Raw genomic sequence first — 985,612 nt, 5'->3', positions numbered from 1 at the left:
AAAATAAGCATCATAGTTGATAGTGTGAACAATTTTATCAATTTTACAGTAATTTGATAACTGACCAATGATATGACATCATGTTTTCCAATTTCAGTATCTTTGCTAAGCCACCCCTTCTCTACTCTGCAAATATCATTGTGAATGTAGGTAGATGAATGTTCAGTTCGTCCTTTCATTGGTAATTCTCGTCTCTCGAACATATACATATTTCTAGCACCTCGAACATAGTGTATAATTTATCATCTATCTCTATGCGGATGGAAGTCTCAAAGCATTCTCGCAGTCTTAGGATAAAATTAGAGGCTGAAAGACCCCCTCCCACTATCTTTGACCAATCCGCCCTGCAGCACAGATACCGATTTAATCTGAAGTTGGCCAGAAGTAGACCGTTACATTCCTAGTCTTGTGAATGAATGGAGCTTGCCGAGTCCTTGCCCATCCAAGTGCACAAGATTTCTCCAGATGCACCCATGTCGAGGAGGTTAGCACCCCTTATCAGTGTATAGTAACAGATTTAAAAGTGTTGTAATAGCAGACAATTAAGAAGAACAAGGAAGAGGTGATTTTTATATGTTTTGGAGCTCCAGATGGTTGGTGTTCAATCGATCACCCCGTCCACTCTCTGTTATCCTTTAAAGCAGATGCATGTAAGTTTAGAGGCACGTGGATCTCTGTTTTCCTGAAAACTGTCAAATACAGTAGGCAACTTGCGTGTGTCACTCTTACCTCAATAGTTGTACAGTAGACTGCTGCCTCGACAGAAAAAAAGTGACTGTTTCCCTGGTTCCCTTCACTTCCGTGTCAATGTTTTCTCGTATTTCTCTTGCTGTCACATACTTGTTCCCATGAACAAGAACTGTTCTGCGCAAACCAGAAGACACGCAAGTATTTCATCAATTTCCCTGTATTTCAGTGCATTTTCCTCAATTTATATGTATTTTCCGTCGTTTTTCACAATTCTGTCGATTTTTTTATGTCACCCATGCGACCATGACATAACCTCTCACTCTGTGTTCTAAAATTGCTCGTAAATATAGTGCAGCTGCCAACACCTAGCACAAATGCAATATTTTTATGATGGGGAGGGGTAGTATAGGTATAGCAATGTACTCGATTTCATCCAGCCACCTCCACCCACATATTCCACATTTGCAGTGCGTTTGCGCTATTTTCTGCTTGTCTGTGTATGTGCGTGTATCGCCAATGGCTCCCAGGGCCCGGTCCTCCCGCTGGTGGACCCAACTTCGAACTTAGAACACGTTTTCGAACATAACGTGAGGTTGGTCCACCTGAAAGCCCTATCCCAGATGTTACATGTGGTGGATCCTCCTCTGAACATCAGTCTGGATATATAGTGCATGGCAGATCCACACTAGAACACTAACTCAGATGTGGTATATTGTGGATCTGCGTCCCAACATCGCTCTGGGCATTGTGCGTGGCGGATCCACCTTCAAACCCTATTCCGGACATGGCACGAGGTACAATGTTATGACAGATAGATGACGCATTCTAGAGAGGGAGATGTTGCTGCTGGTCATTTGACAATTTTTTCCACTGTTCTGTGAAGATGCATCAGTCGCGTCACATAGCCTGCGTTCGACTTGTATACAACCATGTGTTCTGTATGTTGTGACTTACAGCACTGTCTACTTGCGATCGATAACAGCAAACTTCTTGGTCATCAGAGAACTTCCATCTCACGTACGATGAAACGTGAGCAATCTGTTTCGACACATTCCTCTAAACGAACGACGATTTATGCGATGTACTATATTTCCCTGTCGCATTTGGGTATAAAATCAAGTCTTCAGTTTCATAACTAAGATAATTCTAAGTTATTAGTAGGTGCTCGTGAGGCACTGCAATCCCCGTATATACACTCCTGGAAATTGAAATAAGAACACCGTGAATTCATTGTCCCAGGAAGGGGACAGATCCGGAGATCTTGCTGGCCAGGGTAGTTAACTAACACCTTCTAGAGCACGTTGGGTGGCACGGGATACATGCGGACATGCATTGTCCTGTTGGAACAGCAAGTTCCCTTGCCGGTCTAGGAATGGTAGAACGATGGGTTCGATGACGGTTTGGATGTACCGTGCACTATTCAGTGTGCCCTCGACGATCACCAGAGGTGTACAGCCAGTGTAGGAGTTCGCTCCCCACACCATGATGCCGGGTGTTGGCCCTGTGTGCCTCGGTCGTATGCAGTCCTGATTGTGGCTCTCACCTGCACGGCGCCAAACACGCATACGACCATCATTGGCACCAAGGCAGAAGCGACTCTCATCGCTGAAGACGACACGTCTCCATTCGTCCCTCCATTCACGCCTGTCGCGACACCACTGGAGGCGGGCTGCACGATGTTGGGGCGTGAGCGGAAGACGGCCTAACGGTGTGCGGGACCGTAGCCCAGCTTCATGGAGACGGTTGCGAATGGTCCTCGCCGATACCCCAGGAGTAACAGTGTCCCTAATTTGCTGGGAAGTGGCGTTGCGGTCCCCTACGGCACTGCGTAGGATCCTACGGTCTTGGCGTGCATCCGTGCGTCGCTGCGGTCCGGTCCCAGGTCGACGGGAACGTGCACCTTCCGCCGACCACTGGCGACAACATCGATGTACTGTGGAGACCTCACGCCCCACGTGTTGAGCAATTCGGCGGTACGTCCACCCGGCCTCCCGCATGCCCACTATACGCCCTCGCTCAAAGTCCGTCAACTGCACATACGGTTCACGTCCACGCTGTCGCGGCATGCTACCAGTGTTAAAGACTGCGATGGAGCTCCGTATGCCACGGCAAACTGGCTGACACTGATGGCGGCGGTGCACAAATGCTGCGCAGCTAGCACCATTCGACGGCCAACACCGCGGTTCCTGGTGTGTCCGCTGTGCCGTGCGTGTGATCATTGCTTGTACAGCCCTCTCGCAGTGTCCGGAGCAAGTATGGTGGGTCTGACACACCGGTGTCAATGTGTTCTTTTTTCCATTTCCAGGAGTGTACATTTGCTTGACAGATATCCTGTTTACAGAGTTAGTGGCAGCATGAAGTGTAATTTCACATGTCTGAAGCCACTGCTACGCGTTTATCTGGTTTCTTGTAAGAGGTGTTCTCCGTTACTAATGATCATTTTATATAAAACTGTTGCGCGCATATTATAATTTCTGAACCCCAATCGGATGTGAACAGTGGACACTAAACATCTCTGGAAAGCTATATTGTGCATGAATCACACTAAGCCGATATTTTAAGGGAGTAGATTTTTCGTTTTACAATTTGTTACCATAGTTTATTGAAGAGAAACCTGCAAGAAGGATGTATGTCATGCTCTGGAAATATGTTTCTTACATTGGGATATTAACAGTGCTGCATTCTGCACGACTGATAGGTCAGAAACGGAAGAGATCTAACATTATAGCCTGTTTTAAGTGCAGAACTGTGTAGCTTTGCCGGCCAGAGTGACCGCGCGGTTCTAGGCGCTACAGTCTGGAACAGCGCGACCGCTACGGTCGCAGGTTCGAATCCTGCCTCGGGCATGGATGTGTGTGATTAGTTAGGTTTAAGTAGTTCCAAGTTCTAGGGGACTGATGACCTCAGAAGTTAAGTCCAATAGTGCTCAGAGCCATTTGAACCTATTTTTTTGTGTAGCCTTCAGTGCATGTGTTAATGTTCTTTCTTACCAATAGCCTACTGTTACTGATCCCAGACACTAGAACAATACTTTAAAACTGGTAGCTTAGTAGATTTACATAAAATGCTTCGAACTCCATCCATCTGGAGCTCCATCATGGGTAAAATCCACTCATTTCTTGTTCTTCTTAACCGTCTGTTATTACGACACTTTCAAATCTGTTACTATACACCAACAAGGGATGCTAACATCCACATGGACGCATCTGGAGAAAGCATGTGCACTTGGATGGGGGAGAACTCGGCAAGTTCCATTCATTCACAAGACATGAAATATAGCGACTACTTCCAGTCAGCTGTTGACTAAATCGGTATCTGTGCTGCAGGGCGGATGGGTCAAAGGCAGTGCGAAAGGTCTTTCAATATCTAATTTTATCCTAAGACTTCAAGAATGCGCTGTGAACCCAATCCGCATAGAGATAGATCGTAAAGTATGCAATATGCTCGAGGTGCTAGAAATAAGTAGAGTAGTGTCTGTTATACTTTGATGTGTATGTTTGAGAATTAACAATGAATGGGTGTACTGCATAATCATCTATCTACATTCGCAATGATACTCGCAAAGTAGAGAATGGGCGGTTTAGCGATGAAATTGGAAAACATGCTGTTGCATCACTGGTCGGTGTTCAAATTACTGTAAAATTGCAAAAATTGTTCGCACTATCAACTGTAATGCTTATTATTACAGTACATCGACGGTGTCATTTCCATTATATGTGTCCATAGATATTGTGTTGGTTATCACATAATGACTGACTGACATCGCTTGTTTGAGATGGAGAAAGAGTTTTGGTGGAGGAGCAACACCTTCTAGGTATGGCTAGCACCGAAACAGTGAGTAAAAATGAAATGCAAAGCCATCAGCTATTCCATCACTATGACACATGACATTAAATGTAGAGGTGGTCGATCACCTTCAGACAGCAGTTTGGAAACTCTCTACAACGTCACCAAACTACTCCAGCTATCTTATGCTCTAACCGTCTTTTATTTTAAATCATCCACTGTGTGTGGTGTGTTGTGATAGTAGAAGTAACAACACGACTTATACCATGTGACGTCTAGTTTTCTGTGAGAAGCAGTGGGTCAGAACGTATTTATCTCAGTTTAGAACCTGACACAGAGCTTGAAGTTGTGGCGAAAAAAAAAAATTATGGCAGTGTACAAAGTTTGTTAGAGCAGAAAAAAAACAATTAGACCATCACATGTGCTCGATGCCAACATGCAGACGATATTTGTTTTCGATAAATGGGAGGAGAGAGATGTGGTAAAAATCTTATTGAGTCCTCTATCGGATGAAGTTAGTGGAGCTTTTATAGTTCGTAATTTTTCTCTGCTGGATGGTACAGAATAACGACGATAGACGTGAATGCGCTATGAGGGACGCGGATCTACTTCGGAGAGCAGTAGCTGTATGCAGTTTGGGAGCGCACCACAATGCAGTAGCAAAATCCTCGTCCTTCTCCGAGTTCCTGTGGTGTCTTATACTATCCTGTGCAGCAGGAGCGGGCTTCGTTTGACGCTGACCTTACACATTACACACTGTTGGCGGAGCTACGACAACGTCCCAATTTCCAAGGAATGGTCCAAACACGGTCCTGTCGCACTAACTTTGGTCACTCTGTTCTTACATGGGTTGCAGAAGGTGGTAGATACAGCTCTCTCCAACTGCTGCTCAGTTCCGACTTAAATAGGAACGATCACATGCACAAAGCTGCAGAAATGGCAGCAGTTGCAAGAGGCATAGGGTCTATCTAAAATTTTACTATACCAGACAGGTTCAAAAAAGGTGACTCGTTTCGAATATGAGAGTGCCAGAAATATGATTCACTAGTGGCTATAATCATTAAAGGAGTTCTCCATCAGATACAACGCAAGTATGTGGTTGAATGGGAAGACTTGATTCCAGATCATAGACGCCATTTCTACCAGAAAGCGCAACACTAGAGATCTGAAAAGCTGGTGTACATTTCTTACGACCTCAATTAGCACACCATCCTTCTCAATCAACCTTCGCCTTTAACCCAGTGGATATATCGCAGAACCTCTGACGTGCCACTGAGACAGAATGGTCTATGAATAGTGGAGAAATATCTAGCGAAGGCATGAGGGAGTTGCAAATACCCGTTTGATACCATGTTCCTTAGCCGAATCACTTTCCAGATTCGGTAATTTTATTACGAGGATGCACTGTCAGTGACGTGTAACCGCATTGTACAATCCAGCGATCACCATCCATATTCAGTGTTGTGGTATTTGTCTGGAAAATATCTTTATTCGGTGGTAATATCATACCTTTTAACATGAATACTTGTGTCTACCTTTTGAACTAAGACAGCTTGTGACCATAACATACAGTAGTTGTTGTTGATCGTGTTTTTTAATATCTGGCGGTTTGTAAGACGATTACGTCTCTCTTTCTAAGACACAGTGGTACCACTCGCAAGAAAAACTTATGGGCCATGTCCACCCATCACTAATTTTCTCTCAGTATTATTTCACATAGACAGCAATCACTTATTAGCAGAGTATTATACTTAGCAGTAGGGGATGCATGATAGGTTCGCCTTGAGCATCAGGCTTAGAAACTGTGTGGGTGGATGTGTGTTCCGACATGTGCAAAGGGAATGACTATGTCTAGTCTTAAGAAAGGAATGGATTTGATATGGAATACTTTGATAGCAAAGGGGAAAAGTATGTCATGTCGTATGAATGATACAGATATTTATATTTACAAAGCCACAGTTGTCAGGAGGGCGTATTTCTGATACTTTGCTCATTGTTGAATGTAATATTGAATTGTAATATTCAATTGTAAGTACAGTGATAAAATATACATGTGGCTGGTGCCCTAGGATGATTCTGTCTGCGCCAGTCGCCTGTGGTGGAATGATTCAGTTTTCCAGCTAACAGTAGGAGTTGTCCAAATGGAGAGGCCTGTTGGGATGCAAGAATGTAACTGACATAACCGTGTCGCCATCTGGACGACCAAATAAATTTGAGAAGATTCAATAGGGATATGTGTTTACATGGGACCAATATTCCCTCCCATGTAAATTGTCTGACTGACAGCTTCTGTACATTTCGCGCCTTTATTTAGTTGAAGAGGCACCGATATGCAATGTGCGCATCTAACAGGTGAAAGACGAGTGGAAGACACATTTGCTGCTTCTCTTGACATTAGAAACACCTTACTTGACATTGTAAATTATAAGAATGATTTGGAATCTGTTAGCTGGCCACGGTGGCCGAGCAGTTCTAGGCGCTTCAGTCCAGAACCGAGCGACTGCTATGGTCGTAGGTTTGAATCCTGCCTCGGGCATGGAGGTGTGTAATGTGCTTAGGTTAGTTAGGTTTACGTTGTTCTAAGTTTTTGGGGACTAATGACCTCAGATGTTTAGTCCCATAGTGCTCAGAGTCATTTGATTTGGAATGTGTTACATCACTGACATCGGAATTTGCAAGTGGAAATATCAGGTTCCTGTATTTTGTTCCCCCCATGAACCATGGACCTTGCCTTTGGTGGGGAGGCTTGCGTGCCTCAGCGATACAGGTGGTCGTACCGTAGGTGCAATCCCAACGGAGGGGTATCTGTTGAGAGGCCAGACAAACGTGTGGTTCCTGAAGAGGGGCAGCAGCCTTTTCAGTAGTTGCCCATTCGGATCTCCGGGCGAGGACTACTCAAGAGAATGTCGTTATAAGGAGAAAGAAAACTGGCGTTCTACGGATCGGAGCGTGGAATGTCAGATCCCTTAATCGGGCAGGTAGGTTAGAAAATTTAAAAAGGGAAATGGATAGGGTAAAGTTAGATATAGTGGGAATTAGTGAAGTTCGGTGGCAGGAGGAACAAGACTTCTGGTCAGGTGACTACAGGCTTATAAACACAAAATCAAATAGGGGTATTGCAGGAGTAGGTTTAATAATGAATAGGAAAATAGGAATGCGGGTAAGCTACTACAAACAGCATAGTGAATGCATTATTGTGGCCACGATATATATCCGAAGCCCACACCTACTACAGTAGTACAAGTTTATATGCCAACTAGCTCTGCAGATGACGAAGAAATTGAAGAAATGTACCATGAAATAAAAGAAATTATTCAGATACTGAAGGGAGAGGAAAATTTAATAGTAATGGGTGACTGGAATTCGAGTGTAGGAAAAGGGAGAGAAGGAAACGTAGTAGGTGAATATGGATTGGGGCTAAGAAATGAAAGAGGAAGCCGCCTAGTAGAATTTTGCATAAAGCACAACTTAATCATAGCTAACACTTGGTTTAAGAATCATGAAAGAAGGTTGTATACATGGAAGAACCCTGGAGATACTAAAAGGTATCAGATAGATTATATAATGGTAAGACAGAGATTTAGGAACCAGGTTTTAAATTGTAAGACATTTCCAGGGGCAGATGTGGACTCTGACCACAATCTACTGTTTATGAGGAGATGGGACCTGGATAAACTGAAAGAACCAGAGGTTGTACAGAGTTTCAGGGAGAGCATAAGGGAACAATTGACAGGAATAGGGGAAAGAAATACAGTAGAAGAAGAATGGGTAGCTCTGAGGGATGAAGTAGTGAAGGCAGCAGAGGATAAAGTAGGTAAAAAGACGAGGGCTAGTAGAAATCCTTGGGTAACAGAAGACGTATTGAATTTAATTGATAAAAGGAGAAAATATAAAAATGCAGTAAATGAAGCAGGCAAAAAGAAATACAAACGTCTCAAAAATGAGATCGACAGGACGTGCAAAATGGCTAAGCAGGGATGGCTAGAGGACTAATGTAAGGATGTAGAAGCTTATCTCACTAGGGGTAAGATAGATACTGCCTACAGGAAAATTAAAGAGACCTTTGGAGAGAAGAGAACCACGTGTATGAATATCAAGAGCTCAAATGGCAACCCAGTTCTAAGCAAAGAAGGGAATGCAGAAAGGTGGAAGGAGTATATAGAAGGTTTATACAAGGGCTATGTACTTGAGGACAACATTATGGAAATGGAAAAGGATGTAGATGAAGACGAAATGGGAGATACGATACTGCGTGAAGAGTTTGACAGAGCACTGAAAGACCTGAGTCAAAACAAGGCCCCCGGAGTAGATAACATTCCATTAGAACTACTGACGGCCTTGGGAGAGCCAGTCATGACAAAACTCTACCAGCTGGTGAGCAAGATGTATGAGACAGGCGAAATACCCTCAGACTTCAAGAAGAATATAATAATTCCAATCCCAAAGAAAGCAGGTGCTGACAGATGCGAAAATTACCGAACTATCAGTTTAATAAGTCACAGCTGCAAAATACTAACGCGAATTCTTTACAGACGAATGGAACAACTGGTAGATGCGGACCTCGGGGAGGATCAGTTTGGATTCTGTAGAAATGTTGGAACACGTGAGGCAATACTGGCCTTACGACTTATCTTAGAAGAAAGATTAAGAAAAGGCAAACCTACGTTTCTAGCATTTGTAGACTTAGAGAAAGCTTTTGACAATCTTGACTGGAATACTCTTTTTCAAATTTAAATGTGGCAGGGGTAAAATACAGGGAGCGAAAGGCTATTTACAATTTGTACAGAAACCAGATGGCGGTCATAAGAGTCGAGGGGCATGAAAGGGAAGCAGTGGTTGGGAAAGGAGTGAGACAGGGTTGTAGCCTCTCCCCGATGTTATTCAATCTGTATATTGAGCAAGCAGTAAAGGAAACAAAAGAAAAATTTGGAGTAGGTATTAAAATTCATGGAGAAGAAGTAAAAACTTGGAGGTTCGCCGATGACATTGTAATTCTGTCAGAGACAGCAAAGGACTTGGAAGAGCAGTTGAACGGAATGGACAGTGTCTTGAGAGGAGGATATAAGATGAACATCAACAAAAGCAAAACGAGGATAATGGAATGTAGTCAAATTAAATCGGGTGATGCTGAGGGAATTAGATTAGGAAATGAGACACTTAAAGTAGTAAAGGAGTTTTGCTATTTAGGAAGTAAAATAACTGATGATGGTCGAAGTAGAGAGGATATAAAATGTAGACTGGCAATGGCAAGGAAAGCGTTTCTGAAGAAGAGAAATTTGTTAACATCGAATATAGATTATGTATCAGGAAGTCGTTTCTGAAAGTATTTGTTTGAAGTGTAGCCATGTATGGAAGTGAAACATGGACGATAACTAGTTTGGACAAGAAGAGAATAGAAGCTTTCGAAATGTGGTGCTACAGAAGAATACTGAAGATAAGGTGGGTAGATCACATAACTAATGAGGAGGTATTGAATAGGATTGGGGAGAAGAGAAGTTTGTGGCACAACTTGACTAGAAGAAGGGATCGGTTGGTAGGACATGTTTTGAGGCATCAGGACTAAAGACAACAACAACAACTATTTTGTTCGAGTTTTCACGTAAAGTTCTTCACAGACAGGCTAAATTTCTAGTTTCTCAGTGGTTTACATCACACTACACCTCGCTAACGTTTCAGATTATAAGAGAAATAATTTCCAGTCTATATCTTCGGAATTATACTGTGAGAGCGATACTACTGCTATGCCAGGAATATTGCAGTATGCTTGATGACGAGAAGTAACACGTAAATAGTATGACAATCTAGAAAACCATGTGAAATTTCATATGGCCTAGTAATCCCAGAGTCTGGAGATCGGTGTAGAAAGCAAGCAACCAAGCTGGTCAGGGCCAGATGCAGTAACGCCTTTGTACTGAGAGAAAATGAGCCTGTGTTTGTACAACTGTTCAGAGAGTGATTTCGGTCTGCTGAGGGTGCTCTGGTCACACGTTAGGAATGGAGATGACTTGTGACCGTCGGCTGTCGTGGATGCCCACCTCACCTCATGGGAAATATCTAGTGCTGCGAGGAGTATACCTAGGGTGCATATGCATATGCTGCATATCTTTGCAGTGTATGTATGGGTGTCCAGTGGTTGATAGCTAAATGCATAAGGCAAAAGAGGCGATTTTGTATGGTGCAAGATCAGAATTTTACGTTCACTACATCGACACGGTAGACAGTGATATATTGCTGTGTTGGAGATCGATTTTATGCTCTAATAGTTTAGTTGAGCAGTTGTCTTTCCGTATTTGACGGTCTTTAGGCCACTTTTGCAGTGTTTAACTGTCAGCGCCATATGGCGATCTGCGCAAAATAGTTTTGCCACTGAAAGTCTCATGTGCAGAAAGAAACAGGCAGACAGTGCTCCCGCACTGGCAGCATCAGTAATTTTGCCGGAATGCTCCATTCACACACAAGACATCCTTTGTGCTGAGATGCAGGAGCCTCTACATAGTGACGAGAACATTTACAGTTTCTGAGACGTATGTTGAAATCAGGACTTAACGATTTGCGGGAAGGGTAACACAGATGGGGAGTGACATTAAGACCCTCAGGACGAATGCATTCGGCGTTATTCTGGGCTATTTTCGTAAACCGGTTCTGTTAGGACAAGAATTTCCATGTGGACAAGCTGAGACATTACGAAAGCGATAATTAGCTATTTTTGCAGAACTTTACTATTTCCGAGAGGGCGATTTAGGTCTTCTTTACATAGCCATGTGACATCAGTACAACAATTATAACCTTTTAGAAGCGCCTGTGACGGTGAGCTGCAAACATCTCTCTCGACTCTGGACCAGCAGATACGCCTCAGCCACAGTGGTTAGGTGAACATGTGCACTTCCATAGGGTGACTTGACTCTCATTTACACAGACATGTGACCTCAGAAAAAGAATTATAATAGAATACCCAAAAATAGACGCAACTTTCACTACCTGGCAGTAGGCATCAGTGACCCCAGAGCAATGGCTTGTACCCCTGCGTTCGTCTCTCTGGTGGTGGCTCGTGTCCAGAGTCAGGGGCTTTGGAACCTTTGTATTCGACAGTTCGATGATATGTCACGGTTGATGATACTTCGAAAGCATTTTTACATGCTCTCAGTGTTTGTGAAGTGCATCATTTGGGCTGTTTAAGTGTTGTGAGCGTGCTTGCATAGCATTACACATGTATTATTTTTTGCCAGTTTTATGCATAGTGAAAGTGTCTGTTGCATTATTTTTTGAACAGATCTGTAGCCTGCGCAATGCATTATTTCGGCAGTTTACAATTAGTGAGCGTGTTTTTGTAGAGCATTTTATATGCATTATTTTACAATTTTCAAGTTGTTTTCGTGTCTTAACACCAGTGCACTGTATTATTTCTGTAATTTACAGGTAGTTTGCAGGTCTGAAGGCTATGTAGTATGACGCCAAGCACGTCAGAGCGAGTGTTTTGTATCAGTCTAATAAATGAACTATGTGAAATACGTCCCTAAATAAATTGTTCCAAAATAACTAAAGTACACTCCTTCATCTCTCCAGCAGCCCAGCACAGGCTGTGTCCTTTTCCCACCAATTCCTAGGAGGAGGTGGCGGTCGGATGACTTAGGTTAGTGGAGGTAGCCCAAGTGATGTATTTTCCTGCCTTTTTCGTAGATTAGTGGGGGTAGCCCAAGTGACGTTTTTCCCACCAAAATTTGAACTTCCCGCTATTACGTCATTGCGACATTGCCAAATCTACCGCCGCCATCTTGGATCCGCCATCTTGAATAAATTTGTCAACAATACAACCTGAAGTGGCGTCCTTGTCGTTCCACAACTATTGTGAATTGTTTTCCCACCGTTGGCGAAGGGTCTGATATCCTCTGTTGACATTTCATATCCATAAAACAGTGATAGACAGCTTCCCTAATATGAACTTGTTTGACAGGCATAACTGGGAAAAAACGCGTTAATTTCTTCATCCAGGAAAAGAAGATTTTTTTAAAATTCTGTGAATTGTTCATTGTTTTAGTTTTCAGTTAGTTTTTTTGTCATTTTGACTAGTAAGAAGTGATAATCTAACTTTACACCGGTACTGCAGAATAATGCTGCTGCAGTAAAATGTAAACGAGAGCATAACACCAAAATAAAACTTCAGTTTCAAAGAAAATGCGCCATTTACAATAAGAAAACACAGCACAACAGCAGACATACAAGCATCTGCCGACAACTAAAAGGGTCAATTGCTGTAGGATGAATATGCGTTACTTTGTAACAACAAGCTGGCTTTTACGAGTGTGACGTTATAACTGTTTACATTTGTAACGGGTCGTGGGGGTAATAATGCAAATGGTGGTTTGAAGGCGTTACTTTCAGAGCAAATTTCCTCTTGTGCTAGGCGAATTTTGTTACTTGCGAGGGAAACGTGTTGTAATGGTAATCGAATTACGTAACCATTACGGCACCTCAACTCAACCTCTCGATACCAGCAATATTCTACTGTGTTTCTGTAAAGTAGTTGACATATTTCAGAGACAACATTCAGATTTGATTTCATTAATGTAGATGTACTTTGATACATCGATATATTTATGTTGCAATGATATTATTCTTATGTCACTATGATCTTTGACGTCCATGTAACTCTGATTTTTGGGCGCGTAAACGATTATTAGTTAGTTAGAGACTGGAGAGTCAAGTCTTGGACGTTATGTTGGAAAGGAGCATAACGTAGTCAGCTTATAAAATGTGAACTTTAATAATGAGGAAGATATTTTCAGGTATGTTTTGTATTGTGAAGTGATGTTTTGTGTGTTAAGTGATATTGCAACAAAAGCAATAAAAAGGAAGAGTAACTTAAATTCGGAGTGCTGATTAATTTTTTTTTTTTACATCACCATTGTGCTAACTTTGAAAGGTTTAATCTTCAAGAATGGTTTGCGAAGTGCATCTACAAAACTTTAGAATATAGCAGAATAAAACCTAGGCCTCTTTGCAGCCGAGCATGGAATCATCACCACCTAGATTTTCGACGTTTGAGCCATGATTTTACAACGAGACCAGCGTGGGAGACACGAAAAGATGAGTGCCTAGTTTATTTATTATTACATGAAATGACTTTACTAACTGTGCTCTAATGACACCTGCCACATAATAACTTTGTTGTTGCCCGAAAATGCAGTATTTAACAGCGTGAGCAACACCACAATCATTATTAAATTTTGACCTTTGTTGTGGTAAGGTTGTTAGAGTGTGATTAATTTGTTAATTCATGGAGTATTTGACTCTCATTTAGAACTTAACAGGCAGGTGTGCAATAACGATGGAAAAAAGTATCCTTAAAAAGGTGTGAGGTGAGTTATTGAACAATTACTAACATAACTGGTTTTTCTATTGTTAACTGAAAGTGATAAGACATGAAGAGAGAGATACCGTGCTGTGTTTGGTGGACTTCGTATTTATACTTTTATAAAATGAAAATATGCAGTGTACATGGTTCCATGCATCTAACATCTTCCCTAAATGCTTACTTTTTTGCTTTTTCTAAAGTGCTGGGAAGTTCTACGCCACCATATAAAACCACTACCATTGAAAGGTTTGATACATTTTGCAGCACCAATGAAAGGTATATATATAAATATATATACGCAAAACAAAAATTGAGATCTCTCAAACCTTCATCTACAATGTCTGGGCTGCGTTGCGTAAACTGTCATAAATTGAAACTCAACAACCCTAGAGGAGTAATAACGATCATCTAGGGAATGTCACAGAGGGCCACTGGAATTCATCTATAGGTCTCTTCCAATCAATTACACTGAAAATATAAGCACTGTGAACTGCACTTGTAAAATGGGTATTGGGAATGGTAAAACGATTGGGGACTGTGCTAGCATTCAATGCTCTAAAATCAGCACAAGGACGATAAGTACCGTCTTCTTTTTCACCAAATGAAGTGATGACCAGGGGCTGTTCGATCATCATGCAAGACCTGCGTAACACTAATTGTAATGCTGTTTGGCTGCCACCTGACGTTCTGGGGCTAAACGGCATGTTCGGATGGTGACAGGTGTTCCAGTTATTGTCTGCATTTAGTGCACTGTGGAATTTCTTGCTTCCTCTGAGGGTGTGGTTGCTGTGAATAAAACTGGATAATCTCGTAGATGTTGCTGAATCCTCACTGGTGGCGGGAGTTGCATTTGAACCTGTCGTCATAACTGCTAGGATATTATGCTAAGATCCCTCATAATCCACTCCTAGGATGGGGTGAGAGATTGTGACAATGTGAAAGTCCATTCGCCTTAAATTTAAGCGCTTAGGTTCACTGAATGGTGACTTACACTGAAGGCAGGAGTGATTGTATTGTGTGCGGCTTTTAATGTGCTGTCCTACTGGCGATATGTTGGCTTTGTGCACTGAAGGGGCAAGGTTCTAATATCTGAACCACTGTCAAGCAAGTATTCGATGCCGTTTTCTGTGACTTTTGCCAAAAAAAATAAAAATAAAAGTTTCACTGAAGAACTTGACAATTGTGGCTTCGCTTTTCTTGTTTCTCGCGATAATGACCCCTATCGGTCACTTTCGGTGTTTGTGTAAAAGCATGGTTGTTATCGCTTCTGGGCTCGATCCTCAAATTTCATGGGATATCAGCACCTAGCGAAAGTGTTCCAGGGTAACGACAATCGCCGGCACGAAGATCAAGAACGATACAGCAGAGAGGGCTGTGAACGACGTCACCCAATAGCACGCTGACAAGGTAGGACGTTGCCACGACAGGAGCGGCATCTACACGAAGAGAACAAAAGCGACGCGCCGCCTAGCCTCAGCCACAGACCTGGACAATAGAAGATGCGCACAAGAAGAGGGGTAGAGCATTCATCTCACGCTAGGTGAGGAGAACCCTACGTCATAGTGACGTAACGCTACGTCATCGTGACGTTAACAAACCTAAATCGACTTCATGACTACGTATATCGATCTTTGCATTTGTACCACAGAGGTTGCACCGATAATGTGTAGGCTAAATGTAAATACATGTGTAGAGACGAAGTTACAGCAGTTGTGTGGTATGTTCAGCCCAGTTGAATTAGTTATTAAGCTGGAATCCTAACAATTTTGGATGTTATTGTGTGTTTCTTGAACATAATGAATGTCTGAACGAAGGAACCATAACGAATGTAAAAAAAGAAACGATTGCAGTCATTTTTTAAAAATCCGATGAATCATCAATAAATCATGTGGACAGAAACATGAAATAATTAATTATTAAGCTGTAATCCAAAGAACTTGGGATTTTATTGTGTATTTCACGAACATAACGATAGTATAATAAAGCTTGTAGTAATTTTTAAAAGTCCCATGAATCGTGCGTGATTGTGTCGACAGAAACGTGAAATAAATAATTATTAAGCTCTAATCCCACGAATGTGGGATGTTATTGTGTGTTTTATGAACATAACGAATATCTGAAAGAAGGAACCATAACCAAAACGAAAGTAAAAAAAAGGCGAGTAGTCATAAAAAAAATCCGATTAACTGTGCATAAATCATGTGGATATAAACGTGAAATAGGGAGAAATTAAAGTGTTTCGTATTTTCATAAAAGCCAATCGATTGTACATAATTCTTCTGGGCAGAATCGTTAAACCGAGTAATTAATGTAGTTCCAAAGACAATTCCGAATGTTGCTGGAATTTTAATTTTCCTTCATGTTGCAGATCAACTCAGAAAATTTTGCTCTTCAGAAATAAATCATTTCTGATGATTGTAATGTATATTGTAACCTGTTTATAACACATCTCATTATTGTTCTTCATACACAGTGTACTGTGAAAAAGCAATGATATTTCGTTTATAATTGTTACTCACATTTTAATATTTAAGCAGTATCAACTATAAAAAAGTAATTTTCTTAGTAGTTGCCAAATGATGTTGAACACTACATGACAAAATAGCCTCAACAGCCCACAGTTTTTAGGAGTACTAAGTGATGTTTTATATGCAATGGTGGAATACTGTGTTTGTTTATTCTCTCAACAGACATGACATAAATTTTGAGGGTGTTTGGCAGGATTACTATAGCTATTTCCATATTGCCTAAGAGTCATACAAATATTGCTGAAAATGGCGACAGCAGTCATTGCTTTCAGTTGCTTAAAATGTTGGTAAATATGACTTGCATGTCATTGTTTTTCACAGTATACAACGTATAAAGAAAAATAATGACATATTATAACAGATCAGTATATTATAATCATCAGCAATCATGTATTTCTGAAGAGCAAAAGTTTCTGTGCTGATGTAGAGTATGAAGGCAAAATTAAAATTCCAGCAACATCGGGAATAATTGTCTTTGGAACTACATTAATTTCTCAGTTTAATGTTTCTGCCCAGAAGAATTATATGCAATCCATTGGCTTTTATAAAAATACGAAACACTTTAATTTCTCCCTCTTTCACGTTATATCCACATGATTTATGCAGAATTTATCGGACTTTTTTAAAAAAATGACATTAACGATAGCAGTGACCTATGAGCTTATGTGAAGAGCTTGCGTGGAAATTGTATACGTTGAAGAACACTGATTATTTGCATGTCGCCAATTGCTTGCGACCCATCATGTAGAAATGAAAGTTAAGTATTGTCGATGCAATTACTTTAATAAACTCCATTAATATGTTTTGCTCCCATGTTGGCTAGACATCCGAGTAAACAGCTTCATAGGCACCCTAAAAGATATGAGTGGGCAGGATCCCACAGAAAATGTGACTTTTGTTGACCTCTGACTTGCACCTATGCTGTAAAGGAGACTGAATACTATTTGCATGGAAGTTGAAGAAAATTTCTTCGTCTAAAATACTAAAACGGCACTGTAAGTTTCTTGAGGCGATGGATAGTTCAACTTTTCCCCTATCTGTTTCAGCATGGATGTCGCCAACACGAAGTTCCAGTGTATTGGTCTCTGCAACACGACCAAGAACCAGAGCATCTGGTAATATGTTAGTTGTGGTGCATGTATTTTGAGTGAGTGACGTAGGAGAAAGGTCTCCTGTAAAGTAGATGCGTCTTTTGGAAGGACTTCTGACCCAATTAACTACGCTGAGGGGCCAACGTAGCACATCTGCCTAATATCATGTAGGACCCCCACGAGGACGCAGAAATTCCGCAACACGACGTGGCATGTACCCGATTAATGTCTGAAGTAATGCTGGAGGGAACTGACATCACGAATCCTACAAGGCTGTCCTTAAATCCGTAAGAGTACGAGAGGGTGGAGATTTCTTCTCAACAGCACGTTGCAAGGCATCACAGGTATGGTCAATATAGTTCATGTCTGGGGAGTTTGGTGGCCAGAGGAAGTGTTCAAACTCAGAATAGTGTTCCTGGAGCCACTCTGTAGTAATTATGGGCTTGTGGGGTGTCGCATTATCCTACTGGAATTGCCCAAATCCGTCGAAATGCACAATGGAGGTGAATGGATGCAGGTGATCAGACAGGATGCAAGCACGTGTCACCTGACAGAGTCGTTTTTCCAAATAATAATGTTCGTTATATAAACAACTCTATAAGAATTATTGATGACAAACTGATTTTACGAATTTCAGTATTAAAAGCTAAAAGCCATGTAAAACTTTATGTTGCAATGTGAGAGGGACGAATTAATACTTAATACTGTCATGTTAGTCTGTATATACCAGCAAGTTCTCGATTGTAATCTGTAAATGTATTGTTTATAATAATGGATGACGTAACCAGTGATTGTTAAAACAATACATAAGCAGTGGCGAGTCGCAGTTGCGGTCTCAGTTTTCCGACAGTTTTTGTGAACCAGTTTTGATGCAGTATTGTAATCGCATTAAGCAATAATGTTGCAATTATGAAAGAGAAACATAGTATCAGTCTGAATTTCTAGAAATTTCTCTTGCCACTACCAAACCATTAGCTACACTGTCAAGAATTCTGCAGAAAATTTTGGTGAAGCAAATACTCGGAAATTCTTTTGTAGCCACTGCAGCATCGGAGATCGCCGAGAGATGAAGATGAGTATGGTATTAACTGGTACGTCCTACTGCATTTCAGCTGTGGTGGAAGATTCTGAGATAACAGCTGCCCTGCTAATGAGATGTTGCTAACAGAATTGTGCTTTCAGGTTGATTTATGCAACAATGAGCACTATTGCAGTGGAAAATGTAAAGAACTGGCGTGGAAATCTGAAATGGACTATCTACTGACACAAAAGGGAGAATAAAGAGACGATAACTAGAAAATGGACGGCAAAAAAGGAAAAAAATGATGTTTGCCGCATGGAACAACGTCGTAACGGGCACGTGAGATAATTTATTCTTTTTTATGTGTGGCAGTATTTTCATGTGAAGACTAGAATTTTATCGTGAATGCTGAAACATTCATTCAGAGTGTTTTAAACTGTGTTTCTTTATCAATATGGTGAGCGTTAGTGACCAAAACTGTAGTAGGCAGCAAATTAGGATCAGGTAGCAGATAACATTGCGTGTTTGGACAGCATTACCGGTAATGAAAGTGAAACTAGAGTAAACAGCGATGTATTACAGGACCAGAATTATGGCAATAAACCATTAGGAAGTGTTAATGTGAGTTGCTTTGGTTTCTTGGTTTTGGCGAAACTGAAGCTGCTCGAACAGTGGAATTTTAGAATTATTGTTGAGCTAATTAGCTGAAACAGCTAATACTTTGACTAATACTTCAGGTGGCAGAACTACCAAAAGAGAGAATAATTTAATTAGTACCTTAGGTGGTCAAATTCCTGAAATAACCAATGCTTAAAAGACCACTGGAAAATTCTAATAAAATAGTAACGAAAAATGAGGACAGGGTATCAGAGCTTAGAAATAAAGTATAAACAGACGAGGAACTGGTTATGCCCTAGTTTGGTCTGTGGAAACCATAATTGCCACTCTTGAAACAGAACTCAATGCAGAAATTGCTCGTACTCAGCACAATTTCAAGGTCGTTCAGAAAAATGTGGTAAATTGTTGTGATGTAATGCAAAATGTAATAAATAACAAGAAGTCAGACATAGAATTTAAATTCGAAAAATTAGAATACCATGTTAATAACAGAGTATTGTAGTTAGACTCGAGTCACTAATGTAGGAAAACTTGTAACTACCTATATATTTGCATGTAGTAGTGAAATGAATAATATGGATAAGAAATTCACTGAGTTGCAAGAAAATTTTGTAGCGAAAAGTTTTAGCAATAATTGTTTTGATTTGTGAGGTAACATATCAATGAAGCAATTCCCAGGTGACAGTAAAATTCACCCTGTTGATTTTTTCATGGATGTAAGGACAACTTTGTAAGTGGTATGACTGACAATTTAAAAATCAGATTTGTAAAGAAATTTTTGAATGGGGAGGCGGTATCATGGGCAAACCAAAATATAAATACCGAAATATCTTATGATGAATTTGAGAGGTGTTTTTAAATACATTTTGGTATGAAATAGAGGAAGAAAGAATAAAGAGTGAATTTTGAATTGGCTGATTTGTGGAGGATGGCAGGAAAGCATGAAAGCATTTTCCGAAAAACAAATCAGGGGACTAATTCTTTTAAAAAATCACTTGATGAACTCATTCAGATTGACTCCTTGAAAAGGTGACTTGTGAATGCAGTGGGGATTTGTGTCTGTAGAGAAATTCCTGAAATAGGTGAGCAAACTTGACAGAGCCTTATAACGAAATCAAAATCAAGACAGTAACTTCAGTAGGAACAACAGATATCAACTAAATGGATGGAATCAGAGCATTAATTGGGGTAACTAGGTGGGGAGAGAGAGGAATAACTTTGGAAATGATTATCATGGGAAATGTCTCAAACATGTTCACATGAAAGATTTCTACATTGTATATGCAACAGAAATTACTAAAAACTGAGTTTAAGTGAACTGAATGTACATACATTATTATGCTACTGCAAATATCTTATAGACAAAACATGAGTTATCTATGTTTTATGGTACACACACAATCTATACAAAGACATGTTGAATAATATATGGAAAGATATTCTGAGTGATGTGCCACAGCAGTTTGTGAAACCATTTAGTCAGTACTCTTGTCAGACACACATACACATTCTTATGTTTATGCGTTGTTCACTGTTCACGTATTGTAAGATCAGTGTTCAAAGACTTCGATGACTTGAGAGTTTTGTTGTGTATTATGGTATTTTACTATGGTTGTATTTTACATTTTACTACGTAAAGGCACATAGGCTCAGTGGCACACTTCTCAACTTACATTTGGGTTCATTTGTTTGTCAACAGATGCATTTGTATACACTAATTTCTATTGTATTGCATTTTGAGAGGTATGTAATTGCAAACTTATGTATATAATTTATGTAGGATCATAGAGGCGTTGAAACGCAAGCTTAGTATTGAGCCAGCATGTTATTCCAAAATAATATTTCTATTGCAATACGTAAATGCTATTTATATAGCGCATTTAAAGGAATTCGAAAGGAGGGTTATATTGCATGAGCTGTGCTAAAGGATAATTGTTCTTTTACTGCAATATAACTTTGTTGGTTCAGGAAAGACGTTGATTAGACAGAATTTGCATATAAGGTATCACCTTTGCAGACACGTTTCACTGAATTAACAATTGTTAATTATATAATTGGCACACTGAACACATCGATTTGTGGTTTTATGAAGTTTTATTACACATCAATGTGAAGAATTCTTGCACAAAAGCATGCACCTGCATAGTATCCCTTATCTTACGTGCTCACAAATGTACAGTAGGTACAGAGAAACTGAAGGAAGAAATTTAGTAAATGCTAATTGTATTATTTTATGAATGTACACATTACTTTGGTAACATGACATGCACACTGGCACAAAATTATGTGCCTGAACAGTCTTTCCATCTACTAAACGAAAACACTGTGGTACTTTGCAGAAAGAGCAAATGTAATGTCAAAATTAATATACAAGCATGAAAAAACTGAAAATAACTTATGTCTACGAAAATACAAACTAATTACCGTCCTGTCTACACGCAGTTTTAACTTGTGTTCTGTCCTGGAGGTTATATGTGAGAAACTACATTTTACCCACAAATGCTATTCAGGGAAGTCATGCACCCATTTAGGTAAAATTGACAAAACTTATCTTTCTAGAAAGCTACTGTTTATGAACCATATTTGTGTGACGATAACGAAACCAGAGATTATTTAATATAAACGCTATGTGTGGGTATCTGAACATCAACTGTGTATGATTGTTTCCTCTTTCTCTTCTTTGTACAATATGTTGTGTATGTTGGATTGGTGAATAGTGATAAGGTCAGTTGTATGTATTTACAAAAATTATTACTGGACATAGAGAGCGTGTGCCCGGTAGCACCAGATGAATATAAAGAGAATGCAAGGAAGTGTTATCACAAATGGACTGAAATCTTCTCAAGCAATGAAACAAACATAGACCCACAAAACCGAAGAACATACATTTTCTATGTTGTGTAATTGATTCTTCTTCTTTTCTTTTTCAGATTATGTCGAAATGAATAAGGTTTACATTTGAATCTCTTGGTTAAGCTATGCTTTGAGCATGTGCTCATTGTTATTGCATATTTGATGTGCTACACTCAATGTCTTTCAGTTATACCGGAGGTCAAATTCAGGTTGCGCTGAATGGCAACATTTGGTGAATTTTATGTTCTGGGAACTGATTGAAGTTCAATTTTTCACAAAGTATTGAATCTAATTCTCATCTACATTAATCTGTGGGTGGAGGGGGAGAGGGGGCGTTGGAATGTACCAATATGCAGGGGGTCCATAAAGTTCTTTTACAACTTCAAAATTTTATTACACGGCAGTTGTTGAAATATTTAAAAAAATTATTTTATTGTACTGTTTACTAATGTTAGTATACATAAAAACTTAAAAAATTGTGTTTCAGATGCTCTTTTGATGGAAGGAACAAACACCTACAAAATGGCAACTCCTCAAGAGAAGTGTCCTGGTTTATTGAGACAAAATCGGATGTCAGACTCAACGAAACTTCAGAACGAAGTATGGAAGAGATCAACCATAGCTCCCTTCAATCCGTGCATGACACAAAAAATTTATGGAGACAGGGACAGTGTTGGATAAAGGGAGGAGCGGACGACCCAGAACATCCGAGGAAATCATCGATCGCGTTTTAAACGTCTTCACTCGTTCGCCTACGAAGTCCATACGCACTGCTGCCATACAGTTGCAACTACTACGTTCAACTGTGCATCAGGTCCTCCACAAGAACTTACGGTTGTACGCTTACGAAGTGCAACTGTTACTGACACTTGAGCCAAATGACAAGCCAAGACGGACATGGTGTGCACTCAACATGCCGGAACGCCTTTCGCAGGATAAAGCATTCCTCAAGCTTGTTTGTTTCAGTGAAGAGGCAACTTTTTAAGTTTCTGGGACATTGAACCGACACCATGTGAGAATATGGGGACCTGAACATCCCAATGTGACTAGGGAGCTTCATGCGGATAGTTCAAAAGTGAATTTGTGGTGTCGAATCATGTGCAACCGAATAATTGGTCCATTTTTCTTCAACGAGTCAATAATTACTGCAGATGTTTACCTCGACCTTCTGAGCGAATATGTAGCACAACAGTTGAATGACTTAAACAACAACTATCATTTTCCAGCAAAACGGTGCACCATCACAATGTGGTGTGCATGTTCGTCGGTTCCTCAATGAAACATTTCCAGGCAGATGAATTGGGAGGAATTGGCCAATTCCTTGGCCACCGCGTTCACCAGATATCACTCCCTTGGACTTTTTTTGTGGCTGTATGTAAAACATATCATGTGTCAAACACAGATACGGGACACTGCTGGCTTGAAGCAAAGGATTCGTAATGCCATTGCCACCATTGATGACGCTATGCTGCAGCTAACATGGCAAGAAATCGACTACCGTTTTGATGTGCTTCGTGCAACTAAAGGCGCCCATATACAGGTCTAAACACTGTCAGAAAACGTTTATAAACACTGATTACATTAAAGGAAATGTTAAAATATTTAAACAACTGCCGTTCTAATAAAATTCTGAAGTTGTAAAGGGGCTTTATGGACAGCCTCTATAATCGTTAGAATAACGATGGCACGTCAGCCTGCCCAACTTACAAGTTTGTATAAATTTTGTTAACATTCTTATGTCATTTATCTGATCATTTTAGAGCTCAGTTTATTATACTGTCATTAATTTTATTACATTTCTATTTTTAGTCAACTGTTTTTCCAACTAGCAATCTTCGTGATAAAAGCAACTTTATAAGAAACATTGTTGACGAACAAATCTTACAAAATTCAATACTCAAAGCTAAAAGCCATGTAAAACTTTATCTTGCAATTTGAGAGGAACGAATTAATACATAATTCGGTGATGCCAGTCTGAACACACCAGCAAATCTTTGATTGTCATCCGTAAATTTTCTGTTTGTAATAATGGATGATATAAACAGTGCTTCTTAAAATACGATATAAACAATGGTGAATCAGCCATCGAACTCTGAGTTTTTCGACAATTTTTATAAGCCAGTTTTGTTACAGTTTTATGATCGCATTAGATAATAAAATGCAATTATGAAAGAGAAACGTCGTGCCAATCTGAATTTTGATATTTGTCTTGGCAATGCCAAATCAGTAGCTACACTTCAAGAATTCAGCAAGTGGCAGGAAATTTTGGTGGAGCATATACTCGTAAATTCTTTTACAGCCACTGCAGCCTCGGTGATCACCGAGAGATAAAGGTGAGTATCTGATATTAACTGTTACGCCCCGTCCTGTTGCATTTCATGCTAACGAGCCCAGGAGAGGCGCTGCATACGTGTCTTGCTGTTAACAAAGACAGGCACTCGCATCGATCGCCTTCTACCAGAGCCCATTAACGCCATATTTTGCCGCACTGTCATAATGCATACGTTCGTCATATGTCCCACTTCGATTTTTGAGGTCTTTGCATCCAGTGTTGCTAGTCTTTGAGCATTGACAAACAAAAAACTGATTTGAAGCAGTCAACTGCTGCTTTGATTGTCTTCAGCAGCTACTGGCTGTGGAGGAGAAACATCATATTTGCTGTATGGAAAAGCACAAACTGAAGTCTTGTGAAATTATGGCAGCTAAGTGGGGGAAAGTACTGTCTCTTCATGACAGATTTTTGAAACTGAGCGAAAAGTAAGGGTGCAGAGTGTGTTTTCTTTTGTACTGCAGTCAAAAGTAGTTGGTGACTTATTAGACCACTGATATTTTTGCTACTCCATTATAAGTTAAAAGAGACACAGTCAGCAGAATTCTTAAATGTAGCAGTAGATAAAAATGCTGATGATGGAACAGATGATAATGCATGACTATTATTGCTTTACATAGAAGGCTACTGTTCACAGCAATATGTAAGAAAACCATTACAGATACTGAAAGATACATCTCATTACAGGCGAAAAAAGTCAACTAATGCTTTTAACAGTGCAAAAGATCGTAGGGGATTGAAATATCCTGCAGATTATGTAGTGGCATGTGCAAAATACCTTTCAGTCAGAAAAGTTCCAAGAGCATATTATTAAAAGATGGAGAAAAGTTAAGATGGTGATTTTGATGCCAGTGCTCTCCGTAGTCTCTAGCCCAACCCCATTTGAGTACAACACACACAACGTTCATACAATCATGCAAAACTCTTAGAAAAAGACATCTTGGGGATGTTTCTAACTTACGTATCGCGTTGGCTTGAATATCGATGACGTCGTCAAAGCGTTGACCCTTCATCTACATCTACATCGACATCCATACTCCGCTAGCCACCTGACGGTGTGTGGCGGAGGGTACCCTGAGTACCTCTATCGGTTCTCCCTTCTATTCCAGTCTCGTATTGTACGTGGAAAGAAGGATTGTCGGTATGCTTCTGTGTGGGCTCTAATCTCTCTGATTTTATCCTCATGGTCTCTTCGCGAGATATACGTAGGAGGGAGCAATACTCTCCATGACTCTTCGGTGAAGGTATGTTCTCGAAACTTTAACAAAAGCCCGTACCGAGCTACTGAGCGTCTCTCCTGCAGAGTCTTCCACTGGAGTTTATCTATCATCTCCGTAACGTTTTCGCGATTACTAAATGATCCTGTAACGAAGCGCGCTGCTCTCCATTGGATCTTCTCTGTCTCTTCTATCAATCCTATCTGGTACGGATCCCACGCTGTTGAGCAGTATTCAAGCAGTGGGCGAACAAGCGTACTGTAACCTACTTCCTTTGTTGTCGGATTGCATTTCCTTAGGATTCTTCCAATGAATCTTAGTCTGGCATCTGCTTTACCGACGATCAACTTTTTATGATCATTCCATTTTAAATCACTCTTAATGAGTACTCCCAGATAATTTATGGAATTAACTGCTTCCAGTTGCTGACCTGCTATTTTGTAGCTAAATGATAAGGCACCTATCTTTTTATGTATTCGCATCACATTACACTTGTCTACATTGAGATTCAATTGCCATTCCGTGCACCATGCGTCAATTCGCTGCAGATCCTCCTGCATTTCAGTACAATTTTTCATTGTTGCAACCTCTCGATACACCACAGCATCATCTGCAAAAAGCCTCAGTGAACTTCCGATGTCATCCACCAGGTCATTTATGTATATTGTGAATAGCAACGGTCCTATGACACTCCCCTGCGGCACACCTGAAATCACTCTTACTTCGGAAGACTTCTCTCCATTGAGAATGACATGCTGCGTTCTGTTATCTAGAAACTCCTCAATCCAATCACACAATTGATCTGATAGTCCGTATGCTCTTACTTTGTTCATTAAACGCCTGTGGGGAACTGTGTCACACGCCTTGCGATAGTCAAGAAACACGGCATCTACCTGTGAACCCGTGTCCAAGGGCCTCTGAGTCTTGTGGACGAATAGCGCGAGCTGGGTTTCACACGACCGTCTTTTTCGAAACCCATGCTAATTCCTACAGAGTAGATTTCTAGTCTCCAGAAAAGTCATTATACTCGAACATAATACGTGTTCCAAAATTCTACAACTGATCGACGTTAGAGATATAGGTCTATAGTTCTGCACATCTGTTCGACGTCCCTTCTTGAAAACGGGGATTACCTGTGCCCTTTTCCAATCCTTTGGAACGCTTCGCTCTTGTAGAGACCTACGGTACACCGCTGCAAGAAGGGGGGCAAGTTCCTTCGCGTACTCTGTGTAAAATCGAACTGGTATTCCATCAGGACCAGCGGCCTTTCCTCTTTTGAGCGATTTTAATTGTTTCTCTATCACTCTGTCGTCTACTTCGATATCTACCATTTTGTCAACTGTGCGACAATCTAGAGAAGGAAGCACAGTGCAGTCTTCCTCTGTGAAACAGCTTTGGAAGAAGACATTTAGTAATTCGGCCTTTAGTCTGTTATCCTCTGTTTCAGTACCATTTTGGTCACGGAGTGTCTGGACATTTTGTTTTGATCCACCTGGCGCTTTGACATAGGACCAAAATTTCTTAGGATTTTCTGCCAAGTCAGTATATAGAACTTTACTTTCGAATTCATTGAAAGCCTCTCGCATAGCCCTCCTCACACTGCATTTCGCTTCGCGTAATTTTTGTTTGTCTGCAAGGCTTTGGCTATGTTTATGTTTGCTGTGAAGTTCCCTTTGCTTCCGCAGTATTCTAACTCGGTTGTTGTACCACGGTGGCTCTTTCCCATCTCTTACGATCTTGCTTGGCACATACTCATCTAACGCATATTGTACCATGGTTTTGAACTTTGTCCACTGATCCTCAACACTGTCTGTACTTGAGACAAAACTTTTGTGTTGAGCCTCCAAGTACTCTGAAATCTGCTTTTTGTCACTTTATCTAAACAGAAAAATCTTCCTACCTTTTTTAATATTTCTATTTACGGCTGAAATCATCGTTGCAGTAACCGCTTTATGATCGCTGATTCCCTGTTCTGCATTAACTGATTCAAATAGTTCGTGTCTGTTTGTCACCAGAAGGTCTAATATGTTATCGCCACGAGTCGGTTTTCTGTTTAACTGCTCAAGGTAGTTTTCAGGTGAAGCACTTAAAAATATTTCACTGGATTCTTTGTCCCTGCCACCCGTTATGAACGTCTGAGTCTCCCAGTCTATATCCGGCAAATTAAAATCTCCACCCAGAACTATAACATGGTGGGGAAATCTACTCGAAATATTTTCCAAATTATTCTTCAGGTGCTGAGCCGCAACAGCTGCTGAGCCCGGGGGCCTATAGAGACATCCAATTACCATGTCTGAGTCTGCTTTAATCGTGACCTTCACCTAAATCATTTCACAATTCGAATCTCCGTCAATTTCCTTCGATACTATTGCACTTCTTATCGCTATAAACACGCCTCCCCCTTCACTGTCCAGCCTATCTCTGCGGTATACATTCCAATCCGAGTTTAGGATTTCATTACTGTGTACGTCTGGTTTCAGCCAACTTTCTGTTCCTAGTACTATATGGGCGTTGTGACCGTTTATTAATGAGAGCAGTTCTGGGACCTTTCTATAGACGCTCCTGCAGTTTACTATAAGCACATTAATATTGTTATTCCTTGTTGCATTTTGCCTACTCCTGCCTTGCCGCGTCTCAGGAGGCGTCTTGTCGGGCCTAGGGAGGGAATTCTCTAACCTAAAAAAAAACCCATGTGCACTCCAAACGTACTCCGCAACCCTCGTAGCCGCTTCCGGCGTGCAGTGCACGCCTGACCTATTCAGGGGGACCCTACATTTCTCCACCCGATAGCGGAGGTCGAGAAATTTGCACCCCAGCTCTCCGCAGAATCGTCTGAGCCTCTGGTTTAAGCCTTCCACTCGGCTCCAAACCAGAGGACCGCGATCGGTTCTGGGAACGATACTACAAATAGTTAGCTCTGATTCCACCCCGCGAGCGTGGGTTCGTATTGATAATACCTAGTTTGGTCACCCGTTGTGGTGGGTTCGTATTGATAACACCTAGTTTGGTCACCCGTTGTGATTTTTATGATAAAGAACCATCCACGTTTTGCATTTCAATTAAGTCGCGCCATGCGTCAACGCGTCGTTGTATTTATTCGGGAGTCAAAGAGTGCGGGAAGAACTTTGCACACGATTCTATCTTCTTCAAAACGTTCTCGAGAAATCTCTTGAACATTTGATTTATGGAGATATTGCTCGATTGCGATTTATGTCACAACAACACTGACACACTACTGCCGCATGTGGGCTAGACTTAACTCTGCTTGCTGGTTGAAAGCAAATATATTGCCTACAGTTGTTAGTTCAGGCTGTCGCCATAGTTACTGCATTGACGGACAGACGTTGTATCTCCATTTCACACTGCAGAAAATTCTGAAGGAACAGGTAATTTATTTATCGAACAGGCAAATCAAAAAAATGTACTTGTGAAGGCAGCATCCCACATTCCCAGCAGTCTTTTTTCTGGGTTGAACATTAAAAATGTGCACTACCCTGCATACTGTTTTGCTGTACATTAATTTTGTGAAACATGTTTACCACGAGAAAAAATGACTAAACTACCACAAAAATAACTAAAAGATTGAAAGGACGCTAAACTGTACTGCAGGTTGTAAATTTTCAGTGTCTGAGGCGTGGCATTATGATATGAAAAAATATTTATTTCGTTTTTACATCAAACAAAATATTGTATTCCCCTGCCACTCGTGTGTGTGTGTGTGTGTGTGTGTGTGTGTGTGTGTGTGTGCGTGCGTGTGTGTGTGTGTGTGTGTGTGTGTGTGTGTGTGTGTGTGTGTATCAATGGCTACACATTAAGAAATAACTATATGTTTAAGATGTCTTTGATTTGTTGCTGATTAAAGTGGCTGATGGCCACATACCCAGTCAAAACTTTGTGAATAAGAGATACTGAGCCTAAAATCCTCCTATGTAACAAGCGTTAGTGGGCGGAATTATGAGAATGAGCTCTTTGCCTGTGGAACTACAGCTTACAGGAATTGAACAACTTACGTCTACAATGAGAAGTTGTAATAGACAGAGATTTACGTATCTAAGCGCACAATTCGTTCTTTGTTATGAAAGTGTAATGTTATATCATAATGCTTTTATGTAAATTTTTTTGCCTTTGTGGAACAATACATGGAGTAGTGCCTGCTGAATATTCCCGCACTGCAGTCGCCGTCATGTCACGTTACAGGTCTAGAGTTGTAAGACTGTCGTAGGCTACCCATACTATCGTAAGAAAGTGTAGGCTACGGTAGTTCTGTAGATTTGGTCAGCTAAGGCCGTAACCGCATTACCTGTACATTAGGTCTTTTGCCATACCTATTGGGCGTTACCTCACATCGATCGTTTTCTTTAGACATGCGTCTTACTAGATTCGCCTAAAAACTGGAAGCGGTGATCCCTCTAGAAACTATGCAATTTTGCCATATGATGACATGGTTGGAGACCGTGGCTGTTATATGAAGACAGATGTTGATGGCGTTGAGACAGCAATGATTGACACAGACCAACAAAATGAAATCAATATAATTAAAACAGTTGCTCATAATAATGGATATAAGCCCATTAAAATAGAAAAACTCAACAACAAAATGCAAACAAAAGCTACAGATCCACTTCACAGCAGTCCACACTCCAAGCCAAATCAGTGTGCCACAGAAGCCAAACCTAAATATACTACTCGCCCATAGGCCCACTATCATACGAAATAGCAAACTTCTTTAAAAACAAAAATATCACAATCAGATTTACCACAAATAATAAATTACAACAAAAAGTAATCTCTGATATAAATACCTCCAAGGGTCTCTATGGTAAATCAGGATTATACAAACTCAAATGCGATACATGCCCAAAATTCTACAGGCAGAAGTTTTGAAGTTTGATACAAAGAACACATTGATGCTTTAAGGATTGGCAACTTGAACAAATCTTCATTTGCAGCCCATATTGCTGAAGAAAACCATTCAGCGAGAAACATTGAGACCAACTTAAAAATTTTACATCTAGCAGAAAAAGAAACTACTATGAATAGATTTGAAGAAATACACACACACACACAAAAACAGCACCACAGACTATATCCTTAATGAACAAACCAACTTAGCTAACACCCCTTTCCTGAAAAAAAATCGAAAAATTATTGTCCACCCTCCAAAGCAAATAATATTCCTACGCCTATCTGCAGATCAAGTAGCAAATTTATATGTTACTACAATTCTCATGATGCTAAATGTAAATAAATAATGTACTGTCTTACCTATACAGTACTAGAAATGGAACAACTTCATAATTAATGTAACAGTATTCGCTCTAAAACTCACAAAATCAATCAAAGGCGTTTCAGTTGCATAACTCTTTTTCCAAACATGGGAAATCTTTATTATGTTACGATATATCTTAGCATCTTTGACACTCATATGTTTGTAAGCACTTTGTATGTATCAAAACATGTGATGCATAGTAGAAATCTATTCTGTGACGGATCTATAGTGTCCAGTGAGAGAAATTTACGTGTGCAACGATAAGAATGCAGTGGGAATGTATTCACATCTGTTGGACGAAAACTATGAAAACAAACACTCCAAACCGACATTTCACGTAAGTCACATTCGATGCAAATCTGCAACGCAACCATCTGTGTGGCGTGCCTATAATTATTATTTATATTTTACGACAATTAATCTGTAAAAAAAAACGCATCACATGCTGTAATGAAAGCATGAAAACCGTCTGAAGATGAATCGTAATGATTCTAAACGGGTAACTGTTCCCATGAATAAAGGAACTGAAAATAAATTTGTGGTTGGTTGCTGTCTCAACACCATCAACATTTGTCTCCAGAAACTAATTGAGGATATGCAGTCACGAAAGAAATGTCGCAATACCAAGAAGGAACTGTGCGACGTAAATGAAAGTTGGCCGGCGTGTCTCTACTTCAGTACGGTGATTTCTATACAGATTTTGCGCGAGCTGCGTAAGAGTGGAGATAGTAGCACCGCTATGAGGATGCAAATCAGGTTTGCTTTAAATACACGCTGTAACGGTTGTGTGCGTTAGTTACCTTTGAGACTGGACGTGGTGAGTTGATGTTGTTAGTCAACAATGCCTTTAAGGCGATCAAGTCACAGTGCTTTATCTGAAAACTACCTTGAGCAGTTAAACAGAGAACCGCCTCGTGGCGATAACATATTAGACCTTCTGGTAACAAACAAACCCGAACTATTTGAATCAGTTAATGCAGAACAGGGAATCGGCGATCATAAAGCGGTAACTGCATCGATGATTTCAGCTGTAAATAGAAATACTAAAAAAAGGTGGAAAGATTTTTCTGTTTAGCAAAAGTGACAAAAAGCAGATTTTAGAGTACCTGACGGCTCAACACAAAAGTTTTGTCTCAAGTACAGATAGTGTTGAGGATCAGTGGGCAAAGTTCAAAACCATCGTACAATATGCGTTAGATGAGTACGTGCCCAGAAAGATCGTAAGAGATGGAAAAGAGCCACCGCGGTACAACAACCGAGTTAGAAAACTGCTGCGGAAGCAAAGGGAACTTCATAGCAAACATAAACATAGCCAAAGCCTTGCAGACAAACAAAAACTACGCGAAGCGAAATGTAGTGTCAGAAGGGCTATGTGAGAGGCGCTCAATGAATTCGAAAGTAAAGTTCTATATAGTGACTTGGCAGAAAATCCTAAGAAATTTTGGTCCTATGTCAAAGCGGCAGGTGGATCAAAACAAAATGTCCAGACACTCCGTGACCAAAAATGGTACTGAAACAGAGGATGACAGACTAAAGGCCGAAATACTAAATGTCCTCTTCCAAAGCTGTTTCACAGAGGAACACTGCACTGCAGTTCCTTCTCTAGATTGTCGCACAGATGACAAAATGGTAGATATCGAAATAGACGACAGAGGGATAGAGAAAAAAATAAAATCGCTCAAAAGAGGAAAGGCCGCTGGACCTGATGGGATACCAGTTCGATTTTACACAGAGTACGCGAAGGAACTTGCCCCCCTTCTTGCAGCGGTGTACCGTAGGTCTCTACAAGAGCGAAGCGTTCCAAAGGATTGGAAAAGGGCACAGGTCATCCCCGTTTTCAAGAAGGGACGTCGAACAGATGTGGGGAACTATAGACCTATATCTCTAACGTCGATCAGTTGTAGAATTTTGGAACACGTATTATGTTCGAGTATAATGACTTTTCTGGAGACTAGAAATCTACTCTGTAGGAATCAGCATGGGTTTCGAAAAAGACGGTCGTGTGAAACCCAGCTCGCGCTATTCGTCCACTAGACTCAGAGGGCCTTAGACACGGGTTCACAGGTAGATGCCGTTTTTCTTGACTTCCGCAAGGTGTTTGACACAGTTCCCCTCAGTCGTTTAATGAACAAAGTAAGAGCATACGGACTATCAGACCAATTGTGTGATTGGATTGAGGAGTTCCTAGATGACAGAACGCAGCATGTCATTCTCAATGGAGAGAAGTCTTCCGAAGTAAGAGTGATTTCAGGTGTGCCGCAGGGGAGTGTCATAGGACTGTTGCTATTCACAATATACATAAATGACCTTGTGGATGACATCGGAAGTTCACTGAGGCTTTTTGCAGATGATGCTGTGGTGTATCGAGAGGTTGCAACAATGAAAAATTGTACTGAAATGCAGGAGGATCTGCAGCGAATTGACGCATGGTGCATGGAATGGCAATTGAATCTCAATGTAGACAAGTGTAATGTGCTGCGAATACATAGAAAGATAGATCGCTTATCATTTAGCTACAAAATAGTAGGTCAGCAACTGGAAGCAGTTAATTCCATAAATTATCTGGGAGTACGCATTAGGAGTGATTTAAAATGGAATGATCATATAAAGTTGATCGTCGGTAAAGCAGATGCCAGACTGAGATTCATTGGAAGAATCCTAAGGAAATGCAATCCGAAAACAAAGGAAGTAGGTTACAGTACGCTTGTCCGCCCACTGCTTGAATACTGCTCAACAGCGTGAGATCCGTACCAGATAGGATTGATAGAAGAGACAGAGAAGATCCAATGGAGAGCAGCGCGCTTCGTTACAGTATCATTTAGTAATCGCGAAAGCGTTACGGAGAGGATAGATAAACTCCAGTGGAAGACTCTGCAGGAGAGATGCTCAGTAGCTCGGTACGGGCTTTTGTTAAAGTTTCGAGAACATACCTTCACCGAAGAGTCAAGCAGTATATTGCTCCCTCCTACGTATATCTCGCGAAGAGACCATGAGGATAAAATCAGAGAGATTAGAGCCCACACAGAAGCATACCGACAATCCTTCTTTCCACCAACAATACCAGACTGGAATAGAAGGGAGAACCGATAGAAGTACTCAGGGTACCCTCCGCCACACACCGTCAGGTGCCTTGCGGGATATGGATGTAGATGTAGAAGTCGCCATTGTCAGTACCTCACTGAGTTTGAACAAGGCTGTGTAATAGGGCTATTAGAAGCTGTATTGTCCTTCAGAGATATTACAGAAAAACTTGACAGGAATATAGCTATTGTACATGATTGCTGGCAGCGGTGGTCACGGAAATGTGCAGTTTCAAGAAGATCGGAATCCGGACGGGCACGTGGCACTACCGAGAGGAAAGACTATCGAGTTCGGTGTGTGGCTCTGCCTCATCGTACCGCATCTGTAGCAGCAATCGTAGCAACACTTCGCACCACAGTGACACAACCAACTGTTACCAATCGATTACTTCAACCAGAGTTCCGAGACAGACACCCTGTAGCGTGCGTTCCGCTGGTCCCAAATTAACGCCATTTGCGACTTCAGTGGTGTCAAGCGAGATCTCATTGGAGGCCACTGTGGAGGTCTGCTGTGTTTTCTGATGAGAGCTAGTTCTTGCCACGGTGCCAGTGATGGCCGCGTGTTGGTTAGAAGGAATCCAGTTAAGGACCTGCAGCCATTCTTTCTGCGTGCTGAACAAACTGGACCTGCACCTGAAGTTATGACCTGGGGTGCGATTTCGTATGACAGGAGGAACACTCTCTTGGTTATCCCACACATCCTGACTGCAAATTTGTAGGTGATGGTGATAATTTGACCTGTTGCGCTGCCATTCAGGGACAGCATTCCAGGGTGTTTTCCAACTAGATAACGCTCGTCCACATACAACCGTTTGAACCCAGCACGCTCTGCGGAGCGCCGACACGTTGCCTCGGCCTGCTCGATCACCAGATCTGTCTGCAGTCGAACACATACAGGGCATCATCGAAAGACAGCTGTAGCGTCATTCACTACCAGCATAAGCGTCCCTTTCTTGACCGACCAAATGCAACAGGCATGGAACATCATCCCGTAAACTGATGTCCGGCACGTGTGCAACACAATGCAGGCACGCTTGCATGCTTGCATTCAACATTCTAGCGGTTACACCGGTTATTAAATTACCAGCACTTCACATCTGTAGTGGCTTATGTAGCGTTTGCATTATCCTGTGATGCTGCAGTATTAACCACTTACAAATGTTACCTAGAAAAATGTGTTCCCGAAATTTTATTACTCTACATTAATTTTTTGTTGACGTTTTTGGTGTTGCAATATTTTTCTCATCAGTTTGTATAGGACTAGGTAACTTACGGAATATTTTTGTTTTATGCAGTTACCTCTTGCCTGTTACTTAGAAGTCAAGTGTATTTATAACAAAACTGAAATTGTTGTTGTTGTTGTACTCTTCAGTCCATAGACTGGTTTGTTGCAGCTCTCCATGTTACTCTATCCTGTGCAAGCTTCTTCATCCCCCAGTACCTACTTTAACCTACATCCTTCTGAATCTGCTTAGTGTAGTCATCTCTTGGTCTCCCTCTACGATTTTTACCCTCTACGCTTCCTAACAATACTAAATTGGTGATCCCTTGATGCCTCAGAACATGTCCTACCAATCGACCCCTTCTTCTAGTCAAGTTGCGCTACAAATTTCTGTTCTCCCCAGTTCTATGCAATACCTCCTCTTTAGTGAATTGAAACTGTCAATGTTTAATTCAGGTTTTATTCGAAAATTGACGGATTGTATAGGAAACAGAAGGATGTTGAAGCAAAATAAACAAAGCAATAAAAATTTATCACACAACGCTAGAAAACGTAATTTCGTCAACAAAATGATAAAATAAAAAGAAACTCAAAGCAAAATTATACCAGACGTCGCTTCAACACTTGGTCGAAATTATATAAATCGTGTTTCTGTTATTCATAAACATGTTTCGCGTTTATCAATAATACAGTATACTCTTACCTATGTCTGTGTATGTTTGTGCATGTAAATTGTATTAGCATTAAACGTATTCTTGGTTGCATAGAAGTCTAGAAGTTACGCGACCAACTAAATTTTATTACTTGTAAAATGCAATTAACATTCTGTAGGGCTATAAAACTCACAACGATCTACACTGAATGATGTATGGTTCTAATCATATGCAAAACAATCAAACAAATAATTTAAAAAAAAAAGTCGTTGGCCCTCAGTTTCTCTCTTACAAATTGATTTATGTTTCTTTCCGTACCAATGTTACCAACAGTACCGGTAATCCTACGATCCACCACGTCACTTATGTAGTGTACCTAACTACCGATTCATGGTCTTGGTAAACAGCAGCTGTACGCACGTCTCTTGTCTCTAATGGTGTTGATTGTACATATGTGCTACAGATCGCCGCATACAGAGCGGGCGAACCATCGAGCTCCTCGTTCTGTGATGAGGCGTGGACGTCCAACACATTGTCGCCAACTCGTCCTTCGACCACTTGGCACAGGTGTACAACACAGTGGCGTGTGTACAGGCAGCGAGATTCTTCGCTTCTGAGACGTTCGTTTCTAGGCGCCGGGTTTGTCATCGTTGCTTATGTCAGTGCGTTTCCACACTTTTCTTCACGTATCGTCACGAGAATGATTCCTCATTCCCTTCTGCTCCGATTATGTGTTGCGTTGGTGGATAAGTTCGTAGCGTTTTTCCATAAGTTTAATAAACACAATAGATATACATAACAGACACCTTAGCCATCAATAACTTTTTCTCTTTCACTATTTACAACAGTCTCCCAACGCTGTGGTAACTTTTGGATTCCCAGACAATATAAATCGAGTAGTACTGAGGCGAAGATTTTGTCGAGCCATGTTCGGAGCGCATTTTCATCCGGAAAGGAAATTCCTTGCAGGTCGCACGATAGAGAGCGGAAAAGTTGAAAATCTGAGGGCGCAAGATCAGATGAATAAGACGGATGTAGAATGACTTTTCAGCCCAACTTTTTCGATAGTGTTTTTTCTAAGTCTAGCGGAATGCGGCGGGCGTTATCGCGGAGTAGCGTCATGTCACACGGTCCTGTTCCACCAGATGCACAATGTTATCCTTTGTAGATGCGCGCAGGTTTTTGTACGGATAGTTGCTGCTTTGTTTGTGTTTAACCATTTGTTTCTTTTCCTTATGTTAACGTAAAGACTCCATTTCTCGACACCAGTAACGGTACGGGATAGTAATGGTCAGTGTCGCTCACAAGCCAACAATTGATGAGGAGCAAACAGAGATGCACATATGGCCAGTCGCTGATTTTTGTGATTTTGTCTTAGAGTATGCGTTACCCATACGAGGTTTTTGATCCTTTCCCACTGTATGCAAATCTCGCACGATGGTGGAATGATCACAGTTCATCAGGGTTGCCAGTTCTCCAGTTCACTGATGTTCATCATTGTGGATTAATGCTTTTCAACGATCTTCATCAAACCTCAAAGATCTTCTTAAACGTGGAGATTCTCTAATGTCAAAACGATCCTCCTTCAAACGAGAAAAGCATTTTCTTGCCGTGCTCTGACCAGTGACATTAACGCTACACTCAGCGCAAATGTTTCTGTGTGCATCCGCTGCTGTCTTCCCCCTACTGACTTCAAATAGAACAATATATCGGCAATTTCCCGATTTCTTCACTTGACACTGCGTTTTCTAGCGTCCACAGTTCCACTCACTACCTCCAGATGACAAAGTAACAATATGTAAACTCAAATAGCAACAGTGAACTACAAATAAAAAATGACAAATGATAAACATACCCATAGCCACCGGAATATCAAAATGGTTCAAATGGCTCTGAGCACTATGGGACTTAACATCTGAGGTCATCAGTCCCGTATAACTTAGTACTACTTAAACCTAACTAACCTAAGGACATCACACACACCCATGACCGAGGCAGGATTCGAACCTGCGACCGCCGGAATATCAACATGCGGAACAAAAACTGTACGAATTTATGCACAGACCTAATACTTTCCTTTCCGCAACACCAGCAGGTGGTGCGGTCTCGCAGTGGGCTGTGCTCATTACTTTCCGGCTCATCAGTGTATTTTATTCAAATAATAATGCTGCGACAGGGAACTTGTAAACTTACATAACCAACGAAGAAATGGTCCCGTCAGAGCTCAAAAAAATGCGAATATTTTCCTATTTACCGAGGGTTGGAACTTAGATATGACAAGTATTTTTTCACAACCGATACAAAAGATTGACATATTTTCACCTGTTACTGTGATTCAAAGTAGTCACCGGCGTTCTGTAGTTCCCGTTTCCAGCGATGTGGAAAGCGTAGTATACCGTTAGCAGAGCCTGCTCTGTTGATGGGGCGAATGGCGGGGTCTAAAGTTGTGGTGATTCTCGTATACGACTGATGGTGTTATCCTGACGCATTACGTTCCGCAGTGGAAGGCCGTCAGTGCACAGTATTACTGTTCATATTTGGAGCATCACCTGCGACCAGCTTTGCGGTAGAAGCGGCGACAGTTTCTGCGCAACCCACCCATCAATTTGCACGGCAATGAGCGGGCGCTTACAGCGCAATCTGTGACTGCTCTATTCGATCGATCGGACTGGGAAGTACTGTAGCATCCATTATACTCCGCGGACTTAAGTCCTTGTGACTTTGATTTGATTCCGAAGATGAAGGATCCATTTCGTGGCATTCGCTTCAGAACTGTTGCAGAGATTCGACAGACAGCAGAGCGCTCCACTCGCACCATCAACAGAACAAGCTCTGCTAATGGTGCACTACGCCTTCCACATCGCTGGCAACGGGTTTTAAACAACGCTGGTGACTACTTTGACGGACAGTAACAGGTGCAAAGATGTAACTCTTTTGTAGTGGTTGTGAATAAACAATTGCCACTCTTTAAGTTCCAAACCTTGTATTCAAGAGAGTCTGACTGAAAACTAGGAACAAGCTGCCTCTTTCTGCCTTCCTCAGCACCTTCAAAAATTTTGTCATGGTCGCGTTTTTTTTTTTTTTTTTATCATGTCTCACTTCAAATCCCCACGAGCTCCTCTTACTTTAACTTACTCACACCCACTATCGCTAGCAAGTCGTTCATACCAATCCACACCCAGTTGTCCTTTCTCACTTACTCATCCAGTCCAACTCATTCTCATTACCTCTTTGTGTTTCTCTGTCACTGCCACAGTCTGCTTCTCTCTGTCCTAGTACTACTGTCTCCTCTCACTCTCACTGTCTCCCTCTTGCTCTCTTTTACTGCTGCTATCTCACTCCTTCCTTCCTACTGCTGCTGTCTCATCTCATTGTGACTATCTTTCTCTTCGTTGTTGTCGGGGTCATATACTCTGTCTCTCATTATAAGTAGCTCTTACGCACCTTCACTTTTTTGCTGCTCTTTATGGCTTTCCTGTTAGCACTGTCTGCTTCACTCTTTTCCCAGTACTGTTCTGTCACTGCCAACTATGTTCCACTGCACTGTCTCTCTCTCTTTCTCTCACACCGCCATTGTCTCCTCCGGTCTTTCTATAATACAACCATTGTCTCCTGTCTTGCAATATTGATTACTTTTCCGTCTCTTTGCCATTGCCACTGTCTTCTTAACTCTCAGCATAAAAAAGCGTGAACACATTCGCATGTCAGAATTTTTCGGAAATTTTTAAAGGTGCTGAGGAAGTAGAACGAGGCAGCTGGTACTCCACATTTCAGACACACTTGTAAAAACAGGAAATTGTTAGCATTCTTTGTGCTACGATAGCATTATTTTCCGCTGGTTTCTTTCTCTTTCCTGCTGCAGCAGGGCGCATAACTTATATGGTCAGAAATGTATTGGTCAGTAAAATTGGTTGGTTGGTTGTTTGGGGAAGGAGACCAGACAGCGTGGTCATCGGTCTCATCGGATTAGAGAAGGATGGGGAAGGAAGTCGGCCGTGCCCTTTCAGAGGAACCATCCCGGCATTTGCCTGGAGTGATTTAGGGAAATCACGGAAAACCTAAATCAGGATGGCCGGAAGCGGGATTGAACCGTCGTCCTCCCGAATGCGAGTCCAGTGGGTCAGTAAAATTCAGATAGTTTATTTAAATGAAACTGATATGACTCAGATCTAATACTACACCAAAGAAGAAATTTAAGTGAAAAAAAATGCATATGCTTCAGAACTACAACACGGGGATTGCAGATGATAAAAGAGACATTTTATAGCATATTTTTCAATCCTACGTTACTTTATAAACTTTGTTATCGCTTCAAACCGCATTTTACGTGAGTGTTTTACATATACAATAAGGCTAACTTTGATCATCTGTATCTCGGAAACGGATAAAGATATGAAGAAAAATTTCGAGGTTATTCGTGATTGGAATCTTAGGAATACATCGTCAAAATTACAGTCATCTGTTGTGTATAGCTGTCTCGGCAATGACGGCTGAGTTTTGGTACCCCGGAAACAAATTTTTGAGGTGTTTCTCGATAACGGATAAAGATTTTTGAAAACAGGGAGATGGCTCTTCTAGATAAATCCTTAGAGAATATATCGTTAAGATCTGAGCAATTTTCTGTGGTTATTTATTATTTAGATTTCGCCTCATACCAGATTTTACGTGTAGAAGTAAGTTAACTTAGAACCTCTGTATTTTGGAAACGTAAGAAATCAAGAGAATTTTCAAGGTTGTTCGAGATCTGAATCGTACGAATATACTGCAAAATTTTCAGCCATCTGCTGTGCATAGCTGTCTCGAAATTCTCAGGTGGGTTTTGAACTCATGGAGACGGCGAAAATATAATAAAAAACCTTTTTTTGGGATTTTACGAGAAACCGCCGGCGAACTAATGGTGCCTCCATAAATCTCATCAAGCAATCTTGCATCACTTGCAAAAGTTATGAAACTATCCGATTTCCCAAATTTGCTTAAGCAGTAGGAAGTGTCTAATATTGGTACTGTTACCCTGTACTAAAGGATAGTGTCGTTAATACGACCTTTATGTTTGGTATATAAATGGTCCCTAGCCGAAAAACTTTCCAAAACACTTCACCCTACCTTTTTAGCGCCAGTAGATCCCGAGACAGAAGACTCCGGAAATTCCCTTTTCATACACGGTGTTGTGGAACTTATTAGGTACCGGTACGGATGTTGTCACATGCATTCCGGTTAAAGCAAGGATATACGTCGAGTCAGTAAATAGAAAATATTCACAAAAGCTATTTTTGTTTGTATACCAATTATGTTGGGCTGTCTAAAATTAAAAATCTGAAATAGAAAAAAGGCTGATCAACTGATGAAATGCCGTTAGTTATAAAAAACAGTAACCCGCAAAAAAATGCCTCTGATTAATTCTCCTGAGTGGTGGAACAAAACCATTAAAGAACTTCGATGCCACCCTTAGAAGACTACTTCTTTCTTATTTGAAAACTTAAAGTAGATCACGTCAATGGATTGATGCCTTATTTCTATGTGGTCTAGTTTTTAATGGTGACTGGTTTGATAAAAGTTGGGCGACAATTGCTCTGAAAGCTACAAATTTTTTTTGTGGTTATTTCGATCAAGTTTAAGCTAGGACGAGGATGAGACGAATGTGGGAAATCTTCGACAACAGACCTGTAATAGGCCGGTATAACCGACTCTTAACAGCATAGGCGTAAGCCAACACAGACTTTATATTCCCAGATTGAGATGCAATTTGCCAAACGGACTGCAGAATTCCTAACTATATGACTGCATGTTGCGTGTGCTGTAACCAGTAAAGTTTGTGAAGGTTCCAATGCCTAGAGATGTTATCTTTTCGTCCTCCAAGTTTCATTCTTTTTTCCTCTCTTCTAGAGCAGAAAATGATGCTTCCAGAAATGCGTGAAAATTATTATAAATAATGGTTGTCTGAACCTTCCTAGCAGACACATATTCTCATGCGTATCAGTTGCGAAGGGACCATAAGGGTGAGATAAGATTATGAACAGTTGAATAGAGGCATTTAAACATAATTCCTCTTGTGCTTCATATGCAAAGGAAACTGGAAGAAATCCTAAGGTGTGACGCAATGGGAAGTATCCTTCGTCATGCACTTCACAGCGGTTTGCAAAGTATGGCTGTAAGTGTAGAAACAACGTTATCTACAAACAGAAGGTGGTTCGGATAAGATCCGTCTATGCGTATCCGTTCTTAATCACTGATTAATTATTTGAAGAAGTCTTCCAAGGCTGCTGAAAATAGTTTCGATGTCATCGAGTCACCTTGCTTAACTCCTTTCTCGAATTTGAATTTTTCATTCTTTCGCTGAAATGGAAAAATAAAAATAAATACGTCGATTCTTAACAGACGGAGGTATTTCATAATGTAATCTCAGAATGTGATGGGGCCATATCGATGGGCGGAGCCGAGGTGTTCGTTGGGACGGGCGACAAGGTGGTGGGCGGACTGTCGGGCGGAGCTACCTCGGGATTGGCCGGCGGTAACAGTCGCGCCCCGCCTCCGCCGTTGCCGGGCAACGCGACGCGCGCAGTCGTTCCATCGGCCGCCGAGGGCAGCGGTAGTGTCGCGTTCGCGCCGTACGGTTGAGGAGTGCGGGCAGTGGCGTGGGCGCGAATGGACCTGAGCACGCGCGCGCGTTTGACCGTCGTGGGGCGAGGGCCGCACAAGCCGGCGCCCGCCAGAGCGGCCAAGAGCGTGCTCTCCATACGCAGCCTCGTCGAAGACGACAACGCGCCCGGTAAGCAGTAAGCAAACCTGCAACAGTCAGACGCTGCACGTCTGCCGCAAGTTCAAATCTGTGCACCTGGTCGGGACAACAGTCTGTTATAAACCGCAGAGTGAGGTGATTAGTCCCCACTCTCCCTACCCAGCTACGTCACAAGAAACACGTACAAGATGTTTCACAAATTATTTACAGACATTTCGTTAGGAGCCGACGACCTAGCTGCAAGCGAGATCATCGAAGTTAAGCGCTGTCGGGCTTGGCTAGCACTAGGATGGGTGACCGTCGGGGTCTGCCGAGCGCTGGTGACAAGCGGTGTGCACTCAGCCCTTGTGAGGCCAACTGAGGAGCTACGTGACTGGGGAGTAGCGGCTCCGGTCACGAAAACTGACTCAGCCGGCAGAGAAGTATGCTGAACATACGCCCCTCCACATGCAGTAACGCCTATTGGCCGAGGACGACACGATTGTCGGTCGGTACCACTGGGCGTTGCGAGGCCTGTTCAGACGGTGGGAGAGGAGAGATTTCGCTAGGAAGCGTCGGTGACTGTAACTTATAGGTTAGAAACATTTTTGTGATTAACACGCCGTCCACAGCCTCAATATTTTACTCTCCCACTCACGTCTAACTCGTATCGGGGATACATATACATAGTGGACGACGTTTTCTCGTGTAAAGCTGGCAACAGTATCATCAATTTAGTGCTCTATGGGAAAGTGAATCAGATGTAAGTCCCACAAAAAAGTAATTTAGTCCTTTAGAATGGAATTCTAACTCGCAGCCCTCTGAAGACGGCGTATTATTAACAAAAATTTTACTGACCTGATTCATAAGCCTATAATGACATAATGACACTTCCGCAGCTGGCCGTTTAGGTCATTAGTGACAGAGCGTGCATGCACGTCCAAGGAGTGTTTATTTTCAATACATCCGGTAACAATATATCAAATGCAGAATATGACGGCCTTCTTTCAAATCTCAACATTATAGGCTAAAGCAAATTATGAGGGACGAAAATAAAAAAAAATAAGAAACACTGACATAATTTAAAATAAGCTTTATGTACTACCGATACATCACGCCCTATATAAAACGTGCAATGACTGAACCTCTGACTACATGAACGCCCACTATTTATTACTAAATGGATGGATGCATTTCTTTAGCATCGTCAACAGTGTATAGAACAGTTATTACAAAGAATCTAGATCTCTTACTTACTTAAAAAAAGTTATTGTTTATAGATGCAACAGGATGTATTGATAACTAACCATTTTCACAACGTATCAGATTTTGTCGTATGGGAATTTCGACGAACTTTTCAGCATTATACATCGCAGCTTTTAAGAAATAATTTGTAAACTGTATTTCTTAAAATCGTATGAGTGACAACCGAAATGTTCGGCAATGTTCTGGGATGCATTTTTCGTCGTTTCAAAATGACACCCCGTCTTCGAGAAACCGGAAAGACTTTCTGCCGGCGAAAACATTACTAAGCTAACTAACGCTGGACGCAAGAACCGTACACGAGCTGACCCAAGGTAAACCATCCAACGCTGCGCTTCACTGCCGGACGGAAAGCAAATTCTTCTAGCCATCTCTTGCGGCACTTGTAACAATTCTTTCATAAAAGGGCTCTTACCACTACAAGCGCTTTTCGCTCTTCAGTTTACAGACAGCGACTGTATATCTGATTTTTGTATTTCAAGGACAGTGCGTCTCCAATTTTACTCTCCGAACATGCCTCACTGACGAACTCAAACTGTTCGTTTGCCACTATCCGTGTTTTCCGAACTCCTGCTTTAAAGTGCAACATAGTCACGGTGAAGATACAGAGATCAAGATGCGTTTTTGCGCCAACCTTTGGTCACAGTAGCTTTTTTTTATAACCAGCTTAAATAAGTAATAATCATCTTCATGTCAGTCTGTGTTGACAGAATTGTCTAAAACAAAATCGTAAAATTTCTGCCGAGATTAGCAGTGTCAGTAAAAATGAGAAAATCAAAGATCGAACATGGTGCGCGATCCATACAGGGAGGTCAGTGTTGGCGTATTGTTTGTCCTAGAGTTTTTTTCAGTTATTAATTTTCTGATGATGTCTACCGTGACAAAAATTATGTGATTTATTAACACAGACTGGTCTGAAGATGATCATTACCGACTGAAGCTGGTTGTTAATTTTAAAAAAACTTTGAGTTCGAAGACCGACTTTAATACTGCAATTTGCTGCTATATTGCTGGGCAAACGCCTCTCTTAGAGAAGACGTGACTGGACCACCGACTTAGCCCAACTTTCCGCAGCAGGAATGGCCCAGGTTTCGTATCCCGTCCGTCTCATTCATCATGGAAGTGTGTATTATTTCATAGATCAAAAAAATAAGCCTAATAAGGAGACCTCTCGTATTTTTACTGTTCCTTTGCACTTAACGAAGGTAACTTTAATTTTAATTTCTTCTACAGTCCCACTCGCGTACAGTAGACTATTTAACATTGTGACCGATTCGATCTTTTATCTTTATCATAAAACTTACTGATTACAACGAGCAATAATATTTCTTTTACGCAATATGCGTATCCAGCTTTTAAATCCTCCATATTCAAGTGGTCACACGCTCCTAAATCAGTGAAAATTCTGCGCATAGGTGTTCCCACCCTGGAATGTCGAATACAGAATCTTTATTCATTAAACAATATTCATATGCTTCTAGAGATTTCGCTGACATCTTGTTTAGCCAGTTAACAGCTTTACGGGGCTTGTGGCATGATACGACTCGAAACTGACCTACTCATTTATATAATAACTGAATATTTTTGAGCGTCTTGCCTCGCCCTCCTCTCTGTGGACAAAATTCTATGGACGCCCATGTATCTTTGGTGCGGCTTTTCATAACATTTTCAAGAAGCGTTATATCTTATTACATAATGTCATCCCAAAAATTACAGAACATGATTTTGGTTTTGCATCCTTAGCGTGCCGCAAATTAAGAAAATTCCCAACGACATACTTTTGAATTTATTAGAGAAACAGCTGTAACTAATCCACTTCCATAGTCCTCTCTGACTATTCGAGTATTATGGAGTTAAAAACAGTTTTGCTTCGGAATGCAGTGTTTTCTACGAGTTATTTATAACATTCAGTATTCCGTTTCACATACCTGCGTTATGATGTCAGCTGTTTTCAGGGAAAAGCCAAGTAAAACTCTTTATGACAACTTTTCCGTAAGTCTGACTGATTAAGCAAACACATTGTTATAGAAAGTAATTTCTTTTTTAAAAAATACGAATGCTACATGCTTATTAAAGACAAAATTTCCCATTCCTTACTTAAAAGACATAGCAGAAAAGCGGTATGTTTCACGATAGGCACATATATAACTTAAGTGTATAAGAATAAGGGGTTAAAACCCACGAACCTCGCCTGAGTAGAATAAATAATATTGGCGATTTCGTGGAAGGTGTTTTATTTGTATTTTTCTTGTAAAGTGATTTGTAAAAATTGCACAATAACTCGAAATATAGTGTGGATATTTTTAAATTGCGTCTTCAGATATCGTCGGCAATACCATTAAATATGTTTACTCGTAAATCAAATCAGCGAATACCTTCAGTTACTTGCTTTATCCTAACATCTTCCGGAACAACGACTAAATCCGTCGCAAGGTTTCTATTAATAATGTAAGTAATAAGCAAGGAAATAGACCTGAATGCAGATGTGATTAGAAGCAGAACGAAATATTTTCGTGATGACAATAATGACAATATCTGACGATGAAATAATAGGAGTAAACCAGTCATAAAGCTACATATTTCATTCCATCAAGACTGATTTACACTGCTGAGCTTGGCACCTAATTTAAGAAAATATTAGCTGTTAGCCCACTGATTTGATTTAGTTGTTGGTTTATGCAGCATCAATAAGTTAGGCCTTCAAGACTTCCATTACATTGGATCAGGAATTGTAGGCGAATCAAACTCTTGCAAAATACAGATCTTATGGCTTCTCATCTTTCGTTTATGCTTGTGTCTAGATTAAATAGGTGTAACCATAGCACCAATACTTGAGAAACAATCAAAATTATAACATAAATGCCAATAACAATACAGGTATAGCGGCCGGCATACCAACTGACAAAACAATTGGATATTATTATCCAGATATAGTGATGATCAGCAACGTTGGATATAGTAGTACCTTACGCGTTAACTTCGATGTACTGATACAGAAAATCTACAAACTAGAAACAACCAAATTCTTAATTCTGACGAATGTAACAAATGACGAAACAAACAAACAACGTTCGTTGTTCTAGTAGTAATATCTGATACAGGTATTCCGATTAAAACTGTAATAGATCTAAGGATGTATTATCGTGTGTTCTGCGGAGTTGTTGATACCGTTTTTCTTCACGATATTTCCACAACTGTGTCAGTTGTGTTCTCCAGTTGCTGCTATTACCTTTCAGAAATCCTGAGATATCATGTAGGAAGGCTAAAGGACCGAAAATTGGGTGCTTCGCTTTGCTGGCTACTACAGAAGCCAGTTGTGCTGAACACTTGCAGTACATACCGTAGAATTGTACAAGAAAAAGCTGTGTAAACCGTTGTATTAATGACCATATAACAATGGTAAAACTAAAATAAAGATACGAAAACAGTTGGTAAAACCAATAATAAAAATGAACTACAATTTTAGAGATTTAAAAACTGTGTTAATAGCCCTTGATCAGGTTGGTCAACACAGAAGAAAAGATTAAAGTGATGGGTGGGGAGCTAAGGTTCAAATGGTACCGTTAAGGCTGAGCAGTTTAGGTCCTTCAGATCGTCTGTTACATCGAATGAAAAGCGTTAAAAGTGTCAAATTTTTACAAAATATAATGTTTTTAGCTTGTCATTTGTTATACACCCTTGCGATCTAGCTGAATGTGTGCTCTCAGAGAGTAATAATTACGAAATTGATTGTAGAATAGAGGAACCCGGGGCAGGACGGTAACGTTAACATTAAAATGGGGAGACTGCAATTAAATCGACGAAGAAAGCGCTAAAAATTTCTGCGTGACATTTAATATACACTTTAAACAGTGAAACAAACAAATATGATATGAAGGTACACAGACGAACACTAATAAGATTTAAAAAAAGGCTGAAAATTGGTCCGTTGTACCTCAGGCAATAATCTAATCATATTTCTCAAAATCTAAAAGAACACATTGAGCATATGAGTTCACAAAAGGGAGATTGTCAATGAATTTGACCAGAAAATTCACAAATGAGTTCAGTTTCATTGTCTTCATTTCCAGTTCCTGCACAAAAGCTGCGTGTCCTTTTATGACAGGAGACACAAGCCACCACCCTTCAGTCGACCTTAAACATAAACCGTTGCAGTAAAGACACCCAGAATCAGTCTCTTCTGTTTCACTTTCGGCATTTTCTTTATTCTTGCTTGAATTTTTCACGTTCCTTTTTTCGGGAACAGATTTCCGTCTCTTTTTGGCCTTTTCGTCTTGCTGCTGCTTCATTTGTTAGAACATTCAACATCTGTCTGAAGTGCATCAGAATTACAACATGATCTTTCTTTCATTTTACAACTATCCTTACTTTCGCATCAATATTTGGAATGACAACAATGCGTTGTGGAGAAGCAAGGGAAATGTAGTGAATCTTGATGGGGAACGGTTTCTTCAAGAGACCTACTAATAATCATAACAGCAAAAGGAAATTGTATTAAGAATAACCACAGTTAATATCGACTACAGTTGCTTGGCATAGTAAATAATTCTTCCGTCATTTCTTGATAGATCAGTGTCATACTTACAACTGAAACCATAAACTGTGTGTTCCACAGTACTGAATGGTCTGATTGGCATTGGAAGCCGAACTGCATTTAAACAGCGAGTGTGAGATCAAACTTTAAAACATTCTTCAAACTGATGTGCCGCAGAGCGCAGCTCCAAATTTAGAGACTTAAAGCGACCCGTCATGGCTTCGCAGAGTTAGCACTAACTACATACTGCGAGACACGTCTTAAGCAGCGGTAATTTTGTTTACGGGGCATTGCGCGTAGTAACGATTAAAATACGGAAAACAATGTTAGGTAACTGAATAATAAATCCAAATTCTAGTCACTTTCTTTTAATTTAAACAATTTGAGCAGTACACGACAGGAAAATTCTTGGGGGGCACGACTCAATCAAGAAATATCATAGTTCATCCAATTTGTACTAAATGCGTGCAAATTATACACACAAACCTTCTTCATGAATCACTCTATCTATTACTGAAAACCGTATCAAAATCCATAGAGCAGCTCTTGAGACTAGCCTTTATACAAAGACAAAAAACTTTATGTATTGATTTTCCGTAACACGTAGTAATAACCAAAGCAGGAAATGAACCTATAGGATGGTGTCTTTCCTTTTGTATACGTACAGAACATTGCAAAGTTAGAATCGCAGGAATGGCTTTACACGCTAAAACGCCTAATTCGGTTTCGGAAATATGTTTTCGCCTTTTCCCAAGTGAACGGGGCTGTCTGCGGCCGCAAACTAGTGCAATCCAGGTAACCATGAATTTTTTTTTTAAACTATGAATCAGAAAAGAAGAATTTTTAGATGACCGTACATAACAGTATTAGACGAATATGTTTGTGGCCTCTTTTTGTGCCGGTATTGCTGGTAGCGTTACCGACGTTGATGAGATGATGAAGACTGGCGTTATTGACGGAAGTAAAAAATAATTCTAACGAGGGAATTGTAGTAGGAATATGGAAGTATAGAGTAGGGAGAGTATCCCGGCGTTGGAAGCAGATTGTTGCTTAAGGTAAGTGGAAAAAAAGGACGGAGGAGCAGATGTTCGATGCATGGTGTGTAACAAAAATAGAGAGAACATCCAGTTTTGTTGACAAAATTGAAGTTGTGTGTGTGTGTGTCCACACGCGAGCGCGAGCGAGTGAATCAGTGAGTGTGTGTGAGTGTGTGTGTGTGTGTGTGTGTGTGTGTGTGTGTGTGTGTGTGTGAGAGAGAGAGAGAGAGAGAGAGAGAGAGAGAGAGAGAGAGATATGGCCGGCCAGAGCGGCCGAGCGGTTCTAGGCGCTACAGTTTGGAACCGCGCGACCGCTACGGTCGCAGGTTCGAATCCTGCCTTGGGCATGGATGTGTGTGATGTCCTTAGGTTAGTTAGGTTTAAGTAGTCCTAAGTTCTAGGGGACTGATGACCTCAGAAGTTAAGTCCCATAGTGGAGCCATTCGAACAATTTTTTTTTTTTTTTTTTTTTTTTTTTTTTTGAGAGAGAGAGAGAGAGAGAAGTAGAGAGAGTGCGTTTAGATTATGAATCAAAAGCAAAGGATGAGATCAGAAATCGTAATTTTTCCTTTTGTATTCAGTCCAAACCTTTATTAATTATTATCACCTCAGAAATACAGACCCACTGTGTGTCTACTAAACATCCAGTTAAATACTTAGTGGAAAGATGAGAGCGCTTATCCTATCGCGTATAGTGTGCCAGAAATGGGCTCGAGCGAGGGAATCGCTCCTTTGTGTTAGAAGCTGAGAAAATCTGCTGGAATTCCCAACTATTTCTGAGCATCAGGAGATAACTTTTTCTAAAGAAGTACAGGACCGTAAATCTTTCGGCAACCGGACAGCTGAGTGCACTAACGCTCCGCTCCTGGGACACTGGGGGACGAAACAGCCCTGTATGAAATCCGCTTCGCGGTTTAACGACATGGGCTGACGAGCTGGCAAGCCTGCGTTTAGTTTTTAGGCGGTTTCCCAAAATCTAACTAGGGAAATGCGGGCTTGGGGATCACTTTTCGCGTCATTAACACACTTTACCCAAAAACTTGGAAATACTCACACTTGAGCATGAGTTCTACATTAGGCCAGATAGATATGATGCGCAAATTCCTTCCCGGCCAGAGAGTGGGGGTCGGTGGAGGGGAGGGTGGTCGGGACAGAACTAGCGTACGAGCGCTAAATACCACAAACATTGACAGTATCGATGCATTACAACACCGATCCCGTAGAAACGGGAAAAGGGAAAAAACTTTTTTCGACTCACATGTTGCTTGTAGCATAAGACAAGTTAAAAATACGGGGTGTTTCAGCTGCGCCTATCGATGTCGTTTTATGAAAGCCTCAGTTCTATATTTAGCCTTCAAAAACCATTCGCCTCATTTTCGTATTATCTAGCACGCTACACGCAAACTGTTATACGTGCACAAAAATGACCTTTTTGTAGGAAATTTAAGGTAATTAAATTTTGTACTGCAATATATTTTCACTAGATGCCGCAGTTTTAGAATTATTGAAGGCAAACGTACAAAAGCGACCTTGAAACGCACCCCCACTCCACACTCAGCTCCTCCCGGTCAGGATTTCTGGTAAGTTTTTCATGGCACTCCCTCCTACCGCCGTACAAAAATTTGCGGCTGCACGAATTATTTACCACATCTGGCCTTTTTTTTTTGGTCTAGGACTACACTGACTGCTCTTATTCAACACTGGCTTAGTCGACCACTTACAAATTGTGAAACTGATGTTTTTGTAAATTTTACCTAACAGTTATGAGAATTTTAACAGGATAAAATACACAATTACATCGTTGCATTCGTCAGAGATTTTGATTACGAAATTTCTGTGACTGTAAGGGTTCAGTTCGGATCGAATTTTCAACGTAGTTTGTATTCGCGTAACGTATATAAAATTCGTTTCCTTTTTATTACACTCATAGGTACGTTTAAGTTAATAATGTTAACGATATAGCTGACTAAGTGGCGTAATAGCCCAATCAATAGAGACTAAAAAAAAGTTGGAATACTGGTAATAGGTTGTGTAGTCGGAAATTTTTGTACTGTGGTAGGAGGGAGTGCCACGAACAACATATTAGAAATCCAGACGGATGAGAGATGTGTGTAGGAGTAAAGGTGCGTTTGGAGGTCACTACATCTACGTTTACATGGATACTCTGCAAATTACATTTAAGTGCCTGACGTATTTTAAATTTTTCTTGAATTACTCGATAACCGTGGTCTCCGGCGAAAGCGTATTCCAGTAAAAAATTTAACTACGTTAAATTTCATATAAAATGTCCAGTTCATACTTTCTGCTGGACAAATAGTTTGCGCGTAGCGAGCGAGAGAATATGAAAATCTCGCGCGTGGTTTAAAAGTCCAGATATAAGGTTGCAGGCTGCGTAAAATGGCATCGTAGGGGCAGCTAAATCACCTTGTATAGTCCTATTGTAAAAGCACTGGTGACAAAATGATTGAAAGTATAATCAATTCATCAGTACATCTTACCTTGATCCCCTTAAACGGTATAGAGGAAGAGTCGCATTAGACGTAACATTACTTTTATTTCGCTTACGGTTAATAGATCGAAACGGGGAATGATACTACACAGAGTGGTGCTTAATTTAGTTGTAGTACTATTAACTCATGGATCAACTGACACGTTGAAACAAGTATGTATTCGTTAATGTACCGATATACTTCTTTTAACGGCACTCGAAACTTACGGTGTTAAACCCCCGTTAATGTTGATGTTGATATTTTTCGCTTAAGTTTGCAAGACATGTGCTGAAATTGAAAGTTAAAAAAGTTTCCATAGCTATATGTAACAAGATGATAAGCCTTCGTCACTAACACCGAAACCTCCGGATATCAGACAGTCAGATCGGTATTAAACATTCTACATCGATAGAGTATCAGCCAAAACTCCTATAAAGTTTGTGCTGTGTGTTATGGCCCAGGAGAATGCTGTTGTACAGGAGAAGGTGCGTAAGTTGTAGGTAATAGTAACACATGACCTACGGAGCACAGGACAATCGTTACACTGCGCATCTGTCGTGTAGAGCTCCCGTAGGGAAGTTGAAGAGCGTTAGTCTGTCGTACTAGAATCCCGTGTTCGAGCCCTGCTCCTGCCGGTTTTTGTACTGAAGTACATGTGAAATAGTAATATGGGAAATGTTTCTGACATGTACCAGGACCATTCGGAGTTGGGTTCGTTTACGTGAAAGTAGGAAACAGATAGAATACTTTTATGGTTTCACAGAATAAACACAAAAATCAGAATACAAGAATAAAGAAACAATTGCATCAGACGTGAGGAAGTATGAATAATAATAATAATAATAATAATAAGAAGAAGAAGAAGAAGAAGAAGAAGAAGAAGAACTGAATGCTGGATGGGAGCTTCGCCGTACATCTATAAACTCCGAGAAGTTATTTTACATGCCAGGAATATGTTGTCCTATATAACAGTTTCACAAGCACTACAATGCAAGAACTAGAGTACCCAGAGCTCGAACCCGGGGCTCTTGGTACGATGAATTAACCCTCTAACGACTTCCCCACGGGAGCTCCACACGACAAACTTTCACAATTATGCTTTTCCTGTGCTTCTTATGTCATGTGGTTACTTATTACTTATTGTTTACCTTACTGTCCAGGACGACAGAGCGTGGCACAAACTATATTGGTGTTTTGGTTGATACTCTCTCGATACACAATGTTTGGTACCGATCTAACTTTATGACATACAGAGATATGGGTACGGGATTAAACGTTATTTCCTCTTGGCTTTACTTTCTACAACATAAATGTGGGGCTATCCACGACTGTTGTAAAAAGAACTAATCTGCAAGCTTACTTTTAGGGTACCACAAGGGGCTTAGGAAAACTGCTGCAAATGGGTCTACGTAGCCATATATAAGTGAACAGATGTCTGCAGCCCGTGGTCTATCGGTCAGCGTCCCTGACTTTGGATCGCACAGTCCTGAGTTCGATCCCTTTTGAGTTGGAGAGTTCTTCGCTCAGGAACTGGTTGTTCGTGTTGTCCTCATCATTTCTTCTCACCTTCATCGACGCGCGCCTGCCGAACAACCCTACAGGAAACCTCCCGGCCGTGACTGACATCCAATGATTTCATTTCCATGAACAGATTCTGGCCGGCCGCGGTGGTCTAGCGGTTCTAAGCGCACAGTCCGGAACCGCGCGACTGCTACGGTCGCAGGTTCGAATCCTGCTTCGGGCATGGATGTGTGTGATGTCCTTAGGTTAGTTAGGTTTAAGTAGTTCTAAGTTCTAGGGGACTGATGACCACAGATGTTAAGTCTCATAGTGCTAAAAAAACAAAACAACAAACAGATTCTGTAGAAATACGTAAACAGCCGAAAGACATGATACAACAACGGGGCCTGACATCAGAGCCCCTTTTGGCGGTGTTTACACAGCAGTAGCCGAATCCGGCAGCTTTATCTTTCAGTTGAAAGAAATGTATAGATACTTTTCGCATAAGGATTAAGTGCTGATATTAACAAACATTGTATCAGTGTGCTACACTTTTCGAGAACTGTAGAATGTCGTTAAAATATATATACTTCCATTTAAACAAAAAATGCTTTATTTATTAACTCGGTTGATAGAAAGAACTGAGAGGGTTAAAAAAACATCAGAATTAAGTGCCCCTCTGCATACTACTTACTATTCGTCGAAAACTTTCTTTCGATGTAGTTTACTCTTCGGGAAATAAAAGGAGTGCTACATTTTAGGCGACCCACCCGCCATATATACAGAACGTAATGGGTACTATCACTGGCGAGTAAGCACAACATTACATCAGTATTTACGTCATTTACAGACTAATAATTATAGCAATTACATGTTTTTAGGTTTCGTAGTACCTCCACATAGGCATGGCACAAGCAAATCATTCGTTGCTGAAATTTTTGCCTGGGCAGCAGGCTAGGAAGTGTGCGCGCATGAATGCAAAACGTTCAGTCTCTACTGGCAGGCGTAGCTCATGTAGACGTGCAGTTACGACCGCGCAGGAAACATAAGGTCGTAAAGTTTGTGATGTGTTTATGGGAAGATTTTTCGACGCAGAGAAAAAACAACAAACACTCTGATGTGTGTCCGTATTAAGGTATCACATATAAGAATATCTACACTTGTACCCGTTACACCCTGTCCATAAAGGGAGATCAGGAACAATCTGAGGCCTGCCGGAGTAGCCGATCGGTTCTAGGCGCTTCAGTCTGGAACCACGCGACCGCTGCGGTCGCAGGTTAGAATCATGCCTCGGGCATGGATGCGTGTGATGTCCTTAGGTTAGTTAGGTTTGAGTATCTCTAAGTTCTAGAGGACTGATGACCTCAGATGTTAAGTCCCATAGTGCTCTGAGCCATTCGAACCAACAGTCTGAACTACTTGTAAAGGTGTTTCAGGGTAGGTTGTGCTGAGAAATAATTGCTACAAAAAATTCGATACCCCATTTCCTAGTTAATTAGCACTGAAGCTAATCGGGCCATTTCGTGCCACATTCAGGGAGCCCACCAGAGGTGTTGCCAAACGTGTGCGTTTCGTTTCCTAAAACCGAGCAAGAGAGCAATCCGAAGTCGGACATGGAATGGTAGTAAGGATTGAACTTGAGCCAAAAGCTGAGCAATCTTGTGCACTGTCATCTATGCTATGACAACAGCTGGCATTAATTGTTTCTCAGACCGCTTGAATTTACTTGCGTCATGGCGTCGTTGGCTAAATTCAATGCTAATTAACTCGTAACAGACACAACGTATCGATTTTTTTACTTCATCATTATTTATGAGCCTAATTTTCTCTGAAACACCCTCAAAAGCTTTGCAGACTGTTTCTGCACTCAATATATAAAATGGATTCCCCGTTGCGAGGTATTACGACTCGATATGTAAGGATGAAACTGCAAGTACGAGCTTGAGGGCAAAGACATTACAAAAAATGTGACACATGGCCGCCGTTTATATGAAGGCAGGATGTTCCGAACGCACAGACTGTAATTCACAATGGGTTACCGAAGTTCGTCGACAAAATAAAGAGAAAGAAAACCGGCCCGCTTTTGGTTTCAATCCGGTCTGCGAAAGAAACTCGTGGGAGAGAGCATGGACACATTAGAACACTGCAGCTGTTGAAACTGATGGTAATTTATAACGAATTTTCTGCAGCCAGTTGCTTTTATAGGCGTTTGTTTTTCCATGATGATATTTCAAGACGCCTGGCACCCCGTCTTCAGATGTTTATATTTTATTATGTGTCATGAAAATTGTTTCTTCACGAACGGCGCTGCTGAATTTCGCAAAAGAAGTTCTTAAGACAGGTTTACATATCGATTATCTTTTTTATTTGTACTACACTGTTGGTATATCTGTTTACATATCGTCATTTTGTCATTTGCAGAAAATTAGTGGAGCTGTGGATGCTAGAAAATAGAGTGCCAAGTGGGATTCGGAACATTTCCGACATGTTCTTCTGTTTGAATTCAACACAGGGGTGACAACAGCGGAGGCAACCAGAAACATTTGCGATGTGTATGGGGCATGGCAATGAACAGAGCAGGCGTACAAAATGGTTTTATCGTTTTAAGGAGGGTCGTTTTGACGTTAGTGACCCTCCACGTTCAGTAAAACCTTTGTGGTTTGATGAAGATCGTTTAAACGCATTGATCCATGTCAGTGTACCCGAGAATTTTCGAATGTGATGAACTGTGATCATTCCGCCACCGTGCGACATTTTAATCGAATGGAGAAGGTTCAAGAGACAGTTCAAAAATCGGTTGTATGGGTAGCACAAGCTCTAAGCCGAAATCATACAGACTAGCGGGTGGTCGTATTTGCATCATTGCTTGCTCGTCATCAGTTGGCTCGTGAACAACATCGACCATTCCTATCCTGTATCGTTGCCGGTGACGGGAAAGAGTGTCTTTATGCTAGCATAAGGAAAAGAAAGGAATGTCTGAGCCCAAAAAAAGCAAAGCAGTAACTCCCCATACGAAGATCTGCTCGCACCCACAAAAGATAATGTAGTGCATCTGGGTGAGCAACGACGGTGTGGTGTCCTATGAATTTCTTCCCCGACGTGTAAACATCACTGCTTCACTGCTAACATTTGTTGTCAACAACTGAGACGTCTTGTAAACGGAGTCCAAGGACAAAGACCAGGAACTCTGCACTTAATGATACTGTCACACGGTAACGTTCGCCCGCATTATGCTAGATTGACAAAAACACTGCGTAGGAGTTGGGTTGAGAAGTCACTCCGCACCCACCTTATTCACCTGATACTGCACTCTCAGATTTTCACCTTTCGTGCTCTCTGTCGAACAACTTACAACGCCGGCCGGAGTGGCCGTGCGGTTCTAGGCGCTACAGTCTGGAACCGAGCGACCGCTACGGTCGCAGGTTCGAATCCTTCCTCGGGAATGGATGTGTGTGATGTCCTTAGGTTACTTAGGTTTAATTAGTCTTAAGTTCTAGGCGACTGGTGACCTCAGAGGTTAAGTCGCATAGTGCTCAGAGCCAATTGAACTATTTGAACCAACTTACAAGGAAATACTCTCCGAATATGGCTCGACGAGCTCTTCGCCTCGAAACCACGTGATTTCTACAGTCGCGGGGTCGGAACGTTATTCCAGCGTTGGAAGACAGTTGTAAATAGCGAAGCAGAATGTGTTGTTGACGACTGAAGTCTCTGTTACGTGTATCCGTCTTGTTTATCAAACTTATGGAAAAACGCTGCGAACTTATGTACCAATCAAATAAAAAGTCAGTAACTCGAGAACGAAATGAGATATCGTGCCGTTCTAAATTTTAAAATTAACTTCGATATCTTATCTACATTTGATACATTGCAATGTATGAACTAAAAAAAATACGAGAAGTTTATACCATGCGTGTTTACGCCTGGAAACTTTTTAAAATGACGTGCAATGTTTTGTTTAATTTGATACAGCGGAGTATATATGAAGAATAACGAAAAGGAATTCTGTCCTTTACGAGCGAAGATATCAGACTGTAAGATCTGCAAAAACAATTTTTTTCAGCGAATAGTTTGCATAAAATCTGATATAAGTATTTCATCTGTCAGCACAGGTAGTATCAGATTTTGCGAGCATTACAGCCACATCAAAGCCGCGCTCAACGCGCAATGTAGAGAGCACTTCGGTAGCGGCGAAAGAGACGGCCGGGCCTAATTGTGATTTGCCATGTACAGAAATACAAGATACAGCAGGGACGTGTTAAGTTTCAGAATCTGTCATAACTTAAACATGGTGTGGCAACTAACGCATCAGCAATGGTTGAACATACATTCGTTATTAGTTGCCATTTTAGTAGCCGTCGCCTTGATCGACTGAACGACGCGTTTTTGTTTACGACCCCATTGTTGCAACCGGTCATTCGGAACAATAATAAACTGGTTCAAAAACTTCAACGAGAGTAACGGTGAGACCTGGAACAGGATGAGGAGAGGGGGGAGGGAGGTGAGGGGTTAGGCCAGTTAGAACAGCAGAAAACATCGACAGAGTTCGAGAAGCAATGGAGGCCAGTTGTCGTCCTTTAGCGGTACGTGCAACTCGCGCTTTACGGATTTCGGACACGTCAGTTCGCCGCATTTTGCACTTTGACCTCAATTTTCCTCCTTTTAAAATCACGATGGTTTAACAACTGAAGCAAAAAGGACTATGCACGGCGGGATATGTTTAAAAAAAGAATGGTGGAAAGTTTGAAAATACAGTATTTTGATACTGAGTGATAGGCTCATTTTCACTTATCGTGTGCTGCAAACAAACAAAATTTCCGGTCCTGGTCGGAGAATAGTCCACGGGAACTTCACGACACACCCATAATAGTGAGAAAATAACTCTCTTGCGTGGATTAGTGCAATTCGGCGTCATTGAACCCTACTTTTTCCGAGGAAACGGAAGGACTATGACTGTCAACTTATAGCGTTAACTTACGATGTTATGAGAACTTTTTATGCCAAAATTAAGAAAATATCCGATTGGCGGAAGCAGTGACTGAGAAGGGAGTGAGATAGGGTTGTAGCCTATCGAAGATGTTATTCAATCTGTATACTGAGCAAACAGTAAAGGAAACAAAAGAAAAATTTGGAGTTGGAATTAAAATCTATGGAGAAGAAAACTTTGATCTTTGCCGATGACATTCTAATTCTGTCTGAGACAGCAAAGGACCTGGAAGAGCAGTTGAACGGAATGGACATCAACAAAAGCAAAACGAGGATAATGGAATGTGGATGAATTAATTTAGGTGATGCTGAGGGAATTAGATTAGGAAATGAGACACTTAAAGTAGATGAGTTTTGCTATATAGGAAGCTAAATAACTAATAATGGGAAGTAGAGAGGATATAAAATGTAGACTGGCTGTGACAAGGAAAGCGTTTCTGAAGAAGAACAATTTGTTAACATTGAGTATAGATTAAAGTGTCAGGAAGTCTTTTTTTAAAGTATTTGTACGGAGTAAAGCCATGTATGGAAGTGAAACATGAACGATAAATAGTTTAGACAAGAAGAGGTTAGAAGCTTTCGAAATGTGGTGTTACAGCGGAATGCTGAAGGTTAGATGGGTATTTCAGGTTCCTACTGAGGAGGTACTGGATAGAATTTGGGAGAAGATGAATTTAGTACTGCAGGGAAGGGTGGAGGGAGACCAAGAGATGAATAATCTAAGCAGATTCAGAAGGATGTAGGTTGCAGAAATTACTCGGAGATGACGAGGCTTGCACAGGATAGAGTAGCAAGGAAAGTTGCACCAAACCAGTCCCTGGACTGCGGACCACCATAACACAACAACATCAGATTGACCTCGATAATGTTTGGTTTCAAAAGGATGGGGCTACTTCCCACACCTGAAGACTACCACGGCTTTTCTAAGGGAAGATTTTCCAGCTCTCTTCATTTGTTTGCTTGGGGATATGGAGAAGGCTCCTCGATCTCCAGATATTTCTCCGTGCGATGTTTGTTATGGCGCTACGTGAAATCTCGAAGTTATATTGAAAAACGTCGGACTCTTGAAGCTCTTTCAGAAGTCATTACTCCAGAAATTTCCCTTGCTGTGCTTCAAAGGAGTATGGATAACAATTCCTGGGTAAGAACCCCCGCCACTTAGATATTGTCATTTTTAGTAATTTAATTCCATTGCGTTCTTGTTTGTGCTATATGTTTATTAAACGACACTGTATTTGTAATACTTGACAAATATAAAAATTGAAATTTGTTAGAAAATTAAATGTATTAGAATATTTTGAAAAGTGTAACACGTCCCTGCCGTACCCTGTATTAGAGTCGTGGCGCCTTTTGGATAGAAATCTTTCAGTTGTGGCATCGTCGGCTACCCTCTCAATTTGGCGCCCCAAAAACTGGCTTGTGTCGCTTGAGCCTCAAACTGGTCCTGGCCGCTCTACGTAAACTCATGCACGAGGTGCACAGCGGCCAACCCTTCATCAGCGGAACTATCCTTAGGAGTGCCCTGTGTTACTGTCAACGCACAACTGACACTGCCGGGAAGCAAAACCCTAGACAGAATCGAGCAGTGCTGAACGCAGACATGAGGGCAAGAACATAAGGAGCGCGTTTCTATTGTTATCAGCAGGCACCGTGAGCGAATGGAAACAGGGCACACAGCGCATACTGCCGACATTTGCATTGTTGTGCACTATGTTCTGCGAAACACGGAAACAACGCTTTTGGGGCAAAAAACCAAACAAAATACATTAACTCTGTAATGAGCACCCGACACTGTGGATCCCTTATACCAAAATACTTGGAAGGTATCCCTGAACAACGTCTGAAACTTTATCAGTGGGGTTTCGGTTCATTCTCTTTACAGGATGTTTCCGCAGCAGAGTGCAGAAATGTAACAGGACGTGGAGAATGCTCCACTGAACAATTTGAGATGGGGAACTTGGCGTCGGAGAAGCCAGCTTAAGGAGATATGGAAGTAAACTTGTCTACCGCTTTGTCTAGCGTTACTGATTTCCATCTTATTTACAACTAACATGAGAACAAGTTTGCACGCCAGCTTAAGGAGGCATGGAAGTAAACCTGCCCAACGCTTTGTCTGCAAGGAGACAAGGAGGACTAGCCTGATAGCTGAAATCATGATGCAGGTGTTGTTTACTTTACTTGTCCATAAGGTGGCTCTGCTGCATCGTATTTACACTGTCCCTCGACAGAACGTCCTATGAATTAACGACAGACCCATTCATAACTGAGTGCTATTCAGAGACGTACAGTACAATACGATAGTACAGTACCGGTGCAGTACTTCCTGGTCACTGGATTGGAGGAGGAGTAGGAGGAGATTACTGTTTAACGTCCCGTCGACAACGAGGTCATTAGAGACGGAGCGCAAGCTCGGGTGAGGGAAGGATGGGTAAGGAAATCGGCCGTGCCCTTTCAAAGGAACCATCCCGGCATTTGCCTGAAGCGATTTAGGGAAATCACGGAAAACCTAAATCAGGATGGCCGGAGACGGGATTGAACCGTCGTCCTCCCGAATGCGCACTGGATTGGAAGGGAAGGTCCTGTTCCGTGGCCTGTGAGGCCACCTAACATGAATCTGCTTGGTTGTATCGTATGGGGATATCTAAAGTCACTTGTGTGTGAGACCGCAATGGATACGCAGATGGAATTAGTTACCAGAATTGTAGCTACCTGTGATGTGATTCTAAACACACCAGGGATATTTGTCAGTTGTTAGCGTGCAAAAGAATCTTGTTCGCCGGTGTCATGCGTGCATTAAGGCAGAACACAGTCAGTTTCAGCACATTTTGTAAGATACAGTACAAATGGTATGTTCATTGAGTCAATGATGGTATTTGCAGTTGTTGTTGTGGTCTTCAGTCCTGAGACTTGTTTGATGCAGCTCTCCATGCTACTCTATCCTGTGCAAGCTTCTTCATCTCCCAGTACTTACTGCAACCTACATCCTTCTGAATCTGCTTAGTGTATTCATCTCTTGGTCTCCCTCTACGATTTTTACCCTCCCGGTTGCACTCCAGTACTAAATTGGTGATCCCTTGATGCCTCAGAATATGTCCTACTAAGCGATCCCTTCTTCTAGTCAAGTTGTGCCATAAATTTCTCTTCTCCCTAATTCTATTCAATACCTCCACATTAGTTATGTGATCTACCCATCTAATCTTCAGCATTCTTCTGTAGAACCACATTTTTTAAAGCTTCTATTCACTTCTTGTCCAAAGTATTTATCGTCCATGTTTCACTTCCATACATGGCTACACTCCATACCAATACTTTCAGAAACGACTTCCTGACGCTTACATCTATACTCGATGTTAACAAATTTCTTTTCTTCAGAAACACTTTACTTGCCATTGCCAGTCTACATTTTATATCCTCTCTACTTCGACGATCATCAGTTGTTTTGCTCCCCAAATAGCAAAACTCCTTTGCTACTTTAATTGTCTCAATTCCTAATCTAATTCCCTCAGCATCACCCGACTTAATTCGACTACATTCCATTATCCTCGTTTTGCTTTTGTTGATGTTCATCTTATATCCTCCATTCAAGACACTGTCCATTCCGTTCAACTGCTCTTCCAAGTCCTTTGCTGTCTCTGTCAGAATTACAGAATCTTAATGTTTTTATTTCCTCTCCAGGGAGTTTAATCCCTAATCCGAAGTTTTCCTTTGTTTCCTTTAGTGATTGCTAAATATACAGATTGAATAACATCGGGGATAGGCTACATCTCTATCTCACTCCTTTCCCAACCACTGCTTCCCTTTCATGTCCCTCGACTTCTGTAACTGCCATCTTGTTTCTGTACAAATTGTAAATAGACTTTCGCTCCCTCTATTTTACCCCTGCCACCTTCAGAATTTGAAAGAGAGTATTCCAGTCAACATTGTCAGAAGTTTCCTCTAAGTCTACAAATGCTAGAAACGTAGGTTTGACTTTCCTTAATCTACCTTTTAACATAAGTCGTAGGGTCAGTACTGCCTCACGTGTTCCAATATTTCTACGGAATCCAAACTGATCTTCGCCGAGGTCGGCTTCTATCAGTTTTTGCATTCTTCGGGAAAGAATTCGCGTTAGTATTTTGCAGCCGTGACTTATTAAACTGATAGTTCGGTAATTTTTTCATCTGTCAACACCTGCTTTCTTTGGGTGTGGAATTATTATATTCTTCTTGAAATTTGAGGATATTTCGCCTGTCTCATACACCTTGCTCACCAGATGGTAGGGTTTTGTCAGGAGTGGCTATCCTAATGCTGTCAGTAGTTCTAATGGAATGTTGTCTACTCCCGGGGCCTTGTTTCGACTCAGGTCTCAGTGCTCTGTCAAACTCTTCACGCAATATCATATCTCCCATTTCATCTTCATCTACATCCTCTTCAATTTCCATAATATTGTTCTCAAGTATATCGCCCTTGTATAGCCCCTCTATATACTCCTTCCACCTTTCTGCTTTCCCTTCTTTGCTTAGTACTGGGTTTCCATCTGAGCTCTTGATATTCATGCAAGTGGTTCTCTTTCCTCCAAAGGTCTATTTAATTTTCCTCTAGGCAGTATCTATCTTACCTCTAGCGAGATAAGATTTGTCCTCTAGCCATCCGTGCATAGCCATTTTGCACTTCCTGTCAATCTCATTTTTGAGTTGTTTGTATTCCTTTTTGCCTGCTCCACTTACTGCATTTTTATATTTTCTCCTTTCATCAATTAAATTCAATATTTCTTCTGTTACCCACGGATTTCTACTAGCCCTCGTCTTTTTACCTACTTGATCCTCTGTTGCCTTCACTGCTTCATACCTCAAAGCTATCCATTCTTCTTCTACTGTATTTCTTTCCAGCATTCCTGTCAATTGTTCCCTTATGCTCTGCCTGAAACTCTGTACAACCTCTGGTGTAGGCAGTTTATCCAGGTCCCATCTCCTTAAATTCCCACCTTTTTGCAGTTTCTTCAATTTTAACCTACGGTTCATAACCAATAGATTGTGATCAGAGTCCACATCTACCACTGGAAATGACTTACAATTTAAAACCTTATTCCTACATCTTTGTCTTACCATTATATAATCTATCTGGTACCTTATAGTATCTCCAGGCATCTTCCATGTATACAACCTTCTTTCATGATTCTTGAACCAAGTGTTAGCTATGATTAAGTTATGCTCTGTGCAAAATTCTATCAGGCGGCTTCCTCTTTCATTTCTTACCCCCAATCCATATTCAACCACTATTTGCAGTTAGCAGATGTAAATAAAAAAAAACCACCGTGAAATGAAATGTTGTGTGACGAGGGCCTCCCATCGGGTAGACCGTTCGCCTGGTGCAAGTCTTTCGATTTGACGCCACTTCGGCGACTTGCGCGTCGATGGGGATGAAATGATTATGATTGGGACAACACGACACCCAGACCCTAAGCGGAGAAAATCTCCGACTCAGCCGGAAATCGAACCCGGGCCCTTTGGATTCACAGTCTGTCGCGCTGACCACTGAGCTAGCGGGGCGGACAGTACAGCGTAATTTGATTTCATTCGCATTATCTTCTTAAACTGGCTTCTCTGACCTCCAATTGTTAAGTGGAGCATCCTCTACGCCCTGTTAAATTTTGCCACGCTCTTAACAGAACACCCTGTATACGGGGTGTTTAACTTCAAACAACTGAACATCTCGAAAATGTTGTGAGTGAAAAGTTAATATCAGCAAAGAGGGACACATATCTGTGCTACAACTGGCCATCTGCTAACCACCTCTCCTGTTTGGATTGGGTCAGCTTTGTATTTGCAAATGTGAGCCCCCTGACGTCATTTTTATTGCATATTTGTATTATCGTGTGATCTCGTTTTTACATTTACGAACCGGAGCATTTGATTCTGTCTTTAAAAAAATTACGACGTAAATGTAAAAATTTGTGGTCTAACGTTGATATTTATGCTCGAAATTTTCTGGAATGTTGCTAATTTGATTGTACAGTACCACAAGGTTAGCTGTTTCAGTGTCTGGTTAGAAACTACGTTTAGCGTGATCCAGGAAAAACGACGTGGTTTCAATAATTTTCCGCTCCCATCAGTATGTCTGATATGGGTGAGTGCCTCTCACCATTGGGTTGCTGATTTCGATGAGCATCCATGGAGGTGGCACCTTTCACTATCACTTCACAGACTTTTATTACAGTAGTTCTGGTTTGTATTCCGCCTAGCCCCCTGCGCACGAGTTACGGCTGTTAGACCGAAACAGACCCTCATGGCGGGGTTCGATGGCGGCCGCCGAGTTAAGCATTCCGGTGGTTCAGGGTACATCACAATCAACGGCGCAGGAAACAGAAAACTACATGACAAGCAAGTTATCTGCCGGAAATTTCATTGTCTAGCCATTTAATTTGTCTGTGCAATCACATTTGCAACACTCAAGTTACGTTTGAACGTCAAAATCAACCGTTAGAACGTAAAGGTTTTTCATTTTAAATGAATTGTAGAATGAATTGCTTCGGTTCTAAACAGCAAACACAGCACAGTTGACAGCTGTCGTTTACAGCGCCTTAATGGAGAGGGGAGGGGGGGGGGGGGTAGAGAACAGGGTTCCGATTTGAAAATATAAAGTTGAGTCCGCAAACGCAGGAGGGGTGGTTAGGAGTTGGCTAATTGTAGCACAGACAGATGTTCCATTTACTGTAATTAACTTTTCACCTAGAATATTTTGAGATATTTAGTTGCGTCAAAAAAAAAAAAAAAAACACCATGTATAAGTTAGTTGTACATTAAGGATTCTGACACAAAAGAAGTGAAACGCATGGGATATAATGAATAATTGTAGCACAGGTTCTATAAAAAAGCAAACTAATAAATGCTTCATTTTTTTAAAAAAATTTTTTTGTTGCTAAAATTCAGAAAAATAGGCTTATTTAAGACAACGAAAATGCTGAAATTATATGTAACGCAGTGAATGAAAGAAATTCCAGTTGTTATCAATGAAATCATAGTTTAAACAATGTTACTCGTACATTACAAATACTTCTTACGTATTGGGCAGCAGAAACGATCTTTCTCGCAGGCACGTTTACTCTGCGTAGGACATAAGATAGCTGTGGTTCGCAAAGTGAATACTAGATGAGAATATGGTTACCGCCTAAAGCAAGGGGAAATTACAGCTGTAATTTTTCTCGAGAGCATGCAGCTTTGCTATATAGTTAAATGATGATGGCGTCCTCTTGGGTAAACTATTCCGGAGGTAAAATAGTCCCCCCCCCCCCCCCCCCCCCATGTGGATCTCCGGACTACTGAAGAGAACGTCATTATCAGGAGAAAGAAAACTGGCGTTCTACGGATCGGAGTGTGGAATGTCAGATCCCTTAATCGGGCAAGTAGCTTAGAAAATTTAAAAAGAAAAATGGATAGGTTAAAGTTAGATATAGTGGGAATTAGCGAAGTTCAGTGACAGGAGGAACAAGGCTTTTGGTCAGATGAATACAGGGTTGTAAATACAAAATCAAATAGGGGGTAATGCAGGAGTCGGTTTAATAATGAATAAAAAAGCAGGAGTGCGGGTAAGCTACTACAAACAGCATAGTGAACGCCTTATTGTGGCCAAGATAGACACGAGGCCCACGCCTACAACAGTAGTACAAGTTTATATGCTAACTAGCTCTGCAGCTGACGAAGAAATTGAAGAAATGTGTGATGAAATAAAAGAAATTATTCAGATAGTGAGGGGAGACGAAAATTTAATAGTCATGGGTGACTGTAATTCGACAGTAGGAGAAGGGAGAGAAGGAAACGTAGTAGGTGAATATGGATTGGAGGCAAGAAATGAAAGAGGAAGCCGCCTCGTAGAATTTTGCACAAACCGTAACTTAATCATAGCTAAAACTTGGTTCAAGAATCATGAAAGAAGACTGTATACATGGAAGAAGCCTGGAGATACTAGAAGGTGTCAGATAGATTATATAATGGTAAGAGAGAGATTTAAGAAAGAGATTTTAAATTGTAAGACATTTCCAGGGGCAGATGTGGACTCCGACCATAATCTCTTGGTTATGAACTGTAGATTAAAACTGAAGAAACTGCAAAAAGGTGGGAATTTAAGGAGATAGAATTTGGATAAAGTGAGTAAACCAGAGGTTGTATAGAATTTCAAGGACAGCATAAGGGAACAATTGACAGGAATGGGGGAAAGAAAAACAGTAGAAGAAGAATGGGTAGCTTTGAGGAATGAAGCAGTGAAGGCAGCAGAGGATCAAGTAGGTAAAAAGACGAGGGCTAGTAGAAATCCTTGGGTAACAGAAGAAATATTGAATCTAATTGATGAAAAGAGAAAATATAAAAATGCAGTAAATGAAGTAGGCAAAAAGGAATACAAACGTCTCAAAAATGTAATCGACAGGAAATACAAACCGGGTAGAGGACAAATGTAAGGATGTAGAGACGCATATCACTAGGGGTAAGATAGATACTGCCTACGGGAAAATTAAAGAGACCTTTGGAGAAAAGAGAACCACTTGTATGAATATCAAGAGCTCGCATGGAAACCCAGTACTAAGCAAAGAAGGGAAAGCAGAAAGGTGGAAGGAGTATATAGAGGGTCTGCACGAGGGCGATGTTCTTGAGGACAATTTTATAGAAATAGAAGATAATGTAGATGACGATGAAATAAGAGATATGATACTGCGTGAAGTGTTTGACAGAGAACTGAATGACTTAAGTCGAAAAAAGGGGAGTAGACAACATTCCATTAGAACTACTGACAGCCTTGGGAGAGCTATGCCTAACAAAACTCTACCATCTAGCGAGCAAGAAATATGAGACAGGCGAAATACCCTCAGACTTGAAGAAGAATATAATAATTCCAATCCCAAAGAAAGCAGGTGTTGACAGATGTGAAAATTACCGAAAAATCAGATTAATAAGCCACGGCTGCAAAATACTAACACGAATTCTTTACAGACGGAAGGAAAAACTGGTGCGGGCCGGGTTGGCCGAGCGATTCTAGGCGCTTCAGTCTAGAGCCGCGCGACCGCTACGGTCGCAGGTTCGAATCCTGCCTCGGGCACGGATGTGTGTGATGTCCTTAGGTTAGTTAGGTTTAAGTAGTTCTAAGTTCTAGGGGACTGATGACTTCCGAAGTTAAGTCGCATAGTGCTCAGAGTCATTTTGAAAAACTGGTAGAAGCCGACCTCGAGCAAGATCAGTTTGGATTCCGTAGAAATGTTGGAACACTGAGGCAATGCTGACCCGACGACTTATCTTAGAAGCTAGATTAAGGACATGCAAACCTACGTTTCTAGCATTTGTTGACTTAGAGAAAGCTTTTGACAATGTTGACTGGAATACTGTCTTTGAAATACTGAAAGTGACAGGGGTAAAATACAGGGAGCGAAAGGCTATTTACAATTTGTACAGAAACCAGATGGCAGTTGTGAGAGTCGAGGGACATGAAAGGGATGCAGTGGTTGGGAAAGGCGTGAGAGAGGGTTGTAGCCTCTCCCACATGTTATTCAATCTGTATATTGAGCAAGCAGTAAAGGAAACAAAATAATAATTCGGAGTAGGTATTAAAATCCATGGAGAAGAAATAAAAACTTCAAGGTTCGCTAATGACATTGTAATTCTGTCAGAGACAGCAAAAGACTTGGAAGAGCAGTTGAACGGAATGGGCAGTGTCTTGAAAGGAGAATCTAAGATGAACATCAACAAAAGCAAAACGAGTAAAATGGACTGTAGTCGAATTAAGGCGGATGATGCTGACGGAATTAGATAAGGAAATGAGACACTTAAAGTAGTAAAGTAGTTTTTCTATTTGGGGAGCAAAATAACTGACGATGGTCGAAGTAAAGAGGATATAAAATGTAGACTGGCAATGGCAAGCAAAGTGTTTCTGAAGAAGAGAAATTTGTTAACATCGAGTATAGATTTAAGTGTCAGGAAGTCGTTTCTGAAAGTATTTGTCTGGAGTGTAGCCGTGTATCGAAGTGAAACATGGACGATAAATAGTTTGTACAAGAAGAGAATAGAAGCTTTCGAAATCTGGTGCTACAGAAGAATGCTGAAGATTAGATGGGTAGATTACATAACTAATGAGAAGGTATTGGACAGAATTGGGGAATAGTTTGTTGCACAACTTAAATAAATGAAGGGATTGATTGGTAGGACATGTTCTGAGGCATCAAGGGATCACCAATTTAGTACTGGAGGTTAGCGTGGAGGGTAAAAATCGTAGACGGAGTCTTAGATGAATACACTGAGCAGATTCAGAAGCATGTAGGTTGCAGTAGGTACTGGGAGATGAAGAAGCTTGCACAGGATAGAGTAGCATGGAGAGCTGCATCAAACTGGTCACAGGACTGAAGACCACAACAACAACAGCAACAACACCAACAATATGGTCAAGGAAAGGAAGTAAATACATATTTTCTGATGTAAAGTAGCCAGTGTTGACAGAATGGACTGAAAAGGCAATGATAAAATCACATTAGAGTGACAGACAGTGTTGTGTTGGTTAGCTACGTCCACTCTTTAATATTCTTAGCTCTGAGTCTTAAGGGAAATATCAGAGAAAAAAATGTGAACTTAGTTCAAAGCACAAGTAATCTGTTTTGAAAGACCTGAAGAAGGAAGATATGTTGATTTTTATCATCTTGAATAGTATTCCTGTCTCATACAATCAGCTGAAAAAACTGGCACTTGTTGTTCTCACCTTATTCGCATCTACATAAGCAAACAATCATTTTCACGGATTAACCTCATCGCAACAGTAAACTGAGTAAACGTCTTATTGACGAAAACCTGGTATTGTGCCCAAAATTAAAAACAACATACAAAATGTACTTACTCAAACCGTCCGAGGAAATGCAATGGAATAGGTCACCTTTGTGCTTCTCAGACATATTCATTATTTAATTTTACTGACACCTTACAACAGGAGTTCCCACGCACGTGATGGTGCTTAAGGACACTTCAGGTGGTATTCGCACAAGGAAACAAAACGTGCTCTGAGATAAGCAGAAGTATTCTCTTGCGATACTTTATTTTCAAAGTAAAATGAGTAAAGTGACGGGAATAAAAGTAGTAACTGTATAACGTTAAAGAAAATGGATTTATCGCAGGATGGTTTTTTCGGGTTGTGCGCTGGACATGGAGGGTCGGATTGTCCGTTCCCCATCCTTCTCTTCATTTTTAGTCACTGCCTTGCCGGGAATGATTCGTCTTGATGGCGATTATTCGAAAGTTTTCGTGCTGCTTTGCAACAGCTGCCACCTTATGCGGTGTACCAATGAGTGGCACTACGGTAGTCATTACGCAGTAAATGGTTTATTACTGTTATTGTTGCTTTGTTGGGCGTTACATTAAATGGCATCGTAATGTGAAGAAAGCTTGCTTCTGCAACCGACGTGAGCGTATTACGAGCCGGTTCTTGATGCGATGTGCAGTTAAACTTCATTGCGTGTCTTCGACGTGATTATGTTCTAAATCAACCACGATGCGGGTTTTAAGCTTCGGCGAAACCTTATCGCTTTTGTGTGTCACATTTCTACCATACGTAATAGTTGATAGGTACGACATAGAAACTGTATGTGTGTTGTCAGTGCTGAGCAAGAGTGCAAAAATTATTGCTCCCGTATCGTTCCTCACGCCTGAGGTTTTGTTGTTGTTATTGTTGTTGTCTTCAGTCCTGAGACTGGTTTGATGCAGCTCTCCATGCTACTCTATCCTGTGCAAGCTTCTTCATCTACCAGTACTTACTGCAACCTACATCCTTCTGAATCTCCTTATTGTATTCATCTCTTGGTCTCCCTCTACGATTTTTATCCACTATGCTGCCCTCCAATGCTAAATTTATGATCCCTTGATGCCTCAGAACATGTCCTACCAACCAGTCCCTTCTTCTAGTCAAGTTGTGCCACAAACTCCTCTTCTCCCCAATTCTATTCAATACCTCCTCATTACTTACGTGAACAACCCATCTAATCTTCAGCATTCTTCTGTAGCACCACATTTGAAAAGCTTCTATTCTCTTCTTGTCCAAACTATTTATACGTCCATGTTTCACTCCCATACATAGCTACACTCCACACAAAAACATTGAGAAACGACTTCCTGACACTTAAATCTATACTCGATGTTAACAATTTTCTCTTCTTCCGAAACGCTTTCCTTGCCATTGCCAGTCTACATTTTATATCCTCTCTACTTCGACCATCGTCAGTTATTTTGCTCCCCAAATAGCAAAACTCCTTTACTACTTTAAGTGTCTCATTTCCTAATCTAATTCCCTCAGGATCACCCGACATAATTCGACTACATTCCATTAGTCGTCGCACAACCTCCTTCCACCCCCTACACCCTCTCCCACCTCCCCCGCCTCAACGTCTCAGGATTCGTTAGAAAGTAAAGTGAACACCTACAGTAGTACTGCCAAGTTAGCCGGCTGGTGTGGCCGGAATCCGCGAGTCCGCTACGGTCACAGGTTCGAATCCTGCCTCGGGCATGGATGTATGTGATGTCTTAGGTTAGTTAGGTTTAAGTAGTTCTAAGTTCTGGGGGACTGATAACCTCAGATGTTAAGTCCCATAGTGCTCAGAGCCATTTTGAACTCCCAAGTTTCTAAACGTTTCAGTTGGTATATAGTGACAAAAAGTCTGGAAATCTCTGCCTTACAATTTATTTTCATCAATAAATTATGTGATTATTAAGTATGACATCTAGTTTTGGTCTAAGCACCTATATTTTAACTGAGACTTCTGATTTTACTTAAAATGTATTAGGTGCAATGGAACATGTACTTTGAAGAGCTGAGAAAGATATGTTGAAATGGTTTGGAATACAGACGGATGAAGGGAAGGGGGTAGAAGAAACAAAGACACAGGTTGACAGTGAGTGGGTGAGTTGGAAGCGGTCGACCCCAGCGAACATACCTCAATCACGTTGAGAGCGTTTTTCGGCAAGGTAAGTTTGGAAGTATCCTAATTAAGCCGATAACAATGTATCCACATATATGGATTAAGTTAAAAAATATTTGGCTTTCAAACGAAATACCAATCGTTTTTCTGATTCTCTTTGACTGTGTTAACTAATGAATTTACCGACTACTGGCTTAAGTAAATTATGTTATTTTGCACAGGACAATAGCAGCATTCAAAATGAAGTTTGCAGAAATGTAATTATAACGAAGAAGAGTGAAAGCTCTAAAGCTGTCTTCCTATATAAGTTGTACTAGGTTCGTGCGTAAGTTCGCAGCGTTTTTGTTTTGAATATTGGTATACCGGTTGCTGTTGTTGTTGTTGTGATCTTCAGTCCAGCGACTGGTTTGATGCAGCTCTCCACACTACTCTATCCTCTGCAAGCTTCTTCATCCCCAAGTAATTACTGCAACCTACATCCTTCTGAATCTCCTTAGTGTATTCATCTCTTGGTGTACCCTTGATGCCTCAGAACATATCCTACCAACCGATCCCCTCTTCTAGTCAAGTTGTTCCACAAATTCATCTTCTCCCCAATTCCGTTCAGTACTTTCTCATTAGTTACGTGATATACCCATTTAATCTTCATCATTATTATGTAGCACAACATTTCGAAAGCTTCTATTCTCTTCTTGTCTAAACTACTTATCGTTCATGCTTCACTTCCGTACATGGCTACACTCCATACACATACTTTCAGAAAAGACCTCCTGAGACTTAAAACTATACTCAATGTTAACAAATTCCTCTCCTTCAGAAACGCTTTCCTTGTCATTGCCAGTCTATATTTTGTATCCTCTCTACTTCGACCATCTTCACTTTGCTCCCCAAATAGCAAAACTCTTCTACTACTTTAAGTGACTGATTTCCTAATTTAATTTCCTAAGCATCACCTGATTTAATTCGTCTACATTCCATTGTCCTCGTTTTGCTTTTGTTGATGTTCACCTTGTATCCTCCTTTCAAGACTCTGTCCATTCCGTTCAACTGCTCTTCCAGGTCCTTTGTGTCTCTGACACAATTACAATGTCATCGGCTAACCTCAAGATTTTAATTCCTACTCTAAATTTTTCTTTTGTTCCTTTACTGCTTGCTCAATATACAGATTGAATAACATCGGGGATAGGCTACAACCGTATATGACTCCTTTCCTAACCACTGCTTCCCTTTCATGCCGCTCGACTCTTATAACTACCATTTGGTATTTGTACAAACTGTAAATAGTCTTTCGCACTCTGTATTTGACCCCTGCCACCTTCATAATTTGAAAGAGAATATTCCAGTCAACAATGTCAAGAGCTTTTTCCAAGTCTACGAGTTTTGCCTTTCTTTAATCTATCTTCTAAGACAAGTCGTATTGCTTCACGTGAAAATGATTTTCTCGTTTTAAGGAGGATCGTTTTGTCATTAGTGACTCTCCGCTTCCAGGACAACCTATGGGGTTTGATGGAAACTTTTTAAATGCATTAATCCACAATGGTCGACGTCAGCGTACTCGAGAAATGGCAAGTACAATGAAGTGTGATCCTTCCATCATCGTGCGACATTTGCATGCAACGGGTAAGGTTCGAAAACAGGTTGTATTGGTACCACATTCTCTAAAAAATCAGCGGGTGCCCATGTGTGCGTCACTGCCTCCTCGTGATGAACATCGACTATTCCTATCCTGTCTCATTATTGGTGGCAAATAATACTTTCTTTATGCAAACGTAAGCGAAAGAAAGAATGATGAAGCCCAAACAAACCAGCAAATCCGCGTACAAAGGCCTGCGCGGATCCACAAAAGAAAATGATATGCATCTGGTGCAACACCAACAGTGTGGTGTATTGTGAATTTCTTCCCTGAGGAGTAAACGTCACCGCTTCCAACTCACAGTAGTTAGTATCTCAAACCTCCGAAAGAGGTATACCTGTATGGTTACTTGAAGCACACATCTTCTGGGATAGCTGCAAACGGAGAGAACGTAAAACTTGTTTGCAAACTAAAAGCTGATTGAGTAAGTTGCTCCTATACCTTATGACCTTGATTCAAGAGACGCTCGTTTAGTCAGCCTGTGCATTAGACATCGTGTGTCAGTATTCTGCAATCATGACTTATTAAACCGATAGGTCTGCAATATTGACACATGTCAGCATCTGCCGTATCTGGAATTGGAATCATTACATCCTTCTTGAATGTCTCATATATCTTAGGTACCAGGTGGAATAGTGTAGTAGCGGGTCGTTCTCACAAAGATCTCAATAATTCTGACGGTATTCCGTCTATTGCAGGTGTCTCGCTTCGACATTGGTACTCACGGCAGTGACAAATTCTTCTCATAGAGTCATATCTCCCATCTCATCTTCATCTACGTCCTCTTCCGTAACGGTAACAATTTTCTTCAAGATTGTTGCCTTTGTACAAATTTTTACACATTCCTTCCATCTCTCAGCCTCATCTTCTTTGCTTAGTAGGCTACCGTTTTATAGAAGAATGAAAAGGGGTGATAGAAGCCGACATCGGTAAAGATTAGTTTGGGCAGGGGATAAATATTGGGACATGCGAGATAATATTGACCCTACATCTTATCTTAGAAGATAAATTGAAGAAAAATAAACGTATATTTATAGAAACTGTCGATTAATGGATACCTCTTCATTAAATTCACTAGGATACAAAGTTTGAAACTATGAAGGCAGCAGGAGTAAAATACACGAAGCGAAATGTTATCTATTGGGTTGGTGCACAAGTTCGTAATGTTTTTGCCAACAGATACACATAACAGAGTCTTTAGTTATCAACAGTATATTCTCCTTCACTATTTCCAACAGTATGCCAACGTTGGCGAACTTTTCGATTCCGCGACTGTAGAAATCACGTGGTTTTGAGGCGAAGAACTCTTCGAGCCTCGTTCGGAGCGCATTTCCATCCGGAAAGGAAGTTCCTTGAAAATTGTTCCATAGGAAGCGGAAAAAGTCAAAATTTGAGGGCCCAAGGACAGGTGAATGAAGTCGGTGCAGAATGTCAACCCAATCCAACTCGTATATAACGTGTTTTGTGAATCTAGCAGAATGCGTTATCATCGAGTACCATCACTCCACGCAGTATTCCTGGTAGTAGTTCTTGGATTGCGTCTACAATACGTCTCAGTTGATGCCAGTAAATGTCAGCAGTGATAGTTACTCCTCAGGGAAGAAATTCTCAATACACCACACCGTTGGTGTTCCACCAGATGCATAACATTTTCTTTTGTGGATCTCCGCAAGGCTTTGTACTCGGAGAGCGAAATTTTAGGTATGACAGTAACGTTACATGATGATTCAATTTTTTTAGTCATCTAGGGATCATCTCACAACGATAAGTATGTCATATGGTTCAATGTAAATAAACAGCTCAAAATATACATACATATAGAATATGTAAGCTTGTTTTTATGAGGATAGGACAGGTGAATGGCCGTGGCCATGCTGAAGCAAGCATCCTGATGTTTTTCTAAAATTATTTACGAAAACAACTGGAAACATACTGAAAGCCATGGATCAAGGCAATCAGGTAGATGCATTATTTCCCGATTTCCGAAAAGCATTTGACTCATTACCACATCTACGTATATTACCACAAGTACGATCGAATAAGGTATCAAGCGAAATTTATGACTTAACTGAGGAGATCTTGGTAAGGCAGAAGGCAGCAAATTATCTTACATGGAGCGTAATCGACAGATGTAAAAGTAACTTTGGGTGTTTCCCAGGGAGTGTGTTTGTGGCTTGTTTATGTGTAGTATATTAATGAGTAATGACTGCCGGCCGTTGGTGGCCGAGCAGTTCTAGACGCTTCAGTCTGGAACCGCGCGACCGCTACGGCCCCAGGTTCGAATCCTGCCTCGGGCATGGATGTGTGTGATGTCTTTAGGTTAGTTAGGTTTAAGTAGTTCTAAGTTGTAGGGGACTGATGACCTGAGATGTTAAGTCCCATAGTGCTCAGAGCCATTTTGGTTTAGTAATGACTTTGCAAACACTATACGAAGGCTGTTCGGGATGTAAACTGCGATCAGTCGCGAAATGGAAACCACTGGAAAAATCAAAAATGTTTTATTTGCAATAGTTAGCTACGCCTTACAGTTACTTCTCTACATACAGAGTCGCCGTTCCGATTCATACTTCTGTCGTAGCGTTGTACCATCCTCCCAATACCATCGTCATAGAAGGTAGGCGCATATGCTCTCCACCAATTCTCTACGCTCTTCTACAGCTCGTTGTCTGTGCCAAAACGTTGTCTTCATATCCTGCGGTTCATGTGAGGAGAAATGAAACTCAGGACAAGCCAATTGTGGTCTATGTTACCGGTGACCAAACAACACTTTCCATCGGAAACACTGCAGGAGCACCTTCATTGTCCCTACAGAGTGTGGCCGAGAATCATGAAGAACGAAATGCATGAGAGTTATGTTATGTGGGCTGCATGACATCGGGCGAAATTTCTCACCAGGCACTCATACTCGTACTTGGCGGGAGACACTATTTTCTAGACATCTTTACGTACTCACCGTGCGCTCAGAATTGAAAAGAGCGACGTGCCGCGATCGACGAGATTACTAGAACCAAATACTTCTGTGCAAAACTTCATTGGATTTTCACAGCGGTTTCCATTTCGCGACCGGTCGGAACTTACTTTACGAAGAGCCCTCGAAAATAATAACCTTAGATTTCTCGCAAAAACGTGGTTCAAATGGCTCTAAGCATTATGGGACTTTAACATCTGAGGTAATCAGTCCCCTAGACTAAGAACTACTTAGACCTAACTTACCTAAGGACAGCACACACATCCATGCCCGACGCAGGATTCGAACCTGCGACTGTAGTAGCAGCGTGGTTCCGGACTGAAGCTCCTAGAACCGCTCTGCCACAGCGGCCGGCTGGATTATTCGCAGATGACGGAACTATCTATAATGAAATACTGCCTGAATCTGTGTGATGTGAAACTGGTAACTCGTTCTAAAAATAAAAAGTGTGAATTCACCACATGAGTACTAAATTCCGATTACACGATAAATCACATAAATCTGAAGGCTGTCAATTCAGCAAAATACCTTGGGATTGCAGTTACGAGCAACTCAAATTGGAACGCTCACACAGATGGTGTTGTGGGGAAAGCAAACTAGTGCCTGCGTTTTATTGGCAGAACACTTACGCGAAGCAACAAGTCTAATGAAGAGACTGCCTACCGTTACATATGTCCGTCCTCTGCTCGAGTATTGCTGTGCGATATAGGATCCTTATCAGATAGTATTGACGGAGGGCATCGAAAAAGTTCTAACAAGGGCCGTTCGTTTTTTATTATAACAAATGGGGGAGAGATTTCCCGGATATGATAAGCAGGTCTGGGTGTCAATCATTAAAACAAAGACATTTTTTCTTGCGGCGACATGTTTTCGTAAAATTTTAATCACTAACTTTCTTCTCTGAATACAAAATTATTTTACTGACGCGAAAATACGCAGAGAGAATTCATCATCGTAAAAAAATAAATCAAAGCTCGTACGGAAAGACGTAAGTGTTTTTCCCACGTATTATTGAAGAGTGTACAGCTGAGGAAGAGGCCTGAAGATGGTTCCATTAACCCTCTGCCAGTAACGTAAGTGTGAATTGCAGAGAGGTCACGTACCTGTAGATGTAGGTGAGGCCAAGATGGCTAGACACCCTCCACGAGAACCTCAAGATATCCAGTCTCCACCCTGACCAAGCACAAGATCGCTTGATATGGGGACAGGGAGCCAAAACAGCGGACCCCGTAACACTGTGGCAGAAACGTTAAGACAGAAAAATATATTCCCGTCATTTCTTTTTCAGAGCTGTGTGCACACAGTAAACTGTTTTAATTGGCTCGTAACGACCATCTTAGCACGAAGGTAAATAAATTAATTGAACCCGTTAATGTAAACTGACAAAATACAAAGTAATTATCTTGAAATATTGCTCTCTGTGTCCACTTCACTAAATCAGAATTGTTGACACAACGTTCTGGCTTCCAAAGCTTGGAACGAGATATTACGCAGAACTAGGAAAGAGGTAGCTTATTTACTAACCGATATATGAGTATTGTTCGTAAACCTGAGACTCTTACCAAACAGGACGAAGGAAAGCAATAGGCAAGGTTGAATGGAGAGCTTCTTATTTCGCCACGGTGAAACGTTCCTTCCTTTGCCCATTTTTTGTGAAATGCAGAAATGAAGCGCTCTTCGAGAAGTGCTGCTCGCGAGACAAGTTGGTGGGCTTTCTACACCACTGATTAATTAAAGCAACGTTTATCGCCGAGCTCCAATAGATTATCGCGACTGCTACACTTGTAACACACTCTTGATAAGGATAGATAAGGTCCCCAGCTTCAGTTTCATCCGTTCTACAAAAGTTAACATAGTGAATAGTTACACAGCGGTGATACGAACCCTGCAGGAATATAACTGCACTCAGACGGTGTTCAAGGTCTGACGAATATTCTAAACGGTCAACAGAGTCACAATTTATAAAATACTCCGGGCTATTATGCGTGGTCGAAAGGATTTCACATTGAAACCCAATGTTTCGTCCCCATCTTCGGAGGACATTTTCGACGGGGATTGTAGCTTTTTTGAATGTCCGATTCACATACCAGTTGGCTGCTGATTCCATCAAAAATCCGTTTAGACTTGCTCCTGCACTGTGGCGTGATGTCACATGCTTTGAATACCCGAGCGCAATTGGCCGTTGTCTGTCGCCGTCGATTGCTGTTGCCATCACCGCATGATGGAAAAATCATGCATATCTTCAACACCGGGATTGAAATGTCACTCAGTTTCACGCCCTCCATCTCTCTACTGAAGTTTCTGAGGTGTTTAAGAATCTCTTTGTACAGTCTTTCATGGTTTCCGCAGCTGGCTGCCAGTACTTAAGTCCTATCAAACTGAATGTGTTGACCTCCTGGCTGTAAAGCTTGTTCCGCAACAGCTGATCTGTCAATCTCCTCCCTTCTACAGTTGCTCTTGTGCTCTTCTAGTCGTTTTTTGACCGTTCTTTTTGTAGGATTCACGTAAAACTCCCAACATCTACTCGGAATCATGTAGCCACCCGCTTTTTTTCCAACGGTTTGCGAGAATCTTTGGCCTATTTCAGGTGATCCTGTATCTTCTGGTTGGGTTTGTAGATTACCGCGATGTTTCGTTTTCAGGATTTTACCTATGCGATTTATTTACTTATTTAATCGTATGGCTAGGGTCCCCCGTCGGGCAGACCGTTCCCCGGGTGCCGGTCTTTCAATTTGACGGCACTCGGCGACCTGTTGTCGATGAGGACGATAGGATGGTGATGACAGCACAACACCCAGTCCCTGGACGGATAAAATTCCCCGCCGCAGCCGGGAATCGAACCCGGGCCCAGAGGATTGACAATCCGTCAAGCTGACCATTCAGCTACTGGGGACGGAGAGTTATGCGATTAGTGTCGTCGTCAATAAAAGGCAGGAAATCTTTCAACTCCATAGGAGCTTGTGTGTGGCTATGATTCTTGTGCCGCGGTCTTAACGCTTTTTTATCTATAGCAGACGACTAACCATTCTCGAGCAATGCGTTGGTGGAATATTTTGATTCCGTGTCAAGCAGCTCTGGTTCGCAAATGTTCTTTGCTGAGTCGCTCTTGATGTGGGTGGTGTAGGTAACTTCCTGCGCTGCGCGGGTGTTTGGAAAACTGTGTGGTCTAAGTTTCGATCTTCTTTCTTGAAAACTAGCACAGGAAGAAAATTTAACCTTCCGCCTACCTCCAATTCCACGGTAAACTGAACCTTCGGATTAACCCCGTTCAGATGCTTGTGAAAAAGACCTAGTTCCTCTCTCCAGTACAGTAGTTTGAGACTAAACGTCGGGTTTTAATTTGAAATCCATTCTACCACTGCAAAATAGCCCGGAATATTTTATTAACTGTAATATTTCCGACCGTGAAAGTTTTCATTTTATAGTCAACACAGTACGTTCCACTAGTCTCTTGCAAATTCTGCAGAACTCTTCACAGAAAAGAAACAGATTCAAAGATATGTAGGTGAAGTATCACACCATTAAAAACTTCAGTTTTCTTTAGAGACATGTGTAATTGACTCATTCTGACTAAATCTTTCTAAGTCCAGCCCTTTCCTAGACATATCTTTCACTTAGTTATTACCTCTACAATTTCAAGCAAGGCTTTCGTCACCCAGTCACGTGTGCATTCTCTAACACATTATACTCGGCAACAAAAAATAGGAAAACACGTAATCAGAGCTCTAACCTTCTCACGGGGTCGAGCTTGCGATTTTCTATAAGTTTTCCGTTCTGCATAAAAAACTGTTCGGTTCACTGTGACTCACTACTTGACTTACATCAGATAACGTTAATATCGCGTCGTTCCTCTGTCGGAACGCAATACAGCAGCCGATCTGCTTGGCATGGATTCGGTAAGTCCTTGATAGGTTTCTGGAGGTATGTGGTATTATAGGTGGACATACAGATCATGCAATTCAAGTAAATTAAGGGCCCGTGGACTGTGGACGCGAAATAGGCGCGCGATAGCATCTGGCATGTGTTGCATCTCTTCAGATGAGTCGGATTTGGCGAACAAGGAATCTGCATGAGATCACTATCACGCTCTTCAAACCACCGTAGTGAACAGACGTTATGGTGTCATGGATTACTAACATATATCCCATGGAAGCCCAGGTGACTGTCCCTAATAGTATAATACTTTTTCCACCGACCTGTAGACATGGTGCGTTGCATGTTTCGAGCAGCATTACCTGTTCGTAAATGCGCGTATTTTTCAGCTGTTTGTAACAATGATGAATAATTTTCATGTGAGTTGTGTTTGAAAAAAAAATGTTGGTAGTATTGCTGATCCAGGCATAGGGACGGAAAGGAAGAAGGCAAGCTTGAAGGGTGTGGTTATCGCACCACAATAAAATGCGGAAGGGATCGTAGGTAGGGCATCAAGAGTGGGACAGCAATCAGTCACTAGTCCTTAGATCAGGGACAGCCAAGAATATGGTATGCAAGAAGCGTTCTTGGTAGCGTGCCATAACTCTCTCCTGCGTGCAGACTTCCCCCACTGCCACGCCGTGCTATCTGAGCTTGAAAGGGGGGGGGGGGGGGGGAGGGGGCCAGTGGGGAAACTCTGAACGCGCTGCTATTAGGTGGCAATTCAGTTGCACTGCATAAGACTTGATTTCATATTTCTCAACGGCTTACATAAGAAACAAAACAAATTTTCAGTGTTATTTATTTTTGGCAGGATGAAGACGCAATTTTATCTGGTACAAAATGTCGGCAGACACAGACAATTTCATAGATTTTCGCACTTAGGTTGCCACGTAATCGTGACTTTTTACTTTCATAATTAAAAAAATGCCTTTCACACACTATGTCGATTGAAATATTTTATCACATTTGTAATCTCATTTTAGAGACATGGTAACTCTCCCCGAGGAAAACAACATAGACCTTGTGGACAGTCGTAACATAAAAGAATTTATCTTTCACACGGAACTTACATTGCAGATCAGTCACTTCCATCTGCACCGGCTCAGGGCGCTTTCAAGTGGAACGGCAAACGGTCGCGAACACAGCATAAAAAGAGCTGTGATACTGGCAGGTTTAGGAAACTGCCTTTGTGATTCTTTCAAGGCCTCAATGAATTCCTCAAACTTCGCGTTTTCTTTAACGCCTTTGGCTTAGGGAATCTGTTAGAATTTGTTCCTTCCACAATGCGATTATCTTTTTAAATTCATCCTCTTCATTCCAGAAATAAGTTACTTCTCACGTTGAAATGCCTTAATGTAGGCAATGTGCAGTCAAGTGCACTTAAAATGCGAGGTCTGCAATCCATTGCGGACGTCCTAGTTTTCTTTCCTGCTCAACTTTTTCCTTCGTAACTTCAACAGTGGTGGATGTTAAATCAAAAAAACTTTCAGGCATGCCCCTTAAGCAACGTGCTTTGCAGCAGTATATAAAGTCTCCATACTCTTGGTTCAGTTCCACTGAAAACTGTTACAACCGACAGTGGAATAATGCGTGTGACTTCAAACGATTTACTATTCTTATCACCAGTTTCATCATGTGCTCCAAACCTGAAAATTAGGAGCAAAGTGCTTCTTGATGTACAGAACAATTAATTCTGCAGAAATCCTCTGTCGATCGTTGTGATTTTCCGCAAATCTGCGGTGCCTATCGATTTTGCGACTATATACCTGTTATGTGATATCGATAATTCTTCTCTTCTGTCGTTCCCATTCATGTTCATGGGCTCTTGACCATCGATCATTAGACTGTCACTTTTTCTGCAAACGGCTAATGGATCTTTGAGCTTCTTTATACCAAAAACAAATAGCAAAGGTTAAACAACGCTGACACCACGATTCCGCCGAACTATAGAAAGTCGTTTCGACTGAAAAAATCACATCGCGCTGTACCGAGTACTAACGAGTACAGAGCTAAACAGAGACAGCCAGAGCCTTGGCCTGTACATTCGTGCTTGCGTGCAGTTTGGTACGCTGTGGCCTCCCCGCCCCCCCCCCCCCCCCCCCCCCTCCTCCCCGTTGACTCCTAACGGGGAAGCCAAATACAAAATTTCATAAATTTAGCTTAAAAATGATTGCAAAATGAAATATTTCCATAAAAATTTTCATCCCCCGTTTCACTTCCATAGGGGTTGAATTTCCAAAAACAGTGAAATGCTAATTTTTTATTTCTAACTGACAAGCCAAATTTAAATTTTTATAGATTTAGCTTTAAAAATGCTTTCACAATAAAATATTTTCATTTAAAAACTCATTCCCTATTTAAACTTCTTAGGGATTCAGTTATCAAAAATATTGAAAGACGTATTTTTTAATTTGTAACCGAGAAGTCAAATACCAATGGTCGTAAATGCAGCTTTAAAAACACTTTAGTAGTACTTTAATAATGATATATTTTCAAAAAAATCTTTCACCTACTGTTTAACACCCATAGCGCCAAATTTCCAAGCATGCTGAAACGCGTATTTCTTTATTTCTGACCGAGAAACCAAATAGCATTTTTCATGGGTCTTGCTTAAAAATTGCCTTAATAGCGACATTTTTTACAAAAGATCTTCATCCTCTATTTAGCTTCCTTAGGGTTGGGATTTCGAAAAATCCCTTCTTAAGTGACGCCTGCAATATAAGATGCACACCTTCTCCAAATGTCATCTTTCTATCTTTAGGTGTTTACGCTGCGCGATGATGATTCAATCAGTCAATCAGTAAGGTCGTTGCCTTTTATATATAGAGATTCTGCCGGAAATAAGACTCACATGGACCCATAACCAGCTTACTACAGCGTGAGTTGTTTGTACAATCTTTTCTGATATTTGGACATGGAAGTTAGAGTTATATTAGTCCGCTTTGTGTGCCGGACCATACTAGCAAAATACTGGTCAACGGAGTGACCACTGTAGGTGAACACATTTTCGCCTCTAGGCAATGTACTGTTTCACCAGGTTTCTAAAAGAGCGCGAGTTACTATCACCCAATACATTTCCTAACCCGAAAGTTGCATGAGTCTCAATGAGGTTGAATCTAGTTATAAAAAGACTGCTTCCTTTTATTCATAATAGTAACTGAAGTGCTAAAATATAAGTAAAGTTTGTAGTAAAGTTAAGGAAAGATTGCGCTTCTTAGATTGCCTAATCAGAGCCGAAAATTTACTTGTTGAAGAAAATAACACGCACTCTGTTGCTTTTTGTTTTGCAGCCATTATTCAATAATCGTATGATGTAGTCCAAAGATCGCAGTACCGTAGCAAGACACCTCGTATCGGTACCACGGAAGATAACGGTGTCTCTCTGCATGCTGCAATGACGAATAGGAGGCGCCGGCGAAGCCACGCCCTCTCTCAGCTTCGCAGCGCCACTGCACCGAGTCTCTGATAATACAGACCGAGTTGAGGAGGGCTCAGCATAGTTCGTCATCAGTGGTTACCGCGACAGCATTGTCTTAGACAGGGCACCAGAGTATATTATGTCTCACGCGAACTTTAACTACGTTCTTCAAGTGAAGGGTGTTGTAAAATTGTTTGTATCCTGTGATAATTTAATATTCCTGTGGAAATGGATTGTATAAAGTTAAGTAAACCTTTTCGTCAGTCTTGTGATAAAGTGAAGTAACATTTCAGATGTTGTAGTTCCACTACGTCGAATTAAGTCGGGTGGTGCTGAGGGAAGTAGATTAGGAATTGAGACACTGAAAGTAGTAAAGGAGTTTTGCTATTTGGGGAGCAAAATAACTGATGATGGTCGAAGTAGAGAGGATATGAAATGTAGACTGGAAATAGCAAGGAAAGCGTTTCTGAAGAAGAGAAATTTGTTATCATCGAGTATAGATTTAAGTGTCAGGAAGTCGTTTCTGAAAGTATTTGTATGGAGTGTAGCCATGTATGGAAGTGAAACATGGACGATAAATAGTTTGGACAAGGAGAGAATAGAGGTTTTCGAAAAGTGGTACTACAGAAGAATGCTGAAGATTAGATGGGTAGATCACATAACTAATGAGGAGGTAACGAATAGGATTGAGGAGAAGAGGAGTTTGTGGCACAACTTGACTAGAAGAAGGGATCGGTTGGTAGGACATGTTCTGAGGCATCAAGGGATCACCAATTTAGTATTGGAGGGCAGCGTGGAGGGTAAAAATCGTAGAGGGAGACCAAGAGATGAATACACTAAGCAGATTCAGAGGGATGTAGGCTGCAGTACGTACTGGGAGCTGAAGCAGCTTGCACAGGATAGAGTAGCTTGGAGAGCTGCATCAAACCAGTCTCAGGACTGAAGACCATAACAACAACAGTTCCACTACACCAGCGGTTCCCAACAAAATTTTCTCGAGGACCCCCTCATCGAGCATGATTGGTACCTTCTCACATCACAGTATCAAGTACCTAAAAAGCCAAATTAAGAGTCTTTTTATTGGTACTTAGAAAAAACATTGACATATTCATTATTGAAAAATATTGAGCCTAAAACTTTTTCAATTTAGCCATGATTGTTGTTGTTAAATTTCTAATTATTGCTCAAAATCTTTGTCTTCAAAGTGTTTAGTATAAAAAACTCCTTAAAAAACTAACAATTGAGTATGAACAGAAAATGACAGGAAAAATTTAGAACTGAGTGTATTGGTCTTTCAAGTGTACTACACTTGAGATTGCATTGAGCAGGCATGTGTGAAAAATAAAACTAATTCCATACAAGGTATTATTTATTTGAAAAAATACATTTACAACAGAGTACTCCATCAGTATACAGTTAGTTTCAATTTTCAGTTCTTAATGAGATGAGTCAGCTGCAAAGAGGCAGCGCGCGCAGTCTAACGGCATATACTGTACGATTGGTGTTTCGTCTGGTAATAACAATTTCTGCGAAGAATTTCTGCTTTAAGAGTGTTCCAAACCGAAGTTGCCATTTGTTATGCTACTGAGAGTACCCCCATATTGCAGAAGTAGATTTGCTGATTGTTTGATTTGATTTAGTTCCAGAGATATTCTTTCAAAGGTAGAGAGTTAAGTTACCGAACATTACTGGGAGGGAACGTTCGCTAGTCTGTTAATTTCTCATTATAGAGAGGAATATAGAAACTATTGATGGTGACATATTTTATAAATCTGTCCACTTATAAGAAAAAAATACAGGAGAGTTCCACTTTATGTAGTGAATCTCTGAAGTTTAACGTTCTTAACACTTATTTCAGAATTATATATCCGATATGGATTGGCAACCGTATTTCTACACAGCTACACATTGTTATATCTGTTAAGCGAATCCCTGTCCAAATACTACTTTCGAATCCACACTCTCCTGTGAAAGACAATGTTATATTTTGGAGACGAAATCAATGGAACCATTGCTTAAAATCCATTAGTTACACGTAACTGTAGATTACTATCCCAGATCTGGGTTACCGTCGTATTATAACTGGCGTTGTGGTACAGTTGAAACCGCTAATATTAACGACAAATCCTTGTCACTATTATACAAAACTTGATGTTGATTAAGCTTTCTTTTCAACCATAATATACCGTAGATTTCGTGAACATAAAACTGTGTGCAGTGGTTCTAAGGAAGTGGTGACACCGTTCTGCAAAAAGGTTACCAGAGTGATCCACCAATCTGCCTTCCAGTATCTTTGATATCGATGTGTTATAGAATTTTAGAATATCTCGTAAAGAGATGTCTCACACAATGCCCTTTTTGACTTCTGAAAAGTATTTTGCTCTGTACCATACCTACACTACTTTTTTTATCGATAGTACAATTATGTGTGAATTATGATGAGGATTTTTTCGTAGAATGGACGTTATCTACGCTGGAGAGTCATGGAGATTCGTGCCCTAGGAAGAACGCTAGAACCCTTGCTGTTCATGATGTACATTAAAGACCTGGAAGCCCATGATGATCGTAACCTCAGTTGATGATATTGAAAGTACGATCTGAAAAATATCTTTAAAAAAATTTAGTAGCACCTCGATAAGCTTTCAGACTGAGGCGAAGGTCATGGCTTTATATGTTCAGAACTGTATAACTGTGCACTTCACAAACCGCAAATCGTAGTATCCTATGAGCACAATGTCAGTGAGTTGCAGAACAAGAATCTCCAGCTCATACATATACCGGGGAGTAGCAATGTGTGGGGATGTGGAATGATCACTTGTGGCAATGGTTTGTAAAGCAGGTGGCAGACCTCTTTTCACCAGTGGGACACCGCGAAAATGCAACCAGTGCATAAAGGAGACTACTTGCAAAACACTCGTGTCACCTGTCATATCGTTCAATTGTCGGAAACCGGTACCAAATAGGGATAATTGCGAACAGCCTATTTACAAAATTTCAATAACCAGTAGTAAGAGAAGAATCGAGGAGTATAATTATACAACAGCCCTCATAGGAACTTCGAAGACAAGATTAAACTAATTACAGCACGTGCTGAGGAATTTAAACTATCTTTTCTGCTCGTAATCCATAAACGAATGGTACAGGGAGAAGCCCTAATAACTGGTACAATAGGACCTGTCATGCCTTCACAGTGGTTTCCAGAGTCTGAATGTAAAACACGTGACTCAGTTCACGAACGCTCCGCGGTTTTAATGAGTTTCGCAGGGGAGCAATGTTGGATTCCACCACAGTATCTGGTCTTATCGCTGCATCGTTCCTCACACAGGTACTTCAGACAATATGTGTGAGTGTTCTCGGAACAATGGGCTCAGCCGTTTACGACAGACTGTCGTCAGACAACTGTGATTGGAGACTGTCTGATCTGTCATTGGTCTCAGGTGCGTCCTGCTACGTCATTGTCTTCTCAGTAGCTGCAGATAAAAACATAATCACACAATACAGAGTACATCCCCACCACTGTCATACGATGGAGAGAATATATATCTATTGTCGCAGTAGCTGACACTTACCATGCCACTGAAAGTGGACTTCTGTAGCTTCTACATATACGTACATGTTCCGCAATCCACAGAATGGTGTATGGCGAGGGGGGAGGGGGGGGGAGTCGTTTCCTTTCCTGTTACTGTCGTAAACGGAACGAGGGAAAAATAACTGCCTATGTACCTCCGTACGAGCCTTAATTTCTTTTATCTTGCCTTCCTGGTCCTTACGCGAAACGTACGCTGGCGGTAGAAAATCGTTCTGTAGTCAGTTGCAAATGCCTATTCTTTAAATTTCCTCAATAGTGTTCCGTGAAAAGAACGTCGTCTTTCCTCCAGGATTCCCTTTTGAGGTCACGAACGCAAAGCTCTCATGATGACCAAATCTAAGGTAATAACTCCAACAACACACTTCTGGATTGCTTCGATGTCTTCCTTTAATCCGACGTGGTGGGAATCCCAGACCCTCAACATTATTCAAGAATGGATCACTCAGTTGTTCTATACGCAATCTCCTTTGTAGATGAGCTACGCTTTCCTAAATCTCTTCCAATAAATCTAAGTCGACCATTCTTTACTACCGTCATAGCGTGCTCAGTCCAGTTCGCATAGCTTTGCAACATTACGCGTCGATATTTAATCGACATAGCTTCATCAAGCACCACAGCCTGAGAGCCTTGTTTTCCTTCCTCATATGTATTACGTACATTTTCCTACATATATAGCAAGCTGCCATTCATGACACCCAATAGAGATTCTGTCTAAGACAATGTGTATCCTTCTACAATCACTGATCGTCGATACTATTCCCTATGCTACAGCTTAGTCAGCAAACAGTCGCAAATTGCTGCTCACGATATCCATTAGATCGTTTATGTGTATAGGAAACAAGAGCGGTCCTATCACACTTCTCTGGGGAATACCTGACGATACTCTTGTCTCTGACGAACACTCGCCGTCGAGGACAACATACTGGGTTCTGTTACATAATTAGTCTTTCGAACCACTCAGATATCTGGGAGCCTAATCAGTATGCTGCAGTGGGACATCGTGTCAAGCGCTTTCCGAAAATGCAAGAATACTGAATCTGTCCTGTTGTCCTTCATCCACGATTCGCAGGATATTGTATAAGAAAAGGATGAGTTTCTATATGAGACATGCTACAAAACTAACTTTCGGGCGACAATCAAAATCGAAAGCAGAAAACTTAGAATGGATAGCTGGGACCCGAAAGCTTGCATCCGGATTCTCGCCCCAGGAAAATGCCGGTCAGCATCAAAATAGCCGCCAGAGTGCCAGCTAACCTTTCTCAAGCACATCGCGAAGACTCGCTACCCTCTCTATTTCTATTCTTCTACAATGTTATAAAGCCGATCAATGAACGGCAAGGACTGACTTGCTTTTCCACCAGGCAACATTTTAAAATCGTTCGTCAATCGCTGCTGAACGTGCGCTTTACCAAGACGTGAAGCAAGGTATACTAGACTTTACGACAGTCAGGCACGTCAGGACACAAGAAACATCTGACTGGGAGCCGCAACGAAACATTCCAACGAACTGACTAAAATACTTACCGGCAGTTCGTACAGCTTAACTGCTTCTGCCTTGTGCTACGTCCGGTTGTGTTTCACACTGCGTCCAGGGTGGGCAGCGAAACATCCATTATATGCCAGTGACCAGCCTACTCAAGCAGGCAGAATACCGTATCATGCCGCCGCCTCAGCCACCGCATGCCACATTCCAGGAGGCGACCACCGTGAACCGGAGGTGCATATATTCCACTTTTAACCTGCCCATGTTTGCCTGGCAGGCAAGCTGCCGCACATGATCAGCAAAAAGAACAGGCTGCTTTACTCTCGTCCAATCCGAGCTATGCCCAAACCAAACAGGCTGCAGAAATCTTGCTTGCCTGCCCATCTTTCCGCTGTGCTGCGCTACGTGGTTGTTCATTCTGTGTACTGTCATTCTAGTGTTATAAGTAGGGTTCGTAACTTGATATAAAGTGTATTTTTTTTTATTTTCTCACACAAGACGAGGCTCAATGAAAGATATAGGGTGGTCCATTGACAGTAACCGGGCCAAATATCTCACTAAATAAGCATCAAACGAAAAAACTACAAAGAACGAAACACGTCTAGCTTGAAGGAGGAGACCAGATGGCGCTATGGTTGACCCGCTAGATCCTGCTGCCATTGGTCAAACGGATATCAACTGCGTTTTTTAAAATAGGAACTCCCTTTTTTATTACATATTCGTGTAGTACGTAAAGAAATATGAATGTTTTAGTTGGACCACTTTTTTCGCTTTGTGATAGATGGCGCTGTAATAGTCACAATCGTATAAGTACATGTTATCACGTAACATTCCGCCAGTGCGGACGGTATTTTCTTCGTGATACATTACCCGTGTTAAAATGGACCGTTTAGTAATTGTGGAAAAGGTCGATATCGTTTGATGTATGACTATTGTGCTATGTATGCTGCTCGGTATCCTGCACGACATCATCCAAGTGCCCGGACCGTACGCCGGATAGTTACGTTATTTAAGGAAACAGTAAGTGTTCAGCCACATGTGAAACGTCAGCCACGACCTGCAACAAATGATGATGCCCAAGTAGGTGTTTTAGCTGCTGTCGCGGCTAATCCGCACATCAGTGGCACACAAACTGCGCGAGAATCGGGAATCTCAAAAACGTCCGTGCTGAGAATGCTACACCAACATCGATTGCAAACGTACTATATTTCTAGGCACCAGGAATTTCACGGGCGCCGACTTTGAACTTCGTGTACATTTCTGCCACTGGGCACGAGACAAATTACGAAACGATGACAGATTTTTTGCACGCGTTCTATTTAGCGACTAAGTGTCATTCACCAAAAGCGGTAACGTAAACCGGCATATTATGCACTATTGGGTAACGGAACATCCACAATAGCTGCGACAAGTGGAACATCAGCGACCTTGGCGGGTTAATGCATGGTGCTGCATTATGGGAGGAAGGGTAATTGGCCCACATTTTTACGATGGCAATCTAAATGGTGCAATGTATGCTGATTTCCTACGTAACGTTCTAACGATGTTACTACAAGATGTTTCATTGCATGACAAATTGGCGATGTACTTCCAACTTGATGGATATCCGGCACATAGCTCGCGTTCGGTTGAAGCGGTACTGAAAAGCATATTTCATGACAGGTGGATTGATCGTCAAAGCTCCATACCATGGCCCTCACGTTCACCGAACCTGACGTCCTCGGATTTCTTTTAGTGGGTAACGTTGAAGGATATTTGCTATCGTGATCCACCGACAACGAATGTCAATGCATGTGCGAACATTACGGAAGGCGAACTACTCGCTGTTGAGAGGAATGTCGTTACACGTATTGCCAAATGCATTGAGGTTGAAGGACATCATTTTGAGCATTTATGGCATTAATGTGGTATTTACAGGTTATCACGCTGTAACGGCGTGCGTTCTCAGAAATGATAAGTTCACAAAGGTACATGTATCATATTGGAACAACCGAAATAAAATGTTCAAACGTACCTACGTTCTGTATTTTAATTTAAAAAACCTACCTGTTACCAACTGTTCGCCTAAAATTGTGAGCCATATGTATGTGACTATTAGAGCGCCATCTATCACAAACGAAAAAAGTGGTCCAACTAAAACATTCATATTTCTTTACTAACTACACGAATGTGTAATAAAAAATGGGGGTTCCTATTCCAAAAAACGCAGTTGATATCCATTTGACCTATGGCAACGCCATCTTGCGGGCTAACCATAGCGCCATCCGGTTTCCCCCTACAAGCTAGAAAAGCTCCGTTCTTTGTAGTTTTTTCGTTTGATGCTTATTTCGTGAGATATTTGGCCCCGTCACGATCAATGGATCACCCTGTATATTCATTTTGGGTCATTGGAGCCAGAAAAATGGCGGATTTTATTTGTCCATTTTTTCCTTTCCGGCGTATTTCGGGATTATTTATTTACTCATTTCGATATCAACGGTTTTCTCTCTAACATCACCCCCTCTCGAACAGCTTTGCAACACTAGTGGCTATTCTCAATTCAAACCACCATCGGGTCACCTCTAATACATGTTTCCTGCAGAATGCGGAACCATCTCTGAAAATCCAGATCCTTTCCATTTAAGAACCTGAAGCTGTCTATTTATACTGCAACGCCATCTAAAGTACGGTTTTTGAAGTATAATTTCTATAATTTAGTGTGTTTCAGCCAAATATCACCTCGGTTATACCAGTTTTAATTATTTTTTTCAGGATGTCTATTTGGAATTCGCTGAATTCATTCTATGTGGCCAAAATAGTTCACTCTAAATTCCCCAAGTGCATTTTAACAAAACCGAAATTCGTTTATTACATTATGTTGATCTAAAAAGTACATGTCTGAAAGAAGAAGCTTTTCTCTCACGCTAAGCTTTCTTCGCACAACGTTGCATACCACCAGAAAGTGATTTTTAATACCCACTGAGCCATGTTTTTTTCCCTGTTTGAATCACCGTTTACGCTAAATTTCGAAAGCCTGTATACTGCTAAATGGCACACATTTTCAAGGTGCCCGAACGAGTGTTCAGTAACTTTATATACGATTTGCATTGCGAGACACCTTCCGATTTATTTGAAGCTGACTCATAAACACACGAAGACTTTTCCGCTGCTGTTTCATGACTGGTATATATTCCACAATTCTTAATTTCTGCTCAGTCTCTTTTAATTCTGGTTTGTTGATTTTCCTGCTCCCGTCGTTATCACAGAATGAAGTGCAGTGAAACCAGCTACGCAAACTTATACTTGGCTAGTAACGTAAGATTGTTGGCGTAACCTGTTGTCAGGTGCAGCAGGCTGAGCGGGTCCCGTGAGACTTGACAGGCTCGTGGAAATCCAAGCTGATCTGCTTTACTTCAGTACACATGTATCCTTGTGTCTCCTCCGCGGCAGGTTCTGCTGCTTTAATGGTTGCGGCGGAGATGGGGGGAGGAGAGCAGGCTTAAAGCATAATTTGTAACCTCTGCCGTGAACGGACATACCCGATAAATTTTAACAAAAGCGAGACGAGAACTGGACGAGTACTTTATACAATCTGGCGTCGACTTTTGGTCAGCGAAGTCTGTTCCTACAGTATGCCTCCAGCCGCACCACCAAACGTGACCTAACGGGAGTGCAGTAGGTCTCGCCCTGCGGAGATTCCAATGTTATTAGCTCAGGCCAGACCAGAACACTAGGAGCAAACATACAGTAAGGATCCAACACTAAATTAAGATGAATAGTATACAAATCAAAGCCTTAGTACAATAGCAACTCTCTCATGTTGTTGTTGTGGTCTTCAGTCCAGAGACTGGTTTGATGCAGCTCTCCATGCTACTCTATCCTGCGCAAGCTTCTTCATCTCCCAGTACTTACTGCAACTTCAGCATTCTTCTGTAGCACCACATTTCAAAAGCTTCTATTCTCTTCTTGTCCAAACTATTTATCGTCCATGTTTCACTTCCATACATGGCTACACTCCATACAAATACTTTCAGAAACGACTTCCTGACACTTAAATCTATACTCGATGTTAACAAATTTCTCTTCTTCAGAAACGCTTTTCTTCCCATTACCAGTCTACATTTTATATCCACTCTACTTCGACCATCATCAGTTATTTTGCTCCCCAAATAGCAAAACTCCTTTACTACTATAAGTGTCTCAATTCCTAATCTAATTCCTTCAGCATCACCCGACTTAATTCGACTACATTCCATTATCCTCGTTTTGCTTTTGTTGATGTTCATCTTATACCCTCCTTTCAAGACACTGTTCATTCCGTTAAACTGCTCTTCCGAGTCTTTTGCTGTCTCTGTCAGAATTACAATGTCATCGGCAAACCTCAAAGTTTTTATTTCTTCGCCATGGATTTTAATACCTACTCCGAATTTTTTTTTGTTTCCTTCACTGCTTGCTCAATATACAGATTGAATAACATCGGGGAGAGACTGCAACCCTGTCTCACTCCCTTCCCAACCACTGCTTCCCTTTCTAGTCCCTCGACTCTTATAACTGCCATCTGGTTTCTGTACAAATTGTAAATAGCTTTTCGCTCCCTGTATTTTACTCAACAACCTTTAGAATTTGAAAGAGAGTATTCCAGTCAACATTGTCAAAAGCTTTCTCTAAATCTACAAATGCTCTCCCATATGCATTAATAAAATTTAAAAGACTTGATATAACGAGCATTACCCAAAGAGGATTTGATTACATCCTGAATGAAGTTAAATCACTTAATAGAATATAAAAGGGCTGCCAGGGACTGTACCGCCGAGTTTCAAGCCTAAGAGGGTTGCCCAGAAAGCATTTTTTCTTCAAAAAATCTTTACTGTTCATTTGGGAATTACACACACGAAAGAATGGTGTTTTATCTACACACTCTATTTTTAAACATGATCTCCATCCCGTTCTATGGCCTTCCTCAAACGCGAAACAAGGGCGTGTATGCCCTATGCTTCACTGTGTGAATCACCTCCTCATCGTCCTCAAAATGTCTTCCACGAATGGCATCCTTTAATGGCGAATGACAACATCAGCTCGCTACGTACATCACCTATAGACGCCATTTTGAAACTGCCCTGCAGCTACGTTATGTGTCGGAAGTGACAGAAACTTGGCGCTCTCTCTCACATGCCTTCAAATAATACATACGTAACGTTTCGCATTCGTAGCATTATTTTCGGCTGAGAAAAATAATGCGGTGCATTACTTTCTGGACAACACTAGTATTATCTGTTCATGAACCTCAAGAAATTTGTTGAGGGAAGATGATTTCTGAACACTGAGGATGCCAGAAAAGCTGACGATGAGTGGTTTGCACCACAATCGAAGTTTTTTTTCTATTTTAGATAGCTTAAATAAGTTCTAAGAAAGATGCCGCAAATGTGCTGGGCTCAAGGGGCTGAATTTTTTTTTTCACGCGAAGTGAAGGATGCCTTCCAATCTTTGATCCATCGCAACTGTAACAGATCTTTTTTTCTTTTCTTAAAAAAATTGATCCAGTGTTGTTGGTAGAGAGGGTATTTTTCTGTTTGATGTAAGGAAACGTTGGTGGCCAACATAGTGACAAGTCTGCAACCCTCATGCTATCTGCCCTGTCTGACGTTGACATAAGAGATCCAATGAAAGTACAGCGAACATCTCGACGCTAATAGGGTACAGTACTATTCGGCTTCATAGTAAAGTTCTATAAATATTAACCGAATTAAGTAAGATGTCTGTTCTGCAGGTTTGTGAGAGTAAATGCTCATTGCGAGCACTCTCATGGCTCAAAATTCGTAACTGGTTGGGTGCTTGAACTATTATGAGTGATGTGAGCTTGAACTCTTATGAGTGCTTTTGGGATTGAATATTCATGAGCGCTCTAGTGGTTGAAACCTCACGAGCCCTCTAGTGGTTGAAAACGGATACATATTCTTGGGTTGAATACACATAAAGACTCAACTGCTTGAAGACTCATGAGGGCTCTTCGGTTGAAAATATGTGAGCTCTCTACTGTCTGAAAATTCTTAAGTCCTCTTCGGTTGAACACACATGTGCGCTTCAAATGTTGAAGCTTCTTTAGGGATGTAGCGATTGAAAAGCTGTTAGCACTGTAGCGGTTTACATGTCGCGAACATTCTAATTGTTAGATGCCGTGACCATCCTAATGATCGAAACTTCATGAACACTATAAAGGTTAAACTTCGTAAGTACTCTTAGTAGCGTGGTAGCGTCGTTAGATGCCATTCGAACATGATACATAGAAATTCATATACATTTCAATGGATCAGGTAGTGTAGCTATTTGAAACACGTACTATCTTCTCGAATAAAAATGTAAACATCACAGGCAGCATCATGGAACGGTATCGATTACGGCGTATCCTTAAATCAAATCCAGGAATTCGAAGACTAAACGAACAGGAGAAAAATGGAAATACTAAATGACCGCAACAATGCAAAGAAACCCACTCAGAAAGAATGAAAAAGTAATGAGCTGGACCAAAAAAGAAACAAAAAATTTTAATAACACATTTCACTGATCTGACAGAACATTGAAGAAGAGAAAGATGAAGAATAAGAGTAATTATATTAATAAAGAAATTGAAAGGGAAGAGAGCGTTAGCTGAAAGTATATGGACAGTAAATTCTACGTTATCTGGAGGAAGGCAGTCATTCACTACATGCAGAATGTTAATTAGGATAGCAGAAAGTTAATGTTAAAATGAAAGACCAGAGGTGGCAGACTGGAATACGGGCCTTGTGCCAATGCAGATCGTTTGTCGGCAGTAATGAAGTGGGAGTATTGCTTACTGGCGACTGTTATCTCGCTAAGAGATTTAATAGGTTCCCATGTTGCACAAAACGTTTGTGAGTGTTATTTCGTGTCTCATATCTACTTCCCTGTTCACAAGCAGAGCCAGATCTTTTCATCGGAGTGCTGAGCAGTAAGCCATGAGCAAGCAAATTTTGCGTATTTAAATACAATGTGTTGGAGGCATCTGAAGTACGACAGTGAAGATCAATAGCAACTTCCTCGTTCACACACAAAGTAAGCCTTTTTCATCAAGATAGCAACAGCAGATCTTCAGGAAGTAGATTAATTTTTTGGACTCAATTAGAGCAGCTTGAACTGTCAAAGTCTGAAATAAATCGGAAATACATTAGTGTCAGCTTTAAAAATAACGGAAATTTTTCCTTTTTCTGGCTGGGACGTGGCTATAACTTTGTCGTAGAAACCAAGACAAGTATGAAAATCGGATGCTACTTTAAGTCATTGAGATTGTCTGCTGAGTGTCAGTATATAACAGTTGATGGCGATAGGTTGAGTGATAGGTAACGACGAATTGCGGTCTGTTCCCCAATTATGAAAATGAGAATCTCAGCAGCCCGATGCAATTGGGAATTCAATGAGAGCGAAGGGGAATCGAGATCTACACATTGGGCTTACAACAGGATGACTTGAGGTGCAGGCCCCCACCCTATAAGTACATTAAAAGTAGTCCCAATCCTATGGTCTGGCCAATGATTTGTGGAGGTTTTTCTAATAAGGTAAATGCCAAAACTAGTAATTTCTCTTAATTATGCACTCTCTCTACTGTGTATTTAGCTAAGAAGAACCGAGGCTTTATAATAGATAAGATATCGAACAGCACGCTCTATCCCTTGCTACAGAGAATGACAACGAAATCACCATTTCTTAGATCACAGTGTCTGTATATGAATACATTGCATGCAAAAAATGACTTCCTAATTTCACTATCGGCTACCCAAAGCGTCTCATCATCTAAGAAAACACGTCTTTATGGACAACTGTTAATTTCTTCTGCTACATCTGAATGGATAAATGGTGTTTTCTATTACACGTTTGTATGAAACGTCGCGTAAAATAGTTCTGAGGCACAAGTTCAGTTTGATTGTTACAGTACCAAACTCGTCTCAGGCAGTCACTATTGAGAAGACAGTTTAACAGTCTTCGAAACATTTTGTGGAACAGCTCGCTCCACTCCATGGGGTGGAGGATGTGAAGAGTGAAACAAAAAAAGACTGGTTATCATCGGGTACCTCTGGTTGCCACACAGACTGAGCTGACAGTAACAGTAACAACAGGAGGGTGAAGAAAAAGACTGATTATGAGAATAGAGGTATTGAAAGGCAAGAGAGCATACCACTGGAGGCATATTGACAGTGAATTCTACGTTAATTGGAGAAAGGCAGTCGTTCACTGCACGTGGCATGTTGACGGTGGAGGTAATGAAGTGGAAATATTGCTTAGTGGCGAGTGTTATCTCGCTGAGAGATTAAATAATCTTCTATGTTGCAAATGACGTTTCTGAGTGCACTTTCTTGTCTGATTTCTACTTCCTTATTCACACGCAATATCAAGTCTTTTCATCGGAGTGTTAAAAAAATAGCCTTTACCACAAAAATTTTGTGTACGTTATTAAAATGCAGCGCGTTGGCGGAATCTGAAATGCGACAGGGAAGGTCGATAGGTACTTCTACGTCGTACAAGTCATCGATTTTCCTCTGTGTACACATTAACAAATACATTTTGTCACACAGTATGCTTAGAGTTTTTTTCTTGGACATGTACGAAGCTAGGTGTTGCACGTCGAAACTTGCGATTGCTGAACGAATCCTCGAGCAATGGTCATCCGTCGCCATGGAACATCGTATTACTTTGAATCAAAGCAGTCGAAGATCTAAAAGTTGGCGATCGCGTATGTTTTCAAGCTTTTGTGCTTGCGCTATATCTTACTTCAGAGCTGACGATGAACTTGGTAATGGAATCATCAAGCGTGTGGCGTGGGTTGTTGTAACACGATAATTCAACATTATGGGCATGACTTTTCCTTAAAGCAAGTAAGGGGGTGCTGTTAACGATAGTAAAGCGTTCTAAGCAAACGGAGTACTGAGCCCTAAACAAATAACATTTAAACAGGGTACACCAACAATGCTTTAGGAACTAACCATAAGCAACGATAAAAACTTTTTTATTATGTGTATAACTAGCTATAACAAAAGGATATTTTCTACATCCAGTTCCCACACAACTTTCCTTCTTATACGAACTAACTTTCCGTCTCTAATGACATCGACGTCGACAGGATGTTAAACCCAAACTTTCTTCCTTCCTTCGAACTAGCTTTCTAGTTGTTAATATATTTAAGTGCAATAACGTTGGAACAAACAAATGAAAAATTCGGAGTACGAATTAAAATCCATGGAGAAGAAATAAAAACTTTGAGGTTCGCCGATGACATAGTAATTCTATCAGAGACAACAAACGACCTGGAAGAGCAGTTGAACGGAATGGACAGTGTCTTGAAAGAAGGGTATAAGATGAACATCAAAAAAAGCAAAACGAGGATAATTGAATGTAGTCGAATTAAATCGGGTGATGCTGAGGGAATTGGATAAGGAAATAGATGAACTTTTCTATTTGGGGAGCAAATGTAGACTGGCTATGGCAATGAAAGCGTTTCTGAAGAAGAGAAATTTGTTAACATCGAGTATAGATTGAAGTCTGAGGAAGGCGTTTCTGAAAGTATTTGTATGGAGTGTACCCATGTATGGAAATGAAACATTGATGATAAATAGTTTGGACAAGAAGGGAATAGAAGCTTTCGAAATGTGGTGCTACAGAAGAATGCTGAAGATTCGATGGGTATATCACATAACTAATGAGGAGGTATTGAATAGAATTAGGGAGAAGAGAAATTTGTGGCACAACTTGACTAGAAGAAGGGATCGGTTGGGGCATGTTCTGAGGCATCAAAGGACCACCAATTTAGTATCGGAGGGCAGCGTGGAAGGTAAAAATCGTAGAGGGAGACCAAGAGATGAATAATGTAGGTTGCAATAGGTTCTGGGAGATGAAGAAAGCTGCTTGCACAGGATAGAGCTGCATCAAACTAGTCTTTGGAATGAAGACCACAAAAAAAACAACAACTACGTTGGAACCAAAAACATTAATGAAACATGTATACATGCGAATGCTTAACACCCAAACTAGACATTAAATATTATGAATGAAAAGCACATAACATTGGTATAGAATGTTACAATTTTATTACTGTACTATCCAGTTTTCGGTTGTTACATATCATCAGGGTCAAAGACAAAAATTATGTATCTTACTTATCTCTGTACCTGGCGATGGCGTAGCAGCCGAAAATCTATTAATGTTCAAATGTGTGTGAATTCCTAAGGGACCAAACTGCTGAGACCATCAGTCCCTGGACTTACACACAGTTTAAACTAACTTATGCTGAGAACAACACATACACCCATGCCTGAGGGAGGACTCGAACCTCCGGCGGGAGGGGCCGTGCAATCCGTGACATGGCGCCTCAAACCGCGTGGCCCTATTAATACAGCAATACATATTGTAGAATATTCCTCCAGTGTCGTGTGGTTTTCCATTTATATTGAATTTTCCATTCATAATGAAAGAAATATTGTACCAAGAACCGAAAAAGAGTCAGTTAATATAGATATTAAAGCTGATGTCTTCTTTATGCAGGGCGTTCGGAAATTCTCGTTACAAACTTCTAGGACTTGTGGAGGGGAGGGAATACATAATATTTTGAATAAGGACCCATATGGGGAAACGTTTCTTTTCTATGACGTTTTCAATCAGATGTATAACTCGTCCACGTCTGCTGAGGGTAAGAGAAATGCCTCACAGCTGCTTGTCCATGAATGCAGTGGCGTAGACAGGATAACGGGTCACTGAATGTCTGTCGGGAAATGCGATTTCAACATTATGGTGCACCACCTCACTCCTCACGTGCGATTAGGAGACGGCTCAACAGACGATGTGATTAAAGACGGATAGGCCGAGGTGGTTATTTAAACCCTGGTGCACTACTTCTTGTGGGGTGTATGCAGAGTTTAATTTATGAGACTCCTGTAGAGACAGAGGAAGGTCTGCCGGCACGAGGTGTGGGCGCTGCACTAGAAACTGAGGAGCCACCAGGTAGGATGGAGACTTCATACTCTATCATGCGTCGTAGGTACAATGTCCGTAACAACGGTGGTGGTCGCCACATTGAGCAGCTGTTGTAGTGCATCAGTACTGTTCTGTACGTACAGTATTGTGGGTTCTTTTTTGTTTTGGAATAATGTGAACACGTAACGTTTACGCACTAATGCAAACAAATGTGCTTAAGTGATAAATCGATGTTTCGTTATGTTTCCTTTCGAATTGTTACTTAATAGCTGTAATGCGGCACGCCTAAATCAATTCCTGGAGCAGAAGTGGATGAGTTAAGCATCTGAATTGAAACGATACGTTTTCCAGAGTACGTTCCTATTCAAATATTGTGTACTCACTCCATTCTACGAGTCCTGGAAGTTTGCAACAGGAATTCCAGATCACTTTGTACATATTAGTATAGGCAAGAAATATTACTGAAATAATAAAACCACAAAATTTAATTCTTGAACTAAAATTAAAATCCTTTTACTGTGGTTTGCACGTAATGCAGTAGTCGGGTTTATTATTTAGAATCAGACCAGAGGAGACTTTTTTGTGCCATTTCACGACAAAAATTTCAAGCTAAATGAGAAATTTTATACTACTCCTTCAGCATAGAGCTACGTGATCCATTTTATTTTCTGCTATAGAGTTAACGTTAGTTTTGTGTCATGCTTAACAAATTGCTAAAATAGCCTAAAGTAGGTAGCATAATTAATCGTGGATTAATTACTGTATCTTTCCTTCTACACGAGCTGCGGTAACATATTTGCTTGTAATGTTATTCCACACGAAAATCTAGGACATACGAAAAGAAATACGTTGTGAAAATTACAATTTTACCATTTTCCAAACTTGCATCAATCGAAATTAAAAATGTGATAAATATTGATCAACACCAATTTTTGTTTTACTTTTCAAAGTATGAGATACTTGAAACACTAAAGAAATAGATATGTCGATTTCTTGTCTTTAACCCTCGAGCTGGCGAACTGTGTATAAAGTGCGCCAACCAAAAATAAAATGATTTTGTGCGGTTCTATTTTTGTTTCAGAACTGCAAACCTATAATATTCTTTCATTATTGCTTCAGGTAACACAGCGATAAACTGCGTTGTCGTACGTCCAAGGGAGCAGCTGTAATACAAAATACAAAGCGAGCAAGGCGAGAAAAAAATTTACGATCAGTTCAAAAAAATAACCCCATTTACGAACTAGCAACATAATCCTACATTGAGGCAGTTGTCTACGAGATAATTAGAGATCGAATAAGCAGCTGACCAAGATCTGATGCAACTGCACTGCTTAATGCTTCGAATGCGTCATTACTGTCTCTTTAACACCTGTCCTTGGCGACAGGGAGTTATAGTGAAAATTAATTTCATTCTTGCTTACTAAAAAGATAGTTTAGCTCCTATTATGCAAGTTTATTTTCTCCTTGTTGAAATAAACGTAGATTGAACTGTAATTTTAATCATACATGACTTACTTTGAGAACATAAGGAAACCTGTTCTTTTCATGTGTACGAAGTGCTCCGCGCGCCTGCTTGTGTTATGAAAAACGGCGCGCCCTCTCGAGGGTTAATATTGTTACTCTTTATGTTATGTAAGGTACCGAAGAGGGTTACAACTAAGTTCCTCGCATTCATTGCGAGTTATGCCCTTCAGAAAGTGCTTAATAATGTATAATACGGTTGCAAGACGATGTGGTCACCGAATGCACAGCATCGTTTCGCGTCTCTTGTCCAACAACAGGCCCTCAGCTTCCACCAAAAGTACGTGGTCCCCTGTCTGTGTGAGCCATGTGCTAAACCGGATGTTTTACGGGTCGTCTGTTTGGTGAAATCTACAGAGTTAACACGTCATTCTACAGGAATAAGATAGCGGCATGCTTGTTGCACTAGAGAGATGTAGTGCGAGTAAATACGCTGCCTGACAATAAAAGTGAAGCACTCAGAAGTGAGAAGAAAACGAAATGTAACTTCACGGTTTGAGACGGGGTGTAATGTTATTTCAGTGATTACAAAATCGAGTCAAATTTACAGAGAACTTGGCAGTGCGAGCCCACTAAACAGTTTGACGTTGCACCCCTCAGGCCTGGATGCGTGCACTGATTCGGTTGGGAAAAATGTCACAAGATCGTTGCATCGTCTCACCGGGCATGCTTGTCCGCAACTGTTGTACCTGGTCTTTGAGATGACGTCCGAGCTGGTCCCAAAGTGTTCTATCGGGGCACATGTCTGGGAATCACTGGCCACAGGAATACCTCAACTCATGCAGACAATTCATAGAGACACGTGACATGTGTGGACGAGTATTATCCTGTTGAAAAATGGCGTCACATTACTGTTCCAAGAGAAGTGACACATGAGGACACAGGATGTCCTTGTAATACCGTTGTGCCATTGTAAGGTATCTACAACGAATGAAGCCTATGTTCGTCTGTGAAAACGGGCTCGATAAGCAACCTGAGCTATCAGTAATCGGAATCTAACTTGCACAACACTGTGTTCGTGCCGTATGAGAGTCAGTTTCACTGTCATTTAAGCCCTCCACAGAGCGTTACACGAAAAACTTAAAATTAACATTTGAATAAGCTATCTGACTGCGAATCTGAATATGAAAAACTACAAGAACAAATGAACCTGTAACGATGAATACCTGAGTTATCTGACTGCGTATTTGAAAAAGAATTTACAAGTGATACAGAATCCGGCTTGTGCAACGGAATTTAATCGATTAGAATAAATAAAATGTTGTGGTGTGTCGTGTCTCTGTTATGGGCCTACGTTTTGCACTCACCTCTTTAGATGCCTGCCTTTTTCCAAGTGGTTTACAGCAATTCGCAGCAGCATGCAGCAGCAGCGGCTAAAGCTTATTGTTACTAAAAATGAATGCAATTAAAAGGAGTTTGCTTGGGTCCTGTTAACTACTGAATAACTTGTAAGAAAGGATTTCAGGAATTAAATCTATTTAAAAACTTCAGAAATGATCATGACCAATAATAGTTTGACGAGTATTAATAATGGCCAAAAAGCGTGATAACGATCTGACAAGTATCAATAATGGCTGAGTGCAGATTAACAAATCAATTCAACTTCAAGGTTACATTAACATTTAATAACCACAGCATATTTATAAATTAGATATGGAGAACAATAATTATTATTTTGAGCATAAGGAGGCTTTTTTAACTGACAAGCAAAACATGGGATTATTGCAAACTCGGACTAACAATCACGAGCCTAACCCTGTTATTGCGCTTTACGCTATGCTTGCGAATCTTACCTTGAATTCCATCTTCAATCGTAGCTAAGCCATCTAAATCTCTCTTGGCTATATAAATGAAATCAGGCTTCGAGTGTGGTAAGATCTGCCGTCACCGACGTGAGGGCAGCGTAACACGTCTTCTATCTCCGAGCTCTCGACCGACACTACTTACTCTCCCACTCTCACAGACAGGCCTCGTCTCACAACAATGCTTAGAATCGCGCTCCCATATTTCGCCCTCAGATTGTTACTATCGATATCTGAGTGCTTACACAATGCAAAGAAAGGTGGATGTATTGTTTTATGTAATGGAGAATTCTGACACAGCCGGCCGTTGTGGCCGAACGGTTCTAGGCGCTTCAGTCCGGAACCGCGCTGCTGCTACGGTCGCAGGTTCGAATCCTGACTCGGGCATGGATGTGTGTGATGTCCTTAGGTTAGTTAGGTTTAAGTAGTTCTAAGTCTAGGGGACTGATGACCACAGCAGTTGAGTCCCATAGTGGTCAGAGCCATTTGAACCATTTGAAGTTCTGACACACTCCTTACACCGTCAGCGTTCCCTCAATCAATACCAGCCGCGACATGAAATAACGCACACGAGACTCCAGCAGTAACACCGCTGTGCCTCACCAAAACACAGAAAAATTTAGGCGTATCTCCAGGCAGGCGCCATGCACGTCGACGATGATCGTCCGGTGTCACGGGCTTTCCGGTCGTCAGCGTGGTGTTTCCGACCATAGATATTTTACCCGGGGGTTTTCCGATCATCAAAGGAAGCTGCTACATTGGAGGGATGCTGTGCCGACCGTTTTGTATTAAGAACGATCCCTTCACATTTCATCCATTTTTTTCATTTTTTTCTACCGGCCAACAGCCTTACCACAGTGGTAACAGCGGTTCCTAAGCCACGTTGGCACAGCAATTCAAAGAACTGCACGGATTACCCTGGCACGCCTCCCTCCTCGATTCAAATTATCACTGCGTCCTCAGTCACCCCTACACATGAACAGAATTGCCGAGGCTCTCCATGTTCAGGAATAGCTGCTCAGAATCGAACGTAAATGGGGGATCCAACCTGAAACCCAGGTACAGCTTCTTATATCGCACCACTTCAGCCTATATACATAAAATCATATCCGTATGAGACCAGTAAAGTCTCTGAAACTGTGTCATTTCATTTGTGTAGGTACCGCTCCTGGGTCTTAGGGTGGATCTCCCATTCACCTTCGATGCTGAGGTGCTAATCCAGAGCCTCGATAATTCTGTTCGAGTGTAAGGGGGAATTTGGACCGATTAGGGAGGCGTAGCAGGATAATCCTAGCAGTTGTGTTGACCACTGTGTCGAGGTGGCTTAGTGGCTAACGCACATGCCTAGTAAACCGGAGACCCTGGTTCGATTCCCGACCTTGGTAGAAATTCTCTCTCGTCGCTTCAGTCTGTATACACACTAACGAAACTAATAGACTATGGTGGCTGCTCTACCTGTCACAGACATCTGAGACTTTGTCTTTTACATGCCTGCCAACTGTGTGTACATGTATAAAGCCAGTTTGACATCTCACCTTGTCTTTGGATGCTACATATCTTTTTGTCAGACAGTGTATGTTTCATATACGAGATGAAGTGTAACATGGTCTGATGATGCAGATCTCTTTTCCAATGGTTCCACTTCATCAATGCGATGCACCCTCTGAAAAGTCGACGGTGCATTTTTTGTGCTGTGAATAACATGCTTCTGGTAATTGATGTGGCATTGAAACCTAACCCTCCTTCCTTCCGTCTTTGTTTGTTTACGAAACAGGCATCCGACGTAATGTGTTAGACGTGAAAGCCTAGCTTCCACGCCTCGAAGAGATGGACACAGCTATCCATCACAAATAACTTGATAAAATTTACAGCCATACAGTGCATCAACAGTCTCTTGTGCAGTCAGTAAAAATGTAACGATTATGTGTTAGAGAAAGACGTATTTCACAAGCGACTCATTATCCGAATGCCATGTAGCTGCATACTAAAACATTTCCATTTTAATTAGAAAAGTGAGCACAAACCAACCTGAAGCTTATTTATTATCTGTTTACCGACTGACCGCTGTGGCCCAGGTTATACAGGGGCTAAAAACGAACCTTTCGAATAGTGCAGTAATTAGTAGACTCTCTTACAGTTCACCCACACTCAAGATTCAGTGATGGTCTTCAGCCTTTAAGTGCTTCTACTCACTGAAACCATCTTATCTCAGATTCCTTAATCTTTGTCTCTATGGCTCCTGATTTCAGTTGCCTTGGAATGCCTGCATTCCCTTTTATATGGTCTCGACTACACGTCAAACACCCTCCTAAAATCTTTATCTTTGTACTAATTTTGTTTCTTTTCGTCCAACTATCGCTGCCATACGATCAACGGCAAAGAGGTAATAAGAAATGTTGTAAAATAGTAAGTGGCAAAACGTAAGTAACTAATACGACAAAATAGTGCCTGTATTATTCTGAAGTACAAGCAAGGAACACTGCATCGTACTTCTGAACACCACATGCACAGCACTATTGTTTTTATCCGCTGACACCAGACGAACGACTCTCAATTAAAATGTCTACCCTATACGGGAATTTATATAATGAACGAGTGAATGCTGTAGACACATGGTTGAGGACATATGAAAGTTTCGGTATGGCCGTGAAGTGTTCTCGGATAACCTAATGGTAAAGCGACCACTCGCCATAGGCGGGAGATCCGGGTTCGAGTCCCAGTCCGTCACAAAGTTTCATTGTTGCCACACCATTAACAGCTGATGGTGCCCACATTCGTAACTGCGAATATATTTCGGGCAAGGAAGTAATGTCCCTACTAAAAACACCTTCATGTACTGGAGTGGACACTATTAAATATATTTATCTTATATATAGTTAACGTTTGCTGCCATTCTCTCTCGGCTCCTACTTCAGTTGTTTTCATCTTCTTGTTTCAATTGTTCATTCGTATCTGGTAGATACGAATAAACTATTAAAACATCTCCCAGTTGCTCTCCCCATGCTACTCAAGATCTAAATTCACTTCTAGACTCTTCAGTTCCCATGATCTCTCAGTTATCCTTGCAGCAAGGTCGTGTGCAGTGAACAGCAAGTTTGTAGTAACAAGTTTATGTGCAGTGAAATACGAAATTGTGACAAGCAATTGATTAAAAATTTATATTGTGGTTCATTCAGTACTTGCAGAAGAGGCAATGAGCAAACATGAAGAATAGAAGACATAAAATTAAGTGCTAAATGACAAGCCTATACTGGTAAATAATGTAAGTAATAGGTAGGAAACTCTACACATCTTACAACGCAATATTTACAGTTAAATAATTATCTCCTTCGTTTCGTTGTAGAACACTAAAAACGCATAATACAATTAGGTATTACATATTTGGTAAATATAGTATTAAACAGATTCAGGTGCAAAAGATGGAGAAAAGCTTTTCTTATCTGCAGGATAAACATAATATTATTTTTGCTATTCTCTAAAACCGAAAGCTACTATTTATTTCGAGTCGAATGTCCGTGACGGTGGAGAAACAGCTTCTGCAATCTCCAAGTAACACTTTTCTGTGTTATTGACCTGAATATCCCAATCTACTGTAAAAAGCGATAAATTGCTGTTTTAAATGTCTCCTCTTTCCACACTGTTCGCTTGTCTATTTCGAGCTGAGACCGCGGCACGTAGTCGAGTTTACGACTGACTTCTCGCGATGTGTTACGACTTGCGAGAGATAAATATTGTATAAATGTAAATGAAACCAATCGGTGAACAAAGTGTGGAACCTTTGAGTCAGGCCATTTGACAGGTTGTGGCAAAATTACGCCCAATAGCGTACGCGTAAAGAAATAAACATTCTGACGTGCATAGCTACTACAATGTCTGTACATAATATTCGTCACAGATACCTGTGGCTTTTGTTTTTACCCGTAAATTAGCGCTGAAGCTGTGTGACGTTCTTTCTTAGTTTGTACGTGATACGACGTTTAGGGCCCTTTGAGTTTATGCCGTCAAACACACCGTATTTTCGTAATCTTGTGAAGTTTTCTGCTGATGCTATATTCATGTAATTGGATCATCGAAAGGGAACTTTCGTAAATGTTTGACCACGACTGCTTGGCCGAAGACTGAACGCCCGCATCTCGTGGTGGTGCGGTATCGTTCTCGCTTCCCACGCCCGGGTTTCCGGGTTCGATTCCCGGCGGGGTCAGGGATTTTCTCTGCCTCGTGATGGCTGGGTGTTGTGTGATGTCCTTAGGTTAGTTAGGTTTAAGTAGTTCTAAGTTCTAGGTGACTGATGACCTAAGATGTTAAGTCCCATAGTGCTCAGAGCCATTTGAACCATTTTTTTGAAGCCTGAAATTGAATCTAAGATTTTCCTAGTAACCACTTTTCAAGCAGAGCTTTCGGAGCCTGTCCACCCGCCTGACTCCAAAATTTTCCTTTTGCCTCTCACTAGGCCCACAGTTAAATATGTAGCATCGGTTCTTTACAGAGGATAGTTCACTACATAATTGTAACAATCTCTATGAACTCTGCGTTTTTCTCTCCAAAAATTAGTCGGCGTTTGTGAGTTAAAAAGGAAGGAGAAATACATGTTTTTTTCTGTAGAATACAGTGGAATATAGGGGGATCAGTTGCATGTTTTTCTGTAGAATAAAATGATATAGGGGGATCAGTTGGCAGTCGATGTACGAGGTATTCCAAACCAGGCGCGTAAGGACTTTCCTTCGAAAACAGTACCTCTGAACATTTTTAGATGAAACTAGACGAACTTTTCAGAGAGAATCAAACAGTAAATTTTATTTTACGAGTAGTCTGCCATAAATTATAAGAAATGTAGTCAGCTAAAGCATTTCGAGTGGCGGAGAAATACGAAATTACTATTGCCAAAACGAAGTAATAATACCGAATATCTTTACCGAAAAAAATTGTTGTAATGCTTTGATTCAATAATTTAATTTTTAAAATAGTTTCCTAATACCTATGAGAAATGCAACCAAATTTTTGTAGTTAATTGACTTTTGTATGACTCGTAATATGAGAAGAGTAGCTAGAGTACCTTTATTTTCGTAAAACAGTTGTTATTTTCGCGGTAAAAGTTGCTCAATGGCTAACTTTTGAAAACGGAAGGGGGAAAGTTTAGAGTATGACTGTGGAAAGAGGCGTGCCTCAGGCTTCTATTCTGGGTCCGTAGATTTTCATAATATTTATTACAGAGCTGCTACTAAACATAGCTCAGTCAACAAATATTCCGATTGAAAATCAGGCAACTAGTATAGTGAAAACGTGAAGTGTAGTGCAAACTATTTAGCAACTAGGGCAATGGCTAACATTAGTTCGTGGCAGACTGGTAGAGCAGCTGCTGGATAGTGTTTATCTTTCCTGGCAGGAAATTCTGATAGAAGCGAAGTTTTACACTCATAAGTTAATCAAATGATTCATGAAGTCGAATATTTCCAATTCTTAGAACTGAAAATAAATGAAAATTCTTGTAGATTTCACGATAATTATAGTGATGTCTTTATTGTAAGAAAAATCTCCAGTCCTTCTGACATTGAGACGCAAAAGATTCTTAGCGTTGCATATTTCCAGTCTGTTATGTCGCATTATATGTTTTTACCAACTTCGTGAATTCGAAAATAGTATTCCTCTCCCAGAAAAAAGTAACCAAAGCCATCTGCGGTGTCAGGAGGCCGTTGTTAAGACGTACCAGATTTCTGACTCTACCATCCATGAATATATACTGCCTCATGAGATATGTGATTAAGAATGTGGACAGATTCAAAAAGAGCAGTCCCTATTCATTCACTGAACATCAGAAAAAACCGGTTTGCGTTTGACTAAGACTTCTTTAACCATCGTAAAGAACGGCGTGTGCTATTACGTAGATTTCATTTTCAGTAAGCTCCTATTAAACCTTAATATCACAGCTTTTCATGTATAAGTTGAATACAACACACTTCTTTTATTCTGTGAATCTAGGTGGGTTCGTTTACAAGTCAAGAAACGGAGTAATGGTCAAAAGTTTCGAATTCTTGACTATTTACCAGGAATAAGGGAATACTCTCTCCGTGCACTGACGTCGTATCTATAGCGAAATTTTCAATTTTTCACTTAGTCCAGTCAAACATCTCATCAACTCCTACACAAATATCAGCACTTTCACTCTTTTGCGAATTATAGTCGTGTTTCTTTGAAACATTGTGGCAGACAACTTTTTCTCGTCGTGGATTCATTGAGCGTGGCCAGTCATGTGTGTTTGGACGGAAATGCATTCAACTCGAAGAAAGGAATATGAGTGCAACTGAAGTTTTGCACAAAACCATACTGTAAACCCCTGTTAAATGTCGTCCTACGTATTAGGAAACATTTCTGCCATATGTTGCCGCTGCTGCTTTGGTAAATTCTTCATACCTAGTGAATACAACAAGAAATTACGGCCCGTATTCGTTCAGTTTTGATGATATTTTTTTTCTATTTAAGGCATGATGAAATCAATGTCTACAAAACACTTTAAGCTAAACACAATTCGCAACGACAGGTGCGTCAGTAGCAACACACACAATACTAAACTCTCGGGCCACAAGTGAACAACCGGAAATGAATTGGCATTATTAAAGGAGATGTCCTGGTAAGTCCCCGATATACTGGACGCGGCCTGATGCGCTATGGACGCAAGCGTGCCTCACTAATAGGGCAACTTTCTCAACTATCTAGACTGTCACACGCAGTCACTAGAAAATGCTTTCCAGATAAGGAATTTATGCTGTTTCCGTTACCCAAAAATGGAAGGAATGGTTCGTAATTAAAATATTTTACTCTATCTTAAATAAGAAAAAATGTGTAATTTCATATGTTAATAAATGCTGCCAGGTATTCCCAAAATACATGATCCGTCTACTTGCCTAATACCAAAGGAATGCGACGTATTTAAAAAAAAATATGTGTAGGGGAGACAGGGCAAGTGACGATGTTAACGGTTAACCATTTCTAATAAACTTATTTTTGCCTTTCCATGTATTAATACACTGCTCAACAAAAGTTTAGAACACGATCGTAAATTCTAGTCTACAATACTAGAGGCCTCATTGACCTGGGCACTTCATGCATTATCTAGTTAGAGCCCATACAGTGGACGGTGTTCAGTACTGGCATGCTTTGTGGCCGTTTCCCAGCCATGTAAACCGCTGCCGCAGTGGCACACCACGATCAGTCCAGGATTAACAGTAGCTTCGTTCAGTTTGTGTTCAGCACTGCAGTAACATGACACGTAGAGGCATACAATACTTTGATAGAGTTAGGATAGTGGACTTACTTTAAGCAGGTCATACACATCAAGATGACACCCAAAATGGTGTGTCTAAGATGTGGACCATGTACAGAGAGACGGGAAATGTGAACGATAGACTTCGCAATGGTCGCTCTCGTATGAAAAAACCAAAGCAAGATCGTTTCCTCCAACAGTCGGCTCACAGGCGCCAAACATCAACTGCCAGAAATATTGGAAATGACTTCTCGCGGGCTACGAGGATTCATATCTCAGACCAAACATTGGGTGTAAGATTGCATCAGGATGGTCTTCATCGCAGAAGAAAAAGGGGAAATTTTGCACTGGACCATCGAAACCGACACAACTGAAGCATCTGGGTTCTTGCACATCAACGTTGGTCCGTTGCAGAATGGAGTAATCTCAGGTTCGATGACGAGACGAGGACTGGTTTGCGACCGGGCACTAGACGTGTTAGCCTTTGGAGACGCGCTAGACGACACAAGCAACGCCGATACGTTCAAGAAGTCCATCCTTTTGCAGGTGGAAATGTAATGTTCTGGCGGCAATAATGACGGGACGGCATACCCTTCTGACTCCCGTCAACGGTAATTTGACTGGTCCGCAATACCTCCGACAGATCCTACAAACGATTGTATGGCTCTACAGACGTGAAGTCGGTGCCAACTTATCCTAGTAGACGACGATGCAAGATCGCACCGTACTCTAGCAGTGTCTCGGTATCGTTAAAGATGCAACACCAACGGAATGTATTGGCCAGCAGAGTCAAATGGTTCAAATGGCTCTGAGCACTATGGGACTCAACTTCTGAGGTCATTAGTCCCCTAGAACTTAGAACTAGTTAAACCTAACTAACCTAAGGACATCACACACATCCATGCCCAAGGCAGGATTCGAACCTGCGACCGTAGCGGTCTCGCGGTTCCAGACAGTAGCGCCTAGAACTGCACGGACACATCGGCCGGCGCCAGCAGAGTCCCCAGACTTGAATGCAATTGAGCGTGCATCGAATCTATTGGAAGTGGCCATTGCACAGGGCCCGAATGCGCCTGACAATCTTCAGGACCTTATTGACGCTGCCATTGAGGAGTGGGACCTCATAACCCAAAATAAATTTCACTGTCTCATCCAGAGCATGCCTGGCAAAATGGAAGAACTCTTCCAGGTGCGGGGAGGACACATTCACTACGAAAGACTGATACTCATAGTCATGATGTAAAAATTTTTCCTTTGTTTTCCCTCAAGATGTACACTTAGGAGAGAGCCTGCTTTGTTTTGTAATGACTTTTTGTAACTAACGAAAATAGTTCTTGTTTCCAGAAGGAAAGGCCGGCCGGTGTGGCCGTGCAGTTCTAGGCGCTTCAGTCTGGAATCGCGTGACCACTACGGTCGCAGGTTCGAATCCTGCCTCGGGCATGGGCGTCTGTGATGTCTTTAAGGTTAGTTAGGTTTAAGTAGTTCTAAGTTCTAGGGGACTGATGGCCACAGATGTTAAGTCCCATAGTGCTCACAGCCATTTTGAACCAGACGGAAATATGTTTATTTTGTTAATAAGGCATTGCTCAAACCTCAATGGGAGTACTAAAAGAAGTCATTGTAGTAAACTCTATGATATTCCAAATTTTTGTTGAGATGTGTAGACTGGTAATTTATTGGATAGTTCTTTATTTTCTATTTTACGACGGTGTGCTGAAAAGTAACGTCTCTAAATTTTTTACGTGAAAACTCTTGGAGTTTTTGAAATAGAACAAACTTTACTAACATTGAAATCTTTATTATACGTGTCTAAAATATTTATATCTCAACATAGGCAAATTGGCGACGAATACATTTCTGTCAACGAGAGGCCAGTTTGTTGAGGCCGTCACTGTAGAATGTTTGTCTTTGCTCACAGAGGCATAACCTCATACCTGCTTGCACCACTTCATCACTGTCACAGTGAAGTCCTGAAAGGTGTTCTTAAAATTTTGGGACGAGATGAAAATCGGATGGGACCAAGTCCGGACTGCAAGCAGAACGATCGATAGCAGTAAAACCAAGGCTTCGTGGCTTGTTGGAGATATCGCAGTGTTTGAGTGTGGTCTGTCATTCCACACTGAGGGACATGGTGGTTTATATGTGAACGAGATTTTCGAGTTTTCAAACTACCTCTTTAATTATTTTTTTTATTAAACACTCACCTACAGAATTTTCCCTGGCAAAGGCAACTCAGACTTAACGTATTCATTTATTACCCACAACATATAAGCCCAACGCAATCTGACTCCTATACATTGGCAAACTGACTTCCAATACTTAACACAAAAGAATGGCCCTGAATTGCAAGAAATCCTAACAATAATACAAATCCAAAAAATACGAAATTAAAGAAGTATGAAGCTACCTCCAACTCTGCCAATTGCCTAAACTCATTTTAATCTCGAATCCCGATAGTGGAAACCCCATACTTTTTCATGAGTCACTTACCTCACAGAAAATTTTCATAACACAAATTACAGCAATTACAGCAAGTAGCAACAACGGCCAGATAAGTAAAAAGATTCTCACTACTATAGACTCTTAACTTCTAGGAGGTATATGGTTGCAAGATTTTGTTGAAGAGCACACACTGTATTTAGAAAATTTTATCTTATTCATGTCACATACGGTTCCAAAAATTATATAGTTGTCAATAATTCCACTGCCCACACATTATCAACAACATTCACCTTCATACATTTCCTTGCGTATTTTGTTATAAACACATCATTTCATCTCACTTTACATTGCGTGTCCTACCAACACAGTGTCTCCACTAAGAATATAATGTCATACACTTCCCTATCCACTCGCTACCTGCTAGTCCGTCCAACCACAGAATCTCTTGCCGAGGGCGCAGAGCGCTGTCAGCGATATTAATACTGTCTATAGCGCTGCCAATATATAAACAGGCTACTTACAGTTTGTGCTTTCAGTTTTTCTCGGGCATCGACGTAGTTACGTTACCCACTACACACACTGCAATTCGAAACCATTTAGTGTCAGAGGGCTGCACTTACGTCAGCGAAGGGTGAATGTGGATAAAGTAATATGCATGGCATGTAAAATCTCAGTTGTTATTGAGAATAGAATAAAAAATTCGGAGGCATTACTTTCAGCACGCGCTCGTGGTCTAACCACAATCGTATTACCAACTTTAAAGACTAGTGCAAAAGTTTCCACAGGGAAAGATGACAACAGTGATAAAACATGAGTATATTGTTACCAACGGAAAAATGGTTCTATCGGAGAACAATAAAGAGAATATGCTCCTGTTTAAAAGACTAACTGAAAAGTGGCGAACCACCTGTCTCATGCTACCTTCCTCAGCACGTTTCAAAATTTTCCCAAAAATTTTGGCATAGAACATATACTCTAGAATATGTAACTCACTACTCCCACCTGCCCATTCTCGCTCACTCATTCAGCTCGACTCATTGTGATTATCACTTTGAGTCTCCCTGGCTCTGTCTCCCATCCCAGCCACAGTCTCCTTCCTTCTCTCCTTCTGCTATTGTCTCCTCTCACTGTCAGTCTCCCTCTTGCTCTCTCTTACTGCCGCTATCCTATTCATTCCTTCCCAGTTCTGCTGTCTTTTCTGACTGTTACTATCTTTCTCTTCCTCAATGTCACTGTCGTAGAATCTGTCTCTCATCATCATTGTCTCTCACCCACTTTCACTCCCATTTTTTTTTATTCTTGTTGTCTCTCTGGCACTGTCTCCTTCACTCTTTTCCTAGCACTATTCTGTCACTGTCAACTATATTTCTCTGCCGCTGTGTCCCTCTCTTTCTCTCACACTGTATTGTCTCCTTCGCTCTTTCTATAAAACAACCACTTTGTGCTATCTTCCAGTACTTATTACTTTTCCGTCTCTTTCTCACTGCCACGATCTCCTCCTCCCTCAGCACAAAAAAGCGCGAATATGATCCCACGCCAAAATTTTTGGGACAATTTTTAAAAGTGATGAGGAGGGCAGAATGAGGCAGCTGCTACCCTACTTTTCAGCTACAATCTCTTAAACAGAAGCTTATTCATCTTTACGTAAGTCTGCAGGCTTTCGTGGCCGTCGTGAATGAAGTTAAAATCTTCTGTGTTGTTAGGGACGTCATATTTCCTCTAACACGTTGCGATCTTCTTCAGGATCTTTCGGTGTCCAAATTGTGATAGTTTATTTGTGTGAAATTGAAATAAGTCAAATTTTGCACCTCAGACCGGATTTTTAAGTGTACAAAATGTTTGCGTGCAGTTCTTTACTGCAATAAAATTGCGTTTCGAGAACCCTTGAAAAGATAACTTTACTTTACAGTATATTTTTTCGTGTTACGTGAACTTATAAACTAAATTTTTCCTTTGGACCAGATTTTACGTGCGTATTTTACAAGTAGGGTAACTTTGGACCTCTGTCCTTTGAAACAGATAAAGATATCGGAAAGTTTTTAAAGGTTGCTCGAGATCAGGATCATAGGAAAACGTCCTAAAAATTACAGCCATTTGCTGTGCACAGCCGTCTTCAAATCTGTGCCTCGCTTTTGGTACCCAGAACCGTGTTTTTCATGTTTTCTGAGGAAACGCCCGTGAACTACATAGTGCCTCCGTAAGCTCAATAAAGTGCATCGTAGACCACACCCGAAGCAGAAAGAACCAACCGATTTGCTCCATTTTACTAAGCTGGAGGAAGTGTGTAATATATTCAGACTTTGACCCTGTACTATAGGATAGTTACAGAAAGACGATCCTACTGTTTGGTGCACGGATAGTCACTAGCCCAAGACCTATCCAAAACACGTGACCCTATCTTTCTATCACCAATAGAATCTGGGACATGAGCCCCGGAAAAATACCGTTTTGATGTGCGGAGTTTTGGAACTTTTTTGGTAACGAATTCTGTCCCGTGAGCACCGATATGCTAATAAACACTGTCACACAAACACATGAGTCCTTCACATACCAAATCTTAGAGGAATGCCAGGTGTTTATAAAATATATGTACTATAGACCGGGCAAGCTGACGATCACTTTTGCTTTTGGATATATTAATAGAAAGACCATTTATTAAGTTGTACCGAGTTCTATAAATTGTTATTTTATGAGAGAGCGCTGAAAAGTAGTGCCTCCGAATTTTTTATGTGAAAACTTTTAAATCTTTTTAAATAAAGCAAGCTTTATTGACATTCTACGTCTTTACTTCTCATGTCTACATATATATTTTTCAAAGTAGTTACCCCGGCGACGAACAAATTTCTCCCAGCGACATATCGGTTTGTTGATAGCGTCAGTGGTCAGTGTAGAATGTATGACTTTGTTGACAGAGCCACAAACTCACTCCTGCTTGCACTGCTTTATCACTATCAAAGTGAAGTCCTCGAAGGTGTCCTTTACCATTTGTAAACAGACGAAAATCGGATGCGAACAAGTCGGGACTGAATAGAGGATGATCGATTACAGCGAACCCAAGGCGTCTGATTGTTGGAGATGTCGCAGTGCTCGTGTGTGGGCTGACACTGTCATGCTTAAGGAGAGGGTGCGCCATGCAATGGATTAACCCTTCTCCGGTTATAAACTCAGTTACAGCATATTCTTTCCCACGCATGGACATAGTTATGTTACGCACACCTATGTTTCATGCTACGAATCGCAGCCCACTAACGGCAGACGGTAGCAACTTGTGTCAGCGAAGTGAAAAAATCGACCAGGTAACACGCATGCCGTCTAACATCTCAAGCGGTATTTCGAAGGCATTACTTTTCAGCAAGCCCTCTTAATACAGTTACAATAATTTTGAAAATTTTAAAAACTAATGCACAAGTGTGCACAGGAAAAGATGACAATATTGGTAAAAGTTGAGAACACTTTTGTTCTTAGAACTTTTTAAGAATGTAATTAATAATTAATTACACACTTCCATATACTTCTTGCTGAACAGTGTGTAATGAAAAGATTAAGGGACGGAAAATTACTGTAACTAAAAATCAATGTATTTTTACTAACATGCACATTTCTCTTCAAAATTGAGGTGTCGCCATGTCACCACGTGCGTCATTTGCAACACCCAATCCACAATTATGGCAGAAGATCGATGCAGGACTCATCAAATGTAAGACACTGCTCTACACTTTCTTTGGAAGTTTTATTGATGTTGCTTTAAGCGTTCTACCCTGCCTTGTTAACACTATTGTACACTACTGGCCATTAAAATTGTTACACCACGAAGATGAAGTGCTATAGACGCGAAATTTAACCAACAGGAAGATGATGCTGTGATATGCAAATGATTAGCTTTTCAGAGCATTCGCACAAGGTTGGCGCCGGTGGCGACACCTACAATGTGCTGACATGAGGAAAGCTTCAAACCGATTTCTAATACACAAATAGCAATAGACCGGCGTTGCCTGGTGAAACGTTGTTGTGATGCCTCGTGTAAGGAGGAGAAATGCGTACCATCACGTTTCCGACTCTGATAAAGGTCGGATTGCAGCCTATCGCGATTGCGGTTTATCGCATCGCGACATTGCAGCACGCGTTGCTCGAGATCCCATGACTGTTAGCAGAGTATGGAATCGGTGAGTTCAGGAGGATAATACGGAACGCCGTGCTGGATCCCAACTGCCTCGTATCACTAGCAGTCGAGATGACAGGCATCTTACCCGCATAGGTGTAACGGATCGTGCAGCCTAGTCGATCCTTGAGTCAACAGATGGGGACGTTTGCAAGACAACAACCATCTGCACGAACAGTTCGACGACGTTTGCAGCGGCGTGGTCTATCAACTCGGAGACCATGGCTGCGGTTACCCTTGACGCTGCATCACAGACAGGAGCGCCTGCGATGTTGTACTCAACGACGAACCTGGGTGCACGAATGACAAAACGTCATTATTTAGGATGAATCCAGGTTCTGTTTACAGTATCACGATGATAGCATCCGTGTTTGGTGACATCGCGGTGAACGCACATGGAAGCGTGTATTCGTCATCGTCATACTGGCGTATGACCCGGCGCGGTGGTATGGGGTGCCATTGGTTACACGTCTCGGTACCCCTTGTTCGCATTGACGACACTCTGAACAGTGGACGTTACATTTCAGATGTGTTATGACCCGAGGCTCTATCCTTCTTTCGATCCCTGCGAAATCCTACATTTCAGCAGGATAATGCACGACCGCATGTTGCAGGTCCTGTACGGGCCTTTCTGGATACAGAAAATGTTCGACTTCTGCCCTGGCCAGCACTTTCTCGAGATCTCTCACCAATTGAAAACGTCTGGTCAATGGTGGCCGAGCAACTGGCTCGTCACAATACGCTAGTCACTGCTATTGATGAACTGTGGTATCGTATTGAAGCTGCTTGGGCAGCTGTACCTGTACACGCCACCCAAGCTCTGTTTGACACAATGCCCAGGCGTATCAAGGCCATTATTAGAGCCAGAGGTGGTTGTTCTGTGTACTGATTTCTCAGGATCTATGCACCCAAATTGCGTGAAAATGCAATCACGTGTCAGTTCTAGTATAATATATTTGTCCAATGAATACCCGGTTATCACCTGAATTTTTTCTTAGTGTAGCAATTTTAATGGCCAGTTGTGTACTTTGCGCGCTATGACTTTGCCAGTTCTTCGCACATTATGTTTATTTACGCAGTGATTTAAAATCAGTAATACTTTGGACCCATTTGTCCGTAAAAGGAGCACAAGTTTTTGAAACTCTTGGTTCTTCATTTTTCTGTGCCTGATGATCACTAGAAAATTGATCGAGAGCATGTCTGCGTTGGCTTTCAGGTTCTGTAGTGTGAGCATTTTCAGTTTCCACATGGTCCGTGACAAGAAAATGACATGTGGCTTTCGCCAGAGACAAATTATGTTCGGTAGGCAGAAGAGAATGATTCTTTGATTTCGTTAACAGCGATGTCGGTTGCAGTTACTCTGAAATAAGGAGTGCTCAGCAGATGATGTGCTAGTCTACTTGCCTCAGTCGGCGACTCTAAAAGTCTTTGAGCGACGGACATGGGTTAACAAGAATAAGACAAAATAATACATTGACTGTAAACGCACATTGCCAACGGCAGTAGAAGTATGTTGAATGTTTAAAAAGTTATAGCGTGTCAGGCAATACACAACGTTATGTAATGCATACTGAACTGGCGGCTATGACTTCACTGAGCACGTTTTAGTGTCTAGCTCTATTAGTAGTACTCAAAAAGTGAGCGCTTCTAGAAATATAAGCTAAAGGTAAGTGATTATTCTTTTTGGCCCGCTCACCAGCTTGCCCCCCGTGTTCCTTATCTACACGATAAGGGAAAAAGACGTCGCAACTTGAAGGAAATCAGTTGATTTAATGTACATGTGCAAAGAAACAATTCATAATAATTTCAGAAAAAGTAGACTATCTGCTCAAGAGAAACAGTTTCACAAACTGAGCCAGTCGGTAACGCACTGGCACCTCTGGCCAGTATGCAAGCAATTTTTCGGTAGTTGTTGGATGTCCTCTTTAGGGATATCATGGCAAATTCTGTCCAGTTGGCGCGCTAGATTTTCGGCAGCACTGCCCGTGATGGTTCAAACGTTCTCAGTGACTGAGAGATCCGGCGACCTTGAAGGACAAGATAGGGTTTTCCAAGGACGAAGTCAAGCAGTAGAAACTCTCGCCATGTGCCGGCGGCATTATCTTGCTGAAATGTAAGTCCAGGATGGCTTGCCATGAAGGGCAACAAAACGGGGCCTAGAATACCGTAGACTTACCGCAGTGTTGAATGAGTGCCGCGGATGACAACCAAAGGTGTCCTAATCATCTTGTGGTGGCAATATACAAATACACTGAAATCAGAAGTCTAAAGAACTCAAGTGACTTAATAGAAAAAATAAGAAATTAAAACATACCAAACACTGCAACATTGGTTTCATTTGACATAATATCCATGTACACACACATCCCAACAGAAGAAACCATCAACATCATAGAAAGAAACCTCAAATTACAAGGAAACATACCCGCAACAAACAAACAAGAAATATCGGCCATACTCAGGCTCATCACAGAGCAAAACTACTTCACATTGAACAACAGCTTTTCTCTCAACAAGATGGACGACCCATGGGATCCCCAATCAGTATCCTTCTAGCTGACATTTTCCTCAATCAGATAAAAAACAAATCTTTGACAAAATAGTAATACCAAAACAGTACAAAATAATATATTGGTACAAATACGTAGATGACATAATTTCCTTAATAGATGAACCACAGTCTCGCATAAAAGAACTTCATGACAACATAAACTACATCCACCCACAAATACAATTCACCATTGAAACAAAAACAGATGAAAAACTTAATTGCTTTTATCTTACCATACGCAAGAGAAACAACAAACATGAATTCACAATCTACAAAAAAGTCACAATCACCAGCCTCGTATTCGTATTCATAACCAATCCAATCACACCATAACTAACAAAGAAGCCAGCTTCAGATATTTACTTCACAGGCTGAACAAAACACCTATGAACAAACATGATTACACACAAGAACTGAACACAATAAAACAAATTGCACAGGAGAACGGATATGATGCAAAGACAGTAGACAAAATAAACGACAAAATACAAAAGCAAACGACACATAACCATGAAACGCATACACAAACAAACACAACACACAACAAATCAGCAGATAGTAAGCAACAAGTTACACATAATGACTTGCAACAATGAAGTCACACACATGGTGGGTAATATACTAAAGAAACAAGGACTCAACATCGCATACAGAACCAACAACACAATACAAAGCAGACTTGGAAGATATACCACCAACACTGACAAATACAGCCAGTCTGGTATTTACCAATTTACTTGCAACTGGTATAAAACTGTATATGCGGGCCAAACATGTAGGAATTTCAGAACCAGATATATGGAACACCCCAGAGCACTGAAAAGCAATAGTTCACTCTGAACATTTGCAGACCACATGACAGCACACAATCACCACCCAACAAACATTGAAACTGACTTACATATCCAAAAAACTAGTTGCAGCTTATACCAAAAATTAACTATAGAAGAGAACTATCACATCTAAAAATAAATAGCCCAAGGAAAGAGAGTACTCAATGAATACACATCACTGTGCAACAAAACCCTCTTCACCACTATGGAAGAACTATGCAAATAACACCCGCACCAAAACTACTCATGGAAAAAAATCTTAATCTTTCTACCTATCCCTCCCTCCCTCTCTCTTTCTCTGTCTCTATCTCTCTCACTCTCTCTCTCTCTCTCTCTCTCTCTCTCTCTCTCTCTCTCTCTCTCTATATATATATATATATATATATATATATATATATATATATGCCTCAGTACTCAACACACACACGCAAACCCACACAAACCATACACCACTGACGCCAAATACAATTCAAACTCGCGCGCCTCACCCAGCCAAACACGCTACGAAACAAATGAACATCACACAGCCACAACAACACGTAATGGCAGCGAAAACTCCGACTATGTTTTGAGAAATCAAAAAGTGCAGTGCCAAGCGACCATAGGTCACGAAGCAAGCCTATCTACTTCGCCAATGGCACAGAAGAACGCACCACATCTTCGAAACTGTACGTTACACACAAAAAACGTGATATGGATTCATTTCCTTTCGTAAATGCATAATAAACAGAAAAATAAATTATGTTTTGCTGTTTGCAGATGACAAGTTGCATTTTGTGTAGCAGAATAGCTACCAAAATAAATGAACAATAGCATCATGTAAGGTATGTTAACTCAGACGTACATCCAATTTTCGCCAATTAAGCTATAAATGAACTTTGACATAATGTTATAAACAACACAAATGTTTATATGTAACCACAATTTTACAGTTAAAATAAAAATTAAACCCACTGATGCTAGCACAAAAGTGCTGAAACATGTATGGCTGAAACAAAACAGAAAAAAAGGTGTCTTGCGTAAGGCGGAACTTCTCATTCCACCCCCAAAGGGGTCCTGCTATGAAATGAATTGGCATCCCAGACTATCGGTTCTAGTTGTCTGGACATGGGGCACCCGACATTCATTTTGGTATGCTACAGCTGTCCGGCGCGTCTCCAAGAACGTCTTCGGCCTGGAATCTCACTGATTGGAATAGATTATCTTTATGATGAATCCGCTTCCAACTGAGCCCCGATGACCAAAGAAGACGCCTGTGGAGACAGTTCGGACAGCTGTGGGATACCAACTTGACTGTCGGCCGCCATGAGGTTCGACAACCGGGAGTGATGGTCTGCAGAGCCACTTCATTTCAAAGCAGCACCCCTTTGGTTGTTGAAATGGCTCTGAGCACTATCGGACTCAACTTCTGAGGTCATTAGTCCCCTAGAACGTAGGACTAGGTAAACCTAACTAACCTAAGGACATCACATACATCCATGCCCGAGGCGGGATTCGAACCTGCGACCGTAGCGGTCTCGCGGTTCCATTCAGCAGCGCCTAGAACCGCACGGCCACTTTGGCCGGCCCCTTTGATTGTCATCCACGGCACTCTTACAGCATAGCGGGAAGTCGACGATATTCTATGTCCCGTTTGGTTGCCCTTCATGGCAAGCCATCCTGAGCTTACGTTTCAGCAAGATAATGTCCACCCACACGGCGAGAATTTTCACTGCTTGGCTCCGTGCTCGCCAAACCCTACCTTGGCCTGCAAGGTCGCCGTATCTCCCCAACCGAGAATGTTTGGAACATTATGGGCAGAGCCCTCCAATAAGCTCGGGATTTTGACGATCTATGCCGCCAATTTGGCATAAGAACAAGAGGACGCCCAGCAACTCGGTCAATTAGAGCCAAGCCGAATAACTGCTTGAATAAAGACCAGAGGTGGACCAACGCGTTGTTGACTTTCTCAATTTACGGAGCGCTTAAATTTTAATCATTTGTATGTACATGTTCATCCCGTCCATCGATTTCCGCCCCATTAGTGTAATTCCTTGGTCGTACTTCTTTCTTTATCGTAGAATGTACACTGGACCCGTGCCGTAGCTACGAGGGTAACCCCAAAAGTAAAGTCTTCTATTTTTTTATAAGTATATAGACCTGTTTATTTCTACAATGGTTTACATCAGTTTACAGCTTGAACATTTAGCTACTTTTTTAATAATCACCATTTCTGTCGATGCATTTTTGTAGACGCTGTGACAGTTTTTGTTCACAACTTTCGGAATAGCATGGCGGCGAGCTGGTATGACATGGGCATACAAAAACTGCCACAGCGTCTACAAAACTGCATCGACAGAAATGGTGATTATTTAAAAAAAAATAGCTAAATGTTCAAGCTGTAAACTGATGTAAACCATTGTAGAAATAAACAGGTCTATGTACTTATGAAACAATAGGGAGATCTTACCTTTGGGAATACCCTCGTATTACTTTTCACCACGAATGTCCTCATGAATGTTTCCACGTATCGGTGAATGATTGGATCTTCACAGAAAAAGTCGACTTTCACTATCTCTGTGCCTTTTCCTCGTGAGAGTAAATTCAGTTACAGGACTTCATGTAGCTTTTACTGTATCTACAGCTAAAAGCACATCGTTGAGTTTTTATCAATAAGGGAACAGTCCCCCTTCTTGTTTTCAGCATCAGTCATCTTTCGGTCGTGCTTGCTCCTCTCCTCGACTTCCTTTGGCTCCGTGTATATTAGTAGTTATCTAGCATAAGCAACAATGTCGATAAGAATCGAGAAGGTACACGGGCGGAAGTGGCTACAGAATGCACGCCTCGCTACCAGTGCGCTGGGCAGACGTGGAAAGTGTTGTTAACAAGACGGCTACAGCTGCCCCACGTGAATGAAATCCTTGTGCACCGAACAGCATTCCGGAGACGGCAGATAACGTAACACGAGCCAGGGCTCGTCTCGCGGCGTAGCGATCTTGTTCGACATCCGCCGCGGAACGTGGAAATTGGTGTACTTCTCGGTGACAGATAGGCGACCGATAAGCCTATCAGTGCGTACGTGGGAGACCATGCTGGCGTGTCCATAGGCAGAAGGGACGCTTGAGTCGGCGCATAGCCAGTATATGACGGCGTTGCTTCGGCAATGTCCACATTAAATCTGTTTGAATCAAAACACACAGCATTAGTAACTTACGTAGAGCTGAAGAGGTGTCCTGAAAGTTCCACCGACATCTAGATTATTCGTAACCGTCAACCGTTTTGAGTCCCAACAATATGGAGAAAATTCAAAAATGTTCAAATGTGTGTGAATTCCTAAGGGACACAACTTCTTAGGTCATCGGTCCCTAGACGTACACACTACTTAAAATAACTTACGCTAACAACAACACACACTCACCCATGCCCGAGGGTGGACTCGAACCTCAAGCGGGAGGGGCAGCGCAGGCCGTGACATGATGTCTCAAACCGCTCGGCTACTCCACGTGGCCGGAAAAGTCAATCTAAAAATTTATTCCCAATTTAAGCAACGAATACCAGAAGAGGTTGACTAAAAGTGAACAATCAATTATTTTAAGGAGGTGGTTTCAGTTTGGAATATAATTTTAAACCTTTTTACAAATTTAACCTTTATTGTCATAGTAAGTAACGGATATAAGAAGAAATTGGCAAAAAGTAAACAATCGATTGTTTAATGTTATGGTTACACATTGGTTGCTTATGGACATACAGTTTTCAGCCACCCATCATTTCATCAGATACGCTACATCAGATACGCTACTGGCTATTAAAATTGCTACACCACGAAGATGACGTGATACAGACGCGAAATTTAACTGACAGGAAGAAGATGCTGTGATATGCAAATAATTAGCTTTTCGGAGCATTCACACAAGGTTGGCGCCAGTGGCGACACTACAACCTCCTGACATGAGGAAAGTTTCCAAACGATTTCTCATACACAAAGAGCAGTTGACCGGCGTTGTCTGCTGAAACGTTGTTGTGATGCCTCGTGTAAGGAGAAATGCGTACCGTCACGTTTCCGACTTTGATATAGGTCGGATTGTAGCCCATCGCGATTGCTGTTTATCGTATCGCGACATTGCTGAACGCGTTGGTCCAGATCCAATGATTGTTAGCAGAATATGGAATCGGTGGGTTCAGGAGGGTAATACGGAACTCCGTGCTGGATCCCAACGGCCTCGTATCACTAGCAGTCGAGATGACATGCATCTTATCCGCATGGCTGTAACGGATCGTGCAGCCACGTCTCCATCCCTGAGTCAACAGATGAGGACGTTTGCAAGACAACAACCATCTGCACGAAAAGTTCGACGACGTTTGCAGCAGCATGGACTATCAGCTCGGAGACATTGGCAGTGATTACCCTTCATGCTGCATCACAGACAGGAGCGCCTACGGTGGTATACTCAACGACGAACCTGTGTGCACGAATGGCAAAACGTCAGTTTTTCGCATGAACCCAGTTTCTGTTTACAGCATGATGATGGTCGCATCCGTGTTTGGCGACATCGCGATGAACGCACATGGAAGCATCTATTCGTCATTGTCATACTGGCGTATGACCCGGCGTGATGGTATGGGGTGCCATTGGTTGCACGTCTCGGTCACCTCTTGTTCGCACTGACGGCATTTTGAACAGTGGACGCTACATTTCAGATGTGTTACGAGCCGTGGCACTACCCTTTATTTGATCCCTGTGAAACCCTACATTTCAGCAGGATAATGCACGATCACATGTTGCAGGTCCTGTATGAGCCTTTCTGGATACAGAAAATGTTCGACTGCTGCCCTGGCTAGCACATTCTCCAGATCTCTCACCAACTGAAAACGTCTTGTCAGTGGTGGCCGAGCAACTGGCTCATCACAATACGCCAGTCACTACTCTTGATGAACTGTGGTATCGTGTTGAAGCTGCATGCGCAGCTGTTCCTGTACACGCCATCCGAGCTCTGTGAATGGCCAGACGTATTAAGCCCGTTATTACGGCCAGAGGTGGTTGTTCTGGATACTGATTTCTCAGGATCTGTGCATCCAAATTGCGTGAAAATGTAATCACATGCCAGTTCTAGTATAATATATTTGTCCAATGAATAGCCTTTTATTGTGTGCATTTATTCTTGGTGTAGCAATTTTAATGGCCAGTAGTGTATATTTGAAAGAAATTTTGCATTTGTCCTAGACGAAGTCGCACATCTAGAAACTTTAGTGGACTCATAGTGCCTAAAACAAATTGTATTCTAAATAACAAGAAAATATTGGCCTAAAATTAAGCAAATTTATATAAAAAGTGCATAGAACCAGCTGCTCCAGCGATTTCATTTCGTAACCACTCATAATGTCAGTAGTACAAACTCAAATTTACGTTACAGTAACTTTAAATGCACATACTTTCACTTTCAATGATATCTTCAATATGACTGAAATTTGTTTTGATTTTACTTTATTACACGAATCAATACAACGATCCACTTAATTCTGACACGCTTCTTTGTCACAGGAGAACTTGGTAATTTACAACTGTCACTGGCTATGAAAGCAACACTTCATGCATACAATCACAAAACTCGTCTCTGCAAACATGTCACACTCTGCAACAATCTACTAGCACAGTCTCCACGCGGACAACTTCTTTGAACGCTCTGGGTAACTGCTCTAATGCCCTGAATTCGTAGAAATACCAATAGCATCGGTTGTTTTATGCGAAAGCACTGGAACTTAAATAATATGTATATAAACTGGTGGTTTCAGGTAGAAACCACTGGCACTGAAAAGGTTAAAGGACTAGAGTGAGATATCGAAGATGGCCGCGCGGGAGTAAGCCTCCAAGTCTTTCCTGGACGTTATTTAGGACGGAAACTGAGATTTTAAAACTAGAAAATCGGAGAGACTTTCCCCCTCAATAACTGACGGACGTTCTGTAGTGTTGAGCACACTGGAATAGCATTGTTTTCCGTGATTTCCCAATATCACTTAAGGGAATAATTTTTTTTAAAGACACAGCCATCTTGATTTTCCGTTCTTTCTCCATTCCGAGCTCATCCTCTGTCTCCAATGACCGTACCATAGACTGGACGTTAAATTCTATTCTTCTTTCTTTCCTGTTGAATATGACTTTCTTGTCTTAATTACTATGCCTTGTCGCTCGATGGAGTACTTCTGAAGAAGAGTTAAAGCCTGCATTCCCATTTGTTCAAACCGTCGCCCTTCATATTCCATCTCTGTTCTTATTAGAATAACGAATTAATTTTTCCTCGGTTTGTCTCTAAGGAACGCGGTATAGACGGGACGTTAAAACCTAAACTTGTTATCTTCTTTACTCAGCGAAGTGAGAGAAGCGTGTATGTGTGTCTTGTGGATTGTCATTGGTGCTAAATGCTTATCTAGTGTGTTGATTGCCATTGTGTTGTTACGGCTATTAACTGAAATGAAACGAAGAATGATAGAATAAACACGGTAGCTGGGAAAAGCCAGCGAACGTTTTATTCCTAACAGGAGTTGTTCCCCATGATTTTATCTATCACCTGACATCTGAAGCAAAGACGTTGAATACTCGATTTTTCAAAGTTCTTGCATGAAGTATCTGAAGGTGATAGGTCAAGAATTGACGAACAGCTTTTGTTAGAAACAAAATGTTCGCTGGTATTTCCGAGCGATACTAGGCGGCTGTTATATTTGGTTACTTTCCTACAGACAAGCACATTGTAATGGGTACAGTTGCAGATTTTTTATATGTCGTACCTTAATACTACACACACCAGGCGGGTTGGTTGTTCTTTTTTCTCTGGGTTCATCAGTCTTTCCAGAAACACATCACGTAATTTACTATCTGTTGTTTTCTGCACGGTCGTAGCTGCTCCACCAAGTGGACTACGCCTATCGGTATAGACTAACCATTTTGTGTACATGCATCACACTTCAAAACCTGAACCGCTGCCCAGGGGAATATAAGCATTAATGACTTTCTCTTTCCACTCTTCGAAGTAATAACCAACCTAAAGGCATACTGCTACTAATAGCGATAGTTATTAGTCTGCAAACGAAGTAAATACTGATATATTGTTGTTCACTGGCAAATTGAGGAGCTACTTGATTAAGAAGTAGCGGCTCCGGTCTCGTTAACTGACATACGGCCGGGAGAGCGATGTGCAGACCACATACCCCCTACATATCCGCATCCAGTGACGCCTTTGGGCTGAGGATGACATGGCGGCCCGTCAGAACCGCTGGGGTCTTCATGCCCTCTTCCGACGGAGTTTCGTTTTTATTGTTGCTCACTACACTGTCCTCAGTCACCAACAGAAGTATCTGCACCCATACCCGTTTAACCTGTACGAGGTCTGTTAAAAAAAAATTCCGAAACATTCGTAATTTCGCGCCAATAGTGTGTTGGAGGAAATGCGGTTGCCATCCTGCACAGGCCTGTGTTTAATGTGAAGCTGCCGGAAGTTTCATTGTTGTACGTCTGTTATTGTTCAGTGCTGTATTACGTAGAACGTTGTGTCGCACAGTTTGAGATTTTCGAACTCAGAGAGTTAGAGGGGCAACGCTTCTACATTAAATTTTCAGCGAAACTCGAGAATACCTCTAGAGAGACACACCAAATGAAGCGGGAAGGGTGCTGTGATGAGTATGTTCACACGGTGTTACGACTGGTTCACACAGTTTTAAAAAATCCGGATGGAAGTTAAAGATGATCCTCGTCCAGGGTGCCATTCGATATCTACCGACGACGCTCATTCGTGAACGTCAACGAGATTGTGCGTTCCAATCCGAGATATAGCAGAAGAATGCAACATTTCATTTGGATCACCTCATGAAATCCTGACACAGCATCTTGGAATGCATCGTGCTGCCGCCAAGTTCATCCCACGACTCATGAGTCAAGACCAGAAAGTCTTAGCTTCATAACTAGTGATGAGACTTTTTTTTGTTTCCAAAGTTGAAAACCCCCTCGAAAGGCCGAAGTTTTACAACGATAGACGAGATAAAAGAATATTCGCAGACGGCACCACTGGCGATCCAGCAAGAGACGTAAATGGTTCAAATCTCTCTGAGCACTATGGGACTTAACATCTGTGGTCATCAGTTCCCTGGAACTTAGAACTACTAAAACCTAACTAACCTTAGGACATCACACACATCCATGCCCGAAGCAGGATTCGAACCTGCGTCCGTAGCGGTCACGCGGTTCCAGACTGAAGCGCCTAGAACCGCACGGCCACTCCGGCCGCCCAAGAGGCGTACCAAGACTGTTCTGGAAGTGGAAACTGCGTTGGGAGCGATGTATCAAATGTGGAGAAGAGTGTTTCGAAGGAGACCGTGCACAATAAGTGAGGCGTAAGCGTAGAAAAATGTTATGGACAAAGTTCCGGAATGTTTTCAAGAGACCTCGTATATGTGTGATGAGTGTGTGTGTGTGTGTGCGAGAGAGTGAGAGAGAGAGAGAGAGAGAGAGAGAGCGTAGAGAGGGGGGGGGGGGGAGAGGAGGGGAGACAGTCCTTTTTGTACCGTGAGATAAAATTGGGGGGATAATTCTCAGTATCTTGCAAGACTGGCTGGAAATTAAGTTCGTCTCGAACAACGTGTCTTAATAGCGCCAACAGGCTCCTGATGGCGCGGAAAGTAACGAGCGACCATACGGCGGGTTGCGACGCAGTGGGGTGCCCCTTGGTGCTGGGCGGTTTTCGGCACGCTGCGCTGTGCTATGCTAACGAACCGCCTGCTTCCTGGCCCCCGCCTCTCCCTCCCTCTTTCCCACCACCTCTTTACCCTAATGGGCGTTGCCCTGCTGCACGCCGAATGAAGACGCCATCCTCTCGCGTACCTTATTAATTGAGCGCCGTGTAATCTATTACACCCAGTGGCGCGCCTGCGAGAAGTTCCCAGAATATCTGTACCGATCCTAACGGGGGCCTCGGCTAAACTGAATACATCGCTGGCATTCGTACGACCAGAGAGCGGCGTGGACGCAACTGAGTAACTTATTGGTACTCTCGCTGCTCGGGCGCGCATGTTAGCGGCAGTTCCGGTGAAGCCGTATGTAAAGTTCCCTCCAGACTACGACTTTAAAATCCATTACATTTTGGACCCCTAGTAATGAACAAACTGAGCGCTTTTATCCCTCTTGCAGTGTCTTTCGTGCTAATATGCGGAATTCTGTCATTTCTTTGACGAAGTTATCTCCCTTACACTTTCCAATTTACCTCGTTTATTCGCCACAACGCCCTGTAGGTACTGGAACTGTGTGTCAGTTCGTATTATTAACGGTGATGCGACTTTAACCTTTACTTGGAACCTTCTCGGCGGCTGATTAAATTTTTCCATTATATTTTAAACTCTTCCTTTTTACATTCGAGGCATTCCTCGCATTTAAATTGCTCCTCAGCAATCGTGACTTTTAGGACGTGTTTTCTAATTAGCATACCAAAGCTCCGGAGACCAAACATGAGGCAGCATTAAGCCGGTTCATTTAGGGTCATCTAAGGTACTTAACTGAAACCCGAGAAAAGGCAAGTAAAACTATTTTTATGCGAAAAAACACTTTATGTTGGGAATGTGATTTCGAGTTTCGTGGAAACGAGTTTGCTAGCTTATGAAGCAAATGACTACGGAATAAAATTCTGTATACGGCAATGTAGAATCACCACTGCAATAGACAATATTCGTGCTTACTACAAACCATTAACTGAAGTTATCCATCACTTCCGACTTTGTAATGCAGAAATAACATTAGGGGTTATTCAAAATTATATAACTACAGTCAATACCGTTTATAGCGACATCACTTTTAACAAAGTATTGGGCATAGTAGAGAAATCAAACGACCCCTTCGAAATCCTATGAAACGCTATATTTAAAAAATCGCTCAGTACGTCATCACTTATTGCAATGTATCGTGTAAAACGACGTATTTTTATTGCATTTTCGGAGAAATGCTTCGGCTGTAACGTCCAACGTTCGGTTTGTTTGTTGCGAATTTAGAGATCACTAATAACAATGTAATGCTTATTTTCAATCTCTTGCTTTATGCAGATTGTTGGTTGTAAACCACGTGTTAAAACAAATTTTTAATCAAAAGCACAAATGTGTACGCGCATCTTAAATGCAAAAAGCGAACAAAGAAAACTGATTAACTCAAGAATGGCACTATATTCTAGTATGCGTTACTGTACATTTTAAAGTTCAAGCAACTGGTTAAAAAAGTAAACAACACTGTCGTTGCTGTGATTGTAGAAAACTAGAAAGTAAATTCCAATACGTGTCATTTCTTGAAATTACAGAAGAGGAACAATAATGTATTCGTTGTTTATGGTTTGTGGTTGTGTGTGTTAGATATTTTCTATGAGTTAGGTAGACCAGAACACATTCATACAACATTTTAAAGAGAAACAGATGAGGATGTTGAGGCGTTGGTGTAATTATGTATAGAATACTGCCTTTTCATTTTACTACTGTTGAACAAGTTTTTGTAATACAGTAAATGGAACGAAGCTGTGTTATTCGTGACTGTTGTACTACACAGCATTTAAAGTAAGTTTTAAACATCTCAACATATTATCTCTTTCATTATCCAAGACCGTGTTCAGTATTATTGAACAATCTACATTATTGCTTTTTCTTAATTGCTTATTAAAGGTTTTTACGGTTTTTGGCTTTTTATTGCCTTACATACTGCATAAACATAAGAAAATTTCTTTTCCAGTTTCTCCCCACAAATACTGTATAGTAAATACCGTTGCCACAATGTATTTCTGCTATATTTTGGAGTGTTAAATGGATGGCAGCCTAACATTTACAGATACGAACTTTTTATCAAGAAAAAAAGCAAAAACGGGGTTTCTGCGACTATCGGCTATAACAATCATACACCGTGGGTCCATTCGACATCGTTATAACCAGTTTCGACTGTGTTACGTTTTGGTATGGAAGACGTTCATGAGGAAGGCTATAGACACTGCAGAGATATTCCCAAAACTTCGAGAGGGTGCGTTACGACAAGATTTCAGCAATATTTCTCTTCCTCCAGTTTATTTCTTGCGTGATGATCACGAGAGGAAAATCAGAGGAATGCGGATTAGTCTCAGAGGTACCAACAATGTTTCCATCCCCGGTAACGGGACAGGACGGAGGGACAATCGTTCCTGCATAGCATATACCCATACCAAACACAGTATGGCTACTGGCGGTAAGATGTATCTGCAGAAGTAGACATCGGATGAAGCCTTCTGCTGGCACATAGCCTACTCAGTTTCAATAGCAACAAAAGATCGTCGACTTTGAGTCCCAATCTGGCACACTGATAACTATCAAGTGTCACAAACCAGTACGATAACACCATGGCACATAGCATTGGTGCGAAGTCTGGCGATCAGGAACTTCATGAGCCTGTCTAGTCTTCTTTCGCCGGGCAATGAAAACGATGGGAGTTTCTTTCACATGACGTTAAGTAACATTTCATTAGTCGTATCTAGAGAACCTCAAGAAGTGTGGTCTCTGGAATGTGTAAGGTATGAAAAATATACGTTATATTCACGTGGAATACAAAGAAATGACTTAACGTAATGGAATATCAATTACAAACTGAAAGGAACATTAATTTTAAGACTATCTGTGAAGATATCGTTCACTTAAGTAGTTCTCCAACAGAAACTTCCTTATTTCAGTCCTAAACTTCACATGGTCCACAAGACATCTAACATGCTCTGTTGGATTGTTCAGTACATGATGGGCAATGAGAGGCAAAACTGTCCCTTTTCATAGTAGCTAACTTTAAGGTGACAGCGGAAAACGTGCCACGTTATAACAAATACAAAGATATGATTGAGGGCTTATTATATGAATCAGTTGTCTCCAACTTAAATGAAGCAAATCATAAAAAAATAGATGAGATGGCAGTTCATCCTGTTTAGCAGGTTTAATTTTTAAAAAGGAAATTTTTGTTGCAATAAAAGGAAAATAACCAGTTTTGTTGCCAAAGACCAAGAATAATGATAGTTTTGTTAGTAAATAAAAGAATCATTTTTTAATCTCTAAATAACATAAATCTGCAATATCGATAGTATATAGGACAGTTATCATTAACCCTTTCACGTCTGAATTTTTTCTGGAGGGAGGAAAATTTTTATTTGTGTATTAATGCTCTTAGCTGATTTTTTTAATCAGATGCAAGAATTATACAAGAATGAGTATACGTTTTCAAATCATACTTTTTACACATTTTTAAACCATACTTTTTACACTGGACTTCATTTTATGGACTAAAATAAGTAATTACGAAATATTATCATTCAGTATTTACCATCATGCAGAATAATAATAACAATATTCAGTTATACGGTGGAATGTAGTGAACCAATCGAATCCGTGTATTCTAACGGTCACGAGCTGTAGCGCACTGCTACATTGACTTGCTGACATTTTGATAGTGATGCCTAGCAGTTGGCAGCACTTACGCGTGATGAAAAGCTTGAACATTCACAAATATGTACGTAATATTTCCATTGGGAAAAAGTAATTCTGTTTCAGATAAGACACAGTAACAATTAATGTATACACTTGTAGGCAGACGGTCTGAAAGGGTTAAATCACAAGATCATTAAGTCCATCGTAATTATATTGGTTGACTTGTCGTACAGTGTAACTGTCTACAGTTTCCAAATCGTCAATGACGCTTCTGTAATATTCTAACGCATCGTTGCTTCTCCATTCAACCCCAAAATGTTTTTTCACTGTGTTGTTTACATCGGTGAGCTTTTCTTTCTTGATAGGCACCTTGTTTTGCAACTCCGTCCTTTTAATTAAAGGATAGGTTTTTACTTGCTTCAGAACAGATTTAGGTATACCAGTATCACTTTTGTAGTGAACTTCATCTTCAAGTAGGACTTTAATATTCTTCTACTTGGCAAAAATAAATCTCTTGGCTTGAGAGGATCCGAAACGCCAAGATGCTGGAAGATTTGCGTATTTTTGTGCAGATGACATCCAACCGAAACAAAAATATTTACGTTCCTAATTTGTTTCGTTCTACCAAATTGATTGAAAGTGTTGAAGGGCACATCGGGGGTAATTATCGTTTCAGTTTTTCTTATCACTTCTTTCCATTCTTCCAAAAACCCTGCCCGGCGGCAGGAAGTAGTGAGCTGCAACAGGATACGTGATCGCAGCTTCGTTAACGACACGAGGAGCAAATTCTTTGAACCATTTCCCCAACATACCCATGAACATAGTGTTTTTGTTTTGTCCTTGGCACCCATCTGAGCATTCCAAGATGCTGTCTAACAGATCGAGGGTGTTGAGACAGCCCAAGAGAGCAGAGCAGGTATCTTGAACTTTCCTTGATATGCTGTAGAACGCTTAATGGAGGCTTTTTATATCTTGCATCCGAAGAGTGGAATAGTTTAAAGTCTTTGTACAGCGGTGACTGCTGGGATCTCTTGATATGGATTTCGCCTTATGCCTGAAACATAAATTCTGAATTTTGTGAGGTAGTAATATTTAATGAATACCTCATTCAAATAGGATGGGTAATCCCTTAGTGATTCTCGTAGACGTAAATGTCACTGTGATGCACGTGCAAGAGGTACATATTGTACAGAATAGGCTTTCGTAAAATAATAAGTTTGTAATAGCTTGTACCACTAGTAAGGCAAGTTCAAACGTAATATTGTATCAGTTTAAATGCTATACATTTTGACTAATAAGGGATAAAGTAAAGTTACCTTGCTCCTTTCAGTTTGTTTACCTTCCAGTTATCAACATATCTGTTTCTACTTGTTCCATTTTGAACATCAACATTCTGCAGCGAATTCTCCATATTATTATCCATTAACCTACTGATTAATGAGAAAATACTTACAGTGAGAATAGAAGCGATTGAATTACTTAAACGTAGGATGATGATACGTCACATCGGATGATATTTAAATGATCAATAATGCGATGTAGGCAGCTGATGCAATAGTACATTGTTTAACAGTCAAGGAAACGTACCAACAATTTATTTACTTTTGCAATACAAAATATAACCCAAACAATATTGAATATTGAAAAGTTCAGTTTTTAAACAGATCCATAAACATGCAAACGCAACCAGCCTAGTTTTGCTGACATGCATCATTATGTGAAAAAGAAAGATTTGTTGCATCAGTTGCGTTGGAAAAGGCGAATTTCGAATCAAACATCATTTTTTGAGTTTCGTTTCACTACTGAAATAATCAGTTTAGGATCAAAATACTCATACTTTACTATATGAAAGCGCCAACCGAGCAACAGCCTGCGGTTAACTCATATTGTTTTTTTAAGTGGAACAGGAGAGTTCAGTTTCACTGCGTATAATGTGTAATCTTGTATATGAATACTTTCTGTACTAATGCTACGTCCCAAATTCGCTGAAGAGGTTCTTCTTGGTGCTAGTATTCTGTTCAGCTTTGAAATACTTTCACAGAAAATAATATTTGTAATGACAAAGCACATTAATGAATACACGTATTGTGCGGCAGATATCAGGATAGTACGTTTTTTGAAGACAGTCTCTGCAAAACATCAGATATAATCGAAGGGTCCACGGGGAAAAGGGGGTAAGTCAGTTCTTCTTAATTTTTGAGGAAAGAAGATTTTTAACAACAAATCTTCTGTACCAAATGCAATTTTTAGCCAATACTCTTGAAATTTATGTTTACTGTAGCCTTACTTATAGTCGTTAGATATGTCTACAAGATTTTGTGTAAACGTACTGTAACAACGTAAAGCAAATATTATATCGAATAACTTCAATTTTTCGTAGGGAAAAAGGGGGCAAGTCATTATAAAAGGGTGAATGTCAGTAAATCTCGTTAATTCTTTGACTTTGTTAAACGTAGTACAATTACAACAAACTACCAGCATTATTTAAGATGTCATTAAAAATGTATCAAGTGAATGTGCAAAAATTTATTAGTTACGAAAGAGCCATAAAAGTCATAAGATAGAAAATTAGAGACCAGAAGTAATTCTTTACAAACAGAACAAAACTTTGTAGGCCCAAACAGTTTCTTTCCAAACTATGTTCATTCATTGTTTATTCATTTCCGCTCTGGGTCTGCTTCTTAGCACATGCATTTATTGGTTTTGGAAAAACAGTGTCATCGTGATGATACAGTTTCTTGTTACGATTTTGTCCTTTTATTTTTGGCAGCTGGGAAAAAAACTGCCCAGTCTCTTCTCCGGAAAACATCTTTAACTGTTGTAGATATGCATACTTGTCATAAGTAATAGGTTGTGCACCTATAACAAAATACATTCTTGCAGGTTTTTAAAAAAGTAAATGTAGGTGTAGTTGTTCACAACATTTAAAATAAAAACTGTTTTAATTAAATAATACAATAAAAATTATGATAAGAATAAAGATGGAACAAAAAACACTCACCCTTATATGCATATCCAAGTGGAAAGAACTCTCCTTGACGCTGAGATTGTTGTTAGAAACGTAAGTGGCTTGTTGGTAACATGGCGATCTCAATGGCCATGGAATGTACTTCTGTATTCCAAGAATCGGGGATGCTCTTTTGCAGCCACTAATTCTCTTATTGGTCTAGAACGAAATGGTCCTTTCTTGAAATATTACTAATCATGGTGTGTAGACGAATCTCTTACAAACTCCCTGTCTACTTCGACAACATGAGAAGGTGAGGGTTTCATCATACACGAAGAAATATGATTCATCGGATGACAATATATTAATATATTAAACATGCACAACGTTAACTGTCTCTTGTAGTACACGTCGTTAGTTATGATGTAGGGGATCGGTAACTTCTTCTTGAGATCCACAGTAATACTTTCACATTTTTTGATGCCCTGCTGTTTGCTTTAGGACTTATTTTACGAATATACAACATGTAAAATATTAATAAGCGAAGTTTTTTCACCGGTGACAGTTGATTGATTTTTTTTTCTAGGCTCGCCGTTCCTGAGCTATTTTCCGGGTCAAATTTCGGCAGCATGCCTATCACAGTAACTAGAAGTTTCCATTCTATAGTACCCGAAACTGACGTTAAATTATGTATTTAAAACAAGTCTACATTATTCACACGACACAGATTGAGTAGGGTATGATTTCCTAAATAACTCATACATGTTACTGATGTTTAGATTTGGTGGGAGATACACTTTCTTAGAGGTTTACAAACTGTAATGGTTTCGTTCACCTTTCAATGAACTAATGTGTTGGCAAACTGCGTCAAGTGCCTCCGATGTCACACGATGTTTCCAATTAGAGTGTTGGCCTCGACCATCCTTAGGACTCACACTTTTTTTCAGATAACGTTGTGTTACTTTTGATTTTTGAGATATTCCAGGAAATGATATAAATGCTTTAGAACAAAAGTGTACTTCATTGACGGAATTCTCCCCCTTCACTCTCACACGATATGAATAACAGTTGTCACGAAATTTAGCTTCATTTTCTGATCTCCTATGTCTCCTTTGCGATACACTATTTACATTAATTAGGCCTATCATGTAAGCATTCTGCTCATTCACAGTCATTTTGTTATAATTAGATATAATATATCAGACTTCAAGAAGAACATAATAATTCCAATCCCAAAGAAAGCAGGTGTTGACAGATGTGAAAATTACCGAACAATCAGTCTAATAAGCCACAGCTGCAAAATACTTACACGAATTCTTTACAGACGAATGGAAAAACTAGTAGAAGCCGACCTCGGGGAAGATCAGTTTGGATTCCGTAGAAATACTGGAACACGTGAGGCAATACTGACCTTAGAAGAAAAATTAAGGAAAGGCAAACCTACGTTTCTAGCATTTGTAGACTTAGAGAAAGCTTTTGACAATGTTGACTGGAATACTCTCTTTCAAATTCTAAAGGTGGCAGGGATAAAATACAGATTGCAGTAGGTACTGGGAGATGATGAGGCTTGCACAGGATAGAGTGGCATGGAGAGCTGCATCAAACCAGTCTCAGGACTGAAGACCACAACAACAACAACATATCCACGTTCTGCGTCAGTGGTACTCAGAAAACATTTCAATTTGGAACATTTACAATCTGGCCCTAATTCATGGTTGGGTGATAAAAGATTTTTTCTCACGTCGGAAAGTCGACCTGTTCTCATCTTTTTCTTCGTTTAATGTGACAGTTGGCTGAAGGTGAAACTTTCCTCATCTTAATTTCCCATGTTCACTTCCACAGTTCAGTTAAAACGTAAAACAAACTAAACAATTCACACAACACACAAAGCACTAACTTAGCCTATCCAACAACACATACTCAACACCTGATAATCATAGACAATAGAACGTAAACAACAGCTGCGATCAGTGGTGCCAACTGACTAAGCCCCTTTCTCCTAGTTTTGACACTGATTTACCTCCTTTTTCCGCGGACGCTGTATTTTTAAACCGCTATAACTTTGAGACTACCCCCTTCTTTCCATGAAACAAAAACTGATAAAAGCAGCTTGTTGAAAGCTTTCTTAAACGGCAATAACCTAAAATTTCATTCTTTTTTAACCCCCTTTTCCCGTGGACCCTTCAATTAGTATAGCAAGCTTGTGCATTCTAAAAATATTATTCCTGTATTTTCCAAGTAAATCATTCCGTAACTCATTACTGAATGGGAATATATAGAATAAACTAGTTTCTTCATTTGTAAATCACATAAAACAGTCGTCAACAATCATTTCTTCTTCTTCTTCTTCTTCTTCTTCTTCTTGTGGTTTCACAACTCTGCGTAGGTCTTTGCCTTCTCAACAGTTTCATTCCCTTGTGCTCTCTCATTTGCTTTTCTTCTCCATCCTCTTGATTCCTAGGGCTCTGATGTTTCTTACACTCGTGCACTCACCGCTTACGTGGTGTTCCTTTTAGCCTTCATCCTGTCGGTTTCCATTGGAAGACCTTGTTTGCAGTTCTTGCGTCCTACATCCTTAGAACATATCCCAGCCATTCCTTTGCTTTTAATTAATCTTAGAGCATCAGCTTCTTGCATGATAAGATCCAAATCATAATTGGTCCTTCCTCTCGAGGAACAACATTATTTCGGATCCCTTCATAAATTTTTCATAGTTTTTTCCCTTCAAATATTCTGAGTTGTTGTTCGTTAGTGCTGGTTAGCGTCCATGCTTCGCGTCCATATGTAACCAGTGGCCTGATCATATCCTTACATATACTCACTTGGTGCTGTCGGTTTACCATCCTAGATGTCGAAAGTTTTTTAAGCGTTTGGTAACTCATGTTACCACTTAAAATGCGGATTTTTCTGTCAGTGGATATGGAATTTACTTTACTAATATTAGTCCATTGGTACTCGAAATCCTCTACATTCTGAAAATTAAAACCTGCTGCTGACAAGTCTAAATTGGGAAGAGATGTTAGAAGATATAAAACATTATACATATTAAGGCAATCTTGGCATGTTACAAAGTAATTGTGGAGTGGATGGGGACTCAACCGATTGTTTCAATGTTAATAAAGGAGACAGACAAGGTGATGCTCTTTCCACAGTGTTTTTCAGTTTGACCTCAGAAGCATAGGTATAAGAACCAAAGAATTACCTGCATATGCTGGTGACGTTGCAGTTATTAATAGACGATGGGTGTCGTTGGAGAGAGTAGTGGTGGAACTGAGAGAAGTCGCACAGTATAGGGGACTGGAAATTAACTAATCCAGTACTAAAATTATGAGATTCTATCGAACAGGGGACAAAAACTTGGATAACAACAACAATCATGCGTACTGCAAAAGTAGCAGAATCACGCCGATCACTTAATTTCATGGTGAGGGTTTTCCTGTTAAGTTGGTAATCTATCTACTCTCCTAAGAACGTAACGCTATCTGCTATCATTATCTACCACTAGGAGAGGACTCGTCTAGTTCCGGGTCAAGGCACACACCACTGGCAACCTCAACGTACATGGGCGGGTCTATACCATTAAACATTGTGATATAATTCTGTTGAATTCCCCGCTCTTTCTGGCAACCAGCGACACGTCTGGAACAATAAGTAAAACAAAAATCAGGCACTTGCAATATAAGTCTGAATGTCACGTGGTAAAAGTTGCTTCTGATGCAACGCAAAATTTTCGGCTGATACATAAAATTTCTTAAATCTTCCTATCCCTTTCCATATCAGTCTTTTTATTTACGTTTACTTTATCGGATTTCATTGTGTGATTCAAGAGTTCACATTATATTTCATATATAGAAATTATCCCCAGTATTAGTAACACTTTTTAGAAGTCGGAACCACGTTTTGCTCGTAGTTAAGTTACAGGTGTTGTGGGACACAAATGCCGTGAGCTAATAACACACGGCCTGATAAGAAGACGCTGCGCACTTTTTCATAGACATTCTCCTTAAAAAGCATTCTCAAGCAGCTGAGGTATCACATTCGATGAAAGAGGTCCAAATACCTCGATACAAGTAACTTATTTAATCTAAGTGACGGTGTGTTAATTAATGTTAATAATATTAATTATTAATAACTATTAATATGATTAATATTAATTAAAACATCGATAAAAATTCGTCGGTAACTTTCCATATATTTTGGCATGGCGAAATCTGATTCCAGTTTTGTAATATACTAAGCAAATGCAACGACGTGCTTTACTAATCAGCCACATTCAATTTGGTTTTCATTCTGACATTTTTATGGTTGATTTTCGTTTTTGTATGTTCTTGGCCCTTCTGTCTCCATGCTAGCTCGGTTCAATCAATATTTTTTTTTTTTAATCTCGAACAACCCTTTCGGAGGGTACGGCAAATCGGTATGGTTTCTGCTTCTTTGTTTTCATCTGTAGTTTCCTTTGAACCCACGCTGCTTTCATTCTCCAAGGATGTTGTTCCCTCTCTTATTGTGTCCAATTTCTTCCAGTTGTTGATTTTTTAGTGTCCTGAAAGCCCGCCTTTCCTACAGCTTTTTTTAAAGGGTGTTATCTTTCTTTTTGCGTCCAAGTCAATTCCTATAGTTTCGGTATCTCTTCCTTCTTCTCTCAGCCATGTGATCCTGAATTTGTAATAGTTTGTGAGCCGAAGAGGCGTTCAGTTAGTCTGTCATTATTTATCTTTCAAATGTGTCCTTGCAATTTTAATACAATTTTTCTCATTAGATCTGTTACCTTTCCAATTTTGAGATACGGTTGTGTATCAGATCTTAATCAGTATTCTGTTACTTCTGCTTTTAGACCCTAGCATTTTTGTAAGCATTCTTCATTCAATGTTTTTCAATATTTCAAGCTTCCTCCTCGTTGGCAGTTTAAGTGTTTCTACTGCTTAGATTATTTCTGGTTTTACCACTGTTTTATAATGTTTCGGTTTTGTGTTCCAGGATAAAGATTTCTCGGTATACATCTTTGTTGTAATTTGAAAGGTCCTCTCCATATTATGTTTCCTAATCTCTATTGCTGTTTTTAGCTTCATGTTGTTTGATATACAGACCCGAGGACAATTATAACAATCGACTGTAGATATTGCACTGTTATTTATTGCAGATTTTGAGGTGCATGATGAGTGATTTTCGTTACGAACTGTAGTTTTTAAATGATATTTGCAATCATACTTTCGCTGCTCGATGTTGTAGTTCTGCGATTTATTCTTGAGCATTTTCAAGTGAGTCTGTAATAAGTGCTATTTCATCTACAAATGCTAGTCTGTATATAGTGATCTTGTTTAAAGTTTTGGCTAGTTGTACACCTGTAGTATTTATGGCCTTCCTCCATACTCTAACGGTTAAGCCCAGTCTCTGTCATCAGCTACCACCTGTACTCATAGCTAACGACGACAGTATCATCGTAGTACAGATCTAGCTGTTTGGTAACAGAACTTTATATCCAGTTAGAGACTATTGACTCTGATGTGAAAATACTATTCTAGAATGACGAAATGCTAAATGTTGTAAGTGCCAGTGACGCTATCACATGTATATCTTCTGCGTGGACACTAATTAGTTTCCAAGTTAAAGATTTACCAAGTTCAAGTTTTAAATAAATTTCTGATAACCTGTGCTTTCGAGCGCGCTTCTGTGTGTGTGTCTGTGTGTTGTAGAATCTACTCGACCTCCTCTGAAGTACAGGGCGTTTGTAAATTATGTATAAAAAAGTAACCTTCAATTGTGAAAGGGTAAATAACAAACAATGTTGGATAAAACAACGAATGCAGTATTTTTTCAAGTTTTATTCCTGCCTAACTCTGTTAGTTCCCGACTTTCGCGCTGGGTGATATGTAGCTGCTTTCCGAGAAGACTGCTGGCGAAACGGAGTGACGTCATTAGGAATACTGGAAGAGAGAAGCGACAAGAGAGAACACTACAAGTGCGTTGTTAATGCAAGCAGATTCCTCTCTTGAAATAAATAGAATTCAGCCACGTGTTAGCGATTCCTGTTGCTGGCTGTTTTGTAATACTATGAGCAAAAGTAGAAATCATTATGCTATTGCTGAATGCAAAAATGCTTCCCATAAAACTGAGGATGTCGCTTACCATCGATTTCTGAAAGATAGAGAACTATATCGCAAATGAGTGTCACGCTCCTAAAAAGCTGACCCTGATGATGAGAATAATACAAGGATTTGAGGAAAGTGACAGATTAAAATTTGAAATACAACTGTTGAGGAAGGAAAACTACACTCTGAAAAGAAGTAACAAGGTCCTGAAGCCAAGTGTTTGAAGTATGTGGTGGAAGGAAACAGATGTGTTGCTTCTGCAATAAAACAAAAATTAGAGATTATGTAAATAGCATTTTGTCTCGTTGTTTCACACCTGGCCACTTTCGAACTTTTCATAAATAAAGCGAGCGAAGTGGGGCCCAAAAGATATTGCTAATGCTCTCATCTTAAAGCTTTCTCACTCAAAAGTTGTACCTACTTGCGGCAAAAGAACTCTCCTTTTCCCTGCCGGTTAACACTTCAGTAATGGACCAAACAACTCAAGTGCAGACCTGGAGTTCTAAAAGAAGTGCTCGGCCTGATGAATGCTTAGATAGAACACACTAAAATGCTTGCTTGATGTTTGTTCTAACGTGCATTGTGAAGAAAGAGCAACGTCTACGCTATTCCAGAAGGGTTTAATAATTTCCGTAAACTCTCCCTTTTGGAATATGGGAGATTCGCAAATCTTGACTTCCTTGGCTAATCCAAGACTCTTTGGAGAATTTCTTTACCTAAAATTTTTTGTCTAGATACATTTTGCAACAGCCCAGAATTTTCGAAATGAAAAGTAGAATACGGCTTCTAATATTGACTTTAAATCCTGAAGATATCCCCTTGTTGCAAATACATCCGTTATAGAGAGTACTAGTGAATTGTTGTCACATGCTTCTCCAACAGAACACACTGAATAGGACTTTATAAAGATAATCAAACCGTGTTGTTTATTATCGTAACTAGGAACATGACAGCTGATTTGGACTGAACTAATTCCAGGGAACAAAAGCTAGATCTGTTGCAATATAGAAGTGATGAAGCAGCGGTCAGTGGTGGCTGCGAATCCCAAGGTGCACTGAAATATGTTGCGGGCTACATAGCATTCAAATGCAAACACATTGACAGTTCCTTGGATTCACTACCAGAAAAACTTCTTCCGGATTCAGATTACGTCACCCGTAATAACTAGAGCTGTTAAATCTCCAGACGTGGGCTCACTACTCCTTCAATTGACTGGTTCAATAAAATAAAGCAGTCTGAATTAATATTTTGCCGTTTTCATGGGCGACATGTGACGGAGTTATGCAAAAGTTAATTTCCACGTTAAGTGCGAAGTTTGCCGAAATGCATCACAAGTTGGTGTCTCCCTTCGTAAGGAGAATAGACCTTCATTAAAATAAGGCGTCAGAACTCAAAGGCTAAAACAGAAAAAAAACTGGCTGCGAAGAATAATCTTCAGATGATTGCGTCGTCATCGGCTTGAGCTACAGTCAGTATTTATGAACGCTGTAACATGTTCTAGGTTTTAATATTAAAGTCGTTGAAGGTGGTGGCTATTGTGGTAACATACAAGTTTTAATGTCTTATAATTTTAGATGGTAGCAGTGTTTAATAATGTGTGTCAGCAGGCCGGCCGGAGTGGCCAAGCGGTTCTAGGCGCTACAGTCTGGAACCGCGCGACCACAACGGTCGCTGGTTCGAATCCTGCCTCGGGCATGGATGTGTCTGATGTCCTTAGGTTAGTTAGCTTCTGATGACCTCAGAAGTTAAGTCCCATAGTGCTCAGAGCCATTTGAACCATTTTGTGTCAGCACTTAACGACACACAGCACATTAGGCTGGTGTTAAGATCTCGCAGCAGACGTATTCCCGATGACGTAACACGCGTTAGCTAAAAGTAGCGTGGCCCTGCGGAATGGCCTACCTGACTGTTTCTAGTTGCCTTGGGAAGTATGCGGGAATGAGTTGCTTCAACAGTCATCATGGAGACGTACAGTATAACAGTGTAGAGTGTGCACAGTGTTGTTTATTGTTTCACGATCCAAATCCGCTGCAGGAGTACAGAGACAATTCAGGGCAAAGTATCGCAAGTCACTATCTCAAAGACAAACTGTTGTTAACTGGTATAATCATTTCATCGAAACTGGCTGTGTGTTACATAGGACGCCGTGTCACGGTAGGCCGGCAGTTCCTAACACAGCAATTGAACTAGTTCGGCAGTTTTGCATTAGAAGTCCGAGCGAATTAACGAGACGTGCCCGCTTGGAATTGCACAAGTCTAGTGTTACACTGTGAAAGGTACGATTACGGAATCACCTGTCATTCAAGCCCTACAAATTGACTTTAGCAGAAAATGACAAAGAAAAATGAGCTGAGTTTTGTGTAGAAATATTTAACAAATTGCAAACTACCCGCCAAGGTAGCCGAGAGCGCTAACGCGGTGCTTCCCAAACTCTGGTAGGCGAGCCGGCACCGGATCGAATCTGCCCGCCGCACTAACGACGAGGGCCGTTATGCCGGCCAGCCTGGATGTGGTTTTTAGGCGGTTTTCCAGATCCCGTTACGTGGATATCAGGCTGGTCCCTAAGTTCCGCCTCAGTTTCACAACTCGCAGACATCTGAAAACGTTCGCACTATTTCATGGCTTCCACTAGACGCAGACAGTTGGGGTGCACTACTTACGTCCAGGGGGGTTCGGGGTGGCGGCAGGAAGGGCATCCGGCCACCCTCTGCAACTGACACTGCCAAATCCCTAATAACACGGCCAACCCCGTGCTGAAGTGGGACAAAGTCCCAAAGGAAGAAAGAATTTAACAAAATGTAGACTGAATGTGATTTTCTAAATAAAATTGAGCTCAATGACGAAGCCATATTCAGTACCTGCGGTAAAGTCAATCGGCGTATTGTTTGGATATGGAATGAGCAGAAAGCACGTCACGTAATCGAACGTGTACGAGACTCATATAAGTAAATGTTTCTTGTGCTGTAAACCGTAACGAGTTTCACGCTCGTTTCTTTTTTACCGAGCAAATGGCCCTGAGCAACCTATGGGACTTAACATCTGAGGTCATCAGTCCCCTAGAGCTTAGAACTACTTAAACCTAACTAACCTAAGGACATCACACACATCCATCCGCGATGCAGGATTCGAACCTGCGACCGTAGCGGTCGCGCGGCTCCAGACTAAGGCGCCTAGAACCGCTCGGCTACACCAGCCGGCGAGTTAACTGTAACCGACATGACTAGACATGCTTGAACATTATCTAAGGCCTCAGTTATAACAAGATGTGGCCATAGAATTTATTTTACAGCAACATTAGGCGCCACCACATTATCATCCTGTTGCCGCTGATCTCCGAAAACTGTGCCCACTTGGATTGGACGTGGTGGAACAATGTCTACCTTGCGAGGTGGCGCAGTGGTTAGCACGCTGAACTCGCATTCGCTGGAACGACGGTTCAAACCTGCGTTCGGCCGTCCTGATTTAGGTTTTCAGAGATTTCTCTTAACCTCTTCAGGCAAATGCCGGGATGACTCCTTTGAAGGGGCACGGCCGAACTACCTTCCCCATCCTTCTCTAATCCGACGGGACAGATGACATCGCTTTTTGGTCCCCTTCCCCAAATCAATCAACCAAAGAGGAACAATATCTTGGCCACCACGATCACCTGATTTAACCCCAGTGGACTTCTGTGTATAGAGTTACATTAAACTTGTTCCTCCGCTTTCGGAGAACGTTGACGAACTGACTACGGATAATAAAACAGTTGCCACCGTACATCGAGACTTGCTACATAGGATCTGGCAGGAAGTTGATTACGGATGGACATCTGTCGTGTTACAAACGGTACCCACATACGAACATCCGTAAATAAAACTTAAAGATATACTGCATACAGCGCTGAATCAAACGTTTCTGTAAATTATCTATATTTTTCACGATTACATATTACTTTTGTATAACTGATTTATAAGCAACCTGTACTCTAGTTGCTATAATACGTCACAGTTAATTTAAGAATGACTTCACAAGCCACCACTATAAAAGAACCTACCTCGACTGAGATAGGCATCTTTTTTTTCCAAATTCTTGGTTAGTTTTGGCAGTGAGTGGTAGAATGAAAGGGACAACAAATTGTGGTTTGGTTCGACAGCTGCGAAACACACTATGAGTTAATGTGGTGTCAACATTGAAGTGGAGCAGTCACATCTTTTTATATAGAGCTGAAGGCTAATAATAATAAAGAAACATATCACGAAGTGTTAGTTTAGTTTTAAATCCTCAGTACTAACTCACACATCATATGCATCCGTGTACCTACAACCCTGGACACGGCGACCGCAGAAAGATAAGCATATTCACGGCACATGTAGATTCGACACACTACTACATGGGGGTTAGAATTTAATGCCAAAGCTAAACATAGGTAGAAAACAATATTAGCCTAATAACGTAAGGACAAACTAGCAGCTACAGGTCCCATTCGGCTCCCAGCGTGAAGAGACCGTTTCTCCAGGCAAATACTACAATCACTACCGACAGGAAATCGTTTAGGCCACGATGAAAAAGCAGAACGCTCCAAATGTTTTATCGGCTTCCCACCGCAGGTGCAGGTGCATCTGTAGAAGCCATAGTTTGTGGTCTGGAACAAACTAACCTCACACAAACAAAACTAAATTAGCTTCCTGTGGAAAATACACACTGCTGTGCGTGCCACGTTATTCGATCCGCCCTTATGAAAATATGTTTCCCCTGTGACCGAAGGGGTAATCCCTCAGAAGTCGGAAATTTTTGTAGTTACGTATGTAAGCGTGTAACAGGAGCAGCTCGAGGCAGTCTCACGGTCAGTGAGAAGGACGTATTGCTGTCCGCTCCTACTGGAATCGTAACAAATTACTCTGCGTATGGTACAGGTGCAGCCCACGAGAATATCGAACTCATCTTTTTTTACTTACTGGTGCTTAATGTGGTTTCGTTTAATATGCCGGATTTTCCTTTACGACCGGCAATAGTCCCTATTACCGACGCCATAAGAAACAATAGCGCCCGGAGTAGGCGTACTGTGCCTCGGGAGTCGTGGCTGGCGAATCACGAGCCTTACGGATAAACGAATTGGAATCGTGGATGGAAAACAAACACGAGTCGGAGAGAAGAAATCACGTACGGGACCAGACGCGGCAAGAAAGCGTGTTTTTACGCGGTCTGCCGCGCGGCCGCCGAGTCCGATTGTCCAATTTCCAGTCCCCGTTCCAGTTGCGTCGCCGTGTTTTGTTCGGTCCGAGCGGGCGCACGCGCAATGCTAATGAGGCACGCCCCAGCCTTCTTGCGGTTGGCAGCCATCTTGGTCGTCGACAGCGCCCCCACAGCGCAAGCGCGGATACACTGTTGGTATCTGTGAGCGGAGGGGACGTGTATCGGTTTGTTACTCTCTCAACCCACATCTCCAAACCTTCCATTACACAGTGAGGTGATACGAGGGTTGCCCAGAAGGTAATGCACGGCATTTTTTTCTCTGCCGAAAACAATACTGCGAATGCGAAGCGTTACTTATGCATTACACTACTGGCCATTAAAATTGGCTACACCAAGAAAAAATGCAGATGATAAATGGGTATTCATTGGACAAATATACTAGAACTGACATGTGATTACATTTTCACGGAATTTGGGTGCATAGAACCTGACAAACCAGCACCCAGAAGAACCACCTCTGGCCCTAATAACGGCCTTGATACGCCTGGACATTGAGTCAAACACAGCTTGGATGGCGTGTACAGGTACAGCTGCCCATACATCTTCAACATGATACCACAGTTCATCAAGAGTAATGACTGGCGTATTGTGACGAGCCAGTTGCTCGGCCACCATTGACCAGACGTTTGAGTTGGTGAGAGATCATGAGAATGTGCTGCCCAGGGCAGGAGTCGAAAATTTTCTGTATCCAAAAAGGCCCGTACAGGACCTGCAACATGCGGTCGTGCACTATCCTGCTGAAATGTAGGGTTTCGCAGGGATCGAATGAAGCGTAGAGCCACGTGTCGTAACACATATGAAATGTAACGTCCACTGTTCAAAGTGCCGTCAATGCGAACAAGAGGTGACGGAGACGTGTAACCAATGGCACCCCATACCATCATGCCCGGTGAAACGCCAATATGGCGATGACGAATACACGCTTCCAATGTACGTTCACCGCGATATCGCCAAACACAGGTGCGACCATCATGATGCTGTAAACAGGACCTGGATTCATACGAAAAAATTACGATTTGCCAATCGTGCACCCGGGTTCGTCGTTGAGTACACCATCGCAGGCGCTCCTGTCTGTGATGCAGTGTCAGGGGTAACTGCAGCCATGGTCTCCAAGCTGATAGCCCATGCTGCTGCAAACGTCGTCGAACTATTCTTGCAGATGGTTATTGTCTTGTAAACGTCCCCATGGCTGTATGATCCGTTACAGCCACGTGGATAAGATGCCTGTCATCTCGACTGATAGTGATACGAGGCCGTTGAGATGCAGCACGGCGTTCCGTATTACCCTCCTGAACCCATCGATTCCATATTCCGCTAACAGTCATTGGACCTCGACGAACGCGAGCAGCAATGTCGCGATACGATAAACCGCAATCGTGATAGGCTACAATCCGACCTTTAGTAAAGTCGGATACGTGATAGTACGAGGCATCACAACAACGTTTCAACAGGCAACGCCGGTCAACTGCTGTTTGTGTATGAGAAATCGGTTGCAAACTTTGCTCATGTCAGCACGTTGTAGGTGTCGCCACCGGCGCCAACCTTGCGTGAATGCTCTGAAAAGCTAATAATTTGCATATCACAGCATCTTCTTCCTGTCGGTTAAATTTCGCGTCTGTACCATGTCATCTTCATGATGTAGCAATTTTAATGGCCAGTAGTGTATTTGAGGTCTCCTGAGGTAGCGCGCCAGGTTTCCGTCACTTCCGATACATAGCGTAGCTGCAGGACAACTTCAAAATGGCGTCTGCAGGTGATGTATGTTACAAGCAATGTGCCGTCACTGAATTTCGTACTGGAGAGAAAGGAACTGTGGGACCCGCCATGTTAGCTGAGAGCGCTAATGCGCTGCCTCCTGGACTCGGGTAGGCGCGCCGGCTCCGGATGGACTCCGCCCGGCGGCTTAACGACGGAGGCCGGTGTGCCAGCCAGCCTGGATGTGGTTTTTAGGTGGTTTTTCCACATCCCACTAGGTGAATACCGGGCTGGTCCACACGTCCCGCCTTGCAGACATCTGAACCCGTTCGCATTATTCCATGAATTACACTTGGCACAGACAGTTGGGGTATGCTAATTCTGTCCCAGGGGGTACGGGGTGGCGGCAGGAAGGGAATTCGGCCACCCCTTCAATTAACCTTGCCAACCCTGCGCCGTTGTGGGGAAAGGCACAAGCAAAAGAATGAAAGAAAGGAACTATGGCGTATATTCGGAAATTCTTTTGCAAAGTCTGTGAAGCATCTGCTGTTGGCAGAAGTACAGTTAGTCGCTGGGCACGGATTGTGAGGACATTAGAAGACGGGTCGGAGGAGCTCCAAGATTTGCAGCGGCCGGGGAGACAATCCACGACAGTCACATCTGACACGTTGCAGAGACCTGATGTCATTCGCGAGGACAGACGCATCACTACTCAGCAGTTGGCGCTGCATCTGTCAATCAGCAAAGGAAGTTCACACACTGATGCTCTGACTCCGATATCAGGACAAGGATTGGTACTGACAGGCCACACACGTCCTTGTTTCGCTCTGGAGGAAGGCCATAGAACGGGATGGAGATTACGTGGAAAAACAGAGTGTGTAGATGAAACACCATTCTTTCGTGTGTGTAATTCTCATTGTGTTCAATAAAGAATTCTTGAAGAAAAAAATGCGACGCGTTACTTTCTGGGTAACCCTCATAAGACTCATGGGATAGCGACATGCACATATAGATAGCGGTACAATCGCGTACACAAGGCAGTGCACTGGGTGAGCTGTCATCTGTACACGGCTGATTCATGTGAAAAGGCTTCCAACGTGATTATGGTGGCACGACTTTCAACGCGGAATCGTAGTTGGAACTACATACATTGGACAAGCTATTCCGGAATCGTTAGGCAATTCATTATTCCGAGATGCACAATATTCCGTGCCGATAACTCGACACTTAAGACATTACCTCTCGCTACGGATAACTGTGTGACCGACGGCCTTCACTTAAAGTCCGAGGGCAGTGGCGTTTGCGTAGAATTGTCAGTGCTGACAGATAGGCAATACTGCGCGAAGTAACTGCAGAAATCAATGTGGAACGTACGACGAATGAATCCCTTAGGGCAGTGTGGCGGAATTTGGCGTTAATGGGCTGTGGCAGCAGACGACGGACATGAGTGGCTTTGCTAACGGGGCGGCTTCGCCTGCTGTACCTCTCCCGTACTCGTGATCATATCGGTTGGACGACTGGAAAGCCGTGGTCTGGTTACTTAAGTCCCGGTTTCAGTTGATATGAACTGAGGGCAGGATTCGAGTGTGGTGCAGATCTCACAAGAACAGTCTAGCTAAGCTGCCAGCAATGCACTGCACAAACTGGTGATGGCTCCATAATGGTGTGGGCCATGTTTACATGGAATAAACTGGGTCTCCTAGTGCAATTGAATCGGCAGGTCTTATGTACAGCTACTTGGAGACCGCTTTCACCCATTCATGGACTTGGTGTTCTCATACAAGCGTGGAATTTTTGGTGATGAAAATGCGGCTGTCACCAGGCCACAAAAGTTCGCGGTTGGTTTGAAGAACATTCTGGACAATTGAAGCGAATGATCTGGCCACCCAAATCGTCCGACATGAATCCCATGGAAAATTTATGGGACTTGATCGACATGTCAATTCGTGCACAAAATCTTTCACCGGGCAACACTTTCGCTGTAGAGGCAGCATGGCTCAGTATTTCTTGCAGTGGATTTGCAACGACTTGTTGAATCCATGCCATGTGTCGAGTTGCTCCATTACGTTGGCTAATAGGAGGTCCGACACGACATCACGAAGGGTTCCTTTTTTTACCACAGTGTGTAGCAATATTCCCAAGCCAGAGGTCTGGAAAGAACTGTGAAGCATCGGTTATTGGCGCAGAGAGTCGTCGTTGATTCTGAACAAAAGTACATATAGCGGGAGGACTTTAGTTTAGTTTAGGTAAATTCAAATCAGCGCACACTCCATTTCAATGTGGAAATTTGTTCTGGGGAAAATGATATTGGTACCATACACCGTAAGATAGCTTGAGAAATGTAGATCTTGATACAGAAGCTCAGCGACACCTGTGTAGTGATTAGCTTCGTGATGTATAAAACAAATTTATTTTGATGACCTTATTTATCCATTAGGTTTATTACTGCTTTACAAAACTCTGTGTTCGAAATTTCCTTGTCTTTGCTATCATTATATAGTTCCGATAATTTCATGATAACTTGTCGCTTTAGATTACTCTGTTGTTAACTGTTACTGATGTAAGAGACACTTCTTTTTACATTACTGAAACAAGTAATGTTATCGGTTGTAGCTATATGAACGACAGTTAGATAGGAGGTGTAAATCAGGTTCTGGACGGAAGCGCCATGATTACTGAGTGTTATATAAGTAATTTGTAGATAGACGCTTTACACGATCATTTATTAATCTCTATTAGGACAGCATGTCACGATTACTTGCGCAATGGCTATTAAGATGGAAAGTTCTACTGAATCAGTTTTCTATTGTCTGTACATAAATTGAGGACGTTGTATTACGTTTATTTTCGAGTTGCAAGTTGTTGAAGGCACTAAGCATTTATTTCATACAATATAGCTCCACACAAGTGACCTTTCTTTCTCCATTGTTTTGTTCGGAAGAAATATTTTTATATACCGATTTAATTTATATTACGATAGTCGCCGAAGTGGCCTCAAATCGAAACACTTGCACCCGGCGAACTGTCTACCCGACGGTAGGCCCTAGTCACACAATATTTCTACAATACGATAGTGGAGGGTGAACAGATAGGAAGAGACAAAAATATGAGAGCACTAGAAAATAGAATCTACCAGTAGACGTGAGAATGTCAGAAGGCAACTCTTGAAATATTGTATTCTGTTCACTTCGAATGTTTTAGAATTAATGTCGAGAAACATTAAACAGAAACTACTGAAAAAGACTACAAAAATACCCGTAGCTGAGCGCAATAATGGGTGAAAGAGGAATGATACCGTTCAGAATCTTACGAATAAGCTGTGGAAATGAGCCTGATTGCAACTATTTTGATTGACAGTTGTCTTCTTGCGGGCTAAGGTTTTAAAGCACTCATGTATTAAGAGTCTAAAAATAAAGAGGAGAAAAGTGATTTAGTAAATGGTGTTGACCATTGTCATCACAGCCTAAAGACTGCGTGCTGCGCACGTCAGTTTTTTTCAACGAAACCTGCTCTACCTCTTCAGGAATGGATTTGCCCAGGAATAAAATAACAACATTGTAGGCCTATATGTTAATTAGAAGAGTGATATTATGTTTTTATTTGTTTTAAATACAATTGACCTTATTCTATTTATTATTCTCCTAAATTTCAGAATGTTAGAGTTACAATGGATTATGATTTTGTGAAAAAAGGGAAACGCATTTCTATTCTCACAGTGTCCCTGCAGTTTCTGGGAAACATGTGAAGACTGTGTTACGTCAAGCACTTTGTGGTCTCTTATTATTACAAAGCGATAGAAAGATAGTTTTTGATACAGTTTTGCAATGACTCGGTTGATTTGTAGGACGCAAGAAGACTTTTCACAACGTTCAATTTCATTTTATTTACAGCTTCATCTACGTTTATATGATTACTCTGCAATTCACAGTTAAGTAAGCTGCACATGTTGCTGGGAGCGCTCTGATATGTTTTGATGAATGAGAATTTTTGAAGCCAAGAGCGTGCGGCGCAATATTTTTATTTTCTCAGTGGATGTTTCCGACATAGTACAACTGTCATCTTCGGGTGCACAATATACGAGAAATACGTTACTATGAGTATTCCGCACTTGTTCACCGCCCGTTATTCACTTCATCTACATCTAAATAGGTACTTGACAAGCCACCGTACGGTGCATGGCGGAAGGTACCCTGTACCGCTGCTTGTCATTTCTCCTCCTGTTCCAATTGCAAATAGAGCGAGGGAAGAACAACTGTCTGTACGCCTCGGTATGAGCCCAATTTTCTCGCATCTTCTATTCGTGGTAGTTATGCGCAATGTGTGTTGGCGGCAGTAGAACTGTTCGGCAGTCAGCTTCAAATGCGCGTCTTTCTCGAAAATAGTGCGGCCTTCGCTCCAGGGATTCCCACTTGAGTTCTCGAAGCACATCCGTAACACTTACGTGTTGTTCGAAATACTAGTCACTAATCTAGCTCTGAATTGCTTCTCTGTACTCCTTCAATCCGACGTGGTACGGATCCCAAACAGTCGAGCAGTACTCAAGAATAGGTGCCATCAATGTTCTGTATGCGGTCTCCTTTACAGGTGAACTACACTTTTGCTAAAATTCTCCCAATTAACCGAATTCGACCATTCGCATTCCATACTATAGTCTTCAGACGCCCGTCCAGTTCACATCGGTTTACAACGTTGTGCCCACACCAATCAAACGACTTGAAGGAGGATGCCTGTAATACTCTATCCGAACGTTACAGGTTAGTGCTTCCTAGTAATCGGCATTAACTTTTTCCACATTTAGGGCTAGCTGCCATTCTTCACACCAAATGGAAATTTTATCTAAATCGTCTTGTATCTTCCTATAGTCAATCAACTTCGACACCTTACCGTGTACCACAGCAAACAACCGCAGACTGCACTTGCACTTGCATATAGAAACGTTGGTAGAGCAACAGATTATAAAAGTTCAGTGTGGTAAGTTCAATCTTTCATTTTTCAGATAGTTGCTGATCATTCAGAAAATATTACTAACTTTATTCACGTTATTTTTTATCTCTTTATCACATTTGCACTTTTCTTAAAAGCGAAGTTAACCAAAGGATTCGACCTGTTCTCTCATTTTGTAGTTAACTTCTATTTTAGCCTTTTAAAAGCCACGGTTTTAGTTTTCTGCAACAAAAATTTCTACTCGTATTCATAATATATTTTATTCAGTTTATTATGAGGGATCTGTAGGACATTTTATTTCCTAAAAACCACTGAAACGTTGTCAGAATGAGACAGTGATTTTAATAGTGACGTTTCATTTATCTGTTTCTCCGTATTTACTTTACAACTCCATTTCGAATGGCATCGTCAATGAAGACATTAAATAGGGTAGGTTAAAATGGTTCTGAGCACAATGGGACTTAACTTCTGAGGTCATCAGTCCCCTAGAACTTAAAACTACTTAAACCTAACTAACCTAAGGACATCACACACATCCATGCCCGAGGCAGGATACGAACCTGCGACCGTAGTGGTCGCGCGGTTCCAGACTGTAGCGTCTAGAACCGCTCGGCCACCACGGCCGGCTAGGGTAGGGGAAAACTACGTCCTTGCGCACCTAGATCCAGTTCAAATAAATGTTTTCGTACGTGAATTGCTAATGTAGTGCATAACCTCCATGCTTTATTATATTCCACAGCTTTGCTCTTAATCTTAGCGTTACTCATCAGTATACGGTAAACTGAATGCGGTGTTCTCGCCTGTGTAAGCTGCCTGGCCAACGTGTGTACAGAGCGCCGCTGCGGCTTTCGTGTCATCCGACACCCCGACCACAGCGCCTGCGGGAAACGCCCAGGTGGTAGGTAAGCCGGCCGGCGCACGCGAGATCCGTGGCGCGGCCGTTAAGCGGTCACTGATTAAAATGTAAACGCGCCCTAAATCTCTGCACGGTGACACGGGGAGGGGGAGGTTAAGGCACGGACTACGACAAGTAGCCGGCGCTGTGGTCGCCAGCACACCCACCAGCCGCTGCTTACTTGCCCCGTACACCGAGGTGTCAAAAGCCATGGGATACCTCCAAATATCGTCTCGGGTCTCCTCTTGTGCGGCGCAGTGCAGGAACTCGACGAGGCGTGGACTCAACAAGTAGTTGGACGTCCGCCACAAGAATATTGGTCCATGCTGCCTCTATAGCCGTCCATAACTGCGAAAGTGTCGCCGAAGCAGGATTTTGTGCCCCATAAATTGTCGATGGGATTCATGTTGGGCGGTCTGGATGGCCAAATCATTCACTCCAAGTGTCCAGAATGTTCTTTAAACCAATCGCGAGCAATTCTGGCCCTGAGATAAGGCGCATTGTCATCCATAAAAATTTCAACCTTGGCTGGGAACATGACGTTCATGAACGTCTGCAGATGGTCACCAAGTAGACGGACATCCAGAGGACCCAGTCTATTCCTTGTTAGCACAGTCCACATCATTATGGAGTCACCATCAGCTTGTACACTGCCTAGTTGACAACTGGGAAAATTTCGATCTGTGTCACAGCCAACCGAAATCGGGACTGATCTGACCAGGTTACGTTTCTACAACCCTCTGGGGTCCAACCGATATGATAATGGTCCCAGAAGAGGCGGTGCAGGCGATGTGCGAAGGTACCCGCGTCGGTTGTTTGCTGCCATAGCCCATTACCGCCAAATCTCGCCACACTGTCCTAACGGATATGTTCCTCGTACGCCCCACACTGATTTCTGAGGTTATTTCACGCAGTGTTGCTTGTCTCTTAGCACTGACAAAGCTAAGTAGACGCCGCTGCTCTCGGTCGTTGACAGCCTGTGACCACCGCATCGTCCGTGGTGAAATGCTTGAAATTTGGTATTCTCAACACTGTGTGTGTGTGTGTAGACCGATGACCTCGCTGTTTGGTCTCTTCTCCCCAAACAATCAAACTCAACACTGTGGATCACAGAATATGCAATTCCCTAACGATCTCCGAAATGGAATGTTCCACGGGTCTAGCTCCAACTACATTTCCTCGTTCAAAGCCTATTAATTCCCGTCGTGTGACCATAACTACATCGCAAATCTTTTCATATGGTTCACGTGACTACAAATGATATCTGTGCCAATGTCCTGCCTTTTTATATTTTCTGTAATCGATATTATCGCCATCTTATATATACATGTAGCTACCTCATTACTTTTGTCCCCCCAGTCTAAGTGGCCAGTTGAAGTGTCTACATTCTGAATTAGAACTCAATTGGCCGAAAGAACTGAGTGTTAAAATAACTTCGTGGATCGGTTTTGCAACTCGCTGAACTGGAATTTTGCCAGTAGACCTCGCGAAGGTTGGAAGGAATCATGCAGTGGCGTATATTGAATGGATGCAAGATAAGCGCCGATTACACAGACTAAACAGGAAACAAAGTCCAAACTAACGGAAACATTAAAGTTTAATAATATTCCGTATGTAGGTTAACAAAAGCGAATAGTAGAATATTTTCTGAACAGCGCTTCTGATTTTTTGTTGCTGTCTGCATAAATTCGTTAGTTCGCACTCACTTTTAAGTATCTCGTCGTCTCGTTGGACGTGGAAACGCATGTGGACGAGAAGCTGGTAAGATCACAACGGGAACTCCATGCTCTGCTACACTTCACTGCGTGGAGTGAAGAATCTGTGGTGACAAATCATTGCCTCATGGGGAGCAACGTGGCCAGTGAGATGAGGAATCGGATCTAACTCACAATCAGAACTTATAATACGCCATCTTGTATAAAATTAAATTTCTTATTTGTTAGCATTCTTATTATACAGTACGTGGAATGAACATAAGCTGTTTCAAAGCATCTGCACATTGAGGACCTTTCGGGAATCTGTTTTTCAAATAGGACTTGACACAATAAAATGACAACAAACCAGAGACTGGTTTTATGCAGCTGTCCATGCTACTCTATCCTGTGCAAGCTTCTTCGTCTACCAGTACCTACTGCAACCTACATTCTTCTGAATCTGCTTAGTGTATTCATCTCTTGGTCTCCCTCTACGACTTTTACCCTCCACGCTGCCCTCCAATACTAAATTGGTGGTCCCTTGATGCCTCAGAACATGCCCTACCAACCGGTCCCTTCTTCTAGTCAAGTTGTGCCACAAACTAGGGGTGGGCTATGATCGCGCTCGAGAAACGCGCGACGCGAAGGCAATTTCTCGAGAATTTCTCGGGTACGCTCGAGAAGTTGACAGTGCTGCGCTCTCTGAGAAATTGCGCAAACCTTCAGCACACGAAGCACTGAGCCGCAGCGGTCGTACTCGTCGTACGTACGTGCTCGGAAAACTTTGAAATTCTATCATTGATATCAACTGTACTACCGTTATTAATGTGTACTGAAGTATTAGTATATGTCTCATAAGACAAAAATCTGAGAATTGTTGTTTAAAAGAAAGCACAGAATTCGCATAAAACAGAAGCTTTATTCTTACAAAATAAATTACCTTGTACATTCTGCATGTATGCATGCATGCATGATTAAACGTAAAAGAGAAGTGCTATAGCCTTTTATATACAGAAACTGCGTACATGCGTTTACTTACTGAAGAAAGAACGGAAACAAAAGTTGTTCAGCAGAATACATTTTTGCATCCCATTGCTACACTGCCGTCGATTTTTGTTCAGAAATATGATTTTAACAACCAACTGTCCTTTTAGTCTGCTTCTTTGTTTGTTTATAAGTAGCTCTGTTTTTGAAAATATTCTTTCACTGGGAACAGAAGTTGCAGGTATTTCAAGATATTTTTTTGCCACGACAGCTAGACCTGGGTAGCTGTTTTCATTTTTTTCCCAGTATTGTAAAGGATTATCCGTACGGTTCTTCCAAATATCTCTGTACCTCCAGGTCTGTGCTATCACAACTGTTTTTCATTAGACTTTTATTGGAATCGTCTTCATCGAAAGAAGCCCATAAGGAACTACTGGCGTTTTGTTCGAAATGGTACTTGTGGCTAGTGTCGTTAGCAGCCGAATGAGTAGATCGTACGGTCTCTACCACGTTTATGCACTCTGCAATTAGGCTTGCAACGGCATGTTTTGAATGAATGGGATTCGTAAATGGTAACGTTCTGAATCTTTGGTCGAGAACTGAGGCAACGGTATGTACTTTGTTTCTATTAATCCTAGCCGGGCTATTAGTGTGTTGTGCAGATGTTGCTGTAGCTCTTGCACTGTCGTGGAGCCCACTTCCCATTGCATATATTTAGGATTAGCTGTATGATGATTGGAATAGCTTTCGAAAGAGAGGTATAGTTTTCAGTTGAGATTTCACTTGTTACCACTTCAAATGGCTCCAGTACACATAAACATTCGCTCAAAATTCGCCACTCGTCAGCTGTGAGGATCTCTACACCTGAATACAAAGTTGATAAACAGGCTGCAATGCATTCCTTTTGCTCCACTAGACGTTGTAGCATATAAAACGTACTTTTCCATAGGGTTTCGGTTTCCTGAGTCAATTTATGAACAGGTTTTTTCATTAGATCCTGGATCTCATGGAGTTTTTCCATTAGCATTGCAACTTGTTTAAAATGCCTTTTCCCGCATTATACAGAGCTCACTGTTGCTGTTCAAAGAACTTTTCACAAATAAACTGACGGTGTGTGCTAAACAAGGCACATGTTGCACATCTATGTTGCCACTGTGAATAAGTTGTATGGCTGCCGTCATGTTACTGGCGTTGTCAGTTGTGATGGTTACCACTTTGTTTTCAACGTTCCATTTTGAAATCATGTTACCTAACGCCTCACTAATATTTAGCGCTGTATGCTTTTCTGGGAAACGGAATGTCTCGAGAGCTAAAGGTTTCAGGCACCAATTAGTGTTAATGAAATGACCAGTTACAGCAATATATGCCTCACTATTGAGGTCGTTCCGATCGCAGTCCTTCCTTTGTTATTATTTTAGTCATCAAGCTTCGGATTAGTTGGACGCAGGTATCCATTTCAATCGCTTGCAAGCTTTCATCATTTCAGCATAACTTATGTATCCCAAATCATGACCACGTATGTACTACTCAACCTTCGATTCTTTCCCTTAACCATACCTTCCACTACTTCATTTCAACGACGAATCGTGAAGCAGTATGTGCCCCAAAGTCTATCTCTTCGCTTTATTACATTATTTATGAAACTTTTTATCTTTCCTGACTCATTGCAGGATTTCTCAATCAAACCGTCTGGTCTTTAGCCGTCTCCTCTAACACCACATTTCAAACGCTTCTACTCGTTTGATTTCAGTCTCCATTAGGGGCGATCGGGGCACATTTACACGGATATCTTTTCTGAAGTTGGTAGTTTTTCGTGCTTAGATTTATCGAGTTTGAAATTGTTCAGTCTTATGGATGTTAAGGTATAGTTTCGTATATAAACTTCTAACTCTAACACGTTCACTCAGCTTGTGCCGTTAAGTTTGTGACAGCACTCAGTAGACGGCAATACTAATCTTCCAATGTCGGTAGCACTGCATCAAGAAAGTTTCCCGAGAAAAGTACTCTGTGGGAACGTGCTCGGTGCGGAAACATGGACCAAGCGAGGTGGCGTAGTGGTTAGCACACTGGACTCGTATTCGAGAGAACAACTTATTCGGGAGAACAACGGTTCAAACCCCCGTCCGTCCATCCCGATTAAGGTTTTCCGTGATTTCCCTAAATCGCTTCAGACAAATGCCGGGATCTTTTCTTTGAAAGGGCACGGCTGACTTCCTTCCCCATCGTTCCCTAATCGATGGGATCGATGACCTCGCTGCCTAGGCCCCTCCCCCAACTCAACCATCGAACCATCCCGAAATGTGGCGTGGTCTCCCTTAGTGTCCACGTTTCACGTCCATGCACAACTGTGCATTTTTCGGGCAGTGTACTTGAGACACTTACCTGCTGAACCAGTCGAATTTGCAAGCCTGTGACGTCCATTGGTGCTTGGCTGCCTCTATACTGTACAACGACGATCATCAGTCGTCAGAAAAATCCTGCACTCGTCGGCGAAGAGGAACGAACAACTCTGGTCCAGGTTCCGTTCCAGGTGTCCCCTTGCCCTCAGGGCACCAAGCTGCTGCCAGGTTTGTACTGCTCGTAATGGGGCACAGAGGCCGAACTGACCGTGTGGAATCGTTACTGCTGTCTGTGTCGGCACAGCTCTTCACATTACCTCCAAATAGGTTGTCGAAACTGCTGTTTTCTTCTCCTTGGGGAGCCTAAAACTCGTAATGTTGTAGGCAGCGATTGTCAGCTAGTGTTGTTCGCCGAGGGATACTAGTACGAGAAAGATGGTATTTGTTTTGTGACTCTCCTTAGCTGTTGTAGGGTCTAATGACATCACTGAAGTCTTCATCAATACGATGGGAAATTTCCAGTGCTGAGTACGCATGTCGTACTGTCCCTTCACGACGGTAGACGAGGCGTGTTGTTATAGAGGGGGCTGTATGTAGTGGTTCCTACTGACCAAACCAATATTGAGGAAAAAGAGTTCCAACTAAAAAATATATATAAATTTTGCAAGTTATGATGATGGTGCAAACTTCGTTTGAGATGTAGTCGGTACTCAAAGCGAAGGACTTCCCCCGCTAGACAACAGTGTCAACTTAGAATAAGAAAAAGGACTTGCTACAAACAAGTGTTGAACGCCTATTCATATTGTACGTATTACTAGACATTCTTGTCAACTACTGCAGCTAACGTGCAGTGGTCAGTTACTTAAGATACGTTCAGATATGACAGGATTCTAATTCAACGATTGCAGAGAACCCATCGACTACAGGCAAAAATGCGCGACGTCTCTTAAAGTGATAGAAACAAAGCCCTAGTTGGTCTCTACAGCACGGAAGACTTTTTTTGTTATCGGTGACTGACAGTAGGTGAAGTTGTACTCAGATAGAGCTGTGTGCACCTCCTGATGCCTGTCGACCGATATTTACTGGAGCTGTTTGTGATGACAGAGACATTTGGTTGAAGTAGTGCAAAGGTCTAGCTTACCTACACACACTGTTATGTAATTTTTACTAGTTTTTACTTCGGCAAGGATATGTCATATGATCAGTTTTATACAATGAATATACACTGAGGTGACCAAAGTCGTGGGACGCCTATCGTGTTTGACCTCAATTTGCCTGCGTATTGCCACAAGTGGACGTGGTACGAACTCAACAAATCGTTCGAGGTCTCCTGCAGAAGTATTGAGCCATGCTCTCGGTCGTTAAGTGAAGGCGTCGGCCATAGCGTTGTCCGTGGTGAGAGGTAATACCTGGAATGTGGTTTTCTCGGCACACTTTTGACACCGTGGATAGCGGAATAATGAATTCCCTAACGGTTTCCGGAATGGAATGTCCCATGCCTCTACCCCCAACTACGATTCCGCATTCAAAGTCTGTTAATTCACGTTGTGTGGCCAGATTCACCTTGGAAACCTTTTAAAAACAGACACTTGAGTAGAAATGGCATCTCCACCAATGAATTGCCCTTTTATACCGTGTGCACGCGATACTATCGCAATCTGTACATGTGCACATCAACCACCAACCATTGGCCATCTTTCCGTAGAAGCTCATGACAGTAGCACACAAACAACTGACCAAATTCGCGGTTTCCGAGATGCTCGTTCCCAGGCACTAGACCGTAAGAAAGCGCCATTTCTCAAGGTCGCTAATGTGAGTGTGGTTCAGCCGACCGGCCGCATGTTTCCATCGTTTCACAGTCCAATATCAATTATCGCTCCCATTGTAGTCATAATGGACGATGTCGTCGTGTGAACATCGCAACGCGCGGGAGTCGTCTGCCACAGAGCCCCATGTTCTGCAGTGTGCACTGAACGGTGTGCTTCGAAACCCTTGAGCCTCCACCACCACTGTGGTCTGCCAATGGATCTGCAGCAGACCGTCGCCCAATCTGCTTACAGAGTAGGCAAACTTCTGACCTCCACCTTCTGTGTCTACATGCGAGCAGCGAAACATCTTGTCGCTTGCTCAAGGTTTCACTGCCCTTAAACACTTTCCAAACACACTAACAACACTAGTAAGCGGACACTCGACCAGCTCTATCGTTTCCGATCCACTCGTTCCTAGGCGCCCGACCATAATGAAGTGCCCTTTGTCAAAACAGCGATGGTTGATGACGTTTGTGGATGACGCTACAGTTGTTGTTCAATGATGATCCATATATGCTCGATTGGACGAAGGTCAGGTGATCGAGTAGTCCAAGGCAACATGTCGACACTCTGTAGAATATATAGAACATGCAGATAAGATACCTGTATGGTGCGAAAAGTGGCAATTGACCCTGAATAAAGAAAAGTGTAAAGTTATTCACATGAGTACTAAAGGAAATCAACTAAATTTCGATACGCGATAAGTCACACAAATCTGAAGGTTGTAAATTCAGATAAATACTTAACGATTACAATGAGTACTAAAAGAAATCAGCTAAATTTCGATACGCGATAAGTCACACAAATCTGATGGTTGTAAATTCAGATAAATACTTAAGGATTACAATTGAAAATAACATACATTGGAACGATCACATAGATAATATTGTGGGTAGAGCAAACCAAAGACTGCGATTCATTGGCAGAGCATTTACAAGGTGCAACAGGTCTACTAAAGAGACTGGTTACACTACGCTTGTCTGCCCTATTCTGGAGTATTGCTTTGCGGTGTGGGATCCGCATCAAGGGGACTAACGGATGACATCGAAAAAGTACAAAGAAGGGCAACTTGTTTTGTATTATCACGAAATAGGGGAGATAGTGTCACAGACATGATACGTGAATTGGAGTGGCAATCATTGAAACAAAGGCGTTTTTGATTCCGACGAAATCTTCTCATGAAATTTCAATCACCAGTTTTCTCCTCCGATTGCGAAAACTTCCTGTTGGCACCCACCTACATAGGGAGAAATGATCATCACGATAAAATAAGAGAAATCAGGGCTCGCACAGAAAAATTTATGTGTTCGTTTTTGCCGCATGCTGTTCGGGAGTGGGACGGTAGAGAGACAGCTTGAAGGTGGTTCACTGAACCCTCTGCCAGGTACGTTTTGTGAATAGCACAGTAACCACGTAGATGTAGATGTAGACAACAGTGGTATGTGGGCGAGAGTTATGATCTTGGAAAACCCTCCCTGGATTGCTGTTCACGCATGGCAGCAAAACCGGTCGAAGTACCAGACTGATGCACAAATTTGCAGTCAGGGTGCATGGGATAACCACGGGAGGGCTCCTGCAGTCACACGAAATTGCACCACAGAGCACAACGCCAGGTGTATGTCAAGTGTGTGTAGCACACAGACAGGTTGGCTCCAGGGAACCTGAACTGGCTTGCTTCTAACCAACACATAGCCATCACTGGCAAAGAAGCACAACCAGCTTTCATCAGAAAACACCGTAGACCTCCACACCACCCTAGAATAAGCTCCCGCTTCACACCACTGAAGTCGCGAAAGGCGATGTTTTGGGTTCCGTGGAATGCACGCTACAGGGCGTCTGTATCTGAGCTATCCTTGAAGTAAGCGCTTTGTATCAGTTCATTGTGTCACTGTGGTCTCAACTGCTGTGAGATTACTGCTGTAGACGCAGTACGACGCGCCAGAGCCACACACCGAACACGACTGTCTCCCCTCTCGGTACTGACACCTAACCGTCCGTTGCTCCGTCCTCTTGCGACCGTACGTTCTCGTGACAGCCGTTGCCAGCAGACATGCACAGTGGCTACATTACTGCCAAGTCTTCCAGCAATATCGCAGAGGAAACACTCAGCTTCTTGTAGCCCTGTTCCACGACCTCGTTCAAACTCAGTGAGGTGCTGATATGGCGTCGTCGTCGCCTTAAAGGCATTCTTGGTTAACATTAGCTCACCACGTCCAGTCTCAAAGGTAACTAACGCTCGCGGCCGTCACACAGTGTACTTAAAGCAAACTTGGCTTGAATCCTACTAGCGCCAATCTTACGCGACTGGCGCGAAATCTGAACAGACTCATCTTACAGATGTAGAAACACGCCTACCAACTTCCCTTTATGTCGCACAACTCATTCTTGCTTTTGCGACTTTCTTCGATCAGTGTATTATGATGGTTCAGCTGCGTATGTTAACACTGCGAGCGTCTCTCCTGGCTTGTTCAGTTTCTACGACATGCTTCGAAGTGTGTGTAGGTGTAAACTTGAAAAAGTTGGTTTGAAATTTCTGTTTCTTGCCTTGGTAGTTCACTATTACCGCTATTTTACTTTCTTCTTTAACCGCTCGACGGATGATGATCTTGTTATGACGCCATTTATGTGACTCGAGGCTTAAAAGAAAATAAAAGCGATTGTGTTGCTCATGTTCTATATGAAAAGTATGCCTGAACTTTGGAGAGGAAATCGGCCCTGTCCGATGGTCTAATCAACAGCGGAAGTGTCAGGAGTCGTCCCTACAAACATGTCGTTTGGATTTTAGCGAGATCTTACACTGTCCAGTCACAATAAACTGACCACCGCTTACGTTCGAAGTCAACGTACAATAACCACTTACAGACGGCAGGTGGCAGCAGTAGCAGTGGAGGATATATAAAGCGTGTCGGGGGACGCCGAAAACAGTGCAGTTCTTGTAATGCGGAAACCGAACGAGTTACACTGCTACACCTACCTGATGTCGTGTACGACCTCGCGAGCACGCAGAAGTGTCGCAACACGACATGGCATGGACTCGACTAATTTCCGAAGAAGTGCTGGAGGAAACTGTAGCCATCAATTCTGCAGGGCTGTTCATAAATCCGTAAGAGTACAAGAGGGTGGCTATATCTTCTGAAGAGCACACTGCAAGGCATTCCAGATATGTTCAACAGTGTTCATGTCTAGGAAGTTTGGTCACCAGCGGAAGTGTCTAAACTCAGAACAGTGTTATTGGAGCCACTCTGCAACAATTCTGGATGCGTGCGGTGTAGCACTGTTCTGCTGGAATTGCGGAAGGCTGTCGGAATGCACAGTGGAGATGAATGGATGCAAGTGATCAGACAAGATGCTGACGCACATGTCACCTGCCACAGTTGTATCTAGACGTGTCAGGGCTCCCATATCACTCCAACTGCACACGCCTCACACCATTACAGAGACTCTACCAGCTTGAACTGTCCCCTGCAGATATGCAGGGTCCATGGATTCATGAGGTTGTCTCCATGCCCGTACACATCCATCTTCTCGATACAGTTTGAAACGATTATTGTCCGACCATGTAACATGTTTGCAGTCATCAACAGTCCAATATCGGTGTTGACGGACCCACTCGAGGTGTAAAGCTTTGTGCCGTCCAGACATAGACGGAAACGAGTGGGACGTCGGTTCCGAAAGCCCATATCAATAATGTTTCCTTGAATGGTTCGCTCACTGGCACTAGTGGATGGCCCAGCATTAGAATCTCCAGTAATTTGCGGAAGTGTTCACTTCTGTCAAGTTGGATGGTTCTTTTGAGTCGCCATTTGTCCCGTTCTTGCAGGATCCTTTTCCGGCCGCAGCGATGTCGGAGATTTGATGTTTTACCGGATTCCTGGTTTTTTACGATACGCTCGAGAAGTGGTGGTGCGCCGACTATAACAACACATTCAAACTTACTTAAATATTGTTAATCTGCCGTTGTAGCAGCAGTAACCGATCTAGCAACTGCGCAAAATACACTCCTGGAAATGGAAAAAAGAACACATTGACACTGGTGTGTCGGACCCACCATACTTGCTCCGGACACTGCGAGAGGGCTGTACAAGCAATGATCACACGCATGGCACAGCGGTCACACCAGGAACCGCAGTGTTGGCCGTCGAATGGCGCTAGCTGCGCAGCATTTGTGCACCGCCGCCGTCAGTGTCAGCCAGTTTGCCGTGGCATACGGAGCTCCATCGCAGTCTTTAACACTGGTAGCATGCCGCTACAGCGTGGACGTGAACCGTATGTGCAGTTGACGGACTTTGAGCGAGGGCGTATAGTGGGCATGCGGGAGGCCGGGTGGACGTACCGCCGAATTGCTCAACACGTGGGGCGTGAGGTCTCCACAGTACATCGATGTTGTCGCCAGTGGTCGGCGGAAGGTGCACGTGCCCGTCGACCTGGGACCGGACCGCAGCGACGCACGGATGCACGCCAAGAACGTAGGATCCTACGCAGTGCCGTAGGGAACCGCACCGCCACTTCCCAGCAAATTAGGGACACTGTTGCTCCTGGGGTATCGGCGACGACCATTCGCAACCGTCTCCATGAAGCTGGGCTACGGTCCCGCACACCGTTAGGCCGGGGGAGGGACGAATGGAGACGTGTCGTCTTCAGCGATGAGAGTCGCTTCTGCCTTGGTGCCAATGATGGTCGTATGCGTGTTTGGCGCCGTGCAGGTGAGCGCCACAATCAGGACTGCATACGACCGAGGCACACAGGGCCAACACCCGGCATCATGGTGTGGGGAGCGATCTCCTAAACTGGCCGTACACCTCTGGTTATCGTCAAGGGGACACTGAATAGTGCACGGTACATACAAACCGTCATCGAACCCATCGTTCTACCATTCCTAGACGGGCAAGGGAACTTGCTGTTCCAACAGGACAATGCACGTCCGCATGTATCCCGTGCCCCCCAACGTGCTCTAGAAGGTGTAAGTCAACTACCCTGGCCAGCAAGATCTCCGGATCTGTCCCCCATTGAGCATGTTTGGGACTGGATGAAGCGTCATCTCACGCGGTCTGCACGTCCAGCACGAACGCTGGTCCAACTGAGGCGCCAGGTGGAAATGGCATGGCAAGCCGTTCCACAGGACTACATCCAGCATCTCTACGATCGTCTCCATGGGAGAATAGCAGCCTGCATTTCTGCGAAAGGTGGATATACACTGTACTATTGCCGACATTGTGCATGCTCTGTTGCCTGTGTCTATGTTCCTGTGGTTCTGTCAATGTGATCATGTGATGTATCTGACCCCAGGAATGTGTCAATAAAGTTTCCCCTTCCTGGGACAATGAATACACGGTGTTCTTATTTCAATTTCCAGGAGTGTATATATGTGTTCCGGTCGCAGACCAGTATTCTGTCTGTTGACATATCTCTGTATTTGAATACGCATGCCTATACCAGTTTCTTTGGCACTTCAGTGCATTTCACGTCCAAAACAGAACGATCATTGGCTTTCGGGCCAAGGGTGGAAGCACATCAAAACGGCAAAGTTTCTGAACTGTTCTCGAGCCACAGTGTTCAAACTATACCGTGCATGGCAAAATGACGCTATTCAAAACCGGTGCCAAGGAAACTGTGGTGGTCCACTGTCCATAAATGACTCCTAAACGACGGCTACGGAGACGTGTACAGGCAAACAGACGCGCAGCTGTTGAGCAACTGACCGCTCATGTGAACCAAGGACCTACCATCAGTGTTTTCTCAACGAGAGTTCAATGAACGTTGTTGCCTATTGGCCATTGGAGCATTGCCTGATTCATGCACCTACGCTGATCGCTGATCATCGACGACGAAAGCCGGAATCTGCATGTCGACATCGTAACTGGATGTCAGCTGAATGGCCACAGATGGCCTTTTCAGATGAATCACGTTTTAAGCTACTTCGGACAGATGACAGTTGGCGTGAAACGTCTGAAAGCAAACGCCTTGCAATTATCATCGTAACTGTTCAGGCCGGAGGAGGGAGCGTTATGGTCTGGGCAATGTTTTCATGTCATTCCCTAGGTGACCTAGTGATCCTGGAAGGTGCAGTGGATCAAGACATGTATGCATCCTTGGGTACCATGTGCACTCGTACATACGATTTGTTTTTCCTCGGTACGATGGCATTTACCAGCAGGACAATGCAGCGTGTCACACTGCTCGCAGTGTACGTGAGTGGTTCGGAGAGCATCAGGATGAGTTTACCGTACTCCGGTGGCAACGAAACGTCCTGGATTTAAACCCAATCGAGAAACCGTGGGACTACTTTTATCGGGCTGTTCGCGCCATGGATCCTCTACCGAGACAATGGATTCGCCACGGGTGCATGTACCTGTCAGTACATTCCAGCACCTCACTGTCCCTCTTCCTGCTCGCCTCTCTGCGGTCCGCGCTGTAGAAAGTGGGCGTTCAGTCTTCTGACAGGTGGTCACAATAACGTGACAAGACACTGTAGTTGAACAGTTCCTAAATTCCAGTGACTCTGACATCTTTGCCACCAAATACAGGTGAGAAACTTGTGACCCCGTGGTTATTACCATCTGCCTCTCGGTGGGCCGCCAACACAGTAGTGTACACGACTGATAACGTTCACAGGTTTGGGCTTTTCATCCAGCAGATTGGTTTTTTTTCCCTTCTTGCAAACAGGTTACTAATATGTACCCTGACGTATTAAAAAAGGAAGAGAATAGCAACTGTGACTATCAGTTAATGAGATCAGCAGAAAAAGACGACGCACTGTCACTACTCGTAAGAATATGATATATTGCTTCATTATGTTTCATGGCTCCTTTTAATACTGGGTGGTTACTGTGATTAGACAGCATTAGAATCAGCATGTGTGGGATTTTTAATGGCCGAGAAATCTCTATCATTGGAGACGGCCTTTACAAAAGTTTCGGGAATGAGCAGTAAATCTGATGGCGGGATGTGGAGGCTTCATTAAGCAGATGGTCGGGTTTTGGCGACTGCACGTGCGGCGTGTATTTGAGCTCCGCTCTCGGCCGTTAATCATAATCAGCGTTGGCTGTTGTATGTAGCACACGGCGGCTCCTAGCCAGGAGGGATCTTTCTGTCTTGGCTGTGGAAGGGGAGGGAGACGGAGAGGGGATGGGTTCTGGCGAAGCGGTGGATGGGGAGGGTGATTCGTTTGGGGGGAGAGGGAGGTGGAGGAGGAGTGCAAGAGACCCTGCTTGAGATTACATATCGCGGGACGTCTGCCAACAGCCTGAAACACCGTCATTACATGGGCCTGATATGTTACAGTATGTGCGATTTGATACCGTTGTGGACCGCTACAGGCTCAAAAATATATGGTACCTTCCTCATGACGAGCGTAGTTCTGTGTTTTTTTCTTTTTTAAGTTTTGCTATTCGAAAAATTATTTCTTAATACTCTATTGACTTACGCTTTGTTTCCAAAAGTGAACGAGACACTCAGCTCACGTACATTGTTCGGTATGTTAGTATACCTCGAAGGCTCATTTCACACTTTCGCATGTGCGTATAGTAACTTTATGCCAAGAAGGGCTTCCAGTCTGGGAAGTTTGTTAGGACACCAACAAAGTTAGCAAACCTTTTGGCTCCTATGATGATCTGTTCCAGTTGGACTGACTGAGAGACAGATCGCTCTCTATATATGCAGATATATAGAGAAATGATTCTGTCGCACAACGGGTAGAACGATATGAATAGAGTGGTTCTCGTAAAAGAGTTCTGGGTGATAAGGATTAATTAATTAGAAGGAGTTTACGTAACTGTTGAATTAAAAGTCTTGGCCCAATCTAACGCTGATTTATGACAATTGTTCCCCATGAACACAAATATAATCAAGAAAGTAATAATTACACATTAACCCCCTGATTACCGGAAAATCTGTATAGCGTTGCCTACCAGTCGGACCTCTGAGACCCGTGTTGTTTAAACTGACATAAATTGACACTATTTTGACTAATTATGATCCAAACGATTTTTGAGGTTTAATACATTTAAAATATTTTTTAAAAAATTTCTTTTTAAAATTCAGTCTTGATCACATCACGTATGCAACAAGAACATGGGTGACCAGTTTCGGTCATGTCAACTGATTGACATCACAGCAACTGAGAAGAGTGCTCCACCTACAATCTTCGAAGGATGCCATGGGTCTGATGATGGTCATGTGATATGACCGAAACCGGTCACCTATCTTCTTGTAGCATACGTGGTGCGATCAAGACTGAACTATAAAAAGAAAAATTGTGTTAATAATTTTTTGATCGTTGTTCCAAAAATGTATATTAAAATTGTACATTTAAAATAATTTTTCAATACATCCTTCTTGCTCTGCCTACCAGATATTCCAGCTTGGGGAGCTATAGCCCTCATTTCATTGTCACTACTAGAAAATCGTAAGTCACACTCAACAGAATTTGCACTAAATTGCTCATCACCATCTTCGTAAAGGGATTATTTATGATCATCATTTTCGTAGAGTTCTCAGCAACATATAATTAATTATCGTCATCACTGGAATATTCACATTCACTGGGTGGGTTTCAGAATCAAAAGACTGCTCCAACAACTCCCCTATCTCCTCATCAGATAGTGCTCTTCTCCGTAACATTTTAAATTTGTAGAACAGACAACTGTTACGAAATAAAGCACAAAAATAAACATGTGCTTATCGTAAGGAGGACTGTTGAACACTGATAGAAAAACAGCGCGAGTCAACTATAGCAGATAACGCAACAGACGCTGCGCCAACAGACATTCGAGTGCTGAAAAATTGTTTCTAACCGCACTGGCCCCTGTGGGAGGAAACGTGCACCTACACTTTAATACAAAGCCATAGGTAAATTTTTTTATGACTAGGTTGACTAATTAGGAAGAGTCATAAAATTTCATTAAAATAAAATGTATAGTTGGTAATACAGAAGTTATTAAACATCACGGATGGGGCTCTGAGGCCCGATGGTAGGTAAAGGGTTAATGTGAACAATAAATTGCAAACTGATTCAAACTATCGATTTTCAGCATTGAAATACACTTAAATCAGAGATAATTTGGTTTGGTAAAGTCCATAAGAAGAAGTGGGACATGAATGAGCATCGCCTCAATAGGTCACTCTTGAAAAAAACATAACTGCTTATGGATGTCTGGTGATGGTCCAATCACGCCAGAAACGCGTATTAAATCAGCATGCAAACGATGCTCTGCTCCGTTATGGATGAACCCTTGGATTCCTGACTAGGTGCAAAATCACCGAATCTAAACAAGTATAGAATCAACAGACCGAGAGACGCCGAATTATTTTCCTTCGCGGTTAGCCTGCACTGCAAAATAATCTCACCACAGTTGACGAATTGGAATGCCACAAGCATCTGCTTCAACGTGTCCAGCCAGAGTATCCCCAGAATTTTATGTTTCCCCTCTGCTCCACACGAAACCGACCCAAAAGAATGCTCTGCCAATTAGAAGGCTCTGTGATAAACATTGTCTAATGAGATATATTTTTGAATAACTAGTCCAACATCCCACCTGGCATATATTTTCTAATTCATCCAATGAGCTCTCTTCTGGTTTATACAATTGCGAAAAAACTAATCTCCAAACTCCCACTTCTCAGATAACCTTTTACATCACGCAAGGGAGTGTTTTCCCTCATTTGAAATTTCTGGAAAATGGCATCCCTAACTCTCACTTACAGCAATTTTTTAAATCACCCACTGAGGTGCCCTCTCGCCTTGCAAGAGAGAGAAAGTCACATTCCACGTGCAGTGGAGTCCAGCTGTCGCGTTCCCTCCCCCATAGTGGGAGGAGGAAAAACGTTTAACAATAAACAACCACCGAACTTCCCATGAGAACACAGAGATGTAGATCTCCGGACCTCCATGGCACCTCTCGTTTTCTACAAAAAGCGTTACTAACGAGAAACAACATCTCCCCAAGATGTTCTTTGAGAAGAGAGACCAACTCGTAAAAATAAATTATTCCACATTGGCCACTCATGCAACACAGTTCATTATACTCGCCTTTTTATACAGACTCCAGGAACTCAAAACTCTCGACTGCGGCCGCTGCCGGTCTAATCTTCACCACTCATGACTCATATTACCCTTATTACCAGCAGCAGATATTCATCAAACTGTGGTAACATGATAAGGTTTTCGCTAAAATCAGTCAAAAGCAATATAGATGAGACGTGTTAGTCTATCACTCGGACTGGCATACGTCACAGCGACATCACAAAACATATGTCCCTGATAGTGGTCGCCCAGAATCAACAACAGCAGCTTGTGAAAGCAACGCTAAAAAAAAAAAGAAAGATTAGGATTTGACATCAGTCGACAACGAGGTCACTAGAGACAGGGCACAAGTTCGACTCGCTCAAGCAGGTGAAAGGAAATGAGTCATGCCCTTTCAAAGAAACCATCCTGGAATTTTCCTGGAGCAATTTAGGGAAATCACAGACAACGTAAATCAGGGTGGCCAGACTTGGATTTCAATCGTCGTCCTTCCAAATGTGACTCCAGTGTGCTAACCATTGCGCCACCTCACTCGTTGCGACACTATAATCATAGCTCATGGATATCACATACTAACGTGGTGGTGGACAAAGAAAGTGGTAAGTAAACGTATGGCATGAAACCTTGATAAATAGTAGCAGGTTTTCATTGCATATTATTGCTGGAGTTGTCGGGTGCTTTATGAGAATCGTAGAAAAATGTGGGGGCAGCCATATACCCCTGTCCGTCTCAAGCACACTCTCTCACTGGTTCAGCAGCGAGCTGGATCAGTCGTATTTTGGGCTGGTATGATCTATGGAAGTTGGACGCTGGAAAAAATTAATTCCAGATTGGATCACCAGATGTTTTAAAGTGGGTATAGATACCAGATGGTTACAATTAACGTTCAGTTACTCACGGATCACCAGTGTAGGCTGTAATTATCGTATGGGAGCCAAACTTGGTGGGTATGCTAATGAGTTTTTTTCCCTTTATTGAGTTTCGATTCCTCCCAAAGGGGGCGGGCTGGCAGCTGCTTAGTACGCTGCTCTTCAGCCTACAGAATTTTTTAAGCATAAGAAGATAAGAAACAATAAAAGCAGGCGATAAAACGGTGACATAAAATGTGAAACGGCGGAAAATTGTGGAAAGTTAAAACATAAAACAAATGGTGGGCGATGATAATATAATACACAGGAAGCAGACAGGGAAAGTATTAGAAATTATTAGACAGTCAATTAGAAACCACGGCGACAGTCTGGATTCTGTTCGCAAGAGATATAAAAATCACACCCTGTGACAGTATGATGTCCATCCACAACACTTCGGAAAAGATGCACAACACTTAACAATCACTGGAAACACTACACTAAAAAGTGGGCACGAAGATGACACGCCACAGGCAAGGGCAGGTTGGGAGGCGGGGAACCTGGACAGATGAGGGGGAAGAAAAGTGGGGGTGGGGGGAAATGACGAAGGGAGAGAACTCAAAAGAGTGAAGCAGGGCAGACGTGAGAGGGAATGGGGAAAGGCATAAGAAGGAAACACAAGAGGAATCGGGGATGAGAAGGGAGGCTGAGAGAGGGTAGGCAGGGAAAGAAAAGAGTGGAAGGGGGGAGGGGGGAGGGGAAGAGAACAAAGAAAAGGAGGGGGGTGAGGATCAGAGTTGATAGGAGGGATAAATGGAGGGAGAGAGGGCATCTTCCGGGAGGGGGAGTCGACAGAAGCCACCTTGGGAAAGAAGATGAAGGGTGTAGAGGTGGAGGGGAGGGGGGACACAACGGGGAAGGTGAGGCCGAGGGTGGGTGTTGGAGAGGAGAGGAGCAACCAGGGGATCAGGGTGATCATGGCGGCTGGAGGTGCAGAGTATGCAGATATGTTCCAGTGCTAATGAGTTAATCAGAAGCGATTTACACTGAAAAAGATTAATTCCAGTTTTGACCAACAGGTACAAATCTGGCACTGTACAGCACCTCTTTAACGACTCCAGTGCTTATCTTCAAAAAATTGTGTAGGTTGCTGTTAATAATAAAATCAACATTATGTCTTCCTCACTTATTTGATCTTCTCTGCTGTCATCCCACATCTAATCCATTACTGTACATATGGAAACATTTATGTACATCTTTCTTGCCTTCACAGCGCCAGATTAGCACCTGGTGGCCGAAATTGGAACTATTTTTTCAAGCGTAAATCGTTTCCACGTTAATGCATTAGAATATATACGAAGTTTCGCTGCAATACAATAATTCAGCCCACAATGGACCTCTGTGAGAGGCTAAACTTTTAATTATAATCACGTGATATTTTGGAAGAGAATCAGGAATTTTGTACAGACTACCCACTTTCACATACAGCTCATAACCAGATTATAGGGAACAAACATTATGCAGTCACACTGCAGAGTGCTTGTTCACTGCCGCCTCTCAGGGGCATAACCGACAGTAAAATCTGCCTAAAATCATTGGGAAGCATCAGCGAACACTTTGTCTCTAACGGAAGTTGTTCTCCATGAAGTGATCTATTACTCCTAAACGTTTGATGCCAAGATTTTGATACATTCTGTACGAAGATCCATGATTAACTAAAAAATGCATAAGTTTATGTACTACAGTAGAAGCAACAGAATAATGCAGTACCCCACACATCGAGAGAATTTCGGATAAATGTTATAAAAGACGGAAAAGCTCACTTCAACAGGAGCAAAGAACTTTGAAGAACAGTTAAACTAAATGAATAGCGTCTTGAAATGAGGTTATAAGATGGAACTTCAACAAGAGTAAAACTAGAGTAAGGTAATGTAATAGAATTAAATCAGATGATGCACAGTGAATTAGATTGGGAAATGAGACATTAATTGTAGTAAATGACTTTTGACATTTGCCTAGTGTAATAACTGATGATGTATGAAATAGAGAGAATATAAAATGTAGGCTGGCAATGGCAAGGAAAGCGTTTTTGAAGACGAGGTATGTGTTAGCAATGAATCAAAATTTAAGTGTTAGGGAGCGTTTTCTGGCGGTACCAGTCAGGCGCGTAGCCATGTATGGAAGTGAAACGTGAACGAGTACCAGTCAAGAAAAGAAGGCAATAAAAGCTTTCGAATGTGGGTCTTTTATGTTGCAATGGCATAAGGTAACATTCCGGACAAATACTTTTCGAAAAGTCGTTCCAACACTTTTATATATTTAGATGGCTGTTTTTCAGAAATGCTTTCCGAGATATAGGCCGTCTGCATCTTACATTATCTCTGCTTAGACCATAATGACGAATTTAGCATTCAAGTAGGAAAAACTTATGTATTACTTTTAGTGTTTCATTTCCAAAATTAATTGCTTCAGCATCAAATGTTTTAATTCGACTACATAGGTGGTGGTGGGTAGTGTTTAACGTCCCGTCGTCAACGAGGTCATTAGAGACAGAGCGCAAGCTCGGGTTAGGGAAGGATTGGGAAGGAAATCGGCCGTGCCCTTTCAAAGGTACCATCCCGGCATTTGCGTGAAACGATTTAGGGAAATCACGGAAAACCTAAATCAGGATGGCCGGAGACGGGATTGAACCGTCGTCCTCCCGAATGCGAGTCCAGTGTGATAACCACTGCGCCACCTCGCTCGGTCGACTACATTGCATTAGACTTGTTTTACTGTTGTTGGTGTACATTCTGTAACTTCTTTTCAAGACAGTAGGCATAGCATCCAGCTACTCTTCCTAATCCTTCGCTGTCTCCGACAGAATTAGAATATTATCGACAAACCTCAAAATTCTCGTTTCTTCTTCTTGAACTTTAATTCTTTTCACAAATTTTCTTAGTTCTCTTTACTGCTTGCTCAATTTACAAATTGACTAACAATAGACATATGGTGCAATTCTGCTTGACTATCTTCCCAAATACTGTTTCTCTTTCATGCCCTCTGAATCGGCATTCTGATTCCTGTACAAGAAGAGTGCGTTCCTTTCGACATCGTCAAATGCTTTCTCTATATCTACAAATGCTATAAACGAGGACTGGCCTTTATTTAACCTATCTTCTAATGTAAGTTGTAGGGTTTGTATTCACCCACGTGGTCCTACATTTCTCGGGAACCCAAACTGGTCTTCCCAGAGATTGCTTTATACCGCGTCTTCAATTGCTCTGTAAATAATTCATGCCAGTATTTTGTAGCCATGAGTTATTACTTTGATAGTTCTGTAATATTCACACCTGTCAGCATCTTCTTTCTTTGGAATCTGAATTATTAATTTGTTCGTGAAGCCTGAGGATAAAATGCCTGTTTCATATATCTTGCACACCAGGTTCTGTCACGGACATCTGTCCAAAGGATCTAAATCGCTCTGATCGAATGTAGTCTGCTGAAAATACCTTATTTCAATTTGCTGTCATTAAGTTCGTTTCCCTTGTACAGCTCTTTATTTACTCCGGTCTGTTATGTCTAGCACAGCAGGTGGATGTGTTTTAACATGAGTGAGTGGTTCAGGCCACGATCTCAGTAGTCCTGAGAGGGCGTCGTCCTCTGTAGGGGGTTTGTTTCGACTTCGGTCTTTCTCGCAATATCATATCTCTCGCCTCATCTTCACCTATTTCCTCTTTCTACAATATTACATTGAAATACATTTCTCACGTTTATGATGGGAAATGTATATCATAGATCCTGAAAGAACGTTGTGTACGTGGAATAAGCCTGGAGATACTGGAAGGTTTCAGATAGATTATATAATGATAGGACAGAGATTTAGGAACCAGGTTTTAAATTGTAAGACATTTACAGTGGCAGGTGTGCACTCTGACCACAATCTATTGGTTATGAACTGTAGAGTAAAACTGAAGAAACTGCAAAAAGGTGGGAATTTAAGGAGATGGGACCTGGATAAACTGACATAACCACAGGTTGTAGAGAGTTTCAGAGAGAGCGTTAGGGAACGATTGGCAAGAATGTGGGAAAGAAATACAGTAGAAGAAGAATGGGTAGCTTTGAGGGATGAAGTAGTGAAGGCAGCAGGGGATCAAGTAGGTAAAAAGACGAGGGCTAGTAGAAATCCTTGGGTAACAGAAGAGATATTGAATTTAATTGATGAAAGGAGAAAATATAAAAATGCAGTAAATGAAGCAGGCAAAAAGGAATACAAGCGTCTCAAAAATGACATCTACAGGAAGTGCAAAGTGGCTAAGCAGGGATGGCTAGAGGACAATTGTAAGGATGTAGAGGCCTTTCTCACTAGGGGTAAGATAGATACTGCCTACAGGAAAATTAAAGAGACCTTTGGAGAAAAGACAAACCACTTGTATGAATATCAAGAGCTCAGATGGAAACACAGTTCTAAGCAAAGAAGGGAAAGCAGAAAGGCGGAAGAAGTATATAGAGGATCTTTACAAGGGCGATGTACTTGAGAACAATATTATGGAAGTGGAAGAGGATATAAATGAAGATGAAATGGGAGATATGATACTGTGTGAAGAGATTGACAGAAACAAGGCCCCGGGAGTAGACATCTTTGCATTAGAACTGCTGATAGCCTTGGGAGAGCCAGCCCTGGCAGAACTCTACCATCTGGTGAGCAAGATATTTGAGACAGGCGACATACCCTTAGACTTCAAGAAGAATATAATAATTCCAATCTCAAAGGAAGCAGGTGTTGACAGATGTGAAAATTACCGAACTATCAGTTTAATAAGTCACGGCTGCAAAATACTAAACGAGTTCTTTACAGACGAATGGATTACGTCATCAGTTCCCCTCACGTGTCTGCGCCCACCGTAAAACCACTCTTGTCATCCATTCAGATTTTTCTTCATCATCTTCAGCAACTGGTTTTAAAAGCCGATGTGAATAAACAGCGCGCTAGTTGAATTAAAATTGTTTTTTTACGCCACTGGTGTGCTGTTTCTTCGCATCGGAAGTCTTGTTAATCCATTCACACCACCACTCCCAGTGCAATCGGACGACTTCTTTTGTGCCACCTATAGTTTCTTCACACATTCAAAGTGAAAGACTGAATGTGATGAAAGCTCAGAAAGTAGTAAGACTCCTTCACGGTGTAAAAGTACTACAATTTCAGAAGAACAACTTCAAATATTTACCGAAAACTGTGAAAGAACTATAAAATAAGAATATCGGCACTCTATATTGCTATTTTGATGTCGATATATCTATATATACGGGAAATGTATTAGCTATACATATCGATGTTTTTAGGAAATATATCGAAGTATCGATGTGTCCATATTTTAACGACAGCTCTATTACTGACATCGTACCTCGTTCTTTACAGACGAATGGAAAACCTGATAGAAGCCGACCTCGGAGAAGATCAGTTTGGATTCTGTAGAAATGGTGGATCACATGAGGCAATACTGACCTAACGACTTATCTTAGAAAACAAATTAAGGAGAAGCAAACTTGCGTTTCTGCGTTTGTAAACTTAGAGAAAGCTTTCTTTGGAATCGTGCGACTGCTACGGTCGCAGGTTCAAATCCTGCCTCGGGCATGGACGTGTGCGATGTCCTTAGGTTAGTTAGGTTTAAGTAGTTCTAAGTTCTAGAGGACTGATGACCACAGCTGTTAAGTCCCATAGTGCTCAGAGCCATTTGAACTATTTGAATATTTTCTTTCAAATTCTGAAGGTGGCAGGGGTAAATTACAGGGAGCGAAAGGCTATTTACAATTTGTACAGAAACCAGATGGCAGTTATAAGAGTCGAGGGGCATGCATGGGAAGCAGTTGCAATGAAGGGAGTGAGACAGGGTTGTAGCCTCTCCCCGATACTATTCTATCTTTATATTGAGGAAGCAGTAAAGGAAACAAAATAAAAATTCGGAGTAGGAATTAAAATCTATGGAGAAGAAATAAAAACGTCGAGGATCGCTGATGACATTGTAATTCTGTCAGAGACAGCAAAGGACTTGGAAGAGCAGCTGAACGGAATGGACAGTGTCTTGAAAGGAGGATATAAGATGAACATCAACAAAAGCAAAACGAGGATAAAGGAATGTAGTCGAATTAATTCGGGTGGTGCTGAGGGAATTAGATTAGGAAACGTGAGACAGTAGTAGATGGGTGTTACTATTTGGGGAGCAAAATAACTGGCGATGGTGGAAGTAGAGATGAATTAAAATGTAGACTGGCAATCGCATTGAAAATGTTTCCGAGGAAGAGAAATTTGTTAACATAGAGTTTAGATTTAAGTGTCAGGAAGTCGTTTCTGAAAGTATTTGTATGGAGTGTAACCATGTATGGAAGTGAAACATGGACGATAAAGAGAATGGAAGCTTTCGAATGTGGTGCTACAGAAGAATGCTGAAGATTAGATGGGTAGATCACATAAATAATGAGGAGGTATTGAATAGAATTAGAGAGAAGAGGAGTTTGTGGCACAACTTGACTAGAAGAATGTAACGGTTGGTAGGGCATATTCTGAGGCATCAAGGGATCACCAATTTAGTATTGGAGGGCAACGTGAAGGGTAAAAATCGTAGAGGGAGACCAAGAGATGAAAACACTAAGGAGATTCAGAAGGATGTAGGTTGCAGTAGGTACTGGGAGATGAAGAAGTTTGCATAGGATAGAGTAGCATGGAGAGCTGCATCAAACCAGTCTCTGGACTGAAAACCGCAACGACACTTTTATCATTTCTACATACACCTTCAATTTTTCAAATACGTTTATATGGCTGTAAGCAGTATGGGACTTAACACATGAGGTCATCAGTCCCCTAGACTTAGAACTACTTAAACCTAACTAACCTAAGGATATCACACACATCCATGCCCGGGGCACGATTCGAACCTGCGACTGTAGCCGTCGCGCGGTTCCAGACTGAAGCGGCTAGAAAACAAATCACTACCAAAACAGATGTTTTACTCTTCTGACAACGAAAAACATTAAATACCGCACTCAAGTTCCCAACATAACATTTGCAGATAGCTTTTACACACCACACACACCAGCGTTTTCTACATGCTATGAAGTTTTCTGGGACATATGCTGCACGCAAATTATGTATAAACCAACAGAATTACTGAGGTGTGTATTAATGTTTCAAAACAATGTCTTTGATGTATAAGAAAAAAAAGTTAGTTACTTCAGACATTCCTGGAATGGAGAAGATGGAGATTCGATATGATTTTCGTGAAACAAATGCACTGTGCCACCTACAGACACACGCCGCCTCATTTGGTCGCTCACAGCCTTCTATATATCCACTCTATGGCTAGTAGCATTTTTCTCTAAGTTCGGAAAGCATCTCTTCGTGCTAGCGTTAGACAGATATGAGATATACAGGGCATTCGGAAATTCCCGTTACGAATTTTTAGGACTTGCAAAGGGGAGTGAGTACATAATATTTTGAATAGGAACCCTAGTCCGGAAAAGTACCACTTCTGTTATACGATAGTTTTGGTTGACTTGTGTGACTCATCTAGGTGTGCTTGAGTAATTGAATTTAGCGTGACGCAGTACAGTTATTAAGTAACACTTCGAAAGGTAACGTAACGAAACGTCCATTTACCACATAAGCACATTTGTTCATATTAACACTTACGCATTATTTGTTTACATTGTTTGATAACAAAAAAGAACGCAACGTAATGCACGTACAGACCAGTATTGATGCATTACTAGCGGCTACGAATGTTGTTTACAGACTAGGACTGTTGATATTCTTAAGAATATTGGGAATCCGATACATCAGTATTTAAAAGAATATCGTTATCGTCTCTCAGACATCCAAATAAGAATCGATATACAGATATACCAACGGAACAGATATCGACGTACCTGCCTATAGAAGTATCAACTTCACATTGTAAATATACTGCCGGTTTTAGAGCTGTATATTTAAGTACTTATTTATTACCAGGTATTTTGTGCATCAACAAGCTAACCGCCTGCCTATCCTCCTTAAAGCAAGAACTGAAAGGAACACGGTGCACTTTCACGCTTGGCGATAACCACTTTGCTAAGAGTGGTAACTGCGTGTAAGTGACACAATAAAAGGTGTCCGATAGGTCTGTCGTTCGGTTTCCTCTCATACCGGATTTGCCTGGAACAATTGATGTCGACTTCACTGTTTTTTCATTCCTTCAACGCCAGAGACCTGTCAGTTTTAGCGTCAAAATTGCGTGGTGAAGCTACACGTTGAAGTTTCTGTTGGTAGCGTCGAGCGCCGATTACGTCATCAGTTCCCCTCACGTGTCTGCGCCCACCGTAAAACCACTCTTGTCATCCATTCAGATTTTTCTTCATCATCTTCAGCAACTGGTTTTAAAAGCCGATCTGAATAAACAGCGCGCTAGTTGAATTAAAATTGTTTTTTTACGCCACTGGTGTGCTGTTTCTTCGCATCGGAAGTCTTGTTAATCCATTCACACCACCACTCCCAGTGCAATCGGACGACTTCTTTTGTGCCACCTATAGTTTCTTCACACATTCAAAGTGAAAGACTGAATGTGATGAAAGCTCAGAAAGTAGTAAGACTCCTTCACGGTGTAAAAGTACTACAATTTCAGAAGAACAACTTCAAATATTTACCGAAAACTGTGAAAGAACTATAAAATAAGAATATCGGCACTCTATATTGCTATTTTGATGTCGATATATCTATATATACGGGAAATGCATTAGCTATACATATCGATGTTTTTAGGAAATATATCGAAGTATCGATGTGTCCATATTTTAACGACAGCTCTATTACTGACATCGTACCTACGAAACACTTTGTTCTACACACTCTCCATCCCATATCGTGTCTCTTTAGTTTCTACTACAGCGGCCAGAACTCGTGCCAGCAAGTGGTCGTCTGTACCTACAGGAGTTTCGTAAAGTAAACTTTGCGTACGACGCCACGAGAAGTAGTCTGTAGGAGTTAAATCCGGCGAACGCTGAGGCCACGCGGTTGGACCATCTTTCATCATATAGTGTGTTGAGATGTCTGAGAACCGCAATTGAGAAGTGTGGTGGTACGCCATCATGCTGAAATCACATTTCCATCGGACATTCTGTGTCACAGCATCCAAGAACGTGTCCAATACGTTTTGTAGGAGTGTCAAGTGTGCAGGAACAGTTAGCCAGAATGGAAGGAGGTGTGGCACACCTGAACTGAAAGCATCGTAGAACGGAATGGGTAGGTTTCCGGACATGTTTTCCCTATTCAAAATGTTATGTGCTCACACCCCTCTACAAGTTCTAGAGATTTGTGACGGCAATTTCCGAACACCCTGTAGACGTCCTAACGCTCAAAACTGCATATCACTTTAACGGGACACATGTATCCCATCTACCACGAAAGGGGTATATATTTATATAATAATATTTAAACAATACTCGATATTATCAGACAAAATAAATAATAAGAAAAAAGCGTGTTAAATGATAGAGGTGAGTCTTTGTAGAAGGCAGCGGACGCACCGCACAGTAAAGCAATCCCTGCAGAACTGGGCCCCCGCTGCGCCGTCGCCGCCGAGCTGTTTAACGCAATTGTTAAGTATTTGCATGTGTAATGAGCGAACTAATCAAAATGCAAATTCCAGTCGGCGCGCAGCGTAAAGATAAAAACGTGCTCCGGCGCGGGGCGGGGACTCCAATTACCGATGCAAATGCAAGAAACCGAGTGTGTAATTTAATTAATGGCATACGCAAATAGCAATGAATAAATTTATAGCGGTACGCTCTTTTTCCGCCAAAAAAGAGGACGTAGTAGCACACAATATAATTTTTGAAGAGGCCCGCCACGTTTTATGGAGCAGACGCCGCACGCAAGTGCGTACTTGGAGGTACCCGGGTGCCGACTCAAGTTTTCTCCTCCCGCAGTCGACTAATTTCATAAAGGGTGGCGCTTGTCTTGCCGGCGATGTAATGGCCGCCGTTCGCAATTAAGAGTCTGTGTTCCGCTAATGAACGGATACGAGCCATAAAGCGGCGTCTTGGGCCTGTTATTACCACTACACACACACACACACACACACACAGAGAGAGAGAGAGAGAGAGAGAGAGGGGGGGGGGGAGGAGGGAGAGAGTAGGTACATATATATAAATATGACCGGAAAGCTCAGAGCTGAACCGTGCCATGCCGGCCCCTTTCCGGTAAGCGACAGTAAAACAATCGACAGTCTCCCTGGAGGCAACACGGTGGGAACTAATGAGGCCGTCTGAAAAGGGAACGGAGAGGGGTCATTAGCTGTTGTCTGGAAGCGCTGCTGCCCAGACGAGCAGCTACTGTGCGTTGACTGGCCTCACTTGATTGCAGCACTTGAGAAATGCAGCCAGTGTAACTGTAAGTGGAATTACGGTCACCAGTGAACTACGATTACAATAATTTCGTAATCGCTCCAGGATTTACGAATAGGGCAGTACACCCTAAATGGCGCCAAGTGGGAGGGAATACGAGGGGGGGGGGGGGGACCGGCAGTTCACGATCGGAGATCGTATTTTCTGTAGATTTTGTCACAAAGAAAGAAAGATTTGCATACAGGGTGGTTCATTGATCGTGACCGGACCAAATATCTAACGAAATAAGCTTCAAACGAAAAAACTACGAAGAACGAAACTTGCCTAGCTTGAAGGGGGAAACCAGATGGCGCTATGGTTCGCCCGCTAGATGGCGCTGCCATAGGTCAAACTGATATGAATTCCTTTTTTTAAATAGGAACCCCCTATTACATATTCGTGTAGTTAGGAAAGAAATATGAATGTTTTAGTTTGACCACTTTTTTCGCCTTGTGATAGATGGCGCTGTAATAGTCACAAAAATATGGCTCACAATTTTAGACGAACCATTGTTAATAGGTAGGATTTTTAAATTAAAATACAGAACGTAGGTACGTTCGAACATTTTACTTCGGTTGTTCCAAAGTGATACATTTACCTTTGTGAACTTATCATTTCTGAGAACGCATGCTGCTAACAGCGTGATTACCTGTAAATACCACATTAATGCAATAAATGCTCAAAATGTGTCCGTCAGCCTCAATGCATTTGGCAATACGTGTAACGACATTCCTCTCAAAGCGAGTAGTTCGCTATCTGTAATGTTCGCACATGCATTGACAATGCGCTGACGCATGTTGTCAGGCGTTGTCGGTGGATCACGATAGCAAATATCCTTCAACTTTGGCCACAGAAAGAAATCCGGGGACGTCAGATCCGGTGAACGTGCGGGCCATGGTATGGTGCTTCGACGATCAACCCACCTGTCATGAAACATGCTATTCAATTCCACTTCAACAGCACGCGAGCTGTGTGCCGAATATCCATCATGTTGGAAGTACATCGCCATTCTGTCATGCAGTGAAGCATCTTGTAGTAACATCGGTAGAACATTACGTAGGAAATCAGCATACATTGCACCATTTAGATCGCCATCGATAAAATGGGGGCCAATTATCCTTCCTTCCACAATGCCGCACCATACATTAACCCGCCAAGGTCGCTGGTGTTCCATTTGTCGCAGCCATCGTGGATTTTCCGTTGCCCAATAGTGCATATTATGCCGGTTTACGTTACCGCTGTTGGTGAATGACGCTTCGTCGCTAAACAGAACGCGTGCAAAAAATCTGTCATCGTCCCGTAATTTCTCTTATCCCCAGGGGCAGAACTGTACACGACGTTCAAACTCGTCGCCATGCAATTCCTGGCGCATAGAAATATGGTACGGGTGCAATCGATGTTGATGTAGCATTCTCAACACCGGCGTATCTGAAATTCTCGATACTAGGGAAATTTATCTGCTACTGATGTGCGGATTAGCCGCCACAGCAGCTAGAACACCTACTTAGCCATCATGATTTGTTGCAGGTCGTGGCTGACGTTTCACATGTGGCTGAACACTTCCTGTTTCCTTAAATAACGAACGATCCGGGCACTTGGATGATGTCGTCCAGGATACCGAGCAGCATACATATGACACACCCGTTGGGCATTTTGATCACAGTAGCCTTACATAAACACGATATCGACCTTTTCCGCAATTGGTAAACGATCCATTTTAACACGGGTAATGTATCACGAAGCAAATGCCGTCCGCACTGGCGGAATGTTACGTGATACCACGTACTTATAGGTTTGTGGCTATTACAGCGCCATCTATCACAAGGTGAAAAAACTGGTCAAACTAAAACATTCATATCCCTTTACTAACTACACGAATATGTAATAAAAATGGGGGTTCCTATTTAAGAAACCGCAGCTGATATCCGTTTGACCTATGGCAGCGCCATCTAGCGGGCCAACCTTAGCGCCATCTGGTTTCCCCCTTCAAGCTAGACGAGTTTCTTTCTTTGTCGTTCATTCGTTTGACGCTTATTTCGTGAGATATTTGGCCTAGTCACTATCAATGGAACACTCTGTATTCATGGACGGAAATAAATCACAACACCAAGAAGGAGCTGTGTGAGGTAAGCGAAAATTGGTAGGAGTATTTCCACTTTCAAAAGGTGACGCCTGTTGAAATTTGGCGCCACTCGGATGATAATGGTGCTAGTGGCTCCATTATGAGGATGCAAATCAGGTTTGCTTTAAATATACAAACTTACGGTGTTGAACGTTAGTTAACTTTGTGATTGGACGTGGGAATATGATGTTAGTCAAGAATGCCTTTAATTCAACGACGACACCATTAACAACAGCTCACTGAGTTTGAACGAGACTGTGTAATACAGCTACGAGAGCCTGGATGTTCCTTCTGCGATATTGCACAAAGACTTACCCGGAATGCAGCTACTGTTCATGATTTTAGGCAGCGGTGGTCACGGGAAGGTACGACAGCAAAACGAGCGAACTCTGGATGGCCACGTGGCACTACCGATAGAGTAGACCATAGTGTTCAGCGTACGGCTCTGGCACATGGTACTGCCTCTGCAGCAGCAATCCAAGCAGCAGTTGGCACCACAGTGAGACAATGAACGGTTACAAATGGGTTATATCAAGGACAACTTCGAGATAGACGGCCTGTAGCGTGCATTCCACTGACCCAGCTACCACATTTAGCGAGAGGTCATTGGAGGGTGTAATGGAGGTCCGTTGTGATTTTTACACCTGGACCTATGGTCTGGGGTGAGATTTCGTATAACAGCGGGAGCACTCTCGTGGTCATCCGATGCGCCCTGATCAAAAATTTGTGCGTCAATCTGGTGGTTCGACCAGTTTTTCTGCCATTCATGAACAGCATTCCTCAGGGTGTTCTCCAACAGGAAGCAATGGGGCCTTGGTAGGTCGCTGGAAGGAGTTGGCACCACGTATGCACACACAAGTCCCCTAATTCCGAGGAGGAGAGCGATGGGCTCTGACGTCACGTTCAATCACATCGCAGATCTATGCGATCAGGTTCATAACTAGCTAGTCGAGTGGCCAACATATCAATTGGAATTTGCCACTGTGTTCCTCCAAACACTCCATCACACTCCTGGTCTTGTGCATGGTGTATTACCTTGTTGAAAAATTCCACTGCGTCGGGAATACTCCCTTTCCGTCATGATGCCTTGCACGAGCTCCACTGGACCCATGGATAGCCATGTCAATGTTCCCCAGAGCGTAAAAGAGGTGCCGACAGCTTGTCTCCGTCCCGCAATACAGGTATCAAGGGGCTGTTCGCCTGGAAGACGATGGATTCACGTCCAACCATCCGCATGGTGAAGAAGGTAGCAGGATTCATCAGACCATGCAACGTTCAGTGCCGATAGTCATGTGTCCATTACAGTCGTAGCTGCCGATGTCGTTATGTTAACATCGGCATGTGCATGGATCATCGGCTGCTGCACAGACATGTGCCTGACTAGCTGTCATTTGTCGGCAGGTGAGGCTGCTTTCGCCTGGACGGCTTTATGTGGATAGTAAGTCGGTGGTCATGATGTTCTGGCTTATCAGTGTACCTCTCCTACAAAGAATGTACTTCACCAATAAAAAATAATAAACAGGAAAACATGTTCTACATGTTTGGGTGCATAGTATCTGATCAAAAATATCCGGAAACCCCCACATAATGGGCAATTGATCACTAAAATTTATAAAAGACGGACCCATCTGCTAGTATAAAAGGAGGCGGGAAGTGTTATGTTGTCAGCGCAGAATGTGTCGGTCAGGAGTGTTGAGCGACTTCGGACGTGGACTAGGTACTGAATGCCGCCTGTGTAACAAATACACCAGGGATATTTGAATCGTTCTAAAACTGCTCAAGTCGGCAGTTCGTAGCGTGATTGTGAGTGCAAACATCGTGTACTGCTAACAGTGGCGGCCAAAAATTGCAAAAAAACTCTGGAAGGAACCACACGTCCGCTAAAAAATGCTACCAGCCGTCTAGTTAGCGCGACGACTGCGCGTAAGGACTTCAAAAGAATGGGTTCAATGGTCGAGCAGCCCCCGATATACATATTTCTGCAGTCAGCGCTAAGCGACGCTTGAATGGTGTAAAAAGCGACGCCACTGGACAGTGGATGACTTGAAACGAGTTATTTGGAGCGATGAATCACCCTGTACCCTGCGTCAAGCCGATGGAAGGGTTTGGGACAGCGAATCCAAGAAAGTTACCTGCTATCATGTCTAGTGCCAGCAGTGGGGGCGCTGTTACTGTATGTGGGTGTTTTTCGTGCTTAGAGTGTGGCTCTTTATTGGTCATAAGAAAACTCTATATGCAGAACGGTATGAGCGCATTTTACAGCACTGTGGAGTGTGGCTCTTTATTGGTCTTAAGAAAACTCTATATGCAGAACGGTATGAGCGCATTTTACAGCACTGTGCACTGCAAACAGCAGAGGAAGAATTCGGAGACGATGGTTCTTTTAGTCGGCATGACCGTGCACCCTGTCATGAAGCACTATGTGTCATGCAATACTTTGCGGAAAATAAAATTCGTGAAATGGATTTGCCTGCTCAGAGTCCCGAACTGAACTCATTGTGACTTCTTTGCGTCCATTAAGTCTTTGAACGTCCTAAATCACTAATTTGTATGATTTCGGTGCCATTCTTCTGCAGACATTGAGACACCTCACTGAAAATGTCCGCTGCAAAGTTCAAGCCGTGATACAGGTAGAGGGTGTATGTACATGCTCCTTGTTAATGTCGACTAATTGGTGTCAGGGCAGTTTTCATTACACTGTGTACATACTGATGAAAAGGTAAACCTGAAAAATTAGACAGTAGACGTCCTAATACATTTAGGTTCAGCTATTTTACCATAGGAACAACTGACAGCTTCGGGGCACAGAAATCACTAAATAGACATATTTTTCTTTTTGTCGTTCACTGATGTCTTACATTATAATATTTTGGGATAAGTGCTTACTTACGCAGGATGAACTAATTGCACGAAAGAAAGTCACTAGAATTATGGATGGGGTTCATACATGTATATCTGGTACACATCTCTATAAACATATGAGAATATTAGCCACAGCATCACACTACATTTATCAGCAAAAACTTGATACACCAACATACAGGCACACAGCAAATACGCACACCTCCTCACATGCACACTAATTGTTATCCGGCAAACAGAAGATAATTTTCCCAGAAATCAATTAAAATAGCTCAGATCCCCCGGTTAAGAGGTTTGCCGTGATTGTCAGGGGAATCGCGGAGCTGGCAGCTGCCTCGTAAATATTCCCAATTTGTATTGCGTGTCCGCCGCTCACAGTCCCTGGGACATTGGGAGAAACTGTGACCCTTTAATAGGCCGGAACTAAAACAATAGAAAATAAAGATAAACATTTATGTGCTGATGAGATTTATTCTCAACGATGCATTTCACTCTGTGAATAATAGTGACATTCACAAATGCAACAGGAAGGAAAAATGATCTGCACTTGCCTCCCGTGAATCATACTTGTCACAGAAGGGAGTGGAAAACGGAGCTGTAAAAGGATTTGGCAGCCTACCCATGAAAGTAACATGCGTCACGGGCAGCAGAATTGCATTTAACATGTTTCTCCCTGAGGAATCCTTCTATACCGTAGAGTTATTCTTCAACATAAATAAGTCATCAGTTACAAACCTGTAAATGACAGCATACATAGCCTATAGTTTTTTAAATTGTCTTTTGTTTAAAACCCATATTTAGCATCGTACGGATTACCTAATTAATAAATTATTAACGACACGACTCCTTTTAACTACGTAATTTCGCTGTCTTACATCTTTCATGCAGGGCGATTCCTAAGTACCTCCGAGGGTACCAGAGGAATACTGCACGAAAACTACGAGTCATACAGGAAACAGACACTCACCAGTGGACACAGCATCGCTCCAAGTCCTTAACTCAGATTATAATTGCTGAATACGGACGCCGCGTGTAACGCAGCAATCGTCAGTATGAGCGAAGAGCACGTTTGTGAAATTCATTGATGCCCCGGAAAGCCCCACGGCAGCGACTCTCTTTGGAGACCTGTTTGCTGGATTGCCTACATACAGGTGCAGACTGATTCGTTGCGACAACACGGAGACAATAATTTGCCTACGCGTTCCAACACGACTGACGCCTAATGGCGCGCTCTCCATGTACGCCACGGCTCGTATTGCGAATCGCGATTTGATAAAATTATATTTGCTGTTCCTTTTAAGTCCCACAGCCGCTTTAATAACAGAATTCTTTTGTGTAGTTACCTGCGAAAAAGAGCACTGCTAGCAAAGAAAAAAAAAGAAAAAGAGTTGACTTTGATCCGATGACGGGATATGGCACATCGGGGATGGTAGACGTACTGATAATAGTTTCAACGTCGTCCGTCAACAGATATGGTAGTGGCATAGCTACCAGAGTGCCTTTTGTGTCTGTCGTTTGTTAGGGAAGGCCCAGAGCCTGAAGGCTCAGTGTGGTGCAGACGTGTGAAGGAAGCAGACAAACACGCCACGGAGACGCACTCGTGCTTCCTACAGCCAACTGGGTGAGTTTCAAAGGAGTCGAACTGTTGCCTTCCGAGTGACGAAATGGTCCTTTCGGAGATTTGCCACACAATCTGGACGTGCTGCGTCAGTTGTGGAACGATGCATGAGTGGTCACGTGAACATTCTCACACCAGTAGAAGAGGTTCTGGAGGTCTACGCAACGAAGGCGCCTGCTAGAATCGTCGTGATGTTGAGGGCAGCAGAGGCAGATCGTACAGCTGGCACAGCACAGATAAGACGGCTTGTCAGCCCAGACGTGACAACACGAACTGTAGCGAACCGGTTATTAGTAGTGGAACTAAGGACACGCACATCTCTAGCGCGTCTTCCACTCACGACACAGGCTTGGCGTGCACGGCACGACTGATGCCATAGGGGATCACTTGGAAGCTGGAATGGTGCGCGTGATCCTCACCAATGAAAGCCGATTCTGCCTGCACGCAAGTGATGGTCGTTAGCGAGAACGACGTAGACCTGCTTAGCGCTGTCTGGAAAATGTGCACTCGTCCAAGACACAATGGCGCCACCCCAGGATTGGATTGTTTGGGGGAAGAGACCAAACAGCGAGGTCATCGGTGTCATCGGATTAGGGAATGACGGGGAAGGAAGTCGGCCGTGCCCTTTCAAAGGAACCATCCCGGCATTTGTCTGGAATGATTTAGGGAAATCGCCGAAAACCTAAGTCAGGACGGCCGGTCGCGAGATTGAACCGTCGTCCTCCCGAATGCGAGCCCAGTGTGCTAAGCGCCACCCCAGGCTTTATGGTGTGGAGGGCGATAATCTACAGCTTCCGTTCACCTTTGGTGTTTCTGGAGGGGACGCCAACCAACACCGGGTACCTGTAAGCAAAGAAAAAATAAATTTCACAACATAACTTTTTCTAGGTGATAATTAAAAATATGCGGCACGTCTTGTGCTTCTTTAGGAGCTTAGGAGGAAGATTAAGGTTTAATATCCTGTGACAACTGGCTCATTAAAGACGCAGTGCACGCTGGGATATGGTGAGTATCATGAATGAAATAGGCTGTGTCCTTGGAAGGGAATCGTCCCGGCACGCGTCTTACACGGCATATACAGGGTGTTTAAAAAATGACCGGTATATCTGAAACGGCAATACAAACTAAACGAGCAGCGATAGAAATACACCGTTTGTTGCAATATGCTTGGGACAACAGTACATTTTCAGGCAGACAAACTTTCGAAATTACAGTAGTTACAATTGTCAACAACAGATGGCGCTGCGGTCTGGGAAACTCTATAGTACGATATTTTCCACATATCCACCATGCGTAGCAATAATATGGCGTAGTCTCTGAATGAAATTACCCGAAACCTTTGACAACGTGTCTGGCGGAATGGCTTCACAGGCAGATGAGATGTACTGCTTCAGCTGTTCAATTGTTTCTGGATTCTGGCGGTACACCTGGTCTTTCAAGTGTCCCCACAGAAAGAAGTCACAGGGGTTCATGTCTGGCGAATAGGGAGGCCAATCCACGCCGCCTCCTGTGTGTTTCGGATAGCCCAAAGCAATCATACGATCATCGAAATATTCATTCAGGAAATTAAAGACGTCGGCCGTGCGATGTGGCCGGGCACCATCTTGCGTAAACCACGAGGTGTTCGCAGTGTCGTCTAAGGCAGTTTGTACCGCCACAAATTCACGAAGAATGTCCAGATAGCGTGATGCAGTAACCGTTTCGGATCTGAAAAATGGGCCAATGATTCCTTTGGAAGAAATGGCGGCCCAGACTAGTACTTTTTGAGGATGCAGGGACGATAGGACTGCAACATGGGGCTTTTCGGTTCCCCATATGCGCCAGTTCTGTTTATTGACGAAGCCGTCCAGGTAAAAATAAGCTTCGTCAGTAAACCAAATGCTGCCCACATGCATATCGCCGTCATCAATCCTGTGCACTATATCGTTAGCGAATGTCTCTCGTGCAGCAATGGTACCGGCGCTGAGGGGTTGTCGCGTTTGAATTTTGTATGGATAGAGGTGTAAACTCTGGCGCATGAGACGATACGTGGACGTTGGCGTCATTTGGACCGCAGCTGCAACACGGCGAACGGAAATCCGAGGCCGCTGTTGGATCACCTGCTGCACTAGCTTCGCGTTGCCCTCTGTGGCTGCCGTACGCGGTCGCCCTACCTTTCCAGCACGTTCATCCGTCACGTTCCCAGTCCGTTGAAATTTTTCAAACGGATCCTTTATTGTATCGCTTTTCGGTCCTTTGGTTACATTAAACCTCCGTTGAAAACTTCGTCTTGTTGCAACAACACTGTGTTCTAGGCGGTGGAATTCCAACACCAGAAAAATCCTCTGTTCTAAGGAATAAACCATGTTGTCCACAGCACACTTGCACGTTGTGAACAGCACACGCTTACAGCAGAAAGACGACGTACAGAATGGCGCACCCACAGACTGCGTTGTCTTCTATATCTTTCACATCACTTGCAGCGCCATCTGTTGTCGAAAATTTTAACTACTGTAATTTCGAAAGTTTGTCCGCCTGAAAATGTACTGTTGCCCCAAGCATATTGCAACAAACGGTGTATTTCTATCGCTGCTCGTTTAGTTTTTATTGCCGTTTCAAATATACCGGTCATTTTTGAAACACCCTGTACAAAGCAGGCGAAACCCAAACTGGATGGCCAGTCGGAATTTCAATCCTGCACTTCACGAATGCTACCCAGAGTCTTAAACCACTGCGGCATCTTGCACGGTCGAAATATAAGCGATATCTTCCATAGTGGTGTGGAAGACAGAATGAAAACAAGAGATAAACGCAGGACGATAAGAGTTACGACGTTGTCTAAGCAGACGTTATTGTACAGGGTGTCCCTGGAAGAATTGTCAGTATTCAGGAATATGACAGGAACGATCATTCGAAGTACAAAAGTCCAATAAACATGTGCTCTGAAGCGCATACCAAAAGACCTATGAGCACTTCTTCGTCTTCGATATTGTGCAACAAAGCTCTTCTCTACAGTCTTTTTGATTTCCATATTTTGGGAAGTGGTAGTATAAACCAAAACAAGAAAATATTGTCCAGTATACAAGACCTCTAAAATGTATAAATTAAGAGCTATTCAGTAGGTGTTGTTTCGCAGTAACGAAGATGAACTACTGCTCATAGCTCTTGAGGTACGGATATTAGAGGCCATGTTTACTGCACATTTTTGATTCGAATGATCATTCTCGTATCAGGATATTGACCATTCCTACCAGAGCACCCTGCAGGTGGATGTTTTACCCAGGTGGAGAAGGTAAGGGATAGGAGCGGTCAGTGACCTGACTAAGGAACCAACCCAGAATTGTAACGAGGTAGAGAAACTGAAGAATATCGTAAACTGGGTAGCGGAAAGAGAATGAGGACCATGTTTCTCTCGAATACGAGTCCGATACCTTCTGCCAGCTGTGAACGGTACTACGAGGGCGGTCAATAAAGAATGCAACACTTTTTTTTTCTAGGTCAATTTTGGTTGAAATGGTTCAAATGGCTCTGAGCACTATGGGACTCAACTTCTAAGGTCATCACTCCCCTAGAACTTATAACTACTTAAACCTAACTAACGTAAGGACAGCACACACATCCATGTCCGAGGCAGGATTCGAACCTGCGACAGTAGCCGTCACGCGGTTCCAGACTGTAGCGCCTAGAACCGCTCATACACCCCGACCGGCAATTTTGGTTGAAAAAGTAAAAAGTGTGGAATTTGTTATGGGCCATCTTGGAATAATCCCACTTCTGCTCCTATAGTTCCATGAAGTTCCGATAGATGGCGGCCCCATATGTAGCGTTGAAAGTTTAACGGACGTGCCTTCCAGACAGAGAGCTGTCATGAGTTTCTGTTGGAGGAAAACCAGAGCTCGCAAATATTCATAGGCGCTTCAGAATGTCTACGGAGACCTAGCGGTGAACGAAAACATGGCGAGTCGTCGAGTGAGGCGTCAATCATCACAACAACAATGTCACGCAAACCTGTCCCACCTGCCGCGTACCGGCCGGACGTGCACAGCAGTGACTCCTGCAGTGTAGGAACATGCGGACCCTCCCATTCGGGATCGTGGGCGGATCGCAGTCAAACACTTCGCTGCACAACTGGAAGTGTTGACACACTCGTCCACAAGTTGGGGTACACAAAGGTGTGAGCCCGCATGGTTCCACGTCACCTAACAGGAGACCATACAGAATAACGAAGGACCATCTGTGCTGAACTACTTGCGCTTTACGAGGCTAATTGTGGCAGTTTTTTGTCGATCAGTGTCATAGGCACTGAAACATGGGTTCCTCACTTTGAACCGGAAACAAAAACGGAAATCCACGGAATGGCGCCCTACCATCACTTCTCCAAAGAAAACGTTCAAAGCCGCACCCTCAGTCGGTAAAAACCATGACGACGGTCTTCTGAGACTCTGAAGAGGTTATTCTGTTTGATGTCCCCCTTATAGTGCAACGATCAGCTCTGACGTGTACTGTGCTACCCTCAGGAGACTGAAGAAACGATTTCAGAGTGTTCGTCGCCACAAAAGTCTCGTCCTCCATGTTAACGCAAGGCCTCACACAATTGTGCGCACCCGAGAGGAGTCACAAAGCTTCATTAGACTGTTCTTCCTTATCCACACTACAACCAGAATCTCACACCTTCCGACTTCCATCTGTTTGGCCCAATGAAGGATACAGACCGAGGGAAGTATTACTTGGATGATGGGGAGGTTATTGATGCAGCAGTGTCTTGGTTCCGACTTCGACCAGTAGTGGCGTACCTTGTCGACGTACAGGTCCTCCCAGTAAAGTGCCGCAGGATCGTCCCACTGAACGGAGATTATGTTCAAAAATAGGGTTTTGTTGCCAAAGAATGGGGAATTATATGGTGTATTGGAATCTTGTATAAAGCTAACCTACTTCCAGAAAAAATGTATGTTTCATTACGTTCTGAACGCCCCTCGCAATGTCGATAATGCTATGATGTGGTCAGTCATAGCTCTTACGCATCACTGGTTCTCTGGAACACTCGGAGCTGCGCGCGCCCTGTCTGGCAGGGGACACTGTTGTTGCTACTCCCTTCAACGGAGCCCAAGCGATACTGCTCAGGCGTCGTTATGAGAGACGAGGACTTTCATCGTTTACGTTTTGCGTGGAACGTTCGTATGCAGTCGAACGCCACGAAAATAACCTGGACAGCTCGCAGATGTTCATAAATATGAATCTGAAAGTATTTCGTCGAATGGTAGGGTAACCGTGAATGATTAATTGGGTTATTCGCTGAGAGTGTGGAGTGGAGGGATCAATATCGTTATTCTTCTATTCGATTAAAAATAGCTTTTGCGACCGATAGTGTTGTTGATGTGCAGTCAGCGATTGTCAAGGCGCTGCATGCACCTACTGAACAGGCAACCACAGCGAACAAGAGGCTATCTAGAAACCACCATGATCTTCTGGCGGCTGGCTCCTACCGCTCGACTCGCCGAATCGTCAGCTGTCAAGTTATTTTAATCGAAGTATAGTCAGTAGCACCTCTTGGCGGGCAGAAACAAGATAGTTTAATTTGGACGAGCAATACAGCAATGTCAAACTTCTTCGTCAAAGCGGAACTAAATGTAACTGCTGATATGATCATGGATGGGCCTAATCATTGTTCGCAAGTGTGTTACTTAGGAACTCAATAACGCAAATGGTATGAATCGTTAGCTTTCCAAAGCAACCTTCTCACTTAAATTGAAAAACTGAAGACTTCAGTTCGCAAAGAAGAAAGACACTTTTCCGTTTTAGGCAGCAGGGTCGGGTCTCGTAAAATGAGTATTCTCTGCATCAACCATCTTTTACCCCAGTCCCACCGGCGAAAAAGCAACTGTTTCAATTAAGAATCAGGAAAGTATAGCGAGAGGAAAGTTACACTGTGTGTTATCTGCACCTACATCTACATCTACGTGACTACTGTGCAATTCACCCTTTAGTGCCTGGCAGAAGGTTCATCGAGCCACTTTAACTCTATTTCTCTACTATTCCATTCTCAAACAGCACCCGTTGAAAACGAACACTTAAATGTGTCTGTGCGTGAACTTATTTCTCTTATTTTACTGCAATAATCATTTCTCACTATGTAGATGGGCGTCAACAAAATACTTTCGCATTCTGATGAGAAAGTTCGAGACTGCAATTTAGTGAAAAGACCCTGCCACAACGAAAAACGCCTGTGTTTTAATGATGGTCATCCCAATTAACGTATCATATCCGTGACACACTCTCCTCTATTTCGCTATAGTACGAAGCGAGCTTCCCTTGTTTTAAATTTTTCGATGACCCTCGTCAACCCCATCTGGTAAGAATCCCATACAGCACAGCAGTACTCTAAGAGCTCTGCCAATAAAACGTAGTCTTTGGTTTGCCTTCCCCACAACATTATCTAGTGATGGTTCCATTTAAGTGATGGTTCCATTTAAGTTGTTCGTAATTGTAGTCTCTAGGTATTTGGTCGAACTGACGGCCTTTAGATTTGTACGATTTATCGTGTAACCGAAATCTAACAGATTACTTACTGATGTAAATGACCTCACACTTTTCATTATTCACACACAATTGCACTTTTAACACGATTGAAGTGTATTCTCTACATTATTGTGCAATTGGTTTTAATCTTCTGACGACTTCATTAGACGGTAAACGAGAGCATCATCTGCCAATAGTCTTAGATAGATGTTCAGATTGTCTCCTAAAACGTATATAAAGATTAGGAAGAACAAGGCGCCTATAACACGTTCTTGGGGAACGCAATACATCTTACTCGATGACTTTCCGTCGATTACAACGAACTGTGATGCTTCTGGCAGAAAATCACGAATCCAATTGCACAGCTGAGGCGATACTCCAACGTACTCAGACGGATCAGAGACCTCTTGTGAGGAACTGAATCAAAACTGTTCTGGAAATCCAGAAATATCCGCTGTCGATGGCACTTACAATATTACGAGCAGAAAGAGCGTAGTGTATTGCACGAGAATGATATTTTTTTAAGTCTGTGCTGACTGTGGGTGAATAGATTGTTTTCTTAGAGGTAATTCGTAACGTTCGAACACAGTATGTGTTCCAAAATCCTACTGCAAATCGATGTCAGTGATATCGATCTGTAATACAGCGTATTACTCCTCGCGTCTTGAGTATTGGTGTGACATGTGCAACTAGCAGTCGTGGTACGTAGGGTTCAGGAATATTCGTTGGGCGTCAAATGTGACGGTAGTTGTGCGTTATTGGTTCACTCCCGGCCCGCTGTCAAAGATGAGGCTGTCTTGATTTGCTCTGCTTGCCTCGCGCCGCTACACGTATTATGATGGGCGTGCTGCGGACTGCCTAATGGTCACGTCTTGGTCCGGAAATGGCGGTCGAGCGCGTCCATGCGCGTTCTTGCCTCTCCCTCCCATCCGATGGCCGCCCACGGCCGGAAATGATCGGATGCCAAGCGACAGAGCAAGGAGTTTTACGGAATACTTGATGACGACGTACGCTGCCAACACATCACTAAAGGTCGCCTTATACGCTGATGCGATACAAGTCATGAGATAGCGATATGTGGATGTGAAGGTGGCGGTAGTATCGTGTACACAACGATAAAGGGCAGTACATAGGTGGACCTGTCAGTTATACTCAGGTGATTCATGTGATAAAGTTTCCGACGTGATTGTGGCCACACGACGGGAATGAAGAGACTTCGACCGCGGAGTGGTAGAAGCAGGGGATATTCCACATTGTCAAGAGTGTGCCGAGAACATCAAATTTTAGACATTAACACTCACCACGGATAACAGACTGGCAAACCGTCTTCATTTAAAGACCGAGAACAGCAGCGTTTGCGTAGCGTTGTCCGTGCTAATAGACTAGCAACACTCCGTGAAACAACCGCAAAAATCAATGTGGGACGTACGGCGAACGTATCCATCGGGACAGTACGGAGAAATCTGGCATTATTGGACTATGGCAGCAGACAGCCATATCGATTGTACCCTAGACGACTGGAAAACCATGGCCTGGTCGATGAGTCCCGATTTCAGTTTGTATGAGCTAATGGTAGGGCTAGGGTGTGCGCGTACCCCCGAAATCATGGACGCAAGTTGCCAAGTACCTTCTGGTACAGTGCAAGTTAGTGGTGGCTTTACAATGGTGTAGGCTGTGTTTACTGGGTCGTATGGTCCAACTGAATAGATCGTTCACTGAAAAAGGCTGTGTTTGCTACTTGGAGGCTACTTATAGCCATTCATGCACTTCTTCTTTCCAAACAGCTGTGGAATTTTTATGGATGACAGTACACCATTTCACTGGGCAACAATAATTGTTTACGATTGGCTTGAAGAGCATTCTGGACAGTCGAAGCCAATGATTTGGCCACACAAATCGCCTGACATGAATCGTATCGACCATTTATGGGGCACAATCGAGAGGTCAGTTCGTGCAAAAAACTCTGCACCGGCAACAATTTGGCAATTATGGACGGCTATAGAGGCAGCATGCCTAAATATGTCTGTATAGAACTTCCAACGGTTTGTTGAAGTCCATGCCACGTCCATGCACTACGCCGGGAAAAATGACGTCTGACATGATATTAGGAGATATCCGTAGGCTTCTGTGTACATCTGACGTAAATGATCTGATCAAAAGTCTACGGACACCCCTAGGTAAGTCGGAATTGACCACTGTATCTCACGAGATATGGAATCACCAGTATAATGGGAGGCGGGGAATATTACGTTGTCAGCGAGAGAAGTTGTAAATGCATAAAGGATCGATCAAGTGAACTCAGTGTCTTGGAAGACGGACTACTCATTACTTGACAAAAGATTAACAAATCAATCGCGGACATTTCAAGCCTTTCAAAACTGCCCAGGTCGACGGTTTCTCATGTGACTGTGAAGAGGAAAACTGAAGGAAGAACCACAGATAAATTTAGACGAGGCAGAACTCATGTACTGATGGACAGGGACTGTCGAACATTGCGGAGAATAGTTGTAAAAGATGGCATGAAATCAACAAAGGAAATATTCCTGAGTTGAAAAGTGCTGCCAGCAATCCAGCCATGAGGAGCGATCAAAATTATTTCCGTTTCAGGACGTTGATGCACCGTATATGGAACGTAGCGCGACTCCGATGTTGGTTTATAAGCACCGATATGTAAGCAAGTAATTAGTGTGTCATTCGTCTTTTTACGACGTGCTTCCTGCAAATGCTGGAACGTCATCTACGGCGATGTAATTAAGAGATGCTTCCAAACAGGACCAATGCACTCTTATTCTTCTCTTTATTGCCGAAGGACAATCACCGGTAGACACCCATCGGAGAATGAAGAACGTTATGGGGCAGTATGTCTGTCGGAAACCACGGTTGTAGACTGTCACACGACAGGTGGTGCTGCTGTTTCATGGTAACGCTCGTAACCATTACGCAAATGTTGTAATGCGGGTATCTGCAGCCTGGTGCGACGGTGGGATTATTGCCTCAATGTTCACTGCGTTTTTGCCTTATTAGCATGCCGATTCTGTACAGTACAAACTTCGAACGGAAAATTTTTGATCAGCCCTTGTGGCACACTGATTGAGGGTAAGGAGCTAGTAAGGGTGTGGTACAGTGGTCGACCAGGCTCTCATAAGCCACACACTTCTATAATTAATGCTAAGCGACGCTTGAGATGTACTGAAGATCGACGTCACTGGACAGCGGGTGACTGGAAACGAGTGTTCTGAAGTGATCAGTCACGCCATACCACGTGGCAGTCCGATGGAAGCGTTTAGGTTTGGCGAACGTCTGGAGAACGTTACCTGCCATCATGTGTAGTGCCAAGAGCGAAGTACAGAGGAGGTGGTGTTAAGTATGGGGGCGTTTCTCGTGGTTAGGGTGTCGTCCCGTTATTGCAGTTAAGAAAAAGCTTTATATGTCATCATGTGTAGTGGCAACATCCAGTTACAGAGGAGCTGGTGTATAGTATGAACGTGTTCTCCGAGCTTGCGATATGGTCCCCTATTTGCACTTAAGAAAAGGCTAAATTCGGAAGGAAATGAACACAGTTTACAGCATTGTACGTTCCGTACAGTACAGGAACAGTTTGGAAACGGTAATTGTTTGCATCATCGTGATAATACAGACTGTGATGAAGCAGCATCTGTGAGGCACTCGTTGGTGGAGAACAACATTCCTGAAATGGACTGGCCTGCTTAGAGCCCTGGCATAAACTCAAGGAACAGTCTTGTGGATGAGTTGCAGCCCCCAAGGGTCCAAATTCACTACCTTCTTTGGTTCCGGATGTTGATCGAGAGTGGCAGACATTTAGACACATCACAGACAGTGTCTCTAGCAGAGATGAAGCCGTAGTAAAGGCGGTGGGCGGCCACACTGGACACACCTTATATTAGTATCCGCGAGTAGGTGTCCGGATTCTTAAGATCAAATAGTATATACGCTGTGTTTCATGAATAACGCAAGCGCTCTGTCTGGCGTTCCACGTAAACTAGTATCCCCACAGGCGGTATGCGATTCCCGCATGGGCGTGCGGCCCGCTTCTGGAACAGTGTGGCAGTTGTCATATTACTTTTAACCCAAAATAAACAACACAATTCAGGAAACGGATTACAAACAAGTTCCAGGAAATCGTTGCGCCTTTTAGCACTTCATAGTGATGCGTCAATGACATCTGATCACATATCTGTGCACGAAAATGAAATCTTAGAAAGTAATGGTAATCTATCGACTGACGAATTTAGATACTGTTCCTCGACGTCAGTGCTGCTATTGGATACTGCAGTCCACACTTGCATCCACTGTTCGGGTAAAGGGCGGAAGTCACAGTTCTCTAAAGTTTCTGTCTCCTTTCCTCACCTCCCTCCAAATATAACGTACTATCATCTCCACTTTTAACGTGCCACAGACGTAATAATAACAATAAAATAAAGCGTGTCCAATACGGAATACAGCTTTTGGATAAGCCTGCCATCTTTGTTCTAGTAAGCTGGCAACAGTGAACATTCAAGGATTTTCTTCTGTTTTCTTTGTAGTTCGTAATGGATCGCTTCACGACGGGACAGCGTGTTGTTGTAGTGAAAACGTATTATAAATGTGGAGAATGGGGTGCAGAGACTGTTTGCATAATCTGTGGATTGTTTGGTCAGTTTACTGGATCGAATAAGTCGACTGTCACGAGACTGACTGCTAATTTGAGAAACCCGGTTCTGTTGTGGACATTAAGCCTTCTGGGGGCCCTACTGTTACTCGTTCTGCTGAAAAGATCATCGTCATGCGTGCTGCAGTCCTGTGAAATGTACTCGCCGATGTTCACGAAAATGGGATATTCCCAGAACCAACACGTAACGCGTTCTGAAAGATGATGCGCATCTTTGGGTCTATAAAAGCAAACATAAGAACTGAAACCAAATTATTACGAAAAGCGCGGTGCATTTGCCCATTGCATGCTTGCGAAACAAAGAGCTGGTAACAATTTCATTAAGAAAATGATGTTCACTACTGAGGCACACTTTCTGTTGAATGGCTTCATGAACAGCAAAAATTGCAGAATTTCGACACACAGAACCCTCGACTAATTATAGCGAATCCATTAATTCCAGAACGAGTGTGTGGTGTCCCGTATGGGCTGAAAGCGTAATAGAGCCGTATTTTTACGAACATGGCGCGGGAAACGCCTTAAAATCGGACGGCAAACGCTACTCCAAAATGTTAAAGAGAGTTTTTATGGTGTGGACCGTATGAATGCTGAAGAGATTTGGTCTCAACAAGAAGGCGCAACACTCGTAGATTACGACAATGCACTTCATAGATTACGACAATGCAATTGTTACGAGTAAGGTTCCCAAGCCCTAGTCATCTCTCACAACGGTGACGCGAGTGAGTCAGCTATACCTTGTGATCAGACATCATACGATTTCTTTCTGTGGGGTACTTCAGATCTCGTGTATCCGCTAACAATCCAAGATAACATGCAGAGCTCAAGGCCGTGATTCGGCGTGTAATTACAGAATCATTATGCCGAAAAGTAATAGCAAATTTCATCGAAAAAACGAGAGTGTGCCTGAAGAGTCGTGAAGAGCATGTGAGTAATATCATAATTCATATTTAATCACACGGAGTATACATTGTAACAGTATCTAAACTATTGAAATTCTTCGATAAATTTGTGTGCTAGTATGCACTCAAATGTTTAGAGCTCTATAAGGAATATCCTTACACTCACGGAATAAAATCGCAACACCAAAAAATAATTAATGTAGAGTAATGAAATTGGAATTTGTGTAACATTTTTAAGATGTTAAAATTGCAGGATCACAGGTTAACGTAAGTGCGAGATAAGCCATGTTGTTGTTGTTGTTGTCTTCAGTCCTGAGACTGGTTTGATGCAGCTCTCCATGCTACTCTATCCTGTGCAAGCTGCTTCATCTCCCAGTAACTACTGCAACCTACATCCTTCTGAATCTGCTTAGTGTACTCATCTCTCGGTCTCCCTCTACGATTTTTACCATCCACGCTGCCCTCCAATGCTAAATTTGTGATCCCTTGATGCCTCAAAACATGTCCTACCAACCGATCCCTTCTTCTAGTCAAGTTGTGCCACAAACTTCTCTTCTCCCCAATCCTATTCAATACTTCCTCATTAGTTACGTGATCTATCCACCTTATCTTCAGTATTCTTCTGTAGCACCACATTTCGAAAGCTTCTATTCTCTTCTTGTCCAAACTAGTTATCATCCATGTTTCACTTCCATACATGGCTACACTCCAAACAAATACTTTCAGAAACGACTTCCTGATACATAAATCTATATTCGATGTTAACAAATTTCTCTTCTTCAGAAACGCTTTCCTTGCCATTGCCAGTCTACATTTTATATCCTCTCTACTTCGACCATCATCAGTTATTTTACTTCCTAAATAGCAAAACTCCTTTAGTACTTGAAGTGTCTCATTTCCTAATCTAATTCCCTCAGCATCACCCGATTTAATTTGACTACATTCCATTATCCTCGTTTTGCTTTTGTTAATGTTCATCTTATATCCTCCTTTCAAGACACTGTCCATTCCGTTCAACTGCTCTTCCAAGTCCTTTGCTGTCTCTGACAGAATTACAATGTCATCGGCGAACCTCAAAGTTTTTACTTCGTCTCCATGAATTTTAATACCTACTCCAAATTTTTCTTTTGTTTCCTTTACTGCTTGCTCAATATACAGATTGAATAACATCGGGGAGAGGCTACAACCCTGTCTCACTCCTTTCCCAACCACTGCTTCCCTTTCATGCCCCTCGACTCTTATTACTGCCATCTGGTTTCTGTACAAATTATAAATAGCCTTTCGCTCCCTGTATTTTACCCCTGCCACCTTTAGAATTTGAAAAAGAGTATTCCAGTCAACATTGTCAAAAGCTTTCTCTAAGTCTACAAATGCTAGAAACGTAGGTTTGCCTTTTCTTAATCTTTCTTCTAAGATAAGTCGTAAGGTCAGTATTGCCTCACGTGTTCCAACATTTCGACGGAATCCAAACTGATCCTCCCCGAGGTCTGCATCTACCAGTTTTTCCATTCGTCTGTAAAGAATTCGTTATAGTATTTTGCAGCCGTGGCTTATTAAACTGATAGTTCGGTAATTTTCACATCTGTCAACACCTGCTTTCTTTGGGATTGGAATTATTATATTCTTCTTGAAGTCTGAGGGTATTTCGCCTGTCTCATACATCTTGCTCACCAGCTGGTAGAGTTTTGTCATGACTGGCTCTCCCAAGGCCGTCAGTAGTTCTAATGGAATGTTGTCTGCTCCGGGGGCCTTGTTTCGACTCAGGTCTTTCAGTGAATGTTGGTATATTAATTACCGGTGTATTCACCAGAATGTTGAATGCAGGCATGCAAACGTGTCTGCTTTGTGTTGCATGACAATTGTCAGGTTGTAGGATGGAGTTACATGCCTGTTGCACTTAGTTGGGCAATACAGGGAAGGATAGTGTTGTTTCTGGATGATGCTGGAGGTGTTGTATGATGATGTCGCACATGTGCTCAATTAGAGACTGATCCGCTGATCGAACAGGACAGGACAAGGCAACATGTCGACACACTGTAAAACATGTTGGGTTAAGACGGGAGAACGTTGACCTGTTGGAAAACACCCCCTGGAATACTGTTCGTGAATGGCAGCACAACAGGTCTAATCACGAGACGGACGTAAAAATTTGCAGTCAAAGTACGTGAGATAACCGTGGGAGTGCTCCTGTTACCACACGAAATCGCACCCCAGACCATCACTCCAGATGTAGGTCCGCGTTTCTAGGCGCTGCAGTCCGGAACCGCGGGACTGCTACGGTCGTAGGCTCGAATCCTGCCTCGGGTGTGGATGTTTGCGATGTCCTTAGGTTAGTTAGGTTTAAGCAGTTCTAAGTTCTAGGGGACTGATGACGTAAGATGTTAAGTCCCATAGTGCTCAGAGCCATTTGAACCATTTGAACAGGTTGGGTACAGGCCCTCAATTGGTCTCCTTCTAACCAACACACGGCCATCCCTGGTACCGATGTGGGACCATTTTTCTTCATAAAACACAACAGACATCCACCCTGCCCTACAATAAGACCTCACTTGGCACCAATGTAGGAAACAGCGGTGGTTTGGCGTGGTTGAATGCACGCAATAGGGTGTCTATGTCGGAGCTGTCCTTGAAGTAATCGATTTGTAACACTTCATTGCGTCGTTGTGACGCCAACTGCTGATTACGGTGCTGCTGCAGCTGCAGTAAGATGCATCAGAGCCATACGCCGAACACGACTGTCTTCCTTCTCGGTAGTGCCATGAGCGCAGTTTAGCGCGGGAAGCTACAGTGTGGAGAGCTCGGTGGGCTAGCTGCCTCGGCAGTGCAAAGTCGGTAGGCCGCCGTCCGGCTGGGTACGCCCAGCCGCTGCCGCCCGACGGCCGCTCCATACACGGTGCATGTAGTATCAGCGTGTCTGCTGTCCATGTGTAGAACGGGCAAGATGCGCGATCTATCTGAGTTTGGCCGAGGGCAGGTTGTAATGGCCCGGAGGCTCGGCACGAGCATTAAGGAAACTACAAGACTTGGGTGTTCGACGAGTGCAGTGGTAAGTGTCTTTAACACGTGGCGGAACCAGGGTGAAACCACGTCCAGACGTCGTGGGGTTGGCCTGGTGACAGATGTCGGACGTCGTAGGCTGGGCAGACTGGTAAAACATGACAGCCGGCGAATTTTGGCGGAACTGTCATCGGACTTCAATGCTGGGCGGAGTACAAGTGTGTCTGAACAAACAGTGAACCATGGGCACTGACCATTGCACTGTACGTTGGTGCAGTGGCAGAGCGTTGCATGGTCTGAAGGAGCCCGATACCTTCTTCAACATTCCGATGGGAGGTTGTGAATCCGTCGTCTTCCCGGATAACTGCTCCTTGACACTCTGACTGCGGAACGGAAACTAGCTGACGGCGCCTCTACTATGCCCTGGGGAACTTCCACGTGAGCATCCATGGGTCCAGTGGAGCTCCTGCATGGCACCATGACGACCAAGGAGGGTCGTACACTTTTTGCAGACCACGTACGCCCCTTCATGACGATCATGTTTCTCGACGGCAGTGGCATTTTTCAACAAGATAATACGCCATGCCTGGAAGAAGGTAAAACGCCACAATATGTACCCATGGTTGACAGTACTTTAGAATAAGACACACAAACACGACGAAAGCTAACGTAGCGTACAACACGACTCGTACCACACAAATAACTGCAGACCACCTAATGGTTGGTAGAGTACTGTCAGTAAGACATCATAATACCCTGCCAACACATTTGATGGAGCGCCAGTGCAACGAATGTGCTGATTTCCGCAGCCCTTACTGTAAGCACGTGTTTGTCTCGGAAAGTATGCGTTTCCGGACCCGTGTTCATTGGACTTATTTTTCTTGCTTCGATGAGTACTACCACCTCGTCAAAGAGTCCGCCACTTTTTTTTTTTAACACGCTGTATATTTCGGTAAAAGAAGCATCCTTGCTTAAATATCTCGGTTAAGACTGTTACACATACAACAGTATCACTTGCCATCTGCCTATTATCAGTTGCCAGAAAACTCCATTCGATATCTTGAACTATTCGCCAAATAAATGGTATGTAAGTTTGACTTGTTTTCTTTTTCACTTTGTATATAAGGGGACTAACAGGTTATTTTTAGTGAACTAATCGCGCTATTAAGAAATTGTCTTGTAAATTGCTGAACTCCGCGTTCCGTTAATGTCAGAGGTGAGCACCGGTTACGAAGGAATTTGAAGGCTGACTGACATGCAGTAACGGAACAGCTTTCTGTGGAAATAAACTTTGCAGGTGGCAGGATCTGAAGATACTGACAGGGTTTGGTATTACCTATACTTGGGATCGATAAATATACAATCTAAGCTTCCGTTCAATATAGCATACCAGAAATCCATCTTGTCGATTTAATATGTGTAGTGTACTGAATTTGACAGCTAAGTCGATTGCAGGTCTCTAAGTACGAAGTTCACTCCTGCTGTCAAATTTTGTAATTACATGCAACGTAAATATTGACAAATAAAAACAAGTCTTCGTGGCTCAGTATTTATTTCGTAAACAACTCACAAAAGGCTGTTGCCAACCAAGATTTGACTGTCATTCACGAAAGTTAGGTGTATTGCAGGTCTTTGTGGTCTGCCACAACATCGACTTACTCTCAAATGACGCTTTGAGGCTCTCTAATACGTATATGAAGACACCCCACCCCCTCCCCCCTCGTACGATATCACAAAACAACGTTAAAGTGTATTAAATAACATAATTCTGCTACCTGAAGGCTGGCACTATTTCAGTATATTATAGCATTAAAAGACTTTCGGATGCACTTAAATTTGTTTGAATGTGTACGGTGCTGTTCGTGAACGGATGACGGAAGGGAGGACCAAATAGTCGTACCAGCAGTTGCCTCCGCCTCCACACCGTAAGGTGACTTGCGGAGTATAGGTGAGGATGTAGATCTAATCCTGTTAATTTACGCGAAGTGTGGTGATCAGGAATTGTAGGCTACCACATCTCCTTCCCTTTTCGTTGAAAATTTGTTCCATCGCCAAATTGTACGCAGATACTCAGCTTAAGAGCTGAGGGCAATAAGATATGAGATGCGACATTTCACCACAATGTGATCTTTGAGGTTTCGGTTCGGTTAGAGTCATTACGTTGTACTTACTGACTACAAACAATGAGTTACATATATAGTACCACGCTAAGATCATTGCCAGCAAGAACAGCGTATTGTTAGAAGAGCGCGCATGTGGTTTTTTTCTCAGACACATTTCTGCTGCAGTACGGTTAACATCAGGTGCATCACAGTGTGAGACTGACATAGCGCGGCAACAGGAAACGTACGTCAAAGTTGAGATACGTGGTGCTGTACTTAACCAAAACGTTTAAATTTCTCAGAGACTGACCGTCAAATTCTGGTAGTACTCGGAACAAATGCAATGTCGTGTACAGTCATAGTCAAATGGTGACACACCCACCAGATTTTTGTGTGTGGAAATATATAAGAATTATGGTGTATTTCAGCCCTGTTGAGAGTTTTGATCAAACCTCGGGAACGCCATCTAGGAGGATGTCGATGCATTAGGAACATGCCTGGCATTTGTGAACGTGTACGGACATCAATGAGAAAACGTCTTCCTTCACGTAAACGCTGGCCACGAGGAAGAGTTGTTGTAATATGTTCGTCCTCAAGTGAATATATGCAGTTTGCTTCATACCGGTCTCTGTTATAACTTGTTCATATACTCAGTCGTAAAACGTGGTATCAGGGAAACCACTGGTTTCTGGACGTCTGTTTATTACTGCTATTTGCTTGTGTAATTGTCCTCTACTCGTCCCTTTCGTTTGTACCTACACTGAGACAACAAAAGTCATGGGATAGCGATATGCACACATACAGATGATGGCAGTATTGCGTACAGAATGTATAAAAGTGCAGTGCACTGGCGGAGCTGTCATTTGTAGTCTGGTGATTCATATGAAAAGGTTTCCGACGTATGGCCGGACGTCTGGGATTAACACTTTGAACTCGGATTGGTAGTTCGAACTAGATGCATGGGACACTCGATTTCGGAAATCGTTAGGGACTTCAATATTCCGAGATCCAAAGTATCAAGGCTGTGTCGAGAATACCGAATTTAAGGTATTACCTCTCACGACGGACAGCACAGTGGCCTTCAGTTAACGACAAAGAATAATGGCGTTTTGCGTAGAGTAGTCAGTGTTAAGAGACAAGCAAAACTGCGTGAAATAGCCTCAGAAATCAACGTGGGACGTAAGAGGAACGTATACGTTAGGACAGTGCGGCGAGATTTGGTGTTAATAGGCTCTGGCAGCAGACGACCGACATGAGCGCCTGTACTGACAGCACGTGAAGGCCTGCAGCGCCACTTCTGGCCTCGTGACCACAGCGGTTGGAGCCTACACGACTGGAAAACCGTACCCTGGTCGGGTGAGTCCCGGTTCTGCTTGGTAAGAGCCGATGGTAGGGTCCGAGTGTGGCGTAGACTCCAAGAAGCCATGGACCCAAGTTGTCAACAAGGCAATGTGCGGCCTGGCAATAACTCCATAAGTGTGTGGACCGTGTTTACATGGAATAGACTGGGTCCTCAGGGCCAACTGAACCGATCGTTGACAGGAAATGGTTATGTTCGGCTGCTTGGAGGCTATTTTCACTTTTTCCATGTTCCCAAACAACGATGTAGTTTTTATGGATGACAATGTGCCTTTTCACCGAGCCAAAGTTGTTGGCGAATGGTTTGAATAACGTTTTGGACAATTCGAGCGAATGATTGGGTGACCCAGATCGCCCGCCATGAATCCCGTCGAACATTTATGAGACGTCATCGAAAGGTCAGTTCATGCACAAAATCCTGCACCGGCAGCACTTTCGCAGTTGTCGACGGCTGTAGAAAAAGCGTTGCTTATAATTTCTGTAAGGAACTACCAACGTCTGTTTGAGGCCACGACACATCGAATTGCCGTGTAACAGTATGACCGTCACGAGTAGGAGGCATCCCATGACTTTTCTCACCTCAGCGTACAGTAGTCAACCACGTGTGGTGATGTTCGGCTTTCGGGTATGTAGTATTGTCTCCGATGATAAGGCGACCGCTAGATGGGAACTAGATGTCAATAAAGAGCATAATCCATACAACATGAGTTGGTGAAACCTTTAAAACTGTCCGGCACTGTTGAACATTTCTGTCAATACTCTGAAAACCGCCCAACAGTGCATGGCGGAGGTCAGATCGTGACAATCTCATCGACTTTCTTTACTGTTTCGTTCGCGTACTGAGAGATAGAAAAATGACTGTCCGTATGCATCGGTAAGCGCCCTAACCGCTCTCTTCCTGGCAATCCCTACGCGGGGTATACTTCGGTGCCAGAGTAATGGTTGCATAGTCTTCTTCCAGTACATATTCTGTAAATTCATCCAGAAGGATTTTGCAAGAACCATGTCGTATTGTTTTTCAGAAATTTCCAAGAAAGTTTCCTGAGCGTTCTGATATCCTTTCGGGTGGTCTATACCGATCTAATACGATCCTTGCAGCGCGTCTTTGAATTCTTTCCATGTCGTCACGGCTGCATGTTAATAATTTTAAACTCTGAACGATATATCAGAATTGATCGCACTAGCGAGTTGTAAACAATTTGGATGACACATGCACGTTATTTTCCGAGACCTTTTTCAACAAATCTGTGTTCAGATCGGTTTTCCTGGTGCGGATTGTACGTCATTGTCCAATTTTGCGTCACGTCTTAGTATTATCCCCAAATACTTATTCGAAGTGTTGTACGAAGAAAGTACAGGTCATACCCTTCTACAAGAAGGGCAATAGAAGTGATCCACAAAACCACCGTCCAATATTCTTGACATCGATTTATACCAGAATCTTAGAACATTTTCTGAACTCAGACATAATGAGGTATCTCGAAGAGAAAGACCTACCCCCTGCCACAGAGCATGAATTCCGGCCGGCCGGAATGGCCGTGCGGTTCTAGGCGCTACAGTCTGGAGCCGAGCGACCGCTACGGTCCAGGTTCGAATCCTGCCTCGGGCATGGATGTGTGTGATGTCCTTAGGTTAGTTAGGTTTAATTAGTTCTAAGTTCTAGGCGACTGATGACCTCAGAAGTGAAGTCGCATAGCGCTCAGAGCCATTTGAACCATTTGAACCATGGATTCCGAAAACATCGATAATGTGAAACCATACTTACACTTTTCCCACGAGACATACTGGAAGCATTGGATCAAGACGGTAAGGTGAATCCAGAATTTCTTGATTTCCGAAAAGCCTTTGACTTATTGACAACCGTACGGTCATCAACTGAAATTCTTCAGATGTAGAAGTAACTGGGAAAAAGATTGGTAGCTTGCTTTAAATGTTCAGAAATGTGAAATAGTGCAACTCACAGAACGGAAAAATGTAGTATCCTTTTATTATAACATCAATGAGTCACAGTTGTAATCGGTCAACTTAGTGTAGCACTTTGTAGGGATATGAAATGAAATTGCCACATATGCTCAGTCGTGGGTAGAGCAGGTGGTAGACTTCGTTTCATTACCAGAATACTTCGGAGGTGTAGTCAGTCTACAGAGGAGGTTGTTTACAAATGACTCGTGCGACACATTCTAGAACTCTAGTCAAGTGCGGGGTAGCCATAACGGACGGAACTAACAGAGATGGACAATACGAATGTTCACAGATATAAACCAGATAGGAGTAACAGGCGATATTAATGTTATACAGAGAAAACAACGAATGGTCACAGGTTCGTTTGACCTGTGTGAGAGTGTCACGGAGATGCTGAAGAAACTGAAATGGCAGACACTTGAAGATAAACGTAAACTACACCGAGAAACTCTACTAACAAAGTTTCAGGAACTGGCGTTAAACAATGCCTAGGAATACATTACAATCCCCAACATATCGCTCACATAGGGTTCGTAAGGTCAGGATTAGAATAATTACACCATGCACAGAGAGATTCGAACAATCATTCTTCCAGCGCTCCATACCTGAATGGAACTGGAAGGAACCCTCTTAACTGGAAGCGTGGGACTTACCCTCTGCAATGCATTTGACGGTGTTTTGCAGAGTATATATGTAGATGTTGAAGTGACGTGCTCAAGGTATTGGTAGAAAATGATGAGTTGAACATTTCGTTTGTTTGATAGTCTGAACAAAACTGACAGAAGAGTCCTGCTTACCAAGATTGATACGTTTTCATTAAAATTCCCACTGTTTCGTAGATGTGTACTATTGTCGTGAATTCAGTTTTGTGCATCCTAGTCGGGATTTACAAATTTTATAGAGCTGAGAACATAATACTGAAACACAACTGCAGTTTCTGAAGGTGAAGTGTGATTACAACGGAATGAGTTCAGAGAAACTCCTTATTAAGCAAAGTAAAATCATACATGTATCACAAAAAATTGGAGATAAGGCTGGAGTTTATTTCTGAAATACGTGTTCCGATAGCTTGCAAGTATGAAAGTAATGGTTAAGCAACCTTCCTTCTGGCTTCGTATAGGGATTACCACAGTTCCGGTAAAACGAAACACATGAAAATATATTTTTACTGCCGTAAGCGTTCCTTTATTCACGTTTCGTCGGTAATCTCACAGCAAAGGTCACTACGCAATTAAGTTCTTCATTTATCATGTATGTTTCCTTCATTTATCCTGTATGTTTGTTCGCCGAGGCTATTGACACAGTGGGGCGCCGGAAATAGAGGATGAAAAACTTTCGCATTAAATCTGTTTTCTTAAGCCGTTCTCAATGAACGCTGACCATTAATTACAAGATGACGAACATTGTGAAAAGGTTGCCGAGAATTAATGAGCTCCCGTTTTTGGGTATATATATATATATCCTTCTTGGTTTCATTATTCTCAAAGCCCGTTTGATGGAGTGATAGGACCATGCAAAAGAAATTTTTCTTCAATAACTTACTCCTTCGTTGGTGTTTGGTGATTTTTGTCAACGCCTTTCAGACGCTTTCTTTGTGCCCAAAAATATGAGGGAAGTGTTTACAGTCTTTTATGAACTACGAAATTCAAATATTCTTGAACTTCTGCCATAGTCATGACTTCCGGTCTTCGAATGGAAGTAACGAAAAAAATTACGAGTTTCAGTCAGATATTCATTTTCACGCCACATTGGTAATGTAAATTAAGTGTAGTAGTTTGTTGATGAAATGGCGCTTCGGTTATTAAAATACAGAAGATTAGATAGAGTTGAACCAAAGTTAAAGCATCCTCTGGGAATCGAAATTAAGACCAACGTGTTTGTAGCTACCAGCAATAGCCACAGAATAAAATTAGAAAGCTGACCGCATGTTAGAAATTTCAATACTTAGACTTTTCACTTCTTTCACAATAATTCTGTCTATTCCTCGTTTAATGTTTTTGTACAGAAAATATCACGCAAAGACCTTTTCATAGATATATGACCCATATTCGAAACTGTAGACATCAAACTTCGCGGAATCTTCTATAGTGTCGCTGCAAAAATGCGTGCTTAAAGTTTGCGATGAAGGAGACATAACAGAATTTTGGGCTCAATATATTTTCAAAATGTTTTGAAATCAATAAAGCACTTCGCTTACTTGGTGGATCTGTTGTAGATTTGAGAGAGGCGTGTTCGATGGTTCGAGGTATGCGAAAAATTGCAAGTACAATTAATACGAACATGTGACTATCTCTTGATTACATATGTAAATATATGGTGGCACTGATATACCCATGTAGCGATTCATGCATATTGCTCATCAATCTTCAATCCTTGCCAGGTGCGCTTAATAGCTGAGACAATGGAGGTACGTGCAATAACAGGGGATCACAACACCGTAACGGAGGTGCTCACACGTCTTCCATGTGAGAAAACACATTGTACACCGCGAAGTAGATTACAAATAAATTTTCGTGAACTGACATTTCGAAAAAAATCTACCAACATAATTTCTGAACTTTTTTGAAGGTGTTTGTCACTAGCTGTTTCACTTGTTTTAGTGTGCATGACCCACAGCTCTTTAATAGTCTTTTATTATAAATATCGACTTCTGCTTACACCATCATCACGGTATCTGTATGCGAACAAAGAGCATGAAGCAGCTAAACGTGCTTGAAGTCCAATCAGTCATAAATAAATAAAATAATACTTACACAAGAACAAATATTAATCATATGCGATAGAGTATCTTATCAGTACGGCAATCCATATGATTACTGCTCCATCTGAACTATTGAAAATCTGCAGAACCAAGCAGGTATCGTTGCACAGGAGGTGTGGTGTTCTGTTTGAAATCACAGTTATAACTGATCATCAGTGTAACTGTATCAATGAGTATCTAACCATAGGTGCTTGGTATGAAAATCAGAGCAAAGCATAGATATAACTAACGTTGCTTCACGCATTCAGCTATTGCAACGTGTTAGACAATACGATTCTGGACATAAGAACAGACAAAAAGCTGTAATTAAAATCTTCTGGGTTATTAGACCGCGTCATATTTCTACTAAAATGATCGACGTTTCGACGCCTCTGCTGGGATCTTCCTCAGGATCTTCTGGTGTCCACTACTGGTAGAACACTCTAGCGGTAGTCGACACCGGAAAATCCTGAGGAAGATCCCAGCAGAGGGGTCGAAACGTCGATCATTTTAGCAGAAATACGACGAGGCCTAATAACCCTGAAGAATTTAACTACAGTGACAACGACCACGAAAGGCTGCAGAATTACATAGACAAATCAGTTGTGCCAGGCTACAATGAAAAAGAAAACAGTATCATCTCAGAACCAATAGTGTAAACATGTGGAAAGTAAAAATTATATAGATTAGTATAAAGAATTAGATAGTAAATAACGAAACTATGACGGTGGTGGTGGTTAGTGTTTAACGTCCCGTCGACAACGAGGTCATTAGAGACGGAGCGCAAGCTCGGCTTAAGGAAGGACTGGGAAGGAAATTGGCCGTGCCCTTTCAAAGGAACCATCCCGGAATTTGCCTGAAACGATTTAGGGAAATCACGGAAAACCTAAATCAGGATGGCCGGAGACGGGATTGAACCGTCGTCCTCCCGAATGCGAGTCCAGTGTGCTAACCACTGCACCACCTCGCTCGGTAGCGAAACTAGGAGTAGCAGCATTATACCTTACTCACATAACAAGTGTAGTATGATTTTGAATTATTTTCCCCATTGTCTAACTAACAGACAAAGTCTTTTCTCATCAAGAACAGGAACATAATACAGCTTTTGGATATAGATATGCAAACATTACAGTCAATGTAAATGTAAATTATCATTCATTTTAACCTGGATACAACAGACAGAAAAGAGGAGCAGAAATATATATTATAACATGTAGTGTTCCGTGTCTAAAATCACATTGGTAAGTTGGAACCATGATGTACGTACCAATGTAAGGAATACAAGCGGCAAACGAGTTACATAAATAGTGTTAAATATGGCAGACATCAAGTCCTGCAGTATGACAGATATAACACAGGAGGTGCCAGTATGAAAGAACAGCCAACATAATAATATGAGTGCCCAGGTATCATATTTGATGTTATGAAAATAGCAGTAGTACGGTGTCTGCAAGGAACAACACCTTCTACTTATAGCCATGGATGGCTTGATAGCTGTAAGGTAACGAGCGTGAATGGACAAACTTTCCTGTAGTTTTTGAATGCCGTATTAACGGTATGCTGCACGGCTCAGTCACGTCAGTTAAATGTGGAAGTGAAACGTTATGACTCTCTATGAAATAAAACGAGCGCGTAAGTTTAGCTGTAGAGAAGACGAAAGGCAGACTTCGGTACAGTGGAGTGTACGCTCACCTCTAAAGGATGTTGAGAACAGAACACATTTGCGACACGTGCTTCAACACTACAGTATTGCTTGGCATCCCCACCAGGTCAAATTAAGGGAAGAAATCTAGGCAATTCAGAGTCGTCCTGCTAGATTTGTTACCGATAGTTCGTAACTACACTGCCAGAAAGAAGATCGCAACACCAAAAACTAATTGATGGAGAATAATGAAATTTCTGGCGCACATTTGTCTAGGTAAAGTATTTAAGTGATTAACATTGCAAGATCACAGGTTAATGTAAGCGAGATATAAGCCATTGCAAATGAGAAATGGTGGTACAGTAATAACCGGTCTAACCGACAGAATGTCGAATGCACGCATACCTCTGGTGTTCTGTACATCTTTATTGGACAGTACGAGTTGTTTGTCGGATGTAAGAAACGCCACATTCACATGGAATTTTGTAAACTCCAGATTTTCGGAGCAGCAAATCATCTTTGACGGAGCCCAGGAGTGCAGCTGTCTTAGGTGGAGGACGAAAAATCACTTATTTTATGTCTGCCGAGAATGCGTCCTCGCAAAGACGTCGTCACAGTGCAGCTCACAATGATATATCGATATGCCAACAAAGATCAACTGCGGAGTCATAGATACAACTCGCGCATTATGCACGTCTCTGCCGCCGACCAACATCTCTGGCGCATTTGCATCTGTGGCCGCATGCGCAGTCGCGCGGTACAACAGTATAAAGGGACGAAGCGAGCACTGGAGCGGCAGTCTTGCGGCTCACTCTGAAGATGGCTGAACGTTATACAGCCGAAATATTACAAGAAGAAGGAGATTTCTATCGGCTGCACACCCGAAACAATGGAACAGTCTATGCGCCGCCAAAAACCTGAAGATTCACAAATTTGCAATTAGGTTGTGCGGGATAACCACTGTCATAAGAAATTGAACGCAAGGCCGTAACTCCAAGTGTAAGTGCAGTGTGTCTAGGAAGCAGACAGGTTGGTTGCAGCCCTTGAACGATCCTTCTACTACACTACTGGCCACTAAAATTGCTACACCAAGAAGAAATGTGGACAAATATATTATACTAGAACTGATACGTGATTACATTTTCACGCAGTTTGGGTGCATAGATCCTGAGAAATCAGTACCCAGAACAACCACCTCCGGCCGTAATAATGGCCTTGATACGCCTGGACATTGAGTAAAACGGAGCTTGGATGGCTTGTAGAGGTACATCTGCCCATGCAGCTACACCACGATAGATACCACAGTTCATCAGGAGTGGTGACTGGCGTATTGGGACGAGCCAGTTGCTCGGCCGCCATTGACCAGACGTTTTCAATTGGTGAGAGATCTGGAGAATGTGCTGGCCAGGGCAGCAGTCGAACATTTTCAGTATCCAGAAAGGCCCGTACAGGACCTGCAACATGAAGTCGTTCATTATACTGCTGAAATGTAGGGTTTCGCAGGGATCGAATGAAGGGCAGAGCCACGGTTCGCAATACATCTGAAATATAACGTCCACTGTTGAAAGTGCCGTCAATGCGAACAAGAGGTGACCGAGACGTGTAACCAATGGCACCCCATACCATCAAGCCCGGTAATACGCCAGTATGGCGATGACGAATACATGCTTCCAATGTGCGTTCACCGCCATGTCGCCAAACACGGATGTGACCATCATCATGCTGTAAACAGAACCTGGATTCATCCGAAAAAAAATGACGTTTTGCCATTCGTGCACCCAGGTGCGTCGTTGAGTACACCATCGCAGGCGCTCCTGTTTGTGATGCAGCGTCAAGGGCTGATAGTCCATGCTGCTGCAAACGTCGTCGAACTGTTCGTGCAGATGGTTGTTGTCTTGAAAACGTCCCCATCTGTTGACTCAGGGATCGAGACGTGGCTGCACGATCCGTTACAGCCATGCGGATAAGATGCCTGTCATCTCGACTGCTAGTGATACGAAGCTGTTTTGATCCAGAACGGCGTTCCGTATTACCCTCCTGAACCCACGGATTCCATATTCTGCTAACAGTCATTGGATCTCGACCAACGCGTGCAGAAATATCGCAATACGATAAACCGCAATCGCGATAGGCTACAATCCGCCCTTATCAAAGTCGGAAATGTGGTGGTACGCATTTCTCCTCCTTTCACGAGCCATCACGACAACGTTTCACCAGGCAACACCGGTCAACTGCTTTTTGTGTATAAGAAATCGGTTGGAAATTTTCCTCATGTCAGCTCGTTGTAGGTGTCGCCACCGGTGTCAACCTTGTGTGAATGCTCTGAAAAGCTAATAATTTGCATATCACAGCATCTTATTCCTGTCGGTTAAATATCGCGTCTGTAGCACGTCATCTTCGTGGTGCAGCAGTTTTAATGGCCAGTAGTGTAAAAATACACGGCTATCACTGACACGGAGGCAGAACCACCTTTCATCAGAAAGCGCAACAGACCTCCACCCTGCCCTCCAACGAGCATTCTCTTGGCGCCACTGAAGTCGCAAACGGCGGGTGTTTGGCGTCAGGGAAATGCAAGCTACATGACATCTGGCTCAGATCTGTCCTTGAAGCTGGGAATTTTCAACAGTTCATTGTATCGCTGTGGTGCCAACCGCTGCTCAAATTACTGCTGCAGATGCCAGGGCCATTCGCCGAACACGTCGGTCTTCCCTCTCGGTGGTGCCACGTGGCCGTCCGGAGCCCCGTCTTCTTGCGATCGTACATTCTCGTGATCGCCGCTGCCAGCAGTCACTTACAATGGGTACATGTGTCGCAAGTCTTTCTGCAATATCGCAGGAGGAACAACAGCTTCTGTAGCGCTATTACTCGATCTCGTTCAAACTCAGTGAGGTACTGATGATGACATGTCTGTCGCTTTAAGACATTGTTGACTAACAACAACAACTCACCACGTCCAGTCTCAAAGGTAAGTAACGCTGACGGCCGTTACAGCGCGTATTTGAAGCAAACCTGATTTGCATCCTCATAGTGGCGCTACTAGCGTCGATTTATGCGACTGGCATGAAAACTGAGCATGCATCGTGTTTCAGGTGTAGAAGCACACCTACCAGCTTTGGTTTATGTCGTAAAACTCCTTGTTAGTGTCAGCGTATCACAAAAATACTTCGTCAACTTGCCTGAAAATCATTGGAGAGAAGGATAGTTTTCGGGAAAGACAATTCGATGAAGTTCATGAAACCATCATTTGCAGCAGATTGCAGAGCGACTGGTTTGCGTCCAACCTCCATCGCAGTGAAGGATCGTTAAGGCCAAAATAAGAAATCAGGAATCCGGTAAAACGTCAAATGTCTGACATCGTGCGGTCGGAAAGAGATCCTGCAAAAATGATACCAACGACGACTGAAGAGAATCGTTCAACGTGACAGGAGTGCAACCCTTCCACAAATTGCTGCAGATTTCAATGCTGGACCATCAACAAGTTTCAGCGTGCGAACCATTCAATGGAACATAATCGATGTGGGCTTTCTGAGCTGAAGGCCTACTCGTGTACCTTTCATGACTGCACGACACAAAGCTGGGCCCGTCAACACCGACACTGGACTGTTTGACTGGAAACGTGTTGCCTAGTCGGACGAGTCTCGTTTCAAATTGTATCGAGCGGATGGACGTGTACGGATATGGAGACAGCCTCATAAATCCACGGACCCTGCATGTCAGCAGAGTTGTGTTTATGGTGGTGGAGGCTCTGTAACGGTGTGGGACGTAAAGCAGTTGGAGTGATGTGGGACCCCTGATACTTCTAGATTTGCCGCATCCATTCATGTCCATTATTCATTCCGACGGACTTGGGCAATTCCAGCAGGACTATGCAACACCCCACACATCCAGAACTGCTACAGAGTGGCTCCAGGAACACTGTTTTGAGTTTAAACACTTCAGCTGGCCCTCAAACTCCCCAGACATCAACATTATTGAACATATCTGGGATGTCTTGCAACGTACTGTCCAGAAGAGATCTCCACCTCCTCTTACTCTGAAGGACTTACGGACAGCCCTGCAGGATTCATGGTGTCAGTTCCCTCCAGCTTTGCTTCAGACATTAGTCTAGTTCATGCCATGTCGTATTGAAGCACATATACGTACACGGGGGGGGCTCTACACGATATTAAGCAGGTGTACCAGTTTCTTTGGCTCTCCTGTGAGGAAACGTACTTCAGACATTGTTTTTAGTAAATATTTTTCTGGACTATAATTTATATTTTTGGATTCTATTAGCTGTCTCTTGTTTCTGAAAGCCCCTTTCAAGGCCAGATGAGTGCGCAAATATAATGAAGTCACTGTTTTGTGGAGTGCTGTCGGTGGCTTCCACGTACGTGTTCTTGCGTGGCCACCTAGAGGCCCCTCGGCAGTTTTACTCATTACGACGACGACCTGAGGCCGTTACAAATGACTACCGCTTGTTTCCGTGGTACGTCATTTACGTCTCATAATAAGTGAGGCGTATCTGAAACGCCGAAGCGAGAGAGGGTTCCGGCAACACACTGCGTGCGGGGGGGAAACATTTAAAGCCTTTCAGGCTCTTTAGGGAACGGCGTAGGTCCATAGCATACAGGAGCGTGTTTTAAAAGCGGCGTTATTAGTGGGGGCCTCCCATCCGTCCGGCCTCGGAGTCATCGCTCTCCAGATACGTTAATGGACGGCGTGCATTAAACCGGAGCGGCCGCCGATCGGACCCTGTTCCGCCGTCACGAAATATTTGACGTGTCGCTGAAGGCGGGACGCGCCGCGACGAGCCACGAGCGAACGCGTGTACTGCGCCGCGCTCGGCAGCAGAGTGCTACAATCAGATTAACAAGATTTCCGCGCCTTTAAAAGGCCGGCATTAGCGGCAGGGGTAATGCGTTTCAATGTGCTACTAGCCTTCTACGGGTCTCACTGCTGCGTAGCCGGTAATGTTTTACAGATTAAGAATGAAGGCAGTAAACTCGAGATCGTCAGAGAACGATTTATGGCCTTTTTTCGCGGAGGAATGCTGTTCGCTTATTATCTTGTATTTAGCTTCGTTTCAGTTCTGTGACTAGATGCCAACGTTGTAGCCACGACGTTATTTTTATTTCAGGTGAGAGGGAATGTCACACACACCACTTATCAGCAAACCGTGTAAATCTTATATTACGTCCTTCCATGGTTTAGCCCTTTCGTGACCTAATGAATTAAATTTTCGCATATTACTGTAAAACTTGGTTATGTGCTTTCGTAATGACTACTGCTGAGACCATGCTTCTAAATTTCGATTATTATTTATAGTTTCACAATTATTATAAGTGGGTCATATATGTCCCGCAGGTTTCCAGGAGGAATAAATGGTCCTGTAAATTTATTTCTCCGCGAGTCCAGCAAGACATGAACACCCCTTTTAAAATATTATTTTTTACTAACCATTAGGATCTATACTAGAAGAAAGGAAATACCATTATTACGTCAAACAAATTACAAGATAATAAGCCAGCTACTGTTCTGTCAACTGCTCACAATCCAGGAGATGCAAAATTCGCCACAAGAAAAAAAAAATAGAGATGGTACAGCCTCAAGTACAGCCTGCCCTGCGTCCATAGAACAGTACACAGCTGTAAAGGGAACGGTAGACCGGTTGTGCCAGCGGGGAGAAAGATTTGCTATTGACAGTAGGTCACTCAAATACTCAAATGATGGAATCTTTTTTTTTTACTTTCTTTCAGACTTTGGAATAGTAAACAGTTTCATCATGCAGAACTGTAATAATGGAGGAAAATGTGACCAACTGTCTTTTCATCTTGGTTTTGTAAAACAGCTTCCAATTTGGAGAAATGTAAGGAGAAGGGAAAGACAACCATCAACGAAAAGATAAGTCATGTGTTTGTGGAGTTTCCCTATCATATCAAATCAACAGAAATAAAATAAAATTACAGCACCGAATAAAATACGTAAATGCAAAACTTAAGACACAAATTTGGAAAAAAAGGAGGCACAAAGAGAAGTTCTCTGCACACACTAGCCATAAGGCAAAACCAATAAAACAATTTAAGTGTTTTATCAACAAATATGTGCTCAAATAAGTAGTTTCTAACAAACAATGTACAAAAGACAATAAATACCTTTACTGAGCTTATCTATTCCAGATATAAAAAATAAATTACATAAAACCTCCAAAACACAAGGCACACAATGCACGAATGAAACAAATAAGCAATATGTCGCGCATTATGTGACAAACAATGAACCTGTTGGCTCCAGAGAGTTGATAATTCCAACGCTAGGTCGCAGAACCACACAGACGTGGCACTTTAATATCCCAATGAACTCACGGAAATAAATTTCTATGTGGAACACATATGTCTCATTGGTCATGAAATATTTTGTGTTTCTAAGGTGTAGATGAAAAAAAAAGAAACCACTAAGACAGTTGCCTAGAAAATTGAGACAAACACTTTAATTCAGAACAACTCAGTTTAGGAACAAAGATTGCTTGTAGGGTGCCGTGAGAGAGATGTTGTTGTAATCTTCAGTCCAAGCACTGATTTGATGCAGCTCTCCGTGCTCCTCTATCCTGTGCGTCGTCTGATTACAGCTTCTATAGTGAATAGCCATTTGAATCTGCTTGGTCAGTGTACAGCTTAAATACCGCAGGATACAGCCTAATAGCCTGTCTCATTACTTATTCAACTTCTGCCTCCCTTTCATGCTTTTCAACTCTTATAACAGCAGTCTAGTATCTGTACGTGTATACAGACTGTTCCAAGTGGAACAGTAAATATTTTAAGAGATGGCAGTATACACTAATTCGAATTTAATATGTCCAGTTTTTGTTATTTTCAGATATACAGCTGCTTACAGAGATACGTTTTCACTTTGCGTGTTGTTACATCACTTGCTATAGGTTTCCTCATCTACTCACATTTTCATTTTGAAGTTTAGGGACAATGAGATTGAGGGAAAGGTGCGAGAGAAACAGGCAGGTTTACAATTGGACGATCTTGCATGGATCATTCTTTTATCTGTAGACAAATAAGTGAGAAAGTGTATTCTAATGGTCAGAAGATACATCCAATATTTATGGATTTAGAAAAAGCGTATGATCCTGTGCCCTTCAAAGCACTACGGGAAGCGATGTAGTATATAGGTATAGAGGCACAACTAATATCCCTAACTCGGAGAACATACCACCAGTCGTATGCAGCAGTTAAACTAGGGAGACAGTTGTGTGAGACGTTCCAAACATCGAAAGGACTTAGACAGGGTTGCAGTATGTCGCCGAACCATGCAGTATATATACTGGAACGGTGAAATCAGTCATGCGGAACTATGGGAATTCCATTCCAGCACGGTGCTATGTACGCGTGCCGATGATCACGTACTCATAGCACAAAGTGGAGGGGACGTCAAATTTATGATAAAAAGTTAACGGAACCACTTGAACGAGGAGGGCTAGAATGAATATGAACAAAACATAATATATAGTAGTGGGAGGAGAAGGAGGGATCTAATACTGCTGCAAGGAACTATTAAAGCTGCAAAGCACGTTAAATACTTTGGGTGGATTATCCATGCCTTGGGAAGCTGCGAAGCAGATGTGAAACGTAGGATCCAGCAGGCCAGAGGAGCAATTCAAATGCTACATGGATTTCTGTGGAGCCAGGAAATATTAAAAGAAACAAAGAAGAGGAATCTGAAAACAGTAAACAAACGTATACTAACATACGGTGCGGAAGGGCGTCAGAATTCAGATGGCAGAGATGGATGGAATAAGGAGGACAGCCAGGATATCCAGAAAACAGAGAAGAGGAAATGAGGAAATTAGGGAGATAATGGATATGGAAGAACCAGCTGTGCAAGAAACTGAGAGGCCGGCCGCGGTGGTCTAGCGGTTCTAGGCGCACAGTTCGGAACCGCACGACTGCTACGGTCGCAGGTTCGAATCCTGCCTCTGACATGGATGTGTGTGATGTCCTTAGGTTAGTTAGGTTCAAGTCGTTCTAAGTTCTAGGGGACTGATGACCACAGATGTTAAGTCCCATAGTGATCAGAGCCATTTCAACCAAAGAACTGAGAATAGAGCTCTCAGTGGTACGGCCATGTATGGCGAATGGAGAAAGGGTGATGGACAAAAGCAATCATAGAAGCGTGGACAGCCGAGGTTAACATGGGGAGGGGGGTAACTTTAGTGCCGAAAAAGAGAGATCTGAAGAAGGAAGTCTATCATGACCGTAAGAGCTGGCGAATGGAAGTACCGGGCACCTACTGAACAGTGAACAAGAAGTTGAAAGGAAAGGAAATAATTCTTGTGGGTATTTTTGTTCTGTCGTTGCAACTACAAAAATGCTTTAATTTCTTCACCAGACGCGTTTCGCTTTATTGAGGTAAAGCATCATTAGTGGCCAGTAATTAAGTTATTGAGAGTTTGCTTTGCTTTTAGATCGAAAAACAGTTCATTAAGAATAAGTTGATTTGTACATACTGTGATTTTTGGTTGATTTCTCGCTTACATCGGGAAATACCGTCTGCTAGAACATCGTTATTTTTATGCGTTAGAGACTGATAATTTTGGTCTAATTTTTAGTTATTCTGAAGCACTGTGCAGTTCTTATGTTTTTCACAACACATTTTTAAGAACATCACTTTATTCTGTTTGTTTTGTACTTCTAAGTATTTTTTGTGGTTTGTGTTTTGTAGTGTTGGCATCATAACCTTTCCACTACTTTGTCTTTAACGTGCAACTTTTTTTATTAGATTATTTTATGTGTGTAAATCAGCCAAAAACCACAGTATTTACAAATCAACTTATTCTTAACGATCTGTTTTTCGATCTAAAAGGAAATCAAAATGTAAATAACTTAATTACAGACCACTGATGATGCTTTACCTCAATAACGCGAAACACGTCTGATGAAGAAAATCACGCATTTTTGTGGTTGCAATGACAGAACAACCTCAAGAGTTATAAGGCAACTATAGACACTATGGCCACACAAATTAAGTAAATTAGGTGAGCGGTTGAGTTTACATAATTGAATCTCACGAGTGTGACTGTGATTCGATAAACATATCTGCTTTATCCTTCAAACATGCCGCACGTCTCTACAAATACTGATTTTGGAATACTTTCTTGAAAACGAGTTTCCAGTGTTGTTGGAAGAGGTATCTTTGGCTACAAGGATGTCTGTGTTGTTCCAGCATGACGAACGCCTACACATTCTAGTCGTCAGGTGAGCCACCATCTAGACTTAACATTCCCCGGCAGTTGGGCTGGTTGATATTGTTACGTTTCGTGGCCACCCTGATGCCCAGACCGTACCCCGTTATGTTTTTTGCCTGTACAGACGGTGCCTGTACACACGGTTCACAGGCGAAGTTTACAAACACAAGAGAAGAACTGATCGTTCGGACTATGAATAGTGCTGCCCTTATAAAAGAACACCAAAACGACCGAAGAAGAGCTACTCGTGGTGTTGTCAAAAAATTCAGAAGTGCACTGAAGTCTGAGGTGGATTTTATGAAAAAAACTTTGAACCTTTTCATTTTCCTTGGCTTAACACTGTCTGTGAGTTTTAACTTGGGTTAACTCTAACAGCTGTATCTCTGTAGCCAGTACAAATTGGACGCATGCTGTATGAAATGTTTCGTTCGAATTAGTCTGTACCACCTCCTACAATATTTGCTATTCCTCCTGGTGCAGCCTGTATAGATAACCTTTCCTCCCTGTGTTTTATCCTTCACTAACGTACCCGCCAATGTCTTGCAGTTGCTAAATACGCATCTCCTACTTCTCCCTGTCTATGTTCATTTACTCCCCCCCCCTCTCCTATCTGACCGCCTCCTTTCCCTTCTATTTGACTTTGTGTCATGTTTATTGGCGTTACAAAGGAAACATTGATTGGAAATTGATGTCATTTAAACTGAATGGGGAAATCGATTGGGATCATTGGTCTGCGGGTATGAGAGAGAGCCCTCCAGCTGCCGGATGTTTGAGGATTGTAGCTTCAAACACGGTATTTTGCATCGCTTTAATCTGTAAACGGTTAGGATTACAAAGTCTCGCCAAATACAGATTCCGTGGTAATATTCTAATCACAAGCCGATAAGCCATAAATAAAACTTTCGTGTTTTCTGTTAAAACCAACTGCGAGGAATAAAACGAAACAGAACGTTGTTGTGTATGGAGATTTTGTTTAAAATTATATGTAAGGAGAAAAACGTGTAGCCTACATCCGTCCGAACGTTTATTTGAGTGTCTTGTAAACATCCGAAGTAAAACGTTACAGAACTCTCCGAGATTTTTGCTAAAACCTTTCCCCTTTTATATATATTTAAAATATGTGTAGCCTATGTCCGCCCGAACGTTTATTAGAATCAGATTTTAAAATCTGAAATAAATCGATCAAGAAATTTTTGAGATTTTTGGTAACAGCGTTAAACAACGACTTGTCTTTATGTAGTAGTGTACTTCTCAACACTGCCAAAAGCTGTTTAGTAATCTGTAAATATTATAAATACAAGATTGCGTTTCTTCAACGGGTATTCCAAGATAAGTCATAAGATCAACATTATCTCGTGTGTTCCTACATTTATGCAGAAAAAATTGTAGCGTTAATTCATGAAAATCTGGCTTTGAGCAAGCTGGGGATTCTTTCACTAACATCGTTGTAATTCCACCCAATTAAGAGATTTGTTGTTGGCCACATGAACTTATATAAAAAAGGAACGACAACATCAGTTCACTAGATACGAAACAGAGGAATGATGTTAATATTGATAAGAATTTTATTCGCCTGACGAGCTCTTCCTATGCCTCTTAGAATTACGGTTTCTTGCCACATTAATTGTTTTATTGTAACCATGACGCACTGAAATGAATGGAAAGATAGGAAAACATTCCTCTAATGATTTTTCTGACTTCTCGCCAACAAGAATGGCTGGTATTGTCAAACATTCAGTCTCCATTGTTGGAGCGCCATCAGCAATGGAGGATGGTGCGTCTTTGACAGTTCCAGCCTCTCGTGCTGGCGAAACGTCAGAAAAACCATTAAACAAACTTCAGCCGACGATCCGATTCGATAACCAACAGGCAATATTTCAACTCTTTCCTTGTGTCTTGTCCTTACGAAGCATTGTAAAATGAAGTATATTATTAGGCTAAATGTCTGTGATTATAGACACTGTTATTTTGCATGTCTACATTTTATATTATACGTATTGAAGTTTCTGGTAACATCTTTAAAAAAAATTCGTAGATCTGTAATGACATATTTTCTGATCAAGTGTCATAGACGCAAAAATCCGAATGGAATAAAAGCAATATATAGATAAATAAAAACTATATTAAAACTGGTCTATGTTCAGTTCTTCGCTCATTAATTCGGCGCTTGTATTCAATCTGTGTGTGACTGACCTCTGTGTCGCGAAAGTCAATACGTTAACGATTATTCTACGCAAAAATGTGATAAAAAAGCGTTTCACATAAATTTTTTATCAGTGATCTCCTTTAACTCTCTCTCTCATGGCGTGTTCGACGTTGTGTTTCACTTTACAAATAAAATATGGCACAAACGTCCACTTTAAAAAATTTAAAAAATAAAAAGCGATTGTTCCTAGAATAACTGACTAACCGTCAACTTCCGACATATACGTGCTAATTTGAAATTAAGCATTTGTTTACAAAAGCTATGTACATTGCTCTAGCGCAACACGGTGGCCGTCTTGTAAAATGGTTTTGTTATATACTTCATCTGCAGGTGGTGATATGTTTGCATATTATTGCATATTACATATGTAACCACATGTCACAATGCAGATATTTTTTACTTTTGGAACGCCTCAGCGTACCCAGTTGTACATGAGTTACTATATAATTTATTCAAATCACCTGGTGATGGCTTACTAAGGATTCGAAAAGAAGAAAGATACCATTTGTATGACCTAAGGCTGAAAAATGGAATAACACATTATCAAATGTCAAAAACTTAGTCACAAAAACAAACAAAGAAAACGTAGAACAAAAAATTCACCAACAGTTTCAGCCTTCAGAAGTCAGTTCAAAATACAAATAGAACATATCCCCATGAGATCAATCATCTGTTTGAAGAATGCGACCACATACCGCATTGCAAAGTTTGCACACCAATACTTATCTGAAAATTACGAACTAGAGAACAACAGAAGTAGGAAAAACTCCTTAGAATTTATGAACAAAATAAAATTACATACATCCTACCAATTGCAAAAGTGATTTCCTTTGAAATGAAAGACATGTACATTTCAGTCCAACTTGTGACACAGTTAACATTATAAAATAACAACTAACAAGAAACCAAGAGATACAAATACAACCAGAGAAGAATTGATATAAATCATAAATGTAATCATGAAACAAAACTGCTTTCAATTTAACACTTCATTCTATTTACAAAAGGGAGTTCTCCCATTGTGACTCCCAAACTCATACAAACCAACAAATACCATAATTACTCGCACAGTAAAAAGAACTCGTTCAGAATTAATAGATAAAAAGCATACGAAGTCTAATATTGATAGTAATATGTAGATGAGATCATGTCTCGGGCACAAACTGTAAGAAGGTATAAATAGTTCACACATACAGGTAAATAACATACACCACAGCATTCAGTTCACCGTGGAAATGAAAATGAAAACAGAAGAAGTCTGTGTCGCCTGGTCACCAAGAGCTGTTGAAGGACGATTGATTCACGGATCCAGTTATGTGGCTCCTTCCGTGTATAGCGACTTTACCACCATGACGAGTGGGGCCTGAAGATGGCATCAATGTAATGCCGAAACTGGTAGCAGATAGAAGTTCATAAAATAAAATAAATTTCTACAATACATACGTGTGTTGGTAAATTATTGCATCAAGAAACAGAAGAAACAGTACGCTAGCTTGAACTCAGAATCACAAAATCCGTCAACAGACATTATCTACGAAACACTGAGGTAACAAGGCAACCAATTTCTTTTAGAGTCTGCATTTGGTGATAATGTCTTCTCTCAAACATTAATTTTTTTTTTTGTGTGTGGAAGTTGTCATCGAAACCAAAATATCTGCTCTCAAATTTTAGGCTGCATTACGTACGAATGACACGTGTAAATTACGTGTCCGATAGTCTAAAAGTATTTTCGAAATCAAAATATCTATTCTCAAATTTTAGGCTGTATTACGTACGAATGACACGTGTAAATTACGTGTCCGATAGTCTAAAACTATTTTGGGCTGTCATAATGGTATCACCGTATCGTGAAAAGCGTATCGCACAAAATACAACCAAATCAAATTTTATGACGAAAACGTTAGCTACGAACGTTTCGTAAAATCACACGAAATTGCTTAGAAATTTGATCCTCCGAGTTGGTAAACAAATGGTGGTATTATTTAGTCGCATAATTATTTAAACTACACCTTTTCTTAAAAAAAAAGACTGCGTCTTGTCTTGTAAGTAACCTTGTTTACTACAAAGTGAAGCAGGAAATTAGTGAGGCTTGTAATCTTATCGTAAAAATTTACACATTTCGGCCGCACAGCTTACCAGCTGCTGCAATTAGAAGTGCCGCGAGCGAGTCGGAAGCAAAATGAGGACATTTTAGTGTCGTCAGTTCATAGTAGCTCCTGTAAAGCTTTATGCTAGCAATTTAAAAAATAAACTTATAATCACCGCGGAAAGACTACAGTAACATTTGTTTAGTCAATTACAAGGCTTATCCCGTTTTCGTGTTTACCTTTTATCAGAGGTGAGTCGTCCAGGGATTCATTTTCGTTAAAGAGGATCAAGACCACACCGCTCCACTATTCACTGCGTTTCGCTGAAATAAACATGAAATACTGAGACAGGCGGCTCGTCGGTTAGCTCTCAGGACTCGCATTCGGGAGAATGGCGGTTCAACTCCCTATCCAACCATCGGGATTTAGATTTACCTAGGTTTCCCTATATCACCTAAGACAAATGGAGGGTATAGCTTCTTTGGAATGGACACGGTCGAATTCCTTTCCCATATTTCTCCCAACCGGAATTTGTCCCCCAGGCCTGATCACTTCACCGTCCATGGAAAGTTCGTTTAATCCTGAACTTCCGTTTGAAAACTAATTGATTTGTTCCAGAAACAATGTGACTGAAGTAGAGAGATTGGAACAGGCTACTGAAAAACATGTGATAATAACCTGTATTGCGTCTGACTAAGACAGAATGTTGCGTCTGACTGATCATTTAAGCGCAACGGGAAGTTTATCTCCCAAAAAAATGCACAGAAGACAAAATCATGAGTCGCGGCATAACGATTCCACTGTTCTTCATCCAAAAGTAAGGGATAACGTTTCTGGCTGAATAAGGACCACCAATAATATCTGTTCTATTACATTATATCTAAAGATAAATGTAACGTCCTAGCTGCCTTGTGGAGGGAGAGGACAATTTGCCAATCATTTACCTGTATCTCGTTCGTAGCCTGCTTCGCACTAGAACAGAAAGTCGAAGGAAAAGTGACACACTGCCGTATCTCGTAACAAGTGTGAGTGCAATGGACTATCTTGACCCTGTGCACGTGGCTTCTATGTGTAACAGAAGAAAACTTCACAATCCAGGATAGCTAAGGAAGCAGTTTATTGGATGAGCAGTGTCAACATAGCTATGCTGAGCAATCTCTGCTGGTGGTGAACATGAACACTTGTAATTGCCGCCAATATAGTTATGTTTATGTTTGTAATCAGTGATTTTAAATATAACATGCAGATTTGTTGTGATCTTCATGGGAGTGGGAAGTGTATTTGCAATATGAAACGACCTGCAACATGGATGGACAATATGTTGTAATATTTTAAAGCATAATATCCAGTGATGGCAGCATAGCCTTGTTGCAACCGGTCAACTACTACAATGCATTTATAACAGTCTTGGCTTGTGAAGTTCTGTTCAGTTACCTTCCATTTATACAATGAAACCATATGTTTGGCATAGTTGGTTCTAACTCGGTTTAGAGTAACTCAAGATTTTCTTGGGAAGTCAAAGTCATTCGATTATTAAGAGACAGATCCGCAGTTATAGTATTTTCGCAGGTTTTGTGCTACTGCAATATTGCACAATAACGGTTTTCTAGAGTGAACTCGTTTAACATTTATGGAATCAGAGAACGAATAAAAAGGAATTCGCTGACTTTTTAAAGTTTTTCAAAATTGTCTAAGAAGTTGTTTGTTGTCTTTGCGGTTAAGGTGTAGATGTATGACGTAGGACTGATAGATAGATTGTGGGAGTGCTCTAATCGTGCCCGAAATCATTCCTGTAGTGTGAGATAGATGTCTATTTTTATGTGGGTGCTGTTAAGTTGGACGGGGAAGAAGTAATCTGCTAGTGAATATACCAGAAGAAAATTTTTGTTCTTCTTAGACCCCAACCTGACAAGAGATACTTCTTCTCTTATTTTTATGTTTAGCTTTAGATTTTGTTAACGGTTCCATTTTATCATCAGTCGTTCCGATGCATTTCGTCTCCTATGCAGACAACTACGGGGAATACGAGTATTACACGTTATTTCACAGTGATTTATCCGTTTTGTTGTATGTTGCTGTATGCTGTATCCTGTACTATAATTCTGCCCTTATTTCTCCTATTATTTGGCTGTGTTTTCTTCTGTACTTCATTGTTTTTATTTTAAAAAATCACATTTGGTGTCTGTAATCTTCTTTCTCTCCTCTTCACTATGAAGCACTACTCAGTTCCATACAGTAGAGCAGGAAGAGCTATTATTTTGTAAAAGTTCATAGTAGCATCTTTATTAGTTTAGTTTTTAAATGTGTGTAACGTCTGTCATTACTGTGATTATATCTTCCTATTTTATTTCGAATAACAACAAGCTCTTACGAAAATAAAATGTTGCTTGGTGAATTAAATGCATCTGCGATTTTTACTTTTCTACTTTCGAGTTCTGTTTTAAACAGAATAACTTGGGTCTGCTGAAGGACATAACCTTAATCATATTATTGGAAAAGCTAAGGAGTGCTCGTGAGCGACTGTATGTAAGGATTCTTTACTGTCAGCCATTATTCATAGCTCATCGGAAAATAAAACACACATCAAAAGGGGCGTGGAAGAAATCGCGCACACGGAAATCGCCGCGCGACTCTCTCCTCGATAGCAATGCAAAAAACCCCTGTAATAAAAACTTTCCGGGTTGTACTTTCGTTACGAAATGGGTATCAAAGAGCAGCTACTTGCCAGCATTGTAATTTATACCGTATAATAATGCTGCCCCCACTTAGCTAAGTGGGTAGTCTTATGGGTTAGCGATAAGCAAGGTGGACTTTTCAGTTCCAGATGTACTACATAAGTTTTAATTTTTACAGCAGGTCTTCAAGAAAACACGTGCAATTACTAACGCAAGAATTAGAGTACAATAATTTTTTCCAGTTTTAGAGACATGTTTTTCCATTTAAAGTTTAGCCTCTTCTTTCCCTCCGCACGAAGCGCATCCACATTCTCGGATCCACTGTCATTATAGTGCATAATGATTAAGAAAATGTATATACTTCAGTACTGTTAGACAGAAAGAAATTAGGGTGCAAAAACAATTTTACAGCCGGAATCAAACACCATGCTTCATGTACGTTAACCCAATACCCGACCTTTAAAATCAAGTGAATGAACAGAACAAGTTAAACACGGTAAGTGTTTGTGGAATCCTTACTGATTCCTGCAGTAGAATTGTCCAGCTTTCCATATCTCTACTACTTTTGAAAGACAATTTTACTTTCGGGTCCATAGCTGATTAAGTACTTGTTTTTGAAATAGCTGAGTGGTCAGCGCGGCGCTGTGTTACGACAAAGGGCCCGGGTTCGATTCCCGACTGGGTCGGAGATTTACTCCGCTCAGGAACTGGGTGTTGTGGTTTCATTATCATTTCATCATCATCAGTGGAAGGCACCGGGATACCACCACTGGAATCACTTCATTACACGTTCATGCGGTGGACCTCTCTGACGAGGCTTCTCCCATGACAAGACCTGCCGTAAGGTAGAACACAAAGCCTTTTTTTATTTTATTTATTTATCCATCGGTCTTAACTGCTAGTTTCTACGGTACGTCGCAGGCGCGTAAGCCTGCCACAATCCAAACCGTCTCAGCTTGGGACCCTGGCTACCACCGGCCACAGCCAAAACCAGTCGATACGTGATGAAAAGAACGAAGGTGAACAAATTAAAGCAAAATGTAGCTGTAAAGAACGTCTGTTTTTAAAACAAATTGTCTAGTATCCAAAAAAGTCATCACACGTCAATAAGAAATCTTGATCTGCGGTGTTCCTTCAACTTGGCAGCTAGTATCGTTCATTTGCTAAGAAATTTGGATTGTACAATGGCGACTCGTGAAGTTCCTGTCGCGGCTATTTTGAAAGCGTCAGTACGTGTATAGGCCTACGTTAGACACTGAGATTGACAGTGTGCTAAAGGATGAGAAATATTATTTCCTGCTCCACGAAATAGTTACCTGAATCATCAGGATGAGATTGACATTTGGAGTCTTTTCTTCGACGGTGATTGTGTGTGGGGACATTGTCACCTATTTTCAAGTTACGGTGATTCGCTCAACTTTCTTCATCAACTACAACACAGACAAGAAAAAATTCTCTTTGACCTATCTCAACACACTTCCTGGTCAAGTGTAACAGTGCCACAGCCGACATATCCCGAATTGTGTTATTGCAAACAGCCAGCGCAAGAAATAGCAGTTCCGCCAAATGTGACACAATGCGACACATGCATGTAGATGTCTTTCTTTTAATTTGTATTACACTTCTGTCTGCCAGCCGCTGTGACCGAGTGGTTCTAGGTGCTTCAGTCTGGAACCGCGCTGCTGGTTCGGTCGCAGGTTCGAATCCTGCCTTGGGCATGGATGTGTGTGATGTTCTTAGGTTAGTTAGGTTTAAGTAGTTCTACGTCTAGGGGACTGATGACCTCAGATGTTAAGTCTCACAGTGCTTAGAGGCACTTGAACGATCCACTTCTGTCTTTACTTTCCAGATAATAATCGCAAGTGTAATTTCCGCCTTCAGGCTCAAGACTAACATTATTTTTCAATATGCATGGTCAGGTTTTCGGATCCTGTGGCTCCACCTTAATATGATTTGGCTCTTTCAACACGTACAAGTATCGCTTTATGAGGTTTCAACATTGAAAGTAATATAATGTAAAACTGCTCTTTATCTGAAATCTTAAGATAATGGCGCTACACGATAGAAACGTTACGTATTAACTGACCAGTTTGTTTCTCAAAGCAGAATTTGCATATACATTTTTATGACTAATCTTAGTGTTATTTCCAACATAATAAATAAGATAAAATAATCACAAATATATCACCTATTACAAATTGCGGTGATTTCTCTATCCTACAGGCGCTTGTGTTTTCTGGGCGCAGTGACTCGATTAATCGACCCGCTTAAATAAGTTTGAGTGCTCCGAGATGAGGAGTAAAATTCCTAGCTATGACAGTACCCGAAAAATTCAACGAATTCAAAGACTAATCTCACATTATCGAGTAAGTGAACAGTAACTCGCATAAACTGTTATCAGTTCTATATCAAGAATGTTTCTAACCTGGGTTCAAATCACTATAGCGTACTTTGGAACCATTCAACAGAAGCAGTTACCCTAGGCCAAACTACTAATCACTACCAACAGAATTCAAAATCTACGTCGCTATATTTTTGCTAACGAATACATCAATGAGGCACTTATAACCCTAACTAGATATGAATTGCAGTGCAACATTGAAGAAGAAATTCATAATTCTAGTTTGTCGCTGTATAGAGTAGTACATGACGAAATCCAACATAACAGACTGCTTTTTCCTTATTTTTTAATATTTTATGTAAGTTTCGTCTTCGAGCGTGCTCTTTGTTGCCTGCCACATTCTCGCTCGGCCGTCGACTATCCATTTTTGGTGGCCGAATTCTCGACCGAACAGCCTTAGTACTGACAGCGGTGCCCAGTGGTACACATTGCGCTTCCCGCAACATACTTTTCAAAATGATTAAAAATATAATTTCCCTCATCATGGACGATGTCTGCAGTCTCGGCTCTCTCTTTGTTGAACATCGTCTCCAAGCGACCATGTCGCGGGTTGGTTTACGAAGTACAATAGTACTGTCGCGATTATCGGACCGTTACAAAAACTGTCATCAAATAAAGTAAATACTTGTTGTAATGACGTAGATTCTAATATACTGACGCAAATGGAAAAGACCAGGAACACGTTGAGCCGACGCTATCAAATTGATGCTTCAGTGTTTCCATGTCTTTGGGACACATTAAAATACAAGGGGCGATCAAAAATTTTCCGTCGAAGGCCGTACAGTCCAGAATTGGTATGCCAATCAGACAAAACTGCCATGAGCATTGAGGAAATTATCCCACCGACGCACCAAGTTGAAGATGCCCGTTTGGTCCTGCTGCGTGAAGAAGTCCGTCTCTGCCTGATACATATCCTCGTCAGACAGGGATCGTCGACATTTCAAGGCCTGTTTTAAGGGATCGAAGGCGTGATAATCGCGTGCAGAGAGATCACGAATGCTGGGCGGGTGCTCGAGTGTGTCCCCAGTTGCGTTGACGTAACCTTTGCATTACTGCGTTTGTGATGGCCTATGGGGACGTGCGTTGTCATGAAGTTGCAGCACTCCTTCTCGCACCATTCCGCAATGGTGGGTTTCGACAGACATGCTGCTCCATACGCATTCTTCATTCTCCGATGGATACCTACCGGAATTTGTTCTTCCGCCAAGAAATAATAACAGCTCGTTGCTTCTGTTAGGACGCATTTGATAATAATGCCGTCATAGTTCACGTTTCCGCATTTGCCGCACGCACCTCAGAAAGTCACGAATGCCACACTAAATTGTTTCTTACATGTCGGTGTGTATATACTCGCATCGGGGTCGCGGTAGGTTGCGTAAACGCTGCAGCATATTTTCAGCAGAGAAAACATACTTACGAAATAGAGAAGAATGGTGTGAGAGAGTTAGATAGCTGCTGTTGGGTTGCTCTAACGTTATTAAAACTTTTCTCTTGGGGTTTGCAAGACAGCATGCGCAGAAGACGTGGACGTGTAGCTTATGCTGTCTTTCGGACTTTGAGAGAGGTCGAAACATCGACATGAGGAACATGCGAGCACCTGGCTGATCGCACAGTGCAGCGACTGGTGAACGAGTGGCAAAGTATGAAGAAGGACTGGACCACGAGAAGATAGTAGCACTGTTCGACTGACACTGAAAGAATTTATAAGTAGTTCAAACTCCCAGTTACGATAAAAGTTTTCGGAAGTTTTACTTTGAAAGATCTCTGTTGGATTCCTTTCATGTTAATTTCCTAAATCTGTTGTCATTTACGGCATAAATTCCTCTTTTAAATTTACTGTGGTGTTTGACTATCTGGGAGGAGACTGAGCAGTGAAACGTGTTACTTTTACACATAAACAAGAACGATCTGTCACACTACTACAGTTTAAAACACAGTTTATATGTAATTCATGTCACACAGTCTCATACGGAACCTACATCCGATTTCTTTTATATACTGTATATGATAAGATACTGTCATCCCCCTTCCCTTCTGTGTGAAAGAATGAATGAGCAAATGTATTTCTAGTTGCATGCTTGATGGTAGCAGACAAGCCTGTCTGCTAGAGAACAGTAGAACCAACGTCGGAACAGGTAGCTACGCTTTCTAGAAGCAAAGAGGTTTCTATTCTTAGTATGGTCCTGTCCATCCCCTGTCATGTTGGTATAGGGAGCTGCCTCTCTGGTCACTTCCGTTTGTATTTGTGAAGCATGCTCGGCAGCGGGCCAGGTCAGTCTGTCCGTGGCGAGCGTCTGAAGTGGTAAGATCTCCGGCTAAGCGCGTGTCTGCTAAGTCCGTAGGACAATGGATTTCTTAAGATCAGCCTAACTGAAAATTGAATGACCTTTATTTCAGATTTAGCTCTAAAATATCTAATGTTATCTTAAATTGCAACGCAGTGTAATTCGAGTGTGAAGTTCAGAATATATTCCGGTAGTTGCTTTGTCACTACTTTGTGAGCAAAGTGGAACCACGTGCTGATCAGTAACTCTAAGTAAGATCATCAATCTTAAATGTGAATTTGCGTGATATTATAACTTCTCGTCTTGACAATATTTTTCAGTATAGCGACTTTTCTTTATGTTCAACCCACGTGGGGTGTACTTTGTGAGACCAGTACCACGTGCTTATACAATTGTTTGACCCATCAGGTTAATAGTAAGGCGATAGTAACCAGTTCGAGGTTTTTCTTTTGTAAATTGCTTTTCGATCTAATTTATTTTAATTATCAAAATTATTGTGGAGTTGCACTCTTTGCGTAAACCAAGTTGACCACGTGAAGCATGCGGTGTAATCAGCAAAGTAGCCCTCAGCTATTCTTTTCGGGAAGGTTTCACAGAGAGTTAGTATGAATTTAGTACAGCAGTGTGTGGTAATTACATGACGGACAGGATTGCGCTACCAACGTAACTTCTTTGGGTGAAAATTGAATCGGTTGGTTGTGGTTAATTTCCTCTTGCATATGTTTCAACGGGGAATTAGTGAGGTTCGGTGGCAGGAGGAACAAGACTTCTGGTCAGGTGACTACAGGGTTATAAACACAAAATCAAATAGGGGTAATGCAGGAGTAGGTTTAATAATGAATAGGAAAATAGGAATGCGGGTAAGCTACTACAAACAGCATAGTGAACGCATTATTGTGGCCAAGATAGATACGAAGCCCACACCTACTACAGTAGTACAAGTTTATATGCCAACTAGCTCTGCAGATGATGAAGAAATTGAAGAAATGTACGATGAAATAAAAGAAATTATTCAGATAGTGAAGGGAGACGAAAATTTAATAGTAATGGGTGACTGGAATTCGAGTGTAGGAAAAGGGAGAGAAGGAAACATAGTAGGTGAATATGGATTGGGGCTAAGAAATGAAAGAGGAAGCCGCCTAGTAGAATTTTGCACAGAGCACAACTTAATCATAGCTAACACTTGGTTTAAGAATCATGAAAGAAGGTTGTATACGTGGAAGAACCCTGGAGATACTAAAAGGTATCAGATAGATTATATAATGGTAAGACAGAGATTTAGGAACCAGGTTTTAAGTTGTAAGACATTTCCAGGGGCATATGTGGACTCTGACCACAATCTATTGGTTATGACCTGTAGATTAAAACTGAAGAAACTGCAAAAATGTGAGAAATTAAGGAGATGGGACCTGGATAAACTGAAAGAACCAGAGGTTGTACAGAGTTTCAGAGAGAGCATAAGGGAACACTTGACAGGAATAGGGGAAAGAAATACAGTAGAAGAAGAATGGGTAGCTCTGAGGGATGTAGTAGTGAAGGCAGCAGAGGATAAAGTAGGGACAAAGACGAGGGCTGCTAGAAATCCTTGGGTAACAGAAGAAATATTGAATTTAATTGATGAAAGGAGAAAATATAAAAATGCAGTAAATGAAGCAGGCAAAAAAGAATACAAACGTCTCAAAAATGAGATCGACAGGAAGTGCAAAATGGCTAAACAGGGATGGCTAGAGGACAAATGTAAGGATGTAGAAGCTTATCTCACTAGGGGTAAGATAGATACTGCCTACAGGAAAATTAAAGAGACCTTTGGAGAGAAGAGAACCACGTGTATGAATATCAAGAGCTCAGATGGCAGCCCAGTTCTAAGCAAAGAAGGGAAGGCAGAAAGGTGGATGGAGTATATAGAAGGCTTATACAAGGGCGATGTACTTGAGGACAATATTATGGAAATAGAAGAGGATGTAGATGAAGACGAAATGGGAGATACGATACTGCGTGAAGAGTTTGACAGAGCACTGAAAGACCTGAGTCGAAACAAGGCCCCCGGAGTAGACCACATTCCATTAGAACTACTGACGGCCTTGGGAGAGCCAGTCATGACAAAACTCTACCAGCTGGTGAGCAAGATGTATGAGACAGGCGAAATACCCTCAGACTTCAAGAAGAATATAATAATTCCAATCCCAAAGAAAGCAGGTGCTGACAGATGTGAAAATTACCGAACTATCAGTTTAATAAGCCACGGCTGCAAAATACTAACGCGAATTCTTTACAGACGAATGGAAAAACTGGTAGATGCAGACCTCGGGGAGGATCAGTTTGGATTCCGTCGAAATGTTGGAACACGTGAGGCAATACTGACCTTACGACTTATCTTAGAAGAAAGATTAAGAAAAGGCAAACCTACGTTTCTAGCATTTGTAGACTTAGAGAAAGCTTTTGACAATGTTGACTGGAATACTCTTTTTCAAATTCTAAAGGTGGCAGGGGTAAAATACAGGGAGCGAAAGGCTATTTATAATTTGTACAGAAACCAGATGGCAGTAATAAGAGTCGAGGGGCATGAAAGGGAAGCAGTGGTTGGGAAAGGAGTGAGACAGGGTTGTAGCCTCTCCCCGATGTTATTCAATCTGTATATTGAGCAAGCAGTAAAGGAAACAAAAGAAAAATTTGGAGTAGGTATTAAAATTCATGGAGACGAAGTAAAAACTTTGAGGTTCGCCGATGACATTGTAATTCTGTCAGAGACGGCAAAGGACTTGGAAGAGCAGTTGAACGGAATGGACAGTGTCTTGAAAGGAGGATATAAGATGAACATTAACAAAAGCAAAACGAGGATAATGGAATGTAGTCAAATTAAATCGGGTGATGCTGAGGGAATTAGATTAGGAAATGAGACACTTAAAGTAGTAAAGGAGTTTTGCTATTTAGGAAGTAAAATAACTGATGATGGTCGAAGTAGAGAGGATATAAAATGTAGACTGGCAATGGCAAGGAAAGCGTTTCTGAAGAAGAGAAATCTGTTAACATCGAATATAGATTTATGTATCAGGAAGTCGTTTCTGAAAGTATTTGTTTGGAGTGTAGCCATTTATGGAAGTGAAACATGGACGATAACTAGTTTGGACAAGAAGAGAATAGAAGCTTTCGAAATGTGGTGCTATAGAAGAATACTGAAGATAAGGTGGATAGATCACGTAACTAATGAGGAGGTATTGAATAGGATTGGGGAGAAGAGAAGTTTGTGGCACAACTTGACTAGAAGAAGGGATCGGTTGGTAGGACATGTTTTGAGGCATCAAGGGATCACAAATTTAGCATTGGAGGGCAGCGTGGAGGGTAAAAATCGTAGAGGGAGACCGAGAGATGAGTACACTAAGCAGATTCAGAAGGATGTAGGTTGCAGTAGGTACTGGGAGATGAAGCAGCTTGCACAGGATAGAGTAGCATGGAGAGCTGCATCAAACCAGTCTCAGGACTGAAGACAACAACAACAACAACAACATGTTTCAACGTTCTTCGTGTGTTATTTTATGAATGCAGTGTTGTATGCAGTTTCCCAATCTTGGCTCCATATTTGATGTGTTCCGTAAGATTACAAACTCACATTTTCACAATCCTAAATAAGGCACCAGCTTAGTTATGACTCAAGTTTAATATGCTGAAATTTCAATGATCAATGTTAAAATAAATTTCCAAATAGAAACTGATTTATTTCTTTTTATTTAAATTCTATATGTATATATATCACCGGTTTTCGTATGACTATTAAAAGATTATAATTAATGTTAGTCTGGTTGGGAATTTGGTAAGCTATACTGGATACCTGGTGAAACAGTTGCGCAGTAATGCAAGGTTAACTTCCCCAGACAGCTCACAGCTTTTAACTCGCTTTTATCGTCTATCAGCACCGCTTTCACAGAAAATTAATGCAACAATGTTACAACTTTTGTTATCAGGTACTTGACGAAGCTGTTAAATCCTCTGCAATTTTTCCCATTCCCATCTCGCTGGAAAGGGGCTGACAAAAACACAGGAATTTAAAACGGACCGGCTTGCCTATTTAGGGTTAGACTGAAATAAGAAGAAAAACATTTCTGAAGGACACCAACAAGAAGACTGAATGTGGAACAGCCTTAATTTTCAACCGCGGCTCATTGCGGATGTCATTGCGACAGGAAATTTTCAGTGAAAATCTCTATATGTAACCGCCGTTCAACCAATGTATGTAAAAGTCCTTTTAAAAGTTGCATTATATGTTAAAATGTGTGTTTATTATGTAACTACAGACAATAGATTCTTCTCTCTTCCTCACGGAGAGAATGCGCGACGCCGCTGAAGGGAAGCAAAGGCCGTCATCCCTCAGAGCAACTATCACATATTGTCCTCGTTTTTTCCATGAGGCTTTTATCGCAATAATTTACCTTGCGGTAATGGAATTAGTTTCGGTTGAGTCGAGTTTATGAGATAGGTTTGTTCATTTTAGTGTACGAGGGTTATTCGAAAGTAAGGAACGATCGGCCGCGAAATGAAAAATACAGTGAAAATCTGATGAAGCTTTGCACAGATGAATTGGGCACTGTGTCTGGTACACCCGTCGATCGCATCATGTCGCTCTTTTCAGTTCTGAGTTCAGAGTGAGAACGTAAAGATTGCTAGAAATTAGCGTCTTCTGCCAAGTATGAGGGCCTGGCGAAATATTTCACCTGAAGTTACGCAATCCACATAACATAACTATCATGCGGTTCGTTCTATACGACAATTCTCGGCCGCACTCTGCAGGGGCAATGAAGATGCTCCTACAGCGTTTTCGATGGGAAGTGTTTGATCACCCACAATACATCCCGTAATTGGCTTTTCCTGAGGTTCATCTCTGCTCAAATGAACCGCTGCCTATGAAGACAATATTTTGACACAGACAACGAGCTGCAGTCCAGAGTAGAAAAATGTCGAAAGGACTGGCGGCTGTCTTCTATAACGAGGGAATTGAAAAGTTGGTACAACGTTAAGACAGATGTCTAAGTCTGAGCGGCGACTTTGTAGGGAAGTAGTTGGAAGGTTTAGCTAACCGTCGCAAATAAAACAGTTTTGATTTTACACTGTGGTTTCCGAATATCCCTTGTATATATCTTATAGTATCAATAAATATTTATTGGAGGTTGAAAGCTAAAGAAATAATTGCTCTGTATTTGAATGTATTGAATTTTGTGGAAGACACAGAAATTAACATTGTCGCAAGAATATATTGTAGTTTTTATTATACCCTGGATCGTACAGAGAAGTTCATGGGATGCACGACTAAAGTTCGGTGAATTATTTTAGCATACGAAGACAACTGTAAGAGAGAAGAACATCATTTAATATTTTTGAACCGTATATAGAAGTTTTTCTACCGCTCATCGGCGAACTAATGAATCTTGAGTGCTTGGTACTCTGCAGCTTTCAGAAAAATTTTAAGGGACATCTTCTATACACCATGAGCTACACCAGAAATGTTTAGTTTCCAAAACCGATTTTCGGATTTATCTACCATCATCAGTGGCATCTGACAGTGAGGAACAAACTACTGTATTTCTAGAAAATGACAACTAAAAGCAGAAATATTTGTCTACTAACATTATATACCTCTATAGCAGCGACGTGCTTGTCGGTTAATCAGATAGGATGAGACATCCGTCCTGTACCATAATATACAGGTTGGCATGTATCTTAATGCTGTCTAGATAACTGTCACAGTCCAACCATGGAACTGAAAGGTTAAAGAGACTAAATTACATGTCTTTTGTTATTTCTAAGATTATGTTCAAATACAACTATGACATGTCTTCATATTTCTATGGTAGGCAATGAAAACCTTGTAACTCCATTTTGTTAAATTTTGCCGGTGAAGCAATACCAGTTTCTTAAAAACACAATATAAATTGATACAGAAAGTTGCTACATGTGGATCTACGTAGAAGAAACCTAGTCATTGACAGATTACGTTAATCCATGCACTTTAGAATCTCTGTCGGCTTACGGAGTTACTGGTTACTGAAATTACGAGTCACATACAGAGTTACGAGGTTTTCATTGCCTACCATCGATATGCAAAACAAAATGTTAGAACAGTTGGTATATGAATAATTTTGCTTTTGAGTCTATGTCCCACAAGTAAAATTATCTAATTTAACGTAAATTGTTGGATTATTTTGCAATTTTGTACCTTTTTGTATATTCTGCCTTCATATAACAATCGTCGATAGATTTTAATTTATACATATATGAATGGATGTCACAGATGCATTAAATATGATCTTAGAAATAAAAAAGACAGGAAATGTAGACTTTTTGATCTGTCAGTTCCAAGTTTAGTCTGTATGACAGTTACGTCAGACTTCATCAAGAATTGTCACTGCCTAAGAATTGACTGGAGTAACATACATGACACCCTGTGTACTAGGTGATAGGACAGATTTCATATCCTACCATATTAACTCACACACGTGTCACTGCTGTAGAGCCACATAATGGAAGTTGACGAGTATTTCTGCTACTACATACACAGTTGTCATTGTAGAAATCGATGTACATACAGCTCTTTGTTCCTGTGTGTCAGATGTCACTGATGGGTTAGAAACACGAAAACCAGTTTGGCCGAATAACCTTTTCTGTTGCAGCTCATAGCGTATTGAAGATGTCTTTTAATTAATGGATGCTACGGACGATAGATACATTTTAAGTTTATCGCAGTAATCATCCCTGCTCTGCATCTGCAATTACCTTTTCTTTCCCAGGTTTAACCAAGTCGAACCTACCATCTTCAAACGGGAATAAATATTATATGCCAATGAAAAAGTCTGGTACACAGTAAATAACAGAACTCTGACAGATTCTTTTCTGTCGGTATGGTTATGTAGAGTTGACAAACTTTGAGGAGACAGAATAAAATAGGTAGAAAGAACGATCCGGTGATAACACCGTAGTAAGCTGGTTGGGTGACAATAGCCATGACGGTTGTAGTAAAGAACCAGCAGGTAATTCGTTTGTTCATTAAAGCTGCATGTTTTGTAGAAGAATATGCGCGAATTCAAACGATGCCGCGTCGTGTAGTCTCTGCTGACACTGGAGGACTAAAGTAAGCGAGGCAGCAGAAGACACCTTCGCCCAGTGTGTAGTATAGTTAGGTGCCCAGTTACCATTTCTTAGCAGCGGCGTAGGCGATATAACCACGTGTGAACCCACTCAGTGAGCGGGCCAGTGGTTAAGGCACTGGTTTTGCATTCCATACAACTAGGGTTAGAGTCCCTCTCAAATCACTCTAAATCAGAATTACCGCTGGTTCAATAAATAGCCTAAGCCGAACACTGGTATGATTCCGTTGAAAAGAATGCGGCTCATTTGGTACCTCGTCGCAAGCTATTCGGAGCTCGTGGCACGTCTCTAATCACCTCGTCGTCGACGGGCCGCTGTACTCTAATCTCCGCTAGCAACCAGTGGCTAGAGTACTAACTGGCCGAGGTTCCTTGGTGCGCGCTATAAAGGCTGCCGTAACTCGGACCCGACAGCTTACGTATACCTTGCAGAAGCCGGAAGTAGAACACCGTAATTAACTGCAGCTGATAGCAGTAATCGCCACTGTCCGTTATCAGCAGCACGATGTAAACTTGTTGCTTCCAATCTCTTGGCGCAATAAATTTCTCTATGTTTATGTCCGTTTCCATTCATTGCTTTAAATTACTCTAGCCGTGCACGAAACAAATTCCTCCAACGAGGCCACAACCAGTTAGTTTCCCCGTTTTTCACGCGAGTACTCTCTAGGGCACCTGAGGCTTTTCAAGAATTTTCCATCGCGTCATAGGCAACAGCAGCTATACCTCTTAGAAACGTAACTAGTGAAAGCGACATACATTACGACTATTTTACTTACTTCCTTTTTTTATTAAATATGGAAGATAGCGGCTTGTTAGACTGTGTAAATGAAAACTTCAGATTCCTAGGAAGTTAGAATTACACCAAAAATAAGACTGGGAGTGCAGTGTGACAATAGTGAGCACATTAAAATACATTGGCGGAAGTACAAAAATTTGTAATCCGACATTCATCAAACTTTGTTGAGATGTTCTTCACCTAATGAGTATTAAATGTTTAAACTGTCATACGATTCGGAATCGATGTCCATCGTCAACGCCAATATCAGATGTGACAATTTCTGGCACAAATACTGTCTTGCATTTGTTGTGACATGGAACCGGTCTCCAAAGGTCATCTTGAGAAATTTCTTACCATGTCTTAAATACATGCTATGGCAAGTTAAAACTGTGTGCCCGACCGAGACTCGAACTCGGGACCTTTGCCTTTCGCGGGCAAGTGCTTCTGCATGTCTCGCAGGAGAGCTTCTGTAAAGTTTGGAAGGTAGGAGACGAGGTACTGGCAGAAGTAAAGCTGTGAGTACCGGACGTGAGTCGTGCTTCGGTAGCTCAGATGGTAGAGCACTTGCCCGCGGAAGGAAAAGGTCCCGAGTTCGAGTCTCGGTCGGACACACAGTTTTAATCTGCCAGAAAGTTTCATATCAGCGCACACTCCGCTGCAGAGTGAAAATCTCATTCTGGAAACATGCTCTGTAACTGACAAAGTAGGTGACTGACCACGCATTTCTCAAGGTATTCGTGATGTGAAATATAGAATGAGGTCTCGGTTATCCTGCTTGAAAATGCGATTTTGTTCTACCGTCATACCCAATAGCTTCGCAGGAGTTGCAGACGCATGGCGACTTAAGATCCCAGTCCAGCGTGTAAAGTGTTACGAACGATTAGTTGTTACACTTTGCCAGGGGTTTCGGGTGCTATCATCCGTCCAACTACCTCAAACTACGTCAGCCGAAGAAAATGACTTCTGTGTGCATATACATACGTAGGGGCTTCAGAAAGAAAGTTAAACATGTCGTTCCACGCTAAGAGCGTTATGAAACAAGGGTGTCGCATTTTCAGACGAGAGCGTACGTGATTTGTGTTCCGTGCAGACACATTTCTGCTGTGGTACGAATAACAGGTGCCTCAAATTGTGCAACTGAAATGACGCGTCAACTGGAAACTACTCCAAAGTAGAAGTACGCGGGCAGGGCCATTCTTGTCGGCAAAACTTCAAAACGGCACCGAGATTCACGGTGAAACTCTTGCAGTATGTGAACTAAATGTAATGTCGCGTAGATAAATTGTGCCAACAAATTGACTTTAACTTTAAAAACGTCGTTGACGCTGATCGGTACGTCCAGTTCTTGCAGATGCGATGTCCATCTTTTTTGGTAAATTGAAAGAGCGTCTGGGCGAAAAAGAATTTCCAACGATGGGTACATAGCGGTTGTTGAAAGGCTTCTTGATCAAGGCAGTGATTTCTGCCGTCAAGGACTTTGCCGATGGCAGAACATTACGACCTAGTGACTGTGTTAAAAAAAAAATCACGTATGTGAGTCCCAGTTCCGTGGTTTGCTGTACAGCCAATTATAACCTCCCGAAAAGCATCAGGGGAATGAATCTTGTTTTAATTTGTTTCTAGGACAAAACTGTCCCAGTGAAAGAACTGTGATCTCAACCATTTTTGTGCCGCGCGGAGTGACCGCTCTGTTAGAGGCACCATGTCACGGATTGTGCAGCCCCTCCCGCCGGAGGTTCGAGTCATCTCTCGGACGTGGGTGTGTGTGTGTTGTTCTTAGCATAAGTTAGTTTAAGTAGTGTGTAAGTCTAGAGACCGATGACAGCAGCAGTTTGGTCCCTCAGTAATTCACACACATCCGTTTTGATACCTTACTTATTTCTTCTTCTCTTTTTTTAATACTCTTCTCTACTACGAAGGGGAGACCAGAGATCCTGCCCATTGCAGAGCTCAGATCTCGTGGACCTATTGCCAGCAAGCTGGGAGTGGAGGGAGCAGAGGTTATCCCAAGTGTGAATATGTGGGCGGAGACTTTCCATTCCACCATTTGCCTTACAACAAAGTTAAATCTCCAAGAAACCTTGGCCGGATGATATTTTACGAGATTTGTGAAAAAAGTAATGAGACTACCAACACTGTGAGCGTCCTGGCAACGCTGTGCTGTTCTACTTGAGTTGACCGGTGTGTTTATCCGTTCCAGACGTTGAGTTCGAGTTTTAGCTGCTTGCAACCATTGTGTGATTTTTGATAACGCCATCAGTGAAGTTGTGTTTTTGTTGTGTGTTACGAAAATGGAACAGTGGAATTTAGAGCAGCATAATGCAATCAAGTTTTGTGCTAAACTTAGGAACCCGCGAGCAAGACCCTTGAAAAGTTGAAACAGGATTATGCGAAACATTCCTTATATAGAGCACAAGTTTTTCTCTGTCACAAATAAATTTTGGAAGGCCGAGAACAAGGTCAAGAGGGCCGTCACTCAGGAAAACCTTCAACTTCAAAAACAGCCGTCGAACGAGTGCGTGCTCTTGCGAGATCAGATCGAGTTTAAGGATGATGGATGACCTGTTAAACTCTCTCACCGTACGTTAAATTTTTACCGAAGATTTGCACATACGGAAGGTTTCTACCAAAATGGTGCCGAAAAACCTCACAACTGCTCAGAAAAACACGAAGAAACTTGTGCATGTATTTTCTTTTCAGGATTGGCAATGTTCACGAATGATTAGTCGTGTTGTAACTAGTGAATGAATCCTGGGTTTTTTAGTACGAAGCTGAGAGGAAACCTAATGCGAGGAGTGGCACACTGAGACATCTCCTATACCGAAAAAAGCTCGGATGAACAAATCAAACATCAAAACAATGCCGATTTGCTTTTTTGACTATAGAGATGTCGTGCATAAAGAATTTGTTGCCACAGGACAAACTGTAGACCAAGTGGTTCACAAAGAAAAGGGTGAATCGTTTGAGACATTGCAGACAAGTGGATACTGTATCATGACAATGCTCTGTACCACACGCCCTCTTGCATCACGGAATGTTTGACCACAAAGGTATTTCTGTTGTTCCACAGCTCCTTCCCCCTCCCTCTCCCCCCCTCCCCATTCACCTGATAAAAATTGTCGTGCCTTTCTTCTTTTCCCGAAATTGAAAACTGTCATATAAGGACACCATTTTGGGACTCTTGAGAGCATTCGAAAGAATGCAACCGACATGTTAGAGCCGTACCAGTTGAAGCCTTTCACAGTACTGTCAAGACTGGGGACAATGACTCAAACTGTGTTCAGCTGCCGAAGGGAACTACTTTTAAGGGGACAGTATTAATGTTTGCAAAAAATAAAAAAAAACTTGGCTAGGGAAAAATCAGTCTAATTACTTTTCTCACAAACCTCGTATTTGTGAGACAAGAACTCACGAGTAATTGTACGACAGCCTAATGTGTGGCTATGCTTCGCACACCTCACTATTGTTTCTTTTCATTTATTATCCGTGAGGGAGGAGCGGACCGTTGAAAAATTTTACTCCTTTCATGAAAAAATGTGCAGCATCAGTTTCGTTTCTTAAGTACGTGACATCGTATTGCCACAGTTTGGAGCAATGTGATAAGTGAGATTTAAATCTACCTTTTGGCAACAAATTACACCAACCGGCTTGCAGCGGACGATTCCAGCACGAAACAAAGTCTGAGATGACTCGCAGATTAGACCCCGGAAGAGAATTAGTCGGTGCCTCGTTTGCAAACACATGGCTTCCTGGCGGCGTCCCTCAGGCGCTATCAGCCTCGGAAGGCGCTGTCCGCTTTTAGTTAGCTTGCCCTGGCCGGCGGGTCGACCGGCCGAGTAATTGGAGAGCGGCACGCCACGCCACACCAGGCCGCAGGGGGTGTCGACACCGAGGCACCACCGGCCTACCTGGCGCCTGGGTCGCCTCCACCAGCGGGCTACAGTGTTAGAGCGCCGGCCTGCACACGCAACCCGCGTTACACCGCTGTATCTTGGGCTGCCTGAAAATTTGGGGCGATGTGTCCGTGGTGCGGCACAGGGAGGAGTATTCCAGATTAAGCTTATCTGTAACGGTCTTTTCAGGACACAGTGTAAGCTGCCCTCTTCCTTGTGAACTAGAATTTACGTATTCATACGAGTTCAAAACAATTATTTACGTCCTGAAATAGGCCACTTCTAGAAGAAACAATTTAAGAATAACGTCAAAATAAGATCCTAGTTTATCTGTTTCACAGCGAAATAAACAGAATCTTATGAAATTTTTTGACAGATTAAAACTGTATGCTGGGCCGAAATTTGAACTCGGGACCTTCGTACTTCGGGGGCAAATGCTCTGCTAACTGAACTATTCAAGCACGACTCGTCACCACTCCGCACAGCTTTATTTCCATCAGTACCTCAACTCGTACCTTTCAAACTTCACAGACTATGTCCTGCGAAACTTTCGAGGCTAGGACAGCTGGACGAGTAAAAATTTCATTCTGAAACGTGGCTTCTTTTCTTCGAGTGCCCGCAAGTTTCACAGGAGACCTTCTGTGAAATTTGGAAGATAAGAGATGAGGTACTGCGGAAGTAAAGCTGTGAGAAAGGGTCGGTAGTTGTGCTTGGGTAGTTCAATTGGTACAGCAATTGCCCGCTAACGTTGAAGGCCTAGGCTTCGAGTGTCGGTCCAGCGTACAATCTGAATCTGCCAGGAAGTTTCATATCAGCACACACTCAGCTACAGAGTGAAAATTTCATTCTTCAAGTATGAGTTCTGTTGACTCGGAAAATACGCCTTAATATCAGTTGGTCGTTCCTGTTTAACAGTCTGAAAATCTCTACTGTTTAACCACTATGAATAACAGCAAGTTCTTCGCCTCCACCGCCCGAAGATATCGGAGAAACTGCTCTGACTCAAACTTTTCTTACGACCTGAAATCACTCGCGACACACAAGTTCAAAGAGAACACTCAAGTGTGCTGTGTCCCTTATACGAAGTTTGGTCAAAATATTCCGGAACATTCGTAATTTCGCTCCAATGTGCTGGAGCTAAATGAGATTGGCATCCCTGCACACGCCTGTGTTTAATGTGTAACTGCCGGAATTTTCATTTTAGTATGTCTACATCTACATCCATACTCCGCAAGCCACCTGACGGTGTGTGGCGGAGGGTAACTTGTGTACCTCTATCGGTTCTCCCTTCTATTCCAGTATGAAGCAGGAAAGACAGTGATTTGTGAAAATGATTTACTGTTTATTCGAAGTGCCAAATGTTTCATAATTTAATAGCAGCTCTGTCAAAAGTAATACTTCAGTCTTTGTTCTTCAGTACAAAAAGCATTCGAAACAAATACATAAAAATCTATTTTGGCACAATGATAGTAATGTCACTAAAAATCTGGTTGTTTCACATAAAGGAAACTACCTTTCTTCTGTTTACTACCGGTCACGAAATGAAGTGAAAGTTTTGACACTAGATCCAGGTAAACAATGTAGGAGACATTTAATTTTTCATGCTTGTGGAAGTGTTTGTTTATCAATACGATATAGCAAAATATGAATGTGCTGCTGCTATGCATTATCTGTTAAACATTCAATTGAAAATAATTACGGGTGGGAATGAAACTGTCCCGGCTAAAGGAACACTAAGGCAATGTGGGTAATGCATGAAGGAAGGGTATAAATCGTATTAGTATGTGTTAAATAATCGGAATTACGTATTTTTGGAAGTATATTCGTGACATTTCGTAGGAATTAAAGAGAAGATCTGAAATATTTTAAGCGTAGTAATACAGACTGTGGATGCATTACTTATGTTTATATTATAGTAATGAATGTATTGCGTATTTCCTCTTGAGGCTCCGTCATTACCTAATGAAACAACGAGAGAGAAGTGAATTTTTTCTGTAACACGAAACAGGAGGACGTACCACATTATAAATGAACATATCGGCACAACAGTGCCATACAACGATCCACAAGTGTTAGAAGTTTTATGTTATCATACGCTAGCACACAAAGGCCCTTAATTCAATCAAAGCATAAGCACCACTTTTTAATTTTTTTTTTAAACCGTAACAATAGGCCTATGACAATGATTTTCCCTAGATTCGAATTTCGTACTTCCGATGAGCAATTTATAATACACTGCACCAAATGAGCCGGAATAAACTATAAGCATGACGAAACAACAACATATATCAATCGTTAAAATCAATATTCCGTAAACAGGGCTGACTTGGAACTATGGGATGAGACATCATCTCGATTAGCAATCACCTTATCACTGTAATAAATGTCATGTGTAACAGAAAAAGCTCTATTTTTCTTTACTTACTGAGAATATAACTACCGAAGTGATACACTGAGTATCTCGTCTTGTCTGTTCAAGGGGTTGATAAGCCCATATTTGGGGACAGACAGGGATAAACTGAAATATGGCCACCCTAAATTCGAATAATTTAAACCACAACAGATTATGAGCCACTATAACGCTTATATTTATGTTTCTCAGGCCTACTAACGGCTCAAGCTCAGCGAGTGCTTTAACTTACGCTACACAACAAGAAATGCGCGGCACAGCACTGAGCAGGCCCAGTTAAAATCCAGATAGTACGGCTGCGTACGCACCTGCGTGAAGGGAGTGTCATTTCAACATGAAAACATGTCTCCGGTTCCACTCCGAAGAAACTTAGGGAGAAAGTAATCACGCCAACCACTAATTACGTATCTAAATGGTTCAACGACAGCACCATGTTTCTAAAACACCTATAGCTAAAACATCCAGCAAGGTTCTATGAATATCGATCGAAACCTTAGATATTGTTCAGTGGTGTACTGAGTAGAATGTTGTGCTCCAAAGTTTGCCAATTTCGAGATGGCAGAACTAAAGGAGGAACACGTCTGCATTAAATTTTGCGTGTAACTCCAGAAAACCTGTACAGAGTCTCACCAAATGATGCAGGAAGCGTACGCTGATGAGTTTTCAAACCGTATTTGGTGTTACGAATAGTTCACACGGTTTTAAAGACGACCCTCGTTTAGGACGCCCTTCGACGTCTACCGACGACGCTGATGTCAGCAATGTCAACAAAATTTGCGTGCCAATCGATGACTGGCTGTCTAAGAGATTACATAAATATGTAACATTTCAGTTGGATCATGTCACGAAACCCTGACACAGCATCTTGGAATGCCTCTTGTTGCTGCCATGTTCATCCCACGGCTCATGAGTGAAGACCAGAAAGACCTTCGCCTCGCAATCTGTGAAGAGGTTTGGATCGCGCAGATGACAACAAGATGTTCCTTAAGACAATCATAACTGGTGATGAGACCTGGGTTTACGGTCACGACGTTGAGACCATGGTTCAGTCTCCACAATAGTCGGGAAAGGTTCTCCACGACCAATAAAAGCTCGTCAGGTCACGTCAAATGTCAAAGCTATGCTGAGAGCTTCCTTGGTCTTCGTGCTACTGGGATAGAATGTTAATCGATGGTACTATCGTGACGGGTTGCAACGCCTGCGAGAAAGTGTGGGAAGGAAACGGAGTGAAATGTGGCGGGACAATTCGTGGTTCTAGGCACTTCAGTCCGGAACCGCGCTGTTGCTGCGGTAGCAGGTTCGAATCCTGCCTCGGGCATGGATGTGTGAGATGTCCTTAGGTTAGCTAGGTTTAAGTAGTTCTAAGCCTAGGGGACTGACGACCTCAGATTTTAAGTCCCATAGTGCTCAGAGCCATTTTTTGAACAATTCATGGCTCTTGCATCGCGATAACGCACCCTCACATTCATTCCTGGTGTGTGTGATTATTGCAGAAAATCACTGTGCTGCCTCATTCTCCGTTCTCTCCAGACCTAGTCCCTGTGCGTTTTCTTTTATTTCCCAAGTTGAAAACCGCGTTGAAAGGACGAAGATTTTCTACGATAGACGAGATAAAAGAAAATTCAAAGACGGCACTTCGCGCTATCCAGCAAGAGGCGTACCAAGACTGCTAGACTGCTTCTGAAAGCTGTGTATCAAATATGGAGGCGAGTACTTCGAAGGAGACTATGCACAATAAGAAGAGGTAAGCGTAGAACAATTTTGTGGACAAAGTTCCAGAATTTTTTGAGCATACCTCGTAAAACAGCTTCTATGAATTATGTGAGTTTGTTTAGCTGTTACTTTCAGAATTTTAATATGGATGCCGAAACAGACGGCAATTCTGTGACTAACGAAAATGCAACGTACAGTAATGAATCTTTGTCGGCTACTCAAATTTACTAAAGGTAAAACATAAAAAAGGGTTGGGTTGTTTGGGGAAGGAGACCAGACGGCGAGGTCATCGGTCTCATCGCATTAGGGAAGGACGGGGAAAGAAGTCGGCCGTGCCCTTTGAAACGAACCATCCCGGCATTTGCCTGGAGCGATTTAGGGAACTCACGGAAAGCCTAAATCAGGATGGCCGGACGCGGGATTGAACCGTCGTCCTCCCGAATGCGAGTCCGTGTCTAACCATTGCGTCATCTCGTTCGGTACAGAAAAAGGAATTAAGAACAAAATTCATACGTGGTGACTATGCTGACATATTGGAATGTACTACTTTAAATGCCTTGTGTACATTATCTCCAAACCACATTACAAAATTAGTATTCCACATGGACCAAATACCTCATTTAATGTAGTATCAGATGCGTGTAAGTCACTTGTGGTTAAGGATGTCTGCCATTCAAACGAAGTGAATTTAGGATCACTCATGCTACAGAAGAAATGTTAAAGCAAGCACGGTCCATCATTTAGCACAAGAAATTACGAACCCCATATTACTAAGAAACTAATTGTAACGCAGCTAAACGCAATGCGTGAGGAGATACATCTCACATATTACATCGAAGGGTGTTGCTCAAAAGCTACAGTCTCGTTCATTAGATAAAGTTCTGGATAACTGTGCTGCAAACGACGATGAGAGAAGAGCACGCACGCAAACCAAACAGAATGTTAAATGTGTTTGGTTTACAGGAACTGCTTCTGGCTCAGTCCGTTGAGTTACAGTGGCTGAAACAAAGTGACGCATCTACGAAGCAGTATGTGATGCGCAGCAGCGGACCTGCAATAGGCAACCCGCGCAAAATCTTATCATCCGCGCACAGTGAAATATACGAGGAACCGTGCGCGAGGTGACGTCCGGCGAAGGGATAGCGTTTATATCGCTTCACCGAGAAACCGTTCGACGGGCCTGTCCGCTATCCGCTCAGTGTTCCAAGGCAAGAGAAGTTACGGCCCGCATGGAACCGGCCGCCCGCATAGCCCGTGCTAATCGTCGGGGTTCCGCGAGTAATTGCCGAGTGGACGCGGCGCTCGCTTTACACTACCGCGATATGCAAACTACGCCACAGGCAAAGTGTTGCAGGAAGTAATACGTCACGCATAATATACCGCGATGCGGCACAAATTTATTTTCTTCTGCATCGAAGCAGCTGTGCCTTAAAAGGGACGGCAGAAATGTTGTAGCTCTAATGCTGTTTGGACAAGTCACTTGTATCTCGAACACGATCTACGGCAGACACTGTCGTTTTTATTGAGAGACTACTTTATTTTTCCGTTATGAGAACGTTTGGAAAGCGGATAAACTCTCAGCACATGGACGGGAGTATCGCACGAGGTAACTTTTGGAAAATGATATAAACGATGAAAAGAGAAATTCGATTGTCGAGTAGCGTCGACTTAACATTCGGATATTAAAATCAATTCGATAAGACCAAAAGATGGGATGAAGAAATCAATGATCAACGAGGTATCGGTAGTAACAGAACAGAAAAGAGTAAACACACGACAAAAGACATGAAGAGACACATTACATACCATTCACACCACGTATCAATACTTACACTCTATCAAATAGTATATGGATTTAATGCAGAATGCATAACATGATGTGACGGGTTATTGTATCCGGTGCCAGGATAAAGCTGCAAAACACTAACCTAGAATAGGGTATTTGAATCTTCTCTGGAAATTTTCTTAAACAATTAATTATGTCACTTTGTGCTCCTAACATGCTTTTTTACCTTCTGAATTTCAATATTCTTTTATAGAAACGGAAATGAAATTCAAATAATTTACACGCCCTATAAAACGCTGCATTCGAGTCGTGTGATGCCTGTGACACCACTGTCTAGCTCGCTTCTCCTGCTGTCATAATTTTAATTCACAGTGTTGTCTTGTTTCGTAATTAACGTTTCGGAAAGTGGGTTACAAATGGTGTGTAGTACCATACTGAGCAAATACATTTATAAAACTCCTGAAAAGTTGTTTCTCGTTGTTCCAATGAATAAAATGCGTCAAATGTGGTTACACTGTGCCCGCTAATTGCCACCACGTCGACGCACAGGTTCCCCACTAAAAATGTGTTGCACTGTGAGGTTAACATTAACTTACTCCGAGATATGATCTGTCAAGGTAACAACGAAGGACTGCGTCATTAAAAGAAATTAAACACCGGCCGAAAGTTTTCGTTTCACTCAACTTCACATAAGTTATTCCTTAGTTCAGATGTGTCGGCATGGCAGCTCAGCGTCACTGGGGAAAAAAAAACAGTGTAAAGGCGTCAGTAACGAACTTCAACGGTTATCATGTGAAGTCCGCGCCGATCAAAAAAAAAAAAAAAAAAAAAAAAAAAAAAAAAAAAAAAAAAAAAAAAAAAAAAAAAAAAGGAAGAAGAAAGAAAGTTGTTAGAGCGATAGGGCTTCGAATTTTATGAGACGATGTCCATAGATCTCTGTTTCGAATCTAACGCAAAACAACAATTTTAACTTATTTGTAAAAGGACTCGTCAGTCCTGTTATATGCAAACCAAATCACCATTAGAAAACTTCACCACACCGATCAGAAACAATATTATTGTGTTTTCCTTTCTGTTTCAAAAATGGCTCGGAGCACTATGGGACTCAACTGCTGTGGTCATCAGTCCCCTAGAACTTAGAACTACTTAAACCTAACTAACCTAAGAACATCACACACATCCATGCCCGAGGCAGGATTCGAACCTGCGACCGTAACAGACGCACGGTTCCGGACTGCGCGCCTTTTTGTTTTTTGTTTTTTGTTTTTTTTTTTTTAAATCTCATTTTGTTCGCCTTTGTTCGTTGCATCTGCTCGGGGCGGACGTCGTAAGACATCCGTTTAAGTTCGTTGTTGATCGATTAACTAAGTTTTTTTATTACAGTAGGCTGCTAACCCTCTGACCGAACACGCTACGCGCCTAGAACCGCGAGACCACCGAGGCCGGCTCCTTTCTGTTTACATGCGCTTACATTTGCATTCGCCGTTCAGACATGTCACGTCCGAAAAGATACTCTCTAGTTAATGTGGCCACTTTACTAGAAACAACGTTTTTATCATCTCACTGTCCAGCTAGGTTCCTTATTGTTTAACTTTTGCAGTTTCATCATATTACATAAAGATGAAGCAAGTCTGCTTCAGGTACTTGCGTTAGTCTACACTCACTAACATCACAGCCCTTACTTTTGTGTCACCCGCATGCTCTACAAGTGTACACGCTTTATTTCTCTCCGTATAACCTCATCGTACCACAGCTGGTTGTCCTGTGGTCGTATAGTGGTATCTTCACTACTAGCAGTGCTTTCCAAAAGACAATTGTTTGTTCGCAAAGTAAATGCATTTATGTTCAAAAGGTTCAAATGTGTGTGAAATCTTATGGGACGTAACTGCTAAGGTCCTCAGTCCCTAAGCTTACACACTACTTAACCTAAATGATCCTAAGGACGGACACACACACACATGCCTGACGGAGGACTCGAACCTCCACCGGGATCAGCCGCACAGTCCTAAATACATTTATTCTCTGTTGTCCATCTCTCAGACTAAGGTCAATTTGAAGCTATATGTGATACACCCAACAATCGAAACAACTGTAACATCAGGTCTTGCTAACGCTATTTTCTTATTTAGAGGAAAACTTTGAAACTGTCTAACCCTTTCAGGATTCGAACACGTGACAGCATACTCCTGAGTTAGATGCGCCATTCATTGCACCACGAAACACCTTCTGCATGTACTATCCCTTCAGAATATCTTCTACATTGGAAATCAGCACTAAGTTTTACCCAGAATTATTTTATTGTGTTTTGGGTCGTAGCTGTAGACTGACAGTCAAGGGTATAGTTGTAGCATACGGACCCATTTGCAAAAGTTCTACAATTGCTTGGTTTTGAGCGAGTTTGATTATGTTGCAGGGAGCAGAGAAAAGACTGATCGTCGTTGCACATATCGCCGCTCTAAATGGGCGTAGCTTAAACGTATCAACTTCCTCAACGCTTCCACTATCAGCGTTCACAAAATTCCTTTATATTTTTACTTAAGACTTGTAATTGCGTTTACCATCACAAAAAGTTTCTAAAAACCCCGTAACATCGGCTAAAGCTCCTTAACACACATACAGCTTCGTCTTATTTCTAGCCTGTGGCGTCACCAGAGCATCAGCCAGTGACAGAGTGTTTTCGATCACGTGACAAGATCTTCATATTTAATGATTTTTAAGCATTAATTGCGTAGAAGAATTATTTAATGGGAATATTGACCCTAAATGCTATTTATATGTTACAATCAATCAGAATGAGAACAATCCGAACCAAATTTTTAACATAGGAAATAGCCTATTAAGTGTACTACAATATAAACTTGGGAGACATAATGCAGGGATGTCGGGTCCGAAGTCCATACCGAAACCTCCTCTCCGAGCGGTACTGGTGAAGAGAGCTCTCAAATGGTTCAAATGGCTGTAAGCACTATGGGATTCAACATCTGGGGTCATCAGTACCCTAGACTTGGAACTACTTAAACCTAACTAACCTAAGGACATTACATTCTTCCATCCCCGAGGCAGGATTCGAACCTGCGACCGTAGAAGCTGCGTGGTTCCGGACTGAAGCTCTTAGAACCTCTCGGCCTCGAAGGTCGGTGAAGAGAGCTCTGCTAGTCAATCTATCCTGTCCTCTTTTATCGCTCTTCTTAAATCAGTTTTTTTTCTTTTATAATTTCCTATTTCCAAAATGATCATAATAGTCCATTTATACAAAGAAAGAGTACAAAATATCTCCACGAGGCCCCACCTCCACGTTGTGCTGCATGAGCAACGAAGCGCCCTGGCTCAGCTGTGCAGTATGAGAATGCTTGATGGGGGCCGTTGGTTCCCGCTAAGTGGACTGAATGGAACACTACAACTTGGACAAAACTTATTAGAAAAAAAGTGGCTCAGAAGTACTCAGCACATTTTCATGAATGACTGCGTGATGTTGCGTTTGAGAAGACGGAACGTATAGCTAATATACAAATTCCAAAACACGCTCTTAAGAAAATTAGTATCCCCGATCCCGATGTGAGGACTGAAACAACATTGATTAAATAAGTTTGATCTAAAGGAATTACGAATGTTCCATTCCGCGTGTGTGTTCGGCTGTTAGGGAAAAAGGATGACGATGAGGATTCACTAGACTAGTGAATTAGTGACTTCTGTAACTAGTGCATTTTAGAGAGACTACGGACATACGCTAATGACGCCTATCAAGTTGAACATAACTCGAGGTTTGAAGCTACTTCTAAATTAAAATAAATCTTAAAAGAAGGTAACATAGTTGAATATTAATTCAGTTAAATGTGAACAGATACTTAATAAATATTTGTTTTCGCCATAAACTACACTACTGGCCATTAAAATTGCTAAACCACGAAGATGACGTGCTACAGACGTGTAATTTAACCGACAGCAAGAACATGCTGTGATATGCAAATCATTAGCTTTTTAGAGCATTCACACCAGGTTGGCTCCGGTGGCGACACCTACAACATGCTGACACGAAGAAAATTTCCAACCGATTTCTCATACACAAACAGCAGTTGGCCGGCGTTGCCTGGTGAAACGTTGTTGTGATGCCTCGTGTAAGGAAGGGAAATGCGTACCATCACGTTTGCAACGAAGGTCTGATTGTAGCCTATCGCGATTGCGGTTTATCGTATAGCGACATTGCTGCTCCAGTTGGTCGAGATCCAATGACTGTTAGCAGAATATGGAATCGGTGGGTTCAGGAGGCTAACACGGAACGCCGCACTGGATCCCAACGGCCCCGTATCACTAACAGTCAAGATGACAGGCTGTTGTGTATATACACTCCTGGAAATGGAAAAAAGAACACATTGACACCGGTGTGTCAGACCCACCATACTTGCTCCGGACACTGCGAGAGGGCTGTACAAGCAATGATCACACGCACGGCACAGCGGACACACCAGGAACCGCGGTGTTGGCTGTCGAATGGCGCTAGCTGCGCAGCATTTGTGCACTGCCGCCGTCAGTGTCAGCCAGTTTGCAATGGCATACGGAGCTCCATCGCAGTCTTTAACACTGGTAGCATGCCGCGACAGCGTGGACGTGAACCGTATGTGGAGTTGACGGACTTTGAGCGAGGGCGTATAGTGGGCATTCGGGAGGCCGGGAGGACGTACCGCCGAATTGCTCAACACGTGGGGCGTGAGGTCTCCACAGTACATCGATGTTGTCGCCAGTGGACGGCGGAAGGTGCACGTGCCCGTCGACCTGGGACCGGACCGCAGCGACTCACGGATGCACGCCAAGACCGTAGGATCCTACGCAGTGCCGTAGGGGACCGCACCGCCACTTCCCAGCAAATTAGGGACACTGTTGCTCCTGGGGTATCGGCGAGGACCATTCGCAACCGTCTCCATGAAGCTGGGCTACGGTCCCGCACACCGTTAGGCCGTCTTCCGCTCACGCCCCAACATCGTGCAGCCCGCCTCCAGTGGTGTCGCGACAGGCGTGAATGGAGGGACGAATGGAGACGTGTCGTCTTCAGCGATGAGAGTCGCTTCTGCCTTGGTGCCAATGATGGTCGTATGCGTGTTTGGCGCCGTGCAGGAGAGCGCCACAATCAGGACTGCATACGGCCAAAGCACACAGGGCCAACACCCGGCATCATGGTGTGGGGAGCGGTCTCCTACGCTGGCCGTACACCTCTGGTGATCGTCGAGGGGACACTGAATAGTGCACGGTACATCCAAACCGTCATCGAACCCATCGTTCTACCATTCCTAGACCGGCAAGGGAACTTGCTGTTCCAACAGGACAATGCACGTCCACATGTATCCCGTGCCACCCAACGTGCTCTAGAAGGTGTAAGTCAACTACCCTGGCCAGCAAGATCTCCGGATCTGTCCCGCATTGAGCATGTTTGGGACTGGATGAAGCGTCGTCTCACGCGGTCTGCACGTCCAGCACGAACGCTGGTCCAACTGAGGCCCCAGGTGGAAATGGCATGGCAAGCCGTTCCACAGGACTACATCCAGTATCTCTACGATCGTCTCCATGGGAGAATAGCAGCCTGCATTGCTGCGAAAGGTGGATATACACTGTACTAGTGCCGAAATTGTGCATGCTCTGTTGCCTGTGTCTATGTGCCTGTGGTTCAGTCAGTGTGATCATGTGATGTATCTGACCCCAGGAATGTGTCAATAAAGTTTCCCCTTTCTGGGACAATGAATTCACGGTGTTCTTATTTCAATTTCCAGGAGTGTAGTTCCGCGTAGTCAGCGCGTACACAACATTCCCACTAGAGCGGGTCCCGCTAAGCACAACAGCGCAGGCGCAGCGCTCGTCCGTCTCCGCAGTACGAGATGGCGGTGCCATAGAGACGGACCAAATTCTGTTTCCGCCGATCCGCGTATTAATATGTAACGCAGCCAATGAGATTGCTGCTAACGTAGAACCTTTTCTCCTCGCGGATCACACTCGCGCAGTGATACCTGAACGGACGAGTTATTATAACGAGTGTACAGGCCTCCAATTAGTCAGTCTGCATTTATCTGCACCTATCTGTACCAGTCTGCATTAGTCTATAGTCAAGTTTCAGTCTGCTCCTAATAAGATTATCATATTCCTGTACATAGCCATGAAGAGAAATGTATAGACACTTTGTCAAGCATCAGAGAATGTGAGAATAAGATTAACGTACCAAGACCAAAGGAACTTCAGATTGTCAGTTGTAAACGTCATCCAGAATCAAGTTACGTAATATGTATGCCTTTTTATTGTTTTAATAAATGTGTGTGGAAATTAATCAAGTTCTGTTTAAAGTTAGTCACCGTCAGTACGCTACTCTAAGTGTGCAAGTGGCATTTCTATCATCTGACCTAACGGCAGAAGATAAACACGCCACGACAAGACCACGAGACATATTGCTGACACTCGCCTACTTCACTAGAGCGACATGTCAAATAATTTGATGGTGGGTGTACCAAAGGTCTTACAGTACGCACACCACACAGGCATATTATCCACATGGCTGTAACGGATCGTGCAGCCAGGTCTCGATCCCTGAGTCAACAGATGGGGAAGTTTGAAAGGCAACAACCATCTGCACGAACAATTCGACGACCTTTGTAGCAGCGTGGACTATCAGCTCGGAGAACATGGGTGCGGTTACCCTTGACGCTGCAACCACAGACAGGAGCGCCTGCGATGATGTACTCAACGACGAACCTGGGTGCACGAATGGCATACCGGTTTCGAACCACCTAGAGATTCATCATCAGATGGTACAAATTTATTGTCTGCAGCAGTGTGGGAGTGGTGTAGAGTGATAAGTATTCGTTGGTTGGACGTTTGTGTGCAGTATTGTGGAAAACATAATGAATGTATTCCAGTGACGTTAATAGCACTGCGCTTTACGCGCTTAGTCAGAGGTAAAATGTTCCACATGCTTTACAAGACGTAAGCAAGCCAAACTTGGCAAACACGACAGAGACACATACCCTCCTTGACGTCTCCCGGCGTGATCTAGTGCTCACCGGAACGGGATGAAGCTGCCTGACTGCGACAGCAAGCCTATATGCACTTGAGGCTTGCAGCTCCACACCTACAAAACCAGATCTAACCCATCCTTTGCTATGAAAATGTTACATATGTATCTCCCCCCCCCCTTCCCCGCCCCAACAAGCTCCATCAGTCCCTCCAGATCCTGGAACAATACCATGCACTCCGCCACGCTCTCCGCATTCCTTTACCTTCCCTCACAGGGATTCTTTCCCATCTTATCAATTTCCTGCATCTCCTCACTGATACTGAACACCTCTGAACAACCTGCACCATCCGCAAACTCGTTTCCAGTAATCGTACAGTTTTCCTTCGCCTTTCCAATGTTCATATGCTACCGCGCCTCCACCGACATATCCCGCCAATCCTACACCTACACATCCTCCACGTGCTGTCCCAAATAAATTTCAACGAGCTCCCTCTCCCAGACAGTGATATCCTGCCAGCTGTAACACCTCCCTACCTATATCACTGCACATCTGAGCTCCTCATCCCTCTCCATCCAGCCCCACCCCTTTCTTCTTCTTACCACTACCATAGACACACACCAAACTTCTCCACAACCTCTTCTTTCCTACCTGTGTCTCCCCACTAGTCTGCCCCCCCCCCCCCAACACTCACTTTCACCCCCAGATGCGTATCTTGCACTAACAATCGACTCACCTGTTAACCATCCAAAAGAAACACCCATAAAAGACTAAAACTACTAACTGACCGAACTTTGGCATTGCATCTTTCCACTTTCCTCCAAACATGAAGAAATTCTGATCTGATCCATCCTTCGCTATGCAAATGTTGTATGTATATGCCCCCACCAAAGATTTATAGGTTCTTACACATCCTGGAAGAACATGCAGCCATCCTCACGTTCGGCACCTGTTTACCTTCGCCCACAAGTATTCTTTACTAACTCATCAAATTCCAACCTCCCCTCACTTAAATAGAAACCACTCCGAACAACCTACACCATCTGGAAACTCGATTCCAACACTCCTATACAGGGTGTTACAAAAAGGTACGGGCAAACTTTCTGGAAACATTCTTCACACACAAATAAAGAAAAGATGTTATGTGGACATGTGTCCGAAAACGCTTAATTCTTGTGTTAGAGCTCGTCAGTATGTACTGTAATTCCTCGATTCTCCGCCAGTTGGCTCAATTGAAGGAAGGTTCAAAATGGCTCTGAGCACTATGCGACTTAACTTCTGAGGTCATCAGTCGCCTAGAACTTAGAACCAATGAAACCTAACTAACCTAAGGACATCACATACAGCCATGCCCGAGGCAGGATTCGAACCTGCAACGGTAGCGGTCGCTCGGCTCCAGACAGTAGCGCCTAGAACCGCACGGATACTCCGGCCGGCCTGAGGGAAGGTAATGTTGACTTCGATGCTTGTGTTGACATGCGACTCATTGCTCTACAGCTAGCATCAAGCACATCAGTACGTAGCATCAACAGGTTAGTGTTCATCACGAACGTGGTTTTGCAGTGAGTGCAATGTTTACAAATGCGGAGTTGGCAGATGCCCATTTGATGTATGGATTAGCATGGGGCAATAGCCGTGGCGTGGTACGCTTGTATCGAGAAAGATTTCCAGAACGAAGGTGTCCCGACATGAAAACGTTCGAAGCAATTGATCGGCGTCTTAGGGAGCACGGAACATTCCACCCAATGACCCGCGACTGGGGAAGACCTAGACCGACGAGGACACCTGCAATGCACGAGGCAATTCTTCGTGCAGTTGACGATAACCCTAATGTCAGCGTCAGAGAAGTTGCTGCTGTACAAGGTAACGTTGACCACGTGACTGTATGGAGAGTGCTACGGGAGAACCAGCTGTTTCCGTACTATGTACAGCGTGTGCAGGCACTATCAGCAGCTGATTAGCCTCCACGGGTACACTTCTGCGAATGGTTCATCCAACAATGTGTCAATTCTCATTTCACTGCGAATGTCCTCCTTACGAATGAGGCTTCATTCCAACGTGATCAAATTGTAAATTTTCACAATCAACATGTGTGGGCTGACGAGAATCCGCACGCAATTGTGCAATCACGTCCTCAACACAGATCTTCTGTGAACGTTTGGGCAGGCATTGTTGTTGATGTCTTGATTGGGCCCCATGTTCTTCCACCTACGGTCAGTGGAGCACGATATCATGGTGTCATACGGGATACTCTACCTGTGCTGCTAGAACATGTGCCTTTACAAGTACTACACAACATGCGGTTCATGCACAATGGAGCTCCTGCACATTTCAGTCGAAGTGTTCGTACTCTTCTCAACAACAGATTCGGCGGCCAATGGATTGGTAGAGGCGGACCAACTTCATGGCCTTCACGCTCTCCTGACCTCTACCCTCTTGACTTTCATTTATGGGGGCATTTGAAAGCTCTTGTCTACGCAACCCCGGTACCAAATGTAGAGACTCTTCGTGCTCGTATTGTGAACGGCTGTGATACAATACGCCACTCTCCAGGGCTGCATCAGCGCATCAGGGATTCCATGCGACGGAGGGTGGATGCATGTATTCTCGCTAACGGAGGACATTTTGAATATTTCCTGTAACAAAGTGTTTGAAGTCACGCTGGTACGTCCTGTTGCTGCGTGTTTCCATTCCATGATTAATGTGATTAGAAGAGAAGTAATAAAATGAGCTCTAACATGGAAAGTAAGCGTTTCCGGATACATGTCCACAAAACACATTGTCTTTCTTTGTGTGTGAGGAATGTTTCCAGAAAGTTTGGCAGTACATTTTTGTAGCACCCTGAATTTTCCGCTGTACTTTCCACTCCTTGTACTCTGATGCACCTCTACCAATACAGCTCATCAGCCCTACACATAAACACCCTCCACATACTCTTCCACAGAAATTTCAACCATCTCCCCCTCCATATCATGAAGTCCATCTTGACATTTACTCACCCTACGAAATTTAAATCTATCCCACGTGTTACATCTTATCCGGGCTGGTCTCCATTCCCTACCCATATTTCCCCAGATTTCTCTATCCAATTTTCCCCCTTCCACTCTTTTTTACCTAGGCCCCTTCCCGCATCATCAATAACCCCTTCTGCTCCACCCAAATCGTCCAACCCAAAACCTGCTCCTACCCCATACATTTCGCACACCATCCCCTCCATCCCTATACCACCATTCTTGTACACTTCTCAACGACCAACACTTTGATTTCCCTCTCCAACAACACACCACCTACCGAAAGGGGTGGGGAAGTCCTTCCAGTTTTAGTGTAAGTGAAGTGCTTCTTTTTAATGTCAGTATTTTGCATCGCGTTTTAAGAAGTGTCTTTAGATGTACTCTTGTTGTGTTTCGTTCTTATGATTGTTTATAACTAGAAAGGGAGAAGTCATCTTCCTTATATACAAAACCACCCATTTTATATCACCATTAAAACTGTTTAATTCGTTGTAAATATTTCATCTTTATGTTAGTGTTCATTTTAGTCTCAGTTAGCCTTTACTTGTCGCTTCGCTGAAGAGCAGGCTTAAAGTACAGCTGACATGTAACCCCGCACGTACGGGACGAGGGGGGATGAAATAACAATAAAGGAAAAAACCATGAAAGCGTTATTTATTATAACGTAGGCTATGACGATAGGATAGAAAATTTAAGTGGTTTACATGAAAGAAAATGGCAGGAAAGTCGATAACGCAGCAACTGTTTATCCTTAGCGTTATCCAAGCAGAGCGCGATAACGTGCGTCTTTTTGTCGGGTTATTCGCCAGTTCTCCTCCGACTGAACAGTACTACCACGCAAAAGCAACTGTCGAAAAACAGTTACTGGAAAGAATAGTGAAATTACGATATTAGCTGCAATGCAATTAGCCCACATTAATGCTTGGCAATTGATTAGTGAATCGGGAATTAGACTACTGTTTACCGAATTTTGAAACTTAGAAAATACCATCCGCTTCAGATTTACCTTCATCACGAACTTCATGGCAGTGATTTCCGGAACCGAGTAACATTTTACCAGTGATAATTTCAGCAAGTGGAGAATGACCGCAGTTTCTTTGCCCGAGTACTATTCTCTGAAAAGTCGACCTTCACGAGCCACGGTACGATTAATCGATACACCATGCGTTATTGAAATGTAGAAACCCCAAATTGGTTACGTCTCGTCGAACATCAGCGTCCGTAGATGTGGATGTTTTATGTGGTGTAATTGGTGACAAACTGATTGGTCCATTCCTTATCGACGGCGCCTTAAATGATGATAAATATCGAACGTTCTTGGAAGACGATCTTCCAGTATTGCTTGCAGAGTTTCCCATGCAATCGCGTGAAACAATGTGGTTTCACGATGATGTTTGTCCAACACATTATTCTATAGCAGCGCGGCAAGTGTTGGATCGCGCTTGCTGTCATCTGTGGGTCGGAGGAGGCGGTCCAGTGCTTTGGCATGCAAGAATGCCAGCTCTTACTTCGCCTCACTCTTGTTTCTGGGGTTACTTGAAGTATGAAGTTTTACTGATTTGTCAACCATACTTATTAACTTGATTCAGCAATGCATGTTAGCATTTAAGCGGAAACCTCACTTGCGTCTAATTATTCCATCTGCGGATAAATAAGTGCATCGAAAGTGGGTGGCTACATTTTTGTGCACTTACTGTGAAATAATTCTTACAAACAAGCACCTCGTTGATGATGGTAATAGGACATACCTCAACGAGCATACTGTTGGTGAGAGTTGGGAGAACACACCTCAAACAAACTTTTTTCACGTTTACTGAACACGTCTGGTTTTCTTTTATTGTCCCAACATATTTTGCTCAAGATAAAGACGATTAGGAATTAAACAGTGTTATTTGTCGATTATAACGTCAACTATCGCACAACTACAAAAGCGTTACGTTACAAAAGCTACGTATATTTCCCATAGAATCTAAATCTACAATAAAAACGTGATGTTAGTATTTAAGATTTCAGAGTTGCTTGCCGCCTTACCCTCTGGAAAGAGGATGGAGGGGCGGAGGGGGCGGAGGGGGGTGGGGTAGGAGCAGAGGGAGAGAGTTCAACAAAGAATATCACCTGATAGCATTTTTAAAAACACTGAAAACGAATCTTTCCTTTTCTTAATCCGATTTATTATTTTTAAGATATTTCATTGTTTAAAGATAAGACGATAGCCCTGTCTACATATAAGTACATATGCATACCTACATACATACACTCCTGTAAATTGAAATAAGAACACCGTGAATTCATTGTCCCAGGAAGGGGAAACTTTATTGACACATTGCTGGGGTCAGATACATCACATGATCACACTGACAGAACCACAGGCACATAGACACAGGCAACAGACCATGCACAATGTCGGCACTAGTACAGTGTATATCCACCTTTCGCAGCAATGCAGGCTGCTATTCTCCCATGCAGACGATCGTAGAGATGCTGGATGTAGTCCTGTGGAACGGCTTGCCATGCCATTTCCACCTGGCGCCTCAGTTGGACCAGCGTTCGTGCTGGACGTGCAGACCGCGTGAGACGACGCTTCATCCAGTCCCAAACATGCTCAATGGGGGACAGATCCGGAGATCTTGCTGCCCAGGGTACTTGACTTACACCTTCTAGAGCACGTTGGGTGGCACGGGATACATGCGGACGTGCATTGTCCTGTTGGAACAGCAAGTTCCCTTGCCGGTCTAGGAATGGTAGAACGATGGGTTCGATGACGGTTTGGATGTACCGTGCACTATTCAGTGTCCCCTCGACGATCACCAGAGGTGTACGGCCAGTGTAGGAGATCGCTCCCCACACCATGATGCCGGGTGTTGGCCCTGTGTGCCTCGGTCGTATGCAGTCCTGACTGTGGCGCTCACCTGCACGGCGCCAAACACGCATACGACCATCATTGGCACCAAGGCAGAAGCGACTCTAATCGCTGAAGACGACACGTCTCCATTCGTCCCTCCATTCACGCCTGTCGCGACACCACTGGAGGCGGGCTGCACGATGTTGGGGCGTGAGCGGAAGATGGCCTAACGGTGTGTGGGACCGTAGCCCAGCTTCATGGAGACGGTTGCGAATGGTCCTCGCCGATACCCCAGGAGCAACAGTGTCCCTAATTTGCTGGGAAGTGGCGGTGCGGGCCCCTACGGCACTGCGTAGGATCCTACGGTCTTGGCGTGCATCCGTGCGTCGCTGCGGTCCAGTCCCAGGTCGACGGGCACGTGCACCTTCCGCCGACCACTGGCGACAACATCGAAGTACTGTGGAGACCTCACGCCCCACGTGTTGAGCAATTCGGCGGTACGTCCACCCGGCCTCGCGCATGCCCACTATACGCCCTCGCTCAAAGTCCGTCAACTGCACATACGGTTCACGTCCACGCTGTCGCGGCATGTTACCAGTGTTAAAGACTGCGATGGAGCTCCGTATGCCACGGCAAACTGGCTGACACTGACGGCGGCGGTGCACAAATGCTGCGCAGCTAGCGCCATTCGACGGCCAACACCGCGGTTCCTGGTGTGTCCGCTGTGCCGTGCATGTGATCATTGCTTGTACAGAACTCTCGCAGTGTCCGGAGCAAGTATGGTGGGTCTGACACACCGATGTCAATGTGTTTCAGGAGTGTATATTTATATATACACATAGAGTATCTGATGCAACTGAGAGATTTACTCCGAATAAATTAATAAAAGATGGTACTGATCCCCCATGGTATACAAAACATATTATAACCTCTATGCTTATGTTGTGCCAAATATGACTTTAACATACAATAAGCGTTTCCCTCTGAGGGGAATTTTGAATTGTTTGGCCGTGTGTTTGCCTAATGGACAGAGGGTATCGAACATGAATTTCGAATGGCAATCAGTAGAAAGCTGAAAGACTTTAATTTAGGAAATAATGAAAGTAGTGAAAGTTTCCGTGAATGAAATAATAAACGATCGCCAGCCTAATTAGGCTTAATAATGTGGGAACATTAAGTTCAAAGAATTTAATTATAATTTTGCAAAAAGGACTGCTGGGGAGGGAGAGATGTCCATGTACTCAGTAAGTTCGATATCTGTTTGTGGTTTATTGGTTATAGTGCTGGTAGTTAGGGTCTGGTTTAGGGCGCTTCTGTGTTTGTTTTGGGATAGTGGGTTGGAGCAGCGGTTGGGGAAGTGGAAAAAGTGAAAAAAGTGACATATGGCATGATACAAGGCCTTCCGTTTGGTCGGAGTTGGTTTGGCTGCTTGTTGACTTTGTCGCGGAGTCTGGCGTTGCCACAGTAGCAAGGCGAGTCGTTATTTATGCTGGTGTTACATGCTATGTAGTAAGTGTGGGATAAGTTGGAAGTGGGGGATAGGCAAAGGAAGAGGAAGGTAGTATGGATGAGGTCGTGGGAAGGGTAGGGCAGTGACTGAGAATGGGGACGAGATTGTGGTAAGAAGAGGGTGGACAAAGGATGGTCACAGTCGGAGCATGGGAGATGGTTGCAGTGTTCATTGTAGGACAAGGAGACAGGGAACAGATGGTTTGTGATTATTGCTGGCTACAGAGCACGGCCGAGATGGTAGGAGACGACAGAAGCAACGTCTGGTGTGATTTGTTGATAACTACGGTAGATGAAGGTGGCGGCAGTGAAAATGGAAGTGGCAAGTCGACTGCTTTGGTTGTAAAAGCACAAGCTGCGAGACGTTAGGGACAGCAGCAATGAGATGGCAGCGAGACGAGGGTGGCGATACAAACGATGACTTACGAATTGATGTGATGATGAACACTCATGGACTCAGAGAAGAAGTCTCGATGACACAAGTAAATTACAAACACGAGCAGGAACTGATGTGAAACATAGGGCAGTACCCTTACCAATCTACACAAAGAAGATGACCGGAAGCAATTGTTATACCCATAGGGAGTACACTAGACAGTCTGTTGCAGTTGCTGCCATGGGATGATGCAATCAGGTTTCTACCTTTATTGTTATTTCGTCTACCTCACACTATGGTGGTGGACAGTACATAAAATACATCACGATTGATTTGATTTTTTAAAATTAGAAATCAAAGATGGACTGCTAATAAACTAAAATATATACATTTTAAAAATACGTCACGCAATGGTGAAACCCTTCAAAGATACAGCACTGAACTACTGCATTTTCACTTAAGATCTGAAGGGCATGGGCGGAGAGAGAAATATTTTGGGAGGAGGGAATATGTTCCATGGAGTTGAGGAATGTGCTGTAAAAAAGATACGGGTAGAAAACTATGAAGATAGTTGTTGAGGTGGATAGTAAGACAACGGGAGGGTGAAGAGGAATTTATTGTGTGGGCACAGCAGTGGTAACAGGAGGAAATGGATGGGGATGGATGAAAAAGAAAAGGGTGAAAGGAGCCCTGACGTGGAGGGTAATAGATGGGCAAGAGTTAACATTAGCAGGAGGGATAAACATCCAGGTGGGTGTCATTGTCTGGGAAAGGATATGTAGTGTGTAGGTTTATGGATAATGTTACATGTTCGTAAGGGCATTGCAGCATATCGGAGTTGGTGTCAGAGGGGACACAATGGAATTATTGAAATCTTGTTTGCAGAGAGTATAGGACGTGAAGAGTTTTCGATGTGGGTGAAGAGCAGCGCCAGTTTAAGGCCCAAGCAACACAAGCCACTGCTTGGGTGGCCAAGGTAAGAGAGATGCAAGAAGCACCACAACTGTAAGGTTTCCATAAAGAGTGTAGAACAATTAGTAGCAGCCACTTGTGGTACCAATGTACGAAGTGGGTGCCGTTCAAGTGCAAGATTTGTATAACATTAAGTACTGAAAACTGACGCGGGTGCAAGCTTATGCATAAAAATGGAGGGAAAACGGGGTGGCCAAATGATAAGTCACATATGTGGTAAAATGTTATCGAACCAAGAGTGGAATGGTGGAAATTTGATTACACAGTGGAGGATCCATATGGGGGAAGACAAATGGATGCACAAAGTGAGATTGAGAGCAATGCAGTTAAGGATTTGCAGAGTCTTACAGAACTTAGGTTGGGATGGAGATCCATGCAAAATTTGCATAGCAGAGGATGAGTTGAATCACTGTTTTGTAGGTGTGCACGATAGTGGAAGAATTTAATCCCAAATTTAGCCTGTTAGAAGTTTTAGTAGTTTTAGCCTATTGTGGGCTTTCTGTTGGATGGTTAGTAGATGAGGCATCAATGTTAGTTACCAGTGGTGGGTCAGTCCAAGATATATTAGTATATTAGTTAATTGGTTAGGATGCTTGTAAATGGTAACATACAGTCTTGGAGATGGATGAAGAAACTGATTCATCCTGGCTTTAGAAGGGGCTGAGCCTGAGGAGCCGTCGGTTGCACCTGGAAGTAAACTGAGTAAGGTAGATTCGGAGAGATCATTCTGGAGCGGAGGTTAGAGGATGAGGAAATTGAAGGACATAGACTAATGGAGGTAGTATGGGTATATAAGCAGTGCAGAGGAGTTAAGTGAGAGGAGAGAGAACAGAGCCGTGGGGCACTCATGTAGTGGGATGGAAGGTACTGTAAATTGTATTGTTAATGGTAAAAAAGGATGAGTGGTTACGTAGGGAGCATGCAGTATGGCAGATATAATTAACTGTAAGTACTTAGGTCTGGTGGTTGAAAAGGGGACTGGAATGCCATACAAAGTCATAGGGGTTCTCTACATCGAGGAAGACAAAAATAGCAGATTTATGGGAATTGAGCTGGTGGGATAGGACACAGATGACATGCATGAGCTGGTCATCAGAGAAGAAATATGGATGGAAGTCACAATAGTTAATGGTGAGATGGTGTTGGCTCAGGCATCGATGGATGAATCAGGAAGAGATGGATTCTAAAACTTTGCTAAAGACTGAGGTGAGGCAGACTGGGTGGTAGGAAAAGGTATCAGTAGAAGATTGATGCAGTTTGAGGAAAAGAAGGATTTCGCAAATTTTCCATAGCTGATGATAGAAACCTGTGGAGAGGATGGTGGTGTGAATGGCTGCAAGAGTGATTAGAGAGGAGAACAGGAATTCCTTGGGGCAGTCATGACCAGGCGAAGTTGTTGCATTTTTAATTGTGCACTTGTTTTATGTTCTGCCTGTGACTGGTGAATGTAATTTTCTCTGTGGTATGTTGTCCAAATACTGGATGGTAGGAGCCATGGGTGGGTCAGTGATGTCTGTGCATACAAGGATTATAGAGAATGCAGAGTAGGTAAAATTGGGAGTTTTCAAGAACATTGCAAAATGTTTAGTTTTGCTCAGGTTGCCAGGTAAGGGGCAATTATTATAGAGGGGCAGATAGTGACCGATTGAACTACTGGTTGCCGGTCGGGGTGGCCGAGTGGTTCTAGGCGCTACAGTCTGGAACCGCGCGACCGCTACAGTCGCAGGTTTGAATCCTGCCTCGGGTATGGATGTGTGTGATGTCCTTAGGTTGGTTAGGTTTAAGTAGTTTTAAGTTCTAGGGGACTGATAACCTTAGAAGTTAAGTCCCATAGTGCTCAGAGCCAGCCATTTGAAACTACTGGCAACGAGTTGGAGATTGGGTTGGGGTGTATGGAGATGAGTTTGTATATAAGAGATAGGGAGGAGAACAGTTAGGTGGTCACCTTCAACTTGAACGAGACCTGATGCATTGAAACATCCAAAGAGGTTGGGAAACGGTAGGATACCATCTGGAGTGGTGTTGCTGAGGATTGGGGCGCTGTTAGATGGAGACAATTTCGCCTTGGAGGAAGTCTGTAAATAGATGTTACCATTGGAGTTGTGCTGGGAATCTACTATGGATGATAAGGTCAACAGAAATAATACATATGGAGAATGTATTGCTGATGTTAGTAAAGAAGTCATAGAGGATTGAGTGATTAGGCCAGATGTAGATGGTGGTATTTAAAAGGTCAAACCGGGATGTTCTCGTGGTGCCCAATGAAAACTTTGACTGTGACAAGGAGAAGGGATGGGTTTGGACAGTGTTCTTGGGTTGCCTGAACGTTTCATTAAGGATGAAGTTATAGATGTAGGGAATGTATTATAATGGGGTTGTTAGTGGGTAGGGATTGGATGTTGTGGTACAAGGTGCTGTATTGCTGTCACTTGATGATGACAAGCTAGGGAGTGAGTTCTTTGTGTGAGGGGCTTAGTGTGTTTAAACGAGGGTATCGAGGTAAGTGAATGCACTCTCTACTTGGTTTAGAGAGCAAGTCGCTTGGGTGGTGACATGGAATACGAAACAGGTGGCAAAGGAAAATTGGTGGTGGCTTTGTGGTGGTCGGAAACGGTGGATATTTTGGAAGACAATGGTGAAGAATCTGATGCTATCTTCAGAAGTGGAAGATGGGCGGAATGAGTTGTTGGCACACCTGCAGTGAGGTGAAATATACAGGAGAAGGCATGATTGATGGTGACATATGTAGGACAGTGGTGATGGAAGGAGCTATAATGCGGACATAGTTAAGTGGGAGTGCATAGGTTTCAGTTGAAGAAGAGTACAGCACTTCATATCTGGTTGAAGGCGTTTTGGATATCAAGGGAGATAAATACAGCGAACTTCTATTCATGTAGTTGATGGGAGATGAGGTGGGTAGGTACAGAAGTTGGTTATCAATGGAATAGTTGAAATAAAACCACACTGGGTGTTGAGAATGGATAGGTGATTTGCAAGGTGCTGATGAATTCGTTGAGTAAGAACACTTTCAAAGTTTTTGCTGATAACTGAGGCTTACAGGTCGATAGGGCTATGATTGTGGCTTATCAGGTTTCAGGAAGGGGAGGACCAGAATTGTACCGTAATGGATGGCAAGGGTATCGTGATAGGCCTTGTGACATTCCTTGAGGTGGCGGTATTACAGTATCGTTTCCAGGAGCAGCGTTTCGCTTTTTAGCGAGTGTTTGTTAAATGTCTTCTGCTCTTACATGCGTGTTCAGTTCTGTTTGTGGAGTGCTGTGTAAGTACTAGAAATCTGGTACGAGAAGCCGGCCGCGGTGGTCTAGCGGTTCTAGGCGCTCAGGCCGGAGCCGCGCGACTGCTACGGTCGCAGGTTCGAATTCTGCCTCGGGCATGGATGTGTGTGATGTCCTTAGGTTAGTTAGGTTTAAGTAGTTCTAAGTTCTAAGGGACTGATGACCATAGTACTCAGAGCCATTTGAACCATTTTTTCGGTACGAGAGGTGGGATAGTAGTGTCAGTACGTTCTTACCTATAGCAGTCCATCCAGTAACCAAAGTTGGTATCATGTGGAATGATGAATTTGTCTTCCAGATAGGTTGACTTCAGGGAGGTTGTCCAGAAGTGGTCTGCTGTGTGTAGAATGGGAGAGTGGGATTGATTCTGGAGAGTCTGTGGAATGCTTTCCAATACTTTGTAAGGTTTAGAGGTATTTATTTTCGTTTAGTGCATATCACAGGTAAGTTCCATTGTCTTTTGGCTTGTAGTAATGGTGAATATGTTGCTGGAGCTGTCGGTGGTGTGTGAGCATGTGCAGGTCATGAGTACGAAGGAATTCTCTGTATGCATGATAGGTTCCTTGGAACAGGGCAAGAGCGTATGGAGGGCGAATAGGTTGGTCATAGTACAGTTTTTTCTAAACACTAAGTCAGTATCTCTTTATTCCATCAACATACACTTATATGCGCAAACATGTCGACCACCTATTTAACAGCGTTTCAGTCTAGCTTTGGAATGCGATACAGCAGCATATCTGCTGGAAACAAGTCCCTGGCAAGATTGCTAAGTTGTGCAGCGCCACATGTCTGCCCACAGACGTCACAATTACCACGAATTATGAGTCGCGTGGATGGAAACAGAATTGGTATGTACAATGAGAGTGAACGACAGTAAGGAATAGAATTATGGGATGGTTTATTTACAAAATTGCTGAGTACCTGGTGTTTCCCAGGCACATATTTACTCCAGCCTTCTAGTATACACCTCAAGCTTCAAGTCCTCTCTGTCCATCTCCTCCCTCCCCTCTTTGCACCTCCCCAACAGGGCCTCTCTCTATCTACTTCCTTCACTTCCATCTCCATCTCCCTGTCCATCTACACTTGCCCCTCGCTCTGTCCATCTCGTCACCACTCCTCAAGGCCAGTCTCCTCCTCCTCCCTCTCTCTGTCTATCTTCTTCCCCCTCTCCCTGTCCATCTCTTCCTCCCCCTTCTGCTGTTCATCTCCTTCTCTCCCATCTCTCTATGTCCTCATTTTTCCTTTCTCTCTCCATCTCCTGCTGTACCTCTCTATGTCCACTTCTCCTCTTCCCTCTTAAGTCTATCTCCTCTTCCCTTTCTCTATCCATCTCCTCTTCCTCCTGTCTTTCTCCATGTGCTCTGTTCCCCTTCTGTCATCTCCACCACCTCCTATGGCTGCCCACTTCCTCCACTCCAGTTCCATGTCCAGCTGCTCCTGCCCACCCCCTCTCTGTCCACCTCCGTTTGCTCCTCCCTCTATCCATCTACTCCTCCCCTTGCCTGTTCATCAACCCCCCCCCCCCCCATTATCACAATCTCCTCCTCCCCTCCTTAAAGTCCATGTCCTCTTTCAGTCTATCTTCCCCCATCTCCTCCATCTCTCTCTCTCTCTCAATCCATCTTCTACTTCCCCTTCACACTGTCTGTCTCCTCTCCTGTCTCTCTCTTCTCTTTCTCTGTCCATCTCCTCCTTGCCCCCACTCTGCCCCACTATTCCTCCCCTGTCTATGTCTATCTCCTTGTCTTTCCTTCTTTTGTCCGTCTTCTAGTCTGCCCCCTCTCTACCCATGAAGCTATTATCCGCACACCAATAGGAAATTGTTAGTTCTTCCCTCCACAGTATTTATTTCCAGATAGTAAGTAATATGTATACTAAATTTGGTTGAAATCGATCCAGTGGTTTATGAGGAGCTTTTTGCCTGTGTCTGTACCTGTGTACGCACATATCACATACTATCCACATATATTTCTCACTTATGTCTATTTATATCTCACCTGCATATGTATCCAGTTTCGCCCTGCAGTTACGTTTTCAATCTGCTCATTGTTTATGACGTCATATCTAATAAACTATGTGTCGTACATTGGTATAGTTTTGCTTGTGCATCCAGTGGTATATGTAGATAATGTCTGCGAAATTTGTTGCAAATAGAATTAGTAGTAAAGACGTAATAAATTTAAACGTCGTGCTTGATGCGACAGTTTTTCACGAATTTTAGAATTTGACGTCATATCTCCTTAACCATGTGTCATACAGTGATATATTCTTCTAAGTACATTTAGTGGCATGGATTAGATACTCTTTGCGAAATTTGTTGTGAATAGTAGATAATAAGTTAAAACGTCATACATGATGCGCCAATTTTTTTACGCATCAATGATATATATGAATGATGTTGGCAAAATGTGTCGCGAATACAGTTAGTGGTAAAGAAGTAATAAAATAAACGACATGACGAATGCGGCAGTTTTACTACATGAGCAGGAAAATGTAGTAAGTGATTAACTTTTTTCCATTCATCTTTTTGTGGAGGTTAATCAGCGAGAAGAAGTTTAGTAAATATTTGAAATTATATGTTAAGTTTATCGTAAATCACTAAATGCCCTCATTCTCAAATACTGGATAAATGTATTCTGGCTATTTGCATGTTGTGAGCTACGCTACTTTCCTCCCCCCCCCCCCCTCTTTGGTAGGTATATGGTTCTTACGTCGACTGTGATTCTTTGCAGACAGTACACGATTTTGTACGAAGTATGGTGGAAATCGCTCCACAGTTTTAGAAGACAATGTGCATACATCCAAACTTTTTTATGATGTGTATGAATTCAATGATTTTATTAGTAGACGTGGGGGCTGGAATATATCCAACCCACTCTTGAGAAATTTAATAAAGCGTAATAGAGTCGTGTGCTGTACTCAAATGCTCTGTGCTGTTATTTATGGCTGACCTCAAGAATTGTACGTGCTAAGAATATAGTCGTTATTTGAGATTTATGGCTGTAAAAGTTCTTTATTTATCACGTGTCACTGGTATTTTAAATCTTAACATCAACTTATTGCAAGCGGTGTTTTTACCTTTTTCTATAAAACAGTTAGTTACATATTAATACGGAAAGAGATCGGACACATATGATGCGCCACCTAGAGTTTTATGCACGAACTACTTCAGCTGTCCCTAATGTTCGTGAATACTTATCGAAAGTTTCCCATGTGGTCTTTCCTTGTGGCTCGTTTTTCTAAGCACTATGTTATTACCTCTTTATTTTATCAAAATGCACTGATGTGCGCAAACATGACGACCAACTGGAATGAGATTTTCACTCTGCAGCGGAGTGTGCGCTGATATGAAACTTCCTGGCAGATCAAAACTGTGTCCCAGACCGAGACTCGAAGTCGAGATGTGAGTCTTGCTTGGGTAGCTCAGTTGGTACAGCACTTGCCCGCGAAAGGCAAAGGTCCCGAGTTCGAGTCTCGCTCCGGCACACAGTTTTAACCTGGCAGGAAGTTTCATGACGACCAACTACTTAACACCTTGTCGCTCCACCTTTGAAATGCAATGCTGAAGCTTATCAGCGTGGCATTGAAGCGACAAGTCACTGGTAGGATTGCGGAGTTGTGGGGCGCCTCATGCCTGCACACAGTACACCCAATGCCCATGAATTACGGGCCGCGTGGTTGGCTAAGGAATTTGTTCACCTTATGACGTGTCGGACAATAGGCAATATAGCTGTACGATGGTTTATTAACAAACTAGCTGCGTACGTGGCGCTGACCGGATATGTATGTATTCCAATCTTCTATTAGTACATCACGTGCCTCGCCCTTTCTTTGTCCATCTACTCCAGCCCGCACAACCCTTTCCCTCTACAAGCTAAAACTGCGCCACAATATGAAGTTGCTGGCTCTTACCCCCCCCCCTCTCCCCCTCCCCCGCCCCCCCCCCCTCCGCCGCAACCGTCTTTAGCTGCTGCAAGCACCCACTGACGGAATCTATTGCCAACAGCGTCTGTCTCGTATTAAACCAAGAATATATTCCTAGCAATTCTAGTACTACTCTTTTGCTAACTCCCCCTCCCTCATCAAAACAACCGAGCGAGGTGGTGCAGTGGTTAGCACACTGGGCTCGCTTTCGGGAGGACGACGGTTCAATCCCTTTTCCGGCCATCCTGATTTAGGTTTCCCGTGATTTGTCTAAATCACTCCAGGAAAATGCTGGTATGGTTCCTTTGAAAGGACACGGCCGACTTCATTGCCCAGTCCGATGATACCTATGACCTCACTGTTTGGTCCCCTTCCCCATATCAACTACCCAACCAACCAGACGGTAAGTAACATGTCTACCTGACTTGGTTGAATTCGATCCAGGGGCTTAGGAAGAGAGTTTTGCCAGTGGCGTTGCTCGTGTATGCACATGTAACATATATTCCACATACATTCCACATATATTTTTATATATGTCTCACCCATGTCTGTATCGAATTTGGCCATGCAATTTCGTTTGCACGCTGCTCAATCATTCTGACGTCATATATCCTGGAAATATGTGTCGTACAATGGTACAATATTCTGTAGCATATTAGGATACTGTCTGCGAAGTGTAGTGTGAATGGAGTCACCAATAAAGAAGTAATAAACTTAAATGTCGTGGCAGTTCCTCACGTGTTTATGACGTCGTATTTCCTGAACAATGTGTCGCGCAGTTATATAATTCTGCTGGTATATTGAATAGTACAAGTGAATGCTGTTGGCAAAGTGTGTCCCGAATACAGTTAATGGTAAAGAAGTAATAAATAAAATGGAATGCTTGATGTGGCAATTGTACTGCACGGACAGTAAAAATGCAATGGGCGATGAATTTTTTTCCGTTCATTATTTTGTGGGGGTTATCAGCGGGAAGAAGGTTAGTAAATCTTTGAAACTCTATTTAAGGTTTGTTGGAAGTCACTAAATGCTTTCATTCTCCAATACTGGATAAATGTAGTCTGGCTATTTGCGCGTCGTGAGCTACGCTAGCTTTTCACCCCCACCTTTTCATTAAGTACGGCGATTCTTTGCAGACAGTAAGTAATATGTGTGTCAAGAATGGTTGAAATAATCCCAGTGCCTTACGAGGAGATGGTTCAAATGGCTCTGAGCACTATGGGACTTAACATCTGAGGTCATCAGACCCCTAGAACTTAGAACTACTTAAACCTAACTAACCTAAGGACAGCACACGCATCCATGCCCGGGCAAAATTCGATTCTGGGACTTAAGCGCTTAAAACCTCTCAACCACATCAACCGGCCTTACAAGGAGATGGGAATGCGTATCATATACAATAAACTCTATGTTTCAGACGTCACGTGAGGGCTGAAATAAATCCAGCCCATTCTCGAAAAATTTAAGAAAAGCATAATTGTCGTGTGTTGGCCTTGTTATCTGTGAGCTGTTATTTATAGCAGACTTGAAGAACTTTAAGTGTTAAGAACGATTTATTAATTGAGGGTTATGGCTGCACAACGACTTAATTTATCACATGTAATTAGTATTTTGAATATTAACACCCAATTATTGTAAGCTGCGTTCTGTACGTTTTGTCTATAAAGCAACTAGTTAAATATTAATATGCAAAAAGGGCATACACGTATGATGCGCCATCTACAATTTTCTGCACGGAGTACTTCAGCTGCCCCTAATATTCGTGAATGTTTAGCGGAAGTATTTCACGTAGTTGTTTCGCTGTTGGTGATTAGTTTGTACACTAAGTCCTTATCTCCTTATTCCATCAAAATAGACTTAAGTCCCCCAAACACAACGGCCACCTACTTAAAGACTTGTCGGTCCACCTTTTGAATGAAACACGGCAGTGTTTTGCGTGGCATTGGCGCGACAAGTCTCTGGTAGGATTCCGATGTTGGTTGGTACAACACGTCTGCACACAGGACACCGGCCGGTGGTTTGTTGGTGGAGAGCTGGCGCCCGATTGCGTAGCAGATGTCTTCCGACCAGTTCAGATCAGGCGAGTTTTGCGACATCACATTTTCGTCACCATGCTCCTCAAACCACTGTAGAACTATTCTGCCTTTGCGACACATTTAGCAATGGCCGTAGAGGAAGACGTTAAGGTAATATGCCTGTGAACGTCTGGAAAAATACTGACAATGTTCGTAAAGTTTACACGGGTCAACGCGAACTCTGAGTAGCATGAAAATTGTAGGACTATAGGAGTGTTTCATCCTGAACACTTTGATACACAATTAGTAGCATTACTTCTCACACTCACTTTATTACAATATTTTTGTGAAGATCGCAAATTATATTTTGATATGCTTGTTCATACTTGGAAACTTTATGAACGTTGTTAGTATTTTTCTAGCAGAGGACTTAGAACAATAGTTGAACGAAATGGACAGTGCCTTGAAAGGAGGATATAAGATGAACATCAACAAAAGCAAAATGAGGATAACGGAATACAGACTAAAACTATAATCTACTAAACTACGTCCGAGCAGGCCTTGGAACGCCCAACAGTACCGACCGGCCGCCGTGTCATCCTCGGACCACTAGATGCGGATATGGAGGGGCATGTAGTCAGTACACCACGCTGCCGGCATACGTCAGTTTTCGAGACCGGGATAATGGAACACAGTTGAGTTAAATCAGGTGATGCTGAGGGAATTAGATGAGGAAATGAGACACGTAAATTAGTAGATGAGTTTTGCTGTTTGGGCAGCAAAATAACTGAGGCACTCGAACTTGAGAGGATATCAAATGCAGACTGGCAATGGCAAGTAAAGCGTTTCTGAAGAAGGCAAATTTGCTAGTATCGAGTATAGATTTAAGTGTCAGGAAATCATTTCTGAAAGTATTTGTAAGGAGTGTCGCCATATATGGATGTAAAACATGGACGATAAATAGTTTAGACAAGAAGAGAATAGAAGCTTCTGAAATGTGCTGTGACAGAAAAATGCTGAAGATTAGGCGGATAGATCACGTAACTAATGAGGAGGTACTGAATAGAATTGGGGAGAAGAGGAATTTGTGGCTCAACTTGACTACAAGAAAGGATTGGTTGGTAGGACACGATGTGAGGCATCAAGGGATCACCACTTTAGTACTGGAGGGAAGATTGGAGAGTAAAAATCGTAGAGGGAGACCAAGAGACGATTACACTAAGCAGATTCAGAAGGATGTAGGTTGCAGTAGTTACTAGGAGAGACTTGCAGAGGATAGAGTACCATGGAGAGCTGCATCGAACCAGTCTTTGGACTGAAGACCACAACAACTTGGAATTTGTGCACTGGCTAACTATCTTACTCAGTGTCTTGAAAATTTAAGTAAACATTAACAGCATTTCTATCTAAAAAGTAGAATACTGTCGCGTCATTTTAGTCGCAATTTTTTTTTTCTGCAGACATTTACATATTAAAATCAAAATTAAGTTTTTTTGGTAATTAATCGCTATGTATTTTTCTTCCTGTTGATAGTACGTTAGCGTATGCAGTGGACTTTCCTGCAAATAGTACTATGAAACAGATTTTGTTTGCGTATAATTTCAACATGCAGGAAATGCAAATCTCTGGAAATTCAGTTTAAATTCATATTTGATATATGACTTACATCTGTCGTTGCTCAATACTCCAGTTACATAATCTTTTTGGTTTACGCGTTCCTCATCTTCTCTCTTTCTTTTCCTGTATCTCCTTGTTATTCTGGCGTATTTAGTTGTTACAAGGACTCGCTTTTAAGCATCGGCCACTCTGACGGAATCGATTGGCACTAGCCATTGTCTCGCATTCAAACAAGAATATATTCCTAGCAACTCCAGAACAACACGTTTGCTAACTCCCCCTCCCCTATCAAAACAACCGAGCGAGATGGTGCAGTGGTCAGCACACTGTGCTCCCATTCGGGAGGACGACGCTTCAATCCCTCGTCCGGTCATCCTGATATACGTTTTCCGTGATTTCCCTAAATAGCTTCAAGCAAATGCCGGGATGGTTCCTTTGAAAGAGAGCGGCCGAGAATTTTCGAGAATGACAAAATGTCCGTCTCTTAACCTATAGAAAAGTTTACAAGGCAAGCAACGCTAGAAAACGAAAAATATTCAAGGGAAATATAAGAGCATTGCAAGCCGTTATCTTCTAGCAGGACTGTCAACTTGAATGACAGTTATGTGGTACATGTTTCTCGAACCAATAATGATGTGTAAAAGATGCGCAAACGTGGGTAAACAACTTCCTGATGTCCAGTTCAGGTTTTTTAATCACTATTTTGTTCCAAAAACTCTAAAAATCGATTTCAGATGAAAAAAGTCTGTTTTTTTTTTAGTGGGTTCAGATGCAAGTTACATTAATCCAGAAGGATTACAGATGCTCCGTAATAATGTTGACATAATCCGTAGCTGTTAATGTGCCATTAATTGCTACCACAGGTCGCATGGAAGCCCAACTGAATGGCCATAAGACAGGTCCGCACAATTATAGACCTATATCGTTGACTTCAATCTGTTGTAGAATTGTGGAACATGTTTTAAGCTCAAGAATTACAACGTTCTTGGGAAATGAACATCTCCTCTATAAAAATCAACATGGATTCCGCAAACAGAGGTCCTGCGAAACTCAGCTCGCTTTGTTCCACCATGAGATCCACAACGCAGTGGACAACAGCGCTCAGGTCGGTGCCGTGTTCTTTGATTTCGGTAAGGAGATTGACACTGTCCCGCATTGTCGTTTAATGAAAAAAATACGAGCTTACCAAGTATCGTAGCAGACCTGCGATTGAATTCAAGACTTTCTTGCACATAGAACTCTTAACGAAACTAAATCGACAGATGTAAAGGTAATATCCGAAGTACCACAGGGAAGTGTGATAGGACCGTTGCTGTTTAGCATATACAGGGTGAGTCACCTAACGTTACCGCTGGATATATTTCGTAAACCATATCAAATACTGACGAACCGATTCCACAGACCGAACGTGAGGAGAGGGGCAAGTGTAATTGTTTAATACAAACCATACAAAAATGCACGGAAGTATGTATTTTAACACAATCCTGCGTTTTTTAAATGGAACCACGCTAGTTTTGTTAGCACATCTGAACATATAAACAAATACGTAATCAGTGCCGTTTGTTGCAGTGTAAAACGTTAATTACATCCGGAGATACTGTAACATAAAGTTGACGCTTGAAACCTCCGACGTTCAGTTGCGTGTTGCAACAAACACGGGCCACGGTCGGCGAGCAGCATTTGCAGGGACATGTTTATGATGAAGACCGTGTTTACGAGTGTGGCTGTAGTGCACTGTTGTGGTTTGGTCTAGCTGTCGCAGTGTCCGCATGTAGCGCTTGCTGCTATTGTTATTCTGCATTCGTCTCCGCACGCAGACCAACTGTAGTACACCGTGTTACCAGACGTCTGTGATAGTGTAGTGTTGTAGGAACTGTGACCGTGGTGTATTCGAACTCTGAAAAGGCGGAGATGATACTCATCTATGGCGAATGTGGACGAAATGCAGCTGAAGCCTGCAGGGTGTATGCAGAACGGTACCCGGACAGAGAGCATCCAACGTGCCGCACATTGCAAAACATCTACCGCCAATGTATGCAACAGGTATGGACGTAGCACGCAAACGGGTCCGTAACAGGCCCGTCACAGGAGAAGCGGGTGCAGTTGGTGTGTTAGCTGCTGCTGCCATGAACCCACACATCAGTACACGGGACATTGCGAGAGCCGGTGGATTGAGTTAAAGTAGTGTCATGCGCATACTGCATCGTCACCGCTTTCACCCGTTTCATGTGTCGCTATCAGCAATTACATGGTGATGACTTTAATCATCGAGTGCAATTCTTTCAATGGGCATTAACAGAGAATGCGTTGCAGTTATACCTGTTTATCGATGAAGCGGGTTTCACAAACCACGGGGTAGTGAATCTACGGAACATACATTACTGGTCCGTGGACAATCCTCGCTGGACCAGACAGGTAGAGCGATAGCGACCGTGGACTGTAAATGTATGGTGCGGAATCATTGGCGACCACCTCATTGGTCCTCACTTCATTGCAGGGGCCCAAACAGCTGCAACATACATCGCGTTTCTACGGAATGATCTGCCAACGTTGCTCGAAAATGTCCCATTGGAAACGCGTCGACGTATGTGGTATCAGCATGATAGTGCACCTGCACATTCAGCAATTAACACTAGGCTGACCCTTGACAGGATATTCGACGGGCGTTTCATTGGACGTGGAGGACGCATAAATTGACCAGCCCGTTCTCCTGATCTTACACCTCTGGACTTCTTTCTGTGGGGTACGTTAAAGGAGAATGTGTACCGTGATGTGCCTACAACCCCAGAGGATATGAAGCAACGTATTCTGACAGCCTGCGGCGACATTATACCAGATGTACTGCGGCGTGTACGACGTTCATTACGCCAGAGATTTTAATTGTGTGCAGCAAATGATGGCCACCACATTGAACATCTATTGGCCTGACATGTTGGGACACACTCTATTCCACTCCATAATTGAAAACAGAAACCACGTGTGTACGTGTACCTCACCCCTCATGGTAATGTACATGTGCGTCAGTGAAAAAGACCAATAAAAAAGTGTTAACATGTGGACGTAATGTGCTGTTCCAGTCTCTTCTGTACCTAAGGTCCATCACCGTTCCCTTTGGATCCCTACGTAATTCGGTGCTCTCCGGTACACACGATCGAACAGCGGAGGAGTGGTACTCAAGCGTCAACTTTAGCTTACAATATCTCCGGATGTAATTAACATTGTACAATGCAACAAACGGCACTGATTATGCATTTGTTTATATGTTCAGATGTGCTAACAAAACTAATGGGATTATATTTTTAAAAAACGTAGGTTTGTGTTAAAAAACATACTTCCGTGCATTTTTTTAATGGTTTGTATTAACGAATTACACTAGCCCCTCTCCTCACGTTCGGTCTGTGGAATCGATTCGTCAGTATTTGCTGTGGTTTACGAAATATATCCAGAGGTAACGTTAGGTGACTCACCCTGTATATAAATGATCTCGTAGAAAGCGTCGGATGCCCAATTTCTTCGACTGATATTTCGGCGGCCTATCGTCCAGTCATCCTCAAAGCGAGACGCAAGACTGACAACGAGATGCCAAGCGCGGCCTCATATGCTTCATCGCCTCACGGCCTTATTTGAGCATGTACTCGTGTCATCTTATTTTCAGTTTGAAGATGAATTTTGTGAGCAGATTGATGGAGCTGCTGTGGGAAGCCCCCTCACCCCTCTGGAAGGTAATTTATTTGCGGGAGACGCCGAGGACGGGGCACTGGACTCGGAAAGTCTTTAACCAACGGTCTTATGGAGTTACCTTACCGACCGTAGACAACATGTTTATAGTATGGCCTCAGGGGAAGGATGAATTACATCGAGTTTTTAAGCATCTGAATTCTATCCACCTTAGTATCAAATTTTCTATGGAAATAGAAAAAGATAGCTGCCTCTCTGTTTCTTTCGTCGTAAAGTTGATGGCACTTTAGGACACGCAATATATCTTAAACCAAAGCGTACGAATCTATATTTACATGCCAGTAGCTGCTATCACTCTTCACAAATCATGGGGTTCCTTAATACACTAGTACACAGAGCACACTGTATATGCGATAATGATAATTTGCAATAAGAGTTCATACATCTCAGAAGCATTTTTAAGCAAATATAGTCCCAGAAACAATTTCTTAGAGTACTCAATATGAATCCTAGAATGCAAGTAATTGATCTGGAAGAAGAAAGTAATGCCTTCAGATCAGGAGCATCTTTGCCTCACGCGGGTGCTCTTTTCTGTTAGAGAAGTGGTTATTATCGAGAAACACCATGTTAAGGCGATCTTCCGGCCTGCTACGAAATTAGCAGCCTTATTAGGTTCTGTGAAGGATAACTTATTGCTTCGTCAGCTGGATGTGTATCAAATTCCTTGCGGAAATTATGATACGTCATATACAGGTCAGACAACACGTACCGTTCGTGAGAGGTGCTTGGAACACCACAGATGCTCACGCTTACTACAACCAGACAAGTCAGCTTTGCGGAACATTGTATGGATACAGGTCATTCAATGAATTGAAGTGACGTGATGATTTTAACATGTACATCTTCCTTTTGGGATTCTGTTTCCAAGGACACCACAGAAATTAGTTTAAGCGATAACTTAACACATCTTGGATAAGAAATGGAATTCGGCTCCTGCTCTAATTAAATTGCAGAGAAGTTGCCAAGGTGTTTCTGCCGCCGAATACGATCGATAAGCGAATCGAATGTCTGAACGCTTTCACTGTAGGTGGAGGGTGTGAAAGTGTACCTCTTTGGCGCCAACCAGCCTCTGTGACCCACATGCGCAGTACCGCTGCGGTGTAGCATATAAGGCCGCGCTTGACACCTTGTTATGGTACTCGTGACAGGGATCCAACCATATGCCACCGGCAAATATTCGACACGTACGGAACCTTATTACAGCAAAGAAACGCCGGTACTGGCGCCAGACCTGTACACGACTCAACACCACCCTCCCTATCGACTCCTCCAAGTACTGGTCTGCCTTCCGTCGCATTACTGTTTCCCAGTCCGCACCCCATTAACAACTTCTCCATAATGACTGTCCCCTTCCCAACAACCTGAGTAAGGCCAACCACTTCGCTTCCCACCTTTCCAAGGTCTTCTGCGTCCCTGATGATCCCCACTTTGATTATTCTCTTTTCCCCACCGTCGTGGACCACGCTGATACCTCAGTCGCTCCACTTGCTCCTACTCTCAAGTACTTGGGGTAGTTGCCCCCCTCCAACATCAGCACTCCAATCACAGCACATGACATTTAACTTATCCTCCAGTCCAAACACAACATGGCCTCTGGTGACGACCTTGTCACCAACCACCACCTTAGAGAAAGCCCCTTCTCCTTCCTGACTTCCCCGACCTGTGGAAGACTTCCCAAGTCCTTTTATTCCTCAGACCAAACAAACCCCCCCTTCCGTCGCCTCTTCCTATTGTCCCATCTGCCTAACCTCCATCTTCAGTAAGATCTTCGAATCCATTCTCTCCCGTCGTATCCATCAGCACCTTACTCAACACCAACTCCTCCCCCTCACCCAGTGTGGCTTCTGATACTCCTTCTCCGCTGAAGACCAACTCCTTAACCTCGTCGACCTTCTATCCCTCCAACTTAACTCCCGTCGCTCTACCATTTTGGTTTCCCTCGACCTCCAAAATGCCTATGACCGTGTATGGCATCCCGTTCTCCTCTTTAAAATCCTAACCTACGCCTTGCCCATCAGTTTTGTCCGTCTGGTCGCTTTCTTCCTCTCACATCGTCCTCCCTATGTCACTCTCTACCACACCAACTCCTGTATCTTTTATCCCACTGCTGGTGTCCCTCAGGGCTCCATCCTCTGCCCTCTCCTCTGTCTCCTGTGGACCACCGACATGCCCAAGCCACCCCCACCTGTCCCCCTTCTCCTATATGCTGATGACACCACCTACCTGGCTCTCTATCATACCCTTCGACGGTCCCAACACACACCCCAAAACCACCTCGACTAGTTCACCACTTGGTGTAATCAGTGATTCCTTGGTCTCAACCCCTCCAAACCCAGGCAATCATTATTGGCCACACCACCCACTCCTTCCATCTCTACAATTCCTCCATCACCATTTATGGTCACCCATCCAGCTCACACGAACACTTAGATACCTTGGCCTCACTCTTGACCGTCACCTCCCCTGGACACCTAACCTTCTTACCCTCCAGCAGAAAGCCCATTTCCCCAACTGCCTCCTGAAATTCCTGTTGGTCCATACATGGCGATTGCATACTTCCACACCTACAAATCCTTCATCCATCCTATCCCCTGTTATCCCTGTGTTGCCTGGATCTCCACCCTGCCCCCACTTTTACAAGGCCCTCCAAATCCTCAAATGCCATGGGCTCTGCCTTGCCTTTCCTTTCGTATCCACCTTCCTTCCCCAGACGACTCCTGTATGATCTCATCTCTTTTCCCACCTCCTCCTTTTCGTTCAACATCTCTGCATCTTTTAACTGTCTGCAGGCTTGATCCCCTCTACCCAATGGTTTCCTCCTTCATCTCCACACCCCCTCTCCTCCCATTGCATGCCTCTATCACTGTATCTCTTCACCTCCATTTCCTTCTCAAATGTTGAACTTCGCCGTGCCATCTATCCTTTCTTCCAACTGTAACATGGCCTTGTTCCCTCCCCTCTCCATCGCCCCCCTTTTCGTCTCCCCTCCTTCTCCCAGAGCGGATTTTCCTCCTTCTCCCCCCAGAGTCCCTGCGACCCCTCCTCAACTGTGTCCCTCCCACATGCTTCCCTCCCCAGCTCTCTTCGACGCGGCCCTGCCCATCTCACCCTCTCGCCACCCCTCCCTCCCCTTCTTTCCTTCTTCCCTACGCCTTCAGCTGGACGATGTGCCCTAGCGGTTCCAGGCACTTAAGTCTGGAACTGCGCGACCGCTTTGGTTCGAATGCTGCCTTGGGCATGGATGTGTGTGATGTCCTTAGTTTAGTTAGGTTTAAGTAGTTCTAAGTTCTAGGGGACTGATGACCTCATATGTTAAGTACCATATTTCTCAGAGCCATTTGAACCATTTGAGCCTTCTCCTTCATCTCCCTGCCCCTGGCAGATCCTGTGTTTGCTCATTGTCATCAGTGTGCTATGTCAGTGTTGTGTCTGGTGCTGCTCTTCTTTGCGTCCAGAGCTGTGATTTTAATTGTGTGCTGGGCTTGTACATTGTGTTACTGTCAGTGATCGTTATGTGCTACGTCGTCTGTCGCTACTTTTATGCTCTATCCATATTTCGCCTTGTGTTCTTTTAACTGTCCCAGTGTGAGGCTTTTTGTGCGCAATACCTTTTTAAGGTTTTTATCTCCATTTTACAATCGCCCCCTTTTTGTCTGTTCTCTTCCACTACGTTCCCCCTCATTTTACCAGGTGATCAAAAAGTCAGTATAAATTTGAAAAATAAACAAATCACGGAATAATGTGGATAGAGAGGTACAAATTGACACACATGCTTGGAATGACATGGGGTTTTATTAGAACCAAAAAATACAAAAGTTCAGAAAATGTCCGACAGATGGCGCTTCATCTGATAAGAATAGCAATAATTAGCATAACAAAGTAAGACAAAGCAAAGATGATGTTCTTTACAAGAAATTCTCAATATGTCCACCATCATTCCTCAACAATGGCTGTAGTTGAGGAATAATGTTGTGAACTGCACTGTAAAGCATGTCCGGAGTAATGGTGAGGCATTAGCGTCGGATGTTGTCTTTCAGCATACCTAGAGATGTCGGTTGATCACGATACACTTGCGACTTCAGGTAACCCCAAATGCAATAATCGCAAGGACTGAGGTCTGGAGACCTGGGAGGCCAAGCATGACGAAAGTGCTGGCTGAGCACACGATCATCACCAAACGACGCGCGCAAGCGATCTTTCACGCGTCTAGCAATACTTTTCTTTGTTCTAATAAAACCCCATGTCATTCCAAGCATGTGTCTCAATTTTTATCTCTCTATCTACATTATTCCGTGGCTTATTAAGTTTTCAAATTTATACCGCATTTTTGACCACCCGGTATTTATGTACGCCATATTTTATCCTTTGTAATTTTAAATGTCTTCTATTGTGCAATTAATATCTTTCGGCTGCAGAGTAGCGCATATGCTGCTGCCAGCCCGCCCCAGATGGGCATGGAAATACAATAAAGGAAAAAAAATCTTGTTGTGAGTCACTGCTGATATTCCCAAACCGCACCCGCCAGTCCTCCTCATCAGTTCGCAGTAAAAATATTTCTGTTACTGATAAATCAGATATATGTACAGTATTTAAGAATCATTTTTTGAGCACTGCTGTTGAATTAAATAAAAATTTAGCTTCTACAAGGACTCATATAACTCTTGGCAATTTCCTCTCCGAGACTGGTATCTGAAATACTCCTCTGTGATACAGACAAGCGGGAGATTGAGTCAATAATTAAATCACTGAAGACTAAGGACTCTCATGATTATGATAGAGCGCCTGGCAGAATATTAAAGTACTGTGCTGCACATCTTAGCCCTGTATTTAGCCATATTTTTAATTTTTCCTTTAGGAATGGTCAGTTTTCTGAACGATCAAAGTACTCATTAGTAAAGCCGCCTTATAAAAAGGGAGAAAGGGATAATGTATACAATTTTATACCTATTTATATCCCATCAGTATTTGCTAAAGTTATTGAAAAGGCTTTGTATGTAAGGACAATTGATCATTTTATATCACACGATTTGCTATCAAATGTACAATTCGGCTTTAGAAGTCGCTTAACAACTGAAAATGCTGAAACTGGAATTGAAAATGCTATATTCTCTTTTCTCTGTGAGGTACTGGATGGGTTAAACAAAAGATTTCGGACGATAGGCAATTTTTTATTTAACTAATGCATTTGATTGTGTTGATCACGAAATATTGCTCCAGAGGCTGTACCATGATGAAATACGGGGAATAGCTCACAATTGGTTCACCTCTTACTTTAGCAACAGGCAGCAAAGGTTCATTATTTACGACGTTGATAACAGCTGTGATGTGAGTCTGAGTGGGATACCGTCAAGTGGGAGGTGCCCGAGGGATCAGTGTTGGGGTCACTCCTGTTACTTACTTATATAAATGATATGCCCACCAGTATTATGGGTAAGTCTAAATTATTTCTGTTTGCTGATGACTGATTGGCAGTAAAGGATGTTGTGTACAACATGGGTTTGGTTTCAAACAGTGCAGTTCATGATCTAAGGTCATGGCTTGTAGAAAATAAAGTAACGCTAAATCACATTAAGACTCAGATTTTACAGTTGCTAACACACAGTTCAACAAAAACTGACATTTTAATTTTACAGAATGGACATATTATTAGTGAAGAGGAACAGTTCAAATTTCTATGTGTTCAGATAGATAGTACACTGTTGTGGAAAGCCCACGTTCAGTCACTTATGTCGTATGGTATTAGATTTTGGGGTAACTCTTACCATTCTAAAAGGATATTTTTGGCTCGCGGTTTGGGCAATAAATGGTGTAAGTCCTCGAACCTCTTGTCAACCCCTGTTCACGAATCTGGGTATTTTGACATTGGCCTCTCAATTTAAGCAGTTTTCACTCAGTTAATACTCGGGTGAAATCAACCTGCATTTGGATCGGACTTCCTTAACTGTTGTGCACAAAGATGTGCAGTATACTGCTGAACCCATTTTCAGTAAGCTACCACTCGAATTCAAAAGACTTAGCATTAATCCACGCGCTTTCATATCGAAACTGAGGAATTTCCTAACGGAGCTCTCCTATTCTGTCGAGGAGTTCCTTGTAAAAATAAGCTGATTCTTGTTGTATTCACTGCGTTTACTTAAACTTATCGATTGACTTTTTCTCGGGTACATAAACATTTTATTTTTATCTGTTATCACTTTTATGTTGTAATTTCATGTACTGACACTTTCCATGATGTTGGAAATTTGCTCCTCAATTCGGTCCTACGGAACTTAACGAATGAATAAATAAATAATTACCACTTTCCTCGCTCTCTACCTTAGACTCCAGAAATTCCAAAGATCGTTCAAACCCACCTCAATCAGTTTACCTCCTGATGTAAGCAATGGCTTCTCAAGGTGAACCTCTCCAAAATCCAGGCAATAATACAGAAAGACATTTAACTAACACACTAAAATATCTTCGACTAACCCTCGAAAAATAAGCCGAATTTCACGATAACATCACTCGACTATTCTCCACGCCAACAAAATCCTGATCCGACCCACTCCGCGCTATGCAAATATTGCATGGATATCGATCCCACCAAAGTTCTGCAGGTCCCGCCAGATACTCTCAAGTCATGCACTCCGTGTCGCTTTCCGCATCCGTTTACCTTCGCCCACATGTGTTGTCTACCATCTTATCAAATTCCCACCCCCTCCTCATCCATCGAACATCTCTGCATTTCCTATACTATATGTAAACTACACTCCTGGAAATTGAAATAAGAACACCGTGAATTCATTGTCCCAGCAAGGGGAAACTTCATTGACACATTCCTGGGGTCAGATACATCACATGATCACACTGACAGAACCACAGGTACATAGACACAGGCAACAGAGCATGCACAATGTCGCCACTAGTACAGTGTATATCCACCTTTCGCAGCAATGCAGGCTGCTATTCTCCCATGGAGACGATCGCAGAGATGCTGGATGTAGTCCTGTGGAACAGCTTGCCATGCCATTTCCACCTAGCGCCTCAGTTGTACCAGCGTTCGTGCTGGACGTGCAGATCGCGTGAGACGACGCTTCATCCAGTCCCAAACATGCTCAATGGGGGACAGATCCGGAGATCTTGCTGCCCAGGGTAGTTGACTTACACCTTCTAGAGCACGTTGGGTGGCACGGGATACATGCGGACGTGCATTGTCCTGTTGGAACAGCAAGTTCCCTTGCCGGTCTAGGAATGGTAGAACGATGGGTTCGATGACGGTTTGGATGTACCGTGCACTATTCAATGTCCCCTCGACGATCACCAGAGGTGTACGGCCAGTGTAGGAGATCGCTCCCCACACCATGATGCCGGGTGTTGGCCCTGTGTGCCTCGGTCGTATGCAGTCCTGATTGTGGCGCTCACCTGCACGGCGCCAAACACGCATACGACCATCATTGTCACCAAGGCAGAAGCGACTCTCATCGCTGAAGACGACACGTCTCCATTCGTCCCTCCATTCACGCCTGTCGCGACACCACTGGAGGCGGGCTGCACGATGTTGGGGCGTGAGCGGAAGACGGCCTAACGGTGTGCAGGACCGTAGGCCAGCTTCATGGAGACGGTTGCGGATGGTCCTCGCCGATACCCCAGGAGCAACAGTGTCCCTAATTTGCTGGGAAGTAGCGGTGCGGTCCCCTACGGCACTGCGTAGGATCCTACGGTCTTGGCGTGCATCCGTGCGTCGCTGCGGTCGGGTCCCAGGTCAACGGGCACGTGCACCTTCCGCCGACCACTGGTGACAACATCGATGTACTGTGGAGATCTCACGCCCCACGTGTTGAGCAATTCGGCGGTACGTCCACCCAGCCTCCCGCATGCCCACTATACGCCCTCGCTCAAAGTCCGTCAACTGCATATTCGGTGCACATCCACGCTGTCGCGGCATGCTACCAGTGTTAAAGACTGCGATGGAGCTCCGTATGCCACGGCAAACTGGCTGACACTGACGGCGGTGGTGCACAAATGCTGCGCGGCTAGCGCCATTCGACGGCCAACACCGCGGTTCCTGGTGTGTCCGCTGTGCCGTGCGTGTGATCATTGCTTGTACAGCCCTCTCGCAGTGTCCGGAGCAAGTATGGTGGGTCTGACACATTGGTGTCAATGTGTTCTTTTTTCCATTTCCAGGAGTGTATATTCAGATAACCCACTTGTTTCGCCTCTGATCACCAGCCTTAGTCTTCTGTCGCACCTTCACAAACGCATCCTTCCGTCTCCACATCTACGCACACTCTATAACCTCTCTCAGCGCAACTTCAACCAACTCCTTTTCCCAGACAATAAGATCAGCACCGATATTTACCCCGACTACCAATTTTAATCCTTCCCTATCTATCCTACTCCACATCATGGCTTCTCTCTCCTTTTCCCTCTTCACCAACGCCGGTCCCTTTCCTCTTGTACCACTACCAACACACCACTCTCCTCCTGCCCCCCTGTCCCCCCTGCCGCCTGAATTCCCACTATCCGCTTCGTATTCTACCTATCATCTCCATAGTTTCCCCATCTAACGGACCCCTATCTTTTTTACTCATACTGCTCAAACTCTATGGAACATATTCTTTCATTCCACAATACTTCCCACCTAGCGGGGGTCCTTCAGATGTGAAGTGAAAGTGCAGTGCTCCAGTCCTTTTTTCATAGAAGAGTATCATCTCATTGCAACTGTGTTTTTTTAAATTGGACATATTTTATTCCTTTTAGCAGTCTGTCATTACCTTTTTAAATCTGGAACGTAAATGGTCTTAATAATTTTTTGTATCATGTATGTTATATCTTTACGAATGCTTGTGGCTGAAGAGCGGGATATTGCACCGCTGACAGCCCATCCCCTGCCTATATGGGGCGGGGAGGCTCAAATAACACGTAAAAAATCTTGTCATCAGTCTTGTGACTCACTCTGAGGATGGACGGACGGTATACGGTGGGAATACCAATTGAAGAAGTAGTGTTTGCGTGGCTTCATGGCTGAAATTGAATGGAATACCACCGTTATTGACAGCGACCACTGGAAATGTTTTAAATAAATTGCCTGGTAAAAATAAGCATTTATACAGCTGGAAAGAACGGAATAACGGGTATAATACTTGTAAAACTGGGACTGTGTAAGACAGGCCTCAAGAACAAAGACAGCGTGCAGAATACAATGCTTTAATTCCTGTACTAGTAGCATTTTTGCTTCACCCGCATTAACTTCCAGGAAACGCAGTCTCGTTGTACATCGTAAGATCAAGCGGGAACGATAACCTGCAGGCGCGATTTCGCCATAATGCTGTGCCAAACGAACCATTTCATTGTTTTCAGAAGCCGCAGTAGTCTGCGCGTGACAATGTCAGCAATGTTTCGTAACTCTAATGACAGCTGAATCACACATCTCGTCAATGTCGGCGATACGAAACTGTATTGTTCGATGGGCGTGAGAAACTGTATTCGGCCGCAAGTGTGTGAGTGATACGTACACGTTCTCTCGCGTGACAGCTGGCTGCGGAAATGAGAAATCACAATGCATTGCCGGAATTTGTTAGTACATTGTGGAGCCTCATCAAGAGCCGGAGGCGGAAGGCGAACATTTCAGCGCGGTATTGTCTCGTCAGATCAGATAGCGCGGAGTCCCGATGGCGGTGACAGTAACGAGGCGTGTGGAAATTCGTGTTTCGCCACAGTTGTTAAGTTCCCATTTGTCCCGTTTTGTCGGCGAGGCGAGGTCCCCGCATTAGCGGGCCCGCTAATAACCCCGGGCAGCGCGCCAGATAAAATCTGCAGCAAGTGAATTACACCGACATGTCGGCGCCGTGTTGGGGCCGGCCGCCGCTGATGACTACATCGGCCCGGCTCTTGCTGCGGCTAGGCGCTCCTATTAATACCCGGCCGGATGGCGTGAGTCGTCGGCGGGCGCGCGCGCCGTTAAATCACTCTTTATTCTCCTCACGTGCATTACGGCGCTTAATAAGCGGTAACGACGGCGGATCGGTGCCGAAACGGGGTGGGGAGGTTGGACCGAGCGGAAAACATTAGCGGCGCCTGGTTTCCTGCTCTCGCCGATGTGCTAACTGATAGACGGCCTCGACAAAGAACACCCAGCTGGGCAGCACTAATTTCGCAGACAGGGTACGGTGCAACAATGAAGATACATTTCCGCGTTTTAGACCGCGTTGACTATTCTAATTTTCCAAACCTAGCTACAACACCGCTGGGCTCAAACGTAACATCTACATCTACATTTATAGTCCGCAAGGCACCCAATGGTGTGTGGCGGAGGGCACTTTACGTGCCACTGTCATTACCTCCTTTTCCTCTTGCAGTCGCGTAAGAACGACTGCCGGAAAGCGTCCGTGCGCGCTCGAATCTCTCTGATTTTACGTTCGTGATCTCCTCGGGAGGTATAAGTAGGGGGAAGCAATATATTCGATACCTCATCCAGGAACGCACCCTCTCGAAACATGGACAGGAAGCTACACCGCGATGCAGAGCGCCTCTCTAGCACAGTCTGCCACTTGACTTTGCTAAACATCTCCGTAACGCTATCACGCTTACCAAATAACCTTCTGACGAAACGCGCCGCTCTCCTTTGGATCTTCTCTATCTCCTCTGTCAACCCGACCTGGTGCGGATCCCGCACTGATGCGCAATACTCAATTTCAGGTCGAACGAGTGTTTTGTAAGCCACATGCTTTGTTGATGGACTACATTTTCTAAGGACTGTCCCAGTGAATCTCAACCTGGCAGCTGCCTTACCAACAATTAATTTTAAATGATCATTCCACTTCAAATCGTTCCGCACGCATACTCCCAGATATTTTAGAGAAGTAACTGCTACCAGTGTTTCTTCCGCTATCATATAATCAGACAATAAAGGATCCTTCTTTCTATGTATTGGCAATACATTACATTTGTCTATGTTAAGGGTCAGTTGCCACTCCCTGCACCAAGTGCCCGTCCGCTGCAGATCTTTCTGCATTTCGCTGCTATTTCCTAATGCTGCAACTTCTCTGTATACTACAGCATCATCCGCGAAAAGCCGCATAGAACTTCCGACACTATCTACTAGATCATTTATATATAGCCCGCATCTCGTGGTCGTGCGATAGCGTTCTCGCTTCCCACTCCCGGGTTCGATTCCCGGTGGGGTCAGGGATTTTCTCTGCCTCGTGATGGCTGGGTCTAGTGTGATCTCCTTAGGTTAGTTAGGTTTAAGTAGTTCTAAGTTCTAGGGGACTGATGACCATAGATGTTAAGTCCCATAGTTTTCAGAGCCATTTGAACCATTTATATATATTGTGAAAAGCAATGGTCCCACAACACTCCCCTGTGGCACGCCAGAGGTTAAAATGGTTCAAATGGCTCTAAGCACTGTGAGACTTAACATCCGAGGTTAACACACATCCATGTCCAAGGCAGAATTGTAACCTGCGACCGTAGCAGCAGCGCGGTTCCGGACTGAAGCGCATAGAACCGCTTGGCCGCCAGCGGTTACTTTAACGTCTGTAGACGTCTCTCCATCGGGAACAACATGCTGTGTTCTGTTTGCTAAAAACTCTTCAATCCAGCCACACAGCTGGTCTGATATTCCGTAGGCTCTTAGTTTGTTTATCAGGCGACAGTGCCGAACTGTATTGAACGCTTTCCGGAAGTCAAGGAAAGTGTAATCTACCTGGGAGTCTGTATCTAATATTTTCTGGGCCTCAAGAACAACGAGGTATGTCGAACAGAATACCCTCCTCTATGCCAATCAGTTTCGATTCCGAAGACATCCATCACGTAAAGTCCAACTCGCGAACCGACCAAAAGCTTTTTGTACATGAAAACATGGAAGCCATGGATCAAAAAATGGTTCAAATGGCTCTGAGCACTATGGGACTCAACTGCTGTGGTCATTAGTCCCCTAGAACTTAGAACTACTTAAACCTAACTAACGTAAGGACATCACACACATCCTTGCCCGAGGCAGGATTCGAACCTGCGACCGTAGCAGTCGCACGGTTCCGGACTGCGCGCCTAGAACCGTGAGACCACCGCGGCCGGGTCCATGGATCAAGGCAGTTAGGTAGATGGAATACACGAATGCTTGGTTTCGCGGAGATATTTAGCGATGAAATTCTCTCGAGCTTCCAGCGGCGTCAAGTGGTTTAAAATCACGAGCTTTCCGCTGAGTGCTCCGCAGTCATTGTCAAGTAGTGACTGTCATTTGGTTGCTGGAGAGTGTAATGTCAGACAGACTCTGTGTGCGTGCTATTGAACATCGCTGTGTAGAGCACAAAGTGCTTTCGCCTTCGGTACCAGAGAAATCAGTGGTAGCAGAGCATGCTCTAGAAAACAGACATCGTATGGCATTCGAGAGACTTCTGTTATTTCGCCAAGAGTTTCTGGAATAGCGTAATAAACGAGGCGACCTAGATAAGAGTTTGTGACGACATCCTAAGTAAAGACGGCTGTCTGCAGCCAGGCATGGGTTGGAACCCGTCGATCGGAAGGCTGAAACGGGCAAGCAAAGAGAACATTACCATATATATGTCAAAAATGACGTAATTCCTCCAGCGGTATTAAGGTGTTGGTTTTATTGGCAACTAGTTTCGATGTTGTTACAGCATCAGCTTCAGGCCCATGCTTGTTGACAGTAACCTTATGTGTCTAACACTAGTAACTAGTTGTCAATAAAACCAACACTGTAATACCACTGGAGGAATTACGTCATTTTTAACATATATTATACCAGCTGGCGTCCCGAGTCGTTCATTTTGATTATGGATATACGAAGATTACCATATACGGTGCTGGAGCGAGCACCAGTGATGTCATAGAATGCAGTGCGGCTATATAAGGACGGTAGCAGCAACCGAAACGCAGTCAACACTTGACAACACCCGACGACTGCCCGGCCGTAATCTCGCCGATTTCAAATCGCTTTACGCGGCTGGAAGCTCGAGGGAATTTTATCACATAGATGGCGTGATTCTCGATTTCCGAAAGGAATTTGACCTAGTATCAAACATACGATTATTGTGAAAAATACGATCATGTAGGGTGTCAAGCGAAATTTGTGACTATACTGAAGACTTCTTGGTAAGGAAACATAGCGTGTTGTCTTTGATGGAGAGTCATCGACAAAATTAACTCCAGGTGCGCCATAGATATGTCTGTTTGGACCCTTACTGTTCATTTTGCATATTAAAGACCTTGCAGACAATAGTAATGTCAGACTATTCGATGCTGAAGCAGTTATTTTCAATGAATTATTGTCTGAATAAAGCCGCACCGATATTCAGTAGGATCACGAAAAGATTTCGAAGTGGTTTAAACATCAACAAACAGAGCGAGATGGAGCAGTGGTTAGCGCACTGGATTCGCATTCGAGAGGACGACGGTTCCAACCCGCGTCCGGCCATCCTGACTTAAGTTTTCCGCGATTTCCCTAAATCCTAGCAGGCAAATTCCGGGATGGTACCTTTGAAATGGCATGGCCGACTTCCTCCCCATTTCTTGTCTAATTCGGTGAGGCCAATGACCTCATTGTTTGGTCCCCTTCACCCGTATCAACCAACCAACCAGACATTGACAAATTATTTAAATTTTCCGAAACGTGAAATTTTGCGCTTTACGAAACGAAAAAATTCCTATGACTTCAGCATCAGTGAGCTAGAACATAAATCGTTAAGTTCATACAAATGCATCGGTGCAACGGTTTCTATTGATATGAAATGGCAAGATCACATAGGTTTAGTAATAAGTGAAGCAGATGGCATACTTAAATTAAGTGGTACGAGGGGCGTTCTATCAGTAATCCAACACTTTTTTCTTTGCCAATTTCAGTTGAAAAAAAACGCAGAATTTGTTGTGGACGTCGTGGAATATACTGTTTTCAGCCCCTACAGTTCCATGAAGTTACGGTAGGCGGCGGAGCTATACGTAGCCTTCAAAATGGTTTCTGTAACGGAGGCGCGTTAGAAGCAGAGAGCTGTCATTGACTTTCTTTTGGCGGGAAACTACAGCATCGCAGATGTTCATAGGCGCTTGCAGAACATCTCCTGAAACCTGACATTGAACAAAAGCACGATGAGTCGTTGGATGAGGCATCTGCCATGATCGAAACAAGGCTGCCAAATCTGTCCGATCTGTACGGACGGTCGCACACAGCTGTGACACCTGCAGTATTGGAACGTGCGACTCCTCTCATTCGAGGCGATCGGCGGATCACGATCAAACACTTTTCAGCACCATTAGTCGTCTCTGCTGATGGTGCTGTGCTCCAGCTGGGGTACTCAAAGGTGTGTGCCCACTGGATTCCTCGCCGCCTGGCAGAAGGACCTGTGCGGAACTGCTTGCACGTTACTAAGTTGATCGTGGTACTTTTTTGTAGAACGTCATTATGGACGAAACATGGGTTCATCACTTCGAGCGTGAAAGAAAACGGAAATGCATGAAGTGGCGCCAGAACATCTCTCCTCCAAAGCAAAAGTTTAAAGCCGCACCCTTAGCCCGTAAAGTCATAGCGACGATATTCAGACTCTGAACGAGTTATTCTGTATGATGTCCTCCATTACTGTGCAGATGTCAACTCTGATACCCTCACGAAGTTGAAGAAACGACTTCTGATTGTTCACTGCCACAAGAATGAAAACGAACTTCTCCTTCTCCATGAATGCGCAAGGCCTTACACAAGTCTACGCGCCTGAGAGGTGCTCACAAGACTTCATTAGACTGTTCTTCCTTATCCACCTTACAGCCCGGATCTTGCAGCTTCTGCTTTGCGGGGTAGCCGCGCGGTCTAGGCGCCTCGTCACGGTCGGCGCGCCTGCCTCCGTCGGAGCTTCGAGTTCTCCCTCGGGCATGGGTGTGTTTGTTGTTCTTAGCGTAAGTTAGGTTAAGTAGTGCCTAAGCGTAGGGACTGATGACCTCAGCAGTTGGGTCCGATAGGACTTACCACAAATTTCCAATTTCGCAGCTTTCGACTTCCGTCTGTTTCACCCAATGAGGAGGAGGAGGAGGAGGTTAGTGTTTAACGTCCCGTCGACAATGAGGTCATTAGAGACGGAGCGCAAGCTCGGGTGAGGGAAGGATGGGGGAGGAAAGTGGCCGTGCTCTTTCAAAGGAACCATCCCGGCATTTGCCTGAAACGATTTAGGGAAATCACGGAAAACCAAAATCAGGATGGCTGGAGACGGGATTGAACCGTCGTCCTCCCGAATGCGAGTCCAGTGTGCTAACCACTGCGCCACCTCACTCGGTTGACCCAATGAGGGATGTTCTCCGCGGTAAGCACTACGTGGATGATGGAGAGCTTACTGATGCGGCAAGACGCTGGCTCTCGACATCGACGAGCAGTGTAGTGCCATGCGGGCAAACAGGACTTCCCAGTAAGGTAGGGTAAGATGGTCTCAATAATATGGTGGAATAATATGTTGTATTTTAATCCTGACAAACGTGTTGCATTATTTATTAAGCGCCCGTCATAGAATAACGGGTAACGAGAAGCAACTTGCAAAGGAGAGTGCTTAAAATACAACAGTACGAGCCGTCGTAGAATGTTGGTCAGGGGTCTGGGACGTGTACCACACACGTCTAAAGAGGGATATTGCAAATATACAAAGAAAGGTAGCACAAATGGTCACAGATATGTTTGACTCTTGGGAGCGCGTTATGGAAATGCTTAAAGAACTGAAGTGACAACCGCTTGAAGATAAATACAAACTTTGAAACATCCCCTTACAAAAATTTATGAATGACTGTGCTGGTAAACCTCCTACGTTATTTGATTTTCAAACAGCTCAGTAATACTGAACGTACTCAGACATTTCTCTCTTTACTTATTCTGATTAACACTAAAGTGACACAAAATATTTTTAGCGCAACGCAATCTGACTTTCAATAATCCCTACAAAAGAATGGCCCTGACTAACAATAACCTGTACGTTTCATGAATCACTTACCTCACAAAAATCTTCATTACTCGAACTACTGCCATACAGCGAGCGCCAATACTGACAGCTTAATAAAAGATTCTAACTACATAGGCACAGTTAGCAAATTAAAGATTTTGATAGAGAACTAACAATGTATTTACCTTAATAGTGTTTCTGACGGACAAACGTCCAGATCGTCCACTCTCAAAAAACTGCCATCTCTCTTCCCACATGCACCGCTGTTGGCGGCTCACCTCCAACTGCAGAACGCTACGCGCTGTTCACATTTATCTACCGAACACTACAATAGCGAATATTCCAACAATGGCAACCAGCCACAGACTGCACACAGCACAGTGAGTGATTTTGATACAGAGCGCTATGTGGCGTTACCATCATAAAAACCTAAACAGCCTACTTACAACTTCTTGTTCAAAGTATACTCATTTGGCTTCAAGAAACAAAAACAAAAATAAACACGGCCCGAACAGGCTTTCAAGGCCCAACGGTGTCATCCTCTGCCCTTAGGTGTCACCACATGTGGATACAGAGTGGTATGTGGTCAGCACAGCGCTCTCCCAGCAGTTATCACTTTTCGTGACCGGTACCACTACTTCTCAATCAAGTAGCTCGCCAGTTTGCCTCACAAGGGCTGAATGCACCCCGCTTGCCAACAGCGCAAGGCAGACCCGGACGCGACCCCTCCAAGTGCTAGCCAAACCCAACAGTTCTTATCTGCGACGATCAGGCGGGAACAGGTGCTATCACTGTGGCAAAGCTGTTGGCTTGTTTCAAGAAGAAGCCTTAAGTAATGAATCAAGACATATGCTAGAGTTCCTTACATATTACTCTATAGGAAGGCAAGTTAGATTAATTATAGCTCTCACAGAGGCATTTAAGCAGTCTTTTTTTCCGTGCTCTGTACTAGAATGGGATGAGAAAAATACCTAATAACTGGTACAATAGGACATAGCCTCTGCCATGTATTTCACAGCGTTTGCAGACTATGGACGAAGATGTAGGTGCAGATATGGGCCATCATCTCTTGTGATGAATGCATTTGTATCGATTTATGGAGGATGGTCATGCACTTTTTAATTAGCATCTCGAAAAAACAAACCGTGACCATGAAAATTTCTCATGGCGACCGAGCAACGTGACGCAGGAGTTAGCACACAGGACTTGCATTCGGGAGGATGACTGTTCAAACCCGCGTCCGGCCATCTTGATTTAGGTTTTCCGTGATTTCCCTAAATCATTTCGGGCAAGTGCCGGTACGTCTTCTTTGAAAGGGCACGGCCGATTTCCTTCTCCATCCTTTCCTCATCCGATGGTACCGATGACCTCACTGTTTGGGCCCCTCTCCAAAATCAGCCAACCAACCAAACGTCATTGCGTTGGATCTTTATTGCATATTCACACTTCAATGCTACACATTTTTCCAAACGATTGATGATTTGACGGAGACCTTGGATGTGGAAGTGCGTATTTTGGCTGTTCAGGAAAGATTGCACCTCGAAAATCACCTCCACGACATTCTGGAAAAGCCTCTGTCGCCCACGGTTCCTTCATCTGAAAAAAAGAAGAAGCCACCGAAAGACGTTGGAAGAAAGTGGAGGATGAGGCATGGTTTGACAGACAAAATAAGCATCATTTGTGACAGTGTCGTCTGCAAGATGGGCCGGGGCGATGTACCAGAGCAACAAAACCATCTTAAACAGGCTCCCCCGATGCTTCGCCTTGACGGCCTTGCGTTAACCTCTTAGGATATCATGAAGTGCATTCGCTGACTTCTAATACGATGGCACAACGACTGTGCGATTTACTAGTAAAATCTGAAAATTTGTGCTGGACCAAGACTCGAACCCGAATTGCCCACTAAGTACAATTTTCCACATTAAGTACAACCCAACCTTCCACATATCACCGTCTGTCTACGTCCCATGCTACTCGCATACAGATCGTACGACTCCCGCTCGGGGAGAGGCATTGTTTTGCGCGTCAGACTGCCTTACTTTCTCATGAAAAACATTAGGATGCATGCATGGCCGAAGGAACACTGCATCGAACTGTAGAAACACTGTAAAATTCAGAAACAGCCCTATGGTCTTCAGGATATTTTAGCATTATACTAATCTTCCCGCAGCATTTCAGGCTGCTTTTGTGCCTTATAGATCTTCAGCAATAAGCGCTGTGTTACCCACAGTGGCTAAGCAATCTAGCTATACGGGGTTGTGTTTAGGTCCTTGTCGGCATGTTTGAGTTTAGGTCCATGTCGGCATGTTTTCCCACCTCATCCCCTCCAGACTGTTGTTGTCGTTGTGGTTTTCAGTCCGAAGACTGAAGACTGGTTTGATTCAGCTCTCCCTGGTGCTCTATCCTGTGCAAGGCTCTTCATCTCCGAATAACAATTGCAACGTACAACTTTCTGAATCTGCTTACTGTATTCATTTCTTGGACTCCCTCTAAAATTTTTCCAACCACACAAACCTAAATAACCAAAACGGTGATCCTTTGATGTCTCAGAATGTATCCTATCAACCGATCCCTTCTTTTGGTTAAATTTTGCCACAAATTCCTTGTCTCCACAATTCTGTTCAGTAACTCCTCATTAGTTACGTGATCGACCATTGCAATCTTCACCGAAAGACGTCGGAAGAAAGTGGAGGCTGAGGCAAGATTTAACAGACCAAGTAAACACCATGTGTGACAATATCCTCTGCAGGATTGGCCGAGGCGATGTGGCACCACGTTTCGTAGGCTTCTATTCTCTTTTCATGTAAACTGTTTGTCGTCCAAGTTTCATTTCCGTAGATGGCTACACTACAGACAAATACCTTTATAAAAGACTTCCTAACATTACCATCTATATTCGATGTTAAAAAATTCTCTTCTTCGGAAATGCTTTTCTCACTACTACCAGTCTAAATTTCATATCCTCTCTACTTCCACCATCATCAGTTATTTTGCCGCCAAACAGCAGAACTCGTCTACTACTTTAAGTGTCTCGTTTCCTAATCTAATTCCCTTAGCAGCACTTGATTTATTTCGATTACATTCAGTTATCCTGGTTTTGCGTTTGTTGATGTTCATCTCACATCCTCCTTTCAAGTCGCGATCCACTTCCTTCAACTGCTCTTCCAAGCCCTGTGCTGTGTCTGACAGAATTACAATGTCATTGAGAAAAATCAAAGCTTTTATTTCTTCTCGATTAACTTTAATTCCCACTCCATATTTTTCTTTGGTTTGTTTTACTGCTTGTTCATTGCACATATTGAATAACATTAGGTATAGGCTACAACACTGTCTCAATCCCTTCTCAACCACTACTCCCCCTTCATGCCCCTCGACTCTTATTTCTGCAATAACGTTTCTGTACAAGTTTTAAATAGCGTTTCGCTCCCTGTAATTTACTCCTGGTGCTGCCAAAATTTCAAAGAGACACTAGTCCAGTCAACACTACCAAAAGATTTCTCAAGGACCACAAAAGCTATAAATGTAGCTTTGCCTTTCCTTAAATTATCTTCTAAGATAAGTCGTAGGGTGAACTGATTTTCCCCGAGATCTGCTTCTACTAGTTTTTCCATTCTTCTGTAGAGAATTCGTGTTAGTATTTTGTAATCGTGACTCTCTCCAGATTACGTTTTAGAAATGTTTAGAGTCGTCACAGAATCACCATCGACAAGTTTTCCTTTAAACCCAACGGAAAATGTAATTCATCTCCTGCCCCACCCCTTCCCTCCCAGGCGATTATTATTTCCCTGTGTAGCCAAGTGGTCAGCGTGGGGTGATTGTAATGCGGAGGACACGGGTTCAATTCCCAGTACCACCAGAGATTTTTGATTGGTGGGAGGACTGGAACGAGGACCACTCAGTCTCGTGACGCCCAACTCGCACACTGAAAGCTTTGGATCAAGACTGTCGGGTAGATTCAGTATTTCTTGATTTCCGAAACGCATTTGACTCAGTATAATCAAATGGGGTATCAAGTGAAATTTGCGACTGGAATGAGGACTTTTTGGTAGGGAGGACGCAGTATGTTATCTTGGACGGAAAGTCATCGTCAAATGTAGAAGTAACTTCGGGTGTGCCCAGGGAAGTGTGTCAGGAACCTTGTTGTTCATGTTGTATATTAATAGTAAAATCAGACTTTTTGCAGATGATGCAGTTATCTGTAATGGTGCACTGTCTGAGAGAAGCTGCATAAATCAGATCTTGCTAGGATTTCAAAGTGGTGCAAAAATCAGCGATTTGCTTTAAATGTTCAAAAATGTAAAATTGTGCGCTTCATACAACTAGAAAACGTAGTATCCGATGACTATAATATAAGTGAGTCACTGCTGGAATCGGCCAACTCATACAAATACCGGTCGTGCGGTAGCGTTCTCGCTTCCCACGCCCGGGTTCCCGTGTTCGGTTCCCGGCGGGGTCAGGGATTTTCTCTGCCTCGTGATGGCTGGGTGTTGTGTGATGTCCTCAGTTTAGTTAGGTTTAAGTAGTTTTAAGTTCTAGGGGACTGATGACCATAGATGTTAAGTCCCATAGTGCTCAGAGCCATTTGAACCATACAAATACCTAGGTGTAACACTCAGTACGGGTATGAAGTGGAATGACCACATAGGATCAGTCGTGGGTAAAGCCCGTGGAAGTGCGATGAGTCCACATAGGGAATTGTTTAGAAATCACTCGTGCTGCCGGTTCTAGAATATTGCTTAAGTGTGTGGGACCCATACCAAATAGAACTAACAGGGTATATTGAATATATACAAAGAAGGAGAGCACCAATTTGTTTGAACCGTGGGAGAATCTCACAGAGATACTGAAGAAACAAACTCTCAGACACTTGAAGATAGCTGTACACTATTTGGAGAAATTCTACTAATAAAGTTTCAAGAACCTGTTTTAAATGACGATTCTAGGAATATACTACAACCTTCTACCTATCGCTCACATAGGGATCATTAGGTTATGATTAGAATAATTACTGCCCACACAGAGGTATTCAAACAATTATTCTTCGTGTGCTCCATAAGCGAATCGAACGGGATGAAAGCCTAGTAATTCGTACAGTGTGAAGTACTTGAAACGTCCCCTTAGAAAAATTTATACAAGACTGTGCTTAAACTGACACACAATATCTTCAGCGCAACGCAATCTGACTTCCAAAAATCCCTACGAAAGAATGGCCCTGACTAGCATTAACCTATACGTTTCACAAATCACTTACCTCAAGTTACTGCAATACAGCGAGCGCCACTACTGCCAGCTAAATAAAAGATTCAAACTATTGAAGACACTAACTACTGATAGGCATAGTTAGCAAATGAAAGATTTTAATAGAGAACAAACAATGTATTTACCTCACTAGTCATAATATATATAGCAGTTCATGACACCAATTCTTACAAATTTCAAAACTCCGCCATCTCTCTCCCCACGTCCACCACTGCTGGCGGCTCACCTCCAACTGCGCAACACTACGCGCTGTTAGCATCCAGCTGCCGCTGCCCGACACTACAATGGCAGACAACAATGCAAACTAAACACAGACTGCGCACAGCACAGCCAGTGATTTTTCATACAGAGCGCTACGTGGCGTTACCAATAAGAAAATGTAAACAGCCTACTTACATAGCCCCTATGCTCCCCAGAAAAAAATTTACAAATTGTTTTGGGCAGTGGCCAATACAGATTTGAAAATTTTTTTCATACTTACAATGACAAAGAAATGAAATGCACACACTTATCGATACAATGTTGGTCAAAAGCAAACATTTTCTCACAGTCCATAAAGACAGTCCAGATCATTCATCAAAGTAAAATTGCAGTGTTTTCTCAAAGTCTGAGTTGTAAAAGAAAATGCACACGGAAGTAGTGGATTTCCATGCAGTATTGAAGAAGTAGTGTTGTCCTTCCAACGGAAAGAGTGCTGACTCTTGACATGCAGACAGGTAATGGGCCACAATAGAGCAAACCCACAGCAGAGTCAGTCGAAGTTTTGAAGACTATTGGTACTTAGGTCATCACAGAGCAGACCCACTGTAGTCCTGGTAGAGATTATGATATTGGTGGGTCATCAAAGGTGTAGACCCACTGTAGTCCTTGTAGAGATGGCCAGCAGCCATCTGTTTGACTGTGCAGGCGCACAATCACCACTGAAGGGTCTTGCGGATAACATAGCAAGTCCATAACCCACCACTTGTCCACTCACAAAGTTTTTGGAATTGTCCTTAGAACCAGCAATGCTGTTAATCAGTCCCTTGCTGAATTATCAATACACTTGCAAACACTATCAATCCCTACTTCTCACATATTGTTCATATACTATGACCAACAGAAATGTGTGCAGTGAAATGAAAGTTACAAGTTACTTAATTTGATGAACTGGTGTCAATTACAATTTTATAACATAAGAACACAATAACAAAGGTACAAAAAATATCATTAAAGAACATAATAGTACAGATAACATTTGCAGTAATACAGGCTTTACAAAAGAATCGAAATAACATATACATCAGTGTTACAGGAATTATGACAGGAGCACATACATAAAAAATCAGAATAAATTTCGAAACATCAACTTCACAATGAGCATTAGAACAAAACAGAATAAATAATGTGTAAACATCTTTACAAAGTAAATAACATGTTATTAATGCAAATTATATTTGAGGATAACAGTATTCCTCATCATAGTGAATGTAGCTTAGTATTAGAAAAATTCTGCAACATAAGTCTTATCACATAAACACATAAAGACAGGAAGAACATAAATACACAAGGGTACACAAACAAATATTGGGATAACACAAGGAAACGGCAGGGTTTGTTTTACTGCAGTATTTTGCAAACAAACTTTCTTTACTTCTCGGAGATCTCCCTTTGTTCTTCATTATTTCCAAAAAGTCCTATCTATACCTGCTTTCTGTACTTCTCTCATATAACCTCTCAGTGCATTTCTCCAAATTCATCGCAACTCATTCTCATATATAGGTTGCTCCCTCTTAAGCTAATTTAAATCTACTGCGCTCAGATGCTTAACTAAGGGAAAGGCAATGCAGCAGCACAAAACAATTTACACAAACAGCAATGATAAAAAAAATGGAAATTGGCAAAAAAGGCAGCAATATTACAACTAATATAAGGCAATGCGCAGCAAACAAGAAAAATAAATCAGTAATAAAATTGGCTTAACCTAGTAATACAAAGTGACATTCAGTAGCACTATGAATGGCAAACAGCCGCAGCAAATGCTATAACTTATACCTAAACATGACAAAGCTCAATCAGATAAAATGTTACACTAAAGACAACAATGCAGATAAGGACAATGTCTATTCACATCTTAATGTATATGCAATTAAAGTGGTGCACCACAAAAATTTATTGTAAAAAAATATTACCATGTACTTGAAAAGACAATTCTGTATGCAATTTCTGTGAAGGAAAATGCCTTTTTGTGCTACTTCGTTTTTTTTTAAGTACATCATAAAGTTATTATTTACTGGATCTGTAGGCATAAAATATTTATATTAGTACATCCATAAAATTTATTTTAACCAATGGTTCAGTGCAGTTAGAAACTAGATATTAAACAAAATGAGTAAATAAATGCATAAAGCAAGCCACATGGCATTTCTCTCAACTAGCAGGACAATAGCCATGAAATGTTTCTCGTCGTTTCATTAGGGATTTTGGTAAATATCATAAATTAAGAGCTCCACAGTGTAATCATACACTCCTGGAAATTGAAATAAGAACACCGTGAATTCATTGTCCCAGGAAGGGGAAACTTTATTGACACTTTCCTGCGGTCAGATACATCACATGATCACACTGACAGAACCACAGGCACATAGACACAGGCAACAGAGCATGCACAATGTCGCCACTAGTACAGTGTATATCCACCTTTCGCAGCAATGCAGGCTGCTATTCTCCCATGGAGACGATCGTAGAAATGCTGGATGTAGTCCTGTGGAACGGCTTGCCATGCCATTTCCACCTGGCGCCTCAGTTGGACCAGCGTTCGTGTTGGACGTGCAGACCGCGTGAGACGACGCTTCATCCAGTCCCCAACATGCTCAATGGGGGACAGATCCGGAGATCTTGCTGGCCAGGGTAGTTGACCTACACCTTCTAGAGCACGTTGGGTGGCACGGGATACATGCGGACGTGCATTGTCCTGTTGGAACAGCAAGTTCCCTTGCCGGTCTAGGAATGGTAGAACGATGGGTTCGATGACGGTTTGGATGTACCGTGCACTATTCAGTGTCCCCTCGACGATCACCAGAGGTGTACGGCCAGTGTAGGACATCGCTCCCCACACCATGAGGCCGGGTGTTGGCCCTGTGTGCCTCGGTCGTATGCAGTCCTGATTGTGGCGCTCACCTGCACGGCGCCAAACACGCATACGACCATCATTGGCACCAAGGCAGAAGCGACTCTCATCGCTGAAGACGACACGTCTCCATTCGTCCCTCCATACACGCCTGTCGCGACACCACTGGAGGCGGGCTGCACGATGTTGGGGCGTGAGCGGAAGACGGCCTAACGGTGTGCGGGACCGTAGCCCAGCTTCATGGAGACGGTTGCGAATGGTCCTCGCCGATACCCCAGGAGCAACAGTGTCCCTAATTTGCTGGGAAGTGGCGGTGCGGTCCCCTACGGCACTGCGTAGGATCCTACGGTCTTGGCGTTTATCTGTGCGTCGCTGCGGTCCGGTCCCAGGTCGACGGGCACGTGCACCTTCCGCCGACCACTGGCGACAACATCGATGTACTGTGGAGACCTCACGCCCCACGTGTTGAGCAATTCGGCGGTACGTCCACCCGGCCTCCCGCATGCCCACTATACGCCCTCGCTCAAAGTCCGTCAACTGCACATACTGTTCACGTCCACGCTGTCGCGGCATGCTACCAGTGTTAAAGACTGCGATGGAGCTCCGTATGCCACGGCAAACTGGCTGACACTGACGGCGGCGGTGCACAAATGCTGCGCAGCTATCGCCATTCGACGGCCAACACCGCGGTTCCTGGTGTGTCAGCTGTGCCGTACGTGTGATCATTGCTTGTACAGCCCTCTCGCAGTGTCCGGAGCAAGTATGGTGGGTCTGACACACCGGTGACAATGTGTTTTTTTTCCATTTCCAGGAGTGTATGTTTTCAAATTTGGGCGTGTAGTATTTGCGATGCTTTCTACAAAGGAATCTCAATAGCGAGGATAATGGCCTCTTTTTTTTCTCCACCTGTGCCTCTGACAGGCACACACTAATGGCTTTCTTTTGTCAGGTGGTTGTCCCGCAGCTGGGTGCCCACGACGCATTACATGCAGGTGGTCACTTAACTGTCTTATCGAAATATTTACGACACCAGTTTCCGCTACAGTGGCAATCTCGTATAAAAATATTTCACAGGTCAAGAATTTGCGTTACAAATCTGTAGAAATAAAATTATTTAAATATAAGAGTGTTCAAAAAATTTTCACCAGCATTGTAATACATTAAGCATTTACACACATTTCATAACTCTTAAAGTACGATTCTTGGTTTCCAACATCCTTTTTCACAAACCAGAGTCCCTAACCACTACTCATTATTTCTTACCTTATTACACATATATATATTCGTCGACACTTCTTCAATATTTCATCATAACAGATACGTAGCATAACCAAATAACTCATATAGCATCAGCTTAATCATACCTCAGCAGCATAATTCACATCGTCATCGTAATAATAACATCATAACACCACAGTCAAATTCTCAAAATCTCCATAGCTTCCTCCAATAATTTCAAAACCTAAAAAAAAAATTCTCTGCTCATGTCAAAAGTGTCATCTGCCTCAAACGTACTTTAAAAATCGTGATCCCATACCAAATATGTCATTCAAAGCTCTCATAGTATCACAATGGTTCCGAAAAAATATGAACTGTTCACAAAGTACAGACAAAATACAACTTCGTAAGTGTGAAGTTATCCAATGGTGTAATTACGTAAACATCTGTCACTGATGTAGTAAAGTAAATGTTTGTCTCTCTCAGTTAAATGATCAGAAGCTGTGTAATTTATGTGTTAGAGAAATATGGTACCGATGTGTAAAGTTGTATAAACAAATACCATATTAGCTAGGGCTCCTTGTGGTTGCCAAACACATGGTACACAAAGTAAGCGTGTACCCCCCTGAGGAATAATGTAATTATATCTTCAGGTGTTACAGATTACAGCAATGGAATGAAATGTATCACGGAAAACTTTCTTTGTAATTCAAATATGTTGAAAAATAAATAGTTTAATGCGTGTCCTGTAGCGCTAAATGTGCGTCTTGCTGTAAGACAATCTCTGTGGAAGTGTCGTAGTTATTGTCCTTCGAAAGCTAAGTTCTGCAGAAGTGAATGTACTTACCTCATGATAAACGAAATTGAAATGCTTTGCGTATAGATATCTTAGTTATTACGCTTATTGCCGTGATGAAGTAAGTACTGTACTGTACGTATTGTTGTGCTACAGAAAAGGCTGTCTCATTGTAGCTATACCACAAACGTTACTACGAAAACATGTTTTACTTTCCAGAAAAATTCAGAAAAGCTGTGCAGATATAAAACAGATAAACTGCAAAAGCAACATTGTAAATTGTCACTCATTAGTAGCGTCGTGATAAAATCGTGTAGCTGTCACATAAACTAACCACTGTATCATCTGGTATCTCACAGAAAGTACTTTAAATCCAGAATGTATTTTCAAGTAAACCAAAATGTTGCATTAAAATCTCATTAGCAATACTGGTAAATGTTCTAAGTATGTGAGCCTTATAGTCGTTACGTAATCGTGCAACTAACAAGCAAGAATGTACACACGAAATAACACAATGATGTCTGTTCACTATAACAATGCACTCGTAAATACTGTCTAAATATGTTCCGTAGGTTCTAGACTGGATAGTGAACTTCAAAACATTGTTGCATGTTAACAGTTTCTAAGTGTGACAAAGCATACTAGAAATGTGAAGTGAAATGTTTTATGGCAAAGACAAAGTTAAAAAGCAGATTATATTTCAATAAACGGTTTTACTTGTGAATGTGGTGTAAACCTTTACTCTTCCTAGTACGCAGACTGTCAACTGAAAAGCAATTATCATGTGATTACGTCGGTAAGGAACACTGGAATTTTGCTCAAGGTTAGCTTATGTTATTTTTCTCTGAGCCGGCCGGCGCACGCGGCTGCCTGCGGTGCGAGTCATTGTCTGTTTATTTGTTGGCGCGCGTTGTTATTGGGATTAGGAGACCTAACTTCTACAAATTCACCTTGCCGAGAGGGCCCTGCTCTGTTTGAATATCGCCAGTTCTGATGCAATTCAGGTCTGTCGTTACGATCATATCGTCTGTCGTCATGTCGGTAATTTCTATAATTAATTTCTTGTCGGTCACGTGATGGAGAATTTCTCCCTGAATCGTAACTGCGCGCTGGACCGTTGCGTCTGAAGTTATTCCGTTTCCCTTGATAATAATTCTTTTGGTTCCCGTATTGTCTGATTCTCTGATTGCCTCTGTGATATTCATTACTACGGAAATGCGATCTTTCTCTGTAACTATTACTCTGCCAGTGGTTGTCATATGCGTGGTGTCTGTTTTGGTCACGATTTGTGTTGTGAGAATGGCCTTGTCGTGTCCAGTTATTGTTTCTTTCATCGCGGAATTGCGACGGATGTGACCTGTAGTGATTGTTTTTCTGTTTTCGCATCGCGTGACTGTCTGTGTCAATTTCCTGTTCTTGTAACAGTCCCTGAAAAGCTTCAATGTCGTCTTTGCATCGTCCTGCTAAAATAATATTCCTTAAATGTTCAGGCAATTTCATTATGCAAATGCGGATGAGTTCTGAAGGGCTATATGGGTTTGAAAGATATTGGTTCTTATGCAACATGTCTTCAAAATATTTGACAAGACTGGAAAATTCAGATTGTTCAAAGTGTTTCATCATCATTATGCTATGTTTTACTCGGTCTTGTGTAGCTTGAGACCAATATGCTGAGAGGAAGGCATGATAAAATTCTCCTTCACTATGACAATCGTGAATGACCGATCGCATTCTTACAGCTGGTTCATTCTCCAAGTAGCCACACATAAATTCTAATCTGTGCTCTAATGACCAGTTGGGAGGAAAACAATGAGAGAATTGATGGAGCCACGCTTGTGGATGAATGTCGTTGCCAGAATTCTTAAATGTTTTGAATTTACGTGCAGTAATGAACAGCTTATAGTCAAAATCATCGTGTCGGCGGGTAGCATATCGTTCATTGTTACGTCGTGTCGGCAGTTCCATCTCAAAATTCGGTGCACCTTGCCAATTTCTTTCACAATTTCCGAAATGCGCTGTGTTATTATTTTGTGGCTTTTCCGTATTTATAAGTCCCTCTTCCCGTGTTGGAGCGCGACTGTCCTTAGAAATACGTAATTCTTGTATTACCTGTGTCAGCTGATCTTGCACTTCCCGGATTTCTCTTTGGTGTTGTGTATTAATTTGATTCTGATTTTGTTTGAATTTCCTAATTTGTTCGCACTCTTCTGTATCATTCAGATCATCATCTACCTTTGTAGATAAGTTAGTGAACTGATCTGAAAGTTCGGCTACTTTCTCCGATAGTGAACACATTTCCTCAGTGTGCTTTTCTGAACCAAGTTTCAGAGTGTCCATTTGTGTTGAAATCGAATCTACTGTGACCTTTAAGTTTTCCTGAGTTCTTGCAAGTTGCGTAACCGAATCGGTGGATGCAACTGAGTCCATTTTAGCTTGCAAGGTGTCGTGATTTTCACGAACAATAGTTTACAGTTCTTTTATGGCTGCTTCATGATTCTGTAATGCATTTTCATGCCGCGAAAAAATAGGTTGAAAATGCTCACAAATTTGTGTTTTTACGTCATTACAGATTTTTTGGCATTTCGATTCAATGTTATGTAACTCAGTAGTTAAATCTTCACGTGTTTGTTTAAGTGTGGTGTCTAACTTTCGAAGATTTTGTTCCATTGTGTCTAACTTTTGAAGCTTTTTTGTGTTTGTCTCTGATTTTGTTCCATTGTGTCTAACTTTTGAAGCTTTTGCTGTGTTTCTCTCTGATTTTGTTCCAAGGTGTCTAACTTTTGAAGCTTTTGTTGTGTTTGTCTCTGATTTTGTTCCATTGTGTCTAACTTTTGAAGATTTTGTCCCATTTGTTTCTGATTTTGTTCAAGCGTTGTGTCTAACTTTTGTAGCCTTTGTCCAATTTGTTGCATTAACTGTAATAACAGTGCACTGGAGTCTGAAACATGTTCCTCAATGCTTTTCGGGAGTGCATTTGAACCGGCAATATTCGCATTTTGAAAAGCAGAAAATGTGTCTTGATTTATTTGAGAAAACGGTGAGGACGCAAAATCTGAATCTACAGTATTTGCAAGATTGTGTCCTGTCATTTCGGAATCCTGAGGCGAGCTGTTGCCGACCGATCGATCGATAATGCTTCCCTGTTCACTAATTGTTTCATTGCCTACACCATTATTTGCAACCCGCTCCATTTCCCTATGCACAATTACCAAATTACTACTTTGAACATTAGTTAATTCATTACATGGTGGCGCTAACACACTGCTTTCGTCTTCACTGTCATTTCTCAGTTTACTTTGGAGCCTAGTATTACGTTTTTCACACGCCATTATTGTCACAATTTTTTACACGACAACACAGAAAAACACAATTTGAAGACCAAAAATAAGAGAACACATTAACATATCACTAAAAATAATATCTAGTTAATTGCAAGCGAAGCTGCGAAATACTTGGTGCAAATCAACATGCATGCCACAACTGTTTTACTGTACAACAATGAAAGACTGCAACTACAAATTAAATTCTCTTTATGATTACGCGCTAGCAATAAACAAAGGCTACACTAACTACACAAACTACAAGAAAATATCAGAAGATTCCAGTGACGTATCCTTGGCTAAGGGTCGACATATGAAACGTCCCCTTAGAAAAATTTATACAAGACTGTGCTTAAACTGACACACAATATCTTTAGCGCAACGCAATCTGACTTCCAAAAATCCCTACGAAAGAGTGGCCCTGACTAGCATTAACCTATACGTTTCACAAATCACTTACCTCACAAAAATCTGCTTTACTCAAGTTACTGCAATACAGCGAGCGCCACTACTGCCAGCTAAATAAAAGATTCAAACTACTGAAGACACTAACTACTGATAGGCATAGTTAGCAAATGAAAGATTTTAATAGAGAACAAACAATGTATTTACCTCACTAGTCATAATATATATAGCAGTTCATGACACCAATTCTTACAAATTTCAAAACTCCGCCATCTCTCTCCCCACGTCCACCACTGCTGGCGGCTCACCTCCAACTGCGCAACGCTACGCGCTGTTAGCATCCAGCTGCCGCTGCCCGACACTACAATGGCAGACAACAATGCAAACTAGCCACAGACTGCGCACAGCACAGCCAGTGATTTTTCATACAGAGCGCTACGTGGCGTTACCAATAAGAAAATGTAAACAGCCTACTTACATGCTTCATGGTTTGCAAAATACAGATATAGTGGTAGATGTAGATTGAGGAGCTACTTGAATGAGAAGTAGCATGTCCAAGGTCTGCAAAGCAGACAACGGCTGGGAGAACAGTGTGCTGATTCCACGCCCTTCACACCGCGTCCAAATGACGTCACTGTTTGAGGATGACACGGTGGTGGGTCCGTCCCATGTGGTCCGTCTGAGGCGAGAAAGGCGGATTTTTCCTGTTCCTTTCCAAGTGGTTATTACCTAGAATGCTAGATTGTACGCCGCATGTGTCGCGTGCGTTGTTGTGAGGGTGTTCTACAGGATGCAGGAGACTGCAGCAGGTGTGATTCCGCTGGCTGCTGGCCGCAGGGTGGTCTCGCGTGTATGTTGCGTCTCCCGCTGACAGGCGCCGTTTCGGACATCTCCTCGGGTCGTGCCGTCGCGGCAAATCAGGCGGAAAGACAGGCGCTGCTTTTAATTCGGACTTCTTCCAAAAAAGCACGTTGTACGACTCTAAGCTGCATAAGGACTTTCTATTTATTTTACATCCAACTATTACCCACCTCTTATCGTCATTGTGGCAGAAATGTTCAGTTGTTTGCTTTTTCTCTTAACGCAAGTGACAAGCAAAATAATTAACTCTGGGAAGAATTAAGGAGAAGCTTTCATGTTTCTTGGTTAGGCTAAGGATGTATGATGTGCTCCCAGCGATATTGGCACTGTTTATTATATTCTCCTTATAACATAATGCTGCATTGATTCTATAGTACGGTACTGGTCTCCCGCTAATACCGTCGTTGTGGTGACAGACTGATCTGTCCAGTCTGAAGTCTAGGCTACGTTAGAAAGTGGTAATTTGGTTGTGAGTTTCATAAGCCCGTGAATATGAATGTGAAATAAAACTTGCGGTAACAATGTGAGGGTACAGCTGAGTTTACGACCCCTGTGGATGTCAAAATGGCCGGCCGGAGTGGCCGAGCGGTTCTACGCGCTACAGTCTGGAACCGCGCTATCGCTACGGTCGCAGGTTCGAATCCTGCCTCGGGCATGGTTGTGTGTTATGTCCTTAGGTTAGTTAGGTTCAAGTACTGCTAAGTCTATAGGACTGATGACCTCAGATGTTAAGTCCCATAGTGGTTAGAGCCATTTTTACACACCCATGCACACAGTTCTTGAACCATTCTGTGTTACTCCCCCGCTTTCCAGCTAATTTAGCTACTTCAGCCAATATGTTCGTCTCCGTATCCCATGTCTCTGAAACTGGCGTCCTCACTTCTCCTACTTTGCTATTTTTTTTAGATTAGCCAATAAGGAGTCCTCTTGCGACTTTTTAGGTCTGACGTTATTTAAGTCACGAAAAAAGTCTGCTCATTAAATTACAAAGAGAAAAGAGTCCTCGTTAAAATGCAGATCTGTCATTTCTCACGGAATGCTGATATCTTTATCAGCCATTGACTTCCCCTCTCCAGGGTTCTCAAAAGGCGACTTGTCGGCGTACAACAAAGTTCTATTGAATTGTTTTTCCTGGCCAGGTGGCACTGCTTGTAAAACTGACAGTCTTCACAAGTGCAGGTGTTCGTCACGATACTTTATACGTTTCCTGTTAATGCAACTATGGACTCCAATGCTTTATGTGAAAAACTGCAGGAAAGCGACTAGCAGGTGCCAGTACTGACAATGACTGGACCACTTGCTGCTCGCCTCATTCGTTCACGTTCCTCTGAAAGGTGGACCGTAATTCGCAGAAGGCGTTGGACTGAACACCAAGCCACTGGCCTGGGTTACTGCGCCCAGACTGGGTCATCACGTACCCAACTAAGCTACAGGAAAAACGGCATGCAAAACAGATGCCAGGAAAAAGAAGGAAGTAATATACGTCTAGATGGCTTAATCCTGACAATCACTAAAATGATTAATTACAAGTATTAACTGTTTGATAGGAATAGAGTTCAGATATTAAAGATTTTAAACCAATTAGGAATGACACATGGGACACATGCCAGCAAAGGATTCATGATTATCAACAGACTTTCTAGTGTAACTTGAATGAATGTCTATTTTCGTGACAAATTTAATGCGCTTTTCGTTATAAAAACTAAAATTTGCAGGGTAACTTTGGAAAACCTACATTAAATAAAAGGTGTGTGACGAGCTTTTATGCATATTGTGTAGCCATGTGTACATAAATTAAGAAAGATGGAAGGAGGGTCCAGTGCCTAGCTTTTACCTTTCACTGGAAATAAAATCTGACATAAAGAAACTATAATCTAATGGGAATGGAGGTAGTGAGTAGAGCAATAGTAATAATGAGAACAAGAACACTTAGAGATGATCCTAGCTTTATGCCAAAAACTGGCCTCCGACCATCAACGCAAGTAAAGCTAATTAATATACCGATGTCAGGTAATCATAAAGTCTTATTTATCGCCATAAAAAAATCAAGCTGAGACCTTAACCTTATATATGATCACCATTCAATGCGAGACATTTTTTGCAGTGATGAGCGATTTGAAGATCTTGTGGGTCTTAATGCTCTCCAGGCGAGGCGTTGTCTTCCTGGAAAATCAGGTTTTCTGCCGGTAATCCGCGTCGTAATTGCACGATGTTTCGATCGCTTTACTGGTAATCCTTATCAGGTGCTCCCTAAGGCTGAACCAGCCTGAGGGAGCACCTGATGAAGATTGTTAGCTATGCGATCGAAATATCGTACAAATGACGCGGAGAGCCAAAAGAAAACCCAGTTTCCAAAGATGAAAGCTTGGACACCTTGCTTGTAGAAGCCTGGGGAGCGATTGAGAAAAAAATTTAGCATTACTAAGCAGTACATGTGACTGTATCCTGTGCAGAATGAGTTGGAGCGTCACAACGGAACAAAAACACTTCGTTTTGGTTGCTTCCAATGAGGGTTCGTCGTGTGAGACGTTGGAACCAGATCCTTCACTGATTTCCATTTTTTCCACTATCACTCCGACTGTGGTGCGCCGGTCATCGAATATCAGACCTTCGACATCAATTGCAAGCCCTGTTTCTTCCAGAGAGACGGTCTGCCACTTCGTCATTTACACTTGTCCGACCAGAATGGAAGCGTCGTCGCCTTATAACCACTGTGTAATACACTGGTGAGTCAAAACATCATGTTCACCTTCTCGGTAGCAACTTGGTCTCCTGGAAGCCAAGCCAGCAAATATTCTGCTAACGTGGATCCGAAAGTGTTTGGAAAGTTTGTGGAGGTACATGGCACGGGTAGTGGAGGCCGCTTATCGTGTGCTAATGTGCTACAGCTAATGAATTCACGCCGAGGGGAGCTTTAAAACGACCTACAATCAAATAAGTGTGTCAGTGGATAAAACAATCGTGGTCTAGAGTGAGAGAAGAGATTATTGTTAAATATTTTAAGAATTGCCGCATAAGCAACGTTTCGATGGGTGCGAAGACCATCTTACATATCAAGAGGACAACGATGACGAACAAGAAGAAGAAGAAGAAGAAGAAGAAGAAGAAAGTTCAGATGACGATTTACAGCCATTCTAAAGGTCGAAAGGTTTAATAAACTAAGAACGTTTAATCTGGATGTTTAAAAAACTGCTTGAATATTAATATGCGTCTTGTAGTCCGTAACGTCTTGTACTCCGTAAAATACGGTAAACTACATCATCGACGATGAATCTGTAACTGTATTCAAACTATACTTGCGCCAAGAAAGGGACAAAAACAATCAGAAATAACTAGAAAAAGGGAAAAAATTATAAAAACAAGGATGTTCAAAAAAGGAAATCATCAAACAAACTCTTTTCAGAGGTTATCTGGAGTTTATGTAAGAGTTTAACTTAGTTCCCTTATTTCAAATACACTCATAACATAATTTTAATTCTTCTGAAATGCAAAATTGGATCAAATCCTTAAGAAGAGGGAGGTTTTGGTTTCGAGAGCAGATAGAAGTTTTTACCTAAATTTAGAGAAGAAAAACTGAATTACTTAAGGAAACATTAAAAAAAGAGGAAAAAGTGGTTAGAGGCCGCGACTATTAATTCGTTTGCTTGGGTTCGATTCCCACTGCTACTAATATTTTTTCTTCATTCCACGACCACGTGATTATTAAACAGTGTTGTTGCCCGAAAATCTCTTTTAGCTCAATATTCGGGCTTCGTCTCTTAATTCTGCAAGTTAAATTTTTGCAATGGTAGTGAATAAACTGGCGCTGAATGCCTCTCCGAATTGTCCCACGAAACGAATCAGTTACATTTTAAAGGCGACCACATTTAATAATTCCTTGTTATTTCTTTCACTAACTTTTATGAAAAGTAGTTTTCAATGTTTTCCGACATATTTAACCTTAAAATGGATTATTATTCATTTAAGAGAACAGTACACACACTGATGACCAAAACATTGTGACCACCTGCATAATAGCTTGTTTGTCCGTCTATGGAACGAAATACGTCACTGATGCTGGGTATCATGGATCCGAGAGTTTGTTGGTAGGTTTGTGAGTGTATGTGTCATTTCGTGCCTGCGCACAGGACCAGTAATTCGCGTAAACAACGGTTAGCTGATTTGCTTACGCGGTGAGGCGAGGAAGTTGGGTTCCATAGAATTTACAACAGGCGAGTGTGGTTGCCGAGACGTCAGTGTGAATTCACGATAATGCTCCTCGAGCCATTGTAGCATGGTTCTGGCTCGGAGACATGGACAGTTACACTGCTGAAACAGGGCATCGCCGTCGGGCTAGACTGCAAAGTATGAATGGAAGCAGGTGGTTCGCATCTGTCAGCGTGTCTTTGATTTCTACGACAAGCTCCATGCAAGCGCAGCAGAATGTCTCACGTAGCATAATACAGCTCCCACCAGCGTGCGTCAGTGGCGCGCTGCACTTTTCGAGCCGCCGTTCGCTCGAAAGACGGTGTTTGTGGAGACGACCATCGACCTAATGTAGCAAAAATGTGATCACCCAAAGAGGCGATACGTTTCCATTGAGCGACGTGCAATTCCTGATGGTCAAGTGACCACTACAATCGTAACTGACGATTTCATTGGATCAACATGTGAACACGTATGGGTAGTCTGCTGCGGAGCTCTATGTTCAACAATGTACGAGGAACGTTGCGTTCCGAAACACTTGTGCGTGCACCAGCGTAGTACTCTTTCGGCAGAGATGCCACAGATCACAATCTCTCCCGCTTTACAGAAGAGACAAGCTTCCGAACCACCTGTTCTGTGAAGTGTCCAGGACCTCCAACCATTTAGCGTCTTGTGGTGGTTTAACTATCATTCTACCTCTTTCCGTAGCTCCTCACGACATTAGCATGTGAATATTGGACCAGCTTTGGCGTTTTCGAGATACCAGTTCACATTCTCTGTGTAATAATAATCTGCACTTTCTCAAAGTCGCTTATCTCAATGGATTTCCCAATCTAAAGCCGATATGTTCGCTGGGGTGTTTCCCCGTCAGTGTCTGCCCGGCTTACCTACTTTATTTATCGCGTCACGTGCCCGCAACGTCACCAGTCGGCATCCAACGTCGCTGTGGGTAGCGGTCATAATGTTTTGATTATCAGTGTACAACTCACGCTTAATCTGGGCGACATCCATCCAAAGAAGAAGATAAGATCAAATGGACATTATTGCTTTTATCTAGCCAAAAGACAAAGATGTTATTTCTTTATTAGTAATTACAAAATTTTTGTTCTTGACCTCTCTGCAATGCGCTATAACCATAAAGGTAACACGAAAGAGTCGAGTTTACGTGGAGGCGTTCTGACAATATTTCCTCCTGCGCATCATTGGCGGTAAAAACGGGAAAGTGGGAGGTAGCAGTGGTGCATCTAAACCTGCATCTACATATATACTCCGCAATCCACCATATGGTGCGTGGCGGAGGGTACCTCGTACCACAACTAGCATCTTCTCTCCCTGTTCCACTCCCAAACAGAACGCGGGAAAAATGACTTCCTATATGCCTCTGTACGAGCCCTAATCTCTCTTATCTTATCTTTGTGGTCTTTCCGCGAAATTTAAGTTGGCGGCAGTAAAATTGTACTGCAGTCAGTCTCAAATGCTGGTTCTCTACATTTCCTCAGTAGCGATTCACGAAAAGAACGCCTCCTTTCCTCCAGAGACTCCCACCCGAGTTCCTGAAGCATGATGATCAAACCTACCAGTAACAAATCTAGCAGTCCGCCTCTGAATTGTTTCTATGTCCTCCCTCAATCCGACCTGATAGGGATCCCAAGCGCTTGAGCAGTACTCATAAAAGAATAGGTCGTATTAGTGTTTTATAAGCGGTCTCCTTTACAGATGAACCACATCTTCCTAAAATTCTACCAATGAACTCAAGACGACTATCCGCCTTCCCCACAACTGCCATTACATGCTTGTCCCATTTCATATTGCGCTGCAGTGTTACGCCCAAGTATTTAATCGACGTGACTGTGTCACGCGCTACACTACTAATGGAGTATTCAAACATTACTGGATTCTTTTTCCTATTCATCTGCATTAATTTACATTTATCTATATTTAGAGTTACCTGCCATTCTTTACACCAATCACAAATCCTGTCCAAGTCATCTTGTATCCTCCTACAGTCACTCAACGACGACACCTTTCCGTACACCACAGCATCATCAGCAAACAGCCGCATATTGCTATGCACCCTAACCAAAAGATGATTTATGTAGATAGAAAACAAAAGCGGACCTACCACACTTCCCTGGTGCACTCCACATGATTCCCTCACCCTCACCATCGATGACAATGTACTAGGTTCTATTACTTAAGAAGTCTTCGAGCCACTCACATATTTAGGAACCAATCCTATATGCTCATACCTTAGTTAGGAGTCTGCAGTCGGGCACCGAATCAAACGCTTTCCAGAAGTCAAAGAATATGGCAACCGTCTGATACACTTCATCTATGGTTCGCAAGATATCATGTGAAAAAAGGGCGAGTTGCGTCTCACAGGAGCGATGCTTTCTAAAGCCGTGCTCATGCACGCACAGCAACTTCTCTGTTTCAAGGAAATTCATTATATTCGAGCTGAGAAAATGTTCGAGAATCTTGCAACAAACCGATGTTAAAGATATTGGTATGTAGTTTTGAGGATCCGTCCTTCTACCCTTCTTATATACAGGCGTCACCTGCGTTTTTTTCCAGTCGCTCGGGACTTTATGGTGGGCAAGAGATTCGCGATAAATGCACCTCAAAGTACTCCCTAGCACAAACTTTAAGATGGGTGTAGACGTAGATTGTATTCTTCTTTGAATGTTAACCGAGACGGATGTAAGTGTTTCAAGCATCATTTACGAACACTGTACGATCAGTAGTAGGTTCAGTCAATGCCACAAACACCACGAAAAAATGAGCGTGAAGTTGGTATAACGAGTGCCTTCGCACTATACTGCACATGAGTACAGTGCTTCCCGCTATGTCGGTCTGTTACATTCTGGGGCGGCACCAGCAGCGGACGGCGAGTTGTGTTGGCGTTATCTGGGACGAGACACCTTGCGCGCATAATCCGCAGGTGAGCCAACGCGGATGAGCGTGTCTTCTCAGCGCGTGGCACTAATTCCCGGACCGGCAGATCGCATTACACGACAAGTCCATCAGCTGACGGGCCGGACCACACGCGAGGGCCACAACCAGAGGCGCACAGCGGGCTAACGGCCCGTGGCTTCTTGTCGGGTCACCGGCACCGGTACTTTTCCTCTTTGGTTTAATCCTCCGACCTGCTCTTTTGAAGATACATGGAGTGAAGGCAGAGTCCAGCGAGAAAGCAGTGTGTCTCTCATTGGTAAATAAGGCACTTACAGATTCGTCTGCAGTGTCCTGGCTACTCTAAAGACACACCGACCCTGTAATCGACTTCACTCTTACATACACTAACAGATACACAAGCAGACAATAGGACTCCATATTTTAGTCTAGGGGATATAGCCCGATAAAAAAGTTAAAAATAACTTCGATACTACATTTTGAAGCAAGTTTCTGGGAAGTTTTTGTTAGCTGCAAGACAAATACTGGAACTTACAATTCTCCCCCATTTATTCACATCTGGCGATCCCTCTGCCTCTGGGATTTGGCTGGGAAAGAACTGGGTTTCACATCGACCGGAGTCCATACAACTGCTTTGGCTTCGGGCACTGAATGAAAACTTAGATAACATAAAAATACACTTTTGATATAACACGTTTTTAAATTGGACAAAAAAGTAAAATATAATTCTTCCTAGCCCCATAAGACTTCTTAACCGCACACACAGAATCCTGAAAATTGCAGTTGTGTGATTTTGACAGATATGGCAACACTTGTAAGATTTATAATGAAAAATGTGGTGTGCATGAAACACATAATTCATGCGTGGATAGTTCGGTTCCTGTCTATTATCTTTTACATGCACCCCACATTTTTTGTTGTTGTTGTTGTTGCGGTCTTCAGTCCTGAGACTGGTTTGATGCAGCTCTCCATGCTGCTCTATCCTGTGCAAGCTTCTTCATCTCCCAGTACCTACTGCCACCTACATCCTTCTGAATCTCTTGGTCTCCCTCTACGATTTGTACCTTCCACGCTGCCCTCCAATACCAAATTGGTGATCCCTTGATGCCTCAGAACATGTCCTACCAACCGATCCCTTCTTCTGGTCAAGTTGTGCCACAAACTTCTCTTCTCCCCAACCCTATTCAACACTTCCTCATTAGTTATGTGATCTACCCATCTAATCTTCAGCATTCTTCTGTAGTACCACATTTCGAAAGCTTCTATTCTCTTCTTGTCCAAACTATTTATCGTCCATGTTTCACTTCCATACATGGCTACACTCCATACAAATACTCTCAGAAATGACTTCCTGACACTTAAATCTATACTCGATGTTAAGAAATTTCTCTTCTTCAGAAACGCTTTCCTTGACATTGCCACTCTACATTTTATATCCTCTCTACTTCGACCATCATCAGTTATTTTGCTCCCCAAATAGCAAAACTCCTTTACTACTTTAAGTGTCTCAATTCCTAATCTAATTCCCTCAGCATCGCCCGACTTAATTCGACTACATTCCACTATCCACGATTTGCTTTTGTTGATGTTCATCTTATATCTTCCTTTCAAGACATTGTCCATTCCATTCAACTGCTCTTCCAAGTCCTTTGCTGTCTCTGACAGAATTACAATGTCATCGGCAAACCTCAGGGTTTTTATTTCTTCTCCGTGGATTTTAATACCTACTCCGAATTTTTCTTTTGTTTCCTTTACTGCTTGCTCAATATACAGATTGAATAACATCGGGGAGAGGCTACAACCCTGTCTTACTCCCTTCCCGACCACTGCTTCCCTTTCATGTCCCTCGACTCTTATAACTGCCATCTGGTTTCTGTACAAATTGTAAATAGCCTTTCGCTCCCTGTATTTTACCCTTGCCACCTTTAGAATTTGAAAGAGAGTAATCCAGTCAACATTGTCAAAATCTTTCTCTAAGTCTACAAATGCTAGAAACATAGGTTTGCCTTTCCTTAATCTTTCTTCTAAGATAAGTCGTAGGGTCAGTATTGCGTCACGTGTTCCAGTGTTTCTACGGAATCCAAACTGATCTTCCCCGAGGTCGGTTTCTACTAGTTATTCCATTCGTCTGTAAAGAATTCGTGTTAGTGTTTTGCAGCTGTGGCTTATTAAACTGTTTTGTTTTTTGTTATAGATATTACAAATATTTTCACAGCTATGGAAAATTCACGAGGTCATGTTTTCAGGACATTTTGTTTGGGATTGGGAGTAATTATTTTAGACCTTTTAGTACGACTGAAAAATGCGTTACATTAAAAATTTGTTTTTATTCAAATAATTATTTTCTGCTTTTTTCTCTTGCAAGAGCGAAATTTTAAAAATTTGATGAGATTATGTTTTTATTTAAATAATATATGTACTAGCTGTTTACACTCAGCTCCACTTATGTATGCAAATATAACACATATTGCACACGTGTCCTCCGTCCACTCTCTGTTTTCTCCCCTTGCCATCTCCCTGCACAGCAGTAGCTGTCCGCTTGTACGCTGCCTGGAACTCATGCTGATACTACCCGCACAACATGTTGGTCCTACAGGGCAGCTGAGACGTCAAGCGTTACCAACCTTCTTTACCCCCACCCCTACACCTACTGAACTTAACGACAAATTGCAAAGTTTTTAGCGAACAGAAACACAGACCAGAAAGCGATCTAATAATACGTGATAAAAATACTGCGAAGACTGTGGTATAGGGCTTAGCATTTACCATAATTTATAGTCTTTTTTCCTTTGAACAGTTTTTGTAAGTGGTAACATAACTTTGTTATACACTACCTGATCAAATTAATCCGGACTCTATTATTTGGCGGTAATATGGAGTATATCCACCCTTCGCCTTTGTGATGGCTTGGACTTTGTTGGGGACATTTTCAGTGCGGTGGCTTAATGTCTATGGAGGAATGGCAGATCATTCTTCCCCAAGAGCCGAAACCAGTGAAAGTAGTGATGTTGTTGAAGTCGACGTTGTAACTCGTACAAAAATTGTTCCACTTAGCTCAAGTCTGGCTTCTGTTCAGGCCAGTCCATTTCAGGAATGTTATTGTCCACAAATGTTTGCCTCACTGGTGCTGCTTTATGACAGGGCGCATTGTCAGGCTGATACAAACTATTACCTTCTCCGAACAGTTCCTATACTGTACGCAGAACACAGTGCTATAAAACTTGTTCATATCATTCCGCATTTAACGCTGTCTTCATCGCAATAAGGGGTCTACACCCTAACCACGAAAAACACTCCCACATCATAACTCCACTTCATTCGCATTTCAGTGTTGGCACTACGCATCATGTAAGGTAGGTTTCTCCAGGCATTCACCAAACATAAACTATGCAATCGGATTCCAACAGGGGTTAGACTGATTCATCACTCCAGGACACTCGTTTCCAATGTGCGGTGGCATCGCTCTTCACAGCATCTCAAGGGCCACTTACCACTGGCTGCAGAGATGCGTGGCTTATGACGAATTGCTCGACCGTTGTATCCCAATATCGTTACGCAAAGTCAATGTGCTATCAGAACTCCTGGTCGCACTTTGAAAATCACTAGTGATCCCTTCTGCTGATTTCATGCGATTTCTTACAACCACACTCCGCAATGCTTGACGGTTTCTGTCGTGAGAACATGTCATCAGCCTGGTCTTGGTGCACAGATAAAACCACCAACGAAGGAGTGCTGCAAAGGTTGTTGGAGAAAGGTCATTTGGAATGATGAAGACGCGAGTGGATTGCAACGAGACGACCAGTTTTATGTCATAGAACGACTATTACAAGGTGAGGTAGCTTGAGGAAAGCAGTGACTGACGTCTTTAAAACAAGCTATACGGAATGCAGAAGTCTCTACTTTAGTATAACTTAGGAAGTTTCCTTCCATAGATGCATATGGGAGGCTGCCAAGCAATAAAAAAGGTTTATGATAAGGATGAAGAAGGACACGTCAGATTCTTCGTCTTGTCAATGAAAGTATTTGTAAGCAACTTTCATTGCTGTTTTATGACTCCCCATTTTCACACATTAAAATTAATGTCTGTTCTAAAATAATTCTTTACTAATGCGTGGGACGTTAATAAGTAATGCAAGACAGACACTATGTGGTCAAAAGTATCAGGACACCTGGCTGAAAATGACTCACAAGTTCGTGGCAGCCTCCATAGGAATGCTGGAATACAATTCGGTGTTGGGCCACCCTTAGCCTTGATGTCAGCTTCCACTCTCGCAGGCATACTTTCAATCAGGTGCTGGGAGGTATCTTGGGGAATGACAGCCCTTTCTTCACGGAGTGCTCCGCTGAGGAGAAGTATCGATATCGGTCGGTGAGGCCTGGCACGAATTCGGAGTTCCAAAACATCCCAAAGTTATTCTATAGGATTCAGGTCAGGACTCTGTGCAGGGCAGCCCATTACAGGGATGTTATTGTCGTGTAACCACTCCGCCATAGGCCGTGCATTATGAACAGGTGCCAGATCGTATCGAAAGAAGCAATCCCCATCCCCACATTGCTCATCAACAGTGGGAAACAAGAAGGTGCTTAAAACATCTATGTAGGCCTGCGCTGTGATACTGCGACGCAAAACAGCCAGGGGTGCAAGTTCCCTTCCATGAAAACACGACCACACCATAACAGCATGTCCTCCGAATTTTACTCTTGGCACTACACACGCTGGCTGATGTCGTTTACCGGGCATTCGCCATACCCACACCCTGCCATCGGATCGACACATTGTGTACCGTGATTCGTCGCTCCACACAACGTGTTTCCACTGTTCAATCGTCCAATGTTTACATTCCTTACTCCAAGTGAGAAGTCGTTTGGCATTTACCAGCGTGATGTGTGGCATCTGAGCACCGCTCGACCATGAAATGCAAGTTTTGTCACCTTCCGCCTGGCATAGTACTTGCAGTGGATCCTGATGCAGTTTGCAATTCCTGTGTGATGGTCTGGATAGATGTCTGCCTATTACACATTACGACCCTCTTCAGCTGTAGGCGGTCTTTGTCAGTCAACAGATGAGGTCGGCTTGTACGCTTTTGTCATGTACGTGTCCCTTCACGTTTCCACTTCAATACCACATCGGAAACAGTGGACTTAGGGATGTTTAGGAGCGTGTAAATCTCTCGTACAGACGTATGACGCATGTGACACCCATCACCTGAAAACGTTCGAAGTCCACCTGAGTTCCGGGGTGCGCCCCATTCTGCTCTCTCACGACTTCTAATGACTACTGAGGTCGTTTATACGAAGTACCTGACAGTAGGTGGCAGCGCAATGCACCTAATATAAAAACGTATGTTTTCGGGGGTGTCCGGATACTTTTGATCACACAGTGTATTTTTTTCTGAAAATGAATTGGTTTTATTCATGATTCCAACACACCTTATCGTTCCGTACTCTGCAAAATTCTATTCTTCAAAATAATCTCCGTTCAATACAAAGGCCTTACGGCAACTTTCTGAGAGGGCCTGTATGTGCGCTTAGTGCCACTCTGCTGGTCGATGTGGGAGCCAACGTCTCGCTGCGTCAATAACGTACCCGTCATCCACGTACTGCTTCCAGCCGATTGCATCTTTCATTGGGCCAAACAGAAAGAAGTGGGAAGGTACTAAATCTCTTCAGAGTCCCAGTAGATCGTCGCCATGACTTTACTGGCTCAGTGTGTGGTGCCACTCTACGGCTTGCCATTCTGTTTCCGGTTCGAAGTTATGAACCCATGTTTCATGGTGACGATGTTTGACAAAAAATTGTCACTATCAGTCTCGTAACTCGCAAGCAATTCCTCGCATATGGTCCTTCGTTGCTCTTTATAGGTCTTCTGTTAGGCGGCTAGGAACCCAGCGGGGACACACACCTTCGGATACCCCAGCCAGTGAAGCAGTGTGTCAGGAGTAGCAACAGGGACGTTCAGTTGTGCAGCGAGGTGTTTCAACCGTCGATCACCTGTAGTGAGAATGTCCGCACGTTCCAACATTGTAGGAGTCACAGCTGTGTGCGGCCGGCCGGCACGCGGGAAATCGGACAGGTTTGAGCGACCTTGTTGCGATGATGAAAGACGCCTCGCCCAACGATTCACAGTGCTTTTTTCATTGCCAGGTCGCTGTAGACATTCAGCAAACGCCCACGAATGCCTAAAATGCTGTGATCTTCCGCCAAAAGAGACACAGTGGCAGCTCTCTACTTGGAACGCGCCTCCGTTACATATGCCATTTTGAAGACTGAATAGTGCTGCCAGCTATCAGAACTTCATAAAATTATAGAGGCTGAAGCGGGAAAATTCCAGTATGTCGCATACATTTTTTCAACCGAAACTGGCCATGAAAAACAATGCGTTGCATTACCTATTGAACGGGCTAAGTACACTACTAGCCATTAAAATTGCTACACCAAGAAGAAATGCAGATGGTAAACGGGTATTCATTGGACAAGTATATTATACTAGAACTGACATGTGATTGCATTTTCACGCAATTTGGGTGCATAGATCCTGAGAAAGACCTAAGTCGAAACAAGGCCCCCGGAGTAGACAACATTCCATTAGAACTACTGACGGCCTTGGGAGAGCCAGTCATGACAAAACTCTACCAGCTGGTGAGCAAGATATATGAGACAGGCGAAATACCCTCAGACTTCAAGAAGAATATAATAATTCCAATCCCAAAGAAAGCAGGTGCTGACAGATGTGAAAATTACCGAACTATCAGTTTAATAAGCCACGGCTGCAAAATACTAACGCGAATTCTTTTCAGACGAATGGAAAAACTGGTAGATGCAGACCTCGGGGAGGATCAGTTTGGATTCCGTCGAAATGTTGGAACACGTGAGGCAATACTGACCTTACGACTTATCTTAGAAGAAAGATTAAGAAAAGGCAAACCTACGTTTCTAGCATTTGTAGACTTAGAGAAAGCTTTTGACAATGTTGACTGGAATACTCTTTTTCAAATTCTAAAGGTGGCAGGGGTAAAATACAGGGAGCGAAAGGCTATTTATAATTTGTACAGAAACCAGATGGCAGTAATAAGAGTCGAGGGGCATGAAAGGGAAGCAGTGGTTGGGAAAGGAGTGAGACAGGGTTGTAGCCTCTCCCCGATGTTATTCAATCTGTATATTGAGCAAGCGGTAAAGGAAACAAAAGAAAAATTGGGAGTAGGTATTAAAATTCATGGAGACGAAGTAAAAACTTTGAGGTTCGCCGATGACATTGTAATTCTGTCAGAGACGGCAAAGGACTTGGAAGAGCAGTTGAACGGAATGGACAGTGTCTTGAAAGGAGGATATAAGATGAACATTAACAAAAGCAAAACGAGGATAATGGAATGTAGTCAAATTAAATCGGGTGATGCTGAGGGAATTAGATTAGGAAATGTGACACTTAAAGTAGTAAAGGAGTTTTGCTATTTAGGAAGTAAAATAACTGATGATGGTCGACGTAGAGAGGATATAAAATGTAGACTGGCAATGGCAAGGAAAGCGTTTCTGAAGAAGAGAAATTTGTTAACATCGAATATAGATTTATGTATCAGGAAGTCCTTTCTGAAAGTATTTGTTTGGAGTGTAGCCATGTATAGAAGTGAAACATGGACGATAACTAGTTTGGACAAGAAGAGAATAGAAGCTTTCGAAATGTGGTGCTACAGAAGAATACTGAAGATAAGGTGGATAGATCACGTAACTAATGAGGAGGTATTGAATAGGATTGGGGAGAAGAGAAGTTTGTGGCACAACTTGACTAGAAGAAGGGATCGGTTGGTAGGACATGTTTTGAGGCATCAAGGGATCACAAATTTAGCATTGGAGGGCAGCGTGGAGGGTAAAAATCGTAGAGGGAGACCGAGAGATGAGTACACTAAGCAGATTCAGAAGGATGTAGGTTGCAGTAGGTACTGGGAGATGAAGAAGCTTGCATAGGATAGAGTAGCATGGAGAGCTGCATCAAACCAGTCTCAGGACTGTAGACAACAACAACAACAGATCCTGAGAAATCAGTACCCGGAACAATCACCTCTGGCCTTAATGACGGCCTGGATACGCCTGGGCATTGAGTCAAACAGAGCTTGGATGGCGTGTACAGGTACGGCTGCCCATACCGCTTCAACACGACACCACAGTTCATCAAGAGTGGTGACTGGCGTTTTGTGACGAGCCAGTTGCTCGGCCACCATTGACTAGACGTTTTCTGTTGGTGAGGGATCTGGAGAATGTGCTTGCCAGGGCAGCAGTCGAACATTTTCTGTATCCAGAAAGGCCCGTTCAGGAACTGCAACAAGCGCTCGTGCATTATCCTGCTGAAATGTAGTGTTTCGCAGGAATCGAATGAAGGATAGAGCCACGGATCGTAACACATCTGAAATGTAACGTCCACTGTTCAAAGTGCCGTCAATGCGAACAAGAGGTGACCGAGACGTGTAACCAATGGCACCCCATACGATCAAGCCGGGTGATACTCCAGTATGGCGATGACGAATACACGCTTCCAAAGTGCGGTCACTGCGATGTCGCCAAACATGGCTGCTACCATCATGATGCTGTAAACAGAACCTGGATTCATCCTAAAAATGACGTTTTGCCATTCGTGGACCCAGGTTCGTCTTTGAGTACACCATCGCAGGCTTTCCTGTCTGTGATGCAGCGTCAAGGGTAATCGCAGCCACTGTCTTGCAGCTGACCGTCCATGCTGCTACAAACGTCGTCGAACCGTTCGTGCAGATGGTTGTTGTCTTGCAAACGTCCCCATGTGTTGACTCAGGGATCGAGACGTGCTTGCACGATCCGTGACAGCCATGCGGATAAGATGCCTGTCATCTCGACTTCAAGTGATACGAGGCCTTTGGGATCCAGTACGGCGTTCCGTTATTACCCTATTGATCCCACCGATTCCATATTCTGCTAACAGTCATTGGCTCTCGACCAACGTGATCAGCAATGTCGCAATACGATAAACCACTATCGCGATAAGCTAGAATCCGACCTTTATCAAAGACGGAAACGTGATGGTACGCATTTCTCGTCCTTACAAGAGGCATCACAACAACGTTTCACCAGGCAACGCCGGTCAACTGCTGTTTGCGTATGAGAAGGCGGTTGGAAACTTTCCTCATGTCAGCACGTTGTAGGTGATGCCACCGGCGCCAGCCTTGTGTGAATGCTCTGAAAAGTTAATCATTTGCATATCACAGCATCTTCTTTCTGTCGGTTAAATTTCGCGTCTGTAGCACGTCATCTTCGTGGTGTAACCATTTTAATGGCCAATAGTGTACTTTTGTGCTGAATTTGCCGATATCAGAATCTGGCATTTCTCATAAATCTTATGATCTTTGCATTCATCCTTCACGCACCCTGCACCCCCTGCATAGACAATGGCACTTGGGGCTACGCCTGCTGCGTAGCTGATCATGAACTGCTTTTGCACGGTGTACAAGTCTGCCTTGTGCAGACATACTACAATACCGCGTGACTCTTGCTTTTCTTTATTTTCTTCGTAATGACCCAAGCCTTGTTTTCGTGGTTTGCAAAGAAAGTCCAGTCGAACAGCTATTACCAGTCCGATGCGCTGACACGTTTTCTAGCGAATTCAGCGACAGGATGTCAGCCGGACTTTTTTCTCCCATTCTCCAACGGCGTCATCGGCACACTGGGCGCACACGTTGAAAGCGTCCTCCCGCGGCGCCTGTGCTGTGCAGGCGGCGACGCTCTGCCCCGCGTCTCGCGTCGCGCCGGCGCCGCCGCTTTCATCTCTGCGCCTGAATAGGCGGCGCCCGGCCGCGCTGCGTCACGCCCCACACAAAGCGGCCGGCGCCTCAGACGCCCGGCCGGATTCCGCAGATTGAGTTAAGCCCGCCTCATTAGCCGGCCGCGTCTCGTTTGCGGCCTAATTGCGTCGCCTCCCGATCGGCCCTTTTGTCGACTTCTAAATCGATTTCTTTGACTGCCGGAGCACACGTTGCGTGGCGTCGGCTCCTTTACTAGCGCCGGACCACTTGGCGGGGAAGTACAGAAGAGACCACTAAAGCGTCCACCTACAACAGAGAGTTTCGATAGTGTGACGTAAACAGGATTTACGGTCGCATTTGTGCTTAAGTAACGGAAAGCGGACTGTGCTTGGAGAAACTTCAACGGTAACTGCGCTGGAAAATACATGAGCGTATGTCCCAAACTAACGGCTTCATTTCTATATTATACGATTTATGGTATTTAGTTTAAAGTTCCATAGAGAAATTGGAAATGAAAATACCGTGTGACTAGGGCCTCCCGTAGGGTAGACCTTTCGCCTGGTGAAAGTCTTTCGAGTTGACGCCACTTCGGCTACTTGCGTGTCGATAGGAATGAAATGATGATGATAAGGACAACATAACACCCAGTCTCTGAGCGGAGAAAATCTCCGACCCAGCCGGGAATCGAACACGGGTCGTTAGGCGTGACATTCCGTCTAACTGGCCACTCAGCTACCAGGGATGGACATAGAGAAATTCCAAATATGAAAAAAATGATCGTGTGGCATTGATGGCCGGGAGGCCCCATGCGGGGAAGTTGGGACGTCGAATGGCAAGTCTTATTGCAGGTAACGCCACATTGGGCGACTTCTGTTTCGGTGATGATGAGGACAACACAACACCCTGTCCACGAGTGCAGAAAATCTCTTTTTTAGCTTACTGCAAACTATACACACAGCAAATAGCAAATAACTGGAATGGTAACGAGATACATACATAACTCGAATTTTAAAGGCTTTAACGGTTTTCCCGATATATCTAGAAAAGTAACAAAACAATCTATACTTTAAGAGAATCGATGGGTCTTTTTAAGCTGAACAACTTCCACATTTAGTACACTCCTGGAAATTGAAATAAGAACACCGTGAATTCATTGTCCCAGGAAGGGGAAACTTTATTGACACATTTCTGGGATCAGATACATCACATGATCACTCTGACAGAACCACAGGCACATAGACACAGGCAACAGAGCATGCACAATGTCGGCACTAGTACAGTGTATATCCACCTTTCGCAGCAATGCAGGCTGCTATTCTCCCATGGACACGATCGTAGAGATGCTGGATGTAGTCCTGTGGAACGGCTTGCCATGCCATTTCCACCTGGCGCCTCAGTTGGACCAGCGTTCGTGCTGGACGTGCAGACCGCGTGAGACGACGCTTCATCCAGTCCCAAACATGCTCAATGGGGGACAGATCCGGAGATCTTGCTGGCCAGGGTAGTTGACTTACACCTTCTAGAGCACGTTGGGTGGCACGGGATACATGCGAACGTGCATTGTCCTGTTTCAACAGCAAGTTCCCTTGCCGGTCTAGGAATGGTAGAACGATGGATTCGATGATGGTTTGGATGTACCGTGCACTATTCAGTGTCCCCTCGACGATCACCAGAGGTGCACGGCCAGTGTAGGAGATCGCTCCCCACACCATGATGCCGGGTGTTGGCCCTGCATGCCTCGGTCGTATGCAGTCCTGACTGTGGCGCTCACCTGCACGGCGCCAAACACGCATACGACCATCATTGGTACCAAGACAGAAGCGACTCTCATCGCTGAAGACGACACGTCTCCATTCGTCCCTCTATTCACGCCTGTCGCGACACCACTGGAGGCCTAACGGTGTGCGGGACCGTAGCCCAGCTTCATGGAGACGGTTGCGAATGGTCCTCGCCGATACCCCAGGAGCAACAGTGTCCCTAATTTGCTGGGAAGTGGCGGTGCGGTCCCCTACGGCACTGCGTAGGATCCTACGGTCTTGGCGTGCATCCGTGCCTCGCTGCGGTCCGGTCCCAGGTCGACGGGCACGTGCACCTTCCGCCGACCACTGGCGACAACATCGATGTACTGTGGTGACCTCACGCCCCACATGTTGAGCAATTCGGCGGTACGTCCACCCGGCCTCCCGCATGTCCACTATACGCCCTCGCTCAAAGTCCGTCAACTGCACATACGGTTCACGTCCACGCTGTCGCGGCATGCTACCAGTGTTAAAGACTGCGATGGAGCTCCGTATGCCACGGCAAACTGGATGACACTGACGGCGGCGGTGCACAAATGCTGCGCAGCTAGCGCCATTCGACGGCCAACACCGCGGTTCCTGGTGTGTCTGCTGTGCCGTGCGTGTGATCATTGCTTGTACAGCCCTCTCGCAGTGTCCGGAGCAAGTATGGTGGGTCTGACACACCGGTGTCAGTGTGTTCTTTTTTCCATTTCCAGGAGTGTATTTTCCAGTTGGAGCTGTAACTCTTTACTTATTTTACTTTTTTTTTGGAACTTTGCGAATTTTTTTTTGGGCCATGTTCGTCATGTTGGATCGAGTTGCATGAAATAGTGAGTCTGTTTAAATTTTAATTTCCTATGCGCTCATATTTTTTGTTTTCAGGTAATAATTTTTTGAATTTTAACATTGGGCTCTCAGAAAACGCTTGTACTATAAACATGGTCATGCAGTGGTGTCATTTCGATTAGTATACATTTTAGTTGATAGATAACTGTAGAATGGTACACAAAATAACGAACTGGAAAAGGAAAATGTTGGAACGATGGTTCTTTTCCCTTTGTATTGTGTATGTGTGTGGAACCAGGGACCTAGAAACGACGGAGAGGCTTCGTCCTATCGCAGCTCTCAGTGGTTCGCTACTCCACAACAGGCCACAGCAGTCCACCCACCTCACTGCCGCCCCCACACCGAACACCGGGTTATTGTGCGGTTCGGCCCCCGTGGGCCCCACGGGAACGTCTCGTACCAGCCGAGTGTAACCTCGATGTTTGAACGGTAGAGTAGTTACGACGTACACGTACGTGAAGACAGTGTTTGCGCAGCAATCGCCGACATAGTGTAACTGAAGCAGAATAAGGGGAACCAGCCCGCATTCGCAGAGGCAGTCTTTTCCCGGTAATTGGATAAAAACACTTGCCAGAGTTCGATACAACTGGAGAGTTCAGCTCACGACGTAAGTTACTTGTTGGCTGTGCTTCTACAAAGAACGAACACTGCAAGTCTGTGAATAAAGTCCAAGCTCTTGATGTAGCTACAAAAATTTCAGCCAAAGTCAAATGCAAAAGGCAGGGCAAACTCGCAGCGTAGATCGTCAATAAGAGCGTAGCTGGCATGAATGCTGTAATCCCGTTGACTGAATACTACACTAAGTTCTTGTCGCTGTGCGAGCAGCTTTCTACAGCTCTAGAAACTACGGGAGCACGCCGCGGCCAACGATGTATACGGACCCTGCAATGAACTTGTGACGTCACACTAGTTGACATGTCCACCACACTTCGTAAAAGTTCAGGTTCGTGCAGGGCCCACAGAAAATAGGTTTTTAATTAAAAAAGTTCCCAAATGGCTCTGAGTATTATAGGACTTCACTTCTGAGGACGCCGCCCGTATCTGCGAATGCGGGGCATCTTCCTCAGCAGCAGTGTTCGGTATGACAGCAATCCAACGGTCCGTTAAATACTGGTCATCAACGCTGTCGCCTGAATGCTCACAGCCAGAGTCGGCGAAAATTTGTAAGACCCGAGTTAACGCGGGGGGCGCGCAGAAGGTTGTTCTAGTCTGCGCGCCGCTGCGGCTACTTATAGCGCCGCAAGAGATAAGATAAGAGACACGGGCTCTCAAGGTCCTTGGGCATTGATCCAAGTTGCTGACGATGCGTGCTTGCTCAATGTATACTGTAAGTTAATGAACTTCATTTAATACACCCCCCTTTCACCCCCATACACATTTGAAAATTTAATAAAATTGTTGCCTCCTTGAGCCCCTGGTTCTAGGATTCGAACCTGCGACCGTAGCGGTCGCGCGGTTCCAGACTGTAGCGCCTAGAACCGTTCGGCCACCACGGCCGGCGAAAAAGTACCCACTTAAGGTCTTAATTTTGTCGTGTGCTCTCACGAACTTGCATGTATTTAAACAAGCAGATACAAATTATTAATCTCGTCTGAAATAGTTGCTCGCTCCCCGCCGGAGGCAGCTGCTGGCACTCGTAAGACTGGCAGTGTAGCGCTGTGACGTGCGCTCCGCGCCACGAACTGCCTTTCTCGTGGACGTCGAATCACGCCACGTGACGTGACGTGACCGACGGTGGTGTGTCTCCATTAAGTTGCTGTGTGCTCGCAGTCTGGTGCATGTATTTGATGCCGCCTGTTATGAGAGCGAGTGAACAGTCCCGCTATCTGATTCGCTGGCCCAGCAGAACCAGTGTCTAGCCCAAATAGAACTAATAAGAGCGGGAATGTTAAACTATCCCAGTGGTACATGCTGGCTCAACTGGAGAAAACAGTTTCAGTTTGTACCGCATAAAACAAATACCCCAAGAACTGAAAATTTTTACAGTTTTTTCTTCAACAGGAGCCGACCGATGTGGCCGAGCGGTTCTAGGCGCTTCAGTCCGGCAGTCCGGAACCGCGCTGCTGCTACGGCCGCAGGTTCGAGTCCTGCCTCGGGCATGGATGTGTGTGATGTCCTTAGGTTAGTTAGGTTTAAGTAGTTTTAAGTCTAGGGGACTGGTGACCTCAGATGTTAAGTCCCATAGTGCTTAGATCCATTTGAACCATTTCTTCAACAGGGAAAGGTGGAGAATTCAGGACAAATGGGATGAAAATACTAGGAAGGAAGTCGTAGAAAAAACATCAGACTTCTGCCTCACAGTTATTACCGTTTCCTTTTGTAATGAATTCGAAAGCTTGATCAAACACAGCCACATCATACCAGTTGTGTCATGTGGTGCGGCCAGGTACTGATTTCTCCTCACCGTGTCTTTGAAATAGAGGATGAGATTTCTGTAACTGGAGACACCGTTTTCTTCCATCATCAAAATGTGCGGCTTAACTTGGTCCTGTCTGACCTTGGACCAAAATTCAGTTAGTAAAGCACTTCTAAAGTCCTGATAATTTCTGCACTCTTGCCTCGGTATGTGCATGCCGGCAACCACTTCCTCCCTGACATGGCGACATACGAAATAAACCTTGATTAATGAACTCTACAACGTTGGTAATGCATCTTCAAACTGATGTATCCACATGTATGCATGCTGACCAGTTGTGGTGTTGGAAAAATACTGTATCTCTGTATCGACACAAAATGGTTTCTACTCTCTTCATCATCATTATCAAAATCGTTAACTACTTCATGTTTGTTGGCCTTTGTACCCACTGGTGTACCATGTATTCGGAACAATCCCTCCTCCAAATCCTGCAACTCTTGATATTCGTCTCGTCTCCTTATTTGCTCATTAGTAGTGTCATCCCCCACATTTATTCCATTTGCTGGAGTAGCCTCGTCATGATATGTTTGTCGTTGAAGTTTGAACAGTTCCTACGATTAATTTGAGTCTGATTTTGTTTAAAATCCAGTAGCAATTTTGCTGCCGCACTTTGGCTATATCTGACTGCAGATATGCTGTCCAATTGCACTTCACTCCAGAGTGACAATTTCTCATTCGCCATCGTGAGAACTTCCAGCGAACCAGTGAAATTGTTTGTTTCTTCTCTTCATTCTTGCAGAATCTTATCGTGCCGTGACACATGCTAGCATACATTTTGCAATGTTTCCGTTTGTTCTTCACTCAACTCACACTTCACTTACTTTCGTGGGATCAATCGATAGTACGGCAACTCACGACGCCAGATCGTTTTACAATGTTGTCATTCCGTTTTCAGGATGCTCGGTTAACTTTCGCTGGCTTCCATTCATTTCGCTCACTTTTTCATTGAACTTTTGCCGCCATTGGTTTACAGTTTCCAAAACTGTCATAACATTGGCTACCTCTTTTCTAATTTCTTCCCTGGTCCACCTACTTTCTGCGATTAATGTGCCCCGTTTTCCGAGTAGTTCATCAAAGCTCACTTTGTTTGTGTCTACCTTCGTCCAATACTCGCTTTCTGTTGATTCATCTTCCTTTCAGTATTCACATTATGTTCATCCATTTTCTTTGTAGTAATCTCATTTTGAATTCCTATTTTCTTTTCAATACTCGTATTATTCGCTTGGAACAGCCCCAATAAGAGACGTTGAAATAGTTGAAGAAGGTCGAAAACAGGCACAGTGACTCACACTCTGCAAAAAATTGGCGCTATCGCTGTGGGGTCGTTAACCTCTGTCTCCACCAGCTCTGGCAGAACATTTGGTACCAAAGGTGCCCCTTGTTATCCTGCACTAGAGGCGGGGGAGGGGGAATGAACATCTTCCAGCTCACAGGACACGCGCTGTCTATGTTTTGGGTCAAGTGGGTCTCATATGCCACTGTGTCTCCCACACATTGCCCTGTGTGTGTTTGAGTGCCACCCAGATTCATTATCTCAGCTGAACCAACAAAACGAGTCCTTTTCTGACATTTCTTCCCCTACACAACTAATGCTAATTAAAATTTTTCGCCCTTGAGCGTATCACCATACACAGACTTGATCAAGTCTGTTTCCTGCATTATCCACCGAGCAACAAATTTGTTTAGTGGTTCCTTACGAAATGTCACTCTATGTTCACTAACAAAAGACTACACACAAATAATAAAACTATCCTCCAAAAGGAACACAATATTGTGACATATATTTTAGAATATCAAAAGAAAACAGTGCTGTGGTACGACGCTGCAAATTAATGCCCAAGATTAATTGCGTGACTCTTAAAGGCAACATAACTACCAAACAAAATACATTCTACAATCCAGCTGCTGATCAGAAGACTGAATCCTGGACAGGTGTCCCACGTAAAAGAGGTCCCAACCTTTAAGTTGGTGGTTATACTTGGCTAGAGGATGGTAAAGTTGGGGTGAAATCCTACTTTTTCTTTATAGTTCAAATGGTTCAAATTGCTCTGAGCACTATAGGACTGAGGTCATCAGTCCACTAGAACTTACAACTACTTAAACCTAACTAACCTAAGGACATCACACACATCCATACCCGATGCAGGATTCGAATCTGCGACCGTAGCGGCCGCGCAGTTCCAGACTGAAGCACCTAGAACCGCTCGGCCACATCGGCCGGCTTTTCTTTATAGTGGCTGTAGTTAATCATCAAGTTACCTCATATAACAAAGACTTGTTGGACCCTCTGACCTCGCGGTAGATGGAGGAAGTCTTACTCATTTCCATTTCCTTATCATCCCTCATTGTGCATGCAATGTCACACAAAGGCGTCGTAAAAGTACTTATTAGGCCCTAGCAAATTGATAGTTTAACATTTAAGGTGCACAATAGAACATGCCAAAAAGCTTTGACACGACTACACAGAACAACAGATTATTTAAATGTTTATGGTATGTAACAGAGAAAACTAGCCCTTTCTGAATTCTATAAGATAAGAAATCTTCTCTGAACTAGATAGCTCTGATCACTCGATTTCCAGAAATTACAAGAAGAAGTGGATATATTGACAAGGAGAAAGGCAACCAGTACATCACTTACTGGCGAATGAACATTTATTACAAAGATACTCCACAATTACACATAGTACAGATGGAATATTGTGGGATGGAATGCTGATTTCACATGGTCTCTTATATGAAGACATGGGAACACATTACTGAACTCCTGCATCAGAATCTTCAGCGTAGGCACCTCGTGGCAGGGTTAGGATGCTAGTTCCAGGAATTGTTGAGGAATAAATTATTCTGTACTATGCCTTGAATGATTCTTCACACAGCAGGAACCTATGGCAAATACTACACACCGTACCAATACAAGAAAGCTCGTTGATCACAGGTACATACAAACGAAAAAGGGATTAATTCTGAGTCTGTAAGTATGGGAGTACTATTATACATGTATGGTTTCGTTTTGTTCAGTAAACTCAGTACAATGGAATTAGAGAGGCTGACTGAGATTAGAAACCTAGTTCAGACCCAACCTGTGAAAACACAGTAATTTCGATAAAACCCGAATCATGTGAATGTTACCGTAAGTATAGGGGTTCGTTTCATTCAGTAAATTCAGCGCAGTCCAATGGAACGATTCCATAGGGGCAAGTCACAGATTCTGTTACACAAAATCGATAAGTTCATCGTGGAAGACAAGAGAAATTTTATTGATATGACTCATTCGGTCAAAAGCCACACTCTGTACACTACAAGCATTAATCATCAGACACGTAGGAAAACGTTGATTTTAATCAGAACAAAGATAGTGAGAGAACGTGGTCTGAGCCAGACTACCAACAAAACACAATCATAAGTTCACACACTGTACACGAAATTTATTGTAATAAAAATGCGATCTTCATGAAATACATTGATGACTGCTAAACCGGTATAAAGTGTTAGTTCCCTTATCGCAACCAGTATGTTAAGTAACACAAAGTAAAGAGCACAGATACCCACGAGTCTACAGCTGCAACAAGAGTGTCCCAAGAAACCCTCCAAAGGTCATTCTTTGAAATTGGGTCTTCGCTTTTTGTGGACTCCGTTGCCTGGACCTAGTCGGTCGAACGAACCAAAAAGGCGTTGCGTTACTAGATATCTATGGACAGGAGCTAGTGAGGTTCGTGCTACTATACTCTGAAGAAAGGAAACTTCGCTGAGATCCACCGACATATCTGAAATCATTCACCCACGCAACCACAAACCACAGAAATGATTCAAGATGTAGTGGGCAAAAGAAACATGTTGCTATTTTAAAATAAGTAAAACCATTGTATTCTTTTCCCAAGTACTCGCCATAGTTTGCAAATGGACAGCAGAAGCAATACCTGCAATACTACAACGAGAGGTACAAGTCATGAGACTAGAAATAACATGAAAGTGAAGTTAAACAGAATCTTTTTACGATGGCTGGCGTAGTGACTCTCGACCCCTCTTCCTTGTTCCATTCGCAGAGGACACGTGGGAAGTAAAATGTCGGTAAACCTCTGACTCTAATAACTCAAGTTTTGTCGATGTAGTCTTTTCGTGAGACGTATGTTGGAGGAAGTAATATGTTGCCCGATTCTTCTCGGCAGGTTCTCTATCGGCATTTCAATAGAAAAAAAGAGGATCAAATGGCTCTAAGCACTATGGGACTTAAACATCTGAGGTCATAAGTCCCCTAGATTTAGAACTACTTAAACCTAACTAACCTAAGGACATCACACACATCCATGCCCGAGGCAGGATTCGAACCTGCGACCGTAGCAGCAGCGTGCTCCGGACTGAAACACCTAGAGCCGTTCGGCCACATCGGCCGGCTTTTAAAAGCAAAACTTCCCGCTATACACAACGTCTCTTATGTAGTGCCTGACAATGGAGCTTGTTCTAGATCTCCGTAAGGTTCTAGCACCGACTGAAAGATCCCCCGTGACAAAATGCTTTGCCGTTCCTTGGTTCTCTGTTTCTTCTATTTATACAACGTAGTAATAGTACCAGAATGATAAGCAGTATTAAAGAACTGGCAAAAAAAGTGTTTTGTAAACTTATTCCGTGGATGAATTACATTTCCTTAATATCATTCCAATTAATTTCAGCCTGGTATCCGCTTTTCCTACAACTTGTTTTATGTGGTCATTCCACTTTATGTCGCTTCAGATGGTTCCCATTGGTATTTTGGGGTACTTACTGTTTTCAGTACATTGTTCCTCATAGTGTATTCGTCCAGTAGAAGATTTCCTCATCTATTAATGTGCAATATGTTACATTTATTTACGTTCGGTGTCAACTGCTAGTCCCTGTGTTAGTTGTGGGTTCTCCGCTGTTTTTCCTACACTCGCCTTGGTTTTCTGGAGTTGCTAATTTCCTGCAGACAGCTGCATCTTCTGTGAAAGTCTCGTGGCCCTTCCGACGTTATATACTAGGTCATTTATATAAATTGTAAAGACTAAGGGATCTGTCGCACTTCCTTAGGGTACTATAAAAATTACCTTTACGTCTGCCGATTTTGTTCCGTTAAGAGCGACATGTTGTGTTCCATCTACAGCAGGGATGGCCGAGGTTTCAGCCTCGTTTCACATTTCCCCCACCACCAAACTGCGCTGTGGGAGTGTGAGGAGGGGGAAATGGGGAAAACAGAGAACTCACAGCATTTAAATGGCAGTAGAGTCACACTGCATACGACTTGGTTTTATATTTTACATTTCACAGCAACATAGATCAAAAACAGAATAAATTTCAGTAGTACAAAATAATTTTTTGCGCGCTGAAGACGTAATATAATTTTCATGTGATACAGACTGTCGGCATACAGACAGATGAAGAGAACTTCACAGAGTTTTGCACTCAGTCTTAATTGAAAAAAAGGGCTTTCACATAAATATGCTATCTACGTGTTATACAAGGATTGTTCGGAAAGTAAGGAGCGATCGGTCGCGAAAAGGAAACCACAGTGAAAAGCAGAACTGTTTTCATTGCACATTTAGCTACGCCTTCCAGGTACTTCTCTGGATAGTCGCCGCTCCGACTTATGCATTTGTCAGAGCGTTAGACTAAATTTCCAACACCATCGTCAAGAAGCAGCCGCCGTACTTTCCAATAATTCTCTACGCTGGTCTATAGCACGTAGCCTGCGCTCTAGTGTTGTCCTGGTATCCAGTGTGTCATGTGAACAGAGATGGTACTCAGGACGAGTCAATTAGGGCTATGTTGTGGGTGACCGAACACTTCCCATCGAAAAGGCTGCAGGAGCGTCTTCACCGCCCCTGCAGTTGTCTCGAAATTTGGTAGAAAATCCGAAGAAATTCTGGTCGTATGTGAAGTACACAAGCGGCAAGACGCAGTCAATACCTTCGCTGCGCAGTGCCGATGGTACTGTTATCGACGACTGTGCCGCTAAAGCGGAGTTATTGAACGCAGTTTTCCGAAATTCCTTCACCAGGGAAGACGAATTGAATATTCCAGAATTTGAAACACGAACATCTGCTAGCATGAGTTTCTTAGAAAGAGATACCTTAGGGGTTGCGAAGCAACTCAAATCGCTTGACACGGGCAAGTCTTCAGGTCCAGATTGTATGCCGATTAGGTTCCTTTCAGATTACGCTGATACTATAGCTCCCTACTTAGCACTCATATACAACCGCTCGCTCACCGATAGATCTGTACCTACAGATTGGAAAATTGCGCAGGTCGCACCAGTGTTCAAGAAGGGTAGTAGGAGTAATCCATTTAACTACAGACCTATATCATTGACGTCGGTTTGCAGTAGGGTTTTGGAGCATATACTGTATTCAAACATTATGAACCACCTCGAAGGGAACGATCTATTGACACGTAATCAGCATGGCTTCAGAAAACATCGCTCTTGTGCAACGCAGCTAGCTCTTTATTCGCACGAAGTAATGGCCGCTATCGACAGGGGATCTCAAGTTGATTCCGTATTTCTAGATTTCCGGAAAGCTTTTGACACCGTTCCTCACAAGCGACTTCTAATCAAGTTGCGGAGCTATGGGGTATCGTCTCAGTTGTGCGACTGGATTCGTGATTTCCTGTCAGGAAGGTCGCAGTTCGTAGTAATAGACGGCAAATCATCGAGTAAAACTGAAGTGATATCAGGTGTTCCCCAGGGAAGCGTCCTGGGACCTCTACTGTTCCTGATCTATATAAATGACCTGGGTGACAATCTGAGCAGTTCTCTTAGACTGTTCGCAGATGATGCTGTAATTTACCGTCTAGTAAGGTCATCCGAAGACCAGTATCAGCTGCAAAGCGATTTAGAAAAGATTGCTGTATGGTATGTCAGGTGGCAGTTGACGCTAAATAACGAAAAGTGCGAGATGATCCACATGAGTTCCAAAAGAACTCCGTTGGAATTCGATTACTCGATAAATAGTACAATTCTCGAGGCTGTCAATTCAACTAAGTACCTGGGTGTTAAAATAACGAACAACTTCAGTTGGAAAAACCACAAAGATAATATTGTCGGGAAGGCGAGCCAAAGGTTGCGTTTCATTGGCAGGACACTTAGCAGATGCAACAAGCCCACTAAAGAGACAGCTTACACTACACTCGTTCGTCCTCTGTTAGAATATTGCTGCGCGGTGTGGGATCCTTACCAGGTGGGATTGACGGAGGACATCGAAAGGGTGCAAAAAAGGGCAGCTCGTTTTGTATTATCGCGTTATAGGGGAGAGAGTGTGGCAGATATGATACACGAGTTGGGATGGAAGTCATTACAGCATAGACGTTTTTCGTCGCGGCGAGACCTTCTTACGAAATTTCAGTCACCAACTTTCTCTTCCGAATGCGAAAATATTTTGTTGAGCCCAACCTACATAGGTAGGAATGATCATCAAAATAAAATAAGAGAAATCAGAGCTCGAACAGAAAGGTTTAGGTGTTCGTTTTTCCCGTTCGCTGTTCAGGAGTGGAATAGTAGAGAGATAGTATGATTGTAGTTCGATGAACCCTCTGCCAAGCACTTAAATGTGAATTGCAGAGTAGTCATGTAGATGTACACTCCTGGAAATTGAAATAAGAACACCGTGAATTCATTGTCCCAGAAAGGGGAAACTTTATTGACACATTCCTGGGGTCAGATACATCAAATGATCACACTGACAGAACCACAGGCACATAGACACAGGCAACAGAGCATGCACAATGTCGGCACTAGTACAGTGTATATCCACCTTTCGCAGCAATGCGGGCTGCTATTCTCCCATGGAGACGATCGTAGAGATGCTGGATGTAGTCCTGTGGAACGGCTTGCCATGCCATTTCCACCTGGCGCCTCAGTTGGACCAGCGTTCGTGCTGGACGTGCAGACCGCGTGAGACGACGCTTCATCCAGTCCCAAACATGCTCAATGGGGGACAGATCCGGAGATCTTGCTGGCCAGGGTAGTTGACTTACACCTTCTAGAGCACGTTGGGTGGCACGGGATACATGCGAACGTGCATTGTCCTGTTTCAACAGCAAGTTCCCTTGCCGGTCTAGGAATGGTAGAACGATGGATTCGATGATGGTTTGGATGTACCGTGCACTATTCAGTGTCCCCTCGACGATCACCAGAGGTGCACGGCCAGTGTAGGAGATCGCTCCCCACACCATGATGCCGGGTGTTGGCCCTGCATGCCTCGGTCGTATGCAGTCCTGACTGTGGCGCTCACCTGCACGGCGCCAAACACGCATACGACCATCATTGGTACCAAGACAGAAGCGACTCTCATCGCTGAAGACGACACGTCTCCATTCGTCCCTCTATTCACGCCTGTCGCGACACCACTGGAGGCGGGCTGCACGATGTTGGGGCGTGAGCGGAAGACAGCCTAACGGTGTGCGGGACCGTAGCCCAGCTTCATGGAGACGGTTGCGAATGGTCCTCGCCGATACCCCAGGAGCAACAGTGTCCCTAATTTGCTGGGAAGTGGCGGTGCGGACCCCTACGCACTGCGTAGAATCTTACTGTCGTGGCGTGCATCCGTGCGTCGCCGCGGTCCGGTCCCAGGTCGACGGGCACGTGCACCTTCCGCCGACCACTGGCGACAACATCGATGTACTGTGGAGACCTCACGCCCCACGTGTTGAGCAATTCGGCGGTACGTCCACCCGGCCTCCCGCATGCCCATTATACGCCCTCGCTCAAAGTCCGTCAACTGCACATACGGTTCACGTCCACGCTGTCGCGACATGCTACCAGTGTTAAAGACTGCGATGGAGCTCCGTATGCCACGGCAAACTGGCTGACACTGACGGCGGCGGTGCACAAATGCTGCGCAGCTAGCGCCATTCGACGGCCAACACCGCGGTTCCTGGTGTGTCCGCTGTGCCGTGCGTGTGATCATTGCTTGTACAGCCCTCTCGCAGTGTCCGGAGCAAGTATGGTGGGTCTGACACACCGGTGTCAATGTGTTCTTTTTTCCATTTCCATGAGTGTAGATGTAGATGTAGTGCGGCTGAGAATTGCCATGAAGAAGGAAGTGCGTGGCAGTTGTGAGGTGGGATGCATTCATTAAGGCGAAGCCTTTCAGCGGGCCTTCATACTTGGCGGGAGACATCGTTGTTCTAGGCACCTTTACTCGCTCACAGTGCGCTCACAACTGGAAAGAGCGTCTTGATGCGATCGACGGTCATACTAGAAACACTGCCCAAAACATATGTGAGAAGCCTCGTCGGATTTTCACAGTGGTTTCCATTTCGCGACCGATTGTTCCTCACTTTCCGAATAGCCCTCGTAGTGCTTTTGCAACCTCATTACGGAGAGTCGAGAAATCTGTTTGAGACGCCCTGGGCAGTTTTGACATTAAAAAAATTGCAATTAAAACCGGAATTACTTGGCAGGTCAGTCAGTTCATCTGCACATGCACAGAGGCTCTTTCAACTGAAACGGCAAACGGTTTCCGAAACAGGTCAAAACAGATCGAAGACTGACATTGTCCCCCAAAACCTTTATTAAACCATCATGTATTTCTTGCAAGACCACAAAGAACGCTTCAAATCTCACCCATTCTTTCAAGCTATTGATATTAGAGAACTGGACTGCCTTTGTTAGAACGTGCCCCTTCTACAACGCGATTTTCTTTTTAAATGCATCCCCTTCAAATCAGAAAGATGATACCTTGCAGTTTCTTGCTGTGGGCAGTGTGCAGTCAAATCCACGTAAAATGCGCAGTGCGCGATCCATTCCGTGTGTTCTAATTTTCGCTCCTGCACTCCTTTTTCCTTCAGAAATTCAACAATAGCGGGATTTAAATTGAAAAACCGTTCCAAGCAAGCCCCTTGAAATAACCAACGTACTTCACAGAAATTTATGAAGCTTCAATACTCCTCGTTCATTTACATTGAAAACTGTTGCAACTGAAAATTTTACTATTTTTACCATCAACTTCTTTAAGTGCTCCGTGCCTGCAGATTTAGGGCTAAGTGGTTCTTGATGTACATAGGAATTAATCCCGTCTGCGTATCGTTGTAATTTTTTGCTCTTTCATTGTAATATGTAAGTTTAAATTTCTTCTGCATGATACTACAATGTCATTTCATAGCAAAAACGCAATATCTGTCGCTTTTACAGATTGAGAATTCTTATCCCTCTCTTTTGTCATTCCCATTCATTCTCAAGGACTGTGCGATACATCGCTAGACTGCCTCTTTTTGCGCAAACAGCCACTGGACCCGCGAATATCCTCATACCACGAAGTCTGGCAAGCCGTGGCCGGCCATAATTTACACTCAAATCCTGAATCTATTTCAACTCTGGCCCCATACTTGGGAACAAAGTATGTGGAACTATATCAAATGCCTTCCTGAAATGCCGGCCGGGATGGCCTAGCAGTTCTAGGCGCTACACTCTGGAACCGTGCCACCGCTGCAGTCACAGATTCGAATCCTGCCTCGGGCATGGATGTGTGTGATGTCCTTAGGTTAGTTAGGTTTAAGTAGTTCTAAGTTCTAGGGGACTGATGACCTCAGAAGTTAAGTCCCATAGTGCTCAGAGCCATTTGAACCATTTTTGAACCTTACTGAAATCAAGAAAAGTGGCATGTTGGCGCCTTTGTTTATGCCGCTCTGGATCTCGTGGCCAAACACAGAGAGCTGAGTTGCGGAAAATATCTGTTTGTGGAATTTTACAGAGGAAGCTTTCCTTCTCCAAGAATGTCATAATACAAGAGCATAAAACACGTCCCATAATTCTACAGCAGCGATATGATGATGAGGCCCCATACTCCGAGAAACGTTGGGGACGATGCGGAAGACCCGCACCGCTTACTAGACAAGATCATAGTTGAGGTGGCTTGCCACTGCCTTCCTCCGACCGTAATGGGGATGTATGATGATGATGAAGACGTCACAACAACACCCAGTCATCTCGAGGCAGGAAAAATCCCTGACCCCGCCGGCAATCGAACGCGCGACCCCCTGCACAGGGAACGAGAACTCTACCGCAAGACTACGAGCCGTCGGCGATATAGGCCTGTATTTATGTGCATCTGTCCTACTACCCTTTTTGTAAAGTGGAATGACCAGCAGTTTTTTTCCCGGCTGCTAAGAACTCTTCATTGCTGCAGCGACCTATGATAAACTACTGCTAGAAGGAGTAGAAGTCCTGTCTCGTAATCTCTGTAGAATCTCACAGTTATCTCGTGTGATTCAGATGCCTTTCCAAAATAGTTCAAATGGCTCTGAGCATTATGGGACTTAACATCTATGGTCATCAGTCCCCTAGAACTTAGAACTACTTAAACCTAACTAACCTAAGGACAGTACACAACACCCAGGTATCACGAGGCAGAGAAAATCCCTGACCCCGCCGGGAATCGAACCCGGGCATTGGAAGCGAGAACGCTACCGCACGACCACGAGATGCGGGCAAATGCCTTTCCATTGTAAAGCGATTGTATTTATTTTCTATTCTGCATATAACTGAGTATTTGTCACTTAGGTCTTCCTACAGTGATTGAGAAGAAGAACGGTCTTCTGCGGTGAAACAGTTCCATAAGTCAGTATTTTGGCCTTCTCTCGTGTCATCTTCCATTTGGGGTGCTAGTACCGTCACTGAGTGTTGACCGGACGATTTTGATCCACTTTCTGACTTTATATAAGATCAAAACTGCTTGGGATTTTTAATCAGTTCGATTGACAAAATGTTACTTTCGAATTCATTGACAGGTGCTTTCATTGCTACCCTCGTGCTCATTTTCGTTTCGTTCAGCTTTTGTTTGTCTCCTTGGCTTTAAATTCGCTGCAAACTGTGCAGAATCTCTCTTTGCTTGAGTTTCAGCCTTCTAAGACGACTTTTAAGTCATGGTGGGTCTTCCTTATCCCTTAAAGCTTTGCTCGGCGCGTGCTTATCTACGGCATGTTGAAGAATGTTTTTCAGTTTTGTCCATTTGTCCCCCATATCTTCACTCTCAGAGCTCAACGACGTTCACTGCTCAGATACTCCGCAATATGTATCCTGCCGAACGTTTTCCGTGCATCGGTCGAAAGCCTCGCGGTCGACCAACTGTAGGCCTGGCGAAATTCCAGTTACGTGACCCAACAACCTAATGTATCATTCGGCGTTGCGACAGGGGCACGCTTTCTCCAGCATAGCTGCTGGCCTTAAGTCGTTAGCTCGAGATAGATTATTAACTACTAATTTCTATTAAAGAATTTGTTGTGGAATGAGTTATTGAGCATAATACACGTTCAAACTGATGTTACGCTACTGGTCTTTAAAATTACTTCATAAAGACTGTAAGGATGAAATGAATGTGAAGTTTGTGACTCGACTGAGGATTTCTTGGTAGAGTCATCAGCAGATGTAGAAACTGCTTCGGCTGTGCCCCTGGTAACTGTTTGGAGACTCGCCGTTCATGTTGTGTATTACGGATCTTACAGAAATGCTTATAACAACCTCAGACTGCTTCATATCACTCAGTTACCTATAATGCAAACACTCAGTAAGATCTTTATAAGATTTCAAAGTGATGCAGTGGATAATTTGCTCTAAATATTCAGAAAAGTACAATTTAGCCCTTTACAAAACGAAAAAAAGTACACGCGATATCCATGATTACAAGACCAGTGAGCCACATGAGGAATCGGCCAATTCATACAAATATCTAGGTGCAATAATTTGCAGAGATTTGAAATGGAATGATCAGATGGGCTCAGCGGCAGGTAAAGGAAGTGGAGATTCGATTTATTGGTAGAACACTGGTGACCTACAACTAATCGACAATGGACATAGCTTACAAGGCACTGATGCAACACATCGTATTGTTCAGTTGTGTGGGATATGTACCAAATACACTACTGGCCATTAAAATTGCTTCACTACGAAGATGATGTGCTACAGACGCGAAATTTAACCGACTGGAAGAAGATGCTGTGATATGCAAATCATTACCTTTTCAGAGCATTCACACAAGGTTGGCGCCGGTGGCGACACCTGTAACGTATCGTGCAGCCACGTCTCGATCCCTGAGTCAACAGATGGGGACGTTTGCAAGACAACAACCATCTGCACGAACAGTTCGACGACATTTGCAGCAGCATGGACTATCAGCTCGGAGGCCGTGGCTGCGGTTACCCTTGACGCTGCATCACAGACAGGAGCGCCTGCGATGGTGTACTCAACGACGAACCTGGGTGCACGAATGGCAGAACGTCACTTGTTGGAATGAATCTAGGTTCTGTTTACAGCATCATGATGGTCGCATCCGTGTTTGGTTACATCGCGGTGAACGCACATTGGAAGCGTGTATTCGTCATCGCAATACTGGCGTATCACCCGGCAAGATGGTGTGGGGTGCCATTGGTTACACGTGTCGGTCACCTCTTGTTCGCATTGACAGCACTTTGAACAGTGGAAGATACATGTCAGATGTGTTACGACCCGTGCCTCTACCCTTCATTCGATCCCTGCGAAACCGTATTATTCAGCAGGATAATGCACGACCGCATGTTGCAAGTCCTGTACGGGCCTTTCTGGATACAGAAAATGTTCAACTGCTGCCCTGTCCAGCACATTCCCCAGATCTCTCACCAATTGAAAACGTCTGGTCAATGTTGGCCGAGCAACTGGCTCGTCACAGTACGCCAGTTACTACTCTAGATGAACTTTGGTACAACTGCATGGGCAGCTGTACCTGTACACATCCAAGCTCTGATTGACTAAATGCGCAGGCGTATCAAGGCCGTTATTACGGCCAGAGGTAGTTGTTCTGGGTACTGATTTCTCAGGATCTATGCACCCAAAATGCGTGAATACGTAATCACATATGAGTTCTAGTATAACAAATTTGTCCAATGAATACTCGTTTATCATCTGCATTTTTTCTTGGTGTGGAAATTTTAACGGCCAGTAGTGTAAGTCTTTAACAGATGATACTGAAGGGGAACGAAGAAGGGCAGCACAAATGGTCTCTGCTTTTATCTGATACATGAAAGCTCGTCAGGCAGGTGCTGAAAGAACTGACGTGGCAGACGCTTGAACACGAAACCAAACAATCCCGTGAAAGCCTACTTGCAAAGTTTCAAGGACAAACTACAAGTTTGTTAACCTGCTATGTGTTACACCCATAGGGATGACGAAGACAAGATTAGCCTAGCGACAGCGTGCAGAGAAGCGTTAAACAGTCATTCTTCCTTTGCTCCATACTTGAATGGAACGGGAATGGGGTCTAATAATTGGTACAGCGGGAAGTAACCTCTGCACTGCGACTCACTGTGGACGTAGATGTACAACCACATTTACATCTACATACAGTATGTGTGTGGCAGAGAGTACTTTGCTTATCAACGTCAGTGGTCATTTTTCCTGTTCCAGTCAGGAATGGTTCGCGGAAAGAACGACTGCTGGTAGGCCTCTGTGTAAGATCGAATCTCACTAATTTTAGTTCCGTGGTCTTTTCGTGAGATATACTTAGGAAACAGTATACTGGATGACTCTTCTAGGAACACAGGCTTTTGGTACTTTAACAGGAGACCACAGTGTGCGGCAGAACGCCTCTCTTGCAGCGTGTGCCACTGGAGTTGGCTGAGCACCACTGTGACGCTTTCGCGACTACCAAACAAACCTGTCACGAAATGTGCTGCTCTTCTTTGGACATTCCGTATTTGTTCTGTGAATCCTCTGAGATACGGATCCCAGACTGCCGAGCAATATCCAAAAATTGGTCGAGAGAGCATTGTGTAAGCTACCTCGTTACCTAAGGATTCTTCCAATGAATCTCGGTCTGGCTTCTACCTTAATTTTATGTTACCGTTCCACTTTAAATCGCTCCGTAAGCACACTCCTAGATATTCGTATTATATGGAAGTAATTGTTTCTAGTGGTTGTTCTGCAACCGTGTAATCATACCGCAAAGGTTTTTCCTCCATATGTACTCGCAAAATGTTACATTTAATTATGTTTTTAAGAGTCAATTTCGATTACTTCCGCCAAGTATCAATCCTCTGAAGGTATTCCTGCACTTCGGCACATGTTTCTAGCTTTTCGGTCTCCCCCTAAACAACAGTACCATCCGCCAAAAGCCTCATGTAACGTCCGACGTTGTCCACCTGCTCATTTACACATGTTGTGAAAAGTAATAGTCCTAGATGTAGTATACTACATGATGTGACATATTCGCGATTAACACGAGAGCTCAAGCACATAATATACGTAGAAGTAATGGCATATGTGTTCGGTGTGAAAATAAACAGTCGCGCGGTTTGAGGCGTCCTGTCACGGACTGTGCGGCCTCTCCCGCCGGAGGTTCAAGTCCTCCCTCGGGCATGGATGTGTGTGCCGTTTTTAGCGTAAGTTAGTTTAAGTAGTGTCTAAGTCTAGGGACCGCTGACTTTAGCACTTTGGTCCCTTAGGAATTCACGAACATTTGAAAGGACAGATTAAACGGCGAGCTTCTCGTTCAGAAATCACTTAGGCACTTGTCGGATTTCGACAGTTGTAGGATCGATATTTACTGAAACCCCAGTTAATCGTTCCGCGAGTGTCACTATGTCGTCTCTTCAGACAAGTCCCTGTTTTGCACAGCATCGTGATGGTCTTACCAGTGTGTGGACGCTCCGAGGAAAACGAAGGCTGCCACATTGTATTCGTCATTCGTCATCGTCGTATGGGCCGAACTGCTGGCAGGTGTTCTGTACCATAACTACTAGTCTGGATAGAACAGGCTACATTTTTGACGTATTAAGTCCAGAGACTGTGCCCTATCTTCGGAATCTCTGTAACGTTTCAACAAAATAATCCAAGACTTCTTGCTGACGTGCTGTCCTGACAAATCACGGCAAAGAAAGTGTTCGACTGCTGCCCTGGCCAGTACGTTCTCCATATGTCTCACTCACTGAAAACCCCTGATCATGGTTTGCCAAGGAATAGCACGCCGCCACAAGCCGGCCACTAAGGTTGAAGCATGATGGAATGACGTACCCGAAACTGTCACTCAAGCCCAGTCTCACTCCTTGCCTGGTCAGGTTAGAGCCGTTGTTGTTGCCAGAGAGGGCTCTCCTAGGGCAATCTAAGACACAATAAAAGAACAACGCACCACGAAAGAATTATTTGAACGAGACGGATATCGGTAGATGTGATGATGTACATGTACAGACAAGCAAATTATTATAATTTCAGGAAAATTGGATTATTTATTCAAGAGAAAGAGCTTCACAAATTGAACAAGTCGATAACGCGTTGGTGCACCTTTGGCTCTTATGCAAGCAGTGGTTCGACTTGCCATTGATTGATAAGAGTTGTAGAATGTCATCCTAGGGGATATCGTGCCAAATTTTGTCCAGTTGGTGCGTTGGATCTTCGAAATCTTGAGACGGTCGGCCTGGTATCTCTCTGACTCAGTGATGATACCCGCTTCAAACTGAGCTCCGACGACCAGCGAAGCCGTGTCTGGGGGCTCCCTGGGCAGTGGTGGGGTACCAACCTGCCTGTCACACGCTAATAGGCCCAACAACCAGGAGTGATGGACTGGGGTGTCATTTAATTCCGTAGCAGAGGCGCTAGAATTGTCATTCGCTGCACCCTTGCAGCACAGCGGAACGGCGACGATATTCTACGCCCCATTTTGTTGTACTTCATGGCAAGTAATCCAGGACTTACATTTCAGTAAAATAATGGCCGTCCGCACACGACGAGTGTTTCCACTGTTTGTCTTCGCTCTTGTCAAATGCTACCTTGGCCACAGAGGTCGCCGAATCTCTTTCGAGTTGAAACATTTGGAGTTTCACAGACAAGGCCATCCAACCAGCATGGCGTTTTGACAGTCTAACGCACCAGATGAACGCCCAACCAAGACTCATCTGATGGGGCAACAACGTATGTGAGGAAAGGCAACGAATTTACTCACAGTAGCCGGACAGGGTCATGACATCGCATTCTTAGATCTGCGTAGATGGAGATGAATTCGTCGCGCACAGTTATGTTCTAGGGACTTGCAGTGGCTTCACAGCAGGTGAGGGGCAGGAGTACACAGGATGGACACCTGGCTCGCTCATTTCTTAACAACGTAATCTGAAACCTTCCTCCAGAGTTAGCAAGCCTTGTACTCTCCTCAAAAACGGCCAAGAAATGAACAGAAAGGCTATCAACTAGCGCTCAGAAATATGTGACTGTCACGTCACAATGCATGCAGTACACACAAAAGATCACACTAAGACATGAAAAGCGCATAAAAATGAATACCATTCAACATAGCTATCATGGATGGGCGAAATAGGTTTGGAACGCACAAATAAAACATTCAATTGCAAAAGACGGTGTTGCTCACCCAAGTGATAAATCATGATTTACCTACAGATGTAAGCATGTATTCTTTTTACTGCACTGTATACATGCAATAAGTGAATTTTTGTTATTTGATAGCCTTCACAGTGTTGCAGTTTCAGTGGCCATCAAAGTGTAAACATTGCTCCCTCTTATCAGACGGTTGAATTCTTTGAGTGAATTGGGAGAAAGATATGTATTTAACAGCAGAGTCTAGCTGGGAACACGGCCTGAGACTATACGGCACGGTGCCTGATCATTAGACTCTGCATCACAGTCACTATCGGCAATAACATAGCAAACAAAAATTCATGACAGCTACATATACAAAAAAAGCTACTGACTCCTCCATCAAGTTTAGCACTTTACGGACGAAAAGTAACTCATTTGCAAAGGAAGAATATCTTCGCATCTGTGGGCTCTCATCTAACAGTGCGAAATGACTTCTCTCATTGTTTTACTACTTGCAAACGGGCACTCTAGTATAGTCTAAAACCATAGAAGTTCCGAGGAAAGTTCATGGAAGTGCTTCAAACGAGCAAGGGACATAAGATACACATCTTTTTGATGATATTCGTAAAGTACGTGATAACTGCATCTTTGCGTCAATACCGTGGCCCTATAATCTGAGTCCGTAGCTCGTGCATCCCGGGTTCGAGTCCCGGTGGGGTGAAGGATTTTCACCTGCCTCGAGATAACTGGACGTTAATGCTGTCCTCATAATTTCATCATCATTCATGAAAGTGGCGAGATTGGACTGAGCAAAGGTTGGGAATTCGTACGGGCGCTGATAAGCGCGCAGTTAAGCGACCCACAAACCAAACATCATCATCCTATAATCTTGTTGTTGGGGTCTTCATCCGATGACTAATTTGATGAAGCTCTCCACCTACCCTGTGCGAGCTTCTGCATCTTCAAATAACTATTGTAATCTACATCCTTCTGAGTCTGTTTACTGAATTCATCTCTTGTTGTCCCGGGAGGACGACGGTTCAATCCCGCGTCCGGCCATCCTGATTTAGGTCTTCCGTGATTTCCCTAAATCACTCCAGGCAAATGCCGGGATGGTTCCTTTGAAAGGGCACGGCCAACATCCTTCCCCGTGCTTCCCTAAGAGACCGATGACCACGCTATTTGGTGTCTTTCCCCAAACAATCCAAATCCAATCTTGTTTTCCCTCTACGATTTTTATCCCCCCCACCCCCCTTCCCCCCCACCCCCCACCCCCCACACACACATTCACTTCACTCCAGTACTAAACTGGTGATCTTTTGACGTCTCACACTGTATCCTATCAACGGATCCCTTCTTTTGGTCCAGTCGTGCCTCAAGTTTTTTGTCTCCCCAAATCTATTCAGTACCTCCTCATCGACGTGATCGACCATTTAATCTTCAACATCCTTCTGCAGCACAACATTTCAAAAGCTTCTATTCGCTTTTTATCTTTCATGTTTCACGTCCGTATGTGGTTACACTCCAGAAAAATACCCTCAGAAAAGTCTTCCTGATAAGTGTATCTATATTCCATGACAGAAATGCTTTTCTTGTCATTGCGATATACCCTCAGAAAAGGCGTCCTGACACGTGTATCTATATTCGATGTCAGGAATGCTTTTCTTGCCACTGCCAGTCTATATTTTATATCCTTTCTACTTCGGCCATCATCAATTATTTTCCTATTTCTTTAAGTGTCTCGTTTCCTAATCTAATTCCCTTGCCATCACCTGATTTAATTCGATTAGATCCCACTATTCTAGCTTTACTTTTGGTGATGTTCATTTTATATCCTCCTTTCAAGACACTTCCGTTCAGCTGCTCTTCCAAGTTCTTTGCTGTCTCTGACAGAATTACAATGTCATCGGAAAATCTTAAAAGATTTTATTCCTTCTCCTTGAACTTTAATTCCCACTACAAATCTGAATTACGGAAAATATAATGTCCGCGACTGCAGACAGTCTTGCACACGAGTTAAAGAGTTCTTTTGAAATTTTAGTAACTACTAATTCATAAAAAAGACGATTCAGAATTAAGTGTTTGGTATGATTAGTACTAAAATTTCTTGCGTAATACGCAGGTTCTGCCACATTCAGTTCAGTTTTGAAAGTATGTAACACGAGTGCGTCTCTACAGAGTGTCCCATGGGGAATGGTCAATATTCAGGGATAAGACAGGAGCGATAATTCAAAGCAAAAAAAAACATAAGCTGTAAAATGCATACCGTAAGAGCAACGAGAACGTCTTCGTCTTCGATACTGTGAAACACAACTCTTCTGCTGAAGAAGTGCTCTTAGCTGTTTCCAAAATATGGGAAGCAAACAGTTTGCAGTAGAACAGATTCGTTTCACAGTATTGAAGATGAAGAAGTGGTCATAGGTATGCGTTTTGGAACCTATGTTCAATGGACTTTTGTCCTTCGAGTGGTAGCTCCTGCCATTACCCTGCATACTGCCATTTCTCCTTGGGCACGCTGCCTAAAGGAAACGTTTTCTGTCATTAGACAAACATCCACAGTTACGTACCACGTTCGAAGTGATGAAGACACTGAAAGTCGACGGGCCTTTTATGGAGTGTTTGCCTGCTATTCGGTGCTTCATCACAGCACGCGGTTTCGTTCACGGCTTCTGTACGGCTGTAACAAAGGAGCGCACAGTAGCTGGCCACGCACGGACGAGAGTACATCAAGATCTCTCTCTCCAATTCGAGACGTTATTATTGCAACGCGTGCCGCGGCGCCTCGCTGTGGGGGGCACGAGATAAATGGTCCGGTGGCGGGCAGAAGGGAATAACGGACGTGGTGCTGACAGCCTCTCCTTGTTCGCTCTCCGTGACCGGCGATTATTAAACGAACGGTGCAGAGAACAGGCGGAAGTGAGGAATCAAGGCGGTTTAACACACTCGCCAGACGGATCGTGATATGAGGCTGCGTAATTTACTGACAATGCCTTATATGACGTCTGGAACTTGTCTGCCCGACTGTAGGCAGTAGCACTCGGAAGTGATTTAATGAGAAAGGAGGATAAGATAAACACTGTAGACAAGAACAGAATAGAATAGTACAGAAGCTTTTCAAATGTGATGCTGATGGAGAATGTTGAAGATTAGGTGGATGAATAGGATAATGTGGACAGGTACGGAATCGAATCGGAAACATAAAGCATTAGGGCACAAACGAATAAAAGAAGGCATCGCTTGAGAGAGCTCATTCTGTGGCATCAGTAAGAAGTTCGGTAACGGAAATAAGGCCAAGGGAAAAATTTTAGAAGTAGAAAGTCTGAATACATTAAACAGATGAAATTAGATGCAGATTGAAGTAGCTACACCGAGATGAAACGACCTGCACAGGACAAACTGGCGTGCAGAGCAGCGTCAACAAGGAAACGAAGACCAGTATGACAAATGAACCGCGTTATTTATCTGTATAAATAAAATATTTTCTTTCTTTCGGATCAGTTATTAAGAAGAAGAGTTGTAGCTTTTTTCAAGTAAAAATACGTTTATTTTGTTGTGAACTAAACCTGGACTGGACTGGTTTCCTCTCTTTAACTTCGTCTGTCTGCGTTGTAATCCTGAACGATGCAGCTGGTGTTATCACGTAAATGCTACCTGATAAATGAGTTCCCAAAATTAACATTGAATAATTGTATTTTAATCATCTTCAACCGAATTAATTAGAAAGCCAAAACCGTAAACTAGATAAACTGTCGTGTGAAATTGTGTATTGCGCAGGATTGTGCAGTAGTATAGTGTTTGACATTACGCTGCCTCACTTAACAATTCCAACACACAAAACTAGCCCGCATCTCGTGGTCGTGTGGTAGCGTTCTCGCATCACGCCCGGGTTCCCGGGTTCGATTCCCGGCGGGGTCAGGGATTTTCTCTGCCTCGTGATGGCTGGGTGTTGTGTGATGTCCTTAGGTTACTTAGGTTTAAGCAGTTCTAAGTTCTAGGGGACTGATGACCATAGATGTTAAGTCCCATAGTGCTCACAGCCATTTTGAACACAAAACTAACAGAATAATAATGCTACATGAAATTATTATGAGAATTTTGAAAGAGTAAATCACCAAAATGCTTCTGCTAAAATTCCGTGTAAAGCTACGTTCGCTATCCGACTAAACAAATTCCGAACACTGAATACTGCACAAGCAGAGGCAACACTGTACTGTGAAATAAACCTCTCCGTATAAGAAATAAAGTCTGAACTGGTCCTTACCTAAACTGTAACCGATAACAATTTTGAAAACGAATGCTCAACACTGAGCGATCTCACTGTGTCCTGACTGTGATTTAACTGGCCCTAACAAATTTCTATGGCTTATTTGTGGTAACGGAAACTTGGTAATACTCTAAGTGATAAACATAAAACATGCAGCGCAGTAGCAAGCGAGCTAAGGAGAAAAGAAAACTGAGTGCAGTGCAATGCAAGGACTTGCAAATATTCTAAAAAGATCTCATGTTTCAATCTTACTGTGTTCCGCAAAGTGCAAAGTGGTGAATTAAGTACTAAGAAAATATGAAATTCTTTCGTGAGAGGACGGAGATGGAATTTGTACTTGCAAAATAATAAAATGGAAACAAACCTTTGAAAAACTGTATTGCAAAAACTGAAACTCATTTCCTAGCTATTGCAATCATCTCTACAAAATTTCCCTTTTATAACACGTTTTATTCTGCCAAGTGAATAATTACTGAAAATGGTTGAGGAGTGGTAAAATCTATAACCTCTAATTGCAAGCCATGTGAATAGACAGTTTTACTCAGTCGCATCTGAACAATTAAATTAACTAACTCAGACCAATAAAGAAAATTCCTACTAAAGCTATCCGTCATAGAAACACATATCAATCATGCGCAAGCAATCAGTGCAGCAGCAACTGTAGCAGGGAATCTGCACTTCTAAAATTAATCTTCACCAAATAATATTTAAAAATTCATCCTTCTCTCTATCTTTATATCTGTGCTCTGCAAACTATTTCAAACATCTCAGTAGCATAGCCAACACCCGACTCATTCATTAGCTTCCCTTGCTGCAACGACAGTGTTACTAACAACCTAAGATCACAGTGCTTGTTCCCAGAACCTCTAACGCGTGACGTACCTATGAAAATGTGAAGCTCATATCACTTCCCTTGAATAGCAAATATAGCCGCGCGGGATTAGCCGAGTGGTCTCAGGTGCTGCAGTAATGGATTTTGCGGCTGATCCCGGCGGAGGTTCGAGTCCTCCCTCGGGCATGGGTGTGTGTGTTTGTCCTTAGGATAATTTAGGTTAAGTAGTGTGTAAGCTTAGGGACTGATGACCTTAGCAGTTACGTCTCATAAGATTTCACACACATTTGAACAATTTAAACTAGTAACCTACAGATTATGAAGAAACTAAAATGGAAATTAATGTTGGTTAAGCGCTACAGTGCATCCGTTAAGATGTCAGATGCTGCAATAACTAAGAAGAGAGAGAAATGTCCAAACAGTCTTTAGTATTTCTACATTTCAAGAAATGAACCATAAACCTTCTTTTTCACGGCATTTATCAAGTATGTATACTGGTTTGGCATCTTAGTTTATGGATTTGGCGATGTTAGTGGTGGAGTGTAGCCGCATGTCCGTTGTGTCACCATCCCTCACCTCGCAGAACGAAATTTGTGTACCCCAACTATCTGCGTCTGGTATTATCCATGTGAAAGTCTCCGAACGTACTCTAAATGTTTGCGAATGGTGCGACTGCTGGGGTACGTGGGTGCCATCAGGTAGTCTGCTGGTAGTATAAAAAGAACTTTCAAAATAATTTTCAGAATATCAGAATGAATGAAGAGATAGATAAACTCGCCCCTCTCCCCCTCCCCAACTGTAACAGGGCTGTAATAGTTGCACCTCAAAAGAAAAACACAGAAAGGATATAAGAATTTGTGAGAGTCATCTGTGAAATGTACAAGATAGATTGCAAAGGAAGAAGCTAACTTTAGAAGTGGACTTAACACTATGAAACATTTGGAGGTCACGATCAGAACGCGGGAAATGAGAATGAAATACCAATTTAATGATAGAATTTGAGAAAGTTTCAGCTTAATACATGGTAACAACCCTTCAGGAAGAAACGTATTGTTTCACCTGTAGCTCATTTTGCCTGCCTTTTTTTTTTTGTAGACTGTATCTGAATATTCTGTGACTTCGCCATGCTTGCTTTATGTATCCGCTTGCTTGGATCTTTTCTGGATCTCGGCATCCCAATGTGCACCTTCTACGCAAACAGTCTCCTTTACCTTAGCTGATTATGCTAGTTCTACATTAAAAGTAATTTAAATAAAATAGTTCTCATATTTTAATACCTATAATATACTCTTCCCATTTTACTTGCAGATGAATCATCACACCGCCAATATAATACTATATGAAACCTTGGAGAACCCAAACTCAAGGATCTTGTATTTCACAAAAAGTGATTACTTTGCTATCTTAACATCTCTCCCAGAAAGATCGGCGCTGTCCCTGGTGGAGGGGGGGGGGGGGGGGGTGAAGAATGTAAACGTGTACGCGACAATTCGAATTAGACTTCTAAGGACAGTCAGAAATTCAGATTTGAAAGAGGAGTCAGAGAAGGACATTGGTTATGATTATAGCTATTCTGTGCAGTAGTAGAAATCGGTTTCTCAAACTAGGAAAACTGAAAAAAAGATACAAGTTGTTGCCTTTATCTCAACAGCTTTCTTTTTTCTGATGATACCGCACTGTTTTGTTGATTGCGGCTGAAAATGTAAGAAAATAATGGAACAAATTTAAAAATAAGTCTTGAATCAAATTATGGTATAGCGATGAGCCAGTCAGAGCATGTGGACGGAGAATATAATATAAAATAATGTATAATCAACACGCTGAAATGAAGTGTTAAATATGGCATGGTATGCTTGTGGTAAACTAAACAGCATTTTCGAAACCGAGATTTCGATGTGAGTTAAATGGAAAGTTTACAATCATTGTACATCAACAGTTGTGGCTTACATCTGTGTAAACTCGCAAACCTTTCAGCATAGTGCATGTCGAAGGATGATTTTGCTGAAGAAAACCGTTAGGAGTTCTTAACTTGATGGAAGGACTTAACAGACGCAGCACTGATAGAACAGAGAGAATGGATTAGCATTATGGATATGTTTTTAGGATCTTTTTCCTTTGCTGGCGCGTACTGATAATGTTAGCGATTCTTGAAACCGAACATTCCACCTCCCCATTTCAGTTTAGGTAATTTCAGTTCAATTCATTTCAATTTGCATAGTCGCAAAAGCATTACCTCGTAAGTCTTTTTATAAATAAAGTGTAGTTTTTGGTTTTATGCGAGCTCTATGTTCTTGTAAATAAGCGTTTAAAATATAGCACAGTCACTGTAATGAACGGGTTAGTATTTTCATTTCAACTAAGAGTGTTTTTTATTATGAGAAAATTATTCCAATCCTTCTTGCAGTGGTTTAGTTTTACTTTAGCTCTTTATTTGGCGCGATTTTTTCGTTTTGCCGTTTGTAGTTGCATTGCATACAGTTTTGGATGATTTTGAGGTTTTTGTTAAATGTCTATTGCTGAACATCTCATTTTCCTTTGCACAAATTAGGAAATGTTTTCCGTAATTCATATTTTAAATGCGACGGTAGAAACTGTGTGCTTCATACTGTTGCTGTGTAAAATTCAGGAAAACATTTGAATGCTTATGAATGAACGATCTAGTGAGAGTAAATAACTTTCACTTCCATTTTTATTCCGTTTGTTATTTATGCTAATTGTACATCATTAATTTTGGCCTGGATGGCATTCTATAACAGTTTGTCATTTTAGTGATGACTACACAAAATGTGTGAAAGTTTGCATATACTTCTCTGAACATTCGCTTTTGAGAAGCAATGAAGACGATCGCTCGCGTCAAGCGCACCGAGATTTCTTTTTATTTCTTAAAAAAAATTATAATAATGCAAAGATTGGTATAGGCAACAGTTCTAGAGAAGCGGAGTCGCATTGCCCTGTGGGACTGGAAGTCATTATTTCTTGCCTCGCTCTTTCCATCTTTTCCCTCTTCATTCTTTCATCCCTATTATTCACGTGCATGTGGCAACCTATTTAATGTGTGCATCTCCATAAAAGGGACAGCACAAATGGTTTGACAAATCCATTCGAGAAACGTATAACGGTCTGAATACTTCCAAGCGTACCCGTATAGCCGAATTTTGAACAGAATTGAACTGTTCAAGGAGAAATTCGAAATTGTTGACGTGCAGACACCCACATCGTCACACCATTTTTCAGTGTCTGTGTTTTGTGGTGTGCTATGCAGTGATCTTCAGACGTGCATGCATATCTGAAGAAACAGGCACTGCTACGATCTACAGCTGTATGAAATAGCAGAAATATATTCACAATTACGAATACCATTAAACTTGTTTATTATTGTCTAGAAAAGCACACTAAAATTCATGGAGAAGAAATAAAAACTTTGAGGTTTCCCGATGACATTGTAATTCTGTCAGAGACAGCAAAGGACTTCGAAGAGCAGTTGAACGGAATGGACAGTGTCTTGAAAGGAGGATATAAGATGAACATCAACAAAAGCAAAACGAGGATCATGGAATGTAGTCTAATGAAACCAGGTGATGCTGAGGGAATTAGATTAGGAAATGAGACACTTAAAGTAGTAAAGGAGTTTTGCTATTTGGGGAACAAAATAACTGATGATGGTCGAAGTAGAGAGGATATAAAATGTAGACTGGCAATGGCAAGTAAAGCGTTTCTGAAGAAGAGGAATTTGTTAACATCAAGTATAGATTTAAGTGTCAGGAAATCGTTTGTGAAAGTATTGGTATTGAGTGTAGCCATGTATGAAAGTGAAACATGGACGATAAATAGTTTGGACCAGAAGAGAATAGAAGCTTTCGAAATGTGGTGCTACAGAAGAATGCTGAAGATTAAATGGGTAGATCACGTAACTAATGAGGAGGTATTGAATAGAATAGGGGAGAAGAGTTTGTGGCATAACTTGACTAGAAGAAGGGACCGGTTGGTAGGACATGTTCTGAGGCATCCAGGGATCACAAATTTAGCATTGGAGGGCAGCGTGGAGGGTAAAAATCGTAGAGGGAGACCAAGAGATGACTACAATAAGCAGATCCAGAAGTACGTAGGTTGCAGTAAGTACTGGGAGATGAAGAAGCCTGCACAGGATAGTGTAGTATGGAGAGCTGCATCAAACCAGTCTCAGGACTGAAGACCACAACAACAACAACATGTTGCAATGTCTGTGTTTTACGGTGTACTACGGACGGAAATCACAAAAACTGTGGGAGAGCAGGTTGTGGGCACGAGGTGATATATGGAAGTTTGGAATGTCTGGGGGAGCTTGCTTGGACAGCCGATGCCGGCGTCGTTTACTTTTTTATATTTTTTTAATAAATAAAGTAGAGAGAGGAAAGAAGAAGTAAAAACACTGGTATGATAGAAATTCTCAGTGACTTAATTTTTAGCTTTTATTTTATTCTTCTTACTTACAGCCTGTCTAATGTTTAGCTGATAGTAGTAGAGGGGCGTTACATACATATATTTTCTTAGTGGTTTTCATGTACAGTGGCAGTGACTATTACACAAGCTATCTTATAAAAGTCTTCCAATAAAATAAAAACAATATATATATATATATATATATATATATATATATATATATATATATATATATCGGCACAGAGCGGTTTAGGTGCGGGAAGGAGGACGCATCGTGTCTAGGCCGTGTGAGAAAGCCGTTCAAAGGCTGAGGGCGCAAATGAGAGTTTCATGCTGGGAATTGCTAGAAGAGGCAAAGAGTGGGCAAGCCACGTACCCCCCTAAAGTAAAGCAAACTAAAATGCTAACAAAGTCAGGTATTTTACAAAATACACTGCGCAACATAACTGAAGGATCACTTTTTCTAAGCCCCGTGTTTGCCTCCCATTGCGACCGATAAGTTTTAAATTTGGCTTCAAGGTGCGTACAGCCTTTCTCTGTAATGTTGCAAAAGCATGGCGGCGGCCTGCGACCTCACACTCGGGCTAGGCGAAAGTTTAAGCAGCAAGGTATCGACACAAGCGAAAGCAAGGCCACTGCTCGGAAGTTCGTGTGAGTTTTAAGGTGGGGTAATGACGTCACATTGGCACCGGGTTTCACCACAATTCCGCCCAATGCCACCGCGGACGTGTCACACGATGAGAAAGTCGTCGCAGCCCCTCTTTCCCAAATTTCACCTTTCCTTTGGACGTCTCTGCGATGGAGGTCAGATTAGCAACATCCAGCGTTAAATCCGCGCGGTGTTCTTATGGATACCAGAGAACAAAAATTTCAGAAACACCGCCACTCAGAATTGACAGGTCAATGGAAGTAACCCATTCCTTGGGGTGTTGATTCCCACAAATTTCGCGATCGAAAACGACAGTTCGCAGTGCAGTCAGCGACAGGAAGACGTTCTTGGCATCCTTTGACAGTGCTGACATCCTCGGACGTTTCAACGCTTCTCTAAGGACATTGTTGGCCTACATCTTAGTTGAACGTGACTGAACCCCTTCGGAGTGCACCGCGACCACAATTTATCCTCTCGTGCACAGACTGGAACCACTAGAGATCGCTTAGGACCATAGGACGTAAATGGAACCTGTTCCAAAGCACGGAAGGTTACTTATGCTTTTTCAACTCTTCTGTGGCGTGATCACGCAGGAGTGCAACATTAACATGTGCGTGAATGAAACGGCAAATGGGCCTTCTAGGACTCCCCAATTCGGCAACATCCTCCGGTGCCATCAACACCCCCTTGTTGAACACTTTAGAAACGTATATTGCCGCCTGATAGGAGGCAAACCCCGCCCAAGGGGTAATGAAGGCGCTGCCTTGGCACTTTCGAAAAAGTGATATTTTAATTCTGTTGCGCAGTGTATTTTATTCTGCTTCACATTTCTGAAAGGATAAGCACAAATTTTGTTCGTCTCCATTGTTGACTTGAGAGAGCGTCTGACTACCATGTACTGGACCCGGGTTAAATTGTCGATACTGCCAAAGACTTTTCTTGGACGGAGGACTAGAACCGGCTCCAGCACTCCTCGTAATGCCAATTAAGGAGCCACTTGAAGAAGAAACTGCGGCTCCAAATTCAGCGGGGTGCTGATACCAAAGCTCTCCACATCCATCCGAATGAAGCCATATGGCAGAGGGTGAATTTTATAGCAGTCTCTTATAAAAATAGCTAACATTTTCGAGCATTTAATTATAAGCCTTGTCACTACAACTACTACATAAACCGCATTTCATTGAAAATCTAGGACAGTCAGATCGTAAAGAACTAACTAGCAAAACTGAACTCATTTGCACATCGGCCGAAGTAGCAGAAATATCAAATGTTGTTTAAAGAAAATCATGCTGCTTTCCGTCTCTAACTGCCAACACATCGAGAATGACTGTAATACCTATATTACGACAAACTAGACACAGTACTCAGAAAACTGAGAAAGGTTGAAAAGTACTATTTCTACAAGATGAAACTCTAGGTGATTGAAAATCTAAACAGTTTCAGACATAAAATTTTGCAACAAAATTACCTGCTACATGAAAACATAGACAGCGAAAACATTGCTGGTTATAATTAAACCATCGTAATTTTGGTAAAACATTTATTAAATCAACCTTCATTATTTCAGTACATTTATAATGCACATCATTAATCCTTTTTGCTAAAAAAAATCCTAATTTTTTTATCAGCAATCTCATAACGTAGTATATCCGTAGTACACAACTACTTCGGAGGCTTCTGACCATCCTCTAGTAACAACATTGCCAAATGCAGATTAACACGCCGACATCGTGAAGATAACGGAATAAGATCAGGAAAAATAAGAAATGACAACTGCTTCAGATAAATGTCTTTGAAAGTAAACAGTCCATGTGACCGTCGCTTTCGTGGGTCACTTTTCTCTGACGCTACGTAAGTGCTGAAAACGAAATAATTTAGAAGAAATTCAACATTGACAAACAACAATGAAGCAGATTTTCATGAAGTTTGCTTTTACATTCAGTTCAACATGACTTTTTAATTTCTTTTATTGTATTTTTCCAACCTCAGCTCACACAAAATGTATCACAACTGATTTAGTCCACTTAGGAAGTCGTGATTAGATAATTTGTTTAAAAACGGAGACAAAAATGAAAATAGTGCAATACTAAGAAACTATGCTAAAAAGTGAAACAAACTTGTTTATACAGCTACACAACGTAAATACGCAACGCAATAACTCGTTAAAATATAACTGAACAGGCTAACAGGGGCACTCGCAGTATAAACATATATCAGTGTGTCCCTTTGGCAACACGTCTGTTATACAGTCTTAACCGAAACTCGACCGCCAAATTTCAGAGATTTTTCAGGGATTCTTTGTGGCTATTTTACTGTAAGGCACCCGTCTTCTCGTGGCTCGATACTGAGTAATGGCGTTTCACTAGTTTTATTACCACCACTTATATTTGTAACTATCACACTAAACATATCTACACAATGTGAAAATGTCGACGGTGAGCGGTATGAGTCTTGTTTGACAAACACGTTTAATTCACTCACACTTCTTACTGTTGACAACAGCTCCGCGCTCAAGCTCCCACTCAGTCGGGACGAGTGCCCAATTACCAGGTACCTTTTTAAATTTAAAATTACCAGTAAATTAGCAGTCTTTAAAATTATGGAAAATGTACTACACTATTACCAAGAACTGTTTAATTGTTGCCCTTGTAAAAAATCTTTCGAATGTTTTCTATTTTCTGATAGCAAAACGAAGACTTAAAACGTGTAGTCTTTACCTCCGGAAAAGGTAGTGCCTAATTTGTGGTTTTCAGATTTCCAAATTAATCGAGGCATTTAATCCAGGTCTCTTTAGAAATATCAGCTGACCATAGTTGGGCGCAGTCAATGCACTCGTCGTCCTCTCCACATTCCCATAATGACTCTTCCAACATGGTTCATCGAACACTAGAATCGGAGTCTTCCTCATTATAATCCTGCTGCTTAGTGACTCTCTGGTTCTTTCTTACTAAGAGCTCCCTTTTAGTAGCCCCAAATGCTGAGGGTCTACCAGGCGCAGCAAATCAAGCTCCTGGAGTAGGTTCTATTGAAGGTGGTGTCCTCACTGTAACCCTCGTACTTGCTTTCTAGCCGGCCAGAGTGGCCGAGCGGTTCTAGGCCCTTCAGTTTGGAACCGCGCGACCGCTACGTCGCAGGTTCAAATCCTGCCTCGGGTATGGATATGTGTGATGTCCTTAGGTTAGTTAGGTTTAAGTAGTTCTAAGTTCTAGGGGACTGATGACATCAGCTGTTAAGTCTCATAGTGCTCAGAGCCATTTGAACCATTTGAACTTGTTTTCTTCTTCCTTTTGCCCAGGTATTGCTCCAAAGCGTTCTGAAAAGGAAGTAACGTCAACACTACTGCCTTACTTGCTCTTGGTACGGTGTTTAACGGTGTAAGTACAGAAGGTGGGCTCATATTAAAAGTAGAAACCGCTGTTCCTTGCATTCCATGGACTGCAGTCGACAATGGCGTTTCTGTGGTTTCTGAGGCCTTGTCCGCAATTTCCTGCAGGTTTCTCCGGAGGAAAATAGATAGATGGAGAAACCAGGCGGTCACAAGAATAGAGACCACATTTTTTGAAACCATTTGCAGCCACTTCCATTCTTGCGGCTCTGCTGTATGCCCTACCCACCAATGGCCCAGCGTCTTTGTCTCTCGAACACTGGAAATGCGGTATCTGGAAGAAAACTGAGAAAATCCCTTTGTATAAACTGGAGCCAAGGACGTTGATGGTCAACTTGCCGTAACCACCGGGGATAACACTTTAGTAATTCATGGTATGCCGGTTAAGGCTACAAGGGTTTGGGAATGTAGACTCATCGGGAAACAGCACCTCAGCGAACAACTTGGGGGTCGTTTGCATTTATTGATGTACCCAGTTCACAGAACACTACCCGGTTATGGCAATTGGTGCCATGAAGTTCTTGGTGGTGCAATGACACGCGATATGGATGCTACTTACGACGATGCAGTATTGTGTGAATACAATACTAATTACTGACGTACCGGAATTGCAGTGTAATTGCCGGATGCTTTTCCGCGGGTTGTGGCGCACTGCTGCTGATACAGCTATTTCATTAGCTTCTCCTGCAGCACTTCTGATTCGTTTCCTTTTGCTGCTCTGTACGCTACTACCAGACATAAAGGCGTTCGCATCGTTGTGAAAGAACGAACGAGAGCGAGCGTTCTCTGGAAAACGCTCGGCATACAAGACAACATCAGCCTATATTCTCCTAGAATATCCATAAATCGGGATCATTTCAGTGCTTTCTTCTGTGGTTGTAATATTCATCGTCCATTTGCACATCTATTCTCCAAATGATAGGTGTATGTGCAGGCAGTAAATACTGTGCCTGTTTTGTAATGTTTAGAGCCGCTATTTGTTCTACGCCTGCGCGATACGTGAGCTCCAGTCGCAGTGCACTGCCTGTTGTGATACGTCGTAGTTCGTTTCACGGCCAATGTGGCACGTCCCCTGGTCGATACATTTAAATGTTCAGATGTGTGTGAACTCTTAAGGTTCATTGGTCCCTAGCCTTACACACTATTTAAACTAAATTATGCTAAGAATAACACACACACACACACATCCATGTCCGAGGGGGGACTCATACCACCCGCGGAAGGGGCAGCGCAATCCGTTACATGGCGCCTCAAACTGCGTGGCCACTCCGCGCGGCACTGTTTGGTATTTCGGAGGAACAAAACGATGCGAAATGTGTTTCCTGTTAGCAGTTATGAAAGAGTGGCCTGTCCTACCCTCGTAGCATGGAGGTGGGGTCCCACGTGCCATTTGATATTCAAGGGCCATTTGGATGTGGGGTCCCATGTGCCATTTGATATTCAAGGGCCGCCATTCAGTAGCATTTCGTAAATTACGATCGTGTACCCATTTCTATTCCTTCTTTGGCGAAACTAAGAAAATATTTCAAACAAAACGTTTGTAGATTTCGCCGTAGAACCGTAATCTGCAATAAACACGGGGGTTCTCATTAAAGATACCAATGTTTCCGCTCAGCACCCACGCACGAGGTGTTTTGGGAGGCTGAATGGTATCGTGGGATGCCCGCCACCGAGACAAAGGAATTGGAATTATAGTTTTTTTCGATCCGATGTGTAATTTTGGAATTTCAATGTCTTCAGTTAGAATGAACGCCCTGCACATACATACATACTCAATAGTGGGTCGCACTCCTTTCAGCTATGTGTTTCTGATTCGTAACTGTGACTGTCGCAGGTCTTAAGATAACTTTCAGCCTTAAGCGGTGTGCACTGAACTCAGCTTGTGCATGAAGGGGTAGGGTGGAGGATCGTAGGGATAGGAGTGAAGAAGGTATGTTGCAATGCTTGCAAATAACGATGTAAGAACAAAAATGTGGAGCTTCCCTTAAACTTAGAGTAGCACATACATTTAAGCTCAGCGACATAGTCTACTTGTTAGAAAATTAATTACAGTGTGTTTGTTTTTCTCAGAATTTCCATTCATTGAATCAGATACCAAGAAAAACATTCTGCAGTTGACAAATACATTGTTTAAATAATTTTGTTACTTACTGTTTAGGCTATAATAAATCAAACCTGACAAGTTGTACAGTTAAGTAACTCTCCTCTAAATTCTGCAGCATAATTTTTTTTTCAAAGAAATAATATCTTTTTATTTAAATTACCATTCACATGAAAATTCGAGTGTTTGCAGTAAAAGAAACGTTCGTACAGAATGCGTAACAGCAAATGAAATAGTTTTTCATTTTTAAAAATTCAATAGTACTAGCATTAGTGATGCACAACATATTTTTGGTTGACGAAAAAGGCATTTCGGATGTCTGTATGAAGTTTTAATTATTTTCGTACTACGAGTAACTCTGACTTAACGTTTTCAGGACTAAACCGCTAACCTGATTTCGGTGAAGCCTGATATGGAAATAGCTTGAATCGTGAAAAACAACATAGGCGACTTTAGAGATGGTGCAGTAAAGGGTATTTATTTGCTTGAAGATTATTATGCGAATTAAGGGAAGATAATTACTCTTTGAAAAAGCTATTTATGTCTCGACTTTTGAACATGGTATTTGGGAAAATGCTTTTATTGATTGAAATGTTCTGCGTGATGCGATTCAACGGATTGAATGCGACGCTGAAGTAATGCACAACGTGTTTAATCCATACTTCCGCACCAACATTACGAAATGCAAAAGTAACTCTGTCCATTAGCTTTTCACCATTAAAATTCTGCAACGATTTCGATGAAATTTGATATGGAGATAGCTTGATCCTTGAGGAAGAACGTAGGGTACATTAGGAAATAAAAAATAAATAAAAAAATATCGACCCCCAAGAAAGTAGATTGGGGAATGGAACATTTATTTTACATAAATGTACGTAAACCATTTAAAAAATTATTAAATTTCTTGTATAGTGTACATGCTGCATAATGTGTAGCACTCACAGCGACACTGTGCGTGCTGCCGTGTTTTGCGTTGGGGCTTTTTTTTTGGAGGGAGGGGGGAGGGGTTTGGAGGCGCAGAACACGTGCTGTGCGTATGTGAATAGGCGTAGATGTGGATATGTGAGGGTACGTGACGTTACTGGACTTACAGTAGTTTACATAATCAACTGAATTTTCTCATTTTGAGAGTGTCGCAGAGCGATCTGTTTTAATTGTTAAAAACCATTTATAAGCCAAGCTCGCACAAAATAGTTTTTATTCAAGACAACCTGTTTCAACAGTACCAGCTGTCATCTTCAAGTCTTAAACATTTTTATAGTAAAATATGCTCATTTCACTCTGAAGCTCATACACAAAATGTCAAGTGGATAAAACTCAGCACATTATAAACGTTTGTCATCGCTAAAGTATTTGTCCAGAAGCTCATGTCCATATACATATCACTCACAGATGCTTGTTACATGATGCAAATATGGTACACAATAGCACATGTGTTTACATGTATTTTACACATAGTAAACAGTGCGAATCCATTTTAAATGACGTACAAGGTACAATTTACGAAATGTATGCAATATGTATTTGGACATAGCCTTGTGGACAAGATGCTGTGTGGTTTTAAATGCTTCAGCGATATCAAACGTTTATAATGTGTTGTGTTTTATCCACATGCGTCTTCTGCATGAGTTTCAGTGTAAAAAGAACATATTTTACTAAAAAAAGTTTAAGACCTCAAGATGACAGTTAAGACTGTAGAAGCCGGTTTTCTTGAATAAAAAACATTTTGTGCCATCTTCGCTTTTACATACTTAGCTTCACTCATCATAACAAAACCACCGACGTGTGAGCACAGCTGCAGTTTGAAACGTCCCCTTCAAAAAATTGTACATGATTGTGCTTAAACTGACACACACTATTTTTTAGCGCAACGCAATCTGACTTTCAATAATCCCTACAAAGGAATGGCCCTGACTAACATTAACCTATACCTTTCACAAATCACTTACCTCACCAAAAATCTTCGTTACTTGAACTACTGCAATACAGCGAGCGCCACTACTGCCAGCTAACTAAAAGATTCAAACTACGGAAGTCACTAACTACTGATAGGGATAGTTAGTTCATGATATCCATGATATCCAGTCTTACAAATTTCAAAACTCCGCCATCTCTCTCCCCACATCCACCACTGCTGGCGGCTCACCTCCAACTGCGCAACGCTACGCGCTGTTAGCATCCAGCTGCCGCTGCCCGACACTACAATGGCAGACAACAATGCAAACTAGCAACAGACTGCGCACAGCACAGCCAGTGATTTTTCATACAGAGCGCTACGTGGCGTTACCAATAAGAAAATGTAAACAGCCTACTTACAAGGTAACATCTATTTAGAAATGAAGATATGTTATTTTTATCAAAAAATTGTTATTCTTGTAAATTAACATTTCCATTTTATACTAAGAATGGAATATAAATAAAAATAAAAAGGTATCTGTTCAGGAGATTCAAGTTATAGACCTTACAATTACAAACCTATTAGACAACGGACTTATCTGTTGCTGAATACAGTTGTAAGCTACAAAACGCTTGTACTTAACAGAGGTCGAAAACCTAATTTTCGAAAGTAATATTTTTTCACGAGAATTGCGTTATACTGCTTTAGGAAACTGACGTCCGAGTACTGAGCCTGAAATCCTACACACGCGGAAAAAGTGGAAGTTGAAAGTTGTGGGCTTGTATGAATAAAGAAGCATAGACTATTCTATAGGTAGTGACAAATAAACCCTAACACTATGAAGACATGCAGAATGTAAATTTCCATTGCTCAGAAGAACAAATTTAGTAATGCGACCTGACTCGAAAAGTTAGGTCAAACACCACACATGTTCATAAAGTCATATCAACTAAAGAATGAATGCGTGCATATCTGTGATGTATAAAAAGCACGTAGATGAGTAGATTCTTGAATGGAATGGATTAACTTTCCGCTTATAGCGTCCAGCTGTGCTATAGAGTAGTCTCCTCAATTGTGTACGCATAAATTCAGAATTCAGGAACTATTTATTGGATTGGTGCACAAGTTCGTACCGTTTTACGTGCGTTTAATAAGCACATGAGATACACATAACAGAGGCTTTAGTAGTCAATAATGCATTCTCCTCTACAACCATTTATAACAGTCTTCCAACCGAGAGGCTATTTTTCGATTCCACGACTGTAGAAATCACGTGGTTTTGAGTCGAAGCACTCTTAGAGCCATGTTCGAAGAGCATTTTCTCCGGAAAGGAAGTTCTTTGAAGGCTATTTGATAGACAGCGGAAAAAATGAAAAGTCTAAGCGTGCAAGATCAGGTGAGTAAGGTGAGTAGGAATGACTTGCCAACGCAACTCCAGTTAGTGTTATTTCTGAGTGTAGCAGAATGCGGGCGGGCGTTATCGTGGAGTAGCATCACTTCACGCAGTCTTTCTGGGCTTTCTTATCGGCTTGCATCTTCATGGCGTCTTTCTTGTAGACAGCAAATGTCGGCAGGCATGGTTTTATCTTGCGGAAGCAATTCGTAGTACACCACACCGATGCTGTTCCACCATACGAATGACATTATCTTTTGTGGATGCGTGCAGGTCTTTGTGAAGATAATTGTTGCTTTGTTTGAGCTCAACCCTACCTTCCTTATCCTTACGTTAGCATGAAGACGCTATTTCTCGTCACCAGCAACGATATAGGACAAGAGTGATCGGCGCTGTTCACGAACCAACTGATGACGAGCAAGCCGGGATTCACATATGGCCACCCGCTGCTTCTTGTGATTTTGGCTAAGAGCATTTGGTACCCCTACATCCGATTTTTTAACCTTCTCCACTGCATGCAGATCTCGCACGATAGTGGAATTATCACAGTTTATCACATTTGCCAGTACTCGAGTACTATAACACCAATTGGTACTCCATTTTCTCCAAATGACAAAATAACAATATGCAAACTCAAATAGCAACAGTGAACTAAAAGTAATAAATGGCAGTCGATAGTAGACCATAGCAACCGAAATATCAACAAGCAAAACCAAACTTATGCGTCAACCTAATATGATGGGTAAACAGCTCGTAGATGAGTAGATTCGTGAATGCAATAGATTGGTTTAAACATGTGTTAGCTTTCCGCTTCTAGTTTCCAGATGTCTTATAGGGCAATATCCCCAGCTGTGTACTCATAAATTCAAAATTCAGGAAATATATAGCTATCAGCACTTGCAACCCGAATTGATTTCACACATAACACAGCATTAAATGAGAGAGGCGACACAACACAGTGCCTTATTGTAGCAGCCAGCATTCCAGCATACGACGACCTACCTTTTTCTAGCAACTGAAACCTAACTGGCACACAGAGAGTTTCTTCTTATTACACTTACGTACAGCAAAAGCAGAACACCTTGAACGACTAGAGACAGGGCGTTCGTGTTCACAGAACATGTACATTACTATGTTCTGAACTAATGACTAGCATTTCGACCACGCCGACCATCAGGTTCAAGGTTAACATCGCAACGCCATCTACCGGTAAAATGTGTCTGCGGCTCGTGTTGGACGAAGTCTTTCGGCAGTGCAACGGGTGTGTGCCATGTGGATCATGGAAGGCCGAAGAACACAACGAAATGGGTCAGGTAGCACCACCCAAACCCGAAGAAATCGACACTTCATCCGAATGGCATTGCAAGACAGATTCGCGTCCTCCTCGGTTCTGGCGCAACAGTGGAACAGAGTAACACATCGTACACTAACAGGGGCGACAGTCCGTCGCCGTTTATTACGGCGTGAGTTACGTGCGCGTTGTCCACTTTGACAAATGTGCAGTAACATGCTAGACGGCAGTAGTATGTGCAACGGCGTAACTCGTGGCAGGAATACCGTCAGACATTTTTTTCCGACGAATCCAGGTTCTGTTTGTTTGGAAATGATGGCCGCTTTTGGTTCACCGCAGGCAGGGGTAGCGGCATAACAGTGACTGCACTTCTACAAGACATACAGCGCCAACTCAAGGCCTTGTGGGGCGGGGTGCTATTGAGTACAATCACAAATCACAGTTGGTGGGTGTCCAGGCACTATGACCAGTCTGACCTACGTGAATGACATCCCACGACCTGTAGCCATACTCTTTCTGCACAACACCTCAGAAGGCTTTTTCAGCGAGACTGTGAACGAGCACATGTTGCTGAACGAACAATAGCCTTCATGACGTCACAGGACGTCAACCTTTTGTCCTTTCCCGGCAGATCACCAGACTTGTCACAGTCGAATATGTGTGGGCTATGGTGGAATGACGGCTGCAATGATGCGACCCAATGCCAACCACCACAGACGAACTTTGGAACCAGGTGAATTCAGCAGGTCGCCATTCGCGCCTTATATGCGTCGATGTCATCACTCATGCAACAAGTTATCATGACCGATGGCGGACCAATGCTGAACCGAGGTGATTGAAATGTTAATCATTTCTGAACAAAATACTACTGCACACGTCCTGTCAATATGAACGTACGATCTCTAACGTTCAAGGAGTTCTGTCTTTTTTCTCAACTTGGCTGTATTATTTATAATTCTCAGTGCCAACTGAATGGCTATTCATCACAGTGACTACGACTACTATATTTGACGTTCGTGGCACGCCAAGATGGCGCCTCAAATCCGCGGCACATTTATGTAGATCAAGAACAAAGAATAATATGATTCTGGCAGATGAGACCATAACACGTGCGTTCAGTAAGAAATGCTTCACGTCTGCATCAGGGCGTAAGGTGAAGTTCCAAGGTTCGAGTCCCGGTCCGGCACACAGTTTTAATCCGCCACGACCTTTCAAATCCGTGCACTATCCGCTGGAGAGTGAAAATCATTCTGGAGAGAATGCCCCAGGCTATGACCAAGCAATGTCTCCGCAATATCCCAACTTCCAGCCCTGATAGATCCGCGAGGTATGTAGGAGAACTCTTGAGAAGTTTGAAAGGTAGGAGATGAAGTAATGGAGCAAGTAAATCTAACATTTCGGAAGTAGGAGATGAGGGACTGGCGGGAGTAAATCTGAGTCGGTAGAGCACTTATCCACGAAAAGTAGAGATCCTAGGTTCGAGTCCAAGTGCGGTACATAGTTTTAATCTTCCACGAAGTTTCAAACCAGCGCACACTCCGCAACGTTAAAACTAATTCTGGAAGATCGAAGAAACTCTCAGGAGAAGTGCTACTCCGTAACCGACTAATTCGGCTTATAAGACAGCATTACTGTGGTACTCAGGTACTCTTCTATAAAAAACCTTTCGAAAAAAGCGCTTTTGGATGAGTTTATAGAACCACATAATTGAGACGAACTGTAAAAAAATTACATCTGCTTTTTTGCCCATTTCGCCTACGTTAATAACACAATAACTGACGAAAGAGAGACCTCCGCATACGAACGAAGTCACTTTCCCGCTTCCACTTTATTTACGAATTGATCTCACTTATACACTTCATAGTGGCTTGCGGAGTATGCGTATACATATGGATCGCGTTTTTGAAAATAATATCTTACGCTGAATGTCCATTTCCATGACATAAGTAAACTAAAAGATTGTTGAAGAAATGATAATGAAGGTACTTCTAAGTGGTTACCAACCACAAAGTTCGCAAAGATCTGTCATGGATAAATTGAAAACAATTATAATAAACTTGTCATGAGATTATTTCGTTGCGTTCTTAAATTGATTTCCTTGCATTGTCTTTAATTTAATCACTAAACTGGTGCGTCAATTCATTACACGTGATACTATCAACATTTAAAACATGTACTGAAAGTTTATCTCATAAAAGCTTTTCTTCGTCACTCGATCTCGATAAAGAGAGATTATTTTCTTTCTCTACGTCCAGATAAGTACTGAGAGTACAACGCTAGCCGTAGACTTACTCGTGCAGTACAACACGACTGTCCTCTCGGCTGAACTCACAGCTCGAACTCTCAGTGTCAACTAGACTGAACTGTTGAATTATTAACGGAGCATACATAATCAGTCAGTTACCACAGAGATTTAATGTCCTTTCTTTATACTATTACCACACGCTATCATTAGCAAAACCGTGCCAACGTGTGTTTTGCGATGTAGAAAACGTGAGGCGAGTAAATGACCCTAATGAACGACGGGTTGTTAAATGGAAAATCACACACGCTACATTTCAATTTGAAGAAATAGCATAGTTACTACCGTTTTCAAGAATACAGGAATGGGGTTGTAATGATATGCTCGTAGTATCAGCATTTTCTCCGTAAATACAGGGCCGTGACGCAACATGGAGACGCCCTACCATACCAAAAGAAATGTTTACCTTTTTTTAAAGAAGTGATGGCAGAACAGATTTGTTAACAGTTTTATATACTTTTTCGTTAATTAAACACATTACAAATCAAATAAAACTCTCTTGGGGGAGGATTGAAATTCTTCGCGGATCGTCTTTGCAAACTTTCCAGATAATTTGTAAATAATAAATGACGTGGTCAATGAATGTAGGAAAATTGACTTGCTCAAAGAGATCTAACAGGAAGTCGTATCGGATAGGTAAAGTTGTTAATAGTGGTTTCCTGAAAGGTGTTCAATGACTTGTTGTTTATTATTTGAAATATTTGAACGGTTGGGAGATAAGCTTCTCAGCCTTTATCAGAAATTTCAACGCCTGAACGGAGAAACTAGAAAATGTTCTTTTGTCATTGCCCAACTATTCCTACGGAACATTTAATGAAGATTCTTAAAAATCTACAGTTTTTCCCACAGTAATAAAAATGTTTTGATTCGACGTTACGTACTCCTTCCCCTTTTTTTTTTGAACAGATTGTTTTTTCAAGACGTTCGTTGAACACTTCAAAAGTGTCAGCTTTTCGGAGTGTAACTAATTTAGACGTTCTTTGCTCCTTGTGATTTAGTTATTTAAGCTTCTTGTTCTCTAGAAAAACACTTTTCAGATTCAGCTTTCAGGCATCTGGCGAGCAGTGTAAGCTTCAGTGTCTTCACATTTTAGGCGAAGACACAACAAGAGAGACTGTGAAAAACCAGTGTGATAAACGTCGCGAAATATTGAAGCCTAAAGTGGAATGACCTCATAAAACTATTTGTAGCAAAAGTACTTGATGGACTGAGATTTGTTGGAGGAATCAATTCATCCACAAAAGAGGTGCCTTACGTAATTCTCGTTTGAGAGATACTTGGATAATGCTCATCAGATCGGGATCCTTACCAGGTAGAATTAGTAGAATAGATACTGAATATACATACAAGAGAGAGTTAGTTTAGTGGACGCAAGAGTTTTGTGGATATGCTTGTCAAACCACAGTGGCATAAGCTGTAAAACAGCCGTTGTACGTCACGGAGAAGTTAAGTGTTAAAAATCGTAGAGCGTATATGCCAAGAAGGGAAGTAGCATACTATTTCCTCCTGCTTGTTTCTCTTGAACCGATTACGACTAGAAACTCGGAGAAGTTAGAGCTCATACTGAGGATTAGCGACAGTCATCTGTGGTGAGAGGGGCTCATTTTTGACTATGAATCTTTGGTAAAGAATATGCGGTGTGTTTCAGAATTATTATTACATGGTTATAGGGGTTGTGAGGGACTTAGTAGATGTATTTTTGGTAAGGAACTCATGTATGTTCGGAAATGTACCGTTTTGATGTAAAATACGTTTGAAGATCAGATACTGTAGCTTACACATCTCCCGCTCCATGGCGCGCACTCGGCAGAGAAAATGAGCTTTGATCAATGCGCTCTTCGGGAGCGCATGGCAGGGGGGAGTGTTTCCGGCGCACGCCGTCGGGTTCTCTTCTACGTTACATGGCACCTTATCTTGTTCAAAAATGGCACTGCCTTCGCGAAACATAATCTCCATGGGGGGGGGGGGGGGGTGGTGTACGTGGTCTGCAGCCAGTATAGGATACTCCTTAGCGGTCATGATGCCTTGTACGAACTCCACTGGACCCACGCAGCTCGTGGTCTAGTGGCTAGCGTTGCTACCTCTGGATCATGGGGTCCCGGTTTCGATGTCCGTTCTGATTGGGCAATTTTTCTGCCCAGGGACTGAGTGTTTGTGTTGTTCTCATCATTTTATCATCCCCATTCATCAAAGTGGCTAGACGGGACTGTGTACAAATTGGGAAAGTGTACAGGCGGTGATGACCACGAAGTTGAGCGCCCGACAAACCAAATATCATCATCATCATCATCATCATCATCATCATCCACTGGACCCATGGATGCCCACGCCGCCAGCCTGTCTGTGTCCCCTTATAAAGGTGTCAAGGAGTTGCTCCCCTGAAAGATGACACATTCGCGCACTCCAGTCCTCATGATGAAGAAGATATCGGGATTCGTCAGACCACGCAACGCTCTGCCACCGTGCCAGCGTCCTGTGCCGATCGTCACGTGCTCATTTCAGTCGCAGTAGCCGATGTCGTGGTGTTAACATTGGCTCATGCATGGTTTGGCGGCTGTGGAGGCCCATCGGTAGGAGTGTTCGGTGCACTGTGTGTTCAGACACACTTGTTCTCTGCCCATTATTAAAGTCCCATGTTAATTTCGCCACAGTTCGCCGCCTATCCTGTTTCGCCAGATTATGCGGCCTACGGCGTCCGACGTCTGTAATGAAGTGTGGCCAGCCAACCGCACGACATCTGGACATGGTTGCACCTGGGCTTCGCCACGCGTTGAAGACACTCACAATAACACTCCTCGGACATCCGGCAAGTCATGCAACTTCCGAAATGCTCGTTCCGAGCCTAAAGGGCCATCACAGTCTGTCCCCTGTCAAACTCAGACAGCGAACCTTCTCCATTCTACACACAGGCAGCGCGGTCACTGATACTACATGCACCGTACGTGTGTCTGACTAGCAGTCATTCCCGCCTGGTCGGGTTTATGTCGACACTAGGCCGGTGATCATAATGTTTTGGCTGGTCAGTGTATATCCAGATTGTACATTACAGGACGGAGGCTTTTTATCAAAAATTTTGTCTGCTAAGACCCTTCTGCAGTTCCTAGTAGTCTTTAATAGGAATCGTTCCGACCGTGTAATGTCGCGCACACCATCAAAACATCCTCTGATGCTACATACAGTGTGACTGCATGACGTTAATTCCGTGTAAATACGGAGAATCGGCTCATTTGAGGAAGAAAATCGTAAAGGAAGGAAGGTTTATTTCTATAAGCACTTTTAGAAATTTTCCTGAAATAGTTATTGATTTTCACCGTCTCCCAGACAAACAATGATGCTTTTTAAATACCTGGTGATCAAAAAGTCAGTATAAATTTGAAAACTGAATAAATCACGGAATAATGTAGATAGAGAGGTACAAATTGACACACATGCTTGGAACGACATGGGGTTTTATTACAACCAAAAAAATACAAAAGTTCAAAAAATGTCTGACAGATGGCGCTTCATCTGATCAGAATAGCAATAATTAGCATAACAAAGTAAGACAAAGCAAAGATGATGTTCTTTCCAGGAAATGCTCAATTTGTCCACCATCATTCCTCAACAATAGCTGTAGTCGAGGAGTAATATTGTGAACAGCACTGTAAAGCATGTCCGGAGTCGTGGTGAGGCACTGGCGCCGGATATTGTCTTTCAGCATCCCTAGAGATGTCGGTCGATCACGATACACTTGCGACTTCAGGTAACCCCAAAGCCAATTGTAAGTAGGCTGTAGGGTTTTCTTGTTGGTGACGCCGCGTGGGGCTCTGTATGGGAATCGCTGGCTGTGCTGTGTGCAGTCTGTGGCTGGTTTGCATTGTTGTCTGCCAATGTAGTGTTGGGCTGTTTGCTTTTAGCGGCGCTTGGCGTTACGCAGTTGGAGGTGAGCCGCCAGCAGTGTTGCATGTGGGGAGAGAAATGGCGGACTTTTGAAATTTGTAAGACTGGATGTCATGAACTGCTATATACATTATGACTTTTGAAAACTATAGAGGTAAATAAATTGTTTGTTCTCTATCAAAATCTGTCATTTGGTAACTATGCCTGTCAGTAGTTAGTGCCTTCAGTAGTTTGAATATTTTATTTAGCTGGCAGTAGTGGCGCTCACTGTATTGCAGTAGTTCGAGTAACCAAGATTTTTGTGAGGTAAGCGATTTGTGAAACGTATAGGTTATTATTAGTCAGGGCCATTTTTTTCTAGGGATTATTGAAAGTCAGACTGCGTTGCGCTAAAAAATATTGTGGGTCAGTTTAAGCACAGTCATGTACAATTGTTCAAAGGGGACGTTTCACAATAATCGCACGGACTGAGGTGTGGGAACCTGGGTGGCCAAGCATGACGAAAGTGGCGGCTGAGTACACGATCATCACCAAACGACGCGCGCAAGAGATCTTTCACGCGTCTAGCATTTATTTGTTTATTTATTTTTGGTTCTAGTAAAACCCCATGTCATTCTAAGCATGTGTGTCCATTTTTACCTCTCTATCTACATTATTCCGTGGTTTATTATGTTTTCAAATTTATACTGATATCTTGATCACCCGGTATATAGCCAACAGAATCGGCGAATCTGTGGTTTCTGCGCTACAAGTTATCATCGGAACTAATATATCCAGCCATTAATAGATCATAAGATTATTTACCAAGTACTGTGAATGTGAGCAATCCCCGAACAAACAGTTTTTTTACTTTCCTGTCATTGAAACAAAAAAAATATTGTTTCGTCAATGCTCGACGTCGAAATATTATAAAACAACAGGTACACTGCTGGCTTCTAGCACTTCTCAGAATTAAACAACGTTTTCGTATGCCTCTTACCAGCTGAAAAAAATTTTAAAACAGACACAACTGAAACAATCTTCTTCTTGGAAATACAGGGTGGGCAGAAAATTTCTGAAACGCTTGTGAGGGGGTCTCAGGCGAGGTTGTACTGAGAAACAAGTCGACAGAAGACTACTGAAAGCGTCCATCACCTACTACATTTCAACTAAGAATGTATCAGACTGTGCAGAGGCAAAGACTGTTCAACTCTGATCCTCACTCCCCCTCCTTTCCTCTGGCCTTTTTCCGGGCTCCCTCTCCCCCCCTTCCATCCTCTTTTTTCCCCCACCTACCCTCCCTCTGCCCCTTCTCTCCCCCGAGTCCTTTTGCATTTCCCTCCTGTGCCTTTTCCCATTCCCTATGGCGTCTGCCTTGCCCCTCTCCCCTCTTCCCCCCTTATGAGTCCTCTCCCTCCTTTGGTCCCCCCCTTTTCGTTTTTTTTCCTCTCCTCCCTCCTTGTTTTCTCCCTCATCTGTCCAGGTCCCCCCCCCCCCCCCCCCATCTGCCCTTGGCTTGGGAGTGTCATCTTTGTGCCGACATTTTCGTGCAGTGTTTTACAGTGAGTATTCAGTGTTGTGTGTCTTTTGGGAAGTGTTGCGAACGGACATCATACCGTCGCTGGGTGTGATTTTGTTTTGTTTTTATCTCTAGCGAGCAGAACCAGACTGTCGCCATGTTTTTTTTTTTTTTAATTGTGTGTCTACTATGTTACTTGCCTGATTCCTGTGTATTTTATTAGCCTTGCCAACCCCTTTGCTTTATGTTTTAACTGTAAGTAGGATGTTTAGGTTTTTTTATTGGTAACGCCAACGCCACGTAGCGCTCTTTAAGAAAATCACTGGCTGTGCTGTGTGCAGTCTGTGGCTGGTTTGCATTGTTGTCTGCCATTGTAGTGTTGGACAGCGGCAGCTGGATGTTAACAGCGCGTAGCGTTGCGCAGTTGGAGGTGAGCCTCTAGCAGTGGTGGACGTGGGGAGAGAGATGGCGGAGTTTGGAAATTTGTAAGAATTGGTGTCACAAACTGATATATATATATATATATATATATATATATATATATATATATATATATATATATATATATATATATGTGACTATTAAGGTAAATACATTGTTTGTTCTGTATTAAAATCTTTCATTTGCTAACTATGCCTATCAGTAGTTAGAGCCTTCAGTAGTTTGAATCTTTTATTTAGCTGGCAGTAATGGTGCTTGCTGTATTGCAGTAGCTTGAGTAACGAAGATTTTTGTGAGGTAAGTGATTTGTGAAACGTATAGGTTATTGTTAGTCAGGGCCATTCTTTTGTAGAGATTTTTGAAAGTCAGATTCCGTTGCGCTAAAAATATAGTGTGTCAGTTTAAGCACAGTCGTGTATAATTGTTCTAAGGGGACGTTACATAACTTTCCACAATTTTGCGCCGTTTTACAATTTAAGTCACCGTCTTATCGCCTGCTTTTATTGTTTCTTTTCTTCTCACGTTTTAAAAAGTCTGTAGGCTTTAGAGCAGCGTACTAAGCTGGTACCAGCCCGCCCCCTTTGGGGGGAATCGAAATCCAATAAACGAAAAAAAAGACTGTGCCTCAACAAGACCAAAGGTTCTTGAATAGTAACATAACATTCTCTCTCTGACGTGCACGTCGGTGACTTAATTATTAAAATGACATGACCAGCTTACATAATAAACTCATTTAGATTAGATATATTCAGTACCGTACATAGCGTAGAAGGCCAAATCCTCTGTGATACTGCGCATTTTCTCTATCACTGCACGTGCTCCCCTCCCTCCCCCCTCCCCACCCAAATATTCGCTACTGCTGGAACACGACAGGTGGGAAATGGTAGTGATGCCAGAAAGAACCTCCGCCTCACACCGCAAAGCGGCTTGCTGAGGTATAGATGTAGTTGGGAGACTGGCCCACAGGTTATGACGCACAGTGGCGGTCGCGCATTGGCAACCCCTCCCCCTCCACCAAGTGACCCCTTCACACAGACGCAGCCCCATTTATTAACTTAGCGGTCGGCTATTGGGGCCGGGCGACACGACAAATTGATGTTTTGTGGCGACGGTCGCGCTAATGACGGACAGCGCCGGCGCGGGCGGCGTGTTAACAATGGCTATTGTCTCCGCGGGCCCGCCGGGCTCCGGGCTCTCAATGGAAAACATTCCGTCATGATAACGCCATTAGCGGCCATACTGGCGGGCCAGATAACGTCTCACTGCGACCACATTCCGGCGCGGCGCGGCGCCCCGGCGGCGCCAACGCAGCTCCCGAATATCTTCCGTCGCAGGAATCCGGCGCGCCCAGCAGACGTGCTGCCACTCTGGCTTACTACTTACTGTCCGCGATATGGTCAGCCGAGGGACGAAGTTACGGATTCGGGAAAGAAAAATCGAGAGTTTGGTGGAATCAAAGCCGCTCCTTTTAGATTTGATGCACTCGTATGGGCAAACATTTCCACACTGAATGCAAACCAAGAGAGCGTTCTGAAAAGTAATGCCTCCGAATTTTTTTTTTGTTGTGAAAACTCTTAAAACTTTTTAAATAAAACAAAGGTTATTAACTTCCTACATCTTTATTCTTCGTGCCTACATATCAGGGTCTGAGAACCATAAGGGCCTAAGGCACATCGTTATCGATTTTGAGATGCATGTGTGCACACTCTTGAATCTATTGACCTACCGGTGAACTAGGTATAGCTATAGTCCCAGACTGTGTATACAAGGTGTACGGCCTAAGAAAATAAACAATACTTAGAAACAGAATACCTTTTACTTGGCTTCAAAGTAGTTACCATTAGCTGTAAAATACTTCTGACATCGTTTGTAAAGCTGTTGTAAACTGTCAGCAAACGCTTTTTGTGGAACCACTCGGAGCTTCATGGTAAGTTTTTGTTGGATATCCGCATCACAGAAGGTAATGAAACCTGGCCCAGCCACTACGATCCGAAGACCAAGAGACAGTCAGTCGCATCGTGTTCATTGTCTTCTCTGCCTCCCTCGGATAGAAATTCGTAATATATCACGCCCTTACTGTCGGAGAAGTTAATCAACGTCATCTTAAACTAGGATTTTGTCAGACGAAGTTTTTTGGTAGGCAAGGAAGATGACAAGATTGACTGTCGCTTTGTCTCCGTGTCGTAAAGGTAGCACCAGGTTTGACTTTCTGTAATGACGCGGATATCCAGTGAAATATGAAGAACAGATACTAAATCAATCACGCATGCAATTATGACGTTGGTACTTTGAGCGATTCCAGAAGACGCGTTTGCTGGCAGTTTACAATAGTTTTACTGTGCTGTCATCGCCAGACACCACACTTGCTAGGTGGTAGCCTTTAAATCGGCCACGGTCCGTTAATATACGTCGGACCCGCGTGTCGCCACTATCAGTGATTGCAGACCGAGAGCCGCCACAGGGCAGGTCTAGTCTAGAGAGACTCCCTAGCACTCGCCCCAGTTGTACAGCCGACTTTGCTAGCAATGGTTCACTGCCTACATACGCTCTCATTTGCTGAGACGACAGTTTAGCATAGCCTTCAGCTACGTCATTTGCTACGACGTAGCAAGGCACCATATTCAGTTACTATTGATATTGTGAATCATGTACCGTCAAGAGCGACGTTCATCATTAATGGATTAAAGTTAGGTATCAAACTAATTATGTACGCTTTCTGAATTCTAATTCCTTGTCATGTTCCGGACCTCACGTCAGTATAGCTGTTTCCTCCTCACGCCAGCCTGCGTGAGCTAAAACGCGTGCATTTCGGCCTCCATTCGTAACTCGGTGTTGGCTCTTCTGCCAACACAACATTTACAACCGACGTTGAGACCATTCACCGAACTTTCCAGACGCACCTTGTATGAACATACACGAAAAGCTTTCTCACCCACTTCTCGGACATTCGTTTCCATATGGACCCAAAGCATAAAGCACCATTTTGTTACTCTGCACATATCAGTTTTCACCTAGGGTTGGCAACGTTATTTAGTAACTACATCACGTATGCCATAGTAATATTTCATACTTGGTTCTGTATCAGCAGTTTCGCCTGAACCCTAGCCACAGATGGTGCCTAATGAAAATTATATCAACGAGGAAAACGATGTATTGGAATCAGTCATAATTGTATTCGTGATGCATTTAGTATCTGTTATTCATATTTTGATTCTAGATTCGCCTTAATTACAAGGTTTAGAACATTGAAAAGTCGCTATTGTGACTGACCTATAGATAGAAATTTTGCGAACTGACAGCAATAATACAAACAATTTTAAATATTAATTAATATTCCATAACATGAACTGCGTACTTTATTTTTTAATACGAAGTATGTAGGGTGTTGAGACTTGCTTAAAAGCAGCTCAGACCTATGAGACTAATGGTTTGTCTATAAATTTGACTTTCACAAAACTCCATTTGTCTCAAATCTTTGTTTCTGTGCTTTGGGCTCTTATGGTTCTCAGTGCTTCATAGTTAATTCTCAACAAAATCACCACGGCAACGAACACATTTCTGTTACCCACAGACCAGTTTGTTGATACCGTCGCTGTGGAATGTTTGACTTTGTGGACGGAGCCGCAACCTCACCTTTGCGTGCACTGCTTCATCTGAAAGCGAAGTCCTCGAAGGTGTGCTTTTTAGTTTTGGAAACAGGTGATAGTGGGATGTTGCCAAGTTGAGACTGTATTGAGGATGGTCGATGACAGTGGACCCAAGGCGTCGGGTTGTTGCAGATGTAGCAGCCCTCGAGTATGATCTAGCATTGTCATGCTGAAGGAGAAGATGATCCGTGTCTGGATGAACTCTTCGAATTCAAAACTCGATTACAATACGCTGTTTCGCACGCACCGACATAGTTACGTTACACACCGTCTTGTTACACGCTACAATTCGCCTGCATCTACAACTACATTTCTACTCTGAATTCTGGCATAGGGTTCATCGAACCACCTTCAAACTATTACTCTACCGTTCCACTCTAGAACAGCGTGGAGGGGAAACAAACATTTAAATCTTTCAGCGTGAGCTCTCGTTTCTCTTATGTTATTATGCTGATCATTTCTCCGTGTGTAGGTGAGGGTCAACAAAATATTTTCACACCCTGAGGCGAAAATTCGTGATTGAAATTTCATGAAAAAGATCCTTCGGCAACGAAAAACGCCTTTGTTTTAATGACAGCCACCCAAATCGCCATATCATATCCGTAAAACTCTGTCCCCTATTTCGTGATAATACAAAACGAGCTACCCATCTTTGGAACTGTTCAATGTCCTCCGTCAATCTCTTCTGATTCGTGTAGTACACTGCACAGTTGAGCTCCAGAAGAAGGAGGGCAAGTGTAATGTACGCACTCTCTTTAGTGGACCTGCTGAATTTTCTAAGTGTTCTGCCAATAAATTGCGTCTTTGGTTTACTTTTTCCACAACATTACCTATGTGATCGTTTGAAGTTAAGTTATTCGCATCTACAATTCCTAAGTATTGAGTTGAATTTACAGTCTGTTGATTTGTCTACTTCATCGTGTAAATGAAATTTAACGGAGGAAGCAATGAGGGAAAGAAAAGAAAGGTTCAGGAGTGGAATTAAAATTGAAGGTGAAAGGATATCAATGATACGATTCGCTGATGACATTGCTCTCCTGAGTGAAAGTGAAGAAGAATTACATGATCTGCGGAATGGAATGAACAGTGTAATGAGTACAGAATGTGGATTGAGAAGAAAGACGAAGGTACTCAGAAACAGTAGAAATGAGAGCAGTCAGAAACTTAACATCAGGATTGATGTTCACGAAGTAGATGAATTCTTCAACCTAGTCAGTAAAAATCGAGTGACGAGCGGCCGAGAAAAGTCTACTGATGTCAAATATCGGCCTTAATTTGAGGAAGAAATTTCTGAGAATGTACGTCTGGAGTACAGCATTGTATGGCAGTGAAACATGGACGATGGGAAAACCGGAACAGAAGAGAATCGAAGCATTTGAGATGTGGTGCTACAGACGAATGTTGAAAATTAGGTGGGCTGATAAGGGAAGAAATGAGGAGGTTCTGTGCAGAATCGGAGAGGAAAGGAATATGTGGAAAACACTGATAAGGAGAGGGGACATCTGTTAAGACATGAGGGCTAGACGTCCATGGTGCTAAAGGGAGCTGGAGAAGGCAAAACTGTAGAGGAAGACATGGATACATTCAGCAAATAATAGAGGACGTAAGTTGCAAGTGCTACTCTGAGATGAAGAGATTAGCGCAGGAGACGAATTCGTGGCGGGCCGCATCAAACCAGTCAGAAGACTGATGACCCCTCAAAAATACATGAAGTGCTGAAGAGGAAAAAGACTACGCTTAAAACGTTTCTATAACATTAGTGACTAAAAACCACAAGTTGTGAGTGTCTGGAAGTATGAACAAAATCGTTATAGCAAAAACACTGCCGTTGACTACCTTTCTATGTTTTGTTATTTAACGCTATACCCGTTTTTTCATTGCTGAAGGAAAAATACTTCGACGTACAGTACATTAGTATAGTGAAACGAGGGATAAGTATGAAGACGGTTTTAGATTAGAGCTGACTGTAGGACGGTAAATCTTAAAGTAGATATAAATATGATCTGTTACTGTCATTCCTCATTTTTTCCTCTTACAAGCTCACAGCTTTCTACAACTACTATGGGTGACGTAATGAATCTTCTTCTTTATGGCTCTACGTCGATTTATAGCTGGACAGGTAATCTGCTTGCCGTATGGAGAGGCGGAAACGCCAATAATTTGTGCGATTCGTCGATAAAATTAGGAGGCAGGCCTTAAACGTAACGTGCGAGTTCCGAAGGCGGCGAACATTAATGTGAAGACGAGGGCTGTAATTCAGTGATTACGGGACACGGGGAGGGACTTCCACGCGAGGCGCGCATTTCGTAATTTGAGGCGCTCTATTACTTCTCAGGCCGTGTCCCCGCGCTTTTTTGTGTCACAGGGCTAATGCCAGGCCAGACAGCCACGTCCGTCTGTTTTTCTAACGAATTAAGCTTAATACTGAGCACAGGGCTGAAATTAAATTACCTCGATAAACAAAAGAATAACGCTGTAATGACGAAGCGGGTCTTCGCCGGGCCGTCAGCGGACTAATTACTGTAATAAGGGGAAGGAGAAGGCGATGCATAATCAGCAAGAGCAGCGATGACGGATGTACGAGTCAGTGAACAAAAACAGCACAAGCGAAACGTTTATTAGTTAACCAAAAAGTTCATTTGAGAGCGTGTGGCACTACCCATGCTTGGCGTCGATGGAAAAGAAAGTCTATACCTCAATTCAATGCAGCGCAACTAGTTCACAACTCCAGCTTGTTGATTTCGTCGATGCAATATGATAGCTGCATTAGACTTTATGTTTCTGGTTCAGAACACCACTTGTGCTGTCAGGTTTTGCAAACATATGCCATATGAATGTTAAACAAAACATGTGTTCCTAGTAATTATGGATTAAGCTGGCTATGTCGCATAACAGTTATGCAGCAGGTGAAAGATGACTTCGTTGATCGTGAAGTGAATTTGGAATTATTTATATCTTCAGAGTCAAAAAATAGAAAAATAGCAAAAGTGGTATACAAAAGTACGTAACTTATTAGATAGTAATAACTATTCAACGTTAAACAAAAGTGCAAACAATCCATTCCTATCGTTCCAAGTGCAAAGATGGCACAAGGACAAGAGTGTTACCAAATGTGCTCGTAACACGAGATGACAGACTAGTAAACGAGTTTCCATGAAATAGGAAGACAAAATTGCAGCAAGCTAAACATCGCGGTGCTGCGTTGTATATACTGCGACAATAAATTACATGAAACAACAAGACGAAAAGTGATACGTGAGTGTACATGTAATGAGCTAAAAGGAAAAATTTAAAAACGCTACGTATAGATAACATGATCCTGGTTCAAAGAAATCGCTAGGTCATTGACCACTAATCATAAGAATGATGTATTGCATTGTCAAATGAAATCAAGCCAACATTTGCAATCTGCTTTGATAATACCAGAATATAAGTCAAAGCAAAACCATTACAATAAAAATGATTTTTGGAAATACAAACGGCGTGTGTATACGGAAATAGCAGGGCATTACAATAATAAAATGTTAATAGTGTACGTATTAAATATTATCCTGCAGACTTGAAATAAAAAACTAAGTACACATAGCCGAATTAAGAAATATGTGGTCGATGGAGGTGGATGGGGCACAAATGGGGATAAGGTAAGGGGATATAAATCCATGAAAATGAGGGAGGGTGGCCGGCCAGTGTGGCCGTGCGGCTCTAGGCGCTTCAGTCTGGAACCGCGTGACCGCTACGCTCGCAGGTTCGAATCCTGCCTCTGGTATGGATGTGTGTGATGTCCTTAGTTAGGTTTAAGTCGTTCTAAGTTCTAGGGAACTGGTGACCACAGATGGTAAGTCTCAAAGTGCTCAGAGCCATTTTTTTTTTTTTTTTGAGGGATGGTATTGAAGTAAGAGGAGCGGGGAAGAGGGAGTGGGGAGGAAAGAGAGAGAGAGGAAGGGGATGGGTGGGTGGGGAGGGGGGGCGTTGGTTACTAAGTGAGTGGTTGAAATAATAAGGATCAGTGGAAGAGGGGACAAAAAAGGAGGGATCCTGTTGAAACCTTTAAAATACATAACCGTAATACAACTTATACATTAATCTGCAATTAGTAACGTAAGTCACAAATTACATCAGTGACGATAAGCGTGATCGCATTGATAATATGTTGCATGCTCTGAAACGCTCAGACTCACATGGTGTCAAAATTACCGTCCTTTTTATACACACATGTTTATAGGTATTTAGCAGAGAAGCATATTTCCTCGTGTTGCCTTATAAAAGGTGAGTGAAATCTATCAGAGGTGACAAAAATGACCCAGAACAAGTCACAGAAGTGTGCAAGTAAAGTGAGTGATGAAAATAGAAAGAGGATATTGGGGGAGGGGGCACAAACTACCAAGCCAACAGTAAAAGTTTGCTGTGGTAATACCGAAGTATGAAGCAAAATAAAACCATTACAATAAAACTGACATTTACAAATGCAGCAGTCGCATGGATAAACGAATAGCAGGGAAATAAACACCAACACGTTCATACTACACATTTACAATGTTATGTAGTAGATCTAAAATACAAAAGCAAGAATGGGTTCCATGCAGCCACAAATAGAAACATAACATACCTGGACTGGATGCTGTAAGATGAGAAGTAACATAATCATCATTGGTGTTGATCTAGCGCTTTTTGCTCAGAAAACGTCTTACGTCACTCGTAACTTAAGATAACAAACACCCACACACAATTACTCCCGGCTTATTAGCCTGACGAACGTATGTTTAGTTTTTCTGCAGTGAGGCCACTCTTTCCCACGACTCTCCTCCTGCAGCCCACCTGCCTTCCTCCTCCCTCCCCCACCCCCACCAAACTCACGTCTCCTCCTCCATACCTCCTCCCCCCCCCCTCCTGCTCACCTCACACACACGTTGCACAGACTGCGAGGTCCTATAATATTGATGTGTTCCAGAAATTCAGATTCAAATACAGGTGCGAGACACATATTCAGATTCACATTCGAGTATCACGCGATTTAAACTTAGCATGACTGCCTAACCTCTAAATATAAATGGCAATGCTCTGACTGGCTGCTGACTTCTCATCGCTCAGCCCAAACCGCTAAGGATAGAAACTTGAAATTTGGGGAAGGGATTTTTCGAAATTCAGCCCAAAGGGGGTGACATAACAGATGAAGAGTTTTTTGAAAAATGTCGCTGTTAAGGAACTTTTGAAGATATATCTACGGAAATAGGTATTTGGTGTTTCGGTCACAAATAAGTGTTTCAGCATGTTTGAGAATTTAACCCTATAGGGGCGAAAACTTTTTTGTGAATATATTATTATTAAAGAACTACCTAAGGATTTTAAGGCTATCTCAATGAACACTGGTATTTGTCATCTCGGTTGTTGTTGTTGTTGTTGTCTTCAGTCCTGAGACTGGTTTGATGCAGCTCTCCATGCTACTCTATCCTGTGCAAGCTGCTTCATCTCCCAGTACCTACTGCAACCTACATCCTTCTGAATCTGCTTAGTGTACTCATCTCTCGGTCTCCCTCTACGATTTTTACCCTCCACGCTGCCCTCCAATGCTAAATTTGTCATCCCTTGATGCCTCAAAACATGTCCTACCAACCGATCCCTTCTTCTAGTCAAGTTGTGCCACAAACTTCTCTTCTCCTCAATCCTATTCAATACTTCCTCATTAGTTACGTGATCTATCCACCTTATCTTCAGTATTCTTCTGTAGCACCACATTTCGAAAGCTTCTATTCTCTTCTTGTCCAAACTAGTTATCGTCCATGTTTCACTTCCATACATGGCTACACTCCAAACAAATACTTTCAGAAACGACTTCCTGATACATAAATCTATATTCGATGTTAACAAATTTCTCTTCTTCAGAAACGCTTTCCTTGCCATTGCCAGTCTACATTTTATATCCTCTCTACTTCGACCATCATCAGTTATTTTACTTCCTAAATAGCAAAATTCCTTTACTACTTTAAGTGTCTCATTTCCTAATCTAATTCCCTCAGCATCACCCGATTTAATTTGACTACATTCCATTATCCACGTTTTGCTTTTGTTAATGTTCATCTTATATCCTCCTTTCAAGACACTGTCCATTCCGTTCAACTGCTCTTCCAAGTCCTTTGCCGTCTCTGACAGAATTACAATGTCATCGGCGAACCTCAAAGTTTTTACTTCGTCTCCACGAATTTTAATACCTACTCCAAATTTTTCTTTTGTTTCCTTTACTGCTTGCTCAATATACAGATTGAATAACATCGGGGAGAGGCTACAACCCTGTCTCACTCCTTTCCCAACCACTGCTTCCCTTTCATGCCCCTCGACTCTTATGACTGCCATCTGATTTCTGTACAAATTATAAATAGCCTTTCGCCCCCTGTATTTTACCCCTGCCACCTTTAGAATTTGAAAAAGAGTATTCCAGTCAACATTGTCAAAAGCTTTCTCTAAGTCTACAGATGCTAGAAACGTAGGTTTGCCTTTTCTTAATCTTTCTTCTAAGATAAGTCGTAAGGTCAGTATTGCCTCACGTGTTCCAACATTTCGACGGAATCCAAACTGATCCTCCCCGAGGTCTGCATCTACAAGTTTTTCCATTCGTCTGTAAAGAATTCGCGTTAGTCTTTTGCAGCCGTGGCTTATTAAACTGATAGTTCGGTAATTTTCACATCTGTCAACACCTGCTTTCTTTGGGATTGGAATTATTATATTCTTCTTGAAGTCTGAGGGTATTTCGCCTGTCTCATACATCTTGCTCAACAGATGGTAGAGTTTTGTCACGACTGGCTCTCCCAAGGCCGTCAGTAGTTCTAATGGAATGTTGTCCACTCCCAGGGCCTTGTTTCGACTCAGGTCTTTCAGTGCTCTGTCAAACTCTTCACGCAGTTTCGTATCTCCCATTTCATCTTCATCTACATCCTCTTCCATTTCCATAATATTGTCCTCAAGTACATCGCCCTTGTATAGACCCTCTATATACTCCTTCCCCCTTTCTGCTTTCCCTTCTTTGCTTAGAACTGGGTTTCCATCTGAGCTCTTGATATTCATACAAGTGGTTCTCTTCTCTCCAAAGGTCTCTTTAATTTCCCTGTAGGCAGTATCTATCTTACCCCTAGTGAGTTAAGGCTCTAAATCCTTACATTTGTCCTCTAGCCATCCCTGTTTAGCCATTTTGCACTTCCTGTCGATCTCATTTTTGAGACGTTTGTATTCCTTTTTGCCTATTTCATTTACTGCATTTTTATATTTTCTCCTTTCATCAATTAAATTCAATATTTCTTCTGTTACCCAAGGATTTCTAGCAGCCCTCGTCTTTGTACCTACTTTATCCTCTGCTGCCTTCACTACTACATCCCTCAGAGCTACCCATTCTTCTTCTACTGTATTTCTTTCCCCTATTCCTGTCAATTGTTCCCGTATGCTCTCCCTGAAACTCTGTACAACCTCTGGTTCTTTCAGTTTATCCAGGTCCCATCTCCTTAATTTCCCACATTTTTGCAGTTTCTTCAGTTTTAATCTACAGGTCATAACCAATAGATTGTGGTCAGAGTCCACATCTGCCCCTGGAAATGTCTTACAACTTAAAACCTGGTTCCTTAATCTCTGTCTTACCATTGTATAATCTATTTGATACCTTTTAGTATCTCGGTTACAAATAAAAAAATTCTTTGTTATTGGTGTACAGTAACCAGCGTGAAAAAACCGTCAAATGATGAATTGTGAAAAATTCGATGCCGGTAACGATACGTCTTAACTAAAGTAACCTAAAACCAATTTGTGGCTGCTTTCTGTGCACCATCAACAATTTATTTCATTTAACAGCCGCGGTCTCCAACCATGTCCTTATTGGATAAAATTGCAAAAAATGTAAGTGTTTCAGTGTTTTTGGAAATTGAACCCCTGAGCGGGTGAATTAGAGATCGAGATTTTTTATGAAAATATTTATTATGAATGCATTTTAAAGCTAAATCTATGAACATTTAAATTTGGCTTCTCAGGTAGAAAAAAAAACCTGTTTCACTGCTTTCAGAAATTGAACTCCTATGGGGGATGAATTCTTTTAAAATTGGAAATTTCTGGTAAGGTCTTATGGGACCAAACTGCTGAGGTCATCGGTCGCTAAGCTTACACACTATTTAATCTAACTTAAGCTAACTTACGTTAAGGACGACACACACGCTCCTGCCCGAGGGAGGACGAACCTCCGACGGGGATAGCCGCGCGGACTTGACAAGACGCCCTCGGCTACCCCTCGCGGCGAAGTATTTTGTGGGAATATTTCATTGTACAAGCATTTTTGAATCTAAATCTATGAAAATTTGTATAGCTTTTCTGTTGGAAATAAAACATAAGCATGTCTCTGTTTTTGGAAATACAACCCTTAGGGCGATGAAATAGGTCAAATGATTTATGAAAATATTTCATTACGAAAGTATTTTTAAAAAGAAATCTTTGAAAACTGATGTTTGGCTTCTCGGATAGAGATGAAAAAATACGTGTTTCGCCGTTTTTGGGAATTCAATACTTAAGGCGGTGAAACAGTGTCAGACTGGTTCACTGATTCATCATCGCTCAGCCCAAACCGCTCAGGATAGAAATCTGAAATTTGATGAGCGTGTGGATCTTATTCTGTTTAAGAACGAATTGTCCGAAATTCCACTCCTAAGGGAGTAAAATAGGGGGTGAAAGTCTTTTTGAAAGTGTGTCACTATTAAGGGAATTTAGAAGCTAGAACTAAGAACATTTGTATCTGGTTTCTTAGTAAAAAAATAAAAAATACGTTTTTTAGCTATTTTCGAAAGTCAGTCATTAAGTGGGTTAAAATAATGGGTGAAAGTCTTTTTGAAATTTAGTAATTACTAAAGACTAAAGGATTTTAAAGGCTGCATGTATGACAACCAGTGTTTTACTCCTCGATTAGAAATAGTAATAATAATAAAAATATGTTTAACTGCTTTTGGAAACACAATAGGGGATGGAAATTTTAAGAACATATTTCGTTACTTAAAAAAAATAATTTAAGTTAATTTATGAAAACCGATATTTGATTTCTCGGTTAGATATAAAGAAATATTTGTTAGGGGATGAAAGTTGCTATGGAAATATCTCCACAACAACGCAAAAGGCGTGATTACAAAAATTTTGGACTCAGACTACTTTTTAGTCAGAAGTATATTCGGAAAAGACCAAGCTTATATGCCCTTAATCAGTGTGGAAAGCGTAGAAGGTGTTGCAATTTGCGAAGAACGTGAAAATTCGATTAAATAAAAACAAGCGAGAAATACGTATGTAGGCCATGCAGTCTACGCAAGCGAAGCAGCGGGCGCTAAACTAGATTCATATAAGTAGGCTTACCTACCTATAAATGTATGATTACACAGCTATAAATGATATCGTAGTAGTATAATGTCCATACCGAGATGCACCCCCGTGAAAAAAAGTCCCGGCGGCGCCCTTCACGCTCAGCGATTCGATTGTCACCTGACAGTCAATCACACGCTCTGGTGATTCGCTGCTGCAATTAATGTGCCTGAGTGTCTGTGATGAGCGAACACTAAAGCTATACAATGAGCATTTATGAAGAAATGCGGTTTCAACATGTAACTGTAGTTGTATTCTTTATTTTATTTTGGTTAACTTTACTTCGGTGTCAAAATCACATTCAGAGCATACATATGAACATTGAAATACAAAACATCGATACTTGTAAAATTTTAATAATTTATAAAGTTCACCTAGTAGATTTCATACGCTGCTTTTCGGTTAAGTGAGTTTTTTACTGCCTTCAAAATGTTTATCGTCAACGTATAGACAGACAACTACAAAGATATCAGACGAATTTTATAGATTATGAATAATGCCAATTTTCTAATATGTGCGCTACCGTACCATCAAATAAATATAGGCGAGAATGTTTCTAAAATGTTTTGTTTCATTAAATTTGAAAGGGAAGTTGTCCAAGATCTAAATTACTTTTACAGTTCTGCCGCGGTCTAATAAACAGTCACGACACTCTCTGGTGCGAATGTTGTCGTTTGACAGCTGCAGCGACTCTAGCGCCCAAAGCGGTGGGAAAGCAGTCAAATGTGTCACGTGGACAACGTTCGTTTTCAGTTATTTTCGTCTTAATTAACGAAGCACGCGTTGTAATATTGCATTCCTTGCGTTAATAAATAACCAAGAAACTTGAATTGTCGTGAAATACATGTAAACCCAGCCGAATAACACTGAATCAGCGACATAACCTACAACTTATTCGTGAAGAAATACTTTCGAATGCGTGTATATTTGCAGCTTACTCCACTGGAAGCAAGCGAATATAAATATACATTTCAAGCCTGTGAAGCCTACATTTCACTTGTTGTATATGGTTATTATCGCAGGCACTTTTCTCGACACTTAAAAATTTTTAAGATTCAGCCATTCTTATAATCCACTAGGTTTTCTGATGAACGAATATTTTTGTAAAGCCGGCCGCGGTGGCCGTGCGGTTCTGGCGCTGCAGTCCGGAACCGCGGGACTGCTACGGTCGCAGGTTCGAATCCTGCCTCGGGCATGGACGTGTGTGATGTCCTTAGGTTAGTTAGGTTTAAGTAGTCCTAAGTTCTAGGGGACTGATGACCTCAGATGTTAAGTCAAATAGTGCTCAGAGCCATTTGAACCATCAGTCAAAACGTCGACGTCCCTCCAGAATCAGGCGTCTAACTTTACTACCTTCTCTGGTTTTCGCTCTCGAGGAGCATTGGGCTGTTATTCCTCAGCAGTCATTTAGACATCTCATTGAAAGTGTCCTAGCATTCATAAAAGCGAATGGTGGTCACACCCCAAGTTAATGTCCAGTAATAGGTGACAAGATACTTGTTATCAGGTAGTGTATATTAACGCTGGAGTGTATAAAACGACGTAGCATTACATTAAATGCTGCGGAATGCTTCTCAGTTGCACTCCAGAACGAACCCATCCACCAGGTGAGAACTTTGACAAATGTCATACCTGGTAGACCGACGGTGAAAATTTTCTGCGCAGATGACAAGGAACGATATGCGTTGAGCACTTCATAGTGAGATCTCACTTCAAAATGGCGTTTGATATTCGGTATGTAGGGCGCTCAACTGCGCCGTCATCAGCGACCGTGCAAAGTCCCAAGCTATACACATTCAAATTTTTTTAACGCTGTCCAATCTAGCAGCTGTCACGAATGATGATGATGAGATCATGAGGACAACGCAAACACCCAGACCCCGGGCAGAGAAAATCCCTAACCCGACCGAGAATCGAACCCGGGACCCCGTGATCCAAAGGCAGCAATGCTAGCCACTTGAAACACGAGCTGCGGACTGAAAATGATGTAATGTGACGAAATAGGGATCGAGGTGAAGAAATCCTTTTAATAACAGTCCTTTCTAATGTAATAAAGAGGTCACCTCTTCTTCCTTCGGCACTGTGACTCGTGTGAGTATTGGTCTTGTGTGGGTGACTATGTCGGATGTTTGTTGAGTGTGATGTGAAGAGCGCTGTCAGGAATGAGTTTGGAATGGAAAGAAGGAAGAGGATGAAACACGACGCCGGAATGTAAACAGCGCCCCAGAGTGTAGCGAACCCCTCCGATACCTGGCGGTTGGTGAAGTCAACAACTCGGCCATGGCGTTCCTCCTGTCGGTTGCTCAGGCGGGAGGAAGTGACCCTCATGCGTCTTCGGATTGTGCACTGTCCTCTCACGCATAGTTTTCTATTACGGCGGGAGGAGACCCCCTTTTGAGATGCTTGTGGTGTGCGCATCTCTGTCCACCACATTTTAACAGAATGCATTTTATACCGTGATGCAAGGGCAGCAGCACAAGCTGATGGGGATCTGCCCTGTGTTTTAGCTAATGATGAGATGTGTGTGACTAGGGTTTTAAAGTTTTGTGATATGTACGGACTCTGGCCTAAACTTTTAGGTTGGAGGTTATAGTGTATTGCAAAGTGGCTGGCTCCTCCCTTTTTCCTAGCGGTCAGCCAGCCACTTCCATCTGCTATATTGTTTCAGCTCCCTCTACCACTTTCTTCTTGTGTTGTCCATGTTTTACTGCTGACGGCATGTTTCGTCCCACGTTTCGGTGTGGGTAGGCACATATTTTTCCATACTTGTTACCTGTGGTTTACGTTCTGTTTTAACTTACTGTTCTGAGTATTTTCTTGACACGCGTCTCAATCTGTTACTGAGCGGGCGCTGAAGACCTTGCCGTCGTGCGCCCGTACAACCCTCTCCATCATCATCGCGGACCTACATCAACCGTGTCGCCCATTCTCACTCCATGAGGACAAACAGCTTCGATATCCAACACAGAGCAAAAGTACACGGGCTGAAGATCAGTAACTGTAAGCCATCTCTCCTAGCTTAGGAAAGACTGGCGACTAAAATTTCTTTCCCCTGCACTCGAATCAGTGACGAGTCGCGCGCCACGTACTTGGAACAAATACGGGTAATGCAACTGAAAATATTTTAAACGGTGCTGCACATCTCTAATGTACTGAAATAAGGACACCACGAAACCACCAGAAGCTGCTGCAATGTGTACATACACACACTGCAAAAAGTATATGTGTGAAACATGAGTTAATGTTTAAGGGCTATAGGTAGTGGAAAATTTTCGAAATGAAGTACAGTAGGGACATGGACTTATTTATCAATCAGTGGAAAGGAGATAACAAAAAAGAAACAGAGATATCTCTTTGCATAAATATAGTTGAACATTAAAAATAAAACTTCCTGGCGGATTAAAACTGTGTGCCAGACCGAGACGCGAACTCGCGACCTTTGCCTTTCGCGGTCAAGCGCGTTACCATATTTTTTTTAAATCTCTTTTTGTTCGTGTTCGTTCGTTGCTTCTGCTCGTGGCGGACGTCGCAAGACGCCCGTTTCAGTTCGTCGTTGATCAATTAACTCAGTTTTTTTTAATACAGAGGGCAGCTAACCCTCTGACCTAACACGCTGAGTTAACCGTGCAGGCGACCATCTGAGCTACCGAAGCACGACTCACGCCCGGTACTCACAGCCTAACTTCGGCCAGTATCTCGTCTCCTACCTTCTAAACTTTACAGAAGCTCTCCTGCGAACCTTGCAGAAACTAGCACTCCTGAAAGAAATGATACTGCGGAGACATGGCTTAGCCACAGCCTGGGGGATGTTTCCAGAATGAGATTTTCACTCTGCAGCGGAGTGTGCGCTGATATGAAACTTCCTGGCTGGCTCGCAGGCTGTGGCTAAGCCATGTCTCCGCAATATCCTTTCTTTCAGGAGTACTAGTTCTGCAAGGTTTGCAGGAGAACTTCTGTGAAGTTTGGAAGGTAGGAGACAATATACTGGCAGGAGTAAAGCTGTGAGTACCCGACATGAGTCGTGCTTCGGTAGCTCAGATGGTAGAGCACTTGCCTGCGAAAGGCAAAGGTCCCGAGTTCGAGTCTCGGTCGGGCACACAGTTTTAATCTGCCAGGAAGTTTCATATCAGCGCACACTCCGCTGCAGAGTGAAAATCTCATTCTGATTAAAAATAAAGATAGGCAATTTAGGATGCACAATAAATATTCGTCTGCAGCACTGAAAATGACAATATGAACATAGAATGTTACGGTTAGTACTTATTGCAAGTAATCCCTCCATTTCTCTTTATAATCCCTTGCATTCTCCTTGCCATGGATTTCACCAGAGAGTCTGTCATTTATACTGTAATTTAAGTGTTTTTAGGTCATTTCTGTTGTATATCTGATGTCTCCTCATATTTTTGTCGAGTAGATTCCAAAAATGCTCTTGCAGAGCCTTGTATTTACAGATTCATGTTTCGATCATTATCTTGTGTGAAAATGTAATTCCTTGAAAGACCCGTATTATTGACAATTATGGATGGATGGATGTGTTTTTAGAATATTTATCAAAATCTTGTGGCCCATAATTCCATCACTAAAACACAAATTTCCCACGCCATTCGCACTCATGCATCCCCAGAGAAGTATTAAATCTTCTCCATGTTTAACTGAAGCTGTTCTATCTATCTCTTCATGTTCACAAGTCTGTTGTCTCTAAATTGTTACTCGGCCATTTGATTTAAATAGCTGAAATAGACTCTCTTCAGCAAATACAACCCTCTCCCATAAATCAAACCCACCGCATTTATGTTCTCTTGCAAATGCACTTGCTTCCTTCTGGAAAATGTCATGTTACCGCTTGAGCTACCGGTAAAATACTTTATTTAGGCAACCATTTTAATAGTCTGACTATCATCAGATTGGTAAAAGTATTGACAACATCACATTAGGCGAAATGTAAAACCATTATCGCCAGGCATTAAAACCACGAATAATATCCAATTACCATGATGATGATGATGAGGTCCCATACTCCGAGGAGCGTAGGGGACGTTGCGGGAGACCCGCAGAGCCGACAACGCAAGATCCTAGCGGAGGTAGTTTGCCATTGCCTTCCTCCTACCGTAATGAGGATCATGAAGACGAAACAACAACACCCAGTCATCTCGAGGCAGGGAATCGAACCCGGAACTCCGTGCGCGGGAAGCGAGAACGTTACCCCAAGACCACGAGCTGCGGACATTACCATATAGCAATACAAATTACGTCATCAATCTATAAAAACTGTGCTATTGAGCATATTCACCCCCGTCAAAACTGCAATCGGCTGTAAGGCTATGAACAGGTTTAAACCACGTAGATGTCACTGATGACGGTCAGGCGACTGAAACTGGTTGTGTAAACGAAGTGTTTTACCAGCAGTTGAAAGTGATAATATGACGTTTTTGAAATATGCAAGAACCTTGGGTTACCATCGTTTGCAAATCGCTTCCTTCTGTTGATTTTACTGATGTATGGTTTTCTTTGGGCTGTTCAGCCCTCATAACCAGCTTCATAAAGCACATTTCTTACAGTATGTTGTTAAAGAAACTTTCCTGAATGCATCTGAACTGCAGTAGCTAGTTTTTGAGCACATAGTTCTCGAATTTTCATGGCTTCTTTAAATATCTGTCGTTTTTCCATCTTGGATAGAACTACATTACGACCGCTCCGTCATTGGTTCTCATATGTTTTGTTGTGATTAAACCTGTCTTCACCGTACTAATTGGTCTGCCAACAGTTTCTCTGATTCATGGAAAGATTTTCCTTTTCGATACAACCTATGCAAACCTCTCTCTCCCTTTTTCTGTAATTTCGCGACGTTTTCGACCCACATTGCTTAAAAACTGCTTAACTGCTTTGAAAACAGAGTGGAAACGCACCTTTACAGTGAATGAAACATAACTGCATAAGGAAATGGAGAGGTGTGCGTGTCATGCGGCATCAGACCTCGAATGTTGTTGACTAGTGGAATACTTGTTTGACATCAACTGATGCATGATTTTAAATAACATGTATTTGTTCACAAATTAAGCAACATATGAACCTAAATAGCATTTTATTTCTAAATGTAGATGTTAACCGATGTAAGGAAACAGTTATTGTCCGTTTCTTAGCTATATTTTTATTTTTCTGCTTGTTACATTCTATGTGCTGTGGTCAGACAAATACCTTTTGGAGTCATTGCAGTTACCGACAACCAGCTTTGGTCAAGCGATTGTCTCCTAGTTGCTTACATATTAATAGAAATATATAACAAAATACACTCGCGAGAATAATAAAAAAAGCTGAACTATTGTATGTAGGAGATAGCCTACTCACCGACATTATTACATCAGGTTAAAAGACAGTTTCTTGGTTTCAAGTTCAAATGTATGTGTGAATTCCTAAGGGGCCAAACTGCTGAGGTCATCGGTCACTAGAACTGCACACTACTTAAACTAACTTATGCTAAGAACAACGCACACACCAATGCACGAGGGAGGACTCGAATCTCCGGCGAGACAGACCGCGCAATCCGTGACATGGCGCCTCGAACCATGCTGACACTCCCCTCACCTTGGCTTCGAGTAGATCGTTATTTCCCCATCTAGATGATGGTTAAAAATACATGTCACGCAATTACCTTACATATAGTATACCTACGTCCAAATGTTCTAGATATACAAAAGCCTGACATGAGTAGCTGTCATGTATTCATGGACCCTTGTGTTACATGCTTTTTAGTCCACATTACTTGAAGCTACAACGCTGACGCGGTTCCGCAGATTGCCTACCTAACGGCTTCCAGGACGAACAAAAACTTGAATTTATTCAGTGTTCCAAATAACTATTGAACGAATTTAAAAAATTTATTTGTTTTCATAATATACCAATTAAAAGTTATAATATTACCTTAAAGGTTTAACACCATCACGTATTAAAGTTAGAAACTGCGTAACTGGCTAGAGGTAAAGTAACTCGTAACTGGCAAATTACCCAGCTTTTGACAAAAAGCCGACTTAGCGGCTTCCAACAGACTTTACACATAGTTTCAAAACGTTTAAAGAACTTTCTCTCGCTGGCATCCACCACAAAATGATGAAAGGAAAAAGTTTACCGCTTAATACATTTTCGATGTCCATGCAGTAAAACTTCATCATCACGTAAGACGTTTTAACGTACTATTTCGTCGATACTAACCCTATCAAGAACACGTTTGCACACAGTATACAAAATACCATTGGATGTACCTGCAAAATTATATCATCGTAAGAGGGCATAAACGCTGAGATACGTGAAAAATTCATTTGCAAGGTAATCAGACGTTTGAAGCTATTTTAGACATGGGCGCTCGATTCTTTAAGGAATTTGTAGTGGGAGGGGTTTGTTAGTTAGTCACTAAGAGTACATACTGAGACAGTGCACTGCACTGTTTCTTATATTGTGACAAAAAAAGTCGTATCATAAACTGAAGACTGAATTTGGCTGAATCAACTGGTGCTTTCATATGAGTGCCGCGATATTATTTACAATGTAGGATAATCGATCGTCGATTCATCAGAGATGCATAACTTACATACCTATTTCTTCAATTGTGTATGATGAATTAAACCAACAAAACTAAAAAAAGGAACGAAGTCGCATGGACTGTCAAAACCTTATGCTAGTATTAGAAAAATTGTCACTTACTGTCAGTATTTAACTTACGTCGACTGAGACTAATCGAAATGTGTCTGCTCATACTCTTTTTATTACCTTACCGGAGATTTACGACAGCGATATGTTTCCTCACAAACTGAATCAAATTCCACAATGGCCAGAACGAAGAAATATTGTTGTTACAATAAATGACTCAGATCAACATAGCCCAGGTATCAGTTAAGGTAGTAACGTTGAGTACGCCACGCCTTCAACTGATTTCTCGTTGCAGGTTCAGAGAGCAGACAGTACGACACTACCGTGCTTAGCGACGGGAGCGACAACGGGACGTTCTACGATGGAGAATCCGTAGCTGTACACGAGGGTAAGTCATTCGTGCTCCTTAATTGTTTTAGAAAATATACAACTAATGATCAAAGAGGGCAAAATATTATTATAAAGATCAGCACTGTTTCTCCTACGTCAATGGTCTGTACCTCAACATGGTTTTCACGAGTAAGTGATGAAAAGATACAGTTTGTGAGGGCTGTTTCATGAATGAATTATGGCAGCCATATAGACCCTCTACAACGAAGTAAGGAAGAATGAATATTCCGCAGTACTTATTGAAACTACGTGCATACGTACAGCCTATGTTTTACATTCCACACTTATTCGTGATAAGATTCGGATAGTCGCTGCGCTTTTTGAGTACTTTATTGGTACGCTGAAGAACTTCGTTACATTAGGCCCGTCCAAGTGTAATAACTGACGTTGTCTGGACGTACAGAGATAACTCCGCTCACAGCCTCTACTGATAGAATGGTGGCTGTGTATCCCAGATCACACTCCTACAAAACCTACTTGACCACAGAGCGACCTTTCTTTGTGCCCACAATCAGAGTTAGCGGCGTCTTGTGAACACCATATCTTCATTTTACTGCAGTTCAACGCCTAGTTGTGCGTGTTGATACACAGTGGTATGTATAAGCAATCGGATCAGCGTCACGTGCATATAAATCCATCACTAATGGTCCTGAAACACCGACGGGAAGCTTGTAAACTAAAATTAGAACAGAATTTTGTAATTACTGTAAGGAGAAGTGTGTGAAATTGCCAAAGAAATCCTGGAAAAGGAATATGAGTGAATAATTGGTCGCTATTGTAATTAAGTAACAGGTTGATCGGAGCGCACTAACAGAACGAAAGTATCATTTCAGCTTACGTACGACCACACATCGTAAGAGAAATCCCCTCCAAGTTAATCACACTTCAGCTCCACAATGGTACTAAGTGACAGATGTAAGCATTCCACTGCACTTTTCAGCCACCACTATTTTTTCTCCTCATTTAATTAATTAAAATCACAGAAAAATATGACAATTCATAGACTGAAACCACAGATGACCACATACTATAGTATAAAGATTTACTTTCGAAACATTGTCTCGACGAAATTTTTGGTCACGCCTGTACCGTTTCTAGATCGAATTTAATAATTCATACACGAGATGAAAAAGTTCAATGGTCGTAGTGAACTGATGGTCTATCTTTCCACAACAGGTAAGCTGAATTTGACGCAGATCAGACATCGACAGACAGTTGACACATGAGCCAAAGAACACCAAGAATACGATTCAAAAATACTTCGCAAACCATATCCGACACCCCCCCCCCAGCCATATCCGCATCCAGTGACACCTATCGTCTGACAATGACACGACGGTCGGTCAGTACTGTTGGGTCTTCCGAGACCTGTTCGGATGAAGTTTTTTTTTTTTTTTCGTAATTCACAATAGCCGGCCGCGGTGGTCTCGCGGTTCTAGGCGCGCAGTCCGGAACCGTGCGACTGCTACGGTCGCAGGTTCGAATCCTGCCTCGGGCATGGATGTGTGTGATGTCCTTGGGTTAGTTAGGTTTAAGTAGTTCTAAGTTCTAGGGGACTAATGACCACAGCAGTTGAGTCCCATAGTGCTCAGAGCCATTTGAACCATTTATTTTTGTAATTCACAATAAAAATAAACCTCAACTTTCACTTCTGTGTTACGTAAGAATTAACTGTTTTTACTGTACTTATTACTGCACACTTTCAACTGAAACTGTCTGAATGGCTTTAACTGAAGGTTTCCTGATAGTTATTACACTTCTATATCGTAACTTTTATTGTAATTCAAGTTATGCACTTTTTCAGTGCTGTTTCGAAACTGTACTTTTCTGTGTTCTGTCAGCTGTTATTTGAGAAGCACCAAAATTTCACTATATATTTTTAAACAACTTTTTAAAACATAGTTTGAAAGTTTTTATTACTTTTGAACTATACATGGAAACTAACGCTGTCTAATTTCTAAATTTTTGTATTTTTATCAACAGCGAAAGATTACCAACTGAATGAAACGATTAGTTAATGATATTTTTCAGCATTTTCCTCGGCGAAAATGGTTATTTCCTAGTGTCTAAGTTTGCAGCATAGTCAGTATGTTTCTTCCCATGCTATTTCGCCACATTCCCTATGTGACTCCGTTGCTCGCTGCCTGGTTTCGAATCAAAGTGTTAACGGAACAGGTTGCGTGCCGCTATAGTGATTGGCTTACTGAAATTTATGAATATCCAGCACCCTTTTACAGGGCTGAAGGAAACTGACCTCACTTCATATTACAGTGTAAAAGTAAATGTAATGCACCTGATGATGGCAGCATACTGCCGAAACGCGTCGTGCTAATGAAATATTAGTAACAAGTGACTATTGCAGTATGTACTATTTCATAAAAATCTTACAACACAGTCGCAGTATTCAAATAACACATATTAGATCACTGAAATAAGAAAATAACTGGAAAGGAGTAGCATCAAAAAATCTGAAACAACACGTAGTAACTCTTTTATAACTATGCTTCTTTTAAAATGTTACCATGGGAAGAAAAATAGAAAAGCGGGAAGAGCATGGGACAATTAGCTGTGGTCCATGAAGCTAACTGTCCGCCCGTGGCGTACCTCATACTGGTCATTCCGGCGGTATGAGGTGACCCTGAACTACCATCGAATAACCCATTGTCACCTGACGCATGGCTTCATTCTTCGGCGAGCGGTGCACCCCAGTCGGTAATGCCTGTGGCTTGCAAGTCACCGCACACAACATTTTAGCTAAGCCCGTCCTATTTTGCGATGAGAGGGCAGAAGCAAATTTTGGTGTGAATCTGTCCTCTATTGTAGCTGATGAAGAGACGAGTCTGGTAAGACTTTTAAAATTTTCTGTAGCATCGGCAATCCAGAGTAAGCTTTTAGGCTGGAGATTTTGGTGTGTTGCAGACTGACTGGCTCATCCTCTTTATTCCGTCGATCAGCCAACCAAAGTTATCCTTCCGAATATCAGCGTGGAAGTTCGACACTGACAACCGGCAGAATACCTGTCACCTCAAAGATGTCAACAGATTGCCGGGGAACCCAGAAGAATTATAGACTCTAAGAAAAAAAGACGGACCACCACGACAGAATTATCCGAATGGGACGGTACCCGGCAGATGTGAAGTACATGTACAGATAAACATATGATTACAAATTCAGAAAAATTGTATGACTGAAACAGCTTCACAAATTGAGCAAATCAATCACGCGTTGGTCCACGTCTGGCCCTTACGCACGCAGTTGTTCCGCTTGGGATTGATGGACAGCATTGGAGGATGTCCTCCTGAGGAATGTCATCCCAAATTCTTTCCAGTTCGCGCATTAGATCATAAAAATCCCGAGTGGGTTGGATCGCCCTGCCTCATAACGAATCAAACGTTCTAAATTGGGAGAGTTCGGTGACCATCCTTCATTGGTATCCCACCGTTGCCAGGACGTCTCCAGACTCGTTTTCGCTGGACATGTGGGGTTCAGTTCGAAGAGGGGCTCATTACCGAAGACAGCTCTACTCTAGCCAATGAGATTCGAGGCCGACGATGTACGGCCTGGACAGTGGTGGATATTAACCCGACCGTCACCCGTTATACGGTCCGACAATGAGTGATGTTCTGGGGTTCCATTTCAATTCATAGCAGGATCCCTTTGGTTGTCATCCGCAGCACCTTTGCAGCACAGCGGATGGTCGAAGATGCTTTACATCCCGTTTTGTCACCCTTCAGGTCCAGCTTTCCTAAGTTGTTATTTCAGGAAGATAATGCCCGCCTCCATACGCCGAGAGTTTCTACTGTTTGTAGACGTTGCCCAGCAAGGTCACCGGATCTCTCCCCAGCTGTGAACATTTGGAGTATTATGTTCAGTGCCGTCCAACCAGCTCGGGAGTCTGACGATCTAACGCGCCAGTTGGATAGACTTTGACACGGTATCCGTCAGGAGGACACCAAACAACGCTATCGGTCAATTCTCAAGTGGATTAACTGCTTGCATGCAGGCCAGGAATGGACCAACGCGTTATTGACATGTCCAATATGTAAAGCTGCTTCTCTCGAATAAATCATCAAATCTTTCTGAAATTATAGTTATTCGTTTGTCTGTATACAGGGTGAAAAGTATTTAAACCAACAAACTCTGGGAGGTTGTAGGGGATATCAAAAGAAATATTTTTCCCCAATGTCATTTTTCCCTATGAGGAGTATTTAAACCGGTAGAGGAAGATTTCTTTGGCGGCAAATTAATTAAACTAACAAACACTTTTCCATTTTTTTATGACCAAGAGACAACACATTAACACAACCCAATTTCAATTACAGTAGATTTTCAAAAATGCCTCCATGGACACGTAAACAAAGGTTACACCGTAGGATCATGTTCTGTCTGACACGGGCAAAAACCCCAGGAGTACCCTGAATTGTTCCTGCTGCTGATACTACTATCCAGGCAACCAGATCCTCTTCTGATGCAACAGGATGCAACAGGAGTTTCGTAAACAAGGTTGCCCATCTCTCCCCACACAAATAGTCCAGAGGGGACATGTCTGGGGATCGAACAGGCCATGGTACAGGACCACCTCTGTCAATCCACGTTTCTGGGAACCGACGGTCCAGGAATCGACGCACACGAGGATTGAAATGTGCTGGTGCTTCGTTATGCTGGAACCACATGCGTTGTCTTGTAGGGAGCGGGACGTCTTCCAGCAATTCTGGCAAATGCTCTGGAAGAAAATTGTAATAGTGCCTGCCATTTGATGGCCCAGGTAGCAGATACGGCCCAATTAAACAGTCCCCAAGAGCATCGACCCACGCATTAACGAAGAACCGCACTTGATGAGCGCTAGTAACTGTGGCATGGGGATTAGCCTCACTCCAAACATGCGCATTGTGCATGTTGAAGACTCCATCACGCCCAAACGTTGCTTCATAGGTAAACAACACAGAGGATGAAAATGTAGGATGCATTTCACACTGTTCCATGTACCAATGCGAAAACTGTGCTCTGGGTGGATAATCAACTGGTTCCAGGTTGTGGACACGGTGTAAGTGAAATGGAGGCAACAATTGATCTCGAAAGACTGTTCTTACATTCGTCTGATTCGTCCCCATGTTAAATGCAATCGCACAAGTGCTGATTGAAGGATCCCGCTCCACATGCTGCAAGACAGGTTCCTCAAACTGCAGCATTCTTATCGTGAGACGGCGTCCCTGTCCAGGTAATCAGCTCAATGACCCAGTCTCACGCAGACGTTGGTACACAGCAGCAAAGATCGTATGATGCGGGATACGGCGATTAGGATATTGTTGTTGATAAACCCGCTGTGCAGATCGTCCGATGTGGTGCGCTACGTAGTACTTGTACTCGCACCAGGTGTATCGCTCGGAGGGGCCGAGCGGTTCTAGGCGCTATAGTCTGGAGCCACGCGACCGCTACGGTCGCAGGTTCGAATCCTGCCTCAGGCATGGATGTGTGTGTTGTCCTTAGGTTAGTTAGGTTTAAGTAGTTCTAAGTTCTAGGGGACTGATGACCTCGGCAGTTAAGTCCCATAGTGCTCAGAGCCATTTTTTTTATTTTGTATCGTTCCATTAGCAAACAGAGACAATGCACTTCTACACTGGTGGACAGCAGTCGCCTGCAACTGAAGAGCGCAATACGCTCTCTAACAACTGAACATCGTAATACGGTCTCTTGCCAACTGAAGAGCGTAATACGGCCTCTACCAGTTTAAATAATCCTCTAGGAAAAAATGACATTAGGGAAAAATATTTGTTTTGATGTCCCCTACAATCTCCCAGAGTTTGTCGGTTTAAATACTTTTCACCCTGTATGTGTATCACTTCTATTGCTTTGCGCCCCATTCGGTTAATTTCTTCGTGGTGCGTCATTCTTTTTTGTCTTTGAGTGTATGTTAGCGTCATTTGATGCGCAAGGTCCGTTGTGTGCAGCCCGGACGCATGTCGTGGCGGCGGCGCCTCTGTCGCCAAGCGAAGCCGCGTCCTATTGTCAGCGATCTCCCCCTGTCCATCACGGGCGGTAATTGAGCGCGCGGATGGGAAGAATGACTTGTTGTTTTCCGGAAGAGTGGACTAACATAACAGTACCCGCTTCTCTCTCTCTCTCTCTCTCTTTCTTACTGGAGGGGTGAAGGCCTCCTTTGATAGGTGGCGGCGCGCGCCGCCCTGTCTGCAAAGCGAATAGGGAGCCGGTATTGTTGCGGTTCTGTTGGAAAAACCCACCTAACACCCGTGACGGATGGTTACAGAACACGCGTGAAATTTTATTTCGGAAACTTATTCAGCAGATATTAACATTTTATGCCTTCCACGCAGCAGCGGCTCCTCCGTTACATTCCTTAAATCAAGTTTAGATTAGCTTTCCCGAAAGCTCTTTTTTTTTGTCTTCGGAGTGCAATTTTTCACAGCTCGAGATAACCATCGCAGTTGTTGATATAACAAATAATAGAAGCATTATGTAACTCATCAGGCGTCAGGTGGAATGGATTGCCGTTCCACTACTAGAGCGGGCAGAAACCTGATAGGGAACAAACTTTTTTTGCCATGAAGACAAGAGCTTTCTGCCATTAAGACAAGAGCATTGAGATTATACAGGATGGCGCACGAAAAACCGGTCCCGAGTACCAGACTGCTCATTGTCGCCCGCCAATTGTCATCAATTGTTTCGAAGCTGTTGTGACTACGTTTTGTACTCTTAGTACGAAAGCCGTTGCGACTTGGTAAGAAGTGTGAAGTAAATGTCTTAGCGAGATGTATCCTCTTCAAGAAAAAATCGCAATACTGAAGGAGCGCGTGTCTAGCGCATCATTTAATCCTGCCACCTAACATCAAATTACAGTTTAACTGACAATTATTTTAGTTTTCTGGTAGCATTTATAGAAGGGGTTTTAGGATACAAGTAAGATCATTACAGCCACGGACTTCAGTGCTATTATAGACCTTTATTAAAGCAAGTCTTACAAAAATGTATAGAGAAGAGAAACGGAAAGTAAATACTGTATACTCATAATAAAGAACAAGACATCCAATTAAGAAAAAATACCATGAAGACATATCAAGAATCACACACTTGGTTTCTCCAGAGAAGCTCTGCAACCATTACAAGACACAATGTTGTGGCTGTGTTACTTCCAAACAATCTTTTGTAGCTGTTGCAAGTCACAGTAGTTATGTTATTGTTTTAGCGCCATAACGATAGCAAAATCCACATCTTCTAACAACCTCGTCGTTACTTACGGGGATTGATCGATAGGGAGACAGAAATCCTTGGTTGTCCCTCGGTAAAGTTAAAAGTTGAGTCCTTTCTTTCAACTGGCTCTCCATTAGAGCAAGTTTGTGAGGTACTTCTTTTTCTGAACCATTCATCTCGATTATTTGCAAAGAACAGCACTTAGGAATTAATTTCAGCAATATCCAGATACCGGAAAAAAGGCCATGGGCCATCTTCTTGTCCTCTGAGTGGAGTTGGATGTATACAAGTAATCAACAGCATACGTGCCACCTTTGGTTACATCGCAGTCTAGATTTACAACAGATTTATGTGTAGAACTCTCCATTTCACCAGTTCCATGAACTGACGACAGAAAAACACAGCCTTCTTTCTTTTCGTTTGGCGCGAAGCAAGACAGAACTCATCTTGAAATCCGAAAAGGCAGTTTCCAGTTCCTCGCTATATTTTTGTCAAAAACTCCGAAGGAATTTTCTTCTTGGTCTTTTTCAGTGCCCCTATGAAGATTAGCCCATTTTTTAGAAGATACTTTCCTAAAGTATAACTACTATAATAGGGTCCACAGTTATATTCCTGTGTGTGCCTTTGATTGGTTCAACTAATCTCTTCACAATAGGCTGATTAGTTGCAAGATATGGTCCAGGATTCTGTCTGCTGCAGTATTCTTCACAGTTGCAAGAGTAAATTGTCTCGCTATCGCACAATGCGTACAAGTTCAAACCATAGTTGGCAGGCTGGTTGGGCAAGTACCACACACAGCCACAACATCCACGACAACGAGCAGGCATTTCGTGTATGGTTGTGACCTCCCCTGAGCTGTAGTTAGTTTTGCAGTATTCCAAAAATGCAGGGTGGAGAATGCGGATGACAGCAAGTTTGCCAACTGCAAGTCACTCTTTTCCCGTTGCAGTATCAACAAACCACAGTGACTGGAGCAGGAAGAGCAAGCGCTTATAGCTAAATGTTCTCCTGAGAATAATCATTCCTGTGCCATTTGATGTCCACAGCTCTAATACATTTGTACGTCGTCCTTTATGTACAGCAGTAAGAAACAGTGCTCCTAAGAGAGCTATTATTTCTCTGTCCCTCGCGTAATTCGCGGATGATCTCTTGTTATTTATATATCTATTGGTGTTCGCAACAGCACACTTCGTTATCTCAGGATCCGATAATTTGAGAAAACTTACAGTTTCACTTTTACTTCCTGTAGCATTGAGTTTCGGGCCATGTAAAACCTTGATTATGCTGTTAAGTTTTGTTTTATCCGGCACCACTAACGGATTATTTATCCATCAAGTTTTCCGGTCCTTACCAATATAACAACGGCACTCGTCACTTGGTAACTCATGCACAACATTCCCGCCATCGTACGATTGATCAGATTCTGCAGTCTCGATTATTTCTGCTTCATCATCGCTGTCAAAGAATTCAGCATAATCCTCTTCGTCAGATGATTCCAGGAGAAAGCGCTCAGTTTCATCTGGCGTTAATCCTTTTCTTTGTGCGAACGTTCAAGACGATAGAAAAAAAATAATACTAATTTTCAGTAACTAAATAATCGTTCTCTCCGTTGGATTTTGTAAAATATCGCTTCTGATCTTCAAATCATTCAGCGGAGATTGCGCTACACTTACTTACATCACCGGGCGCGTACAGTATGCAGTGCCACCTCAGCATAGTTGCAGGGTTAAGAAAACGCGGCACGCTTTTGCATAAACGTTTCCTCGTCTTTCCATACCAGCAAACAATATTATACAGGATTTGGTGACGAAGTGGCGTAGTAAGGGTCAATTACAAATGCAAAAAAAAGAATCGAGCAATTCGCACAACTGCTGTGATCGCGAATATTCGAGAACGAATGATCCAGAATACAAAGAAGTCGACAAGTAAATTGCTGCAGCAAGTGAATGTCCCACGTAGATCTTGTCAACGTGTTTTTCACCATGTGGGAATGACACCCGTCAAAATGACAAGTGCCCAAGAACTGAAGGAGGAAGACAAGCAAAACGCGTGAATTACTTTACGTGGCCATGCTAAAAAAATGAGAATGTAATGTTGTATTTGCTGCTGAATTTCATGAATGATGAAGCCTGGTTCCATCTGATGCGATATACGATTTCGAGAACACCTGATCCTCTCAACAAACAATCCCTATACAATTAATGATGAATATCTTCAGGGTGGAAAAAATCAGTGTGTGGTGTGCCGTGTCAGGAAGTCGCGTTGTAGGTCCCCTCTGCTTTGAAACAATAGTAAACGTCACTGCTCTGCATATGCGAATCTTTGAGAATTTTACCCATTCTTTAACCCTATGAACGTACAAAAAAAAAAAAAAAAAATGGTTCAAATGGCTCTGAGCACTATGGGACTTAACAGCTGTGGTCATCAGTCCCCTAGAACTTAGAACTACTTAAACCTAACTAACCTAAGGACATCACACACATCCATGCCCGAGGCAGGATTCGAACCTAAGACCGTAGCAGTTGCGCGGTTCCGGACTGCGCGCCTAGAACCGCGAGACCACCGCGGCCGGCTATGAACGTACACGTGGTCTCCTTCAATAGAATGGGGCGACCTGTTGCGCTTCACGCCAAGAATAGGAGAGTAGCGTTTATCGTCCCGTCGACAACGAGGTAATTAGAGACGCAGTAGAAGCTCGGATTAGGGAAGGATGGGGAAGGAAATCGGCCGTGCCCTTTCCGCGGAAGGTCTTAAAGTATGCACACCACACACTACTTAAACCTAACTGACCTAAGGATATCACACACATCCATGACCGAGGCAGGATTCGAACCTGCGACCGTAGCAGCAGCACGGTTCCGGACTGAAGCAGCTGCGTTAGACGCTGAATTCTCCTGCTGATTGACGCCATCGTGCCGAGGAAGAACGAACTGTATCTAGGGGTGGGTCCCCAAGGGTAGATATATACTGCGTTTATCCACTGTGCCTTCCAGAATGAGCAAATCACACAGGAAATGCCACAAAAACATGCCCCAGACCATAGCGCTCCCTCCTCCTGCCTGGACCTCTCCGACGATTGTTGCAGGCTGTTTGGTTTCAGAGTTTTCGGGTCGCTGGGGCATAAAACGTGGTTCATCTCGATGGCCGAATTGTCGCCCCTCTGTGGACGTCCAGGTGTGGTATTGCAGCCTTCGTCACTGATGAACATCAGTCAGTATGGGTATATAAACCGGGCGCCTGTTGCGGTCGGCCATGCGCAGTAACGTTCGTTGTTCAGTCGTTGAGGAGGCATTTCGTAGGCGGGTGGTGTCTCTGGATGGTCAGTTTCTCAGCAACAGCGCATCCATTCGACCGTCCACATCTCTGTAGCCGTCGTTCACCCACGTCTTCTATGGCCTCGTGGTGCAATGCAACTGCGTTGGCGCCAGTTTTAGACAGTGCCATTTTGCCATGCACTGTATGCTCCAACCACGGCGGCACGCGACCCATTTAGAAACTTAGCCTTTTCGGGAATGCTTCTACTATTGGCCCGAAAGCCAACGCCTCGACGTCAGATAAATCTCTCCGTTCCCGCATTACGATAACGACTGCAATGTTTTCCGCGTCCCACGGACTACCTTACTATGGCCTCAACTGCTGCTGCCACCATTTGACAGGGCGTAACGACAGTGGTAATAAAAATGTCCTAAATGGCAGATACCAGACTCCAGTGTCACACCGTATCAATAACAAACGCTTTCAAATCGAACACGCATTGTTGGTGCCAGTGAATGCAGGCCCATTTAAACCAGTTTCCGAGTGAACACTACAAAACGAATGGCATGAAATGTACATTTGTAGCCGGGCACCTCGCAAAAGGATGTCGCTCACAGCGGTATATGAAGTAACATGTATTCATTGTGTCAAACGTTACGTGAGGTTTTCCCGAACTGTCCCGTAACTGATGTAAAACCCGAAATAAGAAGTCAAATAAATGAGAATAAATTAATCTCTACTGATAAGTCAAATATGAATCAGTACAAGTGAGTGCAAGTACAAACTAACTTAGGTTACAATTTCCTGTATTGAACCGTGCGCACACCTTAATAAGAAACGTCTATGAAAGCTTCTTGAACTTGGTTGTAGGGAGGGGACATAAAAGCTGGCAGGTCATGCGGAAAGCACACTCACACGAACTGTTGAGTGCTGTTGACAAGGTATCTCAAACTGAATCCGTATTTCCAGGTTTCCAGAAGGCTTTTTACACAGTACCTCACAAGCAGCTTGTAATCAAACTGCGTGCTTTAGGAATATCGTCTTAGTTATGCAACCAGATTAGTGATTTTCTGTCAGAGAGATCACAGTTCGTAGTAACTGCCGGAAATTCATCGATTCCTGGCGGTCTGCAAGATAGTGTTGTGGGCCGTCTACTGTTCCTTATCAACATAAACGATTTAGGAGACAATCTGAACAGCCTTTTTTGGATGTTTTCAGATGCTGCTGTCGTTTGTCGTCTAGTAAAGTCATGATAAGATAAAAACAAACTAAAAAACGATTTAGAGAAGATAACCATATGGTGCGAAACTTGGAAATTGACCTTAAATAATGAAAAGTGTATGGTCATCCACATGAGTGCTAAAAGGAATCGGTTAAACTTCGTTTCCACCATAAATCAATCACATCTAAAGGCCGTAAATTCAGCTAAATACTCAGGAATTACAAAGAACTTAAACTGGAAAGCACACATAGAAAATGTTGTGGGGAAGGCCTACCAAAGACTGTGATTTATTTGCAGAACACTTAGAAGATGCAACAGAGAAGGAGGGGGAGGAGATTAGCGTTTAGCATCCCGTCGACAACGAGGTCATTAGATATGGGCACAAGCTCGGATTAGGGAAGGATGGGGAAGGAAATCGGCCGTGAACTTTCACAGGAACCATCCCGGAATTTGCCTGAAATGATTTAGGGAAATCACGGAAATCCTAAATCAGGATGGCCGGACGCGGGTTTGAACCGTCGTCCTCCCGAATGCGAGTTCACTGTGCTAACAACTGCACCACCTCGCTCGGTGATGCAACAGATGTACTAAAGACACTGCCTACACTACGCTTGCCCGTCTTCTTTTAGAGTATTGCTGCGCGATGTGGGATCCTTACCAGTGAGGATTAACGGAACACATGGAGAAAGTTCAAAGAAGAGTAGCATGTTCTATGTTATCGAAAAATAGGGGAGAGAGTGTCACGCGTACGCGAAGGATTTGGGGTGAACGTCATTAAAGGAAAAGCGTTTTTCGTTGCGGCGGAATATTCTCACCAAATTTCAATCACCCACTTTCTCCTCCGAATGCGAAAGTATTTTGTTGCCGCCTACCTGCGCAAGAAGATATGTCCATCAAAATAAAATAAGGGGAATCTGAGCTCTCACGGAAAGATATAGGTGTTCGTTTTTTCCTCTCGCTGTTCGAGAGTGGAAAATTGAGAACTATTGCGAATTTGGTCCGATAAACTGTCTGCTAAGCTCTTAAGTGTGATTTGCCGGGTAGCCATGTAGATGTAGATGAACACATCTGAGGGACCTCCCTGTGTGGTCAGACTGGAACGAGCTTTGAAGAAAGCCGGACGCACACAACGCAGACTGTATCTCTAGGCTGTGGCTGGACAACGGAAACTAGTTTTACCGAGCTGCGTATGGTATGGGGCCGTGTGCCGTTTTGGCAGAGTCACTGAACTCCTATTGCGGACAGAAATGAAGGCAGTCAGAAATTGTCGAAATACATGCGCTATTGAGATAAAATCTGAGACGGTGGAATAGGCACAGAAAAGTTTAAGGCACTTTCGAAGATTCTGAGAAATTGGTACCCCGCTCAGGTCCCGCAAGAGAAAGTTTAACGACGTGAAAACAGTGAGAGTAGGACAGTTTTTGAGGGTCAAATATAACGAACCTGAAATGAGAGTAAGGGAGGGTGACCGGCATCTTTTAAGCACATTTCTTATTATTTGACACTGGCAGTGTTTATCATTCAAGCGATGAAGGTTACGTCACGCTAGAAAAACGCAGAGAACCGAGTCTTCCTTGTCGGAAGCGCACTGCAGAAAGTTACTTCATTTTTCAGCGTCTTTGGAGACAGACTTCTCTTGGACACAGCTTCTCTTCAGTCAGGTACCACATCAGGCAGACCCTACCTCGTCAGCGAGAGGGGCTTGTCTGGTGGAGCTGAACATAGACGCAAATTGTTAGTACAGAGCCAATGACTGATTCTGCAGCCACAACTTGCAGATTACAACTATGATGAGATATAGCCGCAACAGGGAGGCGAACTGTAGGGAAAGTAACGTCATTTTTAATAATATTCATTAATTTCAGTCTTCGCTCTGAAGATGTACTTGCAATTCGAGGTTCAGCATACTTCCAACACTGACCATAGATGCAAATCCATACTCTTCAGCAGTATTCTCTATCCTTAGGCAGTCCCACCAATGTTAATGTTTTATCCAAACACGCATTCATCTAAATCACTTCGTAGATCTCACATCCAGGTTTCCCAAGGCATTAGATTGTTATTGTCAGTGAAGCTAAACGCCTTAGTTTGCATTTTCATATGGTAATCTAAGTTAACTGAGGTCCTCGAAACATTTGAGATAATTTTCCTTGAGACATTTGAGTCTCAACTTTACCTACGATAATGATAGAAGCTGAAGAAATGAATTAAAATTTGTGTCATTTCCAGGACTTGAACCTTGATCTCCTTACTTATCTGGCAAATGTGCAAGCCATCACACCACCGCAACAGAATAGGTAACATAGCTCCATGGACTACCATTGTCCATCGAGCTCCCTACCACAAACTTCAGTTCACATCTTCGTGGAGGGCATTGGACTAGGGAAGTCCTTGCAGCCGTGTTGCTTGTGCTGCTGTGGTTGTATAATGGCTAGCACACCTGCTTCATAACTGAGGAGACCTGGGTTCATGCACAGATGCTGCACAAATTTTCATTTCTTCAGCTTCTGGCACTGTCATAGAATTCCTTGAACATTGTTTTGATAGGTCAGCGATTTAATTACATAAGATATACAAGACCTTTTTTTATTATATCCTCTTAAATATTCACATTTCAAACGATCGTCGTCACTAAATCTAAAACTGATAACTAACACAATGAAAAAAGAAACTGGAAGCTAGCTGGCTGGAGATGTGTAATGGGGTCCGAAGAGTCGTGATTTGGCCTCTTTCCAAATGGTGCAAGGTGTCTAGTACACTGACTGCCCAATGATGAATTTAACTCGGAGTATGTGGAGCGTGTACATCAGGACGGAGGTGGTGAACTTCAGTTTTTGAAGGAATTTTTCATACCCTGACATGGGCTTCAATTCAGGTCAACTATGACACGAACCAGGATGTTTATTTCAGTATTGTCGGTGACCAAGTGCTGTTTCTTCTATATCTTTACAGGTGGTACACTGTGAACACTCGTGGCTTCTGAGACGACGACAGACGTATTCACAGGGCTGCACATACACTGATAAGCCAAAACATTGTGGCCACTGCCCGCCGCGATGTTAAATGCCGCCTGATGGCGTTTGCAGGCGTGTGGCGCTCTAACAAAAAGCATGTAAGCGGAGCAGACATGGACGAGGTACCACCCTAGCAAAGATATGGGATGCAAATAGGTAAATCCTTTGAGATAACCAACTTTGACAAAGGACAGATTATTATTATTCAGGGCCTGTGAACGATTATCTCGAAAATGACGAAGCTGGTCGGATGTTCACGTGCTACTGTCGCGAGCATCTACGGAAAGAGGTAGAAGGACGGTGAAACTATCTTAGACACTGTTGGTGGAACGTCCACGACTGTTCACAGAACGTCGGGTTCGGAAGCTAGTCTACTCTGTAAACGGGAAAGATTGTGATCTGTCTCATCTCTGTCGAAAGAGCAGAATGCTGGTGCAAGCACAAGTGTTTCGGAGCACACCGTTCATCGTACATTGTTGAACATGGAGCAGCAGATTACCCGTACATGTCCGAATTTTGACCCAGTTACATCGACAGTTACGATTGCAGTGGGCACGGGAGCATTGGGATTGGACTGTAGATCAATGGCAATGTGTCGGCTCCTCGGGTGACTTCCATTTTTGCTACAGTGGGCCGTTGGTCGTCTCCACAAACCCCGTCATCGAGGTGAACGCCGGCTCGACAAGTGCAGTGCGGCACGGAGGCAACCTGGTATGAGCAGCATTATGGTACGGGAGACTTTCCTTTGCTCTAGCTTGGGATCTGTGGTAGTAATTGAAGACACGCTGATAGCTGTGAATCACTTGCATCTCTTCATGTTTGGCGTCTTTCCCGACGGCGATGGCGTCTTTCAACAGTATAAGCAGTCTAATTGTCCGTTTCTCGCAGCTGGAACCATGCTACAGTGGTTTAAGAAGCATTATAATGAAATCACATTGATGCTCTGCCTCCTAAAGCTCCTGTCCGGCCGGACATGGGGACTTCATCCTTCCACCATCCTTCACACCTACAAACCCTTGATCTGCCCCAACCTTTGTTATGCCAGCTTTCCTTGGATTTCTGCGTCTCCCACGTCTTTTAAAGCACTTCAAATCCTCGAGCGCCATGCGCTCCGCCTCACCTTTCACATCCACCTTCCATCCTCCACATGCATCCTCTATGACCTCATCCCCTTTCCCCATCTTCTCCTTTTCCTTGAACACATCTGTACTCTGTATATTGTCTGCCGACTCGATTCCCCCTGCCCCCTGGTCTCACTCCCCTCCCCCTTCCTCTCCACCCCCAGCCTGTTGCCACGCCTTTACCATTGTGTTCCACCCTCTCTCCATCTCCACGCCCTCCACCTCCTTTCTCAATGCAACTTCCAGCATGTACTCCTCCTGGATTATGAGCTTTGCCCTGACATCTACACTTTCTACTAACTCTGACTCCACCTTCCTCCTGCCTCCTCCTCAGGGCTCCCTCTCCTCCCCCTCCCTTCTCCTAAGTGGCTTTCCCCTCTCTGACACCCCCTCCCTCTCCTGTGCTCCCGTTCAGCGTCTAGCACTCCCTCCTGCCTTGTCTTCCGTCTTCATCTCCCACCCTGCTGGTCTCCTATCTCTTGGTGTCCCCCCTTTTCCTCCCGCCCCCTTCCTCCCTCCCATTTTTTTGCCTCCTGTACAACCCCCAGTCCTTCAGCAGGTCAATACCATCGGTTTTTATTCTTTGTGAGTGTTCTGTCGTTTCCATTGGTTTTGTTTTTTAAGTGTCTTGCTCTGTGTGATTTTTATACTGTGGACGACTTTTAACTTGTCTTTGACTCCAGTGATTTTGAGTATGCAACGAATTGCCACTGTGTTCTTTTAACTTTATGTCGACTTTTCAATTATCGTCTAATGTCCCTGTATTAGTGTGTATTTTAACTCCCATCATCTCCATTTACTGTATTTTTAGGTCCCCCTTTTTACTCCCAATTTTTATGTCAGAGTTCCCCTTGTATTTTTGTTAAAGCCTTTTGGCTGAAGAGCGGTGGACTGTGTCGCTGCCAGTTCTCCCATATGGGGCAGGGGAATGAAATTAAAATAAAGGAAAAAAAAACCTCACGTTGAAGTCTCGGCGGCTAATTCGCCTGATGTAAATCCTATAGAACCAATCTGGATCGCTATCGAGCACCAAATGGAAATCAGCGCTCCGTTATTTACGCGAATTACATGACCTATGCGTAGACATCTAATGCCACATACCTCCACAAACCTAGCAACATAATGTCGGACCCCTGATATGCAGAATAAGCGGAGAATTTCGTTCCCAAGAACAGACAGGCCATTAACCAGGTAGTTATATTGTTTTGGCTCATCATTTTATACATTCCGTGTTTGAGGAACACTCAGGCACCCTGTCGCTCGTCAAACAACCTAGTAAATTACACGATCGTAATGCTATAGACAATGTCTGCGCCTGTTTGGGACAGCAGGTGAAACATACCAATCAACATCTCGGCAGTCTGATAGCACTTCAGGTTCCTATCATCAATAGGCGGTTACAGCTGGATATACCGTACATGAAGACGCTTATTGGACACTCTTCCTCACTGAAATGAGTCGACTGCCTTGCACGAAATTAATGGTATGACTACTGGGAGTAACTAACATTTTGCCCCGTGTCCTTATTACGGCATCACATTTTTGCATAGTGCTTAGTGCAAGATGTTAATGATGCGAATAATGCATTTTTGAATAATGTTCCAACCTGTGTGCAGTGGTCGCATTGTGATGTGGTTGCGTGTAGGTGAGTGGACTGCTGCATGCCCAGAGGTGTCAGTGATACAGTACTATTTGTAATAGCATTTATTTATTGTGCAGAGTAGTGGTTCAAATTGTTCAAATGGCTCTGAGCACTATGGGACAATGGTCATCAGTCCCCTAGAACTTCTACTTAAACATAACTAATCTAAGGACATCACACAACACCCAGCCATCACGAGGTAGAGAAAATCCCTGACCCCGCCGGGAATCGAACCCGGGAACCCGGGTGTGGGAAGCGAGAACGCTACCGCACGACCACGAGATGCGGGCGCAGAGTAGTGTAAAAAGGTATAAGTGGCTTCAGAGCTGCAGTTGACAGCTGTGTGCAAGCTTAGGCGCCAGAAAGAAGTGCTGACGCTCTGTCAGTGAGACCTGATGTCGCTGCTGGAGGTCAGTCCATGACCGCAGTCTGTGCTTGCGGTGGTGGCAGGGCGAGGATTGTGCTGCCCGGCCAGGTGTTCTGCGCTGACCTGCGACAGCTCCCACATTAGCGCTCTTGAAGAGAGACGTTTGTGTGCTCACACGGAGACTACCAACTGTGGTCCAGGATGTCTGTTGGCATGAAGACTAGGCCCTGGTCAATCACCATGGATCGATGAAGACTGCAGCTGGGGCTCACGAGTGAGCCAGGAGGCGGTGTGAACGTGGCTCGCCGGGTTGATGTATATATGGCAGCTTGCAAATCATCCATGATGACCGAATTGTAGGGGAGGGCTGGCGCTGTTTCATGGCTCATGCTAGCTGCCTCTCGTTGTTGAAGTCAGCAATCAAGTAGCAGGCTGCCATCATCGTTCAGCTTATCGTGGTTTCACTGGAACTCAATAGACCGTTACACTCTCTGGTACTCGGGACACGGACAGAATGGCAGTATGACAGACAGTGTTTCTGAGCCCCGGGAGCCTCCCTATTTAAAGGGACGAGTCTGCGCCGTGATGTGGTGGCTCGAGTATATTGGCGCGTACGTCCTCGTTTATCGGACCCGTCGGCCCTCCTTGCCCGTCTGTGGTAGTTCAGCAATAATTCTGTGTCGCCTAGCTCAGCTCTTTTCTGTCTACGTTTGATTTTGTAGCGGCGCTCGGGCGGCGGGGTTACATAGCGTTACCTCGCAGTGCATGGTTAAGTAGCACAGGGGCGCTTGCATTTCTGTCTGCCAACACCCGTGGTCTCTCACGTTGGCAGTACGCAAACGGTTCAAACGGCTCTCAGCACTATGGGACTTAACATCTGTGGTCATCAGTCCCCTAGAACTTAGAACTACTTAAACCTAACTAACCTAAGGACATCACACACTTCCATGCCCGAAGCAGGATTCGAACCTGCGACCGTAACGGCCACGCGGTTCCAGACTGAAGCGCCTAGAATCGCACTGCCACACCGGCCGGCGAAGAAGGGAAGGAAAGGGTCATGAGTTTCATTTGTATCGTCCCGCCAGTGAGAAACTGAGAGGCAAGGTACCGGATTTGAGTCCCGGTCCAGCATATAGCATCTATCAGCAATTTTCACTTTTCAACTTGTTAATCTTCTTTTTGTTGTGAGGAATTTGCATCTTTGGCCATATGCGTCGAGTGTGGTCCATTTGTATCTATTTGCCGTAATCTCTTACTGCTCCTGGCATCTGATCCAGTAATCACGTATTTTTAAATTTCTTTACCTTTTTTTCCCATAGTGTGCTTATTGTGAAATGTGTACGAAGCCTCCAGTTTGATGTAGGGGACAGCGTTGTACCTGGAACGTAGTGTACCTAGGAACATATGATATTCCCTAGTCGATATTTCAATCAATTAACCGTTTCTAAAATCACATGAAGGACCGCATGCTGGATATCTCCAGAAGCACTTTCCAGCGTTTTCTACTGTTTTTGTTATTCTGACACATGAGATTGTGTTTTGTGCAGCATTTGTAAAATCTGGCTATTTCAGTGCTGTATAATATAGAAACATTATTTGGAGCATAGTGTTAATAGATTAGTAATAGTGCTTTGCGATGAATAAAATTCTGTGTATTTTTAAGATTCGTGCACCATCTCGTGCCTTGAAACGAAAGACGGTCTTCTATGATGGAACACATGGCATTTTCAAATGAACTGTAGTTGGCCTTAGTCTCTGACGTAAGATGCACGTAACTTGTGCAAATATTTTGTCTTGTGACGCCTACTGCATCATGTGACGTAATAAGGTCAATACTTCTGATGAAGATATTTTTACCAATATCGAAACCATTGTCAAGGGATAAAAAACCTATATTTGCAACTGGTTGGCTGATTTTTCAATCTCTTCCAAATGAACTCAGTCTCTTTACCGTCTTAACAATTTTATTTGCACTGAAAATGGAAATTTGTGTTAAATGTCAACAGCTCCTGTTTCTAAATTTTGTTGACTTGTAATTTGTTTTGATAACATGTCTTGGTAAATTCATTTCACTTACTGATTATTGGTGTGTAATAGGGTAATAACATAACATATAAACTGTGAAATGCCGGCCGTTGTGTCCGAGCGGTTCTAGGCATGGATGTGTGTGATGTCCTTAGGTTAGTTAGGTTTAAGCTGTTCTAAGTTCTAGGGGACTGATGACCTCAAATGTTAAGCCCCTTGTGCTTAGAGCCATTTGAACCATTTTAAAGTATTAAATGCAACACTAACATGATTTCCTCGACTGCAACATTTTTAGATTTGAAGAGAATATTTGTACTTAGGTATTTGGCCTTGTACCTAGGTACCGTGGAACAGTTTTTCAGTCTGGAAAAACCTTACTTTTCTGAAATAATATTTCTGATTTCATAAAATTAGCTGCATCACACGTAAATTGAATGCTGTCATGGTACAACATTCTCCCATACTGTTATGCACGGAGGTTCCGACAAAGATACTTATTTCATACTACCTGTAAGTTGCTTTATTTTTGTAGATGAATTAACTGGTGCTTTAACATTATTTTTCTAAGATCACACACCGTCTCTTGTTCCAGCCTGGTGCTTCCACATGCCAAGGGAAGCGTCCTGGGACCTCTACTGTTCCTGATCTATATAAATGACCTGGGTGACAATCTGAGCAGTTCTCTTAGACTGTTAGCAGATGATGCTGTAATTTACCGTCTAGTAAGGTCATCCGAAGACCAGTATCAGTTGCAAAGCGATTTAGAAAAGATAGCTGTATGGTGTGTCAGGTGGCAGTTGACGCTAAATAACGAAAAGTGTGAGATGATCCACATGAGTTCCAAAAGAAATCCGTTGGAATTCGATTACTCGATAAATAGTACAATTCTCAAGGCTGTCAATTCAGCTAAGTACCTGGGTGTTAAAATTACGAACAACTTCAGTTGGAAGGACCACATAGATAATATTGTCGGGAAGGCGAGCCAAAGTTTGCGTTTCATTGGCAGGACACTTAGAAGATGCAGCAAGTCCACTAAAGAGACAGCTTACACTACACTCGTTCGTCCTCTGTTAGAATATTGCTGCGCGGTGTGGGATCCTTACCAGGTGGGATTGACGGAGGACATCGAAAGGGTGCAAAAAAGAGCAACTCGTTTTGTATTATCACGTTATAGGGGGGAGAGTGTGGCAGATATGATACACGAGTTGGGATGGAAGTCATTACAGCATAGACGTTTCTCGTCGCGGCGAGACCTTTTTACGAAATTTCAGTCACCAACTTTCTCTTCCGAATGCGAAAATATTTTGTTGAGCCCAACCTACATAGGTAGGAATGATCATCAAAATAAAATAAGAGAAATCAGAGCTCGAACAGAAAGGTTTAGGTGTTCGTTTTTCCCGCTTGCTGTTCGAGAGTGGAATAGTAGAGAGATAATATGATTGTGGTTCGATGAACCCTCTGCCAAGCACTTAAATGTGAATTGCAGAGTAGTCATGTAGATGTAGATGTAGATGTAGAAGGGACCACCGAATTGTTGTTGATTTTGTCATCAACACAATGCTTCGTTCGATGCTGCACCCATGTAGCTTGTTACATAGCCTCTTCATTTCAGCATAACTGTGTCATCCCACATCTTATGTACAGATATCTAAGTCCGTCCCTCCACTTCTCTCTCTCTCTCTATCATCTTATCTAACTATGGTTTTGAGCAACGACTAATATCGGAATATGCGCGCAACTGCTCAGATTATTCTTCATTGTTTTCGTTATTAGGAATATTTTTCTCTTTGTATCGTTGCGGCACACATACTTCCTTTATTTCGTCAATCCACTCTGATCTTCAGCAACCTACAATAAGTATGACTATTCCAACCGGCATGTATCCCGGAAACATCGCTCATGCGAAACACAACTCACGCTTTTCTCTCATACGATTTTGGAGGCCATGGATCAAAGCGATCAGATAGATGCAGTATTTATTACACACATCAAAAAAAGTTTTGCATCACCCGGTTCCCAGAACTCCTGAAGATAGACGTTGACTGTGGATCTTGTATCACAGAAATAGTCCCTTTAACTGTTCATAGGTGTCGCTAAACCCTCCCAAAGATGTAAGCAACCATGCATGAGCAGCGGCTATTAGACCGAGGGGGTCCAACAGCCGATCAGTTCCTGCCATTCCACCAGGAAGGAGGTACACGGCTCGTGTCGTCTGTAGTTCAACCATGCCATCAATACCGCGGTTCGATCGCGTCCGTAATGTTACTTTGTGCCAGGAAGGGCTCTCAAGAAGGGAAGTGTCAGGCATCTCGGCGTGAACCAAAGCGATGTTGTTCGGACATGGAGGAGATACAGGGAGACAGGAACTGTCGATGACATGCCTCGCTCAGGCGGCCAAGGGCTACTACTGCAGTGGATGACTGCTTCCTACGGATTATGGCTCGGAGGAACCCTGACAGCAACGCCACCATGTTCAATAATGCTTTTCGTGCAGCCACAGGACGTCGTGTTACGACTCAAACTGTGCGCAACAGGCTGAGTGACGCGCAGCTTCACTCCCGACATCCACGGCGATTTCCATCTTTGCAACCACGACGACATGCGTCGCGGTACAGATGGGCCCAACAACATGCCGAATGGACCGCTGAGCATTGGCATCACGTTCTCTTCACCGATGAATGTCACATGTGCCTTCAACCAGGCAATCGTCGGAGACGTGTTTGAAGGCAACTCGGTCAGGCTGAACGCCTTAGACACAATGTCCTGCGGGTGCAGCAAGATGAAGGTTTCCTGCTGTTTTGGGGTGGCATTATGTGGGGCCTACGCAGGACGCTGGTGGTCACGGAAGGCGCCGTAACGGCAGTACGATACGTGAATGCCATCCTCCGCCCGATAGTGGAACCATATCGGCGGCGTATTGGAGAGGCATTCGTCTTCATGGGTGACAATTCGCGCCCCCATCGTGCACATTTTGTGAATGACTTCCTTCAGGATAACGGCAGCTCTCGACTCGAGTGTCCAGCATGTTCTGCAAACATGAACCTTATCGCACATGCCTGGGATTGAAAAGGGCTGGTTTTTGAACGTCGTGACCTACCAACCACTCTGAGGGATCTACGCCGAATCGCCGTTGATGAGTGGGACATTCTGGACCAACACTGCCTTGATGAACTTGTGGATGGTATGCCACTACGAATACAGGCGTGCATCAATGCAAGAGGACATGCTACTGGGTGATAGAAGTACCAGTGTGTACAGCAATCTGAACCACCACCTCTGAAGGTCTCGCTGTATGGCGGTACAACATGCAATACGCAGTTTTCATGAGCAATAATAAGGGCGTCGCATGTCTGGAAGACTGAACTTCTCATCCTATTAATGTGCGACTCCCCCCGCCGCGTTTACTGATGGACAGACTATTTAAAAGAACTGTGGACTGATAATAATTTTGCTGATGTGACGCACCAGAGAACTACACCGACGATGCTGGTAAATCTTTTGCTGCATAAGGTCGTGGCCCACGAAATTTGCCGGCAAGACTCAACGGAGAACCAAGGTCTCTGAAGACGTCCAGCACAGTTCTGGACGAAACATTAAGAACAGAAGCGTTTCGTGGATCACGACCTTAACCCCCAACGGTTTCCCAGCATCAGTGTCATCCTTTCATGAAACACTTCATTCTAACTACACCTGAACTCCACAAGCTACCTTACGGTGTGTCTCGGAAGGTACTTCAGCTGACACTATCATTTCCCCCATTCAGTGTTCATTCGCGAACGGTGCATGGGAGGAACGAATGTCTATACACTTCCTTTCGAGATCTTCTCTCTCTGACTTTACGGTAGTAGTTCTCTCATGAGACATAACGCGAATGATAGTAATACGTTGTCCGATCTTCTTCTCACATTCGCTCGAGGGATTTCAGCAGCACACGTCGTCCTGATAGACAGACAACATCTGCCTTGTAGCGACTGCTAACGGATTTAGTTGAGCATTTCCGTAACAGTTTCCGTCGACGAAAAGACCCCGCGACGATACGAGTCGTTCGTCGTTGGATCTTATCTCTTCTGTTAATAAGATGTGTGAAGGGTCTCAGACTGATACACAACACTGAAGAATCGGGGGAATAAGTGTTGTGAGTCAGTTCTTTCGCGGATAAATTAAATTCCCAATGGATATCAGCCTTGCATCTGCCTCACCTTCAATTTGTTTTATGTGATCATTCCATTAGCTTGTTCCGGATGGTTACTCAAATGTATTTTACGCTTTTTATGTCTCTAGTGAGTTTCCACCAACAGCGTAGGCGAACCATAACGGATCTCTTAGCCCCTTTACGCGCGATATGTTACATTTATTTAGCCCACCTTCCCGGTAAACTATCAGTCCCTGCAATAGTCATCTTCCGCAGGTCTTCCTGGGTTTCGTTATGGTGTTTTGGTGCTACCACCTTCCTGTACCGTATGTAAAAAAGCCTCATGGAGCATTACACGTTGGACCCCCAGTTCATGTATACACTGATGAGCCAAAATACAATGACCGCCTGCTTAACAGCTTCTGTGTGCGTCTTTGGAACGAAATACATCACTGATTCTGCGTAACAGAGATCCGACAGCGTTTTGGTAGGTTTGCGGAGGCATGCGGCCTTATATGCCTACACACAGATCATGCAATAAGCGTAAATAACGGGACACTGGTACGTGTACGCTGTGATGGCACCCGATAGCTCTCCAGCCGGGTTCCACAGGATTTACATCAATCGAATTTGATTGCCGAGGCATCAACGTGAGTTGAATATAATGCTTCTCAACCCGCAGCAGGCCGTTTCTGGCTCTGAGACATAGGGAATTATACTACTGAAGGATGACATCGTCGTGGGAGAAGACATTAAGCATGAAGGGATGCTGGTGGTTCGCAGCTGTCAGAGTATCTTCAGTGGCTACTAGAGGTCCCATGCGAGCGGAGAAGAATGTCTCCTATTGCATAATTCTGCTCCCACCAAGCTGCTTCCGTATCGCGCTGCACGTTTCGAGCCGCCCTTCACCTCCATGGCGGTGTTTGTGGAGACGACCAGCGACCTAGTGTAGCGAAAATTTGCTTTACCCGAAGAGCCGATACGTGTCCATTGATCGACGGTCGAATCCCGATGGGCCCGATCCCACTGCTATCGTAATTAACGATGTCGTCGGGTCAATATGTGGTCTGCTGCGGCGCTCCATCTCCAGCAATCAACGGTGTGTTCCGAAACACTTGTGCATGCGCCAGGATTGTGCTCTTTCGGCATAGATGCCACGGATCACCATCTATCATGTTTTAAAGAGCAGACAAGCCTCCGAACCCGTGTTCTGCGAAGGGTGCTGGAGTGCAATCATTTAGCGCCTAGTGGCATTTTCACTGTCCTTCTAACGTTCCGTAGATGCTCAGGACAGTAGCACGTGAAAATTGGACCAGCTTCGCCGTTTTCTAGATACTCGTTCACAGTTTCTGTGTAATAGCAATCTGCCCCGTTTCGAAGTCGCTTATCTCATTGGATTTCCCCATTTTCAGCCCGAATCTTCGCTAGGGTGGTCCCAGGGCCATGTCTGCTCCCCTTACATACTTTTGTTACTGCGTCACGTGTCCGCAGAAGCACCAGGCGGCATCCAACGTCGTGGTGGCCAGTGCTGATAATTTTTTGGCTTATCGTTGTATATAATGGAGTCAATAATGGGCAAATAACACTGTGTTGTAATACTTGAATAATTGCGTTTACTTCTATCGATTTCGTCCGTTTAAGAATGGTTTATTCAGTTCTGTTTCTTACAATTTCCGGAATCTAGATAAAAGTCTGGTCCTTACTGCAAGTTTGCGAGACTTCAAAATGTTTCAAATGGCTCTGAGCACTATGGGACTTAACATCTGAGGTCATCAGTCTCCCTAGAACTTAGAACTACTTAAACCTAACAAACTTAAGGACATCACACACATCCATGCCCGAGGCAGGATTCGAATCTGCGATCGTAGCGGTCGCGCCGTTCCAGACTGAAGCGCCTAGAACCGCTCGGCCACAACGGCCGGCGTTTGTGAGACTGTAATGACATATCTGTTCACCACAACATGCCACCTTGTCCACTCACACAAACAGCTGGACATTCGTTTCATCAGTCATGAGCAGGGTATCACTGGAAGGCATCGCGCTGATCTCGAGTAATCTATAGCGAAACTGAAGTTTGTGTGCTGGATGTTCTCTCTTAGGGTTTTGAATGTTTTCATTTTTGAAGGAAAGAAGTTCACATTTTCTTTCAGCACTTCGCTTGCTGATAAAGGACAAGACATTAGACTCGTTATGGGCGAGCAGGGGTCCAGAAGGCGAAATCCTGATTTTTGAAGGAAGGTTAGGGCTTAAATTCCCGTTGAGGACGACGTCATTAGAGGTGGAACGAAAGCCAGGGTTGGGGAAGGTAAAGGAAGGAAATAGCCCGTGTGCTTTTGAAAGGAACGGTCCCTGTATTTGCATTAAGCGATTTAGGAAAACTTCCGATTTTGATTTTCCGCGCGTTTCCTGCATCACAAGGATCTCTCGCCATTTCAAGAGAGTTACAACGAATTTACTGTAAGTGACAATGGGTGCAGTAACATTATTATAAATGTGAGAATATTATTAGATGTAAGTTCTAAATTTGTACAATATAGGCAGTGTGGTGAGTCACAGAAGGTGAAAATTTGTGAGTTCCAGTGAGAGAAAAGGCCTAGCAATTGGTTTGGATTTAATCTGCACTAAATGCTCAGCTGTGATTTCATTTATGAGTTCTTCAAAACCAGATGCAAGATGCCCTTATGAAATCAATACTAGATTAGTTTATGGCTTACGATCCATTGGCAAGGGCATGGCTGCAGCGGGAACATTTTGTTCAGTGATGAACTTACATCAACCACCAAACAAATGTGAAAACACTGACTGCAATATCAAAGTATGCTGTATGTGAGGGCAGTGAGGAAAGCATGAAACTGGCTGCTAGGGAAGCAGTGGAAGAAGACGATGGATGTTCGGATATTGCAGTTGCACTTGACTGAAGTTGGTAGGAAAGAATGGAGTAGTCACTGCCACGAGTGTAGACACCGGTAAGGTGTTAGATGCGGAGATAATGTCTAAATATTGCAATTGTTGTAAAGTCAATGAACATAAAGAACACAACTGTGTGGCTAATTTTAGAGCAACAAGTGGTGGTATCGAAGTTCATGGAGTACAACAAATATTTCATTGCTCCGTAGAAACAAGAGGCGTACAGTACACCAAATATTTGGGCGATGGTGACAATAAGGCATACAACCATGTTGTGAACTCTAAGCCATATGGAGATGCCATTATTAGCAAAATAGAATGTGTAGGGCATGTTCAAAAACGTTTGGGAACAAGACTGAGAAAACTAAGTATTGATATGAGAGGAAAAAAATTATAAGATGAAAAATTGTTGACCGGACAGGGTTAGTTAACTAAAACTGAAATAGAGATCTTGCAGGTACACTATGGGCATCCAATTAGGAGAAATAAAGAAAATCTGGAGGCAATGAAGAGAGATGTTTGGGCCATATTCTTCCCTAAGTCCTCTACTGATGACAAGCCATGTCATAGATTGTGTCCATCAGGAGAAAATTCGTGGTGCAAATACAATACGGCTCAGGGAACTGGAGAATCTTATGCTCACCAGCATTCTCTTCCTGCTGCTGTTATTACAGTTAAATCTACTTTCAGAGACTTGGCTCATCCTGACCTTCTAAGGAAATGTCTTTATGGGTAGTCACAGAACCCAAATGAATGTTTCAACAGCATAATTTGGAACCGGCTTCCTACAATTGTATTTCTAGGCATGCATACAGTAACTCTAGGAGTTCATGATGCTGTTATTACATTCAGTTGTGATAATTTTGGAAACTGTTGGGTACTGAAAAAGCTGGGAATTAATCCTGGTGAAAGTATGATCGCTGGGCTGCAACATTACGATAAAATGTGGATAGCCGATGCAGACAGGTCAGCATCTAATATGGCCAATAAAGCAAGACAGACATCCAGGAAGGTGATAAAGAAGCTACTAGAGGCCAAAGAAGGGCCATCATATGCAGCAGGACAGTTTTAATTAGCTGTAAGTAACAAATTTCAACAGATTTTTCTTTAAAGCCAATTTCCCGCAAACTAAAATTTTCAGTTCATATGCTCCATTGTATCAGAAACTATCATAGATAAATGAATTAATTTTTCAGAGACTCTGCATAACATAAAAAGCCACCTCTGGTACTATTTCATTAATATTCCCCCATTAGGAAATTCACAAAAAATATTTTCTGCAGAGAAAAACTTAATATTTTTTAAATTAAATTAAAAAGTATTTCTCAAAAACTATAAAATGGATAAAGTAGATTTTAGTATAGTTGACTCTATTAGCACCATGTAACATACAGTAAAAATATTAAGGTCCTGTATCAAATAGTTTTTTCAGAAATGTGTCAAATACTTGCCTAAATCATCATGGGTTAGATACGCAGGGTGTGGTCCCCTTAAGCACCTTGTTTTACTTTTTAAAACAGCCATTCTCTACATTTTAACCAAGCAGATAGCGGCGGTTCTGAGGTGAGAGGTGGTTGGTGCATCTACCATATTTTCTGGCCTCTTGGTACTACACGAGTTAAAGATTATCGTGCTCTGTGCTGCTAGGGGTTAGAAGCCATAAGTATCTTTATTATGGCTTTACTTACCGTTTGTGTCGACGACTAAGAATGACAGAGATTTAAAGCGGACGCTTTTTAACAGCTGCCAGAGTTAACAGTTCGCTGTGAAACATGCAACAAATTTCTATGTATAAATATTAAGCAAGTAGTTCTGCTATATTTGGTAATGAAACATGAATATTTTTGAGAGATATTAATAAAATCTCTCATACCCTTTGTAATAAGCTATTTCAGGTCACGCAGCTCACGTAGTGCTCATTGGACGTTAAAAAGCAGAGTAAAAATTTTACGGTTGCTACTTCACTTTAAGATGTGTGGCTGGTAATGAAAGCGCTGCTCGAAACAATGCATTTTGCAAGTAGCCTGGAAGAAGCTGAGTAATTTGGTACTTGCTACATTTTTTGGAACATATCCCAGGGTTTAAGTTCACAACGAGTAGAATCAAAGAAAGAATTACACTGATCCACTATATTCGAAGATGATTTCGAAAATTCAATACAAAAATGTAGAAAATATTTCAGTAGGTTTATGTGGAGGTAGAAAATATTTCAGTAGGTTTACGTGGAGCGTACATCTGTTAGTTTCGCTGATTTCCAAGCTTGGCTGTTCGTTGGAGATTTGCAGTATGCATGATACCTAAAAAGTGCTCCATTCTGGCTTTAAAGTAAACGAAACTATTAACTCCTGCGGGAGAGACGATTGTTAGCTGGTAGCTGCAAAGCTAAAAGAAAGTGAGTATGATATGCCCAATCTGATCCTTTGAAGCGTGTTGGAACAGAAAAATCACGGAAGTGCTGTCAGAATCGTGCCTGATACAATTTGTACTTATAAATTACTTCTTTCTGATTGACGCGCAGATATCGGTAAAACGCAGTATGGGGAAACAAAACACATTTCCCTTTGGTTTTAACATTAAAGTAATAGTGAATATTGTTTCATATGTTGTATTTTAAGTACTTAAAAACTAGTGAAGAAAATGTAAACAAGGATGTAGAAATTGCTTGTGAAAGTCTGCGACTGTAAAACAACTGGCCTGTTTATGAAGTAACTGGCGATGTACTTTTATTTATTTCACGACGATGCTTTTCGGGAATTGATTCTAGTTTTGAAGTGCCTTGCACTTTTCGTGTATTGTCGCTTTTATGCGCGATGTTTTCAATGTGTGGTGTGTTGCACTTACTTTACTATACAAACATGTGAAATTTTGTAATTAGAGGCCTAGTATGCATGTATCCTACAAATCTACTTTTAGTCAAGTTATTCAATAAAACTTGTCCCCCCCTTCCATCTGACTTAATGCATCTTCATTGGTTACCCTATCTACCTTGTTTTTTTTTCCCGCAATATTATTCTGTAATACCAAATTCCAAAAACTCTATTCTTGTTTGCACTATTGATTGTCCATGTTTCACGAACTACACTCCATGCAAATACTGGCAGAAAAGGTTTCCCACACTTACAGTTATATAGAAGAGATAGTAAAGCAAAATTTTTAAACAAGTTAAAAAGCTGTTATCTCAACTCAGACAACCCAAAATTTTTAATGCAAATCATGTAGCTTATGTAGTTCAAAAGTTATTAGGTAGGTCCGCCTACTGCTCTTGTTAAACTAAATTTTAATTGCCTTAAGAACTGTATCTCTTCTGAGACGTCACATACTTATTGGAAGAGCGATTATTCTTCGTGTTTTTGTGTTAACTTCAGTAAATACTCTTGAACGGATTAGCTACCATAAGAGACTAATTTGCAGATATTTTCATCATTGGACATGTTAAGTGGTTGGATAATATTTGACTTCTAATATGTATGTAAGTAAATGTTTCCGCTGACTGTGGTGATCGCGCGAAACACTGCATGCATGACAAGACTTTCTGAAACTGGTCCCATCCGCACATCATGCTATCAAACTCGACAATGCTAGAAAACGCTACAATACTATTACCAAGTAAGAAGAAGTAGTCAGAGTGCAGACAGTTCAACAACGAATTACGTTAAACAGTCCGTAAAAGTAGCCTTCTCGTTCTTCGTCATTAGAATATTTCGGACAAACAAATCATAAAGCATTAATTTCAGTAGGAATGGAAATGAAATTATAGAAAAATATTCCTTCCAGTTTTCAGTGAAAAATGTTCCAGCAGACGTCAAAAATAATTTTAAATAACTAATACGGTTTTCGCTTCTAAGCCTTATTAGGCCTACCACACAGAAGGGCTTTGCGTAGACTGTGTGTGTGAGTGTATGTATGTGCATTTGCGTGTGCGTGTGTGCGCGCGCGCTCGCGCTTGTGTGTGTGTGTGTGTGTGTGTGTGTGTGTGTGTGTGTATGGTAGACTATGGACTAGTTAATAATCCCCGACAAAATGCACCGCAAGTGATAATTAGAAAAAGCTAATACTGTATGATTCCTGCATCATAACCCCTATTAGGCCATATTACACACAGGGGCTTCAACATAGACTGTGTGTGTGTGTGTGTGTGTGTGTGTGTGTGATCCATCACATGCGACAATAAACATTGTCGTAGTACTTTTTGATTACAGTATTCACCAGACTGCGAGAACTTGACGATACAGACAACTGATGAAAGTGGTGGTGCATCTATGAGCCCTGCCATACGTTAGTTAGTTTCATAGTACAATCTCCAACCAAGAAGAAACGGAATGCACGGTGTTAATGGACGTGGACCGTAACTTCAAAAGGCACATGCTTTTGGGCAATTCAGCAACAAATTCCACGCCACCCTTGGTTTCGCTTCTCAGCGCTCACGGAAAAAAATTGTTACTATTAACAGACTAAGAGCAGGTCACATAAATAATGATTACTTTAAAAAAATTAAATACATATAGCAAATACCAAAGTAATCTGATACACACAGAATCACCCAAGAACAAAAACACAGCACCATATTTTAAAAATTATTTTTCTCTTAAAGTAGCTCTTAGCTCCATGAACAGGTCAGTTGCGGAATGTATTTGCCATTTCATCCGTCTTTGTTAAAGGGAACTTCAGAATTCGGTATATAAATTATAATTTAATATATACAAGTAATATTGTAAGATTGTTATATTTTGAAGTCTGGGGCTATTATTGTAATTGCCTGACCAATTGTAATTGCCTGACCAATGTACATAGAGGACTAATTACCTCACACAATTGTTCTCTTATCTTCATACAATTTTGTTATGTAATACTTTGTGTTCTGTTCTTTGAAATGAAGTCTGAGAAACATCCTGTTTGTGTCATTATGTGAGTTAACTAAATCTGTTGAACTAGGCTTTGCCAGAAGCCAATAAAATAAAAAATTTAAAAAAGTTTGCCAAGGGGTAGAGCAAGGTGTAGCTTTTGAGGTTATTGTAACGATAGCCCTCATCTCGTGGTCGTGCGGTAGCGTTCTCGCTTCCCACGCCCGGGTTCCCGGGTTCGATTCCCGGCAGGATCAGGGATTTTCTCTGCCTCGTGATGGCTGGGTGTTGTGTGATGTCCTTAGGTTAGTTAGGTTTATGTAGTTCTTAGTTCTAGGGGACTAATGACCATAGATGTTAAGTCCCATAGTGCTCAGAGCCATTTGTAACGATAATTTTCCACTTTTAATTCCGATTTTCACAGAGTTTAATCGACGCCTTAGCCAAGAGCCTGTGCTGCAAGTAATAAACCGCATTTGCCTGAAAGTAAATTTTGTAAATTGGTATGCCTGAACCGATATTTAATAATTCCATTTCATAAAGTCTGTTAGTGCAGTTCTGACAGTACGGATGCAGTATTCGGTTCTTTATATTGCCTCGGAAGGCATTATTATATCGGGAAGCGTCCGGAAAACACACGGCCTGCTGTATAAACGGGGAGTGTCGCACGCTATCCAGCCTCGGTGACAGTGGGCGGGGCCCAGCTAGATGGATGGGCGTCGGCCTCCCCTCCATGCCGGCCGCCGAGGGCGGGCGCCGAGGGCGAGCGCCGATTGGCTGGCGCGGACGGGCGCCGGGAGTGGGGGGATGCCCCGCTCCTGTGTTCGGGAGCAGCGCCGCAGACGCAGTTCAGCCCGGAAGCCGACCAGGTGCTGCTGCAGGTGAGTTACGCGTCTGCCGATGCTGCGGTGTGCCGCCAAGCGACCAGCTGCCCTGAGTGTTTGTTTACTGCACGCCAATGAGCACCTCCCAGCTGGTCCCCTGCGAGAACAGCAAGTGAACTGGACGTCTCGTGTGCTGAAAGTGTGAACTCTGGTGAGGTGACGATCAGCTGTGATGGTGATACGGTTATGCCAGGTTTTTGTGACGTTGTGCTGATAAGATTTTGGAGCACAAGGAAAAAGAGGTAGAAAAAGGGAAGTGTTGTTAATTTGAAACCACAAATAAAGAAGAGTGCCTTTGAATACGAAACATCAAAATCTGCAAACCGTGTCGCCTATACCCATGTATGAATATCATCACATTCTCTTTTGCGCCGAATTCCAAATTCGTTCAAGGTCATCAGGAAGAAATATCTTTAGGTCACAGTTATCGATCTGTACCAAAAGTGAAACTGCGTTTGTATAGATAATTTAAATTTACTTTGCGACTGATTTCTTTGAAACTGATTTGTGATTCTTAATAGGGTCCACTAAATCTAATTTCCTAATGCACTACACTTACGTCCAAGGCCATCCGAGAAAGAGAGACGATAGAACACCGCAGTACATGAGTGTAGGCCTAAGTACTGCGAAAGCGCGCCAGAGATAGCGTATAATATTTTCCAAGGTTAAATTTGGAATTCCGTTAGGCCACTTAAAATGCCTTCCTTTGGACCGAATCTGATCCAGAATAATCTTACCGACTGTGTAACAAATTAAAAATACATTTTCTGCACTTGCCCAAGTTATTTATTTGTTCTACTGTGCGTTTCGAAACTTTTATTCTTCTCACTTTAAGGCGAAGGTTGTATTGCGTCATTAAAATGCCAGTGCTGTAAAATGGTATTTCGTCAAGTGTATATGTTTGCCTACTATGACTTTATTTGAATAGTTTGATTAATGCAACACTTCAGAACCTGTCTGACATTGGGGCAGTAAAACCCTTGAGACGAGTAGTAGAAAAATAAAAATACTGATGATTGTATGAAGTTTTTCATTGCTACATAATTTTACAGCAGTTACAGGCTTAGGTGTTATCAAATTATTGGTTGCATTTACTTTAAACACTAAGGCAACGTAGTAAATCAATTTCAATTTTATTTTGTCGGTAGATGTCATAGTGAGGGTTCCGTGCTTGTATTACAAGTTATGTTGCAAAAACAGCTGCCAGCTACTAAGTTGATGCCTTTGCACGTTTCAAACGATTTGTTGATCGTCAAATAGCTGCACTGTATTTACTGGAAGAACTGTTAATCAACAGTTAGGTCTTGGATGCCGTGGTGTCAATGAACAGATTCTAGTCCCGATGAAGACTTGCATTTCTTCACTGTTGCCCGAAGTGTAGCAACGAAAACGTACCGGGATCACAAAGTTGCATGTTTCTTTAACCTCAATCACAAATGAGCAGTGTTAGAACTGATTCACCATTTGCACTTAACACACTGAACAAGCTAATTTTAAGTTATCGTCACGTGTTTTTACCAAATGGTCTCAACCAGCAAATGAAGAGAAACAATAAAATGTGTTAATGAAAAACGTCGTTAAGTTAGTTGTCGGTAGTTGAACTGCATTTACTTACGATAGCCATATTGATAGCATTGTGTCTAACATCCAGGGAACACCTTCCTTTATCGCTGTATTTTAGGCAGTGAGTTAAACGATGATTACAGTGATTCATTGTCCATAACGCTGCCTTAAAAGTAACTGTGTATGAGACGAACCAGAAATAGCTTGAAACCTCTAACAGAAAGAAATATGACGTTAAGTGACTAATTCACATATGTGGAGCCTTATTCGAATATTTTGACCAGCAGAGTAGGAGAGAACAATGAGCCCTGGAACGTTTTTCACACTTCAGCTCCATACTAGAAATTTAATATTGAAATTAATTAACAAGTATTTTCATAATCCTATTTTTTAAACGATAGCAGTCATTTTATGTGTGCTGTACTCTTTTCCTGAATATACAAAAAGAGTGTAGTAAGGTTTTTTCAAAATGTGGAAAAACTCTTCCACAGTATGACACATACATGTACCTACAAAAAAATATTGTATTGAAATTTAAAAGTGTTGCAAACGAGAAACTCTGGTCTGTACTGTATTTAACATTCTATGTGTTACTTTATCACTCGACTAGATACCGATAATCAACAAGGGAAATCAAATTAACGAGAGGTATTATCAAAAACTAGTTACAAGTAACAAATGTCTTAAAATGGTAGCTATTACCAACGTACACAAACTTTTTAAAACAGGAAAATTTGTTTATAGGTTAAAGAAACTCATTTCAGTTGCAAGTTTCACATGTTCCATGGTCGACGACCTTTTTCCGTTTCGAGGCAAAATCAGTCGTAACCAACCACACTTTATATATACGGAATATTACTCATCATACAACTCTGTAACTGTAGAATTAAAAATATCCTTCACATTTCTTTCATGTATTATGTTGGACTCAGTTCTATACAAACGCTGCGCAAAACACAACCCCATGTCCCACAACACCAAAAATAGTAAAAAATGCTAGCAACTGCTTTCGAGAATCTCTTGCGCGCGTCCCTCGTGTCATTCTAAAATCGGGTCAGTGGACTGAAACACAGAGCAGAAAACAACACTTGTTCCTAGGTACAACGTTCTCCAGACGCAACGCTCTCCGCTATAGAGGCCATAGAGGGTGTACGAAAAGAAAAAAAAAGAAAATGTGGAGAGGGATCTTTATTTAGGACATAACTGGAAGCTGAACGAATCGTTGTCACCCAGACTTTATGTAGCATCATAGGGAAGCTAATGGAAGACCATAGTTGGTCTGCTTTAATTATGCTCTTTCGTATTTAGTCGCGTAAAAGCGTGGTATTAACTGAGCGGCAACGATACAATTAATCCATGAAGCTACACTGATGTTTACACGGACGAGTTCAGTGCGCTGTTATTTATATGAACCGTATTTTACAGCTGGTTTTACCAACATATTTCTAATAGCGGCTGAATAGGTTGGAAACTGCCATCTGAAGCGGAACAACATACCACTGTTGGTTGTCGATCTAGAGGTCGGGTGATGTGCTCATGAACTATATCGATGCTGTAATTCTTTTATTTCCCGCGTTTTAGTTACCACACAAGTTACGAGGAATGTAGGCATACGAGGGAAGAATAATTTACCGTTGGTGTTTAATGTGAATTTAAATTGAACCGTTTAAATGTGCCTTTCTGGCACAAGCAGCATTATGTCTCTTTATATGGTGCTTGAGCAGTGCAGTAGTTTCGTAGTATGGTGCAACAGTATCCTGTAACCCGATTGCCCTTCATTTCAGTCTCGAAGGCTGCTCGAAAATTCGGCTGATAAACGCAACTGCCTTTTTCTGTCGATCTGCAGCGTCAGATTTACACACCAACTGGAACGGGAAGAATACAAGCGTCCTCATTTGCAATGCGACATAAGCATTACAACTAAAAGATGTGAATGAAGTTTTGCTCCGGCACCAAACTGTTACTCTGTTCAATGCCTTCTACTTTTGTTCAGTAGTTGTCTTGCTGATTTTTCTAAAACGATTAATCATACAAGTAAACAAAAAATACACGATAAAAATTCTTTTTGAAAAGCATATAAATTACTGATTAGAACGAGTTGCAATGAGAAATATTACATTAAAAAAAGAGATAGGAAAGAAGTATCTTTTCTGATTTTGCTATTTCGACTGTTGGAAGATCGTTAGGACGAAGATTTAACGAAACGATTCAAGTTTTGATGATAAGTATTTGCTTTCCGCCCATCGGCTGCACGGATGCCATTCGGTTAATGCACAGGCACTGCTGTGTTCAAAACAAGCCTCATGCTGAGGTCGGCTGTACCTTTCCCGTAGAAATACACTATCACCAGTTAAGTCAACTGCAGTCAAGCACAGTCCACATCGATGGCCGAAGGAGTTCCATCTCTCGTTGTGGCGTATGACGCGACCCAACGATGTTCCAGGGATTATGTATGCACATTTCTACGCTTTTACAAGTCATCAGCTACAAGTATGGATGAGTATGACGTAGCCGCTGTAAATTCTTGTCGTAAAAAGGCGCAACAACTAAATACAAAACTCCCAAAATTATTAATCGGGCACGACTGTTGCGTTCCTGAAAAAGATAACCGAATGTTCCGTCATTCGATTTTTGTCGCTTGAGACATACACAAAACAAAGTCCACGGAGTTAAAATAAGGACAAGAAACCCTTTGAGGGCCTTTTACCTCATTGATGTCTCCATAAAATTAAAAAAAAAAAAAATCTGTTACTTCTGTACACAGAGGTGAGGGTAGGTTGCTGTTTGTGAGGGTTGGATCATTTAGTTTATTTCTTGGAAGCTAGACAACTATTTTTCAATGGAAGTAAATAAGGTTGTGGTGTAATCTCACGGCGACGACGAACCCATTAGAGACAGTGCGGTTTTCCCATATTTACGAGTATTTAGTGTGACAAAGTCTCTTCGATGTCACGTTCAGCATGTGATTTAACATAATTTGTGCGCTGTTATTCGCTCTTACACCCTTCTGGTATAGGTTGCACAGTGATTCTCACATCTGTGAGTTACGTACAGTAACTCATTCAGCTACAAATAACTTCTCTCGAAAACTGTAATCAGATTGCTAGGATCATGTTCCTAAATCTTCCATAGTAATGCGTCCTGAAAGATAAACTGTCGTTGGTCAAACATCCTTGAAATCTTGCAGTAGCCTTACGGAGCTTGTTTTACATGTGGTAGTAAATGTGCAAAACCACACCTTCGTAAAAGTTCTACGTGTAGTCTGCTTGGCTAATTCCCGGAGACCTTCATTCATGATGGCATGCTCCCAGGAAGCGGAGCAAACCAGCTTTCTTCTCGCCATAATAACAGCTATTATGCACTTTCATTTAGATCGTCTGTCCTCATCGAGCGTCTATTAATTTGTGTTGAAAAATATAACTGTATTAATTCTGCTGCGATTAAACGTAAAATGAAAAAAGTTTATGCGAAAGTGTGGTTATATCGCTCGGGAAGATTGCAGCGATTTTTCTCCAGCTTGTCGATTTGAATTTTGAATTAGGTTGATGATATAATTATGGGTACGGAAGACGCGTTGTTAGCTAGTAATTAGTTGTACCGTAGTTGGAGGCGACTTCAGATCCGAAGAGAAGGAATACGCAGTGGCTATTCAATTGCCTAGATTACAGTTATTCCGCAGCGGTCAGCACACGAAAGTATGGAATGAAACGCAAACGAGGAACGCTATTGCAAACTGTCCATTAATAATAATTACATGGGTACGGTCAATCCAGGCTCTTACCGAAATATGTACCGGCCATGAACACTAACACAGAACCTGAAGAAATACGTATCAATAATAATTAATTTAATAATACGTTCTCATTGCTTCATTATATCCGCTATACCAGCTTCATAGAACACTCTCCTTCGTGGCGAAAGAGAAGGATCAGTTCGCTACGACATATTTCGTTGCTGACGACACATTATGAACAGCGTGTCGCATACTTTGTTGGCGATCTCTGATGACTAGCAAGTGTGCTTGGTCGATTTCACGATTACAGAAGTCGCTAAAGATCGTCAATTGTTGATACGGGATAGCTTATAATTCTGATACAATTTTAAGAGTAAGTACTAAGATATGCTCGCAAAATCATAGTATCTCCATTGAGAAAAGTGTGAATTATTGTTAAACTGTAGTAAAAGTTACAAGTTATGCACAGCACATAGAAAGAAGTCTGCTAAAACGAAAATGAGCAGTTTGGTGTGAATGTTGGAATAATGGTCGGAAGTGCAGTGTAAGAGCGATTCTCAACACGTGAACGCATAGAGAAAGGAAACCATCATGACACATGCAAGAAAAATTAAGTAAGGCTATCGATAATGATTTTTAGGTAACGGGTAGATGGGTCCTGGCTGGAAATACCTGCATCAGAGCAGTTTGCTACAAACCGTCAGACTTATTATTTCCGTTTTGCCAATTGTTTTTGTTTGTCGTCCTTAGATAGAGACGCGGAAGTAGCGTATGGATTATGCCGGAGCAATGTAATAGGCGTATTGGTGCCCATACTATACATAAATGGGTTTGCGGATAGTAACAATAGCAATTTCAGTGTTTTTTTTATTTCAGATGATGCATTTACCTGTGAGGAGATTCAATGCGATAAATACTGCCGTAATATTCAGACAGACCTCGACAAAGAATCAGCCCGGTGCAAATGCCAGGAACCACCTCTTTGGGCAGAGAAATCCAAGTATGTGCTCTTCAGAAAACGTGGAAGTTTGTTGCGGTTTGACTACAGGGTTAATGAGTCAAAACCGGTCAGCAACGTTACAGAAGTATTTGGATGAATGACACCGAGCTAAGGTGTAAACTAGAATTGGTCACATACGCTTAGTAGTATGCAAAGGAAATGGCAGGCTGAAATTTATTGGCAGGATGCTGGGAAACAGCTGTGTATGTACAAAAGACATTGATTAGAAAACGTTTGTGCGAACCACGCTGTCATTGTACTTGAAAGTCCAAATATGGTCGTTGTCAGTAGGTACCATTCAAACATAACATGTGGAGGGACTACTACGGCATAATGTACCATGGCAGAATTTTTGTACAGGAAGTTTTTATTAATTCTAACACATTTTTTTTATCTGGTTTGTTACTGTGTTTAACTTTTAGCTGATTGTTAATAAATTACACACAATTCCTGTTGCTTCCTTTTATCAGGATACTTGAAAATGGGCTAAGACCGTAATTGTGAAACAGTGTACAAATCAAGAAAAAATGACAGCAGTGGGCGGTAACAAACAATTCAAAAACTATTTCGCATTGCTGACCCGAGTTCAGTAAGGGTTATTAACATACTGCAAACGATATCTAACTATTGTCTCAATATTTCTTGTAAAATATTGATATCACCGTTACATTTTTTCTTTTTTTGCGAATAGTGTCAGAAACACGCAAAATGCTTAAAATCGTTGATTGGCCTGTTCTAGTGCCCATATTTCTTCCGTTATGTCGCTATATGAGCCCTTTTTTCACTCTGGGCCAAGTTACTGCGCATTGTGTCTTCGGAAGGAAAACTGTGATGCAACGGTAAGGTTATTGGAGACGGAGGACAAACCTTCTTTTTGTACACCAGCTTATTAGCTATCAGCTGTTGTACTTGGCCCAGAAAAATTTCCTTGTTTCTGATATCGTCTTGGGTGACCGCACTGAGTAACTGGACTGGCTTTCAGGAGTCGTATCCCCATCGGGCCATACAGCTCTTGGTTTACCTCGGTTCGCCTTGAAAACGGCAAAAGTGTACTCAGAACAAGCCGTGGAGGTCTCCTGTTTCGTGCTTGTCAAGTCCGACCTCGCGCTCGTCCCTAATAACCTAGCTGTCGACGAGACGTTAAACGCTAATTTCCTTCCTTTACCTTTTCACAAGTTCTCTCTCAAATCTCTTCCATGCCATTTCTTTTCGTAGCACTAGTACGGGAACTCTTATGACGGTCTCATAATCATTTTTGTCATCTGTACATGTATTAGCCTATCATATATCACGTTCAAATAAATTTCGGGCATGCAGCCGGCCGTCGTCAAGTAAATCTGAAATTTCTTTGAACGTTTAATTCGTCGGAAAAACTTCAAAATTCACATCATATTTCACGTCATGAGAATTTGTGAAGGCTGACCGGTTTGTTGTAAGATGAGGTCTTGCCACATAAAATAATTATATAAACAAATAAAGTATTTCTAGAAATGAAAGTAACTATAAGTGACAGAGAAAGTATTAATCCAACTTTCTGAGACCCAAAAAGAGCTTATCTGCTTATTCGTCTCACACGCGCAGACACCGTATAAATCACTAAAAAACACTAATATGCATCTAACGAATTCTCTTCACACATATATAGTCAGCTAATCATTTTGTTCTTCATTTTAAGCTTACAGTAATTTATGAGTGTTTTACACCAGGCGCCTTTCGTTGAATGCAACCACAGTGAACGACAACAACGAACCAACGAGTTCAGTGTTACCAGTCACTATTTACTTTCACAACACGTTTCGAAAGTGTACACCTCCATCATCAGGTGGATTTATGTGGGTTAGTATGGTATGTATGTGTTGTATTACTTTTATTCATCTGTTGCATGTTTCCAGTGGTCATAGGTTCGTTTCTCTGTGGTGATAGATCACATATAAACACCACATACTCGTACACCGCTACTTTGTAAACAGTGGATGAGCCCAGTGTTTACAAAATGTGATGACGCGTGACGACGGCGACAAGAGCCTGTGATCACTGGCATCAGTGCTACAGATGAGCCAATGTCGTTACAAAACATACATGCCATATTAACCTACATAAATCCACCTGATGATGGAGGTTTAAACCTTCGAAACGTGTTAAGCCAATAAGTAAACAGCGAACCTGTTGTTTCATCGATATCAGTAACAGTCACAGTAAAGTCCTACCTAAAATGGTCGCATTTAAAGTTAGACTTGTATGAAGTGTTACGAAAGTGAAGTGCACTGCAAAAAACGCAGATGCTTAAAAGAAAAGTCTGCTTCCTATAAGACGAACAAATGCGAAAGGTGGAAGTCTAACCAAGGTTTCCAGACTTAAAACCGAGCGAGGTGGCTCAGTGACTAGCACACTGGACTCGCATTCGGGAGGACGACGGCTCAATCCCACGTCCGGCCATCCTGATTTAGGTTTTCCGTGATTTCCCTAAATCTCTCCAGGCAAATGCCGCGATGGTTCCTTTGAAAGGGCACGGCCGACTTCCTTCCCAGTCCTTCCCTAATCCAATGAGACCGATGACCTAGCTGTTTGGTCTCTCCCCCAAACAACCCCCCCCCCCCCCCTCCCAACCAGACTTAAACTTTTGCTAACAACGACGAAAAACTTGTCGACTTTAGACCATGTAAAATGGAGCAAGAAACACCGAAACAAATTAAGTGTAAAACTCTTTTAAAATTCAGTAAAGTTAACACGGGAAAAGAGATAATATCTGTTAAATGACTGCTGCTGTGGAAGGTGACCATCCAAACAAACGTATTGTACTAAGTTCATTATGAAGTTATTTCAGCTGGAACTCGATCTTTCGGGTGATATTCTGTCATGGAAGCTCTGGGTATAACTAGCGACACATTAATCTTAACGAATATCTTCCTATTATCTCGGTTCGCTAGCATTCGTTAAGACAGCGTGCTGTAATTAGCACCTTGCCTCAGGTTTTAGTAAAACAAGAACATGACTCTGATGTTGAAGAGGCACGAGAAACAAATATATTTCACAGCCGCAGTTCTTGTCGTTGAGCCATTAGCACTGGAATTCTTTCTTAACAAGCCAATTTTCTCCATTGCTAACTGTAACTAATTCGTTTCAATTACCAGTATAATTTGACATGCACTTTACAGTTCAAACGTATGGTTTCATTTGTCTGAAATATAGCGGACACTTTAAAGCAAACAGTCCAAAAAGATTGACAATCATCTAGTAAGAGCACAATTAACCTTGCAATGCCCCAATTATCAAAACAGTTAAAGTCACAATCTCAGTTGGGAAATTCGTGATTTGTTGCTATGAAAGTATTGTTCAACAGTCCAGTGAATGGTGAATCTCTTTTCAACTTATAATTTACATGCAATCAGGACACAAAGCCACTTTATGTATGCTGCATATTATTGTAGCATATTTCATGCCTAACCGTTGTCTTTCAGTCCTTTTTTCTGTGACAAACACAACAGCCTCCTGCTATAGTGTTATTGGATCATATGACTAAGAAAGACAACATCCTCCTGAGAAGATTCTCAGAGCAAATGAACATTCTCTGAGAAAGTTCTAAGATTCGAAGCACATTCTATGACGAGCTAGTTCCTTCTCACTACCTCTCCTCCTTGAGAAGATTCTCTGTGTATGCCGGCTGGCGTGTCCGACACAAAACACACGAGTAATGTTACATTTCGTTAATCTCGCCCAAATAGACAAACTATTCAGTGTACAGACATGCAACAGGCGTCAGTTTGTTCTGGAAGATTGCTCTGCGTTTCGATTTTACTTTTATGTGCAGCAACAAATCATTAAAACGGTTCCGGACAACTTACGGAAACGCATTTTATTGCATTCTCGACATGCGGGAAACTTTATTGTTATTGGTGTTAGGTGAACACATTACGCGAACGAAATCTTAAGATTACATGACATTTTTATCTACTCCAAACCGGAACTCTGTTAGAGTTTCCTAATACGAGGTAATTTTGCTTAAACACGGCGCGTAACGGTCTGCTCGCGTGTTAAGTACGTAAGCGGTCGCCTGTGCGGTTCGTTACAAGAAACAGGTCGCTAAATTTGTAATAAACCAATTATTAATTTTTCTGATCCTCCTACTCATTTCTAACATAACAAAAGACAAGATCTATGCTGTGAGAACAAATGATGATGAATGTCTGGAAATGTCTGTGACAGTGTTGTTCGATGTATGCCTAAGTCTTCTTGTACATCAGTCTGAAAACTTGAGTCTGCTAAATGGCAACAAAAATGTTTTAATTTTCACTTCGTTTGAAAGGTCGACCCCCTCTTCTTTCATGATTTTCTGGAAGGAAGCTTGGCAGGCATTTAATGTTTTTATTGTTAAGCCCGTATAAACTCGTGTTGTTCCAGACTCAGTATTTCTTTGAACTACGTATATCTCTTTTTGCCTGCTAAGCAGCATAAATTGTACCACTGCTACCAAAAATTCGGGAAAAATTAACCTCAAAGGAACTTACTCAGCTGGGAGTATGCTACAGAGCTCACGTCAGAAACTGTAAAATGTTCTCCGCTTGTGAGTAGCTCCTCTGGTTTTAGTCATGCGAAATCAGAGAAAGTTCTTTATTTTTTCAGCAATTTCCCCTACCCTTCTACTCATGCAGAGAACGTTCTCGGGTTAGGCATATTCTCCAACTAGCTGTATTCGTGTGAAACTGAGAATATTCTCTAAAGCAGATTTTCCGTTTTATTCGTAAGACCTATTATCTTTTAGGATGTTATAAGGCGAGATTTCTTTAACAAAATGCCATTTTATCATCGACTATCTAATGCTCGTCAGCGTGATTATTATGAGTGCACTAATCTCCGTCTGTTTCATTGCCTCCATATTCGTCTTTTTCTTCGGATCAATTCCAAAGTACAGGGCAGTGGAATTACCATGTGGTCCTCTGAAAACGAACTGCAGAATTAATGTGAGGCCATGTTTGAGCCTTAAGTTAGACAAAACTATGTTGTTCTTACATCTGTAGCTACAGTACCCTTTTTTCAGATGATCATCACAGTAGCTGCTGCTACTCGCAGTTTGTCGGCATCTTGTTCACGCTTTATTCGTGCAGCTCATTTCGAGGTGAGAAATTCATCATCAGATTACTATGACAATGAAAAAATACTTGTATAATGGTCGCAAGTAGTGTCCTTGAGATGTGGTGGGGAACTCATACGTGTGAGACGGTCACTTCTTCGTTAGTACCTTCGCTCTCCAGACTTCCCACGCTACACGTCAAGGTAACGTAATTATGGAAATATCATTTTTGCGTTGTCATCGTAGCGAAAGGAAATATGTTGAATAAATAAAACTATAGGCTTAGATTGTAACCACACATTAAATTTGGAACGACTTTTAATGGAACTTATAGTTATTTTGTTATCATACGTATCATTTGTTGACTAAAATTAGTCGCCAGATAAGGAAACATATTGATCTTGTCTGCAGTAGCTGTAGCTCAAGTACACGTAACACGAAGCCAATGAAAATTCTCTCCTTATCCACGTATCTCAAGCACCCATTTTTAGATTAATGTCATGTAATTTTTGATACTGATTTCATTTGTCCGATAGCGCGATTTTTAATTGAGCTTGTTCCATACTTGTAACGAGCGTAAAATTTTCGGAAATGTTTTTCTGTTGCTGCAGTGTGTGACAATTAGACATTCTCAGCACTCGAATCTACGTCACAGAGAGGATATTTTACTTTATTGTCAGTTTTAGTCTTTAGTGTATCGTTTGGATCACAACACAATTATGCATTGCAGATATCTTAGTTTCTCTTTCGCCTATAGCGAATAGAACAGTAGAACATTATTTTCTCTCTCGATATTTACATATTAGGTAACATATTTTTCATTTTAGCTGCTGCTGACACTACGTTTTATATTTTTGCCGCGTTCGGCGTGTATGTTGAACGTTGGCAATTCTTGAGAGCTTGTACCAAAAACATAAAAAAAGTCAAAGCATTTTGCTGTGTAATAAATTTGAGTTTGTACTCAGCGTCGTATAATAAGAAAAATAAAATATTCGTGGTTTATGCTACTTCCTCATGTACTCTCTGTCATTCGAAGACAATCGTATTATTACAGTTGTTCCTATAGTACTTTTTGTCATATTATGTCTCACACTTTTTCAATAAAAGGAAACGTCAACATCTTCCGTTGCCTACTCACTCGTGCTTGTAGCCGGCCTACATAGTTTGGGAACGAGAGACGAACTGGGCAATTAGAAGTAAAATCTGTTAAGATCTGTTGAGGATTTGACAATAATTTCATTACAATTCACCTTCTACAGGCACTACACACTCCAGAGAAGATAGCTTAGTTGTAAAATGTGAGTTGTTCACAGAGAAACCTACAGTTTGTAAAATAAAAATACGACGAAACTTTCATGACAAACTCCTCACGCACCTACAGAAAAGGAATACATGTTGTACGGACATGAATCCGGAAAAGCTTTGTTTGTATGTTACAACTCATTATCTACAATTATGTATTTTTATAAAATACTCTATGCTAGACAAGAAAATGAGCCTTCATCGTTCCGACTTCACATACACTGTTGTTGTTTTTGTTTTTGTGGTTTTCAGTCCTGAGACTGGTTTGATGCAGCTCTCCATGCTACCCTATCCTGTGCAGGTTTCTTCATCTCCCAGTACTTACTGCAACTCACATCCTTTTGAATCTGCATAGTTTATTTATCTCTTGGTCTCCCTCTACGATTTTGACCCTCCACGCTGCCCTCCAATGCTAAATTTGTGATCTCTTGATGCCTCAGAACATGTCCTACTAACCGGTCCCTCCTTTTTGTCAATTGTGCCACATACTCCTCTTCTCCCCAATTCTATTCAATACTTCATCATTAGTTATGTGATCTACCAATCTAATCTTGAGCATAATTCTGTAGCACCACATTTCGAAAGCTTCAATTCTCTTCTTGTCAAAACTGTTTATCGTCCACGTTTCACTTCCATACATGGCTACACACCATACAAATACTTTCAGAAACGACTTCCTGACACTTAAATCTATACTCGATGTTAACAAATTTCTCTTCTTCAGAAACGCTTTCCTTTCCATTGCCAGTCTACATTTTATAACGTCTCTACTTCGACCATCATTAGTTATTTTACTCCCCAAATAGCAAAGCTCCTTTACTACTTTAAGTGTCTCATTTCCTAATGTAATTCCCTCAGCATCACCCGACTTAATTCGACTACATTCCATTATCCTCGTTTTGCTTTTTTTGATGTTCATCTTATATCCTCCTTTCAAGACACTGTCCATTCCGTTCAACTGCTCTTCCAAGTTCTTTGCTGTCTCTGATAGAATTACAATGACATCGGCGAACTTCAAATTTTTATTTCTTCTCCATGGATTTTAATAGCTACATCACATTTTTCTTTTGTTTCCTTAACTGCTTGCTCAATATACAGATTGAATAACATAGGGGAGAGCCTACAACCCTGTGTCACTCCCTTCCCAACCACTGCTTCCCTTTCATGCCCCTCGACTCTTATGACTGCCATCTGGTTTCTGTACAAATTGTAAATAGCCTTTCGCTCCCTGTATCTTACCCCTGCCATCTTTAGAATTTGAAAGAGGGTATTCCAGTCAACATTGTCAAAAGCTTTCTCTAAGTCTACAAATGCTAGAAACGTAGGTTTGCCCTTCCTCAATCTTGCTTCTAAGATAAGTCGTAGGGTCAGTATTGCCTCACGTGTTCCAATATTTCTACCGAATCCAAACTGTTCTTCCACGAGGTCAGCTTCTATCAGTTTTTCAATTCGTCAGTGAAGAATTTTGCAGCTGTGACTTATTAAACTGATAGTTCGGTAATTTTCACATCTGTCAACACCTGCTTTCCTTGGGATTGGAATTATTATATTCTTCCTGAAGTCTGAGGGTATTTCGCCTGTCTCATACATCTTGCTCAACAGATGGTAGAGTTTTGTCAGAACTGGCTCTCCCAAGGCCGTCAGTAGTTCTAATGGAATGTTGTCCACTCCCAGGGCCTTGTTTCGACTCAGGTCTTTCAGTGCTCTGTCAAACTCTTCACCCAGTTTCGTATCTCCCATTTCATCTTCATCTACATCCTCTTCCATTTCCATAATATTGTCCTCAAGTACATCGCCCTTGTATAGACCCTCTATATACTCCTTCCACCTTTCTGCTTTCCCTTCTTTGCTTAGAACTGGATTTCCATCTGAGCTCTTGATATTCATACAAGTGGTTCTCTTCTCTCCAAAGGTCTCTTTAATTTTCCTGTAGGCAGTATCTATCTTACCCCTAGTGAGTTAAGCCTCTAAATCCTTACATTTGTCCTCTAGCCATCCCTAATTAGCCATTTTGCACTTCCTGTCGATCTCATTTTTGAGACGTGTGTATTCCTTTATGCCTGCTTCATTTATTGCATTTTTGTATTTTCTCCTTTCGTAAATTAAGTTCGATATTTCTTCTGTTACCCAGGGATTTCTACTAGCCCTTGTCTTTTTACCTACTTGATGCTCTGCTGCCTTCAATACTTCATCCCTCAGAGCTACCCATTCTTCTTCTACTGTACTTCTTTCCACCATTCCTGTCAATTGTTCCCTTATGCTGTCCCTGAAGCTCTGTACAACCTCTGGTTCTTTCAGTATATCCAGGTCCCATCTCCTTAAATTCCCACCTTTTTGCAGTTTCTTCAGTTTTAATCTACAGTTGATTGACCACAACAGATTGTGGTCAGAGTCCACATCTGCCCCTGGAAATGTCTTACAATTTAAAACCTGGTTTCTAAATCTCTGTCTTACCATTATATAATCTATCTGATACCTTCTAGTATCTCCAGGATTCTTCCATGTATACAACCTTCTTTCATGATTCTTGAACTAAGTGTTAGCAATGATTAAGTTATGCTCTGTGCAAAACTCTACCAGGTGGCTTCCTCTTTCATTTCTTAACCCCAATCCATATTCACCTACTATGTTTCCTTCTCTCCGTTTTCCTACTCTCGAATTGCAATCACCCATGACTATTAAATTTTCGTCTCCCTTCACTACCTGAATAATTTCTTTTATCTCATCATACATTTCTTCAATTTCTTCATCATCTGCAGAGCTAGTTGGCATATAAACTTGTACTACTGCAGTAGGCGTGGGCTTCGTGTCTGTCGTGGCCACAATTATGCGTTCACTATGGTGTTTGTAGTAGCTTACCCGCTTTCCTATTTTTTTATACATTATTGAACCTACTCCTGCATTACCCCTATTTGATTGTGTGTTTATAACCCTGTATTCACCCGACCAGAATGCGTTCCTCCTGCCACCGAACTCCACTAATTCCCACTATATCTAACTTTAACCTATCCATTTCCCTTTTTAAATTTTCTAACCTACCTGTCCGATTAAGGGATCAGACATTCCACGCTCCGATCCGTAGAACGTCAGTTTTCTTTTTCTTGGTAACGAAGTCCTCCTGAGTAGTCCCCGCCCGGAGATCCGAATGGGGGACAATTTTACGTCCGGAATATTTTACCCAAGAGGATGCCATCATCATTTATCCATACAGTAAGGCTGCATGCCCTCGGGAAAAATTACGGCCGTAGTTTCCCCTTGCTTTCAGCCGTTCGCAGTACATCTACATCTACATCTACATTTATACTCCGCAAGCCACCCAACGGTGTGTGGCGGAGGGCACTTTACATGCCACTGTCATTACCTCTCTTTCCTGTTCCAGTCTCGTATGGTTCGCGGGAAGAACGACTGTCTGAAAGCCTCCGTGCGCGCTCTAATCTCTCTGATTTTACATTCGTGATGTCCTCGGGAGGTATAAGTAGGGGGAAGCAATATATTCGATACCTCATCCAGAAACGCACCCTCTTGAAACCTAGCGAGCAAGCTACACCTCGATGCAGAGCGCCTCCCTTGCAGAGTTTGCCACTTGAGTTTGTTAAACATCTCCGTAACGCTATCACGGTCACCAAATAACCCTGTGACGAAACGCGCCGTTCTTCTTTGGATCTTCTCTATCTCCTCCGTCAACCCGATCTGGTACGGATCCCACACTGATGAGCAATACTCAAGTATAGATCGAACGAGTGTTTTGTAAGCCACCTCCTTTGTTGATGGGCTACATTTTCTAAGGACTCTCCCAATGAATCTCAACCTGGCACCCGCCTTACCAACAATTAATTTTATATGATCATTTCACTTCAAATCGTTCCGCACGCTTACTCCCAGATATTTTACAGAAGTAACTGCTACCAGTGATTGCTCCGCTATCATATGTTCATACAATAAAGGATACCTCTTTCTATGTATTCGCAATACATTACATTTGTCTATGTTAAGGGTCAGTTGCCACTCCCTGCACCAAGTGCCTATCCGCTGCAGATCTTCCTGCAGTTCGCTACAATTTTCTAATGCTGAAACTTCTCTGTATACTACAGCATCATCCGCGAAAAGCCGCATGGAACTTCCGACACAATCTACTAAGTCATTTATATATATTGTGAAAAGCAATGGTCCCATAACACTCCCCTGTGGCACACCAGAGGTTACTTTAACGTCTGTAGACGTCTCTCCATTGATAACAACATTCTGTGTTCTGTTAGCTAAAAACTCTTCAATCCAACCACACAGCTGGTCTGATATTCCGTAGGCTCTTACTTTGTTTATCAGGCGACAGTGCGGAACTGTATCGAACGCCTTCCGGAAGTCAAGAAAAATAGCATCTACCTGGGAGCCTGTATCTAATATTTTCTGGGTCTCATGAACAAATAAAGCGAGTTGGGTCTCACACGATCGCTGTTTCCGGAATCCATGTTGATTCCTACAGAGTAGATTCTGGGTTTCCAAAAACGACATGATATTCGAGCAAAGAACATGTTCTAAAATTCTACAACAGATCGACGTCAGAGATATAGGTCTATAGTTTTGTGCATCTGCTCGACGACCCTTCTTGAAGACTGGGACTACCTGTGCTCTTTTCCAATCATTTGGAACCTTCCGTTCCTCTAGAGACTTGCGGTACACGGCTCTTAGAAGGGGGGCAAGTTCTTTGGCGTACTCTGTGTAGAATCGAATTGGTATCCCGTCAGGTCCAGTGGACTTTCCTCTGTTGAGTGATTCCAGTTGCTTTTCTACTCCTTGGACACTTATTTCGATGTCAGCCATTTTTTCGTTTGTGCGAGGATTTAGAGAAGGAACTGCAGTGCGGTCTTCCTCTGTGAAACAGCTTTGGAAAAAGGAATTTAGTATTTCATCTTTACGCGTGTCATCCTCTGTTTCAATGCCATCATCATCCCAGAGTGACTGGATACGCTGTTTCGAGCCACCAGCACAGCAAGGCCGTTTTGCTTATTGTTGCAAAGCCAGGTCAGTCAATCATCCAGACTGTTGCCCCTGCAACTACTGAAAAGGTTGCTGCCCCTCTTCAGGAACCACGCGTTTGTCTGGCCTCTCAACAGATACCCCTCCGTTGTGGTTGTACCTACGGTGCGGCCATCTGTATCGCTGAGGCACGCAAGCCTCCCCCACCAACGGCAAGGTCCATGGTTCATGGGGAAGGAACGGTACCTAATCAAAATCGTTCGGAAACCCCTATTTAATGCAGAATTGACCCCCTAGATGTCAGAGGGGATGGAGCTGCGAGTAGAAATAGAGGCGGGGAATGTTATACTGGCAGAAAGAAGACGGTTCGGTCAGGAGAGCTTAATGGCTTCGAATGTAGATTATTCATAATGCGATACCAGAGTAAAAATCCTTTAGAGACATTTCCAGACTTTTAGAGCTACCCAAGTCGACTGATGGTGACGTGACTGTGAAGTGTGGAAACGCGAATGAGCAGCCACATCTGAACCACGACCAGGCTAATGTACTGATGGACGGGGACTATCGACCATAGCGGTGGATGGTTGTAAAAAATCGCATGAAATCAGCAGAGGGATATAACCGTGTTACCCAGAGCCCTACCAGCAGTCCAGCTAGCACTGTGACTGTGTGTGGGAAGTTAAAAAGAATGGACGAGCAGCTCCACATAAGCCACTCATTTCTGTAGTCAATGCTAAGCGACGCTAGAGGTGGTTTACAGAGCGACGCAACTGGACAGTGAATGACTAGAAACGAGTTATTTGGAGTAATGAACCACACTGTACGCCATGGAAATCCGATGGAAAGGCTTTCGGTCTCGTGAATGCCTGTAGAACGTTACCCGCCTTCAAGTCTTGTGCCAACAGTGAAGTATGGAAGATGTGGTGTGGTTCCTTTATGGTGGTTAAGTAAACGCTAAATGTGGAAGGGTATGCTGTATGCAGTAGAGGAACAGTTCAGAGACGCACAATACACTCTGTCATAAAGCATCATCAGTTGAAGCCACAGTTCGTGGACAACATTATTCCTGAAATGGCCTGGCACTCAAGAGTCCCGACCTCATCCCCAAGGAACAGCTTTGGGATGAGCTTAGAATGTCGAGTTAGCTCCAGTGCCCACTGTCGAATATCGCTGGCTTCTTTGCTTTCGGCTCTTGAAGAAGAATGGCAAGCCATTTCTCCCAGGCTTTCAGACACCCAACTGAAAGTGTCCGTAGCAGACGCCAAGCCGTCATAAAGGCGAATGGGAGATATCCCATATTAATGTCCACTAAGAGATTTCCGGATAATTTTGATAAAATATTGTATACGCAACTGTATTTGCCGTGGTTCCACGGTCGTGTAAAATTCTCTCTAAGAGTTCATATTCACCATTGACTGTACGTTTATTTAAGAACCACTATTGCAGTTCCAACCTTTTGAAACTGAATGTTGGAATTGCAATAGTGGATTTTTAATAAACCATCAACGGCGAACACAAAGTCTTTCAAACATTCTGCATAGTTCATGGACAACAGTGCCCTCCTCAGTTTATTTGTTGATGCCTGTTGGCATCTAAATGACAGTTTTCGTGGACCAGTTCCCTGGCCATGTTCTCCTACCGAAATCCTCCTAAACATTTAGTGATGGCAAAGCTACAAGCGTAGGTCCTTTGCACAAAGGAACCAGCTAAAGGTAAAGTTTTCCTCCCATTAGTCAAAACATCTGCAGATTTCAACAGTAGGGTACTACGAAGATACGTGTATTGACACAGTGTTCAAAACAACAAGAAAAATGTTTGAATATTGTTCACTGTAGAGGAACCACGCACGCAGCTTGCCACAGCAGAGGTGTAGACACTGTCAACTCACATTAATGCCACGATCAGTGCAAAGACTGAATAATCACCTTTTGCAGCTCGGGCAACAGTGAGATGTGGCGGAAGAGTCAATGAGCTTCTCAGGGATGTGGAGCCATGGGGACTGTGCTCAGCTGTGGCCGGCTGCGCAACGTTTCTCGCTTGAGGATCACACAGATACCCGACTGGGATTAAAACCGATGAGTTCAGTGGCCAGTGCAGTATGGTGAACTCATCCTGGGCGAGCCGTGTGTCACGCTGCAATGCCCTGCTGCTAAATGCCATCATGCCAAGGAAAAACAAGCTGCATGCAGGATGGTCATGGTCCTAAAGATAGATGCATGCCGGTGTTCATTCATTGTGCCTTCCAGAATGATGAGATCACCGAGGGAATGCCACGGAAACATTCCACAGACCATACCGCTACCTTCACCGGCCTGGACCCTTCCGACTTATTGTTATAGGGTGTTTGCTTTCAGAAGTTTCACGCCGAACATGCCAACGGCTGCTACTGCCGATTTATCCATATTTCTATGATGATAACTTTTGTATCCCACCGGGAAGGCGTTGCGTGGGTCTGCTCCTGAAAACTGAAGGGTTGGCCAAATGAAGGAAGTGAGTAGGAGCAGGTGAAGTAAAACACGTGGGTACTGCAAGTAAGTAAAAGTGGTTTACTGGTGCATGAATACATACAGAGGCATACATACCTTTTTACAGATGAGAACGCAGGTGCGAAGACTCAGTAGTGCAAAGTCTCTAAATGAAGTGAAGCTGAAGCGAAGTGTCCCGGCCGTGTGCTCTCGATCAAATGGGTGGAATCTGCAGCGGCGCTCGTAGAGCTGAACAGCGCCGGCTACAGAGCGCTGACGTCGGTGCCGGTGTCGTAGTGCCAACCTACGAACTTGCACCTACGGCGTGGCAATGTAGCTATCGATACCACAATAACTGCGCCTATGTTCTTAAGCCGAGACCATATATGTGAGGGATTGTACACCGTCCAGTGACATTAACGTGACAGTCACCTATATTCGATGTCAACGTCCAATCGCATCACAGTCGCCAGATGGCAGCACTGGCAGTGAAGAGTATATAAAGCGTGTTCGGGAACGCGAAAACCAGTGCAGTCGTTGTAGTAATGCGGAAACAGAGCGATATATCTGACGTCCAAAAGCGCCTGATAATTGGCTTTCGGATCAAGGGTGGAAGCATTTCCGATCTGTTCGGGTGTCGCCGTTGTTAAAACGCACCTTGCGTGGCTAAACGACACTATCAAAAAACGTTTCGGAGGCAACTCTGGTGCGCCAGGGGCCATAGATGACAGAGATGAACGACCGCTGTGGAGGTGTGTGTGGGCGAACTGAACTGCAACTGTTGAGCAACTGGCCGCCGAGATGAACCAAGGGGGTGCCAAAAGCGTCTTGTCAATAACTATTCTGTGTGTTGGCCTCCACAGAGAGCACCTCGTTCAAGTACCTATCCTGATAATAATTCATAGGCGATGAACGCTGGAATCTGCACGCTAGTAACCAATCGGACGTCAACTGCGTGGCGACAGGTTGCTTTTTCATAAGTATCACGTTGTATGCTCTGTCGGATAGATGGCGTCACACACCGATCATTGCGTGGGTACGTATAAACAGTTCGGCTTGCTGAGCTTATTTAAATTTGTTACTACTATCTGAGTGTGTACAGCCTCTGGTGGTATTTCCAGCACTGGCAGGTGAAACGTTACGCACACACATATTCCCTACACCACGGCCCAACGCGCAGAAAGCAAAATTCACCGAGAACGCAAATATACCTTGATTCAAAGAGGGGGTGTTCCTTTGGTGTGTTGGTTCATTAGGCTAGTGAGAAGTTAGTGCAGTGCTGATCTGACTTTGAATCCCTGGTTGCATTTAGTCTCGTTTCGAACATATAAACTCACTTCATCTTATATTCCGATGAGATTTTCTGCGCCGCCCTAATGTGGGCCAGAACTCTTAATAGTACAAAAATGTGCGAAGTGCACCAACTGTCGTAATCGGCGGACGGTTCGTAGTGTAAAGAAAATTAACTTCGGAAATATTCTTTGACCAAAGAGCTATTCCTCCTATGCTTACCGAAGGGATTTGGCTTGAAACATGCTGCCTCTTCGCGAGACTAGTTTCCGTGCGTCTTGGGTAAAAGTTTAGTTTTTTAAAATGCTAGTAATGATTCATTGTGTATAGAATAGTTCATTTGACCTCTCAGGCACCCTCCCCAACCCTCCCCTTTCATTCCTCTGCCGGCAGTTATTAGACATTATTTATATCGATATTAAATTCACATAGCTACAGCAGTGTCCAATGAAAAAGAATTTTATTCTGAACATCGCAGTGCAGGAGCATATCTGTGAAATTGTATCACCACAAGAAACAAAATAACTGGCCTCGGCGGTGAAACATCAAAACAAACAAATCTTGGACTAATTTCCTTTTCGTCTAAATGTAAATATATTATGAAACGAAAGGAGAAGAAAGCGTAGAAATTAACATGCAAAGACGAAGAACACTGAGTGAGTGTAATTCTGTTCTGCGAAAAAGTGGCATAATGAGACCGTGACAGAAAATACAGATGGATGCTAATAGGAAATAAAAAACAAGAACCAGTTCTATTTTATACTATTTATTAAAAATTACACCGTTGTCTTTTTCGAACTGACAGAGACATCTTCAGATGACTGTTCACATTAACCTTGTGCTATTTACAAAGAACTGAGTGCATGATGTCTGCACAAAAAACAAAACAGGATTTTTGAAGGGTCCACCACCTAGTGGTACAACTGGAAACATGACTCCATACAGTCAGAGCTATGTCAATGAAATAACACAATTGTTAAAAGTCACTATAATATCTGCCGACCGCTTCGAAACTAATAACGGTGCTTTGTTTTAATAAAACGTAAATGAACATTTGCTGGTTACCTATATTATTTTCCATGAGAATCCGCCTGTAAGAAGTCAGTGTGCTTTGTGTGGAATGTAGTCGCAGTGTCATGCGATAAGAGCAGAAGCGGATGAATGAGAGTTCGCGAATGATCCTGTTAAACCGGTGTCTCCTACAGCCAAAATTTCTCCAAAGTTGTTTTAGGATATGCTTTGAAACAGTACTTTAGAGATAGCAGAAACGGACGGAGATGCAGGATGGTCACTGGAATAGAGAAGAGCCATCATATTCTGTTGCAGCATCCACGGAAATTTCTGTCAGTGAGATCAAGAGTACCGACTTCCTGGCGAATGCGATGAACATTATCGATTATCATTGTTTGAGTGCTCCGGCATTAAACGTAATCTGATCTGTTGATCCGTAACGTGACTGAGAACGAATGTACCTTTATCTAGTACGAAAACCGTGAAATACAATACTGTAGTGCAGTTGCTATTAATTAATTTATAGCCTACATCGTTTCGTTGAGGTAAATGAAAGACATTTTCTGTTATTTGTATAAATGGTTGCGACAAATGAACTTTCAACTGAATGTTTTCTTGTATCTAGACAAACGTCTTGTATCTTTTCATCCACATTAACATACAACATTCGTCGACTGCAGAACTGATTTCGCATCCCACGTTAACAAAGGGTGACGTTTTGTACGCTGTCTATTTCTACATACATACTCCGCAATCCACCAAATGGTGCGTAACGGAGGGTACCGTGTGTCACTCCTGTTCCACTTGCCAACAGAGTGAGAGAAACACGACCATCTGCATGCCTCCTTACGACGAAGACTTCTGACATAGAGTCCGTGAGTTGCTCTGTTATCCTCGAGCTGGTGTCGCGATTAACAACGACGTGCTGAAGAAACATCCCAGACAAAAGGAAATAAAGCTTGGTTCTTACATGAATACTGGCACACCCACTAATGATACACTTTTTATTCACCTCTTCATAATAACTCCACTCTCTCTGAAATACAGTGACTTAATTGATTCAAAGATTGAGGGAAGGTGAGTTGTCTCCTTTACAAAAGGTAATGTAAAACCTGAAATTAACAACGTTACATTTTTTGAATGTGTTATTCACAACATACTGAAGGTCTCCAGGGGAAAACAATAGGAATTAAGAGGAACTAAGAGGAATGTACGGGGTAGTTATAATTAAAGTACAGCTAATCACGCAGACCCAGTGTGGATTGTAAATACACTACGGCAGCGAAATTTGGTAGGTAATGCTAATGTGTTAATACGGAACCTATTTCACCTGGGAAAAAAATTATTTCAAATTTTGGCCACCAGGTGCAAATCTGGCGCTTTAGAGCGTCTCATCGATGTCTCCGATGTTCATATTTAAAAAAAAATGTGTAAATGGCGATTCATAATAAAATAAACAATAATAAACATTATGTGTTTCTCACTTGTTTCACCTTTTCTGGCCACGCCCCTTTCCTAATTCATTGCATATGGTAGCATTCCTGTACGTCTTTCTTCCACGCACAGCGCCAAATTGCACTGGCAGCCAAGATTGGGACCAATTTCTTTGCAGTGTAGAAGGGTTCCGCATTAACGCCTTAGCATATCTACCACGTTTCGCTGCCGTACGATAATTACAGCCCACATTCGACCTCTGCGCTTCAATGATAACCATTTGGTACTTCTCGTCCAATGTATGATGCATAGAGATGTTGGTCAACGGTGAACTTTATAACGAAATTTCTAAAATTCAAATTTTGTACAAAGACATCAGAATTGTGACAGCCAGGAAAACAAGTAAAATACGTAATCTGTCACAACAATTTGAAAGAAAATAACAACGGAAACATGCTGCGTGTAGACTGAAGAAACATTTGAACGCCCAAACATATTTTTACAAAACGGTGACAACTGACGGAAGGCATACTCAGTATGGGATGGTTGAAACAGGTTTTGAAGTCGTTCGCAAACAATGCAGTAAAATAATGGGTGGGAAGGACATCGGTAAACTATAGTTTCATCTGAGGACAATATTACAAAGCAGATCGGTGGCAGCACAAAATGCAGAAGAACTGGCCTTGAAATTTTCTTGGTGGTTTCAGTGGTATTCGTCATAGGACCAAAGCTTACGTGATTGACCTCCACCTTTTTTACACTTACGCTTAATAACATGTCGAAGTTAGAAATGTGTAAACAACAGCGTGTAAAACCTTTTCATTGACAACATTACACTATTCTCGCATACTTCCAACGCGTATTGGGAAATTTCAGGATTACTTTCACTCTGCTAGCACAACATAGCGTCACATCTAAAGCTACAAGCGGCTCATACAAACTTTACTACTAAAAAAAAAAAAAAAAGGGACAACATTTGAAATACTTGCATTACTTTTTCAGGAATGTTTGGAATGAAAAAGATTTTTTTTCAAGAAAATTTAACCACTATTTAACAGAAGTGTACACATCATGTTCTCCTCTCATCACGCATGTTGATGTTATAACCAGAAATTTAACACAGTGTCGTAAACCAAACTGGAAACTCCTTAAGTCACATAAGACACAAAAATAAGTTTCAATATCTGGCAGACGCTCTATGTGCCTGTATTACTGCCTCACATCTTCGAGGAATACTCCTGACAAATCTGCCAATATTTTCTTGTGGAATTTTTGCACGCTCCTCAGTAAGCACCTCTGCAAGTTGTTCAAGATTTTGAGGAGCTACAGGACGGCCCGAAGTTGCCTGTCGAGTACATCCCATAAATTTTCAATAGGACTGAGGTCAGAACCCTGTACAGGCCAGACAGACTAATGTTTGAATCGCGAGGTGCTGTAACATTTCCGTTGTGGGTGCTGCTGAATCCACTCTCGCATTGTCTTGTTGCAGCACAAACTAGGGAACGCATTACAACTGCAGCATGCATAACATGACCCAGCATAATCTCGTTGATATAGCTCTAAGCATTAAGCCAGTCTCTTAGTATGTGAAGGTCGAATCGACCATCGATCGTGATGCCACCCCACAAACTGACTGAGCCGCAGCCAAATCTGTCCATCTCCCGGACTGCCGCTTGATTATAAATGTTCACCACGACGACGATGTACACGTATACGTCCGTCGCACCTTGGTAGCCGAAATCAGGACCCGTCTGTAAACAATACATTACGCCAATGGCGCAGCTGCCAGTGCCTATGTTACTCAGTACATCGAAGTCGATCTCTCATGCTCATGTGCCGAGCAGTTAATCGAGGACGTGATAAGTTCTCCTTGGTCTTAAACCGGACTCTCGAAGTCTGTTGCGTACTGTTTTTTCACCGACACTGTAAACAGATGCTGCTCATAGAACATTTTGTAGGTTCTCGGGAGTGGCAGTGTGCTGATAGAGAGAACAAAAACTACGTATCTGCCGTCCCTGGCCGATGTTTCCCGTTTTGCTTGCTTGCCCTGACTTTCTTGTTTATGTCCCAGTTTCACAATGTTTCTTACCTAGGTCTGTAGACACTGCACGAATAGTCCAATCTTCCTGTGGTAATGTAATTCCCCGAAAACTTTCTGCTTCAGTCACGTGCCTGTAAACAAGACTCACTAGATGGTAGAGTTCGTTTCCGCCTGCAGCGGTGGCCGAGCGGTTGTAGGCGATACAGTCCGGAACCGCGCGACTGCTACGGTCGCAGGTTCGAATCCTGCCTCGGGCGTGGATGTGTGTGATGTCGTTAGGTTAACTAGGTTTAAGCAGTTCTAAGTTCTAGGGGACTGATGACCTCAGATGTTAAGTCCCATAGTGCTCAGAGCCATTTGAACCATTTTCATTCCGTTTTCTCTGGACATAGCACGATACATTTGAATACTGTTACCAAGCTACGCCGTTCAAAAGTGTAGTTGAGGATTGGTCTCATTATTAAAACTCTTCGGAAGACTAAGCGTAACATTATATAATTATCTTAATCACGGAATACGTACATGATACACTCGATCAAATTCTTGACCCTCTAATCTTTTTAGCAGTGTAGATAACGCTAGGGGACTGCTTTGTTGAACTGAATCGCCGTCTCCCGTGCTCTATTACAAAGTTATCTGCGTTTAATAGCTCTCATTGAGTAATGCTTGCGGTTTGCCTATCAATTTAATCCAGTTCCATACGTTAACTTGCAAACACGGCTGTTGTCAGAACTTTAAAAACCAAAGGATACCGATAACGTCAACTTCTTAACCAACAGCAGTCAACCAACAGCATCTGCAAAGACCAGGAAGTCAACTGTCGAATTCATGGATCTACAGTCAAGCCTGAGACCATTTTTCAACATCTTTGTCACTCTTTTCTATTCACCAATTGCGGATCGCTTTCTTGGGTACACAGTTTAAAAGTACAGGAGACAGTCAGTCTTCTTGCTTGACCCAAACTTAATTCCAAAAAAATCTAAAATCTATCTCATGAACTTGAGATAAGAGGTTGCGTCAGTATGCGCCTGGCAGATAATACCCCAACTTGTGTTATCTAAGCGAAATTATTTCAGGAATTCGATGGAGGTACTAGGTCAGTAGTATCACAAGACTTTTTTGAATATACTGAAGTATACATCTACATCCATGGAGAAGAAATAAAAACTTCGAGGTTCGCCGATGACATTGTAATTCTGTCAGAGACAGCAAAGGACTTGGAAGAGCAGTTGAACGGAATGGACAGTGTCATGAATAGAGGGTATAAGACGAACATCAACAAAAGCAAAACGAGGATAATGGAATGTAGTCGAATTAAGTCGGGTGATGCTGAGGGAATTAGATTAGGAAAAGACACACTTGAAGTAGTAAAGGAGTTTGCTACTTGGGGAACAAAATAACTGATGATGGTCGAAGTAGAGAGGCTATAAAATGTAGACTGCCAATGGAAAGGAAAGCGTTTCTGAAGAAGAGAAATTTGTTAACATCGTGTATAGATTTAAGTGTCAGGAAGTAGTTTCTGAAAGTATTTGTATGGAGTGTAGCCATGTATGGAAGTGAAACATCCACAGTAAGTACTTTGGACAAGAAGAAAATAGAAGCTTTCGAAATGTGGTACTACAGAAGAACTCTGAAGATTAGATGGGTAGATCACATAACTAATGATGAGGTATTGAATAGAATTGGGGAGGAGTTTGTGGCAAACTTGACTAGAAGAAGGGATCGGTTGGTAGGAAATGTTCTGAGGCATCAAGGGATCACCAGTTTAGTATTGTAGGGCAGCGTGGAGGGTAAAAATCGTAGAGGGAGACCTAGAGATGAATACACGAAGTACATTCAGAAGGATGTAGGCTGCAGAACGTACTGGGAGATGAAGCAGCTTGCACAGGATAGAGTAGCATGGAGAGCTGCATCGAACCAGTCTCAGGACCGAAGACCACATCAACAACAAACAACACATCTACATAAGTACTCTTCAGTTCTCAGTTAAGTGCCTGGCAGAGGTTCATCGAACCACATTCAAGCTGTTTCTGTACTGTTCCATTCTGGAACGGTGCACGGGAAAAACGAGCACTTAGATATATCTGCGAGAACTCTGATTTCTCATATTTTATTGTGATAATTATTTCTCCCTATGTAGATGGACCTCAACACATTATTTTCACAATCGGAGGAGAAAGCTGGTGATTGAAATTTCACGAGTAGATTCTGCCAAAACGAAAAATGCCTTTGTTTTAATGACTACCACACCAATTCACGTGTCATGTCCGTGGAATTCACTCGCCTATGTTGCGACAGTACAAAACTAGCTGTCTTTTGAACTTTTTCTTTGTCCTCCGTCAATCCTAAATGATGCGGATCCCACAGCTCACAGCAGAATTACAGAAGAGGGCGGACAACCAAGGTGTAAGCAATCACTTTAATAGATATATTGCACTTCCTTAGTGTTCTGCCAATAAAACGCCGTCTTTGGTTTGCTTTCCCATTTAAATTATTCGTAACTGTAATCCCTAAGTATTTAGCTGAATTTAAAACCTTTAGATATGTGTGATTTATCGTGTTACCGAAATTTAGCGGATTTCATTTAGTATTCATGTGAACGACTTCACACTTTTCCTTACTGAGAAGTGGTTGACACTTCTCGCACCTTAGAGATATCGTGTCTAAGCCATTTTGTACTTGGTTTTGATCATCTGATGACTTTACAGGACTTTACAGGACGGTAAACGACAGCATCATCTACAATAATCTAAGAGGGCTGCTCAGATATGTCGTTTATGTAGACTATGAACAGCAGAGGGTCTATAATCCTTCCCTGAGGATCACTAGGTACTACTTGTGTTTTACTCCTTGACGTTTCGTTAATTATTATGAAATGTGACCTTTCTGAGAGGAACTCAGGAATGCAGTCGCATAATTAAGGCGATAATCCATAGGCACAAAATTCGATTAGAGGTCGCTTGTCAAAAGCTTTCTGGAAATTTAAAAATATGGAATCAGTTTGACATCCCCTGTCGTTAGCACTCATTGCTCCATGAGAATAGAGGGCGAGATACGTTACACAATTTTTTTCTGAATCCGTACTGACTGTTTGCCAATAAGACATTTTCTTCAAGGCAATTCATAGTATTCGAACACAATATGCGTTCTAGAATCATACTGCAAATCGACGTTAGTGTTAAGGGACTGGAATTCAGCGGATTACTACTATTTCCTGTCTTGGCATAACCAGCTTTCAGTCTTTAAGTAAGGATCTTTCGACGTCACTACAAAGTCACTACAGATTTATTACTTCTAAGTGTCAGGTAAATGAGGACACATTTCAGATTCATCTGTTGTAATTTCCAAGGAAACTTATGGAAGACATCAATTTCGGAATTGTTCTCCTATTTTAACCGCTCATGTATGGTGTTTCCGAGGTGTAGACGGGAGACCAGTCTGTAATCTGTACACAAGGCTGTGTAAATCCGGCTGAAAGTCAGACTCACACAGTCTGTTGATCCTGCCATTGGATTCCGGCTGTGCACAGCTATCATCGCCAGCTAGCACACTCCGCACTATACAGGTACTGTATAAATATGTCTCGACCTGCCGACCGCGGTGGCCCAGCGGTTGTAGGCACTTCAGTCCGGAACCGCGCGTCTGCTACGGTCGCAGGTTCGAATCCTGCCTCGGGCATGCATGTGTGTAATGCCTTTAGGTTAGTTAGGTTTAAGTAGTTCTAAGTTCTAGGGGACTGATGACCTCAGAAGTTAAGTCCCATAGTGCTCAGAGCCATTTGAACAATTTGTCTCGACCTGGCTATCTCCGACTCGAAACATTCCGTACAAGAAGCGCGCGTCGGCTGAGGCAATACCTGGCCAGCCTGCCCCTCCACTGCACAGCGAGCTGCTGTTTGCCTGTCGGGGGCCAGTCGCCGCTATCGCGAGGCACCTGTCTCGCACTGTGTGCTGATCGCTGCAAAAATTAGTTAATAGGTGCCAGTTTGCGTCATAAGCTTCCAGGCGGCGAACGCCGTTTACTTTATCTGCACCGGTGCCGTTACGAGAGTTACCGTAGCAAGACGGCACTCGCATGCTTCCGCCTTGCTGTCACACCGAAGCAACGGAAGAATCCTCTAGTGACTGACCAGTTGCCTTCTGGGAGAGCTTCTACCTTACGCGTTCAAGCAATCTGTGCTTCACTGGTATAATTCACTGCAGGTATTTATTAATTTTTCTATCCGTTAGGTCAGAGATAGTCTCACTTTTCTGCTTATTTATTTATTTATTCGTGTCAAACGCTTTGGATATAAAATAGAGAAAAAATAAGAATAAGAAAAAAGGTATATAGTTAATGTATACGGAGCAAATGTAGATACAACGTGTGGCAAATAGAGTCAAACTGAAGCGCCTGGTATAGGCATACGTATTCAAATACAGATATACAGGGTGTTTCAAAAATGACGGGTATATTTGAAACGGCAATAAAAACTAAACGAGCAGTGATAGAAATACACCGTTTGTTGCAATATGCTTGGGACAACAGTACATTTTCAGGCGGACAAACTTTCGAAATTACAGTAGTTACAATTTTCAACAACAGATGGCGCTGCAAGTGATGTGAAAGATATAGAAGACAACGCAGTCTGTGGGTGCGCCATTCTGTACGTCGTCTTTCTGCTGTAAGCGTGTGCTGTTCACAACGTGCAAGTGTGCTGTGGACAACATGGTTTATTCCTTAGAACAGAGGATTTTTCTGGTGTTGGAATTTCACCGCCTAGAACACAGTGTTGTTGCAACAAGACGAAGTTTTCAACGGAGGTTTAATGTAACCAAAGGACCGAAAAGCGATACAATAAAGGATCTGTTTGAAAACTTTCAGCGAACTGGGAACGTGACGGATGAACGTGCTGGAAAGGTAGGGCGACCGCGTACGGCAACCACATAAAGCAACGCGCAGCTAGTGCAGCAGGTGATCCAACAGCGGCCTCGGGTTTCCGTTCGCCGTCTTGCAGCTGCGGTCCAAATGACGCCAACGTCCACGTATCGTCTCATGCGCCAGAGTTTACACCTCTATCCATACAAAATTCAAACGCGTCAACCCCTCAGCGCCGCTACCATTGCTGCACGAGAGACATTCGCTAACGATATAGTGCAGAGAATTGATGACGGCGATATGCATGTGGGCAGCATTTGGTTTATTGACGAAGCTTATTTTTACCTGGACGGCTTCGTCAATAAACGGAACTGGCGCATATGGGGAACCGAAAAGCCCCATGTTGCAGTCCCATCGTCCCTGCATCCTCAAAAAGTACTGGTCTGGGCCGCAATTTCTTCCAAAGGAATCATTGGCCCATTTCTCAGATCCGGAACGATTACTGCATCACCCTATCTGGACATTCTTCGTGAATTTGTGGCGGTACAAACTGCCTTAGACGCCACTGCGAACACCTCATGGTTTATGCAAGATGGTGCCCGGCCACATCGCACGGCCGACGTCTTTAATTTCCTGAATGAATATTTCGATGATCGTATGATTGCTTTGGGCTATCCGACACATACAGGAGGCGGCGTGGATTGGCCTCCCTATTCGTCAGACATGAACCCCTGTGACTTCTTTCTGTGGGGACACTTGAAAGACCAGGTTTACCGCCAGAATCCAGAAACAATTGAACAGCTGAAGCAATACATCTCATCTGCATGTGAAGCCATTCCGCCAGACACGTTGTCAAAGGTTTCGGGTAATGTCATTCAGAGACTATGCCATATTATTGCTACGCATGGTGGATATGTGGAAAATATCGTACTATAGAGTTTCCCAGACCGCAGCGCCATCTGTTGTTGACAGTTGTAACTACTGTAATTCCGAAAGTTTGTCTGCCTGAAAATGTACTGTTGTCCCAAGCATATTGCAACAAACGGTGTATTTCTATCGCTCCTCGTTTAGTTTCAATTGCCGTTTCAAATATACCGGTCATTTTTGAAACACCCTGTATGTAAACAGGCAGGACACGGCGCTGCGATCGCCAACGCCTATATAAGACAACAGATGTCTGGTGCAGTTGCTAGATCGGTTACTGCTGCTTCGGCGCATGAGCGACAGGACACAGCATCTCCGATTAGCGATGAACTGGGGATTTTCCTGCACGATCATTTCACGAATGTACCGTGAACATCAGGAATCCGGTAAAACACCAAATCTCAGACATCGCTGCGGCCGGAGAAACATCCCTCAGGAACAGGACCAACGACGAGTGAAGAAAATCGTTTAAGTGTTGCCCTGCCGTAAGTTGCTGCAGATTTCAGTGCAGGGCCATCAACGAGTGTCAGCGTGCGAACCAGTCAACGAAACATCATCGGTGTGGGCTTTCGAAACCGAAGGCCCATTCGTGTATCCTTGATGACTGCACGATACAAAGCTTTATGCCTCGCGTGGGCCCTTCAACACCGACACTGGACTGTTGATGACTGGAAACATGTTGCCTGGTGGGACGAGTCTCGTTACACATTGTGTCGAGCGGATAGATGTGTACGGGTATGGTGACAACCTCATGAATCCATGATACCTGCATGTCAGCAGGGGCAGTTCAAGCTAGTGGTGGCTCTGTAATGGTGTGGGGTGTGTGCTGTTGGAGTGACATGGAGCCCCCGATACGTGTAGATACGACTTTGACGGACGACACGTACGAAAGCGCCCTGTCTGATCACCTGCAGTCATTCATGTCCGTTATGCATTCCGACGGACTTGCGGAGTTCCAGCAGGGCAATGCGATACCCGACACGTCCAGAATTGGTACAGAGTGGCCGCAGGAACACTTTCACTGTCCACAAAACTCCCGAGACAAGGATATTATTGAGAATATCTGGGTGTGAGATTTTCACTCTGCAGCGGAGTGTGCGCTGATATGAAACTTCCTGGCAGATTAAAACTGTATGCCGCACCGAGACTCGAAATCGAGACCTTTGCCTTTCGCGGGCAAGTGCTCTACCAACTGCGCTAACCAAGCACGACTCACGCCCCGTCCTCACAGCTGTACTTCTGCCAGTAATTCGTCTCCTAACTTCCAAACTTTACAGAAGCTCTCCTGCCAAACTTGCAGAAGTAGCACTCCAGAAAGAAAGGATATTGCGGAGACATGGCTTAGTCACAGCCTGGGGGATGTTTCCCGTATGAGATTTTCACTCTGCAGCGGAGTGTGCGCTGATATGAAACTTCCTGGCAGATTAAAACTGTGTGCCGGAACGAGAATCGAATTCGGGACCTTTGCCTTTCGCGGGCAAGTACTCTAGCAACTGGCAGAAGAAAAAGCTGTGAGGACGGAGCGTGAGTCGTGCCTGGGTAGCTCAGTTGGTAGAGCACTTACCCGCGAAAGGCAAAAGTCCCCTAGCAACTGGCAGAAGTAAAGCTGTGAGGACGGGGCGTGAGTCGTGCCTGGGTAGCTCAGTTGGTAGAGCATTTGCCCGCGAAAGGCAAAGGTCCCGAGTTCGAGTCTCGGTCCGGCACACAGTTTTAATCTGCCAGGAAGTTTCATATCTGGGATGCCTTGCAACGTGTTGTTCAGAGGAGATCTCTACTCCCTCGTACTCTTACGGATTTATGGACAGCCCTGCAGGATTCACGGTGTCAATTCCCCTCAGCACTACTTCGGATATTAGTCGAGTCCAAGCCACGTCGTGTTGCGGCACTTCTGCGTGCTCGCGAGGGCCCTACACGATATTAGGCAGGTGTATCAGTTTATTTGGCTCTTCAGCGTATATGAACAGATTACAGGCGCTAAATATAACCAGACCAAAAATTGGCGACCTCGACAGCACTGTCCCTGGCCCACAACATGTCCCGATCGTGTAGGAAACTGGGCACTGGGAACAGCTGTACAGGAGTTTGGTGGTTTGTCCGGCTTCGCATTCGAGTAAAGTTGATGGTTCCCCAGGACAGTTCCATTTGACCATATTATCCCTTGTTCTAAACACACCACTACTTAGTCTGTTGAGGGACTTCCACGTTTTCCATTGCAGGTTTTCGCCTGGGGAGAGAGCCTCCGAAGGTGGAATCAGCGATGCGATATCTGTGTTTCTGGTTATCCAAAGATTTTGTCGTGCCATTGACGGTGATATACTGTCTTCGACGGAAATTTTTAGAAAGGTCTTCCTAAATATGAGCCTGGTTGGGAGATGTTGGTGTCCATGCAGCGGGTGAGCAGCGTTTAGTTCTGCTTTGCTTCTCTCTGTGTTCGCGGCCACTTCCCGTTTTATATCTGATGGGGCTGGCTGTCCCGCCAGGCTGTAGAGTTTGAAGATACGCTTTGCTCTCAAGCATCCTGATGTTGTCCTACACCACTTTTCAGGCTCTGGCTCTGAGCACTATAGAACCTAACATCTAAGGTCATCAGTCCCCTAGAACTTAGAACTACTTAAACCTAACTAACCTAAGGACATCACACAACACCCAGTCATCACGAGGCAGAGAAAATCACTGACCCCGCCGGGAATCGAACCCGGGAACCCTGGCGCGGGAAGCCCACTTTTCTGGTTAAGAGCCAACTGTAGGGCAACACGTGGAGCCAAAGGGGATGGCGGGTAGAGGGAAGGAGGTGTTAGCGAGAGAGCATTAAGTGGCCATGGCCAATCAAACGGAAATGAAGTTTCCAGCAAATCATGCTATTGATGGAAGGCTACCACTTACACATTTGAATCTACATATTATAAGGTATCACACCAAATATTTTTAAGTGAAAAAGAAGATAATGTATGGAAGTGCATTCCTCTTTTTCTGAATGCTTCCATAGTGACCAATTTTCCGTACCTAAGCGTGTATTGTGGCCAGTATCATCCCAAGACGATCCCATGTTTGTTGTTCTGCTTTGCCGACATATTTCCTGTACATAAGTTTTGACATTACAGGTTTACGGGGGAACTGTTTGCCAGGACAGCTTAACAAAACCATGTGATTTAGGATTTATTTAGTGGACGTGGTTCATTTGCCGTTGTTTTTAACGAGAATTGATAGTACTTTAACGATGCGTAGGTCATAGACATGACCTTGTCCTTGCTTGAGATAAGAAGTAATGTATGATACATTTAAAACAGTTTCAGTACTCAGAAAAATTCTTACATAACTACAAAGAAATAAGTCCGGGAAACAGGAAAAAATACTTTGTTTGCGTCCTTATCCCTATCTGCATTCGCCCTGATAATGTCATATACTGGTGGAAGATGAAAAATGAACAAGTCCACAGACGTGACGCAAAAAACTATATTTGCATCTGACACTGATAAAGGGTGGTAATGGCAGTTATTCAAACCACCTTACTGTGCATACAGTGGAATTACTTTGTAGGAGGCTGTTTGAAAAGTAAGAAATGGTCTACATTTCTGCTACAGTCCAAGAAATGTATAAGTACTGGTAACAGCTAACAGAAACAGGGGAAAGGGGTAAACATAACCTCAACCTACAGATATCTGTAATTACTCTCCTTGTTTATCATTTTGTACTGTGTTCAGTGTGGACACGACGGCGAGTCGGCTTTATAAAGCACAAGGGGCTTCCTCCAGGCCCATCCGCTCTGCGCCGGAGACTCGTGGGTGCTGCGAAAGCTCGCTGTCCTGCCTGCGATCGACAAAGTCGATGAGGAAACATGACAAATGGTGGAAATTGCGTGGTTCAGTCTTAGCGTTTCACTCGTGTCGTCCATGACTAAACCGGGATTTGGCAAGGATGGCGACCAATTGGCTGCGTCCCCTTTAAATTAACCATCTGCGCAATTGCCTCAGTAGGTTAACGAAAAACGCGAATAATCTATAACTGGTGATCAGATCGTGACTTGTGCCCTCCCGTCCCATTTATGAATGCAGTGACTAGATGTCTGTCCCACTTAGTTTGACAGCGTGGAGCTTTATCTCATACTGAACAAAAACCAACGAAAATTTATCCCAGGCGAGGTATGAAACCCGGATTTCCTGCTTTCGGGAGCAGTCTCGTTAACCTTTCGACTGTCTGAGCACGCATACGGTCCTGACTAATCCTTTTCTGTTCCCCTATACTAAAACTAGAAATTCATTCACGGCGTATGTGGGATTAACGCCACAGGGAGAATGGATTTGGCCGAGGACCATAGCTGACCCTGTGACTAGGGCACATATCATTTGAATTATATTCGCTGAAATAAAGCGAATAGACGAATTTCCACTAGTCATGAAATGTTTATTAGATTGCAGATTCCGCTTTTGAGACAGTTTTTGACTGATATTATTTCATGTCACTGAACCTTCAGTGAGATCCCCTCCCTCGATTTCCATTTCAGTGAAGCCAGTTTAACAGTATTGTGTCTTAAGAAGACTTCCAACTTCTCTGTGATTGTCACTATGCAGGAACGCATGGCAGTGCTGTAGCTACACGTGTCTTTACTGGTCACAGAAAGTTTCGTAGGAGACCATTTATGCATTTAGTATGTAAATGAAATAATCTGCGGTTCGACTAATGTTGAAACCAGAATTCATCAGTATAGCGTCGGCTACTGTGGGCGTCAGCTCGGACACAAACGAGGAAGGAGACAAGTTTGCAATAGCCGGTGGCAGAAATCCAAAATGATCTGTACATAACACTTTTAATATTAACTGATCACTTTATTTCTGACAAGTACTTTACACCGTTACCACTCGCACAACGCAAGCTACGTATAGGCTTCCTACTACTCAGTACTGATGCTCTCGAAGACTGCGACCGAACTGCACCCGACCAGCAATGGGCAACTGGTTAAATCAGCGTTCACAGGGGCGCTGAACTCTGTCTTCCTGGAGGTGTGGAGCTGCCAGCAGCCTCCATTAGGGCCCAGGTGAGCGCCATCTTCAAGCCGTTTCGTTGCGATACGCTGGTCGGCTTGCCGTCAATGCTTTAGGACTACACAGTCAGTGTGAACACTTGCGATACAGTTTTGCAGTCCTGACAAGCTTTTGACAATGTTGACTGGTTTATCTCTTTCAAATTCAAAAATTCTTTCAAATTCTAAAGGTGGCAGGGGTAAAATACAGGGAGTGAGAGGCTATTTACAATTTGTACAGAAACCAGATGGCAGTTATAAGAGTCGAGGGACATGAAAGGGAAGCAGTGATTGGGAAGGGAGTGAGGCAGGGTTGTAGCCTCTCCCCGATGTTATTCACTCAGTATATTGAGCAAGCAGTAAAGGAAACAAAAGAAAAATTCGGAGTAGGTATTAAAGTCCATGGAGAAGAAATAAAAACTTCGAGGTTCGCCGATGACATTGTAATTCTGTCAGAGACAGCAAAGGACTTGGAAGAGCAGTTGAACGGAATGGACAGTGTCTTGAAAGGAGGATATAAGACGAACATCAACAATAGCAAAACGAGGATAATGGAATGTAGTCGAATTAATTCGGGTGATGCTGAGGGAATTAGATTAGGAAATGAGACACTTAAAGTAGTAAAGGAGTTTTGCTACTTGGGGAGCAAAGTAACTGATGATGGTCGAAGTAGAGAGGATATAAAATGTAGACTGGCAATGGCAAGGAAATCGTTTCTGAAGAAGAGAAATTTGTTAACATCGAGTATAGATTTAAGTGTCAGGAATTCGTTTCTGAAAGTATTTGTGTGGAGTATAGCCATGTATGGAAGTGAAACGTGGACGATAAACAGTTTGGACAAGAAGAGAATAGAAGCTTTCGAAATGTGGTGCTACAGGAGAATGTTGAAGATTAGGTGGTATTGAATAGGACTGGAGAGAAGAGAAGTTTGTGGCACAACTTGACTAGAAGAAGAGATCGGTTTGTAGGACATGTTCTGAGGCATCAAGGGATCACAAATTTAGCATTGGAGGGCAGAGTGGTGGGTAAAAATCGTAGAGGGAGACCAAGAGATAAATAAACTATACAGATTCAAAAGGATGTAGGTTGCAGTAGGTAATGGGAGATGAAGCAGCTTGCACAGGAGAGAGTAGCATGGAGAGCTGCATCAAACCAGTCTCAGGACTGAAGACCACAACAACTACATGTACAACCTAGTCCATGTCTCTCTACTTAACTAATAACCCATAATTTGGTTACTGCTGAAACCAACATCCATCACTGTGGATATCTGCGATGTGTGCTTGCAGTTGTATATATCTCTATCCCTGTACTTAAATAATAACCAACGGTTCGGCTAATGTTTTAAACAAAAGTCATCATTGTGTTTATTTGTGATATGTTCTTTCTATTGTGTATGCGCAGTTGAATCTCCAGCCGCCTACTTGGCATAAGAAAGAATCTCTTTGCATCTTTTTCTGGTTCTTCCCGTAGGCTGTCTCATTGCCACAAGTGTCGCTTGTTTTTCGTGATTTAGCATTTTTTTAAATTTTTGACATTGTGTTTTTAAAGCATTCCTTCAGCCACTCTCATCTGTTAACCTAACAGAGGGGAGTCGTGTGAGAGCCCTGTAAACTTAACTTGGTGTGTTATTGTATTTTTACTAGGGATGGGCAATATTGAAGGTAATTATTAAAATAACATTCTTACTGGGTCTTACCTATTAACCAAAAAATACTTTCCACCCTGTACATTAATACATTTTTAATGGAGTGGGGTTCGACAATAGAAAAGCGAGTTTTCACCATCCACATCAAGTATGCTGTAAAGTTCTTCACTGCAGTCCTGCACTCTCCATTTATGCAGATGTGATATGTTATATTCACGTGGAAAGTAGAGGCGTAGAGATCAAGGAGCACACGTAAGGTCAAAGTACAAATGAAATGACAAAATTTCAGAGACTTTTCTGGTCTCATGCAGATATGATTTTGTGTATACAGGCACAAGAGGCGAGTGAAAATTTGTACCAAGGCCGAAAATCCAACCCGGGTTTCCCGGTTACTGGGCAGATGCGTTAGACACTAAGCCATCTTGTCATAGCCGTTCACACAGCTCCACGGATTACCCTGGCACGCCTCCTTGCTCGATCCAAATTCTCACTACCGCCCCAGTCTACTTTAAAATCCCCCTTACACACGAACAGAACTGCCGAGGTTCTCCACATTCTGGAATCGCCACCTCAGCATCGAACGTGAATGGGGAATCCAGCCTGAAACTCAGGTGCAGATACTTATATAAAATAAATGATACAATTTCACAGACTTTTCTGATCACATACAGATATGATTTTATGTATGTAGACTTAAGCCTCGGCTATTCTATTTGTGGTTAGGGCAGAATTTGAAGGAGAAAGAGGCGGCAGTGAGAATTTGGATCGTGAGAGGGAGGTGGTCCAGGGTAATCTGTGCAGTTGTCAGAGTAGCTATGCCGAGGTGGCTTAGTGCCTAGCGCACCTACCTAGTAAACAGCAGCCCTGGGTTCGATTCCGGGTCTTGGTGCAAATATTCACTCGCCGCTTTCGTCGATATACACAAAGTTCAAGGGACACATTTCCAGTATTTCTTTAAAGCACTCCAAATGGCAATAAATTATTTATTTTTATTCTGGTAACCTGTTTCGGTGTATAACACTATCTTCAGCCCAGAGGCTCTGAAATATGCAACATTTATACTGGGTCTTTCGTTTTTTAAGGTGTACAAATTTTTGTCATTCATGACCCATTATACATGTTGTACATTTCAGAGGTTGTGGTCTGATAATGCTCTTGTAGACCGAAACCATTACCAAAACCAAAAATAAATAATTTATTGCGATCTGGACTGCTTTCTTTTAAACAGTAAATACGATCGCTGTGGTTCCACAAGTATGTTAAAAATGATTACCCTGCAGGTAGTCGTCCCTGTGAATGCAGTATGTTACAGTATCCGAAACGTTGTTTTTTTTATTCGTGTCATGAAGTCGTCACACACTCAAAAGAATTGTGTCGATAGATGTACAGTCCCGTGGCTATAATCTTATATGGTGTACATCTTGTATAACATGTGATAAAACTTAATTCATTGATTCATTCATTTCAGAGTGTCACATTCATGTCTCTCCTGCATGTTAGTTGATATCATCTACCCACCTTCAGATAAATTGTTGGCTCAGTCTTTTGTCTTGGAACCTATCAAGGAACTTCCGTAGTCCATGCAGGGAGACAGATGAGCAACATACAATACGCATAATAACCAAGAGGGAACAATTGGAATGGACGTGTCCTAATTGGAAAGGGTGCAAGAAAGGGATGGAGTCGTTTTCCCCAACTGTTAAATCTGATTATCGAAGGAGCAACGATGGAAATAAAATATATATTCAGGAATAGGATTAAAATTCATGGTGACAGAATATTGTTGATAAGATTCACTGATGACGCTGGTGTTCTCAGCGAAATTAAGGAAAAGTTACATGGGCATACTCATAGGAATGAGTTGTCTACTATGCAAGAAATATAGATTGAGAGTAAACCTAAGAAAGACGAAAACAATAGGGAGTAGTGAAACTTAGATTAGTGAGAGACTTAACCATCAAAATTGAGGGCCACGAAGTAGACCAAGCGAAAATAATTGTGTTACCTTGGAAGCAAAATAACGCATGAGAGATGAAGCAAGGAGGACAAAAGAAAAGCACAGACAAAGAGGGCATTTCTGGACAAATCAAGTCTACTAGACCAAAAATAAGCCTTAATTTGTGGAAGAGATCGCAGAGTCTTGAACATGGCTGCTTGGTTCAGTGACCATTTATAAATTAAAATTGAAACAAATGAGCCCTCGGTCACAATTTTTTAGCCTTAGTAACCAGGTATAAATACTTCTAAGAGTGCTTTCATCAGAATTTAGACGTTTAAAGTCGTCTATAACATAATTACAAATTAATAGGAAGAAAAAATTTTTATATAAAAAAGTGTAAGTACTGACTAACAATACAGTACTTACATGTCACGTATAAAATAAATAACAGGCTAGAAGGACTTTAGTCATAAAATATTCAAAAGGAATGTGTGAAGGCGAGCCTCTAAGCACTGCTCGTACCTGTACAGCCACAGGTTGCAACGGACTGAGGCGCCCGCGTTAACAGTCGCGGCAGCTGCTTCAGTGTTGGAAGCGCTGTGTAGCGCTTTGCATTGGATCTGACTGCGATTTCTTTGTAAGAGACTCTCTGGCTGGTTGTACTCGTTGTTGGAAGTTAATCGCCAGTATTGTTGGGCAGTAGGAAGTTATTTGCCAGCAGTGATGGAAGTACTGATGGGTAGTTGGAGATGAACAGCCAGCAGTCATGATTGTTAAATGTAATAAGTTAGCGTTGATGGAGGGTAGAGGTCTGAATTGATAGCGTAGGTTATTTCATTTACATACTACATGTATAAATGGTCTCCTACGAAACTTTCTGTGACCAGTAAAGAAACGTGTAGCTACAGCACTGCCATGCGTTCCTGCATAGTGACAATCAGAGAGGAGTTGGAAGTCTTCTTAAGACACAATACTGTTAAACTGGCTTCACTGAAATGGAAACCGAGGGAGGGGATCTCACTGAAGGGTCAGTGACATGAAATAATATCAGTCAAAAACTGTCTCAAAAGCGGAATCTGCAATCTAATAAAAATTTCATGACTAGTGGAAATTCGTCTATTCATTTTATTTCAGCGAATATAATTCAAAGGATATGTGTCCCTAGTCACAGGATCAGCAATGGTCCTCGGCCAAATCCATTCTCCCTGTGGCGGTAATCCCACATACGCCGCGAATGAATTTCTAGTTTTACTATAGGGGAGGAACAGAAAAGGATCAGTCAGGCTCTGAGCACTATGGGTCTCAACTTCTGAGGTCATCAGTCCCCTACAACTTAGAACCTAACTAACCTAAGGACAGCACGCACATCTATGCCCGGGGCAGGATTCGAACCTGCGACCGTAGCAGTTGCGCGGTTCCAGACTGTAGCGCCTAGAACCACTCGACCGGCCGGCGTTGGCTTAGGCTAACGATCTGGAAGTATCCGACTTGGAGATTGAAAATTATTCATGATTATATATCTTTTTACTGGATGTCAACGTCTATTTATATGCGTGTTTGAACTGGATGTCACATTATTTAGGTAAAAAATACATTATTTGGTTTTCAACAAAATCTTTCCTTTGCTAACCACATGCCTATTAATAGTCAGCGGCTTTAGCAGTTAGAGTCTTTTATTTAGCTGGCTGTACTGACGTTCACTGTGTTGCAGTAGTTCGCGTAACGAAGATTTTTGTGAGGCAAATGCTTAATTAAATGTATAGGTTATTGTTAGGATTTGTTTTTAGTCAGGGCCATTCTTTTGAATTATTTTTTTGAAATCAGGTTATCTTTTTTTTGAGCAGTCAGATTGAGTGCGCTAGGTTATTGTGGGTCTCAGTCATCTAGCAAATTAAGAAGAGCCACACTCATTGAAATAAAGAAGTTTCAAGGTGAACATGAAATGGCAGCGAGAGCGCTATCTAGTAGACGCAGGTGCAACTTTGCTACTTAATATTCAAATGTAGACAAAACTCTTGTGATGATACGCTGAAAAGCCAAAGAAACTGGTACACCTGCCTAATATTTTCTAGCGCTTCCACGAGCGTGCCGCAACACGACGTGGCATGGACTCAACTAACGTCTGAAGTAGTGCTGGAGGGAGCTGGCACCATCTATCCTACAGGGCTGTCCATAAATCCGTAAGAGTACGAGGGGCAGACATTTCTTCTGAGCAGCACGTTGCCAGGCGTCCGAGATATGCTCAATAATGTTCATGTATGGGGAGCTTGGTGGCCAGCGGAAGTCTTTAAACTACGAAGAGCTTTCCTGGAGCCACTGTAGCAATTCCGGGCCTGTGGGGTGTCGCTGGAATTCCCAGTCCGTCGGGATGCACAACGGACATTAATGGACGCATGTGATCAGACAGGATGCTTACGTACGTGTCACGTGCCAGAATCGTATCTAGACGTATCAGGGGTCCCGTATCACTCCAAGTCCCCTTACTGACATGCAAGGTCCATGGATCCCTGAGATTATCTCCACATCCGTACATATGCACCCGCCCGATACAATCTGAAACGAGACTAGTCCGACCGGGCAACATGTTTCCAGTCATCAACTGTCCAGTGTCGGCTTTGACGGCCCAGGCGAGACGTAAAGCTTTGTGTCGTGCAGTTATCTAGGGTACACAGGTGGGCCTTCGGCTACGAAAGCCCATCACGATGATGTTTCTGTGAATGGTTCGCACGGTGACACTTGTTGATGGCCCAGCACTGAAATCTGCAGAAATCTGCGGAACGTTGAACGATTCTCTTCAGTCGTCGTTGGTCGCGTTCTTGCAGGATCTGTTTCCGGCCACAGTGATGGCTAATATTTGATGTTTTACCGGGTTCCTGACATTCACGGTACACTCATGAAATGATAGTACGGGAAAATCCCCACTTTATCCCTACCTCGGAGATGATGTGACCCATCGCTCGTGCGCCGACTATAACAGCACGTTCTTTATGTTGTTGTTGTTGTGGTCTTCAGTCCTGAGACTGGTTTGATGCAGCTCTCCATGCTACTCTATCCTGTGCAAGCTTCTTCATCTCCCAGTACCTACTGCAACCTACATCGTTCTGAATCTGCTTGGTGTATTCATCTCTTGGTCTCCCTCTACGATTTTTACCCTCCACGGTGCCCTCCAATACTAAATTGGTGATCTCTTGATGCCTCAGAACATGTCCTACCAACCGATCCCTTCTTCTGGTCAAGTTGTGCCACAAACTTCTCTTCTCCCCAATCCTATTCAATACTTCCTCATTAGTTATGCGATCTACCCATCTACTCTTCACCATTCTTCTGTAGCACCACATTTCGAAAGCTTCTATTCTCTTCTTGTCCAAACTATTTATCGTCCGTGTTTCACTTCCATACATGGCTACACTTCATACAAATACTTTCAGAAAAGACTTCCTGACACTTAAATCTATACTCGATGTTAACAAATTTCTCTTCTTCAGAAAAGCTTTCCTTGCCATTGCCAGTCTACATTTTATATCCTCTCTACTTTGACCATCATCAGTTATTTTGCTCCCCAAATATCAAAACTCCTTTACTACCTTATGTGTGTCATTTCCTAATCTAATTCCCTCAGCATCACCCGACTTAATTCGACTACATTCCATTATCCTCGTTTTGCTTTTGTTGATGTTCATCTTATATCCTCCTTTCAAGACACTGTCCATTCCATTCAACTGCTCTTCCAAGTCCTTTGCTGTCTCTGACAGAATTACAATGTCATTGGCGAACCTCAAAGTTTTTATTTCTTCTCCATGAATTTTAATACCTACTCTGAATTTTTCTTATGTTTCCTTTACTGCTTGCTCAATATACAGATTGAGTAACATCGGGGAGAGACTACAACCCTGTCTCACTCCCTTCCCAACCACTGCTTCCCTTTCATGCCCCTCGACTCTTATAACAGCCATCTGGTTTCTGTACAAATTGTAAATAGCCTTTCGCACCCTGTATTTTACCCCTGCCACCTTCAGAATTTGAAAGAGAGTATTCCAATCAACATTGTCAAAAGCTACAAATGCTAAAAACGTAGGTTTGCCTTTCCTTAATCTTTCTTCTAAGATAAGTCGTAAGGTCAGTATTGCCTCACGTGTTCCAATATTTCTACGGAATCCAAACTGATCTTCCCCGAAGTCGGCTTCTACTAGTTTTTCCATTCGTCTGTAAAGAATTCGCGTTAGTATTTTGCAGCTGTGACTTATTAAACTGATAGTTCGGTAATTTTCACATCTGTCAACACCTGCTTTCTTTGGGATTGGAATTACTATATTCTTCTTGAAGTCTGAGGGTATTTCGCCTGTCTCATACATCTTGCTCACCGGATGGTAGAGTTTTGTCAGTAGTTCTAATGGAATGTTGTCCACTCCCGGGGCCTTGTTTCGACTCGGGTCTTTCAGTGCTCTGTCAAATTCTTCACGCAGTTTCGTATCTCCCATTTCATCTTCATCTACATCCTCTTCCATTTCCAAAATATTGTCCTCAAGTACATCGCCCTTGTATACACCCTCTATATACTCCTTCCACCTTTCTGCTTTCCATTCTTTGCTTAGAACTGGGTGTCCATCTGAGCTCTTGATGTTCATACAAGTGGTTCTCTTATCTCTAAAGGTCTCTTTAATTTTCCTGTAGGCAGTATCTATCTTACCCCTAGTGATATAAGCCTCTACATCCTTACATTTGTCCTCTAGCCATCCCTGCTTAGCCATTTTGCACTTCCTGTCGATCTCATTTTTGAGACGTTTGTATTCCTTTTTGCCTGCTTCATTTATTGCATTTTTATATTTTCTCCTTTCATCAATTAAATTCAATATTTCTTCTGTTACCCAAGGATTTCTACTAGCCCTCGACTTTTTACCTACTCGATCCTCTGCTGCCTTCACTAGGGCATCCCTCAAAGCTACCCATTCTTCTTCTACTGTATTTCTTTCCCCCATTCCTGTCAATTGTTCCCTTATGCTCTCCCTGAATCTCGGTACAACCTCTGGTTCTTTCAGTTTATCCAGGTCCCATCTCCTTAAATTCCCACCTGTCCTCATATCACGAGCAAATAGCGAAGGGTGACCAGTGCCGACATCACGATCCTGCCGGAATGAAGAAAGTTGTGGTTACCGAAAAATGCCACATCGCAGGACTAAATGAAATGTCGTTCTCTACCTGATACTTTCGAGAAGGACCGAGCAAAGAGGAATCAGGCTGAGCCTCGGCATTAGATGGACTGAGCAATAGAAGACAACGGTATCGGCTGGCACCGCACTCTTATCTTTCACATGGCTGGCACCAAGAGTTGTCTGTCTTCCTCTATACATCCATCGTCCCTTTGTCAAAGTTTACAGCACCGGCCAATACGTTTGAAATTATATTTAATTATGTTTTTCATATACACCTATTAATGTGCAACATTTAGTCTATTCTTGTATCTGGATATAAATTAACAAATAAATAAAGATCAGTCATGAATTTTGAACATGGGGAAGAATTAATAGCTAAACCAGAATTGTACATAGAGATAAACAGTAAAGGGAGAAAAGAAAAAGAAGAAAAGCCTCTGCAATGACGTTAGTTTTACTAAATCGCCAATAATGGTTGCATGCCTCCGAGTTGTGGCTCGGTGTCTAAGTGTAACCTATTTGCTGATGGTGTGGACTTCGTCTTTTTCCACCGACAGCAGACGCTCTTACGTTAATGTGACCACCGCCTGTCTATGACGTCAGTGTGCAATAACCACTCACAGACGCAGAAGTAACGCTGGTGGCGCTTAGGCACTTGTTGCAGAGAGTGGCAACTGACTCTTAACATAGACAAATGTAATGTATTGCGAATATATAGAAAGAAGGATCCTTTATTATATGATTATATCATAGTGGTACAAACACTGGTAGCAGTTACTTCTGTAAAATATCTGGGAGTATGGGTGCGGAACGATTTGAAGTGAAATGATCATATAAAATTAATTGTTGGTAAGGCGGGTGCCAGGTTGAGATTCATTGGAAGAGTCCTTAGAAAATGTAGTCCATCAACAAAGGAGGTGGCTTACAAAACACTCGGTCGACCTACACTTGAGTATTGCTCATCAGTGTGGGATCCGTACCAGGTCGGGTTGACAGAGGAGATAGAGAAGATCCAAAGAAGAGCAGCGCGTTTCGTCACAGGGATTTTGGGAAGCGCGATAGCGTTACGGAGATGTTTAGCAAACTCAGGTGACAGACTCTCCAAGAGAGGCGTTCTGCATTGCGGTGTACCTTAGGTTTCGAAAGGGTGAGTTTCTGGATGAGGTATCGACTATATTGCTTCTCCCTACTTATACCTCCCGAGGATATCACGAATGTAAAATTAGAGAGATTAGAGCGCGCACGGAGGCTTTCGGGCAGTCGTTCTTCCCGCGAACCATACGCGACTGGAACAGGAAAGGGAGGTAATGACAGTGGCACGTAAAGTGCCGTCCGCCACACACCGATGGGTGGCTTGCGGAGTATAAATGTAGATGTAGCCTGGAAGATAGTGCAGTTGTGTTGCGGAAACGGAGCAATTTATCGAATGTCCGAAACGGCATGATCATTGACCTTCTAGCTGATTGTGGAGGCATTTCCGAAGCGGCTAAGTTTATAACAGTTCGTGTGTCGCAGAGGTTAGAGTGTCCCGCGGATGGAAAAATGGGGCTATCAGAACAGCGCCGAGGCAACAGCGGTGCACCGCGGGCCGTAGGTGACAGGGGCAAACGACGGCTACGCTGCTCTGTGTACACGAACAGACGTACAACTGTTCAGCAGCTGACTGCGCAGCTAAACCAAGGGGCTACCAAAAGTGTCTCCTCAATGAACGTTCGGCGAACGTTGCTTCATATGAGGCTCTGCAGCGGGCGCGTAGTTCGTGCATCCATGCTGACTGCTGTTCGTCGGAAACGAGTGCTGGAATTTGAGCGCCAACACCACAATGGGACTTACACCGAGTGGTGAAAGGTCACGTCTTCAGATGAATCACGTTTTACGCTCTATCGGACAGATGGCCGTTGTCGTGTACGGCGTGGAACTTCTGAAGGCAAACACAGTGCATCCAGGAGGGAGCGTTGTGGAGAATGTTTGCGTTTCATTACCTGGGTGATATCGTCATTCTGGAAGGCAGAATGGTCAACAGAAGTGCGCACATATATTTGGGGAACATCTTCAACCCTATATTCAGTTTGTTTTTCATCGGCACGATGGCATCTACCAGCAGGACATGCAACGCATCGCACAGCTCACTGTGTACGTGTGTTTCTCGAAAAGTAGAAGGAAGACTTTACTGTACTCTCCTGGCCACTAAACTCCCCAGGTTTAAAACCAATCGATAATCTGTTGGACCACCTCGATCGGGATGTCTGCGCAGTGATGCCTCTACTTTGAAACCTAGCACAGCTGACCACGGCACTGGAGCCGGCATGGCTCCACATCCCTGTCGGTACCATTCAGAACATCACTGACTCTTTTGCTGCATGTCTGGGACTCCAAAACGCAATTATTCAGGTTTATGACAGGTGGTCACATTAGTGTCACTGGGCGGTGTATACAGTGACCGGGCCAAACATCTCACGAAATAAGCGTCATACGAAAAAACTACAAAGAACGAAACTCGTCTAGCTTGAAGGAGGAAATCAGATGGCACTATGGTTGGCCCGCTAGATGACGCTGCCATAGGTCAAACGCATATCAACTGCGTTTCTTTAAAAACAGGAACCCCATTTTTTATTACATATTCGTGTAGTACGTAAAGAAATATGAGTCTTTTAGATGGACCACTTTTTTCGCTTTGTGATAGATGGCGCTGTAATAGTCACAAACATATGGCTCACAATTTTAGACAATAGTTGGTAACAGGTAGGTTTTTTTAAATTAAAATACAGAGCGTAGGTACGTTTGAACATTTTATTTCGGTTGTTCCAATGTGATACATATACCTTTGTGAACTTATCATTTCTGAGAACGCATACTGTTACAGCGTGATTACCTGTAAATACCACATTAATACAATAAATGATCAAAATGACGTCCGTCAACCTCAATGCATTTGGCAATACGTGTAACGACATGCCTCTCAAAAGCGAGTAGTTCGCCTTCCGTAATGTTTGCACATGCATTGTTGTCAGGCGTTCTCGGTGGATCACGATAGCAAATATCCTTCAACTTTCCCCACAGAAAGAAATCCGGGACGTAAGATCCGGTGAACGTGTGGGCCATGGTATGGTGCTTCGACGACCAATCCACCAGTCATGAAATATGCTACTCAATACCGCTTCAACCGCACGCGGCCTATGTGCCGGACATCCATCATGTTGGAAGTACATCGCCATTCTGTCGTGCAGTGAAGCAACTTGTAGTAACATCGGTAGAAAATAACGTAGGAAATCAGCATACATTGCACCATTTAGATTGCCATCGATAAAATGGGGGCCAATTATCTTTCCTCAAATAATGCCGAACTACACTCCTGGAAATGGAAAAAAGAACACATTGACACCGGTGTGTCAGACCCACCATACTTGCTCCGGACACTGCGAGAGGGCTGTACAAGCAATGATCACACGCACGGCACAGCGGACACACCAGGAACCGCGGTGTTGGCCGTCGAATGGCGCTAGCTGCGCGGCATTTGTGCACCGCCGCCGTCAGTGTCAGCCAGTTTGCCGTGGCATACGGAGCTCCATCGCAGTCTTTAACACTGGTAGCATGCCGCGACAGCGTGGACGTGAACCGTATGTGCAGTTGACGGACTTTGAGCGAGGGCGTATAGTGGGCATGCGGGAGTCCGAGTGGACGTACCGCCGAATTGCTCAACACGTGGGGCGTGAGGTCTCCACAGTACATCGATGTTGCCGCCAGTGGTCGGTGGAAGATGCACTTGCCTGTCGACCTGGGATCGGACCGCAGCGACGCACGGATGCACGCCAAGACCGTAGGATCCTACGCAGTGCCGTAGGGGACCGCACCGCCACTTCCCAGCAAATTAGGGACACTGTTGCTCCTGGGGTATCGGCGAGGACCATTCGCAACCGTCTCCATGAAGCTGGGCTACGGTCCCGCACACCGTTAGGCCGTCTTCCGCTCACGACCCAACATCGTGCAGCCCGCCTCCAGTGGTGTCGCGACAGGCGTGAATGGAGGGACGAATGGAGACGTGTCGTCTTCAGCGATGAGAGTCGCTTCTGCCTCGGTGCCAATGATGGTCGTATGCGTGTTTGGCGCCGTGCAGGTGAGCGCCACAATGAGGACTGCATACGACCGAGGCACACAGGGCCAACACCCGGCATCATGGTGTGGGGAGCGATCTCCTACACTGGCCGTACACCTCTGGTGATCGTCGAGGGGACACTGAATAGTGCACGGTACATCCAAACCGTCATCGAATCCATCGTTCTACCATTCTTAGACCGGCAAGGGAACTTGCTGTTCCAACAGGACAATGCACGTCCGCATGTATCCCGTGCAACCAAACGTGCTCTAGAAGGTGTAAGTCAACTACCCTGGCCAGCAATATCTCTGGATCAGTCCCCCATTGAGTATGTTTGGGACTGGATGAAGCGTCGTCTCACGCGGTCTGCACGTCCAGCACGAACGCTGGTCCAACTGAGGCGCCAGGTGGAAATGGCATGGCAAGCCGTTCCACAGGACTACATCCAGCATCTCTACGATCGTCTCCATGGGAGAATAGCAGCCTGCATTGCTGCGAAAGGTGGATATACACTGTACTAGAGCCGACATTGTGCATGGTCTGTTGCCTGTGTCGATGTGCCTGTGGTTCTGTCAGTGTGATCATGTGATGTATCTGACCCCAGGAATGTGTCAATAAAGTTTTCCGTTCCTGGGACAATGAATTCACGGTGTTCTTATTTCAATTTCCAGGAGTGTATATATTAACTCGCCAAGGTCGCTGATGTTCCACTTGTCGCAGCCATCGTGGATTTTCCGTTGCCTAATAGTGCATATTATGCCGGTTTACCTTACCGCTGTTGGTGAATGACGCTTCATCGCTAAATAGACCGCGTACAAAAAATCTGTCGTCGTCCCGTAATTTCTCTTGTGCCCAGTGGCAGAACTGCACACGACGTTCACAGTCGTCGCCATGCAATTCCTGCTGCATAGAAATGTGGTTCGGGTGCAATCGATGTTGATGTAGCATTCTCAACACCGACGTTTTCGAGTTCCAGATTCTCGTGCAGTTTGTCTGCTACTGATTTGCGGATTACCAGCGACAGCAGCTAAAACACCAACTTGGGCAACATCATTTGTTGCAGGTCGTGGTTGACGTTTCACATGTGGCTGAATACTTCCTATTTCCTTAAACAACATAAATACCTCGCGAACGGTCCGGACACTTGACTGATGTCGTCCAGGATACCGAGCAGCGTACACAGTACACGCCCGTTAGCCATTTTGTTCACAATAGCCCTACATCAACACGATATCGACCTTTCCCGCAAGTGGTAATCGGTCCATTTTAACACGGGTAATGTATCACGAAGCAAATACCATCCGCACTGACGGAATGTTACGTGGTACCATGTACTTATACGTTCGTGACTATTACAGCGCCATCTGTCACAAAGCCAAGCCAGTGGTCCAACTGAAATATTCATATTCCTTTATGTACTACACGAATATATAATAAAAAAGTGGGTTCCTATTGAGGAAAACGCATTTGATATCCGTTTGACTTATAGCAGCGCCATCTAGCAGGCCAACCATTGCGCCATCTGGTTTCCCCCATCAAGCTAGATGAGTTTCGTTCTTTGTAGTTTTTTCGTTTGCTGCTTATTTCGTGAGATATTTGGCCCGGTCACTATCAATGGACCTCCCTGTATGCCTGTCTTGTTCCTGGCATTACTTGGTCTTTCCCACAGTCTTTCTTGAAACACTGGCTTCTACTTGCGTCCAATTGATCCGCCGTCACCACATATTTTCTTCAATTTACGAATTCTCGTCTTTAACCCATTAGATATTGTGAGACGACACTCTCTCCAATAACAGAGTTATGTGCTTAACTATGCTCCGTTTCTATTGTTTGCTCCTTGACTGAACTCCACACAAAACTTTTTGTAAGACAGCTCTTATCATCGCTTCGTGTTTGTTTTTTTAGGTATTGCCTGATCGTTCCACGTTCATATACTGAACCACATTTACTTACACTGATGTGCTATTTTCTTAATTACTTGACATGTCACAGATAAACTAATTGGTGCCTTCTTGCTTTAATTAGTGGAAGTCGCAACGTGCAGACTTATCAGTGGAGTGCTTGTCTAGCGGAGAACAAGTAGAATGCAGCGAGGGAAAGTTACTGCCTATGTGACTCCCTAAGTGCCTCCAGTGCCACATATCTTTTCCTGCTGATTTTTGGACGAAATACGCACTTACGGTGACGGCAGGTCAAGTTCTTCAGTCTGTTTGCGATTCTGCTTGTCCATATTTACCCATAATACAAAAACAAATTCTTTCAATAATTCGTGGCAGCTTTCTCAATTTTTTCAATATTTTCATCAGGATAGTATGAAGAGTATTTGCACACTGGAATCGTACTCAAAAATATTTAGTCATATAGGTTTCATTTCATTGCATTAAAATATCGACAGTAGTTGCATTTTCCGCTATTCTCTGTTTACATCCTGAAATGTGCTCTGCTTGCTCTTTTGACAGGTGTCCCTGTCTTTTTTCGTTACAAAACGTACTTTTAGAAAACAGAATATTAAAAGCGGCGACATAGTCGCGAATAAAGACTGATCCAAGAAGTATCGAATTGCTTTCTTTTATTCCAATTAATCATGACAGACAAATTCTCAACAGACTATTGGTTTCGATCCAAAACAACTACCTCCAGATCTGACTGAGACAGAAGAAACCTTATATAACACTACTGTGATGAAGCCAGAGTAGCATCGTCATAAGTTATTAAAAAAATTAGCTTGTCGTCATTGAACGGGTATAATAATGCAGCGTAAACCAGGCGACGGTGCCGGGAGAATCATAATATGAAGGGTCTTGTATTTCACAGTGTGATCACGTAGCTTTACTTATACCTTATAACGATGCTACTTTTTTCAATCATATTAGGATAACACAAGGCTTCTCTTGTTTTAACCAGGTTTTAATATGGTCATTATGAATACAAATGGATAATCTAACGACAATTTGTTTATAAACATTAACTGTAATTAAAGAAAGAAAATTGAAATATGTCGAATTTTTCTTCAAATGTTGAAATACACACAACTTTATGTCAGTGATCTATTACTTCCACTACCTTGGATACGCTGCAGAATCGTGGGGACGACTCTAAGTACTGTTATTAATTTCAATTGAAGAGTGCTGTCAGTTAGTTCCCAGGAAGAAATACGCAGTGCAGCTGCGGGGCCGTTGATAGGCCCAGAGAGCTAGTATATGCTACGTATTGTGGTATGGGTAAACAGCCTCTGATGCCAATCACAGCCAAGCAGTACGGAGCAAACTGGAGTGATTTGAAGTCGTAGCTGTTATTACCAGGCAAGAGTAAAATCGTTTGACCATATCTGTGGGTTCTTTGATTGCTTGTGGAGCAGGGTCGTCGAATTACAACATGCGAAATGTTAGTTCCCTTAATTACATGCCTGATAAAAACGTTTACTTAATTTGATCCATTTCTTCGCCATAGGAGCGCCCAGAATATTTACATCTGTCACGGTCGCTTTATCTATACAGTCACAAACCCTTCTTTTGAAATACAATATTTAACTTTTAGAAAAGACTTGACTAACAGTGGTCGTACTCGATGATGTTGAATGTTTCAGCTGAGGTCACGAACTGGGCAGAGTGCTTCCATGCTCGGCTCTGTATTCACCTCCGTGCGAGGGTGCTGCTGTGATGACCATGGCTTCTTCAGACTCTCCCATTTGTCATTGCAGATTGCAGCGAGACATCACTAATGTCTGTGTTACCGAATAGCGTTACTGACTTTGGTGTGGCGCCGCCATCTTAGGACGAGACCACAGCAGCCATTGCCCTTTTAACTGCAGACTAGTCGCCTTGAAGTGGATTGTGTACACCTGGTACCAAGTGTTTATGCGACCTGTCATTGCTTACGTAAGTCATTGCAGTAATGACATGTTCATGTGCCAGTCGGATGTATGGAATCAGCACAGTAAGACTAACGTATATGGAGACGTTGCAAAAATGGGAAAAAAAGTAGCTATCGTGTATGGAGATGCCATGACAACAGGCTGGTCGTCCAATGTGCCTACAAGGAATGGTGTACTGCTCGCAGCCATGTAACACGGCATAAGAACCGCAGTCATAAAGAGATCCTAACTGACAGCGAATGCCGACTAATGTCACACCTTGTTAGTGACCATTTGCTTCAAATCAGACAGTGACTGATGTTGTCAGTGAGCGCAGGTCCATTTCGACCAGTTTCCGAACGAACACCGGGAAGTAAATTAGATGCTACGGAGATTAGGAGTCGGATACCTTACAAAACGCTATTGTTCACAGTAGCACATGATGTTCCACATCTTCAAGGAACGCAACAACACAAAAACCGGACAGTAGCTGTCTACAGACGCGTGGTGTGGTCCAATTTATTCGAATCGAGGGCATTAACGAGTATTACACAATAGCACTGTAGGAGACTAATTGTTCACGTTCTGTGATTATATTCCATTTGGTGCTGGACGTTGCACATCGTAACACACGGTCCAAATTCATTCGGTCCCTTCCATTTCTTTTTATTACTACTATAGTAAAAGTACAGGGTTGGGTTGGGTTGTTGTGGGGGAGGAGACCAGACAGCGAAGTCATCGATCTCGTGGGAGTAGGGAAGGGCGGGGAAGGAAGTTGACCGTGCCCTTTCAAAGGAGCCATCCCGGCATTTTCCTTGAGTGATTTAGAGAAATCACGGAAAACCTAAATCAGGATGGCCGGACGCGGGATTGAACCGTCGTGCTCCCGAATACGAGTCCATTGTGCTAACCACTGCGCCACCTCGCTCGGTAAAAGTACAGGGTTATTGTAAGTACCCCCAGAGTCTGGAAAGGAGACTTCGTGAAAACTACATGACACACAGAAACAGTCACATATCAGTGTGCATAGCTTCCCTCTAAGTTTGTGATTCACGTTACGGATACTCAATATGGGGACCATTTAAGATGTGGCGAACATTAGTACGTGTGTGCAGTTCATTGACGTCGCTGTTGCAGGAAGGTTCAACGTAGCCCGTCTTAGAAATCTGTCCATTTTGTTGCCTATCTGCAGGCTCAGAATAGTCATACGCTGCAGTACTGAGAGGATGCTTTGACTGCAGTGTGATTCAGCTGCCCTGCCCCTACTTCTTGGTTTTATTTAGTCCACAACACCTTCAAACATCACACACAAGATTATAATATATTCTCTCGCTCGCTCCGCACCAACTGTCAGTCCTTGAGAAGATAAACAGGATTTAATGTAGTTAAGTTTTATACTAGGATTCTTTTTCGCTGGAGTCCACGGTTTTCGTGCGATTCAAGAAAAATGCGTCTGAAAATATCATTTTCTGCTTTTTCCTTGAATAATTGGAAAAATGCAGCCTCTAGCAAAATGGCATACCAGTACAAAATTTAGCCACATTAAATTTCCTACGAAAAGGTCTCGTCCATTTTTTGTGTAGGACTAATAGTTTGCGTGTATTGAGCGAGAGAACATGATAACCTTGTGCGTGGTATTTGATGGTGTTACGGGTGGGATAAAATCCAGCGATAGGGGCAACTGAATAACCGTGTACGTATTCCGACAAGGTTGCCCCTTAGTGATATGCTCTGCAACTACGCCTTAGCCTGTATTAGAGAGAGGAACTAAATGACGATGTGTGGAATTTTTTTGTGTGTCATGTAGTTTTCACAGAGTCGTCTTCTGAAACCTACAAGCTACTTCTCAAAAACCCAAGATACACTGTCTGATGAAAAGCATCCAGGCACCGCTATGAAATTCGCTGTTGTCCACTTGATGTGACGGGATGTGGACTCTTTGGTATAAAAGGAGGCGGGGACTGCTGTGTTGGCAGTAGCAAAGCAGTAACAGCAGAATGGGTGGATCACGAGAGTTCAGTGACTTCGAATGTGCTTGTTACTGGATATCTTACAAGCAACAAATCCATCAGTGACTATACAATCCTTCTGAAGCTGCCCAAGTCGGCTGTTGGTGATGTGACTGTGAAGTCGAAACGCAGAGTAACAAATAAAGCTAGATGAAGACCAGACACGTACTTAGGAGCAGGGCCCGTCGAGCATTGCTGAAGTTGGTTGTAAAAAATCGTATGAAATCTGCGGAAGGAATGACTCGCGAGTTCCAAAATGCTACGAGCAGTCTGGCTAGTTTGATGTTCGTGGGAGGTTAAAAAGAATGGTGTACAGTTGTGAAACAGCTTCTCGTAAGCATACATCTCTGCATCCAAAGCTAAGCAGCGCTTGAGGTGTGGTGAACGACTCCACTGGACAGTGTATGACCGGGGTGGACTGATTTGGAGTGCTGGATCACATTGTACCCTGTAATAATCCGATGGAAAACGTTTGGATTTTGCAAACGCCGGAGAACGTTACCTGCCATCAGGTGTACATTCATGAGCCAGACATTATGAGCACTGCTCACCGCGGCGTTGGACGCCGCCTGGTGGCGTTGCATGCACGCGAAGCGGTAACAAAAGTATGTAAGCGGAGCAGACACGAACGGGGAATCACCCTAGCGAAGATACGAGTATGGGTTGCAAATAGGAAAATCCATTGAGATAAGCGACTTTGCCAAAGGGCGATAATTATCACACTGAACTTGTGAACGAGTGTCTCGAACACGGCGAGTCTGGTCGAATGGTCACGTGCTAGAGTCGTGAGCTTCTACGGAAAGAGGTAGAAGGAAAATGGAACTACTATTAGATGCTAAATGGTTGGACGTCCACGACGCTTCACAGAACGTGGGGTTCGGAGGCTTGACTGCTCTGTAAAATAGGATAGATGATAATCTCTGGCATCTCTGCCGTAATAGCACAGTGCTGGTCCACGCAGGAGTGTTTCAGATCACACCATTCATCATACACTGTCGAATATGGAGCTCCTCAGCAAATATCCCTTACGAGATCTCACGCTGACCCGACGACATCGCCAATTACGATTTCTGTGGACAAGGAACCATCGCGATTCGACAATCGACGAATGTAAATGTGGCGGATCTTCGAGTGAATCACATTTTTGCCACGCTAGGTCACTGGCCGTCTCCACAAACACCGTCATTGAGGTGAACGGCGGGACGAAACGTGCAGCACGCTGCAGACGCAGGCTGGTGGGATCAATATTATGCTATGGGGCACATTCTTCTGCGGTTGCATGGGATCTGTGGTAGTAATTGCAGACACGCTGAAAGCTGCGAACTACCTGCGTCCTTCTTCCCCGACGGCAATGTCCGTGTCTAGGAGCCAGAACAGCGCTACAGTGGTTTGACGAGCAATATAGATACCTTTGAAGTGAACTCATGCTGATGCCTCGGCGACCATGTAATGATGTAAATCCTATGGAACCCATTTGGGTCGTCATCGGGCGCAATCACCGCGTACGCAGATCATCAGCCCTTTATTTTCGCGAATAACATCACCTATGCGTAGATATGTAATACCACATACCTCCACAAACCTACAAAGTGATTGTTGGACCCCTGATACGCAAAATCAATGACGTATTTCGTTCCAAAGACAGATAAACAAGCTATTAAGGAGGTGGTCATAATGGTTTGGCTCATCAGTGTAGTGCCAATAGTGGTGTACGGAGGAAGCAGTGTTACGTTATAGCGTTGTTTTTCGTGGTTCGGATGAGAAAAGGCTAAACTCGGAGGCATTTGAAAACATTTGTCACCAGTGTGTTGTCCGTAGTTCAGAGACAATGGCTGTTAGTATCAGCATGTCAACGCACCTTGTGATAAAGCAACACCTGTGAGGCACTTCGTCTAGATATTCATCTCTACTCCGCAAACCACTTGTCGGTGTGTAGCAGAGGGTACTTTTCCTACCGCTAACTGACTGCCCCATTCCTGTTCCATTCGCTCTAATTTCTCGATTTTTTCATCATTACTCTCAACTTGAAAGTAATATGTTGTCCGACTCTTCCCGGAAAGTACTCTCTCGAAATTTTAATAGTAAACCTATGCATGACGCACAACATTCCTCTTGTAGCGTCTTCCGTTGGAATTCGTTGAGCATCTCTATAATTCTCTCGCGCCGACTAAACGATCCCGTGACGAAACGCGCTGCTCTTCGTTCCAATGTCTCTGTCTCTTCTATGAGTCCTGTCTGGTAAGGGTTCAATACTGATAAACAGCACTCACGAATCAATCGAACAAGCGCCTTGTAAGCTACTTCTTTCGTGGATGAGTTACATTTCCTTTACATTTTTCCTATGACTCTCAGCGTAGAGTCTGCTTTTAAGTGATCATTCCACTTAAGGTTGCTGTGGATATTTTATAGTGTGTACTGTCTACAGCAATGGACCCGCCAGGTTACCGGAGGGCGCTAACGCGCTGCTTCCTGGACTCGGGTAGGCGCGCTGGACCCGGATCGAATCCGCTCGACGGATTAAAGACGAGGGCCGGTGCGCCAGGCAGCCTGGATGTGGTTTTTAAGCGGGTTTCCACATCCCTCTAGGTAAATACCGGGCTGGTCCCCACGTCCCACCTCAGTTACAAGCGTCGCAGTCATCTGAACACGGTGACAATATTCCATGAATTACGCTAGACGCAGACAGCTGGGGTACACTAACTCCGTCCTGAAGGGACCTTGCCAAATCCGATTCTAACAATGCCGACCTTGCGCAGCCGCGGGATACAGGCACAAGCGAAAGAAGTTCTACAGAAATGGTACAGTAGTGGATTTATTTTGCTATGTATGCGTCATATGTCAATTTTTTTTCCATTCATGGTCAGCTACCAGAGTCTGCACTATTCCTCACTCCTGATGAAGACAGGTCTGAAATTCGTCCACCGACATTCATACACCTTAGTGAAACACTCTCCAGCAGAGCAGAAGCCGTCGTAAATGTGAATACATCTACATCCACATCTACATTTATACTCCGCAAGCCAACCAACGGTGTGTGGCGGAGCGCACTTTACGTGCCACTGTCATTACCTCCCTTTCCTGTTCCAGTCGCGTATGGTTCGAGGGAAGAACGACTGCCGGAAAGCCTCTGTGCGCTCTCGAATCTCTCTAATTTTACATTCATGATCTCCTCGGGAGTATAAGTAGGGGGTAGCAATATTCGATACCTCATCCAGAAACGCACCCTCTCGAAACCTGGACAGAATGCTACACCTCGATGCACAGCGCCTGTCTTGCAGAGTCTGCCATTTGAGTTTGCTTAACATCTCCGTAACGCTATCACGCTTACCAAATAACCTTGTGGCGAAACGCGCCGTTCTTTGGATCTTCTCTATCTCCTCTGTCAACCCGACCTGGTACGGATCCCACACTGATGGGCAACACTCAAGTATAGGTCGACCGAATGTTTTGTAAGCCAGCTCCTTTGTTGATGGACTACATTTTCTAAGGACTCTCCCAATGAATCTCAACCTGGCACCCGCGTTACCAACAATTAATTTTATATGATCATTCCACTTCAAATAGTTCCGTACGCATACTCCCAGGTATTTTACAGAAGTAACTGCTACCAGTGTTTGTTCCGCTATCATATAATCATACAATAAAGGATTCTTCTTTCTATGTATTCGCAATACATTACATTTGTTATATGTTAAGGGTTGTTATATGTTAAGGGTCAGTTGCCACTCCCTGCACCAAGTGCCTATCCGCTGCAGATCTTCCTGCATTGCGCTGCAGTTTTCTAATGCTGCAACTTCTCTGTATACTACAGCATCATTCGCGAAAAGCCGCATGGAACTTCCGACCCCATATAGTGGATCTCCACTAGTATACTTTTGATCAGATAGCCTAACTTCACACCTGTAAGTTGTGTACAAGTGCGACAGTCAGTGTCATCTGTAGGTGGAACGGAGAGGGAAGCAGCAGCAGGGAGGGCGGTTATCGGTGGCTGGATACCGGTGGCGAGCACCCGACAGCGGCGGCGGCGGCGGCGGCGGCAGGAATCGCGCAGGTCGCTCGCTATCTGTGGGCAAACACAGCGGGCGGCGGGCGGCAGTCGGCCGATAGCGGATGGGCGGTCCGCGCGGCCCAGGGGGTCGCAGCTAAACGGCACGGCACGCCAGCTACTGCCTGCCGCTTCTCCAGCTCTTATCACTCGCTCTCAGCGAGAAGTGCCGCTGAGCTACCGCCACGGCAGCTACTTTGGTCCGAAGACAGCTTCAGACGAGATATCACACGTTATGTGGAGATAAGATTTCGGCTCTCTCTAGAGCCATACTTGCGACGCATTTTGAGCTGTAGTATGACGTAATCATCATTTTCTCGTATTTTGTCCAGCATCAAAGCGTGGTCGGCATGATTATTAAGGTGTAACACCACTGTCACGGTCTTGACATTCTTTTGGTTGGAAGACAAGTAGTAATTTGGGTAGTTATTGAGCATACACACCGAAGCGCCAAAGAACTTGGTATAGGCATGAGTATTCAAATACAGAGATATGAAAACGGTGCTGCGGTCGGCAACGCCTATGTAAAACAACAAGTGTCTGGGGCAGTTGTTAGATCGGTTACTGTTGCTACAACGGCAGCTTATCAAGATTTAAGTGAGTTTGAACGTGGTGTTATAGTCGGAGCATGAGCGATGGCACACAGCGTCTCCGAGGCAGCGATCAAGTGGGGCTTTTCCCGTACGACAATTTCACAACTGTACCGTCAATATCAGGAATCCGGTATGATATCAAATCCCCGACATCGCTCCGGCCGGAAAAAGATCCTGCAAGAACGCGAGCAACGACGACTGAAGAGAATCACTCACCGCGACAGAAGTGCAACCCTACCGCAAATTGCTGCAGCTTTCAATGCTGGGCCGTCAACAAGTGTGAGTGAGTGAACCATTGCCGGCCGCGGTGGTCTCGCGGTTCTAGGCGCGCAGTCCGGAACCGTGCGACTGCTACGGTCGCAGGTTCGAATCCTGCCTCGGGCATGGATGTGTGTGATGTCCTTAGGTTAGTTAGGTTTAAGTAGTTCTAAGTTCTAGGGGACTAATGACCACAGCAGTTGAGTCCCATAGTGCTCAGAGCCATTTGAACCATTTTTTTTGAGTGAACCATTCAACGAAACACCGATACGAGCTTTCGGAGTAGAAGGCCGATTCGTGTACCCTTGATGACTGCACGACACAAAGCTTTACGCCTCGCCTGGACCAGTCAATACCGACATTGGGGTGTTGATGACTGTAAACATGTTGCTTGGTCGAATGAGTCTCGTTTCAAGTTGTATCGAGCGGATGGACGTGTTGGGGTATGGAGACAACCTCATGGATCCATGGACCCTGCATGTCAGCAGGGGAATGTTCAAGCTTGTGGAGGCTCTGTCATGGTTTGAGGCGTGTGCAGCGGGTTATGGGACCCGTCTAGATACGACTCTAAATAGTTCAAATGGCTCTCAGCACTATGGGACTCAACTGCTGTGGTCATCAGTCCCCTAGAACTTAGAACTACTTAAACATAACTAACCTAAGGACATCACACACATCCATGCCCGAGGCAGGATTCGAACCTGCGACCGTAGCAGTCGCACGGTTCCGGACTGCGCGCCTAGAACCGCGAGACCACCGCGGCCAGCAGATACGACTCTGACAGGCGGCATATACCTAAGCATAGTGTCTGATCACCTGCATCCATTTATGTCCTTTGTACAGGACAATGCGACACCAAACACGTCCAGAATTGCTCCAGGAACCCTCTTCTGAGTTTAATAACTTCCGCTGGCCAGCAAACTCCCCGGACATTAACATTATTGGGCTTATGTGGGACGCCTTGCAACGTGCTTTTCAGAAGAGTATTCCACCCCCCCTTACTCTTACGGATTTATGCACGGCCCTTAAAGATTCGTGTTGTCAGTTCCCTCCAGCACTACTTCAGACATTAGTCGAGTGCATCCCATGTCGTGTTGCGACACTTCTGCATCCTCGCGGGGGACCTGCACGATATTAGGCAGGTGTACCAGTTTCTTTGGCACTCCAGTTTATGTAAGTGTATTAAAAAAGATTGTCGGAAAATGTTATGAAACGGAGACATTGCAACAATTCTCACGATACATTATGAATTTGAGGCACTATGAATGATGGAATTTTACATCTGGAAAAACGAAAAAAGTATTTTCCATATGACTAACTAGTCAACTACGCAGGGTATTTAGAATATATTTATTTTTGCTAATTGGCGACTGTTTGAATAAAGACGTTCAATTTTCACCAAAAAAGGGCAGCCACTTGTTAATAAATATTGTGTAAATTAAGTACCCGAAAACCCCTAACACGTGGTTCATTTTGAAATGTTATTTCAAAGTTTTGGTTACATTTTCACATAAAAAGATTGAAATTGTCGGAGTTAAGTGAATGAAAAGTTCTATTTTTAGAAAGCTCTTACCATTAATCTGTTGTCCCGGACTGGCCTGTTACCTGTTGCCGTTGCCATCGAAATCATATTCACTGTTCCATCACCATCACAGAACGACTGAAATGCCGGTCGTGGCAATTCCACTAACGCATCAAACTTTACAGTTCCGTTTAGCCCCGCTCCAAGCAGGCTCACTGCTAAGACGATTCGACGGTTGATTTCATACAGGTATTATACGGTTCCGTATAAACTTACTGCCTCGTGGAACAGCTTCTGGGCAGTTTGGACAAGAAATAATTATTGTGAAGCTTAAGCCTCGAGGTCTTCTTTCTTGGAACGTGATGTTTGCATTGTACCTGTTACATTTCACGAGCTCAGTCCGTAATACATGTCAATATCCTGATCACTGTGTTTCACTTCCTTAGCGCAGGCACTGTTCTCGGCATCATATCTACTCTCTCGACGCTATGATGATAACCTGCTTCGACGCGGCATTGGATACGATGTTTTCGTACCTTTTCTGCCCGAGTACACTTTATTATCAATCATTCTTACTTGAAAGACCAAACTGTGTACTATAAGATCACAAATAAACTACCAAATTACTGCACACAAGAACCAAGATTCGGACCGGAAGAGCCGGCCGCGGTGGCCGAGCGCTTCTAGGCGCTTCAGTCCGGAACAGCGCGACTGCTACGGTCGCAGGTTCAAATCCTGCCTCGGGCATGAATGTGTGTGATGTCCTTAGGTTAGTTAAGTTTAAGTAGTTCTACGTTCTAGGGGACTGATGATCTCAGATGTTAAGTCCCATAGTTGGTTCAAAGGGCTCTGAGCACTATGGGACTTAACTTCTGAGGTCATCAGTCCCCTAGAACTTAGAACTATTTAAACCTAACTAACCTAAGGACATCACATACACCCATGCCCGAGGCAGGATTCGAACCTGCAACCGTAGCGGTCGCGTAAGTCCCATAGTGCTCAGAGCCATTTGAACCATTTGAACCATTGGGAACGGAACAGTTATCTGTTTCGTATGCGTACTGACACTTGCTCATGCCAAGCTAACGTACGTGGTGATCAAAAAGTCAGTATAAATTTGAAAACTGAATAAATCACGGAATAATGTAGGTAGAGAGATACAAATTGACAGACATGCTTGGAATGACATGGAGTTTTATAAGGGCCAAGAATATACAAAAGTTCAAAAAATGTCCGGCAGATGGCGCTTCATCTGATCAGAATAGCAATAACTTATATAACAAAGCAACACAAAGCAAAGATGATGTTCTTTACAGAAAATGCTCGATATGTCCACCATCATTCCTCAACAATAGCTGTAGTCGAGAAATAGTGTTGTGAACAGCACTGTAAAGCATGTCCGGAGTTATGGTGAGGCATTGGCTTGGATGTTGTCTTTCCGCATCCCTAGAGATGCGCCACTTCCCAGCAAATTAGGGACACTGTTGCTCCTGGGGTATCGGCGAGGACCATTCGCAACCGTCTCCATGAAGCTGGGCTACGGTCCCGCACACCGTTAGGCCGTCTTCCGCTCACGCCCCAACATCGTGCAGCCCGCCTCCAGTGGTGTCGCGACAGGCGTGTATGGAGGGACGAATTGAGACGTGTCGTCTTCAGCGATGAGAGTCGCTTCTGCCTTGGTGCCAATGACGGTGGTATGCGTGTTTGACGCCGTGCAGGTGAGCGCCACAATCAGGACTGCATACGACTGAGGCACACAGGGCCAACACCCGGCATCATGGTGAGGGGAGCGATCTCCTACACTGGCTGTACACCTCTGGTGATCGTCGAGGAGACACTGAATAGTGCTCGGTACATCCAAACCGTCATCGAACCCATCGTTCTACCATTCCTAGACCGGCAAGGGAACTTGCTGTTCCAACAGGACAATGCACGTCCGCACGTATCCCGTGCCACCCAACGTGCTCTAGAAGGTGTAAGTCAACTACCCTGGCCAGCAATATCTCCGGATCTGTCCCCCATTGAGCATGTTTGGGACTGGATGAAGCGTCGTCTCACGCGGTCTGCACGTCCAGCACGAACGCTGGTCCAACTGAGGCGCCAGGTGGAAATGGCATGGCAACCCGTTCCACAGGACTACATCCAGCATCTCTACGATCGTCTCCATGGGAGAATAGCAGCCTGCATTGCTGCGAAAGGTGGATATACACTGTACTAGTGCCGACATTGTGCATGGTCTGTCGCCTGTGTCTATGTGCCTGTGGTTCTGTCAGTGTGATCATGTGATGTATCTGACCCCAGGAATGTGTCAATAAAGTTTCCCCTTCCTAGGACAATGAATTCACGGTGTTCTTATTTCAATTTCCAGGAGTGTATTTGGCATTATTAACTTATGGTGTGGTCAGATGCCCTTCCTGTCGCTATGCCGTTACCGCCTGGGGTGGAATATGTGTACCCTAAAATGCCTGTGTGTAGTGTTATCCCTTGAAAGTGTGCGAACGTTTTCTAGCTATATGTGAATCGTGTAACTAAGGAGCGACTTTGGTTCAAATGGCTCTGAGCATTATGGGACTTAACATCTGAGGTCTTCAGTCCCCTAGAACTTAGAACTACTTCAACCTAACTAACGTAAGGACATCACACAAATCCATGCCCGAGGCGGGTTTCGAACCTGCGACCGTAGCAGTCGCGCGGTTCCAGACTGAAGCGCCTATAACCGCTCGGCCACAACGGCCTGCAGCGACTTTGGTACCAGCCTGGTATTCACCTAGTAGTATGTGTGATACCGCCTAAAAAATCACATCCAGGCTGTCCTGCACACCGACCTTACGTCAATAATCCGCCAAGCGGATTCCGTCTGGGTCTGGCGCACCTGTCCGAATCCCGAAAGCAGGGTACTAACACGAGCGGCTACCGAGGTGGGTATGACAGGTTTCGAGCTATGACCTCATCATCAGATGCGTCTAGAACTAATAAAAGAATATGCAGTCTTATCAATGAGAACATTAAAGATAGCGTACAACAGTTTTGGTAACAGCCATATGTACACGATCTGAGAAGCAACTAAAAGAGGAGATACCTGTCGTTAGGTAAACAAAATGTGTTGCCTTTTAGTTACTTCTCAGGTCACGTACATCAATTCAGTTACCAAAACTTTCGTACGCTATCATAATGTTCTTATAGATAACTTGGCACATTTACTTTGGTATTTAAACGCATCTGATGCTAAGTTCATAGCTCGAAAGAGATCACGATCTAAAACAGAAAAGAATTGCGCTCAAAAACTGTTTTGCATTCCACTGATTTTGAAAATTTGTGCGTTTACAAACTATGTTCATCCAGTTGTGATCGCTTTGAGTTCAAACCCATCTGTATTCGTTGACACCATGTTTACTTTCTTTCTTAAAAAAAAAAAGTCATTTTATGTCGTTCAGGGTCGAGGACTTATTACACTGGACTAGGTAATACATTTGGTACGACTAATACATCACGAATTTACGAGGAAACATTTACCTTGTAGATTAAAAAACACACACACAGAGAAAGTTGCAAATTCATTTATTCACTCATTCACGCATCGTGTTCTGTGAATCCCATCATAAAGAATAACTTTCACGATGGAAATGGTGTGGCAACTGGAAAAGTCCTCCTAAGTTGAAATACACGATACAGTCCGATTATTGTGGTCAGAACACTTAAATTACACTCCGGTTCACCGTGATATCCTGGCGTTGTACGGATCAAATGCAATATCGCTCTCACGTCCATAATCAAGAAGCGAGTTTCTATTGTGGAGGAACAGAAAGATTGATAGAATATTCCGACCGCTGTTTACACAGATTTGGTCACTGTTTTAAAAGAATAGTGTAATTTATCTGTTTCACTTTGAAGTGTAGCGGAGTCGTCAATAAAAGTTACCTCCCCAAAATAAAGTGTAACTTTCTTTTTGAAGACTTGTCTATGTGTAGTTTATAGTACACGGTGGGGAGCCATCGTGGTAGTTTTAGTCACAATATATAAATACACTGGCCACCTTCTCCTAGTGCTGGCGTCTTGACTACCACGTCAAAGCTCTTGGGGCCCCAGGTCCGGTCCTAGCTACTGCTTTGCACTTAGATAAAAGTCATTAAGTGTGGTGGACGAAGGCTTACGACGTTTTGTCATTCTGATAGCGACATCGTCAAAATTGGGCAGAGGAGTGAATAGAGGTTCTGAGAAGCCTCTTCCCCTTCGGGTGAAAAACTGTCACTCATGTTGGAAGAAACATATATGATCGTCGATAACAAGGCTACAGAAGACGACGGAACCACTGCAGTTAAGCGACATACTGTGTGTCCATAGTAAATGTGGCCTGCACCTGAATCGTGCTGGGACGCGTTAGGCCAATCAGAATTCTGATGGCTTGCTACATGCGGCGAAATTGTTCCATCGGTGTAGGGTTTATTGGTGCGTGTTGTACGGAAATGCACCGAAGTCTGTAAAAAGCAAGACTGATAATATTCATCAGCGTGCTACACTAACTGTCTGTGAGTAACGAAATCGGCAGTTACGGCTGGCAAAGTCCACTGCATGGCTCTTTAACTCAAGCTAGTGGCATTATTGAGCGGCAGGCTATCATTAGATGGGTGAGCTAATAGTTAGCTGAATAAGGTGCTGACCAAAACCTCGGACTTAACTAGGTTATTACAGAAAAAAACCGCATTGTTTCCGCCAAAACCGGAGCGCATTATTGTGCTGTGACTTTCCGACATTCATATCTCTGGATTACTGCCTTTGCTGAGATTTCCAAGGACACTGAAGAACACAATTTGAATGTTACAGAGAATGTACATGGTATTCGTGAAATGTTGCAAGTGCACAGAGATGATGGAAAATTGTATAAAAATGCGGGCAGTTGGCCCGCAACATAAACAAACCTAACGCACTGCGCATGAACGAGCAGAAAGACCAATTGTCGTATGATAACGCGTCAGTCGAACCATCACTGGAATCAGTCCCAACCATTAAATGTCTCTGAGTATGAGTAAGGAGCGACTGAAAGTGAAATGACCACTTAAACTAATCGGAGATAACGCAGGGCCCAGACTAAGATTCACTGGAAGAATTCTCAGGGAGTGTAGTCCACCCTAAAATGAAGTATCCTACAAAAACCATGTTCTATCAATGCAAGAAGTTTCACTCGTCAGTCTGGTATCCGTACCAAGTAGGAGAAGGAGAAGATCCAAAGAAGAGCAGCGTGTTTCGTAATAGATTCATTTTAGCAAGCGCGATACGGTCGCGTTAGCCAACTCCAGTGGCAGAAACTGCAAAAAAGGCGTTGTGAACGAGGACGGTGTGGTTTCCCGTTAAAATTCTGAGAAAATACGTCTCCAGAAAAGTTAACCAACATATTGCTTCTTCTTATGTGAATCTCCCAAAAAGACCGTAAAGGTAAAATTAATCGGGCTAACTTAACTTATCAAAAATTGTTCTTCTCACGAACAGTTCGCGAATGGAACTGTAAAGAGGGGACATGACGCCTACAGTAAGATATCTTTCGAAGTATAAATGTGGATATAGAAGTAGAATAATGATGAGCCCATTTTTTAAAACGTGAGATCTGGATTTTGATTTACGATTCAGCACTCAAAGACCAATCTATGAGTTGGGAATCACTATCTTCCCCACGAGCGAAGAAAGGACGCTTGAATCGTTCGAAGTTGAAGTGAAATCTCGGTTTCTTCGATATTGTCAACATCATTATCACATAATACAAGAATTATACTTCAGTGATTAAAAAAATTACGGAAACTTGAGTGAAGAAAGCATCTCTGGTGATAGAGATGCATCTGGTCTCTGCACCGCAGCAGAACTGTGTTTGCAGGAAGCACGAAACATGTATTCTCTTCTGACGACGCGCCACTGCTATTCCGCGATGGTCTTAGCGTGGAACGACATGCGTAACATAATTTCTGAAGTCCCTGCGCATTATACAGGGCATATGATTCTTTTACGGACAAACGTAATGGAAGAGTAGAGGACACTGAACTAAGCAAATAATCCTAATAAACATGGGTCCGGGGAGCAATTGTTTCCGAGACAGGACGTTTTACAACAGAGTACATGAACGCGTTATTAAAGAGTCTCTAAGCATACAAACTACAGATTCCCAGTTGACGACAAACACATTACAGTACAACAAGTTTTCCGTATGGCCACCCTTCATGTGAATGCATACACGTCTCCACATTGCTGCCTGTGCATGTTTAAAAATCCCAGGCGTGTTCGGAATGTACTGAGAACTATGGACAATGCGTTCCCGGAACGCATTTCGTCGATACTATCAACAGGGCTGTAACAGACCAGTTGAAGCCGGCGGACCTGGCAGGCCATGGAAGTCGCGAGCTACGGTCCATACACTTGCTGTCGACATGCTGTTCATCCGTAATAATGATACAACTTAACGAGGGCAGTTTATTAATTGGTCATTTACACCTCACTTGCCGTGTTTCGAATTAAATGTATCCTTAGACATTAACGCTGTTGTAACACTGGCATGACAGCGCTTGTCCAGACGACACGTCCGAGAAACCATTGGTTTACTAAAATTATTTTCTTGTTTCATTGCCCTCTATTGCCAGTTTTCATTTGCGCCTGCAACAGTGAGAGTGTTCCGTGTAAGATCGACGTGCCTACATCAATCCACCACTGAACCAATCTCTTCACTGGTACGGAAAAAAGTCCCATTTCTAAATATTACTTTGGCAGAAAGATACGTTTCCGTCAGATCTCTTCAGGGAAACAGCTGTGCTGCCGCCTTCTGGACAAGCAACATATCGTGCTTGCGGCGGAAGCAGCAATGAAGAAATTGGGCCTGTATGCTCGGTGCACTAATATTTGACAAGCTACTGTTGGTTTCTGGGAGGGGCGCAACAGATTTTATTTGACGTTCGGAACTCTGAATTTACTGTTCGCCGCGGACAAACATCCGTCCAAAGACCTGCTGCGGGGTATCTGGCTCCAGATTTCTCTCCAAACGGCGGCGCGGTCTGAGTCCGCAGATAAACGCTGGAGCGCTGGCGCAGGTGCGGCACGCCCGGACAACACACGTGTCGGTGGCGGCCCTCTGGAGGCTCCAGCGCGCGTCCCGCGCGGGAACGGGCTCTGGACTCGCGAATGCGTTGATGGAGTGTGGTTGTCAAGTAATTAGTGGGTGATAGGTTTGCGCCTGTCTTTTGACGTGACTTTTACCTGTAGCGTCATGCAGTGTCTAACAACACCACCACTTGCAAAATAGGTTAGAAATCAGATTAGTAATGTTGTTCACGCAGCATATGTTCGCTTTATCGGGCAACAACAAAGTTATTGACTGTGGATGGTATCGTCAGAATGGAAATAATGAAGACACTGTAAAAAAGTCATTAATTTTGGCACTTACCTTGAATGGATTCCCACGTAGATTTCGTCGAAGTGGTTATGGCTCATCTTGTTGATTCTAGGATAATACCACTTTGACTGCTAGGAGGTCCAGATCTGTATTTTAGCAATATTTAAAGACCTAACAAATGCGTTTTTCAGGAAATTCTTAATGATGAAACAATCCCAGATCAGAACAATGGTATGGTAGAAATAATTTTTGACTTGGTGTTCAGAATCCACATTTTTATTAAACTTCTTGTAAATTCACATATAGTTTTTCTTAATCGTCACATCATGAAGAAAACAGTTTTGTATCAATCTTCATATATTTAATTTCCATTTTGACCAAACACAAGACTTGACTGTTCTTTTACAAAGCGAAATAACAACTTAACTTCTGCAAAGTGAAACAAAGACTGCTCTGTGCGCATTCGCGCCAAAACGGTTACAAGTAAGTCCAAGATTATGACAGTCTCACTCAAATGAATACACACAAGAACCATATCACTGTAATATATCGCTACATCGGAGTATCTATACATTAATAAAACCAAATGTGAATATCGTCACAAAAATATGTCTGTTACTTCGCAGAAAAGTAGTACGATATTACTGGTATCGAGAACTGGGGTTGGAGTGCCGTATGGTCACGTAAATAAAGAACCATTACATCGGGTTATACAAAAATATGGAAACACAAAAAACGCTAACACATTACCATGTCTAATACAGCGTAGGAAACCTGCTGACAATCAAAACAGTTTTCAGTCGTTTTGGAATTGGCAAATACAGCTCGTGTGTGGTTTTCAATGGAATCTGATACCATTCTTCCTGCAAAATTGTGGCAAGTTCAGATAACGAGGATAGAGATGCAAAAGCGAAACACGAACCCTTCTCTCGAAAGCAGACCACAAAGGCTCGCTAGTTTTGAGATCTGATAACTGTGGCGCTCAGAGGAAACGCGAAGATTTATCCTGGTGCTCACAAAACAGTCATGGACGATGCGAGATGGCTGAACGGGAGCCCTGTTGTCTGGAATACGGCATCACCATTGGGGAACAAATGCTCTACCATGGGATGATCTAAACAGAAAAAATGACCACATAATCCTTGTTAGTAGCAGTGATGAATGGTTTTGAAATTCCAGCTCACCCAACAATTCCCCCCTGATGGAGCTCCTTTCGAGTTGTTTTGTCGTTGAGAGGGTTCGCAAGTGCATTTTGCAGCTGTTGTCCTCTTATTTTTGGGGAGCGATGGCGGAGCCTGAGCGATGTAATATAAGGTGAAAGCAGCCTCGTGCATATGTACTATTGTTATGTCAAGCTCCATGTAAATGTTTTTAAAAAAATCTCTTAATAATAATCTTTCTCATAAAAAATTAACTTTTGATAATCATTCTTCTCAATTTAAAGAACTTACTAATTCCTCCAGTCCATGGTCATCCCGATTATTGTAAAGAAAAATCTGTTGTTACTTTTTATACATGACAAATCTATAAGCCAGCATTGCACAATACTGTTACAAAAAAAATTCTTATAGGAGCAGATATATAACTGACTACTTATCAGAAATTCACAAAAATACGATCCTGGCCGGTTGTCGCCAAGTGTAACCTCCCCACAAAAAAATTCTGTAACCTCCCAACAATAAAAGCAATATAATTATTTCATTCAGCGTAACCTTTCAATAGATACACTTCAAAACCTCCCAACAGTAAAATTTCGTAACCTACCAATAATACAATGTGACTGACTCATTAATAAAATTGTCGCACACTTGTAACTTTTCAATAATGACTGTGAATTTAAACTGGTGAATTTTGGACGTCAGCAGCGCTGCGTCATGGCCCTGAAAGATCATTCTGAATAAATTAAAAATTCTTACCTCAATAAGGTCGCCGGATAGCGCATATATATCTGCTCCTATAAGAAATTGTTCTGGCACAGCCCTGTGCAATGCTGGATGATAGATTTGTCATGTATAAAAAGAAACAACAGATTTTTCTTTTTAATAATCGGGATGACCAAGGATTGGAGAAATTAGTAAGTGCTTTAAATTGAGATGAATGATTATCAAAAGTTTATTTTTTATAAGAAAGAGTATTATTAAAAGATTTTTAAAAACATTTACATGGGGCTTGACATAACAACAGTACATATGCGCGAGGCTGCTTTTTCCTTATATTATATCGCTCAGGCTCCGCCATCGCTCCCCACGACCGGCCCAGCCAACTCGATACACCAGACTGCTAGCTACTACTTACTCCTACTGCTACAGACACTGCTCTTACTGCATACAACACTGCTCTCTGGTCTGAGATTCTCGTATAGCTTACATACCGCAGGCAGCGCGTGACCAATCCATCGAAATTACATCTGCTCGAGTGCGCTAGCAACAAATTCCTTAATCATGGAATCATGGATCTCTTACAAGTTCTATACAGAAAGTTAAATCATTTCCCCTTTCTATTCTACGGACGAATTTTTTTACTCAAAAACCCAGAGAGTGTAACAGAAGAGCAAAGAATAAAACTGATTGAAAGAAATCGTTCAGAGGATCCTTGGAATATCTAACGAACCTACTAACGAATGTAAGTTTCACCGAAAGAGGTCGGGGATGATATATACGTGCCTGCTCCTGTAACATCATGTGTAGTAAAGCTCCGTGAGTAACTTATGTTTTCCATTATTGACTTTGATTAAAATAGCCGATTATGTCTATGGACACCTCACTAGGTAACTCTCTAATGCTTTTTGAGAACAAAGAACATTTCAGTTCGACTGCTCAAGTATCAGTCTATAGCATCCAGTAAACACTGTGGCACCTGGACTGGCTATCTGTCTGTCGACTGGTTAGCTAACAAACCTTCCTGCAATATTTCGGAGCTGGCGCCCGTCACCGCAGCATGATTTCGGTCTTGCTACAACGACAATATCCTGTTGGAAAATGCCATCGCCGTCGAGGAAAACCTCAAGCACGATGAGGTGCAGGTGATACACATTAAGCCGGCCGCTATGGCCTAGCGGTTCCAGGCGCTTCTGTCCGGACCCGCGTTGCGGTCGCAAATTCGAATCCTGCTTCGGGCATGGATGTCCGTTCTGCCCTTAGGTTAGTTAAGTTTAAGTAGTTCTAGGGGACTGATGACCTCAGATGTTAAGTCCCATAGTGCTTAGAGCCATTTGAACCATCTGATCCACATTAATATCCATCTATTTCACATCTGTCACGGTGGCCAGGTGAATTTCCTCCATACTCTCCCGCAGGCCCCCATTCGTGGTGCGATGCACGTATTGGGCAGCCGTTTGTTGGATGACGGCGTATTCACACTAGGCTTCTTGATAAGATATCGATATACCGGGACTGTCTGGAAACATTTCAGTATATATCGGTGATATTCTCTGGCCATATATAACGAGATATCGACATCGAAATGGCTATAACGGGTGGTGATATTTTTATTTTATGTTTTATTTTTTCGCAGTTTTCGGTAAGTTTCTGAAATTGTTCTTTTGAAGTTGTAGTAGAACGTAATTTTACTTTCACTTTTTGAAGGAGTATCACTACTTTTTGAGCTTTCATCACGCCCAGTCTTCCTCTTTGAATGTGTGGAGCAAATTTAGGTGGCACAAAAGAAGCAGTCCGATTGCATTGGGGACCAGCGAGGTGTGTGTGCGTGTGAGTGTGTGTGTGTGTGTGTGTGTGTGTGTGTGTGTGTGTGCGTGTGTGTGTGTGTGTGTGAGTGTGTGTGTATGTATGTATGTAATAACAAGATTTGCGACTTAAAAAATGTAAATGTCGTGTGACTAGGGCCTCCCGTCAGGTAGACCGTTCGCTGGGTGCAAGTCTTTCGATTTGACGCCACCTCGGCGACTTGCGCGTCTGTAGGGGATGAAATGATGATGATTAGCACAACACAACACCCAGTCCCTGAGCGGAGAAAATCTCCGAACCAGCCGGGAATCGAACGAGGTACATTAGGATTGACATTCTATTGCACTGACCACTTTTTTTTAAATCAGATTTTTCGTTCGCTTTTGTTCGTTGCATCTTCTCAGGGCGGACGTCTTAAGACATTCGTTTAATTTCGCTGTTGATCGATTAACTCAGTTTTTTTCTTTTTTTTCTTTTTTTTTATTACAGAAGGCAGCTAAGCCTCTGACCGAACGCGCTGAGCTACCGCGACGGCATCACTCAGGTACCGGGGGACGGACATTTCCGACGTGAAGAAACAGCACACCAGTTACGTTAAAAACTTTTTCTTTAAAGCAACTGCTGACGTAATCAGCGATCAGTGCTACCAACAGAAGCAGCAGCGTTTAGCCTCACCACGCAGTTTTAACACTACAACTGCTAGGTCGCTGGCGTTGGTAGAAATGAAGAAAACAAGGCATTGGATATGAAGTGTTCTAGATAAATCCGATATGTGACGAAACCGGACTCATTGGGCACCTTTTATTGTGCTACTTGGATGCAGTTACCATTAACAGCAAAGTACTTATGACCAAGCGTGAACGTGCATCGGTATCCTCCAAGTTCTTGTTCTAAGGGGGATAGTCAGGCTGCCTGTTTATTGATGTACAGAATGTCTAATAATATATCAATACTTGAATATACCGCCCTAAGACTCGCAGTATATTTACAAGGTCGAGGGGCATGAAAGGGAATCAGTGGTTGGGAAGGGAGTGAGACAGGGTTTTAGACTTTCCCCGATGTTATTCAATCTGTATATTGAGCAAGCAGTAAAGGAAACAAAAGAAAAATTTGGAGTAGGAATTAAAATCCATGGAGAAGAAATTAAAACTGTTAGGTTCGCCGATGATATTGTAATTCTGTCAAAGACAGCAAAGGACTTGGAAGAGCAGTTGAACGGAATGGACAGTGTCTTCAAAGGAGGATATATGATGAACACCAACAAAAGCAAAACGAGGATAATGGAATATAGTCGAATTAAATCGGGTGATGCTCAGGGAATTAGATTAGGAAATGAGACACTTAAAATTGTAAAGGAGTTTTGCTGTTTGGGGAGCAAAATAACTGGTGATGGTCGAAGTAGAGAGGATATAAAATGTAGACCGGCAATGGCAAGGATAGCGTTTCTGAAGAAGAGAAATTTGTTAACTTCGTGTATAGATTTAAGTGTCAGGAAGTCTTTTCTGAAAGTATGTGTACGGAGTGTAGCCATGTATGGAAGTGAAACGTGGACAATAAATAGTTTAGACAAAAAGAGGATAGAGGCTTTCGAAATGTGGTGCTACAGAAGAATGCTGAAGATTAGTTGGGTAAATCACATTACTAATGAGGTATTGAACAGAATTGCGGAGAAAAGAAATTTGCGCTACAAGTTAAGTGGAAGAAGGGATCGGTTGATAGGACATATTCTGAGGCATCAAGGGTTCACCAATTCAGTATTGGACGGCAGCGCGGATGTTAAAAATCGTAGGGGGAGACCAAGAGATGAATACACTAAACAGATTTAGAAGGACGTAGGTTGCAGTAGGTACTGGGAGATGAAGAAGCTTGCATAGGATACAGTAGCATGGAGAGCTGCAACAAACCAGTATCTGGACTGAAGACCACAACAACAACAACATTTACAAGTCCCGTACGTAGATATATTTCTGTAGATACACCATTACTGCTTTGTGATATATCGAGGGCAATAATACAACTCTTTTAAATATCGATATCCGATCACCGATATTTTTAAAAATACCAGCAATCCTAATCCGAACACGACCACCGACCTCGTGTAACAAGAAATACTCTCCTGGAAATGGAAAAAAGAACACATTGACACCGGTGTGTCAGACCCACCATACTTGCTCCGGACACTGCGAGAGGGCTGTACAAGCAATGATCACACGCACGGCCCAGCGGACACACCAGGAACCGCGGTGTTGGCCGTCGAATGGCGCTAGCTGCGCAGCATTTGTGCACCGCCGCCGTCAGTGTCAGCCAGTTTGCCGTGGCATACGGAGCTCCATCGCAGTCTTTAACACTGGTAGTATGCCGCGACAGCGTGGACGTGAACCGTATGTGCAGTTGACGGACTTTGAGCGAGGGCGTATAGTGGGCATGCGGGAGGCCGGGTGGACGTACCGCCGAATTGCTCAACACGTGGGGCGCCAGGTCTCCACAGTACATCGATGTTGTCGCCAGTGGTCGGCGGAAGGTGCACGTGCCCGTCGACCTGGGACCGGACCGCAGCGACGCACGGATGCACGCCAAGACCGTAGGATCCTACGCAGTGCCGTAGGGGACCGCACCGCCACTTGCCAGCAAATTAGGGACACTGTTGCTCCTGGGGTATCGGCGAGGACCATTCGCTACCGTCTCCATGAAGCTGGGCTACGGTCCCGCACACCGTTAGGCCGTCTTCTGCTCACGCCCCAACATCGTGCAGCCCGCCTCCAGTGGTGTCGCGACAGGCGTGAATGGAGGGACGAATGGAGACGTGTCGTCTTCAGCGATGAGAGTCGCTTCTGCCTTGGTGCCAATGATGGTCGTATGCGTGTTTGGCGCCGAGCAGATGAGCGCCACAATCAGGACTGCATACGACCGAGGCACACAGGGCCAACACCCGGCATCATGGTGTGGGGAGCGATCTCCTACACTGGCCGTACACCTCTGGTGATCGTCGAGGGGACACTGAATAGTGCACGGTACATCCAAGCCGTCATCGAACCCATCGTTCTACCATTCCTAGACGGGCAAGGGAACTTGCTGTTCCAACAGGACAATGCACGTCCGCATGTATCCCGTGCCACCCAACGTGCTCTAGAAGGTGTAAGTCAACTACCCTGGCCAGCAAGATCTCCGGATCTGTCCCCCATTGAGCATGTTTGGGACTGGATGAAGCGTCTTCTCACGCGGTTTGCACGTCCAGCACGAACGCTGGTCCCACTGAGGCGCCAGGTGGAAATGGCATGGCAAGCCGTTCCACAGGACTACATCCAGCATCTCTACGATCGTCTCCATGGGAGAATAGCAGCCTGCATTGCTGCGAAAGGTGGATATACACTGTACTAGTGCCGACATTGTGCATGCTCTGTTGCCTGTGTCTATGTGCCTGTGGTTCTGTCACTGTGATCATGTGATGTATCTGACCCCAGGAATGTGTCAGTAAAGTTTCCCCTTCCTGGGACAATGAATTCACGGTGTTCTTATTTCAATTTCCAGGAGTGAATATGTTATGCCTGAGCATAACATATTTCCTCTGCTCCATGGTAGAATTTCGACCATTCCGTGCTCAATGCAGTCGTAAATAAAGCCTTATCTTCAACAATGAGTGCTGAACAACGTCCTCCGAAACATTACCTCCGAAATTTTTCCTGGCTGCACCAATATTGTTCTCTATCGTCAGATCTGCCTCAGATCGCCACCTGCCCTTTTTTGCAAAAATGGTTCAAATGGCTCTGAGCACTATGGGACTTAACATCTAAGGTCATCAGTCCCCTAGAACTTAAAACTACTTCAACCTAAGTAATCTAAGGACGTCACACACATCCATGCCCGAGGCAAGATTCGAACCTGCGACCGTAGCCGTCGCGAGGTTCCGCACTGAAGCGAAACAAACTCCTCGGCCAGATCGGCCGGCCCTATTTACAGCGCGGGTGAGCCTGCAACGTCATGAGGCTGTTTTGATGCAGCTCTCCATGCTACTCCATGGATTTTAATACCTACTCCGAATTTTTCTCTTGTTTCCTTCACTGATTGCTCAATATACAGATTGAATAACATTGGGGATAGGCTACAACCCTGTCTCACTCCCTTTCCAACCACTGCTTCCCTTTCATGTCCCTCGACTCTTATAACTGCCATCTGGTTTCTGTACAAATTGTAAATAGCCTTTGTCTCCATGTATTTTACCCCTGCCACCATCAGAATTTGAAAGAGAGTATTCCAGTCAACATTGTCAAAAGCTTTCTCTAAGTCTACAAATGCTACAAATGTAGGTTTGCTTTTTCTTAATCTAGCTTCTAAAATAAGTCGTAGGGTCAGTATTGCCTCACGTGTTCCCATATTTCTACGGAATCCAAATTGATCTTCCCGGAGGTCGGCTTCTAGCAGTTTTTCCATTCGTCTGTCAAGAATTCGCGTTAGTATTTTGGAGCCGTAACTTATTAAACTGATAGTTCGGTAATTTTCACATCTGTCAACACCTGCTTTCTTTGGGATTGGGATTATTATATTCTTCTTAAAGTCTGAGGGTATTTCGCCTGTCTCATACATTTTGCTCACCAGATGCTAGAGTTTTGTCAGATCTGGCTGTCCCTAGGCTGCCAGTATTTCTAATGGAATTTTGCCATGAATAGTATAATTCGACATGATACGTGCCATAAAGTACTGATATAAGCAAAAGTATCAGTTGAGAAGTATCGAGTAAAACAGTGGGCGTGTGGAGGTGGAAGTACCGGATACTGAGAAGTGTCGACATTCTCCTCCTGCCGCTGGCCGTGCCACTCAGGAAATGCATGGAGTAACTAATGGGCAAGACACGTACGACATTAGGAGGACGAATCTACCTGTTCTCCCCTGTGCTCATGTTGTGGACATGCGAGCAGTATTCTCACCTCGCGAGCCCGCGCGGTTGGAAAGCGGTCGTAATGGAGCGGTCTGAGAGCCGTGGCTGGCGCAGCGGGAGTCTGCCGCGGACGGCTAAGCTGTGTTTGTACGGCCGGCGCGAGGTCGACACGGCCCGCGGCCTGGCCGCATACATCAGCGCCCGCACTGGCCGCTCGGCACCAGTGGTCGTAGATTAAGAAAGATGGAACGATATTAGGGTTTAACGACTCGTCGACATTCACATCCACATCTGCAGGTAGGATATACTGGGTGATCAGTATAAGAATGAGATTTTCACTCTGCAGCGGAGTGTGCGCTGATATGAAACTTTCTGGCAGATTAAAACTGCTGCCCGACCGAGACTCGAACTCGGGAGCTTTGCCTTTCGCGGCCAAGTGCTCTACCGTCTTTTTTAAAAAAATTTTTCATTCTCATTTTTTTGTTCGTTTTCGTTTCTTGTATCTGCTCGGGGCGGACGTCGAAAGACACCCATGTCAGGTCGTTGTTGATCGATTAGCTCAGTTTTTTTTTTTTTTTTAATTACAGAGGGCTGCTAACCCTCTGACCTAACACGCTGAGCTACTGTGCCGGCGTACCATCTGAGCTACCGAAGCACGACTCATGCCCGGTCCTCACAGCTTTACTTCTGCCAGTATCTCGTCTCCTAACTTCCAAACTTTACAGAAGCTCTCCTGCGAACCTTGCAGAACTAGCACTCCTGAAGGAAAGGATACTGCGGAGACATGGAAGGTAGGAGACGAGATACTGGCAGTTTTAATCTGCCAGAAAGTTTAGTCAGTACAAATTTGAAAACTGAATGGATCACGGATTAATATAGATAGAGAGGTACAAATTGACACACATGTTTGGAATGACATGGGGTTTTATTAGAACAAAAAAAAAGTATTGCTAGACGCGTGAAAGATCTCTTGCGCGCGTCTTTTGGTGATGATCGTGTGCTCAGCCGCCACTTTCGTCATGCTTGGCTTCCCAGGACCGCAGATCTCAGTCCGTGCGATTATTGGCTTTGGGGTTACCTGAAGTCGCAAGTGTATCGTGATCGACCGACATCTGTAGGAATGCTGAAAGACAACATCCGACGCCAAAGCCTCACCATACCTCCGGACATGGTTTGCAGTGCTGTTCACAGCATTATTCCTCGACTACAGCTGTTGTTGAGGAAGGATGGTGGACATATTGAGAATTTCCTGTAAAGAACATCATCTTTGCTTTGTCTTACTTTGTTATGCTAATTATTGCTATTCCGATCAGATGAAGCGCCATCTGTCGGACGTTTTTGAACTTTTGTATTTTTTTTGTTCTAATAAAACTCGATGTCATTCCAAGAATGTGTGTCAATTTGTACCTCTCTATCTACATTATTCCGTGATTTATTCATTTGTCAAATTTATACTGACTTTTTGATCAGCCGGTACTCTGCATGACAGGCTACGGAACAACGGACGATTGCTACGGAACGCCAGACCAATGGAAGTAAAAGGAAATGTAAAGGAATGGGCGCGCTAACTGCAGCGAAAGCTGTGCTGTGCAGTAACGCTGTGTATGGATCCGACAGTTCATGAGATACAGTTTATGTCCCCCAACGGTGAAGCCAGCTTTGACCACAGACGACGCTCAACACAGACAAACAGCGCACGTGCAGCGCCAACTGAACACACCACGCATGTGCCGGCGGGGTCTTAAATACGTGAGCTCAGTTACTTTCCTGACGGTATTTACCTGAAGATAACCAGATGAACTTGCGCCGAAATATCATAGCAGCGAGTTGCAGCCATTCGGCAGTTCGCCCGAAATTTTATAAAACTTTAAGATAGATGTCTGGGCATTAAAATGAAGCCTCTTTCCAAGCTGTTTACGGAAACGTAGCAGTGACTCTTGCTCTGCTTCTGCTTTTAGGGAAACCCGTTGGCTTTTCTGCAGCTCTCTTGGATGAAAAAGGGCCCCATGTGATGCTCGGGCTTAGGATATACACAAAGTGGCCTTCTTGTCTGCCTACTGTCCCTGGGAAGTTCTGGGTGGAAAACGCCCAGAATATCTGTTATTGACTACTCAGTGCGTAACACTTGCAGGTGGACATTCTTGGTACGTTCCCAGAACTGGGAAAATCGTGAACTAAAATGCCGGAATTCAAAGGCGCTGCTCTTCCATCCAGCACGTTTATGAGAAAACAAGATGTTGTGTACATAGTTCCGCCTAGTCGGTGCGTACACAACTTTCCCACTAGAGCGCGCCCCGCTAAGCACAACAGCGCAGGCGCAGCGCTCGTCCGTCTCCGCACTACGAGATGGCGCTGCCTTAGAGACGGACCAAATTCTGTTTCTGCCGACCCGCGTATTAATATGTAACGCAGCCAATGAGATTGCTGCTAACGTAGAACCTTTTCTCCTCGCGGATCACACTCGCGCAGTGATACCTGAACGCGGAAGATATTATAATGAGTGTAGAGACCTCCGATTTGTCAGTCTGCATTTGTTTGCACCAGTCTGTACCAGTCTGCATTTGTCTGTACTAGTCTGTATTCAAGTTTCAGTCTGCGCCTGATAGGATTACCATATTCCTGTACATAGCCATGTAGATAAATGAATAGACACTTTGTCAAGTATCAGAGATATGTGATAATAAGATTAACGTACCAAGACCAAAGGAACTTCAGATTGTCAATTGTAAACAGCATCCAGAGTCAACTTACATAATGTCTATGCTTTTTATTATTTTAATAAATGTGTGTGAAAGTTAATCAAGTTCTGTTTAAAGTTGGTCACCGTCAATCTGCTACTCTAAGCGTGCAAGTGGCATTTCTATCGTCTGACCTAACGGCAGAAGATAAACACGCCACGATAAGACCACGAGACATATTGCTGACACTCGCCTACTGCGTTAGAGCGACAAGTCAAATAATCTGATGGGTGTGTGTACCAAAGGTCTTCCAGTACGCACAGCACAAAGTGCATACTGTTTCCGCGTTAGTGGACATTGATCGAAGCCATACGATTTGTGAGCTCGCCAGCGAAAGCGGATTAGCGCATACGACTGTGCTTCGCATCCTGAAGGAACTCCTGGGCATGCGAAAAACAGCATCACGATGGTTTCCGCATGACTTGACGGAAATGCAGAAATGGATGCGTTAAGACGCTGCTCAGACGCACTTGGAGCGCTATGAGTGCGAAGGAGAGGCTTTCTTACGCCGTATCGTAACACTGGATGAGACATGGGCCACATGGTACGAGCCAAAACTGAAACGCCAATCCAACGAATGGCGTCATTATGGGTCGCCGCGAAAGTCGAAAGTGCGTCAGAGCCCCAGTACTGTGAATGTTATGGTGATTCTCGTGTACGACTGTAATGATCTTAACCTACGCATTGCGTTCCTCCACTGCAGACCGTGAGTGCACAGTGTTACTGTTCGTTTCTGGAGCATCACCTGCGACCAGCTTTGCGAAAGAAGCGGCGACACTTTCTGCGCAACCCACCCATCATTTTGCACCACAGTGCACGGGTGCATACAGCGCAAGCTGTGGCTGCTCTATTCGGTCGATGGAAGTGGTAAGTACTGTACCATCCACTATACTCCCCGGACTTAAGTCCTTGTGATTTTGATTTGATTCCGAAGATGAAGGAACCATTTCGTGGCATTCGCTTCAGAATTGTTCCAGAGAGGCAGTAGACCGCTCCATTCGCACCATCAAAACAGCCTCTGCTAAAGGTATACTACGCCACCCACACCGCTGGCAACGGGTTCTGCGCAACGTTAGTGACTACTATGAAAGACATTAAGAGGTGCAATCATATAATTCTTTTGTATCGCTTGTCAATAAATGGTTGCCACTGTTTAAGTTCGAATCCTAGTACACGTTGCCGGTTAGTGACATGCGTCAAGCCAGTGCCATCACAAACTTTAACAGAAACCAAACTGCAGTTATAAGAGTCGAAGAGGATGAAAGGGGAGCAGTAGTGGAGAAGGGAGAAGACAGAGTTGTAGCTTGCGCCGATGCTATACAGTTTGCATATTAGGCAGTGAGAAAAGCCAAGGAGAAATTTGGGAATGGAATTTGAGAGTTAAGAGAAGATGAGATGTTGATGTTTGAATTGTGGGGCGCTCAACTGCACGGTTATCAGCGCCCGTACAAATTGCCAATCTTTTCTCAGTCCAGTCTTGCTACGTGCGTGAATGATTATGAAATGATGAGGACAACACAAACACCCAGTCATCTCGAGGAAGGTGAAAATCCGTGACCCCGCCGGTAATCGAACCCGGGAACCCGTGCCGGGAAGCGAGAACGCAACCGCGAGACCACGAGCTTCGGAGTTAAGAGAAGAGAAGCAGCTGTATGATTATAAAGAACCCAGGTGACAAGCCAGTACTGAGGAAAGAACAGAAAGCTGGAAGGTGGAAGGAATATACAGAAGAGAGCAAATGAACTTGTTTGTGGAGTTTGAAAGGGGACTGACAGAATGACAGTATGAAGCTTGGAGTCATTATTAAATTGTTCTCGGATAACTCAATTGAGGCACCAATACTGTGTAAGGACAGGTACATGGGAGCGAAGCTGGTCAATGACGGAGCTTATACCTGTCACTAGTCGGCTCCGACAATCTTTGTACCCGTAGCCAAGCTGCCTTTTTAATGTTGATAGAACCAGTGGGGCATTTGAAGCGGCTCGGGTGCCCGTAGCGGTACTAAACGAACCAGGAAGCCAGTTTCTCTCCGCGATCTCCTCTCAATAACCCGGCGGAATGCTGCAGCACCAAAGAAAATTTAGCGAAGTCACTGCCGCTGGCAGGTGACTGGCGAGAGCGGGCTCGAAGAATCGAGCTTAAACAGCACGTCTGGTACACCTTGGAGCGGGCGCGCCGGCAGGAAGCGGTTCGCGGCCACCACTGCGCCGCCAGCATTGTGCGGCCCGTAATTAGAAAAGCACCAGGTGGCAGCGCTGGCCGGCTCGCGCCCACAATGGACGCCGGTCGCAGAGGCGCTCCCAATTGACAGCATGGCCGCCCCGAGCTCGTGGCGCGCGAGCTGTTTTGTGCGCATGCGCCGCCGACACTCGCGTGCGGCCGGCAGCTGTCCTTGCGCCCGCGACGCGTCCTTCGACGCCAATTCCTGGAACATGTTAACACTTTAATTTGAAATAAATGACACCGTTTCTTCCCGTATTCTTGTTTCTTCTCGACTGTCGCGCCCTCCGCCTCTGCCGGTTTTTCTGTGCTGCTTGTGGCGGCGGGCGAGTTTCTTTCACTTCCGTTAACGCGACGAAAGCGGGACACCCCATTGTGTACCCTCAGCGAGCATTCTCCGCTGGACTGCTCGTGCCAGAGGCGCTTTGCAACTTAAATTGAATTGCTTTTAGACACACTGTAGAGTTGGTAGACTCTTGAATTGACCCACAAATTCGTTTCACCTTTCCCTCCTTTCGCATTCGAATGGAAACAACTGACAGATTTTTTTTTTTTTTTGCCGTTGGTTTAAAAAATAAGTACGCAAGAAATGACTTCCTACCTGCACTTAACAGCAAGCTGAAATACGACATTGTGCCGCGGAAAAAAGTACATGAGATGTTGCACGTTTTACGAAGTAAATAGCTGATTACCTGTCGTTTCCTAGTTAACTAAGAGGGGCATTCAATAAGTAATGCAACACGTATTTTTTCTGGAAGAAGGTTGGTTTTATCCGTCATTCCTATACACCAAATTATTCATCACCCTTCGGGGTACAAAAGCCTATTTTTCAACATAATCTCCGTTCATTGCGACACACTTACGCAACGTCACTGGAAGAATTGGCCGGCCGGTGTGGCTGAGCAGTTGTGGGCGCTACAGTCTGGAACCGTGCTACCGCTCCGGTCGCAGGTTCGAATCCTGTCTCGGCCATTGATGTGTGTTATGTCCTTAGGTTAAGAAAATGTTCAAACGTGTGTGAAATTGTATGGGACTTACGTGCTAAGGTCATCAGTCCCTAAGTTTACACACTACTTAACAAAATAATCCTATGGACAAACACACACACCCATGCCCCATGGAAGACTCGAACCTCCGCCTGGACCAGCCGCACAGTCCATGACTGCAGCGCCTTAGAGTGCTCGGTGTCCTTAGGTTAGTTAGGTTTAAGTAGTTCTAGGGGACTCATGACCTCACAAGTTAAGTCCTATAGTGCTCAGAGCCATTTGAACCATTTTTTTTTCTTGGGAGGGTTTGTATGCCTGCATGGACCCGGCAGGGTAGCCGAGGGCGCTAAAGCGCTGCTCCCTGGACTCGGGTAGGCGCGACGGCCCCAGATCGAATCCGCCTGGCGGATTAACGACGACGGTCGGCAAGCCGGCCAGCCTGGATGTGGTTTTTTGGCGGTTTTCCGCATTCTGATAGGTGAATACTGGGCTGGTCCCCACGTCCCGCCTCAGTTACACCACTCGCAGACATTTGAAACACATTCACACTATTTCACGATTTACACTAGATGCAGACAGCTGGGGAGCACTACTTCCTTCCCGGGGGGTATGGGGTGGCGGCAGGAAGGACATCCGGCCACCCCTTCCATTAAGCAAGCCAATTCTGTACTTAACCCCGCCGTCGCTGCGCACAATGCGGGATAAAGGCAGTAGCAAAAGAAAAGAACGAAATAGTATGCCTGCATAGTACCACTCTACCGGTAGACCTCGGAGCCAACGATTTACTGCATCGATAACCTTCCCATCATATTCATACTGTTTCCCGTGCACTGCATCCTTCATTGGACTGGGCCTGACGGATGGAAGTCGGAAGGTGAAGTATCCGAGCTGTAAGGTGGATGGAGAAGAACAGTTCAATGAACTTTTGTGAGCTACTCGCGGATGCGCGGAGTTGTGTGAGTCCTTGCATTGTCATGGAGAAGAAGTTCGGAAGTCCTTTCTTCAGTTCAAACATACCAGCTGGTGCAGCTTTGAACTTTCTCCTCGGAGAAGAGCTTTTTTCTCGCTACTAGAAGGATTGCCGCTTTGTTTCCGGTTCGATGTGGTGAGCCCACGTTTCTTTGGCTGTGGCGATGTTCGACTGAAAATTGCCACGATCAGCCTCGTAACGCGTAAGCAATCCTGCACAGATGGTGGCACGTCACTCTTTATGTCCTTCTGTTAGCCGGCGAGGAACCGAGCAGGCACACACTTACGAGTACCGCAACCGGTGGACGAGTGTGTCAGCTCTACTGACAGAGATGTCCAGTTGCGCAACGAGGTATTTGGTTGCGATCCGTGTGTCACCTCGAATGAGAGTGTCCGCACGTTCCAACAGTGCAGGAGTCACAGCTGTGCGTGGCCGACCGGCACGCGGGAGATCGGGCAGGTCTGCGCAGCCTTGACGCGATAACTACAGACGCCTCGTCCAACGGCTCACCGTGCTTTTGTTGACTGCCATATTTCTGCAGACTTTCTGCAAGCGCATCTGATTATGTGCGATGCTCTGGTTTTCCGCCAAAAAAAAAGTGAACGACACCTTTCTCCTTGGATAGCACATCAATTACAGGCGCCATTTTGAAAGCTAGCGCCGCCAGCTGTCAGAGCTTCATGTAACTATAGGCGCTAAAGCAAGAGTATTCCACGATGACCCATGACAAATTTCGAATTTTTTCCACCAAAACTGGGCGAGAAATCAATCCATATTTATCGCGGTCAAGAAAAAAAAAGCGATTCATTTGGTATAAAAACGTAGTCAGTCGCTTTTTTAAATTCTGATACGATTTATTGTACCATTACTCCTTGAGCCACTGCAGACTCACCATGAGATGCAGATGTTACAGGAACTTTATGCTCTGGACCATGTGCTGCTAGAAGCGTTGATCGTCGTGCTGGCCGACGTGGCGGTAACAAAACGTTCATGAAACGAGAAGGGCGTTACGTTTTGGGTATGCAGAGTTTACGGCCTCGTGATATCCGTGGCAAATCCGTTCCCATAATGTACATTTATAGGACATACACGCACATACACCGTGTTTATCTACAGTTGCTTTTACACTTATTTGCAGCACGTAAGCAATGAATGTAAGTACAAACAATACGAATATGACCGATGTCTGCATCTCCACCAGTGAAGCACACGCATGTAGATATTTTCTGTTAGCTAGTTAGGCTGAGGTATTCTTTCCTGGTAATCTCACGTTTTTCTTTCTGGAATCGGGCACGAAGCTAGGCAGCATTCTCTCATTCCTTTCCCATTCTACGAAAAAAAATATAGGTAGTAAAGTTACCCCTACTCGTAAAGAATTACATTTATGTCTACTCGCTCGTAACACACAACTAGTCGGACTTTTTTTTCCCTGTTGCCCCTCGTGTTTGTGTAACCGGGAAATTGAATTGGAGATGGGCGGAGGGCGGCTTCACATGGAGAAACAAACGACGGTGGCGGTGTTCCCGCGGGACGTTTATCGCAGATAAAGTCCGCGCCTGACGTCTCAATTAGCGGCGGGCCCGCACCGCCGCGGGGTACCAGAGAGGCGCCGAGTAGTGTAGTGTAGTGTAGTGTAGTGTAGTGTAGTGTGCAGCGCAGCGACGGCCGCCTGCCTCCTACATTAACTCGGCAGCCAGCCTCCCACACCCTTGTTTACGGCCTTAGACCCTGTAACGCCCAGGTTTCACAACCTTCTGTGACTCCTCTTCATTGGATGTCTCTCTACCTGTTTTGATTCCCTACACAGAACCGCTGTCCCACGCAACAACACATACACAAACATCTACTTTTACGTGCCTAATCTGCAGTTCACAGCCGGCCGCGGTGGCCGTGCGGTTCTGGCGCTGCAGTCCGGAACCGCGGGACTGCTACGGTCACAGGTTCGAATCCTGCCTCGGGCATGGGTGTATGTGATGTCCTTAGGTTAGTTAGGTTTAAGTAGTTCTAAGTTCTAGGGGACTTATGGCCTAAGATTTTGAGTCCCATAGTGCTCAGAGACATTTTATTTTTTATTTTTTTTTATTTTTTTTTTTTGCAGTTCGCACTTGAATTAAACTGTTTGCTTCCAGACCCTTTTTCAGATATCAATCCTCTATGAGGTATACATGGGGACTGTAGCCACGAACGAAAACTTTCTAGTAAGGCGGGGATTCGAACCCCATTCTACTGCTCACTAGGCAGATACGCTAACCACTATGCCACAATGGCTTTGCTCAATTGCTCCGACTACCCTATCATGGCACCCTCCTCAATCCAAATCCCCATTTACGCCTCAATCCTCTTTGTGATCCCCCTAAATTCTAACAGCCTTACACTGGCTCTCCAGCTGTATTGGAATAGCAAACAGCATCGAACGAAATGGGAGAGCCTGCCTGAAACCCAAGTGTAGGTGCTGTAATCAGATGATGGTTCAAATGGCTCTGAGCACTATGGGACTTAACATCTGTGGTCATCAGTCCCCTAGAACTTAGAACTACTTAAACCTAACTAACCTAAGGACATCACACACATCCATTCCCGAGGCAGGATTCGAACCTGCGACCGTAGCAGTCCCGCGGTTCCGGGCTGAGCGCCTAGAACCGCTAGACCACCGCGACCGGCTGTAATCAGATGGAACTGGTTCCGAAGAAAGTTTACAGTGACAAAGATCTTTAATACACACACATCAAAGCAAAGTTTTGAATCACCCCATTTCCCAGAACTCCTGAAGATAGACGTTGACTATGGGCATTGTACCACAGGAACAGTCCCTTTGAATGTTCAGAGATGTAACTACACCCGCCAAAGATGTAAACAACCATGCATGAGCAGCGCCTGTTACACGGAGGGAGTCCGACAACCGGTCAGTTCCAGTCGTTCCACCAAGAAGGAGGTACTGCTCGTGTTGTCTGTAGTGCAACCGTGCCTAGACGCGGTTCGATCACGTCCGCATTGCTAGAAAGGCCTCTCAACACAGCAAGTGTCCAGGCGTCTCGGACTGAACCAAAGCGGTGTTGTTCAGACAACGGCGAGATACACAGAGACAGGAACTGTCGATAATATGCCTCTCCCAGGTCGCCCAGGGACTGCTACTGCAGTGGATGACCGCTACCTACGGATTATGGCTCGGAGGAACCCTGACAGCAACGCCACTGTGTTGTATAATGCTTTTCGTGCAGCCACAGGACGTCGTGTTACGGCTCAAACTGTGCGCCATAGGGTGCATGATGCGCAACTTCACTCCCGAAGTCCATGGCGATGTCTATATTTGCATCCACGACAGCATGTAGCGCGGTACAGATGGACCCAACAACATGCCGAATGGACCGCTCAAGATTGACGTCACGTTCTCTTCACCGATGAGTGACGCATATGCCTTCAACCAGACAATCGTAGGAGACGTGTTTGGAGGCAACCCGATCAAGCTGTACGCCTTAGACACACTGTCCAGCGAGTGTAGCAAGTTGGAGGTTCCCTGCTGTTTTGGGGTGGCCTTATGTGGGGCCGATGAACGCCGCTGGTGGTCATGGAAGGTGCTGTAACGGCTGTACGATACGTGAATGCCATCCTCCGACCGATAGCGCAACCTTATCGGCAGCATATTGGCTAGGCATTTGTCTTTATGTTCGACAGTTCGCGCCGCCTCCATCATGCCCATCTTGTGAATGACTTCCTTCAGGATAACGGCAAAGCTCGACGAGAGTGGCCAGCATGTTCTCCAGACATGAACCCTATCGAACATGCCTCGCCGGCTGGGGTGGCCGAGCGGTTTTAGGCGCTACAGTCTAGAACCGCGTGACTGCTACGGTCGCAGGTTCGAATCCTGCCTCGGGCATGGATGTGTGTGACGTCCTTAGGTTGGTTAGGTTTAAGTAGTTCTAAGTTCCAGGGGACTGATGACCTCAGTAGTTAAGTCCCATAGTGCTCAGAGCCATTTTTGCTCAAAGCCATTTGAACAGTTTAACAAGAACGCATTTGCGATACCGCGTGGCCCCACAGTGTGCTGAAGTGAGTACATATTATCACAAAATTGTTCTAAATCTACATCAATATATCTCAAGCCACACCACAGTGTGTGGCGGAGGGTACTTCTGGGGTCACTAACTAATGCCCCCTTCCCTGTTGCATTCGCGCATAGAGCGTGGGAAGAATCATTTGTCGGTAAGCCTCTATATTGGCTCTTGTTTCTCGAATTTTTTCGTCGTGGTCATTTCGTAAAATTTCCGGGGAAGGGAGTAACATGTTGTCCGATTTTTCCCGGAAAGTTCTCACTCGAAATTTCAACCCCTTCGTGAAGGACTATACTTCTCTTGCAGCGTGTGCCAATGGAGTTTGTTGGTAATTTCTGTAACGCTCTCGCGCCGACTAAACGAACCCGTGACGATATGGACGGCTCTTCGTTGGATTTTCTCTCTCTCTTCTATCAGTCCGAACTAGGAAGGGCCCCGGAATCATTAGGCATTTCTGGACAGGGTGACGGAGAAGGGAAGTGCTGGGTGTCCGGGAGCACAGAGCGCGTGCGTCGGGCCAGCGGCCACGGTTCGTCTTCCGTCCCACGCTGCTCTCCTCGGCCCTGGCAGGAGCCGCTGACAGCCTCCGCCGCAGGGCCCTCCCCCTGCGTCCGAGTGACAACAACGGTAAAGCGCGCGCCTGGCTATGTAAATGCCACACGGCTCCGTAATTCAATTTTCTGTTGCGGTTCAGAATGTCGTGACCCATTACCTGGTCTGACGTTCGTTCCAGGGCCGGACAAGAGGAAAATGAGCCGCCCTCCCTCTGCCCCCCTCCCCCCCCCCCACTCCATCACCCTGCCGTCCCCCCTACGTGTGTGTAGCGCGCCGCGCCGTCGGCAAAGAGCGTAGTGTTTCGCTTCCACTGCCCAGTGTATACTGCTAGTGTCATCCACAAACCAAGCCGACCGTACACGGAAACAGGTAGTTTGAAACACTGGTGAAATATTAACTGGAACAGTTAAAACAGTCGTTGATCCACTTCACAACATAATTTACCACTGGAGCGGAGACACCTGTCTTACTTACTAACTGACAGACCTGCGTTGCCCGGCTATTCATTTTGTCCATTTTCTATTAGAAACGAAACCAAAAAATAGCAGTGTTTGGAGTGCAATTTGAAAAAAATTATTTCCATGTGTTCGCGAAAACGCCTTTGAAGTTGTGAAACAGTTTCTCTACGATGGGCGCAGCTGCTTCGCGTCTCTACAACGCGATTTTGTTCTGGTCTCTATGGCAACGCCTCTTCATACCTCTATAGACGCTATTCAAAAAATGGCTCTGAGCACTATGGGACTTAACTTCTGAGGTCATCAGTCCCCTAGAAGTTAGTACTACTTAAACCTAACTAACCTAAGGACATCACACACATCCATGCCCGAGGCAGGATTCGAACCTGCGACCGTAGCGGTCGCGCGGTTCCAGACTGTAGCGCTTAGAACCGTTCGGCCACCTCGGCTGGCATAGACGGCTATTGTTTTCGCCTACAGCCATCTGTGCTCCATAAGACAGACGGCAATATGAAGAAGCAAATGTGTTCTTAAGTGAAATAGAGAAAACCCATTTATGATGATGGAACTTCAACGAACGATGTATGGGAAGTAATCAACAATAACAAACAGTGTTTTTTATCAAGGCTGAATCCTCAAAATATATTCAGGTTTCAAGCAAACACGGACGCAAAATTGAGAACTTTCTGAAGTAACTCACTTTAAGCTGGCCAAGTACGAATACTTTTCGATACTTTACGTCCCATTAGTACTTAAGAACTTGTTGTGTTATTGAATTTACGGACATCATTATTATCATCATCACATTGTTTTGAATTTTGTGTGGCGTGTCTCATTAGTGAACATACTTATTGTGAAAATGCTGTTAAAATGCCCAACTGCTAGATGAGCTGTCTACAAAATGACCGTGAGTGAAAACAAAATAGCCGGCCGTTGTGACCCGTGCGGTTCTAGGCACTTCAGTGTGGAACCGCGCGATCGCTACGGTCGCAGGTTCGAATCCTGCCTCGGGCATGGATGTGTGTGATGTCCTTAGGTTAGATAGGTTTAAGTAGTTCTAAGTTCTAGGGCACTGATGACCTCAGATGTTGAGTCCCATAGTGCTCAGAGCCATCTGAACCATTTGATAACAAAATATTATTCTTGTCAGCTTTTATGAAATTAGTACTTCCTTTCGAAGGACAAACTATGTCACAAAACATAGAACAGCAATACGTAAAATATGTTCATTTATTCGTTTTCGAATGTATCAATTACGCGAATAGCAAAAGGTTGTGTTCTTAGTTGTTTCAGAAGCTCAAAATGTTCAAATGTGTGTGAACTCATATGGAACTTACCTCCTAAGGTTATAAGTCCCTAAGCTTGAACACTACTTAACCTAAATTATCCTAACGATACACAGACACACACCCATCCCGAGGGAGGAGTCGAACCACCGCCGGGACCACCCGCACAGTCTATGACTGCAGCGCCAAAGACCGGTCGGCTAATCCCGCGCGGCTTTGAGAAGCTCAATGAAATGTTTCTTACATTTCAAAGTTTCATCTACATGTTTACCAAAAATTTGATACAATTTGCCATATTCACCGACTCCATTTTATGTACCACATTAATTGTTACCGTTTTTCTATTTATTGTACAGAAGTGAATGTACTATGATGTTTCGAAATTAAATGGAAGGCTATTTTCTAAAGGACGATATAAAAAATTTCTTCTGTTGCTGTATCTCTAAGTGAATTAATTAAAATACACGTGTCTTCTGTATAAGATACAAACTGTTTTTAAATGTTATCAAGTGGAAACGCCTCCGCATATACATGGAATATGTAAAGGTCAAAGTTGACACTGCGGGATTCCATTCGTGATTTATTCCCAGGCGCTAAAATTTCCAATATTATTTGAAATGTTCGACACCACTAATTACGTTATTATTTGTTAAATGTGATTCAAACTTTGGTTCGAGATTTTTATAATCTACACAATTGAATACTTCGAGAAGATTATGAGAACTATCGACTGGTGGTACTTTATTTTTTAAGGCACGTAGTTTGTGGAGCGTAAATACACATCGCAGCCATCTGATGTTTACTGCGAATTATTTCCGTTAATTCTTCCTATTGCCTGAAAACAAGCACTAATGCAGTTCAGCTCGAGTTGGAGAAAGGCAACGCAGTGATGGGAGTGAAAAGACCGCTGCCACTGGTCTAGTGAACAATTCCTTTGGACGATCTGAGTCAAATTTAAAGCTCTTCGCTGTTCTGTGTTACCCTATTCGAAGACGGAGGTGTTCCTTTAATAAAGTCGGGGATGATTGCCTTAACTATCCTTGCTGGGGAAATGCAGAAAGAGACCAATGGGATCTGACTCACCAGGTATCCGTACGTAGACAGCTTGATGTCAGCGTTTGACGACAGCGCATTATGGAAGCAAACACATGCTGGCTTATCTTGAGTACTTGAAGCTACTCCGTCGAGATAGGGGCAGCTGAAGGACACACTGCTAAAAGCGGACTGTGGACTATGAGGGACGCTATGCTGCAGACCGCAAGAATTTTGCGTCTGCATTTGTTTGTGTTAGCATGGAAAGATTTAAATAAATAACCCACCGTTTAACAGCTAACATCCTCATTCAACAGATAGTGGATCGCTACGAACGAGAACATATATGACTGGTGTTGCCGCCTTAGGCCTTACCGCTGCTTCTGATACTATAAACAGTTTATGTGTAAAATGTATCAAACAATAAAGGATTACGGTTTGATGAAGTTTGTTAAATTCATCCAGCAAAATCGATGTTTCTGTATTTTACTTCCAAATAAGAACACGTGCTGGAGGACACAGAAGGATGGGCTAGATTCAGGTAATATTTTTGCCATCCTTTTCTACAATGTCTGCAGCAACGACCAACCAATTCATACGATGTCAAACACTATATCTATGTTGATGGTGCTGAGGTGGCGGCGTAGGGTGCACTTTCGAAGTGGTGGAAAGCAAATTGAATACATCGTTAGAAGAACTCTTAACATACTGCGACCTCAACCATGTGTAATCAACCCCAACAGAAACCAGCTTACGTGGTTCTCAGCTAAGAGGCAAAGAAGCGTGGTTGAAACTACCGATAAACTGAAGAAAATAAGAGCTGGTCATTGCTTTACACTACAGTAACTTTCCTCAAAAGTAGGAGGAACCAACACTACAACACTGCCAGGACTTCAAACAAAAAGTGAGGCCAAGCAACAACATTGTACAGGTGCTTTATAATTAATGCTAAGAAAACTGTTGGCCTCGTTATAAAGGCGCACTCTTCGTTTGGTCTCTGGCCAGTCGAACTTGTTTCTGTTTACTGGTTTTGTAAACTGTGTCCTCTGATTTTAATAAGCAATCCTTAATTGGCGAGAATGATTACAAAACGTAATTATTGTCTGAGTAAAATATTATACAAATACGCTTATCTGTTTCATTTCAAAAAGTATCCGTTTGTTACCATTTGTGTTTTCTAGAAACACGAATGTAGCATTCATAAGGACAGGAAGATGATAAGCTTTATAGAATCATGATGAAACATGCTGACTGGGTACAATGTTTTCGTTAATGCAGTCTATCCTGTAGTTTTCATCACCATTCGTGAAAGTGGCGTGATTAGACTGAGTAAAGGTTGGGAATTTGTACGGGCGCTGATAACCGCGCAGTTGAGCACCCCACAAACCAAACATCATCATCATCACTCAGGTTTAAGACAACCTTCAGATAGTGGCATGGATCTCTTGTTACTACACGTTAATGAAGTTAAACAAATCTTAGAAACCATTACTGAAAGAAAACACTGTATTTCCTAACTATACTATAACCGCAAGCAAAGTTTATTACACTGCCGGCCGCGGTGGTCTCGCGGTTCTAGGCGCTCAGTCCGGAACCGCGCGACTGCTACGGTCGCAGGTTCGAATCCTGCCTCGGGCATGGATGTGTGTGATGTCCTTAGGTTAGTTAGGTTTAATTAGTTCTAAGTTCTAGGCGACTGATGACCACAGATGTTAAGTCGCATAGTGCTCAGAGCCATTATTACACTGGTGGGTGAGGAATACTTTATTTTTTCTAAATCATCATTTATTAAATTGCGTAGTATACAACGTACGTTCACTTTCTCGAAAGTAATAAAATGAGACATCTTGTTCTTGTTATTGTTCTTTACATCAGGGATAATGCATGTCAAAGCAGAGACTAAACATACATCACGTAAAACAATTATTGATTATTTCTTTCACTTCATCAGAAACGAGACGATTGCACCTGCCTAAAGACAAAATCTTCAATTTTAATCTTCTGACGACAAAAAAAAATCATTATTGCAAGAAAATGGGCATTGGTTGATTTATTTATGTATCCTTCTTCGTGAAAATTATTTTACATCCACCATGAATAATATATTTATATTGTTTGCATGACAATTTATCCAATAGTCCCCACATGTGGGTGGAGCCTGCCGATCGCAATACACCCGGTTATCTAGCCGCCGTCAGCATTGCACGTCAGTGGTGTAATACTCTATTTGTTCGGTTCGAATACCGGTGCGGAAAGAAATTTACATCACCAATATTCGCCGTAAAGGGAAGGAAACGTAACGACATAAAATCTTCGAGGGAACAAAAGTGTGCGCATTGATTCCGGTCAAACTCCAGACAGTTCCGCAGCTTCTCTTTGCATGAGAGCTTGTTACAGTGTCGGTGGTGACGCGTTTCACCTTCGAGATCTTAAGTTCGGCATACCACTCGGCGCCACTTCTTCAAGTTAGGGTGGCTTGAAGAAGCTAGACTTTGCCGTCCTCCTTATTCACATTTCCATATCACTGACAACACAAAAATACACATCGGAAAGCCCTCAAAAAGTCATTCGCAAGATAGTGGTGTGCAACGGGCACTGCACTGGTAGACTGAGGAAGGCAACAGCAAACCACTCTCACTACACCGGCCGCTGTGACCGAGCGGTTCTGGGCGCTTCGGCCTGGAACCGCGCTGGTGCTACGGTCGCAGGTTCGAATCCTACCTCGGCCATGGATGTGTGTGATGTCCTTAGGTTGGTTAGGTTTAAGTAGTTCTAAGTTCAGGGGACTGATGACCTCAGATGTTAAGGCCCATAGTGCTCAGAGCCATTAGAACCATTTTTTTGAACTCCCACTAGAACATTGCCGCGGAGGCAGTGCATGATAACTTTCACGTCCTGGGGCCCAACACGTGTTTGATTTTCAGTTTCGCAGTTAAGGTACACACACACACACACACACACACACACACACACACACACACCACTCACAGATAGAGAGAGGGAGAGAGAGAGAGAGAGAGAGAGAGAGAGAGAGACAACACTGCCTGGCAAAAAAGAAAAGCACCCAAAAGACGTGACTGGGTGTCAATGGAACTTCGAACACGTACACATCATGAGCAGCTGTGTGAATGATTGGAGTGGGTATTCTTTGTGGCAGGTAGAATACCCACCAGAGTTCATTAGTATTGTTATCAGGCCTGTTAAAGAATATAAGGGGCGTAAACAAACATGACATTTTGAATGACTACTGTCATGGACAGGGAGATGTCGCATACTTGTGTGAGACAGCGTTATCAACAACCGACCGGAGCCTCATTGTGGGTCTCCAATTGGCTAGGTGGTCGAATCGTGTACTATTCGGATACGTGAAGCATTCGGAGCTTATGGAGCTGCCCTATGTTGGACAGCATGGAAACACGAGGGGACGTAAGCTCGTCATCAAGGCTTGGGTCAACCACGTTTGATCACAACAAGGCGAGATCGCCATATTGTGAACCAAGGTGATCGTAGGCCCTTCTCATCGGCGCCTGGTATCCCAAAATAGGTAGAGGACTCTGACCATCAGATTGTGTAATCCCGAACCTTTGGTCGGAGACTAGAGACAGACGGGCTATGCAATTACCATCCAGTGCATAGGCTGGTGTTGGCACTAAAACTCAAGCGGCTGTGTTTGGAGGCGTACCGTGACCGGGAAACACGGACTGCTCTTGAACGGCGTCGTATTGTGTTCAGCGCCGGATCACCGTTCTGCACTGCCCCAGATGGCGATTGTCGGCAGGTACGGCGGCGACCTCGAATAGGTCCCAGTCTTCAGCGGTTTGGAGAGCCATAGCGGTGTTATTCCTGGCATCATGGTATGGAGACGCATCGAGTGGGTCGTCAGTTTACGGATGGCATCGATCGAGGGAACTCTAACGCCTCTGTAATATATCACGGACATCTTCCATTATCTCTCATGCAGCAGTGTCACAACGCTCTCCCACACATGGAACATGTCTCTATGAACTGTATACTTGACGTACTCCCCCAGCTACCAAGATCACCAAATGTGTTCCCAATAGAACACGTGTGGCACCAGCTCGGGAGTCAACTTCGTCTCAGTGCCAGTACCCGGGATATTAGGGACCTGTTTCAACAGCTGGGGCCAGCTTCCCTCGGTAGAGGATACAGTGGCTTTATGACAGGCTTCCCACCCGAATCAAAGCACGCAACCAGGACAGATGGACTGAAACGTCATACTGCTCAGTGGGATCGTAGTGCCAAGGTCTTTGTAAATTTGAATGGATTCTGTAATCACCGAAATAATATCACATACATTTTTTTAGCAGTCAGTCGCCTACACAAACGCAGATGCACACGCACACACACACGCACACAAACATGTTGTACACTCATGTTCAGGGAAAACAGAACACCTTGAAGAACTAGAGATAAGACATTCGTATGCACAGGACATGCACAGCAAAATATAGAAATGATTAGCGTTTGAGCCACGTCGACCCGCGGATCCAAGGTCAACATCGATATCGCGTCGCAACACCACCTACCGCTAAAATGTGCCTGCAGCACTCGTTCTCGCCATAAGCCGAAAATAACGGATCACTGTGCAATGTGACTTGAGCGAACGTGCAGGACTCTTCACAGACGAATGTACGAACAGTACCGTCAAATCAGTGAGTTTGAAAGAGGGCGTATTACACTCCTGGAAATGGAAAAAAGAACACATTGACACCGGTGTGTCAGACCCACCATACTTGCTCCGGACACTGCGAGAGGGCTGTACATGCAATGGTCACACGCACGGCACAGCGGACACACCAGGAACCGCGATGTTGGCCGTCGAATGGCGCTAGCTGCGCAGCATTTGTGCACCACCGCCGTCAGTGTCAGCCAGTTTGCCGTGGCATACGGAGCTCCATCGCAGTCTTTAACACTGGTAGCATGCCGCAACAGCGTGGACGTGAACCGTATGTGCAGTTGACGGACTTTGAGCGAGGGCGTATAGTGGGCATGCCGGAGGCTGGGTGGACGTACTGCCGAATTGCTCAACACGTGGGGCGTGAGGTCTCCACAGTACATCGATGTTGTCGCCAGTGGTCGGCGGAAGGTGCACGTGCCCGTCGACCTGGGACCGGACCGCAGCGACGCACGGATGCACGCCAAGACCGTAGGACCCTACGCAGTGCCGTAGGGGACCGCACCGCCACTTCCCAGCAAATTAGGGACACTGTTGCTCCTGGGGTATCGGCGAGGACCATTCGCAACCGTCTCCATGAAGCTGGGCTACGGTCCCGCACACCGTTAGGCCGTCTTCCGCTCACGCCCCAACATCGTGCAGCCCGCCTCCAGTGGTGTCGCGACAGGCGTTAATGGAGGGGCGAATGGAGACGTGTCGTCTTCAGCGATGAGAGTCGCTTCTGCCTTGGTGCCAATGATGGTCGTATGCGTGTTTGGCGCCGTGCAGGTGAGCGCCACAATCAGGACTGCATACGACCGAGGCACACAGGGCCAACACCCGGCATCATGGTGTGGGGAGCGATCTCCTACACTGGCCGTACACCTCTGGTGATCGTCGAGGGGACACTGAATAGTGCACGGTATAGCCAAAGCGTCATCGAACCCATCGTTCTACCATTCCTAGACCGGCAAGGGAACTTGCTGTTCCAACAGGACAATGCACGTCCGCATGTATCCCGTGCCACCCAACGTGCTCTAGAAGGTGTAAGTCAACTACCCTGGCCAGCAAGATCTCCAGATCTGTCCCCCATTGAGCATGTTTGGGACTGGATGAAGCGTCGTCTCACGCGGTCTGCACGTCCAGCACGAACGCTGGTCCAACTGAGGCGCCAGGTGGAAATGGCATGGCAAGCCGTTCCACAGGACTACATCCAGCATCTCTACGATCGTCTCCATGGGAGAATAGCAGCCTGCATTGCTGCGAAAGGTGGATATACACTGTACTAGTGCCGACATTGTGCATGCTCTGTTGCCTGCGTCTGTGTGTCTGTGGTTCTGTCAGTGTGATCAAGTGATGTATCTGACCCCAGGAATGTGTCAATAAAGTTTCCCCTTCCTGGGACAATGAATTCACGGTGTTCTTATTTCAATTTCCAGGAGTGTATAAGCGTGAGAGAATGTGATGCATCCATCCGAGAAATTGCTGCTTGTATGGTATGAAGAATTTCCGCAGTGCAACGGGTGTGTGCTGAATGGTTCACCGAGGGCAGCAGAACACAACGAGATGGGTCAGGTCATACCGCTCAGACCGCATCCCGAGAAGATGGACACTTAATGGTTCAAATGGTTCTGAGCACTATGAGACTTAACATCTGAGGTCATCAGTCCTCTAGAACTTAGAATTACGTAAACCTAACTAACTTAAGGACATCACACACATCCATACCCGAGGCAGGATTCGAACCTGCGACCGTAGCGGTCGCGCGGCTCCAGACTGAAGCGACTAGAACCGCTCGGCCACAGCGACCAGCCATGGCGGGCCCTGTGCCTACTAGGCAACGAGGCACTTGCTGAACTGAGGTGACTGAAATGCTAATCATTCTGCAGAACACACTAATGTTCATATGCTCTGAATATGAACGTCCGACCTCTAGTCGTTCAAGGGGCTCTGTTTTTCCTTAACATGATGGGGTATTAACAAATGAAGAAGCACTGCATCAACAGTTTGGTATGTTTTCAGAGAGACTTCGGAGATCCCAATTTTGCGTTTCGACCTAGTACTTACATATCACTATAGTATGCCTTGTTGCTTCGTTATCGAGCTACGTTACGTGCATCGTCAGATGAAGAAAGAATGTTCCGTTTTTATACCACGTCGATGTTCATGGCTTTACAGACGGAGTGTATGAAATCCAGATCTGAACGACTAAACAAAAATAGAAATCTGATTCTCTCGAGTCTGAGGCCACAACCTCGACCAACGTACCACCTCGGTCGTTCTGATGAGATGTATCGGAAAGAAGGAGACAAACGAGCCGTCGATGTACAGTTCTAATTCTAAGCTTGTAAAGCACAAGATGTGACCATGAGATTACGTGATAGTCTTTCTCTACTCGTCCTTCATTGTGACACTTTTTCCCAACGACGATGACTCGCCGGAGATCTTGGTTGTAGAGGTCTACATTCATACAACCCGAGAAATTTTCGAGCTCAAGAATCTTTCTAGAAGTGTCTTCCAAGAAATTATTTCTTCACCTAAGTAAAGAGGAAGAAGTCATTGTATGCTGTGTCTGGTGACGAATAAGGATGGTGGACCGGGCAGGAGAGGGGGGAAGGAGAGACAACGTTTGTTATCCCCAAAGAAGCAACACGAGTGACTGCATCACGTGCAGGGTGGGGCATTATTGAGAAAAAACACCACCTTCCTGAGACACTTCGTGTTGACAGCATACTGTAGCTTCGTCAGAAGATTTCGGTAGTATGTTTTTGTGTCGGTTTGCTCGTTGCGAGATAATCTGTTAGAACCAGACCAAGACGGTCCAGCAAAACATTCCTTCCACGTCGCCTAGCGGGGCGGAACTATCGGCCTCTCTTGGCCCTTATGGGGTCTTTGTTTTTTTTTTTTTTTTTTTGGGCGATGGTGAACCCACATGTTTCCATTCATTGCTTTGGTTCTTTGGTCATCAATCGTCCGTGGAAACTAGGAGGCTAAAGTTGTCGTCTGGACTGGCCTGAGGCAGTTGCTATACTTCCACTGCTACCTCGATGTGGCAGGCTTTTGGAATGGGTCTGAGCGGTCGTGGAATCCAGCGGGCGACGACCTTCCCAATGTTCAAAATGTCATGCAGGATTCTGAAAAATTAACCATGACTAGTTTTCCGTTTTTGACGCCACCGTTGTTGCATCTCGATCAATACATGAAAAAACGCAATTTGTATTAAATGTGGCGATGCGGAATTAAGCCAGTGAGTTTAACGGGGGCTTGTTTCTTAACGCACCGCAGCGCAGCTGTAGTTAATGCGGAGTATTCAGATGTCGTCTACTGAGGACACTCTCTCGGAGGAAGTATTCGAAAGAAAGCGAAGTGGCGCGTTGAATATTATGGTGCTCGTGGAAAGAATATTCAACATGTGTCGCTTGACGTGTTCAGCATACCGCTATGATCCCTCGAGTCCGGTCTCCGGAAACCTACAGGGAAGGGAATGGCCCCTTAAGATCACACATGTCTCAGGAAAACTATGCTGTACAACGGAAAATGTCTTAATGAATGAAAAGTACTAGGGGTGGCCCAATTAACCTTGTAACTATGGGTACCTCACTCACACGGATATATTAATGAAGGGGCTGATCTAACTGCGAAAGGAAACTATCGGTCACTATAACAATTTTGTTGATCACAGTAAGGCATCAGATAAATGATTTACCGATTGAATCAAACATATCAACAATTAACAAGGGCACAAAGAGTTGTGATTTTCTCCACCGTGTACAAACTTTAGGAATTGATCAATGAGAGGATACGGAACAAAAAAGGTCTAATGAACTTACGCCCGGAAATGTTTGTCTTCCATACTAGAGACCACTTATTAAATCATACATTGTTAAGAGACTGCGGTCTAGTACTCGCTGTACCATGTAGCCACAGTTACAATATGCATTGAAAATGGCTTCAAGGTACCTCAACGCATATGTGTACGCGCCGTAGCAAGTTCTCATACATTCACATCGGCCAGGCTGCATCAGAACAGTGTCAAAGGCAGCATTAATACGCCGCTCCAGTGTCTCTGCATCTGGATTGGGCTTTGCATACACGATACTTTTGAGGTGGCCCCATAACCAAAATGGCACCGACTGAGATTCGGTGGACGAGCACGCCACGCATGCTCGACACCCTCGTCCGATCCATCGAGCACGGAAAACACGACTGAGATGCATGCGGACGTAACGGCGAAGTGGGCTGGAGCACCGTCATGTAGCAGCCACGTAACCCTTCGAATCATCAATGGCACTTCCGCCAGGAGGAGAGGCAATGTCACTCCCAAGAAGGGCCGATAGCTCCGCCCCGCTAGGACGCGTGGAAGCAAGACTGGTTCCACGATACGGTCGCCAATAATCCCGGCCCACACATTCCGGCTGCACCGATGCCAATGATCCACTGTCACCACACCATGGGGGTTCTGCGTACTATTCCAGAAATGAATGTTGTGAAAGTTGAAGATACAACTCCGCGTAAAGGTGGCTTCATCTGTGAATAAGATGGATGACGCAAATCCCGGAATAGTGGTTGCCTGGTGAAGAAACCAGTGACAAAACTGCTCCCGATGTGGAAGGTTTGTCGCTAAGTAAGCCCTGCACGCGCTGTAAGCTACACAAGTAGTAACAATTGGGCATACACTGTACTGGCGTCCCATCTGCCTGGTACTGGCACGGTGGTTGGCTTCCACAGTGTTAATCAAATTTTGCTACAAGTCTGGTGTCCGAACATTTCGGGTATGTACTTTACGATTTCCTGCTTCGTAAAACGGTCCTGTCTCAGACAGACGGTGATACACTGTTGCAGACATTGAATGCTGTGGTTGTTGTCGACGGGGACAGGTCTACTGATACAAAGTTGCTGCCCGCCGCGATTTGCCATTTTCATTTCCGTAAGTAAAAAAATGGCTCTGAGCACTATGGGAGTTAACATCTATGGTCATCAGTCCCCTAGAACTTACCACTACTTAAACCTATCTAACCTAAGGACAACACACAACACCCAGCCATCACGAGGCAGAGAAATCCCTGACCCCGCCGGGAATCGACCCTCGAACCCGGGTGCGGGAAGCGAGAACGCTACCGCACGACGACGAGATGCCACGTCGGTAAGCTGTCCATTCGAATACGAAACTATTGTGTACAACGCTGTATCGCATCCACTGCAAGGTGAGTCAGCATGACAAGTGAATTGGACACAACATTACTAGTTACTATGTCAGGAGAGGGCGCTAGGGCAACGCCTGTGAGGAACAATACCATCCTCTAGAAGGAAACCATGCATACTATAACTGTGGCTGCATGGTACAGCAATCTCTGTAACAAATTATGATTCAATAAACTGTCTCTAGCATGGAAACCATGCATTTTCGGACGTACACTATTGGCCATTAAAATTGCTACACCAAGAAGAAATACAGATAATAAACGGGTATTCATTGGACATATATATATATATATTACACTAGAACTGACATGTGATTTCATTTTCAAGCAATTTGGGTGCATAGATCCGGAAAAATCAGTACCCAGAACAACTACCTCTGGCCGTAAAACGACCTTGATACGTCTGCGCATGGAGTCAAACAGAGCTTGAATGGCGTGTACACGTACAGCTGCCCGTGCAGCTTCAACACGATACCACAGTTCATCAAGAGTAATGACTGGCGTATTGTGACGAGACAGTTGCTCGGCCACCACTGACCAGACGTTTTCAATTGGTGAGAGATCTGATGAATGTGCTGGCCAGGGAAGCAGTCGAACATTCTCTGTACCTAGAAAGCACAGGACCTGCAACATGCGGTCGTGCATTATCCTGCTGAAATGTAGGGTTTCGCAGGGATCGAATGAAGGGTACAGCCACGGGTCGTAACACATCTGAAATGTAACGTCCACTGTTCAAAGTGCCGTCAAAGTGAACAAGAGGTGACCGAGACGTGTAACCAATGGCACCCCATACCATCACGCCGGGTGATACGCCAGTATGGCGATGACGAATACGCTCTTCCAATGTGCGTTCACCGCGATGTCGCCAAACACGGATGCGACCATCTCGATGCTGTAAATAGAACTTGGATTCATCCGAAAAAATGACGTTTTGCCATTCGTGCACCCAGGTTCGCCGTTGAGTACATCATCGCAGGCGCTCCTGTCTTTGATTCAGCGTCAAGGGTAACGGCAGCCACGGTCTACGAGCTGATAGTGCATGCTGCTGCAAACGTCGCCGAACCGTTCGTGCAGATGGTTGTTCTCTTGCAAACGTTCCCATCTGTTGACTCAGGGATCGAGACGTGGCTGCACGATCCGTTACAGCTATGCGGATAAGATGTCTGTCATCTTGACTACTAGTGGTACGACGCCGTTGGGAACTAGCACGGCGTTCCGTATTACCCTCCTGAACCCACCGATTCCGTATTCTGCCAACAGTCATTGGATCTCGACCAACGCGAGCTGCAATGGCGCGATACTATAAACCGCAATCGCGATAGGCTACAATCCGATCTTTATCTACGTCGGAAACGTGATGGTACGCGTTTCTTTTCCTTACATGAGGCATCACAACAACGTTTCGCCAGGCAACGCTGGTCAATTGCTGTTTGTGTATGAGAAATCGGTTGGAAACTTACCTCATGTCAGCACGTTGTAGGTGTCGCCACCAGTGCTGAATGCTCTGAAAAGCTAATCATTTGCATATCACAGCATCTTCTTCCTGTCGGTTAAATTTCGTGTTTGTAGCTCATCATCTTCGTGGTGTAGCAATTTTAATGGCCAGTAGTACATTAGACCTTTTTTGTTCCGTATCCTCTCATCGATCAATCCCTAGAATTTGTACACGGTGGAAAAAATCATCCTGTATAGCCTTGACAAATGTGGATGGTCACATTAGGGCATAATATGAAACTATATCGCATATATGGCCAATGACTGCGTAAATGGTTAGGGATTTGAAAAAAAAAAAAAAAAAAAACAGAAAAGTAAGCACAAACACCAGTTGGTTTGCCAGAGTGCTTGATGGTAGCAACTAGTTGGCTGCGAACACTGTAACTGCACAGTTTAACCATAATATATGATATAAATCAACTTGCTTCTCCTTGCCCTCGACTCGGTGATTACATCACCACCTCATGTTTAACAGCCTTAAACAGTGTCAGTGTGGAAGGCGGTGAAGTTCTCTGAGTCCAGGGTGACCGGTGTAATCTACTCTAAGCCGGAACGTCCCTCTCTGCAAATCTCTGGAGCGACCCTGAGCAGGTGGTTACTTTACCTTCCCTGAAGCAAGTGATTTCCTTCCGGTCTTGCTGAAAGCAAAAGTCCTCTGACTTTACTCTCACAAACTTAGCTGCATCTGCCAGAATAAGAATCTCACTGGCCTCTCCTCAGTGGTAAAACCGGTTCCCGCCAGCTTACCTGAGTTAAGCGATGTCGGTTTCGGCTAGCACTTGGATGGATCACCCATCCGGGTTTGGCGAGTGCTGTTGGCAAGCGGGGTGCACTCAGCCCTTGTGAGGCCAATTGAGGAACTATTTGACTGGGAAGTAGCGACACAGGCCACTAAAACTGACGACTGGCAGGAGAGCGGTTTGCTGGCAACATGCCCCTCCATACCCGCATCCGATGACGCCTGAGATCTGAGGACGACACGGCGGCCGGTCGCTCCGTTAGGCCTTTAAGGCGGGTTCAGAAGGGCTTTTGGTTTTACCCAGTAATGGGGGGTGGCAACTACCTGGCTGCGAACATTAAAACTACGCAGTTTAACTCTGATGTAAATATACTTGCTTCGGCTCCCCCTCGACAAGCTGCATGAGAGAGGTTTGCACCTCTGGCGAAACAAAAGGCATGCATGTAGACGTGTACAGGAAAATGCACCATCTGCCGTAATAATTATTTGGATCCAATCACAGTCTCTGTTACTCGGAAGGGCCACTGCCGCGGTCTCGAGTTCTCAGAGCTTCACCTCGGTTTCAGATCTTATCACGCCAAAAGGATTTCTTCTAGCATCTCGCACAACGCAGTTTTTACGTCATGCAGATCCACCCCCTACATGCCTACTGTGTGGAGACAGGATACAGCGACTTCTCTGTCTTATACTTGCAAAGGGGCTGCTTTCAGTGCAGTACAGTTTTGTTGCACTGTGGGCCTATTAAGTCAACTTCCCTGTCGCGAGCCAACTAAAGAAATCTCCCATGGCTGCAAAAAATATCAAGTCCTACTGACAGTAATAAGGGGAACGTAGAAGGTGAAGTAATCAGATGTGAAACCGTTGGCAGTGGTGAACAATACACGCAATTTTAGTGCAGCGTTAAAGAATGGACTACACTGCCAGATAGACTACACTGATTACTGGAAGGTGCATATAATTTGGGCATAAACTTCCATGTAACAAACTGTTAAATTTTTATGTCAGTCTTGTGGCACGTTTTCGTTACTATAACTGAATAACATATTTGGACAAAAGATAGAAGAAACTGGAGTGACGTTTCACTGTGTTTAATGAGTTTCATCAAATTCTAACGATGAAACAATCTGTCATTGACAAAGTGAGGACTAATTATCAAATGGTTCAAATGGCTCTGAGCACTATGGGACTCAACATCTGAGGTCATCACACCCCTTACTTAGAACTACTTAAACGTAACTATCCTAAGGACATCACACACATCTCGTAGCGGGCGCTCGGCTCCAGACTGAAGCGACTAATTATCAACGAAGTAAACAACGAGAGGGAGCCTCACAACTTTTACCGTCGATAGTGAGCAGCCGGATCTGAGAACCACTGTCAGAGATGATATTCTGTTTTTTTTTTTTTTTTTTTTTTGCCTTCTGACGTGTTTCTTTATACTGAATAACTCTGCACCACCTAACTACTGTGTCGTAATATGATAGTTCATTATTGCTGTACACACCTACTAACTCAGCATGGATTGTTGCAGCGCTGCTGCCCACCAAATGGAGAAAGCGAATTACACGGAATACTCCCGTTTATCAACGTGCTGCGCCAGTTTGTCTTGGCTTCTCTTGTGGCGTCCATCGGAACCGCGGCACAGGGATTTCATCGTCTATCAAAACTATAGATTCCTAACTGTTCCAATGTGTATGAAATCTAGTGGGACTTAACTGCTAAGGTCATCAGTCCCTAAGCGCACACACTACTTAACCTGAGTTATCCTAAGGACAAACACACACACCCATTCCCCAGGGAGGACTCGAACCTCCGCCGGCACCAGCCGCATAGTCTACGAACTGCAGCGCCCGAGACCGCTCGGCTATTCCCGCGCGGCTGGCTCGCAACTGTAAAGAGACATAGAATAACCATGTAATTTTATTTTTTTGTGGTCATCACTAAACGTTTATAGCTACCTGTCGTGCATTGCGCTAGTTCTTCGCACATCAACCACTGCAATTTATGCTGACATTGATCATCGACTGGGGACTAAAGGATTATTCCAGCAGTGGCAAAGAAGAGAAGTAGCTGAGCGTCCGTCGGCTTATTGTATCTTGAATTTCGAGGACCCATTCCCAGATGGATGGTGACCAGCAGATGAGAGAGGGTGGAGGTGGGTTTATCTGCGGGCAGATAGTCTCTGGCGCCAGAGCCGGCGCCAGGCGCCAGTCGCCAGTCGCCACCCCGCGGGTTTGCTCAGCCACCCCCCGGTTTCCGGGCCGCCAGATAGCGGCCAGCCAGGTCGACGCCACGGAGGGCTGCCGCAGACAATGGCTCTACCTGCGAGCCACGGGAGGCCGTCACGTATGCCCTGATGTGGGAGCCGGCCTCACGCAGGATTCGGAAATCAGGGTATAGAGGCTTTATTCACCAACTGTTGCGAGTGTTTTTCATGTAATTTTATTGGAATATTACTGTTTGGAATAATATAAAAGTGACCGTGCACACAGCGTCAGAGCCATCGGGTGGCTGCTCGCGGCTGACGTGTATGGAGAATTCGCAACGAAAAGCAGGATGACCTCCAGAGTTGCTGGGATTGTAAGTTGACCTTCAACATGAGCGAATATTACGTATAGATGTAAATCCAGGTTATTGTATGATTACACGGTTGCTGAACAATCCCTAGAAACGCTCCTATTCATTACATATCTGGCAGTATGTCGGAAAGCGACTCGATAATAATTTATTATTCGCTACTGTCACCTATACACTCACGGAAAAAATTGTAACACCAAAGAATAATTAATGTAGAGTGATGAAATTTCAGTAATACATTTGCCTAGGTAACACATTTAAGTGATTAACATTACGAGATCATTGGTTAATGCATACGGGAGATACGTCATTGTGAGTGTGAAATGCTGGTACATTAATAACCGGTGTAACCGACAGAATGTTGAACGCTAGCATGCAAACGTCCATGCGCTGTGTTGTACGGGTGTCGAATGTCTGTATGTGGGATGAAGTTCTATGCCCGTGGTCCGTCAAGTCACGGAAGACTAATGACGTTTGTGGATGACGCTGAAGTTATCGTCCGATGTCGCATGATTGGAGACAGATCTTGCGATCGTGCAGGCTAAGACAACATATCGACACCCCGTAGTCCATGTCGGGCTACAGCAGCGCTATGTGGTCGAGGGTTATCCTGTTGAAAAACACCTGCCGCCATCCTGTTCACAAATGAGAGCACAACAGGTTGAATCGCCAGACTGACGTGCAAATTTGCAGTCAGAGTGTGTGGAATAACCACGAGACTGATCCTGCTATCATATCAAATAGCGCCACAGTTTCAGATGTATGTCCAGTGTGTCTGGCACAGAGACAGGTTGGTTGTAGGCCCTCTACTGGCTTCCATCTAACCAACACACGGCCATGACTGGCACCGAGGCAGAACCAGCTTTCATCAGGAATCACAGCAGACCTGCACCTGCCCTCCATTGGGCTCTCGCTTGACGCCAATGAAGCCCCAAATGGCGGTGGTTTGGGGTCAGTGTAGTGGACGCTACAGAGCGTCTGGCTCGGAGCTGCGATGCAGCACGATGCGCCAGAGCCATACGCCGAACATGATGGTCTTTCCTCTCTGGAGCTCCGTCTTCTTGCTACCGTACGTTCTCGTGACCATCATTACCGGCGATCATGCACAGTGGCGACATTCCTGCCAAGTCTTTCTGCAATATAGCAGAAGGAACATCCAGTCTCTCGTAGCTTTATTACCCGACCTCGTTAAAACTCACTGAGGTGATGGTAATGGTGTCTTTGTCGCCTTAAGGGCATTCTTGACTAACATCACCTCACCACGTCCGATCTCAACGGTAGCTAACGCTCATGACTGCGCGCCTATTTAAAGCAAAACTGATTTGCATCCTCATAGTTGCGCTATTAGCGCCACTCTTATGCTAATGAGAAGAAAATTGAAGAGACATCATCTTTCAGATGTAGGAACACGCCTACCAACTTTCGTTTACATCATCCAACTCCTTCTTGGTGTTTCGGTTTTTTTCCGTCAGGGTATTTCTAACGATATGACTGGTTGCAGTGAGCATTGCCCATCCTCACATCACACAGGACAGGTCGCGGTTCAGTCACAACACTGCGACTGGGAAATCAGGAATGGTTGAATGGTAATGCCATCCTTTCGGGTAAAATATTCTGGAAGTAAAATAGTTTCCCATTCTGATCTCTGCATGGCGAGTACGCTGAGAAACACTATCTTCAGGAAACCCAAAGCTGCCACTCCACGGGACGGAGCATGGGATGTCAGACCCCTTAATTGGGTAGTGAGGTTATAGAAGTTAAAAACGGAAATTGATAGGTTGAAGTTAGATATAATGGGTATTAGTGAAGTGCAGTAGCAGGAAGAACAGGACCTCTGGTCAGATCGGAACAGGGGTTTCAACATCAAATCAAATAGCGTAAAGCCAGAGCATGCCTAATAATGAACAAGAAAATAGGAATGCTGGTATTCTGGTACGAAGAGCACTGTGAACCCATTATCGTAGCCAAGATAGGCGTCAAGCCAACACTCAACACAGTAGCACAGCTTTATGTGCTAACTGGCTTAGCAGATGAAGAGTTAGAAAGAACGTATGATGAGAGAAAAGATTAAGATTGTTAACGCACATGAAAATTTAATTGTGATGGGTGACTGGAATTCGATAGTAGGCAATAGTAGAGGAAGAAAAATAGGAGTTGATGGACTGTGCCTATATAATGAAAAGGGAACCGCATGGCTGATTTTTGCGTAGGTTATAATTTAATCACTGGCAACATTTGTTTAAGAAGCATGAAAGAAATTTGTATACGTGAAAGAGACTTGGGGATACTGGAAGGTTTCACATCGATTATGTAATTCTAAGACAGATATATCGAAACCAGATTTTAATCTGTAAGTCATTTCCAGGTGCAGATGTGGAATTCGAGCATAATTTATTGGTTACAAACTACAGATAAAAACTGATAAAGCTGCAAAAGTGTAGGAATTTACGGAGATGGGTAAACTGCAGAAACCAGAGATGGTTTAAAAATTCGAGGGGATCATTAAGCAACGCTGGAGTGAAACAGGCATATCAGATCCCTTAATCGGGTAACAAAGTTAGTGAATTTAAAAAAAGGAAAAAGACGGATAGGTAGCTTTGAAAGACGAAATAAGATAGGCAGCACAGGACCACATAAGTACGCCTAGAAAAGGAAGTCTTGTAGAAATCTCTGGATGACACAGGAGGTACTGAATTTATTTGACGAAATTAGAAAATATGAAAATGCAGCAAATGAAACAAGTTAAAATGGAATTTAGTCATCTAAAAACAGCCTGACAGAAAGTGCAAAATGGCTAAGCAGGAATGACTAGAGGACAAATGCAAGTCTGTAGAAGCATGCATAACTAGGGGAAAAATAGATACTGCTTATAGGAAAATGAAAGGGACCATCCAAGAAGATGAAACACCTTTATGGATATCAAATATTAAGGGCTCAGATGGCATACCAACAGTCACGAAATGCGGAAAAGCTGAGAAGTGAAAGGAATTTGTATAAGGTCTACATCAGAGAAAGAAACTTGAGTACACTATTGTAGAAAGAGCATGCGAAGTATGTGAAAATGAAATGGGAGACTTGATACTGTGAGCAGAATTTGACAGAAAACTGAACGACCTAAATGGAAGTACAATACATTTCCATATGTCGTTATATAGGCGGCTTCAAGCTGGAGCCTTCCTCGTATCTACATTAGTTTGTGCCATAGGCTGCCAAAGGAAACCTAACGGATTGTTGGCTCATGTCATCGATGCCTGCATCATGGAGAGAATTGGGGAAGAAGCGCTACGTACCAGAGAGGTGAAATGAAATGTGCGTTTGACTGCGACCTCCCGCCAGGTAGATTGATCACCTGGTGCAAGCCTCTTTAGTTGATGCTTCGGCGTGCCGAACCAGTGAGGTACCATAATATAGTTGCGGAGCATGCGGCAACGGAAAATGGAAGTGAACCACGTAGGTCTACGTGGTCAACAGCTCACTCTACCCGTTGCTCCGGTTGTGTCCATTACAGATTGTTGACCGAAAATTGTTTCGTGTTAGTGCTCGTTTTGTGGCCGCTGCTATGTCATAGTATTCATTACGCGTTGCAGTAAGAAGGTATGTCTAGTGTTAAAGGCGAAACTACGGGTTGTCACACGTACAGGGCAATTCAAAACAAATGGAATGCACAGCGATAAATAAATAATAATTATCACAGAGAATAAAAAAAGGAAGATCAAAATTTCGAACATAGTGCAGGCACAGTGAATCTCAAGCCGAAAATCAAATGGCTCTGAGCACTATGGGACTTAACATCTGAGGTCATTAGTCCCCTAGAACTCAGAACTACTTGTATCTAAGTAACATACGGTCATCACACACATCTATGCCCGAGGCAGGTTTCGAACCTGCGACCGTAGCAGCAGAGCGGTTCCAGACTGAAGTGCCTAGAGCCACTCGGCCACAACATTCGGCAATCTCAAGACGAGTCAAGCGCGATGATTCAGTTCCGTTTTATGTGAACATGTTGGAACCCGTACAGACAGTGTTCTGCGTGTTATAGTTTAGTAACTGTTTTTCTGTTATTACAATTCAGAGAAGATTTTGTTAAATATACAATCAAGCAATGGTTTGTAGAGTACGTCTCCCTGCAGAATATTACACTATCTTTCTTTAGATCTGTTTGTTTCCTGCTAAAGTGTCTCTGCAGCTGAGATCGTAAATGCATCATACTGGTTTAGCACCCGTCGTGGGGGCAACTAGTTCGAATTTCAGTGGTCAAAGGAATATTCAGCGCCAGTATTTGAGCGGCAAAGGGGAGAGATACGCTGGGTAAAGGTCCTGCTCCCTAAAGTACCTGCGCAGCCACTGAGATTCGTCCAAGCATTCTTCGGCAGACATGAAATGAAGAAAATATTAGGCTTGAGGGCGCCTTTGTGGCTGCTGCAACCAGAGCAAATGCGAGATACAGAAAATTACCAATACAGAAATAAAGTGAAACATATTTACTTCCTCATGAGGCATTTCCTTTCCATTTCGACAAGAAATTCTGTAGCAAAGCTCGACTGCGTTTTAGATGTAGGAGGATAGTACCTCGCATCGTGTCCAGCAGACAGCGCCAACATCCTTCAGCTCCCGCGGTCTGTTACGATTACCGTGTCGAGGAGTCTATGCGAAAAACACGGTTTGCTGTGTTCTTGCCTCGGCACTGCGTCGGCGGCGAGGTAACGACGCTGCCTCAGATAGGCGACCCGTTCCAATGGGAAATGTTGTCTATTAGCCGGTGCGGCCAACCGAGAAATGGCGCAGTCTCGGGGTTATTGCATTGCAAAACCGATACGAGCTTTGTGCACCGCTTACACGCCGTCCCTGCTCTCCGACGTATTTTCTTTTTTAATGAGGAAGGCGGCACCCTGCAAGCCGACCGCCTCCATCTCTCCAGTAGGAGTTTTCTTTTACCTTTTCTCTCTACCTTTTCCTACTTGTAACGGCGATATTCTCACACCACTTTGTACGTACTGATTGCTTGCCGAGAAATTTCCTCAGAGAACTGACGACAATGTATCACGTAGCCCCTTCTGTAATTCAGTCTTCGTGACGGTTAAACGATGGCTGTTGGAGCGTGAGTCTGTGAAGAAGTTTTTAGAACCCGGCTAGAGTAGACATTCACAAGCTATTCCTGAAGTTACAATAATAGCAGCGGACCTGGCGTGCAGTGCGAATGGGCAGTTTGGAACTGCACCTGTCAGAGGACTTACTGGCTGTAAGATCACACGAGCTTTTGTCGGTATCTTTCACTACATGTCTTCTTTAAAGACTAACACCTATTTATAAAATAGATTAAAACGTATGATTACTTCAGTAAGAGTTAACGTCTTAAATATTTCGTATGTACACTGAAGGTGGAGAGGGGATTAAAGGAAAGGAAAGGGAGCCTTTCTCTGCTGTCTGGTGCATCGGCACCTTACGCGGGATCAGTGACAACGAGTGAAACTGTCTACCAGACCAGGAACCGAACCCAGGAATTCTTGTTTACTAGCCAGGCGCGTTAACCACTGCACTGTCCGGGTGACAGCGTTATCGCAACTGCACGGACCACGTCGGCAAGCTTCACGGCCGATGCGCTTCCCATGGAGCGCCACCTATCCGGATTCATATAATTTGAGTGGCTTAGCCGGGCTATGGATCCACCTTGTTCCGTGAGGCTGCACAGATACGTCTGACCTCGTATGGAAATCTCAGAGAGCGAATGGGGAGGAAATGGACAGGGAACTACGGATAGGAGACAGTTGAAAATGTGTTCCCCGACCAGGACTCGACCCCGGGATCTCCTGCTTACATGGCAGGCGCTCTACCCATCTGAGCCACTGAGGGCACAGAGGATTGTGCGACTGCAGCGACTTACACCTTGCACGCTCCCCGTGAGACCCAACTCAATGTCCACACACTACATTCGTACTGCCCCTGTCCATTACACTCATTAGTCGCGGCAGACAATCTTACTGAGCCCCGTAAGGGTTCGGGCAATACGTGTGCATCCGCAAAGAAGAAGAAGGTCAATGGCCGATGAATCTTAACTATATGAAGATGGTATCTGTTCCTCAACTTCGAGCATGCGCTTATCGATGCGCCGCAGCAATCGATATTTAAAAAGATTGTCGACATCGGCTCTGTACCAATCGGAATGAGGAATCGATGCATCGACTGAAAAAATATCGACGTACTAGCCTATAAAAATATCGGCTGCACTTTGAAAATTACTGCCGTTTTTAGAGCTGCATCTTTAGGTATTGATTTATTATTAGATAGTCTGTACATCAACAAGCCAGCAGCCTCCTTATCCCTCTTAGAGCAAGAATTAAAAGGATAACGATGGACCTTCACGGTTGGCCATAACCAGTTTGCTAACAATGGTAATGCATATAAATGGCAAAATAAAAGGTGTCCGATGTTTATGTCGCTCGGTTTCGTCACATATTGGATTTCTCCAGAGCACCTCATATGGACTACGCTGTTTATCATTTCCGCAAACGCCAGCGACCTCGGAGCTGCAATGTCAAAATTGCGTGAGGAAGTTAAACGTTGGAATACCTGTTAGTAGCGCCGAGCGCGGATTACGTCGGCATTTCCCCTCACACTTGTCCGCCCAACGCAAAGGCCATTTACATTTTTCTTCATCATTTTCAGCAACTGTTTTTGAAGAATGCCGATGTGAATACAGTAGTTGCGTTAAGAAATTTTTTAACGCAACTGGTGAGCTATTTCTTCGCGTCGGAAATCTTATTGTATTCACACCACCAGCCCCCATTGTAATCGGACTTCTTCTTTGTGCCACCTACACTTGCTTGACACAGCCAAAGAGAAAGACTTTACGTGATGAAAGCTCAAAAAACTGTAAGATTCCACAACACAGTGAAAGTAAAATTAAGTTCTACAAGAATTTCAAAAGATCTTTTTCCTATATTTACCGAAAATTGCGAAAAAATATAATATAAAATGAAAATATTTCTGTTTTCTAAAAGAAAAAATGCGTTTCAGTCTTTTATCGCTATTCTTTATTTTCAATGACCGGTTTCGGGCTATCTGCCCAACTTCAGATCATATATTGCAGTTGCAGAGTATGTCAGAACGTATGTCATATGACAGCGAACCGATTGTTCTGTACTGATAAGTTACTCTGTAACTGCAATATATGATCTGAAGATGGGCAGATAGCCCGAAACCGGTCATTGAAAATAAAGAATAGCGATCAAAGACTGAAACACTATATTTTTATTTAATGAACGATTGCGGAATTCCCACTAAGACAATCATGTCTAGTTTTGATTTCTATTTTCTATCGCTGCGCCTTGTCCCGCGGCTACGCAGGGTCGGCCATGATTGAACGGATTTGGCTGGTTAAGTTTAAGGGATGCCCTGTATCCCCCAGGACGGAATTAATGAACCCCATGTGCCTGTTTCTAGCGGAATCCATGAAATAGTGCGAATGTGTTTAGATGTCTGCGTGCTGTGTAACTGAGGCGTAACGTGGGGAACAGCCCGGTATTCACCTAGCGAGATGTGGGAAACCGCCTAAAAACCACATCCAGGCTGGCCGGTACACCGGCTCTCGTCGTTAATCCGCCGTGTGGATTCGATCCGGGGCCGGCGCGCCTATCCGAGACCAGGAAGCAGCGCGATAGCGCTCTTCCTCGTACTGTTCTCACTATATGGGCTGTGTACTTGATGCGGTTATTGCAGCCGGGGCCTCAGGCTCAGGGTCACATTTCCGTGAAAGGTCACTACCAGCTGCGTCACTATCTGTTCGTGGCGGTATAATTCCTTGTGCGGAAGTGGGAGCCACATCGACCTGCATTTCATCTCCTTTTTCTACTTCCAACATATCTTCTGTACGGGGCTTCGGCTTCCTGGCAGTGGGTGTTTCACAGGAAGAGTCCACATCAACATATTTTTCAGTGTCCTCTAGAGGACGATTTTTAGTGGGAATCTCGCTGTCATGGGACGGAATTTCAGCAGTTAATGCAGGTTTTAAAGACGGAAATTCATTAAGTTCAACATTTTCAGAGGTAGTAACAGGATCCACGACAGCCGCCGGCTCTGTTGTATTACTGGCTGGCAACAAATCGTTGAGTGTTAATTTCCGGCGTTGCGTAAGGTTATTTTTTAGCACAAAAACACGGCGAGGGCAGTCCTGACGGAGGTGGCCAGATTCGTTAAATACATGAGATGTAGGGGTTTGCCCTGAGTAAATAATATGCGCCTTGTGCCCGTCAACAAAGATGTGAGAGGGAATGTTTGCCTCCACTTCCATCTCCACGGAGCGATTGCCGTTAAAGCACTGCAGCTTGAAATGCGAAGCCCACCTTTCGTTGACTATTTGCCTGAGAACCCGATACTTTGAAAGGACGTCTTTAATTTTCCAGTTGTCTACTTCTATGGGAATATTCAAAACCCTAACATTTCTAATTACAGATTCGGAATTCCTGAGTTTTACAGTACTTTTAGTACCATCACAGTGTATAAATTCCGTTTCGTAACCAAATTTTTCCAGAAAGCTGTCTACACTCACGGAATCGTTCAACTTTACAAAAATGCAGTATTCATCAGAGTCTAGCTGTATGGTATGAACAGATTCAGAATGAAGGCCAATTACCTCGGGAATCCAGTCGTGTATTTCAAGTGCAGAGGGTTGTACTCGACGGGTGTACTTATCGAAGGTGAAAATCACGGTGTTTTTTCTCAAGGATTTTACCATGGTGTTCTACAGCGAAGAAATTTCGGACAACGCCGAAATCCCAACGTCACTACTTAGAAAGACGACATGAACGAAGACCAATAGCTCGATTTATAACGCTTAATTCACGTGAAAAACGCCAATAAACAATCACGAAACACGAAAACACTGGCGTAAACACTGAACGTTCACGGAGCAAACTTGAGGAACGTGCCGCCGCGGCGACAGCTAAACCCGCACTGTGCGCTCTCGGCTACCCTGGCGTGTTAATATAAAATGAAAATATCGGCACTTGATATTGCATTAGGTATGGGTTTATCGACATCCCGTTTAAAGCATTTCACCGAAATGTATCGATATCTTTTGTAGAAGGACCCAATAAATCGATATATCGATATTTTCTCAACAGCCGTAACGGTTGCCCTCGACGAGGGCACGAACGACTCGGCAGCGGCCAGTGGAGTCGGCGGGCGAGGCAGGTGCGCCGGAATCACTTTGCCGCGCCGTGACGTGGCCGCTGAGGAAGACGGATGGCTCGGAGGAATCCCGGGGCGACGTGACGAGCCGCGGATTTATTGAAGCAGGTCGCGGCCGCTCATTACCGAGATTCAGTAGCGCAATTAGCCGGTTATGCGCCACGGAGCGGGCGCAACAAGCCGCGGTCGTTAGCCGGCATTAATCACCGCCACTGTGGGTGGGCGCCGGCCGCTGCACGCTGCCCGCCGCCCGCTGTCACCTCGCCTCAGCTCAGCTCACCTCGCCTCACCTCACCTCAGCTCACCTCATCGCGCTGCGCGTCAGCTCCGAGCCGTGCTGCGTGGGCGGTGGCGCCACTTCCCACGTCTCACTGCCTGGGAGCACTCTGGCGTACAGAGGACGAAAAGAAACTGCCTACGAATACTAAGAGGACTCTATACCCCCACATCGCCATGATTATTTTGCGGATTTGCCGCTTCACGCGAGCGGACCCCTTAATTGCCTCGGCTATTCGTGCACGCTTTCCGTCCCACCCAGATTCTCAACTTGACGCACAGTACACATGCAGCGTTCACTGGCCATTATGTTCATTGCTCACAGATTCACCTAATTCCCGCAAGAGTTTGGGCGAAGTATGCATCACAATGATGGTATCATTATTCGCCGCCAGGCTTCTGTTCAAAAATTGGTTCAAATGGCTCTGAGTACTATGGGACTTAACATCGATGGTCATCAGTCCCCTAGAACTTAGAACTACTTAAACCTAACTGACCTAAGGACATCACACAACACCCAGTCATCACGAGGCAGAGAAAATCCCTGACCCCGCCGGGAAACGAACCCGGGAACCTGGGCGCGGGAAGCGTGAACGCTACCGCACGACCACGAGCTGCGGACCAGGCTTCTGTTCTTGAAGCTATAGTTGGATGGGACTCACGTTGCACGTTCTTCGTCGACTGACAGAAGTCTTTTGCGACTGGCAATCGGCTCAAAGCTCCTGGTTTTTTGTCATTCTGTTCCCCATAGCAAGCCACCACACAGTGAGTGTGTTCCCTTTGAATCTTGGTTTTTGAGGAATCTTCAAATAAAGCAAAAATTTGGATTCATGTTTTCCTTCAAAAAATGTTCAAATGTGTGTGAAATCTTATGGGACTTAATTGCTAAGGTCATCAGTCCCTAAGCTTACAAACTACTTAACCTAAATTATCCTACGAACAAACACACACACCCATGCTCGAGGGAGGACTCGAACCTCCACCGGGACCAGCCGCACAGCCCAAGACTGCAGCGCATAAGGCCGCTCGGCTAATCCCGCGTGGCATGCTTTCCTTAGTTTTGATAATCAGACACGTTCAACTTTCGTATTAGCGCCAGAACTGGAAAAAAAGGTAAAGCGACTTTATACGACATTAAAGAAACTGTTCAATGAGCTGACTGAAAATCTTTGTCCAATTGAGCATGTCACATATGTGTTACACTGTTATTTATTTATACTATTTGGTTAGGCATAAATTTTATGTACCTATAAGGTCTGTCTCATAAAATTTACGGCACGATGGAAGCAATACACACATGAACGATGTGGCTATAATTCATTTCACAATAGTGTCTACGGTTACATGTAAGCATTTTGTTGTCTGTCACTGCAACTGTGGTTGTAACACGCGTAAGCTGGTATTAGATGAAATATACAGAACATATACTATGACTGATCATACAATGGAGGCTTTCACGACTGGTATTGTCTTCACTTAAAACTTCCGAGCTGATAGGCCGTGATCGAAGTATAAAGCTCTCCCCTGACGTTTCGTCTCCGACCTCGGCAGACATACTCGGAAGTACAGCGGCGCTTTACCTCCGAGGATGTCTCCCGTAGTCGGAGACGAAACGTCAGGGGAGAGTTTTATACTTCTACCATGGCCTATCAGCCCGGAAGTTATAAATGAAGATATACTATGACTGACACGTGTAGTTACCGTAGCGTACAACACACAGCTTATTAATTGTAAGATACTAGTCACTATCTTTATACAATGACCTCAATGACCATCTTTGCCTCGAGCGGTAAACAGTGATCAGCCGAGCAGACGGCCCCATGCGTTATGATACTGATCACAGCGTTAACGTCTACTACAGCTATATTACACAGTACCTAGAAGACTTTTTATAAATTGACGAAGCAGTTTATTTTACAATATGACACTAAGTAACTCTGTACAACTGTGAACCATTTACGTCTTTATGGTATATGATTTTCGTAATGAGTCACAACACTGTATTACTTTATACCTTCATTTTTGGAGTATAATTCATAGTTTCTCCACCTAAGTATAATGACATTGTATTTCGCCTAAAATGGCGCTGTGAATACCTTAATATGAGTAACTTTCATTTTATTACATATGTGTTGTTGTTAACATTTACATCAGTTAAGATTCGTGACAGCTCACGCCTGTAGTGTTACTTATGTACTATCTTAGTTATATATACGAGTCTGATGATGGTCAGACGGCAGAAGCTGGTTGTGTAAACAAAGTATTTTACCACTGTGATTCTGTGGCTAAAAGCCAGACCCACAACAGACTCCTCAGGCGCCATGAAATGTAACGTTACAACCAGCCTGCAACATAACTGGGCATCCGTCAGAGTGATCTAGGCTGGTACGATCACAAAACGTATAAGCATATGATTTAATTCTTACTTTCGAGAAGGTGAAACAGTTTCCCTCGTGACCTTGTCGCACTTGGTAATTCCATCTCCTATCACAGACAGCAGCTTCTCGAAACAGGCCACTTCCATCCCCACGGAGTTTCGAAATTGTTGCGCATCTTCGGGTCTCAGTTCTTTCATAAGCAGTAAATATATTCCCCTGCCTTCGTCTCTTCTTTTCAGCCAGGGTCGAACCCAAGAACTCCTGGCTTTTCGTTTACGACGTCGTTCTGCCCCAATCCGAAGATTTACTGTTACTGCCAGGGCAATAGATCCAAAAAAATAAATGGATCCTCCATGTGCAAGATACTGTATAAATGTGAATTTAGATATACATATACTTGTGTAACCAAGTGTAAATTAGAAATTTGTCGTAAGAACTGTGGGACCAAAGTGCTGAGGTCATCGGTCCCTAGGCTTACACACTAATTAAACTAACTTACGCTAAGGACAACACACACACACAAACACACACACACCCATGCCCGAGGCAGGACTCGAACCTCCGACGGGGGGAGCAGCACGAACAGTGACAAGACGCCTCAAGCCGCACGGCAACTCCGCGCGGCTCTAACCAAGTGTTGCAATATAAAACTGCTGAGTCTGTAATTCAGAACAGTAGTAACTTACATATGAGAATAATAATTACTTAATAAATAATGATAAAAATTACTTCTTATGAAATATGAACCTTTAGGTCACAGAAATAGTATGAGCGAATGACGTTCCAATATATTACACGTTAGCCCTCGTGTTTCACGCGGCAGAACGAACGACTTTTCTAGAGATCAGGCAGTTCTGTTTGCGTTGCGCGAATTGGCTCTGAGCACTATGGTACTTAACTTCTGAGATCATCAGTCTCCTAGGAGCACGCTCAATGAACTCGGAAGAGGCGATGTGGATTCTGACAGAAAAACAGGGCATGGTATGCGGCAGGGAGAGAACCATTCAAAGGAATGGCGCTGTGCCAGGCCGCAGTCGGCATGTGTGTGTCGTCCGAGTGAAAGCTGCAGCGCAGGTTGAGCTCCTAGCAGACACCATCTTTTGTTTAGCTTTACAGCACGTTTCCACTCTGGCCAGGCGAGTAGAGCCGTAGAGTGACGGAAAGAGAGGACCTGGGAAGTGAGGCTAGCTGCTCGATGTGAGAAATGTCGATTGGTAAGAATACATGTGAGATCAGGAGGCTAGATCACAGAAAGGGAAGATTTTAAAGTAGTCGGCAGTTAGAGAAAGTCACTGGAGGTTTTATGTGATGTGCTTTCTTGGCAGCATTTTTGCCGAAGAAGCAGTTACAATATTGGCGGACATAAAATGCTTGCAAAATGATTGGTGGCCACGTTGTGTTGGTGGGAAGGAAAGAGAGGTTGCTCAGTTCTACTATAGTCAGGTACTGTTGCAAAATTGATAAATTGGTCATGAATATCCAAGTAACAGAGAAGAGCTTCACTACATCGGTGCTTAGTCTACTCATATTAGTAGACCTGTTCTTAACACAGTAGACAACTTACTAATTTTAGTATGTCTACTGCTAGAGATGGAAAGCATGAGTAATAAACAATTTCGTTGGCTGAGAATGGAAGTGACTGATTGGTGGTGTTTTGGACTCTCTAAACTCATCACAGTCATCGTCACCATCCCACAGATCATTTCATAAGCGTGACTGCACGTATGTAGGGCAACGTCAATTATTAGCAGAAGTTGGCGTGGATGTACGCACTCCAATTTGCAACACTTTAAAGGTGGTGGTAAGTTTCTATGGGACCAAACCGCTGAGGTCATCGGTCACACTTTAAAAGATCAGTATTTAAAGGCCCACTTGGATTATTTTTACGTACTTGAGATATCTATGTGCCAGAGTCTTGCTGACCTCATCTGTCGCACTGGGCGAAACTGCACTGACTCTCTCGCCTTCACTGCCAGTATCTCTTTCGTGGTATGCTGAAATACAGCAAGAGATGCAGTCCGATCAAACATGAACGTTCGTAAGCTAAGGCATTACGAAACTTCCTGGCATATTAAAACTGTGTGTCGGACCGAGACTCGAACTCGGGACCTTCGCCTTTCGCGGGCAAGTGCTCTACCATCTGAGCTATCCAAGCACGACTCACGCCCCGTCTTCACAGCTTTATTTCTGCCAGAACCTCGTCTCCTACCTAAGGCATTACAAGTAGAAAATCACCGTGTAACGTTACATGCATATTACTCAGAAGCAGATCGTATGGGTCATACATCGCCTTTCCTCCTTGTATACCGAATTAAGACGCCCAACGCCTCTTTGCTCCATTTCTTTTACGAAGCAATCAATGGAAAAAAATGCCTTCACAAACAGCTAGTATTAAAGAAAGTCTACCCGCTACAAAAAATTTGCATTTATAAAAACGTACGCACTGAAAAAAAATTGCGGAAAATTCCCAACACGAAAATCTAGCCACCTAACAATAACCAAATAACAAGCAGAAAGCACTGCGGTACCCCCTCCTACGCAAGCCCGAGTTATCGCTGCCTAGTGTGCATGCGCCAATTTCCAGCAGCTTAGAACTGCTCTCTATCCTAGCGCTCGGATAATGTGTCTGTTGTCCGCCCTCAGTAGCTGAATGGTGACGGCACCATGGCTCAGCGTGTTGGGTCAGACGGCTGCGTGCTGTCCATAATTTAAAAAAACTGAGTCAAGGAATCACCGATCACCATGAAGGGATGTCTTGTGACGTCCGCCCAGACCAAACGCAACGAACTGTACTGAACAAAATGAAATAAAAGGAAAAAAAAAGGTCTCCGTGACAGTCAATTGTCTGGGCCCGGGTTCGATTCCCGGCTTGGTCGGGGAATTTTCGCCGCCCATGGACTGAGTGTTGTGCTGTCCTCATCATCATCCTATAGTCCTCATCGACTGCAGGTCGCCGAAGTGGCGTCCAATTGAAATACCGGCACCCAGTGAATGGCCTGCCCGTCTGGGGGCGCTAGCCATACGATTAAAATAAATGTGTCATTTTTCGTAATTTCACCCGCTCTACCGTTAGATGGCTGTCGCGCTAGACCATTACTAGAGAGCCTGTACACAGAGAGAGTGGCCATACCGGAAGTTGCCCGTGATTGGTTGATTAGCTTTGGCGCCATTTTTCTGCCAAACGTCTCTCTAGCTTCCTTTGTTCGTCATGCTTCTGAGTTGAATTGAAATTCAGAGGACTTTTGGAAACGATTAAATGGTATCTGAATTATTGAGAGACTTGTTATGCGTTTTGGATGCATGTCCGATTTAGCTGCATATCGTTTTTAGTACGTAATTAGCGTTTGCGATCTTAAATACGAGTTGAAATAATGAAGCGTTTTGTGATGAAGTCGGTAGGCCTACATGTTTGAAGTAAACACGTTAGTAATTGTACAGTATAGTTTTTGACATCTGTAATTCGTTCTGCAGACGTTCGTAAACGATGCAAGGTTGTGCTGCATTTGGTTGTTCCAATAGAGTCGAAGGTGGTTTTCGCAAGTTAGCATTTCGACGCAATGAAGAAAGACCAGAGCAGTGAGCAGTTGGAGACAACAGGGATGACATAAATCAAACAGAAGCCTTGCGGAAACCAGCCAAGTACTCTTATCTATGCGAAGTAAGTCGTTTTTGCTTTTTACTACATATGAAACAACTTGCAATATACAAGTACGCCTATTACAATTTACTGCATTCTTAAGCTCTTATTTCTTCAACAGTTCGTGCATACTGGTAGCATCACAAGCTTTTCTAAAGCCAATATCTGACAGTCCTTGCTGGAAACGGAAAGTTCCTGAAATTGTTGTGCCATGCTCATTCGACTTTGTGGCGATAAACTTTATTTCGTTCCGAATCGGAACACTAGGCATTATTTTGGTTTCAGCATTATTGCCTGACTGTTGACGCAGGCAAGTTGTAAGCACGTTTTTCGCAGTTGTCGTGGTTGCTGAAATATTATTCGTAGGAAATAATTGTAGGTACTCTTGAAGACAGTTTTTAATAGGCCTTTTACTGTGGGGTAGAAGGGATACGGTAGTTTTCTTGTTATGTTTGGTCGTTATTACAGCAGCCTACATTTAACATTGCGTGATTTTTGTAATCTTTCTCGTTTGTTATCTACGAGAGGTATTCAGTCATGAGCAGTTGTTTACTTGTGACATGCAAAAAGTTTGAAGACGTGACAAGAAGTACTAATACGCCTCACACTTTTTGCATGTCACAAGTAAACAACTGCTTACGACTTTCATTCATCTGACGTAATACAGGTATGTTAAATCGTTTGCGTTATGCAATTCCGACACAAAACAAATGCTATACACTACATTTTTTTATTTGTGTTACTTTCATTACAATATGTCTATCGAACGAACTTTAAAGGAGATAAATGAAAGTAACGAATAATTTTTACAGCCACTGTGTCAAATTTTCCTGTGCTGTTCGTAGTAGGCTAGTATGAGTATATTATAGCTGTAAAGAAATGCTTGTAACGAATGATTTCGCCATATCGTCTTGTGCTTTTGATTCGGGGAGTGTGTACTCCACTACTCCACTACTGGCCATTCAAAAGTACCGCCCACAGTTTGGCAGAAAAATGGCCGCCGTATCGTCCGGTTGGCCACTCTCTCCCAGTACAGGCTCTCTAACCATTACCGTCCGCTGCGGATCATGGTGTAATACTTCTTTTTATACGGCCGGACCTGATCGCTGTCAGCAGAGAGGCCAATAGCCCTGGCGTGGTGTCCCAGTGCGGTGGGGCCATAGGAGATCTACTGACATTCTGCCCCTGCTGGAAGCGTACGCAGAGCCGTCAGGGGCCGTTGAGAAGCACCCAGCAGCGTGACTGTGCCCAGAAGGTAATGGAACGGCCTGCTGTCGTATTACACTATCACACAGACGCGCGGGCGTCCGCGCTCGTGGAGAGCAAACACAGTGTGTCCCGGAGCGCTGGCCGTTCCCCGAAGCCGGCGCGGCCGTTATTAGTCGTCATTAGCAGCGGCGGTAATTAGGCTTCCCGGCCACCTGGGCGGAACACACACACACGCTAATGCGCTCAAAACACACGGCCGCCTCGCCTCCTAGCCTGCCTCCCGCCTGGCTGCCGCAGACAGTGGGGAAACGTCACGTCGGCCGCGCAGGTAATTAGGCAACAGCTGACTGCGGGCCGGCCTGCTATACCGCGCGTCCGTAACAGTGTTTCACAGGGGGCTGGCCCGGCCTGCTCTTTCCTGTAGTGGTTTTTCATTAGCGCGTGACAGCTGCTGAGAAGCTGGGTCCCGCTTCTCCCCACTACGTGTTGCACGGCGCGGAGTCGTGTGCGTATGAGAGGTCGAGACACCACAGCACAACAGCAAGTGACGCGTCGACCACTGTCGAGTTCACACACGCTGCAGCCAGGTCCGGTTCGAGAACAATCGAGTCCACACAACCGACCCCCCCCCCCCCCCCCCCGTCCGGAACCATTCCCCCTCCACTCCTCAACCAATCCCAGAAATTAGTTGTCTTTCTTGGGATTTTACTGATATCATACGTAAGTTGCACTTGCTGGACAGGCCGACAGGAGTGGTCGGGCGGTTCTAGGCGCTACAGTCTGGAGCCGAGCGACCGCTACGGTCGCAGGTTCGAATCCTGCCTCGGGCATGGATGTGTGTGATGCCCTTAGGTTAGTTAGGTTTAAGTAGTTCTAAGTTCTAGGGGACTGACGACCTTAGAACATAAGTCCCATAGTGCTCAGAGCCATTTGAACCTGTGGTAGCACGAAAATGGAAACAAAGTGAAACTCGTGAATCTCAAAACAGATGAGCATTATTTGTTGGAAAAATTAGGTGAAACAGCCAATCTAATGACTGGACATGGTATACATGCTATTTAACCAGGACAATATACGCCACTGCTGACCTGAAAACATAAGAAAATTGATACTTAAAGCAGTAATACATGTTTAACGAAGCACAACAAAGCGTCGAAAACGTGAAAACATTTAAGCGTGTGGTGTGCGTACTGTAAGACCTTCGGTACACACACCATCAGATTATTTGACTTGTCGCTTTAGCGAAGTAGGTGAATGAAGCAACATGTCTCGTGGTCTTATCGTGGCGTGTTTATCTTCTGCCACTTGTATGCTTAGAGTAGCAGATTGACGGTGACCAACTTTAAACAGAACTTGATTAATGTTCACACACATTTATTAAAATAATAAAAATCATGGATATTACGTAACTTGATTCTGGATGCTGTTTACAATTGACAATCTGAAGTTCTTTTGGTCTTGGTACGTTAATCTTATTCTCAAATATCTCTGATATTTGACAAAGTGTCTATACATTTATCTTCATGGCTATGTACAGCACTATGATAATCTTGTTAGGCGCAGACTGAAACTTGACTATCGACTAATGCAGACTGACTGATCGGAGGTCTGTACACTCGTTATAATACCTCGAGCAGTCAGGTATCACTGCGCGAATGTGATCCGCGAGGAGAAAAGGTTATACGTTAGCAGCAATCTCATCGGCTGCGTTACATATTAATACGCGGATCGGCGGAAGCAGATTTTGGTCCGTCTCTATGGCAGCGCCATCTCGTAGTGCGGAGACGGACGAGCGCTGCGCCTGCGCTGTTGTGCTTATCTGGGCGCGCTCTATTGGGAAAGTTGTGTATGCGCTGATGCGTCTGTGTCAAGCAGCCCACTGCTAATGCTGTATTCGACCTTCAGAGGATTGTTTTTCCTACTCATCCGTATTAACTTACATTTTCTCCATTTAGAGCTAGCCATCGTTCATCACACCAACTAGAAAATCTGTCGCAGACAACTTGTATCTCCCTACAGTCACTCAACGACGACACCTACTCGTACACTGTAGAGTCATCAGCATACAGCCGTAAACTGCTGTTCACCCTGTCCCTCAGATTATTTGACTTTGTTGACAAAGCCAAACCCTACCTCTGTTTGCATTGCTTCATCACTATCAAACTCCTCGAAGGCATTTTCTAAGTTTTGGAAGGAGACGGAAGTCGGATGCGGTGAACTCGGAGCTGTATGGATGATGATCGGTGACAGTGAAACCAAGGCGACGGCTTGTTGCGCAGGTCGCAGCGCTTGTACGAGGTCTGGCGTTGTGATGCTGAAAGAGACTGTGTGCTACGTGCGGGCGAACTCTTCGGCTTCGAAATTCGATTACAGCGAGCTGCTTCTCGCGCAGTGACGTAGTTACGTTACACATCAAAAAATGGTTCAAATGGCTCTGAGCACTATGGGACTTAACATCTGAAATCATCAGTCCTCTAGAACTTAGAACTACTTAAACCTAACTAACCTAAGGACATCATACACATCCATACCTGAGGCAGGATTCGAACCTGCGACCGTAGCATTCTCGCGGTTCCGGACTGAAGGGCCTAGAACCGCTCGGCCACCAGCGGCCGTGTTACGCACTACAATTGGGAGTCCTCTAGGGGCGGAGCTGCAAATATGTAGACGTGAAGAGTAAAAATGGAGAATGTTAGTAACATTTGTTTTACGAGTAATTAAAAAGCTTTAAGACTTTTTACATAAGACATTCGGAGGCATTACTTTTCAACTCAGTCTCATACAAATTACAATCACGCCGTCGTACATACTACAATTGTAAAAACTATTGGAACAAGTGGTTCATAAAACCATTACCAGATTTTGATTTTCTTTATTATGACTATAATAATCCATCCTGAGAGAAACTAGAAATGATTGTAGCGCCTAGCCCGCTTTTCAGGTTGTTGGCAACGATGATAACCTTGATATTTTTTTTTTTTTTTTTTTTTTTTTTTTTTTTTTTTTTGCACTTAGGTCGTTACTGATTTCCACTCTGCATATACTGGAACACATCGCAACTAATAATGTATACAGTGCTGATGCAGTAGACAAGATGTTTACAAGAAGAGCAGTTAGACGCAAGAGGAAACAACAGGAACATTGCTGGCCGCAGAATGCGCTGGAAAGAGAGTCCGTCAGCAGCGAGCTGGCAGAAGCACGGCGTTGGAGTGAGCTGCCGGCGACCGCCCTGACATCTGAGCTGACGCGATCCGTTTGTAACAATGCGGGACAGGAGAGTGGCAGGAAGCAGCTAGCAGCTATCAGCCAGCAGCCAGCAGCTGCTGGTGCCGCACCATAACGCCGCAGGAGTGAGTCTGAAGCCATTAGGCGGTGTCACGAGGCGCTGCCAGCTGGCGGCTCCGCGGGCCTTTCAACTCGCCTAATCGCCGCCCCCACCGCCCCCATCAACCCTGCCGCCGATCGGAAAGTCTGCGCCGGATATCGGCGGCGTGCCCACGTAGCCTTAAAACCCGCACTACACGGCACACCCAAGGTGTTCACCTTTGAAGCAGCGCCCCGAGCTTACAAGTTTGGGACTGCAGGCTGGTTCGCGTCAGGGACGTCGGTTATCGTTGGTACGATCGGTTTTCGATTCCACCGGCTTTTTTCGTCTCCAGTTTAACCTGGGTGTTAAAAGCGCTCAGAGTAATCTATTTTCAGTTGTTTATTCCTATTACTTCACGTAATAAACGTAAACTTCAAACAACGATTGAACACTTCTAATGAAGAAGAAACATTAGATCAGAATCGGCATCGGGTTGAGGCTGCGGCAGAAATCGGTTTCATTGTGCCCAGCTAACAAATGTTCAAATGTGTGTGAATTCCTAAGGGACCAAACTGCTGAGGTCATCGGTCCCTAGACTTACACACTACTGAAACTAACTTGTGCTAAGAACAACACACACACACCCATGCCCGAGGGAGGACTCGAACCTCCAGCCGGAGGAGCCACGCAGTCCGTGGCATGGTGCCTCAAACCATGCGGCCACTCCCCGCGGCTGTCCAGCTAAGACTGCGAAGGTGGAGACGAGCGCGGCGACAGCGAGAGTGGAGTGTCACAAGTGAATCACTTACATTTATCGTCACTTTTGGATAGTATCAGTTTTTCACCCTGGAGTGACCACAAAATTGAGAAACTGTAGCACGCGAATGAAAATATAAGCAAGTGAATTATATTTACCTTCTCTTACAAGGAACATAGGCAATGTTTCCTCCTCATATGATGTCACAAGTTTGTTGTGCCTCTTCCATTTCTTTTAAGCTACTAAAGGAAATGGAACTTCTTTGCTACCGCACTTCGTAAAATACTTGCAAACTAGGGATGAAGCCACTCTGGAACAGAGCTGAATTTCGAAGACGACAGCGGAAAATTCCATTGTAGACCACGGGTAGGAGGGGGGGAGGGGGGAGGGGGGAGGGAGGGAGGGCGTAGCGGGGGAGGGGGGAGGGGGAGGGGGGAAGGGGGGGAAGTCTTGCTCATCTCACGGACACGCGAGGCCCAGGGGACAGGCAGGCCGTGGCACGTACGTCACAGCACGTGACGGAACAGGTCTTGCGGGTTCAAGCAGTCATCTCCCGCGCGGAGTGAGTAACTCGAAAAAAACAACAACCAAGATTTGACTGTAAAACTAGGAGTTGTTCAGGAAACGTTTCACCTCCTTGTCATTCTCAATATTCATGTCCAGCCACGGTTTCTACACCCGACGGACAATCAAGATGTCTACTGGGTGCCATGTCAGGAGAATTGGGAGAAACAGATGGGGGGAGGGGGGGAGGGGGGGGAGGGGGCGGTGTCATTTGACAACTGGTGTGAGCATCCGTCCTTTATAGAATGAAGTGGGGAGATGTGTTGGAGCAGAAACGTCGTACTGGACAGCTTCTAGCTACCCTTTTAACTGACAATTGCCGTAACCACCTCTGGAGAGTGTGGTAGTATGTTGTTGTGATGTACAGCCCTTTAAGAACATAATATCATACCAACAAACGATGTCAGTCCGAAAAATCACACCTTGTTCGATAATGGTTGGGCATTTTCTTTGTCGGTGGTGGTGAATGCTCGTGTTTCCACTGCTTGTTTCTCTCCTTTGTCTCGGGAACGTACTGACATACCCGGAATTCATTCATAATGATTACGCACCTGAAGAAGATATTTGAACTCATCTGACACGGATGCAACATTTACGCTGCTGGCAGGGGTCGATGGGTTTTTTGAATGTATGTGACCAGTAACTCCATGAAATGAAAGAGTGGTGGTTTAGAAACCAACGCTAATTTGGTTTTTGCTGTATTTCACTTTGAACACTGCGCAAATAATGCAAAACTGTGCAGCTGTAGCGCAGAAGCGTCCCAAAACTGTCTACCCGTTGAGAGTCATAGCGTTACAGTTAAACGAAATTACACATTCCTGGCAATAACTGAAAATGTTGAAAGTATCGACTCTAAATTACACAGAAGCGCCAAAGAAACTGGTACTGGCTTGCATATTCAAATACCGTGATACAGAAACAGGCGCAATAGGGCGCTGCGGTAGGTAACGCCTATATAAGATAACAAATGTCTGGCGTACCTGTTTGATCTATTACTGCTGCTACAATGGCAGGTTATCAAGATTTAAGTGAGTTTGAACGTGGCGCTATAGTCGGCCTACAGGTGATGAGACACAACGTCTCCGAGGTAGCAATGAACTGGGGATTTTCCCGTATGACAATTTTACAAGTGTACCGTGAATATCAGGAATCCGATAAAACATCAAATCTCCGACATCGCAGGATCCTCAAGAACGGGACCAACGACGACCGATGAGAATCGTTTAACGTGACAGAAGTGCAACCCTTCCGCAAATTGCTGCAGATTTCAATGCTGGTTTATGAACAAGTGTCAGCTGCGAACCATTCGACGAAACATCATCGATATGGGCTTTTGGAGCCGAAGGCCCACTCGTGTACCCTTGATGACTGCACGACACAAAGCTTTACGCGTCGGGACCCGTGAACTCCGAGATTGGACTGTGGGTACTGGAAACATGTTGCCTGGTCGGACGAGTCTCGTTTCAAATTGTATCGAGCGGATGGAGAAAACTTGATGAATCTATGGACCCTGCATGTCAGCAGGCTCTGTAACGGTGTGGAGCGTGTGCAGTTGGAGTGATATGGAACCCCTGATACATCTAGATACGACTCGGGCAGGTGACACGTACGTAGGCATCCTGTCTGATTTACCAGCATCAATTCATGTCCAATGTGCATTCAGACGAACTTGGACAATTCCAATAGAACAATACGACACCTCACACGTTTAGAATTGCTACAGAGTGGCTCCAGGAACACTCTTCTGAGTTTAAACACTTCCGCTGGCCACAAACTCCTCAGACATGAACATTATTGAGCATATCTGGGATGCCTCACAATGTTCTGTTCAGAAGAGATCTCCAGCCCTCATACTCTTACGGGTTTATGGAAAGCCCAGCCGGATTCATGGTGTCAGTTCCCTCCAGCACTACTTCAGACATTGGTCGGGTCCATGCCAGGTCGTGTTGTGGCACTTCTGCGTGGTCGCGGCGACCCTGCAGGGAATTAGGCAGGTGTACCGTTTTCTTTGGCTCTTCAGTGTATAATGCAACAAAATATTGGTTCAGTGCGATTGTTCGCGTATAGTAATAAAACTGACGTGGAGTAAGAAAGAATAAAAGGTGATTTAGAATACTGATTAGTTAAAAGAAGAGGAAGGAGGTAGTATATCAAGGCTTCCAGGGTATCCAGGGGAGCGGAACGCCAGAGGAAATGAGCAAGTGAAGCGCAAAAAGAAACGGCATTTAATGTCCGCAGGTAATGTATTGAGCCTGTTCACTCGGACGAAAATCGGATAAAAACTTGTTTCCACGAGATTGCAACAGCAGTCTGGGAGTTTATGTAACTGGCATGTCGAATTGCGCAGCCAATGGTGGGGAAACGCTCGCTCCTTGTGGCCAGGCAAAACGAGATGGCCCGTCAGTCTCCCGTCGAACATCCGAAATCCCTTCCTCGTACTCGTTCGACGGTGACCACGTGAAAAGACAAAGGTTCCGTTTGTATGTTTCTTTGCACTTTTACCCGTAGGAAAAAGACACAAAGTGTGTTCATGGACAATGAAAGAAAAATCCAGGTCTCAGTCACGTCCTATTTATTTTATCTTCCTCAGTTATGTAATCTCCTCCTCAGTCTCGTTTCAACGAAATGCTCTTTACTAATTGTGGAGATAATAGACGTATCCAGCACACGGCGACGACCCAGTTTTTACCACTTACGTGACGCTATTGTAGACCTGTCTTCAAGCTGAAAAATTCTTTCTTCAACAGAATGTACACTACAATGAAACTTAGTACAAATCAAAGTTGTGTCCAGGATCGAGAATTTAATGTGGGCATTTACTTGCGTAGTACGTGAGCTTGCGAACTGAGTTACATCGGCAAGCAATAGGTTTCAACTTAAAGGTTCAGTCCGCTAATACTTTCCTCCTACCTTCCAAGTTACCCTGCTATAAGACTTATTAGAGCACAATTCCTCAATTCCAGCCTACGGACCGCTTTCAGAATGAAGCTTTCAAAGTGCAACGGAATGTATACGCTAGTACCATGAGGCAGTCTGGAACTAAAGCCCAGTACTTCAGCTTTCCGAGGCGAACGCGGCCACTAAACCACGCTTCATGTTACTACATTATATCTACCTGGAATTACCAACGACCACACGATTATTATATAAATTTTTGTCTTATATCTGCCTTTGTCTTGTTATTCAGCGTCTACTGATGGTTCAGTATGTACTCTCTGTACCTTTATTTCACTATCTCTGTCGTAATTTATGTCAACCCAGTATATCTATTCAATAGGTGAGTCGGGTAGTAAATTTATTATGAAAATCAACCAATTTGGACTGTGAGACTAATATTTGTTGGTTATATTCTTTCGCAGTCCGTTCTAACTTGTTCACGGACCGTCAGAGATTGCCAGCTTTTTGTATAATAATCTTGTTTAGAAACATTGTAGCATGAGAGAATCCACACTTTTCATTAGATTTCATTGGATTTAAAAGCAAAATATTTATCTGCTTTAAACACACTTGATTATCAAGCTATTTCATGACCATTTAGTGGAAGAAATTACACTGAATACATTGAGTACATAAGAACAGCTTTACCTCTTGTCTCTTATTCTAAACGTATACCACAGCACTGAACGTATTGGTTTCAGTCACAATCTCAGATTAAAAATTCAGCTTATAAACCTGTGTTATGTCGAATACACCTCCCTGTCTTATCCTCTTACCACCTGAAAATAATGAAGAATATTTTGATTCACGTAAGGGCAGGAAAAGAGGGAAGACGAAGATATTACCCTGATTATTCTCACGTTGGTTTCAAGCTGAAACCTGCTGCATAGTTGCTTAGGTAAATACGAAATATCTTTCAAATGTTGTTCATGAAATCAAGGAATTTTTTTTTTCAAAACTTGTTACAAAAATTTGTTTTACAATCCAGCTAATGTTTTAACATTTTTAAATGCGACATCTGGCAACGTCCCTTAACGTACGTCCGTATTTGAGGTTTCTAACATTACGTGACACCAAAATAATTTAAATAAGACGTTGAGCGAAAGCAGTGCATCATATATTATGCTTTAACACGCCACTATTCAGAAACTATACGATGTGTTTAGACAAACTTTGACATTTTCATTTCAAGTGGTTGTAAGAGTGAACAACGAAAACTTCAGGAAAAGCCAATAACATTGGCGTAGTTACTTCGTTCATTTGACAGTGCGTGAATTAAAGAACTCATAGCTAGAAATTGTCCCAGCTGGAACTAACCCGGGTCTTTCTCGTACAATATACGTACCGCGCATTAACTTACGTAGAATATCCTCAATCGTCGTCATAGCACTGTGACAAACGGAGCTAAAGGTCCCTACAGCCCATCGAATGTTTTGTCAAACGTAACAAGTTTGTCGAACTATTTGGCACTGTGTGGCTTTTCTCAAACGTAGACCGTGTTTAACGCCTTTGAGACTGATTTTGTTTGACTACCGATTTGACAAGCTGTCGGCCGTAGTCTATGCTGATGTTTCGCTACCCATGTTTACGTGAAAAAGGTTTTCTTTTTTCTTTTTTTACAGTTTATGTCATTGTATCATCATCTTCCCCAGTTGTGTAAACTACAGTCGAAATAGTACGTCGATAAAAACAAAAGAGCTTTGTCACTCATCAGAATGGTGAGACATTGTACTTTTATCACACATATTTCATTCAGATAGACGTTTAGAAGGATATCAATATTGCACACACGATGTGCTAGTTGGAATGCAATAAGGCAAAAAAATAGAAGTTGACGCGTTAATCATCAGGTTGTGAATATAGCAGTTCCTTTAACAGAGTAATTATATGAGCTGAAAACGGGGGGAGGGGGGGGGCGGCTAAATCTCATTTAAATCGGCTGGGAGACAATGCAACGCTCATGTCAACTTTCTGATTCACAGAATATACGCTACTATAATGGGTAACTCTTGATTTATGTAATTAATCCCAATCACAGACAGTCTTACAGCTCAGACCAATCATAATGGCCTCTCTGAACTGAAAAAAATGGCTCTGAGCACTATGGGACTTAACATCTATGGTCATCAGTCCCCTAGAACTTAGAACTACTTAAACCTAACTAACGTAAGGACATCACACACATCCATGCCCGAGGCAGGATTCGAACCTGCGACCGTAGCAGTCGCGCGGTTCCGGACTGAAGCGCCTAGAACCGCTCGGCCACACCGGCCGGCATTCTCTGAACTGAACTGATTGATTTAAACGCGTGCGTACCCGGTATTCCCTGATTTGAAACACGTGGCGCATAAGTGTTATTCTGAGAGTTCTCTGACACGTCAGTCGAAATCTCTGCCTATCAGTCAGTGATTATATTTTCAACTCATATAAAGCCGATATTACTATGTTCAAAATGACTTTGTATCAAAGCGTTTACAATGCGTATCTTAAGCGGCATATTGACAAGTCGAAACACACAAGCGTGCAAGAAGTTAATCGTCTGTGAAATAAGTTAAGCAGAAGTTCACCGACGAGAATTATCTTAGTGATCACATAAATAAAGAAACTGAAAATCTGCGTAATCATACGGTTCAAAGGTTGGTACAAACAATGTTGTCTTTTATCTGCAAAGTAAGTGAAGGTTCAATGACGTTTGATATACCAATAAAAGGTCAGTGTTACAGTGCTCCGTCAAAACGGTTCACACTATTTCCGAGGAACGTTTTTGTCCGTCTATCTCTGTTGGTCTATCCGAATGCTATTTAGGGCTGGTATGTTTAAAAAGAAGCGTTTTTAATCCCACATTGAAAACACTATTTAGTATACTTTATTGATGAAACATTGTTGTATTAAAGTTTTTACCAATGTTTAAAACAAAAAATCATTTTGTGAACTTTTCCCCGAATACGGAGTAAACCTCACGTGAGTGGGAGAGGAGGGGGTTCTACTGTATCTCACCAAATGTCGCCAATGGGGGCAGAGGGAGGGAGTCCAAATTTTAAAAGAAACCCTCACGTAATTAATAAATGTCACCATATTTATCTATCGGTTTCACCCAGTCCATCGATTAGTATGTTGTTTCCATTTCCTTCTCTATACACGGTGCTGAGGTCAGTGCAAGAAATGCTTTGTCTGCATGAATAGTCTTTCCTTAGACTGTCCCAGTTGCGTCAGTTTTTTTTCCCTTTATTGTCACTTCATGCCTCAGCTGAGGCGGGCCGGCAGCGGCCTACATACGCCGCTCTTCGGCCAAAAGACACAACATAAATACACGGAAGGCATAGAAAACATGAAAAACATGGTAAACTCAAGATGAACACTGCACAAGAAATCAAAACCGTTCGACGGAAGACCCTCTAATGAAACGTGGCACCAGTTGAAAACAGATGAAGACGTCCGGGTGGAGACACGAACGTAGTAGAAAAAAATGGTTCAAATGGCTCTGAGCACTATGCGACTTAACTTCTGAGGTCATCAGTCGCCTAGAACTTAGAACTAATTAAACCTAACTAACCTAAGGACATCAGACACATCCATGCCCGAGGCAGGATTCGAACCTGCGACCGTAGCGGCCGCTCAGTTCCAGACTGTAGCGCCTAGAACCGCACGGCCACGCCGGCCGGCGAACGTAGTAGAAAACACTGTCGAAGACACTGTACACAAACGGAGAGACACTGATGCACGCAAATCACTGGAGACGATCATCGGCGAAGCACTCACATTTGTGTCAAAATACTTCGCGACATATAACCCACAGCGTGACAGTTGCTTCAAAAGGTGAGAATAAGTTTGACAGAGTTAAAACACTATCGCAAGTTCCCTTCCTCAGGCTATTTTTTTGTAACTGACGAATGGCAAACGTTTGGTTCTTATACGGGGTGTATCAAAAAGAATCATACGATTATTAAAAAATCATAACTATTATGTTGTTCGAGATATGTGCGTGAACAACGTACTGTTGGAAAGAGTAAACTCTCGAGTTTTACATGGTTCCCGCTAGGTAGCAGCAGTGTGAGTCCACTTCAAGTCTAGTAAAAATTGTGTCGGGACAACAGGAGTTGTTTTGTGTTCCACGTTTTGCGCAGTACGGTTCAGTAATAACTGATCAGCGCGACTTTCGTAGTAGGTATCGTGTGGATGCTCCTACAGCACGGAGCATTAGACGATGGCATGAACAATTCCCAGAAACAGGTTGTTCGTGTAAAGGCAAATCACCGAGCCGTCCTCGAGTGTCTGACGCAGACGTCGAAAGCACCCTTTACAGTTTCACAATGAGTCCACAGAAATACGTTCGCCGTGCAGCTCGACAACTCAACGTGCCCCTGTATCCTCCTGGCGTGTGTTGCGTCGACATTTACACATGAACCCACACAAAATTCAGCTACTGCAAGCTCTTCCCGAAGATGACTAACAACAACGTATGCAGGTCTGTTATTTCGTTCTTGGCAAGAACAAGCTTAGTGTTTAATGACGAGGCAACATAAGCATTTAAATGGAAAGGAGAACCGTCATAATGTGAGAAGATGGCGTACGGAACAACCACATGAAGTTGTACGACATGAGAGAGAACCTCCAAAATTTAATGTGTTTTGTGGATTTTCAAGGGAAAATGTGTATGGCATATATTTTATATTTCTTTGCTGAGAACACTGTTACAGGAAGCACATATCTCGATATGGTTGAGAACTTTCTTTTCGCACGGTTGGAGGCTGATTCGAACGACTTCATTTACCAACAGGATGGGGCACCGCCACACTGGCCTCTGGAAGTGCGGGGATTTTTAAATCAAAGGATTACTAAACGAAGGATGGTTCGCACTGGGCCACGTGATTCAGCCTTATATTACTGGCGTGGAAGGTCACCGAACCTGACTGTATATGGTTATTTCTTGCGGGGGTGTACAAAAATCTCTGTTTATGTACTCCCGTTACCAACAACAATGAATGAATTAAGGCATTGTATAACAGCAGCTGAGGAAGCTGTAACACAAGACATGCTCGCTGCAGTGTGGGAACAATTTGATTCCCACATTGAGTTATACGACATATCTCAAGGGGCCGGGCGGTTCTAGGCGCTACAGTCTGGAACAGTGTGACCACAACGGTCGCAGGTTCGAATCCTGCCTCGGGCATGGATGTGTGTGATGTCCTTAGGTTAGTTAGGTTTAAGTAGTTCTAAGTTCCAGGGGATTGATGACCTCAGAAGTTAAGTCCCATACTGCTCAGAGCCATTTTAACCATATCAAGGGGAGCATATTGAACACCTGTTAAAAGGTATGAAAAAAACTTTTTGAGTTTCCCGTTCATCAAAAACAAAATTGATTGTATATGTTTATTACTTTCAGAAATATAGACGTGCCAAATCGGATGATTCTTTTTGATACGTGCTTTTACACTGGTAGAAGAGGCTGCTATCGAAATGTCGTAGAGTACTGAGGATGTGGAGGAGGAGCAATAGACGTACTTTATTGCTGTTTTCAGTTGTTCTTTTCGTTGATGGAAGTAGTTCTTTGTTGCTGTTTGCTTCATTGCTAGCCACTGGTGAAAATAGGCAAATGATAACGGGCCACAGTTTTGAATTAGCGCTGTTTAATTGCTGCCTAGTGCCGGCTGTATATTTCCAGCAATGAGAAGAAAGAATGGAAACATAATAAGTAGGCTGTTTAGGTTTTTATGTTGGCAACGCCATGTAGGGCTCTGTGTGAAATCAATGACTTTGCTGTGTGCAATCTATGGTTGGTTGGACTTATTGTTGGAATATTCGCTATTGTAGTGTTGGAGCAGTTAGATGTGAACAGCGCGTAGCGTTGTGCAGTCGGAGGGAAGCCGCCAGCAGTGGTGGATGTGGGGAGAGAGATGCGATGCCAGAGTTTTGAGAGCGGGGGGGGGGGGGGGGGGGCGTTATATGTAACACCTCCTTAGAAAAAATTATAAATGGCAGTGCTGGAAAACCTCTACGTTATTTGATTTTCAAACAGCTGAGCAAAACTGAACGTACTCAGACATTTCTCTCTTTACTTATTCTGTATACCTTTCATGAATCACTCACTCACAAAAATCTTCGTTACTCTAACTACTGCAATACAGCGAGCGCCAATACTGTCATCTAAAGAAATATATATCAGTTCATGACATACAGTCTTACAAATTTCCTCTTTCTGACGGACACACGTCGAGATCGTCGGCTCTCAAAATTGTGCCATCTCACTCCCTACGTCCACCACTGCTGGCGGCTCACCTCCAACTGCACGACGCTACGCGCTGTTCACATCCAACTGCCCAACACTACAATAGCAAATATTCCAACAATGTAAAGCAGCCACAGACTGCACACAACACAGTCAGTGATTTTCATACAGAGTGCTACGTGCCGTTACCGACATAAAAACCTAAACAGCCTACTTACAACCTCAATAAAGGACATCTGACACCCTTCTCCTATCAGAGTTGTAAAAGAACGTCTACTAAAAACAAAAAAACCTCTCGTTCAGCAGTTGGCCTTCCCTGGTGAAGGTCACTTGCTATAGCGGCCGAAACGTCGGACTTTTACACACCGAAAATGGGATCACAGAGCCAGAAGAATTTTGTTGACAGTGACAGTGGTAGCGGGAGCCTACGCTTAAATTTAACCACCTTTGTTGATATACCTGCGCGCTTTTTGAGAAACCCGTGCATAGGAAACAGTGAATTCAGCAACCAAGTTTCATCGCTACCGGCGACAACTCCCAGGTTGGATGCGCCAGACACCTACCACCGGCTGCCGCCCCGTTGCAGCTCGTAGCTGCGCCTTGTGCAGCACGGCGGCGGCGGGTTTGCCTGAGAGTCTGGCAAGGCCTACGAGAAAGCGAGGAAGACAGGCCGTGGCGTGTAAGTCACGAGGGTAGTCCTGCGCTCGCTAAAATCAGCACCAGACTACGTTTCTACACCTGTTAACTCGTAACTAGGCGTGTCCCTACAAACGAAAACTGAATCTTCTACTGGAATCCGCTATTATGGAATCTTACTGTTATTAGTCCTATAATGATGGGAAGTCCATGGTCCTATTTATAATTTGTTCAAATGGCTCTGAGCGCTATGGGACTTAACATCTTAGGTCATCAGTCCCTTAGAACTTAGAACTACTTAAACCTAACTAACGTAAGGACATCACACAACACCCAGCCATTACGAGGCAGAGAAAATCTCTGACCCCGCCGATAATCGAACCCGGGAAACCGGGCGTGCGAAGCGAGAACGCTACCGCACGACCACGAGATGCGGGCTATAATTTGTTACAGCTGTACTGGCGTACAATAAAATCAAATCATGCTAAAATGGTTGTCAGTTGTGTAAGGCTCCACTTCCAGCATTTAATGAGTACTGCTAAGCAGAAGAGACTAAATGCTATAAACACGCCGTTCTACCATTTATATCTATTACTGATGTTAAATTTTGCTATAGTACTGTTGATAAGTAAGACTTCATAATAGCAGATTCCAGTGGAAGATGCAATTATCGTTAGTACTTACACACTCAGCTGCGAGTTAACATGCTTAGAAACGGATTTTGTCTGCTGAGCTGAGCGAGCGAGCGAGTTCAGGACTACCTTCGTGACGTACGCGCCGCAGCCCGTCTTTCTCGTGGGCCTCGGAGTCTGAGGTCTGACGTCACACGCTCTGCACTGCTGGACCGTGCCACGCAAGACAGCTCTGAAGCGGCCAGCAGGAGTGGAGGCCGCTGGACCAGCAGCCTGCGGTAACGAGCGGCGCGAGCAGCTGCGGCCTAATCACCCGGGGCGGGGCGTTACACCCAAAACAGAACAGAAGAGCGGAGCACGGCGCGGCGAGCAGCGGAAGGCAACGGTTTTGCCGCTGCCGCTGCTGGTGCTGTTGGCGGCCCGTTAATTTTCCGCCTGAGCGCCGGTAATCGAATGTCAGCTGGCCAGCCGCCGCTGAGCGGCCCGGCAGCATCCGCTGGGACGTCAGGGAGCCCGCTGCTGCGGGCCGCCGGTCACTCCTCTCCCTCCGCACTCGAATACCTGGATGTAAGCTAATGTGAGGGGTATCGTGGTCTCACTGAACTGAACTGCTAATCGGTGCAGCCTGCGGCATCTCCGTGGTGGTCACCGCTGTCTAAAAAACATACACTGCCGCTCACTTCATACAGAGTAGCATACACTGTAAGTAGGCTGTTTAAGTTTTTTTATTGGTAACGCCGCCGCCACGTAGCGCTCTGTATGAAAATCACTGGCTGTGCCGTGTGCAGTCTGTGGCTGGTTGGCATTGTTGTAATACTCGCCATTGTAGTGTTGCGCAGCGGCAGCTGGATGTGAACAGCGCGTAGCGTTGGGCAGTTGGAGGTGAGCCGCCAGCAGTGGTGGACGTGGGTAGAGAGATGGCGGAGTTTTGAAATTTGTAAGAATTATAACTATTAAGGTAAATACATTGTCTGTTCTGTATTAAAATCTTTCATTTGCTAACTATGCCTATCAGTAGTTAGTGCCTTCAGTAGTTTGAATCTTTTATTTAGCTGGCAGTAGTGGTGCTCGCTGTATTGCAGTAGCTTGAGTAACGAAGATTTTTGTGAGGTATGTGATTTGTGAAACGTATAGGTTAATGCTAGTCAGGGCCATTCTTTCGTAGGGATTTTTGAAAGACAGATTGTGTTGCGTTAAAAATATTGTGTGTCAGCTTAAGCACATTCGTGTACAATTTTTCTAAGCGGACGTTTCAACACAAGATGGACCAAAAATATTGCAATGCGTGCTCGAACATGAAAGTAGATGCTAGCGAAGTCTGAAGCCTGCGATACTGTATTTGACCACGAACGGCAACTGTGCGACGTCCTCAACACGTTGTGAGAGTGAATCGTGGTCAGCACAATGTTCTATGTAGTTATGAGAGTGTTATGTCGGAGAGAAGTGAATTTGAATGTGGGCAAATTGCTGTTGCTCGTATGGTGGGCGTCTCCGTAACCAGCGTAGCCGAAGTGTTTGGCCTCTCAAGAAGCAACGTATACCGCGTACAGGGAAATTGAAAAACATCATTAGCGAAGACACAACGTGGACGAAAAAGAAAGATAGTGTCGGAAGTTCCATGCGGCTATTCGCGGATGATGCTGTAGTATACAGAGAAGTTGCAGCAAAAAATGGTTCAAATGGCTCTGAGCACTATGGGACTCAACTGCAGTGGTCATCAGTCCCCTAGAACTTAGAACTACTTAAACCTAACTAACCTAAGGACATCACACACATCCATGCCCGAGGCAGGATTCGAACCTGCAACCGTAGCAGTCTCACGATTCCGGACTGCGCGCCTAGAACCGCGAGACCACCGCTGCCGGCAGTTGCAGCATTAGAAATTTGCAGCGAAATGCAGAAAGATATGCAGCGGATAAGCACTTGGTGCAGGGAGTGGCAACTGACCCTTAAGATAGACAGATCTAATGTATTGCAAATACACAGAAAGAAGGATCCTTTATTGTATGATTATATGATAGAGGAACAACACTAGTAGCAGTTACTTCTGTAAATAATATGGGAGTATGCGTACGGAACGACTTGAAGTGGAATGATCATATAAAATTAATTGTTGGTAAGGCGGTTGCCAGGCTGACATTCATTGGGAGAGCCCTTAGAAAAAGGAGTCCACCAACAAAGGAGGTGGCTTACAAAACACTCGTTCGACCTATACTTGAGTATTGCTCATCAGTGTGGGATCCTACCAGGTCGGGTTGACAGAGGAGATAGAGAAGATCCAAAGAAGCGTTATTTGATAAGCGTGATAGCGTTACGGAGATGTTTAGCAAATTCAAGTGGCAAACTCTGCGAGAGAGGCGCTTTGCATCGCAGTGTAGCTTGCTGTTCAGGTTTCGAGAGGGTGCGTTTCTGGATGAGGTATCCCCATATTTATACCTCCCGAGGATATTACGAGTGTAAAATTAGAGAGATTAGAGCGCGCACGCAGGCTTTCTGGCAGTCGTTCTTCCCGCGAACCATATGCGACTGGAACAGGAAAGGGAGGTATTGACAGTGGCACGTAAAGTGCCCTCCACCACACACCATTGGGTGGCTTGCGGAGTATAAATGTAGATGTAGATCTAACTGACCTTGGCAGACGGTTATTAAAGAGAATTGAGGTGAAAAATTAGAGAGCGGCAGCTTCAAAAATCACTGCAGAACGCTGCCGGCACCAAATCGACGCGAAGGGAGCTCCACAAGGAGGGCATTGGGGAGCAAACTGAAATTTCAAAACCACTCACCACTGTTGTAAATACCCGTAAAAATAAAACGTGATGCCTGGTCTATGGAGCAATAGGAGAAAGTCCTTCGGTCAGCTGAGTCTTGTTTTATTCTCGTTCCAACTTATGGCCGAGCTTACGGTCCAAAGAGTGAAAGACTGCGGGGAATCGATGATGTTTTCGGTAGCTAGATAATGGTATTCCATGGGCCCAGTGGTTACTCTGCAAGGTTGCGCTACTGCCAAAGCTTATTTTGGTTCAAATGGCTCTCAGCTTTATGGGACTTAACTTCTGAGGTCATCAGTCCACTAGAACTTAGAACTACTTAAAACCTAAGTAACCTAAGTACATCACACACATCCATGCCCGAGGCAGGATTCGAACCTGCGACCGTAATGGTCGCGCGATTCCAGACTGAAGCGCCTAGTACCGCTCGGTTACCCTGGCCGACGATCATTTTGGCTGATGAAGTCAGTTACATAGTACAATGTTTCTTCCCCAAAGGTGATGCTGATTTGCAAGATGACAGAGGCCTGTTTTCATCCAGGACTGGTTTTGTCAGCACGAGGATGATTTGCCTAATCTATCCTGGCCACCACAGTGACCAGGTCTCAGTATTATCAAGTGCTTGTTCTCTACTTTGGAGGGAAAGGTGCGAGAACGCTATCTAGCTTCATCGCCCTACTTGAACTTGCCTCCGGCCGCTGTGGCCGAGCGGTTCTAGGCCCTTCAGTCCGGAACCGCTCTGCTGCTACGGTCTCATGTTTGAATCCTGCCTCGGGCATGGATGTGTGTGATGTCCTTAGGGTAGTTAGGTTTAAGTAGTTCTAAGGGACTGATGACCTAAGATGTTAAGTCCCATAGAGCTTAGAGCCATTTGAACCTTTTTTTTTAATTGCTCTATTTTGCAGGAAGAATGCTCTTAAGACTTCATTGAAAATTACAGCGCCCTGTACTTGTCCGTTCCGAGAGGACTGGAAGCTGTTTTGAATGCCAACAGGTTTCCTACACTGTATTACATGTGGTAATGGATTGTTTGCGGTGTTTCCATACATTCTGTCCACCCTCTATACCTCTGTGGTTTAACATTATGCAGATTAAACTACACAGCTTTCTCCGACCGACCGTTGTCATGTTGCGGTCTTCAGCATTGGCTCAATGCATCATTCCACTCTAATTTATCCTGGGCAGGCCTCTTACAATAGATACACACCATCTGCTAGGCACTTCATTGTGAATAGCAGAGTAATCATGTAGATGTAGAATGAAAAGATCGTCCAGGATGTGGAACATCTCCGTGTATCTGCTACAACTGTTTGGAACTGCTTATTGTACTCAGTTTCCTCATGATGTTTCCTATTAACTGATTCCTTCTTTTACTGAAGTTATGCCAGCTATTTCTTCTTCCCCAGTTCCAATGGGTAATCTACCCATCTAATCCTCAGCATTCTTCTGTAGTACCACATTTCGAAAGCTTCATTTCATTTATTGAATGAACTGTTTATCGTCCAAGTTTCACATCCGTAGAAGGCATCATTCCAGACAAATACCTTTAAAATAGGCTTCCCAACACTTAAATTTATATTCGATGTTAATAAACGTCTCTTTTTCTTGCTATTGCCAGTCTGCATTTTGTATTATTTCTAGCTCGGCTGTCATAAGCTATTTTGCTGCCCAAATAGAAAAGCTCGTCAACTACTTGGCAGCTCTTTGTACTTATTTTTGCACCTAACATTCCCCCAAATAACTTAAAAATTCTACGATATGTTCTTTCTGATATAAAATATATGCACAATAAGTGAAATGTCGATTTTGTTATCGTTCGAGTGGTCGCCCGCTGTGGTCGAGCGGTTCTAGGCGCTTCAGTTCGGAACCGCGCGCCTGCTACGGTCGCAGGTACGAATCCTGCCTCGGGCATGGATGTGTCTGGTGTCCTTAGGTTAATTAGGTTTAAGTAGTTCTAAGTGTAGGGGACTGATGACCTCAGATGTTAAGTCCCAGCCGGCCGCGGTGGTCTAGCGGTTCTAGGCGCTCAGTGCGGAACCGCGCGGCTGCTACGGTCGCAGGTTCGAATGCTGCCTCGGGCATGGATGTGTGTGGTGTCCTTAGGTTAGTTAGGTTTAAGTAGTTCTACGTTCTAGGGGACTAATGACCTCAGATGTTAAGTCCCATAGTGCTCAGAGCCATTTGAACCTTTTTTTGTTAAGTCTCATACTGCTTAGAGCCATCTGAACCATCATCTATCGTTAGAACGTGTGGCTCGCTGTTCCACTCTCCTCCTTTCACCTCCCTCCACCCTCCTTCCAGCCCACCTACAATCACTGTAATACGTTCAACAAAAAGTTGTTTTAGTCCAGCTGTACAGTTTTCCCAGTGTCAATATTCGGATTTGGCCCCATACTCAGTTGTCGCAGGTATAAAATCTCGGTAAATTTTGTTCTAACGACGTTCGCTTTTACGACGTGTGAACGTTGCTGACAGCTACACTGCGTGGTTCTCCTCGTAATCACCTCCGACTCCCTCACGCCAGTTCCGCGCGGTCAGTTAGTGACGTAACGCCTGCTGGCGTGCCACTAATTGTCAAAGTGAGTGACGAGCTAACGGAGTGTGACGGCCGCTCCGACGTCGGTGCCGACGCTGACGGGTTAGCGCCGTACGAGGCGCCCCGCTGAGCTAGCCTACTAATGAACAGCTCCCCGCTGGCCGAGGCTTGTCCCCCATAAATCCGCACACGTGTGGCGGGCTCCGCCTCTCGACGGGGGCTTCTTCTCCGTCGAGCAGTGTACCAACAACTATCTCGTTCAGCAAATGACGCAGAGGTATAAAGTGCCTTACCCGGTACAAAGCCGGCTTTGATATACAAGAAAATTTGCTTTTGTTGAGCCGCACAGTGTCGATAGTTTTTTATTCAGCTTTCAAAGTGAGCGTGTTGGCTTTTCCTCAAACGGATAATACTACAGTTCCGTGTTGTCATAAACTTGTTTGTCTTGAAAGTTCCATCCCTCGAAAGGAAATTCATCCGCCTTTGATGGAAACTTATAATTTTCTAAGAGTTGGGGTGGGGAAGGTAGATGCTGCATACAGGAAAATTAAGGAAAGACCGGCTAGAACATTTAGTGTATCAAAGTACGAAAGTAATGCCTGAAAAAAGGGAAGTACCCAGAAGACACGGTCGGATGTCAATGTAACTTTGTACACATACTTGCCATCGGCCTATATGTACACGATTATACCGGGTGATCAAAAAGTCAGTATAAATTTGAAAACTTAATAAACTACGGAATAATGTTGACAGAGGGGTAGAAATTGACCCACAGGCTTGGAATGACATGGGGTTTTATTAGAACAAGAAAAAACCAAGGTATTTCTAGACGCGTGAAAGATCTCTTCCACACGTCGTTTGGTGATGAGCGTGTGCTCAGCCGCCACTTTCATCATGCTTGCCCTCCCAGGTCCCCAGACCTCAGTCCGTGCGATTATTGGCGTTGGGGTTACCTGAAGTCGCAAGTGTATCGTGATCGACCAACATCACTAGGGATGCTGAAAGACAACATGCGACGCCAATGCCTCACCATAACTCCGGGCATGCTTTACAGTGCTGTTAACAACATTATTTCTCGACTACAGCTATTGTTGAGGAATGATGGTGGACATATTGAGCATTTCCTGTAAAGAACATCATCTTTGCATTGTCTTACTTTGTTACGCTAATTATTGCTATTCTGATCAGATGAAGCGCCACCTGTCGGACATTTTTGAACGTTTGTATTTTTTGGTTCTAATAAAACCCCATGTAATTCCAAGAATGTGTGTCAATTTGTACCTCTCTATCTGCAGTACTCCGTGGTTTATTAAGTTTTCAAATTTATACTGACTTTTTGATCACCTGGTAGAATTGCAATTATCTGTAACATGTAGAATGGGCACCAGAGTGCGTTACTCCTGTTCGTGTTTTGTGTTGTTACCTGATCACGTAGGGCGTATACTGTGACAGATGTTGAGTGATCACTGTCAAGGACATGGAGATGCAGCGTACTCCTATGAGGAAGCATTATCATCACCTGACAGAGTTTGGAAGGGGCCTCATCGTGGGTCTTCATTCGACACGCAAGTGGAATCGTGCAGTATTCCGATTTTTGGGGTATTCAAATGTGACAGTGGCCCAATGTTGGACTGATTGGGAATGTAACCGCAAGCGAACTCGTTGTCATGTTTTCGGTCGACAACGACAAACTACCACAAGGAAGAATCGCCGTACTGTGCGACGTAACCCTTCAGATATGTAGTTTCCGTCAGTGAACTCCCTCCAACAATGCTTGTCATTCCACACAAATAGCCGGCCGGAATGGCCGTGCGGTTCTAGGCACTACAGTCTGGAACCGAGCGACTGCTACGGTCGCAGGTTCGAACCCTGCCTCGGGCATGGATGTGTGTGATGCCCTTAGGTTAGTTAGGTTTAATTAGTACTAAGTTCTAGGTGACTGATGACCTCGGAAGTTAAGTCGCATAGTGCTCAGAGATATTTGAACCACATAAACAGTGGGAGACTAGCAGCTACCGGACTAGGAGATCACCGTCGCTTGAATAGGCTACCGTTAACACCACTACACAAACGGCTCCGTTGGTGTGGTACCATGACCATGACACGTGGAGTGCTGATGAATGGCGTCACATTGTGTTAAGCGATGGGCCACAGTTATACAGTACCGCTGTTCGGCGGTGGCCTGGAAGGTGTTTGATACATTCAATGTTTTGGAGAGGTATTGCAGTATTATTCCTGCCGTCACAATGTGGGCATCCATCGTGTATGGCTTCTAGTCACGCCTGGTACTGACCAAGGGAACTGCCATGGCACAATGGTATGTCAGGAGCATCCTGCGTCCTCATCTTCATCTACATCTACATGGATACTCTGCAAATCACGTTAAAAGCCTGGCACAGGGTTCATCGAACCACCTTCACAGTAATTCTCTATTATTCCACTCACGGACAGCACGCGGGAAAAACGAACACCTATATCTTTCCGTGCGAATTCTGATTTCCCTTATTTTGTTATGGTGATCGTTGGCGTCAACAAAATATTTTCGCTTTCGGAGCGGAAAGTAGGTGATTCAAATTTCGTGAGAAGATCACACCGAAACGAAAAACGCCTTTGTTTTAATCATAATACAAAACGTGCTGCCCTTCTTTGAACTTTCTAGATGTACTCCGTCAATCCTATCTGGTAAGGATCCCACACCGCGCAGCAGAGGACGGTCAAGCGTAGTATTGGCAGTCTGTTTAGTAGATCTGTTACAGTTTTTAAGTGTTCTGCCAATAGACTGCAGTCTTTGGTTCGTTTTTCCATAAGATTTTCTGTGTGTGCCTTCCACTTTAAGTTGTTCGTAATTGTGATTCTTAGATATTGGGTTAAATTAACGGCCTTTAGATTTGATTAATTTATCGTGTAACTGACGTTTAACGGATTCATTTTAGCACTCATGTGGATTACATCACACTTTTCAATACTTAGGATCAATTGTCAATTTTCGCACCATACAGATATTTCTTCTAAATCGTTATGAAGTTTGTTTTGATCTTCTGATGATTTTGCCAGACGATAAACGACAGCGTCATCTGAAACAACCTAAGGCAGCTGCTCAGATTGTGTCCCAAATAATTTATACATATAAGGAACAGCAGGGGATCCATAAACCTGCCTTGGGGGGGGGGGGGGGGGATGCCAGAAATCACTTCTGTTTTACTCGAGGACTTTCCGTCAGTTACTAAGAAATCTGACCTCTCTGACAGGAAATCACGAATCCAGCTACATGTATTTTCTCAATGAAATGTAATTAAATTAAATAAACACTATATACAAGGCGTGTTATTTAAGTAACTACCGTTTTAAAATTTAAAAAAGACTTGCTAAGGGATCTCAACAATTTTATTTTTACATGAAAGCCTGTATCTTAATCTACGTTTCTACATAATTTACTTCAATACTGAGGCCCTTGTCATAACGTTGTACCGGTTTCTGAATACCCTCCTAGAAGTCATAGAAGTCATGCCGCATGACTTGTTAACCACTGCATCACCAGTGTTTTGACTTCCTCATCGTATTGAGGACTCTGACCGCCCAGGTGTTTTTTCAAGTGCAGGAACAGATGGTAGTCACTGGACGCAAGATCGGGGCTGTACGGAGGATGATCTAGAGTTTCCCATCGAAAAGATGTGATGAGATCTTTGGTCTGATTCGCCATATGCGGACGGGCATTGTCTTGGAGCAAAACGATGCCCTTGCTCAACTTCCATGGACTGTTGCTTTGATTCTGTTGTGACGTAGGCCACCCATGTTTCATCACCCGTAACAATTTGGCTTAAGAAATCATCACCGTCGTTGTGGTAGCGCTCAAGGAAAGTCAATGCACTATCTAAAAGTTTGGTTTTGTGCACATCCGTCAACATTTTCGGTACCCAACGTGCGCACAATTTTCGGTAATTCAAGTGCTTGGTAACAATGCCACACAAAACACTACGAGAAACATTCGGAAAGTCACCCCGCAAGGAGAAAATCATAAAGCGTCTGTTTTCACTCACCTATTCCTGCACCAAACTTTCATTAACGACCGAAGGACGCCCACTCCGTTGTTCATTATGCACGCCATCTTTAAATGCTCTCACCCACTGCCTTACCATTCCATCACTAATGATGTTTTCCCCGTAAACTGCACAGTTCTCCCGATGAATATCGATCGCTTTTAGGCCTTTAGCACTAAGAAATCTTACAACAGCCCGTTCTTCACAGTCGGCGGGACTCACAATTATCGGAGGCATCTTAAACACTCAGTGCACAACGTAAACAAGGAAGAATCAGACTGTAATGGCGCCAGTGCGTAGATTAAGGTACAGGCTTTCATGTAAAAATAAAATTATTGAGATATCTTTTTTTAATTTCAAAAGGGTACTTACTTTAAAAACACGCTCGTAGATATATCCAAATTGAGCGTGAGGACGCCAGAGAAAACCATGCTGTCACGGATTAAGAACGAGTTAAGAGTAGTCTTTCAATGAGATAGTGGTATCTCTGAGCTGAGCTCTCGTTGTTGTGGTTGTTGACTCCAAGCAGACGTCACTGACTGTCTGTCAGTCGTGAGTTGTCAGATTCGGGCAGTATGGAGATGGGAGCCAATGTCACATCGGATTATGTATAACTGCAATTTTGTATTCTGTTCTGAAGTTAAAGTTAAAAATATGTACTTTCATGAAGTAAACTAATGAATGAGTTACAGAAGAAAAAAATGCGTATCAAAAATTAAAGCTGTGTCCCAAAAAGAGCCTTACAGGAAATAAAGTTCATATAACTGAACGACGACCGAACTTCTACACAGGATCCGACGAACAGTTCATACGCCATCGTCTATTAGACAAAATAAGAGATTGGTTCAAAGGGCTCTGAGCACTATGCGACTTAACTTCTGAGGTCATCAGTCGCCTGGAACTTAGAACTAATTAAACCTAACTAACCTAACGACATCACACACATCCATGCCCGAGGCAGGAGTCGAACCTGCGACCGTAGCGGTCGCTCGGACCCAGACTGTAGCGCCCAGAACCGCACGGCCACTCCGGCCGGCAAATGAGAGGTACAAGGTACTGTCATAACTGATTGCTAAAACTTACAGAGAAGAGTTCCATATGTATAAAAAAATAGTCTTAGGAAGCCTATTTAATTACGCTGTGATTGGGAACTAAATGATGATATAGGGGGACTGTGTGCACAGGTATCACATCTTCCAATTCAATACATTTAAATATAGTCGTGTGTTCTCATTTGTATAATTAAATAAAATCTCTTTCTTACTGATTTTTATGATTTAATTACAATTTTTTCTTTGACCCTCCAACAAAAACCACAATAAATCACCTAACCAATCATCCATCTGCTAATACTGGTATAAGCTCTACAGGTCGACTGTTTGTTCATTTATTTTGGTGAATCTGACTTGCAGATGGTTCTTTCCGCTATTAGATCCGCCCTCATGCTACCCCGCTCAACAGCCATTGCCTGCTGGATTCATCAGGCGCCGGGCAGCACGCCAGCAGCCTTCCCACTATAGCAAGGAATTTCACCCATCACGTCAGACGTAAGTCTTTAAGTCCACACATCCTTGATCACTTGCACCAACGCAGTGTAGATTCTTGGGAAACTATTTCATTCGGTGGTTGCAGACCTCAGATATCTTCTCTCTGTCTGCAGCCTGGATGGCAGTGTGCTGACTTACGGTTGAATGCCTTGTGAACTTTTCCTTGGCCTTCCGTGATACTACGGCTGCAGTATGGTCCAAGATGTGCTAGATCGACTCGCTCCTTAGTGCTGCCTTGGAATCCAAAATCCTTAATACTTGACGTCCATTACCCCCGCATCTTCACAGAGAGCCCAGTCTCGCAATGTGTGTTCTGGTGCGCCTACACTGCCCCTGGCGCAACTATCATTCATCTGTGTTTTTGATTTTGTATAGATACGTAGCATATGCGCCGTGGCCAGTCAGTTAATGTATCAGTCCACTCGACGGGTTAAGGAATCTCATTTTTAACCTATCCCTGACGTTAGAGAGAAATTCGTATATTCTCCTGCCTGTGGCTGAACTACCCCATCGATTTTTCCGCAGTTGTAATATGCGATCTTCTCTTAGCGTTTAGAACTAGCCTCAGTTCTAAGCACCCTTCCATTGTTTTTCTTTAACCAGTAAAAGACTCCCTTTATCCTAATTTCCAAGTCCAGTGTGCACATTCCTAGAATTACTAACAAAGCGCCATTCGGGGTAGTGCAGTAGGCGCCAGTTAATCGCAGTAGCAATCCTCGTTGAACTCTTCTCACTAATGAGGCTGGCTTCAGTAGCTGCAATATACGAGCCCAAACTGTCGCACCATATCCTAAGAAGGATGTAAATATAGATTGAAGCCGAAATTGCCTATTTGGAATAATTATAATTTTATACATCACGTTCGTACCTTTCCTCCCTGTTACCTCTATATGATGTTCTACACTAAGTTCATCCATAGGACATGATCTGCTGTGCCTATTTCGCCACACTCACAGATGTTCGTTGCCATCTCACCAGCTCTGTTCAGGCACGTAGGATATGGTCTATGCTGGGAAAAGTAGTGGACGAGTCCGCTACTTGGATCATAATGTGTCATCTGAAGCCATTCGTTTACTTCGTGTAGAAATTGAAACGTTCTCCTTCCTGTGTTTGATATATTCAACTTCTGCTGCCATTCTGTAACTGAGTCACTACTACCAATATACTCAGAATACATCTCTGAAGAACCTATCAAATTTTGTCTCTATAGTTTGTGGTTACCCAGTGATTAAATGACTTGGCGGATAATATTTGTACCCCTGAGGGTGTGTTCGCAGACGGCGTAATAGTGCGCAGGAGCGCGACGTCGTTAGAAACTAATTTCTAAACGCAATGGTGTTTGCAGATGGTCAGCTCTCGGTGCCACGACTGACAGGTGACCCAAAACATTAATAAATGTTACGTGATGCCTGAAAATAGACTAAAACGTCGGCTGTAGATCACTGGAAGCAGTCGTACACTTCGCGTACCTAACAGTTTCCATTCAAAGTGATTTAAGACAGAACTGCCACTTAAATCCAGCCGTCATAAAGGCAGAATTCAGAGAGAGGTATACTGGAAGTATCCTAAGGAAGGGTAATTCATGCACTACAGATGTCACGTGCAAAAGTCTCCTTCGACCAATTCGTGAGTCACTTTGGGACCATTACCAAGTTGTATTAACTAGCGCAAGTGACAGAAAAGTCACACCAAAGAAATGCACGATTTGGTACATTTGTTAATTTTGTGTAGCTCTGTGGCCTCGGGGTCAGTTTTTCAACTGGACGCCATTTAGTCGATTTGCGTGTCCCTACTGTAGTTACTCAACTGGGGACAGAACATCTATATTTTAAAGTAGAATCTGAATCGTGTGTCGCTTCTGGCGTATCTTTACATCGTTAGATTAAAGGCAGACTGAAAAATACTATCTGACCGGAAATTGATTCTGCGGCCTTTCAGCTCACAGGCATGCTCTTTGCCACCAGAACATCAGGCCCGTTTAGTGACCCTGAATGTTACATAAATGTTTAACAAACTGCATTGAGAGACGCTACATGTAAGAGGTTATGCATGAAACAAACCATTACAAGCAAAAATTTCGAGTTTCTACGTTCCAAAACGAGTCAAAAATACACTATTTTTTCCAACATCAATCTCACGTAACTCTCCCCGCTCTTCTATCCTGTGCAAGCCTCTTCTTCTACAAATAACTACTGCAACCCACATCCATTTGATCCTGATTTATGTACTCGCCTCTTGGTTTCCCTCTGTAATTTTTACCCCCACATTTCCCAACAGTGCTAAATTGATGATTCCTTGATGTGTCAGAATATGTCCTTTCAACCGTGCCCTTCTCTTAATGTAGGTGTGCAACAAATTTCTTTTCTTCCCAGTTCTGTCCAGTTTCCCCTCATCAGTTACAGGTTGTACCCGTCTAAACTTCAGCATTATTCTGTAGCACATTTCAAAAGCTTCTGTTCTCTTCTCGTCTGAATTACTCGCTGTCTACGTTTCGCTTTTGTACAATGCTACACTCCAGACAAATGTCTTTAGAAAACACTTCTAACACCTAAAATTATATTCGGTGTTCTCGTCTTCAGAAACGTTTTGGTTTACCGCCGCTAGCGTGCATTTTATACCCTGTCATCTGCGGCCATCATCAGTTATTTTACTCCCTAAACAGCAAAACTCATGTACTACCTTAGTGTAATATTTCCTTAGCCTCCCCTGCTTTGATTCACTTCATTCCATTGCCCTTGTTTAGCTTTTGTTAATTTTCATCTTATATCCTCCTTTCAAGACACCGTCCATTCCATCCAGCTACACTTCCAGTTCCTTTGCTGTCTCTAACAGTATTACAGTGTCATCGGCAAACCTGGAAATTTTATTTCTTCTCCATGAAATTTAATTCATTCTTCAAATTTTTCTTTGATTTCCTTTACTGCTTGCTCAATGTACAGACTGAATAATATCTGGTATAGGTTGCCATCCCCTCTCACTACCTTCTCAATCAGTGCCTCTATCTCACGCCCTTCGACTCCTAAAGCTGCTGTCTGGCTCCTGTAATCTTTTGCGCCCTAAATTTTAGCTTCCTACGAACGGAATTTCAAAGAATGTACTAGTATTTCAGTCAACATTGTGAAAAGCTTGAGTATGAATTACCTTCCGCCAAACATCACATAGAGGCTTGCTGAGTACAGGTGTGATTGTGGATGCAAATGTAAACATTCAACATTAATCAGATTCAGTCTCAAGCCTAGAAACTACACTGATCAGCCATAACACCATGACCAGCGACCTACTGTCGATATAAACCCCTCCAGTCGATCAGTGAGCGTGCTGTCCGTGTGGAGAACGGGAAAGGCTCGCGAACTAGCTGAGTTTGGCCGAGAGCAGATTGTGATGGCCCTGGGGCTCGACACGGGCATTTCGGAAACCGCACGAATTATCGAGTGTTCGAGGAATGCTGTTATGAGTGTCTTCAACACGTGGCGAAAACAAGGTGAAACCATGTCCAGAAATCGTGTGGTTGGGCGGCCACACTTCATTACAGATGTCGGACTTCATAGGCTGGGCAGACAGGTAAAACGGGACAGGTGGCGACCTATGGTGAATCTAATGGAAGACTTTAATCCTGGGCACAGTACATGTGTGTCTGAACACGCAGTGCACCGAACACTCCTAACGATGGGCATCTGCAGCCGACGACCCATGAATGGGCCAATGTATGTACGTACGGCATGTACGACTGAAATGAGTATGTGATCTACGGCAGTGGACGGTGGCCCAGTGGCAGAGCGTAGCATGGTCTGGTGAATCTCGATATATTCTTCATCGTGCCGACGGGAAGACGCGAATCCGTCGTGTTCCAGAGGAACAGCTCCTTGACGCCTGTATTATGAGACGGAGACAAGCTGGCGCCTGCTCAATTATGCTCTGGGGAACATTCAGGTGGGCGTCCATGGGTCCTGTGGAGCTCGTGCAAGGCATCATGACGGCCAAGGAGTTCCATAAACTGGTTGCAGACCATGTAAACCCTTTCATGAGGATCATGTTTCCCTACTGGACTAGCATTTTTCAGCAAGATAATGCGCCGTGTCACACGGGCAGATGTTCAAAATGGTTCAAATGGCTCTGAGCACTATGGGACTCAACTGCTGTGGTCATTAGACCCCTAGAACTTAGAACTAGTTAAACGTAACTAACCTAAGGACATCACACAGATCCATGCCCGAGGCAGGATTCGAACCTGCGACCGTAGCAGTCGCACGGTTCCGGACTGCGCGCCTAGAACCGTGGCCGGCGCGGCCATAAGTATGATGGAGTGGTTCGAGGAACGCAGTAGTGAGTTCCAATTGATGTCCTGGCCCCCAGACACGCCAGGTATGAACCCGCACCTAGGATGTGACCGAATGTGGCGTAAGGGCTCATGGCCCCCCTCCCCGGAATTTACGGGAATTATGTGACTTGTGTGTGCCGATGTGGTGCCAGCTCCCTCAAGCGACCTACCAAGAACTCGTTACTTCCATGTCACGACGCGTAGCCACTGTCCTCCTTGACAAACGTGGACATTCCAGCTATTAAGTAGGTAGTCATAACGTTCTGGCTGATCAGTGTATATGTTCAACGGGAAACGCCAGGCTGCAAGCAACATCATTAAGACAACATGTCAATACCAAAACACGTTACCTGAACAATCATGTAATAAGCCGTCTTTGAAATGCACTTCTCAGTAAAGAAAGTAACTAGTTCGTTCGGTCACTGGAAATCCGATCGGTGATCACATCAGACATTTAGGCAGACGTTGAAACAACTGGAGCCCTGTTCGTCCACCAAACGCGAAAATTATCCCGTCTCGTGCAATAATTTGCAGACTGATGGCCCGTTAAACGACAAAATCACCAGTTGACCCTCCTGGCCCAGGAGCCTGCGTGTGGCAGGACGTGCATTGTGCTCCCTCAGGATGTAGTTACTCGTAAATCATACTCTGCTCCCAACTGTTGCAAATTGCTCCCTCTTACCAATTACACAGCAATTACAATAGCGGCTCGCGGGCCGGTCTGGCCTGCCGTTTGCCGAGCGTGCAAGGAGTGGCAAAAACAAAAACTAAAAGAAAAGAAGAACGGGGGCTGCAGCGCACCGTGTTAGGTGGGGTCGGCTAATAACGGGTTGCGGACAAGCCGGACACCTATGTAGGCACGAGGGAAACCGCTGCTCAACAAGAGGAGATAATTCCGGTTTTCACTTTTTTATCTGCTTCCTTTTCTTCTTCTTCTTCTTCTTCTTCTTCTTCTTCTTCTCCTGGTTCCTCCCAAGCGCCCGTCCGACGTCGTGTACGCCTAAGTGCACTTCGCAGGGAAACAACACGACACGCACGCACCGACTTTCCGCTTCTCTCTCTCTCACTCTCTCTCTCTCTGATTCTCGTGTACCTTCATCTTTTTTTTGCTCTCCCTTTTGCGTCCTAATTTTTCCGCCTATCGACTGCGCGGCAACCTGCCGCTGGAAGAAGAACGACGACCGAAGAATTAATCGGAGCCGACCGCGGACACGGCCAACACATTACGGGGGCGAGTGGCCCTCCGATAGCGCCGGCAGTGGGTGTAGGTGTGTGCGGGGGGGCGGGGGGGGGGGGGGGGGGAGGGCAGGGATAAGGACAGTGACAGGGGGTGCCTTCAGCAGCGGTAGCCGGGGACACGGCCGACGCGTGTCTATCCAGCGCAGACAGGTTTCAGACACAATGGTGGCCGCGAGAGTAACACTTGTTAGCAATAGCGCCACTACAGAATCAGCCGTGTAGGCTCCTCGACACAACAGCTGGAGCGTCTGTACTGTCAACCGGCGAGTGGCGTAGTGTAACGGTTAAGATGTGAGCGCCTTTTTTTTATTCAAAAAAGAAATTAAAACTCAGGAAGAAGAAACTGCCAGTTTCAGGTTTTTTTGACGGCACTGAATTTATGTCATAGCCTGATAAATACTTGAAAGATAAATTGAACAGAATGGGTAGTGTACTGGAAATAACTTATGAGATGAACATCAACAAAAGTAAAGTAAGGGTAATCAAATGTACTCGAATTAAATCAGCCGATGGCGAGGGAACTAGATTAGGAAATGGAGCACTAGTAATAGTAAAAAAAAATTGTTATTTGGACACAAAAATGAATGATAATGGTTGAAGTAGAGAAAACATAAAATACTGTCTATCAAGAGTAAGAAAAAATTTCTGAGGTAGTTTCTTGATGAATGGGCCTGCAGTGAAATATACGCCTTGAAAGGCCATTGTAAGTAATGTTCCAGCATCACTGGTTGACACGCTAATTGTTTATTCTGACAGCTGTTTTCGAAGTTTCAATTTTCAAGGACGCCTGCGTTGACGTGACGTATATATAACACCTGATGTGACTTTATCTGGTGATTGTCCTTGTTATATTTCATGTGAAATTCTAAAATATAAATTTCACGCTCATTCTGTGCTGTTTATACAATGTCGCGTAATATTCCGATATAATATTGTAAATGATTCCTGTAATTTTTTGACAGTTCAGACCACAGGTTTTTCATATTTCTTTACAGTTTACATCATAGATGTTTTATATTTACGTAGCTCACTATGGTGTAATAGCAGAATTCGTCCAATGATAAAGGCAAATTAGAAGAAGCTGATGAATGCCTTTACTGTCTTGACTACTCTGAAGAAGGCTGGGCCAGATTTGGAGTCTGCCTCAAATGGGTACACAATGTATATGCTGGCGTCGATACTGAGTACGAGGTTATCCACGTATACACTGTATGCGAAGCATAAACATTTGTAGTTTACATAATATTTAGTTAACACGTGAGGCAATACTGACCCTACGACTTATCTTGGAAACTAGATTAAGGAAGGGGAAACCTACGTTTCTAGCATTTGTAGACTTAGAGAAAGCTTTTGACAATGTTGACTAGAATACTCTCTTTCAAAAAAATATAGGGGTAAAATACAGGGAGCGAAAGGCTATTTCCAATTTGTACAGAAACCAGATGGCAGTTATAAGAGTCGAGGGACATGAAAGGGAAGCAGTGGTTGGGAAGGGAGTGAGACAGGGTTGTAGTATCTCCCCGATGTTATTCAATCTGTATATTGAGCAAGCAGTGAAGGAAACAAAAGAAAAATTCGGAGTGAATATTAAAATCCATGGAGAAGAAATAAAAACATTGAGGTTCGCCGATGACATCGTAATTCTGTCAGAGACAGCAAAGGACTTGGAAGAACAGTTGAACGGAATGGATAGTGTCTTGAAAGGAGGATACAAGATGAACATCAACAAAAGCAAATCGAGCATAAAGGAATGTAGACGAATTAAGTCGGGTGATGCTGAGGGAATTAGATTAGGGAATGAGACACTTAACGTAGTAAAGGAGTTTTGCTATTTGGGGAGCAAAATAACTAGTGGTCGAAGTAGAGAGGATATAAAATGTAGACTGGCAATGGCAAGGAAAGCGTTTCTGAAGAAGAGAAATGTGGTGCTACAGAAGAATGCTGAAGATTAGATGGGTAGATCACATAACTAATGAGGAAGTATTGAATAGGATTGGGGAGAAGAGAAGTTTGTGGCACAACTTGACCAGAAGAAGGAATCGGTTGGTAGGACATGTTCTGAGGCATCAAGGGATTACCAATTTAGTGTTGGAGGGCAGCGTGGAGGGTAAAAATCGTAGAGGGAGACCAAGAGATGCAGATTCAGAAGGATGTAGGTTGCAGTAGGTACTGGGAGATGAAGAAGCTTACACAGGATAGAGTAGCATGGAGAGCTGCATCGAACCAATCTCAGGACTGAAGACCACAACAACAACAACAGTTAATTTTTGTATCTGAAATATTTACACTGACGGGAAAACAATTGTAATACCAGGAAGGAGATGTGCGATATAAATGAAAGTCTGTAGGCCTGTTTCTACATATGAAAGGTCATGTCTATTCGAATTCCGTGGCGCTAGTAGCACCATGATGAGGATGCAAAGGAAGTTTGCTTTGAATACACGGTGTAAGCGTTAGTTACCTTGGAGATTTGACGTGGTGAGCTGATGTTAGTAGAGAATGCTTTTAAGGTGACAAAAACACCATTATCAACTCCTCACAGAGTTCAAACGAGGTCGTGTAACAGGGCTCAGAGAAGCTGGATGTTTCTTCTGCGATACTGTAGAAAGACTTGGCAGGAATGTGGTCACTGCACATTGCTGTTGGCAACAGTGGCCATGAGAATGTACGAGCGCAAGAAGATCGGGGCGGCAACATGGCACTGCCGAGAGGGAATACCATCGTGTTCGGCGTATGGGTCCGGTGCTTTTAATGCATCTGCAATAGCAATGTGAGCAGCAACTAGTGGCACAGTGGCTCAACGAACTGTTACAAATCTGTTACGTTACGTCTACATCTACATCTACATGGTTACTCTACAATTAACACTTACTGCCTGGAAGAGGGTTTATCGAACGATTTTCATACTACTTCTCTACCATTCCACACTTTAATGGCGCGTGGGAAAAAAGAACACCTAAATCTTTCCGTTCGAGCTCTGATTTCTCTTATTTTATTATGATGATCATTTCTTCTTACGTAGGTGGGTGTCAACAAAATATTTTCGCATTCGGAAAAGAAAGTTGGTGATTGAAATTTCGTAAATAGATCTCGCCGCATAGAAAACCGCCTTTGTTTCAGTGACGCCAGCCCCTAATCGCGTATCGTATCAGTGACACTCTCACCCCTACACGTAACGAGCTGCCCTTCTTTGCACTTTTCCCATGTCCTCCGTCAATCCTACCTGGTAAGGATCCCACACCGCGCAGCAATATTCCAGCAGAGGACGGACAAGTGTGATGGAGGTTGTCTCTTTAGTGGGTTTGTCGCATCTTCTAAGTGTTCTGCCAACAAAGCGCAGTATTTGTTTCGCCTTCCTCACAATATTATCTATGTGGTCTTTCGTAATTCTAATACCTAGATATTTAGTCGAATTGACAGCCCTTAGATTAGTGCGATTTATCGTATACCCAAAATTTATCGGATTTCTTTTAGTACCCATGTGGGTGACCTCACACTTTTCTTTGTTTAGTGCCAAGGCCAGTTCCGAGCCACACGCCCTACAGCGCATGTTCGACTGACCCCAAACCACCGCCATTTGCGACTTCAGTGGTGTCAAGCGTGAGCTCATTGGGGAGCAGGTTGTAGCTCTGTTGTGTTTCTGATGAAAACCGGCCTGGCTTGGTGCCAGTGACAGCCGCGTGTTGGTTAGGAGAAGCGCAGTTCAGGGCCTGCAACCAAGCTGTTAAGCGCGCTAGACGCACTGGACCTACAGCCGGAGTAGTGAAATGTAATTTCAAGTAAGATGGCGTTAAACGAATTTGCAAACAAAATCAAAATTATTTGAGGAGTTGATGACTTCAAAGCTTCTAGGAACTTCTTAGAAAGTCAGCTGTTTGTCACTTTATTAAATAACCAGTTTCGGTCATAAACGGACCATCCTCACATCATATCTGAGTTTGGAACGCTGTGACCGAAACTCTTGTTTAATAACACCACAATTGTCACAGTGACCACTGAAGATGCTTTAAATAAAGCGAAACGCGTCTGTCCAAATTAGACTTTACAAAGTCGCAAAAAACGGAGTTACTAGCATAGTACTTGCAGCAGATAACCTTACGTCATCAGTTGTGGGCACAGGAAACCACACCAGTGGGCTGTAGACGGAGTGATCAGTGCACTGACATGACGCTTACGTTGTCTACAAGTCGAAGTAATCGGTATATTAGTCCTAGAGGAATGCCACTGTACTCAGTTATGAAATTAGCAGACATGACTTTGGTCCATAGACAAGCAAATCAAAACGGTAGGGAATCTGACAGGTTGTATGGGGTCAACTACACAAATGTGACATACCATGTGTGGAATACTGTTTCAAAAGATAAGGAAATCAGGACATTTGTTTTCCAACCAAGGTCCCACAGCACCGTACGTGGTCTACAGTAAACAGCGGAAAGATTGAATAGAGGCCATTGTGGTGGTAAACGTATGCGCGAAATCTCGTGTTGCTTGCCCTTCAGAGTCTTCAAAGTACTGTACTAGAAATAAAATATGATGGACGCTATGGTTTATAAAAATAACGTACATTCAGCTGTATACGTTTCGGGTAGCGGAAGACAGCTGGAACAACGCTATCTTTCAGGCTTCTGCAATTTATATAGTGCGCAAGGAAACAATTGCCCTCGAAATGTTTGAAACATAGAAAATAGTTTTCTGTCGGAAGCCTTGCTTCACGACAGCACTTGGCCAGTTTTTCTAATAGTGTGGTTTTGGAACAGGAAACCTACAATTAAATGCACGTTCGTTATATTATCATGTTGTAGACACATTAATCGGGCAAGTGCATTGACATACAAAACATCTAGAAAGATCTATCTATTTCTCGAATTTATTTGCGCAATTAAACGCTGCGCAACTCTTTACTGGATTTTTTCATTTAAACTGAAATCTATAGACAATACAATAACAACTGAGGAAATAGTGGAGAATCCCCCAATGATTGTGGTGATGGTGGTTTGTGGGGAGCTCAAGATCGTGGACATCAGCACCCGTACAAGTTCCAAAACTTTCATTTTCTAATCTCGCCACATCTCTAATGATGGCGAGATGATGAGGGCAACACAAACACCCAGTTCCCGGGCGGAGAAAATTCCCACTCCGAGGGAGAATAGAACCCGGGACCCCGTGATCCAACGTTAGCCACTAGACCACGAGGTACGGACGAATCTCCGATAAATACATAATGTTCAATATGTGTCCTTGAAAGCGGCAATACACTTCTACTCTTATGTGAATGCGTGGTTTCTGTTCTTCCATGTCCGAAAAAACAAACAGCATGCAGAATCCGCAGCTGTGAAACATTGTTAGTATTGAAGGGGATCACTGCTGTCAGCTGCAGCGGAACATTACGCGGAATCAGCGCCGACGAGCGAAAATGTGTACCGGGGTTCAAACTCGATATCTTCCGCTTAGCAGGCAGGTGCGTTAACCATTACGCCATCCGGTACACTTCGGTGTCGTAGCTGCACGGACTGTCTGGATACCACTCTCGACCAGTCCACACGCCTACCGAGCGCCATCTATCCGCAGTCCCTGTCCCTTCAAAAAATGGTTCAAATGGCTCTGAGCACTATGGGACTTAACCGAGCGAGGTGGCGCAGTGGTTAGCACACTGGACTCTCATTCGGGAGGACCACGGTTCAATCCCGTCTCCGGCCATCCTGATTTAGGTTTTCCGTGAATCCTTAAATCGTTTCAGGCAAATGCCGGGATGATTCCTTTGAAAGGGCACGGCCAATTTCCTTCCCAATCCTTCCCTAACCCGAGCTTGCACTCTGTCTCTAATGACCTCATTGTCGACGGAACGTTAAACACTAACTACCACCACTATGGGACTTAACTTCTCAGGCCATCAGTACCCTGCAACTTAGAACTATCGGGAGATCAAAAAGTCTGTATAATTTTGAAAAATTACTAAACCACGGAATAATGTAGATAGAGAGGTAAAAATTGACACACATGCTTGGAATGGCATGGGGTTTTATTAGACAAAAAAAAACAAAGTTCACAAAATGTCCGACAGATGGCGCTGGACAGCAAAACGTCAGTGACTGAGCATGACAATCGTGTTACAGAATCGCATCATCCCCAGCCTGGCTGATAAACACCTGCTGGAACGTACGATGTTTATGCAGGATGGCGCTCCACCCCATATTGCGAGACGCGTGAAAGGTCTCTTTCGCGCGTCGTTTGGTGATGATTGTGTGCTTGGCCTCCCATGTCCCCAGACCTCAGTCCGTGCGATTATTGCCTTTGGGGTTACCTGAAGTCGCAAGTGTATCGTGATCGACCGACATCTCTAGGGATGCTGAAAGACAACATCCGACGCCAATGCCTCATCATAACTCCGGACATGCTTTACAGTGCTGTTCACAACATCATTCCTCGACTACAACTATTGTTGAGGAATTATGGTGGACATATTGAGCATTTCCTGTAAAGAACATCATCTTTGCTTTGTCTTTCTTTGTTATGCTAATTATTGCTATTCCGATCAGATGAAGCGCCATCTGTCGGACATATTTTGAACGTTTGTATTTTTTTGGTTCTAATAAAACCCCATCTCATTCCGAGCATGTGTGTCATTTTGTACCTCTCTGTCTATATTATTCTGTGATTTATTCAGTTTTCAAATTTATACTAACATTTTGATCACCCGGTACTTAAACCTAACTAAACTAATGACATCACACACATCCAAGCCCGAGGCAGGATTCGAACCTGCGACCGTAGCGGTCGCGCGGTTCCAGACTGTAGCGCCTAGAACCGCTGATCAGCCGGTCCTGTCCATTGACCCCACGTTCGCTACTCTGAGATTCCCATACGAGATCGGAGGTATTTGTGCATCCGCAGTGAAGAAAGGGGTCCTTAGCCCTGCTACGCATATTAATAATGTGAATGCATGGTGTCTGTTCTTTCGGGCATGTTAGTGGATGAGGGATGCCGATAGGTGGCGCTCGTTGGGAGTGTGGATCAGGTGTGAGGCGCGCCGAGGTAGTCAACACAAGTGCGCCAGCGCAGTGGCCCGCATGGCACAGTGGTTAACGCAGCTCTATAGCGAGCAGGAGATACGGGGTTCGAATTCCGGTGCGGTGCACATTTTGAGTCGTCGCCTCTGATTCTGCGTAATGTCCCGCTGCAGTTGACAACATTGGTCCCCTCCAATTCAGACTTCTACTTCACAGACTCTTCCACCACAATCGCGTCCAACAGTAGGTTCAAAATATCCCGCGACTGCAGCCCCATCGGGGAGACTAGTTATATTTACAAGGTCTTTGTCTGCAACAAAACGACTAAGTGGACAACGAATTGTACGTGCTCATGATTTCGGAAAAGCCGCAAATTCTCGCGCGAATTAGGAATCTTCAGTCAGGACTGTATCAGCTGCAGAGCGTAGCTCTCTGCTAGAAACATCGTAGCTACCGCATTCCATCCCACAGTTATATGGCCCGTTACGTTCACAACAGCCTACCATAGTTGCATCCTGTATCTATTCGCACTCTGTCAGTTAAACGAGGCTACTGCGCTGTTGAGAGAATCATGAAAGTATTCGGCTAACCGCGCTTGTGAAGCCCGTGGCGCAGCGGAGACGTAGACACTGCTGGCCACGGGGAGGACGCCGCACTTAGGCGGCGCCGGACAGATATGGGCGGCGGGGCGGCTGTGGGGGGAGGGGGGCGGGGCGAGGTGGATGCGCCTGATACTGGCCGACGGATGCTACCTGCTACCTGCTGGTTCTGGCACCACGCCGCTCGCCTGACCTCACGTCACAACTACAGACTCGTTCATCCTTTGAAACTTGTTTAGTGGTGATCAGCCTGTTTTGAACTACTGACAATGGGATACTTAATGTCATGTCATGTCATGTCGAGGTATTAGAACAGTATTTAAAAAAAAAGACGAACGAACACCGTCCGAATGGGTTCTGAAAGCCCAACCGTACCGACCGGCCGCCGTGTCATCTTCAGACTTTAGGCTTGGTGCAAATGGCTCTGAGCACTATGGGACTTAACATCTATGGTCATCAGTCCCCTAGAACTTAGAACTACTTAAACCTAACCAACCTAAGGACATCATACAACACCCAGTCATCACGAGGCAGAGAATATCCCTGACCCCGCCGGGAATCGAACCCGGGGACCCGGGCGCGGGAAGCGAGAAAGCTACCGCACGACCACGAGCTGCGGATAGACTTTAGGCGTCGCCGGACGTGGATACGAAGGGGCATCTAAACAGCACATCACTCTCCTGACCGCTGTCAGTTTTCGTGACGTGTGATGCTACTTTTGAATCAGGCAGCTCCCCAATTGGGCTCACAAGTGCTGAGTGCACTCCACCTGCCAACATCACTCGGCAGACCCGGACGATGATCCATCGAAGTCCTAGCCAAGTCCGACAGCGCTTAACTTCGGTGATAATGCGGCAAGGTCATAGGCACCAGAAGATCATAGTAAGCTGTTAAAATGATTCAGACCTTTTCATCGCCGGCCGGTGTGGCGTTTCAGTTTGGAACCGCGTGACCGCTACTGTTGTACTACACACAGGCGTTCGGTTTTTAGCACACTGCACTGCACAGGTACACAATGTTCCCTCGGCTGCATATCGTTATCCATCCAAATTCACCTCGCGTATTTTGTGTACCTTGTTTTGATCGTGTGGAATTAGTGCACCGTAGTCCGCCTCCGAAGCGCAGCGGTAGCGTCACCACCCACCACACAAGGGGGCGCGGGTTCGATTCCCGGCAGGAGACTGGGTGTTGTGTGTTCATCATCATCATTTTCATCATCATTGACTCGCAAGTCGCCGAAGTGGCGTCACCTAAGAAGACTTGCAATGCGGCAGCCGAACCCCAAAGGGAATATCCCGGCCATTAAATGCCATACGATGATTTCATTTCAGTGCACTGTAACACATTTCTATTCGTTGTTGTACTGAGAAAATAAAATTCGAATTTCGAAATAAGGTCAGTTGTTTCGTTACTATTTACTGCTGAGATCCATGAAAAATTGTAAAGTGTATGCGTTTTTGATAGTCTAGACAAGAAAAGGCAAAATAAAACATCTCGTCCAAATGAAGAATATTTCCGATATTATTTGTGAAACTGCGACTGCAGCAGGAAGACCTCAAAAACAAAAAGACAGCATGCCTGTTTGTGTTTTGGATTTACATTTCCTACACTGTTAGCCAGTGTGTAAATAACAAATCTAGTTATTTCATCGGGCAAACAACTATTCGAACCCCCTGATATTTAATGGCAGAAGTATCCCGCAACGTGGCTGACTTCGTAGATTTCGGATCGGGAGATAATTCACTTGCCCTTCCCTGTTATAGCCAGGCATTTGCGTCATCACTCGGTAAACGCTGTGTAGAGGTAGTATCACGACTTGTTTAGTTGACGTAGGTGGTCAGCTTTCTTCTCTTGTCAGAGCACTGTCGAGTTGTTAGTAAGAAAGGTACAGCAGTAAAGTACACACTCGACTCTGGTGGCCACTGTGCAGGAGGAGCCGAGGTAGCTTGCGTGCGGAATGCACCCATCGCTCTAAAAAGACTCGCTGTGCTACTGGTTAAGTGAGATAGAATCAGGGAAGCATGCGTTCTCGGCGGAACTGAGTGGCGTGTAAACTGCCAACGGAGCAGAAAGCTACCGCGTGTTATCTGGCAGTTTTAATTAACGCCAGGGTGGTTTCTGTGGCTCACGAGGTGTTCTCTTCAAGTTACAGGAACCATCAGCTCTGGATTACGTTTCAGCGGGAAAATTCTTTCGTTGTGGGTAGCATGCGACAAGGCTTTAACTGTCAATGACCTCACTACCTTTGTTAAGTAAGAGATTTGCGTAGAAGCACGATGTAACGTACTTCGTACGCTAACGTCTTGTCGATGATGAGATCGTTAGAGACTGAGCGCAATGTGAGATTGCCCCACCACGGAGACAGCTATCAGCCACATCATTTTCGTAGTATCCGGCTAAGAACTCCCTTTAATCGATCTTGTGAAACCATACCAAACCTAATCGATTGTCGGACGGGGATTTGCGCCCTAGTCCTCCCGAACGTGATCCACAGTGTGCTGGCAGATGCGTCCATTCGTCCGCTTGTTTGGTTAGTCGAGGACGAAGAGGATCCCGTGTTGTCTGCATTGTTGCACGGCGTTCTAAGGGAGCTGTGAACACCAGATCCAAGAAACTGGCAGGCAGAACAAGTACTAGCGTTGGAAGCCTGTAGCTGGAATCTGTGTCATTCGTTTTGTTGCTGAGAAACGGTGCTTAATTGTATTAGATACGAGGTCAGAATCATTCCGGTCCTACTGAAACAAATCGAGCTTCTGTCCAGAGTAGCATCCACACTGATATGACGAAAGTCATGGGACACCTCCTAACACTGTATCTGACTTCATTTCGCGCGCTTGGTGCAGCAACTCGACGTGGCATGGACTCCAGACTTATTTGGAAGTCCTGTGCAGGAATACTGAGCCACGCTGCACCTACAGCTGTTCATAACTGTGAAAGAGTTTGTGGTGCAGGATTTTGTGCACGAACCGACCTCTCGATTATGACACATGTCGGATTATTTGAGTGACCGTATCATTAACTCGAATTATCCAGAATGTTCTTCAAACCAATGGGGAACAATTGCGACCCGATGGCATGGCTGATTGTCATCCATAAAAATCGCATCGTTGTTTGGGAAAGTGATGCCCACGAATGGCTGCATGGTTCCCAAGTAACGGAATATAGCCATTTTCGGTCGACGATCGGTTCCGTTCGACCAAAGGACCCAGTCCATTCCATGTAAACACAGCACACACTACAAAGCAATCACCACCAGATTGCACAGAGCCTTGTTGACAACTTGGATCAATGTCTTGGTGAGATCTGCACCTTTCTAGAACGCTACCATCAGCTCTTACCAACTAAAATCGGGACTCATCAGACAAGGCGACGGTTTTCCAGTCACTAGGGTCCAACTTATATGGTCACGGGCACGGAAGAGGCTCTCCAGGCGATATTGTACTGTCAGCAAAAGCACTCACGTCGGTCGTCTGCTGCTATAGCCCATAAACGCCAAATTTCGCCGCACTGTCCGGACGAATACGTACCTCGTACGTCACAGATTGATTTCTGCTGCTATTTCACGCAGTGTTGCTTCTCTGTTAGCACTGACAGCTCGACGAATAAACTGCTGTTCCCGGTTGTTAAGTGAGAGCTGTCTTCCACTGCGTTGTCCGAGGTGAGAAGTAATGCCTGAAATTTGCTGTTCTCGGCACGCTACTCTTGACACTCTCGAAATACTGAATTCCGTAACCATTTTCGAAATGGAATGTCACATGTGTGTTGCTCCAACTACCGTTCAGCGCTCAAAGTCTGTTAATTCCCGTCGTGCGGCCAAAATCACGTTGTTAACGTTTCCACATGAACTACCTGAGTACAAATTACAGCTCCGCCAATGCTCTGCCCTTTTATAACTTGTGTACGCAATAATACCGCCATCTGTATAGTTGCATGTCGCTATCCATGCCTTTTGTCATCTAAGTATAAGCAAAGATACATCGTCAAAGATACTATGTAGCATGTAAAGACTCGTCTCACCAACTGCCTATATGAAAAGGAGGCTAGGTGCTTCAATAAAGGCCGTTTATATTTTATTCAGTGACGAAATGGTTCAAATGGCTCTAAGCACTATGGGACCTAACATCTGAGGTCATCAGTCCACTAGACTTAGAAACTACTTAAACGTAACTAACCTAAGGACATCACACACATCCATACCCGGGGCAGGATTCGAAACTGCGACCGTAGCAGCAGCGCGGTTCCGGACTGAAGCGCCTAGAACCCCTCGGCACTTCAGTGACGAAGTGAGTAGGTTAACCGTATAAGAATTTTATGCTATTACAGTTATATTTTGAATAATTCCGTTTCATATCTCAGAACACATATTCTTTATGTTTACAAGACTTACTAGCGGCAGCGCCTAAAATTTACGTATGAGGCTTTCAATAGATATCACCGGATACTGATTGAACAACAGTCTCAGTGATTCTTCTTTTTACCTTGGGGACCGGCGTAGTCAATACAGAAATTCGATTACTTTCGGAGACCGAATCTGGGTTGCCTGTTTGGGATGAAAATACGTAACGCAACTATTCGGCACATTGTCCCAAATCTGAGAAACAGCGTGGCATCAGCTTCTGAACACTCCCGTCACAACATAGCCTTTGTTTTAAACCACTGGCGATAATTTTTTACGCTTGAGCAACGTCGTAGGAGCGCAAGTGTCCCCATCGTAGACCATTTCTTCTCCGTAATCGCCGCACACTGACGACCCACAGTGTAATGTCCACCTGCTTGGTAGTGTTTTGATCCACAAATGCCGGCCGGAGTGGCCGTGCTGTTCTAGGCGCTACAGTCTGGAACAGCGTGACCGCTACGGTCGCAGGATCGAATCCTGGCTCGGGCATGGATGTGTGTGATGTCCTTAAGTTAGTTAGGTTTAAGTAGTTCTAAGTTCTAGGGGACTGATGACCTCAGAAGTTAAGTGGACTTTGTGTCCACTCGTCATACATCAATACATCACCTGCTGCCAAGGTGAAATTAAGTATTAATGACTTGCTCTTGCCACATGTTCTTGGAGGTACTAATCAGCCTAAAAACATATGACTTGTAATAACTATCATTATTAGTCTACAAATTACGTAAATACTGATGCAATGTTGTTCAGTACAACGTCCTCAGGAGTCACCGGAAATATCTGTACGTACATCCTTTACACCCTGTATATTCTTTGCAAATCTCTTCAACTCTTCATAATTTCGGTAACCTGCATCCACCTGAACCTGCTTAGAGCAGTCGGTAGCGATCTTCCTTTAAAGTTTTTAACCCCTAACCTACGCCCACAATTCCTTATATTACTGTAAGATTACCAATGTATTTACCGATGTTTAACAGACCAACTAGTTACGGTAGGGAGTTAATGGCTTGCTTTAGTTACGATCAAGTGCATTTGGCGAACAACCAGTAAACTTCTCGATTCTTTAAAGAATCGTACGCCCTTGTATAAAACCGCTTCAAACTTCTGACTGCTTTACGAATGAGTTAAATATTGGACATTATCAAATTAATTATTAATTGAAGTACTGAGGTTATGCCTAATCAACAGCATTCTTGTGCAGCATCACATTTCAAAAACTTATACTCTCTTCTTGCCTCTAGCGCTTATCGTCCACATTTCACTTCCATATAAGGGTTTGTATATATCACAAGAATCCTCTGAGAGCGTAGTTCTGCTAAGCAATTCTGTCACTGTCCCGACTGACTCACGACTGCCCTGCCTACTGATCGTAACTCGTTACCGGAAATTGGGCTAATTCATCACCGGATTTTGGGTACTGCGGCTGTGTTACAGTCCAAAATACACTCCGGAAGGAACTCATGAGCGAGAGACACTTGCATTTCCAAAGTCCACTGTTTCTCAATGGAGCAGATAGACCAGTGACTCACTGTGAATGGCCTGTCATAACACCATAAGACTGGAGTGCGAAATGAAACAATTTGTCATTTACTGCCGAGTGCCCATCTCTTGAAAATATCGTAATCTCGTCAGTTGCGTTGTATTTTAAAAGTAAAAAAATATCATATTAACAGAATCTTCCGTCGGTTCTTGGTAGAACAACATTATAATAAAAGTTGAAGAAATATTTTTATTTTTTAATGAAATAGTCTACCAGACCCTTAATGTTTAAAATTTTTCAGTTAAATTTAACCTAAAAACTCAAGTATTAGTAGTAGAAATCACTTTCCCCAATGAATTTGACATTCAACATTTGCAGGTTCAGGATCTTATACACTTACTCTCTTTAAAAAGTATGTTGTGAGAAAACGTGATTGCTAGCGGTAAGGCCTATGTTTGACACAAGTAGACCTTTATTGGTCAGGAATGCCCTCTTTGCCCGCCGGAGTGGCCGTGCGGTTCTAGGCGCTACAGTCTGGAACCGAGCGACCGCTACAGTCGCAGGTTCGGATCCTGCCTCGGGAATGGATGTGTGCGATTTCCTTAGGTTAGTTAGGTTTAAGTAGTTCTAAGTTCTAGGGGACTGATGACCTCATATGTTAAGTGCAATAGTGATCAGAGCCATTTTTGGAATGCCCTCTTTGCGTGTGCTAGTCTGCTTCTTACGTCTTCCTTGATTCGTCTGCCATGTGTTGTTTTACTTCAAAGGTAGCAGAATTTATGCACTTCGCCAACACCAGCTTTGATATAAAGTTTATCGCTAATCTCATTTCTGCTACTCCTCACTACTTTGGTCTTCCTTACGCTTATTGTCAATCCATAGTGAGTGCTTACCAGACTGTTCATTCCCTTCAACAGATCTTTCACTGACGAGAAGCACAAGGGAGGTGTCACAACATGGTTTCCCAGAAACGTTGCTCAGTGGAAGAGGGGTCAGAGTAGGGGAACACGTATTTCGGCTTGTACATAGATAATCGACCATTTTCGAGAAAAGGACGGTCAAAGTTTTCGAAGTACGTTGTGTGCATTTTAGATAGGAAGTAGTTGAACCGAAGTGGTGGTACAGTATCTAGCTGTGCGCCCGGTGTTTGAAACACGATTGCTACTTTTATTTTTATTTTTCATTTATCTACACATGTCCATAGACGATTATTAAACGAATCTTTTGTAGTGTATACTGAAATAACGTTGTCCTTACTTATCTAGTGATTGTATGTCTGGTGAATGGATCTAAAAAGAAAAGCAATAAATGATTGAGAAATTTTTTTTGAAATTGTTTTCGGTAATCCGTTTAGTGTATCTTGATTCATAATCAACTGTAAGCGCCAGTTTTCGGAAAAGTAATCCGTTATGCGTAGTTTGCCGCGAAATTATATTCAACGCGTGAAATCTTCACCACTGTTAACGACGTTTTTTTCTCGAATGAGATTCATACTAAGAAATGTCACTGTGGCATACTCGCCTTCACACCATGCTCGAGTAGTTCGGAGTTCCTATGTTTCAGATGTTTGTACGATCTGTCTGCTCTAAATCTTTCTGAAGTATAAACATAAGAAAAGCATAAGAATTATGAACTGACGTAAGAATGAAATATAACAACATGAGAATTTAAAAAGATTATAACCCCTAAAAATGTCATACACTGAGGTGACAAAAGCCATGGGATGGTAACATGCCGTAGTATCGCGTACGCAAGGTATAACAGGGCGATGCGTTGGCGGAGCGGTCATTTGTAGTCAGGTGATCCACGTGAAAAGATTTCCGATGTGATTATGGCCATACGATGGCAATTAACAGACAATGGAAACAGGAGATAGATGTATGGAAGATTACATTTGGGAAATTGTTAGGGAATTCAATATTCCGAGATGCCCAATATCAAGCGTTTGCCGAGAATACCAAATTTCATGTATTACCTCTCTTCACGGACAATGCAATGGTGGAGGGCCTTCACTTAACGACCAAGAGCAGCGGCGTTTGCAAGAGTAGTGAATGCTAACAGACAAGGCAACAATCGGTGAAATAACAGCAGAAATCAGTGTGGGACATACGGCGAACGAACGCGTTCTGACAGAGCGGCGAAATTTGGCGTTAATGGGTTGTGGCAGCAGGCGACCGGTGCGAGTGCCCTTGCCAACAACACGACATGCCTGCAGCGCCTCTCCCAAGAGAAGTTTCGATTTCATTTGGCAAAAGCTGATAGTAGGGTTCGAGTGTGGTACACACCCCATAAAGCCATGGTCACAAGTTGTCAATAAGGCACTGGGCAAGCCAGTAGTAGCTTCATAATGTTGTGGACTGTGCTTACATGAAATGGACTAGGTCCTCTGGTCGAACTGAACCAATCATTGACTGCAAATGCTTATTTTAGGTTACTTTGCAACTACTTGCGGCCATTCATGGACTTGATGTTCCCAAACCATGATGTCATGTCCCAGTGACAAATTTGTTCGAAACTGCTCTGAAGAAGAGTCTAGAGAATTCGAGCTAATCGTTTGACCACGCAGATCGTCCGACATGACTACCATCGTACATTCATGGGATATGAGCGAGAGGTCAGTTGGTGCACAAAACCCTGCACCGGCAACACTTTCGTAATTGTGGATGACAGTAGAGGCAGTATGGCTCAGTATTCCTGCAGAGGACATCTAACGACTCGTTGAGTCCATGCCCCGTCGATCTGCTGCGCTACGCTGGGCAAAAGGAGGTCCGACACGATATTAGGAGGTATCCCGTGACTTTCGTCACGTCAGTGGACACTGTATGATAAATGTGGGACTCTTATTGTGAAACCTAGTTGTAATATTACAGTTAATATAACGCTCTTCTGTCCTCTAACTTGATAAACAATTGATTCGTAAATATCTAAGTACTGGATCACGGGGTCCAGGGTCGATTCCGTCCGGGTCGTAGATTTTCACCCCCTGGAGACTGGGTATTGTGTTGGACTCATCATTCATGAAAATGGCGAGACTGGACAGTGAAAAGAATGGGAATTTGTACGGGCGCTGATGACCGCGCTGTTGGGCGCCCCACAAGCCAGAATGATCATCATCATCGTCCATGTACTCGATATATATCTTAATTTACACTACTGGCCATTAAAATTGGTACACCACGAAGATGACGTGCTGCAGACGTGAAATTTAACCGACAGGAAGAAGATGCTGTGATGTGCAAATGCTTAGCTTTTCAGAGCATTCACACAACGGTGGCACCGGTGGCGACACCTACAACGTGCTGACACGAGGAAAGTTTCCAACCGATTTCTCATACACAAACAGCAGTTGACCGGCATTGCCTGGTGAAACATTGCTGTGATGCCTCGTGTAAGGAGGAGAATCGCGTACCATCACGTTTCCGACTTTGATAAAGGTCGGATTGTAGCCTATCGCGATTGCGGTTTATCGTATCGCGACATTGCTGCTCTCATTGGTCGAGATCTAATGACTGTTAGCAGAATACGGAATCTGTGGGTTCACGAGGGTAATACGCAACGCTGTGCTGGATCCCAACGGCCTCGTATCACTGGCAGTCGAGATGACAGGCATATTATCCGCATGGCTGTAACGGATCGTGCAGCCACGTCTCGATCCCTAAGTCAACAGATGGGGACGTTTGCAAGACAACAACCATCTTCACGAACAATTCGACGACGGTTGCAGCAGCATGGACTATTAGCTCGGAGAACATGGCTGCGGTTACCCTTGATGCTGCATCACAGACAGGAGCGCCTGGGATGCCGTACTCAACGACGAACCTGGATGCGCGAATGGCAAAACGTCATTTTTTCGGATCAATACAGGTTCTGTTTACAGCATCATGATGGTCGCATCCGTGTTTGCTCACATCGCGGTGAACGCACTTTGCAAGTGTGTATTCGTCATCGCCATAATGGCGTATCACCCAGCGTGATGATACGGGGTGTCATTGGTTACACGTCTCGGTCACCTCTTGTTCGTACTGACGGCACTTTGAACAGTGGACGTTACATTTGAGATGTGTTACCATCCGTGGCTCTACCCTTCATTCGATCCCTGTGAAACCCTAGATTTCAGCAGCATAATGCACGACCGCATGTTACAGGTCCTGTAGGAGCCTTTCTGGATACAGGAAATGTTCGACTGCTGCTCTGGCTAGGACATTGTCTAGATCTCTCACCAAATGAAAACGTCTGGTCAATGGCGGCCGAGCAACTGGCTCGTCAGAATACCCCAGTCACTACTCTTGATGTACTGTGGTATCGTGCTGAAGCTGCATGGGCAGTTGTACCTGTGCACGCCATCCGAGCTCTGTTTGACTCAATGGCGAGGCGTATCAAGGCCGTTATTACGGTCAGAGGTGGTTGTTCTGGGTACTGATTTCTCAGGATCTATGCACCCAAATTGCGTGAAAATGTAATCAGATGTCAGTTCTAGTATAATGTATTTGTCCAATGAATATCCGTTTATCATCTGTAATTCTTCTTGGTGTAGCAGTTTTAAAGGTCAGTAGTATAGTTGTAATTTTACCGTTAATGTAACGCTCTTCTCTCCTTTAACTTGATGAACAATTGATTGGTGAATATCTAAGTACTGGATCACGGGGTCCTGGGTCGATTAGGGCCTGGTCGCGGGTTCCTCAAACCCCCCCCCCCCCTCCCCCTCCCCTGGAGACTGGGTGTTTATGTTGGCCTCATCATTTCTTCATCATTCATTAAAATAGCGAGACTGGACAGTGAAAAGATTGAGAATTTGTATGGGCTTTGATAACCGCGCTGTTGAGCGCCCCACAAACAAAAATGATGAACGTCCAAGAACTGGAGAGATAAATGAAAGAAAATAAAATAAAAATGCAGTAGATGAAACCAACAATCTGCTTTATAATATTGGCTGAAAAACTGAGAGGTCGTGGCACCATCGACTGTGTAGCCATTCTGGTTGAGATAACGTGGCTGAAAATGGCACCTACATATTGTCCAAAACTTTCACAGTCGATTCCCTCAGAAACGCTCAGGTATCTACGGGTAAGACGAGGCACGTGTCCACTTATTTTGAATCCTCTTCCGCTGAGCGAAGTTTCTCTGAAATTTAATTATGGCACTTGCGGTGTTCTCCTCGTGAGGATCGCAGTGTCATCAGCGAATCGTATACGTGATATTCTTTCTTTCACGCTGAATTTTAATCCCAGTCCTGTGACACTGGGCACTCGCTTCTGACTCAGCCTGTATACTTTCCCCACGTGGGGCGCCGTGCTGTGGCGGGGTGCGTCACCCTCCAGCGGCGGCCTCAGTCGCTCCGTCACGACAGGTCGGGCGGCCGCGGCGGCGCGCTCTGATGTGCAGGCGGCGCGCAGGTGCGGCGGCGGCGGCGGCGGCAGGAAATGAGAGCTTCCGCCTCCAGCACTGCCGCCGCTTCCGCCCCCGCCGCGGCCGCCAGCCGCCCCCGGCACTCACCTCGCGTCACGCCACGGAAATTGGACGGACGGCCGCGCCAGCTCGCACGCGTCGTTATCAAATTAGTCGGCCCTCCCGTTTATTAACTCTTTAGACATTGATCCGATGAAGGCAAGAGTCTTTCGCTGCCCTGTTATCCTCTGTGACCGAGAAGAAGATCAGCGTACGTCGTTGTACTGAGATCGCGCCCTCTGAGATCACACGGTTTGGCAGACTGACCAGGTGCGTTTCGTTTGGACCTGTCATGTACTAGTAACACGAGTGGTCTCTTCGCGGTATTTATCTTTTACTTTCAAGTCAAGGTGAGTGAACATATGTTACAGAAAAGCGCTGAGGTTCGACTTAGTGTAGCTTATAAGTTACGTGTAATTTTACACCGTTCAGTCAAATAGTTGTGATTGTGGTATCGATAGCCCCGTTGCCACGGCGTAGGTGCAAGTACCGGGTGATCAAAAAGTCAGTATAAGTTTGAAAACTTAATAAACAACGGAATAATGTAGAGAGGTAAGAATTGACACACATACTTGGAATGAAATGGCGTTTTATTACAACAAAAAAAAAGTATTGCTAGACGCGTGAAAGATCTCTTCTGCGCATCGTTTGGTGATGTTGTGTGCTCAGGCGCCACTTTCGTCATGCTTGGGCTCCCAGATCCTCAGACCTCAGTCCGTGCGATTATTGGCTTTGGGGTTACCTGAAGTCACAAGTGTATCTTGATAGACCGACATCTCTAGGGACGCTGAAAGATAACATCCGACGCCAATGCCTCACCATAACTCCGGACATGCTTTACAGTGCTGTTCACAACATTATTCCTCGACTACAGCTATTGTTGAGGAATGATGGTGGATATATTTAGAATTTCCTGTAAAGAACATAATGTTTGGTTTGTCTTACTTTGTTATACTAATTATTGCTATTCTGATCAGATGAAGCGTCATTTGTCGGACATTTTTTGAACGTTTGTATTTTTTTGGTTCTAATAAAACCTCATGTCATCCTAAGCATGTGTGTCAATTTGTACCTCTCTATCTACATTATTCCGTGATTTATACAGTTTTCAAATTTGTACTCACATTTTGATCACCCGGTACTTAAGTTGGCACTGCGACCGACACCTTGGATAGCGCCCTCGAGCAGGTGCTGTCCAGATCTGCGAGTTCCGCTGCAGATTCAGCCCATTTGATCAAGAGCAGGTGGCCGGGACACTTCGCTTGCTATTGAAACTATGTACTACTTACGAAGGGCCTAAGGCTTCGCTCATCTGTGGACAGTTATGTAACCATTTATTAACATGTTTTGTCTATAATTTTACAAGCAGTACCGAAGTGTTTTAACTTTTCCTGCTCCTACTCACACCGGACTCGCATTCGGGAGGACGAAGGTTCAATCCCGCGTCCGGCCATCCTGATTTAGGTTTTCTGTGATTTCCCTAAATCGCTCCAGGCAAATGCCGGGATGATTCCTTTGGAAGGGCACGGCCGACTTCCTTCCCTGTCCTTGCCTAATCCGATGAGACAGATGACCTCGCTGTTTGGTCTCTTCCCAAAACAATCCAATCCAAAATGCTCCTACTGACTTCCTACATTCGATTTACCCTTCAGTTTACAGGAGCAGACCCACTCGCCGCCTTCCAGGCGGGCAACAAAAGTGACGACCTGCCAATAGCTTGAATAACCACCTTTTGCAGCGTGGACAGTTCCATGACACGCAGGAAGAGCGCCGCTGAGGTTCTGGAAGGTATCGACAGGGATGTGGACCCATATTTATTCCAGTGACGTGGCCAGCTGCGCGAAGAGTCCGAACGAGGTGGTCCCACAGATTCCTGATTGCGTTTATGTCTGTAAAGCCTGATAGCCAGAGGTGTACAGTAAATTCATCTTGGTGATCTTCGAACCACCGACGTACACTGCGAGCTGTGTGACACGCAGCTCTATACCGCTGGTAGACGCCGTCGAGGACAAAAGAACTGATGTATAAGTGAACACTGTGAACAAGGACAGATGCATGCTTCCGTTGATTCATATTCACGAGATAACACAGGGAATGTCACAAAAACATTCCCCAGATCGTAACGTCCCCTTTTCCTTCCTGGATTCTCCCGACAGTTATTGCTGGGTGTATGCTTTTAGGCGTTTGATGCTCATGGAGCATAAAACGTGAGTCATCCGAAAAGGCTACGTGTTGCCACTCAGTGGACGTATAGTCACGATACTGGCGTGCAAACTGCAGCCTTCGTCGCCGATGAACTGCAGTCAGCACGGATGTATGGACCAGACAGTTGCTGCAGAGGCCCAAAAGCAGCAATGCTCGCTGAACGTTGAACGATCGTTGAGCACACAGTGTTGGTAGCCTCTTGGTTCATTTTGGCGGGCAGTTGCACGTCTATTCGCCCGTACACATCTCTGCAGCCGTCGTTCACCCCTGTCACTTATGACCCGTGCTGCACCAGAGCTGCCTCGGTGCCGGTTTTGGATACTGCAGTTTTTCCATGCACAGTATTCTTTAATCACTCCGACTCGTGGACAGTTTAGAAAGTTAGCCGTTTCGGAAATGTTTCCACCCTTGGCGCGAAAGCTAATGATCATGTCCTTCCGGACGTCAGATAAATCGCTCCGTTCCCGTGCAACGACTGCACTGTTTTCCGCGTCCCCCCGACACGCTTTGTATACTGGTCGTCTGTGAGTGGTTACTGCGCGCCAACTCAGTTGGCAGTTGGCAGTTGATGGTTGGAGTGGTGACACATTATCTGCGAATCCAGTAATGCTGGTAACTGATGGGTTATGCATGGGGATCTTATCAACCTGTACCGCATCAAAGACAGCCTGAAGATGACGCAATGAAGCGTTGAAACTGCTAGCGACAAAATAAATTAAAATTATAGTGACGGCTCAAGGTGTTTTTATTTTTTTTTGTCACGATAGTAAAGGGCCGTAGTTTGAGAGACCACCTGCAGATACAAAAACAAGAAGAAACGGTTTGGTTTCTAGACAAGACTAAAAGACATATTGGTTTTCATATTCGTAATACTGAGAATGTGAATTTAGGTGTATACGGCACTACAGAATATCATGGCCATGTCAACAGCATAAACAACACTTGCATAATGTAAACAATATGCAGCGCTGCACTTTTACTTTTAGATAAACTATAAGCGAGAAATCAGGAGATTGAACGCATTATTACTGGGTACATATCTGATTGGCTGTACTACCAAGAAACACATACGAATGAGTAATTAGAGATAGGCACTGTGTGTGTGTGTGTGTGTGAGAGAGAGAGAGAGAGAGAGAGAGAGGGGGGAGAGAGAGGGAGGGAGAGTGAGAGACAGAGAGCCAGAGAGAGAGAGAGAGAGAGAGAGAGAGAGAGAGAGAGAGAGAGAGAGAGAGAGTTAGATAGTTACGTTGGCTCTTGAGACCATAGTGAGTGAGAAGGTTCATTGTGTCATGTGGCTTGGATTTTCTCAGAACTTCTACTGGCCGTCACTGTGCCTCAGTAGCACAGTCAACCCCTTTGAACGAGGCCAGATTGACGGTGCCCGAACCTTGAACACCCTCCCACGAAATCGTGAAAGCTTTGAACATTTCAGGTCCCACCTTGTCAATGGTGTAGTGTGAATACGAGGAGCAGTCTAAAAGTTTTAATTATCTTCTCGAAGAAGTCAAACTGTAAACATGAAATTTTGTGATGTTTTTGGTCCTTCTTTACATATTTGCCTTCCAATGCGAGACATTTTTTCCCAACGATGGTTGAGTTGGTGGAGATCTTGATTGTAGAAAACTGCAGTTTGACTGTTCAGAGAACGTTCCACTTCCTCATTCTGGAAGTTCCTGCCACGCAATGATTTCTTCATCCGAGGAAACATGGAGGAGTCTCTGGACGTCACGTCGCGAAGGGGACGTAGGAGGCAGCAAAATCTGATATCCCAAAGAAGAATTATGTATGACTGTGTTCTATGCAAAATTAGCTCGCGCGATGTCGTGGAACAAAAGTACACAGTGGGGCAGATTCTCGCCACACTTCGTCTTGGCAGCTTCCCGTAACCTTCTCCAGAGACTTTATAGGTATTTTCATGTGTCTGTTTGGTCCACGTAAGCATAATATGTTAGCAACACACTACGGCAGTCCGAAAACCATTTTCAGTGTCACCCTTCCAGATGATGGTTGGTTTTTACCCTCTTGCAGACGTAGTAAGTCAACACGTTTCCACTGCTTGTTTTGCTCCTTTATCTCTGGGCCATAATGATGCACTCAGCTCTTGTCCATGATGTTTATGGCGGGGTACAGTCGGGTTGGTATCCCACCGCTGTCTTTGGCTTGGAATCTCGTTGACTGGAGTGGTGTGAGAGTACCGCGGATGACAACCAAAAGGGCCATGTTATGAAATGAAATGGCACCCCAAACCATCACTCCTGGTTGCAGGCCCGTATTGCGGAGGACACTCGGGTTGGTATCCCATCACTGTCCATGGTGTCTCCAGACACGTCTTCCTTGGGGCTCACTTCGAAGCGGGACTCATCATTGAAGTGTTATCTACTCCAGTCAAAAAAATTTCTCTGAGAACTATGGGACTGAACTTCTAAGGTCATCACTTCCCTAGAACTTAGAACTACTTAAACCTAACTAATCACTATGGGACTGAACTTCTAAGGTCATCACTTCCCTAGAACTTAGAACTACTTAAACCTAACTAATCTAAGGACATCACACACATCCATGCCCGAGGCAGGATTCGAACCTGCGACTGTAGCGCCTAGAACCGCTCGGCCACTTCGGCCGGCGAAACTAGTCTTCTAAACGGAGACCATACCACCAACATCGCGGGTGTTAAAGATACTGTTGCAATCCTGTACAATGAATTAATTTCATTATCTACCAATCAACAATTCCATAAAGTTGTAATCCATTTTATTTTGACGAGAAACACTTCTTCTCATCCTGACGTATCTATATAGAAGGCACAGCAGTTAGGACACTCGACTCGTATTCGGAGCCGGCCGGAGTGGCCGAGCGGTTCTAGGCGCTTCAGTCTGGAACCGCGTGACCACTGCGGTCACAGGTTAGAATCCTGCCTCGGGGATGGATGTGTGTGATGTCCTTAGGTTAGTTAGGTTTAAGTAGTTCTAAGTTCTAGGGGACTGATGACCTCAGATGTTAAGTCCCATAGTGCTCAGAGCCATCTGAACCATTCTCGTATTCGGAAAAAGCAAGTTTCAAATCCCCGTCTGGCTGTAATAATTCGGGACTTTCGTGATTTTTGCAAATTGCCTCAGATGATTTCTCCAACGGGAACACGTCGCTTAACCCGTCCAGACTCGTCCAACATTAATTTCTGCATATGAATGAAACCAACTTGCGCTGTCAGAAGGAGAGTACTTCTAATGGCACTTTCCATTCTCCCTTTGGTATTCCATTTGTGAAAGGTGCTTGAGAAGAATGGTTGTCAGTAAACTTTTTTATTGAGTCTAACATGTCGAATTTTCACTCTGTGACTATTTCAAGAGACATATGTGGGAAGAAGTTGAACGTCTTCCTACTCCGCCCGGAAAGTACTGTCTCGGAAATTCGGTTGTAACCTCTCCGTGATGGACAACGCTCGTAGCGACTGGCACTGGAGTCTGTTGAACGTTTCCGTACGGCTGTCGCGCCGAATAAACACTCCCGAAACCAAATGCGCTGCGTATCTATATTATCCCTTTGCCAGAAAAGTTCCTGGACCAGTTTTTTGTAAAAATAGAAAATTGCACTTACCAAGTAATGATCCTAGCTCCTATCTAAGTCGCCCTCTTGGCTATATATACACATTTTCCAACATTCATGAAGGTATTGGAAGCAAACACGGAAAGTTTCAACTGCGACGCTTGTAAGCTCATTTTTCACAGCCCGTTGGATCCCTGCGATATCTTGATGAAGATTTCCTTTCAGTCGCTTTTTGACTCGTGGAAACAAGAACAAATCACAAGATTGGGCTAATACAGGGGACGTGGGTTGGCAATCACATACTGTCTGATCAGATTCTCGGTAACAGACAAAGAAGTATGCGGTCTTCAATTGTCATGCAATAACAACGAGTCCTGAGAATGCCAAAAATCATGGCGGTGACGTTAAAGTGCTCTTCGCAAACGCTTCAAGGCTTCGATGTAAAGAGTTTTGCTCACTGTTTGACCTGGAGGAACATACTCATGCTATCAACATTGTCTTTGTTCTCGAAGGTTGTCGTTTGACTTTCTTCGAGGCTGGCGATCCAGAACCCTGCCATTAGGCACTTCGACGCTTCGTGTGGAGGTCATTGGCAGCACAAATTTTCATTCCCACCAATAATCTTTGACAAAATTGTGGGCTCTCTTCAGTGGCCCAGGAGAAATTCTTTGCCTTTCCTCTTTTTACTCGTCTTTTACTGTGTCGGGGACCAGTTTTGCATTAAGTTTTAGTTCCCTAATGTCCACTCTTTGTTCACAATCAGCGTTCCATAGCGTCACCCACCGTAAATAATGTGGCAAGATCCCAGTGTGTTGCTGAAAACAGCACTGTTACGTAGTGAGTTTCAAATGGTTCAAATGGCTCTGAGCACTATGGGACTCAACTGCTGTGGTCATCAGTCCCCTAGAACTTAGAAATACTTAAACCTAACTAACCTAAGGACATCACACACATCCATGCCCGAGGCAGGATTCGAACCTGCGACCGTAGCAGTCGCACGGTTCCGGACTGCGCTCCTAGAACCGCGAGACCACCGCGGCCGGCATAGTGAGTTTGTGCGGCAACATGACCAAGATCATTTCCAGGATGCATACATACCAGGTAACGGAAAAAAATTGTTCTATTTGGTGCTGAAAACTCAGAAATAGAAAAATGTTCTGGAAATTTTCTGACATATGGAGTACATACTCCGCAAGCCAGCATACTGTGCATAGCTAAGGATATCTTGTATCATTGCTTGCTGTTCACTTTCTTGTTCTAGTCGCAAATGGAGCTAGACAAAAATGATTGTTCTAGGTTCAGTACGAAACTTGATGTCACTTATGCCTTCTTCGTTGTCCTTACACGAGAGGTATTTTGATGGGAGCAGGATCTTTAAGCAGTGTGCCACAAACGCCGGTTCTCTTAACTTGCTCAGTAACGTTTCCAGAAAGAATGCCTTCTTCCCTCAAGGGATTCCAATTTGAGCTTGCAGAGCACTTCCGTAATACTTGGGTATTGCTCGAACCCATCGAACCCAGCGGTAAAAAATCTAGCAGAACGCTTCTGAATTTTCTTGGACGTCTTTCTTTAGTCCGACCTGGTGGGGATCACAGATAAACGAGAGCAGTATTCAGGAATCGATCAAACAAGTGTTCTGGAAGCGCTCACCTGGCAGGATGGTACTATTTATTTGTCTAGAGTCCAAAGTCAGCCTGACGCTATCCAGTCTTTTTGGGAAAACCAAGAGGGGGCTGTAGCAAGAGCTAACGGGTCTTGCAGGTAACTCCTTGTCCAAAGATTTCCAGGATCTCCTTATCTATTCTCGATTTATAAGGTAGGGGGATGGCGTATTAAAAAAAAAAACTTCCTATGTTCGTGGACCCTAAAATCATATTACACATTTTTTATCACCCTAATCATACCTGAGTAAATCCTCCTACGATCCTGCAGATCTTTTTTTCGGACTGCTTTCGAGGTGTCTTCAACCCCACATGCACTCCCTTTACCCTACTGATGAAAGCCTCATTTTTTTCATGCTCTGACAGCAAAACACCATGGCTCCTTCCATCATCATCGAGTTTATCAAGCTCAGGTCGCAGTTTACCTTCATCATAAATCTTAAGCCAGCTGAACTCTGTTTCAACCCTCATCGTGCGTTCTTCAAATGCGACCACCTCAACTGTACCACTCACAGTAACTGACACGCCTCCTCCGTCCAGACCAAGCGGGGTGGTGCAGCGTTGGTACACTGGACTCGAGGTCTGCAGGACGACGGCTTAAACCTGCGTCCGGCCATCCTGATTTAGCGTTCCTGCGATTTCCCTAAATCGCTTAATGCAAATGCTGGGATGGTTCCTTGGAAAGAGCACGGCCTCTTTCCTTCTCCATCCTTCCCGAATCCGAGCTTGTGCTCCCTCTCTAATGACCTTGTTGTCGACCGGACGTTAAACGCTAATCTCTTCCTCCACCCAAGTCTATCACTACTTGGTGGGATTTCATAACGTCTATTCCCAATAGCAGAACATTCACATGAACAGCAGTCACCACTTTACATGCAGTTTGTAGACTTTGAAAAAGCCTTTGACAGTTTAACTAAAACAAAAATTTGGTGTTCACTGAGAACGTTTGGAATCCCCAAGAAAATAATAGCTCTCGTCAAGTGCATGTATGAAAACTACACATGCCAGATTCAACATCAGGGTCTGCTTTCAGATCCAATAGCAGTGAAAACAGGAGCTAAGCAAGGCTGAATGCTCTCACCGATACTTTTGAACATAGTACTTAATCTTGCAATGGCACAAGCAATAGATAAAGTGAGAGGAATAAAATGCAGCAATGGGACACATCTAGAAGACCCAGATTTTGCAGATGACCTTTGCCTTCTATCCTACAGCCTCAACGATATGAAATAGAAGGTACAAGATCTGAAACCTGCAGCGAAGGAAGTTGGCTCGAAAATTAACACCCAAAAAACTAAAGACATGCTGGCAAATGAAAACATCAGTACAGAGCTTAAGCTTGGGAGCCAGATAATTGAGAAGGTGGGTAAGTTTTGCTACCTTGGAAGCATGATTACACTAGATGACGGTGAAACAGAGGACATTAACAGCCGCATCAACAAAGCAAGAGGAGATTTTACAATTGTACACTCTATCTGGAGTTTGAAGGAAATATCAATGAGGACCAAATTGCGAAAATTTGAAAATAATGTAAAATCTGTGCTCCTTTATAGATGTGAAACATGGAAAGTGACAAAACAGTTAATCCACAAGCTGCAGACATTCAACAACAGATGCCTGAAGAACATCCTTGGGATACGCTGGCCAAATGTCATCTCTAACAAAACTCTTCGGGAAAGAACAAAACCAGAAGCCAATTGAGCTGCAAATTAGAAGCAAGAAGTGGAGATGCTTAGGACATACTCTTAGAAGACCAGACGAACATACTGTCAGAGAATCACTTGACGGGATCCCGCGTGGACGACGGAGACGAGGCGGGTCCAAAATGACACGGAGACGGCCAGTTGAAGCAGAAGGACATCAGCAAGTAGCAGGATGGGAAGAAATGAAGATACTAGTTGAAGACAGGACAAGATGGAGGTCCTTTGTTGCAGCCCTATGCTCCACGTACGAAGTTAAAGGAATTAATGATAATAATATAAATAATAATTCCCAAAATTACGTCGATATTTAATATCGGCACGATTGAAAACCTTGTCTCCATAATTCCCGACAGTGAAATACTGACTGAGTGTCCCTTTTTATCTCTAGCACTTCCCGAGAATTCTCCCAGTAAACCTAAGTCGACCATACGCTTTCCCTGTAACATGTTGGTACTACGTCGTTAATGACCGCGGCAGGATGTGAAGAAAACTCCAACCTTCTTCCTTCCCGGGGCCCTCGCAGCGGGAACGTAACGTGATTAGTGGTGGGTTCGGGAGTTTTGATAACCTCTCCCACACAACTCACGTCAGTACTCGGACGAGAGCGCGTGCTGCGAGTACGCCGCCCGGCGCTCCGCCCACGCAACGCGTGCACGCACTGCGCCCCCCTCCATCCGGTCGCTAATTGCGATCGCCCGGCGGTCGATGCGTATCGCTCGGCGCCGCCGGCGATTTCCCGCCGTGGAAATCGGCGCGGCCCGCCGGCGGCGCAGCCGTGGCCGGCTCTGCCCGGCGGCCGTTGTCCCCGCAAAGCGCGACGCCGCCCCGCCGGAGGGCCTAATGCGGTTTGCAGAGGAAGGGCGTCGCCGCGGCCCGCGTAATTGGCGGACGTCACCCCCCGCGCGAGTTCGCGAAATCAGCACTTGTTTCATTTGTTCCATTTCCGTTTCCGGCTCTTCACCTTTTAACAATGAGCCGAGTAAATTCCCTCTAAATTACTTTTCGATTGCGACTGCACTATTCCAGTCTGTCTACTAAAGCGTCCCCGTTGAGCTCGTTAAGCGTTTTGTTTTCCCTGTGGACACGAGGATGTAGCGTTTCATTCAGTATTAGTTTATTCAGAGGCGAAGCTACACCATCAGTTCTCGACGCACCAACATCTACAGTCGTGCTCTTGATTCAGATCAGGTGATCTTGTAGGCCATCTGAAGAATCTATGGAGATAACACGTTTGCGGAAGGTTGCATTAAGCAGAAATTTCACTGGACGACCGGCAAGAGGTGTGGTTTACACACAGTTGCGCTCTTCCAAAGCGGGAATGATATGCTGTGAAACGAAGTGTCGATAACGTGCAGACGAAACGGTACACCTGACAGACCCTTCAATGAAGAACGGGCCGAGAATAAAGGGGCTTCTGAAGGTGCTTCTGAATCATTACCAGTCACATATGGCGGGTACAGTAGCTCTTCGTACAGAACAAGTGGTTTAAACTGTTCTCCAAATTCAGAAATTCTGCGCATCACTATAGTAGTGTAAAATGTGCCTCGTCACTTCATAGAATATCCCCGACCATATGTCATCAACTTCGATCGGTGCCGGAATGCAAAGAACAAACTGAGACCGTTGCTGTGGGTCATGAGGTTTCAGTTGTTGCACCGTATTGCTCTTGTACAGGTATCGGCTTAGATAATTCTCGCGACACTACACGGGCACCACCACTGCCCATGGTATATGCTGCACGGGCAGCAACCTCCTCAATAGCTTCCACCGAGATAGGACGTCTCTTCCAGGTGCCTCACCAAGCTCACCTGCATTTTCGAATTTCGCTATTTTATTCTTTAAATTATTCCATGACATCGGGCCTCTCCTCAGACCTTTCAGTCGGCGATACTCTCTCAGTGCACCAGTGTAATTGCTGCCGTTCACATAAAACAGTTTCATAATCTATTTGTATGACGGCATGACACCCAAGCTTTCATTTGTCAAGCCACAATGTAAGTGCAAAGTATGGTAACCGAGAACAGGGACCGTGTGCTTACACTAACGACAAACTCTTTATCGATGATGGTGAGATTTGAGTGCGATGCATTGAACAGGCTTCCTAGCATACAAACCAGCCTGATTAAATCACCGCGAAATGATTTAGGCAGAGACACATGTAGCGGTAGCGGTTGTAAGGACTGCGGCGATCTGTCGAGGGGTGAGGTGCCTGTTTCTTTCCCCCTCTATGGCTACGTATCACTCCACCTGCAGTGTGGTGGTCCGGCTACGACCACAGTCAAAGTTGCACGTAGCGTTTCCACCTTCAGTGGCCTGTTTTAATGGCGAGATGACACTTTTGGCCACACCCATTGCTGGTTGGCCACAGTAGAGAAACTTTGATCGGCTTCGACAAGTTCAACTGCTCGTCCACGATCGTAAACACTGAAATAATGCCTTGATGACATGTTACCGTTCCACACTTCGGTTCCAGAACAACATTCGTCAAACACCGTACTCCATGAACTGTTGAATACTTACGGAGCATTCGCTGCAGCAAACGCGTCACCCCCTCTACATTCCTTTTAGCATCATTGGTTCGATGTTATGTACCAATTGTCGGTTGTTCCGTGGCAATTGGCAGTTGACCGTTAGCAAGTGTCAGTTATTTTTTTACCTGTTGTCAAGCAGTTTGGCAAAGCGATAGCAAAGAGAACGCTCGAATTGCGCAAGTAGACAGGCGACAGTCAGCTTATAGGGCCTTTGGAGCGACTTGATGGGATCGCCCAGCACTAGCAACAGGAGTGCGTTTCTGCCCCGCTGACGCTGACACTGCACAGCCTTCCCGAAACGCGCTCTCTCGAAATTTCAACAGTAAATCTCCCCGTTATGCACCACCTGTTCTTCCAATCTCGTGGTCTGTGTCAATGCACATGTGGCCACAGGTACACAGGCGCCAGAGACGTTGATCGGCGGGAAAGAAGTGCAATGTGCATGACTTATATCTGTAGCTGCGCAGTCGATCCACACCGGAATATCGGTGCATCACTGTGAGCTGTGCCGTCGCGACGTCTGTTAAGTTTATTACCGGAAGCGCCGAATTCAATAGATATTGAAAAGGAGGGGTGCCTTCAATTTTTGGATGTTTTGGTTCGACGCAAAGATGATGACACTTTGGGACATGCAATATTTTGGAAACTAACGGATACAGGTTTATATTTCCGTACATATACGCTGATCAGCCAAAACATTATGGACGCTGCCCACCACGACATTGGATGCCGCCTAGTAGCGTTGAGGGACGTAACAAAAGTACGTAAGCGGAGTGGGCTGCAAATTGAGAAATCCATTCAGAAAAGAGACTTTGACAACGGGCTGATTATTACTACGCAGAGCCTGTGAACGAGTACCTCGAGAAAAGTGAAGTTGGTCGAATGTTCATGTGCTACGGTTGTGAACATCTACGGAAAGAGGTGGATGGACAGTGAAACTACCACCAGGCGCTAAATGGTTGGACGTCTACGACTCTTCACAGAACTTGTGGTTCGGAGGCTTGTCTGCTCAGTAAAGTAGGACAAATGGTGACCTGTGGCGTCTCTGCTGAAAGAGCACAGTGCTAGTGCACGCAGAATTGTTTCGGAGCAGACCTTTCATCGTACATTGTTGAACATGGTGCTCCGCAGGAGACCACCCCTACGTGTTCACGTGTTGAGCCAACAACATCCGTAATATATTGATTATTCCTTGCTACTGTAGTGTTATCTTTAAGCTATGAGAAAGGAGGACAGGCGTTCCAAGGCGCGGAAGCAGAGACGATGCTGAAACTAGGAGAGATATTGTTACATGAAGTAAACCGTAAGGGGAGAGCCTTGCGAAAATACGGACGGCCCCAGATACGGTCCCAGGGCGTTAGTTACTCTTCAAGGACTTAACATGTAACTTCATATGTCGTCTAGACGCTGTAGTAGGTTGACACCGTAGAACTTTGTAACCAACAGGCATGTACTAGCGTATAAAGTCAGCTTGATACCAGCTCAGAGAACAGCAACGTCAGTCGGCTCACAAGGGTTAGAAAGAGAGCGAAAACGCCAAAAACTGTTGACCTAGCAGCCTCTACTCCGGAGAGCCCGAGGGGCGGGGCTAAATGACGTATAACAATAATGTTGCAAGCCTTGCAGAGCAGTTACGTTAAGCTTTCAGCTGAACAATGTTGATACCAAATACGGACTTAGTTAGTGCAGCTGCATTAACATCCCCGCCTTAGGAGCAGTAAAGGGGACCTAACTAAACCGTGATTGACAGGCGCCTGCAAGAGACCTGCGGGATTGGCTGGGTCGCTTTAAGTGTGAAAAACAGTGCCCCAGGCGACTCTTTAAAACCCCTAGATTCCGCATTTTGACAGAGTTCTCAGTCAGACAATCTGTGGGCCTAATCCGCGTCAGTCGACTCCAGCCTCGGTCCAGCTCCGCCTAAGTCTGCTCTCTCACTTGGAGTGCCTCAGTGAACAGTGTCACATTCAGTATGTTTCATTTCACAACTAAGTTGTTGCCTTAAGATGCTACTAGTGTTTGCTACTGTGGTTAGCATCTACTCCTGGGACTTCTGCACTGGTTTCTGTTGTAACAGTGTTATTCATGCTATCTCTAACCCAAGAGCTAGCCTCCAGTGTATTAGTTAGTCCTGTCTGGAATATTTCAAAACACTGTTTGTCAAAAGAGTTCCATACCGAGTCTCACCACCTGAATTTCTAGTAAATGCCTGCACCAGTGTTGGCTCAGATAGAAGAAAACAATCTAAAGCCTTCACTGTGATTTTTCCTTCAACCTTCTGCTCTGTACCGCTCGGAGGCGCAGACTGATCAGTAACCCGTTTTTCCCTCTCTCACCTATGCCAGGACACGACACATCGTCAACTGCGATTGCAGTGAGCAGAGGACCATCGGGATTCGGTCGTCGATCAATGGAAACGTGACGGCTCTGCGGCTGAACCACATTTTTGCTACACTAGGTCGATGGTCGTCTCCACAAACACCGCCATGAAGGTGAACACTGGCTCGAAATGTACAGCGCGCCACGGACACAGGCTGGTGTGAGCAGTATTATGCTACGGGGGATATTTTACTGTGCTTGCATGGAACCTGTGGTGGTAACCGAAGACACGCTGACAGCTGCAAACAACCTGCATCCCATCATGCTTGATGTCTTCCTCGACGGCGATGTCATCTTTCAGCAGTGTAATTGTCCGTGTCTCGGAGCCAGAACCGTGATACAGAAGTTTGAGGAGCATTATAGTGAACTCACATTGATCTCTCGGCGATCACATTCGCCTGATGTCAATCCTGTGGAACGCATCTGGGACGCTATCGGGCGCCATCACCGCGACCCGTTATTTACGCGATTTACATGACCTGTGCGTAGACATCTAATGCCACATACCTTCACAAACCTATCAACAAACTGACGGGTCCCTGAAACGCAGAATCAGTGATTCATGTCCTTACAAAGATGGACGAGCAAGCTATTCAACACATGGTCGTAACGTTTTGGCTCATGAGTGTAGCTGCTACAGTCCATCGCAGACAATGAGTTACTCAGAACTTCAGTCCTCAGGGCACACACATCATTGCTGTCGAGAGCAGTCTGCAGGAGGAAAATTTTTGAAGTCTACGGGTATTCTCCACAGAATACACGTAAAGCGCTACGGATGAAACCGAAGGAGGCCATAAGCAGTGCAGAAAAAGACACACAGATATTTAAATCCATTGACTTTCGTGCCATATGTGGGAAACTTATCGTAAAAAATAGGACAAATCTCAGCAAGCACAAAGTAAAAGCGTGTTTTCGTCCTCCATCGAGGTCAGCAGCTCTCTTACGTTACATTAAAGCTAATTTTATGCTTCGGAAGTCTGTGGTTCACAAGATGCCCTGCGAATGTGGCCTTCCATAGCTCGGACAGACGATTCGTGCAGTCCATGAAAGATTTAAGGAACACTGCAGGTACACCCGGCTCTTAAAGCCAAATAAATACGCTGTTACAGAGCACTGTATTGATATTGGTCACCCTACGTTCTACGAAAATGTAGAAATTTTAGGGTCTACTTCACATTTCATGTTTCTGAAATTCGGTGCTGAAAGAGGCAATTGAAATTCGCTTGACGACGAATTTATCAGAGATAGCAGTTCAGTTTGGTTAAGTCATGGAATCCGGTGCTTTCTGTAATAAACTTACAAAGACAGTGCTGCTGGTAGCGATACATCGACAACCACAGATATAATTCATATACAGTGTACATCTTTGCTACCCATCAACGTCTCTGGCATGGGGCGGCCGGAGCGAGTGTTGTTTCGTCAGTCATTCGGCTCATTCTCAAGATGGCTGAACGATATACCGTCGAAATATTAGAAGAAGAAGCTGAATTTATTGGTATTAACAGAATCTTCCGTCGGTTTATTCAGCTGCAAAACCGAAACTTAATGGAACAGTCACTGAGCCACTAAAACATGAAGATGCACATCGCTGATCTTGTTTTGCTTTGGTTGATCCTGTATTTATGAGACTCTTTTCCGATACTCTAATGAGAAAGTATTGAATTTCAATATCGACATTTGCTGAATTATTGGGCGCATTGAAATAACCTGTTAATACAGAAGCTTTAAATACGTTCGTTTGCAGACTCGCTAGCTGTATATTGCAATTTATGCGAGATATACATTCGCGCATGGGCTTACTGCCGGATTTTTAATCTGGCAGCTTAGACGGTTGCGCTAACTCTGCTGCTGAATGTCTGGTGCCCTCGTATACTATTCAGCAGACTCGTACAGCCTTGAGACTCGATTTTTCAAAAAAGACGTTTATGAAGTACATCGCAGTGGAGCAACTTTTGTTACACTAAGTATGTACAACTATCGTGCGAAAGATGAGTAAGACTAACGTTCCATTAGATGCGTTCTTCCTTGTCAGTCATGATGTTTAAAAATGTTGTTTTCTTACAAAACCAGGATTTAAAAACAAATTTGGCAATTTACACAATAACTTTATATTTACCAGTTATTGAGGATTTTTCCAGTTCCATTCACGTATGAAGCGTTGAGGAATTATTGGTTAAATGCCTCTGTTTGCACTGTGGTTAATCTAATCTTGTCAACACGTTGGCGACTATAGTGTTGCCAAGTTTCATCTCTTAATGTTCGCTCTAGAATTTACTGTGTAGGCTTCCACGGGATGGTTTGCGTCTGCAGTCAAACCTTTATCATTTCAGTTCTTTCAGCATCTCCATGACGCTTTCCCATGGGTCAGACAAACCTGTGACTATTCATGCTGCCCTTCTTTGCATCATTTTAATATCCCCCGTTTGTCCTCTTTTGTACGGATCCCACACACTTGAGCAGTGTCCTAAAGGATGAGTCACACATGTGTTTTGTAAGCAACCTCCTAGTATTCTTGCAATACACAGCACTCCACCATCGACTGAGCCTAAATGATCGTTCGATTTCAAATCCCTACAAACTGTTATACCCCGGTATGAATTGTTCTGTTTAAACGGTGACTCACTGACGTTGTAGGAACATGATATTACATTTTTGTAATTTTGAGAAGTGCAAAAATTTACGTTGAAAGCAAGTTGCCATTCTTTACAGCTTTTTGAAATTGAATCAAGATAAGGATGAATGTTTGTGGAGCCTTTTACAAACTGTGCAGCATAGAAAACTTGAACATCTGTGAAATGGTCTGAAGTTCTTATTAAGGTTATTATTAATACTTCGACAGGCAAGTCGCCGAAGTGGTGTCAATTCGAAAGATTTGCACCAGGTGAACGGTCTACCCGAAGGGAGGCCATAGCCACACAGCATTTCAGTTATTAATACTTTCTGCAAGCTCATCAATATACAGCATGAACAGAAAGGATTGCAACACATTTCCCTGCCACACACTTTTATACCTTTCATCTGTCGATAATACTCCATCTAAGGCAGCATGCTGCCTACTCCCTACCAAGATATCGTATTTTCAGTCCAGTCACAGGCTTGACTTGATACACCATACACCGATACTTTCGTTGGTAAGCGTAGATGTAGTACTGAGCTAGATGTTTTTTGGAAGTCAAGAAAGCCTGCAGCTAAGTGACTGGCTTTTTCCATGGCTTTCAGGGTCTCATGTGAGAAAAGCTCGCGCCCAGTTTCACATGGTCGATTTTTTCGGAATCCATACTGACTACCATGGAGGAAGTAATTCTGTTGGTGATACGTCCTTAGATTTGAGCTTAGAATGTTGTATCGATATAAATAAAGTGAGGCTTTTCATTGGCTGAAAGTTTTTGACTACACGCAAAGACTATAAATAGAGGCGTACGCAAAGAAGGAAGACACTAAAATTAAGGAACTAAAATTAATTTAGAATAATGTCGATTAGATCGGCATAGAAATTGTATAATAATAAAGAAGTTCTTTGTTCTGTGGAATTAGAATGAAAAGATTTTATTTGTTAATCAGTATGCAAGGACAAAGAATTCACTATTAGGTTTATCTTGCTCTGCAGTGCACACAACGGTCAGCAATTGAACATTGTAAGTCTGTAACAATTTAATGACTGTTAAAATATACTCTACAGAGAGTTATTACGGTTTCATTTAAGCAGGCAGTCCTTTCCCAAACAGGAAGTAGTAACTTCAGTGACTGCAGCAGCGCGGAAAGATTGTGCCAATAAAACTCATTGTTGGCCGCCATTACCGACCGTGACATTTCTTTTAATACTTCCACAGATTCTCTCACGCGTGAATGCCTGAGAGTGTATTCATGATTTATGTTTGATCGGCCTTACACGAATATGTTACTGCCTTTAAGGAATTTGCAGTATTTCTCGTAATTTGTGGACTACCAACTCATGATTCAAATGGGACGCTTAACGGCGATCTATTACCATTTCAAAGAAAATATTTTGAAGCAACAAAGATATATAATTTACGTTTCCTTACGAAGAGGCAACAATATTTCACCACGCGACACCCACGAATAATAGTATTTTCTCGTAAGTTTATCAAAGATATCCTGAGATGTTTAACATTTCGGTAGATCACGTAAAAATTTTACATGTAGCACTTTAAGGAGCCTCATGCGACATATCCGTAGCATAGATGTGTGCCGTTACTTAAGACATAAGTTATATTTTAATTAAACAATAATAGTAGATGTCAGTATATTGCCGCCCTTTTGTAACTGGAATTCTGCCGATTTTTGTAGTATATGTTTCACCAGAGTACTTTTCATTAAAAATTTTCTCCATTCAGGAAGATGCCATAAAAAGCAATATATTCAGGAAACAGCACAACGCTTTCTAAGATACCAAGAGAATCACATGTCAAAGATATTGGACGGTAACTTTGTGGATTACTTCCTCCACACTTCCTGTAGACGGTTGCGATCCTCTGCTTTCCTCGAATTACAATCTGAAGTATCTACAGTATGTTACGGTTAAAAGAAAAGGCTAAAATCAGTTGAAAATGCGTTGTGCAATCTGACAGGGATTCTATCGGGGCCTGGAGATTTGTTCAGTTCTAGCACTTTCAGATGTTTCTCAACGTCACTGACACTCACATCCAAATCACTAATCTTTGCACTGGTGCGAGCATTAAACTGGGGCAACATTCCTGAGGTTTTTCTTTGTTAAGAGACATTTGAAAACGGAGTTTGTTATCTTGAATTGCAGTTTCTGCCAACGGCCTTGCATCGTTAAATGCACCAGTTTCGTCAGATCGCCGAAGTTAGGTAATGTCGGTCGTGGCCAATAGTGGGATGGGTAACCGCCTGGGTATGTCATGTGCTGCTGACCGCCTTCCCTTCTCGTTTACGGCAGACAGGAGAACCTTTGGCAGCGTGAAGTCGCTGATCACCAGTCTTTGCGCCGAAGTCCTGGATGAAATCCGAGACATCTCAGTTGTGTGTCATCAGGTGAGGACACGTGACACTGTGGTAATGCTGATCCGACCGTCGGAGTGACACGTCAACCCCCTTGCTGCAATTTGAGAGGAGTAGGCCATTTGCTGGCACCAAGTTTCACCTTCTGCATTCACTTGACGTTATCATTCAAGGCGAATGTGACACCACACCACAAGCCATGCATTATTTTTTGTTGTTGTGGTCTTCAGACCTGAGACTGGTTTGATGCAGCTGTCCATGCTAATCTAGCTTGTGCAAGCTTCTTCATCTCCCGGTACCTACTGCAACCTACATCCTTCTGAATGTGCTTAGTGTATTCATCTCTAGGTCTCCCTCTACGATTTTTACCCTCCACGCTGCCCTCCAATACTAAATTAGTGATCCCTTGATGCCTCAGAACATGTCCTACCAACCGATAATTTCTTCTAGTCAAGTTGTGCCACTCCTCTTCTCCCCAATTCTATTCAATACCTTCTCATTAGTTATGTGATCTACCCATCTAATCTTCAGCATTCTTCTGTAGCACCACATTTCGAAAGCTTCTATTCTCTTCTTGTCTAAACTATTTATAGTCCATGTTTCACTTCCATACATGGCTACACTCCATACAAATACTTTCAGAAACGACTTCTTGACGTTAAATCTATACTTGATGTTAACAAGTTTCTCTCCGTCAGAAACGCTTTCCTAGCCATTGCCAGTCTACATTTTATATCCTCTCTACTTCGACCGTCATCAGTTATTTTGCTCCCCACATAACTTTCAACTCCGAATATTTTTTTTGTTTCCTTTACTGCTTACTCAATATACAGATTGAATAACATCGAGGATAGGCTACAACCTTGTCTCACTCCTTTCCCAACCAGTGCTTCCCTTTCATGTCCCTCGACTCTTATAACTGCCATGTGGTTTCTGTACAAAACACATTTACTACTTTAAGCGTCTCATTTCCTAATCTAATTCTCTCAGCATCGACCGATTTAATTCAACTACGTTCCATTATCTTCGTTTTGTTTTTGTTGATGTTCATCTTATATCCTCCTTTCAAGACGCTGTCCATTCCGTGCAGCTGCCCTTCCAGTTCCTTTGCTGTCTCTAACAGAATTACAATGCCATCGGCGAACCTCAAAGTTTTTATTTCTTCTCCATGGACTTTAATTCCAACTCCGAATTTTTCTTTTGTTTCCTTTACTGCTTACTCAATATACAGATTGAATAACATCGGAGATAGGCTACACCCCTGCCTCGCTCCATTCCCAACCACTGCTTCCCTTTCATGTCCCTCGACTCTTATAACTGCCATGTGGTTTCTTAACAAATTGTGAATAGTCTTTAGCTCCCTGTATTTTACCCCTGCCACTTTCAGAATTTGAAAGAAAGTATTCTACTCAACATTGTCAAAAGCTTTCTCTAAGTCTACAAATGCTAGAAACGTAGGTTTGCCTTTCCTAAAGCTATTTTCTAAGATAAGTCGTAGGGTCACTATTGCCTCACGTGTTCCAACATTTCTACGGAATCCTAATTGGTCTTCCCCGAGGTCGGTTTCTACCAGGATTTTGCAGCTGTGACTTATTAAACTGATAGTTCGGTAATTTTCACATCTGTCAACACCTGCTTTCTTTGGGATTGTAACTCTTATATTCTTCTTGAAGTGTGAGGGTATTTCGCCTGTCTCATACATCTTGCTCACCAGATGGTAGAGTTTTGTTAGGCCTGGCTCTCCCAAGGCTGTCATTAGTTCGAATGAAATGTCTACTCCCGGGGCCTTGTTGTGGCTCAGGTCTTTTAGTGCTGTGTCAAACTCTTCACCCAGTGTCATACTTCCCGTTTCATGTTCATCTACATCCTCTTCCATTTCTATAATATTGTCCTCAAGTACATCGCCCTTGTATAGACCTTCTATATTCTCCTTCCACCTTTCTGCTTTCCCTTCTTTGCTTAGAACTGGGTTTCCATATGAGCTTTTGATATTCATACAAGTGGTTCTCTTTTCTCCGAAGGTCACTTTAATTATGCATTAGAGTCTGATAAATTTGCCTGATGCATTTACACACACGGCCCAAAACACTTAGCAGCTGAACCTGCCTTTCCGGATCTCCCAGCCAACTATGGCACAGACATTACTTTTTAGGGTTCAGTACATCAGTTGGTAAAAGCGGAACCCATGTAGGCTCATTTTGTTGTCCATCCGTCTGCCTGTCTGTGCAACTAAGATCTCTTTTCGTCAGGAACAGGTAGAGGTATAAATTGAAATGTATGTGAAATTATGAGATCTGAAGTGGCTTGGCGATGTAAAAACTTAAGCTCCTAAGTGAATTCCGTCAAAAGATACGGTAATTTTTTGATACAAAGTCACTCATCAAAAACTATGAGATACCTAGGGGATCTAGAATAATAAAATTTTGCAAGAAGTAGGGTTTCACAGTACAAGTAAATAAAAAATCGAGAAGTTATTAACTTTTTAATTATGTCAGGTAAAAGAATATTATTTTTGCCTTACGTACTTACATTGCATTCCTTGTCCGTCAAAATTGCAGGAACTATTGCATTGATTTTGATCTAGAGCAGGGCTCCCCAACGTGTGGTCCGCGGATCCCTTAGGGGTCCGCCGGCTGTTTCTAGGGGGTCCGCGGCCACCCTTCACCAAATAGTGTAAAATAATGAGTAAAATTATTGAAGAAAAATGTGAAAATCAAATTCATCTCTATTTTTTTTTTTTCGTGTGAGAAACATGTGTACCTTTACTTCAGGTCGTATTCCCAAGCAGCCTTTGCGGTACCTAAGTGAGAACGTATACACAGTTTAGTACCGGAGGATGCGGCTTCTCTGGTCGACTGTTTCGCTACAATACGGGGGTCGTTTGTGCGCCGGCTCACGGCGGCAGATGCGCTGAAACCTTTTACGCATGCGCGGAGCGAGCTTTGACGACAAATCACAGCGCTCGCTGGCACGTATGCGGCCCCAGGCATCATTAAATGTTAAACTTGCTTTGTCAGTGCACCACCTATTTCATAAGTCGATTTCTGGAAGTTGTTTTCATTCATCTCTAAACCAAAGACTATTGATACATTGGGGGGGGGGGGGGGGGGGGAGGGTCACTGGGACCATGGAAGTTGCATTAAGAAGCTTTCAGTTCCCATGGGTTTAGCTCTGAAATTTAAAGTTATTGTGCTCTTGACTGACTAGGGGTCCGCCATGGATTTTCGACTGATCTAGAGTAATAGGTAGAGTGATTCATGAGGAAGGTTCGTGCGAGTAAGTTACAAATGTTTCATGTTAACTGGCTGAGCTACGATGGGGTGAAATTGGCTGCCGCTGTGAATAGATACAGTTGCCATCTAGTGGTAATAGGCGTAAGGACGGCCGACTACCGCGCCACGCTTGTGCTAACATTCCACATACATACATTTCCTGACGGTCTGTACCTGTCACACAAACAGCATTTGCAATATTTCAGAGCAAAGTAACAGTGGAAATTGATACAGGATTGCAGTCCCTTTATTTGGGTGAAGGTTCCATTACCCCGTAAAATATCTATTGAGGCATTCCATATTACAGTTCGACATTTGCGTAACAATAATACGCCTGTGGGTAGCTGTACCGCTTTCTTCCCTGGAGACTACCGTCAAATCTTATCAGTAATAGCTACAGGGACAGGAGCAGACGAAGTCAACGCATCTACAATTGCCACTCAGCCCGTCTTGATAATATGAATCCAAAATTAATAAGATTAATAAAGTTGTAATAGTGAATGTGAAGTTTTATAAGAAATTTAAACTCAGAATTAAAAACATTCTCGAACGTGAAACTTCCTGGCATATGAAAACTGTGTGCCGGACCTAAACTCGAATTCGGGACCTTTGCCTTTCGCGGGCAAGTGTTCTACCTGTGAAGTTGTGAGGACTGGTCGTGAGTCGTGCTTGGATAGTTCAGATGGTAGAGCACTTGCCCGCAAAAGGCAAAGGTCCGGAGTTTGAGTCTCGGTCCGTCACGCAGTTTTAATCTGCCAGGAAGTTTCATAACAGTGCACGCTCCGCGGCAGAGTGAAAACCTCATTCTGGATTCTCGAGCGTCTTTGATATCCCAGTAACGTTATTTTGCAGTATCAATATCGATAACTGGCAGAAATCATCGAGCTCCTCGCTTCCCGGTGCAGATGAATTGTCTATATACGTAATTAAGTTTGTACCAACCTTTATAGGGCGAGTACTCCTCGTCGTTGCCCGGTTTTCTTAACTGTAGTTCCTGTCTCATCCACGAGTGCATGTACGCTAACTATAGTACTGTGTGTTCGCCAAAGTTTTCCATTTCCTTAGCGATCTTGTCTTTGCGCCGGTTACTGCAGTGCCGCAAAGTCAGGCGGCGTCTTCTGTGTAGATGCTACGCATCGGGCGTCGCTGACTCGTTGTTCTCGTTCTGCGCAGGACGTGCGCCCGCTGGACGAGTAGACGCGGACGCCGACACGGAGCCGATGGGCGTGCTGGCAGAGGACAGCAGCCCTGCGCGAGCTGACCCGGACGGGCAGTCCGCGGCGCACCGCCAGCCGGAGGCGGCGGCGGGGGCGGCAGCGGGGGCGGAATCCGCGGGCGAGCGCGCCGCCGCGCAGCCCGAGTCGCCGCCCCCGCAGCCCCGGACGCCCACCGCTACGGCGCCGGCCTCAGAGAGCCCTGCCCCGGCCGTCGACCACGACGGGGGCGGTGGCGGAGGCGGCGGCGGGGGTGGAGGCTGCAGCGACGTCGAGATCGACGAGCTGGCGCCGAAGCGCAAGCAGCGCCGCTACCGCACCACCTTCACGTCGTTCCAGCTGGAGGAGCTGGAGAAGGCGTTCTCCAGGACGCACTACCCCGACGTCTTCACGAGGTAAGCGACACAGTAGTTTCGTGGTAGCTTCTCACTGTCCGTTGCCTTGTCTCCCACTCAGAGCTCACGTACTCTGAGGTGACAAAAGTCATGGGATACCCCCTAATATCGTGCCGGATCTTCTTTTGCCCGTATTTGTGCAATAACTTGACTTGGCGTGGTCTCAACAAGTCGTTGGAAGTCCCCTGCAGAAAAACTGAGCCACGCTCCTTCTGCAGACGTCCATAACTGCGAAAGTGTTCCGGTGATGGATTTTGTGCACAAACTGACCTATCGATTATGTTCGATGAGATTCATGTCGGGCGGGCTGGGTGGCCATATCATTCGTTCGAACTGCCCAGAATGTTCCTCAGACCGATCATAAAAAATTGTAGTCGGGTGGCATGGAGCACTGTCATCCATAAAAATTCATCCATAAAAATTTTATCGTTGTTTAGGGACATGATTACATGAATGGTTGAAAATCGTCTGCAAGTAGCCGAACGTTATCAGAGTACCCAGTCCATTGCAGTAAACACAACTCACACCATTATGGAACCACCACCAGCTTGCACAGTGTCTTGTTGACAACTTGGGTCCACGGCTTCGTGAGTTCTGCGTCACACTTGAACCCTAATGTCAGCTCTTATCAACTGAAACCGGGACTCATCTGATCAAGCCACGGTTTTCCAATAGTCTAGGGCCCAAGCGACATAGTAGCGTACCGAGGAAAGGCGCTGCAGGCAATGTTGCGCTGTTAGCAAGGGCAATCGCGGCGGTCCTCTGCTACCATAATCCATTAACGTCAAATTTCGCCACACTGTCCTGACGAACACGTTCGACGTACGTCCCACATTGATTTATGCTGTTACTTCGCGCGTTGTTGCTTGTCTGTTAGCACTGACAGCTCTATGCAGGTGCCGTTTGACTCGGTCGTTAAGTGAAGGCCGTAGACTATTGCGTTGTCAGTCGTGAGAGGTAATGCCTAAAATTTTGTATTTTCGGCCCACTACTCTTGACACTGTGGATCTCGGAATATTCAGTTCCCTAACGATTTGTAAAATGGAACGTCGCCTACGTTTAGCTCCAACTACCATTCCACGTTCAAAGTCTGTTGATTCCCATTGTGCGACGATAATAAACTCTTATCCCTTTTCACATGAATCAGCTGAGTGCAAATGACAGTTTTTGTACCTTGTGTATGCGATACTACCGCCGACCCATGACTTTCGTCACCTCAGTGTAGCACTACCGTCTTCTAAATAAATACAGCGCTTTCCAAGTGACAAGGAGACTTGTCGGCTGGCCCTCTGTCATTTTCTTCATACTTACAGGATTTTAAAGCCATTTTCCTAAGCACAAGGACACAATTTATCGAAAATCTCTAGAAAATCGCCTTTGAAAGCCAGAAGAGTTCCGACAACTTTAAGTAAGTTGAGCGGGGTGGGGTATGGCGTGCGTAGGCCCCCTAAACCCTTCCTCTCTCCATTCGATTCGCGTCTGCTACCGTATGTCTCTCCGGCGAATTATCACGTGCATATGGTGTTTTCGCAGCTATTAATCAACTACGACTTCATAAAGGGCTCTTTAAGTGCATCACTTGACGCCCAATGTCAATGGAGACTGTCGATCTGTTTCTCCTCACAGGGTTCTCTCTCACTTCTCATATCAGAAAATGTTTCTTTGCCACATCTGTCTTGTTCGTATTGCATTGTCTCATGTGCCACCCTGCTCCGCTCTGTTTATCTGCTATATAGAGTAGTGGCTGGGGTAACCGGCTTCGCTCAGGGAGTTGACATGAGATTGTCTTGTAGCTGGAATAAAAAGATAAAACTGAAAGTATAAGAGGTAAAAGATTGTTACTGAAAACATATTCTAACTATTTACTGCACTTGTTAAAGTATAAAGGGTAAAAAATTATTGAAAACATATTGCAACTGTTTACAATACTTCTTTATAAACAACATTTTTTATATTTTTATCAGGGGTATATACGTACAAATTTTTCGAATTTCCTACTCGAAAGGAAGCTACGCATAGTTGACCATGAAAGAAGCAGGAGTGTTTACGCTTGATGTCGCAATATTTTAAAGTATGTCCTTGCTCTTTGTTAATTGTGAAACTGTAGGCTAATTTGATTGGAAATTGCAGTCTTTTAAACTGGAATGGCATTGAGTAGACATCAATGATAAGCTGGGGATAAACAGTATGTGTCCTTCGTACATTCCAATCATAAATTCGGCTTCAACGATGTTGTTCGACAGCTGTTTCACGTTAATCCTTGTTCCATTACATAGCTGCGGCGAATTGAGATTTCTGAGTAGTATGACCGGACTTCCAACTTTAAGTCGAAGGCAGTGTAATGGCTTTCCTGGTACTTGCAAACAGTTTGGAAATTCTGTGGAAAATGCACACTTTCTTCAACGTTTACCATCGTGTCAATCTATTTGTATATTATCTCCTGAATGGTAATTTTCTTTTGAATATTAAATTTTATGTCGTCGACAATTTTATTTTTAGTTTGCAAAATTGCTCTTTAAAATACCCACTACGGATTGGTATATTTGTGAAAAATGTTTCGATAACTTAGTTGGATGAGTTCGTTTACAGCCGCGGCTATATTTCTTTATGGTTCAAAAGGCTTTGAGCACTATGGGACTTAACATCCGAGGTCATGAGTCCCCTAGACTTAGAACTTCTTAAACCTAACTAATCTAAGGACATCACACACATACATGCCCGAGGCACGATTCGAACCTGCGACCGTAGTAGCCGCGCGGTTCCTGACTGAAGCGCCTAGAACCGCTCGGTCACAGCTGCCGGCGACTATGTTGAGGAAATCACTGTTGCGTTTAATTTGACAGGTCGTCTGGTAAATAGAATATGTGTGTTCGCCTATTTGTAAAAGTTGTTCAGTCAATTTACTGTTGTTTCGTCTTTCCACAGGCAGCTTTCACATTTTTTGTCAATCGCATTATTTGTATGTGCTCCCAGAGATGTTTTCTTTATTCTTTCCTTTTTTTTAAGCGCGTTTCGATCTCGTCTGCTGGTGTTGACGTAGGGGTAACTGGAAGTGTTTGTAGAAAATCTCCTGAGAGTTCCTCCCATCACTCCAGAGTTTCCTCGCAACTCTTTTAATGTTCTGAACATGGTTTCGAGTGAGATTTTTTGTATGCGACTGTGTATTCGTCCCAGAAGATAATTTTAGCTTGCTTTAGAAGTTCATCGCCTCCAAAAGCTCTTAGGTTTTACGTATCAGGAATTGTTGTTCCGCCATATTCAACGGCAGTTGTAGGGCAGAATGGGCAGTCCGTCCTTCTTCCACAAGTGTGGCTGCAATGCTGGATGAAGCCAGTGCAAGAGCGATGTGTTGTTTAGGACTTATTTCCGCCGGCAATAGACTTATTAGAAACGTGTTCCCAGCGACGCCTGGTGCGTCCAACTAAATAATTCCGTCAGCGTTTTTGCCGATCGGCTCCATGATAAAGTGGTAAATTTCCTTTTGATTATCATTAAGGAGTGGTTTGTTGTGAGCAATGCAATGGAGTAGTTCGTTTACGTTGTAGCTTTTTCCCTTGTAATTTCGAATTTTAGCCCACTAATAGAATATTTTCGTGGTATTTGCATCCGAGTCTGTACTCAGTAAGGTCTGGTTGTTTATTACTAAACATTTATCTACTAGTCGAATGAATTTTTCATTGAAGATATTGAATTCTATGATCAGTTCAGGATGAGCTTGTCGGATATGGTACAGTGTGTCATCACTCATACTCTCTTTGAAAGAGTCCCATAGCTGTTTTTGATTCAATGGGTGACATGTTGTTAGAATTACGGAGAATAAGTCTCTCATTCGTTCAGCTGACACTGTGGGTGACGCTTGTTGCAGTGTTAATACCCACTGCTTGTCATTTCCGTTGGTCCTGGGTGACATTTTCATGGTCGGCTTGAGTTCGCAGTCGTTTATTAGCTTGAGTTCGCAGTCGTTTATTAGAAGACTGTGTCGCAACTCTCGATTCTTCACTCCGTTCATTTCCTTGTTTTTCGGTTTCTCTGCTTCTCACGGTGGTCATTTTTTTTCGTTGGGAACGTAAACGTGTTTGGTGCTCTTCTCTGTTCAGTTTTTTGCGGTTATTTTTGTTTTCGGCGTTTTACTTCAGAACTGGGAAGATTTCCTCCCTTTTTACTTGTGAAAAATGTTTTACATGTAAATCAAATCAATTTTTATTAACAAATACACCAAGTACACTTTACACACTTTTCACACTTTATTTTCGATTTATGTTCAGTCACTGCATCACTCTGAGAACACACTCATCATTCACTGCACTACTTATTCGGTTCCTCCGTTTGTCACTGATATGAAACAGACGTTCGAACCCTCACGGGGGCTCTTGCTTTATATACTCCTACCAATGGGTAGCCCCAACGTGGCGAATTACAGAACATACCAAAAAAGCTTCAAATGGTACACAATGTGCCAGAACATTCCACAACACTCGAAAGTGTTCTGGAATGTCCCATAATGATCTGCACTGTTCCGAGACGTTTCCAGACATTGTGGAATATTCACGAATATCCCAGACTATTTAAAAATATTCCAGAACATTACGAATCACTGTGGAACATTCCAGAACACACTGGAATGTTGTGAAATGCTCTCGGATACTCTCGACTCTTTTTGAATGTTCTCGAATACTCTCGAATGTTCTGGAATGCTCTAGAAACCTCTAGAGGGCGAAACTTCCGAGCCCTTATATGTTCAAAAGAAAGCCCTTCAGGCAAAAACAGGAATCTTCTTTATGGATGGGGAATAAAGGGCTAGCACACCATATAACTCCCTTGATCGTACCGAGACTCGTTTAAGAGATTTAGCAGCACTCACGTTGTGCACTTACTTTTATAATGTGCACTAATTTCAGAGCCTTTGCGTCAAATGTCTAGGGGTAATAGATGAGTTGATGGAGGACAACTGTTATTCGAGACAAAATGTTAATTGACGCTTCTTGATGACGCTAGAAGTCGTTTAAGAGTCGATATGCACCTGACAGGCATCAGGGTGTAGGCATTCGGTGGCGTTCGTATGCAATGTGTATTGCCTAACATCCAGTAATCTGTTCCGCGTGGAAGGCTGCAGGTGGAGCCAGTTAAAGTTCCCTTTACGCTATGAAAGATCTTTATCAGCTTAGAGACATTCATTCTAACGGCTTTATTGTTGAAAAGCAGACTATCAGTTTACTCATCGCTGCGCTGCATTGGGTATACCTTACGATTTGCTGTCTTTGTGATATGTACTGTTAAATCGAGTGTCACGCTTGACTAATTTGGGTCCGGTGTGTCGAGTAGACAAATGAATCGACTTTTGATAGCATTCGGTTTTTACCAAAAACTTTGATGCTGGGCGTCTCATGAAATACGAGGCAAAATGTATTTGTTTTGGCTGATTCCATTTACCAACTGACAAAAAGATCTGTTAATACAAAAGCTTCCATCTTTTTAGCTCAGGAATTTAGAATATTTTGTATTGTATGTGGAACATCATATTTCATTAATGTAAAATACGTAGAACACGAGGATGTTAACTTACAGGGGATTACAATTCTTTGTCATCCCTGAAATACCCATTGCTTGTGTGGTATCCACATCTGCTTGTAACGGCTTTACCTTTCATGTTCTGTCTTAATAAAACACATCCTTCTGCTCTCATGTGCTCCACCTTCTCTCATAAAAGTAACGTAGCTGTATAGTCGAAACCAACGTAGTTGCCTACGTAAGCAAAAATCGGCTGAACTGATGAAACCAGAATGAAGGAGTCTCCACCTGATGCCGCTGTAATGACACGTATCCTACGACTTCGAACAAAATCGTTGTGTTGGCTACAGTGGGAGTCAGCACTGGCACAAACAAGGAAGGGCAGAAGTTGCGATGGACGGTAGCAGGAACCTAAAGTCATCTGTACAAGACACTTTCTAATTATAAGGACACTTCATTTGTAAAAAATAAAATAAACGTAACTTATCTCAATAAAGTAGCTGCTTTTGCGTCCTACTTGGAGGTACATTAGTCTCTATTTCTACTCGCAGAACGCAGACTAAGTAACGTCTTCCTATTACTCAGTACTGATGTTCTCGAAGACTGCGACAGAACTCGGCCGACCAGCGGTGAGCGGCTGGTTAAATCAGTGTTCACAGGGGCCGCTGAGCTCTGTCTTCCTGGGGCTGTGGCGCTGCCCGCTCTTTCCACTGCCGTGCGGGTCAGCGACTACTTAATGCCGTTTTGCGGCGCTGTGCTGGTCGGTGTGCAGTCGTTGCTTTAGGGCTGCACAAAAATCATTCCTTCCGACAAACTGATATGTATTACCTCACTGTTATTGGTGCATTTTTTTATTTCATTCAGCCGATTTGGGATTTCATTTCACTCACAGTTTATGCTGCCAACATCATTTTCACAACCGTACTAAGAAAAGATGAACACAGTACTTGAAGTTCTTGAGCGATGGTAGAGGAAACAGGATGCTAGTGGAAACTTGAACGACTGTTGAGTTTCTTGACTTTTATGACGTTCTGTTCTGCATCATGTCAGAAAATGTAAGTTCGCATTCACTCTGGCTGTCAGGAGTCGAAAAGTAACATGGTGTACTTACGCATTTGTAAGTATTCATGGCATTAAGACCCCTGCTTAAGTGAACTTCTGGCTATTATTACATCTGCAGACTTACTCTTTTAATCTGGGAAGTTAATTAAAAGCGCGTTATTCAACCACTACCAACTTTCCTAGCTGTAGTATGCGAATATTATTTTGGAGTCATATAATGTAACAGTTATAAGCCGACGAAAAAATGCTACAGTGTTTAAAGGCTACTCAGGCTTTTTAGACAGGAGCAAATTTCAGTCCCCGTATGTCTGTTCTCTTGCAGGTGTTCCATAGTTTCATTAAATCACTTCTTAAGATTACTGTAATCATTCCTACAGTGGTGCAGGCTTCTTTTTTAATTCTTGTTCGTCTGAGATAAGGGTTCATCTTTAACAACACTGACATCGACAAGACCTTCTTTCGTTAATCCAAGTGTCAGGGCTTGTTGCAGTGCAACACAGAAAGAGTGGGGAATTTAATGTAATCATATGGCAAAAATGCAGAGACTCTGAAATGATCTATGTTATGCTTAATTTAATGAAAAGCGTTTTAATTAATAACTGCTAAAATTTGCAAACAATGTGTTCTCTGGACGAGCGATAAACGAAAATTAGATAATGTTATTCATTACGTACAGAAGAACTACAGGGTCATTCACGCAGGGTGACAATTATTGAACTATATGAAATAAAATCGTCATATCTTCTAAATGGTTTTCGTTGGGGCGTTCAAACTGCACGGTTGGCCGCGGGGCATGATGGAAATTAGTATATTCAAGCATGGTTAGCCTTAGCGACGAAGCTCTCTTTCATTTTGATTGGTTCGTCAATACGCAAAATTGGCGCACTTAGGGGACTGAGAATCCGCATTTCATGATCGAGAAGCCTATCCCAACTCCAGCGGGTAGCAGCGTGGAGCGCAGTGTCCAGTCACGGAATGGCTCTGAGCACTATGGGACTCAACTTCTGAGGTCATCAGTCCCCTAGAACATAAAACTACTTAAAGGTAACTAACCTAAAGAGATTACACCCATCCATGCTCGAGGCAGTATTCGACCCTGCGACCGTAGTGGTAGCGCGGTTCCAGACTGTAGCGCCTAGAACCGCTCGGCCACCATGGCCGGCCCCAGTCACGGAATAATCGGAGTGATATTTCTTGACGGCACGGTGACTACCGAACGGTACCTGAAGGTTTCAGAAGATGATTTCATCCCCACTATCCAAAGTGACTCTAATTTCGAGAACATGTGGTTCATGCAAGACGTAGCTCTCCCCATAGAAGCAGGAAACTGTTTGATGTCCTGGAGGAGCACTTTAAAGGACCGCATTCTGGCTCTGGGGTACCCAGAGGGCCTCGATTTGCCACCATATTCTTCGGATCTGAACACATGCGACGCCTTTTTGTGGGGCTATGTTAAAGACAAGGTGTACAGCAATAACCCCAAAACCATTGTTGAGCTGGAAACAGCCATTCAGGAGGTCACCGGCAGCATCGACGTTCCGATTGTTCAGAGAGTTATGCAGAATTTCACTATGCGTCTGCGCCACCTCAGTGGTAACGCCCAAGTTAAGCGCTGTCGGGCTGGGATAGCAGTTGGATTGGTGACCATCCGGTCTACCGAGTGCTGCTGGCCAGCAAGGTGCACTCAGCCCTTATGAAGCACAAATAAGGAGCTACTTGATTGAGAAGTAGCGGCTCCGGTTTCGTAAACTGGCATACGGCCGGGAGAGCAGTGTTCTGACCGCATGCCCTGTCTCATCCACATCCAGTGACGCTAGTGGATTGAGGATGACACGGCGGCCAGTCGGCACCCTTAGCTCTTCACGGTCTGTTCGGCCGGAGTTAAGTTTTTAGTCTGCGCCACATCATCGCCAATGATGGCATCCATATCGAACATGTCATAATCTAAATCCAAATATCTGTAGTGACGTTTACATGTTGAATAAAGTGTGTGCGAGCCGTAGTTTGTAACTAATTTACGTATTTTCTTCATAAAGTTCAATATTTGTCTCCCTGTAAGTACTTGTGCAATACTGTTTCAAAATGGTGTCTGTAAGCGGTGCACCTTACAAGCAGCGCCGCGCGGGATTAGCCGAGCGGTCTCGGGCGCTACAGTCATGGACTGTACGGCTGGTCCCAGCGGAGGTTCGGATCCTCTCTCGGGCATGGATGTGTGTGTTTGTCCTTAGGAGAATTTAGGTTAAGTTGTGTGTAAGCTTAGGGGCTGATGACCTTAGCAGTTAAGTCCCATAAGATTTCACACACATTTGAATATTTTTTCAAGCAGCGTTTCATCGATAAATATCTCACTGTGGAGAAATAAATCATAGAGAATATTTACAGTTTTTGTGTGAAGCAACTGCAGTCAATAGGAGTACAGTTGGTCGCTGTGCACAGTAAGTGAGGCCTCCAGGAGGCGGTTCGGAGGAACTGTAGGATTTTCAGCGAGCGGGGAAACCATCCACGGTTGCCACACCTGGCACTGTACAGCGTGCTGATATTGACATTCGCGAGGATCAACGTCTTATGACCCGGCAGTTGGCACTGCTGCTGACAATGAACGCGGGAAGTGCGGTTGGAACGCAAATCTCACGAACAAAATAATTGTCGGAGCTACCGCGACATTATGATATGTAAAAAAAACTTGAGTCCACCATTTTAGGCCGAAACAAAAATACAGTCGACAGATTGGCGTCGTATTCACGCTCCAGAGAGAACGAATTTCTGCTTCCGCTGGTAAGATCATGATGACTGGTTTTGGGACTGAGTGTGTGGGTCTCATTCACATGATTGCGAGACAGTACGACTAACCCAGAGGCTTCGTGATCGCGTTAACTGAAGAAGCTTTGGCGCCGTAACGACCCAAGGGATGTTTTGAATTACACAACAACGCCCGACGTGACACAAATCTAAGGTCTCCTGAACACATCACAAAACAGGATTAGGCATTGTCACCCGAAATCCCTCCACGTTTTTGGGCCATTAATAGAAGTGGAAAACATTCTGAGGACGGTGAAGATGTGATCTGTGCAGTGAAGAATTGCGTTCGTGACCAGAACGAGCACTGGTACTGAGAGAACGTACTCACTACCTCCGTGTCTCGCTGTCTCACTGGACGAATGTTTTTTTTTTCTTCATCAGTCATCTAAATGGTTTGAAGCCGCCCACCACGAATTCCTCCCCCGCGCCAACTTTTTCATCTCCATCTTAGAGTAGCAATTGAAATCTATGTCCTCAGTTATTTGCTGGATGTATTCCCAGCTCTTTGTGCCGGCCGAGGTGGCCGAGCGGTTCTAGGCGCTACAGTCTGGAACCGCGCGACCGCTACAGTCTGGAACCGCGTGACCGCTACGGTCGCAGGTTCGAATCCTGCCTCGGGCATGGATGTGTGTGATGTCCTTAGGTTGGTTAGGTTTAAGTAGTTCTACGTGCTAGGGGACTGATGACCTCAGAAGTTAAGTCCCATAGTGCTCAGAGCCATTTAAACCAAACCATCTCTGTGTTCCTCTATAGTTCTTACTTCGGCTCACTCTAGTACCATGGCAGTTAATCCCTGATGTCGTAACAGCCCTCCTACCATCCACTCCATTCTTCTTGCCAGTGTTTTTAATATATTCCTTTCCTCGCCGATTCCGCAGAGAACATCCTCATTCCTTTACTTATCAAGTCCATCTCATTTTCAGCATTAGTCTGCAGCATGACATTGTTTTCAGAGAGTCCAGATTACGTGGTGAAATATGGTATATAGATAAAACGTTATTTCATTGTTTTGAATGATCAAATGTTGAAAAAAAAGTGGGGATTTACTTTCTGGGCGACGCTCGTAAAAGAGCCAGAAAAACAGTCACACTATACGTGCGACTGACCGTATCTCTCCCTTCGTACCAGAGAGAAACAGATTGTTACAAGTAAGATATTTAAGTGAACTCGGCTGCGTAATTCATTTAAGCGTAACTGAGATAACAGGGCCAGATATGTATCTAACTAATGGAGAATAATTCCGCAGCATGTTCTTGGACGTAATCAGGAGTAAGGTGTTATTAGGAGGTGGAATAATTAATCGCGGCGCAGAATCGCAGAGAAACCTCGGGCGAGTTAGTCCTTGGCTTATCGCCGCCGAGGTCAACACGGGCAGCGCACGATCGTGCAAATGTCCACACGGGGGCTTAGCGCTACGGCCTATGCGAGGACGAATGCGGAGACGTCCACTCGAGTCGTAACAAAGCACTGTTCAAATTACTCCGCCGGTTGCGTGTGGTCGCCACATTTGTACCCCTCGTTCCTTGCGTGGTCGTAAAGGTCGGTAACGGCGGAGCACTAGCCCGTTGGTTCTGGTCTGAGCGACGGGGGAACTCGATTTAATTTAATTACTTTGTGAAGAATGGCAGCTCGTCCGCCGGCCTGTTTGGATACGCGGATTCGTCCTTAATTAACGCCGCGGGCCTTCCGCTGAGTTACTGCTCGGCGGACTCAGTTGCGCGCCGGGCGCAGGGAACTGGAATTCGCACGCCAGCGCGGTGATTTATGCCTCCTAATTATTACCAGTCAAGTAGTAAGAACTTCATTATCAGGAGAAATCATGGGTCGCGGTAATATAATGAGCCGAGATAAGCGGGCGCGCCGGCGCCACTCCGTCATACAGACGTGCCGGTAACTGCCGCAGCGGCGGGACACCGCATTAACTGTAATGGCAATTGTGCCTCTATACTGGAGTGCGAAATTGGCTGTGAAATAAACTCGGCGGTGACTTACGTGAAAGGCCTCCGATAAAATCAGCACTGCGTTCCTTTCGAACGGAATGTCGCAACTTCACGCAGCCCGAGAGTTAGTACGCTATTCGTTTCAACAGCCTACCCTGCTGGGCATTAGCGGAAGGCACAGAAACCCCCTGTGGAGAAAACCAACCATTATACTAAAATGCTTTAAAGCAGCATTCCTCGATCTTTTTCAAGCGCAGGCTCTTTTAATTAACGTCTGAATTGGTGCGCCTCTTAAAAGTGGAAACGCGTACACAATTTCAGCGCAGCATATAATATACAAATATTATCTACTTACACTGCGACCCATCTCACGGTGTGTGGCGGAAAGTATTTCGGATGTCACTTTCATTTGTCACGTTTCACCTTGCAATGGTACTCGGAAAAAGCAGCTGTCACCAAGTCTCCGTATAAGCTCGATTTTTTGTGATGGATGCTTGCCGAAAGAGCGAGGGCCATTCTAAAGATTAAAAAACCTTTCGATCTGACGAGGAGGCCGATTCCTCACCTCCGCACTTCTATCGCCGTGTCATCATAGACATTCCTAGCCATAGGTACCAGTATGACGCTAAATGCGAGCATGTGTGAGTTTAAACTGTGTGACAAAATTAGCGATCCCGTTGAGAAGATGATGTGGACATGTCCTTCGAAACCTTCAAGACACAGTAGCAAAATGCGGGTTTTCGCTGAAAATCGACGGTGAAAGACGTACTGAGAGACCGAGGCAACGTTGGCTAAACACCCATGTAGACCTCAACACAGTGCGTTTCCATGCCGACGAGGCACAAGCACGTGCCAAATGGAGACAGAGAGCCAAAACGGCATTGCGGGACAAATTTTGAGAAAAAGAGAATATTGCCTTATTCTCCTGCGATGACACATTTGGAACAGGCTTGGCGTTTAAAACAAGGTCGGAACCCAGAAGTTACGCCAACTCCAGTGGGAGTCACTCGAACACCAGTCCTATAGTCCTGGTCTCTCTCGAAGCGATAACCATGCCTTCGGTCCCCTAAAAAGGCCTTCAACGGCCGACGACTCCCGTAGGACGAGGTTGTGCAGCAGGCAGTTACGGACTTCCACAGGCAGCAGGACACGGTGTCTTACCAAACGGGCATCTTCACCCTGGTGTATCGGTGGGATGATTACCTCAGTGCTCACTGCTGGTTGGTATTCCGATTCTGGACTGTACGTCCTTCGAACTGAAACTTTCAGAACGTCCCTTGTATTACTGGTTCCAGATATTTGAACCTATCAATTGGTTTGTAAGGGCATTGTCTAGACGTCGTTGTGGTTTATAACTGGTGGCGAGAAGTTGAAGTATATATTGGTCCAATTTATCTTAGGTCCTCTACGATCTAGTGCCACGCTCCAAGTATTGAGGTGGACTTAAAATTCTGGTGGAGATTCTGCTATTAAAATATTGTCCTCAGCGTGTAAAACTGTCCATGAAGTTAGTTTCTCTAGATTTTATGTGGCACAGGCCACGACCAGAGTGAGTAGCAGTTAACTGCAAGCGGTTCTTGAGTCGATCCAACGTTTACACCCAAATTTTCGCTGACACCATTGTTCTGATTTTCTCATACATATCCTTGAGAATATACACGATCCAGTCGCATTAATGTCAGTTCTGCTCAGCCGGTTGAAAATCAAATAACGTGAGGGGTTTACCAGCACAGTAATTCACAAATTTTCCAAAGGGGACGTTTCTCTCGCAGACGGCAGGTAGCAGCATTAGTAATGGAGACTATACAAAGCGTGCCGGGGGGACGCGGAAAACACAGTAGTTGTTGCCGGAATGCAGAATCAGAGCTATTTAACTGTCGTCTAAAAGGGCGTGACCATTAGCTTTCGGCGAAAGGATGGAAACATTGCACAAATGCCATCTATCAGATGAACAGTGCGATGTGTAACGTAGTTCGCAGTGCACGTGCGCGATTCCAAGAGCATTACGATAACTTTCCCGTACGCCCATGGCCACAAAACATCATCCATTTGAACCCTATCAAGAGTCTGTGAACCAATCTCGATCGGGCTGCCCGCGTCATGGATCCACAACCGAGAAACCCAGCGCATGTGGCAACGGTACTGGAGTCGGTATGGCTCCAAATGCCACTTTATGCCTTCCAGAACCTCACCGACTCTCTTCCTGCACGGCTCGTGGTGGTCCGCGCTGAAGAAGGTGGTCATTCAGCCTTTTGACAAATGGTCACGTTCATGTGACTGGACAGTGCAGCTGTAGTACTGCGGGAAATACTGCGTGCGATGGGCCTCCCACGTCCGCTTTCTTTGCGCTGGGTTGAAACCTCCCCCGTCAGATGGCGAGCCTGTGCAAACTCGGTCGGCCGCTGGACGTTAGCACGTGCCACGCATTCTGAGAGGCGGACGCCCTTTAAGCGCTGAGTAAAATACGAGTGAAAAGCAGATAGCGCCTAATGTATGCACCTCTTTGCATATGCGCTTTCCGTTCGGTTGATTAATTGCAACTCAGTGTCGCCTGCGATAACCCGGAACCAGTCTTCAGAAACTGCACTGTCGCCGTTCCACGATACTGGATCTGCGGAGGACGATGCAGGCTCGCTCACCTTCTCACTCACTGCAGCTAGTCAGCAAACTAGCCTGCCATTGTTTCTCCCTGTCTGGCTGCAGTGTGGCAGTAACTGCGTGCTTATGCTGACATGAGATTCTGGGAAACATACGGTCTTGTGCATGACCAGTTCTTGTGTTCCAGTCGTGGTGGATTGGTGGAGTCTCCCAACAAACCTGAAAACCTGCTCGCTGAGCCAGTTAAAAGTGCATTAAGAAACGCCACATCACTTTCTGAGCGGATAACTGGTAATGGGGCTATTTTTTCTTGAAGATCTGCTCTACAAAAGAAAGGTCTGTCTTTCGTAAACACCTCTAACACAATTGGTGTGATTCCCTAAGTTCTACAAAGTACTCATTTCGGCTGCCTTAATCTATTCATTGATATCAACAAGCTCTCCAGTCACAGATCATTCAAACAGCGCATCGGTTGGCTGTAAGAGAGTGCCACAGGTGATGAACAGCTTGCACACACGTACTACAGATCATTCAGATTTCCGATTAGTAGAGCAACTGTATGGGGAACTGCCATTTCCTGAAGATTTTTTTTTCTTTTACAATCCAGACATTTTCTCACGTATACTTTCGTTCAGAAGGCACACTACACGTAGGTAGTATTCATCAGTTATTGTTGTATCCTTTGCATGTTAGTAATGTGAGGAATCCCTTTTGTCTCCCATAAAACACTGACGATAACCTGATGACATGTGTAAGTATTACAGAACCATCAAGTTAATGAGACATTGGTGCTAAATACTTACAGGAATTATTTAGAGGAGCATCGGAAGACTGATAGAAGCCGACGTATGGGAAAACTAATTCAGGCTCCGGAGAATTGTAGGAAGACGAGTGAGAGTACTGACACTAAGACTTAACTCAGATTTAAAAAAGAATTTACGTTTATAGAATTTTTTGATCTAGAAAATGCTTTCGGCAGTGTTGACTGGCATACATTTTTTTGAAAGTCGTATAGTAGCAGTGATAATTATCCCACCTTAAGCAATACAGTTCTCCGAGAACTCCTCCAGGATCAATCCAAACTTCCGTATGACACATAGAGCACAAGATTTATTCTCGCACAGTTCACAATTCCCTCACAGGCAGACAAATATAATATCGTCATTTTAACCCGTCGAGACATGGATACATCAGAATCTATCCACATGAATTACGGAAGCTGTCGGAAGAACAGAAATGTGATGCTGTATGTGTCCAAGAGCCGTACTCATTACAAGGAAGAAATCCTGGTCATTTATATTAACGCGTGGCGTCTATTCTTTCGGACAAGTCCGAACTGATTCGCCTCGATGGTCTATGAATCCACAACGTTGTGTGAATGCACGTGTCCGTTCGACTTCCAGCGGGAATCTAAAATTCGTGAGTGCGGAGGGCATGGTCGGAGTCTTAAGGCAGCTGGCAGTAGCTGTGACTGTGGGTCGACCAGGGAACGTGGCGAAATAGTCCGCGTTTTGCGATGAACGCTGTGTCTGAATGCCGCAGTCGTTAACGCAGCTGGCAAGTAAGAAGGAGACCCCGGGCGCCAATTTTCAAAAATTGTTCAAATGTATGTGAAATCTTATGGGACTCAACTGCTGAGGTCATTAGTCCCGAAGCTTACACGCTACTTAACCTAAATTATCCTAAGGAGAAACACACACACCCATGCCCGAGGTAGGACTCGAACCTCCCCCGGGACCAGCCGCACAGTCCATGATTGCAGCGCACATCGTCGTATCGTCATTTCCTTCCCTTCCATTCCGTTTCTCTCCCCTCCATCTTCAATTTACATAAAGGGCAAGTCAAAACCGAAGGGAAATGCCCAATGGCGGCAGTTATGGTGCGTAACAGCAGATTAAAAAAATAACGAAAATAAGTCGGTTGTGTCATAAAATCGATATAGTCGTCGAAGTTACTACTGTGGATAGAAGTTTGTTTATTGCCAGTATCATCTTCCACTAAAGTAATGAAATATCCATACACACTTAAAAGTTAGAGCACATTTGTCAGACTCTTTATGGTGAGGTTGTTGTAACTAGTATCGACGCAAATGTTAAATCAGTCCTGTGGCAGAATGAAAATCAGGTTATAGGGGTCATGAAATGAAATGAGCGTTTGGCGTTAATGGCCTGGAGGTCCCTTACGGGGCAGGTCCGGCCGCCTTGGTGCAGGTCTTATTACATTCGACGCCACATTGGGCGACCTGCGCGCCGGATGGGGATGACATGCTGACACAACACAACACCCAGTCCCTGAGCGGAGGAAATCCCAGCCGGGAATCGAACCCGGGCCCCTTATGACGGCAGCCCGTCACGCTGACAATTTAGCCATCGGGGCGGACACTTAGGGGTCATGAGTTGGAAGAAGCGATTCTGGAGCTGCAATTGTATGTGCATAAGCTTCCTAGTAACCCTGCCACCTACGTACCAAAACAGAACAGCAGCGATGTAACAAAGATCTTGGCATAGCGATATGCACACATACAGATGGCGGTAGTATCGCGTAAACAAGGTATAAAACGGCAGTGCGTTGATGGAGCTGTCATTTGTACCCAGGTGGTTCATTTGCAAAGGTTTCCAAAGTGATTGTGGCCGCGCGACTGGGAATTAACAAACTTTGAACGCAGAGCTAGATGCCTCGGACATTCAGTTTCGGAAATCGTTAGGGAATTCAATATTCCGAAATACTGAATGTCAAGAGTGTGCCGAGATTACCAAATTTCCGGTATTGCGTGTCACCACGGACAACACAGAGGCCGACGGGCTTCACTTAACGACCGAGAGCAGTGGTGTTTCGTAGAGTTGTCGGTGCTAGCAGACAAACAATACTGCGTGAAATAACCGCAGAAATCAATGTGGAACGTACGACGAACGCAACCGTTTGGACAGTGCGACGAAGTGTGGCGTTAGTGGGCCATGGCAGCAGAAGACCGACGCGAGTAATTTTTCTGTCAGTTAGCACGGCATCGAGTGCAGTGCCTCTCCTGGGCTCGTGACCGTATCGGTTGGAGTCTATACGACTGGAAGACCGTGGCGTGGTCATATGAGTCCCGATTGGTCAGAATTGATGGAAGGTTTCGAGTATGGCGCAGACCCCCACGAAGCCGTGGACCGCAGAGCGGTTCTAGGCGCTTCGGTCCGGAACCGCGCTGCTGCTGCGGTTGCAGGTTCGAATCCTGCCTCGGGCATGGATGTGTGTGATGTCCTTAGGTTAGTTAGGTTTAAGTAGTTCTAAGTCTAGGGGATTGATGACATCAGATGTTGAGTCCCATAGTGCTTAGAGCCGTTTGAACCAAGCCGTGGACCCAAATTGTCAACAGGGCACTGTGCAAGCTGGTCGTGGCTTCATAATGGTGTAGGCTGTGTTTACGCGGAATCGACTGGGCTCTCTGGTCCACTTAAATCGGCACTCACTGGGAATGGACATTGTCATTGTCCACAACATCCTGGACAGTTAAAGCGAATGATTTGGACGCCCAGATCGTCCGACATGAATCCAATCGAACGTTTATGGGACATAATCGAGGGGGCAGTTCGTCCACAAAATCCTCCACCGGCAACACCTTCGCAATTATGGGCGGCTACAGAGGCAGCATGGCTCAGTATTTCTGCAGGGGACTTCCAACGACTTTTTGAGTCCATACCACGCCCCATTGCTGCCATATGCCGGTCAAAAGGAGATCCGATACAATAGGAGGAGGTGTCCCATGCCTTTGTCATTTCATTGTATAGACATCACACTTACAAGCACGTCAGGTTTTAGATACGCTCAGCACTGTGTGAAGTTACCACAGGAGAGATAGCTAGCAATTATTATCTGATTAAATACCACCTCACTAGGGAGGCTCAGGAGACAACACAGGATCCTTGCTCTAAAATGTTAAGAAATATCGGTAAAGCACCCTGGGAGCTTCTGCTCATAGAGTGCGTCTCCTTATCCTTAACGGAGCTGAGACAGTGTAGACGGAAAAACCATTGAATTACTGGACGCTATACAGGAAACAATAGAAACTGCTGTGCCAGTAGAGTAACATGTTGGTGCACCACAGCTGACACCTTGGAGCTCATAACTTACTGAGCTTGGAAGACATGTTCAGAAAGCCCAAAGAATGTAGCAAAAACGTTTTTATGACAGAGACCTTAGCCTGATGCAATAAGGCAACTAGTGGGGAGTTATAAATCTGAGATTCGGTCTGTCAGGCGAGCTAAATGGGAGAGGATTGTTCTTGAAAACATGGCAATAGATCCCAAAGGTACGCCCCACAAAATGATAACTGAGAAAATTAGATCCTCCACTGTTCTTTCCATAATCCAGACAGAGGCCGGATGGCAACAAACTGGAGGGTGTCCGCTGAAGTTCTCCTTCAAGTTCTTCTTCAAAATGACGACGAAAAGCAGGAAACTGATTATCAGAAGGTATTGATCGAAGATCTCGAAGGGCCTTATGACAGTACAGGATACAGCCGCTGTATACACTGTACTAATATACAGGTCGGAGAGGAATTCCGCCTTATACGAGACACCTTTTCACCCAGACATGTTTCAGCACTTTTGTGCTACCTTCAGTGGATTTGTTTGTTTATTTTCCTTCTCACATGAAGCTACTGCATATTTATGCTAGTAGCTTAAGATCTACTACGCAGTCTGCAGCTTTTCAAAGTTTTTGATGTTGTGGTGTCTCTAGTTAGTTTGTGTGAGGTAACACGTTGATTTCTTTCGCTTCTATCGTTACACATGCATTTGCTACAATTTGTTCACCGGGCAAAGAATTTTCGCCGCCATTCTCTGTTCTTTGACTTCAAGTAATTTAACATTGCAGTTTTACAGCAAGGTCCATTACGTCGGATGATGGCAGCATAGGATTGTTGAAACCCGTCATTTTGCAGCAACAAAAGTGTCTACACTGTGATCGCAGCGAATGAAGTGTGTTGATTATCAACCACACCGATTGCTCCACATCACAGCTTGTGTGCCTTACAAGATCAACAAAAGCTGAACTAGGATAATGGAATGCGTTCGAATTAAATCAAGTAATGCTTAGAAAATTAAACTACGAAAGGAGACACTTAAAGGAGTAGACGAGTATTGCTATTTGGGTAGAAAAATAACTGATGCTGACCGATATAGAAAGATATAAAATATAAACTGAAAGTGGCAAGGAAAGCATTTCTGAAGAAGAGAAATCTGTCAACATCGGATGTAGATTAAAGTGTAACGAAGTTGTTTCTGAAAGTATTTGTATGTAGTGTAGCCATGAATGGAAGTGAAACATGAACGATAAACAGTTTAGACCAGATGAGAATAGAAGCTTCTGAAATGTGATGCTACAGAAGCATGCTGAAGATTAGATGGGTAGATCACGTAACTAATGAGGAGTTATTGAATAGAATTTGGGAGGAAAAAGAAACTGTGGCACAATCTGACTAGAAAGAGGGATCGCTTGACAGGACACATTCTGAGGCGTCAAGGGATCACCAATATTGTATTTGACAGAGGTCTGGCAGGGGGGGGGGAGGGGGGGGGGGGAGAGGGGAATAGAAATTCTGGAGGGAGTCCAAGAGAGAAATACAGTAACACAGTAAGCTGCTTCAGAAGGACGTAAGTTGCAGTAGGTATTCGGAAATGAAGATGCTCCCACAAAATACAGTAGCATGGAGATGTGCATCAAACCAGTCTTCGGACTGAAGATCATAACAATAATAACAACAACATGTGCCAGAAATCAATATGTTATCTTATTCGTTTTTTAATGTATTCTTGAAATTTTAATTATAAACCTCTGCGTTGTGAACAACGCCTCTTGTGTAGCGTCAGCTGCTGCAGTTTTATAACCATTTCAGTGTCGACGGGCTTGCGTTTGCGAACAAAACGGGTGACGAAACGCGCTGATCTTCATTTGGTCTTTATATGTCTGCTAGCAAAACTTTCTTGTGAGACTGACAAGTAATACTCAAGAGCGAGTCGATCAAACGAGAGTTGCGTAAACCACTTCTTTCATGGAAGATTTCCTCCTCACTGAGAGTCTTTCAGTTAAGCTGAGTCTGCCATCTGCTTTCCTACAAGTAGTTTTATTTTATCCTGCCACTTTAGGTGGCTCTGGGGGGATAATTCTTGATATTCCACGGTTGTTGCAGTTTCCTGCGATTTAAGGAAACAGTTATTGCCCATTAATGCGCATTACTTTGCTTTTGTGTACATCTAACCATAACTGTGAATACTTGACGTAACAGAGAGCCTATCCTCTGCAGGGATTATGGTACTCCACTTCAATTTTCTGATGTTGCAAAGTTCTTATTTACAAACCGCGCGGGATTAGCCGAGCGGTCTCGGGCGCTGCAGTCATGGACTGTGCGGCTGGTCCCGGCGGAGGCTGGAGTCCTCCCTCGGGCATGGGTGTATGTGTTTGTCCTTAGGATAATTTAGGTTAAGTAGTGTGTAAGTTTAGGGACTGATGACCTTAGCAGTGAAGTCCGGTAAGATTTCACACACATTTGAACATTTTATTATTTACAATGTCATCCATAAATATAATCAGGGAACTTTCAGTAAATATGTTTGAATTCAGCTTCCTGGTTATCGGGCGAGATATCCGTCAACGGTAAATAATTAGGCACTGCGGTATTCATATCAAGTTTTCGTTAAAGTACTGTTTTGCTTGTCACAGAAGGATGGCCATATACTGACCAGCGCAAAAATACTCCTATCGGAGCATGAAAAAGGAGAATATGTTCCTGTTTATTTAAAAGTCTATGACTGAAAGCCCGTGTACCTGCTGCCTCATTATACCTTCTTCAGCACCTTTAAAATTGGTACTGAAAATTTTGGCATGCGAAGATATTCTCACTCATTCGGCCCAACTCACTGTCTTTATCTCTTCGTGTCTCTCTGTTATTATCTCCTGTGTCCTGTGATACAGCCACAGTCCCCTTTGCCCTGTCCTACTATTTCACTCTTCTTTCACCACCACTGTGTCCCTCTCCTCCCCTCAGTCATTGTCTCCTTCGCTATTTCTATAACACAACCACTGTCTGGTATCTTCCAATATTTTATTACTTTTCCGTCTCTTTGCCACTGTCACTGTCTTCTTCTCCATCAGCATAAAGAAGCGCGAATGTGTTCGGATGACAAAATTTTTGGGAAAATTTTTAAGAGTGGTGAAGAAAGTAGAAGAGGAAAAAAAACCGCATTTTTTGTGCTCCGGTAGGAGCACTTTTCCGCTTGTGCCCTCCTTTTCCCTCGTATGAAGAGCTATGTGTTGGCCAGTAAAATTTAGACAGTTTATTTATGTGAAATAGAATAAATGCAAAACTTATTTTACGCCTCAGATCGGGTTATACGTGCAACACTGTAACATGGGGTTCCCAAATGGTAACGGATTCACTTAGCAGTATATTTATTGGTGTTAAGTCACTTTATAAACTTCGTTATCCCCTCAGAGCTGGTTTTACGCGCGTGTTTTATGTGTACACGTATGGTAACTTCGAACCTCTGTATCTCGGAAACGGATAAAGATTTAAAGAAAATTTCCAAGGCTTTTCGAGATCGGTATCACCAATAGACCCCGAGGTACATCGTATAAATTTTGGCATTTACTGTGCATAGCCGTTATGGAATCCTCGGCTGGGTTTCGGTCCGCTCCTGATGGCGAAAATGTAGTAAAGAAACCCTTTTCTTGGGGGTTTTACGAGTAGTCACCCACGAACTAATGGTGCCTCGGTAAGTCCCTTCAAGTCCACATTAGACCGTACCAAATGCCAAAGGAACCGACCGCATTGTCCAATTTGCCTAAGCAGAAGGAGCTGCGCAATATTTATACTTTGACCACGTAGTGTAGGGCAATGACACTAAGACGATACTTGTGTTGTGTATACAAATGGTCCCTATTCAAGAGCTATCCAAATCATTTGACCTTGGTTTTTTATCAGCAACAGAACCCGAAGCATAAGCACCGGAAAATCCGTTTAGGAAAATATTAGGTGAAATACTTCTACGTTTATGTATATTCACCTAAAGTTTCATCGGCCGGTTTGACTGTTTTATTTAAACTGTTCGCTGGCTCAATATGACTTTTGATCTGTTGTTTTCTGTTGTACTGATTCAGCACCAAACTATTTGTAGACAGCATTTCCGGGAACTTACTTCCGACCTGCACGTATCGCTGTAACAGTTTCCATAACCGTGTGGTTAAGTGAAACGTGTCTTGTCAATATGTTGCTGTTGTTGTTCAATATAACCGCTTCAGTCATCTTATTATGATAAAATGCGATCTTGAAATTAATCAGTTTATGACTAAGACTGGGATTGTTTCGTCGTGAGTTCACCAACTGGTCGCTGTTTCTATCTAAAATCCATTCAGAGTACATGACCACTCACACTATTCACAATTTCACTTGACTTAGTCTTTACCCGTTAAGATTCCTTTCGGTTGCCGTAAAGAAAAACGTACAATATTAACAGTAAAATAAATACACTAAGGTGACAAAAGTCATGGGTTAGCGATATGCACATATACCGATGGTGGTATTATCCCGTACAAAAGGCATAAAAAGGCAGAGCATCGACGGAGCTGTCATTTGTACTCAAACCAGTCATTTTAAAAGGTTTCGAAAGTGTTTCTGGCCGCATGACGTGAATTAAGAGACTTTGAACGCGGAATGGTAGCTGAAGCTAGGCGCATGGAACACTACATTTCGTAAATCGTTTGGAAATTCGATATTTCGCGATCCACAGTGTCAATAATGTGTTGGTAATACCAAATTTCAGGCGTTACCTCTCACCACCGAAAACGCAGTGGCCTAGGGCCTTCAGAGCAGCGGTGTCTGCTTAGAGTTGTCAGAAACACTGCGTGGAACAACCACAGAAATCAACGTGGGACGTGGGACGAACGTATCCGCGAGGACAATGTGGCGGAATTTGGCGTTAATGGACTACGGCAGCAGACGACCGACGCGAGTGCCTTTACTATCCCTATTGAAGAGCTATCCAAATTACTTGTCCCTGGTTTTTTATCACTAATACAACACGAGGCATGAGAACCGGAAAATCCGTTTCTATGCGCAAGGTTTTGAAAAATATTAGGTGAAATACCTTTACGTTTATGTATGTGCACTTTAAGCAAGACATCGCTTGCAGTGCCTCTCATGGGCTCGTGGTCATATCAGTTGGATCCTGGACGATTGGAAAACCGTGGCGTGGTCGGACGAGTTTCGATTTCAGTTGGTAACAGCTGGTGGTAGCGTTAGAATGTTCAGCAGACTTCACAGAGTCAGAGACCCAAGATGTTAACAAGACACTGTGCAAGGTGTACATAATGGTGTGGGTTGCGTTTACACGGACGGGACTGGATCTTCTGATCCAAATGAAGCGATCACCGACTGGAAAAGGGTTAGGTTCGTCTACATGGAGACCTTTTTTTTAAACATTCATGTTTCCAAACAACGATGTAATTTTTGCGAATGACGGCCGGCCGGGGTGGCCGAGCGGTTCTAGGCGCTACAGTCTGGAACGGCACGACCGCTACGGTAGCAAGTTCGAATACTGCCTAGCGCAGGGATGTGTGTGATGTCGTTAGATTAGTTACGTTTAAGTAGTTCTAAGTTCTAGTGGACTGATGACCTCAGAAGTTAAGTCCCATAGTACTCAGAGCCATTTGAATCATTTTTTTTAAATTTTATTTTATGAATGACACTGCACCATGTGTTGGTGCCACAAATTGTTCACATTTGGCCTGAAGAACATTCTGGACAGATGAATCCAATCGAACATTTTTGGAACATAATAGAGACGTCAGTTCGTGCACAAAACCCATCACCCGCAACACTTCCGCAATTACGAGCGGCTATAGAAGCAGCAGGGTTCAACATTTCTGCATGCGACTTCCAAAAACTTGATGAGTCCATGCCACGGCGGGCAGAAGGAGGTCCGACACGATATTATAAGATATCCCATGACTTACGTCTCATCAGTACAATTCTCGCCCCTATTTGCGCCATGAGCCGATGTGCAGACTACCTGCCTATTCTCCTTTTCTGCAGGCGCCAAAAGGTCACTCCCAATGCACAGCTGGCGTGGCTTTCCCTCGGTTCATCGGACACGAATGAGGGTAAAATTGGTCACATCCTAGCGATATCGATATTTGTACCCTTACATCTTTCCCTCATTGCTTTCAGTGAATTGTAATTCACAGAAAACACTGAACAATGTCCACTCTTCCACGAGAGGCAGCGAATAATTCTGATACCGAAAGACGTTCCGGCTTTGAAAAGCTCGGAGTCCGCTAAAATGTAGCCGCTGTCGCAACGATTCAGCACAAATACCGTAAAGCCGCTGGAATGGAGTGTGACTGGGAGAAAGGCCGAGCGTCTTCGCTACGGAAGTGGGGATTTCGATACCCGGATCGCGCGGGCGCTGGGTACTTAAAAGCACCTCTCTTCATCCCGTGCGCGCCCGGTCTCGGTATCAGCGCCGAATTGCGCTGCTAATGGCCCGGAACGCTAAGCGGGCAGAGGCCGCCATTAGCGCGCCTGAAAGGAAATACGTCGGCTGGCGACTGACAAAACGCCGCCTGCCTGCTCTTCATCCCACACGGCCAGTTTGTTTCCATGCGCGGCTAACAAGATCTACACGCTCCGTTGCGCTCTTCACAACTATTCCCAGAAAACGCCAAGGCGCAATTTCCCAGTGTTGCTAGTCAGCAGCCGCCTTAATACATACGACGAAATAGTCACTGCCAACATCGAAACTCCAGTGTTGCAGGAGTACTATCTGATGTAATTTAGAACATGTGAGACGACCGCTGCGACTGAGAGGTTCTAGGCGCTTTAGTCCGGAACCGCGCTGCTGCTACGGTGGCAGGTTCGAATCTTGCCTCGGGCATGGATGTGTGTGATGCCCGTAGGTTAGTTAGGTTTAAGTAGTTCTAACTTCTAGGGGACTGATGACCTAATAAGTTAAGTCCCATAGTGGTCAGAGCCATTTGAACCATTTGTTCTTTATGACTGATGAAGCCGGTTCCCCTGAGTGGTTATGTCAACTCACAGGTTCTAGGCAGCAGAGAATCCGCATAGCTTCTTCGAAACACGGCTGCATGATTAGAAGGTTGGGATTCAGTGTGCAGTACCTGCACGCAGCATTTTGGCGCCTTCGTCTTTCATCAGACACTGACTCCCGCGTGTTACGTTTCCAACAGTTTGAAACCTTTTGTGGCACCATTAACGGAGGAGGAAAACACAGTTATTTCCAACACGATGGAGCACCTACCCATGCAGACGGTCGAACCTTACACGATCTTCAAGTGTGACAGAACTGATGGCAGAGGTCAGCCTGAACGCGGCCCTAGCTCACCACACAGGTAACCTGATCTGTCATTGTGCGATTACTTTGCGTGGAGACCCCTCATATCTATGGTGTATGGTAAAAACCCTCATAGTCTTCAAGAACTGCAGAAGTACATTTCGGAAGAGACTGCAGAAATTCCAGCAGTCCAACTTCGATCTGCCTTCAGCAATTTGCTGACCAGGGCCGAAACGTGCCAAGCGATGAATGGTGGTCACTTTGGGAATCTGGCATAGTAAGGTTAGTGTTGTATTTCCTTTCCTCTGCTGTGTTTCTTTGTATCCTGGAGCACTATTCTCGGAGAAACTTTTGTTTGCCTCACCCTGTAAAACAAAGATGATAGAAAAAATATGAAGACTGTTTTCATTGTATATTAAAAATATTTAAAAAAAAAACACATTTACAGTGTGGTGATATTCTTCTGTGAAACAAGCAGTGGAGTGATGGGAGGTGAGGAGGGAGGGGGACTGAAAGTAGGGACTGAAAGCAGCAAGTGACTTTCGCTGTTGATTCGCCGTTGATATGGCGATAAACCGTGACCACAGCAGTTCAGAATGGAACCGCAAGGTTTATCTAGTATGATAGGTTTTCCAAAAACGTCTCCATCGAACTCGTTTGTCTATCTCTTCCCAGTTTTTCTGTACACAGGAGAACCACGTGTTCCTTGTTTGCCTTTATACTTTCGTCTTAATGAGTGCTTTGCTACGAGATGTCGTGAAAGAACTCCATAGCTTTCGTTCTTGCAGATGAACATGACTATCTCTAGATAACTTTAGTGTTACGAAAGATCCTCATATGCACAGACTTCTACGTGTATGACAGTCACCTTCGGAGATTATCCAGCTATATTCAGAATGAAAGTGAACCCTATATTGATCACTGTGACTTACCAGTAATAATTACTCCCTAACTTGAAAACGTTGATTTACTGTGCACAATAGGTGAATCTTTTAATGTAATATGCTATTGTCTCTTATTTAGGAAAGTTACAGCCCAGTTAAAATATATATCCTTGATAGCATAGGGCCTCGATTTCCTTTATAAATCTGGAATAAATAATAGCTATGCTTCATGTAAGCTGCAGTGTATCTCAGTTGACTATATTTTAGCATCTAAGATTTTATAATCTGGTTGATGTATTGAAATATTGTCTGTTCTGTGTAGTTGGCCTGACAAATTTCAATTTGACGTAGCGAAGTGTTTTATTTTGGCAGTAACGTGAAATATTTTTGAGTACCGAAGAAAGAAATTGGTTAATATTTTGTATTCTTAAACTCGTCTAAAAATATATTATTTGATAAAGGTTTGAAACGGTGTGGAAAGACGGACAGGAAAAAATATTTACTGATACCAAACGAATATTTCCTGATATGTTTAAAAACGTTATAAACGTCACCGAACTTTTTCATTTTGTACAAATTGATTGTTTTATGGGTCTATTTGCATGCGCGTAAGGCTGTTTTGTTTAATAAATGAATCGTCAGTATATTTCTAACAAAGATTTTCCAAAGCTGCAGGAATTCGTTTACACTGCAGAAAAAAAAATCGAGAAGTGTGACAGCCGCAGCTGGCAGCTTGTGTGGAATGCCCGGCGCTCTGCATTTGTTTCAAGAATTTCAGCGAGAGATTCGTCGAAGTCACTTCCCTGTCGGTGGTAGCCTTTAGTGAAGGCTATATTTCTCCAAAGATAAAAGTATTCAAATCAACTTTAGTGTATTAACTCCTCATGGCGCAGGTTCACAGCCATGTAGAACTTTTTGAAAAATATTTATTCGTCATTGATTGAAGAAAGTATTTGTTTCCTAGGTATTTGTTTCCTAGGTATTTAATTTTTCACTGACCTTTGAGAAAACACATTATGTTCAGTTCTATTCTGCCCAAGTACCGACCTTCCTCCTCATATGTATATAATTGTTAAGAATGTTGGAGAAACGTATACATTAAACTTACAGAGCCTCACGACAACTGCATCTCAATTACACTGTACGTAAGGCATCTAACATACGCAACGGGTTTCTTATCCGACTGTCATCCGGGTACGAACGTGTTGATGATGATTTAACGTCATCCAAGAATCGTTAGGTTCGTACGCTAAAGTAAAATCTTTGGAGCAGTTCGGCATTGGTCCGTAGGGAACACAAAACTCCAGTCATCCTTCGTACATAGGAGTTTGATTCAGTTTCCACAGTGCAGCATTCCTTGCAAGCAAACCGCTGTTGGGTGGCGCTAGGCCCACGACGACAGCAGTGCAGACACCTCCATGAGACAAATGTGCTTGAAAATTCCACTCTGTGGAACGAAAAATCTCGGTATCTGATCCCTCGTCAGCCACTCGTAGAATTTCTTTCACTTGTCATTTTTTACCATTCTGACAATGTCTGTTTGTGTAGAGGTAAACAACAAAGTCATAAATCATACCTCAGTGCTATTTCCTTAGTCAGGCACTTTATAAATTCGGTAAGGTGGCCGTAGAGCCATAAATAGCGTTGGAGTTTGTGTAACATCGTTCCACGTAGCCTACATGTAAGTTAACCACTGTAGCAAATCGTTTTTAAATGAATATCCCACCAGTTTTAAAAAATGGGGAAAGGCTGTTCCCAGGTTCTCTTTTCACAATGTTGTCTTCTTATCACCAAATGGACACATCACAGAACAATATTACATTGTATACATCACACAGAAGTATATTACACAGGATGCATTACAAATACTGGTAGTTGCTGTTAGTGAGAAATATACCTGGTAGCACAATGGAGATGCTAACAGCAGCTTAATAACATGCTCCTTTAGTTATGGTACGTCATAAAATTCATCTATAAAGCCCGATGCATAGCCTAAAATCAGGTCACAACACAGTCGCAGAACTGGATACTGCTTCTCAGTGCTGGAAGAATGCGATGTGACTATTGTGGGAGCTATTTCCAGCAATACGTCTCTGACTAACTTTATTTATAATGCATAAACCTTCTATTGACATGACCATCCGACTTACTTTCACGTTTGGAATGCTATTCGCTATTAATACGAAGACCCCTTGTCATACATGTAAACCGCGCGTGGTAGCCGCGTGGTCTTTGGCGCCTTGCCACGGTTCGCGCGGCTCCTCTCCCCCCCCCCCCCCCCCCCACCCCTGTCGGAGGTTTGAGTCATCCCTCGGACATGGGTGTGTGTGTTGACCTTAGCGTAAGTTGTTTCAAGTCAGATTAAGTAAAGTAAAATTATAGCGACTGATGACCTTAACAGTTTGGTCCCATAGGAGCTTACCACAAATTTCCAATTTCATACATGTAAGTAAAACGGAATTTCGCCAGGCAATCCTACAAAAGGCTGAAAAAATCTAATGGCGTTGTCAGAAACATTTATACGCAAATATCCTTTGTATGCAGCACATGGAAGGAGCTTGAGGCATTCGGCACATGGAAGGAGCTTGAGGCATTCGAAAACCATCATATATCAGTGATATACAACTAATTGAAAACGGTGGATTCTACTGCATAGTGACTAGCACACATTTACGTCTACGTGATTGCTATTCACAATAAAGTGGCTGGCAGAGGGTTCAATGAATAACCTTCAAGCTGTCTCTCTACCATTCCACTCTCGAACGGCACGCCGGAATAACGAGCACTTAAATTTTTCCGTGCGAGCCCTGATTTCTCTTATTTTATCGTGATGATCATTTCTCCATATGTAGGTGGATGCCAACAGAATGTTTTCACAATCGGAGGTGAAAAATGGTGATTGAAATTTTCATGAGAAGATCCCGTCGCCACGAAAAAAGCCTTTGTTTTAATGATTGCCACTCCAATTCAGGTATCATGTCTGTGCCACTATCTCCCCTATTTCGCGATAATACAAAACCAGCTGCCCTTCTTTGTACTTTTTTGATGCCATCCGTCAGTCTCACCTGATGATAATCCCACACTGCACAGCAATTTTCCAGAATAGGGCGGACAAGCATGGTGCAAGCAGTCTCTTTAGTAGATCTGTTGCATCTTTTAAGTGTTCTGCCAATGAATGGTCTTTGGTTTGCTCTGCCCACAATATTATTTATCTGATCGTTCCAGTTTAGGTTATTTGTAATTGTAATCCGTAAGTATTCACTTGAATTTACAGCCTTCAGATTTGTGGCACTTATCGCGTAATCGAAATTTAGCTTATTTCTTTTAGTATTCATGTGAATAACTTCACAGTTTTCTTTATTCAGTATTCCTAAACGAATTAGCTGACAGGACCAATAGCATTATAGCATTAAAAGTTGTTCAGTGACAATGATTTTGTGTTGAGGTAAGTAAATAGGAAGATCGTCGGGAATTGTAGAAAACCAAGTATAATATGTATGATGACGGCTATAAAACGACTCAATACGGAAGTGTGAGAGATATGTTCTGGGAACCTAAATGGAATTCCACGGACTAACAACGATGTAGTTCTGGCACATGTCTCTTAGAAACAACAGAGCGAGCTGTGAAGCATCATGTCGGAAGGCAAAATCATCCCATACTGGTAAAAGAAGTTGATGGAGAAGACTTCTGTGTCTGGAAGACGAAGCCACATTATAGACACGGTATATCTTGTCTAAATCGTGTTGCAATTCGTTTTAATCATCTGATGACTTTATAAGACAGGGTAAATCACAACATCAACTGCAAACAGCCTAGGAGTTCTACTCAGTTTGTCCCAAATGTCGTTTGTGTACACACATCAAAAAGTTTTGCACCACCTTGCATGTTGTACCACCATACAGCAAGAACTTCAGAGGTGGAGGTCCAGATTGCTGTACGCACCGGTACCTCTAATACCCAGTAGCACGTGCTCTTGCATTCATGTACGCCTGTATTCGTCGCGGCATACTATCCACAAGTTTAACAAGGCACATTCGGCGTAGATACTTCAGAGTGGTTGGTGGGACACATCGTCCATAAACAGCCCTTTTCAGTATATCCCAGACATGTTCGATAGGGTTCATGTGAGGAGAAAATGCTGGCCACTCTAGTCGAGCTGTCGTTGTCCTGAAGGACATCATTTAGAATATGTGCACGATGGGGGCGCGAATTGTCGTCCACGAAGACGAATTCATCGCCAATATACTGCCGACATGGTTGCAGTGTCGGTCGTGGATGGCATTCACGTATCATACAGGCGTTACGGCGCCTTCCATGACCACCAGTGACGTACGTCGGTCCCACATAAAGCCATCCCAAAAAGGCAGGAAACTTCCATCTTTCAGCACTACCTGGACAGTGTGTCTAAGGCGTTCAGCCTGACCGGGTTGCCTCCAAACCCGTCTCCAACGATTGTCTGGTTGAAGGCATATGCGGTACTCATCGGTGAAGATAATGTGCTACCAATCCTAAACGGTCCATTCGGCATGTTGTTGGGCCCATCTGTACCGCTCCGCATGGTGTCGTGGTTGCAAAGATTGACCTCGCCATGGACGTCGAGAGTGAAGTTGCGCATCTTGCAGCACAGTTTGAGTCGTAACACGATGGGCTGTGGCTGCACGAAAAGTATTATTCGACATGGCGGCGTTGCTGTCAGGGTTCCTCCAAGCCATAATCCGTAGGTAGCGGTCACCTACTGCAGTGTTACCCTTTGGGCTGCCTGAGCGAGGGATGTCATCGACAGTTCCTGTCGCTCTGTATTTCGTCCATGTCCGAATAACGTCGCTTTGGTTCACACTGAGACGCCTGGACACTTTCCTTTTTGAGAGCCCTTCGTCCCACAAAGTGACAATGTGGACGCGATCGAACCGTGACATTGACCGTCTTGGCATGGTTGAACTACAGACAACACGAACCGTATACCTCGTTCCTGGTAGAATGAGTGGAACTGATCGGCTGTCGAACCTCCTCCGTCTATAGTGACATCTCTTAACAGTCAAAGGAACTGTATTGTGATGCAATACCCACAGCCAACGTCTATCTTCAGGAGTTCTGGGAACCGGAGTGATGCAAAACTTTTTTTGATGTGTGTAGATCAGGAACACCAGAGGCCTGCAACACGTCCTTGGAGGACGCCAGATATTACTTCTGTATTAATCAACGACTTTCCGTCATTTACTGCGAGTTCTGACAGGAAGTCACGAATCCAGTCGTACATCTGAGACTTAGTCCATAGACCCGCAATTTGATTGGAAGTCGCTTGTTAGGTACGTTGTCAAAAGCCTTCTGGAGATAACACTATTTATTGTTTGGCCATAGTGGACATAGTCAACCTAAAACTACAAATCCATAAATATTCGTCAAAATTTAAACTTATCTGGCACTGTCTCGGCCCCCACTTCGCGACCGCGATGCGGCAGCCACGAGTACACAATGGATACTGTTATTCTGAAGAACGTTGGGCTATCCCGACTGAAACGTAGGTAAATCTGTAAATCAAAAAATATGGAATCAGTTTTACATCCCCTGTCAGTAACACTGAGAATAGCCGGCCAGAGTGGTCGTGCGGTTCTAAGCGCTACAGTCTGGAACCGCGCTACCGCTACGGTCGCAGGTTCGAATCCTGCCTCGGGCATCGATGTGTGTGCTGTCCTTAGGTTAGTTCTCAGTAGTTAAGTGCCATAGTGATCAGAGCAATTTGAACCAATTTATTTTCAGTGAGAATAAAGGGCTAGCTGTGCTTCACAAGAATGATATTTTCTGAATACTTGTTGGCTGTTTATCAGCAAATCGTTTTCTTCGAGATAACTCAAAATGTTCGAATACAGTATATGTTTCAAAGTGCTACTCTAAAACGACGTTGTCGGCATGGGTTTGTAATTCGGCGGATAACTTCTATTTCCTTTCTTGGGTGCTGGTGTGACGTGGGAAAATTCGAAGTCGTTAGATATGGATTTTATGACGACGATCGGTTTTATACACTACTGGCCATTAAAATTGCTGCACCAAGAAGAAATGCAGGTGGTAAACAGGTATTCATTGGACAAATATATTATACTAGAATTGAGGTGTGATTACATTTTCAATCAATTTAGATGCATAGATCTTGAGAAATCAGTACCCAGAACAACCACATCTGCCAGTAATAGCGGTCTTGATACGGCTGGGCATTGAGTCACACAGAGCTTGCATGGCGTGTACCGGTACATGCAGCTTCAACACGATACCAGAGTTCATCAAGAGTAGTGACTGGCATATTGTGACGAGCCAGTTGCTCGGCTACCGTTGACCAGACGTCTTCAGTTGGTGAGAGATCTGGAGAATGTGCTGGTCAGGGCAGCAGTCGAACATTTTCTGTATCCAGAAAGGCCCGTACAGGACCTGCAATATGCGGTCGTTCATTATCCTGCTGAACTGTAGGGTTTTGCAGGGATCCAATGAAGGGTAGAGCCACGGGTCCTAACACGTCTACAGTGTAATGTCCACTATTCAAAGTGCCGCCGATGTGAACAAGAGGTGACCGAGCCGTGTAACCAATGGCAACCCATACCATAACGCCGGGTGATACGCCAGTATGGCGATGACGAATACACACATCTAATGTGCATTCACCGCGATGTCACCAAACACGGATGCGAGCGTCATGATACTGTAAACAGAACCTGGATTCATCCGAAACAAGGATGTTTTGCCATTCGTGCACCCAAATGGCTCCGAGCACTATGGGACTTAACATCTGTGGTCATCAGTCCCCTAGAACTTAGAACTACTTAAACCTAACTAACCTAAGGACATCACACGCATCCATGCCCGAGGCAGGATTCTAACCTGCGACCGTAGTGGTCACGCGGTTCCAGACTGAAGCGCCTAGAACCGCACGGCCATTTCGTGCACCCAGGTTCGTCGTTGAGTCCATGCTGCTGCAGACGGCTTCGAACTGTTCGTGCAGATGGTTGTTGTCTTGGAAACGTCCGCATCTGTTGACTCAGGGATTGAGACGTGACTGCACGATCCGTTACAGCCATGCGAATAAGATGCCTGTCATCTCGACTGCTAGTGATTCGAGACCGTTGGGATCCAGCATGGCGTTCCATATTACCCTCCTGAACCCACCGATTGCGTATTGTGCTAACAGTCATTGGATCTCGACCAATGCGAGCAGCAATGTCGCGATACGGTAAACCACAATCGCGATAGGCTACAACCCGACCTTTATCAAAGTCGGGATTGTGATGGTACGCTATTCTCCTCCTTACACGAGCCATCGCAACAACGTTTCACCAGGCAACGCCGGTCAACTGCTGTTTGTGTATGAGAAATCGGTTGGAAACTTTCCTCATGTCAGCACGTTGTTGGCGTCGCTACCGGCGCCAACCTTGTGTGAATGCTCTGGAAAGCTAATCATTTGCATATCACATCATCGTCTTCTTGTCGGTTAAATTTCGCGTCTGTAGCACGTCATCTTCGTGGTATAGCAATTTTAATGGCCAGTAGTGTATGATGGTAAATCTGGAGCTATTGCATCTGTATACTCTGAGAGGAACCAGACCGCTATACAATGAGGGCCGGAGGCCTTGCCTCTATTAAGTGACAAGGTAACCAATTTCTGTGCATACGATAGGAGGTATAAGTAGAGAACCAACTAGCGGTGTTACGAAACGACTTCCCGCCGCTTCGCAGAGCGGGCATCTTCGTCGCGGCGCGTGCGACTCTGGTCGCGTCCTCCGTCGCCTGAAACACGAGAGTGAGCGCGGCCGGCAGGAACTTATTTACTAATTTGGTGAGCACGCTGCGGTCGGCTGCAGGCGCCGCGGGGAAACTCGGCGCGCCCCCTCCCCCACAATTACGGCGCACCGCCGCGCTCGCCAGCCGCAGTGGGCGTAATTACTGTACTGTCCCACTGTCGCGCTCGTGTGTGTGTGTGTGTGTGTGTGTGTGTGTGTCGCGGCGGAGACACAGCCACCGGGGCGGCACTAATTACGGAGCGACTCTAACAACCCCTGGGAGCGCGCCGAGGAAGCGGCGTATTAATTGTGATTCACACAAAACGTGTGTGCGCGCCTATTACCCTGAGGCACCAGCAACATGAGGCACCGCTGGTCCTGTAGCGTTTGCGGGAGGAGGATTTGAGTACAATATCTCGTTTTGTACACACTGTATTCCTTGTATTCCTTCACGCGTGGGAAAAATTATACAAGGGGAAATCCTCAGACAAGGCCAAACGATTCGGATCACGTTTCTACATCTACATCTACATACATACTCCGCAATCCACCGTACGGTGCGTGGCGGAGGGTACCTCGTACCACAACTAGCATCTTCTCTCCCTGTTCCACTCCCAAACAGAACGGGGGAAAAATGACTGCCTATATGCCTCTGTACGAGCCCTAATCTCTCTTATCTTTGTGGTCTTTCCGTGAAATATAAGTTTGCGGCAGTAATATTGTACTGCAGTCAGCCTCAAATGCTGGTTCTCTAAATTTCCTCAGTAGCGATTCACGAAAAGAACGCCTCCTTTCCTCCAGAGACTCCCACGTTTGCCAGGTTATTCGTGTACTTCCTCAAATGAAGGATATTTTATATGCGCAAAATCCATCTTATGACGCGTATTTGGCTCATAACTTCTCCCGCCCCTGCCTCCCCACGTTCTATCACGACACGCAGTTGTCTCGAAATTGACGGGATCGACAAATAATTGAAAATTAAGTCTTTTTAGTCAGCATATGTGGGTCCAGAAACACACATTTTCAGAGAAGTGCAAAAAATAAAATTTTGCGATTACCGCTTATGTGCCATAATGGTTATCGTCCTACTGCAGTGGTTTCCAGTCTTTCTTAGGCCTTTACCCCTGACTGCAATCACACATTACCTAGTACCCCCCGCCCTTTCTCCTTACTCCACCCCCACCCCCTTCACTGACGTCTGTTACCCCCCCCCCCTCCCCTCAGCCCCGTTACACACACACACACACACACACACACACACACACACACACACATACACACACATCCGGTGCCCACACATCATCACCAACTTTAGCACCTAACTAAACTGTAGAAAGAAAGAATTGTCTTAGGATACTTCTCAAATGATGAAAGATAAATGATATTTTATGTGCCTACGTATGTGTGTGTGTGTTAGAATGGATGATGAAGCAACCAGTGATGGAAGACACTTGCTAGAGACCATACTTGCCCTGCATCACTCGTCTCTACTGCGTCACTTGCTTGACCTGTGCACTGCAACCGCATTTATAATCAAACCAGTTAAAATTTGTGCAATGTACTTACTGTTCGTAAATCACTCCATTCTTGCACTCCTCACTTCTCAACTGGCAGAAATCGGACGACTTTAGGCTGTTAATGCCTCGTGTTTAACAAGGCTAACAATAGTAACAATGACAATAATAGTACTGCGCACAGCGTCATCTAGTTACTGCTCTCTCGTGGTGTCAATTAATTCATTTATCTGTTTCGAAGCCAGCAATGAATCAATTACTGGGCGACTCCAAGTACTATCTTCAACTTTGAAAAGACATTTTCTTAAGAAATCTAGCATTTTTACCGTATTTGACTCACTTTTATCATCATCAACGTACGGCAGAAAGTACAACATACGTGTATAGTGGGTGGCCTATGTGAGTAGTCTGTAACGGCCACCGGATTAATGTTATTAATTGAGAAAAAGTGATTATTGATAACTTATATAATCAGTATTACGGGCTTGCAAAATTGTGATTATAGTAACGATCTTTTGAAAATAATTTAGTTGCGTGACTGAAAGAGAATCAAATCGATTAATTTTTACCCCTCGGAAAATTAATGTTGCCTCCCATGGGTAATTACCCCCATGTTGGGAGCCACTGCTCTACTAACGCACTTTCATGCCACTGACAGTGGTTTGTAGGATATGGGTGTTCATGTTGGGATGCCCACGTCATAAACCGTGTTTACTCCATGCGGCGCTGCCGGCCTTAGCGTCAAATCATAGTTCGAGTACCCCTGATACACGTGCTTTATTGATAAATGAACTGGTTAGAGCTAGGCATTACGTGACCATTTTGGGCACGAATAAAAAAATAACTACAAATCAAAGTACATAAAGCGTCCAAAAAAAAAGAAAGAAAGAAAGAAACTTACCGACAACGCTTAGTTTGCTGTGTCGCAACACTTAGTATGTTGTGTCGGAAGGGAAAGTATTCGGCTTTTAAGAAGAAACTTCTGTGGACCTTGTCTTGTCTACCAGTGCAGTAAGAGTGTAGACAGCAGTGCGACGTGTAGCAGCACACAGCTGCGCAAAGTACCGACATCGTGCCCGCGCGTGGCGAAGCGGACTGCAGTGAGACAGCTGCTGGAAGACTGTATGCGGTACCTTTTCCAAACAGGTGTATCCAATTTAATTCCACGTTCGCAGCCATCGAGAGACGCCTCAGAGCAGCGGGAAAGTCACGCGTTGATATTTTCTGCCTAATGTGTGTCAGATGTACAGTAAAATCGTTCAAATGGCTTTGAGCACTATGGGACTTAACTGCAGAGGTCATCAGTCCCCTAGAACTTAGAACTACTTAAACTTAACCAACCTAAGGACATCACACACATCCATGCCCGAGGCAGGAGTCGAACTTGCCACCGTAGCGGTCGCGCGGTTCCAGACTGTAGCACCTAGAACCGCTCGGCCACTCCGGCCGGCAGAATGTACAGTAAAGTAGTAAAAAAAAAAAATGGTTGAAATGGCTCTGAGCACTATGGGACTTAACTTCTGAGGTTATCAGTCCCCTAGAACTTAGAACTACTTAAACTTAACTAACCTAAGGACATCACACACATCCATGCCCGAGGCAGGATTCGAACCTGCGACCGTAGCAGTCACGCGGTTCCGGACTGAGCGCCTAGAACCGCGAGACCACCGCGGCCGGCAGTAAAGTAGTAGCACTTTGTGCTTGGTACTTGCGAATACTATGCGCAGTCTGCCGTTTGTCGTCTGGTAGGTGCCACAATGTGATGCGGGGTCGTTCACGCTCGCCTCAAACACTACATTTGGAGGCGGACGTGCTATTAACGTTCGAAGAGGGTAGAACCGCGAGCACTCGGCAGGTGACACAGGCACTGCACACGAATAGAAGTGCCACGTGGTGTGTTGTCCATAAACATCGGTTTCATCCATGCCATCTGCAGGGAGTTCAAGCGTTACGGGAGGAGCATTACCGAAGACGGTACAGTCTGAGCACTGGTATTTACAACAATCCATATTCCAGCCTCAATTCCCGAGCTTAGTGCAATTCATAGATCAATGCATGTTCTCTAGAGAGAGCATATCAAACCTGCGTAACATGCATGTTTGGGCGGAAGAAAATTCGTGTGTGGGCAGGTGATTTGAAATTCCCAACGCGGTGTCGGTACTAACATCCGGACCGGGATAATTGGTAAATATGTCATTGGGTCACTTCTACTGCCGAACAGATTAACAGGTCCGATCTACCTCACATGTTTTTTGACAACCCTATGAGATATAGTGTCGCCACATGTACGGATGGACACGTGTCTGCAACACGATCGAGCTCCAGCAGTCTTTGACGCCCATGTACTGAATCATCTCAACGTCGCATATCCCAATCTAAGGACTGGTAGAGGTGAGCCAGATCCAAGACCAGCACTGTCGCCAGGTCTGACACCACTCGACTATTTTGTGTGGAGTTTTATGAAGAGTAAGGAGCAAGGTACACTAGTAACGTCAGTGGAGAGCGTTATTGCTCGAGGCCATGGAGTGACCGAAATACTTCAAAAACAACCACATGTATTGGCTCAACTCTGCACTGACTTAGCAGGTACTCAGTGTGTAATACAGACATTGCGATGTGCTATTCGTGTTGGATTTATTTACATAATGTGGAACACCCATCTCAGACTTCGACATTCTCCATCGCCCAAACCGTGCATTTCCGGATATGCATTCCTCCTTGTAAATCGATCAGTGAGCCATCCCGCACAAACTACAAGGCGTTGTCGGTGTTTATTCGGTACAAGCAGAATATTTAGGAAATCCAATACAAAATTTTCCATCAGCAGTACTACAAAACAAATATGCTGTTATTGTTCTTGTAGTAGGGGTTGTTGTCATCTTCACGCGGAAGACTAGTTAATGCAGCTCTCCAGACTGGTCTATTCTGTGACAGTTTCTTCATCTCTGTATAGCAACTGCTACAAACACTCCTTCTAACTTGTTTGCTATAATGAAACCGTGGTCTTCCTCAAAAACTTTTACCCTTCACACTTCGGTTCGAATGGCTCTGAGCACTATGGGATTTAAGATCTGAGGTCATCAGTCACATAAAACTTAGAACTACTTAAACCTAACTAACCTAAGGATATCAGACACATCCATGCCCGAGGCAGGATTCGAACCTGCGACCGTAGCAGTCACGCGGTTCCGTACTGAAGTGCCTAGAACCGCTCGGCCACAGCTGCTGGCTCCATCACGCTTTCCTCCATTGTAGACTGTTCAGTCATATTAATGTGACTACATACCAAAAGCTTGGATAACGGCCTTTTTCAGCGCGGATCGCTGCGAGGCTTGCAGGAAGAGTTTCAACGAGGTTTTGGAAGGTACAGATGGGGGTGTGGAGCCACACCGACCCCAGTGCAGTGGCCAGCTGCGCTAGGCTTCTCGGCTGAGGATCTGTTGCACTAAATGCCCGATCATGGTAGTCACACAGATTCTCGATTGGGTTTAAATCTGGGAATTTTTGTTGCCAGGGAGTACCGTAAGCTCATGCTGGTTGTCTTCGAATCATTCACGTATCAGGGTCCTGTTGTGAGGAAAACAAACTGCATGTGTGATAGGTGCAAACTTGTGTTGACCCAGGGGTCTTCCAGAACAACGAGGTCGCCCATGGAATGCCACGGAAACATTCCCCAGGCCATAAGGCTTCCTCTTCCTGCCTGGACCCATCCGACGATCCAACGGTCATCTGTCAGATGGGGCATAAAATACGATTCATCTGGAAAGGCGCTCAGTGGACGTAGGGTTGCGGTCCTGGCGTGCAAATTCCAGCTTTCGTCGCTCTTGAACAGCAATCCGCAGGTATTCATGAAACAGGCGCTTGTTGAGGAGCACCACACGCAGCAAGTTCGACGAATGGTCAGTGAAGAGACACTGTTGATAGCCCCCTTTGTTCATCTGGGCGGTTAGCTACTCAACAGCTCCACATCTATTCGCCATCACAAATCTTTATAGCCGTCGTTCACTCCAGTTGCCTATGGTCAATCGTGCATCACAGTTGCCTTGTCGCTGGTTTTGGATAGCGCCGTTTTGCCATCCACGGTATAGTTCAACCACGGAGGCATGCGAAAAGTTTACCAACTTCCACGTTTCGGAAATGCTTCCACCAAGCCTGCCGGTGTCGCCGAGCGGTTCTAGGTGCTTCATTCTGGCACCCCGCGACCGCTACGGTCGCAGGTTTTAATCCTACCTCGGGCTTGGATGTGTGTGCTGTCCTTAGGTTAGTTAGGTTTAAGTAGTTATAAGTTCTAGGGGACTGATGGCCTCATATGTTAAGTCCCATAGTGCTCAGAGCCATTTAAACCATTTTGACCTTCCACCAACGGTCCGAAAGCCAATGATCATGACCTTTCGGAAGTGAGATAACTCGTTCTTTTCCGTATTACGACAACGACTTTAGTATTTCCCGCATCCTCCGACATGCTTTTTACACCCTCCAATGTTACTGATGCCAGCTGCCGTCTGTGAGTTGTTGTTTACACGTTGACGTTGAACATAGGAGTTGATCACATTTATGTCCCTGAAGCTTGTGTAATAAACCATCCATTGATATTTCAGTATGTATCGACCGGTCCCTTTTTACACTCAACAAATATCATAAGGCTTATTTTTCCCTGATTCTGTTTAGGATGTCTTCATAACTTCTTCGATCTAACCATCTAATCTTGAGCTTTGTTCTGTTGCACTACATTTCAGAAGTTTCTACAGTCCATATTTCAACTGCATACAGTGCTACATTTAATTTTTTTACTTTACTTCAATCTATTTTTATTATGGTGTAGAAAGAAATTTAATTTTCTCGGTTAAAAGATATGCCAGAAGTATGGATAATATAATGAGGAACACTGCAAAGAATGTAACTTTTGCACAGTGTGAAGATGATCTAGAAAAGTACGTAAGGAGACCCATAAAAAGGGAAAAAAGGATTAGATGTCGTACTACGAATCCAAAGATCTCGATTTCACTTCTCAGTCCCTCCTACGACTTTTTCTGTAACCTGTCACCTCTTTCACCTCTGCCAACGTGCACAGGGGTTGGAGGTCAAAATTAAAACATAAATCCTTTTATAAATTTCCGGATAAGCCCATTTCAAAAATCGTAGAAACTCAAGTGCATATCGCCTCGGTGAGGACCGTGTTTAGTAAAGCACTATTGCCCAAACAAACTTCTGTATTGAGGCTAACTTTATCTTATCGAGCGTTGATCTACTGCAAGTGAGCTGTGTGCGCAAGCAAAATCTTTTACTGAATGATCGACGTGCCAACTGAGAAACAAGTATTTTTTCAGCTTTTTGTAACCTTATTATACTGTTCCATAATTTATGATTTACAGTGTACCTACGAAGGCGGCGGAGCAACATTACACCGCATAGCTCCATCCTGCCAACAGAAGAAGTTATGTAATTGTAGCTTCGACTTAATTAAATCGAACCTGTGGAGCGGAACTATAAATATGGAAGTGAGGTAATAAAAACTGTGATGCACTGCTACGCTCAAATAATCGTTAATTAACGCTCTCTTAATAACATCTTTATTACAAGGGTCTTTCCACCAGCTAGAGTTTGTTCCTCTACTTAAAAATGAACGGAAAATATTCTCGTGTTTCAGTCGGTTATTAAAATTGATTTAAAGAACGTTAAACTATTTTTTGGCTGCATAAATTTTGCAAGTGGAATGTCTACATCAAGTGGAATATGGATCATAAAGATTGCTGAACGCAGTTAAAGACCAGCACAGTAAATTCCCAGAATTAGTTGGATACTTGATATAAGAAACTTCGTGTCCATCGTCCATCATTAATTTACGATTTGCTACTGCTTTTGGCGTAATTAATTCCATAGTTGTACGGGTCATCCACATGAAGAGTAAAAGGAATCCGTTGAACTTCGGTTACACGATAAATAAGTCAAATCTAAAGGCCGGAAATTCAACTACATACCTAGGTATTATAATTACGAAAAACTTAAATTGGTCGGAAAACATAGAAAATGTTATGGGGAAGACGAACAAAGGCTGCGTTTTATTGGCAGAACGCTTAGAAGCTGCAGCAGATCTACTAAAGAGATTGCCTACGCTACGCTTGTCCGTTCTCTTTTTGGAGTACGGTTGCGTGGTGTGGGATCCTTACCAGTTAGGATTAATGGAAGATCCGTACCCAAATACTGGAAAGATGCTCAGGTCACACCAATATTCAAGAAAGGTAGTAGGAGTAAAATTACAGGCTCATATTGTTAACGTCGATATGCAGCAGGATTTTAGAACATATATTGTGTTCGAACATTATGAATTACCTCGAAGGAAACGATCAATTGACACACAGTAAACATGGGTTTAGAAAACATCGTTCCTGTGAAACACAACTAGCTCTTTATTTACATGAAGTGCTGAGTGCTATTGACAAGTCATTTCAGATCGATTCCGTATTCCTGGATTTCCGAAAGGCTTTTGACGCTGTACCACACAAGCGGCTAGTAGTGAAATTGCGCGCTTGTGGAATATCGTCTCAGTTATGTGACTGGATTTGCGATTTCCTGTCAGAGAGGTCACAGTTAGTAGTAACTGACGGAAAGTCATCGAGTAAAACAGAAGTGATTTCCGGCGTCCCCCTAGGTAGTGTTATAGGCGTTTTGCTGTTCCTTATCCATAAAAACGATTTGGGAGACAATCTGAGCAGCCGTCTTCGGTTGCTTGCAGGTGACACTGTCGTTTATCGACTAATAAAGTCATCAGAAGATCAAAACAAACTGCAAAACGATTTATAAAAAAAAAATTTGAATTGTGCGAAAAGTGGCAATTGACCCTAAATAACGAAAAGTGTGAGGTCATCCACATTAGTGCTGAAAGGAACTCGAAACTTCGATTACACGATAAATCAGTCTAATCTAAAAGCCCTAAATTCAACTAAATAACTAGGTATTGCAATTACGAATAACTTAAGCTGGAAAGAACACATAGAAAATGTTGTGGGGAAGGCTAACCAAATACTGCGTTTTATTGGCAGGACACTTAAAAAATGTAACAGACCTACTAAGGAGACTGCATACACTGCGCTTGTCCGTCCTCTTTTAGAATACTGCTGCGCGGTGTGGGATCCTTGCCAGATAGGACTGACGGAGTACATCAGAAAAGTTCAAAGGAAGGCAGCACGTTTTGTATTATCGCGAAATATGGGAGAGAGTGTCACAGAAATGATACAGGATTTGGGCTGGAAATCATTAAAAGAAACGAGTTTTCCATTGCGACGGAATCGTCTCATGAAATTCCAATCACCAACTTTCTCCTTCGAATGCGAAAATATTTTGTTAAGTCCGACCTACATAGTGAGGAACGATCACAAAGATAAAATAAGGGAAATCAGAGCTCATACGGAAAGATGTAAGTGCCCATTCTTTCCGCGCGCTATACGAGAGTGGAATAATAGAGAATTGTGAACCTGGTTCGATGAACCCTCTGCCAGACACTTAAATGTTATTTGCAGAGTATTCATGTAGACATTAATATGGGTTCTGACCTTCCTTCGCCATCATGACGGCTTCAGCTCTACTGGGAACACTTTCCGTGAGGTGTCTGAGTGTCTGTGTCAGTCCATTCTTTCTCAAGAGACGATACCAGAGAAGATAGTAGTGTCGGAAGCTGAGTACTGGAGTGAAATCGACGTTCAAACGTATGCCAAAAGTGTTTGGTTGGGTTCAGTTCGGGACCCGGGGTAAGCCAGTCTATTTCACGAATGTTGTTGTCCACGAATCCTTACCTTACTTGTACTGTTTTATGATAGGGTGCATTGTCGTGCTGAATCAAACTATCATCGTCTCCTAACTGTTCCTCTAATTTACGGATTACACAATGCTTTAAAATGTGTAGGATACAGCGGGGCCATACAGTTCATTTCAACTATAATCCCTCTAAGATTTGACATGAAACTCCTTCACCAAAGAAGACGAAGTAAATATTACTGAATTCCAATAAAGAACAACTGCCTAGATGAGAAACATAGAAGTAGATATCCTCGGTGTAAAAAAGCAGCTGAAATCACTTAATAAAGGCAAGGCCTGCGGTCCAGATTGTATACCAGTCAGGTTCCTCTCAGAGTATGCTGATAAAATAGCTCCATGTTTAGCAATTATATACAACCACTCGCTCACAGAAAGATACGTACCTAAAGACTGGAAAATTGCTCAAGTCACACCAATACCCAAAAAGGGAAGTAGGAGTAATCCGATGAATTACAGGCCTATATCACTAACGTCGATTTGCAGTAGGGTTTTAGAACATATACTGTATTCCAACATTATGAAGTACCTCGAAGAAAACGATTTATTGACATATAGTTAGCATGAATTCAGAAAATATCGTTCTTGAGAAACACAACTAGCTCTTTGTACTTATGAAGTACTAAGTGATATCGACCGGAGATGTCAAATTGATTCCATATTCTTACATTTCCAGAAGGCTTTCGACTCCGTTCTTCACAAGCGTCTTCTCAGCAAACTGCGTGCCTACGGAGTATCGCCTCAGTTGTGCAACTGGATTCGTGATTTCCTGTCAGAAAGGTCACAGTTCGTAGTAATAGACGGAAAGTCATCGAGTAAAACGGAAGTAATATCCGGCGTTCCCCAAGGAAGTGTTATAGGTCCTCTATTGTTCCTGATCTATATTAACGACATAGGAGACAATCTGAGTGGCCGTATTAGATTGTTTGCAGATGATGCTGTCATTTACCGTCTTGTAAAGTCATCAGATGATCAAAACTACTTGCAAAATGATTTAGATAAGATATCTGTGTAGTGCGAAAAGTGGTAATTGACCCGAATAAAGAAAAGTATGAAGTTATTCATATGAGTACTAAAAGAAATCAATTAAATTTCGTTTACGCGATAAGCCACACAGATCCGAAGGCTGTAACTTCAGCTAATTACTTAGGGATTACAGTTACAAATAACAGAAATTGGAACAGTCACATAGATAATATTGTGGTTAGAGCAAACCAAAGACTGCGATTCATTGGCAGAACACTTAGAACGTGCAACAGATCTACTAAAGAGACTGCTTACACCACGCTTGTCAGCCCTATTGCATTGCTGTGCTGTGTGAGGTCCGCATCAGTTGGGACTGACGGATGATATCGAAAAGGTACAAAGAAGGGCAGCTTGTTTTGTATTATCGCGAAATAGGGGAGATAGTGTCACAGACATGATACGTGAATTGGAGTGGCGATGATTAAAACAAAGGCGTTTTTCGTTGCATCGGAATCTTCTCATGAAATTACAATCATCAGTTTTCTCCTCCGATTGCGAAAACATTCTGTTGCCACCCTCCTACATAGGGAGAAATGATCATCGCGATAAAATAAGAGAAATCAGTGCTCGCTCAGTAAAATTTAAGAGCTGGTTTTTCCCGTGTGCCGTTCTATAGTGGAACGGTAGAGAGACAGCATGAAGGTGGTTCATTGAACCCTCTTCCAGGCACTTTATTGTGAGTAGCACAGTAATCACATAGATGTAGATGTGGATATCACATGAAACCTTATAAAAGCTGTCACTGTGATACTATTATGGCATGTTAGTTTTCAATATATTCCAGTACACGAATGGACGAAATTCCTTTACGTAAACAAAGTATTAAACGGACGACTGAAGAAGGCAGAAATCATGGTATATAAAAATGGTGGGCCCATTCCATCCAGTCAAGAGGCTATTACGACCAGTGTAGCTCAGTGCCAAAATCACAAGCATTTATCACAATTAAACATTTTTCGTTCTTTTGCACCCACACACTTCGTGAAACACATTAATGGCACTTTATCCAGGAGGAGCTACCTGTAAGACTTGTTACTGCTTGTTTCATATCTTTCTCGAATCGTGAAGCAATTGGCTCTTTGCCTTTGGACGAACGGACCGTCTGCAAAGAAACCAAAAAAACGTTATCTCTAGAATTTCGCAGTAAAACATCAGCTAAACTAATGATTATCTGAGCGGAAATAGACCCACGTATACGGAGCGAAATAGCCAAAAAAAAAAAAAAAACGTTCAAATGTGTGTGAAATCTTATGGGACTTAACTGCTAAGGTCATCAGTCCCTAAGCTTACACATTGCTTAACCTAAATTATCCTAAGGAGAAGCACACACACCCATGCCCTAGGGAGGACTCAAACCTCCGCCGGGACCAGCCGCACAGTCCATGACTGGAGCGCCGCAGACCACTCTGCTAATCCCGCGCGGCGTGAAATATCCCCATGTGCAGCATTTCGAAAGCCGCGACAAACCAGACCTTCGTGGAAAGTGCCACAATATTTGTTGATACACACTAAGTAATCTGTGTTTTTATACAAGTGATATTGTGCATCGTACACCTTAATTTAGTAGGTTATATCCTTTAACTAATCCATCGTAATTCGTTTAACTCTGTAGTTTGTTCTTCTTTCATGTCAATAATGTAATAGAAGAGATCCTTACTGCAAACCCACGGGGCGACACAGAGATACTCGCATAAACTTAAGGCAAAACGACCTTTACTCTATGGGGAACTACCATACTGTTGCAACATTTCTTATTTCAGGCGGATCTGACCTGCAAGTGAAACATCCCCGCTGCACCCTATCCTTCCGCAGTTGGCAATTTCATTAAGTTCCATAAGGGGACCGCACCCTAACCACGAAACACATCACCGTATCGTAAAAGTACCTCCTACGTTTATACCCTTGTCACTAAACATAATGGCAAGTGAAGTCCTTCATGTGTTCACGGAAGACAAACACCTCCATGGGACGAAACCTGATCCATCGTTTCAAATCGCTCGTTTCCAGTCTTCCAGTGTCCAGTTGGGTCTCTGTTCACAGAATCTAGAGCGCCCCTCAGCACTGACTAGAGGAATCTGTGGGTTGTGACGAGCTGCTCGACAGTATTAACCCAATCTTTTTAACTCCCTACGCGCAGTCATTGTGCTAGCTGGACTGTTGGTAGAAGTTTGGAACTCACGGGCGATTCCTTCAGCTGATTTCACGTAATTTTTAACATCCATACTCTGCAATGTTCGACCGTACCTCTTGCTCAGTACGCGAGTTCTTCATGGTCTGTGTGTAGCTGTCGTTGTGCCTTCACGTTTCCACTTCGCTGTCACATCACCAACAGTCACCTCGGGCAGCTTTGGATGGTTTAAATGTGCGCGACTTGGGCTTATGACTCAGTTGACATCGAGTGAGTTGTCCACGCTCGATGCCGCTGAGCTATCCAGAATGACCAGTTCTGCTGTTACAGCTTTTCCACTGACAACACAATACTCTCTGCCTCATTTTCTACTGGCGGGTTCGTGTCTCCTGAGATCTAGTGGTAAATTCCACCTTCCGTATGAGTGTTCGGATACTTTTCACAAGATAGTGTGTGTTGAGTTGTGGTTTCCGCTCAGATTTCCAGATGTCAAACAGTCAGATCGCTCCAAAAGTTGTATATCGACAGAGTATCAATGAAAACTGCGATATATTTTCTGCCAGGTGCTATGGTACAGGAGAACGTGCGTAAATGGTAAGCAATAGGTAGCACTAACACTAGACCTACAGAGCTCAGGAAAAGCACAGCAGTGAGGGTCTGTTGTCTGGAGCTCCCGTGGGGAGGTAGGTAGACCTTTACTTTCTCGTACCATAGAGTCCCAGTTCGAGAACTGGTCATGCTAGTTTTTGTAGTGTAGTACGTATGAACCTTTTCTACAGGACGATACAATATAAGTAGGTTGTTTAGGTTTTTATGTAGGTAACTCCACATAGCGCTCTGTACGAAAATCACTGACTGCGCTGTGTGCAGTCTGTGGCTAGTTTGCATTGTTGGAATATTTGCTATTGTAGTTTTGGGCAGTTGAATGTGAACAGCGCGTTATGTTGCGCAGTTGGAGGTGAGCCGCCAGCAGTGGTGGATGTGGGGAGAGAGATGGCGGAGTTTTGAGAGCGGAAAATCTGGACGCGTGTCCGCCAGAAAGAGTAAATTTGTAAGACTGGTTGTCATGAACTTATATATATAATGAATTTTGAATACTGTTAAGGTAAATACATCGTATATCGTTTGTTCTCTGTCAAAATCTTTCACTTGCTAACTATGCCTATCAGTAGTTAGTGCCTTCAGTAGTTAGAATCTTTTATTTAGCTGGTGGTATTGGCGCTCGCTGTATTGCAGTAGTTTGAGTAAAGAAGATTTTTGTGAGGTAAGTGATTCATGAAAGGTATAGGTTATTGTTAGTCAGGGCAATTCGTTTGTAGGGATTATTGAAAGTCAGATTGCGTTCCAGTAATAATAAAAAAAAATCGTGAGAGGTTTACCAGCATTCATAATTTTTCTAATGGGATATTTCAATATTCGTGACATGTAAAAGTTCTATTCTGACTTTACAGCGCTGCTCTATTGGCAGTCGTCTTTCGCTTCATTTATTTAAAAGCAGCAAGTTTATAGAGTATATTTGTAGTTTCGTAGAATAGACATAAACAATCAGAACAGAAGAATAAAGAATCAACTGCATCCTACTTGCGGAAGTATTAATAAGAATAATAATAAAAATTACCTGCCATTTTTGGTGGTTGCGGGACTTTCTATAATCTTGCCAGTAGTTCTCATGTGTTTTTACCTGATGCCTGATGATGCTCCTGTAAGAGTGAAACGCGTCACAAATTAAATAAATAAAAAGCAATTTTACCATCGAGACTGTCTGTTCTTTCTTGAATAATTAGAAATGGGATCCACAGGATGAAAGACGCAGTTAAGATCTCATCCCCCCCCCCCCCCCCCACACCACTCCCATCAAATAAATACACTCCTGGAAATGGAAAAAAGAACACATTGACACCGGTGTGTCACACCCACCATACTTGCTCCGGACACTGCGAGAGGGCTGTACAAGCAATGATCACACGCACGGCACAGCGGACACACCAGGAACCGCGGAGTTGGCCGTCGAATGGCGCTAGCTGCGCAGCATTTGTGCACCGCCGCCGTCAGTGTCAGCCAGTTTGCCGTGGCATACGGAGCTCCATCGCAGTCTTTAACACTGGTAGCATGCCGCGACAGTGTGGACGTGAACCGTATGTGCAGTTGACGGACTTTGAGCGAGGGCGTATAGTAGGCGTGCGGGAGGCCGGGTGGACGTACCGCCGAATTGCTCAACACGTGGGGCGTGAGGTCTCCACAGTAAGTCGATGTCGGCGGAAGGTGCACGTGCCCGTTGACCTGGGACCGGACCGCAGCGACGCACGGTTGCACGCCAAGACCGTAGGATCCTACGCAGTGCCGTAGGGGACCGCACCGCCACTTCCCAGCAAATTAGGGACACTGTTGCCCCTGGGGTATCGGCGAGGACCATTCGCAACCGTCTCCATGAAGCTGGGCTACGGTCCCGCACCCCGTTAGGCCGTCTTCCGCTCACGCCCCAACATCGTGCAGCCCGCCTCCAGTGGTGTCGCGACAGGCGTGAATGGAGGGACGAATGGAGACGTGTCGTCTTCAGCGATGAGAGTCGCTTCTGCCTTGGTGCCAATGATGGTCGTATGCGTGTTTGGCGCCGTGCAGGTGAGCACCACAATCAGGACTGCATACGACCGAGGCACACAGGGCCAACACCCGGCATCATGGTGTGGGGAGCGATCTCCTACACTGACCGTACACCTCTGGTGATCGTCGAGGGGACACTGAATAGTGCACGGTACATCCAAACTGTCATCGAACCCATCGTTCTACCATTCCTAGACCGGCAAGGGAACTTGCTGTTCCAACAGGACAATGCACGTCCGCATGTATACCGTGCCACCCAACGTGCTCTAGAAGGTGTAAGTCAACTACCCTGGCCAGCAAGATCTCCGGATCTGTCCCCCATTGAGCATGTTTGGGACGTCGTCTCACGCGGTCTGCACGTCCAGCACGAACGCTGGTCCAACTGAGGCGCCAGGTGGAAATGGCATGGCAAGCCGTTCCACAGGACTACATCCAGCATCTCTACGATCGTCTCCATGGGAGAATAGCAGCCTGCATTGCTGCGAAAGGTGGATATACACTGTACTAGTGCCGACATTGTGCATGCTCTGTTGCCTGTGTCTATGTGTCTGTGGTTCTGTCAGTGTGATCATGTGATGTATCTGACCCCAGGAATGTGTCAATAAAGTTTCCCCTTCCTGAGACAATGAATTCACGGTGTTCTTATTTCAATTTCCAGGAGTGTAGGATCTTCTTTATGAAAACGCTAGCTGTCGTATGTACGACCAGATACATATGGAGTATAAAGAAAAATTAAGGCGAGATCATAAAAACGGCACCCTATACGCAGAAGAATGGCTACATCAGGAAAGCGTTGCCTTTAGTGTCTGATGACGATGATCACATATGAACTGCCTCCAGTGTTTGCTTCCCTCGCATTGACAAGTCAACTGGCGGCTCTGAAATATAATACAAGAAGTTAAGCATTGAACAAAATGGTCGCCCCTAAGCTACATCATCTAGAAAAGATTGAAAGAGAGTTCGAATCCAGTGAGGCTGCACTACTGTCGACTTGATATTAAAATAGTTGTATCGTTCGGCATAGTAAAATAATAACTTATAAATTAAAGGAATGTATATTTATTACCGTAACATCACATCGTACCTCTCTACAAGATTCACATTTGTGTCTGCTGCCGGCCGCGGTGGTCTCGCTGTTCTAGGCGCGCAGTCCGGAACCGTGCGACTGCTACGGTCGCAGGTTCGAATCCTGCCTCGGGCATTGATGTGTGTGATGTCCTTAGGTTGGTTAGGTTTAAGTAGTTCTAAGTTCTAGGGGACTAATGACCACAGCAGTTGAGTCCCATAGTGCTCAGAGCCATTTGAATTTTGTGTCTGCTGCCCCTATAAGAAAACATTGAAACCAACATCCTGTAAATCATGCAACTCCTAACGAATGTATCTATATACCGCTAAGCCTATTTACAGGTCCACAGGTGCTACCGCGATCCCATGGAACATGCATTAGGCATCTTTGTATGCGCTTTTTCCTTTTTTTATTTATTATATCAGATCAGTCACTGTGCTTGTTAATTACATTTTAAGAACTCGCCATTTCACGAAATTCCTGTTCCCATTGTTACGTGTACAGATTGAAAAATCTCCCTCTTGTCGAGGAGTGGCGGGAATGAAGGAATGTCCCACCTGTGCCGCAACGGGCGTTTCGAAAAAAACGACTCAGGATGTGCCATTCTGGCGCCCAGGCGGGTACTGTAACCGCCAGAGGCACGGCTGGTCACGCATGCGTCCCACATGCACCACTTTCTAGTCACCGTACAGTAGACATAATAATATGCATGCACGTTAAGTAGGTTTTGCTTATTTTTCTCCCAGACAGATTGTCCTACAATCAAACTGGAAATTATTCCGATCTCGCTGTTCCAACCATTGTGTTACAGATGATCACCGTTGTTGTAAGCCAAATGCTGAAACTGAACGCTCCCCCCCTCCTCCCCCTCAATATTCCCGTACACTAACAGCTCGCATCGTACTTGGCTGAAAAGTCCCTGACTACAGCGGCTCATTGCACGAATAGGTCACTATACCGAGGGAACGAAAAGCAAAAAAAGAAATGACTCATGAAACTTCACTCATGAAACTAACTTAAACCAATCCCCCGTTTCCGACTATGGTAATGCTGTAACGGTAAGCTTCTCTCGCATTTTGCTGATTGGGAAACTCCTTGTCCCCATTGCAGTGCTCTGAAATCTGGCTGAAAATGAAAGAGGTTTACAATATACTGAGTATCAAACAGTCCGATGTGTCTCCTGATAAGACAAAAAGTGGAGTCTGCTCCGTCTCCCATACCAACTGAGCATGGTGACGCAGTGTTCAAGACAGTTCTAGCCTAGACGAGTAGTATTAAAATCTTCTTGTAGTCATCTAAGTTTACGTTTTCTGTAATTTTCTTAAATAAACAGCCCAAAAAAGATTTCGCATCAACCTCATAACTTGCATAGTTCGTGGCCTTTTAATAGAAAACCACAACGAACCTTTACACACAGTCAGCTGTTTAATGGAGGTAAAACTTGATTTGCGTTCTACATATGTGTCTGCACACGATTAATTTGATCTGTAGGCGTCCATTATAAATAGCGATACGAACCCTCTTGCACCACCGAGCGAGGTGGCGCAGTGGTTAGCACACTGGAATCGCATTCTGGATGACAACGGTTCAATCCCGTCTTCAGCCATCCTGATTTAGGTTTCCCGTGATTTCACTAAATCGTTCCAGGCAAATTCCGGGATGGAGCTTGCTCTCCGTCTCTAATGACCTCGTTGTCGACGGGACGTTAAACACTAACCTAACCTATAACCTCTTGCACCATAGTGTGCGCGGAGGTTAGGTAAGGGGACTCGCGATATGGAAACTGATTCAATACAAGGAAATGAGTCAGTCATGCTTTGTGCTGGTACCACGTTACGAATGTAGGACGCCTCTCATCACTGTAGAATGTAATTTGAGGTATCTTTATTATCGGTAGCTATCAAGTCGTCCGATCTGCATTCCAATCATACGGTGAACATTTCATCGACGGATTCGTCTTTCAAGAAAATTATGCACGGGCACATAACATACATTGCTTCAACTCTTCGCTCTGTAAAGCGCGAATCAGCTGAAAGGAATGACCACCTGCGTCTGATGACGTGCACCTGTTTTTTCCATAATTTCATTTAATGTTTTCACATAACTGCATTGTCTAACAGAGTATAACAAAAACAAATTCATTTTATAAATGATTATAGACTCTACAACATGTACATTTTAATGTTAAGTATGGAAATCTATATGAATATGTCCATTGGGTAACTTCTTACGTGATATTTCCGCAGAATTCGTATTACCATTCTTTTCAGGAGGAACGCACAATAACTGGTAATTTTCTGTAGTTTGTGGTATTGCGCAGTCGTGTATAACCAGAAATATTCTTCACTCCAGTCTTTTTTGATAATATGTAAAATATCGCATGTACCTTTAACCATTAGATTGTATCTTCCCATATTTTAGGGGAAGGTTCCTCATCTGCATGAAGAAGGCCCATCGAAGTAATTGTTTTCGTCGATGTTCTTTCGATGTGTGCGAATTTTTTTCTTATGCACAACCATACGTGATTCGTATTATCGCGAACAAACTGATGTTCTTCGGTGTCAGTGAGATTACAGGAGGCACACAGTGGAGAACGTGCCAGAGTAAGGGAGTGTAGTAGAGAGTTCGCTGGGATTCTTCCGTTGACAATGTAGTGTCAGTTTGCCCTTACGTTAGTGCGCAACAGCGAGTCGTGGATATTCTTCCAGATTTTCTGCCAGTTTCTCGAATCAGATCCCTACTTTTACTTTGCATCAAACTCTTGTACACCTCGTTCACGTTCGTCACATTTTTTCCCCAAATTCTCGTTTTAATATAACTATTTTTCTGAGTAGCCAACAATCTTACTTTAATGATAACACCGATTCCCATCAGATTAGCGATGTTAAGTGCTGTCCGCCTCAGATAGCACATAGATGGGTCATCTCCCGGGGCTGCCGACTGGTGTTGGCAAGCGGGGTGCACTCAGCCCTTGTGAGGCGAATTGAAGAGCTACCTGATTCAGAAGTAGCGGCACCGGTCATGAAAATTGACAACGGCAGGGAGAGCGGTGTGATGACCACATGTCCCTCTGTATCTGCATCCGGTGATGCCTTAGGGCTGAGGATGACACGGCGGCCGGTTGGTACCGTTGGCCCTTCAAGGCCAGTCCGGACGGTGTTTTTTTGTTTTTATATTCTATGAGGAAATGTTTCAGGTGGTATAACCGTTCCACGTTGGCCGGGACTGTTTCATTTAACAGAGATTCCTCGTGCTATTAGCTGATTTATTCCATTATTTGTATGTTTTACAGATGTAGATCATTTGAACGATTCTCGTAACGAAAGAATGTGAAATGAGTAGAGCGCTTGCACTTTGTCCCACCTACGAATCTGTAAGGATGAAACTGTCATTATCTGTGATTAATGTCAGCGTTTCATTTGTCACTTTAAGTATACGTATGTCCGCGACTGATGAAGTGACCGAAAGTGGATGTTTCGGCAGTGCCAGTACTTGCACGTTATATAGGTGTGTACCAAATTCACATTCTGTATTTCGTAAAGAATTTTTAGATTGTGTAGACATAAGTATGCTCCTCTTTTGGAGAGTATTTTTCTGTAATTTATAGCAATTGTGTACCATATATTACACGTAAATTTTATCCCAAGGCATTTCCTAGTGGTAATCTCGTGAAGAAGAATTACATAACCTGATGAATGGAATGAACTGCGTAATGAGTGCCGAGTATGGATTGAGAGTAAATAAAAGAAAGACAAAAGTAATGAGAAGTAGCAGAAATGAGAACAGTGAGAAACTTCACATCAGGATTGATGGTCACGAAGTAGATGAAGTTAAGGAAGCAAAGTAACCGATGACGGATGGAGCAAGGAGGACATCAAAAGCAGACTAGCACTGGCAAAGAGGGGATTCCTGGCCAAGAGAAGTCTACTAGTATCAGACATAGGTCTTAATTTGAGGAAGAAATTTCTGAGAATATACGTTTGGAGCACAGCATTGTATGGTAGTGAAACATGGACTGCGGGAAAACCGGAACAGAAGAGAATCGAAGCATTTGAGATATGGGGCTACAGACGAATGTTGAAAAACAGGTGGACTGATAAAGTAAGGAATGAGGAGGTCCTGCGCAGAATCGGAGAGGACAGGAATATGTGGAAATTCCTGAAAAGGAGAACGGACAAGATGATCAGGGACTGACTTCCATGGTACTAGAGGGGCAAAAACTGTAGACGAAGACAGAGATTGGAATACATCCAGCAGGTAATTGAAGACTTGGGATGCAAGTGCTACTCTGAGATGAAGAGGCTGGCACAGGAGAAAAATTCGTAGCGGGCCGCATCAAGCCAGTCCGAAGACTGATGAGTCAAAAAAAAAAAATCTCGTTGATTTGTCTTATCATTTCTTTTAAAAGAACATGGTACATATCGCGCGGGGTAGCCGCCCGGTCTAGGGCGCCTTGTCACGGTCCGGACGGCTCCCCCTGTCGGAGGTTCGAGTCCTCCCTCGGGCATGGGTGTGTGTGTTGTTCTTAGCGAAAGTTAGTATCAGTTATATTAAGTAGAGTGTAAGCTTAGGGACCGATGACCTCAGCAGTTTGCTCCCATAATATCTTACCAAAAAACTGAGTACATAAAATATGCGACTTCCACAAAAATGCATTGAGAACATACCACTTCTATACAAAACTTTGACCCAAGAATAGTTGTTTACATTATCAGACCATGGTTTGTTTGAAATATTCAAGAGTAAAAGTTGTTTTCATTGCGCACCGTGAAAATGAACGGGGGCATGAGTGAATAATTGAGTGAATCTAAGGTCACGGTTATGCCTGGTAGTATCCTAAAGTGATTGAGAAATATTAATGTGACCTACGTTAAAAGCAGATCACGTCTTACGAGGATGTAAAACATCAAACTCTAAGTGTAACATTTATTCACAAAGAAAACTATAACAGTCACGCCAAACATGATCTGGATCTGCACAAAGTCTCTGCAAATGCATGCAAAGAATTCAAAATGTTTCTACTGACAGCAGATGCTTTCACTTTCACTAATAATTCTGCAGAAGGCAGAATGGATTGAAAAGTTGGGGTGCAAATAAAATACCATCTCGAACACGAATACATGTAAGCGGATGTTATGTGCAGTTCAAATATCGGACCGATTTCATTAACGACAGGGAGAGGAAAATGAATCAAAGATGCTGTAGTGAAATTCCTGTTAAGTAGTAAGCAATTCATTATGTAGCGACAAATAACAAATTTACAATTGTTCTATGACGGACCACATGGATACAAACATCTCCACAATATATGAAAATGATGATGCACACCAGAATACTTTAATCAACGTTAAATCAGTGCGAATATAATGAAAACTATACAATAACCTCACAGATGGGCAAGTGAAATACTGATGCCATACTACGACCATGGAAAAATATGTATCTCTCTGAACAACGGAAATGAAGAAACTTCCAGGCAGATTAAAACTGTGTGCCGGATCCAGACTCCAACTCGGGACCATTGCGAAAGTAAAGCTATGAGCACCGGTTGTGAGTCGTGCTTGGGTAGCTAAGTTGGTAGAGTACTTGCCCGCGTAAGGTAATGATTCCGAGTTCGAGTCTCGGTTCGGCACACAGTTCTAATCTGCCAGGAATTTTTATATCAGTGCACACCCCACTGCAGAGTGAAAATCCCACTCTGGGAACGGAAGTTAAGTCTGAACAGGTCAGAAGGTACATCTATAGACCTGAAAACGTTGTAAACAAAATATTACAGCAAACTGCACGGGCATGCCGCGATCTCACCATTATCCTTCTAGTTTGCAGCACGAGAATGGGCACTGGAACATGATCTCAGTTCAGATACCCAGCGTCCACAAGCCATCTCCAACAAGCAGCAAAGCCAAGTCGTCCGCAGCGACGTGAAAACAGAAGTAGAAGGAAGAATGCTTTCTCTTCCGTCGAACGGAGCATGGCTAACGTGCGACTGCCCTAGCTGGGCCTCCTACTGGGCACCTCGCTATACCTCCAAAGTGTTGTCTGCAGACATACCTTCACATTGCCAGCCAAAGACTGAAATATGCTTAATAATAGATATCCCGGACACAGAATGTTTTCGCAAGTGTTTAGTAACTCCGAGCAAGCGACTTCTTTATGACCGGCTTTCGCCCTCAGAGGGTCGTCAGTGACCAATGGTGGATCCTGAGCAGCAACATCTCAGCCACCTTGTCGACAGCACACCAAGGAAGATGCGAGCATGTTACAGTGCATGGGGTGGAGGTAAACTGTATTCATTGTTATTGAGCAGACTTTGATTTCGTACAGGGTGTAACGGCTGTAAGTGTAGGTTTTTTGTATGCGGTACCTGCATGTGCACACACATGAGTGTGTTGGCTGTTTCTTTCTCTGCGTCGAACCTTCTTCCTACAAACACGTCACCAACGTTACGACCTAATGTTTTCTGTATGGTTGCACCACTATTTGGACAATGCCTGTCACTATAGTGTAACAGTTTTGCGTCCACGCGTCCATGCTTCAACACCTGACCTGCTTCCCAAGGAAAATTAATATTAAAGGCTTCCTCTTGCGACATATGCGTGGAGATACTATCCAACCTAAAAACATACGACTTGTAATGGCTGTAATTAATAGTCTGCAAGTGACGAATATACTTCCGTAACGTTGTTCAGTACACCGTCCTCACTCACCAACAGAAATATTTGCACTTACACACGTTACACCCTATCTATTTGCAATCCACTGCATTTTTCAACAGATTCTCTTTGATACTGCTTTATTTATAACTCACAGTGAAGTTAGTTTTTGAGTTACATAAGATTTCTTCATACATTCCCCAGTCTCATTGCATCTAGTCCCCCACACGTTTGCAAGTATGCTGGTGCCGGAAAACCCTTTTGAGTAGTTTTTTGTCTGATTTTCAAAGTCATCAGATGATCAAAAAAGTTGCAAACGATTTAGATAAGATATACGAGTACGTATGGTGAAAATAGTGGCAATTCACTCTAAATAGCAAAAATTGTAATGTCATCCCCATGAGTATAAAAAGGAATCCGCTAAATTTGGGTTACACGATAAAACACAAATCTAAACGCTTCAAACTCAACTAAATACATTGGAACGATCACTTAAATAATGTTGTGAGGAAAGCAAACCAAAGACTGCGGTTTATTGTCAGAACACTTAGAATATGTGACAGGTCTACTAAACAGATTGCTTACGCTACTCTTCTCCGCCCTCTTCTGGAGTGTTGCTGTGCGCTGTGGGATTCGTATCAGTTACGACTGATGGAAAACATGGAAATATTTCAAAAAAGGACAGCCCGAAATGAGGGAGAGAGTGGAACGGATATTATCCACGAATTGAGGTGGCCGTCATTAAAACAAAGACAATTTCGCTGCGGCAGAACTTCATCATGAAATTTAAATCACCAACTTTCACTACATAGTGCGAAAAACAGTTTGCTTGCGCCCACCTACAAAGGGAGAAATGATAATCATAATCAAATAAGAGAAATCAACGTTCGTACGGGAAGATGTAAGTGTTCGTTTTTCCTGCTTGCTGTTCGAGAGTGGAACGGTAAAGAAGTAACTAGAAGGTAGTTCATTGAACTCTCTGCCAGGCACTTAATTGTGAGGTGCTGAGTAAACGTGTAGATGTAGATGAATCCTGGGACGATTCCCATGAGAAAGACGAGGCTGTCATATGGCCCCATAGGACACCAGAGCTTCAGCTCTAATTCTGAGATATTTTTCACCGAAGGGAAGTTTTATCCTAACCTTTCTTCTTTTTCGAGCAGAAAGAGACAGTCCAAATGGGATTTCTTGGCAAAAAGAGAAAATACTTATAAGAAATCGATATTCTGTTACAAATAGTAAATAACAGTCCAATGGAAACCGCATATCACCATAAATTTTAGTTTGATACGTAGCTCTTCATTAAACTTTTCTCTCTTGGGTGAATCATACGATACCGTTACTCAGATCTGTGAACCGATCAGCCAACCCTTCAGAAGGGAACCTGCTGTTTACCATAGATTCGGATCCCTACTGCAACTTGTTATTTTCACACAACGCATTCTATACAGACCACGATGAGAGCCGAATTAGTTTCTTGTGGCGAACGGTGATTGAACAAGGACGCATGGAGTTTGCCTTTTGCTCACTAATCCATTTGTAAAGAAAACAGTGTTTATGAATATGAGAACATAGAAGAACAATGTTCAAAGATACAAGTTCTTACTTGTACAGTAATGATGTACAATATGCATAAAGAAAAAATTAAAGGAACGTAAAGCTTAGTTCAGGGAAATCATATAATTGCCCTTTATAAATGGCAGCAGTTAAAGTAGGGTATTTTTCTGCATTAGATTGAGAAACAGGTTCAGTGCGTGATCAAACTTGCTTTCCCCTATTCTCAAGTTACATTTCTGTTGCTCTAACATTCTTGTGCAAAATAGAATATCTGCTTAACAACGCGTCTTTTTTATCGTAAACTCTGATCTGCACTCTACAATGCTTTCTTTATGGTTCCACGAGAGGACCCATGGATTTTTTTTTTCAGTTGCCACTAACGTTTCTTGTAACGACTCGTAGAATACGGTCTGAGAGAACCGTGCGCTTATATTCGGGCGCGAGGATACTAATAAATTTAATGCTGAGCTGATAGCAATCGCTTCATCCATTGGGAATCAGAAGGAGTCAATTAACGCGAAACGTGAAAATTCTCAAAGTTCCAGTCGTACAATTAAGCAATTTCCAGGTGCCCGCTAATGAATATTGCTTGTGCTAAGGCAATCTTCAATCTCAGAAATTAATATTTTTGCGCCAGACTTGCTATCGAGGCGAGAAGAGAGCAAATTAAATCTAGAACGCTGCTGGTTTTTTGTTGCTACTGCTGATGCGTCCCGTTTAGCTTTTACCAGGTCGGTAGTTAAGCAGTCTGGAGATCTCTCAGATTAAGTCTTTCAGTCCCTTTAAAGGGGAGGAAAGTCAGATGGGCGGGAAGATGGTTAATAGGTCGAAAACACTCGTCGTCGGTAATCGAAAAAGGAAGAAGGACGATTGGAGTTTAGTGACTGGAAAGCGACTAGACCCTTAGAGATTGACACTCTGCAGAGAAATGGCAGTGTTATTTTCTAAAGGAACCTTTCAGCGTTTGCATTAAACCTTTTTGGTCCTTAACTGGGTTTGCACTTGCAACCGAAGTGACGCCACAGAAAGTGGCATGACGGCTGATACACCAGTGGCGACGTGTGCCGCTGTTTCTACAGTCTCCCGTCAAAATTATAGTGGCACTGTTTTGAGTATGGTGTCAACTGGGATTATGGTGACGGACGTTGGTATTGTCGTTCTAGTTACTGCGTCAGAATTGAACCAAGAATCCAATAAGTTCTTGTCCAATAAGTTCTTGTATAAACTTTTGGATGATTTTCTTTTCACGATACCCTTAAGGACTCTCTGAAAGGTAACATTTTCACTCTAGCACCCCACATCAGAAACTCAATTAATGCTTCACCGATATTACAAATATAAAAAAAACATTCTATACTGAATTGTGGAGTTACGCTTTGCTCTTGTACACTGAAAGACACTGTATAATAAACATCGAACAGTCAAATTAATGTGACCAACGTATATGTTCGAGGTCAAAGTGCAATAACCATTCACAGGCGGAATGTGGCAGCAGTAGCAGTGGATGGTAAATAAAGCCTGTCAAGCGGACGCTGGGAACAGCGCAGTCGTTTTCGTAATGGTTCAAATGGCTTAATTATAGGACTTAACATCTGTGGTCATCAGTCCCCTAGACTTATAACTACTTAAACTTAACTAACCTAAGGACATCACACACATCCATGCCCGAGGCGTGATTCGAACCTGCGACCTTAGCAGTCGCGCGGTTTCGAACTGAAGCGCCTAAAACCGCTCGACCACCGCGGCCGGCTCTTTGTCGTAATGCAGAAACAGAGCGATTTATCTTACGTTCATAAGAACATGACCATTGGCTTTCGGACCAAGGGTGGAAGCACTCCCTAGACGGCTACATCTGTAAATTGTTCGTGTGCCGAGGCAACTGTGATCCACCAAGCACCACAGATAAAAGTGATGAATGACGGCTGCGGAAATGTGTACGGATGGAATAGCTGTGCAAGTGTTGGGCAAGTGACCGCCCAGATGAACCAACGGACTACCAACAGAGTCTCCCAAACGACCATTTAGCGAACGTTGCTGCGTGTGATCATCGGCAGCAGGCGCGTGGTTCATGATGCCGACTGTTGTTCGTCGCAGACGAAGGCTGGAATTTGCAAGCCAGTCCTCCAAGAGCATATCCAATGAGCGGTGATAGGTGGCCTTTTCAAATGAATCACTTTTTATGCTCTATCGGAAACATGGCCGCCCGCGTGTATAGCGTGAAATGTCTGAAAGGAAATACCCTACAGCCGGAAGGAGCGTTATGATCTGCGGAACGTTTTCGTGGCACTGCTTCGATCATCTCGTCATTCTGTAAAGCACTGTGGATCAACATAAGCATGCATCTCTCCTTGGAGGTGATGTTCACCTGTACTTTAAGTTTGTTTTTCCTCGGCACGATGGCATCTACCAACGTGTCACACAGCTTTCAGTGTATGTATGTGATTCAAGGGGCAACAGCATGGAATCAAATGTAACTGTATGATTCCAGAGAGCTTTTGAAGTCTCAGATGTATGTTATGTTTATATGCACACTGAAGAGACCAATGAAAGTTTCCACCAAGAACGGGATTCGAACCCAGGTCTGATGATCACTAGGCAGAAGCTCTAGCCACTACCCCAAGCTGGCACAGTCGCTTTGCACAACTGCACGTACTACCCTAGCATGCCTCCTTCCTCAGTCCAAATTCCTATTCACACCTAAGGCTGCATGATATTCCCCCCTAAACTCGAAGAGCAGTGGAGAGGCTCTCCAACTGTAATGGAATAGCATCTCAGCTGCGAACGAAACGGGGCATCTTGCCTGGGACCCACATTCGATCGTAGGCTACCGAAACCTCGTAACTCAATCTGTGTGTGAAAACTCGTAATTCCAGTAACCAGTAACTCAATAATGAGAGATTTGAAAGCAGATGGCTTTCTCTAATCTGACAATAACTAAGCTTCTAAAATGGTTCAAATAGCTCTGAGCACTATGGGACTTAACTGCTGAGGTCATCAGTCCCCTAGAACTTAGAACTACTGAAACTTAACTAACCTAAAGACATCACACACACCCATGCCCGAGGCAGGATTTGAACCTGCGACCGTAGCGGTCGCCGGTTCCAGTATGTAGCGCCTAGAACCGCTCGAGCATACTGGCCGGCCTAAGCTTCTACCATACAGTTGCACATGCAGCAACTTTCTGCATCGCATTGTATTGTTTTTTAAGAAACCGTTTCTGCTTGACCTGCAAAATTTAAGAAATTGGAGTTACGAGATTTTCTTTGTCTACTAGCGATCTAATCATAGGTGATTAAGACTTTGGAAATGTTTCTGGAACCATGTAGCTGTATTTGATATAGTACCTTCGCCTGGATTTCAGGCAGGATTGCCGTTCCGTTCGATACCGGTTAGCACATCTGCCTAGTGAGCAGGAGACTTGGGTTGTACAAAAATTTCATTCGTCGCTTCAGTCTGCATATATGCAACAGGATCAGTTTACCGTACCCCCATGGCCACCAAACGCATCGGATTTAAACTCAATCGAGAATCTGTGGGGCCATCACGATCGGGCATTCCGCGCCATTGATTCACATCCGAGAAAACTCGTGCATGTGGCCATGGCACAGGAGCCGTTATGGCTCCACAGCCATGTCGGTAACATCCTTAACTTCATTGACTCTCTCCCTGCACGTCTAGTGCTGTAAAAGGTGGTTAATCTTGCTTTTGATAGATGGTCACATTAATATGACTGGAGATTGTAGCCGATGGTTGGATATTTATGATATTTTATGAAAAGCTACAGTCAAGCTGATAGTTTACTGGCCGTGCGGTTCTAGGCGCTACGGTCTGGAGCCGAGCGCCCGCTACGGTCGCAGGTTCGAATCCTGCCTCGGGTATGGATGTGTGTGATGTCCTTAGGTTAGTTAGGTTTAATTAGTTCTAGGCGACTGATGACCTCAGAAGTTAAGTCCCATAGTGCTCAGAGCCATTTGAACTATTTGATAGTTTACTGCCACCAGAAAGCTTTTTACTTCCTTTCTCAGATTCGCAGGGTAGATAATTAATTAGCGCAACAACGAGAATATAGCGATGGTGCTTCGAAATTCGCCGAAGAGGTGTCAGTTCACTGAGGCTAATCGGAGGCGGGGGAGAAGGAAAATGGCGTCACAAAGATAAAGTGACTTTACTTTTTAATGGCATGGCTAAAAGTTGCAGCACCAACGAGATGCCACAAGAACCTGGGTGTTGCCATACACAACATCGGTGATGCCACTTGAATGGCGGCCGAGTGACATCAGTTTAGTTGGATTGCATGCGAAGACCCGGTTTTATCCACTGCGCCACTTCACATGGTCTCGGCGATCGATTCGTTCCTGGGCATTCGATTCCGGGTCGTGATACAGTATGTTTGTCAAGTGTTTTGCACAAACAGATTCTTCCAGCTATTCGCATAACTGCAACATTCTGATTCACTAAGTGGTATCTGAGCGCTATGAACTATTTTTGTTGGAGTTGGTGAGACATCTACATTTATATTTACGAACCTGTCCTAGTGTGCTAAAGGATCCTTCGTATAGCGCTATCAACATCCATTAATGGTGAACGAGGAGAACGATTATTCAAAATGGATCCGAGTTTGTAGATGGTTGTCGATCACTTCACTGTGCAACAAATGGACTGGGTCATGGGAAGCACATGAACCTCTGTAATATCCATCTGTAAAAGGCAAATCACTCTTTCCTCCACAAAGAAAATACACCATAAACTTTTGAAGACGACATGGCACAAAAGACATTAACTTTAAGTAAATCACGAATGTGTTCGAATCTCTCTTGTGGATGTTGCTGTCCTACGAAGGTGCCATTATAATCATTTACTTTTCCAGACACATCAAACTTTGCTCCATCACCGAAAACCAACTTCTGTGAAAGTCGCCGTTCTCCCATTATAAACTGCAAGTCTCTGCAAAAGTCAGAGCGAAAGTCATTGTCCCGGACAGTCAGCGTGTGTAGCAACGCCAGTTGCTATGGTTTTACAATCACGCGTCTGCGCAGAACACACACGACAGTTGACTGCGGTGTGTGCCGAGTTCTTCAGGCACCTGGCGAATGATTCCCGCATGCAATCCACTTCTCTATTGACAATCTCAGCCAGCCTGTTTTCTTCGCATCAGTCTCACTGAATGTGCTATACTACCTACGGATTGTTTGATCTCTTACAGCTTGTACCTGATCCTAGGTACGAAATCGTCGCTTCATTTTTACAACTGACTCACGTTTAGCGAATTCAAAGACACAAAACACACGAAACACTCCACTATACTCCATGTTCTGACATGCCTACTTCTTAGGGCTGTGCGCCCTTCAGCTACGGCATAGCACATATTACGAAACGAAACTTGGAGAGATGCCCTGTCCACTGATGTGTCTCGTTTTTTTGTGATGTTTTTTAGTTTTCGAAAGGTCGTCTTCTGACATCCTAGAGGCGCCGGGTGGCTATAGTGAAAGTGCAAGTACTCACGGAGGTCCAGAGAGTGCTGTAAAGTGATACCGGAACTTGGTGCATAAGTTAATATGGAACCGATTTACGCTGGAAAACAAATTGGTTGCAATTATGAGTACCAGGCGCAAATCTGTGTCTGTACACCGCTTGCATGACGGTACGAGATACAGGTTGTTATTTGACAAGCCCTGAAGTAAGTCAACATTATTGATATCGAGACGAGAGACCGTGCTTTGTTAGTGAAACTGTTTTATATGAACGGCAGCAATTACAGTGCTGCATAGAGAGAATATCGCCAACTGAAAGGTCTGAACAGAGACCCAATGCCATTACACGGTTCAAAGAAAATGATAATGAAATTCGAAAACACCAGTGAGGTTAGCATAGCACCTGGAAGAGGAAGGCGTCCTACCCCAGTAGAAGTTGTTGAATAGGTAGTTTTTGCTGTAACTGACCATGCTCGATATGTCCACGGTAGTACTAGACCTCATGCAGTGCCGCGAGGAGTGTCCATCCCATGCTGAACAGTAAGGAAAGTTTTGCGGCCTATTTTACTCTGGCAACGACCTTGCCGCAGTGCATCCACCGGTTGCCGTGAGATCACCGAAGTCAAGCGCTATCGGGCGTGGCCGGCACTTGGATGGGTGACCATCCAGGCCACCACGCGCTGTTGCCATTTTTCGGGGTCCACCCAGCCTCGTAATACCAATTGAGGAGCTACTCGACCGAATAGTAGCGGCTCCTGTCACAGAAAAGCCTCATAACAACCGGGAAAGCGGTGTGCTGACCACACGCTCCTCCTATCCGCATCCTCAACTGAGAATGACATGGCGGTCGGATGGTCCCGATGCCCACTTGTGGCCTGACGACGGAGTGCTTCTATTTTACTCTGGTATCCCTACAAGATCCAAACGGTGAAGCAACTGAAACCTAACGATCCGCAGCAGCGTTCTGAATCTGGTCTTCGATTTGTGGCACGAATGAAACACGTGGCCGGACAATATTCTATGGAGTGACGAGGCACATTCTGCATTATATGGTGCAGTGAATACACAGAACTGCCCAGTTTGGGGTACTTTGTTTGTCAGCCATTACTATTACTTTGAGTTTTCCTTGCTGAAAACGGTGTTTGCTTGCTTGAAATATGGAACAGTTCATGTTTTGACATGATTGAAATTATAAAATGCAAGATCTGTTTTGAAGATTAGGAAACAATTCTTTAAACATGCAATAAACTAACTAGGGAAACTTGAAAAATTATTCCTGTCTTGACATAATTTACTGCAACACTTTCGATGGCACAAGCAGTACTGTCCACAAAACAAAACATTAGCTGCTGTAATAACTGACAAAAGATGCACCATGGTGAACTGGCGGGGAATTACAAATAAATGAAATCATAAAGACTGTAAAATCTTATAAACCTTCCTTCAGGATGTATACGGGATGTCTACTAATGCCCTCAAGAAAATTATCAATGATGTTACTAAATCAATAACTGTGATAATTAATGTTACGCTTCTTGTGTATTTCCAGTCTTTCTGAAAGTTGCACACTAAGTGCTAGTTTATAAACAGGGTAACCCAGCCATGGTAAAAATGGCTCTGAGCACTATGGGACTTAACATCTGAGGTCATCAGTCCCCTAGAACTTAGAACTACTTAAACCTAACTAACCTAAGGACATCACACACATCCACGCCCGAGGCAGGATTCGAACCTGCGACCGTAGCAGTCGCGCGGTTCCGGACTCCGCGCCTAGAACCGCGAGACCACCGCGGCCGGCGCAGCCGTGGGAGCAAGCTTCAGGTTAGTCTCAGTAATTCCAGTCTTCTCTAAAGTCAATGTGTCTGCAATGAAAGACTGCATATTACATTACATTGAAATCAATGAATTCTTCACAGAATTTCAGTATGACTTCCGGAAACGCAAATCTACAACAATAGCAGCCCTAAGTCTAGTTTCTACGGCAAAGCACAGCTTTGAGAAAAAAGAATCTCGAGCTCTGATACTTTGTGTCCTTACAAAGGCGTTTGACTGCATTTGTCACAAGGTGCTCCTAAACAAGCTCTGTAAATATGGAGTTGGGTGCACTGTTCTGACAAACCCTCAAATGTTATTTGGAGAACAGAAGGCAGATTGTATCAGACTATGGAGCACTATCATGCGTACAGAAGTTGGAGCACAGTGTGATCGGTAATGGGTCCCCTCTCGTTCCTAGGTCCTCAAAATAATTTAAGCTCTCATGAACACTACTTGCAATTCGCAGATGACACAACTCCGTAATCGAAAGTCACTGGTGCCAGCAAGGCTCAAGAAGAAGTAGGTGCTTTGTTTAATGCTACAAAGGAATGGTCTGTTATAAACAAAATGAAAACAAGTGAGGAAAAAACGCAAAAAAACTGTATGTAACCTCAGTGACAAAGGCCACCAAAACAGTGCATGAATGTGAAGCTTCTGGGGTTCATGGTGGATAGTAAACTCACTTGGAAAATACACTGCACATGTGTGTGATAAACTGTCACCTATCATATACCTCCTGTGAAAACTGAAGCATGTGATAAATGATCAGTATCTGCTGATAGTATATTATTGACTGTTTCACAATTGTATCACTTATCGCTTATTACCATGGGGTCACTCTACGGGCAGCAAGAAAATACTGCTACTATTATACTACTACCACAAAAAAGCAGTAAGGACCACAAAACCAGGCAGAAAACTGTACCACTCCAAACTCGTCGTCATACGTCTAGGAGTGATGACGATTTTCAGTCAATATGTGCTCACCTCTCTCATGTATGTGAAAGAAAATCATGACACATTCACCAACAGGAGAGACCTCATTAATTAAAATACGCGCAATGGGGAAAACATAAGCATCCCAAGCTGTAGACTCTCCATGACGAGGGAAAATTTTCCAGCAGTAGCTATTAATATGTTCGATCATCTAAATACTAAAATGTAGTCCTTTGAGTGAAATTTAGAGGAAAGATGTTGCAGGAAAGAAAAAAAAAGTTCAAATCGCTCTGAGCACTATGGGACTTAACTTCTGAGGTCATCAGTCCCCTAGAACTTAGAACTACTTAAGCCTAACTAGCCTAAGGATATCACACACACCCATGCCCGAGGCAGGATTCGAACCTGCGACCAAAGCGGTAGCGCGGTTCCAGACTGTAGCGCCTAGAACCGCTCGGCCACCTCGGCCGGCCAAGATGTTGGAAAATCTACGTCAAAAACCACTATACAATTTAAATGACTTCTTTGACAGCGAAACAGCAAACTAGACTGCCGAAACAATGCATTACTATATGAAATAAAGTGAATATGTGTTTGATATAAGGTTATCACTCTATATGTCATGAAGTGCTATCATCTACTTATGCAAATTTGTTCTTGTATTATTATGCATACTTACGCTAATTTATTCTTGTACATAATGCTTGTGGAATCTTAACCTTGTGACGCTGACGCAGTCTATCCAGCCTTGACTGCCGAACGACGTAGCTGTGATAATAAATGCTAAGTGGTGGTTGAGGTACCTCAGCAATACCCATCAAGAGGTTTCTGTTTAGCCAGATAAGCTGGTAGAAATGGAGGAACTCGAAACTATTTGACAAAACGAATTACCATCAACAAACTAGGCGACACAACGTAAACAGGGCGAATGAAAAAAAGTCTCCTTTGTGCACTGAAGAGCCAAAGAAACTGTTACATCTGCCTGATATAGTTCGGACCCCTGCAAGCACGCAGAAGTACCGCAACACGACGTGGGATGAGCTCCACTAGTGACTGAAGTACTGCTGGAGGGAACTGAAACGATGAACCCTGCAGGGCTGTCCACAAATCCGTAAGAGTACGAGAGGGTGGAGATCTCTTCTGAACAGCACGTTGCAGTTCGTCCCACATATACTCACTAATGTTTATGTCTGTAGAGTTGGTTGGCCTGCGGAAGTGTTTAAACTCAGAAGATCATTCCAAGAGCCGTTCTGTAGCAATTCTGGACGTGTGGGATGTCGCATTGTCCTGCTATAATTGCCCAAGTCCGTCAAAATGCACAATCGACATGAATGGATGCAGGATGCTTACGTAGGTGTCACCTGTCAGAGTCGTACCTAGACGTATCAGAGGTCCCATATCAGTCCAACTGCACACGCCCACCACTATTCCAGAGCCTCCACCAGCTTGAACAGTCCCCTGCTGACATGCAGAGTCCGTGGAGTCCTGAGGTTGTTTCCATACCCGTACGAGTCCATTCACTCGATACAATTTGAAGCGAGACTCGTCCGATCACGCAACATGTTTCCAGTCATCGACAGTCCAAAGCTTTGTGTCGTGCGGTCATCAAGGCTCCGAAAGCCCATATCGATGATGTTTCGTTGAATGATTCGCACGCTGACACTTGTTGATGGCCAAGCACTGAAGTGTGCAGCAGTTTGCGGAAGAGTTGCACTTCCGTCACGTTTAACGATTCTCTTCTGTCGTTGTTGGTCGCTTTCTTGCACGATCTTTTTTTCGGCTGTAGCGATGTCGGAGATTTGATGTTTTACGGGATTCCTGATATTTGCGGGACATTCGTGAAATGGTCGTACAGAAAATTTTCCATTTCATCACTACCTCGGAGACGCTGTGTCCCATCGCTCGTGCACCGATAACACCACGTTAAAACTCACTTAAATCTTTACAACCTGCCATTGTAGCAGCAGTAACCGACTTAACAACTGCACCAGACACTTATTGTCTTACATAGACGTCGCCCACCGCAGTGTCTTATTCTGTCTATTTACATTTCTCTGTATTTGAATACGCATGCCTGTACCAGTTGCTTTATCGCTTCTCTATATTTCTCTGTAATGTAGTCTTTCTTGACATTTCCCTAGTAGTTCTATCCAGATCCGCAATGCTCTGAATTGTGCATCTGGTAGTGGTGTTTCGTAATGGACAGGCGAGGCCATACTTTTCCGGTCTACTAACAACTGGCAGGCGAGCCGGTAATCGAATACAGGGAGTAATTGACGGAAGCCCATTACACTGGAATCTGTGGCGGCGTCTTGATCGCTGATTCGGCTCTTACGAACACTTGTTGACTTATATGACGGCTCCGTTGGCCTGAGGCTTCAACGGGCCGACTCCGCGCCCACCGTCGTCGTATTTCGTCATCTCTCCACCCCTCCCCCCTTCCCCGCCCACCCCCACCATTCTGCTTTCTCTTCTCCAGAGTCGTCGCTCCACAACGCAACACGCTTAATCTGCAGCGGTGGCGAAACCGGTTTCCCCGGAGAGAAACTTTTTTTGCCCCCGCTGCAGCCCTAATAAGAAAAACATTGCCCATAGGCGGTGAGGCATGTTTTGTGTCATGCTCATATTAACTCAGCTGCTTTATGCGTTTTAAATAATCATGAAGTTATGGCTGTTCAATAATTTTGAATCTTTAATTACCGGCTGAAAGTTTAACGATGACGGAGCCGCCAAAGTATTTTTCGTTTAAGGCGGGGACACGGTGGCTTTTCGGGATAAAGTAACAAGCGGTAAATCAGATTTAGAAATGAGACACCGCGGCTTCGAAATGACGGTATCGGAATTTACATCTGGGTTCGGTAATTTGCCCGGTAATTTTCTAACGAGATATTTAAGGCTGCTGAGATAAAAAGTCTACCCGCCAAGGCGACTCAACCGGGAAATAACTCAGTGAATAATTTGCAGAGGTGAATGCGAACTCGGTTCCGTATCTCGGCTACAAGTCACTTGTCTTCCGTAATCAATGTTAATTTGTTGACGGAGTATAGGTTCCTGCGGAAACAGTTTACCTTGTCTGACAGGTTCAGTCCGAGCAATAACGACACATTGTTTGAATTGTTCAATAGCTGAGATTCATTTCTGTGAGCTCCCGTCGTGTACAGTCCAACTACAATTGTGTAGTCCAACTACAATGTATCGACTGTCAGTGTTTCCCGGTTAAGTTTGTTGTGCAAAGTAATCTGTCGCTCGAGTTTTCAAATGTTAGTGGTAGATTGTTTAAATGTTGCCGCAAAATGTACGCACACATCAGTAACTACAGTAATTATTACATAAGTAATATCTTCGGAATTTCCATTGTAACGCAGACATTTGCTTGGTTGTATTCTCATAGCAGAGGTCAGTTAAATATGGCATACAAGCATAACCAAGTTCCTAGATAAACAGAAAGATGTCACGATTGCCGTTGGAACAGTGAAAGGCAAATTTAAAATTTGGTAATAGGATATGTTGTCTAAGTTCAACGGCAGTTGCGATGAGTATATGGAACACAACTACTCAGAACGACTATCGTTACAAACAATTGTACGAACTCGTGGTAAGTTTCAACATCTGGGACCGGGTTTCATCGGCATAGTGGCAGGGCTATGAGACCGCCGACAGCAGAAAGCTCTGACTTCTTGACAGTGGCCATGGAACACATAGCACCCCGCTTGCAGAAATTTACCAAGGAATGTGCACGCCCATTGCGCTACAACGAGTTCTCAAAACGAAGGGGTATAGCGTATATACGGTAGGGGCAGAAGTTCGTAGCGTTTCTCCACAAATTTAATAGACACAACAGATACACATAACACAGATTTTAGTCATCGATAATACACTGGAGCGCCAAAGAAACTGGTATAGGCATGCTTATTCAAATACAGAAATATGTAAACAGGCAGAATACGGCACTGCGGTTGGCAACGCCTATATAAGACAACAAGTGTCTGGGGCAGTTTGATATCGCTTACTGCTGCGACAATGGCAGTTTCTCTAGATTTAAGTGACTTTGAACGTGGTGTTATAGTCGCGTACGAGCGATGGGACACATCATCTCCGAGGTAGCGATGAAGTTGGGATTTTGCCGTACCACCATTTGACGAGTGTAACGAAAATATAGGGAATCCCGTAAAACCTCAAATCTCAGACGTGGCTGCGGCCGGAAAAAGATCCTGCAAGAACGGGACCAACGACGAGTCAAGAGAAACGTTCAAACGTGACACAAGCGCCTCCCATCCGTAAAATTGCTACATATTTCAATGCTGGGCCATCGACAAGTGTCAGCGTGTGAACCATTCAACGAAAAATCATCGGTATGGGCTTTTGGAGCCGAAGGCCCGCTCGTGTAACATTGATAACTGCACGACACAAAGCTTTGCGCCTCGCCTGGACACGTCAACCCCGACGTTGGACTGTTGATGACTGGAAAAATGTTGTCTGGTCGGACGAGTCTCGCTTCAAGCCGTGTCGAGTGGATGGAAGTGTACGGGTATGGAGACAACCTCACGAGTCCATTGACCCTTCATTTCAGCAGGGTACTGTTGAAGCTGGTGGATGCTCTGTGATGATATGGGGCGTGTGCAGATGAGTGATATGGGACCTCTGATACTACACGACAAGTGACACGTACGTAAGCATCCTGCCTGACCAGCATTCATGTACATTGTGCTTTCCGACGGACTTGGACAATTTCAGCAGGCCAACGCGACACCCCACACGTCCAGATTTGTTAGAGAGTGGCTTCAGCAACACTTTTCTTAGTTTAAACATTTCCTCTGGTCACCAAACTTCCGAGACATGAACATTATCGAGCATACATGGGGTGTCTTGCAATGTATAGTTCAGAAGAGATCTCCACAAACCCGTAGTCTTACGGATTTATGGACACTATTTTAGGATTCATGGTGTCAATTTCCTCCAGCACTACTTCAGACGTTAGTCGAGTCCATGCCACGTCGTGTTGCGGCACGTCTGCGTGCTCGCGGGGGTACTACGCGATGTTAGACAGGTGGACCAGTTTTTTTGGGTCTTCACTTTATATTCTCCTTCAATACTTACAACAATCTACCAACGATTCCAGGGCTGTGGAAACCACGAAGTTTTGAGGCGAAGAACTCAACGAGCCATGTTCGGAGCGCATTTTCATGCCGAGAGGTAGTTTCTTGAGGGTTGTTTGATAGAGAGAGGAAAAGGAACTTTACATGTTAATTTAAAATAACAAAATGGCTCCAAGCACTATGGGACTTAACAGCTGAGGCCATCAGTCCCCTAGACTCAGAACTACTTAAACCTAACTAATCTAAGAACATCACACACATCCATGCCCGAGGCAGGATTCGAACCTTCGACCGTAGCAGCAGTGCTGTTCCGGACTGAAGTGCCTAGAACCGCTCAGCCATAGCGGCCGGCTCGGTATGTCACAGGCACTGCAATATCGTATTTATCCGTCGACACCGATCAAGTGACTTTCAAGTGAAACGTCTCTCCACTACAGGAATATACATAATGGATGTTCGAGCACAGAATGTTGACACATGGTTGACGACATATGGAAGTTTAGGTCTGGTAGCTAGTGGAGCTCGAGTTGCCAAACTTGGTTCCGCTTCGAGCACCGAGCGGAGGAAAGGTTCTTGTTTACTTCACTTGCCGCAGCGTCGCATGTGTGAACTTTTCCTCGCTAGTGTCGTTTGTCTGCCGAGTGAGTCGTTGCGCCCCCGCTCCTCCTTACTTTCTGTTCGTGTTCGTCTACTTGCAGCGGCGTCGGCTTCTCCGCTATGGCTACTATTGTTACACGAGTATTCCACGAAAACGTACTGTGAGCTTTCCTTTGGGTGAAACAACGCGACACGTGCAGTTCGGCGCTCTAGAAATCCACGACTGGCTTCTCGATACAATTCATCCACACCGCTTATTTTGATGCAGACGAGTACGTGTTTTACGTGAAATTTATGGATCGCCTTCACGTTGAAAGATTACTGTAGTGACATGGTTCTCAAGTCCCGTTAAAGGTTTGCGATGATTCGTTAGTATGGTGTCATTCGCAGATGCTGAAATCGAACATACCAACGTTCGAGTGTTCAACCTCCCGCCGGAAGTTGATGACAACTTTCTAAAGGGCATATTAACTCCTTATGGTAACATGAAAAACGTCCGTTTTTGTCGATGGTCTACTCAACACAGATTACAATGATCAAGTGGAATTCGTTCTGTGCAAAGGCATGTCAGACGCAATATTCCATCGCATTTACAAGTGGGTGGTTAGCGCGTTCGTGCCATGTATACTGGTCATTGGGGAACCTGCTTCCTATGTAATGAAAGTGGACATGTTCGGTCTAATTGCCCGCGGAGGGCTTTTGTATTAAGGCCATCATTAGTGCAGCGTCGCAAATTAACGGTTGCTGATCTTGTTCCTTCCCCTCCCACCGTCTAATCTCCTTCCGTTTCGAATCATAACAAACAGCCAGTTCTGCTACTCATGTCAATGACTATTCGCATTTACTTCCGCGACGGGTTCATAATCCTGTTGCCCCCAGGATAGAACCTGTAATTGTAACAAACAAAACACGTCGCACTCAGGCTGGTGATGGTGATGTTTTGGCTTTGCCTTCTGCGCCATCCTCTTCCGCATCGATTGTTTCCGCTGCTCCTCTAGTTGCTACGATACCTCCCGTCTGTTGTACGATGAGTGGCCTGCTCCTCTCAATGCTACGATACCTCCCGTACTACTCCGCATAGATTGTTTCCCCTGCCCTCTCGACGCTACGATAGCTCCCCTACTCCTCCGCATCGATTGTTTCCCCTGTCCCTCTTGATGCTACGATACCTCCCGTACTACTTCGCATAGATTGTTTCCCCTGCCCTCTCGACACTACGATACCTACTGTACTCCTCCGCATCGATTGTTTCCCCTGTCCCTCTCGATGCTACGATACCTCCCGTACTACTCAGCATAGATTGTTTCCCCTGCCCTCTCGACAGTACGATACCTCCCGTACTCCTCTGCATCGATTGTTTCCCCTGTCCCTCTCGATGCTACGATACCTCCCGTACTACTCCGCATAGATTGTTTCCCCTGCCCTCTCGACACTACAATACCTACCGTACTCCTCCGCATCGATTGTTTCCCCTGTCCCTCTCGATGCTACGATACCTCCCGTACTCCTCCGCATCGATTGTTTCCCCTGTCCCTCTCGATGCTACGATACCTCCCGTACTCCTCCGCATCGATTGTTTCCCCTGTCCCTCTCGATGCTACGATACCTCCCGTACTACTCCGCATAGATTGTTTCCCCTGCCCTCTCGACACTACAATACCTACCGTACTCCTCCGCATCGATTGTTTCCCCTGTCCCTCTCGATGCTACAATACCTCCCGTACTCCTCCGCATCGATTGTTTCCCCTCTCCCTCTCGATGCTACGATATCTCCCGTACTACTCCGCATAGATTTTTTCCCCTGCCCTCTCGATGCTACGATACCTCCCGTACTCCTCCGCATCGATTGTTTCCCCTCTCCCTCTCGATGCTACGATACCTCCCGTACTACTCCGCATAGATTGTTTCCCCTGCCCTCTCGACGCTGCGATACCTCCCGTACTCCTCCGCATAGATTGTTTCCCCTGCCCTCTCGACGCTGCGATACCTCCCGTACTCCTCCGCATTGATTGTTTTCCCTGCTCTTCCTGATGCTATGATACCTCCCGTTTGTTGAACGATGAGTAGCCTGCTCCTCTCGATGCTATGATACCTCCCGTACTACTCCGCATAGATTGTTTCCCCTGCGCTCTCGACGCTACGATACCTCCCGTCTGTTGTACGATGAGTGGCCTGCACCTCTCGATGCTACGATACCGCCCGTACTACACCGCATAGATTGTTTCCCCTGCCCTCTCGACGCTACAATACTTCCCGTACTCCTCCACATCGATTGCTTCCCCTGTCCCTCTCGATGCTACGATACCTCCCGTACTCCTCCGCATCGATTGTTTCCCCTCTCCCTCTCGATGCTACAATACCTCCCATACTACTCTGCTTAGATTGTTTCCCCTGTCTCTCTCGATGCTACGATACTTCCCGTACTCCTCCGCATCGATTGTTTCCCCTGTCCCTCTCGATGCTACGATACCTCCCGTACTCCTCCGCATCGATTGTTTCCCCTCTCCCTCTCGATGCTACGATACCTCCCGTACTCCCCCGCATCGATTGTGTCCCCTCTCCCTCTCGATGCTACAATACCTCCTGTACTACTCTGCAAAGATTGTTTCCCCTGCTCTCTCGACTCTGCGATACCTCCCGTACTCCTCCGCATCGATTGTTTCCCCTGTCCCTCTCGATGCTACGATACCTCCCGTACTCCTCCACATCGATTGTTTCCCCTCTCCATCTCGATGCTACAATACCTGCCGTACTACTCCGCATAGATTATTTCCCCTGTCCCTCTCGATGCTACGATACCTCCTGTATCCTCCGCATCGATTGTTTCCCCTCTCCCTCTCGATGCTACGATACCTCCCGTACTCCTCCGCATCGATTGTTTCCCCTGTCCCTCTCGATGCTACGATACCTCCCGTACTCCTCCGCATCGATTGTTTCCCCTGTCCCTCTCGATGCTACGATACCTCCCGTACTCCTCCGCATCGATTGTTTCCCCTGTCCCTCTCGATGCTACGATACCTCCCGTACTCCTCCACATCGATTGTTTCCCCTCTCCATCTCGATGCTACGATACCTGCCGTACTACTCCGCATAGATTATTTCCCCTGTCCCTCTCGATGCTACGATACCTCCTGTATCCTCCGCATCGATTGTTTCCCCTGTCCCTCTCGATGCTACGATACCTCCCGTACTCCTCCGCATCGATTGTTTCCCCTGTCCCTCTCGATGCTACGATACCTCCCGTACTCCTCCACATCGATTGTTTCCCCTCTCCATCTCGATGCTACAATACCTGCCGTACTACTCCGCATAGATTATTTCCCCTGTCCCTCTCGATGCTACGATACCTCCTGTATCCTCCGCATCGATTGTTTCCCCTCTCCCTCTCGATGCTACGATACCTCCCGTACTCCTCCGCATCGATTGTTTCCCCTGTCCCTCTCGATGCTACGATACCTCCCGTACTCCTCCGCATCGATTGTTTCCCCTGTCCCTCTCAATGCTACGATACCTCCCGTACTCCTCCGCATCGATTGTTTCCCCTGTCCCTCTCGATGCTACGATACCTCCCGTACTCCTCCGCATCGATTGTTTCCCCTGTCCCTCTCAATGCTACGATACCTCCCGTACTCCTCCGCATCGATTGTTTCCCCTGTCCCTCTCGATGCTACGATACCTCCCGTACTCCTCCACATCGATTGTTTCCCCTCTCCATCTCGATGCTACAATACCTGCCGTACTACTCCGCATAGATTATTTCCCCTGTCCCTCTCGATGCTACGATACCTCCTGTATCCTCCGCATCGATTGTTTCCCCTCTCCCTCTCGATGCTACGATACCTCCCGTACTCCTCCGCATCGATTGTTTCCCCTGTCCCTCTCGATGCTACGATACCTCCCGTACTCCTCCGCATCGATTGTTTCCCCTGTCCCTCTCGATGCTACGATACCTCCCGTACTCCTCCGCATCGATTGTTTCCCCTGTCCCTCTCAATGCTACGATACCTCCCGTACTCCTCCGCATCGATTGTTTCCCCTGTCCCTCTCGATGCTACGATACCTCCCGTACTCCTCCGCATCGATTGTTTCCCCTGTCCCTCTCAATGCTACGATACCTCCCGTACTCCTCCGCATCGATTGTTTCCCCTGTCCCTCTCGATGCTACGATACCTCCTGTATCCTCCGCATCGATTGTTTCCCCTCTCCCTCTCGATGCTACGATACCTCCCGTACTCCTCCGCATCGATTGTTTCCCCTGTCCCTCTCGATGCTACGATACCTCCCGTACTCCTCCGCATCGATTGTTTCCCCTGTCCCTCTCGATGCTACGGTACCTCCCGTACTCCTCCGCATCGATTGTTTCCCCTGTCCCTCTCAATGCTACGATACCTCCCGTACTCCTCCGCATCGATTGTTTCCCCTGTCCCTCTCGATGCTACGATACCTCCTGTATCCTCCGCATCGATTGTTTCCCCTCTCCCTCTCGATGCTACGATACCTCCCGTACTCCTCCGCATCGATTGTTTCCCCTGTCCCTCTCAATGCTACGATACCTCCCGTACTCCTCCGCATCGATTGTTTCCCCTGTCCCTCTCGATGCTACGATACCTCCTGTATCCTCCGCATCGATTGTTTCCCCTGTCCCTCTCGATGCTACGATACCTCCTGTATCCTCCGCATCGATTGTTTCCCCTCTCCCTCTCGATGCTACGATACCTCCCGTACTCCTCCGCATCGATTGTTTCCCCTGTCCCTCTCGATGCTACGATACCTCCCGTACTCCTCCGCATCGATTGTTTCCCCTGTCCCTCTCGATGCTACGATACCTCCCGTACTCCTCCGCATCGATTGTTTCCCCTGTCCCTCTCGATGCTACGATACCTCCCGTACTCCTCCGCATCGATTGTTTCCCCTGTCCCTCTCAATGCTACGATACCTCCCGTACTCCTCCGCATCGATTGTTTCCCCTGTCCCTCTCGATGCTACGATACCTCCCGTACTCCTCCGCATCGATTGTTTCCCCTGTCCCTCTCGATGCTACGATACCTCCCGTACTCCTCCGCATCGATTGTTTCCCCTGTCCTTCTCAATGCTACGATACCTCCCGTACTCCTCCGCATCGATTGTTTCCCCTGTCCCTCTCGATGCTACGATACCTCCCGTACTCCTCCGCATCGATTGTTTCCCCTGTCCCTCTCGATGCTACGATACCTCCCGTACTCCTCCGCATCGATTGTTTCCCCTGTCCCTCTCAATGCTACGATACCTCCCGTACTCCTCCGCATCGATTGTTTCCCCTGTCCCTCTCGATGCTACGATACCTCCTGTATCCTCCGCATCGATTGTTTCCCCTCTCCCTCTCGATGCTACGATACCTCCCGTACTCCTCCGCATCGATTGTTTCCCCTGTCCCTCTCGATGCTACGATACCTCCCGTACTCCTCCGCATCGATTGTTTCCCCTGTCCCTCTCAATGCTACGATACCTCCCGTACTCCTCCGCATCGATTGTTTCCCCTGTCCCTCTCGATGCTACGATACCTCCCGTACTCCTCCGCATCGATTGTTTCCCCTGTCCCTCTCGATGCTACGATACCTCCCGTACTCCTCCGCATCGATTGTTTCCCCTGTCCCTCTCGATGCTACGATACCTCCCGTACTCCTCCGCATCGATTGTTTCCCCTGTCCCTCTCAATGCTACGATACCTCCCGTACTCCTCCGCATCGATTGTTTCCCCTGTCCCTCTCGATGCTACGATACCTCCCGTACTCCTCCGCATCGATTGTTTCCCCTGTCCCTCTCAATGCTACGATACCTCCCGTACTCCTCCGCATCGATTGTTTCCCCTGTCCCTCTCGATGCTACGATACCTCCTGTATCCTCCGCATCGATTGTTTCCCCTCTCCCTCTCGATGCTACGATACCTCCCGTACTCCTCCGCATCGATTGTTTCCCCTGTCCCTCTCGATGCTACGATACCTCCCGTACTCCTCCGCATCGATTGTTTCCCCTGTCCCTCTCGATGCTACGATACCTCCCGTACTCCTCCGCATCGATTGTTTCCCCTGTCCCTCTCAATGCTACGATACCTCCCGTACTCCTCCGCATCGATTGTTTCCCCTGTCCCTCTCGATGCTACGATACCTCCCGTACTCCTCCGCATCGATTGTTTCCCCTGTCCCTCTCGATGCTACGATACCTCCCGTACTCCTCCGCATCGATTGTTTCCCCTGTCCCTCTCAATGCTACGATACCTCCCGTACTCCTCCGCATCGATTGTTTCCCCTGTCCCTCTCGATGCTACGATACCTCCTGTATCCTCCGCATCGATTGTTTCCCCTCTCCCTCTCGATGCTACGATACCTCCCGTACTCCTCCGCATCGATTGTTTCCCCTGTCCCTCTCGATGCTACGATACCTCCCGTACTCCTCCGCATCGATTGTTTCCCCTGTCCCTCTCGATGCTACGATACCTCCCGTACTCCTCCGCATCGATTGTTTCCCCTGTCCCTCTCAATGCTACGATACCTCCCGTACTCCTCCGCATCGATTGTTTCCCCTGTCCCTCTCGATGCTACGATACCTCCCGTACTCCTCCGCATCGATTGTTTCCCCTGTCCCTCTCGATGCTACAATACCTCCCGTACTCCTCCGCATTGATTGTTTGCCCTCTCCCTCGCGATGCTACACCACCTCCCGTACTCTTCCGCATCGATTGTTTCCCCTCTCCCTCTCGACGCTACGATACCTACTGTACTCCTCCGCATCGATTGTTTCCCCTGTCCCTCTCGATGCTACGATACCTCCCGTACTACTCCGCATAGATTGTTTCCCCTGCCCTTCTCGACGCTGCGATACCTCCCGTACTCCTCCGCATAGATTGTTTCCCCTGCCCTCTCGACGCTGCGATACCTCTCGTACTCCTCTGCATCGATTGCTTCCCCTGCTCTTCCTGATGCTATGATACCTCCCGTTTGTTGTACGATGAGTAGCCTGCTCCTCTCGATGCTACAATACCTCCCGTCTCTAGGACGATGAGTGGCCTGCTTCTCTCGATGCTACGATACCTCCCTTACTCCTCCGCATCGACTGTTCCCCTGCTCCTCTCGATGCTACGATACCTCCCGTACTACTCCGCATAGATTGTTTCCCCTGCCCTTCTCGACGCTGCGATACCTCCCGTACTCCTCCGCATCGATTGTTTCCCCTGTCCCTCTCGATGCTACGATACCTCCCGTACTCCTCCGCATCGATTGTTTCCCCTGTCCCTCTCGATGCTACGATACCTCCCGTACTCCTCCGCATCGATTGTTTCCCCTGTCCCTCTCAATGCTACGATACCTCCCGTACTCCTCCGCATCGATTGTTTCCCCTGTCCCTCTCGATGCTACGATACCTCCCGTACTCCTCCGCATCGATTGTTTCCCCTCTCCCTCTCGATGCTACGATACCTCCCGTACTCCTCCGCATCGATTGTTTCCCCTGTCCCTCTCGATGCTACGATACCTCCCGTACTCCTCCGCATCGATTGTTTCCCCTGTCCCTCTCGATGCTACGATACCTCCCGTACTCCTCCGCATCGATTGTTTCCCCTGTCCCTCTCAATGCTACGATACCTCCCGTACTCCTCCGCATCGATTGTTTCCCCTGTCCCTCTCGATGCTACGATACCTCCCGTACTCCTCCGCATCGATTGTTTCCCCTGTCCCTCTCGATGCTACAATACCTCCCGTACTCCTCCGCATTGATTGTTTGCCCTCTCCTTTGCGATGCTACACCACCTCCCGTACTCTTCCGCATCGATTGTTTCCCCTCTCCCTCTCGACGCTACGATACCTACTGTACTCCTCCGCATCGATTGTTTCCCCTGTCCCTCTCGATGCTACGATACCTCCCGTACTCCTCCGCATCGATTGTTTCCCCTGTCCCTCTCGATGCTACGATACCTCCCGTACTCCTCCGCATCGATTGTTTCCCCTGTCCCTCTCAATGCTACGATACCTCCCGTACTCCTCCGCATCGATTGTTTCCCCTGTCCCTCTCGATGCTACGATACCTCCCGTACTCCTCCGCATCGATTGTTTCCCCTGTCCCTCTCGATGCTACGATACCTCCCGTACTCCTCCGCATCGATTGTTTCCCCTGTCCTTCTCAATGCTACGATACCTCCCGTACTCCTCCGCATCGATTGTTTCCCCTGTCCCTCTCGATGCTACGATACCTCCCGTACTCCTCCGCATCGATTGTTTCCCCTGTCCCTCTCGATGCTACGATACCTCCCGTACTCCTCCGCATCGATTGTTTCCCCTGTCCCTCTCAATGCTACGATACCTCCCGTACTCCTCCGCATCGATTGTTTCCCCTGTCCCTCTCGATGCTACGATACCTCCTGTATCCTCCGCATCGATTGTTTCCCCTCTCCCTCTCGATGCTACGATACCTCCCGTACTCCTCCGCATCGATTGTTTCCCCTGTCCCTCTCGATGCTACGATACCTCCCGTACTCCTCCGCATCGATTGTTTCCCCTGTCCCTCTCAATGCTACGATACCTCCCGTACTCCTCCGCATCGATTGTTTCCCCTGTCCCTCTCGATGCTACGATACCTCCCGTACTCCTCCGCATCGATTGTTTCCCCTGTCCCTCTCGATGCTACGATACCTCCCGTACTCCTCCGCATCGATTGTTTCCCCTGTCCCTCTCGATGCTACGATACCTCCCGTACTCCTCCGCATCGATTGTTTCCCCTGTCCCTCTCAATGCTACGATACCTCCCGTACTCCTCCGCATCGATTGTTTCCCCTGTCCCTCTCGATGCTACGATACCTCCCGTACTCCTCTGCATCGATTGTTTCCCCTGTCCCTCTCAATGCTACGATACCTCCCGTACTCCTCCGCATCGATTGTTTCCCCTGTCCCTCTCGATGCTACGATACCTCCTGTATCCTCCGCATCGATTGTTTCCCCTCTCCCTCTCGATGCTACGATACCTCCCGTACTCCTCCGCATCGATTGTTTCCCCTGTCCCTCTCGATGCTACGATACCTCCCGTACTCCTCCGCATCGATTGTTTCCCCTGTCCCTCTCGATGCTACGATACCTCCCGTACTCCTCCGCATCGATTGTTTCCCCTGTCCCTCTCAATGCTACGATACCTCCCGTACTCCTCCGCATCGATTGTTTCCCCTGTCCCTCTCGATGCTACGATACCTCCCGTACTCCTCCGCATCGATTGTTTCCCCTGTCCCTCTCGATGCTACGATACCTCCCGTACTCCTCCGCATCGATTGTTTCCCCTGTCCCTCTCAATGCTACGATACCTCCCGTACTCCTCCGCATCGATTGTTTCCCCTGTCCCTCTCGATGCTACGATACCTCCTGTATCCTCCGCATCGATTGTTTCCCCTCTCCCTCTCGATGCTACGATACCTCCCGTACTCCTCCGCATCGATTGTTTCCCCTGTCCCTCTCGATGCTACGATACCTCCCGTACTCCTCCGCATCGATTGTTTCCCCTGTCCCTCTCGATGCTACGATACCTCCCGTACTCCTCCGCATCGATTGTTTCCCCTGTCCCTCTCAATGCTACGATACCTCCCGTACTCCTCCGCATCGATTGTTTCCCCTGTCCCTCTCGATGCTACGATACCTCCCGTACTCCTCCGCATCGATTGTTTCCCCTGTCCCTCTCGATGCTACAATACCTCCCGTACTCCTCCGCATTGATTGTTTGCCCTCTCCCTCGCGATGCTACACCACCTCCCGTACTCTTCCGCATCGATTGTTTCCCCTCTCCCTCTCGACGCTACGATACCTACTGTACTCCTCCGCATCGATTGTTTCCCCTGTCCCTCTCGATGCTACGATACCTCCCGTACTACTCCGCATAGATTGTTTCCCCTGCCCTTCTCGACGCTGCGATACCTCCCGTACTCCTCCGCATAGATTGTTTCCCCTGCCCTCTCGACGCTGCGATACCTCTCGTACTCCTCTGCATCGATTGCTTCCCCTGCTCTTCCTGATGCTATGATACCTCCCGTTTGTTGTACGATGAGTAGCCTGCTCCTCTCGATGCTACAATACCTCCCGTCTCTAGGACGATGAGTGGCCTGCTTCTCTCGATGCTACGATACCTCCCTTACTCCTCCGCATCGACTGTTCCCCTGCTCCTCTCGATGCTACGATACCTTCCGTTTGTTGTACGATGAGTGGTGATGAAGTAATTATCTGCATCGCTTCTGCTCTCGAAGTGGCTCCTTCTTAGCTGCCTTTGTGTGGAGAGGGATCGGTGTCCCCCCCCGCCCCCCTTCGTCACTGTATCCTCCGTTACAGTCTGAGCCGATGCAATGACCTCCTACCGCCGACGATTTCCTGATTTTGTCGACTACATTAACTTCCGAGGCGAATAAAATACGCGACCAAGTATTACCTGTTGTACTGGCAGTTCCGGAGATTGCTTCCGCCTTAGTGACTGGAACTGCATTACATGACCCTAATTCTGACGGGCAGGAAGCTGTGCCTATGACCCCTACCACATTTCCGTCTGCAGATGCCGCCAAGGCACTTAGCCGACAGAAACAACTTATACCATGCGGTGTCACGTAAGAAATCTAAGAAAGTAGGTTGCGATGACGGGGATCTGCTCCCTCGATTTCTGATTCCTCAGTGGGTTCCGCCATGGACCTTGACTCTCAGCTGTTTACCTAATTGTGCTCGAACATTTCCCGTACAGCCCTGTCTAGGTCTGATCACTAACCCAAGTCTACACATTCCTTTCCTTAAATATCAATTGTGTGGAAACAGAATTGGCTTCGGTACGTCAGTTCATTTATGATTCATGTGCGGACATAGTCTTCTTACAGGAGGTGTTATTTAGGCATTTATCCTTACCTTTTCTTCATGTGATCTTTAGTGTTTCACCCGAATATCCTATGGGGACCGCCTCATTTTTTCGCGAAGGCATTCCTATCCCTGAGGTGGAAATGTTGGATTCTGGCAGGGGAATTGGTTATCAACTTTTTAATATTACCTTGGTTCTTTTATGTGCTTCTTCTGGCACTGGTCGCGCAGTGGATCGTTCTCGTCTTTATAAAGAGGGTATTGTCTATCTGTTGCGTAAGACTCCTTCGGATATTCAATTGGTTCAAATGGCTCTGAGCACTATGGGACTTATCATCTGTGGTCATCAGTCCCCTAGACCTAGAACTACTTAAACCTAACTAACCTAAGGACATCACACACATCCATGACCGAGGCAGGATTGGAACCTCCGACCGTAGCGGTCGCGCGGTCCCAGAGTGAAGCGCCTAGAACCGCTCGGCCACACTGGCTGTCCCTCTGGGTGTTCTGTTGGGTGGTGATTTTAACTGTGTTGCGGCGTACAGATCAATCTCCAAATTTTAATTTCTCTCATGAATTAAATTTATTGGTCCGTTCCTAACAGCTGAGAGACGTCTAGATGTGTAAATACCCGATGTTAGTTAAATTTACTCACTTTACTGCGACTTCCAGTAGCCGGTTGGATAGGTTTTACTTCTCAGACTGCCTGAGCGATTGCATTCTTAATGTTAAAGTCATCCCAGCTTCCTTTAGGGTTCACTGTGCTGTGACTACAGCCCTCCATCTAGAACGGCAACCATAAATTGTTCCGCACTCCTAGGTCCCTCACCTAGCTGACCCCTCTCTCGATTACGTGATGCGAACCGTGTGGGAGCGTACTCTACTGTCCACTAGGAAGTACTCTAGCAAAACCGAGACTTAGCTACCACATGGACGGATCACCTTCCTAGTGTGCTGAGTACTGTTAGTAAGCGGAGTGCACTCGCCCATCGTTAGAACACTGGACGTCAACAGGGTTCTAATAGCAGCGCAACCATACACATTTAGGTTTGCTAGGGTTTCTCCACATGACTGCAAAATAATTACCTCTTCAGCAAGACCACCTCTGATTAAATTCCCCAACCTTCTCCAGTCTCAACAAGTTTCCCTTTTCTAATTACTTGGACGAGACTTTGAATCTTAACGTACTATCACTTCTTTTGTTTTTTTGTGGTGGGTGAGAAAGTAAGTTCTCTTTTGTTTTAACTGGAACAAATTAATTGTGGGTCAGTGTATGCCCTCGTAGCACAGACTGTAAAACATGCAGAAATAAATTGGTGCAGTATTACTTATAAACACGTCTCGTCTCTTTGTTGCAGGGAGGAGCTAGCGATGAAAATTGGGTTGACGGAAGCACGTATCCAGGTAAGTGAGTTGGTGTTTATTAAAGGGTTTTTCTTTGCATTCGGCGTATTTCAAGGATTTTTCGGAGCTGTATTGAAATGTGCCAGTCTTAGCTGCTTGCCTTTCTTTTCGTTCTGTTTATCTTTTTCTCTACGTCTCTCTCTCTCTCTCTCTCTCTCTCTCTCTCTCTCTCTCACACACACACACACACACACACACACACACACACACACACACACACAAATACAGGGAAAGGGAGGGAGGGAGAGAAAGAGAGAGAGAGAGAGAGAGAGAGAGAGAGAGAGAGAGAGAGAGAGAGAGAGAGAGAGAGAGAGAGAGAGAATAGAATCAGTGCCTACATTACTTGCTCCTGAAATAGAATAAATCAGAAACTCTTGTGTGATTCGTTTCCAGCGGATTTTCTACCTGTTTCTGGTAGCAGCAGAGGGAAGTCTTTCAAATAACTCTATGAGAAACACGAAGATATGCCACTCAAAGTCAGCGACTAATTGCGGTCGAAGACAGTAATTAACAACTAGATACCACAAGAGGTTAACAAATTCTTAGATCTCAGTTGCAACTTTATGTACACGTCCGCTGTAAAGTGATGGGATGCTGCAAAAAATTCACCAGCTGTGTTGCGCAGTCGACATTAACTTTAGAAAGAGTGGTTTTAAATGTTATTAAGTAGTGGTAGTCAAACATTTCCTTATGGGTGTGGGTTTTGGACATTAATCAAGCAGGAGGCGTGAAGAATAAGAAGTGGAAGTATGACAATTCTCAGACGAATGGCGTAATACACTTCACTACTACGTAAGAATAAGACTTATCGGACAATATAAAGAGTGAAACAGAACTCGACCAACTAACTTTCAGACGTGACAGTGTGGACCAAAACAAGAAATAAATGTCTGATAAACATGGATTCTAAAACGTATACCTTACCACTTGTTAATCTTCGCTACTGTGAAACACATGTATTCTACTGAACAAACGCTCATAGCTCTTAACGTATGCAGTTTAGAACCTATGATTACTGCACTTTTTCCTTATTCTGGCCTGTTCTAGCAACTCCTAAAGTATGAAAAGAAAACAGCTTGCAGTAGTAGAGTTGTGTTTCACAATATCTAAGATGAACATGTTAGAGCTCATGTTTACTAGTTTATTTTTCTTGTTGAGCAACTCTGAAACTTTGTCGGTGTTGTTGTAGATCACCCTGTGGAACAATAACTTACATGGTTTCGCATTATCGTTCAAGTAGTATCTTCTAGGTCTTCCACTTGGCAACGTGTCGGGTGGTGTAATAAAAGCATTTGAAAAATGCAATATTTTTCACGAACCCCATTGAATAAAACATCCTTTGACTAATATATATTATTCTGGCCTAATACACATAGAAAAAAACTGCGTCTACATTTCTAAAAGAAAGGCCGATGCTTAATTAATTTCGACGCATACCAGCCCTAGATGACTTACCTAAAAACATAGAGTATTTGGCTGACAACGAACGAGACTATGGATCACAGCATCAACGCGAATATTCCGTTGCCGTTGTGTTTCAAGATCGACGCATTCTCAATGGGCTGCGTCATTTAGTTTTGTCTCCCCTAGCGGCGTGATATGGTACTATGGGGCGGATATTTCAGTGTTTTCCAGGACTGTAGCCATCTACTTGCAACGAAACAAATAATTAATTACACAAGTTTTATTTTTAAGGTGGTAATTACAACGTATTTAATACTCCTTGTATTATTATTATTTTTATTACACACGATACAGGCCTTTTGTCAGACCACGCGTAACATTCATGACTACTTGTTTTTCCTGTTCTTCCAGTGCTCATTCATTCGTTCACTACAGGCTATCTTCCTTTCTTCAGTCCACTTTGGTCCTTGGATTTTCGGTGCTGTTGTCTCTGACGTAACTTCTTAATTGTACACCTTGTATCTACAGACACCTTTGTCCATGACGTCCGCTGGATCTCTCTGAGCTCTTTCCAGGTGCATTTTTACTTGTGTCATCCAGGGTATTGTGATCTTGAATCCCTACATGTACCTGAGGATTCTGTTGGTGAGTCTGGTCTGTGGGAGTCTGCTGATAACATTTTAGTCGCTTCTTTCTAACATTCGCTGGGATGTTGGAGAACTTCTCTGTGGTGTCCCTGGAGTGAAGCCTATATCTATCGTCCGTGAATTTTGGTCCAATAATTATCCTAATGATTATTCTTTCTTGTGTGAGAATTTTCTCAAGGTCGGCCTTTGTGTGTAACATCAGTGCCTCACTGGCGTGTAGCACCTCAGGTTTGACTACAGTGTTGTTGTGACGAATTTTGGTACAGGTGGATAGACTTGTTGTAAATATCCTGTGTTTTATATAAGGCTCTCTTAATTTTCAATAACCTAGTGTGTTCTAGGCAATTTTCTCCTTTCCTGTCGGTTCGAGCACTTCACCTAGGTACTTAAAATGTGTGACGCTATTGATCTGGTCACACTTTATGTTCTAATTTGGTATATTTAATTTCGTGCAGAAGAACTCAGTTTTCTGAAAGGAAATCTGTAGGCCAACTTTTTCTCTTTGAGTACTTCTGTCTTTTTGTAGTTCTGTCTGTCTGATTGCTGTGGTGTCTTTGGGTTGGGTTGTTTTTGGAGGAGACCAGACAGCGAGGTCATCGGTCTTATAGGATTGGGGAAGGATGGGGAAGGGAATTGGCCGTGCCCTTTTGAAAGGAACCATCCCGGTATGTGCTTGAAGCGATGTAGGAAAATCACAGAAAACCTAAATCAGGTTGGCTGGACGCGGGATTGAACCGTCGTCCTCCGGAATGCGAGTCCAGTGTGCTAACCACTGCGCCACCTCGCTCAGTGTGGTTTCTTTATCTGCGAGTAGTGCCAGATCGTCTGCGAAGGCTAGACAGCCGACCTCCAGCCTGTCCTTACGTCGTCCAAGTCGCACTGGCTTTGATTTTCAGGATCATTTTCAGATTGACGATTTGTTCTGTACAGGAGCGACCAGGGCGAAGCCCGCCTGGTACTCGCAGATCTTATGTTCCAGATGGTTCCGTGTCCTTTGGAGTAGACACGCTGAGAATACCTTGTATGTGATTTGTATTAGTGAGATGCCCCTGTAATTGTTCACATCTGTGGGGTCACTCTTTTTGTGCATAGGGTTGATCAGTGCACATTTACAGTCGTCTGGAAAATCTTATGACGTCTGACACCTTGTATTATTATTATTATTATTATTTTCGATTATTCCCATTTAAAACTTCTTCGTTTCCGTTTTTCATCGGACAAATATCTTACATATAAAGTCTTTACATTAAATTACATTCTTATATACTATATATTTCATGCTTTGTTGTATGGCGCATACACATATACATTTTCTCCTTGTCCGTCAGGTGAAAATGAAATGTAGAGATGAACATGTGAGAAACAGGGTTCCTTCAAATTAGCTGAAATGGTTCAAATAGCTCTGAGCACTATGGGACATAACATCTGAGGTCATCAGTCCCTAGAACTTAGAACTACTTAAACCTAACTAACCTAAGGACATCACACATATCCATGCCCGAGGCAGGATTCGAACCTGCGACCGTAGCTCAAATTAACTCCGCACTAGTGAAGTGTTTGGCCCTGAGCCTTATTGATTATCATACTATAAGTTAATTTCACAGGAAATGAAGACGTATGAGTTGAAATCAGTGGGATTAATTTTTCCTTTTTGTTTAGCATTGTAAATTACTGCTTCAATAACATTATGAAGTACAATATTTTTCTCGCGTGAATCATTTAACACGAAATTCTTTTAACATGAAAAAATATTTTGTTAAACGTTCTTCACTGTATGTCAACCCTAGCAAAAACGGATTTGTTCAGCTTGGAAGAAAACTGCAAAGAATCACTTGCTCGTTAACGAATAAGGTCTCGTTCCGAAGCGCCACACTTCGAATCAGGATCTTCGCTGTGACATACACACACACACATACACATTCGCATGACATCGACAGAACCGGTCCGTCGTTATTGAACAAAGATCGAAAACGGGGCGAGTAAGGGCGAGCCTGGTGTTTTATAGCGCCACAAACGTTCGCGAGGCGGCGCAGGAGTTGCTTAATTGCGCAGAGTAATGGCGAACGCTCGCGTCGTGCTCGGCTGCCCAGCCGCGGCTAATGATGAAGCAATTATTCCGGCCCACGGCGACAAAAAAACCAACCGCGCCGGCGACGCCGCGGGACAAGTCTAATTGCTGTCGGCAAATGAACGTAAATACGCCGTAATTGCCCGTCACAAGTGCTACAGCAGCGCTCGCCGCTTCGCCGTTTCTCGAGACACAGGCCGGAGTGATTTAATGCGGTTGCTGCCAGCTCTGTCCAACTCTTGCCACTGACTCCCACCTCCGCGAGGTCAACCGTGTCGCCGTGTCTTCTCATATGGCGACCACTTACCAAAAGAGGTGCGCGGATATCCGTGGGTATCTGCGGATATCCGCAATGATAATTACTTTGTGCTCAGAAGTTTAAGGACAACAGACAAATCATTTTGTATGAAACACATTACTGAATATCATGCAAAGGTGATCGAAAGACCCACTTCGCGTATGTTGATCTGGAAAAGCATTTGATAAAATTACATCAGAGAGAAATACTAAGGAGCATAATGAATGAAAGAGTGTAACCACTACATTTCATTAATGCCTTAAGAAGCCTATACGAAAGCACAACAATTACATTAGACATAAATGGAGACCCTGAGACTACCTTTGACGAGACTGAGAGCACCTTTGATGAAGGCTAATAAAGGCTGGTTTTCGAGCAGAGGGTGGGCTGAAGAGGGTATGTCATTTCGCACTTGCTTTTTATTATGCAGGGGCTCAATAAAAATACGAAAAAAATAAAAAACACAACATATTACGATGGGTAATACGGTTCTGGAAAACGGTTAGCATTCAAAACAGCTTCAAGTCGTCTCGGAATGGGTAAATACTGGCACTGTAGGCTTTTCAATGGAATGTTAGGCAGTTCTTCCTGCAAAGCAATACCAAGTTCAGGGAACGTTGACTGACGTGGATACTGATCACACACCCTTCTCTCCAAAGTAGACCAGAAACGCTCAATAATGTTGAGGTCTGGTGAATGTGACGGGCAGGGCAGATGCGATAACTGATCCTCGTGGTCACAAAACCAGTCATCGACGATGCGAGAGGTGTGAAAGGGGCGCTGTCGTGTTGGAACACAGCATTACCATTGGGGACAAACATTGTACTCAGGTAATCCCAAAAGTAACGTCTCCTGTTGTTTTGTAAGTACATAGACCTGTTTATTTCTATAATGGTTTGCATCATTTTACAGCTTGAACATTTAGCTATTTTTCGACATAATCACCACTTCCGTCGATGCATTTTTGTAGACGCTGTGGCAGTTTTTGTACGCCCATGTAATACCAGCTCGCCGCCACGCTGTTCAGAAAGTTACGAACCTGTTTTTTCACCTCGTCGTCGGAGCTGAATCGCTGCAGTTGCACGCAGCTACTGTTATACTGACATGTAAATAATAGATTTCAGCTATCAGTCGTCCTTTGGAACTTTTATTTGCAGGTCTAGATTTCAGCTAGAAAGTAGCCATTCTCAATGCACTATCGTTTTTGATTAATTCATGTAATGCCTGTTGGTCGAGCTTCATCCACAGTTCATTCAATACATTGAGTATTCAATGAACTGTGGATGAAGCCCGACCAAAGGACGAGTGATACCTGAAATCCATTATTTACAAGTCATTATAAAAATAAACAGGTCTATGTACTTATAAAAGGAGACCTTACCTTTGGGATTACCCTCGTACCAGGGGACGGACCTGATCAACCCAAGTGGTCACATAATCCATGGCACTAACGCGGCGCCCGCATCTCGTGGTCGTGCGGTAGCGTTCTTGCTTCCCACGCCCGGGTTGCCGGGTTCGATTCCCGGCGGGGTCAGGGATTTTCTCTGCCTCGTGATGGCTGGGTGTTGTGTGATGTCCTTAGGTTAGTTAGGTTTAAGTAGTTCTAAGTTCTAGGGGACTGTCCCATAGTGCTCAGAGCCATTTGAACCATTTGAACTAATGCGGCCTTGCAGAGCAACCATAGAATACCATGATATGGCTGCCCAGATCGTCACCGCAACCCTGCCATATTTCACTCTTGGGATCTAACCTCGGCCAGGAGTTAGCAACAGTGAGAACAAGACCATCCGGCCAAATGACATTCCTCCGTTATTCCAGAGTCCAGGTTTTAGTGCTTCGGCACGATGATCTCCTATCACGGTCTTCATACCACTGATCCGTGGCTTTAAAATTCCAGCCCGACGTGTAATCCTCAGCTTCTGCAGCTGCCTTCTTGTTGCCCTGGTGCTGACAGGTCCGCGAGTGCAACGTTTAGTTCAACAGTGACTGTTGCAGCTGGCGTCCTCTTATTTTTTGTCACAATCGTCTTCAAGGACGCTCCGTCACGATCACAGAACGCATACTTTCGTCCGCGTTTTGAGTAATCGGATGATGTTTCTCCGCTTCACCTGAATGTGGTCTAAATCTTCGGTACGGTGCCTGTTCAGACACCAAAGACATGGACTGCCTTGGTTACTGAAGCATCCACCATACTAGCAGCAATTTGCCCACGTTGGGCATTTAGATTCGGCAGGACACCCTCACAACTACGCCGAACACATTTCTGACTACTGCTTACTCTTGCATCTGAGGACATTGCACAGGTGCAGTTAAATCAATACCATTGGCTGCTGACAAGCGTTCATATACATCACGGGGAGTGTTGAAAATGTGTCCCCCGACCGGGACTCGAACCCGGAATCTCCTGCTTGCATGGCAGACGCTGTATCCATCTGAGCCACCGAGGGCACAGAGGACAGTTTGGCTGCAGGGACTTATCGCCGACACGCTCCCCGTGTGACCCACATTCGCAACTTAAAGTCCACACGCTACATTCGTAGTGCCCATGCCATTATACCCATTGTAAGTAGGCTGTTTAGGTTTTTATATTGGTAACGCCACGTAGCGCTCTGTATGAAAATCACTGGCTGTGCTGTGTGCAGTCAGTGGCTGGTTGGCATTGTTGTAATACTCGCCATTGTAGTGTTGGGCAGCTGGATGTTAACAGCGCGTAGCGTTGCGCAGTTGGAGGTGAGCCGTCAGCAGTGGTGGATGTGGGGAGAGAGATGGCGGAGTTTTGAAATTTTTAAGACTGGATGTCATGAACTGCTATATACATTATGACTTTTGAACACTATTGAGGTAAATACATTGTTTGTTCTCTATCAAAATCTTTCATTTGCTAACTATGCCTATCAGTAGTTAGTGCCTTCCGTAGTTTGTATCTTTTATGTAGCTGGCAGTAGTGGCGCTCGCTGTATTGCAGTAGTTTGAGTAACGAAGATTTTTGTGAGATAAGTGATTTGTGAAACGTATAGGTTAATTTAGTCAAGGCCATTCTCTTGTAGGGATTACTGAAAGTCAGATTGCGTTGCGCTAAAAAAAAAATATTGTGTGTCAGTTTAAGCACAGTCATGTATAATTTTTCTAAGGGGACGTTTCACCGTTACTCGCGGCAGGCAATCCACCGAGTCCCATCCGCAATGAAGAAGGTCATCAGCCGGTTGGCCTTAACGATCTGAAAATGTTATATGTTCTTTCGGCCATGTCTGTGCACTCGGTGGCTCAGATGGACAGAGAGTCTGCAATATAAATAGGAGCTCCAGGGTTCGAGTCCCGGTCGGAGCAGACGTTTTCAAATGTCCTCGTCGATGCATATAAACGCCTGTCAGCAGCTAATGGTATTGATTTAGTTGTAATTTCATTCTAGAGAGCTGCACGGTCACCAGTGGCATCTGTTCCTTCGGGCATGTCCGAAAGAACTGATGCCATCTTCATATCGCACAGGTGCCATTGGCAGATAAACACAGTAGTGCAACCGGCAGGCTTGGCTATCATGTGGATTTATGTTCAAGCATGCGTTTCTCGTGGTTTTTCCATATTTTTGCCCACCACCTATATATTACATATGGTGTGTTAAAAACGTCACATAATCGTACAAGAGGGAGTATTGGTCAAAGCTACAAGAAAATTTCGTATAACAGTCTTTCCAGAAACCTATGCGTGTTGAGATACGGGTCGTGTTAGTTGGTTCGAACAATGTATAGTGTTTGGTACTCAGGAAAGATGGTGTAATAAATCACCACAAAACGCATGTGTGGAGAGAAGTAAATACTTGAGCAATCATGAACGTGAGGCATCGACGTCGCTTCAAAATCAATGTTTGGGCAGGGATGCCGGTGACAGACTCATAGGTCTGTGCATTTTACTGAACAGATTCCGCGCTTTGTATCACCGATTTCTGCGTCATGATTTATCGGCGCTATAGGCGAACGTTACGCTTGTAGGCAGACAACGTATGTGGTGTATCCCACCGGAGCAGCACCACATTTTCTACGGATCGTGTGACAGTACCTCACCGCAACGTTTTTTTGGGCGGTGTATTGATCGAGGAGTTGAATCTATGTGATTTCTGGCTGTATGGGAATTTAATGGCATTGGTCCACGTCAATCCCGTCGAGAACGTACAGACTTTACACTAAGGCTCTTGATAAGATACAGATATAAATCCTTAACTATCGATATTTTACGAAACCTTGTTAATAAAATTTCCTTAAATCAAGAAAACATAAGAATTTATTTTTAAGGCAAAAATGGAAAACCAAATACTCCTTATTTGGACTATGTCCATTGCTTTACACCACAGACGAACATACGTTTGGTAGAAAAATGGTAAACAATCATTTTCACATTATCGAGCAGACCATACAAAGGCTGCATTTTTAGATTTGTTAAAATTTGTTACTGTACCATTACAATATGAACACACTAGAACTAATCTGTAGCCAAGTTAAGGGATTGACCTGAGGAATAACAAGACTGTTAAGATGCCAACTAAAGCACGCAGCTTTTTCACGTGTCACAGCCGAACGCTGGTGGGATATAGAACGGCACATCATGAAAGAAGAGGATAAGATGCGGCACCTGGTTGGCTTCGTGGATAATGTTGTTCCAGAACTGAAAGGAAAAGGATAAGAAAGGAGCTAAGAGGTTACCAGACGACTGACTGTAATTAATACTATATTAGAACAAATAAGCCGTCGGTCACAAATATTACGTCAAAAATTGGCCAGTTTTCGACGCTAGTATGAGCGTCGTCGTTGCAACCATGGACACGCAAGTACTGGCAGCCCTTAGCGGATCGCCATCTTATTTAAAACTATTCATGACGTCGCCTTTCCGGCTTAGATTTTTTTTAAATGTGACTTGTAAGTACTGCATCTCTTTCCAGCCAGTACAAACTTCAGTTTTATTAATGTATTATATACCTAATATGTTTTAGAACAGTTAGTTTAATTCTGAAGACGACGCTCATAGTAGCGTCGAACCCTTGGTCTATTTTTGACTTAATATTTGTGAGCAAGGGCTTATTTGTTCTAATATAATTCTGACACGGTCACTGAACCTTAGCAGCTATGTTCAAAGTTTTATGTAATTAATACCTTCAGTGGCTTCAGTATTCAACAGTGCGGTGAAATATCTCCAGTATTCTTTTGCATCACACATAGCTCGCTCAGAAAAATTACCCTGTGTTTAAGTCAGGAATTTTCATCACTCTTGTATGTAATTAAAATACCATGTCCGGTGCGAACGAGAGCATCTTATGCCTTTGACTGGTCACCAAACAAGCGCGCGGTAGTGCTGGAGTTTTGCCAAATATTATTTCACTATCTTTAAAAATTGAATGACATTCGAAGCTATATCGTTTCTTTGTTAAATGGTTCAATGGCCCTGAGCACTATGGGACTTAACATCTGAGGTCATCAGTCCCCTAGAACGTAAAACTACTTAAACCTAACTAACCTAAGGACATCACACACATCCATGCCCGAAGCAGGATCCGAAAATGCGGCCGTACCGGTCACACGATACGAGACTGAAGCGCCTAGAACCGCTCGGCCACAGCGGCCGGCGTTTCTTTGTTCGTCCCTTTTTACATCTGAAGAGCAACTGTTCACGTCAATGCAGGTTAGTTGGACTGCCGGCTGGCTAGTGCTGTCCGAGTTCAATGCGCCGGCAGAGCTCTTGTCCCTCATTATCGCTCAGTCTGTGTGCGTGCGACACGCCAGAAAACGTATTATTATGATCGTGCTTGACTGTAACCGACACTGCTTAGCTTTCGCTCCACGTGAAACGAAATCCAGTGACATTCAAACAAACGCGGAATAATACGTGACGTAATGTTTGCATTAGGTTTATTCTTATGATGAACAGAGTATATTTCTTTAAAGTCAGTACCGCCCTTAGACTGTTGTTTATTTACAGTGCTACATTTACTCTTACACAAATAATGATTTCGGCTTCAAAGTGCCATTATGAAGCGTTTTAAGTGTTATAAATTTGCCTAAGATGGCATACTGTCGTATTAAAATATAGTATTAGGCACATTGTTTAAGCGTCGATATGTGTCTAATAGTGTATTTTAATACGACAGTATGCCATCTTAGGGAAATTTATAACGCATAAAACACTTGATGATGGCACTTTGAATCTGAAATCATGATTGTATAAGAGTAAATGTAGTACTGTAAATAAACAGCAGTCTAAGGGCGGTACTGACTTTAAAGAAATATACAGGATGTTACAAAAAGGTACGGCCAAACTTTCAGGAAACATTCCTCACACACAAAGAAAGAAAATATGTTATGTGGACATGTGTCCGGAAACGCTTACTTTCCATGTTAGAGCACATTTTATTACTTCTCTTCAAATCACATTAATCATGGAATGGAAACACACAGCAACAGAACTTACCTGCGCGACGTCAAACACTTTGTTACAGGAAGTGTTCAAAATGTCCTGCGTTAGCGAGAATACATGCATCCACCCTCCATCACATGGAATCCCTGATGCGCTGATGCAGCCCTGGAGAATGGCGTATTGTATCACTGCCGTCCACAATACGAGCACGAAAAGTCTCTACATTTGGTACCGGGGTTGCGTAGACAAGAGCTTTCAAATGCCCCATAAATGAAAGTCAAGAGGGTTGAGTTCAGGAGAGCGTGGAGGCCATGGAGTTGGTCCGCCTGTACCAATCGATCTGTCACTGAATCTGTTGTTGAGAACCGTACGAACACTTCGACTGAAATGTGCAGGAGCTCCATTGTGCATGAACCACACGTTGTGTTGTACTTGTAAAGGCACATGTTCTAGCAGCACAGGTAGAGTATCCCGTATGAAATCATGATAACGTGTTCCATTGAGCGTATGTGGAAGAACAAGGGGCCCAATCAAGACATCACCAACAATGCCTGCCCGAACATTCACAGAAAATATGTGTTGATGACGTGATTGCACGATTTCGTGCGGATTCTCGTCAGCCCACACCTGTTGATTGTGGAAATTTACTATTTGATCACGTTGAAATGAAGCATCATCCGTAAAGAGAACATTTGCACTGAAATGAGGGTTGACACGTTGTTGGATGAACCATTCGCAGAAGTGTACCCATGGAGGCCAATAAGCTGCTGATAGTGCCTGCACACGCTGTATATGGTACAGAAACAACTGGTTCTCCCGTAGCACTCTCCATACAGTGACGTGGTCAACATTACCTTGTACAAGAGCAACTTCTCTGAAGCTGACATTAGGGTTATCGTCAACTGCACGAAGAATTGCCTCGTCCATTGCAGGTGTCCTCGTCGTTCTAGGCCTTCCCCAGTCGCGAGTCATGGGCTGGAATGTTCCGTGCTCCCTAAGACGCCGATCAATTGCTTCGAACGTCTTCCTGTCGGGACACCTTCGTTCTGGAAATCTGTCTCGATACAAACGTACCTCGCCACGGCTATTGTCCCGTGCTAATCCATACATCAAATGGGCATCTGCCAACTCCGCATTTGTAAACATTGCACGGACTGCAAAACCACGTTCGTGATGAACACTAACCTGTTGCTGCTACGTACTGATGTGCTTGATGCTAGTACTGTAGAGCAATGAGTCGCATGTCAACACAAGCACCGAAGTCAACATTACCTTCCTTCAATTGGGCCAACTGGCGGTGAATCGAGGAAGTACAGTACATACTGACGAAACTAAAATGAGCTCTAACATGGAAATCAAGCGTTTCCGGACATATGGCCACATAACATATTTTCTTTCTTTGTGTGTGAGGAATGTTTCCTGAAAGTTTGGCCGTACCTTTTTGTAACACCCTGTATTATTATGAAAAAATTATGGAATAGAGTATAGGCAGAAGACTGATGAGTCAAAAATAGAGGTGTAAAGCTGTGTTGATCTGTCGTTGGTGTGCCCATGTAGTGGGGCGTCTCCAGTACAGCGAGTGGCAGGCTTCGCCCGGAGCTAGCTGTTTGGCTCCGGCTGTGCGTTGCCCACTGGACCAGGACGGCGTGTGGTGACGTAAGACAGGCACAAGCCGCGGGGCTAACGGTAAGGCAATCAGCGGCCGATTACACAGATTAGGGCCCGCCGCGCTGCCTATTAGCGGTATTAGATCAACACGGGAATAAACGCGCCGGAGTCGAGTCAGCCAGGCCGCTTGCCATTTGGGATTCGTCAGGGGCAGCCACCGCGTCCGTCACGCTTCGTCAGCGCCGCAACCGTTCGTGGGCCGTGCCTGGCACCTCCCTGCCTGTACCTGTATACCTGTACCTGTACCTGGACCTGAACCTGCTCGCGGCGCTAATTCACGATTCGCCCCTCTTCCCTGTTTTTACTACCGCCCAGCAATGGACACATGTTCAGTATAATATGCACTCGCTTCGTTCATCTAAAAAAATGATCACTTGTGGGTTACGCCATTTATCCCTACTGTATGATAAGAACCAAACTTGATCCGTCGGGTGGCGGCCGTGGTGGCCGAGCGGTTCTAGGCGCTCCAGTCCGGAACTGCGCTGCTGCTGCGGTCGCAGGTTCGAATCCTGTCTCGGATATGGATGTGTGTGATGTCCTTAGGTTTAAGGAGTTCTAAGTCTAAGGGACTCATGACCTAAGATGTTGAGTCCCATAGTGCTCAGAGCCATTTGAACCCGTTTTTTGATCCGTCGGCGAAGTTGGAGCCTGTAAGAACACGAGACAAAAAAATCGTAATCCCTCAGGAGACATCGTGATAAACCCTTTAACTCTGCCTTTATTTTTTATTGTTCAAGCCACGACATAGTCAGAAATAAAAATAAAGCCAGTGATACAGGAGTACACAAAATTCTTTCTTCAATTCCAATCAATCAATTATCGTCATACTCTCGACTTCTTTTCGTAGTGATCACCCGTCGGGAAACAAAATCACATAGTAATGCATAAAAATCTACATCTTATACATAAAAAACTATGTTAGTATTTCCTAATTGTACGTCATATTTGCCAAATATGTGTACAGTAGCGACAGCTGACAACTTTACGTTACAAACATGTTTTTTTATGTCGTAACTGAATCCTTTTCTTTTGTTTACAGTAATGTGAACACATTACTATTCTACTGGCACTACGGCCTAGTTCACTCAATAATATTATGCCGGTTCCACGTTGCAAACCTAATTTTTGTTTACATTTGTTGCCGCTGCTGTTTTGGCTTCATCATACTAGCCTAGTATAGAGATTCTGCTACTTTAATCAGGTACGTTTGTCACATTTCTAAGCTGATGTTTTCTACATAATTATATGAAAGCAGCGACTTTTCATTATTTTATAATTTACTGTTTATAAGTTGTAGTTTGTAGAGCATTTGCATCTAGATCGTTTTCGTGAGAAATCTGACGCTGATAATTATGAATCGTAATCGATAGTCTCCCAACAGTTTGTTCATTATGTTGTTGTTGTTATGGTCTTCAGTATGAAAACTGGCCTGATACAGCTCTCCGTGCTACTTTATTCTGCGCGAGCATCTCCGAATAACTACTGCGGCATACATCATTCTGAATCTGCTTACTTTATTCATCATTTGGTCTCCCTCTACGATTTTTAACCCTCCCCCACCCCCCGCTCCCTCTCCCCCCGTCCCCACACTTCCCTCCAATACTAAACTAGTGATCCTTTGTTGCCTCAGAATGTGTCCTCTCAACCGCTCCCTGCTTTTAGTCAAGTTGAAACACAAATTTCTTGTCTCGTCAGTTCAGTTCCATACGTCCTCATTAGTTACGTGAACCACCCACCTAGTCTTCATCATTCTTCTGTAGCACCACATTTCAAAAGCTGGTACTCTCTTCTTGTTTAAACTGTTTGTCGTCGATGTTTCATTTCCATACTAAACTCCATACAAATACCTCCAGAAAAGACTTCTTAACACTTGAATGTATATATGATGTTAACAAATGTCTCTTCTTCAGAAATACTTTTCTTGACATTGCCAGTCAACATTTTGTATCCTCCCTACTTTGGCCATCATTTTGCTACTCATAAAGCAAAGCTCATCCACTTCTTTCTCTCGTTTCCTAATCTAATTCCCCCACCATTGCCTGATTCAATGCGACTATATTCCATTATCCTTAATTTGCCTTTATTGATGTTCATATATTACCTTTCTTTCAAGACACTGTCCATTTCGTTCAACTGCTCTTCCATGTCCTTTTGTTGTCTCTGACAAAATTACAGTGTCATTGCTAAACCTCAAAGTTTTCATTTCTTCTCTCTGCACTTCTATTACTGTTCCAAATTTTGCTTTTGTTTCCTTTAGTGCTTCGCCAAAGTATATATTGAATAACATCGGGTGTAGGCAACAGCCTTGTCTCTCTTATCAACCACTGCCTCGTTTTTATGCCCCTCGACTCTTTTAACTGTCGTCCAGTTTCTGGAAAAGCTGTAAATAGCCTTTCGCTCCCTGTATTTATCTCTGCTACCTTCACAATTTCAAGGTAATGTTTCCGTCAACTTTGCCAAAAACCTTTCTGTAAGTCTACAAATACCATAAACGTAGGTTCGTCTTCCCTTAATCTAAGATAAGTCGTGGATTCTTATAGTCTTTTGTGTGCGTACATTTCTGCGGAATCCAAACTGATCTTCCGAGAGGTCAGCTTCTACCAGTTTTCCCATTCTTCTGTAAAGAAATTGTGTTAGTATTTTGCAGCTGTGGCTTATTGAACTGATAGTTCGATAATTTTAACACCTGTGAGCAACTGCTCGCTTTGTAATTTGAATTACTACATCCTTCTAGGAGTCTGAGGGTATTTTGCATGTCTCATACATCTTGCACGCGAGACGGAAGTGTTTAGTCATGGCTCGCTCTCTCAAAGCTATCAGCAGTTCTTACGAAAAATCAACTATCCCCGAGCCCTTGTTTCGACTTGTATCTTTCAGTGCTCTGTCAAAGTCTTCACGCAGTATCGTATGTCCCACCTCATTTTCATCTACACCCACATCCCTTTCTATAATGTAAAGAAAAGTGAGTAGAGCACATTCCCACGTGGAAGGTCGAGTCTCCATGCAGCACACAGTTTTAATCTGCGAGAAAGCTTCATGCGGAGATACTGACTCTTACGTTTTACCCGCTGTTCAAAAGACCAGACTTTTTCTGTGGGATTAAGGTCGGTGACTGAACGTGCCAGTCCGTTCCTGAGCGGCAGTTCGTCAAACCCTGAAGTTATGTCGACAGCCACGTGTACAGCGGGAGGGGGGGGGGGGGGTGTGCTCATCTGGGAAACGCGAATGTACGCAGCATACGTATCATTATGTAGAAGGAAGGGCGATATTTGGACTCCGAGAGTTCTCAAATAAATATCCCGGTTGGTGTTCACAGTAATCTGAATGAGTGGGCCCCAGTTACGGTCCTAAAAACACCCACAACTACTGCTGCCACAAACAGCGCGTTAAACGACTGGTTGGGCCGTCGGTACACTCGGCACTTCCATCATTTGAAATGAAGCAAAACCGAGACTCGTCAGACCAGCCAGCTACAGTCCACTCTTTGTGTTATTTGACCCACGAAGCATCACGTGCCACTGGAGTCAATGACCTTTGGCAAGGTAGCCAACTCTAAATATCCATCGCACGCTGTTCCCTTCGCAGAGTTCGTTGGGGAAATTATTCAGATGTATCTTTGTTCAGTGACACCAGTGTAGTGTCGGCCGCCGCACGGCAGCCCTCAACTCGGCGCGGCACACAGCGAGTGCCGCTGGCGCCGCACACGGTGTCAACTGGCGCAAGTGAACGCGTCGTCGCGGGGCGAGCGCCAGCGTACACGCCACTGCCGATACGGATTACCCTGGCGGCGATGCTCTTGCCACCAGAGTGTGCAACCGTATAAGGGCGCCATCTACCGACACTCTGATTGGCCGGACCTGCGGATTTAAGCGAGCTCCCTGAGCCCGTTTAACCAGTTCAATCTTCGCCGATGACTGTGTTACTACCCGGCTGCTGGATTCATGACGACCGAACCATACTGTGGCCTCCCTGGCTGGAAACTTGCGACGCGTCGGTATTGAGTGGTTGGCAGTGGTTTGGACCTGTATTCTCTACTAGTGACTCTGATTTCTCCTTGGCGCTACAGCCAGCGAAGTGTTGTGTAGTCGAACTTAAGTTTTGTTTTGAGTGACAGAAGGTCAAATAAATTTGGTTATCACGGAATATTTGTTGTGTTATAGTGCGGACATAACAGCCAGCAATTTCTGTTGGGTTTGAAACCGATTGTCTTTGGCAAGTGTTCTCCGGTCCGAGTCGGATGGGTTTTCTTTTGCCACACCTGCTCTTGTGCCGTGTCACGTGGCTGTGGGCGGTACACCATTCCTTATAGACACGTTAGGCACTCCACGTTTATGCAGCAACAGGTCAGGCAACACCATTCGCGACGTGGTCACGGGCATGTCCAAACGTGGTAGCTTCATTTTGCTCATCTGTTATTGCGCTCATTCCACACTTCTGATTGGCATATACACAGTATTTCCCTGTCATTACTTACGTACACAGTCCAACCGATGGGATCCAGTGACCTTTGCAGAGCTGCCAAAGCTGTCCCCCCTCACCCTCCCCCAGTCCCCCATTCACCCTGAGAAAAATTACCTTCGTACCCATTTTTCCTACACATATTTAAAAAATTTTATTATGTGGTTTAACAAAACTGAAGCATCATGGAAAAATCTAACTTAAATCATCTGTATGAAGGAAAAATATAGCACACAAAAGATGAGATGTACCATTGTAATAAATAAATTACAAATTATATAAATTTTATAAAAAAACTAAAATTATCTACAGGACTGAAATTGAAACAAAATCTGTATCTTACTGTTTAGGGGACCTCCTGTATTTTAGTATGATGTATGATGAAGAATATATATACTTTCCTCCTCATAAATTATGAATTCTAAATAAATTGCTGTTCCACTATAAATCACACACATTTAAAAGCTGTCAATTCAACTGAACACATAGGGATTACAATTACGAACATCTTGGAGTGGAACGATCACACAGATAATGTTGGGGGGAAGGCAAATCAAACACTGCGCTGTATTAGCAGAGCACTTATAAGACTCAACAGATCTACTAAAGAGACTGGCTACAATGCGCTTGTCTGTCCTCTGCTAGACTACTGCCGTTCGACGCGGGATACTTACCAGATGTGACTGACGAAGGACAGCGAAAATGTCCGACAAGCGAGTTGGGGCGGCAATTGCTAAACGAAGATTGGTTTCGTTGTAGCGATATCTTTTTCACAAAATTTCAATGAATAACTTTCTCCTCCCAATGCGCAACTATTTTACTGTCCCGAACCTACATAGGGAAAAATAATCATTTTAATAAAATAAGAGAAATTAGAGCTCGCACATGAAGATTTAAATATTAATTTTTCTCGTGAGCCGTTAGAGAATGGGATGGTAGAGATATTGCCTGAAGATAGTCGAAATAACAGATTAGTGTGGAGATTTAGATGTGCGTGTGAAAAAGAAAGGGCTATAACTGAGTGCTGAAAACATAGTCCCTTCTAAGGAATGATTTTTTAATAAAATTTCACTTTTCATTACCTTCGAGCGAAGAAAACCCATTGATCATTTCATTGAAGTCAAATTTAATAGCGGTGTTTGATTCAGTCGACAGGATACCCGAATTCAATAGTCTGCTTCACTTACACTCGAGCTTAAATAGTTTCTTATATTCAATTTGCCCTGGCGTTGTCATGAATATCCTCAAAGTTATTTCAATGTTTGGATAAGCATCTCGTAACGCATACTTTGGAAAGAAAATTAAAAATATTCAAATAGGAAGCTGTGCCTGTGCTCTTCATTGACTCTTTCTGTTTAAATTTGAAAGTCGCTATTTCGTTAACTAACTCAGCAGCATCGATATTTCTGGTTTATTTGCCACCAAAATCTGCTGTATGTTTTCCAAAACATAGCCTTTCCTACAGTAAGTTAAAGTGAGATAAAGTTGTTTGTTATTTTTGAGGTCTATTTCCCATATGACTTACAACTATAACAAAAACTGAAGCATTCAAGCTTAAATAGATTCACTCTAGCCTTCAGATGGCAGAAATTGGTAAAGAATCGTAAGCCTTTGTTCAAACAGCATATTTGCTTCAGCACCCGCTCCCCAGCCATTGATATCCTGCAATACCGCAATGAAGTGACAGCAAAAAGTTCTTTTTGAACAACAGCGACACATGTAGGCAGCATCTGTATGAACCAAGCGCACTGCTGCACAACCCATTTGATGCCTGTTCGGTAGCAGTCACATCGTTAACACCTTACTGCGACGAAATTATTCTGTGACAACACTGTGAGTTTATAGTCTAGGGCCGAGGGAGACCATTCATCTCGCGGGTAGAATATAAGAACGTGAGGGTTGCAGAACTCACTTACCTCTCTCGGTTAATTCTTAACTCGACTGTGTTTAATGTTTTTTTTATTATTACGGTCAGCTTTGGCGCCCCATGTGTGCCTGCACCCGTGGTGGGGTCCCATGTCGGCACGTCCTCGGTACGGCCCTGCTTACGTCAGCAGTAGACGGTCAGAGAAGCGCCTGGTACTAGTAGCACACCATGTACCGCAGTCCAGAGCGACCAGCGTGCTCTTTTAAGAGGGTGAGCTTACATCTGCGTCTGTACTGCAGGAGTTACCGTAAGGTGCTTACTTCTGGTAGCCGTCTAATTTGCTGCCTCTTCCGGTACGTCTGACAAAGGATCGCGGGGACACCGACTACAACTAATCTTGTCGCTTGCACCGCCCTGCAAACTGCGGACGTCGGCTTTTCTATATTCTTATGTGCTAAACAATGACTAGTTTCTACTGTTTTGTCTCCAGTTATATATGCTTATTGTTTCATGTCTATGTACAATCGCTTTCGAAGCTCTGAGAGTTAAGGGAGAGGAAGTAAAATATTTGAGGTTTGCCGATGAAACTGTAGTTCTGTCAGATACGTCAAAGACAGTAGAACAGCAGTTGAACGGAATCGATACTGCCTTGAAAAGAGTTCATAAGATTAACATCAACAAAACTGAAACAAGGGTAATGCAATGCTTTCGAATGAAATTGGGCGATGCTGGTAAAATTGGATTAGGTGTTTGATTTTTGGTATTTGGGGAGCAAAATAAGTGATTATGGTCCAAGTAGAGAGGATATGAAACGTAGAGAGACAACAGAAACAAAAGCATTTCTTAAATAAGAACATTTTATTGACTTCGAATATAAATTTAAATACCAGGACGTTTTTCCTGAAGCTGTTTTTCTGGAGCGTAGCATTGAACGGCAGTGAAACATGGACAATGTGTAGCTCAAACAAGAAAGGAATAGTAGCTTTTGAAATGTGGTACTACAGAAAATTGCGTAAAATTAAATTGGTAGATCAAATAACTGAGGGACTCAGGAGAAAAGAAATTTGCGGCACAGCCTGATTAAAGAAAGAGATCAGCTGCTAAAACGTATCTGCAGACATCAGGGGATCGTTAGTTTGGTATCGGAGGAAGATGCGTGGAGGAGGTAAAAATTTTAGAAGGGGCCTAGGTATGAAGAGTATGTAGGTTCAAATGGGTGGAGGTTGCAGTAGTTATTGAGAGATGAAGATGCTTCTTGAGGCAAGAAGAGTGTGGAGACTGGAGAGCTCCATGAACCCAGCTTCGCACTGAAGACCACAGCGACAACAACAAGGCTTAATCTTCAGGCGGCTTAGCTTGATACACTGAACTTATTGTAACCCACAGTTATTGCAATCGACTATCTTGCGCATCTGTCTTAGTGGGCAACATCGATTACCAAGCAAAAGTGCCCTAGGATGTTGCTTTAGCTACGAAATCGATAGCAGATATACAAAAAAAAACAATAAATACAACTGAGTGGAGATGAAATAATAACAGAGCAGTCTCTAGTCTACTAGTAAATATCCGTACGAACTTCAGATTCTCCGATTTTTCCGTTACCGTCATTACACGATATTGATGTCGGAAGATGTAAAGTGTTATTTGATTCTTCTTGGAAATAAGATTCTAGGAATTTTTAATCCATCATGCACATTGCCTCTCACTTAGCGTCTGATACTGATGTTTGATGGGAATCCATTTTGATCCTGCTCCCGCGCCTGCTAAAAGCAATAGAGTCTTTCTTCGATCCCAGATTACAAGTATTACTGAAGAACCAATCGAACGATAATTTTGTAAGGTATTACCTCTTTGAAGATTCAACAACATATACTTAGCAGTCTCTTTTTGAATCTGTAGAACCTGCCTGTCTTTCAAATAGTTTTATGTGGTCTTTCCATTTTAGGTCTCTCCTGATAACAGATACTTTACGGTTGGTACAGTTTCAAGTGATTTATAGCCATTATTGCACTCGGGTAATAACGTATATCTTCCCCTATTACTGAGAAATACTTTACATAGGTTTGAGATGAGTGTTACTTATCAGTTCCCGTATCAAGCCCTTCTTGCTCTTATCAACTATTTTCCGACGTTGTTACTTTCCTCAGCACAAGACGATCAACGGCGAAAATCGTCACGAAATTCCCGTCGTTACCCATCACTTTATTCATGTACACTGATGAGCCAAAAATTATTACCACCTGCTTAACAAATTTTACGAACGCAGTACAGGAGAAAGAAGAGAGAGAGTTTTGTTGATAGTATTCCATGTTACATGTGTTGATAGAACCTCTGGTGCCCTAAATCAAGTGAGCGAGGATGCAGTTTCAGAAGCTTCCTTATTGAGACGGCGGTGTGGAGCCGACTGTTTGGGTGAGAGAGGCTCACTGACCCCAGAGGCTTGCGTGACGGTGTGCGCATGCTGCGAATGTCTCGCTGGGAAATACCGCATGCTGCTTCGCGAAGAACAACTCCAGTTCGGTCTTGTCCGCAAACACGTCACCAACCGCTAAAAAGCAAAAATGCTGGAAAGCCACGTTTGACATTAGCGCTGCAACCAGCTTCGGTTTCAGTTATTTACCCCTAAAATTATACTTTTATTTCAGGAGCTCAGCTTTAATCGCACAAAAGAAATTCCTTTCAGTGTTTGCATTGTAATTGTTGCAGTACTGACGTGGCTTACTTTATCACTATTCTTCTTTTACCCAAACCAACAAATTTCCTCAACTCGATTAATAGGCGCAAGTTTTTTGTTACAAGTGGCTCTGAGCCCTATGGGACTTAACATCTTAGGTCATCAGTCCCCTAAAACTTCGAAGTACTTAAACCTAACTAACCTAAGGACATCACACACATCCATGCCCAAAGCAGGATTCGAACCTGCGACCGTAGCAGTCCCGCGGTTCCGGGCTGCAGCGCCTAGAACGGCACGGCCACCGCGGCCGGCTTTTTTGTTGCTGTTACAAAGTAGACAGTATGACAAGAAAACGTAATAACTCGTTGTGTATAAACGTAGCACACCGTTCCTCGCTGTGAAACGAAACGGACGACCGCTGAGGTTTCGACGCGGAAGCGCCGCGTTATACTTCATATATAAGCCAGATTACCTCGTATTAGAAATCTCGTGCAGAGTTCCGGTTTGAACTAGATAAAAATATAATGTATTCTCACTATAAAGTTCGCATAATGTGTTAATCTAAATCCAATAGGAAAATAGTTTCCGACATCTCGAAAATTCGGTAACGTCGTCAGGAAACTCATTTTCGGGAATTATCAATATATCGCTCATCATCATCATCATCATCATCATCATCATCATCATTTAAGACTGACTATACCTTTCATCGTTCAGTCTGGAGCATAGCCCCCTTATAAAATTCCTCCATGTTCCCCTATTCAGTGCTAACATTGGTGCCTCTTCTGATGTTAAACCTATTACTCATTTTGCTCTGATTGTTGCGAGCATCATATTTAAAGTATCGGGGAAGCAGGTTGCTAGCCTTACTTGCTCCGAGTCCCATTTAATTTTACCCCTAACGGTTGAGGGACTAACCGGTGGATTTGGTAGTCTTTGCCGTCTGAGCACAAAGGTGATCACGACTCAGAACATGTCCGATATGCCCAGCCTTATTCCAAAGCAACTGGTATCCCGACTGTCGGGACCACTTACTTGGCCACTCATACGTTGCCCGTGGTTCATGAACTACGACATGACTACAGGAACCCACACCATGAACCACCAATATATCGCTAATAAAACTAAAATGAAAACGTAGAGCATCCAGACCTAAATGAATTTTGAACGCATTATAGCAGAACGCTTGAGTTACTCGTTCTGCTCAAAGCCTCAGGTTTGTCCACTCCATCCTACCGTTCCGATCACATACAATGACAAGACAAAACGTTAAGACCTCCTAATGAATAGCTTGTTTGTCCGTCTTTGGAATGAAATACATAAATGGTTTTGCGTATTACGGGTCCGACAGTTTGTTAGTAGGTTTGTGGAGGTATGTGGCATTAGATGCCTACCCACAGGTCATGTAATTCGCGTAAATAATGGTCCGCTGATATGCGCACGTGGTGAAGGCGCCAGATAGCAACCCAGACGGGTGCCATAGCATTAACACCAGGCGAATTTGGTCGCCGACACATCAACGTGAGTTCACTATAGTGCACCTCAAACCACTGTAGAGCGGTTATGGCTCCGAGACACGGGCAGTTATACTGCTGAAAGACGACATCGCCGTCGCGGGAGACATCAAACATGAAGGGATGCAGGTGGTTCACAGCTGTCAGCGTGTCTTCGATTGTTACCACAAGTCCGATGCAAGCGCAGGAGAATGTCTCCCGTAGCGTGATACTGCTCTCACCAGTCTGCGCCCGGAGCGCGCTGTTCCTTTCAAGCCACCGTTCACCTCGATGACGACCATCGACCTAGTGTAGCAAAAACGTGATTCACCGAAAAGCCGACACGTTTCCATTGATCTACTATCGATTCTGGATGGTCTTGGGCCGACTGTAATCGGAACTGACGACGTCTTTGGGTCAACATGTGAACACGTAGCTGTGGTCTGCTGCGGAGCTCCATGTTGAACAAAGTAGGCTGTTTAGGTTTTTTTTTTTATTGGTAATGCCGCCGCCACGTAGCGCTCTGTATGAAAATCACTGGCTGTGCCGTGTGCAGTCTGTGGCTGGTTTGCATTGTTGTCTGCCATTGTAGTGTTGGGCAGCGGCAGCTGGATGCTAACAGCGTGTAGCGTTGCGCAGTTGGAGGTGAGCCGCCAGCAGTGGTGGATGTGGGGAGAGAGATTTTCTAAGGGGACGTTTCAGTACGACGAACGGTGTGCTCTCAAATACTTGTGCATGCACCGGCGTGGTGTTCTTTCAGCAGAGAAGCAACAGATGTCCATCTGTCCTACTTTACAGAGCAGACAAGCCTCCGAACCTCACGTTCTGTGAAGAGTCGCAGGCGTCCAACCATTTAGTGCCTATTGGTAGTTTCACTGTCCTATCTCTTTCTGTAGAAGCTCGCGATAGTAGCACGTCAACATTCTACTAGCTTTGCCGTCTTCGAGATACTCATTCATAGGCTATGTGTAATAATAATCCGCCCTCTGTCAAAGTCGCTTATCTCACTGAATTTCCCCTCGTGTCTACTCAGCACACCTACTTTGGTTACCACGTCACGTGGCCGCAACGCCACCAGGTGCCATCCAACGTCGCGGTGGGCAGTGGTCATAATGTTTTGGCTTATCAGTGTATATCGCTAGGCTCCTCTTAGTGTTCGAGAGGAAACATCCTCTTCGGAATACACGGCAGCCTTGTTACTGCAACGGATACAAATTCTAAAGTCTCATCGACATAATGAGCCGACCGCTGTGGCCGAGCGGTTCTAGGCGCTTCAGACCGGAACCGCGCTGCTGCTACGGTCGCAGGTTCGAATCCTGCCTCGGGCATGGATGTGTGCGATGTCCTTAGGTTGGTTAGGCTTAAGTAGTTCTAAGTCTAGGGGAGTAATGGCCACATATGTTAAGTCCCATAGTGCTTAGAGATATTTTCGAAATAATGATTATTAGAGACGTAATATTAGCTCCCTTGACGAGGGATTTGATATGGAATAGGATCAGTCTTGGCATTCGTGTGAACGTAAGCGTGAAAATCTTTCGTGGATTACGTTGCACTAAATACGTGCCCTTCCTCATCGCCAGGTTACAACATAACCTGTCGCGATAAGCTATGCATGTCACCCGTCTGTGCTCCCAGTTCGTATTCGATTCTTACTGCCGCAGTCCGGAGTTAAGTTGTCTGAAGTTTCAAATATTACGTGGACGAGGAAAAAATTCATGCAGTGTCTGACAACATAAAATGCCCGTTTTCCATAAAATCATCAGCTCAATCTCATATGGACAACGAGGTCAATCCACAAGTTATTAGAGTACTTGTGTTTATCATATGGATAAGAATCATTACTATGCGTCCTTTGCATTTGAATTTTTTATGTTATTTTTATCCGAATACTTTGAACCTAATCGTATTAAGCACCATTAGTGGTCTATTGAAGTAAGTAAATAGTAACTGATGAAAAATGACTCCAAATATTAATAATATGCTTTACAATACTCAGTGTGTCTGAGTGAAGTGGTCGTAGTACATAAACTGACTTTAATTTCGTCTGAGATGACACTGGGTAGATTTTGAAACGCATATTTATAGGTGTGTTAACATTTATGGTGTGTTTCGACTGACCCTCTAAAAGGCGGTAGATTTCACGACTTGCCCTGAAGAAATATTAAGTAATTCCGTAGAAATGTATGAACAGAATGGTGACTTGCTAATCTCAGTCAACAATTACTGTAGGCGTATGGTCTCTTTAGGGCCAATGAAAAAAATGAAATGCGAGAGTATAAATTTCTTCTTTGTGTTGCCATGGCGTCTTTAATCGCTTTATAATTATCAAAGGTATTAATACTCTATCTGTGCAACTACCAAAAACTGCGTATTTATTATCGCCATAAGCTTTTTGTTTTATTGACGGAGAACATCGTCAAAGGTTGCCAATGAAACATATTTACAATTCTGGTTTGTTTCCTACATCTAGAAATACTTCGTTTTAAAACAAACTGAGCTGTAATTTTTTACTTACGGCATTTTATGTCTGATTTTCGTCGACATTAAACAGTGCCCGCCTGCGCATTTTTGAAGTATCACTGCTAAACGAAGAAACAGATTACCATTTGTGAAAATTGCAACACCAACAAGGAGACGTAGGATTTCTGCGAGATTTATTGGACGGATTACGAACATGATAAAACACAAACGATTACTATAATCAGAACCTCTAGACGTCGTTGTATGGAATCAAAGAGGCGCTAAATTTTCTGCTGGGGAACACACTGCCACGCTGTTTGTCGGCTCGTCCACAAAGCAAAGCACTGGCAGCTTTTGTAGGAGGACCACAACGAACAAGTTACCGACCGACCATATTAGAGAAATGTTACGTGGGTGACAATTTTAGGCGAAAGCTCAGGGAAGAAAAGCAGCGGTACCCCTCGTACTTCAAAGAAGGTTTACACATTTCTCGACACATATGGCCGGGCAAGTGCAGGAGTGGCATTGTCTCGGGGTGTAAGGACGTCTCTGGTGTAGTGGTTACTGTTGAGATTGCCCTTAGCAGGTAAGAGGAGAGACAGCGTATCATAGCCAGTGCAACCCCAAATTACCACACTTGCCATTTAACACTGCAGTCTGTTCGATGTCTGTCATCACGGTAGCACGGTAACAGCTACACGGCCATCACTGCAGGGCAAGCCGAAGCGCGATTCGTCCGAAAACATGTGTTACTCAGCATGGCAGTGAAGGCATTCCGGGGCGTTGGTGGTTTTTGGACAATGGAAGCTGGCGCAGTTTTATGCTTGCCACCAGACCAGTTCTCAGCAGAAGGCGTCGAACTGTCGACGCAGACAGGTCCACACCCGCTGCAGAGTCCAAAAGCCACACGGACAAGAAGAGAGTTGTTCTCACAACGTGTGGTCGGGTATCCGCTCGTCTCTGTACTCCCTTTAGTAGTCCCGCAGATGCGTCACCGTCACAGCGGCGTGCACTGGACGAACCGCAGTGTGAAGCCGTGACGAAGGAGTTTCCCTGAGATCAGTCATTCTTCTCCATTCTAATTCACTCAGATGCTGATATTAACCTTCTGACGTCGACAAGGCGTATCGGCTTCTCGCGTTACCACTTGGTCTGACGGCTCTTCACCGACTGAGCATGATGTAACAGTGACCGGTACGGACACACAAAAGAGGACGCTAATGCTTCTACTTGCACGCCATCTATCTGCAGTCTTAATCACTTATTACCGTTCCACTGTTCTACACATCTTCTGACCTGGGAATATTCCATACAGGTGCATCTGAATGTTGCATTTTTCAAAAAGAGTAGCGCGCCTCCAAAATGCTGTGACTGGTGACCTTGATCCTTACACCAGTAAGCTATCGCGTTATTAAAATTTGAAATTAAGTTACTCGCCCCTCCTGTAAGGCTTCTGTCTATCAACAGAACCGTCAAAAAGCGGTAGCATTAGACACAGTAAACAGTAGCCAGAATTTCTGTTCTGTGCCAAAATACATGGCTTCAGTGTTTGGTAATGGGTGAGAGACGCGAACCCTGTCGGTGCACGGTGCTTCCCACAGCCTTTAACCTGCCTGGAGGGCGGCAGTTCACGCTCTCCGTGTGCTACACGGAATCACAGGTTGCACAGACCCGTACCCGGCAGGTGGTCGCACGTCATAAAATGGATCCGGGACGGCTGCCGCGCCGACACGCCACGTTTGTATAAATAACAGACCTGGCCGGTCGATGGCTGCGACCGGCAGCCTGTAGTTGGCCCAGAGTCGGCATACACCGCAGTGTGGACTGCACTGTGTGCGTCTGCATCGTCTCGTCAACAGCTGGGCGTCGCGCTCCTGGTGTCAATTATTTTTACTGTTAATAAACCAACACCGAGTTTTATACGGGCTGTATTATCGTTAATGACATAAACCCACACATCTCAAAGTACACGATACTAGAATGAAAAAAGTCTCTCTAAACTCGGCTCTGAATCGCAAGCGTTAAATGCTATGTGCTCTTCTTCGTCTTATATACCGCAAAAAAAGTTTTCTACTGCAAGCGGTCTTCTTTGCACCTTTGAGAGGTCCTAGTACGGACTGTTGATGTTGTGGTCTTCAGTCCAGAGACTGGTTTGATGCAGCTCTCCATGCTGCTCTATCCTGTGCAAGCTTCATCATCTCCCAGTACTTACTGCAACCTACATCCTAAATCTGCTTAGGTCTCCCGCTACGATTTTTACCCTCCACGCTGCCCTCCAGTACTAAATTGGTGATCCCTTGATGCCTCAGAACATGTCCTACCAACCGATCCCTTCTTCTAGTCAAGTTGTGCCACAAACTCCTCTTCTAACCAATTCTGTTCAATACCTCCTTATTAGGTACGTGATCTACCCATCTTATCTTCAGCATTCTTCTGTAACACCACATTTAGAAAGCTTCTATTCTCTTCTTGTCTAAACTATTTATCGTCCACGTTTCTCTGCCATAAATGGCTACACTCTATACAAACAGTTTCTGAAACAACTTCCTGCACTTAAATCTATACTCGATGTTAACAAATTTCTCTTCTTCACAAATGCTTTCCCTGTCATTGCCAGTCTACATTTTATATACAGTCTACCATAATCAGTAATTTTGCTCCCCAAACAGAAAAAATTGTTTACTACTTTAAGCGCCTCATTTCCTAATCTGACTCCCTCAGCATCACCCGACTTAATTCGACTACATTCCATTATCCTCGTTTTGCTTTTGCTGATGTTCATCTTATACCCTCCTTTCAAGACACTGTCCATTCCGTTCAATTGCTCTTCCAAGTCCTTTGCTGTCTCTCCCAGAATTACAATGTCATAGGCGAACCTTAAAGTCTTTATTTCTTCTTCATGGATTTTAATATCTACTATGAACTTTCTTTTGTTTCCTTTACTGCTTGCTCAATATACAGATTGAATAACATCGGGGAGAGGCTTCAAACCTGTCTCACTCCCTTCCCAACCACTGCTTCTCTCTCATGTCACTCGACTCTTATAATTGCCATCTAGTTTGTGTACAAATTGCAAATAGCCTTTCGCTCCCTGTATCTTACCCCTGCCACCTTCAGAATGTGAAAGAGAGTATTCCAGTCAACGTTGTCAAAAGCTTTCTCTAAGTGTACGAATGCTAGAAATGTAGGTTGCCCTTTTCTTTTCTATTTTCTAAGATAAGTCGTAGTGTCAGTATTGCCTCACATGTTCCAACATTTCTAATGAATCCAAACTGATCTTCCCCGAGCTAGGCTTCTACCAGTTTTTCTTTTTGTCTGTAAAGAATTCGATATAGTATTTTGCAGCCGTGGCTTATTAAACTGATAGTTCTGTAATTTTCACATCTGTCAACACCTGCTTTCTTTGGGGTTGGAATTATTATATTCTTCTTGAAGTCTGAGGGCATTTCGCCTGTCTCATACATCTTGTTCACCAGATGGTAAGTTTTGTTAGGCATGGCTCTCCCAAGGCTGTCAGTAGTTCTGATGGAATGTACGGACTAAAACAAGGAAAAAGAACAATGAACACTTCTTCAGTAGAAGAGGTGTGTTTCACAGTAGCGAAGATGAACAAGTGCTCACATCCTTAAGTATGCTCACTGGACGTTTTTCTTTTGTTTATGTCCATACTACCACTTATCAGAATATGGAAAGCAGAGAGCTGGCGCTAACAGAGATTTCTTTCACAGTGTACAAGATGAGTCACGTAAGATGTAACACCCGTTTTATTTCGTGAACGATTACACATATCAGAACACGGTTTCCGCAAATGTTAAAGCGGCACCTATGTTTTTGCCTCGTTAATATTTTTGAGCTGGTATCAACTGAGATATTGAAATAAGTACTTTTTTTTTAAATGGAACCGTATACAGTTTATAGCCGCATTCGATTACTCTTGAGAAGACAATTAAGTGATACAGCGATTGTTGATGTTGATGTTAAAACCTGTAGTAAAAAACTTCGAGAAATGTCCCGGAATATGAGAGCTCAGTGGCCAGAAACGGCGTTTTTGGTGAAACACTGCAAAGCAGAGGGCTGGGACGAGGCTGCGGAGTTGTGTAACGTAAGGTAGGCGTGCATTGCGAAAATAAAGTTTTATTTCCCCTTCAAACAACTTACGACGTAGGTGCATGTTCATCTGCGAATGTTGTATATGGAAATACGACACAGGCTAGTATCTAGCATATCAAAAAGGGCTGAGGAAAACTATTTCACATTTCTGTACCTCCCAGATTTACTTGAGCTGAAACAGAGAACTCGACTGTTCATTCTTCAAAAGTAAAGAGTTCTTATACGCTGCAAAAAGAAACTGCTATATTAAATATGTAAATGTTAAAAGGAAGATTTGACCTATCTTTTTCTGAACTCGGCTTTATACTTCTTAGAGATAAAATACATGCTGTCGAGTAAGTGTCTCTAGCTACGCTGCTGAAAATTATATTATATCATATGCAATACATTCGTTGAACTAAACATTTTCTTAAAAATGCTTTCGTGGTCTCTTGTACACCGCAATATAAATTAACGAAACATCGTTTCATGCTGAACGTAATCCCATAGTGACAGTGCTACCATCTACGTGCAATACACGATGTCTACGTATTTGACATTGCAATGTAATTTCGTACACACGTAAATGAAATAGACAGTTTACCAACAATGATTTTCTAACAACGGAAGTCACATATCATAAATTTTGTCTTCCAAAAAAGTAACTTTATCCTTTATTTAAGCATGCTTTCAAACTGTTAACTATGGACTGAAAGGCACATTTGCAATATCCGTTCGAAAGAACGGTGAACGGATGTAATTACAGAAGCTGATATGTTAGAGCATGCACTTCTGATTCGTGGACACGCATGGTCTGGCGTAGCCGGGGTTTTGTCATAGACTGCATCTTTGAGTGATGCCCAAAGAAAGAAATCAGAGGATTGGGGGACATCGCAGGCCATTTGACAACAGAATTTCGTTCTATCCAACGTCCAGAAAAGTTCTCATGTCAACGAAATTTTCCAACAGGCGTTTATCTTAAGATGTTATTTTATTTTAAAGGCTACCAGTTTCACCATTTCTCTATGCCATGTTCAGGCCCTATATGCATCTCTTCAAATAAACGAAAATATCATATAGAGCCATAAATCTCTGGATGTTGTGAATTCAATCGTTACACTAGTGCTTCATTAGAAGAAGGACAATCTCGGCCTCAGCGTCCCTGGAGTTTTTAATATACCCTGTGAGTGTGGAAGCAGTTATATAGGGTGTTACAAAAAGGTACGGCCAAACTTTCAGGAAACATTCCTCACACACAAAGAAAGAAAATATGTTATGTGGACATGTGTCCGGAAACGCTTACTTTCCATGTTAGAGCTCATTTTATTACTTCTCTTCAAATCACATTAATCATGGAATGGAAACACACAGCAACAGAACGTACCAGCGTGACTTCAAACACTTTGTTACAGGAAATGTTCAAAATGTCCTCCGTTAGCGAGGATGCATGCATCCACCCTTCGTCGCATGGAACCCCTGATGCGCTGATGCAGCCCTGGAGAATGGCGTATTGTATCACAGCCGTCCACAATACGAGCACGAAGAGTCTCTACATTTAGTACCGGGGTTGCGTAGACAAGAGCTTTCAAATACCCCCATAAATGAAAGTCAAGAGGGTTGAGGTCAGGAGAGCGTGGAGGACATGGAATTGGTCCACCTCTACCAATCCATCGGTCACCGAATCTGTTGTTGAGAAGCGTACGAACACTTCGACTGAAATGTGCAGGAGCTCCATCCTGCATGAACCACATGTTGTGTCGTACTTGTAAAGGCACATGTTCTAGCAGCACAGGTAGAGTATCCCGTATGAAATCATGTAAACGTGCTCCATTGAGCGTAGGTGGAAGAACGAAACTAAAATGAGCTCTAACATGGAAATGAAGCGTTTCCCGACACATGTCCACATAACATCTTTTCTTTATTTGTGTGTGAGGAATGTTTCCTGAAGGTATGGCCGTACCTTTTTGTAACACCCTGTATAGGTCAGACGATTCGTACCGTTTCCGACCGCTGTGCAGATCACCAACGCGACATTAAAAATGGAGAACTGGAGAAATTCGCAACTGCGGAGGATAGACTCACGAACGAACATAAAATATTGTTCGATGAAACTAAAATTCTGTCCCATGCCTCCACGTACTGGGATTCCCATTATTAAGGCGGCTGTTGAAAAAAGAATGAGCCAAAAGTACTTTAACCGCGATAGCGGATACCATCTGAGCTGTGCATGGAAACGAGCGCTTGATGCAGAGAAGCACCAGAGACGTTCCTTCCAAGGTTTACGTTCCAACGGAAGCTGTGGCGCCACCGGCGCACAAAGTGACACTGTCTGAGACAGCAGTACGTAATCGCCGACCAATCATAAGCCGACCAATCAGAAGCCGACTACAAAGAGGCTACCACAGCAGCAGTGAAGACGGTCAGCTCCTGACAATGACGATGGAGGTAATCGTCGAAAGCTCGAGATTTTATAGAGAACTGACGCGGCAAGAATACCGAGAATGTTTTATATATAAGTGCTGTCGCGAAAAACTTCGTTCCCAAGACCTGAGTTACTATCAAGTCTTCGAATGAATCACTATTGTGACGACTGAATTCACGATATCCAGAGATTTATGGGGCTGTATGACATTTTCGTTTAATTTTAGAGATGCATACGGGGCGTGAAGATGACATAGGGAAATGCTGAAACTGATAGCATTCAAAATAAAATAAAATATCATCTAGAGATACACGGTTGTTGTTGGATTCCATTGACATTGATAGTTACTTAATCAGCCGATGTGACGTGTCCATAATGGACCAGCAGAGACTAAATGTTGTCTATTGTCCTAGACACAAATGTAAGTGCCGTGTATATGTTTGGATGCATGTGTATTGCGTTTGGGTGGGTGTCAGTGCTAAGCACGTCGCCGTTTGCATTATTCAAAGTCGGTCAGAGTTTACTCCGTGGGAGAATAAGTGCGGCAAGGCGAAACTGCAGGCGTAGTCCGACAGACGGCTCGTGTTCCTTATGGGCGTTCTTTCTTGTAACTACTCGCCTCAGTGCTGTCTCTCCCTGCTACGAGCGACAACATACCTAGTCACGAATGCGGAGTCGGTGGAGCTGATGATTGTGAACAAGCAGCGCTGCCCCAGCGAAACAGCAATAATTGAATTCCTCTCTACTGGAAACCTGTTAGCATGACGGCCGGATTAACATTACGCTGCGCAAACAAGGAGGCGATTTAGTGCGAGGGAGTGCCTCGTATCTGCGTGGCAGCACCCAGTTATCTCGTAAGTGAAGCCGAAGAGAGGCGTGCGCGGAGCTTCGCGTTTGTAGCGCATTAGTATTAGCATCGGACAAATTCATACGGCCAGCGAGGCGAAGAGTGTGTAGCTCCGTATTTCATCTGGCCTGAGAGCGCGTAGGAGGGGCATGCAAAGCAGCACAGAGAGTCGGCGGCGCGCGTGCTGGCGCACAGACACCGGACGGAGTGCCGCCCGTGTGCAGCGGAGGGGGCGGCACGGTGCATCGATTAGCCGTGGCCAGCTTTCACGCGACCGTAATGGCGTGTTTTACATCGACCGGCCGCCGCCGCCGCCGCCGGCATTAATTTTAATTACCCGCGCCGGCAGTGCTGAGGTAACGCCGCCCGCTACGACGGTAATGCCCGCTTGATTGCTCTTAATAATGCTCGTTAGCTTCTGAGTGGATGAACTTTGTTTCTGTAGATCCCCAGACAACCAGGACTTGATACTCCTTTCGACAGGCCCCTCTCGTGCACGGCAAACGGAGGGGGAGGAAGCAAGCGTAATATCTGACATCTGAACGCTTACGTCTTGCATCAACGGATGCCACAAATTACCCATAGAGTACGAATATCTGCGGGGTGATCGAGGCGAATTGCTCATATCACCAACATCAAACCAATATGGTCTCCACGGTTGTTTACATTTTGCGCAAATTATAGTTATCATACCAGCAGGAAGCGCCACATGTGTTGATCAGAATCTAGACACAGGCACGAAATCTCTGGGATAATTACGTGACTGTGCGATCATGTACACTATCTGATCAAAGTATATTTACATCCTTATGTAAGGGAAATCGAGCACTAGATACCACGAGAGGTGGACCCGCCACAATAAAAGGATGGGGAGAGTGTTGTGTTGTCGGTAGAGAAGCAGTGACAGCACAAAGGGTCGTTGAGGAGAGCTCACTGACTCTCGATCCTGGAATACTCATTGGATGTGAACTGAGTAACAAATTTATCGGGGACATTTCAAGCTGCCGAAGTCGACTGTTGATGATGTAGCGGTGAAGTGGAAACGTGCAGGAACATCCACAAGTAAGCCAAGACCAGACAGACCTATGTGCTATGTGTCGGGCATTGTGGGACGTCGTTGTAAAAAGTCGCATCAAATTAGTGGAAGGAATGACTCGTGAGTTACGAAGTCCTACCAGCAACCCAGCTGCCACGGTGACTGCGGTCGGTACTGAGCGACACTTGAGTTGGTGCAAAGAGCAGCTCCACTGGACGATGGATGTCTGGAAACGAGCGATTTGGAGTGATGAATCACGCTGTAGGCTGTGCAATCCGATGGAGGGGCTTGGATCTGGCAAGTGCCTGGAGAAAGTTACCTGCTATTAGGTGCAATGGTAACAGCGAAGTACAGGGGAGGTGGGCGTGTTTTTGGTGGTTAAGATGTGGTTCCGATATTGCGCTTAACAAAAAGTTAAAGTTGTAAGGATATGAACACACTGTACACCATTCTGGTTTGAATCCAACAGAACACCTTTTCGACTTATCAGAAAGTCGACTTCCCTCTAGGCCCTATGCTCCGACATCATAACCGTCTGTAGTTTCGACTCTTGAGAAATAATTGGTTACTATTGCTCCACATAGACTCAGACGCCTTATTGTAATTGTCCCCAGCAGACTAGCACGGGAACGACTGACCATCTTTGCCGTTTACGAGATGCTCGTTCCCACGCGACAGTACATAACAATCTGCCCTTTGTCAAAGTCACTTACGTGAATGGACTCCTCTTTTGGGTGACCACATCGCCACCAGAAAGACTCACCATTCGTTCTACTCCGCCAGCATACCATTCTTACCGCCTCATTCACCGGCATTCAACATCGCGCTGGGAAGTAGTCACAATTTATTGGCTCATTAGTGTATGTGCGGGGAAGAAACGTGTTCTTGAGTCGTCCTAGAAGGTTCGCTCTTGAATGTACACAGTAAACCATACGCTGATTCGTTAAACCTCTTTTATACTGTAGCCCCCTTCAATTTATTGGTCAGTTCTGCGACGGTGACTGAACCAGATCACGAAAAATCACAAATGCCTACTCTCCAACTTCCGCACGTCCTCCTTTTACCCTTCGTAGTCGGAACAGTGTCGCCCCATCTCTCTTGTCAAAGACGGATTTACAGTGATCAGCCAAAACATTATGACCACTGCCCAAAGCGATGCTGGGTGCCGCCTAGTGGCATTGCGGGCACGAGACGCGGTAACAAAAGTATGTAAGTAAAGTAGACACGGACGAGGGGCTCACCCAGCGAAGATACGGACTGAAAAGGGGGAAATACATTGAGATAAGCGACTCTGACAAAGTGCATATTATTATTATTATCCAGAGCCTGTGAATGAGCATCTCGAAAACGGCGGAGTTAGTCGAATGTTCACGTGCTACTGTCGTGACCATCCACGTAAAGAGGTAGAAAGACAATGAAATCACCACTAGGCGCAAACGGTTGGACGTCCTAGGCTCTTCATAGAACGTGGTGTTTGGAGGCTTGTCTGCTCTGTAAAGTGGCACGTCTGCCGAAAGAGCACAATGCTGGTGCATGTGAAAGTGCTCCAGAGTACACCGTTCATCGCACATTGTTGAACATGGTGCTCCGCAGCAGACCACCCCTACGTGCTTACATGTTGACCCAACGACATCGTCAGTTGCGATTGCAGTCGGCACGGTATCATCGGGATTCGACTTTCGATCAATGGAAACATGTCGGCTCTTCCGGTGAATCACATTTTTGCTGCACTAGGTCGATAGTGATCTCCAAAAAACGCCGTCATCGAGATGAATGGTGGCTCGAAACGTGCAGAGAACTACGGAGCAGTATTATGCTATGGGGGACGTCCTCCCTCGCTTGTGTGCGTCCTGTGTTAGTAACCGAAGACACGATGACAACTGAGAACTACCTGCATCCCTTTGTGCTTAATGTCTTCCCCCGACGACGATGTCACCTTCCAGCAGTAAACTTTTCCGTATCTCCGAGCCAGAACAATGCAACAGTGGTTTGACGAGTATTATAGTAAACTCAAGTTGATGTCTCGGCGCCAAATTCACCTGAAATAGATACTACGGAACCCATCCGAGTCGATATCAGGAGCCATCACAGCGTGCGCAAATCATCGGATCGTTGTTTACATGAATTACACGACCTGTGTGTAGACATCTAATGCCACATACCTCCGCAAACCTACCACCAGATCTCTGATACACAGAATCAGTGATTTATATGTTTCAAAGGTGGACAAACAAGTTATTAAACAGGTGGTTATAATGTTTTGACTCATCAGTGTATATAATTTCGTCTCAGTTTAAATGGCCTTGAGCACTAGCGATATTAATAGCCTTCCCTATCGACATTTGAGTCAACTGAGAAAACATATAGCCAAGCTCAATGTATTCACGGGTGCGTCGGTGACGACTCTGCACTATAATGTAGCTGGCATACAGATTCCTTCAGTTTAACGATTATTATGCCAGTATCGATAGGGCTCCCGGAAAAACACCTTAACTTTTGGGCGAGCAAAAAAGTTTGCAGCTGAAAAACGCAAAAATACGTGAGTTTATTTCAACGGTGCAAGGGATGCTATGAAATTTATACAGACTTCACGACTTACCTAACCACGTGCCATTGCGGATGAAAATGGTCTAGTGAGGCGTCATCGTGCCCATGTGTTGGAGAGTATTTAACATTTTACTAAATTTCAGCTCAAATTATAGTTTCTGAGGGAATCACGCATTTTGAGGAACACAGCTGCAGAATAATTGCAAAGATTATACAGGAACCAGGTAAAGGGTGAAAAGAGTATTTACATTTAACCATTAGTGGTTTCAGATTATTTTTTTAAATCGGTCGTCAGATTGCTCTTAGAAACTTTAATGTTCAGGTTTCGCTTTTGCAGTTGTTAACTGTTTAGTGTTATGGTGTATGTTTCTGATCGATGCGTTTCTCGAGTATTTCACAATGCTGTATCTTCAACGTAAATCAAGGTTACACTGTAGGAAATACAGCAACCATCTACAAGATTTGTTGAAATGGTTTTATTTTACCATTACTAGTTTCAAGCCTGAGCCAATCGTTTGATGACAGCACTGACTTCTTTTACTTTGGCACCATCCTGAAAAGCCCTCCTATACATGTTGTAGGACAGAGGTTTGATTTTTTTTCAGTCCATACTGAGCAATGAGTATATAAAGGAAGGCTTTTCAGGATGATACAAACGTATAAGAAGTCAACAGTACCATCTGTTAATGCGCTCGAACCTGAAACCAGTAATGGTATAATCAAATCATTTCAAGAAAACTTCTGGCTGGTTGCAGTGTAATTTATGAAAACAGCTGCGGTGATCTCCAACCGAAATGAATAACTTAATAAATCAAGTTATAAACATGGGATAAATAAATTACTGATGGGACTAAAATGTTACTATTTTCAAGAGAACCATTCGATTTTGTAAGTATATACCTCTCACGCGTATCCGCTTACAACTTTGGGACATTTTTCAGGGTTCCGTGCTTCAATCTTAAGAAACGGAACCATAATAGAATCGTACAGTTGTCAGTCTATCTGCTTATCGGCCTGTCTGTCCTACTGTTGAGAAGGCTTTGTCTCAGGAACGACTGGGGGTATCAAGTTCAAATTTATGTTGCATACTAAGCTCTATGGTTCGTTGGCAGTGTAAACATTTTAAGCTTCTAAGTCAATGCAATCAAAAGACACAGCCATATATGTCACGTATTTTGATACTCGAAAACTTACTCGTCAAAACCTATAGGGTACTTCCAGCTGATCGAGAATACGACATGAGAAAATATTTCTTTTGACATTTGTTATCCGACTTCAAATTTGAAGATAAAACGTTCTTGAAAGTCTTGGATTTCACGGGACGGACATGTTGCCAGTATCATTGTCAATAATCGATAAAAATCGTCAGTACCCTCGATTCGTAGAAAGGATAAACTGTCTATATGCCCGTACATAATTACGTACCGGACCCCCAGTGTATGAGTCCAACTCGCACCTGGCCACTTTTTACAGTTGCGTTTAGAATGAAAATTTTCATTTACCTTTCACAGAAGCTCAGTGTGCCCTCCATTGCGCGTACCACTGCCGCGCGGTTGACAGTCAGACTCGTCCCATACTGTGGCGGGCACATCTGAGGTTGCGGTATTCGTTGCTGTTGCTGTGCAACGTCACAATTTTTCCCACAATTGTTGGAAGGGGAGGCGCGTAGACGGTGTCTTTGACAATAAAGGTCACACACCCCAACATCAGGCAGCCTTCGAGACCAATAATATCCAATGTTCTGAGCTACAGGAGGTTGCAGTGCTGTACTGTCGACAAAAATCACACCGCGTAGTTCTAATCGAATTGTACCTGATGAAATGGAGACCGAAGAACCTCTTTTGTTGCTTTGTTGTTGACACTCGACTCGACGCAGTTTGGGTAAGGAACTAGCGAGTATGCGAACAAATTGCAGCAGGGAGGTCGCTACTTGCTACCAGAAGAGACAGCAACTAATGCCAAGGTAAACTTTTAGTTTTGATGTGTAGCGTGAACTCCATCCGAGGTTTTTATGTTTATTGATGTAGACGGAATAGCTTTGTAAAACCACATGATCTTTTTGAGACAAATTGTATTTTTGAAACCTAAGATTTACACTATTTCTTATAGCGTCTACAAACACTATTGCTTATTTTGTCGTATTTCCCCATGCACTGACTGCCAACGTCCCGGCGCACCAGTTACCATGGTTACTACGCGCACCTGCGGTTGTTATTGGCCGCTGCCAGCTTCGCCCAACGCCCGCTTCCGCCAGACAGACAGAGTGGCAGCGAGGGGTTTCCGTGCCCGGCCGCTAACTCGAAAACCTCCCCCGCGTGTTCATGGGAGTTAAATTCGATTAGCGCTGGTTGTATTAGCGGGCGCCGGCGCTTTAATTAAGCAGAGATGCTATCTGTCAGGAGTACCAACAGCAGCAGCCTCTGGCCATTGCGTGCGCCGACAGCACGCGAGCTCGCAGCGCTGCCAACATCATAGCGGACGCACAACTCGCCGCCCCCCCCCCCCCCTTTGCCTCCCCTCCATCCCCCCATATTATTATTAACTCTCAGAAGATACGGTAGTTTCAAAATGTCGTGAAATTAATCTGCAGAACAATTGGTCAGAGCAAAATGAACAGTTCCAGTAATCCCACCATGTCAACAGTGCAGACATAAACAATCTTTTTCAACACCAGCATAAAGTATGTGGCTACGAGTTCTGAACAAGTACGTTCCAATAGTCATCAACCTTAATACTTTGCCCATGCTCATATAAACGGATGCCCACTAGACCTACATGTGTTTGAATTAGGTAACTTTCTTCCTGAAATAAAAGAAAATGTGTCTGATGATCTGGATTCGATTAAGATTTTCGGGCTTTTTCTTACGGAACTGGAAAGCCAAGACTAAATATTTTAGTTTGGGAAAATAACTTCTGTTGTTGTTGTCGTTGCGGTCTTCAGTCCTGTGACTAGTTTGATGCACCTCTCCATGCTACTCTTTCTTGTGCAAGCTTCTTCCTCTCCCAGTACCTACTGCAGCCTACATCCTTCGGAATCTGCTGCGTGTATTCATCTCTTGGTCTCCCTCTACGATTTTTACCCTCCACCCTGCCCTCCAGTACTAAATTAGTGATCCATTGATGCCTCAGAACAAGTCCTACCAACCGATCCCTTCTTCTAGTCAAGTTGTGCCACAAACTCCTCTTCTACCCAATCCTATTCAATACCTCCTCATTAGTTATGTGATCTACCCATCTAATCTTCAGCATTCTTCTGCAGCACCACGTTTCGGAAGCTTCTATTCTCTTCATGTCTAAACTATTTATCGTCCACGTTTCACTTCCATACATAGCTACACTCCATACAAATACTTTCAGAAACGACTTCCTGAGACTTAAATCAATACTAGAATTTCTCTTCTTCAGAAACGCTTTCCTTGCCATTTCCAGTCTACATTTTATATCCTCTCTACTTCGACCATCATCAGTTATTTTGGTCCCCAAATAGCAAAACTCCTTCATCTTATACTCTCTTTTCGAGACACTGTCCTTTCCGTTCAACTGCTCTTCCGAGTGCTTTGCTGTCTCTGACAGAATTACAATGTCATCGGCGAACCTCAAAGTTTTTATTTCTTCTCCATGGATTTTAATATCTACTCCGAAGTTTCCTTTTGTTTCCTTTACTGCTTGCTCAATATACAGATTGAATAGCATCGGGGAGAGGCTACAACTTTGTGTCACTCCCTTCCCAACCACTGCTTACCTTCCATACCCCTCGACTCGTATGACTGCCATCTGGTTTTTGTACAAATTGTAAATAGCCTTTCGCTCCCTGTATTTTACCCCTGCCACCTTCAGAATTTGAAAGAGAGTTTTTCAGTGAACATTGTCAAAAGCTTTCTCTAAGTCTGCAAATGCCAGAAACGTAGGTTTGCCTTTCCTTAAGATTTCTTCTAAGATAAGTCGTAGGGTCAGTATTGCCTCACGTGTTCCAACATTTTTACGGAATCGAAACTGATCTTCTCCGAGGTCGGCTTCTACCAATTTTTTCCATTCGTCTGTAAAAAATTCGTGTTAGTATTAACTTCTATCAATTAACTTCTATCACTCTTAATTTGCAGGAACTAAGTGAAAAGACCTAATGCATAACGGGCAGTCAAATGAAAACGAGAAAAATGTAAAAAGTACGTAAACTGCTTATTATTTCAAAAGCGATCGCTGTAACAATAAATACACTCATCCCGCAGTGAGACAAGACAGTCTGTCCCTTCAAGGAAAAGTGTTTGCGGTTGCCTACAGAACTGCGACTGTACCCAGGAGTGCGGCCTACTCCGAAGCAAAGCGACGATCGCAAATGTCTTCCTAAATGGCTCCAAAAATGTGGGAAGACATCCGTACTATATGGAGGATGTGTAAAGACTTCTCAGCGAAACTTCTGCAGCTTAGCCAAACGTTGGCCCAACTGTGCACAAGATAAACGTATTAACGGTTACAGCAGTTACTTTTGAAATAATAAATACTTCCGGACTTTTTATCTGTTAGATTCGTTTTCATTTGACTGCCAGTAAACGATTGATATTAGTCATACGTGGACTTAAATTACGTCGACGATATTCAACGTCCCGTTTTGTTGCCCATCATGGAAAGCCATCACGTATTTACATTTCAACAAGATAATATCAGCCCGGACACGCTGAGCGTTTCTACTGATTGTCTTCGTGCCTACCAAACACCGGATCTCTTTCAAATTGAGAATGTTTGGAGCATTGTGGACACGGCCCTCCAACAAACTAGGGATTTTGACGACCTAAGGCGCCAGTTGGAAAAAACGGAGGCCCTATAATTTGCCCGCCCTCCTCCTCTGACGCGAGAATGAAAAGTACAAAATAAATCCTTAAGGATAACAGATAAGAACCGAAACCACAAATTTGATTCAAACGATATTTGAGCTGTGTATTGTGGACGTAGTTGAACACTACGAGTTGGGTGTATGAGAAATAATTCTTTCAGAAACTGCAATGAACGTCATATATTATCCTGAAACTTTCATTTCTCCTTCAGGCATTTTTCAAATCTGCGGACTCATTGGTAGAAGGCGCCATTTCGAGTACCTTAAATACCAAACTCCGTAGAGATTGACACTAAAGCTGTAGCTCTGGTGAGAACAAGTACTTTAATGCGGAATCTGCAACTAGAATATAAACGAAGCACATCTGATCTATCTTACCCTTGGTTATCGGTATTAGTTCAGCGAACCGGTGAGGTAGTTTTCTCAGTGTGTTACGCCGGTACCTTTCCAGAGCCTTCGTCATCTGAGCAAGTGCGCTAGCTCTAATAACACGAATGTCAACGGGGCTCTAACCCACTCCTTCGAAATCTCGCCAGTCAGGGAGGGGCGGGGGGGGGGGGGGGGGGGACGATGGAGATGTTCGCAGAAGTACGTCCTGCCACTCACCCACGTCGACATTCCACCCCCCAGCTGTTAGCATAACTGAATTTTTAGTGAAGCTAAAAGACTGAATTAAACTGATCCACACAGACGTTGGTACCGCTGTACTTCATTCAAATCCACTGAAGGAAAACTATCCCGATGAAGCATTTCATTGTTTAGAGAGACTTAAACTTTAAGATGCTGCGTCATTAAACTCGCCGCAGTAACAACACAATCGTAGATAAGCTTTCTAAAAAAAGCGAAATCTTCAGTTCGCTATCCACGAAAAGTACTAGTTATCATGGTGTAATCATCATTTCTCATCGGAATGTTTATATTGTATCTGAAATGTTATTGTTAAAGAGAAAACGTTTTACTGAATTATTGATTATCAGTTTTGGATATTATTTAGCTGTTCAGGTTCGCCGTAGTTAAAGTTCATTAACAGAAAATGCGGCTGATGTATTTTCGTTGCGTGCTGTTTATTAAGCTGCCACACAATTATTTCATAGAGTCTTGTACTGAATTGTTGCAATTAATAATACTTTATGCCTTAGCTAGTATAAGAACATAACTTTAAAATAAGGGGATAACAAAAAATGGTTCAAATGGCTCTGAGCACTATGCGACTTAACTTCTGAGGTCATCAGTCGCCTAGAAGTTAGAACTAATTAAACCTAACTAACCTAAGGACATCACACACATCCATGCCTGAGGCAGGATTCGAGCCTGCGACCGTAGCGATCGCTCGGTTCCAGACTGTAGCGCCTAGAACCGCACGGCCACTGCGGCCGACAGGGAGAGGAGGGATAACACACATCTATGGCTAGTCCTAACACTTTATGCTATAGACAGACGTTATAATACGAAATTCCATTTGAAATCTCTCACCGAAATTAAATAGCAAACAGTTTCTATTAACTTCCTTTCTCATTTAGTTGCTCTCATACTATTTAACTGAGAAAATAATTTTAATGGCAATTCGTTACATGTAACCAGTCCAGCAACACAAAAAAACTATTTCAAGTCCACCTACTTGCGAAATGAAGTATTAGAATTTGGTGCGCTGATATAAGCGTTGCTTGAAAGAAAAAGGTTGAAATTCAATTTTGCCTTTTAATGGCGGTGATCTGATCGATCAGGCGATGGTAGATTGTTTTGCAGTCGGCCGGTTATGAATGCTGAAATACTGCGTGTATTTGATACAGGGCACACAAAACTACGGAATACAGGCGTGACATAATCATTTTTAAACAATTATCTATTTTAACAATTAATTTATTACGTATATGGTTACAGACCTGCAATGGCTGCATAAAATGTTATCACATTTACCAGAACAAGAGAGGCGATGAACCAGAGAAGAAGAGCGTACATTGTCTCCTCTATATATGTAGAATAATCATAGATAATAATTATTGCGAGATGCCGGGGCTAGCGACTTCGTCAAACAGTTACAATTAAATGAAAGTATATTAGACAGCCAACGGAAAACAGGCTGGTCAGAGCAGCGAGAGCTCGGTCTTGTAACCTACTCCGACCGAAAGGCGAGAGCCGACTCTCTCAAGAGCACCCATACAAACCGAACACAGAACATTCCCGCCCCCACGACAGTGGCCGTGGTTAAACGTTCCAATCAGCAACTCGAAAACTGGCGGAAAATTCCACTCTATTGCCGAAGCACTACCTTTCCACCAATGGAGATTCTTGGCGCCAATTTCTGCGCCGATTTTGCTACGTCACGGAGCTATGCCCTGAGCAAGCCAATTACAGTTACGATTTTGCAGAAAACGCGGGAATTTGCCCGAAAAGACTGCCTGAGAACACAAGTCATTCCCACGCCTCGCTGGTAGCCCGTCAGAAAGTGTTTTCACTAAGTTTTTGCGAAGTAACGGAATCTCTAGCCCAGCCGCTCCTTCTGGCCCCTTTCGGCGCGTCGTTCCCGCTCTTATGACAATGTTGGCATTTGGAAAGCATCCACTCGGCTCCCTCACACCCGTCGGCTTAACCACTTCAAGCTCAGCAGAACTCGCCTGTCACCGGACAACTCGGGTAACGAGAGATGCTGCGTGGGAAGTCCGCTTGTGAAGGAATAGCAATTTTTCACCGCATGCAATTAGAGAGGAAAATCGAATTACTCAGACTAAGATAGAAATATGAGAGGAGGCTCATGCCACCTCTCATTCTCATTCATACAATTACCTCAACATATCTAGACGATGTTTGTCGACTGTGGCTATCTTCGACGAGTTTCATAAATATTTCGTTGAAATAAGAAGTTGTACTAGTTTTTTGCAGACACTGTGAACTACATTTAGGCATCTAAGAGCTCTTATTGTATTAATGGATTCAGTGTTTTATTACTTATTGCATCTGCGTATATTTTTAGGACCATGGCATCGTGCTGTATGTACTTTATTATTGACACTCGCAAATAATGCGATAGGGATGAACTTATGAAGATGTGTACTAAGTGTCCGAAACCCAGTAAGGAAATTAAATTTCTGTTATGCAACTGGTTGCTTATTATTGCATTATATATTTAACTTTATAGTGCAGTTGTAAACTTCCATCAGCAAAGAAAATAGTTGCAAAATTTTAAATAGGTTTTATGCAATGTATAATATTTAACACTAATTCAGTGACAGTTTTTATCACGTAAATCATTTCTTCCTTTTATGTTTCATCTTAATAAATGTCTTTAACAGAATTAAAATTCGATTTTTTGATTTAGGGCCACATCTGGTACTATTTACTTAATTACTGTTTATGAAGTAAAATCCTTTATTTTTCTGTACATTTCAGCATTTTGTACACTGCAACCTTGAATGGGTAAAAAAATTTTTCCTAGCCCCACCTCATCTGGATACCAATACTTATTTTTAGATTTTTTTATGTCCTTTCACTTGTTGTCTCTCTGTCTTTAACGACCCACATTTTGACAAAACAGTTTAACATGATACCCCTACTCGATCTCTATAGGCTAAAGACAGCAATGAGTCTAATCAATATCATTGTAACCTAAATACATCGACGAAAAAACTGGAAGCAATCCGGCAGAAGCTGTGTTTTTGTATCTTCTTTCTTTGTTAATAAAGGAAACATCTCTAATGTCTTTCTGCAGAAAGATTTGTGTTGACCGGAAGCTAAAGACACATGTCAACGATATTCCTGTGCAGTACAATCGCTTGTTCAGTCATGTTCACGCACCTCTGAATTATTAATCGAGGTTAAATCTGAATTTGTTGACGCGGTCCCAATGGAGACATATAAGGAATATATGCCAACATGTGTAGTGAGTTTTGAAACGGGAAAGGGAAGTTGTGAGGAAGTAGCAGAATCTCGTACATCATGTTCCGTATATCTTGAATCCGATGGCTCTTATCTCCAAGGAGTTGTTGCATTGTCCACTCAGGGTCATGAATGATAAAAATACTAATTTGTGTGGGTAAATACATGTCTGCAGAACTTTTATAATGTGCAGGTTAGTGTATGTAATAAATTAATATCATACGAAGAAGTAAATGGATTAATTAATTGAACCAAAAATTAGATAAATTCCACACCTTAGTGTGCGGTTTTACCTGAAATGAGTGGAAGACAACAAATTGACTAAGAAGATTTTTAATTATTTCGGTGCGAGACCCAAAACTACATTGTTCTGGCTTATAAGCCGAAGAAGAACTCCAAATATTGGAGACGGAACCTGAAAATGCCTTCGACGCAGAACTGTTATACGTATAAGGTGCCATCAAACGAACAATCCGAGACGGACAGATCATAGGGCAAGAGAAGTTGCTTAGACAGACATGAGGGAGCAGACGAGGTTATAAGAATGACCAAATTTTGATCACACAATAGAAAAAAGGCTTTGGGAAATACACTACTGGCCATTAAAATTGCTATACCACGAAGATGACGTGCTACATGCAATTGATTACCTTTCCAGTGCATTCACACAAGGTTGGCGCCGGTAGCGACACCTACAACGTGCTGACATGAGGAAAGTTTTCAACCGATTTCTCATACACAAACAGCAGTTGACCGGCGTTGTATGGTGAAACGTTGTTGTGATGCCTCGTGTAAGGAGGATAGATGCGTACCATGACGTTTCCGACTTTGACAAAGGTCGGATTGTAGGCCATCGCGTGCGGTTTATCGTTTCGCGACATTTCTGCTCGCGTTGGTCGAGATCCAATGACTGTTAGCAGAATATGGAATCCCAACGGCCTCGTATCACTAGCTGTCGGCATGACAGACATCTTATCCGCATGGCTGTAACGGATCGTGCAGCCACGTCTCGATTCCTGAGTCAACAGATGGGGACGTTTTCAAGACAACAACCATCTGCACGAACAGTTCGGCGACGTTTGCAGCAGCAGCATCTACTGTCAGCTCGGAGACCATGGCTGCTGTTACCCTTGACGCTGCATCACAGACAGGAGCGCCTGCGATGGTGTACTCGACGACGAACCTGGGTGCAAGAATGGCAAAACGTCATTTTTTCGGATGAATCCAGGTTCTGTTTACAGCATGATGACAGGTCACATCTGTGTTTAGGGACATCGTGGTGAACACACAATGGAAGCGTGTATTCGTCATCGCCATACTGGCTATCACCCAGCGTGATGGTATGGGGTACCATTGGTGACACGTTTCGGTCACCTATTGTTCGCATTGACGGCACTTTGACCAGTGGACGATATATTTTAGGTGTGTACTACCCGTGGCTGTACCCTTCATTCGATCCCTGCAAAACCCTACATTTCATCAGGATAATGCACGACCGCAGGTTGCTGGTCCTGTACGGGCCTTTCTGGATACAGAAAATGTTCGACTGCTGCCCTGGCCAGCACATTATCCAGATCTCTCACCAACTGAAAACGTCTGGTCAATGGTGGCCGAGCCGGCCGGAATGGCCGAGCGGTTCTAGACATTACAGTCTGGAACCGCGCGACCGCTACGGTCCTAGTTTCGAATCCTGTCTCGGGCATGGATGTGTGTGATGTCCTTAGGTTAGCTAGGTTTAAGTAGTTCTAAGTTCTAGGTGACTGATGACCTCAGAAGTTGTCCCATAGTGCTCAGAGCCATTTGAACCAATGGTGGACGAGCAACTGGCTCGTCACAGTACGTCAGTCACTACTCTTGATGTACTGTGGTATCGTGTTGAAGCTGCATGGGTAGCTGTACCTGTACACGCCATGTGTTTGACTCAATGCCCAGGCGTATCAAAGCCGTTATTATGCCAAGAGGTGGTTGTTCTGGGTACTAATTTCTCAGGATCTATGGACCCAAACTGTGTGAAAATGTAATCACATGTCAGTTCTAGTATAATATATCTGTCCAACGAATACCTGTTTATCATCTGCATTACTTCTTCGTGTAGCGATTTTAATGGCCAGTAGTGTATGATGACGTTTGATTTGATCTTAATTAGCTGGAAGGAAATGAAAAAAGGATAGGAAGATAGATCAGGGTTTAATGTCCTGTAGACGAGGAGTCTTTGTGGGCCATCCGAAGCTCACACTGTAGAAAATATGGCATTTACGGAAAGCTATGTTTGAACGGTCGAATATGCATCCAATTTGCTAACCAATGAGCCACCTCAGTCGGTAAATAAAGAAAGATTAAAAAGCAACCGTAATAGCTTCATTGCCAGCATTTACGTTTCAGCCAATATATTCTGAAGCAGTCTTCGCACGCTGTACCATTCCACATTTATATTACTAAGTAGAACGTTCTCTCTAACCTGTTTCTTTTGAACAACCTTTTTAAATTTTTTGTATTTGGCAGCTTAGACTTGTTCTCCTCGTATCCCGCCCTTGCTGGTAATTTCAGACGGTTGTCTGTACATGAGATATAGCCAGAATTTGTACTCCGCATTTGCATGTTTTGATTGACCCAGGGCTGAACATCCGATGCGTCCTAGCGGTAATAATTACAAACGCGTGGGGTACAACAACGAACCCTCGAAATATTAAGGCGTCCGTACGGGTGCGTCTTCGAGGAGGGCGCAGTGATGGAGGAAGAAGAAACAAAAATAGTAAACAGGCGGAAAGGGCAAGAGCGGGCGGACCGCCCGCCGCGACGCGTCTGCAGGGCGCTCGTGCTGCGATAGCGGCGCTGTCTGGCGGCGCCTAATGAAGACGAATAAATCACCGCCGGCGGCGCCCCCCGCCGTCAGCCAATCAGCGGGCGCGCCGCGGATAAAATCGCCAATCACCGCCGCCCAATTACCGCCACTTGCTGCTCCCGAGGAGGCCGCAGAGCCGGCCGGCCGGTGGCCGGGCGTCGTTACCCGGAGCGCTGCGGCGGCGCCCGCAGACGCCGCTGCTAATGCCCTCGACAACACACAAAGTACCGGTAACTGCTTACTTGGCACAAAACGCTGCCCTCCCTCGGAAACTAGTGCTGAACTTCAGTTGATCTGGACACTGAGGTGACGAATGTCATGGGATAGCGATACGCACACATAGAGATGGCGGTAGTGTCGCGTGCACAACGTGTAAGAGGACAGTGGATCGTGGCTGTCATTTGTACTCAGGTCATGCGTGTGAAAAGGTTTCAGTCTTGATTAGGGCCACACGACGGGAATTAACAGACTTGGAACGTGGAGTGGTAGTTGGAACTAGACGCATCTACATCTACATACATACTCCGCAATCCACCATACGGTGCGTGGCGGAGGGTACCTCGCACCACAACTAACATCTTTCCTCCCTGTTCCACTAACAAACAGTTGTTGTTGTTGTTGCGGTCTTCAGTCCTGAGACTGGTTTGATGCAGCTCTCCATGTCACTCTATCCTGTGCAAGCCTCTTCATCTCCCAGTACCTACTGCAACCTACATCCTTTTGAATCTGCTTAGTGTATTCACCTCTTGGTCTCCATCTACGATTTTTACCCTCCACGCTGCCCTCCAATACTAAATTGGTGATCCCTTGATGCCTCAGAACATGTCTTACCAACCGATCCCTTCTTCTCGTCAAGTTGTGCCACAAACATCTCTTCTGAAACTTCCTGGCAGATTAAAACTGTGTGCCCGACCGAGACTCGAACTCGGGACCTGAAAGGCAAAGGTCCCGAGTTCGAGTCTCGGTCGGGCACACAGTTTTAATCTGCCAGAAAGTTTCATATCAGCGCACACTCCGCTGCAGAATGAAAATCTCATTCTGGAAACATCCCCCAGGCTGTGGCTAAGCCATGTCTCCACAGTATCCTTTCTTTCAGGAGTGCTAGTTCTGCAAGTTTCGCAGAAGAGCTTTTGTAAAGTTTGGAAGGTAGGAGACGGATACTGGCAGAAATAAAGCTGCGAGTACCGGACGTGAGTCGTGCTTCGGTAGCTCGGTGGTAGAGCACTTGCCCGCGAAAGGCAGCGGTCCCGAGTTCGACTCTCGGTCGGGCACACAGTTTTAATCTGCCAGGAAGTTTCATATCAGCGCACACTCCGCTGCAGAGTGAAAATCTCATTCTGGAAACATCTCTTCTCCCCAATAATATTCAGTACCTCCTCACTAGTTATGTGATCTACCCATCTAATCTTCAGCATTCTTCTGTAGCACCACATTTCGAAAGCTTCTATTCTCTTCTTGTCCAAACTACTTATCGTCCATGTTTCACTTCCATACATGGCTACACTCCATACGAATACTTTCAAAAATGACTTCCTGACACTTAAATCTATATTCGATGTTAACAAATTTCTCTTCTTCAGAAACGCTTTCCTTGCCATTGCCAGTCTACATTTTATATCCTCTCTACTTCGACCATCATCAGTTATTTTGCTCCCCAAATAGCAAAACTCCTTTACTACTTTAAGTGTCTCATTTCCTAATCTAATTCCCTCAGCATCACGCAACTTAATTCGACTGACTACATTCCATTATCCTCGTTTTGCTTTTGTTGATGTTCATCTCATATCCTCCTTTCAAGACGCTATCCATTCCATTAAACTGCTCTTCTAAGTCCTTTGCTGTCTCTGACAGAATTACAATGTCATCGGCGAACCTCAAAGTTTATATTTCTTCTCCATGGATTTTAATACCTACTCCAAATTTTTGTTTTGTTTCCTTTACTGCTTGCTCAATATACAGACTGAATAACATCGGGGAGAGGATACAACCCTGTCTTACTCCCTTCTCAACAACTGCTTCCCTTTCATGTCCCTCGACTCTTATAACTGCCATCTGGTTTCTGTACAAATTGTAAATAGCCTTTCGCTCCCTGTATTTTACCCCTGCCACCTTTAGAATTTGAAAGAGAGTATTCCGGTCAACGTTGACAAAAGCTTTCTCTAAGTCTACAAATGTTAGAAACGTAGGTTTGTCTTTCCTTAATCTTTCTTCTAAGATAAGTCGTAAGGTCAGTATTGCCTCACGTGTTCCAGTATTTCTACGGAATCCAAACTGATCTTCCCCGAGGTCGGCTTCATCCCAAACAGAACGAGGGAAAAATGACTGCCTGTAGGCCTCTGTACGAGCCCTAATCTCTCTTATCTTACTTTTGTGGTCTTTCCGCGAAATTTAAGTTGGCGGCAGTAAAATTGTACTTCAGTCAGCTTCAAATGCTCCTCAGTAGCGATTCACGAAAAGAACGCCTCCTTTCCTCCAGAGACTCCCATCCGAGTTCCTGAAGCATTTCCATAACACTCGCGTGATGATCAAACCTACCAGTAACAAATCTAGCAGCCCGCCTCTGAATTGCTTCTATGCCCTCCCTCAATCCCACCTGATAGGGATCCCAAACGCTCGAGCAGTACTCAAGAATGGGTCGTATTAGTGTTTTATAGGCGGTCTCCTTTAGAGATGAACCACATCTTCCCAAAATTCTACCAATGGACCGAAGACGACTATCCGCCTTCCCCACAACTGCCATTACATGCTTGTCCCACTTCATATCGCTCTACAATGTTACGCCCAAATGTGTCAAGCGCTACACTACTAATGGCGTATTCAAACATTAGGGGATTCTTTTTCCTATTCATCTGCATTAATTTACATTTATCTATATTTAGAGTTAGCTGCCATTCTTTACACCAATCACAAATCTTGTCCAAGTCATCTTGTTTCCTCCTTGAGTCACTCAACGACGACACCTTCCCGTACACCACAGCATCATCAGCAAACAGCCGCACATTGCTATCCACCCTATGCGAAAAATCATTTATGTAGATAGAAAACAACAGCGGACCTACCACACTTCACTGGGGCACTCCAGACGGTACCCTCACCTCCGATGAATACTCAGCATCGAGGACATCGTACATGCGACAGTCTACTTTGGGAATCGTAAGGGAATTCAATATTGCGAGATCCACAACGTCCTGAGTGTGCCTAAAATACCATATTTCAGGCATTACCTCTTACCAAGGACAACGCATTGGCCGACGGCCTTCGCTTAACGACCCAAAGCGGCGGCGTTTGCATACATTTGTCAGTGTTTACAGACAAACAGCATTTCGTGAAATAACCCCAGAAATAAACGTAGGACGTACGACGCACATATCCGTCAGAACAGTGCGGCTGAAACTGGCGTTAATGGTATACAGCAGCAGATGACTGAGGCGAGTGCCTCTGCTAACAGCACGTCATCGCCTGCAGCACGTCTCCATACCTTGTGACCCCAGCGATTGTACCCTAGACGACTGGAAAACCGTGGCTTCGCCAGATGAGTATCGATTTCATTTGGTAAGAGCTGATGGTAGGATTATTGTGTGGCACCGACGCTACGAAGCCGCGCACCCAAGTTGTCAACAAGTCACTGTGGGAGCTGGTGGTAGCTCCATAATACTGTCGCGACCGCTACGACCGCAGGTTCGAATCCTGCCAAGGGCATGGATGTGTGTGATGTTCTTAGGTTAATTACGTTTAAGATGTTTTAAGTTCTAGGGGACTGATGACCACAGCAGTTAAGTCCCATAGTGCTCAGAGCCATTTGAACCATAATGCTGTGGGCTGTGTTTACATGGACCGTTGACTGGAAATGGTTAAGTTAGGCTACTTGGAGACCATTTGCTGTAACTCCTAGACCTCAGGTCCCAAACAACGATGCAACTTCTGAGGATGACAATGCGCTATGAGACCGGGGCAGAATTGTTCTCTATTGGTGTGAAGAACATTCTGGACGGTTCGAGCAAATGATTCGTCCACCCAGATCGCCAGACAGGAATCCCATCGATCATAGTCGAGACGTCAGTTCGTACACAAAATCGTCCATCGACAATACTTCCGGAATTAGGAGTTGCTATAGAGGCAGCATGGCTCAATATTTCTGCAACGGTTTTCCATTGACTTGATTGAGTCCATGCCACATCGTATTTCTGCACTACGCCGGGCAACAGGAGGTCCAACACGATGATGCGACGTATCCTTCAGCGCGTATTTGTGTTTTTCAGTTTATATCTGTGCGTAATTGCATAACTGCAATTTATCTTTCACAGGACGCATTTGAGATATATCCAGTGGCCACAGATCCTTCCCCTAGCTTTTTATTTGTTTACATTGTTGTTGGTGTAGTCTGAAGAGTAGTCTCATGCAATTTAAAGGAAGTCTCTTCTTACTTTACCAACGGAATGTTTAAGTGTAGTAGTTGGCCCTCCTGCCGGTGTTGGGAGTAGATATTAATGAGAATCGCTATGTTCAACAATACCACGACCCTGGGTGTCGCACTAAAATGAAAAAAAATTAAATGCGGGGTCCAACTAATATGCTAATATTTACAAACCTTATTGTTTAGTACTGGAATTCACATCAGGAAAGACAGTAAACAGTACTTGCTTTAATATGCCGGCCGTTCTGGCCGAGCGGTTCCAGGCGCTTCAGTCCGCGCGACTGCTACGGTCGCAGTTTCGAATCCTGCCTCCGGCATGGATGTGTGTGATGTCCTTGGGTTAGTTAGGTTTAAGTAGTTCTAAGTTCTATGGGACTGATGACCTCAGATGTTAAGTCGCATAGTGCTCAGAGCCATTATGTTGTCATATACAGTAACTGATCAGCCATTTGAACTATTTGAACTTGCTTTAATATTTATCTTCCTCAGAGAGAGATAGTTTAGGACTTTCACACATGTAATAACGGAAATTGCTGTATACCATGAATAAATAATTAATAAACATCAGATCCTAGGAAAGCTGAAGGCCTACTCGAATGAAAGCTGAAATTACAAAATAGTCAATTTCTTACAGAGATCAGATTTGATCAGACCTTTTATGACGAGCATCAGAAGAAAAGTAAGTATTTTGTCGTAAGAATCTTTAAGTTATACTTTACGACAGGCAAGAAAAAAAACTTTTTAGTATAAAGTGTTAATACAGCGTCACAGCTGCACATTCAATGACAGTATCCGGCAAACAGTCAGATGACAAGCTGCCTGCCGAAGAAATTACAACAAAACATAGGAAATGGGTCGTTTGCAACGGTAACAAACGTAGAAACCTTGCTGTGATCTAAAGTAAATAAGCTATTACAAAACTATTCACAGAATACAATATTTGGAGCCAATTTTTATAGAGATGCTTGTTTTGCATGTTTAATTAAGAAACACCTACTGCTGGTGGATATATTGTCGCTGAACCTAGTCTGGGAAAGAAAATAAATAAAAAAGTGTTTTGCATCGAAGCGGACAACAGTCACGTGTTATTAAATATTTATATAGTACGTATCCGCAATGGCGTTTACTTTAACAGTGCAGCTTTGTTTTGTGTCGGTCGTAATGGATGATTTACGTCCATAGCATATGGCAGTATGGAACTTAATGATGGCAATAAACATATACACCCCGCGTTATTCTTAACGGTAATTCGACCTCACTTAGAACGTCATAGTGCAGTCGTGAAGTGAATTGTCCCTTTTCGAAACGCCGACAGTTATCCCTACCGTTCGGATTTCCTCCGTCGAGATTAACGACACACCGAATGTCATTAGAGAAATAGTGTTCCCGACAATACGCAACTAAATCCGCCGCCGTTTAGGATCTTTGTCAATGACGCTGATTGCAGCGTAATGATGCAGTCGGTTTGTAATTACCGCGTCCGCCTGAGATTGATGCTCGAGGATTCCGGCGTGCGCGCAGCCGGCAATCACGCCAACATTACGCCGGTAGCCGCACGTAAATCCGTTTAGCGCCGCACCGATCAATCAGGCATGCCGGCTTGCCTGACCGATAGAACGGAAATCCGACTCTCTCCGCCAGCTAGAAAAAGGACCACCACCGTAATACGTGTCTTGTTCGTATTCCATTGCATTTAATGTGCACCATACGTCTCCGACAGTGGTCATCAGGCGGGAGACTCCTAGCAGACTGAGATATGAGCTTCGTCTTCAGTGGTAGCAAGTACGTGTTTTATGCTAATGAGTTGAACGACCGCCCGAGGAACACGGATCGCCGGAGATGTTTTACGATTTCTCGAGAAGCCGTACGTCAGAAATCAATCGAGTTGTAATATACTCTGCGAGGTATCTGTTAGCAATACCAGAGCACTGACAGTCGTAAATATATACCAGGAGAAGTGCCAGCAGGCTGGACGAGAGTGGCAATCATAACTACATGAGCTGACGTCTGCGTAATTAGCGGACTCCGAGCTGCGAACATTAAGCCTTTATTTATCGGTTTTAGTGCTCTTGCTGCAGATATCCGACGCTTGCTACGAGTCCGGAGTGAAAATAGAATAAAAAACGTGAGCTTCGTTTTGTGCGCAAGGTCAATGTACCACGCAAAAGAAGCAAAGGTTCATGATAGTCATTTGTAGCACTTGGTTTCAAAATGTGTTCAAGAGATGCAGCTGCCCTCCTTCTGTAAAAAGACGCAACGTAAATGTGCAAAGTAGTAGGTTTTTGTGAACTGGAGGAATGAATGGGTAGCGGGTAACGAATCGGGTCGTGATGTAACGCAGAGGCTTTTTGAGGGCATACAATACCCAGGTCGCGGCCATAACGGCTGCACTGGCCAGTTCCCACCACAATTAAAGAGAGCCAAACAAAATTCATTTCTAACTAAAGATTCCAGTTGCCTACAAAATTTCAAACTCATTGAGTGTAATCTAACATCGGACGTATCTCTAATTCACAAATCATAAAATTACATCGGAATTTTTATGTACTTAGAGTAATTTCCCCCAGCCAACGAGTATTACCGACTGTCTGCTTACGTGGAACAAATGAAGTGAGCAGAGTAATTTTAACATTCTCCATTTGGTTAATGCGGAAAAGGCTAGAAATGGCGAATTTCCTTAACAGTTCCTCGCCGCTACGTTTGAATGTAAGATGATGCTAGCGACGGCGTAGGCTCGTTCAGAGAATTCGCGGCCAAGCAAGTGTCCCTCCCTGAGACGAAAACAGACCAAGCCGCCCTTCGGGGCGAGGCTGCACCATCTGTTCGTTCCCTCCCGCCGTCATGTTGGCTGCTGGGACCTACTTGTGAACTGTGTACACACACTGCGGTGTGGCGGCCGAGTTCACGAATGGCACCGAGAGCCATTCGGTTGCTGATCTCGAGACGCCCTCACTTCGCAGACAGCAGTGCTGTGGAAGATATCGCCATTTTGTTACTGAAGTCTTCCCTCTAGGACTGCCGCTACCTTTAAACATACAGGGAATTCGATATATCGGTATTTAAAAAATATCATTATCGCCTGTCGATGTATCTAAATAGCATCGATATATTGTTGTTGTTGTGTTCTTCAGTCCTGAGGCTGGTTTGATGCAGCTGTCCTGAGCAAGCTTCTTCGTCTCCCAGTACGTACTGCAGCTTACATCCTTCTGAATCTGCTTAGTGTATTCAGCTCTTGGTCTCCCTCTACGATTTTTACCCTCCACGCTGCCCTCCAATACTAAACTGGTGATCCCTTGATGTCTCAGAACATGTCCTACTAAACGATCCCTTCTTATGGTGAAGTTGTGCCATAAACTCCTCTTCTCCCCAATCTTATTCAGTACCTCCTCATTAGTTATGTGATCTACCCATCTAATCCTCAGCATTCTTCTGTAGCATCACATTTCGAAAGCTTCTATTGTCTTCTTGTCCAAACTACTTATCGTCCATGTTTCACTTCCATACATGGCTATACTCCATACAAATACTTTCAGAAATGACTTCCTGACACTTAAATCTATATTCGATGTTAACAAATTTCTCTTCCTCAGAAACTCTTTCCTTGCCATTGCCAGTCTACATTTTATATCCTCTCTACTTCTACCATCATCGGTTATTTTGCTTCCCAAATAGGAATACCCATTTACTACTTTAAGCGTCTCATTTCCTAATCTAATTCCCTCAGCATCACCCGAATTAATTCGATCATATTCCATTATCGTCGTTTTACTTTTGTTGATGTTCATCTTATATCCTCGTTTCAAGACACTGTCCATTTCGTTCAACTGCTCTTCCAAGTCCTTTGCAGTCTCTGACAGAATTACAATGTCATCGGCGAACCTTGAAGTTTTTATTTCTGCTCCATGGATTTTAATACCTACTACAAATTTTTCTTATGTTTCCGTTACTGCTTGCTCAATATACAGAATGAGTAACATCGGGGAGAGGGTACAACGCTGTCTCACTCCCTTCCCAACCACTGCTTCCCTTTCATGTCCCTCGACTCTTATAACTGCTATCTGGTTTCTACAAATTGTAAATAGCCTTTCGCTCCCTGTATTTTCCCCCTGCCATCTTCAGAATTTGAAAGAGAGTATTCCAGTCAACGTTGTCAAAAGCTTCTACAAATGCTAGAAACGTAGGTTTGCCCTTCCTTAATCTAGCTTCTAAGATAAGTCGTAAGGTCAGTATTGCCTGACGTGTTCCCATGTTTCTACGGAATCCAAACTGATCTTCCCCGAGGTCGGCTTCTACCAGTTTTTCCATTCGTGTGTAAAGAATTCGCCTTTGTATTTTTCAGCCGTGATTTATTAAACTAATAGTTCGGTAATGGCACGTACTGGCCCATAAAAATATCGGCTTCACATATACTGTCGATTTTGGAGCTGTACATTTAAGAACTGATTACTTATTAGATGCTCTGATCATCAACAAACTAGCAGCCTGCCGATCCCTTTTAGAGCAAGAACTGAAAGGAAAACGACGCCCGTTCACGCTTGGTGATAATCACTTTCCTAGCAACAGTAACTGCATGTAAGTTTCACAATAAAACGTGACCGATGGGTCCGTCGCTCTATTTCATCACATATTGAATGTGTCCCAAACACTGCATCTTGACTTACCTGTTCTTTTTTCTTTCTTTTTTTCCATTTATGCCAACGTCAGCGAATCAGCAGTTGCAGTGTCACAACTGCTCGGTGAACCTAAACGTTGCAGTTTCTATTGGTTGCGGCGAGCGCCATTTACTCAAGTACTTCCCCTCACAGGTCGCCCACCATAAAGACCAATCTTGTCATTTACTTTGTTCATTATTTTCAGCAAATGTTTTAGAAGAATGCCGATGTGAAGAAATAACACATTAGTTGCGTTAAAAATGATTTTTTAACGCAACCTGTGTGCTATTTCTTCACGTCGGAAAACTTGTTATTCCATTCACACCCTCTCCCCCTCTCCCCCCCCCCCCCACCCAATACAATCGGACTTCTTGTTTTGTACCACATATACTTACTTCACATAGTTAAAGAGAAAGAGTGGACCTGTTGAGAACTAAAAGAGTAGTAAGACTGCTTCACACAGTGAAAGTAAACTTATGTTCTACTGTAATTTCAAAAGAACAACTTAAATTATGTACCGAAAACTGTGAAAAGATGTGATACATAATAAAAATATCAGAACTCGATATTGCCGTTATGACATCGTTGCATCGGTGGAGAAAATATTACCGACAGTTTTTTGCAAAAATATCGATGCATCGATATTTTGTCAACAGCCCCAGATGCCTCTCAGGACCTTGGGAGCGTGTAGATCAGCATGATTTGTGTTCAGAAGCGTGCAGCAATCACGCTGGTTACCTCCCAGCAATTACACCGCTTGTACCGCGAACACCCGGTAATGACGTAAGCTTTATCATTTGGCCCCCTCTCCTGTTTTAGTTATATGGATCTCGTGGACAGCATCTTATCATTCTTTCGTTAAACCATGCCTTACTCTCAAGAGACTGGAGTTATCTAATTTACCTTCAATGTGTTTTGATGTATATTTTTGTTGTAATTCCTTGTCCTCCAGCAAGGTGGCTTCATGCCGAGCCACTAAAATTAGTGAGTGCATGTTATAGAACTCGTGACAGGACGACCTTACGTTCGTGTGATTTAGTCAAAATATACGCCCATTTTAATCATATTTACTGCCTATTATTTTCTGTGTCTTTCCCACTGTCCCTTTGTAATGAAATGAAGCTATCAATTAGGTGACGAATAACGTGCGGAGAGGAGAAGTCTGTCGCGTTTACTGTCGAGGGACCGCAGATCAGCAGGTGAGTGGAACGTCCCGTCTGAGGGGAAGGGCGGCAGGCAGAAGAACACCATACCGCCATCAGCCACCCGGTTCAGACAACAGGCCAGCATTTACAATGAGAAATAATTAAGTAAAAATGGCCTATCCTTTGGGTGGAAAACTGTAATCCGTCATTCACAGGTTATAATTGTAAATTACAAGAACTGTCCTCAAACTTCTGCTTTCGTTGCATTAAGTGCGAAGTCGATGGCACAGTCATTTAACTCAATAGTTATTTCTAAAAAATATGCAGGAAAACTGAGTCGAAAGACTGGTGCGGCAAAAAGGGCGCCAGTTTGAGCTGTCAGGTATAGAGAGACCAGATTTCCCGACAGCCCGGCTCCAAGGGTACAGTAAACAATCTGTCGGCTGCTTTCGACAGCACACGTATGTCCGTCGCTTGCCAACTGTAGAAGGTGGTTGGCAAGGCAACAGTTGTTGGTACTTTCTTATAATATGTTCAAATGTGTGTGAAATCTTACGGACTTAACTGCGAAGGGCATCAGTCCCTAAGCCTACACACTACTTAACCTAAATTATCCTAACGACAAACACACACACCCGTGCCCGAGGGAGGACTCGAACCTCGCCGGGATCCCTTATAATACATCAAAATATTACTATGTATGGTCGCAACATACTACAGATTTCTGCTCCTATTGTGTGTAATATAATATATCAAAATAATATCACGATGTACAATAATTGGAGTATCTGCATAGTAGGGCGTTGAGGTGAGATGCGATTGTGTGCGAATTGTTATCCCTGCCGGTATTCCTTTCTTTAGAGGCTTATTAGGAAAACTGCGCGTACGTACAGTATCTTTCCCGCGATGGACTGTCAAGAAAAATGAAAGACGTACAGTATGTGATTTTACGTTGCCGAATACTGACACATTGTACATGAAAGTATTGGATTTAATTATACGAGTTATGAATATATAACCATTCCTCAGATGAATTTGCTTTATTGTTTTATTGATAGATAATACAAATTTTTAATTTTCTCTCTTTTTTTTCCCCGTAATTGCGACATCGACCGTTATTGAGTTTTTGTCGGCTCATGGTGCGGCATCGAGTGCTTGTGACCACGGAAATTAATTAAGTTTTTCTACCACATTTCCAAAATTAAATAATAGGCGGCAGTCATTAGCCGAGCAGCATTATCATACACTGCACAACTATTCGCTATTTTACCAGACGCTCCCGTAAGGCAAGTTTAAGGATTATATTAAAAAAAAAAAAAAAAACAGTACCAGAACGAGAACCAAAGATCACCTTTCAGTTCTTATTGAGAATATTTATATACGTTACCATATCTAAACTGAATTGGTGATGTGTCGTCATAGCTAAACTTTAAAAATACGTTATGAAAAACAATAAAATTAGCCGTCAGTTGCAGGTAGTAGATATAAGTAATAGATCCCTTAGCTTCTATCAGTTGAGTTGGTAGCCCGAGCGAAGTGGCGGGAGAACCGCCCAAAAATGGAGCTGGAAAACTGTCAGTTTCTCGTCTGCATAGTCACTATCAGTTGCTCATAAACAGTTTCCCTGTCAGTTGAGAATGTCTCGTCACTGCTTTCCTCGCAGCACCCTACATTCTCTTAGTTCTAGTTGCCCCTTCCCCTTGTTAAATTGGTTCTTGGGGTGATAAGCCGTCACATAGACACTGGCTTAGAGGTACAAGGGCAGACGGTTGTATTGGTTACTCAGGACAGTGTACTGAATAACATTCTGCCGGTATTCACTTCATTTGCAGACTAATAATTACACCCTTTAGGAGTAGTAAATGTAGCAAGAGCAAGCCGGTAATGCTTATTTTCCTCTGGGCAACAGGTCAGGTGCTGAAGTGTGGTGAATCAATGCAAAACGGTTAGTTTATACTGACAGGCGCAATCCACTTAGTGGTACAGTGGCGACAGTACAGTATACATCAGGTAGTACATCACGTGACGCGTTTGCGGGAAGGCTATTAGATGCAGAGAAAAAGCAACTAAGACACTTATTGAGCCAGCCGGGGTGGCCGTGCGGTTCTAAGCGCTACAGTCTGGAGCCGCGCGACCGCTACGGTCGCAGTTTCGAATCCTGCCTTGGGCATGGATGTGTGTGATGTCCTTAGGTTAGTTAGGTGTAAGTAGTTCTCAGTTCTAGGGGACTGATGACCTCAGCAGTTAAATCCCATAGTGCTCAGAGCCTTTTCAACTATTTCAATACTTTTTGGACACAGTTTTGGTAGGTCAGTTTCAAAGATGTTCTCAAAAAACTCATTTCATTTGTTTCCTCGTATAAATACAATCCTTTACTGTTTTGACTAACGGCGACGGGAAGGAGATATGTTATACACCCTATAGGTAAGGGTAACGAGGAAACTCACTATCATCAAAATTACAGCACATGAACCTCCCCCCCCCCCCCTCCTATTAGTAAACTAACGAAACCAAATTGCTTGTGCAAAGGGTAAGTGATATAATCATTCCCGTGCAGACTAACACCTCCCAAAAGACTCTTGCGTCCTACTTCCCCCCACCCCCCACCCCTCCCTCACTCCACGAGTACCACCATCTGCTCATCACTCCTCACCCCCTTGTTACCGAACATTACTTCTATTCCTCTAAAGAAGAAATACACGAAGATTGAAGTTTACCATCCCGTCTACAACAAGGGCACTAGACGTGTCCTACAAGCTCGGATTACGGAAAACTAATGAAGGAGATCGACCATGCACATTCGAAAAAGAACCATCGCGCAGTTGCGTCAGCTGACTTATGTAAACAATGCCAAACATGGCTCTGGATGGCCGAGTGAGAGCTGAATCCGCAAAAGACAATCGCGAACTGAAAAGGTAATTATATCTCGATTCTTGGCATTTTAGATGAACTGTTTCTAAAGCTCCGTCTCACCGTTTGTAATGTCTGAAACCGAATTAGTGAGCCGGTCCTTTGATATGAACCCTCCCATCGTCCCATAACGCGAATTAGGACAAATTAACAACCCATGATTCTACCTACCTATTAATTTATGAACCCTCAAATACGAGTACAGACGACAACAAAATGTCTTACCTTCTTAACCTGTTGATTGGTTCAAATGGCTCTGAGCACTATGGGACTTAACAGCTGAGGTCATCAGTCGCCTAAACTACTTAAACCTATCTAACCTAAGGACATCACACACATCCATGCCCGAGGCAGGATTCGAACCTGCGACCGTAGCAGCAGCGCGGTTCCGGACTGAAGCGCCTAACCTGTTGAAACATTTCGTAACTGTATGACAAGTCGATGGGCCCTTACTCATCGTGCCTGTCAGATTCCTACCTCTACATTTTATAAAGCAAGGGAACGCAGACGATATCTTTTCGCACTTATCAAGGTAACACAGTTCTGTAAAAGGATTGTAAAAAAAAAAAAAAAAAAAAATCTGTTAGGAAATCTGTAAGTTGGCAACACAGTTCAATATTTGCACTGATAATACCGCGTAAAAGGTGAAACAAGAGATGCTTCATGTCCCATCCGCTTCCATTTCATTTGCCCTGCAGTCATAATTAGGCCTTCCACGCCAGCGTGTTTTCTTGTTCGTTTATTTGTTTTCTTGGCTCTCCCAGTAATTTCCAACACGCATTACTTAGTCTTTCTTTACTGGTTTTCGCGTAAAAAGTCCATGTCTAACTACGATACACCGAAACTGATAATAGAAACTAATTTAATATTTCTCCTTTTTAGGCACGACCGTAACGTGGTTTTGAGAGTCCTTTTTCGTTTACCAAAAGCAGTCTCCCCAGTTTTTACTCTTCTTTTTACTTCCGACTCTGCCACCCAGTCACTGAATTCAGTTGATCTAAACGGAAGTCTCATCAACTGGTTCTTAACTTTGTGGCTAATTTCTACTTTTTTCTTATGTGATTACTGATATATTAGATTTGTGCAAAAGTTCGTAACGTTTTTGTTTTGTAAGTTAGTATTTCGGTTTCTATGGATATATTTATTGATTTGCATTTTTTATTTGTAGCTCACTGTTGCTATTTGATTTACTTGTTGGCATTTTGCCATCTAGAGATAATGAGTTGAGCTATGGACGCTAGAAAATGGAGTGCCAAGTAGAGAAGTCGGAACATTACCGACATAGTCTTTTGTTTGAGTTCAACAGAGCGATGACAGTGGCGGAGGCCGCCAGTAACATTTTCGCCGTGTATGGGGACAATGCCACTGGACAAAGACGTCAAGAAAATGGTGTTCTCAATTCAAGGAGGGGCCTACTGACGTTATCGACTCTCCACGTTCAGGAAGACTTTGGGAGTTCGATGGATATCGTTTAAACACGTCAATCCAAAATGATCCACATCAGTGCGTTCGAGAAGTGGCAGATACGATGAACTGTGATCATTCTACAACCGTGTGATATTTGGGTACCACACGCTCAAAGCCAAAACCGCGAAAATCGGCGGGTTGCTAAACGTGCATCTCTGCTTCCTTGTCATCAATTGGCTCGTGAACAATACGGGCCAATCCTACCCTGTATCGTCACTGCTCACAAGAAATTGTGTCCCTACGCTAACACAAGGAAAATAAAGGAATAGTTGAGCCCAAACAAAGCAGCAACTCCTCGTGGAAAGACTGGTGCACATCCACAAAGCGTGATATTATGGATCTGGTGGAACAGCGACGTTGTGGTGGACTACGAATTGCTTCCCCGAAGTGTAGCCACCGTGGCTGACATTTATTGGTAACTGATACAAAAAGAACGACCAAGAAGACTACGTGAAGTGATAGTACTCCACAATAAGGCCCGGCCGCATTCTGCTACACTAACAAATGACACTGCACAAGGGCTGGGTTGGCGAGTCATTCCGCAGTCACCTTATTCATCTGATCTTTCGCCATCAGATTTTCAGTTTTTCCACTCTCTATCGAACAACCTCAAAGAACTTCAACTCCGGATGAAAATGCGTTCCGAACATCGCTCAACAAGTTCTTCGCCCTAAAACCACTTGATTTCTACAGTCGCGATTCCGAAAAGTTACTCCAGCGCTAGCAGACTGTTGTAAATAATGAATCAGAATATGTCATTTATTACTAAAGCCTCTGCTGTGTGTATCTGTCGTGTTTATTAAACTTACGGAAAAACGCCGCGAACTGACGCACCAACCCAGTGCGTTACCAAGATGAGCCGCGCGGAATGTTCGTGCGGTTAGAGGCGCCATGTCACTGATTGCGCGATCCGTCCAACACCGACTCAAAGGAAGGCCTCGGCGCTTGTTAGTGACGTCACGTCACTTAGGCACGGTGAACGCCAGGCCTGTTGCAGGCAGAAACGCCTGGGCGTGCTTATCACTATAAATCTCTTATTTTTGGGCAAAATGTGTGGTATTGTTTTGGATTCTGCAGTTTTATTTAGATGAAAGATTTTCTCACTATCGTAAGGCTACAAATGAACATTATAATTCTGTATTACTGAATCCTGTCGAAACAGACGTAGATCAATATGAGAAAATGCTTTGCCCCATTGCAAGCTTCGGAAATTTTACATTCAAGTAACTATATTTACTTGATCCATTTTGCTATCTAAACTTACCCCAACCCCTTTACAATGAACTAATTTCTTTTATTTATTTATTTATTTTCGTTTGACATCGTCACTGGAAATGTGAACTAATTTACATGTGTAAATGTCCAACTGTTGTCAGTCATTAGAAAGGAATTCTAAACAGGAAACAAAATAGCTTCATACATCGAAAATTCTCCTGAGCTTAAACTTTTTTAAACATGCACATTAGAACAGATAAATATTCCCCTTTTGCCATTGAAAGGAGAAACTTTATAAGACAAAAAAATTTTATTTGATAAAACAAGTATCTCTCGTTTGCCTCTTCTTCTGTCCCCCAACCCTCCCCCAACGAGTACAATCGCAAGATAATTCATTGACATTCAGTGCTCCTCATCCCATAGTCAATCAAGATACCTAAAGAAGAGCACCAATATGTTCACAGTTTCTTGTAAAAGCAACCCAGTACAAACCTAACTTCATCAGATTTACAAATAATGTAAAGAAGCACGAATTCTGTTGCTGATGGACCATAAAGTTGTTTTTGTATGTCAATCCTTAAAACAGGTGGAAATTTAAGTTCAGGAGTACACAATTTCTTAAGAAGTGTAATGAATTGCACAATTAATTTATTGCAGAAATCTCTCAGAACAATGTGTGTTGGTCAACTACCGCCTATAGTTTCACATTTTCCTGTGTCAGCGAGGGAGACACCACCATTATGAGTATGCCTGCAACAGATCTGGCGTTCGCCGTGCCCAGCTGACGTGGCGTCACGAACAGGCGCCGAGACCTTCCTTTGAGTCGGTGTTGATCCGTCCCGCCGGAGGTTCGAGTCTTCCCTCGGGCATGGGTGTGTGTGTTGTCCTTAATGTAGGTTAGTTTAAGATAGTTTAAGTAATGTGTAAGTTTAGCGACCGATGACCTGAAAAGTTTGGTCCTTTCGGAATTCACACACATTTGAACATTTTCTTTTTTACAGTGATGATCCCAAACATTTTGATCACTGCCCACTGCGAGACTGAATGAGAGCATATGACGAAGCAAGGAAAGGATACAGAGTGATCTTGCTAAATGTATTCGAGCTGGGCGATACAATCTCTGGGAGTATAAGCAGCATAATAGTCATATGGGCATATGGCCGGAATTGCGTTAAAAGTGCGATACACCCACATGAAAGTGGAGATAAAAGATCTTTAACAGTGTAGTTTTCAGTGGCTGAACGGACACATGAGAACACACCAGGCAAGTGGGAATGTCCTGTCTGTACTAGTGTGTTAGCTCCACGTCACCACATCAAGAGGCCAGTGAGCTAGAGCGCATCTGTGTGGTAGCTACGAGGGCAAATCTCAAAGTCTTTGTCCCTGTTGTTAGTAGCCAAACTAATACAGATAATAACAAATACACATCCTGTTTACTACGTACCGTACACTGTTTATCCTCATAGTCCCCACACCTGTCCACACATTTGTCCTATAGCAGCACCAAATTTGAGATGCCCCTCCGGTAGAATTCGTGTGGCTGAATATGGAACCATCGTCGGACCGCTTTATAGACTTCATCGTTGCTTGTGGATCGCTGTCTTCCCAGAAACTTCTCCAGCGTCCCGAAAACGTGGACATCACTAGGGGCCGAAGTCTGGACTGTATGGTGGGTGGTGCAGAATCTGCCAGTGAAATGCCTGGAGCTTTTCGGCAACCCTGATTGCCACACGTGGTCTCGCATTATCATAGAGTAGAATCACGTTCACCACGTCGAGAATCCTTCGGCGCCTTCGCCTGATGGCACCCGTGAGAAGCAATAACTGTCGGCATGGATGGTTGGACCTTGTGGCATGAAATCCAGCAGAAGCCGTCCACGGGTATCCCAGAAGGCTCTTGATATCATTCCCCCAAGATATGGCACTGAATGGAATTTTTGTTACAAGCGGTACGGATGTTTCCACACCATGCTCTGCTTCTTGGATTCCGGCGTGGAATGCTATATCCACGTTACATCGTCAGTAACAATGCAGCCCAAGAAATCTTCACCCTCTTTGGAGTACCGTTACAGATGATTCAGTGAAGACATAATTCTCTTGCCTCTCATCATGTCATCCTACTTGCTTAGGCACCAACTGACACGAAACCTTCTGGTACCCTAAGGACCCGTGACCGATGTCGTAAGCACTGCCATACGGTATGCAAAGCTCCTGGGAAATGGCCGTCACGTGGACTCGCCGATCTGCTTCCGCCACTGCGTCCACTCGGGAACTGTCGTCAGACAGTGACGAACGCGGCCTCCCGGACCGCTCATTGTCAAGCACGATTTCGCGGCCGCTGTCGAACTCACAACACCAACACCTCACAGTTCTCTAAGCGAGACGGTTTCCACCACATATGGGCTGCATTTTCCTCTAGATTTCGATGGGCACTCGTCCTTTGCTCCATAGAAAACGAATCACACTTCGTTGCTCTATCACGGTGGATGTGTGAAGTACAACCGCCATCTTCAACGATAGATAGCATCGCCTTGCGGTTGAGCTACCGGCGGATAAAGACCACAGGAGCCAAGGGGCAAAGACTTTCTTATTTTCCCTCTTACATTGCCCTTTGTACCACCAAATTAACATCTTCCAGCAGGAAAGACAGAGTCTACGGCAGGAATTGCAGTTATGTGCCGCCCTTGTGGCGTTGTGGAAGGATGGGTGGTCCCACACGACGGTCGCCAATGATTCCCGCCCACACATTGAGGCTGGGCCGGCGCGGATGGTTCGCTGTCACCATACCGTGGTGCCGCCAGAACAGACTACAGACCCCCGTCGGCGGATAACGATACTTTCAGTGCGAGCGCCCACTACGTGCGAACTCCTGTGCAACTCAGGTGAAGTTGCGAGTAATAACGATAATGGACAGTGGCGAATCGTCACAGCGGTGCGGCTAGAATCGTACTTTCCTATCAGAAAGATCGCAGTGCGTAATATTTTACAGGAAGTCATCTAGCGAAACCGAAGTTACATGTAGATTTCCCAAAAGCAAACATTTTAGGCCCTCTGCTGTGTTTCATGTACACGGTGGTTTTCCTGATTGCGCGCAAAATGCACGAGAAGATGCCTGAGAGGATTAGTAGCAAAAAATCTCATGTGGATATACAGCCGAAACTGCGCCCCATGTGAGTGACACCCGCTAGAATGTGGAGATAAAAAATCATTGACAGCGTAGGTTTCAGTGATTGAAAGCAAACCTCAGAACACACCAGGCAAGTGGCAATGTTCTGTTTGTACAAGTGGTTTAGCTCCAAACACAAGAGGGCAGTAATGTAGTCTGTGACGGCAGCACTTCGTGGGGCCAGTCATCCTTCCAAAACGCCTCGCAAGCGAGGCTTACCTGAACTTCCGATGGTGACCCTCCCTACCCTGCTGGTGGTACGAATGGTTATATGGCCACTATATGGTGCTCCAGCTTACTTGCGCATTTTCGTGAGGAGACATCTCGACAGTAACGACCCCGGCCAATGGATCGGACGAGGTGGTCCAGTCACTCCGCCTGTGCCTTAGGGATGCCGCTTATTGCTGAAACATCCGGCTTTCGGCTATATCATCTTTTTTCAACGTCAGTTTAACTGGACTATTAAAACCGCTCAAAATAACCGGTTTCTGAAATAACCTATTTTCTGTTTTTTATTCATGTCATTTTCTGTAATAAACTTTCAAAACGAACAAAGATTGAAAAATTTTGACCCACTCAGTTTCAAGGTATTTAGAATCAACATGTAAAATTAAATAGGCAAAATAAAAGAAAACTTAGTCAATCCACTGTTAGCTCCTATTCTTGAAAAGTCATAAGTGGTTGACTACTACAAAAAAATCACCAGTATTCTCTAGCAGATTCCAGATTTTTTGAAACTCTGCTAAAAATCATGTTGTAATCGGTGACATTAAAAAATATACAGTGCTAAAGTTAAAAACTATGGTTGAAGTACTATACTTCTCGTGTTAACTGATAGGTTTTCAAGGGCTACAAGCAGATATTGGCATACTATGTAGGTACCGACAGTAGATCAGACTCTTTCTATTTTCATTGTAAACTGTGAATGAACTGTTAAGTTTTACGTTTTCTCCTTATATTGCGCCACTAGTTTGTTGTGGCTCCTCCCGTTTTTTAATCTCTTAAAGCAAACGGAGCATTGTACTTCACTGATACCGCAATTCGTACACTACTCCCCGACCAGGGATCCGACAGTCAGAGTAAGAAACTGCCACACAGACCAGAAGGAGCAAATGTTGAGTCCCATCTAGTAGGCCACGTCACGCAGTGAGAAGTACATTATTGTCTCAGCAATGCTGTACTAAGGGTTAGGAATGATGCAGTTATCCATAATGAAGTACTATCTTAGAGAACCTGCATAAATATTCTGTCAGATCGTGGTGCAGCTTGCTCTTAATGTTCAGAAATGCCAAGTTTTGGACTTCACAAAATGGAATAAAAGATAGTATCCTATGACTCTAATAACAATAAGTCACTGTTGGGATGGGCCAACTCATCAAATACCTGGCTGTAACACTTTGCAGGGATGTGAAATAGAATGATAACGCACGTAAAGAAGGTGGCAGACTTCGGTTTATTGGTAGAGTACTGGGGAAGTGCAAGCAGCCTACAAAGGAAATAGTTTGCAAATCACTCGTGCGACGGGTTCTAGAATATTGCTCAAGTGTGTGTGACCCGCTCCAGATACTGAACGTGTACAGAGAATGACGGAATGAATGGTCACAGGTTTGTTGAAACCGCTTGAGAGTGTCAAGAGGTGCTGAAGGAAACTGAACGGGGAGACTCTTTAAGACATACGTAAGCTATCACGACAAAGTCGATCAACAGAGTTTCAAGAACGTCTGTAAATCGTTACTCTACGAATAGGCCTATACTACAACCCCCTAGTATCGCTCACGTAGGGATCGTGAGGATAAGATTAGAATAATTACTGCGCGCACAGAGACATTCAAGCTGTCATTCTTCCTGCGCTCGTAGGTGACTGGAACTGGAAGAAACCCTAATAACTGGTACAATGGGACGTACCCTCTGCCATGCACCTCTCATTTGAAGAGTATAGCTGTAGACGTAGATCTAGAACGCCAAAAAATTGCTGAGAATTAGAGGAAGACCTGTACAAGATCGATGGTTGGTGCCGCGACTGGCAGTTGTCTCTAAACGCACACAAATGTAACACATTGCGCACAATTAGAGGAACAAATACACTGCTATACGATTATAATGAAAGCAACAAATCCCTGTTGACTACTGTAAAGTACCCAAGAGTAGCGATCGAAGCGACCTAGACTGGAATGACAACATAAAACGAATTGAACAAAAAGCAGACAGCAGGCTGAGATTCACTGGGACAATGTTAAGGATATGTATTTCATCAACGGAAGAAATGTCTTACAAAACACTTATTCGACCCATTCTTCAGTATTTCTAATCCGTCTGGGACCCCTACCGGGCTTTATTTATAAAATAGATAGACAAGTTCCAACGAAAAGAGGTGCATTTCGTCACTTAATCGTTTAGTCAGTGCGAGAGCGTTAGGAAGATGCTTAATAATCTCTAGTGGTAGACGCTACAACAGGGACGTTGTTCATCAGTGGGAGATATACTACTGGTATCCCGAGACACCACGTCCTGGAAAGTCAGACAAGACATTACTTTCTCCCACATACTTCCGGCGAAATAATCATTACGATAAAATCCGACAAATTAGAGCTAACATGGGTGTTCATTGACATTCTTCCCACGCGCCATGGAAAAGGGGGGAACAGTTAATGGTACCAGAAGTACCCTCCGCAACACAGCCTGAGATGATTTGTGGAGCACAGGTATAAGTGTACGCGTTGACCCAACGGCGTAGTCAGCTATGGTTGCAGTCTACACGGGCTCATCGATACTGGACCGAGGATCAATGGAAATGTGTCACGTGGTCGGATGAATTACGTTTCTTGTTGGCCTAGGTCGCTGGTTGTGGACGGCTGTTCAAGAGATCCACCGCGCCACGGAGCCTTCTGGCGTTCTCATATCTCCTGTTGTTGCTCTGTCGATCCTAAGCAGCAGCTAATAATTTATTAGAACAAAAGTAATAAAGGTAAAACCAAGACAACAAAGCAGTCCTAGTTAATGAATTTAAATACGTAGCTCAATGTATCACTGGAGAATGTAACGAGAAGAAGGTTATAGAATCTAGACTGCAGAAAACAGAAAATGAGTTTCAGTAACCAAAAAATACTTGTCATAAAAAATTCCTTTCCTGCCTTTCCGGCACTAATCAAACCAGAAACGTTCTACACGTCACAGGCATTTACTCTCCGACATCAAAACGCTAAAGCAATAACAAGTTAAAAAACGCTGTATGAGAAAAATCTCGGAACTAACTATAAAAAGTGCAATATATCATCCAAAACTGTACGCAAAACCAAAAAAATCTCACTATCAGAGCTTATACAAAGAACTGAACTAATGAGGCACGTAGAACGAATCGACTCTAGCAAGCTAACATATTAGATGCACATATTCTTCAGAAATATGGTTACTAGACGCAACACGTAAAGACAAACGAAAAAAAATACCTTAAAGTACACGATCGCCAAATTTAGTGGGACGACATGCAATCAGGAAAGTCACAGACTCGTGTGTGATTTCGAAGAAGAAGAGAGAACCACCAAACAGCAACCATGGCTGGAGCAACGAAAAAAAAAAACAAAACAAACGGATTCGCTGGACGTGAAAGACTATTGGGACAAAATGAGGACTAACTATTGATTTCGTGTACTAAAGCAAAGAAGAAAAGAAAGGAAAATCGTAAACTCTACTATACATTTACAGATAGCTATCATCTAGAGACACAATATTATCAACGAGAACAAGTCATCTGCACTGCCGAAAACAGACTGTACTTGGTCTGTATAAATCACAGAACAAGAGAAATTGTCGGAAAGAAATGGAAACAATCACAAAAAATAGACAAAAATAATCGGCGTGACCCACAAACACGTGCGCTCGGCCACACACACACACACACACACACACACACACACACACACACACACACACACACACACACGAACACGAACAACAAAACTGCTGGGATATGTTTCAAACGCAACAGTGGTTGAGGACAAGGAATAGGATAGCAGAATTACATGGAAAAGTGTAAGTACAGTAGGCAGGTGACATAGTGATAGAGGGACCATAACAATAACACCTTGTTCATGTCTGGTGTGGATTCAGTTGCGAGGAGGTCGTGTTCTGTAGCAAGAAAGAAAAACCATATCCTTCTTCGTTTTATTTACTCAAAATAGTAGATGATAACCGTAGACAATTTGCTGGAAGCGGATTCAGGCGAGAGTAGAAGTACAAAATGGTTCAATTGGCTCTGAGCACTATGGGACTTAACATCTGTGGTCATCAGTCCCCTAGAACTTAGAGCTACTTAAACCTAACTAACCTAAGGACATCACACACATCCATGCCCGAGGCAGGATTCGAACCTGCGACCGTAACGGTCACGCGGTTCCAGACTGAAGCGCCTATAACCGCACGGCCACACCGGCCGGCAGTAAAAGTACACATACGAAGGGCGTTCAATCAGTAATGCAACACTTTTTTTTCCCGGCCAGTTTCGATTGAAAAAATGCGGAATTTGTTGTGGAACATTGTGGAATATTCCCGCTTCAGCTCCTATAGCTTCATGAAGTTCCGGTTCTGGTGGCACTATACGCAGTCTTCAAAATGCCGTCTGTAACGGATATGTCTTCCAAGCAGGGAGTATATTTGGCAAAAAACCAAAGCAACGTTTGCAGGCGGAGACCTGACAGTGAGAAAAAGCACGGCGAGTCGTTGGGCGAAGTGACTGTCATCATAGTAACAATGTCGCGCAGACTTCTCCGTGTGCCTGCCGGCCGCTCACGGCTGTGGCTCCTGCAGTTTTGAAACGTGTGGACACCTTCATTGGAGGTGACCATCTGATCTCAATCAAACACATCGCTGCAGAAATGGACGTTTCTGTTGGTAGTAGTGACAAACTCGTTCAGCGGTTTGGGTACTCACAGGCGTGTGTCTGTTGCGTTCCTCGCCTCCGGAAAGAAGATCGTACAGAGCAACGAAGGACCGTCTGTGCGGAAGCAATACGTGGTCGATGTTGAGGTTATTACTGCAGCAAGACGTTGCCTCTGGCATCGGCCAGCACAGTGTTGTCATGCGGGTATATATGCTCTGACAGTAAGCTGTGTCATTGAACGGGGGCTATGTTTGAAAAATAGGGTTTGGAGCCAAAAGAGTGGGGAATAATATGGTGTATTAGAATTCTGAATAAAACCAACCTGCTTTCAGAAAAAAAATGTATTGCACCACTTCTGGAACACCCGCCGTGCTTCGTTTCCAGCTAGCGCGGCCGTTGGATGACTTACGTACGTAATTGGCCGGGTGACGGGGCTATCTAGATGGACGCCTGTGAGGTGGCAGTAGCGATCGGATCTGCCGCGGTCGGCGGCAGTCATTAAGACGCAATAAGAGCAGCGCCGGCCGCCGCAGCGGTGGGAACGCGGCCCACAAAAGTTGCCGCGGCGCCCGAATGAGACGTCGAGTCGGCGGCCGGCGCCAAATTGACCGCTGCCGAAACGTTTGCCACTCAATAGCGATTGTTTCGGGAGGCGCACAAAGCGGACTCTGATGAGCTAATTAACGCCGCCGCCGGGAACCTCGGCCGCGATTGTGGCGAACGTTAACTGCCGGCTGTGGAAGCGTCTGGATTGTTCGTACGGCGCGCGTGTATCGGCGAAACGCTTCCGAGAAGTATCACCGCTGCGATCCGTATTGCCACTGCCCGACACCGAATGGCGCCTTTGTGCCTTTCGATTCGGCGCCTTCTCCGGGGACAAAGGCAGTTTCACGAGTGTCTGTAAACAGTACGATCGGCGTGTCAGGGATAAATTGAAACGTTTACGACAAACCTTGTCTGTTGCAGACGGTACCCTGCCTTAGGCTGACCCCTCGTTCCACCGCGGGGCTCGACACGTGTCTGTTACTCACTTTAGCTCTCCAGTCTCTCCTACGTCCCAGTCAAGGTGTAACAACGTATTTGTCAGCACGGCAGTCTGATAACAATTTGCAGAAAAGATGAACAGCTCAGCCACGGTCATTAAGAGGCCATGGTGTATTACGACAGCACGAATAAGACCTTGTCAGTGTCGTTCATAAGTGTAAAAGACAATTACCGACGGACTATTACATTTTCGAACATTAAGACTGCTTCTCCGGCATTCGAAAGATCTCCCCTTACTTTTCTGCCACTGTTTGGGCTTCAATAAAACGACACACCACGAAGGAATTGTCCGAATGGGACGAAACACTGTAGATGTCGTGTACATACACTGACAAACAACTGATTACTACGCTCACTGGACTCGCATTCGGGACGACGGTTCAATCCCGCGTCCGACCATCCTGATTTAGGTTTTCCGTGATTTCCTTAAATCACTCCAGGCAAATGCCGGGATGGTTCCTTTGAAAGGGCACGGCCAATTTCCTTCCTCCTCGTTCCCTAATCCGATGAGACTGATGACCTCGCTGAGTCGTCTCTTCCCCCAAACAATCCGATCCAATCCAACTGATGACTACTTCAGAAAAAATTGATATATGATTCAAGAGAAAGAGCTCCACAACTTGTGCAAGTCAATAACGCGTTGGGTTACTTCTGGCCCTTATGGAAGCAGTTACTCAACTTTTCACAGACTGGCAGAGTTGTTGCATGTCCTCGTGAGACATAGTGTGCCAAAATCCGTCCAGTTAGAGCATTACATCGACAAAATTCCGAGCTGTTTGTATGGCCATGTACGTAATGCTTCAAATGTTTTCAATTGGGGAGAGAACCGGCCACCCTGCTGACTTTGGTATGGTTTGGCAAGCACGGACTAGCAGTAGAAACTCTCCTCATATGCGGGCGTACATTGTGTTGCTGAAATGTAAGCCCAGGATGGCTTTGGCCTGGAATCTCACTGACTGAAGTGGAGTTTTCTTCATTGATGAGCACGCTTGGAACTGGACCCCGACGACCAGCGAACGGTTGGAGAAATATAGAGGGGGGGGGGGGGGTGCTCCATCCAGCTCGGCATTTTGACGACCTAACGCTCCAATTGGACAAAGTTTCGCACAGTATCCCTCAAGACGATATTTAACAATTCTCTCAATCAATGCGAAGCCGAATAACTGCTTACATAAGGGCCAAAGGTGGCTCAACCCGTTACTGATTTGTTCAATTTGTGAAGCTTTTTCTCATGAATAAACCGCCCAATTTTCAATGATTTGTTCGCAGGAGAACTTCTGTGAAGTTTGGAAGGTAGGAGACGAGATATTGGCGAAAGCAAAGCTGTGAGGACGGGTCGTGAGTCGTGCTTGGGTAGCTCAGTTGATAGAGCACGTGCCCTCGTAAGCAAAGATCTCGAGTCTCGGTCCGGCACACATCTGCCATGACGTTTCAACCATTTGTATGTCTGTACAAGTACATCACATTTACTGATTTCCGTCCCATTCGGGTAACTCGGTTCGTGGTGCTTTTTTTTTGGAACGGAATGGTAATGGAATGAGTGAAATCTGTACTGCAGTAACATACGATTAATGAGCATAATTCTTTGTCAACCAATATTTAGAAGTAAAGCCCTATTTTTTTAAAAAAGAGGAGTGCTTTTGTCTTAACATCTAAATCTTAGATGTTGTATAAAGAGTGGCTTATATGTTTCAGAAGAAACGTTTCGCCCGATTTAGAAGAAAAAAGTTGTTGTTAAAAGAGGGACTTGGTTCGTTTTAAAAGAAACACCTTTGTTTGTTTTAGAGAGAAATGCTCTCTTTAGGAGTTTCTTTTTTCTCGAAGAATACCGTTTTCGTTTCAGGAGAGGAACTCGTTGTCTTAAGAAAGAAGTCTTGGCTGTTTTAGAATACGAGCAGTGCTTGTATTTCAGACGCTTTGTTAGCGTTAGAAAGGAAGTTCTCGTTTGAAAGTGGAGACTTGTTAGGCTTAGACAAAGAAGAAAAGGAGTTTTTGTTTTAGAAGAGGAGCAACGTTTGTTTGAGAAGAGAAATAATGTTCATTTCAGAAAAGGAGTTTGTTGCAAAACAGAAATCTTTCTTGCTTTGAGAGAGGAGTTTTATTTGATTTCGTAGGTGAGTCTTGTTTGTTTTGGAATGGTATTATGGTCGTCTTTCGAAAAGCAATTTCCGATGTCCTTTCGAAAAGCGATCATTGTTGTGAAAGTTGTTAAGGGGAGTGTTACATGTTGTGCCTTTAAAAAAGAAATTAAAGGAAAAAACTTAAAGAATAAATTAAGTGGCAGACTACAGATCCAAAGTATTCGGTTTGTACTCCAGATAAGTTTTAGAATTTTTCTTTCTCTCTTTTCGCTTCTTTCTCCTCTGGAAGTGTTATCGTGAACAATACTGGGCTGCACCGTGGTTCGGTATCCACCGTCACCTGTAAATGTCTGAATAAGTCAGTTCAAAGGTCGGAGGAAGTAGACGGCATACCACCTCCAACAGCACCTCCAAGACGCACCATGACTACCAAACCACTGTCGTTTTCAAAAAACGATCTTCGGATTAATGACAGCTTTATTCTTTTATGCATTTAATACCGCTACAAATATCCTTAAACCTCTAATCAGAGAAGTGAGTACTAGAGAAATTAATCAGAGGCAGGGATAATTTATACGTTAGCAGAATTTTCTTTGCCAAAAAAAATTTTTTTTTTCAACATGACGTACAGTTAGTCTTCCATCACGTCATGAATTTCATTCACAATCTGTTTAGAAAATATTTTGAATCTGGTTTCTGAACTGCGCTGATTCATTCACGGCCATGTTTAAATGCTTCATTCAGTAATAGATGGACTTCGGTACTGGCACAAAGTATGAATGATTTCTCCTTTTGTTCAGTTGCAGAAGGGCTGCAACGTACATTTGTAAATATAACGTTGTATCGCCCCTCGAGACTCAGCTTTATTCATTTCTACAAACATGATAGCGGTTGCTGAAGGTAGCTTGCAGCAGTAAGTTGCGAACGTTGTATTTTTTTTGTTAAAAGAAAACCAGTTCAAAGGAAGGAATAACAGAAAGTAGAGTTTATTGTCTCGTAAGCGTCCAGCTCGTTAGGAGACAGAGCGCAATTTCAGATTGTGGGGATGACAAAGAATTAAGTCGGCCGTGTTTTTCTCGTAACGCTGGTAGCTGCGGCCGAGCGGTTCTAGGCGCTTCCGTCCGGAATCGCGCTGATGCTACGGTCGCAGGTTCGAATCCTGCCTCAGGCATGGATGTGTGTGATGTCCTTAGGTTAGTTAGGTCTAAGTAGTTCTAAGTCTAGGGGACTTAGTCCCATAGTGCTTAGAGCCATTTGAACCATATTCTTTTAATTTTTTTTTTATTGTTTCCGCTGACGCTCGTTTTAGAACGTGTTGTCAGTATAAGAGTCGAAACACTGGTTCTGCATCTGTTCCTATTTTTCTTCCTTTCCAAGGATTTCTTAAAAGCAATGTATTATCCTTCTCCGTATCGCTAAAAGTCAGAAATACGCCAAAGTCTTACTTCAGACTAGTACTAAGGTGTTTAGAGTTCCTGTACAAATGAAAATTGATCCCAAATTTCTCAGAGATATACTATGGCGACGTACAGGACAACTTGTTACAACTCTTTTGGCGCAAGTTGTTTCAGTGGAGTTACCTACCCCATATCATGTGCAGTAACGTCTTGCGTGTTTACTTTGCAAGGAAACATGAGAAATTACAGAAAAGATGTTACCAGAGGTACAGCGCCAAAAGAAATTTATAGGTTCTTAAATCGTTAAATTCCTACAGGAGGTAGTATTCGTCAAAGCTAGATTCAAACGGTTCAGATGGCTCTGAGCACTATGGGACTTAACATCTGAGGTCGTCAGTCCCCTACCTAAACCTAACTAACCTAAGGACATCACACACATCCATGCCCGAGGCAGGATTCTAACCTGCGACCGTAGCGGTCGTGCGGTTCCAGACTGAAGGGCCTAGTACCGCTCGGCCACAACGGCAGACAAAAAATAAAGTATTGACAATACCTTCTCGACTGCAATATTTAAAAATTTTCATATTTGTAAAAATCTTGCTTTTCGTCAGTAATCTTTGTAGTTTCATAAAAAGACTGCAGCACACTTAAAGTGAATGTAATGATTTCAGAATGGAATAAGAAAACATATTTAACTTCCGCTATAGGTCCGACTGGAGGTGTGAGTCTAAAAAGTTTTCGAAGTATCGGTCTCCCCTAAAAGAAAAACAGTTTGCATGTAGTATGTAGTCACAACTGGATGCAGTTATTTCATAGAATACTTGCTGAAGCCTCATACGTTATTTTCAGTGACGTGCTTTCCTTCATTGCGGTGCAGAGGAAACACGTGTTTCCCCTGTGAGTAGTACGCTTGAGGCTGGCAGTGGCATTACTGAACATGAGTTGTAAACGGCATCTGACAACAAAACAGAAGTAAATCACTGTTCTGATTTATGAAATTTTCGCAAAGTGCCGTTTATGCGGGGGTAGGCTTTGTCTCGCAAGCAAAGCAACCACGCACGTTACGACGCTGACGACGCTGACGTCGACGCCTGAGGCCCCACCGCATCGCCGCCGCCGGCCACCCCTCCCCTTCCCCGCCGCACCCTTGCTGCCGAGGACACAATACTGCATATTAAAACCAGTGTAATCGGTGATTAAATGAATATTTATCAAACATAATCACGGCGCGCGCTACGCCACTAATTTATTTTACAGGAGGAATACTCAAATCTACATAAATTCAAAATCGCCCCTAATGGCACGGCAATTAACTTAATAATTGGTTATGCCCCCTTTTTTGGATAGCCTAATCTCGTTACTCGACGGTTCTTTCCAACAGAAATTTCCATTAAACTTGACGACTTTTCTGAGCAAATAGACATCCGGCCCTTTGGTTCACAATGAAGTTCCCAAATCCAATTTACTCCTCGCGTTTTTCCTTGGTGTACTCTCAATCTGTACCCTTTATACGGCGTGTCCTAAGAGCTCTCATGTTCCCAGAATGGACAGCAAAATCTGTACGCCGTACGAAGAACTAAGCGGTGCCACCCCAAACCGGCCGTCCCCTCAAATTGATGGCAACATTCTCGGGAACTATAGCCGTGACAACGCTATTCGTCGTGGTCTCCGCGTTGATTTCATTACTCCGGGTCGCGCTTAAAGATGCTGTTACGTGTTTACAGTAGCTGCTCTATAAACACGTCATCTGCACCTGCCTAAATGTCCTTCAAGTCGACACAAGAGCATTAAGTGCCATATCTACCAGGATATTACTTTACTAAACTATTTACAGCAGCAAAGCCTGAAATTGGTTTTTATAAAAAACAGCAAAAATCTTTCCTGAGTTTCTTTTTTTCAAAGAAGAGGGTTTTACTGCTTGTATCATCAGTTCAACGTGTGACAAGTAACAGAGGACTACAAGAATTCCAGTCTAAATTCTCTTGTTCTTTTTGTAGATATAAAGTAAGTCTTGAACTATAACTGACGAGGAATTCAGCAGCAATCCGTTCGATTCTTTCTGAAGATTTTTTTAAGAGGGTTTTTCTGCTTGTATCATCGGTTCAACGTGCGGCAACTAACAGAGGAATACAATAATTCCAGTCGAAATTCTCTTGTTCTTTTTGTAGGTGTAAAGTAAGTCTTGAATTATAACTGACGGGGGAATTCAGCAGGAATCAGTTTGAAGCGAATGTATATTCCTGAAATTTCAGTACAGGGGCAACACCTTTTTACGATAAAATAATAACAATAATAGCAGCTGACCGAGGATGGAATGAAACCATCCGGACGAATACGTGACTGGGGGCATGGGTTGTGGCTGACATTATCTGATATGTAGCTCTCTCTTCCTGTGCGTCCGTAGCTGAGCAGATGGCATGTATCACTGGGGTAACACTCATACCGCAAGACTCCCTGCAAACGAGTCGTTATTTTTATATCGTGCTCAATATGAAAAACAGAAAGAGCTGTCTATTGACGTCCGCAATTGCACGGTTCACAAGGCGTCAGGCGAACATGACATTAAAATCAATAAAATTAGCCACAGTTAGAGAGAAATGGAGGTTACGCTTTGTTTTATTGCAGTGTACGTTAACTTCGAAATCACGTTGTTTATACATGAGTAAAGCTCTGCAGTCATATGGACTGGAATATGGATAATGGAGAGAATAATGTGTCTGTAAGCATTAATTCCGAAACGCGCTGAAAAACTTGTACTAACTGTTCTTCTTAATGTGTCTTCATCAGCCCAAAATGCGAGACGAATTGTTGATTTGCAAGCACAAAACAAGCTGAATCTTAGTCCATTTAACGTACATATTCGAATTTATAATTGGTTTGTAGTTACAAAGCGTGGATAGCCATTCTAGCAGACGAACAAAACCGGCAACTCATTTAACTTTTGCTGTGTGAAGAAATGCTGTTTCAAAACACCAGAACATTGAGAATCTATCCAGAACATGTCGGAATTGCTATAATTTTCTGTAGTAAAATAATGAAAAGAGTCTTATTCGTGGTTAAAGATGTACTTTAATTGAAGACATTATTGTCGGACAAAAAAGTTCCCTAAAAGAAGTAGCTTGCAAATTTTATTCTATATTTTATAAATGATCAAGACATAGCTACCTTTCAATTATTTTTTTAAATATGTCATTCTTTTCTATGGTTTTTATTTTGAGTGGTAGTTTGTTTCCCCAGGTGACAAACGTGTTTTGAATATTTACTCGCATTTGCGTTTTAGTGTTTAATTTCTAAATTACTGACAATGACGACTCACTTTTGAGAGACCACTCTTATATGTATATTAGATCGAACATACTTCTATTAAACTATTACAGAAGTCACAGAATCTTTTAGAAAGGAGGAACAAATCTGTGGACGGGAAGAATCGAATCAGAAACCAGTAGTTGCGTATTTGACAAATCCAAATCATAACAGCAATAGCAATATCAGATTTCGTAGTTCTGCATTATAAGCTGCAACTTACAGCTCTTAAAAGCTTTAACCGCCGATAAGTCATTATCTGACCTTTCATTACAGGGAGCGAAAGACTAAATTTGTACAGAAAGCAGAGGCAGTTATAAGAGTCGAGGAAAGTGAAAGGGAAGCAGTGGTTGGGAAGGGAGTCAGGCAGGGTTGTAGCCTCTCCCCGATTCTGTTGAATCTGTATATTGAGCAAGCAGTAAAGCTAACAAAAGAAAAGTTCGGGGTAGGCATTAAAATCCATGGAGATGAAATAAAAACTTTGAGGTTCGCCGATGACATTGTAATTCTGTCAGAGACTGCAAAGGACTTGCTACAGATGTTGAACGGAATGGGCAGTGTCTTGAAAGGGGGGTATAAGATGAACATCAACAAAAGCAAGACGACGATAATGGAATGTAGTCGAATTAAGTCGGATGATGCTGAGGGAATTGGATTAGGAAATGAGACACTTAAGACAGTAAAGGAATTTTGCTATTTGGGGATCAAAATAACTGACGATGGTCGAAGTAGAGAGGATATAAAATGTAGGCTGGCAATGGCAAGGAAAGATTTTCTGAGGAAGAGGAATTAGTTAACATCGAGTATTGATTTAAGTGTCAGGAAGTCGTTTCTGAAAGTATTTGTATCGAGTGTAGCCATGTATGGAAGTGAAACGTGGACGATAAATAGTTTGGACAAGAAGACAATAGAAGCTTTCGAAATGTGGTGCTACAGAAGAATGCTGAAAATTAGATGGGTAGATCACATAACTAATGAGGAGGTATTGAACAGAATTGGGGAGAAGAGGAGTTTGTGGCACAACCTGACTAGAAGAAGGGATTGGTTGGTAGGACATGTTCTGAGACATCAAGGGATCTCCAATTTAGTATTGGACGGCAGCGTGGAGGGTAAAAATCGTAGAGGGAGACCAAGAGATGAATACACTAAGCAGATTCAGAAGGATGTATGTTGCAGTAGGTACTGGAAGATGAATAGGCTTGCACAGGATAGAGTAGCATGGAGAGCTGCGTCAAACCAGTCTCAGGACTGAAGGCCACAAAAACAAACAGCAACAACAAAATAGGCTATTATGCCCATGGTTGGATGATATGTGGCGATCTGCATGATCCTTGGTTAGCAAGGTAGCTTTACCAAATTGCCATGTTTTTTGTGTGAAAAGGACAGTAGGGCTGGGAATCCACATAGGTGCAGAACGAACTGGCCTATGACGGAGTCTTTACATACTGGTGAGAAGAAGAGTCTACGCAAAAATGTTGTAGATCCAAAAAACCTACTCCTACCACCTCTACATATAAAGTTAGGCCTAATGAAATAGGTTGTAAAGGCTTTGCCTAAAGATGGACTATGTTTTAAATATGGTTTCCACACCTTTTAGAAGCTAAACTAAAAGAAGGAGTCTTTGTCGGACCTGAGATTAGAAGATCGATGTTTGTTGTTAAGTTTGAATCCACAATGACTTTAAATGAGAAAGAAGCATGGGTATCAGTCAAGCAAGTCGTTACAAAGTTCTTAGGACATGAAAAGGCCCAGAATATGTTCCTATTACAGCTAAAATTTTAAAGAAGTTTAAAACTTTAGGATGTTTAATGAGCCTGAAAGTTCCCTTTTTGAACAGTCGCCTTGATTGCTTCCCGGAGAATTTTGGAGATGTTAGTGAGGAGCAAGGACAGCGTTATCACCAGAACGTTAAAGTGATGTAAAAACGCTTCCAAGGCCTCTGGAACACCAACATGATGATGTGGGACTGTTGTTGGTCACTTCAATGGGAAGTTCAGCAAGCGAACTGTCGTAGAAAAAGTTACACAAGAAGCTTCAAAGAAAAGAGAGAAACAAAATACAAACGAATTCCAGCTGACAAGTGAAATCTCTAGCCGTGCTGAGTAGCCGCGTGGTCTGTGCGCCTTGCCACGGTACGGGGGGGTCACCCCGTCGGAGGTTCGAGTTCTCCCTCGGGTATGGGTGTGTGTGTTGTCCTTAGAGTAAGTTTAAGTTAGATTAAATAGGGCCGGTGACCTCAGCAGTTTGGTCTCATAATTTCCTTAATTTGAAGCCTCTATTAACAATCTTTGTTTTAAGTAGCTTACTGTAAATACAAACATGCTTATGTCGTAACAAAGCGTTTCATTAATTTCCCCGTTTACCGTATAGCATAGGATTTTTATACTACACTACTGGCCATTAAAATTGTTACACCAAGAAGAAATGCAGATGATAAACGGGTATTCATTGGACAAATACATTATACTAGAACTGGCATGTGATTACATTTTCACGCTATTTGGGTACATAGATCCTGAGAAATCAGTGCCCAGAATAACCACCTCAGGCCGTAATAACGGCGTTGATACGCCTGAGCATTGACTCCGAGTTTGGATGGCGTGTACAGGTACAGCTGCCCATGTAGCTTCAACACGATACCACAGTTCGTCAAGAGCAGTGACTGGCATATTGTGAGGAGCTACTTGCTCGGCCACCATTGACCAGACGTTTTCAGTTGGTGAGAGATCTGTAGAATTTGCTGGCCAGGGCAGCAGTCGAACATTTCCTGTATCTAGAAAGGCCTGTACAGGACCTGCAACATGCGGTCGTGCATTACCCTGCTGAAATTTAGGGTTTCGCAGGGATCGAATGAAGGGTAGAGCCACGCATCGTAACACATCTGAAATGTAGCGTCCACTGTTCAAAGTGCCGCCAATGCGAACAAGAGGTGGCCGAGACGTGTAACCAATGGCACCCATACCATCACGCCGGGTGACACTCCAGTATGGCGATGACGAATACACGCTTCCAATGTGCGTTCATCGCAATGTCTCCAAACACGGATGCGACCATCATGATGCTGTAAACAGAACCTGGATTCATCCGAAAAAATGACGTTTTGCCATTCGTGCACCCAGGTTCGTCGTTGAGTACACCATCGCAGGCGCTCTTGTCTGTGATACAGCGTCAAGGGTAACCGCAGCCATGGTCTCTGAGCTGATAGTCCATGTTGCTGCAGACGTCGCCGATCTGTTCGTGCAGATGGTTGTTGTTCACCAGGCAACGTCGGTCAACTGCTGTTTGTGTATGGGAAGTGGGTTGGACACGTTCCTCATGTCAGCACGTTGTCGGTGCCGCCACCGGCGCCAACCTTGTGTGAACGCTCTGAAAAGCTAATCATCTGCATATCACAGCATCTTCTTCCTGTCGGTTAAATTTCGCGTCTGTAGCACGTCATCTTCGTGGTGTAGCAATTTTAATGGCCAGTAGTGTCTATAATAAAAAACATATTGCTTGAAAGCTATGGGTGATACAAAAAACTAGCTTACTTTTTTATTCAGCTCATAAAAATCTATAAAGATCAACTATCAAACTGAAAAAATTGAATTTTTTTTTCTTTAGCCTGTGTAATCATTTTCTCGTACCAGCGTGACACAAAACGAACAGTGCATATCTGTGTATGATCATAACGTAATTTCATTCTACCTGCACAAAATATCAATAACTGCTTAATACATGCGAACCTAGATTTCTCAGCGTAGTGTACGACTTTATACCCAACGGTAAGGAGAGATGGGTTAGAGAGTGGTGCAGTAAGCGTCCTCATAGGAAAGCTGGAGAGGAGCAGAAATGATTAGGAACAAGTTAACACACTAAGCAAAAGATATACCTAACTTGTATATCTTCAAGTGTACGAAGATTCATTTCAAACAATGCAGCAATAAAGAGAGTCCAGACGTTACAACGTCATAAAGAATGTGGCTCCCTGAAGTAAAGCGGAAATGATGGTGTTTGCGTCTGCATATCGTCATGTTGTGAAGTGGCTCCAAGTGTGAGTGGTCTGTGTGGCTGCCAGCGGCCATCCTGTATTGTGGCGTAAAGAGCTGCTGGAGCCATGGCTCAGCGGGAGTGCGCTATTGGGGCCGCCACATCCGATGCGACCGCTATAGGCGTCTGATGGATATTTACAATTTCTTTGCTACCCTTATGACACCAGTATGGAGGTATCGATAGGTGACACCACACTCAGGTGCCGGCCGGGGTGGTCGAGCGGTTCTAGGCGCTATGGTCTGGAACCGCGCGACCGCTACGGCCGCGGGTTCGAATCCTGAATCGGGCATGGATGTGTGTGAAGTCCTTAGGTTAGTTAGATTTAATTAGTTATAAGTTCTTGGGGACTGATGACCACAGAAGTTAAGTCGCACAGTGCTCAGAGCCATTTGAACCACACTCATCATCATCATCATCATCATCATCATCATCAGTGTTCTGCCAGAAGGCAGGTTTTCACATGGTAGTTCTCCAGGCTGTTCGGTCTTCTGCCATCCTCTTCAGGCGTGCAGAATTTCCTCTTCCCTTCATATCGTCTATCATCTTGTATCTCCTTCTTCCTCTGAGTCTTCTCCCACAAACAAATCCTTCCAAAGCACCTGCTAGCAAGAACTCCCTTCTCAATGTCCCAAACACTTCTTTTTACTTTGTCTTACAACCTTCAGCAGTCATTTTCTCTCGCCAACCCTTCACAATACTCTTTCATTAAAATAAATAAAAAAATTAAATAACAGTTACAAAACTATCAACTTTCACACTCAAGCCTGCAGTTCTGCATAGATACTCTTGGGGCACTGTTGCAGATTTACATATCCTGTAAAAGGCTAACGGAAAACGATGCCGTTCCAGACTTCCATGCTTGGGGCGCTCGTGGAGACTTGTATACGATAGGTGCATCATGTAATACAAGCTTTAGAGAAGAATGTTGACGAATGGAATGGGAACGAGAGATTGGTCTGTATTGTTCGGACAAGAGGTTCTCATACCAGACTTGAAGGGACCAGTGGCTGGAGAGACACAGAGAGAGAGAGAGAGAGAGTGGAAATCCTGGCGGTGCTCGGAGGAGGGAAACAATTGTCATTTCCAATTTGCGGCGATTCTGGCGTGTTGATTATTTTCATTACTGCCGGCGCGTACCGACCACCAATTGGGCCGGCCGAGACGTGCAATTCACTTAGGAGAATTAGGGTCCAAGCGCTGTCATTAGGGCGAGGCGCCCCCAAGGACGGCTAACCGGAGGAAAACGCGGATCTCTCCTCTCCTCTCGTGGCGCTCTGTTTGTCAGCGGCTCGGCGCCGCGCTGTAATGAAAACCGGCGATCGCCCCATTCCGGGGCCTGCGGGCTGGTTGATTGCCGGCGGTGTGTTTGCGCTGCGCGGCGCGGCCGGAATCCCGGCACGGCGCCCGCGGGCGGTGGTTACGCTGGCCTAATGTGGCGGCGACGTATGGCGCGCGCCATAATGGCGGCTAATTCGGCGGCCGGCCGCGACGCGCCGTGACTTACGGGCCAGAGGGGTGTCCATGCCGGGCCGAAGACACTCGCCAGAGGCACACGAACAATGTGTCTTTATGTTAAGTCTGCAGGCTTTCGTGGCCGTAGTCACTGAAGTTAAAATCTTCTGGGTTATTAGGCCGCGTCATATTTCTTCTAAAATGTTCGACGTTTCGACCCCTCTGCTGGGATCTTCTTCAGGATCTTTTGGTGTGCACTACTGCTAGAATAATGTCACAGACGAGTGTCGCGTCCACTTCCTAGGTGTGTTAGTGTACAGAAGATCTGATAACACTAGGTCACAGAGTGTACAGAAAGCCGACTAACACAAACAGACATTTCGCAGCACCAACCAGCCCAGAAGCAAGCAGTACTCAACACTGTCTTCACGTGCCTCCTGTATCAGCGATGATGACAACTTTCAATCGGGGTTCAATTTTTTAAAGGGGACATTGAAAGCAAATGGACGTGATATTTATTCAATCGACAGGGCTTTTAGGCGGAATATTTATTCCGCTAATAAGAATTATGGAAAAACTGGTAGAAACCGACCTTGGGGAATATCAGTTTGGATTCCGTAGAAATGTTGGAACACGTGAGGCAATACTGACCCAACGACTTATCTTAGAAAATACATTAAGGAAAGGCAAACCTACATTTCTAGCATTTGTAGACTTAGAGAAAGCTTTTGACAATGTTGACTAGAATATTTTCTTTCAAATTCTAAAGGTAGCAGGGGTAAAAAACAGGGAGCGATAGGCTATTTACAATTTGTACAGGAACCAGATGGCAGTTATAAGAGTCGAGGGACATGAAAGGGAAGCAGCGGTTGGGAAAGGAGTGAGACAGGGTTGTAGCCTCACACCGATGTTATTCAATCTGTATATTGAGCAAGCAGTAAAGGAAACAAAAGAAAAATTCGGAGTACGTATTAAAGTCCATGGAGAAGAAATAAAAACGTTGAGGTTCGCCGATGACATTGTAATTCTGTCAGAGACAGCAAAGGACCTGGAAGAGCAGTTGAACGGAATGGACAGTGTCTTGAAAGGAGGATATAAGATGAACATCAAAAAAAGCAAAACGAGGATAATGGAATGTAGTCGAATTAAGTCGGGTGAGGATGAGGGAATTAGATTAGGAAATGAGATTCTTAAAGTAGTAAAGGAATTTTGCTATTTGGGGAGTAAAATAACTGATGATGGTCGAAGTAGACAAGATATAAAATGTAGACTGGCAATGGCAAGGAAAGCGTTTATGAAGAAAAGATATTTGTTAACATCGAGTATAGATTTAAGTGTAAGGAAGTCGTTTCTGAAAGTATTTGTATGGAGTGTAGCTATGTATGGAAGTGAAACATGGACGATAAATAGTTTGGACAAGAAGACAATAGAAGCTTTCGAAATGTGGTGCTACAGAAGAATGCTGAAGATTAGATGGGTCGATCACATAACTAATGATGAGGTATTGAATAGGATTGGGGAGAAGAGGAGTTTGTGGCACAACTTGATTAGAAGAAGGGATCGGTTGGAAGGACATGTTCTGAGGCATCAATGGATCATTAATTTAGTACTGGAGGGCAGGGTGGAGGGTAAAAATCGTAGAGGGAGACCAAGAGATGAATACACTAATCAGATTCAGAAGGATGTAGGTTGTTGTAGGTACTGGGAGATGAAGAAGCTTGGACAGGATAGGGTAGCATGGAGAGCTGCATCAAACCAGTCTCAGGACTGAAGACCACAACAACAACAACAAACAATAAGAATGATGAGGAATCGCCTTGTTACTCCGTCAGGCCACCGTTCGTTTCTGGGGTCACTGACCGCATAAGCAGAATTTTGAGGTAAAATGGTATTCAGACACCTTTCTTTAGTGAAAACAAACTAAAAGACTTTTTCCGACGGAAAACGGATGCACCTGATTACCTCCACAATGCGGGCATCTCTCAAGTGCATTGTGGCTGTGGCATAGCGTATATAGGCGAAACGTAAAGAACTGTTAAAGAACGCATTAAGGAACATTAACGGCACATGCGGCTAAAACAAAGTGCAAAATCGGCAGTAGCGGAACATCACGAGAACTCTGGCTCTGACATCGATTTTAATAACGTACGTGTACTGGCAATAGAAACAAACATTTATAGAAGAAAGGTCCGAGAATCGGTTGAAATTTCTAAGAATGCATCTAATTTCAATAGAAAGGACGGCTATAGTCTTCCGGCATCGTGGCTCCCTACTATCACGGAAGTAAATACGCGACTGCGTAGTGTGAGCGGCACAAACAGCACGCTGCAAGTCATCTCGGCGGACAATAATATTTTCGGTAAACATTCGTCCTCTCTTGCTCTGTCCGTTTCGAATCTAGCAACTGATGACGACCAACCAATAGCGGTAGTAGGCATTTCAACCAATGACCCTTCTCCAGCACAAATGTGCAATAGTGCCTTTCTAACCAATGACGATGGACCGCCAATAGCATCCACAGGAGATGAGCTACCAACGCCCCTTCTTCTGCATCAGAGCGGGAATATTAGCCTTTGACTGTAGCCTACCAATGGTAGCCCTTTGAATTTTAACCAATACTATCACTTCTCCAGCAAGAAGGCCAGAAAACTCCCTCTTTATAAGTGGACGCAACACTCGTCTCTGACAGTGTTCTAGCAGTAGTGAACACCAAAAGATCCTGAAGAAGATCCCAACAGAGGTGTCGAAACGTCGTGCATTTTAGAAGAAACATGATGCGGCCTAATAACCAAGAAGATTGTAACTTTGTCGGCTGTAGCGTGTACGCATTAGGTTGCGCTCACAGTGGCACCTTGAGCACTCCGTCTTCAGGCCGTAAGTGGCCCTTCGGGACCATCCGACCGCCGTGTCATCCTCAGGTGAGGATGCGGATAGGAGGGGCATGTGGTCAGCACACCGCTCTCCTAGTCATTACGATGGTTGCTTTGGCCACAGCCGCTACTAGACGGTCGGGTAGCTCCACAATTGACAGCACGAAGCTGAGTACTACCCGAAAAATGGCAAGAGCACACGGCAGCCTGGATGGTCACCCATCCAAGTGCCGGTCACGCCTGTTAGCGCTTAACTTCGGTGATCTGACGCTAACCGGTGTATCCACTGTGGCAAGGCCGTTGTCGGCACCTTGGGCACTCGGCATTTAATCCTGAGCTCTCTGGAGTCGTGGTGGCGCCCACAAGAAATACGGGGCCGCAAGGAACTTGTTACGTCACAATAGTCACCTTGCCCGCCACACATCGAGAACGCTCGCTCTGTGCAGGGCTCATACGAAATGAATATGTCAACGAAAAGGTGGCTACCAAAGGACTTAAATTTTTCGTGTTTTATACAGAAATACTTTTAATGATACATGTGTAACCAATTTGTTTTTAAAAGCACATTTAACCGTTACTGAAATCCTCTAAAATAAAATTCGCTGCCCGCTGGAAATGACTGGTGGCACTCTGAAGACCTGTACTGTGACGCACACTGCGAGGCTCGTATATCCTGTTGGCCGTGGATTGTGACGTCACGTCACAGGTACAAAGTGCTGCCACTAGGTGTCACACTCAGCGAGTCGTCTTCAGAGGGAGAGAGAGAGAGAGAGAGAGAGAGAGAGAGAGAATAGCCATTTCCGACTAACTACGGCGGCACGCTCAAGCGGACGATAGCTGGGTGAAAACTCCACTGTTATACCTCCGGCACTGAAGCAAAAACATAATACGGAATTGCGGGAAATACGTTAGAAAACGTGTTCTCAGTTAATACATATTTACTGTACAAATAATAATCAGCATCTAATGGACACGATGGCATCACGGTCCAAATGATACAGCTTTATCTTCGACCCACTACTGCGCAGTACAACATACACGGTGGTGTCAAAAGTCATGCAATGCCTCCTAGTGTCGCGTCAGACCGTCTTTTGCCCAGCGTAGTGTAACAACTCAAAGCGCCGTGGACTTAACAAGTCGTTGCAAGTCACTACACTGTTTCTTTTTAAGGTTTTCCAAATGTGACAACATTTTTCAAGGTACAACGCAGTCATGTACCTCAGTCCAATAACCGATAATTAACTGATATGAAATTATACGGAAGTATTATCAAAAACAAGTTGTAAGTTAAATACGTTTTAAAATACAAGGTACTGAAAACTGGCACAAGACAGGTGACACTGTTAAGACAACGTTGGCCAAATGATGCTATGGACAGGGGAATGGTAGCGTGTGTGTGTGTGTGTGTGTGTGTGTGTGTGTGTGTGTGTGTGTGTGTGTGTGTGTGTATGAAAAAACCAGTGGCTGAGTCTAATCGGATACTCTCAAGCACGTTTGGTAACGACGCTATTAGTGAAATAATGTGTCGTCGGTTGTTTTAATGCTTCAATGATGTAGAATTGGAGGCAATGCTCAGTGATGACTAGGGCCAAACTCAATAAGAATTGGCACGATTAGTGGGAGTGACACAGCAAAACCATTTCAAAACGTCTCAAGGCTCTGGTCACGATTCAGAAAGAAGGAACTTGGGTCCCGTGTGAGCTGAAACCAAGAGATGTTGTGCGGCTTTTGTGTGTTTGTGAACAGTTGCTTCAGAGGCCAAAACGCAAGGGATTTCTGCATCGCATTGTGGCCGGGGACGAAAAATTGTTTCATTACGATAACCCTAAACGCAAGAAATCATGGGGATATCCCGGCCATGCTTCCAGATCGACAGCCAAACCGAATATTCACGTCTCCAAGATCATGCTCTGCATTTGGTGGAACAAGCTCAGCGTCGTGTACTATGAGGTGCTAAAACCAAGTGAAACAATCATAGGTGCTCGTTATCGAACGCAGTTAATGCGTTTCAGCAGAACATTAAAAGACGAATGGCCGCTATACAGCGAGAGGCACGATGAAGTGATTTTGCAGCGCGACATCGCTCGACCCCATGTTGCAAAAGAGGTCAAAACGTACTTGGAAACGTAAAAATTGGAAGGTCCTACCCCACCCGCCGTATTCTGCTATCACCTGTTTACATCAATGGCGCATGGACTGGCTGACCAACACTTCCGATCTCATGAAGAAGTCCCAAATTGGATCGATTCGTGGATCGCTTCAAAAGATGAACAATTTTTTCGACGTGGGATTCATACATTGCCCGAAAGATGGGAGAAAGTAGTCGCCAACGATGGAAAATACATTTAATGATACATGTGTAACCAATTTGTTTAATTAAAGCCTCAAAGTTTGGGGAAAAAACGGCGAAAGCAAATTTGTACACCTTGTAATTGCGGACACTCAATACTCAAGTACATTATGAAAGCTATTTAACATGAAATGCAATGTTAGGCTTAAAATATCCACAAAAAAGAGAAACACTGCTTAGCTCGGAAGAAAATAACTATTTAAGATTACCTTCGTTGTTGATTGTAAATTAATCTGCTGACTTAGCACAACATCTGAAAACTCTGATTACATACTGTTTGCTCACAAGTTTACTAGGTGAGATTTGCCCTGAAAGAAAGGTAACTTACCTCTTGCTCAGTATGCTATTTTCTGTCTCGTACTGACGTTATCGAAAGCAAATTGAAATCAGCAAATACAGCAGCTAAAGAAAAATTATCTTCTCACTGCTAAATATTTCTTTTGGTCGTTAGAAACAATCTTTGGCTACGTGAGGCGTAAGGGGCAATTCACTCTCGACAAAATTTTTAAAAGTTTACCAAGAATGATGGAGGAGAGTTTTACTTTAAAGAAGAGCGTTCTTGAAAAATTAATCTCGGATTATCGTAAAAAAAGGCTGTTAAACCTAAGAAGACTCTAGCAATTACGAAATTTACTCATTACAAAAATTATAGACATCTAAACCAATTGCGTTGTTTGTGACATAATGAAAACAAAGAGGTAAAATTAACACTAGTCATGACTATTATTAGTTATCTAAGGGATAAAGTTTTTTTTAATTAATTGTTCTGACAAACTAACATATCATTCTTCTGTGCGTGCGTGTGTGTGTGTGTGTGTTGGTAACACTGAAATATTGGTCTAAAAATTTTCTGAATCCATACAATCAAGAAAACATCCTTACAAACAAGTGTCAATCTCTATAAGAGAGAATTCCAGATAATTTCTCCCCAATTCACATGTATGAGACCTTCTCTAATACTCAATTGCTCGCTATTTAACCATACCACCTTCCGTAAAAAGAGTTATACGCATATGCTCTTTCCTGTCTTATTCTATTTAAAGGGCATGATGAATATAAATTGCTAAAAATTATTATGATTTTAAATATAAGTATATTTGTTCCAATGCAATTTTTCTACAGTATTACGTGCCAACAGTTTCAATAATGACGCAATCTTTGGGCCTCAATGTGCTGTTGAACAGTAGAGTTTGACTTATTGAATAAACTGTCAATCACGGGAAAAATTAGAGTAGAGTTTTACTTAGAATCCCACAATGTGGCAGTGGTATCTAAAATGAGCTTTACAAACGTGTTTGTTATAATTTTGACACTTCATTGGTGTCTTGTTGTCACAATTTGATGGACAGGATTTGCATCCGGCACGTTTGCAGTTCTGGTTGCTACCGCTGGAGCTTAGTGTTGATGAACTTCCTGTTGGTATTATTGTAACAACGGTCGCCGACTGTTCATTTCGTGGCAGAAATTTTCTAGCTTCAATGTAAGGAGTAGCTAGGAGTATTCACAGTTCATCGAGAAATATTCTTATTTTGTAGAGAACATTTCTGCCACCTTGGATTTATTTCTGTCCACAGCACAAAAACCTTGTGCGCAGAAGTTTCAATAATACTGTAAAAAATGATGTGTTTTGAAGAGTCCTTGTCCTAATCCATATGATGTGAAGAAATTGTCACATGTGACATTTTGTCCTTTGAGCCCTTGTGCCAGATCCATGACAACCCTCATACCTCGATTTTTTTCGGGTGTTGTCCTGTATAGGTTTGTGTCTTCAGAACATAGGAAGTAGCAATATCACAAAATGTTTCATATTTTTACAACGTATTTTCAGAGTTTGCTCGGTATGTATTGTTTGAATGAACAACGACATCGGAAAGCCACCAGTTGCTCATCCACAATTACATTTTTCCCATGAATATATAGTTTTGAGTATTTCCATCCACATATTCCACAGAATTCTAAGAGGTGCGAACCTGTCGTTTACTCTTCGTACTCTTCGATCAGACTTGTCATCGAAAAGTAACACATGTGAGGTGCCACAGTACCGTTTCAGCGACGTTAGGGTAGAAAAGATGACCCAACATGTTTCTGCATCCCACATCCCCTTAGTTAATTCACCATATGATTCATACGCACTAGTCACTAATAACAGGCCAATATAGGCTAAAAGTGTAATTTTATTTAATGCTTTCCAGCTGTATTACAAAAATCATTGACGCTCTGTATTAGTCACTTCCACCAGAAGACTGCGAATATTATCGCTCATCATTACTTGAAAAGATGATTTTATATCACTGACTCTGGCGATAGTGTATCTTGTCGCACCAGGAATCGATTCTGTAATGTTTGCACTAGATGCTCTTCCAGTTTTCGGAAAAGATTCTAAGCTCCACGTGATTGTTTGTTCGTTAGACGGAATCAGTTGAACAGCTTGCACAATTGTAATCTGAGGTGCCAATATCTAAACTGAATCAGATGAAGGATGAGTGTTGTCATCACTGGAGTGATTTTCTTCTTCAGGAATATTCTCCACGCTGTCAGATGCTTTTACTGATGATTCCTATTGGTTAACGGTAAGAACTGATTTTATCATGATAGCTACACAGAAATTACTACGATAGATACATGAACTGCGTCTGCACACAACAGTTGATAAAGTCTAATTGTTAGTGATAATGTGCGATAATAATTTGAAAGCAGTCGGCGATTTGGATTTTGCATAGCATTCGCACATTTCAACAATAAGGAATCGGCTATTTAGTTTCTCATAGAAAACCGTTATACATATACCTGACTCATGTATTAATACAATTTTAAAATGATACTTCTACATTCTGTGAATTTTAGAGTCGCCAGGGCCACACTGAAACGAGGAACGCAGCTGTAACAGAATAAGTTTTAGCAAGTGGGAGAAAAACAATTCTTTTCATTTGAGCTTTAAGGTATTTAGAATGTTTAGAAAAATAATGCCATCAAGTCTGAAACAATACCATATAAATATTAAAAATTTATGGAAGAGGTACTTCATTTTCAGCTCATAATTACACGAAGGTAACAGCAGGATTAAACAGAGAGTCAAGATCTTCTCCACTAGTCGTGGAGCACGCTCATGCACCTTTGTCCAAGAACAGTAAAGGTGAAATATTTACAATGGTAGAAAGCGGTACACATCGTTTGGCGGGATAGTTGCTGCGAGGCTTTTTTGCTCAGAGAGGACCTTGCATCGCAGTCTCGACATGTGAATGAGTTACACTATATGTGTCTCGACGATAATGTGGCAAATATCATCAGCTCTTTCCTGAGTTATTGGAACAACCAGATAAATGTTACGAATGTATGAGAATGAACAGTGAAAAGTTCTGTTGACATTGGAGAGCCAAAGAAACTGGTACACCTGGCTAATATCGTGTAAGGTCCTCGCGAACATGCAGAAGTGCCGCAAAACGACGTGGCGTGGACTCGACTAGTGTCTGGAGTAGTGCTGAAGGACACTGACCCCATGAACCCTGCAAGACTGTCCATGACTCCATTGGAGCACGACGGGATGGAGATGTCTCCTGAACAGCACGTTGCAAGGCATCACAGATATGCTCAGCAACGTTCATGACAGGAGAGTTTGGTGGCCAGCGGAAGTGTTTAAACTCTGCTCCAATACTGGACGTGTGGGGGTGCCGCATTGTCCTGCTGTAATTGTCCAAGTCCAGAATTCAGAATGGACATGAATGGATGCAGGTGATCATACAGGATGCTTAAGTACGATTCGACTGCCAGAGTCGTAACTAGACGTATCAGGGTTCCCATATCACTCCAACTGCAAACGCCCCGCTCCATCACAGAGCCTCCATCAGCTTGAACAGTCGCCTGCTGATATGCATTGTCCATCGATTCATGCAGTTGTCTCCGTACCCGTACAGGTCCTACCGCTCGATACAATTTGAAACGAGACTAGTCCGAACAGGCAACATTTTTCCAGCCATCAACAGTGCAATGTCGGTGTTGACTGGTCCAGGCGAAGCGTAAACCTTTGTGTCCTGCAGTCATCGAGGTCCTTCGGCTCAAAAAATCTATATCCATGATTTTCGTTGAATGGTTCGCACGCTGACAATTGATGATGGTCTAGCATTGAAGTGTGCAGCAATTTACGGAAAGGTTGTACTTCTGTCTCGTTGAACGATTCTCTTCAGTCGTCGTTGGTATCGTTATTGCAGGGTCTTTTTCCGATCGCAGACATGTTGGAGATTTGATTTTTTTTACCGATTTCCTGATATTCACGGTACACACGTGAAATGGTCGTACAGGAAAACCCCACTTCATCGCTACCTCCGAGATACTTGTGTCCCATCGCTCGTGCGCCGACACCACGTTCAGACTCACTTAAATCTTGATAAGCTGCCATTGCAGCAGCAGTAACCGATCTAACAACTGCACCAGACACTTGTCTTATATAGGTGTACCGACCGCAGCGCCGTATTCTTCCTGTTTGAATATGTCTATATTTGAATACTCTTCCTCTTTGCGTATGTCTATATTTGAATACGCATGCTTATGCCACGTTCTTTGGCGCTTCAGTGTATACTGTATATGATTCGTGGTGACATTGAATAACAACCCAACACCACGAACGGCATTTCATTTGAAGAGGGGCTGGCCGTAACTGAATGGTAACTTATTTTTGTTAATTCTGTTCAACACCTTGTTCAAAATACCGTGGTTTCTCTATATTTGTTATTAAGTCCACTACTACTTGAATACTACTCCACAGATCATCTCACACTAAAGCTGTCGGCACACGGGACGAGGCAGCTAACGTCACGTGACACAGTTCCGTCGGCAGACGGCACTAACTGTCTGACGTGATTTTGCACACTCAGCGCCCTGCAGTGGCAGTTAAAACAGGCTTTATTTGGGTCGCAAACGATACAGTTTGTTCACAAAAGTGGATGCGCGTAGAATTCCTGCATTAGGGTTATTAAAACGCACATTTTCTTTCTTAACCATATGTTAGTCGTGCAGTTCTGTCAGAGGTGTACATATAAACTTCAATATCCCTGAATGCATCAGAAAACAAAAATGAAAGATACTTGTCCAGTAAGTAAGGATATCAGACTTAAAAAGTTCGCAAAATCGAACAAACTCCGTTCTGATAGATGGCGCTCTTATATTTACATAAAATAAAATATTGCATAAATTATTTCTATTAATTTCACGGGAAAGTCTCACAGCCCTTTAGTAAACGAGGAGATGGAAAAAAATGTATATAGCAGGGTGCAGAACCTCCAACGTCCTGTTCTCCGTTCAACGACATGGCGCCTCAATCAACTAAGCCATTCTGAAACACTGTAAGTAGTGACTTCGTATTTTATGTTACAGTATTCTTTAATGGTCGAAATCTTATTGTCTGACATTTAATTGTAACAAATCACAAAAAGAACTACACTGTCTCATGAATCTCCAGTTTGTCGTTGCATTAAAACGATTTACCCTAATGACATCCGGGTTATAACGCGAAAATATCTACAGACGAAAATTCTTTAACCACTGGTATGACGTTTCCCGTCATTTTACTACGACAAATCGTACCAATAACGATTCGTTCCTGCGACATTCAATGTGCTGGTGCTTACCAATAGTATATATTCATAGGGTGTAACGTAAAACGTAAAATCCAACGAATGTGATCTTATACTGAACGCGGCAAATACAATATGGCGTCTTTCTGTTTGTGACGCAGTTAACGTCTTTGTTTCCTGTTGGTTCTACTTTACGTGGCATGTTGCCGAAATATCGCAGAACTTATTTTGTGTTTCACGTGACGAAATGGTTCACCAACATAAAATACAGGAAGTGACGTCACAAAACTCGTAGAGCGCCACGTCAATGTTACCTAACTCGTCCCGTGTGCCGACGGCTTCAAGCCGGGTGGCCTAATATAATGATCAGTACAGAGTTGCAACAGAATTTACTTGCAAATCATCTGCAACTTTCATTAGATGGGTAGATCACATAACTAATGAGGAGTGTTGAATATAATTGGGGAGAAAAGGAGTCTGTGGCACAACTTGACTAGAAGAAGGGATCGGTTGGTAGGACATGTTCTGAAGCGTGACGGGATCACAAATTTAGTATTGGAGGGCAGCGTGGAGAGTAAAAATCGTAGAGGGAGACCAAGACATGGATACACCAAGCAGATTCAGAAGGATGTACGTTGCAGTAGGTACTGGGAGATGAAGAACCTTGCACAGGATAGAGTAGCATGGAGAGCTGCATCAAACCAGTCTCAGGACTGAAGACGACAACAACAAACCGCCATTAGACTGTTGTTTATTTACAGAGTTACATTTACACTTACGCAATCATGATTTCGACTTCAACGTGCCAATATTAAGTTGTTGTGTACGTAGTTCCGCCTAGTCAGCGCGTACACAACTTTCCCACTAGAACGCGCCCCGCTAAGAATAACAGCGCAGGCGCGGCGCTCGTCCGTCTCCGCACTAAGAGATGGCGCTGCCATAGAGACGGAACAATTTCTTTTTCCGCCAATCCGCGTATTAATATGTAACGCAGCCAATGAGATTGCTGCTAACGTAGAACCTTTTCTCCTCGCGCATCACACTCACGCAGTGATACCTGAACGCGCGAGGTATTATAACGAGTGTACAGACCTCCGATTGGTCAGTCTGCATTAGTCTGTAGACAAGTTTCAGTCTGCGCCTGATAAGTTATCATATTCCTGTACATAGCCATGAAGATAAATGTATAGAAAAATTCGTCAAGTATCAGAGATGTGTGAGAATAAGATTAAAGTACCAAGACCAAAGGAACTTCAGATTGTCAATTGTAAACAGCATCAAGAATCATGTTACGTAATGTCCATGATTTTTATTATTTAATAAATGTGTGTGGAAATTAATCAAGTTCTGTTTAAAGTTGGTCACCGTCAATCTGCTACTCTAAGCGTGCAAGTGGCATTTCTATCGTCTGTCCTAACGGCAGAAGATAAACACGCCACGATTAGACGACGAGACATATTGCTGACACTCGCCTACTTCGTTAGAGCGACAAGTCAAACAATCTGATGGTGTGTGTACCGAAGGTAGTACACTACGCACACCACACCAGTGTTTAAATTGCCGTATATGGCATAATGTCGTATTAATATACACTATTAGACACATTGTGTAAGAGTCTACAGTATGCCATATTAGGCAATTTATAACGTTTAAAACACTTGATAATGGCACTTTGTAGCCGAAGTCATGATTGTGTAAATGTAAATGTAACACTGTACATGAACAACAGTCTAATGACGGCACTGGCTTTAAAGTAACGTAGTATACTTGTAGGTGTTCGAGATACAAGAGTAGAGCGGGGAATTTTGTAAGTTCGCAGAGGATTCTGGTGGCGGTGGGTGAGCGGATCTGGAACGTTAGGCGGAGTGCATGGGTTTCGAGGATCTGGAGGACGCAATAGAAGGAAGGAGGAACGGAATGCCAAGATACGTTTTCATAGCCGACATGAGGGATATAATGCTTAAAGCGTGGAGTGGAGCTACAGCTTTTGCTGCTAAGAACTGCTTGACAGCAAGCTGATTTAGTCGCGGTGAATGGCTCACGTCACACGGCTTAGTTTCGGCCGCAGTAACTTACAAAAAAAAAAAAGAAAAAAAAAGTTCAAATGGCTCTGAGCACTGTGGGACTCAACTGATGTGGTCATCAGTCTCCTAGAACTTAGAACTACTTAAACCTAACTAACCTAAGGACATCACACACAACCGGTCCCCTAGAACTTGGAACTACTTAAACCTAACTAACGTAAGGACATCACACACATCCATGCCCGAGACAGGATTCGAACCTGCTCCGTAATGGTCGCGCGGTTCCAGACTGTAGCGCCTAGAATCGCTCGGCCACATCGGCTGACCAGTGACTACACAACTCATGTTGTTAATAAAGATTTCACGCAAGATGCTAAAACCAGCTAGGCTCCATTGCTGCCATCTCTTGCGGAGTACAACATCTGCAGACAATGCTTCCCACTCAAAACGCGTAGAACATTGTCTCAAGTAAGCTACACCGTCTTAGCGGCTTGCTGAGCATCGACTCCGTTACTGGAAGTGTAAAACACCTCGGTCGTCTGTTCCGTGTGTTCAGGCTCACAAGTGGTGCCGTCCTTGTGTGACGATGGGCGAGGAAGAATGGAGGAAGAAAAGAAACATAGTGAATTCTCTTCGAACAGCTGAACGTCTCGCAAAGAGAGAATAAACTCGCGCTTCGCCTTCGCTGGGAGGAAGGCCGGTCAGCAGGAGAAGCGGAGCAGCCAGATTAGATCGGCGTCCCGTTCTTTCGCAGATTTTACTGCCGCCGCTTCCGGCCGCGGCCGTTGTAATTGCGAGACAAGCAAGCACTTAGTGCGCACTTCGCAATTACAGATGTGTATCGCGGCCGTGTTGCGGTTTTACGGCTTGCTCGCCCCATGCGCTCGTGTCACCTGCACGTTAAGAGTTGTCGCGATAAAGGGCGGCCTTTATGTTGCTCCTAACAGCATCCTGGTAACCGAACAGCCGCGCTGACACGGCCCCCGGAGTAAATCATTCACTTCTCTTTAATGTCACCGGTGTGTGTCTGCTGGTTCAGTGTTGCCGTCCTCATTTTCCTATCTGCTGGTATCTATCCGTCACCACGTAACTATCAGTAGCACCATCCCTTGTAATCTGTTGTGTATACCCTATGCAGGATGTTTTTGGAGAAACAGGCAGATACTGCAAGGTGTACAATTTTGCTTCCGCCGTTTTTCCCTAACATTTGAGTCATTAATGAAACAAATGGGCTACACATGTACCATTCGAAGTACTTCCCATCGCTGGCCACTACTTTCTCACATCTTCCGGGCAGTGTACGAATCCAGCGTCGAAAAAATTGTTCATCTTTTGATGCGATCCACGAATCGATCCAATTTGTGACTTCTGAATGAGATCGGAAGTGTTGCTCATCCACGCCATGCGTCATTGATCTAAACAGGCCATAGTCAGAGGGACCAATGTCTGAAGAATACGGCGGGTGCGGCAGGACTTCCCGTTTTAACGTTTCCGAGTACGTTTCTACCTCTTTTACAACATGGGGTTGAGTGTTGTCGTGCCGCAAAATCACTTTATGGTGCCTCTCGCTGTATTACAGCCGTTAGTCTTTTAATGGTCTGCTCAAACGCATTAATTGCGTTCGATAACGAGCACCTGCGATTGTTTCACTTCGTTTTAACACCTCATACTACACGACGCCGAGCTGGTCCTACCAAAGGCAGAGCATGATCTTGGAGCCGTGAGTATTCGGTTTGGCTGTCAACACGGAATGGCTGGGATATCACCATGATTTCTTGCGTTTAGGTTTATCGTGAGGAACCCATTTTTCGTCCCCGGTCACAATGCGATGCAGAAATCCCTTCCGTTTTGGCCTCTGAAGCAACTGTTCACAAACACACAAACGTCGTTCAATGTCTATTGGTTTCAACTCACACGGGACGCTTCTTTCTCAATAATGCCCATAATCTTGAGACGTTTTCAAATGGCTTGGTGTGTCACTCCCACTAATCGTGCCAATTCTTCTTGAGTTTGACGCGAGTCTTCACTCAGCAATGTCTCCAATTCTGTATCTTCAAAATATTTCCTGTTCCACCTCTATGATGGTCTACGTCGTTAAAATCGCCGTTCTTGAACCGTTGAAACCACTCACGACACCTTCTTACTGTAATAGCGCCGTTACCATACGTACTTGAGAGCATTCGATGAGACTCAGCCACTGTTTTCTTCATAATGAAGGAAAACAGTAACACCTCCCGCAAATGAGGATTAGGCTCGTAAACTGACATTTTCAATCAAGAACAACTTTATGATGCAGACAAAAATCGACTAATGCTTCAATGAGGTTACATTGACCGAGGTCCAAGCTAAGTGCCTGACGACCGCTATTTACCGTTACCGCCACCTTTAGGCAAACGGCGGAAGCGAAGTTGTATACCTTATAGTAACCCCAATCCAAAGATTTTTGTAAAGAACCGAAGTCCCACGTATAAAAAGAGCTCCAAACGCCTGATTTCAAATGAGTTAATGGGTTAAATACCTCAGGTTACGCATGTAAACGAGAAAAAGTTTGAAATTATGTTTAAAGTTCGTGGAGAGTCGCCGAGTGTTCCAATTATCAAACACTGGATGAGTATAGTCCGGGTGATTTGTACCCCGCTTTGACCAGAAACTTATTTTTCACGCATCTCAATGTTTATGGGTCAAGAACAATGATACACCGACGAGCAAAAACATCATTACTAACTGGCTCAAATGGCTCTGAGCACTATGCGACTTCACACACATGCATGCCCGAGGCAGGATTCGAACCTGCGACCGTAGCGGTCGCTCGGTTCCAGACTGTAGCGCCTAGAACCACACGGCCACTTCGGCCGGCCCATTACTAACTGCTTAATAGTTTGTTGGTCCGTCTTTGCAAAGAAATAAATCACTGATTGTGCGTATCAGGGATATGACAGTTTGTTAGTGGGTTTTTGGAGGTATGTGGCATTAGATGTCTATGCACAGGTCATGAAATCACGTAAAAAAAAAAAAAGAAACAGGCCGCTGATTTGCGTCCCCTGTGACGGCGCCCGAAAGCGACCCAGATGGGTTCCATAGGATTCACATCAGGCGAATTTTGTTGCCGAGACATCAACGTGAGTTCCCTAGAATCCTTCTGAAAGTACTCCAGCATGTTTCTGGCTACGAGACGCCGACGATTACACTGCTGAAAGATGACACCGCCGCCAGGGGTGACATAAAGTATGAAGGGATGGGGGTGGTTCGCAACTGTCAGCGTGTCTTCGATTATTACCACAGGTCCCATTCAAGCGCAGCAGAATGTCTCCCATAGTATAATACTGCTCCCACCAGCCTGCGTTCGAGGGGCGGTGCGCGTTTCGGGTCGCCATTCAGAGATGAAGGCGTTTGTGGAGACGTCTATCGACCAAGAGCAGCGAAAGTGTGATTCACCCGAAGACGCAGTACGTCTTCATTGATCGGCAGTCGACTCTCGATGGTCCCACGTCCACTGCAACTGTAACTGACGAAGTCTTTTGGTCAACCTGTAAACACATAGCGGTGGTTTGCTGCAGAGCTCCATATTCAACATTTTACGATAAACAGGGCGATCCGAAACAATTGCGCGTACACCAGTATTGTGCTCTTTCGGCAGAGATGCCACAAATTACCGTCTAACATGCTTTACAGATCAGACAGGCCTCCGAATCCCACTTTTCGTGAAGCGTCGTGGACGTCCAGCCATCAAGCGCCTACTGGCAGTTCCAATGTCCTACCTCTTTCCGTTGATGCTCACGACAGTAGCGCGTGAACTTTCGATCACCTTCGCCGTTTTCGAGATACTCGTTCACAGGCTCTGAGTAATAATAATCTGCCCTTTGTCAGAGTCTTTTACCTCAATAGATTTCCCCATTTGCAGCACCTATCTTTCGCCAGGGCGATTCCCCTTTCGTGTCTGCTCTACTTACGTACTTTAGTTATCGCTTCACGAGCCGGCAACGTTACTAGGCGGCATCTAACCTCAGGGTGGCCAGTGGTCATAATGTTTTGGCTGACAGGTCTAATTTTGCCGCTGATTTCAGTGGTATATGTACACACTGTCTTCGAAATTTATTTTGAATAGAGGGAGTAATGAAAAGAGAATAAATTAAAACATCGCGTCCGATTCTGAAGTTTTACTGCACCAATACCGAAAATGTAGTTAGCGACATCTTTGTTCATTTCTTCATTTTGTTGGGAGTGTCAGCGAGAAAAGGTTTAGTAAAGGTTTGAAACCATATGTAAAGAAGTCTCTGAAGGCCCTCCCTCTCAAATACTGGATGGACAGTGTCTGGTTAATCTCCGTACCATTGTTTACGCTGCGTCAAGACACACACATAGTTTCTAACTATGTTTAACCTTTACGATTATACCTCCTAATGAGTAGATTATGGCAGAATTTTAAATTATGTCAATAATTATATGAAATACTGAAAATCAAGTTTTTTTGCCCCTGAAGACCATTATCGAGGGTGGTCAGAAACAGTCTTAAAAGCTTGTAACGTTGTTTGTAGAGTAGACTGTGCTGATAAATAGTTGGTAAGAAAAAAATATCGATTCGTTACGCCATTTACAAGTTAATCAGCGCTACAGCTAATCAGGTCGATTCGCACGCAGATTCAACCGTCTCGCCAAACGTGTTCATCGTGTGGTTTCCTAAAATCGAACAAGAGAATGTCACAAAAACTGTACATGGGGCGATTGTAAAGGTCGAGCGTAAGGCTAAGTGGTCTCGTGCGCTGTCATCTATTCTATGAGAACAACTGACACTGAATGTGTCTGGCGGGCCACTTAAATTTGCAAGCGCATGGTTTTACTTCAGTGCTAAGTAACTCGCAAACGGCGCAACGCATTGAATTCTTACCTTAACAATCATTTCTCAGCACTACCTACCTTACAACATCCTTACAAGCTTTCCTGAATTTTCCGGACCATTCTGTATAGGAAACCCCCGGACCGCGTTAATGTTCTAGGTTAATGTTTTAGTGACGTAGATGTTACGAGGTGGTAATGAAGATTTATTCCAATACAACATTCCATGTAACATATCCCAAATTTATATTGAAATGAGTACAGTGGGGCACACTTGTATGTGGCACCAGAATAAGATAAGAATATTACTAAATTAAAATGAAACTGGGATACTATATGCGATTAATGTCGCTGATAAGCTCGATAATGAGGATCGCCGACTGCGTGACCGCAGAGCCAAAGATACTGTACTCCTAGTGCTGGGTAAAAAGGGGGTAGATTTCTGTGAGGGAAAGACAATGGAGTAGGCATTTTCTGTGGTGTGCTGTGTGAAGCCACCTAGAGTTGGATTAATGTAGGTATGTCAATATTGTTGAACTTGGAAGCAGAAGGATTCAGGCAAATAAGGTGAACATTTAAGTAATTATGATTTTTTTTTGTCAGCGCGTTAGTATAGATGAGTTGGCTGATAAGTTGTAATCGTTGAGTAGCCCCAGAATGTACGTAAATTGTTTACAGAAAAAGACTAGTTAGATATTTCATTACTGTAATACTTTTAAAATTTGTTAACAGAGCTGTATGTAATTAGATGCTTTGCATTTATATTGGATTAATGAAGTTAGATAATACTTGCCGCTTAAATCTCATTGTTTGTGAATCAGTTGTGAGTGATGTAGCTTCAATTGTCAGATGTTTTAGAAAAGTCAAACTTAGCTTGCAATATAATTTTGCAAAAAAAAACTGAGTGTTAGTAATTCAACATAATCAGTACCGTCTCCAGGTCCAGCTCATCTTTTTTAAAGAAGCTAAATTTTCTTAAATGTTCTCGCTTATCAGCCAAAAGAATTTCAAGTGCATTTCATGTATTATCGCCAGCATTGCAAACTGCTGAGCCTGTAGTTAGCATATTCATATTTTTTATGACAGACCAGAATATATCGCGTTACTCCCTTGCTGCTTTAGAGGTAAGACAATTTAAATCACTGGCTATGTGCACCAGGACCAAAGTTATCAGTTTTGAGCAGGGCCAGCTGACTCAGTGCCTATCGATCTGAATGCATTCTGCAGTGACTGTATTTCTTTATTGGTATTGGGAGTCGCATTGCACAATCGATTAGTGTAAAGTTTTTCTAACAATAACACAGAGCAAGCACACCATTTGCAGTTACAAAACGCAACATGACAGTTCGAGATCAATTCTGATTCCACAGATCAGACATTGATTCAACGTAATCGTAAAGTTATATTTTTTCAGTAACATTATACTTGGAGGTTTACAATATTATTTATAAAGGTAAAGCTAGTTACGTAGGTAAGTTTCTATTCCTCGTGTTGGTACTCCGGACGCTAGAGGTTTATTTATCGATTGTCATTTTTGATTTGAAGTTAAGGTTGTGTAACTGTGTTTATGTTGGCATTGTTAAATGTTTCCACTGTATCACTTGAGCATGCGGCACGTATCTACAAACGTTGAGTATCTCGGTGAGGTATTGCTGTACGAGTATTGTAACGGAAAAACTGCTGTTGCTTGCATAGAATACGCTAGGTTCAGAGCATCAAATTGGAGAGCGTTTACTGATGTTTTGACTAAACAGCGTGACTGTATAATGAACCTGGAGATGGCAGCATGCTGCCGAAATGCATTGTGCTAATAAAATATTAGTGAAACGTGACTGTAGCAGTATAAATTATTCCACATAAACAGCATGAAACCTGCGCAGTCTCCAGCAGCTATAGGACGTGCAAATGAGCGTAGCATGTATGTATGGGGCGCTAATGTTTACAGTGTGTATATGTGTTGGTCCAAATGGCTCTGAGCGCTATGGGACTTAACATCTGTGGTCATCAGTCCCCTAGAACTTAGAACTACTTAAACCTAACTAAGCTAAGAACATCACACACATCCATGCCCGAGGCAGGATTCGAACCTGCGACCGTGGCGGTCACGCGGTTCCAAACTGAAGCGCCTAGAACGACACGGCCACACCGGCCGGCTGTGTGTATGTGTGTGTGTGCGTGACTCACATTCCGATTTTTTAAATTTCCTCGCACAGCGCTCTCTCGTTGTATTTGTGCCCTGAAAATGACAAGGCGTGCCCCTTTCGAAATATCGGCTGATTTCCCAAAGTTGTATGAACGTCACATAACTATTTTTCTTTTACCCATTTTATTTTACTTCCTTTCTAACGTTATTCCACCATTAAACTTCACTTCGGTGACAAAATTACATTCGGACTGCAGGGGAGGCAGTTTCAACATGGTATATTTTTCAGAATTCTCCTCTAGCCAAAGCTGTAATACATGTTTAGTATATTTTCTCACTCCATTTTTAAACGATGGCATTCAATTTTTATGTGCTTTTGTCTCTTCCTGAATTTGCAAAAAATTACACTGGAAAATTAAGGTTACCTAAATGTGGAAACATTTTTCAAGGTACAACGCAGTCGTGTACCTAGGAAAAACTATTCGACTGAAGTTTGCACTGCAATCGAGAAAATCATGTCACTACTATATTTAATAGTCCACTGTAGACCAATGATTGGACATTAACTCATATCAAATTATACGGAAGTATTATCAAAAACAATTTATAAGTTAAATACGTTTTAAAATACAGGGTATGGAGAACTGGCACGATTTTTCATTTCCAAGACAGGTAACACTCTTAAGACAACTGTGGCCAAGTGATGCTGCGGGCAGGGGAACGGTAGTGTGTGTATGTGTGTGTGTGTGTGTGTGTGTGTGTGTGTGTGTGTGTGTGTGTACGGTGTAAGTTAAGCTTCGTTCAGAAGTTGTGATCAGTACCTCAAGGATCTAGTAGTATGACGACGTCACGCGTTTTGTATGTCAGTTGAAATAGTTCAGATGGTTCTGACAAAGGAACCTCTCCATCGGCCCCCCCCCCCCCCCCCCCCCCCTCAGATTTAGTTATAAGTTGGCACAGTGGATAGGTCTTGAAAAACTGAACACAGATCAATCGAGAAAACAGGAAGAAGTTGTGTGGAACTATGTAAAAAATAAGCAAAATATACAAACTGAGTAGTCTATGCGCAAGATAGACAACATCAAGGATAGTCTGAGGTCAGGAGCGCCGTGGTCCCGTGGTTATCGTGAGCAGCCGCAGAACGAGAGGTCCTTGTTTCAAGTCCTCAATCGAGTGAAAAGTTTAGTTTCTTTATTTTCGCAAAGTTATGATATGTTCGTTCGCTTATTGATGTCCCTGTTCACTGTAATAAGTTTAGTGTCTGTATTTTGCGACCGCACCGCAAAGCCTTGCGATTAGTAGACGAAAGGACGTGCCTTTCCAATGGGAACCGAAAACATTTGATCAAAAGGTCGTAGGTCAACCGATTCCTCCACAGGAAAACACGTCTGCTATATTTTATACGACACTGGTGACGCCATGTGCGTCACATGACAGGAATATGTTGACGACCCACCTAACCTGTACACTTGGCGAATGGGTAAAAAAGATTCTTCTACCTTGCCCGATTTAGGTTTTATTGTGGATGTGATGGTCACTCCCAAAAAAGTAATGAAAACATAAGACTTGGTCACATAAACTGCAACAAATGAATGGAACATTTTCACTGTCGCACGGTTTTCCCTGTGCTCTGTCAAAGCATATGTTTTTAACTTTTTCAAATTTTTCCGTTTAGGTGTACCTTCCCCATACTACGGAGCAGTTACCTCGCATCGGACGGACGGACGGACAGATAATAATTGTCTGAAAATAAAAAATTAAACATTTCACTCGATGGAAGACTTGAATCAAGTACCTCTTGTTCCGCAGCTGCTCACGCTAACCACGGGACCACGGCGTTCCTGAGCTAAGAATATCCTTGATGTTACATATCTTGGGCATAGACTATACAGTTTGTATATTTTGCTTATTTTTTTCATAGTTCCACACAACTTCTTCTTGTTTTCTCGATTGATCTGTGTTCAGTTTTTCAAGGCCTACCCACTGTGCCAACTTATAACTAAATCTGAGGGGGGTGCGAGGAGGAAGTTCCCTTGTGAGCACTATGGGACTTAACATCTGAGGTCATCAGTCGCCTAGAACGTAGAAATACTTAAACCTAACTAACCTAAGGACATCACACACATCCATGCCTGAGGCAGGATTCGAGCCTGCAACCGTAGTGGTCATGCGGTTCCAGACTGAAGCGCCTAGAACCGCTCGCCCACTCCGGCCGGCTATGTATGTCAGCAAAGAAATAAATCACGTAAGGAATGTTTGAACGTGAGCGTTCATGTGATATCCTTCCATGAAATCTTGTTTCCTCCGTGTCGTAATTTACACCATAGGTACGGGGTACGCATAGCTGAAAGTTTAACAGCCAATTCGTAAACATCTTTCCCCTCACGTTCCTTTGCCCGCAGCCCTCAAGAACTCTACATCTTTCCCTGCTCCGAAACCTCGTCCTTTCCTGTTCGGGTCGCCCCCTACAGTAGTGTCAAGGAGAATGTCAGTTATGACGATACGAACGCGGGGTCAATACCTAGTCGCCGAGAGAAGTCGCCGGGAACCGAACCCGGACATCTTCGGTCAGCAATCCGCCTCGCTGACCACGCATGTGTGTAAGGGTTACGATGAGCTTATCGCGTGGCTGGTGATCAGGCGTGATTGACTGGAACCTAGACGGCGAGTATCCCTGCCCTCGCGTTATTGGGAGAACAAGTAATGAACCTCGTGCATCGTTTTGTGTTATCCCTCACGATTGCTCGGAGACTGAACTGGGGAGGACTGTCGATATTTTTAAAAATATCGGGAATCCGATATATTGATATTAAAAAAATCATTGTCGGCCCACGAAAAATCGAGGAAATGTATCGGCACATCGACGGAAAAGATACCCATGTACCGGTCTATAAAAATATCGGCTGCATGATGTAAATATAATGCCGGTCTTAGAGCTGTATACTTAAGAGTTGGTTTATTATTAGATATTCCGTACATCACCAGGCTAGCTCTGTGATTATCCCCCTTAGAGCCGAAATGGAAAGGAGAACTGTGCACGCTCACGCTTGGTGTTGACCACTTTACTAACAATGGTAACTGCTGGAATGTCCCCTTTGAACAATTATACATGACTGTGCTTAAACTGACACACAATATTTTTAGCGCAACGGAATCTGACTTCCAAAAATCCCTACAAACGAATGGCCCTGACTAACACTAAACTATACCTTTCACAAATCACTTACCTCACAAAAATCTTCGTTACTCGAACTACTGCAATACAGCGAGCGCCACTACTGCCAGCTAAATAAAAGATTCTAACTACTGAAGGCACTAACTACTGACAGGCACAGTTAGCAAAAGAAAGATTGTGATAGAGAACAAACAATGTATTTACGTTAATAGTGTTCAAAAGTCATAATATATATAGCAGTTCATGACATCCAGTCTTACAAATGTATTGTCTCTGATGGACACACGTCCAGATCATCGGCTCTCAGATTTCCGCCATCTCTCTCCCCACATCCACCACTGCTGGCGACTCACCTCCAACTGCGCAACGCTACGCGCTGTCAACATCTAGCTGCCCAACACTACAATGGCAGACAACAATGCAAACTAGCCACAGACTGCACACAGCACAGCCAGTGATTTTCATACAGAGCGCTACGTGGCGTTACCAGTAAGAAAACCTAATCAGCTTCTTACAATGCGTGTAATTAACACAATAAAGAAAAGGTGTCCGACTGGCCCGTAGTTTGGTGTAGTCACATATCGGACTGGTCCGGAGCACTTCATGTCGACTTCCTCGTTTTTTTTTTTTTTTTTTTTCATTTCTGCAAACGCCAGCGAACTAGCAGTTGAAGTGCCAAAAGTGATTGATGAAGCCAAACGTTGCAGTTTCTGTTGGCAGCGCCGAGCGCCGATTACGTCAACATTTCCGCTCACCCGCTCACACGTCTCTGTTCACGAGAAAGATCAGTATTGTCATTTGGATTTTTGGTCATCGTTTTAGGCAACTGTTTTTGAAGAACGCCTATGTAAGGAAATATCACACTAGTTGCGCTAAAAATTGTTTTTTAACGCAACAGATATGCTGTTGCTTCACATCGTAAATCTTATTGTTTCATTCACATTGCCACCCCTTAGTGTAATCGGACTTCTTCTTTTGCGCCGCATATACTTGCTTCATAAAGCCAAAGAGAATGATTGGGCGTGATGAAAACTCCGACTGTAGTAAGACTCTTTCACACAGTGAATTATGTTCTACTGTAATTTCAAAAGAACAACTTAAAATATTTGCCAAAAATTGGGAAAAAAGTGCAGTATAAAATAAAAATATCGTCACACGACATTGCCGTTTTGATATCGATATATCGGAACCTATCGCCCATGTATTTCGACATTTTTGGAATGAATGTCGATATATCGATATATTATCAACAGTCAAAGGTAGGCTGCTTTCAATGCCACAACAAGGTGACGTTTGGATTAGTACCGCGACAAAGAGTCACGGACTGCCTGATGACTGGGGCCGCATAGTGTTCAGTGAGGAAATGCCGGGCCGGCCATTGTGACCGAGCGGTTCTAGGCGCTTCTGTCTGGAACCGCGCCACCGCTACTGTCGCAGGTTAGAATCCTGCCTCGGGCGTTGATGTGTGTGATGTCCTGATGTTAGTTAGGATTAAGTAGTTCTAAGTTCTAGGGGACCGATGACCTCAGATGTTAAGTCCCATAGTGCTCAGAGCCATTTGAACCAATTGAACGAAATGAGGTTCTGCACTACTCCAGGTGACCGTGGTCGGCGAGGATGTTTTGGAGCAGCACATTTGTCTTACTCCTGGCTTCATCGTGCATGAATTCAGTTCACGGCTGGCAATGCTCTTACGTCACAACATTAATCTACGTCACGGACGTGCTTCAGTTCTCATTCGACAGTATCGTGGTGGCATTTTTCAACAGGACAACGCTCGTTCGCACATGGCACTGTCTCTATGAACTGTCCATCCGATTAGTGAGGTACTGCCGAGGCCAGCAAAGTTCCTGGATTTGTCACCGGTAGAACGTGTGTGGGACCATATTTCATACCAGCTCCGCCCCATTGTCAGTTACAACGGGAGTGGGACAGTTTGCCTCAGGCGATGATACAAGATCTTTATGACACCCTTTCCAATCGAATAAGTGCGTGGAACCAGGCGAGAGTGGTGCACGTATACTGATAAGTGAGCTCATGTTGTCAAGTTCTTTTGTAAAGCTGATTCGATATTTTAATCACTTGAATAACATCACATGCGCTCTCTACCTTGGTTTCCTCCATGCAGAAGGCATCACGGAGAGATGCTGTCTTACCAGAGATACATTACATAATAGTTTCCTATTTCCATACATATTTATTTATTTTTAATTGATTGTGACGAAAACTAAATTGGAAAATCTGACAATCATTCTTTTAGTCTTTTCAAAACGATTTTTTTATTGTGTATATAGCCTGCAAGCCACCTTATAAGGGTTGGTGGATGTTACCCTGCGCCACTGCTAGCGATTTACTTTACTGTCCCACTCGCAAATTAGGACCAGGGGAAAACGACTGCCTATATTGCACCGTACAAGCTCCACTTTCTATTATATTGTCTTCGTGTTCCTTACAAGAAATGCGCGTCGGTGGCAGTAGAACTGTTGAGCAATCAGCTTCAAAGGCAAGTTCTCTAAATTTTGTCAATAGTATTCCTCGAAACGAACGTCGCCTTCCTTCCAAGGTGTTGTGTACATAGTTCTGCATAGTCAGCGCGTACACAACTTTCCCACTGGAGCGCGCCCCGCTAAGCGCAACAGCGCAGGCGCAGCGCTAATCCATCTCTACACTACGAGGTGGCGCAGCCATAGAGACAGACCAAATTCTGCTTCCGCCGATTTGCGTATTAATATTTAACGCAGCCATTGAGATTGCTGCTAACGTAGAACCTTTTCTCCTCGCGAATTACAGTCAGGCAGTGACACATGAACGCACAAGGTATTATAACGAGTGTACAGACCTCCGATTAGTCAGTCTGCATTTGTCTGCATTAGTCTGTAGTCAAGTTTCAGTCTGCACCTAATAAGATTACCATATTGGTGTACATAGCCATGAAGAGAAATGTATAGACACTTTCTCAAGTATCAGAGATATGTGAGAATAGGATTAACGTACCAAGACCAAAGGAACTTTAGATTGTCAATTGTAAATAGCATCCAGAATCAAGTCACCTAATGTCTATGCTTTTTATTATTTTAATAAATGTGTGTGAAAATTAATCAAGTTCTGTTTTAAGTTGGTCACCGTCAATCTGCTACTCTAAGCGTGCAAGTAGCATTTCTATAGTCTGACCTAACGGCAGAAGATAAGCACGCTACGATAAGACCACGAGACATATTGCTGACACTCGCCTACTTCGTTAGAGCGACTAGTGTCCCATATGCAGTGTCCTTTACAGATGTCACACTTTCCTAAAACTCTGCCGGCCGTTGTGGCCGAGCGGTTCCAGGCGCGTCAGTCCGGAACCACGCGGCTGCTACGGTCGCAGGTTCGAATCCTGCCTCGGGCATGGATGTTCTTAGGTTATATAGGTTTACGTAGTTCTAAATCTAGGGGACTGATGACCTCCGATTTAAGTCCCATAGTACTTAGAAACATTTGAACAGTTTGAACCTGAAACTGTCCACATAAACCGAAATCGACCATTCGCCTTCCTTCCTGAAATTCTTACATGATCGTTCCATTTCATATAACTTTGAAACGTTGCGCTTAGGTATTTAATGGACGTTACTGTGCAAAGCACTTCACTGTTGATCCATGTTATCTCTCTAACAGACGCCAGTGCTCTCGTCGGGCTTCTCTTGCGAGTGCCCGCCTCTCCAGCGCCTAGGCCAGAGGTGGCGCTTTGTGCAGCCCTGACCTCAGGCTCGCGGGAGGAAGTTGGCCATTCCGTCATTCCGTTTGCGTCCCGTCGCCGTCGCCGTCGCCGCCGCCTCCTAGCCTCGCCGCGGCCTTGCGCGGTCCCGTCCCTGGAAATCCTCGGCGCAATTTACGTTAATTAAATAAATGACACGGTCGGCCGCGGCGGCCCGCGGAATGAAGTCGCAATTACCGGCCGGGATTCCATTACAGCCACGCACGCGGCCCGGCTCCGGCACGGCTCAGCTCGCCAGCAGCGCATGCGCGCCGTCGCAACTCGCCCTTCGGCCAGCGTATCATTGAGAGACCGCTTGCTCTGCTCAGCCTTCACGGTCTCAAAATGGTACCGTGGTCCAGAACTCACAGACGTCCAGATTTTCGCCGCATGTTCCGTTTTTAGTAGTGTCATGACCAGTTCTACGTTAGCCCTACGCGAGACGTCAAATATCCCGACATTTAGACACTGTTTCAGGTGGCAGTTGACGCTAAATAACGATAAGTGTGAGATGATCCACATGAGTTCCAAAAGAAATCCGTTGGAATTCGATTACTCGATAAATAGTACAATTCTCAAGGCTGTCAATTCAACTAAGTATCTGGGTGTTAAAATTACGAACAACTTCAGTTGGAAGGACCACATACATAATATTGTCGGGAAGGTGAGCCAAAGGTTGCGTTTCATTGGCAGGACACTTAGAAGATGCAACAAGTCCACTAAAGAGACAGCTTACACTACACTCGTTCGTCCTCTGTTACAATATTGCTGCGCGGTGTGGGATCCTTACCAGGTGGGATTGACGGAGGACATCGAAAGGGTGCAAAAAAGGACAGCTCGTTTTGTATTATCACGTTATAGGCGAGTGTGGCAGATATGATACACGAGTTGGGATGGAAGTCATTACAGCAAAGACGTTTTTCGTCACGGCGAGATCTTTTTACGAAATTTCAGTCACCAACTTTCTCTTCCGAATGCGAAAATATTTTGTTGAGCCCAACCTACATAGGTAGGAATGATCATCAAAATAAAATAAGAGAAATCAGAGCTCGAACAGAAAGGTTTAGGTGTTCGTTTTTCCCGCTCGCTGTTCGGGAGTGGAATAGTAGAGAGATAGTACGATTGTGGTTCGATGAACCCTCTGCCAAGCACTTAAATGTGAATTGCAGAGTAGTCATGTAGATGTAGATGTAGATGTAGATAACAGTTCGAAATGCTCTCTCCTGTAAGACTAAAGTGGCCACTTGTCGAAAGCCTGCACAACTGCCTTTCGCGGTCCGAACCGCAATGAGACGTACAGGAAGAGAGCCATTGGGGATCTGGGAGGTACCAATAGGGATGAAACTTCCTGGCAGATTAAAACCGTGAGCCAGATCGAGACTCGAAATCGGGACCTTTGCCATTGGCGGGAAAGTGCTCTACTCTCTGAACTACCCAAGAAGGGGAGCTTCTGTAAAGTTCGGAGGGTAGGAAACGAGATAGTGGCAGAAGTAAATCTGTGAGGACGGCGCGTGACTCGTGCTTGGCTAGTTCAGATGGTAGAGCACTTGCCCGCGCAATGAAAAGGTCCCGAGTTCGAGTGTCGGTCCGGCACACGGATTTAATCTGCCAGGAAGTTTCATATCAGCGCACACTCCGCTGCAGAGTGAAAATCTCATTCTGGACCAACAGGGATGTTGAACAATGACGACTGCAGTGCTGTGGCCAGCTGCGCTAGTTTTCTCGCTTGAAGATCCATGACGTCAACAGTCCGATCGAGGTGGGTTTAAATTCAGGGAGTTCGCTGGCCCAGGGAATATGGTTAATTGATCTTGATGCGGCTAAGGAGGGGCATGTGGTCAGCATAGCACTCTCCCGGCCGTCGTCACTTTTCGTGACGAGAGCCGCTACTTCTCAGTCAAGTAGCCCCTCAATTGTCCTCACAACGGCTGGATGCAGCCCACTCGCATACAGCGCTAGGCAGATGCGGACGCTAAGGCATCCAGCCACTAACTAAGCTCGACAGCGCTTAACTCTGGTGGTCTGACAGGAACCGGTGTTACCACCGTGGCAATGCCTTTGGCGCGGTGTGACGTAAATGTCGCAGACGCTGAGAAATACTGATAAAGGTCTCCTGGTAGGACGGATGCGTGGGTTCTATGGTACCACACGCACTCTAAAAGTAACTCAGAATAGTTAACAGAATAGTATATTACTCAGCTTTGGTTACGCTCGTTACAACAATTGTAGCGTTCAGATTTAGCCTGTCTGTTCTGAGTTGACTACATTTTTATAACTAAAGTAAATAATGTCTCTGAACTGAAGTTGGAAGAAAAATAATCAATTTTATTGATATACTATCCGAAGAACTGTTCGAAACGAACAGTACTCAGTTAAATATCTAGGCACATGTTCGCCGTCCACACGCGACAATTCTATTCACTGTTCTGTTTCTTCTGAAGTCTAACCTACTATCTGTCTAACGGCCACAGTTTCTACCTCACTCGACGACTTGGAGACTGGCAGATACGCGAAAGTATGCAGGTATTCCCCAACAAGACTTTAACCGACTTACAGATTGCAACTCGCAGCTTCTGCTCGTGCACGGTTACTTAAGCACGCGTGTCTCTTCCTGGTGGTGAAGCCGCTTGCGGGCTGCGAGATTACTTTGCCCGCAGCGATGTTTTTGGTGTGGATGGACGTCCACGGTGCCCTGGCATCAACTGTCGCCAACCCTTCCTTTGTGCTATTTCAGCATAAATGACGATATTTTTGTATTTGTTAGATTGATATGTACACACATCAGTGTGTTGATTGTTTCTCCTACGCATCGAACACGTCACAGATTTCTTCTATATGATCGTAAATACACCATTAAGAGGAATTCGGCTCTCAGTATGGAGTAACTGTTTTGCGTCCATGCGTCCTTACTGCAACGCCTGATCTGCCGTCCAGAGGAAAATAAGCACTAATGGCTTTCTCTTGTCACAGGCATTCATAGGTATGACCCAACCTAAAAACACACGCCTTGTAATAACTATAATTTTTAGCCTCGAAATAGCTTCATTTCTGATGTAATGTTATCTAGTGCACCGTCATCAGTCATCAACCACCTGCCGTCTGTGAGTGGTTACTGCACGTTGACGTCCAAATAGACAATGGTCACATTTATGTGACTAGACCATGTACAGTGGGCATTCAGTTCAAAAATGGTCGCGTATTTAAAAGTCCGGAAACGAGTTTAGGAATGCACCGACGACAATAACCAAAAACTTAGAATAAGGTGTGCCAAGAGATCGCTGTCAGCCGATGAAGGGACGTGTTAGGGCATGCCCGAAAATAATCAGCCGCGCGGCTTTCATTGTTTCATCATTAGCGCCACGCCGCTGGTTTGTAATCAGTGATTCCATTTCTCACTCCATCTTACCCACTGACTGGTAGGGACTTTTCGGGGCAGGGCTATTAGTACAGTACTTCAGTCGGATGCAGTGGTCGCTCCTACCGCCCGGTCGCTTGCTTAGTTCGAACTTTCATTTATACTAAGAACATAACACGGCAGGCACCTGACTTCTAGGTGTGTGTTCAACGTCAGTCCGTCCACATTCTCAGTTCTTTCAATAAGTGGAAGTACAATCAGCAAGTATTTGATAGAATATTTGATAGAATTTCGAAACACAGTAAATACAAACAATTTGAGTGAAACAACATGCTAGCTAGGTATATTAAGTAATTACATTAACCAGTCTAAACATAGGCCTGTCTTGAGTTTTAAAGTTTCGTTAATATTCTTAAGAAACTCAAAGCATACCGTTTTTATCATGAATTTTTTCTCCACATTTATTCTTCTAATGCTCGTTTGTTTTGTATTATGGAGTTTTTCTAGACGAGCATATAAGTCATACATGTATTCTTCTAATGCACGTTTGTTTTGTATTAAGGAGTTTTTCTAGACGAGCATATAAGTCATACATGTATTCTTCTAATGCACGTTTGTTTTGTATTAAGGAGTTTTTCTAGACGAGCATATAAGTCATACATGTCAGGGATACTAATTAAAAATTCAGTTTTAGCTTTTGCGAATATCGCACTCTTTGTTAATACTGCACATGTGCAAATATACACATTAAAGAGAATTTCCTTACACTGTTACAAACTAGGACGATAAACAGCATGATAATTGCAAATCTTACCGTTTCTCCTAGTATGTTTCCACAAATTTGGGAATAGGTGAAAATTCCGCAATCTACTCCCACTGTAACAGTGACAATATCTGCTGCAAGAAAAGGCTTCTGCCTAAGGGCACTGAGGCGCCCAGGAATTTCACTTGCTTCCCTGAATACTTTAAAAGATACGCAACATTCATACGGACCTTACCGTAATACATAAGCTGAGACAACTGAGGCCACCTCAAATGTATTCAGAATGAATAAAAATTTCATGGCGTTCACAATTAATTTTTACCGCTTATAGTCTCCCAATAACGACATCATTTCTTTTTCTTGTGCAGCTATAACCTTTTACGTAGCATTTGAAAGAAAATTCTAAGACAACTTCATCAGCATAACATGTACGGTATATGATCAAATAATTTGTAAATAACAGCGTCTGCCCTGTTATACCAAAACACTTACGTCAGCTATGGTCTTGCGTTTATCTATGCGCTAGAAGCCCATAAGTCTGTTAAATGTTTTTTATTTCAGTCTTTGATCACAATATCAATTCTTTAGACGATGACGTGGTGTAAAAAAGATCTGAGGCTGGTCATTAAGGACTGAAACCGGTCATCGTCTAAAGAATTGATATTGTGATCAAATACTGGAATAAAAAACATTTGACAGTATTGGACCACTGTTTGAATACGCGACCATGTCGCAGTTGCTGAAACCATAAGTCTGTGTTCTACTTTTGTAGCAATCAGATAAGTCATAAAGATACTGAGACATTCACAAGGTTATGTGACAGTAAATTTCGTTTGTGGCGAATATCGCCAAACTATTGAAGCAGCCGTGGGATTGTATGCTGAAGAGTACCCAGATCGTACCAAGCACTCATAATATGTCTTTAAAAACATTATGAAAACTGCTCTAGGTATTGCATGGTTCAAAATTCAAATGGCTCTGAGCACTGTGGGACTTAACTTCTGAGGTCATCAGTCCCCTAGTACTCAGAACTACTTAAACGTAACTAACCTAAGGACATCATACACATCAATGCCCGAGGCAGGATTCGAACCTGCGGTTCCAGGCTGTAGCGCCTAAAACCGCTGGGCCACTGCGGCCGGCGTCAACGTGCAATATTTTTTCCAGAATCACTTTACAGCGTGTAGCCTCGCTCGAGGCTAACATTTGGAGCACTTTACTGTGACAGCCGTGATAGTAAAAACACCAACCGTTCCTGAGTTACGTGTTTGCTTACATTTGGTGTAACAGGATAGACATTTGTGGAACCTCTTCTCCTGGCTGTGGGTTAGTGGTTTGCGGCACTGTTATCTTGATACTATTTGATCGCTGTAGATGTCTTAGAAGATTCTTTCAAATGCTAGAGCAAAAAGGACGTAGTTCCATTAAAAAAATGAATGTGTCGTAATTCAGCGTCTGTATACGATAAAAATGCTTGCGGAAAATTTGCCACATTGTACGCTACAGCTTGGCGAAAACCACACCCCACTATATTTATTCGTTCTGTCTATGTCTGTATGGCCTCTCTTAGCTGCAACGTCCTGTTGACTCTTCCCTGATTCCTAGGTCCTCGTTCCGCCAGTATTCAAACCGTCAGATTTCAAGCCTCTCTTTCCTGAAAACTGGATCTGGCGACACTGCCTTTATCGTAGGGCTGTTGCAAATTACATGTATTCATTACTGAGTAACGATTATTCCACGAACCTCGAAGCACCGTTTCGTTAATGCCTGAAATGTTTCATTACTGGCATGTCTTCTTTCCTGCTCGCAGTTCCTGCACCGACTAGGACCGAGTCGATTGTTTCCGTACTCTTCAAAACCGTTTCCTCAATGGCCTATGAGTACAGGAAACGTTTCACTACTCGTCTGTCTTCTTTCCCAGCATGTTTGTGCCGACTCTGTAGTTTTCGTATTCCTCCAGTTTCTTTTTCACAGTGGAACAGGTCGTTAGTGACACGAAGTACAGGAAAATTATGTATAAAGGTCAAGGAGCATTTTAAAATTTCAGTCAAGGTAAATGTCAACGGCCATACTGCAGTGGTAAAACCGGTTCCCGTCGGATCACCGAAGTTGCATCTACAACTACATCTACATGGATACTCTGCAAATCAAATTTAAGTGCCTGGCAGAGGGTTCATCGAACTCGTACAGCGCGCGGAAAGAATGAACCCTATATCTTTTCTTTTTTTTTTATCGTGGTGATCATTCCTCCCTATGTAGGTTGGTGTCAAAAAAATATTTTCGCATTCGGAGGAGAAAGTTGGTGACTGCAATTTCTTAAGAAGATTCCGTCGCAACGAAAAACGCCTTTCTTTTAATGATGTCCAGCCGAAATTCTGTATATGTGACACTCTCGCCCATATTTCTCGATAATACAAAACGTGCTGCCTTTCTTTGAACTTTTTCGATGTACTCCGTCAGTCCTATCTGGTAAGGATCCCACACCGCGCAGCAATATTCTAAAAAGAGGACTGATAAGCGTAAACAGGCCGTCTCCTTAGTAGGTCTGTTGCATTTTATAAGTGTCGTGCCAATAAAACGCAGCCTTTGGTTAGCCTTCCCCACAACATTTTCTGTGTGTTCCTTCCAACTTAAGTTGTTAGTAATTGTAATACCTAGGTATTTAGTTGAATTTACGGTTTTAGATTAGACTGATTTATCGTGTAATAGAAGTTTAATGAGTTCCTTTTAGCACTCATGTGGATGAGCTCCCACTTTTCGTTATTTAAGGTTCACTGCCACTTTTCGCACCATTCCGATATTTCTAAGAAATCGTTTTGCAGTTTGTTTTGATCTTCTGATGACTTTATTAGTCGATAAACGACAGCGTTATCTGCAAACAACCGAAGACGGCTGCTCAGATTGCCTCCAAAATCGTTTATATAGATAAGGAACAGCAAAGGGCCAATAACACTACCTTGTGGAACGCCAGAAATCACTCCTGTTTTACTCGATGACTTTCCGTCAATTACTACGAACTGTGCCTTCCAAAATCGTTTATATAGATAAGGAACAGCAAAGGGCCAATAACACTACCTAGTGGAACGCCAGAAATCACTCCTGTTTTACCCGATGACTTTCCGTCAATTACTACGAACTGTGACCTCTCTGACAGGAAATCGCAAATCCAGTCACACAACTGAGACGATATTCCACAAGGTCGCAATTTCACTACGAGCCGCTAGTGTGGTACAGTGTCAAAAGCCTTCCGGAAACTCAGAAATACGGAATCGATCTGAAATCCCTTTTCAATAGCACTCAACACTTCATGTACATAAAGAGCTAGTAGCGTTCCGCAGGAACGATGTTTTCTAAACCCATGTTAACTGTGTGTCAATAGACAGTTTTCTTCGAGGTAATTCATAATGTTCGAACACAATATATGTTCTAAAATCCTGCTGCATATCGACGTTAACGATATGGGTCTGTAATTTAGTGGATTACTCCTACTACCTTTCTTCAATATTGGTGTGACCTGTGCAACTCTCCAGTCTTTGGGTACGGATCTTTCGTCGAGCTAACGGTTGTATATGAATGTTAAGTATGGAGCTAATGCATCAGCATACATCGAAAGGAACCTAACTGGTAAACAGTCTGGACCAGAAGACTTGCTTTTATTAAGTGATTTAAGTTGATTCACTACTCCGAGGATATTTACTTCTACGTCACTCTTGTTGGCACCTCTTCTCGATTCTAATTCTGGAATATTTACTTCGTCTTCTTTTGTGAAGGCATTTCGGAAGGCTGTGTTTAGTAACTGCTTTGGCAGCACTGTGTTCGGCAGTATCTCCAATGCTATCGTGCAGAGAAGGCAGTGATTATTTCTTGCCGCTAACATACTTCACATACGAACAAAATATCTTTGGATTTTTTGTTACGCATTTTTGGTCTTGGCTAACATTTGGGTGGGTGCCTATTTGGGCTGCCAAGCGCTGTTGGCATGCGGGACGCATTCAGCCCTTGTGAGGCAAAGGTTCAAATGGCTCTGAGCACTATGGGACTTAACATCTGTGGTCATCAGTCCTCTAGAACCTAGAACTACTTAAACTTAACTAACCTAAGAACATCACACACATCCATATCCGAGGCAGGATTCGAATCTGAGACCATAGCAGTCGCGCGGTTCCGGACTGCGCGCCTAGAACCGCTAGACCACCGCGGCCGACTGTGAGGCAAAGTAAGAATCTCCTGCACTGAGAAGCAACAGCTCAGATCACGTAAACTGACAACGTGTGCGAGAGCGGTATGCTGACCACACGCCCCTCCACATCAACATCCAGTGACACTCGAGGACGACACGGTGGTCGGTCGGTGCCATGGGGTCTTCCCATGTCTGTTCGCACGGAGAGAGAGAGAGAGAGAGAGAGAGAGAGAGAGAGAGAGAGACAGACAGAGAGTGAGAGAGAGAGTAGATTAGGTAAATGGCTAAGCATAACGTAACAAGACCGTCGTGCAGGAAAGATAATTTGGCAACCCGCCGACATGGGGGCCACCGGCCGTATCTACTGATAAGAGAGGCTATCCAGGCAGTAAAAGCATTAAGCACTTTGTGTGCTAGGATCTGCCCGTTGTCAGTCGGTAGTGAATTTGCAAAGAGCATTCCGTTGCACGTTTCGGGGAAAGTTGACGTGCTCTGTGCCGCTCTGTGCTTTGACCAGCAAGAGTGTCTACGGGCCGTACTTCTTCTCTCAGATAACTGTCAGCCGTATCACCTGTCTCTGTATGGCGCAATAATTGTGGCTCATAGCGTCGTTCGGAACTGATAGCGTCTTTCAGCTTTCAGCTAGATGGCACGCCTCCACATTTTCACAACAACGTACACTAGGTTGCCTGAGTGAGACGTTGTCACTGCCCCAGACACTCCGTGTTGCATTCACTGACCCGGCGTTACTCGAATGGCCGCCATGGTTGCTGGCCTTTACGCTTTGCGATTTTTCCTTGTGCGGTTACGTCAAGGACAGCGATGTTCCAGCTCTACCAACTCGAAGAGTTGCGACACCGCCTCGCAGCATCTCTTCTTATTGTCTCTCCTCGTATACTGAATCGGGAATGGACAGGATAGGGCTACAGGTTAGATGTGTGGTGTGAGACGTAGGGTGGGAACATAGAACATTTATAAACAGCTCGTTATGTTATTCTTGGCCCTTTATCAGTACCTATTTTTTGAAATGTTTCATGGACTTCGTAATTACCCTGTGCCGAATGTATTTTGTCACTCGTCTTATTTTCCGTCCCGCGTGCCATTCGTGCCCGACTCGAACGGAGTCGGCATTATTCATAAACTTACAATTCCTTCGTTTCACACGCCATTGTTTCCACCGCCCAGCATATCGCCGGCTGTTTCGACAGCCCATAGCGTTGTACGGCGATACGTAACAGGACTATGGAAAATAGCCGGAACACAGGTACTGCAGTCCGACTGCCGTATAGTCAGTGGCTTGCCGCTGCAGAGGCCAGCCGCCATGCGGTAGAATTATGGGCTACGTCAGTCAACGCTGTGTCGATTCTATTTGGATTCTGCTTTACAAAGACAACGAGTTGAACTCTTGCAACTTCAGCTGTTACCGTTAATATTGAAACCTCCCCGTAGAAAAATTTATAAATGTCAGTGCTGGAAAACCTATACGTTATTTGATTTTCAAACAGCTGAGCAAAAGTGAACGTACTCAGACATTTCTCTCTTTACTTAATTTGATCAACACTAAACTGACACTTTTTTTGCAGCGTAATCTGACTTTTAATATTCCCTACAAAAGAATGGCCCTAACGAAGAACAACCTACACCTTACATGAATCACTTACCTCACAAAATTCTGCGTTTCTCAAATTACTGCAATACAGCGAGCGCCACTACTGCCAGCTGAATAAAAGATTCTAACTACTGAAGGCACTAACTACTGATAGGCATAGTTAGCAAATGAAAGATTTTGATAGAGAACAAACAATGTATTTACCTAAATAGTGTTCAATGTGTGTGTGTGTGTGTGTGTGTGTGTGTGTGTGTGTGTGTGTGTGTGTGTGTGTGTGTGTATCAGTTCATGACATCCAGTCTTACAAATTTCCTTTTTCTGCTTTTTCTGACGGACACAAGTCCAGATCGCCCGCTCTCAAAACTCTGGCATCTCTCTCCCCACATCCACCACTGCTGGCGGTTCGCCTCCAACTGCGCAACGCTACGCGATGTTAACATCTAACTGCCTAACGCCACACTAGCGAATATTCCAACAATGCCAACGAGCCATAGACTTCAAACAGCACAGTCAGTGATTTTCATACAGAGCGGTACATGGCGTTACCAACATAAAAACTTAAATAGCCTACTTACAATTTAAGTTCAGCCATGGTGATCGTTCATCAGGAAGTTGAAGAGGAAAAGTTGTTCACGAAGAGAACTCACTCAACTAGAGTAACCACGAGCACATTTATAAGTACAACTTGCCAGGATTGCGAAGACGTATTTACATACAATGGCTACATAAGTAAAAGTAGTGAGTAATGAATGTTTTGTAGCGTACATGTGTGTATTTCGACGATATCGAATATATATATGCTGTGCAAAACTGAGTCGTTACATTTACAACCATACTTAGATGTCGCTATTACTATTCTGGACTGTACGGATAACATTTTAAAATGCGCAGATACTTCCGCGATTTCTTTATTTGGCGTATAGCATAGCGAATCACATGTAATTATACACCTAATATATTTCTACAAATTATAATTAAATACACACGCCATTCACATTAATGCGAGCACCGTCTATTTCTGACGTCAATGTGCTATAAATGACAAGTGTCAGCACTAACATTGGAGGATGTACAAAGCGTGTCGGGGAGATGTGGGGACGTGGGGGGGGAGGGGGGGCGAGGATGCGGAAAACATGAAGTCGTTATCGCCATGCGGAAAATGAGCGATTTATCTGACGTCCAGAAGGGCATGGTCATTAGCTTTCGGGCCAAGGTTGGAAGCAAAACGGCGAAGTTTGTTAACGTTTCGCTTGCCGCCATGGTCAAAGTATACCGTGTATGGCAAATTGGCCTTATCCAATACCGGCACCGAGGCAACTGCGGTGCACGACGGCCCACAGATGACAGGGGTCAATGAGGTTGCAGAGATGTGTACGGGCGAATAGAAGTGCACTGTTGAGCAGTGTACCACCCAGATGAACCAAGGGCCTACCAACGGTGTCTCCTCAACGACTGTTCAGCGGACGTTGCTGCGTATGGGTCCCCGAAGTAGGCGTCTAATTCATGCGCCCATGCTGACTGCCCTTAATTGAAGGCTAGAATATGTGAGCCAGTACCGTAGCCGGACGTCCAATGAGTAGCGGCATGTGGTCTTTTCAGATGAATCACGTATTGTGCTTCATCGGTGTTGTGTACATAGTTCCGCGTAGTCAGCGCGTACACAACTTTCCCACTAGAGCGCGCCCCGCTAAGCAAAACAGCGCAGGCGCAGCGCTCGTCCATCTCCGCACTACGAGATGGCGCTACCATAGAGACGGACCAAATTCTGCTTCCGCCGATCCGCGTATTAATATGTAACGCAGCCAATGAGATTGCTGCTATCGTAGAACCTTTTCTCCTCGCGCATCACACTCGCGCAGTGAAACCTGAAATTATGAGTGTATAGACCTCCGATTAGCCAGTCTGCATTGATCTGCAGTCAAGTTTCAGTCTGCGCCTAATAAGATAACCATATTCCTGTACATAGCCATGAAGATAAATGAATAAACACTTTATCAAGTATCAGAGATATGTGAGCATAAGATTAACGTACCCAGACTAAAAGTAACTTCAGATTGTCAATTATAAATAGCATCCAGAATCAGTAAGGTTTATGTTTTTTATTATTTTAATAAATGTGTGTGAAAATTAATCAAGTTCTGTTTAAAGTTGGACACCGTCAATCTGCAACTCTAAGCGTCCAAGTGACATTTCTGTCGTCTGACCTAACGGCAGAACATAAACACTCCACGATAAGACCACGAGACATATTGCTGTCACTCACGTACTTCATTAGAGCGACAAGTCAAATATGATGGTGTGTGCAACGAAGGTCTTACAGTACGCACACTACAATTGGACAGCTGGCCGTTGGATCGTCAGATCTTCAGAAGGGCGCAAGTTGGAGCCTTATGGTCTGGGGAATTTCGTGGGATTTTCTGGTGATCTTGTCATTCAGGAAGGCACAGTGGGTCAACACAAATATGCATCTGTTGTTGGGAAGTATATCCACCTCTGAATACAGTTTATTCTTTCTTGGTATAATGGCACCTACCAGCACGATAATGCAACGTGCCACACAGCTCTCAGTGAATATGCGTGGTTGGAAGAGCAGCAGGATGAGTTTACAGTACTTCCCTGGCCTTCAAACCCAATCTCTGAATCTTGGGACCATCTCTACTGGGCTGTTTGCTCCATGGATCCTCAACCGAGAAACCTAGCGTAGCTGGTCACGACAATGGCATCCCTGCCAGTATACTCCAAAGCGTCATTGACCCTTCTCCTGAATGTTTCACAGTGGTCCGCCCTGCAGAAAGTGGTTATTCGGGGCTATGACTGGTGGTCTCATTAATGTGACTGGATGATGGTACGAAAGTTTACATCAAAAACAGAATTACTGAAATCACAAATGTCGCCAACAAAGAGTCACACTTCACATGTATTCGATTCCATAGCGGCCCACAGTGAAATACTAAGGTCACTGGCCAGAGAATGACCTTAACGGGTGTTCTGGTGTAATGTGGCAGATGGTATCTGCTTGCACCCACGGACATACCGCTGGAACTGCATTTTCCGTCGGCGGAACCAGGCAGATTTAAAGCCATGCGGGGCCCGTAGCACTAATGAACTGTGGGCCGCTGTTCTTCAATATGTTTTCAGTTCAATACAACATGGGATGGTAAAGTCTAGTAAGATTTTATTTCACTACTTTGGGTGCCAACAGATGATACCCATTTTGAATTTTGAACCGTTATTTGACCATAATCTGATCCAAGACTCCAAAATCACGACACGTACGACTTTTACAAGTTTCGTTCACATAGTATGAAAAAAAACATTGTTTAAACAAGTAAATAGTTCAATGTTACTCTTTCTTACCTGTCCTCCACCAACACGAACATTGTTAAGTGGCTAGGAAGTAACGTTCAATGATCGTCCGATCAAGAAGGTAACTTCTGTCTTGAGTGGTTTTCAGCGGGTAATCCTCAGATATCTAGGAACCGGTGGACAGTATAAGAGTTTTGGCTTCAGTTACGCTTTACGTAAACAGGAAGTACAAGGAAAAAGTTTAGAATTCAACACTAATACACATATTTGAACATTCATATACATACGAGTACATTGGACCTTTAGTCACCTTATTTCCATAAAACATACACCGCACATTTTTACAAAGCAGACATGAATGTATCGGATTCGGCATCTCTGCAATTTGTGTCACGTGTCCCCCGGCCCTCGTAAGGAGCTAGCACGTTGCTTAAAAAGGTGAAATCTCTGCACAGAAAAAAGAATCGTGTCATAATCCACATAACAATGTTAAACAGTAAAACGTCGTGTTACACCTGTTAGGAAACCTTGATCTATATTATGCCTAGCGGTGCAAGTTCTAAAATTAACTTCCGATGGGAGGGGGCGGGGAGAGGGGTGAGGTTTGGGGGGGGGGGGGGGGGGGACAGAACACAGTGAAGTATTTCAATGGGATTAAGATGAAAGCATTCATGAAAACTTTACACTCACCCGTTCTACATGGAGCTACTGTAAAGGAACAACGTGAGTGGATTTAAAATAATCAAAAGTACATAAAACAGGACTGCTCTCGCCTTAATTAGAACAAATAGCTGTCAGACTCTGAAAGTGTTCTGCTTGTTTGATTTCTCTTAACGGCCTATTTAGTATATTGCAAGGGTATTTCAACAAACAATTTTTATTTTTTTCCTTTCATTTATTTAGACATACCCAGCTCTCCTTGCTTACTGAGTTTACACCGCTGCAGTACTATGACAACAATGCATCACGGACTACCCGATAATAATAATGACAGGTATAGTAATGAACATGTATAATTTAAAAACGCTCTCATAATGTTCTTGCCGAATGTGCGTAGCGACAACTAAAAGAAACAGCTGTACAAAAGGAATCAATGGGCAGAAGAAATTGACTGGTTAGAGGTAGAGTGAAAAATAATACGATAAGATTAGTAGAGGACGAGGGAAAAGGGAAACAAAAATAGAAGGGAATGAGAAAACCATGAATTGGTTCACAGTGTGACAGATTTACTGGTTCGTTGTTGGAGAAGCAGAGAAGAGTTGGGATATGCCGAGAGAGAAACCGCGCCGATGACAAGACAAAAAGCTTTAAACTCCTCTTGAATTTTTTCCACAGCCGTATGCATGGGCTTCCGCAGAAATTTTTCAAAGAGGAGGCAAAATTCTAAAAATTGCAGTTTTTTATATAATTGATTCAGAGAGTTTGAAAATAGTTCATGGCTCAAGAACTAGATTTGATAAAAAATAGTTATTCACTCAGTCTTCTTAAGTTAGTTTAGTACATACATTATAAGCAGCTTTCAATGTCAATGCGAAATACATATGTTACTAAGAGAAATATACAATCCACATCTTTCATTTACTTACCTAAAGTTACGCCGCCATGTGATTAAAACGAGTGTACCAACAGTTTATGGAATACGAGGGTTGTTCGGAAAGTAAGGAGCGATCGGTCACGAAATGGAAACCACAGTGAAAATCACAACTGTTTTCTTTGCGCATTTAGCTACGCCTTCCAGGTATTTCTCTACACAGTCACCGCTCCGACAGAGATTTGTCGGAGCATTATACCAAATTTCAACACCGTCGGCGTGAAAGCAGCCGCCTGTGCTTTCCAATGATTCTCTACGCTGATCTATAGCACGTAGCCTGCGCCCAAGTGTTGTCTTCGTATCTAGCGTTTCTTGTGAACAGAGATGATTCTCAGAACGAGCCCATTAGGGCTATGTTGTGGGTGATCGAACACTTCCCATCGAAAAGGCTGCAGGAGCGTCTTCAGTGCCCCTGCAGAGTGCGGCTGAGAATTGCCGCGAAGAAGGAAGTGCGTGGCAGTTTTGTTAGGTGGGCTGCATTCATTAAGGCGAAGTCGCTCAGCGGGCAGATGGGAATATGGACAACCGTCAGCTTTATAACGGAATGATAACAGTAATGGAATGATGACAATGACCAGGGCTCGAACCCGATTTTGCCCCTCATCGCGTTCGGTCGCCTTATTAGTAGGCTATCTGAGCACGACTCACGACCACACCCAAACTTCCATATGTTGTTAACAATGTGTCCACAACCTATAATCGTACATCCCTTATGTATATTCCAGTACAGGGGAGGTATTTTGTTTGAAAGTTGCTTGCTCGCTGTCGGCTGATAAATATGATCCTGCAGTGCCTCTGTTTTTCCGAATTTCGATGAAATGTTCCTTTGGACATGTTTGTAAGCGACATTGAAGTAAAATATCTCGCCTGTAGAGAAAGATACGTAATGGAAGTACGAGTACAGGTTGTACCCACAAGGTTGAAGACATACGGAAGTTTGGCTGTGGCCGTGAGTCATGCTCGGCTAGTCTTACAGGAAGGCGACAGCTCGCGATAAGAGGAAAATATGGGTTCGAGTCCAGGTTCGGCATATATCTTCATTGTCGTCATTCGATTATACAGATGATGGTTGTCGATGTTCGCAACTGCGAATTCATTTCGTCTAAGACGTAGGTACGAACTGGCGAGAACTGTTTCCAACTTTCTGTCACTTTCGTCGATATTAAAACTTTCTCAAAGTATTTACCATTTTGATAATGGCCATTGAAGCTTTGCTGTCGCTTTTACGGTAGATTTCGCTTGAGTGAACGTCTATTTATACGTGTATAAAGTAGGTCAAGCCACTGAAAATGCCGTCGATTCTGAAATAGTCAAAAAAATGTTCAAATGTGTGTGAAATCTTATGGGACTTAACTGCTAAGGTCATCAGTCCCTAAGCTTACACACTATTTAACCTAAATTATCCTAAGGACAAACACACACACCCATGCCCGAGGGAGGACTCGAACCTCCGCCGGGATCAGCCGCGGTTAGAAATTTGTTAAACATAAAAGAAGTGAAAGCTGCCGAAATTTTGTGATATATAATCGAAATGAACGGAGAAACAGCTATCAGCGCTGGAATGGTTAGAAAATGGTGTAGAGCATGTAAAGATGGCCGTCCAAAGGCCTGGATGAGAATCGAAGTGAGCGAGAGTCCTTTATTGCTGTTGATGTGGTGCAGAAAACTGTAAAAAGTCTAGAGGACAGAACCTACCTCATTTCATATTATCTCTTCCTTTTCGTGACATTTCAAGATGTTGCCAAATTGTAAACTCGAGATAAAAAATGAATTGATCAAAATACACCGGAATCGAAACAACACTACTTGGAATGGAGACAGTCACAATCCCCAAGAAATAGAGGTTCCAGCAAACAATTTAGTGCCGAAAAATCACGTGCATCGCATTTTTGGAAAGGTAGGAAGATTTGTTTGTTGATTTTTTGCCTTGGGGTAGCTCAGACAATACAGACAGCTATTGTGAGATCATACAGAAATTGCGTCTTGAAATCCAAAACAAAGGCGTTGGATGCTGAGGAGAGAGCACGTTTTGCTGCACGACATTACCCCTCCTCTTGCGGGTCGTCGAACTCTAGATCTAATCGAGTCATATGGTTGGCAACAAGTTGATCCTCTTCCGTATAGCCCTGTCCTATCGCGAAGTGACTATCATTTGTTTTTGCACGTCCAAAGCCATCTGCCCGTTTGTGCTGCGAAGAAGGTGACGGCAGTACAGGAGTCGTTAAAGAAATGAGAAAATTTGTATGCGGATTGTTTTCAGAAGCTAAACATACGATACGATACGTGCCTTAATATACGCAGATATTATGTGGACAAGTAGATTAAGTTCCAAGTTGCCATGTAAAAATGAAGTTTTTGTAATACTGTTATTTTTTACTTTTTTACTTTTTTTGAAAACGCACCTCGTAATAAGTTTCCTTTAATTTATGTCTATGGTCACAAACTTTTGTTAACAGGTTACCGGTTTCGGTCTTTAATGGCCATCATCAGATCTCCTGTAAAAATGGGAAAAACATAAATACACTCACAAACTGCATTCAGGTTAAGAACAATACATAGACCATAATGAAAAGCAGTAGTGACAAAATTTACATTTGTGCGCTTTAAATATGAAGAGGCATACCTGTTTCATAAAAACAAAGTCCTAATGTATTGCAGCTACAGTGGCATCGTCGAATGTTAAATGCAGAATCAGCACCAGCATTGTCAAATAGATATAAATAACATCACATGCACGAGTCATGTTGACAGTAGTAGTCTACTACTGTTTAAAAGAAGCTGCCGTACAGTAGCCATAAGATGTTAGTGTTGTAAGTTCACCAGATGTCACTAATGTCGGCATACACTATTTTTCAATAATTAATTGAAACAGCGAAAATGAAGAGGGATACAATAGTTGAAGTCTGTAATAAGCTTATAACGTATAAAAGGCATTAAAGTAATAAAAAGCAATAAAAAGAAGAACACGACAAAAGTAATATTGTTAAAAAGAGGAGAAGTTAAGAAGCAGCTCCAGCGCCAGTATTCTAGATAATGACACAAATATTAAACTCCGTTGACAGTGCACTGGGTAATATTAAACAACCATAAAACAAATAGCTAAAGGAGCCACAAATGAAAGGAAACATAGTGCTGCACATAACCATCGCCCTCTGTTAGCGCTAACGCCAGAAATCCGCTCAGGCGGGAAGTGGTTGGAGGAAGGTGACCTGCAGAGGGCCCCTCGTACACCGTTGCTAGAAAATAATGATAACATTACGTAACAGTGGATGATCCACATTATCTGATTAATGCAGTCTGTATCAGATAAATGCTGTCCCAAAGCCGTTTTGTTTTGTGACTTTAAGTGTTCTTTAAACCATAGACGTAAATTAAAGGAAACTTATTACACATACGGGTCACTGTTTTTTCGCGGCTATGTCGCAGCTTGTGAAACGCACGTCGTAATTCCTTGGTTTTTAAATACGGAGGAGCTTCGTGACATAGTCTGTCTCTTTCCCCATTTATGGACAGTTTTTGATCTGGGAGCAAAGAATTGTTCTGAATCTGACTGAGTTGGGGGTCTTCTTGAAGACGCGTTAATATTCCACATGACTCACATTGTGTGTGACTGTTTACCTATGTACGTCAGTTGACGTGCGTATGACAGCGTGGCGTTGCTGGCGGCGGTGTTGCAGGTGTGGTTCCAGAACCGGCGCGCCAAGTGGCGCAAGCAGGAGAAGGTGGGCCCGCAGGCGCACCCCTACTCGCCGCTGCAGGCCTACGGCGCGCCGCCCGCCGCCGCCGCCGCCGCCGTTGTCGCGCCGACGCTGCCCAACCCGTTCGCGCACCTCGGCTTCGGGCTGCGCAAGCCGGCCTTCGACTCTGCGGCCGCCTTCCGCTACCAGCTGGCCGCCTACCTGCCGCCCCCGCACTTCCGGCCGGCGCCGCCCCCGCCGCCCCACGGCCCGCCCCCGCTGCTAGCGCCCGCGGGGCTCGGCCCGCTCGGCTACCACCACGCCGCTGCAGGTTCCTTCCAGGTCCGTGCCTCCCACCAGACGCTGCGCCCACACCACGCATCAGATCCACACAACGGGCAACTTACCCCGCATGTACATGTACACCAGTCGTTCCCAAGCTTATCCCTCACTCCAATCAAACATACACTCCTGGAAATGGAAAAAAGAACACATCGACACCGGTGTGTCAGACCCACCATACTTGCTACGGACACTGCGAGAGGGCTGTACAAGCAATGATCACACGCACGGCACAGCGGACACACCAGGAACCGCGGTGTTGGCCGTCGAATGGCGCTAGCTGCGCAGCATTTGTGCACCACCGCCGTCAGTGTCAGCCAGTTTGCCGTGGCATACGGAGCTCCATCGCACTCTTTAACACTGGTAGCATGCCGCGACAGCGTGGACGTGAACCGTATGTGCAGTTGACGGACTTCGAGCGAGGGCGTATAGTGGGCGTGCGGGAGGCCGGGTGGACGTACCGCCGAATTTCTCAACACGTGGGGCGTGAGGTCTCCACAGTACATCGATGTTGTCGCCAGTGGTCGGCGGAAGGTGCACGTGCCCGTCGACCTGGGACCGGACCGCAGCGACGCACGGATGCACGCCAAGACCGTAGGATCCTACGCAGTGCCGTGGGGGACCGCACCGCCACTTCCCAGCAAATTAGGGACACTGTTGCTCCTGGGGTATCGGCGAGGACCATTCGCAACCGTCTCCATGAAGCTGGGCTACGGTCCCGCACACCGTTAGGCCGTCTTCCGCTCACGCCCCAACATCGTGCAGCCCGCCTCCAGTGGTGTCGCGATAGGCGTGAATGGAGGGACGAACGGAGACGTGTCGTCTTCAGCGATGAGAGTCGCTTCTGCCTTGGTGCCAATGATGGTCGTATGCGTGTTTGGCGCCGTGCAGGTGAGCTCCACAATCAGGACTGCATACGACCGAGGCACACAGGGCCAACACCCGGCATCATGGTGTGGGGAGCGATCTCCTACACTGGCCGTACACCTCTGGTGATCGTCGAGGAGACACTGAATAGTGCACGGTACATCCAAACCGTCATCGAACCCATCGTTCTACCATTCCTAGACCGGCAAGGGAACTTGCTGTTCCAACAGGACAATGCACGTCCGCATGTATACCGTGCCACCCAACGTGCTCTAGAAGGTGTAAGTCAACTACCCTGGCCAGCAAGATCTCCGGATCTGTCCCCCATTGAGCATGTTTGGGACGTCGTCTCACGCGGTCTGCACGTCCAGCACGGACGCTGGTCCAACTGAGGCGCCAGGTGGAAATGGCATGGCAAGCCGTTCCACAGGACTACATCCAGCATCTTTACGATCGTCTCCATGGGAGAATAGCAGCCAGCATTGCTGCGAAAGGTGGATATACACTGTACTAGTGCCGACATTGTGCATGCTCTGTTGCCTGTGTCTATGTGCCTGTGGTTCTGTCAGTGTGATCATGTGATGTATCTGACCCCAGGAATGTGTCAATAAAGTTTCCCCTTCCTGGGACAATGAATTCACGGTGTTCTTATTTCAATTTCCAGGAGTGTAGTTGGTTCAAAAATGTTCAAATGTGTGTGAAATTTTATGGGATTTAACTGCTAAGGTGATCAGTCCCTAAGCTTACACACTACTTAACCTAAATTATCCTAAGGACAAAGACACACTGCTATGCCCGAGGGAGGACTCGAACCTCCGCCGGGACCAGCCGCACAGTCCATGACTGCAGCGCCCTAGACCGCTCGGCTAATACCCGCGCAGCAAACATTGTTGGTACACCGCGCCTTGCGCCCCCCTCCCTTTTCACCCCCATCTGTTGTCCCGCCTCTCCCCCACATTATCGTCAACTTTAAGCACGTAACTGAACCGTAGAATGAAAGGCTTTTTTCTTGGAATACTTTTATTTTTAAAATGATGAAATATGAATGATATTTTGTGTGTGTGTGTGTGTGTGTGTGTGTGTGTGTGTGTGTGTGTGTGTGTGTGTGTGTGTGTGTGCGTAAAATGAATGAGGAAGGAATTCGAGGTGCATCGCAAGTGATTCCCTCAACTCCTTCTTAGCTAAAAAAAGCTAACTATCCGCAGTAGGGGTAGAAACCAGTTACGAAACATACTTCACCAGTAATACTCCTCTCCATTCCGGCACTGGCTTCACCTGCACAGTGCAACCCCATTTAAAATCAACCAAGTGGAAATGTGTCCACTACGCTCACACGTCGTAAATCACTTGATTGCTGCTCTCCTATTTTCTGAACTGTCGCAAATTGGAAGGCTTTTAGGCTGTTAATGCTTTGTATCTGACTACAGCCGCTAACATTGTACAGACATTATTCTATTTTTACAAAAGATTCCTCAGCCATAAGTGAAACGTGTTTTACCATAATTTTACTAGAAATAATAACCATTTCTGTTCCTAACGTCCAGTTTATAAGCACAAAAGTATTAGAAAACGTCGGTTAAAGGGAAATCGCTTGTAGTGAATCAGGTATTAACATTCTACCGTCTCAAAATCTTCATCAATCTAGGCCTCAGAACCAATATTCAAATTAAATATTAAAAAAAGTTCTTACATTTCCCTATATCGTTAGAAAAACTTTACGTGTTGACTGAATTCTTACTTGCTTCCATCTGTCTTTTGGTTCAAACAAATTTTACAATATACTTTAAAATTTTAATAAAGAAACGTTTACTGGAAATACTACAGGTCAGATGAAAACAAACTGAACAGTATTCCAGAAGTATGTATGCTGTCACCAGTCAGCAGACCAATATGTACGTTTCAGTACAATAACGCCATGTGTCGTCTGTGCTGTCTATGGTCTAAGGCAAACAAAATGAGAAATAGTCATGTGGCACTTAAATGGTAGGTTCAGCCAACATGTTTCAGGAAGAACAGTAAATACTTTAGGAGGTGGTAGTACAGACCGATTCGAATAAAACATTCTATGAAACATGTGTCTAAGTTTTATTAGTTACACAGATACAGCTGTTAGAACGTGACCCACAAAAATACTCACACTAGGTACTAAGTTTTCCAACAGCGCTGAACCGAAATGGTACCGCTTTCAACTTCATGACCAGAGATTTAAGGAATGAACTGTCATGCAACAGCATTATTTCTACAATAGAGTTCAACAGTTTTGCACTCTACTTGTTTCAGATTGTTGGAAAATCAATGTATTTTATACTACAGATAGCATTTTCCTTCTCTAGGTAACCCACAAAGTCAGTTTGAGTACCAAACTCAGAGCGCATGCTTCTTCTGTCTTTAATTCCTTCATGATCGAAGGTTTCCTCACTCTAAATGGCAATCCCATAGGTTCCCTCTATATCAGTGTTTCACAAATGGGAACAAAACTTACCAGTAAAAACATTTTTTTTCAAAGACTAGGGTAACGTGTGACACATTTTGGTGGAGGTTACAGATTGTGAAACGAATGAATGAACAATATGTTCCTCACATAGTCCACACACTACGTACTTACTTTGTACTGTACACCTATGACAGTAAAACTGAGTTATATACATCAAATATCCTTAACTTTCTCATGAAAACACTTTCCTCGAATTGTAAGTGGGCCCCGAAATTCACCAGGAATTGCCCCACAACTGATAAATGGCTGACTAACACCATAACAGCGGTGGCTGTAAGTGCACAGGAGCACTTGAACAGATTAATTTTTGATAGGTAGCGGATGGATTTGTTGGTTATTTTTATTCGAATGCTGTTAAACGCAATGTACATGCGATTATCTTAAATACACGGCTCTAAATCTGCTGCGCTTTGCTGCATTCATCCCCTGGAGTCGGTGAAACTTGGCATCAGTGTCGCGCGCACACTTTTTTTTTTTTAGGGGGGTGGGAGGGAAGATGGGTGTATGGGGCGGTTCTAGCTAAAATCTGATTACACTCGCCGGCTGCGGTGATCTCGCGGTTCTAGGCGCGCAGTCCGGAACCGTGCGTCTGCTACGGTCGCAGGTTCGAATCAGGCCTCGGGCCTGGATGTGTGTGATGTCCTTAGGTTAGTTAGGTTTAAGTAGTTCTAAGTTCTAGGGGACTAAAGACCACAGCAGTTGAGTCCCGTAGTGTTCAGAGCCATTTGAACCATTTTTTTGACTACACTCATGGGTAATTGTCACAGAAATGTCCGGAACCGCTGTTCTTACAGCTAATAACAGCGCTCCACTCCATGCTGCCACTACGGTCAACACCAGTAACCAAAACTTTGCAATTACTTTTCGATTACATAATGTGAAACCCTGTAACAAAGTAAAATGTAAACTTTCACTGCCGGAGTGTCACACTTGCGTATTAAAATTTTCACGATTTTTATATCGTGGAATATTTTGACAAGTGCCAACTCTACCACAGCACCCACCGAACAGTTAAAGCTTTTCCAAACAGAGCAGTACTACTAGCTTTGGGAAAATTCGCATTATCTGAGGTGGTTGACGCGGTGGACTTTCGTTGGGCGTCCGCCACCCAAAACATTTTTAGAACATTCCCCTGATTCTCATGCTGTTCGCAAGACTTTATAGTCTCCCGCACCTCTATTTTTGTAAGAAAAATTACTCTCTGAATTTCAATTCAGATCAGATAAGTCACTTGTAATTCGTCCCTAACGGCTTTGAATGGCCACTTAATAACTCTTCATGTGGTGACTGATGTCACTGTTATACTGTGATAAAATTAATGTTTGGTTCCAGGCGCAGTCAACTCACATAATTCAAACTTCAAGGGATCTGACAAGAAACGGGAATAACTGTGACTTCAATTTAGCGAAAGTCTCTATAAATGTGGAATCTCGAAAAAGTTGAATTAAAAGTTTAAAAATGGTGCTATGGTCAATAACATTCATATTTCTTTACAAAAGGTAGCAGAAGTAGCAACAGCACTCATATTAAAAGAAACTTCATTTTTTCACTTACTTAATAATTATTTATTTATCTTAACATTTCCGACTAAAGGCAGATACAAATTTCCTAGAATACATGACAAAACGTCAGTTTCAATCATTTGTACCCTGTCTAATAATCTGTGATCAACGCTCGAATTTTCTCCATATATCTTCTTAAAAACGAAGTTAAACTTTTTTTTACAATTATTGTGCCACCCCTCACTAGCGGCGAACCCTTCAACGTCCAGCCTAACAATGAATGAAGTAGCACCCTCTTAAGAATATAACATTCGAGATGAGTGTTCGCTCTCTTCTCTTCACTGAAAAAGCCATTACAGAAAACATTTGGCAACAGGTGGGAACACATGAGGCCTGGTCCGCTTTCTCCGTCCTTACGATATGTTTTCAGCAAACTTAACTTCCCGCTTCAGAATCGTCGACCGCGTGAGTGACGGAATTTTGAAACTTTTCGCCACGTCCTCTTTCTTTTCCACTTCACATTCCACAACCACACAGTAACTGCTTCCTTTCTGCGAAAATCAAACACGTGTACTGCTTCAACTTTACTTTTACGGCTGATTTATGTACTGTAGTAATTTACGCATTGTCGAGAATCAAAGGAATGTTGCAAAGCGTTCAATGACCAAATAATAATCTCAATAGGTGTAAAGAAATCGAATTACCCAGTATTTCGTGGTCGCTGTTGTCGGATTATACACCGTTCGCAGGTAGTCTGTTGCGACAATCGCTTCGATTTATCGAATGTATAAACAAAAGCACGATTCTTCGATTTATCGAGTATTTCTTAGAGTGACGCGACAGTTATTTCAATCTATCGAGAAAAATTAGCTGCCGGCCGGAGTGGCCGAGAGGTTTTAGGCGCTACAGTCTGGAACCGCGCGACGGCTACGGTGTCGCAGGTTCGAATCCTTCCTCGGGCATGGATGTGTGTGATGTCCTTAGGTTAGTTAGGTTTAAGTAGTTCGAAGTTCTAGGGTACTGATGACCTCAGAAGTTAAGCCACATAGTGCTCAGAGCCATTTGAACCAAAAATTAGCTCGAGTCTTCTCTATAATTATCTTGTAGAAATAAGGAATTTATAGCCTTTTTTTATAAAATATATTAATATCGCGACCAGTTTCGACACTACATTAGTGTCGTCATGAGTCCCTGTGGAAACTGAATGAGGATATCTACCCACCGGTGCATTATGACACGTACTATATTCGCTGTTCTCGTGGATTTCTATTGACAAGATGTATGTACTCCAGCGATTGCGTGAACAGTCCGTGAGGTCAGTGATTACACATGGTACCTGTCATAATGCACCGAGGGTTAGATACCGCCAGTTTCGACAGGGACCTAAAGATGACACTAAGTTAGTGTCGAAACGGATGGCGAAATTAATATATTTTGCAGTAAGTACTGCTGTTGGTATTCCTTATTTTTAGAAGTTTATGATAAACCGCAGTTGCACATCCTTTTCAATGGTAGATCATCTGAAACTGTGTATTCATCTGATTAGATCGTTACGGTATTTTGATAGGCGTATTCTCGATGCTGTTGCAGACGCTGCTGGCAAACATCTCGGCTGCGCAGCATCAGCAGCAGCAGCAGCAGCAGCAGCAGCGGCACAGTCCCAAAGACGAGTACCAGCAGGCGGTGCCTAACCCGGCGCCGCCTCTGCCCCCGCAGCAGCAGGAGCAGGCGGCCACGGCGACGGCGCTCCTGGCCGCTGCCATCGTGCCTCCCCCGCCGCACCCTCAGGGCCCGCCTACCAGCCCGGGGGCGGCGGTGGCGGCGGCAGCGGCGGCGGCGGCCGCAGCGGCGGCAGCTGCCGCCCCCGAGATCGACCGTCGCAGCTCCAGCATCGCGGCGCTGCGCCTCAAGGCGCGCGAGCACGAGCTGCGGCTGGAGATGCTTCGCAAGAACGGAGACCTCATCAGCTGAGCGCCATTCGTCGGGGAATCCCCACCCAGAGAGTGTTTCAGAGTTGCCGAACGTGCTAGTTGTGTCTGAAGATGTTGCGAAAAAATGGAGACCTGACCAGCCCACTAGAGATCGCCATCCAGGGAGTGTTTCGCTGCTGCCAGTCGCCCTTAGTGTGTCTACATGCTGGGAAAGAATGGGAGATCTCATTAGCTGAGGGCCATTCCACAGGGAATCCCCATCCAGCGAATACTTCAGTGTTGTTATACGTACTGCATGTGTCTCCAGATGCTGGAGGAGAAGGGAGACACCATCCGAGTGCCTGCCCACGGAGAGTCCCCATCCAGCCAGTGGCTCAGTGCTGCCGATCATCCTGACGTCGTGAGATGCTGGGAGAAAACGGAGACCTCATCAGGTGATCGTCAGCCCACAAGGACTCCCCATCCAGCTTCAATATTACCGAATGTGCTGACTGTATCTCAAAATGCTGCGCAAGAACGAAAAACGTTATCGGCTGAGCGTCAGCCCAACATTCTTTCATTGTAGCTGAAAGCTTAATTGTGTGTCCAGATACTTTTCAAAAATGCGTTGTTGTGAACCAACAGGCGGATAATCGTAATCTAAGAAACACTCGACTCCACCTAAGCTCGGTTTATATGAACTACATAAGCACATAGCTACATTTGCATACATTGCGGAAGGACATCATTGGCAGCTGCACACTGGAACATCAGGAATCCTCGTTAAGCGGAAGATTCAGTCACGCTGGAAGAAGGAGCAATGCCTCAGGATACTACGAAAAATGGAGACCTCACCTGCTGAACGCTGGTAGACGGAGAATCCCCGTTCAATGATCGTCTCAGTGTCGTTGAAGGACTAAAAATATTCGTATTAGCTCTTGGGATAACATTGTCTTCTGTGCACACTCCAGACTTAGACATCGAAGAAAAGTGTTTACCATTGGCATACGTGTAGGACTGCATAATTATGAGTAACGTGGCTGGCACCAAGTTCGTTCCTTTGACTTTTCGAAAGTAAATACAACAGTGATTACGCAGTATTATAACTGGGCTCTGCTCCCATAGGTCTACACCTCGCTCGAGATGTAATATTTATTTCTGTAATGATGATTTCAGAGGTTTGGCGATCATTACGCATTACATGTTAGTCCTGCAAGCTGTAGAACCCTGAACACGGACATAAACCCGGTATGTGGCATCAAACTTGAATGGTATTACAGCAAAGATATGCTCAGTACACTCCGTGCAAGACTAATTGTCAATAACACATGCACGAGAACGTGAATATTTTTGCGAAAGGCAAAGAAATTGTTCGCAGTCGCTGGTTGGAGGCTGATGTCAAATCGAGGTAGGGGGAAGGTGGAGTGAATCAGTAAAGACTAAAACTTGAAGCCTCATTATTAGTCTTCAATTATTCGTTGTTACATCTGAATCAAGAAGGGGCTTCTGACAGCTTTCATAGGTCATTAAGGTTCACAAGATGTACTATATTTCTATAAATGAAGTGACATCGCTGAAATTGTTATTTCCGAAACAAAAACTACTGATTTCGTCACATAATGGGCAAAAATTGACGTTAATGTGGCGTTAAACATGCAGTGCGTAACACGACTGATCCTAGTGAGCCGGTAATGATGTACTTATACAACAAAAGTCTTATAAAAGTGCAAGCTACAGAACTGAAATAAATATCTGCTCCACTAAGCACCACTCACAAAAGTCGTTGAATATTGGAGATTCAGATTTCACTCATTAAATACGTACTATAAAATGTCTAGGGACTTTGTGTTTTACGGTATTGTGTCCGTAACTGTAATACGTGCCACTGAAAGACGATGTCTTGAGTTTCTTCATTATAAAACATTTACTCTGATGTGGATGTGTATTTAATTGTGAGTGAAATAGATTAGAAACCGCACTTTTAAAAAGAACTGTCGGTTTTCATATATGAAACACTGTGCCGCAATATTTCTACTATTAGTCAAAAATCTTTAAAATAGCCGTACTTGGTAATTTTTCACGGAACTGACATCGAGCCTGCCATCGAATCGCATCGTATGAGCACATTTATTTGTTGTCCGATGTCACAGAAATTTCTGTAATCAACAGAATGTCAGTATATAAACTTCTTACGAGGTAAAGTCGTAGCAACGACAGGAAGATTTAATTTAAAAAATTATCTGTTACGGATAAATATTTTATTATGGAAAAAACATAGTGATATCAACATTATAGTTTTTTATTAAACATTGCAGCTCATTACAGAAGAAAACACCCGTCCACAAAAAAGCTTTAAGATGTACGTACTCCCTGACATGTCCACGTGAGAACAGCATGAAAACCGGCATTTTCAAAGTACACTTATTTTTTCCATGATAATAAGCAGGATTGCTTTATATTGAAGGATATCGATTGCAAAGGTGTTAACAGAAATATTCTGAATACTCTTTCTCTCTCCATGTTCTTCACCATGAAAGTAAAATGTGATATAGAGAGTTTTGCTTGTAAATATTGTACGTAACTGCTTCAAAATATTGCAGCGAGATACCTATTTCATTATTAATAACCGAACCTGTTTCCTGTTGAAATATTGTTAATTTTTTATTACTTAAAAATGTGTTCCAGATGTCTTGTGCAGTGATGAAAAAATAAAATATTATTCCACTTTACACCCTGCGTACTCTCTGTTTTTTATGGTTACTAAGTTGATTATATGTGTACAAACTAAGCGTTTACTCAGCATTGTCCATTTACTTATCTATCCGAAGTATGTACAATTTACGTATTTGTAAATACAGTACACAAATTTGAAAGTAAAATCCTTTAAAAATTCATTGTAACATTTTACACAAAACTTGATTTCAGACAATATTTCAGTTCCCCTCCAGTTGCAGCAATAAATTGATCTACGCATTCCATATTTACACTTCTCGTGACACCATTCTTCTGCACTCCCTACCCTCTGAGTTAACTGTCATCCAGACTGTCATTAGTTAGCCAGCGGACCTCGAGAATTATGGATTGAAGACTAATGCCTGTTCTTTTGCTTCATTTTCCCATGTTACTTCCTGTCCTTTCCTGCTCACGCTTCCATCATTGAAATATCAGCCGGAGCGTCAGCAATCAACCTAGCAACCCAGAGCGCTGTGCAATTGTTACTAATACCGGGTGGCTATAATTAATGTGCAGATACTCATGGCGATCCAATTTTGGGATGTAATATGGTACGGCAGCGAAAATTGGCAGATGTGCTAATGCATTAATGGGCAACCGTTTAATGCTGGAAACAGTTAGTTTCAGTTTTGACCAGCAGGAGCTAATCTGGCGCTGTACCGCATCTCGTCGATGTTTCTGGTACTCGTAATGAACAAACTGTGTAAACGGCGGTTCATAATTAAATTAAGATTATGTCTTTCTCACTTGTTTGACCTCTTCTGCCCACGTTCTGTTCCTAATCCTTTACATATGGAAACGTATCTATACATCTTTCTTGCCATTCACAGCGCAAGATTTGCACCTGGTGGCTAAACCTCGGACATTTTTTTGCGCTATAAATACGTTCGGCATTAAGGCATTACAATACATACCAAATTTCGCTGACATACGAAATGAGAGATGTACGAATACGTGACTTATCTTAAAAGATATGTTGAAGAAAAATTTAGAGAGAGCTTTGGACGTTGTAGACTGCAATACAGTCTTTGAGACACTGAAACTGGCAGGGAGCGAAAGGTTATGTACATCTAGTACAGGAACCAGACAGGAGTTACAAGAGACGGACGACATTAAAGGGAAGCAGCCGCTCAGAAAGGAGTGAGGCATGACTGTAACCTATCCACGATGATATTCAGTCTGTGCGTTGAGCAATCAGTAAAAGTAACTATTCAGTCTGTACGTTGAGCAATCGAAGTAGCCAAGGAGGAATTTAGAAGGGGGATTAAAGTACTGGGAGAAAGAAAAAGAACAGAAGACAGGGGTAATGCAATGCAGTCGAATTAGAACAAGCAATGCTGAGAGGATTACATTAGGAAAAGAAACATAAAAGTAGTTCATGAGTTCTTCTACTAGGCAGAACTAAAGAGGACATAAAAAGTAAACGGCTACAGCAAGAAAAGCATTTCTGAAAAAGATGAATTTGTTAACACCCAGTAATAATTTTTCCAATGGCCTTGGGGCAGTGTTAGCACAGGTTCCTTCAGACCGCTGAAGTTAAGCGCTTTCAGGTCGGCTTGCACTTGCACTGGTGACCTACAGTGTCTGCCGAGCACTGACGGTGAGAGGTGCACTCATCTCTTTTGAGGCAAATTGAGGAACTACTTGGTGGATAAGTAGCAGCTCCGGTCGTGAAAACTGACAACGGCCCAGAGAGCGGTGTGCCTCTCCATTTCTGCACCCAGTGACGCCCATCATCTGAGGACGACGTGGCGGCCGGTTGGTACCGTTAGGCCTTCTGAGACGTGTTTGGGCGGAGTTTTGTTTTAATAAAAATTTGAGTCTTAGGGAGACTTTCCTGAAAGTATTTGTCTAGAGCTTAGTTTTTACGCGAATGAATTTTGAAAGTTAAGCGGATCGGATGAGAAGGGAAGACATGGTACAGCACTGAAATGTCGTGCTGCAGAAGTAAGTTGAAGTTTAGATGGGTATACTGAATAACAAATAGGAGATACTGAATCAAAACAAGGGGAAAAATTATGGCACCTCTCGACTGAAAGAAGAGACCGTTTGATAGGACACATCCTGAGGCATCAAAGAATCGTCAACTTAGTAACGAAGGGAAGTGAGGGGGATAAAAGCTGGAGAGGGAAACTAAGGAAAGAGAACGGTAAGCAGGTTTAAAAGGATATAGGCTGCAGTAGTTATTCGAATATGAAGAGGACCGCACAGGATAGACTGGCGTCTATAGCTGCGTAAAACCAGTCTAAGGATTGAATTTCACAACAACAACAGTAAATCATAAGGAAGACAGAAGGTTGATTAGAATTTAATGTCCTATTGACAACGAGGCATTGAAGTCGGGGTACAAGTTGGGTTTATGGAAGGATGGGGTAGAAAATCGGAAGTGCCATTTTTGGAGGAACAATCTCGTCATCTGGTCTACGCTATTTACGGAAGTAAAGGGAAACATAAATTTTAAGGGGCAGACAGCGACTTGAACCGTCATTCTCCCAAATGCAAATCAAATTGTGTTAACCACTGCTCCACCTCTCTGGATAAACGACTATGTGAATTAAGTTCATTCGAAATTACTCCTACTGTTCCAGAGTCTTCTTTTATGTAACTTCTTTCCAATGCGACTTCCGACTATTTTGTTTCAGTGCTACAAGAACTGTCATCAAAGAGTCCAACAACTTATAAAACTATGGATTCGGCGTTAATATAAGTCATTATCGATTTGTTTACACGTACCTCCATTCACAATCCCATCAAACTCCCAAGGGTGCTAGGAATGCCTCATCCTAAGAACATGTTTCTCCGTAGTGAGTGGCATACATGCATCAAGTTTGAAGGCCAGTATGCCACGTCTTCCAGAGTCACGGATACACGTCACAGTTTTCCCTTTCCCATCCACACAAACTTTCGTGCTTGTCTGCCTTGTTTCCATGGTAATGCTCTCCTGGCACAACAACGTCATACTTGTACGAAATCTTGTTGAAATATACCGAAACACAGTAAGCAAGTAGAAATCCAAGAATATGCTTACCAGTCATTTAGTCAACCGTCTTCAATTGAAGATTTGTGTGAGTACATATTACAGCAACGAAGAGAAGATAGAAGTGCTAGTCTTCTGTATATAAGTTGCAGAAAACTAACGAAGTAATATGAAATGAAATGATCGCATGGCATTGTTGGCCGGGAGGTCCCACTCAGAGGAGTTCGGCCGCCGTATTGCAATTCCTTTTTTAGGTGACGATGATGAAAATGATGACAGACACACAATACCCAGTCCCGTGCCGGAAATCGAACCCACCCCCCTTTGTGGTAGGAGGTAACGCTACTGCTACGCTACGGAGGCGCACACGAACAAAGATACAAGAAATTTAATCATCCTGTTTAATATTCTCGTGGCAGTTAAACAACATTTTACTAACACATTTTTATTTTGCTTCTGGAACAAAAAGTTATTGAGATGATCAAGATGAATGGAACGCCCTATACATTTCTGCGGTGGTATTGTTCTCCATCGGACTAAAGAAGAGCTCACTTCACACAATTACAGATCTGCGTTTTAACTATTAACAAAACAAATCGTATGAATGGAAGGAGTTACATGTTTTAAGTCTGGTTGATGTCCTTTGGCACGGAAGTTTAGCTGCATTCGTACAGCAATGAGGAATGAAATCGGCCCGCATTTTGGTAAAGGAACCATACTGGCATTCGCCGGAGGCGATTTGGCGAAATCGAGGAAACTATACACTTACGGAAAAAAATCGCAACACCAAACACTAATTAATATTAGTATTAAACTTTCGGGGATATATTCGTCTAGGTAACGTATTTAAGTGATTAACACAGAAGATTAGTTTTATGTAAGCGCGAGATAAGCCACTGTAAATATGAGAAGAAGGTTCTTTAACCGCCAGAATGCTGAAAGTAACCATGCAAACATCCGTGCATTGTGTTGTACAGTTTGTGGGATGGAGTTCCATGCCTGCTGTACTTGTTCGGCCAACACGGGGACGGTTAATGCTGGTTGTGGATGACGCTACAGTTGTCATCCGATGATGTCCCATATGTGTTGGATTGGAGACACATCTCATGCTTGAGCAGGCCAAGACAACAAGGCGACTCTTTGTAGAGCATGTTGGGTTACAACAGCGATATGTGGGCTAGCATTATCGTGTTGAAAAGCACCCCCTGGAATGCTGTTTGCCGGCCGCTGTGGCCAAGCGTCTCTTGGCGCTTCGGTCTGGAACCGCGCTGCTGCTACGCTCGCATCCTGCCTCGGGCCTGGATGTGTATGATGTCTTTAGGTTAGTTAGGTTTAAGTAATTCTAAGTCTAGGGGACTGATGACCTCAGATGTTAAGTCCCATACTGCTTAGATCCATTCAAACCAGGTGAATGGTGCTCATGAGTGACAGCACAACACGTGAAACCAACAGAGTGACGTACAATTCCGCTGTCAGGGTGCGTGGGACGATCACGTGAGTGCTCCTGCTGTCATACGAAATCGCACTCCAGACCATAGCTCCATGTATAATTCCAGTGTGTCTAGACTGCAGACAGGTTGGTTGCAGGCCTTTAACTGGCTTTCTGACAAACACACGCCCATCACTGGCACCGATGCAGAAACAAATGTCATCGTAAAACACAACAGACTTCATTCTGAGCTCGAATGAGCCTTCGTTTGAGACCACTGTAACCGCAAAACGTGGTGGTGCACTATGTGATCAAAAGTATCCGGACACACCCAAAAACATACGTTTTTCATATTAGGTGTATTCTGCTGCCACCTACTGCCAGGTGCTCCATATCAGCGATCTCAGCAGTCATTAGACATCCTAGGTCCACTGTTTCTGATGTGATAGTGAAGAGGAGACGTGAAGGTACACGTACTGCACAAAAGCGTACAGGCCGACCTCGTCTGATGACTGACAGAGACCGCCGACATTTGAACGGGGTCTTACTGTGTAAAAGGCAGACATCTATACAGACGATCACGCAGGAATTCCAAACTGTATCAGATCCATTGCAAATGGAGGGGAGGTGCGAAAACTTGGATTTCATGGTCGAGCGGCTGCTCATAAGCCATACATCACGACGCCTCGCTTGGCTCAAGGAGCGTAAAAATTGGATGATTGAACAGTGTTAAATGTTGGTGGAGTGACGAATCTGGTGATTCGATGGCAGGGTGTGGGTATGGTGAATGCCCGGTGAACGTCATCTGACAGCGTGTGTAGTCCCAACAGTAAAAATGGAAGGCGGTGATGTTATGGTGTGGTCGTGTTTGTCTTGGAGGGGGCTTGCACCCCCTGTTGTTTTGCGTGGCACTAGTTGTTTTGCCTGGCACTATCACACCACAGGCCCACATTGATGTTTCAAGCACATTCTTGCTTCCCACTGTTGAAGAACAATTCGGGGATTGTGATTGCACCTTTCAACAGGATCGAACACCTGTGCATAATGCACGACTGGCTTGCTCTGAGCACTATGGGACTTAACTTCTAACGTCATCAGTCCCCTAGAACTTAGAACTACTTAAACCTTACTAACCTAAGGACATCACAAACATCCATACCCGAGGCAGGATTCGAAACTGTGACCGTAGGAGCAGCGCGATTCCAGACTGTAGCGCCTAGAACCGCTCGGCCACTCTGGCCGGCGATGCACAGCCCATGGCTGAGTGGTTACACGACAATAATATTCCTGTAATGGACTGGCCTGCTCAGAATCCTGACCTTAATCGTATACAGCACCTTTGGGAGGTTTTGGAACGCCGAGTTTGTGCCAGGCCTCACTGATCGACATAGGTACCTCTTCTCAGCGCCACGCTCCGTGAAGAAAGGGCTGCCATTCCCCAAGAAACCTTCCAGCACCTAACTGCCTACGAGTGTGGAAGCTGCCATCAAGGCTAAGGGTGGGCCAACACCATATTGAATTCCAGCATTATCGATGGAGGCCGCCACGAACTTGTAAGTCATTTTCAGCCAAGTGTCGAGATACTTTTTATCACATGGTGTATACGGTCAGAAGGTCAGTGGAACGCACGCTAAAAGGCGTCTGGCTAATAACTGCCCTTGGAGTGACCGATTTTCAACAGTTATTTATGTCACTGTGGTGCCAAATGCCGCCCCAATTGCTGTTTCAGATGCAGCACGGTGCGTCAGAGCGACACGTCGAACACGACGGTCTTCCCTCTCGGTAGTGGCACGTGGCCTTCCGGTGCCCGGTCTTCTTGCAACCGTACACTCTCCTGACAACCGCTGTCAGCATTCTTGTACAGAGTATACATTTCTGCCAAGTCTTTCTGCAATATCGTAGAAACAACATCATAATTCTCGTAGCCCTGTTGCGCGATGTCGTTCAAAATCGGTGAGGTGTTGGTAATGGCGTCAATGTCGCTGTAAAGGCATTCCTGTCTAACATGGACTCACCACGTCCAATCTCCGGGGTAACTAAAGCTCACGACCATTATAACGTGTATTTAAGGCAAACTTGATTCACACCCTCACAGTGACGCTAGGCGCTAGTAACACCGCTCTAATGCGACTGGCGCGAAATTTGAAAAGACATCAGTTTCCAGATGTAGGAACGCGTCTACCAACTTTAGTATATGTCCCACAGGTCGTTCTTAGTGTTGCGATTTTTTTCCGCCAATGTAAATCAAGATTCTCATAAGAAAAAGTCTGCTGTTCCCGTATACTTCTATACTTAAGAAGGATTTGAGTCCACTCGGCCTTAATGGAGATTTTCTCTAGAAGCGTGCGTACAGTAATCGAGGTAAAGGACCTCCATATGTGTACCGACATAAATATAAATCCAGATAAGCACTCTGGATGTCTGAGGATAATTCCGTGAAACTAGAACAACATTTGTGATTATTCTTTCTCGCAAGAAATTGTTCAGATACATAACCCACTGACCCACCAGCATACTTTTTGAAATGTACAATGTCCACTGAGGTGACAAAAATCGTGGGATATCTCCTTTTGTCCGGTGTAGTGTAGCAACTCGACACATGGCATGGACTCAATAAGTCGTTGGAAGTCCACTACAGAAATATTGAGCTATGCTGCCTCTATACACAACTAATTTTTCACCAACCAAACGTGTAATTACTCTTCACTTGGCATTAACCAGCTCTAGTCAGTTACTTTCCTTATAAGTTTTCTCAACCTTTAACGAAACTAACTTATCAAAAATCGTAACTTAAGCTTTTCCAGGCAAAAGTGAAATATGTGATTATCTTTTTACTCTTAGTAAAATTAAGTGTACTTAGTACGTTGCATCAAAATATTTTGATCAGAGAGCAGAAATGTTGCTACCTACTGAATCTAACAATTAACACAAATTCTGTATTTTAGTTTACTATTCTGCGACGCATGTAGCTTTCTTTATTTGAACTTTAGATATGTCAATGCAGTGAAACGTAGTTTGTGTGCCAGTGGCAGCAACAAAAACAACTTCTTCCTCCTAAGAACGATAATAAAATACAAAAGCACTCCGTCTTCAGCCCACGAGTTGCCTACCGGGACCATCCGACCGCCGTGTCATCCTCAGTGGAGGATGCGGATAGGAGGGGCGTGGGGTCAGCACACCGCTCTCCCCGTCGGTATGATGGTGTTCTATTCGGTCGAGTACCTCCTCAATTGGCACCACGAGGCTGAGTGCACCCAGAAAAATGGCAATAGCGCATGTCGGCCTGGATGGTCATCCAGCCAAGACAGCGTTTAACTTCGGTGATCTCACGGGAAGCGGTGTACCCACTGCAGCAAGGCCGTAATAAAATACAAACAGAAAGAAACAAAAATTCTACGTGCCCCTTCCTCTTTGGTCCCTGGAAATCATACAATTCAACAAAGTTATGCCTCTTCAGGCGCTGGCGATTCGTGTCAGTTTTGCTGCGTCTCTCGATGGTTCCCCTTTCCTGAGATTTTCTTTAAGCAACGGTCAAGAGCAGGATCAACTCAAATTATTGTGGGTAAAGTCAGTACTAACAAGCCAAGTAATTGCGGTCGTAATCTGCTAGCGCCTTAACATCTCGCAGCACACGCTCAATACCTCGCTAGAGGCAGCACAAAATCACACAGTTTTCCACAAAATGTGCGCAACAAGCCAGTCACCTCTGGGACAGCCTCCAGACAGCTAACAGGAGAACGCGGATAAAATTGGGATAATTTCTGGTCAAAATGAAGACTTAGGTACTCCTGTTCCTTCCACGTTAGACGTAAACGATTAATCATCACCTCCTTCACCAAAATGCTATTATTCAATAAAAATCTCCCTTTCCACTACTAAACAATTTATAGGTGCAAATACTATGAACAAAACCTGCTCGAAAAAGTCGGTCATAAACCGACAAAAAGTCGCAGTCATGCCAGTTAACGGTAGCCCCTTCACTGTTTTAGACTTACCGAATCATTAAGTCTGTGTATCAGGAAGTCTGGCCCCACAAGACCACAAGACATCAACCAAGACGGAATATGACCTGTAGTCTTTTGACGAACTGACTCCTGCTTGGATCATACGTGGACTCTCAAGTAAAAATCGTTTGACACCATCATTGTGAACAAACACGAAACGCCACCTCGACTTTTGACAATGATTTAATTACTATCGTCGGCCTTCGGCGAGGTCTAGCGGTGGTCACCTACTTCGCAGTATCGCTACATCCCTAGATTCTGCAACGACCAGTGGCTGCTTCGTTGCTTCTTTGTTTCTTTGTGCGTTCATCTCCTTTTGGCTTCCAACGAAGTAATGGCTCTCGATCTTCCACCATAACCGAATCCATCAACACGAAGTAGCAGATGTGAGGTAGCCAAGGAGGTGGAAACGTGGGTTCTATTATGCCAAGACTGCTTGGTAACTACAACAGGAAAACTCAATTAATAAGTAGGAGTACAAAATAATACAGTATTTATTATTTAACTATGTTGTAGCCGACTTTATTGTAGTACATGATCAGTGGGTGGACAATTATAGAAGACGCGACTAGACAAAGCGTCTGTAGAATGACATAATTTACAAGTCACAAATCCTGCAGTGATGAATTAATGTCTCATTATCTTGAATGTCGAATCCGGTGAATTTGAAGACTAATGCTAACTTGGAATTGGGCTACAAAGACTTGATGGAAGCAATGACTGAGCTGCAGACGAAGACTGACTAACATCGGCGCTGGCTGACCACTGAGCGCGGCTACGAGCTGTAGACTGACACAACTCCACTACACTCCTGCTACATATGAAGTGGCCTGGAGGCGCCTCTCGGCGAGCATAAGTACTCTTTGGCTAGCACAGCCGTTTTTCTGTTCCATTTATAGAGAGAATCGCATCCGGCGGATAGCTCTCTCAGGCGGCGGTATGGTCGTATGAGTGACGACATCACACAAAGCGTGTATCTAGAACATTTTTTCAACAGACACACACAACTAACACTCTCATTTTCACACAGACAAACCTTGTTTACACACCCAAAAGCACTGAGATGGAGAACAAGAGTAAAGGCCAATTTATCCCGTGCATACGACACAGAAGAGTCCATAAAAATTCCATCATTAATTGGAGCAAGAAGTCCAAGAATAGCTGCAAGCGGTCTCCAAGTAGCCATTTCTAGTCGATGTTCGGTTCAGGTGGACCAGAGGATCCAGTCTATTCCACGTAAACACAGGCCATACTATTATGGAGCCACCACCAGCTTGCTCAACGCTTTATTGAAACATGCCTCCTTCGTTTTGTGTGATGTGCGCCACACTCGAACCCTACCATCACTTCTTATCAAATGAAATTGGGACTCATCTAACCTGGTCACGGTTTTCCAGCCTAGAGTCCTACAGATATGGTCGCGAGTCCAAAGAAGCGCTTCAGGCGATGTCGTGCTGTTAGCAAAGACACTCGCCTCGTTCGTCTGCTACGATGGCCATTAACGCCAAATTTCGCCGCACTGCTCTAACGGATACGTTCGTTGTAGGTCCCAAATTGATTTCTACAGTTATTTGACGCAGTGCTGCGTCTCTGTTAGCACCGACAACTCTGCACAAACGCCGCTGTACTCGGTCGTTAAGTGACGGCCATTGTCCATGGTGGGGAGGTAATTTTTGGCACACTCTTAACACTGTGATTCTCTGAATATGGTACTCCCTAACGATTCCTGAAATGGAATCCTCCATTCATCTTGCTCCGTTTATCATCCCGCGTTCGAGGTCTGTTAATTACCACGGTGCGGCCATAATCACGTCGGAAACGTTTTCACATGAATCACCTGAGTACAGATGACAGCTGCGCCATTGCACTACCCTTCTACACATTGTGTACGCTATACTATCGCCATTTGTATGTGTACGTATAGCTGTCCCATGACTTTCGTCATCTCGTGTATTTATTAAATTTAGCACTTACTTCATAGAAAAAAAAGCGAAAGGAGTGACTCAGGCTAGGAAATTAGCTAACTTTAGAAACCTGCACAGTGTTGTCGACCATTTAGAAGTGACGAACGATATTATGGAGCCTAGCAGTGAGTATGAAATACTACCATGTCTGGGACTGATTAGTCTGGGCCAGTTTTTTAGTCTGTTTCAACAAAACCCGTACTAACAGTCCTTGAGAAAAAAAAGGAACTGATTTAATACGTCCTTTGCTGGTGTGCTGCTATACGAAATGGGCTCCTAGATAGACAGGTTTGTCGGAGGACATCGAAGGAGATCAAAGAAGAGCACCTGGTTTAATAGAATCGCGAAATAGGTACGTGGAACGTGAGTTGGACTGGAAGGTGTTTAAAGTTGCATGAGATCTTTTCACAAAATTTCAGTCACCGATTTTCTCCTCCTAAAGTGAAAGTATTTTGTTGACTCTCACCTACGTAGGGAGAAATGACCATCACCATAAAATAATGGAAATCAGAGCACGTACAGAACAATTTAGTTCATTTATCCCACGTTCTGTTCAAGAGTGGAACAGTCGAGAAAGATCCTAAAAGTGGTTGTATAAACCTTCACACAGACAAGTAAGTGTGAATTGCAGTGTGTACATGTAATATAGAACTATGAAAGTACGACCGAATATAAGAAACAGTAAAAATTGATAACCAAGTCATGGAACTAGCAGCCGTGATTTTTATTTTGAACAGTAGAAAACGACAACCTAACGGACAGAAAAAGACATCAGAATTGGTCTGGAGTGCTTTCGTAAACTATTAGGCTTTCAAAATGCAGCTTTCGAGGTATCGCCTCCAATATGTTTTATTACCAACTTTGACGTAAGTCCATAAGACACAACTGTAAGACGAAAAAATTTAAACCACTCAGTTACTGAGGGTCGCTTGGGGAGTGAAGGAGAGATGCATGTTGGAAGTACGAGAACATGTAGGAATATATAGAAAAACTAAGAAATCGATTAGGAAATAGACTTGAGTGACAAACGTAACTATGACAACAACGAAAATGAAATGAAGGTGGACGGGGGACGTATTCGTGTCAGAGGATAGTAGATGGGCTAAGAGCTCGATGGTGAAGAAATGAAGAAAGATAGAGAGCCATGATCTAACGCAATGGTGGTCCGTCTTGTACTTACTGCCCACCAGTGGGCGTTACAGCTTTCACAGTGGGTGGTACGTGGCAGGTGTTTTAAAAATACTTTCATTAGGCTTTCAGAAAATTTTTACATAAATTATTTGGTGAGTAATTACTGTTATACGCTTTAACTTGCTGTAACTCTGCTTTATAATTTTTATAAAGTTACTTTCCTAATTTATAAATGACCCGTACTGTGGAAAGTGTGGGCGTTCAGAAAATTTTACTGCCATCATAGATAGAGAAGTGGACGGTAGGTAATAATGGTTGACTACCCCTGACATAATGGAAGGTTGGTAAACGGCATTAGAAAACAGAGAGGGGCAGCATGGATGGATATTGCTGATGACCAAAATGCGTGGAGAATCCTACAGGAAGGCGTTTATCCGTGGTTGTTGACCAGATTATGATGGTCTTGATGATGGTGATGATGACGATGATGATGATGATGACGACGACGATGGGGCTGACGTAATAGAACAAAGACAAACGTCAATTTTCTGGTCTTCCACTGTTGCAAAAAATATCTTATTTACAAGCTTAAAATTTAATAAGCGGACTTCGTATTGTTTGCTGCCACTATGCCAAAGTACCGATACCGGTGTTGAATACCATACGACCATTGTGAGTATCAAAAAAATAAGACATACAACTTGTTTCACAAATACTGCTACAAGCTTCTAGGTGATGTAGAGGGGCCGTAGTAGATAAAGTTTAGGTAAAGGACCCACCGTTTCTGTTAAAAATACGTTAGAAGATTGGATCATTTTGAAACATCCCGCTTGACGGTATGCGCACAAAATGGTAATAGGGCACTGTCGTTAGTCCATATTGTAATTACATCAAACACCATTTTCCTTCGACTACAACAGGCGCGAGAAATTGGTACGTCCGCAACTATGTCGTTTGACAGTGGTTCTCCACGGACGCGCCGCGCTCTCGCCATGGAAGGGCACGTCCTCCGTCACGTAAAAGAGAACCCGACGACGAGTACTCAAAACATCGCCCGTGCCTTGGGCTCCTGTAGACCTCACAGTCCAGGGCTGATATCCTCGCTGTGTGCGTACCGTCAAGAGTGACTCGACCTTCAAAGCTATTCTGCATCCAAACGGACATGGGTTCTTCATCAAAACTTTATCTACTACCACCCCTGTACAACTCCTATAAGGAATAGTGAAACACCCAATATAAACCTAAATCATATTGGGTGTAGTAAATTATTTAGTCCACTTTCGGAACATCAGATGAATATCTTTTTTATTTTTCTACGTCCTGTGACATTTAAAACCCACTGGATTCATCGTTTTCTGTTGCGAGACTTTACGTAGAGATTCCCTTATCTGTTAGCGTTAATTGTTTACGTATAGCTCAGCACACACTACTGAAAAACCAGATAAAAGTTAATTCTGGGAATAGTCTTTCGCTAATGTTCCAATGATGGTTGATGGGTGACTTGAGACAGGGGACCAAACAGCGAGGTCATGGATCCCATCAGATTAGGGAAGGATGGGGAACCATCTCGGTATTTGTCTGAAGCGATTTAGGGAAATCATGGAAAACCTAAATCAGGATGACAGGACGAGGGTTTGAACCGTTGTCCTCCCACTGCGAGTCCAGTGTTCTAACAACTGCGCTACCTATCTCGGTTTTTCCAGTGAATTTTCTTCTTGTTTCTCTAGTTCTCCTTTTTGCTTCTTCTTCTTCATTTCCTCCTTCTTCTTCTTCTTATTCTTCTTCTTCCGTGCCTAATTTCCCATGCCTGTAGGTTTCGCCCCTCTTTGTATTCTTCCGCCATTCGGAACTTATTTCCGTCATTTCAGGGCGTAGTCCAACCGTCTTCATGTTATTCTTTAGAGATCTAATCCATGAATTCGGTAAGTGTCCAGGATCTGGTTTCGGTTCTTTTACGTCAAGTTCGTTCTTATCGCCTGGTTAGGTTCACGGTGGATGACATGCCCGTACTAACGCAGGTGATTCACTTGAAGCTTTTCTGCTAAGTTTGCTACCTTAAAAGAGCATCAGATGTTGTCGCTTGTTAGTCTGTCTACAGGCTCACTGTTTCAGCACAGCGGAGCATCATCCTGTCCGTTACCTGGGACCTCCGTTCGACTAGATTGTGAATGGCCCAACATTGTGAACCCTTCTTCAGAAGGTGCTCTTATCCACCGTGTGTATATAGTTCCTTTGGCTTCGGCGCTTATTTTCTCATCAAAAATGACTCCTGTTAGTGACTTACGTTTCAGTAAAACTGTTTTATCCTTGGAAACTGTGGATATTATTACCTATGGAAAGTACCTGAGCTCGGAATTTGATGTTATAATAGTATTTTCTAGATGTAGTTGAGGATTAGAACTAGTAGCCTATCTTGAGAAATTGCAATACATACACAACGTTTCCGTGCTACTTTATGTCTACATTCTACAGCGATGCACCGAACATTAAGGTCATATTGATTTGCTGGTAGAGATTCTGCTGTGGTTCCAGGCGTTTCAGTCCGGAACCGTGCGACTGCTACGGTCGCAGGTACGAATCCTGCCTCGGGCATGGATGTGAGTGATGTCCTTAGGTTAGTTAGGTTTAAGTAGTTCTAAGTTCAAGGGGACTAATGACCTCAGATGTTAAGTCCCATAGTGCTCAGAGCCATTTGAACCATTTGATTCTGCTATTAGAATAATAACTTACATAGGCATGCTCTAAAAATGAAATTGCTCAGCATGTGCTACTCAATTATTTCTGCAATTTGGAAGCTTAAGAAAGCTTTTCCGAATATTACAACAAGTCCTGTCTAAGGCCAAACTCATGACAACTCAGATCTGAGATTTACAAATACGAAAAAGAAGAGAATGTTGGAAACTAAAACCAAGCTGGCAGGGTAGGGATCCACAACACTGTTCTATGTGCAGTTGTGCCATTGCGTTCGCATATGGGAGCAGCAAGTCAATTAGTTTATAATTTACTTAGCGTTCCGTCATAGATACTTATACCTTTATTCGTGGCAATTTTCGAACAACTGCATTCATTTTCAAATAATTCCCTGTATCAGAAGGTACGATGATAATGGAAATGCAAAATAAAAATGGTTAAGCTACATGAATATTTTTCTAACTTTCTGTATGCACAGGTTAAAACAATTCATCGGTTAAGATCTACCTGCATCTTGTGTATATTAATGTAACACAATTCCAATGGAACATTCGAAAGGCTTGTTCATAAACCATGTCAGCATAACAGATATGGTTAGGAGAACCTGAAAGGCGCCCTTAGTTGCTTGCTATATGCTCATACGTGATGACTCCATTTACAGAAAAAACAAAAAAAAAAAAAAAACAAAAAACTTTCCCAAACGTACTTTGCAATTTCTTTTATAAACTTTAGTCTTAAGAATATTCCAATTTTCATCAGATGTGGTTGTGACCATACACCCTTTATAAAAATGTAATATTTAAGTTTGTATCAATGACGTTGCATTGTTTTAGCACCAGATACAAGTGCTGCTCCATTTGCATATTTTATAACTATTTTTATAGTAACACTGGGCAACGGCCCTGCCGTAGTGGATACATCAGTTCCCGTCAGATCACTGACGTGGCCGGAATTTGGATGGGTTACCATCTGGTCTGCCATGTGTTGTTGCAATTTTTTGGGATGCACTCAGCCTAGTGATGCCAACTGAGGAGCTACTCGACCGAATAGTAGCGGCTCCGATCAAAGAAAGCCATCATAACGATCGGAAGAGCGGTGTGCTGACCGCACGCCCCCCCCCCCCCCCCCCGCCCCGGCCTCATCCACATCTGAGGACGACATGGTGGTCGGATGGTACCAATGGGCCACTTGTGGCCTGAAGACGGAGTGCTCTCGCAATAATAGTAACTCCATACTCGTTTTAAATTTGATGAAGAATAGTGTAACATATTGTTGTTGTTGTTGTTGTTGTGGTCTTCAGGCCTGTGACTGGTTTGATGCAGCTCTCCATGCTGCTCTATCCTGTGCAAGCTTCCGCATCTCCCAGTACCTACTGCAATCTACAACATTCTGAACCTGCTTAGTGTATTCATCTCTTGGTCTACCTCTACGATTTTTACCCTCGACGCTGCCCTCCAATACTACATTTGTGATCCCTTGATGCCTACCAACCGATTCCTTCTTCTAGTCAAGTTTTGCCACGAACTTCTCTTCTCCCCAATCCTGTTTAATACCTTCTCTTCTTGTCCAAACTATGTATCGTCCATGTTTCACTTCTATACATGGATACACTCCATACAAATATTTCCAGAAACGTCTTCCTGACACTTAAATCTATACTCGATGTTTCTTCTCCAGAAACGCGTTCCTTGCCATTGCCAGTCTACATTTTATATCCTCTCTACTTCGACCATCATCAGTTATTTTGCTCCCCAAATAGTGAAACTCCTTTACTACTTTAAGTTTCTCATTTTCTAATATAATTCCCTCAGCAACACCCGACTTAATTCGACTACATTCCATCATCCTTGTTTTGCTTTTGTTGATGTTCATCTTATATCCTCCTTTCAAGACACTACCCATTCCGTTCAACTGTTCTTCCAAGTCCTTTGCTGTCTCTGACAGAATTACAATGTCATCTGCGAACCTCAAAGTTTTTATTTCTTCTCCATGAAGTTTAATACCTATTCCGAATTTTTCTTTTATTTCCTTCACTGATTACTCAATATAGAGACTGAATAACATCGAGGATAGCTTACAAAGCTGTCTCACTCCCTTCTGAATCACTGCTTCCCTTTCATGTCCCTCGACTCTTATAACTGCCATCTGATTTCTGTACAAATTGTAAATAGCATTTCGCTTCCTGTATTTTACCCCTGCACCCTTCAGAATTTGAAAGAGAGTATTCCAGTCAACACTGTCAAAAGCTTTCTCTAAGTCTAAAAATGCTAGAAACGTAGGTTTGCCTTTCCTTAATATATTTCCTAAGATAAGTCATAGTGTCACTATTGCCTCACGTGTTCCATTTTTTCTCCGGAATCCAAACTGATCTTCCCCGGGGTCGGCTTCTAGCAGTTTTTCTATTAGTCTGTAAGGAATTAGTTTTAGTATTTCGCAGCCGTGACTTTTTAAACTGATAGTTCGGTAATTTTCACATCTGTCAATATCTGCTTTCTTTGGGATTGGAATTATTATATTCTTCTTGAAGTCTGAGGCTATTTCGCCTGTCTCATACATCTTGCTCACCATATGGTAGAGTTTTGTCAGGGCTGGCTCTCCCTAGGCTGTCAGTAGTTCTAGTGGAATGTTGTCCACTCATGGGGCCTTCTTTCGACTCACGTCTTTCAGTGCTCTGTCAAACTCTTCACGCATTATCGTATCTCCCATTTCATCTTCATCTACATCCTCTTCCATTTCCATTATACTGTCCTCAAGTACATCGCCCTTGTATAGACCCTCTATATACTCCTTCCACCTTTCTGCTTTCCCTTCTTTGGTTAGTACTGGGTTTCCATCTGAGCCCTTGATATTCGTTCAAGTGGTTATCTTTTCTCCAAAGGTCTCTGTAATTTTCCTGTCGGCACTATCTATCTGACCCCTAGTGAGGTAAGACTCTACATCCTCACATTTGTCCTCTAGCAATCCCTGCTTAGCCATTTTGCACTTCCTGCCGATATCATTTTTGAAACGCTTGTATTCCTTTTTGCCTGCTTCATTTACTGCATTTTTGTGTTTTCTCCTTTCATCAATTAAAATCAATATTTCTTTTGTTAGCCAAGGATTTCTACTAGCCCCCGTCTTTTTACCTACTCCACACTCTGCTGCCTTCACTACTTCATCCCTCACAGCTACCTATTCTTTTTCTACTGTATTTCCTTCCCAATTGTTCCCTTATGCTCTCCCTGAAACTCTGTACAATCTGTCAGTGTCTCCGGGTTTCTTCCATGTATACCGGTGTAATACTTATTTTGTTAAAATTATAAAACCGTAATCGCAAGTTCAAACTTTCTTGATAACAGCTGCAGGCATTGTGGCGACTAGATGCTGGCTGCTGATCGCTGCATCATTACTCTCGGGACGCCAGCTGACTGTTGTGCTTTCAAAACATTGTACTTATTATTGAGTTAAGATAAAACTCATTTGTGTTGTGCTGAATGCCATTCCCGAGTTCAGAAAATTCTATTAGTTCTCCTTTCCCCTTTGTGCTACATTTACGAAATTTCTTTTTGTTATTATTAAAGTCTTATCTATGGTCACGTTACTTTAAAGTGGCAATATGTTAAATAACACTAATGATTTTAAAAGTAAATGTTTAAATGTGGGAGCAATTGCTGTCTGTGATATTACACTGTAATGTCACATATAGAATTTTAATTTTTAAGTGTTATTTATAGCTATAAATAACACTTTATGAAATTGAGAATAGTTTTAAAACGAAAATTTGCGAAACAAATATTTTAACTTATTGGAAAGTTTGTTTGAGCAAATAGCGACAGCCTGCAGAAGGTGGCTGCGAAGTTCTCCAAAGCACATTTGTTGTGGTGCTCTAGTGTGTGAACAAGTCTTTTGATTCACCATTTCCATTATGTTACAGTGAAATATTAGAGATGCAGGCATGTCATAAGTGATGTGTTGAATTGCTGTTATCTGTCCATTAAGAATCCTTGGAAGCTATTTGTGTATTTTAACAATTCCTATTTTATATTTTTATTAATATAATAAGTTCTGATGTAGTCAGAGGTTTGAAAATAAACACAAGCGTTCCAGACTAGTCAGCAAAAACTATTATATGCAACTGTGAGACAAAACTAAAAAAATAATAAATAAATTAAGTTGCTAACCCCTTAGGCAAATGCAAAGTTGAAATTGCAAAAATATGTGCCCTATCAGTCTTTGTAGGACTCTGGCGCCTATGGGAAGAAGAGGAAGCATCTGGTTAAAATCTGCACCAGTGTTAAGTTCCATCGAAAATGTTTGCTTTGTGGAATACACCAACACTAAGGTAAGTATACATAAAGCAAATCAAGACGTGCTTTGACTGTTTTACATCAAGCAGAGAAATTACTGATGAGATGTGAAATTAGTGAAACCTATGAGTGGAAAGACTGGATCAATTGTATTTACAAGCTACTTTTGAAATTAGTAACAGTCGCATTGTTTTTAGAATTTATGATGACCAAGTAGTCTTAGAACTATGGGTGATTATGTAGAAAACATGAAAATGAGATTAATAGCTTGAGAACTAATGATGAAGGTGAAGAAATGATAGACACTAACGTGGCACATACTCACTGTTTTGCTAGTAAAGTTGATTACTTGGCTAATGTGGAATTTTATAATTAGGAAGAGATTATTTTACAGGAAGGTATGTGGCATAGTCCCACTGTATCAGTAAAACAAAGTGATGTAGCCGATATTCTAGCTAAGATAAAATTGTGTGTTCACATATGAAAATAACATGCATTGAAGAAGCAGAGATTGCATTTAGGGGCCAAAATTGATATCAAAGGAAATAAAAGCGCACATAAGACTGAAACACACAAGAATAATAAACTTCTTGCAAGCATTAATATTAAGTTAAAATAAAGTGTAACAATAGCAATGAAGACTGATAAAAGTAATGCAGTGGTCATAGTGAAAGAGAGTATTCCATTACAAAAGTATTACAGTTTTTATAGAGAATGACATTGTAAAAACATACAGATACGTCACCAAATCATTTAAAGCCACCCTCAAGATAAACACTGGAGGTAATCACTTTTGTTGCTTCCATATGGGAAATGAAGGGTATGTATCATGAGTCCTAAGCTCCCACCAGTCAATGCCTCAATGTAACTCCATAAAGGGAGAACAAGTGCATACATCACTAGTAATTCGAGAGCGGGTCCCATGGCACAGTTAAATAGTGAGTTGATATAGATTTTCAGTGAGCTGCAGTGCACCCAGAAGTCTGGTTTTTACGAAATAAGGTAACGAACTGCCAGTCACTGATTACATGCTATTTATGTCATTTGGCATACTAAACCTATATACTAATTTGACAATAAATTTTCAAAACAATAAGAAGTAGTTTAGTACGTTATGACTTGATAAAATTTAGAAGTGATAGAATTTCTTGAACTATTGGAATTCAGCCTGAGTTTTACTTTCAATTTGACGGGAAAATACCCCAACAGACTCTTGGCTGGATGGTGGCCAATTGCCTCTCTGGATTATTACCAAACATCTTTCATCAATAATATAGAGGCAGAAAACTTCACGACAACCCATTTTTAGTGCAGAAGATAATATGTACAAACCGTATGTTGATGATACATTTATTGTAATAAACAGAGAGGGAAGACCTGTGTACCCTACATATGACTTTTAGCTAACAGTACCACAATACTAAATACACTTAAGAAAACAATTTAAGAGGAAGATTAATTTTTAGGACTTGATAGCAGCAAGGGCAGAACATTAGTTGAAATATTCTGTGTATCATAAACTGATACAGATGCATTAACAGTAAAGAACTCCAACCATCCACTGCAACACAAATTATCGTATTTGTTTACTATGATGGGTCGATCATGTAAGCTTCCATCAGATGAAACAGAAACAAACAGAGTTAGTTATCCTCAAGCATGGTTTTAATAGGGGTTTAGTTACACATATACTCAATGAATGTAAATGCAAGGAGAATATACATGTGGATAGAAAGTTTATTGTGCAAAAACATTATTATAGTATTACATAAAAGCTAGTGCGGCCCTTCCCTAGGCTGCAAAAAGTGGCATATCACACAACAGGCATATGCTGCATAGAAATTGCGTCCTCCATCTCTAAAATGCTGTGAAACGTAAACATATACATCAAAGGCCAACCATGGAAAATTTTTTTTGCTGAAAATACCTTATTCTTATGTTTCTTAGGATAGGAAATCCAAATATGATATTTAAAAAGCTGTATCACTCACCATTTCTTCACATTATACAGTTAAATTTATGAAATTGAGAAGAATTTAACAGCTTTTGTATAGTAAAAATAATTTAAAAAGGAGGTGTAATGAATGTAGATGACGTTGGTAGCACTGTTGAAAAACATTTGCTTGCAAAAAAGGTCGATTCTATTTTTATGTTAACAGATGGTGTTTTGTTTACTGTCAATCAAACCTCACTCTCCCGTTTCCTGTACATGTGCTCAGTACGATGTCTAATCACAGTTGCAAAACTATGCTAACAGTCTTTGTTATACTTGTGGTGAATTTGTGATTTAAAAATATCAAAGAAACATTAAAGAGACTTAGTGAAAAAGGTTTATCTATCATACTTTGGATCTAAACTTGGTGATCAAGATTATTCTTGGGCGTCGTTTAAGATACACTATGTGTGTGTTGAAGATCGGAGAGAATGGCCCAAAAAGGAGAAAAAAACCTTTCGATTTGCTTTTCCTATGATATGGAGGGAGCCAAGAAATCATTCAAATGATTGCTACTTATGCAGTGTTGATATTACTTGTCAGAATTAGAAAAACAAGAAGATAATAAGCTACCCTAACGTTCCGTCCAGCAATGGGCTTGCGCAGAGGATACACCAGTTCCTGTGACATCACCGGAGTTAAGCGCTGTCGAGGATGGTCGCCACTTGGATTGGTGACCATCCAAGTCGCCATGCGCTGTAGCCGTTTTTCGGGGTGCACTCACCCTCGTGATGCCATTTGAGGATCTACTCGACCGAACAGTAGCGGCTTCAGTCAAGAATACCACTACAACAACTGTAAGAGCGGTGTGCTGACCCCGCGCCCCTCCTAGCCGCATCCTCCACTGAGGATGACACGGCGGTCGGATGGTCCCGGTGGATCACTCGTTTCCTAAAGACAGAGTGCTTTTTATTTTATTTTAACGTTCCGCCCACCATCTGACCAATAGGGCATGGTGTAGATTTGCCAGTTCCTGAACAACTAGATGATTTAAATTTTATTTCAACAGAAGTAGTTTCTGATGTCTAATGTGATTTAGATGAACCATATGATGAATTCCATTGTAATACAGACGGTCTAGAGCCCAAATTTTTTACTCAGACAGACCCTAACGATTTGGTAGGGGATTTGGGCTTAACGAAAGAAAAAGTTGAATTGCTTGGTTCTAGATTAAAAGAAAAGAACGTATTGGCGGATGCAACCAGCATATACATGTATAGAAAGAGAGCAACAATTTTCCAAGTTTTTTCAGCAAGAAGGTGATTTAGCGTAGTGCTCAGACATTCCTGGTCTGATGAATGAGTTCGTATTGAATACAAAAAGGAAGACTGGAGGCTGTTTGTTGATTCATCCAAAACTAGTTTAAAGGCTGTTTTCTACATCTACATCTACATCTACATCCATACTCTTCACGCCACCTGACGGTGTGTGGCGGAGAGTACCCTGAGTACCTCTATCAGTTCTCCCTTCTATTCCAGCCTCGTGTTGTTCGTGGAAAGAAGGATTGTCGGTATGATTCTGTCAGGGCTCTAATCTATCTGATTTTATCCTCATGGTCTCTTCGCGAGATATACGTAGGAGGGAGCAATATACTGCCTGACTCTTCGGTGAGCGCTATGTCTCCTGCAGATTCTTCCACTGGAGTTTATCTATCATCTCCGTAACGCTTTCGCGATTACTAAATGATCCTGTAACGAAGCGGGCTGCTCTCCGTTGGATCTTCTTTATCTCTTCTATCAATCCTATCTGGTACGGATCCCACACTGCTGAGCAGTATTCAAGCAGTGGGCGAACAAGCGTACTGTAACCTACTTCCTTTGTTTTCGGATTGCATTTCCTTAGGATTCTTCCAATGAATCTCAGTCTGGCATCTGCTTTACCGACGATCAACTTTATATGATCACTCCATTTTAAATGGGATGGGTTTACTAGTTATTGGGAGCTCCGACGTTAGGCGGGTGATGGAGCCCCTTAAAGAAATAGGGGAGAGGTCGGGGAAGAAGGCCAGTGTTCACTCTGTCTGCTTGCCGGGGGGTCTCATCCGAGATGTGGAGGAGGCCCTACCGGCGGCGATAGAAGGTACTGAGTGCACCCGAATGCAAATTGTTGCTCATATCGGCACCAATGACTCCTGCCGTCTGGGAGACGCAAACGTTCATAACGGGTGGCAGGGAAAAAGAAGCCAGTGAAATTTTTTTAAGTGCTTTATCTGAAAACCTTGAGCAGTTAAACAGAGAACAGACTCGTGGCGATAACATATTAGACCTTCTGGTGACAAACAGACCCGAACTATTTGAATCAATTAATGGAGAACAGGGAATCAGGGATAATAAAGAGGTTACTGCATCGATGATTTCAGCCGTAAATAGAAATATTAAAAAAAGGTATGATGATTTTTCTGTTTAGCAAAAGTGACAAAAAGCAGATTTCGGGGTACTTGATGGCTCAACACAAAAGTTTTGTCTCAAGTACAGATAGTGTTGAGGATCAGTGGACAAAGTTCAAAGGAACACTGCACTGTAGTTCCTTCTCTAGATTGTCACACAGATGACAAAATGGTAGATATCGAAATAGACGACAGAGGGATAGAGAAACAATTAAAATCGCTCAAAAGAGGAAAGGCCGCTGGACCTGATGGGATACCAGTTCTATTTTACGCAGAGTACGCGAAGGAACTTCGTACCAGATAGGGTTGACAGAAGAGATGGAGAAGATCCAACGGAGAGCAGCGCGCTTAGTTACGGGATCATTTAGAAATCGCGAAAGCGTTACGGAGATGATAGATAAACTCCAGTGGAAGACTCTGCAGGAGAGACGCTCAGTAGCTCGGTACGGGCTTTTGTTAAAGTTTCGAGAACATACCTTCACCGAAGAGTCAAGCAGTATATTGCTCCCTCCTACTTATATCTCGCGAAGCGACCATGAGGATAAAATCAGAGAGATTAGAGCCCACACAGAAGCATACCGACAATCCTTCTTTCCACGAACAATGCGAGACTGGAATAGAAGGGAGAACCGATAGATGTACTCAGGGTACCCTCCGCCACACACCGACAGGTGGCTTGCGGAGTATGGATGTAAATGTAGATGTAGATGTAATGCCTACTCCCAGACAATTTATAAAATTAACTGCTTCCAGTTGCTGATCAGCTATTTTGTAGCTAAATGATAAGGGACCTATCTGTCTATGTAGTCGCAGCACATTACACTTGTCTACATTGAGATTCAATTGCCATTCACTGCACCATGCGTCAATTCGCTGCAGATCCTCCTGCATTTCAGTACAATTTTCCATTGTTTCAACCTCTCGATTCACCACAGCATCATCCGCAAAAAGCCTCAGTGAACTTCTGATGTCATCCACCAGGTCATTTATGTATATTGTGAATAGCAACGACCCTATGACACTCCCCTGGGGCACACCTGAAATCACTCTTACTTCGTAAGAAATCTCTCCATTGAGAATGACATGCTGCGTTCTGTTATCTAGGAATTCCTCAATCCAATCACACAATTGGTCTGATAGTCCGTATGCTCTTACTTTGTTCATTAAACGACTGTGGGGAACTGTGTCAAACGCCTTGCGGAAGTCAAGAAACACGGCATCTACCTGTGAACCCGTGTCTAAGGCCCTCTGAGTCTCGTGGACGAATAGCGCGAGCTGGGTTTCACACGATCGTCTTCTTCGAAACCCATGCTGATTCCTACAGAGTAGATTTCTAGTCTCCAGAAAAGTCATTATACTCGAACATAACAAATGTTCCAAAATTCTACAACTGATCGACGTTAGAGATATAGGTCTATAGTTCTGCACATCTGTTCGAAGTCCCTTCTTGAAAACGGGGATGACCTGTGCCCTTTTCTAATCCTTTGGAACGCTACGCTCTTCTAGAGATCTACGGTACACCGCTGCAAGAAAGGAGGCAGGTTCCTCAGCGTACTCTGTGTAAAATCTAACAGGTATCCCATCAGGTCCAGCGGCCTTTCCTCTTTTGAGCTATTTTAATTGTTTCTCTATCCCTCTGCCGTCTCTTTCGATATCTACCATTTTGCCATCTGTGCGGCAATCTAGAGAAGGAACTACAGTGCAATGTTCCTCTGTGAAACAGCTTTGGAAGAAGACATTTAGTATTTCGGCCTTTAGTCTGTCATCCTCTGTTTCAGGACCATTTTGGTCACAGAGTGTCTGGACATTTTGTTTTGATCCACCTACCGCTTTGACATAAGACCAAAATTTCTTAGGATTTTCTGCCAAGCAAGTACATAGAACTTTATTTTCGAATTCACTGAACGCCTCTGGCATAGCCCTTCTCACACAACGTTTCGCTTCGCGTAATTTTTGTTTGTCTGCAAGGCTTTGGCTATGGTTATGGTTGCTCTGAAGTTCCCTTTGCTTCCGCAGCAGTTTTCTAACGCGGTTGTTATACCACGGTCGCCCTTTTCCATCTCTTACGATCTTGTTTGGTGCATACTCATGTAACGCATATTGTACGATGGTTTTGAACTTTGTCCACTGATCCTCAACACTATCTGTACTTGAGACAAAACTTATGTGTTGAGCCGTCAGGTACTCTGTAATCTTCTTTTTGTCACTTTTGCTAAACAGAGAAATCTTCCTACCTTTTTTAATATTTCTATCTACGGCTGAAATCATCGGTGCAGTAACCGCTTTATGATCGCTGATTCCCTGTTCTGCATTAACTGTTTCAAATAGTTCGGGTCTGTTTGTCACCAGAAGGTCTAGTATGTTATCGCCACGAGACTGTTCTCTGTTTAACTGCTCAAGGTACTTTTCAGATAAAGCATTTTAAATAATTTCACTGGATTTTTTGTCCCTGAACGTTTGAGTCTCCCAGTATATATCCGGCAAATTAAAATCTCCACCCAGAACTAAAACATGGTGGTGAAATCTACGCGAAATATTTTCCAAATTATTTTTCAGGTGCTCAGCCACAACAGCTGCTGAGCCCGGGGGCCTATAGAGACATCCAATTACCATGTCTGAGCGTGCTTTAACCGTGACCTTCACCCAAATCATTTCACATTTCGGATCTCCGTCAATTTCCTTCGATGCTATTGCACTTCTTATCGCTATAAACACGCCTCCCTCTTCACTGCCCAGCCTGTCTCTGCGGTATACCTTCCAATCTGAGTTTAGGATTTCATTACTGTTTACGTCCGGTTACAGCCAACTTTCTGTCACTAGTACTATATGGCCGTTGTAACCGTTTATTAATGAGAGCAGTTCTGGGACCTTTCTATAGACGCTCCTGCAGTTTACTATTAGCCCATTAATATTGTTATGTTCTGCTGCATTTTGCCTACTCCTACCTTGCCGCGTCTCAGGAGGCGTCTTGTCGGTCCTAGGGAGGGAATTCTCTAACCTAAAAACACGATGGTAACATGTATACATCTGTACCTGTTGGACGTTATGCACATATGAAAGAAAGCTTTGAAAACCTAGAAATTGTGCTAAATAAAAAAGGTTATTCTGCTCTGGATGATATGTGGCGATCTAAATTAACATGCATGCTCCTTGCTCAGCAATGTGCCTTTACCAAATTTCCATGTTTCTTGTGTGAATAGGACAGTAGGGCTAGGGATAAACACTGGTGCAGAAAGAACTGGCATGTGAGAGTGTCTTTAAAACCTGGTGTGAAGAACATTCTACGCAAAAACCTTGTGGATCCCAAAAACGTACTCCTACCACCTCTACATATAAAGTTAGGCCTAATGAAACAGTTTGTATAGGCTTTGCCTAAAGATGGAACATGTTTTAAGTGTCTCTGCCAAAAGTTTGCACACCTTTTAGAAGCTAAACTAAAAGAAGGCGTCTTTGTCGGACTTGACATTAGAAAATTGATGTTTGATGTTAACTCTGAATGCACAACGACCTTAAAAGAGAAAGAAGCGTGGGTATCATTCAAGTAAGTAAAAATTCAAGTAAGTAAAAATGAGCTAGAATATGTTTCTATTATAGTTACAATGTTAAAGTAGTTTAAGACTTTAGGATGTTTAAGGACCTTGAAAGTTCACTTATTGAACATAGGAGATGTTAGTGAGGAGCAAGGAGAGCGTTTTCTACAGGATATTAAAGAGATGGAAAAACGCTACCAAGGCCGCTGGAACACCGACATGATGGGGGACTACTGTTGGTCACTTCATCGAGAAGTTCAACAAGCGACTAATAGTAGAAAAAGCTACACAAGAAGCTTCAGAGAAACAAGAGAAAGAAAATACAAACCAATTCCAGCTGACAAAAACCTCTGTTAACACATATCGTTGTTTTAAGTAGCTTGCTGTAAATAAAAACGATGCTTATGTTGTAACAAAGCGTTTCATCAATTTCCTCGTTTACTGTAAAGCGTAGGATTTTTATACTATATAGTAAAAAGCATATTGTACTAAAACTATGAGTGATTAAAAAAACGAAAGCTAGATTTGCATTCAGCTCATCCGAATCTGTAAAGATCAGCTATCAAAGTAAAAAAAAGTTTTTCACATAAAATTTTTCGTTGACCTGTGTTATTTAGGTTTGAGCCAACATATAAAACTATAAGAAATGAGAAGATTAGAAAGTATGGTGTGTCTGGCTTGTATTGATTATAGTGTGGAATATTTAATTGCTTCTATATACGGCAAACCGGTAGTAATTTTGTGACTAGATTTACGTAAAATATCGTCCCAAATAATATAGTCCTTTTGCAAAACATTTACAAAGTACAAGACACGAAACAGGTAGTGGTGAAAAGGGCAACAAAAATTTTGCACGTGGAATCTAAGGGAGTGAAAGTGGATGTACTTGAGGAATGAGACCTGTATAAATGGAAAGTAAAAGAGCTGGATAAACTGGTGAATGAACAATCAGAATTTAAGTACAATAATATGTATGTTCCTTTCAAAAATGAGGTATGTTTCAGTACAGCAGAGAGCTTACAGTCGGCGCATTTATGTAGTTGTCACGTGATGCGTTAATGTCTTCGACTTTTATCAGTATGGTATGAATGCATTTTATTTTAACTGCATAACATCTGGAATGTTTTAAAAGCACAACAGTCAGGTAATGGCGGTGGAGTAAAGACGCGGTGATCAGCAGGGTGCAAGTATTTGTGAAGAGCTTCTGCTGTTGTTGTCAAGATATTTCAGATTTGCGATTTCAGATTCATTATTTTAATCGAATGTATAATACATCAGTGTTAATAAGATTTAAAATGAATGTAGAGTTATCGCAATAATAATTTTAAAATATGGAAATGTGGCAGTACTGCGTCTGGTATGAACACACTGTGACGAATGGATACAATTTAAAAATTTACGTTTTTCCTAAAGATGTATTGTCGCAACCACATTTGATGAAAATTAGAGCAATTTTGAAACGAAAATTTTGTAGAACAAAGTGCAAAGTATATTTGAGAATGTAAATATGAAATTTTGAGGAATTATTTTGTTGTGGGCGGAGACATTTCGTTGAATACGTAGTAAAAATCTGAGAGCACCTGTCAGATTCTCGTAATCTCATCTGTAACTTTGGCATGATGTATCAACAAGACTTTCGAATGTTCATTTGGAATTATGGTACAGTCATGATAAGAGATGCCGGTACACCAAAACTGATGTATGAGACTGCATTGATCTGTGCATACAGGCAGTTCTAATATTATTCATATTATTTAACATTTCGTATTCTGCATTTTTACTAATATCGTACCGTCTGACACATGGGAGGTTAGAGTGTGTAGAACATTTGAAATACTAAAATCACCATTTTAACTTCTCTCTGTTTCTTATCAATCGGGTCTCGAAACATTCTGGACTGGCGAGTTTAAACTAATAATGATAGATATACATAAGACGTTAATCATTTTGTGTGTGTACTGCTTACTTCGTGGTAATGAGAGCACTTTCTTCAAAAAATTAAAAGGACTTGCAAAGAGTCTCGGTCCACCAAAGTAACATAATAACGTGTCGGGATATGAGTATGAAAGCATGTGTAAAAATGTGCAGGAAGGTAACGTTTGCTGCAAAAAAAAAAAAAAAAAAAAAAAAAATCATTCAGTGGGAAAATAATATATAAGTACGTAAACAAAAGCAAAGTAGAGCAATAGGATGTCATAAAATCAAAAACTATAAAAGACGGACGCAAGTATAAGAATATACAAATCAGAGTTGGGGATGGAATGACAGAAAATCATTAGTGATAGGCAAATTTTATAAAAGACTATTTCTCTAGTACTGCAAAGAAATTGCAACAAAATCTTAAAACACATAAAGCACTCCCAATGACTTACACAGCAAACACAATTGTGTTGTTTCCTACAACATAACTTGAAGTCAGGGAGACGATACAAAAATTAAAAAAATTAGAAGTCAGCATGTATATTTGAGGTTCCTGCCTCTTTTCTGAAGAAGTACATAGACAGAGTGAAAGCTGCATGAACAAACATTATAAATTAACCCTTAGATCATCTATTTTTGCAGAGTACATACAGCACACACGAGTTGTGAACTTACTAAAGGAAAGTAATGCTGAGTGCATTGGAAACTACGGACCAGTATTACTACTACCACCATTCTGAAAGACAACTGAATCAATAATAAAAGACTGACTAAAGGGATACATTAGTAAACAGAATTTTTTTAGCCTTAGTTTCAGAAGTGGGAGAGGCAAAACATCGGCCGTTACCGAATTCAGCAAAGTTGTTCTTGAAGCTCTTGACAAGGATAATTGTGTTACCAGTAGCAGTGAGTGTAAGAGGAATAGTAAACGTGTGGTTCCAGTATTACCAGGAATACTGGTAGAGACAGATCACATGTCTCCTGATGATAGATTTTTAATAAATCACTGTCAGGAAAGAAAAGTATCAACGTAGATGTCGACCAGGGTAGCGTACTGGGTCTAATTCCGTTCTTTATATATACCAGTGAGTTTCCATACATTGTTTTAAAGCTGTATGCCGATTTTAAAATCGTGTTTCTCACGTAAAGATGTAGCAATACCCAGATTTTAAATCCTACTTCATTTGTTTCTGAGTTCTCAATTTTTAATATGATTTTAACGGTATTTTGGGCAACCAGGTTTTAGTAATCAGACGTCAATTTTCACACTCCACATCTTTAACAACATTCGTAAGACATAGTTCAGTAGTTCTATGCATTCATTTTATGGGAACTAGACGTATTATTAACCTACGTGCTGCATTATTTTCTTCAAACTTTTCTTTAATTATATATATATATATATATATATATATATATATATATATATATATATATATATAATGAAATAGACGAATAACATTTTCAATAATATTAACGCATAGAAGCATGCAATTACATGAATACTAATTCCCGTAAAAATTCCGTTCAGTTTGGATAATGCTAAGGATAAAACAGTTGGCACTAAACCTCCAAAAAGAAACTTATGCGAAAATGGATTCAAAACTTCTATAGAAAAATTAATTGTAGTACAAAGCGCATACCCATTAAAATTCAATCGCATCCTGCGTTTCCCCTTTCTGCGTATGAGGCTGCTTCTTGTAATTTCAAGACCAGGGTAGCCTTATTCTCCAGGCAGCGTCTTGGTGATTGTTTCGTTGATCTCTAGGCAAGCAGATCTTTTTCTGGGAGTATGGGAAAGAAGTGCTGGGACTCGTCTTCACACATTCCACGTTAAACGGAGAAACAGCTTCCACGAGACCCGAAAGTATCTTCTTTTGAGACACAAATATGTCTTTGCACAAAATGACACTTTGCAAACTTTTATTTTCATTTTGTGTCTTGCCGTTAGTGGATCCTGTCAGTACTGCAACAGATGCAAGTCTCTGATAGTCTGGTACTATGTTGACCACGTCATCCGTACTAACAGGAATGTTAATATTATCTCTGTGACACCCCGGTGTTTCACCTAGTAATTCGAATACAACCAAATCGTTTTGGGATCCAAGAGCAAACACTCAAAAGAAGTGAAATAACCATTACATTGTTTTTAAAAAATTGAAGTTTTATGTTGGAATCTCCCCTCGCTTTGGACCATCGTTCATGGTGTAGAACTAGTACCATGAGGTCATGTGACCCCTCACCACTAAGATCAGTGAAGTAGGTTGTACGTATGACTCGGTTTTATGGAATCAGCACAGGAAAATTTTGCCGATGTGGTGATGTGACACAAAGACAGAATGTAGCTATTGTGTTTGGACGTGTGAATGATCACACTGTGACCGCAGCTGCTCTATTTGTTGGTCTATCAATGCGAACCGTCGAATGTGTCTGGAAGGAATGTTGTATCACTCGCGGCGTAAGAACAGTGGTCGAAAGAAGATAATGGATCTCAACGCTGAGGCTGTGAGCGAAAGAGATACTAATCGATAGGCACAACAGACGAGTGTGCTTCTATGTCAGCTACAAGTCAGTGAACACAGGTCCATGACAACAAGTTTTCGATCGAACACAGCGAAGAGAATTGCATGCAGTGGAGATGTGTAGCCGAACATCTCTAAAGGGAGATTACTGACACGGACATATCAAGCTGTTCGTCTTCAGTGAGACGAACAACGCAGAAACTGTCTGTAGTTGACTTGAAAGCGTGTAGTGCTATCCTACGGGTCGTGGTTTTGCCTGTCTTCACTTCCTGCAAGGTGTCGAGAGTACAGACGGCGCAATATTCGGAGTTTTTTCTCTTTAGTTGTACTGTGATACCTCACTTCTTGCCAAATGTCATGATTCCAGGAAGTATGTTAAGGATTCTGATGAGTAATGTAGCGACTATCCAAATAAGAGACTTAAATGTCTTTCAATTGCATTCACTTAGAAGCTTACATTTATTACACTGTAAGAGATCCTAGTGTTTGAAATAAATTTCTATACGTCTACCCGCTGTTTAGAAAAAGGGTTTTCAGCAGTCGGACAGATAGACAGACGGCCAATGAACGGATCCTATATGCGGTCAGTTTTTACTGTTTGTGGTACAGAACCCTAAAAATTAATTAGTATCGTCAAGAATGTAGAAAATAACAACGTCAGATTAGTAACAGTTTTCCACGGAGCAGTTATTCGTTTCTCGCGGAACACCAGAGTTCTGCGAAACACAACTTGGGAAACACTGCTCTATCGCATCTCGATTGGTCAGCTAAATCACCCGTTCTTAATCCTATACAAACTTTCCGGGAATAATTGGAACAGGAGGTGCTATATAGCAGTCAAAATTCTCATAATTTTGTAGCTCTGCGGAATGCGATCACCAATAAATTGTTTTAGTAGGGTATGGCATACTTGAAGAAACTTGTAGTCTACCTCGCTCACCGAACTGACGCCATTATCTAGTCTAACTTGAGCTGAACTGTTCGCCATGTTTTCCGCAACGTATAGGTTATTGATATTTGTTTACATATGAGTTACGATGCCAGTGGAGACTTCTAAATAAATTTAGTGCAGAATTCGTCGTAAATATCGGTAGCTGCTCAGTTCTGAACTGTACTATCTATAGCAAAAATGGTGTTCATAGGTTTAGATTTTCTAGTGACCCAGAATGAAGAAAAAGATGGGCCATAGACTGCCGGAGAGACAACTGGGAACCATCTGGCAGTCAGGTGTATATTGTAAATAAACGTTAATAAAAGTAGTTATAAATGTGAAAAAAGATGTGTGCGACTGCGTTTCTTCCTAGTCCATAACTATACTGAAGCACTTGGTCTCAAATTTTTGGATTCAAAAGACAATTTCGTACTTGCCAGACTAGAGAGGAATATTTTTCATGTATTTTTAAGTCCGATAATATACATACATAAACAAACTGGATAATACTTATCCCCATTTTTTATACAGAACGAGTGATAATTCAGATATTTTTATAACGGACTGGTCATTGAGATGGAACTTGCACAACTAACGTAACCATAAGAGAATAAAGTTTTTACCACCACTCAGCAGACAACAAACCTATCTTGAAGTACATAAAATGAATACTGGTTAAATGATGGATCAAACAATTAACAAAACTTGTTTTCACTGTGAGATGAAACTATACTTTCCCTTACCTCTGCATAACAAAAATGCGGCATTACCTAGTTTTCAATAACAATTAAAAACCTCTTTTCTAAGTGACTATATACAGGCAAAACTAATACATAGCCACATGCTGTTACTGCATAACAGCCATATTTGAAGACATTGGTACCGAGTTCTTAACTCATTACATTTAATATTTACAAACTACCACGCAAGTTCAAAGCCTATTTTTCTATACCTGCGTAATATTACACTGCAGTTTCTCTGTTATCTGAAAACGGCATTCTAAATATCTCTACAGGGTGTTACAAAAAGGTACGGCCAAACTTTCAGGAAACATTCCTCACACACAAATGAAGAAAAAATGTTACGTGGACATGTGTCCGGAACGCTTAATTTCCATGTTAGCGCTCATTTCAGTTTCTTCCACCTACACTCAATGGAGCACGTTATCATGATTTCATACGGGATACTCTAGTTGTGCTGCTAGAACGTGTGCCTTTACAAGTACGACACAACATGTGGTTATGCACGATGGAGCTCCTGCACATTTCAGTGGCCTGCACGCTCTCCTGACCTCAACCCTCTTGACTTTCATTTATGGGGGCATTTGAAAACTCTTGTCTACGCAACCCCGGTACCAAATGTAGAGACTCTTCGTGCTCGTACTGTGAACGGCTGTGATACAATACGCCATTCTCCAGGGCTGCATCAGCGCATCAGGGATTCCATGCGACGGAGGGTGGATGCGTGTATCCTCGCTAACGGAGGACATTTTGAACATTTCCTGTAACAAAGTGTTTGAAGTCACGCTGGTACGTTCTGCTGGTGTGTGTTTCCATTCCATGATTAATGTGATTTGAAGAGAAGTAATAAAATGATCTCTAACATGGAAAGTAAGCGTTTCCGGACACATGTCCACATAACATATTTTCTTTCTTTGTGTGTGAGGAATGTTTATTGAAAGTTTGGCCGCACCTTTTTGTAACACCCTGTATAAGCATTAATTAGAGTCCGGTTCACTTCATACATGCAATGTCAAATATTTTATGAGAAGTACCGCATATAGTTGTGTTGATATGTTAACCACCCGCAATGTAAACACTGCTGAATCCTCAGAAATGGGAAAACAAGGTTGACGATTCTGCCTCTTATCTAGTAACTCTAATTTAATGTATATGCGATGTTACACGGTATTAGCATAGTGCCTACTGGGGTAGATTTTTTTGTCCGGTATGATTGCTGACGTGGCACTACGTCGACTTTAATCTGCAGGTAGCCCTGTGTCCCGATACTCAGGTCAGCGGAATTTAAGAATGTATCACCTCCTACAGGACCTCATCTAGTAGAGCACAGTGTCGTTTCAACCGACCTCTGATTTTACGAATGCTTCACTTATCAGGAAGAGTTGTTCTTGAGAGCTGCTGAAAACGGAGTAACTAATACACTAAACAGATCGAGTGACAGTCCGTGGAATCTGTGCTGCCTCGTGCGCGATCACGTGCAACCTTGGTCGTTGCGAGGTTTCGAGTCACGTAGCGGCCGGCTCGGGCCGCGGTGGCAATGAATTCGCTTCTCTGAGAAACCGCAGGCGCCGACCGCCGTCTGGGAACTGCGCCGCCACGCCGCCCCCGTAATAAAATGCGCGCCTGCGGCGAGCGCCACGGTCGCGGTCGCCGCTGCACAGACAGGTACACACCAAACACCTGCTGCCGCGCACACAGCGCTCGCCCCGGGCCGTTCCAGTATGCACACACAGTGAAAACGCACTATCAAGCACAGAGAGCGGGTTCCCCGCTTGAAAAGAAGGAAACATTGGCGCTAAAACGAAAGCGTTTTAAAATATTTAAGGGACTGTTAAAAATCTTTATCGAAACACACGACCGGTTTCGCAAACTAGTGAGTGTATCAAAAAGAATCATCCGATTTGGCATGTCTATATTTCTGAAACTAATGAACATATACAATAAATGTTGTGTTTTAATGAATGGGAAGCTTAAAAGTTTTTCTTCATACCTTTTCGTTGTGTTCAATATGCGCCTCTTGAAACGCGCGGCGTATGTCAATGAGGTATTCAAGTTGTTCCCCCACTGCAGCGAACATGTCTTGAGTTACAGCTTTCACAGCTGCTGTTATGTGTTGTCTCAGTTCATTCATTGTTGTTAGTAACGGAGGTACATAAACAGAGTCATTTATAAACCCCCACAAGAAATAATCATATATAGTCAGGTCCGGTGACCTTCGAGACAAGTAATGTAAGGTTGAATAATTTGATTTAAAAATTTCCGCACTTCCAGATGCCAGTTTGGTGGTGCCCCATCCTGTTGGTAAAAGAAGTCGTTTGAATCAGTCTACACATGTAGAAAAGAAAATTCTCAAGTATATCGAGATATGTGCTTCTTGTACAGTGTTCTTGGCAAAGATAAATGGACCATACGTCTTTTCCCGTGAAACTGCACAAAACACATTAAATTTTGGAGGGTCTCCCTCATGTCGTACAACTTCATGTGGTTGTTCCGTAGGCCATATTCTCACATTATGACTGTTCTCCTTTCCATTTAAATGGTATGTTGCCTCGTCACAAACACTAAGCGTGCAAGAAAGCTTTCATCCTCCATCTAGCCAAGAGCGAAATTATAGAACTCCACACGTTGTTGTCTGTCACCTTCGGGAAGAGCTTCAAGTTGCTGGATTTTGTATGGTTTCATGTGTAAATGCAAACGCAACACATGTCAGGCGGACATCGGGGGCATGTTGAGGCGTCGAGCTGCACGGCGAACGGATTTGGCTCAAATGGCTCTGAGCACTATGGGACTTAACTTCTGAGGTCATCAGTCCCCTAGACCTTAGAACTACTTAAACCTAACTAACCTAAGGACATCACAAACATCCATGCCCAAGGCAGGATTCGAACCTGCGACCTTAGCGGTCCCGCGTTTCCAAACTGTAGCGCTTAGAACCGCTCGGCCACTCCGGCCGGCCCGAACGAATTTCTGCGGACTCCTTGTGAAACTATGGCGGATACGTTCGACGTCTGTGTCAGACACTGGGGAATGGCCAAGTGATTTGCCTCCACACAAACCACCTGTTTCTCGGAATTGTTCATGCCATCGTCTAATGCTTTGTGGTGTAGGAGGATCCACACCATACCTAGTACGAAAGTCACACTGAACAGTTATTACTGACCCGCACTACGCAAAACGTAGAACACCAAACCCTTCCAGTTGTCGCGACACCATTTTTACTAGAACTGTAGTGCGCTCACACTGCTGTTATCTATCAGGAACAATCTAAAAGTTGGCTCTTTGCAGCAGTACGTTGTTCATCCACAAATCGCAAGTAACATAGTTATGATTTTCGATAAACCTTGTATATTTGCGTCATCAGGTGTTTTTATGTATAGAAATATGAATAACAACCATAATATTGGCAATGGCAGGTAGTGAAATATAAAGGCGATTAGGTTTGTGTCGGCTTACAGCAATTCATAAAAGCGATCTCTTCAGAAGCCGAAACAAGCACATTCCCTAATATGCTCATGAAGACATCAACATTTATAACTCGCAAATGTGCAAACGACCTTAAATAGTAAATGGGGATCTTCCAAGGCCGGCTATAAAAGTCAAGAGCGGGGATGTATTGGATAGTAAATAAATAGTATATAAATAACTGTAAAAAATGACATTTGAAACGTTGATGGAGAAACAGCTGTTTCTTTAATGTCACTATTTACTTCCCCTGCAGACAGCCTGGCGAGAAAGCGTTGCTGTAGCCAGTATTAAACTAATCGTAAGCTGCAGTGTGGCCTACGCAGAAAGCCGCTAAGTGCGCATTCTCGGAAACGAGGTGTGTGTGACTAAAAAGTTTGGGGCTGGCTATAAATTTTTAAAAATCGAACTGTAACAATCAGAAATAATATATTCTGTTCCTGAGTCGCTTATGTCCTTACACCTGGTACTATTAATTTCGAAACGTTTTCAGATACTACCAAAGTTCCTGTGGGGCATTAAATCCCAGTGCGATCCCCTTACAGTCACTAATTATTTACACAAATATATTATTTTGAATAACTACACACATTGAAAAATAGCGTGGTAAAAATTGCGTGGTAATAATGGATGAATACCATTTATTTAAGTAATCAAAATTGGCTAACATGTCTCTATGATGCAAATCAGTTTGTTGGTTGAGGGTGTTATTCGCGCCCTGAAAAGAACCTCACAATATATCCTCAATTCAGACTCATTTACAGCACAGAAACGTCATAGCCAATTCTGACGATTTAGATGAATGATATTTCTTTACTCTTACAAGGTTAAAAACGGTTTAGCTTTTTAAAATTTTTTGAAAAATTATCAGTGTAAATGGCAATGGCATCGCATTTTGTATTAACGCTCTACAGAAATTCCGAGAGTATATGAAAACGTTTCGAAATTTATAGTACAGTAATTTGGAAATAAATGTTTTTTTTAGGCTTTAAACCGGTCGCATCTATGCATTGACTGTAAGTAAATAAGAACTTAATCGCTTCTATTTTCCATTACCTGCCATTGCCAAAATTCTATTAAGTTTTATACGTTTGTATGCAGATTAACACCTGATGATGCAAATATAATTTGCGAAACCGGTCGTATCTTTGAATAAAGATTTTTAACAGTAGCAGCGTTCCTTCTATTACAACAGGAAATGTTTTGACTGTGGATGATCTACATACTAAATGATTTTTTAAAGGGCATCATAGACGTTGTTGACTGTAAAACTATTTGTTTGTAAAATGTATTATTACAGCCTGAGGCTGTTATCAAGCGGAGTACTGTGAAAATTGTTCATGTACGGCAGAAAAGGCAGGTACTAGATGTAATAAAGAGAAGAAAAAGAAATTGGATTGGGCATATATTAAGAAAAAATAACGGACTGATAAAAACAGTTTTAGAAGGTTATGTAGAAGGGAAAGGGAAGCGAGGATGACGTGATGGACGGTAAAACATACAGCAGCCTTAAGAAGGAAGCAATGGATCGCAGAAAATGGAGAGGCAAAGGACCTGTTTATATAGCAGATAACTGATGATGATGACTGCAAAATTAAATATGCATCTTACTGCTGTGATCATTACGTACATACACGTCAGATATTTTTAAAACCTTGACACGTGATGAAGCACAATTTTCACAGTACTTCACATTATAACGGCCAAAAGGCTGACACTGCATTAGTGGATTTTTAGAATAAATAGTTTTACAGTGAATGGAATAACAAGGTTTCCGAAGTGAAGAAACTGCAAGTGCTAGGTCGCTGGCGTTCGCAGAACGAAAAGAAAGCAGGAAGTCGATATGAAGTGTTCCGAACAGATCCGATACGTGACGAATCCGAACGACGGACCCATCGGACACCTTTTATTGTGCCACTTGCATGCAGTTACCATTGTTAGCAAAGTGGTTACCACCAAGTGTTAACGTGCATCGTTTTTCCTTCAGTTCTTTCTCTAACGGAGATAAAGGAGCTGCTAGCTTGTTAATGTACAGGATATCTAACAACAAATCAATACTTAAATGTACAACTCTAAAATCGGCAGTATATTTATAATGTTCAGCTAATATTTTGATAGGCTGTTTAATCGATACTTTTCCCGTCGATATACTCGTATTTTTGCATATGTTAGCATGGATCTTCATGTTTTAACTCAGTCCGATTGAAAAATCTAGGAAAACTGAGGTAACAACAGGTAATTATTCTATCTCATGTGAAATGATAGTGAAAATGTCAAAAATCTGCAACTTTTCTCAGTCTGTATAGTCTAATATTGATCTATTCCAAGACTGAAACTGCTTGTCAGTAAAGACTTTCTTAACTTTGAGTTGAGTAATTAAATCCTTACCATAGGGAAAAGAAACAATTATTTGTTATTTTATTCTATTTTACTGAAATTTTAGGTGAATTAGTACTGTACAGGCTACAAGGGAAAATAATATTCAGTCAATCCCTCTTTTGTGGTCTAATGTTATGTGTTACCAGGAGCTAAACGCTCAGTCCAAAACTATCGATAATAACACAAATGCACTAACTCATTTCACCACGCATCCCTCATATGACGTCATTGCAATAAGAACATTCGACACTTGTTGCGAGTGTTACGATCAGCCAGGATCTTCGTTATCCAAATAATGGGTGTGGGACTGCTGAGCAGTAGAAAGTAACTGTTTGCAGTTCTTCCAATTCAGAGGCAACCACAAGGCGTACACTCAGGTTTCGGCTACACAGAGTGGAGTGATGGGTCCCGGCGATGAAACAAGTTTCGGCCATGTGACAGCGTCCACGATGTTGTTGTTTTCTAGTGTTGTCTGTCATCTCATTGTGTTGTGTTTGAGAATTTTGAGGCTTCAGTTTACGCGAAATGGTTAAGCGTTGGTTACCTATGCAGGCTTGTTTTAAATCGTTTGTCACTCTGAACGATACATAGTTGCCATTTCTTTGGTAAGGTTGCTAGCACTGCAAGCGACAGAGCCATTCCGTTCTATAGTGGACATGAAATGTTTGTATTTGCTTTTTTGAAAGTTTTTTTTTCCTTAGGAAATATTTCTTGGTCTTCTTAAATCTGCCACTATTTTTTTTGGTTCCATGCATCCTGAATGAGTATGATCTATATTTCAAATGACGGTGATGCTGTCTGACTTTATGTATCAACTGGTTATAATGGTCTGCTTGAATATATTTGGTCAAGAAAGTATAAAATTTCCTTTAATACAGCAAAATCACGGCCACATGGCAGTACACTGTGACCCTGATATGGAATTGTTTTGCAATTACCTAGTTACGGACAGTGACATAAATTAACCACACTAGCGTGTGATTGTGGGTTTGTCCAGGACAGCTGTCGCTAGATAAACGTAGCCGTTCGATTTCATGGAATCTGCAAAATGTCCGCCGTATATCAACACTGCACTGTAATCGACATTACGAAGCAGACAGCTCTGTCGGGACGTCGGATCATTAAGTGACTACTGAGACCAAGAAAGAAAAAATTCCAGGAAAATTTCCTCCATCATTCTCTGTCTCCATACGACGAGCCCACAAAATGCATTTCCGAGGTCAGAAAGTTTTCTTTAAACACTCATTAGCTGTTCTCACCCTATGAGTCTAAAATGACCTCAGCTGAGCTTTCCTGTCGACCTACTCTGTGTAAAATTTCCGTTCTTAATTTCACGTATTGAATTAACTCGACGACAACAGCTTATTAAAGTCATCGCTTATCACTGACTACATAAGTTTGTGGCTTATGACGGGCTGCCCTACCACTGGATCTCTACGCACAGTGGTTGTGCGAGCTGGACTGCTGGTAGAACTCTAGAATTCACGAGTGATTTCTTCCCCTGATTCCACGCCATCTTTTACAACCACCTTCCCCAGTGTTCGACGTTCCCTGTCAGTCACCACATGAAGTCTGCCCGGTTTTGGTTTGACCTTAACACTTCACAGTTACATTACCAAGAGTCGAGTTGGGCAACTTTAGATGGGCTGAAATGTCACCTGTTACTGAGGTGAAAGCTACGCTCGAAGTCGCTGAGCTTTCCTGTCGACCTACTCTGCTGTCACTCACGCAGTATTCCCCGCCCTCTTTTATATTGGCCCGTTCGCCTTCCGTGCCTTGTAGTGGTCATTTTTTTTTCGTCCACTCTCCCAAATGCGGAAGCTCGGGCACATAGAGAGACTACTGCTCCGTGGTGTCTTACATTAACTTACTTTATGCACTTGAGTCACTTTTCATTTTGTTTTGGGGTAAGGATTTTGTTGTTTCTTTTGAGTATCTACTCTTTTCTAATCTCTCTCTTTAGCGTGGGAGGATGGTAACGATACATCTGTCCAAGTGCTGACGGAAACCTTCCTAAAACCTCAGAAAAGAAATGTTCAGACTTGTCTTGATTGTACAGTGTGTATTAAAATGAACCATTCGATTTCGCACGTCTATATTTATAAAACTAATAAACATGTACAATGAATTTTGCTATGAACGTGAAGCTCAAAAAGTTTTTTTTATACCTTTTCACAGGTGTACAGTATGCCCTCTTGAGACGCACGGCTTATGTCAGTGCAATATTCAAACTGTTCCCACAATGCAGCGAGCATGTCTTGTGTTACAGCTTCCAAAGCTGCTGTAATACGATGTCTTACTTCATTCATTTTTGGTAACGGAGGCCCATAAACAGAGTCTTTTATAAACCCTCAGAAGCAATAACCACATAGAGCCATGTCCGGTGACGTAGGAGGCCAGTAACGTAAGACTGAATCTTTTGGTCCAATGCGACTGATTAACCGTTCAGGAATCCAAAATTTAAAAATTGTCGCACTTCATTATACCAGTGCGGTGGTGCCCCATCCTGTTGGTAAATGAAGTCCTTCGAATTAGCCTCCAACTGTAGAAAAGAATGTTCTCAAGCATATAGAGATATGTGCTTTTTGTACAGTGTCCGGCAAAGAAAAGTTGACGATACATCTTTTCCGGAGGAACTGCAAAAAACACATGAAGTTTTGGAGAGTCCCTCTCATGTTGTACAATTTCATGTGGTTGTTCCGTACGCCATATTCTCACATTATGACGGTTCTCCTTTCCATTTATATGGTATGTTGCCTCGTCACTAAACACTAAGCGTGGACGAGAATTGTCGTCCTCCATCTTGCCAAGAACGAAATTACAGAACTACAGACGTTGTTGTTTGTCACCTTCGGGTAGAGCTTGCTGTAGCGGAATTTCGTATGGTTTCACGTGTAAATGTTGACGCAACACACGCCAGGCGTATATCGGGGGCATGTTGAGCTGCCGAGCTGCACTGCGAACGTATTTCTGTGGACTCCTTGTGAAACTATGGCGGATGCTTTCGACGTCTGCGTCAGACACTCGAGGACGACCCAGTGATTTGCCTTTACACAAACAACCTGTTTCTCGCAATTATTCATGCCATCATCTAATGCTCTGTGCTGTAGGAGCATCCACACTACACCTAGTATGAAAGTGACGCTGAACAATTATTACTGATCCGCACTACGCAAAACGTAGAACACAAAACGCTTTCTGTTGTCCCGACACTGTTTTTACTAGAACCGAAGTGGGCGCTCACTGCTGCTATCTAGCGGGAACCATGTAAAACTCGAGAGTTTGGTCTTTCCAACAGTACGTTGTTCATGCACGTATCTGAAGTAACATAAGAGTTATGATTTTTTCAAATGGGATGATGTTTTTATACACACTATATCGTGGCTCTTTGTCCTCTTCATCTAGTGTTTAATGTGTGTTCTCTTGATTCGTGCTTGTCGGTGTTTTTAAATGTCGTATTCCTCTGCATATTCATGGTTTAGTAGATGTTTTACCTTTTAACTTGTATGTCTGTGGCAGCAAAATTGGTTGGGGTTGGTGTGTCAGTCTCATTTTTGCATGCTTTAATGATAATGGAAAAGATACGTATATTTCGTTTTTGGATATCTCAGGACTCTATATTGTCTTTCTAGAAGTTCGGTTGTCGCTGTTTTATTCTAATATCGTTTAGCTGTTAATTCCAGCCCTGTTTCCTTTAGTGGTTTTACCTTTACATTTTGGTAGACTATGTTGTTTTTGGTCCTGGGATGAATTTCTGCTGTTATCCTTAATATTTTCCACTCTGCTGCCTTTATTTTTCCGTCCACTGTCTTCCTTGATATCCATGCTGGTACGGGGTATTCCAGGACGGGGCGAACGGAAGTTTTGTTCGTGTATACCATTGTTTTTGTGATTGCACCATTTGTTCAGCCTTTCAGCAGACGAAGTATGCTTACCCCCGTTTTTACTTTTACTGTGATGTCTTTTTGAATGTTGGGTCCACGACATAGATTTGTCGAGAATGATCGCCAGATATTTTGCATTCTCTTCTGCCGTGACGGTTTGTGCCCAAAGGTTTCGTTTGACTTTTTCTGGTTTTTGGCTAAGAGAGCGGACTGGTTATGGTCGAAAGAGACTGCCATCCGCGATGAGTGTGCAGGAATGTCCCGGAGCCGCAGGCCCAGGGCGTCAGCGGCGGACCCGGGCTAACGCCGGCTGACGGCTTAATACGGCGCCACCTAATGGGTTTAGCTCTCCGAAATATTCCCGGCGCACGTTAACATATAATCCCGATAGGCGGGCGGTGGGTCCGCCCGGCAGGAGAAAGTATGTTAAGTAGCGGCCGGCGACTGGCGGCGGCGCGACTTCGCGACGGCCAGATAGCGCCGGCGGGACACGCAAAGCCACTCTGCCGCAGATAGGCGGCCCTGGCGGATAGCGCGGGAATGTCGCCGAGGCGGGGGAGCCAGGCAGGCGGCCGCAGCCGCACAGTGGAGGAGAGCACGAGCTGCACCTGCCGCGCGGTTACCCCGACTCCACTGGCGCTGAGGACTTCTGCACAAAGACCCCTCGCGGGGGCCTACCAGCGCTGGGGCGACCAGGGCAGTACCCTGGGGCATCCATGCACATGTGTCCCAGGCCGGCCGCTGTGGCCGAGCGGTTATAGGCGCTTCAGTCCGGAACCGCGCGCATGTTACGGCCGCAAGTTCGAATCCTGCCTCGGGCGTGAATGTGTGTGATGTCCTTAGGTTAGTTAGGTTTAAGGAGTTCTACGTTCTAGGCAACTGATGTCCTCAGAAGTTAAGTCCCGTAGTGTTCAGAGCCATTTGAACCATTTTTTTTTTTGAGCTATAACATCCACAACTTCTGTTGTGCGATGTCTCACTCCATTCATTGTTGTTGGTAACGGAGGCACATAGAGCCTTTTATAAACCCCCACAAGAAAGAATCGTATACAGTCAGGTCTGGTGACCTTGAAGGCTAGTAATGTAACGCTGAATCATTTGGTCCATTGCGACCTATCCATAGTTCAGCAAGTTCTAGGGAACTGATGTCCTCAAATGTTAAGTCCCATAGTGCTCAGTGTCATTTCAACCATTTCAACCATGTGTCCCACAAGAAGGAGATGAAAAAATGATGAAAAATAAAAATGCATTTTTTCCATATTTCTCTTCCTAGTACCAAAACGCACTCGCCCGTGACTACACAACTGGCCATTAAAATTGATACACCAAGAAGAAATGCAGGTGATAAACGGGTATTCATTGGACAAATATATTATACTAGAACTGACATGTGGTCACATTTTCACGCAATTTGGGGGCATAGATCCTGAGACATCAGTACCCAGAACAATCACCTCTGGCCGTAATAACGGCCTTGATCCGCCTGGTCATTGAGTCAAACACAGCTTGGATAGCGTGTACAGGTACAGCTGAACATGGAGCTTAACACGATACCACAGTTGATCAAGAGTAGTGACTGGCGTATTGTGACGAGCCAGTTGCGCGACCACCATTGACCAGATGTTTTCAGTTGGTGAAGGGTGTGGAGAATGTACTGGTGAGGGCAGCAGTCGAACATTTTCTGTATCCAGAAAGGCCCGTACAGGACCTGCAACATGCGGTCGTGTATTATTCTGCTGAAATGTAGGGTTTCGCGGGGATCGAATGAAGGGTAGAGCCACGGGTCGTAACACATCTGAAATGTAACGTCCACTGTTCAAAGTGCCGTCAATGCGAACAAGAGGTGACTAACCAGTAGTACCCTATACCATCACGACGGGTGATACGCCATTATGGCCATGACGAATACACGCTTCCAATGTGCGTTCACCGCGATGTCGCCAAACGCGGATGCGACCATCATAATGCTATAAACAGAACCTGGTTTCATCCGAGAAAATGACGTTTTGCCATTCGTGCAGCCAGGTTCGTCGTTGAGTACAGCATCGCATGCGCTCCAGTCTGTGATGCAACGTCAAGGGTAACCGCAGCCGTGGTCTCCGAGATGATAGACAGTGCTGCTGCAAACGTCGTCGAACTGTTCGTGCAGATGGTTGTTGTCTTGCATACGTCCCCATCTGTTGTCTCAGGTATCAAACCGAGCGAGGTGGCGCAGTGGTTAGCACACTGGACTCGCATTCGGGAGGACGACAGTTCAATCCCGTCTCCGGCCATCCTGAGTTAGGTTTTCCGTGATTTCCCTAAATCGCTTCAGGCAAATGCCGGGATGGTTCCTTTGAAAGGGCACGGACGACTTCCTTCCCCGTCCTTCTCTAATCCGACGAGACCGATGACCTCGCTGTCTGGTCTCCTTCCCCATCCTTCCCTCACCCGTCTCTAATGACCTCGTTGTCGACGGGACGTTAAACACCAATATCCTCCTCAGGTATCAAGACTTGGCTCCACCACCCGTTACAGCCATGCCTGTCATCTCGACCGCTAGTGATACGAGGCCGTTGGGATCCAGCGCGGCGTTACGTATTACTCTTCTGAACCCACCGATTCCGTATTCTGCTAACAGTCATTGGATCTCGACCAACGCGAGCAGCAATGTCGCGATACGATAAACCGCAGTCGCGACAGGCTATAATCCGATCTTTATCAAAGTCGGAAACGTGATGGTATGCATTTCTCCTCCTTACACGAGGCATCATGTTTCACCAGGCAACGCCGGTCAACTGCTGCTTGTGCATGAGAAATCGATTGGAAACGTCAACACGTTGTAGGTGTTGCCACCAGGGCCAACCTTGTGTGACTGCTCTGAATAGCTAATCATTTGTATATCACAGCATGTTCTTCCTGTCGGTTAAATTTTGCTTCTGTGGAACTTCATCTTCGTGGTGTAGCAATTTTAATGGCCAGTAGTGTAAATACACTCCTGGAAATGGAAAAAAGAACACATTGACACCGGTGTGTCAGACCCACCATACTTGCTCCGGACACTGCGAGAGGGCTGTACAAGCAATGATCACACGCACGGCACAGCGGACACACCAGGAACCACGGTGTTGGTCGTCGAATGGCGCTAGCTGCGCAGCATTTGTGCACCGCCGCCGTCAGTGTCAGCCAGTTTGCCGTGGTATACGGAGCTCCATCGCAGTCTTTAACACTGGTAGCATGCCGCGACAGCATGTGCAGTTGACGGACTTTGAGCGAGGGCGTATAGTGGGCATGCGGGAGGCCGGGTGGACGTACTGCCGAATTGCTCAACACGTGGGGCGTGAGGTCTCCACAGTACATCGATGTTGTCGCCAGTGATCGGCGGAAGGTGCACGTGCCCGTCGACCTGGGACCGGACCGCAGCGACGCACGGATGCACGCCAAGACCGTAGGATCCTACGCAGTGCCGTAGGGGACCGCACCGCCACTTCCCAGCAAATTAGGGACACTGTTGCTCCTGGGGTATCGGCGAGGACCATTCGCAACCGTCTCCATGAAGCTGGGCTACGGTCCCGCACACCGTTAGGCCGTCTTCCGCTCACGCCCCAACATCGTGCAGCCCGCCTCCAGTGGTGTCTCCACAGGCGTGAATGGAGGGACGAATGGAGATGTGTCGTCTTCAGCGATGAGAGTCGCTTCTGCCTTGGTGCCAATGATGGTCGTATGCGTGTTTGGCGCCGTGCAGGTGAGCGCCACAATCAGGACTGAATACGACCGAGTCACACAGAGCCAACACCCGGCATCATGGTGTGGGAAGCGATCTCCTACACTGGCCGTACACCTCTGGTGATCGTCGAGGGGACACTGAATAGTGCACGGTACATCCAAACCGTCATCGAACCCATCGTTCTACCATTCCTAGACCGTCAAGGGAACTTGCTGTTCCAACAGGACAATGCACGTCCGCATGTATCCCGTGCCACCCAACGTGCTCTAGAAGGTGTAAGTCAACTACCCTGGCCAGCAAGATCTCCAGATCTGTCCCCCATTGAGCATGTTTGGGACTGGATGAAGCGTCGTCCCACGCGGTCTGCACGTCCAGCACGAACGCTGGTCCAACTGAGGCGGCAGGTGGAAATGGCATGGCAAGCCGTTCCACAGGACTACATCCAGCATCTCTACGATCGTCTCCATGGGAGAATAGCAGCCTGCATTGCTGCGAAAGGTGCATGTACACTGTACTAGTGCCGACATTATGCATGCTCTGTTGCCTGTGTCTATGTGCCTGTGGTTCTGTCAGTGTGATCATGTGATGTATCTGACCCCAGGAATGTGTCAATAAAGTTTCCCCTTCCTGGGACAATGAATTCACGGTGTTCTTATTTCAATTTCCAGGAGTGTATTTGTTAGCGTTCTCAAATAACTACAGGTATTACTGCGAGGGCGTACTGAAAAGCTATCTCTCCGAATTTTTTACTTGAAACTTTTTGAAGTCTATTAAATGAGATTAAGTTCTACTTCTTTATTCTTCGTGTCTATGCATTTGCAGTCCTTTGTCGGTAGAGAGCTCCGGATTGTAGCTTGCAACGTGCCTCTGTGTAACGTAACTAGGCATATGCCAGTGACAAACAACGTGCCGCAATCGGGTCTAGAATTCGAAGAGTTCGTCCACACATCCAGAGCCCATGACAATGCCAGGTCACGCAGGAATCCTACGACCTTTGCACAAACCGAAGGCTTGCGATCGCTGTCATCGCTCATCGTCCGTCCGTTTTCGACTTGGCCCCATCCGAGTTTCAGTTTCTTTCCAAAATCTAAAGAACACCTTCGATAATTTCGCATTGATAGTGATGAAACGGTGCAAGCAGAAGTGAGCGGGGAAAATCTCCGACCCATCCGGAAATCGAACCCTAGCTCTTAGAATTGACATACTGTCGCGCTGACCACTCAGTTACCGGGTCGGACAGCTAATTATATGAATAGATAATAATACCAATAGTAATAATAATAATAATAATGTGGCTCAATGTCGGATGTAAGTCTTTCAATTGCAAGCTACTTCACAGACTTGGGGTTCCCAAACATACCCAAGTTATCCAAACGGGAAAACGGGACCTACAGTTAATAGAAGTCACGTTCAGTTTCTGGCAAATCCTCACGTAGTTGAGGGGCGAGGGTTTGGTTAAAATGAAGACTGAAAATTCGTGGTCGCACAGAGATTCAGTTCCGGTTGCTAGTCACGCGCTTTAACGCTAGACCAGCAGGACCGGTACTTATGTAGATAATTCATCTATAGGTTTTGATGAGTGGCGTAATATATGTTGTAAAAGAAAACGTGGTCCGTTGTAGGCTGTACAATTATATCATTTATTCGTCAAGCGATTGACCAGTTTCGACACTAGTTCATTTTCAAGCATTTATACGTATGCTTTATGCAATATGTCGTAAGTAATGGGTAATACGAACGAAATGTCATTCAACGTGTGAAGTCATACGTGCAATAGCTCATCTTCGTTACCGTCTATGAACGCAATCATCGTTCAGAAGCATACAACCCAGTTATCTCATTTTCGAACTAGAACACTTCCACATACTGACTACTAAAGACAATGTTTTCTTCGAGATAATGTGGAGCCACATATGAACAAAATAATGAAAACATGTAACTTAAATAGCCATATCTTTGATTGACTTGACTTAGAAGTTAATATAATTCCATCTGATACAATTACAACTTAACCATTTTAGGATTTTTTTTTCCTCTGCGTGCACTGTGAAACCTTGCTTCTTGCGACATTGCCTGTTCTGGGTCAACTGAAAGTACCCTATAGACTTTTGCGTGTGAGTTTGCGAGTACCTAAATATGCGACATAAATGGCCGTATTTTGTAATTGCTCTGACTTAGAAGCTGAAACTTTTAACACCGTCAAGGGACCGCAGATTTCAGTAGTGACATAAATTTCACCTTTGTCTCCTCTAAATAGGGGTCTCAACAGTCTGACATTCAGACACACGTGCAACAAGATGATCCCGTTTTTAGCACTTCAGGTAGGGAAACATAAAAATGAAAGAGAGTCCTCAGTGAAAGTTAGAAATAACTGTAGGATTTCCAGAGTGGAATGAACAGTGTAATGAGATCACACTATGGATTGAGAGCAACCAGAAGAGACGCGAAAGTAATGATGAATAGCAGAGGTGAGATTAGCGACAAACGTAACATGAAAATGGTGATCATGAAAGAGACAAGGTTAAAGAACGGTGATACGTTGGAAGTTAAATTATTCATTATGGGGGATGCGAGGAGAACATTAAATAAGAGATTGGTAGAGGAAGAAATTTCTGAGAACACACGCTCTGAGTGCAGCACCGAATGGTAGTGAATCATGCACTGTAGGGAAATCAGGAAAGGGGAGAATCGAATTGTTTGAGATGTGACGCTGAAAAAGGACGTTGAAATTTAAGTGGACCGATAAGATAAAATGAATGGGGAGGCTCTCGCCGTATCGACGAAGCAAGGATGATATGGAAAACACTAACTAGAAGAAGGGACAGGCTGACAGGCCATCATGGAATAACCACCACAGTAGTAGACGGAACTGTGGAGGGTAAAAACTATAGAGGGAAACAGAGACAACAAATAATTGAGGACTTAAGGTGGATGTATTACTCTGAGATGGAGCAGTCGAGATAGTAGAGCAATTCGCGGTGAGGCCAATCAAACCAGTCAGAAGACTGATGACTAAAAAACAAAAGCTGGAAAAGCGTACAGATGTGCATAAACGCATTTTCTGAAGGAGGACATAGACAAATCGCCTGTAAAGGGAAACGTTTTGTAGTGCGAAACCATAACAGTCTGTCTGATAAGATGCTGGCCCTGCCAGCCACAAGGGGAAACAGAGTAGGATGAAGAGATAAAAACACATGCTGCTACACACACAAATAATTTTAATCAGAAGGAGGATATCTGGTGTTTGGTTATGAGGATGAATTGCACCAGCGTCGAGGGCATCTACAACTTTTTAGCCCTTAGCATACTACGGTAATATGATTGAAAAGTTTCGTTAACTGTCCAGAAATTCAGTACAGAGTACGAGAAATGAATCAAAAGGTCAATAGCGGCACTGTAGTTTATAGGCAAGGACGTTGTAACCATATTTGAGATTTTAGGAACAGCGCTGTTAGAAGCATCTAGCATCAGACGATCGTTTGGGAAACTGCTGTGAGAGACATCGGGTGTACTTTCACAACAAATAAAAAAAAGAAATTGTAAAGAAAAAAAAGTGGGAGGAATGTAAGTGAGACACGAGGTATGGGTGACATTTTGGCGAAATCGGAAAGATAGAGGCTGCAGAGAAGGGAGGTGGATAAAAATTTAGTTCCTGGTTTCCCACGACTGTTGTTAACGTCAGTGCCCCCGGCCTATCGGAAGATCTGGCATTGACCAGGAGAACATACGACTGTTTATCTTCGATAATTTTCGTGTAGTTCATAAAGCAGTACGATGCAATTGTCAAAAATATTCGCAGAGATCGATTTCGAAAATCTGAAGATTCCAGCTTTTACAGGGTAGCAGTATTTCTCGGCAAATTTCATTGGTGAAACACAGGCTACAAGACGGGTCATGACGTCATCATGCCGCAACGTTTCGACCAGTTTCCTACTCTTTATATTCAGGCCTCGGCACATAACCAGAGAAGATTTCATTTTTTATTAACAAACGCTTGATAATGTGAATAGTCATAATAAATTAAATTTTAATGCAAAATACGAGAAATAAAATAAAAAATAAATTATTTTTTATTTCTAGAGATTACAAATAAGTACAAAAACACTATTAAAAACAGTTTCTACATAGTTTGCATTTCTGTAGAAAATTTTAATTTATCGTGCGCACACACATTTTTGTATGATGAGCAATTAATAAATAAAAAATTCGTTATTTTTATTAAAAATTATGATTTGATATTTTTAAATCAAGATTTGTGATAAAAATATAGAAATCAAATGTATGTTCGAAAAATGCTGCGAATAGTGAGAACTGTACGAAGAACCACATAACCATAAGACTAGAGTGCTATGCATGCAGTCACAGGCGGCCCTGTTTGGAAGATGAAATTTTTCTACTTAACATTTGTCGGAAATTTTGAAATTAGATATTTTTGGAGTTTTTTCAGATGAGTATGGTACTACTTTATGACACTGATGGCCGGGCAGTGACCTTCAAATTTCTCCAAGCACGTACCATCCATTAAACCTTTTTGAGACCGAAGATCCATGGCAGCAGGACAATATATTCAATGTATGCTAGGAAAGGGCGACCTTATCTTGAGAATTATGCGAGAAAATAATCTGATGAATATGAATGGAAAATGAATTAGGCTGTCTGCAAAGAAAAGGAACATCATGTTTAATGTCCCGTCGACGATGAGGTCATTAGAGACAGAGGAAAAGGAGAAGGATGGATTCAAAGTAAGCAACTCGGAATTTGTCTTAAGCGATTTAGAGAAACTGCACGGACGAGTGTCTACAAATCTCAGCCCTCCTCCCTCAGGTCCTAAGGTTTGAGTCGAGGGGCAAAGTCAGCGCTACCCTGCTTGGCGAGACTATTCCCTCATAATGAAATTGTGTGAGGTCTGCATAAGGAAAACTGAAAGTAAGGTCAGGACAGGGTGTGAGACATATAATAACGTACGTGAATTTAACCATTATTACACCACTATTACAGAAGCAGCAGAGCAGTAGAATAGTCCTCCTGTAATGTGTAATGGTGTTACTATTTAAATCAAAGGACAACAATGATTTTTGCTTTCGTGTGTTTTCATCTTTTCTACCACTCCCCCATTTTCAACCCGGTTCAATCAATACATTGTAAACACGATTTCCGTACGAGGAGCAAGAGCGGTTTATGAGGGATTTTGAATGGTATCTAGATGCACTGAATTATCCATATAAGTAGCCATCAGTATAGCTTAAAATGATGTGAAACTTGAGTTTGTTCAAAAGACACGTCGTTATTCGTACGTAGGACTTGCTGGACGCCACGTGAATGACGTCTCAAGCCACCAAAATAAAACAACTAGTCTCTACTGAGAGTGAGATAGTGGCGGTTATGTGGGCAGCTTTGGAGACTGCGTAAGCGGTCTACTCAGCTTAAAGTTCCGTTTACTAGAACAAAATAATTCCTTACCTGCTCTGATTTGAAGGTAGTATCCCCTACAGGAGACAATGTAATTGCCCATGTAACTGATTAATGAACCTAATATGACTCCAATGCAAGGCTGGATAATACTTGAGCAACTGACACTAATTTTAAGGCACAAAAAATAATTAGCACACATAGCAATATGAAACTGAATTAAGTGAACATGAAATAGCTTTCCTAATGTTTCAGGAGTAGTGAAAGTCGTTTTGGAGCTCTAGCTAAAGTCTGGCACAGTGCTATGGGAAGCAGACCCAGAGTTGTAATTATAACCGACAATTACGAAATAAAAATTACAGGGCGTATAAAAAATTATCCGATTAAGTGCCAGCATCATATTTAAAGTACCAGGGAAGCAGGTTGCTAACCTTACTTGCCCCGAGTCCCATTGGGTTTTACCCCTAACGGTTGAGGGACTAACCGGTGGATTTGGTAGTCTTTGCCGTATGAGCACACAGGTGACCACGACTCGGAATATGTCCGAGATGCCCAGCCTTATTCCAAAGTAACTGGTATCCCGACTGTTGGGACCACTTACTTGGCCACTCATACGTTGCCCGTGGTACATGAACTAGGACATGACTGCAGGAACCCACACCATGAACACCATGGAGGGTGTCCACAATGAGGAAATCAAAGAAAAACTGGGAATGAACTCTATAGGTGTAGCAGTCAGGGCGAACAGGCTTAGATGGTGGGGTCATGTTACACGCATGGGAGAAGCAAGGTTACCCAAGACACTCATGGGTTCAGCGGTAGAGGGTAGGAGGAGTCGGGGCAGACCAAGGAGATGATACCTGTATTCTGTTAAGAATGATTTTAAAGTAATAGGTTTAACATCAGAAGAGGCACCAATGTTAGCACTGAATAGGGGATCATGGAGGAATTTTATAAGCGGGCTATGCTCAAGACTGAACGCTGAAAGGCATAATCAGTCTTAAATGATGATGATGATGACGAAAAAAGTCATAACTGTTTTGCTGTATGAGATATGTGCGTGAACAACGTCCTGTTGGAAAGAGCAAACTCTCGAGTTCACGTTAGGTACAGCAGTGTGTGCCCACTTCAGTTCCAGTAAAAATGGTGTCGGGACAACAGAAAGCATTTTGTGTTCTACGTTTTGCGCAGTGCGGGTCAGTAAAAACTGTTCAGTGTGACTTTGGTACTAGGTATGGTGTAGGAGCCTCCTATAGCACAATTGCATGAACAATTCCGAGAAACAGGTCGTTTGTGTAAAGGCAAATCGCAGGCCTATGCCCGAGTGTCTGACACAGACTTCGAACGAATGCGTCATAATTTCTCAAGGAGTCCGCAGAAATCCACTCCCCGTGCAGCTCGACAGTTCAGCCCCCGATGTCCGCCTGGCATGTGTTGCGTCGATGTTTACACATGAAACTATAAAATATTCAACAGCTGCAAGCTCTTCATGAAGGTGACAAACACAAACGTGAGGAGTTCTGTAATTTCGTTCTTGGCAGGATGGAGGAAGACAATTTTCTTCCACGCTTAGTGTTTAGTGGCGAGGCAACATTCCGTTTAAATGGAAAGGAGGACCGTCGAAATGTGAGAATATAGGGTACGGAACAACCATATAAATTTGTGCATGAGAGGGACTATCCAAAGTTCAATGTGTTTTGTGTAGCTTCACGGGAAAAAGTGTGTGGTCCGTGTCTCTTTGCACAGAACACTGTTACAAGAAGGAAATATCTCGATATGCTTTGGAACATTCTTTTCGAATAGTTGGAGACTGATCCGAACTACTTCATTTACTAACACGATGGGACACCGCGACACTGTCATCTGGAAGTGTGGGAATTTTTAAATCAAAGGATTGCTGAACGATGGATAGGTCGCAATGGACCAAATGATTCAGCGTTACATTACTGGCCTTCAAGGTCACCAGACCTGACCGTATACGATTCTTTCTTGTGGGGGTTTATAAAAGGCTCTATGTGCCTCCGTTACCAACAACAATGAATTGAACCTAAGGACATCACACACATCCATGTCCGAGGCAGGATTCGAACCTGCGACCGTAGCGGTCGCACACTTCCAGACTGTAGCGCCTAGAACCACTCGGCTACCTCGGCCGGCTATTTATAAGTCAAGACATGCTCACTGCAGTGTGGGAACAATTTGAATACCGCATTGCATCTCAAAGGTGGCATATTAAACATCCATCAAAAGGTGTAAAAAAATGTTTTTTTTAGTTTCCTGTTCATTAAAAAAGGAAATACATTCTATATGTTTACTAGTTTCAGAAATATAGACATGCCAAATCGCATGATTCTTTTTATGCAGCCTGCTTAGTATATTGTCTTTTGCAGGAGCAAGAATTTCGTCACTACAAGTTATTTCACCGTCACACTTACTGCATTTACTATAAATAACTGCATGCCCAGAACGGGATACGTAATATTCATAACATCGGGTACTGCCGTCAATGTGAAAATACAATGTGATAATCATAGACTGAATCAATCAGTATAGCAAGAGACACGTACGGCTTTGTAAAATCGCGAAATAGCTGCGAAGTGTCTGCGTGATTACTGCAGTTGAATGTGATATAAATGACCAGGTAGGACAAAACAAAGAGAGAATGTTCATGTATCACTGGACATAGAACTCAATCGTTAAGTCAAGTGAACAGAAGACTAAAAGATCTCTCAGTCCACAACGAGATGCGTTAGATAATCTATAAATATGTGGTCATCATTTGAACCAGTTCCCTGCCTGAAATGAGGCATTTCATGTGCATAAATTAGAGGAGAATTGACCGTATTCACAGTAGCATTCTTCAGATTAAGTGACTAAAGCCGGATTCGGTGTCAGGCTTCGAAACTTTTGATTATGGAAAGATAATGGATTACCAATGAGACATGGAACTTGAGTCCGCACACAGCAGTCTTGTAAAGTTGCAACGTGAGCCAACAAAATATAACCACGGATTGGAAATAACTCACGAATGGTTATCGAAATAGCTTTACAGATAGGCAGTGCTTACCAATAATCTCAGTAATATGAAATATCTCACCGAAGCTGCTATTCAGCCGCATCTAACACATAAAGAGGTCCAGGCTTGCCCACGGAATTCGGTAGAGTACTTCATTTGAAACTAAGTCCCAGCGTCTCATCGTGAGCGAGGCACGATGTGATTGGCTCCTGAACCGGAAGCCAAACACGTGACTTCCAGCAAGCCTCACAGAGAAAATCAATCATCTCTCTGGTAATGCAGCGATAACTGTCACGCGAAGTAATAATGTGTAAAATGTAACACAGAAAGCGACAATTTGACAAATGTTCAAATGTGTGTGAAATCTTGTGGGACTTAACTGCTAAAGTCATTAGTCCCTAAGCTTACATACTACTTAACCTAAATTATCTTAAGAACAAACACACACACCCATGCCCGAGGGAGGACTCGAACCTCCGCCGGGAGACGATTTGACAGTCACATTAATTTTATCACCACCTATGCTCGACGTCAGAGCGTCACAACCACTCACAGAAGGCAGTTAACAGCAGCAGGAGTGGACAGTATAGATGACGCGTCGGGAAGGGTCGGGGGGGGAGACACGGGCGCCGTCCATGGAAAAATGTCGGTATCCAAATCCGGGACTGAGGCAACTGAGGTGCACCAGGGCTGTTGAGCAACTGACCGCCCAGGTGAAAGAAGGCACCACCAGCAGTTTTTCCTCAGCGGTCGTTCCCGCACACGGGCTTCCACAATAGACGCCTGGATCATGGCACCCCTGCTGACTGCTGTTCATCGGCCACAAAGGCTGGAATTTGCACACCTGTACCGCAAATTGGACGTCCACTTAGCGGTGACTGGTGGCCTTTTCAGATGAATGACGATTTATGCTTCATCGTACAGTTGGCTGTTGGCACGTATGGCGTGAAACGTGTGAAAGCAGACACCCTCAGAGGGTGTTGTGGTCTGTGAAATGTTTCCTTAGCGTCTCCTAGTTCATCTCGTCATTGTGGAAAGCGCAATGGATCAAGACTAGTACGCATCCACCATTTGGCACTGTATCTGTTCCTGCATGCAGTTTGTTTTCCCCCGGCACGATGGCATCTACCAGAAGACCAATGCAACGTGTCATGCAGCTCGCAGAGTACGTACGTTGTTCGAAAAGCACAAGAATAAGTTTTCTGTACTCCCCTGACCACCATACTCCTCGGGTTTAAGCCTAATTGGGAAAATATCAGACCACCCACATTGGGCTTCATGCTCCATCGAACCTAACCTCATTCACCCTCTTCGTGCAGGTCTCGCAGCGGCCCGAGAATGAAAAGGAGGTTTTCAGCCTTTTTACGGTTTTCATCTTAATGTGAGTGGACAGTGTATTGTCAGTGGTGACCTATCGTTCGTAAACGTTACCTGTTGGATGAACACTCAGGCCAATGATTCTGTCTTTTCGACTTGATCAAACAATATGTTGGCAACACTAACTAAGCCAGGTGTAAAATGTCTTTGTTTCTGACTGGAACAGTAGAGAAAGAACATTGGTGAGAGCTTTCGTTTGTTTTTTGTAAAGCCGAGATCACGTCACTCATGAAATGGATCCTTGGACTTGCAAGCCTGTAACGTTGTAGAGCAACGACCACGAGAAAAATGTATTTGGTGTGGATTTGCAGTCTCGTAAAATTCTTTCAAAGATATAGGGATTCCCAATGACTGTATGTTTATTAAAAACTCACTATCGTATTTTCAACTTTTTGAATATGTGCAGTATATTCTGTCGGTAAACTGAAGAGAGAGCGAGCGAGTCCCCACTCTACCTACCCCGCTATTATCACAAGGCGCTTCTACAAGCTGTTTCACAACGTATTACAGGCCCCTGCCGCTGCGCGCACTTTAAATCTGTGGAAACGCCGTGTACACATACGTTTCGGCTGAGTTTATTTTTAGACAAATGCGTTAAGACTATAAGGAATACAAAAGACGATAGCTTCTTCCGAAACACAACATTACAGAGTAAATAATATTAACATAAGAACGGAAGTTAGAATTCTACTAAAAACATAGAACCGAATGCCTATTCATGTCAATGTATGTTCATCTATTGGTATTCATAAAACGAATCCCATATAGTGCAGTCAATCTGTAGAATTAAAGGTTTGTTCGTGCTTTGTGTTTCTACTAAAAGTTAGAAGTTTCCATTGAAGGGCTGCATTGAAACTTAATTCTTGCAATATGAAGAGTGTTTAAAAAGTAACCAGAAATTTATAATTTCATGTGTTGTATTACTTTTTTTGTCTGTCCTCGTAAACAAGTCTGAAAAGCATCTGTACAATGTTATACATATTGGGTAATTACTCTGTTGTCAGTTGTCAAAAAGGTTTAGGTGTTTTGGTAGCAGCAACGATTATTTGTTTTGTATAAAAATAGATTAGAAAATCTGTATAAAATTTTGTTATAAGGATCGAATAAAGTGTATCAAATTTTTAGAAATGCTAAATATTGCTTTTAATGAGTGAGTAAACAAAAGGCATACAAGTGGCATAAACATTTCAAAGCACGCCTTAAAGAACAACGGCTTTAAAGCATGGATGAGATTCAAAATAAATAGTTAAGAAACCTATAAATTATTCTGAGGAAACAGTTCGTAGAGTGTTTCGGGAATGGGAAAAAGCACTGGCATAAATGTATAGTTTGTAGTGGGGAATATTTTGAAGAGGATAACACTGCTGTAGATTAGCAAATGACGTTCTTACCAAAAATAAAAAGTAGTATGTGAACGCATCTCGTATGTCAGGCTTTTTACATGGAAGTCCAGAAGCGGTGTAAATGTTTCGAAGTATATTTAAGCAGTGTTCAGAATAGCCATTACGTACATGTTTTAAGCAATATGTCTTCGAATCAGATAAATAATAACAGAGATTTAGGGACGGAATACATTGAAACGTTGCTGCTCCATAAGCATCCGAGGTTTTAAGTACTGAATCACATTCTACTAGCGAATAGTTAATTAAATTTACTTGTAAGTGCTTATATTGTTACTGATTTTTTTACAACTAATGATAAAAGTATTTATTTCATTGAACCACATTTGGTTGTATTTATCTTTCAAAACTGTTGAACACTTTTACTACCGTGTAGTAAATTTCTACCAAAGGAAACTTTATAGCGTATGAGCAGAGTTACACTTGAAAGGATACACAACGTATTTTTTAAGAAATTGTTCACTGCCTGTTCACTACATCGTATTTTAGAGGTCATCATCAACAGTGTCACTGTCGTTGTCGTCGTCGTCACTTTATAAATAATCACTATATCGTCTAGCATGTCTCCAATGATCGCATCCCTGACCCAGCACTGTCTTTCAAGTTTCTCCACGTGGAGGAGGTATGCACTCCAGCCATCTTGAGTTATCGTTTCAAACCCTGTAACAATTGGGACAAGTGTTTGTATATGCTACTTTTCGGCTACTGTAAAATTTAGTTTCGAGTAAAAAATAGGAGCTCAGAAAATAGCTACGTACCTTATTCCACCAACTGTAGCAACTTCGTCATCCAAATATCTCCAAGAATATTTCTTCCTCTGACGAAATTTTTGAGTTTTGCCCAAGCCATTTGAATTGGATTTAAGTCTCAGTTGTACGGTGCAAGTCGCAGCACAATGTGTCCATTTTGTAATTTCAAATCCTTTTCCCTCGGCTTATGTTGTTTAATTAAATCAAATAATTTTGTTTTTCTCGTTGACGAATCAGCTTCCACCTTATTTTTAATAACCGAGCAATCATTTCCCTCTTATTCGAAGACCTAGTTGGAGCTTTGTTATGCTCCTTGTCGTAATGTGAAGCGTTGTCCATAACAATAACACAGTTCGGTGGCAGATCGGAATTACTTTAGTAGATATCCAATCTGAAAAATTTTCGTCGTTCATTTGCCCATGGTAGTCTCCTGCTGCACATCCCGGTTTATAAATCAACTGTGCGTTGGGTAATAACCCATCTTTTGATCCAATATTGACAGGTATAATCCTATTGCTTCCGCTAACATCGTCCTTAATGCCATCTTCGCCGGGCCCCTGCCAACATGTTCTGTAAGTAACGTTGTTGTCCACCCAAGTTTCATTAATATAAAAGAATGTTCTGCCTAGTTCCCTTAATTTCCTCACTTGGATCAGGTACTTACATCTCCAGTCAATTATATCCCTTCTCTCTACCAGAATCTATCGTTTACTTACAGATCTTTTCCAGGTAAATCCCATTTCACGCAGTGTCTTGTGTAAAACATATTTCTTCCAAGGAATATCTATTATTTGTTTCACAGCAGTAAGCAAGTTTCGTAATGTCGGCACTAGTTTTTGGTTTATGTAAAAGTCCTGCATCGGTTTGTCGTATGACCGACTTTGTGAAGCTGTTTATAACGATGGGTTTCCTCCCGAAATTATTAGTTTTCTTTCGTGGCGATTCAAGTAAACCATGCGGCATATTTTCGCGTTCCTTCCTGATGTGTCCTATTGTGGCGAGGCTAACATTTGCACAAATTGCAGCCCTTTGATTGTGACTGGTAAAATTAGCAAACAGTTCTTTTTGTGTCGCTCCCTTAACACACGTTGTTACAACATTAGAGACGACTGAATGCTCGTTACTCCGCAGATACCTCCGCAGATACCTGCCACTGCCGCTGACTTAGCCGCTTGGCAGCCCCTAGCGAAACCCGGCCTTAAGGCAAAAGCAAACGGAGGGCAACGTTATCAGGCCACCACTCAAATTCGGTCTCCTGTTGACGCATGGAGCGAGTAGCAGACAGTAAAAAAAAAGGGGGGAAACTTTCTCTCAGCACTCGGTATTTGGGTAGAAAACACAATGCCCAAAAAAAACGCCTTCAAGAACAGTGTGCTGTGGCACTTGGGTATAAAGGTGCTTACTGTAAGGTTGTATGGTACTGGTTCATTTGTCACGGTTACCAGCAATCTGATGGCGCTCTTGAGGCCTGTCTGTGCACTCTCTGTTTCGACTTTGCAGGCCGTAACTGTGCCATATTTAGAAGTGAACAATGTATGCAACATTTTCTGTAAAGTACAGCCATGCCCCTACGACGTGTACATTTTACTGTTGAACAACATCACAAACTTAAACAGGGTGGCTTTATGAGCCTGTAAGAACCTGAATGGACATACCGACAGGTTGCTGCACATTTGGGCACAGTGCATCGGTGGTGTGTCACTGTTTGCAACAGTGGTCTGTGGAACATTCCCACACCCTTGGACTAGGTCCTGGATCTGCCGTCTTGTGAGTGGAGCGGTGGACGACTGAACATCATCCGCCGGCCGCGGTGGCCGTGCGGTTCTGGCACTGCAGTCCGGAACCGCGGGACTGCTACGGTCGCAGGTTCGAATCCTGCCTCGGGAATGGGTGTGTGTGATGTCCTTAGGTTAGTTAGGTTTAAGTAGTTCTAAGTTCTAGGGGACGTATGACCTAAGATGTTGAGTCCCATAGTGCTCAGAGCCATTTGAACCATTTTTTTGAACATCATCCAGGGAAGATCTCTGTGAAGTAGTACGTGCGGTCTCATCAACGGCCACTGGGAGCTGCTTGCTGCAGGACTAGGCCTCTGGACTAAGCTTCTGGTCTCTGCCTAGGCTACTACAGGCATACGGCATCACCAAGCGTGGCTGCTCCAGTGTCTTGTAAGAGTCAAGTGGAGAGTGGAATGACAATCTGTTGTCTTGATTCATGAGAACAGGTTTTCTCTGTATCTGTGTGATCAGCGTTTAAGAGTATGGCGTAGACCTCCTTAGCGGCTTATTCTGGAGTGCACTGGTCGACGACACACAAGTCCTACCCCAAGTTTCATGATGTCGGTGGCCATCAGTTACAACTCGCGATAACATCTGATGTTACTGCAGGATAAACAAATCAGTGCCTACTACATTGCAGATGTTGTTATCCTCGTGCTACTGCCTTTTCTTCGACAGGAAAGGGATGTGCTTTTTACGCAGGACAATGCACGTGCATATACGGCTGCTCTTCATGTTGTACAGTAACTGCCTTGCCCGGCAAAATCATCAATTCTCTCTCCAATTGAACACATAGGGAAGATGGTGAAGTGGAAAATTAGTCGTTCTCCAGAGCCTGATAGAAAATTGCGGAATCGCAACAAAAGTTTCAAGATTCTTGGGACATTATTGCAGGGTGCAATTCGGCACCTTTATCGTCGTTTTCATGTGAGAATACTCGTCTATGCTGCCGCCAATATTAATGCGACTTGTCACGTACCAGTACAGTTTTGTAGTGCAATAGGAACGTTGACGATAATCTGAGGGTTGTTGGGGTGCCCATCTTTGTTGTCGGAGATGAGAGGGAGAAAGCTGTCCGAGGTGGAACTGGGTGGTTATTGGTTGCAGTGCTAATCTTTTAGGATTAATGGCAGGATGAGTATGCTGAAGAGTTCAGTATTTATTTTAAGGAATTCATTTATTATCTCTTTGATAACTTATAAAAGAGGTGCGACTTCCTAACCCGTTCTTTAATAAATGTCAGACTCAGTTTGTTCTTATCAACAGGCAGCTCACCTAAGCTTACAAGAGACAATTATTATTCCGTAAATTGGTCTTGTTAATTACGAAACTACAAATGCTATCTATTCCTCGAGACAAAGACAGACCGTCTATGTTCAAAGCTATTCCGCAGAATAGATAATGATTACTTATCTAGCAGATGATGTGCGTATCACCAGATCTCATCACCGAGTTCTCGCTGAGAATATTACTTCTGCATACTTCTGCTGCTCCTTCCTGGCGTAGCTACACGGTGGCTCCTCAAAGTCGATCATACTACTGCTCTCTCTCTACCCTCTCCCAGAATCTCTTGATTATATACCATTCTAAGTCGTGGCTGACCTTCTATAATACCCGTTGCGATATTTTCATCAGCCTGCTCCTTCGACACATAAACAAGTTAGTGTTCGATTTGCCCTATAAGTTTACACTTGATGTTACCACTTACATATAGTGGAACGCTACCTTCAGCGTCAGGGCTTGTGGCTCTTGGCGCGGTCTCAAGCAGATCAATAACGTGCTTAATCCGTGATCCAACTTGATACTTGATGTCCCTACTTTACGTAACATATGGTAAACTTCTGTTGATGTCTCACCGCAGTTTAAATATTGTCGTAATGCACATTCATTGACCTTACGCGTCTTACCTCTCTTCCCTTCACAAATATCCTCCACTATGGTTTCCCAATTCTTAAGCTCTGATATTTCTTATTTCATGAAGTTACAACTACTCTCCTTTCATTTGATGTGACATATATCGGTTATAAAATTTTTTCTTGGGACTGGACAGACCTTTACGGCCGCCTTACTGTGAGATGTGGTCTACATTCATCATCCTGTATTATGGGTGTCATGAACTACCTGTGACATCACCCATCAATAACATGCAGTTTACCTGATGGTGTTGCGCTTTTTCCTTGCTGAAATCGAAAAATAAAATCCATCTGGCCCTCAGGTATGCTCTAAAGTGTTCTGTTCGCAGCAACTTTGTGAATCGGAGAGAGCAAGTAGTGAGATTTAATTTATTTGATTCATAAATTCTCGATGTTGAAGACAGAAATCTGCAGGCTGAGTGTTGATGGTTGGTACATATATATTTAAAAATTATGAGTAGTCATAACGTTTTAATTGTTACCTCGAAAAAATAAAGTTACTTGATTACTTTTTGTTTGTTGCAGGTGCATGACTGTAGTCTAGGTAGACAGTGAAATCCCCGCACCTCATTATTGTATACCGCCGCTACAGAATAAAATGGCGTGGCCCTTTGACAAAGTAGGGATGGGGTACGCCATTTTGTTTTCGCTCTTCTAACAGTGCTCTGTGTTTCTATGGTTATGAGAAATTTAATGTGTACCACCACTTTCAGAGATGCACAGGTTGGTTGAAAGGAAATAATAACCTGTGAAAAGACACACTCTATATCAGCAGGTAATAGTACTCATTTATTTTACTTAAAATGAAAATTTCAGATTCAGTACATACTTCATTTATTTTTCATAATTAAGTTAGCAAACAATAATATTAGATTTTTTTTGTAAGCATAACATAAAATATGTTTACAATTTTGTAACATTAATTTTAGAGGAACTGTTCTGTAAATTACCAAAGATTTAAAGTACTTTACAAGACACTAGTCACTACTTCTACTTTCAGCACAACGACAGAATCACAAACGAAATTCAATACTAAAAGCTACAGCATATGTCAATGGGAGTTCAATACATCATGCATTGTATTGGCAATAGAAAAAAAATTAAATTCCAACACACAAACAGTTAAGTTAACTTAGCAAATTGTTAACAGAGATGGAAAAATTATTAAAGAAAAATCCTGTTGTTGTTCCTTATAAAACAGAATTAGCCAATGTTAAATTAGATAGAATTTCAAGAGAATCACCAGAAATTTTAGGAGAACTTAAAAAGGAACACTACTGATTATTGGATTTAGACATAACACAAGATTTTGTAAGAATTTTTAAGAAAGGAGAAAAGCTCAAATATTTAAAAAATTATTTTAATTTTCGAAAACAAGGAAAATATAAAGGAGATTGTAATGTAATAGTAAACAATGATAATTCTGTTGAAAAGATTGTTTTACTTCTATTAATTAAATTCTAGGGTAAAAATATAAAATACATTTATTTGTGAAATAATAAGTTCAGGAGTAAATAAACATTAGGTAACCATTTTATGGATTTTAGTAATGTCACAATAAAAGAATGAAAGAAATATTTGCTTGTAAATTATTCAAAGAAAACAGAATAACAAGATTAGAAGGACCAATTTATAATTGTATTAATTCAAATTTCCAAAATGTACTAGAATTTGATCTATTAACAGTTTGTTTAAAAATAATAATAAATAACAACGAATATTCCAGAAAAAGCTCCTTATTATCCTGTTCCAATATCTAAAATGTGGCAGAAATTAACAAATTCCTTACAAAATAGTTGTTGTATTGCTTTTAATGATCTCTTAAAATATGTCTATTGGGGTGATTAACATACAAAAAATTAACAGGAATACAAATAAAATATCGAGCACATAATAAAGAAGAAAGAGAAAACTGACCAAATTTGTTTTATACATGGCTACTTTTAATTTATTGAGTATTAACTGTGTAGAAACTTTGGAAGAGACGGAGAATTAAATTTCTATAAAGCAAACATGTTCTACAAAATCTGGAGATTCATATTTTTCAGAACACAATAGTTTCTTTTCTACAATATCAAAAGGAATAAACACTAAAGAGTTAGGATTAACTCATACTGAAAATGCTATTGCACTTGTGTCTAGAAAGAGAACAAATATTTCCAACAAAATATATCCTTTTGCATTTCATGAAATAAAACCAATTAAGCCACGATATTTAAAATCTACTGGAAACCAAGAACAAAAACTAGAAAATATAGGAATCGAAGTACAAAAATCTCTTATTTAGGATACAAAAGATCCATACAACAGTAATATAAGAAAGACTTAAAAAAGAAGGAAAAAATTGAATAATTGGAGAAGACTATAGAAGACTATTCGGATTATTTTAATAAATGACACAAAGAACTAGATATAAACAATTGTGATCTTGTAAATATATATATATATATATATATATATATATATATATTACATAATAACAAACAATACTAGTACATAATAATAATATTACTAAAAAGATGGAACTGATCTTTTTCTTTATTAAAGATGTACTTGAAAATAATTTAATAAATATAATTAAAAACACAGAAGATATTAAAAAAGTAGGATTTGTTTTTAATCCATAAAATGGGTTAGAAATAACAGTTCTCCAGCAGAAATATCATTTATGGGACTAAGGGTAAATGGTACTAAAATTATAATGGAAATTGTTACCCTAATATGGAAAAAAACTAGTAGAAGCATTAGAAAATAAGGAAAATAATATGCATAATGAAGAAATAAAAGAACAAACAGATGTTGTAAAAATGGGAGAAATAGCAGGAAAACTTAAAGTAACTGACCTAGAAAGATTAGAAAGTACATAAGAAGGAAATAAATTAATTACTTCTAGTTCTTCACAAATAGATTATAGAGGTAAAAATAACATATATATTTAACTTATACAAAGTTGTTATCATCTAATTATTCATTATAAGAAGAAATAAGGATAGGAAAATAGATCTAAATGACAAGATTAAGGTTAAACTCGATCAAATTAAAACAAATCCAAATAATCATAAAGAATGATTAGTTTTTATTGTTAATTTTTTGACAAATTTGAATTCTGGAATAGTTATACTATTTTCTTTAAAATAATTTAAAAGAACTTTTGGATATTTTATAGAAAGTCCATATAAATATCTTATACAATTGGTAATATAGTATTCTGCATTCAGGTACTAAGGAACCAAACTATTTTTTCATAATTTTTACTAATTTGGTATACATTACAATCTAAGTAGGTTAAGAACAATAACCATAATTTATCTTCTGTCTTATTTTTAGTTATATATATTTTTACATTAGAACTACAAGTAGCTATATCTTTAAGTATAATAAGTTTTCTATTTACTTAAATTATGTATATTAAAGATGTGTAGTATGAAATGAAGATAGATAGAAATGCTCAAATTTTAGATCTGTACCAAGTTACGAAAGAGAAATTAAATAACTTATTAAACAAAGAATACCAAGTAGAATATATGGATTTACTTGTACTCAAAAATGGTTGTTTAAAAATTACTGTTTAAGATAAAGAGGAAATGCTTTTGTGGAATTAAGAGATTTAAATACACATAGTAAAAAATAAGTATATAAAGAAGCTCTTTAGGGCGATTAATAAATGTTATTTGGAACAAAACAATTCGGATTCTAGCAAAGAAAGAGAAATATATATCGATAAATATTGTAAAGACGAATTTCCAGTTCAAATGTTTTTACAGTTCTTTGAAAAATTGACTGCTAAAAATAAATTCGAAACGAACAGAGAAAAAATTAACCAATTTAAAAAAGAGTAAACTAATTAAACCCAAAATGAAGATAAATTAATTGAACACGAAATGATGACAAAAATGACAAATATTTTCCAGCTGAATGATGATCGATTAAATTCAGAACAATGATAAAATAATGAAACAACCAAACAAATGTCAAATCAATGTTAAACATATGGCTTTTCACTACCAACTCCTCACTTCAACTTCTTGCCATCGACTAGTCACTTGGGCCTCTTGCGACTGATTCCTCCTTGTGGCTTCTCGCCACCAATTCCTCACTTTGTCTCATCACCATAAACTGCTCACTTCATCTCCTTACTTTGCCTTTTCTCCACGGACTCCTCCCTCCAGCTGGTCACCACCCACTCCTGTGGCTTTTATTCTCAGAGTGTCTTGCAGTCGCTTATTACTCGATGTGGACTCCAGAAAAGACGTGTATCAAACAATAGAAGGCGGCATTATATTTCCATACCAGTTGTATACAGCAAATATTTCAGGTTTCTCTGCCTCCAGAAGAGGGTCAGAAGTCCTCCCAATAGAGGTACTAGTCACCATAAAGGTAAATTTGCCTTGTTATTTCTGATGACACCGTATGATTTCCAACCAAACTGCTCCCTCTTTGCATGTGTAGGACATCAGTAGGCATGAGAACCAAAAACAAAACAGAAAAATAGGCTGTGTACATGGGCAACACACTGTCAATAACCCTGCTGTGTGGGTCTACGTTATACTTGGAAATAGAGCTTTCACTGTGATTGCAGATATGGATCGTGGAAGCCAGGCGTTCATCCATTCAGCACACAAATACCGAGAAGGTTTACAAATACCGAGAAGGTTTGATAACAGTCGTCTTCTGGTCAGTGATGCCTTCACATTTTCATATCAGGGAGGGGGGGGGGGGTGCAAAACATTTTCTCCACACATGTAATTTACAAAGTTTGAAGTCATGTTTATCTGCTCATGACTTCTTCTATTAGATTGTACAGTCGTACAGTGCACTTTTGACACCTGGACAATGTTATCAACATAAACAAGCAAATTGTATAATTATAGTAAAACCTGTTTTTACATTCTCAGATTTTACGATTTCCACCATTTACTTTATTTTCTATGTAAAACATTCTTGTTTTTCTTGTCACATCAGTTCAGGATAAAATTTCGAGCATTCGACGATAGCCTCCATCGCCATCGTCAGGAGCAACTGATTATCTTCACTGCTTTTTTTCTTTATTGTGATTTCATCCTCCTGTCCCATACAGGTAGGGGAGGGCTGTCAGCGGCACAACCCGCCGCTCTTCAGCCGAGTGACAAGACAACTAAGACAAGAATAAAATGTCACATATAAGGCGATAAAAAAGGGGGACATAAAACAGAGTAAGGGGAGATAATAGAGGTAAAAGTACACTGACATGGAGACATTAATGGGGGAATATTAAAAAAGTCGACATATGCTTAAAAACACAGTTGGCGATGCTTGAAACACAAAGAAGACAATGAAGGCACACGCACAGGTTAAAAGTCTGTCACAGTATTAAAAACACTCTAGAACAGCATACTTTAAACCCACTTGGAGCACAAACGATGAAGAATAAAACTGCCAGGTGGGACCTGCCGAGGGAGAGGCTGGAGAGTGTGGAAAAGGAGGGGTGAGCAAGGGGCAGCAGGGGAGGTGGCAGGAGGAAAAGAGGACTGTAGACTGTGCACTACTGTTCCCTGATAAGCCAAAACATTATGACCGTTGCCTAGTGCCCAATGTGACACTGGATGCAACTAGAAGGCGTTGTGGGCACCTGACTCGGCAACCAAAGTATGTAAGCGGAGCAGGCATGGATGGGGAACCACCGTATTGAAGATATGGGCTGCAGATGGGGAAATTCATTGAGATAACAGAATCTGACAAAGGGCTGATTATTATTACACAGAGCCTGTGAACGAGTTTCTCGAAAACGACAATGCTGGTCTAATGTTCATTTGCTACTACCGTGAGCATCTACGGAAAGTGGTAGAAAGACAGTGAAACTGCCACTAGGCGCTAAGTGGTTTGGCGTCCACGACTCTTCATAGAATGTGAGGTTCGGAGGCTCGTTTGCTCTGTAAAAGAGCATAGATGGTGATGCCGATAGAGTAAAATGCTGATGCTCGCACTAATGTTTCGGAGCACACCGTTCGTCGTACATTGTTGAACATGAAGCTCCGCAGCTGGCTACTTCTATTTGTACACATGTGGACCCAGCGACATAATTAATTACGATTGCAGTGGGCCCGAGACCATTGGGATTCGGCTAACGATAGATAGAAACGATTCGGGTGAATCACATTTTGGTACATTAGGTCGATTGTCGTCTCCACAAACACCGTCATCGAGATGAACGGCGGTTCGAAAGATGCAGTGCGCTACGGACTCACCCTCGTTGGTGCAAATATTATACAACGGCAGACGTTCCCCTGCGCTTGCATGGGACTTGTGGTAACAATCGAAGACACGCTGACAGATGAGAACCACCTGAATTTCTTCATGTTTGATGTCTTTCCCGACGGCGATGCAATGATTCTGTGGTATAATTGTCCGTTTCTCGCAGCCTGAACCAAGCTACAGTGGTTTGAGCAACATTACAGTTAACTCACGTTGATCTCTCGTGTTACCAAATTCGCCTGATATAAATTCTATGGCTCCCGTCTTGGTTGCTATTGGGTGCCATCACCGCTTACGGAAATAAGCGGCCGGTTATTTACGCAAATTACCATGACATGTGCGTAGACATCTAATGCCACATACCTCCACAAACCTGCCAACAAACTGTCTGATCCCTGAAACGCAGAATCAGTGAAGCATTTCCCCCCAAAACGGACAAACAATCCATTAAGGAGGCAATCATAATGTTTTGGCTCATCAGTGTTTGCTTTGTTAACCAACTTCTCTCAGCTTCACATGATTAAGTTCGACTACCCACCTATTACGTTCGGTTTACTTCTCTTGGTGTTAAACGGAATTCAATTCATCATCCATTCTATTCAACTGCTTTTACAAGCAGTCTACTGTTTCTGACTGGATTGTAGTGACATGGGCAAACCTTAAATTTTTTATTGATTTTTTTGAACTATCATTTCTTTTCCAAATCCCTACTTAGTTTTCTTGACTTCTTTCTCTTAGTGTAGATTAGTAACAGAGGTGGCGGGCTGCAACCCTGGCTTTTACTCCCTTCTGCGCTGTTGTCCTTTAAGTGTCTCGGCTGTCAAGTTTTGTTAATGTAGTGTCTTGGACCCTATGAAAAGAAAGGAAGCCCGATTAACTAGTCGTGTTAAACACCACAGATAGGCATAGTGCTGGGAAGACTTGATTAACGTGACCGGTAAGTGGGCAAACATAGCTATTACCACATGCAGAAGCGAAGGCACGGTGGGCCGCCCACGGTCACTACCCTATAATAACAGACCTATATGTAACAGCGGCTAAAACATGGAAGTGCTAATCCTGGTGGAGCATTTCCAGACTATTTAAGAAGGTCTGAGTAACTTCTGGAGAGATTTGTGTTACTAAAAGGACCATCAGTCACAGCACGGGAAAGCATCACTGCTAGAGGAACTGCTCCAAATCCCGACAAAGCATTTATGAACGGCAGTCGGGGGCAGTCTCAGCAGTCACCGTTAGAGTCACACTCACACTCACAGTCGTTTTTAGGGAGCATTCGAGTAGTCAGGAGCTGTCACAATAAAGGGACAGTGTCATGGTGCTGTAGTGGACTACGAGAAAAGTGTACCGGTACACATTCGATGGAGGCAACCAATTTTTCTATAAGCAACCAGCCACAGTTATTACCTTGAGTTTTCTGCCTGTTAGTAAAGAACAGGCTGTGCCTATAGGTAGCAACAAGTAACAGTTTTTCTGTATTTCAGGATATAAAGAGGAACCAGGAGTAGTTAATGTTTTTCTGTGTTTCTCAGCAACCATTTATAAGTTTCAACACAGGAATCACACAGCCAACCGGTTGCAAATAACTGTTTGTGTCCGACACCTCTAATGATGTCTTCATCAGAACGAAATTTTGAAAAAAGACCTATAAAATAATGCATAGAAAATTAAGTACATTAACCAACAAGACAATTTCCATGACGTACAAAGGTTAATTACGTAAAATTACATTGCGAGAAGGCAATGGTTAGAGTTTAGAGCGGACATGCTCAAGTTAAAACTAAAATAAAACATGTTCCAGCCTTTGGCACGTATGCCTAGCCTGGAAAAAAAAACATCAGACTGATCGGCCCAGTGGCTGATTTCTCTGTGTCTCAGAATACAAGAAGGAGAATTCACTGTTTCGCATTCGTCTCTCTCGATTTGAGTATTTGATTGTCTATCATGGGAACGACTCGCAAGCAGAGTTCTCGCCACTAATAGTGAAAGATAGAACTCAGGGAATGGACTTGCTGGAAAAGACTAACATATACAGCGGTAGAGTGTAATTGTCGCTGTGTCGAAAGGCACTGTAAGACACCTCCCTTGCACCCTTATTGCCGGCTGGGGTGGCCGAGCGGTTCTAGGCGCTACAGTCTGGAAACGCGCGACTGTTACGGTAGCAGGTTAGAATCCTGCCTCCGGCATGGATGTGTGTGATGTCCTAGGGTTAGTTAGGTTTAAGTAGTTCTAAGTTCTAGGGGACTGATGACCTCAGCAGTCAAGTCCCACAGTGCTCAGAGTCACTTGAACCAGTTTGAGCACCCTTATTCACTTCATACGAAGCCAACAATCTTCTCCTCCCTATTCCACCATCGCCATCAACATCACCTCCGTCGTTAACGGGAAATTAGCATATCTCAGCCCAGTGTCATCAACGACCTGATTTCGTCACGAAGGCAACACTTTCATCCAGACTTGTGCCTGGATACGACAGACCATATTTTAACGAAAAACTTGCAACGTTTTCGAAGTGTTTGTGTCGAGTGAATCTGACGGGGTGCCGCCTTGGTATATAATTTGATCAAACAAACACCGTCTGAAGGGGCGTTGAAGGTCCAACAGGACCGACCAGCCGCCGTGTCGTCCTCACCCCTTAGGCGCACCGATGCCGACACGGAAGGGCACGTCGTCAGCACACTGCTCTCCCGACCGTTGTCAGTTTTCGCTACCGATGCCGCTGTTTCTCAGTCATACAGCTCCTGAATTGGCGTCACAAGAGTCGAGGGCACCCTGCTTGGAACCGATGTTACTACTGCGGAAGGCAGTTGGTGTATGCACCTAGGTGGATGAGAAAAACCACCTAAGAACTACACCCATGCTGGCCGGCTCACAACTCATCGTCGCTATTTCGCAAGGCGGGGTCGGTCCCTTGCTGCATCGCCTGACCATGTCCCAGAATTGAGTGTCACGAATATAGACTATTCGAGCTGATCAAAATGGTTCAAATGGCTCAGAGCACTGTGGGACTTAACATCTGAGGTTGTCAGTCCCCGAGAACTTAAAGCTACTTAAACCTAACTAACCTAAGGACATCACACACATCCATGCCCGAGGCAGGATTCGAACCTCCGAACGTAGCCGTAGCGGTAGCGCCTAGACCCGCTCGGCCACATCGAGCTGATCAGAATGAAGTATGAGTAGCCTATAAAACTTAAAATAATCAAATCTGTACTTATTTACTTTTAAATTATTCAGTGTTCACGCTGAAAGGAAACAAGACCGCGACTCTATTCCTCGAATTTCCGTCGTCAGCGCAGCACCCTCGCTACGCCTTTGCGCGCCGCGGTATGCACACTTCACAGCTCGCCCGACACTTTGGAACGTAATGACGAATTTCCCCGTAATCCGAGACGGTAATTGCGAGAGCCGGAAACACAATTGAAACCGAGGGCGGCCACGCCCGATTCTCACGGCGCCGAGTCACGGAATTCGTCTCCGTGTAGCAGCGACGGGCGGGGGCGGCGGTGTCGCCGCGCGGGCGAGGTGAGGACTCAATTGTGTGCAGTGCGACACCGCGGTCCGCATCCGTCATTACGGCGCCTCTGATTACAGAGCGGCCGCGTGCCTGCTTAAGTAAAACGAGAAATAAAGGGGACGATTGTCATCCAGCACTCGTGAAACACTTAAAGAGATCTCGGCGGGCTGTCGGACCGGGGAGAGCGACCGCGTGCCTATTGTCTTAGGGTGTAATAACTGCACGCGCGTGTGCCTGTCGTGATGCATACTAAATGAGATTTACGGCTCTCACTAGCGGGTAACGTTATCTGCGAACTGTAGCCTTACTTACGTCGGCAGCTGTCGTTAGTACGTTATTTGCACTAAGAAAAGATTCCTTCGCGGATTAGTTACCTGTTCCATCCGCATGTCCTCATTCTGTTGCCCCCAAGTAGGGATGGGGAAAACAGACCAGTTAAAACCGGTATTTCAGTTCTCAATAATCGGTGTTATTCGCTGTTTTTTTGGTCTGGGTTATAAGAGAAGTTTTTTTCTTTCATTTTCTACTGATTTTCGTGTAAAAAACTAAAACATCAATTAGCCACAGCAGCAGCGGTGAAATTTTAAATTTTTAAACAAGCCTTTTTTAAAAACGAGTAATTTTGATTCGTAAAATTGTTATGGCTTTGAAATATTGAGTTATTATGGAAAATGGGATAAGCTACCAGTGCTACTTTATTGACAATCCTGGTAGAAACAAGCAACAAACGCATGGAGTATGTAGCGTACAGTGTTGCTGAGACAACAATGTGCCGCTTACCATGTGGATTCACCTGCTGATGGTACGCACATACATGTGTACCATGCGAGACTTGCCATACCTGATGTATATGGTAGTTTCTCGCAGTTGTATTGCAGAATTTCACCATCCTTAGCCCGGAAGTATTTCATGCAGTGTGGTATCAAATAATTACAGTACTCAATTTTCTCAACTACGACATCATATGAGCAAAAACACTTCAAAAACCCAATAATTGCAATAATAACATAAAGTAGCTTATGTGCTGCCTGTGCCTACATGGTATTCACTTATTGGCTTGTAGCTCTTGAGGACTGGCAAATTGACGCGAGAAACAGAGTTCTTCAATCTCAGTTTTCACCATTTAGCACTGACTATTAGTAATGCCCATATAGTGCCACTGTCATAGATTACAACATTTTTGAGCAGGGTTATAGAAAATTATAAACAGCAGAAGAATACTGGTGATTTTTGAAGTATTGAAACACTTACCACTTTTCGAGAAAAGCAGTGAATGGAGAACTAAGTTATCCTTCATTTGGTTATTAAGTTAAATACGTTGATTCTGTGTTTCTTGAAATGGATGGAGTCAAACACGTTCAATCTTTCTACGTTTATAATACGAAGTAACAGGAACAAAAAACGGAAAATCGATTATTTCAGAAATCTGTTATTTTGAGTAGTTTTAACATTCACGTAAAACTGACGTTCAAAAATACCGATATAACCGAAAATCGATTGTTTCAGCTAAATACTTAGACGAAGCCATGCTGACTGAGGTTAAAAGGAGGAAGGCACCAGACCCAGATGATATCTCTTCATAGGTTTTCTTAACCTTCGTATAACGAAGCGGGGTATTCTGACTTCCCCACGTTGATTTTTTCCCTAATATTATTTTATCTGAAGACCGTATTCACAGAAATGTCTGAGCCATTTTTCTGTGTTTATAGTTATTGACGGTTTGTGAGCCTATCCCACTTAGCATGAAAAGCTGTATTTTCTTACATCAAAAATGAGGGTGTTACGAAATATTTCTCTCATTCATCTGGTTTTTTTCCTATAATTTTCCGTTGTATAGTTTGAAAAAGCTCCTCCACTTGTACTAAACCCCGAGAAATGTCCCGGTTTAGTCACTGAGTCTGGAGAGCGTGGTATAAGAAGCGTACAGTATGACTGGCCATACTTTTTCATCCCAGTTTTGTGGAGATTACGACTGTTCGTTCTTGGACTATCGTTGTGAGTCGTCGTATAGGATTCTTTCTACCTGTTTTGCCGAGAAGTTCTCGAAGCTTATGTCCCTCGCAGAAGTAGTACCAGCGCCGTCAAGTTCTCTGTAGTGTCCAATTCTACTACCTGTGATTCTACTTGATAAAGCAGGAATCTACATTATTCGGAATATCGTTCAAAAGGGACGCCATTATGATGTATTTATTTACTAAACGACATAAACTGATAAATCGGCACAATTAACAATGACTAACTGAAAACTAACAGTTTCCTGAGAACATCCTCCTACGACAAAACTAGATCGAAAGCATCCAGTCTGCGACTTGTGCGCAGCCTGTGCCTCGTATATTTCGTAGCCGTTCGTACATTTCCGTTAATTTAAACGTTGCTCGTTTATTTATTAAGATGATCGACTTCTGGCGTTGCGATGTTGTTGAAAGCAAGTACTTATAACCCAAAGGCTCCTCGTAATATAAGTTCGGGAAAAGGCGACTTTTGTTAGCAAATAATTATTAAGCAACATTACTTTCTTCGTGCCAAGACAGCAGTGCTGGCTGTACGTACCTCGATGCTGACGTAAAGGCCCCCGAAAACGATCAATATTTGACCGTGTACGGTGCAGTTTCACGTGTTTCTCATGCATAGATCGTGTTTGACATGCTTGGGAGAAATTCTGATTGACAGAAAGTTTGACAAGTTGGCGAGCATTGTCTGTGTTTACGGTTCGCCGCATATTTTTAGTTAAAAACTGTTTTATTACAATTTATTTCATTGTATGATAAATTTACACTACTATAAAAATTGCTATCAAATATAAAAAAATAGTGCTGACAATTACCAAATGGAAGCGGTACCACATATGTACCAGCCATATATTACGTATGAACAGGTTATGAACAAAATCAGTATTTTGTACTGTAAGTGGGCTGCTCCTGTGTTGGTAGCGCTTTGCATTGCATCTCTGACTGCGCTTTCTTTGTAAGAGACTCTGTGGCTGGTAGGACTCGTTGGAAATTAATCGCCAGTAGTGCTCGGCAGTTGGAAGTTAGTTGGCAGCAGTAATGGAAGTACTCTTGGGCAGTTGGACGTGAACAGCCAGCAGTGATGGATGTCAGACGTGAAAAGTTACATTGATGAAGGGTAGAGGTCTGAAGTGCTCGCGTAAGCTGACGATCTGGAAGTATCTGACTTGGATATGGTATATTATTCATGATTACATACCTTTGTACTGGATGTCATTGACGATCTATATTCGTGTTTGAACTGGATGTGACATTATTAAGGCAAAAATAAAATCTTTCATTTGCTAACCATACGCTCATTAGTAGTTTGTGACTTTAGTAGATAGAATCTTTCATTTAGCTGGCAGTATTGGCGCTCGCTGTATTTTAGTAGTTAGCGTAACGAAGATTTTTGTGAGGTAAGTGATTAATGAAATGCATAGGTTGGTGTTAGGATTTCTTTTTAGTTAGGGACATTCTTTTGAATTAATTATTTGAAGTCAGGTTATCTTTTTTTGAGCAGTCAGACAGCGTTGCCATAGGATATTTTAGGTCGATGTTGACATGATAAGAATAAGTAAGGAGAAAGTACGCACAGTACGTTCAGTTTCACTCAGCTGCTTCATTATGAAATAACGCAGAAGTTTCAACTTCTCAATTCTTTCAGCAGTTTAAGTACTGAATCACAATTAAAAATGAAAAATTTTCAGTACATACAGTGACGAAAAAGCGGAGTGGAATGAAATAAAAGACACCGAAGTCCTCTGGTTCTTCCATGGACGATGTGGGTTCTGTATTCTCACGTTTTAATGTCCTGTCGTTAGAGGACCTAGTAGAAGAGTTTCGCACACTTACGTCTTTTTTTCAATGTGATGGTGATGTAACGCTAAACAAGTTATTAAAAGTTTCACTGTCCATCCGCGGAAAGCTGATGTAATCATCAGGTTCTGACTGAAACATTTCCATCTCTCCCGTTTTAAACCATTCCCTGAACCGGCGTTTTGTTTTTATCTTCTGTAGACATACATTGTTTGAATGTGTACGGGCTTTCCTGGCAAATACGTGGCTAGATAAGGGCAAGTTTTTCAAACACATTTGACCGTTTAAGGTGACTTTGACACGTGTTCTGATGCACAGCCAAAGCGCCTCACACCACAGTCCACTGGCAACGCCAGATGGTCCACCGGCTCCTTCAGCCAACATGGGAAGTGAACTCTTGCCCTCGACTTTGTACGTTCTGCAGTACCGCTTCACTCACTTAATGCCACATGATAACTGCAGACGCGACCCAAAAGTCTAAAACTGCAAAATAAGGAAATAAAATGTGACTTGAACACAAGTGGTATCTTACACGTTCCGATAAAAAAGAAATTCCGAAGGAATTTTTGCTCTGGGGAAAGAAAAAAACTTCATTGTTTAATGTTTGGTTTCACCAATCACTAGATTCTAATTTTCTGTGTTCCAAAAAGGGAAAAGTCGGAAAACTTACTCTATACTCAGCTTCACGAAAGTCAAGTGATTGGTGAAGAAAGTGAATACAAACCTTAAGAAAGGCACTCTTTTACATCAAAATCTAAGGCGCCGTGATAATGGAGAAAAAATGACAAAAGAGTACAGCTGCGTTAGAGGAAGACCACTAAGAATTTTCGTGGAGGTGATGGATACTTCAACACTGAATGCAGATATTTCATACACACAAAGATTTTCTGAGTGGCAGGAGAATAATGGAAGCCGGCAGAAGCTGCCCATGATTGAGCTGGTATTTCGACTCATAAAAGGCAACATGAAGGAAAGTACTAGAAATATCAACAGTGTTCGTAAGGATGTACAAGGTGTACTGAAAGCATGTGGTATTGAATTTCGGACATTAGTGATCCGACCCCTGAGTTCCCAGTTAGCAACAACACTGCGAAGTCAAGATTGCCAAAAAAAAAAAAAAAAAAAAAAAAAAAAAAACTAAGATAGGAAAACAAGACTCCGTTGTTATTTTGAGACCAAGTATTAGTTTACTGCACTGGGATCTAAACTGAATACACTTTTAATTTTAAAGACGTCCAACATTGAATTTTCCTCGTGAGTGACATAAATTTATTAAATTTTGCATCTGTGTTCAATTTAATGACTTATAATAATTGAAAAAATAATATTTCAGTACTAAATATCTTCACTGAAAACAACTTAATCTAAAAACCAATATTACACTAAATCACAAAGCTGTATTGAGGTAGTCAAAATATCACGTTTCCTAACATAAACGTGTCGCAGTGTTAAGCAACGGTAACTGTGCCCTTTTTAAACATCCTTAATTAGCGAATAAATAATGGGAGAGAAAAGTTATCGACAATTTGTACATAAAGTACAAAGCAGTCGAATAGAATGAAACGGGAGCAATACCGTGAGTACGAAGTGAGACAGCGTTGTAGCCTATCGCTGGTATTATTCAATGTGTGCATTGGGCAAGCAGTAAAGGAAAGGAGGGAGAAATTAGGAAAGGGAATTCTGGAGTTCAGGAAGAAGAAATAAAAACTTTGACGTTTTCCGATGACATTTAGATTCTATCAGAGACGGAAAGGACTTAGAAGAGCAGTTGGGTTGATGGATACAATCTTGAAACGCAGTTATAAGATGAATATAACAGACTGTAAAGCAAGATTAATGGAACGTAGTCGAATTAAATTGGGTATTGTCGACAGCATTATATTAAGAAGTGACGCACTAGAAGCCGTCGATGAGCTTTGCTGTTTGGGAAACCGAATAACTGAAGTTGGCCGAAGTAGGGAGGATATACAATGCAGACTGGCAATAGCAAGAACAGCGTCTCTGAAAAAGAGAAACTGTCAGCACGGAATACAAAATTAAGTAGTAGGGATTCCCTGCAGTATTTCGTGAGAAGTCCCATTTCTTCTACAAATTACCCATTCCTGTTCCCTCTTAACGTCAGTCACACTTTTTCATATGATAAAGAAACCTGTTACGATCGCAACAGTAAATCTCTGAGTTTCTTCATTGTCTGCTGCTAGACCTGCTGGATAAGAGTCTGGGACGACGGAAAAGTTATTTAGAACAGGTCGCGTTGTCAGGTACCATTCCCTCACAGGCAGGCTTTTCCGTTTGCAGTCCTGTTACGAGGATCATGTACCATATTGACGAATATATTCTCTTCTGAGGCACGCTGCACTTTTAATTTGTATAATAATTAATTTGTACTGGTGAGCTTATACTTAATGGTATTCAATTACTTTAATTATTTCAGTGCTAGTTTTGTTATTACCAATCCAATTAACACGTCTACTGTGTGCGTTCACTTCAGAAATAGAAATGATAGGAGTTTGATAATTATTGAATATCCGGCACTTAAACATTAACGATGGTTGGTACATGTAGTGGAACTGACATTCAAACCTCCAGATGTCAAACAGTCGTCAGATCAGTACCAAAAACTGTATCCCGACGGATTATAAACCAAAACTCCAATATAATTTGTGCCGTGCGTGGTAGTCCATGGAAACGTGCGTGAACGGTAAGAAATAAACGCAAAACTGGACCTACGGAACACAGGAAAAGCATAACTGTGAGCTTCCCTCAGGAAATGGGTAGAGTGTTGTTTTCAGTACTTATGAAACTGTTAACATGGAACAACATATTCGTGACATGTAAAAGGACTGTCCTTCGTTTGTAGAAGTGTTCTATTGGCAGTCCGCTTTCGTTTTGTTTATTCGAAAGTAGCAAACCTATAGAGTAGATTTCTAGTTTCACAGGACAAACATAAACCATTGGAACAGATGAATAAAGGCACAAACTTTATATGCGGTCTACTAAATTAAGGAAAAAAAACCTTTACGAGCAGATGGCAGGTGTATTGCGCCACACATAGATCCCTAACAGCAGTCCATATACTTCAGTCAATATCTTATAGCTGGCGTAACTTCCTGGGGCCATTTTTGAGACATTTACACTCAACTATCGGATCATACTTCAAGGGCGTTCGTCCTTTAGGAAAGACATAGATACGTTGGTAAAACATTCAGTTAAATTGATAACTTCCCTCTGCTGCTCTATTGTACAATGCCCTCGTTAAACTTTTTCTACAACGTGTGCATAATTTTATATCGTAATATCTGTCTACACATTGACTATGTTCATCTTCCATTACAAGATCCTTAACTTTCTTCAGAGCTTTCCTGGTTATATAGCATAAACATATCCTCATGTAGTATCAAGCTGTGCCTTGCTGAGTCAGTGTTGTCCTTTGTGTGTAGTGGCCAGATATAATGTTAGAACACTGTAGTTGCACTAGATGCAGCAGAAGCAACCTGAGCACACACGCTCATGAAGCATTTAGAGCTGTGACTGGTCCATTTCGCTGCTACAGGCATGCTCTCTGCATCCCGTGATGGGGCGGTATTTGTCGTGGCTGCCAAATGGTGGTTCCTGTGCTGAGAGGCGGCGTTCCGGCTGATATGCTTACCATCAAAATTTTCCAAAATTAATTGCCGAAAAAAATTTGGTTTTTACATATCGTGTAGTCTGATACGCTATGTGATCCAAAGTATCCGGACACCTTCCTGAAAATGATTTTGCAAGTTCGTGGCGCCCTCCACCGGTAATGCTGGAATTCAATACGGTGTTGGCCCACCCCTAGCCTTGATGACAGCTTCCACTCTCGCAGGCATACGTTCAATCATGTACTGGAAGTTTTTTTTGGAGTGCTCCACTTCGGACAGGTAACGGCGTCGGTCGGTGAGGTCAGGCACGAATTCGGCTTTCCAAAACATCCCAAAGGTGTTCCATAAGATTCAGGTTAGGACTCTGTGCAGGCCAGTCCATTACAGGGAGGTTAGTGTCGTGTAACCACTCCGCCAAAGGACGTGTATTATGAACAGACTGCGCGATCGTGTTGAAAGAGGCAATCGCCATCCCAGAATTGCTCTTCAACAGTGGGAAACAAGAAGATGCTTAAAAGGTCAATGTAGGCCTGTGCTGTGATAGTTCCACACACAACAACCAGGGGTGCAAGCCCCTTCATGAAAAACACCGACTCCGAATTTTAACGTTGGCACTACACACGCTGACAGATGACGTTCACTTGGCATTCTCCATACCCACACCCTGCCATCCGATCGCCACATTATGTACCGTGAGTCGTCACTCCACACAACGGTGTTCCACAGTTCAATCGTCCAATTTTTACGCTCCTTACATCAAGCGAGGCGTCGTTTGGCAATTATCGGCGTGATGTGTGGCTTATGAGCAGCCGCTCGACCACGAAATCCACGTTTTCTCATGTCCCGCCTAACTGTCATACTTGCAGTGAATCTTGATGCAGTTTGGAATTCCTGTGTGATGGTCCAAAGATATTTCTAGCTATTACACATTACGACCCTCTTCAATTATCGGCGGTCTCTGTCAGTCAACAGACGAGGTCGGCCTGAACGCTTTTGTGTTGTATGTGTCCCTTCACGTTTCCACTTCACTATCACATCGGAAACTGTGTACCTAGGGATGTTTATGAGTGTGGAAACGTCGCGTACAGACGTATGACACAAGTGACACCCAGTTCCCTGACCACGTTCAAAGTCCGTGAGTTCTGGCGAGCGTCCCATTCTGCTCTCTCACGATGTTTAATCACTACTGAGGTCGCTGATACGGAGTGCCTGACATTAGGTGGCAGCACAATGCACCTAATTTGAAAAACGAATGTTTTTAGGGGTGTCCGGAAACTTTTGATCATATAGTGTATCTTCATTGGAAAAAGAACTGTTTTTTTTCTTTATTCATCACACTTACTGTGCTGCATCAAATTAAGCGACACATTGCACGATATTTTAACGGGGTAAAAAAGCGTTGCATAAAATTTATGTTTGGTTGATTTTAGCTGAAACATTGCAGTAAATAAAATGTAGATGAGGTATCAAAATTTTAGTTAAAATTGAGAGCTGAGCAATATCGCATTTCGTCATCTAATTATTGGGTTCTATATCCGACAGACGGTAGCGCGCTACGCGCCTATTCACATCCTTGCACTATGTTAATCATGTGGTCATAGCAATCGTCATATCTCGTAAGCGATTCAAGACATCGAGAAGAGATTTTTTAGGATTTGTAGCACGCAATGTGGCAAAGGTGTTGTATGATAAATACTTGAAACTTTTTTATTCAGCGAGTTATGCAAGTAACTCGTACGCAGCTGTGAGAGGTAGGCCGCTCAGGACGCATACAGACCTCCATAGCATTGTAGGGGAACCTAAGCGGCAGGTGTATATACGCCAACAGTACCGCGGTAGTGGCTTAGCAGGACGTTTATATGTATTGTACATTTTCATGATACCGTATCTGTGGTGAATTATTACCCTTTGGAGAAATTAGGGTTTCTCACTTTCATTGTTTGCTGAGCAACACTCAAGAGTCTTAGTACTTGATGCTAACAGCATCCTATCTAACACTTGTGACAATGCAGTAATGCCTGATACAGTTATTTCCATCAGATACACTCCAATCAAAGTGCTCACAAAGTGCACTCTCCATAATAGCTGGTGGTACTGGTCGCTTGGTTCGCAAGTGTATTTGAAACCAAGATCGTATGTAAGAACTACCAAACAAAAATAGCTACTCTTAAAAGGAGTCTGCCAGTGGAGTTTCTTGAGCACCTCGAAAATGCTCTCGCGTTTAGTAACCAATGCCGTAGCTAAACCTGCTGCTCTTCGTTGGGACTTCTCTATCACTTCTGTTAATTCTGCATGGTAAGTGTCTGAGAATACTGAACAATACCGAAGAACCCCCCCCCCCCACCCCCACCCTTATGAACCATGGATTTTGGTGGTAAGGCTTGCATGCCTCAGCGATACAGATAGCCGAACCAGAGATGCAACTACAACGAAGGGGTGTCTGTTGAGAGGCCAGACAAATGTGTGGTTGCCTTTTCAGTAGTTGCAGGAGCTATAGTCTGGACCTGGCCTTGTAACATCAGCCAAAACGACCTTGCTATGCAGGTACTGCGAACGGCTCAAAGCAAGGGGAAGCTACTAACGCAATTTTTCCCGAGGGCATACAGCTCTACCATATAGTTAAATGATGATCGCGTCCCGTAGCTAAAATATTCTGGAGATAAAATACTCCTCCAGTCGGATCTCCGGGAGCAGACTACTCACATAGACGTCGTTTAAAATGATGCTCGTACCCTCTTGATTAAAATATTCCGGAAGTAATCTGAGGGTGGGGACTATTCAGGAGAACGTCGTTATCAGGAGAAACAAAATTGGCGTTCTACGGATTGAAACGTGGAATGTCAGATCCCTGAATCGGGTTAGAAAACTTAAAAAAGGGAAATGGGTTAATGTTAGATATAGTGGAAATTAATGAAGTTCGAATGCAGGAGGAACAAGATTTCTGGTCAGGAGAATACAGGGTTATAAATACAGAATCAGATGTAGGTGATGCAGGAGTAGGTTTAGTAATGAATAAAAAAATAGGAGTGCGGGTAAGCTACTACGAAGAGCATAGTGAACACATTATTGTAGCCAAAATAGACATGAAGCCCACGCCTAACACAGCAGTACAATTTTATGCACCAATTAGTTCCGTAGATGATGAAGAGATTGAAGAAATGCATGGTGCAATAAAAGAAATTATTCAGATAGTTAATCGAGACGATAATTTAATAGTCATGGTGGTCTGGAATGCGACAGTAGGAAAAGGAATAAGGAAAAGTAGTAGGTGAATATGGACTGAGGGTAAAGAATGAAAGAGGAAGCTGCTTGGTAGAATTTTGCACACTGCAAATTTAATCATAGCCAACAATTGGTTTAAGAATCACGAAAGAAGGTTGCATGCATGGAAGACGACTGGAGACACTGAAAGTTTTCAGATAGATTATATAATGGTAAGACAGAGCTTTAGGGACCAGGTTATAGATTGTAAGACATTACCAGGAACAAATGTGGACTCTGACGACAATTTGTTAGTTATGAACTGTAGGTTTCAACTGAAGGAAGTTTAAAAAGGTGGGAATATAAAAAGATGGGACTTGGATAAACTGAAAGAACCAGATTTTTTAGAGAGCTTCAATGAGAGTATTATGGAACGATTGACAAGAACAGGGGAAAGAAATACAATAGAAAACTAATGGGTAGTTTTGAGAGATGAAATAGTGAAGGCAGCAGAGGATTAAGTAGGTAAAAAGACGAGGGCTAGTAGAAATCCTTGGGTAACAAAAGAGATATTGAATTTAATTGATGACAGGAGAAAATATAAAAATCCAGTAATTGGAGAAGGCAAAAAGGAATACAAACGCCTTAAAAATGAGATCGACAAGAAGCGCAAAATGGTGGAGGAGGGATGACTAGAGGACAAATGTAAGGATGTGGAAGCATATATCTCTAGGGGTAAGATAGATACTGCCTACAGGAAAATGAAAGTGACCTTTAGACAAAAGAGAACCCTGTGTATGAATATAAAGAGCTCAGATGGAAAACCAGTCCTAAGCGAAGAAGGGAAAGCAGAAAGGTGGAAGGAGTATATAGAGGGTCTACACAAGGATGATGTACTTGAGGGCAATATTATGGAAATGAAAGAGAAAGTAGATTAAAATGGAATGGGAGATATAATACTGCGTGAGGAATCTGACAGAGCACTGAAAGACCTAAGTCGAAACACGGCCCCAAGAGTAGGCAACATTCCATTTGAACAACTGGTAGCGTTGGGTGAGCGAGCCAAGACAATCCCTGTGATTCTACAAATTCTAATCCCAACGAAAGAAGCTGTTGGGAGGTGTGAAATTTTGCCGAACTATCAGTTTCACAAATAACGGTTGCAAAATACTAACACGAATTCTTTGCAGACGAAATGAATAACTCTTAGAAACCGACCGCGGGGAAGATCAGTTTGGATTCCGTAGAAATATTGGAACACTTTAGCAATACTGACTTACAATTTCACTTAGAACATAGCTTAAGGAAAAGCAAACTACGTTTCTAGCATTTCTAGACTTTTGACAATATTGACTGGAATACTCTCTTTAAAATTGTGAAGGTAGATGTGGTAAAATACAGGGAGTGGAAGCCTATTTAAAATTTGTACAGAACCCAAATGGCAGTTATAATGGTCGAGGGCCACGAAAGGGAAGCAGTGATTCAGAAGGGAGTGAGACAGCTTTGTAAGCCATCCTCGATGTTATTCAGTCTCTATATTGAGTAATCAGCAAAGGAGACAAAAGAAAAAATTGGAGTAGGAACTAAAATCCATGGAGAAGAAAAAAAAAACTTTGAGGTTTGTCGACGACATTGTAATTCTGTCAGAGAAAGGAAACGACCTGGAAGAGCAATTGAATGGAATGGGCAGCCTCTTGAAAGGTGGATAGAAAATCAACACCAACAAAAGCAAAACGAGGATAATGGAACGTAGTCGTATTCAATCTTGTGATGCTGTGGGAATTAAATTAGGAAATGAGGCACTAAAGTAATAGATGAATTTTGCTATTTGGGGAGCAAAATCAGTGATGACGGTCAAAGTAGAGAGGATATAAAATGTAGACTGGCTATGGAAAGGAAAGCGTTTCGGAAAAAGAGATATTTGTTAACAAAGAGTATAGATTTAAGTGTCAGAAAGTCTTTTCAGAAAATATTTGTATGTAGTGTAGTTATGTATGGAAGTGAAACGTGGACAACTAATAGTTTAGAGAAGAAGAGAAGTTTTCGAAACGTGGTGATACAGAAGAATGCTGCAGATTAGATGGATAGATCGCTTAACTGTTGAAGAGGTACTGAATAGAATTGGGGATAAGAGGAATCTGTGGCATAACTTGGCCAGAAGAAGGGATCGGTTGATAGAACACTTTCTGAGACATCAAGGGATCACAAATTTAGTATTGAGGGAACGTGGAGGGTAAAAATCGTAGAGGGAGACCAAGAGATGAATACACTAAGCAGATTCAGAAGGGTGTAGGTTGCAGTAGTTACTCAGATATGAAAAGACTTGTACAGGATACAGTAGCATGGAGAGCTGCATCAAACCAGTGTCTGGACTGAAGAGCACAACAACAACAACCCAAGAATCAGTGGAACAAGTGTTCTAAGAACCAATTCTTTGGTAAATGAACTATATTTCCTCAAGATTCTTTCAGTGAATCTCAGCCTATAATCTCCTTTTTCTACAGTTTATTTTATGTGGTTGTTCCGCTTGAGATCGTCCCGAAGCTATCCACAGGTACTGTACGGTTGTTACAGTTTCCACTGATTTTTCACCAATAGTGTAAACGCACAATATTACATTTATCTACGTTTAGGATTAATCATCGATCCTCCACAGGTATTCCTGAACTGCCCTACAGTCTTCAGACCCTGCAACCTTCCAATAGAAAACTGTATCGGCTGCAAAAGACCTCACGTTACCCCCTATGTCACTTATGTATACTGTAAACAGTAACGCCCCTGTAAACCGTCTTGGGGTATCCCAGAAGCTCCCTTTACATCTATTTTGTTCCGATAAGATAACGTAATGAGTTCTACCTCCTAGAAAGTAATGAATTCAGTGACAAATCGGGTCGGATATTCGTTGAGGTTGTAACCTCCCCCTTCCCGATTGGCCTACTGGACTGCAGTATAACCGACCGTGATCGCATATGTTTGATGAAAATTTAACAGTGAGAAAGGCTGTCGTTCTCGAAGGAAAGTAACACCGGGAAGTTCGAGGGAAGTGTACAACACTCTTCTGAAGGAAGAATCTATTCCAAATTTAAGCTAAATACTGATGATAATTTTGAAATGGGTGGAGTATAGTGCTGTCGCTCACGAACCACACAGGGGGAAAAAGGGTACCATGTAATATTTGCAACAAAAATCACTGATGATACAAAGAAAAGCTAAAAAAGGGACAATTCGGCCCTCTGGATTTCATGAACGAACAGAGAGAGAGAGAGCTGTGTTTCACAAGAACTGTGTTTACGGACTCCATGTTGGTATTTATAGCGGAAATTGTTTTTCAATAGAATCGTCATAATAGGTGAGTGCAGAACATAGTCCGAAACTCTAGAATAGATTGACATAAGTGATACATGCCTATAATTATGAGCACATTGACTGACGTTTGTTATTTTTTCAATTGTCTGCTAGCCTCCTTTCTTCCAATGATTTCGATAAATTACTGCTAGAAGGGCAGCAAGCTCTTTCACATAACCTCTGTAGAATCTTACAGTTATCTCATGCGGTACAGATGCTTTTCCACTATTGAGCTGTTTTAATTGATTTTCTGTTCCTCCGTCACATACCTCAATATATGCCATTTGTGACTGAGAGGACCGCATTTCAAAGTGAAGCAGTTTCTGAATATTGAGTTGATTATGTCGGCCTTCTCTCTGCCAATTCCGTTTCGGTGCCATTATGATCACTGAGCGACTGAATACGTGCTTTCGATGTGTTTATTGACTTTACGTAAGACCAAAACTTCTTAGTATTGTTGCCAAAATTGTACTTTGGAATTCACTCAGCGCTTCTCACATTTGTCTCCTTACGCTCATTGTGCATTCGTTCAGCTTTTATCGTCACTTAAATCTATCCTGACGCTCTCTTTTCGTTTGTAATAAGCATCAAACACGGTTGTGGAACCACTGTGGGTCTTCAGCATCCCTTAGAAGCATCACAAGCATGCTAGGCGCGTACTGGTTCAAGGCGCATTGTTCAATACTTCTTAATTTCACCCATTTTTGCTCCACATCCTCGTCCTCAGAGGAGAATGTTCAATATTGACTACTGAAATAGTTTGCAAAGTGTTATCTGTCACTCTTGCTAAGTAATAGTATTTTTATATCTTTCTTAACTACCGTTGTGACACCTAATGATCAGCAGTGACCCCTTCTTCCATAACTGATACGGAAAACTCGAGCCTGTGTGTTACTGGGAGGCCAAAGACATTCCCGTCAACGTTAGGTTCTGTATAAGCTGGAAATAATTTTCAGTCTCACACGAATCCCTGTCTCTTACACCAGTTTCAATCGCATAACTTACCATTCTATTGCTGGCAAATCGAACTCTCCCTCTATTACAACAGCATGATCAGGAAACTTAACAATATTCTCCATGTTTTCTCTGAAGTACTCTGTTACTATGGCCCCTGAGATAGGTGGTCCATAAAAGCACGCTATTAGCACGTTTGACCCACATTTGATCCTTACTTTTTCCCAGACCATTCGCATTCAGAATGTAGCCTTACTAGATGTTATCGAGTTCTTACAGCAATAAATACGCCCACACCATCGACATCACCAAGGGTGCTCCATACGCCCAACAGCAGCATTTCAGCACAATTGCAAGAAGTAGGTAAGAGTAATAGCATCTTCATTCTGTATACAGGATGTCTCACAAATGTTGCGATAATCTTCGAGGGGCTGTAAAGTGTATCTCGAGGAACAAATCGAGGGTAGGAACCCGTGTCCGGTAACGCCATTCAATGACGTTACAGTGCTTGGGAGTTATAAGCTGACAGACGGTGGGCGGAACGTCGCGCAGTGTTTTTTTTTTTTTTTTTTTTTTTGTTATTCAGTGAATTGTGACTGATAGCCACGATCGACAGTGCAGAAGATGGAGATACCTGCTCCGTGGACAGGCCTTGTCTCATGCGAATGCAGTGCTCTGTTGCCTTGGTGGATGACAGTTTTGGACATTGGTTTGCACCTACATTTAATTTTTCTCTTGGAATCCTCTAAAACCTCCAATATTTTTTCTGGTGCACAGGAGAAAAATAAACTGCAGATGGGAACTAGTATCCAAAACGTAATCCACAGAGCAAAAAAAAAAAAAAAAAAACAATTGCATTCTCAGGAGACGAGGCATGTCTATGGCGCAGCTACCTTCATCTTCTCCACTGGCGACCGCGGCAATCAGTAGTGATCACTGAATAACAAAGAACATTGCGAGACCTTCCGCCCATGGCGTGTCAGCATACGGAGTCACGTTTCCTGCCGAAGGGGTGGCCTAGTGGCAGGCGCCGATGCCTGTAACTCCTACGCTCTGTCATCGTTGGCTGACCTTTCTGGACATAGGTTTCTGTCCTGGATTTGTTTACCACGACACACTCTACAATTTCTCGAAGTTTGTAACAACATTCCTCGGACACACTGTGCAAGAGAACTTTATGTAGCGAATTCTTCATTACGAAGTAGTATTTTAAAGATGTTTGTTTCTGGGATAATCGTGTTATATCTCTTGTAAGAAGGAGAGACGTCTGCCAAAATGTGTCGGAATTCGTCTGTGGCAGGATCATGTCCTAGACAGATAACAGTCAAATCTGATCATTCTTACTACACCATAGTTGGATGTATGGTCATGAGGGCAGTAGCTTAAAATAAATAACAGTTAAAAATAGTATCGTGGCATGTCGAGGCTGTGGTTCATCATTTTGTCACTGTCGTGTGAATATGAAATGGGTGTGTTCAGGAAGGTTGTACTCATCGCCATGCTGGATCTCAATGGCCCCAGGCAACTAGCGCCTGAGAGGGCAGGGGTATTGTTCGTTTCGTCATTCAGGATCGATCTTGACTGTTTGTTCATGTGAACCAGTCAGTAGAAATTAATTCGTACTCCGAAATTCATGGTGACACTTATTGAACTATATGAAAGCAAAAAGTGAATTTGTTACGAACTACGGAGTGCACACACTTTATTCAACATTTAAACATCACTACAGATATTCGGATTTAGGTTATGAGATGTTCGATACGCCCGCCATCATCGGCGACGATGTGGCGCAGACGATTAGCGAAGTTCTGCATCACCCGCTGAAATGTCGGAACATACACTCCTGGAAATGGAAAAAAGAACACATTGACATCGGTGTGTCAGACCCACCATACTTGCTCCGGAGACTGCGAGAGGGCTGTACAAGCAATGATCACACGCACGGCACAGCGGACACACCAGGAACCGCGGTGTTGGCCGTCGAATGGCGCTAGCTGCGCAGCATTTGTGCACCGCCGCCGTCAGTGTCAGCCAGTTTGCCGTGGCATACGGAGCTCCATCGCAGCCTTTAACAATGGTAGCATGCCGCGACAGCGTGGACGTGAACCGTATGTGCAGTTGACGGACTTTGAGCGAGGGCGTATAGTGGGCATGCGGGAGGCCGGGTGGACGTACCGCCAAATTGCTCAACAAGTGGGGCGTGAGGTCTCCACAGTACATCGATGTTGTCGCCAGTGGTCGGCGGAAGGTGCACGTGCCCGTCGACCTGGGACCGGACCGCAGCGACGCACGGATGCACGCCAAGACCGTAGGATCCTACGCAGTGCCGTAGGGGAACGCACCGCCACTTCCCAAATTAGGGGCACTGTTGCTCCTGGGGTATCAGCAAGGACCATTCGCAACCGTCTCCATGAAGCTGGGCTACGGTCCCGCACACCGTTAGGCCGTCTTCCGCTCACGCCCCAACATCGTGCAGCCCGCCTCCAGTGGTGTCGCGACAGGCGTGAATGGAGGGACGAATGGAGACGTGTCGTCTTCAGCGATGAGAGTCGCTTCTGCCTTGTTGCCAATGATGGTCGTATGCGTGTTTGGCGCCGTGCAGGTGAGCGCTACAATCAGGACTGCATACGACCGAGGCACACAGGGCCAACACCCGGCATCATGGTGTGGGGAGCGATCTCCTACACTGGCCGTACACCTCTGGTGATCGTCGTGGGGACACTGAATAGTGCACGGTACATCCAAACCGTCATCGAACCCATCGTTCTACCATTCCTAGACCGGCAAGGGAACTTGCTGTTCCAACAGGACAATGCACGTCCGCATGTATCCCGTGCCACCCAACGTGCTCTAGAAGGTGTAAGTCAACTACCCTGGACAGCAAGATCTCCGGATCTGTCCCCCACTGAGCATGTTTGGGACTGGATGAAGCGTCGTCTCACGCGGTCTGCACGTCCAGCACGAACGCTGGTCCAACTGAGGCGCCAGATGGAAATGGCATATCAATCCGTTCCACAGGACTACATCCAGCATCTCTACGATCGTCTCCATGGGAGAATAGCAGCCTGCATTGCTGCGAAAGGTGGATATACACTGTACTAGTGCCGACATTGTGCATGCTCTGTTGCCTGTGTCTATGTGCCTGTGGTTCTGTCAGTGTGATCATGTGATGTATCTGACCTCAGGAATGTGTCAATAAAGTTTCCCCTTCCTGGGACAATGAATTCACGGTGTTCTTATTTCAATTTTCAGGAGTGTAGATGCTGTCGATGACCTCCTGAATGACTGTTTTCAGCTCAGTATTGGTTTTGGGATTATTTCTGTACACATTTCTTTAATATAGCCCCCCCCCCCAAAAAAAAGTCTCATTTGTTCAGATCCGGAGAATATGGCAGCCAATCGAGGACCTTTTGCCATTTTACCAGTGCCTCTGAGTACTCCAGAGCCAGAATGCGGTCGCCAGAGTGCTCCTCAAGGACATCAGACATTCTCCTGCTTCGATGGGGTCTAGATTCGTCTTGCATGAACCACATCTCTTGTCGAGATCAGGGTCTCTTTGGATAATGGGGATGAAATCATCTTCCAAAACCTTCATGTACAGTTACGTAGTCATCGTGCCATCAAAGAATTTTGCACCGATTATTCCGTGACTGGACATTGCACATCATACAGTCACACGTTGAGGATGAAGGACTTCTCGTTCGCGAAAGGTTGAGTCTTAGTCTCTCAAATGCGCAATTTTGTTTGTTGAGTAACCAATCCAAGTGAAAGTGGGTTTCGTCGCTAAACTAAACCACACATGCGGATACTAACTGCCATCATTCCTCGCTGTCAACTGTGCAGTTTGAACGTCCTATCGCAAAAGGTTCAGAAGTTATGACGATTTTATTTCATGTAGTTCAATAACTGTCACCCTGTACCTTTCCCTTATGTTAGTACAAATGACGCGAGTTTAAGGATACTTCGTGGAAAAACAGAATTACCATTCGCTCTACTTTTAGATAAATTTATTTACCTTTTTGATTACGCTCCTGTCGTGGGTCTTCAATAGTTTGAAAGAATTATCTTACAATTGTTAGTATTGTCATAGCTGAAATATTGACAACAGTTATGTATTTTTTATAAAATACGAAGGCTTCATTTATTTTAATAGGAAACAAAATTTAAAGTGGGTCCTGTGTTTCGAGATTTTCATGAACCTTATGTTCCAACGAACTGTTTGGAACTCCCCATGATAATTGGAAATTTGTGTAAGGTCTTATGGGACCAAACTGCTGAGGTCATCGGTGCCTAGGCTTAGACACTACTTAATCTAACTTAGCCTAACTTACGCTAAGGGCAACACACACACCCATGCCCGAGGGAGAACTCGAACCTCCGACGGGGGGAGCTGCGCGGAGAGTCATAAGGCGCCCCTAGACCGCTCGGCTACCGCGCTCGCGGCCCCCATTGTAAGTGATCATAAATAAATCTTAAGTGTTATGGAGCCAAGGATATTCTTTACCCTAAGATATACCGAAAAAGTATTTCATTACTTACTGAAATAATATCCCTTTGTCACCTATACAGATGTTTATTGTGCAACCTTAAAACTGCCTAAAACTATAATGGTCTCGGAAATTGTATTTCATCATTCAGACAAATATCTAGTTGAAGCACAGGCCATCAACTGACCATTCCCTAGGTTATTTAGGTAATGTGCTACAGGAAAAGGAGCTCATGGATTCATGGAGTCACATATATGTCTTTCGCTGTCCTCTTCAGAAAGAACTACGACAACCAAGCGACGACTAAAAATTGTGTGTTCAAGGACGCCGATATACATCAAAATATCAAAAACTGGTGCGTTAGATCGTAAAAATCTTGAGCTAGTTGGAGGGCCCTTCCAATACAGCTACAAATGTTCTCAGCTGGGGTGAGACCTGGCGATCTTGCTGGCCATGATAGGGTGGTGTGCGAGTGGACATTATCTTGCTGAAATGTAAGGACAGTCTGCCGTGAAGGGCAACAAACCGCCCACGCATTGTGCTTTAAGGGTGCCACGGAAGACAAAGAAAGGAGTCCTGCTATGAAAAGTAATGGCAACCCAGACCAGCACTCCTGGTTGTCGGACGGTAATCCACTGCTGTCTGGGACTTCTCCAGACATGTCTTCGTTGGTCATCGGGGATCAGTTGGAAGCGGGACTCGTCACTGTAGACAATCCTCCAGTTAAGGAGATTCGGAGCAGAAGACGTGTCTGGGGACATCTTGGACAGCGGTGGGACGACAGCCTGATTGCTGCAAGCTACACGTCTCTACAGTCTGGGCCGCCATGTCTATTTATAGCAGGACTGATTTGGCTGTCATCCGCAGCACCATTTCTACATAGCGGTACGTCGACGATATTCTTCATCTGGTTTTGTTGCCCTGCATGGGCTTACATTCCAACAAAACAATGCCCACCAGCACACGGCGGGAATTCCTACTGCTTTTTTTCGTGCTTGCCAAACCGTCGCTTTGCCAGTAAGGGCACCGGATCTCTATATGAAAACGTTTGGAGCATTATGGGCAGACCGCTCCAATCAACTCAGCATTTTCACGATGTAACACACCAGTTGGACAGAATTTGTCACAATCATCCAATAACTCTGTTAATTAACACCAAGCCGAATAATGCTTGTATAAGTGCCAGAGGTGGACCAACGTGTTACTGATTTGCTCAGTTTGCGAAGCTATTGAATTAATCATCGAATTCTTTATGAAATTGTTACCAGTCGTTTGTCCGTACACGTACATCACATCTACCGATTTCCCTCCCACTTGCATAATCCCTTCATAGTGCCTTTTTTATTTATTATTTGTTTCTTGTTTTGCTTGGAATGTATTTTCTTCTGGCTGTATAATCCATTCTTAAGTAGCAATGGTCAGTGGTTTTGTGTGATAGGTTCTCAAAATTATGCCGTGTGACAGGTTACTTGCAGACAGAAGTCGATTCCATTAAGTTGCGTAAGCTAATGGGCAACACGTCTCATGTAGCTGAGCAAGTTTACGGCCTGTGTCGCTTCTTGAGTCCATAGCAGGCGGCCGTTGACGTCTAACATAAATTGAAAGCACCTGGGACGACCAAAACCGAGCGCTGGATTAATATGGCGGCCGTTACGTAAGGAGCGGACTTCCCGTGGAGAACGATGTAATCCGCTGCGGCCAAGTCATTATACTCGGACGTGTTCTCCGGCGTCTTTCTCTTCTTAAATACTGCTCCTAGAAACGAAGGTTAGCTGACAGTGCTTAACTTGCTCCCCAAGATGGGAAACTGTATTGATTTTCTGGCACGTAGATGTTACCATCAATAAGTACTAATTTCACATTTAGGGTATTATTCCAAATATTAGCCACACTCAAATGTACGTCACTTTATTCTATTTTGTATTTTTTTGAAAGGGTGTTGTGGGGGCAGGGGGGGGGGAGTAAGACAGAAATTAAATAGAACAAAATTTATGTCACATTACTTATTTATACAAAAATCTTCAGAATACGTGTTACAGTTTGCTTGGAGTACTTTCGGTAGCCCTAACAATATATTCAAAACCCGTCATTCGGCTTCCCCGAAACGTAAATTTACAATGAACGTCTATTACGAGTTTCGGCTTACGGCTGTACAATACGATATTCTAATACAAAATACGTTAAAACTGAGGAGCAGCGAGATTGATGTTGGGATTTACTTGGGGAAACAATCAGTTGAACTAGGGGACGTGCTGAAGTGGAAAGCGTGACTGGGTGTTGGCTGGCCCAGGATCATTGTTTGTGCATTGCAAAAAAAGACCAAGACAATGACCTCAGAGAAACTGGGACGATGAGCTTTGATGAAATGTTCATACTCCTAACAACATTAAAAAACCTACAATGGTATTTGACGCTTTTAATTCTATTATCGCCTGTGGAAACAAAGTCTGTCCCTTTTACAAAGCTGTTTCGTGCTAGACATGTATCTGGAATGAAGGTGTGCCCTTCCGCATGTGATCATTGTAGACATTCTCTATGGGCTTCACGCGTAAAGACCGCGCTGGCTGAGCCTTACCTGAATTGTTTTGGTTTCCTGTTGATATTCGTCACCAAATCTGCCGAACTGCGACTACAATTCTGACCTGCGTTTGCAAAAACCGCGTCTACCGAAACAAAATCCTTTTCAAACTTACTCGCGAACATGTCCACCAAATCACCAGCGATATGATTGGCTGGGAGCGCTGAAACGTCCAAAGATGGCCACGCTTCCACCCCAACTTCTCAAAGAGAGACAACTGAAAGAATGTACACGGCTTATCGATCTTGGTTACAGTACATCTCTGCGAAAACTAACAAAACTACTATAATATTGAAAATGCTATTCAACGTAGCTTTCAAGAATTAATCTTTTTGCGAAGTTTTGAGCCGTGTGGTGTTCGGCGTTGTGGGCTTGTGGCGTGAAACTATGCTACAGTGCACGAACTAAGATCATTCGAGAGTGTCAAGGATAATATGTTTACAGACAAAACTACCTGTGGTCATGTTGTATACCTGCATGTGTTTAAAGTGTCTCGATGGAAGGCGTCCCTCTAATGGATGTCTGACGTATAGTAAAGGCTAGCGAAATCTCGGTAAATCAAAAAAGACCTTTCGTTTTCTTACAGTCGGTGAAACTGGTCTGAGAAGAGATCTGTCTCTTATTGTCCAGTATTTCACTGAAGACATTGCGCGCTGGTGTGCCTGCCGTAAACGATGCGTATCGTGATGAACAGTTGAGCCTTCGTACGACAGCAGTAAGGGGTCGCTTTAGGGGTCTCATGACGTGCTTTTGTTTTGTCGAGTACTGAACAACAAATATCGTTGTGTGTGTGTGTGTTTCTAGTCATGAGATGTGTTGGATTTAGCTTCCAAATGTAACTCAGTCTTTGTAAGTAATTGCTGCAAATTACGAACATAGTGTTGCACAGCAGATTAATTTTGATGGGCATGCTTAGAACAGAGTAAGTTAGCGCTAGGCTAGTATGTCAATCGCTACCGAGCCGCCAGTGCAACGAGCGTCGTGCAGACGGAAACGTGAGCTTCGCTTTGCTACTTAACAAGACGCTTTGAGGTAACACCATGTCACTTCACCGATCGAGCACAGCTACGAAGTCAAACGTAGACTCAAAGAACCGAACTCAGTGACACAGAAGATTCATTGACATTACAACAGCGTTGCGAGGAGAGCTGACAGATGCGATAAATGAGTACAAATGCGCTCATGCAACCAGAATCACAACGTCACAGGCTCGATCTGTTAAACAGAGAGGCTTTCCAATGTCAAGAGCATATCTGGTCGTGCTGATACTCTGTCCCGAGCCAGAGACATAGACAGGCAGACTTTTGAGCTTCAGTGAAACCATGGCATGATAACCGATGATGACCAGGCAACTACTTGCTTGCTTACTTCAACATCGAGGGGCAGCCAACCGATGCATACCACACCCATGGTCGGCCGCTGTTGCCTACTGCGACATCACGAACGAGAAGACTGGCGAGCAGTCAACCCTGCTCCACTTACGGCTCGTCACAGATGATCTGCAAGCTGCTGTCTTCGCACCGACTTGGTGAGGCGCGTCCGGGTGGTCTCCTGGCCAGCTCGTGAGCATCTGCTGCACTATCGGCAGATCCCTGGAGAGTGATCGGGGCCCGGTCTTCACAATAATCGACATCTTGGACCACAGGCGGCAGTCTCTACCTAAGTGCACGAGCGGCTGCGTTAGAGAGCGCTGCGGTGATAGTCGTGTAAGGTGCAATATTTTGTGGTTTACGTACTCTGGAATTGAGTACAACTAAGTTGAAATGCCACCTTTAATGTCGCAATATTAGCACAAAAACACAGGCCTTAACACAGTTTTCAATGTGACAACAGAAAACAGTTGTCAGGATAATGCATCTCGTCAACATCAAAAAGTGAAATTATCCTAAACACAACAATATTAAATATTAACTCTCAGAAGGTTAAATTATCCTAAACACGGCAATATTAAAGTTTAACTAGAAGTTTCTTTACAAAATTGTTCCTATACTTACGTTATGATGTTGGTCAGTACTACGGAAATTGTCCGATTCTGGTCCAAAGCTCGGTACTATTTTTAGGATGACAATCAAGTCTACGGTGGATAGTTAGTTACGTGAGAAATTGAGCAAAAGATTACCCAAGGTTGCTGGAGTTTACAGTGGACGCAACCTGGTGACCCAACAAGTTTACGACTCTGCATGCGGTATTTACCTCAAGCTGCGATGTGGTGTCGTCTGCTAGGCCGCTCTCTTCCGCTGAAATTCCTTTACAACTAATTACACCTTTGCTGAATTTTCCAGCAGAAACTTTCCCTATGTTTCTCGTTATGCAAGAGAACATGTAATTATCTCTACTCTTAGAATGTGGCGATATAGACGCGCATTGTTCGAGCAGCATAAATATTATAACGCCCTCTCAGTTCTCGCAAGAACAATTAACTAATTGGCTGGTTCGTTTCTCCACAGTTGGAGCTAAATGATGCTATAGCTAATTTCTAGCTGGATATCAGCCGCTGTGAACGCAGTGTTCACACAAATTACTCCTCTGCGTCATACAGAGCGTTATGCACTCCATTCTGCACCTGACCCCAGTTGAAGAGTCTCTCCAAATTTCCGTCTTGTCTTACTCATAGCCGAACTATCTCTCCACCTGGGTTCTTTCGTTCTTCACTTCACGGGTTTTTTGATCAATAGGAGCGTTCCTCTTATCGTGTGGAAACTCTCTCTACCAATCGCAAGGTTGCTACGATGAAACTGCGTCTAAACTTTGTCCCTTTTCTCCTTCCTAGGGCGTTTCCGCCAATCGGACGTTTTGTGCCACTTCCAAACGCCTAAATGCATACATTGGCTCTCTCCCGTGTGTACCACTCGCTGGACACTTAATCGAAAACCGTCACTGATCATGTTTCCTATTCATTTGGAATTCTGAAACACAGTTTTCTAAAAGCTTTCTGTCCTGTCCTCCCGAGATAGGCTGTTATACTGGCTCTCCCCATCTGAGTAACCTGGTTGGTCGCTGGCTTTAAACCTAGGATACCTCTGTAATTGGTTTCTGTGCCCCCCCCTCCCCCCCCCCCCCCTAGCGTGGTCTTGCCTGTGCGTCGTCCCTCTGAATTCCAAACTAAGGCCTCTCTAGCTGCTTGTTACACATTCTGCTCAAACATGCATTGGTTCAAATGGCTACGATGAAACTGCGTCTAAACTTTGTCCCTTTTCTCCTTCCTAGGGCGTTTCCGCCAATCGGACGTTTTGTTCCACTTCCAAACGCCTAAATGCATACATTGGCTCTCTCCCGTGTGTACCACTCGCTGGACACCTAGCGACTTAGCTTCTGAGGTCATCAGTCGGCTAGAACTTAGAACTAATTAAACCTAACTAACCTAAGCACATCACACACACCCTTGCCCGAGGCAGGATTCGAACCTGTGACCGTAGCGGTCGCCCGGTTCCAGACCGAAGCGCCTAAAACCGCACGGCCACTCCAGCCGGCAAAACATGCATTATAGTAACGGAGTGTTAATGAACGTCGATCGAATGTCGTTCGTTTTTCCGTTACATACTGCTAGTCAAATTTGCTCATTACTACCGAATTAAGTTAGGTGCCATATTCACCTTCTCACTGTGATGTATAAAGCTTGTAAGGTGAGAATCTCACCTTAATTTATTCTGCCACCTTACAGTCACACTGAGTTATCACAGTATGTCTAGGTGGGTAGCTGGCCCGGTAGCTCAGCATGTTGGTTCAGAAGGTTATCTGCTCTCTGTAATGAAAAAAAAAAACTGGGTGAATGAATCAATGATGAACTTGAACGGGTGTCATGGGAAGTCCACCCTGGACAAATGCAACGAACAATAATGAACAAAATGAGATATAAAAAAAAAAAGAGAGGAAAGATGGGCCATGTATTTCTCGCCCCACTACTGGCGCCAGCACTGCATGCAGCCATGGTGAAGACCTACAGTGGCGACGTCATGACTCACTGACGACCCATCAGCATTCCTTTGGGGGACGTGCTTCCGCACCTGGCTGCCATTTCCAGCTCTGAAGAATGTTATACCTTCGCAAACTCTGCTCCAACAATAAATGTTATTACAGATAATGTTTTATTGACGCCTCCGGGAGTGCAATGCACAATTCACCCTCGCTCTTCGTTCAACCTACTGATCGCGACACCCTCGCCAGGTCCCTACAGTAGTTATGCTGAACGGTTACATACCTACCCACCTCTCAACTGAACCTGTCGCCAGCCTGCCAACAGCGCTCATTTGCTGCTTGTCTGATAAAGGTACTTCGACTCCATGGAATGAAAACCATCTTTTCATTCGGCCTTGTAGTAAGTATCATATGCTACCCTGCTATCGTACTATTGAATATGTAGGTGCCTGGTACACAGACGTGGCACAAGAGAATTACCCCGCCTTTCACAGGACCACATGGCCTGCTTCACTGCGACATACAATTGATACATTTAAAAAAAATCCTAAGCGCAGCAATAAGTTCTGTATCTATGCGAGCTACATCCGTGGCCAGCCATAAATCTATCTTACCACTTTCGCAGACGAGCTGCTACTCTACAAAGTACTTATTTGTGCTAAATCGCGAGATGGTGGCGGTCCGTTCTCGGCGACACACAACCACTCACCAGCCACTCGATGTCCCCCGCAGATGTAGTGCTTATTGGCAGAAAACATCGTTCTTTAGTGTGCATTGTCTTCCTGGAATTTGGAACTTGCACGAATCTCATACCATACCCTATAGTACATATATTACACAAATGTTCACCCATGACATGCTTTAATTCCAAGGTCCATATTCTCTGTCTCAGGGACCAACCAGCCTAGTGGTAAACAATCACAAGTTGATGATGAATGGCCCATAACGTGTTACATACAAAACCTCAGCCAACAACGACTTGTTGGTCCGCAAAATTTCATTATTTTCGACTAACTGCACATCACCTTTAGCTATTTCCGGCGCGATCTCACGCCAGAATTTTTTTGTAAGCCTTTTGGTTTCAAGGTAATTAAAAACATAATTAATACAAAAATGAATAATGAGATTCATCCCTTGATCCATACCCGTGGTCAAGGCCTGTCTTGTTTACTGTTTGTGTTATTAAAGTACTGCACTCTGGCAATGAAACTGTGAATGCATTTCGTCGGCTCCTTACTAGCGCCAGTATCTCTTATCACGAGGATGACTGGCACTCACTCCGCTGTTCTCCGATACTGTACCATCTGTACAAATGTAACATTATTTGCAACAAAATGAGCAAAATGCATGAAATGTTTGGCGCATAGTGACACGAACCGCAATACTTGGAGCTGTTGGATGATGTGATGTTTTACTTGAAAGAAAGGCCATAACACTATGTCTGTAGCTCGTCGTAAGAAGAAAAGAGTTGTGCTGGCAAGTCTGGTGCCCGGAATTTTTGTTGCTCATGATATTGTAGTGAAACTTACACGTATGCTCACAGAGAGGCTTGTTGATCACTTAGTAGTTATTTGCTAGTGATGTGGCGTAATAGAGTGATGCGTTTGCTGTGGAATCGAGTGTGTAGTATTCGCAGGATACAAGAAGATTGCTGGGAACGTAAACATAGACCTACCGTCAAAACCCAGTTGTTGGTCACAAAATTAAGCCCTACAAATTAATAATTTTCATTGTCTTTCTCGCTCTTTAAGATTTTACTTTTAGTACCTAGTCGTTCTAGCTAGCTATAAGAGTGCTGCGTCGATGGACCAAATCGAAGGGCAGTACAAAGCCCTCACTAAGACGCACCATAGCCCAGCATCTACACTCATGCTCATAAATGAAGGATAGTGCTGATACATGGTGAAACAACGCTCTGGTGGGCGGTTTGCGGGATTAAATCACCTCGGGGTATGACCATACGGTGCATTTGACCTGCGGTCGTCGCACGGTGGCGGTGGCAGCAGTCCACATACGCAGAGGTGTGTTGGTGCATGTCACAGTACAGTGCTGCGAGGAAGTGAGCAGACGTTTTCAGACGTGTTAATGAGGCTGTGTGTTGAAAATGGCTCAAAGAAGACACATTGATGACACTATGAATGACTGGGCGACTGGTCAAACACAGCAGGTCGTAACACGGGCCCTCTGTAAGCCATCTCAAGAATATGGCAACGATTCCAGCAGACAGGAAACGTGGCCAGGCGCTACAATATGGGTCGTCCACAGTGTACAACACGACAAGAAGAGGTAGCCTTGCTAAAGACCTTACCACAGCCACTAGAACAGTTTTCTCCAGACACACAGTCTACAGACGACTGAACAGTCATAGTTTATTCGCGCCAACACGTGCAAGGTGTCCTGTGATCCCTGGTCACAGGAGAGCCAGTAAAGCCTGGTGTCAAGAACACAGTACATGGTCATTGGAACAGTGGTCCCCGTTATGTTCACGGACGAGTCCAGGTATAGTCCGAACAGTGATTCCTGCCGTGTTTTCATCTGGCGTGAACCAGGAACCAGATGCAAACCCCTTAATGTACTTGAAAGGGGCCTGTGTGGAGTTCGTCGTTTGATGATGTGGGGTGGGATTATGATTGGTGCACGTACACCCCTGCATGTCTTTGACAGAGGAACTGTAAGAGGTCAGGTGTCGGGACGTCATTTTGCACCAGTATGTGGAGTGGGTCCCACCTTCCTCCTGATAGATGATAACACACGGCCCCACCGAGCTGCCATTGTGAAGTAGTACCTTGAAACAGAAGATATCAGGCGAATGGAGTGGCCTGCCTGTTCTCCAGACCGAAACCCCATCGAGCACGTCTGGGATACTCTCAGCCGACGTATCGCTGCAAGTCTTCAAACCCCCTTGGACACTTCAGGAGCTCCGACAAGCACTGGTGCAAGAATGGGAGGCTGTACCTAAGCAGCTGCTAGACCACTTGATCCAGAGTATGCCAATCCGTTGTGCGGCCTGTGTACGTGTGCATGGTGATCATGTCCCATATTGATGTCCGGGTACATGCGCAGGAAATAATGGCGTTTGGTAGCACATGTGTTTCGGGACGGTTTTCTCAGCTTATCACCAATACCGTGGACTTACAGATCTGTGTCGTGTGTGTTCCCTATGTACCTATGCTATTAGCGCCAGATTTGTGTAGTGCAACGTTGTGTGGCACCACATTCTGCAATTATCCTTGATTTATGAGCATGAGTGTATAACGTAAGTGTCAAGCAAAAATTTCCAGTTCGAAGGCTGCGCATTCCATAATCGGTAAGCCAGTCAGGCAAAATCGCCGTGAGCATTGAGTCAAATACTCCACCGACGCAGCAGCTTGAGGAAATCCGTTTTGTAAAACACCGTCTTATGCTGCGTGAAGAAGTCCGTAACCGCCTGTTATACATCCTCCTCGACCATTCCAGCTCTTTTATGAGAGACCGAAGGCGAGATGATCGTATGGGGAGAGATCATGTGCTCGAGTGACTTCTACTTGCCCATAATGGATGAGACTGGCCTCCCAGATCGATCGGCGTCTCGTTTCGAATCGCGACCAGCACGGGACTTGACGCACCGTTCCATCGCTGGTTTTCGACAGACACGCTACTCCACACACATTCTTCATTCCCCGATGGACGTTCGCCGGTGTCTGTAATTTGGCAGCCAAGATTAACAGCACGTTAATTCTGTTCGATTTAGTGATAACGTCGCAGTAATTTATTTTTCTACATTTACCGCAAGCATGTCAAAAAGACACGAATGAGACATTGACTACTTTCGTACACGTCGGAGCTTGTATGCCAGCATTGGAGTCCTGTTATGTTGCGTATATGCTGCAGCAACGCCCTCAAATGGAAACTTTGTGATCGTCTCTTACGCTAAACCGCTATCCCGCAACGCATTACCAGCTGCAGGTTGCCTATGTCACGACTTCCAGTAGCAACAAAATTATTGCAATTATTTTGCTGCTAAGTGCACTCATTCTGAAATAATTGCTTAGTAACAGGCAATGACAGTACATAGCGACCAGATTACTGTAATACCACAATTTACAATATTGTCTGCAAGAGGACTATTACTGAGGAGCTTGTACCACAACTGACGAACTATATTCAAGTTATGTTGGAGCTATTTGCCGTATTCATCCACGTGTGAATTTGTGTTGTAGAAAGAGGATACTGGCCACTCCTAACAACATCCTCTCCATTGCTTCCTTATGGTACAGGACTCCACAATAGGGATGGGTAAAAAGAAGTGGGTAGTAACTGATGAGGGTTTAGTGGGACACTGTTATGGAAATGATGAGGAAGAAGATCCCAAAGGAAGTAATAAGACGGAGGAGAGTGAATAATGCTGTATTTTCTTGCTAAATCCTCTTGAATCATTTGAGGCCTTCTCGTCTGTTCCTCAGATGTGTCGTTGTTTCTGTGAGTGTATTCCCATTTGCGAATCACCAGTGCATCCTGAACTGTCTTGGTCACATAATGTGTCTCCATCTGTATGTGGACTGCGGCGAGGCGGGGTCGGTCGTCTGTGTTATTGTTGTTAACGTATCGTTCAGTCTACCTACCTCGATAGGATTCTTGCCGATGCCTCTTCACTCTGTGATAGCAGATACGTGCTAGGCAGTGTGAAGCAGCATTGATGAAACCACTACCTGATACCTACCACACAGAGGCCGCGTAACACTAGTTGAAAATCAGTTCCTGAAAGTCCATAAGCAAAAAGTTGGGAGTTCTGTATATTCAGTCTGCTTGCAGAAAAGCGTTTAAAATTAGATTAACCCTGTTTTTTATTTACACTGAAACGGCTATCAAGCTCGTATTTATTATGGTGAAATGTTATCATTGGAAGTTCACTTTCTGTGTAACAAATATTCACTCGAAAAAGCACCCAGAATTTTAGCAAGTCCGACCCAACAAATTTTGACGTTCCTCCAGTCACAGACCCAAAACTATTAGGGAATTAAACATTCGGTCGTTTCAGTGGTCTTCTTCGGAAGAAGTGCTCGCCAAAATAGTCAGTACAGAGCACGAAACACGCCACGCAGAGTTGTTACTAAGACCAGAAAGTTAAAATGTTTGTAACTCCAGTCGCTTCAGTCACGATATATTCGAACTGAAATTAGCTCACTATGTCCTCATCTTACAGAGTATTTTTAGGAGCGACCTAGCACCGTGTTTTCGGTAGACCGGCTAACAAGCGACCCTCCTGATTTACTCTCCTCTCTGTCCACTCCTCTATTCGCACGGTAACAGCTTAATTTCGACTGGCTGTTGATCAAATGATCAATCAGAACGTTCCTTCCTGCCATGCTCACGGCGTATCTTGCCTTATCCAATCACTAATTTTATAGGAATTAATGTCAGCAAAACTTCAATTGTTTGTATTATATTTTATCAAAATAAGCAAAATGCGAAATATTCTTCAAATTGATAAATGAACTTAATCCGCCTCTAACTGCCATTCTGGCTGCTTTTATGCAAAAGCATGCTTACACAGACTTACGTCACTTGAATCGTGGTTGCAGCACAACGGTTCGTTTGTACAAGGTTTTAGGTAAAATAAAATATTAAATTTTAACGTACGTCCCACATACACTCTCTCAATCATTCTCGCGCACTCACACAACAAAATACAGTCAAATAATAATTTTGACCGGTTTTTGTATTATGTAATGCAAAGTGACTAAGATTTTAAAAGGAAAATTCTAATCAATTGATTTTTATGCACTGATAAGTTTGTAATGGCTTCGAATGATAATGAAAGTCAATATGTTATCGTCCCTAACTTGTTTTTTTTTTTAAATAAGCGTTGGTTTTAGTACTTTCAGGTAATTCTCTTTATCTCTGGAACTATAATAAATAAAAATCAGAAATTTTGACAGCATCATTCCATTAATAACAAAAAGCTGTGTACCAAATTTGAACAAACTCGGATAAAAATTAATATGGATTATTTGGTTTCGTAAAGGGTATGAATCTTCGTATCGACTGATTGTCACGCTATGCAGTTCTCATGGCAGGCGGCGTCAGCTGTGCTACGAGCAGAGAGAAAAAAGGATAGCAATCCTGTACCCACCGTACTAGTCGGCTCCGTGCCTTACTGCAACGAATGTTACCTCGTAATAACTTGCTGCGTTACAGGGCAACCAATACAAAGCCCATGGACAGTTTGGTAAAAGCGCCTGTTGGCTCGCACTTACCGCTGACTGTCGATCTGAAACTACTCTGCTCTGATGTACGGAGTCGATGGTTCCATACTGATCGCGACTTCAAACTGTGGTGGAGTACTAGTGCAAAATTCGTGTTTCGTGACAAATTAAAGTAATATCATAGAGATGTTGGATCAATGTCAAGATCTGAGCATGCTAATTTTTAGAAAATTTATTGCTCTGTTAATCTTTTTCTTTAAAGTGACGTTTACAGCACACAATTAACATCCTTAAAAATGATACAGATTAGGGTGATGTAAACGAAAAACTACTTGCAAATAACTAGGGCTAAATGGGAAAATTGGATTACCCATCAAGAACATGAGCGCAAATCTATACTTACATTTTTTTAAAGGCGTAGGTAAAGAAAATAACTTGTTCCTGACGTGATGTTACAAACTCCTATCCACAGTTATGCACCTGTCCCTCGTATATCAACTGCCTGCTTCTTATATCACTGTGGTTGCGGCAATGTCGGGATGTGATCAAATCCGTCCTTTTTTTCAAGTGTACAATTACCACACGTCGCAAGTTAAAACAGAGTCAAGCTCAATTAAATAGTGAAAAAGAAAAACCTTTACAGCCGAGCCAGCGGATGAAGATGCTCGTATCGGTGCAGGTGCCTTGCCTTCTTGCAGCTAATGTAACTTAACTGCACTTTTTCTCGTCGAAAGATTAGGTCCGTATCTCTGCCAAATGGTTCTGTCTCTCAAAGAACGTAATTAATTTAATGTCACCTTTCTTGCTCTTTTCTTGGCATTGGCTTTAAGAGCCCTATTTACAGCGTCCACTATAATGAAAGAAGCAACTAAGGGTACAGAGACAAATGACTGGTGTAAGCGGCACCTGGTAATCAAAAAGGAAATGCCAAGTCACTTAAAATGGAGTTGTTAAAACATTGTATGTCTGTTTCTTCAGTAAATCAGGGCGTCAAGAATGTCGTTTTGAGACATCTGGTTGCAAAGTTTCAAATGCCCGAATATAGAATGGCTGAAAGGTAGGTGACGTGGAAGGGGAAACCCAGACTGAGCACATCATTTTTCCTTAATAAATTAGTAATTTGTTTAAAAAATATTGCAATATTCAGAATGGTAATTGAAACCACTATTTCCTCTTAAACGTGATACACAACAATGACCAGGAAGGTTCTCTTACATAACCAGAGACAAGACAAGAGAAGTATCACTTTAAGCAGCAAGCTTCACTTACGCAAGCAAATCTAAATCGGAGAAGCAATAACTGAAATAACTACTGTTTATCACAATAAGCAGACCGAAGTGAGACTTACCCCCGCAAAGCCCACTCTTAAAACTCATTAGACAACTAGTTAAAGTAACTAAAGGCTCGAGCGACACGTATGTATTATGGAGATGCTTCAGGAACTCAAATGGAAATCCGTGGAAGGAAAGCGACGTTCTATGCGAGGAAACTATCGAGAAAATTTAGGGAATCAGCGTTTGGAGTTGACTATAGAACGATTCTACTGCCACAAAGGTACATTTTGCATAAGGACCATGAAGATAAGATAATCAGGAATCGTACAGTCGTTTTTCCTTCACTCTGTTTGCGAGTGGAACAGGAAAGGAAATGACCAATATTGGTAAAGGGTACTCTCTGCCTCGCACCGTACGGAGTATGTATGTAGATGTTGAGGTAGATGCGATGGATATAATCACCGGAAAAAATTGGAACAAGCTTTTACTCATCACTGTTCCTCATAGTATCAGATATTTAGTAGTAAGAAGAACTGAAACTGAAATAAAACCTGAGCTGCGCGATTTTTCTGGTGCTTTTCCTGTTAAATTTTTTGTGAAAGAATTGTTATACTATTTTTGTGGTTATCTGATACGACAAAATGCTAAACAGAATATAACTTAATCCATAGTTTTCTTTTTAAAAAGAAGAGATCAGCGTGGGAAGGGACGAAAGGAACTTCCGTCTGGGACAAACAAACTAATTGACCGAGAGAGAAATCGTGAAATAAAAGTCAGTGAAACTAATGTTTCAGTGGTGACAGCTCATTATCATGTACTCTTATATAGAGACGCAGTAGGGATTTACCAACACCGTGATAATTTTAACAGAAAAGAACGAGGTGTTAACTGAAATGTGGATGCTAACTTTGCACCAGCAGCATGACAATCGATTACCTGTTGTTGAAAAGGTGACACTAACCAGAGTTCATCACGCGTTCGGGACCACGTTATGAGCGGTGGGGCTCTCTGTAGTCAATTCAGACCTCTAAATTCGTGGGGCACTTTGAGCCTAAAATGCAGATCGCAGTTTTTCCTCTAAATATGTCCCCGCAGTCAGAGACGAAATGTCAGGGATTAGTTTTAGATATCGACCACAGCCTCTCAGCCCGGAAGTGTTAACTGAAACAAAGGCTTGGAGTAAAAGCCTACGTTGCATGACTGAACGAGTATTGTGATCAATGGATGTTACTTAATACATGGTGGCTGCTGAGAATCTGAGCCAAACTAGGGACTAGAACCCAATTTTCCTTCTTCGTGAGTGGCAGTGCCTAACCATTAGGCTGCATGAGGACGTCTCCAGTTTCTCGCACGGGTAATTGGAGAATAATAACATCGGGGAATGGAGCTGGTGGTGGAGCGTGGTTTACTTTCCCACAAGTCATACGTATAAATTATTTGTAGACTAGAGTTTCCACAAATAAATTTCATATAACTGTATCTGTGTAGATTCCGTACCTATCAACCGTTCACTGCAGTTCACAGGATCTAGTTGAGTTCGTACAGAGCGTCCAGAATAAAACTGGCCAGGGAAAGACTTTATCCACCTTAACATAGGCAAGACAACGACCAGGAGAGCGGTGTGTTGACCCCACTCCTCTTCACACTGCATCCAAATGACGGCAGCAGCAGAGAATGACATGGCAGTCGGTCACTCGCAATTGGTCCATCTGTTGCCAGAACGCAGAGCTTTGATTTCCTTTAAGAAAGGCAAACCAGCTTACATTCTCTGCGGGAGCGGATGATGTAAGTTGGGTTGTCTACTTTTTGGTGCATGAAGTATTTTCGGGGCCAGTTTTACTCGCCGATCCTACAAATTCCTTGTGACATGTTTTCTCACTATCCTCTTCCTACTGAGCTGTGCCCACAATACGCTATGGGAGATGGTAGAAAATCATAGAGGGAAACATCGGCGACAATAGAATTTTGAGCCAGGCGTAGAGGAGACCTCATGTAGCCTAATGGTTAGAGTGACTGCTTGCGAAAAGCAGAACGTTTGTGTTCGAATACTGCTCAGGCAGATTCTAAATTGTCACTATACATTCACAACACTTCACGTTAAGAATTTATATGAAACAGTTTGCTCTGCAATTTGATGTCATAGCATCCTTACTGATTTAAGCCTCATCGATCCATCCATTTCATTTGATTGCGCTTAATTCATTTTAATTAAAAATTCGTTTTGCAAGTGACGTTTTTTTTTGTGTGATATCAGTCTGCCGCCAACTACGAGGGGAGTTCAATAACCAATGAAACCTTTTTTTCTGGAACCAGGTTGGCTTCATTTAGGATTTCGATACACCATATTTTGCATACAAAACTATGTTTTTGAACGTCATATCCGTTCAATGCGACGCCCTTCGCCAGCTTACTTGGAGTCGTGTATTCTGGCATGGTAGCACTCTACTGGTCGATGTTTGAGCCATCATCTTCCAGCATCAATAACCTCTTCATCACCAAGGTGCGGCTTCCGAGGAATGCATCCTTCATTTGGCCAAACAGATGGAAGCCGGGATGTGCGAGATCGGAGATGAAGGGTGGATTAGGAAGAACAGTTCATTGAAATTTTATTACCCGCTCTCTGGCGCGCAGACTTGCGTTCTCATAGAGAAGGAGAAGCTCGAAAGAAAGTGTCCGCACGTTCCAACATTGAGGGAGTCACAGATGTGTGCAGCCGCCCGGCATGCGGAAGACCGGGCAGGTTTGCCCGACCTTGCAGCGATGACGGCGCACGCATCGCCCAACGACTCACCGTGGTTTTGTTCACTGCTATGTCTCCTTAGACATCCTGCAAGCGCCTATGAACATCTGCGATTCTCTGGTTTTCCGCCTAAAGAAACTCAGTGACAGCTGTCTGCTTGGAACGCACCTTCGCTACAAAGGCCATTTTGAAAGCTACGCACAGCGCTGCCACGTATCAGAAGTTCATGCAACCGCAGGGGCTGTAGCGGGACATTCCACGATGTCGCATAACAAATTCCACACTTTTTCAACCGATACTGGTCGAGAAAGAGAAGTGTTGAAGGTCTGCTGTGCTCAGACACACCTTGTAGAACACAGGATTTAAATGGACTGAAGTACACTACTGGCCATTAAAATTGCTACACCACGAAGATGACGTGCTACAGACGCGAAATTTAACCGACAGGAAGAAGATGCTGTGATATGCTAATGATTTGCTTTTCACAGCATTCACACAAGGTTGGAGCCGGTGGCGACACCTACAACGTGCTGACATGAGGAAAGTTTCCAACCGATTTCTCATACACAAACAGCAGTTGACCGGCGTTGACTGGTGAAATGTTGTTGTGATGCCTCGTGTAAGGAGGAGAAATGCGTACCATCACGTTTCCGACTTTGATAAAGGTCAGATTGAAGCGTATCGCATTTGCGGTTTATCGTATCGCTACATTGCTGCTCGCGTTGAAGGTGGCTTCACTGAATCACAGCGCCAGAGATTGCGCCAAAGATTATTATTCCGCCGCCTCCACTGGCAGTAGTAGCTCAGAGGATGTCGAGGGCAGTTGTTGTTCTGTTGGGCGAGAGAGTAGATGCAGTTCGGTTGGTGTAATGTATAGATGGAAGATGTTGCAATTGTCACAGTGTATTTGAGAAAGGAAATGGGCTTTTGATTTATGATGGTGGTTTAGTGGAAAATTTTGCTCAATATATAATTAGGCAAAAAGGTATTACAGTTTTCTTTAACGACAATGCTTCTAGCTCACAGGTGCAGTCAACTAAGCATCTGGCTTGTGTTCATTTATTAGACTTGTAACTCTGGTTTCTATGTGCAATTATTGTATTTCTGGTTTTTCAATTAGTTCATTGTAAATGGTGTTTAAAACATTTCGTCGTATTGAGAAAGAACCGAGCCAGATACACGTACGTTGAGTCACACAACCACACACAGAACACTTATACTTATGCTTAGTTGTTTCGTAGCTTTTATAGTTGCACGGGACTTAATTAATAAATTGTGTTGGAAATTCGTTGTCATTCTTTATTTTTATTTTATGCAGTCAAAATGCGTGCTAATACTAGTCAGGGCCAACCGGTTACGAGACTTCGTAACCGATCACACAGCAACTAAAATTATTGCATTTATTCATTAATATTTTTAATTAAGACCCCATGCAGCGTTGGTCTAGATCCAATGACTGTTAGCAGAATATGGAATCAGTGGGTCCAGAAGGGTGCAGGATCCCAACGGCCTCGTATCACTAGCAGTCGAGATGACACGCTTCTTATTCCGCATGGCTGTAACGGATCGTGCAGCCGCGAATCGATCACTGAGTCAACAGATGGGGACGTTTGCAAGACAACAACCATCTGAACGAACAGTTCGACGACGTTTGCAGCAGAATGGACTGTCAGCTCGGAGACCATGGCTGCGGTTATCCTTGACGCTGCATCACAGACAGGAGCGCCTGCGATGGTGCACTCAACGACGAACCTGGGTTCACGGATGGCAAAACGTTATTTTTTCGGATGAATCTAGGTTCTGTTTACAGAATCATGATCGTCGCATCCGTGTTTGGCGACATCGCGGTGAACGTACATTGAAACCGTGTATTCATGATCGCCATACTGGCGTATCACCCGGCGTGGTGGTATGGGGTGCCATTGGTTACACATATCGGTCACCTCTTGTTAGCATTGATGGCACTTCGAACAGGGGACGCTACATTTTAGATCTGTTACAACCTGTTGCTATACCCTTCATTCGATCCCTGCGAAAAACTACATTTCAGCAGAATAACGCACGACCGCAAGTTGCAGGTCTTGTACGGGCCTTCCTAGATACAGAAAATGTTCGACTGCTGCCCTGGCCAGCACATTCTCCATATCTCTCACCAATTGAAACCGTCTGGTCAATGTTGGCCGAGCAACTGGCTCGTCACAATACGAAAGTCATTTCTCTTGAAGAACTGTGGTTTCTTATTGAAGCTGTATGAGCAGCTGAAACTGTACACGCCATTCAAGCTCTGACTCAATGCCCAGGCGTACCAAGGCCGTTATTACGGCCAGAGGTGTTTGTTCTGGGTACTGATTTCTCAGGATCTATGCACCCAAATTGCGTGAAAATGTAATCACATGTCAGTTCTAGTATAATATATTTGTCCAATGAATACCCGTTTATCATCTGCATTTCTTCTTGGTGTAGCAATTTTAATGGCCAGTACTGCATATACTTCGATTGCTGGTCTATTCTGGAGTTTAGTATTGCAAAATGGAGTTTAATCCTACATCATAACGAAAACTAAGTTTACAGTTTCATATTGAAGTGTCTCATAGAGTCTTTACCAAACTGTCAAAGAAGTCATTAACTCCTGCGTTACGACAGGATCGGAAGTACTCTTGTACAGCAGTGTCGAACTGAATTAGCACAAGCTATAAACAAGCAGCGGATTTACCTTTCGACATGCTGTCTAAATTATTACTGAACGCTTTTAGTCCAGTACTCCATTTACCATTTAGTGCTATAATCACAACCGACTAATACAATTAGTTACATAAAATATGTTCGGAAGCTATGCAATCTTTGTGTGCACTTGATTATCTGACAGCTTTTTACTATCATTTGTACACTAGCAAAAATAGTGAAAATGAAAACAAAGTCGTTATTTTTAAGTATGCGTAGTAAAATCTGTTATCTGTATGCGAACCAAATGTAAGCAACATTATTGTCTTGTCGTCATTAGACCAATAAAATTCCGGCAACGCTGTAAGTGTATTAATCCAGCTACCAAATTTGTTCTCCTCATAGATGATGGGAACTCTAGAATGAATGGCAAATGAAGTTCAGTTTTAGAAAGATCAATTAATGAAATTTTCATGAACATTAATAAATTGACCCTGGCCAATTCTTTGTAGACAGAATTTTAAAAGACACGCTATATGCAGTTCGGAATTTCCAACAGATTTACTGCTATTATATGTGACAGAAGAGGCTAACAGTTTTAAATTCTTGGGATTACAGTTTGATAACAAATTCATTTGTGAGGAGCAGAACTGCTGAAGGTCTTAACCAAATCTTCATTGGCTGTGTGGATATTGTTCCACATAAATGAATAAAAACAAGAAAGCCAGCACACTTCACTTACTTGCTTTCCATAATTTTTGGGTGACTCATCAAGTCAAACTGAAGTTCACCGAGTCCAGAATCACGTAGTAGACATTACTGGTGGAATGGAATCAAGATTGTCCTGGAGAAGTCTGTTCAAGGAACTGAGGATGTGTACTACTGCTGCCCAGTATATTTATTTCTTAATGAATTTTGCCCCGTAACATCTCTTCTTCAAACCCAATCAGTTTATGGAATCAATACCAGAAGTAACAACAAACTTTATCAACATTCAAAGAGACTTACGTTGGCCCACTAAAGTGCGACACACGTTTTCAGTGTCTTGCTAGTAGCCATAAAAACTGTACTACTAATTAATTTCAATTTAAGGGGGACCAAGGGACTTTTTCTGGGGTAACAGCTACTCCCGTGACAAATTTCTTAGTAGGATAGGTTGAAGAAAATATTGTTGATAATGTACACGGTCGTAGACAGTGAAGGAATATTTAGACAATTGGTTTAAAAAATTTTATATCCAGGGCTCCAGACAAGTGTTTACGTTTTCTCCTAGAGCGACTTCGGCTGTGCCTGCGTGGCATGAGTTGCTTGCCTTTCAGAACCGAGGCAGTTGTCTCCTGTTAGAGCTGCCGACAAGAGACGCCTTCGGCATTCTGCTGAAGTCAGCTGGCAAATTCACGCCATCGGTTTACCAATAGCGTGCATTGGATGCAAATCTAGAGCGTAGACTCGGAGGGTTCTGGAATGCGGAACACAGTTGATTCTCGCTCTTTTTGATTGCGACCTCGAGAAGAACAGGCGTCTTTATTGGGAGCGAGAGCATCTGGCCACCAACGGGATTTAACATGAACTGCATCCCCTGTGGTGCCCAATCTTGTTAGTTTGCTGGACCTCAGAGACTGGCCTGTACCTGGTAACTTCCTAGCCTACGCGCTCCCCATGTATCCCGTACACTGAAATACACAGAAGCACCAAAGAAACTGATGTAGGCATGAGTTTTCAAATACGGAGATATGTAAAGAGGCAGAATACGGCGCTGCGGTCGGCAACGCCTATATATGACAACAAGTGTCTGGCACAGTTCTTAGATCGGTCACTGCTATTACAATGGTAGATTATCAGAATTTAACTGAGTTGATCGTGTTGTTATAGTCGACGCACGAGCGATGGAACACAACGTCTCCAAGGTAGCGATGAAGTGAGTATTTTCCCGTGCGATCATTTTCCGAGTGTACAGTGAATATCAGGAATCCGGTAAAACATGAAATCTAGGACACCGCTGCTGCCGAAAAAGAGCCTGCAACAACGGGACCAAAGACGACTGAAGAGAATCGTTCAGCGTGACAGGAGTGCAATCTTTCCGCAAAATGCTCCAGATTTCAGTGCTGGGTTTTCAACAAGTGTCAGCGTGCGAACCATTCATTGATATGGGCTTTCGAAGCCGTAGGTCCACTTGTGTACTCTTGATGACTGCACGACACAAAGCCTTGCGCCTCGCCCCGGCACGTCAGCACTGACTGAGTTGTTGATGACTAGAAACATGTTGCCTAGTCGGGCGAGTCTCGTTTCAAAGTGTATCGGGCGTATGGATGTGTACGGGTGTGGAAACAACTGCATGAATCCATAGATCCTGCATGTCAGCAGGGGACGTTCAAGCTGGTAAAGGCTCTGTAATGGTGCGGGCGTGTGCAGCTGGAGTGATATGGGATCCCTGATACGTCTAGATAAGACTCTGACAGGTGACATGTACGAAACATCTTGTGTGATCACCTGCATCCATTCATGTCCATTGTATATTCCGATAATTCCAGCAGGAACTGCATCACCCCATCTGCCGTTCACAATTTCTACAGAGTGGCTCGAGGAACACTCTTCTGAGTTTAAAGACTTCCGTTGGCAGCCAAACTCCCAGACATGAAAATTATTGAGCCTATCTGAGCTGCCTTGCAATGTACTCTTACAGATTTATGGACAGCCTTGACGGATTCATGGTGCCAATTCCTTCCATCACTACTTCAGACATTAGTCGAGTCCATGCTACGTCGTTTTGCGGCGGTCTGCTTGCTCGAGGGAGCTCTGCATGACATTAGGCAAGTTACCAGTGTCTTTTGCTCTTCAGTGTATGATCTCTTTATTTAACATTATTTCCTGTTCTGTCATTTAACATCAAACCAGAACGCCGACCTGATAAGTCCTGAGCGCCTGGCCATCCGTATATTGTCGTCACAATCGGGTTCGTTGGTTGTTAAATTGTTAAAATCTTTCAACAGCTGGAAAGCTGTCTGGCTTTACAAGCAGACATTCTGGGCCTTTAGTCAAACAAATTCGTATCTGAAGATTAGCTGGCAACGTCACCGGCGTGAGGCGAGTTGGGAAGGAAGGATGGACGATTAGCCTAGCCCGTTTCAAAGGAGCTGTTCCAGCTTTAGCGTTACGAGATTTAGAGAAATAAGAAGAAACTTAAATGTAGTTGGCCGAATAGTAATTTGCTAAGGCGTCTTTCCGAATACGGGTGCAGTGTCTTACCGCTACGTCACCTCCCATTGTGAAAGTCTGGGAGATCTCGAAGCCCTAGACAAGGATTTCCATTATGTAAATAGCACCTGAAATTCTTCAAGCCTACGGAAATAAATATCTTAGTATTAAGGGGAGCCAAAGGATGTTAATAAATGCGCTTATTTAAGGAACAATATCAAGATAATATTACTCCCAGAATAAAGGCTCGTAGTCGCTTCGCCTTTCTACTTATATTCCACGCGCTCTTTTTAAATAAGCAATGGCATGTCAGGGCTACAAGTTGCGCCGTAATTGTTAAATGATGAAGGTTCCGTAAATTTTCCTAATAGTCTGACAATGCGATACAATGTACGAGACCGACTCACTTAAATATTTGGCGTGACGATAGTATTTTACATAATGTATCGAACATTACGGTGCGGAGTGAGGAACTGATTCGGCTGCAGATACGTCTCGATTATTGAATACAGCGATGCTACACCGTCCGAAATGCGGCATAAGTGCGTCGTTTACCAACAGCACACCGCGGGTTGTGTGCCTCAGTTCGGCCGCTGGGGAGCCATTTGCAAGTCAATGACCCTCATTGTCGGCTAACCGGCGGATCTGATCGAGAAGGGGTCCTTCCAGCTACGTGGGTAGCGTAATTCTCGTCTGCCGGTTGCTGCGAACACTTTGCGCCCGCGGCTGCCAGCACGCTGTTGGTAACCTGAGATGAAGTTATAAAGCTGGCCGTCGGGCACAGATTTCGATTTATTTCATTACACTTTGCTCTGTTCACAGCCTTGTAATGATACGACTGAGTTAACCCACTCTCCGCGCAGACCTAAGCCCACATCGTGCGGCTTTCCATTGCAACCTGTTCTGTGCGCCGTTCCAAGTATTTTGTGGTGCATTAATCACGAGAAACTCAAACGGAATTGGCGGGTTTATTTAAGCAAAGCGTTTGCGCTGTCTGTTGTTAGCTGGTATTTATCAGGCTGCTTTAGCGCCCCGTTGGAAGTTTCCAGAAATGCTAATCGCATCGCTCTATCGAACTGGATTAAATTCACAAAATCAACGGCTTCTGACTGTAACTGATCACAGAAATTGCAATGGGCTGCTGACTGTAAGATCTGGATTATTTATTCGAATCGATTGCCTAAAGGCAGTTCCACTGTGTTTTCTTCTCTGATGTTCCGGTTTGGCCTTGTATTGATGGATGTTCAGGTTTTTCGTTTTGCAGCTTCAAGAAGACAGTAATTGTAATTAAAGTACGTCCACCAATGGACGCAGTAAAAGCAGCACTGGTGACTTTAGTCCACAGGCCTTAAACTGCACTGCTGAACAGATTAATATTGCACGTGAGTAGCCCTTACTTATATGAGTGTTAACGTACAACCTAAATGTGCTACTGAGCTCAAAGCCACATTACTTACATGAAATTGAAAAGAATCCTGTGTGTGGGAAAACCTATCTCATTCATAAGCAAATAAATATCCAAACAATAATTTCATGCTCAGTAGGCTTGGTCAGTGAGAACTGTTTGGAAAAACGTAACTGCGTACTTTGATATCGACCTGTATAAGAATGTAAACTGAAACACACGAAAATTTCGGCACTAACATACGACCCTGATAAATTAAAGAAACTGACACAACCCACATTGCGCTAAGAAAATGAAACAATCACGTATTGTTAATCTCACTTGCAAAATGAAGTACTGGCAGAAACAGAAGCACAGCAAGACACCGCGACAGCTAAAAAATTTACTGCCAAGAGCTAACTACAGAGGGTCCAGAATGCCAATGAAAGACATTGTAATGATTATTTACGTGACCATTACGGCACTCCAACCCCAGTTCTCGATTCCAGTAATATAGTACTCTTTTTCTGCGAAGTAACAGACATATTTTTGTGAAAATATTCACATTTGGTTTTATTAATGTAAAGGTACTCCTATGTATCGATATATTACAGTGATATGGTTCTTGTGTGTATTCATTTCTGTGAGACTGTCATAATCTTTGACTTACTTGTAACCGTTTTGGCGCGAATGTGCACAGAGCAGTCTGTTTCATTTTGCAGCAGTTAACTTGTTATTTCGCTTTGTAAAAGAACAGTTAAGTCTTGTGTTTGGTTAAAGCGGAAATGAAATATATGAAGATTGATACAAAACTGTTTTCTTGACGATGTGACAATACAGAAGAAGTATATGTGAAGTTACAAGAAGTTTAATAAAAATGTGGATCGTGAACACCAAGTCAAAAATTATTTCTACCATACCTATGTTTTGATCTGGGATTGTTTGATCATTAGGAATTTCCTGAAAAACGCATTTGTTAGGTCTTCAAATATTGCTAAAATAAAGGTCTGGACCTTCTAGCAGTCAAAGTGGAATTAACCTAGAATCAACAAGATGAGCCATAACAATTTCGACGAAATCTACGTGCGAATCCATTCAAGGTAAGTGCCAAAATTAATGACTTTTTTACAGTGACTCCATTATTTCTGTTCTGACGATACCATCCACAATCAATAACTTTGTTGTTTCCCGATAAAGTGAACATATGCTGCGTGAGCAACATTATCAATCTCATATCTAACCTACTTTGCAAATGATGGTATTGTTAGAACATGATTCAACTTTTAAGTACCGAAATTTCAGTTAGGAAGGAACTTACCAAAGAAATCAATTACAGATTCTAACATGAAAATTCATTTAATCTAATAACTTCCATGGTGTAGTTAATTAACTCAGAAGATCAATCAGTAGAATAATTATCAAAAACTCGACTGTGATGAGGGTTATGTGGACCAACAATACAAGTCTACAAAAATAAAAATAAACTTTATACCTCATCAAATAATAACTTGTTCCTCATTCAAAAACCTTTCTTATGTCCGTATGCTACCCAAACATTGTTCTGAGTCATCATTCCTCCTCGTCATATTTCTGCAACTCCGATAGTTCCAAAAGTGCGTCCATGCATTACACTGTACACTCCTCGAATCTCCGCCTGCTCCACACCGCAGCTATTCACTACTGACCGTCAAAGATTCTACGATTCCACAGTGCCTCCATCGCGGTCACACTTTTCCTTTACAAATGTTAACACATCCAATAACATCATCAAAAAATAGCCGTCATAGAATATGTTACTGAAAGGGAGGAAAATACGTACCATTGATGTATGTGTCAGAGAATAAGGTTTTTCAATGGATCATTGTGTTCCATTGGTCAACTTGAATAATTTTACTGAAGTCAGTTTTACCGTCGATACAGATGCTTTAACCTAGTTTGCCCTGACAAAGATTACGTGTTTCTAATAACTTGATAGGGCACGAGCTCTGAAAGTTTTTGACCAAACCAGTATCGAAAGGTATATAACTAATCACGTAAATAGCAGTTTATATACTGTTTAACTAAAATTTTAACTAAAGATACTGTGATTACCAAGTTCAATTTTGATCAGGCAGCATAGCGTATGGTTAATAACTCCTCGTATTTAAGTGAAAATTGATAAAATAATGATAAAATATGGTCACCAGCCCTAACCTGATAAATTGCTTAGAGTTAATTTATTATGATTATTCTTATCTTTACTTAACTGTCATGTCTCCCCTTTTTGATGACGCTAGTCGCTGTTCGCGGTGAAGCGGATTTCGTAATAGGGAGTCATAAAATTCACTCAAAAACGCTTAGAAATCATAAATTTCATAAATAATAGAATATTAAATGAATGAATAATTGTTGTACGCAACATGGTAGCAATTATCCTGCGTGACCTCACTTAACTCTTATTGAGAAAAATTTGTAGCGACAACTCTTTTCTAATACGCCGATATCTTTATTAATATTACTTCAATGAAACACCATCAGACTAACGGTGCAATACGGTAGCCAAAATATGGAAACAATCACAATACGCGCAAAATTTAGCGTAATACTTACAATTAAATACGAAAAAAAATATTAGAATGCAAACACTAACTTCAAAATTTTGGCTATTGTCTTTATTCAACTTTCGATTAATGAGTTTAATTACCCAGGATCTGTTTGAACTAAACCATAATTTTTAGCAGGACTCTCAGAATAAGCTAGAGCAGTACTTGGAGATCGTTCCAGATAATAGCGACTTGGCAATTAATAACCACTGGCTACATTATTTTATATTTCATACAAAAATTATATGTTTCGTATTACACGAAATTATGGCAAGTCCTTTTTTCACGGTAAAGTATGTAGGACTCTGATCTTACAGTTTTTACTTCTGCAGACGTGGGGTATCAGCTTAGCGGCAACCACATTCTACCCTTCCATAATATAGTAGTTCGTTTCCCGATGCTGACGTTTCTGGAGTTTTCAATGGCCAGGTGACAGCTGTTATTCAGCAGTATACTTCTTCCCAGGCAAGTTGGTTCCTTAAAATCAGTGTCCAATATATTGCACCTCTAGTGTGTTGTAGTGCAACTCGAAACTACAAAAATTTGCTGCTCTTGTCACCACCACGCTAAAGCCACCAACCATTGTGTCCGTTCTGTCTTGCAGTTCTGCCACTGCACTCTTATGGCGTACCACTTGTCCAGTCCAGAGATCTTAAACACTACTGTGTTCCTTAGTCTACTACACAGTTTCACAAAATTGTTTTCCTTGTTCATGAAATGTTTCATTTACAACAAATACATATTCGATAATTATGGCACTTGCAAGCACGCATACATCTGGCCACCTGCAGGACATTTCGCAACAGGTGATATCAAGACGAGAGGAGGAGGTATCGCCGACGCATAACACAATTTCACCTCCCACTCTGCCGTCAGGTGTCCTGTGAAGCATGCCCGCTGCGTCGACATCCCACTGTGTAGGCTTGGGCGGATGATACTGTTCCCGAGTCTTAGGCCGAGGACGCACAGTCGTCTATAGCCTTGGCGACACAAGAAAGATACAATGCTTTGTGTGGTGAAAGAGCCTCTTGGCGTGCTCTTAGCCGGCCGAAGTGGCCGAGCGGTTCTAGGCACTACAGTCTGGACCCGCGCGACCGTTTCGGTCGCAGGCTAGAATCCTGCCTCGGGCATGGATGTGTGTGATTGTCCTTAGGTTAGTTAGGTTTAAGTAGTTCTAAGTTCTAGGGGACTGATGACCTGCGAAGTTAAGTCCCATAGTGCTCAGATCCATTTTTGAACCTCTTGGCGTGGTTGATCTGTTGGTGCGATTACACCTCCTCCCGGTGTTGTTATGAACGCCCACTGCTTGCAAACCAGCTGCGAAAGTACAAGATTGCCTTCATCAATCTCAGCATGATAAGTGCACGTATCAAACGTCAACTTTTGTGCGATCTGCTCAGGGCGGCAGACGTGAATGATGCACTACTGCCGGAAGTTCGACTGCAGACCTTACTAGACTTCTATGAGTTAACTGCTTACTACTAAATGATCTGCTCCTACAGGAGGCCATCCAATGGCTCCCCTTCTGCGAGATGGAATAGAGGTAACCAATGTAATGTACTTGCCTTCGTCTTGGAGATTGACGTTTGATATGCAGAGGAGTCGAAGTATTAACGTACGCTCTGGAACTCATAAAAGGTGTGACCAGGCACAGTTTTATGTTTAATAAATTATTCCTCTCTTCCTGGGCCTCTATGACTACACCATTATTGGCGGAAACTTTAACAGAGTGCTGTCTCAGATAGACGGACAAATGAACCACACTCTGTGGCCTGACGCATATCGTTTGGTACAATACTTGCATCTTGCTGATACTTTGGAGGTGTTACGCTGACATCGCCATGATTTCAATTATGTGACCAGTCATTCAGATAGCAGACTCAATCACATCTATGTATTCCTTTCCTTGCAACAACGATTCTAGCAGTGGATATCTGGCCCACAGTCCAAGGAGCACACATCTACACAGTGAACCTCTGGAGGCAGACAGTGTGGAGAAGTTGTGGATTACGGAAAATTAATGTGGTACTACTACAGGATCAGGAATGTAGGCAACTAAAAGCGAGTATGTGGGTTTCATCTGAATGTCAACTGCTGAGCTATCCGTCATCGCTTCGATGGTGGCTCCAATGCATCAAATCAGCTTTATGTTGTGCAGTGGTTGGTTATAGCAGGGAAATATCGCTCTGGCACTGACTTCTATGATGTGCTTCTCTGAGAACTTGTGGTCCTCCCATCATCAATCAATCGCCAGGCAGAGATACGGAGTTCTAAAGCGAAGATTCTCACGGTTACTCACCACAGGCTTGAAGGCCCATAACCTCCCCCTATGCACCACATAATTATGTGCGAAGGACGAGAAAGACGATGCCCATTGTTGCATGTTGTGTATCTCCCAGATGGTAACAGGGTAATGACTGAGTTGGACATCACATGGTCTTTACCATCGACTACATCAGGAAGTGCACAATGATGATGGAGCATTTTATCAGCTGTCCCCATGGCCCTCACTCACACACTTAATGATATGGCGTTGGCATTCCTTTTGGTGGGGTCATAAATGATGAAGTTGCGGACACCCTTGCCCAGAGGGCAATTCATGAATCACCGGATCCACATGACTCTCTGGTGGAAGGAGATGCACCGGGAATTTCTGTCATTAGCGATTCTTACAACACCAGCTTTCATTTAATGTCTCGTTATTTGGATTAAAAGAACAGTTTTTGCGGATCACATGGAGTGAACACGATTTCCAATGCCACACTTATGCAGATGACTTACTCTTCTCTTATTCTGAGGAGGAGACCTGGTTGGCACTAGCATGGATCGAACAGTATGGGAATTCAGCAGTCGGTGACATGACCATCATCAAGTCACGTGCCATGGTAAACAGCAGAGGGCTCCAGTAAAGGAGTGTCGCCCTGCTGCAGACGATGAAAAAATTTTGATGTTGAGGCATTGTAATTACGAGAGATGTTCACCTTGCGATAGCGCTGAACTGTAAAAACCTTTTGCAAGCTCTCTACACTGGCCTCCGAGTTTTGGACACAGGCCAAAGGCTCGCCTTCATTTACATCCCAGATACGTCGTTTGACGCAGATTCTACCAAAGACTCCAGTGATGGCAAAGTGGCACCAGGAGGCCTTTGGATACTTCATTAGTAACGCACTTCTCTTTTGTATATGATACGATACCCTCACTCCTCGCAGCGGAGGACTGGGGCTTATCATCGTTCGCGCCTATGCGGCTGTCCTTTACATCAACACCATGCTACAGATTTGAACCCATCATCGGCACAGTTTTAGCGGTCTCCTTATTGATGAACTTGCGCCTGTATCCTGCCCCTGGTGCACTCGTCCACATCGTGCCTGTGCTCGTGTACTTGAAATCATGCGTTCTCGGTTGTAGCTATGTGCACACGAATTTCCCCCGTATCAGGGCACGTACGGCCCATGGTATGTACGGTCAGTTGATGAGAAATCACCCTCGGAATGTAGTTGAAAGGCGTCACTCAGGAGTGGCGTGGTCAATGGTGTGGAGAGCGATTCACTAACAATATTTCGCATTGAAGGTACGCACCACCTGGCACCTTGTGGCTTACGAAAGTCTACACAACAGTGCTCTAGCTGACTCTCCAGTGTGCATGCTGTGTCACGCTACCGACACAGTTGAATATCGTCTGTAATGTGGACATTCCACGGATGTGTGGCTTCTGATTCGGAAGTTGTTTGCCTTCTTCCTCCGCTATCGAGCCCGGAGTGCTCCTTCGTGTGGTTGAGGACTACGTCAAAGGACGTTCTGGGTACTGCCTTCTTCGGGGCGGTCTCAAAGATGTGTGAACAACCAAGATCGGTAGTAAATTATTTATAAGCGGTCGTCTAAATAAATCTTGGCCATCTGGAGTTGCTATACCACATATTGTCACCATTCTGCCAATGTCAAAGATGTGTTTGGATGTTGGACTTTCCCACATGAATAACAGGATAAAAGGACTCTTCCATATATAGCCAGATTTTTGCTAATTATTTAAGCAGTATGTTCCAGGACATACAACCCCCCCCCCCCGGCCGCCCCACCGCAGCTGGGTTGTACCGGGTAAGAAAAGTTTATCTAGCTATGGGCCGTTGACCAAGAATGTACTTCGAGAAAGCATATTCGGGACCCCTTGAGGAGCGTTGAGACTGGGCGGCGCTCATTTTTTAATGTTTGGAGTGGTCGTCCCAACCTGTCACAAACTTTCATTGTCGTCATTTCATTATACAGCTGGAAGTGGTTCATATTCGCAACTGCGACTACATTTTATGTCTTTCATAGCAGCTGTAGTGAGCGCACCGCCTGTTCCTTCGGACACGCGTGCATTGCATCGTAGTTCTTCACTATACAGGCACTGAAATTTCGTGCTCGTGAATTTGCATCTGGTGTGCTGTTCTAATGGCAAAGTCACTTACGCTTGCAACGCCTTACGTGTAGGATATTGTTTACTTCCGCTCAGTCATAACGCTACGACTATTGGGACTTTGACTTTTACATGAGGTTCTGTGCTTTGTGAACGTACACCCTAAGTCCAAATCGTCTTTGTGTTCAAGTGAGATGTCGGTGGCGACGTTGTCCACTTCTTTTGTTTCCATGGCGTCCATTTCCACTCCATATAAGGGATAGTGAGCTTTTTAAGTTGATCCCTCATGTGCAACACAGTTCACTGGAAACCCACGATTCATTGATAGGTACTTCTGGTTTGACTTCGGATCAGGAACACACAGCGTATTGTGATACGAACTATATGTTCTCTTTGTTAAATTCATGAATTCCTTATAAGTCGTAAAATAATTGCACAATGTTCCTAGGTTACTATCCGTCACAGAGATGGATCAGCTAGTACTGTCCTCCACGTAGATGCTGACGTTGAAAACACGAGTATTTGTGTGTTCAGTGTGCGCCCCGAGGTGATAACATTTACCTTCATTACATTCTGCTTAAGTATGATGAGCTTAAAAACATTTGTCTTGAACGATGGTCCATCCAGCACATATTTCAATGTTACAACGGAATTAGTTCCATAAAAAGGCTTGTGAAACAGAATATCCCGTTTCATTTACAGGTATGTGGTAAACCGTATACGCATCCTCTGATTTTCTGGATGGTTAGGACGGAGTCAGGAAGATTGAGCCGACAGCTGAGAAGCAGAGATTTGGTGCTGCTTCGTTTTCGCAGATGCTTCCTCTGAATCTCTCCAGAGGTCGGAACTAATTGGTGTTGTGTCCGTTGTCGCCTATTCCGTTCGTTCCACCTGTTGAGTCACAGCACCGCTCTGCTCCCTTGTCTAGTACTCTCGACGGCGGGTCTATTTCGTTGCACAAGATTTGATACATATAACATCCGCACCTGAGAGGCATGATAATTAAATGAGAGAGATCAGCTTCAGTTGTAGTAATATTTTTTCAAATCACAGCCGGTTTTGAGATTTTAAAATCCGTTCTTCCGGTGTATCAAAGTCCAATGTCTGGTAATATATGTTTCGCGGTCGGGCCAGTCAGTTCTGAAATCCAGGGAAAGCAATTCCTTGAATAAAACTTCTTGCAAAAGGACGGTATCAGCACAGGAATTATGAATAAATGTATATATCGAAGCTTCTGTGCTACTCGAGCGAGGGACTTGTAAGTAGGCTGTTTAGGTTTCCTCATTGGTAACGCCGGTGCCACGTAGCGCTCTGTATGAAAATCACTGGCTGTGCCGTGTGCAGTCTGTGGCTGGTTTGCATTGTTGTCTGCCATTGGAGTGTTGGGTAGCGGCAGCTGGATGCTAACAGCGCGTAGCGTTGCGCAGTTGGAGGTGAGCCGCCAGCAGTGGTGGACGTGGGGAGAGAGATGGCGGAGTTTTGAAATTTGTAAGAATTGGTGTCATGAACTGCTATATATATTATGACTAGTGAGGTAAATACATTGTTTGTTCTCTATTAAAATCTTTCATTTGCTAACTATGCCTATCAGTAGTTAGTGCCTTCAGTAGTTTGAATCTTTTACTTAGCTGGCAGTAGTGGCGCTCGCTGTATTGCAGTAGCTTGAGTAACGAAGATTTTTGTGAGGTAAGTGATTTGTGAAACGTATAGGTTAATGCTAGTCAGGGCCATTCTTTCGTAGGGATTTTTGGAAGTCAGATTGCGTTGCGCTAAAGATATTGTGTGTCAGTTTAAGCACAGTCTTGTATAATTTTTCTAAGGGGACGTTTCAGACTTTAGGAAAACTTGGGAATTTTATTAATGATGATGGTCATGCAACCCAAAATAGGAGGATCGTGCCTCCTCAGAATGTTCAATTTCTGTCCGTGTTTCAGGCAGATGATGTGCTTGCTCTTATTGCCCCTTCTGCCTCCCGTAGATCATGTGCTCTCCTTAAGGGGTTTGTGCCGGCTTTTGGTCCCTGTTAGGTGCGAAGTTTACCGTGACATTAAACGAGATTATGCACGGAGGAACTCTGCCGGCAGACTTTAAGGTAGGTAAAATAGTATTAATGCCCAAACAATCTGACCGTGTCATCGTTAATTCATTTAGTTCTCTCACTCTGCTTTATTTTGATTATAAGAACGTTACGAGGGCAATCGATTCTGGATTTTAATGAGGCATTTGACTGTGTTCCTCATAGCTATTTGTGTCGTGTTTTGTAACGGTTTTACTGCTGACGCTCATACAGATGTTTCCCACATGTTTCAGGGTATCCTGGCAGAGATACTTGTTAATGGTCAGCTGACGACACCGATCGCGATTACTCGGCGTGTGCCCCGGGGCGCCGGCCGCGGAGGCCGAGCGGTTCTAGGTGCTTCAGTCTGGAACCGAGTGACTACGACGGTCGCAGGTTCGAATTCTGCCTCGGACATGGATGTGTGTGATGTCCTTAGGTTAGTTAGTTTCACGTAGTTGTAAATTCTAGGTACTGATGACCTCAGATGTTATGTCCTATAGTGTTCAGAGCCATTTGAACCATTTTTTGCCCCAGGGAAACTAGCCTTCCGTGTCGTCATTTGTTCTTTGCCTGAAATCGCTGCTTAGCCGTCTCTCACTTCCGTTACCAGCAATGATTCTTTTGGTGCGACCACCATGAGATGATTTTTCTCCACCATAGTGAGGAGTTTCCCTTGTTAAAGAAAGAGTTTGATTATTGTCGAGTCTCTGGCGCACTGCTGAATTAAGGAAAAATAAAATTTTTACACTTCAGCACTTCGATGATTTTACTGTTCCGTGGGCTACTGTTACAGACCGGCTTACGTCACTGGGGTCCATCGTCGATCCTTGCACTGTTAAAATAGCAACATTTACCTGGAAAACTATAACTGAAAAAATTGAGGGGGCCACACTGGGACTAATAAAAGTAGCCCGGACGAGTAAATATGGTTGGACGTGGAGGAAAAGATCCACAGTTATATCACGGCCGAACCTTGGAGCACATTTGCAAAATCTTCACGCCTGACGGAGTTGTTACTAGAGGTCAGTCTGATCGCAACCCTAGCTGGCCACGGACGTCGCCTGATCTGTCAGTGTGCAGGTACTCGCTCAAAAGAGGAAAGGCCGCTGGTCCTGATGGAATACCAGTTCGATTTTACACAGAGTACGCGAAGGAACTTGCCCCCCTTCTTGCAGCGGTGTACCGTAGGTCTCTAGAAGAGCGAAGCGTTCCAAAGGATTGGAAAAGGGCACAGGTCATCCCCGTTTTCAAGAAGGGACGTCGAACAGATGTGCAGAACTATAGACCTATATCTCTAACGTCGATCAGTTGTAGAATTTTGGAACACGTATTATGTTCGAGTATAATGTCTTTTCTGGAGACTAGAAATCTACTCTGTAGGAATCAGCATGGGTTTCGAAAAAGACGGTCGTGTGAAACCCAGCTCGCGCTATTCGTCCACGAGACTCAGAGGGCCTTAGACACGGGTTCACAGGTAGATGCCGTGTTTCTTGACTTCCGCAAGGCGTTTGACACAGTTCCCCACAGTCGTTTAATGAACAAAGTAAGAGCATACGGACAATCAGATCAATTGTGTGATTGGATTGAGGAGTTCCTAGATAACAGAACGCAGCATGTCATTCTCAATGGAGAGAAGTCTTCCGAAGTAAGAGTGATTTCAGGTGTGCCGCAGGGGAGTGTCATAGGACCGTTGCTATTCACAATATACATGAATGACCTGGTGGATGACATCCGAAGTTCACTGAGGCTTTTTGCAGATGATGCTGTGGTGTATCGAGAGGTTGCAACAATGGAAAATTGTACTGAAATGCAGGAGGATCTGCAGCGAATTGACGCATGCTGCACGGAATGGCAATTGAATCTCAATGTAGCGAAGTGTAATGTGATGCGAATACATAGAAAGATAGGTCCCTTATCATTTAGCTATAAAATAGCAGGTCAGCAACTGGAAGCAGTTAATTCCATAAATTATCTGGGAGTACGCATTAGGAGTGATTTAAAATGGAATGATCATATAAAGTTGATCGTCGGTAAAGCAGATGCCAGACAGATTCATTGGAAGAATCCTAAGGAAATGCAATCCGACAACAAAGGAAGTAGGTTACAGTACGCTTGTTCGCCCAATGCTTGAATACTGCTCAGCAGTGTGGGATCCGCACCAGGTAGGGTTGATAGAAGAGATAGAGAAGATCCAACGGAGAGCAGCGCGCTTCGTTACAGGATCATTTAGTAATTGCGAAAGCGTTGCGGAGATGATAGATAAACTCCAGTGGAAGACTCTGCAGGAGAGACGCTCAGTAGCTCGGTACGGGCTTTTGTTAAAGTTTCGAGAACATACCGTCACCGAAGAGTCAAGCAGTATATTGCTCCCTCCTACGTATATCTCGCGAAGAGACCATGAGGATAAAATCAGAGAGACTAGAGCCCACACAGAAGCATACCGACAATCCTTCTTTCCACGTACAATACGAGACTGGAATAGAAGGGAGAACCGATAGAGGTACTCAGGGTACCCTCCGCCACACACCGTCAGGTGGCTTGCGGAGTATGGATGTAGATGTAGATGTAGATGTAGATGCGGGGAGCCCTCAAGTCTAATATGTGTCTCAACAACCCTCGCAGTCTTCAAGAACTGCAGCAGAACATGTCGGACGAGAATGCAGGAATTCTGCCGTCCATCATCGATCCACCTTCAGCAACTTGCTGACTAGGGCTCAAAACTGCCAAGCCGTCACTTTCAACATCTGCTTCAGTCATTCTAGTACCGTATTTCCTTTCCTGTGCTGGGTTTCTTTGTACTCTAGAACTCTGTTCGGCGGGCCACTTTTATTTGCCCCACACTGTACATTAGGCACTCTATTTTTATTGTTACTTGGGAGTCACATACTTTCACAGCTCGGCTATTCACACTTGTGCGTCCACCGAGTCTTGTTGCGTCTGGTAATTTTGGTTATCGTAATTGGAAACTATAGCACGTTAGAGAATTTTACGTTTCCGTGAGCTGTTTGGGTGCCGATGTACTGCAGAGAGCGTTACCTACGACCTGGTCTTTGCTGGGAGAGAGTAGTCTGTCCCAATCCCATAGAACTATTGTCGAGCAGTACCCCTGAAAGACAGCATGAAACAACGTTAACTTCCTGGTTCATTCCATGGCAGTGATCTTTTGTTGGTCTAGAGTGGTTATTAATGTGATTCACGCTAATGGCCCTTTGAATCGAATGGTTTCAGTGGCACGAACAAATACAGCAAATGTGTTCCTTTAGACGCCACGCAGCTTCGATTTACCAGCTACGGACATTTGGCGAACTGCTATTGGTACTTAAACAGTTGGCTTTCCTTACCAGATTTGTTGACAACGCCTACACCACTGACATTGTTCTGCGGGCTGTAGCTTTGTTTCTTCCGAAAATGAAAAACAATACAGTAATGTGACTGCTTGGTCATTTTGCACACTTCGTTGTCGCTGGTGATGCGGGAGACGTTCACTTGGCGCTTTGATAGTATACACATTCTGCATACTGGTGCAGACGGCAATCGACCGGTTTCAGGACTGCTTTGCCAACAAGGTCACCATTAACTTTCACCGGAAGGGCATTGGATGAGGTCAGATGCGGGTGCCGGAGGCTTGTGATGGCACGCTCTGCTGCACAACAGCCTAAAAAACTTCGTGTGAATGACGACTCGACTTAAAGCACCAGCTGCTGGGTAGAGGACACGCAACAGTACAGATGTATGTTTTTGTACGAGGGTGAGTCAAATGAAAACCTTAAATAATTGTTTAAATATTATTTATTGTGCAGAAGTGGTGCAAAGCTGTATCACGTTTCAACATAATCTCCTCAACGCTCAATGCAAGTCCTCCAGCGCTTACAAGGTGCATAAATTCCGTTAGAAAAAATTCCTTTTGGTAGTCCGCGCAACCACTAATGCACCGCGTGGCGTTCCTCTTCATCAGACCGGAACTTTTTTCCTCCCATTGCGTCTTTGAGTGGTCCAAACATATCAAAATCACTTGGGGCAAGGTCTGGTGAGTATGGTGGATGAGGAAGACGCTCAAAATGCAAGTCTCTGAGTGTTGCAACTGTTGTACGGGCAGTGTGGGGCCTTGCATTGTCATGTTGCAAAAGGACACCTGCTGACAGCAATCCACGTCGCTTTGATTTGATTACAGACCGCAGACGATTTTTTAGGAGATCTGTGTATGATGAACTGGTGACAGTGGTCCCTCTGGGCATGTAATGCTCCAAAATGACGCCTTTTTCATCCCAAAAGAGTCAGCATAACCTTCCGTGCTGATGGTTCTGTTCGAAACATCTTTGGTTTTGGTGATGAGGAATGGCGCCATTCCTTACTCGCTCTCTTCGTTTCCGGTTGATGGAAGTGAACCCAGGTTTCGTCCTCAGTAACGATTCTTGCAAGGAAGCCATCACCTTCTCGTTCAAAGCGCCGAAGAAGTTCTTCACAAGCTACAACACGTCGTTTTCTCATTTCAGGAGTCAGCTGCCGTGGCACCCATCTTGCAGACACTTTGTGAAACTGGAGTACATCATGCACAATGTGGTGTGCTGACCCATGACTAATCTGTAAACATGCTGCAATGTCATTCAGTGTCACTCGGCGGTTTTCCTTCACTATGGCTTCAACTGCTGCATTGTTCTGTGGAGTCACAACTCGTTGTGCCTGACCTGGACGAGGAGCATCTTCCACTGAAGTCACACCATTAGCGAACTTCCTACTCCATTCGTAGACTTGTTGCTGTGACAAACATGCATCACCGTACTGAACCTTCATTCATCGATGACTTTCAATTGGTTTCACACCCTCACGACGCAAAAACCGAATAACAGAACACTGTTCTTCCCTGGTGCAAGTCAAAAGTGAGGCGGTCATCTTTATACTGATACTGCGACGGTCTTTGTGCATCTGCACTATGCTGCCACCTACAGGCCATTCTGCACGCTGTTTGCAGCACACTTACCAACTTACAAGATATAGGCGCGAAATTTCGATATGTTATTACAAATTTAAAGTTCTCATTTGACTCACCTTCGTATACAAACAGTGTCAGCATTCTGACTCCGTCGTCGCTGGATAAAACAATTTAAAAAAAAGTGACAGAGCGTTTGGTTAGAAACCGAAAGGTTGGAGGATCGAATTCTGTGTGCCACTTTTTTATGCTCTGCTTTTTAAGGTAGCATTCACCTCTCAATGATCTGGAGATTCACTAGAGACGTAACTTGGCTCTGGTTCCATGTTACACTGTAGCTCCCCTTTCCCTGGTTAGATAACTGGTTAAGGATGTCCATG

The 985,612-nt window shown here is 43.4% G+C and overlaps 1 protein-coding gene and 3 non-coding genes across 4 annotated transcripts; 2 read left to right on the top strand and 2 right to left on the bottom strand.

Annotated features, from left to right (window-relative positions):
• The first annotated feature begins 42,349 nt into the window (after positions 1 to 42,349).
• LOC126336331 (homeobox protein aristaless-like) lies at positions 42,350 to 856,594 on the top strand. The gene is made up of 6 exons (XM_049999894.1): positions 42,350 to 42,475; positions 401,705 to 401,797; positions 631,668 to 632,103; positions 716,456 to 716,501; positions 846,751 to 847,092; positions 853,546 to 856,594. The coding sequence occupies exons 1-6, from the start codon at positions 42,352 to 42,354 to the stop codon at positions 853,924 to 853,926; spliced, it is 1,422 nt and encodes a 473-aa protein (XP_049855851.1). The 5' UTR covers positions 42,350 to 42,351; the 3' UTR covers positions 853,927 to 856,594.
• Positions 212,708 to 212,780, bottom strand: Trnaa-cgc (transfer RNA alanine (anticodon CGC)). Its single transcript has one exon. It is a non-coding gene; the product is annotated as a tRNA-Ala (tRNA).
• Positions 467,708 to 467,782, top strand: Trnas-cga (transfer RNA serine (anticodon CGA)). Its single transcript has one exon. It is a non-coding gene; the product is annotated as a tRNA-Ser (tRNA).
• Trnaa-ugc (transfer RNA alanine (anticodon UGC)) lies at positions 723,292 to 723,365 on the bottom strand. Its single transcript has one exon. It is a non-coding gene; the product is annotated as a tRNA-Ala (tRNA).
• Positions 856,595 to 985,612: the final 129,018 nt, after the last annotated feature.

The sequence above is a fragment of the Schistocerca gregaria genome, chromosome 2 (genome assembly GCF_023897955.1).
Source record: "Schistocerca gregaria isolate iqSchGreg1 chromosome 2, iqSchGreg1.2, whole genome shotgun sequence".
In the NCBI taxonomy this organism is placed as follows: Eukaryota; Metazoa; Arthropoda; class Insecta; order Orthoptera; family Acrididae; genus Schistocerca; species Schistocerca gregaria.
The sequence above is the reverse complement of the archived record's forward strand: the minus strand, read 5'-3'. Positions and strand labels throughout refer to the sequence as shown.

What these genes read in the sequence shown, in the direction of transcription:
- LOC126336331 (XM_049999894.1), top strand. Translation starts at nt 42,352, where the DNA reads ATGGACCTGAGCACGCGCGCGCGTTTGACCGTCGTGGGGCGAGGGCCG. An exon ending in CGAAGACGACAACGCGCCCG is followed by an intron (nt 42,476 to 401,704) that starts GTAAGCAGTAAG and finishes TTCTCGTTGCAG; the next exon opens with GTTCAGAGAGCAGACAGTAC. An exon ending in ATCCGTAGCTGTACACGAGG is followed by an intron (nt 401,798 to 631,667) that starts GTAAGTCATTCG and finishes CGTTCTGCGCAG; the next exon opens with GACGTGCGCCCGCTGGACGA.